The sequence below is a fragment of the Ochlerotatus camptorhynchus genome, unplaced genomic scaffold, assembly GCF_037179485.1.
Source record: "Ochlerotatus camptorhynchus isolate MF236.1 unplaced genomic scaffold, CSIRO-AGI_Acam_v1.1 ptg000391l, whole genome shotgun sequence".
Taxonomy (NCBI): domain Eukaryota; kingdom Metazoa; phylum Arthropoda; class Insecta; order Diptera; family Culicidae; genus Ochlerotatus; species Ochlerotatus camptorhynchus.
Genome location: NW_027040878.1, coordinates 222,614 through 1,242,185, shown reverse-complemented (window position 1 = coordinate 1,242,185; position 1,019,572 = coordinate 222,614). Strand labels below are relative to the sequence as shown.

Sequence of the window (1,019,572 nt, the reverse complement as noted above, 5' to 3'; positions counted from 1 at the left end):
AAGTACAGGAACAGACCTAGTATTAGCTTTCTCATGCATTCTTATACGCCTACCCTGATGACATTTTATTACGTTCATACCCCGTACACAGGGCTGGTAGCGAGTCACTTTTTAGTGACTTGGTCACTTTTTTCAAGTCAGTCACTAAAAAGTATCTTTTTTTAAGGCCAAGTCACTAAAGTCACTTTTTCTTGTAATAAGTCACTATTTTCAACTTTTTTAGAGTGAATTTATTTCAAGATTGATTATTCTTCTCGTTGTGACGTTTAATCATACAGGATGTCATTTTTCTGGATAAAATTACCTGAGTTTTCCAAGTAAGTAAGTCCAAGATCTAAAAATATTAAATGTCTTGAAGTTTCTTGATTTATTTCAAGTTCGTAATTAACTTTATGAAAGAATAGAGATCATCGTTGTAGGCCCATTAACTTTACAACAATAGTAAGAACTTTGGAGAAGGAAATGCTGAGAATTTCAGTGAAGCCCTTTAAACAAACTGCAGGAACGTAAGGTAAGTTACCACGCTAAAAATATGGGAAACTTAATGAAGTAATGAAATTGGGTTGTTAGCGGAATGCTAAATAAAACAGCAAAAAAGGTTATCTTCCATTTAATTCCACTTAATTAATTTTGGTATCCATGACTGATACGTATTTCGACTACAATCAAAGCGGTTCTTTTAGCATCCGAGACTTTTCAGGAACTTTTATGAAGTTCCTAGAATTTCAGAGAACTTCACAGGTATCAAACGAACTTGAGAAATTTAAGAAAACTTGAGGGGTATTGTGCAAATTTCTAAGAAGTTCTAAGCACCTCAGAAAAGCTGGATCTAGAAATCTTTGGGGAATTTCAGAGCTTAAGAGCAGTTCCCGTAACTATAGTCTAGACTTTTGGAGCAGTTTGAAATCTATAATCGTAAATAGCTTGAGAGCTTTAGGGGAGCTCCGAGAACATCTAGGCAGATCAGATAATCAAAAGGCAGTTCAAATAATTTCAAGGAAATTGTAGTAGTTTCAAGAAACTCAGAGAATTTCCGGAAACTTCTGCAAAGCTCCGAGAGAATATCTGAAACGTGATCAAAATTATATGGACATCCGGAAAACGTGAAAATTTAGGTAAATTAATTAAAGAACATCAACGAAGAGAACTTTTAGCAAGCAGCGATATCTTCAAGAAATTCCAGAGAACTAAATTGAGATATTTTTAGACAGTTTAATGATATTCAGCGAAGTTCCGAGTACTTCGAGGACGATCAGATAGCTTCAGAATAACCCCATTAAATTCCAGAAATTTAGAAGAAACTTCACAGAAGGACAGTGGTCTTCAGAAACATTACTCCATAGAAATCTATGGAGCTTGATGAGATGAGATCCGCAAACTTGAAAATTAAAGGAATTCCCAGATTTTCAGATAACTTAAGAGACGTTAATTTTTTTTTTTTTTGTGGTCTTTGCATTGAAGCATTTTTAGGACGATTTAATTAAATTCAGCGCAGTACAACAAGCTTCATGAGAACTGCAAAAACTTTAGAGAAGTTTTGGGAATTTCAGAAAAGAACAGAGAACCTCAGATCAGTTCCGTCAACATTAGAGAAGTTACATAAATTTTAAAGAAGTTCAGAGAACTTCAGTAAATTGTCAAACCTTTAAAGAAGATCCATGATCGTTAGAAAAATATAGGAAACTTTAGAAAGTCCTATAAAGTTCAGAATTTGAGGAGAAGTATTGTGAACATCAGGCTAGTTTATCAAACTACAAAAGAACTTCAAGGCAGTTTTATTAACTTCAGGAAAATTCTGAGAATTTTCAAGTGATTCCGAAGACCTCAAAATAGTTCATTCCATATTTAACGGAGATTTCCTCAAAATCTCGACGAAGCTATCTTCAGTATTAAATTATCTTTTAGTTTTCTTCGGAGTTACTTTGAAATTTTCCACAATTAGAAATTCTTTGGAAAGATTCTCGGAGTATTAATTGAATTCATTCCAGATTTCTTTTTGAATCTCACTCCTTCCCTTAGAATTCTACTTACATTGAAAGTCTCCTAACAATTCATTGGCATTTCTCATCAGAAATTCATTAGATTTCTTCTCATAATTTGTTTGGCAAACTGTTCTGAAATTATTTCCTGAATTCCTTTGAACATGTTCTGGAGTTATTCTCAGACTTAATTGTAATGCTCCTTTTAGTATTTTCATAAAGATTCCAAGGACTTCTGCTCCGGATTCGTTTTCTCCCACAAACTTTATGAAATTATCCTCAGAATGTCCTTGGAATTCTCCGGTGAAGTTCACAAGAGTTGTGCTCCTCAGAAATTCCTAAGATTTCTTGTAAGTCTACTCAAAACTAAGGCTTCATAAGAAATCTAAAATTCCTCAGAACTACCTCGATTGCATTTGATGTTTTCCTGAATGATTTTTTTTCCAGAGCTCCCTTGGAATGAGGTCCTTAGATATTATAATAAAATTCCTCGGGTCTTTAAAACTGTTCATGGAATTTGAATGCAGATTCTTGGAAATTTCTTGGTCTTAGGTCAGTTTTTAGTCACTATTTTTACAATTGTCACTATTTGATCACTTATTTCTTCAACATGGTCACTAAAACCACTATTTCTGACAGCAGTGATCGCTACCAGCCCTGCCCGTACAGACTATGTCTTATATCATGTAATATAGGCTGTCTTGCAATGAGCACTCATACTCATTGAGCTCATTGCAAGACACCCTATATTACACGATATAAGTCATAGTCTGTACGGGGTATCAGACTATAGTTGATATCACGTAATGTAATATGGTATCAAGAAAGCCTATATTATGTGATATCAGATATACCGTGGACCCCCGCTAATCTGAACGGCACTTCATGTAGGGTAGAGAACTACTTCGGCCTAACCACCCATTTTGGGCCTATCGAGCAAAAAACTTTAAATAAATCCATGATTTCAGAGTTAACAAGTCAATTATGCGTTTGGTACAATACTTTAGTTAATAAGCTACCGAACAAAGTCACTGAGAACGCGTGATATGAAGGTTTGCATCCATTATTTCCAACAACAAAGGAGCGCTCCGACCGAATCATGTTTTATCTTCATCCAATAGGCCGAAGTTAATTCATTGGCGGTTAAATGGCGTTTCAATACATTAGGCCGAGTTTAGAATCCGTAGGCCGAGTTTGGCATCAAGAAGCAGTGTTAGACTTTTGACAATATCTCACCGATTTGTTTCTCTTTATCAAATCTTACGGTACGTATGGAAAGGTAAATAAATGTCGAAGCCATCAGTAATAATAACATTCCGTTTGGTGCTAAACTGTGCTAGATTAAGAAAGACTAAGTGCGGGTTGTGCTTAATAGGCCGGAAATGGGGTAGTTAACCCTATATTAACGAGGTTCTAATTTACACTTCTAGTAACCTTATCAGCTTGCCCCGTAACGTGGGTAGATCACCTTTTCGTGGTATGTTACGGGATGTAAGATCTACCACCGATTCCTTCAAACTAGGGGAACAAGATTTTTCAGTAATCTTTGTTACTGTTTATGCCTTGACTCGGCTTTATCCACCGAGGATGATCTTGAAACAAGGAAAAATGAGTTAGTCTTCATCTATATGATTCCTAATCTTCTATTCATTGTTCTTTAGTTTGAAGTGGTTAAGGCTAAGGTTCTTGACTGACAAGTGGGCGCGCTATTGGGGTGCTCTCACCCTTCGGTATAAATATTTAGTGGAACCTTTCAATTAGAATCAAAACCGAATACTTATCATGTCTCAATCGAGAGTAGAGTAATATGACATGCGCTGAACTAAGGACACAGGAAATACTTCAATAGATCAAATTACCTGTCGCAGTGGTTTTATGTCCCGAACAAAGGATAAAAAACCCCTATCAGCATCAGAAATACATGTTTCTGGTAGCCTTTTTTTCCTTGATATGTTAGTCGGTCTCCCTTTTTATGGCACCTGTTGGTGCATATTTGAAATAATCGGTCTCCAACAATGTTCCGCGCCGGTTCCAACTCTTTTCGGCCGCTCATAGACCGTTGCTTTTCCCATCACGAAAGGCTAGGTTTCTGGTTTGCCTTTGAGAGCATTATAACACCCTAAAACACAGGACTTTTATTATCCTATGAACGCATTCCGCACACCCGCCACTTCCCGCGTCATTCTCAATCCGATTTCAAACCAAAACATTCAAGGTGTCCGAAATACCTGGTTGCCGGGATCGCAACCAATCGCAGCTTGCTCTATGACCGGCACAATTGGCACACCTGCGGCTCAATAGCGGCACACTCATAAAAAATGATGACCCAAGATTGGTGTGCAGAGTAACCTACCCCTTGTTGTAATTCCAGTTTTCTTAAAATAAAAATTCATGTTAACTAAGTAAGGAACTAATTGCTGAAATAAAATTGTAATTACGTATTTTCAACTCTGAGCCTGTTATGCGTTTATTAGCAACATGGGACTGACCTTGGGACTGACAAGGTTTGGTATTGTTTCCAACATTTTAGGAACAAGCATCCCAACAAACAATGGTCTATTGAAGAAACGACTTCTTGGCCATTTTATTCAACTGCATGCTTAATAGTACTTGTACTATTTTTAATAATAACTTCTGTTCAGGCTTTGTTCACACAAATCTGGAGAATTTATTCAACCTCAACATTGAACTACTGGTGTTGTATAAGGTATGTCGAGAAGCTTTTATTCGACTTATATTGAGTTGTAACAGAGCTTATTCGATAACATTTTTGATTATTCAGCGTTTATTAGACATCACTGCTTTCCTTAAAACAGTGATGCTCTGTATACGCTTGATTCTCGTGTGAAGTAACGATTAATTAGACATTATTATACATTTATTAAACGATAATTCAACTGTGGGAAAATTAACCCGAAAATAAGAGGGACGCCCTAATGAAGAGAGCTTAACGACGTGTTCGGAGTATCATCCAAACCATTTGTGGGATAGTTAACCCATCCGGGATACAGTTCGTTTATGGTATTTGTGTATTAGGGCTGGGACATGGAAGGGTGTGTTTCTTAAGTGATTGTTTTCATCATTTCTGACGTGGCTCGCACCACACAGATATTAGAAAATTTATTAAATACTTATACATGCCATTGTATGGGATTCGAACCATGTACCTTCCGATCACCAGCCGCTTGCCTTGTCATCTGAGCTATCCTAGAATTCATCATATGGGCAACTCAATAATCTATAAAAGCTTGCATGAAAGTAAATACCTATCAGCACTCCCGATCGCAACTCTAGCTCCTTCAAGGCCCTGTGGGAATGATTAATTCATTCGTCGTTGTTTTAAATAAGACCAATGTTTCCTCTTCACATCACCAAGTCGAAAGAAAGGATGCTTGGTTATATTTTAAACTAGATCAATGCATTCATTGTCGTGAGTCATGTTATCGATATTACTATTTAAATTAATTATGTTCCACACAAATAAAAACAAAAAGGTTGAGCTTGGGATTGAACTCACGACCTTCTAATTGGAAAGCGGAAACGGTAACCACTACTCTACTGATTTCGCCTTGTTGTAAGACTGAATCAGTGTTGTCGAATAATGAATCTAATACGTCGTTTATAAAGCATTTACAAATCATGTGATTACAACATGGACGCATAGTTGTATACACGAAACGAAAATCAATTATTTAATTCATGTGTTTCACTTATACATTTTTGCCAAAGCATCAGCCTTATACATTCCATAAGACAAACAACATAGGTCCTATTAGAATGCATAAAAGGTATGTGTGACCGCTTATACATTTCATTTGACACATGATCTTTATTAACTTTTGGCAATGCGTCTGCTTATTAGTTGACTTATACATTTTATGAATAATCAGCAATGGAAATTTGCCAAAAGGTATAAGGAGATTTCTATCCGTGTAAGAGCTATTATGCTGACTGTATTCACCTTTATTCAGCAATATTGTAAAGTAATGCAATGAAATCTAATAAAGGAGCTGGAGAACATTTATTAGACGTCTAATAAAGCATGTTATTAAATCAATTGAAAACAGTCGAATTAAAGTGTCAATGTATGTACAAATTACACTTATTCAGTTTGTTGTTAGATCAACCTTCTGGTTCTGAATAAGGAAGACAGTAAACGTTTATTAAGCTTTTAATAAGGAAATTAATCATATTAGAGCAAACGGCGGAATAAAAGCGCATCTATCGATCTCAATGAGCTTTTTTCAGCACATAATTCGACATCCTGTTTTATTCAGCATGGTACACTGTTATACAGCATTTGTTAAATGTGTATGCTTATTTGTGACTTCGAATTGTTTGTTGGGATACCTTATTATGTTGAATTATTGAAAGCCGGCGCCGGTGGTGTAGTGGTAAGCGTGACTGCTTTCTAACACCCCAATGGGTCTGGGTTCAAGTCCAAGCCAACGTCGGTGGGATTTATCTGAGGCATACAAATCTCTGGTCACGTCTTCCTTCGGAAGGGAAGTAAAGCCGTTGGTCCCGGCCCATGTGTGTTGTTGTGAATGGGTGCGATATCCTACGCAGGTGTGAAAGCTGCCTTCCTGCACATTCGGTTGCCGTCAATTGATGGCAATCGATGTCCGTCGGTGATTGGCACTACACACTTAATCTAGCTCGGTAAAATCTCCAACAGCCGATTACCTCGGCATTTACTTTTGCTGATATCTCTGAAAAATATCTGTTTGTTAGCTGATATCTCAGCAAAATGTTATTTGTTAGCTGAGTCTCGGCAATTGTTTAACTGAATCTCAGCAAAATAAATTGCAGAACTACTCGGCTGTTGGAATCTCGGCAAAAAAAAATTAAAAGTGTAGATTACGGAACAGAGATCGACGTTAAATGAAGGAAAAGAAGAAGAAGAAGAAGAACTATTGAAAGTATTTACATTCAATTTAAACATGTTTCATGAATTTATTTTAACAGTGGGGAAAACACAAGTGGGACTGTTATGCATTTATAGGCAGTATATATATCTAAACACTTTAAATTTTTCGCCGAGATTCCCACAGCCGAGTAATTGTGCAATTTATTTTGCTGAGATTCAGTAAAACAATTGCCGAGACTCAGGCAACAAATAACATTTTGCTGAGATTCTATTCTTTTTGCTATTTACACAAAATGACGCGATCTTTTTGAAATGAAATGATGCGTCGAAAAAAAAAAACAGCATTTGAATTTTTCGAAAATACATCAAAGTAAATTGAACCTTCAGTGTGTATCAAGAAGGTCTAGATATGAAGTCCACACATAGTTGCATAATTCTGAAGTTTGTAAAAGAGTGTTGAATCGTGTAGTTTCACGAGAGGTCTTTTATATTTTGAAAACGGTTATCTTAAAGGAAGCAGCAGTAACTAACAGAAAAGTGGCGAATTTCTAAATAAAGTAAGTATGTACTTAGAAATTTAAGCGAGTTTGATATTCTTGCCAGCGACGTTGGTTGATGTATAAGCTATAAAACGAGCTATAAAATAAACATAAAAATTGAGTTCTAAGATAAAAATATTACCCAACAGTATTGCTAAAGGTTGAGGCTAATGATCATCATCGTTGAAAACTCAATTTTCGTCTGAAATTTAATGTTTGTTACAAAAACAACTAGTGCAGTAATAAGGGTCGACCGTAGACACGCTTGGTATATATTCAGCGCTGAAGAAGATAGGATTTATAAACGTGTCGTTCAACTTACAAAAAATTTACTGATAAACCAAGCTTGCACACAGTTACTAAAATATTTAATCAAACTTAACTGGAACATGCACTAACTTCCAAATCAAACCCAAATGTCAATAAATTCCCAATGCTCGTCGCCAGTTTCGCGTCGATCGTCAAAACGAAACACCCGAGCGAACACCCATTCAGCCCTAAGAGGATTCAGCCTCGTCTTCTTACTTTGTGACGCTCCCTAATCCATCTATCTCTTTCCCTCTGTCATCAGAGTTGCCCTCGAGTGCTCATCGCACTTGACAGCCGAGATTGCCTCCATCATCTCGGCCGAGCACGTTCGTTGACGCGACGGCGCACTGCTGATTCCCGATTGGGTATCTCTACTCGCGCCAGTCCAAGCCCGAAACAGTTGCCGTTTCGCTTTCGCATCGCATCGGCTGTGTTTCTGAATTCACGGAACGTAAACACGCACACAAACAAACGATCGTTGATTCATGAAAAATAAAAAAAATAAAATAAAACACTCATACAGACTGCAGCACGCGTGTTTTTGACCGTCGGGATTTACGGTTTCGGCTGTGTGTTATTTTGTTGTGCATCGGAATTGAACCGCGGCGGGCGTGATGGTCACGGGTTTCTGGAAGTGATTTATGTGTTGTTTGTGTTCCGGTACGGAAGAAAATCTCGGAAACTAAATGAAGTGTTTCGAATAGAGCAGAGGACAGGTGAATCTCGGCGATTTTGGTGTATTGTTAAGGTGAATCTAAGAACACCGGCTCGGAGTTGTCTGCACGACTTCAGCGTTGTCGCCGGTTTGGATTGGACAGGCGAACGAGTCAGAGAGATAGAGAAGGAAAAGGTAAACAAACAGTTAACCGGATTCCGGTATGGCACACACGGCTGCTGCTGGTCGTAATAAGAGGTATAATAAGCAACGATCGATTGTACCAAGTGAGAAGTTCGATAGCCTCTCGGATAACATTTTCGACAGTCGCCTCGACGTATAATCGACCGTCACCGTTCATATAATAAATCGTCGCAAAGCAAAGCAGACACTGATTGACGATTTATTGTCATGGTTACTCGCGGCGTAATCGCCTTCGAGCGATATGATTGCTTCGCTTTTTCCCCGCGCTTGATGGCAGTTCACGACATCCGACAGCGATAAGAATGTGGCGTTCTTTGGACACGTTAGAATCGAAAAAAAGCGCATCAATCGGGATGAATGAGAACCTGTGTTTTTTTTTAAAGCTAAGTTACGTTTACTGATTCATTCGGCACAGCATTTTCAATGGACACTGTCGATTTCAATTGAATTGGGATTCGTCTCGTCGTCGTCGTTGGTCGCAACTTGTTTGGAATGAAAATATAGGAACCAGACAAAAACCCTAAGCACTGCTGAAGAAAAACAGAAAATTAGATTTGATACACACCGAGAACGCAGTCAGGAGGAGAAGAACGAGGTGCGCCCAGCTCGACACAAATCGAGTTCGGTGCAGATGTGGTATTGATTCCTTTATAGGTATATGCTGTTTCTTCCTATAAGCACGTGAAGAGAATAATGATAAACATGCCGGTCGGTTTTTGATATTTATTTTTGTTTGTTGAGCAATAGAAGGAGCGAAATCGAAGATTTTTTTTTATTCTAGCGAGAAATCAAACTGGACTCTTGTCTATAATTCGTGTTGATCATCTCCGACCGTATAAAACAACCGATTGAGAGTATTTTTAGAACGCGATTGGCTGGGTAAACATGTCTGGATTAAAGAGTGGTTGAAGGTCTTTGGGACTACGATGGATTCGGTTGGCGGATGGATCATATTCTGAAATGAATTAAGTGTATTAAACTACAGCATTTAGTTATCAAACCAGAAACTACTGCACTACCCTAATAAACAAATACCATAAACGAACGAGTTGTTGATTAGATAATGCAAATGGTAAAATTATTCCACAAATTTAATTGTTAAGTGTTTTATGGTTATTTTTTATAAGGGTACCTAATCTCGTAGTCAAAACATAATGATTCACTTCTTTGACTTTGATGTCTGTAGTAGAGAACAGAACTGCAACGGCTGATCATTTTAATTAAAATTAAGAATTCTGACTCGAACTATTATTTCTTTCACAATTGTCCTGGAAATTCCTCAAACATCTCCAAGACGTTTCGGAAGCTTCCATCGCCTTGAAGAATATTTTACGGAATGATCTTAGGTTCGCCGAGGGTGTCTGAGACAGGCCCACATCCCTAGAGATCAGTTGAGCTCTATAAATTGCATACCCACTGTGAGTATGCTGATGGAAGGAGATGAATTTTTATTGCTCTCCGCAGAACGCAGCAGCCGGTCAAACTCACTCAGCCGTTTTCACAGTTGGCATTTGCAAACGGCATCAAGGAAAAGACGTTGTGGAGAGGGCATTTTCCCGCTCCTCATGCAGCCCACTTGTTATTATAATTCCGTTGGCTTCACACTTCCACACACACCCTCTCTTTTTCCATCTCTGAAGAATAATAGTTTTTCTTTTGCTTCTGCGAGATGATTTTTATCCTTTCGTCCTCCGGTGGGTGTCACATCGCTTGGATTCAGAGCCATTATGATTGCATAAGTAAAGGCAACCTCAGCTGGCTTGGAGGAAAATGCCTACCCGAGTAGAACTACTAAGACAACCGCCACCAGAAGCTCAATTATTTTGAGAGTTAATCTTTGCTTCGGTATATTTTAAGGAGACATCAGTGCTGTCACGGTACAGCTGGTAGCTTGGAATTTCTAGAAGTGCCTGCAATTAATTAATGGAACTACTCTGAAGTAGTGTTTCCTACCCGGGAGATCCCGGGAAACCATTGTCAAGAAAAAAAAAATACTTTTCCCGATTCCCGGTAATCTGTTCAAATTTCCCGGGATACAATTTTAAATGGATTATTGTTTGAAAGTCACATGAAATTTCCCAGAGGAATCATAAAACATTTCTATGGAGATAGAAACTTAAAATGGAAGTCTAAAATTTTTCTAAGGGAAATCGGAAGAATGTCCAAAGAGAAGTCAGAAGAAGCAAAAAGAAATTGCCGCAGGATGCCAGGTAAAACTCTCGGGCAAAACAGAACACACAGTTCAAAGTCAAGATTTATCATGGAAGTCGGAAGAACTTCCAGGGATGTCTAAAAAACTTCTAAGGGTAGTTAAAACTATTGAATAGAAACTTCCAATGAAAGTTGGATGAACTACCCAGCGGAAGTAAAAAAAAGCTACCGTGGGAGCCAGAACAACATCCGGAAGAAGCTTTCGATGAAATCAAATTATAATTTCTAGGAAAGTTGGAAGAGACGTATACGTTACTATAATAATGAATTGTATTGGTAGAACAATATTTTATTTTTTATAAAACCGTTTTAAAGCAGCCAAGCTGTACATATAATTCTACCAATATTTTCCGTGTAAAAAGCGTACTTTCCACCGCTATTATGGCACTCTAAAGCACGTAGATTTTTTTTTTTAATTTTGACGTAGGACTACGTCTTTGATTTCTATATGGGGGTACACTTTGTGAAAACCTAAAATGAAACATGTAACAAATTAAGAAAGATTTTGAACGTTAATAACTCAGCTGCCCCTGGTCCAATTTCAATAATTTTATCACCAATCGATCAGAAATATGGCTACGCATCGATACCAATGCCTCCGAGAGATGATTTTCAACAAGAAACTATTGAAAAACTAGTAAATGTTCAGTATTGTCCAAAAGCGTCGAATTAACTAACAAATCCCCCAATTACCTACATGCATATGCTGCTTCCCCAGCACAGTCGTCAGAGAGTAGTAAGTAGACGAAACAAGTCGAAGTGGCATTCACCTCCGATCCTCGGGGCCTGCGAATAGGTAGGATGGAATTGCGTAATATTTTGCACACTCATCGCCATATTCAGAACCAAACGCAAATTCTTCGAGATGTCCACCATCCGTCGTCTGGCTCGCCGTGGCGGTGTCTGACGTATCTCCGGTCTGATTTACGAGGTGTGCTGAAGGTGCTCCTGAAAAATGAGATCCGTGATGCTGTCACCTACACTAAACACGCCAAGCATAAGCGGCCATGGATGTCATCTACGTTTTGAAGTGACAGAGACGCACTCTGTTTGGTTTCGGAGGTTAAATCATCACCAACTTTGGCAACAAAACGGCTCTTTTCAGGGCCACCAAGCTTATAACAGTAAAGAGTAGGAATAGAATTCATCTGCCTGTTTGTCTATATTCAGAACCAAACGCCTCCAACGACCACACAAAATGCTCATGTAACCAAACTGGAAGCAGGGGTACAAATGATTTTGATCAACCTTGATCAACTTTGAATCGCCACGGCCGGATATTTTCAATAGAAGAAGCAACAATCTAGCATCTAATTCGACAAAGACGGCAGGACAAATCTTGAAGCCTATTGAAAAATGACACGAGATTTGTTTTCCATACTGAGCTCCAATGCTACCGACGCCAGGGAGGCAGCTCCCACACCTGAACCCTACCTATCGATCCATCAATTCATGAACCGGGGACCAACGGCTTTACTTCCCTTCAGAAGGAAGGCGCGATCAGAGATGTTATGCCTCAGAACATGCCGACTGAGATTGAACCCAGGCCTGCTGGGGTGAGAGGTATCCACGCTTACCACTAAACCACCGGCACCGCTAACTTTCCAGGTGTTGACATTGGCAAACTGCGCAAAAAGAAAGGGGCCAGTGTCGCTACTTGATAGCAAACTACTCCTGATGGGAGGAGTCTTTGTAGCTTACCGGCGTCGTCATAATCGAGTACCACTTGGTGGCACATCATTCTGCTTTAACCTGAAAATATATAAAAGAGCGCTGCTGTCTAGCCTCAACTCATTTTCACTTTGGACGCCGTGGTGAGCAGGCAGCAAAAGCAGTCTGATCTACGAGAAAACACGAGGTGTGCTGAAGGTTTTCTTGGAAAATGTGATCCGTGATGCTGTCACCTATACTTACGCCAAGCGTAAGCGGCCATCGATGTCGTTTACGCTTTGAAGCGACAGACGAACTCTGTACAGTTTCGAAGGTTAAATCATCACCAACTTTGACAACAAAACGGCCCTTTTCTGAGCCAACAAGCTTATTACAGTAAAAATTTAGAATAAAATTTATCTGCCTGTTGGTCCATATTCAGAACCACATGCCCCCAACGACCACACAAAATGCTCTTCAGAGTTGTAATCTTGTAACCAAACTTGGAAGCGGGGTGCAAGTGATTTTGATTGATTCTCTTCATCAACTTTCTCTTTAAAAAAAAAAAAAAAAAATACTACAAATTTGGTACGCCTACAAATCAAAAACGGAAACAGTTAAGATAATAGATGATCGATCAATTAAAAGAACTAAATTTTCTTCACATTTGTTCGGTGCCCTAGCGGTCCTACGTCAAGCTCCCGTTCGTGCCCCTAGGCACAGACCCTTCTACTTTTTCGACGCAGAGATGAGCTTCCTTTCATTGCTTCAATGTAAACAAATAAATATCTAATATATCTAAAAAATCTAAAATATATGGCAGCACAATTGCGCTGTTCTTCTTCTCACCCAAGAGAGATTTAAAACACACACTTAGTTTTTTCTACCGAGCACGGCTGTAAAAATCTCGGCAAAAAATGTTTTACTGAGATCTCAGCAAACATTTCACTTGTTTGTTGAGATTCAGCTAAGCATGATCCGAGACTCAGCAATCAAATGTCACTTTTTCTGAGATCTCAGTGAAACTTATTTTTGCCGAGATTTGCACAGTCGAGCTCGGTAGAAAAAAACTAAGTGTGCAGGTTAATAAGACATTACGGACTCCCGTTCCATATCTGTTTTCTCTTCAGTGGTCCCCGCAGAGAATCTCCTCCAGAGACGATAAGTGATTCACCCTAGTGAATGTGCATCTCTCACTTGGGTGCGGTATTCCAGAGAATTTAGGATCCCTGGTACAGTTCCCTGAAATTAAGTGAAGTACCCAAAACTTTCAGGAAGTTGATTGAACTTTTTTGAAGTACGTTCTCAGACAAACTGATATGAAGATCCTTGAAGTGCTAGGAACTTCGCTGAACGATATTCTCTGAGCTTCTATGGAGTTTCCTACGAAATTTGCAGAGCTGATCAAATTTTACCGAACTTCCTTGAACATTAAATAAGTTTAAGTTTCCATGTAGCTAAACTTCTGCAAAGTTCACTGAACCGATTTTTTTTTTCAAAGCTCCATGATCTTTGAAGAATTTCGATGATTTTCTGAAAAATTCTCTGAAGTTCTGTAAAGTTTCCTTCTTTTCACTCACCTATTCAATGTAATTTAAGCTTCAACAAGTAGCATAAAGTTGAAAGAAAGTCCCGAAACTTTTATGAAGTTCCCTGAAATTAAACAAAGTTCCCTTAACTTCAGAAATGTACAAAGTTCCCGATTCTACAAAGTTTTCTCGACTTTGTTTTCTCTGAATTTCTACGAAGTGCTCTGATGCTCTACGAAGTTTCTCGAATTAATGTTCAGGGAACTAACATTTACGACGTCCCTAAAGTTTTACAAAATTCCCTGAAGTTAAAGAAAAGTACCTGAACTTCATCTAAGTTCCCAGAATTTCTTCGGAATTCACCAAACTTCTATAAATTTTACTAAATTTCTACAAAGTTTGATGCAGTTCTACAAAAATTTCTGATTTCTTTCAAAATTTGATGCATTTCTAGAAAGTTTTCTGATATCAGGGCTGGTAGCGAGTCACTTTTTTTTTGACTTGGTCACTTTTTTCAAACAAGTCACTTAAAAGTCTCCTTTTATAAGGCCAAGTCACTAAAGTCACTTTTTAATTTTCTTTTAAACTTTTTTTTAACATGAATGTATGTCATTCTTCTTGCAGTGTGTAAGATAGGCCTACATTTTGTTCTAATTTTTGAACAATTCGAAGTTGACGACCATGAACAGAGTTTTTTTTTTTACGTTTAATCGTCTTTCTCTATCTACAGGGTGTCCACTCATTTGGCTAAATAAAGTTCCCTGCGTTTTCCTGGTTTTTCCATAACTTTGATTGATATTTTCCAAGTTTATTACACGCTAACTTGAAAGTACTCATTAATGAGTAAAAAAAGACCCATTTTGAAGAAACGTGGCTTAACTCATTAATGATTAAACAATTTTACCCATTAATGAGTATCTGTTACCCATTAATGATTAACAATTACTCATTAATGGGTAACAGATACTCATTAATGGGTAAAAATTTTACTCATTTAATGAGTTAAGCCACTTTTCTTCAAAATGGGTCTTTTTCAACCATTAATGGGTACTTTCAAGTTAGCGTGTATAAGAAAGCTATTTATGAAATGCGTTAAAAACATGTTTTTTTTGTAAAAAAAACAACAAGTAACGCAACTTTTTTTTTTAAAGATGACAATCAGTTTTAAAGAAACAGCTTTACTTCCTTTTAGTAAGTTTAAGATCACAACATTTTTAATGTCTTAAAGTTTCGTACCAGCAAAATTGTGGAAACTTTTAAGAAGTTCTATTTATGTCAGAAAAACTAGATCTAGAGATCATGGGGAATTCCAGAGATCTTTAGCGGAAGTCCCCGAAATTTGAGCCCAGACTATTGGATTGGTTTAAAAATCTATAAGCGTGAGTTTAGGCAAATTCAGGGTAATTCCGAGAATTCTATGATTGCTCTGAAAACTAAAGAAGATTCAGAAAATTTGCCGGAACATTTGTTAAATTTAGAGAAATTAAGGTAAGGATAGAAAACTTCAGGGCCGGACTATCCAGGGAAAATGATTGATTTAAGACAAAGTTCCGTGAGCGTTTATAAACTTTATAAAACTTAAGGAAAATTGTAGAACTCAAAGGCAATTCATTCAATTCCAGTAAAATTGTGGGTTCTTTTAAAAACATCCTAAGATATTCAGGGCAGTCTGAGAATTTTAAGGAAATTGAGAAATATTTTGGGTGGTTTTAAAAACATCAGGAAACTCCAGAATATTGAAGAAGCTATGAATTAGTTTCGAAAATCGACCAATCTTGAGAACTTCAGTGAAAATCTATACTATATTAATTATTTTGTTGCGGGAGCCTAAAGAAGTTCCTGAAATGTCATAATAACTTCGAAATCTTCAAAGAAGTACAGGGATCTTCAGAAACATTTCGAGAACTTTATAAAAGTCTGTGAAACTTAAGGGAAGATCCGAGAACTTCAGTAACTTATATGGACATTTCGGGAGCATTTCAAATAAGTTTAGTAAAGCTCCAAAAACAAGGGGAATTTCAGGGGAGTTCAGTTTCATTCTTCTTCTTCTTCCTCGCATTTCAAGCTTATTGCGTATGGCATATTAGCTTATTGCGTGCTCTCAACTTAGTGTTCTAGATGCACTTCCACAGTTATTAATTGAGAGATTTCGATGCCTGTACTATTTTTGCATTAGTATAATTGTGTGGCAAGTACAATCATTCTGTATGCCCAGGGAAGTCGAGAAATTTTCCAACCCGAAAAATTCCTAGACCGGACCGGGAATCGAACCCAGCCACCTCCAGCATGGTCTTGCTTTGTAGCTGTGCCTTCACCGACTGAGCTGAGGGAGTTCCATTAGCTTCACTGAAATAGCAGAAAATTTCAAGAAGTTCCCAAATTTTCAGAGCACTTTAGAGATGTTAAGAAAATTATTGAGGTTTTCACATAAGTCCAGAAGTGAAGTTAGAATTAAATCAATGAAATTAATGGTAGTACAACAAGCTTCATCAGAACTGCAAAGACTTTAGAGAAGTTTCGAGAACTTCAAGAAAGATATTGTAAAAAGCTAACAAAAAAAAAAAAACTTCAAGAATGGACAGATATCCTCAGAGCAGAGATATTCCAGCGAATTTACATAAATTTTAAAGAAGTTTAGAGAAATTCAGTGAATTGTTAACACTTTAGAAAAGATTCATGATCGTTAGGAAAAGTGTGGAAACTATAGGTAGTCCGAAAAAGTTTAAAGATGTTAAAAGAAATGATGAGAAGTATTGCGAGCATCAGGTTAGTTTCTCAAACTACAAAAGAACTTCAAGGCAGTTTAATTAAATTCAGGAATATTTTGGGAACTTTCAAGTAGTTATGAAGACCTCAGGCTAGTCCATTCCATATTCAACGGAGATTTCTCATGAAAATTCGCATGGCGTTTACTATCTTAAGCTTAGGCTTCACATGAAGTCTAAAATTCCTCAGAAGTACCATGACAACAGATTGCAGTTGATGTTTTTCTCATAATTTCGCCCCCCCCCCCAGAACTCCCGTGGAATGAGGTCCTTAGAAATTATATTAAAATTGCATGAGCCTTAAAACTGTGCAAGGAATTTGACTCCAGATTCTTGAAAATTTCTTGAAGTATGATAACTTTTCAGGTCAAAATTTATAAAGTTATGTATTTTTTACTGAGCAATTCTATACAGATTGACGAATTTTTAAATTTTTTTTTTAATTTGGCGGCTTCGATTTTGATGAAAATTTGCACAGTTGTTCTTTTTTAGTAAAGATGCCAATTTGTGTTATCAGTTCTTCAAATTGAATCACGACTACTTTTCTAACAGGGCCTGTGTAAAAATAGTACTAATTAGTTAAAAAATATATATTGCTGAAACGGTTTGTTGGATTGATTTGGTGTCTTCAGCAAAGTTGTAAATATTATTTTGTTAAAAATTGTATATTTAAAAAATTTCGTTTGTTTCAATGAAAAAAATTATATTTGTTATTAAAAAAGTTAATTTCGCAGAAAGTACATCGTTTTGAGCCTCATTGAAGCTCATAATGTTTGCTACAAACTGGAAAAGTTTGGTCATAGTAAACTCAAAAACAAAAAAGTTATGATTTTTTGAAAATTTCACGATTTTTACATTTTCATTAAAAACACATGTTTTTCAACCGTGTATATTTTTTCAAGAATTGCATTTTAATTTTGCACAACTTTCCCGAAGACACCATATCAATCAAGCAAGCCGTTTTTGCAATATAGGTATGTTTATTTCATTAGTGTTTTTCTACACAGGCCCTATTGAAAAGTTAGGATTCATTACATCTGATACCATGAAAAGGTATCGTTACTAACAAAACTAAAAAATTTTGGTGAAATTTGATGAATATTGAGCTAGAACTAAATAAAAGTGATATGATGTTCAAACTAGCGACCCTTACCGAAGGAGTAATTCCATTCAAATTGACGATTTTTTAATTTGTTTTTATTCATTGTCTTCAATTTTGCATAGTTGTATCAGTGATCTTAACGGTAATAAGTCAAATACTCAACACTGTAGTAGTGATTGGATATTCTGAAGCATCAGGATTGAATACTGCTTTTCGCATTTGCACGTTCTGCCGTCTTCGTGTTGATAAACAAGCTCTTTTCATCTCAAACGAGGAACAGCATGTTGCCGGAAGCTCAAAGATGCCAACTACAGTGATAGTACCTGTCGTACCGAGATATGAAAGCCTTACAACTGTACCACCAATGACATCAGTTACTTCAGTTCAATCGTACCAAGAATTCACTCAACCAGTCAACATCGAGATATTCAACCGAGGCATTGCAGGAATCCAGGTATCACCGATAGACGTGGGAAAACTCAACTACATCCACTACCCCGAAAAGAAGCACCGTGAAATCAACGAAGGTATTAGAAAGAACCTTTTCAACTTCGAGCCTGAGGCTGACGAAGTGAATGAACTCAAAGAAGTTTTTTGAAAACATGAAGGAAAAGTTTTCCAATGCATCCACTGCAAGAAGCGAAAAATTATTAATTTTATCGTTATTGCCTTATTCATGGTCAACACAAAAAGTTATGGATCAATTGATGCTAGTAGATATATTGCAACAGATGCTAAGTTGATAAAGTATGGTCATTCGTCAAAAACCGCAAAATATGGCACAGCCTTAAGTGATCAAACAAAATTGGCAGTCATAAATTTTATTGAAGATGATGATATAAGCCGGGCAATGCCTGGTCAAAAAGATATGTGTTTGTGCAGAAAGAAGGAAAACGACAATCCATTCAAAAAAAATTACTAATGATGACTTTGAGAGAAGCTTATAAATGATTCAATGAAATTCACTGCAATGTAAAAATTGGATTCTCTTCATTTGCAAAACTCCGCCCTAAGCAATGTAAACTTTTATGTGTGCGTGTGTGCGTGTGCACAGTTTGAAAAAACTTAACCATTCACATGATGTAAAAACGTTCACTGACAGCCTACTTTGTGAAAACAAGTCAACATATTGCTATCTACGGTGTTGTGAAGATTGTCCAGACTCTTCCGCATTAGAAAACATTTTATTAAAACAATTAGAGGAAAAATGCGCTATTGGAGGTACAATATAACGCATGGCTACTAGAGCAAGTTTGGCCAAAGAAAGTGAACATCCAATTAAAAATGCAAGAGAGCTTTATAATTGGGCAAATAATCGAAGAGAAGAAGAATTAACAAAATTATCATTTAGTTTTGCCACAACAGAGGAATACGAAAGTATGGCTTCGCACCTCAACGAGCAATATAATAATGCAAAAATAATTCAAGGAACTAAAAAGTTTCATTCTTTCATTCCTGTTTCAGAAAATAAAATTAAAGCCAAACGTTACTCAAACTGAAATGATATATGAGGCTTAAAACGAAAATTTTCAAAAATGTACATTTTGAGAAATTAACTTTTTTAATAACAAATACATTTTTTTTCATTGATTCAAACGAAATTTTTCACAGTGTATATTTTTAACACAATTGCCAAAATAATATCTACAACTTTGCTGAAGACACCGAATCAATCGAACAAAGCGTTTCGGCAATATTTATTTTTAAACTCATTAGTACTATTTTTATACAGGCCATTTTCAAAAAGTAGTCGTGATTCAATATGAAAAACTGAGAGCACAAAACGGCGCCTTTACTAAAAAGGAACAACTGTGCAAAGTTTCAGCGTAATTGGAAATGATCGGTCAGGATCGATTTGCGAACCTTCGTGGAATGCCTCTACTGAAGATTTATCCATTTTGATCTATAAAGTTGTAACCGTGCGGGAAAACTTCCTGAGATAATTGTAAACACGGTGGCTAAAGCGCCACTCTCACGAAGAGAGACCACCGGTCGTGTTAAACTTGCCCGACACTTTGAGACTAAATCTCAGAGGACTCCCATACGGTACGATTCTCGAAGTCCCTCAACGAATCAACCCCGAATTTTCGCTAACGCCTGAGATCAAATGAACACTTTTATCCGCACTTCCTTTTATCACGAAAAACCTGCAACCCCGAAAAGATCCAAAATGCTAAGCTCTATCAGCATAAACACAACGAATCGGGTTAAAAACAAATATGTATGAATAAAGAGAGATCTTACGAATGGAATACACAGTGACGTATGAAACCAGCTAAGAGACGCAACGGTATGAAGGAAAACTATAGACTTTACAACAAAAAACAACCAATTCAAACTATATTCACGTATTTGATAATTGCATTCGTGTTGTGTTGGACCAACCCGATAACAACAGAAAAACTAAATTCATGGCCATGAAAACAAGAATACGGACATACCTGCGCAGGATTTAGGTTCCGTGAGATGCGATGCGATGCGATGCGATGCGATGCAACGGCGACGGATGAAGCGGTGATGGCGACGAATGGAGCGATAATGGCGGCCGGAGACCTTACCAAGGTCCTAGCGATGGCGACTGTCGACCTTCCGATGACCTGTGATGATGGCGGCGGTCTCGGAATGGCGCCGATCTAGCTGCGGAAATGGCGTGCAGCGACGAAAAGTGACCCGTGTGCGGTATGGCCGAAATTAGAGGTGCGGAGGTAGTGGCGGCTGGACGGAAGGCTTCCGATTTTCTTTCTAGAGAGCTGAGCATCGACGGAGTCGAGCTTTCCCGGGAGATTCGCTCCGCGGAAGAGAGAGACCAACGTACCGTTGCACGGCTTCGCATACTGTGTTTCCGCTTTGACCGCCCGAGATGGAATGAAATCTTCTCCTCTTTGGTTGAAATCCGAGGTACGCGATTGGCTTCGTACTCCTACGGTCCGAGCTCTCGAATGTCACGGTCCCCGGGGTTGTAACGGGATGGGGACCTTACCGATGGCTTTTGGCGACCGTCGGGAAACAATTCGCTAAGCAGAAATTTAGCGTCTTCACTCTCCTCCGTTTGACTACCTACGAGAGGCGGGCCTTCGCTGTGCACACGGGTCTGATCCGTCCTTCACGGACGAAAAATGTGGCTTTGATGACGCCACGAAGCCAAAGTTCCGGCGATGATGACTGCCGAACTCGTCAAAAATCCAGCCCGTACAAAAAAGCCCGTTGAACGAACTGTCCAACGCGAAAAACACGAAATTACAAAAATGCTAATGTTTAAAAGTTTTACAAATTACCTTTTTGTAGAATAAAACACTAAAAACGCAGATATCTGCGACACAACTACTTTGAACAGTACAATTAACCTAAACGTACAAAAAAAACCACACGTTAGATCACTGAGCTGGCTCAATTAACTCCTTTTAAACTAATCACCTTAGAGTACGTAGATTACTTTCACAGAGTCCACTTTACGAACTTAAAACCGCGTCACACACATCTGCTTTCCAGCCGATTCGTTAGCGAAATGGACGAGATTAGAAGTTTTGTTCCCCAAGAAACCACAGGTTTTCTTCAAGATAAAAGGATCGGATATGGTGCGAAAACATATGTCGATTAGCCATCTTATTTATGTGTTCATTTGAATCCTATCTCTTTCGCGTATTTAGCAATTCTCCTCTTTAGCCATCTTATTTATTGTTCCATAAAAAACGCTAGCTTGCTATAAAACCTTACAAATGTATATACAAAGCTAAATGTAAAACATAGCTTAGACACTAACCAGCTTCTTCGCACAAGATTACAACCTATATGACGACACACGTTACCTAATATTTACAACTTATACAACTCATCCCTAATATTTACAAATTCCATTCTTTTCCACAATCTTTACCGCCAACTCAATTGAAAACAAACGCACAGCGTTACAAAGTTCAATGGGTGAATGAAAGTAACTAGGAATATTATATGTTTTTTATTTTAAAATGCATTCTTAGTAAGAAAATTAATAAATTTCCTGAAAAATGATTAGATTCCCTGATACTTCCAGGTATTTTCAGGAATTCCCGGTTTTTCATGTCTTTCCAGGTAGTAGAAGCTTAGAGGTTTAGTTACAAACTTTCTATTGAATCTTTCACTTTTAAGGTTCCTATCGTACATATTTAAGTGTTAATGAGAATCTAATTGAATAAGTCTAAAACATCAAAGATTTATTTGATATGCCATCAGAACGACTAATTTTCTTCCCACTTTCAGGTCACTTTTTAGTCACTATTTGGTCATTTATTTCTTCAACATGGTCACTAAAATCACTATTTTTGTCAGCATTGATCGCTACCAGCCCTGCTGAAGTTAAAGAAAAGTACCTGAACTACATCTAAGTTCCTAGAATTTCTACGGAATTCTATAAAGTTTACTAAATTTCTACAAAGTTTAATGCAGTTCTACAAAGCTATTTAACTTCTACAAAAAAAATCTGATTTCTTACAAAATTTGATGCACTTCTAGAAAGTTTTCTGATATTCTGTAAAGTTTACTCACTTTTTCTGCAATTGGAAGCCGGCATCTTGGATTTCAAGATGGCGCTGGATATCGATTTTCGGTCTCTAAACGTCAAACCGATTCCGGAAATATCCATATTGAAGGGTATTTGGTAGTATTTCCCACTTTTTCTGATATCGGCAGCCACCATATTTGATTTCAAGATGGCGCTGGACATCGATTTACGGGTTTTAGACGTCATCCTGATTCCGGAAATACCCATATTGATGGGTATTTGGCAGTATTTCCAACTTTTTCTGAAATCGGCAGCCGCCATCTTTGATTTCAAGATGGCGCTGGACTTTGATTTTCGGTCTTTAGACATCATCCCGATTCCGAAAATATCCATGAAGGATATTTTGCAGTATTTTCCTCTTTTTTGGAACCTAAGTGAAATATGACCTTCCATACGAAATACTTGTGTAATTGATGAGCAAAGTTAGCGACCACTATGATTGTGGTTTTAAAATTGATCTTAGAAAATGGTTTTCTGAAAATTTAAACAATAAATCAATCTTGTAAAAATTGCTAGAGATAGCAATTTTAGTTCTTTAATTTTGCACGGAAGAGTTTTTTCAATTGAGCATTGCGTTATTTTGTAAAAAAAATCGATGAAGTGAGTCATTCTAAACCGATCCACTGTCACCTTAAGTTCTACAAATTGCCCTTGACTTCTTATAAGAACGTCTGTAAAGACTTAGTGTCTAAATCTAAAATGTTTAAAACTTTTGGAGGCACTCTCAAATGTAAACAGTAGCAGGGAAAGCAAATGACATTTCTTCCATCTTGTTAAAGATTTATTAAAAATACACCTGGAATCGCTGAGCATCCCTACCCTGAATTCCAGCTAACCCAATCAACTGATTCGTAGTTTCCACGTTGAGTCGGGGACAACCAAATTCCCGCATACCTGTACCACCAATACTTTTCCCAAGTGCTCTGATCTTCCAGAGGCTCTTCCCGTGTCTTATTCGTTTCGCCGCAGCCATTTCGTCGTTATCTCTCGGAAAACTCTCCGATGTCGCAAAAGATTGGCGAGATTGGCACAAAAAGTTCCACGAACCAACAGTTGACACTCTCTCTCTGGATCGAAGTTAAGCAAAGAAAAATGTAGTAGGGGAAAACAGCCCAAAATGCACCCCGGTGCGATATTTTTCATAGCATGCCCGTTTTTAGTTCATTAATTTGACAAGCCACTTAGTACTTAAACTAGCACTCCTCTGCACAAAAAATCCGAGAATTAAGAGTGGAATAGTTATGAAAAACCACATCGGGCGTTTTTCCCGGGGTGCATTTGTCCCCTGTTCTACCCTATAGCAGTAAGGGAGAAAATATAAATACAAGCGTAATTTATTCATTCTCTGTGCCGCGCGCTTGAATACGATATGAATTGCTTAGGCATGTCCTCGGTGTGTTTCGTGCCGCGCTTTTGCCGTTTTGATGCCACCACCGACCGATTCGAGCGGCAAGCAGAGTGGCAGGTTCTCGGTCGGCTGCTTGACTGCCTACTTAATATTTAAGTGCATTTATTAATAAAGATATGATAAGAGGAAAGTTTAAGCCTCGGTGACTGCTTCGGTCGATTATATCAATGCGAAGAGTGAGGACATCTGAGGTACGAAATTGGTCAAGGGGGGGAATGCGTTCTCTTGAAAGTAAATGCTTCTGTCGCATGGATTACGACCGATTTCGACTGGCGATTGGTAAAGTGATGGAAGTGAATTGATATGACTCCGTCAATTGGATACTAATGCGTAACTAACCTCAATATAATTGGAAAGCTCATGTATTTAATTCATCGAATTGAATTGGTTATGACCTTATAAAATAAAAAAAAAATCAGCAGTGGAGCAAAGGAGTGCTCACACTTAACATCTCTGAAATCATATTCGAGAAAGACAAAAAGAAGCTCTCTTTCAACGACCAGCCCGCAACTAATCCCAGCGCAAACAACCCATTTACAGGACTGCATTCCACGACGTTTCAAATTTCCGGATTTCATTAGGACCGTTTGAGCGAATTGTTTCTGCTTCTCCCATCCACACAGAGCACACAGTTTCATTTACTTAATTAAGATTTATCCGCTGTGATTTCATTTCCCAAGCATTTTCCCCGCACCTTTCGGCACCAATTGTAGTGATGTCGTTGGTCATGGAACTGCGGTGATTAAGATTTCAACTCGGTTCGTTTTTTTTCCTCGATCCCGTTTGAAATGACATAGAAGGGAAAATTACTTTCATCTCGACCCGGTCGGTCGGTCGGTCGGTTGGTCGATGTGCGGCGTCGAGATAGGCATCTTCTCTCGGCGGTGGAATGGAATTCCAAAGTATACACATTCACACCTAGTGTTAAAGAAAGGGGTGGAAATGTCACGCGCGCAAGATTCGCGCGCGGATTCCACCTTCACGATGCGATGGGGGGGGCGGCGGAGTGTGGTTGGACGTGTTAGAAGCTGTTAAATTATTTAATTTCCAATTTCCAGCTCACTTAACAATTCATTCTTGGTGGAAAACGTGGTCTTCGGCCGTTTGGGTTGTGCTCTGAGTGAACATTTTTTGGGCGGGATGAAACAGAGGGGAACATGGTTGAGGAGGCATGTACTTTATTAGCGGTTTCGAGGAAGAAAGTCTAATGAGGATCAAGTTTTTCAGGCGAGGGTGTGAAATTGTTCACTTCTGCGAATAACTCCGAGGAAATCAATTGATACATAATAGATGACCCAATAATAATAAAAGAATCTTTTTAAAGCTGAATGTTGACAAAGGAAAAACAAGGTTTGCAATCATCTATAGTTTGTTTCACTGCTGACAGATGAGAATAGGGTCTGGTTGAAAGAAAAACTTCTTTCCGTCCCTTCCATATGAGGCTAGAATCGAAATGTACAATAGAACAATATTTTTGACGTAGACTACGTCTTACGGGAAGGTATAGGAGGTAAATCGAGAATCTTTTGCGGTCGACACGAAAAGGTGTTAGGTTTTGAACGCTTATAACTTAGTCATTGATAGATGAACTTAAAATCCAAATATACCAATCGATAGGAAATAAATCTACAAATCTGCCGACACAAATGCTTTTCCAATTTTTCATAAAAAAAAAACTTTAGAAGCATGTAAAAAAAAAATGTGTCCTAGATACGACCGCAGTATGACGTAGAACTACGCAAAGTTGATGTATGCATGCATTTTTGAATATTATACTTTGTGATAAATTTTTCCAAGTATTTCAATGTTTCGGTTATGGTTCAATGTTCGTTCAAGTATTTTCCCTGGAATGTAATTAATCATGAAAATTCAAATGTGGGGTCCTAAACATATTTTGGAGTAGCACCCCAGTATCAAACGAAGTGACCGACGGAGTGGCTCGAAAACTTGGGTAACGAACCTGCTATTGCAAATTTTTCAGTGTACCACATGGCAACACTACTACTGGATTGTACTGGCATTTTCACCAAATGTTGGTTCTATTTCTTTCTTTCTACATGCACACGTCAAACATCATGGCACACAAAATCAGCTTTGTTCAAATCAAAACAAAATAGTCGAATATAGGCTACATATGACCATGATGGATGGCAAAGTTGTTAATGCTGTACGACCACCAAATCAGCACAGCGATGTAATATCTGCAAGGCTACACCCACTCAAATGAATAATATTCAAATTGTTCTTTTTAACAGCTCCGGTGGTGTAGTGGTAAGCGTGATTACCTCTCAACCCAGCAGGCCTGGGTTCAATCCCAGTCGGCGCCGCCGGGATGTTCTGAGGCATAACATCTCTGATCACGCCTTCCTTCGGATGGGAAGTAAAGCCGTTGGTCCCGGGTTCATGAGTTGATGGGTCGATAGGTAGGGTCCAGGTGTGGGAGCTGCCTTCCTGGCACGTCGGTAGCATTGGTGCTCAGCACGGAAAACAAGATCGACGGAAAAAAACAAACCGAGAGAAAAAAAAAAATTGTTCTTTTGCGACCAATCGATGAAGAAGTATTTCAGTTTGGATTATCAGTTCGCCATGCAAAAATCATGTAATAAAAACCTAATATAACGTTGTTCAATCCATTCAAAATTTGACAAATTGTTACAGATTTTCCGAATAATTTCTACACCTGGGCTACAAAATTGAAGTCAAAAAATGGAGATGTACTGGACCTGATGCCGAAAAATTTAAAGTCCGCAAGCAGCTTATCCAACAACGCTTCAAACAAGAATTGGGACTTCTTGTTGACATGCTACGTGGCAATGGAGCCGGCTCGTCGAACGATGGGAAAACTGCGTGACGTTTCTTTGAGAATGCAGCAGTTCCTGCAGAGATTTTGGATGTCGACCTGCAGGTGATTGAACGTTGCTCAACTATTTTGCAGGTCTTATCTTTCGGACGAGAAATCAAGAACTATTGTCTAGAAACAGCTCAGTTGTTAGTAACCCTATACCCTTGGTTTTACTTGCCCGCCACGGTCCCTAAGGTTTTAATGCACGGTTCAGACATAATTCTCCATTTCAATGTTCCTATCGGACTGACCACTTCGTCAAGCAGTTTTGGTGTGACTTTCTACCAGCGATTTCAGAAGAAAAATCTCAAAATAATGTTTTATTTCAAAGTTTGAGTGGTAGTAAACGTCATTTTAACTGCTCGAATGAAGTGGTTAATTGTCTGAAGAGGCACAAAAGTCGCTAAATAAAGTAATGAAAAGACTAGATCACACTCGAAAATCATTACGAGCTACAACAAACGGTGATCTCATGCGGCGACTATTAGTTTCTTCAGATTCACTTATTGCTGGTTTGCGTGTAAAATATCAGAAGATGGACAGAGAGTTTTCTGAAGATGCACAGTTTTCGTTAGATTGTTCAGACAGCGAAGAGGAAACAGATGAAGAGTGAATCTTTTTTTTTATTTTTTATCATGTTAACTTCTCAGTAAAATTATCATTGTTAAAATACAGATAAAACTACCTAACAGCAAGATAATTGTGTTCTTCTTGACTCACGCGGATAAATGAAAGTGAAAGTAAATTTAAAAACCATTTTTAATCCACAATAACCTACATACTCTTCCTCACATGCACACTTAAATGGATACATACAGAAAATTTCCTTGTTGTTCACGGATGAGTTTGATAATATCTGTTTCTATAATCCGTAATTTACCGTTCATAAATGAGGAGACAGGGTTATTTTTATATAGAAAAACCCGTAAAAAAATAACCATACAATTACCATAAAATAATATAAAATCACAACAAAATTTATTGCCAACATTCGAACCTATTGTATGTATATCATACAAGTAAATTTAAAATATTGTTATTACAATCGATCTACAATACGTTCCACAGAGCATGAATTTTCAACAGTAGAAAAACAATAAAGTTAATGGTAAATGACTCAAGTTTATTCGGGAAAAAGTGATTTTCTGTACGGTTAAGATACATAAATTCCATGGTTATTTTATCGTTGTTGACAATACAATTTATTTTAAGTTGAATAAATTCTATTGTATGGTTACAATACATTTGATTGTACCTGTATCGTTCTTATTTTACGGGAAGGCCAAACACGTGAACATTCAACGTGACCCTATTCACACACTTATGAATTGGAGCTAATCAAACCTTCACTACTTTGTAGTAATGAGTCTAAGCTTTAAAAAGAGTACTTGGTGCTGTGTCCCGGTTTGCCACCTTCTTCCCTATATGCAGCTGAAATTAAGGAAAAATAAATGTAAAAAGTACTATAACTTTGAAAGGAATGATTTTAGCCACATACTGTCTTCAGCAAAAACATTTAGTTGTATATTGTTTTCATTTTTTTTAGAACATTGTTTACTTAAAAAAACTGTTATAAAAAAGTTATACTTAAAAAACGGAATTTAAGGGGGTTTCCATCAAAAACGCTTCATATCTTCACAAGTATTCGTCATACAAATTTGATGTCTTCAGCAAAGTTTCATATTTTTGTGAGTACTACAACTTTGCTGAAAAAAACTACCCTTCTATCTCTTTTGCAAAAAAAAGTTATTTTTTTATAGTATGCCACGACAAATATTGGTAATTGTCATAATATGCGCAATGTTTTTGTGAACAATTTTTCTGAATACAGTTTTTGGATTAAGTCAACGGTTTGATCACAAAACAATTAAGTTCACCAAATTGGCATCTCCTACCGGCATTGTATTTGGCGGCTAGGTACGAAACTACCTCGCAGCGGGCGGGCTTGATGAGTGATATCACCTTGACAACCAGCAGTGGGGTACAAGGAGACTCACCTCTGCAACGAGCTGCATTAAGCTCAATATCAATATCAATCAATCAATAACTCGATATCGGAGATGAACTAAACTGAACATGGCTAAAAATCTTCTAAGTGAAGTAAAAAAAATAAAATCTACTCGATATCATCCGATTTTCTACGTATATCTCGATTTTTTATTTGTGGAAAGTCGATCGGATGATATCGACCGGGAAAAACCTGCGAATTTCGATGACAAATTTGAAAAATATTTACTTAATCTATTTTTTAGAAAAAGATATTAGATTTTAGGACTTTGAAATATTTAAAGATTCTTGAACCAGACGAGATTTTTTTTTGTAAAGGAGTTTTGAGAAGATTTTTCATTTTGGAATGAATGACAGAACTGGTAAGCTCCAACCGGTATAATCCTTGGGTTAAATCCCGGTCAAGAATGTACGGCTGCTTTGATGTCGACATCAGAGTTAATCAGCACGACTCTAATCAAACATTTTGCAGATCATCCAAACAGGGACGGTATTAAAAATTAATCCGAGCTGGAGCTTTCCACAATTAGGGATTTAGACTTTAGCGCCAAGTCACTTGTGTGAGTTCAGACTCAGAGTAGAATTTTTAAGTAGCTCTGTGGAAAATTCCAATTCGATTGTGAAGAGGATCCCATCAAAGGGTACTCAACTCTGCACATTTCAATCAGTGCTGAGCACTTTATCTGTGTCACAAGCTGTGCCAAGCGTTGTGCCGAACAGCAAAGACTGACAAATTGATTGTGGAAATTCGGCACGTTCAGCACGAACGTGCCGAATTGCCGCAATCAATTTGTCAGTCTCAGTATACCATGAGTTTGGCAACCCTGCAGTTATGACGTTTGAGATTGTTTGTTTATAACTTCAAGCTCTCATGAATGGTTTATTGAAAAATGGAAAACGGAACACCCCTCATCATCCCTCTCCAAAGGGGGAGTTTGGTAAAGAGAGATGAAAAAACCGATTTGTACCTTCCTTGAAAGTTGTCCTAGCTCGCTTGTCTAATATCTTTCTAATATATACAATCTTCACACTGCCGTACTCTAACGGAACTATCAACTCTATGCTTTCATCTACTCCATCTATCGTATAAAAATTACCACTACAGTCTGTTATTTGAAATTAGCATCTTCAACTACATCATTTAGGATCTAATACGAAATAATTCACTAGGGTGGTCCAATTATTCTTCATTAGGGTGGTCCAAAAATTCAAAAATATATGAAAACCACAACTTTTCATCAGAAATTCCTAAAATCAATTGTAAAAATATCTTGAATATCGTTAATCTGTTTTTTTTGAAATCATGAGTTTTACACAAGAGGAACATTTGCCTGAAAAGATGAAAAAATACTTGTTTTATACTTTGCCATATATTTCCTTATTAGCTACACCAAATCAGATTTCCTGGTACTCTTATAATTTTTTCGATGATCTTCAACTAATTGTGAAATGCACTGCTTTTGATCTTCATCCGTTGATAGTTTTGAATTGTATGTTTTAATCAATGCTATACCACGCTCTGCATTATCATTAACTACTTCCAAACATTGAACCCGTCTTTTGGCATTTTTAAACTCGATGGAACTGCTCCACTGCTCCATATCGACATTCAGCAACGACTTCGGAATTTGGAGAGCTTTGAATAAGTTTTCAATACCACTGCTGCCTTGTACAAACGAGTGTAGTTCAATCGTTGAAATATCGTTGTTTTTATGAGTATCTGTAAAAAAAAAAATCATTAGAAAATTAAATGCAAATGTATCAATTAAAGCATTTATCTGATAGAAGTAAGGCTTCGATGACCTTTTTCTGAACCGGGAGGTCTACATTTTCGTCAAACAGACATAGTCCGATAAGGCTGTTGTCCAAATATTGCAAGTGAGTTAAAATTCCTTTATGTACTGCTTTCGCAACGTCTTCATCAACAGTTTCATATTCCTTCAATATTTTTAACAAGTTCAGATCGTTGTTGGGTGCCATCGCAGCACACGGAGAAAGAAACCAACTTTTCAAATAAATTATGCGGGTACTTTTTTGGCACCTCTATAGGATTGGAATTTAAAAGAAACACATATAAAGGGTTGTCCCGTATTAGGTGGATATGTTAAAAAGTCATTGTACTTTCGTCAGATTGTACTGTAAACTAAACAGCACTAACGGTTGTCCTGTACAATTTTCGGAATTATTCTACGATTTATGTCTGTCTATGCTTCTATTTTACGTGATCTCAGATACTAAAAAGTAATATCATCAAATGTTTTGAAGTTTGGATTCTTAAAAATTCCAAAACACAACATGATGATATTTTCAGATACATGCGTTTGGTAAAAAGTAATGGTTTTTACATACCTATTTTGATTTTTGTACCACCCCAATGAAGAATAATTGGACCACCCTAATGAATTATTTCGTATTAGATCCTAAATGGTGGTTTAATTCGATATATAAGCAGGTTGGAGACAATTATGAACAGTTTTAGAAGCCGACTCATCAATCTTCTATATTCCATATAGAACTCATGAAAAAAAATCTAAGCATTTTTAGGACATTTGGCATCAAATTTTTTTTTTGATTTCCGAAATTTCATGTACCCCCCCTCCCCCCTCTTTGGGAGATTTTCGAGAGTGAAAAAAGTCAAACTTTGACGCGTTTGCGCCACCCCTAAATCATGTCAGATTGAGCTCAAATTTTGCATAGGGTCATTTTTCGAGGCAATAAACATTTTGTATATGGTTTCTTAGCGAAATTTGATGGTCAAATTTTTCCCATACATTCATTGGCAGTCTAGTAAGCATGCTCCAGGTTGAAGAACAATGTGATGTGGAACCCTTGCACAAAACAGAGAAGCGAAAAAAAGCCACACGACGGGGCGATCCATGAATAAATTAGCAAGAAAAACCATCAGCACCGTCAGCAGGATCAAGCTCGCGCGTGACGTTTTCCATTCGCAATAATTGATGCATATTGTAAGATATCTATTGGTATTTCAATTCTAAATATTTTGCGAAAATTATTGATAATTGAAAACGGATGCTATTCGGCAATGTCATCTATGCGTTATCGAAATTATGAAAGTGCTTGAAAATAAATGGTAAAACTATTTCTAAATTGAGAGTATTTCTAAGTCGTGTTGGAAACGCGTGCATTTGTGAAATAATAAAAAAAAATTCAAGTGTGTGTATGTGTAAGCTAATTGAAGGATACTCTGTGAATGTTTCAGCCTATTTGATATATCTGGATATTTTTAAAGATAAATGGATCTATTTAAGAAATCACCCACCTTTGCCATTGCTAACTGAAATATTTTTCAAATCAAAGGTTCCTCAATTTTGACATGTTGTTTCACAAGTATTTGAGGATATTCTGCAAAAATTTCAGCCTATTTGATGAAGATATTCTATTATATCTTGGTATTTTTAAAGATAATTAGATAATTCCACGAACTTCGGCATAACTTCCCTGAACTTCGGCATGAGTTCCCTGAACTCCCAGAATTGAAATGAAAGGACTTCCCTGAACTTCGGCAGAACTTCTTTGAACTTCGGCAGAAGTTCTCTCAACATTGGTAGGACTTCCCTATAGTTCGGAAAAACTTCCCTGGACATCGGCAGAACTTCCCTGAACTTCAACAGAACTTCTCTGAATATCCTCAGAACTTCCCTGAACTTCGGCAAGGCTTCCCTGAACTTCGGATGGACTTTCCTGAGCTTCGGCAGGACTTTCGGCAGGGCTTCCCTGAACTTCATCAGGACTTCGCTGAAGCTCGGCAGGCCTTCCCTGAACTACGGCAAGACTTCCCTGAGCATTAGTAGGACTACCCTGAACTTGGAATCTTGGAATTGTAGTTGTCATTTCAGAAGTAGAATTTTTATATTGTGTTTACAAATATGTTCAAAATTTCAATACTTCCCATTTTTCTAATTTGCAAATTCGAAATGCACCAATACCAAGGTGCATTTCGAATTTGGGTGTGGTTTGAAAATGTGTGGATTCAGTATCAACGGAAAAGTATTAACTTTCACCTTAGGGGTATACGAGTGTTGACAGTGAAACGAGCATAAAATAATACGCGTGTGGTGATTTCATTCATTTCGCTTGATTCAATGATGCCAAACGGGTGTTTCATGAAGGAACTGCCCACGAGTAAATATATTTTGATTACAGCAAGGAGTTCAAACACCACCACATCATCATAAACATCGATTTTAATCTTTGAATTCATCTCGGAAAAGGCAGAATTAGAAAAAAAAATCATTAGGCTTATACCGAAGACAACATATCAAGAAGACTGGCAACTCTTCCATTTTCTCAAACTACCGGCATGATAAAGGCACAATCGCGTCATCTGCCGCTCAGAGGTAAATGCTCCGAACGAATTGGATAGCAAAGGTTCCATCCTCAGAAGAAAGGTTTTGTATTTGCTCATTTTTCTATGCGTTGCTTCCACCTTCGCTCGAGCACAGCGCTACTGTGTCTGTCGCTCGGATTAAGGCAAAGTTGCCAGTCTTCTTGATATGTTGCCTATGCTTATACCTAGATTTTTGCGCTATCAGTATAGTCTACGGAACTGATCTTAACCAGGCTAGCCAAGTGATCAAGGCAGGGAGGGCACCCATTTTACTATTAATAATCTAAAACAATGTACATGTTAGAAATAAAACAAGATTCATGCGTTAAATAGTATCGATAAAAATCGACATGAGTCTTGTTTTATTTCGCTGTAGGGTGATACATTTTTTACCTTACATAATAAGTGGGGAAAAGGGGGTGTTAGATTGTATGGCATGCAATGAATTAGATATAGGAAAAACGTACCAACGCACACTGGGCAAAAATTGACAAAACCGCGACTAAATTGAATATCTCGGCTGCCAAACGGTTTCAGTTGACATTCTTCTTCTTATTCTTCGTATTTCAAGCTTATGCATATCGCATATTAGCTTATTGCGTGCTCTCAACTTAGTGTTCTAGATGCACTTCCACACTTATTAATTGAGAGCATTCGATGCCTGTACCATTTTTGCATTGATATGATTGTGTGGCAAGTCCAATCATACTTCTATGCCCAAGGAAGTCGAGAAATTTTCCAACCCGAAAAATTCCTAGACCGAACCGGGAATCGAACCCAGCCACCTCCAGCATGGTCATTGTAGCTGCGCCTTTACCGACTGAGCTAAGGGAGGCCCATGTTATACATATTATCAAAGGAAAAACTCTGCTGAATCGATTGGTGGTGATCTCATTGGCCGGAGACTTTTGCGTACCGAGATAGAGGGCCGGAATCAACCCGAGTTCCCGGGACAGTAGGAAATGCCACTTTCTATCGACATAATTTTACACTTTACTTAACGTATATCACTGGAAATTGATAGTACTAAGTATATATGGTGTAAAGACACCTTACACGCCCTCAGGGAAACTCTACTGGTGTTAAGGAGGATCCGGAACGACCGATAAAGTGGCCACATTATAAAAAATGACCTAGAACCCTGTGATTGTTTATATGTTGTTCAGAATCAAGAGATCAAAGCGTATTTAATATGGAATACATATTTTGGGGTATAGTGGCTATATTATGGTTCCCCGGATAATCTGGATTGACCGATAGAGTGACCACCAGAATCATGGTTTCAAAAGATGTTGGTAATTCTGATGATGATTTTATTACTATTGAAATATATTTGTGATTACATTAGACGCTGTGTTTAATATTTATCTTCTACAAATAACGTTTAGAGTGTATTGTTTACACTGTATTTTTTATCGCTGTCAGTTTTTCGAAAGTTTGGAAAAATGGCGTCACCCGAAAAGCAACGTCGCGAATTGATTTTGCGCAAGCGCCTGGAAAATCATCAACACTCACATCGGAAAACAACTCGGAATCGTACAGTCAACGGTGAGTCGTGTGATTAAACGTTACTACGAAACTCTGAGCATCGAACGAAAGGAGAAATGCGGTCAGAATGGATGTTCTATTAGTGATCAGGATCACAAGCGTGTCGTGAAAGCGTTTAAGGCCCCCGTCTGGAAGTATTATTGATATTATTCCCTTGCTGGGAGTTTTTAGAACATCTGGGAAAACCCGCAAAAATGAGATGGAAAAATAAGCTAATCGAAAAATCGAAGCACACTACGCTCTAGCATAACTTTCTGGCAACATGATAGTTGGAAAATTTTTGGGAAAATCCAACCCACAAAAAAACTGGGTTGTTTTTCCGACATGAAGACCACCCAATTCCGGCCACGTGATTGCATAGGTGTAGACACCATGTTCTATCTTTCCCCTCTGATAGCTCGTGATCTTTATTCTAAAGTACCAGATAATTATATACTAAAAGATTCGTGAGAATGTCAGGAATCTTTTGGTGCACTTCAAAGTACAATTTTCCAACTTTCCTCGCATCGTTTTTCCATTTTCATTTCATGCATACCATTTTCCCGTTGTACCGGTACATGGCGAACAAGGCATGGGAAAGAAAAAAAAATGTACTAAACACGAATTTCTCGCGAAGAGCTTTCGGCTCACATGATTTTTGCGGACGGCTGACTGAAGCATGCGAATAGTGGTGTCGTATGTTTAGCAAAAATAATTCAAGTTGTTGATAATGAAAAAGGTCATCAAGAAATAAAATGTCTTTCCCTACATCCTCCATTTCACCCTGAATGACAAAGTGTTCTCTGCAGGTCGATGAAACTAGCTAGGTTATTTGTGTTTTCTTTGTTTGGAGTAAACATATAAATATTGTTTGGGAAGCAATATAAGCAATAAGCAAAATATCCTCCCACCTTGATATTGACAATACAATCTACACAGCAGGTATTATTGATTTCCGTATCTAAGAATCACATTCAAAACGTCATATGGTATAATTGCCAATACCTCAAAAAGCTCCGCGATGCGGATAGAGTCCCTATTGACGGTGTGATTTGTTGTAAGAATCACCGAGCTGATTCAATTAATAATTACGATATTACAGCCGATAATGACAAGACTTTGCTATGATGTATTCTGAAACTTTGCATAACTTATATCAGCAGAAAATAATGCATCAGTTAGTTACAACATAGGCAATTGCTTTATTGCAAATGACAGTAACGTTTATTGATAAAGTGAAAACATTTCTCAACTGTTGAAAAAAGTTAATGCTTCGTCCAGAGTTGGGCACATTTCAGTTAATCCACTAGGAACATTTTCGATAGCGATTATCGCTTCCGCTAATTTTTTAACCGATATAAAAAATCAGAGCAACCTGTATTTTGAGACATTAATGATTATAATTTATAATTTATACACTAAAAGACTCCTGATATAAGCTCCATAACTCAAATCTGTATCTCTTATGCATCACGAATTAGCGCGGGCAGATCATGTTCCTGTTTTTCAGTGAATGTAAAATACATTCACTGAAAAACAGTAGTGGCTTCTGTTCGCTCTGGTTCATCATGCATAAGATATACGGATTTGAGTTAGGGAAAAAAGTTGCAGCTACTAACAAACCTACAAAAACTCTATACATCATTTTGCGAAATTCTGTTGATGAAAAAAGTTAGGGGCAAATAAATGTAAATGAATGCACGAAATGAATGTAAATGATTTTCCATGCCTGAGTGTAACAGTCAATTTCCGGCAGATATGAAAAGCCACAATTACTTGCGACTACGATACATATCATTCTCATTAGAAGTGATCATCCCTACTTTCAGAAGAAAGAAATATTTATTTACTTCGCGAAGAACGTCGTCAGCTTAGCGTACACTACTTTTCATAAATGTGGGGTTCCCTAGATGTTTCACAATCATATATCTCTCATATCTAACATCAGCGTAAAGGTACTTTACAGCATTATTCGAGAAAGTTGCAAAGATTATCATCAACATTTATGCATCATATCATTTTATCCTTCATATCCAAATCAAGGTCAGATAGGCTAGGTGATGTAGAACTTAATTTTTCATTTATGTGTTCCCGAACTTATCCTTGGTAGTGTACGAACAGAAACAGTGCAATGACGTGTACTAAAACCGAATATGAGCAACAGTTGTTCGTATTTTCGATTTTCATAAGCCGGACCGACACATCGATCAGTTTCAGTCTACAGCATGATGTGCTCCTCTCTACACATGTCAGTCGGGAGTACGTAGACTTGGAAATAAGATGGTCAGCATTCTTATGTTGAACCGGCCTTCCCCGATACTGCGCCTTGAAGGATGTTTCTTATGGCCATTTCTGAGATCCGAAAATATTTTCCGGGTTTCCGAGAACGCAAAGTAACCAACTCCAGTGATATGTAAGAAAAAAAAATCCCTGATTTCAGTACCTACATGTGGTGTTCAGCATTTTCACGGAGAAGCTACCTTCCCGATATTTGAAAAATTGTTCCTGTGAACATTCTTAGATTCGGAAATTTTTTTACGAGTTTTTCGAAATGCCAAGTGACCATCTTCATTGATATTTGAGTTCTCACACCGCTGTTTTCAATAAGAGGAAATAATCCTAAATGTGGGTTCAACTTTTTCATGGAAAACCGACCTTCTCCGATACTGAACCATGAAATAGCAATAAGCTTGAAATGCGAACAATAAGAACAAGATTTTCATGGAGAACCGGCCTTTCCTGATACTGGACCTTGAAAAATAGTTTCAAGGCCATTTCTGAGATCCGAAAATATATTGTTGAGTGTTGTGAAATGAAACGTGATAATCTTCAATGATATATTAATTCAAATAAACACAGAAAAACATTCTGAATTTTACTGGTGATGTAAACATCCATGCATGCAAACATTCATGCATGTAAACTTCCATTTCACGTAAACTAGCCACTTGCAAGAAGTGTTATTTACAAATATGGACAGTTGCGTATAACAAATGGAATATTTCATTGCATGTCTCATAAATTTACACGATCTACAATGTAAATCTGTATGATATATGACACTCCATTTATGTACATCATAGTAACGGTATTTTACACTACTTTTTTTTAAACTCTGAAGGCAATTTACATACACGTGGATTTACCGAATTGTAGAGTTTAGAATATTCATGGAGATAAGACTACGGAGCCTTCCTTACCTCAGTCAATTTTAGCATAGGTCCATTCTGGAGGCGGCTGGGTCCGATTCCTAGTTAAGTTCGGTGGTTATTCATCTATGCAAACATTGTATATTTACGTTATTTGACAAATCTCAGCTAATCATGACATTCACTTATTGCAAACAAAATTAATGAAGAAAACAATAGTACTGCAGTCCTGATTATCAGAGTTTTGTCAAATCAGTCCGCATCGTGCTCTCTTGCCGTGCGATCCGCATTTGCTTTTTGCTGAAGGAAGTGTTAAAGCTACAACAAATTTAAACAGCACTTTTCAGTGCTCAACCTGTAAAAATTTTCTACTTTGTTCAACTCTTATTCCTCTTCGATCCTTGTTTGGACCCTACCCGAGGTAATCCTTCTTGGATATCGATTTGGAAAATTCCTCTTCGATCCTTCAGATTCTTATAGTTATCTGCTTGGAAGTCGATTTGGATAAAAATTTACTGCCGCCATGGCGCCTAAATGCAAAAGAAAGGGTCAAACTCTTGATCCCCCTTCTGATGAAATTAATTTGAGTAATCAATTTGATTTGCTCACGGATGATGAGAATGATCCATCATCCAAGAAAAATTCTAGTAAACTTTCCCGGCTTAATGCCAAGAAGGAAAAGATTCCCCGTATTGTGATAACCACTTCCGATTTCCATACTCTTCGCATGGAACTTTTGAACTTCGTGAAAGCTAAGTTTTTACTACAAATTGGACGTCGGGGTGAATGCCGTGTATTGGCTGAAACCTTGGACGGATTTAAATGTCTTCTCAAGTATCTTACTGAGAAGCAGCACAAATTTTTTACTTACGACACCAAAACTGGACGTGTGTTCAAGGTTGTCATGAAAGGACTGCCCAGTGGTGAATCCCTGGATTAGATCAAAGATGAACTGGCAAAATTACTTGGAGTTGTGCCCCTCCAAGTAATCAAAATAAAAAACCGATTCTCTGCCCTGAGGAACAAAACTTTTCAAAATAATATTTTTAAATTCGACCCGAGTTCCAAACCCGTTTGGAAACTCACAAACATTTTGAAAAAACCTCAAAAGCCTATTCCAGCGCTTAAAGAAGGTGGTAAAATTTTGATCACAAATTTGGAAAAAAGCTCAGAAACTTGCTAAGCAATTCGAGAGTTCCCAAAATTTCAGTTTGGGTCTTACTAGTCCTATTGAGAATCAGGTTGCTCGGGATTTTCTGAATATAATTTTTGATGATTCCTGGGGCACTGATTTGGACGAAGTGAGGTCTATAACTAAAAACTTTCAAAATATGAAAGCTCCAGGTGATGATGGAATTTTCTATATCCTCATCAAAAAACTCCCAGAGAGTACCTTGTCTTTCTTGGTAAAATTATTTAACAGATGTTTCCATTTGGCATACTTTCCTGATAAATGGAAAAATGCAAAAGTTGTTCCAATTTTTAAGCCGGATGCAAATCCAGCTGAAGCTTCTAGCTACCGTCCAATAAGTTTGCTTTCTTCAATAAGTAAACTTTTTGAAAAGATAATTTTGAATAGAATAATGCTTCACATCAATACGAACTCAATTTTCGCAGATGAGCAGTTTGGATTTCGCCATGGGCATTCAACTACTCATCAACTCTTAAGAGTTACCAATTTAATTCATTCAAACAAATCTGAAGGCCACTCAACTGGAGTTGCTCTTCTAGACATAGAAAAAGCATTCGACAGCCGGAGGCAGAGGGTTCGATTCCCGGTCCGGTCGAGGGAATCTTTCGGGTTGGAAATTTTCTCGACTTCCCTGGGCATAGAGTATCATTGTGCTTGCCACACAATATACAAATTCATGCATTGTTATTGGCATCGGAAGCTCTCAATTAATAACTGTGGAATTGCATTTAGAACACTAAGTTGAGAGCACGCAATAAGCTAATATGCGCTAAGCAATAAGCTTAAAAATGTGAATAAGAAGAAGAAGAAGTCAAGGTGTTTGCTTTCAAGAGTCTTTCACAGACACATATGATGAGCAGGGCATGAATGTGTGCATAAGAAAATAGTAAAAAAAACGGTATTGTTTGCGGGACTCGAGCCCACAAATCACATTCTGTCCTTGGGTGTAGCTTTTATTTAACAAGTAGGTGATTTTCTGTTGTTGACAAGGTACATCTACGCACTATATTATGATTGATCATGATATATTCACTAGATAAACTTGACAAACACTATAAACATTGTCTGTCAATTTGGTTAGTAAATAGTGTCTTAACCAGAGTAAATGTCATGGAAATGGTATGGGGAAAAAACGTCACGTCTTTCTCGGCGGGTTTTCAACCAGTTGGTATGATTTTTTGCATGTTAGTCAATGCATGTTGTCAATAGAGAACTAGCCACTCGCAGAAAATCATAGTGGTTGGTTGAAAACCCGCCGAGAAAAAGCGGTGGCAGTCGGCAATGCGTTCTTCGGGGGAAAGCGGTACAATCATACTCAGTTCTTCGATGCACAGGTCAATTATATTTGCATTATTTGACAAAACTCTGATAATCAGGACTGCAGTACTATTGTTTTCTTCATTAATTTTGTTTGCAATAAGTGAATGTCATGATTAGCTGAGATTTGTCAAATAACGTAAATATACAATGTTTGCATAGATGAATAACCACCGAACTTAACTAGGAATCGGACCCAGCCGCCTCCAGAATGGACCTATGCTAAAATTGACTGAGGTAAGGAAGGCTCCGTAGTCTTATCTCCATGAATATTCTAAACTCTACAATTCGGTAAATCCACGTGTATGTAAATTGCCTTCAGAGTTTAAAAAAGTAGTGTAAAATACCGTTACTATGATGTACATAAATGGAGTGTCATATATCATACAGATTTACATTGTAGATCGTGTAAATTTATGAGACATGCAATGAAATATTCCATTTGTTATACGCAACTGTCCATATTTGTAAATAACACTTCTTGCAAGTGGCTAGTTTACGTGAAATGGAAGTTTACATGCATGAATGTTTGCATGCATGGATGTTTACATCACCAGTAAAATTCAGAATGTTTTTCTGTGTTTATTTGAATTAATATATCATTGAAGATTATCACGTTTCATTTCGCAACACTCAACAATATATTTTCGGATCTCAGAAATGGCCTTGAAACTATTTTTCAAGGTCCAGTATCAGGAAAGGCCGGTTCTCCATGAAAATCTTGTTCTTATTGTTCGCATTTCAAGCTTATTGCGTGCCCTCAACTTAGATTTCTATATGCACTTCCACAGTTGAGAGCTTTCGAAGCCGGAACCATTTTTGCATTATAAAGGAAGTACAATGATACTTTATGCTGAGGGTACTCGATATATTTTCCAACTTAAAAAAAAACTTAACCGGACCGAGAATCGAACCCAGTAACGTCCAGGCATGGTCTTGCTTTGTAGCTGCGCCTTTATCGATTGAGTTAAGCGAGGCCTACATGAAAATGCTGCACCCAAATTTAGGATGATTTCCTGTTATTGCAAATAGCAGTGTTTGAGCTCAAATATCATTTCAATTGGTGTTTCAAGAAACTCAAAAAATATATCTGAATCCCAGGAACTATTCGTCAAGGTACAGTATCAGGGAATGCCGGCATTCCATGAAAATGCAGAACCCACATTTAGGTTGATTTTATCTTACGGAACACATCAGTGTATGAACTCATATAATTAGCATTGATGTTAGTCGCTTGACATTTAAAAAAAACTCTGAAAAATATTTCCGGATCTCCGGAATAGTCATAGGAACTATCCTTCAAAGTACAGTATCGGGGAAGACCTATTCACCATGAAAATGCAGAACCCACATTTAGATTAACTTCCTCTCACTGAAATCAGTGGTATTTGATTTCAAGTGGCATTGAACTTGGTCCCATCGGGGAAGGGAGGAACATCATAAAAATATTGATCTCTACTTATTTGATTCCCCGGTGTAGAAATAGCTGGTATTTAACCTTATATATCATTGCAATTGGTGACATTTCAAAAATCTTGGAAAAATATATGCGGATCGCAGGACTGGTCATAGGAACTTTTCTTCAAGATTCAGTTTAGGGGAAGACCTATTTTCCATACAAATATAGATCACCACATATAGATAAATTTCCTCTTACTAAAATCACCGGTATTTGAAGTCAAATATCAATGAAGGTGGGTCCCTTAGCATTTCAAGAAACTTGTAAATATATTTCCGGATCATAGGAATGGCCATAGGAACTATTTCATGGTTCAGTATCGGAGAAGGTCGGTTTTCCATGAAAAAGTTGAACCCACATTTAGGATTATTTCCTCTTATTGAAAACAGCGGTGCGAGAACTCAAATATCAATGAAGATGGTCACTTGGCATTTCGAAAAACTCGTAAAAAAATTTCCGAATCTAAGGAATGTTCACAGGAACAATTTTTCAAATATCGGGAAGGTAGCTTCTCCGTGAAAATGCTGAACACCACATGTAGATACTGAAATCAGGGATTTTTTTTTTCTTACATATCACTGGAGTTGGTTACTTTGCGTTTTCGGAAACCCGGAAAATATTTTCGGATCTCAGAAATGGCCATACATCTCACTGCGTCCTAGCAAGAAGTACGGTCGACTTGTTTCGCGCTCCGTTAATTTGGAAGTTTTCTCGCTATTATCTGACGTAAATAATCAGTTTTTTCTCGCTTAGTGATTCCTGGCATAATTCCCGATAAATTTATCAAAAAGTGAGTTTTTTTCTGAGAAGAAAGTGTGTTTTCGGCATCATCGGAAGGAAAATTGTTTTTGCGATTGCCAATTCGCCAACCATTTTGCGCACCATCGGTGCGTGGTCACGCATACCTGTGCACACGGATCATCGTCATCGAGTGTCAGCATCTGCCTCCACATTCAAACCGCTCATCCATCTCGTGTGTTCAGCTGAGTGCCGAGCTTCATACAAGCACACACCAACGAAGACCGCCCGCACACGCGGATCGAAGATCATCAAAGCTGCGCGTCGCTCCGCTGCTGCTGTGTAAACGCTCGGTGATAGTAGTATAGGATTATCAGATAAGTTTTTGTTTCTTGTTTCTTTCTTTCTCCCATCAGTTAAATTTTAAGTTTGTGTTTCTGTGTTTGTATTTTTTTTCTCGTGTATTGTGTCCGAGTAATTTTGATTATCGTTGCAGTGGTAGAGCGTTTTTCGCTCCCACTAGTACGGCAAAATGGACATTTTGTCGGAAGACGAAATGGACGTTTTGTCGGAAGATGACACTTCTTTGCCACGCGATAGCAAGAAGGGTCGAAAACGTCTGTCATCCCAGAAATCAGATGATGCCATCCCTGGTTCGTCATCTCAGTCTGGTAATGGACAGGGACAGATAAGCCCCCGATCGCGAGCCTACCCAGAAGACTCGACTGGCCCATGGGTTGTTTACTTTCAGCCCAAAAAGAAACCTTTGAATGTAATGCAAATTACTAATGATCTGACGAAGCGGTTCTCGGCCGTGACCGAAATCTCGAAGGTGAGGTACAATAAACTTCGCGTTGTCGTCTCTAACCTGAAACAAGCTAACGAGATTGCTGCCTCCCAGCTCTTTACACTCGAGTATAGAGTGTACATCCCAGCTCGTAATGTGGAGATCGAAGGTGTGGTCACCGAAGCGAGTCTGACCCCCGAGATCTTGGCGAAGCAAGCGGTTGGCCGTTTCAAGAACCCCTTGCTTCCCACGGTTGAGATACTGGAAGTCCAGAAGCTGAACTCAGTATCTTTCAGCGAGGGTAAAAAGAGCTTTACCCCCACAGACTCGTTTCGGGTGACCTTTTCTGGTTCAGCCCTTCCTCACTACATCGAGTTGGGAAAACTTCGGCTACCTGTGCGTTTGTTTGTTCCTCGGGTCATGAACTGCCAAAATTGCAAACAGTTGGGACATACGGCCTCTCACTGTGGCAGCAAGGCTTACTTACCTTACCTTACCAATCAGGCTAAGGCCTTGTTGTCCTCTGCTGTCCGAAGAAGTCGTCTCCACTCTACTCGATCCATGGCCACAGTTCGCCAGCCTCGTAGTCTGCGAAGGGTCCGCAGGTCGCCTTCTACTTGGTCGATCCACCTTGCCCGCTGCGCGCCTCTTCTTCTTGTTCCTGTTGGGTCGCTTTCTAGAACCATTTTCACTGGGTCGTCGTGCGGCATTCTTACGACGTGCCCAGCCCACCGTAGTCGCCCAATTTTTGCAATGTGGACGATGGATGGTTCTCCCAGCAGCTGGTGCAATTCGTGGTTCATTCGCCTCCTCCACGTTCCGTCATCCATCTGCACTCCACCGTAGATGGTACGCAACACCTTCCGTTCGAAAACACCAAGGGCGCGTTGGTCCTCCACGAGCATAGTCCAGGTCTCGTGGCCGTAAAGGACCACCGGTCTAATCAGCGTCTTGTAGACAGTCAACTTCGTGCGGCGGCGAATTTTATTCGACCGGAGCGTCCTCCGGAGTCCAAAGTAGGCACGATTCCCTGCCATAATGCGTCTTTGAATTTCTCTGCTGGTATCATTTTCGGCGGTCACCAGTGAGCCCAAATACACGAACTCATCGACCACCTCGATTTCGTCACCGTCAATCTGAACTCGGGGTGGGAGGCTAACATTGTCTTCCCTAGAACCTCTTGCTTTCATATATTTTGTCTTTGATGCGTTGATGGCAAGTCCAATCCGTCTAGCTTCAGCCTTCAGTCTGATGTACGTTTCCGCCATCATCTCAAAGTTCCGTGCCATAATGTCAATGTCATCGGCGAAACCAAGGAGCTGGATGGACTTCCTGAATATCGTGCCACTCGTGTCTATCCCAGCTCTTCTGATCACACCTTCTAACGCGATGTTGAACAGCAGACACGAAAGTCCATCACCCTGCCGTAACCCCCTTCGAGATTCAAAGGGACTCGAGAGTGTCCCCGATACTCGAACAACGCACGTCACTCGATCCATCGTCGCCTTGACCAATCGCGTCAGTTTATCCGGAAATCCGTACTCGTGCATAATCTGCCATAGCTGATCTCGATCGATTGTGTCGTATGCGGATTTGAAATCGATGAACAAATGATGTGTGGGCACGTTGTATTCGCGGCATTTCTGCAGAACCTGCCGAATCGCGAAAATTTGGTCCGTGGTAGCGCGGGCACCCATGAATCCCGCCTGGTATTGCCCCACGAACTCTCTTGCATATGGTGACAGACGGCGGCATAGAATTTGGGAGAGTACCTTGTAGGCGGCGCTCAGCAGTGTGATCGCGCGGTAGTTGCAGCAATCCAACTTGTCGCCCTTTTTGTAGATTGGGCATACGACACCTTCCATCCACTCCTCCGGTAATATCTCCTCCTCCCAAATCTTGGCAATTACCCAGTGCAGCGCTCTAGCCAGTGCTTCACCACCGTATTTCAATAGCTCACTTGGTAGTTGATCTACACCAGTTGCTTTTTTGTTCTTCAGCCGACCGATCTCCTCCTCAACTTCTTGAAGATCAGGGGCCGGTAGCCTGTCGTCTTCTGCGCGTGCTCCAAGGTCTGTTGCCGTGCCACCTTCGTTTTCTGCTGCTTCACCGTTGAGGTGCTCGTCATAGTACTGCTTCCACCTCTCAATCACCTCACACTCGTTCGTGAGAAGGTTACCGTCCAAGTCCTTGCACATATCGGCTTGCGGCACGTAGCCTTTGCGCGAACTATTTAGCTTCTCGTAGAACTTCCGTGTGTCGTTTACGCGGTACAGATTTTCCATCGCCTCGCGATCTCGATCTTCCTGCTGACGCTTCTTCCTTCGGAAAACCGAGTTTTGTCTGTTCCGCGCTTGTCTGTATCGCTCCACATTCAATCTCGTGCGGTGTTGCAGCATTCTCGCCCGTGCTGCATTCTTCTCCTCTACTAACAGTTTGCATTCGCCGTCAAACCAGTCATTTCTTCGGTCCGGGATTGCAGTACCTAGTGCCGCTACAGCAGTACTACCTATGGCTGAACGGATGTCCCTCCAGCCATCTTCAAGAGAAGCTGCGCCAAGCTGCTCTTCCGTGGGTAGTGCAACTTCCAGCTGCTGCGCGTAGTCCTGGGCAACTCCGGTGTCCCGTAGTTGCTCAATGTTGGGTCGTGGCGTTCGACTTCGACGTGTGTTATGCACCGTCGAGAGTTTTGAGCGCATGCATACTGCAACTAGGTAGTGGTCCGAATCTATGTTCGCACTGCGGTACGTGCGGACGTTGATAATGTCGGAGAAGAATTTCCCGTCGATTAGAACGTGATCGATTTGGTTTTCTGTGTGTTGGTCAGGTGATCTCCAGGTGGCTTTGTGGATATCCTTGCGGGGGAAAAAGGTACTTCGAACTACCATACCCCGGGAGGCTGCAAAGTTCACGCATCGTTGGCCGTTGTCGTTCGATACGGCATGCAGGCTGTTTGGCCCGATTGCCGGTCTATACATTGCCTCCCGTCCTACCTGAGCGTTCATGTCGCCGATGACGATTTTGACGTCCCGTTGCGAACAGCCGTCGTACACCTGCTCCAGCTGCGCATAGAACGCTTCTTTCTCGTCGTCGGGTCTCCCTTCGTGTGGGCAGTGCACGTTGATGATGCTGTAGTTGAAGAAACGGCCCTTAATCCTCAACTTGCACATCCTCGCGTTGATCGGCTGCCAACCAATCACGCGTTGGCGCATCTTACCCAGCACTACAAAGCCGGTTCCCAGCTCGTTGGTGGTGCCACAGCTCTGGTAGAAAGTAGCCGCTCGATGCCCGCTTTTCCATACCTTTTGTCCCGTCCAGCAAAGTTCCTGCAGTGCTACGACTTCGAAGTTGCGTGGTTGAAGTTCGTCATAGATTAACCTATCGCAACCCGGGAAGCCGAGCGATTTGCAGTTCCATGTTCCGAGTTTCCAATCGTAGTCCTTATTTCGTCGCGTAGGTCTGTGCCGATTGTTCCGATCCGTATTTCTTTCTTCGGTATTTGCAACTTTGTTTTTTTTTCCAGGGCGGCTTGTTGGGCCTGCCCCAACCCCCTGTCTCGCCGGGGGACCATCGTGCACAGCTCTGTTTAGAGTCCCACGCTGGCACTAGGACGGTGATCAGCCGCTCCTAACATGGAGAACAGACGCCGTTTTGAGCCGCACCTCCATGGTGAGCAGACGCTCAGGTTTGGTGAAGCATTTCCTCTATCACCGTACTATGGTTACCGCGCCAGTGTTCGCGTCGCACCTCTTCACTTTGCTATTGCCGGACTGGCAACATTGCCCAGGCTACGCCAACCAGCTGTGTCCATGTTTCAGCTGGTAGTCTTTTGTTATCATATGACTCGAGGAGGCGTGAAGTAGGAACTTGTGAGGACCAGGGCTAGGTATTCCGCTCCTTCCAGGTTGTCAACTCACCATTTTGTAGCAGCAAGGCACGCTGTTCCAAATGCGGGGAGAAGCACGAGGATGGCGCCTGCACAGTCACTGCACCAAAATGCGTGTACTGTAAGGGAACTCCTCATGGTCTCTCATCGTGCCCGGCGTACAAACAACGCGGGGAGAAACTAGAACGCTCTCTTAAGGAGCGTTCCAGGCAGTCTTTTGCAGCAATGCTAAAAACAGCCACACCATCAACCAACGACAAAAATCCCTTTGCTGTTTTGTCTGATGACGAGTCTGACTCTGACTTGGCTGAGGAGGGAGTTTCTTTCAGTTTTCCGGAAGGTTCTGCACGGAAACGAAAACGCATCCGTTCGCGGAAAGTTGCAGATAAGGAACCCCAAATCAGCTTGCCCAAATCAAGGAGTGATGGAAAAAAGGAAGTTTCAACTCCTCCTGGTTTCCGCCGAACTGACTATAACCAGAACTTTCCATCTCTCCCGGGGACATCAAAAACCCCTGATGGCCCATTTTTAAGAACAGAAGCCCCTTCTTCATCCGGGTTGTTCTCATTTGATAAAATTGTGGACGATATTCTCAAGTACCTCAATATTTCTGATCCTCTCAAAAGCATTGTTCTGGCAATGCTTCCTTCTGTGAAGACCCTCTTGAAGCAATTGACATTGAAGTGGCCCCTCATTGCAGCAATCATTTCCTTCGATGGATAATTTTCCAAACGAGGTCGGGGATTTGATCACTGTTCTACAGTGGAATTGTCGAAGTCTCATTCCTAAATTAGATTCTTTTAAGTTTTTAATTCACAATAATGATTGTGATGCATTTGCTGTTTGTGAAACTTGGCTCTCTTCAGATATCGATCTTCCTTTTTATGATTTTAACATTATTCGACTGGATCGTGAGGATTCGCGTGGAGGAGGGGTACTTTTGGGGATCAAAAAGTGCCATTCCTTCTATAGAGTGAATCTTCCACAATTTCCAGGTATTGAAGTTGTTGCATGTCAGGCTATTATTAAAGGTAAGAGCCTTTGTATTGCTTCTGTTTATATTCCTCCTAGAGCCGTTGTTAATCGCAAACAACTTTCAGATATCTGTTCGGTACTTCCTGCTCCACGGTTGATTATGGGAGATTTGAATTCCCACGGTACAGGCTGGGGGGAACTGTATGATGACAACCGTTCTACTTTGATATATGACCTCTGCGACAGCTTTAATATGACAATTCTTAACAATGGAGAAGTAACACGTTTGGCTGGCCCATCCTCGAATGGAAGTAGATTAGACCTCACACTTTGCTCTAACTCATTATCGTTGGATTGCACGTGGAATGTGATCCAAGATCCCCACGGTAGTGATCACTTGCCGATCAAAGTTTCAGTTGCCAGTGGGTTCAATCCGTCGGAACCCGTTAACGTCGCGTACGATCTTACCCGTAATATCGATTGGACAAAGTTCAAGAATGTGATAGAAGATGCCCTAACGTCGGTAGAAGGGCTTCCACCGTTGGAGGAATATAACTTCCTCTCCAATCTGATCTTGGACAGCGCGCTTCAAGCTCAAACTCGGCCGGTTCCAGGAACGTCTTTCCGTAGGAAACCTCCTTCCCCTTGGTGGGACCAGCAATGCACTGAGGTTTATCGTAAAAAGTCCGACGCGTTTAAGCTTTTCCGGAAACGTGGAACACCCGTACATTTCGAAGCGTACTCGGCTCTTGAACGCGAACTCAAGAGCCTCATCAAAGCCAAGAAACGCGGATACTGGCGGCAATTCGTGGACGGATTATCGCGCGAAACGTCGATGAATACGCTTTGGAATGCGGCGCGAAGGATGCGTAACCGGTCTTCAAACAACGAGAGCGAGGAGTACTCCGATAGTTGGATCCTCAAGTTCGCGCGAAAAGTATGTCCTGATTCTGTGCCGGCACAGATGATTCCTCGCGAAACGACGAATTCGGTAGACGGGATCAGCCAGCCTTTTTCAATGCTGGAGCTCTCACTTGCGCTCCTTTCGTGTGGCAATTCGGCTCCGGGGGCTGATAGAATCAAGTTCAACTTGTTGAAGAACCTCCCAGACGTCGCTAAGAGGCGCATGTTGAACTTGTTTGGTCAGTTCCTGGAGCTTAATATTGTTCCGGATGATTGGAGGCGGGTGAGAGTTATTGCCATTAAAAAGCCTGGAAAACCCGCGTCAGATCACAACTCGTATCGTCCCATTGCGATGTTATCGTGTATTCGAAAATTGTTGGAGAAAATGATCCTTTTTCGCCTGGACAAATGGGTTGAGTTGAACCACCTACTCTCAGATACTCAATTTGGTTTCCGTAGGGGCAAGGGAACGAACGACTGTCTCGCGTTGCTTTCCACTGAAATTCAGTTGGCTTTTGCTAATAAAGAGCAAATGGCTTCTGTCTTCTTGGATATTAAGGGGGCTTTTGATTCAGTATCCGTTGAAGTCCTTTCAGACAAACTCCACGCTTGTGGCCTTTCTCCATTAATTAATAACTTTTTGTACAATTTGCTGTCAGAGAAACATATGAGCTTTTCTCATGGAAACTCTACAGCTTCACGATTTAGCTACATGGGTCTCCCCCAGGGCTCATGTTTAAGCCCCCTTCTGTATAATTTCTACGTCAGAGAAATTGACAATTGTCTAAGTGACAACTGCACGTTGAGACAACTTGCAGATGACGGCGTAGTGTCTATGACAGGGCCCAAAGGGGTCGACCTGCAAGGACCCTTACAGGATACCTTAGACAATTTGTCTACTTGGGCTATTCAGCTAGGTATCGAATTCTCCACGGAGAAAACTGAGTTGGTCGTTTTTTCTAGGAAGCATAGCCCAGCACAACCAAAGCTTCAACTTTTGGGTAAACCGATCACTCATTCTATGTCCTTCAAATATCTTGGGGTCTGGTTCGATTCAAAATGCACCTGGAGATCCCACATTGAGTATCTGAAGCGGAAATGCCAACAAAGGATCAATTTTCTCCGAACAATTACCGGAACGTGGTGGGGAGCCCATCCTCAAGATCTTCTAACGTTGTACCGGACAACGATTTTATCGGTTTTAGAGTACGGTAGTTTTTGCTTCCAGTCGGCGGCTAAAACGCACATCATCAAACTGGAACGGATCCAGTATCGCTGTCTTCGTATCGCGTTAGGATGCATGCACTCGACTCATACGATGAGTCTCGAAGTGTTAGCGGGCATGTTGCCACTCTCTGATCGGTTTTCGGAATTATCCCTCAGGCTCCTCACCCGTTGTGAAATTATGAACCCACTGGTGATTGCAAACTTTGAGAAGCTTCTTGAGCTAAACCCTCAAACTCGTTTTATGTCATTGTACTACGTGTACATAACACAGGATGTCAGCCCTTCGCAGCATAATCCCTATCGTGTTTGCTTCTCCGACTTCGACAGTTCTGTTCATTTTGATTTATCAATGACGCAAGAGATTCGCGGAATCCCAGAGCATCATCGTTCCATGATTGCTCCGTCAATTTTCGCTGCAAAGTTTGGCCAAGTTGATTCCGCAAGATCGTTCTTCACAGATGGATCACTAATAGAGGCGTCCGCTGGTTTTGGTATTTATAACGAATTTCATAGCGCCTCTCGAATGCTTCATGCTCCTTGTTCCGTATATGTTGCTGAACTGGCGGCAATACATTATACGATAGAAACGATCGCCTCACTTGCACCAGATCATTATTTTATTTTTACGGATAGTCTCAGTTCTGTCGAGGCTATTCGCTCCATGAGGCCGGTAAAGCACTCCTCGTATTTTCTCATGAAAATACGAGAGCTTCTAAGTGCTTTATCTTTAAGATCTTTTGTCATCACCTTTGCATGGGTCCCATCTCATTGCTCGATTGCGGGCAATGAGAAGGCGGACTCGCTTGCAAAGGTGGGCGCTATGGAAGGCGATATTTACGATCGACAAATCGCCTACGACGAATTTTTCTTCATTTATCGTCAACAGTCCCTCGCCAGCTGGCAAAATAAATGGAGTGAAGGGAGTTTGGGACGATGGTTATATTCAATCATCCCTAAGGTGTCGAAGTGTCCTTGGTTCAAGGGGTTGGATGTGGGTCGAGACTTCATTCGTATGATGTCTCGCCTCATGTCCAATCACTACTCGTTAAACGCTCACTTGTTCCGTGTTGAGCTGGGCGACAGTAATCTCTGTGAATGTGGACAAGGTTACCAGGACGCAGATCACATTATTTGGTCATGTGCTGAGCACCGTGGAGTCAGATCCGAGTTGTACGATTCCCTTCGGGCTCGAGGTAGACAACCTAATGTTCCAGTTCGGGATATTTTGGCTAGACGCGATCTGGAGTTTATGCAACTCATATATGTTTTCTTGAAGAATATTAACCATAGATTGTAAGTTTGATTAACCTTGTGTTTAGTTTGTGTTTTGTATGTGTGTGTGTATTTTTTTTTTGTAGATTTGTTTCTGTAATAATTGTATAATTACAGAGTTGATATAACGTCGATAGGATTAAGTATTTGTTTAAGAAATAGTGAAATTTTTGAATCATAAATCATATTCCAAATCTCCTTTTCCCTCTCCCGATCCAAACAATTGTCATCCACTAACCTCGAGAAGACCGCGAGTAATCGGTTCCAATCCTTTAATTTTAAATTTAAGACATTTATAATGTATAAAGAAAATGATAACTTGGCTCTGTAAAGTTTATTCGAATGAGCCTGTACAAATAAAGTAATTAACAAAAAAAAAAAAAAAGAAATGGCCATAAGAAACATCCTTCAAGGCGCAGTATCGGGGAAGGCCGGTTCAACATAAGAATGCTGACCATCTTATTTCCAAGTCTACGTACTCCCGACTGACATGTGTAGAGAGGAGCACATCATGCTGTAGACTGAAACTGATCGATGTGTCGGTCCGGCTTATGAAAATCGAAAAAACGACCAACTGTTGCTCATATTCGGTTTTAGTACACGTCATTGCACTGTTTCTGTTCGTACACTACCAAGGATAAGTTCGGGAACACATAAATGAAAAATTAAGTTCTACATCACCTAGCCTATCTGACCTTGATTTGGATATGAAGGATAAAATGATATGATGCATAAATGTTGATGATAATCTTTGCAACTTTCTCGAATAATGTTGTAAAGTACCTTTACGCTGATGTTAGATATGAGAGATATATGATAGTGAAACATCTAGGGAACCCCACATTTATGAAAAGTAGTGTACGCTAAGCTGACGACGTTCTTCGCGAAGTAAATAAATATTTCTTTCTTCTGAAAGTAGGGATGATCACTTCTAATGAGAATGATATGTATCGTAGTCGCAAGTAATTGTGGCTTTTCATATCTGCCGGAAATTGACTGTTACACTCAGGCATGGAAAATCATTTACATTCATTTCGTGCATTCATTTACATTTATTTGCCCCTAACTTTTTTCATCAACAGAATTTCGCAAAATGATGTATAGAGTTTTTGTAGGTTTGTTAGTAGCTGCAACTTTTTTCCCTAACTCAAATCCGTATATCTTATGCATGATGAACCAGAGCGAACAGAAGCCACTACTGTTTTTCAGTGAATGTATTTTACATTCACTGAAAAACAGGAACATGATCTGCCCGCGCTAATTCGTGATGCATAAGAGATACAGATTTGAGTTATGGAGCTTATATCAGGAGTCTTTTAGTGTAAAAATTATAAATTATAATCATGAATGTCTCAAAATACAGGTTGCTCTGATTTTTTATATCGGTTAAAAAATTGGCGGAAGCGATAATCGCTATCGAAAATGTTCCTAGTGGATTAACTAAAATGTGCCCAACTCTGAACGAAGCATTAACTTTTTACAACAGTTGAGAAATGTTTTCACTTGCAATAGGAGCTTTTTGAGGTATTGGCAATTATACCATATGACGTTTTGAATGTGATTCTTAGATACGGAAATCAATAATACCTGCTGTGTAGATTGTATTGTCAATATCAAGGTGGGAGGATATTTTGCTTATTGCTTATATTGCTTCCCAAACAATATTTATATGTTTACTCCAAACAAAGAAAACACAAATAACCTAGCTAGTTTCATCGACCTGCAGAGAACACTTTGTCATTCAGGGTGAAATGGAGGATGTAGGGAAAGACATTTTATTTCTTGATGACCTTTTTCATTATCAACAACTTGAATTATTTTTGCTAAACATACGACACCACTATTCGCATGCTTCAGTCAGCCGTCCGCAAAAATCATGTGAGCCGAAAGCTCTTCGCGAGAAATTCGTGTTTAGTACATTTTTTTTTCTTTCCCATGCCTTGTTCGCCATGTACCGGTACAACGGGAAAATGGTATGCATGAAATGAAAATGGAAAAACGATGCGAGGAAAGTTGGAAAATTGTACTTTGAAGTGCACCAAAAGATTCCTGACATTCTCACGAATCTTTTAGTATATAATTATCTGGTACTTTAGAATAAAGATCACGAGCTATCAGAGGGGAAAGATAGAACATGGTGTCTACACCTATGCAATCACGTGGCCGGAATTGGGTGGTCTTCATGTCGGAAAAACAACCCAGTTTTTTTGTGGGTTGGATTTTCCTAAAAATTTTCCAACTATCATGTTGCCAGAAAGTTATGCTAGAACGTAGTGTGCTTCGATTTTTCGATTAGTTTATTGTTCTAGCTAATTTTTGCGGGTTTTTCCAGATGTTCTAAAAAATCCCAGCAAGGGAATAATATCAATAATACTTCCAGACGGGGGCCTTAAGCGGAATCCCAATGCTTTGGTCAGGGATGTGGCCAAATAGTTGAATCTGTCCAAGTTTTTCGTTCAGAGAGCCTAGGACCGGGAGGGATTGCATACGTACAAAGTGCAGGAGGCTCCAAATCGTGACGAACGGCAAAATACGGTGGGATAGTCACGGTCCCGGAAACTGTACACCCAGATGCTGACGAAGCCTCATTTTCTAATCATGGCTGAAGAGACTAACGTCAATGCGGACTTCTGGCAGCTTCCGGTGCTACTGTTCTTCACCGGCTATCACAAGTTTGATGTTCCGGAGGAAGTAAGGAAGCAGAAACTTTCAAAGATTGCCAAGAAATACATGATTTGGCAAGCGATCTGCTCATGTTCGAAACGGAGTGTGCCGTTCGTGAATACCGAGACTGTAAACGGGGAGATCTACCTCAAGGAGTGTCTACAGAAAGTAGACTCTGTTGAAACTACACGAGGGCCCTACGATCTTCTGATCGGATCTAGCTTCGTGCCACTATTCAAATGTTGCCTTGGAGTGGTACGAAGCCAACGGGGTCACTTTCGTACCCCCAACGCACTAAGGTCCATCGAAAAATACGGGGCTATTATGAAGCAGGCACTACGGAAGCATCCCAAGGAGGTCAAATCAGAGGAAGACATGAAGAAAAAGTGGGGTTCCGTACAGAAGAAGGTGCAGCCAGATGTTGTACAGAACCTAATGAGTGGAGTTAAGCGTAAGGTGCGAGCGTACGGTTATGGTATTGAAGTTGAATGAAATAAATTTTATACCAAAAGCTTACTAATGGGTTATATTTTATTGTCTGAAAGTTTGAAAAGGATCGGTCAACTAGGTAATTTTGCTACAGCGTTTTTTTCCGTGATGCAATTTTATGTGGGACACACTTTAGTCTACTTTTGCTTGACGAAATAAATAAATAAATATGAAGCTAGTGCTGTCTGCCACCAGGTTCATGAAAATTAATTGAGCTTTTGTTTAAACATATTGTCAAGACTGGACACTAACGAATAATATTCCAAAAGGGCAATTTAAGAATTATTAGCGTTTTGTTTTGTTAATTAAATGTGCTCTAATATTTACACTGCTTCACGCAGAAAAATTAATTTTTGTTTCAGGGTCTAATGTATTTTGTTATTGATTCAAACATATTGTATCACTATATATAGACATATTTTTGAATCAACAAAATAGTTTTTAGAATCAACAAATTATTGACTCTAAAACCGGTTTGTTGATTCGAAAATATTTTTCTTTGGATTAACCGAATAATATATTTGGATCAATACCAAAAATATATTAGGCCCTGAGCCAAAAATATATCCATTTGAATTTAAAAATCATTTCTCTGCGTGTTCAAGGTAAATTGAAAGTTTTAGGCAGTATTTTCAAAAATGCTACATTTTTCAAAAAAATCATATCTTTCATATTTAATTTTAGTTTATTTACCAAAATACATAATATTTTTTTTCAGTGTATATTTTTTCTAGAATAGCACAATACTCCTACACAACACCATCTCGATCAAACAAATCGTTCTGGATCTATGTATTTTTGTATTTATGCAGTATTTTTTACATAAGCTCTTTTCAGAAGTTAGTCGCGTTATTTAAAAAAATCAAAAATATTTTTATTTGGAACACGCCCAAAACACTCATTTTTTTAAACCAGGAAAAAACAAAGTCCAACAACAATAAAAACAGTTTGTACAATTGACTTTTGAGCACTACTGTATGTATGTTAATCGTTTTTTGGTCATCCCTATCCCTAATAATTTCCATCTTGCACAGAATAAAATTTAAACTATTTATTACTTATTATGTAAACATCCATGTATGTAAATTGGACGATTTCATGCAATATTTATATATTTCATAAAATGTCTCATATCTTTACATGATATATAATGTAATCTTGTATGATTTATAATGCTCCAATTATGTGCATCATATTTAACAGAAATTCACTCTTCTTTTTCGAACTGTGTAGTATAAATAGGTACTATGGGGCTGTTCATAAACTACGTAGACGGGGGGTTGACAATTATCCACAGCCCATACAAATTTAAAAAATGTATGGACAATTGTCTACGCAGGGGGAGGGGGGGGGGGGTCAAGAATCCCAAAAAAACTGTCTACGTAGTTTATGAACAGACCCTATAGCGCACCGCACAGGAACAGGCTGGTGCAGGTACTTTCTCGGGGACAGCAACACGCCGCATGGAAGAGTGTTGGGATATTTAGCCACGGGAGGTAAAATCCCATACAAAGTGTTACTGCTAGGTGGGGAGGGGGAACGTGAGGGAAATTTTCCACCAAAATTACTTGCGACCAGAGGGAGAAAACGGAGCTATAAGCGAAATAAGTGTTGTGGAATGAAAGATTAACTTTTGCACTCCAGTATTTGCTTACTCCTTGGATGATGCGATGCGGCATCTGATGGTTCCGGTGGCCCTGTGGGGAGAGGGAGGGTGGGTGTGGTACATGTGCAGATGGAATTGGGAATTAAAATGAGGGAAAATCGTCTCCTGGAAGTAGGGTTGCTGTCATTCATTTGCTATATAAAAATTATTTTCGGAATTATGAAATCATTAGACGTTCTGATGATAATTTCAGTGATCAAATTCGCTGATTGTGACTCTACTGAAATTGACAGGTTTCATGTGTCAACCACACACTTTACAACCTTTTTGTCTAACTTGTATCAAGTAAAAAATATCATCATAACCGAGGGGGGCGACACATCTAAATCTCAAGTTTAGATGCTCAACAAAATCTCACACTAGCGAATCAATCTTCGAAAAATCTTTTTTCATTTGGCGCATCTACTTGCATCGTGCATCATCTTTTTGCAGGAAATCTTCAGAATCGTCATCAATCTTCTTGCTGTCTACTCAGCGTGCGCGCAGCTAGCCACAGCAAAACACAATCTTTTCTGCATCGTAGATAGAGTCGTCCCCCTCGATCATAACATCAAATGAGTTCATAATTCTGAAAAACATTTTTTTTTAAACAAAATGAATCGCAGCAACCTTGCCTGGAAGGAGGCGTAGGAATTATGCGGACGGGGAAAATTCAACCATATGCACACACGTGTCAAAATTAAAAATGCTTTGGGTAGTAAATTTGAGATGCCGGAGGTGTTTCGCTTTTATGCTTGTGGAAGAAATTTGGGAATAAGAAGCGCATTTAAGCAACGTATTGCATGGGATAAGAAATTGCTCATTATTATTCAAATTTTATCAAATATTCAAAATTCAATCCCAAAAAAAAACTAAACAGGCCTGGATTTGGTCATCAAACTCAGAAGCAAATCACCCGTTCAAGAGTAATGATCAAAAATCAAATAATATTTGTCAAAACCACACGACCATGAATCAAAACTTTTGTCGTCGTCGTCGTCGTCGTCGACATCATCGTTCGGAAAAGGCCAACTTTGCCAAACCGTCTGCAAAGTGTGATCCTTCGTCCTTGTGCCGCAGGAGCCTAAGGGAAAGCGACGATGAACGTGCACAAAAGAGACCGTGACACACACCATCATCCGTTTCTCGTCGCTTAATGGGAAATCCATAAATATGATCCCCTTTCTTAAATCTTCTCGGTTCGCTCCACAAGCGCGCACTGACTGGGTGGTGGTGACGGGTGACGGGCGGGTGGCACATAGAATCGTAGCATATCGTTCGTCACATCGCATCGTGCTGCTGCCGATTGGAAGACGACGGTAGGCAGGCACTCACTCTCGCCGCCGACACCAGTCAGTGTCAGTTTTTGGGTGACTGATGGCGGTTGTTATTTATGGCACTCAGTTGCCTGGCACCAACACATAGCCGGCAGGGGGTGGTGGGAAATGAGTTACTGTGTTGATAGGTGGCTTATGGCGTACTTACTACCCACCCCACTGGGCACTGGATACACTCCGTGACGCGATGAAGTGATGAAAAATGTGGTGTTTTGTTCATTCGCTTTCTCCCTTGCTCCGTCGGGAGAATGAGAGAACGGCATACTCTTACAGTTTGAGCTTAGGTAGGATTATTTCGAAGAGGCCGTGTTGTCAGTGGTGCGTTTTTTTCCAAGCAATGAAGTAACCCTAAAATTTTAAGATCTGCGTAAAATTTTGAAAAAAATTAAATTTTTCAGATTAATAAAAAAAAGAGTAAATTTTGGAGGTCTAATAAGAGCCTGGATGCACGCAATCGTCTAAAGGGTGTATTCAATAAAAATGGTACACAAATAAACAGCTGTAACTTTTTAACTATTATACCAAATTACTTATAGTTTTGTAGATTGTTTAGTCCACATTGTTTCACGACGCCGATTTTAATTTTCGTCACGTTTTCTATTTTTCCAAAAATTATGCGAAAATTATCAAAATTCCTAGAAAATTTGTTTTTTCCTTAAACTCCCGAGAAAATCGACATGTAAACATATTTTTCTATCTCATCATGGAAAAAATTAGACCCTCAGTAAAACCGATCTTTTGTGGTTTTTTGAGTCCAACTTTATGCCACAATGACTTACAAAAAATAGTTTTGCGCGTGATTTGTTTTTTTTTTTAATTTAAAAATTCATGGTGGCCAGCAAACCGGGAAAACCGAAAATACCGGGAAATATCCGGGAATTTGAAAAGTAACCGGGAAAACCCTGGGAATTTGGCGAGAGAACCGGGAAAAATAAATTAACCATACCAGAGGAACAAATTTTACACCAGAGTTTAAGAATAAACAATTAAAACAGAGTGACCCTTTACCAAATGAATGTCTTGCTCTATTTGCTGCATAATTTTCTTAAATTTCCCGTCTTATTGTTTTAAGAATTTAATCACTCAGTAATAAAGCAAATTGATTTTTGTCGTTTCAATTTCAGATGTAGAGTGCATGGTTCTTAAAAGAAAATATTGAAGATGCTGGACTTTGGAAACAAAAATTTGTAAAAACCGAAACTGAATTATTCTTTTCCGGGGTTTTAATTTTTCGTTGTTCAAAATTCTCATGATATGAATTCCTGAATTAACTTGGAATTCTGCTCTGCATCATCTTCAAATTGTTTTAAAATAAACCAGAAAACACTCCGCGTAATAATTACCGTTGAATTTTTTTTAGAAGTTTCCTCGCAACCCCTGCTAAGAATTTAATTGGATACCTTCTTAGAATTCCCTTGAGCCTATATGGAAACTTTGATTCCTTTGAAAATCTCTTCAAAAATTTATTTTAGCTCTATTCAAAACAACATAAATCTTTCGAAATATTATTTAGAAGCCCCATGGAGTATTTTAAAGAATTTCTTTTTAATTAACAGCAAATTTGTTGCAATGAATTTTGTTGGAGTTCTGTGATGAATCTTTCGCACTAGGGTTGAAATTATTGCCAGAACACTCTTAGAGCTCTGTTTCTTGTTGAATTCTGATCATAATTCTCTTGGAATACTTCTTAAAATTCATCTGTCATTTTCCTCAAGATTCTCATACAAATCTCCTCAGAATCACGTAGGAATCTTCCGCAAAGTTTTGTTTTTCACAATTCCTTTTTAAATCTTCTCAAATTACCTAACAATTTAATTTAGAACTTTCTGTTTCATTCTTCTCCAAATTCATCGAACAATTTCTAAGGATTTCATGTCAGAATAATTCTGGAATTCAGTTCAGAACTTCTCCTTTGAAAACTGTGTGAGAATCCTGCTCAATATTTGTTTGAAATCAACACTTTGAATTCTTTTAAATTTGACTAAAAACTCCAGGGTTTGTCCACTAGATTCTACCACCCTGAAAATTGTAATTTTTGATATCTTTTTCCAATATTTTTTTATAAAAACGTTATTATTTTTTTCGTAGCGGTGAACTTCCCCTTAAGAAGCTTCCGGTGAATGCTTCTTTTAGAATCATTAAAATGTTCTTTTAGAAGCTTATTCTTGAAGTTTATTTTAGAAGCTTGTTTTGGAAGCTTATCAACACATAAATAACATAAAGAAGATCATCAGATGTGAGCCCAAACAAATTGCGAAGTTGTTAAACAAGCCGTATGAGAAAAGGTATTTGTCAATCGTTTCCTCAATCATTTCTAAATTTTTCATTACTTTATATTTTTTTAAATCTTAGCTCAATTCTTGATTTTAAATTAATTATCCTGTTATGGATGGCTTAGAATTGGAAAAAGATAATGCCACCTTACTAAGTATAACGTAGTTTTAGTACTGAAAGTACAAGTAATAGGCGTATTATTGTTATTGAAATAGTGCCATATATAATCTTAATTTTTGTATACTAAAACCCACCTCTGCATAGGTGTAGCCAGAGGGAGCAGGGGGGGGGGGGCAATTGCCTCCCCCTAAACTCATGTTTTCGGTGAAATGGCATTCGGCCAAATTTTCCATAGTAATTTTTCAATTTTTCTTGTAATCAGTCACTATTTTCAACTTTGCTTTGTGACGTTTAATCGCCTTTCTTATACCCTGTACATAGATAGAGAAAGACGATTTTGTTTTCTAAATAATTTCCTGAGTTTTCCAGGTTTTTCCAGAACTTTAATGGATAAATTCCAGGCTTATGATAAGAAAACTTTTTTTAAAATGCGTTCAAAATATGATTTTTTGGAAGATCAAAAACAACAGTAATCAACTCAAATGTTTGAGACATGGCAATCAGTTTTAAAGAAACAGCTTTATAATCAAATCCATTGAATGTTGAAGTTTAGCACTTACTTAATTTCTCACTTTAAAAAAGTTTTAAATAAACCTACTTAATTTGAGTAAGTACAAGATCAAAAAATACTCAATGCCGTGAAGTTTCGTATCTCAAGTACAAGTTCAAGATATGTAAAGTGCCTGAATTAAGGAAAACAAATAAATGATTTATTTCAAGTTTATAATGAACTTTATGAAAGATGAGAGATCTTCGTTGCAGCCCTATTAACTTCATAACAATTGTAGGAACTTTCGAGAAGTTCTAAGAAATGAAAGGAAAAGAAGCTCCATAAACAAACTGCGGGAACATAAGGGAAATTAACACGCTAAAAATATGGGGAACTTACTGGAAGTTTTAGGAACCTCAAAGCGGTTCTTTTAGCATTCGAAAATATTCAGGATCTATTATGAAGTTCCTAGAATTTCAGAGAACTTCGCAGGTGTCAGACGAACTTGAGAAATATAGAAAACTTGAGGGGTCTTTTGAAATTTTTTAAGAAGTTCTAAGCACCTCAGAAAAGCTAGATCTAGAGATCTTTGAGGAATTTCAGATCTTAAGAGCAGTTCCCGTAACTTTAGTCCACATTTTGGGGCAGTTTAAAGATCTATAATCGTAAATTTAGAAACATTCAGGATAGTTCCATGATGTGCTGAAAAAAAAATCGAGAACCCTTAGATGTTCCGTGAATTTAAGGAAGTACAGAGACCTTCAGGAAATTTATGAAAACTTCGAAAATATTTCAGGAACTTCACAGAAGTCCAGAATATTTCAGGGAAATTTAAAGGTGCTTACGGGAATTCCATTTATTTTCGAGCAGAACCGAGATCTTCAAGATCTCGAGAGCTTTAGAAAAGCATCGAGAATATTAAGACAGATCAGAGAATCAAAGGAAATTTACGGAAACTTCTGCACAGGTCCGAGAGAATTTCTGGAAAGTGATAAAATTTATATGAACATCCGGAAAACGTGAGAGTATTTTAAGGGTGTTATATCATAGAGATTTCAGAGAACTTCTAAAAATCTAGCTAGTTAATTAGAGAACATCAACGAAGTTCCATTAACTAAGAAAAAATGCGAGAATTTTTAGCAAGCAACAATATCCTCAAGAAATTCCAGAGAACATTTAATAAATTAAGATATTTTTAGATAGTTTCATAGCGGCGCCGGTGGTTTAGTGGTAAGCGTGATTACCTCTCACCCCAGCAGGCCTGGGTTCAATCCCAGTCGGCGCCGCCGGGAGGTTCTGAGGCATAACATCTCTGATCACGCCTTCCTTCGGAAGGGAAGTAAAGCCGTTGGTCCCCGGTTCATGAGTTGATGGGTCGATCGGTAGGGTCCAGGTGTGGGTGCTGCCTTTTTTGGCATCGGTAGCATTGGTGCTCAGCACGGAAAACAAAATCGACGGAAAAGAAATCAAGGAAAAAAAAAGATAGTTTCATGATATTCAGCAAAATTTCGAGTACATCGAGGACGATCAGATAGCTTCAGAATAATCAGTGATGGAAAAGTTCGCGATAACTCACTATGACTCGCGAACTTTTCCCATGGTGAACTTCGTTAAATATCGCGAACTTTTCCAACACTGAGAATAATCTCATTAACTTAAGCAAATTTGTAGCGACTTACAAGGAGTTCCGTAGGGGGGTATTTCAAGAATTCTTTGATTGATTCAAATACGTCAGAAGCGTCAGAGAAAATTTGCCGGATTATTAAACAAATTTAGAAAACTTCAGGTAAGCGGGTTCCTAAAAAATTCTGATAAATTCAGGGCAGTCTAGAGAACTTTAAAGAAATTCAGTAATCGTTTAGGCAGTTTTAATAACACCAAGAAAGTTTAAACTATTAAAGATGTTTCAATTTAGTGTCGAAAAAATCTTGAGAACTTTAGTGAAAATTATAGAACTATATTAATTATTTCGTTCGAATTCCATGCAAATTGCGGGAGCACAAAAGTTCGAGAAATTTAGAAAAAAATCGAAAACTTCACAGAAGGACAGTGATCTTCAGAAACATTTCGAGAACTTCATAGAAATCTATGGAGCTTAAGGGGAGATCCGCGAACTTCAGGAATTTTTATGAACATTAGCAAAATGCGGGAGCATTTGAAAGTAGTTTAGTGAGCTCCGAAAATTGGAGGATTTTCAGGGAGAGGTCAGTTCCATTAGTTTCAGAAAATTAGTGGGAAATTAAAGCAGTTCCCTGATTTTCAGATAGCTTCGGAGACGTTAAAAAGTTAATTGAGGTCTTCTCATAAGTTCAAAAGTTCACTGAAGCTTAAACATTTTCAGGGCGGTTCAATTAAGTTCAGGGCAGCTTACAACAAGTTTCATGAGAACTGCAAAAATGTTAGAGAAGTTTTTAGAATTTAAGAAAAGAACAGAGAACCTCAGAGCAGTTCCGTTAACATTAGAGAAGTCAAATAAATTTTAAAGAAGTTAGACCGAATTGTTAAACTTTTAGAGGTGATCCATGATCATTAGAAAAATTTAGGAAACCTTAGGAAGTTCTAAAAAAATCAGGGAAGTTTGAGAATTTGATGAGAAGTATTGTGAGGCTCAGGCTAGTCTCTCAAACTACAAAAGAACTTCAAGGCAGTTTCATTAACTTCAGGAAAAATTTGGGAACTTTCAAGCAGTTCTGAAAACCTCAGAATAGTCCATTCCATATTCAACGGAGATTTGCATTGAAATATTCCTCAAAATTTTCGTGAAGCTATCTTCCGAATTCAATTTTCTCCTAATTTTCCTTGGAATTACCTTGAAATTCTTCACAATAAGAAACCCTTTCGAAATATTCTCCGAATATTCATTGAATTCATTTCAGATTTCCATTTGAATCTCACTCCTTCCCTTGGAATTCTACTCACATTGAAAGTGTCCTAAGAATTCATTGGCATTTCTCCTTACAAATTCCTTAGATTTCTTCTCATAATTTGTTTGGCAAACTTTCCTGAATTCCTTTGAAAATGTCCTGGAGTTATTCTCAGATTTAATTTTAATCCTTCTTTTAGCCCCTTGCTTCGGCCTATCAAGCAAATAACTAATTTATTCAGCAATAATACATAATAGTAATGAAAAACTAGTATCACATCTTCTGTAAAATTGTAATCCGTAAAGTAATAGCCTATTTTTGGGACAAATTAAGTACATTTATTGTTTTTTTTTTAGAAGAAAAAGTTGAGAGAAATTTTCGTATTTTTCGATTTCTAGACGCCATGATCTTGCCGTAGTATTACACTAACGATAATCTACACTGCGGTGGTCATAAAAAAATATCTGATAATTTCATGAATTGAAAGTACTTACCTTTTTTGTAACATTGTAGCCTAATAAACCAATATCACATTTTCACTTGTATTGTTAATTCATAAGATTCAACGCTAAGTTGAAATACGTATCTGTCATGGATACCAAAATTAATCAAGTGGAATTAAATGGAAGATAACCTTTTTTTGCTGTTTTATTTAAGCATTCCGCTAACATTTTTTTATGAAGTTTCTTTTGACCATGTTTAAACCTTGATAAAACTTGCAATGTTGCTTGGGTGTTGATGTAATATCTACTTAACGAAAGGCCAGCGATTCACCGACGCCCCCACCGATGCTACACAGTTGGATAGTTGGACAGGAGATGGGTCAGGATTCGCTTAAGCAGGCGATGCGACCATAGTAATTGTTTTGGAGGAGACACGATCTTCTACTCCGTAAGCAAAAGCGGCAGCCGCCAAGCTAGCCAGGCTCCTCATTGTAAATTCCAATCCTGTTTAAAATCAAATGTACACAAACAAAAAGGAAGGGCAACATTTGAAAGAATATGCACTTTGAGGGGCACTTGGCCAGTTCTGAGGACTACTCCAACGACGTTCGATAGCGAGTGAACATAATGCGCACTCGCGACGATTGGGAAAATTGTAGGAAGTGATGCAATGTTTTGCTAATTAATTGAAATATAATTCTGTTCATAGGATTTGGGGAGAAACCATTTCACGAGACATTTCTGATGAACTAATTGTTTCAATTCATTAATAAACTTTAACATACCCTTAAGAGGTTCGACAAATTTACAAGATTGAAACTTTTACAGTTATACCTACCCGCTGAGAGTATTAACAACAATATTATCAGTTATGTCAGGCAAATTGGCTGCTGTCATTGCGTTAAATGAACTATCCCTCATGACTATTATTCATTATGCGTCTCTAGTAATCATCACTGGTGGAAGTGTGTTAGAGAGTGTCGCAGTATGTTATTGCTGTTCAAAAGAGGGTGTTTTCCCGCTAGGTTCTGAAGGACAGAATGATTAACTTTCTGTTAAAACATACAAATACATTTTCCTTTTATCATTACCACTCATTGGGTAACAGTAACCGTGATGTTTATTCCAAAACTGAATATTAATCGAAAGGAGGTATCTTCAACAAAATTTTATTTGATTTAGAATTAATCAGTATCTTTTAGAACTATTATTTAACTTCATAAGGCACACGGTCGACAATTTTGACTTATATTTGAGTTCAGTTCACTCAAATTCACAAAAAACGCAGGTCACTTAAAGACTGAGTATAATTTTAATCGGTTTTCTAGGAAAAACGTTTTGAATATAAGGAAAATCGAGAGATGTTTCACTCAGTCTATTAGTATACTCGTAGACTGAGTAAAATTATCGTCGATTTTCTTCATATTTGAGCAGATTTATGAGGAAAAGTGAGGAACATATTACTCAGTCATGAGTGACCTGCATTTTTGCGTTAATGAGTGAAAAACCACTCAATTTTGAGTCGATCTCATCGGCCGTGCATTAAAATTCCGATTATCCACGCAAACTAACTACACCATTTGATAGAGCAAACTTACTCTACCAGATGCTGGTGTTGGTTTGCCTGAATGAGTCTTAATGCGCGAGAAATCGACGTTTAAATCTATTGTTTACATTTGGAACATAGGCCTATTTCCAAGGGGTAAGTCACTCAGCACATTGTGCCGAAATTAGATTTGGCACAACTTGGGCACATCCATCGATACACCTTCTGCATACCTTCGGCACAATCTCGTAGACATTGGATTGTTGTAAATAAAATGGGAGCACCACTGCATAACTGTCATTGAAGTTGTTCACAACATTACGTGCTGTTTGACTGTATATTCAGGACTATCCTCTAATTGAATATACCAGAGAAACTAAGACCAGCAGTTTACTTGCAGATCTAAATACGAAATGTATGTTCTAGAGTGGGCTCAAGAGAAAGAGGCAGTTATTCAGACCCCATTAGCACCCTTAATTCAAATAATGATGCAACTCACACAAAACAAACTACAGAAGTCTATTCATCATCCTAGGTTTCTGGCCTGCCTTTGCGGGCATTATAAACCCCTAAAACACAGGACTTTTATCATCCTATGAACAAAAAACACCAACATTTCGCACACCCGCTACTTCCCGCGTCATCCTCAATCCGATTCATCCTTGCGATTTCAAACCAAAACATTCAAGGTGTCAGAAATATCGGGTTGCCGGCATGGACATTTTAAAAACAATCGCAGCTTGCTCTATGACCTGCACATCGATACACCTGTTGCACACTGACAAAAAAGATGACCCAAGATTGGTGTGCGAAGTGAACTCCTTGCCTATTTCACTTGTTGCTCTTGAATGAATTGACAGTTCGTCGTATGTGTGGTCGTGAGATGATGTATTTGGCTTTAATGTTGATTCTAAAAGCATCGTGGATAATGTTATCTGGATCAACCAGAAAGAAAACACTGTATCTTTCTTCCTCATCAGTTCTTACGCGAGAAGTGTAAGTGACGTCAACAATGTGGTTACGTATGAATGATAAGCAGTGAAAAAGAAGCGCGATTTCACATGCCGGACTTTTGTAGATCGAGGATCATCTTCGATAGGCCGATGTTGCATCCATTTATAGACCCAATTTGAGTACAGTAGACTGACATTACATCCACATACCTAGAGAGTTTTCATGTTTAAATACTGAGTTTTACAATTTTCGGTCGTGATTAATATCCAAATCACGGTTGCGAATACTCATTTAAGCTAAAACAATGTTTTTTTTAATTATGAAATAATTAGATGCTATGATCATATTTTGAATTGGTAAGATACAAGAAGAGGTTGCAAAGAATGTGTTTGACATATTAAACCTGTTTATTTCACTTCATGAGAGTCACAATCAGCGATTTTTCACACACTCACTCACTCAGCGATCAGCAAATCGCTGATTGTGACTAATAGAAAGCAAAATTTACAGGTTTTCTGTTCCAAACGCATACTTTGTAGCCTCTTCTTGTAAGTTACAAGTAAAACATGGTTTTATTATTCCGAAAAACCTTATTTGAGTATTTGTAACCATGATCCAAATAATAAGAATATCAGAGCTTGCATCTTGACAGTGAAATATCTGTTGCAGCTCAATTATTAAATAAGATATGACATACAATGTAATTGAAGGCCGACCGAGGTTAGGGACCAAAGATGCGAAAGATAAACGCAAAAATTTACGCAATCACCAGAAATCAATTAAGTTCTTGAATTATCACTTTCAAACCACTTGGTGGGGAAAAGAGTATTCAATCTTCCGGAGAAAAATCCTTCTAACTACGAATGAAATGAAATTTCATCAAAGCTCTGTAAGAGAAAGTAGTCAACTGTGAATTGAGGAGCTTGTGTATGAAATTAGGTCCAAACTCCAAGCATTTCGACTTGGAGTTTTGAAACATGATTATTACTCTATATATTTTATCGAAAAATAATCACAGTTTAAACATCACCATCACTGTTCCTAAACCTATACAAAATAATCACTTGCACACTTTTAATTTGCATGCACAGAAACACAAATTTCGGTTTCAGTATTTTCCGAAGCGGCAACACTTCCCCGCCCAAGCACATGTACCCACCCATCGATGGATTGGGTGAGCACCCACCGCTGGCAGTTTTCCCACTCACACAGAGCGAGTGTTTGCCACTCGCTCACATCAGTGGACGACGGTGCCATCTAGACAGACGACGAAGTTCAAACTCTGGGTCTGTTTCTTTCTGCTGAGTCTCACTGTGGACACCGACATGATCGGACGTAGCTACATTTCCACAATCTCACCGTAGTGCATCGCAACTCGCAACCCCCGACGGGCGCGTTCTCGTGTTCGTGTTCGGCTATATTATTGTTATCCTTGCGTACCGTCATCGCCTGTGACAGGGCACTCGGAGCCTGAGTGACCCGGGAGCTCGCTTTTTCTCTCACTTTGATCCTTGCCCATTGAAGAAACGCGTGTGCTATTCCCTGAACGGGTGTTGGTGGTTCGAAGGAAAAGCGTCGGGCGTCGAATGTTGACGTTCCGTCGGATGCTGTTTTCTCTTTGATCTCATCTCGCTTCGTCACTGTCACATCTCACTTTCGCTGCTCCGTGGCCGTGTGTTTGGGTGTGTTTGTGGCACGCGCGTATATATTTTCCTCCGCCAGAAGAGCGCAGCTATTCAGGATTGGAAATTTATACAGACATAGGACTTGGCCTGGACGGTGTTTTGTTGTGTGCTAAAAGAGTGTTGTCTTCTCTCGACAGCCGTCAGTCAGCCAGGAGACGACAGTGACGAGATTTCGACGGTCGAGCGGTTCCAAGCTCTGATGAGGCAAAGTGTAAATATACAACAGAGAAAGCAGAGCAGCCAAGTTGTATCCTTTCCCGTTGATGCGGGGCGCGGATCCTGTGATTCGCTCGGTGTGTTGTACTGCTGTGTAGTAACCGAATATTCTTCTCTCAGTGTGTGAGTTCATTTTTCTTCCAAGATTGCTCTCCATGGAGTGGCCCATGTTGATGCTAATCAATCAATTTTTCACTAGACTGGAAATCTTGACTGCAATTTCGGCGTAGAAGTGTTTACTAACCTGTTTCCAAACAATTCTCTGCTCTTTCCAGATGAACGAACGGTGTTTAAAGGTTTGAAACTGATTGGATTATAGGTCCTTGTTCGGAGTGATTTGTTAGTGATAGTGCGTGAATCAAGAGGAAGAAATTTCTGACCGAATTAAATTAGCAAATAGATGTGCACCAAATACTGAATGCCACAGCCAAAGTAATGCTGCATCATTGAGCTCTACCCGTCGGAATGCTTCCATAACCGTAAGTGTTAAACTGTAGTCCAACATCAACATCTAATCAAACACCGATCCATCGGGCAGCAAATAGAAAACCAAAGTGCTGTCGCCGCCGCCATTTAAGCAATTACATTTTATTTGTTTTCCTTCCGGGTGATGAACCACCTCGCATTTACTCGCGCTCACTCACGCTCTAAATATCTAGATGCGTAACGTGTGTGTACATGTAGATGGGTAGATGTAGGCTCCCTGCAGGATAACGAAGGTTTGGGGGTGCGGGGAGGTTCGGTGGATGGTTTTTGCCGGAGTTTAGATTCCGCGAATACAAGTAAATATGCGGTGGGTGTTTCGCTTGGCATTTCATTCATGTTTCAGCAGCTTCCGCGCTTTCGTTCGTCCTCGTTGCGTTTTTGCCTCCTGTATTGGCCTGCTTGGTGGGCTAAGTGGAACACATCGCGTAATGTTAGTTGGGCGGGATGATTTTGGTAAATACCGTCCAAGTTGAGACTGAAAGTTTGAATTTAACAAATAGGCTGAATTGGTGGAGGAGAAAATTTATAGCAAGAATCGTTGCTCGATATAGTAGGGTTGAGAACGGATTTTTGAAATAAGCCCTCTAAACATACTCAGGAATTTATTTGTTCTCAAAGTTCTGCATTTGGAAATCCTTTAGACCAGTGGTCTCCAACCTTTTCTGCATTGAAGGCCACGTTGAGATTTCTTTATCAGTTCGGGGGTTGGAAGAGTCTGATTTCTTTCTTTTTCATTGTAGGACTTGCAAAATTACTATATTTTCAGAAATAACAGAATATGAAAGAATTTTACTTGAAAACAAAATCATGTTTTTAAATAATAATCTATTGGTGAATATGACGTTTGAAGTTATTACTTCTCCACCAGTCCATCAATATTTGGCCTGATTTTTATCGTAGGCTTTGGATAGAGCATTCTACGTGGTCATGATTACTTCTTCTTCTTCCTCGCATTTCCAGGGCTGTTACAACAGGCGCGGATTTCGCGATTTTCACGGATTTGTTGCGGATTTGAACTTTCATTCGCGAAAATCGCGGAAACATTAAATGATGTCGCGAAAATCGCGAAGGGACTGATGTGCTGTCACAAAAATTTCACATTTCCGTCACGGATTATTTTGCTGTCTTCAATTTTTTTCTTCATTTGGCTCTCAATTTTTTACCGGTTCAAACCAAACACCCTGCAAATAATCGAGAAATGATCTCAATTCCCTAAGTCACACCGGATTTACACGGAAATTCCCTGGGGTCTGTCCAATGTGAGACATTTTCATATATTTTTTTTTCCAATATGAACATAGCCTTTTTCGTTGGCAAATCATAAACGAATCGTTTATATGCGAGTAATTGCCATGTTTTACCGGATATTCTAGGTTGTTCAAATCGTCCTGGAGTTCAGTTGATGTGTTATACTATATCAACCAAGGCTGCAATAATGCCTGTGGTATCGAAATATGTCCAAACAGATTCAAAGTGTCTACGTGGATCGTGCCCGACCTATTGCTACGTATACAAGAAGTTATAGGTTCTGAAATCATTATGGTGATCAGATTATTTTTTTCTACTAGATCACCGAAGACTCATTCAATATCTTTAGAATCGAAATATGCCCAAACAAATTTTTCAGTGTCTATGTGGATCATGCCAACCTATTTCCGTGTATGCCAAATGTTCTAGGATTTCCAAATCGATATTTCGATACTACCAATATTACACCAGTCTTTGTTGATCTAATAAAACAAATCATCTGAACTGCAGGACAATTTGGAGAACCTAGATCGTCTGGTATACGTGGAAATAATTAAACATTATCCATATAGACACTATGAATCTGTTTGAATATATTTCGATACTACATACTTTATCCCAGTCATGGTTGATCTAGTAGAATAAATCATCTGAACTCCAGAACGATTTGGAGAACTTAAACATCTGGTATGTATGGCAATAGTTCATGCATGATCCACATAGACTCTTTGCCAGACCAGACAGATGGAAATAGTTCGATACTAAAGACATTGTCCCGATCTCGGATGATCTAGTAGATCAAATTATCTGAACTCCATGACGATTTGAAGAACCTTGAACATCTGGATTACTCGGATATAGATCATGCATGATCCACATAGACACTTTGAATCTGATTGGACATTTTTCGATACTACAGACATTATTGCAGTCTTGGTTGATCTAGTAGAACAAATCAACTGATGTCCTGGACGATTTGGAAAACCTATAATTTCCGGTATATATAGTAACAAGTTGTGTATAATCTACAAAGTCACATATATACGATTCGTTTATGATTTGACAACGAAAAAAGCTAGGTTCACATTAGAAATAAAAAAAAAAATATATCATGAAAATGTCTCACCATTGGACAGACCCCAAGGAATATCTGTGTAAATACAGAACAGCGACGTGACCAACAAGTGTGATTTATGAAACTCCGGTAAACTCCCGATTATGTGCAGGGTGTTTGGTTTGAATCGGTAAAAATTGAGAAAACTAGAGCCAAATTAACTACAACATTTAGGACAGCAAAATACGTCAGAGACGCAAAGGTTAATTTTCAATAAAATTTGCATTTCAATTGAAAATGCATTAATTTTTTTTTAAATAATGTTCATTCAATCTAGGCCGGTTTTATTCAAAATAATCTCATAATGTAAGGCTGTTTTATTATGTTCACTAATTACACAGAATTTATACTATACATAAATAACTGAAGATGATTCATTGTTATTTTTTTCAAGGGTTACACACGATACTCCTTTAGCTCAGTCGGTAAAGGCGCAACTACAAAGCAAGTCCATGCTGGAGGCGACTGAGTTCGTTTCCTGACCGGTCTATTAATTTTTCGGGTTGGAAAATTTATCTAATTCCTTGGGTTGATTATTTTGTACAGGCATAGAAAGCTCTCAATTAACATGTGAAAGTACTTCAAAGAACACTAAGTTGAGAGCAGGCAAAAATCTAATATGCGTTAAGCAATAAGCTTGAAATGCCATGTATGGTGGTGCCAAATGGTGTTTCTAGGTAATGGAAACAGTTTTTTTTCGCGAATTAATTTTTTTTTTGTCGCGGATTAATTTTTTTTTGTTGCGGATTTCTTTTGAGAAATCGCGGATTTCGCGGATCATATTTAGAAAATCTTGTAACAGCCCTGCATTTCAAGATTATTGCGTATGGCATATTAGCTTTTTGCGTGCTCTCAACTTAGTGTTCTAGATGCACTTCCACAGTTATTAATTGAGAGCTTTCGATGCCTGTACCATTTTTGCATTAGTATAATTGTGTGGCAAGTACAATCCATCCCGAAAAATTCCTAGACCGGACCGGGAATCGAACCCAGCCACCTCCAGCATGGTCTTGCTTTGTAGCTGTGCCTTTACCGACTGAGCTAAGGGAGGTCCCGATTAAATCGATTTTAAATTTTATATTTTATATTTTCATGATAATGCTGAGTTGCTTACATGCTTACAGGATTTTACACTAATCAAAGGAACACATCGTCCTTGTTACTTTTTATGCCTTGTTGATAGTGATAAGTCCTCGGGTTGCGTGGACCGAGGATGATCTTGAAACAAGGAAAAAATGAGTTAGTTAGTCTTCACCTATGTGATTCCTAATCTTCTATTCGTTGTTTCCTAGTTTGAAGTGGTTAAGACTAGGGTTCTGATGCATGGTCATTATCGGTGTCATGTCTTGTTTTTTTTGCTAAGGAATCCAATTTTGACTGACAAAGGGGCGCGCCTTTGGAGGGTGTTTCAACATTCCGAAGGGTATAAATAGCGGGACCTTTCAATTAGAATCGATTCCTTGCGATAAAGGCAAGAATGACAACTGTATCAAAACCGAATACTTCATCATTTCTCAATAGTGATGGAGTAATACGACATGCACTAAACTAAGGACACGGGATATACTACAATAGATCAAATTACTGGTCGCAGTGGTTTTATGTCCCGAACAGAGGAAAAAAAAAAAAAAAAGGAATGACATCAGGAAGTAGCATGAATAAATTATTAAAGCTCTTGAATTGCAGTGACGTTTTCAGAAATTTTTGCTTTGGTAGGACTATAATTTAGAGGAAAAAATACAGTCAACTCTCAACAACTCGATATTTTCTATCCATCGAGTTCTCCATAGGTCGATATCTCCACAATTCGATGCCTCCTTTGGTCGATGTAGTGTTATTTTGATTCTGAGCTGAGCTCTGAATTCTGAGGTTTTGATGTTGAAATCAGAGGAAGTCTGGAAACCTGATAACTGGTGGTCATATTGAGTACCAAGGACCCATCGGCCACATCAGAACATATTTCTGATGTGCTCGGGGAAATGGTCCGTACCGTACTTAGGGCGAGAAATGATCCAGATGCTTCCAGAGAAGTGATCAAAAACAGTCTAGAAGCAAGCCCCGATGTGCGTTAAATCAAATCTCATGAGCTTTGAATGCTTCAATCATTTTATCATTCTCTCAAAATTTGAGTTTATTTGGATGTGAACTCATACTGCGCTGGCCTTTTGAAGTTTATATGGGAATTACTATGGGAAAAATGAATTTTTTGTTGCCAACGTCCTAGCCCTTCGCCATAATGAGTTACACAGGGTGGCAAGTAAACCAGGAAAACCAGGAAAACCGGGAAAACGTCGGGAGTTTATTTTCACCAGGAAAAACCGGGAAAAAACCCGGAATTTTATAAGTCCACCAGGAAAATAATGTTGTTTGTATAATTTAAATAGATTTTAAATTTTATGTATGTCAAAGTTTCTTTTCATAATCAGGTCAAAACTAACCATTTTGTTCAAGCTAAACCTTTCACATTGATGAACAAAATTTACCCTGAGAATTTAGTAAATATATTTTGTATTTATTTTTATTTTATTTTTTTCTCGTTTCAATTGCATGTATGATTTGTGCTTAATTGAAAGCAGACTTAAGCAGTGCCGACGCGTAACTACTTTGAAGTACCTGTTCAACATGTTCAATAAAAAAGTTCTATTTCTAAAAACTTCAGATAAGGCCTTCGAACTTCATGCAAGTTCTTCAAAATTCGGGAAAGTCTTACAAGTTTCAGGAAAATCCTGTGAACTACTGTGATGACCGACGACGGTCAGGAAATCTCTCCGAACCTTCAGAGAAGTTCTACAAATTTCAGAGAAGTCTTACGAACTTCAGGGAAGTCCTTTAATGTTTGGGGAATAACTACGAATTTTACAGAATTTTCTACAGATTTAATGTAACTTCTACGACATTTAGGCATTGCTTAAAACTTAAGGATAATCCTATGACACTTAAGGGTTTTTTTCCGAGCTTCAGAGAAGTCTTCAATACTGTTGGGAAGTCCTTTGAACTTAACATAGTTCTCCAAGCTCAAAAGCAGGTAGTCCTACGAAATTCATGGGAGCTCTCCAAACTTCAGGGAATTTCCAAGAAATTAAGGAAAGACCCACAAACTTTTGGAAAACCCTTCGATATTTAAAGCCTTATGAACTTCAGGGAAGCTCTTATAAATTTAGGGTCCTCATATATTCAGTTAAGTCCTTCAAACTTCAGGGAAGTTCTCAGATCTTCGAGAAAGTTCTTCGAACTTGAAGGAAGTCTTACGAACTTCTGAGAATTTCTCCGAACTTCGTGGTACTTCTACGATATTTAAGAAATTCCTATGAATTTCAAAAAACTCCGAACTTTAGGGAAGTCCTAAGATCTTAAAAAAGTCCTTCGAACTTCGGGGAAGTTCCATGAAATTCAGGCAATACAAACTTCAATGAACCCTTCAGGAAAGACCTTAACGCTTCAGGGAAGTTCTACGAACTTTAGGGAGTTTCTATGAACTTCAGCAGTCAGTCTTTTTAATAATAAGAGTTATTAAACCAGCGTTGTTTATGAAATCTTTTAATCATATGATTTTGAAATCATGTTGTAATCAAAATTCCGCTAAATAAGATCCTTAATCGTTGACAATTTGCGGAAAATTTAAACAAACTGGAAATCCGTAAAATTGTTAGAAGCAAAGGTTTGTTTAAAGAGTCCTCATTCATATCACACTTCGCAACTTCACCTTGAGATAAACTAGCCCGTTGGCTAATAATCTCAATAATAAAGTTAAAAAACAATCGCAGTTTTAAAAACAGAAATCTCAAGATTTAGGGGCTTATAGATCTCTAAATTTCAGACATTAGATAGGGCTTCGCGCTAATCCGTCGTATCTCAGCTTTTCTTCGTCATACACCCCGGTAAAATCGCTCATTTTACGGGTTATCGCAAATGTTTCAGTGTCAATCGTAATTAATCTTGTAAGCAAAGATGTTTTTGCAAAAACATGAGTGAAAACGCTTTGCTATTATAGTTTTAGCACATAGAACGGAAATAGGCGCCATGATACGACGAAGTAGCGCAGCTCCCTACGAGCTTCTTTACAGCAAACAATCAGGTAAAGATTTCACGGGTATTCACTTAATACCTATTTTGGGAGAGTTGGTTGGAAATGCTAACATGAAGCTTTAGTGTGATATTTTATTAGCTAGAGAATGATCTTTAGAAGAGAGTAGGTGGATAGTTCCGTTAGAGTACGGCAGTATGAAAATTGAAAAGAAGTTGAAAATGAGCGAAGGGCCATTAAATGCGACAGTTTTTAAAGTTAGACGCACATCTTTTGCCTAACCCATACGATGTACGCGGAGACTTGAAGTATGTCTCCAAGTCTACAGGCAAAAAATGTGCGTCCTTCTTTTGCTCATAAACTGACTGCGGCTGTGGAATAGTTCTAGCGACGTTTTCATCACTACCTAAAGCCCCACGTTGCGAGTGCAATTCTTCTTTGCCCAACTATTGTGTTGCTCCTCTCCTATTTTGGTTTGTGAAATTCAGCATTGCGCGAAGAATGATGGTACAAGGATTCAGTTTATTTTTTATTAAAAAATGTTTTTTAAAATACATGGTTTTTAAAACCAGGAAATTTTTAGATCACTGACCAGGAAAACCAGGAATTTCAAAATGGAAATTCACTTGCCACCCTGCCTATGGATCAAAGATTGGGCCCATCGCTAAAAATCTGCTATTTATCAATTTTATCTAGATGAACGCGTCATTGGGACAGTACTAATGGATATTTTTGGTCGCTTTTGAAAATTTAGTCGATTACTGAATTTATGTATGGGCCCAAATTAGGCGCATTTAGGCCGACATTACATCCATTTCCCCTATTTGCTATATTAGCATATTGGCATCTACTCAAAAGCTCCAACAATGAATTCTTTAATCATTTTTTGAATTCATATTGATAAATAGGGCCAGATATTACAGTAGATGGAATAATTCGGGATTATCCTTAAAATCCTTCTATAACTCGATAGTCCCTTAAATAGCAGAGTTGGCTGTAGTTTTATTTTTAACCGTATGTATGTATGGCACAGGAATCTCATCCAGTGTTGAAAATATCCCCAAAAGTTCATTATCGCAAGCGAGATATTTTCACTGTTTTCGTTTTCGTTGAGACTCACCACACTGAACCAAAACATCATCCTAGCATCGAATGATTATTGCCTCACTCAAGCCCTAGAACTATTATCCGATGATTTTGAGATGATCGTCATTCGATTTATCATATGTTGGAAAATGAATAAATCAAATGACAATCATCCATATAATGAATGAATTTCGGATGAAAAACAAGTCATATTTCACAATTTATTTATGATTATATAATTAACAAGTTGGGATTTAAACTGAACTGGGTCCTCGAGAGACGAATGATGACGGCGAGGCAGAGCCAACCGAGGGTCAAAGATGTTGTTATACAGCAGATTGATGTTGGCTTCCTAGAACTTCCAGGAGTTGTCAACGATGTCATTACAGGAGCGATTGCTTTGGCTCTTGGGGAAAGTATCCGTAGTTGCTATAGGGCCTGGTAAAGAATGGGAAAACTTCTATAGTCTCATCGTGCATGTGCATCTGGAAGGAAACTTATCTTCTGGTCTCGTTTGTAAAATTGGTCGACCACAACGTTCTGGATATTCCCGTAGCGCTGACCGATCCGAATGCTGACATTCTTGAAGATTAAATACATGTGGGTTAGCAAAATGATACGTGTACTAGGATTGGTCATCATGATCATGTTTTTTTGGTTTTATTTGGGGTCCCTAACAACTGTGCAAAATTTGGGGACGATTGGTTGTAACCCGGCTTTCCACATTGCGTCTGAAATTTGTATGGAATTGACTACTGGGAAAACCTACTCTTTTGCATCTTTATGACTAGTGACCACAATTTTGCATGAACCATGCTACTAAGTATGTACAAATATAGTCCAGGAAGTGCCTTACAACTTTGCCAAAGGAAGTACGGCGCTAGAATGTATCTAAAAAAAGTTATAGCTATTCAAATTTTTATGGTTTGAATTAAACACCAAAAATCCCTTTTTCTGCCAACACTGCCGGTGTACCAATGGGAGTCAGATTCCAAACTGGATTGGGACTCCATATGGAACCAAAAAAGGGTTGTTCTCGATTGGTGAGGTAAAGTTTGCGTTTTTCCATATAACGATGACCCACTCTAACGTATACTTACATTTGAGCATTTCAATTCTCTTAAGACCTTTGAAAACATTTAACAACTGTGCACTCAAGCTTTCACATAACGTGTGTTACCAATTTTATTCGGTTATATTGGTGATTGCAACTGAAACTGGATTGCTTCAATAATCTAAAAAGTGTGATAAAAGTGCACGTTTCCGTCAAATCGCTTTGGTGTCATCGGTGCACTTATTGCCTACTTGCCAAGACGATTATACGGAAATGTCCTGAGTCCTAAGTCCCTATTTTCGACAAAAAGTAACTTTTTTCGCCATTCCCGCTTGAATTGCAATGTAAAATTCGATAAAAAAATAAATTAAAATTGTTACAGTATGCTAAGTTCTTAGTTGGAAGTTCATTAAACTAACGAACGAAAAAGTATGCAGAAGAAACAAAGACGATACATCATCAAAGCACACTTTTATTTGCGATTTTGCACCTTTGAGGAGTCCAGATTCAACTGCAAAATTAAATAATCAGAGTGACCGGGAAATCGGGATAGCCGGAAAAAACCGGAAATTCAATGCCAAATTGAAAAAAAGTGTGTTTATTCCTCTTTTTAAAAAAACTCAAGACTAGATTTTCAGGATACAGTTACTTTGAAGAACTATTAAAAGAACTTTTTTCCAAAGCTGTTTTGAACAGATTTTAAAATAGATTCTAGATATATACCAAGGTACTTCGGACAAAAATTTCTAAGAAGTTTTGTATACGAGGGTTATGACTAGAGCTCCAAGTCAATTGTGTGAGATCAGTGTTTTTTTTAAGTAGCCCTGTAAACAATTTCTTGGGAACAACTTGGACTAGCAACTACTTGGAAAGCATTTCCAGATAATTTTAAGGAGAACCTTATTGTAACTAAAATCAAACACTTCATCAATAAGTAGCTTTTGGTTTTATATATAATTAATCTACTGATTGGTTTAAGTTAAATTTGAATCCACATCTCTTAAATTTCACAAAGTTCATGTACCTGATGGGTCTAATTTTTTTTCTCCTGTCAATGTCCATAAAATTTAACCCTTGGGTCATTTTCAATGTCCTAATGTCCTAGAATTCTAGTTTTGTAGGCAATTCTGAGTTCAATTTTAATGAAAATTCATAACAGCTTTTGACGTTAATTCTTAAGGAAATATGAGAAAAATTTGGACGAGAAGGAGGATTACACCATGATCATTCTGAGGAGAACTTCATGATAATACAAAAGAGGACATTCTGAAGATTCTGGGACAAAAAGAATCCGAAGCATATGTCAGGGTGGCCAGCGAACCGGGGAAACCGGGAATACCGGGAAATATCCGGGAATTTGAAAAGTAACCGGGAAAACCGGGAAAAACCCGGGAAATCGATGAGAGAACCGGGAAAAATAAATTAGGCATACCATAGAAATATATTTTTACACCAGAATTTCAGAATAAACCATTAAAACAGAATGATTTTTTTATCAAATGAATGTCTTTTTCTATTTGCTGCATTTTCTTTAGATTCCCGCCTTATTGCTTTTAGAATTTAATCACTCAGCAATATTTCAAATTGATTTTTGCGATTCAATTTCAGATGTAAAGTGCATGAGCCTTAAAACAAAATATTGAAGATGCTGAACTTAAAAGAAACAAATATTTGTAAAAACTGAAACTGAAATATTATTTCCCCGGGTTTTAATTTTATTCAAAATTCTCATGATATGCATTTCAGAATGAACTTGGAATTCTGCTCTGAATTATTATAGAATTCTTTTAAAATTAACCAGAAAACACTCTACGCAATAATTACAATTGAATTCTTTTTGCAATTTCCTTGAAACCCCTTCTAAGAAATTGTTTGGAATCCGTCTTAGAATTCACTTAAACATATTCGGAGACTTTGATTTCATTGAAATCCTTTTCAAAATTTTCTTTTAAACTCTAGCCTAAATCTTTCGTAATTTGAAATTATTTAGAAACCTCTTGGAGTATTTTAAAGAATTTCTTTCTGATTATTAGCAATTTTTTGCAATAAATTTTGTTGGAGCTCTTTGATGAATCATTCACACTAGGGTTGAAATTATCACCAGAACACTTTTAGAACTCTGTTTCTAGTTGAATTCTCATCTTAATTCTCTAAGGATTCTTCTAAAATTGCCTAATAATTTAATTTAGAACTTGCAATCTTCTCCACAGAAATCCCTCTAAAATCTTCTAACAATTTCTAAGGACTTCATGTCAGAATAATTCTGGAATTCTGCTCTGAACTTCTCCTTCGAAAACTATGTGGGATCCTCCTCAATAGTTTTTTTTTTAAATTAACACTTTGAATACTTTTAAATTTTACTGAAAATTCCAGGGTTTGTCCGCAAGATTCTATCGATTGTTCTGTAATTTGCTTTAAATCTTAAAATACTTCCAAGTCTCAGAACCTTGACAATTATGACTGAACGACTATTTAATAAATGTGATTTTTTTTTTCAAATATGTGATCTTGGAAAATTTTTAAACTCTCACATTTTAACTATTTTTTTTCTCTAAATCTTGCATCACGAAGATTTTTATTAATCCCAAATTTTGAAGAAAAGTTCTGTTTTCAGACCCTACACAAATTTCAAAGCCCCAGAATCTTGGGAATCTATCTTTTTAGTAAATAATCTTTCAGTGAATACACATCTTCTCTATCCGATATCACTATCAATTTGCTCTAATTCTCATTTGTACCAAGTTCATTTTTCTGAAACATTTTTTTAAATTTAATCTCTTATCCTTCACAATTCACCTATTATATAACCTATTCATCCAGATAGCATTTGGCCCAGTGACCTTAATCTCTGTCACTCAATAAATTCTAGGGCTTTGAAATCATAAGATGTATCGATCATAAAAAGTGGTAGAATTCGATTTATCAAAGTATCTCGAAAGATCAATCAATCGTTTTGAATACATTAAGTGACTCATAGAGTTGAATTTTTCCTGTAGCTCTAGAAAACACTTTCTGTAATTTGGCTTTCATTTTTCCCACAAATAACCTCTGAAAATATACAGTTGGCCACGTTTTAAAAAATGCGTACGATTTCGTTTTTGTTGAATATCAACAACCGGGAATTTTTTAAGATTTGAACCGGGAAAACCGGGAAAAAAAACCGGGAAAAAACCGGGAATTTCAAAATAAAAAGTCACTGGCCACCCTGAATGTTCATGTGAGTTTTCGGAGAAATCAAAGGATTACAATTGAATATGAGTATAATTTCTATCGAACCTCAAATGCATTCGGTCAAAAAATTTAAAAGGGTTCTGACAAATTTTGTGAAGAAATCTAAGCAAGTAATTTTTCAGGTGAGAATTTCATAGTTGTGAGTTAAATAGCAAGGAAAGGAGCAAAATTCAACGGTTATTCCAACATATATTCAATTAGAATTTTAAGAATACTTCCAACGGATTTCTTAGGAATATCCTTCGAAAATTCTGAGCTAAATTTCAAGTGGATTTCGAGGAGTATTCTAAGGATATTCCGGTGTTATTTTTCCAGATAATTCAAAGGAGAACTCCAGCAGCATTTCGAAGATTTTTTGGGATATCCTAGCAGAACTAAAAACATATTCCTAAGGATAATATTAAGTAAATACTGAAGTGAACTCCAAGTGAATTTTCAGGAAAATTCTTCAGGCAAATCCTAGCAAAAATTATCAATAATGTAATGAGCATTGCAGAGTTAACTAAAATAGTTTTCTAAAGATGTTGTAATATTTGTTAAAATCATATTTTTCCTTTACACCACAGTATGTCCCATAAAAAATGCGAAAGCTTTCAATGCTTATTTTTGGGTAGATTTAAACATTATTTTAGCTGTTTGAATGCGTGTGTGTAAACATCTGACTGTATACTCTTAGACGATGTAAACAAAACAGTTGTTCGCGAGTAACAAAGTTGAGAAAAATGTACGCAAAGGAGGTTGTGACTAGTTTGGTGCTCGCCCAAAAGCCCGTGAAACAAATTGTGGGATGCCACCTGGCTACCGTTTACCGTATCCAACGTTCACTCCTTGATGGACCACGTCCACGGAAGCCGGGAAGTGGCCGTCCACGGTCCGCTCGCACACCGAAGGTCATCAGATCAGTGAGAGACAAAGTGAGACGAAATCCTATCAGATCGATCCGGAAATCGGCTAAGGAAGCCGATATTTCAAAAACTACCATGCAGCGGTTGGTCAAAGATGACTTGAAAATGTTCGTCCAGGGCAAGAGTAAAGCGCCACCTTGTAACGGACCTAATCAAACAACTACGACTGGAGCGCTCGAAACGTTTGGTGTCAGCATTAAAAAAGAAGCATACCATCATCGTATTCTCCGATGAGAAAATGTTCACCATCGATCCCGTATCTAACACACGTACAGGCCGGAGTCATGGTTTTCGGGGCAGTTGCGTCCAATGGCTTGAAAATGCCTCCAGTATTTATCAAAACTGGATTAAAAGTTAATACCGAGGTTTACATGAACATTTTGAAGGACCACCTTCTGCCATGGATGAAAGCCAACTTTGGAGCACACCAACACGTCATTTTCCAACAGGACGGTGCACCGTGTCATACCTCAAAAATGACTCAAGCGTGGCTGAAGGAAAACATGGAATTTTGGCCAAAGGACATTTGGCCTCCTAACAGCCCGGACTTGAATCCTTTGGATTACTCAATATGGGCATATGTTCAGGCTAAGGCCTGTGAACGTTATCACTCCAGTGTTGGCGCCCTGAAAGCTTCCATTACCAAGGCATGGAACTCGATGACTGACTCATACATTGAGCAGGTATGCTCTCGATTCCGTCCCCGTTTGGAGAAGGTGATCGAGAAAAATGGTGATCATATTGAGTAATGTAATCATGAAAGGCTTAATAAACGATTCTCTAAATAAAATTATGTTTTTTTTTTTATCAATTTATATGAAAAAAACATATTTGAGACTGAGGTATGGATTTTCGCATTTTTATGGGACATACTGTAGTCAATTTAAAATGTTTCCATCATACATTTGGACTGTATTTTTAAAAATGAGTGAAATTAGGTTAATGAAACTATGGTACTTTATGGTAGAAACATGCGGAAAAACCTGTCCCAAGTCGACCTAATAACTCATTCAGCCTTGTTCGGTCCAGTAGATGTTCAGTCCAGATGTTCGGCCCAGTAGAATGAATAGCAACTCCTGTTGTAGAAGAATTATGCTTTTTTTTCAGTATTTCAAAAATTATATCTGGGTATCTATATCATTTAATATTTTAAAACGCTATCTCGACGTTTCATTCCTCATTTCGGAAATAGTTCTAATAATTAGGCAATGTCTTCTTATTAGGTAACAATTTTCTAGAATTTGTTCAATGCAGAGTTGTAATGGGTTGTATTGGCTATCAAAAGCAACAGCAAACGCACTGAGAAACGTTAATTCTAGCGAGTTATTAACAAAAGAGAAAATCGACGAAGAGAATCGATCTTCGCGTTTACGCCCTTATGCATGCTCACTGTCGATTTAGTAAAATAGGTTGAGTGAGCGAAACCAGAGTTCGACAGTGAGCATGTATAAGGGCGTAAACGCGATGATTGATTCTCTTCGTCGATTTTCTCTTTTGTTGTTAACTCGCTGGATTTAACATTTCTCGGTGCGTTTGCTGTTGCTTTTGATAGCCAATACAACCTGTTTCAACTCTGCATTGAACAAATTCTAGAACATTGTTTCGCTTAGCTGTAGCAATGCAAAGTGAAAATCGATGAAGAGAATAGATCATCGCGTATACGCCCTTATGCATGCTCATTGTCGAGTTCTCTTTTGGAATCGTTTGCTGCATCGTGTCGTACATCTCTTTCGGGTACTTTTATTCCCATTCCCAATGACCTCGTCTTTTTTATTTTGCGTCGTAGAGACTTGCCGTTTTGTTGTAGTAGTTACAGATCGTTAAATTTTATGGAAAGTTGCTGAAGACATCAAAGGTCTAAAAACTAAAATAACTTAGAATAGTTTTTTGGAATCGGTCATCCAGTTCCGGAGATGTGGCCAGAGCAAGTTCCGAAAACACTGATTTTTGGAAATAAGCCCTCTTTCTCAACAACCACTGAACCGAACTAGAAAAAATACCGCCAAATGAAAGGTATCACAATTCCATAGATCGTTATTAAATAGCTCTGGAATCAGTCATCCAGTTCCGGAGCAAGAATTATAAAACAAAGATTACTTGTTTTTTTTTACTAAACAAATAGTTCATCTGACAATTTAGTCTTAATGAATAAAATTAAAGCTAATTTAACACAGACCTCATTCGATTTACAAAACGTCCAGTTGGTTCATTGAACTTGGAAAGCTCTTCGACAGCCGTAAACGCACGAATACACGCTGAGATTGGTTCGTTGTTCCCAAACATGGTTCGGTGAAAACTTGGTTGCAGTAACGTTGTATTCCGAAGAGATCTGCACGAAAGTTCAACATTGCAAGCAGTTCGGGGGCATCAGTTTCACCATTCAACAGCTTAGCAATAAGCAACGATTGCTGTACTTTCCGTCGTCGTTCCAGTGTGTCTAAGCCCAACAGTCGGCATCTATCAGGATACGGCGGCAAATTGTCACTATCACTCCACGGAAAGTTTTTCAGTGCCAGACGAATGAACCGTTTCTGAACCGTTCGATCCTTACGCAGCACGTAACATGGTGACGATGGCAAACGACGGACGCATTTTCCAAAATTGGACGAACAAGTGCACAGTACAAAGACTTATGATAACTAAGTCGTGTTTCTCATCAACCACTGAACCGAATTGGTCGCAACAGCCGCCAAATGAAAGGAATCATAATCGCATATAATACTATTGAATCGATCATCCGGTTCCGAAGATATGACCGGAACAAGTTCCGGTGCATACGGGTTTTGGGCAGTAAGTCGTGCTTCTCGGGAACAAAACCGAATTGGACGATGCAACCACCATATAAAAGGTACTATCACCCATATTCTTGATTTCGTTTGAACCGTTCGAACCATACAAAACCCATATTTTTTATATAGATCGAAAGGATTAAACGAAAAAAATTATATCGGTGTATGATCCCCATAGAACATTATTACCTTTGTTACTAGCGTAACATAGGTATTAGAATCGATTTTCCCACGTCCTGCCGTCTGCGCCCGATAGCCATCCACACAAGTTATCTCATCTGTTTAAAACATTCCCAATCGATAAAGCCCAATCGATTCTCAATTTAATCTAGGCAAGATTTTTTCGAGATGGCTTATTCGATCAATATGGTTGATACGTGCATGTCCTCTGTTTTTTTTTTTTTAAGTCAGAAGATGGCTTTAAGTTTAGTTTGGGCGTTATGATCAGAAGAAGAAATCGGACGCAAAATCGTGGAATGTAGGGGAGAATAGCCCATAATGCACCCCTGGGTTAAAATGGCCCCGTGCAGTTTTTCGTTGCTTATCCATTACTAATTCTGGAAATATCATGTGTCAGAATGTTAGTTCAAGCACTGAACTAGCAATGCTGATTTTTAAATTTACGAATTGACAACCGGAAAGCTATGAAAAACAGCGCAGGGCCATTTCACGCCAGGGGTGCGTTGAGAACCATCCAATATTCCAATAGACCTTTTCGATGCTTAATCGTCTTTCTCTATCTATCACACATGTATGAATCGGCGGTGTATTTTCCCACTAATGTGTTTCCCTCTTGCTCGCACTCGTTGGATTTAAATTGTACAGTAGTGTGCGCCGATTTGACGTCGAAAAGTCAGATGTTGTCTCTTCAAATTTGTGCACGACCGATGAGATCAACCTAAATAAAAACCTCAATCATCTGCTGGAAAATGAGGACAATTTACGAAAATTTTACACAGTCTAGTAGTAGTACCAATAGACCGAGAAAATCCAATCGTTAATGTTATCATTTTCTGGTATTCTGGAAAAAACTTTTTGTGATTTATGAGTAAAATCAAATTTGGGTTGATCTCGTTGGTCGTGTGCAGCGAGTTTTTCCTGGGGGGTAACTGGCGCTTTAAACCTTGGTCTATACATCACACTCATTTTTAAAAATCGCTATTGGAACTGCTACACAAACCTGGAAACTCTGACCGATCAGTCCCGTTAGCGTAGCTGTTGGGGGTGCCGCAGGCTATGGTGCAACATTTTTTCGAATTTTATTCTGTATTCTCTCGAAACATTTGAAAAGGGCCTATTCTCGGCCTCTCTCTTTGATTTACCACGGCAACATAAACGAATTTCTCGCTAAGCTCACAAGACAGTTCAACATAAGATGATGTTAGCTGTATAGGCGCTATATTCATAGTCTGGCTGAGAGAATCTCGGGAACCGATTGAGCTGTCAAATAGTCGTTTGACCAATTAAGCTGTAAATTCACGACCAACAACAGAAAAAGGCACATCAGCTATTACGAACAAAACTTCCGGAAGCCGTTTTCTCGTGACTTAAGCCTCGCCTACGCAAACTAACTCAAATTTCCCCTATCCGATGATGAAAGCATAATCAAAGTTTTGTTTATCGAAATTCTATCCGCCAGACTATAAATATAGCGACTATAGATAGCTTGCGCCTGAATCAACACACTGAATGGGAAATTCATTTGCAGTCGGGTTATTCGCGAAAGAGAAAATCAATGAAGAGAATCGGGCTGATTGATTATTTAACTTTATTGGTTCGTCAAATATTGTTGTAATATAATAAGATTGTATATAATAAGATTGTGCTTAAAGTATGTAGAGCACAATAAAGCAGATACAGTAAAAAGTCATTAGGCTATGATTTATGTTTTGGACTCCAATTCAAACTAGCAATTGCTGTTTTGTTTGCAGCAATTGAGCAGTTCAGAAACTGAGACCAATAAAAAATATCCATTAGGGCTCGTACATATAGCTATGGATAATATCAAAAACGAGATTATACTGGGTAACAAAGGTTCTATTCATCTGCCCGGTGGATCAATTTGGGTTTTGTATATTTCTGAAATCGGTCAACTGGTTTCGGAGATAAAACCGGAACATGTTCCGGCAAGTATGGGTTACAAGAGTGGATGTTACCTAAAACGTGCCGAACCCTTCATGCGATACCTCAAATCACATGAAAAACAACAAGTTTTTGGGGGGTCGAGTGCCCAGAGGGACTGGTCAGTATCTGACTTAACCAAACCCCTTTATGCGAGACTTCACATGGGAATTCAAAAACAAGTTCATCAATAGCCATCCACATTGGTAGCATCAGGACAGGATGGATATTTTCCAGGTTTATAGTAAGAAAGCTAGTTTTTAAATGCATTACAAGTATGCTTTTTTGTAAAACAACAACAACAGCAATTAATGCAAACGTTCCCAAGTTTTAAATAAACAGATTAACAATCAAATCCGTTAAATGTTGAAGTAGAATATTTAGTTAATTTTAGTGAAAATTTTAGTATTCCATGTATAGTACATGTTCAAGATATTGAAAATTTTCAAAAAGCCAGAATCAAGGGAAAAAATTAATGATTTATTTCAAGATTGTAATTTATTTTACGAAAGATAAGAGATCTTCAGTGAAGATCTATTAACATCACAAAAATTGTAGGAACTTTACAGACGTTCTGAGGAATGCTGAAAATTTCAGTGAAGCTTCATAAACAAACTTCACCGGTGTTAAGAGAACTTAAGAAATATAGAGAACTCGAGGAAACTTGTGGAAACTTTTAAGAAGTTACCTCAGAAAAGCTAGATCTTTGTGGAATTTCAGAGAGCTTAAGGACAGCTCCCGTAACATTAGTCCAGACTTTTGGAGTTGTTTAAAGATCTATAAGCGTGAGCTTAGAAAATTTTCTGGATAGCTCCATGATGTGCCGGAAAAAAATCGAGAATCCTTATGATGTTCCGAGAATTTCAGGGAAGTGCAGAAACTTCAAAAATATTTCAGGGACTTCACCGAAGCACAGATAATTTCAGGGGAATTTGAAGGTGTCTACGAGAATTCAATTTAATTCAGAGCAGATCCGAGAATAAGAATTAAAAGCTTCAGGGAAGCTCCGAGAACAAGACAGATCAGATAATAAAAGGGCAGTTTGCAGGAGTCCCCCTGGTCTACCCTTTTCTTCATTATGTGCTTCACAATTGACCAGTATTTACATTGGTGTAACTTGGGAACTTGTTTTTCGGTATTTTTTCTGTGATCTGTAATTACATTGAGGCTTACTATTATTTAAAAGGTTTAATAAATTTGATTATATTTATTTCATTACAACTATTGGGACCTCGATTGTGGGAGTTTTAAGACTTACTGATTTTGAACAAGCTATGATCGTTTGTTCATCTGATTTTGAACAAGCAATGATCGTTTGTTCATGTTTGTTCATTCACGATCTCATAAATTTAAGCAAAAAAAAATCTCAGAGCTAGGTAATTCCATGAATTTAGAACTAGCTTTTTTTTTGAATTTTGAAAATTTCATCATCAGTTAAATCTCAGACATAGGAACCAAAATTTAATTCTAGAAGTTTGAATTTTATAATTTTGTAAAATGTAGGCTTTGAAACATGGTAAAGTGTACACATAATTAATGTCCATGCACAATTCCTATCACTCTGAATGTGAAACTAAAAATAGTTTTGAGATATGCTTTCAAAATTTTGTAACTAAAAAAAAAGATATCTCTAATACAGATTGTAAGCATAAATTCTTCGAATGCAAATGTAAATAAAAGGCAGCTAAATTAGGTCAGTTGTCATAATTCTATATCCTGTTACTAATGCAACGTTTCCTGAACATCTATAAAACTCCCTTTACAAGTGTTCCTCAACTTCTACGAAGTTCTCTGAATTTATTCCAAATTCCATATTTCTTCCATCTTTCGTAATCCTACGAAGATCTCTGAACATCTTTGCACTTCTGGAAAGATATCTATCATCTACAAATATTTTTGAACATCTGGAAAATTTCTCGAAATTTTACGAAGTTCCCAAAACCTTCAAGAAGTTCATAGAGCTTTTTTGAAGTAAGATCTGTGACGAACTGCAACGAAGTTCCCCCTGAAGTAAGGATCCCTGAAGTTCTTATAAGTTTATTGAACTATTTTTAGATCTTCTACAAAATTCCCTGAACTTTTTCAAAATTCCTTACACTTATATGAAGTTTTATGGAGCTCCTCAAAATGCTACGAAATTCGCAACGTCTGAACGTCTTACAAGTCCTTGAAGTTTTACGAAGTTCCCAGAAGTTGAAGGAAATACTCTGGGCAATTTGTAGAGCCTGAAGACGTCTTATTATGCCATCGTTTAAATATCGATATGATATAATTTCTCAAAACTGATTCTTCTAGAACATAAGAAAAGTAGTCAACTTAAAGGAGTTTAAAAAAAATCGTTGTTTAAAGTCCAATTTTATTAAACTTGCAAACTTGAAAAGCTTGACAAAATACCAGCAAGTCAAAATTCTGGAGGGGGCCTGGCTCCCTTGGCACCCCCATTAGCTACGCCAATGAGTATTCCTCAGTTCCGAAGTATTGGCCGGATTCTTCTCCTTGGGAACCACTGTGACGCCATTTTCGCTGTACCACTGTTTGGTGGAATTTGAGTAGTTGCCAAGTCCGGTCAGAATAGGAATCCACCTCATGCTGCTTTAGAAAAGGCAGTAGATTCTTTCGTAAAAACTCCTACTTTTAAATTTGCTGCTTCATGGTCCCAGAAGTAACGAAAGTTTCGCTTTTCAGCCCACAACTGCAGATTTCTTGCCAGACTTATTTTGGTTTTAACATTCTTCCGGGGCACTCTTCCGGTCAACCGAGGTATAACATTCCTGCCCAGGAATTTGATCGAAAACTGCTAGGATCGGATAGACCGGGATTTTCGTTTCGAGCGTGCAGGATCGAATGGCGACGTGCTTGCTCCGGTGAAGCCATAGTGTAAACAAATGAACTTATCCCGACAACCAATGCCTACTGTGATTCTTTACACTCTTAGCTTGATTCAGTGAAATTTTTAATTTTTTTACTCAAACAATGCCTGGATTTTCTTCTTGTTAAACCTGTATGTCAACGATTCTCAGTGGAATTTCTTAGTAATTCTGTTATACATTCCCTTGAAAATTACAAACTGAATTTCTACGGGTAAATAGAGATGAACCAGCGGATTGCTGAAATTCTATTTAATAAAGAAAGAACAGAATCGAACTAAGTGTCAAAAGTTATCCGAAATCATAATCTGTGACCCATGTAATAGTTTTGGTTTTATCATGATCTTGTAGATCTCGCTCTTGTAGAACCTCGTGGAACTTTGATATAACTTACAATGTTATTTGGGGTGTTTTTATCATTTTTGGCCACCCTTAGCTTAATATGCCATTTACCAACTGAACTAAGGGAGGTCCACCCTTATGCATTGCTATGTTAAAACCGCAAACATTTTTGCTTCGTTAGTTAAAAAATCGCTAATCCCGATAGCGTGACATACCATGATCTAGTTTCAATTCCAAATAAATTACAAACAAGATAAAAGCAGCCACGTGTTCCAGTTGGAGGAGTAAATCCAATCCTAAATTATTAGCAACTTATACTTAGTAGGATATCCCATCCCAGATTTGCTTTCAAGCTTCAATCCGATTTTCCCTCCCATATCGGCAGATTAGTGTGCGTGCTTTGTTTGTATGAATAAATCACTTTTACGCATCGATACCTGTACCTTTCCACCCGCCCCCGGTTTCCTCCTTAGAACTCGAAATCACTCCGATGGTGTATCTGACTCTCTTCTCTGTTCGCTCGATTAACCCCTTACCATCCATCGCTCTGCTTACCCACCACTCATCAGAGTCCTCACAGGGGAGATGGTAAGAACCTAACCTCATCAAAGCAGCAAGCAAACGAACGAGAAAGCACCTGCCTGAAATGATGACAGAAAAAAGAAGGCACACAGCAACCAATGCCAAGCATACGATTAGAGGGAGGTAAATTTGGCATGGCATGTCTCGGTGGCGTGAAGATAAGCCCATCGATCGACGGAATTTCCTTCCCAAGCTGTCGTCATCGTCGTCATCGTCGGGGCGGCGGTGGTGGTGGAAGAGCTGCAAAAAGCACAGCCCCAAACAAACGCAGATGCGATAAGCGGTCGATCCTTTCGAAAGCAAACAAACCGTGTCTAGAGGGGAAAAAAAGTATTTTTCTCGAGACGGAGTGATTCTTTTTTCTTTTTTCTTTTTTTTTTGTATATTTGGAAAAGTGTGTCTGCCTTTTTGATGTTTTCCGAGAGGGTGACTTTTTGACGTACATCAACGCAACGGAGGAGGCGACCACCTGAACCTGACGATGATGGCCTTGTTGTATATATATAGCCTATATTTAGGATGAGAAAGGCCGGGAAATGACGGTGCGTGAAATTCGTCATCGCTTTGTTGCCGATTGGTTTGCGGGCAAGAATGGGCACCGAAAAGTACGCTGCGAATGGGAGGGATATGGCTTTAATGTGAAGTCTGATAACCAACCCTAATCGTGTACCTACCGCACGGTTTTGGCAATGACATTTGCTAACTTTTTATCGATTTGATGAGTGGTAGAGGTTGGAACGTTGCGGTGCAATCGATGTGTACAACGATCTTAAATCAAAGTTGGTTTATCTATCACTTTTGAATGGTTCATTCGTTCATTCCAATTCGCTGACTGCATGCACTCGAAAAGCTTTAGCGGGATGTCATTAATTTACATTTATCGTTACGCGAATACAACTTCCCTTGCATTGGCGTGCGCAGATAGGGGCTGACTTTTTACAGGTATAGAATTATCCTTATTCCAACAATTGAACTTTCAGTCAAAGTACATACGTATTTTTTAAATGTGCATGGTGCCTCCCTCACCTCAGTCGGTAAAGGCGCAGCTACAAAGCAAGACCATGCTCGAGGTGGCTGGGTTCGATTCCCGGTCCGGTCTAGATTTTTTTTTGGGTTGGAAAATTTCTCGACTTTCCTGGACATATAGTATGATTGTACTTGCCACACAATACTAATGCAAAAATGGTACAGGCATCGAAAGCTCTCAATTAATAACTGTGGAAGTGCATCTAGAACACTGAGCTGAGAGCACACAATAAAGCTTTTATATGAGATATGCAATAAGCTTGAAATTCGTACACGAATTATTTTGGAATACTCTTTGGAAATTCTCCTGACATTCACTTCAGCACTGCATTTTAATTGTTCTCTGAATTTGTAAAATTTCTTCAGAATGTTACAAAGCATGCCCGTAATATTCTCTCCAGCTTTTTATATGTGTTCTTCCGAATTCCTTTGAAATTCTTCTCAGAACTCGCTTGGATCTGATCTGATCTCGCTCTGGAAATCTTCAGAACGCTCTTTCAATTGTTTTCAAAATAACTCTTTAATTTTTTTGGCAGATTTGTCTTAGAGTGGTATCAAAGATTTGCTCAAATTTATAATCAGAATTACTTTAAAAAATTATTTGTCTTCGTCTGTGCAAAAAAAAACTTACGTTGTCTGTACCAATCTGTCTGTTGTCAATTTGACCCCAAATTCAAATTGTCTTGTATCAGCGAAGGTTCATAGGATTTTTTGAAATTTCAAATGTTTTGTAAAGTAAATGCAATGTACTTTCAATATAAATTATCAAAGTTTATTTTAGGAGGCTGATCTCCCTTAGGAAGGGGTCATTGTAAAAATATACCCATTGTGTGGCATATTTTGATGAAAGAGGTGTTTATATCAATAGATCCCAACCAAATAGGATGTTGTTTCCTTCTGCAAAGATATTCAAGAATACAAGGTCTCCAAAACTATGGATAGTGTATGACAGAATTGACTCACTAGATGACGCTAAAACGAAAATGATAAAGTTGCGCCATCCTATAAACACATTATTTAACGCTATCTACAGCTCCTGCTCATATGGATGGTTCCTGTTATAGTTTGAGGTGATGGAATGGTAAATCGGAGACTACGAAGCGGGCTATATTATCGGGCATCTCAAAGTTCTTCGCTCCAATTGGCTTGGCTGGGCCAGTAGTCGTCGTGGTGAAACTCATCATGCAGAGCTTGTGGAAGAAGGCGAAAAATTGGGATGAGGATGCTTACAAAGAAGACGTCGAAAAATAGGCTGATTTCAAGTCGCAGTTGGAGTGTCTACGAAAGGTCAAGGTGAGGCGTTGTATTCTGCCATTTGCATTGGTCTCCATGCAAATCCATGGCTTTTGTGATGCATCAAAATACGCCTACGGTGCGTGCATCTATCTGAGGGCCACTAAAGAAACGGCTAGTATGCTCAAAGTCACGTGTGGGCCACACATCAAGAAATCCGCAAACCCAAGAAAATCGCTTCCTAATCTCACTATACCCAGGCTGGAAATATGTGGTGCTCTGCTCTTAGCTCAATTAGTCACTGCTACCATTAAATCATTAAAAATTTCTACGGATCAAACCGTACTCTAGTGCGATTCTACAATCGCTCTCTCTTGGATCAATCAACGTCCAGAACAACTCAAAGTATTTGTGGCAAATCGTGTCACAAAGATCCAGGCATTAACATCAACGATGGAGTGGCGTCATGTAGGCACCAACAACAACCCAGCGGACATCATATCGAGAGGGTTGATGCCAAAGGATCTCCAAAATTCATCTCAGTGGTGGAATGGTCCCGAGTTCCTGTCAAATACCGAAGCTGTGTGGCCACAGGAGTTTCAAGATCCTGAAGGAGGAATCCCTGAAATTCGAGCAGCTATCAACCTTAGTGCCGAGCAACCCATTGAATCATTCCCTATATTCGTGAACATTAGCTCTTATCGACGAATGGTTACAGAGATTCATCAGATTTTGAATAAGCAGTCTGAAGCTCCGGGAACAGAGGAGATAAGTAATGCGAAGAAGACTGCCGCTTTACAACAGTTGGTGAAGTTAGTGCAGGGGAAGGCCTACCCCGATCTGATCCACCAGTTGCAGCAAGGAAAGGTCATCGACGCAAAGCATAAAAAGATCAACCTTTCACCATTTATCGGCAAGCATAGAGTTTTACGTGTCGGAACAAAAACTGTAATTTCGATAGGAAGCATCAAGCATCAAATTTACGGAAGCCGTCATTCGTAAGTATCATCGTCAAAAACCTACATTCAGGCCAGTTAACTCTGTCTATGATCCGGGATACATTCTGGATTGAGCGTGGTAAGACTGCTGTAAAACGATTCGTCTGTCTACGATGCTTTTGTCACAAGCCGAAACAACTGCAACAGTACATGGGTGACCTACCATTGGACGGGTAGAGTTAGTCTACCCTTTCTACAACACAGGAGTGTATTTTTGTGGACCGGTGTACCTAAAGCCAACAATTTGATCAACGATCCGTGCGAAGTCCTATATTTGCGTATTTGTTGCGAGTTAGTAGGATCCCTGACTTCAGTTGCTTTCATCGCTGCGCAACAAAGGTTTGTATCCCGACGAGGAAAGTGTGCCAATATAATGTCAAAGCGACATTTTTTTTAAACTTTATTAGAGAGATTTTTAGCCGTTGGCTAGTTCATCTCTATGAGACAAATGCGACAAATTTTGTTGGAAACTTACTTGGCCCAATCTATTCGAAGTTTATATGGAAATTACTATAGGAAAACCAAACTTTTTGTTCATTGTCTTCTGCCCCTTTTCCATATTGCTTTTTCGAAAATTTCAATAACTATTCCTACGTGGAACTAAAATCAAAATATTTGAATTCACCCCTTTAGCTTGTCACCTTTGGCCGTTTTTGGCATCCCCTTGCTACGGCCATGAGTGTGGCCCACACTTTACGTAGAAACTTGCAATATGGCCCACCATATGCCTTCAGCTGAGCACTACTGAGATAGAAGGTTTCCGTCTTCGGTAAAGTTGTTCAGATGGACATGACCTATCCTAGACTACTGATGAAAAAAAATGACTGATATGAACCGTATTCTAAATTGATTGATAAGCGTTTTAGTAGAATAATTGTATACCTTATTACTTTGTTATCTTTGAGATTTTTTTTAACTAAACAAAAGCTTAAATTTAATTGCGTATTTCTTTCTAAATTTGAATGACAGGAATCTCTTGAATAGAGTTGGCAACTGTTGACCAAGATTGCTGAAGAGAATGATATAATAATTAGTTAAAATGTCAAATTAAAGCAAAAAATATAAACAAAGCTAAGCTCTATCGATCTCTGGAGGAGTGAATTCTTAACTATGATTATTACCATAAAATTATTTTGGTTCATTTAAAAAACTTTGCCGAAAACAAAAACCTTATAACTAGGCAAGCTGTCAAATGAAACCAAAAAACCCGAAACAACGTGAAGCAACTGTGATAACTGATGAGTAAATTCTGAGCTAAGCTGTTTACCATAGAATAGGTCTAGTTTATCTAAACAACTTTGCCCAAGACTAGAGCCTTCTATCTTAGTTAAGTTAGGGCAATCAATTCAAATGCATGAATGTTACAAGAGCGCCAGCTGGCAAGTGAATTCTATGCTGAACTTTTTACCACAGATTAGGTCTTATCCAACTGAACGGAAACCATCTATCTAGTCCATCTGACGGCAAAGAATTCAAAATGAATGTCACACTAGCGCTGCTGCCTGGTTAATGAATGAACTCTTTACTTTAGGATAGGTCTTGTCCATCTGAATAACTTTGCCCAAGACGGAAACCTTCTATCTAGTCCATATGTTAAGTTAGGGCAATCAATGAAAGATGAATGTCATACTAGCGCTGCCAGGTGAGTGAATTATGAGCTGAACTCTTTACCAATTTTGCTGAAGACGGGAACATTCCATCTAGTCAAGATGTTAAGTTAGGGTAAACAATGGGAAATTAATGTCACACTAGTGCCGCCTGGTGAGTGCAATCTAAACTAATCTCTTTCCCATAAAACAGGTCTTGTCCATCTAAACAATTTTGCCGAACAATGTCATACTCTGTTCCTTAAGATAGCTGCTGTTCCTTTGAGCAACTTTGCCCAAGCCGGGAACCATCCATATAAGCAGGATCCTTAGATAGCGTTTTTTTTTTCCTTGATTTGTTTTCCGTCGATCTTGTTTTCCGTTCTTAGCACCAATGCAAGCGACGCCAGATAGGCAGCTCTCACACACATGGACCCTACCTATCGACCCATCTACCCAAGAACCGGGGACCAACGGCGTGATCAGAGATGTTATGTTTCAGAACATCCCGGCGACGCCGACTGGGATTGAACCCAGGCCTGCTGGGGTGAGAGATAATCACGCTCACCACTACACCACCGGCGCCGCTCATTAGATAGCATTATATCATGGGTATTTAAGATGGCGCAACTTGATCATTTTCGTTGTAGCTACATCTACTGAATCAATTCTATCATACACTATCCATAGTTTTGAATATCTTTTCAGAAGAAAGCAACATTCTATATGGTTGGGATCTCGTGATGTAAACATCTCTAACATCACAATATGCCACTTTATGGTTATAGTTTAACTATGGACCTTCGGAAGGGAAGTAAAGCCGTTGGTCCCGGCCCTTGTGTGTTCGAATGCTGCCTTCCTGCACATTCAATTGCCGTCAATGAATGGCAATCGATGTCCATCGGTGATTGGCACTAGAAAGAGTCAGAGCTTTAGTCTTTAGGATTTTCTAAGATTTTTGTGCGATTTTATTTAACAACCAGATTATTTTCAGATGCTTATGGTAGAGGAGTTTTTAAAGCCTTCAGGACACCCACTGGCCGGCAGTGGTATTATGGAAGAAATCTGCTTTCAATAATCCTTGAATTGACAATTGAAAGCAGCTTTAGTCCGGGAGTTAAACGCTGTACAGACTGGAGAGTTATAACATGTTATAACGGTTGTCAAATAATTGCAACACAGAAACCACCATCAAGATAGCGCTATAACATGTTGTAACTCTGTAGTCTGAACGTACTATTAGAATGTGATAGCTCTACTACAGATCCCAGCAACCCATTTCAGATTGCCTGGCAATTCACGTCCATTCCGAGGTCACTTTCACATACAATAAGCCCCGCATGTAAACACTACCGTTATCATATGGATAACGGTACTGCAAACAGACTTTCGTGAAGTTTCGAAATCCGGCACGTATTTAGTAGTATTTGGAAATAGGCATACATAATTAGTTTATAATTAGATAGATCTCACCAAATTCCACCTCCGAAATAGCACCGGTTTCTTCACTCGCGGAAATCTTGTAAACTATTTCAGTTCTAAGTTTTTAAATAACCAAACACAGCACTAATAACACACGCGAAAATATTGACAAAGTTTCCGGGTGTTCAAAATCCACTAGCTAAAAGAGTTTTACACTTTTTGTACTGAATTGTCAAATGACCAGTGACCAGTCTCGAAAAAAAAAAGCAGTAGTAAATTCCAAACACGTCAGTTTCAATGCACGACCTACTCCGATCACCTTCAGCCTTTAGCTGGTTTATTTTTTAAAACGTGATTGTTGATTTTGGATATCTATCATGTTGCTCAGAAATAATTATCTAAAAACTATTCAAATAATTATCAAAATGGGTAGATGAGCCAGTTTTGGCACTAGTTAGTAAGCATATTTTGTTTTACAATTTTATAAAATAGTCGCCCCTTTTTGTGTTGCAACTGATACCATTAAATTGAAGTTTAAACCGTACTGAATGGTGGATTGGGTGGATTGCCTTTATACTACTATCTTCTCTGGGGGCAATACAGCTGTACTCAGAGTAAATATATTTGCAGCGAGTAAATTTGTGTTACTCATATTTACTCAAAAATCATCAAAGTAGTCTCAATTTTCTAATCAAAGAAAATGTCGTCTGACAGCATATTTCGTTTGAAGCATCTGTGCGCCCATTTGACAGATCGAATCGCTCGTTTTACAAATCGAATTGTGGACAAACGAAATGCTCCTGTGGTGTTTTGACTGCACGACGGTTTTTGGGTGCCTTTCAGTGAAGTTTGACTCATTAACATGGATGAGTGGATGTATTTATGGTGAATAAATATCGAAGGATATTTAAAAAAGAAGATGTAAACAAATTATTTACCCTTTGTGGAACCTTAACATTAATAATCATCAATAATAATCAGTGCCGTACCGTTTTTGGAAACACGGCATCATATGTTTATTTCCTCAATGTTGTGCCCAGAACACAACATTTCATGAAATATCAAGCATCTAATCCCTAAAGAATGATCGAGTAATGTTATAAATCGAATAAAGTTTTCGATGAATGTATAGATAGCACAACATGCAAAAATCATATGTTACCAATAATGGGAAGGCACTGTATTCTTATCTTTTCGAAAATCGTGCAGACTGTATGTACTCTATTATTTTTTATATATTTGTGTAAATTACGTTTTCATTGAGTTCCTGGAAGTAAAAAAAAAGTTATAAACGTGAACAATATTGCTCTAAAAATTGAATTTATTGAATTAGCCTAATCCGAACCTATCGAACCACCTCAAAGTTCCTACACAGGAATTCCAAGAAAGCACGTCAACTAACTTTGCTTGACAGCATCGGTTGCAACGATATTTTCAATATAACAATCAGGTTACTATGTGTATATAAGATATTGAGCAACATGAGTTACTCAGAGTTACTCAAAATTAACTCCGGTTTTACTCATGATCAAAAACTGTCTTGCCCCCAGTATCTTCTGCACCAGACTTGACATCAGTTGTTCCTTTATTGGCCGTAGGCATGCTCCAGTTTTTGGCCGCAGTGATTAGTTCAGCGAAGCATTCTCTCGCTGCAAATAGGTGCAATTAAATCACGCTGATTTTGAAACAAAGTCCAATGAAACCCTAGGGGCATACCATTCTAATCTTTGTATTTTCCCTCATATACAAATAAAGTTCTTAGTGATATATAAGATACCTGAAAATACCTAAAAATACTGAAGAAATATCTAGCGTTAGTTTATTTGCTTGGTTGCTATACCGATTTAATTTGTTTGTTTATCCAATGTCAGAAGATTTGTGTGGATATTGGCGAATTTGTTATGGAATTAGCATTAATTTTATTGAGAGAGTGAGCAGAGCAGCTGTATGTCACGAACCGTTTCCGGTGTAATCTGTTCGATTGGGACCAGAAAGAGTTCATTTTGATCTGAAAGACATGGGGACCTTTTGTTGGTTGCTCATTCGGTTTGATTTCAATCATTTGTATTCCTTATATCCATGTGAGTCTTGTGTTATAATAGGGGATATATTTGTACTTTCCGTCCGCTAGGTTCTTGCCCGTCAAACTATAACTACGGGGAGTAGCCTAAGCAAAATCGGAAGTGGTAAAACCTTTCACACCATACTATGGTGCGGACCCGGATCTCGTAGCTTCTCACCTTTTAAATGTAGAACATGTTTATTACAGAAGATAAAAAATCTTCAAAGTTGCTTGGCTGGATACCATCGAAGCAAGATATCTTCTTAGAACCAAAGGTGGAGCGTGTTTGAAACATTTTTAGTTTTCAGCACAGCTCTCTTTTTAACTTTCCAGGAGGATATGGTTTATATCCTATATCGATTTTGAACTCTATACTCTCGTTGCATGATCTGGTGATTAACTAATAGTTGGAGTATAATGGTCCAACGATAACATGAAACAATTATGGGAATGATTAAAATAGTCGGATTCAACTTTAAGGATATCCTATGTAGAATAGAAACAAGCAATATAATGTTTAATTGTAATAGGTATTAGAATTTTAATAGAACATATTCGTTAATTGAGAAACTCGATAGTTGATAAACTTTATTTTCGCTTTCGATCAGACGTTTTGACCCTCCTGACCCATTCCTCCACTACCCATTCGCTTGGTCATCTTGGTTTCCTTAGGAATATTATGTGACACGATTTTTTCGGCATCTCGAGCTTGCTTTTAGTTCCTCAACTGTACTGCAAAAAAAAACTACTTAGTCAGGTGATTTGTTGCTAGGAAGGTAGGGGTAGTATCCATTTGTGGAAATATATATTCATCAGTAGGATCTTTGTCCACCGAAGGGGTTTATGTAAGCCAATGAACAATCTGTGTTCTCTCCATCATTAGACACCTCATAATTCAAATTTCGGACACTTTCATTTTTAATTAAATATTACATCCAGTTAGAAACAAAGTAATAATGTTAGATGATCGTGGAGGGCACTAGTCAAAAAAATTTAAAATTTACAAGACATGTGGATCATATTCGACCGAGATAATCAACTTTTAAAAGTGTCCGAAATTCGAGTTTAAGTGTCCGAAATTTGAATCGGCACGGTACTCGGGTGCATCTCATGCCAACGACTGCAAATCATCGTTTTTTGTAGCTACGTCGATCTTGACCTTTGCGTTTTAACATTTTGAATGGCTAAAAAATAGAAATAAGTAATACTATTTCATAGACATAATACAAATATCCACCCATTAACAAAAGTTTTCATATGAATTCGAATAAATACACGACGAACGACTCGATATAACAAAAAATAAAAAGTCAACAACTAACTTCTACACTAGCAACACGTCATAAAAACAAGTGTTACTACGATGAAAATATAATCTTAGTTAAAAATACTTAAAAAATACTTACGATACTTACGAGGAATTTAAAAATATTTAATTGATACTAGGTCTAAAGTTTAGAGTGAGATGCCCCTAGATGAAACCTGATAAATGTGGGCTTCTATAGTGCAATATCTGTACAGGGTGATTCCGAATAAATGTTACCGATTTCATAAATATGCAATTCTCAATGGGTAAAGTGTGTATATGTTCAAGTATTTTTAATTTAAAGTGTATACAAATATCGGCTGGTATTGATAGTAGGATTTGCAGGGCTGGTAGCAGGTCATTTTTTAGTGACTTGGTCACTATTTTCAAGTCAGTCACTAAAAAGTCACTTTTTTCATCAAAAAGTCACTATTTAAATTTAGTCACTAAAGTCACTTTTCTACGACCAATGTTGAGAGTAAATAATATGACTTTAAAAACTCAGAGTAAAGTCTGACAAGAAGAGTTGTAAACATATGGAAACGTTAACTGTTAACGGAATCTAATATTTTGATTATTTTTTTTTATCTTGAAATTGGCATAGACCTATCATAAATATTCAGAGATTTTGAAAAAAGTTCTATACTCAATATTCTGGCTATTTTACATTGAGAATTTTTTGCTTTATTATAGAGATCTTGAAAGTTGTCCAAGCCTACACTGCAAAAAAAAAAAAGTTACGTTAAATTCAACTGAAAAGGCACGTAGATATTTTCCACCACACTTTTCAGTATTTTGGGGGAGCGATTACATTTGAGTGATTCACATAGAAATCAATTGATTTTCACGTAAATTTTATCGAATTTTTCGATGATCTTCAAATTGGCATCACTTGAAAGTTGCGGGAATTCTGTGAAAAACTTGCCGAGATTCAGCTAACAAACGGGAATTTTGCCGAGATCTCAGCTAACAAACATATTTTTTGCTGAATTTCCAGCAAAATAAAATGCCGAGCTGCTCGGTGGTGCCCATCTCGGCAAAAAAAATCTAAGTGTGTAAAGCTTACGCTTGAAAACATGAAGAATTCTGGTAATTCCAACTCGTCCAACAACGACGAAAGCGCATTTTCTTCTATCGTCATTTTTGAATTACGAATACGACAAGAAATTCAAGATAGAGCTGGAATTAGGGAGCAACAGCTTTTGTAATCAATGACTTCTTTCGATGATGTCTTGAAAGTCAAGACTCGCGCAAATTAATCAAGACTTCCCCTACCCGACGGTAATGTTGGTGGGTGTGCCTTGAGTTCCTAGAAATCATCGAGAGAAGTCATTGTTTACAAAAGCTGTTACGCCCTTACTCCAGCTCTATCAATGAACAATTCTACCATGAAATCACGAAAAGCTTACTTGCATTTCCCTTAACCTTCACCAGCATGACATGTGGACTGGTCCAGTGAATTCAGTGGAATTCATTACCATGTGAATGCATTTTATGTGCGGCACGTGAACCTTATTGAATTCCTATTTTGAAGAGGCTACCTGAATTTTCTGGTAAAAAATTACCTTTCCCGTTGGTTCCACGTAAAAAAATGTTCTAGGAAGATTTTCAAACTTTCGACATTTGTTCAAAAGCCCGAAATTTATATAATCTTTAACCCCCGGTAGCTTTAGTATTTGTCCAAACATCGAGAAAATAAATCATGTCACAGGTTCTTGAGTTCCTTTTTAAGTCCATTAAATTGTTTTGTATTTTGTCCATACTAATATGCCGGTGATACAAAAACAAAAATTCCAGGTACAGGTCTTAGAAAAAAAATTAAAAAAAATGTATTCCTAAATCTTCAATTTTTCACGATTGAGATTTTAAGTCCCAGACGCATTCATTTTGTTTTATGTTCGTGATCACTTCATCTGGGTCATAATAATGAGATTTTTTCTTAAACTGTGATCTAGAAAAGTTGTCTAGATCCTAGAGTTATGATTCTTTTTCTACAGTGACCAGCATAAAAAAAGATCCACCGGCTCACTTGTTAGATAAATCGGTTTTCTTTTCCAAGCACTTTTTAAAAGCTATATTATTGCACGTTTTAAGCTTGTTCTAGTACCACTTGTTATAGTACGTGCAAGAGTTTCAATATACGAATCAGTTCAGGTCAACCACTAACGAAATTCAAACGCACCCCTTGTTTACGGTATGACATAAAAAAGATCCACCTGTAGAAAAAAAATTTGCCGTGTAAATTCCGTTGACATACCCCTCACAATTCCTAATGTTGACATTTGTTTATTTACATTCATCGCAAATCTCTGCTGCAGCGCTGAGAAGTAAACGTATTGTGCGAAAGTAACGAGTTTTTGAAAGTTCAAATATGGGTGGAAAGAAAATCTCGTATCAAATTCGGAATCTAATCGTTCGTGACTTTGAGAAAAACGAATCTCAGCGCAAAATTGCCGAAAAATACTCTGTGAGTCGCGGTGCGGTTCAAAAGATAATTTTGAAGCACCAACGGGTTGGAAGCGTTGCAGATCGATCTGGACGAGGACTTAACCGTAAATCTGATCACCGAGAGGACTCCAGAATCATCCGGGAAATCAAAAAGGATCCGTTTGTTACCATCCGCGGAGTGAAAGAAAAGTTGAACCTAACAATATCCGAACGAACAATTCGACGCCGCATTGCTGAGCACGGCTTAAAGAGTTATTTTGCTCGGAAGCGGCCGTTCATCAGCAAGGTCAATAAGGAAAAGCGTCTGAGGTTTGCAAGAACCCACATCAATAAGCCCCTGGAATTCTGGAAACGTGTTATCTGGTCAGATGAATCGAAGTTTGAGCTTTTTAACAAAAAACGACGTTTGCGAGTATGGCGGAAAAGCGATGAAGGGCTCCAGGACAAACATCTTCAAGCAACCATGAAGCACGGTGGAGGAAATATTATGGTCTGGGGTTGTTTCTCATGGTTTGGTGTGGGAAATCTGGTCCTGATCAATGGGATCATGACAGCGGAAGGCTATATTGACATTCTTAACGAAAATTTGGAAGAGTCTTTGCTAAAAATGGAATTGGAAGACAACTACATCTTCCAGCAGGATAACGATCCCAAGCACACGGCAAAGAAAACGCTCGCATTCTTTCGAGCCTGTCGCATCAAACCCTTGGAATGGCCACCCCAGAGCCCTGACTTGAACCCAATCGAGAATCTCTGGGCAATTCTCGATAACAGAGTGGAAAAGACCGACGTAACCAACAAGCAGACATATTTTGCTGCCCTGGAGAAGGCCTGGAATGAACTGGATCCACAGCACCTCAGAAACCTGGTCGAAAGCATGCCGAAACGACTGCAGTCCATTATCGAAGCGAAGGGAGGTCATATTAACTACTGACCAGCTGATCATAATCGATTTTGTATGATTATAACACATGAAACATAAAATGGATTTTTTTTTATGTCATACCTCAAAAAGTCATGCGAATTGAATTTGTTGTTTATTTTAAGTTTTGGAATAAAAATTACCAATATCGTTGAGTCAAAATAAACTTTTGTTATTTAGTTATCTGAGACATAAATCATATTAATTGACTTTTTGAAAAATAAATGAGTTTTACATGCATTTTTACATTCGACATCGGTGGATCTTTTTTTATGCCGGTCACTGTATGTTTGAGGTGTTACAGAAGATTCTATTCTTGGGAGGAATGGAGCAAAGAAAAAAGACGACCATTTCGTTATAGCGACTACAAAGAAGAGAAGGATATTTTATTAATATACTCATGGCTAACTTAGATCTATATACATTTTATTCTAGACTGCAGTTCTTCATGTTGTTAAATGCATCACTTCATATACATCCTAGATCTTCAAAAACTGCAGTCCTTAAATTGTAAAAATCGGTACTTTGTCTAGAATAAATTTTTCTCTGGGCTTAATTTCGCGATCTAATAACAAATTCGTGATCTGCAGAGTGAGAAAGTGGAGGTTAGAATTGGACCGTGGTCACTTTTTAATTGTTTAAAGGTCACTATTTGCTCACTATTTTCGTAATTTTAGTCACTTAAGTCACTACTATTACATTACATACCCACTACCAGCCCTGGATTTGACATTTCGTTCGTTTTCGATTTAAAGCAGCCATGGACGTGAAAATGGAGCATGTCATAAATCTGTATAAAATCGTGTGGTCTCTTTTAGAAAGTGAAATCTTCTTCTTGCGGTTGTGTTTTTAGAATAGTAGAATCCTTAAGAAACAATGGTTTTCTCTATTATAGGAATCAAAACTAGCATCTATCACAATATAAAAAAATGGTGCCTATTAAAGAATGACGAGGGTTATAATTTACTTAGTAATCAAACCATACAATTGTTTTCCAGTAAAGTATAGTAGCCAAACTGTAGATACACCTAGTAAACTTGAATCGGGATGCTTCATTTATTTTTTGATGATATTTTTCAGTTTAAATCGGAGTTGACATTCATGAGTTGGAGTCGCAATCGGAGTCATTTTTTTTCAAATCACAGGAATCTGAGTCGCAGTCGGTGTATTTAGATCCGACTCCACAGGCCTGTAACAATGCTTAAGCGACTTGTCGCAATATCAAGTGAAACGTTTACATTTACCAAACTCTATCAACGCCTATGCTTGCATCCGTTCCACCAAATGGCCAAATGTAGCCCAGCAAACATCACTCGGACACCGGTATAAGTCGTATGAAGCCTACACTCACAAATCTCCCGAGAGGGGACGACGGCACTTTCGGAACCAAAAAGCCCATTCGAACGCATCAATGCCGATCATTATCGTCATTGCAACTGGAGAATGTGGCGCGCATCGAGTTTGTCCGTTCGCTGGCTGGCAAGTAGCGTTGTGTGTCACAAAAACGGATTAAATTTCCCTGCCAAATTGTGTCCACCTCATTCCATCATCACCACCCGGCAGTATCGTATCGGGAAAAACGGACCACGATGATGGCCGGAAAAAGGCGCTCACTCAAACCGTTGATTATCCGTGTTATTGTGATTTTATTCCGCGCATAAACATGGATGCGGATGTGGGAGGCCCATTGCCACGCAACGTGCGCTCGTGTGTGTGTGTTGTTTTTTTTTTCATGAACAGGAAAGGGAAGGTGGGAAATTATATACGGATCAAATATCGGTTAGGAACGATGGAGCTCGTACTGGTCGCTATCATCAACCGTTTACACTCTATTTCCGATATTCAAATTATCATTTGATGCACAGAATAACGGATGGAGGTGAAGGCAGTCTGTGATGGCACATTTGAATGCATCATTTACATATGAGTTCACAAGAAAGGAAAATTATGTCAAATCGATTAATGGCTTCTGAGTGAACATTTTGATATCAAAGATAACAGCTAACTGAGCTTTAATTTCTTTCTAAATACTTTTTCTTCTTCTACTAGGCTTTGCGCTTTTGTAGTGAGCGTTCTAACTCTCAACTTAGTGTTCTAGATGCGCTTCCACAGTTATTAATTGCGAACTTTCTATACAAACCATTGCATGAATTTGTATATTGAGTGGCAAGCACAGTGATACCCAAGCCCAGGGATGTCGAAAAAAAAATTACCCGAACGTTTTCCTCGACCAGACAGGGCATTAAACTTTAATACAAAAATTAAAAGAATAAAATAATGTTCTGATAGCCAAATCAAATTTTTGAAGCAGCCCTTGTTATGTGGCAGTCCTTTAGTTTACAATTGGAGGCTTTGACCCGTTCTAGCTTTTTCTGCAGTGCCAATTTCGTTGCCAGAATCGTTTTAATCTTATTCTCCTCGGAAAGCTGGCTAGTATCGATCGACATCTCTCGCTTGAGATCTTGGTAGTGCTGATTGAGGGCACTCCTCTCGGTGTCCGTTAACTCAACGGAAACGTTTTGCTCTTTTGCAACTGATAAATTTTTGTACAAATTATCAAAATCAAGCTCCTGTTCGGTATTTGGCAGAACATCCCGAAACACGTCCTCCGATTCCAGCGCATCATCAACCTCCGAAATGTCCGTCTTCACCGAAAAGTCCCTGGTCCCGTACTTTATCAGCGTAATCCTCACCCGACTCATCACATCGTCCGGTTCGATCTTTTCCTCGATGCACCAGGTCATTCAGCCGACAATCTTGTCGAAGATGGAAAGGCCCTGGATGTGCGCCCGATAGTACCCGGCTCCGACGAGAATGTTGATGATTTCCTGCTCCTTGCGTTTCTGTTCCTCATCTTTGCAGCGCTCGATATTATTGGAACCCATTTTATAACATTTTATAGGCAAACGGCATCACAAACTATAAAATATTTTTAAAATGCATTTTGAAAACTACAAGGGACAGCCCTATGGGGTTGTACGCAATGCATTGCGTACAACCCCATAGGGCTGTCCTTGTAGTTTTTAAAATGCATTTCAATGGTGACGTAGGACTACGTGGTCTTATATAATAAATCTTATTTGTTAACTGCAGCAGGAGCTTGTGTTTTGTGCAGAATAGGAATTTGATTAGGGTTCTCTCTGTTTATACTATTTAGTATGACGCGCTCGACTCACGAAGGAATCACTGATTCCGATCAATAGCGGTGCGGCTTCTTCATCCTTCTAAGGATGCTCAAGTGGGCTGCAGCTCGCTGCTGGTAGCCTTTCGTTGTGTTCTGGAGAACAATGTTCAACGCCACTCGCCGAAAGCACTGCTGCTGCTGATGCCGACGACCGTACACCACCACACACGGTGATTGGAACTGAATTCGATCAGCGGTTGAAAGCAGCCTTGATAGCTAGCTTCTTACGGGGAGTCTTTCGTTGTGTACTGGAGAACACCACCACTCACCACGCGGCGAGTGATTCAACACCGTTTGGTGAGACCGGATGGAATTCAACTTTGAAATTTGTGTAAGGGAAATCGCTTTTCGTAGGCAATCGGTGATAATTTTAACTATCATAGCAACAGTTGCACATTGCAATAAAATCTTAAAATATTTCTGATCGATTGGTGATAAAATTATTGAAATTGATCCAGGGGCAGCTGAGTTATTAACGTTCAGAATCTTTCATAATTTTGTTACATGTTCCATTTTTGGTCTTTACAAAGTGTGCCCTCATATAGAAATCATAGACGTAGTCCTACATCAAAATACAGAATCCGATAGCATTCAGATAAAAATATGCTCCTTCAGTTAAAAAATAGGTTATTCAGCTATTGATCGGATTAAATTGTTTGTTGCCTATGCTATCGGATGCCCCTCGAAATGGAAATTTTCATTACGTCTGACCATTTTTAATAAAAATAGACATAAGCTTTATAAAACAATTATCACAATTTTCCAATAAAAACATAGTGTAAAAAAAATTGGTCTTAATTAAGCATTATATATTTTTCAAAACCAAACTAAACTTTTAATAAAATTTTCCAAACTGTTAACAAAAAAAAACAACAAAGTTTTCGCTATTTTTGTATATTGCACCTATTACCGAAGTGATTTTGAATCATTTTGGAAGATTTATAGTTAACTCTCCCTAACTTCTTAGATCTCTTTGCCCATACAAATTTCTAAAATTTACCTTCATAACTCGATATCCTACATAACTTGATGGTCCCTTAAATATCGAGTTAGGGAGAGTTGACTGTATTAAATTTGTTTTATAGGGGAAATTGATGTCGGCCTAAATGCAATCGACTAAATTTTCATTAGCGAACAAAAATATTCATTATGATTAAAATTGATAAAAAGCAGATTTTTAGCGATGAGCCCAATCTTAGCTCCATAGGCCAACATTAGAGCCATTTACCCTAGTAAAGTTCTAATTTTTCAAACCGCCCCTAGACTGGAAAATAATCCGTTTTCCACTTGCAATAATCCAGCTTTAATTTTTTTTAGAAATGTCAGGAAAATTATTTAAAAAATCGGAATGTTTATACTGTTTTTCATTGAGATTTTATATTTTTGTCTCACTAGCTTGTTCAACTGGAACTGTCCTAAAGATCTCTGAACTTCAATCATATTCTCTAGACATCTCGGAATTTCTCATAACTTTTTAAAAGTTCCAACAATTTTCCTTGCCACGCCTTGAAATTCATTGATCTATCCTGAAGCTGTCACAATTTTTAGGATATTTTCGATGCTTCCTTGAAGCTCATAGAACTTCCTGTAAAATCTTTAGACTTCCCCGAAGTTCCCTTAATTTTCAAGACGTTCTTGGAACTTCTCATATATTCACATATTTTTAAGACAAAATGAAATTTTCCTGCAGATCTGCAAATTTATAGAAATTTTTGGAACAGTCATGAAGTTCTTGGAATATTCCATGATTTATCGGGTCTTCACGAAAGTTTCTACAAACTACGAAAAATTAATGTAAATTTCGGTGCTCCGAGACCGACACATGCAAGTGGCCCAAATAGCGCACTTTTTGTCGAGTTGCGTATGTTTCGGTTTGGGAACACTTAATTTTACATGAAATGTTTGTTTACGTCTCAGAATTTATCTAAAATGGATTACGTCTCATGTAAAAATAGTTATTTCTAGGTGTGTACAATCAATTAATGGAATTGCTCCTGAAGTTCTCTGATTTTTTTCGAAATACTAAGAATAGTGTTTCCTACCCTGGACATCCCGGGAAACCATTCCCGAGAAATTAACCATAAATTACGGTTCCCAATTCCCGGGAAACAAGCAATTTCTCAGCGGAGCCAAACTTCCAGAGGAATCAGAAGATCTTCTGAGGTAAATCGAAAGAATATTCCAGAAGAAGTCCGATTTTTTTTCCGAGGGAAATCTGAAGAAATTTCCGAGGGAGGCCAGGAAAAAGTTTTGGGGAAATCAGAAGACGTTTCTATTTGGAGCCAAAAGCACTAATGAAGGAAGTCGGAAGATACTTCCGGGGATGTCGAATTCTGGAGTACACAGTTAGAAAGAAAATTGTGATTTTACGTGTAATTGCATGTAACATAAGGATAACATAATATTTAACGTATTTTTGCATGCGTTTTTAAAATTACAAGTGTTTACTTTCATAGTTTAAATTTACACGCTTCTGTGCTGTAAAATTCAATCATCATGTTATTGTAAAACATGCGCAGAAAATTTGAGGTTAATCTAATCTAATCTAATCTAATACAAACGCAGCCAGTACGAGAAAGCATTCTGGAAAATGATTAGATTAGATGAGGTCTAATCATTTTTCTTGTCTAATTGATGTTTACATCATATCTGAGATATGATATAAACATCAATACGGTCAGGCCTACTGCGTTGTATTTGCCGCAAAGATGATTCTTGGGAATGAATGGGAACATTTCTTGAATCTACTGGGGTAGAAGGATGCGTGGACATACCGTACCAAACGCTCCAAGTTACTATGTGTAGTTGTGTGTAATGTGTAAATAATTGTACAATATTGAAGAATCATAAAATAATGTAATGGAAGGATCTTACCGAATTTTCTCCTATGTACCAAAACACATTGCTTGTTGAGCATAAAAACGAACCACTTTTCGATTCACTGATTTGTTTGCACTTTCCCTTCAGTTCTGTGATTCCGTGTTTCACGCGGCAATTTCCTTCCGTAGATCGTCCTTGGTCGGTTTTGAACTTTTCTTTGGTATGTCCTGATTATAGCACTTTTTGCTCGTTTTCACGCTGTTAAAACGACAATACCCAAGTAGTAATTTGGGTGTTATGAGGGTTCTGAATTTAGACTTGTAGAACACTTTAAAACCACGATAAAACTTGAAATGCTACTTGGGTAATCAGATTCAGATCCACATTTCTGGTCTGCCAGATTCTCTCGAGTTTCTACCAGTGATCGATGTTGACTAAGACACCGGAGGGATAACACGACACCAGAACTATTCGGAAACTTTATCAATTCAATGAGACCACCTCTAAAAATCTAAATTTTTCAAGTATTACACAACCGAAAAAGTAGAGATGAACTAGCCTAAGGCTAAAAATCTCTTAAATAAAGAATTAAAAAAAAAAAAAAACAACCGAAAAAGAGTTTTTAAACGGAAAACACACAGACAAGCTAGTAAAAATCGTGACAGGAGCGCAAGAAACTCAACCATTCGCGAGCAGAACCTACTTCGATCACATGCGCAGAAAATTTGAGGTTAAGAATAAAACTTGCTTACCATATATGATTTTTCGGATTGCGAATAATACGACGTAATTTTATGTCAAATTTGTTAGACACGTTTTCACTTGGTCTCTTCTTTTGTGACGGGCTCGCAGAATATTCCTTGGCGTAACGTTTTCCCTTAGGCATTGGGTACATGATAGTGTTCTCCCAAGTAGTTAGCTGCCCATCGGTGTACCCCCATGTTTGTCTTTTTCATCAATATGTCGCATAGTTCGAGATCAAGAGCACATTGCTCTCCAAACCTTGTGTTCTCAAGCTCTACCCTGCCATCTATTTGTTATAATTTGTTATCCCTAACCTCGAGATAGCCGCGAGTAATCGGCCCCCGCTTTACTAACGTTAGTTTTAAGTAATTTTGTGATCCAATCCGGCTCCGCAAAGCTACGGCAAATAAGTCTGGAAAAATAAACGCATTATTAACAAAAATGGGGCAAATGATCTTAGATCTTCTTCTTCTTATTCGCATTTCAAGCTTATTGCTTAGCGCATATTAGCTTATTGCGTGCTCTCAACTTAGTGTTCTAAATGCACTTCCACAGTTATTAATTGAGAGCTTTCGATGCCAATACCAATGCATGAATTTGTATATTGTGTGGCAAGCACAATGATACTCTATGCCCAGGGAAGTCGAGAAAATTTCCAACCCGAAAGATTCCCTCGACCGGACAGGGAATCGAACCCGCCGCCTCCGGCTTGGTAATACCGTGCCTTTACTGACTAGGCTATAAGGCGCCAGGTGTCTTAGATCAGGCCTATTAAATAACAAACATCTTATTTTCCTTCTGGTCGAGCTCCGGAAGTGCAACCTCGTTTTAAAGTCTTGGGTGACTGGAACGGAGCGGAGATGACCCTGCCTACTGCTAAAATTCTCCTAAGGGACTGTTCATAAACTACGTAGACAGTTGGGGGAAGGGAGTTGGCAATTAACCACGGCCAATACATTTTTTTTAAAAAATTGTATGGACAATTGTCTACGCAGGGGGAGGGGGGTCAAGAATCCCAAAAAACTGTCTACGTAGTTAATAAAGAAAAAACTGAAACGGTAACTTAAGCTGGGTTTAGACAGGGCAAGTCAATTGATCAAGTCAGTTGAATTCAACTGACTTGTAAAGCATGCCATTCATCCGACTTGATCAACTCACTTGGATTGAAAAAAAGTTGAACCAGGCTCAACTTTGCAACCCAATTGAATTCAACTGAGTTGATCACATGACTTGCCTAGTCTGTACCCAGCTTTAAGGGTCAGAAGCTAAACTAAGTCCTGGTAGGGGCAGACCTCACGAAGAGCTTCTGTTTCCCGGGAGTAGACAATAATGGTGAGGCTTTTTCACTTTTACCTTCTTTGGAAGCAGCTTGCGGGGGACTTTTTCTATAGCTGATTTGCGGTCTGAGTTTTACGGGCCAATCTGGGAAATTATGTCTGATAAAAAAAAAGTTTTTAAAGAACTTGATTAAGCAATTTTCATCTGGCTACCTGTTTGAATAGAAAATTTAAATGAAAGCTTTAACAAACTTGCTGAAGAAGCTGAATGAACCTTCCGGCGGAGTTCAAAAGAAGCTATCGTGGAAGTCAGAAGTACTGCTGGAAGAAGCTTCCGATGACATCAAATGAAAATTTCTAGGAAAGTTGAAAGAAACTCCCGAAAGTAGTCGTAACTCAAAATTACCGAAGAAGTCACAAGAAAAACCGAAGCAGCGCGAAAAAAACATCTAATCGAAGCAATTAAGCGAATTAAGGTTAAACTATTCCATACTTGACAAATCGATATGCAGAAGCTAAAACATAAAATTCTGATGTGTACGGTATGCGTGATATTGTTTGAACCATTAAGCACTGTAAAAACAAACAAAAAATTTGAAAATTTTCGGAGTGTAAAATGTATGTTTGTAAGAACTTAAACCTATGTTAATCAGAGTTGGTTGGAAATGCTATCTAACATAAAGCTTTAGTGTGATAATTTATTAGCTAGAGATGGATCTTAGAAGAGGGTAGGTAGATAGTTCCGTTAGAGTACGGCAGTATAAAAATTGAATAGAAGTTTAAAATGAGCGAAGGGCCATTAATGCGACAGTGCAAGTCAAACGCACACTCTATGTTAATCATCGATATAATTTCCATTTGCCGCAATTACGGCCTCAACTTGGTTCCGGAATGCTCGACACGGACGGTTTTGATAATATAGTCCGAATCCATATCTCTCCAGGCGCGAGTCAATGTTTGTCTTAGGCTTGCTGTACTGTGCCAAACAGAGAGATCGGGCTGGATGGTGGCCACATATGAAGTAACCAAGGAGTAACCACCATGACAAGTCTTCCTATTAGTAATACATAGGTTCCAACAGATCACAAGCTGGTCCTCCAGAAGTCCTGGAATATCAATGAGAATATGTCCATGATGATCAGTTCCTTTCATATGTCCTTTCTATTTTAAATTATGAAACCAATTTCATGTAGTCATTGCCTTCACAATAGGCCATTCTCAGCATCGTGAATTATATCCACTTGATTCTTTGATTTAAAAATTGTTCTTACTTACTGGTTTCTGCGATACAATATTTTTTAACAAAAAACATAATTTCAACGTCAGTGAGCTTAAGGCAAATGTTAATACAACCTCTACCAGTCTACCATCCGCAAAAGAAATACTGCTAAGAGACATAAAAGAAAGTTTGCAGCGGAAAATTTGTATTTCAATCCTCACCATTGTATTTAGCCGCCAAACACGAACTTTTTTCTTCAGAAAAAGAAAAACAAATCCAAACCCTTTTCCCTCACCCAGCGAGGGGTTCTCAAGTGAAGCTTGATTTTCCATTTTCACAATTCATAAATTCCTACCGAAGAGATTCGCATTTTCACAATCGCAAAAATTGAACCCCCTCTCCTCATCTGGAGCGAGCTGAAACGCAACCCGTTCGGGTTCACACATCGACAACCGGATCCGAGGAAGACAAAAACGAAGAAGAAGTGAAACGGAAAGCACACAAAGTGTGAGGTTATGTTTTTCCTTTGACGCTTCGACACGCTCCACTCTCATCATTGAGAGGGGATTCCTCTGGGGGTGGTGGAAGAGACGGGAGGGCGGGGCCGGGGATGGCGCAAAAGTTTTTTGGTTCAGTGCAAAATTCAAATTCAAATCGTTCGTAAATAATTAAATAGGAAAAAGCGGAGCCTGCTGCTGCTGCTGCTCTGTTTGCGAGCATGTATAATTTTGGTGATGCTCCGAAGGTTGCTCTGTTTTTGCTTCGCACTCAAGACAACCATCAGAAATCGTGTGTCTCCTGCTGAGGGATGGAGGAATGTTTTTCTTTGCCGGCTGATGCTTGCTAGCTAGGTATGTGCCTTGGAAAAATTTCGGTCGGTTGATTCCGTACAACTGGGTGTATAGTTTGGAGATCTTCCGTCCGGAATGCGGTGCCAAGTTGGAATGTTTTGTGACTGAGTGAGCGTGAATGTTTGGATTGTTTCCGAAAATTCGAAGTTTTCAGTGTTTTTCCGATAGGCAATGTAGCATGAATAGTTTCAAATTTGGATAGCAATCCGAATGCAACGGCTCAACGTTGAAGATGGAATCTTAATTTAGATTGAATTTTGTCTATGAAAAGAGAGGCCCGAAGATTTTGACGATTCCAATTTCTGCCAGCAGGGTGGAAAAAAATTATCATGCATAAACATTTCAACCTCCTGCAAATAAGGCCTGCAGAAGAAACAACAACATGGGGAAAACCCTAACTAAGCCCCACAGCAAAAAAGAATACTACAACTCGGCAGAAATGGAGCAGCAGACGGCAGCTTTCAGCATGATCCCGAGAGTGGCAGAAGGCATAAAAATGGATTAAAAATTAAAATTCCCTGTTATTCAAGGCTTCTCCGGTGCTCCTACGGTGGACCGGCGACGTCGATGATGATCATGGCAGAGTATAAGGTTGGTTTTGTAGGCTGGTGATGTGGAACCAGCATCCAACCGGAGGGTACCAACCAAGGGGGTTCTTGCCTGGACTCTGGTCAGCAACAACTTTCTTCAAATTGGCTCCTCCGCCGTGCAATTGTGGGACCAACACGAACACACAAACACGCACACGTTTATGAATATAAATACGCTTCTTCTGTTCCTTCCAACTTCTCTCATTGTGGTGGAAGCCAGCTCCAAAGTCCGAATCAACACCCCCTAAGAGTAGATAGCAGCAAGAAATGAAGATGAAAACCAACAGTGAGTTTTATTTCTGTTATCTGTTTCGTTGTTTTTAAGCTTCTTTTATAACATATTTATGCAAATTTCTTTATTTGTATACGGAGTGTTTTTCTGAGCTGAGCATCCCCCAACCTCCCTGGTTTTTGCTTTTTATCATTCAACGGTGGTCATTGGAGATTTGAGTTTTCCGATGAGAGGATTTCCCGTCTTCATTCGTGGACATGGTGGATGATGGAAATTTAAAAACAAAAGTTTTATCATGTTTATTCTTCAATCGTACTCAAAATTGCGCAGCACTTGTTTGCAGTTTAAGGATGGATCTCGCTTTGTTACAATTTTGGAATAAAACATTAATTAAGTCAGGGATCTTGGAAATTATACTTTAATGAAATTTATTTTTATTTATCCCTAATATTAGATTATTTTTAGGCAAAATAGCGAAAACAAAAACGAATTTTTTAATCGAACTGCTCCGATTTGTATAACAATTTCCATAATTGTTTAATATGGGCAATGTCAGTTTTCAATTGACGGTGGTTTTGAACATTTAATAATATAGTGATGTGGAGCCTTCAGCAAAGTTTAAGATAATGTTGTTTCGAAAAACTTTGCTGTAGACAACAATCCTCTGGATGTCTTAGTTATTGACATATGAAGCGTCGTTTATGATAGGCCCCAACAAGTCAGTTTTTTTATATGTCTCAAAAACTGTAGGATTTAGAAAACTATGATGTTCTACAAATATTTGTATATAAGAAAGCGTATCCATGATAGAATGGCTGTTCATGGCTATTCCATATGAAAACAAAACAAAATATATAGGGGAAATGGCTCTAATGTTGGCCTATGGATCTAAGATTGGGCCCATCGTTAAAAATCTGCTGTTTATCAATTTTATCTAGATGAACGCGTCATTGGGATGGTACTAATGGATATTTTTGGTCGCTATGGAAAATTTAGTCGGCATTTAGGCCGACATTACATCCATTTCCCCTATATATTTGTATATAATCAAAATACACAACTTTTCTTTTCACGTCAACATTATATCGGTTACACCAAGGGGTAAAAGGGGTAATCAACTCTGCACACTGTGCCGAAACACAGCACAGGCACACATGTCGGCTCTTTAGGACAAACGTTGACAAGTCAAGCTGAACATTGCATTAGATCGATTCTCTTCTAGAGGTGGGCAAAAAAGCTCATCTGGCTGAGTGGATCAGACCCGTCCAGCTCATTAAAGGGAGTCGATTCTTTCAAACAGCTCTTTAGCTCACCATGAAATTATAGAATTTTTTTCATAAATGTCACACGCGATGATATGATCGACATAGTATTACACGATGTTACGCCTTTTCTCTACACCTCTACGCCCTTTCAGTCTACAGTCAGATTTTATTTCTGATGTTAATTCTTCTGCAGATTTGCTCTCACTATTCTCGGCTTCAGCTCCAGGGATCATCAGCTCAGATCTAGAGATGGGCTCTCGAGCTGTTTTATAGACCCGACTCACTAAAGTCAGCCGTGGTTTATTTTTAGGAACCGCAGCTCATCAGCTCACTGATATCATAAGTCTAATAGTGTATTCAGATCTGAGCGTGCACTAGCGGAGCGGAGCAGGATGTGCGTACATTCGCAAAATCTCGTCCCGCGCAAAATCGCTCAGGACGGAATCTACCTTGATTCTCCAGCACAATTGCTCCCACTATTCTCGGCTTCAGCTCCAGACAGGGATGGAAAATCATTTACATTCATTTCGTGCATTCATTTACATTCATTTGCCTCTAACTTTTTTCATCAACAAAATTTCGTAAAATAGTGTTTAAAGGTTTTGTAGGCTTTTATGTTAGCTACATCTTTTAGTAACAACTTAAATCTGTATCTCTTATGCATGATGAATCAGAGCGATTAGAACCCACCATTGTTTTTCAGTGAATGTAAATTGCATTCACTGAAAAACAATAACATGTTCTGCCAGCTCTATTTCATCATGCAATAGAGATTCATATTTTAGTTATTAACAAAATTTGTAGTTAATATTAAAAGCTACAAAAGCTTCATACATCATTTAACGGTATTCTGTTGATGAAAAAAGTTAGAGGCAAATGAATGTAAATGAATGCACGAAATGAATGTAAGTGCTTTTCCATCCCTGGCTCCAGATCATCAGCTCAGATCCGGATCCGGAGCTGAATCGTGAAGAATCGAGAGACGGATTTAATGGTTTAGATTTGTGATAACAGCGTGCTGATGAGCTGCGGTTCCTAAAAAAATGAACCGCGGGTCATCAGCTCACTTTAGTGAATCGGGTCTTTAGAACAGCTCGGGAGCGGATCACCCATCTCTATTCTCTTCATCGACTTTCTCTTTCGTTTATAACTTGAGCACATAACCGTTTCGTGATCTGGTTGTCGTATTAGATGCTACTTAAGGGGAAGCTCACCGCTCCGAAAAAAATAATTACGTTTTGATTTTTCTAAAAATATTGGAAAAAGATATCAAAAATCTAAAAAAATCAAATTTTTTCTAAGATTTTTGATAATTTTTCCCAATATATTTAGAAAAAAAAAAACGTACAGAAAATATTTTTTTTATTTTCGGGCCGGTAAACTTCCCCTTAAAAGCTTCTTTTATCGATCTGTGAGCTGAAAATAAGTAGGAATGTCTTTACATGGCCGTGGAAATGTAAAGAGAAAGTCGATGAAGAGAATCTGTCAATGTTACTTAGGACCTAATGCAATGTTCAGCTTGAAGTAGGATACAATCGACATACATAATATAAAACGGCATCACTGTCGAGAGTTGACGTTTTGCCAATCGTTGCTAAGGTTGACTTCTTTGTTTACTCCATTGGGCTTCACATTGGGTTCAAATTTCAAGAAAAAATGCTGTGAGTATTGCCTGCACCTGTCAAATTCCAGTATAGGATTTATAGGAACAGATCAATGCAATCAAAATGCAATTACATTCTATTCCGTGAGTACGCCCCATCATCAACGATCTAATCTGCACTCTTCTGTTGCATTAGTTTGTCTCTAAAGGACCCGGTACGATGGGTGGCCTACCAATCAATCAATTATAAGGCCTTGCTTAATCTCGAAAGTGCACGACGCATGACGACACTAAGTAATTTGCTGTTCGGCAAGATCCCATGGGCGTGCAGATGAACAACAACAACAACAACAACAGGGTACAGCTGAACCAACCGGTGGAAACTAACAATTTTAAATTGGCTCACTACTTGACTAGCCTATTGGTCCCAAGCAAATCGATTAACTTACCCCATTCTAGTCGAAATTCTAGTACTACACTATGTTTGTTTTAATTCGCTATGAAAGTTTGACAGATGAAATGAGGGGCTCGTGGATTTTCCTATGTTTCGAGGGGTGCATCGATTAGCTTGGAACCGAAGAGAGTACCATAGCTGAGCCAAAAAGTTGAGCACGTTTCTTCGGGACCTTCCGGTCTTAGAGTTACCTCTATGGTTGAACTGCAGAGGTGAAGTTTATCTGGATCGTGCACCATTTCCGAGGTATGACAGATATGAAGTGGGGGGACATTTGATGGTTTTCACTGGTGGTACATTGGCCATTGGTTTTGATTGGTGGTACCTTGTGGAAGGTATCACAACTGCCAAGGATCGTGAACTTGATAGGCTTGAACGTGTTTAATTGGGTGATGGTAGGAGACATCACAGTCTGCGATACGATAGGCTTGGGTGATGTCTTCGAGGTTGCGTAGTTCTGAGTCGAGCATAATTGTTTCGAGGATGTTGTTTCTAGATGTGAGTGAACTATCATCCGTTCGAGTTCTGGGTTTGATTTTGTCGGGAAGCATTTTACTGAAAGCTGGTGAAAATTTCGACCACCGTTCGTTTCTTGTGGACGGTTCCTCGTCCACTGCCCAATCCGCTCTCATTCTAATGAGAATGAAGCTTAGTAATTGCCATGAACCATGGTCATGAATTAGATAAATTGAAAATGTAAACACAATCACAAAAGTCTAACTTCAGGGTTGCCAAACTCATGGGATATTAACACCTTGATTGATATACTTCGGAATGATCGGCACAACGCTTGGCACAGCTTTTGGCACTGCCAAAACTCTTTGCAAAGATTAAGGTGTGCAGAGTTGAATACCCCTTGGGTTACACATATGTTGAAAGGCGGCTTTTTCAAAAAAATAACATTTCGTAAATTTTATTCCGATTTTTATTGGTAACAAAATTACTTTCACCATGCTCATCTATATCACATAATTATTTCGCATCACTACATACTACCCAAGTAAAAATTTCGGTTCTATGTGGGTTCTGTAGACTATGATTTAGGCTGGTAGAATGCTATAAAACTTCTATAAAGCATGCAATGTAACTTGAGTGTTAACCGGCTTGTTTCGGGATGCTCTTAAGCTGCTAATAAGTGCAACAATTGTCGATACTGCGTCACGCGTTATGAAACACCAGCTAGAAAATAACTGCAAAACAGTTATACAAGTGAAATTACCTTCTCGGAAGGATTCACACCGAACGATACTAACGACTCTATAATGTGAAGGAGCCTACGATTGAACTCGCGATCTTCTACTCAGTACGCAAACATGGTAGACACATGGCCACCGAGCCCCTTTCATTGTAACAAACCACATTGGGATCGTTGAACATTCAATGGAATGCCAAATATTGAAGGTGCAACTGCTCTGCGCTTTATCCTGAAACCAAATAAATAATTTTTATTTATTATTAATAAACTAAGCCAGCAAACGACGTACTGCCTAGTTGTTTGATAAAAAATGCCAAGACGAACAAAAAAATAAATATTTGCAAATCCGTCAATTACCTAATTATTATTTATTATTTATTTATTTATTATTTATTAATAATTATTTTTTAAGCCGAAACAAATCTCAAGTTTTTCTTTTGTCAGCCCAGCCTTCAAATGTTTGGAATATCAGAAAGGGGGAAAACAAAAAAAAACTTTCAGTGTATATTTATTTTTCATGCACTGGCTGTTGCGCCGCTCGAGCGCGCTCCCTCGCTCGTTCCTTCATTGCCATAATTTAAGCACTGGGTCAGCTGTCATTCGTTTTTGCGCGTTTTCCTGCAACGCTCCACTCAACGATTCTCGTACAGAACAGTCATTCAGCAATAGAAAGTGTCAAAAGATTTCATGGCGGTGTGATATCGTGCTTTAACTCTTGTAGCTCGTGTCGAATTGTAGATTAAATAGTGATTAATTGTTGTTACGTTGTTGTTTACAAACTTTTATTTGTAACCAAGTCGGGTAGAATTCGCGGTTCGGAAAGCTTTGGAACATCACGGACTCCTGGAGCTACTCCGATTTGGCTTCCCATCGACACACTCGTCTAGGAAACGGATCAGACGATAAGAAGAACAGGATCGTTCCTTTGTTCTCGAGTATCGCTAATTCATTTGGGTATGGATACTCGCTTTGCTAGATTTTATAATGTTGTAGAATATCACCTTGTTATTTTACAGAATGTTTACATAAAATGGTACTAGATCGGTACGGCATGCCAGTTTCTTGAAATCGGATCAGCCGGTTTCAGTTGTTGAAAATGGATTTCATCGAACATCATTCCTAATCTTGTTTGGCAACTCAATAGGTAAGCCGCCTTCAATCTGATCGATGGGAGCGACCCCGGCGTAGTGGTTAGCATCCATACCTCTCACGCCAAAGTCGCGAGTTCAAATCTCATCCCGGACAAGTCACGAATGACCCAAGAGCGTTAAAATGACCATAATAAAAAAAACGATCCCCCTTGTTCGCTGCGCTCATCTCCGTCTTGTTCCAGTCGAGTCGCTACCAAGAACCATTTTCATTGGGTCCGACGTTATCCGACATTGTTACGATGTGCCCAGCCCCCCGTAGTCGCCCGATTTTCACATTCGATCTAAATTTATTAACTTACAAACCTGCTGCCATGCTTAATGATTCAGTTTTTTTCTACAGTGATTCAACAATTTCCGAGCTAAATCCTAGACTAAATCAAATCTTTTCAAAATTGGTTTAAAATTTTTAGATGTGAGACCAAATCAGAAACGATTCCGGAAATTCCTAATTGAGGTGAAACTTTTCAAAGCTGAGTCTGAACTTTTTTGAAGTGAGTTCAAACTTTCGAATAAGTCATCAACATTTTTCTAACTGTAAACTTTTCTGTTATGTTATTCAATCCTTTTAAAAGTTGTCAAAGCTTTCCTGAAGTGATCCAACATATCCCGAACCCATTTTTCGCATTTTCTGGAGTGAGGCCACATTAGCTGATTTAGTCCCGATCTGAATCCAAATTAGTCAGAACGGATTTGAGATTTTCCTAAGTGAGCCCCAGATTTTTGTTAACTGCTGTGACATTTGGCAAGCACACAATCTTATTTAGGTCATCATCTAGCTTTCGAAAAAATTTCTGATGAGTGATTGAATTATATTTAATGTTAGTCTGAGCTTTCCTGAAGTGATTTAACTATCATTTAACGTAGATTTTGCTCGCCTAGACCCCTTCATCGTTCTTGTGAGATTCACATCTTTTGATCCATACCTGATGATAGATTTTTTAAGCAAGCACAATTGTTGAGAAAACTGGGTTTACATCCACAAAAGTACGTATTGTTTAATATTAATTTAGGGTTCTTGATCAGCCAAGTTATATTTTGGCTCCGTCCTTTGAAAACCAGGCTTGGATTTTATAACATAGACCTTTGTGAGAGTTCATATGTGATGGTAGATTTTTTTTTGAAGCCAGGTTGGATTTCGGTTCTATCGTTTGAAATGTGTGCTTGGATTTTATAGAATGGAGCTTGCTGAATCTACGAACCTGCTTAATATGCACAAAAGTACGTATTTTCATAGAAATTTGATTTTTCTGTTTTGCCTGTTATGGCTCCTATCTTTGAAAAGTAGGCTTGTATTTTATAGAATAAAACTTACTTAATCCATACGAGAGGGTTGAATTTCTCATTTTTTGAGAATTTAAACTCGGTTTCTCAAAAAATGAGAAAGTATGTATTTTCATAGAAACTTTGATTTTCTGTTCTGCCAAGTTGAATTTCAGCTCCGATCTTTGAAAAATAGACTTAGAATTTATAGAGTGGACCTTACAGAATCTATACGCCAGGTTGAATTTTTAATTTTTGTGAAAACCGAGATTAAATTCTAAAACAAAATACGTATATTGATGGAAATTCGGGCTTCCTGTTCAGCCAAGTTGGATTTTGGCTCCGTCCTTTGAAAAATAGGCTTAGATTTTATCAAAAGTACAATCCTTAAGATGTTCCGTGAATTTCAGGGAAGTACAGAGATCTTCAGAGAATTTATGAAAACTTCAGAAATATTTCAGGATCTTCACAGAAGTCCAGAGAATTTCAGGGAAGTTTAAAGGTCTTCCAGGCTTTTTTAGAGCAGAACCGAGAGCATCAAGACAGATCAGTAAATCAAAGGGCAGTTCAAATAATGTCAAGTAAATTTCAGAAACCTCAAAGAAGTGTCGAGAAACTTGGGGAATATCTAGAAGCTTCAGCAATGCTCCGACAGAATCTTTGGAACGCAATAAAATGTATATGAACATCCGGAAAGTGTGAGAGTTTTTTTTCATGGTTTTATATCATGGAAATAGCAAGTTCTTAAACAAATTGCGAAAATTTAGCTGAGTTTAGTAGGTAAATCAACGAAGTTCCATTAATTAAATAAATACACAAGAACAAATTTAGAGATCATAAAACAAGCACAGAATTCTTCAGGAATGTCCAGATAAGCTCCTGGAAAGTTAGTGATTTAAGGCAAAGTTCCGTGAGCGTTTATAAAACTTAAGGAAAATTGTGGAAACTTCCATGCAATTTAATTAATTTCAGTAAAATTGCGGATTCTTATAAAAAATACTGATTAATCCAGAGCAGTCTAGAGAACTTTAGGAAATTCATAAATCTTTTAGGCAGCTTAAATAACGTCAGGAAAATTTAGACTATTGAAAAAGTTATGAATTATTGTCGACAATTTAAGGGCAGTTCCATGAACTTCAGAAAAATGTTGAGATCTTTAGTGGAAATCATAGAACTGTATTCATTATTTTGTTTTTATTTCAAGAATATTGCGGGAACTTAAAGTAAATTCAGAATTTTTAGAAAATCTTCGTAATCTTCACAGAGGTAAACTCCAAACATAGGGGGAATTTCAAGGGGGTTCAGTTCCAATTCCAGTTTCCAAAAATTTGCGGGAAATTTTAAGAATTTCCCAGATTTTCAGAGAACTTCAGAGAAGTTAAGAAAATTATCGAGAACTTCAATTAAATACAGGGCAGTAGAACAAGCTTCATGCGAACTTCAAAAACTTTAGAGAAGTTTTGAGAACTTCAGGAATGAACAGAGAACCTCAGAACAGTTTCGTTAACATTAGATAAATTACATGAATTTAAAGAAGTCTCGAGAACTTCATCGGATTGTTAAAACTTAAGAAAAGATCCATGATCGTTGGGAAAATTTGGGAAACTTTAGGAAGTCCGAAAAAGTTCACGGAAGTTTAAAAATTTGGTGAGAAGTATTGTGAGCATCAGGCTAGTTTCTAAAACTACAAAAGAACTTCAAGGCAGTTACTTTTGGGAACTTTCAAGTAATTCTGAAGTCCTCAGAATAGTTCATTCCATATTCAACTGAGATCTTTCATAAAAATTCACTTGGAGTTCTTCTTAGCGTTCACTTTGCATTCTCATGGAAGTACCCGCCTAAATAATAACCAGAAGAATCGCCTAACCACCAATTCGGGACATCCTGCTTACTTTATGTGGTATGTTCGTACCATATATGATATCGTTAGTGTATGGTACCCGTTTTATTAGGGTATTCTAAAAATTCACTTGGAATGATTATCTGAAACTTTAAAAAAATATCACCAGAATATACTTAGAATGATTCTTGAAATTCCATTTAAATATCCCCAAAACTCGTTGGAACTCTCCTTGGAAATTAATATTCTTTGAATTTTCCTCGAAAATAACTTGAAGTTCTCCTCAGTAAGAAAACCTTTGGAAGATTATCAAAATTGTGCATTGAATTCATTTAAAATTTTATTTTGAATATCACTCCTCCCCTTGGAGTTCTACTCACATTGAAAGACTTCTAACAGTTCATTTGCATTTCTCCTCACAAATTCCTTAGACATCTTCTCATAATTTGTTCGGCCAACTCTTCTGGAATTCTTGCTCGAATTCCTTTGAATATCTCCTGGAGTTATTCTCAGATTTAATTGTAATCCTCCTTTAACCATCCCCTCACTCTCTCGCATATGTAGATGAAGATTTACTAACTTTATTTTCCCTTGTTTCAAGATCATCCTCGGTGGAGCAACCCGAGTTTTGTCACTATTATAAAGGCATAAATAGAAACAAGAATTAAGATGTGTTTGATTACTGAAAAATCCTGTCCCCATAGTTTGAAGTATTCAAGACTAGGTGGTAGATGTTACACCCAGTAACGCTCAACGAGCATCATGGTGAGCTACTCGCGTTACGGTGATCTCTTTATCTCGTATTACCAAGCAAAAGCGTTTGCAAATAAAAAAAAACTAAATTAAGGAGAGTTTGGATGAATGTATCCGATCCGCTCGATTGGTCAAATTTGGCTCCGAAATTGGCTTCCAATCACCGGCGCCAATGGATGATTAACAGTTCATTTCTTCCAATTATAGAGCCCACTCATCACCATGCCCGTCCGTCTAACTACATGTCCAACTGATTCATCATTCTTTCCACAAATACATTTATTGTCATAAAAATATGCTATCAAGCTGAATTTCTTAGGGATGAATAAATTTTGGCACTCGCTGAATACCCCCCGATGTACGGCAGCAAATTTACATACATTAACCCCTGATCAGGACCAAACTGCTATTAGCTGCTGACATGTGCATACATAGCTTATAAAAATCCCTTTATTGCCTCTCACAAACAACAGCCAAAATAACGACATCTTGCTGTTTTCGTTTTTCTCCGTCCTTTTCTTGTACGAACACTCTTTTTTTTAACCCGCTGGGAATTTTCCCAAGGACCCCTTTTTCCAGATTGATCCGAACCAATATTAGTTCCACAGAGCAAAATGAAAGTAGGGCTGGGGCTACAAAAGTTTGCGACCAAATTGACAATTAGTTTGGTACTGGTTTTCCAACTGTTTCGCATCCAATCAACGGAGGCGGGTGATGTTTACTTGAGAATCGAAGTAGGCCTCGATTTGATGTTGCTCTACCAGCAAACAGAAACAAAACAAATTTCCATTTTATGAACACCGATACCGACTGCTGTTGGATAAATTTTCGGGAGGAACGAAGTAATTTAGATCCTTTCGCCAACTTGGATCCTTCGGATTCTATGGATTGCAAAATTCTGTCTCTCTCAAGAGAATTCCCCCGCAGCCGCTACCTCCGCACCGAGCAAGAAGATTTGTAAACACATTTTATCTTGAAAACACATTTTGTATGTAAATGCACTCCCGACCGCTCTGCTTCGTCTAATATCCCAACCGGTTGATCCAGTGCGGTCCGGTGGAGAACGGAAAAGGTTCGCTAAATTAAACACACAGCTGAACGAACTAAATTTAAACTCATCCCTTTTCCCGTCCCTTCTGTTTCTGTTCAGCCATGAAGAGCCCAAAAGCCGCCTTTTTTGTCGAACTGAGAGTGCGAGTCAGCTGTGAGCCACACTGTGTCTCCTTCATCAAAGACATACCCTCACCTCCCACTCTCGTAGTTCAAAACTGAAGGCGCCATGTTTACATAAAATTAATTTCATTCAAAATCCAACGACATTCGGAACCTTTTTCTAGATTAGTTCAGCACCTTTTCCCAAGCTTTTCCCCGCTGCGTCCGCATCGCTTTTCCAGTTCTCCAAAATCCTCTTCATTGGAACAAAAAACCTGACGTTATTTAATTATTTCACCAAAATTCACCCGCCATCCGCAACACCCCAAGCTTCCCCCACTCCTCTGGTACGTTTCGAAACAGTTGTTGGAGTGCCTCTCTGGATCCGGGGGGAAAGTGAAATCTCGTTGCCCGTAATTAATATGCAAAGTAAATGTTTATCAGAGTAAATAGATCACATTCAGCGGGCTCTCGTTTCTGCTAAATTAAATCAACTCGAGAGGTGCAGAGCGATAACACAAGAGCGGTCCCAACGATTGTTTGTGAGACGACTTGGATAATTGATGTTTACCTATGAATGGTGATTGCTATCGTGGGTCAACGAGTGCGAAGTATGGCAACACAGTTAAGTTTGGGAGTGTTTTGTAACCAGAGGCATATTAAATCAGTGTTAACTCTTTCAGCGCTGGTGGTTGAGGGGTAAGCGTGACTGCTTTATCAACCTGCTAGATGGGTTCAATCCCAGCCGCGGTCGTTAGGATTTTTTGAGGCGAAAAATCTTTGTTCACGTCCAGAGTTGACGTTAATATGTTTCCCGCAAACAGAAAATGTTGATGTGATGGTAAATGGTAAATTTACAGCATTGATTTTTTATGAGCGCACCCATCCACTTCAAATCCATGTGCTTTCTTTAAAAAGAGTCCATAATTTAAACCCCCTAATTAAAACTGGGGAACGGATAAAACTTGTCTGCGATCAGCTTGAAATAACCATGAATTTAGTTTTACTTATATTCAATCTCAATTGTTTATACTGCAACCATCTGCATAGGGAATGCAAATCTTCATTCAATGAATAACACACTGCAAAAATATGAATGTCGCAGAAAAGTAAAACACGTCGTAAGTCATTAATATACATAATAAATAAAAGGGGCCCTAATACACTTCCCTGGGGAACTCCAAGGTTGTTCCCCACGGGACTGGAAACAGAATCATTGAAAACAGCTCCTGTCACACAAATAGCTTTCATGGATCTTATCAATAAGAGCCTAGAAATTGTTTTAGACCCAAATTCACAAGAGATCCTGATTTATCTGGTATCAACAAAATATTACTATTTATATATTCCAACAGCTGGCCTTTCACAACAAGTTCTAAAATTTTCTTTAATGTTAATGGGATGAAACTCTTCGGCTTTATTCGTTCCAACCAACAAGGATTCCTTTCAAATTTGTGGCACATCCCAACAAACAATTTTAGCTGCAAATCAGCTTATACAGACAAAAATTAGCTGCATAATTCAATTTTCGGCTGTATAAGCTAGTCTGCAGCTAAAATTGTTAGTTGGGATGTCCAGTCTGCAAAGATTCAATAATAAGGTCCAGCAAGATGTGGCCAATGACATGAAAGCAATCTTGAATAACTCTAGCATTAACATTATCTACTCCAGCCGATTTTCGCAATGAAAAGCAAATAACTCTAAACTCATCCAATGTATTGGCTGAAAACCTTCAAATCTACAACTACTATTAACTGACTGTTATATTTCGTCAGGTTTATCGATAAATGGATTGATTAATCAATGAATTACTGTCGACATAATAATCATTAAATTGAGATGCAATTACTTGTTCTGACTGTTGTAATGTGCCATTAAAATTTACGGACCGCGGTTTGCAATTATTAGGTTTTAATAAATATTTCAAATTTTCCAAAACTCTTTGCTGTTATTTTGATGCTGATCAATCTTTCTCGGGACATATTCACATCGAGTTTTTTTCTTATTGATTGTGAATATTTATAATGCGCGATTGTGTACCTATTCCAATGATTGTCACTATTTGATCTACAAATCTTTTTGTACCAGGGGGACATTGCGTTGAAGACGCAAAAGATCCAAATTGATCATTAAACCGATAAAAACCAGGCCATCCAACAGGAAGATGTCCCAATGAGTGGGGAGAAGAGCCCGCCGTCTAGTCACGAAATGTTAAAAACAGAGTGTTGGCATTTCCACTCTCCCCATCCATTTCGCTTCATTCGGGTGCCCAGAATTTAGTGTTTCATATAATAATGGAATGGAAGTTAAGAGAATAATCAAGGAAAGATCTGATCGATATGTTGCAAAGGCATCCATGATATCACGAGTAATATGAAGAGCTCCCATAGATATGCTCTCGCAATTTTTACAACCGGTGTTAAAAACAGCATTCTAGCTGCTCTGACTAGAGGGATCTCAGCAGAGAAAAAACGGACTGTCACACAGTCTGGAAGACGCAGCGGCAGCCCCTAACCAGCCCAAAACAACTCGCGACCAACGCCTAAATCAGAACCGACAACTCCAGCGACCGATAACAAATGCGTCTAATAGCGGCACAAACACGACGACGACAACATTTGACAAGCGCCTTTTGTCCGGGAGGCCAAGACACGACCGTAGATTTGACGTAAGATTACGAAAGGTAGTTTTAATGTCACAGTAAAAGTATAGTAAATGTTAAATTTATGGCTTAACTCGGGAAGTGAAAAAGTTCGATAGGTTGACATTCGGAAGCATTTTTGCTTTTAAGGTGCTATGTCGGTGTCCATGTAGTACAAGCCAATCCTGGACGATATGTCTTGGAGACAAGCTCTTACTTGAACTCTTTAGTTAACTCTTTTATCAGTCATTTGTGGTCCTGAAAAAGACCTATGAGTTGGAAGCTTGGAAGCCAGTTTAGCACAATGCTGTGGAATTTTTTCCTCGATGATCTCGGAGATAATAGCTTCTTTTTCCTTCTTCGGTGCATGGACGCTAATATGGACTGTAGCTCACTGCTTGCGGGCAGCCTTTCGTTGTGTACTGGAGACTACCATCACTCATTAAACACGGTGATTTTATAAACACCATACGGTGAGACCGGAAAGAATACAATTTTGAAGTCTGTGTTAGGGAAAGTGCTTTTCGCAGGCAATCGGTGATAATTTTAATTATCATAGCAACAGTTTCACATCCGTGCAATTTTTAATAGTTAAATTTTTGTTAAATTTGCTAAAGTCTTAATTCCTATCCATTGGCGTATTGAGAATTAAAATCCATTACCTCTGGATCAAAATCAGACCACTTTCATGCCGTGACTGAGTATGGTTTTTGAACTTGCACCCCCAATGTTGCCCTAAAAATACATATTATGTTAGATTTATACTTATGGGAACTGACATCCGATTGCTGACCTTGACAAATGTCCAGAAAATACTCTTTAACTAATCTATGGTGCTCCTGAAAAGGACCGTTTTGTCGTGATGGTTGAGTAATGCTGATCTATTAGGGTGTTCAACACAGATGAGTCTGGCGAGCTGTATGCTGTTTGGGTCGAGGTTGACGCGCTTGGCATAGATGACCCACAGCGACTCACAACGAGCAACTGAATCCGATCAGTAGCTGTGCGGCTTCTTCCTCCTTCTTCGGTGAATGGACGCTCATGTGGGCTGCAGCTCGCTGCTTGCGGGCAGCCTTTCGTTGTGTACTGATCAATGTTCAACACCACACGCCGAAAGCACTGCTGCTGCTGATGACGATTGACCGGACACCACCACACACGGTGATTGAATAAGCGCCGTTCATTGAGACCGGATAAAATTCGATTTTGAAATCTGTGATTGGGAAAGCGCTTTTTGCAGGTGATCGGTGATAATTTTGATTACCATTGCAAAGTGGACATTTGTGTAATTTTCAATAGTGACCTATTGAAAATTAAAAAAAGTGTTCTTTTTAGCAGATTTGTAGAAAAATTTCCAATCGATTGGCTTGTTTAGAATTAAAATCCATCCGTTATTGACAGAGGGGTATGTTGTCAAAACCTGACCACTTTTCGTAATGCGGTTGATTTTGGTTTTCTGAAATTGCACCCCCAATATGTTGCCGAAAGACGTAATCCTACGTCAAAAGCACACAGAGCACAGCACTAGCTGAATTGCTAACGTTGAAAGCCAAACGCGAACTGTTTAACGGTAACCCTTGAAAACGGCCAAAACACGTGGCCAAAACGTTGCACTATGGGCAAAGATGGGTCCAAAATTAACCAAAATTCAATGTTTCAAAAAGTCGCAGAATTCCTTATATGAACAATGATTTTTCCGAAGGGAAAAGGTCTGAGAAATTCATTGCACGTGGTTTCGTACGCCGCAGAACCTTAGCAATATGAGATTTTGGCCGTTTCACTCTATTTTCCCCTATATTTTGGAGAACATATTTTTTCACAGCTTTATTTTTCATAAAACATTAGTGTCTTCTAAATATGTTTCGAATAATATGACTTTAAAAAACAGTTCATGAAGAATATTTGTAAGGTACAATGCAAAGGGGATTAGCGGCTAAAATGGATCCACGGTTATAATTTATTGAATTACTTAACTCTGTTTCTGCTAGGGTGGTGTACCTAAAGGGTTGCCAGACAAACACCCCGGCGGGCTTGGCTAAGCAACGGCCTACCAGTGAGGGTGGGTCTTCCAACGACCTCTTTTAATGGCTAGCTCGTTCTGGAGAACTATACTTAGTCTCAAGGTCGGCTGGTGTAGTTTTACTGGACTAATCAGGACTTGGATAGTGTGGTAAAGGGTGATACGGTCAAAATTTGGTCAAGGGAAAACGCGTGTTTATTTAAAAAATCAAATTAAATTTCTTTTTCAAGTTCAATTAGTATAAAATTCAGGAAAAATATTCAGTTAGGCTTCCGCTTTTCCAAATCCGAATTGCCGGGCCTTACGCTTGACCCCTGCCATCAGATTTTGTACAACCACCTTGTCCACCTTCTTCGCCGCAGAAAGCCAGTTTGCCTTGAACTGCTGCTCGCCCTCAGCTGTTTTTTTGGTCTTCTTTAGGTTCCGCTTGACAATAGCCCAGTATTTCTCAATTGGGCGGAGCTCTGGCGTGTTGGGAGGGTTCTTGTCCTTGGGAACCACCTGCACGTTGTTGGCGGCGTACCACTCCATGGCCTTTTTACCGTAATGGCAAGATGCCAAATCCGGCCAAAACAGTACGGAACAACCGTGTTTCTTCAGGAAAGGCAGCAGACGTTTATTCAAACACTCTTTCACGTAAATTTCTTGATTGACAGTCCCGGAAGCTATGAAAATGCTGCTTTTCAAGCCACAGGTACAATGGCTTGCCAAACCAGATATTTCTTTGCGAACTTTGACAGTTTCATGTGCTTGAAAACATCTGCTACCTTTCCCCTTCCTTTTGCCGTATAAAACTCCTGTCCCGGAAGCTGCTTGTAGTCAGCTTTGACGTAGGTTTCGTCGTCCATTACCACGCAGTCAAACTTAGTCAGCATCGTCGTGTACAGCCTCCGGGATCGCGCTTTGGCCGTCGTATTTTGTTTATCATCGCGATTTGGAGTCACTACCTTCTTGTAAGTCGATAGTCCGGCTCGTTTTTTGGCTCGATGCACGGTTGTAGACGATACACCCAGCTTATTTGCGGCATCTCGGAGATAGAGGTTAGGGTTTCGCTTGAAACTACCGGCAACTCTCTTTGTCGTCTCAGCGGCTTCCGGTTTTCGATTTCCCCCCGATCCAGACTTCCTGGCTGTCGACAAACGTTCCCCAAACACTTTAATTACATTTGTAACGGTTGATTTGGCAACTTTTAGCGATTTTGCCAACTTTGCGTGCGAGTAGCTCGGATTTTCGCGAAGCGCGAGCAAAATTTTGATACGCTGCTCTTCTTGCTTGGACGGCATTTTCATTTTGACAACTGAAGAGTGAATTCCAAAATCAAAATAGGAGCAACATTCTACACACACACACACCTTCAAAATGAGGGGTGTTCAGGTTTTTTAAATGCAAAATTGAAAGAAATACGTCAAGTTGATATTGACCAAATTTTGACCGTATCACCCTTTATAATTGAATAAAAAGCTATTGATTGACATTCGCATTCTTCACTGAACAACGCTGGGTGGTAGTGGTGGTGATGGTCTCGAAGATGATGGCTAGCTTGATGGCGGGAAACGTGGTGGTGATTGGGCTCGAGAAGGACAACGATTACCGTGATGATTGGGCGCCGGTAAGGGTGGCGATGAAGCAATCAACCGCCGACAATTTCCGGTGATGATTCGTGGCGAGAGTAGGTTCCAATTACTCACTACTATGACCCCAGTAACCCGATTGGTGACAAAATTGGGTCCGTGGGTATGACTAGGCAATCCCTTGGTCAGTGCAACGAGGACCAGATCTCCAGAAGAACGAAACGGTCCCAGACAGCTTATTCGGAGCCTTCCCTGAAGGTCGTTTCCAGTTTATGATTTGCCGGTCCTATTGGACATACAAATAACCCTCTTAGTTTATATACACGTGCCTGTCCCAGGGCCATCACAAATGGTTTTCATTGCATACCTGATTCTCTTCTTTTCACACTCTAATTATGTTTAACTTACTTCCTCACTTCTTTTTTCAAAACTTCCTACGTTATCTGGTTTTTCTTTAATTTTCACCAACTATTAACATTTAATCCGCTTCTATTCTCTTCTCTGGTTACTTGGCAAGTGAAAGAGTACATCCCTTTGCTAATTACTTGTCCCTTTCCTGTTGGTCTTCTATTGTCTTTTTCTTCTAATTTATCGACTGAACTATCACTTCGATTCAGATTCCAGCAGTTGGTAGTGTACTGTGGTAGTGTATTGTGTACTTAACCTAGGGGTATATTTATTGGCAATACTAGTTATTTAAATTTGAACAAGGACATGCAGAAAACATATAGCTATATGTGAAAACATATAGCTATATATTGTAAGGATTTCCGGATGAAAAAACCACGACGCGTACTCAACGGTTAAAAAATTTATACCGCACGCTTTACCTGCTTTTACACGAATGAAATCAAAACGGATCTAGATGAACCCATAAAGGTGGTTTCAAATTTTAGAACGGAAATACACTGTACAAACATAGAACACAATCTGGACAGAAAATACACACTTAAACATAAAACACAATATCTGGCTTAAACCTAGAAAATGGATTACACACTAATCATAACAGGCACATAATTATACTACAACTCGACCATGCCTGACTATTGATCGGCTCGATCATGAGATACACATAAAACACATAAATTGAACACACATATACACAAACAGAATGTATTGCCTTCTCAATCTTATTGTCACATTCAATGATGCACAGTATCAGAATCACTATCATTTGAATCCCGCCAATCAGCCCACCGCTTCATGCGTGACGATTCGATTATGCCGTCATAAGGTAATTGTGATATTTGTCCATTTTCAATGTCTCTGACAACATATCTATCATTCGGAAGAACTTTATGTATGCGATAGGGGCCTTTGAACTTAGGAACAAATTTTTTGTTGGTTCCAATAGTAGTATCAATATTTCGAAGCACAGCGTAATCACCTTCGGAAAATACACTGGGAGGTCTATGTTTCTTATCATGCAATTCAGAATTGCGATTCTGAGAACGTTCTATACATTCTGCAGCGGAACGTCGTAGGGATTCTAAATCTCGCACGGAATCTGAATTCAGCTTATCATCAAGAAACTCGGAAAGGACATCCACATCGAAACCACGCTGTTGAACTCCATACAAAAGTATGCTGGGGGTCTTACCAGTACTCGAGTGAACGGAATTGTTTATAGCATATTCAACTTTCCTTAAAATCCGTACATCAATCCGAATGTTGAGCAGGTTCTGTAAGCTTAGCTAACATCGACTTGATAATTCGATTGACTCGTTCGACTTGGCCATTTGCCTGAGCGGAAGCAGTAGCTACTTTCACATGTTCGATACTATTTTCTAAGAGATATGAACTGAATTCCAAAGAAGTGAAGCAAGTCCCGCGATCACTAACAATCCTCCTTGGTCGACTATAACTGTCAAAGTACTTATCGAGACATACACAAACCTCTTTCGTACTGGTCGAGTTCACTGGGTACAATTTGACAAACTTCGTGAACGCGTCAACTACTACCAGAATGTGCTTTCTCTTGGATACAACTGAAGGTAGTGGGCCAAAATGATCAATATGTATGGTATCGAAAGGAACAGGTTTCTTCGGAATACTATACAAAGCACGACTATCGGAATTAGGATCGGAATGAACAATACAACGTACACAATTCTTAACATATTCCTCCACTTCAGCTTTCATGTTCGGAAACCAATAATGCATCTGAATCTGTGTGTGGGTCTTTGTAATTCCCATATGGCATAACTTCTCATGCACACTGCATATAACATGTGTCTTCATTTCTTTTGGTACATAAAACTGAAGTTTTCCAATTCTACTACTGCGATACACCAATCCATCCTCAAGAGTGAAATGCTTAACGGGTCCATTCTCTAACCTTTCCCTTAGCTCGATCACGGCCCTGCGTTACTTGAAGTTGAAAATCTAGATCATCTGAGTTGACTGCAGAAATCACTTGGTCAGATCATCCACATGGTTCATAAGCTTACCATTGCGATGCTGAATGGTGTAATGATAGTTTTCCAACTCCATAGCCCATCTTCCAATTCTAGCATTAACACTCTTCTTGTTCAAAGTCATCGTGAGCGAGTAACAATCTGTTATGATGCGGAATGGAATGCCTTCCAAATAAATGCGGAATTTTCTTAGCGAGTAGATGATTGCTAAGGTCTCGAGCTCAAAGCTGTGATAACGTGATTCAGCAGCAGTTGTTCGCTTGGAGAAATAACCGATTGGATGGAACTTCGCATCGTCCTGCTTTTGCATCAATATTCCCCCGAAACCTGCACTACTCGCATCACAATGTAGCTCTGTTTCTCGCTTTGGATTATAAAGCGCTAGTACAGGAGAAGTAATCAGCTTGCTGCGTAAGGTTTCAAAAGCATCTTTACATTTCTCATCGAACTTAAACTTCACCCCAGGGTTCGTCAAAGCACGTAGTGGCATGGCAATCGTTGAAAATGATGGGACAAACCTTCGGAAATAGGAAAATAGTCCTAAGCATTCACTTAATTGTTTTGCGTCACATGGTAGAGGCAGGTTTTCAATTGCAGGTAGAGCCTGATGCCGCGTTCACTCACAGTGAATCCCAATAACTCGATCTCCGTAAAACAGAATTGGCACTTCTGAAACTTGATCTCTAGTCTAATACCTGCCAATGTTCTGAGGACTTGTTGCAAAACATCAACATGTTCTTGAATCGTAGTTGTTGCAATTGTGATATCGTCCAGATAGACTGTGATAGTTCCTTCTTTGATGAATGGTGCCAAGACGAAATTGATAAATCGCTGAAACACTGCCGGAGCGTTACGTAATCCAAACGGCATTTTCAAATATTCATACTTCCCATTTGGCGTCACGAAAGCCGTATACGGAATGGTGTCTTTAGCCACATTAACCTGATGAAAACCATTTTTGAGATCCAGCACGGTAAAATACTTCTTTCCCTCAACACGCTCTAGACAGTCATCTATCAAAGGCATTGGGTAGCTGTCGCGTACAGTCAACTTGTTCAACGCACGGTAGTCCACACGCATCCGCTTTTCGCCAGACTTCTTCGTTCTTAAAACAATCAGAAACGCGTAGGGCGAGTCACTAGGCCGTATAATGTTTTCACTCAATAATTCCTCGACTATACGATCCACTGCAAGATTGTCGGAAGATGAAAGTCTCCGTGGAGCAAAATTAATTGGGATATCGGAAGTAAGCTTCAATTTCATTTCGTAACTATGTTCCTGAATTGGGATATTCTGAAGGTCAAGATAGTCTTCCTGGATGATTTTCAAAATCTTACTCCGATTATCAACACTCAATTCTGAATTTATCGCATAATCACAATCACTATCATTCAGGTCAATACAAAATACATCAGGTACGGGATAACAATGGGACATTGGAACAGGTATTCTTCCTTCGAGCGGAACAGGATTTGACAGAACGGAATTATTTAGCACATTAACATTGGAAATAACGGAATGAACGGAACTGAACTGAACGGAATCAATCGAAGCCAGCTGCTTTGACATTGTCGGAACAAGCGGAACAACAACCTGAGGTACCAAATTAGGCATATTAGAGATCACTGAAGCCGGTGAATGGTCACACTGATTACATGTTATAATAGGTTCTGAATGCGCGACATTTGAATAATCAAACACACAATGTAGCACTTTTTCAGAAATTTTTATTCGATTTGGGTCGGATCCAATTTCAAGTTCAATGTTAGATTTCATGTCAATTAAACAATAAATCTTGTGTCGTACAGGGTAATGCCGACTTCTTTCAAAAACTTCCGACCCAGAAGTAAAGGAACACAAAGGTAGTTATCTGGTACTTCATGTACCTTTAAGCAAATTTTACGATCACGGAAGGAGATAGATGCTCTGATTATTCCGTAGGTGCATAGTGGGTAGTTACCTATGCTTTTGTATCCTGACTCCACCTTTTCTCTCGGACCCATCGATTGTGGGACCACTGATCTCCGCACGAAACTAATTGGACTACCCGTGTCGAACATAGAAAGTACAGTGCTACATAAATGTGTGTTCCTGTCAATTGAGAAAGCAATACTTACAATATTCCGCTCCGAAAGAGCAGCTCCCAGCTCGCCAGCGCCAGCGGATGAACGATCACCATTGGCATTCTGACGAAATTCATCCGCCAAGGCCACCTGGCTGTTGTTACGTGGGGACGGCTTAGGGCACTCCTTAAGCTGGTGTTGAGTCGAGCCGCAACGGAAGCAGGAGCCCTTTGCTCGACGTGGCTCCTTACAGGCCGCAGACAAATGACCGATGCCTGAACAATTGTAACAACGCAGCAAGTCCGGTTTGGATGCAGCAGGCTTCATCTTCTGCCTCGCTGGCAGGGACAGGGTCGTTGTTGGGTACATTTCTCGCAACTGAACGTACCGGCGTGAAAGCTGCTTCAGATGGGCCAGATCCTTGGCCGGATAAAGCACTGCGGTATTAGCTGAAACCATCGATGATAAACTGCACGGTTTGATTCTCATCGATGTTCGCTCTGGAGGCAATTTCTTGCAGCCTAAGTATGTAAGCAGCAACTGACATCTGGAGAGCGTCGTAGGTCGGCTTTCGCAGCTTATCCACAATCTCAGCCACTGTGTAGGTATGGCCAAAGTTGTCCAGGAAGCTAGTACGAAACTCGGTGTAGTTCTTTGATTTGTCAACCCGGAGAAACCATTCCGCCTCGGTTCCTGGTTCCATCAGACGCCGAATACATTTGAATTTGAAGCCATCATTACCACCCAGAGGTCCGCACGCAGACTCAAAATCACTAAGCCATCTATTTGCGTCGCATGTATCACCTCCAGAAAACCGCGCAACGGAATTCATGACGTCCTGAATCGTAGGTGGTTTTCCTTGAGTTTGTTCGATGTCCTCCAGCTCACAACGCAAATTGGCGATCATTTTACGTTTCTGCAACATTCTCAACTCCAAATCCAGCGGATCCTCGTGTCCTGAAGATGAACCATCGCCATCGCCGTCGCCGTCGTCTTCATCGTCGTTCGGCGCTCCGCCCTGGGCTCCAATATGGCTTTTGTACAACGATCGCAGAAGCCGCACAGTTGCTGAAGGTGGGAAATCAATTTGGTTTTCCCGCAGCCACTCCATCAAATCTGCCTTATTCATACGGCTCATAATTGCAAACTTTCAGCTGCTTCCTGGATGAACTATCCCACTTTTGATTTACTGTAAGGATTTCCGGATGAAAAAACCACGACGCGTACTCAACGGTTAAAATTTTTTTTCCGCACGCTTTACTTGCTTTTACACGAATGAAATCAAAACGGATCTAGATGAACCCATAAAGGTGGTTTCAATTTTTAGAACGGAAATACACTGTCAAAACATAGAACACAATCTGGACAGAAAATACACACTCAAACATAAAATACAATATCTGGCTTAAAACTAGAAAATGGATTACACACTAATCATAGAAGGGCAAATAATAATTAGACTGATGCAAAATTTGAAATTTTTGCTCCACAGTGCTCAAATGGTTCCAAATTGGGCCCTGATTGGCCTCCCGAAATTTGAACTTATTTAGTGAGCGATTGACTTGGCACAAACCATCTGAAGTTAATATGGGAATTACTATGGAGAAACGATAATTTCGGTTCATATCGATCTCAAAATTCACTAGTTTACTCTACTTTAGAAAATGATAGCCGAACTTGTTGAAAATTTTCTCAGCTACAACTTTGTTGAAAATCACTTTTTGATCAAATGTAAGGAACAAAAATTATTAATGATTCAAGTCACTGATGTCTTATGATTATGCTCAATCAACTGTTCAGCAGGCAACATTGGTGTTTATGGCGAGTAGAATAGAGGACAAAAATCATGGCTACTATGTTACACTGCAGAATACAGTGTTGCCCACAATACAGTTGCTTAATCTTGCCATAAGACTATCAATCTCTTAAACAATTAATAACTATTTTATTTGACGTTTGGCTGAAAACGATTTTCTGCAAAGTGGTTGCTGATAAAAATTCCTATAAGAAAAGCAATAGAATTTGTTAAAAATACAATATGTAAAAAGGCTAGAAGACAATGAACAAAAAGTTTTGTTTTCCCATAGTAATTTCCATATAAACCTCAAATGGTTTGTGCCAAGACAGTTTCTCACTAAATGAGTTCAAGTTTTGGGATGCTAATCAGGGCCCAATTTGGAACCGTGTGAGTACTGTGGAGGGAAAATTTCAGATTTTGCATCAGTCTAATAATTATACTACGATATATATATATATATTGGGTCAACAAATAAATTGATCGTAGAAATAACAAAACAATTTTATGAATTCTAAGGTATTTTAGGGTAAAATCAACTAATTTTTTTAATTTTATTTAATATTAAAGAATTCACATATCCTATGATTTTTTGTCTATATATATATTTAGTGACCTTCAATCAAGGAGTAGCTCACTTCGCACACCAGTCTGTGTCGATTGTGCCGGTCATAGAGCAAGTTCCTCAGTCAGTCAAACAGCACGATATGTAGTGAACAACTTCAATGACAGTTGTCCAGCAGTGCTCCCATTTTATTTACAACAATCCAATGCCTACGAGATTATGCCGAAGGTGTGCCGATTGATATGCTCAAGTCATGCCGAATCTAATTTCGGCACAATGTGCTGAGTGACTTACCCCTTGCCTTCAATCCATAAGAAAATTGCATGTTCATGGAGCCCATTACTTAATATATTAAAGAATTTAGGGGTAGAACTGATAGGGCAACTCGCTTTTTCAAAAAATAAAGCTGACAACTGAACATTTCCTTCTAAAAATGGGTGAATATTGGGTGAAATGAAACAAAACACATTGAGCATTTGCAGACTTCTTCTTCTTCTTCTTCTTCTTCTTTGCATTTCAAGCTTATTACATATCGCATATTAGCTTATTACGTGCTCTCAACTTAGTGTTCTAGATGCACATCGACAGTTATTAGAGCTTTCGATGCCTGTACCATTTTTGCGTTAGTATAATTGTGTGGCAAGCACAATCATACTCTATGCCCAGGGAAGCCGAGAAATTGTTCAACCCGAAAAATTCCTAGACCAGACCGGGAATCGAACCCAGCCACCTCCAGCATGGTCTTGTTTTGTAGCTGCGCCTTTACCGACTGAGCTAAGGGAGGTCCAAAACGTTTTTTTGCAGCCTAAAACGCTTAGAACAATGTCAGTTTTGCAAAGTAAATTATAATTTGACTAAGAAATATGCAATTTCATTATATTTAAGAAATCGATAAATAGTTTAAGAAATCTTGTATTTTTTAAACAAATTACCAGCTAACACTCTGCACCAGATTTTAGGGCATTACAACATCAGCTCTCTTTACGAAAAAAAAATCTAAGGGAGGGTATTTTGAGAAAATCAACGTTTGATGTTTTTTTTTTACTATGAATTTACTGAGTTTTTTCATTCAATGTATTTTTTCTTAAAGAATATTTAATTGCCTACCACTTTTTCTCAGATGTTATTTTGAACAGATTAATCATTTTCACTTTAAAATTTTTTGAAAAAAAAAATTTCAATTAGGCCGTTCGCAATGCTGAATTTCAAAATTGTTTTAAACTACTCGTCAATTCTATAATTTGAAACTGTCAAAAATAAAACTGCAACACGATCAGTGCAACGCACAGATCTAAAAGATGTTTGTAATCATCAAGTTCCATAAACTTTACTGTTCTCTATGAAGTTCTCCGTTTTTTGTTTGTGAAGCTCTTCGAAACATCTTTAAATACATCCAAAGAAATTTGAAACAGAGTTCCATTCGTGTTTCAAGCTCGCTCAGAAATAAAACAGAATAGTCGAGCAGTTGCAAATCTGGTGCAAAATAGTGGTCGAATAATGAAACTGCAACTCAGCATTGCGAGAGGTGCGTTTCTGTTCTAGTTTCAAATTGAAACAGTCCTTATAAAATACAACAGCATTGCGAACGGCCTTACGTTATTTTTAAAAATTACTCTTGAGAGAAAAACAAATATTTAGATGAAAAATGCAACCATTGCTCAGTGTTCGAGAATGCAGATTTAAGTAGAAGGATATGTTTTGAGCCTAAAATTGAAACTTTAGACTTAAGGTCTCTTCTACAAAGTTGTTCCTTATAGTAAGCCCTCATTTTTTATGACAATGAACCATAGAGGTTCTTGTTATCATTGAAATCAAAAATCTAACTTTTTTGTTTGAAGAAATTATGGCATAGGGTAGAGAACTACTTTGGCCTAATGACCCATTTTGAGCTTATCAAGCAGAAAACTTCAAATAAATCCATGATTTCAGAGTTGACAAGTCAATTATGCGTTTGGTACGAAACTTTAGTTAATAAGCTACGGAACGAAGTCAATGAGAACGCGTGATATGAAGGTTTGCAGTCATTATTCCCAAAAACAAAAGAAGCGCCCCGACCGAATCAATTTTTATCTTCATCCGATAGGCCGAAGTGAATTCATTGGCGTTTCAATCTGTTAGGCCAAGTTCAGAATCCGTAGGCCGAGTTTGGCGTCATGAAGCAGTGTTAGACTTTTGACAATATCTCAACGATTGGTTTCTCTTTTTCAAATCTTACGGTGCGTACGGAAAGGTTAATAAATTTGGAAGCCATCAGTGATAATTACATTCCGTTTGGGGCTAAACTACATAAGATTAAGAAAGACTAAGTGCGGGTTGTGCTTAATAGGCCGGAAATGGGGTAGTTAACCCTGCATTGTTCGGCAAAGTTATAGCTGAGCTAATTTCAAGCAACTTTGTATGAAATAACTTTTTCGTACGATTTAGAGCTATTTTCTTGAGTTGAGTTAGGGTGTCTCCAAAAAAACAGTTTTTTTGCTCTAGTTTTCTTATTTCAAATTTCTCAGCAAAGGTGTCTTCAAATAACTTTCAGATGAAGGCGCAAATTACTACTGCACAGAGCTTGTCGATATCTTACGCCGATCAAGAGTTATTGACGTTTTTCTACTAAAAATATGCCCTTTTCAAATGTTAATATCTCTGGCTGGGGCAAACAAAAAAAAAAGTTTTTTTACGTTAATAACTCTTAATTGGCAAGAGCTATCGACAGTTGCAACAGTTTGCGCCCTGAAAAAATCTAGAAGTTATTTGAAGACATATATTCTGAGAAATTTGAAATAAGAAAACTAGAGCCACCCTAACTAATTCAAGAAAATAACTCTAAATCGGTCAATTTAAGAGATACAACAAAGTTATTTCAAACAAAATGGCTTGAAATTAGTTCAGCTATAATGCCGAAGACTGTATACCTTAATTTCTTCAAACAAAAATTTAGATTTTTGATTTCAATGATAATAAGAACCACCCTAGAATTGATTGTCATAAAAAAATGAGTGCATTGGTAGCAGCGAACATGTGAGTAATGTTTCATTCAAATCGGAAGCACTCATGTCCAACCGGTTTGTGTTTTGGGCTGGAAATGCTCCATATATCTTTGCTGTTTGACAGTTCGATTAGTACTTCTGGTTTCACTCTTAACGGAATTCTTATTAACATTGACTCGGGTCACGTCTTCCTTCAAAAAGGAAGTATTGTCGTTGGTCTCAGCCCATTGGTTCGATATCTAGGGTCCAGGTGTTGAGTCGCAGTCGGTGATTGGCATTCGTTTGCGGAACATAGGCCTTTTTCGTCCACAATTGCTTTTCAAGACCCTGAAAATTAACTGGGAATCCCAATCGAAAGTCTCCAGCAGGGCTGCTAATTTCAAAAAATCCAAGGGAAATATTATATGAAAATGAGAAATGGACAATAAGAAGTGCCTATTACCAGCTCAGAAGTTAGTTCCATTCCTTATGCCTGATCATCTTTTGATACATAAGAAAGACCAATAAATTTCAAACACTTTATAACGGTGTAAGTATCTCACCCTGCTAAATTGTCGATACGGATCATAATGCATTGGCCTACAATATTCTCATTATAATTTCAATCTCTAATGCATATCAAATCTCCCAACCAAACAAAAAAAAACGCCGCATTTTTCCAGGCTTTCTTCATTAACTCAGCAAATAAAGTATACGTACCAAAACCAAGCATCACAGCATTAAATAAGCTTTCCCAGTTCCGTCTTCCTGATTTTCCACACAACTACCATTCTCGGAAAACTTTGAATGAAATGAAAGCAGACCGCATTAAGATGCCTAACAAGCAGCAGCAGCAGCAGCAGCGGCAAATACAACATCAACAACAACAGCAACGGCGCGTTTCTTCCGACGCACCAGAGCAGAATCTAAAATGATTAAATTTAATCAGATTTTTATCTTAAATATGTTCTCTCCCTAGACCGGGAAGCCCGCTGCTGCTGATGCCTGCTCCACCATCCATGACTATACCATGCGTCGTCTCTGCTCGTCATCAGATTGTGGTTCCTCTCTAGCGCTGCTGTTCCGTTCTTCCGACCACGTGCAAACTCTACTCCACAGAGACACCCGGGAGTGGGAAAATGAAATGAAGCCTTGGTCCCCGTTCCCCCCGTCCACTGACTGAGTTTCCCACTGTTGTGGCCTAGGAAAAGACGTTCGTTTTCCGTAGAAGATTTCCGCAGCCAGCGCGGTAGACTGTAGTTTCGCAGCACCAATAATGGCAGTCAGCTAGCAGCGTGTTGTGTGTACACATATTAAATTAAAATTTCTTCCTTCGTCCTGCGCCGACTGGATGGCGAAGCTAGTGCCAGGCGGATATTCAGATCTTGGGGCTTATGATTGCGAATGGTTCCATCCGGGTAGTACGGCAGAGGGAAGGTTTTGTGAGGAAACGTTATAATCGGCGCGGAAAGAAGCTAGGGGGGAATGTGAGGGACATATTATGCACCGTTTTAGACCCCTGCGAATAAAATAATCACTCAGCCTTTTAGGCTTATATAAGTAATGCATCAACCACAAAGCAGTTCAACATTATATTTTTTCGGAAAATTCTAGTGCTGAAATTTCAACCACTCAAATTCTGTACTATACACTGACAAGGACCTATTTAGCCGTGGCAAAACTAATTCAGGGGAAACATGTCAGAAGGGTCTAACTCGAAACCTAAACAATTACTTGGATCGTCGGTTTCTTACGAATGACTAAACACGCAATCAAACTAACTAAATCAATGTTTGTTCTATGACCTGGTGTAGTCAGATTCCGTGGGTGTGTGGTCATTGAAGAGAAATCGACGTTCAACGTCATTGTTTACCTTTCGAGTTATACCCTTCTAACATGTTTCCCCTGAAATTGAAGATGGCGGATTAGGTCAGATGTCAACACGCTGAACGCAACTAGGCCGACTATGATTAGGTCAAAGGGGTCACTAGGTCAACTGAGTAATTTAACCGAAATTGTAATGTGCATGGTGACCGCATAAAGCTTGAGTCATATAATATATGGACGCACTGTTTATTTTACTGCAGTGCTCCTAGCTTTCGGGTCTGGAATGTTTTGACAGCAATTTGTTTTGAAATGTTTCCTCTTTCATTGCTGAAAAGTTCGTCACGATTCATTTTGTTTAAAAGAAGTTATACTTGATAAAAGCCGCGAGTCGAAAATTAATTTAGGACACCCACTTGGAAAATCCGACGTGGTCAGGTTCAAAAACCGCGATGTCGCACGTGATTGGCCCATAGAAAAAAAAATCGAATTTCACTTTGTTTCATTTTGGGTAAACTAACTACTGAGAAGTGTTTATGGATGCCCCCTGCAATGTAATCAAGTATTGGTTAGCTTGCGAAAGCATCACAACTACTATTACCGCCATGAGAACTGTCAGTGTTCAGAGAGGAAAATAAACTCGAATATCGTGTAGAAATTTCACTGTTTTTCAACATGCTCGGAAAAGCATTCTACTGCGTAAAATCAATTTCAGTAAAATGGACAATAACAGTCAAGGTCAGTACAGTGTGTTACAATTACCCATTGGATTAATTTTGGTCTCAGTTTGGATAAACTACTGAGACCAAAATTAATCCAATGGGTAATTAATGGGAACGAATAGTTTGTGTAGAATTTGATCTTCTTCCAACCCAAACTTTTCATAGAATTGTTGGTAAAAGTGTCCTTTACAAGACTATGTATGATTTAGCTGTAACTTTTCGCAACTCTACCAGACTTTTATACTTTTGTAGGACAACGCCAATTGCTTTTAAATCAGCAGATTTTTGAAAAATGGGTCACATGTGAGGAAAGCAAAAGAAAGCCATGTGTTTTCCGCTATTTGGCGTCATGCTTATCGGATGACACACCTGAGCACGTTTTGAAGAATTTGTACAAATTTTGCGTCGTGTATTGCTCAAAATTGAACTCCAAGTGGGTTAAATGACATCGAGTAAAGAAGTATTTTATTAAAAAATATAATGCTTGGTTGATGTCATCAATTGAATTGCCTGCTTACGATACAAATGTTGACGATGATTCCAATGAAAATTCTACTCGCGGTCGGCCCCAGAAAGATCTTGCAAGCTGCTCAACCAAAACAAAAACGACGTGTGGCAGAAATAGTTTCCAAAACCGTAGAAAATACCAATAGATACTTAAGCCCTGCTCAAGCTCTAGCTCTGTTTGTTGATCTGGATCTTTCAGAACGGAAGTACATTGTGCTTGGAGATGCTGTGAACGCCATTCATAAAGATAGTTTTCCAAGTCTGTATGCTTTAAAACAAGCAAAGAACAGAATCATCCCACAAAACCTTTCGGTTGTGTCGTGAACTGGTCGAGGTTTCAAGCCTCTTCCATTGTTCACTGTCAAAGGCGACGCCAGCCAAACTTTTCCGCGATCCACACCAGCGACTGTCCGCTTTAAAAATCGTTAACAGAATGGCGAGCTAGTCTGAACGGGCTCGATTGACTAGTTCACACATCGTGTCGCACTCTTCCAACCCAAAGGCTTATTCTAATTCTTTATTTCATCTCCCTCACTTCGCATCTTGAAACATGGACAGGTATATCCAATGTGACACTGGAAAAAATGACTGCCTGTTGCGTTATCATAAAATGCAACCTTCACTCTCTTCTTTACTTCAGAGAAATAATTTAAAACTAATGATGGAGCTACTGAAAAAATTTTATCCCACAACATGCATGGCGTCTTTGTGGACTATACTGGGGTGCTACTCCAAAATAACGGCTTTTTAGGACCCCACATTTGAATTTTCATAATTTATTACATTTCAGAAAAAATGCTTGAACCAACATTGAACCATAACCGAAACATTGAAATACTTGACAAATTTAAGATACACTATAATAGTCAAAAATGCATGACATACTATACATCAATTTTGCGTAGTTCTACGTCATACTTCAGTCGTGTCTAATACACAACCCTTTAATTTTTTCTTTTAAAAGTACAATTTAGTTTCCTATCCTTTTCTCAAGTTGTTAAAGGCCAGCTGTTGGAGTATTTAAATAGTAGTATTTTTTGAAACCTGAACCATCGGGATATCGGGAAGGTCATCCTTGTGACACCGCGTTGAATTTGGTATTAGCGAAGTGGAAAGATAACTTGGAGTGTAAAGATACAATTGTTGCTATTTTTTGGATCTAAAACGCGCTTTTGAAACAATTTCTAGGCCCTTATTGTTAAGATCAATCAAGCGCTTTGGAATTACGAGTACTGGATATAAATAATTTGAAAGCTATTTGTCTGATAGAACTCAATGGATTTTTTTAAATTATTCTGTTTCCAGTCCAATGGGGAATAACCTTGGAGTTCCCCAGGGAAGAGTATTAGGGTTCCTTTTATTTATTATGTATATTAATGACATGCGACGTGTTTTACGATTTTGCGATATTAATCTTTCTGCAGATGATACTGTGTTATTTATTGCAGCTAAGGATTTAGATGATGCCGTTTCATACTTGAATGAAGATTTTCGTACTCTAAGTAGATGGTTGAAGTACAAGCAGTTGAAATTTAATACAAGTAAACCCAAATGTATGGTAATTTCGCGGAATCGATTAAATGAGAACGTCTCTGTTGTAATTGATGATGAGACTATTGATCGCGTTCGGGAGATTAAATGTCTTGGCGTGATTATTGATGACAACCTTAAGTTCAACTCTCACATTGAGAATGTCATCAAGAAAATTGCCAAGAAGTATGGAATTCTATGTCGACTGAAAAACGATTTAACTATTGCCAGTAAAATACAGATATACAAATCAATCATCTGTCCTCATCTAGGCTTTTGCCCTTCCATTTTATTTCTGGCCAATGAAACATACCTAAATGTCGAGATTACATTGTTTGCAGAATAAAATAATGCGTTTGATTTTAAGATGTAATAGATTCACTTCCTCAACTTTGATGCTAGACGCCTTACAATGGTTGTCGGTGAAGCAAAGAATAGTATATTTCACTATGGTGTTCATTTTTAAAGTAATTAACGGTTTGCTGCCTCGATATTTGTGTGATCGAATTGAAAGAGGAAGTGACTTTCAAAGATATAATACTAGAAACACGGTTGAAAGTAGAACACCACATTTCTTGACTTGTTCTTCACAAAATGTATTATATGTTTAAGAAATAAATGTTTTCAATTCGATGCCTAGACATATCAAACGTTCAGCAACACTTACAGAATTCAAGAGACATTGCATTTCACACATTAAAACTGTGTTTTGAACAGTTATCCAGTGATATTTTTTTATGAATTGACAAATTAAGTATCTTGACGAAGTATGTAACGGATGGATAGCTGTCATTATTAATTTTCTAATAATTATTGTAGCACTTGAAAAACTATTTTGTTTGCCACGATGTTGATGATGTATTTCTTATATTTGATTTAATAGTAGTAGTTATAAAACAATTTTTTTCAGTAGTCTACAAATGTTTGAGCCTCGTGCGCGTATTACGGATATAGAGGACTGAATTTAACATTTGATAAACAAAAAAAATTGAAGCTCTGAAGCTTATTTGGAAGATGCTTTGAATTAGTGGAATGTTTTTTGGCTGAATGTCGGGGGTTCGTGAGAATTCCTGACGTTGCTGAAAATTACGATAGCATCAAATTGTATTAGAATGCTTCGTTGATTATTCATGAACTCTTGATCGCTGGGAATGCTTGTCTATATTTGAAGTGGACAAAAAGGTGAACAAAGAGGTGAATGCCTAAGCTTTTTGACATTTATATCGCTGTGAAGCACCTGAAAATTTTTGGGGGAATTTATATTTGTAATTGTAACCAGTTCGTTTTTTGTTTGCTATCTTAAAAATCTTGCTCCGTAAAACGGGGTAACATAGTTTTTTTGACGTAGGACTACGTCTGTGATTTCTATATGGGGGTAATGGAAAATGTTACAAAATTATGAAAGATTTTGAACGTTAATAACTCAGCTGCCCCTGGACCAATTTCAATAATTTTATCACCAATGGATCAGAAATATTTCTACGCTTCTGAAAATTGTATGTGTAACTGTTGCTATAAAAATTAAAATTATCACCGATTGCCTGCGAAATGCGATTTCCCTTACAAAGATTTCAAAGTTGGATTCCATCCGGTCTCACCAAACGGTTTTTATTCAATCACCGCGTAGTGAGTGGGGGTGTTCTCCAGTACACAACGAAAGGCTGCCTACAAGCAGCATGCTGCAGCCCACATGAGCATCCATAGAAGGAAGAAGAACCCGCACCGCTATTGATCGGCATCAGTAGCTCTTCGTGAGTCGCTGTGGGCCATCTATGTCAAGCGCGTCATACTAAAGAGTTTAAACAGAGAGAACCCCGCTCAAATTCCTACACAAAACACAAACTCCTGCTGCAGATAACAAATAACATTTATTATATGTATAAGACTACGTAGTACTATGTCACCATTGCGTGCAACCCCATTTCAAACAGGTACTGAGAATCCTAGAGTCAATAAATGAGTAATATGTTTAACGAAAATTATTGCATTTACACAATTTCTTTTATTTTTGTGACTGAACATCAGTATTTTGATTTGGGGTTACTTTGATAATGCTCGATGAATTTAGTTAAAGAAATATGAAGCTTTGAATGAGTATATAACGAGAAAATATCATAAGCAATAAGAAGATAAAATTTAATTTGTAATGGCTGTATCGGAAATACTAACAATTCTTAATTGAAATTGTTTTTTAATATGTTTGGAAAATTTGTAACATATACTATATGAAAACTTGTATAGGATATCAAAGGTAATATCCTAAGCTACAAAATGGAACCAGTGTTGCCAATTCAAAAATAGTGCAGAGTATAAATTGAAACATTAAAATGTACTATCAAAGTCACCCGCATTATAAAAGATACCCCGTTTTACGGTACTTAATTATCTTAAAGATAAATCTTCCAGCTCAAACCTTTGTAGGGGTAGGAGGTGGGACCATCATCATTATCATTATATGGATGTGAGGATAGTTCTGAACACGAGGTACCGGTTACAAGTATAAATTCGATTATCAGTGGTGAATTAATTCAAGCTAACGCGAGCTCGGGGGATGAATTTCCTGGTACGAACAGTTTCCAGCTAATAAATTTCGTGGTTCATGAAATCTTTAGTAGACTCTGAGCAGGATACTGAATTGGAGAAGCAAGAATGTGAGATATGTGTTATTGCAGCAGAATACCACAAGACGTCAGGAGTCAGGACATCCTAAAAATGCGTTTAGACTGATTTGTTGGTCTGATTCAAGCGGACTGCTCGATAATTTTTGTCAGATGCAATGTTTGGATGCGTTCACACTTTTTCGACATGATGATTACATTCGACGTTTGATTTGTCGAACGAAATAGGTTTGTGTTTGATTTTCATTCGACTTGTTCAGCAAAATAGCCGCAAGTGAGATTAAAATATTGTTTTTTTTTTCAAAAATGTCACGGATTTGAACTGCTAAATAACGCCTTATTTGTGTTTTGATGGCATCCAGCAGCAAGGTAAACCGATTTCACTATTCAATATTGTCCTGTGTATGATTTGACTGATTTTTATTTTCCAGTGTGATTGGCCGAAAGATACCGTAATGGCTTTGATCATGGCCTGGTCAACTAGACAGTGTTTATATAATACGAAGCATGTATTATATAAGAATAAGCATGCCAAACAGTAGGTCTGAGAGCCTACTAAGATTTTTTTAGAGCTTCAGAGGGGTTCGGAGATCTACTGAGAAATTTGTAGAGCTTCAGGGTAGTTCGTACATCTTGAAAACAGAGCTACAAATCTTTAGAAAGTTTTACAGAAATTACAAGAAATTTGCACATATTCAGAAAAATTTGCAAGAGAGATGATAGATCTTCATATAAATGTTAAAAAAATTCAAAACTTCAAGCAAGCTAAAACATTTCTAGATCAATTTGTTAAACTATAAGTGACATTTCCCCGATTTCTCAAAAATTTTGCAAAGTTCCTGTATCCGTGCAGATTTAAGACCCTTAAAGATCAACAATTATCTCTGTCCACTAAGTTTCTAATTATCTACTTCTGAAGAACACAGAACTTCAAAAAAAATCTGCAGAACAACCGAGAAATTTGCGTATCTTCAGGAAAGTTTGTTGATCTTTAATATATATTTTACCAGAAAACAAACAAAACTGCAGAGAATTATGCAGAATTGAGTTCTTAACAGAAATTTTCAGAACTCAAGGAGTCATGTATATAGAGAACTTTTGCCACTAGTTTGTCGAAAGTTGGTATCGACATCGACAGTTCTTTCGACATGTGCAAGCAGTGTGAATACCAGCAAACAGGGGGGTTTCGACAAAGTGTGTGAAAGCATTGGCGTAGCTAATGGGGGTGCCATGAGGGCCAGGCTCCCTCCAGAATTATCTAGGCCCCCTCCAGATAAATAGCCTAGCTACGCCAATGGTCGAAAGTAAATTCGAGCAGATTTTCCAATATGGCGGCAAGGCAATGTATTTTCGGGATGTAAAATAATGTTAAGGTTAGGCATTGACTAATGACTATGAAGAACACTAGATCTTTTTAATTTCTTTGAATTGAGGGGGTTAGAAGGAAAGCGGTGTAAGTGACTTTGATCGATTCTCTTAATCGACTTTCTCTTTTGATAGCCACAGCTTTCTGCCACAAAGTTTAAAAAAGGAGGTTCTCATTTAGTATCCAGAATGGCACACGAATCAAATAATGTGATTGCAGGTTTGGTATTTTTCCATAATTTTAGGAACAAACACACAGCTTTTAAGTTCATTTAATTTAAAGATGTTTCATGAATTTTTCATAAAAGTGAAGAAGAAGGAGACAACAAAGATCATTCTCTAAAACTTCAACCCTGTTGGTGACATCCGTTCTAAATTAAATCGAATATATACTTTCACGCTGTATAGCTGCCGCAAAACCAGTGCAGTTCCAAAAAAAAATGGAACATCAGAGCCCGAACCGAAGCAATCGAACATTCGAACTGCAGTGTTGGGAATCAAGATGAACCAAGAAACGGAACCGGGAGTGACACGAATCGCCGTCAACCCTTTCTTCTCTTTTCTCCACCCGACTTTCCGCGCACGCTAGCCTATCTCGGGGAAAATTCGTCCTCTTTCAATCGCTAAAATGCTGATGCTGATGCCAGCGATAATCCAACAAAAGAAGCTTTTGCGATACCCCCGCTGTCCCATTTGCCCCTAGTTTCGTTCTTTCGATTTTCGTCACGAATGGAAGAAAGATCTTGCGAAGGAAGAAAAAAAAAAAGAGTGGGATACAAACCATGAACCGAACGAAAAGCTACACCATAACAGAGCGAGCGTATCCAACAATGCCATCCGTCTTAGGAGACGGGGGAGAAGCTGGGAGTTTGGCAGACTTTTGGAGATTGGATCAGAACGCAGAACCGAACGGATGAAGATAGCTTTCCGATGTATAGAGACGTATGTACACATTATGGACAAGGAGCCAAAGAACAACAGTCAAACCTTAGCATGGTCGAGGAATATATGGGATTTGGGAGGATGACGACCCAGGGTGGTTTCCCTTTTCGCATACCAATAGGGGTGGTTTTTAAAGAAGGAATGTTTCAATAGAAGCTTAAAAAATCAAAATTTTGCTACACATTTTTATCTCCGAACGAACTTTAAAAAGCCGATGGATGTCTTTAGCGGGAACATTGAGGCAGTCCTTCGCCAGTTAGCAATCAGTCAACGCCACGCGCCACGCGCCACGCTCCACGACATTGTTAAGTAAAAGTTGCGTGCCGCCTGTGTCTTTCTTGCTTTTGCTTTTCGTGCGGTGTAAAATGATAAATGAATTCAAGTCTTGGAAGAACAGTTTTACGATGCCCAACATGACTGTGCCGCCAGAATCATTCTAGCGGCATCCACACACCATAACCACAAGCAACGATGAAGACGGACGGACGGACGACGCGTCGGTCGGCCTGGGTTCCTTTTCTCGCGCCTATACCAATGACTCCTCCATCCTACCTACCCCAGACAGCGACGAGCCGATCCTAGTCCCCAGGGCTGTGGGGTGCGTCGAGAGGTGACGAGACGCGCAATAAATTAATCAAATTGTGTATCCCACTACCGACGACGTTGACAACGCGTCGCGACGCACCGGCCGGGTCTCGTCATACTTAGGATGATGGAGAGCGGTGAAATGAGGGCGGTGCGGACTGAAGAAGGTTAGATTCGTAGCAGTACAACATATTCACACTTTTTAGGGTCGTTTAAGAAAGTATCGTTGAGTTAGTGGAATTTGTGTTACTTGTTGAGGATGGAGGGATTTACAAATGTCTAGTAGAATATATTTGTGCACAAATGATTTAAGTTCAAGTAGATGGCCGGAGTTCAGGAGCTACAAAAGCTTTGGACTTCCAGACGTGCTGGGACTTTCAAGTGCTTTCGCTGTTCCGGGAATTACTATAGTATCAGAAATTATAATAGCTTGAGAAATGTTTAATGTTTTTTGAAAAAAATAATAATAGAAGACACTGAGAACAAAGCACATATGATCGGAAGGACACATAGGATCACATTCAGTACACGGGTGCAATAATACTACGGGTATCGCCCTCTAATATACACACTCATCTCCCACCAGTCCTGTTCCAAGTAACATTTCAAGTTTTATCACGCTTATAAAGCACTCTTCAAGCCTAAACAAAACCGAAATTGTTGCTTGAAATGTGCCCGAACCGTATTAGTAAATTATGAACAAACACAACTCTATTGACCTAACTTCAAATGTATCGACACTGGTTGTTCGATTCAATTTGATTAAAGCGACTCATTTCTTCGGCATTCAGAAGGGAATTCCTTTTTTTGTAATGCTCAACACTATTGTCAACTTCCTGTCTATTTTGTATATCCATTAACTTGGTAAATTAGTAAAAGTTAGAAAAAGCACACAATTGATTGAAGAGTTTCACTACCATAACTAACCATACCTATCGATATTCTCTCCGATCTACCAATCGTTGCTATCCGCATTAGCCATCCATATGCGGTCACAGTCGTCTCTTTGTACCTTCAAAACGCCAATATCATCAACATGCACAACCAACTCCTTCTGGGAGACTTCAACATCCAACGTGCTTGAAGCAGCGCAAGCCGTGAACCTGATTCTAATTAACATCGGCTCACCTACTTTCACAAGGGGCCAGAAAGAGTCAACTCTGGATATCTCCTTTGCCAGCTCATGCCTGGTCCACCATCCACTATGGCAAGTCCGGCACGACCCAATGGGCAGTGATCATCACCCCATCACCATCTGGCCCAACGACCAGGTGGCTGCTACAACCCGCAGTCCCCGATGGCTTTACAAGCAGGCTAACTGAACGGGTTTCCAAGGCGAAATCGAAACTTTGTGTGAAAATACAGGTCCATCATCCATCGACGAGCTCATGGCAGCTATCGTTGGAACGGCCACGACATCGATTCCCAAGACCAGCTCCAACTCCGGTAGAAAAGCTCTCCACTGGTGGTCAACCGAAAAAAAAACAGTCGTCAAGGCCAGACGCAAGGCCCCTCGAGTGGCAAAGAGGCTACCCCCCGATCACCCAGACCTTCCGTCATCTGACTGAGTTCCTAAACAGTATCAACCCCAACCAATCAGCCTCCGAACTGTGGGGGGGGGGGAGAGTCATCTCCCTCAGCGGAAAGAAGAGATATCAAGGGATAGCTCTAGAGATCAACGGAACCACAATGACAGATCCCGTCATCGTTGCCGACCAGCTTGACACGTACTTCCACTCCCTGGCAGTAATAGACGGCTATTCTGCGGAATTAAGCACCATTCCGCCACACGGATTCTAATCTAATCTAATCTAATCTAATACAAACGCAGCCAATACGAGAAAACATCCTGGAACTGATTAGGTTAGATGAGGTCTAATCATTTTTCTTGTCTAATTGATGTATACTGCATATCTGAGATATGATATAAACATCAATACGGCCAGGCAAACTGCGTTGTATTTGTCGCAAAGATGATTCTTGGAAATGAATGGGAACATTTCTTGAATCTACAGGGGTGGAAGGATGCGTGGACATACCGTACCAAACGCTCCGAGCTACTATGTGTAGTTGTGTGTAATGTGTAAATATTTGTACAATATTGAAGAATCATAAAATAATGCAATGGAAGGATCGTACCGAATTTTCTCCTATGTTTGGTAATGATTCTTTTGCGCTTAAAAGTTTCGTTGGATGCATCCGCTCCTTGTTTATCATGGGGTTGCAGTTCCTCGTCATTGCTCGTGGTTATGTTTAGTCCGGACCAGATCCTTAGCCAAAATCTTGACCGCATCCATCTGACTTTCTTTGGCCAGCTTTTTGATGTCGGCGATGATCTTCTTTTCCTGCTGTTCCATTTTCATCTTCTCCCGATCCAAATCCCGCATAGCTTTATTCAGAGCTCGCTGGTTCTTGCGCATCATCTCGTACAGAGACATTTTCTTACCGAACAGCCACTCCATTGTGCTGGTTGTTTTCCGGATCAATTAGGCTACCCGATCCTAAAAACCTACCCACGGTAGGGAGGATCAAACTGTTTGAACTCCTCAACAAGGAGTGGCTTAGTAACTCACTTCCGGGGCAGTGGAGCCGCAGCCTGATTGTTTCCATGAAGCGATAACAATCTACTCGACCACCGTCAACACGCGTTCCGTCCAGGGCACGGTACTAATACGTACTTCGGGACGCTCTGTCAGGCCCTCCTCCACGACGCAATGAAAGATAATAGGGCCTGGATGCCGGAGGTCATCCAACAACTAGCCAACTGGAGGCTAAAAAGCCTTCCAAGTCATCATCGACAACCACCGTTCGAGTACGTTCCGCGAGGAGACGGGTGTCCGTCCTTGCGGTCACCCTGTTCCTGGTCAGAATGAACGGGAGTCTTCAGGAACCTAAGTCAGTGGTGATCCTAATCTTCGTATACGCCGACGACATAGTGCTTATGGTCGTTAAAAATACAATACTGTCCCAAGCCATCAACCACATTCACCGTTGGAACATCGATGCCGGATTTGGTTGAACCTTATTCACTCGATCGCCAGACGCCTCCCAGATAGCAATCGGCACCTTCGGACCCGAATCGCTAAAGCGGTCATCGACACGCGGCTCACCTACGGGATCTATTTAGTTAACCTGCATGGCTAGAACAGCTATCGTCGAGAAACTCACTCCTATGTGTCAAAGAGCCATCCGAACTACCTCCGGTCTACTCTCGTCAACTCTGGGTTTGGCAGCATGCGTCGAGGGAAGAGTCCTTCCCTTCGATCGTCTCCTCACACTGACCATCTGCCGTCGAGCCGTCAGTTTCCTGTAAAAAACTACTGGATCTAGCGACGGAGTGTTCCTCCTAGAGGAGACAAACCAGCTCCTCGCTAGAACTGCTGACCAGACGCTTCCCCTACAGTGTCCACGGGTCCCCTGGGTTAGAGCCAGGGGTTGGAACCTGCCCAAAATCTCCATAGACCCAACAATTAAACATACCTTTAAGGTATGCTCTAATCCTTTCACCGTTACTCAAGTACACAGGTAAAGGGTGTCTCACATCAAATTGCATCACGGAAAAAAACGCTGTAGAAAATTACCTAGTTGAGCAATCCTGTTCAAACTTTCAGACAATGGCAAATTTATTTCATTCAACTTCAATACCATAACCGTACTCGCACCTCACGTTTAACTCCACTCATTAGGTTCTGTACAACATCGGGCTGCAAATTTGCCCTCCTTGGGATGCTTTCGTAGTGCCTGCTTCATAATAGCCCAGTATTTTTTCGATGGTCCTTAGTTCCGGTGCGCTGGGGGGGCTCATGTTCTTGGGTATGAAAGTGACCCCGTTGGCTTCGTACCACTCCAGGACAACACTTGAATAGTGGCAGATGAGCAGATCGCTTTCCAAATCATATATTTCTTGGCAAACTTTGAAAATTTCTGCTTCCTTACTTCCTCCACAACATCAAAATTGTGCTGGGAGTGTCACGATTTTGAGCCTTCTGCACTTTGTACGTATGCACTCCCATCCGGTCTTTGGCTCTCTGAACGAAAGACTTGGACAGATTCAACTTTTTGGCCACATCCCTGATCGAAGCATTGGGATTCCGCTTAAACGCTTTCACGACACGCTTGTGATCCTGATCACTAATAGAACATCCATTCTGACCGCATTTCTCCTTCCGTTCGATGCTCAGAGTTTTGTAGTAACGTTTAATCACACGACTCACCGTTGACTGCACGATTCCGAGTTGTTTTCCGATGTCCCGATGAGAGAGTTGAGGATTTTCCAGGTCCTTGCGCAAAATCAATTCGCGACGTTGCTTTTCGGGTGACGCCATTTTTTCCAACTGACGAAAAACTGACAGCGATAAAAATACCGTGTAAACAATACACTCTAAACTACTTATACTCAAATTTTCAAGAGAAAATACCCAATGGGTAATTTTCTACAGCGTTTTTTCCGTGATGCAGTTGTGGTACACCTTTTACCTAATATACCGCTGCTACAACAACCGTACGATCCGCTATTCGGACGACTCGATTGCACAAGGGAGAGCTGGAATTGGGGTATCCGGCCCCGATGTAAGTGTGCGAAATAAGACGAAGCAACATCCGCAGCTGTCAAACATAAACACAACACGAAACAATTGATATGAATTGCTTGATGCTTCAACCCGATCCGCTGGCTTATCAATTGTCCGTACACGGATAGAAATCTCCTTATACCTTTTGGCAAATTTCCATTGCTGATTATTCATAAAATGTATAAGTCAACTAATAAGCAGACGCCTTGCAAAAAGTTAATAAAGATCATGAGTCAAATGAAATGTATATGCGGTCACACATACCTTTTATGCATTCTAATAGGACCTATGTGGTTTGTCTTATGGAATGTATAAGGCTGATGCTTTGGCAAAAATGTATAAGTGAAACACATGAATTAAATAATTGATTTTCGTTTCGTGTAGGTTGGTTGGAGGATCTTCTTGATCCATGTACTGAAATGCAGTTGTCATTCACTTTTCTATTCAAATAGCTTCAGATTTCTTCAATTAATCTTGCAAACTTTCATCTGACTTGTTGTTTTAAATGTTGTCTTGGATGTTTTATGTGTTGTCATGCCAACAAGGTTTCCAACTCGGTCTTCAAGGAATGATTTTGGTTCAGTGTTCGAAAATCCCAAAAGCAGTTGTCAGTGACGATTGTCAATTTCGGTTGTGAAATCTGACGCCAAATGCTAATTTTTCTCTGAACTGGCAATAACATTTTCTCCGCCAAGGCAGCCGCCGCCTACGTCGCCATTACCGTCGAAGAAGTTCCAGGCCCGGCTCTGAAAACCTGGCTATCCAAAATTACATGGGATTCACGGCTGGGTTTACAAAATCTCTTTATCCGTAAAATTAATGATTAGACACTCTGCTGAGACTTTCTACCTGACCACCACTTTCAAGTGGTGTTCTCCAGACTGAGGACAGGACACACCCGTATCTCACATAACATAACCAGAAACGGCTAATTCCACCGACCCTGTCCACTGTGCCAGATCCACCACTCGGTGGAACACTTCATATGCCACTACCCGCAACATCAAGGAGCTAGAGACCTGATCGATATCCCCGGCAGCCTCTCGCATCTTTCAGAAGTGCCCTCTCCGGACACTTCTTTCAATTTTCAACTCTGTAATTTGGGGTACCCTCTTCAGGGTTCCCGGAGATGAACCAGCGTTTAGCTGAAAATCTCCTTAATAAAGACAACCAAAATTTTGAAGAACATTCGAAAAATCAGAGCAAATTTCAAACGCAGTTCTGAAGTGAATGTCAAGAAAATTTTTTGTAGAGTGTTCCAAAGTTGATTAAATAGCCTCCCAATATTTGAACTCATTTAGTAAGAAACTGACTTCACACAAACCATTTGAAGTTTATATTGAAATTACTATGCGGAATCCATCATTTCGCTTCATATATATAGGGGAAATGTCTCTAATGTTGGCCTATGGATCTAAGATTGGGCCTATCGCTAAAAATCTGCTATTTATCAATTTTATCTAGATGAATGCGTTATTGGGAGGTTACTAATGGATATTTTTGGTTGCTATTGAATATTTAGTCGATTGCTGAATTTATGTATGAGCTCAAATTAGGGACACTTAGGCCGACATTACCTGCATTTCCCCTATCTCAAAATTCACCAGTTCACTCTGCTTTAGAAAATGATAGCTGCGCTTGGTGAAAATTTTCTCAGCTACAACTTTGTTGGAGACCACTTTTAGATCAAACGTAAGAAAGAAACAGAAGCTATTAATGATTCAAGTCACTGATATCCTATGATTATGCTCCATCAACTGTTCAGCAGGCAACATTGGTGTTTCTGGCGCGAAGAATAGAGGACAAAAATCATGGCTACTATGCAGCGTTGTCAGAATGTTTAAAGCTTATCGGTATCAAAGGTTTTAAAAAATCGGTATTTCCGGAGTGATTTGAGATTTGGGCGTAATTGCATTTGTAAACAAACACGTAAATCGCCGATTTCTCGCAAATCAAAACTCGATCTCGAAAACTAATAACACTCCTCTACCATTTGGTTTTGTTTGTTTACAAGATTGATCTGTTATTCACGAGAATTCGGCGATTCACGTGTTTGTTTACAAAATCAATTACGCCCAAATCTCAAATCACTCCGGATTTATCGGTATTTACTATTTTAATTAATTTTATATTTTTGCCGTTTTTGAAAGCGAAAATTTTAACTTTTGGACTATTATTGGAAAATTCCGGAAGAAAACTCCGGGGAATGTTTGAGTTAGCTTCTGGGGGAAACTGAAAACAACATCCAGAGAAAGAAGAAAGTAGCTCTCCTGGAGGAAGTTTGAGGAAAGTTCTGAGAGAAGTCGGAAAAACATCCGCGGAACTTCCAAGACATAAATTGAGAAACTTCTGGCGAAAATTTAAAGAAACTATCAGAAAAAAAATTGGATTTCACATTCAAAGGAAGGCAGAAAAGTTTCAAAAATCGGAAGTAAATTCCAAAGGAGCCATTTCCAGAGGAAGCCAGAAGAAGCTTGGAAAAACTTTCCAATAGAAGTGAAACAAAAAAACAACTGGACAAAATTCCAGAACTAGACGAAAGAAATTTCTGGGAGAAGTTTAATTTAATTTCATGGAGAAGACGGAAGAAACTTCCTGGAGACGCTGGCAGAAACTTCCTAAGGTAGATTGGAAAAAAAAAATCTGGAGAAAATCGGAAGCCAGAGCGCTTACGGAACAGTCGAAAGAAACAAGGACATAATTCTGGTAGAAAGAGCTCTTGAGGGATGTTCTAATGATCCAGAAAATTTTCCAAATGGTAAAAAAAACATCCCTGAAGACCCCGCAATGCCCCTGAATTTTTTGGAACATTCCGGAAATGTACTTAGGAATATTCCATATTTCCTCGGAATTCCTTAAAAGTTCTTGTAATTTTCCTTAAGTAAATAGGGGTGATTAAGTGAATAGGAAGATTGCGAAATTTCTTTAGCGCACCATTTTCTTGAATTTATTGTTACATCAGCATTGAAGTTCTCTGATCTTCCCGATTTCCACGGAACTTCCCATAAAATATTCTCACAATGTGCTAATGTTCGTGTAACTTCCCTTACGTTTCTTAAATTTGCATGAGCCCCTCAGAACATTGCTGAAGTGTTCGGAAATTGCCTGAGTTTCTCGGAACTCCTTTTATTATTATTATATTTATTATTGATCTGTCCTGATGTTCTCGGAGCTTCCTAAAGTTCTCTCAATTCTCCTGAAACTAATGGAACTGTCCTGAAAACCATTAAATTTTTCAGAAGTTCTTTGGACTTGTGAAGTATTCAAAATATTTATGATGTTTCCTTAAGTTCACTGAAGTTCACTGGACTTTCCTAATATTTCCGGGTTTTAGAATTTTACCAGAAATTATTGAAACATTCTTTAATTTATCGAAACTTACTCAAAACTCTGGACAACTAGTGTGGATCCGCATTAAGAGTCTGGAAGCATCACTGAAGTTCCGGGAAAGTTGAAAAAAAAATGGTGGGAGAAGATGGAAGAAACATTCGAGCGAAGGTTGAAGAAGCTTCCAAGGGAAGTTGCAATAAGTTTCCGAGAGGAATCGAAAAATAATTTACGATGTACGCTGGAAGAAAATTCCAGGGAAAGTTGGAAGAAAATTCAGGAAGTTTAATAATGTTTAAAAAGAATTTCTTGATTCTCCCGGAATTACCCGAAAGAGCCATCGAATGTTTATCGATTGATGGGTAGCATAAAACGGTGAGTATCCATAAGGGTAAGAGATGAACCAGCCAAAGGCTGAAAATCTCTATACTAAAGGAAAAAAGAAGTATCCATAAGACATTTTTAAAGATGTTTTTTTTAGAATTTTAAAGGCTCAAACAATTTGAGATATTCAAAAAGATACAAGTCTCTCACGATAATTTTCTCCGATATTCGAGAGTGGGCAGGCAATAATTATTTTGATTATTTAAAAAAAAATCGGTATTCTGAGGAACCTTATCTCTATATCGGTATCTAGTTCGGAAATCGGTATAAATACAGATACATCGGTATATCTGGCGACGCTGCTACTATGTCACACTGCAAAATACAGTGTTGCCCACAATAAAGTTGCATAATCATTAGACTGATGCAAAATTTGACTTTTTTGCTCCACAGTGCTTAAATGATTTCAAATCGGATCCTGATTAGCCTCCCAAAGTTACAACTCATTTGGTTAGAAACAGACTTCGCACAAGCCATTTGAAGTTTACATGTAAATTACTATTGGAAATCTCAACTTTTTGTTCATTGCCTTCTAGTCTTTTTCCATATTGAGCTGCGAAACAGTTCGATAGCCATTCTTATAGAAAATTTTCTCAGCTACAACTTTGCTGAAGATCGTTTCTATTTAAAACGAGACAGGAAAAAGTTATTAATTATTTAAGAGTTTGGTAAACTTATGACGTGATCAAGCAGCTGCTCTGTAGGCAACACTGTATTTTGCAGTGTGACATAGTAGCCATGATTTTTGTGTCCTATTCAACGCCCCAGAAACACCAATGTTGCCTGCTGAGCAGTTGATTGAGAATAATCATAAGACATCAGCGTATTGACCCATTAATAACTTTCGATCCATGCATTTAATCAAAAAGTGGTCTTCAGCAAAGTTGTAGCTGGGAAAATTTCCTACAAGTCCAATTGAAAGCTTTTGAAGCAGACCGATATGGTTAATTATAAGATAGACATGAACAAAAATCTTGGTTTTACCATAGTAATTTCCATACAAACTTCAAATGGTTTGTGCCATCTCAGTTTCTCACCAAATGTGTTCAAATTTTGAGAGTTTAGTCAGGATCCGATTTGGAATCGTTTAAGTATTGTGGAGTGAAAATTTCAAATTTTGCATCACTCTAATAATCATGCCATGATAAGATTATCAATCTCTTAAAAAATTAATAACTATTTAATATGAAGCTTGTCTGAAAAACCGATCGTCAACAAAGTTGAAGCTGGGAAAATTTCCTATAAGAATAGCAATAGAGTTTGTTTACACATAATATGGAAAAAGGCTAGAAGACAATGAACAATTAGTTTGGTTTTCCCATAGTAATTTCCATATGAACTTAAAATGGTTTGTGCCAAGTCAGTTTCTCATCAAATGAGTTTAAACTTTCGGAGGCTAATCAGGACCCAATTTGGAACCGTTTGAGCACTGTTGAGCGAACATTTCAAATTTTGCATCAGTCTAGTGTGCAGGGATTAGATGTGCTCATAGGGGGCTATTGATAAACAACGTAGACACTTCAGAAGGTTTGCGAGTGCCTAAGGTCCATGGGGTGGTCTAAAACCTCTCAAAAACGGTCTCCACATAAAAGTAATTTTTTAAATATAACATCCAATTAAGAAGGATAAATTCAAGCTGGAACGAAATACTCCGGGAAAATAAAGAAGCAGCATGCTCGTGTAATGCGTCCCTGTCTAAGAAGAAAATCTTACTCCAAGTGCCAATCAAAATCCAAAAGCCAGTTCACTTGACAAAAGCAGTCCAACCAATCGGGTTCCGAACGAATAAGAATCGCTAGCTTTGCCATCGGTTGTGTGCAGCCTGGAACCGACGACGGTTCTCATCTCTCATTCTTCGGGTGATCCGGTCATATATTTTGATAGAATTTTCCAATTTTTTATCACCGTCTATTCTATGGCCACGGCGAGCTTGGAGCATGGAACGACAAGATGCTTACGGTGCACATTTCGCTTGTCGCAAAAGCTTCCACCGTCGAGATGACGTTCTGGTGTTCCCCTGCCACAAGGACGGTGGTGAGACAAAGTTTAAGAAGGATACGGAGTTTTGTGTATCATTTAGCATTCGGAATTTGTTGCCATCCTATGCACACACACACACACACATACAAAAACATTCGAATTGATCTTGCACACGTATACTGATGAGGCAAAGGAATAGATGATGCCGAAAATCTCATTTCGGAGATAAAACAGTTGTGGTGAAATTTATCTACCGCAATATTTATCGAGGATGCTCCGGTGGAGGAAGTTCCTTTCCGGGGCTGAAGAAACAATGCTCAGCACAAATCCATGCATGAATGATGGTTTTGTTTTGTTTGTCTCCGCAAACGGAATCGGATGGGGAAAAGGAAATGTTTTATGAGGCCTAACACAACCAGAAAACATGTGTCGCTTTTCCGGCTTCGATCAGCGGAATCCGTTATGAGTCCTGAATTGATTTCGGTGATTTGTTGAATTGGGTAGTGGACAGGCAAATTTAACCAAACAGCAATTGTGGATCCCTTCCCCTCTGGTCTTTAATCAATTTGCTCGACAAACATCGATGATATGTAACCAACAGACAACTGAACCATAAACCATTTCCCATCAGCCATGGGTATGTATGTGTCGACGACGTAACTGAAGACGAGCTCGACGTCGTTTTATTTGGTCTTGGAAGTAAACAACAGACGAACAATATCTCGATGTCATCGTCTTTGTGGTTGTCACCACTATTAGATGAAGACGATGTGATCTCCAGGGAAATCAATCGTCATGTTTGGCAGGTTGTGACAATCGGAACGCGGTTTAACTGCTGTGGATATCTGCTTGAGCGGAAATATTGTCTTGGTCAGGATGTTTTCGAAGAATGTGAGTAAGGGTATCATCCGGTAATGTTCGTATTTTTATTTTAAAATCTACTCTAAAAAGTCTTATCATCTAAATGTGTAAAGAAAGAGAGAAGGATTGGTAATTTACATTTAATTCCACTAACTTAATTGTTTATCCTTTAAAAAATCCAAAATAGATTTCTTAAAATACACAGTTGTGTCTGAATGTGGGCAATTTCTTTGAAAATCTTTGGAAATTTACCAAAACTCCTCAAATTGTTTGACATAGAAATTTTTTTTAGACAAAAAACCACTTTCAAGCTAATGACAACAGTAGTTGTAGCCCTGTAATCGTTTGAAGCTATTCCATGCCAAACTTGACCTTCTCCAATTTGCATGAAACTTTGCATAATTCTGAATCCTGATAAATGTGGGCGTCTAAGTGGAATACCTGTATAAAGAGAGAGAGAGAAGGCTTAGTAATTTCCATTTAATTCGTGCGTATTTCGTCTACAATGTACAGACTTCTTCAGTGTCCTTGTACTAATACTCGACTGAAGAAAACATCGTATTTTACCTAAGTACATTTTTACTTAGAAGCTAGGTAAACTTAAATCTAATTTCCTGTAGGAGCAGGTACTCCGCCGCTTACTCGTTGATGTGTTCTAGGTAGTAACTTGAAAAGCCATGTGTGTCCGTTTCCTTGATCCCTGTTGAGTAAAGGTGAATTCCGTTGTTTGTTGATCTCGAGGCTCTCTGCAACATCCAATTTCCATGGTGTAGATACGGTTCGTAAAACCGTGATGTCCTCCGTCGATAGTTGGTGATATATGAAGATGTGTTCTGCAACCTTTGATTTGAAATCATATGTTAGACCTTTTTCCTCTTACTTTTTCCCTTATTAACCTCCGCTATATGTTCTTGAAATCTAGTTGCTAAAGTTCTCTTGGTTTGTCCTACATACAGTGTATCTCAAAATTGAGCGTACAGATGTTCTTAAATTTTAGTAAAACAGCTTTGAAAGATAAGTTTCTGAATTTCTGGCTGCTGAATCATCATTAATTTATCAATTATTGGTACAGTGCACATTGTTGCTTTTTGCCGTTTTCGTGCGCTTTTTAAATAGCTTCTCAAACATTGATTTCAGGGGTATAGTTTGTTCAAAGATGTTTTTGCATATGTTAAACCACTTCTTTTGATGTAGACGTTGCAGTGTTGGGCTTATTCGATTGCCTTTATAAAATTAAGAGCTATTTGAGAAAAACACATTTTTCTTGAAAAACTACAAGGGACAGCCCTATGGGGTTGTTCGCAATGGTGACGTAGGACTACGTGGTCTTATTTAATAAATCTTATTTGTTAACTGCAGAAGGAGCTTGTGTTTTGTGTAGGAATAGGAATTTGAACGGGATTCTCTCTGTTTATACTCTTTAGTATGACGCACTTGACATAGATGGCCCACAGCGACTCACGAAGAGCTACTGATTCCGATCAATAGCTGTGCAGCTTTTTCTTCCTTCTATGGATGGTCATGTGAGCTGCAGCTCGCAGCTTGCAGGTACCCTTTCGTTGTGTACTGGAGAACACCCTACTCATCACGCGGTGATTGAATACAATTTTCAATAGTGACACTTTATAAAAAAAAATTAAAGTCTTAAATTTAACAGATGTGTAGAAATATATCTGATCGATTGGTGATAAAATTATTGAAATTAGTCCAGGGGCAGCTGAGTTATTAACGTTCAAAATCTTTCACTTTTTGTTACATGTTCCATTTTCGGTTTTCACAAAGTGTACCCCCATATAGAAATCATAGACGTAGTCCTACGTCAAAACCATAATATCTTGAAATAGAATGAACTAAACTTTTTTTTAAATTTTGCGTATTTTTAATCATAATAAAGATCATTCCACTAATTTTACTAAAATTCGTCCACTAGGTAAAAAGTTGAAAATTGACCGTTTTACTAAAATAAATCTAACTTCATACAGGTTCTCCCATTAAAGTCCAAAACTAAAGCGATAAATCAACAAACATCTGTTAAACCACCAGCCACGATTTAAAAAATATATCTATTCACAATGTTTCAAAAAATGTTCTACTAGGGCGTACGCTCAATTTTGCGATAAGCTGTATACTTTGTTACAATGATTACGGCTTATTCTATATACACCTGATTTACCTAAAACATTAACTGGGTCTTTTGTTGTGGGCTATCTGCAGCTTCGCTCCATGCATTAGGTTTCCGATCATGTCGACCGCCTCGGTTGCCAACATTTCCACCTATTTCAGCATCTTACCTGTTACCGTAAGACGACGTCGTCCGCAAAGCCAACGATCTCAACTCGTTTGGGTAGCTTCAGCGTTAGCCCGCCGTTTTATATCACGTTCCAGAGCGTTGGACCAAGGATGGAGCCTTGTGGAATTCCCACCGTGATCCTAATCGACCACTTAAGCTGGGTTTAGACAGGAGAAGTCAATTGATCAAGTCAGTTGAATTCAACTGACTTGAACGCGAATTGAACGTGTAAACCATGCCATTCAACTGACTTGATCAACTCACTTGAATTGAAAAAAAGTTGAACCAGGCTCAACTTTTCAAGCCAATTGAATTCAACTGAGTTGATCATTTGACTTGCCTAGTCTAAACCCAGCATTACTCTCTGTGCATTTCGTCAGCCGGTTTAGGATGATCCTCTCCAAGAGTTTTTCGAGTGTAGCAAGAGTTGCTCGTTGGTGTCTTCGTCGTTATCTCCCTCTCCGTCTCCGTACGATGTACACTGTACCAAACCACCGTCCTCTGTTCGAATGAAACCTCAGACCATTTAAATCGAATCATCAAAATCATATTTCCGAATGATAGCTGCAACCAAATGACGATTGATTTTTCTGTTGAATACAGGATGAACATTGTTATGAAAGGAGATATGGCCTTCAGTTGGAATGCGTAATGCTCTCTGCAGAATGATAATCATCTTAAATTGAAATGCATTTGGTATTGGGTCAGTCCCTTAACGCAACTAATTCAAAACGATGATGTAAATAATTCTATCGAACGTCATTTGTTGCTCTGAGCAGACTCACGAGGTGGAAGCATAGCCATCGCTATCAGAGGTGGGACGAACATTGGTAAAGCGTGGAAACCGAAAATTATCTATTTCGTGGTGAAGGAAGTTTCCTCTACCAACAAGACATTTTTGTATGCATGATGAATGGCTGTTCATGGCTATTCAATGTGGGAATGTAAACAATCTAATTAATAATATAACCTAAAGTATTTGCAAGTCATCCTATCCTTAAATTGTTGTCCTCTGAGCCCTGAGTGTGTTTTATAGCCTTTATTTGGAGGATGAATTCAACCATAAGGAAATCATCCGAAATTCGACAGCATATTGTTAAAGGGCTCGAGCAATACAATAATCAGTCGAAATATTGCGGATGTTTTCGTTCAGTGTAGGTGGCCAGGTCGTTGGATCGTGCTTCGAGAAAAGTCCTTCCACGATGATTTTCAGGATCTCTAAGCACATTTCAGCGGGTATGACTGGATATCTGATCTTCGTCATCACGACACGGTGTGCGTCGTTGGCAGCAGCGTCTCGACCCAGAGCCTCCAGTTGACAGTTTGACTTGCTCTGCTTTATCTCTCGTTTATGTGCCCGGAACATTCCGCTACGTTCCTCTCTGTCTGCTTCTGTTCTTGCTCTCTGAACACGTCTTCTGGCTCTGAGACAACTAGCGCGGAGGGTGCTAATTACCTCGTTGCAGCAGTAAGCTGGAAGCCGTCTGTTATTTAGCTCCAGTTTCCTCGACATGGTCGAGTCACATGCTCTCCCTAACGATCTGTCAACTCGTCTTCCACTTCAGGTCGCAAGTTCTCGTCCTCTGTACTGCCACATGATTCCGTTGGCCGATGCCATATCGAATTTCCTGATAGTCACTATGGGTATATCCTTCACACACTCTCCAATTCATGTTCTCCACCAGCGACGGATTGCAGTCCGCATAAAGTGACGTCGATAATGGATTCCCGGACATCTCTGCGAATTTCTTCGCCAGAGCTTCCAGCAAAATGTGCCCTCTTGCGTTGGTACATCTGTTCCGCCACTACACTGCCTAAGCATTGAAGTCTCCTCCGATGACTACCGGTCTTCGTCCGATCAGCTCTTCGGTAAGCCCAACCATCGCCTCGTGCAACTGTTCCATCGTCCAACGGGTGCGTAGCAACTGCATATGAATACTCCGTTAATTTTGGCGATCACGAAACCTTCTTCTTGAATGGGGTATCTGCCCATAACTTGTATTGCAGCCATCCCAGTTCTATCCGCCACCTAATTACCTTTATCGGGAGGGACTCGATACAGCTGTAGAGAAAAAAAAAAAACTGACAAAATCGGGAAAGCACTGTATAGGGGATGACTCTTTTGGTGATTGTTGAAACTTCGTATTCAAGCGAAGAAGATGTTGACTATTCCCTGATGACTAGAAGATCGAGAAATCCGAGTTTTCCGTCTTTTTCTTCCTTGTGAGTGAATTTTATATCCTTGTGAATTCTGTTGCTCTCATCTAAAATTTGTCGAAGGGCTTCCCGGTTAACTACGCTAAAGATATCGTCAACAAACCTCCACCAATGGTTTGGTAAAAGTCCTTTTTCCGTCAGGATTATCTCCAAGTTAGCCATGAAAAGTTCACAAAAGAAGGGGGGATAGAGGATTTCCCATTGGGGCTCCCTTCGTCTGTTTGTAGAAGTTACCTCGAAAAGAGAAGTAGTTCTCTTCCATACAAAAGCGAGTCTGCTTAAGGTACGCCCGAACCTTGTTTCCCCAAACTGCATCCTCTCGTTGTGTTAATAGCCAGTCCTCCAAATGGTTGATCGCTTCCTTGACCGGTACCCTGGGAAAAAGAGCTGTGACATCGAAAGATACCATAATCTCGTCCTCGTTGATATCTCCTGAAGATGGTAATTGTTGGGCGAACTCCTGGGTGTTACTAACTGCCTTACTCTGGAACTGATTCGGAATACTCTGGAACTCTGTGGCTAGCCACTCGCTAGTTTGTGGGTAGAGGAACCAACTGTAGACACGATCTCTCGCATTTCATTCCCCGGTTTGTGGACTTTGGGGAGACCTGTGATCCTGGGTATAATAAGATTGGATTCACGTAAACGACCTGCTCCATCCCCTTATATTGATTTGCACTCCTTCAGTGTTTTCTCCACGTGTTTAACCATGTTCTGTAAGGGGTTTACTCGAAGCTGCCTATACGGTCCATTGTTAATCTGATTGTCGTAATCGTCCTTGTCCTTGTTGTTATTTGTATTTGCATAATTGTTTGTTATGGGCAATGATTCACATATCTGCTAAAATTCATCCATTATATAAGAACTACGTGGTCGTATATAATAAATGTTATTCGTTAACTGCAGCAGGAGCTTGTGTTCATTTTTCGAAAGCTGAAAATCATGTCCCACCCATTTTGGGTATTTTATCATACACACATGAATGACACTTCGACTTGTTTCGTCTACTAACGACTCTCTGATGACAGTGTTGGGGAAGCAGCAATGCTCCCTCGACATGTTTCGTCTACTAACGACTCTCTGATGACTGTGTTGGGGAAGCATTTGTTAGTTATTTCGACGATTTTGGACAATGCTTCACATTTACCACTTTTTCAATAGTTTCTTGTTAAAAATCACCAGTTGGAAGCATTGCTATCGTTGCATAGAAATATTTCTGATCGATTGGTGATAAAATTATTCGATTGGTTCAGGGGCAGCTCAGTTATTAACGTTCAAAATCTTTCATAATTTCGTTACATGTTCCATTCTCGTTTTTCACAAAGTCTACCCCCATATAGAAATCACAAACGTAGTCCTACGTCAAAATACATGAACGAGGGATGCTTCGGTTGCAAATCAATGCTTGGGAATGTTCATGAGGATAATGCATATTCTGGCATGTTTGGCAACCCGGTATTTCTAGCAGCTCGAATGTTGTGGTTTGATTGTTGAATCCTGGGGATTTGCTGGCTGATAATAGGGTGTAGATATAATTTTGGACCTACTAAGCACAACCCGCACTTTACCTCTCTTTTTCGAGTGACACAAAATGGAATGTTTATACTGTAGATGACTTTTAACTTTTCATAACTTAGCTTTGTCTCATGTCAATTTCTACCAAGACATGAAAATGCTGATATATAAATAAATCACTGGGCGGTAATAGAGTTATGCAGTATTGTACTGCACAATAGTTTAAAAAATGTAAAAAGCATTCCTCTCGTAAATTTTCTAAAGTGAGCTATGATGATGAGCTTTTTTTTGAAACCTCAATGAAACCAGAATCAGTAACTCTTTTAATGTTATTCTACCAGATACACCGTGTGAAGAGTGAAGTAGTTGTCAGCACCGATCTCAGCAGGTGACACAGGTTCCAAATAGGTGGAAGAATTGTTTCAATGTTCCTTGGGCATCTAAAAAGTTCCCTTATCTTTATTTCTTGAAAATTTCAAGTTCCATGATTATTTTTATTTCAAGTTCTCTCTATTCGACCAAGATCTTAAGACATTCATAACCTTCTCCAAACTTCAGGAAGACCTTAAACCTTTTCTACGAATTTTCCTAAACATCTAGGCGAAACAAAGTTCCCAAAACTACCAGCTCTCAAATCAAACCCTGAAGTTCTAAGAAGTATTCTAAACTTTTACAACACTCCCCGAGGTTCTAAGAAATTTCCTGAACTTTTATGAAGGGCGCTGAACTTCTGCAATTTTGTAAAATTCTACAATGTTCCTTGAATAAAAAAAAATCCCAGCACTTTTATGATATTTTTCCAAGTTCCTCAAATAGCTACCTAATTCGCTTGACTTCTACGAAGTTCTCGGAATTCACATAAATATCACTGAACTGCTGAAAAGTTCTCGTTTAGAATTTGTTTTATTTCCTCTGAAGATCTATTTTAAGTCCATTAAACTTTAACGGAGTGCCCTTTTATTAAGTTTCTTAAAATTAAACAAAGTTCCCATAAGTTCAACGAAGTTTCCCAAATATGTATAAGGTTCATAATCCTACGAAGTTTTCTCAAATTTTTACAAAGCACCCTGAATTTCTTCAAAATTCTCTGAAACTCTGCCAAGTTTCCCGAATCCCCCTGAACATCTAAAAAGTCCAAAGAAGTTTAAAATAATCCCAGTGCACAGTGGTCCAGAATGCAGATTTAGGTGGAATGATATGTTTTGAGCCTGAAACTGAAACTTTAGACTAAAAGTTTCTTCTACAAAGTTATTCCTTATAGTTAGGCCCTCATTTTTATGACAATGAATTCTAGGGTGGTTCCTATTATCATTAAAATCAAAAATCTAACTTTTTTGTTTGAATAAATTAAGGTATACATTCTTCGGCAAAGTTATAGCTGAGCAAATTTCAAGCAACTTTGTTGGAGATAACTTTTTTGTATCTCTTAAATTGGCCGATTTAGAGCTATTTTCTTAAATTGAGTTAGGGTGGCTCTTAAAAAAACAGTTTTTTTGCTCTAGTTTTCTTATTTCAAATTTCTCAGCAAATGTGTCTTCAGATAACTTTTAGATCTTCAAAAGGCGCAAGTTTTTGCTGCACAAAGCTTGTCAATATCTTTCGCCGATCAAGAGTTATTGACGTTTTTATACTAAAAGTATGCACTTTTAAAATGTTAATATCTCTGGTTAGGGCAAACAAAAAAAAAGGTTTTTTACGGCATTTGAAAGGGCGTATGTAATTCTCAATATTATGACAAAATTGGAGGTATGTTATTTTTTAAACTCGTATAAAATCAATTTGAATTTAGTCATATTTTTTACTATATTTGGGTATATCTTTTTTATTAGAAGAGATACAGGCAACCAATTCAGGTATAAAACATTCGTCTAAAAGAGTTTTAAAATTCTCTACTCGATAACTTTCATGAGAAATTTCAAATAAAAAAGTTATTGCTAAAAAACTATTTTTTCCAGGAACACCCTAAGTCAACTCTAAATACTCTAAAATGAGAACGTTAAGAGATAGAAAAAAAATTTTTTTCGACAAAGTTGCTTGCAATTAACTAAGCTCGAAAGTTTCCAAAACTTCTACTGTGTGCTATGACTGTTAACGGAATCTTCGAAAGTTCTACGATGTTTCTTGAAAATCTATGAACTTCCTTGAAATTCTACAACGTTTCTTTTATTTTTAAGAAGTTCTCTAAGCTTCTAGTCAAATGATGTTCCTCTTAATCAGAGTGGTCAGGGAATTCTCATTTGAAAATTCCCGTTGTTTTCTCGCTTTGCAATACTTCGTTATTTTCGAGGTACATTAGAGCTAATTTGAATACACTGTAGTCTATTTTTACACGGTTTTTTACGATAATTTTTGAAATCAACTACGACGATTTTTGAGAAAAAAACGTGGTTAAAGAGCCAACAACTTCTGAGTGTTTTCTAAGGGAAATGAGTCGAAATAACGAAATTTAGCACCTGCAGGTTAGAAGGTTACTAATGCTTGAATAAAGTTGATCAGAAAGTCAATACCATGAAGGTGGTGGTAATAAAGCTCAGATGTTCATTTACAAAGATTTTTGAAAAAAGGATTTTTTCTTACGAAGAATTTTTGAATAACGCGGTTTGTTTAACATGGATTTTCTTACACGGTACACGGGGGTGCGAAAAAAAAATACTTAAGTGTGTGTAACTTTTGAAGACTCGGGAATTCGGGATTTAAAAAGGGTCCAAATTTACAAAGTACCAGAGTCAAGGATTTTTCAAAGATCGTATTGCCGAACATGTTTTAACGCAACGTGATCTGTACAAGCAGAAACCTTTAAAATAAAATTTAAGAAAATTTCTAGGATTCTAAGGTTTAGACATTTGTAGTAGCTGTGATTTTTTTTAGATTTGCGGCTTCTAAAAATCTATCCTGGATTTAGAGAAAAAAGGATTGGATTTTTTCAACATTATGGGACTTTGAAAAAAAAAAAAAACAAAGGGTAGGATTTAAAAAAAAAATCCTACATACCCGATTTCGAAAAAAAAATCCAAGATCCCAGATTTTGAAAGAAAACTACAAGGGACAGCCCTATGGGGTTGTACGCAATGGTGACGTAGGACTACGTGGTCTTATATAATACATCTTATTTGTTAACTGCAGTAGGAGCTTGTGTTTTGAGTAGCAATAGGAATTTCAACGGGGTTCTCTCTGTTTATACTATTTACTATGACGCGCTTGGCATAGATGTCCCACAGCGACTCACGAAGAGCTACTGATTCCGATCAATAGCAGTGCGGCTTCTTCTTCCTTCTATAGATGCTCATGTGGGCTGCAGCTTGCTGCTTACAGGCAGCCTTTCGTTGTGGCGACACCGGATGGAATTCAACTTTGAAATCTGTGTTAGGGAAATCGCTTTTTGCAGGCAATCGGTGATAATTTTAATTATCATAGCAACAGCTGCACATTCGTGCAGTTTTCAATAGTGATATTTTGAAAAATTATAAACTCTTAAATTAGGCAGATGCGTAGGAATATTTCTGATCGATTGGCGATAAAATTATTGAAATTGGTCAGGGGGCAGCTGAGTTATTAACGTTCGACTCACGAAGAGCTACTAATTCCGATCAATAGCGGTGCGGCTTTTTCCTCTTTCTATGGATGCTCACGTGGGCTGCAGCTCGCTGCTTGCAGGCAGGCTTTCGATGTGTACGGGAGAACAATGTTCAACGCCACGCGCCGAGAGCACTGCTGCTGCTGCTGCTGATGCCGACGATCGGACACCACCACACACGGTGATTGGAACAACCGAACAGCGGTTGTGGGCAGTCTTGATAGCTAGCTGCTTGCGGGGAGCATTTCGTTGTGTACTGGAGAACATCACTCACCACGCGGTGATTGAATAAACACCGTTTGGTGAGACCGCATGGAATTCAACTTTGAAATCTGTGTTAGGGAAATCGCTTTTCGCAGGCAATCGGTGATAAGCAGCAGTTGCACATTCGTGCAGTTTTCAAAAGTGATATTTTGAAAAATGATAAACTCTCAAATTTCACAGATGCATAGCAATATTTCTGATCGATTCGTGATAAAATAATTGGTCCGGGGGCAGCTGAGTTATTAACGTTCAAAATCTTTCATAATTTCGTTAAATGTTCCATTTTTGGTTTTCACAAAGTGTACCTCCATATAGAAATCACAGACGTAGTCCTACGTCAATATGGTCCCTATGAAAAGCAAAAGGCTTGGAAAAATGTATGGCGTTCTAATAATTAGAAGTTTTTTTTTAATAGAATTTTGCAAATTTCAAAGAGATGATGCATTATTTTTACCAGATTTTGAGATGACCTGTGAGAAAAAATCAACGGAATTCTGACAATAATTTCAAATTATTGCTGAAATTAAGTTCTGAAAAATTTCTAGAAGAATTACAAGCGAGTTGTAAGGAGAATTTGGAGGGGATTTTGAGAAGAATAGTAGGTGAATTTTAAGGATCATTTCAAAAGAAATATGAACTGGACTTAAAGGATTTACAAAAGACAATTTCAAAGAAATACTGAGAGAGATTCAGAAGAGAGCTTTAAGGAAAATACCAAAGGAATTGTATTCTAATGTTAATTAAAAAATGCTGGAGAATTTAAATTTAAATTCTTGAAAAACTGTCAACCAAATTCAGAAGAGAATTTAAAGGTATTCTGCTGGGAGTTTTGTGTATGATCAAATCCAATTTTGAAAATAATTGCAATGGTTTAAGACAACTGAGAGCTGAATAAGCACCTTTTTAGCTGAAGATGCATATTTTTGCTTGAATAAGCTCAAGCTCTTATTCAACTTTCAATGTTTGTTGGAATATGTTAAGGTTTAATGACTTTTTCCCGGTTCTCCCGGCTACTTTTCAAATTCTCGGCTATTTCCAGGTTTTCACAGTTTGCTGATCACCCTAGATTTAACTTTTCCGAAGGTTTCTGAACTTCAGGGAAGACTTAGATTTATAAATCTGAAATATTGAACACCTTCCCCGGCCGGCAAATTTTAAAATTAGTGGTGAAGATATCTCGTCGATATAATTGAAAACATTATTTTTAAATACACCTACCATCCCTGGACTGAATAACTACCACTACCTGTCAGGGAAAACACGTATAAAAATGATAATTTGGCATCTTCTGAGAGAAGGGCACTAAACTGAGAAATTTCCACCTGAACAAACAACCTGAGTACGGTTCTGGTTGTTATAAAACAAACCATGGTACAGTTGGCGGCTTGGATTTCTGATTCAACCGTAGCAGTGTGTTTACCTCACAATGTACTAGAGACAAATTTTCATATCCTCGGATAGCTCTTCACTAATTACTGAGGAAGTGCTCAAAGAACAATAATAGGCCAGTAGTAATTTAATTCTCTAACTTAGATCTTTTTTTTATCTTTACAGGAAATCAACGATTCTAATCAGGTACGTCATCACAAAAACAACACTCCCATTTTAATATGCACCGTTCAACATCACACCAGTTAAATTTCCTTGAATACTTGTCACCCTTAATCACGTTCCCGACGAGAAGCACTCGAATTTTCCATTCGAGAATTTAACAGCCAAGAAGAGAACACATCATCCCCTAATTCAAGGCTTCCTCCCAGAAAGAAGTCCTTCATATTGACGACGAGACATCAACGAGATGCAGTCTCCATCCATACGACCCATCATCATCGCCGCCGCCGCCGCCATCGTCGCACCCCCACAAAGACAACTTTTCTCACCCAGGGCCATTATAACGGGCATGGTTTTATCGCCTGCTGTCTACTCCCTCGCTCGAGGAGAAAGGTTCTATGAACCTACTACGGCTACGACTACGAGATTGCCGCGTAAGACTATGGACCAATTTCCTAGCCACTAAGGAAAGCTGAAGTGCGGAGGGAAGCAACCTGAAGGGACAAGACTTTAATAGCTTATGCTGATGACGAGCAGAATATGATAATTTAATGGAATTTATCTACATTTTCTCGAACCTCTTGCCCGCCGACTGACGCAACGTACGGGAGGGAAAAAAACATGGATGAAGGCCATCGTAGCTCTCGTGTCATCAGCATCATTCGTCTCCATAGAATGGGAAATCTGCGTACGGCAGCGCTGATTTGGGATGGATGAGTTTGAGGATGCTCCGGGATTGTGGAAAAAGTTACTTTTTTCGAAAAATTGCAACTTATTTAATTTTTTATTTGGCAAAACATTCTTTGAACATTGCAGCATATAAGAAACTACGGTATCTTCTCAGACAACTCATCTAAATCCTTGCATCAGAGCAAAATCCGGTGTCAAATGGCAAGCTTTTAATGACAATCATCACCGACTAGCATACTGCAGAGGACACGTCTCTCGTTCGATGCAGTAACGACACCGACGACGACGACGACGGTATCAACTTTTACTCCCTTCCTGCTGACCGCTCCGAGCCGAAAGCTTACTGAAGGGTGCTATATAGGGACTCCTCCCCGGCCAACTCTATTATTACACTCCCGGGTGCGGGACCAGCAGACTGCAGCATCCAGATCAGTCAGAGAGATGAGCATTTTTCACACATTTCACCATCATCAAAGCGTGTTTGACAAAGGGGAGAGTGTATGTTTTCCACCCTCGTCCGCTGCAGTGCAATTCTAGAGGCAGGAAGGTACTTCCGGTCGGTCCGAGCGGAATTCCAAGGTTCTTCTGTTGATCAAACGAACTGCGTCACTTCGCCTGTCCCGTCCGTCAGTGTCCATCGCTCGTTAGGTCCGAACCGAGTGACATTCATTTGCTATCCGTCAACTTATCTCCATGAGCTGGGAACCCACCCTATCGGGGTCCTCCGGGAATGGCACACCCGATTGGCTGCTGATGATGTATGTCGGTTGGGTTCAGCTATCTGCATTAAAGGGATGTTTGAACAGGAAGACCTGATGCTTCTTCACACCGCCGCCCGTGACGCCCCTATGACACAACCCACGGACGACAAGCATGATGGATGTTGATGGCATTCCGAGTGACTCTTGTTCGTCACAAACGCCCTGGCACCGAGTTTGATGTTTGTCGAGAGCTCGTTTATGAACACATTCGAGAACTGCTATCGGAAAAGTGTCCGATGTGAGATTTATAACGCGATTCTAATGGGTGGTGGGGAGTTGAGATGTTTTTGTGAACCACAACGACGACGAGGATGACTTGACCGGTTGCCCACTTCAAATGCCTCGTGAGCGATGAGTGGTGGTTGTTGATTCCGTTCCAACCGACGCCCACCACGATGAATACGTACGTTGGTTAGACTTTTGAACCTGGTTCAATATCGCTCTCCGGGGCAGGTTATGTCTGGCACGCGATATTTGTCAGATGAGGGCATGACGTGTTGAATTCTCAACTATTATCGGATGTCGAATATTGAGGCTGGGTGTCGTCGAATGAAGGGACCACATTGGTGCATGCGACTGATCAAATCAAGTTGGCAACATCATTCTACAACGATTGAATGTATACGAAGTTTTCGAAAGTTTTACGATGTTTCTTGAAGATCTATGAAGTTCCTTGACATTCCACAACAGTTCCTTTACTTTTAAGAAGTTCTTTGGGTTGCTACGAAGTTCTCTTATTTTTCTGGCAATTCGTCCTTGACATCTAAGAAGGTCTCAGCACTACTGCACCATTTGAAAAATTCATTTGAAGTTCTGCGAAAAATAGTACACATGTAGTTAACGCTGGATTTAGTGTAAATTTCTCTTACGTGCTGCCTCTCCAAGGTTATGGAGAGGATGTTCAATCGTCGTCTCTGCAGCTTCTTCAATGAGCACAGCTTGTTAGATCACCTGCAGCATATGTTTCGACCCAGACGCAGGACGAATATGTATTTTGGTACGCTTGGGCAAGCCCTCCATGACGCTATGGCGGGTGATCAACACTTCGAGATAGCTGCACTATACATCTCTAAAGCTTATACCGGCACGTGGATGCCGGCGGTTCTCCAACAGCTTGTTGACTGGGGACTCAAGGGACATCCCAAGCAGCACACTTCCATCGTTATAAGTTGTTGCAACTGCAACTGAAATAAGTTGCGCACAAGCAGTGTTGGGAAAATATCAAAAAATCAAATCTGACCAACGCTTGATTTTCGTAGACAAAAATCAACAAGCAAACAACTGCGGTTGATTTTGCAAGCTGTGATATCGCAGCTCGGAATATCAAGCTAACAAAACTCACCAGCTGCAAATCTCAACAAACTGTGGTGAGATTGAGTTTCATGATTTTTGTTTTACACCCGAATGCAACCGAAACTTCCATAAAGGCTTGCAGCAGTCCCTTCGTGTGTGCCATCGGTGAAGAGTAAAAAGAGATAGCAAACTTTCTCTTTCTAAGAAAACGATGTGCAGCGGAATCATTTTTGTGTCGAGTCAACTCTCAGCGTGATTTTTGCACGTTGTGAATAGTCTCGCAATATCAAAGGAGCTTGTAAAATCAATATCAAGCATGATAATTTTGTTCCAATATCACGCGTGATATTGCGAGCGCATGAGAGCTGGAAAAATATCAATTGATTTCTGATTTTTCCAACACTGCGGTCAAGTAACCACAATTGTTCAGTAACAAGTGTGTTGCTAGGGATATTCTTCATTTCGCTCGGAACTTCTTGCGGCACCGCACCTTCCAAGGCTCTATCGGGAACCATCCATCTACTTCATTCCAAGAGGAAATCGGCGTACCTCAGGGATCAGTACTGGAGGTTATCTTATTTGGTGTATTCTGCAATCTCCCAGTAGGTATTTTTATTTTCTTCTACGCCGTCAGGAATTCTATCAAAATCCTCCGGACGGAACTGTCACAGGCCGTTAAGTTTGTGCATCGTTCGGCATCTGGTGCCGGATTCCAGTTGTCGGCGGAGAAAAGTTCGTTCACCCACATCTACACCCATGCACTATGGTCCAAAACGGCAAGAAGTGGAACTTTATTCCTAGAGCCTAGCCTTTACAATTTAGCCATATAGTGTCTTCGGAAAAAAATGTTTGTATAAATATCTTACATAATGTAATACTGCCAAAAATTAGTCATGTCTTACTATACAAAAAATAAAAGCACTAACTTTTTTCTTTGAGGATATAGGAGAACGATGTCTTCAGCAAAGTTGTAGACAATGTAAAAACAAGCAACTTCACTCAAGACGTCAAAATTTTAAATCCTTTATTTTCAGAGTTATGGAGCTTTTCTATGGAAGTTCCCTTAATTTTAGTTTTTCATACTTAACTTCTTTAAATTTCATTTTTTAAGTATACAATGTTCTAGACAATTATTCAAACAATCAAAACAAATCCTCAATATCATGAATCATTACAATTACTCCTTGTAAAGTTATAACAACTTTTATCTTTATTTTTCCATTACTTCATAAGCTTTTAGGAGAGAATGGGGCAAGTGAGGACACAAATCCAACTTTTTTTTCTTGAAGCTTAGCTCAAGTACTATAAAGTTGAGAAGGTTTCATTTGTCGCTCTCTTCCCAAATTTGAGTACAATAACCTTATTATTTATGGTTTTTCATATATTTTTCACTTTTTTTTAGGTTTTTCATACATAGTTTTTTACTCTTTTATATTTGAAGTATATAATGTTCTAAATAATCTTAAAACAGTAAAAACACATGTATTTGTAGAAGACCGTTAGTCTCTACAATAATGCATTGCAAAGTTATAGCTTATTTTAACTTTATTTTGCTTTATTTTATTTTTTGTTTATATGGGAGAATGTGGCAATGGGAACACAACATCATCTAGCCTTCTTGAAGCCCAAGTACCAAAAAGCTATGCAGAGCTCCTCCTATTTGAGTATGACAACTTTACGCTGTTACATATTTTCTTGTTTTTATAGAAAACTTAATATATTGAACATTCGCTGCAATAAAATTATAGCTCAGAAATAATACACCATGTACTTACGCGAATAACATATTCAGTTTCTTTCTTTGTCCATCTGCTCACGACCCATACACCTAAATTGCTCAAAAATAATACAAGCCACCATCTTGGATTTCAAAATGGCGTCAGGCATTTATTTCCGATCCCCACACGTCATCCCGATTCCAAAAATACCCATATTGTGGGGTATTTGACAGTATTTCCCAGTTTTACTCTACCCGGATGTCGCCATCTTGGATTTCAAAATGGCATCAAACATTGATTTCCGGTTCCTACACGTCATTCCGATTTCAAAAATACCCATATTGTGGGGTATTAACAGTATTTCCCAGTTTTTCTCTAACCGGAAGTCGGCATCTTGGATTTCAAAATGGCATCAAACATTGATTTTCGATCCCCACACGTCATCTCGATTCCAAAAATACCCATATTGTGTAGTATTTGATAGTATTTCCCTGTTTTTCTCTAACCGAAAGTGGTCATCATCAGACATCAATTTCCGGTCCCTACACGTCATCCCAATTCTAAAAATACACATATTGTGGGATATTGACAGTATTTCTCTGTATTTCTCTAACCGTAAGTCACCATATTGGATTTAAAAATGGCGTCAGACATTGATGTTCGGTCCCTACACGTCATCCCGATTCTAAAAATACCCATGTTGTGGGGTATTGACAGTATTTCCTAGTTTTTCTCTAACCGGAAGTCGCTATCTTGGATTTCAAAATGGCATCAGACATTGATTTCCGATCCCCACACGTCATCCCGTTTCCAAAAATACCCATATTTTGGGTTATTGGCAGTATTTCCCTGTTTTTCTCTACGCAGTACCCACCATCTTTGATTTCAAAATGGCGTCAGACATTGATTTTCGGTCCCTACACGTAATGCCGATCCCAAAAAGACCCATATTGTGGGGTATTTGACAGTATTTCCCAGCTTTTCTCTATCCGGAAGCCGCCATCTTGGATTTGAAAATTTCGTCAGACATCGATTTCCAGTCTCTACACGTCATCCCGATTCTAAAAATATCCATACTGTGGGGTATTTGACAGTATTTCCCTAACCGACGGTCGCCATCTTGGATTTTGAAATGGTGGCGGTCATAAATTGTTGGTATGGGTAAGATGCAGTGTTTGGAAATCTGTCAACATGCCATTGAACTACCGTGTGTCAGGTTCGTAACTGGTCATGAATAGATATTCACAAATGAGTGAAGTGTCAGACACCTTTGCCGAATAAGAGTATTCAGTTTTGTAGCACCAAATGAATGAACAAAACGAAGAACGATGGTTGCAGAAAAAAAAACGATCTCAGCAGTTCACCGAATAACGCGTTCAATGATTGTATACAACTTTGAACTGCACATATCTTCTCCTCGTGTCTACCGCACAACATTGCCGTACAGATCCATACAAAGCAGTGGATGATACATAAGGAATCGCAAACGTCATCTTTCTGCCGCACCAACTCTAGCAGTAGCACAGCGCAGCTAGGTAGGTACATAAGAAACATTCCTTCGTCCTGCGGTACATTACGAGCGAATAAGGGTAGAAATAATCGAAGAAGTGGAACGCGGATAAGTTAGTTAGTTTTGATTTATTATGAACACGGATCAATGTCATGGTCGGTTTTAAATGAATGAAACTAAATTTATATACTGTCAAGAAAACTCTGATATTAAAGTTATATGAATAGATAACTTCCTGGTATCTTCGGGGAAATTGTTAACTGTCCTTCTTTTGGTACAATGTGTCTTCCAGCGGGGACACCGTAACATCCGTAAAAGTGGTAAATTCATGAAATTGGAGTTAGAGCTGCGCAGTTATTAGCGGAAGCACTTATTGGTGAGTTTTAAGAAAAAATATGGGGTTTTGGTCCAAATATGTACCCTGGAGGGCTAAGGCTGGTCCATTAAAAGATCCGAAACATGCGTAAAAGTGGTCAATTCATTAAACTGTTTCTAGAGCTAAGAGATGAACTAGCCTATGGCTAAAAATCTCTATAATAAAGGAAAAAAAAAAAAATGTTTCTAGAGCTCCATTTTTTTTTGCGAACACTCTTGTTGATGTGTTTTTCGAATTAATTTCATATTGTGGCCAGAATATTGATGATCACAGACTGGTCCTCCGGAAGATCCGGAACATCCGTAAAAGAGGGAAATAAATTAAACTGGTCCTAGAGCCCCATGTTTTTTTTTTGCGCAAGCACTTGTTGATGTGTTATCTGACTGAATTTGGCATTGAGGCCACAAACAAGTTGTCCAGATGATCCGGATTATCCATAAAATGGTCAATCAAGCTTGCTACAACGTATGAAAAATCCGTGACGGGAAAGTTTTTATATATTTTTTGGACAACTTTGCAGTGACCTTGGTCATCAGAACAACTTTGCAGTGAACAGTTATTTCTCAGAATGCCAAAATCTTGAGATATGATACATGCACAAGCTCTTACGTACACTAGCGCAGTGTACGTAAGAGCTTGTGCATGAATCATACACAAACCGAAATCAGAACAGCTGAACGTTCTGTAAAACTTTGACCTTTACTTTATAATATCAAAACATTTTCAACCTTGTTTAAATTATCAAATCTTGTCATTTTAGTGGAGATTTAGTTTCAAAGTAGCTGAAAAGCAATTGAATTGAATTGCATAAATTTTACCGAAAAGTTCAGCTGTTCAGATTTCGGTAAAAATTACCGAAGTCGGCGATAATTTCTAAGAGTGTATTGCCCATCATTTGAAAGGACTTGGTTAGTTTAGCAACTATGTGTGTAGAAGCCTGTATATTCCAAGTAAGTCAGGATCTTGTGATAAAGCACATATGCAATCCCAAGCAACATTTTAAGTTTTATAAAATACTACAAAGCTACTATAAAACAAAATTCATAAAACCCTGGTCAAGAAAGCTTTGCCATTGATGCATCAACCAAAACCTCATTGATGCTAGAATCTGTCTAGTTGGCCCACTCTGGAGAAGGTTCTGAAGGGTCTATTTTCGAAGCTCTTCAAGATTGATTTACTACAAAATGGTTTATCCATTTCAAAACCGTATTTAAGCTACAATAAAAGCTATTTGGCAACAATTAAAACCATTATCCGAGCCATTTACCCTAGCTGCTTGCTAAGTTCACTAGAAAAACAACAACCAAGATAAAAAAGGATTCATAAATACCATCCGATCTTATCAAAATAATTCAAATAAAAACTGATCGTAAAAAAATCCTGGCGAATTTCCAAAACTATAAAATAGTTCTCATGAAGTGGCCTAGTTTTAGGTGCCATATAAAATTTGATGTGAAATGTACGTGAAAACATCGAAAAACTTGAGGCCGCCCACGGAAAACATCGATTTTACTAATTATTTTACATCAAGAAAAAAATTTATTCTTCAGATCGATCATTAAGCTTAGCCAAGATTTTTGTTTCTCATGATTTTTGCATTCTAAATATTTTCTCATTGCTAAATTAATTAAAATAAAGTTATATCCAAAGAAATATAGATTGAAAATCGAAGATTGTAAAAAAACCGAGGGGACGAAAGTAATCTGTTCTACATTTCTTTTAACGAATTTCAATAAAATTTGCTTAATTTTCTCAAATTTGTTTTGGATAAAATCGATTCGTTTTGAATTAACGCGCGCATTTCGATATTATCCGATTTCATCCACTATTCATCGATAATCTTCAATGTGTTAGAATTATCGAGCATTATGCTGACATTATTTTTAGTGTGTAGCGTGATGTGACCTGCCACTTCCTGAGCATCTGCTTTTGTGATTGTTTCAAACCCTTCAAGCTACAAGTACCAACTCTGGAAGCAACGAAATTATCTGCATGGAGAGTTGGTGACCAAATTTACTACCGGCATTGATGGCCAAACATGACCAAACCATAGATGCCATATCGATGCTTATGTTCACCGGATGCCAGGCAAGCTTCGGTTCACGAGGAAAGAGCATTGAAATTTTGATTAAAAAAGCTAATTCACCTTTTAGCATTGTTGGTCGAGATTCCACGATGTTCCTTTCTTATAAACAAACGGGTGTCACCGTTACTTGTCATGATAATTATAAAGATGTGATCCGATAACAGTGATGTGAACGATACAAACAGATACTATCCGTGTTTAGAGATTTAAGCTAGATTATATCCGATTTGGAGGCGAACCAGCCCAAGGCTGAAAGCCTCCCTAATAAAGATAAATTAATTAATTAATTATATCCGATATAATCGATAAAATGGATTTGTTCGACTATGAATCGATTCATCGAATTTTAGAGTTAGTTTTGGCAACATTTGAATAAATCTGGGACTTTCGTCCCCCTCGAAAACAACAAACAAAATAATTGTAATATGGTGGAGGCATAAAAGTTGATTTTCATGGGCCATTTGTGAAAAAGTTATTTTGCTTTCAAGAAATCCTTAACAAATTCATAAAGTTTTGAAATGGCTTTTTTGAAGAAAACTTGCAGACTGAATTGTATTTATCTAAAGCCATTTTGCTTGATGGTACCCGTTCCGCCGGACGTGCTGGTTCTAAAGTACTAAAGAACTAAATTTTACTGAAATCGACTTCCCTTCGGTCGTTAGCATCGCTTGAATTTTTCCTCCAACTTCGTTTATCCTTCGAGATATCCTTGTCATAAATTTGGTTTTTATTCACTATGAGGATCCACCCTTAAAGTTCAATTTGTAAACAGAGGAGATTTTATGATACACTTTTAAAAGCCTAAAAGGCAACAATATATGCCTTTTACTCTCATTTAAAACGTAATGGTTTTATGATTGTTTTGATAATGATAGAACAGGTTTATAGAGTATTTTATCAAGACATTAATAAAAAAAATGCTAATGAAGTTTATAATTGATTTATAGAACAGTTTTATGGTGGGATTGAGAACTACTTTAAATTTAATTTTAAAACAAGACAGTTTTTGACTTCTCACCAGACTGGAAAAGGTTTTTAAAACAGCGAAAAGGTGAACTACTAAGCAGGAACGTTTTACACTGTGAAATTCTGTATTTAAACTAAATGGATTATTCTTTGCCTTAAAACCATCATAAATCATAGTAGATGCCAAATGATTGCAGAATTGTTACTTGGGATAGAGCCGCGTAACAAGAGCATTCGCAACTAACCTGTTCTTCATGTAGAAGGCCTTGTCCACGGGGGAAAAAAAAAATTGAGGACTGTATTTTCCATGAATGTCAGGTTCATGAGATATAAATAGCGCATAAAAAATCTCATATATATACACTTACGCCACCTAGTGTCTAAACTCTGAACTTATATGTCCACCATCCGAAAGATCTTAGTCACCTGAAAATGTTTGCCGAACACAGTAACTTGCTATATCGCCGGGATCAAGGGGTATTCCATTTTTGAACCAATTAAATCAAATCCCACGTGTATTAAATTTACGGGATTCACTCGTGTAATCGGAAAAAAAAACTCTAGAACAAAGTACTGCGGACACGAGACGAGGCGCCCACTGTTGTGGCGACGGTGCGGCATCATACAACATGCCAAAAGATCATGTGGATGAAGTGTGGCGTAAAGCAAACCTCGACAAGCTTTTTTACCATGCTAACAGATGCCACTCCGCCGCCATATCAGAAACTAACCTGACTAACATCATGTTGACGTTCGCCACATGCAATGTTTCAGCATAATGTTTTGACATGCCACATCGCCGCCACAGTAGTGGGGCAGTGGGTGTCTGACATTGATCGAGGTTGCATGCATGTTTTGTGGAATGAGAGGAATGTTCTCATGATGTTTTGACTTGCTAGCACATGCCACATCACCACAACAGTGGACGACACCTTAACATTGCGACCAATAAAGAAAATTCAGTCAAGAACATGATGGTTACTAGGGATTATATTTTGTTGGAAATCCTCTGAAAAAGTTTTCAGGAATATAGTATTTCAATGGTTAAACTTCTTAAGAATATATACGCAAAATTAGGAACCTGGCAATACAAAATCTCCCCTAATAACCCACGTCATTCGATGTGAAAAGTTAATGTTCACTTTATGCAACAGCTTTTGACCATTCATATTCAGTGTCATTACATGTTGCTGAATATGAACCATTCACCAGTGTTATACTGCGATACGCAGATGTATCATGAACAGAAACTTACGCACACAATCCATGCCGAATGGTACACACGAATATAAAGATTCTTTCGATGATACCGTCAGTAGTAAATCGTTTGTGTGAACGTATTTGATCATCGATGCAGCAAGATTTATTTTTCTCTGTTTCTTTATGTGCCATGATTCGTTGTCCCGCCGATACAATGAAATCAGTTTAGTTTACTGACACATGGGGGTTCAACGGTTGCGGAAATACACGTGAATTATTCAGTGAACAGTGAAAACTTCAAACACTGGTAAGATGTTTTGAGATAATTTTAAAATAAATATATAAAATGTAAACAAAAAATCTGGCACCACTTCCACGTCCATACAATATCAACCCGAAAGCACAACCGCTACACAACCATACAGAATCGTTGTATCGAAAAGTATAGCAGGTTTTTTGGTATTGAATGAAAAACCACAGAATTCACCATTCTTCATTTCATGAGCTGTTCTTTGGCATCATATTTTATTCAACCTTAGCTTTTTTTTGTTATTGCATGAAAAATCACAAAATTCACCATTCTTTATTTCATGAGCTGTTCTTTGAGGAAAACTTTTTCTTCTTTGACAATTGCAATATGTGTGAAAGAATATATTACAACAAATGTGTGATTTTTTTATTTCTAGATGCGATTGATTTCAAGATATAGTTCAAAACTATGCTGAGTTTTCATTGCCTGATGGTTTAACCGCTATCGCTACTAATCTTGCATCTAAGTAAATATGTAGCTACGTCATTTATGATATGATAAATAATGGATTCCAAACTGTGCTTATTAAATAAACTATGTTTGTTTAACTTGTATCATTTTTTATTCAACGCTTAGCCTAATTTAAGCATTGTTTACCATGCCTGAAACAGGTTTCTAGAGTTGCACAGCAGCAAAGAATTGTATGCCTAACGTACATTATGCCTAATGACTTTATGCCTAACGTCTATTATGCCCAACGTCCGTATGCCTAGCGTCCGTATGCCTAACGTCCGTATGCCTAACGTCCGTATGCCTAACGTATTTATGCCTTATAGGATACACTCGAAAAATAGCTAAATGCGACCACTTAGCTCAAATTTTACGACAACATCACTGCCCCAAGCCCGCTAAATTCTGAACAATTATTGTAGGTAACTTTACCATGTACCTTCAAGAGCATCACAGCGAAGACATCATAGCAAGAAGATTGGCAACTTTGCCAGAATCCAAGCGACAGATACAATAGCGCTGCGCTTGAGTGAAGGTGGAAGCAACGCATAGAAAAATGAACAAATACACAAACCCTTCTTCTGAGGATGTAATCTTTGCTATCAAATTCGTTCGAAGCATTTACCTTTGAGCGGCAGATGACGCGATTGTACCTGTCTCATAGCGTTCATATGAGAAAATGGAAGAGTTGCCAGTCGTCTTGATTTGGTGTCTTCGATCATAGCCTGCAAGGGTACGACACATACATTTTTTTTTCTAAACGAAGTTAATTTATTTGACTTAACTTCCAACCTAAGCACTCGAACCGTACAAACCGAAGGAAATTGAGATCAAAGTCAAGTGTTTTCTATTAACGCCATTTCCCGTTTTCGCAGCCCCAAATTTCTTGGATTCAAGAAAGCAACACCCTCCTCGTCGATAGTCTTGAACACGCACGCATCTTTCGCACACGCATCCTTTTCTTCTACAGGACGACCCGAACGGAGCCAGCCGTCGTAAATAAGTGGCGTTGGTGGCAAAAATTTAAAGAATTTCCTCCCGATAACGAATGTTCTGGTCTGGCTGCTACTGCTATGCCTACACGCCTACTCCTCCTGGTGGTGACGACGACGACGATAATGATGATGTCGGCATTGAGGCCTTGGGTTCGTTAGTAGGAAATGAGCCTCCCCCAAGCTTGCTTTGCCCTTCACTTTGACGAGCTTGTTCGAGAGCAGCAAACCATATCCCATCTCAACCGTCCCGCACCGTCCTCTCAATCGAAAATCGCTTAAACGTGACACCCGAAAGGGGTGGGCAGGAGACGAGCACATATGGCGGAAAATTTGAGCCCCGGAGAAAGAGGGGAACAACTGAGGATAAGATCTTTTATTACCCCCTGCTCGTTGTAGCCAACAGGCTGGGGATAATCTAGATTGTTAAAGGGGTTACGTATGCCGAGTTTCACTTCCTGAGCGAGGATATTTACGATCCGATGCGTGCGGTGCGGTTCCGTAAGAAGCCACTCATAAACTACATTTTCTTAATTATTTCCATTCCGACACGTTGTTGGCTGAGATCCATGCATAGCTTATGCCGCCCGTGAAATGAATAACGGATTCGTGACACATTTTTCCGCTGCCATGATTAAATAATTATACAAAATGCAATGATTTGTAGCGAGCGAACTAATTCGAAAATCCCATTGCAGCACGGAACTCTCACAGGAGCGTGGATTCCACGCCGCCACGTGCCGACTCGAGCCTATCATTCCACTTCATCTTGCGACGATTGCGAAGAAGCTTTGTGCATTTCCCGATGCTCTTAACTAGAGACATACGGCCAATGAGATCGGCTCAGAATTGAGCGGGTTTTTCATTCAAAATCGCAAAAACGTAGGTCACTCACTGTAAAATTGTCCTCACTTTTTCTCAAAAACCTGCTCGAATTTGAGAAAATTTTTACTCAGTCTAGAAGCTGACTGAGTAAAACTTCCCTCGATGTTCCTCATATTCGAAATGTTTATCCTTTAAAATTTTTGCTCAATTTTGAGTTGGTTTAATCGGCCGTGCTGTGTGTTGGTTGTTTTTGAAGTCATCCTCGGAGACGTAGAGGCATTTTTCCACCTCACGAAGGATAATAAAATCATTTTTATGCATAAGATATGATACATTTCCATTCTTTGATGGGTGTGTTTCGAAGGATGAATTTCCAATAAACATAAGCATCGCCTTGGAAAAACATTGAATCGATCTGGTGGAGAATGTTTTCATATTGGCAATCCTGGGCATTCTCGGTTTTCCTTCAAATTCTTCCCACAAGCAGTTTTCCCCATCGTAATCAACATCATCCTAGCTATATTAATGAGACTTCTCATTACCGGCCGGTGGTGACATCAAACTCTTCCTGCATCCACTATGGTTGATGGTGGAGACTTCAATACATAATGTCATTATGCCTGCATTGTGAATTAAAAAAAAAACACTCACCGAAAAGTGCTCCACAACCCAGCCCCCATCATTTGTCAAGCAAAAAGATTATCACTTGGCTTAACCTCAAACCACGGACATAAAAATCGATATTTATTCGGAATGAGAAAAAAAAGCAAACGAAAGTGGTTCAGTTTTTTTTTCTGTAATTAAAGACCCATTGCATCGCTTACCGCAAGCGGGAAGAAAACGACCGACGAGCGTCATCTACTTAAAAATTGGACTCGATTAAAATTCGATTTAATCGCCATTTTTATGGCGCTGCTGTGTTGCCGCTAACGCTGAGATTGCAAATGTGGAGGCATCAGATGCAAAATAAAAAGAAATCAAATCCTTGGGGCCCATTATACGAGTCGAGACTTAATGGCCACGCGCGCGCCACCAAGGCAAGGCAATAATAAAAATATCCGAATGAGTTATGATTTTTCATTTTACAATAATATCATAAATTTGCCCTCTGCTGCCGGGGTGCCGCCGTTGGCGCTGCATTGCTTGATTATTGTGGTGTCGTGTAGCCCTAGTAGCTGGAGGGAACGAAAATCAACTCTCGAATGATTTGAAAACGGGCATAAAGAAAAGAACAAGGATGCGCAGCACAATAAAGTGCCAATTGTGACGCAAAGTGTCGCGACAGTTAGCAACGTCCCACGGACGTCTTGTGTGTCACTTTTTTTAAGGCGATTTGACACACGGGTGATTCAAAGTTTAAGAACGAGTGATTTATTTGTGAATAATTGAATAAGGTACTTATCAGGACTCGAAATCGATTGTTTGACCCCCGGTCCAAAGTTTTAAATTTAGAATAAGGAATTCGATTTTTGACGTAAGATTACGTCTTTCGGCAACATTTTGGGAGTGCAATTTCAAAAAACCAAAATCAACCCCGTTACGAAAATTGGTCAGGTTTTACCACTTATAACTCTGTCAATAGCGGATGGATTTTAATTCTAAGCAAACCAATCGATTAGATATTTTTCTACTGATCTGCTTGAATGAACACTTTAATTAATTTCCAATAGGTCACTATTGATAATTACACAAATGTCTAATTGTTGCAATGGTGATCGAAATTATCACCGATTGCCTGCAACAAGTGCTTTACCCAACACAGATTTTAAAATCGAATTCCATCCGGTCTCGCCAAACAGTGCTTATTCAATCTGTGCGGGGATGTCCGGTCAGTCGTCATCAGCAGCAGCAGCAGTAGCAGTGCTTGCGGCGCATGGCGTTGAACATTGTTCTCCAGTACTTAACGAACGGCTGCCCGCAAGCAGCGAGCTGCGGCCCACATGAGCTTACATGCACCGAAGAAGGAGAAAGAAGCCGCACCGCTACTGATCGGATTCAGTAGGTCTCCGTGAGTCGCTGCATTATGGGCAAAAATGGGTCCAAAATTACCCAAAATTCGATATCTCAACAGCACGCTGAATTCCGGCCATGAAAAACGACTTTTCCGAAAGGAAATCGTCCGGGGAATCGATTGCACGTGTTCCCATAGACCGGAGAACCTTATAGGTATGTGTTTTGGACCATTTTACCCCATTTTCCCCTACTTTTTGGAGGAAATGTTTTTTTTTCACAGCTCTATTTTTCGTAAAACATAAGCACTTTATGCATGGTTTTAGAATGCCTTTAAACAACAGTTCATGAGATATAAGGGGAATACGAGGTACACTTTATAGGGGAGTAAGGGGTAAAATTGAACGCTCGCTAAATTTATTTCAATTCATACAAATTATGGTTGCCTACAATAATAAGATTTTTATGAAAAATGCTTTTAATTAACTTTCATTTGGTATTTTGAGTTCCGTCATCGGCCAAACAGTTCAAAAGTTATAAATCTTTGAAAAAAATCGAAAGAATTTTTTTTTACCGCTCTAATATATAAATAGTCATTAGGGACAAAATAAAAAATATGGGTCTAATATATTGCGATAAGGAACAAAACTACCAATTTTTACAACATTCTGAGAACCACTTTATCGTTTTGCTGTATACAGACAAAAAAAGTGAAAACTCTTTTAAAACAGATAGCAGTAAATTAAAACTTATTTAACCCCAATTAACCTTAAAATTTCGAAAAAAAATCTTATCATTGCAGGCAACCTTTGGGGTCATTCAAACAATCGCATCGTTCAACATTTTTATGAATTAAAATAAATTTAGCGTTCACATTTACCTCTTACTCCCCTCTAAAGTATACCCCGTATTCTCCTAATATCTCAAGTGTTGTTTAAAGACATAGTATTCTAAAACCATGCATAAAGTGCTTATGTTTTACGAAAAATAGAGCTGTGAAAAAAAAACATTTCCTCCAAAAAGTAGGGGAAAATGGGGTAAAATGGTCCAAAACACATACCTATAAGGTTCTCCGGTCTATGGGAACACGTGCAATCGATTCCCCGGACGATTTCCTTTCGGAAAAGTCGTTTTTCATGGCCGGAATTCAGCGTGCTGTTGAGATATTGAATTTTGGGTAATTTTGGACCCATTTTTGCCCATAGTGCGCTGTGGGCCATAGATGCCATTTTTTCAGAGGTCTGCGAAAAATGTCTGTGAATTTCAGAGATGTCTGTAATTGGGCTGCATAAAATAAGCAGAAGTTTTGCGTGTGACGGGGTGGTAAACCAACTTCATTCTCAAACAGTGTTGATGTGAGTATATATGTATGTATGTATGTATGTATGTAAGTTCGTATGAGTGTAACTCACTCAATTTTTGCAGAGATGGCTGGACCAATTTGAGTGGAACAAGTTCCAGAAGATATGTTTAGATCTCCATAGATTGCTATTGATTTTTTTCCTGATCGGAATTATGGTTCCGAAGATATGAACAAAAATGTGAAATCCAGATTTAGCTGGAGAATTCACAAAAGATTGATATATCAAAAACTCATCATGCGACATCTCAAATCATATTAGAATTTTGCTATAAGATCAATAGTGGACATATTTAGACCCACAAGGGCCTCTTTCAGATGTACCGGGTACCCCCGGGAAGTGGACAGATTCTGACATGCGCCGAAATGCATCGTGCGATATCTCAAATCACATGGAACTCAACATAATGGTTAGTGTAAGTTCTTATATTGATTTTCTATAAAACCTCATTGCATTTTTATTTATGGAAGAGAAAAAGTGCGTAACGACTGAAATCGAGGGAGGTGCGGTGGATCGACTCGGATCAACGACGGATTGATTCTGACCAGCGATTTTGGATGTAGCATCGGAACGGTTTGGACCAGCAGTGCCTACACAAATATAATACTGAGACTCAGAAATGAAACAAACATAACTTATAGCTTACCTGATCCTTTGAAAAATTCCGTTGTGGGATTTCCTCTCATGTTCCTTTTGATTTTTCTCGATTTTATCCACATTTTTACGACTCTTATTCAGGTACAAAACGGCGAAGGGCTGCATTGTTCAGCACTAAAACCATAGAGGTAACTCTAAGACCACTGGGTCCCGAAGAAAATCATTATTATTTTTGGCTCACTCAGTACCAGAACAACGGTCCCAAGCAGTCCCAAGCTATTTCACTCACCCCTGCATGTTCTACATGAATCCACACACCCCTGATGTTATCTGTCAAACTTTCATAGCGAATCAAAACAAACATAGTGTAGTAATAGAATTTCAACTAGAATAGGGTACGTTAATCGTTTGCTTGGGACCAATAGGCTACTTAAGTGGTGAGCCAATTTAAAATCGTTAGTTTCGTATTGATTGTTGCTAAAACTGCATCCAGGGGTGGGTGTTTTCAAATATAAAGATGCAATAGGATGGAAAGACACTGTCCGTTTCATTCACTTTTTCAGTGACAGTTACTATAGACGTGAGTTGACGTATCCAAACAAACCGTCAAATCAAGGGTCCTAGCTGCTATCATCTGCTCTTGTCGCTCTGTTTACAACAAGATTTTCCGTCACTTTCTACCATGTATACGTCAGGAGGGCGGTATGTAAATAAGTCACGTGATCTTTTTTTTTGTTAATTCGTTTATTTGTACAGGCTCAGTCGAATAAACTTTACAGAGCCGATGTATTCTTTTTCTTCTACAATAAGAATCTTAAAACTAGAGTTAAGGGGGCTTAACCGATTACTCGCGGTCGTCTCGAGGTTAGGGAGTTTTACAATTTAAGGATGGGGAAAGGTTGAGAGGATTACGAATTTCATTTGATTTAATATGGTAACTATTTCTAAAACACTAACTTAAATCTAAAGAACTGATGAATCCTGTGATATTGCCTACTGTCAAACGTATAGGATTGATATGGGGTTGCCAGCCTCCTGGTCAAATCTTGTAGCAAATCAGACACAACATTTGATAACGGCACAAAAGCATTTGTAAACAAACTTTTTAAGGCCCTTTACACGCGAACCAAAGTACGCCCACGTAAACCAATACCACTTTCGGAAAGGTGATAGCTGCCCCTATCCGATGATGTTGTTAGTTTGCGTGGGCGTACTTTGGTTCCCGTGTAAAGGGCCTTAGAAAGTTTGTTTACAAATGCTTTTGTGCCGTTATCAAATGTTATGCCTGAAATGTTCATTTTGGATACAACATGGCAGCACATTGACAGGTCTATATCTATGACCGTCTATAGAGCTTTTTGACGTTTAATCGGCGTAAGTTGTGGCCGAACCACAGTGGGACGAAATCTCAAAAAAGTGGGACATATCCACTGGCGACGAAGCTATTGAGTAGCATTTTGTTGTCTTCTAGATTGTTTCTTAATTTTTTGAGAACTTTATTTGAGTAGTAGGGTGGGTGAGCCAGTGGTGGAGGAGCTAAAGGGTGTCCCACATCAAATTGCATCACGGAAAAATGTCGAAAATTACCTTGTTGACCGGTCCTTTTCAAAACTTCAGACAATAAAATATAACCCATTAGTAAGTTTTTGGCATATTTATTTCATTCAACTTCAATACCACAACCGCACGCTCGCACCTTACAGTTAACTCCACTAATTAGGTTCTGTACAACATCTGACTGCAGCTTCTGTACAGAAGCCCACTTTGTCTTCATGTCTTCCTCATATTTGACCTGCTTGGGATGCTTCTGTAGTGCCTGCTTCATAATAGCCCAGTATTTTGACGTAGAACTACATCTTTGTCGACTATACTGGGGTGCAAATCAAAAAATATGTGTGGTGAAGGAGTGTTAGGTTTTGAACGCTTGTAACTTTGTCATTTATAGATGAAATTAAAATCCAAATACGCCAATCGATAGGATATTACACTACAAACCTTCTGAAATAAATATTTTTTTCAATTTTTCTGTAATTAAACTTTTGAAAATGTTCAAATGATAATTTTATCACTGTTTTCATGAAATAAGCCTTTTTCCCAAACCCAGTCATCATAAACGAATACCACTTGGTTGCAAATCATTCTGCTTGAACCTGAAAATATATAAATCAGCGCTGCTCTCCTGCCTCTGCTCATTACCGCTTCGGACGGCGTGGCACTATGTCCTGCAGCAAGCAGGACCAAGTCAGCGGCTAAAGGTGGATCACGGCGTGTTCACCACAATGAGGAATGAAAATGACAAAATATGCATGTTACACCCCCTCCCCCTTAACAACAATCTCTGTCCCTTCCCCTTAACAATAACCTGAAAAAGACATGAGCTTTGACGATCATTTTTTTCCGGAAAATAAATTTTAAGCAAACCTCAATTAATTTTTTACATGGAGAGCCAACATTTAAAAAAAAAAACAATTGCTCAACAGGAAACATACACTCGATGGATTACCAATAACTGACTGTAAAACATATCTGGTACCTCTATATATGTAATTATATTAACATCCAAAGTCCATCCTTTTTTACATATTCTGCAAAATGGATACGTTCTGCCCCGCCCCATTCATAATAATAGTTAAAAATGCATGCCACACATCAATTTTTCGTGGTTCTGCGTCATACTACGATCGTGTCTAGGGCACAACCCTTTATTTTTTTTTTGAAGAACCTTAGTTCCGGTGCGTTGGAGGGTTCATGTCCTTGGCTACGAAAGTGACACCCCGTTGGCTTCGTACCACTCCAAGACAACATTTGAATAGTGGCACGAAGCTAGATCCAGCCAGAAGATCGTAGGGCCCTCGTGTTGCTTAAACAGAGGAAGCAGACGCTTCTGTAGACACTCCTTGAGGTAGATCTCCCAGTTTATAGTCCCGGTAGTTACGAACGTTTGCCACATGAGCAGATCGCTTGCCAAATCACGTATTTCTTGGCAAACTTTAGAAGTTTCTGCTTCCTTACTTCCTCCGGAACCTCAAATTTGTGCTGAGCGGTGAAGAGCAGTAGCCCCGGTAGCTGCCAGAAGTCCGCCTTGACGTTAGTATCATCATCCATGATCGTCAGCATCTGGGTGTACAGTTTCCGGGCCCGTGACTTGCCATTCGTCACAATTCGGAGCTTTCTGCACTTTGTACGTATCCAGTCCCTCCCGGTCCTTGGCTCTCTGAACGAAAGACTTGCACAGATTCAACTTTTGGGCCACATCCCTGACCGAAGCATTGGGATTCCGCTTAAACGATCTCACCGACACGCAGAACATCCATTCTGACCGCATTTCGCCTTCCGCTCGATGCTCAGAGTTTTGTAGTAACGTTTAATCACACGACTCACCGTTGACTGCACGATTCCGAGTTGTTTTCCGATGTCCCGATGAGAGAGTTGAGGATTTTCCAGGTCCTTGCGAAAAATCAATTCGCGACGTTGCTTTCGGGTGACGCCATTTTTTTCAACTTTCGAAAAACTGACAGCGATAAAAATACAGTATAATTTTGAATAATATTTTGAATACCCTCGGCTTTCCCGACGAATCGCCACTTCGAGGGCTTATTGACCTGCTTGTTCTCACGGTTGCAAACTACTTAAAGCAATTGACTGTATCATGGCCCCTCATTGGTGAATTCATATCTTTCGATGGATAATTCGTCGATTGAGGATCAAGATATGATCACTTTATTACAATGGAACTGTCGTGGTTTAATACCTAAATTAGACTCGTTCAAATATTTGATTCACAATTCTGATTGTGATATATTTGCACTCTGTGAAACATGGCTTTCTTCTGAAGATGAACTAAACTTACATGATTATCCGCCTGGACCGAGTTGATTCATATGATGGCGTACTTTTCGGGATCAAAAAGTGCTACCCCTTCTATAAAATCTCAATCCCAACAAATTCAGGCATTGAAATTGTCGCTTGCCAAATAAATGTGAAGAACAAAGATCTTTGCATAGCTTCTGTATATGTTCCTCCAAGGATTTCCATAAACCGCCTTCAGCTTTGAAGTTCAGTTACTATTCTCCCATCTCCAGTTCTAATACTGGGCGATATGATCTCACACGGTACTGGCTGGGGTGAATCATACGATGACAATAGCGGGTATTTTCTATGATTTGTGCGACGAGTTCAACTTGTCTATCTTGAACATTGGTGAAGCATCACGAATAGCAAAACCTCCTGCTCGTAAGAGCCGTCTTGATATATCTTTGTGCTCTGTGGAAGGTAATCAATGGTTCCCATGGTAGTGATCACTTACAAATTATTGTTTCAATCAAATTCCCTTTGGTTTGTTTTTTCCGTCGATCTTGTTTTCCGTGCTGAGCACCAATGCTACCGACGTGCCAGGAAGGCAGCTCCCACACCTGGACCCTACCTATCGACCCATCAACTCATGAACCGGGGACCAACGGCTTTACTTCCCATCCGAAGGAAGGCGTGATCAGAGATGTTATGCCTCAGAACATCCCGGCGGCGCCGACTGGGATTGAACCCAGGCCTGCTGGGGTGAGAGGTAATCACGCTTACCACTACACCACCGGCGCCGTTATTTCAATCAAATGTGGTAGTCAAAAATCAGATCAGTCAATTCAAGTTCCTTTTGACCTCACGAGGAATATTGATTGGAAAAAAATGCATCGGCGGTAATTCTTGGTATTGACTCTACCGATCCTCTGCCACCATTGGAAGAGTAAAGTTTATTTACCGAACTGATCTACAAAAGCGCATTAGAAGCTCAGAAACGACGTGTTCCAAGTGCATCCTTCAGAAGAAGACCCGCCACCCCTGGATGGGATGACGAATGTACAAAGATGTATCTAGAGAATCAATCATTTTGTCAAGCTTCTGCATTCATGTTCCATCAGATGTCACTGATGTTGTTTGCGGTGACATCTATGGAAAACTACTCATAATCTGTTTTACGTTAATTGTTCACAGAGGACAGTGCAGTGCAATACATGTGTGGTACCTCCATACATGCATTTAGATTAATATTTCCTTTTTTACACATTCTGCACACAAAATAGCTCACCCCTCACAGAATTTCCCGTCGATTTTTATGTATGGGGCGGGGTGGAAAGTATCTTTTGTGCAGAATATGTAAAAAAGGAAGGACTTCAAATGTTAAACTAAATGCATATATAGAGATACCAGACATGTTTTATAGTGACAGGTACTCTATTTTGTAAGCTGTGAAAGGGAAATCACAAATCGAGTGTCATCAAAATACATGGCATGTTGAGCGATTGAGCTCGTGAGAGAGAATTTTCTCTCTCAAATTTGATTTTTTTGGCTCTCTGGAGACTGGTAGTAAAGCAGGTAAAACTGTATGGGGAAAATTCATTGTTATTTAATTGTAGCTTATTTAACAATAATTTCCGGGAAAAAACTAAACGACAAAGTCTCTGACTAATTTATTTAGGTTGTCGTTCACTTTTTTTTGACCTGAATATGCACCGAAAGCGAATTATTCCCACACTTCTCTCAAATTCTATATGGGGATTTTTATCACTTCCTACCGGAACAGCGCCATCTCTGTGCAAAATGACCGGACGATATGATTAATTCCGATGTCTTTAAAGATTACCGTAGACATGAAAGATCTGAGCTTTTTGAAAAGTATCTAAAGCTTGAAAAAAAGCCTAAAAACTTACTGAAAGCAAAGAAAAGAAATTACTGGCGTACTTTTATCGAGGGACTTTCTAGAGAAACCTCGATGACAACGCTATGGAAAAAGGCTCGCTATATGCGAAACCGCTCATCTTCCAATGAGGAATACTCCTCCCAATGGATATTCAACTTCGCTAAAAAGGTTTGTCCAGCCAGACTATGTACCAGCACAACCAACTTTACGGGATACATCCCGAAGTAATGGTTCTCTGGAATTTTCAATGGCGCTTCTTTCATCGAACAACTCTGCTCCGGGGAGCGATATGATCAAATTAAAAAACCTCCCCGATATCGCTAAAAGTCGATTACTTAACCTTCATAATTCCTTTATGGAACTCAATATAGTTCCACCAGCATGGATATTCAAAAGCCTGGGAAACCAGTGTCTGATCACAATTCTTACCGTCCGATCTCTATGCTATCATGCCTGAGGAAATTAGTAGAAAAAATGATCCTATCAAGACTTGACCATTGGGTTGAATCAAACAACCTGCTTTCAAATACGCAATTTGGTTTCCCAAAGAGAAAAGGAACAAACGATTGTCTAGCGTTGCTTTCATCTGATATTAAACTGGCCTTTGCGCACAAGGAGCAATTGGCTTCAGTCTTTTTGGATATTAAGGGCGCATTTGATTCAGTTTCCATAGACATACTGTCAGACAGTCTGCACAGTAGTGGATTACCCGGTATTTTAAATAATTTCTTGTATAATTTGATGTCAGAAAAACAAATAACCTTCAATCTAGGTCAACTGACAACTTCTAGAATTAGCTACATGGGCTAACCTCAAGGTTCATGTTTAAGTCCCTTACTTTATAATTTCTATGTCAAAGATTTTGATAACTGCTTAGATAATCGATGCACGCTTAGACAGCTTGCAGACGATGCCGTGGTTTCCCTGAGAGGTCCACGTGCGGGAATCTTGCAAAGACCATTGCAAAATTCCCAAAGTAATCTGTCCTTCTGGGCCAGAAATTTGAATTGGTAGTGTTTACAAGGAGGTAGTTTCCAGCCCAACTGCGTCTAAATATTTTGGACAGAGACATTACCCAATCTTTAACCTTCAAATACCTTGGAGTCTGGTTTGATTCAAAATGCACTTGGGGTACCCACATTACGTATTTGAAACAAAACAAAGGATCAACTTTCTACGATCAATTTCCGGGACATGGTGGGCTGCTCACCCGGAAAACCTCATTGAACTATATAAAACTACAACTCGGCACGAAAAAGCCACCTAATCTAATTGGAACGTTTTCAATATCGTTGTTTACGTATTGCCCTTGGCTGTATGCATTCAATAGCGGGCGTAAAACCCCTGCAGAACCGTTTCTGGGAGCCCTCATTAAGAGTATTGATCGAATGTAGTGTCAGTAACAACCTTGTGATTGAAAACTTCGAACCAATGCTCGAATTGAGCATCCAGACTATATTCGTGCGAATCTACCTTAATTATATGTCATAGGATATTAGCCTTCCGTGCTATAACCCCCCTCGTGTACGCTTTACTAACTACAGTTCCCCCAAGGAGTTCCAGATCAACTTCGACCTATTTCAATTCCCCATATTTTTGCTGAAAAGTACCAACAAGTCAATTGCAATAGAAGATTTTTCACTGATGGATCACGCATTGATGGGTCCACTGGCTTCTGTGTCTTCAATACTCAACCGTCTTCCGGAAACTTCAGGAACCTTGTTCCGTTTATGTTGCTAAGCTAGCAGCAATCAATTTCGCATTGGGGATGATTTCTGACATGCCCACAGACCATTTCTTCATCTTCTCGGATAGTCTCAGTTCGATTGAGGCTGATTCGGTCGGTGAAAAAAGGTAGGCACTCATCTTATTTCCTTTCAAAGGTAAGGGAGCAGATGGGTTTGCTGGTCGAAAGATCATATATGATTACCTTTGTACGGGTCCCCTCACATTGCTCAATCCCAGGCAATGAGAAGGCGGACTCTATCGCAAAGGTGGGTGCACAACAAGGCGAGATTTATGAAAGAAGAATTTCACATGATGAAATTTTCCCATTAGTACGTCAGAGTTCTCTTCCAAGTAGGCAAAACGATTGAACAAGTAATTCGGTTGGGCGGTGGTTACATTCCATTACTCCAAATGTTTCTTCGAGAGCGTGGTTCAAAGGTCTGGATGTAAGTGGATGTAAGTCGGGGATTCATTCGCGTGATGTTAAGACTTATGTGACCATCCCCTCCTTTCCACACATTTTCCAGCCATTGTGTCCCAGTCTTATTATCCACCTGTTGCTGTGCTACTAGCCACTGCCCAGCCAGCGTTTGGCCAATCATTCGAGAGTAGTATCTGAAGGAGGCTTCAGAAACCTGTTTCCTACCTAGCTCACTCCAATCGAAATTGTTACCCATTAACCTCGAGCCCGCGACGAGTAATTGGTACCCAATACTAACCTGGATTTACTGCTGTTTAAAATGTTAAATAAAAAATTACGGATTTTTGGCTCCGCAAAGTGTCACACACGACTGAGCCTAGTAAATAAACAAACTAGTTAAAAAATATGTATTTAAGGGTTATTTTTTACAAAGCTTAGTAGCAACTTTTTTGCATCATTTTCTTTTATTTAAGTTAAGCTCGATTGTAGCCATTTTTTTCTGATAATTTACCCATCGTTACTATGAAACTTCAAGAGCCAAGTTTCAGCTCCCACATAACATTAAAAAATTATTGTTTTTACGCGCTTAGTGCAGGGCAGCAAAAAAATGACCATCATGACAGCAATTTGAAGACTCTGTCCATCAGTGCTGCAAAATCTCGACATTACACGACGATATTCAAAATTCTGCTCATATGAGCTAACAGCCATCGTCAAGCAAACCATGTCAATAGTCAGCGACTATGCTGTCAATGACGAACATGTGCATATTTTTTTATTAGGGACCTCCCTTGGCTCAGTCGGTAAAGGCACAGCTACAAAGCAAAACCATGCTGGAGGTGGCTGGGTTCGATTCCCGGTCCGGTCTAGGAATTTTTCGGGTTGGATTGTACTTGCCACACAATTATACTAATGCAAAAATGGTACAGGCATCGAAAGCTCTCAATTAATAACTGTGGAAGCGCATCTAGAACACAAAGTTGAGAGCACGCAATAAGCTAATATGCCATACGCAATAAGCTTGCAATGCGAGGAAGAAGAAGAAGTTTAAACAAAATTAAATTACTTGAGTAAACAATTACATGGAGCCGTTAAAGTGCAGAGAAGCATCTACGTTCTCAACTCCTTGGATTGCAATAATGTGACTAAGAGTGCACGAAATTACACTTTTTGTTACCAGGTGAATCTCTGTCATTGACGAAGAAATGAATGAGATTTTGACAAACGTTTTTTTGAGGATCAAGCCTATGTGATGAACAATTTTCTCAATATAGCGCGAAAGTCTTTGAATGACAATGACAAATCTCAGCACTGCTGTCCATACGTCAACCAACTTGTAAAATGCAATGCTACCTTTTGGATTTCGTGGTCGTGCGGTTAGCGATGTCAACCGTCGATCAGGCGTATCCAGTGTGCCACGGAGATGAGGGCATAACTCCCGTCCAGCCGATGGAACTTTTCTTAACAGGAAACTTCCCTAATTGTCTACTTGGGTGTTGTGTGTTGTCCGCTGTCAAGTGTTAAGTGTTTCAGACTTTGCAACCTCTGGTTGAAGACAGTGTTAAATGTCTTTCTTATTTTAAATTGTCCAAAAATTTCAACCATCCCTGTTTCCGCTGCTCCACCGAATCCAAAAACTGTTCCTCAGTGGGAACTGAAAGAACTTTTCAAATCTCTTTATGTCTTTGGTGCATTTTTAATGTGCCAGTATACTCCTCGGTGGCGACGGCGTCTTCGCTGTTGTCGTCGCCATCCGCCGCATCGCTCCACCTCCGAATCCCTTCTCTTCCCACAACCATTCCCATATTCCATCGAACGAATGGCGCTTTCCCATCATCACTTCACCGCAGTAGCAGCAGCAGCAGAGCATAGAACACGCGGCGGGTGTTGAAGCGCGATTTAAAAAAAAAAACTATTAACGATAGTAAACATGCTGAACACGTTTTACATGCGGATTTCGTCGCTTCCACCACCGCCGCTGCACTTTCATTCTCCCACATCTTCTCGGAGCCATCGTGGTAGGAGTTGAAAATACTCTCAAAAAAAAACCCCAACGAAACTTGAACCAGTGGTGATGGGGCGTTCAAGAAAACTCAAGTGATGCGTGGATAATCCGTTATTTACAAGAGCGAACGACGTCGCTGGGCTGGACTACCGCTGGAACCTTGGAACGCTCGATTGAAGTTGGTACTGCTTACACGAAAAGACAAACACTTGCGTTTATCGACAGCCAAAACTCGGCACTTGACGTTTGCTATTCACCTAATTGAAAATCAATAACCCGACAGAGTCAGGTTTCCGAAGAATGCACTCCACTGTGGGACTGATTTTGTATGCACTCCGGAGGACGGAAAGCTGCTGGACACACTTTGTAGTCAATGGTTTTAAATTACAAATTAATTTCGCTTCAAGTTGTCATCAAACATTCATTCAAGTGTGATGGCTCGTCATTCATAGCGCCGGCAGTGCAATTCGGGTCGCACCCTATGAAACATAGTCGCCGCCCATCAAATTGAAAAATTCCATCCACACGGTTGAAAATGAGTGTCCGCTGTGATTGCTGTTGTTTGCCCCACTCATTTGTCGCTCTCGAACGCCCATCCCTCGCAGCAGTGAGGCGATCGACGGCATGCGCGGCAGTGGGAGTGCTAAATTTGTTTACAAACACTTAAATCACCGTTTACAGTGTTTTTATACTTCTTTGCAAGCTACCGTTTGTCATCACTTGGTAATAATTGTATTTATGACCCGGCAGCCAGCCGCCTCTGTCAGTGGAGTGCTTCTGCTGTTACGCGCCGCGGGTGTTTATTGGTATTATTTTTATGACACATAAAAGTTTAACAGGTTGATTGCATTATTTGACATGTGGTTAGGTGTCCGTGACGGATTGTTAAATATAGTTGGGTGAGTGAATTCGATTGAACGAGAAAATTAGAGACTTCACCTTGGAAAATAAAAATACATTCGAATTGGAATGCGGAATGATTAAACATTAATATCTAGAATTAAGTTTGATGTGCTCCGAGTTTTAAGGTTCCAATACATACAGTGCTGTTCAATATAATAGCTGCGCATGGCGATTTTCATACAAAATTGACAACTTTGGCATGGTGTAACTTTGTTCTCTTAAGATCAATTGAGCAGAAACGTTCGCCACAGAACTATAAATCTAGCATTTAGAATTCTTAATCGATTTTCTCTTTTGATAATAACTCGGCTGGATTAACATTTCTCGGTGTTGCATTTGCAAGCTAATACAACCTTTCACTACACTGTACTGTAATAGTTTCGGAAAATTGTTTCACTGAACTGTGAAAATCGATGAAGAGAATCGATCATTGCAGTTTGGCCCTTATGATTCTGAACGCTAGAAATATGTTCCATTTTATGATTTCATAATACCAAATTTAAGGAAACACCTGCTGTAAAGTGAGATACTACACACTTAGTTTTTTCTACCGAGCTCGGCTGTGCAAATCTCATTTAATTTGTTTGCTGAGATTCAGCTAAGCATTATCCGAAACTCAGCAATGAAATGTCACTTTTGCTGAGATCTCAGTGAAACTTCTTTTTGCCGAGATTCGCACAGCCGAGCTCGGTAGAAAAAATTAAGTGTGTAGGTAAAAACGTTCGAAATAATAGCAGTTTTTATTTGAAAATTGATGTACCGCAAATATTTCAATTTTTTTAAACTATTATGTACATTTGTTAATTGGGTGGGGATTATTTAAATTTTGAGAAATGTACAATTTAAACTCTTAAGATTGAGCTGAAATGCAAATTATTAAAACTGCTATTATTTCGAACAATTTTACCTACTATCTCACTAGCCGGTAGGTACTTCCATAAATTTGGTATTTTGTAATCGTAAAATTGAACGTATTTGTAGTTCTGTGGCGAACGTTTCAGCTCAATTGATCTTAAGAGAACAAAGTTAAACCATGTCAAAGTTGTCAATTTTGTATGAAAATCGGCATGCGCTGCTATTATACAGAACATTTTAATAAAAAAAATTTAAGAAAAGATGTTTTACTAAACGTAAGTAGAGCACTGACACACCGACATGAATGACCAAAGCAAAAATAATAAAATTTCTGACCAAAGCACAGTACTGACCGTGTTCGCTGGAAATATTTAGCTAAGCCATGAACCCGCATGCAAAAGTTATTAATTGGTTCGTGTCTGATCTATTCTGGACGAATTATTTTTATCTAGCTCAAAAAATCCTATGGTTTTGACAGTTCGGATCACTGCACATTTGAATCGGCCGTTTACAATTTTCGGACATACGTCAGAATTAAGTGTCATGTCGGTTTGCCGGTGAGTAGAGTACTTCATTTAAAAAAAATGTAAGGTTTCATATAGACCACCCTCCAGTTTGATTCATAGCCTTAAAATATAAGTGTGTGTAAAAAATGGTAAAGATTTAAGAAGGTTTAAAAACCGGGCAAAATTGATTGAAATGTGTATGGAAGCATTTTTTTTTCGCTCCAATTTCAGTTCTAGTTGTCCAAATGAAGAAAAGCTTAATATGAGGTTGCTATGAAAATGACCAACAAGCCTGTAAAATGGCCACTTTAAGTCTGATATTTGGCGTTAAGCATCTCTAACTATGTAAATCGTTAACTTCACGCATGAGGTAATATAAACATGATTAGTTAAAGCCTGTTGTTGTTACGATCAGTTTGGCAGCAATTCAAAAAGATAAAAAAGGGGAAAAAGTTACAAAATAAGGAAAATTGATTATTGAATATGTACCAGAAACAACACCAATTTCACCACAACAACAACAGGTTTGTTGGTCATTGCCATGGTAGCCACCTATGTTTTGTTTTGACGTTTGGACAACTAAAACCAATGCTATAGCGATGTTAGGGAAATTCAATAATTATCCTATAGTAATTCGTCAAAGATCTCCATATAAACTTCAAACCTTTTTCGCGACCTCTAAACCTTCATCAATATTTACCATTTCTTGCACAGACTCATATTTTGGCGTTATGAATCAAACTAGACGGTGGCCTCTAAGAAATTTTACCCTTTTTTAAATGAAGCACCTTTAAAACAAATGGTAGATGAGTATACGCGTATTTCCAGGCACAGTACTTTAATTGATCAGGTATATTCCAATTTTGATTAATTATGTTAAGTAACGCATAGTGATTTGAAAATAACCGATCATGAGACATTAGTGATTAACACTCCGAATACGGTGGGTAAAATACTTTACGCCGACTACGAAGCCTCCGAAAAACATGTAACGGCAAGTTTGCAATGACATAACTTAGCCATTTCTTGATGAATTTTCAAAATGTCCTCCTTACACCTCCGGGTTTTAGGTAATCATGAAACGTCGCTAGAACTATTCCATAGTATATGAGCAAGTCAAACGAGCACTTTTTGCCTCTAGATTTGAAGAAATACTTCAAATCTCCTCATCCATTGATGAGTTAGGTAAATAAGTTTGCGTTTGACTAGTACTGTTCGCTCATTTTCAACTTCTATTCAATTTCATACTGCCGAATTTTAGCGGAACTATCTACCTACCTACCCTCTTCAGACCTTTCTCTAGCTAATAAATTATCACACTAAAGCTTCATGTTAGATAGCATTTCCAATGTTCATAATTAGCCAGAGTACAATCATGGTTCCAATATATGGATCCTGGAGACAACGGAACGGTCCCCTGGAAGATCCGGAACATCCGTAAAAGTGGTCAATCCACGAAACTGATCCTAGTGCATTGCGGTTTTTTTCAAAAACATCTGGAACAGTGATATATGAAAAAAATGTGGGGTTATGACATAAACATGGAACAGAATGGCCATGGGCCCGTCCTCCCTCCTCGATCTGGAACATCCGTAAAATGGTCAATCCATGAAACTGATTCCAGAGTTCCACGGTTTTCGTGACACAAACATGAACCCTTATGACCATGTGATCGTCTTCTCGAAGATCAGTAACGTCTGTAAAAGTGGTACATCCATGATACTGATTCTAGAGCTCCGTGTTTTTTACGAAAACAGTTCGAACTGTGATACATGAAATAATTTAGGGTCGTGACATAGGGCCTTATTACGGATGTCACTACACGGTGATAAGGAAGTGATACTCAGAATAAGAGCCGTGATTGCCGTACAAATCAAATGGGAATCATGACAAGTATAACATGTAACAAGTAACATGAACATGGATGGCCATTCGACTGGAAGATCTGAAACATCCATAAAAGTGGTTCACCCATGAAGCTGTGAAAAAACCACGGATAGAATTTCAGGATCATGATATAAACATGCAATTCCACAGTTATTTATTGAGAGCTTTCGCATTAGTTTAATTATGTGGCAAGTACAATCGTACTCTATGCCCAGGGAAAGACGAGAAATTTTCCAACCGGTAAAATTCCTAGACCGGATCGGGAATCGAATCCTCCACCTCCAGCATAGTCTTGCTTTGTAGCAGCGCCTTTACCAACTAAGCTATGGGAGCCATTTAGATTTAATAGTAGTAGTTATTTAAAAAAAAGTGATTGTGAGTAGTCTACAAAAGTTTGAGCCTCGCGCGCGTATTACGGATTTAGAGGACTGAATTGACCATTTGATAAAAAATATAAACTTTGAAGCTTATTTGGAAGATGCTTTAAACTAGTAGTAAGTTTTTTGGCTGAATGTTGGGGGCTCGTGACGCAGCGTCTGTTTTTATCATTTACCATCACACGCACGGAGTAGCACTTCAACCCAGTGTAGATGAATTGCGTTCGTTTTGAATATCTTCGCTGTGAAGTACGAGCGAAGCGAACAAATGAGTTCATTATACATCAACGAATACGCGTTTGTTGGTATTCACCACTGACGGATTTCACGCCAACTCGTCTTCGGAGTTGGCAGCACCCTCTCAGAACCTTATGAAACTTTGTGGGTGTGGAGACTTAGCAATTTTAAGCAACTTTGAGTACTTATTTTTTTCAAAATTTATCTCGCCTAACATTTGATAAGGGTCAAAGTTTTTTGTCGATTTTTTTTTCAAATCGATATAGCTTAAAAATGACAAGCCCTACAAAATAGTGATGTATGGCGAACTTTTAGCAAATAATCTGAAATTTTATAAAAAAATTTAAATAAATTAAAAAATTGGTTTCTACACTCTAAAAAAATATATTTAAAAATTAAAAGTCATTTTCCCAAAAATGGTACCCCTCAGATTTGCTTGATATTTTTTCTCATGAAAGGCAATATAATTACCTAACTTTTCTTCATACATCGCAAAGTGGGCGCTTTTGAGGAAAAAAAGTTGTTCGAACAACAACTTTTTCATGTTAATTTTTTTTTTAGCGTGTTTCACTCAAAGTCGAATAGTAATACGCGCACAACCGTATTAAAATCCGTTGAAACTTAATGAGCATAAAGATTTTGACCTTTTGATAATCTGGGCGTGCTTAAAACAAAAATCTAGCCTAACATTTGAAAGGGCCTAATACGGAGGATTTTCCTGCATTTCGAATGGTGTTTTAATAAATGAGTTTGTTTTTGTTTAGTGCATAATTTATTTTCCTATAATTCTCCATACATAATTTGAGTTTTTCATTGATTATTAGTCTATCGGAAACAGAGTGAAATTTTTCGGAGTTTCCTTTGAATGTGAAAATCGCTTAGTAGAAATTATGTTTTGAGAAATAGGTACAAAACAATGAAATTTTTGTGTACCAGGTATAGTTTTTACATGACTGAACAGCTCCTTGAGTTCATCGGACATCTTTGTGTATTGATCATTTGATATGAAGCAGAAGTTCAATTTTGTTATGCTTGTATCTGTTTGTTTAACTGCCCAGTCATACAGTTCTTGTGGAGTTGTGATTGTGTTTCCATAATCTCGAGCAAGACTTGCTCTCTTTGCCATTCGTTTGAGAGTTCCTCCAATTGCGTCACATGGGCCTTTCCCATTAGACGTTGCGAAGAAGTGCCATTCTGCTTCCAATCCATACTTGGACATGAAGTTGCACAAACTGGCAAAATTCTTTTTATTTTTGTAATGAGCCGCTGCTCCATCTGACATGAAAGTAATTTTTGTGAAACTAATAGATTGTTTAATGAAATCTAACAATTTTGATATAAATAATTGAACTGCTATTGTATCATGGGTCAATAATTCTGAAATAATAATAAAGCTTAAATTTTCCAACTTGTTTTCTTTTATGTAGTAAATTTCGAAAGGATGTATCGTAGCTTGATTATTGTTCCAATGATACCCCTGTGCTGAGTTTTGAATAATAAATGAATAATTTTCAGAAAAGTCGCAAATCACTAAAATTTCACCGTTTTGAAGAGAATTTTTTTTATTACTTAGGTAAGATGACTTTATGAATAAAATCATGGGTTATAAGCTTTTCAACTTTTTCCGTCAAATATTGAACAAACTCATCTGCAGGTTTAATAATAGTTTCCAAATTACAACGGTCGGTAGTCAACCACTGTTGAAATAAAACTTCTTCCATATCATCTGCTTCTAATACTGATGTAAGTTCCCTCACGATACTATCTGTGGAAATGCATTCTTCACATGTACGATAAAAACAATCTATGGTTCTAATAGGACTACTGCAAAGTATTTTGTCTACAATTTCTTTATATGAATCAAATTTTACACTATTAATAATCAATTTAACATTTTCATGTATAGTACAGACACATACATTATGTGTACCTGTACTATCCAACAGTATGCAATGCTTTGGTCGGAGCTGAGTGAACGAAGTAAATCCGATTTTAACACTTTTGTATTTATCTTCAAAAATCATAAAAGCCTCTTTAAGAGACATCATCAATAAACGTTTCTGAACATGCTCTTTATATCCATTTCGATATTCAGAAACATAATCATTACTTCCTGGCATAGGCCTACTAATATCATCACTGTCAAAGAAATTTAAAACAATTTGTTTTTCAGTATCATTAAATCCATGACCACTTCTTGCTTTCTTACTACAAAGAATACCTTGTTCTCTGACTAGCCTTTTCATCTGTTTCACTGTATAATGGGGTGCATTAAACTCATTAACTATTTGATTCACTGACCATGATTTAGGGAGCACTGATAACACTTTTAATTTGTCATTTGTACTCGTAGAAGGCAAATTAAATTTCTCCTTTAACTGCATGATCATTTCGTCAAAATCATTTGATTTGTTGACATCGTCTGAATCCATCCCAAATATATTTTTACGCACTGCCTTTGTGATCTCTGCAGATTTTTGAACACGATAATTCATACTTCTCATACTTCTAGATGAAATTGGTGATAACTGTAAGGTTGAAGCTATACAATTGAATTGTTCCACATTATATGGACCTTGGATCTGATCCGCTGATGGGATTGATTCTAGCGATGGATCTGTATCTGTAAAATTAAAGAAAAGAAAAAAAAATATTGCCACACATTAATATATAACGCTGTTAAGGTGATAGTACCATGAACGGGGGTGGTTTTGATAATGGGGGTATCTTTGGTAATGCAGCTAAGCCAAAAATTTATGACTTAAGGCACATCGTACGCAATATTTTGGATAGGAAACCGATGTTCCCTTCCAAAATAATGAATACGAAGAGCATTAAGTCATAACTTTTTGGATTAGCTGCATTATCAAAGTTACCTCCATTATCAAAGACATCCCCGTTTACGGTACATCGAAGCCGCATCTGAATTTTCCCCATGTTTGTGGAGCACGAGCTGCATAAACCGCATATCGTACAGTCGTGAAAATTTGATAGATTGTTCACCGAGGTTGGCCTACCAATCGATCAAATTTGTACGATAAGCGGTTCATCCAGCTCGTGCTCTAAAAAAATGTTGAAAATGAAGTTGTATCTTCGATGTACAATCCTTAAACCACACAGTTGAAACAGTTAAAGTTATTATTATTTACCTAGTGTATCATCAAATTTCTGATGTTCTGATTGCTGATGACTTGTTGATGGTTGCGGCTCTTCAAACTTCCGAGCATGGCTTGATTCTTTTCCATCCGATCGCCTCTTTTTCGGGAGAGGTGTCCTATTGTGCACTAAAATTCCACGACACGATTCACAAATACGCATTGTTACATCCAATTGATGATCAAAGCCCCATGAATGTATTTTCTCTATGAGACTTGATGATAAATTACGTAAATTATTGCGGCTGCAATTGGGATTGTTTATGTTGGCACTACATTGCACCCTTTTAATAATCAATTCAGCAGATTTTTCCATTGTTGTATATATAAACACTTTTTCGTTTCAACAACTATGCAGCACTACACTTTCAACAACTATGCACTACAGCAACTATGAGCATTGTTGTGATATCACCAAACTTAAATATTAGATTATGTCGGTAGAAACAGACTGCGGTGCTTTAAGTTTATACCTTATATCTCTCATGTGACTACCTGCGTTGTTATATAACTGCTATATAGCAGGTAACTTAACGATTATTTTAGGCATGCCTTAAATAATCGTTAAGTTACCTGCGCTATTATATGTATTCACTTGAGAGATGAGGTATAAACATATATGCATATTGCTTACTAATGGACACACCTAATACATAAAAATAAATGAATGATTATTTTTCTAATTAAATTAATCACAAATACATGAATTGAAATCTTTTCATGAATAAAACATACTAAGTGATTTTTACTTAGTTTACCTGTTGATTTGGAACAATTTGAGGGTGGTTTTATAGAAGTTGGATAGAGTGTATGCATATATTATAATACAATCCATCACAGGAAAGTGCAAACCATGCTGAGATGGCTGTTCCTCATTAGAACGTTTTGTTCTGAACTCTTATTGGACGATTTGCAGGTAACTTCTCTGTACCCTTTTCAAATGTTAGGCTAGATTTCGCCCAGATTATCGAAAAGTATACCCATAAAGTTTAATCGAATTTTAATAAGGTTGTGCGCGTATTACTATTCGACTTTGAGTGAAACACGCTAAAAAAAAATTAACATGAAAAAGTTGTTGTTCGAACAACTTTTTTTCCTTAAAAGCGCCCACTTTGCGATGTATTAAGAAAAGTTAGGTAATTATATTGCCTTTCATGAGAAAAAATATCAAGCAAATCTGAGGGGTACCATTTTTGGGAAAATGACTTTTAATTTTTAAATATATTTTTTTAGAGTGTAGAAACCGATTTTTTATTTTATTTAAATTTTTTTATAAAATTTCAGATTATTTGCTAAAAGTTCGCCATACATCACTTTTTTGTAGGGCTTGTCATTTTTAAGCTATATCGATTTGAAAAAAAAAATCGACAAAAAACTTTGACCCTTATCAAATGTTAGGCGAGATAAATTTTGAAAAAAATAAGTACGCAAAGTTGCTTAAAATTGCTAAGTCTCCACACCCACAAAGTTCCATAAGGTTCTGAGAGGGTGCTGCCAACCACTGGATGAGTTGGCGTGAAATCCGTCCACTGCTTTATTATCCAACCTAAAATTGTCAAAATCAGAGGCGATCCTCAAGAGCAAAATAATCAAATTCATTTTGGGAAAAATTATTATTTTTAATATTGTCGATACCAGATCCTAAAACCGCGATATTATTATCAATTCATAATGAGGCAATAATTTTCCACCAATCTGTGTATCGAAACAACACAACACGTTCTACAGCGCTATATTTGTGTAAAATAAAAATAATCATTTTGCATTTGATCCTCAAAATCATCTCCACCAAGATAAAGATGAATATTGATATTGACAACAACACAACTTCTAGCTCATTCGTGGCTAGTTGACTTCGATACTCAGAGGTTGCCTTGATCAAGAGAATGTGTTAATGTCAAAATTCAAATTCATGCAGGTAGTTGGTCTATCTGTTAAGGTTGTCTTCATTTTCAGCTAAGTTGAGTGTAGAAGGAATGATTTTTGTCACTGCTGAAATGGGATTTTTTTTTTCATAAAAAGGCATTTAATTCAATATCTCTAAATGCCGCTGGGTATGATGGGATATTTATGCATCAAAAGTTAGCTTTTTTGACTAAACACTGAATGCCTTGGTAGTTTTGCACGGTACGAAACATTTTCAGGTAGTTTTGGGCAAAAATATGAAATTTTACCTTATTTTTCAGTGCCAAAAACTGTGTTATAGTCGATTACTAAGTGAAATGTCAATCGATTTTAATAAAAAAAAACAGTTTCATTTCAAAGCTAAAATTGTCTTTCATAATCGTATGTATCTAATTGCAAATAGAACTTATTAGAAGGTGTCATATATACTACCCATTTAATGCTAAAATAGGGGACTTCGGGTCCAACACACACTTAAACTCCAACTTCCCGTATTTTTACCAGGATTAAACCACTTCCATGCGATTCCTCGTGGTTTTTTTTTTCGTTTAGAAATTGTATGATTTATTGAGTTTGGATCTAAAAACCCAACCAAATGTACTATTATCACATTTTTTAATTGTTTTTACTAAAAATGGTACTGCTGAACCTTAAGAATTTTAAGTCAAATTTTCAAATAGATACATACGATTATGAAAGTCAATCTTAGCTTTGAAATGAAACTGTTTTTATTCAAAATTTAACTTAGAAATCGACTAAAGGGTGTCCCGCATCAAATTTCATCACGGGAAAAACGCTGTAGAAAATTACCTATTGGGTATTTTCTCTTGAAAATTTGGGTAGAAGTAGTATAGAGTGTATTGTTTACATTGTATGTTTATCGCTGTCAGTTTTTCGAAAGTTGGCAAGTTTAATAAAATAAATATGCCAAAAGCTTACTAATGGGTTATATTTTATTGTCTAAAAGTTTGAAAAGGATCGGTCAACTAGGTAATTTTCTACAGCGTTCCTTATTTCTGCTTCAAACTACTTGTAAATGATTCGTGCCGTACACAATAGGGTGAGCCATCATTATATGGAAAAACGCAAACTTTACCTCACCAATCGAGAACAGCGCTTTTTTGGTTCCATTTGGAGTCCCAAAACAACTGTGCAAAATTTGGGGACGATTGGTTTTAACTCGGTTTTCCGCATTGCGTTTGAAATTAGTATGGAAATTAGTATGGGAAAACCAACTTTTTTGCATTTGTATCCCTAGAGACCACAATTTTGCATGAACCATGCAACTAAGTATGTACAAATATAGCCCAGGAAGTGTCTAACAACTTTGCCAAAGAAAGTACGGTGCTAGAATGTATCTTGAAAAAGTTTTAACTATTAAAATATTTATGGTTTGAATTAAACACCATAAATCCCTTTTTCTGCCAACACTGCCGGTGTACCAATGGGAGTTATTTTCCAAACTGAAATATTTTCGGAGTTTCTTATATGGCCGATTTGGTATGTTGAAATGAATTATTCAAAAACATTTGCTCAATCTCATAAGCGTAGTTAGAGAGCGGGGTGGTGGCTTACTATATGCAGTTTTTAAAACGAAGATTGTTATTGTGTAAATATTTAATATCGACCCGATACCTAGTTCAACAGCAATATTTGCTTCAGGGGATAGAACAGCATCGAAAAGAGTACCCTGAGAAATCGTAGAATATATTAAAATGAAATATAATCATTACAATCCAATGACATTTGTGTGAATGTATCTGACATTGTATATTGCACCAAAAGAGTAGCGAAGGGAATGGGGGTACTCGCTTTACAACTGCTTTTATGAGATTGAGCAAATGTTTTTGAATAACCCATCCGAACAACTCGAGAGATGGAAAACTCCGAAGTTATTTTAGTCTTTATCTTTACTTTCATTGATATAAGTGAGGGCCGAAAAGCATATAGTAAGCCCCCCATATCTAACTACGCCTATTAAATTTTTGAATACATCTGAACATACCAACTTGACAAGATCAGAAACACCGTAATTATTTCAGTTTGAAACTTCACTTCTATTTATATAAGTGAGGGGGCGAGATAAGATTGAAAAATTGTTTGTGAATTATTCATCTGAACATACCAAATCGATAAGATAATAAACTCCGAAGTTATTGCAGTTTGAAACTTTACTTCTATTGATATGAGTGACATGTCAATGTCACATCCCCAGACGATCTGAAGCAAAACGTACAGGTAAACCGATGTCTCTCTCTGTTCTCTAGATAGTCATAGCAAGCGAGCATTGGATGATTATTTGATCAGTGTTCAATAGTTTACCAATGATAAATTACTTTAATCTTTACACCAAACAAATCTTACATCAATTCTGAATCAAAGGGTGCAAAAAGAATTTAAATCCATTAATAAATGGCCAATTTCTAAGCGTTTAAAACCTAACACTATTGCGTTACACCATTTTTTGCTTTACACCCCAGTATAGTATAAGCGTAGTCCTGCGTAAAAAAAGTGATTTTATTTCAATATCACACCGTATTGTAATTTTTGGAATCACCCCTTTAATATCATTATCGGTAACTTAATTATTTTTCCAAAGTCACTATTTGGAAATTATTTGCATAATTTCAATCACTAAAGTCACTATTATTATATCGCATCGCTGCTACTAGCCCTGGTTTCGATTCAAATGCCACGTAAATTTTATGTCAGTATGGAAATATACCACAATTAGCTATTCGTTTGCCATTTTCTTCTACTCAGAAAGCGTCCTTGCGTTTACGATCACCACCACTATCGACAATCACCGTACAATTTGCATTCAAATCGCCCAATTTTCGGCAATACCCCAGCAATTTCCCACACCTCCACAGAACCCACCAGCGACGATCGTTCCAATGATTGCTGCTCATGAGTGGCCGTAAGTAGCTGTGATTGAAATTTCAATTGCAAAGACTTCGCGCAAACGTCAATATTATCGCGCTCGGCTCACGAGTTTTACGATGCGACAGCCCTCGTCCCCCCGCCTTCTACATCTATAACTATTTAATTGACTAGTGACTGCCTCCAATCAGAGAGGGAGAGACAGAGACCGTCTGCCAATCAAACGGTAAGCAAGTCGTAAAATTGACGCTGATCACGCTATAAATCTTTTATTGGTGTCTAATTAGAGGGAATTATTGTCGTTTTGATGTAGCGTGGTGTCGTTTGTTTTCTGTTAGTTTTATTTGTTCCCGAGTGGCCGCGAACAGTAGTCGATTCCCCCTTGCTGCTTGGTTGAAGGTTCGCGCAGTCTTATCTGGGTGCCTTTAGGTAATTCTAGGGCGGTGACGGCTGCCGGTAGTTTATGGCGTTTGCAATCTGCCTCAGTTCAGTAGGTTAGATTTTATGGCGATGATAAGTGCGATAATTATGATGTTTTAGTCAGCACAAATAAAAGGAAGCCAACCATAGGAGGGAGGGTAAACAGAACGCGTTCTTTCGACGACGCAATTTATTTACTGAAACAAGCAGATGATACACTTAAAAATCTTTGGGGTTTTAACAAGTTGCAACACTTTTTCATAAGCAGTTAATAAACTTGTTATAATAAACAAGTTTTTCCCAGAACCAAACTCACAAAGAAAGCATTTTGTCCGGATTTTTTTCCCCCGCACTCGAAGGCAAACCGAAATTTATGTAAAAACGAAAACTTACACACGATACAAAAGGAACTACACCGCGTCTCTTCAAGCTGATCAGTGCTGAAAAGAAAAACCCGAAGGGAGAAAGTTTCATCCTTCCACGAGTAGGTCCAACCGCGAACGCCAGCATCCGCCGCATCCAGCAACAGCGCCGAGGTACATATTTTCTATATTAAAGGTAACATTTGCGTTTTATTGCAGTTTCGGTTCGCTTTTACATCGCGCTGGCTGCCGTGCTGCCAAAAGGGAAACCCCCATTTATGCCATACTTCCTCCACTCACTCCAGCGGACCTCGGGTGAAGCAGCATCACGAACTGCTGCTAAACTCTCCTTTCGCTGACTGCCGGAGTCCTTTCTTTTTGCGCTAAATTTGGTTGAGCCGGAGTTCTTCCATCATCGTCAGCAGCAGGAGGAGCAGTTGCTGAACTTCGTCGTAGCTTTGTGGGATGTGGGAGGTTGGAGGAACGTACGTGTGTGTGGTAGAATGTGAGATGTGAGCAGCATGAAACAACACATATGTGGACTGCTTCCTTGCGTCTCAGCCAGTTGGTTGTGCTGATTTTATATTTCACGCTTGTGATTAGAAATTTCTGCATACGAATTTTGCTTAAAGAATGAGCAGAAAGTTATTATGCTAAGCTAAGCAATTTTTTTCTCGATGCATTGGGGGATTGAATTTTGATAACTAAACAGCTGTACTGTTGATTTCGATCTAACAAAGATCCTCATACAGCAGTTCATAACTTTATGTTTTTGAAGTTTGAATGTTTTAAGTTTCACATCGGCATAATATAAAATTATAATTATGTTCTAAATGAATACAGGGTTGCTCCAACTATAAAAAAACTACAAGAGACAGCAACTATCGGGTTGTATACAATGGTGACGTAGGACTACGTGGTGTTATATAATAAATCTTATTTGTTAACTGCAGCAGTAGCTTGTGTTTTGCGTAGGAATAGGAATTTGAGCGTGATTCTCTCTCTTTATATCTATTGACTTAGATGCCCCACAGCGACTCACGAAGAGCTACTGATTCCGATCAATAGCGGTGCGGCTACTTCCTCCTTCTATGGCTGCCCATGTGGGCACAGCTCGTTGCTTGCAGGCAGCCTTTCGTTGTGTACTGGAGAACAATATTCAACGCCACGCCCGAAAACACTGCTGCTGATGCCGATGACCGGACACCATCACACACGGTGATTGGAACTGAATGCGATCAGCGGTTGAGGGCAGCCTTGATAGCTAGCTGCTTGCGGGGAGCCTTTCGTTGTGTACTAGAGAATACCACCACTCACCACCCGGTGATTAAATAAACACCGCTTGGTCACAGTCCGCATCGTGCTCTCTTGCCGTGCGGATCTATTTGCTTTTTGCTGAAGGAAGTGTTACTACTACCTAAAGCTACAACAAATTTAAACAGCACTTTTCAGTGCTCAACCTGTAAAAATTTTCTACCTTGTTCAACTCTTATTCCTCTTCGATCCTTGTTTGGACCCTACCCGAGGTAATCCTTCTTGGATATCGATTTGGAAAATTCCTCTTCGATCCTTCAGATTCTTATAGTAATCTGCTTGGAAGTCGATTTGGATAAAAATTTACTGCCGCCATGGTGCCTAAACGCAAAAGAAAGGGGCAAACTCTTGACCCCCCTTCTGATGATATTAATTTGAGTAATCAATTTGATTTGCTCATGGATGATGAGAATGATCCATCATCCAAGAAAAATACTAGTAAACTTTCCCGGCTTAATGCCAAGAAGGAAAAGATTCCCCCTATTGTGATAACCACTTCCGATTTCCATGCTCTTCGCATGGAACTTTTGAATTTCGTGAAAGTTAAGTTTTCACTACAAATTGGACGTCGGGGTGAATGCCGTGTATTGGCTGAAACCTTGGACGGATTTAAATGTCTTCTCAAGTATCTTACTGAGAAGAAGCACAAATTTTTTACTTACGACACCAAAACTGAACGTGTGTTCAAGGTTGTCATGAAAGGACTGCCCAGTGGTGAATCCCTGGATCAGATCAAAGATGAACTGGAAAAATTACTTGGAGTTGTGCCACTCCAAGTAATCAAAATGAAAATGAAATCCCGTCCTGGCGATTCGCGCAACGGGATTTCTAATGATTTTTATTTAGTTCACTTCAAATCAAGTGAACTAAACAACCTTAAGGCCTTAGAAAAAGCTAGCCTTATGCTCCATGTCCGAGTGAAGTGGGAACACTTCAGGAAGACTGGAGGAAATTTCCAAAACCTCACTCAGTGCCGTAAGTGCCAGGGTTGGGGCCACGGAACTAAAAATTGCTACATGCCAGCTAAATGCATGAATTGTGGTGATTCCTCTCACGCAAAGGACGACTGTCCTGTGAAGGAAGATCCTAAGAAATTTAAATGTTCAAATTGTGGTGAAAACCACAAATCCAATTTTTGGGAATGTAAGACTCGCAAAGCGATCCTACAATCTCGTTCTAAGCGACAGGTAGGAAACGCTCAACGTTTCCGACCAGGTACAAATTCCTCTGCTGTTAACAACGGTCAGCGAGGAACAAATTCTACATTCGTACCCGTAGGTACAAATATCTCCCCTGCTTCAAATGTTTCATCTGTACCTACTCCCCTCGCTGCTAACAATGTTCAGCGAGTTAATGGAGCTACCTATGCTGCTATTGCAGCGGGTAGAAATCAAAATACTAACCAACGTTCTAATGGAAATTTTGACAATTTTGACTTAGGAAGCATTACTGCCCCCAAAATGGAATTTTTTACAGAATTCATTAATTGACATGATTTCTGATATGCTTAAATCTAACTCCATGTTTGATGCTATTCAAACTGGAGTAAAATTTGCAAATAATATTGTCATGACTTTAAAATTCAGTAATGGATTTTAAAGCATTAAATATTGTAAATTGGAATGCTCGATCTCTTAAAGATAATGAAGACGAGCTATTTAACTTTTTGAGAGTTCATAACGTGCATATTGCCGTTATAACTGAAACGTTCCTTAAACCTGACCATAAGGTTAAGAAGGACGCAAATTATTTGATTTATAGAAATGATCGTCTTGATGGACCCTGTGGTGGCGTTGCCATCATTATTCATAGACGAATCAAACATAAAATTCTTTCTTCATTTGAAACCAAAGTTTTTGAAACTTTGGGAGTTTCTGTTGAAACAAAATTTGGACAACTTACGTTTATAGCTGCCTATTTGCCATTCCAATGCGTAGGCCAGAAAAAGAATTTTCTCAAGGGTGACCTCCAGAAACTTACCCGTCATAGGTCTAAATTATTCATTATTGGTGATTTTAATGCAAAACACCGCTCATGGAATAATGCTCAAAGCAATTCCAATGGTAATATTCTGTTTGATGATTGTTCTGCAGGTTATTACACCATTCAATATCCAAACAGCCCAACATGCTTTTCTTCTGCAAGAAATCCCTCCACTATTTATTTTTGTCTTAACTGATTCATGTCAACTTTGTAGCCAATTGGTTACCCATGCTGACTTCGGTTCTGATCACCTTCCAGTAACTTTTGAAATATCCCAAGAAATAATTTGTAATCCCAACAGCTCTACTTTCAATTACCATAGAGCTGATTGGGAGCAGTATCGAACATTTATGGAATATAACTTCGATCCAAACATTCCTTTGCAAACCAAAGATGTAATTAATTATGCTCTTGAATCTCTGACTACTTCTATAGTTGAAGCAAGAGCTGCCTCAGTACCAAAATGCGAGGTTAAATTCGATTTAATTATAATAGACGACGATCTTCAGCTCTTGATCCGTCTTAAAAATGTCTGTAGGACTAGGAGACAATATCAAAGAACACGCGATCCTGCCATGAAGGTTATCTGGCGGGATTTGCAAAAACAAATTAAAAAGCGATTCTCTGCCCTGAGGAACAAAACTTTTGAAAATAATATTTCTAAATTAGACCCGAGTTCCAAACCCTTTTGGAAACTCACAAAAATTTTGAAAAAACTTCAAAAGCCTATTCCAGCGCTTAAAGAAGGTGGTAAAATTTTGATCACAAATTTGGAAAAAGCTCAGAAACTTGCTAAGCAATTCGAGAGTTCCCATAATTTCAGTTTGGGTCTTACTAGTCCTATTGAGAATCAGGTTGCTCGGGATTTTCTGAATATTTTCTCTCGGGAAAATATTTTTGATGATTCCTGGGGGACTGATTTGGACGAAGTAAGGTCTATAACTAAAAAGTTTCAAAATATGAAAGCTCCAGGTGATGATGGAATTTTCTATATCCTCATCAAAAAACTCCCAGAGAGTACCTTGTCTTTTTTTGGTAAAATTATTTAACAGATGTTTCCATTTGGCATACTTTCCTGATAAATGGAAAAATGCAAAAGTTGTTCCAATTTTGAAGCCGGATAAAAATCCAGCTGAAGCTTCTAGCTACCGCCCAATAAGTTTGCTTTCTTCAATAAGTAAACTTTTTGAAAAGATAATTTTGAATAGAATGATGCTTCACATCAATACGAACTCAATTTTTGCAGATGAGCAGTTTGGATTTCGCCATGGGCATTCAACTACTCATCAACTCTTAAGAGTTACGAATTTAATTCGTTCAAACAAATCGGAAGGCCACTCAACTGGAGTTGCCCTTCTAGACATAGAAAAAGCATTCGACAGCGTTTGGCATGAAGGTTTGATGGCTAAATTGAAAAAGTTTAATTTTCCACTTTATATTATGAAACTAGTTCAAAATTATTTAACTGACAGAACTCTGCAGGTAAATTATCAAAATTCCAAATCTGATCAACTACCTGTTAGAGCAGGAGTTCCTCAGGGTAGCATTCTTGGGCCTATATTGTATAACATTTTCACTTCGGACCTCCCTGATTTAATAATGAGAGAGAGAAGGATTAGTATTTTCCATTTAATTCCACTATTTTATTTGCTTATCCTTGACAGATACGCGTATTTCGTCTACAATGTGCAGACTTCTTCAGTGTCTTGTACTATTACTCGACTCGAGAGACACTGAAGAAGTCTGCACATTGTAGACGAAATACGCGTATCTGTCAAGGATAAGCAAATAAAGTAGTGGAATTAAATGGAAAATACTAATCCTTCTCTCTCTCATTATACAGGTATTCCACTAAGACGCCCACATTCATCAGGACTCCCTGATTTGCCTCAGGGTTGCCACAAATCTTTGTTCGCTGATGACACAGGCATTTCCGCTAGAGGAAGAAGTCTTCGTGTTATTTGCAGCAGACTTCAGAAAAGTTTAGATATTTTCTCTTCTTATTTACAAAAATGGAAGATTTCTCCCAACGCTTCCAAAACTCAACTTATAATATTTCCACATAAGCCTAGAGCTTCCTTTTTGAAACCTAGTAGTAGTCACATAGTCACTATGAACGGAGTTCCAATTTCCTGGTCAAACCAAGTGAAATATCTTGGATTAATACTTGACCAAAAATTAACTTTAACTTTTTGCAACCCCAACGAATAACACTTCCAAAATATTTCAAGCACCGACGTTTCACAAAATATTTTGCAAAACAAACGCTTAGCAATGACAGTCATCCAGCGGCGCCGGTGGTGTAGTGGTAAGCGTGATTACCTCTCACCCCAGCAGGCCTGGGTTCAATCCCAGTCGGCGTCGCCGAGATGTTCTGAGGCATAACATCTCTGATCACGCCTTCCTTCGGAAGGGAAGTAAAGCCGTTGGTCCCCGGTTCATGAGTTGATGGGTCGACAGGTAGAGTCCAGGTGTGGGAGCTGCTTCCTGGCGTCGGTAGCATTGGTGCTCAGCACGGAAAACAAGATCGACGGAAAACAAACCAAAGGAAAAAAAAATGACAGTCATTTAAGTGACAGTTGCACCAATCCAGGACCAATTGTTTTCATAAGTTTATAGACAAGCATAATTTTAGCCCGTTTTACAAGTAGTCACACATCAAATCAATTGTGAACCATTTCACTTTATGTCAAATTTTAAACTTGAACAAAAGAACATTCTCTGAAATGCAATCTTCTTCGGCATTCAATTGAATCGTTCGTCTTAAATTGGCCCAACATGGATGGGGAACCTTTCAGTCCGGTCCCCACCCCATTTGAAACCAAATTATTGACATTGTCTGACTGAATTTTATGTATAACTTTGTTCGGCATGAGATGGCAGCATTTTTCCTTCATAATGTGATCCTCACCAGTAGCATTCAAATGAGAAACAGCAGCCCAATCTCCCAGCGATACCCTTTTCTTCGACGATGGAAATGAATGTGCTCCTTTTGGCACTACTGACGACTACGACGACGACGACGACGACGATGGCCAAGAGGATAGCCCGCTTTCGTCCATGTATTATGTATGAGCACTAACCAAGAACCCATATATAAACCCAGCCCAGGGTGAAAAACAGAAGAAATGTGCGAGAAGCGAGCAAACAAACCAAAAATCGACAAAAACTAAAGATTGCTACTCTCTTTTATAGTTGTGATCTGCTGCTGCTGTTTATAATAGATGAAAAGAGATGCGCGCGAACTAAACTCATCCCAGGCGAGACGAAGTGAAATTGAGAATGCCGCCGCCCCACCCACCAACCCACCACCGACTGGATGCTGCTTTGGGTTGCAATACACGTGGGAGTAGTTTATGCCAGCAGCGATCTCTCGGAGCTTCCTTCGCTGTGGGGTATTCTTCGCATCGATGCCATGATGGTGAAAGCGAGCAAATGGTGCGAGCAGATATGTAAAAGAATCAACCCAGAAAAGGCGCCGATAGAATCATCATCCTCTTATCTCGCACGTTCGGCAACGATGATGCCGGGAGAAAGTGCGTCCCTGTTGTTTGGAAACAAACGCGCGAGAGATTCAGCAGAAGACGGCGAAAGTTTATGGTTCAATGGAAGATACAGCCTCACTGAACAGCGCCTTTATCAAACGAGCACGATCCCCAGAAGGAGCGGATATTAACTCGTCTCGTTCGTGGCTGGGTGTGTGATAAGGCACACACAGAACGGAGCCCAAAATTTAAATATTTTACTACAAATACACTCTTGCCGCCGTGTCTAAAAATATAGCACCGATGCTGGTAATTTTGTAATTTTCCATCACCATGAATTTGTACGACATTTATCACTTGGGATCCTGGTAAATATGCCTTCACAACATCACAAACAAACTGAATGGTAAACACCTTTAGCTGTACAAATGTTTACCGAAAGAGTTATAATTATCATATACGGCTCGACATGGGGGAGGGGGAAAACGGTTGCTACTTCTGACCGTCCGGTTCTCTTATCACCCTCAATTATCACATGTCACTACGTACCTCCAAACATTGCGATTCCATTGAAGTGACACACTCGATGGTATTTTGGTACGGTTGTTGTGTGACCAAATATACCGTAATACTTTATAGTGGAGCAAACCTAAAAGCTCTCGACTGAGTCATCGGATGGTGCTTTGAGGAAAATGCTCAAATAAAACTTGCCACAAAGATTGCATTCGAGTGATTAGTACTAGATTAGTATTCTAATTCTATTTCAATTGGACGTTTCTGCAAACTTTCTCCTTAGATGTTTCTGACAATTCTTCTGGGAAAGTTCTTATATTTATCATCCAAAATACTTCTAAAATCTTCACAGTTGGGAGGAAATGCTATACTAATACCAACATGAAGCTTTGGTGTGATAATTTATTAGCTAGAGAAAGTTCTGAAGAGGATGGGTTGATAGTTCCGCTAGAATACGGCAGTGTAAAAATTGAATAGAAGCTGAAATTGAGCGAAGGGTCATTAATGCGACAGTGCAAGTCAAACGCACACTCATTTACCTAGCCCAAACAGTAATGGATGAGGGGACTTGAGGTATTTCCTGAAAATCGTAAACTTCTCGTATGAAGTAACAAAAAACACTTTGAATGCTTCAAAAATCATTTCCTGGGAAATTTGAACACTCTTTCTAAGCATGAGCATGAGCATGAGCATGATTGACCGTCCGAGGAGGCAACTCTGTTATAGTCAGATCGTCTGTAATTACACAGAGAACCAATAGACGTTGCTTGGGACTGCTGTGGGTGGCTCAATGTGTAAAAACCAGCGAATCCAAACACATAAAGCAACCAACGATACAAACAAAACGGTTGCTACGACTACCGTGAAAAACTCACTCTGTAACATAGCTCGATCGGAGTAGTAGAAGGATAATGATATATTGCTTGCCTGCTTTGTTTCAATATACATGGATGAGGACGTAGCTTGATCTGAATTGGGAAAATACATAACAAAAAAACTCCCATTGGCAAATCAAAGTTGGCTCCAATGCATTACAATGGAGAATAGAAGAACTGTGTAAGTTATGATGATTTAAAAATTTCCCACGGAAAGGTGCAACGAGTGCAACCTTAAATTCTTTTATTTTGCAAAGGGAGCTTTTTTTAAAATCTGGTTGCTGGTAGAAAAGCTGAAATCTATGTATACAACTAAACATCTGAAAAGACATTATTTTTTCTATATTATATGTCTATTGAGTAGCTCCACAAACGAAGTGACAGACGGAGCGGCTCGATAGCTTTGGTAACGAACCTGCTATTGCAACTTTTCAGTGTACCACATGGCAACACTACTACAGGATTGTACTAGCATTTTCACCAAATGTACTAGAATGTTTTGGTTCTATCTCTTTCACTCTACTCAAAACATAAAAAATGACCAATTGATAAACCCATTGCACACTGTCAAAGATCATTGCACACAAAATCAACTTTGTTCAAATCAAAACAAAAATACTACCTCACCGTGAAAATTTTTAAAACCATCATCACTTTCATAGTTCTTCTATCCTCTACGGACGCCAACTTTGATTTGTCAACTAACACACGTGTATCACCTTCGGCTTAACTTCGTGAAGCAGCTTGCCAACAATTTGCTCTTTTCCTTCTACCGCCCCGAGTGAGGTGTGTTGTCGCACGGGCTGCTTGTCATGAAAAAAATGAAGAAGATTATATCGTTATTGCTTTCCACTTCTGACATAGCGTTATCGTTCGGTTCGTTGATCGCTTGTCATTTTGTCATTTAGAGAAATTTTCCTTGGTAAATACCTAAGAGAAGAGGTGACAATACTTGGGCAAAAATGAACCACTTTTCTGTCAAATGTGAACCAGCTCGTGATTGGCTGATTTGATCAGATAGAGATAGACATAGATAAAGATAGAGATAGAGATAGAAATTAAAGAGTAAGAAGCCAATTGTCACCTCTTCCTCTTAGGTAAATAATGGTTATCTAAAATAAGGCAATGCCACCGCCGGCCGAATGCTGGTCAAGAAAGGAATGGGTAGGAATATGTTGACGTAATACTCACTTTAATGAAAGCCGAGAAGATCTCTGCACTTCCAAAATCACTGGGATGTTGGATAAAAAGATTGGGATTGCAGCAGGATGCGTTTTGGTAAACGATATGCTGAATTGATCTCCTAACGATTCCATAGCGTGAAGGAGCTATGTAAGCAGTAAGCAAAATCGGTCGTCACTAGGCCACCGTGCCCTTACATCACAACAAGCAACGACCGACGATCATTCATTATCGGTTACAAGAAGCTATTACAATGAAATGAAATCCCCGAAAGTAGTTAAGAATGTCTTCCGAACCGGATCAGGCGTACGTCACATATATATATATATATATATACGTATTACTTTTCCGAATCGTTCCACCGATTTCTATTATTGATGATTTTCTCCAATACAGGCCTGGATAGATCAACTCAGTAATGTAACCAGGCTTGGGTTTTAACCCATGATATTCTACTCAATAAGCAAAAACGGTTGCTCTATAACCACCGCGATCCTTACATTACCAAAATCTACGACCGACTTGACAAAAAGCTATTGAATTGAAGCGACGTCCCGAAAGCAGCCTACAGTATCTTTCAAACTAGATCACATATACACCCTTTCCCATTGGCGTAGCTAATAGGGGTGCCAAGGGAGCCAGGCCCCCTCTAGAATTATCTAGCCACCCCCCCCCCCTCCCAGAATATTTGTTGTTTTTCATTGACTCGTCGGTATTGTAAAAAAACTATTTTTGAAAAATTATATTATACCGATATTTAATAGATGGCATAATAAGATGTCTCCAGGCTCTACAAATTGGCCATGAGCCCAGGGATTTTTATTCAACTACTGGAAACTTCGTAAAACTTCAAGCACTTCTAAGAAGTTCGGGGAACATCGTAGAAATTGAGGAAACCTAGTAGAACTTGAAGAAGTTCTGAGAACTGCGTAGAAGTGGAAAACTTATTTAAGTTTAAGGAGCTTCGTAGAAGTTAAGGGAACCTTATTTTATTTATGGGAAGCTTATTATTGATCGGGAACCTCTATATAATTTCGTGAACTTGGAATAGTTGTGAAAATTACATACAAATTGGAGGAATTTCGTTCGTGGAACTTTGCGAGAAACGTAGGAGTGCAACAAACTTTGTAGAAGAATTTTTGAAAAATCTCAGGGAATTTAGTAGAAGATCTAAAAAGAGCTCAATAAACTTCTAAGAACTTAAGAGATCCTCGCTTCAGTTTAGGGAACTTCGTTACAGTTTATCAAAAACAAGGTTGCAAATACTCATTTCAGCTAAAATAATGTCTTTCGGAATAATAAAACCAAAAGATGGTATGATGGTATGTTTTAAATATGTCACAATCAGCGATTTTCTGATCGCTGAGTGAGTGAGTGAGTGTGTGAAAAATAGCTGATTGTGACGCTCATGAAGTGAAATAAACAGGTTTAATATGTTTGCAACCTCTTCTTGTATCCTACCAATTCAAAATCTAATTATTTTATAATTAAAAAAAAAAAACGTTGTTTTAGCTGAAATGAGTATTTGCAACCTTGATCAAAAAAGCCTTATGAAATTCTTGGAGGTTATGGGAACTTCGTTTAATGTCAAGGAACTTTCCAGATGACCAACAATATTTGTAGATGATAGGTGTCTTTCCAGATATGCAAAGATGTTAAGAGATCTTCGTAGAATTACGAGAGATATAATTAATATGGAATTTGGAATAAATTCAGGGAACTTCGTAGAAGTTGACGAAATTTGATAAAACTTAAGGGAGTTTTGTAGATGTTCCGGACACATAAGTTACAGGATATCCTTCAAGACATTCTTCCTAGGCATATTTGAAAGACCTCCATATAGACGAAGATATTAGTAAAGTTCTCTGGATATTTTCCAAGACTTCAGGTTGTTCAAGTTCTAAGGATCTCCAACTGTTCAAACATTCAAATATTCCTACAAGACTGTAGGTTGTTCAGAAAGTATTCAAAAGTTTTCCAGATAGTTAAATATAATGCTAATGACTTTCGGAATTCGGTATCTTGAAAACATGATGAAATTAAATTACAGCCTGATTTTCATTATTTTTGTCAAATGTCAAGATTTTTCGAAATTTTTAAATCTTAATATTTTCTTACTAATACTTACCAGAATCTAGGTAGGGTTTACCAAGATCTTGAATTACGAATTTTGAAGTCGAGGAGATTTAAAGCTTGTCTAAGCTTATGCTATCAAAACCTTTTTTTAATCCCTAAAATTAATTTTGAACAATCAAAATTTCGACATTTTTCAGGCATTTTTATTTTGTGGAATTTTTATGAAACTTTTGATAAGGTTGAACATTTTATAATTATTAAATTTCATTTGGTTTTAATATTCATGTACTATATTTTTTTTTATGAAATGACTGTCTAGGAAGGATCTTGCAATTTTATGTTAGTCTTAGAATTATGACAATTGATCTAATTTCGATGACTTTTATTTACATTAGTATTCGAAATTTATGCGTAAAATCTGTATCAGAGGTATAAATTTTTTTAGTTACAAAATCTTGAAAACAAATGGGTTTGGGATCTCAATACAATATATATTTTAACATTCAGAATGTTATGAATTGTGCATGGAAATCTAGCTTCGCCTTTGCACTAGGGCACCAGTTGGTCCTTCAGGAAACAATTTATGAAAATGGTCTTAGAGCTCTGCGGTTTTTTCGAAAGTACTCCTAGAAGACTCATAGAATGAATTCGGACTTGTGACCGGAAAATTAACATTGGATGCCACTGAGTAACCTTCTAGATTATCCGGATAGACATGGAGTAGACAATTATGCGGATAGACCAAACGGAGTCTTGGAGCCTCTACACGTCGTCCCCGTTCCGGAAATATCCATATTTAGGAGTATTTTACACTTTTCCACATACCGGAAGTCGCCATCTTCCGAAAATTCACCCCATGATCACTAGGATCCTTTTTCTGGTCACAAGTCCGAATTATTTGTATTGAGTCCTCTATATGTGCTTTCTGAAAAAAAAAAACGTTGCATTCTTTTATGAATTGACCACTTTTACCGTTGGCTTGGACCTTCCGAAAAGTTATCCCTCATGGTCCATTTTCCAGTAGCAAGTATAAATTCATTCTAATGAGCCTTCTAGAAGTCCTTTCGAAAAAAAAAACCGTTGATATCCAGGATTTATTTCATGAGTTGAACACTTTTAAGGTTGTTCCAGATGTTCCGGAAGGTCACCCATTGGCCTCCAGTGTTCACTTGCAGGTCACAAGTCTGAATTCATTATAATATGTCTTCTATAAGTGCTTTCGAAAAAAACGCAGAGCTGTAGGACCAATTTACGGTTGTTCTGGATTTTCCATAGGCTCCAATTTCCGGTTACAAGTCCGAATTTATGCTAATGAGTCTTCTAGAAGTACTTTTAATAAAACCGCTGAGCTCTAGGACCAATATTATTAATTGACCACCTTTACTAATGTTCCGAATTATTTGCAAAGTTACCCAGTCTCAATTCCAAATTCATTATAATTAGTGTTCTAAAAGTTCTTTCGTTAAAAACACAGAGCTCTAGGCTCAGTTTCATGAATTGGCCATTTACGATGTTGTTCAGGACCTTCCGAAAGCTAACCCAGTAGATTCCAGTGTCGATTTCGTTCAAATTAGTCTTCTAGAAGTGCTCTCTAGAATCAATTTTATGAATTTACCACTTTTACGGCTGTTCCTGATCTTACAGAAAGTCATCCCGTAGCCTCTGGAGTCCATTTATCGATCACAAGTCCAAATTCATTCTAATGAGTTAGGTAAGTGCTCTCGAAATAATCGCAGAGCTCTGGGCCAGTTTCATGAATTGGACACTTTCACTGTTGTTCGGTATCTTCTGAAAGTTCAACCCGTGACCCCGGGCTCCATTTCCTGGTCAAAGTCCAAATTCATTCTAATGAGTCGTTCTATAAGTGCTTTCAAAAAAACCGCAGAACTCTAAGACCAGTTTCATAAATTGACTGAAATTTTACCTAATCACAGAACAAACTACACATTTTAAGTTCATTTCAACCAGCGGAATCCGATGGTGTAGTGGTAAGCGTGATTATCTCTCACCACAGCAGGTCTGGGTTCAATCCCAGTCGACGCCGCCGGGATGTTCTGAGGCATAACATCTCTGATCACGCCTTCCTTCGGAAGGGAAGTAAAGCCGTTGGTCCCCGGTTCATGAATTGATGGGTCCATAGGTAGGGTCCAGATGTGGGAGCTGCCTTCCTGGCGTCGGTAGCATTGGTGCTCAGCACGGAAAACAAATCAAGGAAAAATAAAGTTCATTTTAACTGTTGGTCAAACGAAATGATCTGATCATATCTTTTTCGTAAAGCCTAATGTTCAGCCTACATTTGTTTTTCCTATACGGGTTTGCTCTACACTCGAAGTTTTTCCAAGTAGGATTGTTTGAATAAATTGTGTGCCAAAACAAATACGCCCTTGTGGAAAATTTCGCTTGTTTCCAAATGACCCTGACCCTGTGCAAAGTTTCATCCAAATCGAAGATTCTTTGCACATGATATCGGCTTTCTTCCATGCTAGGTGAACTCCCACAAAACGTCAATGAGGTATAGGGAGAGGTGAAGCAGATCGTGAAACATTGTTGTATTAGTAAACCAAACAATCAACGTAAACGCAATTAGTGACGTCAGTAATTGCTTGTATGGTACAGGGGTTTCACTCACACAACTTAACCGATTGCTTCACCTCGGTAATCCAGCTCATTGACATAAAGTGACTGTCTCACGCAGACAGAAGCAGGCAGCAGCTGGCAGCAGGTATGGAAAATCATTTGCATTCATTTCGTGGCTTCTGTTCGCTCTGCTTCGTCATGCATGTGAAATACGGATTTGACTTGTTAACAAAAGTTGTAGCTAATAACAAAATCTACAAAAGCTCCATACATCATTTTGCGGAATGCTGTTGATGAAAAAAGTTAGAGGCAAATGAATGTAAATGAATGTGTGAAATGAATGCAAATGATTTTCCATGCCTGGCTGGCAGTGCTGCTAGAAAAAAATAATAATGAGCAGTTTTGAGTGTGTTGGTTTATTTCCTATAAATTCCGTTATAATTGCTTATCTTTTGACAAATACGCATATTTCGTCTACAATATCTGTCAAAAGATAAGCAATTATAACGGAATTTAAAGGAAATAAACCAACCCACTCAAAGCTCTTCATAAAGGGATTTCGTTAAGAGGTTCGACCAATTTAAAAGATTGAATAATGAGCAGTTCGTTTTGGTTAGCAATCAGTAATGGCTAAATAACTTTTTTCCACAAGCGTGGGATCGTTTTGCGGTTTTGCAAGAAAAGATTTCTCGTAAAATTTTCTAGGGAATAGTTGGATTGACTTATGTTTAGAGAACAATGACCTTGCCAGATTTTTATTTGAAAAAGTAAGTTTTCCCATTGAAAATCCTATGTAAAGGTAAAACCGCTGGCGCTAAAATATAGTTACACCGACCGACCTCAAATTTTACACAGTTATTCTAGAACCCAAAAAGCCCCCGGAAATCATACTGGAACGAGATTTTTTTTTCATATATTCAGGTCCCAGCCTAATGGACATGTATTTTGAACATTTTCCTAAGTCTTAAATGAATGTAATTTATTCGGTGTGCACTTTACCATGTTTCCAAAATTAAAATTTATTTTTGGTTTATGTCTGAGATTTAATTGATGATGAAATTATCAAAATCTTAAAAAAGCTAGTTACAAAATTCATGGAATCACCTAACTCTGAGAATTTTATTAAGATTGATATGTTTATATTTATGAGATTTGGGCGCTATGTGATTTCACGCAATTTGATTGAATAGCATCTTCACGAATATATATAATTAACCATAGTTTAGTAAAATACAATAAATGCAACCCCCCTAGGCTCCCTCCAGATAAATTTTCTAGCTACGCCAATGCCCTTTCCGAAACTCGGAGAACCGGGCTCCCGGGAGGCAATCCCTTATCCAGCATTTTACGAGCGCTAATGGCCGTCACAATCTGGCTGAGTTTTTGGTAGGGAACATATGATTTGACGTTTGTGTTGTTTCGTTTGACGTGTAAACGTTCAAATTTGATTGTTTACACGTCAAACGACACAACCCATACTTCAAATCTTATTTTCCCTACACGGTAAGAAAAAATACTCAAAATTAAGTTAAAAAAACTCAACGTTGGGTTCTATCATTTGAGGTCCACCGTTGAGTGAATCAGAAAAGCGGCGTTGGTTAAAATTTACTCAACTATTGAGTAATAATAAATGAACTCAAATATAAGTTTATTTTCATTGAGGTTGCTTTTATGCGGCTTTAATCATTTCATTTTCACAAGCGTTGATGGACGAGTGGTCAACACACGGGCCCCGTAATCTCAACGTCCATGGTTCGGTTCCAGTCTGCTCCGTTTTATATTTTTTTGTCAACGCCAGGATTACTCAAAATTGAGTTTTTTTCTTTAACCTAATTTTACCTAGCCCCATGGAAGCCACGTGATGAGTGAAAGGAACTCAATTTTGGGTACTTTTTTCTTATCGTGTACCAGAAACTCAGCTAGATTGAGGCGGCCATAAATGATCGTAAAATACTGGATAGCACAATTTCATGAACACTTAAAACTCAATTACAGCACAAACATACGATGTTTAATGCAAAAAATCCGCGGAAGAAAAACACGCAACAAAAAAAAACACGTCAGATTTCAAGCGCGGCTTACTGCGATCCCGATAAATTGAAACACTCTTTCTGAATTACAAAGATTTCTCGGATTTAGGAGGTGTTGGAGTTCCATAACTCTATTCATAGGAACCATACAAACTTCTAGAGCAGCATGTGAGGCCCTATTCACAAGCTGCTCTAGAATTGTGTATCCTATTGTAAACAATGACATTAATCGTCGATTTCTCGACTCATTCAGACAAACCGACACCAGCATCTCAAGACCAACAATTGAAAAGGCCTCAACTCCATTTTGTTAGCAAACCTTGTAAGGCCATTTTGTCGTGTACCGAAGTCCGCCAACGCAAACCAACAGGTACACGGTTAGAAAAAAGTACCCAAAATTAAGTTCTTTTCACTCATCTCGGCACTATAGTGCAAGAACCCTAAAGTAGGTAAAGCGGGTCAAAGTAATTTTTATTTACTTGTGTGCAGTTCGTATGGAATTGCTGGCTTTTTAACCAAAAGTAAGTTAGTTGTACCCCACAGTAGGTAAATATGATTATACTCAACGTTGGGTTCCCACACTTTACTACCCCTCTTGGGTTGTTTTGCTCGTCCGTTTTTGACAACATTAGTAGAAGAAAAGGAGACAAACTAGTCAAAAGTAGGTAAAAGTGAACTGGCCGTTGGGTACTTTTTTCTTACCGTGAAGAGGAAATTCTCCTCTACCCGATTATGTTTTAGGTTTGCGAATGTACGTTTTGGTTCGCGAGAAAATTGCCTTACAAGATTTGCTTACATAATGAAGTTGAGACCTTTTAAATTGTTGTTCTTAATCTGATAGAGGAAGTTTGCTCTATCAGATGGTATAGTTAGTTTGCGTGTGCGTGTTGTGATTCGTGAACAATCGACGTTCCAAGTAAGGTTGCAAACACTCATTTCAGCTAAAATAATGTTTTTCGGAATAATAAAACCCAAAGATGGTATGACGGCATGTTTTACTTGTAACTTGCAAGAAGAGGTTACAAAGTATGCGTTTGAAACATAAAATCTGTAAATTATGCTTTCTATGAGTCACAATCAGCGATTTGCTGATCGCTGAGTGAGTAAGTGAGTGAGTGAGTGAGTGTGTGAAAAATCGCTGATTGTGACTCTCATGAAGTGAAATAAACAGGTTTAATATGTCAAACACATTCTTTGCAACCTCTTCTTGTATCTTACCAATTCAAAATATGATCATGGCATCTAATTATTTCATAATTAAAAAAAAAAAACATTGTTTTAGCTGAAATGAGTATTTGCAACCTTGGTTCCAAGTCATTTTTTTTTCGTTTGGCTTGAAGGACCTTTTCACATGCGTTTAGAATCATATGGGCCTAACTGCAATCATCGATTTTCTCTTTTGTTATTAAAACTGCACCAACATTAATCAGTGCATTTGCTGTTGCTTTTGCTAACCGATACAAGCTTTTAGAGTACAGTAATGGTAAAATTTCGGAAAATTTATACACTTAACAGTTCACTAAACTGTTAGCAGCAATAAACAAGAAAATCGATGGAGAGAATCTATTTTAGCGGTTGGGCCCTTTTATTCTGAACACTAGAATTCCAGTTTCAGGAACTCTGGCCTTCGATATGTCCAAGGTCTTAAAGGACTTGTTTTTAAACTTTGAAGAATTTCGTTATTGCGAAGAGTACATCTTCCAAACCTTTTGCGAAAGTTGACCCGAGGTTTTGTCTTTCTATTTCGTCTCTTGAGCACTTGTTCGGCATTGAACTGTACAGCATACATTTTTGCTTCGAAATTTAATAACTGCAATGGCTACACAGAATTTGAAAATTGTCATCATTTTCTATAGTCCTCTCCAGGCGGGTTCGTTTTGGTGCGATTTGCTTGTGTTAGTGAAATGACATTTTTTGTTAGCTGTGAGAATTTTTTTGTTTACTGTAAGAACTGTTATTCGAAAGTAAAAATGAACAACAAAACGAAAACAAACCCTACGCTTGCACGGTAAGAATCAAATGCCCTTTTATGAGTAAAAGTTAACTAATTTTCAATAAAACTGGTTTTACTCATTAATGAGTAAATTATTTTAACAATAATGAGTTGCTGCTAACAGTAGCTAACAGTTACTACTTAGTGGGTATAATAAATTACTCATTAATTAGTAGTGCCACTTTGATTGAAGATGGGTTAACTTTTACTCATAAATAGAAGTTTGATTCTTACCGTGTACATGACAGTATACGCTAGTTTTAAATAATACACAACAAATTCTGAATTATAATTGTGATGTAAACATTCATCCACGTCTCTTAACTTTACACGATTTATATTTTAAACTTAGATGAGATGTGACGCTCCGTTTATGTGCATTATATTGAACAGAAATTTACACTACTTTTCAAACTGTATAAAGCTCGATTCAAAGTAAATCTGGACGCACGGTTTAATGCACCACCGCGCCCCTGGTGGTTGGAACAAAAAACGTTTGACAGGCATTTGTTGATGTTTCATTGACGAAGAAATTGGTGAAAAGTTTTTCTCGATTGATCGACGCATCCCGAAATTACGGATCATAGAACTTGAGAAAAGAAAATTAATTGTGCACAAACACCTAGAGAACCCTTCGTGGTCTGCCTCAAAAGTAGCCAAAGTGTTAAAATTCCCAAAGTCAACGGTGAGTCTTGTAATCAAACGTTACAAGGATACTCTGAGTGTGGATAGAGCACAGCGCATCTATCATAAAAGTGGCACTAGGGACAAAGAGCTGAGGAGAAAGGTGTCTCCATACGTGATTTGGCAAAGAAATACGATTCCAACTTTTCCTCCGTGCGTAACATCCTTTCAAGAGAAGGATATAAGTCTTTTTGTGCCAGTAAACATCCGAATCGCTCACTGAAACAAACCTTAGTGGCCAAAAAGCGAGCACGATTACTATACGAACGAGTTTTGACGAAATTTGAAGGCTGTATTTTAATGGATGACGAAACTTATGTCAAAATGGATTATAAACAAATCCCCGGACGAAAATTGTAACCAGGTATAAATTTGTTTTTGGTGATAAGTTTGCTCGGAAACTAATGATTTGGCAAGGAATCTGCAGTTGTGGTCTTAAAACCAAGGTTTTCATCACATCTCACACAATGACGTCGAAGGTTTACATTAAAGAGTGTCTGAATAAGCGGATTTTACCCTTCATTCGGTCACACGACCAACGTTATGTTTTGGCCGGATCCAGCCAGCTGCCACTACTCTAAGGACTGGTATGCTGCAAACAATGTTAATTTCGTCGCCAAAGAGATTAATCCTCCGAATTGCCCTGAGTTTAGACCGATCGAAACATATTCGGCAATTGTCAAGCGAAAACTTCGAGGATGCGGTAAAGAAGTGACAAATGCACAACAAATGCGTTTAAAGTGGTATAAGTTCACCGGTACAGTGTCACCAGCGACTGTGCAGATCATGATGGCATCGATCACAAGTAAAATGTAATTGCTTGTTATATATCGTTTGAAAGCTGAATAAATACCCTTTTGTTTGACGTTTTGATCAACCGTGTATGTTGTTTAATTCTTGAGTTATGATCACTTGAATGCGTCCAAATTTACTTTGAATCGGGCTTAATTATAGTGTAGTGTTAGTGAGATCCGGCTTGCAGAACTTATTGAGCACACTTTTCATCACTCAATGTCGGTCACACTTGTATAGTTGCTGGATGTGTGATTTAGTATATTCATAATGATGAACTATGATCAATTCAAATCATGCCGACAATCCAAAACGGTCTACTATTCACAATCAGAAAGTATCAGCTAGTGGACTTGTTGAGTGTATTTGCAATCTACTAGTCGAGCAATCACCGCCGGAGTATTCCTTTGAAGTCTTATCTGGTCGGCATTCAACTCGACTCCCTAAGAATCATATCTTAAAAGGGCTTTTCCTACGTACAGTATGCTCTCCATGAGTGCTGGTAGTATCTCAGTGGGTTCAAGGTTCGAAAGTATTGATAATCATAGGGATGCAAATATTGACGACGAAAATATCGATGAACGTGTGTTTTGACTTAAAATATTCCATCGGATTCAACTATTATAGTGAGGAGCGACCCTACATTGATGACCCCACGAAATTATTGACATGAAAATATTGATGGAAATATTGACGAAACTTCTGTCGTGTGGAGTGCACTTCTGAGTTATGAAGCTTCAAACCAATAACCTAATGGGGAGAAATACTGTAAATGAACAAACGTAAGACGCATCATACAAACCGGAACGGGAACGTTCGTACGATTCGTCGTCGTCGTCATCGTCGTCGTAGTCGGTAACGATCAAACGGCAACAGCAGCAGCAGCACTCTTCAAATACCGTACGGCAAATTAACTTCAATTAAAGAGACTTTATTTGAATATTTTATCTGTAAATGGATCACTTTCGTCGGTGCTCCTCCTGCAAGGGTTCCTCTTCACCACCGACAACCGGTTCAGTTTTGTTGTTCTTGAATTTTCCAACTCAAATGACCCGGGTGTGTGTGTCGGTATTCATATGACACATCATAGTCACACGTCATCGTCATACGTAGGAAAATCTTGCAAGAAGAAGACCAGTGCAGAAGGTGGGCACCAACAGGAAGAACAACATTTATCTCTGCAAACGCAAGTACCTCACTCAAGACTTCACTACATTCTACCGTAGCGGGGAACAGGGGTAAAATGAGCGCTTGTTTTTTTTTCAGACACTGAAAATGTCAAATTTTGAAAGCATTAAAAAAGATCTTTACGGAACATTTTAAAGAATTATCACCATCGCGATAATTTTACCCCCCTTCGTACCATTGCACTTGTGCGCAACAACCAGCGTATACCGTCAGTAAGAAATACGCTGTTGCTTCTCTTGCAACATACATAGATCTTGAGTTGTGCGAGCTTCAACACCTCTCAATATCATAACCGGTGCGAGATGTACGTACGTATGCACTTTAGGTTACGACCGACTGCAGCAGCAAGGTACTTATTTATATTACCCTCGCCTGGTGCTTCCTTGAGACCGCACAAAAGAAGATTTAGCGAGCTCTCTTTAGCTAGTAGGTTGGTCGAGTTCTTCCATTTATTGCTCTCTATCGCATCAGCGGAGCGCTCGAAGGGCATATTATTTTATTGGTGCCAAGAAGCAGCTCTTATCTTGTGCCAATATTGGCCATTTAAATTATTCCTATTGGGATGGTCGACCTATTTGGAAGATGCTTTCGTTTGGGTTGCTAAATGATAATAAGTGCTGCATATGACTCTATACTCTAACGATACATTGCAACTGAGGCTAGGTATGGGGCCAATTTCGGAGGCCGAATGTTGCCCTGCTGCTTACTGGCGGACTGCATATTGCAGAATAAAATGTGATAGTCAATTTAATTGACTATCACATTTTATTCTGCAATATGCAGTCCGCCAGTAAGCAGCAGGGCAACATTCGGCCTCCGAAATTGGCCCCATACCTAGCCTCAGTTGCAATGTATCGTTAGAGTATAGAGTCATAGTGAAAGTGTTGTCCAGCTAGTTCACCTTAACGGTACAAAATCCATAAATCGAATCACATAACTCGACTAGAGGGGTTCAAAATATCGATTTTGCTCCACCAAGCTTAATCAATTTCAAATCAGCTCCTGGTAATGCTCCCAAAATTTGAGCTCATTTGGATGCGAACTCTTAAGGCCCACGCACATTAGATCCGGATCGGACGCGTCAACGCAACGCAAACAAATCTAATGTAGGTGGCCCTTTACTGCACTGACCCTTTGAAGTTTATATGGGAATTACTATGGAAAAAGTTAACTTTTTATTCTAATCGTTCTAGCTCTTCGCTGTAATGATTTTTGGAAAAGTTTGCTATCTGTACTAATGTGACATTTTCACAGCTGCAATTTTGCTCAAGACCGCATTTGGATTGGTCGTCAGGATAATTAGTTATTAATAAATTAGGAAGATGATATTCTTCTGACATGCTCCATGCTTCAAAATTGCCACCGAGTTCCATAATCCGCTATGCCTCAGGTTACTGTACTGCTCACTTGTACGGTCATTGCAGTCAAGTTCTGTTGAATGGTGTCTCTTCCATGCCAACTTGATCGCTAGAATTGAATCCGTTCGACGGAAATTTGTAAGATATGCTCTTCGTTTTCTTAGTTTTCGTGACTCAACGAACCTGCCACCGTACGAGGAGGAGTCTAGTCAACTATCCGCTTGATTTTTGCACGTTGTGAATAGTCTCGCAATATCGAAGGAGCTTGTTAAATCAATATCAAGCATGATATTTTGTTCCAATATCACGCGTGATATTGAGAGCGTATGAGAGCGGAAAAATATAATTTGATTGATGATTTTGTCAACACTGAAAGTGAGTATAGTGAAATTAAAAAAAAATACTGAGGAAATTTTCGAAGCATAATTACCATGACCTGATGGATGGTAAATAAGAATTACCATGAATTGATGGATGGTAAATAAAAATTACCATGACCTGATGGATGGTAAATAAGAAATACCATGACCTGATAGATGGTAAATAAGAATTGATACGACATGATGGATGGACAAGTAAACTGAAGAAATTTACCATGACGTAATGGATGGTTACTTTAGCTCATCGCAAACTTGAATAGAACGATAATATTAATGTACGCGGTTGAAATTTGTGACACTTGTTTCAATGGTCATATTGATATAAGTAGTCATTTTGATGAATATTGATGACAGATAATGATAAATTTGAAATAAATGTCAGTGTGGCAAGTTTGAAGATAACCTGATGGATGAAATTTCTCTGAGAGGGTAGATGAAAGACCCTCGAGAGGGTAGATGAAATTCCCCCGAATGGGTGGATATAATGTCCCCTTCCTCAATTAAGGAGAGTAGAAGAGGGGAAGAGGGGAAAGCAGTCGACTATTATAGCAGAAAATTATCGGCTTCGAAATCAATTAATACTAATTAGACTTCAATAATCAAAAAGTACAAAAATGTAGCTGATAATGTTTCACATATAAACGGATAGCAAGTTGTTCCGTCACTTTTTCCATAGTAACTCCCATATAAACTTCAAAGGAGCAGTGCAGTATGAGCTCGCATCCAAATAAACGTAAATTTTGGGAAAATAATCCGGACCTGATTTAGAATTGATTGAGTCTGGTTGATCAAAATCGAAATTTTGAACCACTCAAGTACCCATCCAGTATATTTATTTAGTGTTTCATATTTGGCATTTATTTATAATTTTGTAACGATAAATATTAACGACGCACCTCATAACATCAATGCAGCACGACTTCTTTTTAGGAAACTAGAAAATGGCCATTAATATACTTTCCAATGATCCATTGATTCTGAGTTGCAGTCTAGAATTTACTTTTACATTATCAAGTCATCTTGTTTAGGTATCGCTTTTTAAAATACTGTACCGCTCTAAAGGGTGTCCCACATCAAATTGCATCACGGAAAAAACGCTGTAGAAAATTATCTAGTTGACCGATCCTTTTCAAACTTTCAAACAATAAAATATAACCCATTAGTAAGCTTTTGGCATATCTGTTTCATTCAACTTCAATACCATAGCCGTACACTCGCACCTTACGCGTAACTCCACTTATTAAGTTCTGTACAACATCTGGCTGCAGCTTCTTCTGTACGGAAAACCACTTTTTCTTCATGTCTTCATGTCTTTGACCTTCTTGGGATGCTTCCGTAGTGCCTGCTTCATAATAGCCCACTATTTTTCGATGGGCCTTAGTTCCAGTGCGTTGGGGGGGGGTCATGTCCTTGGGTACGAAAGTGACCCCGTTGGTTTCGTACCACTGCAGGACAACATTTGAATAGTGGCAAGCTAGATCCGACCAGAAAATCGTAGGACCCTCGTGTTGCTTCAACAGAGGGAGCAGACGCTTCTGTAGACACTCCTTGAGGTAGATCTCCCCGTTTACAGTCCCGGTAATCATGAACGGCGCACTCCGTTTGCCACATGAGCAGATCGCTTACCAAATCAAGTATTTCTTGGCAAACTTTTTAAAGTTTCTGCTTCCTTACTTCCTCCGGAACATCAGACTTGTACTGGGCGGTGAAGAACAGTAGCCCCGAAAGCTGCAGGAAGTCCGCGTTGACGTAAGACTCATCATCTATGATGAGACAATGAGGCTTCGTCAGCATCTGAGTGTACAGTTTCCAGGCGCGTGACTTTCCCACGGTATTTTGCCGTTTGTTAAGATTTGGAGCCTTCTGCACTTTGTACGTATGCAGTCCCTCCCGGCCCTTGGCTCTCTGAACGAAAGACTTGGACAGATTCAACTTTTTGGTCACATCCCTGACCGAAGCATTGGGATTCCGCTTAAACGCTTTCACGACACGCTTGTGATCCTGATCACTAATAGAACATCCATTCTGACCGCATTTCTCGTTCCGTTCGATGCTCAGAGTTTAACGTTTAATCACACGACTCACCGTTGACTGACGGTCATTGTTGCACAACAATGATGCCCCATGCTTAGGTTTTCAGTAAATTAATCAGTGAATATTTAACCTTCGTAATGCATTAAAAAAAATTAACATAGTATTCCCAGGCCAAACATAACCCCAATGTACTAGGACGGTCAAAGTTACAGATAACCTAAGATAAGATCTTCTAGTTGTGAAAAAATAAATAGCTTCGAAGAAGAAGTTAAAAAGATTTTTCATAGAACCAGACCGTCATCTAGTAGGTATTATCCAGCTGAAAAAAATGTCCACTGGCAGCTACGTAAGCAACTAGATGGAAAATAGCAGACTAGCACCATCTGGCGAATAATTTCTGAACTGAACTGTTTATCATCCGACATTTCTTATCAATCTTAACAACTTTGTAGAAGACAACAACCTTCAATCTTTTCGAGCAGTCAAGTTGAAACTACCAATCAGGGCGTCACAATATCAGCTTCAATCAATCAAATCGATGCGACGAAGAGACTGCTGGCTTTCTTTTTCTGTTAAAGTCGAACAGCTTCTCAGCATTCTAGAACCTCAGTCGGCGTGCACAAACAAATGTTCAATCGTCTCTCTCTCTCCCGTCGTTCCATTGGTCTTTCTTTCAAGCTTCTGTGAAACGGATGAGTGAAAGAGCGCTCGACTTTGATAGTTTTTTCTTTTATGAAACACATCAATAGAGGTTTCATGACGTATATGACGGAAAATGAAAATACAGTATGCAAAAAAAGTTTATCCACCCCCCCTACCAATTAACATTTTTTTTGTTTTTCTGGTGAAAATCAGTTTAATTTTATGAGTGTTCCTCCATGATTTATCAATTTATATTTATTTATCACATTGCCATTGAAAATACGGCGTTTATATCTTTTCTTGAGATTTCATGTGATAAATTATGAAAAATGGTAAAAAATTAAAAAGTTTATCCACCCCCAAACGGATACTATGATTTAAGTGTGTTTTACAGAGGTTTAGTGTGTAATCTGCAACTTTATCAAATGTAAACATTGTGTCTATCTGTCATTTAGTGCTCTGAAAGTTTTCGTGCTCAAAATTTCAGTTTTGTGTTCAAAATTGGAAGTTATTTGTTTCAAAATGCCCAAAGAAGACCAAATTTCGATCAGTATCCGAAATTTGATTATTGAACATCACAAAACTGGTAAAAGCTACCGTGATATTGTCCAGATTCACAAAGATACGGTCGCTAGAATTGAGCAGATGTACAAAAAGCGTGGTTCTATCTCACCAACTGTGGTCCTGGGCCCACTTCAATCTTTTTTTTTTAAATTTTATGCGGACAACCTTGGCTTCTTAAGAGCTTCTCTGCCCTTAAGACTTTTCTTATGAAGACGATTTCGTACGGATTGTGATGTCAGTTAAATTGAAAACTCGCTTTCAATCTGTTTCGCAATTTTTGGAGCTCATAGTCCCCGGTCCAGCTCCGCCTTCTTCACGATAGCTCTGTCAATTCGGCCAGTTGTCTTTGAAGGACGCCCCGATCGCTTAGCTGGTGAGATAGAACCACGCTTTTTGTACATCTGCACAATTTTAGCGACCGTATCTTTGTGAATCTGGACAATATCGGCAATATCACGGTAGCTTTTGCGAGTTTTGTTTTTTTTTTTTTTTTTTTTTTTCCTTTGGTTTGTTTTTTCCGTCGATCTTGTTTTCCGTGCTGAGCACCAATGCTACCGACGTGCCAGGAAGGCAGCTCCCACACCTGGACCCTACATATCGACCCATCAACTCATGAACCGGGGACCAACGGCTTTACTTCCCATCCGAAGGAAGGCGTGATCAGAGATGGTATGCCTCAGAACATCATGGCGGCGCCGACTGGGATTGAACCCAGGCCTGCTGGGGTGAGAGGTAATCACGCTTACCACTACACCACCGGCGCCGTTATTTTGCGAGTTTTGTGATGTTCAATAATCAAATTTCGGATTCTGATCGAAATTTGATCTTTTTTAGGCATTTTGAAACAAATAACTTCCAATTTTGAACACAAAACTGAAATTTTGAGCACGAAAACTTTCAGAGCACTAAATGACAGATAGACACAATGTTTACATTCGATAAAGTTGCAGAATACACACTAAAACTCTGTAAAACACACTTAAATCATAGTATCCGTTTGGGGGTGGATAAACTTTTTTTGCGTAATTTTTTACCATTTTTCATAATTTATCACATGAAATCTCAAGAAAAGATATAAACGCCGTATTTTCAATGGCAATGTGATAAATAAACATAAATTGATAAATTATGGTGGAACACTCATAAAATTAAACTGATTTTCATCAGAAAAACAAAAAAAATGTTAATTGGTAGGGGGGTGGATAAACTTTTTTTGCATACTGTATATATTTAAAGCATTTCTCACGTGGATACACTTGAAGATTACACGTAATATTTTTAATTTATCTTCCATCCATATATTTATCTAAAAAAAATGATCGAAAACGGGACATAACGCATTTTAAACAAATTGAAATAGCGGTGATAGAGTGTTCGTGAAAGGGGATTGAAAGCCATAATGAGGTTTCGTTTAACTAGAAAATCGATATTATTTACATTGAAAGCGATGAGCAAAGCAACGACTAGAAGTTCCACAGCCAGCCTTTCCTTCTAAGCGTCCTGCTTTTTTATTTTCGTTTCTTGCTGATAGTCTAGCTAGGCGTTATAGAAATGAAGCGTCGAACACGTATATATGAGAGAAACAAAACACGAGTTCATTTTAGACCTTCGAAAATGTAGAGCCCTGCTACCAATAAGGTGTCAAACTATACACTAGCGTCACCTGGTGAGAGTATCCTAAACCACACAGAACGTCTTGATCATTTTAACAACTATTCAGAAGAAAACAACCTTATGTCTTCTAAAACTATGAAGTTATAGCAATCAATTAGAAGTCGAATGCAGTGTGGCCCCTGAACCGGGAAAACCAAGGGAACCCAGAATTAACCAGAAAGTTAAGGCAACCGGGAAATAACCGGGAATTTGATTTAATCATTAAAATGTGCTTGTTTTTGCCTATATTATTCAAATTCTATTAAGAAAATGTCCGATGTATTGAATATTTCTTCAATCTCGAAATTCTTAACTTTCCCTTAGTACGAGATACCAAAAAATAAGTCTATCTATCTAAACAAATCAGCAATATCCCCGAGTTTTATTAATTTACCATGCAAAAGACCTTGTGATTTTTTTTTTCTCAATAATTGCAGTGAGAATCCTAAAGAAAATACCAAGCGATATCGCAAAAGTTTTTTGATGTCCGCAGTTTGAATTTGAAACACTGCGTACGATCTATTGTAGTATATGCCGTATTCACCGTAAAGGGTGTCCACAGTTAAATTGCATCACTTTAAAAAGCTGTAACATTTTGCCCTTCGGGTTAATTTTAATGAAATTTTGGGCGAGACATCGTGTATTGTTAACACTGCGTGAGCTTCATTGTGAAATTTCTATTAGTTTTCAATATGGATTCGAAGCAACAGCGCGTGCGCGAGAAAATTTTAGACACTCACCTTAACAACCTACATCCTTCACACCGAGCCATTGGAAAGATGTTGGAAATCCAACAATCTACTGTTTCTCGTATCACAAAACGTTTCGGAGATTGTTAACTGTCGATCGGAAGCAAGTGAGTGCAAGAAAAAGTGTTCCATACTGCGTTGAAGATCACAATCGAGTGATTGCTGCCTCCAAACGCAAACCCAACTATTCCGTTATGGATGTCGCGAAAAAACTGCACCTGAAAAAAAGTTTCGTGCAGAAAGCCAAGAAACGAGCAGGACTATGTTCATTCAGGGTTCAGAAAGCACCAAACCGCAATGAACGACAGAATAGGACAGCTAGAACGCGGACACGTAAGCTGTATACACAAATGTTGACAAACCCACACTGCTGTATCATGGACGATGAAACATACGTAACAGCGGACTTCAAACAAATTCCGGGAAACCAGTTTGTGACTGCGAAAGACAAGTTCGATGTTTCAGAGTCGCTCAGGAAACAGTGTCAAAGTTTCCGAAGAAATTCATGATTTGGCAAGTTTGTTCGTGCGGAAAACGGAGCAAGCCTTTTGTAACAACTACAACCGGAAATGGCCAAGTCTACATGAAAGCGTGCCTGAAGAAACAACTGCTTCCGTTTCTCAAATCGCACAACGTTCCTACAATTGTTTGGCCGAATCTAGCCTCTTGTCACTACTCCAAGGACGTTCTGGAGTGGTACAAGACGAATGAGGTCAATTTCGTGCCGAAGGATCTCATTCCCCCAAACACACCGGAGTTGCGGCCGATCGAAAGATACTGGGCTATAATGAAGCACGAACTCCGTAAGTATCCTAAAGTTGTCACTACGGAGCAGGAAATGTTGAAATCATGGTTGAAAGCAGAAAAAATGTCGATTCAACCGTTGTACTAAACCTTATGGGGGGAATAAGGGAGAAAGTTCGGGCGTTTGGATTTGGTGAAGAAATAGAGATACATAAACCAAGCTCATTCCCTAAAATTTTCATGACAATCGGTTGAGAGACTTATTTTTGGCGAGTATTTCTAAGTGATGCAATTTAACTGTGCACACCCTTTATTCGGTTTTGATACAGTTGTCATTCTTGCCTTTATCGCAAGGAACCGATTCTAATTGAAAGGTCCTGCTATTTATATCCTTCGAATAATTAGAGCACGCTCTAAAAGTGGGCCCTTTTGTCAGTCAACATTGAATTTCTTAGCAACAAAATTAAGCAATGACACTGATAATGACCATGTCTCAGAACCCTAGTCTTAACCACATCAAACTAGGAAACAACGTATAGAAGATTAGGAATCACATAGATGATGACTAACTAAAACATATATTTTACTTGTTTCAAGACCATCCTCGGTGGACAAAGCCGAGTCTTGTCACTATCAACAAGGCATAAAAATAACAAAAACTAAGATGTGTTCCTTTGATTACTGAAAAATTCTGTTCCCCTAGTTTGAAGTAGTCAGGAGTAGGAATCGGTGGTTGATCTTACATCCCATAACGTACCACGAAAAGGTGGTGCTGGGCAGTTTGAATAACTTTGTAACTTTTAGAACCTTGAGAACTTTTAATGTCACATAATCCAGAATAGTTTTCCAGCCCATACTTTGGAATTCTCCTGAGAATTCCATAAAAATTTACTACACAATTTAATTGAAATTATTGTCATTATTATCTAGAAACTATTCACAGGATTCTCTAGCTCTTGGAATTCACCTAAAATATTTTCTCAAAATTATCTTGGATTCACATCAGAATTCCATGGGATTGTTTCTCAGAATTCTCTTCTTTAAAATCCCTTGAGAGAATCTCTTAGAAGTTCCTTGTAACTATTCTGATAAATCGATTCCCTTGGAACTCTGCTCGAAATTGATTGGTCCATTCTTCTGAATCATCCTGGAAGGCTACATAGAATTCCTTGAAAATTTGCTCATTTTTTTTTAGAATTCTCATCACGATCCCTGTAATAGTTTCTTCAGTACTACCTTGGAATTTTCTTTTATTCTTCCTTAGAATTTTATTGAATTACATCTCAAAAACACCTGGAACTTCTCCTAGAATTCCTTTAGAATTATCTCTAGAATATCTGAAAAATTTGCTTAAGCGATGATTTTTTTTAATCTGCCATCTTGACAATTACGCCATATTTGATACTTTAAATTTTTCGACATCTGAAATCTTAAAAACTTCACGAATGTGAAAAACTGGCTCAAAATTTCGAAATTTTCTCATGTAATTTTAACAAATTTCTCAGTCCGAGATTCCAATGTTATTGCATGGAACTCTTTATTTTTTTCTAATTAAAATTCCAAGTTCAACTTAACAAGCTTTCCAAAAAATTACATGTAATGATAAGAAATTTCAAAATTGTGATACTCTCTAAAACATTTAAAATTTTGTTCTTATTTACTAATTTATTTAAATTGTGGAACAAAATTTATCGATTTGATGCAATCTTAGAGCCTTTTGGAGTAATCCTTTTTTATATGTAGCTATACAGTAGAGTGTTTCCAAATAGGTCAATCCTGGAATTTCAAACGCTACCCCCTGGAATGGTAGTTGGGGAGGGGAGGTCAGAGTACCCTGTCAAAATTTGAAGTCATTTGGTTCACGGGAACCCTTCACTCAAAGGGCTTGAAGTTTGCATGGGAAAAATCGACAGAATGTATGAGGAACGAGCCACTTTTACTTTCGCGGCTCTAGGTGGCGCTGTAGTGGGTCGATTTTCATCGTGTACAAAATGTAGAACATTTGGAGTATTGGGAACATCTTGGCTCAAGACCGGATGTGAATCCGAGTTAACCCCAAAAAGTTATTAGCGTTTCATATGAATACCACCTGCCTTACTTCTGGGGAGGGCCTAACGCGCTTTTTGCGGTTTTTTTTATTTTTACGAACAGACAATTGTAACAGATTGGCCAAGTGGTTCCGGTTTTATTCCGGGTTTCCGTGAGGCCATCGTAGGGGACAAAAGGTACCAGTCGTCTAGAACTAGGTGATGCTGAAGTGATGGAAGTGCCCGTGACTCGGATCAACCTTAATCTTAATTATCATGTATTTTTGATCAAAGTACACACTTAGAAATTTTTACAGAAATCTGTAAAATTTTACAGTAATCTCAACAGTTGAACGTTCGGTAAACAGTTTCGCAGATTTCCTGTAATTTTTCACAAATATCTGTGAAATTTTTCACAGAAATCTGTAAATAATTGCAGGAAAACTGTAAAATTATTTACCGAACGTTCAGCTGTTGAGATTTCGGTAAAATTTTACAGAAATCTGTAAAATAATCTTAGTGTGTATGCCTTGGTTATTCTCTGAAACTATATGAAATGAAGTAAAATGGTGATTTTTGATATAGGTATTAGCTGGTCATTGGCTCCCAGTGGTCACCAGATGGTGCGCCAGAAAGTTCGAAGCATCTGTAAAATTGATTGCTGCGTTAATTTGATCAAAGTAGGCCTTGATTTGTTCTGATGCTATATGGAATGCAGTAAAATGGTCAATTTTGATATATTAGCCGGAAGATCTGGAACATCCATAAAATGTATTGCTTCGTAAATATGATCAAAGTAGGCCTTAATTCTTCTCTGCATTTATATGCGATGTGGAAAAATTGTTTTTGCTGATATATATGCTGGTCATTGGCTCCGAGTGGCCACGAGGTGGCCCACTGAAAGACACGGAACATCCGTAAAATTTATTACTGCGTAAATTTGTTCCAAGCAGGCCATGATTTTTCTGTGCAAATATATGGAATGTAGTAAAATGGCGGTTTTTCATATATTAGCTGGTCATTCGCTCCGTGTGGTAACCAAATGGTCCACCGGAAGATCCCGAACATCTGTAAAAATGATTACTGTGTAAATTTTATCAAAGTAGGCCTTGATTTGATCTGATACCTTATGGAATGTAGTAAAATAGTGATTTTTAATATATTAGCTGGTCATTGCTTCTAAGTGGTCCACCGGAAGATCTGGAACATAAATATGTATAAAGTATTGCTTTGTAAATTTCATCAACGGAGGCTTTGATTTTTTTCTTGAAGTATATGGAATGTAGTAAAATTTATGTTTTTTAAATGATAGCTCCGAGTGGTCACCTGGTGGTCCGCCAGAACGTTTGAAGCATCTGTAAAATTTATTACTGTATAAATTTAATGACAGTAAGCCTTGATGTGTTCTGATACTATATGGAATGTAGTAAAATGGTAAATTTTGATATATTAGCCATTTATTGGTTCTAAGTGGCCACCAGATGCAACAACAACATCGCGATCATAGCAATTAACGCTACGGACAGCGACAGTGAAAACAACGCCGCCATTCGATACACGATCAATCCACCGTCGACAGGCTTCGCGATCGATGAACTCACCGGGCAGCTGTTTGTCAACATGAGTCAGGTGCACAAGACTCGTTCCGGAACGTTGTACCTCACCGTCATGGCTACCGATTCGGGACTTCCACCGCTCAGTTCATCGACTACAGTTAGACTAGAAATGAAATCTAAGAGTAAGGCCAATCCACATTTTATCCAAAATCAATACAGACTGTCAATCAACGAAGACGCACCGACTGGAAGCGTGATCACGAATCTTATACCCAAGGCTATCGCTGAACAGGTTGACGTTAGTTCGAACGTCGCTTTCGAGATTATCGATGGCAATGAGGATAGTTCGTTCGAGATCTCCTATCCGTCGGGTGCGATCATCTTGGTGAAGCCGCGTGATCGCGAAACGATTGATTACTATGAACTACGTTTAGTTGTCACCGAACCGGGATCCACCATGATCTACAAGGGTATGAATATGTCTTCGGCGATTCGCGTGACAATTACCGTTGAAGATGCCAATGACAACGCGCCTGAATTTCAGCCAGGTCCGTATGAAGTGGCGATTAGCGAAACGGCACCGATCAAGCATTCGATTGCACAGATCTCTGCTATCGATGCCGCTTTGTTGAACTCTCCAAACTCTGAAGATTGTATCCGGTAACGATGGAGGATGGTTTTCAATTGACTTGATTACGGGACTCTTGTACATCAACAACAATCTGGACTACGATCGAGGACCAACACAGTATAATTTGGTAATCCGTACCTGTGACAGTCATGTCCTGCTAAAGTGTAGCGTGCATCCCTTCGTGATCAATCTCACGGATGAAAACGATAACGAACCGCAGTTCCCCGTTCCGGAGTATCTTGAGTTTGTTGGAGATAACGAATCGATTGGAATCAGCATATTTACGGCTCGAGCGACGGATATGGATCGGGGAGAATACGGTCATGTGAACTATTCGATCGATAATGCACTGACCGGTAGCTACTCCAACGTTGATGATGGTTGGTAGTTGTTCAAGGTAGATTCGGCTTCCGGAGTGATCAACTCGAATGCAGTGTTTGACTACGAGGAGAAGAACCGATACTCGTTCACGCTAAGGGCATCGGATACGGGCGGGAAATCAAAGACAGTTAAGGTTCGCATTATGATCGAAAGCAGAGACGAGTTCAGTGCACAGTTTACGGAGAGGACGTACAGATTTGTTTTGAAAACTCCGGATACGGGCCATCTCCCGGTCGGATATGTGGTAGGACGTGTGACGGCTACCGATCGGGATCGAGGGCCAGACGTCAAGATCGTATATCAGTTGACGAAGCAGCATCCATACTTCAAGATGAATAGAACGACGGGAGCGATCTTGATTAAGAAGAAGCTGGATGACGTGGCAGCCTCCCTGGAAGCTGAACGGGACATCAGTTTGGTAGTGACGGCAAGTTCCGGCCGGCAAGGATCGCTCACCAATATGACTGTGGTGGAGATTTCGATCGATACGCTTGGCCACGTGAAAGGCGGTGATGGCGGTGGAGAGTACGGAAGTTCAGAATCTGTGTCCGCTAGCAATGGGTTGGCCAACTGGGCGTTGGGTCTCCTGATTTCTATATTGTTGGTAGTCATTTGCGCAACATCCGTATTGCTGTTCTTGCACATGAGAAATCGACAGCAAAAACACGTCAACAAGTCTGGTTTCAGCACGGAATCCGTTGGACATTCGAATAACTACGTAGATCCAAGTGCCTTCAATACCATACCGATTAGAGGCAGCTCGAGTAATACAAATAATGCTGGACAATTTGCACCCCCGAAGTACGATGAGATTCCTCCGTACGGTGCCAGTTCGAATTCAGGAGCTGCTACCACCTCCGAGCTATCTGGATCCGAACAATCCGGATCAAGTGGATGAGGATCGGCGGAAGACGATGGGGAAGATGAAGAGATTCGAATGATCAATGAAGGTGGTCCACTGAAAAGAGATGCTCTGCAGTTTGACGGTAGGTTATCGGATGTTTCCGTGATGCCCCACCGAAAAATCTGGAACATCCGTAAAATTGACTGCTGCGTAAATGTGATCAAAGTAGGCCTTGATTTTTCTATGGAACTATACGGGATGTAGCAAAATGGTGATTTTCGATATATTAGCTGGTTTTTGACTCCGAGTGGTCACAAGATGGTCCGCATGAAGATCCATTCAAAATTTTGGTGTCTTGAACCCTATACTTACCACAAGATTTTTCGCTGTTTTGAAATGTTAGAATTCGATTTGAAAAAAGGTGATATGCATATTGTAGCATGAGTTTGTAAAACAAATTATATGAGTGTATTAGATTCACTAACTTGTTGATTCTCTTGAGCAACTATGGGAAAGAAAGGGTCAACACTAAATAGAAAGATTTCTGCCTCTGGAATACCGTTGAAAATTACGTAGAAGAACTGGTTTTTCCAATAGATTTTTTTTAATGTCTTCTAAATAATTCCAGTTAGATGTTCACTCGGCTGTCGACAGAAGTTGACCACTCTCAATGTGTGTAACGCGATCGACGGACAGCAGCAACCATTGTGTGGTTCTTCATCAGCACTTCTTCCAGTCGAAATGTAACAAATAAGTTCATCTGACATCGGATAGCAAGCTTATCAAAATGGAACTCAGTATTATGAATATCATAAATTTCTTAAAGTTAAACAGGCTTAAGGTTAAAAAAAAATCTTAGCTTAGTCAAGAAACGTACCAAAATCCATTTTCCGTCCAGCATAAGATTATCCAATCAAGAACGACTCCACTTCCGATGATTCCACTCAAGTTCCAAACAGAACGAAGCACACCGAATGGACACAACAACGGAAACAAAAAGCTTCGCCCAACAGTGCTGCCTACATAATTTCGGTCCAATTTCTTCTGCTGCGTTTGCACATCAGCAAGAATTGAAAGGGCGGACCCCGGTATAAGGGCATGAAATTTATTTAATCCAACCCCATTCCTCTCCGTTCGCTCCGGCCTGTCTCACCCCCAAAAAGAACCCAATTCCCCCCACCGTTTGCAATGGAGAGGGAGGTGGGCGCCAGTGGCAGATTAAAACCCTCCCCCTCGTTCGCCTGTTCTTTTCTCATTAATGGAAAACACAGCCAGCTCAAATAAGAGGGAAAAAATATATGAAGTTGACTCGACTGCTTGAGCACATGCAGAGCGATACGAGAAGAAACAAAAATGGGACTTGAGTAGGTTTCTTCTTCTGCGCTTTAGCTGAGAGCAGAAAATCATAGCTTCGATATTGGGAATGTTGGGTGGTGGGGCAGGAATCTAAATTGAAAGTTTTTTTCCCAGGCCCAAGGAATCCCTATCTTCTCACCTACCAACCAACCTAATCGAATAATCAGCTTTCGGTCGACCTGGTGGCAGCAAGGATGGCGGCGGACTGCGAAAGGTTGAATTAAACTCATTTCATTCGGTATTAGTCCTCTGTCGATAAAAATGGGGCTGATGTTGAGAAGGAGAATGTGTGTACATTCATATACCTAGCAGAATGTCACCGGGAGAAAATTGAATGACTTTAGTAAGCTCTCAGGAGAGTACCATCTGATAACATGGAATAGTGTTACCGAATATATGTGACAGGGGACCAAGGAGAGGAGGGGGGTGGACTGACTGTCATCACTTCGATATCTACGTCGTCAGGAGGGGACCAAAGGATGAGTTGATAATCTTGTCTCAATTCCCAAATTCATGAATGAAAGCTGTTGTACTTTCCTTTCGGGTTGCCTGCTGCTGCGGTTCTATGATTTGAATGGGCGGACCGGGGCCGAACCAACGGATCTTTCCGGCTTCGGCTTGGAGCTGAATACCTCAAAATGCTTTTATCAGGGTTGCACGAGAACACGTGAAGAACACACGTACCTGTGGCAGTCTCTTGACGACAGTATCTCTCTTATTTTTCCGTTTGTATGACCATGTCGGCATATGCCCGTCGCCCGTAATCCAGTACATTACACCATCAAGTAGCAGCACCATCAGGGGTGGGAGTGAGTTTGAGTAAGCGCAAAAAAAGGATCATCATAAACGTGTGCATCGTCTTGCTGCTACTCACTGCGATGTAGTACTGTGATGTAGCTTACAGCAGAAGGTACTTTTTTAATCCTCTCTCTACATGGAGGTAGGATTTTTATATGCTCCAAGTTAGCATCTACTGCCATATGCGCTCATCGCTCCTCTGTATGACTCGTTTTGCCGTCCGTCAACCCCTGGAGTAATTTGAATTACGTTACGGGATATGTGTAGCACTGGCAGATCTGGCACCTGATGGCACACCGGTCGGTTCCGTAACATTGCTTCCATTGCTTGCCGAATGAGGTATGCCGATGCAGTATACGGAGTGCTCTGCTGGTTGTAATCCATCTTTGGGTAGTCATTCAAGTTGGACCACCAGCTGTGGGTTCATACGGAACGTTTTTGATGACGGTTTGAATAGCCGCGATTGTAGTTGCATTACCCGTGTTGAATTTTGAGGTGTTTGCTGAATGTGCGTCCCTTGAGTTGCTTGAATAATTCGAGAACTACTTGAGAACCTTAAACCGAAAACTATAAATCAAATCAAATGCCTATATACTCAATCCACTTACTAAAATTATACCTTGTCTTCTCTTTACAGGTAAAATTCCAATTCAAAAGCAGAGTTACTGGAATCATATATGTATGTATTTGTTGAAATCGCCGATTAGCACAATTCATGATCTGAGTAGTACGGTTTTAACCGATTCTTGGTAACCCAAGCCCACATTTGTGTTTAACTAATCTTAACGTGTAGACAGTAGTACAAAAGAGGCGAGAATCTTAGAGTACGGAAAAACGTTCTCTGTCGAGTGCATCAACACTCATCAGAGAGTGAGTCGTGTTGAGAGGTTTCCTTGTAGAATCCAACATCTCAAGATTTACGATGTTTATACATGTGTGGATTTCAGACATTGCTTGCTTCCCTGCAGCAAACATCAAGTCAAGAGCAAATTTTCATTATGTCAAAAGTAACATTCGCACCGATCCGTGAAAAATAAAGTTTTGTTTTGATGACCGAAAAGTTATTCCTATTTCCAATTAAACGCATATAATCTCATAGTGATAGCAATGTTTAACATATTAGGCAGAGTTTTAATCATACAAAGCAGAAGCTTTCATGCTAAAAATACTGGTTTTTTAGTCAAAAGTTATTATACGTCGTTTGGCGGCCCCCTAATGTCGCTTAAGTCAAAATGTATTTACCAGGATATTCGGACGAACGAACACTTTTCACGGGTTTCTCTGCGCTGTTACTTAAGACAAACGGCATCTTCATAGAAATCGGGTGACTTAAGTAACAACATCGAAAAATATTTTGATCGGATGGTGATTATCCCTAGCGTTAGCGTTAGCGTTGTTATGATATACTTCGTAGATTGGATACTAGCGACACTCACGTCTCATCTGAAATTCTCAGTTAGACTACTTTCAGGAATAATGCTGGGGAGTAAACATTGGTTCCAATCTAAACAAGAGTAACAGAAGCATGACTGTCGCTATTCCCGGCCACGCCCATCTTTACCATAACTAGGGATAGGGAAGGAAATGTTGATGTAGTACTTACTTAACGAGAGGCCACTGACTTAGCGACACCCTCAAAAGTGCCTACGGAGTTGGAGGGTTGGGTAGGGTATTCGGTTAGGATTCATCTCAAGTTGGCGATGCAACCAAAAGTATGTATTGTTTATTTGTTGTTTATTTAATCTCTCGATAGCCGGCTATCGAAAGAACATATTCATTTTGTTTAGTGATCATGAATTTTAAGAGTCATGACGGAGAGCTTGGGATTAAACCCATGATTTTCTGCTCAGTAAGCAAAAATGATCCCTCCAGGGTCATCGAGCATCTCAGAACCATAACGCTTCGCGACAATACAGGACTACGTTTTCGCTTGATATGCAAATAGTTTCCGAGGTTAATGTTCAATATCAAATATACAAATGATGGTGGCGATTTATTGTGCTGTGGAAGAGCTTGGGGTTAAATCCATGATTTTCTGCTCAGTAAGCAAAATCGATCCCTCCAGGGTCATCGAGCATCTCATAATCCACAGCGATTCGCGTTAAAGTACGAATATATGGATGAACTATCTATTATTGAATAACTATTATTTGCGATAATTACATGAAAGAAATAAAATATAACAAACAGAGCGTGACTACTGAAATCTCAAAAAGATATTCTCACAAATATATTTCACGCAACCAGGAATTTCAAAACCATTAGACGCTATAATGATACTCTGCACATGTTAGACACAAGAAGAGGCCAAAAAGCAAGCGTTCGACACACAAAACCCGCCAAATCCACTTGCAATCACAATCAACGATTCTACGAATCGCGAGCGCTCACGAATCATAAAACCGCTGACTGCGACACTCTGAAAGCGAAATTGACAGGCTCTATGCGTCAAACACCCGCCCTCCAATCTCCTCCCGCATCCAACAACACAAATATCCATTACGCCTTAGTCGATATTCCATGTAAGCTTAGATATTCTTATTATTTGGGTATTGGTTAGGCACAACTGAAAATTGTTTAATCTCACCATTATAACATGATAACTTACCAGGTAGCTGGATGTAATGTCAGTCTACTGTATTCAAATTGGGTCTAAAAATGGATGCAACTTCGTCCTATCGACGATGATACTCGATCTTCACAGGATCGGCATGAGAAATCGCGCTTCTTTTTCACTCCTTATCATTCATACACACTTAGAAATTATTATTTTTACACGAGACGTAATTCAGCTTTGACGTAAATCATGGAACGTAAACAAACATGGCATGTAAAATTAAGTGTCCTGAAACTGAAATATATGCAACTCGACGAAAAGTGCGTTTGATTGAATTGATTTTCTCGTCCTTTTCAACTGATTCTTATGCATGTGTCGGTCTCAGGGCACTGAAATGTACATGTCTTTTTCGTAGTGTGTACGTAACCACATTGTTGACGTCACTTTCGCTTCTCGCGTAAAAACTGATGAGGATGAAAGAGACAGAGTTTTCTTTCCGGTTGATTCACATAACATAAATCAAGATGTTTTTATGTATGTACTTTACATTTTTGGGTATGGCTCGTCACAGTTTCCAAAAATCCCCCCTAAAAGTGTGACACAATTAATGGACGATCCCTTAGAATAAAAATAAAAGCCAAATAGCTCATCTCACTACCACACATATAACGAACTGTCAAGTCAAGTAATAGCAAGCCGAACAATGCATTAGCTCCTAAGTAACATTGACAGATTCTCTTAGTAGATTTTCTCTTTGCATCCCAACGGCCATGTATAGACACTTCTAGCTATTTTCAAGATATAGTTCGATAAAAGACGCTGTTATGTAGCATCTAATACGGCAAACACGGCAAGAAACGGATTTGTAGCCAAGTTATTGGTCGACGAGGAGAATCGACCAATATTACTTAGGACCTAATTCATTGTTCGACTTGATAATTTTTCAAAGGGCCTACGCGGGAAATCAATATGACTTATATTTGAATCTCGATCACTTAAATTCGCAAAAACTATCACTAATGGAATAAGTAAATGTTTACTCAAATATGATTGAATGTCACTCATATATGCTTAAATGTCACTCAAATATGAGTGAAATTTAATCATATTTGATAAAAATGAACTCATTCTACGAGTGACCTACACGGTAAGAAAAAAGTACCCAACGGCCAGTTCAATTTTACCTACTTTTGACTAGTTTGTCTCCTTTTCTCCTTCTAATGTTGTCAAAAACTGAGGAGCAAAACCATCCAACAGGGATAGTAAAGTGTGAGAACCCAACGTTGAGTATAATCATATTTACCTACTGTTGGGTACAACTAACTTACTTTTGGATTGAAAGCTAGTGGAAAATTCCATACGAATTGCACACAAGTAAATGAAAATTACTTTGACCCGCGTTACCTACTTTTGGGTTCCTGCACTATAGTGCCGAGATGAGTGAAAAGAACTTATTTATGGGTACTTTTTTCTAACCGTGTACGCTTTTGCGAATGTGAGTAAACGGTACTCACATATGAGTCTGTTTCATTTGCCGTGAAGTTTGTTTTGACGGCAGGATTGGCTGCATTTATTGGCGTTGACGGCGACTCTGTAGCTCTTTACTCCTATAAGAAAATCCATAAGCAAACGTCAAACTGTGCGGCGTGAAACATGGCGGACTTTGTGCTATCCTTTCACTCCACTGAAAATTCCCATATGCTGGAAGAGCAAATTTTTCGAGGTAAGGTAACGCTTTATTCGGCCAGTGATGGTATTGGGGCGGTGCAGAAATCGGGTGATGGTTACACGGTAAGAAAAAAGTACCCAACGGAAAGTTCACTTTTACCTACTTTTGACTAGTTTGTCTTCTTTTCTCCTTCTAATGTTGTCAAAAACGGAGGAGCAAAACCACCCAACAGGGGTAGTAAAGTGTGGGAACCCAACGTTGAGTATAATCATATTTACCTACTGTTGGGTACAACTAACTTACTTTTGGTTAAAAAGCCAGTGGAAAATTCCATACGGATTGCACACAAGTAAATGAAATTTACTTTGACCCGCTTTACCTACTTTTGGGTTCCTGCACTATAGTGCCGAGATGAGTGAAAAGAACTTAATTTTGGGTACTTTTTTCTAACCGTGTAGATCTCGGCCCAACGTGGCTGAAGAATACCGAGGTTGGCAGCTCGGGCGGGATGACGGGCGGTAGTGTCGCTCTAGACGGTGATCGGGCGGTCGCCAGGAAGGGAATCGATTCTTGCAGCGTTGGTGGCAGTGATGGATGCGACGATGGTGGTGGCTATGGAGCCAGCGCTCAACTGCGCCAGTTCACTATTCGGCGTCGTCGACCGCCGACGCTGTGATGAAAGCCTGGTGGATAGCGGACCAGCAGGGCGTGTTCTTGAACCGCCTGGAAGCCTGGCTACGGCGATATGACCTTGGATGTGGGGTCGCCCGGAGCCAGCAGAGGCCGACGCGGCCACAATGGTCGACTTGCTGCTGGAACTAACAGCCCGCGCTTTCACGGCAACGAGAGGCCAATTCTTGCTAGGCGCTTCGGTGACGACCCGACAAGCACAGTTGCTGAATAACTTTCGGTTCGATAACCCGGACCCGGAGATGATTAAACAGCCGTACTGATACCGGACACTTCACAAACCGCGTGGGTCGAAACGGGGGTTTAGATCCCGAAAACGTCTGGTTTTTCGCCAAATTTCATTCGTCCTCGGCAGAGACTCGTCACTTACTGATCTCGTCGCTCAGTCGGGATCTCTCTCCTCCGTTCTGCTTCGGCCAGTCGTTTGCGATCCTCTCCATCCGCCCACGATCGTAGGTAGCGTAGAGCGCTATCAGCTACCTACTGCTATCAGACGGCACACGCGATCCACACCGCCGGGCGTTGATCGCCCCCACTTCAAATCGACCGTTAGCTACACTAACAATTTTATTTACCCTACTCCCCACATCTAATGATGGAAAACAAAATGTTACCCAACAACGCCGGTGGTGTAGTGGTAAGCGTGATTACCTCTCACCCCAGCAGGCCTGGGTTCAATCCCAGTCGGCGCCGCCGGGATGTTCTGAGGCATAACATCTCTGATCACGCCTTCCTTCGGATGGGAAGTAAAGCCGTTGGTCTCCGGTTCATGAGTTGATGGGTCGATAGGTAGGGTCCAGGTGTGGGAGCTGCCTTCCTGGCACGTCGGTAGCATTGGTGCTCAGCACGGAAAACAAGATCGACGGAAAAAACAAACCAAAGGAAAAAAAAAAATGTTACCCGCCGGTAACACTGTACATCCACCCTTCGTACTGTACCATCTTTTCCTGGGTATGTTCGTACAACTCGTTCTCTTTGCCATCGGTTCCGTGCATTTTCTTCAACTAAGACGACTAGCTCACCCTCTTTCATAGTTTAGACGTTATGAAACCACTTTGTTCTTCTGCTAATAGTCGGCAGATATTCTCTGATTCAGCGTCGCCAGAAGCTGTCAAGCGTGTGTTGAATCATGTTCCAGCTACTCCGTATTGCAGATCTTTCATCCACGGGCTGTTTAACTGGCTGTCGTACTCCATCGGAGCTAAGGAGGAGGAAATGGTTCGGGCTCAAAGATTCGTGTTCAGCGGTCTCTTATGGGCAGCGTTGCCAGTATTCTAGATTTATCTGGATTTTACAGATTTTCAATCATCTTGCCAGATACACAGACAGATCACGTTTATTTCCAGATTTTTTAAATATGTTCCAGATTTTCCCAGATGTTTAAAATGTGTTGCTTTATAAATATCACTGCAATTAATGGACCCTCTTAACAAAAAATAAAAAAAAAGTCAAACTTACTATTTAATTACTAAAGGCCATTAACGTTGGACATTATTGCAACATCATACATGAAATTGCTACAACATGTTTGAAATGGGGTGCATAATCATGAAAATTGAAACATTTTCAAAACATTGTTGGCTGAAAAATATCTTCAAATTTTTAAAAATATATATAGGGGAATTTACGTATTCTCGGCAACCTAAGCAGCGACCTTCTTTCTATAGCCTTTTTCTCTATGGAACGCACACATATGCAGTATTGGTTTGTTTACAATCTTTTGCTGCCAGCTGCTCTAACAATTTCAGTCGAAAGAATTGTCAAAAACTGTTTTGAAACGCTTTTACAAAGCTCCAATCTTCTCTAGTGAGAGCGAGTATTGTCGGCAACCAGTTTTTCTTCGGCAACCGTTCCATTTGAACTGCATGTAAATCTGCTGTTCTATTATCGGCAACTCGAAATTAGCTACAATTTGTAGTGCGTGTGTTTCATTTCAAGAAAACCCTGCTAGATTGCTTTTTCTCAGTGGTAAAAATTAGTCAAATTGAAGCTGAAAGCATAAAGAATCGTTTGCATGCATTCAGCGAAGTGTTTTCGTAAGAAAATCCAGTGAAAACAGTGTTTCAATTTGGGTTGCCGAAAATAGTCTGTCATGCCGAAGCCGTCATTTCCCCTATTTTGTATGTCGAGTTTTTGTTTAGATTTTGGCTATATTTATTTTTATTTTTTGGAATCCTGGATTTATAAAAAAACAACATTTCAATATGAAGGAAAATTAGCAAGGCTTTTGAATCTAGACAACCACCAGGACTTTGAAGTATGTTCGTGATTTTGAGGATAATTAATTGGATTTCTAACTAGAGTTTTAAAGTACCTGTAAATATTGAGTTACCTTAGCAGTCTGAAATACTTTAGAATTCTGAATTGCTCTAGATTTCAGAATTTTAAGGAAACTCTGAAAATAGTTTACAGTGAAGTGTAAGTATGCAGTCTGTGCAACCTTTGATTGAAGTGAAGACGGTATAAATTGTTTTTTGCAAACTCTGATGACAATTGCATGGAGATTTTGTGAAGAAAGGAAATAGTTAGAATTCGCAGGAGAAATCATAGAAAACTCTTAAAATGAAACTTAAGGAAAACGCTGATACGAATCGTGAGGATAATATCAATGGAATTCTGTCCAATGTTTCAAAGGAAGATTAATTTTGAACAAATTTTAAGAAATCTGGCAATTTTTGGGAGACTTTCAAGGCCTTTTTGGCAAAGTACTTGAGTACTTAGATAATAATGAAGATGATTTCAAAACAATTCTGATCTTACCTACAAGCAGTTCAATTGATAAGTCTGAGAAGAATTTGACGGTCATTCTGAAGAGCGTACCAAGGAAATTATTAAGAATATTCTAAGGGAATTTGATAGCGAAAAATTGAGACAAAATTATGCCAATTCTTGGAAATTATTACCAGTTTGAGGGAATTGTGGAATCAGAGAACGATTTATAAGAGATTACAAGAGATAATGCTAAGCACTCTTAGAATGTTACAAGTTTGGATATTATCGAGATTTGTTTAGGGGAATCCAGAATAAAAGTATGGTGAAATTCTAGGATGATTAAAAATGAACTCTGTAAATGAGGTACATTCAGACTAACGTAAAAATTTCATTTCACTAATAAAAAATTAAGACATATTCTGGTACTGTATCAAATATTAAGGACTAAATTGACTATAAGATAACAACAATCATCCCATTAAAGTCATATTTACTCAGTTAGTTCTTTGTTTGCTCCCACAAAGTTGGTTGTTGTTCAGGAGGCTAAGACCATTTGAATTGGCACTAGTACTAGTAATAAACTTCGCAATGTTGTTCAGGAGGCCAAAGCCTTTTGAATTGTTTATAGTTTAGTTCAAAATTCTCTCGTTAGGTGACAGTAGTGCTCTTAAGGATTTCGTGTAAATGCTGGGTCGACATCCCGAGATCCTTGCTAGATAAAAAGTTGCGGTTTTCTGCATTGTTGTTCAGAAGACTAAGGCCTTTTGCATTGTTGACAGATTAATTTGGAATTCTCTCGATAGGTGGCCCTAGTGTTCTAATGAATTTCTTGTTCATGCTGAGTCGACATCTCGAGATTTTTGCTAGATACAAAGTTGCAGTTTTCTGCAATGTTGTTCAGGAGGCAAAAAAAAATTAAGGCACACCTCTGATTTATCCTAACGAAAAAAAAAACTACAGGTTGCTCAGACCATCAAATGTTGGAGCTCACTTCTTTTATATAGTGTTGCTCAGGGTGTCCATCGAACCGGAATTCGGATTTACCGGGAAAAATGCGGGAAACCCCGTATTGCACCGGGAAAGATCATATACAGGGTGTTTGGTTCCGGGTTTTACATATTTTCAGGGTAGATAGGGCTCCTCAAGTTATGAAAAAATCCCCATGAAACATAGGGTCAGAAATGACTGCTAAGTGAGTTATTCAACATTTTATGTTTTTTTGTATTGCCAACTTTGGTTAGCTATATTTTTTTAATCTTAATGTGGTTTTCTGATTTCAACATACCAAATGAAAGATTAAAGTCTTAGCTATTAATGCTCTTTGAAAAAGAACTCGATTAAAGTTATTTATCATACATTAAAATTGAAAAGTATGTTGAAAGTACCAAAAAAAAACTGGTGAAATTTCATACATTTTAGTGTTTTTAAGTTGAAAATTTTCATTTCTGTTTATTTAGTTGTTCTACAAAACATTTTCCATGCAGTTCCCTAGATTTGTGCTTTTGGTAGTAACCTTGTAGGCTTTATGGTTTCTTCGTAATTATTGATTTAAAACAGCCATAAAAACTTGTGACGTTTTCTTAAAATGCACTATAGTCACCCTATTTGTTCGTACGTTCGGCTGTTGCTGTGGACTACGCACATGAAAATTTGGTAGAATGTTATTGTAATCACCAAAAAATGTTATATGTCGTTGTGTTTTCCGCTGAGACTGAGCAATATTCGAAACGTCTGCGCAGTTATGTTTTCTTTCGGCGCAAGCCTAATATGTTGAAAAGTGGTAAAGGAAATTTTCCAAGTGCTAGAAATTTTTTCAAAGACCTGAATTTCGATAAACCTTTGAAGGCCGGAAGCTTTAGTATCGGTAAACATTGAAAAATCATGTAGTAGAATCTTCTTTTTTCAGAAGTTCTTTTCCAAGCCCATCAAATTGTATTTTCTACAAGTCTGGAATTAACAAATTTCCAATCCCAGATTTTAGATAAATTCTGTGTTTAAAATCATGAAATCTTTTCTATATTTTAGAAACATTAATTTTTTTTCGGACTGTGAACTTACATTCTAACATAACGTATATTCTAGGCTTTCTTAATTTGTTTGAATTACAGATCACGAATTACTAAGTACCAGCATTGAACAAAAAAATGTCCAATATCTCTAAAATGTATACCAGAATCTTACAAATTTTTCGTTATAATCCCATTTTTCGAGAAAATTTTCGTCGTTCCAGAATAATGATAATTATTGATACGATCCAGAACACTTGTCTAGGTTCTAGAAATATGAAAATTTGTCTATGTTTGAAGTTTTACAGAAGTTTCTATATTTGAGATCTTTAAAATTGCTTGTCTTAAAATTGACAAATTTGTCCAAGACGTTAAACATTTTTCTCTGCGCCTCATTTTTTTCAATTTCAAGATTTCCTAATAAATTTCTATGTTCAATCTTTCACATCCCGAAATTCAACCAATTCGCGATCTGACTCTAAATTCAACTTATTCAACGGTTTTTTTTTCCAAAAAATCGTGGCTGAAAAATGAGTACTGTTTGAGGAAATGGAGGTTACAAATTAACATATTGATTATCCAATTAATACTGATTTTACGAAAACAAATTTATAAGATGCTTCAACTATTAGTTTTATTTAAAAAAAAAAACATTGTGAAATGCTTATGGTGGTTTGGGAATTTATATTCGTTAAATCGGATCGCATTCAACGACAGATTAGATCCATATCTTCAATATCTTTTTTATTGTTTTTAAAAAAGTGTTCACTTTTTTATTGTTTTAAAGTCACTATTTGGTCACATTTTTTCGTTATTGTAGTCAATACTATTTTATAAAATACCCACTAACAGCCTTGCGTATTGTAGAGGAACACAACACTGCTGACAAAATTTTATCATTATCTCTATTGGGGTATTTTTGAACACCTTTTTGTTTAAGGTTGAGTTTTTTTTTTTAACCGGGAAAAAAACCGGGAATTGAAAAATGGAATTTGAATGGACAACCTGGTTGCTGTATTTCATCATGTTTTCATCTGTATTTTAAAATTTAAAATCTCGTACAAAGGTAAAATAAAATCCGTAAGTTTGTTTTATATTTTTCCATACAATCCAATTCCATACAATCACACTTTAACGATTTTTAGTTATGGTCCAGAGAGAGTTTGTCGTGTAAGCCATAGCCAAGCATGGCAAATCATTTACATTTAGTTCGTGCATTCATTTGCCTCTAACTTTTTTTTCATCAACAGAATTTCGTTGAACAATGTATGAAGCTTTTATAGGTTTTGATATTAACTACAACTTTTATCAAGAACTCAAATCTGTACCTCTTATGGATGATGAACTAGAGCGGGCAGAACTTGTTATTAATTTTCAGTAAATGTAATTTACATTCACTTAAAATCAATGGTGGGTTCTGCTCACTCTGGTTCCTCATTCATAAGAGATACAGGTTTGAGTTATTTACAAAAGTTGTAGCTATTATTAAAACCTACACAGACTTTAAATATCATATCATGAAATTCTGTAGATAAAAAAAGAGACAAATGAATGTAAATGACGGCACGAAATTAATGTAATGGATGTTAAAAATAGACAGCTTCATGGGACTGTCAAAGAGATCTCCCGCAGTAAAGGTCCGTTTAGACTATCTGATTTCTTGGTCTGATTTATTTCTGTTCTCTGGTAAAATATCTTTGAAGATCAACAAACTTTCCTGATGATCTGTAAATTTCTCGGTAGTTCTGCAATTTTTTAGAAGTCCTGTGTGTTCTTTAGAATATCTGAAAATTTCTCTAAAAATTTACAAAGTTCCTGAATCTATGCAGATTTAAGATCCTTAAATATCATCAATTATCTCTGACGTTCACTAAATGTCTAATAATCTACGAACCTTAAGAAAGTTATATAATCTTATCTGTTGATTATCATGATTCAATTAATATCTGCAAATATCTCTGAACATCTACGCAATTCCCTTAAGTATAATAAAAATATCTAGAAATTTTTGAGCTTCCCTGAAATTTAAGGAAGTTCTCTGAAGATCTACTAATTTTTCTGAAGTTGTGCAAATACCTATAAAGATCAGCAAACTTCCTAGAAGTTCTAGAAATTTCATTTAAAATACAAGAAACTCATTAAAAATTCTGCTAATTTTTCAGTAGATCTTCTTTAAAGTTCTGTACATTTCTTTGTGGATTCTTGGACTTCCATAAAGTTCTGCATATTTATCTGAAATTCTTTTAAATTCCTTAAAGCTCAACAAATTATCTGAAAATATTTTAATTTCTCTGAAGTTGTGTAAATACTTCTAAAGATCGGCGAACTTTCCAGAAGTTGTGTGAGTTTTGCTGTAGTTTTGCATTTTTTTCTAAAAATGTACGAACTTCCTGAAGTTCTACAGATTTCTCTTAAGGCCTACGGATTTTTCTGTTCTATTCTATTTCCAACTTCCATGGAGTTCTGCAAAAAATTGGATCATCGTACTTCACTGAGGTTTCCTTTTTCGAATTGAAGTACTTTTCTGAAACACTGAACCACTGAATGTCTCTGAAGATCCGCAAAATTCCTTGCAGTTCTACAGATTTCTCTAAATATCTACTCTCCTGAAGTTCTGCAAATATCTTTTAAGTTCTGTAAAGTTGCCTGAAGCTCTGTAGTTTTATTCTCAAGAATTAAGATTTACCTTGAGGCTCAATACATTTCTCAGTAGATCTACAAACTTGTCTGAAGTTTTGTAAATTCCTCTGTATGCTCTCGGGCCAACCTGAACATCTGTAAACAATCTGAAGCTGCACTCGTTCTTGAAGGTCTAAAAATTTATCTGAGGATCTATGACCATTCTTGTGCTTTTTCCAAAGTTCTGTAGCTTTGATCCGAAAATTTAGGAACTTTTCTGATGTGCAATACTTTTTCAGTACATCTCCAAACTTCTGTGAAATTCTCTTCTTGTAGATTCTTGAAGTTTTTTGATGGTCTGCGAAGTTCCCTGAATATTTACCAAAATTTCCCTTATAGTTTTTACAAATTGATCGGAAAATATTTAAGCTTGCTTGAAGCTTTGAAAATTTCTTTGAACATTTTTCTTAAGATCTACGATCTCTTTTGTGATTTTTTTCTGAATTTATGCAAATTTCATTTAATTTATGTAAAAAAATTCTGAAGTTTTGTAGTTCTGTTCTCAAGAGCTACGAACTACCCTGAAGCTCAAAAAATTCCTCAATAGACCTCCAAATCTCTCTGAAGCTCTAAAAAATTCTTAGTAGGACCTACTGTCTCGCATGCTTATGCTTATATAATACATACTTCGTATTATATAAACACTGTTTTGTTGACTGCCAAACACACTGAAAAATAAAAATCAGTCAAATTATACACATTGAATAGCTAAATCTGTTTACCTGGTACAATCCCTGACCAGTCTAGGAAATATTCGATTTGGAAATGCTCAGCAAATCCAAACACATAAAGCAATCAACACTTGCTACGGCTAACACCTAAGAGGAAGAGGTGACAATTGGCTTCTTACTCTTTAAATTCTATCTCTATCTCTATCTTTATCTATGTCTATCTCTATCTTACGCACATCAAATCAGCCAATCACGAGCTGGTTCACGTTTGACAGAAAAGTGGTTCATTTTTGCCCCCGTAATTTATCTGGACTTACTCGAAGTTCTCTGGACTTCCCTAAAATTGACTGGACTTCCTCGAAGCACACTATACTTTTCTGAAGTACTCAGAAGTTCTAAAATATCCCACAATTTTCTCGACGTTAATGGAACTGCCTTGAAGCTCGTTCGAAGCTTTTGAAACTACCCTGAGCTTCTCTATTCCTGCATGTGGGTTCTTGAGGGGAGGTAAGTGTTAAAAAAAATAGTATCGGAATCCAACATTTCATCAATTCGGTTCTTTAATTTTGAAAAATATATCGGTTTTTATATATCATCTAAAAGACCTTCGTTTTCTGAGCACGGCGATATTTTTTTCAAACCCACAAACAGTCCAGATAAATTATCTATAGTTAAGGATAATGATGATTGATGACACAGTTTAGAGATTTTTAGGAACGTTACGTGGCATTCCGAGAAGATCCGAAATCTTCTCGAAAAATTCAAGGATTTGCAGAGCTGTTCAATGAATATCTTAAAAAAAATCAGGAACTCTATAATGTTTACCTTACTTTTAATATCAGACTGTAGCAAATTACAGCCACGTTTCATGGTACCCTATCTGCACACTTAGTTTTGTTTTCACCAGCTCAGCAATTTGTCACCGAGATTTGCACAGCCGAGTGCTTGGCATTACATTTTACTGTGATCTCAGCAAACATGACGTTTGTTTGCTGAGATTCAGCAAATCATTTTCTGAGACTCAACAACCAAGCGTCACTTATGGTGAGTACTCGGCAAAATATGTTTTCCGGAATGGCTGTGCGAATCTCAGCCAAAAATGCCGAGATTCGGCCAAAATAATAAGTAGGAGAAATGGATGTATTGTCGGCCTAAATGCCCCTAATTTGGGCAATGCCGCAGTCATCTAGATAAAATTGATAAATAGCAGATTTTTAGCGATGGGTCCAATCTTAGATCCATAGGCCAACATTAGAGCCATTTCCCCTATGTGCAGATAGCTGTTGGAGATTAATGATCTTGCTTAAATTAATGGCGTCTATTGCCTGTTCCTCTGTAATGCAGCGAAGAGCTTCGTTTTAATCGCTTCCCGATTCTTATTTGTGAACGAAGACTGTTGTTTTACAGGGGGACAGAACAGTGATTAGGGGTTTGGATTATCAAGGCGAGGGTCTAGGCGTTGGCGTTGTACCTTCTGACCATAGCTCGGATCAAAAGACCGGGGTTTGCTTTAACGCACCTCAACATCTTGCTGCGCAGCTGACGATCCCTGCTTCCAGTTTTTTTCGTAGGTCCGCTGATTCCTTTCCACACTCAGGGTTTCCTTGCAGGTTTTGAACACTCGAAAAACTGTTGTTTTCGGCATCATAAGCAATTTAGCTAGCTTGGAACCGCACCACTCCTGATTTTCCAGGTGTTTGTGCAGAATATTTTTTCTTCTTTCGAGTTCCATTTGACGTTGTTAGTAGTCAGACTACTTTGATCAAACTTGCACCAGTTGTTCTCTATAGAAGTGTAAATAAACCACTGTCGAAGATTTTCGATTCCTAACACTTGAGGCGTGCTAGCGGCGCGCGGGGGGCGTACTAATTCACTTTTAGTCAACCTTTACTATTAATAGGAAAAAATTACCTTCGCAAATCAATAACATCATTCCCATCACTCGACACCATTGGTGATTTACGAAGGTAAGTTTAGATCTGCGATAAACCGAATTTGTCACATTCTAGTCCTTTTCGCAGGCCTATTTTCAAATCCGCAAAGATTCCCCAATGAAGGAATCTTCTATGAAATCCGATTAAAACACAATTTATAACCTCAGATTACACTCAATCGAACATCTCAAATCTGCCGCCTTTCCCCGAGTAGATCAGTAACTGTGGGATTCGTAATAGGGATTAGAAAAACAAATGCAATAACAAAAATAACTCCACAAATATATGTTCCCGTCGTCGTCGTCGCTCGGTCATGTCGTGGCAGCATGTGGTTTTAATAGGTTTTTTACACAAAAATATGATTTACTGCTCGTATACTTTCTCCTCGGCGGCGCTTCATCATCGTCTTTCACTTGCCATTCGCTCCGTCCATAAGACTGTAAGACCGATGCCGAAAAGAAAAATTTCTCAGTCCGGCAAGGAGGTAGGTAGGTACCTACAACTGTTATTCAGGATCCGTGGGAGTGGGAGCGGAACGAAGCAAACGGATTTGACTGGAGTTTTATTTACTTTCAATGCCTTTTTCCTCAAACAACGGTGCGGATGCTGGCGAGGCAAGCGGGAAGGATGCTGCGGCACTTATCAAAAACACATAACCAACATTTAATTGCCGGATTCCGTGTGTAGTTAAGAGCCCCGGGTCCGGGTTTCTGAACGGCTTTTACAAGACAAAACCCGAAAACATGTGTGCGTTGACGTTGTCTCGCCTTCTCGCCTTGCTGTGTGTGACACGATGATATGGTTTGACGTGCCGGGCGAAGGAGTTGGTGGTTTTATGTTGCTTTCCAGGAGGACTTGCGTGGGGAAAAATGTGCGTTTTATTGCGGTGAATTGCTGTGAGGGCAAACGGTGTCGAGTTAGACTTCTATTTATTGAGGACATAAATTACGAGTGTGATTTCGATGTCACACGAGGGTGTTGCTGTAATGGCGAATCCCACATTTTGGGAACGAGTATTCAATATTAAAACATTGGTCAACTTTAATTGGATAACTTCGCTTGACTAATGCAACTGAAATAGCGGTAAATCGCTTCAACCACTCGTATGAATGCCATTAAATTCACTTCAATCAAGCCACAAATACCCTTGAAGTAAAATTAAGTCATTCTGAAAATTAACCTCTCCATCATTCATAACGCGGAGCAGCTCCGTCCGCTCCGACTGCAGAATGAAAGGAGTAAAGAAAAGCCGGCACACTGCTGCCCTGGATTGCGTGCGAGTAAATCGGTGCAAAATTTATGTTTTTAGTAGTGCCTCGGGAAAACTCGACTCGACACAACATGGCTTTCAGCTTGTGGCGTACCTACCTGTAGGTACCTACTACGTAAACATAAAGAAGAGCGCGAAAATGTAAGCAAAAAGGTTATAATTTACACCTTCCTGAGTGATGCTCCTTGCGCGCGCCTACTCCGATGTTCTCGTCGACCGTGGCATGCTACTCCATACGGCAGCCAGCCAATCAACGTAATTTCACACCCTCAGGCGGCTATTGATTTAAATAAATAATCATTATATGGCTACCTGGGCCGGGGTAAGTCGGGAGAGTCGATCGTCAGGAATGTATCAGCAACAAACACAGCAAGCCGGGGTGTGTTGGCATGAATCAAATTGATAGCTATTAAATTAACTATCACCATTATCATTACCATCTACAAGGTACCCCTTTTGCCATCCGCTCGATTGTGGCGCTGGAAGGCAAAGGCGTAAGATAATCGATCAGGTTAGACGGTGAAGTGTTCCGTTCAAGTGTTTCTATATTAGCCATTTGTTTAACTTTCCAATTTGAAGATTATCTTCCTTTATGCTGCAGTGCGAATTTTATAAGTATGTTACAGATTTTTACATTGATACAAAGCTTCTTGTTTGGTTATTTTTTAAATCAAGTGCTTCCTGTATTTGCTCCATAGTAAAGCCCGGTTTAGACGATTCGATCGGTGTGTAATTTTAATTATAATAATTGAGCTGCGAATGGAGCATCCTGACAGTTGGTCGATGTCGAATCACTTTCAAGTCACTTGAACACCGATCATCAAATTGGGGTTGAGTTTAATCTAATGCCCTTTAGTAAAAGTGTGAACGTCTGTCAAAAAGCACAGTTTTCTGATGACAGTCGTCCATACTTTTACGCTCAACTTGATTTCATGTTTCGTTTCGCCAAAGATTGCAGGGACATTTTCTGCTTGAAAACGCTCTATTGTTCGCTAGTCCGATCTACATTAGCGTACTGCTCGATAATATGGGTTTCAGCAACAGGGTAAATCGTATTAATGCCATTCAGCGAAGATTTGTACGCTTCACTCTTCGTTGGCTACCCTGGAGCGATCCTTTTAACCTACCTACTTATGAAAGACGCTTTAATTTGATAAACGCACAGCTACTTAACTTTTTTTTATCTAGTTCGTTTATTTGGAAGGCTCAATCGTGTTAGCTTTACGGAGCCGATAATTCATTGTCCATTATTTGTATTTCATGTTCGGACCTGATCGATGGAACGTGTGTTATTGCTGTTAGATTTGTTTGCCTCCACCCGAAGCAGCGAATTCAATGTCCCGCTGCTGTGTTAAGCTGATGGTGCGTTTACTTAGAAACCATCCATAAATGGCGTAGCATATTTTTGGCCTTATTTTAATCCCTCGTCCCCTAAGTTAATAATTATTAATTTACATGCTCCTAATATCAAACAAAATGCTTTTCTTAACAGGCTAACAGAGTTGACAGGTGCAGAAAACGATAGACGTTTCATATTAGTGCTGGGAGATTTCAATGCCCAACTTGGTCTAGATGACCTTAATAGAGAAGATGATAATTGGATAGGTAAGAGATTAGGGCATAAGAACTGCAATGATAATGGAGAACTATTTAAAATGTTCTTGCACATGGCAAATCTGAAGAATGTTTCTTCCAAGATAGGCATCAACACTAACATAACATGGAGGAGTGCCAACAAAGAAAGTCAAATAGATCACGTTTTAAGCCCACAAGTAACGAAATTCAAAATAAGGTTTATTAAAGGAAATTGGAATCACATTAAAACAGAACATAAAATTATTATTGTAGGGCTTATAATAGACAAAAATAATAGGCAAAATACTCATAAAAAACACAAGGCTACACAAATCAACAGAGAGTTATTAAAGATACAGGAAATTAAGAAAAATTATCAAGATGAGCTGAGAAAGATAACACCTAAAACTGATACTAATAGGAACACAGTAGAAGACTGTTACGAAGACTTAGCTAATAGAATGAAGAAGGCAGCTTCAAGAACTTTGAGAGTTTCTACGGAACCAAAGAACCACTCCAAAGAGGAAAAAAGCATTCGATAAGCTAAGAGTAGCAATAAGCATCCAGATATGATGAGCTATAAGTTAAAACTAGGTAATCGTAGGCAGGAATACAATCAAGCTGTTAAGGAACACAAGGAGAAGGAAATAATGGAATTTTTTAGAAATATGAACGATTTTGATGTAGGTCAGAGGCTAAGAAAAACTTACAACTACTTGAAAGGATTCGTGAAGCAGAAAAAGAGAAAGGTTGCAAAGATCACTGCAAAAACTTGGGGAGATATACTAAAGGAAAGCGAAGGTCCAGAGATAGATTTGTGCACAGAACAGGATCAAGTACCACTACCAAATCCACCAACCAGCGATGAAATAAGGAATATTATTCAGTTTGCATGCAACGGAAAATCAGCAGGATCAGATCAATTTTTTATGGAGTATATCAAAGGCGCGGACGAGGACTCACTAGAAACACTGGTAAAGATAATGCAAAAGATCTACATAGATAATGAGATGCCTCAAGAATGGTACAGGACAACACAAATCCCTATACCAAAGAAGGCAGGAGCAACGGAGGCAGATCATTTCAGAAGAATATCGTTGTGTAATGTTGCATATAAAATTTATGCAACATGGATTGCAAAGCAGCTCATAAAATTTGCTGGAGAGCCAGGAATGCATCAAGCTGCCTTCACAACGAAAAGATCAACTGATGATCACATTTTTGTGGCGAGAAGAGTAATGGAAGAGCATGCATTGGAATAGTGGTAATGACCTGATAGTGTTAGCACTAGATATAAGAAAGGCTTTCGATACAGTTAAGGTTCAGACTCTTAAGGATATTTTTCTAAAGGGCGAACACGAAATTATTGCGACACATTCAACAGGGCATAACTTGTTTACCATTGGGTAAAAATCAACCAAATTTTGCACACTTTCTCATTGATGTGTATTGTGTACATGCTGTCAAACTCGAAGTCGTGTTTTTCGATTCAACGAAAATGGAGGTGAACCAACGCGAGTTGAGAGAACAAATTCTTTCGAAACACCTGGAATTTCCTGACCTGTCGCACCGGCAGTTGGGAAAAATGTTGAACATTCACCATTCAACCGTCTCCAGAATGTTGAAGCGGTTCCAGGAGCGGTTGACGTTGGACCACGGCAAAGGAGCTGGAAGAAAACCGGGACCGGAGAACAAAAAGACGGAGGGAAAGGTGAAGCGGATGATTAAAGCAAATCCCAACGTCTCAAGCCGTGATTTGGCTAAAAAGATCGGCATGTCGCAGAGCTACGTCCAGAATGCAAAGAAGAGAGCTGGACTACATACATACAAGGTACAGAACTTCCCAAACCGCGATGAGCGGCAACAATCGACGGCTAAAACTCGGGCACGGAAGCTCTACGAGAAGATGCTGACCAAATATGGCTGCTGTGTGATGGACGACGAAACGTATATAAAAGCCGATTTTAAGCAAATTCCGGGGTTGGAGTTTTTCACCGGCAAGAGCAAGTTTGATGTGGACGACAAATTTAAGAAGAAGAAAATGTCGAAGTTCGCCTCCAAATATCTCATTTGGCAGGCCATCTGCTCTTGCGGTCTGAGGAGTGAGCCTTTCGTGACAAAGGGCACAGTAAATGGCGAGATCTACAAATCTGAGTGCCTCGAGAAGCGCCTTTTGCCGTTCTTGCAACAGCACGACGAAGCTCCGCTATTTTGGCTAGATTTGGCATCATGCCACTATTCTAAAAGTGTCCTGGAGTGGTATGAGGCCAATTCTGTCCATTTTGTTCCAAAGGACATGAATCCGCCAAACTGTCCGGAGCTGCGCCCGGTGGAGCAGTACTGGGCAATAATGAAGCGGGAACTTCGGAAGAGCAAGAAGACAGTCAAAGACGAGAAGGACATGTTAAGAAAATGGAAAAAAAAAACTGAGAAACTGGTACCGGATGACACTGTAAAGACTTTGACGGAGGGCATCAAGCGAAAATGCGTTCAATTTTACACTCAAGGCTCCATCGATTAACTTTTCTTTTGATTTTTGAAGTAAATATATGTATAAAACTACCCTAAAATTTTGGTTTGATTCTAAACATTATAAGAAAATTGGCATGACATTTTCGGTGTCGCAATAATTTCGTGTTCGCCCTTTATGCTTAGATGTTCCTTCAAGATTAGTGGATAGAATTCTGATGTGCGTTAAAGATGAAATGACTAGGGTATTTTGGGAATTTCAATACTCAGAAGAAGTTAAACGTGGTAAAGGCATTAAGCAAGGCTGCCCTCTTTCACCATTGTTATTTAATTATTTGATGCAGGAAGTTTTGACCAATGTCTCGAAAGAAATTCCAGAATTAAAACTTTTAGACTTTGACTGTTTAGTACTTCCTCTAATTCTGGCGTTTGCTGATGACTTATTGATCATTGCTAGGAGCATGAGAGTGATGGAGAAAGTAGTGAAAATCCTCACACAAGAGTTGGAGAAAGTAGGCTTAAGTATAAATTATGATAAAAGCCATATTATGTTTAGATATCCCAACAATAAAGCAAAACAACCAGAAGAGATTAATTTAAATGGAAAAATATTTAAGGTTAGTGATCGCATTAAATACTTGGGAGTATGTCTAACAGCAGCACTGAATAGAAAATTAACCAACAGAGAAAGGTGTAGGAATTCATTGAAAACTAGCAGAATGATAGTAGATTTTTGTAAACAGTTTCATCCTAGTTGGGAATTAGGTAAGACTATATATAAAACAGTATTAGCTCCAGCACTTATCTATGGCACTAAAGTAGCCGTTCTTACGAAAAAGAGCAGGATTTCTATAGCTAATTATGAAAAGCTAATTTTACGTTATACATACAGTTAATGTAAGCGAAATGGAAAATCGAAATTTAACGCTAAGAAATTGCTCGACGGTAAAACTATCAACAGAAGAGAGTAGGTAGGATCAGTTATTACGGTCACATTTTGAGGAGAGAACATAATCATCCCATCAGACTAGCATTCAATGTGAATTTCAAAAGGAAAAAGGAAGGACTTCCTAGCTTAACTTGGAAAAATTCTCTAGATCAGGACTTTAGTAGATATTCATGTATAAATCTTAATGAATGGGTACTATTGACGCAAGACAGGGAAAAAAAAATAAAACTTCAAGCTGAAGCGATTTAAAAAGAAGAGAATAGTGAAATTTCAGATGGGGAATCTACAGAGGACGAAGGCAAGAGTGATAGAAAATATAGACACTGGAAAAGAAAAAAGTAATTACTCAAGGATGCAGTGGGGATCACTCATCGGTTTTCAATACATTGTGCAATAAGCTTCATCTGCAAAAATTAAAAAAAGAAGGTGACAAAAAACTTAAGGAACTGTCGAAAGGGATAGTAATGCAGATTTTTCACATTTTTTGTGTTTAAATCTGCGTTGCAGTATTTATCAAAAAGTTTGTTTGAGAGGGCATTTTAAAAATGATTCCATATATGTATAATATATAAAAATAAAATAAACATGGTTATCAGATAGGTAAGTTACTTCATCATCAAGGGTAAGTCTCCTTATATACTTTTCCAAAATTATAACATTTGCATAAAAATATTCTATTTTTAAATGAATCAATAAATGCTGGGAAGGGAAGGGACCACCAGGGCACCCAATTGAAACGAAATGGATGGGGAGAGTGGGAATGCCAACTCCCTGTCGTTAACATTTCGTGAATAAAGGGCGGGCTCTTCTCCCCACTCATTGGGGTATCCTCGTGTTGGATGGCTTGCTTTTTGACCGGTTGTATGATTCTGCTGTTGGAAGGAGATTCTCATTCATCCCGTAGATGCACGTGGGCTATGTTGCTCACGGATCTACCCTATCCGTTTTTGGCCCTTCAGACAATGGCAGATTGAGTACAATTAGAGGTTATTAAGCTTGATCAAGTTGAACAACGAGGACAACCCACAGCTACTGACAGGCGTCTTGCTACAATGAGTGGTAATTCCATATCATCATCATATTTTAATCCCTCGTCCCCCATCGTAGCGTATTTGGCTATACCTAGTACATGGCCAATTATAACTTCTGAACCCCCAGCCTCTCCTCACATACAACGTCACCCAAGTATCAAATCTAGAGCTGCCTGACTATATTCAAAATTTATAAAGGTTTTATTGCAGCTGCAACCATTACCTACAGCTTTATGACGGTCATATATAATGCAAGTCATGGAACATTCTTATAGCTATCTACAAAACCTCTATAAAGCTTATAAAAAATCAACTGATGCTTATGCTATTTTCACTTATGAAATGTTTTATGATTGCCTTGAAGTATAAAAAGAAACAATATGAATTGCCCTTATAAAACTAGTTGTGCAATAAAACAAGTTGTGGAGTATGGGGCTTTCTTGCAAAAGGTTTTAATACAGCTTTATTGTGATTCTCAAACATGCTTTATAAACCTTATCAAGAGTGGTCAACTAAGCTGGAAGACGATCTTATAGCGGTTATCAAAAGGTTGTGCTGGAGCTACTAATTTTATTGACGATTTTGTAAAATTGATCTCAAAAACCACTAATAGAGTGCAATAAAACAAGAAATGCTACTTGGGCATTTATATATGTTTCCTTATTGCTATGTTTGGTTGTGTTATAGGTGGTGAATCACTGGAGTGCGTTTTATGTACTGAATGAGAATGAATGTAATTCAAAGGGACGTTTCCAAAGTTATGATTCTCGCCCGGATACAAATAAATAAATACGATCCGGTTGTTGATAAGGCGAGAATATAATTAGTAAGTAGATTACATAGTTTTCATTAGATTCCATTCATATAATGGTTTTAGTTGTATGTTAGCGTTAAGTTTTCATTTTGTTCTAGCTTGCATATTAGCTTAGGCAATGGTATGAATTGGTTGTAAATTTACTTACGTTTAGTTCCCTTTGTAATTTCAACCTAAATCCATTCAATAAAGCAGCTGATAGTTTTAGCAATAATTCCGATTCTGATAGCTACTTAAGTACATCGGGTGTAGTGCAGACGCAGTGGTAACAATAGTATAAGGTTAGCTGTAGGTCCAATTTGATCGTAGCTACTTTACACAAGTTTAGGTTTATACACTAGCTTTAAGTAATATAAATACACCTATTAATTAAGTTTAACACTTTGTGGGAATGAGCATGCTTCTTGTCATGAAACCATCGTGTTTACACATTTGCCCTTTTGTTTTGTAGTTCTCTCAACTGTACTCACCACCAGCGTTGCCAGGTAGTTTTCAGAAAAATCTGGACCAGAAAAATCTGGAATGCTCCAAAAATTCATAAATCCAAATAATGCAATTGAAATCAAAGTGATGTGCCAATCTCTTGTAAAAATAGGTCAGTATGATCATCTGGAATTTATTTAAAGTACTAGAATGGTTATAAATTACATGTTTAAATCAATTATTTAAAGCAAATAACTTGTTAGCAATGAAAAATCATCCAAAAGTTTAAAAGTATTGACACAGTGTGCCCAAAAAGTTCAAATATCCATTACGCAGCATTTAAAAAAATTAGTTAAATGTGGGTAAAAAACAGCAGAAAATACGGTTAGAATTGTTTTTTTTTAAAACTTTAACTTTTTCAAAAAGAATGAGAAGCAAAGAGTCAAGGAAATTTGATGGGATGGATTTTTTGAACTAATAGTCGATGTAATACTTACTATTTGATGCAGTACCAGAATTTAAAGATTTTTTTAGTTCTAAATAATTCTAATATTACTCTGAGGTTGAGCAGATTTACAGTTTAATTTTTGACATCATACAACACAAATCAAAGCTTAAAATCGTGGAACTCACACACAGCTTACCTAAACTACGGGTATCTCCACTATTCGCATGACCATTATGCCAAAGAATAATTTTCCCTCGCCTTGGCTAGTTTTTAACCTGGACGTTGGTGGGCGGGCCTAATCTTATGCTTCATAGTGGAGCGTTGGAGACGGTTGGTTTAGGTCCGGCATCGTTGGCTCATGCCGTGACTGAATAGCGTCATGAGCATGCGATGAGGATTACTGAGCTTCCCTCTCTGATGAACCATTGCATGAGAGAACCAAAGTTCTAGCCTGAAGTGATAGTATCACACTTGTTACTCCTTTGTTTGAAAGCCGCGTTGTAGTACGCTTACGTATAGGCACTAACTTTGGGTGCGATACTGGCGGGTTTTTCCGCAAATCACTCTTATTTTATTTATTTTTACGCATATAGATTTATTTGGGCTTGCAAGGGAATTATACCATTGAAATATTTCAGAAAGTGCCCAACGGTGCTCCTTCTATTTGCGTGACAGGGAACAATGTTAAACACCATTTTTGTACATGGTATTGTAACTAATCTTATATGTGCTTCATTTTGATTAGGGATAAGTGTTTGAACTATGGCTTGGGATTTCCACTGTGGCGTGCTTCTATTGTGACATATCCATACGTAATTTTTTTGGGACGACATAGTGGAAACATGTGAGTGTAGTTGGAGCATATACCTTATATAATTTAAAAATCAGCGAGGAAACTAATTTCAAGGTGAAGCATTTTAGTCACTTGAAGGTGTCACCTGGGTCGATCTAAGATATAATAAATATAGATCAAAGTCAAAATTACTTGAAACACGTTAAATTTTAGATTACATAGCAGTTTAGGCATGAGTTATGATTGATTAGGTAAATTAGAGATTTCAATTATTTATTAAATTAGACTAATGAGATATCATAATCATCAAACGAATATAAATAAGAAAATTTTCACAGCCTAATAACATTAAGTAGATTAACAAAAGAGTTAGGATGCGGGGGGTCCGCTTATTGAGGTAACTAGCCTTTAAAGCAACTGGCAACTAGCCTTTTCATATATTGTCTTTTTATTTTGATAATTGCTTTAAAATATCAATTTGGTATATATGTGAAAGGATGAATCAGTGGGAGATGGATTTTCGGTTTTTTTACATTTTGCAACACAAATCTAGTACTATGTGTCATTTCCTCAATAACCGACCTCTTCAATCCCTTCCTTTTCCCATGGCGTTCAAGTGGTCCGCATAGACTATTCACCCTTCCTTTATCCTCGGCCTTGGATTGATTTGCGCTCCCATTGCCCACCAAACGCTGCAAAATGAAAATGAAATTATGCCAAAGAATAATTTTATTATATTACTAAAATGAAAGTCTAATAGCTTCATTTTTGAAGTCTCAGGATCTTGCAATGATTTTAAATTCCGGAATTTATATTTTTCCTGTGTGATCATGAATTTTTTTGTTAGTCTGAATTTACTTGAAACTCTTCACAGGATATTGTCGACGTTTTTTTTTCAGTTCAATTCGAATCATCCTAGAATTCCATCATATTTGTTTTCTATATTCCCCTAAAATAATCTTGAAAATATCTAAATTTGTCCAGTAACATTCTAAGAGTTCTTAGCATTACCTCTTGTAATCTCTTATAAATCACTTTCCAATTCCACAACTCCCTCATATTGGTAATAATTCCCAAGAATTGGCTCAATTCTGTGTCCATTTTTCATAATGAAATTCTTAAAATATTATAAACAATTTCCTTGGTACACTCTTCAGAATGACCGTCACACTCTTCTCAGACTTATTAAGATGGATGCAATTCTACTCAGAATAAGTTTGAAATTCTCCTTTGATTTCACAAAGAATTCGCCTCACACTTAACTGTGAACTATTTTCAGAATTACCTGAAAATTCCAATAATGTCCAACGTAGATGTCATTCAAAAATTGAAGTAACAAGTTTGTTATTTTTTTTAGAGGGTAAATCAATGCAACTTGTTTTAAAAATCTGGGAAAACCTGGAATATATTTTAAAAAAATCTGGAAATATACGTGGTCTGTCGGTGTATCTAGCAAGACGACTAAAAATCTGGAAAATCCAGATAAATCTGGAATACTGGCAACGCTGGGAACAAGTGAGTAAACTACAGTACGTATAACGGGGTTCTACTCGTGTTGTTGGTGAGTTTGCCTTGATCGGGATCTTAAATCTTTGAATTTCCTTGAAACCATCTCAAGATGTCTTCAGAGTTGATTTCAGGATTCACTTGAATAAAGTTATGATTCTCGTAGGCTTTGTCTTGAAATTTTTGGCCACAACATCCTTCGTAACATCGTAATTCTCTGCATGCCACTGCAGGGTGTCTACTCATTATGCTAAACAAAATTCCCTAAGTTTTCCAGATTTTTCCAGAACTTCAACGGAAAATTTCCAGGATATCAATGAAACCTTTATTCAAAATACGTTAAAAAAATACTATTCGAATATTTCTTTTAAATTTGAATATTGAAAGCTTCTCATGATTAAGAATCTTGGACATTGTTTGACGCTCGGAATATTGGTCGAAAGACTAACATTTTATAAGCCCTATGCCAAAAAGCAAAAACTCCCCTAATCTTGAAGATTTTATTTTTTTTAATCCAGAATCAAAGGAACTTTTCTAAGTATGATATATCAAATTAAAAATATCGAAGTATTAGATTTTTTGGTTTTTAATTACCTTAATGTTTCTTCTGTTAACTCGAGAAAAAAAAATTGTATTGGAATCATCTTGATACTCTTGGAGATCTGCATAGGATTATTTAGGATTTTCTCAAAAATTTCCTTACCCATGTTACTAGGTTTTATATGGCTTCTGTAGACCATGATTTAGATTTGTAAAAGGCTTTAAAACCTCGATAAATCTTGCAATGTTGCTGTTGAGTGATCTCAAAATTTCTTCAGAGTTCGTCTTAGAACTCTTTCTGGTATTCCCTTACAATATACTCCATAATACTCTAGAAATTATCACCAGAAGGTTCTTTGGTTCACTTCGCTTAAGGTGAATAGCTGTGACATCCTTATTCTCGGAACCACTTCGAAACTTCAAGTGCAGCAATATCAGCTTCTCCAGTGTTCACTCGGCTGGCGACAGAAGCAGGCCACTCTCGATGTATGTCACGCGATCGTTTGTTTACTCGGCAGCAACCATTGTGTGGTCTTCCTCATTGTTCTTCATCAGCAGTTCTTTCTGCGGTCGATGCGTTGTCGACTTTGGAAAGCAACCGTTCCGTGATGAGTGTGTTAGTGATGACCACGTTTTGCGTCCATTGCTGCAATGGAAGCGTTTAGCCCCCCTTTGGCGATACTGCCATACAATGGAACCACTGGAAGCGGATCCCGTTCTGGTGGAGGATGTACCTTTTGACTATAGTTTTACGATGTTTTGTATAGTGAACAAGAATCCTCGGCTCTGTAAAGTTAATTCGAATGAGCCTTATCAAATAAATTAATGAACAAACAAAAAATAAACTTCTACGACACGTGCAACATTCAAATTGTTTAGGTGAAATGGGGCACCGATTTCCGAAATTTGTGTAATTGAAAATTCGAAGTGGAAGTGCATGTAGGGTTAACTACCCCCTTTCCGGCCTATTAAGCACAACCCGCACTTAGTCTTTCTTAATCTAGCGCAGTTTAGAACCAAACGGAATGTTATTATTACTGATGGCTTCCAAATTTATTTACCTCTCCGTACGTACCGTAAGATTTGATAAAGAGAAAACAATCGTTGAGATATTGTCAAAAATCTAACAATGCTTCTTGACGCCAAACTCGGCTTACGGATTCTAAACTCGGCCTAACGCATTGAAACGGCTTTGAAACGCAATTTAATTCACTTTGGCCTATCAGATGAAGATAAAAATTGATTCGGTAGAAGCGATTCTTTTGTTTTTGGGAATTATGGGTGCAAACCTTCATATCACGCGTTCTCATTGACTTCGTTCGGTAGCTTATTAACTAAAGTATCGCACCAAATGCATAATTGACTTGTTAACTCTAAAATCATGGATTTATTTGAAGTTTTCTGCTCGATAGGCCCGAAATGGGCGATTAGGATAAATTTGAAATTTTCGCTCCACAGTGCTCAAACGGTTCCAAATTGGGCCCTGATTAGCCTCCCAAAATTTGAACTCATTTAGTGAGAAACTGACTTGGCACAAACCATTTGAATTTTATATGGGAATTACTATGGAGAAACCATAATTTCGGTTCATATCTATCTCAAAATTCACCTGTTCACTCTACTCTAGAAAATTATAGCTGAGCTTGTTGAAAATTTTCTCAGCTACAACTTTGTTGAAGACCAATTTTCGATCAAATTTAAGAAACATAAATTATTAATGATTCAAGTCATTAATGTCTTATGATTATGCTCAATCAACTGTTCAGCAGGCAACATTGGTGTTTATGGCTCGTAGAATAGAGGACAAAAATCACGGCTACTATGTCACACAGCAGAATACAGTGTTGCCCACAATACAGTTGCTTAATCTTGCCATAAGATTATCAATCTCTTAAACAATTAATAACTATTTAATTTGACGTTTGACTGAAAAATGATTTTCTTCAAAGTTGTAGCTGATAAAAATTCCTATAAGAATAGCAATAGAATTTGTTAACAGTAAAATATGTTAAAAGGCTAGAATACAATGCACAAAAAGTTTTGTTTTCCCATAGTAATGTCAATATAAACTTCAAATGGTTTGTGCCAAGTCAGTTTCTTATCAAATCTTCTTCAATCCTTTATTTAACGTCGGTCTCTGTTCCGCAATCTAGTGCCAATCACCGACGGACATTTTTTGCAGGAAGGCAGCTTCCACACCTGCGTAGGATATCGCACCCATTCAACACACATGGGCCGGGACCAACGGCTTTACTTCCCTTCTGAAGGAAGACGTGACCAGAGATTTTTATGCCTCAGAAAAATCCCACTGATCTCGGCTGGGATTGAACCCAGACCCATTGGGATGTTAGAAAGCATCGGTGGCGGTGGCTAATCAGGACCCGATTTGAAAGCGTTTGAACACTGTGGAGCGAAAATTTAAAATTTTGCATCAGTCTAATGTATAGCCTACGTGGTGGCGATTTGTGGACTCTACGAGGAATAACCTTAAGCTTCTTAAATAAGTTCATTGTATTACCTAGGAATTCCCAAAGGATGCTCAGTATTCACTAAATATCTCCTAACATTCCCATGGAATTATCTAAACTCCACTCAGAATGATCTAAGAGCAGTCCCGTAAATTTCATGAAATGCTCCTCAGAATTCCCTAGGAACTCTTCTTTGATTTTTCTTAAAATGATTACAGGAATAGCCTTGAAACTCTCATAAGTATGCCTTGAAAGTTTTCCTCAGGAAATTTCAGAAAGTTTCCTTGAATCTTTCATAAGAATTGCTTTGGAATACTTCTTACAATTCCTTTGGAATCATCATTAAACTTTTCATTGAATTAATTCCAAAATTCTCTTATGATTCTCCTTCGTCTTTTGGAATTTATTCACAGGTACCTAGAAGTTCTCCTTACAAATCCCTTAGACAGAACTCCTATTGAAATTATCTTGAAATCCTCCTCAGAATTGTGTTGGAAATTTTCTTTGTATCCTACTCAGGATTGCCTTGGGATTATACTCTATAAGACTGGTTTCAGCCCCGGAGCCACTGAGTCCCTAAAGGGAACTCCCCAAAGCCCCAAGCTGCTGGTCTTAACCAATGGCTGCTCCCGGGGTGGGCACTCAAGTCCCTTGTAGGTTCCGGGTCTCATGGCGTATTGACGTGGGAGAGTTTTCGGATGTGAGGAGACCTGAAATTATGTTTTTTTTTTATTACCTTGTACTTTATTGGCCGGCGATGACAGTGGGGGCGGGGCAGTATTGAACGGTGATCGGCTGGTGGTTCGGCAGACTCTGGCCGGGAAGCGGTGATGATAGCAAGTGGTTCGGCAGACCCTGGCCGGGAAACCACGATGGTAGCCGGTGATGGTATCGAAAGGTGATCGCCTGGGGGTTCGGTCGAAACTGGCCGGGAAGCGGTTATGATAGCAGGTGGTCCGGCCGACCCTGGCCGGGATACGGCGATGGTAGACGCCCGTGTGAGTTTGCCGGTAATCCTGGCTCTAAACGCCGACGAAGGTAGCCCGGGAGGTATATCAGGTGCTGATCGGCTGCCATGTGGGCAACGTGAGGACTTGAATGGCCGGGGTGATCTGGGCTTTGCCGGGTTAGTCATCCTGCAATAGCAGGGGCCGACGACGAACAATGGCGGGCCTACTACGAAGGACTGACTGTCCGCAATGCGGTGGCGATTGATGTCCGACTGATGATCGACTGGCAAGCTGGCGAACTGACCGGGCAGATTCGTGGATAGCCGAGTAACTTGGCCGGTGCCAGGTTGATTCGGCCGACGATAGAATAAGCCAGGGCGACTAATGGTGGGTTGACCGTGAAGCCGGGTATCGATTAAACCTGGAGCGGCAGTACGGCGTCGAATGTAGTCGGACTGAATAACAAGCGGTCCGATATTCAGGACCCCGAGATGACTGGATGACTTGGCCGGGGAACGAGTGATGGTCAGGGCTCCTAGCGGTCCAGAAAACAAAGCGTTCTCACACCGCGTGGCTTGGACCGATGGCGAGGGTGACTAAAATTTCTCACCACACGCAACAAACTTTCCTTGTCGCTTTTACGAGGGCTCACGACTTACTGACTAAATCCACTCTCTCTTACCTCTTCTCATCGACCGTGGTGTTGCGTTTCTCTCCATCCGCCCCCGATCGTAGGCAGCCTTCGCTCTTAGCTACTAATACAACCCTTACACAAGATCCACACATTTCAAAACTGATCGCTCCCCACTTTGAATCGGCCGTTATTTCACTACAATTTATTGGCCCTACTCCCCACATCAATATTTTAAACAATACTATGTTACCCGCCGGTAACAACTCAGAACTACCTTGAAATTATCCTTACGTTACACCTTACTTTTCATCTGGAGTTCAACCGAACGAAGTTGAAATGAATCCTCAGTTGTTACTTCAACCAATCGCCATTTTATTACATTCCACCTGCAGCGTCCTGACCGTGCTCCTTTTGGAAACACGCCTGGGTCTTAGGAATTTGAAACTTCGCCCCGAAGGGACAGCTTTTGCCCATCCCAGGGCACTGTGATGTGAAAGTAAACGAAAAGGCCTCAGCAGAGGACCATAAGAACTGGATCATGGGAGTAATCTGGAACATTCAACGGCTACTATTCATCTGACGATTTAAAGGAGTTACCAGGAAATGGGAGGACCTATTGGAGCACCAGAACGTGTACGCTACCAACTCTGTAATTATGGGGATCCCGTTCTGAAACCCCCGATTTATTTAAACTCTGTCTCTTGGAGGTGTCCTTTCCGAAGTCCCATCCCAAAAGACGAACCATCCAAGGGCTGGCAATTTTACTAATAAAGTTAAAAAATATAATTAGTAGAATTGTGACTCACTTATTTTTAGAAATAATGTTGAGAATACAGAGAAATTCATAGATCTGGTTTGATGGGTTTTGTCCATTTGTTAATTCTATGTTCATGTTATATAAAACCCAATGATAATTAGAGGGTGCCAACCAGTCCAACTTCGCCACTGCCCCAATTATAGACGGGAACATGGCCAAACAATTTCACAATCCTCAATTCCAAACGGCTGATAGTTAATAAACAAAACGCAAGATTTCCTGTAAGCTCCGATGGAACCTCTGAATCCAACTAGACTAAATTTACAGCATTGTTTTTTGGCTACCAGCTTCGAAGCCGCAATCCGGCAGTTGACATTTATTGCGATTTCACATTATGATGATTACCATCAGCGGAATGTAATTTTGATTGAATATTGCGATTAGAAGGATGATGACGATGAAAATTGAATTTTGGTAAAAATTTCTCTGTTCCACTGTACTTTATCAAAAGTATAGCAATTCAATTTGCCCAGCAATAGTAATTATGATTTATCATTGCATGCCCCATCAGACACTTTATCGATCACTCACCACCGTAGTACTACGCCCGAAAAACCATCAATTTTACAACGGAAATCTAATTTCATGTCCTTCGTTTCCCCTCTCTTTCTCTCCCCATAGATTTTCCAGACAATCGATGAATGGCAGGAGCAGTAATAGAAACAACATTCCCCAGCACAGAAGCGGCAGCATGGGAAAATTAATCCACTTCGAAGTATTGCAACTACCAGCGTGAATCCAGCGGCAGCGGTGGAGGCACACGACATATAACACACACTCTCAGGCGGAATCCGACGGGAGAGGACGTAAACAAGTGCGGTGGGCGCTCGAACGACAAACGAAACAATCAATGCCAAATTGATGAACTGATTTATGCAAATCGGGTTTGTGAGAGAGCACAAGTTGTTGGTTCCGCGAATCGCTTGAATCACGTACACATACCTTTCGGTGCCATATAATAATAATAATAATAATCCCCGCAACCATACCTACACAGCAAAAAAAAAGAAAAGCTTCCGGCTTCCGGGTTCCTGATTCCCAGATGAAAAGACGAATCCTGCTACATGTGCAATAAGGCGATTCATTTCGGGTGTGATTTTGGTGCATTCTTCAGTGCTAGTCGTTCTGTGATTGAGAAGAAATTGTTGGTTCGTGTTTTCTGCTGCTAGGAATCGGAAAATCGGGAGTGTAGTAAAAAGAAGAAAATAATGCAAGAAAATAGTGTGACTGCAATTCCTCCGGTGTCCGGTGCGACGGTTACGGCGTCCAGTATTTCCGGGACAGTAGGCGGGGGAGGTGGCGGAGGAGGAGGAGGAGGAGGAGGAGGAGGAGGAGGAGGAGGGGGGAGCGCCAGTGGGCACACATCTTCAAGCAACGTGGCAGCTTCCGGCGCGACGCCAGTGTCTTCTCCCAGCAATAGTAGCAATATCAGCGACATCGATCAGGCCCAGTTCGAGGCGGACAAAAGGGCAGTGTACAAGTGAGTTTTCTCGAGAGATGGTTGGTGGTTTTTGACGAAAGAACTACGTTTTTGTGGACTATACTGGGATGTGATTCCAAAAATTGTGTAATGGAATAGTGTTAAGTTTTAAACGCTTATAACTTGGCCATTTATTGAAGGGATAAAATTCTTTTCACACCCTTTGATTCAGAATTCATGTAAGATTTGTTTGGTATGAAGATAGTAGTAATTGATCATTAGTAAACTATTGGAAATTTATCAAACGTTTAGGCCACAATCAATTAATCACGTGCTCGCTTGGTATGACTATAAAAGAGCTTACCTGTACGTTTTGCTTCAGATCGTCTGGGGATGTGACGGTTGTCATGTCACATCGTTAGACGCCATATACGGCCGATGAGACTAACTCAAAATTGAGTAGAATTTCTCTCAAAATAGTAGCGAGTGAGTAAAATTTTCCTCAAAAATCTGCTAGAAAAAAAAATGAATCGAATTTTACTCAAAATTTGCAAAAAAGGGGTCAGTAAATTTTTCCTCGATTTTCGTCACATTCGAGCAGATTTTTTGAGGAAAATGAAACCCCACTTTCACGATTTTAATAGAAATTTTCAGTGATGTTATAGTGATTAGAACTGGTGACCCTTCAGGGTAAACAGTTGTTGAAAAAGTAAGAGGTTGTATTCAAGACACGATCGTAGATTTGACGTAGAATTACGTGCACGGTATCAATATTCGGCGACTGTGTTAGGGAAACTACTTTTTCCAATCCCACCTCGTTTTCTGATGACAAAATTACGCATCTTCGAGCACAAAATACACGGAATTTTTGGTTAATTAAGTAGATAATAAAAAAAAACAGAAATTGATTCGAGGGATTTCTTGTAAAAAATTTCCATTCGCGAGATATTCGCGATCAATCATATAAATTCGAGATTCTTTTGCTTTTTCTAGCGTCCTGGAGAGATCTTACCTTAATTCGAAGTGTTTCTAGTTAATTGACAAGGTCATGTGGTTTTCGGTCATTGCGAGAATTTTTATGTACCACTTCAATACTGTTACGCATATGACCACAAACGTTTGGTTGCTGGGTACATTATGAAAGAGTTTTGGGGGTGATGTGGCTGGCAGCAAGGCGAGCGAACGTTCATTGAAAATAAACTCTTAAACAACAATAATTTATGGTGGTCCTGAAAAGAACCGTTTTGTCGTGATGGTTGAGTAATGCTGAGCTATTTGGCTTGCGGACAGCCTTTCGTTGTGTACTGGAGAACAATGTTCAACGCCACGCGCCGAAAGCACTGCTGCTGCTGCTGATGATGATGATGATGACGACCACACACGGTGATTGAATAAGCACCGTTCGGCGAGACCGAATCAAATTCGATTTTGTAATCTGTGTTAGGGAATCAGCTTTTTACATGCAATCGTAACCTATTGAAAATTGATAAATTTTTAATAGATTTGTAGAAAAATTTCCAATCGATTGGCTTCTTTAGAATTAAAATCCATCCGCCATTGACAGAGTTTTAAGTGGTCGAAACCTGACCACTTTTCGTAACGCAGTCGATTTTGGTTTTTTTTTTAGTTTTCGAGAATTTTTGAGGTTTTTTCAAAAAAAAAATTTTTGAAACAGATTTTAGAATGAATTCTAGAGATAATACCAAAGTTTTTCAATGAATATTTTAAGGGAATTTTAGGAAAATACCTACGATAGTTTCGACTAGAACTTCCAAGTTAAGTGAGTGAGTTCAGAGTAAAAATTTAGGTACCTCTCTGGAAAATCCCATAACAATCGTGAAGAGTTGGAATTCTCTTCGATTCGTAAAAAGTATCAAGGGAATCGAATTTTGAGGATACAGTTCCAGAAAAAATTCTGTGGTGTAGTGGTAAGCGTGATTACCGCTTATCCCAGCATGCCTGGGTTCAATCCCAGTCGACGCCGCCGGGATGTTCTGAGGCATAACATCTCTGATCACGCCTTCCTTTGGAAGGGAAGTAAAGCCGTTGGTCCCCGGTTCATGACTTGATGGGTCGATAGGTAGAGTCCAGGTGTGGGAGCTGCTTCTTTGGCGTCGGTAGCATTGGTGCTCAGCACGGAAAACAAGATCGACGGAAAACAAATCAAGGAAAAAAAGGAGAGTTCCAAGCAATTTCCAGATGAATTTAGAGAAAAACTCCAAGATAATTCTGAGCAAAATTTAAAGACCATTTTCGACGGGAGAATTTCCCCTGCCGAATAAAGTTGGAAGGAAAAGGGGATTACAAGTTTTGCTCTTAAAATCTAATAGCCCCTTTTCAATTGTTGGTCGAGAATTCAGAGGTGAATTGCATGGGAATTCTACGGAGAAGCGAATTAAAAAATGTAAGCTTCAGTGAATTCAGTGAAAGAGTTTAAAATTCGAAGAGAATCTATGCAAGAATTTCAAAAATTGTCCGAAGCTGCAGACACGAACTTGTACAGCTTCTTCTCCTCGATTTTGAAATTCACGAAACTCTCTGGATCTGTACAAGTTCGTGTACGTCTTAGACTACAGGTTTGAATGGAAGCTTTGCTTAACACAAAATTTGCGCGAGTCTGTGTTGCGGCAAGAACACCCTACATCCCGGTTATGAGAACACGTTACGGTGGATTAAAGTACGGTACTATTGGCCAAAAATGGCCATGCATACCAAACGTTATCTACGAGCTTGTGTAACGTGCAAACAATGCAAGCCTACTACTGTAGCTTCTGCATCGGAAATGGGCAGACCGAAGGACACCGAGAGGGCATTTCAAATGTTAGCACTCGATTACAACCAGAGTCTCCCTAGAAGCCATTTAGGCAGAAGGGAAACTGCCATTTATTAGTTCTTAATTATCTTAAATCGACAGAAGCAGACCACTCTCGATGTTTGTTACGCGATCGGCTGTTTACTCGGCAGCAACCATTGTGTGGTCCTCCTCATTGTTCTTCATCAGCAGTTCTTTCGGCGGTCAATGCGTTGTCGACTTTGGAAACCGTTCCATGATGAGTGTGTGAGCGATGACCACGTTTTGCGTCCATTGCTACATTGAAGCGGCTCCAGTTCTGGTGGTTTAGGCTTTTTGGATAACGAAAGATAAAGTGTTTATTGTGTTGTACCTTTTGACTAATTTTTTAGATGTATTTTATAGTGTCCAAGAATCTTTGTCTCTGTAAAGTTAATTCGATGAGCCTTATCAAATAAATTAATAAACAACAATTCTGGTTTCCTGTGAAGAACATCGAGACGAAAGGGATGCGATAATGCCACAGCCTTTACAGGAAAATAGTTTGTCTCTGCTCAAGCAAAGAGGAATCCGTCACTGGCCAAATGCGAGGCATCATAGCCAAGCAAATCCAGTGGAGTGGACAAATCGGACCACCAACGAGTGTTTACGAATATACATGCAGCCAGATCAACATTGTATGGGATACCAAAATCGGAGATGTAGAGGAGTTGATTAACACCACCGTCCATGCTTCGACTGGATTCACACCATATCGCATTCTGTACGGGCCTGAAAAGGTCGTAAAAGGAGATGAACACAGGCAACACAAGGCAAGGGAAAAATTTAGAAAAGAAGTAGAATGAAAATTATTAGAAAAAGTCAAGAAAATCTACAGAAAAGTGATGAAAAGTACAAGGAAGGCTTACAATCTGCGTCATAAAAAGTTTACTCCAACTTACCAGATTAGCTAGAAAGTGTTCAGCCAAAATATTTGGCACTCTTCAGCAGTAGAGCATTATAATACCAAATATTAGCCGGTATATACACTGTGCATCATCACCGCAAGACGGGATAGCAGCTTATATGAGGTGGCGGATGAAGCAGGATGGAATCTCGGTGTATTTTCCGCCAGCGATCTTCGACCAGACCATGAGGCCATGGCCCAAGTAACCAAAACTTCCGCATTCAACGATAAAACTCACTTCCAAGTTCCATAAAGTTCCGACAGAACCTTCAAGTTCCATAAAGTTCGGACAGAACTTTCGAGTTACATAAAGTTCAAATAAAGTTCCGACAGAACTTTCTTCCCAAGCAACCAAAAGTTCCGCATTCAGGGTTAAGACCCACTTTAAAGTTCCATAAAGTTCTGATGCGTACTCCTATCAACTTGAAGTTCAAAAAAAGTTCCAAAATGCATCCCTAAGCACTTCTTAGGAACTTCAGGAAAGGCTGAAAACATGGCCACAACAAAGTTCCGAAAAAGTTCCCAGTGGAACTTCTTAGCAACTTTAAAGTATCTAAAAAGGTCCGTCATAGCCCACATGAAGCAATCCGTACTTTATTAATAACAAAATTTAATGTAAGTAAATATGAAATGATCAGTGGCTCAAATAAATGATAATTCTTATATTTATGCAGTGCATCAATATTCTATCCAAACATAATAAAAATAAAAAGAAATTTCCTAGTGTGTTGGAATACCAGGTGGGCAAACACCAAATTAAAATTCATCAAGGTTTTGTGTCTCGTATTCAAGTCAGTCAGCTGGCACTGAAAACTCCATCAATAGAAGGGACAACAGCTCACTATAATATATCTCAGATGACGTAGTGGTTCGTGCTGGGGATCTCACGCAGAAGGACTGGGTTTAATTCTTCAAACAGCTCCAATGCTAATAACTAATGCTGATAAATCAATACACGTGCATGTCTACCTTTAGAAATAACTATCATAAAGACCTGACTTTAGAATTAACTTTTATAAAAGTGCGAACAATATGAAATTGGTGCTTTTTTTATACTAATTTTCTAAACGTTCCGTTCAAGTTCCGCCAGAAGTTGCTTAGAATGCTCTTCAATTATGGTACCGGAACTTTCAATTTCTTATAACGACTTAAAAATGAGACTGCTTAGAATGCTACAGACCACCTTCAACCAAGCTGCTTAAGCTACAAATAGCCCTTTATCAGAACTTTTGGTTACTTGGGGGGGGTCGGAGTTCCTAAAAGAGAAAGGGGTGTGAGATCTCTAGACCATACACTACACTCAAAAAAGTCCACACGTCTGATCAGAGTGTTTAAACACTTGATTTTTCATATGCACAATCACATTTATTTCAAGTGTATTTCACCATGGTTCAATGTGTTCTACACGTAAATTTCTCTATCAATTTAAGTTGATTCACACTATTTACTGTTCAAAACAGATGGATTTGAAATGTTTTGCATTTCAATGCTATGTGAATGGTATGTTCTGCAAAGTAAACATCGAAAACATGAGTTGTGACTTCATCCTTATCAACCAGCCTCATATATTTGAACAATAGACTGATGCAAAATTTGACTTTTTCGCTCCACAGTGCTTAAATGGTTTCAAATCGGGTCCTGATTAGCCTCCCAAAGTTACAACTCATTTGGTTAGAAACAGACTTCGCACAAGCCATTTGAAGATTGCATGTAAATTACTATGGGAAATCTCAATGTTTTGTTCATTGCCTTCTAGTGTTTTCCATATTTAGCTGCAAAACAGTTCGATAGCCATACTTATAGAAAATTTTCTCAGCTACAACTTTGATCAAGATCGTTTCTATGTAAAACGAGACAGGAAAAAGTTATTAATTATTTAAGAGATTGGTAAACTTATGACAAGATCAAGCAGCTGCTCTGTAGGCAACACTGTATTTTGCAGTATGACATAGTAGCCATGATATTTGTATCCTATTCAACGCCCCAGAAACACCAATGTTGCCTGCTGAGCAGTTGATTGAGCATGATCATAAGACATCAGCGCATTGAACCATTGATAACTTTCGATCCTTGCATTTAATCAAAAAGTGGTGTTTAGCAAAGTTGTAGCTGGGAAAATTTCCTACAAGTACAGTTGAAAGTTTTTGAGGCAGACCGATATGGTGAATTATTAGATAGACATCAACAAAAATCTTGGTTTTACCATAGTAATTCCCATACAAACTTCAAATGGTTTGTGCCATCTCAGTTTCTCACCAAATGGGTTCAAATTTTGAGAGGTTAGTCAGGATCCGATTTGGAATCGTTTAAGTATTGTGGAGCGAAAATTTCAAATTTTGCATCACTCTATTGAACAACCGTGGTCCAGTGAGATTGAATGAAGACAACGGCAGCAGCACACCCCAACAATTCAGGATCAATTCCCAAATCAGACCCATTAAATAAAAGGCATGTGTAAGCTCTGCTTTCTGGCAGCTTTATTTATATAGGTATTTATCGATTCAATTTTGGAGTCGGTAAAGTGGAAGTGGATAAAGTAGAATATTGTAGAACATTGAACTATGATGTACAATGCTATTGATATCGCCATGTGAGGCAATTAGACTACAAGTGTGTCACAATCCTAATCAATAGTGTTGAGGCATGGTTCACAGCATAAGATTTACACATGAAATGGATGTATTTCACAAGAAGTGCACAATTAAGTGTGAGACACATGATGATGACCTGTGGAATTTTTTGAGTGCAGGCTTTCGGGACTTGTCTCAACTTACCACGAGAGAGCCAGGTCCAAGACAGGTTAGACTGCAGTCAATACAAATGATCGTTGTATTCTGTTCGTTGGTATTCGTCCATCGGTTGATGTGATCATTCGACCAAAACAGAGCATTCATCGTCGTCGTCGTCGTCCCGTAGCTAGGCGGAAAATAGAAAGGTGACACAGTAGAAAGAAGTGTTAGTTTGTTTACTAAAATGAACTATGCCCATTTTGTTATGGCAAGTTTTTCTATAAAAATGCTCCTCGTGTTTATTAGCGAAATTCACATCAAAGGTTGATTAATTGCGTAGGAAATCAGTTTGGCACGGCATTTGTGACCAGCATACACCTTCCGGTCGTATGAAGCAGGTCAAAAACTGTCCCAATCCGCCCATACATTGTTTTGTTTTGAATTTCTGTATGGCAAAATAGTGAACTTTTCGTGAACATTAACGGCAAAGAACTCACCAACACTGGGAGACCGTGAGTTCCTGCCCACCTGTCATATTTCCATCTTGGTCCCGTAGTGCATCGTCCAACTCGTTTTCATGAGTGTTATTCTATAAGCTGTACCACGCGTCCGAGATGTTTTTAAGACAGATGGGCAGGAACTCACGGTCTCCCAGTGTTGGTGAGTTCTTTGCCGTTAATTTTCACGAAAAGTTCACTATTTTGCTGTACAGAAATTCAAAACAAAAATGTTTATCTGCGGATTTAGACAGCTTTTGACCTGTTTCATACGACCGGAAGGTGTATGCTGGTCACAAATACCGTGCCAAACTGATTTCCTACGCAATTAATCAATCTTTGATGTGATCGCTAATAAACACGAGGAGCATTTCTTATAGCAAAACTTGCCATAACAAAATGGGTGGTTCATTTTAGTAAACAAACTAACACTTCTTCCGACTGTGGCACCCCTCTTACTCGCCTAGCCACGCGTCCCCGTTGTCGTCGTTGAAAGTCGTTTTCAGCAACACAGTTTGTGTCTTCACTGTTTATAGATGTGTTTGTCTGAAAAGTAGAAGAAGGAAGTATAGATTAGGAAAACATCGCATTTGATAACAATCCGAAGAGACTGTAGTTTGTTAAATATGAAAAGAAGAGGAGTATAGGGTCCAAGATGAGAAACATTAGGCTACTGTTACTTGTATCGCTACTTAACTGATCAATTTTTTTTCTTCGATTTCTTTTCCGTCGATCTTGTTTTCCGTACTCAGTACCAATGCTACCGACGCCAGGGAGACAGCTCCCACACCTTGGCCATACATATCGACCCATCAACTCATGAACAGGGGACCAACGGCTTTACTTCCCTTCCGAAGGAAGAAGTGATCAGAGATTTTATGCCTCAGAAAATCCTGGCGGCGCCGACTGGGATTGAACCCAGGCCTTTTGGGGCGAGAGCGCGAGCAAAGTAAAATAACAACCTGATAACATCTTGAAAACAAGTCTTGTTATTCAGATTTCATTTTTTTTTCAGTTGTTATCGCATAACTAATTTAGTTATCAACCTTGACTAATTTTGTTATCAGTTGTTATCATGATAGAGTATTAAATGATGCAAGATTTGATCAAAGCTTCAAATATTATCCGCATGAAAAGAAAAAAAAACACTGCCATCCACATTACAGTTATCAGTGTAAGCCTTTAATACCTAATCGATAAAATTATTTGAAATTTGTTGAATAAAATTGCAAATTGATAACCGGGTATCTGAACTTGTTATCAATTTGGTATAACCCTTTGCTCGGGAGGACATCCCCCATCTTGAGGTTATTTAGTGTTAGATTAGTAGGGTTAGTAGTCGTTGTATAAAATTGTTAATTTTAAAATGGTCTAAAACCGTACAACAACAGTCGGGCTAAATTATGATTTCAAAATGGGTGGTAAAAACGTCTCACGAGAAGAGGAATGGGATGGGAAAAGCGCGAAGGAAAACCGCCATTCCTCAATCAGTATCTGGTGTTCGTGTGCTTCGGATCGTAAAAACTAAGTGTTCTTAAAGTAATGTGTACACATCTGTTCAATCAGGTAACACTGCTTGGCTAATTAATTACCAAAAGCTTAATTAACAAAAATAAACCCCGTTGTCCTCACAGGACCTATTTTGTGGTACCATTCGGTGCAGCGCCATTTTGTGAACCAACCGACTAAGTCGGTTAGGAAGCACATTAGTCGGATTAGTGGTCCTTAATGGCTGCTGATCCTAAAAGCAAAGCACACCATTTCGCTCTGGCCTTGCAAGGCCAAAATGGCCGCATTCCTCGGGCCAATACGGCTCTAAAAGCAAATGAGGACCCCTCTGACCAGAGTCACTTCGGCCTTACCTGGAATCTGTCGATTCTTGTCAACGAAGGTAGACGCCAGGAGACCGCAGATCGCCATTAAGTCAAGTCGATCTGTTGACCGATCCACTAGCAAGTAAAATCAAACATCACCACCCTGTCAGGCTTGATTCGCCTGACGTCAAGCCCGTCGTACGTAGTATCATCGGCTAGCGTTTGCACATCGGCAGAGTAGTCCTTCGGCAAAGCAGCCACAACGGCAGCAGTTCAGTACCGGTACGTTAAACATTGGCGTAGCTAGAAAATTTATCTGGCGGGGGCTTAGGGGGGGGGGGGGCATGTTGCATTTATTTTATTTTGCTAAACTACGGTTAATTAAAATCCCGCGAAGATGTTATTCAATTAAATTGCGTCAAGGCCACTTTTTGTTGGGTGCGACCAATAATATGACATTGAGCCTTACTATTATTTTATTGGTGAAACAATAAATTTGATTATATTTATTTCATAACAACAATTGGGGAGCCTTAAAAGCTTCCTTAAAATTTGTCGAACCTCTAAACGGAATTCCTTTATGAAGACCTTTGAGCGGGTTGGTTTATTTCCTTTAAATTCCGTTATAATTGCTTATCTTTTGACAGATACGCGTATTTCGTCTACTACTTGCAGACTTCATCAGTGCCAAGTGGTGTTGAGTACATAACATTCAATAGTAGTTCTTTTAGAAATCCAATCCACACCTAATATAGCTTTTCTTAATAAATAATTTGTACACACCCTTTGATTACTATTCCAATTACACTTTCCATAGCCTTTAGTCAGGTGACAGTACTGCATATTTTGATCGCGAAGCCCCTCCAGATTACCCAGTAGTAAGCCGACCTTGAGACACAGCTCGAGAGACAGTAGAGTTACAGAAGACAGTAGAGTTTGATAGTGCTCTAGAGAAATGTTCAAGGGACTTCCAGAGAGAATTTAAAATTTAGAAGAACTCTGAAAAGAACTCTGTGGAAGGAAATGATTCTAAAGGAAATGTTGTACGGACACGTTCGCAGAACCAAATTCAAGATCCAGGAAAGTAGATTTATATCGATATGGTTGAAGTTTCCTTAGCATCCCGGTTACTGCTTGAACTGATTACCTGGCGTTTACCACGTTTGAAATGTGTGTATTTAGATAAATCAACACGCGATTTATGTCTTATTTACATTCTATACAATGCATCGAAAGCATTATTCAATTTGAAATTGTACCGGGTCACTCTTCATGGGTTAGAGATCCATGTGGTATTTCTTGAAAAAATGTTCAGAAAGCTGAATAGTACTGAGAAAAGTAATAGCTGATGGGGTTGCCAAAAACGGGTAGGCACTGCACCTGGAATTTGTTTTTAATTACTGGTAAATCATTGAATATCGGGGAATTTGGTTTTCTTCATTGAGTTGACACCTGAGTATTTTTAAAGTTTATGGTGAGCTGATTGCAGACAAGTTTTACCTGTATCCTAGTTTTAGTTAGAGGGAATTAAATTGTGTATCCGGAAATGAATCACTACAGGCTCCTAAATAATGAAAATCAATAAATCAATTGTTAAATTTCAATTAAATACGCTCTTTAAAGGGGCGGATCTATTTTAGATGGTCAGTTCTTAATTTACCATGACAGCACTAATTTTAAGTCATTGTGAACTCTCAGCATTTTTATCACACTGGTCGTGATATTATAATTGATTTGATCAAGGACTTCTCTATTATATTTATGGAGAATGAAAATTAATAACACAGTAGAAGTGGTCTGCTAAATACAAACTCAGCACCATCTTCCAAACATTAGAAAATCGACATATCCGCTACGAAATAGTTTTATAAAAGTAGAACGTTTGCCTTTAGCTCAGTGAACAAAGTCCACCCGATTAGGAAAGAGCCCCTTTTCCTCGCTTTTCCCTGCCCCACCAGCAGACACCAGAAATACGAACGATGAAATGTGATTTCGAATGCACACGTTATTTCGATGTAGGTAGTTACGACGGATATTGGACTATAAGTAAATATACATAGACATGATGTTTTACAAAGCTCCTTGGGACAATCGTCGTCCCCAATCATCATCGTCGTCGTCGTCGTCGTCGTCTTCGTCATCCATTCGTTGGTTCGTCCACAATGCCACCGCTTATATGGGTGGAAAAAGAGGGAGGTTTCGAAAGACACGGAATCGAGCAATGTCGAAATAACTGTAATATCTTTATTACGACCAAGACGACAGCAGCAACAACCGGCAGCGGCCGGTCCGGTTGAAGCTGAAGCTTCCTGGAAAATCGTCTAGTTATACGAAAATGCATTTCGTGTTGCTTTTTTGCTTCACTTTCTTACAACCATCTCCCTTTGGGTTCGTTTCGTTCGACAGACATCCACTGTTTTCCCTGTTGGCCCTGCTGCTGGAGAAATGCGAACAGGCAACGCAAGGCTACATTCCCTCCTCGAATTCGTCCAGCCCGAATGGATCCAGCAATGGCACCAGTGAAGGCGATAGCTTTGCCCGGGATGTTCAGGTAGCTTTTGGGTTCACTTTTAATCGAGGTCTTTCAATGATTGCGATTGATTTTTTTTACAGGCCTTCGTACAATTACTAGAGAAGGAGAAACGCCCCCTGTTAACCAACAACTCCGAACTGGACGGCCTTATGATCAAAGCACTGCAGGTGCTGAGGATACACCTACTGGAGCTGGAGAAGGTGCAGGAGCTGTGTCGGGATTTCTGCACGCGCTACATTGCCTGCCTCCGTGGGAAGATGCAGTCGGAGAATCTACTCCGATCTGACTACGCACTGGAGCACAACAACAACCTGTCCAACTCCAACAGTCCCATCAACAGTCCGGAGCAGGTCAGATGAATGTTACGGGTTGCATAGAGGCGTTTCTAACATTGGTTTCTATTTTGATTCGCAGGATCTCTCCGGAAGCGCTCAAGGATTCTACCAAAATACCGACTATCTGTCCGCAACCGATACCAATGAATATAGCAATATGCAAGGTAAGAATCCAAGTAGACTAGGTTGAACCGATTTCCTACTGACAGTTTCGACTAAACGTAGCAGGCCACTTCAGTCAGCAGCATGTTCCTGCGACGATGGTTCCGTCTGATCTGGTCCCACAAGATCTTTCCAACCCCGGCATTCCAGTCATGCCCGAACACTTCCCACCAGCAGGTCTACCTTTCCCGCAAAATCCTCACCATCTTCCCACGCAAGCTCAAATTCTCGGCTCTACTCCTCTAAGCCAAATCGGCGCTGCTGCCCCACTGCCTCTGATAGATCCCTTCGCCAGCGGTCAGCTCTCGCCTAGTGGCAGTTCGGATGAGCTCGATTCGGAACTGGACGGCAGCGTCGACGAGCATGGAAAACAGTCCAAGCGGGGCATTTTGCCCAAACACGCGACCAGCGTGATGCGGGCCTGGTTATTTCAGCATCTAGTCGTTAGTATTCGCTTCCAGTTTGTCATTTCCCCTGTTTTCAACTAATTTTGATTTCTTTTCTCTTTCCGTTTTCTTTCATGCGCTCTGAACATCACGCAGCATCCCTATCCTACTGAGGATGAGAAACGTGCAATAGCCGCCCAAACCAATCTCACGCTCTTACAAGTAGGTCTTGATCTCCGCTATTTACCTTTCCCAACCAACTAAAGAGCCTTAACATCTTCACAGGTCAATAACTGGTTCATCAACGCTCGACGCCGTATCCTCCAACCGATGCTCGAACACAGCTCGGACAACTCCGGTAGGTCATCTCGCGCCAAGTTCATTGCACCTGCATTCCTCTAACGAAAACAAATCCTATCTCCCACAGCGCAAAGTCCACCACCGGCTACTGTGCAGTCAAACGTAGATCAACAACAACCGCCATCGAGTAAACGCCAGTGGTCCGATAACCTCACCGAAATACCGCCACCGGCCGCTCACCATCATCCGCTAGCCAACATCGAAAACATCAGCTCCAATGTAAACCGAGCTGCAGCCAGCTCCAGCTCCGGTAAGCTATTCTCCTCGGGCGCCGAATTCTTCCTCCATCCCCCGGTAAGTTCGGAAGAGGAATCCAACGAATCATCTGGCAATCTAGTTGGCGTCGGGGGACGCTAACTAGCGAACGCAAACATAACCTCACTTGTGGGAAACGGGAACCGATGTATACTTTTGAAACTACTGTGCAACCAACATGCCATAACGAAGTCTAGTTCGAGAGAATTATTGTTCTGATTCTTTTTTTTTTTTTTTGTTATTATTAAGTTTAAATCGTAGGACAACCAGAGGAAGGAGATAAGCATTGTATTTCTTCATTTATACGAAACGAATGTATACGCAGACGGTGTTTTGCTATAAATACGTAGCAGTTCCAATACATTGGTATTGTTTTGGTTTCAACGCTTAAGTTTTCAAATGATTAAGCACCATTTAAAAGCAAATTACCGGGTAATTAGGCATTAAGGTCATTGCGAATGCTGATAGCGCGCGAACGAGCGAGCGAAACGATGAGCGGAACGTTAACTTCGATTGTGCACTTTTACGAAGCTCCATGCTAGTAACTTCTAATGAGACTTGGATTTGTATTTATAGACGATCATTTTGTTTCGTATTAAAGCTGATAACGACGCGTCGGATGGGTGCATTAACCATAAGCGATAATTGCGCGGGACTGCGTGCGCACGAGGCATCATTAATGATTCGGATTGTGAAATTATTTCAATTGGACAATAATGGTCCACTGAAGGGGCAGAAAATTCCTTTCGAGATTGGCAATTTTTCACCTAGATACATTTGGTGAAAACTTTTAAGGGCTTTGACCAGGAACGGGACTTGACAATCGAGCTTCTCAATCTTCTTAATACTTTTGCCCTTGAATGCCCTTCGAAAATTTGTGGCTAGTGTTTGATGAAGTTTATATTTTAATTTGGATTTGATGCGGAGTTTCTACCGCAGTTTAACATCTAGCACATCATTTCTGCTCAACACAACAATTGAAAAAAAAAACATAATAAACAACAGTATCCATCTCAGGGGGTAAGTCACTCTGCCACCTTGTGTTAAACACATCAAAAACACTCTTCGACTCACTCAACCACCATGAGAACCAATTTTTCAATTTTTTTTTTTCTGGCAGCACTGCCTATAGCCAAGAATGTTTACATCAAGGGGGGGAGGTGGCTGTCAAATACGAACAATCGTCGCCTACCTCGCATAACTGGTTCCAAACGTAAACAAGCCATAAGAAACCTACAGCGTTTGTTAACGTTTGGAACCAGTTTCATACAAGATGATCAGTAGGCTGATTTGACAGCACGTCCCCCCCCCCCAGGTTTACATTCGTTTGATGCCCTTTTTTGTTTTTGATGATTTTTTTTTCTGAAGAAGAGGTCTCCCTTCAGCAATCGGTAGGATTCCACAGAAAACTGATCGGGACACGGAAGAACCAGTCCATCCCTTAATTGGGAAAGAAGATTCAACATCAACCTCAACAGAAAAAAACAGACAATTTCAGCCTCTAACAAGCTAGAATATCTGTAACTGTATATGAACCTCGATATGAACGAGGGAGCGGATAATAATTATCAAATCAATTATTGATTGATGGCTGAAGACAGATATTTCTTTCTAATTTGGTAGTCATTCCTACCACATCAGAGAGATCCGTCCTACTAGCTGTCGCTTACAAAGAAGTTCATTTTCTTTGCGATATTTAGGTCAAAAGATTGCTGTTTGTTGGTTTTTCTTATCTTGATTGGGAGTGGAATTCGTTTCTCTGTTGTACTCCATTTTTCGACTTTACATTCGTAAATATAAGGAAATAACAACACCATTGACGTCACCATTGATTCCGACATCACTGCCAGTAAGATTGCTATGATCCCTCTGTTCTTTTTAAAGTCGGGTCCACTTAGAATCCGGACACATAAAACCAGGTGTTTCTCGGGATTGATTTGATGCAAGAAAAATGTAATTTAGGCAAGGGGTAGGCCACTCCGCACACCAATCTTGGGTCATCTTTTTTGTCAGTGTGCCGCAAGTGTGCCGCACACGCAGGCAAAAGAACGTAAGAATTCCATAAGTAACACTTATGAATTTAAGCCATAAGAAATGAGTATGAATTTCATTGATTTGCCTTATGAAAAATAATGCTGACAAAAAGATAATAAATCGGAGCAGACTGGAACCGGAAAATGGACGTTGAGGTTAGGGGGCCCGTGTGTTTACCACTCGTCTTTCAACGCTTAGGAAAATAAAATGGTTAAAGGCGTATAAGAGCTACCTCATGTTACCCGAAAATCATTCATAAGTCACGCTTATGAAATTCATGTATGTTGTTCATAAGTCGAGCCTTATGAAATTCTTAGGTCTATTTGCCTCAGTGCAGGTGTGTTGGTTGTGCCGGTCATAGAGCAAACTGCGATTGTTTGGAAAATATGTGTTCATAGGATCATAAAAGTCCTGTGTTTTAGGGTTTTATAATGCCCTCAAAGCGAGGGGGGCGACACATCTAAATCTCAAGTTTAGATGCTCAACAAATCTCACACTAGCGAATCAATCTTCGAAAAATCTTCTTTCATTTGTCACATCTACTTGCATCGCTCATCTTATTTTTGCAGGAAATCTTCAGAATCTTTCTATCTACTCAGCGTGCGCGCAGCTAGCCATAGCACAACACAATCTTTTTTGCATCGTAGATAGAGTCGTCCCCCTCGCCTCAAAGGCAGACCAGAAACCTAGCCTTTCGTCAAGCGAAAGCAAAGGTCTATCAGCGGTCGGAAAGAGTTGGAACCGGTGGGAAGGAAGAGGATGATGAATAGACTTCTGTTGTTTGTTTTGTGTGAGTTGCAGTATTATTTGAATTAAAGGTACTGATTAATTGCCTCTTTCTCTTGAGCCCACTCTAGAACCTACATTTCGAATATAAATCTATAAGTGAACTGCTGGTGTGAGTTCCTCTGGTATATTCAATTAGAGGATGGTCCTGAATATACAGTCAAACAGCACGTAATGTTGTGAACAAATTCAGTGACAGTTGTCCAGCAGTTCTCCCATTCTATTTACAGCAATCCAATGCCGGCTGTAGTGGCACTCTTGCTTATACAACTTCGAGTTCATCGTTTTGTTGGTGATGAAAAGCTTGGTTATGAGTCCGCAGCCGCAAATTCCTTGCCAGATCACAAGGGCTGATACAGCTTTACTCTGAGTTGCTTTTTTTTGCTGCAAGTAACTCAATGCACCTCAAAATTTAATCGACGTTCATCGATTGTTCTGTCTGTTTACTCCTCGGCTTACTCCGTTTACCGCCTTCACATATTGGCGTTGACGGCGACTCTGTAGCTCTTTACTCCTATGGTAAAATCCATAAGCAAACGTCAGACTGTGCGTGAAACATGGCGGACTTCGTACTATGCTTTCACTGCACCGAAAAATCCCATAAGAAACTGTTAATTTTTTTCTAGAAGAGACAATTTTTCGACGGTGCCGTCAACGCCAATTGGGTTCTTTAATTTTGAAAAATATATCTTTTTTATACTTCATCTGAAAGAGCTTCGTTTTCTGAGCAGAGCGATATTTTTTTCGAACCCACACACTTTCATCTCGATTTTTAAAGCAAAATTATAACTTCACTGTTTGACACAAAACTGACAAACTGACAGCTCACTCCCATACAAAGTGACACCGAGGGGCGCTAATAAGGTGATTTTTGCAAATGTAATCGTACTTATTTAAAATAGTTCCAGTGTACCGAAATTGATGAAATTTTGGATTTGGGTTCCATTTTTAATGCAGATTACGAATATGCATTTAGCTCAATACCTTTAAAGAACCCAATTAGTGGTCAGTCTTGTTTGTAAACAAAATAGAATTCTCGCGTCACGTTTCAATAGATCCTATCTACATTGATCGATTCTCTTCATCGGTTTTCTCTTTGGATCGCCACGGGCGTGTTAATGTGCTGTGAAATATGCCTACTTATCATCCATCTACGATATGTAAATAGGTAAGGCGCAGTGAATTTACCGTATCATTCATTCTCCCGATTTTTAAATGGTTATACGAGTGTGACGTCCAACTCCGTCTTCTATTAACTTCTTGCTGCAAGATTTCACCAATACAACGTTGCTAGTGTAGCCGTGTAAAATCGATTTGTTTATTATTTTCAACCACAACATCAGTTGTCAAAGTGTTCGACTTGACGACGGTTTGTTTTTTTTTTTCAACCTGTAAAACGCTTGTATTAGTGAAACTGCTCACTAATACTAACGGTGGTAGAGAACTCTACATAAACAACCGAATAGCGAAAGAGACGACAAATTCACTGGTCCTAACCTGTTTACGCTAATTGATTTTCCATAAATATGAATTTGATTCCAAACATCAACAAACTATCGTTGCTTGTTGTCGTTTGGAACCAGTCATGCGAGGTAGACGACGATTGTTCGTATTTGACAGTCACCTCCCCCCCCCCCCCTTAGTGTGGGTTCGACCACGAAAGCTTTTGCGCGGCTCGTCGTACTGGGGCAATGCGGAAAATAGCATCTTCCAGTACAGGACTGAAACAAATCCACAACATCATTGACACTAGCGGTCGATTCGATAGATTGCCAATCAATGTCCGTAAGCACATTGTTCAATGCAGCGTAATCGACCCGGCAAAAGTCCAGAGAGTGACACTCAGATGGCGCCATATAAACAATCGGAGTAGGTTACCTGTATGACACGACGAGAGCAAAGAAGTAGAAGTGCCCGGTAATGCGGAAACACTTGCCAGGACAAGATCTACCAAACGTCCGTTTCGGTTCGGAAAAGTGTTTACTTGAGTAATCCCGTGAATGTTAAGTCCGTCTAAACGAGCACAGCAAGCAACCGGGAACCGGCATATGCGATAGCAGTGGGTCAATGAACGGTGTGCCGCAATGGTGGCCTGTTTGTATGAATAAATGTATCCTTCACTGTGCTATCTGGAGGTTCCAGCCCAGTGGCAGGCACGTAGGCAACATGTTATACCGTGACAGCGGGCCCAGCACAGCAAAACAAATGATTTGAGCCCGGGACATGCTGCCTACTTCAAACGCTGCTGCTGATATAAGGCTGTCCACGAGACAGTTGCGATCAGCTGACTTTTTTGTTTACCAAGAACTTTTGGCAGATCACAGTAGAACTGACAGTTCACTCTCATATGAATTTCTGCTTTGTTTATGTTTACATTCAGCACCATTAACACCAGATCACTCACATACTCTTAATTTCTAGTTGTCAGTTCCACTGAGAAACGTCTGTTGGATCACCTTATAGGCCTTGTCACTGGCCTGGGAGGTTCGGATTTTGACCCCTCCCTTTCCCTCTCCCAGAACAGAAGAAAATGAAACAACATACGCCCTCCAGTTAGCGGAACCAATTCAATATATTGTAGACCAACAATTGAAAAGGTACTATCAACTTTCATAAACAAAACGGTTGATTATTCTTTCCTCGCCAATCGAACGCAAATTACCATCGTCATCGGATAGGGGACACTTTTCCCAACCCAAAGATGGTATTAATTTGCGTAGGCGAGTCTTGAGTCACGAGAGAAGGGGTTCCGAAGTTTTGTTCGCAATAACTGATGTGCTCTTTTTTGTTGTTGGTCGTGATATGCTCGATTGGTTCCGCTATTTGACAGCTTAATTGATTCCCGAGATTCTATCCGCCAGACTTTGAATATAGCAAACCAGCTTAGTTCTAGTCACCGAATAGGAGAGTGGGAGAGCGGGGACTCAAGCGAAATTCCAAGACAATCCAGAGCTGTTCCAGTAGACTGGACATGGACGCTTCTTAGGTAGCTGGTTAGTCTCGTTGAGCAGCAGCAAAACAGCAATCAGAACGCCTCCACCGCGCGATTTTTGACCGTTCAGGAGAGATCGGTCAGTTCTGAAGACGGAATAAAGTGATCCGAAAAGTTGCGATGAATAGATCCGGTCATCCAGTCACGTTTCCGTCAGTACGATGAAATCATATTCAGCCTCTATTAGCACAGTCGGTAAAGGTGCAGCTACAAAGCAAGACCATGCTGGAGGTGGCTGGGTTCGATTCCCGTGCCGGTCTAGTAATTTTACGACGCTTCCGGGAATCCAACCGGATTCGGTGGCCCACCGAATGCCCCCCTTTCGGCGTGCGTAATCGCCGAAATCCTCCTCAGCTGAGTGCAAATCATCTTTTCCCCTGCATCATCGCCTGATCTCCCCGTTTACAGTCCCGGTAGTCACGAACGTTTGCCACATGAGCAGATCGCTTGCCAAATCATGTATTTCTTGGCAAACTTTGAAAGTTTCTGCTTCCTTACTTCCTCCGGAACATCAAACTTGTGCTGGGCGGGGAAGAACAGTAGCACCGGAAGTGTCATAATCCATGATGAGACAATGAGGCTTCGTCAGCATCTGGGTGTGTACAGTTTCCGGGCCCGTTACTTTCCCACCGTATTTTGCCGTTCGTTACGATTTGAAGCCTTCTGCACTTTGTACGTATGCAGTCCCTCCCGGTCCTTGGCTCTCTGAACGAAAGACTTGGACAGATTCAAGTTTTTGGCCACATCCCTGACCGAAGCATTGGGATTCCGCTTAAACGCTTTCACGACACGCTTGTGATCCTGATCACTAATAGAACATTCATTTTGACCGCATTTCTCCTTCCGGTCGACCGTTGACTGCACGATTCCGAGTTGTTTTCCAATGTCCCGATGAGAGAGTTGAGGATTTTCCAGGTGCTTGCGCAAAATCAATTCGCGATGTTGCTTTTCGGGGGACGCCATTTTTTTCAACTTTCGAAAAACTGACAGCGATAAAAATACAGTGTAAACAATACACTCTAAACTACATCTACCCAAATTTTCAAGAGAAAATACTCAATGGGTAATTTTCTACAGTGTTTTTTCCGTGATGAAATTTGATGTGGGACACCCTTTAATACGAACAATTTAAAAGGGAGATCCAATGGGTAAAACAACTTTACTCAGAGTTAATATATTTGCAGTGAATAAATTTGAGTTACTCATATTTACTCGAAAATAAACACAGTAGTCTAATATTTTTCATCAAATGATGTTCAAACTATCGCCGTCTAACAGAATGTTTCGATTTCAAGATTTAGTTTTCATTCATTCATTCAATAAGCTCTTATGTAACTGCCAATGTTTGTTTGGTTTGCTTTCTAGGGATCGATGGCTAAAATGTAATGTCTTTGAATCTTTTGGTGATGTGGTGGTGTTAGTATTCCAATTTCCAGCTGTTTCTGGCTACCCGGGAATCAAAACATAGCTGAAGACTCTTCCCTGACTTCTTCAAACTAGGGGAACAGGTTTTTTTTCAGTAATCAAAGGAACACATCTTAGTCCTTGTTACTTTTTATGCCTTGTTGATAATGATAAGTCCTCGGGTTGCCTGGACCAAGGATGATCTTGAAACAAGGAAAAAATGAGTTAATTAGTCTTCACCTATGTATGTGATTTCTAATCTTCTATTCGTTGTTCCCTAGTTTAAAGTGTGTAAGACTAGGGTTCTGATGCATGGTCATTATCGGTTTCATAGCTTGTTTTTGTTGTTAAGGAATCCAATTTTGACTGACAAAGGGGCGCGCCTTTGGAGGGTGTTTCAACACTCCGAAGGGTATAAATAGCGGTACCTTTCAGTTAGAATCGATTCCGTGCGATGAAGGCAAGAATGACAACTGTATCAAAACCGAATACTTCATCATTTCTCAATAGTGATGGAGTAATACGACATGCACTAAACTAAGGACACGGGATATACTACAATAGATCAAATTACTGGTCGCAGTGGTGTTATGTCCCGAACAGAGGAAAAAAAAGACTCTTCCCGGGAATTCCCGGGAATCGGGAAATATTTTGATCCAATGACCAGATATAATATTCGGTAGTTATTTATTAAAATTTGAACTTCGTCAGGATTTCCCTCTGAAGATTTTTCGACACTTGTGGAAGTTTCTTACGAATTTCCCTTGAAAATTTCGACCGGCTTCTTCGGAAGGATTCTTATGATTTCTCTGGGAGCGGAAGTTTTTTAAACTTGTCCTGCAAGAATCTTCCACCTTCTTCCGTGTTATATCCGTAACCAAGGCCAACAAGTAAAACAAGCTGTTGTTAAGAGCTACTATTTATTACGTCTATCTTGGTTGGTGGTCGGATAAAGAATCAATCTCTAACTTATGGCAGTCAGGCAAGGCCTACTACATCTAGGCCTACTACATCTCCCCCTTTTAGAAAATGTCATAGGAAGAGAGCCATCTTGGAATTCTTGATTCTCGTACAGAACGTCGAATAAAGTCTCCAACTGCTTCAGATGACACGGGCTTTTGTGCAGACTGAAGTTCTCCATCTTGAGGAGCAGGTTCATGATCGATTGTCGAAAAAGAATTTTCGTCAGACGTACTTGCCACTTGACCATCAGCTTCGAGTGATACGGAACCAACAGGAATAGGGACATCGTGATTGAATGGCACTTCTGGATCCAACGGTACAGCTTCATCTTGAATTTCATCAAGCAGGATTTCCCATGGTAGTTGCTGCGTCGCTTGCTCTGGATCATCAGAAGTGTGACTAGGGCGCATTTGGTTTACATGCGACCTCACCAGCTTCGGTCTCCCGTTCATGTCCAGTGCAACGATATAGTTGACGGAACCTTTCCGTTCGATGACTCGATCAGGAATCCAGGACTTGGCGTTTCTGCGATGCTGTTCAACGTAGACCAGGTCATCTTCTTCAAACTCGCGCTTGACTGCTCCATGTCGCCAATTGAACTGTTCGTTTTGTTTGTGGTTCTTGACAGCTTCAGTTACAGGAACAGGTTTCTTCAATATGTCCAAAGAGGTGCGCACTGGTCTTCCGAGGAATGCTTATGCTGGAGACGTCGACTGCGGTTTGTTTCGGTTTGGGATTGAACGATACACCGAAAGGAATGTCTGCAGGTGCTCCAGTGTGGGTGATCCTTCCCTCTTGGCTAGCTTCTTGAGGCCACGCTTGAGTGAATCAACGAATCGCTTCGCTTGGCCGTTGGACAGCGGGTGGTAGGGAGCAGTGCGGAGATGGGTGATACCATTTGCACGGCAATACTGTTGAAACTGCTCGCTGATGAATTGCGTTCCGTTGTCTGAGACCAATGTGTCTGGGTTGCCGTAACGAGAAAACGTTTCACGCAGCATATTCAGGGTTGCAGTTGTGGTAATGGATTGAGTGCGAAAAATTTCGGGCCACTTAGAGAAAGCATCTACCATGACGAAATAGTAGTATCCACACGCAAACCAAAAATCTATTACAATGAATGTTAGTTCCGTTTCCTATCATCCTCTGTTCATGAACATCGCAATGAATGTTAGAAATCGACCATGCAGGCAATGTAATGGTTTTTTGTCTTTTTTATTTCGTGTTCCATCTACGCTTTCGACTATACCAGTAAGCTTGTAGAACGACGCACATTGTAGAACATTGTAGAACGACGCACACACTTATCTTGAATCTCTCCAGCAGGAAAAGCATACGAAGTCGAGCATGCGAGAAAATGAGCGCTTCATGTTTGCTTTTAGGCTGCCCATATTCAGAAGCATGAAGAGAGCAGTGGAGAAATCACAGGTCTGATAGTCGCAACGTCCATGGTTCGGGTCCAGGCGGCAACCTTTTTCTATTTTTTCGACATAATTAATTTCACTCACTAATACAGTCCACATTTTTCGGTCTCCAATTTTCTTACATCGGACCGCAGCTAGGTATATCGCATCCTCAGTTCATGCGGTCTCCACTTACATCCTCTGATGATGAATCCCACATAATTGTAAGCGAATCTTACATCCACCGGTTGGGTGCATGGATCGGACCAGCAAAATCGATATAGACACGTTGCCATGGCTTGTCCGGGAGAAGCCATGACTCCAAGGTTGCTTTTGTCGAGGACTTCGCTGCTTCAGCACATGCAGTGCACTGACGGACAAATTGTAGATGTAACTTCGGGCCAGAGACTTCATTTGGTCCATTCCTTGATCTGGGAGAGTGCGAAACGACATTTTTCGAGGCGTAGGTGAAAGCCATACTCACGGATCTGCTCGAGAACAGCGTAGAGACTGCGATCGTGTTCCTGCTTGGTGCGACCAGCGATGAGGATGTCGTCCAAATACGGCTTGACTCCAGGGATGCCGGCCACCATGCTGTCGATGATGCGCTGGAAAGCGCCGGGTGCCGACTTGACTCCGGGGGGTAGTCGGTTATACTGGAACAGTCCACGATGCGTGTTGACCGTGAGTAGCTTTCGCGATTCCTCCTCGACCTCGACCTGTAGGTAAGCGTCAGACAAATCGAGATGAGTGCTGCCCAGTCCGAGACTTGAACTGGAGAAATTATACAGTTTTGCTGGAGCCTCTCAAGTTCTGCGTCCACCTTGGCGAGTGCAGCGTACGCTACTGGTCGTTTCGGGCAATATGCAGGACGTGCGGCAGGCTTGAGGTACAACTTCACTTGCGCTTTTGTGCATCTACCCAGCGTGCTTCGAAAAACTTCCGGAAATTGTTGCTTGAGTTGATTGGTGAACTGATCAGAACGTTGGTGTACGACGTTGACCAAGCTGCTTATCGGCACAGACCACAAATCGAACAGATCCATAGCCTCGATTCCTAGAACGTTGAGTTCAGCGCTGTTTGAGATGAAAATGCGACCAGTCTTGGTAACATTCTTCAGAGATTACCACCAGAAGCTGTAACTGCAGATTCTTCCGTCGGTTGAGTGGGTGGCTGTCCGATGCTGATCCATGTTTCTTCTGAGATTATGGTGATGTCGGACGCCGAGTCGTGTTGAAGTTTGACTGCTACACCATTGAGCTCGACCGGGATGACCTTCCGCTTGCTTCCGATGTTGCGAACCGTGTAGATGCTTTTTGTCTTCACGTTCTCTTTGGATTTGGCCTGTTTGAACGGTTTCGACGGCGCATTCTTGTTGCTGTTGCAATAACCTTCCTTGTGTCCTTGTTGCTTGCATCTGGAACAGGTGTGCGAAGCGAACGGACACTCACGAACATAGTGCTGGTCGCCACACTTCCAACATGGCGTTTTCGGCACTTTTTGGTTCTTTTTTGAGGCAGGATTATTCTGGTTGCGAGAAACAATGTTGACGTTGCGTGCTTCTTTGTTCTCCACCCTCAATGTGTCCTGCTTGAGACTGGCCACGCGATAGCATTGTTCCACGAGGTTCTCCAGGGTTACCTTGCTGGTGGCTTCTCCCAATTCGTTGACTGCGGTTTCGTCGGCTTCGAATTTCGAGATCAACCTAGCTCGTATGTCCGCATCCCGTGGCGATTGGAGTCCAAAGACGAAACTGAGAGCTTTGAATTGGTCCGGTGTGAGCTTGGACAGCTGAAACGCTTCACAGTGTTTGTTCACCATGGCAGCATACGATGTGAAGTCATCCGCGTCACTTTTTGCATACTGGAGGTACTGGTAACGGGTATGAAAAACCGACTTCTGTCGACCGAACAGTTTCTTCAGTTTCGTGACGGTTTCGTCCAGGGTGAAGTCCCGGGGATTTAGGGTCAACTCTCTTCAGAAACTTACGTTGTTTCCCCTGATACTCCTGCAAAACGACATCAATAGACACGAGTGGAAAAGGGTGAACAGAAACGGGTTGAATTTTCATCGTCTGTTGTTGTTGTTGTTGTTGTGATGATCCATATTTACCACAAAAGGAACATTGTTGATTGCGGTCTTTTATTTAGTTGTTCATCCCAGGTCAAAATAGGTTAGTTCTGAGCATGAATATTGTCAATGAGCGATGGTCAAAGGGATGCAGGAACCACCAGATTTTTTTTTTTTCATTTGGAATCCCCCTGGATTGTCATGAATTCCCCTTAATATTAACTGAAACCCTTCCTGGAATTGTCCGGATTCTCCCCTGGGATAGTCCATATTCCCTCTTTGGATTGTCCGAAGTCTGATATTGTTGGGAAGCCGCTCTGGGATTGTCTAAAATCTCCCCTAGGCATGTTTGGAATATCTACTAAGACTGTCATAAATCCCCTATGTGATTGACTGGAATCCTTCCAGGGATTGTGCAGAATCTCCCCTGGGACTGTAATGAATCCTCCTTGGTATTGTGCATCTGAATCCATACTATGTGGTTCCTAATGTTTGCATTGCTCGAACGTCATTGGGATGGAAATAAAGCAGAACATCTCTGACTGTTCCGTTAGGTCACCATAAAAATCTTCCAACGCTTTTGATGGGGCAGCTTGTGGTTCCTTTCGTAAACGTGCAATACACAATTGCCCTTCCATTGCCGAGATATCTTCCCGGTTAAGCATTGCAAGCGCACTGTTTAAATTTTTTTTTGAAATACCTAAATTTACTTTGCTTGACAGTATCGGTTGCTATGTGTATTTGATGTTGAGAAATGCGAGTTGCTCAGAGTTAATCAAAATTAACTCAGATTTTACTCATGACCAAAAGCTGTCTTGCCCCAAGGGGAGATCGCAGTGGGCTACGGTTTTTTCTCCTCTAACTTAACGTTTTCCGTAAAAGTGCTTTTAATGGTGTGTTGAACCTGAGTTCCAAATTGTGCACGAAGTTTGGAGTTGAAATTGGGAAGGTCAAGAACAAGGGAACTGCTTTCAGGATCCACAATGAATTTCCGTTTGCTGGCCGAACGGAACGAGCTACTGCAAATTGTCTACCGTGGCAGATGGGCACATTTTCAAAGGAGAGCCCGCAAGATACAAACAACGAGAACACTGCAGTGCTCAAGAACCAATTTCTCGCTTCTGAATCACCACTAACATCGGGACCAGTTCATGTTGATCCCCGTGGACCGTCTATGGCTGGTACTATTAAGTCAAGAAGAAGGATGATTTGAGGACGGTATATGGTAGGTTGCTGCAGGTCCACTTGATTCCTTATCTATTTATACTTCTTATCCATCAGTGCTTAAGGTACGTCATTGTCAGCAAAACGATCCCTGCTGCAAACCTTTCCCCACATCCAACATCCCAGCGATTTCTCGTGGAAGCGCAGAGGACTTCTCTGTTTTCTTCCCATTCCCCATTTGACCTGCATTCGGACACGGCCGGCGCTGGTATTGCTAAATATTAGATCTCCAGTTTTTACACATCGATGATGAATGTTCGTTCTCTGAGTAATTGCAGCTGATCTGGCAATAACACAGCAGCAACCGTGGGCAGTCAATCATGCTCATGCTCATGCTCTAATACGATCAATTTAAAGGCGAATTAACAAATAAAAAGGAAAAGACCTCCTCCACTAGCACCGATTCCTTGGCACTGGAATGGTATGTTTGCTTTCATTTTCATCCAATCAGACCGACTCATTCAAAGAGCCCCAACCGGTGGGCAGAAGAAGCCCAAGCATTGCTTATTCGATTACCCATTTTTCTCGTGTAACTGTTCACATAATTTTCCTCCGTTCCGTTGGCAATTAAGAATCTTGGTACAGGTGGAAATGAAAAAGAAAATCAAGCAAATTAATTTGAATAGAAATGCCATTTGTAAACAAATGTCGCCCTTGATTACCGCGAGGCCATGTCTTTGCGATGTGTTTAAATTTGAATTCCATTCTTGACACAAGTGAATTAAACTCAATGCTTACTTCGACAGGAGCGCACCACTACTGTCAGTCACCCATCCCCCCGTCGTCGTATTCGTAATTCTGCTATAGAGGTTATTGAATTAACCAAGAGGATCAAAAGGACAAGGAAAAACGTGCACCTATGAATAGTTATGCCATCGTATCGCGTATAGTCAGCTCGCATCGGGAAAATGATGAAAATATGATAATTAATTAATGAGCCCGACCTGGGTGCGTAAAGGCCACTTTACACGTGCTTGACGCGTTGCGTCATGAGAAGAAGGTTAGGGGGTCGGGCAGAAACAAGAAACAAAGGAGGAAAAAACATCATTAACGAGGAAATTCGCGCGTCCCGGCGATGATGAAGTTGAATTGATTAATATTTATTACAAATAATGAGGTCCCGCCCTTTCGCTTTGTTGTTGTTTTTTTTCTCGATTTGGTTCAACGGCAACAACCGAGGTTCAAGAACAGAAAACAAACATATGTAACTCAATTAAAACCTCCCCCGAAGGATCGAGACCAAGTGCGGACTAAAAAGGAGAAATTACTACATGAATAAATATTATTTACATATAGATTTTATATATTTTAGCGAGGGTACACATTTTTCGAATATAAATTATCGTATTAAGGCGATAATTGAATGATTATGGTAAGGGCTAATTAAAACGCGCGCAGGTGGAAGCCACCTAAGGAGGACGGGCGATCGATATAGTTGTGAAGCCGCAAATTGACACCCCCACAAAACTACCAATTACGACGAGTCAAGCCAAGCTAATGTATACGCTCTGAAAAAGAATCGAACTCACTACCTAGTTTTTTTTTATCAAAATATAATTTTAAGTGTATAGATTTCTTTGTTTACTAAAGGGAAAGAAAACTGTCAATCCTATGTTAACCAACTAGTGACTACTGAGCAACGGATATACGTAAAAATCGACTAATGTAAACAAATAGAACCTAGTGACAAATGAAATAGTATGTAAAAGTGACCGCTAGAAGAAGATGTGAAGGAAAGCAAAAGCAAAAAGAAGAAGAAGAAAAAATACGAGAAAGAATTAAGCCTGTGATAATAGATTTATTTGATTTCATATCTCTTGGTGAAGAACAACAAACAACAATTACAACTATTACTACTACAACAACAACAAACACACAAGAAACAGTCCATTGAAAGTGAACAACAACCGAAATGCAACAAAAAATACGTAAAATTCCTATCTCTGTGTCATATATACATTTATAGCGAGCAAACAACTAAAAAAAAAGAAGATCAAAGTGGAAGAATGCAAAAGTATACCATTTACATTAAATAAATAAGTTCTTTTTTTAGTAGCCTAATCAAGGAAACCGAATGCCAATAATTGTTTGAGATTCGCGAGACTCAAACTGCTGAACCTGTATACGTAAAAAAAAACGAGTCAATGTTTACAATTCAAAACTTTATTTTTGTTTACCTTTTTAGTTTTGTTTTATCGTAGAAATCCATACCCTTCAAAAGAGAAAAAGAAAAAGAAAAAGCATACCTAAAATAGCGAAACGTTGTGGTGTGTGAGACGGCTACCACGCTGAACATATTGTAAATATGCAACTACTTTCAGTAAACTTTGCGGAGCGAAATTAATCGAATCAATAAAAAAAAAACTTCCCTTCTCTGATTTCTGATCGGATAAGAAAGCTCTGTAAGCGATAATCACTCCCTCAGTGAACGCAATCCGCCTACTGTGTGAACGGACGGAACGGCAATCGAAGTGAACCGGGAAGATTTCTTCCCGCTGATTGGCTGTAATTGCAGTAGGCGCTGCTGGTCACTGTATTTATCGGAGTCACTGTTCCATTCTGCGTTAAATCGTTCGGAAATGAAGAAAGCTTCTTTTGCATTACAAAAAAAAATCTAAACTACACATCTTCTGATTACTATTATACTAACGAAACAAACAAAAAAAATTAACGCTTTAATACTTTATAACACAAAACTTGTACAAAGATATGATCATAAAATTTGAAGCATAAAAAAAAACTTAACGAAAACTAAAACTATTCAGTTCACGTTTGGATTGCGTTTCGAACAGTTTTTACAAACAACAAAATATAAATCCGTGGCTTCCGTGCCATATTTTAAGGGGATTGTAGAATGATGCTGCATGCATGCAAAAGATTGAAACAACCAGAACCGTCTTGGGTAAAACAACCTAAAATACCTTAGAAATTATTCAAACTGAACAAAAAACAAAAGCTAAACTTTGACTAGAACGCTATTTGAAACCCGCAACACAAAATCAAACAATAACTGCAAATAATTATTGTTCCCAGCAGAAAAGATATGCGAACGATGAATGGTGGTAGTGCGAAACGTAGAAAAGTTAGCAAACAAACAAACAAAACATAGGTATACAAAAAGCAAACAAGTACATGTGGAACTAATAGACAAACACACAACTCAGTAAGAAAGCTGACTCATTATTGTTTATTGATTAACTGAAGAAGAACAGCAACAACAAAATCTTGAAAGTGAAATAAAATTGGACATACTCTTTGAAAATAGTCACGAATGGTCGGCGGTTTTAATTTAAGGTATCCGAAATGTCCACATTCCCGAGGCGGTTGTCTACAACCCTACTGTTCAAGGTAGGGTGCCCCAACAAACATTTTCAGCTTTGTAAGCCAACTTTTCCAGCTTCGTGCTGTAAAGTAGCTGCAAACATACAGACCAAATTTTGAGATTGAGTTTCAGCAAAACATGTAATGGGTTCAGCACAGGGGAAATGACGCTTCAGAATTATTCCATTTTTACCCAAATCTCTCATAAAATTTCCAACGTGCACAAAATGTCAATCCATCCTATCTATTCCATGGTGGGTATACAAATGGTGATACAGCTTTGTCACTATATAGGCGAGGAGGTCGCGGGGGGAAAGTGCGGTTTTAGAGCAAATTGTAAACAAACTCGGTCGCTGTCCCATACAAAAATCCAACATGGCTGAATCATGAATTTGACACATTAGAACACCTATATGTAGTCACCTTGATCTATTCTTTCTATTCCCAACCAAAGTTGATAATAGAAGAGTTACGCAGACTGAAACCAAAATCTACCTATCGGACTGTCAAACCGTCTACCTATCGAGCACAGTAAATTCAGACTCTTTAAATAAACTGACTCTGTTGTGTGGTAAGTATTGTTATCGAAATTAGAGGCAACTTCCACAACCCCCAGGTGAAGTCATCCGAGGTATAAACAAAAACAAAGGCTGCCAAAATAAAAAAAATAATTGTCCATTGATCGAGATCAGTGCTGCAAACTTCACTCTGCGTAACTCTTCTATGATCAACTCTGTTTTCAACTTATCCCTTCTGCGCTCACAAAATGGTCAAATAGAGCAGTTTCAAATGGAGCAGTTTCTCGCAGTTTTCAGCTCGACCGCAAAGTACTCTGCCATACTGTCAGTAAATTTAAAAAAAAAACTACAAACTACATATGTTAACTGTATTGAACGAACGTTATTTAAAATTCCCGATATTATTATGACATCTGTGAATTTATTCCGAAGTGTAAAAATTGGTCAGTGTCCATTTTCCGTTTAATACTAATAAGATTCTTTTTCAGTTCATGTATAATTATTCTTGTGTTAAAAAATATTCCAAACTAACTCTTTCTTTGAAAATTGTGGTGGCCCTGCAAAGCAGGGTTGCTTCCACTCACTTGCTATAAAAAATGATTTTCTGAATTTTGAAATCATTCGACGTTATAATGATATTTTGTACTTGTTAGATACAAGAAGCGGATGAAAGGCAAGTGTTTGATTAATAAAACCTGTCAATTTCGCTACCAGAGTGTTACAATAAGCGATTTTATGATTCGTGAGCGTTCACTCAGAGTGAGCGCTCGCGAGTCGTAAAATCGCTGATTGTGACTATCTGAAAGCGAATTTGACAGGTTTCATGTGTCAAATAGTTGCTTTTCAGCCTCTTCTTGTATCTAACAAGTACAAAATATGATTATAACATCTAATGATTTCGAAATTCAGAAAATCATGTTTTTATAGCAAGTGAGTGGAAGCAAGCCTGCTTTGAAAGAGCCGTTTTGGTGTTGCATGGCCGTCAAAAGAAGAAAATACTATCTAACGCTTATGTAATCACAAAAGCACAAGAATGAGGATCGGCTCGACGACGCCAATCTTATATAGTGGCTGCTGACACGCACACTTAGAAATAACTACTTTTACACGAGACGTAATCCACATTGGACGTAAAGCATGGAACGTAAACAAACATTTCATGTAAAATTGAGTGTTCTTAAACCGAAACATAAGCAACTCGACGAAGAGAACGTATGATTGAATTTATTTTCTCGTTTCTTTCAACTGATTCTTACGTCAAAAGGGCCGCTTACATGTGTCGGTCTCAGGGAACCGAAATTTACATTACTTTTTCGTAGTGTTCGTGATTGGTTAGTTGCACTATCCAATCAGGTTGCAACACGTGTGGTAACTTCTAGAATTTTTCATGCGAGTTGTGCTTCGCTAGGATGTTGACAAAATGAACCATTAAGTCAAGGCTATTTTTCACATAGATGGCGCTGTTCCATTGGTAGTAAGTAATAAAATTCTGAGACCTCCACGGATACGGCGAGCTAGTTTGTGCTTGGGTGAGCTTCGACATGACGATAACGTGCTTGATGACGTTGGCCCACAATGCTTTCTCACGATGAGCAACTGTACCCAAACAGTGACAGTGTGGCTTCATCACTGCTACTCTCCCTAGCAGCACACATGTCACTGAACAATTGTGGTTACTTGTGTGTCACTTATTCCAGTCACAATCAAGTTGCAGCAGCTTATTTCGATCGAAGTGTGCTGCTTGGGCTGTCTAGAGCGCTCTTGCAGGCAGCCTTGGCAGCGAGCTGCTTGTGGAGCCTTTCGAACACGTCTAAAGTTCGAAAGGAAATGCGGCAACGGCTTGATTCGTTTGGGACCAACTATGTGATGTCACATTCAAAGTGTTTTTATGTTACTTCATACACGAAGTTAACGATTTTCAGAGTTGGTTGGAAATGCTAACATGAAGCTTTAGTGTGATGATTTATTAGCTAGAGAATGATCTTTAGAAGAGGGTAGGTGGATAGTTCCGTTAGAGTACGGCAGTATGAAAATTGAATAGAAGTTGAAAATGAGCGAAGGGCCATTAATGCGACAGTTTTTTAAGATCGACGCACATTTTTGCCTAACCCGTACGATGTACGCGGGGACTTGAAGTAAATCATCACACTAAAGCTTCATGTTAGCATTTCCAACCAACTCTGAAAATCGTTAACTTCGCGTATAAAAAGTAACATAAAAACACTTTGAATGTAACAACTCAAGGCGGGAGTAGCCGTCAACAATGCTGATGATGGTACAGCACGCAACAACCACCCTACTGCTTTCTCTCTGAGATGATCACGTTGGTCATGACGAGAGGAGCAACACAATAGTTGGGTAAAGAAGAACTGCATTATAACACACCATCGACTGGAAATGCTCTCGCAACGTGGGGCTTTAGGTAGTGATGAAAACGTCGCTAGAACTATTCCACAGCCGCAGTCAGTTTATGAGCAAAAAGAGGGACGCACATTTTTGCCTGTAGACTTGGAGACATACTTCAAGTCTCCGCGTACATCGTACGGGTTAGGCAAAAATGTGCGTCTATCTTTAAAAACTGTCGCATTAAAATGGCCCTTCGCTCATTTTCAACTTCTATTCAATTTTCATACTGCCGTACTCTAACGGAACTATCCACCTACCCTCTTCTAAAGATCATTCTCTAGCTAATAAATCATCACACTAAAGCTTCATGTTAGTATGTGATGTCTTTGTTAGGAAATACACCTTATGGTGTAAGCAAATGTATGGGATATTTTGATGCTACAAATTTTAGTTAAATTTCTTAGTTGTTTAACTATTTGCACTAGCGGCGCCGGTGGTGTAGAGGTAAGCGTGATTATCTCTCACCCCAGCAGGCCTGGGTTCAATCCCAGTCGGCACCGCCGGGATGTTCTGAGGCATAACATCTCTGATCACGCCTTCCTTCGGAAGGGAAGTAAAGCCGTTGGTCCCCGGTTCATGAGTTGATGGGTCGATAGGTAGGGTCCAGGTGTGGGAGCTGCCTCCCTGGCGTCGGTAGCATTGGTGCTCAGCACGGAAAACAAGATCGACGGAAAACAAACCAAAGGAAAAAAAAAAAAACTATTTGCACTATTTGTACTACATGCCACAAAATTGCTGGAGTAAGCCCCCGTCGAATGGAATAATGCATGACATATTTCACACTAATGCTTTGGAGATATATGCGTTTAAAACCTGACCCTTTCGTTACATGCTCATTTTTCGTACTCTCAAAGTGTACCCCCATATAGAAAACAAAGACGTAGTCGTACGTCAAAAAAAGAGTTAAAATCGACTACGGATCACTCGTTCATAATCGGTCGCGAGGGCAAATACATCAAGCGCGTCATGGAGGAGCCTGTAGATACCTATGGGAATAACAAAATAATTGTTTAAACAAGTTTTGATTTAAATCTCTGTTGTAGCTTTGGAACATACCTCGTAATGTTTATAGAATACATTAGTTCGAGCATTAGTTGCCATTTCTGACTCAAAGGTGCGCTTGTTGGTCGAAGATCGTGTCTCCGAAAAAAACAAAAGAGTTAACTACATACCAAGCTTCGAACTTATGATTTAGTAAAACAATTTGCTGAAATGGATTCAGTAAAATGTTTCTTTGCTGGAATACAGTATTAGCAACAATCAATACGAAACTAACGATTTTAAATTGGCTCACTACTTGACTAGCCTATTGGTCCCAAGCAAACGATTTACTTACCCCATTCTAGTCGAAATTCTAGTACTACGCAATGTTTGTTTTGATTCACTATGAAAGTTTGACAGATAAAATGAGCATATTTTTAGAACTTCTACTGATTGAATCTACGTAAAACTTTGCAAAACCAAGCTTAACTACAGCTCAGTAACTAACTCTTTGGTTATTTGGTTGCCACAGTAAGTTTTGGCAAGCTAAATCATGATTTGAAAATGGTCAATATTCCATACATGTCGTATTGCGTCCTTATTCTTATTACCGAAGTCAATAAGTCATCCCAATGTATAAATTTCAAGGATGATTATTTCTTATCCTCAGCACGAGAAACTCAGTGAATTTTCAAGTAGGGGAATTGACGTATTCTTATCAACCTAAGCAGCGTCCGCACATCTATTAGCAATTTCTCAGCGTCACACACACATTGGCGAAAACATCAGCAGAGAGGCAGAAATTGAGCGAGATAATTTCATTCTACTCCGCGACGAAACGTGACATAGGAGAAAAGAACCTCAGCTAGCTCGTTTCTCGATTTTTTTTGTGAGAGTGAAATCGGAATTCTCTTTCGGAATCGTTTGCTGAACTGTTTCGCACATCTCGTTCGGGAACTTTTATTCTCATTTCGTTCGCGAAATGATTCTCTGGAGAACTGCGAAAGAACATTTTTTTTAAATGATCTTCCCAACACTGATTGTAAGTATGAATTCTTCGAATTCAAATGTTAATAAAAGATCGCGAAATTTGATCAATTATGATAAAATTGCAGATCCTTCCTAGACAGTAATTTCATAAAAAAATCTAGTACATGAATATTAAAAAAATATTAATTTTAATAATTCTACTATGTTTCACCTAATCAAACATTCAAGATTCATTAAAACTCCAGAAAATAAATATTCCTGGAAAATATTTGACCCGTTTTTTTTAAGATAGAAAAAAATATCAAATAACTAAAAGTCTTGAGCTCATGGGCCAGCTACAGACAAACAGACATAACACATTGAATATTTCTCACTGTAAAACATCGTCGCTAAAACATTACCGCCACCTGTTGAGTGCACTGTGGTGGGTAGTACGCTGAACAGATGGCGGTAGTGTGTGAACGTCAAACGCAAGGGAATTGACTATGCGCGCCACAGGTGTCGGTACTACCACAGACAAACAGACGTAACACTTTGAACAAGTTTTTCTTGAAAACATAGTATCTCAAAACATAAGACCTCAGTAACGACATCTCTCTGGCTTCTCGCGGAAAACAAGATTGCTCGCTAACTCGCAAACAATATTCCATAAAAGTTCTATAGAATGTATAGAAACGTCAAAGTGATCCGATGCCAGCGCTGCGGCGAGTAGTTCGCGGAACTGATAATATTCAAATCAACCGTTAAATGCGTAAGCAAAGATACACAATGAAGAGTTACGTCTGTTTGTCTGTGGTACTACCATAGAGGTACTTCCAACAACGATACTTTTAAATTGGCCTTTAAATGCTTGTTCAATGAACAATTTGCGAGAGTTATGTCTGTTTGTCTGTGGGCCAGCTTTGAATCTCCAGGACTTAAAAATAAAAACATAATTAAAGGTATTGGGAATCTTACCTAGATTCTGCGACTTGCATTATTTTTCAAGGTAAAAATTCTTCTAGATAAGAATAATAACAAAATTAAGATTTTAAAACTTCGAGAAATCTTGCATCTCAGTTATAGAAAAATCATGAAAAATCAGATTATAATAAATTCAGATTTTTGAGATAGATACCTACCGGATTTCGAATGTCCAGATTCTAATATTTGATGAAAAAAGAAAATTATAAACCATTTATCTAGATTTTTTCGATTCTTTGAACTAACTAACTTCTAAGATCACGGAGTAAGATATAAAATCCTGATTAAAGTTCCAAATTTACCTTTAATTCTAATCGAAAGGAATGAACTCCAAACTTGTATGATTGTGCCCCTGTTTGAAACTAGATACTATTTTAATTTATTTCTACAAAAACTTATTGGGCTATTTTAACATAGAGGTAACTCTAAGACCACTGGGTCCCGAAGAAAATCATTATTATTTTTGGCTCACTCAGTACCAGAACAACGGTCCCAAGCAGTCCCAAGCTATTTCACTCACCCCTGCATGTTCTGCATGAATCCACACACCCCTGATGTTATCTGTCAAACTTTCATAGCGAATCAAAACAAACATAGTGTAGTAATAGAATTTCAACTAGAATAGGGTACGTTAATCGTTTGCTTGGGACCAATAGGCTACTAAAGTGGTGAGCCAATTTAAAATCGTTAGTTTCGTATTGATTGTTGATTTTAATGTTTTATTTGAAATGGAGTTAGTTTTGGTGCAACCCATTCGGTGACAATTTATTATTTACTCGTAAATTATACGGAGGGTTTTTTTTCAGTACTACTGAAAAATACACACACATAATACACACAGAGATTATTTTACTGGGGTCAGTAATTTTTTACTGGGTTTTCAAACAGCTGAAAAAGTCAGTAAACTGAAAATAACGGTCACACGTAATGCAACGAACAATTTTAACATATTTTATTTTTATCATCAAATAAATGTAATAAGAACACAGTCTGTATAAATTTCAAGAAAAAATCACTTTTATACAATTTTTTTTAAGTTTACTGACTTTTTCAGCTGTTCAAAAACCCAGTAAAAAATTACCGAACAGGGAGGCCGTGATTTTGTGTGTAGAACTTAAATTTCACATAATGTTCTAAGCAATTCACACTATCTTGGAGTGTTAGTTCTTGACAAAATAGCTAAATCACCAGTCTTCCCCAAACATGTCCATAAAATCTAAATTCATCATTCAAGATTCCATCAGTTTCTATTGGCTGGAGTACTTTTGAATACTTTCTGATCAACTTGCAGTCTTGAATGAATATATGAGAGACTTCATTTGTATTTTCTAACAGTTGGAGATCTTCAGACCTTGATCATCCAGAAGTCTTGAATAAAGATCCAAAGAACTTTACTAATATCTTCGTCTATCTGGAGATCTTTTGAATATTTCCTGCTGTCTAGAAAGGATGCCTGAAAGAATATACTGTAGCTTATGCAACGTTCAACATCTACAAAACTCCCATAACATTTTACAAAATGTCCTCAACTTCTAAGAAGTTATCTGAATTTACTTCAAATTCTGTATTTTTTCCATATCTCTTAATTCTACGATTACTCCTGGAAAGACCCCCATCATCTGCAAATATTCTTGAACATCTAATTTAACGACATTCCCAAAAGATCATTGAGCTTTTTTGAAGTAAGATCTCTGACAAACTGCAACGAAGTTCCCTCAACTGAAGCGAGGATCCCTGAAGATCCTAAAAGTTTGATGAACTATTTTTAGAGCTTCTACAAAATTCCCTGCACAAATATGAAGTTTTATGTAGCTTCTCAAAATGCTACGAAATTCCCAAAACTTTTACAAAGTTTGCTGCACTTCTTCGTTTCTGGATGATTTTCCGCGAAGTTCCAAGGATGGATTTTTTTTACTTGTACGTAATTTCCTCACCGACAAACCGACATGTGTGTGTGTGTACAATCTAACCCCCACTGTCCGGCAGTGTTATTATGGAAGAAAACTGCTTTTTATTACCCTTAAATTAAAGCAGGTTTAGTCCGGGAGTTAGAAGGTGTTAACTCTATTGCAGCTCCAGTGACCCATTTCAGAATGCCTGGTAATTCACGACCACTCCGAGGTCACTTTTACTTACAATAAGCCCCGCATGTTCACTCTACCTTTATCAAATGGATAATGGTATCATAAACACACTTCCAGATTCAAAAAATATTATTTCCAAATCTGGCACGTATATAGTTTTGAAATTTGTTCAACTGTATTAAATCGATTTGAATGGAAAGTTCTTATAAATTTTGTTTCGAATACCTCTTGATTCATCTGCTGGCAGCACTTACTGGCCCTTACCGGCGACCAACTCATCTGCCCGCAAAAGCAACAACGCCTAAATCTCAAAGCTCTCCGAACGTCCCCTCGAAAATGCAATCGAGATATGTATAAGAACAATCTTCAACTGGAACGTACTCATCAAATCAATACATCCGGGAGCACATTCCCGATGCTTATTTTTCTCTCGCAAACCCGTCGTCGTCGTCGAAACTCGATAAGCAATTTTGTGACACAGAATTTTCACTGAACATAAACCGCGAATTCACGAATTTCACCACACCCAACTGCGAAACACGTTCAGAAGCACTTTTGGTACAATTTCGATCAATTTCTTTCGAGAACACAAAAAAAAAAGTAGCGAGCCAACATCAACGCTGATTGTGCCGAGCTCTTTCACGCACCTTGCAGCGCGTAAATAAACTGGAATTAAAAATTATCACTCACGATGCCACTAATTTCTGGTCCGGGAGAAAATCAGACAACGCAGATCGCGACATCTCTTCTGATGCTTGCAAACATGTTGAATCACGTTTTCTTTCTCTATTCTAAAACTTCCCGGAAAGCGAGAAAACTACCAATCACACACGTATAAACGTCCGGGAGGCAGAGGGCCAGCGATAATCCGGCAATTGCAGCCGAAAACTATGAACGCGAACGCACGCACAAAACAGAGAACAAACTTAAAACACAACCGTATCCAAAGGCGTTCGAAACTGCACCCGCACTTTAGGTGAATCATCCTGTCGCAAAAAAGCCATGCAGGAGATGGATTCTTCATCGCCTTTAACTGGTTTAGCGCATTGGTCACAGGCGGAAGTCATGCTGACTCAGTTTCCAAAAGTGTTTTAGAAACAGCGGTGGAGATGCTCTAATTGGCGTTGACGGCACCGTCAAAAAATTTGCTCTTTCAGCAAATATAGACAGTTTCTTATGGGAATTTTCGGTGGAGTGAAAGGATAGTACAAAGTCCGCCATGTTTCACGCACAGCCTGACGTTTGCTTATGGATTTTCTCATAGGAGTAAAGAGCTACAGAGTCGCCGTCAACGCCAATACGCAAAGAGGAATTGGATTCTCAAGATCGCCCAATGCTAGACGGTATACACTACCATGTCTGATTGGATAACTTTTTCACTGTTTTCACAACACAAAATATGCGCTAATTAGACGATTATCGCAACGAACTGCACTTTCCACTAACAACCAGTACAATATTACAGGTATACCGAACGGAAAAAAAACGAATAACGATAGCCCGTGTGATAAAAAATCGACAAATTTAGCAGCGCACAATCACGACGATGTGAATAACAACAACTGTCAACGTGTGTCCATACCAGAGCTGCCAGGTGGTTTTATAAAAAATCTGTATCCACTCTATTAAAAAATCTGTATTTTCTGTATTGACGATTTTTTTCTTAATTAATCATGTTTTGTTGTTTTACAAATACAGTGCATACAAAATAACCATAAAAAGTGCTTAACCACCTATTCGGGCTATCGTACTAACCATACGGGATATAATTGCGCCATTTGTGATATCGTCCGTACTTATTTATAAGAGTGATATGAAGCCGTTTGAAAATGTATGGAGATTTTAGTTTCTATTCATTATCTTCCTGATAAGCAGTTTTAAATGCAAAAAAGTGCACGAGTTCATTACGATTTGATATTTTTAATATAGATGAATACGATTAATTACATCATTTGTGTGGTAGTTACACCGAAAAGTCGAGAGATGTCGCCCCGCCAGTGCTGGTAAAATCATTTTTGCAGTATGGAGAATATCAGAACATCCGCAATTTCTTACGAAATACATTTTCAATGCAAGTAAAATGTTTACGAGTACTTGTATTTGTACCATTTTAATGTGCTCGGGCACTTTTCTTGTATTTAACATACATGCTTATATTGGAAATATTCAATTAATACTGTAGATCCCCATACAATCTCAAATCGTTTACTACCAGCTCCATATGCATCCGAAAGCGGTTGGTCCTCTGTCCTCTTAATTTTGGAGAGAAGGGGGTACGCTGATAAAATCGAGCAAGTTATTTTGTTTTTATAAATTTTGAATTTTTTTTTTCTCAAGCATTTTATAAAAATCTGTATAAATCTGTATTGTAATTTAAAAATCTGTGATAAATCTGTATTCTGTATCGGGTCTGTATTAAGATTAAAAAATCTGTATAATACAGATAAATCTGTATAAATGGCAGCGCTGGTCCATACCGATTTTCCTCACCGACAAACCGACATGACACTTAATTTTGACTTATACCCGAAAATCGTAAACGGCCGATTTAAATGTGCAGTGATCCGAACTGTCAAAACCATAGGATATTTTGATCTAGATAAAAATAATTTGCCCGGAATAGATTAGGCACGATCCAACTCATACATTTTGTATGCGTGTTCGTGGCTAGGATACACGTTATTCGCGAACACGGCGGCAGATGTCAGTTTTGTGCTTTGATCAGAAATTTGATGGTACTTTGTCGGTGTTATTATGGTTAATGAAAAATACAACTTTCAAGTTAATGACAACAATCGTTGCTACCCTATTACCGATTGTTTGAATGCTATTGAATGTCAGTTAGATTGAAATTAATGCAGTAAAATCTTTTTTTGTTATGAGCAATTTCTCAAAATAATTAATGGAGTCGGTCGGAATTGGAGTAGCCGGAATTTCAGCACCGATGAGTAGCAGCCTACCGCCACAATGCTCGGTTTTCTGCGCCGAAGCTGCGGTCATCTTTGTTGCCGTTACAACACCTTCGGACCGGCCCATACTGGTGCTATCCGATTCGTACAGCGTGATACAAGCCCTTACATCTGAGACCCCGACTCACCCCTAGATACGGGGTATCGTGGAGGCCACACCCCACCCACCCCATACGATGTTCACCTGTATCCCTGTGCACTACTGACGGTATCCCAGGTAAAAGCGAAGCCGACAGCCTGGCCGGGTCTGGACCAGCTGGCCCCCGTTACACCGACGAAGTGCCACTACAGGACAAAAAGCGATGGATAGTAGACTGATGCAAAATTTGACTTTTTCGCTCCACAATGCTTAAATGGTTTCAAATCGGGTCCTGATTAGCCTCCCAAAGTTACAACTCAATTGGTTAGAAATAGGCTTCGCACAAGCCATTTGAAGTTTACATGTAAATTAATATGGGAAATCTCAACTTTCTGTTCATTGCCTTCTAGTCTTTTTCCATATTGAGCTACGAAACAGTTTGATAGCCATTCTTATAGAAAATTTTCTCAGCTACAACATTGCTGAAAACTGTTTCTATGTAAAACGAGACAGGAAAAAGTTATTAATTATTTAAGAGATTGATAAACTTATGACATGATCAAGCAACTGCTCTGTAGGCAACACTGTATTTTGCAGTGTGACATAGTAGCCATGATTTTTGTGTCCTATTCAACGCCCCAGAAACACCAATGTTGCCTGCTGAGCAGTTGATTGAGCATGATCATAAGACATCAGCGCATTGAACCATTACTGATAACTTTCGATCCTTGCATTTAATCAAAAAGTTGTGTTCAACAAAGTTGTAGCTGGGAGAATTTCCTACAAGCACAGTTGAAAGTTTTTGAAGCAGACCGATATGGTGAATTATTAGATAGACATGAACAAAAATCTTGGTTTTACCATAGTAATTCCCATACAAACTTCAAATGGTTTGTGCCATCTCAGTTTCTCACCAAATGGGTTCAAATTTTGAGAGGTTAGTCAGGATCCGGTTTGGAATCGTTTAAGTATTGTGGAGCGAAAATTTCAAATTTTGCATCACTCTAATGGATAGTCAGCAAAATCTGGGAAGCCTGGGAAGCAGAGTGGTGCCAATCCCAATCCCTCTTCATCCGAAGAATCAAAGGAACGACGAGCCTAGTGGACGGATATATCGAAACCACGGAACCAGAAGGTGGTTTCTCGTCTTAGGGCCAAGGTTGCAAAGACTCATTTCAGCTAAAACAATGTTTTTCTAAATTATGAAATAATTAGATGCTATGATCAAATTTTGAATTGGTAGGATACAAGAAGAGGTTGCAAAGAATGTGTTTGACATATTAAACCTGTTTATTTCACTTCACGAGAGTCACAGTCAGCGATTTTTCACAAACTCACTCACTCACTCAGCGATCAGCAAATCGCTGATAGTGACTCATAGAAAGCAAAATTTACAGGTTTTATGTTTCCAACGCATACTTTGTAACCTCTTCTTGTAAGTTACAAGTAATACATGCCATCATACCATCTTTTGGTTTTATTATTCCGAAAAACATTATTTTAGCTGAAATGAGTCTTGAGTTGTCATCAGCACTGGCAATACTGTATAGGTACATATAGATTGGTGATGCATGAAAAGGAAGGTGGATGATGATGATGATGATGATGATGACTACCACCTATTGTAACCTGCACATAGCAATGGACTGTTCCTACTACATGACTTGATCAAGATTTGATTTTTAATCATACTCCGGTGGGATGGACCCGTAAGCATGCTTGGCATGCACAGTTGAACACAACTGCTCATTTGTTAATATATTATAACTTTTCACTCAGTTGTCAAAATTTGTTTTTCTTTAAAGTAATTATTGATAAATTAGGATCATAGTTTACTATAGATATGCAAAGAGTAGGTAAATATTGACATTTGAATCAACACCAATGAATTTTTATACTTAAGGTCCGAGAAGTACAGCGAGCATTTCTCACTTCATCTTTACAACGCAAAAACAAATACAGTTTATTACTAGAATTGAAATCTATTTTTTCTTACGTATCAATAACAAGCTTAAACTCTATTCTATCTACTGGTCCAATAAGCACTATGTTTCGGCAACTGTGTGCAAAGTTATTAGCAAATGAGCAGTTCATTTCATGACCAAAACTGTGTAAGCCAAGCATGCCCGTAAGCAAAGACACTTACGCGTAAGTAAGTTCATACAACTAGAAACCAAATCAAGCCATCGTGTCGGAGAACGTCCCAATAGATGGGGAGAATGGCCCGGCGGTGGATTCAAAAAAAAAAGTCTTCTTTGGCATTTCTCAGTTCATAAAAAAAACATCCTATTCACACAAAACGCCTTTTATGCATTAATCTTAAGCGATCTGATTATACTTGGTCGGCAACGCCTGTATTACCGCCTTCAGATCCCGATTGCACGGTTTCCTCAGCTCGTTGGCCGCATGCTTCAGCTGTATGCCACTATCCGGACTGGCACTGCCACCCAAAGTGGCCGCTTCCCTGTCGAAGATGTGCGCCAGTCCCTCCAGCAGCTCAACGAACCCGAGCGACAGCGCAGCCCGCCGAATTCGGTTCAGCTCCTTGTAGAAATGCTGCGTCTTCTCCGGTAGCTTCTTTGCGTGTCGCAGCACCTTCTGAATGTCCGACTGCAAACCTGCCTGCCGGATCCATACCACAATGTTCTGCGAGTAGCTTCTTTTCTCCGCCTTGATTGGGAAACTTGGATTCTCCCCTGGGAAGGCATCGTCCAGGTTTCCCAGGTTGCGGAAGTCACCCAACCACGGTACCACGTCGTTCCCCGGAGGCAACACGTTCAACATCAGATTGGACTTCTTCTTGCTATCCGCGTAGGAATAAATGAAGCCATACCAGTTATCGTTGAGAAGCACCAAAGCCGCCATATTCTCCACTTTCAAAGCCCCATGCAACAGGACGCAGACCGACTCCCGTGTTGCATCACCTACGGAGGGTCCGTCGTCATCATTGTCACCTCCACCGCCACCGCCACCACTACCGTCCGGTTTGGCGTAGAACCCTTTGATATCGCTTTCCAACTTTTCCTCCAAGTTGAGATTACTATCCTTGGCCGAGATACGCTTGTCGCCGTCGCTACGCGGCAGAATCAGATGTCGACTAACGGACATGGGCGAACCAATGTCTGACAGACTGATGAAACCGCAAACTTCCAACTTTCTGGCAATGATCTTCGTCGTCTCCGACCCGAACAGGTCCTTGGATGTGTAGGGCTGCAAGTTATGGGCAAGTTAGGAAAATTGAACGGAAATTTTAGTCATGTCGATCTTACCAAGGGTGCCGGCCAGATGATAATGGCCCCTTCCAGCCGAAAATACCCCCCACAACGAAGGGTCGCTTCAAATTGCTTGTAGTTCTGCTCGCACATGTTCTCAAACAATTCCTGAACGCACTTCCGATTGAGCTGCTTGTTGAATTCGTCTCCATCGTCACCGATGGGGTCGTCGATCGAGAGACTCTTCAACTTGGGAATGAAAATCTGGCCGTTCTGACCGCTGACGTCCAGTAATTGCTGATACAATTTGGATCCTGAAAACAAAAAATCAAATCCATTCAAAAAAATCTTCGCATTATTCAAACGACCATACCAAATTTGAATGCCGTATCGGCCAGGTTCCCCAAGCACATGAAGGTCAGCTTGCTCGGGTAGGAAAATCCTACCCACTGGTTCTCCGACAGCGGAACCTTCACCCCGGCGCTGCTGCTCTGCGCTTTGTAGTTCTGCAGATTGATGATGGTGTTCTTGAGCGAACTTGGTCCCATACCGACCCCACAGTCGGTAATGAATATGATCTGGCAGTAGTTCTGACTGCCCCAGTGGGTCTTGGACATATTGTTCACCGCCACCAGCACGTTTTCCAGGCTGGTTTTGTCATAGTGTTCGATCTTGTGCAGCGCCTGCTGGATGGATTCGTAGTCCCGGGTGAAGTCCACGATCACCTCGTACAGCGAGGAGTACACGATCTAGGGCAAGACAAAAAAAGGGAAGGGAGTTCAAGCAAATGATTACGGAATTCAACACAGAGATAAAATGCAGTCACTAGACAGGTAGATGGATTGATCTAGATTGATTATGGGCTTCCGAGTATAATCCAGCGCTCATTGGGAAGAAGTGATAAGGTCATCAAGTATAAATTTAGAGAAAACTAGGGATAATTCGGATATTCTTTCTTGACAAGTTCAGAGGTAGGCTGCGGACAAGTTGGCAGCGAATGGCAGATCCGAAACCCCAGTGGAACCGGTAGTACCTGCAGCTGATTTAAAAATCTGGATCAAAAAAATCATTGCTTCGGCATGGGACACTGAATGGGTTAATACTCGAGACCCTGATACGCAAAATAAAAGGAGAGACAAAATGCTGGTCCGATACCAACAACTTTAAGGACCAAAGAGTACTGTCCAGACGAGTCCAGCTTACACCAGATTTTTTTTTTTTTTTTTTTTTATTAATTGTGTGATGAGTTTCCCCGCACCCAGGTTATCACGAGCTGTCTGGGCCATGGTGAAGTGAATCCTATGGTTACTAAACTTCAGACGAATAGACGTACCGTAGGAACGAATGATAGGACTTCTCAACCGGGACGCAGAGTAAAAAGCATTTGGAAGCCCCCGGTTCCTCTAACTCAGTAGTGCCGATCCCAGCCAGCGTTCAATGTCGTCCCAGCCCTAAGCTTAGATGTGGATCGGGGGTCTTCCAGCTTGCTATGTCAGGCAAGTATAAACACGTTTTTGAACTTTCGCTGCCTGATGTCGGTTCAAATTTCAGCACTCTGGATGTCGCCGATCGTGGGCGTGTTTCGTCAACAACTGTTACTTGGAACCCGGAACGCGCCGTAGAAAGCATTGTGAAAGCCCCCAATCCCTCCGACCCAGTCCTACCGTCTGCCGCCTACGATCTTCATAGTCGTTCCGGGCCTGTGGTTGGATGTGGAGAAGGGGTCTTCCAACCCACTCACTATGGCGAGTATCCGCATGGTAATGTTAATGTTCGTTCGCTGCCTGATGTTTCCGTGATTTCCAGGAATAACGTCCAACCATGTGCTACCATATGTCATAAACAAGACGTCATCATTTATTACCAGAACATCGGTGGAATGAATTCTGGTATTAACGACTACCGCTTAGCTGTATCGGACCGTTGCTATGATATCATCGTTCTAACCGAGACTTGGCTAGATTCTCGAACGCTCTCCAGCCAGGCGTTTGGACGCGAGTATGAAGTCTTTCGCTGCGACCGAAATCCTAAAAACAGTCGGAAATCTAATGAAAGTGGTGTTCTTGTGGCAGTCCGTTCCGGTTTGAAGACGAGAGCTTTAGAAAATGACGCGTGGGACTGTGTGGAACAAGCATGGGTTGCCGTTGAACTGAGTGATCGCACACTGTACTTATGTGCGGTGTACATTGCTCCTGACCGTGTTCATGACAACGAACTTATCGCAACCTATGGAAACTGCAACTCCAGTTGATGAGATAATTGTTCTGGGTGACTTCAATCTAGCTGGTGTTTCGTGGAAACCATCTCACAGTGGCTTTCTATATCGAAACCCTGTACGCTCTGTATTTCAAACAGGATCAGTTAGCCTTCTCGGTAGCTATGGTACAGCGACGCTATCTCAAATCAATGACGTAGTTAACGCGAACAATCGAAGCTTAAACCTCTGTTTCGTTAGCGCTCATGACACTGCTCCAGTTATCTCCACGGCACCTTGTCCACTACTAAAGCAAGTTCCTCATCATCCTCCTTTGGTTTTCACTGTCCAAGATAGTCACGTTCGGGATTTTGAAGATATTTCCACATACGTGTCATACGGTTTTCGGAAAGCTGATCATAGTAGTATCACAGACAAACAGACGTAACTCTTCATTGTGTATCTTCGTTCATGCATTTAACGGTTGATTTGAATATTATCAGTTCCGCGAACTACTCGCCGCAGCGCTGGCATCAGATCACTTTGACGTTTCTATACATTCTATAGAACTTTTATGCAATATTGTTTACGAGTTAGCAAGCAAGCTTGTTTTCCGCGAGAAGCCAGAGAGATGTCGTTACTGAGGTTATATGTTTTGAGATACTATGTTTTCAAGAACAAGTTTTTCAAAGAGTTACGTCTGTTTGTCTGTGGTAGTATCAACAATCAATACGAAACTATCGATTTGAAATTGGCTCACTACTTGACTAGCCTATTGGTCCCAAGCAAATCGATTAACGTACCCCATTCTAGTCAAAATTCTAGTATTACACAATGTTTGTTTTGATTCGCTATGAAAGTTTGACAGATAAAATGAGGGGTTATTGGATTTTCCTATGTTTCGAGGGGTGAATCGATTAACTTGGGACCGAAGATAGTACCAGAGCTGAGCCAAAAAGTTGTGCACATTTCTTCGGGACCTTCTGGTCTTAGAGTTACCTCTATGGTAGTATCATAGAGGTAATGGGGTACGTTAGTCGATTTGCTTGGGACCAATAGGTTAGTCAAGTAATGAGCCAATTTAAAATCGTTAGTTTAGTAATTGATTGTTGGTAGTATCATCGACGTGCTGTCTAGCATAGACTGGGGAAGCGTCCTGGACCCTGATAACGTTGAAACCGCTGCGCAAACTTTTTCACATGTCTTGGCGTATGTCAGTTCACCGAAAAGGGTCACACCTTTGTTGCAAGTTCCCCGGTAGCGGTAGAGCTGAGCTACCATAGGACACACAAAACAGAACACTAATGGGCAAGTGCACCAACAAAACAAAATGGGGCCGAATGTTAGTTTAGCATTGTTTTATTCGCACCCAATCTCCCACATTCCTTCTCCTAATTCACGCTTCCTGCCACCTTCCTCTCCCTATCCTTCTTCCTTTTTCTCTACTAATTTTCTAGCTTATCGATATTACTCACATACATATCTTCTTCTTCTCGGTGCGGGGCACCATCTTCGTTGCCGTACACATAACACACAGCACCGCGCCGTTCTCTTGCCTTGATCTATTCTCGACGACTCCTATGATGACCTATCGCCGAAACAGCTCCGAAGTGGGTCTCGCACGACACGCCAACGTCGCGGGACTAAGACCCTGAAAGCACTCGCCTGGGTATTGGTGCTTTGTTCAAGCCAAGGTAGAAAAAAGAACCCTAGAAAAGTGGGCTAGTTTACTTGTCTGAAGGCAATTTCCTCGAGTTATTTCTTACCTCCGTGGAGGGCCTCTTTCGCTCTGAATCCGGTCTGGTCCTCGCTTCTCTGCGTCAGCAATTGGCTCTATTCCACAGGAAAACACGTTAGTTGAAAGGCGAATGACTGAATGGTTTTCGTTACCTTATAATTTGAAGACAGCAGCCACTGAGCAGTTGCTGTGTTAGTGCTACGTTTGAACGGTAATTAGCAGATCGCAGATCGCCAGATCGTTTGCTATTCCGATTTGTTGCAACCAACTTTCCTCCCGGGATGCGTTCTCGCCGTGCCGGACGAACGTTGCTGGACAACCAACCACACTGACGTCGTTCAGGTGGAATTCTTCTCACCGTGCAAAATGTCACTGGGAAAACGTGCAATGTCGACGGATCAAACGCGCATTGGCAATCGCACTCCCGTCGTAGAGAATCGAGAAACCGCACTTCTCCACCGAACAATTTAACGCCACGCACTTCTTTCAACCAGTCAATCTGGTTTTTCGTTAACTGCGCTCGGTGCGAGCGACTCACTCACCAACGAAAAATTACCTTCTGCTGACCGGAAATCTTCCTGCTGTTGATGTGCATGAGGGACTTCATCCACCAAGCAAATTCCTAGTATGTGCGACGTTTTCCAGCGGGTGTGTGTCATGACAGTCCTGTTCTTCTCTCACTTGTGTTTACGCGTGAAATATTTCGATTACAGTTGCTTCGACTTAATCCGAACTCGAAATGATTCGCTTCCAACAAACGTATACGTAACACCTTCCTTGGCAGACGAGCCAATTGACCACTTTGTCAAGCAGTTTTGGCGTGACTTTCTACCAGCGATTTCACAAAACTGGACCAACTAATTTCTATTTTTTTATGAAACGCACAAATGTTGGCTACTTTTCTCGAGGTTCTAGAAGAAAAAATCTCAAAATAATGTTTCATTTCAAAGTTCGAGTGGTAGTAAACGTCATTTTATCTGCTCGAATGAAGTGGTTAATTGCGAAAGTTGAAATCGACCAAGCGAGCGGCACTAAGGAAATTCACCAAGTTTCGTACGCTGTCGCTGAAACATCAGTACGTTAGGCTCAATCATGAGTTCAAGCGAGTTAGCCATCGATGCTATTCGCGATATCAACTTGGGATTCAGAGTAAACTCAAGTCACACCCGAAGTTCTTCTGGAATTACGTTAACGAGCAGCGCAAAGAGTCTGGCCTACCATCGTCAATGATGTTCAACGGAGAAGTTGCTTCCACCTCTCAGGAGATCTGTCGCTTGTTTTCAGACAAGTTTGTCAGCGTATTCTCTGATGAGATATTAACCGACGACCACGTTACCCTAGCAGCTAGTAATGTGCCACTCTCCGGTCAAGCGTTCGGTGCAATTGACATCGACGTCGAGATGATTTCCACTGCCGCACAACAACTTAAGTCGTCCTTCAACCCAGGACCCGATGGTGTCCCATCAGTATTTCTGAAGAAGCATATCGCCAGCTTGCTGACACCGTTGCAGCATCTATTCCGCATGTCCATCTCGAGTGGTATATTTCCATCTTGTTGGAAATTTGCACATATGTTTCCTGTTCACAAAAAGGGAAACAAACGGGGCGTGGATACTTACCGTGGAATCACATCGTTGAGCTCAGTTTCGAAGATATTCGAGTTAGTCATCATGGAGCCCCTGCTCTCTCATTGTAAGCAGTATCTAAGTAGTGATCAACACGGTTTCGTTTCCGGTCGTTCTACTACCACTAATCTACTTTGTCTGACATCATATGTCACGGAAAGCATGACAGAACGGGCTCAAACAGACGTAATTAACACCGAATTGTCGGCTGCATTCGATAAACTGAATCATGCAATTGCGATTGCGAAGTTAGATAGACTTGAGGTAAATGGCAACCTCCTGCGATGATTTCGCTCTTATCTCAGTGATCGCCAGCTGATGGTAACCGTTGGCGAATGTCAGTCTACTACTTACCCAGCCACGTCAGGGATACCTCAAGGAAGTCACCTAGGCCCGTTGATTTTCCTGTTGTACTTTAACGACGTGAATCTGGTCCTCGAAGGCCCTCGTCTATCGTTTGCAGATGATCTTAAAATCTATATCCGGATCCGTTCTATCGATGACTGTCACTTCCTCCAATGCCAGCTCAAAGCGTTTGCTAACTGGTGCAACTTAAACCGAATGGAGGTCAACCCCGCGAAGTGTTTAGTTATCACCTTCTCTCGCAAGAAGGAAACGATCATGTTCAACTATTTACTTCAGGAAACAACACTATCAGCTGTGTCAACCACGTAAAAGACCTGGGAGTTATTCTGGATTCCCAGTTAACGTATAAGCAACACATTGCTCTGCAGTATGGAACCCAAGCTATAACAATGTTGCTGAAAGAGTTGAGTCCGTTCAGCGTCGATTTCTTCGATTTGCTCTGAGGAAGCTGCCTTGGAGAAACCCTTTTCGTCTACCCAGTTATGAAAGTCGATGTCAACTGATTGATCTGGAGCTTCTACGTACTCGGAGAGACACTTCGTGGGCCCTGCTCATCGCGGATAGTTTACAGGGTAGAATTGATTGTTCTACAATCCTGGAGAAGAACCAGCTAAGAGCTGAAAGTCTCTATAATAAACAAATGAAGAGAAGAAGAAGTTCAGAGGTCCGGACTCCGCAAGACTGCAAGTTCTGAAAATTTGGTAGGCTAATTCAGAGTATCCACAAGACAAGGTGTGGGTCGCGGGCTGTCCGTAGGTGGGTCACAGGACATCAGATTTTTATATTTTTCGGAAAACTGTTCTGAATTGAAAATCATGAAAATGAAGATGTGGCGCTGTCACCCCCTTGGTCGTCACAATCACGAAGTTGTTGATTTGCTGCCGGCGCTCTGCCCTACTACAGAGAAAAATACATCATTGAAACTTGTAACGTGACGAAACAAGAAGTGTTTGCTGAACAGCCAAATAAATTCAATAATTAAAGTGCAATAAGCCGATTTCCATCACCACAGGGTTAATGTCCCTAATATTGATCCCATACATATACAGTTTTAAAAGTCCAACTTGAAAATCTTTCCGTGCTCTCTTTTGCACATTTTCTGCTGAGCGAACCATCCTTCTGGGGTCCCGAGCCAGGCTACTCAGAGGATTCCCATAAATCGCCTATCCCATCTCCAGACTACACAGCGAAACGACCTGTGAAAGCGCTGATCCAAAGAAAACATCGGTACACCACCCTCAACGGTCAGTTAAATGGAGGAAGCTCCCAACAGACTTCTAGATTGGTGCGACCTTGAAGTCTTTAGGGATCTTCATCCACTTAACTATTAATAGTTCTGCTGCAGAACGACAACGCTCCTCCCGAACAAAGGCCAGACGCATTGTAGCGGTCTGATCGAGCAAGGGCAATTACATGTCTGAGATATTTTACATCAAAATTAACTGTAACAACCCTCCCGAGTTGATTCAAATAATTGAGTCTAGATTTGTTCTTATTTCCTTGACCTTTATTCTAGCCGTTTCGAACGGAATAGAGAATAAGGGAGTATATGTCAGTCAGTTCTGCGTGTTAAAGGGTGACCCATAATACAGTCTTAATTACTAAAAAATTCCCAGGCAAATCCAACTTCATAACGGGCAAGTGTCATCAACCATCACAATGCACACAAAACGGATTTCAGTGTTCTTCCTAGCACTTTTTAATAATTTTTCCTGTTAAGAGACATTATTTACAAGACCTAAAACGTAAGATAATAATCGCAGAGATGTTTTGTAGTAATAGTATGAATCAAATCGATGAGGTTTAGCCCCGGAGCAGTTAATTAGCTGGTCTTCGCTCTCGCGTTCCCTGCTCGGTCGCTCGCTCACTTCTACTATTTGCCGGCAACACTCTGTTGGGCTTCCTTCTTCGCATTGACCAAATCGACCAGCTCCTTGACTCGTCGCAGGCAATCCTTCTTCGTCCTGTTCGGGATGCACTCCGCTATCCGATCCCACCGATCCGGAGTGGAAACCGAGTAAGTCTTCATAGCCTGCTCCAGGAGCGCCTGTTCCTCCTTGCTCCACACTTTGTTCTCCTTTTTGTCCTTCTTGCTCTCCTTGGCTGCTGGTGCGGACTCCAGAACAGGGGCTACCTCTGGTGCTGGCGCTGGCGCAGGCGCAGGTGATGCCCTTTCCTTTGCCTTCACCGGTTGAGCTTCTTTCTTGGCCGGTTTTTGTGGTTTGCTGATGTTCTCCTTTTCCTCGGACGGCTCATGAATACCATTCATCTTTACCTCTTGGGTTCCGTTCGTTTTCGCTGGGGCTTCATCGTCCTTTTGACTGATATCGGCCTTGTCTACCTTTTTCAGGTCCTTCCTAGCTTTTTCGAACGATTCGTAAGCTTGCTGATTGACGACCGTTTTGAGATCGCTCTTGGAGAAGTCACCGCTCTGCAGTTCCTTGGCCTTGTTCAGGATGTCCTTAGCGTAGAATTTCATATCGCCCAAATTGGTTCCGTGCTGGTTGAGATAATTTGCAATGACCTCCCAGCGGGAGATGGTTCCGGCCGGGAAAAGATTTACGGCCTTGATTAACAGCTGGACATTATCGTGGCTCCAAAGGGCCTTACGGTCAACAATTTTCAGGCCGGCATTGTTCGGAATCGAATGGCTCTGAGACGATTGAGCACGACGTTCCTCCTCCAATTTCTTTTCCAGCTCTTCGAGAGCCTTGACGAAGACATTGCGGCCACCTGAAGCAAGCTCCTTGTTGAACTCCTGTAGCTCTGGCAGCTTCAACGTTTCGCAGAGCTTCTCCACGCCTTCCAGATGCTTCAATCGTTCCTTGTCGTCACTTGTGAAGTAATCCTTTGCCTTGGCAGCATCCCGAAGGATCTTTCGTTCCTTCTTTAAGGCACGCTTCATCTTTTCCTTCTCGATTTGAATGTTTTCGATGCGTTTCTGTTCTGCCTCAGCTGCCTTCTGTTTTGCCAACGCTGCCTCCTTCGCTAGTCGGTCTTCCTCTGCCTTCTGGGCCTGGTATGCATCCTGCTTTGCCCGCTTAGCTGCCAACTTTCGGTCCTTGTCCTCCTTCTTGAACTTGACTACCCGTGGATCGTTGTTGTAAGACAAATCAACCAAAGTACGGATTCTTGCGGATTCCTCCTTCTTGCGCTGCAATCTGATCGCCTTGTTCTGCTTCTCGATCCAACGCCGCTCGTCACGGTCCTGTCCCTTGTCCTTGTCCTCTTCGTCCAAATAGCTAAATTCTCTCCAACTCGAAAAGTTATACCAAAAATCGTAAAAGTCTTCCACCTTTGATCGCTCCGTATTCTCATCGCCAAGCTGCGGAACAGCCTTTCTGGACTCACTCCAGCGGGAATTCTTCTTGAAAACATCTCTCAACGCTTCGAAGAAATCCTTTTTAACTTCGCTCTGCGTTGGCAGCGCATCGTCAAATTCCGGATCCACAGAATCGAAAGCACGACGATTTTTCAAAGTTCCCAAAGTTTCGTAGGCCATCGTGATGCAATGGAAGTAATCCTCATCCGCTTTCACATCCTGCCCTTGGCCTTTTCGTTTATCCGGATGGTGCTTCAGCACAATCTTACGGTACGCTCTCTTTATGTCGTCCTCCGTAGCTTCGAATCTGAAAAAAAAAACCCCATCGTCAATTCAACACCCTGCAGTTCAATGGACGACAAACAGAGCTACATACCTCATATCCTTCAGCCCAAGCACGGCATAGTGATCCTGATTCTTCCAATCCTTCGGATCCAGGCTCTTCAGATAATCGACATCGAGCTTGAACAATTTATCGAACAATCTTCCCGGCTTCTCTTTCCCTTGTTCCTCAGGCGTTTTCTGACGGTCCTGCTGGGCTGGCAAAAGTCCTGCAGCTTCCAACTCCGCCTTCGTCGGAGGACACTCCGGGTCAATCGGTTTGGTATCGTGCAAGTATAGCAAACATTCCCACTTCTCCTCGGCCTCCTCCTGCCGGTGAATGTCGTAGTTGGTACGCAGGGCGACCGTCAGTATCCGTTCTCCGGTTGCCATTTCGTAAAGCGTCACGCGATGCCTTTCCGCTTCCGCTCGTCCAGATACTTTTTATATAACCACGCGAACGCTCCTTTTACGTTCTTATTTTCGATCCTGCTGCGTTTGTTCGACCTTTTTTTTTCTTCTCTTCCCAACCCGAAGAAAGAGAATCCTAACCTCAAACACGTGTCAACATCGGGTTTGGGTTCACCAGGGCTCTAGCCAGAATAGTGTGCTGAAACCTTCCCGGTGCCGTACGGACACGAATCGAACGGTACCCCCGGAACAACGTACGTAAAATCGAACACCGAACTCAAACGAAAAACGTCCGCGAGATTCTCTGCTTCTGCGATTTTATGGGATCCTGACGACCGATCTTGGCGTGCTGCCAACGCGAGAGCGAAAAAATCTGAATCAGCTGCCTGTCAGAATCGAACGAAAACGCGAGGCAAACTGTCAAAAGGGCGCGCGCGTGTGTGCGGAGAAAACCCGAAAAAGAAACAGCAAAATTTGACAGCTGTCGGTAAACAGCAACGGCAGACAGCGACGAGCAGTGTTGCCGAAACAGCGACGTTTAATTATTTGTAGAATCCAACTTCGATGTCAGGGTCAACGACAAACTTTTTCTTTTAAAAAATGCTTCGTTTCGAATGAGGTCCCCTATTAAAAAGTATCGTGGAATCTGATCGCTCTTAATGGGCCGTATGAATAAAAAGAGTTGACTTTACTTTCCCGTGCTTTTCTTACGGGAAAAGTAAAAAAAGGCCTTTAAAGAATACGACCTAATGTGAACACTTTTTAGTTTGAACCCAGCTAATCTGCACGCCGTGCAAACATAAAATTGCTCTAACACGTCATCTACCCACTTAAACGCTGTACAGACTGGAGAGTTATAACATGTTATAACGGTTGTCAAATAATTGCAACACAGAAACCACCATCAAGATAGCGCTATAACATGTTATAACTCTGTAGTCTGAACGTACTATTAGTTTTTTCTACCGAGCTCGGCTGTGCAAATCTCGGCAAAAAAAAGTTTGCCGAGATTTACACAGTCGTGCTCGGTAGAAAAAACTAAGTGTGTAGCACATGGAATAGAGACAGGGTGGCCATACCTACCGATTTATCGGTAGTCCTACCGATTTTCGGGATGCTTACCGATTCACAGACGAAAGGTTCAAAACTACCGATTTTTCACTTTTCCTACCGAGAATCACAGATTTTAAGTAATCTTGAAAAATGTTCAATACCTATGTTTTGGTTTTCCGTGTAGTCAGTCAATTTGATCGAACGCGATGCGTTTTGCAACTTCAATACAAACGGATTAGTTTTTTTTTACGTTTAATCAACTTTCTCTGTCTGTCTCCTTGCGGAGATTTTATTTTCTGTTTCTCCCTTTTTTGGTTCCGTATTCCGTTCGTCCTACTCACACTTACTTGTTATAATTAGACTAGAGTCGGTGTATAATGAGTCACGCCAAGAGAAAAAAAAAATTGACCTCGCATCATGGTTTTCGAAAGATTCTCTTTATGTTCACTTGGCAACAGGGAACTTTTACATCAACTTCAAATGACTTCTAGCGAGAAAAAAATAGTGGCTGTAGTAAAAAGGGGAGGGGGGAGGCGACTGTCAAATAAGAACAATCGTCGCCTACCTCGCATAACTGGTTCCAAACGACAACAAGCCATAAGCAGCGACGGTTTGTTGATGTTTTTAACCAAATTCACATATGGAAAATCAATGAGCGTACACAGGTGAGGCCCACTGAATTTGTCGTCTCTTTCGTTCTTCGGCTGTTTAAATGAATGACGGCGTTGGACGTCACACTCGTATAACCATTTAACAAACGGGAGAATGAAAGAAATTGCAAATTCACTGCGCGTTATCTATTTACGTATCGCGGATGGACAATCAGTAGGCAGATTTCACAGTGCATCCCGCCCCTTGTAGTAAATCCTTTTATCAGTGATTTTGTAAAGAGGCAGGTCACCCCGCACACCAATATTGGGTCATCTTTTTTAAAAGTGTACCGCATGTGTGCCACAGGTGTGCCAATTGTGCCGGTCATGACACCTGGAATGTTTTGGTTTGAAATCGCAAGGAAAAAATCGGATTGAGGATGACGCGGGAAGTGGCGGGTATGCGAAATTTGTTTGTGTTGTGTTCATATAATAGTAAAAGTCCTGTGTTTTAGAGTATTATAATGTCCTCAAAGGTACACCAGAAACCTAGTCTGTCGTTTTGTGAAAAGCAACAGTCTATCAGCGGCTGGAACAAGTCGGGAAAATTGCTGGTGACCGTCTATAGAGGATGATGAATTGACTTCTGTAGTTTGTTTTGTGTGAGTTGCAGCATTATTAACTGACCCTTCGTCTTGAGCTCACTCTTGAACCTACATTTCGTATTTAGATCTATAAGTGAGCTGCTGGTCTGAGTTCCTCTGGTATATTCAATTAGAGGATGTTCCTGAATATGCAGTCAAACAGCATGTAATGTTGTGAACAACTTCAAGTGCTCCCATTTTAGTTACAACAATCCAATGCCTACGAAATTGTGCCCAAGCTGTGCCGAATATAATTTCGGCACAATATGTTGAGTGACTTACCCCTTGGATTTTGTCAAATTATCTTAACAAAAAATAGTAGAAATTCTCATTACTGATCATTACCAAACGTATCCCATGACAATTTGATGCTCACTGCGTGTTTATGATCATTTCTTCCATTATAGTTTGTATTGTATTGCAATACCTTCGCAGCAAAAAAAAAAATCAATATTACATTTATTATAATATATGGTGTATTTTTGACACGATTGAAGTTCATCCACTTCGATGTGATATAAAATTTATTTTTTTGCTGTGTGTAGACCTTTCATAGCATCGTAATGTTTGTTAACTTTCCACGATTGGTAGCCGGTTTAATAGTTCAATAGGTAGACTTGACTGCTCTCTTGGCGTGACTCATTATACACCGACTCTAGATTAGACAATACAATGTGTGAGGTTGAAGAACTGATGGCTCGGCTCGAAAGTTCAAAATTAAGCGTGATTTGTTTTCATCCTTCCCTCGCTCACAAAGGTTTTAAGTTTCGGGAAGCCTTCTTAAGACGGCCTACCGATTACTACCGATATTAATATTGAGAAGCTACCGATAATGAACAAAATAATCTGGCCACCCTGAATAGAGATTTTCACGTCCGGTTGTATTGGTGCGATATGTGAGAGCGTTTACACTAATAGAATTCCACACATTTTTTTTGACGAATTTCCATGTAAAATTCCACATGATTTTCATGTGACCACACATAAACAGAAGCACACATGAAATTTGTGAGTCAAATGAATAGTATGCGTGGTTACACATGGCTTTTATGTGTACACATATTCAGTATGTGTCCGACACATAGATATCACATTGCAAAAATTCATGTGTGGGACACATAAAAACAATCTTTGGAATTTTATCAGTTTAGTGAATACCCGAGGAAAATACATAACAAATCACTGTCAAGCACATTTTGACAGATCTAAGTTCATACATGTTTTAGGTTAAACGCTGGCCAGACTGAGCAGTTATAACATGTTATAACGGTTGTCAAATAATTGCAACACAGAAACCATCATCAAGATAGCGCTATAACATGTTATAACTCTGTAGTCTGAACGTACTATTAGCCAGAGGAAAATAATAAACAACATGGCGATGCACCCGCTAGTGTGCGTGCGTTAAACGTCACTAATCTCTTATCGAGCTAAGAGGAAGAGGAGAAAACTGGCTTCTTTTTGTCTGTGACGTGTTCTTCTTCTCTCGCGGAAACGACCGTGCAAAAACAATTTCATTATGGGCGACGCAGTTGATTGTCAAAATACAAGAAAATAGATTCCCTGTTGTAAAAATTCTCGCGTTTCCATACGTTCGCCCGACCAATCAGACGCTTGTTCGCGTTTGATAGAAAATTGGTGTCTCCTCTTCCTCTCAGCTATCCAGCTTTCCATGCTAGGTAATGGCGGCCTGTTTGTATGAATAAATGTATCCTTCACTGTGCTTTTTGACACTAACTGGACGGCGTATGTTGTTCCATTTCTTCTGTTCCTGGGAGAGGGAAAGGGAGGGGTCATAATCCGAACATCCAGATAGTGTCAAAAAGCACAGTGAAGAATAAATTTATTCATACAAACAGGCCGCCATTACCGAGCATGGAAAGCTGGATGGAGGAAAGCAAATGGAACGATGTGAAACGGAACGCAGAATCAAAACAAAACAGTAAATAAGGCTATCCTAAACTGTTGTTCAGATTAACGGGGGTCCACGATAAATAGTAATACCAACAATCAATACGAAACTAACGATTTTAAATTGGCTCACCACTTTAGTAGCCTATTGGTCCCAAGCAAACGATTAACGTACCCTATTCTAGTTGAAATTCTATTACTACACTATGTTTGTTTTGATTCGCTGTGAAAGTTTGACAGATAACATCAGGGGTGTGTGGATTCATGCAGAACATGCAGGGGTGAGTGAAATAGCTTGGGACTGCTTGGGACCGTTGTTCTGGTACTGAGTGAGCCAAAAATAATAATGATTTTCTTCGGGACCCAGTGGTCTTAGAGTTACCTCTATGGTAATACCATAGAGGTAACTCTAAGACCAGAAGGTCCCGAAGAAACGAGCTCAACTTTTTGGCTCAGCTCTGGTACTCTCTTCGGTCCCAAGCTAATCGATTCACCCCTCGAAACATAGGAAAATCCACTAACCCCTCATTTTATCTGTCAAACTTTCATAGCGAATCAAAACAAACATTGTGTAGTACTAGAATTTTGACTAGAATGGGATACGTTAATCGTTTTCTTGGGACCAATAGGCTAAAGGGTGTCCACGATGAAATTGCCACACTATGAAATTGCTCTAACTTTTTAACCGTTGAGTAGAATTTAATGAAAATTTGGGTGGATTTAGTTCATAGTGCATTATTTACATCCTGCAAGTTTTAAAGTCCTGTGATCAAAACTCGCGGAAATGGAGTCGAAAGTCTTGCGCATTCATCACGAGAACAAGGATCTCTCGCATCGTTCCATCGCTAAAACGTTGGGAATCGCGAATTCCACGGTGTCGCGAGTGATTAAGCGGTTCGAGGAACGGTTGACCACCGATCGGAAGCCCAGAAGTGAAGGAAAAAGTATTCCGTACAACACCAAAAATCACAACCGCGTAGTTGGGGCCTTCAACCGAAATCCGAACGCCTCCTTAATAAAAATTGTATGGTTAATTTGCTTAACGACGTGTTCTGGGTATCATCCAAACCATTTATGGAATAGTTCAATGATTTGGGTTATCGTTCGTTTATGGTTATTTTTTATTAGGGCTCCGTTAGGGATGTGGCTAAGAAGCTGCACCTAAGCCGAAGTTTTGTCCAGAAGGCCAAAACTAAGGCTGGGCTTCGAACGTTCAAGGTACAAAAGGCCCCTAATCGCGACGAGAAGCAGAACAAGTCCGCCAAAACCCGTGCCAGGAAGTTGTACCTCAACATGCTGACGAAAGTTGAATGCTTCATCATGGACGACGAAACATATGTGAAGGCCGACTTCAAACAGATCCCCGGCAACCTGTTTTTCACGGCCAAGTATAAGTTCAGCGTTCCGGAGCATGTCCGCACTCAGAAGATGTCCAAATTTGCGAAGAAATTCCTGGTTTGGCAAGCCATCTGCACGTGCGGGGAGCGGAGTGCACCTTTCGTGACCCAGGACACGATGAACGGACAGGTGTACATAAAAGAGTGCCTCCAGAAGCGGCTGCTTCCTCTCCTGAAGGCCCACAACGTCCCAACAATCTTCTGGCCGGATTTGGCCTCATGCCACTACTCCAAGGACGTGCTGAAGTGGTATGCGGACAATAAGGTCAATTTCGTGCCGAAAATGTTCAACCCTCCCAACACTCCGGAGCTCCGCCCCATCGAGAAGTACTGGGCGATTATGAAGCAGCACCTTCTTAAACGACCTAAGGTAGTGAAGACAGTCGAGGAACTGAAGAAAGTATGGGTTTACATGCAAAAAACGGTTGATTCACAGGTTGTGCAGAATCTTATGGCCGGGGTTAAGGCCAAGGTGCGGGCATTTGCGTATGGACTGTAAATAAAATACGAGTAAAATGGTAAAATGAAGTTTAATAGTTATTTCTCAATCCCTGAAAATTTGATGGCAATCGGATGAAAACTCGAATTTTGCGAATCAATTTTGTGTGTGGCAATTTCATCGTGAACACCCTTTAGTCAAGTAGTGAGCCAATTTAAAATCGTTAGTTTCGTATTGATTGTTGGTAATACCCCGTTCACATTACAGCCTATATCACGTAATATAGGCTGTCTTGCAATGAGCACTCATACATAGGATTTCCAGTGAAAACTAGATGTATGAGTGCTCATTGCAAGACAGCGTATAACACGTGATATACGCTGAACGGGGTATAAGATAAAAACCCTAATAGCAAGATAAATTCCCTAATAACCCAACAAATAATTTGTGCTGAGAGCAACCGTAACGGTACGCTGCTAAACTCATTTTAGCAGCCCTCATCATAGCGCAGCTACCGTATCGGGGGTTGCCATACGAGTAACTAAAATAGCAGTCGGCTTCTCGGTGAGAAGCGCGATACCAAATTTAGCAGCGCGATAGCAGCATAGAGGTAACTCTAAGACTAGAAGGTCCCGAAATAACGTGCTCAACTTTTTGGCTCAGCTCTGGTACTCTCTTCGGTCCCAAGCTAAACAATTCACCCCTCGAAACATAGGAAAAACCAATAACCCCTCATTTTATCTGTCAAACTTTCATAGCGAATCAAAACAAACATTGCGTAGTACTAGAATTTCGACTCGAATAGGGTACGTTAATCGTTTGCTTGGGACCAATAGGCTACTAAAGTGGTGATCCAATTTAAAATCGTTAGTTTCGTATTGATTGTTGATAGCAGCGCGGGAGAAAGATTACTGTTCGTAGAAATGTCAAAATACTCACTACCGGTACGGACTACGGCGAGTAAATTGATAACCGAGATAGCAGCGACCGGTGTGGAGAAGAGTGACTAAACTAAAATGAGAGCGCTGTGCGCTGTTAAAATAGTCGCGCAAATGACAACGACCGTTATGGTTGCTCTGAATAAAGGCTGAATAAGCAAATTTTTAACTGAAGAAACTCTTATTCTACATCCAATGTTTGTTGGGAAAATACACTAAACGAACGATAAATCAAATAATAGCCCTATTTCACAAAAGGCTGTTTCTGTGCACCACCAATGTAGAGTGCGCTAGGCGATTATGAGAGGAAACGTCATACGTTACATCTTAAATTAAAACATATTGTTATGCGTATCTTGCATATTTCTATTGGGAGGGGTCTTATTTTATTATTTTTCACACATTTGAACGGTTTTACAGCTCAAATAACACCACATTAAAAATCCGCAAGATCATAACACCTGGGGTAGTTTTATAAATCTTCACTTTTCTTAACAAAAATATGGGGAAGCACCAGCCGGATTACTCCAAAATCGATACAGAAAATAAAATATTCCATGTGTATGATGATTACAAGCACCTGCGATGGATACATTAATCATAAAAGGTAAACACATTTTCCTCTTCCGATGCTTCACGGCGAAAATTTCAGCCCTCATCACTCTTCAAAAGATTATTCACCACCAGAGGTTGAAACGATCGCTTAGTTTATATTGGATTTGCCTAATGGTTTTGATGATACAATGAATACGTGGTTAAGCAAAATAACAATAACAAATATATTAGGCAAGTGCTTACCCTAATCAAAATAACCATAAAAGATAGCTTAACGGGGCAGGCATGGAAAATCATTTGCATTCATTTACATTCATTTGTCCCTTACTTTTTTCATCAACAGAATTCCGCAAAATTATATTTGATGGTACTGTAGGTTTTGTTATTAACTACAACTTTTGTTAACAACTCAAATCCGTATCTCTTATGCATGACGAACCATAGCGAACAGAATCCACTACTGTTTTTCAGTGAATGTATTTTATATTCACTGAAAAACAGTAACAAGTTCTGCCCGCTCTAATTCGTGATACATAAGAGATACAGAGTTGGACTATGGGCAAAAGTTGTAGCTAATAACAAAACCTACTGAAGCTCTACACAGCAAAAAAAATGTAATATCGATCAACGTAATTCAAGCTGATGCATGAAATAATCATGTAATAGCAAAACGCAGATACAATATTACATCAATGGATGTAATTTTGTTCGCAAAATCGATGTACATCGTATAATGTGATTTTACACAACCGATGGATTGACCTGGTTGCAGCAGTTTCGATGTAATATTCAACAACTTTTTTTGCTGTGTATACATCATTTTGCGGAATGCTGTTGATGAAAAAAGTTAGAGGCAAATGAATGTAAATGAATGCATGAAATGAATGTAAATGATTTTCCATGTCTGGTTCGGGGTATCATCCAAACCATTTGTGAGATAGTTTACCTATCCGGGATACAGTTCGTTTATAGTGTATTTATTTGTATAGCGATGCAATACCCATGTTATTAACGAAAGAGGAAGTGGATGAAGAGAATCGATAAATGTTACTTTGGACCGTATGCATTGTTCTTGATTTAAGTTGAACCCAACACGTCTAGCGTAACTTTTGTGAACAAAACTTTCTAGTACTTGAATTTACCCTACCTGATGATGTTGGATTACGTGCGTATTTCGGTTCGTGCTCATAGGCCTTAGCAGAAATGATATGCCCTTTTCTAATGTTACGCGAGAGCCTTCGATTATGACGTTCTAATTATGGCATTTAACGTTTTGGTTCAGAGAATCAATGGAAACATTAACAGACTGCTTTAAAATTTTATATTCATTTTGGTTTCGAAACGCGTGTTCAGTAAATAGCTGCTTGGCACAAGCCCTTTTTAAAGGATGAATGGATTCTGCAATTTGAAAGCTCAATCGAAGTTGTACAACTGACAACACTGTAGTTTTCTAAACAGACAGCATCTTCAATCAAAACAAACGCGAAGCGCCGATTTTTTATGAATTTTATGTGTAACAATAAATTACTTACCAGCGACACAAATTCCAACCGCGAATGCTTGGCTAGATAGTCCAGAATGCTATGGACCCCTTGCACGGCCAACTGATGGTAGGTTAGCCCGTCCTCAGCACACGGGCCAGCTCCGGAAGCCGCCACCGGAACTGGCCGCGTCATCGACAGCGAAACATCCACTGCGATGATCGTTGGCATGATTTCTCTGGCACTGTTTTCACTTCCGGTTACTAAGGAACCACTTATCACCGTTTCAAGCCACTAAACACTTTGATACTTGTTGCAATTTCACCAAAAATCGAACCGGCATTTACAGAACGATTGGAAAGAAAACATCAAAAATCATTTTCTGTTTGTTGACTTCGCTTCGAAGCTTCTACTGTGGAAGCTGTCAAAACCGATGACCGAGGGGTCCATCAGTATACATAGTGCACTGAAACAAAATCAATTGGAAAAAAAGTACTATATTGCAGATTTACATTAAATACCTTCACCAATAGATTTTTGCAGAAAACAATTTCATTTAATTTTATACTATTATTTCAATCAAACTTACTATGCATCTTCAGCAAGCATAGCAGTTTTGCCAGAATCATAGTAAATTTGTTAACATAGTCACCCTAATAAAAATTGTATGGTTAATTTGCTTAACGACGTGTTCTGGGTATCATTCAAACCATTTGAGGAATATTTCAATGATTTGGGTTATCGTTCGTTTATGGTTATTTTTTATTACACACTTAATCTAGCTCGGTAAAATCTCCAACAGCCGATTACCTCGGCATTTACTTTTGCTGATATCTCTGCAAAATATCTGTTTGTTAGCTGATATTTCTGCAAATAGTTATTTGTTAGCTGAGTCTCGGAAATTGTTTTACTGAATCTCAGCAAAATAAATTGCAGAACTACTCGGCTGTTGGAATCTCGGCGAAAAAATTTAAGTGTGTAGGGCAACTATACTGAATTCAGATTTAACGGTAATAGGCGTGGTTATATTGAAAATAAGTGCCCAGACAAACAGACATAACACGTTGAATATTTCTCACTGTAAAACATCGTCGCAAAAGCATTACCGCCATCTATTGAGTACACTGTGGTGGGTAGTACACGCAGAAAAAACTATCGTCGAAACAAAAATATTTGAGGTAAATTCAAACGTAAACTCAGTTTGTTCTGGCCACAAACATAAATTAGGTTGATTTCAAACGTATTCCATGTTTGAAGTCATGTGAAATCAATGTTTAAAATAAAAATAATGTTACGTTTATTTCAAAAATATTCGTGTTGAAAATAAACGTATTTGTTTTTGTTTGGTTTGACAGCTATGCGAACAATAATAAATATGTTTATTTTAAACATGCTTCTCATGTTTAAAATAAACATATATATTTTGAAATTATTTTAGTATTTGAGTGCAGGGTAAAGCAAAATAAAACAGTTTGCACAGAAATAATAAAATAAGATCTTCGGACAGGGCATCTAAATTCCTGCTCTTTTTTTGGGTGCGATTAAGGGTGACCTGTGGGAATTGGGGTTCTGGTCCAGGATGCGAGGACCCGTCGGGGTGGGTGTCCGGGGATTCCAGTTCAGTGGAACTGGTGCAAATTTGTGTTATTGGCGTCGTTTTGCCTTTTCTGCCTTGCTTCCTGCCACTGGTCCTCATACCGGTTTCTTTCTATGTTCGGTGTCGGAGGAGGATCCGGTATGGATTCGGAATGGATGGCCGTTTTCTGTTGAGGTTGAGCAAAGCTGGAGCAACTTTTTTCTGAATGTTACAAGAAGGAAATAAAAAGGCATGACACGCTAAAAACCGTTTGCCCAAATCCTATATTGTTGAAATAAACATGCTTTTGAATTTAATTCAAACATAAATATTTTAGTTTTAAACATGCTTTCATTTACTTTGAATAATTCATATGTTTAGAGAATAAACATTTATATTTCTGTTTTAAATGAACAAAATTCGTATCCGTGTACGCTGAACAGATGGCGGTAGTGTGTAAACGTCAAACGCAAGGGAATTAACTATGCGCGCCACAGGTGGCGGTACTACCAACTACGATACTTTTAAATTGACCGTTAAATGCTTGTTCGATGAACAACTTGCTAGTGTTATGTCTGTTTGTCTGTGATAAGTGTTTTCTGCAAAATAGTATTCTTATAGTACGTTCAGACTACAGAGTTATGGTTATAACATGTTATAACGGTTGTCAACTAATTGCAACACAGAAACCACCATCAAGATAGCGCTATAACATGTTATAACTCTGTAGTCTGAACGTACTATTAGCATAGAGGTAACTCTAAGACCACTGGGTCCCGAAGAAAATCATTATTATTTTTGGCTCACTCAGTACCAGAACAACGGTCCCAAGCAGTCCCAAGCTATTTCACTCACCCCTGCATGTTCTGCATGAATCCACACACCCCTGATGTTATCTGTCAAACTTTCATAGCGAATCAAAACAAACATAGTGTAGTAATAGAATTTCAACTAGAATAGGGTACGTTAATCGTTTGCTTGGGACCAATAGGCTACTAAAGTGGTGAGCCAATTTAAAATCGTTAGTTTCGTATTGATTGTTGCTATTAGAGTTACGAAGAAAGTACCAGAGCTGAGCCAAAAAGACTGAGCTCTTTTCTTCGGGACCTTCTGGTCTTAGAGTTACCTCTATGGTTATAACATGTTATAGCGCTATCTTGATGGTGGTTTCTGTGTTGCAATTAGTTGACAACCGTTATAACATCCCTAATAAAAATAACCATAAAACAGAGCTTAACAACGTGTTCTGGGCATAATCCAAACCATTTGTGGGATAGTTTACCAATCCGGGATACAGTTCGTTTATGGTATTTGTTTATTAGGGATGTTATAACCATAGAGGTAACTCTAAGACCACTGGGTCCCGAAGAAAATCATTATTATTTTTGGCTCACTCAGTACCAGAACAACGGTCCCAAGCAATCCCAAGCTATTTCACTCACCCCTGCATGTTCTGCATGAATCCACACACCCCTGATGTTATCTGTCAAACTTTCATAGCGAATCAAAACAAACATAGTGTAGTAATAGAATTTCAACTAGAATAGGGTACGTTTATCGTTTGCTTGGGACCAATAGGCTACTAAAGTGGTGAGCCAATTTAAAATCGTTAGTTTCGTATTGATTGTTGTTATAACTCTCCAGTCTGGACAGCGTTTTAACTATGGTCCTTGTTTCGGTGTGGGGAATGCATATCAAATCTGGATAAACATTTCAAAAAGGTTTATCTGCTTCGATCGATTCTATTCATCGACTTTCTCTTTCCTTAATAACTCGACTGTAAACACATTCCTTGTTGCGTTTGACGTTCTGGACGGTAGATGAGAACCTCCTCCATCAAACTGTGTGGCAAAAACAACGCAAAATCTGTTTGTATAACCGCAGACGTAACTCTTTGAAAAGGTTTTTCTTGAAAACATACACTGGACAAAGACCATAGTTTGGAATACTATTTTGCAGAAAACACTTATTTTAAATATGACCACGCTTTAAATCTACTATGAATTCAGTATAGGTGACTATGAATGTTAACTAATTTACTGTGATTCTGGCAAAACTACTATGCTTGTTCAAAATGCATAGTAATTTTGATAGAAATAATAGTAAAATTAAATGAAATTGTTTTCTGCAAAAATATATTGGTGAGGGTATTTAATTTAAACCAGCAATACAGTATTTTTGACAATGGATTTTGTTTCAGTGTAGTATCTCAAAACATAGGACCTCAGTAACGACATCTCTCGGGTTTCTCGCGGAAAACAAGCTTGCTCGCTAACTCGTAAACAATATTGCATAAAAGTTCTTTAGAATGTATAGAAACCTCAAAGTGATCCGATGCCAGCGGCCAGCGCTGCAGCGAGTAGTTCGCGGAACTGATAATATTCAAATCAACCGTTAAATGCGTGAACGAAGATACACAATCAAGTTGTGCGTCTGTTTGTCTGTGGTATAACCGTACTTATCAAAAGACAAAGTCGATGAAGAGAATCGATCAAAGCACATTGGACTGTTTGAATAGAGTCGGTGTATAATGAGTCACGCCAAGAGTGAAGCAAAGTCTACCTATTGAACTGTCAAATCCGCTACCTATCGTGCAAAGTAAATAAACATTACGATGCTATGAAAGGTCCACGAAAGGTATTGCAATGAAATATAAAATAAAATTGAAGAAATCATCATAAACACGCAGCGAGCATTAAATGGTCATGGTATACGTTTGGTTTTGATCAGTAATGAGAATTTCTACTATTTTTTGATAAGATAATTTGACAAAATCACTGATATTATAATTCACTACAGCCGTTATTTTTGGTTTTTGCTAGAAGTCATTTAAAGTTGATGTAGAAGTCCTCTGTTGCCAAGTGAAAGAAAGGGAATCCTTCGGAAACCGTGATGCGAGTTCAACTGTTTTTCTCTTGGCGTGACTCATTATACACCGACTCTATGTTTGAAGAGTTCAACCTGAACAATGCAATATGTCACCAGTAACATTCGACAGTGAGCATGTTTAAGGGCCTAACTGAGATGATCGATTTTCTCTTTAAATTGCTGCAGCTAAGGGAAGCAATTTTCGGAAATTTGTCCGATACAGTGCTATAACAGGTTGTACTGGCTATCAAAAACGAAAACAAACGCATCGAGAAATGTTAATCAAAGCGAGTTATTAACAAAAGAGAAAATCGATCATCGCATTTACGCCCTAATAAAAATTGTATGGTTAATTTGCTTAACGACGCGTTCTGGGTATCATCCAAACCATTTGTGGAATAGTTCAATGATTTGGGTTATCGTTCGTTTATGGTTATTTTTTATTAGGGCGCCCTTATGCATGCCCGCATAAACGCGAACCATAAATTGACCTTACCTAAAATGGTTAAAAATTGTTTATAATCCCTGCTAAACTTTAACTGAAATGGTTATGGAACTTTACATGAACGTTTAATGATAAAGTTTCAACCTTATGTATTATGGTTTTTTGGAACTGGACCTTACAAATAATGGGTTGTTAAGAACCATTACCATTCCAAATTCTTGTTTTCTCCATACATTTTCAGAAAGAGAACTATATAAGAACGTTTTTACTTATGATTTGAGAACATTAATGGTAATGGTTATGGTAGTCAGTAAGGTCCATTAATGGTTTTGTATTATCGCTCAACTTTACGTGGAATATATCGTGAATTGGTAATCAGTAAATTACAGGCAACCAATTCGCGATATATTCCACATAAAGTTGATCGATGTTACAAAACCATTCGTGGACCTTACTGACTACCATAACCATTACCATTAAAGTTCTCAAACCATAAGTTAAAAGGTTTTAATATAGTTCTCTTTCCGAAAATGTATGGAGAAAACAAGAATTTGGAACGGTAATGGTTCTTAACAACCCATTATTTGTAAGGTCCAGTTCCAAAAAACCATAATACATAAGGTTGAAACTTTATCATTAAACGTTCATGTAAAGTTCCATAACCATTTCAGTTAAAGTTTAGCAGGGATTATAAACAATTGTTAACCATTTTAGGTAAGGTCAATTTATGGTTCACGTTTATGCGGGTGTTCACTGTCGCATTGAACGATTCTTTTCATCGGCTTTCTCTTTCGTTAATAACGCAAGCTGAACAATACGGTTTTGCTCCGCTGGGGTTAACTCAAGGGGGCAACAATCAGGAATTTCGGAGGAGCTCACATCAATGTGATGAATATAGTGGGTGAGGATGATTGCAACAGACTACTCTTTCAATCATTCCGCATTGCGATGCAAGCGTGAAAGAGTAAGCTGTTTTGTTCTGTCATACCTCCCTCAGTTTTACAGCTATCAGTTTGCCCGAAAGTGTCAGATGGCCCAACAATGTCACAATCATGTGAGCTATGGTGTATCTTAAAAAAAGACTGAATTGGGTAAAGAGGCGACATCTTATCCATTTGACAGGTCTTCTACTTGGTTGGAATAACTCGATAGTGAACATGCATAAGGGCCTAACTGCGATGATCGATTCTCTCTTTAAATTGCCACAGTAAAGGAAAGTAATTTTCTGAAATTTGTCCGATACAGTGCTGTAACAGGTTGTATTGGCTATCAAAAGCAACAGCACCGAGAAATGGTAATCCAAGCAAGTTATTAACAAAAGAGAAAAGCGACAAAGAAAATCGATCATTCCAATTAGGCCTTTATGAACGCTCACTGTGCCTGGGGCTAACCTTTGGATGACATTTTAGTGGTACTGTTTACGTGAACTTAATCGATTTTTTTTGGGTAAACTTTCTCTACATTTTTTTAGACTGCAGTGAGATGTACACCAGACTTCTGTAATGTTCGCGAGTAACATCCTTTCACCACGCATTTCCTCGACAATTTTTAAAATAAAATTAGGAAATTTTAAAAATATTTCTTTTCGAAAAAACTTTAAAGTGCTTGTAAACAGTACCACTGAACTGTCAAAAAGGTCATCCGATGTAAAGAGACTGCAAATTCAGCCGCTTTAATCCGATGAACACTGAGTTCGACTTCTCGAGTCACTTTTCAAATAGACCAATCTTCATCGATTATCGTTAATAACTGGGTTACAAAAACGTCCTTGTCGTATTAGATGCTACTGTCTTAGGCCGCGGCCAGAGTAGCCGCGACACGCGACCAAAATTCAAAAGAATCGCGTCGCGTGTCGCGTCTACTTCGGCCGCGGCCTTACCTGATTCATAACGAATATACATTGCACCCGGGGGAACACAAAATTCACTTCATGCATGTTTTTCCAATTTAATTTATCCATTTAATTACAATGGATCATCTGCATTGTCTAATGTTAAGCTTAATATTTATGGTTCTTTTCGAAGTACTTCATCTTTTCCTCGGGATTCGGCACGATCTGTTGAAAATTTGAATGATTAGTTAAATGACTACTCCATAATCTAAACTAAAGCTTTTACCGTATCCTGGCCTGGTTTCCATCCGGCAGGGCACACCTCTCCGTGTTTGTCGGTGTACTGGAAGGCTTGCACCAATCGAAGGGTTTCGTCAACCGACCGTCCTACCGGCAAATCGTTCATCGTGATCTGACGCAATATTCCACGGTCATCGATGATGAAGAGACCTCTGCAAAAGTTGATCAAATCAATTTCACTGAACAAGCCCATCAATGAAAAAATAATATCTTACCTCAACGTATGACCCAAATCGTCCAGGTACACTCCGTAGTCCTTGGCGATGCTGTGAGTAATGTCGCTCACCAGTGGAATGTTGATCTTGCCCAGACCACCCTCCTTCCGGGGTGTGTTGATCCAGGCGAGATGGGTAAAGTGCGAATCAATACTGGCCGCAATTACCTCCGCATTGAGCTTCTGGAACTCCTTGGCCCGATCCGAAAAGGCCAGGATTTCCGTCGGACACACGAAGGTGAAATCCAGCGGGTAGAAGAAGAACACCAAATACTTGCCAAGGTAGTCGGACAGTTTGATCTTTTTGAACGCACCCTCCACCACGGCGGTGGCCTCGAACTGCGGAGCAGGCCGGGAGATTACAGCCTTCGTCCATTGGAGCTTGTGATCCGCCGAGCGGACGTCCTCCTGCGGATAGACATGTCCTCCGGCAAACGAGTGACAGGATCCTTCGTCGCTGGCTGCCGTCTGCTGGAACGAACAAAACAGGCCCAACACGGCACCGATTAGAAGCAACACCCGAGGAACCGGTTTCATGTTTTCGTCTCTATGCTAACGATTCTAATGACGGCCGGGGCAAATCCAATTAGCCACGCACACAAAAATCGACCGTGAGCTTCTGGTGTAATCGTACGGGGAAATCTAACTGTCAAACGAACGAAATTGTTGCGGCAGCCGGGTGATAAGCACTTGGAAATTTTGATAAGAACAGTGCACGACCAATTGGAGTAGCGCGAAAAGCAGAAACAAGTAAGAAAAAGAATCACGAGAACCGGGACGTGTTCGGCTTTGGTGTGATGTCTCCTCGCGAGTAGGCAGTGAACAAGAATAACATCAACAAGCCGCGCAAGGGGCGTTTTGTTGGTGGTAGTGTTGGGAAGGTGAGCAAGTGAAAGGTTTTCCTCCCAAAATGGAAGCTTTTGTTTACAATCTGTTAAGGAGAGTGAGAAAATCTGTCGGGTGAAGGAACCGAAATCCCACGCACAGCAACAGATGAAGGATGAACCGGTGAGTGAATTCACTCAATAGGGGTACGATGATGTGGAAATTACAAGCTTTTTAACATATCAAGCCGAACAATGGAGTAGGTCCTAATAGCAACCGGTCAGCACTCGTGTTTTTTTTTCAGCTACAGTGGGGACGTCATTTGTCATTAACCCCGGTTCATTTAAAATTGACTCATTAACAATGAACGTCCCTTATGTTTGACACTGACGGTGGATGTCAAAATGACGTTTCACATTAAACTTCTGATGTCGGATTTTTATTCGAATACCTAATCGATTAGCGAACCGAAAAATCAATTATTTTCAATAAGCATTAACTTCTCCAGAGAGGATCATTACTCGTCGCTTCAAACATGTTCTGCTCTCTCATTGGAAGAAAAATGAGAGCATAGCGAACAAAAAATAATCGATTACTTATTAATCGAGTAATTAAAAATGAGCCATAATATGATATTATCTGATATTTGGTGATTGTTTTGATAAAAAAAAGTTTGAGTGTGGCGTACAAGACATGACCGCATTGCTGACGTAGAAGTACGACATTTTTGTTCGATTTTATAGTTTGTTGTTTCGGATATTTTTTTGGAATAAAGTGAATTTCATAACTTAACTCTTTTGTAGATAGTTGTGGTGGCCCTGAAAAGTGTGTATAGTGTACAACAAAACGAACGCCCCTGTTTATCACTTGGCAGTCAAACGATGACTGCAGTTAAACTTTCTACGTTTCCCTTACGTAAGCATTTAGATTAGCATTCTATGTCGCTCCTTTTTCTGTATTTTGCTGACGTACGTCCAACTTTTTCATTGGTGTGAGGTGTATGTATTGAGCTGCTATGAATGCTACGATGTCCACGCTGCAGCGAACAAGTCCGAGGTGGAACCGTCCAACGTGCAACGTTGAATGATTGTGCGGCTTCGTCTTGTGTCGTTAGGGATCAAATTTCCGATGGCTGTGTTAGGGGTGAGCACCTTGTGGTCGAAGAAAATGCATGGGAAATTTGAATATTTTCATATTTCTTCACTGTTAACTATTTAAATATTTAACAAATATAATGTGTGACATACCATACACATCATATAACACTGGTGAATCGATCGACATACAAATCATCAAAATCCATTGATTAATGGCCAAGTTATTAGCATTTAAAGTCTGACAAATTTTCGTTGCATTTCCCTGAATTGGCACCCTTCCTGAAAGACGTAGTCCTACGTCAAAAGTGCAAAATTTCAACTCTACCGAGGAGGCAGCATAAGCACAAAAACACCTTGCATACGGGGGAATGCATTGGTGCAAGGGGCCGTGAAAGTAACGTGTAACGCACGCACACTAGCAGATGCATCGTTGTGTATGTTTATTATTTTCCTCTGGCTTACCTAAAAAATGTATGAAATTAGATCTGTCAAAATTAGTTTGACAGCGATTTGTTATGTATTTTCCTCGGATTTTCACTAATGCCCCGTTCACATTACAGCGTATATCACGTGATATACGCTGTCTTGCAATGGGCATTCATACATCTAGTTTTCCACTGGAAATTCTATGTATGAGTGCTCATTACGTGATATAGGCTGTAATGTGAACGGGGTATAACATGCTCTCACATATCGCGCCAATACAACCATACAACCATAGAGGTAACTCTAAGACCACTGGGTCCCGAAAAAAATCATTATTATTTTTGGCTCACTCAGTACCAGAACAACGGTCCCAAGCAGTCCCAAGCTATTTCACTCACCCCTGCATGTTCTGCATGAATCCACACACCCCTGATGTTATCTGTCAAACTTTCATAGCGAATCAAAACAAACATAGTGTAGTAATAGAATTTCAACTAGAATAGGGTACGTTAATCGTTTGCTTGGGACCAATAGGCTACTAAAGTGGTGAGCCAATTTAAAATCGTTAGTTTCGTATTGATTGTTGATACAACTGGACGTGAAAATTTCTATACCATAGACCAACGAGGTGCATTGTTTGCAAAAATGCTTACGTCGTTTTAAATATTTGCTCTAGATAAATTCGGTGAGATGAACATCATCAGAATCACCCATTTAAGCATTGTAACCGACACTTCATTTTTCACAACAAACTACTAATGAATAATTCATCTGTCGTTCAACATAAATATTTTTTTATGTTAAACGTCAGATGAGATTAGTCATTGTGTCTATTTCTATTTTCATTGCATTGTTCGCTAAACTTTCGCGCAATTTAAAACAACTTTCCGACCCTTAACAGGTTCACAAACTCCAGAACACAATGGCCAGCAACCTACCGGAGGTTCCCGCATCGCTGAAAGCGATATCACACTACCTGAAAACGGCCCAAGAGCACGACAGCCGAGATCCAATCGTCAGCTACTGGTGCAGACTGTACGCCTTACAGCTGGGACTGAAAATCAATAGCCAGGGTGCCGAAGAGCGGAAGTTTCTGATTTACGTTATGGATTGGTTGGAAACTTCGAAGAAGGCGCACACCGATAACGAATCGATCACACATGAAGTCGCCGCACAGGCATATCTGGAGAATTATGCGCTTAAGCTGTTCCTGTACGCGGACAAACAGGATCGGGCTGGAAACTTTGGGAAGAACGTTGTCAAAGCGTTCTACACGGCGGGGATTATTTACGACGTGTTGCAGACTTTTGGGGAGCTGACGGAAGAGGTTACTCAGAACAGGAAGTATGCCAAGTGGAAGGCGTCCTACATTCACAATTGTTTGAAAAATGGGGAGACTCCGGTTGCTGGACCGATGAAAACCGACGAGGATGAGGATTTGGACAATGACTTGGGCAATTTGGGACCGGGAACTGGCGAAAGGAGTGACGAACCCATGGCTGGACCGAGTAACATACAGCCCCAGGCGCCCTATCCGTCTATGGGATTCCAGAGTTGGCCACAACCGGGAGGAGCACCAATCCCATCCGGTCCACCGTCTGGCCCGACCAATTTCATTACCAATGATCCATTCAGCAATGTAAAAGCGCCAACACCACCCAGTGAACCGGAGAAACCTCCGGGCGGTTTCCAACCTTACACGGGACCTGCCGTGACCAGTGGAGATGTTCCGGCACCGGTGATTGGCGCATCGGGAGTGCAACTAACACCGGATCAAATGACGAAGGCCCAGAAATACTGCAAGTGGGCCGGCAGTGCACTCAACTACGAGGACGTCAAGACGGCGATCGAAAATCTACAGAAAGCTTTACGATTGCTGCAAACCGGTCAGGATAGTTAAGCTTCACTATGTGTGAAGAGACAATTGCAGATGAAGTACATATATGCATTATTTTTACGCAATCAAAATCACTAACCACTATTAAATATTAGCTGCTAGATTTGTGTACGCAACGCTTTTGGGCATTCAATAAAGATTATTTACTACTCACATCGGAGATGCCACTTACCTTTGCACTTGGTGTCGACTGCACGGTTGGCGTTGGTCGGGATGTTCTGACCGGAGTTGGAGTTTTTTTAGGTGAAGCAACCGATTTAGTGGGTGATTTTTTAATGATGCGAACTGGTGTCTTCGGCGATGGCGGTGCCTCTTCCGGAACCGATGAGGAATCGTCCTGTTCAACGGTATAGTCAACAATTTCAACCGTTGTCGAAGTGTTGTTGCTGACCTCAGTCCTTCGTGCATGGACGGCCTGTTTCATTCGAGTGCTTTGCGGTGAAGAGCTGTTCGACACCACAACAAACTTGATTTGTTTTGTAGGAATTTCGTCTTCCGGTTCGAGTGCCTCGTGCATAGATCGTTTGCTTCCAGCGGTTCGTTTCGACTTTTCTAAACTGGCCAGTTGGTCTGTTAGCTGATTGGTTTTTTCCTGACGCTTCAAGCATTGATCGGAGCAAAAAATTTCACTCTCAGTTTCTACCTCGCAGCTGTTGTAAGTAAGCGACTTACCGCAGTAGCTGCAATTACGTTCCTCAAGTTCCTGAACCTCCAGATAGTTGTCATCAAGCTGTGGTTCCTCCACATCTTCGCAGTCATAATCCATCGGCTCTATTCCACTTTCATCCCATCGACCATCTTCCAAGGTATACACCTGGTAGGACTCACTATTGTCCTGTTGAACTACCTCAGTTGAATCTTCTGCCGAAGCTTCCTCGGCGTAGTCCTCCTTCTTGATGAACAAAGCCTTCAGCTTCACTGGAATCTCGGTGCACTGTGACAAGATATGGTTCCTCATCCGGGTCAAATTCCTTACCGTTGTCCACTGACAAAACATACAAGCCCTCTTGTTGTCCCTCACCTGGAACAACCCGTGAATGTCTTTCTTATTCTCCACGACGAACGACGAATTTCGTTCCTTCTCGATCGTGGCATGTTGAATGGCGGCAATTTCATCCCGTACCAATGCCGGTGCATGCTGGCACTGGTCGACGATGTGCTTCACCATCCGGGTTGCATTCAAAACTGTAGTCCACTCGCAGTGGATGCACTTGTACTGCGTTTCACTGGTCTGAACAAACTCCTTCCGAACCGGATGTTGGTCTTTCCGCTTTAACTTACCGGCGCCAGCACTGCTGCTGCTACCGCCACCACCACTAACAGGCACGGGTGTGTTTTGTTTCGCGAGATGCTTACGTTTTCTGTCTTTATTTACATCGGGCTGTTGCTCTTGCATTTTCGGTCACTAAATCCGGATTCGTCACCTCAGCACTTCACCGCAACAAATGCGCGGCCAATCGATCTGAATGTTTGAAAACTTATCACCATCCGAAACTGAAATATTTCAGTTAAATTTATGAAGCAAACGCGACACGATGCTAAACTGAAGAAAGTTAACAGCAGGAGGGCAAGCGAAGCGAATGTTTTGCTGCGATGAACTCTTTTGATTTCGACGCTTTGGGTGAATAATAGACCGAGAGCTGCGGAGAAAGGTGAATGCAGTTCACTCTTGTTGAATGCGATTCATTGGTAGAGGGGCTTACCAATGGAAAATTACGGGATTGAACATGAATAGAGTTCTCTACCGCCGTTAGTATTAGCAACAATCAATACGAAACTAACGATTTTAAATTGGCTCACTACTTGACTAGCCTATTGGTCCCAAGCAAACGATTAACGTATCCCATTCTAGTCGAAATTCTAGTACTACGCTATGTTTTTTTTTCTCCCTTTTTATGGCACAGACCTGTTGGTCCATATTAGCCAGGCGTATCAAGTGATAGTTGGTTGTCAATTGACGTATACGGTATATGTTATGTTTTGGTTAACTTCTGCCAGAAATTTTCAAGCAAAAATGAAAGGAGTGCAAAATAAAAGATTTAAATTAAAGGAAATGTTAAAGTCTAAACAATTAAAAATTCGCGATCGGTTTACTCAAACATTGGTTCCAACCTCTTTTATAAAATCGGCTATTTGAAGGTATTCATCGATATTTTTATTTTTTAGGATGCTGATGAATTTGGATTTGTCTGCTAATACAGGATAGTTATTTCTGATCAAGTTTCGATTTGGACATTCATAAAGGATATGCAGCAAATTTTCCTGGACTCCACAGATTTCACAATTTTCAGTTCTTATTAAATTCCACTTATATAGCCTGTCTTTAGTTGCTGTGTGAAATGTTCTTATTCTTCCCATTGTAATTGTTTGTGTCGTAGTCATTTCCATTTTATGGTACCATGGTTTCATTGTTATGTTATCCATTATTTGATAATGTTCTTTTCCCTTTTCATTTGATAGTTCTTTGTGTTCCTCGTTCCATTCTGACAGTAATTCATTTTTAAAACTGATTAGTGAGTCCCCTATACTTAGAGGATAGTCTTCAATTCTAGCTTTGGTAATTCCTAGTTTCGCTGCTTTATCAGCTCTGTCATTTCCTGTTATATTTGTATGACCCGGAATCCATTGGATAACCACCTTTTGAAAGTTATTGTAGTGAACGAGAGTATAAAATTTCTGTACTAGGTAATTTTCAAAACTATTATTTATTAGGGCTATACAGCCGCTTTGTGAGTCAGTTAGAATAACTACTTTAAATTGTTCAATAGTGATAGCATATTCTAGTCCTTCAATAATACCTACTAGCAGGGGGTGGAAACTAACGATTTTAAATTGATTCACTGCTTGAGTAGCCTATTGGTCCCAAGTACTTCTATGGCGTATCCCATTCTAGTTGAAATTCTATTACTACACTATGTTTGTTTTGATTCGCTATGAAAGTTTGACAGATAACATCAGGGGTGTGTAGATTCATGCAGAACATGCAGGGGTGAGTGAAATAGCTTGGGACTGCTTGGGACCGTTGTTCTGGTACTGAGTGAGCCAAAAATAATAATGATTTTCTTCGGGACCCAGTCGTCTTAGAGTTACCTCTATGCTACTAGTTCTGCATTCATTATTGTAAAATTAGAATTTAGTTTATTACTGAAGGATATTTTATTTTCATGATCATAAATTCCATACCCCACACCGACATTTGTTTTTGAGCCATCAGTAAAAATTTTAAAATATGAATTGTAATCTTCTTGGATTAATTTTTGAATGGTTAACTTCTGTAACGCTAATGGTGTATTTTTCTTATGTAAAGATGCTATTATAGGTACTATTTCAATAACATTAGTATTAATTGATTGATGTATTTGTATCTGTTGGGTTTTACATTGTAGTGTATGGAAGTTGTTAACTGATGCAATCTTTTCTAGAAAGCTATGGTGTTTAGGTAGTTCATCTGAATTAATTAAATCTTTTAAGTGATCATTTATTGGACTTGTTTCATAGTAAAGTGTTTTTAGCAATTCTTTATAAGTAAGATATTGAGATCTGTATTTTAATGGAAGTTCTCCCAATTCTGCATAAAGTATGTGATTTGGTGTAGATTGTAAATAACGACAAGAAGTTCGAATTGAAGCATTTTGCACTCTTTCGATCCTAGATAAATCTGTCTTACTTGCTTTTGAATATACCGATAATCCATAATCTAATTGAGATCTAACTATGGAGTTATTTACTTTTTGAAGGACTTTCGGGTGACACCCGCCTTTTTTCCTGCTTAACATTTTTAAAATATTAATTTTTTTCTTAGCTTTATTAACCGTTTCTGTAATGTGAACCTTAAAGTTTAATTTGTAATCAATCCAAATTCCTAAATATTTATGTGCATATTTTATTTCTACTGTTTTGTTGTTGATTTTGATAACTATATCATCTGGAATATTGTTGTTCATGAAAACTAATGTTGTCGACTTATCTGGGTTGATTTGCATTCCTAAATCTTCTAAATTTGAACAAATTGTGTTGAGCGTTCTGTTCATTTTGTTATTAGTATCTATTGCATCTATACCTTCTATGACAACAGCAAAATCATCTGCGAATTGAATGAGTGTTCCTTCTTCTATTGTTTCATGTAATTTAGTTGTGTAGATATTAAACAAAATAGGTGATATCGGGCAGCCCTGAGGTAGTCCCTTATTTGTAATCCTTTCTATTGTAGTGCCATTATTTAATGTTAATACTGCTATTCTTTTTTTTAAATAGAAATATATCCAATCTATTAAATGTTCCGGAAATTTCTTTTCTTTTAAAATTCCCAGTAATATAGAAATATCGACGTTATCAAACGCCTTCGATAGGTCCAAAAAAGTGACCATGATACATTGTTTCCTGTTTTTAGCGCCCTCTATTTTAGAAACTAAGTAATTAACACAATTTATTGAGGATGTTTTGCTTTTAAAACCAAAGGAGTATTTCGGTATAGTATTATTGGTTTGTATGAAATGGACTATTTCTGATTTAATTTTAATATTGATTATTTTTAAGAATGTAGGTATTAAGCAAATAGGTCTATATGATGTGTGGCAAATTTCATTTTTCCCTGGTTTAAGAATTGCAACTACTTTTACGGTTAACCAGCTGACTGGGATGTTACGGCTATTTAAAACTTCATTACACATGTTGACTATTACATTAAGAAGATGAATGTTTGTATTTTTTAAAATATGATATGAAATGTTATCAGGACCTGGAGCAGAACTGTCTTTTTTAGTTTTTAGAGTGTTGATAATGTGTTTTATAGATAGTTTAAGTTGATTTGAATTATTATTTACATTGTATTCTATATCATTAGTTATTGTGGGAAAGTTTAGATTCATGAATTTGTTAGCTAGTTCTCTGTTATTCAATAGTTGTAGATTATTTTTTTGAGGAAACCCTCCACTTATTACTTTTACTGTTTGCCATAATTGTTTTAAGTTTAAATCCGGTGTGAGAGTATCTGTGAGATCTTGAAAGTTTTTTCTCTTAGATTTTTTAATTTCAGTTTTTAATTTAGCTCTTGCTTTTTTGAAATATATCAAGTTTTCCATGGTTAAGTTATTTAAGTAATTTTTAAAAGCTTTATTTTTTTCATCAAAAAATTCTTGAATGAATGGATTCCACCATTTTTTTGGGTAAAATTTTTTATTCGGTTTGTATTTTGTTTCATCAATTTTAGAAATAAATAAGTTACTTAGTAGTTCTGGTGATGTTATTGTGTTTGGATCTATTTCATTAATGTTTTTAATTGTTTTTTTCTTATTTATAAAAGTACAATTATAGAAAAAATGTTGAGCTTGATTAATCATTTTAAAAATTATTATTTTATGATCTCCGCAGATTTCTTCATTTAGTACAGACCATTCAATTGTTGGTGCTAAACATGATGAAACTATAGTTAAATCTATTGCAAAAGGAGTAATGGTTGGATGTTCCAACATAGTTGGTGACCCGTCATTCATGATAATTAGGTTCCTGTTTTCAATTAGTTCTAAAATTAGTTCGCCTCTTGTACACGTTTTGTTGGCTTCATTCCATACAGAATGATGAGCGTTAAAATCCCCAGCTATTATTGTTTTGTATTTGTTTAGGTCAATAAAATTAAATAAGTCAGTCAAAGGTTTTTTAATTTGAGTGTTATTAATAGGACTTGGAGGTATATAAATGGAAATGAATAAAAATGGATATACTGTGTTAGTTGTTTTTATTGCTATTGCTTCTATAGGTTTTACATCTGGAAGTTTTATTTCTTGGACATTTATTTCATTTTTTATTAAGAAGGCTACTCCACCATAGCCTCTGTCTCTTGTTTTTTTATGGAATTTGTATCCCGGAAATTTAAAATCTTCATTTGGTTTTAGCCAAATTTCAGATAAGATAGCAATGTCTATTTTATGTGATTGTAATAGATGAGTAAGAAGTGAACGGTTAGCTACCGGTCTTATACTATTGATGTTATTTTGAAGTATATTTAGATTGCGAACTGGATCCATTTTTATTTATTATATGGAGGTTTAGGTGGTTGTAGAATTTCTGGGTTGATAAGATCATTTAACTGTTCACTGATGTTAATAAGAAACAGATTTTGATCCTTTGAATTGGTTTGGATTTCGTTTGAAACGTTTTCGTTAATCTTTTCTTGAATTTCTTTAATTTTGTTGATGAGTTTATTCAAGTTGAGTTGTTTTACTATTTTGACTTTGAGTTTATTTACGATTTGCTCCAATTCTGGTTTTGTTATGTAGTTATCATTGTTAACTTCTTTGTTTGTGTTGATGTTATTCTGGGTATTTGTTATGATTTGTTTTTTATTTTGGGGTTTTGGCTGTTGTTTGTTGTTAATGTCGTTGTCTGTTGTTATCGGAGGAAAATCAGTCAGTGATTGAAGTCTTTGAGCTGTCTGTGATGGACGAGGGTTAAGTTTTTCAGCTTCAGCGAATGAGAGCTTGTTATATGCCATTGATTTTCGAATATTATCTTGCCGAGATCTTTCTTTACAGTTTGCGTCAAATGCTTTATGTGGTTCTTTGCAGTGGAAACATGAAACATTCAATGATTTACAGTCCTTTCCTTCATGATCATTTTGTGAGCAATTATAACACCTGACCTGTTGTGATTTACATGCGTTTTGTTTATGTCCGTAGCGTAAACATTTCCAACAAAATTTGAGTGGAAACAAATAAACCTCTACCTTTGACATTACACCATATATTTTGATTTCTTGTGGGAGTTTCTCACCTTCTGCGTATATTTTAATGGAGTATGTGGGAATCAGTTGTTTGTTTACCATTTTATGAATTCTTTCAACTTTTGTTATTTTAATTCTCTTGCTTTCAATGTTGTCTTGTAATTCCTCTTCTGTTATTGTGGGAGGTATATTTCTGACTACACCTATGGTTTCTTGAAACATTTTTGGGACATAGATCTTGTACTTGTATGTTTCTGTCAGTATTTTTGAGTTAATCAAGTTTTCTGCGTGTCTTGGGTTATTGAATGTGATTTTGTATCGGAATTTTCCTGCTGGTTTGAGTTCATTGTAATTTGTGATTTTGATGTTATGCAACAATTTGGCTATTTCCATGATGTGCAATTTTTGTTTTTCGTCAGTCGGTTCCATGAAAAAAGTCTTGTGAATCTTATTTTGAATCCAGCCATCGTCCGGAAGATCTTTAGTTTTTTTTTCTCTCAGCGTATTTGTCTGTCTTCTTGTCGTTCGTGTTTCTTTGTTCCTTTTTCAATTTCTTGTTTCCAGTTCTGTTATCTTCGTCTGATGATTCTTTTTTCCGGCGGATACTCAATGATGCGTCACTCGCAGATTCATATCCTGTACCAGAGCCATCCTCATCTATAGGGCCATAAGCCCCATCTTCATCTTCATCCATGCTTTCTCTCCAACCAGTCTTTTACAAGACCTCGTGGAGAAAAATCGAATTTACCTTACCTTAGCCTATCCTATAATGTAGTAAAAATCCAATGGAGTTTAAATAACAATAATAATTTGCACAAATTTCAAAATGCTACAATAAAAATTTGCTCGAAAATAAATTTTAGAAGAAAAACAAAATGGCGGATATAAAAAAATTCTCTTAAAAACAACGCGTTACGCGCACTGATACACCTGGCTGTACTTTCCAACTTTACTGCACAATGCTTCAAGGGAGAATGTACGCTATGTTTGTTTTGATTCGCTATGAAAGTTTGACAGTTGCTGTCAAGTTGAACACTTTGACAGCTGATTTCGTGGTTGAAAATAATAAACAAATCGATTTTACACGGCTACACTAGCAACGTTGTATTGGTGAAATCTTGTGACAAGAAGTAAATTTATTGTTTTCTTATACCCCGTTCACATAACAGCGTATATCCATAGAGCTAACTCTAAGACTAGTAGGTCCCGAAAAAACGTGCTCAACTTTTTGGCTCAGCTCTGGTACTATTCTTCGGTTCCAAGCTAATCGATTCACCCCTCGAAACATAGGAAAATCCACTAACCCCTCATTTTATTTGTCAAACTGTCATAGCGAATCAAAACAAACATTGTGTAGTACTGGAATTTATACTAGAATAGGGTACGTTAATCGTTTGCTTGGGATTAATAGGATAGTCAAGTAGTGAGCCAATTTGAAATTGTTAGTTTCGTATTGATTGTTGCTATTACTGGCGAGTATATTGACGATTCAGCCTCTCCTTTGCCTGATACCGCTTCAACTTCTAGCTGTGTTCGGTTCTGCGACCTCCACACTAGCCACATCATGTCCATGCATCCGTCCTGCCAACTGCCAGCAGGCACTGAGGAAGCTTCCGAACCTCCCGACCCAGTCGCGCTTGCTGCAGACATCCGCCACCGGCCTGCAACCTCAGGCGAGTATGTTAGCGATTCCGAGTTTTCGGTACCTGATGTCCTTTCGATTTCTAGTTCCCGTGATTGCTCCTCGAATGGTCTCCGGATCTACTACCAAAACGTGCGTGGGTTGAAGACTAAAATCGACTCGTTTTTCCTGGCTGTTGCGGAGGCCGAATATGATTTGATTGTGCTGACGGAAACGTGGCTGGACGACCGAATTTACTCATCGCAACTTTTCGGGTCATTCTATTCCGTCTTCAAAACTGACCGCCCTAATAAAAATAACCATAAAAGAGAGCTTAACGACGTGTTCGGGGTATCATCATACACAGCAAAAAAAAATGTAATATCGATCAACGTAATTCAAGCTGATGTATGAAATAATGATGTAATAGCAAAAAGCAGATACAATATTACATCAATGGATGTAATTTTGTTCGCAAAATCGATGTACATCGTACAATGTGATATTACACAACCGATGGATTGACCTGGTTGCAGCAGTTTCGATGTAATATTCAACAACTTTTTTTTGCTGTGTAGAGGTAACTCTAAGACTAGTAGGTCCCGAAGAAACGAGCTCTACTTTTTGGCTCAGCTCTCTGGTACTATCTTCGGTCCCAAGCTAATCGATTCACCCCTCGAAATATAGGAAATTTCGCTAACCCCTCATGTTATCTGTGGGTGGCCCTTAAGCGCCCTGGCTTCCGACTTTCTCCAGATTTTTTTTCCAACCTACTTTAGGAAGATTCTGCCAGCGTCTCCAGGAAGTTTCATTTCATCTTCTCCAGGAAGTTCAATTAAACTTTTCCCAGAAATTTCTTCCGTCTAGTTCTGGAATTTTGTACAGTTGTTTTTTGTTTGTTTGACTTCTATTGGAAAGTTTTTCCGAGCTTCTTCTGGTTGCCCCTGGAAATGGCTACTTCTGGAATTTACTTCCGATTTCCGAAACTTTTCTGCCTTCCTTTGAATGAATCCGTTCTGGTTAAATCCGTTTTTTTTTCTGAAAGTTTCTTTAAATTTTCGCCAGAAGTTTCTCAATTTATGTCTTGGAAATTCCGCGGATGTTTTTCCGAATTCTCTCAGAACTTTTCTCAAATTTCCTCCAGAAGAGCTTCTTCCTTCTTTCTCTGGATGTTGTTTTCAGCTTCCTCCAGAAACTAATTCAAACATTCCCCGGAGTTTTCTTCCGGAATTTTCCGATCATAGCCCAAAAGTTAAAATTGTCGCTTCCAAAAACGGCAAAAATATAAAATTAATTAAAATAGTAAACACCGATAAAAACCGATTTTTTAAAACCTTTGATACCGATAAGCTTTAAACAATTCTGGCAACGCTGACTCGATCTCAAAATTTGGTGTGCCGTAATATATCCATTGATAGACCCACTGTCTTTTTACCTGCATTCACCCCTCGAGTACATCTCTGGCACGAAGATGCCGTGTAAAAGCAATGAGGTACAGAGAGAGGTGGCGCAGATCGTGAAATAGGGTTGTATTAGTAAACCAAAAAATCAACGTAAACGCAAGTAGTGACGTCACTACTTGCGTGTACTTGCGTGTATCGTACAGTGGTTGTGTGAGTGATTGCTTCACCTCGGTAATCCAGCTCATTGGTGTAAAAGTTCATCCAAATTCATCTGCTGCTTCACTCACCGCAGGGGAACGTCAACTTTACGCGCTCAAAACATCTTTGCAAAACTGTAGTAAAGGCGTGAAACTTGCTCGGTAGAAATTTTGATCCGAAATAAAATAGAAAATTAAGCCAGAAGACTACGGAAATAAGCGAAGAAAATATTAGCAATATGAAGTGCCAAATCCCGGAAATATCCTGGCACAATCGTGATCCGGTTTTGAGCGTGGACATTCAACCGCGCACGTCCGGCGATAAGGGTGACTTCTATCGACTGGCATCGGGTGGAACCGATTCGCATGTTTTGGTAAGTGGATCTTTTTACCTGGATGGGGTAATTAAAAGTTATTCACGATGCCGTTTCAGATTTGGTACATGACTCAGAGTGCCGAATGCGGTACGATATCGTTGGACGTGGTGGCCGATTTGACTCGTCACCAGCGGGCCGTAAATGCCGTACGATGGTCCCCGAGTGGAGATTTGCTAGCATCCGGCGATGATGAGAGTGTCATTTTCATCTGGAAGCAGAAAGGAGACTCCGAGGTGCTGAATATTCTTGGTGAGTTGTAACGAGGGAGCTGCATGATCGAGATATATTTTTTATATTGTTAATGTGCAAATAAATTTCAGATGCGACCAACGAGCAGGATAAGGAAACATGGTTAACGATGAAGATCCTCCGCGGTCACATGGAGGATGTCTACGATTTGTCCTGGTCACCGAATTCTATGTACCTGATCAGTGGTTCCGTCGATAATACTGCCATGATGTGGGACGTTAATAAGGGCAAGTCGATGCACATTTTTTCCGATCACAAAGGCTTCGTTCAGGGGGTAGCTTGGGATCCAAAAAATCAGTACCTGGCCACGTTGAGCACGGATCGATACTTTCGGGTGTTTGATCTGCACACGAAAAAAGTTCTGACCAGGAATAACAAATGTGTGCTTCCGGTTCCGAAGGATTCTCCACTACACGGTAAAACAGTTCGTCTGTACCACGACGATACGCTGCAAACGTTCTTCCGGAGGTTGAGCTTCAGCCCGGACGGTAATCTTATTGTTACTCCTTCCGGGATTGCGGAGATCGAGGGAATATCGAAACCATTGAATACGACCTATATCTATACGAGGAATTCTTTGAAGCAGTGGGTATTTTGAATTATTTTCATGCAGAAGAGGTTTAGTCATCTTTGATTTTTTTTAGCCCGGCAATCACTTTGCCATCACCGGATCAGTATACCGTGGCGGTTCGGTTCTGTCCACAGTACTTCAAGTTGCGCCCTCATCCGGAAAACAAGCCACCGGTTATCCCACTGCCTTACCGGATGATTTTCGCGGTAGCTACAAAAAGTTCCGTCTATCTGTACGACACCCAACAGAAGTCTCCGTTTGCGTTGATTTCCAACATTCACTACACCCGATTGACAGACCTTTCCTGGTCCGGCGACGGGAAGATTCTGATTGTCTCCTCAACGGATGGATTTTGTTCGATGCTATCCTTTAACGATGGTGAATTAGGTGAGATTCACGTGGTGGAAGCTGAGGACACGGTTGGAGTCGAGAAGGAGAAGACCCCTACGAAGAAAGCTACCACAAACAGAAAGAAGTCGAAGGATGGCAAAGATGAGGAAAAAGACAAGGAGAAGGACGCGAAGAAGTTGGAAACTGTGGTGGAAGAACCGAAGAAAGAGGAAAAACCTGCACAACCAATCGCCTATAGGAGGAAACCGAAAGAGGAAGCAAAACCTACTAAGAAGGAAGAGAGCAAACCAACTCCGATAGAAATACGACGCAAGCCCAGGGAAGAAGAAAAACCTGCTGATAAGGAAGAGAGCAAACCAACTCCGATAGAAATTCGACACAAGCCCATGGAAGAAGAAAAACCTGCTGAGAAAAAAGAGAGCAAACCAACTCCGATAGAAATTCGACGCAAGCCCAGGGAACAAGAGAAACCTTCTGAGAAAGAAGAGAGCAAACCAACTCCGATAGAAATTCGACGCAAGCCCAGGGAAGCAGAGAAACCCGCTCAGCCAATTGCGATCAAACGAAAACCGAAAGCACCAGAAGACACAAAAATTGAAGAGAAAGGGCCTAAAGAGGACGAACCTCGCAAACGTCCTCGCTCGGATAGCTTCGAACAAGACGTTCCCTCGACAGAAGCCAAACCAATAGCAGTCCGCCGTATTGTCCTGGAAGGCAGCGATCCCAAATCGGGAGTTATCATCAAAGAAATCCCCCCCAAAAACGCATCCTCGGACGAGAAGATTGTCCAGCCAGCGAAGGAAATCATCATCGAGACGGAAAAGATCATCTGCAGCGACGAAAAATTCGATAGTCCCTCGGGGAAGAATCGATCCGTCACACCGATCGCTGTCCGGCGCCATCCACGCACCCCGGACGTGACTCCGACATCAGACAGGGATTCCACTCCGAAAACAGGCTCCAAGAATGCAGCCACACCGATTGCGGTTCGTCGACAGCCTCGCAGTTTGATCAGCGATAGCAAATCGACCGAATCTTCCAGCAGCCGGTCGAAGCCAACGATAGAGGAGGATACCGTCGATACGTGGCCAATTGATCAACCGAAACCGGTCGTCAAGGTCGTCAACAATTGTGCCCTGGGAGAGTGCGAGGAAACCGAGGATATTAAACTGGTCATTTCGGACGACGAGGACCAACCGACGACGATTGAAGTCAAGGATAGTGACAACGACGGTGGTGCTGATAGTGAATCAGATAAAGCTAATGGTAAGGATAAAGGTCAGTCGACGCCGGTGGCAACGGCGACGACACCGAAGACGCCCCGACGGGTGGAGTTCCGGACGCTGTCGACACCGAAGTCGAAGAAGAAGCTGCTGTAAAGTGATCTGGCTGCTTCCTATTTTCTGTGCTATTGTTTAAGGTTAGTTGCGTAGGGTTGAAAATATAATCGTTTGGTGGAGCAAATGTGAACGGTTAGTACATCCGAACGAAGGTCCTGTTAATATGTGATTCAGCGTAACTTTTAGCTCTTTTCCAACTGGACCCTGCGCTTTGGTCAGATAACGTACAGGGCGTCGTTGTGCCAATTTGGTCGTGGCACATTTCGAGTATGAGAGAGTGAGTGCAGTTTGCTTAAAAGTGCCTGAGTAAAATGCAAGTACTTTCGATGATTACCCATATTCTCGTTTATCTGTGGACGTGTTTGTCATACAGAAACATTTTTATTTGATTTTGTGTGGTGGATGGGTTTCGGGCGTGGACGGGCATATGGGTGGTAATATTAAGTTTACGTTAGGATTACGTTGAAAAATTGAGAAATGTATCGCTTCAGTTTGAGAAGCACTTTACTTCGCAACCGATGAACCATTCTGACGGCCAACATTACCGTGTGTTGGCAGGGTCCAATATAGGACAGTTTGATGTTTATAAAGTACCATCAGTTAAAACTGTAGGTTGAGCTTTATCTCTATACATTCTTAGGTGTTTCTTAGAAGATTATCATGTTGGTGTACGCTGATTCAAAGAGTAAATGGTATTAACATTGTGCTGTCCATAGTTGAGCGTTGTTGAACTTGTGGTACTTGTACAACATTTCATGTGAGTACCAAAGTAACCATATAATCACAAGATAACGTTTAATGTAGGTTCAGAGTGAGACAATGTCACTGAGATATGGTTAGTTGGGTATTCAGATGACTATTACTTTAAAAAACTAATCCTGGTTGTATCTCTTTTTCGTTTGCATGTAACACTGTTTGATATTACTAACCGCACCGAGCCTTCATTCCGGGTAGTGAGCGAACCTGAAGAAGAAGAAGAAGATAACCATGAGCCCCTTCTCGGAACGAGTGTATTGTTGATGGACCTGGTCTACGATTCAAGGTTGGATTCTGTGATGATGAGTATCACAAGAAAGGTAAAATAAGTAGCACGATCTTCATCGAAATGTAAGTATTATTGACAATAATCATAACAATCAACTCGTATATACATTGAAATACATATATAAAAGGGAAGGGACTAGAACACGGCACCCGATTGAAGCGATGGGGAGAGTGGGAATTCCAACTCCCTGTTGATACCATTTCGTGGATAAAGGGCTCCTTATTCATTGAGGCATCTTCCTGTTTGGGGGATTTTCTTTTTGACCAATTGGCTGATCAAGTTGCTGGAAGGAGATTCTTTATTGTTCCGTAGATGCGTATAGACGACTTTGCCTATCGATCTACCCAATCCGGTTTTGGCCCTTCGTACAGCGACATGTTGAGGACAATCAGAGGTTATTAAGCTTGATCAAGACAAACAGAGAAGAGAGCCCACTGCTTAGTTTCCGTGCTTTTCCAACTGGCAATCCTTTGCTTTTAGGAACTGAAGATAGACTGCATTCAGAAGGGCGCAACAGGTGGAATCTGAAAGAGCATTAATTCAGGCTGAAGTGTGAAGCTTACTTACTTACTTAAGGGTCCTGTGCACCACCAGCGGTGCAAAGGGCCAACGTGAAAGACTTCCATCCTGGGCGGTTGCTCGTTTTTGCCTTGACCTGGGCCCAGGTCAGATTCCTATCGACTTGCTTAATTTCCTTATTGAGGCTCCGCCGCCATGAGCCCCTGGGTCTGCCTCTGCTGCGATGTCCTGCCGGATTCCAATCCAGCGCTTGCTTGCAGATTTCGTTTCCGCCCCGTCGAAGTGTGTGGCCGACCCACCTCCACTCTCGCTCTCGAATTTCTGTTGCTATCGGCTTCTGATGACATCGACGATGGAGCTCGGCATTCGAGATCCAATTGTGAGGCCACCAGGCACGAATTGTATACCGCAGGCATCGGTTGATGGAGACCTGCAGCTTTTGAGTGTTCTCCGCTGATACACACCACGTCTCGCTGGCGTATAACAACACAGATTTCACGTTCGAGTTGAAAATTCGGATTTTGGTCCGTTGACTTATCTGGTTGGATCTCCATACGTTTCGTAAACTCGCAAAGGCAGCTCTAGCCTTCTTGATTCGTGCACCTATGTCGCTCTTGGTCCCGCCGTCCGACGCTATTTGGCTGCCAATTGGAAGCTTTCGACCTTCTCCACTGCTTGCCCCACTACCGTAAAGTTGGAAGGGTTGCCCGTGTTGATATCCAACGATTTGGTCTTGTTGACGTTGATGGTGAGACCCGCCGCAGAGGAGCATTCGGCTAGGTCATATCAGAGCGCCGTTGTGCTAGTGGAGCAACATCATCAGCCAAATCGAAGTCGTTGAGATGCTCCATGGTGATAGGCTGCCAAAGCAGCCCACGGTTCGGTACACGGTCAAACCTACCATGATCTCGTCGATTACGATGAGAAACAGTAGCGGTGATAGTATACATCCTTGTCTCACACCAGCGACTACCCGGATAGGGTCGGACAAGGCTCCGTTATACAGAACTCTGCACGTGAAAGCCTCATACTGCGCTTCGATGAGGTTGAAGATTTTATCCGGGACTCCCTTGCGTCTCAGGGCGCCCCACAGATTCTCGTGATTGAGACGGTCGAAAGCTTTTTCGTAGTCAATGAATACCAAATAAAGAAACTCTTGGAATTCATTGACCTGCTCCAGGATGATGCGGAGCGTGACAATATGGTCCACACAAGATCTTCCGGCACGGAATCCTGCCTGCTGCCGTCGGAGAGTCGCATCGATCTTCTCCTGTATCCGATTCAGGATAACTTTGCACAGAACTTTGAGAACAATAGACAGTAACATGATGCCTCGCCAATTGTCGCACACAGTCAGATCCCCCTTCTTTGGGACCTTCACTAAGATGCCCTGCATCCAGTCGGCCGGAAAAGTCGCGGTGTCCCAGATATTACAGAATAGTTGATGCAACATTTGTGCGGATAGCATGGGGTCAGCTTTGAGCATCTCTGCTGATATGCGATCGACCCCTGGAGCCTTGTTGGATTTCATGCTTCGGATAGCTGCTTCAATCTCCTGCAGTGATGGGGCCTCGGAATTGACGCGAGTGATGCGCCGCACCCTAGGCGGATCATGCCGAGATGTTGATGGCTGGTTGGCCGTCGAAACTTGAAGAAGTTGTTCGAAGTGCTCAAACCAGCGTTTCAGCTGGTCAGTGGGGTCGGTAAGCAATTGTCCAGTCGTGTCCTTCACCGGCATCCTCGGGTTCATCCTTGCTCCACTCAGGCGTCGTGAGATATCGTAGAGGAGGCCTATATCGCCAGTGTTCGCGGCGTTCTCCCCTTCGTCGGCCAGGGAGTTCACCCACGCTCGCTTGTCCCGTCTGCAAGAGCGCTTGACTTCCTTCTCTAGAGCCGAGTACCGTTGACGGGCTTCGTTCTTGGCTCCTCTGGTTCTCGCCCGCTCTATCGCGGCTTTTGCTTCTCTACGCTCCTCAATCTTCCACCAGGTTTCATCTGTGATCCACTCTTTCCTCTGGGTGCGCAGCTCACCCAAGTTGTTCTCGCTTGTTTCTATAAAGACATTCTTGATGGCCGTCCATTGTTCTTCTACGCTGCCACCTTCTGGAACGTCCGCAGCTCGAGTCTCAAGTTCTTCAACAAAAGACCTTTAACCGCTGGATCTTCAAATCGGCGTGTGTTGAACCACCGCCCGAGTCTCTCCTCCCGTCGCTGGATCCGCGCCATGAGTAGGCGGATTTCACCGATTAGAAGGTGATGGCCAGACGCGATGTCGGCGCTGCGTTTATTCTGGACATCAAGAAGGCTCCGTCTCCATTTTCGGCTGATGCAGATGTGGTCGATCTGATTTTCGGTATGTCCATCACGGGAAACCCACGTGACTTTGTGCACTGGCCGATGGGGGAAGAGCGAGCCCCCGATCACCATGTCGTTATTGCCACAAAATTCTGCAAACAGCTCATCGTTCTCGGTCATTTCGCCGAGACCATGGCGTCCCATGACACGCTCATAGTCCGTGTTGTCGGAGCCGATCTTCGCATTTAAGTCGCCAGTGTAGATCTTGATGTCACCCTTTGGAACCTTATCCACGACGGCGTTCAGTTGACTGTAAAAATTCTCCTTGTCCTGTAGCTCGGCAGTATCGGTTGGCGCATAACATTGGATTATGGTAAGGTTACGAACCCGTGTTCTAAATCTGGCAACGATTATCCTCTCATTAACAGGCTCCCACTTGATGAGCGCAGCACTTGCCTGGACGCTAAGTAGGAGACCAACTCCACGATGGCGGGGAGCGTTTTCACTTCGAATACCAGAGTATAGTAGTACCTGTCCCGACGGCAGTTTGTGTTCTCCAAAGTTTGGCCAACGAACTTCACTCAGTCCCAGGATTTCTAGCTTCATGCGTCGCGCCTCGTTGGCAAGTTGTGCCAGTTTACCCTGCTGGGATAACGTCAATACATTCCATGATCCAATTCGTGTCCGTTGTTTTGCGCTAAAAGTCGTTGTCTTTCTCTGTAGGTTTCTGTAACAATTGTAAAGGTTTCAGAGACAGTAGGTGGTTTCCCTAAGGTCTCCTATACGCCGTGATGGGGCTGTTATCTTAGGTGTAGCTTCCGGGGAAGAGCATTTCTTATTCAGCCGCTGGATGCCAGTCAGACGCTGTTTGAGCCGCACCTCCATGGTGAACAGACGCTCGGGTTGGCGAAGCATTTCCTCTATCACCGTGCTATGGTTACCGCGCCAGTGTTCGCGTCGCACCTCCTCACTCTGCTATTGTCGGATTGACAACATTGCCCAGGCTACGCCAACCAGCTGTGTCCATGTTTCAGCTGGCAGTCTTTTGTGATCATATGACTCGTGGAGGCGTGAGGTAGGAACTTGTGAGGACCGGAGCTAGGTATATCGCTCCTTCCAGATTGTCACTCACCATTTTGTAGCCCTGAAGCGTGAAGCAGAAAAGGTAATTTAGCAGCGCCGGTGGTGTAGTGGTGCGTGATTTCCTCTCACCCCAGCAGGCCTGGGTTCAATCCCAGTCAGCACGGAAAACAAGATCGACGGAAAACAAATCAAGGAAAAACTCTCCAGCATCTCATCTCTCTCCCTATGGACATGATAGTTGATGTTACTGAAGCAAAGGGTTATGTTAAGTCCTTATATATTTGTGACTACGATTATATTCATTAGCAGTGATGGCATAATCATTAACAAATTGATATTTTCCCGGCATACGACATTGACATACGCTCTCAATGTCACGCGTGATATTGAAACAAAATATCATGCTTGTTCGCGATTGAAGCGAACGTAATGTGTTGTAGAAGTAGAAGTAGTAGTTGTTTTGTGTAATCGCCCTAACCACTTACCCAATCCTTTAAAACTCTACTAACCCCGAGGCGACCGCGGGTAATCGGTTTCCGAAACTAACCCTAATGTGCTACATGTGTAATTTGTATCAAGACCCTGAAAACAAGCTTTGATCATTTCCTTACACTGCCGCTGGCTTGGCACGAGCATGCAAGCAGCAGCACCGACCGAGCGACGAGCGACCGACCGACCACAAACCAACGAGCGTGCAGCGAGTGCTGATTGGTTATGAATGAAGGCGAAATGAATGAATGCAAATCAAGAAGAAGAAAGCTAAACACATTTAAAGCGACGCATTTTGCGCGTCGCGTTTATACAGTCCACAAGCTTTGTAAAGCAAACACCGAAATATAGCGCCGTTGAAAGTTTTAATTCATTCTCGTTTTTCCTCTTTGGACAAGCCGAAGCCAAAACAGTCCTTTTCAGGGCTATGAGTTGAATTGAATTTCAGTCGAGCTTTTCGTTGTGTTCCTGTTGGCATTCCCACAGGGGGAATTGGCCAAATCAGCTGGAATCCTCCGAGCCGAGGATTGCCACACCATCTCCAGTGTCCGTGATCGGACATTTTTGGTCCTGCCGAACCGGATCCGTGTGATCCCATCCGTTTCTGTTGCAACCGCAACAGCGTTTCGACAATCTGACGATTGTCGAAAAGTTCCTGCCTTTCGTCGCTGTGATCAGCCGATCGGATTTTCTGCTACCTCACGAAAAGCTCGCAGAGTTTTGTTTTAGAATTTTCTTGTGGCTTGGCTAAAAGGAAAACCGCAAGTTTCTTCGAAAGTACAGTCGCGAGTGAAATCGAACCTGTTCGTCGTCGCGTGTGCAAAACAAAACGTACGCGAACGTCTTACGTCGTGCGCAAGTGGTGGAACGTGTTTATTCCTGTCCGTTCCTGCCTACCGTTGTGCAGGTGATCGCTGTGCTTGATGCCAATTCAACACACACCTGTGAAGACCGAAAAGGAGAAGATGGCTGAAGTGAAGACTCTTGTTCACCTTCGTGGGCAAGCGAAGGCCAAAGTGACGAGGATCCGGAAGGCCGTTGAAGAAGCATCTGGATCTGGAGCAAGGCAATTGAGTATGGTGCAGCTGAAAGTCTTCACACGCAATTTGCAAACGCACTACCAGGAGTATTGTGATATTCATCGGCAAATCGTCGCTTTGACTCCCGCCGAAAAACTAGTGGACCAGGATGAAACGTACATCCTATTCGAAGACCAACACAACGAGGCTTGCATGTTGGTCGAAACATTAATCCAGTTGATGACCGAGCCGCAACCTCGTCCGATGCCATCGTCCCAGCGAGAAGGGATTCCTCGCATCATCGTACAGCAGCAACCACTCAAGGCTCCCATTCCCACCTTCGATGGGAAACCCGAGAACTGGCCACGTTTCAAGGCCATGTTTCTCGACGTCATGAGAACATCCACCGATTCCGACGCCATCAAACTTTACCACCTTGATAAAGCGTTGATTGGTAATGCCGCTGGAATCATCGACGTCTGCACCTTGAACGAGAATAATTATGCCGGAGCATGGGAGCTGCTGGAAGAACGTTTTGAAAACAAGCGGCTCATCGTAGACACACACATCCTGGGGCTGCTTAGCCTGAAGAAAATGAACCGAACAAGTGCCAAGGATCTTCGGGAATTATTCGACGAAGTATCCCGACACATCGATGGATTGAAGCTCATGGAGGAAGTGATGAACGGTATGTCGGAGCGTTTCGTTGTCAACCTCTTGGCAACAGCTCTGGATGCCAAAACCCGGATGGAATGGGAATCAACCGTTCCCCACAAGCAAATTCCCACGTACAAGGACACGATGGAGTTCCTAAAGAAGCGCTGCGCAATCCTGGAGCGGTGCGAGGATGCGATCGTGAAGCCGCCCGTTACGAAGCCATATGTACCAAGCAAGAATCAAGTGAAGAGTATCTCTACCAAAGCTTTTGCTGTCACCGGAAAGGAGTCCTGTGACGTGTGTGGAACTGGAGCCCACCCGAACTTCAAGTGCGAGATCTTCCGAGCGATGACCGTCGTGCAACGCCAAGCCAAGGTAAGAGAGATCAAAGCTTGTTTTAATTGTTTGAAAGTGGGTCATTTAAGTAATTCGTGTACATCGTCATATACGTGTTCTAAATGCAAGGGTAGACACCATACCCTTCTGCATAGTGATAAACCGGTTTTTCAGTCTACCTCGAAATGCAATGTCTCGAACGCTGAATCTCAGTCTGTTTCTGAGGTTTCACAGTCAATTTCGAAGTCTCAACCTTTTCCTGATGTTTCGCAGTCTGTCTTGAAATCGAATGTCCCAAATGTGCAATATCAATCTGTTCCCAAGGAATCCCAGTCCAATAGTGCAGTCTCGCGTTCACTGAAGCAACCCCCACGTCTGAGTCATAGTTTGTTGATGACCGCTAGGGTTCAGATTAAGGATTCGGATGGAAATCTGAAATACTGTCGAGCATTTTTGGATTGTGGTTCCCAGGCTCACCTTACTTCTCGTAGTCTGGTTAAGTCTTTGAATCTACCCCGTTTCTCCACTAACGTTGAGGTAGTCGGAGCAAATGGTCAGCGTTCAACGCTATCTGAGATGGTTAGAATTGAGATACGTTCTTGTAATTCTAACTATGCTGCGCAACTTGAGTGTCTTGTTGCTGACAAAGTTACTGGCCCTATGCCATCTGTTCCATTTGATATAAGGAAGTGGAACATCCCTCCAAATCTTCCACTTGCAGATCCTGAATTTCATATTCCTGGTGAAATTGACTTGCTGATTGGAATTCAGTTGTTTTTCAAATTATTGCTGCCAGGTCAAGTCAAGATAGCTGATGAACTTCCAATCCTCCAAGAAACTCGGCTTGGATGGGTTGTTGCTGGTTCTATCGAAGAGTCTCATGTTGCACAACATTGTTACTCTGTGGGTCTGCAAAGTCTTGCTGATTCTATGGAAAGGTTTTGGTCGATTGAATCCGTGGATTCATGTAATCCTCTCACCAATGAAGAACAGTTGTGCGAAGAAATTTTCTGCTCCACAACCCATCGCGACCAGAATGGTCGTTACATTGTTCAATTGCCCCTGAAAAATTCTATTCATCGGGTAGAAGACAATCGTTCGATTGCTCTTCGTCGATTCTTCATGCTGGAACAACGGTTCCTGAAAAACCCTGAGCTGAAAAAACAATATGCAGAGTTCATCAATGAGTACAAATCCCTCGGTCACTGTATTCAGATTGATGAGTCTCAAGATCCTCCAAAGCTTTTGAAGTATTATGTCCCTCACCATGCGGTTTTGAAGTCTACGAGCTCTTCAACGAAGCTCAGAGTTGTGTTTGATGCTTCATCGAAGGGTAATGGACCTTCCCTGAATGATGCTTTGATGATCGGACCAGTGGTCCAAGATGATATCTTCTCGATCAACCTGCGTTTTCGTAAGCATCGGTTCGCCTTCTCTGCTGACGTTAGTAAAATGTACCGGCAAATAGCACTTGCCAGAATCCACACTTCTTTGCTTCGAATTTTCTGGAGAGAAAATCCAAATGATCCCTTACAAGTTTTGGAATTAACGACAGTAACCTATGGTACATCTTCTGCGCCATTCTTAGCCACAAGGGCACTTCAGCAGCTTGCTATTGATGATGGTGATCAATTTCCGATTGCAGCCAAGATCGTTGAAGATTTTTATGCTGATGATGTTTATGTTGAAGTTCATGGCTTTGCCGACGCTTCTGCCTATGCGTATGGAGCATGTCTTTATATCCGAACCGTAACCCATGATGGGGTAAAGGTATCTCTTGTCTGTAGTAAGTCGAAGGTCATTCCAATCAAAGGATTGACGATTCCCCGATCCGAACTGTGTGCTGCATTGTTGCTAATCAGATTGGCCATGAAGGTTCTTCCGGCAATTAAGATGAACTTCCACTCAATCCATTATTGGTCGGATAGTCAGATCGTTCTTTCATGGTTAAAAAAGCCTCTATCTCAACTTGACGTTTTTGTTCGCAATCGAGTTGCAGAAATTGTTGATCATTCTGTTGATGCTAATTGGAATTACATCAAGTCGTCCGAAAACCCAGCTGATGTTGTCAGTCATGGTCAACCCTCACAACTCCTTGCCTCGAACGAACTTTGGTGGAACGGACCTCCGTTTCTGCGAAGTCATAGCTATCAGATTGATGAGCTTAATCCTCTTCCCGATGATAAACTACCGGAATTGAAACCAGTAACCGCGTCTACTGCCGTTTTTGTTCCTGAAACCCTCCCAGTTATGACTGCCTTTAGATCATTTCGAAAGCTTCAGCGAGTGATTGGATATGTCAGGAGATTTGTTGTAAATGCAAGGTCTCCCAAATCGGAACGCATCACTTCGGAATACCTAACTGTGCGAGAGTTGAAAGAGTCATTGAATTTGATTGTTAAGTATATTCAAGGAGTCGCATTTTCTGACGAAATTCGTCGGCTTGAATCAGGTGAACCTTTGCGTCGACTCAGTAGTCTGAATGTTATTATGAATGATGGTGTGTTGAGAGTGGGTGGAAGACTGAAGCATTCATGTTTGCCATATGGTTCAAAGCACCAAGCCGTACTCCCTGACAAAAACCCAATTGTCGAATCGTTGCTAAGAGCAATGCACTGCGAAATGTTGCACATTGGTCCGTCTGGTCTCATTTCGTTGGTCCGCCAGAGATTCTGGCTTCTGAATGCTCGTTCTGTTGTCAGGAAAATCATCCGGTCTTGCGTTACATGTTTCCGATCCAATCCGAGGCTGCTTCAGCCATCTATGGGCGATCTACCTGAGGTTAGAGTCGTTCCAGCTCCACCTTTCTCGAAATCAGGAGTTGATTTCGCAGGGCCAGTTTTCATTCGCCAAGGCAGTAGGAAACCTGTTCTAGTGAAGGCTTACATTTGTCTTTTTATTTGTATGACCACCAAGGCCATACACTTGGAATTGGTATCGGATTTGTCTGCTTCATCACTTCATCGTTTTGTTGCTCGACGAGGTCTCATCGAGGAACTGTTCTCGGACAACGGGACAAATTTTGTAGGAGCCAAATCTGATCTGCACGATTTGTTCCAGTTGTTCAAAGGTGATCAACTGCATGGACAGTTGAATGAGTTCTGTCAGGTTCGGGAGATAAAATGGACTTTTATTCCACCCAGGGCGCCCAATTTTGGGGGGTTGTGGGAAACTGGAGTAAAGAGTACCAAAACACACCTTAAAAAAGTTCTTCGTGATGCTTCGCTGACGTTTGAGGAGTATTACACTGTTCTCACACAGATCGAGGCGATCCTTAACTCCCGACCACTGTTTCCGTCCTCTTCAGATCCCAATGAGCTTGAAGCTGTTACGCCCGGGCATTTCCTCATTGGTCGCCCATTGACTGCTATTCCGGAACCTTCACTTGAAGATGTAAACATTAATAGACTTACACGTTGGCAGCTTGTCCAGCGTATCCGTGACCATTTTTGGAAGCGATGGTCTCGCGAGTATTTGAATCCCTACAAACCCGTCAAAAATGGACAAAGGGTTCCAAGAATGTAACTCCAGGGATGGTAGTATTGTTGAAGGAAGATAACCTTCCACCTCAGGCATGGAAACTGGCTCGAATTCTGAAGGTCTACCCCGGATCAGATTCAATTGTTAGGGTTGCAGATGTCCAAACCTCTCATGGTATTTTCCGCCGCCCAATCTCGAAGTTGGCCCCTTTACCCTTTGATTCAACCCAGCCCTCTGTTGTTCATCAAGTTCCTCTTTGCCCGGGGGGAGAATGTTCGCGATTGAAGCGAACGTAATGTGTTGTAGAAGTAGAAGTAGTAGTTGTTTTGTGTAATCGCCCTAACCACTTACCCAATCCTTTAAAACTCTACTAACCCCGAGGCGACCGCGGGTAATCGGTTTCCGAAACTAACCCTAATGTGCTACATGTGTAATTTGTATCAAGACCCTGAAAACAAGCTTTGATCATTTCCTTACACTGCCGCTGGCTTGGCACGAGCATGCAAGCAGCAGCACCGACCGAGCGACGAGCGACCGACCGACCACAAACCAACGAGCGTGCAGCGAGTGCTGATTGGTTATGAATGAAGGCGAAATGAATGAATGCAAATCAAGAAGAAGAAAGCTAAACACATTTAAAGCGACGCATTTTGCGCGTCGCGTTTATACAGTCCACAAGCTTTGTAAAGCAAACACCGAAATATAGCGCCGTTGAAAGTTTTAATTCATTCTCGTTTTTCCTCTTTGGACAAGCCGAAGCCAAAACAGTCCTTTTCAGGGCTATGAGTTGAATTGAATTTCAGTCGAGCTTTTCGTTGTGTTCCTGTTGGCATTCCCACAGGGGGAATTGGCCAAATCAGCTGGAATCCTCCGAGCCGAGGATTGCCACACCATCTCCAGTGTCCGTGATCGGACAATGCTTGATATTGATTTTACAAGTTCCTTTGATATTGCGAGACTATTCACAACGTGTAAATTTGAAGCTGAGAATTGAATCGACGCAGAAATGATTCCGTTGGTCCTCACTTTCGTAGAAAGAGACGGTAAAGCAGTTTCGGTTGCATTCGGATGTAAAGCAAAAATCATGAAACTCAATCTCACCACAGTTTGATGAGATTTGCAGCTGGTGAGTTTTGTTAGCTTGATATTCCGAGCTGCAATATCACAGCTTGCAATATCAACCGCAGTTGTTTGCTTGTTGATTTTTGTCTGCAAAAATCAAGCGTGATCTCGAGGGGCGCGCACTTCCTGGTATGAGTGTGTGATATTTAAAATACAGCGTATTAATTTAAATACGTCGAAGACAGTAATAACACAGACAAATAGGCATAACACATTGTGCACTTCTCGCTGTAAAACTAAACCAAAGATATCTAATTAACTAGTGTAACGAGGTTACAGACTTCCATCTAAAACAAAAACAAGATTCCTCAACCTGCTGAGGGTGTCTATCCTTCCAATCCTAATAAAAAAATAATTAAATTAAATTATTAAATTATTAAATTAAATTATTTTTTCGAATTTGAACAGTTATCAAAACTAGCGTTCGCTATGTATCAAAAAAACGTTCTCTATCTCTGAGCCCTATTCGCAATGAAACACCAGATGGGCCTAAGTTGGCGGTTTTCGAACTATGACAGAACGCACCTATACAAAGTGACACAGAGGGGCGCTAATAAGGTGATTTTTGTAAATGTAATCGTGCTTATTTAAAATAGTTCCAGTGAACCAAAATTGATGAAATTTTGGTTTTGGGTTCCATTTTTAATGCAGATTACGATTATGCATTTACCTCAATACGCTTAAAGAACCCAATTCAAGCCTCTGTTTTTTAAATGTATTTGTTACTGAATATTAGTCCACTGTGGATCTATAAAGTTCAAAGTGTGAATGTAAATAACGAGAAACATAAAATGCTTGTATTTTAAAATTCTTTATTTTCTATTAAGAAAAGAAAATTATTAAATTCTCTGAGCCTTCCAGATACTTTAAACAAAAAATGAATTTCCTGAGGATTCCCGGTTTTCTAGGTTTTTGAAGTTAGTTGACATCCTGACTTATACCACAAAAGAAGCGACAGACGACTAACTGGCGAAGAAATCCATTGAAATAATGTGGTTCACTGTAATAGAATTTTCTTGGAAGCTTGTGTCATCATCCACCAGATTGGGTTAGTTTTTTTGTTTTGATTTGAACAAAGTTAATTTAGTGTACAATGATTCTATGACAGTGTGCAAAGAGTGTATCATTTTGTGATTTTTTTATGCATTTCAGTTTTGAGTAGAGTGAAAGAGATAGAACCAAAACATTATAATACATTTGGTGAAAATGCTAGTACAATCCAGTAGTAGTGTTGCCATGTGGTACAATCCAGTAGTAGTGGTGTGGCCATGTTTTTTTTTTCCTTTATTTAACGTCGGTCTCTGTTCCGCAATCTAGTGCCAATCACCGACGGGCATCGATTGCCATCCATTGACGGCAACCGAATGTGCAGGGAGGCAGCTTCCACACCTGCATAGGATATCGCACCCATTCACAACATACATGGGCCGGGACCAACGGCTTTACTTTCCTTCCGAAGGACGACGTGACCAGAGATTTTTATGCCTCAGAAAAATCCCACCGACCTCGACTGGGATTGAACCCAGACCCATTGGGGTGTTAGAAAGCAGTCACGCTTACCACCGGCGCCGGCAGGTGTTGCCATGTGGTACACTGAAAAATTGAAATAGCAGGTTAGTCACCAAAGTTTTCGAGCCGCTCCGTCTGTCACTTCGTTTGTGCTAAAACCGTTGGTTTGGCCATAAACTTTCTAATGAATCTTGCGTTTTAAAGGTTCATATCGTACATAAGTGTTTATGAGATACTTGTTGAATAAGTCTAAAACATTAAACATTTATTTTCTCTTAGGTCACTTTTTAGTCACTATTTTTACAACTATAAGTCACTATTTGGTCACTTATTTCTTCAACATGGTCACTAAAATCACTATTTTTGACAGCAGTGGTCGCTACCAGCCCTTTTTTTTTCCTCTGTTCGGGACCTAACACTACTGCGACCAGTAAAATTGATCTATTGTAGTATATCCCGTGTCTTTAGTTTAGTGCATGTCGTATTACTCCATCACTATTGAGAAATGATGAAGTATTCGATTTTTTTACAGTTGCCACTCTTGCATTTATCGCCAGGATCCGACTCTAATTGAAAGGTCCCGCTATTTATACCCTTCGAAGTGTTGAAACACCCTCCAAAGGCGCGCCCCTTTGTCAGTCAAAATTGGATTCCTTAGCAACAAATTTAAGGTATGACACCGATAATGACCATGCATCAGAACCCTAGTCTTAACCACTTCAAGCTAGGGAACAACGAATAGAAGATAAGGAATCACATAGATGAAGACTAACTAACTCATTTTTCCTTGTTTCAAGTTCATCCTCGGTGGACAAAGCCGAGTTTTGGAACTATCAACAAGGCATAAAAAGCAACAAGGACTAAGATGTGTTCCTTGGATTACTGAAAAACCCTGTTCCCCTAGTTTGAAGTAGTCAGGACTAGGAATCGGTGGTAGATCTTACATCCCGTAACGTACCACGAAAAGGTGATCTACCCACGTTACGGGGCACCAGCCCTTGGTAGTCTGTTCGAGAGTCTGTTGCAGTCATCCTAACCCCTATATTCATCACATTGATGTGAGCAACGACGATATGCTTGATTGTTACCCCCGTGGTAGTACTAGAATTGCGGCTAGAATGGGGTACGTTAATCGATGTCATTGGGACCGATAGTCTAGTCCAGTGTTTAAAATCGTTAGTTTCCACCGATTGGTTTTACACTGCGTTCAAGTTTTGGTTTAATTAAGCTTTTGTTCAAATATATTTGTTATGATACTATACCAATTTTGCACCAAAATAACTTTATAATACTAGTTTTATTTTTACAGGAACGTGGACATGAGTTATTGGTATTCCCCGAGTCGCTTGTTCCCAGAATTCAAGACCTACAAAATATCACCAGATGAAAGACGACAAGCAAATTGACATTGACTAATAACTTTGAAAATTATAAAAAACCACCTGACGATTATGAACACACGCAAGAAAGAATCATTAACCATCGTTGCTGCAATAACATCACATTGAATTAACGAATTTCTAAAACTGTATCCGAATAATTTATACAAATCAAGCTAAGGACGCCTCACCTGAAGATGTAAATTTCCAAGTGTTTTCAAGACAAGCAGTTTGAGAGTTACCTCTATGGTTTGACTGAGGTAAGTATGAAACTCATTTATTAATTGTTATTTGCATCTAAAACTGGACTAGGGGAAATGGCTCTAATGTTGGCCTATGGATCTAAGATTGGGCTTATCGCTTAAAATCTGCAATTTATCAATTTTATCTAGATGAACGCGTTATTGGGACGGTACTAATGGATATTTTTGGTCATCATTGAAAATTTAGTCGATTGCTTAATTTAGGTATGGGCCCAAATTAGGGGCATTTAGGTCGACTTTACATCCATTTCCCCTACTATAAAAGTTAAAAATTGAAATAAATGCACTTAATTTGATCGATATTAGTGGTGCTCGTGCTGGTTTAGTAAGACAAAGACAAATAAGCCTAGGGCCTTATTACGGGTGTCACTACACGGGGATAAGGAAGTGATACTCATAATAAGAAACGTGATTGCCGTACAAATCAAATGGGAATCACTTCACCGTGACGACAAGTGACAAGTTTTCACCGTGGAGTGACATCCGTAATAAGCCCCCTAGAAAGAACTACAGTCACCATTGCAAACTGGGTCCAAATTCGGATTCCCCGGCAATGAACATGTGTCTCGAATGTAACGGCTATACTCCCGGGCCGTAGTCGAAAATTCTCTTCCAATTCCTCATCATCTCTTCGCCCGCTCGCACCAACACACACACACGTTCATCATAGTCGTATATGCACATCGTCGTCGATTCATCAACCAGTTTGGTTCATTCAACATCTGCCTCTCGCATTCAGTATGAGATCGGACGCCGCGGCGGTTAGAAGTGTCATTAACGACGAACACGACGACGCGTCAATTGGGAAGTGAACCATACGGAACGCTCTGTTCGGAGCTCCGCACACATTCCATCTATTGTCAGGATTGTGTGAGTGCGCGCGTGTGTACCGTACAGTCGTAGTGTGCGTGTGGCTGCTTTGTCGGGGCAGTAGCAACAGTGGCAGAGTGCTTTATTTTTAATTCTTAAAGTTGCATTCAGTAAGAATTTGGCCGAACGGATCGAGTCGCTTCGGCCAAATGTGCAACGCGTAACGTTACAACAAGTGGTCCAAGATGCATCTAGTGTTAGGATTTGTGTTAGCATTATGTCTCGGCAGCGGGATGCGGCCAGCGAATGCAGGTTAGAAATTCGTCATCAGCAGTGAAATCGGGCGAGGGCCCAGCCCTGCCCTCTCTCTTTCTGTCTCTTGCCGTGAGTCTGTCTGTGATGGTGGCATTCCCACCCCAGAACCGTTCGTCAGCGGCGGGATTTGTAGTAGCAATTTTCCCGAACCACTTGAACCCCGGGTGGACGCAATGTTTGTAAATATGACCGAGATTGATAAGAGTCCGCTTGGGAGCAGACTTTTTGGCGCTGTTCTTATCAACTCGCGTGACTGGAACGTGCCTCAGGGAAATGGGTGTGTTCCTCCATCAGTGCTTATCATCTATGGCGTGAACAAGACAAAGTTTTATTTATTACGAATCACCTTGGTGTGAAGTTTCCACTACAGCGGTGGTAGTGATGAAGTGTGTGATGTCATGAGTGGCAACAAGCCGTTAATCAGTCAGTAAATACCAGCTAAAATACATCAATCATCTCGACCAATAGATTCGAATCAACTAGGAATATTGTCCAACATTACAAATTTAATTTGTGATCTCATTGAACACCGTGAAATTATCTAGAGCCACATCTGACGAAGACAGTCACAAGACGACAAGCTGCTTTCAAGATGGAGGAGAATGAAAGAAGTAGCGAGACGGGAAGAAACTGGCTATTGTATGAATAGCCGTTGGATGAGTCAACCTGTCGAGGCGAGCGAGGCGGACGGGTGATAATGAAACGAGCCACTCCTTAACTGCGACCAAAACAAAAATCGTAAAAGGGAATATAACGTCTAATGACATTTAAATGGATTGACTGCCGGTGGATTTTCTTCCCACTGCAGAGTTTGGAAAGTTTAGCAGATTTGCACGTGGCCGGTGTCTGGTGCGGTGGAGACAATACCGGTTCGATCTATAGTTATAGGCCCGTGTTATATCGGATGAGCAGAGGATCTGCGCACTGGAAAATGCCGCGTCAATAGGCGCATCCAGTGAGGAAGCTGGATACCGGTTTCCCCCGCTGTATAGTGAATTTCTCTGTGTGAGTTACGTGTGAAACGGAGATTTTCCGGGTCGGAAAATCGATAGCCACTCAATCTGGCCTGGTAGGACATCTCGGTTGATGCAATGCCGGTGAATAGTTGAGGTAGAGAGAGAGAGAGAGAGCATTCGCAAAATCCCGACCGAGCCGCAGTCAAGTTCAATCCAATTGATTTACGGCCTATTTGCTCGTGTGGGTCGCGTGGCGGAAACTGACCGAGCTGTGCGTGATGTTGGAGAGATGAAAGATGAAAACAATTTCTTTCTGGGAGTTTTGTTTGGCATTTGGGTATTTTGCGCTGATGCGTGTTTGGATCGATTAAGCCTCCTGAGTAACTGAGCACGTGCGGGAATACAACTTGATTTTTTTTTTTTGAGGATGGGATTTGTAAGTGTGTGTGCAAATTTCTATGTTCGGACTAGCATAATCTCTTGGGAACGGAATGTTTTATACAATTGAAGATTTATGTGACAACAAAACTATTACTGTGCTTTGAATAACATTATTTGTTACCTAAATATCACAAAGACAAATGAAACAATTTTATATTCGATTGACAGCAGTGACAGTAAGGCAGTTTTTTAAAGAAATTAAGTTTTGATATTAGGCCTCAAATATCCTATAGTCAGTTAAAGCATGGTATTAAGCAATGCAAAGCAAAAAAAAAAACAGTTCAGGGTGACCCATCAAGCGGCGCACAACTGGGGACAATTGGGCAGATTGAGGGTTTTCGGAACAAACTGGAATCCATTGTCATTTTGGCATTTTTGTACTTCCCGGCTGTAATGACAACTCGCAAGATCCGGGCAAAATGTCTTCGGACCATCATGTGACTGGATGAGGGGCAGAATGCGCTTCTGGAGACATTCGGTTTTGTAAACCTCCGAGTTGATCATTTTTTCAGTGACGTAAACCTTTGTCTTCTGGCCGCAGCTGCAAATTCTCTGCCAGAAAATATATTTGCGTGCGAATTTATCCGCAATAAAAAATTTGAATCTGCCAGGGATACCTCCTCGAGCCTTCGCCTTATCAAATGTTGGTCCTGGAACCTGTCCGAACCGAAGTCGGTTTAATTATACATAAGTATGCACCCACCGGACTTGTTCAGCAGGTTATCATACAGCTTTCGACCACGGGTTGTAGCTACGATATTCTGCTTGAGTGATCGATTTGGTTGCCTACTGGCGCGGTATGCTTGTAAGCCTTCGCGGTAACGAATTTGCTGCACTGTACTATGGGTGGTTCATACTTTTTACTCAAATCGCGATCGAACATACCTGGGTTGCGTCTGATGGACCTCACGACCTTTCCATGGAGCTCACGGTTGGCCGTTCCATTCCGGCGTTTACTTTGAGGCTTCCGATTCGTCGTCAAGGTTTCCTTGCACATTTTGAGCACGCGTAGTCCGGTGTTTCTAGGCTAATTCAACGCTGTAGCCAGCTTGGACGCGAACCACGATGGATTTTCCAGGTGACTGTGTACGACTTTTTTCTACGCTCCTCTTGCATGGTGACTGTCTCCAAAACAAGATCGTTTTGAACTGAAAAAGCACCGTTATTGTTATTGTTGTTTTAAACAAATAGACGTCAAAAGCTTCTGAAAACGTCCACTAGGAGTGCAGTAATAAGAAAAAGAGTTTGTTCCATTACTAACTGGGTTATGGTTTATTCTGATTTCTTAAGAAAAACTTTTTGGGAGTGAAAAGCTCTCCAATCAAAGTTCAGAACTGGAAAAGTATGATAAATACCATTAACGGCCACGCCCATCTGCTCCGTTACGGGGAAACGAAGGATATTGTTGATGTAACATTTACTATCCCCATAGATGCTACGGAGTTGGATAGTTAGGCAGGAGATGGGTTAGGATTCGCTTAAGCAGGTTTTGTGACCATCGTACTTGTTTACTTGGGAGTAAACCCACGATCTTCTACTCAGTAAGCAAAACCGGCAGCTGCCAAGCTAGGTGAGCTCCTCAATTTAAATGCTGGGACACAATTTGGTAAAGTTTTGATGAATTCTGATTGAAATATAATGTAAACAAATAAAAAGGAAGGGTCCCAGCCAAATGATCTGCAATTAGCCAGCCTCCTCGTGATTCCTTAGCTTAAGATCAATAGTTTTCCTAAATGGCGAACCATTTACTTGATCTTGATAATAATAAAATCCGTTTCCCCTTGTCTTTGGCCTTGAGAAGAAGTGCATCGGAATTATCGCGCCGTTATTGCAGCATTATCACTATGAACCTCCGGATGTCCACTCTTAGATCCAATAATTCCATTTTTTTTTTAATTTAAATCACAGAAACACCGAAGCAAAATTCCGATTCATGGAGATTTTGAAGATTTCCTGTAAAAAATGGAGAGCGATGTGAGTAGATGGATTTAGATGCAAACAATTAAAACAGATTTATCGTATATTGATTCGATAAACTGACATTTTCTTTAGTTGAAGATGCTAATTTCAAACAACAGACTGTAGTGGGAATTTTTATACGATAGATGGAGTAGATGAAAGTGTAGAGTTGATAGTTCCGTTAGAGTACGGCAGTGTGAAAATTGCATGTAGATAGTAGAATAGCGAGCTAAGGGAGAGTTTGGTAAAGAGAGATGAAAAAACCGATTTGTACCTTCCTTAAAAGTTGTCCTAGCTCGCTATTCTACTATCTATATGCAATTTTCACACTGCCGTACTCTAACGGAACTATCAACTCTACACTTTCATCTACTCCATCTATCGTATAAAAATTACCACTACAGTCTGTTATTTGAAATTAGCATCTTCAACTATGTAAATCGTTGAATTCACACAATCAATACGAAACTAACGATTTTAAATTGATTCACTGCTTGAGTAGCCTATTGGTCCCAAGTACTTCTATGGCATACCCCATTCTAGTTGAAATTCTATTACTACACTATGTTTGTTTTGATTCGCTATGAAAGTTTGACAGATAACATCAGGGGTGTGTGGATTCATGCAGAACATGCAGGGGTGAGTGAAATAGCTTGGGACTGCTTGGGACCGTTGTTCTGGTACTGAGTGAGCCAAAAATAATAATGATTTTCTTCGGGACCCAGTGGTCTTAGAGTTACCTCTATGGTAATACTAAAACATATAGTCAAAGTGACATTTTCTGACCATCTAAAATTGAGATTTGTATGTGTCCCACAGTAAAATTCAAACACGTCACTTCTTCAGCGCCACCCTAGGCGCCACCTAATTTGATCTCGAGTCTAAACCCTGAACTGTTGTGATGTAGATGTCGATTCACGATAATGAAATGTCAAGGCCTAATTTGGCATAATTTGTTGACACTGAATCATCAATAGAAAAGCTAACACTACACGGATAAAAATCTCCTTATACCTTTTGGCAAATTTCTATTGCTGATTATTCATAAAATGTATAAGTAAACTAATAAGCAGACGCCTCCCAACAAACAATTCAGATTCAGATCTGATAACAAACTGAATAAGTGTAATTTGCACATACATTGACACTTTAATTCAATTGTTTTCAATTGATTTAATAACATACTTTATTAGACGTTTAATAAATGTTTTCTAGCTCCATTTTTAGATTTGATTGCATTCCTTTACAAATATTAACAACAACACGAAATTAGTAGAGTAGTGGTTACCGTTTCCGCTTTCCAAGTAGAAGTGAGTTCAAGCCCAGGTTCAACCCTTTTCTTTATTTGTGTTCTATGCCTAATTAATTTAAATAGTAATCATCGATCACATGACTCACGACAATGAATGCATTGATCTAGTTTAAAAAATAACCGAGCATCCTTTCCTTGGAATTGGAAATGCGAAGAGATAACATTGATCTCATGTAAAACAACGATGAATGAATTAATCATTCCTACAGGACCTTGACGGAGCTAGAGTTGCGATCGGGAGTGCTGATAGGTTTTCACACAAGTTTTTATTGATTATTGAGCTTATGATAAATTCTAGGATAGCTCAGATGACAAGGCAAGCGGCTGGTGATAGGAAGGTCCATGGCATGGTTCGAATCCCATGCAAGACATGTATATGTATGTAGTTCATTTTCTAATATCTGTGTGGTACGTGCCACGTCCGAAATAATGTAATCAATCACTAACACCCATCCCTATATCCCCCCCGTCGTCTCTCTTATTTTCGGGTTAATTTTCCACAGTTGAATAGACGTTTAATAAATGTATAATAATGTCTAATTAAACGTTACTTCACATGAGAATCAAGCGTATACAGAACCATCACTGTTTTAATTAAGGGGAAGCAGTGATGTCTAATAAACGCTGAATAATCAAAAATGTTATTGAATAAGCTCTGTTACAACTCATATAAGTCGGATAGCAGCTTCTTGACAATGCCTGAACAGAAGTTATTATTAATAATAATGTAAGTATTATAAGGCATACAGTTGAATAAAATCGTCAAGAAGTTGTTTCTTCAATAGACGATTGTTTGTTGGGTTTGCAAAAAGTTAATGAAGCTCATGTGTCAAATGAAATGTATAAGCGGTCACACATACCTTTTATGCATTCTTATAGGACCTATGTGGTTTGTCTTATGGAATGTATAAGGCTGACGTTTTGGCAAAAATGTATAAGTGAAATACATGAATAAAATAATTGATTTTCGTTTCGTGTTGATCTCGACGTTTCACTCATTTTTAAGTCATTTGGTATTAAAACAAAATTTTTGAAATTGCGTAATTTAATGTATCCTTGAAAGATTTTTTCAGGTGAAAAAACTCAAACTTTGATGATTGTGCACCACCCCAAATTTTAAATAGGATCTTTTTTCGACTCGTTTTTTGAGACAATGCACATTTTAAATACGGTCGGTTTCTTATTTTTCATTAGCACCCTAGTAAACACTTGCCAATTTACTACGGAACTGGACTTCGATAATTGCACAGGGAATATCTTATGTAACGGAATTAAAGACATGTATTTCATTGGCAAGATGGAGAGGCACCGGTAATTTATGCTCCAAGTCTAGCTCTAAGTCCAAGTTCGGAAACAGTTAAAAAAGTAACTGCTAATAGTGAAAACATTACCATGTCAAGGAGTAAATTAAAGTATGAAATTAATCATGAACTTTTTTAAATTGGCGATTATTCAAGCATCCTAGCGATGAAAATTCATATTAGGAAGATAAAACTGTTTATCGCATAAATTCGAAAGCTAATCCGAAATAGTTGCAGTTTCCTTCACACCTCGTTATCAATAATAGAAAAAAAGGCCTGTTACTGCTTGAACTGATAGCCTGGCCCTTAGTGCATTATTAATTTGTGAATTTATCAAAATGTGGATGGTTTTCTACATCTGGAACAAGGGGTAAGTCACTCAGCACATTGTGTCAAAATTATATTCAGCACAGCTTGGACACATCCATCAGCACACCTTCGGCACAATCTCGTAGGCATTGGATTGTTGTAAATAAAATGAGAGCACGGCTGGTCAACTGTCATTGAAGTTGTTCACAACATTACGTGCTGTTTGACAGTATATTCAGGAACATCCTCTAATTGAATATACCCGAGGAACACAGACCAGCAGTTCACTTATAGATGTAAATACGAAATGTAGGTTCTAGAGTGGGCTCAAGAGAAAGAGGCAGTTAATCAGACCCCATTATATAGTACCCTTATTCAAATAATGCTGCAACTCACACAATACAAACTAAAGAAATCTATTCATCGTCCTCTATAGTCGGTCTTCAACAATGCTCCCCATCGGTTTCAACTCTTTCCGGCCGAAAGGCTAAGTTTCTGGTCTGCTTTTGAGGGCATTATAAAACACTAAAACACAGTAGTTTTATTATCCTATGGAACACAAAACACCACAATTTCGCACACCCGCTACTTCCCACGTCATCCTCAATCTGATTTATCCTTGTGATTTCAAACCAAGCAAAACATTCAAGGTGTCAGAAATACCGGGATGCCGGGAAGATAACCCAAATTGGTATGCGGAGTGACCTACCCCTTGATCTGGAATTTTTCGGCAAAACTACTGGAAAATCTGGGAATATCAGAAAATGGAAAATGATATATATATATATATATATATACCTACATCATTTTTTTGTCTATTTGATATATGTTTCACATCGAAGATTCGTCACAAATATCAATACGACCAGGCTTACTGTGCAGCATTTAAGGGGCAAGATGATTCAGAAAACATCGGGCCTGTTTAAATCTAAGATTCAAACACGATGCTTCAGAATCCAATAAATAGATGAAACGTGGACATCTCGTACCGTACGTTCCGATTTTGGTAATTATATGATTGGTTGGTCGTTGGAAGCATCAAAGCTAGAAAGGTTAAGTGATGCTCCATTTTCTTATGACGGTTGGGGCATTAGCACTTACCCTTGTCCTAGCCTTTTATGACTAATGGCTATAGCACCATTACTCGCTTTCTGAAAAGAGGAGAGGGAAAGGAAAAGGAGACGGATAAAGGGAAAAGGATTATGTGCAATCTATGAACATAACCAATATTTTTGATGTGAAATATACAATATAGAAATGCATAACGGCGCGGTGGTCACTACCCGAGTCTTGTCACTATTATCAAGTCATCAAAAGTAACAAAGACTAAAATGTGATACTTTGATTACTGGAAAATCCTGATTCTCTAGTTTGAAGATGTCACGACTAGGGTTCGGTGGTAGATCTTATACCAGTAACGCACCACAAAAAGGTGGAACGAACTCACCAAGTTTAGCCAATTTGTAAGTTGCGGCTTACTTGCCAGCCTATAGCTGGCCCGATTTACCCCGGCGGGGCGGCTACGAGCAGAGTACTTCCCCCAAAGACGTTCGGATTTGGATGGATTGTTAAGAAAAGAGAAAGAAAAATTGCAATTTAAGACGTCTATTATCCTCTAACCTTTCCCTTTTCTCCTCGTTGTCCTCGGTGTCACTCGGTGGGGCCCTTCGACGATAGCGGCGGCGGTTGCAGATCGTACTGCTTTACGTTGGCTCCAGACACGGTCTGTGCCGAGCGTTTTCTCCTTCACTTTAGCTGCGTAGCAGCGGTCCTTGGCGTTTAGCGGGGGGGGGGGATGAGCAAGGCTCCTTTATCGGAACCCCCTCGGCGACGATGGTGACGAATCACCGGACCAACTACTCGCCGTAGATGGTCCCGGTAGTCACCGCAGTGCACTACCCAGGCGAACGCTCCTTCGGTTCGACCTGCTTCGTCCCTCCTTGGCTCTTAACTGCGGTGGCGAGACTGGCTCTACTGGCTGAGCCACCGCAGTGAGGACGGTGGGTGTTCGGGGATCCTTGGGGTTTAGCCGGGAAGCGGAAAAATCCTTGAAATTTAGCTTCCCTTGGCGGCGATCCGACACCCTTCACTTAAGCTCACGAACCACGGCACTTTTCCAGAAAACGACGACACTTTCACGCGACGATGCTGGGAATTATCCCTCCAGCTGACACACGCCACGAAAACGGCACTCCAACTCTCGTTTTTACTGAAACGGACCGGGCAAAAACCGCGTCGACTTCCAACCGTGGCTCGTAACTTTCTTTTCTTTCGTACTCGCTGACAATCACGGACAATACAACAACCGCCATCGTTCTCCTGCAACCGTGCTCGAATGTTGTGCTGGTTATGTTTTTCGCCTTATTTTGCAGCGGGAGGAGAAACGGGACCTAACTTCATTCTACACGCGAGACAATTTTAAACGATAATTTTTACACTATATCCTAATCCTAAAAACATGCCTACACGAATAAAATCTACGATGAAAATAACAAATTAAAATATTTACAAATAAAGCAGTGGTGAGTATGTTGCCGAGCGTGCGACCAAAACAAAAACAAATCATAACAGACAAGGCACACGCTCATGGCAAACACGTTAAAAGGGTGGGTTATTAATTGTCACCCTAGACGAGGGTTACAATATCGCCCACACCGAGGAGAAAAAAAAATGGCAACAATTTTTTTTACTAACCCTAACACCTAACACCGAAACAATAATAAATAAACGAATTAAAATGAAAATAAAAAAATAAATATATGAAAATAAAAAATCTGCCTAATCCTAACAACTTTTTCCACAATTATTTAAAAATGTCACAATCAGGGACTTTTACCGACCGGTACTCTAAATCGGTGCTTCGACTTCAAATCGGTCTACAGACAAGAGCTGGGTCTCGCCATCGAGATACGCCAGCTCACCATTCTCGCATTCGGGTCACAGTGGGTGAACTGAAATTTTCAATTCCCCTGAGCCAATTCAAATTAACATTCGGAAGCATTCGGCTTCCTAGAACCCTGCAAGTCACAAGTGACCTGCAGTGGAACGGTTGTCATTTTTTTTTTGTTTTGTCTTCTTATTTTTTTTTGACTGTCCAGTTTTCGTGTCCTGACGGTATTCATACTCACTACAGCAGTTGGGGTTTTAATTCATTCCACATTCATCCAAAGTGTTCCACTCATCCTTCAACATTTATTTGGCCTACGCGTTTACCACCAGATCTCACAAGCACTCTGAACTAAACCCCCACATAAATATTTACTATCATTCACACATTCATTCACACAATCTCATTCGCGGCCAAATTCATACTATTTTCATGCACACCTACTATTTAAAATACCAAAACAACTGGACAAACTGGACGCAAGGGCTGGTCTTTTACGCATCAAGTGAATCACCAATGAATCACTTGAGCAAGACCTCAAACGCGAATATCAGTCTATTTCAATCTGATTCCTTACAGAATCAGATGAATGGCCCTGATTCCAACACATAAAATAAACAATGAAAACAAATTAAAATTGTACACATTAAAAGGGTGTTGTCATCCCTGCGTAAGGAATGATGGTTACGATTTCGCCCAGTGTTTTATCACTGAGGCGTTACGCGCTTAAAGTAACCCCTGAGTGGATACAAAACAAAGGGCTAACTTCGCCCTCTCGGTGAAGTGTCACAAGGAAGAGAAAATGGAAAATTCCCTTGATGACGTCACTCGTCGTGAGAGGAAAGGAGATGACGAAAACGGAAAGTAAACAAAAACATTCCGGCTGCGACGTCGCGATCGTCGCGAACCGCGATTTTACCTGTTTTCGTCGGTTTAGGGTGCTTTTCTCCGGATGAAAAGCACCATCGGTCGTGTGTTTGAGTCCTCCCCGCTGGAAGGAAGTGTTTTTTTTGTGATTATCCCCGTGGAAGAGGGGTCTTTTGCTGATTTTAAAGTCACACGGACGACCCCACAGGGGTGTTTGATTACCTCCCGCTGATGGGAGGAGTGTTAATTTGATTTTATTTGGCCTTCAATCGGCCTGTAGGTAAACCTGCGTTCCACGGGGCAGTATTTTGGTGTTTGCTGCGAATTAAGGCAGCTACCGTGGGAATCTCCCATGGATGTTTCCTCGACAGTGGAGGATACTGGTGGCGACCCACCCAAATAAGGAGATTGGTGCTAATTGCTGCGATCAGAGGCAGCATCCGAGGAATCGGGCCTATCAGCGAAGGGAAGAAGAATTTACCGCTCGTTCGCTGATTACCATACTACTTCCCAGCCGAATGTTGTCCTTCGGAAGCTCCCAAGTGAACAACCTGAGGAAGAAAACAACAAACGCAAGGAAGCAGCAGGTCGTAGGAAGGCTGTAGCAAAGCACTTCTGGTAAGTACATTGGAGTAAAATTGAAAGGAGTAAATGTGACTAATTCATGTTTTTGCCTTTTAGGTCAACCCCAACAAATTATTGACGATTCAGTGGAGTCCACTGTTATGCTATATTGGCTGGAGAAAACATCCCGGAGTTCGAACAGGGAATATTGCTTTGAGAAAGAAGCTAAAACAAAGATGTTGAGCTCCGGGGCGAACTAAATTTTTAAAAATTTGAACATAAGAGGTTCTTGTCCATTGAATTAGTTGGACCTTATCCCATGTTTTAAACAATAAGGGCAATGGGAATACTCGAATCCTTTAAACCCACACACCGCACAGAATACCCGTTTTGGTTTAGAACACGCTTCATGCTCGTGTCCTTTGGTCCCGCAATTATAGCAGACACCGAGGTTTGGTGGACGATGTTGGTTCACCAAGAAGTCTAAACAGATAATGGTTTTCTGTGGCTGTGTGGATTTAAAATGTTGATTGGTTTTCCCGTGGAGATTTTTATCCGTCTGGCCATCCACGTCTCTTGGTCGGTTGGGCGACGAATTTCGAATTTCTGGGGAAGGTGGTCGACCATTTCTATTCCAAAAAATCCTACTTCTTGATTTTGATGAATCCCCGTTTCCACCCTGCTGTTTCTGATTCTCTCTAAAATCAGCTAATACAGGTTTTTCGGAGATTGCAGCGACTTCTTTGGAACTGCCGAATACCTTGTAGTAAATGGGAGTTCTAGAAGCATCGATTGATTTACCGAGGCAAAGTAATTCAGCAAGCGTGTTCACCGGTTTGGTAATAAGAACCTGTTTATAATCAGGCCTAAGATTACGCTTGAGAAGCTCGAGCTTCTCGCTTGGGGATAGTGGCGTAGTCATGGCTCGGAAAATTGACTCCATTTCCAGGTAAAACTGCTGGAAGGATTCGTTCCGTTGTTGGCGACGCTGAGACGCTTTCATCTTCAGCGTGGCGTCGAGTTCCGGGTGAACGAAATTCGCCTTTAACTCGCATACAAGATGATTCCAATTGAAGAGTCGCTTTTGCGACCGCATAGCCTTATACCACGCCAGAGCATTCCCGATGAACAAGTGCATCGCTGAATTAAAAAGTTCCTCTTCCGAAATCTGCTCTGATTCCGCATAGTGGTGAACAGTTTCTAAAAACTCATTCAGTCCAGTCCCTTCATCATTCCCAGCGTATTTATGAATCTTCCAGTCGGCCACCCGTTGTGGTCGACGATAGTACGCGGGTGGCTCAACCGATCCTACACTTCTCCCTTGATTTGGGTAAGTGTAGTTCGGGAGTGTAGGTTGTTTGAAGTGATTCTGAGAATGATAACCAGGTTGGATGAATTTTTTTGAACTGTTCCACAAACCAGAATCCCCTATGTTCTGAATGTTTGCTTTATTTGTAGGCATCGAATATTGCCTTAACAAATCAACTAGATCGTCTGATTCTACCGTTGGTTGTCGGACATCATGCAGTTCCGGATGTTCTGGAATTTCATCCAATCCAAGATCATCCCTTCTGGGCGGCGGATCTTGAACAACAACGTGTGGAAGAATTTGGTTTATGATACACTGCAATCCCGAAACCGTATCACGAAGCTCTTCAACTTCCTGATTCGTTTTCTTTAGATCAGCAGCAATCTTCGTAATAACAGTTATCTCACTGCTCAGGCTCTTGACCGCACGTTGGAGAGAGCTTACTCGTATATCACTACGAGACTCATTCAGCGAGATTTGGTCCTGTACGCTTCTAATCTCCGCCCTTATATCACGTAAGACATTCAAAAGTTCTTCTCCTACGGTTTTGTCACTTGAATTTTCAACAACTTGTTGTCCATCTTGATTCTGTGGTGTGATTTCCGGATCAGGATTTTGATCCACCAAATCATCATCGCCAACTTCGTCTTCCTCTTCCTCGTTGGTCGGCGGAGTAGGGGCAGGACTGTCCCCGAAGTGATAGTCCCATAAAGCGATCACTTCCTGTAAACATTTCCTAGTGACCGAAAACTCCTCTCCTACAACATATTTTTCCAAGAGTTGGAGCCGGACTCCCAAATGAAGTAACCTGCTCCGAAATATCTCCTTATTTGGACACCTATACTGTAAATCTTCCCTCATGGACTCAAACTTCCCACGACACGTCCCGAATTCGAATTGAGCATCCCCTTTGAACGACCGAACAGCATTCGTAGCTTGCACTATCTCGCTGTTCAGCAATCCCCTCAAACGACGACGTCTTTGTGATCCCGATTTATCCGACTCAGGAAGGATGACAACACCACGGGAGTTTAATTCAAAGTCAACCTCGTCGGGATGCAAATGATCAACGCGTAGATGCAGATACGCCTCATTGAACTCCGTCAACGTCAACGGTCTGCGTGCCATGTTCAAAAATGAATGGATCACAGATTCAAAATATGGAGATAAATTAAAACCTGCCAACTGTGGAGTGGAGTATGAATACGGTAAGGACCCTTTTCCATTTACTGACGATTCCCTATGATTTTAGGTCACCAAATGTTGCGAATGTCAACCCAAATCGGCTCAGAGGATTTGAAAGCCCCGCTCTGAGAACAAAGTGCTCCGAGATGACGACAACTCGTTCTGCAGACGATGAAATGAAGCGATTCACCGATTAGGAATAAGACAAACACAACAAATAATATTAAACGAACCGCGCCTATTGTGGAAAAAGCCTCACCACTGTTTATTCCACCCAAAATCCAAACTTTGGTGGAAGTACCCCACGCTCGGAAGAAAAAATATTCCTTAAGAATATTTTTTCTTGTGTATGTTAACGTTGGGCGCCAATTGTAAGTTGCGGCTTACTTGCCAGCCTATAGCTGGCCCGATTTACCCCGGCGGGGCGGCTACGAGCAGAGTACTTCCCCCAAAGACGTTCGGATTTGGATGGATTGTTAAGAAAAGAGAAAGAAAAATTGCAATTTAAGACGTCTATTATCCTCTAACCTTTCCCTTTTCTCCTCGTTGTCCTCGGTGTCACTCGGTGGGGCCCTTCGACGATAGCGGCGGCGGTTGCAGATCGTACTGCTTTACGTTGGCTCCAGACACGGTCTGTGCCGAGCGTTTTCTCCTTCACTTTAGCTGCGTAGCAGCGGTCCTTGGCGTTTAGCGGGGGGGGGGGGGGATGAGCAAGGCTCCTTTATCGGAACCCCCTCGGCGACGATGGTGACGAATCACCGGACCAACTACTCGCCGTAGATGGTCCCGGTAGTCACCGCAGTGCACTACCCAGGCGAACGCTCCTTTGGTTCGACCTGCTTCGTCCCTCCTTGGCTCTTAACTGCGGTGGCGAGACTGGCTCTACTGGCTGAGCCACCGCAGTGAGGACGGTGGGTGTTCGGGGATCCTTGGGGTTTAGCCGGGAAGCGGAAAAATCCTTGAAATTTAGCTTCCCTTGGCGGCGATCCGACACCCTTCACTTAAGCTCACGAACCACGGCACTTTTCCAGAAAACGACGACACTTTCACGCGACGATGCTGGGAATTATCCCTCCAGCTGACACACGCCACGAAAACGGCACTCCAACTCTCGTTTTTACTGAAACGGACCGGGCAAAAACCGCGTCGACTTCCAACCGTGGCTCGTAACTTTCTTTTCTTTCGTACTCGCTGACAATCACGGACAATACAACAACCGCCATCGTTCTCCTGCAACCGTGCTCGAATGTTGTGCTGGTTATGTTTTTCGCCTTATTTTGCAGCGGGAGGAGAAACGGGACCTAACTTCATTCTACACGCGAGACAATTTTAAACGATAATTTTTACACTATATCCTAATCCTAAAAACATGCCTACACGAATAAAATCTACGATGAAAATAACAAATTAAAATATTTACAAATAAAGCAGTGGTGAGTATGTTGCCGAGCGTGCGACCAAAACAAAAACAAATCATAACAGACAAGGCACACGCTCATGGCAAACACGTTAAAAGGGTGGGTTATAAATTGTCACCCTAGACGAGGGTTACAAATTGAACCTGAAGGCTGCCTGACATGTGTTGATGTAGAAGTCCAAATTGTAGACGAAGCTTGACGAAGATCAACATGAACTAGTCCGGTTTACGGTAGTTGCACGTTCTTTCCTTTATCCACCCGGAATGCCTGGTGACAAATTGTTCATGTTTTCTTACTGTTCGTCGTTTTGAGAGTGTACATTTCACTCTCGGCTGCACATTCAATTCAGTTGATAAAACTTACTTAATCTAAAGTTCGCTTTTGCTGACGTGTTAAACATACATTACATACTTCACAACCTCCGAACATCTAAGGCGAAAGTTATGAATTAAACATTCATTAGACACCAGCCACCGAACCGACCAAATCGCAAGCAGCTGTGCAATCGAAAATTAAAAATTCTATCGCCCCTCCAGCCGAGGCCTAATGTACGCACCAAAGATCCGAGATTACACGCTTTTCCCTCATCATGTTGCACCTAGCTAAATAAAAATATGTATACCACGAGGAAAACGTCCAAAGTGTGCAAACAACAAGAAGCAACTGCCAACATGAACCAAATCGGTTGTGTATGTGGTTTTCACCGCGCACAGATATCATATTTTCTCAAGATTTGGTGCCCCTTTACGTTGGATGTGCTTAGAGTGCTGGGTGTGTGCATTATCCAAAGGGAAGATTTAGTGTAAGAAATGGCAGCGTGTAAGGCTTCCATATGATACGCGCCTTTTATTTTTTGAGCAGCCACATTGAGTGGTAAGAGGGTTCAGTTATTTGTGATTTGCAATTGCGAACTTTAGTTACCCCTCATGTTGCTTTCTTTCGGCCAAAACGACCGACCCGTACAAGACAAGCGTCCTTGGCACGTTCGACCGGTCGCTGTCGTCGTCGTCGCCACCGTATCGATCATCCTGCAGAGGGTTCGGCTTTCAACAAGGGAACAAACCTAACAGCATGGCACGAGGGTTGCAGATCAAAAATATTGTGATTTTTATTGGCTTTTTCCCTCATTTCGGAGCGCTTTCACCATTTCCCGAGCTCGTAAACAAAATCGATAATGAATGCAAACAGAGACTTAAGGGTGTCCGGGACTGCGAGCAGTGCGTTTTGTAATCGCTCCCATGCGATTTCAAATTGATTTCTGGACATTGAAGCCTTGCCAGTGCAACAACCAACATTAGTAGTTCAGTTAATAGAAAAAAAAGACATAAATTAAATTGGACACTATCTATGGCTATGAAATCGGACTTTTATTGACACGAATGACCAGGCTATTAAAAGTCCATTTTCCTGCTCTAAGGATTCCTCCCCTGCTGATTCACTGTCATCTCTAAATAAAAAGTTTCCAAATGAGTACCATTTGGACAGGGACAATTTCCTGCTCATTTCACGCTCGGTTTAACAGCCAAGCTTACCCAAGTACTTACTTAATTCCAACTTCTTCAAACGAAAACCGATTCCTACAAGTACTCAAGCATTTCAAATTTAAACGGCGGCGTGTTCACCCGCACATTTCAATCACCGCCTGCCTGACACACTGGTAAATCACGGCCTTACCGAAATCTGCTGGTCAGACGGAGTGAGAGTGTCAGAAAGCAAACAAGAACCACACTTCCGAACTCGTGCGCTGCTGTCGGTATATGTAATTTGATCCCATTTAAGCAGGCCTGGTCTAATGGTTGGATTTTTTTAAACGCCACCGCCGACTGCGATCGCTAATACGTAACCGCGTGTTCCGAAACAAAAAGGACAATATTGGTTTAGGAAGTACCCGCATGGAATGACATGTGTGTATGCTCTTTTGGCGCCTGTTACATGTTGTCATCCGCGGTTCCGTGGGAGGGTGAAGAGAGGATATCCAATTTTCGGATGTGTACTTCCCTCCCACTCGGGCTGCTTCTGGCGGCAATTTGTATCGGTTAAATAAAAGTGTTTGTTTGACTTGAGGGATGAAAACGAGTATCGATTTTCCGCAACGGATGCGATGCGACCAAAGGAGAAAATCTGATCATCATCTTTCGTGTTTCTTTTACGTGAGATTTTAATTTGGCTCATTTCTGCCCAAGCTCACGAATGCTTCTTATCTATGATTTAATCAGGAACTCGAATCTCGTTTGGTAATTTGGTTAATTTGAAGCACGGTACTCTTGTACTACTTGGTGTTAGCTGCAGAGGATTTTATTTATTATCGAAAAGGGTTGAAGGATCTCAGAGGTTTATGAAATTTCTTCAAAAGGGTTCACAAAAATTGTAGGCTGCAATCCTGAGGAATGAATGCTTCAACTTCGAGGCGGATCACCCAACAGAAAAGGAAAGCTGAATAATACCTTATAAAGGAAAAAAAATGCATCAGCTGAAAAGTGGCTTATTCAGCATTTAATAAACTAAAATTGTTTGTTGGGATATCATCTTCAATGAAACTGCAGTAGCTTTTAAGGAGTTCTAAGACCTGAAGGATATCCAGAAAACTTCAGAGATGTCAAGAACTCCTCTGAGAAGTCTGCAGAACTTTGGGAGAGTTTTGGAAACTTTCAAGAAAGCTAGCTCTAGAGATCTCCAGGGAAACTCAGATATCTTAAGGTGTTTTCTTTATTTATTAAACGCTGTCCAGACTGGAGAGTTATAACATGTTATAAAGGTTGTCAACTAATTGCAACACAAAAACCACCATCAAGATAGCGCTATAACATGTTATAACTCTGTAGTCTGAACGTACTATTATAGAGATTTTTAGCCATATGATTGGTTCATCTTTTAAGATTGAAAAAAGGAGAGAAAAAAAAAAATTGGATTCTCAGAAGGAGATTCCTAATCTTGGCTGTGGTACATTTATCCTGCTATAATGAAAAGGTGTAGACAACTTTGGGCCAACAAAACGGAAATACAAACAAGGAACACTCAGATATTGTGGTAAAGGTTCGCCTTCTTTAGGAAGGTGATGAGGGAGGCTGCTGCCGGGGACTCGTCGTCCAGCAGGTTCCGAATGCTTATCAGGGTTGCTGAAACTCCACAAACTCACTGGAGGTTTTAAAACACTCTTGGATCTGCGAGTTTAGCCAGCCCTCACCTCGAGTGAGTGGTGGCAGGAATATGGAAGAACTAAAGAAAAACTCCTCAAGAGAGAGGGAGAGTGAACTTCAGCGAGAGGATGATTTGACGTGAGGTGCGCTTTTCGAGACTCCGAATGAATTTTTTGTTCGACGCAAGAAGCTCAGAATTCACCCAGAGTGAGAGTAAAAGCGTGTGATAGAAAACATGAACATGAGTGGCAGCAAACCTCACTCTTATTTTATCCCCCTAGACTCACAAGCTCTGAAGCACAGTGGAATGACTTGGCACGAGATGTTTTTAAGACAGGTGGGCAGGAACTCACGGTCTCTCAGTGTTGGTGAGTTCTTTGCCGTTAATGTTCACGAAAATTTCACTATTTTGCCATACGGAAATTCAAAACAAAATTTTTTATCTGCGGATTTGGACAGTTTTTGACCTGTTTCATACGACTGGAAGGTGTATGCTGGTCACAAATGCCGTGCCAAACTGATTTCCTACGCAATTAATCAATTTTTGATGTGAATTTCGCTAATAAACACGAGGAGCATTTCAGGCATAACATTTGATAACGGCACAAAAGCATTTGTAAACAATCTTTATAAGGCCCTTTACACGAGAACCAAAGTACGCCCACGCAAATCAACAACATCATCGGATAGGGGCAACTATAACCTTTCCGAAAGTGGTATTGGTTTGCGTGGGCGTACTTTGATTAGCGTGTAAAGGGCTTTAGAAAGTTTGTTTACAAATGCTTTTGTGCCGTTATCAAATGTTATGCCTGATTTCTTATAGCAAAACATGCCATAACAAAATGGGCATAGTTCATTTTAGTAAACAAACTAATACTTCTTCCTTGTGTGTCACCTTTCATTCAGCTCCTAGGACGTGGCAGTAGACATTCTACTCTTCAGAAAAATGCTACGCTCGGCTCATATCAAACTCGCGAGTGAGGCTCCATCAAGCCTGATGCTGATTGACTCCAAGCCGAAGGCAGCCCGAAGGTCTTCCAACTCCGTGCAGTTCACGAGGATGTGCTCCACGGTGGCTGGCACTCCTCAGGGCAGCCCTCATAAACGCGAACCATCACATGACCTTACCGATAATGGTTATAAATTGTTTATAATCCCTGCTAAACTTCAACTGAAATGGTTATGGAACTTTACATGAACGTTTGTGTGATAAAGTTTTAACCTTATGTATTATGGTTTTTTGGAAGCGGACCTTACAAATAATGGGTTGTTAAGAACCATTACCATTCCAAATTCTTGTTTTCTCCATACATTTTCGGAAAGAGAACTATATTAGAACGTTTTTACTTATGATTTGAGAACATTAATGGTAATGGTTATGGTAGTCAGTAAGGTCCATTAATGGTTTTGTATTATCGCTCAACTTTACGTGGAATATATCGTGAATTGGTAATCAGGAATTTACAGGCAACCAATTCGCGATATATTCCACATAAAGTTGATCGATGTTACAAAACCATTCATGGACTTTACTGGTTACCATAACCATTACCTTTAATGTTCTCAAACCATAAGTTGAAAGGTTTTAGTATAGTTTTCTTTCCGAAAATGTATGGAGAAAACAAGAATTTTGAATGGTAATGGTTCTTAACAACCCATTATTTGTAAGGTCCACTTCCAAAAAACTATAATACTTAAGGTTAAAACTTTATCATTAAACGTTCATGTAAAGTTCCATAACCATTTCAGTTGAAGTTTAGCAGGGATTATAAACAATTTTAACCATTTTAGGTAAGGTAAATTTATGGTTCGCGCTTATGCGGGAGTCCCGAAAACTTCAGGAAAGAATAGACTTTCGGCGCGAAGTTTAAAGATGTGTAGTTTTTGGGAGTGGATACTAAGTGGTACTAAGATCTGTAAATTTTATATTATGTAAATTAGGAGAATCAGGAAAATATTGAGAAGCTATAAAAAGTTCCGTGAATTTCAGGGAAGTCCAGAGAACTGCAGTTTCATTTTAATAAGTGATATTCCCAATATATCGAACAGCTCTGTTAATTAATTGCAAGAACATTCAAAAAGTGCCGAGCAATTTTTGTGGGGTCTTCAGAAGTTCGTTGAATATCAGGAAAAATATTGGAATGTAAGAGATACATTCTACCAGGATATATCCACGTTTTTGCCTGATCTTTTGACAAATTTTGTACAGTTACTGAAAAAATTAAGAGTAACTGTTAATGTTTCTTCTACTACGCAGTAAAACAAGTAGTTCAAGAAACGAGAACAGTTAATTAAATAGGTCTATTCAGCTAGGCCTATTCTGCGCGGCGTGTGAGGTGAGGTGACAGTGAAGTGACAATTGTCACCTCGGGTGAGGTGACTCTCCATTTGATTTGCACGGAGAGTCACCAACCGGTGAACACTCGTGTTTATTTCAGTTACCATGGAGACGTAATTTGTGATTAGCCCCGGTCCCTTTCAAATTGTATCATTATTTATGAACGGCCTTATATTTGAAATCACGTTTCACATTCATCTAGTGATGTCCGATTTTCATTCGAATAATCGTTTAATCGATTAACGAACCGAAAAGTAAACTATTTATAATCGGTTAGATCATGCCGATATACGCATTAACATCTCCACAGGATCATCACCGATCGTTTCAAACATGTGCTGCACTCTCATTCGTGGAAAAATGGCAGCACAGCGAGCAAAACATAATCGATTAGTTGTTAATCGAGTAATTAAAAAATGGGACATCTCTGATTTTGGTGTGATTGTTTTGTTAAAAATGAGCGCAAAATTTCATCTCTTCCGAGGGGGCAGCAAAACCACAAAATTACCTTGAATACGGGGGGTTCTCATTGGATGAAAGGGACCGTGAAAGAAGACACTAAAATAGAAAGGTTTTCTTCCGACAGTTTCATCTTAGTATTCATCTTTGGAGTCACCTCACCCGAGGTGACAATTGTCACTTCACCATCACTTCACTGTCACCTCACCTCACACGCCGCGCAGAATACGCCAAAGCTTGATGGATGAATACAATTAAAGGTCCAACATTTTCATAGGCTACTATGATAGAAGTCTGCATCCAATGATTGCTTATAGCGAATTTGTTTATTATCCAGGTTGTAACCAGTTCTAACCCGTGCGAACCCGAGCTTATTGTCAGTGCAAGCCTCAACCCAAGCCAGGTTACAAAAGCAAACGTTCACACTGACATTTGACAGATAACAAGCAAATCGATCCAGGTTGGAACTGAATCAAAAACAAATTCGCTATTAGTTTCTCAACACCCCCTCTCAATCAATGAGACTCATTCCTGGATCCTGGAAACGATTCTTGTCTAACACTTTGGTGAATAAATCAGCTTCTTGGTCAATTGTGGAAATCAGCTTTATTTCAATGGTTCCAACTGCCACGTAGTCTCTAATGATAAAGACTTCTCTGACGTTTGTGATTGCACAAGTATTAGTGCAGAACTTTGGGTAAATTCAAAGGTTTTCTTGCACTAATACTTAAAATTTACCCCGAGTTCTGCACTAATACTTGTGCATTTCACAAACGTCAGAGAAGTCTATTGGCACTGGATCGTTCTTCTCCTTCTGCTTCCGGTCCTCCAGAACACGACTCAGCCAGATTGCTTCTGAAACCGCAGCCCTTAATGCGATGTATTCTGCCTCACTAGATGAAGCTGATACCGTTGCTTGCTTTCGGCTCGCTTATGCTACAGGACATACAAATACCTTAAAAATGTAGCCAGCGATTGACTTCCGGTCCACCAAATCCGATGTCCACTCTGAGTCGGCAAATCCCACACGCGGTTCCAATGATTCAGCTATCTTGAATAGCAGTCCCATGCTACTGGTACCATAGAGGTAACTCTAATAGCGAATTCGTTTATTATTCAGTTCCAACCTGGATCGGGTATCAGGATTGGGTCTGCTTGTTTTCTGACAAACGTCAGTTTGCTCGTTTGTTTTTAAATCCTAGCTCAGGTTGAGGTTCGCACTGACAAAAAGTTCGGTTTCGCACTGGGTTGGAACTGGTTCCAACCCCGATAATAAACGAATTCGCTATAAGACTAGTAGGTCCCGAAGAAACGTGCTCAACTTATTTGCTCAGCTCTGGTTTAGAGTTTAGAGTTGGAACTTGGCAAGCGAAACTGTTCAAATTCACCTTACCAGCAGTTCTTCACCGTTTCAAAACCGGTCATCTTCATTTGGTGCAACGAAGGTGCTAAGCTTGCAAACATGGTGCAATTGAATTTTGGAGATTGTGGTACTTGGGCTCATTTGCTTGGCAACGTTGCTTGAAGCTAAAAACAAAATTATTATTCAAATATTCTTCTCAAATCTTAACTGATTCAATTCTTCAATACTTACTAAAGCTTTGTTTACTCTTTGTGGTGAACTATGGATAAAGACGACGACAGGAATTCTTATTCTTGATTGTCAACATATCCTGCAGCTTGTGAAGCTCGACGAGAGGGCTGGAACGATAATGGAGTCTTTCCAAAACAGTTTTCCTCCTTCAGCACTTTTAATTCTTGCACAGCTTTGCTGCCAGCGGTATACACTGATCGAATTATTCGCCAGTAGTCGGACTTAGTATAATTTTGATAAAATAAAATAATCGAATCAATGTATAAACATTGGTTATGCATAAAATGATTAAATTTTATTCTTTCTTATTTTAGTAATATTTTTGAGTGTAGAACTAGAATTTTGACTAGAATGGGGTACCGTAAAACGGGGGAACATTGATAGTTTTTTAAAGTATATTCTAAATATTTTTTATAGCAATGAATGTTTTTCAAATTTTATATTTTTAAAACAAGTAGTAGTAAAAGTTTCAATTAGAGCTAGTTTTAGATTAAAATCATTCAACTTTTGCGAAAGACGGCGTTCAAGTCACATAAAACATCGCCCAAGATATAATTTTGGTTTTATCATAGTCTTGTAGACCATGATTTGTTCTTGAATAATGCTTTAAAACCTTGATAAAACTTGCAATGTTACTTGGGTATAGCGTTTAGATTAGCAATCATGTGTTTTATGGCGAGCTGATAGCAGAAAAAGTTTTACCCGTACCCTAGTTAGAGGGAACTAAATTGTGTGTAAATTCCCAAATTACAATTATGGTGAAAAATCAATGGAGTAACCAGCTCTAAATTTACCATTACAGCACTGAACTTGACCGTACGGTGGGGGAACGTTGTTAATCGATAGACTAAATTAAGAACGGCCTAAATACATACAGAGTGATTTAACTTTGAAATTCGATCAGATTCCAGGACTGTTCCGCCATCACAGACAACCCAACGGAAAAGATTTCTATAACATTTAAATGTAATCAAACTCATCAATGCATTCCCTCTATTCCCCCACAGAATACTACCAAAAAGACTCCTACTCCGAGTACAACTGCAACGAGCCGCTGCTGGAGTACGCCAAGCTGAGCGCCACCTCACAACTGCGGGAACGGGGGCCGGAAAATGCCCGCCTGAACGGTAAGTTCTGTTTTCCCTTCAAAATCTCATTTCGTCTGCACCTAATCCCTCTTAGATTTTTTTCATTTGTTGTTGTTATTCTATTCTGCGTTGCCTTCTCAATCGGACTTCTTGGGGTCCTTCATTTCCGCTTCGTATGTGTCTCAATATCTACACTCGTCTTCACTTTGGGGCTACTCGCGCAGCTTCAATCAACACACGTGGTCTTGTTGTTTTCCATCCTCAACTCATCGTGTACCGCGTTTGTGTTTGTTATTTCACCGATCTTTGTTTGTTTGTGCTGCTCTTTTCGCTTTCGTTGGCTTTTGGCATAGTGTATCTTTTTCCTTCCCATCTTCGACGGTACGTTTGCAAATGATTTTCCCTTTCTCTCATTTTATGATTTACGATTTGTTTCTATTAGTGTTCTGCAATTTTACTGCCTGTTTGCGAGAAGGATGATCAATTGCGTCTTCGTCGGTTGTCGGTTGAGGCGATCATTTTTGTTACCACTTTTTTTCTTCTCTTGTTGTTGAAATTTTGCACGCCACCCTCGCCTGTTGGTCTCTCTGTAAATATGCAAGCGATTGCTGCGGTTCTAAAAAGTTCTTCAAATTAGCAAATGCGAAAAAAAAGCGATGATAGTCCATCGTCGGTTATCATCATTTGGAGTGAGAATGCCAATTTATTTAGGTCTGGATCATGAGTTCGGTGGTGTTGCTTCAGTTCTGGCGTTTGCCGACACGTGGTATCGGATGGGTGGAAAATCAGCCATATGGCAGGCAGCAACCCTTGTCTTTTTTTTTTGCGGGGGGTGAATCTGCAAACATGACGCGTGCGGTAGGGTTTAATTACATGTGTACTTCCTATTGCATGGGTCCCGTGCTGAGCTGGTTGTTGTTTTTCCTTCTGCTGCTACTGTGACGCATGTTCCGGTTGTTGGGTTGGGTGCAATTGCATTCATTGCAATTGTCCGCAGAGCGTGTTTAGATAGAGGATGCGGAATGGTGATTTATGTTTTATCAAGCCATGGGGGCTAGCGTAGAGTTGGTAGAGGGGTGTTCAGGAACACAAGACAATTGATTTTCAAAAGATATAAGTTAGTTAGTTTTGTTTAGGGCAGTTTGAATTTCTACATCATTTAGGGTAAATGTCGGCTTCGGCACCCATTGACTGTTTTCGGCAATCAAAATTTAAACGTTAATTTCACTATGTTTTACCATCAACACACTTCCCTGAATGTATCCAAATGATTCTTTAGTCTTTCAGCTTCAATCTGATTATATTTGTAGGACCGAGCAATCCTTTTATGCCAGATTTTTCTTCAAATGAAGCATACGTAATACAAAATGGGGCTGATTTCGAGTTGCCGATAATAGAACAGCTGGTTAATACGCAGTTCTAATGGGAAGGTTGCCGAAGAAAAAGAGGCTGCCGACAATAGTCACACTCACCTGAGAAGTTAAGAGCGTTGTAAAAACGCTTTCAAACAGTTTTGAAGAATTCTGTCGATTGGAATGGATAGAGAAGCAAGCAGCAGATGAATTGAAACAAACAGACACGTCATATATGTGTGTGACGCTGTGAAAATGCTAATAGAAGTGCGGATGCTGCTTAGATTGACGAGAATACGTAAATTCCCCTATATGAACTGGGTGAATTTCATTAACGTGATTGCTGAAAAATGCACATCACGTAATAAAATGAAAATTGTATCATGTTTTACCACCACTATGATACAGAAAAAGATGCTTATTTCGTTTAAACTAGAGGTGGACAAAACAGCTCATCTGACTGAGCAGATCAGACCCGTCCAGCTCAATAAGGGGACCTGATTATTTTGAACACCTCTTCAGCTCACATTGAAATTATAGAAATTTTGATACAAATTAAAATAAATATATGGTTTTGGTGACCCTAAACCAATACAGCTATATCTTAAAACTACATAAAATCGTAAAATCAATCTGAACCAATAAATCCGTAGCTTACATCATTTCTCTACTTTTCAATTGAAAACGCCACTAACGCATCAATTGAACAACTATCGCGTAAACCAAAATTCACGCAAAATTGCCAAATCAGTAAAAGCAAAAAAATGTATGCGAGAGAGCTATACACGCGATGATAGAATTGACGCCTTTTCTCATGCTATGCAATTCAGTCTACATACAGATTTTAATGCAGATGTTAATTCTACAGCAAAATTGCTCTCACCATTCTTGGCTCAGATCCGGTTCCGGAGCAGAATCGTGAAGAATCGAGAGAAGAAAAAAGATCCGAAGAGCTTAATGGATCCGAGAGCTGTCATCCTGAACAGCTCTCAGTGAATCATTCAGGTCGATGATTCAGATTCGGAACTGAGCTGTGAAGTGGAGAGCTGAATTTCGTTGTTCGGTTATCTGCTTTTGTGCGGATTTTCCGCTCCCCCAGAGAATGATGGGAAGAGAGATGAGAGCACATATGTTGCAGCAATAACATCAGCAATAAGAGCCGGGAACGTAAATACATTGGATAATATCAGTAGACATTCTACATAGTGTAAAACATGTAAATATGTCTCTCACCCATAAAGTCGCTTGGAAGTTTGCTTTTATCGTTGATGCTATCGATCACATGTTGTATTACGCGTGCATCTTGGTTTACTCGCTGGCTGTTCAATGCGTAAGTGGAGTGTTGAGTCCTTCATTGAAAAGTTCCTCTATAAGTGATGGATTGAATGTTTTAGACTTGTTATATCAGTGAGCTGATGAGCTGCGGTTCCTAAAAATTAAACCGCGGGTTATCAGCTCACTTTAGTGAATCGAGTCTTTAGGCTGTGTTCCATTTGGAAATTTTTCACTTAAATTTAACACTAAATAAATTATGATGTTCGAAAATCCCTCTGTTGTTGAACGGCCGATTTTCGAGAAAGCATCTGTCAAAGTTGATTCCTTGTCTGTCAGAAATAAGTCTGCTGGAATAGCAAGTTTATTTGAATATTTTCCATCTGTCAAATTAAAGTAAAAATTCACCAAATGGAACACAGCTTTAGAACAGCTCGGGAGCGGATCGCACATTTCTAGTTTAATCTATGCTGACTTCTTCAGTGTCTTCATCATATTTGCACTGTTACGCTGGACTTAGTCGAATCTGCCATCAAGAAGCTGAAATTTACCTGAAGAAATGCCTTCTTGCATATCGAAGAGATGCTCTATGTTATCTAAGATTAAATAAGGCAAAAAGATGACCCACACATAATTTTCCCATATATTGCACATGAGACACCCCAATATTAATTATTACAGCCATCTGTGGAGAAAAAAGCGAAAAAATAATAGATTTGAATCAAACCAATTTACCGTGCATGGATTTGACAGGACGCAAAACGATGAAAAATAAGAAGAAGAGTTGTAAACAATATTCTTCTTAGCCTTCCGCGAGTTAATTTGAAAATCGGATCTGTTTTTTATGAGCGTTTCCTAATCATTTTTATTGCCGTGGTGTGAAAAGTGAACCTCGAGGTGAAACTTGTGGATAGGCATGTAAAACTGAAAAACGAGGCTACAGTACGGAACCAGTGAAATGCGGTGACGTGGGCTAACAATATAATGATAATATTTCGATTCCAGATTAGGTCGAGTACGTCGAGTACCGGAGGATCATTTTCATGATGTTGATACAGGCATTGAAGATTATCATGCTCAGTGTGGCCCTTCTTGACAAGGACATATTGGGAACCGAATAACAAAGAGCTCGGCTGGAGATTCATCGCGCTTTACGCCCTTCTACGGCTACCGTCAACGATGCGACGAAATCGAGTGTCCAATATCATGGTCACTGTTGCACTTTCGGCCCTCACTCTAATCGTAACATTCGTCCATATTGGTTAAAATGTTGGCCACTGCAATGTATGAACCATCAATTGACACCATAATCGATTTTGTCAAGGGCGGTCTCCTCTGGAATGCTCCATATGACGTGTCGATGTACCTTATCGTTGTAAGCGGAAATGTAAGCTTGGTATGGTTTTTGATTTTATACAGGTACGTTTAATTCCCAACTCCTGATTCTAGCCTTACATCAAGAAGATCCTGACCAAGTTCAACGTCACACCAATATTGAAATTAGAAACCAACCGTGGAACTGAACATTAATCATTTTTTGCGCTATTCCGGAAATCGCGAGACATTCTATGTCTTGGAAATGCAGTAGCAGACGCACAATAATACATGGAAGGGAGAAATGTAGAACACACATAAAACGCTAAATACATGTTGAACTTTAAAAGATACTGATATTTATTCGACGTAAGCAAGAACATTAAGGATTGTACATCAAGTGGTCTCACATTTTAATAAGCATTGATTCGAACAAAGAACGTATGGATACTGTGACTGTACAGTTATCTTATTGTATGTTGAGCTTCTTGCGTTTAGTTAGTTCCCTCTTAGTTTTTTTGTTCTTACGATTTGTTTTATCATCTACTTTTATCTTCATGTTCATGATCTGTAATTTGGCTTTTACCAACATATTTAGATATTTGTTGGCAACTATCATTGCACAAGGAACGCAAAGTACGTCATATACCAGCTTATCGTTATTTTTCGATTAGTACGGCCAGAAAATAGTTTGCAATATAGCACGCTTAACACCACGAACGCTTTTTTTCAGATGTGTTTCGAAAGTTTTCTCGAAGACGGAAACAATTTTTTTTGCAAAACTGAAACATCTTTTCTCCTGGAACGAACAACCGACTTTCTGGCTTATATCTCTTCAAGTCGAGTAGAAACGCTGACCTGCTAGTAACATCAGAGGTGGCCCTTTCGATGCATTCTCGGTGTTTCAATCGAGAGCAGAACCATCCAGTTGAGTAGTAAATGCTGCTCAGCTGATTAGGATCGGTGATATCGCTTTCGTTGACTTTCTTGTTACGGGGCCTTCGTTTTTGAGGTGCCTTCGGGATTAACTTAATTTTAGACATTTGGGATGTGTTTACGAAATACTTGCTGATGTCGGCTTGAACATTACCAAGCTTTTTAGGTGCAATCAGCTGGTTGATTACAATTGCCTTATATGCCGATGCAAATTTACTCGCATCTGGATGGTTGTTGTTGGAATTTTTCCAACGAATTACCGAAAAAAAGTGTTCAATGCAATCTTGCGATAAGTTGCGAGTTTTTAGAAATCCAAATCCATGCACAGTTCTCAATTCATTCCATAGATGTTCAATAGCGGATATGTATTGAATCCAGCCTTCAATGAAATAAGGAAGTCTCGATTGGCCCATCAGTTTTGGTAACTCAGATTCCTGTAAAATCAAAAATACGTTCAGCAGGTTAGCAGGCACAAGATTGCAATTAATCTCACCTTTTCCAGGTCAAAATATTCCTTCGAAATGAACCTGAGAGATTTAAGTCGTTGTTTCATTGAAGCTAAATACTCCCAATGCGGAGAATGTTCAAACAGTGGTCTTTTAAGATCCTGCAAATGTAAATGTTTACGTAACAATATGCATTTGAACATGATTACCTTAGTTACCTTAGTTTCTTTAAAAGACAAAGAGTTAGCGCAATCATATGCCTTGATACCTGCACTCACAGGCTCGCTTAATGTCTGCGTTGCTTTTCCAACGTTCATTTCGGCGTAGGGAGCAAGATTTACATGATCATAAGATAGTTTCGGTACAGTTCGGGGAATATGTTTGATATCTTCATGGAAAAGATCAATTATGTGTTGAAATGAACAAATTTGTCCATCGAAGACAGCATTGTGACGTAACAAGTTGTTCCTGGACGATTTAATCAGATGCGGCGCGTCGTAGGCACAGTAAATTTGTTGTTTCTCGTATACAAACCATGGTTGTTGTTCACTGATTCCGAGGGATTTGAAAAGAGATCGATTCGTGCTGTTCTGATCACACGTTATCATTTCGGTATCAGTCCTGTCTCAGCAACTAGCTTAACTCCTTCTTTAACAATTGTAGTTAAACGAGCTGCGTTAGCAGTACTCGCATTAAAGAAAAAACCGACTGCCTGTTTAAACCCGGACTTCATCGATTTTACCATGATAGTCAATGCATTATTAGCTCGTTGTTTTAAATTGTTGTCCTCCTTCGCAACTTTCGTGGGGAACCCCATGAAATAATCTATTTCTGCATTAGCCACGTAGGTCAGTCGCTGTGCTATCGACATCTCATCTATGACAATCGTCACTAGTTTTTCGTCTTCCGGGAGACCTGCAACACGAAGCTTCAAAAGCTGGAGTATTGATTTCGAATACCCTTCAGTCACTTTCAATTTAGATAGCCATGTACGTATCGTGTTTATCGACGGCAGAGTAAAATATTGCCGCATTTGTCGATACGCTTTGTGTGAGCAGTAATGTAGCACTATGGCCATGTTTTTCATACGGTCTGAATATCTTGCGCCACGTAATTTTCGAGTCTTATTTTTTTGCAATTCAGAGAAGATGGGATCGTACAGCTTTTCAGATCCCTCAGCCAATAATGTTTTCAATGTTTCTCTTCCACTATCACCAATCTTTCCATGGCACTTACAATTCTTTCTATATCTCCACTATAATCGTGGTCATGGGAAATATGGCTGCCATGGACTTTAGTTCGCTGTACGTTAGAAAGTGGAATAAATGTATGGTCTTCGAGGTCTTCATGCCCAACTTCTACTTCTCCAACGATATCGATCTCACTTTGATCATATTCTTGATCAACATCCATTGACGAAACATCTTCCATATTTTTTGATGAGAAATTAAGGTCGATTTCCATTGGAATCGCCATAGAAGCAAAGCTGGCATTTTGTCCTTCCGATATAGCTGGGAATAGTGAGGGGATAGCATAGCTCCGTAGTCTAAAAAAATGTATATTTTATATTATTTTGTTTTTATTTTACCTTCTCTCAATACAAACCCTTGTGACTTATTCTTAGGATTAATGAAATGGTTGTTCTTAAAATGCTTAGAACATATTTGACTGTGCTTATTTATGGCCGGATTGCGACAGAAAAGAGTCCAGACGTGCACATCCCTTGAATCATGTTTAGGGTTAGGTTATAAAGGGTGTCCACAATGAAATTGCCACACACAAAATTGATTCGCAAAATTCGAGTTTTCATCCGATTGTCATCAAATTTTCAGGGATTGAGAAATAACTATTAAACTTCATTTTACCATTTTACTCGTATTTTATTTACAGTCCATACGCAAATGCCCGCACCTTGGCCTTAACCCCGGCCATAAGATTCTGCACAACCTGTGAATCAACCGTTTTTTGCATGTAAACCCATATTTTCTTCAGTTCCTCGACTGTCTTCACTACCTTAGGTCGTTTAAGAAGGTGCTGCTTCATAATCGCCCAGTACTTCTCGATGGGGCGGAGCTCCGGAGTGTTGGGATGGTTGAACATTTTCGGCACGAAATTGACCTTATTGTCCGCATACCACTTCAGCACGTCCTTGGAGTAGTGGCATGAGGCCAAATCCGGCCAGAAGATTGTTGGGACGTTGTGGGCCTTCAGGAGAGGAAGCAGCCGCTTCTGGAGGCACTCTTTTATGTACACCTGTCCGTTCATCGTGTCCTGGGTCACGAAAGGTGCACTCCGCTTCCCGCACGTGCAGATGGCTTGCCAAACCAGGAATTTCTTCGCAAATTTGGACATCTTCTGAGTGCGGACATGCTCCGGAACGCTGAACTTATCCTTGGCCGTGAAAACAGGTTGCCGGGGATCTGTTTGAAGTCGTCCTTCACATATGTTTCGTCGTCCATGATGCAGCATTCAACTTTCGTCAGCATGTTGAGGTACAACTTCCTGGCACGGGTTTTGGCGGACTTGTTCTGCTTCTCGTCGCGATTAGGGGCCTTTTGTACCTTGAACGTTCGAAGCCCAGCCTTAGTTTTGGCCTTCTGGACAAAACTTCGGCTTAGGTGCAGCTTCTTAGCCACATCCCTAATGGAGGCGTTCGGATTTCGGTTGAAGGCCCCAACTACGCGGTTGTGATTTTTGGTGTTGTACGGAATACTTTTTCCTTCACTTCTGGGCTTCCGATCGGTGGTCAACCGTTCCTTGAACCGCTTAATCACTCGCGACACCGTGGAATTCGCGATTCCCTACGTTTTAGCGATGGAACGATGCGAGAGATCCTTGTTCTCGTGATGAATGCGCAAGATTTTATCACGCACGAGATGTTCTTTCGACTCCATTTCCGCGAGTTTTGATCACAGGATTTTTAAACTTGCAGGATGTAAATAATGCACTATGAACTAAATCCACCCAAATTTTCATTAAATTCTACCCAACGGTTAAAAAGTTAGAGCAATTTCATAGTGTGGCAATTTCATCGTGGACACCCTTTAAACATATGAATAAACTATGCAGGTACCTGTTGCGAGCAAAGATTCGGTAAAACGATGAACTTGAAAGAGGAGTTTTAACACTTAAGCAACCTGTTACAGCACACGCAATTCGTCCCATATTCTTCGTTTTTCACATTTTTTAGCAATAGAACACACAACAAACAACGATCGGCACCATAAGCATCAAGTCTATCAACAAACTGTATGAGCGTACTGTCAGCGAAACTGTCACTGTCAGTTGAATTGATGTTCAGCTTGACAAGTTAAAGGGCCAACATTACAACATGGGTCATCTTTTTGCCTTATTTAATCTAGATGTTATGCAATGTGTTGGAATTTGTGTAAGGTACCGATCTACCAAGTTGGTTGTCTTTAATAAGGAGATTTTCAACCAGACGCTGGTTCATCTCCGGCTCTACAAAGTTGAAAAGCGAAAAATGGAAATCTGTCTAGGAATTTCACGCTAAAATTTACTTACTTCTCTGATTTTCTTTGAACTACTCAAGGCTCTTGAAAAAAAAAAACTAGAAGCTTGCAGAAATTTTTATGATATTCAGCGAACTACATATAGGTTGGATGGCCCTCGAAGATTTTAAGCGTTTATCGTAGAAGCACAGACAAACAGACGTAGCTCTTCATTGTGTATCTTTGTTCATGCATTTAACGGTTGATTTGAATATTATCAGTTCCGCGAACTACTCGCCGCAGCGCTGGCATCGGATCACTTTGACGTTTCTATATATTCTATTCTATTCTAGATCGAGTTCCACATATGTTACGTGATTGTGCTCAATTATACGAGGTATAATTGCAAGAGGAAAACAGACCATTTTGAAGATTTTTCAAGAAAACAAACCTGAATCCGATATTTCTTCAACCGTCAATGTGGTCGCACAAACACCCCACATACGATACAAACGAGCACCAACCCGAGTAGGTCGTAGAGTTTTTTTTTTGTCAATTTGTTACCAACATTGATTGAATATTGATCATCTCTATAAAACATCGACCAGTGGCGTTTATAAAAAGGGAGAATACCTCTGACTATCTGCCCAGCTGCACGTCCTTTGCTCATCCGGGTTTTCCCCTACATGTATGCAATTAGAAGGTACATCGTTAAAGCCGGCAAACCGGCAATTTTGCAGTCATGATGCTGTCTGCGTGATCCGACAGTTTCCGGCTGCATCCACCTAGTTTCCATTCAGAACGTTTCCGCTTCCAGCTTTCCCTGCATTAGCAAGCGGCAAAAACATGGAAATTCAAGCAATAACAACAGAAAGAGCGTTACGTGATGACATGATGCAATCGGTGCTGCTGGCTGTGGTGCATCGTTTTTGTAGTTTGACGAGAAGGTGCTAATGGCGAAACGCTCCCTCCTATTGCATTATCGTATGTGCCAATCAATACTCAGTTTTCATCCCAGACAAATTTCGCGAAGCATTCTACCGATTGAGTGAGTGCCCTCGTCACTTGAAATTAATATCGTTCGGAATGCTCCGGCCACCCACTTGCAGTCCAGCTTGTTATTGCATCATTAAGGATTGTAAGCATGTATCGTTCCAGACCGATGAAAGATACGCGACGATTAGCCGTCTTGTTTACTTGATGATTAAAAATTATGCGTATACCAAGATTTAGCAATTAGGGTGGCTCTACTTGTGTCTTATCTTCTAGATTCCTTTCGTTTTTGGAAAGAGAGCAACCCCATTACGGTGGAAAATCTCATTAATGAATTTACGGTTCTCCTCCGTTTTCCGCAGTGAAAAACAACCAGCAGCATCCACCTTGCGGAAGTAGCACCCACGATATTTTTCCTTCAAGTGTGGGAGATTTCTGTTTACTATTTCACACACCGAGCGAGCGACCGACCGCACCGCGGATGATTCATGCTTTAGAGCATGCATTCATGCATGCTTTGCACTGCATACGTAGGTGTATGGAAAAGAAACGAGTACGAATGGTCTTGGAAGTCCCTTCCGTCAGCTGTGTGCAGTAATTGGATTATGTTGACCTGACCAAATTGACCTTTCGTTGGCCGTTCTTGTCGAATTTCTTTCAAACGTAATGGAATATGGGTTAAGTCCTTGGTGCTGTTTCCAAACTGTGTTGTGCTGAGCCGGAGTTTCTGCAAACAATTCTATTTCTATGTCATATTTTGTTTTGCTAGCAAAAGTGTCCCACTAGCCGTATGTGTCTTAATTTACTACGATTTATGAGATTATTTTCCACCCAGTAAGAATGCCGTCGGACGAACTAGCTGCTGTCGGGCTGGAGAGTTACTCTTCTCTGCTTTTCGCGAGTGGAATTGCTCGAAATGAGCGAAGAAGAGAGTAGAATGCAAAGTAAAATGAAAAAAATGAGAGAATAAGCTGTCGTGCTCCTGTCCTGAAATATTACAAAATAGGGGAAACATGTCAGAAGGGTATAACTCGAAACGTAAACAATGACTTTGCACGTCGATTTCTCTTGAATGACCACACATCCACGAAATCTGACTACACTAGCTCATAGAACAAACATGTCTCTGTCAGATGATTTAGTTAGTTTGAGTGGGTGTGTTGTCATTCGTAAGAAACCGACGATCCAAGTCATTGTTTATTTTTTGATTAAGACCCTTCTGTCATGTTTTCCTTGAATAGCAAAATTACTTATTCGTTTTATTACGTTTTCAATATTCGACTAAAACGATTACGAAAAATTCATTGTCGGTTCCGAAAAGTTTTTTTTTAAGTCCCGAATTTTCTCAATTTGATACACCAGAATGTAAGTTAACGACATCATTTTAAAGTATAAGTTAACGTATTATTGACTAAGTTTGATTTGCAGACCAAGAACCAATGCAGAGAAATGAATGGAATCAAGCATGACCGAAAGTACGTAAATCGATTTGCAAATTTTAATGACTTCACTCTATCGTATTTCAGTGAATAATTTCATTATGTTATTACTTCTCATCCTTTTTTATCGTTATTCAATTATTTTTATTACTTTATCCCTAAATAAATATAGGTTATACTGACGAAATAATTAAAAAACTTGAACAGCTCGGTAAGTATCACTGTTTTTTTTAATTGATCTTTAGGGTGAGTCAACTTTAAAACCCCATACTTCTCAATGCTTTTTGATGTGTATTAAGATCTCTATGCCAAGTGGATGCTAAACGAATGCGGTTAGGATGTGGATTTGTGGGAGAATATCATAGCTTGTATGGGAATTGACATAAAAGTATGCATTTAACTTTCAAACATTCAAAACTTACTAAATATTGGCCAAGGATACTTAAGGCATAGTGCTTGGTACATATATTCAATCTCTTTATACCTGTAGGTATAAAGCAGGGCCCTCCCTTAGCTCAGTCGATAAAGTCTGCGGCTACAAAGCAAGACCATGCTGGAGGCGGCTGGGTTCAATTCCCGGTCCGGTCTAGGAATTTTTCGGATAGGAAAATTTCTCAACTTCCCTGGGCATAGCGTATACTTGCCACACAATAATACACATGCAAAAATGGTACAGGCTAAGACAGCTTTCAATTAACAACTGTGGAAGTGCTCAAGTTGAGAGCAGACGTAAAGTTCCAGTTGAAACGTAATAGCCAAAGAAGAAGAAGATACCTGTAGGTAGGGGCCTCATAGCCTAGTCGTTAAAGGCGTGGTATTACCAAGTCAGAGGCGGTGGGTTCGATTCCCGGTCCGGTCGAGGGAATCTTTCGGGTTGGAAATTTTCTCGACTTCCTTGGGCATATAGTATCATTGTGCTTGCCACACAATATACAAATTAATGCATTGGTCGGCATAGAAAGCTCTCAATTAATAACTGTAGAAGTGCATCTAGAACACAAAGATGAGAGCAGGCAAAAGCTCGTTCAAAGAGCGTCAAAGCCATGTAGAAGATAAATACACCTGTAGGTATGCGCGAAGCACTAAGCTTAAACCGCTCTTAACTAAATTAAGAACAACTTATTGCTTCAAGAGTTGAATCGTTATGTGGTCTTCAACAAAGTCGTTGTGCATAGTTTTACCTGTCTTTGGATTTTTGTTTTATTTAAATTAACCCAAGCAGTCACGTAAAATCACCCCAAAATATGATGTTTTTTTTTAAGTATATTATTTCACTCCATTTAATTCTGATTTTTTTTTATTATAGTCACTTTAACACTCTTGGGCCCGGGGGTTAAATTCGAACTCGTGACTTTGGCGTGAGAGGAATGGATGTTAACCACTACGCCGGGGTCGCCCTTCCGGATTTTTATTGTATTTTAAAAGTAACTCTTTCTCATTCTAGTGATGTTTATACATTTTTTTTAAATATCCATGGATGTTGTTGAAAAAAGTCATGTTTGAATAGTATGTTTTTTACACGTATACTCAGCGCACCGCGATTGCTGGAAGGTTAATGTATTTTTGATTTTACTACAGGTAGATTAATTCTTTTATTTTGATTCTTCCAAACAAACTTTCAAATTCTCCCTCAAATTCAAATCGTAACCAAATTCGTATAAATTTGGCGCAATTGTTGAGGACCTTAATATATATGAAATATAAGGGAGCTGTGATCCACCATGCATATTTGACACAACCTAATGATAATATTTGCAACGATCTTCTTCTAAAACTCATCCCAAAGCAACTCTCATATCAAACTAAAACCAACCAAAAATCCGGAGAATTACTCTCACAATAGTATACATCGTAATTTTAAAAGCGGTCAGTGAATCAACTTATTGCAAAGCTCAACTAAATAGAATATATCAATTACTATGGGATGAGTTTTTAAGGCTAGAGCAACAACCGATCTTTTTTTTTATAATGATGAATAAACTGAAAAAAAAAATAACTTAATTAATAAATTGATTAGAAGTTGAAAATGAGCGAAGGACCATTAATGCGACAGATTTTAAAGTCAGACACACATCGCGTACATCGTACGGGTTAGGCAAAAGATGTGCGTCTGACTTAAAAAACTGTACCATTAATGACCCTTCGCTCATTTTCAACTTCTATTCAATTTTCATACTGCCGTACTCTAACGGAAATATCCACCTACCCTCTTCTAAAGATCATTCTCTAGCTAGTAAATTATCACACTAAAGCTTCATGTTAGCATTTCCAACCAACCCTTCACCGGGCTGTCTTTATGCCAAGCTCTGTGGATCGCATTCGCCGGTTGACTTACATTCTAATGTGTTTACTTCGGCTGGATCAGTTATCGATGAAAATTGACAGCTTTATCTTATTTTTGCTCTAACCGGAAGCCACTATCTTGCATTTCAAAATAGCGTCAAATATCAATTTCTAGTCCCTATACGTCACCTCCATTCCGAAAATAGGGTAAAGAGGGGCAAGATAAGTCAGTGATAGTTTCATGCCTATTTTTCTTTATTCTTGCACAATCATGTTTATTCATGGTGTCTTAAATGGAATCGAATTGCTGTGAATAATTTTTGATGTTTTGTTATCAACGGTTTTTGACGTAGGACTACGTCTTTGATTTCTATATGGGGGTACACTTTGTGAAAACCGAAAATGGAACATGTAACAAATTAAGAAAGATTTTGAACATTGATAACTCAGCTGCCCCTGGTCCAATTTCAATAATTTTATCACCAATCGATCATAAATATGGTTAAGCATCGATAACAATGCTTCCGAATGTTGATTTTCAACAAGAAACTATTGAAAAACTGGCAAATGTCCAGCATTGTCCAAAAGCGTCGAATTAACTAACAAATCCACCAATTACCTACATGAATATGCTGCTTCCCCAGCACAGTCATCAGAGAGTAGTAAGTAGACGAAACAAGTCGAAGTGGCATTCGCCTCCGATCCTCGGGCGCGTTCGAATAGGGAGGATGGAATTGCGTAATATTTTGCACACTCATCGCCATACTCAAAACCACACGCTGCCAACGACCACACCACTGTGTTCAGTCGTCGAAATTAGTAGCAGTGCTTTCGGCGTGTGGCGTTGAAAATTGTTCTCCAGTAACAACGAAAGGCTGCCTGCAAGCAGCGAGCTGCAGAGCCCACATAAGCAACCATCAAAGGAGGAAAAAGCTGCACCGCTATGCTATGGATCGGAATCAGTAGCTCTTCGTGAGTCGCTGCGGGTCGGTCATCTATGCCAAGCGTGTCACCCTTCCTCCAAACGACATACAGCTCTACAGCCTCATCCGTGTTGAACACCCAGCTCAGAATTACTCAACCATCACTACAAAACGGTTCATTCCAGGGCCACCAAAAATGTGTTAAAGAGTATTATTTGGACATTGGTCAACGTCATCAGTTCCCGCAAGCAGCTAGCTATCAAGGCTCAACCTGTCTATAGAAGGTGTGGAATTGTAGGCCTGAATATATTGGTGCGATTAGTTTTTCCTCGGCTTTCATTCCGCACGATTCGTTTCTTTCGTTTAATCAATCACTCTTGTAGTGACGTCGAAAAGATTGTTTCAATCGGCGCTTACATATGACATTTAATGTGGATTATAGAATTTTTTGTATGTTACCAAAATGTATGAATGGTTTGCCACTAAATATTGAGATAATTTATTGATTATTGAATTATCACACCATGAAAAAGCAGCCTGTTTGTGAGTTTTTGCCTGTATTCAAGTAAGGAGTTATCATAAAAAACAAATCGCCGGCGGGTATTTCCCGGCGACTTTACAAATAAATAAAATCAAACAAAATCATCATGCAGAACTAACTAAGATTTATTTTACTTCATATTTCACAAAATTGCTTTCGAGTGTTAAGACATCGTCTCCCGCAAAGTTTACATTTTTCCCTCTACCAACACATACATCAGGGCTAGATAGATCTCCACAGGATCTATAGAATCCACGCAATTTCAAAAACCAAAATGCACAGCATTACGAAAAGAGGTCAGGTTTCGACCAATAGCAGATAGATTATAATTCTAAACAAGCCAAACGATTGGAAATTTATCTAACAAACTGCTTAAATGAACACTTAGTTAATTTTCAATAGGTCACTATTGAAAAATTTCAAATGTCCTACTGTTGCAATGGTGATCAAAATTATCACCGAATGTCTGAAAACAGCGCATCCCCTAACGCAGACTTAAAAATCGAATTCGATGCGGTCCCACTGAATGGTGCTCTTTCAATCACCGTAAGTGGTTGTGTGCAGTTCAGCAGCAGCAGTAGGAGTGCTTTCAACAACAACAACGAAAGGCTGCCTGCAAGCATCAAGCTGCAGAGCTCATATGAGCAACCATAGAGAAGGAAGCAGAAGTCCCACGGCAAGGCTAGGATCGGAATCAGTAGCTCGTAGTGCTCAGCTCAGCATTACTCAACCATCACTACAAAACTATCCTTTTCAGGACCACCATAAATTTGTTAAGAGTATTATTTGGACATTGGTCAAGGTCATCAGTTCCCGCAAGCAGCTCAGCTAGCTATCATGGCTCAACCTGGTCTCTATAGAAGGTGTGGAATTGTAGGCCCGAATGTATTGGTGAGATTAATCATCGTCCGACCATTTTCCAGAACACGCTGGTAGAAAGTGTTAAAAATCCACATTGAATTTGAGAGAAGTGGGAATAATTCGCTTTGGTTGTATATTCAGTCCCCAGAAAGCCAATAAAATCAAATTTGTGAGAAAATTAGCTCTCACGAATTCAATCTCTCGAAGTCCCTCCTTTTTTACATATTCTGCACAAACGATACTTTTCGCCTGGCCCCATTCATATAATTCGGAAGGAAATCCTGTGAGGGGTGAATTTAATACACTTAAATACCAAAATGCACAAAACTTAAAAATTCATAAATAACAAAAAATTCAAAATACACCTTTTAAAGTCGATTAGATGAATCGAAAATACTCAAGTTGACAGTCCCTTGGATTCTCTTCATCACCTTTCTCTTTGAAATAAACTACAAATTTGATACGCCTACAAACAAAAAACGGAAAGAGTTACGATAATTGATCAATTAAAAGAACTAAATGTTCACATTTGTTCCGTCCACTAGCGGTCCTACGTCAAGCTTCTGTTCTTGCCCCTAGGCACAGACCCTTCTCCTTTTTTTCTATAAAAATATGCATAGTAAAATGTCAGCTTTCCTTAGGCAATACACGCCATCAGCAATACGTGACAGGGTGAACCATACGCTTATTTAAAATTAAAAAAAACATGTATTTAAATATACATACATTATTTATCCATCGCATCATATACAAAGATTGACATATTGCATAGAAATATTACAATAAATAAAAAAAAAAACATGTTGTTTCACCTTTACTGCGGCAAAACGAATCATTTTGAAAGGAGCAGAATAGGCCATCTATCAACCTAAGCTTTGTTTTGGATTTGAGGTGCATTGCGACTAGAAACACTAGAATAAGAGACCAGCGGAGACACTGTTATGATTCCAATCGAACTGTCAAAAGCGGTTCCAATCTGATATGTTTACAAATGGTTTGTTTCAATTAGGGAGGAGTATTGAAATCGTTTAACAATCACTCATGTACTCGATCGTCTGTGCATTGGCGAAGTCACTCGCAAGCAGTTACAAATGCAAGTGATGCCAGGATTACTTTGATGTTTATCTTGTTGCCAAATTCATGTTTTTTTTCTCCGCTGGTCTCTTATTCCAGTGTTTCTAATTGCGACGTTTTTGGCATTGCGAGACAGACGGTACACTATCGGCTGATAAATTAATTTCAGTTCTATAAAACTGCCAAGAAAGTAGCCTAATCATGATCCTTGGTCGTGATATACATTCTATAAATTGTTATCCTAAAAATGTATTGAAAAAAGGTGAATAGAAGCTGTTTTTTTAGTTTGCTGAGCATGGTAAATGCTGACTTCGTCAAATCATTTATCTATTATCGTGTGGGTGGGGTAAATAAAGTCTAAGAATGCTTAATGTTGGCCACCCGATGTCCACAGAAACGCGAAGGCCGATGTCGCTGCCGATAATGGGTAAAAGTATTGATGTTGCCGACATTAAATTTTATCCTGCATTTTCATCATTGTTGACATACACTCAATGTTTTGACAAGGTTTAACATTTTAATTTTAATTTTTGGTGACTGACCCTTCTTGCCCCATCTTGCTCCGCGCTTATTCAAAGGCCACATAAAAAAATTAAATCTTGTTCAAAAAAGTATTATGTATCACATTTTTTTCTTGTAGGAGGGTTGCATAGTACTTCATTCTGTCAGAGTATAAAGGGTGATACGGTCAAAATTTGGTCAAGGGAAAACGCGTGTAAATCGGTGAAATCGTTTATTTAAAAAATCAAATTAAATTTCTTTTTCAAGTTCAATTAGTATAAAATTCAGGAAAAATATTCAGTTAGGCTTCCGCTTTTCCATTGCCTTGAACTGCTGCTCGCCCTTAGCAGTTTTTTTGGTCTTCTTTAGGTTCCGCTTGACAATAGCCCAGTATTTCTCAATTGAGCGGAGCTCTGGCGTGTTGGGAGGGTTCTTGTCCTTGGGAACCACCTGCACGTTGTTGGCGGCGTACCACTCCATGGCCTTTTTACCGTAATGGCAAGATGCCAAATCCGGCCAAAACAGTACGGAACAACCGTGTTTCTTCAGGAAAGGCAGCAGACGTTTATTCAAACACTCTTTCACGTAAATTTCTTGGTTGACAGTCCCGGAAGCTATGAAAATGCTGCTTTTCAAGCCACAGGTACAGATGGCTTGCCAAACCAGATATTTCTTTGCGAACTTTGACAGTTTCATGTGCTTGAAAACATCTGCTACCTTTCCCCTTCCCTTTGCCGTATAAAACTCCTGTCCCGGAAGCTGCTTGTAGTCGGCTTTGACGTAGGTTTCGTCGTCCATTACCACGCAGTCAAACTTCGTCAGCATCGTCGTGTACAGCCTCCGGGATCGCGCTTTGGCCGTCGTATTTTGTTTATCATCGCGATTTGGAGTCACTACCTTCTTTTAAGTCGATAGTCCGGCTCGTTTTTTGGCTCGATGCAGGGTTGTAGACGATACACCCAGCTTATTTGCGGCATCTCGGAGAGAGAGGTTAGGGTTTCGCTTGAAACTACCGGCAACTCTCTTTGTCGTCTCAGCGGCTTCCGGTTTTCGATTTCCCCCCGATCCAGACTTCCTGGCTGTCGACAAACGTTCCCCAAACACTTTAATTACATTTGTAACGGTTGATTTGGAAACTTTTAGCGATTTTGCCAACTTTGCGTGCGAGTAGCTCGGATTTTCGTGATACGCGAGCAAAATTTTGATACGCTGCTCTTCTTGCTTGGACGGTATTTTGACAACTGAAGAGTGAATTCCAAAATCAAAATAGGAGCAACATTCTACACACACACACCTTCAAAATGAGGGGTGTTCAGGTTTTTTAAATGCAAAATTGAAAGAAATACGTCAAGTTGATATTGAACAAATTTTGACCGTATCACCCTTTACCATTAATAGCCCCCGAATAACATCACAGAGAAAGATATCACATGATCCTTTGGTGACCTATCTTGCCTCCCTCCCCCCCCCCCTACCCTACCCATATTGTGAGGTAAACCATGGCCCACTTAGTAATGAAACAACATGATTTGGGTCTATTTCGAATATGAATTATCGGATTTGAAATCGGTTTTCACTCAAGTGCATACTATTCCTGGTTACTCGAAATTCTCGAACTTTTTCCTTAATATTACTGACTCCAAAACAAGAGCGTTTTATAAACTCAAAAAACACTGTTATTGCTATTGTCGATGTCAACAAATACACGTCAAAAGCTTCGCAATACGTCTACTACGAGCGCTGTAATAAGCAAAAAAAAGTCCATTACTAAGTTTGCCATGCTTTATTTACCGGTTTTCCACAGTTTATCTCTAAGCAAAAGCTGCCTCTAGGATTTCAAAAAGGCGTTAGTCATCAATTTATGGTACCTACACGTCACCCCGATTCCAAAATTATCCATATTGTGAGGTAGTTGGCGGTTTTGTAAAGTTTGTCTCTAATCAGATCCACCACCTCGGATTTTAAAACAGCATCTGATATTGATTTCCGGACCCTACGCGTTAACTCGACTTCAAAAATATCAATATTGTGGGTTATCTGACAGTATTTCCAAGTTTCTCTATATCCAGAAGCCGCCATCTTGGATTTCAAAACGGCGTTAGATATCTATTTCTGGTCTCTGCACGTCATTCTGATTCCAAAAATACCCATATTGTGGGGTATTTGACAATATTTCCCAATTTCAGTGTAACTATAGTCCGCCATCTTATTATGCTTACTTTTATTATTATTTTGCTAACCCTTATTATTACGGTAGTTATTTTATTTATTATGCTTATTCATATTACACATGGATCTCGATTTTGGAAACCCAGCTGTTTCATCTATGTGTCAAATCGAATTTTTTTCCACTTGTGCTAAAATTACGTAATATAATTTAAAGAACTTTCTAGCGTGTAGATTCATCACATTTAGCATAATTTAAAATAAAATGTGATTTTTGAACAATTTCAGAAAATTTAAATTTTAATTTATTTAAATTATTTTATTTGTTACGTCTATTCTTTATTTTTGTTATTCCTTCTTTTATTATTACAGTATAGTTATTCTTATTCTCATAATTGTTATATTTTTTGTTATATTCATTATGCTAATTCTTATAACAATTGGGTTAAATACCCTAGTGTACGTCATAGTAAGCGCAAAACACTTTTGCTCTCAACCACTTAACAAATAGTAGAATGTTTCAATCAACTTCTAAATGGATTTACCAATCGCATCGGTTGATTACCAAATGAGTAACAAATTGTTGTGATAATGATAAAATCCTTACACCACTATTTGACGCCCATTCCGTCATACGGTTTCAATTCCGGCAGAACACATTGAAATGCCATTGAAATCCATTCGGCACACGAGTGCAGGCTGAAAAAATGGTGTTGCTCGGCGCACTTGATTTGTTTTTGAGAAGAATGAATGTAATCATTCATTTGATGCGTTTTCATAATAATAAATTGTTTTGTAGCTTTTGAAGTAAACTGCCATACCAAGGGCTCGATTGATTCGGCGAATTTATTGATTTATTTGATGTTTCGGCTCGATATGACGGAAATAGGCGTTTATGCCGTAGATATTCCCTACCCTATCCTAATTTAATAAAAATCTACACCTCGATGCGAGCACGATGCCAGGAACAAAATTTTGCCCCGCATCGGCTTCACGTCGGAGTGTCATTGTGATAGGAATACGCTCAAAAGCGAAAATCGACACCCCGATGAAAGCCCGATGCGCCATGCAAAATTTTGTTCCACATCGGAGTCACATCAGTGCTACAAACCGAGCGAGAGCACGCTCTCGAGGTCTACAATTCCGATGTTTTGGTTGCAAATTAGCACGATACAAGGGGTCAAATCGGACTGTTTTATCGGACTTACGTCAGGCCGATAGTCCGATGCATCGGTTTCTCATCGGAGTCGCATCGGACCGACAATTCTTACTGGGCACTCGCACGCTTATGTTTTCGCCCGTGTTTATCTCTTCGCTCTTGCTCTACTCCGACTCTCACAACCACTTGCTCGCATTCACTGAATGGTTGGGCTCGTCTGTATGGGTGTTGGTGTTGTTCTGCGATTTGTTTTACGAGGTTCAGTTGGCAGCTCCGACTGTCAAACTCGTCACTCGATTTATTATCATTTCGCACCTTCCTTGCCCAGTGTTTTATGCGATTTGTGTATTTACAAATTTGGCCGATCTGCAACTGTTTATTCCACACCGGTATGTTTACAAATTAATCGGCCATCGACGCCCATCGCCGCCAAACGGTTGAGGAGAAAAGACTGCCGTTGTGCTACCGGAACAAGTGGTCGTCGCTAGAAGAAAATGTCACTACGCAATGGGGGCCATGTACGATGGGCGTTTGACCTCGCTAGTTGGCGACCCAGTTTGACGGATTTGCTGCTGGCGACGTCGTGCATCCAACCGGAGGAGAAGGCACGGCTGGCCAAATTTGTGTTTCGCGATGATTTCAACGCTTCACTGATCGGACGGTTGATGATGCGGCGGTTCGTCCATCTGGCTACCGGGCTGCAGTACGATCAGATCCAGTTCGATCGGGATCTGAAGGGGAAACCGTTTCTGAAGAACGAAGGCTACGTGATCGATTTTAACGTTTCCCATCAGGGGCGTTACTCGGTGCTGGCAGGGTTGGTGACAGCTAGGGATGGGCCGACTGATGGAAAAGTGCCAAAGATTGGCGTTGACGTGATGAAAATCGAGTACAGCGGAGGAAAACCGTTGGGGGAATTTTTCAGACTGATGAATCGGAACTTTTCGGACGACGAGTGGCGGTACATCAGGAGTCAACCGAATGAGGCGGAACAGCTGGAGGCATTTATGCGGAATTGGTGTTTGAAGGAGAGTTACGTTAAGAACGTTGGCGTTGGAATAACGGTTGATTTGCGGAAGATTAATTTCGCAATCGGAAGCAAGGTGTTGGATAGGAAGAAGGTTGTCTGTGATAGCACACTGAAGCTGAACGATGTACTGTTCAGGGACTGGCGTTTCGAGGAATCTCTTATCGATAAGAACCACTGCGTAGCCGTGGCGTTGGAAAATTTCCCCTTAGATGCCGACCTAACTGAAAATTGTTTCGAAATTATCGGTTTCGATACACTGGTGGAAGGCCATAAGCCGCTTTTGGCAATCGATGAACATTACTGTGGCGGTATTATCAATAAGGAATATAAGAAATCTAAATAAAGTTGTTTTTATATTTTTGCAATCGTTCTAAATTCGCCTAGTTCATTGACTTGATGACGAATATTGATAAAACTAAGCAATGTAATCGCGGTTATCCATAAACCACTAGGCATAATGTCGCGGGGATTAACGAGGGCTAGTCACGAAAATCCACCCCGACAGCCATTACTATGATTCCTATTGGGGCCACACATTTGGGGTTTTTTTGGCAAACTTCCTCCTAATGGCACAAACAAAAACTAGAGTAGCTGCGCTAGGGCTTGTTTGATCTATACTCGAATTACAACTGTTGTTCTGCCCATTCCTTCTTCCAGCTATCAGTCGTTGCGCTCATAGTCTTCGCTTGTTGGACAGGTGTAAAGTTTCAGCACGACACGTTGCCGCTGCTTCTAGGTCGAAAAGTCAAACCGTTTCGAGGATGGAAACAATTTTCGCGAACACGGAGAACCGTCCTCAACGCTGTCGGCGGAAAAGTTTATCAAATTACGCTAAAAGCCACACCGCTGCTGTTGCTGCTACAGGATGGGTGCACTTTTGGTTAATTTCCTGTTGACACGCGAACAGTCACTGACTTTGAGTTATTTTTCCGATTTACGTGAAATAGTGGGAGTTGGGATTTGTTCAACAAGGATTCGGAACAAGTCCCTTATGGATTCGACATGGTTGTTAAGGCGTAAGTTAGCGGTTATCTCATGGGAATATCGCAATATCGTACCAATGCGGACATTTTTTTGCCTTAGAGGGACGGCCGACGACTGCTCACTTTGCTTCGCTGGCAGTTGTTGGGATGGTTATGGCTGTATGGTTCGGTTCGTATGCGAGGATAATGATGTGTTTACACATGTGTTCACATTTAACGTTCGTTAATAGTTCCTTTTAGTGGTTAGTGGATGATTGATTTCTTCTTGGTTTTGTTTTCGTGGATGAAAAAACAAGGCTGAGGATAAGTATGAAAATAATGGTGGTCATATTTTTGTTTATTCCTCAGCAGCCGCTGTTAGCCAACTCTACAGCACCTTGTCAATTTTCTTCAATTTCCGCTTGATAATTGCTCAAAAAGTATCGATTGAGATAATTGGAGCCGATTGGATGGATTCATTACCTTTCTGGACAAAATCCACTCCGTTGTCACGATACCTCTAAACCCAACAAACAATTGCCTATTGAAGAAACGACTTTTAGACGATTTTATTCCACTTCATGCTTAATAATACTTGTACTATTTTTAATAATAACTTCTGTTCAGGCTTTGTTCACACAAATCTGGAGAATTTATTCAACCACAACATTGAAATATTTGGTACTGAATAAGGTATGTCGAGAAGCTTTTATTCGACTTATAAGAGTTGAAACAGAGCTTATTCGATCAAATTTTTGATTATTAAGCGTTTATTAGACATCATTAGGTACTTCCTTAAACAGCGGTGTTATAAAGGTGTATATAGACGCTTGATTCTCATGTGAAATAATGTTTAATTAGACACTATTATACATTTATTAAACGATTATTCAACTACGGGATACTTTATCCGAAAATAAGAACGGGACAGAGCATGGTTGTTCTCGTTAGTGATTGTTGTGGTGTCATTATTTCTGTCGAAGCACGCACCCTTCCTCCACACATAGATCATAGAAAATTTATTACATACATACATACATACATATACACACATGTCGTTAGATGGGATTCGAACCATGATCTTCCGATCACCAGCCGCTTGCCTTGCCATCTGAGCTATCCTAGAATACATCATATGGGCAGCTAAATAAGCAATTAAAGCTTGAATCTGTATACCTATCAGCACTCCCTGCCGTAACTCTAGCTAATTCAAGGAGATGTGAGAATGATTAAATCATTAATAGTTGTTTTACATGAGACCAATGTTACTTCTCCATCTCTCTAATTTCGATGGAAATGATGCTGGGCTTTTCTTTTAGATAGATCTATGAATTGGTTGTCTTGAGTGATACGATCTATGATTACGATTTAAATAAATTAGGCGTAGAAAATAAATATAAAAAAGGGTTTAGGTTGGGATTGAACTCGCGACCTTATACTTGGAAAGTGGAAACGGTAACCACTATGCTACCAATTTCGTTTTGTTGTTAGCCTGAAGCAGTACTGTGCACGTGCTGTGGAATAATGAATGAATATGCCGTTTGTAAAGCATTTACAAAGCAAAAAATTAAAACATGGACGCATAGTGGTATAAGAGCTATTATGCTGACTGTATTCACCTTCATTCAGCAATATTGTTAAGCAATGCAATGGAATCTAATAATGGAGCTAGAAAGCAATTATTATACGTATAATAAAGCATGTTATTGAATCAATTTAAAACAGTCGAATTAAAGCGTCAATGTATGTGCAAATTACACTTATTCAGTTTACTATTAGATCCAACTTCTGGTTCTGAATCAGGAAGACAGTCAACGTTTATAAAGCTTTTAATAAGTAAATTCAAGAGCAAATTTTCATTATGTCGTAAGTAACATTCGCACCAATCCGAGAAAAATAAAGTTTTGTTTTGATGACCGAAAAGTTATTCCTATTTCCAAGTAAACACATATAATCTCATAGTGATAGCAATGTTTAACATATTTAGCAGAGTTTTAATCATACAAACGCAAATCGCTAGCTTTCATGCTAAAAATACTGGTTTTTGAGTCAAAAGTTATTATACGTCGTTCGGTGGCCCCTATTGTTACTTAAGTCAAAGTGTATTTACCAGGATATTCGGGAGTATTATCAATTACGTCTCCTTACGTGCAGCCCATTCATCATTTTAGGACCACCGAAATCATCTTATCAACAAACAGTTCGATTTATTCACTTTAATAATGAGAAAGCGAAACGACGAACGTACACTTTTCACGGGTTTCTCAGCGCTGTTACTTAAGTCAAACGGCATCTCCATAGAAATTGGGTGACTTAAGTAACATCGAAAACTATTTTGATCGGAAGGTGATTACGTCAAAAAGCAATTTGACTGGTAAATAAATTTAACAATGGGATTTGATCCTATATTCGGACAGTATATAGTGTAATAGCAGGAGAATCGATTGGCACTGATAGCTCGACTTTGTTTACCTTTGTTACTTTCGACGTAATGAAAATTTGCTCTTGAATTAGTCATATCAGAATAAACGGCGGAATAAAGGCGCATCTTTCGATCTCAATGAGCTTTTTTCAGCACATAATTCGACATCCTGTTTTATTCAGCAATGTACACTGTTATACAGCATTTATTCAATGTGTATGCTTATTTGTGAATTGTTTGTTGGGAAATAGATCCCAGCATTAGTGACAGCTTGCCCAAACTGGCAAAAGCTTCACAGGTTCTGTGTGTGTCTTAATTAACGGTAGAATGCGTCCATCGTCCAAGTCCTTCGTCTTTTTTGTGACAAAAATCTAAGCTTTTGCGAACTTGCCGGGCACATCTCGTCGTACAGTGGAAATTTTAAGGTATTCTTGATTTTTAGAGCTGACCACGTCATATAGGGGTCGGCGATGGCAACCTCTCGAACTTAATTGAATTATGTGTAAACAGTTGATTTAATCAACTCTCTGCTCTACTCTGTTATTGCCAGATGAGCTATAATTACACAGAGAACCAATAGACAATGCTTAGGACTAGAATTCATCCTCCTGGTGATCTTAAATTAGGCAATACCAGCACCGGCCGCGTCCGAACGCAGATCAAAAAAGGAATGGGTAGGAATGTGTTGACGTGACACTCGTTTTGATGGAAACCGAGGAGTCCTCTACATTTCCACGAGCAATTACTGGGATGTTGGGTAAGAGGGTTGGGTTTGTAGCAGGGTTCGTTTTGGTAAACCATAAGCTGAATTGATGCCCCAACGATCATATAACGCGAAGAAGCTTGGGATTGAACCCACGGTCTTCTGCTCAGTAAGCAAAAACTTTTTTTAAACCTTTTTAATCATCGAGTTACTGTTATTACCATGCGGTGATGCGGTCATATTAACAAATAAAACGGTTGACGAATCTTGAATGTGGATGGGCTTGAGCTTAGACTCATGATGTTCTGCTCAGTAAGCAAAAACGGTCGCTCTAAGGCCACCGAGGCTCACATTATACCGTTGCTCATGGCAAGTTTCGCAAAATACACGATAAACAAGCGATTTGACCATAAATGTCAATGTCAAATGTAGTATGAAAGGACCTGGGACCGCGGGTTTTTGCTTAGTAAGCAAGCCACTGCAACCGCAAATCTGAAAACTAAAAGCTACGAAAAAGCACTTAGACTGTGTTCTATTTGGTGAATTTTCACTTAAATTTGACAGAATTTCAAATAAACTTGCTATTGTACCAGACTTATTTCTAACAGGCCAGGAATCAATTTTGGCAAACACTTTTTTGAAAATCGGATGATCAACAACTGAGGGATTTTCGGACATTATAATTCTCGAGTAACATTTGAAATGGGCCTATGTCCAAAACGTAAACAAATCTGGTTTTGATACCATTCTTTAGCACCGTGTAGGAAAGTTCCGCATTGTCGAGAAAAATCATTAAAAATAACTCCATTTTCGAAACGGCCGATCAACGCAATTTTTCGATTCATTAATAGGCCCGCACGCTAAAACGGCCAACCATTCATTTATTTCATTTCATTGATACGCCTAGTGACGTAGAAGGGCCGATGATTGAAAATTTTCAAACCAAAGCTAGGCCCTGCTGCTTGAGGCAGGGCCGATGATTTGTTTTGAATTTATTTGACGTTGCAAAAAGGCTTAGCAAAGGGCGTACCATTTCTTTCTGATGGCATGCACAACGGCTTAACAAAAAAGGCCGATCCATTGGAAGATTCACTAAAAGGCTTATTAATTTGTTAAATTAAATTGTTATCGATTTTCATATATTTTTGAAAGCTTTTCGCATATTTTGGATGTTGTATACTGAGATACAGTTACTATTGTTATTGTGAACAATATAAATGCCTAAAATACTTCAATTTTCTTAAATATGAATTGAAAAGTGGCGGAATAATTTAAAATTCATTTTCTGGTTTGTTTACGTTTTGGACATAGGCCCATTTCAAATGTTACTCTAGAATTTATTTTCGAAGTGTCTAATATAAGTGAAAATTCGCCAAATGGAACACAGTCTTACGCTGTGTTCCATTTGTAAAAAATTTTAAATTTGACTCTTCGAAAATAAATCAAGATGTTGGAAAATTCCTCTGCTGTTGATCGATTAATTTTTGAGAAAGTGTTTGTCAAAATTGATTGCTTGTCAGAAATAAGTCTGCTGGAAAAACAGGTTTATTTGAAAATTTTCCATCTGTCAAATTTAAGTGAAAATACAGCAAATGGAACACAGTCTTAGGCCTTCATTAAGTTTTTCTTTCACGTGACATTGAATGTTTCGATTTGCTCTTAACGCATTGTTCTTGCTCACGGTGTCTCTGGTAGAACAACATTAATGAAAAAATCAGTATCACTAAAACACCCACCAAACGAAACCTTATGCTCTCCTCTTTCAAATGAGACTAACCTCGAAATGTTCTACTGGGGGGTCTGGAACCTATTTTTTTAGTGTTTTGGTATGAATTACGGTTGAAAATTATTTTTTAAGCTTGCTTTTCAAAGGATGGTTTGGTCAGTGGAACTTATGATTTGGATACAATTTAATCGTAGCAGGCCATGACTCTAAAATCCTATCTGTCATATGCATTCTGCGCACGTGGTATTGTGAACCAACTTGTGAAAAAGTGAACTTTTGTTGTTTTGTGTCATCGTTTTGATTTGCTGAAAAAAGGTATGGCGCTATCTAATTGAAAAAATATTCAAACGTTTATCTATATACACATATAATTCTAACAGCAAAACTTAAACATGAAACCTAAAAGTCACGAAGAAAATCGTTCGGTGGTGTGCATACTGTGCTTGAAGAAGCTGTATCTTCAACCACTATCAACAAAGGTGGTTCATATTATCGAACAACACTTTCTTCACGATGTTAAACGCTGTCCAGACTGGAGAGTTATAACATGTTATAACGGTTGTCAAATAATTGCAACATAGAAACCACCATCAAGATAGCGCTATAACATGTTATAACCAACAATCAATACGAAACTAACGATTTTAAATTGGCTCACTACTTGACTAGCCTATTGGTCCCAAGCAAACGATTAACGTACCCTATTCTAGTTGAAATTCTAGTACTACGCACTGTTTGTTACGAAATACGAATACGAAACTAACGATTTTAAATTGGCTCACTACTTGACTAGCCTATTGGTCCCAAGCAAACGATTAACGTACCCCATTCTTGTCGAAATTCTACTACTACACAATGTTTGTTTTGATTAGCTATGAAAGTTTGACAGATAAAATGAGGGGTTATTGGTTTTTCCTATCTTTCGAGGGGTGATTCGACAAGCTTGGGACTGAAGATAGTACCAGCGGTGAGGCAAAAAGTTGAGCACGTTTCTTCGGGACCTTCTAGTCTTAGAGTTACCTCTATGTTATAACTCTGTAGTCTGAACGTACTATTAGATCGATAGGTTGGTATTATCCTACAAAAATGTGTCGAGCATGTTCGTATACAGTTTATTCGTATAGTAATCAGAATAATTCTGATAATACCACGCTGTACAAGTACAATTTAAAAGTTGCCACTCGAAGCGCTGATATTTGCGCATGCGAGATATGCATTGCTGCAAGCGTGACAATTTCACCTAAATCCAAGGGGAAACGTGGCAGACCCAGCTCCTCGGGTAATGCAACAAAAAGTGCCAGTTGAGTTTGTGTCCATACTGCTATTCAGAAATGGCAAAAGGTAAACGACATACATGTACCAAGACTGTAGCGAAGCCCAATTTGCTCGGCATTGTCCAGAACGCTCAAGATGCTGGAGACCCTGTCGTTGCGAAGTATTTGAGGGCCAAACCCACGGATGGATGGATGGTCAGGTAAAGCTCTCTAATCTACACGGACTACCATCCAGCTGAAAATCCGCTAGGGTAGGTGTTCCAGTAATAGTGGTGTACCTATAGTTGCGGTATGGAGGTTGTGCCGGAATAGTGAGGAGGACCCTTTGCATCTATAGTTGCGGTAGTGTTCCTATAATAGTGGAAACCATAAGAAACCAACGCATTCTACTATTATAGGAACCAAAGTTAGCAACTACCACAACTACTGGAACAGTGTTCCTATTAATGGAGGATGAGTTTTCTTAAATTGTATGCAATTTTATTACAGTGTAATTTTTCTATCAAAATAGAGGTTAAAAGCTATAGATTGACGTATAACAATTGTGTGTACATCGTATATTTCTAGATAGAGCTGGAATTAGGGCGTAACAGCCTTTGTAAACAATGACTTCTCTCGTTGATTTCTCGGAATTCAAGGCACGCCTACACAAACCTTCATATCCATCGGGTAGGAGAAGTATTCCTCTACTCGATGGTGATGTCGATTTGCCAGTGAGAGCCATGGCTTCCGAGAAATCATCAAGACAAGTCATTGTTTACAAAAGCTGTTACGCCCTAATTCCAGCTCTATCTAGATTTATTGTTTAATTAATAAATTGGCTTAGTACCTCCACTACTGGCTCACCCACCCTACTACTGGTGTTCAGGTAAAAAGGACATCTGTCCGCTTACGATTTGATTTTGATAAAAAAAAAGTACCAGACGGACATTACAACTGAGCACCTGTCTAAGGGGCTAGACATCGAAATCGCCCCCAACGTCTCTTCTAAAATAACAATCCTAAACCAATCACTCCAGCGTTTTTTCGAGGTAGCTGAATTACCATTCTATTTTAACGATAGTGGAGAAATGGGTTTGAAGCCAGTGGTCTATTGTAACGACGTGCATGGTAGGTAGAGCATGTTATATCCAAAAGAGGCGTTGATTTGACAAGCTCGTTCTGTAAAATCAATGTTGACGGAGGGGGTGGTTCTTTTAAAGTGACTATGTCCATTATCGAAAGATCTCAAACCACGAACTCCAAGTTGAATGAAACAGGAGGCCATTGCAAGGATACTGGTGTCAAATGCTTTTATTGTTATAGCAGTTGCTCCAGGAGTCCCGAGAAATATGCTAATATCGCAAAGATATGGAGTACAGCTTGGGGAAGACAGCTTTTGATCATGAGTAAAACCGGAGTTAATTTTGAGTAACTCTGAGTAACTCGCGTTGCTCAACATAAAATACTGTCAAGCAATGCAAAGCAACAACGGTGCGCTATGCTTTACTGGGAAGATCTTTCAGCAATGAAAGGGCAATTGCACGTGTTTGAAAGGAACTACAAGCTGCCCCCTCAAAATCGATGGAAGATTTTTATGGTGACCTTACGGAACAGACAGAGCTGTCTTGCTTTACTGCTGGATTTTGTACAATCTTTAGGAGGGTTCCAGTCAATCGCCAAGGGGATTTATGGCAGTCTCAGTAGAGATTCCGAACAAGCCTAGGGGGAATTTCAGACAATCCCAGTAAGGTTTCTCAAAAATATCAAAGGTAACTTCGGAAAATCCTTAGAAGGAATATGAACTTTCCCAGGGAGGATTCCGGACAATCACAGTAAGAATTTCACTCAATATTGAAGGGGATTCATGACTGTCCAGGGGGATTCCAAATAATCCAGTCAATCCAAAGGTAGATTCTGGACAATCCCAGTATGAAAAAATGGTATGTGGTGGTTCCTACATCCCTTCGACGATCGCTCATTGACAAACTTCATATAAGTTTCAGAATAGAATCAACTATGAAGTTGGCCAGAATTGACCTATTTCGACCTGGGATGAACAGTTAAATAAAAGACCGCTCCTTTTGTGCTAAATATCGTTCAACACATCAAGGTGGTGCATGGAGGGACTAATCAAAATGAATAACTCTGGTGGAAAAATTGAATCACGCTAAAAATTTGGAGGTGCACATTTAATTGAAAATGTCTGGTGGAAAGTTTGCTACACTGTGGTGAATGTAGAAGCAAGGTTTATTCATTTTTCTGGTGCATAATTTGCTTCGGTCTGATGAATGCAAGCTTCATTGCAAATTTATGGTGGAACATTTGCAGCATTCTGGTGCATGAAGAGGCAAAGCCTGAAAATTGCACCACAAAGGTGCATTGTGAAACAAACTTCACTTACAATTTTTGGTGCACCGTTCTGATGAATGGAGGAGTATGCTTTAATGAAAATTTCTGGTGCAAAATTTCTGGTGGAATACTTGCACTGGTTTGGTAAATGAATGTACAAGCTTTATTTAAAATTAAGCCATATTGAAAATTTCTGGTGGAAAATCTACACCGTTCTGGTGAACGGATGGGCAAGCTTTACGGAAAATTTTTGGTCTTTAATGTGCATCCTTCTGCTGAATAGAGAAAAAAAAATTAATAATAATTTCTGGTGTAAAATTTGCACCATTCTGATGATTGGAAGAAAGTTGCTGTACTGAAAATTTATGATGAAAAATCTGAAAATAGGTGCAAGCTTTATTTGGTGAAAAACCTGCAAAATTCTGATGACAGGATAAGCAAAATGGAAAAGAAAATCTGCACAAATCAGAATATTGGAGAAGCAATTTTTATTGAACATTAACGGTGGAAAATCTACCTCGCTCTGGTCAATTGAAATTGTCTGTGTAAAATTAACTGTGGGCAAGTTTATATTGAAAATTCCTGGTGCAAGATTTGCAACAATCTGCTGCATGGAGGAAGAAGCTGAATTGAACATTTCTGATAGAAAAACTACAACGTTTTGGTGAATGGACGGATCACTTAAACTTGGCTTCCGAGAAGAACCTCAAGGGTATTGCATTCTAAAGACAGTTCCAAAAGAAAATATTTCTGGGGATGATTCCATGAAAATTCTGCGAATAATTTCTTGTGAACCCTGCAGATAGTTCCAAGATAATTTCGAATATAATACCGAGAGAATCAAATTTTGTATGAAATTTCAAAGGGTTGATCAAGGGAATTCCGAGGATGATTTCAAGCTCATTCTGGGAAGAGTTTTTGTAGAACACAGAGTAAATTCTTCTGAAACTTTAGGGGAATTTCAACTCCAAGGTGTTCTGAGAAAAAAAAAAAGTTCTAAAATATTCCGAGAAGAACCTCAAGGATATTGAATTCTTAGAGCAGTACCAAAATATTTCTGGGGAGAGTTCAACGAAAATTCTGCGGATAATTTTTAGTGCACCCTGCAGATAGTTCCAAGATAATTTCGAAAGTAGTACCGAGAAAATCAAATATTGAGTAAAATTCCAAAGGGATTTTAAGCAAAATTTCAAGCGAATTCCGAGGATAATTTCAAGCTCATTCCGGGAAAAAATTCTGAAACTCTAAAGGAATTTCTGTTTCCAGGTGTTCTGAGAAAAAATCATGAAGAGTTCTAAGTAAAATTCCAGTGGATTTCTGAAATGAATTTCAAAAAACTCTTAGGAGAGTTCTAAAATCTGAGACTCAAGCATATTGAATTCTGAGGACAGTTCCAAAGCATTTCTGGAGAGTATTCCAAGAAAATTCTTCGAATAATTTCTAGTGAATCCTGCAGATAGCTCCAAGATAATTCCGAAAAGAATACCGAGAAAATTAAATTTTGAACAAAATTCCAAAGGGATGTTGAGGAAAATTTCAAGGGAGTACCGATAATTTCTAGCTCATTCCGGGAATAATTTTGAAAATAGTGTCGCTAGTATCCAATCTACGAAGTATATCATAACAACGCTAACGCTATACCGAGGTAGTTCTTCTGAAACTCTAAGGGCTTTCAGACTTCTCTGAAAATTTCAAAACATTTGTTACCGTGGTTAAAAAGTTGCAGCTGTTTATGTGCGTTGGAATAAATTCGGGTTTGTCCTTTATATCGTCTTTAAAACATGTTGAATGTTCAGCATCATTTCCTGTCACCCCGACTGGCGGTACTTTGGGACAAGGTTGACATGCTCAATCCTTCGCACAAGTCGTAATTCCGTTAACAATCCTGTACTCGTTTGTCAAAATAATTTTGTGCGCTTTTGTTCCATATTGTACATATTGTTTAAACCTTTTCAATGATCCTATTAGCCTTGGAATTTAGTTAAAAATTTGAAAAAAATAGAACTGCAATTTTCGCTGAAAACTACCAAGTTCAACGCACTCGCACTGTACTGTTGCGGAACATTGCGAACACCTTCCGAGGAAAACCAGTGACAATCATTGCAAATGAGACGAGCGATTGTAGCCACCACGAGCAGTTTGCGATTGTCATCAGGTATATTGATAATGATGGGATTAAATTTCCCATTCCATTGGCTGTCTGAGAGCAGTTTGCATTGAAGAAGATGAACCACCACCGGAGCAAAAAATAGATAAAATTAGCTAAATTGAACAGTAGGCAAACAATGGTGGGTGGACAGCACCATCCACCACGCACTTTGGAGTACTCCCTATCCTCAGACTAAATGCACCACAGAAGAAAAAAAAATGCCCCTCCTTACCAAGATTCCTGTGCACGCTAGTAAGCCTCTTCTATTAAGAGAATTCGGCATGATTTTTTTTAGACATAATTCTCTTAATAGGAGGGGCTTAAAATTTACAACTTTCTTTCCTTTATTTAACGTCGGTCTCTATTCCGCAATCTAGTGCCAATCACCGACGGACATCGATTGCCATCCATTGACGGCAACCGAATGTGCAGGAAGGCAGCTTCCACACCTGCATAGGATATCGCACCCATTCACAATACACATGAGCCGGGACCAACGGGTTTACTTCCCTTCCGAAGGAAGACGTGACCAGAGATTTTTATGCCTCAGAAAAATCCCACCGACCTCGGCTGGGGATTGAACCCAGACCCATTGGGGTGTTAGAAAGCAGTCACGCTTACCACTACACCATCGGTGCCGGCAAAAATTTACAACAAAAGGCATAAAGATAGGTACGGTCTGGCATGCTCAGTGCTTGGAATCAATATTCGGCGACTGTGTTAGGGAAACCACATTTCCCATCACAAAACGCCTCGTTTTCTGATGTCAAAATTACGCATTTTCGTAGAAAAAACGCACAGAACTTTTGGTTTATTCAATAGACAATAAAAAAGCGAAAATTGATTGGAGGAACTTCTTGCTAAAAAATTTCCAATGGCGAGATATTCACGATCAATCATATAAATTCGAGATTTTTTGCTTTTTCTAGTGTCCTGAGAAAACCTTACGCAGTGTTTCTGGTTATTTGACATGGTCATGTGGTATTTGGTCATTGGGAGAATTTTTATGTTCCACTTCAATACTTGACGCATTTGACCACAAACGTTTGGTTGCTATACATTATCAAATAGCTTTGGGAGTGATGTGGCTGGCAGCAAGGTGAGCGAACGTTCAATGAAAATTAACTCTTAAACAACAATAATTTATGGTGGTCCTGAAAAGAACCGTTTTGTCGTGATGGTTGAGTAATGCTGAGCTATTAGGGTGTTCAACACGGATGAGACTGGCGAGCTGTATGTTGCTTGGAACGAGGGTAACGCGCTTGCATAGATGGCCCACGACGAGCAACTGAATCCGATCAGCGGTTGAGGGCAGCCTTGATAGCTAGCTGCTTGCGAGGAGCCTTTCGTTGTGCACTGGAGAATACCACCACTCACCACACGCGGTGATTGAATGAACAGCGTTCGTTGAGACCGGATGGAATTCAATTTTGAAATCTGTGTTAGGGAAAGCGCTTTTCGCAGGCAATCGGTAACCATTTTATGATCGTAGCAACACTTGCACATTCGTGCAATTTTGAATAGTGACATTTTGAAAAATTTGAAATCCTTAATTTTAACAGATTCGTAGAAAAATTTCCTATTGATTTGCGTATTCAGAATTCCATCATCTCTGGATCAAACCCAGACCACATTCATGCCAATGAATGCAATGTAGCAGTTTCGTAGCTAAATTTTTAATCGATTGGCAGGTTTAGAGTTAAAATCCATCCATTCAGAGTTATATGTGGTCAAAACCTGACCACTTTTCGTAATGCGGTCAATTTTGGTTTTTTTGTTTAAATTTCACCCCTAATATGTTGCCGAATGGCGTAATCCTACGTCAAATTGCACAAATTGAAAGAGCGGTGAAAGGTATTGATAACCATAATGAGGTTTCGTTTCAACTCGATAATCGCAATTACTTTCATTGAAAGTGATGAGCAAAGCAACGACGGGAAAATCCTCAGCCAGTTTTTCGTTCTAAGCGTGCTTCTTTTTCATTTTCATTTCGTGCTGATAGTCTAGCTAGGCGTTATAGAAATGATGCGTTGAACACGTTGTATGAAAAAGAGAAAACTCAAGTTCATTTAAGAGCTTCGAAAAGGTAGAGCCCTGATTGTGATGCGTTGCTTGAGTTAAATTGATACAAGCAACCTCTTTGAGACATGTCAATTCGACCAATGACCTTCTTCTACAACCGATGCGGGTTACAGTGGCGCCCCAAGTCTGTAGTCCAGATCAATATAATGACACTGCAGACTGCCAAAAACATTATCGTTATGTCCTTCTCTTATAGTAACATCGGATCAGTGCAGTGCAGAGGAAAGCATAGAGAAGTCGGAAGGAAAATGATAAACAAACAGAAGAACATAGCAGATACCTACCTACAATACTTATGTTGGTTGATGATCCGTGACACACATATTGAAGCCCAAGCATAAAGCAGAATTAAGGATACCGCAGCCTGATTGTCGTGCCGAAATTTATGCTTTTGTTATATTTAAGGTATAAAGCAATTTAGGGCGTACGGTCTTCGTCGCTGTAATTGTGTTGTTTTGAACGTTGTGAACTACCCAAAGAAACGCGCTATCGGTTTTCAGGATTATGGCTCATGGGAACAGCGTTTTGAATAAATTAGTTTGAACCTTTTTTTTCAAATGAGGAAGTGTGCTGCATTTGATGAAAGTCGTTGACGTGCATTATAATTAGGCCTAATTTATTTGTTCGATTCGGATGGAATGGGTTAATTGCGGTAAAGGGGGTGAGAATCGATTTCATTTGAATTTCGCCGGAAATTTTTCTATCAAGGAAAAAAGTCGTTGTCATAGTGTCGTAGTTGTAGTGTTCCCTCCTTTTTTAAATTTGTACAATTGTTAAGCATGCTTGAGAGATGGATACGTTTGAGAGTGTGATATGTGTCGTTCGTTTTGCTTGGTTAAGAGATTTCGTCATACTTCGATCGGAAAACAATGTGTTCTGGTTCTCACATTATTTTATCGAATTTTTCCCCCTGACGTTTTTCCCTGGTAACTGGATCTAGGCGGAATGAGATTTATTATTATTATTACTTCATAAATGCTTTGAGCTCAGGATATACTCTATACTCAAGGGGATTGATTGTTTCAAATAGGGTTACCAGATACATATTTTAGAATATTGAACAGAAGTTGCAAACGGCCGTTTGATTAGTAATGTTGCATTAATGGCCCTTCGCTCAATTTCAGCTTCTGTTCAATGTTCACACTGCCGTACTCTAGCGATCAATCTATCCTCTTCAGAACTTTATCTAGCTAATAAATTATCACACTAAAGCTTCTTATCCATATTAGTATAGCATTTCCTCCCAACTCTGAAAATTTCACAATGGTGACCCTATTCTCGACAAAATGTTCACAGATCAATGGTTGTATTTAAACGAATCCAGGTTGCCGTAAGGGGAATACAAGAACCGCCGTGGGGTGCCATTTCTTCCTTGAGGCCTCGTTTCACCACAGGTGCCACCGTTGCTACCCCTCGGTCTGGTTGTTTTCGGAAGTCTCGAATTTGTTCAACCGCAATTTGATTCGCTACGGTTGCGCTGCTTTGACTCGGTAGTGCTGAACCATTTCTCCTAGCTGTGCGCTTCCTCGTCTTGATCGGTGTAGAGTCGAAAAACAAAAACATTCAAAACCCACATGTCTTTCTGGTTCCTCTACTAGCTGGCAGTGCCTGGACCGCTCAGCAGTCAGACTTCGAGCAGCAGCTCATGATTGATCTGGGCACGGTGAGGAACGTGACCAGAATCGAAATCCAGGGCCGTCCGCACAGTAACGAGTACGTCACCGAGTTCAGTATCAGCTACGGCTTCAATGGACAGGATTATATCGACTACAAAGAACCCGGTGGCAACACTAAGGTAAACAAGGCCCGTTTCCGGGCCCCCTTATGCAACCTCCAGGCGACAACGAATGAACCATCACGACATACTTCACAGCTGTTCCTTTCACTGTCACTTCACTTTTCCTGTAAATATACATAGAGCGTAACAAAGTCACCCTTGGCTTCCGGTGATTCGTCTTTTTTCACCGCACTGTCTACTGAGATTTGCATAACAAACGCCTCCTAATCCACCCATTCTCGCCGCTTACTTGGATTTGACACGGTGATGGTTTTACACAAAATAATGGTGTTGGCTGATTGAATTAGATTTATGTTGGCTTTTTATTTTATTTTTATTTTAGCTTAAGTCTAGTCAGTAAGATCGTTCACACAATCCTAGTTTGGCAATCAATACTAATACTAATAATTGACACCCTTTTTCTCCATTATGCTGCCACATCCATCTGGGAATGAAATACGAAAAACCAAACCAAATCGATACAAAAATCGATGTCCTCCACTAATCCACTACATTCCAACTCAAAACACTCGAAAAATCCACCCGAACTAACCGAAATAACAACACCCAAAACCGCGGTCTGGTTCCGTTTCGGGGGTCGACGAAATAGCCCGCTCGGCCTGGACGCCGGTCGAGAATACCTACTTCCACTTTCTGACCATCGACCTGGGCGGGCGGAAGATGGTCCGGAAGATTGCGACGGCCGGCCGGGCCACCACCAACGAGTGCGTCACCGAGTACATCGTCCAGTACTCGGACGACGGCGAGATGTGGAAGTCGTTCACCGATAGCGACGGGGAGGAGCAGGTAAATGGATGAGGGGAATTTTTATTTATATGTGTCGGTTTGCAGGAGGTAAATCTGCATCTAAATGTGAAAGAACTGGTTGCAGATTACTACTGATGGCTTGTAGATTTATGTGTTCTGTAGAATTATTGTGGGATCTGTGACTAATTTTATTCGAAAAAGGGAGATGATTGCTAGTGGGATCGTAATAATAATATCACTGACAAAGAGACGTAACTCTACGTCGAAATAACGCACAACATTTACAAAATTTGAAACTAGAAATAATTTCGTTCCATCAAAATCGGTCAAGAAAATACGAAATGGTTGCAATATCTATTTTTTAGGGAAAAGCTTACTCTTGCCGATTTTTTTTCTGTAGGTTTGCTGTAAGAAATCCGTATGCTGCAGAAAGTACGGGAACATACTTTTGCTTTTAGCTGTACAGAATCTTACAGAAAAACAAGTATGGGAACAGACCGAGGAGGCGACACATCTAAATCTCAATTCTAGATGGCCGAACAATCTCACACCAGCGAATGAATCTTCGATAAATCTTCTATCATTTTGGACATCTATTTGCATTGCGCATCATATTTTTACAGTCGTCATTAATCTTCTTTCTATCTACTCTAGATTCCAGGCGTTTCTGACTTAGATTCTAGCCGTTACTAACGAAGATTTCTGACATTTCCGATTAAGATTCCAAACGGTCATGATGGAGATTCCAAACATATTTGGCGGTGATATTAAAAGTTCTTAGTTTTCGAACAGAGATTCCAAACATTCCTAAAGGAAGTACCAGACTTTCCCGACTGATATGTCAGACCTTCCCCATGGAGGTTTCTTCTGTTCCAGACTTTTTCGACGGAGATAACAGACGTTCCTAAAGATGATTTCAGACTTTCCCAGCGGATATTTCAAACATTTTCGACGATGATTTCAAAAGTTTCCAACTTGGTTATTGGACTTTCTAAACGGAGATTCCAGACGTTGCTAATGGAAGTAGCATACTTTCCCGACAGAGGTTGCAGACTTTCCTCACGGAGGATTCATCTGTTATATAAGATGATTCCAGAATTTCTCAACGGAGAATAGAGACGTTCGTTACTTGAATTCCAGACTTTTCTGACTTAGATTCTAGACGTTTCCGAACACGATTCTGGACGACCCCAAAGATGATGCTAGATTTTCCAAACATAAATCGTTTAAGATAGGGATGACTTAGGTTTGAGACGCTCCAGCAGATTATTCCAGACCTTCCTGACGGAGGTTCCAGACGTTCCGAAGATGGTTCAAGACGATCACAACGATGATTCCAATAGACTTTCCAGACACAAAATCAAAACGTTTTCGACAGGGTTACTGGTTCTCCCGACGGAGATTCGAGGCGTTCTTAACTTGGAATAAAGATGTCCTTCACTTAGATTCGAGACGTTCTCAAAGGAGATTCCAGAAGTTTCTGACTGAGATCCATTCGTTCTCGAATTTGGTGTTCCCGGCGATGATTTCAGACTTTCCCCACGTAGGTTCCAGATGTTATCAAAGATGACGGAGATTTCAAACATTGTCGGCGATGATTTTAAGAATTCCAAAACATTAGACGTTCCAAACCGAGGTTTCAGACGTTTCTAATGGAAGTTCCAGACTATCATGGTGGAGATTTCATCTGTTCCCGAAGATGATTCCAGACTTTCTCGACGGGATTAGAGACGTTCGTTACTTGAATTTCATACGTTTCTGACTTAGATTCGATACGAAGACGAAGAAGAGTCTGGACGATCCCAAAGATGATTATAGACTGTCCTAACAGAAATTCCAATCGTTTTCGACAGGGATGACATAGATTCGAGGCGCTCCAGCAGAAGATTCCATACGTTCCTGTCACAGGTTCTAGACGTTTGACGATGATTACGGGCGATACCAAAGATGATTCCAGCCGACTTTCCAAACAGAAAATGAAAACATCTTCGACAGACGGAGATTCGAGACGTTCTTAACTTGAAATAAAGATGTCACTAACGAAGTTCTCGAAGGAGATTCCAAAAGTTCCTGACTGAGATTCCATTCGTTTTCGATTTGAATTTGGAATGTTCCTGTAAGAGACCTTCCCCATGAAGGTTCTCAACATGGTCTTAACTTAGATTCGAGACGTTCTCGACGGAGATTCCAAAAGTTCCTGACTGAGATTCCATTCGTTTTCGATTTGAATTTGGAATGTTCCTGTAAGAGACCTTCCCCATGAAGGTTCTCAACATGGTCTTAACTTAGATTCGAGACGTTCTCGACGGAGATTCCAGACGTTCCTGAAGATGATTCCAGACTTTCCCAGCGGAGTTTTAAAATATTTTCGACGATGATTTTAAAAGATCCCAACTTGTTTATTGGACGTTCTGAACGGATATTCCAGATGTTCTGAATGGAAGTACCAGATTTTCCCGTCAGAGGTTGCAGACTTTCCTCACGGAGGTTTCATCTGTGTCCGAAGACGATTCCAGACTTTCTCGACGGAGATTAGAGACGTTCGTAGCATGAATTCCAGACGTGCCTGACTTAGATTTGAGACGTTCCCGAACACGATTCTGGACGATCCCAAAGATTATGCTAAACTTTCCAAACAAAAATTCCAATCGTTTTCAACAGGGATGACTTAGGTTCGAGACGCTCCAGCAGATTATTCCAGACCTTCCTGACGGAGGTTCCAGACGTTCCGAAGATGGTTCAAGACGATCACAACGATGATTCCAGTAGACTTTCCAGACACAAAATCAAAACGTTTTAGAAAGGGATTCCTGGTTCTCCCGAGGGAGAATCGAGGCGTTTTTAACTTGGAATAAAGATGTCCCTCACTTAGATTCGAGACGTTCTCGAAGGAGATTCCAGAAGTTTCTGACTGGGATCCAGTCGTTCTCGATTTGGCGATGATTTCAGAATTTCCCCACGTAGGACTTTTTCGATGGAGATTATAGATGTTTGTAACTTAGACTCCAGACGTGCCTGACTTTGATTCGAAACTTTTCCGACGGAGACTCCAGACGTTTCCGAAGAAGATTCCGGACGGTCATGACGGAGATTTCGAACATTTTCGGCGATGATATTAAACATTCCATCACTTGGTTATTAGACGTTCTGAACCGAGATTTCAGACGTTCCTAATGGAAGTTCCAGACTATCATGGCAGAGATTTCATCAGTTCCCGAAGATGATTCCAGACTTTCTCGACGGAGATTAGAGACGTTCGTTACTTGAATTCCATACGTTTCTGACTTAGATTCGAGACGAAGACGAAGAAGATTCTGAACAATCCCCAGTGGCGTCGCCCTAACCTCAATCTACCTGTTCAACAACTCTCAAAACTTCAAAAAATTAAAAATAAAATGGCTTCCAGATAATACAAATCAATGAAACCATAAGACGCTGTGCCTTTTGAAACTTATCTGAATGTAAGCATGACCCTTAATAACGTTTTCAAAGTCGTTGAACAGGTAAAAAGTGAGGTTACGCGATGCCACTGACAATCCCAAAGATGATGCTAGACTGTCCTAACAGAAATTCTAATCGTTTTCGACAGGGATGACTTAGATTCGAGACGCTCCAGCAGAAGATTCCAGACGTTCCTGTCGCAGGTTCTAGACGTTTGACGATGATTACAGACGATACCAAAGATCAAGACCAACAATTGAAATGGCCTTAACTCCATTTTGTAAACAAACCTTGTAAGGCCATTTTCTCGCGAACCGAAGTCCGCAAAGGCAAACCAACATAATGAACAGGTAGGGGAAATTCTCCTCTACCCGATTGTGGTTTAGGTTTGCGAATGAAGATTTCGGTTCCCGAGAAAATGGCCTTACAAGGTTTGTTTACAAAATGGAGTTAAGGCCATTTCAATTGTTGGTCTTGAGATGACTCCAGCCGACTTTCCAGACAGAAAATCAAAACATCTTCGACAGAGATTCCCGACTATCCCGCTGGAGATTTGAGACGTTCTTAACATGAAATAAAGATGTCCCTAACTTAGTTTTGTGACGTTCTCGAAAGAGATTCCACAAGTTCCTGACTGAGATTTCATTCGTTTTCGATTTGAATTTGGGATGTTCCTGGTGGAGACCTTCCCCATGAAGGTTCTCAGCATGATTTTAACTTAGATTTGAGGCATTCTCGACGGAGATTCCAGACGTTCCTGAAGATGATTGCAAACTTTCCCAGCAGAGATTTCAAATATTTTTGACGATGATTTTAAAAGATCCCAACTTGTTTATTGGACGTTCTGAACGGAGATTCCAGACGTTCTGAATGGAAGTACCAGATTTTTCCGTCAGAGGTTGCGGACTTTCCTCACGGACGTTTCATCTGTGTCCGAAGACGATTTCAGACCTTCTCGACGGAGATTAGAGACGTTTGTAACATGAATTCCAGACGTGCCTGACTTAGATTCGAGACGTTCCCGAAGAGGATTTTGGACGACCCCAAAGATGATGCTAGATTTTCCAATCAGAGATTCCAATCGTTTTAGACAGGGATGACTTAGATTCGAGACGCTATAGCAGATTATTCCAGACCTTCCTGATGGAGGTTCCAGACGTTTCGAAGATGGTTCAAGTCGATCACAACGATGATTCCAGTAGACTTTCCAGACACAAAATCAAAACGTTTTCGACAGGGATTCCTGGTTCTCCAGACCGAGATTCGAGGCGTTCTTAACTTGGAATAAAGATGTCCCTCACTTAGATTCGAGACGTTCTCAAAGGAGATTCCAGAAGTTTCTGACTGAGATCCAGTCGTTCTCGATTTGGCGATGATTTCAGAATTTCCCCATGTAGGTTCCAGCTGTTCCCAAAGATGATTCCGGACTTTTTCGATGGAGATTAGAGACGTTTGTAATTTAGACTCCAGACGTGCCTGACTTTGATTCGAAACTTTTCCGACGGAGACTCCAGACCTTTCCGAAGAAGATGCCGGACGGTCATGACGGAGATTTCGAACATTTTCGGCGATGATATTAAAAATTCCAACACTTGGTTATTAGACGTTCCAAATCGAGATTTCAGACGTTCCTAATGGAAGTTCCAGACTATCATTGCAGAGATTTCATCTGTTCCCGAAGATGATTCCAGACTTTCTCGACGGAGATAAGAGACGTTCGTTACTTGAATTCCATACGTTTCTGATTTAGATGCGAGGCGAAGACGAAGAAGATTCTGGACGATCCCAAAGATGATTCTAGACTGTCCTAACAGAAATTCCAATCGCTTTCGACTGGGATGACTTAGATTCGAGACGCTTTAGCAGAACATTTCAGACGTTCCTGTCACAGGTTCTAGACGTTTGACGATGATTACGGACGATACCAAAGATGATTCCAGCCGACTTTCCAAACAGAAAATGAAAACATCTTCGACAGATGGAGATTCGAGACGTTCTTAACTTGAAATAAAGATGTCACTAACGAAGTTCTCGAAGGAGATTCTACAAGTTGCTGACTGAGATTCCATTTGTTCTCGATTTGAATTTGGGATGTTCCTGGTAGAGACCTTCCCCATGAAGGTTCAAAATGTATACTGATTCCAAGATTTTGCGACGGAGAATAGAGACGATCATAACTTGGATTCCTGACGTTCTTAACTTAGATTCGAGACGTTCTCGACGGAGATTCCAGACGTTCCTGAAGATGATTCCAGACTTTCAGTAGATACAAATCAGTGAAACTAGAAGACGCTGTGCCTTTTGAAACTTATCTGAATGTAAGCACGACCCTTAATAACGTTTTCAAAGTCGTTGAACAGGTAAAAAGTGAGGTTACGCGACGCCACTGACGATCCCAAAGATGATTCTAGACTGTCCTTACAGAAATTCCAATCGTTTTCGACAGGGATAACATAGATTCGAGACGCTCCAGCAGAAGATTCCATACGTTCCTGTCACAGGTTCTAGACGTTTGACGATGATTACGGGCGATACCAAAGATGATTCCAGCCGACTTTCCAAACAGAAAATGAAAACATCTTCGACAGACGGAGATTCGAGACGTTCTTAACTTGAAATAAATATGTCACTAACGAAGTTCTCGAAGGAGATTCCAAAAGTTCCTGACTGAGATTCCATTCGTTTTCGATTTGAATTTGGAATGTTCCTGTTAGAGACCTTCCCCATGAAGGTTCTCAACATGATCTTAACTTAGATTCAAGACGTTCTCGACGGAGATTCCAGACGTTCCTGAAGATGATTCCAGACTTTCCCAGCAGAGATTTCAAATATTTTCGACGATGATTTTAAAAGATCCCAACTTGTTTGTTGGATGTTCTGAACGGATATTCCAGACGTTCTGAATGGAAGTACCGATTTTCCCGTCAGAGGTTGCAGACTTTCCTCACGGAGGTTTCATCTGTGTCCGAAGACAATTCCCGACTTTCTCGACGGAAATTAGAGACGTTCGTAGCATGAATTCCAAACGTGCCTGACTTAGATTCGAGACGTTCCCGAACACGAATCTGGACGATCCCAAAGATTATGCTAAACTTTCCAAACAAAAATTCCAATCGTTTTCAACAGGGATGACTTAGGTTCGAGACGCTCCAGCAGATTATTCCAGACCTTCCTGACGGAGGTTCCAGACGTTCCGAAGATGGTTCAAGACGACCAAACGATAGAATTTCAGTAGACTTTCCAGACACAAAATCAAAACGTTTTCGACAGGGATTCCTGGTTCTCCAGACCGAGATTCGGGGCGTTCTTAACTTGGAGTAAAGATGTCCCTCACTTAGATTCGAGACGTCCTCTAAGGAGATTCCATAAGTTTCTGACTGAGATCCAGTCGTTCTCGATTTGGCGATGATTTCAGAATTTCCCCACGTAGGTTCCAGCTGTTCCCAAAGATGATTCCGGACTTTTTCGATGGAGATTAGAGACGTTTGTAACTTAGACTCCAGACGTGCCTAACTTTGATTCGAAACTTTTCCGACGGAGACTCCAGACCTTTCCGAAGAAGATTCCGGACGGTCATGACGGAGATTTCGAATATTTTCGGTGATGATTTTAAAAATTCCAAAACATGGTGATTAGACGTTCTGAAACGAGATTTCAGACGTTCCTAATGGAAGTTCCAGACTATCATGGCAGAGATTTCATCTGTTCCCGAAGATGATTCCAGACTTTCTCGACGACATTAGAGACGTTCGTTACTTGAATTCCATACGTTTCTGACTTAGATTCGATACGAAGACGAAGAAGATTCTGGACGATCCCAAAGATGATTCTAGACTGTCCTAACAGAAATTCCAATCGTTTTCGACAGGGATGACATAGATTCGAGACGCTCCAGCAGAAGATTCCATACGTTCCTGTCGCAGGTTCTAGAAGTTCCGACGATGATTACAGACGATACGAAAGGTGATTCCAGCCGACTTTCCAGACATAAAATCAAAACATCTTCGACAGATGGAGATTCGAGACGTTCTTAACTTGAAATAAAGATGTCTCTAACTTAGTTTTGTGACGTTCTCGAAGGAGATTCCACAAGTTCCTGACTGAGATTCCATTCGTTCTCGATTTGAATTTGGTTGAAGGTTCCAAATGTTCTGATTCTAAGATTTTTCAAAGGAGAATAGAGACGATTATAACTTGGATTACTGACGTTCTTAACTTAGATTCGAGACGTTCTCGACGGAGATTCCAGACGTTCCTGAAGATGATTCCAGACTTTCCCAGCGGAGATTTCAAATATTTTCGACGAAGATTTTAAAAGATCCCAACTTGTTTATTGGACGTTCTGAACGGATATTCCAGACGTTCTGAATGAAAGTACCAAAATTTTCCGTCAGAGATTGCAGAATTTCCTCACGGAGGTTTCATCTGTGTCCGAAGACGATTCCAGACTCTCTGGACGGAGATTAGAGACGTTCGTAACATTCCAGGCGTGCCGGACTTAGATTCGAGACGTTCCCTAAGAGGATTATGAACGATTCCAAAGATGATTCGAGACTTTCCAAACAAAATCTTCAATCGTTTTCGACAGGGATGACTTAGATTCGAGACGCTGCAGCAGAAGATTCCAGCCCTTCCTGATGGAGGTTTCTGCCAGAAGATCCCAAGATGATTCCGGCAGACTTTCCAGATAGAAACTCAAAACGTTTTCGACGGAGATTCGAGGCGTTCTCAACTTGGAATAAGGATGTCCCTCACTTAGATTCGAGAAGTTCTCAAAGGAGATTCCAGAAGTTTCTGACTGAGTCCGTTGTCGATTTGGCGTTCCCGGCGATGATTTAAGACTTTCCCCTCGTCGGTTCCAGATGTTCCCAAAGATGATTCCAGACTTTTTCGATGGAGATTAGAGACGTTTGTTACTTGGACTCCAGACGTGCCTGACTTTGATTTGAAACTTTTCCGACGAGGACTCCAGACCTTTTCGAAGAAGATTCCGGACGGTCAAGACGGAGATTTCAAACATTGTCGGCGATGATTTTAAAAATTCCAACACTTGGTTATTAGACGTTCTGAACCGAGATTTCAGACGTTCCTAATGGAAGTTCCAGACTATCATGGTAGAGATTTCATCTGTTCCCCAAGATGATTCCAGACTTTCTCGACGGTGATTAGAGACGTTTGTTACTTGAATTCCATACGTTTCTGACTTAGATTCGATACGAAGACGAAGAAGACTGTCCTAACAGAAATTCCAATCGTTTTCGACAGGGATGACTTAGATTCGAGACGCTCCAGCAGAAGATTCCAGACGTTCCTGTCGCTGGTTCTAGACGTTCCGAAGATGATTACAGACGATACCAAAGATGATTCCAGTCGACTTTCCAGACAGAAAATCGACAAAGATTCCCGACTATCCCGATGGAGATTCGAGACGTTCTTAACTTGAAATAAAGATGTCCCTAACTTAGTTTTGTGAAGTTCTTGAAGGAGATTCCACAAGTTCCTGACTGAGATTCCATTCGTTCTCGATTTGAATTTGGGATGTTCCTGGTGGAGACCTTCCCCATGAAGGTTCTCAACATGATCTTAACTTAGATTCGAGGCGTTCTCGACGGAGATTCCAGACGTTCCTGAAGATGATTCCAGACTTTCCCAGCGGAGATTTCAAATATTTTCGACGATGATTTTAAAAGATCCCAACTTGGCTATTGGACGTTCTAAATGGAGATTCCAGACGTTGCTAATGGAAGTACCAGACTTTCCCGACCGAGGGTGCAGACTTTCCTCACGGACGTTTCATATGTGTCCGAAGACGATTTCAGACTTTTCCCAGAGACGTTCGTAACATGAATTCCAGACGTGCCTGACTTAGATTCGAGACTTTCCCGAAGAGGATTCTGAACGATTCCAAAGATGATTCGAGACTTTCATACCAGAAATTTCAATCGTTTTTGGACAGGGATGACTTAGATTCGAGACGCTCCAGCAGAAGATTCCAGACCTTCCTGATGTAGGTTCTAGACGTTCCGAAGATGATTCCAGACGATCCCAACGATGATTCCGGCAGACTTTCCAGATAGAAAATCAAAAAGTTTTTGACAGGGATTCTGGAATTTCCCGACGGAGATTCGAGGCGTTCTCAACTTGGAATAAAGATGTCCTTGACTTAGTTTCGAGACGTTCTCAAATGAGATTTCTGACTGAGATTCAGTTGTTCTCGATTTGGATTTGAGCCGCTTCCGGTGGATGTTCCAGATGTTCTCAACCAGACTTTTTCGATGGAGATTAGAGCTGTTAAAATTTAATACTTATGTGATTTCTATGACAATGACCAACAAGCCTGTTTTTGTTACGGTCAGTTTGTGAAGTGTGAACAAATTACAAATTCAAGACCAACAATTGAAATGGCCTTAACTCCATTTTGCAAACAAACCTGTTTAGACTTAGACTTTAATTTCATTCTTAACTTCCCACTAAACTGATTCAAAATGGTTGCTTCCTTGACCTGATTTATGGTTCTGTAACTGACAGGTTTTCGTTATGCTATGAATAAATTACAAATTACAAAACCTTGTAAGGCCATTTTCTCGCGAACCGAAACCTTCATTCGCAAACCTAAACCACAATCGGGTAGAGGAGAATTTCTCCTACCTTTTCATTATGTTGGTTTGCCTTTGCGGACTTTGGTTCGCGAGAAAATGGCCTTACAAGGTTTGTTTACAAAATGGAGTTAAGGCCATTTCAATTGTTGGTCTTGAATTGATAGTTGAATATGTGTCTGACAACAACAACAACAACAGGCTTGTTTGTTGTTGTCATGGTAACTACAACATCTTTCTGAATACTTGAACCAAAGGTACAGTGGTGAAATACAAAAATCCCCCATAGTGATTCCTTCCTACAAACTTCAAATCATTTGCGTGACCTCGAAACCTTCATCAATCTTTACCATTTTATGCATATCAAGACCAACAATTGAAAAGGCCTCAACACCATTTTGTAAACAAACTTTGTAAGGCCATTTTGTCGCGAACCTAAGTCCGCCAACACAAACTAATAGCGAATTCGTTTATTATTCAGTTCAAACCTGGATCGGGTATCAAGATTCGGTCTGCTTGTTTTCAGACAAACGTCAGTTTGATCGTTTGTTTTTAAAACCCAGCTCAGGTTGAGGTTCGCACTGACAAAAAGTTCGGTTTCGCACTGGGTTGGAACTGGTTCCAACACCGATAATAAACGAATTCGCTATAACAAAATGAACAGGTAGTGGAAATTCTCCTCTACCCAATTGTGTTTTAGGTTTGCGAATGTAAGTTTCGGATCGTGAGAAAATGGCCTTACACACGGTTAGAAAAAAGTACCCAAAAGTAAGTTACTTTCACTCATCATCATATAGTGCAGGAACCCAAAGGTAGGTAAAGCGGGTCAAAGTAGTTTTCATTTACTTGTGTGCAATTCATATGGAATTTTCCACTAGCTTTCTACCCAAAAGTAAGTTAGTTGTACCCAAAAGTAGGTAAACATGATTATACGCAACGTTGGGTTCTCACACTTTACTACCCCTTTTGGGTGGTTTTGCTCCTCTGTTTTTGACAACATTAGAAGGAGAAAAGGAGACTAACTAGTCAAAAGTAAGTAAAAGTGAACTTTCCGTTGGGTTTTTTTTTCTTACCGTGCAAGGTTTGTTTCGAGGGGGCGACACATCTAAATCTCAATTCTAGATGCTCGAAAAATCTCACACTAGTGAATAAATCTTCGAAAAATCTTCTTTCATTTCTCGCATCTACTTGCATCGCGCATCATCTTTTTGCAAATCTTCAAAATCGTGATAGATCTTCTTTCTATCTTCTCAGCGAAAGTTTGAGAGCTTGCGACAGGTGTGTTATAGGGATTGATTGAAGGGTTTAACGGCTCTTTCAGTCTTTTTACTGCAGCAAAAACGTTGTATTGCTTCAACTCTCCGACGTTTCGGTGATATATTTCACCATTTTCAAGGATTTCTACAAATAAGAGGATTTAGAAAATTGGATAGGTACTGTGTTGGTTGTGTGGCTTACAGAGGCTACGTTTTTTTGTTAAGTGTTCATCTCAGCGTTCGCACAGCTAGCCACAGTAAAACACAATATTTCCTGCATAGTAGATAGAGTCGTCCCCCTCGGTTTGTTTACAAAATGGAGTTAAGGCCTTTTCAATTGTTGGTCTTGATATGCTCATATTTTGGGGATATGAATCAAACTGGAGGGCGGCCATAATGAGCCATAAACATGAGTACTTTTTTAATTATAAACATTCAAAGCCTGACGGTTTAAATAGGCCTTCAAGCACTATTGGAAAACTGTAGCATTTCCTGAAGTCTCTTGGTAACGTTAAGTCATACAACTTTCTGTTTCTTTGTTTGTTTACGAAGAACAGCTTAATAAGTGAATGTAATTAGAGACCTCAATACACCGGTAAGATTCTAGTTTACAGATTTTTTTTGCTATTGAAGTCCACTGCTACTTTCAATGGAAGTCCCTGCAAGTTGCTGAACTTGTCCCAATGAGCTCTTTGGACTTGTTCTTGATGTTCACTGGTCATAGGGATTTCTCCCTAGAGGGTTTACCAAGGACTTTCCCTAGATGTTTTCTGGGCTTCGTGTAAGAGTCTTTTAGAACTCTTCCAGGTTATGTAATTCTAATAGCGAATTCGTTTATTATTCAGTTCCAACCTGGATCGGGTATCAAGATTGGGTCTACTTGTTTTCTGACAAACGTCAGTTTGCTCGTTTGTTTTTAAAACCTAGCTCAGGTTGAGGTTCACACTGACAAAAAGTTCGGTTTCGCACTGGGTTGGAACTGGTGTTAACCCCGATAATAAACGAATTCGCTATAAGATGCATTTCGTAACGTTTGTGATTCCTAGAATTCTTTTGACAGGCTTGAGAATTGCTTAATTATATGGAGATTTAAAAAAAAATCATTAAGGCTTTTGAAAATGTTAAGAATTCTGCAGCAAGCTGCTGAATGATGTTTGAACATATCTAAATCATTTGTGTTCTCAATTTTCTTATGTTTTTTTTTTGTTACAGCATTAAACGAAACTGGTGTTAATCAAAATAATAATTTTTCGTTAGTCATATAGTAGATAGGTTAAAACCTCCGCATCAGTAACACCATGTGCATGCAATCGTAGCATATTTAACAACATTACATTTAATCACACTTACCAGTAGTCAAAACAATAGTTTCAAAAGATCCCCAACCACTAGGTTCATTGCGTTGTGCTGTCAAAATTTTCACCTAAAGCACCTGTCATCTCCGAAGCTTACTAACCGCATTTTTTCCATTAAAGCTCTTCAAAGGCAACAAAGACGGCGACTCCACTCGTCACAATTCGTTCGAAGTGCCCATCATTGCCCAGTGGATCCGGATTAATCCGACCCGCTGGCAGAACCGTATCTCGCTCCGCGTCGAACTGTACGGATGTCACTATGGTAAGACCACATTTGGAATCCGCTTCCATTCAGAGTTAACCCGCGTGCTTAATTTTACAGAATCCGAGAACGTCTACCTCAACGGAACGGGCCTGATTCGGTACGATCTGCTGCGGGATCCCATTTCAGCTACGCGGGAAACAATCCGGTTCCGGTTCAAGACCGCCCAAGCCAATGGGATTTTGCTGTACTCAAGGGGAACACAGGGTGACTACCTGGCGTTGCAGATCAAGGACAATCGGATGGTGCTGAACATGGACCTGGGATCGCGAATCATGACTTCGCTGTCGGTGGGCAGTTTGTTGGATGATAACATCTGGCACGATGTGGTCATCTCGAGAAACCGAAGAGACATCATGTTCAGCGTGGATCGTGTGATCGTGGAGAAGAAGATCAAGGGCGAGTTCGATAAGCTGAATCTTAATCGAGCGGTGAGCTTCTTTGTCTGCATCTAATTTTGATAAGGGATTTTAAGATTTGGTTTTCCGTTTTTTAGTTCTATATCGGAGGTGTCCCCAACATGCAAGATGGTTTGATTGTTCAGCAAAATTTTACCGGGTGTATCGAAAATCTGTACCTCAATGCAACGAATTTCATTCGGGACATGAAGCAAGCCTACGAAGAGGGTGAACATCTGCGTTACATCAAAGTGCACGTCAATTACAACTGTCCGGAGCCGCCGATCAGTCCGGTAACGTTTCTGACACGGGGATCGCACGCGCGGCTGAAAGGATACTATAGTGTGAAGCAGCTGAACGTGAGCTTCTCGTTCCGAACGTACGAAGATAAGGGCTTGATGTTGCATCACGATTTCCTGCGTGGCTCGGTTAAGGTGTACCTGGAGGATGGAAAGGTGAAGGTCGCGTTGAAGAACGCAAATGAGGAAAGTGCACCGGAGACGGTGCTGGATAACTACGACGAGCAGTTTAACGATGGAAATTGGCACTCACTGATGTTGGCGATCAAGAAGGACAGCTTGGTGCTGAGCGTTGACGAGCGCCCGATGGAGACTGTCAAGTAAGTTTTTGGGGGTGGTTCTTAAATTTTTACCGGAAGAGAAGTAAAGCCGTTGGTCCCCGGTCCATGAGATGATGGGTCAATAGGTAGGGTCCAGGTGTGGGAGCTGCCTTCCTGCGTCGGTAGCATTGGTACTTAGTACGGAAAACAAGAGCGACGGAAATATAAACAAAGCATCAGAGAGGTTCAGCAAACTTCAGATAAATTTGGATAAGTTTGAACCTGCACACCTCAGAGCTGAGCTGTCAGCTGGTGTCGTCAGGGAGGTATTCAAGGAATTTCATAAGCTTTCAGTTGGCTCTAAAAGAGCTCAGCGGGTGTTAAGAATACTTGATGCAAGGTCGAGGATGCTTTGAGAAGTTCATAATCTTCAAGGACTTCCATAACCTTTTATTCACTATTCAGGAAACTTCAGAAATTTCCGGAGCAGCTTCCTAGAATGGTATCAAAATTTATCGAAAAATGTTCCCAATGATGGCAGAAGGCCTAAAAATCGTCTGAACTTGCCCCGGAAGGCCTTGGAACTTTCGGTGGAAGCCATTTGGACATACTCTGAAGACTCTCAGTATTGCCCTGGAATTGATTGCGTTGGAGCTGGAGGCCCTCTGAACTTATTCAGTGCGTCCTCTGAACTTGCGTTGACTTAGACTGGAGACCTTAAAGACTTGCTCATTAGGTGCTTTGAATTTGAATAGAGCATCATCTACATTTATCCTGTAAACCCTTCTCTGTAGGTTCCTCTTCCCAAATCATTTTCAAAATTGAAAAAAAGAATAATTTAACAGCAAACACCTAATATCAATAAATATATCCATCAACCACGCAGGGACATTTTGAAAGCCGAATCAAACCCAGACGGCAGGTAACGTTTCTTTAATTCTACTGTGTGTTTGCTTATCCAAGCTTCCCTTCCGCTTACTAAGCTAAAACGAGTGCAGTGGCTTCTAAATCGAGTGAAGCTTTTGGATTCTTCAATCCTTCCCCATCTCTAAGATCTCAATCATATTCAACAATAATTTTCCTTCCGACAGATTGCTGGACATCAGCACCGGTGAGCTGTACTACATCGGCGGCGGTAAAACGAAGGACGGTTTCGTCGGTTGCATGCGAACCATCGTCATCGACGGCAACATTCGACCGCCGTCGGATTGGAAAGAGGAAGATTTCTGCTGCAAAGGAGAGATGCTGTTCGACGCCTGCCACATGATCGATCGCTGTAATCCGAACCCTTGCAAGCACAACGGAGTTTGCAAGCAAAATTCTCTGGAGTTCCAGTGTGACTGTTCGGGAACTGGCTACGCTGGAGCCGTGTGTCACACTTCGTTGAATCCGCTGTCCTGCCAGGCGTACAAGAATGTTAACGTTGTGCAGTCGAGGACCACTATCAACATCGACGTGGACGGAAGTGGCCCGCTGGCACCGTTCCCGGTGACATGCGAATTCTACTCAGACGGTCGGGTGATAACGGTGTTGAGCCACAGCTCGGAGCATACGACCAGGGTGGATGGCTTTTCGGAGCCGGGATCGTTCGAACAGAATATCATCTACGAAGCCGATCTGCCGCAGATTGAGGCACTGCTGAATAGGTCGCAGTCCTGCTGGCAGCGGTTAAACTACGCTTGTCGATCGTCAAGGTTGTTTAACTCGCCATCTGAAGCGGAGAACTTCCGACCATATTCGTGGTGGGTTTCACGACACAACCAGCCTATGGATTACTGGGCGGGTGCGTTGCCAGGCTCGAGAAAGTGCGAGTGCGGTATTCTGGGGACCTGTGTTGATCCGACTAAGTGGTGTAACTGCGACGCGAACAGCTTGGAGTGGCAGGAGGATGGGGGAGAGATTCGAGAGAAGGAATATCTACCGGTGAAGGCGTTAAGGTTTGGTGATACAGGAACTCCGGTCGATGAGAAACTGGGTCGCTATACGTTGGGTCCGCTGAAGTGCGAGGGAGACGACCTGTTCAACAATGTGGTGACGTTCCGTATCAAGGACGCAACCATCAACCTACCGCCCTTCGATATGGGTCACTCGGGTGATATCTACTTCGAGTTCAAGACAACCGTTGAGGACGCCGTGATTCTGAATGCACGAGGTCCTACGGATTTCATTCGGTTGATCATTGTGGGCGGTACGAAGCTGCTGTTCGAGTACCAAGCCGGTACGGGAACTCAAAAGGTTTATGTGGAGACTAGCTACTGGCTTAGCGATGACCATTGGCATTCGGTGAGCGTCGAGCGTAATCGTAAGGAGGCTCGATTGGTGGTTGATGGATCGATTCGAGCTGAAGTTCGCGAGCCTCCGGGTCCGGTTCGGGCGCTGTATTTGACTTCGGAGCTGGTGCTGGGTGCTAGCATCGACTACCGGGATGGATTCGTTGGGTGCCTTCGGGCGTTCTTGCTGAATGGAAACCATGTGGATCTGAGGAGCTACGCAGAGCGAAAACTGTACGGTGTTACTCCGGGATGTGTTGGTCGTTGCGAGTCTAATCCATGTCTGAACAACGGAACGTGTACGGAACGGTATGATAACTTCCTTTGCGATTGCCGTTGGAGTGCATTCAAGGGGCCGATTTGCGCTGATGGTGAGTGGGCTGTAGAGTTGATTTTAACTTCTAATTGTTAACCAAATTGTTCTGTTTGCAGAAATCGGAGTCAACATGAAGGCCAGTTCGATGATCAAGTACGACTTCCAGGGTGCGTTCCGTTCGACGCTGCACGAACGCATTCGTGTCGGATTCACCACTACCAATCCGAAGGGCTTCCTGCTGGGATTCTTCTCCAGTCAAACGAAGGAATATCTGACGATCATGGTTTCGAATTCGGGTCACATTCGAGTGGTGTTCGATTTTGGCTTTGAACGGCAGGAGTTGATCTATCCGACGAAGAACTTCGGATTAGGCCAGTACCATGACGTGCGGTTTTCGAGAAAGAATGGCGGATCTACGGCCGTGCTGCAGATCGATGACTACGAACCACAGGAGTACAACTTTGATATCAAGGATTCGGCTGATTCTCAGTTCAACAACATCGAATACATGTACATCGGAAAGAATGAAACGATGAAGGATGGTTTCATTGGATGTATTTCAAGGGTACAGTTTGACGACATCTATCCATTGAAGTTCCTGTTCCAGGAGAACCCTCCACCAAATGTAAAGTCGTTGGGAAGTGAGTACAAAGGCGGATGTTTTTGGAAAGGTCAGATTATAACGATCAAACATTTTGATTCTAGCTCCCCTGACGGAAGATTTCTGCGGAGTGGAACCGGTAACGCATCCTCCGATTGAGGTCGAGACTCGTCCTCCACCAGAGGTGGACGAAGATAGGCTGCGCGATGCCTATGGACCGGATACTGCTGTCTTGGGAGGTATGTTTACACCTTGAAGAAGACTTTGAAATCCCAACGAAACTTCTGACATTGTTGAACTTCTCCATTTCCAGGTGTCCTAGCAGTTCTCATCTTGCTATTTATAATCATGGCCATCTTGATTAGTCGCTATATGAACCGCCACAAGGGCGAATATTTGACGCAAGAGGACAAGGGTGCCGATGCGGCTCTTGATCCGGACGATGCGGTAGTGCAATCGACTACCGGTCATCAAGTAACCAAACGAAAAGAGTGGTTTATTTAATTTTTTGAAAGCTATGAGGGACTTTCTTTTCCAAAAAAAAAAACAAACCAACCAACAAATCAACAATTAACAGCAGCTGTATATAATGTGTTCAACACGCGTACATCTATTTTCTTCCGTTTTTAAGTTGATTGTCCGTATTGCTAGAAAACATAATCTTTTTCTATGCAACATCTACCTACCTACTTCCGAGCATGTCTTTCACATCACTTATTAACTTAGTAAGCCAGATTCATCCGATTCAAACGGGACATTAACTGGAATCAAAGTAGGCCTTGAAGACACGCAGAGAAAAACGGAAGCAGCATTTCGATTAGTTCTTTTGTTTTGAATTTTATTTCATAAGGCGATAGATTTTTTATTATTACTGATTTTAGCCGTCCATTATCGTACTTTCTTTTAATTAATTAATTAATTAATTTCAAACAATCGAATGATAATCTGAGTTAGAGCTTAAGGGCGTTTATTAAGTTCGAAACAGTTGGTTCATTTCTATCGAATGAACGGACATAAAATAAATAATTATCTTTCAATGCAAAACAGAATCGGAAAGCGAGGGGAGAAAGTTTATAAATTTTAACAGTGTAGGTTTAGTGTACTGCGGTTATAGTTGTTTAGAATCTCGTTCTTTCATTTCCGGCAAATTTTTTAGAGCGCAGAGTGAAGCATGAAGACATTGAAACATTCGCCGAATCCGACGAATGTTTCACGATGTGTAGCATTTCAAAAATCTTCTTCTTTTCTAAGCAAACAAATGAGAGAAAAACTACAAAGAATGCAACCATTTACAGAAACCGGTAAAGTTCGGTCGAGTTTACATCTGAAGACATGTCAGAAGTGTAAATAGTTTTTCAAATACAAAAACAAAGTAACGAAATGCGTGTGTGTGTGTTTTATTCAATCAAGAAAGAAGGGTCAGTTTTTGATTGGCATGTTGCAAAAAGGGTCGGGCGTCAAGTAGTTGCAACATTTATAGGTTGCATTGCGTTGCGTCATACTTTGTGTGTCGTGCAACGCCGAAAGCTCTTCATTGTACGTTAGAGCATTTGAAGCTTTTTTCGGATTATTTGATCTGTTTCGCCATAAAAGCGGTATAAAATTCTCATTCATGCATAACATAAATTCTAATGTACATAGTGGGAACGTTATGCAACACGATTTCTTACAGTCATATTCTTTACTGTTTTATAGGATAATTGAAGGCAACGGTAAAACATTTTCCTATTAACGTCAGGAGGGTGAACAATGTTCTTGCGCACTCAATTTTTGCCAAACGGTGCTCTGAAATTTTGTAGGAATTCACACTTAGAAATTATCGCCAACTTCGGTAATTTTTTCGGAATCTCAACTGCTGAACTGTTCGGTAAAATTAAGGCAGTTTAGTTTAACCATAGAGGTTACTCTAAGACCAGAAGGTCCCGAAGAAACGTGCTCAACTTTTTGGCTCAGCTCTGGTACTATCTTCGGTCCCAAGCTAATCGATTCACCCCTCGAAACATAGGAAAATCCACGAACCTCTCATTTTATCTGTCAAACTTCCAAAGCGAATCAAGACAAACATAGTGTAGTACTGGAATTTATACTAGAATGAGGTACGTTAAATGATTTGCTTGGGACCAGTAGGCTAGTCAAGTAGTGAGACAATTTTAAATCGTTAGTTTCCAACCGGTGGTTTAACTGTTTTAAAGCTACAGAAGAACGAAGACGACAACAATATCTGAGTTTGTTCATTTCACCCTGGACGATAATAGGAGAATTAATAGTTGAGAGCTTTCTATGCCAACCAATTTCTATGCATGAATTTGCATATTGTGTGGCAAACACAATTATACCATAGAGGTAACTCTAAGATCAGAAGGTCCTGAAGAAACGAGCTCAACTTTTTGGCTCAGCTCTGGTACTATCTTTGGTCCCAAGCTAATCTAAGCACCCCTCGAAACATAGGAAAATCCACGAACCTCTCATTTTATCTGTCAAACTTCCAAAGCGAATCAAGACAAACATACTGGAATTTATACTAGAATGAGGTACGTTAAATGATTTGCTTGGGACCAATAGGCTAGTCAGGTAGTGAGCCAATTTAAAATCGTTATTTTCGTATTGATTGTTGATTATACTCTATGTCCAGGCGAAAAAATTTACAACCCGACCGGACCGGGAATCGAACCAGCCTTAGGCTTTGTAATACGTTATCTTATCTAATCAAATACAAACGTAGTAAGAACGAGAAAGTATCCTGGATAATGATTAGGTTAGATAACGGCTAATAATTTTTCTTGTCATTATTGATGTTTGAAGCGTATCTGAGATACTGCAAGGGGTAGGTCACTCTACACACCTATTTCGAGTCAATATTTTTTTTTATTTCTTCAGTGTCAACACTTCAAAGAGGCGTAATTGCTTTTGTAAACAATAGTTTTAGCCGTCGATTTTTCGCGAATAAAAGCTCACACACGAAAAATAATGATACCAACAGGTAGAGGAACGTTTGCATGGCTAATTTGGAGAGGTGAGCTTGTAAAAAATCAACGGCTAAAGTCATTGTTTACAAAAGCAATTACGCCCCTTTCAAATGTTGACATTGACTTATATTCTGGAATGTTTGACAACCCGGTATTTCTGACAGCTTGAATGTTTTGGTTCGAGATCGCAAGGATAACATTGACATCGGTCCAGCAGCAACCAAGAAAACAGGTCCTCTCACTATCACGAGACGAAACTACCTATCATTAGCTTTCTTGTCATTTGTCAATGATTTGTATTTGTATTTGAATTTAAAATAATTCATCCGACAATTTAGTCTTAATGAATAAAATTAGAGCTAATTTAACACAGGCCTAATCCGATTTACAAAACGTTCGGTTGGTTGATCTAACTGATTTAGATGAATTTAAGCAAACAACCGTATGCAATCGGTAGCTCGATCGGTACACAGCAAAAAAAGTTGTTGAATATTACATCGAAACTGCTGCAACCAGGTCAATCCATCGGTTGTGTAATATCACATTGCACGATGTACATCGATTTTGCGAACAAAATTACATCCATTGATGTAATATTGTAGCTGCTTTTTGCTATTACATCATTATTTCATACATCAGCTTGAATTACGTTGATCGATATTACATTTTTTTTGCTGTGTAGAGGGACTATATTATTAAGATTTCCTCGGTACAAGTAACTTTAATAGCATTAAATGAGCTACCCAAGTAGCACACTTGTCACTGAACAGTTGTATTTACTTGTATGCAACTTATTTCCGTCACAACCAAGTTGCATCAATGCATTTTGATGGACGTGTGCAGCTTGGGTAGTAACATAGAGGTAACTCTAAGACCACTGGGTCCCGAAGAAAATCATTATTATTTTTGGCTCACTCAGTACCAGAACAACGGTCCCAAGCAGTCCCAAGCTATTTCACTCACCCCTGCATGTTCTGCATGAATCCACACACCCCTGATGTTATCTGTCAAACTTTCATAGCGAATCAAAACAAACATAGTGTAGTAATAGAATTTCAACTAGAATAGGGTACGTTAATCGTTTGCTTGGGACCAATAGGCTACTAAAGTGGTGAGCCAATTTAAAATCGTTAGTTTCGTATTGATTGTTGGTAGTAATTACAATGATCACAACCAGTGTCTGTTTTTATCATTTACCATCACACGCAAGGAGTATCGCTTCAACCCAGTGTAAATGAATTTAGTTTGTTTTGAAAATCTTCGCTGTTACGCACGAGCGGAATGAACAAATGAGTTCATTATACATCAACGAGTACACGTTTGTTGATATTCTCCAGTGCTTGATTATCGAACCCAAAATTGTCACAAATCAGAAATGATCCTCAAAAGCAAAATAATCAAATTCATTTTGGGCAAAATAATTATTTTGAATATTGTCGACTCCAGAGCCTAAAACCGGGATTTTATCATCAGTTCAGCTTGAGGCAATAATTTACCATCGGTTTGTGTGTAAAAACTAATACGACACGTCCTTATACCCCGGACAGACTATAGCTTATATCATGTAATATAGGCTGTCTTGCAATGAGCACTCATACATCTAGTTTTCACTGGAAATCCAATGTATGAGTGCTCATTGCAAGACAGCCTATATTACATGATATAAACCATAGTCTGTCCAGGGTATTAAGCGCTATATATGAGTAAAATGAAAATAATCATTTTGCATTTGATCCTCAAAATCATCCCCACCAAGATGAAGACGAATATTAATATTGATAACAACGGAGGCGGATGTTCATTAATCCAGCCACGGATGAAGAAAAACAAATTATGACTACGATACTCAGAGCAGCGTTGCCAGATTGTTTTCAAGCTTATCGGTATCAAATGTTTAAAAAGTCGGTATTTATCGGTATTCATTATTTTAATTAATTTAAAATTTTTGCCTTTTTGTAGGCGAAAATTCAAACTTTTGGACTAAGAACGAAGTAGTAAGTCGGAAGAAATTTCCGAGAATATTTGAATTAGTCTCTTAATGATACTGAAAAAACTTCCAGAGAAAAAATAAAGAAGATCTTGCGGTGGAAGTTTGCAGGACATTCTAATAAATATCGGAAAAACATTCGATGAGGATCTTCCAAAACAAATATTGAGAAACTTCTGGCAAAAAAAAATCAGATAACAGTTCAGTTTTGGAAATTGGAAGGCAATTCCAGGGGAAGTCAGAATGACTTATGGAGAAACTTCCAGAGGACGAAAGAAACTTTCGAGAGAACTTCCTGTAGAAGATGCAAGAAACTTTTTGGAGGCGCTGGGAGAAAGTTCCTAAGGTAAATTGGAAGAAACTTATTGAAAAAGCTGGAAGCCAGAGGGCTTAAGGAACAGTCACAAGATACTTCAAGGAGCAGTTGGGGAAAAATCGGGAAGAAATAGATTTCTGGGCGATGTTAGCAACATTTCCTGCAATATTCCTGATATTTATAAAACATCCCTGAATCCCCACAATGTCTCTGAAATTTTCAGAACATTCATGAACTGCACTTCGGAATAGCCCTTAATTCCTTGGAACTCCTTGAAAGGTCTTGCAATTTTCCTAAAGTTAATGGGTCTGTTTTGAAGTTTAAAAAGTTTTCATTAACCTCTAGGAACTTTGCTGAAGTTTTTGGAAACTCACTCAGCTTCTCGGAACTCCTTTAAAGGATTAGAAATTTTCATCAATTTATGTGTCCTGATGTTCTCAGAACTTTCCTAAAGTTATCTCAATTAATCATGTTTTGTTGTTTTTGACATCATCCACATTCAGAGGGCCAGTCACTTTCGAATGTATGGGAATGGTAGGAAACCATTTGGAAATGCGTGAAAATTTTCAGTTTTTATTCATTATCGTCTTTATGGGCAGTTTTAGATGCACAAAAGTTGCACGAGTACATTACTATGGTGATAAGGTAAACACTCGTTTATTTGTTTCCTTCTGTGAAAGCATGTTTAGTCACAAATCGTGGATTTTCTGATATTCTCCATACTGCAAAAATGATTTTCCTACCACTGAAGGGGCGACATCTCTCGGATCTTCAGTATAGCTACTACTCAAATCATATAATTAATTCTCACTCCTGTTGAAGTGTCCTGAAAACGATTAAATTTCTATGAAGTTCTTTGGACTTGTGAAGTTTCCAAAATATTTCAGATGTTTCCTTAATTACTGGAGTTCTCTGGACTTTCCTGAAATTCCCGGGTTCTCAAACTTTAACAGCAGTTAATGAAACTGTCTTTAATTTATCGGAACTTACCCTTACATATCTTTAAACTTACTCAAAAGTCCGAACTATTTCCGAAAAGTTCCTGCAGTTTTCTTGAAGCTAATAGAACTGCAATAAATCTTTGTTAGCATTCCTGAAGTTCCGGGGAAGTTGAAAAACTGACGCGATAAGACTGCGAGGCTGGCGACGTGTGGTCATGGATCGAGTAGAGTGAAGACGACTTCTTCGGACAGCAGAGGACAACAAGGCGTGAGGGAAGCCGGAAGAAGCTTCCAAGGGAAGTCGAAATAGATTTCGGAAGGAATTGTAAAATAACTTACAGGGTAAGGTGGACGAAAATTCCTAGGGAAAGTTGAAAAATTAACATTTTTTTGTTCACTGAATAAAAGTATTTCCCGATTTTCAGGAATTACCAGGATGCGCCATCAGTTGTTTCTCGACCCCTTCGTAGCCAAAAAAGACGAGAAAATGGAAGCATTAGTCAAAAAAAGTATCAAGCATAAGACATTTTCAAAGAAGATTTTTTTTAGAGCTGGCTCAAAAATTTGAAAAGATAAAAGCCTCTCATATAGTTTCAGCGCGGGCGAGCAGTAATCATTTTGATTATTTAAAAAAAATCGGAATTAATCAGTATTAAAACTCAAAAATCGGTATTCTGAGAAACCTTATCTGTACATCGGTATACAGTTTGAAAATCGGTATAAATACCGGTAAATCGGTATATCTGGCAACGCTGACTCAGAGGTTGCCTTGATCAAGAGAATGTTGTTATGTCAAAATTCAGATTCATTAAGGTAGTTAGTCTATCTGTTAAGGTTGTTTTCATTTTCAGCTATGTTGAGTTTAGAAGGAATGATTTTTATCAGCACTGATCACAACACTGTCACGTTCTGCCATGACAAGAAAATCGATGAGATTTTGAAGAAAATCTCTATCATCGTTTTCTCATCCAATGATAGTGACAGAAGTATCTTTGTAAATATCGAGTAAGATTTTTCATTGAAAATGACATTTGCCAGCCCTGGTTGCAAATAACAATGGAAAATATTAGAGTCGGTGTATAATGAGTCACGCCAAGAGTGAAGCCAAGTCTACCTATTGAACTGTCAAACCGGCTACCTATCGTGCAAAGTACACAAACATTACGATGCTATTTAAGATCCACGAAAGGTATTGCAATAAAATATAAAACATAATCGAAGAAATGATCATAAACACGCAGTGAGCAATAAATTGTCATGGAATACGTTTGGTAAAGATCACTTATGAGAATTTCTACTATTTTTGGTTAAGATAATTTGACTAAATCATTGATATACATAATGATTTACTACAGCCGCTATTTTTTTCTCGCTGGAAGTCATTTGAAGTTGATGTAGAAGTCCTCTGTTGCCAAGTGAAAAGAAAGAGAATCTTTCGAAAACCGTGATGCGAGTTCAACTGTTTTTTCTCTTGGTGTGACTATACACCGACTCTAGAAAATATTAGGTAGAAGCCGCAATAGAAGCTACCACCGTCGGAGGAATCGTTGAAGGTTGTATCCCAGGACGATTGAATATTAAAGCAACGGTTTGATGAGGTACTACGGAAATTAAACCAGCACGCGCGATTGAGCGAGAAGCTCCCATTGCTAAGATATCAGCGTTTGCAAATGTCGTGCACACCTGTGACATCGATGGAAAAATGCCTCCTCAAAAGTGGTCACTACCTCAAGAGGGAACTGGTTGGACGGGAATCTAACACTACCTGATCGAGTTTAGATGATACGCCAACAAATACTTCGATTGCTACTGAGTATCGGATTGCTTGAGAGAGAATTGGGGGATAGGCGTTCATGTGAGTGAGACTTTTGTGTGAGTTGCGGCATGATTGAACTTACAGTGGTGGCCTTTAAATTAGCACAATAGCAATTTTCACAAAAACTAGCCAACTTTGGCATGTTGCAACTATTTTTTTGTTATAACCAATTGAGCTGATATTTTGACACAGAACTACAAATATGCTGAATTTTGCGTGTACGTAGCGCTTGCCAGAAATTAACGGGCTGGTTTAAAAATGGCTAACTAATGCAGTGGCCTTTCCTAAACCCGAATTGCTCTTTGAGAAAGATGTTATTATCATTTGAAAACACCAGCAGACGGCTGAGTTTGAGTATCAACTTTTCGAATAGCTTCGAGATGGAGGACTAGAGGCTGATGGGGCGATAGCTTTTGGCACTGGTAGGGTCTTTGCCAGGTTTGTGGATTGGAATGACTTTGGCCAACTTCCAGCATGCAGGGAAGTAGCCAAGCACCAAACACTTATTGAAGACCGCTGCAAGGTGTTCGAAGAAGTCAACACTCAAGTTTTTCAACTCGAGGTTTCATGTTCTCGGTTGATTTAGTCGCTGCTATCACCTCATCAGCCGATATTCTACTTTCGTCAGGTCGCTAGAGTCGCTGCCATTGCCTCCGATACTGCATGCTAGTGGGAACTCACCATGGCTTGGCCAAGGTTATGTGAATTCACAAAGTGTTGACCAAGTGCATTGGCCTTTTCAACTGGGGCTATTAGTAAGGATGGGTCCGAATCCTGAGGAGGATAGGAAAAAGGAGAGATGGGCCTGAGCTTATTTTTTAAAATCTTTGCCATTTTCCAGAATGGCTTAACACTTTTATATCTTCACTTAGCAGCAGAGGACAACCAGAAGCGGACTGAATATCTGAGGGAATTTGCGATAGATCTCGGATAAATAAACTAAACAGGTTGGTTTGAGGTTTCAACTTAAACTGATCAATCTTTTATTTCTCTGATCGCTGGTAAGCAGTGTTTACTGAAAACATCGCACGAAGATGAACGATGTTTGACATCCGCGCGTACGCATAGAAAGTGCACGGTAAAGGTGGATACTACAAGCACAATCTGGGAGAGATCGAATTTTGTTTGCAAAATCGATATTTCTGAGATCCATGATTTTGTTCAAACGGTTGCAGTTGGTCTTTAGGTTAAGCAGCCCAGAACGCTGGTTGTCGCCGCCAAAAGCTACTTTCTTCTCCGGTTAAGGAGAGTCTTTCGCTTTCAGGTCAGACACTGTTTCTCGATTCTAGGAGCTACTTTTTTCCCCGATTAAGGAGAGAAGTTTTCACTTCTAGGCCGAAAGTTCTTTCGGATTCAAAAAGAGAAGAATCTGGAGTAACCTACGAAACTTAATTTTATTCAACAAAATTGTACAAAGTGATCTTACAGCTACGTGTTGCATTAGCAACTTATAATTATGTAAAACTTTTACTTGGTTCGTCCAGGGTTTTACATATCCCTTTCAATACCGGACTTTTGACCTAATTTTGCCTATTCTATTAGCTAGGATTTCGATCGCCCTTGAAAGGGTAAATTTGTGTTATTTGGATCTTATATACTATGCCCTTTCAGATCTGGGATTTCTCGGGTTATCTTGTAAGTTTATTTCTTTTTGTAACTCAGATCTGATATGGCTCTACAAATAAGAATGAGACATTTGTAACGTTTAAACATTATAATTATATCCTTCGTTAAGGATAAACAGAGAGGGAAAGCTAAACGTAACCTAGATGCGCAAGCATGCCATGCGTGGGCGTGTTTATCCTACTTGAACGCAGAAACGTTCCTAAGTAAATACTGCAGTTAGATTATGTAAAACGAGCTCTCGCTCCTTTTGCCCTACTTTTCATTTCATATTCTTGGCCTTGGTATCAACGTCAGCTAGGGCTATGCAAACGGGATGCAACTATGTGGTTATCTTATGGTTTTGGTTTTAAATTAATTGCCTCGCGGTAACACTGGTACTGCCTACGAATCGTGTTGCGGAGTCTAATGAGGTATTTAGTGGGCCTGTCCAGGTTCAGAGTATTTCCCATCTGGCTGGATAGTGGTACATGTTGCTCCCTGGCCCGGGAAATCGCTTCATCCATGGAGCGCAGACACCGGTCGATGTCGTCGGTCGTTTCCGTGTGGCAGGGTTGCCTCCACTCACTTGATGTAAAAAAATGTTTTTCGGAATTACGAAATAATTCGATGTTATAATGGTTATTAGTACTTGAGATACAAGAAATGGTCGTGAAGTAGGTGTTTGAAACCTGGCAATTTAGCTTTCAGAGCGTTACAGTCAGTGATCTTAACTCAGAGTGAGCGCTCATGTATTGTGAAATCGCTGATTGTGAAATCGCTGATTGTGACGCACTGAAGCAATATTGTCAGGTTTAATGTTTCAAACACATACTTCACAACATCTTCTTGCAACTTACAAGTACTGATAACCATTATAACATCTAATGATTTCATATTTCCGAAAAACATTTTTTATAGCTAGTGAGTGGAAGCAACCCTACCGGGTGCGAGATGAAAAATGACAGGTGGGCAGGAACTCACGGTCTCCCAGTGTTGGTGAGTTCTTTGCCGTTAAAGGTCACTATTTTGCCATACAGAAATTAAAAACAAATTTTTTTTGGGCAAAGTTGGACGGTTGTTGACCTGTTTCATATGACCGGAAGGTGTACGCTGGTCACAAATGCCGTGCCAAACTGATTTCCTGCGCAATTAATCAACATTTGATGTGAATTTCACTAATAAACACGAGGAGCATTTCTTATAGCAAAACTTGCCATAACAAAATGGGCATAGTTCTTTTTAGTAAACAAACTAACACTTCTTCCGACTGTGTCACCTCTCTTACCCGCCTAGTACCGGGTAGACGTCATAGAGATTGCTAAAGTATGATTGTGTCAGTGATTTGTTTTCATCGGGAAAATTTTCCGCTATGAAGTTTTTTTTTCCCGATGAAAACATTTTGCGTATACGTATACGTGACGTAGTGTGCGAACGATAAACGTCAGCAATCTCTATAGTCGATACTGGTGTCAACGCAGTGTTGGAACTGCGAGCAATCTACCCGATGGTAGTTTCGCCGCCATGCTTGGAACTTGTTGACTAAGGAACCCACTTCAGCCACCACCGGATAGTGGTCCGAGCTGAGTTCCTGATACACGACAGCCCAACAAACAATACAGATTCACACACTGAGGCAAATAGACTTAAGAATTTCATAAGACTCGACTTATGAACGACAAATATGAATTTCATAAGCGCGACTTATGAAAGATTTCATCTAACATAACGTGGCTCTTATACGCCTTTAGCCATTCCATTTTCTTAAGCGTTGAAAGACGAGTGGTCAACACATGAACTCCGTAATCTCAACGTCCATGGCTCGGTTCCAGTCTGCTCCGATTTATTATTTTTTTGTCAACATTATTTTTCATAAGGCAAATCAATGAAATTCATACTGATTTCTTGTGGCTAAAACTCATAAATGTTTCTTATGGAATTCTTACGTTCTTTTGCCTGCGTGCAAGCATATATTGAATAAATGCTTTATAACAGTGTATAAATCTGAATAAAACGGGTTGTCAAATTATGTGCTGAAAAAACCTCATGGAGATCGATTGATGCGCCTTTATTTCGCTGTGTGCTGTGATTTTATTAATATACTTATTAAAAGCTATACATACAAACGATGACTGTCTTCCTGATTCAACACCAGAACTTTGATCTAATAACATACTGAATAATTGTAATTTGCATGTCTAATAAACGCTGAATAATCAAAAATTTGATCGAATAAGCTCTGTTACAACTCTTATATATCGGAATAAAAGCTTCTCGGCACATACCTTATTCAACACCAAATATTTCGATGTTGTGGTTGAAAAAATTCTCCAGATTTGTGTGAACAAAGTCTGAATAGAAGTTATTATTAAAAATAGTACAAGTATTATTAAGCATACAGTTGAATAGAATCGTCAAGAAGTCGTTTATTCAATAGGCTTATTAGGAGGTTGCGAGATGTTGTTGCCCATGTTGCTGATGTAGATATCGATGGTGGCGTGAGTAATTTAAATGAAAATGAAATCCCATCCTGGCGATTCACGCCATGGTATTTCTAATGATTTTATTTGGTTCACTTCAAGTCTAGTGAACCAAACAACCTTAAGACCTCAGAAAAAGCTAGCCGTATGCGCCATGTCTGAGTGAAGTGGGAACACTTCAGGGAGACTGGAGGAAATTTACAAAATCTCACCCAGTGCCGTGGGTCAGGGATGGGGTCACGGAACAAAACATTGCTACATGCCAGCTGAATGCATGAATTGTGGTGATTCCTCGGAAGGAAGATCCTAAGAAATTTGAATTGTGGTGAAAACCACAAATCCAATTTTTGGGATGTAAGCGACAGGTAGGAAACCCTCTATTTTCCCGACCAGGTACTAATTCCTCTGCTGTTAACAACGGTCAGCGAGTAACAAATTCTACATTCGTACCCGTAGGTACAAATATTACCCCTGCTTCAAATTCTTCATCTATACCTGCTCCCCTCGCGGCTAACTATGTTCAGCGAGTAAATGGAGCTAACTATGCTGCTAGAAGTAGAAATTAAAATACTAGTCAACATAATTGTAATAGAAATTTTGATAATTTTCATTTAGGAAGGATTACTGCTCCTAAAATGGATTTTTTTTTTACAGAAATTAGGTTGATGCACCGATTACTGATATGTTAAAAACTAACTCCATGTTTGATGCTATTCAAACTGGAGTAAAATTTGCGAACAATATCGTCATGACTATGGAATTCAGTAATGGATTTTAAAACATTAAATATTTTAAATTGGAATACTCGATCTCTTAAAGATAATGAAGACGAGCTATTTACCTTTTTGAGAGTTCATAACGTGCATATTGCCGTTATAACTGAAACGTTCCTTAAACCCGACCATAAGGTTAAACGCAAATTATTTCATTTATAGAAATGATCGTCTTGATGGACCCTGTGGTGGCGTTGCCATCATTGTTCATAGACGAATCAAACATAAAATTCTTTCATGATTTGAAACCAAAGTTTTTGAAAAATTTGGACAACTTACAATTATAGCTGCCTATTTGCCATTCCAATGCGTAGGTCAGCAAAATAGTTTTCTCAAGGGTGACCTTCAAAAACTTACTCGTCATAGGTCTAAATTCTTCATTATTGGTGATTTTAATGCAAAACACCGCTCATGGAATAATGCGCAAAGCAATTCCAATGGTAATATTCTGTTTGATGATTGTTCAGCAGGTTATTACACTATTCAATATCCAAACAGCCCAACATGCTTTTCTTCTGCAAGAAATCCCTCAACTATCGATTTGGTCTTAACTGATTCATGTCAATTTTGTAGCCAATTGGTTACCCATGCTGACTTCGGTTCTGATCACCTTCCAGTTACTTTTGAAATATCCCAAGAAATAATTTCTTATCTCATTAGCTCCACTTTCAATTACCATAGAGCTGATTGGGAGCAATATCGAACATTTATGGAATATAGCTTTGATTCAAACATTTCTTTGCAAACCAAAAATGAAATTAATTATGCAATTGAATCTCTGACTACTTCTATAGGTGAAGCAAGAGCTGCCTCAGTACCAACATGCGAGGTTAAATTAGATTCAGTTATAATAGACGACGATCTTCGGCTCTTGATCCGTCTGAAAAATGTCCGTAGGAGGCAACACATAAAAAAACACGCGATCCTGCCTTGAAATTTATCTGGCGGGATTTGCAAAGACAAATTAAAAGCGGTATAGAAATACCCTCAGGAACAAAACTTTTGAAAATAATGTGTCAAAATTAGACCCAAGCTTGGAAGCTCCCAAAAAATTTAAAAAAATCTCAAAATCCTTCTCCATCGCTTTTTTTTTCCTATGTTGGGTACATTTTTCCACTGCGACCAGTTATTTGATCTATTGTGGCGGGCCCCGGTTTAATGTATGCCACATCAGGGTGTTGTATCACTATTTGTTTGAGTGATTTCCACTAGCTGACTATAGGCGTTGTCCCAGTAAGGTATTATAGAACGAATGAACTTTATTGCCTTACTGGCAGAAGTCATCCATACTTCTGAGGGCTGTATTAAACCCTTATCGAAAAATGTTTTCCTTTTATGAAAAAGTGCTGCACAGTTACATAGTAAATGTTCCGAGTTTTCACTCTCTAGGTTGCAGAATCGACACTTGTCATCTTCCAATTTGCCTAGCTGTTTTAAATAATATTTACTTGAACAGTGGCCCGTAACTAGGCCGCTAAAAGTACATAGATCAGTGTTCACTCGGCTGTCGACAAAAGCAGGCCACTCTCGATGTGTGCTACGCGATCGTCTGTTTTCTCGGCAGCAACCATTGTGTGGTCCTCCTCATTGTTCTTCATCAGCAGTTCTTTCGGTCGATGCGTCGTCGACTTTGGAAAGCAACCGTTTCGTGATCAGTGTGTGAGTGCTGACCACGTTTTGCGTCCATTGTTGCAATGGACGCTCTCTGACCCTCGTTGGCGTACAACAATTTGCCATACAATGAAACTACTGGAAGCGGCTCCAGTTCTGATGGAGGAGGCTTTTTGGATAGCGGAAGATAAAGTGTTTATTGTGTTGTACCTTTTGACTATAGTTTTAAGATGTATTGTATAGTGACCAAGAATCCTCGGCTCTGTAAAGTTAATTCGGTTGAGCCTTATCAAATAAATTAATAAAAAGAAAAGTACATAGATCTTTTTTGGAGAGATTACGAAGTCTTTGAGATGCTTCTTTATTAGGTGATATAAATCTTTTGGACTGTCGACCTGTTTTAGTGTTTTTTTTCCAAATGTTATCTATCATCGATTTTTTCCAGTTTTTTAGTTCCATTTTGAGGGTACATTCTGAGGCCCCGCAAAATGGTTCTGGACCTAGGAATGGTTTTGATGATCCCAATCTTGCTAATAAATCTGCCTTTTCATTACCTTCAACCCCACAGTGCTCAGGTACCCAAAATAAGTTAACTGTACTATTTTTAGCCACCAGCTGTAGTAATTGAATGCATTCCCAAGCCAGTTTAGAAGAACATGTAACTGACCTCAATGCTTTTAGGGCAGCTTGACTGTCAGAGAAAATATATATATTTGTATGTTTGTAATTACGACGTAAACAAACCGTAGCACATTCAATAATTGCCTGTATTTCTGCTTGAAATACGGTTGGCCACTTACCCATAGATATTGATATGTTGACACCAGAACCCGTTACCCCAGCGCCAACTCTGTTGTTTAATTTGGAGCCATCAGTGTAGAAAATTACTGATCCTGGTTGAATATTAGGTCCTCCTGATTCCCATTCAGTGCGACTAGGTTCAGTGACGTTGAATAATCTTTCAAAGTTATACTGTCTATTCATCCATTAATTTTAAATTCCTTCAAAATACTGAAATGACCCCTAAGGTCCCCATCAAAAAACTGTTTTGTTCTTTTTAACCTTAGTGCGTTTTTTACGGCTTCTAACTGCACAAATATATGTAAGGGAAGAAGATTTAACATTGTATCTAGCGCTTTAGAGGGCGTGCTACGAACTGCTCCTGTGATGGAAATTGTAGCAAGTCTTTGTAACTTTTCGAGTTTTTTTTTTGAGCATATTTAACTTTTGTTTTTGGCCACCAAACTAATGATGCATATGTTATTCTGGGTCTTATTATAGCCTTATAGATCCAATCGATCATTTTAGGTTTCAGTCGCCATTTATTGCCAAATGTTTTTTTGCTTATCCATAGGGCATTTGTAGCCTTACTTATTATTTTATTCAAATGTAAGTTCCAATTGAGTTTGTTATCAAGAATTACTCCCAGATACTTAACCTTTTGAGAAAGGATTAATTTAGTATCCTCCAAGTGCAAATCTGGTAGCTTAAAGAAGGTGGTAAAATTTTGATCACAAATCCGGAAAAAGCTCAGAAACTTGCTAAGCAATTCATGAATTCCCATAATTTCAGTTTGGGTCTTACTAATCCTATTGAGAATCAGGTTGCTCGGGATTATCTGAATATTTTCTCTCGGGAAAATATTTTCGATGATTCCTGGGGGACAATTTTCGTGACTTGTACGAGGGTGAGATTTGAACTCGTGACTTTAAGCGTAAGAGGTATGGATGTTAACCACTACGGTCGATTTAGACGAAGTAAGATCCATAACTGAAAAGTTTCAAAATATGAAAGCTCCTAGTGATGATGGAATTTTCTATATCCTCGTCAAAAAACTCCCAGAGAGTACATTGTCTTTCTTGGTTAAATTATTTAACAGATGTTTCCATAAATGGAAAAATGCAAAAGTTGTTCCAATTTTGAAGCCTGATAAAAATCCAGCTGAAGCTTCGAGCTACCGTCCAATAAGTTTGCTTTCTTAAATAAGTAAACATTTTGAAAAGATAATTTTAAATAGAATAATGCTTCACAACAATACGAACTCAATTTTTGCAGATGAGCAGTTTGGATTTCGCCATGGGCATTCAACTACTCATCAACTCTTAAGAGTTACCAATTAAAGGTGTTGCCTTGTAGAGTCAATTTTTCCATCCTACCTCGCAATTTCAAGAGCACACAACTCAAAATCTACGAGGTTTATACATCTGCAAATTTCAGACATTGCTTGCTCCTCCACAGCAAACAACAAGTAGTAGTTTCAGCTACGTGCATTCACAGAAACCTTAATATGCTTACATGTGAAGATGCGAAGTGTAACACGTGTAGCATTGAAAAAGCATTCCACGTTGTTTGGCATGAAGGTGTGATTGCCAAATTGAAAAAAAGCTTAATTTTCCACTCTATATTATGAAACTTAGTTCAAAATTATTTAAATGCTCTGCAGAAACAGAAATCTGACCGACTACCTGTTAGAGCTGGAGTTCCTCAGGGGAGCATTCTTGGGCCTATATTGCATAGCATTTTCACTTCGGACCTCCCTGATTTGCCTCAGGGTTGCCGCAACTCTTTGTTCGCCGATGACAAAGGCATTTCCGTTAATAGGAAACAATCAAACACATTGATATGTGTGACTTACGCAGACAAAATACTTTTAGGACTGTGGACGCTGCTATGATTAACGAGAACCTTTCTTTCATGTCCTTTCATGGTGGAACATCATTCGAAGATTGTGAACTGTCCTAATTCAAACGCACCGTTTAATATACTCAGTTCATATTTATTCTATATCAATCCATACTTGTCTGTCATTCAACAAAAATAATAGAGAAAATTAAACACGAAGGCAAAACTTAGAATCGTATAATGGTGGGTATCGTTTAACTTGGCTTCCATCCTCTTACTTGTATTTAGTTACACCTAATGGTTCACCTGTTGATGATTATTTCGTCTACACAGATTATAGCCGCCCGCTTAATCCTAATCTTTGTTTCAATTCTCTACTAGTCTCCATCTGTATCTGATTTTTTAAAACCTCTATGACACATCACTTTCTGTTTTCTCTTTTTACGCTTTTTGGAGGATAAATGGGGAAGGATCAACAACGTTTCTAAAACCTATCAACATACAATTATAGATAATAAGTCAATTCGTTTGACGAAACGTTCCGCTCCGGAACTGCATTTTTCTTTGTTCTGTTTACATTTTCCGTTTACATGCTATAATTTTCACTCGCTTTATGATTTACTCTTACTCTTTGTCTGCATCTAATTTACTACTTTCGTTATTTTTTCTTCGGATATTTCCATTACATTTAGCTTTTCTTTATTGTCTACTCTTCTAGATGTGTGTAGGTTTAGTCTGTTTGGTTTTTGCTATCGCTTTCGAAAAAGATGCTACTGCAACGGGAAGAAGGTTAGATTCTACGGTTTTAAAAGTACGTTTCTGCTAGAGTGAAGGTTAAAAAACCGCTGAAAAATGTCCAATTATTATGCATCTGATGGATGCAACGGATCCGGTTTCGATTTCGATTGCTCACGACGATAGTGATTCGTTGCTAAAGTGTTACTTAAAAAACTTAGTCTCTCGAGGCTGATGATATGGGGACGAGGGAGAGGAGCCAGAATAAGTAGCTGCATCTTGTCCTCGCTGATAATTGTGTTTGATTTTTTGTTGTTTGTTTTTTTTTCTAGTTTAAAAATGGCAAAAGAGCAAAGCTGCAGTTGCTGACAGTTCGGTTGATCATTGTTCTTAAAAAAATATTCATTTCCAAGTGTGGACTATGTGGCTCACTGATAAGTAGAATTCAAAGATATGTGTTTGCCACTACAGATGTTTGGTTTTGTTTTCTAAGTCGGCCTAAGGCTTAAAACACTAATCTATGACTGGAAGCGGAAATGGTAGACTTTTGAGAACATGATGACTTGGTTTTGAAGTGTGAAGGTGCCACACGATATTATTGATAAGTAATTTTTTTTACAAAGGCCTGTTGTGGCTTTGTTGAAGATTTTGAGAAGTTAAAACTTCATTAAAACCTTCACAAAGCCAATCACACAGCATAGAGTAAGTTCTTTGTCTTCGTTAAATTCTACTTATTTGATAAATAATAATCCTAACTCGAATGGAACATAACCAAAAAGCAATTCACTAATACTTAACAGTCTTGCGTTGAAGCCAAATATGGAGACGTCTGGTGTTTGGTGTGCTTTCGTCGTCGGTTAAAAACGATGCGTTGTACCAGTGATGTTTTTTGTATTGTTTTGAGCATGTAGGATTTTTTTTTCACACAAATTGCTCTCACGTCTTAACTTCTGTAATTTACACAACATTGGAAGAATTCAGGATTTGCTCACTATTCGGGAAAACGGTGCGGTTCCTTTACTTCTAGTTCGGGAACCGCGCTCACAGGAACGAGCAAATGGTGAATAATACTGCTACCATGAAGAACATGAGGACCACATCCCTCCGTAGGTTCCGGTCCCGGTAGAAAGGTCGCGTGCTGAAGCTTTCCTTGCGCGTTTGCCGCAGCAGCCACAGCGGAAGCATCAGATGCATCACATCCGGGATCATGAAGCCCAAGTCGCGGACGACCTAGAATGAAAATGGATCTTAAGGTCTTCGTTCAAGTTAATCCGAACCAGCCTAATACCTGATGGGGATATCCTTCGCCCCGAAACACATTTGATATGAACTGATCCACCCCGCTGGCTAGGATGTGCAGGATAGCGATGCCCACGATGGCCAGCGTTTTCCGTGATGTCACCACGTTTTCCACATTGGCTAGATGTAACACGACGCTGGTTGATATGAGTTCCGTAATCTAGGATCGAAACAGATTGAAAAATGCTCCACTCCACGATCAGTTCACCTAACAACTCACCGTAAAAAACAACTGGTGATTCCACTGGTTGTAGTACTCGTCGTTGTAGTAATTGAGATATGCCCACCAGGCATAGTAATGCGAGAAGATCGACAGCATGAACAGCACGATCATCGTGTAGCGGACCCGGTTCTGCAGCAGCAGCTGCGTTAGGTATTTGGTACACTCGTACAGGGCGATCACGCCGACCACGATCAGCAGCCACATCTTCATCGTGTTCTGGGTGGCGTTGAAGTACATGTGCTTGTAGGAGGCGATTCCGGATTCGTACGTTCCTACGGAGGATACAAACGGTGAACCAAAAGTCTGGGTTACAGTATTTCCGAAAGCATACCTTTAAACACCGTATCCCAGCAGGAACAGGAGCAGAACCGCTTGTCCACGTAGCGGGAGTAGTTTTGCCAAAAGTACCACAGGACGGCGATGTGTGCTGGGGGAATTAGGGCCGGTCCAAGGCTACCGCAGGCCCCCGGCAGCCAGCGAAGGATGTCCATCATCATCATCGTGTCGTGTACTTCTTAGGTTGTGCCCGAGGAATTCTGCAATGGGATAAGGTTTATGATAAAAGTGATGAGTTTCTGAATTAGACCTGCGCGCCACACAGTGGTTACAAAGGGCGATTACACTAGTTTACACATTTTTTTATTAATTACTTTATTTGTACAGGCTCAATCGAATAAACTTTACAGAGCCGAGTTATCATTTTTGTTATACATTATTGATTTCTTATATTTAAAGTTAAAGGAGCTGGACCGGATACTCGCGGTTGTCTCGAGGTTAGTGGGGATTTACAATTTTTTTTGGATGGGAAAAGGGAGAGGGAGGTTTGAAATGTGGTTTACGATACAAATATTTAATTAATCCTAAAACATGAACTAATTTCTATTCATCTTGAAAACAAACATAAAAAAAAACCCACACGTACAAAATACAAACTAAACACAAGGTTAATAAAACTTACAATCTAATGTTAATATTCTTAAAGTAAACATATATGAGTTTCATAAACTCCAGATCGCGTCTAGCCAAAATATCCCGCACTGGAACATTAGGTTGTCTACCTCGAGCCCGAAGGCAATCGTACAGTTCAGATCTGACTCCGCGATGCTCAGCACAAGACCAAATAATGTGATCTGCGTCCTGGTAACCTTGTCCACATTCACAGAGACTGCTGTCCTTCAGCCCAATACGGAACAAGTGAGCGTTTAACGAATAGTGATTGGACATGAGGCGAGACATCATACGAATGAAGTCTCGACCCACATCCAACCCCTTGAACCAAGAACTCTTCGACACCTTAGGGATGATCGAATATAGCCATCGTCCCAAACTCCCTTTACTCCACTTATTCTGCCAGCTGACGAGTGACTGTTGACGATAAATGAAGAAAAATTCATCGTAGGCGATTTGTCGATCGTAAATATCGCCTTCCATAGCACCCACCTTAGCAAGCGAGTCAGCCATCTCATTGCCCGGAATCGAGCAATGAGATGGGACCCATGCAAAGGTTATGACAAAAGATCTTAAAGATAAAGCACTTAAAAGCTCTCGTATTTTCATGAGAAAATACGAGGAGTGCTTTACCGGCCTCATAGAGCGAATAGCCTCGACAGAACTGAGACTATCCGTAAAAATAAAATAATGATCTGGTGCAAGTGAGGCGATCGTTTCTAGCGTATAATGTATTGCCGCCAGCTCAGCAACATATATGGAACAAGGAGCTTGAAGCATTCGAGAGGCGCTATGAAATTCGTTAAAAATACCAAAACCAGCGGACGACTCTATTAGTGATCCATCTGTGAAGAACGATCTTGCGGAATCAACTTGGCCAAACTTTGCAGCGTAAATTGACGGAACAATCATGGAACGATGATATTCTGGGATCCCACGAATCTCCCGCGTCATAGATAAATCAAAACTAACTGAATTGCCGAAGTCGGAGAAGCATACACGATGAGGATTATGCTGTGAAGGGCTGACATCCTGTGTTATGTACACGTAGTACAATGACATAAAACGAGTTTGAGGGTTCAGCTCAAGAAGCTTTTCAAAGTTTTCGATTACCAGTGGGTTCATAACTTCGCAACGGGTGAGGAGCCTGAGGGACAATTCCGAGAACCGATCCGATAGTGGCAACATGCCCGCCAACACTTCGAGACTCATCGTATGAGTCGAGTGCATGCATCCTAACGCGATACGAAGACAACGATACTGGATACGTTCCAGTTTGATGATGTGAGTTTTAGCCGCCGACTGGAAACAAAAACTACCGTATTCTAAAACCGATAAAATCGTTGTCCGGTACAACGTTAGAAGATCTTGCGGATGGGCTCCCCACCACGTTCCGGTAATTGTTCGGAGAAAATTGATCCTTTGTTGGCATTTTCGTCTCAGATACTCAATGTGGGATCTCCAGGTGCATTTTGAATCGAACCAGACCCCAAGATATTTGAAGGACATAGAATGAGTGATCGGTTTACCCAAAAGTTGAAGCTTTGGTTGTGCTGGGCTATGCTTCCTAGAAAAAACGACCAACTCAGTTTTCTCCGTGGAGAATTCGATACCTAGCTGAATAGCCCAAGTAGACAAATTGTCTAAGGTATCCTGTAAGGGTCCTTGCAGGTCGACCCCTTTGGGCCCTGTCATAGACACTACGCCGTCATCTGCAAGTTGTCTCAACGTGCAGTTGTCACTTAGACAATTATCAATTTCTCTGACGTAGAAATTATACAAAAGGGGGCTTAAACATGAGCCCTGGGGGAGACCCATGTAGCTAAATCGAGAAGCTGTAGAGTTTCCATGAGAAAAGCTCATATGTTTCTCTGACAGCAAATTGTACAAAAAGTTATTTATTAATGGAGAAAGGCCACAAGCGTGGAGTTTGTCTGAAAGGACTTCAACCGATACTGAATCAAAAGCCCCCTTAATATCCAAGAACACAGAAGCCATTTGCTCTTTTTTAGCAAAAGCCAACTGGATTTCTGTGGAAAGCAACGCGAGACAGTCGTTCGTTCCCTTACCCCTACGGAAACCAAATTGAGTATCTGAGAGTAGGTGGTTCGTCTCAACCCATTTGTCGAGGCGAAAAAGGATCATTTTCTCCAACAATTTTCGAATGCACGATAACATCGCGATGGGACGATACGAGTTATGATCTGACGCGGGTTTTCCAGGCTTTTTAATGGCTATAACTCTCACTCGCCTCCAATCATCTGGAACAATATTGAACTCCAGGAACTGACAAAACAAGTTCAACATGCGCCTCTTAGCGACGTCTGGGAGGTTCTTCAACAAGTCGAACTTGATCCTATCAGCCCCCGGAGCCGAATTGCGACACGAAAGGAGCGCGAGTGAGAGCTCCAGCATTGAAAAAGGCTGGCTGATCTCGTCTACCGAATTCGTCGTTTCGCGAGGAATCATCTGTGCCGGCACGGAATCAGGACATACTTTTCGCGCGAACTTGAGAATCCACTGATCCGAGTACTCCTCGCTCTCGTTGTTTGAAGACCGGTTACGCATCCTTCGCGCCGTGTTCCAAAGCGTATTCATCGACGTTTCGCGCGATAAACCGTCCACGAATTGCCGCCAGTATCCGCGTTTCTTGGCTTTGATGAGGCTCTTGAGTTCGTGTTCAAGAGTCGAGTACGCTTCGAAATACTCGGGTGTTCCGCGTTTCCGGAAAAGCTTAAACGCGTCGGACTTTTTACGATAAACCTCAGTGCATTGCTGGTCCCACCAAGGGGTAGGAGGTTTCCTACGAAAAGACGTTCCTGGAACCGGCCGAGTTTGAGCTCGAAGCGCGCTGTCCAAGATCAGATTGGAGAGGAAGTTATATTCCTCCAACGGTGGAAGCTCTTCTACCGACGACACGGCTTCATCTATCGCGGTCTTGAACGTTGTCCAATCGATATTACGGGTGAGGTCGTACGCGACGTTAATGGATTCCGACGGATTGAACCCACTGGCAATCGAAATTTTGATCGGCAAGTGATCACTACCGTGGGGATCCTGGATCACATTCCACGTGCAATCCAACGATAATGAATTAGAGCAAAGTGTGAGGTCTAATCTACTTCCATTTGAGGATGGACCAGCCAGACGTGTTACTTCTCCATTGTTAAGAATTGTCATATTGAAGTTATCACAGAGGTCATATATCAAAGTAGAACGGTTGTCATCATACAGTTCCCCCCAGCCTGTACCGTGGGAATTAAAATCTCCCATAATCAACCGTGGAGTAGGAAGAACTGAACAGATATCTGAAAGTTGTTTTTGACTAATCGAAACTCGGGGAGGAATATACACAGAAGCAATACAAAGGCTCTTGCCTTTAACAAAAGCCTGACATGCGACAACTTCAATACCTGGAAATTGTGGAAGATTCACTCTATAGAAGGAATGGCACTTTTTTATCCCCAAAAGTACTCCTCCTCCACGCGAATCCTCACGATCCAGTCGAATAATGTTAAAATCATGAAAAGGAAGATCGATATCTGAAGAGAGCCAAGTTTCACACAGAGCAAATGCATCACAATCATTATTGTGAACCAAAAACTTAAACGATTCTATCTTAGGAATAAGACTTCGACAATTCCACTGTAGAACAGTGATCAAATCCCCGACCTCGTTTGGAAAATTATCCATCGAAGGAGATGATTGCTGCAAGGAGGGGCCACTTCAATGTCAACTGCTTCAAGAGGGTTTTCACAGTAGGAAGCATTGCCAGAACAATGCTTTTCAGAGAATCAGAAATATCGAGGTAATTGAGGATACTGTCCACAATGTTATCAAATGAGAACAACCCAGATGAAGAAGGGGCTTGTGTTCTGAAAATTGGGGCATCGGGGGTTTTGGATGTCCCCGGGAGAGGTGGAAAATCCTGGGTATAATCAGTTCTGCGGAATCCAGGAGGAGTAGAAGTCTCCTTTTTTCCACCACTCCTTGATTTGGGCAAGCTGATTTGGGGTTCTTGATCTGCAACTTTCCGCGAACGGATGCGTTTTCGTTTCCGGGCAGAACCTTCCGGAAAACTGAAAGAAACTCCCTCCTCAGCCAAGTCAGAGCCAGACTCATCATCTGACAAAAGAGCGAAGGGATTTGTTTCGTTGGTCGATGGCTTGGCTGTCTTAAGCATTTCTGCAAAAGACCGCCTGGAACGTTCTTTAAGAGAGCGCTCTAGTTTTTCCCCGCGTTGTTTGTACACCGGACACGACGAGAGACCATGAGGAGGAGATCCTTTGCAGTACACGCATTTTGGTGCCGTGACTGTGCAGGCGCCATCCTCGTGCTTCTCCCCGCATTTGGAACAGCGTGCCTTGCTGCCACAGTGAGAGGCCGTATGTCCCAACTGTTTGCAGTTTTGGCAGATCATGACCCGAGGAACAAACAAGCGCACAGGTAGCCGAAGTTTTCCCAACTCGATGTACTGAGGAAGGGCTGAACCAGAAAAGGTCACGCGAAACGAGTCTGTGGGGGTAAAACTCTTTTTACCCTCGCTGACAGATACTGAGCCCAGTTTTTGGACATCCAGTATCTTCACCGGGGGGAGCAAGGGGTTCTTGAAACGGCCAACCGCCTGCTTCTCCAAGATCTCGGGGGTCAGACTCGCTTCGGTGACCACACCTTCGATCTCCACATCACGAGCTGGGATGTAAACTCTATACTCGAGCGTGAAGAGCTGGGAGGCAGCAATCTCGTTAGCCTGCTTCAGGTTAGAGACGGAGACACGAAGTTTATTGTGCCTAACCTTCGTGATTTCAGTCACGGCCGAGTATCGCTTCGTCAGATCATTCGTAATTTGCATTACATTCAAAGGTTTGTTTCTGGGCTGAAAGTAGACAACCCATGGGCCAGTCGAGTCATCTGGATAGGCTCGCGATCGGGGGCTTTTCTGAGACGAACCATGAATGACAACACGTTTTCGTCTTTTCTTGCCATCGAGTGGCAAACTGGTGTCATCTTCCGACAAAATGTCCATATCGTCTTCTGACGAGACGTCCATTTTGCCGTACTAGTGGGAGCGGTAAACGCTCTACCACTGAAACGATGCTTAAAACCTCACAGACACAATAAACAGAAAAAAAACTACAAACACAGAAACACAAAATTAAATTTAACTGATGGGCGAGAGAAAGAAACAGGAAAAAAAAAAACTTATCTGCTATACTACTACCACCGAGTGATTACACAGCAGCAGCGGAGCGACGCGCAGCGTGGGTGACCTTCGATGCGCGTGTGCGGGCGATCTTTGTAGTGGTGTGCTTGTATGAGGCTCGGCACTCAGCTGGACACACGATGATGGATGACCGGTATAAATGCGGAGGCAGATGCTGACACTCGATGACGATGATCTGTGCGCAGGTATGTGTGATCACGCACCGATGGCAAAATGGTTGGCGAATTGGCAATCGCAAAAACAATTTTCCTTCCGATGATGCCGAAAACACACTTTCTTCTCAGAAAAAAACTCACTTTCAGATAATTGTTTAGCCGGGTACTATGCCAGTAATCACTAAGCGAGAAAAAACTGATAATTTAAACCAACCGAATACCGAGAAAACTTCCGAAATACCGGAGCGCGAAACAAGTCGACTGTACTTCTTGCTAGGTCGCAGTGGGATGAATCCTCAGGTTTAATATAGTCAATTGCTCCTTGACGCAAACACGAAGCGACCGCTCATAAAATCATACAACGCCGGCGTCGCTAACTGAAATTTCGATCGGAAAGTGATCACTACCGTGGGGATCTTGGATCACATTCCACGTGCAATCCAACGATAATAAGTTAGAGCTAAGTGTGAGGACTAATATACTTCCATTCGAGGATGGGCCAGCCAAACGTATTACTTCTCCATTGTTAAGAATTATCATATTGAAGCTGTCACAGAGGTCATATATCAAACTATAACGGTTGTCATCATACAGTTCCCCCCAGCCTGTACCGTGGGAATTAAAATCTCCCATAATCAACCGTGGAGCAGAAAGTACCGAACATATATCTGAAAATAGTTTTCGATTAACAACGGCTCTAGGAGGAATATAAACAGAAGTAATTCAAAGGCTCCCCTAATAAAAAATGTTATGGTTAATTTGCTTAACGACGTGTTCGGGGTATCATCAAAAACATTTGTGGAATAGTTCAATCATTTGGGCTATCGTTCGTTTATGGTAATTTTTATTAGGGTCTTACCTTTAAAAATAGCCTGACATGCGACAACTTCAATACCTGGAAATTGAGGAAGATTCACTCTATAGAAGAAATGGCATTTTTTGATCTCCAAAAGTACCCCTTCTCCACGCGAATCCTTACGATCCGGTCGAATAATGTTAAAATCATAAAAAGGAAGATCGATACCTGAAGAGAGCCAAGTTTCACAAAGAGCAAGAATAAGACTTCGACAATTCCACTGAAGAACAGTGATCAAATCCCTGAACTCGTTTGGAAAATTATCCATCGAAGGAAATGATTGCTGCAACGAGGGGCCACTTCAATGTAAATTGCTTCAAGAGGGTCAAATCTGATTCTATTTTCATGAATGAAAAATCATGAAATGAAAAAAACTTGCCATCGCATGAAATCATAACAATGATTCATGATTTTCTGGTGGAAATTCATGATTTCATAATGCAGCGGGATCATAACCTCTATAAGCGTTACATGTACCTGACAAACCGTGTTCATAAAATACACTACATAGGTATCGCCTTTTGTCTTCCATCTTATACAAGTACTGATAGTCTAGTGGTCAAAGTATGGGTTTGATGATCACAAGGTTCTTGGCTCAAATCACAGGAGTGGAACTTCGGATCAGAAAGTGGCTCCACTTGTCATTTGCGAACACTAGCGCACCTAGCGGTAGAGGGCATCTTCTGCCTGCAGTTAATATAATCAGCATGCTATGATAGTGTGGGTGCACATAGAAAACCCGTGTGGAACGCTAACAGAACACATCGCTTGTTGAGCAGAAAAATGAACCACTTTTTGATTCATAGATTTGTTTGCACTTCCCCTTCTGTTCTGTGCTCAAATCCTATCTGATGCTTTTTTTTTACAAAATTTTTTTTGGTTTAATAGCTAAAAGTTAAATTCATGAATTAAGCTCATGATTTCAACTCGGATGATTCATGATTTTGGGGATCTTGGCTGCGTTGCGCAAAAATAGCTCATGATACCATGAATATTATTCATGGTGTATTTTTATAGCATGAAAATACGCTATGTTCATGAAATCATGAGTAATTTTTTATCATTTCGGAGATTGGATATTTTCCCGTGTAGGAAGTATTGCCAGAACAATTCTTTTCAGAGGATCAGAAATATCGAGGTACTTGAGGATACCGTTCACAATGTCATCAAATGAGAACAGCCCCGATGAAGAAGGGGCTTCTGTTCTTAAAATTGGGGTATCGGGGGTTTTCGATGTCCCCATGATGGATGGAAAATTCTGGTTATAGTCAGTTCTGCGGAATCCAGGAGGACTGGAAGTCTCCTTTTTTCCACCACCCCTTGATTTGAGCAAGCTGATTCGGGGTTCCATATCTGCAACTTTCCGCGACAGGATGCGTCTTCATACATAATAATTAATAGTAAAATTAGATATTATTTTGCTCTGTTTTTGCTTTTCCCTCTACCAGGGTAATGTTGGCCTATGGATCTAAAGATTGGGCTTATATCCTGTTTCTAAATTTGTCTTAGAACAATGCGTCATCTAGACAAGACAAATGGATATTTTTCATTGCTTGTCAAAAAATGCATTTCTTCGAAATGTATGTATGATCCAATATTAGGGTCACTTAGGTTCATTAACCCTACCTCGTTGGAAAATCTTCTTATCCCCAGTCACCTCTCAGATGACATTTCGTGCATGATCTACATGGCTGCCTGCTGTAGGTCATGTTTTGGCATCTTTTAGTCTGGTTCATCCTTCTGCCCGTGCCACGTTCAGTCCGATGGACTGGGTGTATCTTGAACGTTTCGATTTCTGGCACTCTATAGAATATCATAAGACAATACGCACAGAAGACAACCACAACTGCGACGGTAGCAGCTGTCTTGTCATGCTCGTCAGTAATTTTAATGAACCCTAGCAGGTACTGACATGCCATGCCATCAGATGCACAGATATGCCGGTGCAACTCTTCCGCGATTTATGAAATGCACGCTCGGTTTGGCTTGGATTGCATGTGCAAGCTAAGAATAGTCGGTGGTTTAAAGGTGGTAGGTGGCTCCCCTCTCAGTAGGTAGTAGGTGCAGGAGTGCATAAATTCATGGCATGCCGTGCTGGCAGAAGAGCGAAGTGTTTATGAATAGGTGAACTGATGCTTAGGAGCGCCAAAAGTTGTTGGTTTGTGACTATCGGTGGGCAATCAGGATCCGAAAGCGCACCGTATTTCTCCACTTTTAGTGGATTGTAATGACCGTATTCCGTGACAGACACCAATTTGGCGCCACCACCAGCGGTTGAGGTGTCCATAGGAAGGGGTGTTAAGTAGATTTTTCGTTTTTATGAACAGATAGAGCGGGAAACTTATAGCCTTTAGTTGTGACTTGAAAGGTATTTACTACCCTCTTACAATCGGAAGAAGGTGGGATGACCGGGCTAAGCGGCACGATTACATGAAATAGTGCCACATGTTATTGGGTACTTCTGGGTGCTGCGAAAATAAAACTCGAATAAGTTATTCACGTCAGGTTTGAACTTTCCCGGCCGTAGATCCAGTCCAATCAGCTGTTAAAAATAAATTCTCAAACCCATTTGGGAACGTTGTTTAATGGTAGAATTATGTCTGTTTAATTTTGGCATCAAAGTTTCGGCGGTGTCTGTGGAAGATTTCGTTTACATAGCATTCCATGATCTCCTCCACCAGTTCCACGCGGGGACTTCTATCTTCATGCTCTCTATATATAGCACTTTGCGAGCGCAATAATCGTAACAACACATATGGGAAGATTAAGTAACTTTATTTTTATTGCAACGCCCATTTTCGCGTCGGGTTTGGGAAATATGCCGGAACGGTGAAATGAGACATTCTGTCGAGGGTCGTTAACTCGTTTTCACCATCATACGAATGTGGGTGATGATCATCATGGAAAATCGACTTCAAAACGTTAACAATCCCAAACATGCTTAGAAAGCAGTATCCTGAGCTGACATACATTCCGAGCACAAATCCCGATGAGTAATGGCCTATATTGCAGTTTTCCACTTTTCCAACTGATTCTTCGAGAGCCAACCGAGGAAACTTTTCCGATTGCGATGTTGTTGGCAGACACGGTCAGCGTGGGAAACATTGGGAAAGCAATTTGAAACGTAAACAAAAGGGGTGGGCGCACAAAAGTTTTCCCAGCATTTTTTTTTGCGTGCTCTGGGATTCGCTCGAATGTTTGAATTTCGGTGCCGTGGTATCTACATGAAAACACCGAGAAGGAGTTTCGTGAGAAAATCTAATTGAGATGCAATCGGAGAACAAATTCTAGAGAATTATGGCTGGCTGTGCTTTGCGGCGAAATTGAATCGATGATGAGATTTTGTTCAGACAAATGTGTGTCTTATTGGAATTGGATACGAGATGATGTTTAATCTCATAATATGGATTGCTCCGATTGGCACTTGTTGCGGCCCTAAAGATCCCTTGAAGTATTGATTAATTTTCATGACGAACTGAATTCCTGTTTTGCAGATTAATTAATTGTTGTAATTTATTTATTTATTTATTCGTCAACTTTAGAATAACATTCTAACTTGTAATCTATGATTTCACAGTGCTTGGAAATATTTATTTAAAATTTAAAGGATATTGATTGACTCTATTCGTTCTTCATGCCTTTTCATATAAGGTGATCAAACAAAACTGCAATATTCTAATAAAGGGTGTCCCACATCAAATTGCATCACAGAAAAAACGCTGTAGAAAATTACCCATTGGGTATTTTCTCTTTAAAATTTGGGTAGAAGTAGTTAAAAGTGTATTGTTTACATTGTATTTTTATCGCTGTCAGTTTTTCGAATGTTGAAAAAAAAATGGCGTCACGCGAAAAGCAACGTCGTGAATTGATTTTGCGCAAGCACCTGGAAAATCCTCAACTCTCTCAACTCTACCATCGGAAAACAACTCGGAATCGTGCAGCCAACATTAAACGTTACTACGAAACTCTGAGCATCGAACGGAAGGAGAAATGCGGTCAGAATGGATGTACTATTAGTAGGGCTGTTACAAGATTTTCTAAATTTGATCCCCGATTTCTCAAAAGAAATATGCGACTTCAAATACTAATCCGTGACAAAAAAAAACTGTTTTCATTACCTAGAAATACCATTTATATACTACTACATGGCATTTCAAGCTTATTGCTTATAGCATATTACATTTTTGCCTGCTCTCAACTTGGTGTTCTTTTAAGTACTTTCACATTTTAATTGAGAGCTTTCTATACCTGTACCATCCTATGCCCAAGAAAGTAGAGAAATTTTCCAACCCGAAAAATTAATAAACCGGACGGGAAACGAACTCATTGCTTTGTAGCTGCGCCTTTACCGACTAAGCTAAAGGAGTTTCGTTTGTACCCTTTGAAGAAAAAAAAATAATTAAAAAATAACGATGTATCATCTTCAGTTATTTATGTATAGTATAAATTCTGAGTAATTAGTGAACATAATAAAACACCCTTACATTATGAGATTCTATTGAATAATACTGGCCTAGATTTGATGAAACATAATGAAAAAAAAAATAATAATGCATTTTCAATTGAAATGCAAATTTTCTAGAAAATTAACCTTTGCGTCTCTGACGTATTTTGCTGTCCTATATGTTAATTTGGCTTTCGTTTTCTCAATTTTTTACCGATTCAAACCAAACATGGAACATTTTCATTATATATTTTTTTATTTCTAATATGAACCTAGCACTTTTTGTTGTCAAATCATAACCGAATCGTAAACATGTGTCCTTGTAGATCATGCATGACTTATTACTATGTATACCGGAAATTATAAGTTTTCCAAATCGTCCAGGACTTCAGTTGTTTTGTTCTACTAGATCAACCGAAATTGGGACAATGTCTTTAGTATCTTCATATTTCCAAACAGATGAACAGTAGACTGATGCAAAATTTTCAGTTTAGCTCCACAGTACTCAAGCGGTTCCAAATTGTAGTCGAAATACGTATCTGTCATGGATACCAAAATTAATTTAGTGGAATTAAATGGAAGATAACCTTTTTTTGCTGTTTTATTTAAGGATTCCGCTAACAACCCAATTTCATTACTTCATCATGATGGCTACCAAGCCTTTGGGATTTTCCTTATTAGAGAGTTGAATAGATTTTTCTTCTTTAGTTTACTTAAATCTTTGGTTTTTATTAGTTAGGTAGGTTCCGATTCAACACATTGTAGTTTCATTTTTATACCTGTGATCTTGACTTTTATACCTAGGGAAGAGTACTTAAGGGTTGTCGTTGATAAGTTCTTTAGTGGGAATGACACTGATGAAGACTGCACATTGTAGTCAAAATACGTATCTGTCATGGATACCAAAATTAATTAAGTGGATTTAAATGGAAGATAACCTTTTTTGCTGTTTTATTTAAATTAGCCTCCCAAGGTTTGAACTGATTTGGTAAGAAACTAACTGGGCAATTTGAAGTTTATATGGGAATTACTATGGGGAAACCAAACTTTTTCTTCGTAGTCTTCTATCCTTCTTCCATTTTGCACCGTTAAAAATCTCTAGAGCTATTATTATGGAAAATTTTCTCAGCTACAACTTAGCGGAATATTATTTTTCAGCCAAACATCAAACAAAATAGTTATTAATTGTTTAAGAGATTGATAACCTTATAGCATGATCAAGCAACTGTTTTGTGGGCAACACTGTATTCTGCAGTGTGACATAGTAGCCATGGTGTTTTAGCTCTATTCTACGCGCCAGAAACACCAATTTTGCCTGTTGAGCAGTTGATTGAGCATAATCATAAGACAATAGTGACTTGAATCATTAATAAATTTTGATCCTTACATTTTATCGAAAAATGATCTTCAACAATATTGTAGCTGTAAAAAATTACTAGAAGTACAGCTATCTATTTTTACAGCAGAGTAATAGAATTAATTATTAGATAGATATAAACACAAAATTTGGTTTTCCCATAGTAATTTCCATATAAACTTCAAATGGTTTGTGCCAAGTCAGGTTCTTATTAAATGACTTCAAAGGCTAATCAGGAACCAAATTGGAACCGTTTGAACACTGTGGAGCGAAAATTTCAAATTTTGCATCAGTTTAATGAACAGTGGACAGTGATGGAAAAGTTCGCGAAAACTCACTATGACTCGCGAACTTTTCCCATGGTGAACTTCGTGAAATATCGCGAACTTTTCCAACACTGAGTGGAATGAACTATATTGATAATGTTTAATTATTTCCACGTATACCAGACGATCAAAGTTCTCCAATTCGTCCTGCAGTTCAGATGATTTGTTTTACTAGATCAACAAAGACTGTAGTATCCCGAAATATCGATTTGGAAATCCTAGAACATTTTTCATACACGGAAATAGGTTGCCATGATCCACATAGACACTGCAAATTTGTTTGGGCATATTTCGATGCTAAAGATATTGAATTAGTCTTGGGTGATCTAGTAGAAAAAATATAATCTGATCTCCAGAATGATTTCAGAACCTATAACATCTTGTATACGTAGCAATAGATCGGGCACGATCCACATATACACTTTAAATCGGTTTGGACATTCTTCGATACTACAGACATTATTGCAGTCTTGGTTGATATAGTAGAACAAATCAACTGAACTCCAGGACGATTTGGAGAACCTTGAATATCCAGTATATATGGCAACTACTCGTATTTATACGATTCGTTTATGATTTGACAACGAAAAATGCATATTGCAAATTCATATTGGAAAAAAATGAAAATGTCTCACATTGGACAGACCCCAGGGAATTTCCGTGTAAATCCAGTGTGACTTATGGAATAGAGATCATTTCTCGATTATTTGCAGGGTGTTTGGTTTGAACCGGTAAAAAATTGAGAGCCAAATGAACAACAAAATTGATGACAGCAAAATAATCCGGGACGGGAAGGTTACAATGAATTCCACCTTTTTTGGGACAGCACATCAGTCCCTTCGTGATTTTCGCGACATCATTTAATGTTTCCACGATTTTCGCGACGGCAAGTTCAAATCCGCGACAAATCCGCTAAAATCGCGAAATCCGCGCCTGTTGTAACAGCCCTGCATTAGTGATCAGGATCACAAGCGTGTCGTGAAAGCGTTTAAGCGGAATCCCAATGCTTCGGTCAGGGATGTGGCCAAAAAGTTGAATCTGTCCAAGTCTTTCGTTCAGAGAGCCAAGGACCGGGAGGGACTGCATACGTACAAAGTGCAGAAGGCTCCAAATCGTGACGAACGGCAAAATACGGTGGGAAAGGCACGGGTCCGGAAACTGTACACACAGATGCTGACGAAGCCTTATTGTCTCATCATGGATGATGCGACTTACGGCAGCTTCCGGGGCTACTGTTCTTCACCGCCCAGCACAATTTTGATGTTTCGGAGGAAGTAAGGAAGCAGAAACTTTCAAAATTTGCCAAGAAATACATGATTTGGCAAGCGATCTGCTCATGTGGCAAACGGAGTGCGCCGTTCGTGACTACCGGGACTGTAAACGGGGAGATCTACATCAAGGAGTGTTTACAGAAGCGTCTGCTTCCTCTGTTGAAGCAACACGAGGGCCCTACGATCTTCTGGGCGGATCTAGCTTTGTGCCACTATCATGCTTGGCATACACAGTTTTGCTCACGAACTGCTCATTTGCTAATAACTTTGCACAGAGTTGACGAAACATAGTTCTGTATGAAGCAGTCAATAGAATAGAGTTTAAGCTTGTTATAGATATGTAAAAAGAAGGAGATTTTATCTTGTCTTTCCTTTATTTAATGTCGGTCTCTGTTCCGCAATCTAGTGCCAATCACCGACGGACATCGATTGCCATCCATTGACGGCAATCGAATGTGCAGGAAGGCAGCTTCCACACCTGCGTAGGATATCGTACCCATTCATCAACACACATGGGCCAGAAGGAGATTTTAATTCTAGTAATAAACTATATTTGATTTTGCGTTGCAAAAATGAAGTGAGAAATTCTCGCTGCACATCTCGGACTTTAAGTGTAAACATTCATTGGTGTTGATTCAAATGATAAGATCGACCTACTCCTTGCATGTCTTCAGTTAACTATGATCCTAATCTATCAATTACTTTAAAGAAAACAAAATTTCAACAACTGAGTGAAAAGTACCCAAGGATATGAACCTCCCCCAACGCACAGGATCTAAGGCCCATCGAAAAATACTGGGCTATTATGAAGCAGGCACTACGGAAGCATCCCAAGGAGGTCAAATCTGAGGAAGACATGAAGAAAAAGTGGGTTTCCGAACAGAAGAAGCTGCAGCCTGATGTTGTACAGAACCTAATGAGTGGAGTCGGGCGTAAGGTGCCCACGTACGGTTATGGTTTTGAAGATGAATGAAATAAATATGGCAAAAGCTTAGTAATGGGTTATATTTTAATGTCTGAAAGTTTGAAAAAAAAAATCGGTCAACTAGGTAATTTTCCACAGCGTTTTTTTTCGTGATGCAATTTGATGTGGGACACCCTTTAGATCACCTTTTTGTGGTTTCGTCTACCACCGATTCCTAGTCTTGACTTCTTCAACAGGATTTTTCAGTAATCAAAGGAACACATTTTAGTCCTTGTTACTTTTAATGCCTTGTTAATAGTGATAAGACTTGGCTTTGTCCACTCAGGATGATCTTGAAACAAGTGTAAATGAATTAGTTAGTCTTCATCTATGTGATTCCTAATCTTCTATTCGTTGTTCTCTAGTATGAAGTGGTTGAGACTAGGGTTAATTCTGTTGCTTAGGAATCCAATTTTAACTTTTTCTACTCTTTAGTATGACGCACTTGACATAGATGGCCCACAGCAAATCACGAAGAGCTACTGATTCCGATCAATAGCGGTGCGGTTTCTTCCTCCTTTTATGGAGGCTCATGTGGGCTGCAACTCGCTGCTTGCAGACAGTCTTTCATTGTGTACTGGAGAACACCACCACTCACCACGCGGTGATTGAATACACAGTGTGGTGAGACCGGTTGGAATTCAACTTTGACATCTGTGTTAGGGAAATCGCTTTTTGCAGGCAATCGGTGATAATTATCATAGCATCAGTTGCACATCCTTGCAATTTTCAATAGTCACATTTTGAAAAATGATAGTCTTAATTTTAATAGATTCGTTGTAAAAAATTCATAACGATTGGCCTATTAAGAATTAAAATCCATCATCTCTGGATCAAAATCAGACCACCTTCATGCCGCGACCGACTTTGGTTTTTGAAATAGCACCCCCAATGTTGCCTTAAAGTACGTGGTATATTAGATTTAAACATATCTAGATAGAGCTGGAATTAGGCGTAGCAACTTTTGTAAACAATGACTTCTCTCGATGATTTTTAGGAATTCAAGGCACACCCACGCAAACCAACATTACCGTCAGGTAGGGAAAGTCTCACCCTACCTGATGGTGATGTTGATTTGAGTGGGCGAGCCTTGACTTTCAAGACATCATCGAAAGAAGTAATTGTTTACAAAAGCTGTTACGCCCTAATTCCAGCTCTATCTTGATATGGAAATTGACATCCGATTGACAAATGTCCAAAAATACTCTTTTACAAATTTATGGTGGTCCTGAAAAATACCGTTTTGTCGTGATGGTTGAGTAATGCTGAGCTATTAGGGTGTTAAACACAGATGAGGCTGGTGGTATGTTGTTTGGAATGAGGATGACGTGCTTGGCATAGAGGGCCCACAGCGACTCACGAGGAGCTACTGATTCCGATCAATAGCGGGGCGGCTTCTTCCTCCTTCTATGGATGCTTATGGTGGCTGCAGCTCACTGCTTGTAGGAAGCCTTTCTTTGTGTACTGGTGAACAATGTTCAACGCCACGCGTCGAAAGCACTGCTGCTGCTGCAGCTGATGCCGACGACCGGACACCATCATACACGGTGATTGGAACTGAATCCGTACATAAACATACATATTAAAAAATAAATATGTACGCTGTACAAAATACTCAGTAAATAGGTTGCAATAGTCTAAAAGACCAAAATTAACCAAGTTTAAGCATAAACTTTGTTTTGCACCGCTACCCTTGTTACTTGCTTTATCAGTTTTGTCCTTTAGACAATTTTAATCCACTTTCTGAGTGTTTTGTGCTTCTCATATTTAAATTTGTAATATTGAGTTTAAATTCGGAAAACTTTTATATTATATTAAAAAAACTGGTTTATTTGACCCCATGCTCTCTTATATATGTTTTTAATAGTTTTTAAAAGGCACAAGCTGACTACTAGAAGACATATTAGCTACTTCTGATAAAAGTTACTGAAAATTTGAATCAATGAAGTATCATAATGGGAAAAAAAACTACAGAAAATATAGGATTTTGGGGCAAAATTGGCTCCAAACATGCACTTATCACAGCGTGCGCCAATTCAAAATATGCATAATAAATTTCTTGACATTTTTCGCAAAGAAAGTCATATGTTACAATGTGTGGTTTCAGCGGCAGACAATTTCAAGCCTTTTTGTTATCGGTAGCTAGCTGCTTGCGGGGAGCCTTTCGTTGTGTACTGGAGAACACCACTCACCACGCGGTGATTGAATAAACACAGTTTGGTGAGACTGGATGTCATTCAACTTTGAAATCTGTGTTAGGGAAATTGCTTTTCATGGGCAATCGGGGATAATTTTAACTATCAAAGCAACAGTTGCACATTCGTGAAATTTTCAATAGTGACATTTTTTTCTTAAATTTAACAGATGGGTAGAAATAAAAAATCTGATCGATTAGTGATAAAATTATTCAAATTGGTCCAGGGGCAGCTGAGTTATTAACCTTCAAAATCTTTCATAAATAATGTTGTTACATGTTTCATTTTCGGTTTCACAAAGTGTACCCCCATATATAAATCACAGACGTAGTCCTACGTCAAAAAAGATATGCTCGAAAATAATTAATGCCAAGCGATTAACTAGTTTGGATTGAAATACATTCATTGCATTGTCTTAAACTCGCTCTCATGAAATCATGCTCCAGGTACATTAAAATCAACGCTATGATACGAAAAGGATTGACGGAGCCGGGTTGTTGTTGTTGATCCGAGCCCTATGTATCTATTTTGAGCTCAAAATCCTCGTTTTACGAGAGATTTTCTCATCACACCAACAGTCATAATCGTTGCATAATAAATGCGTCTATTCGCTCCTCCGGCCGGCCGCATCAGCTCTTCCGTTCCACATAATTTGGCACATTTTCCCGGACTCATTAGTCGACAGTGAATGACGCTTTTGACTTGTTGTTGTCGTCTGCTGTACAAGACACCCCTTTTGAACACGAACGAACGAAAAAAATGGAAAACTCAGCGCGTACAAGCTGTCGCACTTTACTACAACTTATGCTATAGGGTTGATGGCCCCTTATTGTCCCTAATATTGGGCCCGTAGATAAAATGCAAAGGAAAGTAATTTTTGACAATTTTCCACTGGCATCCAAAGATATCCAATATTTGCTTTGTTCTAAGAAAAATTTAAGAGATTTTTATCGATGGTCCCAATGTTTAGCGCCTTTTCCCCTAGTAGATTTGTTTTGTTCACCCGTTTGTGTTTCAAACCGTCGCACCGGCTTTGTCTGATGTGAGTTTGAATGTTGTTTATTTTTAGTAGATGTTATTTTCGGATCAACTCGCAGCCGTCATGTAGCACGCGCACGTCAGAGCATCAGCAGAGTGGCAGGCACAGCAGGCTTGGCTACCCCAAAACTCATCTCCGACTGCTTGGATTCCCCTTTTCATTAAGCATTGCCCCACAGTTCACGACATGAATGGGATAGGTCATGGGTAGATGACGGACCTAATCGGAACCGCTAGTCGTCATCGTTGTCGTCGTGCCGTGCATGCCGTGACGAACAGATGGTGTAGTTTTTCACATTCAGCTGCCGCTCGAGGGGTGCGAAAGTGATGGAGACGCCCGGTGATCCGTTGATTGTGTGAACTTTTCCCTTGCAAACAACAAACTTTCGAACGTCTTCGTCGTCGCGGTGGGTGGGTGTGTTTGTGTGATTTGTTAGTACAGTGCGTGTCAGGACAATAGAGTCACTTTTAATATTATTGTTATTAAAAACATTGTCCCTCTGTTGTATTTTAGCCAATCTTTATGAAATTTTTAGGACTCATAAAATATCAAACATACAATTACACGTAGTTTTAATAAAAAAAAAAACTCCTGAGATATTGACGAACATGTACTATTTGGTGTAACTCACTGAAAAAGTTGTTCTTGTGCATGATGTTGACATACTTAAACAAAAATTTACCCCCGAATAATCAAAACACTGATTGGATCACAAAATTTTTATACTTGGCTCACTGAAAGATAAACATATGTATCTAAACCTTTTATATTTTTTAATACGGTGGTTATTGGTAATACCCCGGTGATCCACTGCTCTTCAATGGCCACCTGACCGTTGATCCGGTCAACCGGGGGCCTCAGGTGATGGTCAATTTCAATGGCCACTTTCCGTGGTGACTTCCAGCCAAAGTGGCCGAAACAATGGCCTTATCCAGGGGACGCAAGGCTCCCCAAAATGGCTGACACAATGGATGGTCCCAGCCTTTGTTCTGGCGACGTGTAGCTCCCAGAGTGACCGAAACAATGGCCGATCTTAGCCGTCGTTCTGCCACTAAAATGGCGTACTGGGAGAGATGTGGCGGACCTTACCGCTCGAGAGAATCCCTCATCTGCCGTGGCCTCCAATGGAGCACCCGCAGAGACGATTTCTGGCTCAGGGATGTATTTTCCGGAGGACAACAATGTCCACGTGGTATTTGACCGTCGATTAACGAGCTGTGCGGTCCTAGATCTATCTAGACGAACGGAAAAAGGCCTCACTTGGCCTGTTCAAGTTAAGATTAGTCTCACGTCACCAAATTTAGGGTACATTTTCAAAAGCCATCCCTAATATCGCTAAAAAGGTTACCTTTTTCCAATTTGCACACGGGTAACTCTTCGTATGGGAGATGGACAATGGTCCCTTTCTCCGGCACAGCACCCCTAGGTAGGTAATACTAACATTTAGAACATACTTTTATTAATCACACTAAAACTTTTACCTCTACTAACACGTACTAACACTAACTTTTTCAAACACTCTGACTTTTTCTACCACTAGTTGATATTCCCAACAAACAATTGAGAGCTCTTATAAAACACCTGAGTTGATCAAACGTTGAATAATAGCTTCCAGAGTTGAACAAGAATGTAGTTGTATTGCCATTTGATTAAAAGTTTTAAAAGCTGTTGGAGCACTCTTAAATGATTGTTTACGTTCGGTTTAACTATATGCTTTATAAGACCTACGATAACTTTTATAGCACCTTAGTTAAACTGATTCACAAGAGCTATACAGAACGTGGAATAAACGCATCAAAACAAACAATTGGGAGCTCTTATAAAACACCTGAGTTGATCAAACGTTGAATAATAGCTTCCAGAGTTGTACAAGAATGTAGTTGTATTGCCTTTTTGGTTAAACGCTTCAAAAGCTGCTTGGAGCACTCTTAAATGATTGTTTACGTTCGGTTAAACTGTTTGACAAGAGCCATATAGGATGTGGAATAAACGCATCAAAACAAACCATTGGGAGCTCTTATAAAACACCTGAGTTGATCAAACGTTGAATAATAGCTTCCAGAGTTGTACAAGAATGTAGTTGTAGGTATTGCTTTTTTGGTTAAACGCTTCAAAAGCTGCTTGGAGCACTCTTAAATGATTGTTTACGTTCGACCAACCACCAACCACAATTTTGTTGCTAAAAATAGCACAAGTGATAGGCACGTTTATATGACCATAAGGCAATGATTATTCGACTGCGAGAAGTCACTCAAGATGAGCTTCATATACTTCTCTCATATGATCAAAATATGTATTCAAGAATAGAGCAGATGGAAACAGAAGCGGCTGGCAATCCGGAATCATGAGTTCGAATCTTGCTTCGAGAAACCCTCGGTGGAGTAGAGGTAATATATAGGTGTTATTAATAAATGCAAACATTAATTTAAGACATAGGGGAATTTACGTATTATCGGCAACCTAAGCAGCGACCTTCTTTCTATAGCCTTTTTCTCTAAGGAACGCACACATATGCAGTATTGGTTTGTTTACAATCTTTTGCTGCCAGCTGCTCTAAAAATTTCAGTGGAAAGAATTGTCAAAAACTGTTTTGAAACGCTTTTACAAAGCTCCAATCTTCTCTAGTGAGAGCGAGTATTGTCGGCAACCAGTTTTTCTTCGGCAACTGTTCCATTTGAACTGCATGTAAATCTGCTGTTCTGTTATCGGCAACTCGAAATCAGCTACTATTTGTAGTGCGTGTGTTTCATTTCAAGAAAACCCTGCTAGATTGCTTTTTCTCAGTGGTAAAAATATAGTCAAATTGAAGCTGAAAGCATAATGAATCGGTTGCATGCATTCAGCGAAGTGTTTTCGTAAGAAAATCCAGTGAAAATAGTGTTTCAATTTGGGTTGCCGAAAATAGTCTGTCATGCCGAAGCCGTCATTTCCCCTATATCATATAATCAACGTTAACATTTCTAGATAAATTCTCTCAATTAATGATTAGAGAGATTAATTGAAAGAATATAAATCAAAGATTAAACAGATGCTTGTTACTACTTCCTCCATGATCACAGAATGTGAATTATGGTATAATTACTTATTTTTTCAATGTGCACAAATAAATTAAATTAATAAAAACTGTACAAGCAATTATTTTGGCGTACCACGACAATTGTTAAACTAATTTTAATCTGTGAATATTGTGAGTACTTACACAACGGTTATTAAGGAGTCATTAAAAAGTGCTATAAACGCTTTTCACCGCTTGCTGTATAGTGATTATTTAGGAGTCATAAAAGAGTGTAACAAACGCCTCTCAGGTTTCCTCTCTACTAAATTTCAAAGCAGCTGTCAGGAAGTGTCTACAAACGTTGTATAAGAGCTTTCACCAAAATAATAAAGCTTGAGTTTAAATATGTATCTATACACGTTGTGTAAAAGTTGCTTCTACTCCTATACCGCGTATACATATAATGCTGTAGTTGAACAGGTTCTCCAAACCAGTGTAAACAAGAGTTTTACAGAAGTTGTAATAGACAAATTGTACAGTTATTATTCAGCATGCAGTTGAATAAAATCACAATGGAAGCGTTTCTTCAACAAGAAATTGATTTTGGGTAAACGTTTTACTGAATACGTTAGACAACACCTTTGTGTTGCAGTTGTATAGGTTCTCCAAACCAGTGTAAACAAGGGTTTTATAAAAGTTGTGGTGAACACATTGTGCAATTATTATTTAACATGCAGCTGAACAAAATCAAAACGAAAGCGTTTCTTCAACTGGAAATTGTTACTTGGGTTTTATCTAAAATAGAAAAAAATAGAAATTTATAAAAAGAACCACACACTTTCTACACAACGGACAACCTCGATTATATTAACGCGCCTCGCACTTCTAACTTCCTTGAAGTCTTGAGCCAGAAAGGACGAATCAGTCCGACAGAAGTAACTAGAAAGTTATAGAATTGCAGGGAGCCTACAATTTTCCTGTTCATTTTTTTGACTAGCTTGGATTTACAGTGTAAGACATCCTGGAGTAGACCTAATTCATTTGCTTAGAAAATGAACACAGATTTGTGACACACAGATGGCAGCACTTGACTACCAAATGCAAGGTGCGTTGAAAGGCGTAACTAACATAGGCACTTGACAAAGTCAATGCAAATGGGTAAATGAAACCAACGGATACAAAGTACCTAATACTAAATAAATGAAGCATTGGTTAATTTTAGATATATTTATGGGCAAATTTTGAGATTATTATTATTAATGTGCATGTTGCAACTGGCATTTTTTTGGTATAAATATATTTGTTTGTCCAAATGCCATGAAATTTAATAAAAAAAAACTTTATTGCCATACGAAAGTGACGGTAAGATTTCAGCTGGTTCTATTGTTCTGACACGCACTGTAGAAGCGATCGGTTGTAAGGTGAAATTGGTTCAAGAATTATTGATTAAACAGTTTATTGCTCTTGAAGTGGAGCTGGTTTCTTGAGAATCGAGCATTGAACACGTGCTAGGTACTTGAAAGTAGGGTGGAACGTTTTCAAGTGTCATCAAAGTTGCAATGTTTCCTAGACTTCATCAATATTCAAACATCTCTCAGCACAATTCAATTGATAATATTCCACCAAATAACATCAAGTCAGCGTCCGTATACAAAGCAACACTCACTCGCTACTCGCCCCAAAGTGGAATTAGCATTTAAATGGACGAGGGAGCAGTATCATAGACTTTCAAATGTGCAATGCAAGGGAGACAGCATGTGCATGAATAATTGAATTGATTCATCATCGATGCAGTCCATCGTTGTCGTTCGATGAGGACGAGGACGGCACCGGAAAAAGGCTAGACCTACTGGAAAACTAAGCGCTCGTGAGCCGTTTATCGCTCCCAAAGCCCTCGATGGAGACCGCCTTTGTACGTGGCTATTTGATGCTGCTTGGTGTCATCGGGATTGTTCAGAAGTCCTTTGTAGGAAATTGAAGAAGCACTTTCCATCCATTGCCACGGGACTAATTAAGCGTAGCGAGGCAATAAATTCAGTGAATTCCTTTCCGCTTGATTACCCTTACGATTGTTATCGCAAATCCTCAGCACTCGAGGTGCTAATGAAGCAAACAAATCAGGACTTAATTTGTTTTTTTTACGGTTCTTTTCCGTGATTTCCATAAAACCACCTGCTGTGTGGCTATGGTTGTTGTTGATGTCATTGCAATACTTCTCTAGATAGAGATCGCTAGGCCAAAATATGGTCGTTCGACCAAACGATGGTGCGGGTAAAAACAGCAGAAACGAATGGAAACCGAATCCGATTGTGTTGTTTTAACGAGATACACACCGAGCGACCGGCGACGACGTCTGAATATTCCAAACAGGCTCCGTCAATCCTTTTTGTATCACGTTTGCGTTGATTAGCATGTGCCGGGAGTATGAATTCGTGAGAACGTGTTTAAGACAATTCAATGAACGTATTTCAATCAAAACTAATTCACCGCTTGACATGACACTTGAGTGAAATTATTTTCGAGCATTTTGTTGATGGGTTGAGACGTGCCTAATCGTTTTGTAGTTATGATCCATTATTTCATGTAGGGGTACTGAGGGTAAGCCCGGCCCCTTATGCATTAAGATTATTTGAAAATAATAGAGTGCTAATTTGGTTATCTTGTCCATGCAGGGTCCACGTCTTGACAGATTTGGAAAGAGATGGTGTGGTAGCAAGATTTGAATAGGTTGTGTTGTTAATTACTGTTTATCACAACACAGTGACAAAAATTGACATACATATAACAGTGTGGGGTAAGACCGACATTCTTTACCAAACGAGCTTTTTGCATTCTAAAATTTGATGAAATAATATGTTTGCGAGGTTTAACCACTCATGAGATGTTTTACAAAACAACTATTTAAACTAAAGTGTATTGCCCACAACGATAACATAACCATAGAATTTATTGTTTCCACAATCGGAATCTATGGTAAATGGGGATATCCACAATAACGGGTGTTCAATAAAAAAATGAGAATGACTTCAGTGCCGTCCAGCGCTCTTGTGAGAGCATCGCGACAAAGTTGCGTCGTACGGCTGACCAGGGCCCCTTCTCCAATATTAATTGACGTGTTTTTGAAGAATAAACATTATGTTTTTAATAAAAAATACTGAATCCGTAGATTTTTTTATTTTTACCTAGCTATATGACTAAACAAATTCTCATTTTTTATTAAACACCCTTTAGAACAAGGGGGTTGTTATGTATCTTAACCGAACCAAAAATAACTTTTTCCAGAACAAATTTGAGCCATTTACCATTCATTTTATTGTTTTTCTATTGTTGGAAATTCATACTATATGGGACATATTGTAGATCTATTGTAATAACAATATTTTAAATTTACTTGTATGATATACATACAATAAGATCGATTGTTGGTAATAAATTTAGTTGTGATTTTATATTATTTTATGATAATTGTATGGTTATTTTTTTCCGGGAACCCTACCTATCTCCCCTAATATTTTAAATACTTGGTTGCAGCTATTTAAATATTTGAAAAGTTTCCAAATTTGTGTCCAAAGAGCCTGAATTTGCCACATTGCTGTACAGTTTTTTAAGTTACATGTTTATTTCATTATTCTTATTGTGTTTTAACACTCCGAACACGATCCCTCCGGTAAAATCTGTAACAGAAAATTGGCAATGTTTGAAAAATCATTACTCAACAATTTATCATTTTTATTCTATTGATACCAAATGATTGTCTAGAGTCTGTAGTTTTAAATGGCGTCAAAGGATTTGAAATTCGTCAATAAATGGCTGAGCTATGGTTTTTCAAACATTACAATTATGCAATTACCAAGGGGTATTCCTTGATTCCTTAATTCGTGCCGAGCGATTGAGCTATGCCGAAAGCTGTGCCAAGCGCTGTGTCGAACGTGCCAAACAAGGTCAATCAAAGTGTGCCTATCAACGTGTCAATATTCCATAAGTTTGGCAACCCCCAAAGTTATGACTTTTCTGATTGTGTTTACTTTCTCAGTTTCTGTGATGGATAATGTCAAGCATACTTACCTTACCAATCAGGCTAAGGCCTTGTTGTCCTCTGCTGTCCGAAGAAGTCGTCTCCACTCTACTCGATCCATGGCAAGGGTCCGCAGGTTGCCTTCTAGTTTTGTCGATCCACCTTGCCCACTGCCCGCCGCTTCTTCTTGTTCCTGTTGGGTCGCTTTCGAGAACCATTTTCACTGGGTCGTCGTGCGGAATTCTTACGACGTGCCCAACCCACCGTAGTTGCCTAATTTTTGCAATGTTCTCCCAGCAGCTAGTGCAATTTGTGGTTCATTCGCCTCCTCCACGTTCCGTCATCCATCTGCACTCCACCGTAGAAGGTACGCAACACCGTGGTCCTCCACGAGCATAGTCCAGGTCTTGTGGCCGTAGTGGGCCACCGGTCTAATCAGCGTCTTGTAGATAGTCAACTTCGTGCGGCGGCGAATTTTATTCGTCCAAAGTAGGCAATATTCCCTGCCATAATGTGCCTTTGAATTTTCCTGCTGGTATCATTTTCGTCGGTCACCAGTGAGCCCAAATACACGAAGTCATCGACCACCTTGATTTTGTCACCGTCAATCTGAACTCGGGGTGGGAGGCTAACATTGTCTTCCTTTCATGTATTTTGTCTTCGATTGCAAGCCGAATCCACCAGCTTCAGCCTTCAGTCGGATGTACGTTTTCGCCATCGTCTCAAAGTTCGGTGCCATGAAGTCGATGTCATCGGCGAAGCTAAGAAGCTGGGTGGACTTCGTGAAGGTCGTGCCACTCGTATCTATCCCAGCTCTTCTGATCACACCTTCTAACGCGATGTTGAATAGCAGACACATAGTTCATAACCTTGTCGTAGCCCCCTTTGAGATTCAAAGGGACTCGAGAGCATCCACGATACTCAAACAACGCACATCACTCGATTCATCGCTGCCTTGACCAATCGTGTCAGTTTATCCGGAACTCATACTATCAAGCATTCACCTTCATTATAATTAGAACGGAGGTGGAAGAGGAACTGGTAGCCATCAAAACTATAGGGTGTACAAGCAAATTCAACGCATCCATAAAATTCTGTCTCGATGTCCCTTTAAACGGTTGATTCCTTGCAGGCGTACAGAAGCAATGAAGTAACCCGATCGAACTCTGCGTAAAAATCTACTCTTGCATTTCCTCGACCTTCTGCAATTCATCCGAAGCAGAGCTGGTAAATATCACGGCCTTTATGTGACAATGAGAAAACAGGTCCTCTCAAGAGATAAAACTACCTATCATTAGCTTTCTTGTCATTTTTCAATGATCCAGCACTCATAAGAATAATTCTTATGCGGTTTTGACATCAACATTTCTATCTTTATTTGATAAGGCTCAAACGAATTAACTTTACAAAGCCGGGAATTCTTGTTCACTATACAATACATCTTAAAACTATAGTGAAAAGGTACAACACAATAAACAGTTTATCTTCCGCTATCCAATAAGCCTCCTCCACCAGAACGGGAGCCGCTTTCAGTGGTTTCATTGTATGGCAGTATTGCCAACGGGGGTCAAAGCGCGTCCATTGCAGCAATGGACGCAAAACGTGGTTGGTCAGCACTCACACACTCATCACTAAACGGTTGCTTTCCAAAGTCGACGACGTATCGGCCGAAAGAACTGCTGATGAAGAACAATGAGGAGGACCACACAATGGTTGCTGCCGAGAAAACAGACGATCGCGTGGCACACATCGAGAGTGGCCTGCTTTTGTCGACAGCCGAGTGAACACTGAACATTTCTATCTGATTTAGATGAATTTAAGCATGCAACCATATGTAATCGGTAGATTAAACTTATTATTAAGATTTCCTCGGAACAAGTAACTTTATTAGCAATAAATGAGCTAGTAATTACGATTGTCACAACACTGTCACGTTCTGTCATGACAAAAAGTTCGATGAGATTTTGAAGAAAATCTCTATAATCGTTTTCTCATCCGATGATAGTGACAGAAGTATCTCTGTAAATAACACGTGAGATCTTTCATTGAAAATTACATTTGCCAGCCCTGATCCGGAGTACCCCAAGGAAGCACTGATGGATCGCCCTTTTGGGACTTTTTCATTACTTTTTAATAAAGAATGCTTACGTTAAATCCAATTGAATTTTCAGTCAACCCATCTTAAAATAGACAGTTTAGTACTATTAATCTCCCGGCTTCTACCTCCTTTTATGCATGCTCATGTGCTCATGCGTAGAAATATTTCTGATCAATTGGTGATAACATTACTGAAATTGGTCCAGGGGCAGCTGAGTTATTAACGTTCGAAATCATTGATAATTTTGTTACATGTTCCATTTTCGGTTTTCACAATGTGTACCCCCATATAGAAATCACAGACGTAGTCCTACGTCAAAACGTATGGTAAGATAGCTTGTTTATCGTGTATTTTGTAAAACTTTTCGTTGTCGTCGGTGCCGGGTTTTAATAGTTTTAACAACTTGAGTAACGGTATAATGTGATATGAGGGGCTCGGTGGCCTTAGAGCAACCGTTTTTGCTTACTGAGCAGAACATCATGAGTCTTATCTCAAGCCCATCCACATTCAAGATTCGTCAAACGTTTTATTTGTTAACATGACTACATGATAATAACAGCAACTCGATGATTAAAAAGGAGCTCGTCCCAAAAAACATTGCATGTTGAATAAGAGCTTATTCAGACAAAAATACGCTTCTTCAGCTAAAAATGATCAATTTAAATTGTTTGTTGGGGTCTGCCTAGTGGCAAACGTTTTTGCTTACTGAGCAGAAGACCGTGGGTTCAATCCCAAGCTCCTTTGCGTTATATGATCGTTAGGACATCAATTCAGCTTATCGTTCACTAAAACGAACCCTGCTGCAAATCCAACCATATTACCCAATATCCCAGTGATTCCTCGTGGAAGTGCAGAGGTGCTCTCGGCTTCCATCAAAGCGAGTGTCCGTCAACACATTCCTACCCCTTCCTTTCTTGCTCGTGTTCGTGCGCGGTCGTTGCTGGTATTGCCTAGTTTGAGATCGCCAGTTTTTACACATTGAGGATGATTGCTAGTCCCAAGCATCGTCTATTGGTTCTCTGTGTAATTACAGCTGGTCTGGCAACAGCAGAGTAGCAACCGTGGGCAGTCAATCATGCTCATGTTCATAAAAGAATAATAACTTTTTATTTTTGTAGGTGTAATTACTCATAAATAGGTAAAATTTTACTCATTTAATTGGTTGTCCCAGTTTTTTTCAAAAATACTTACTTTGTAATCATTATTGGGTATTTTGCGGTTACCGTGTACCGTATGCGTGATAATGTTTGCACCTTCGTACAAATAAGGTTCCCGTTTCACCTGTGCATACAATGCCTTGGTTTTCTTTGCATGCACCTAACCTATAGCTCATACCGTAGTAGGCTGTGTATAAAAGAAAATGATTTACTTAGTTTGACAGTTGCACCATGACGAAGTGGCAGCGTATTCGTGATTTTTCCCACGCGCAAATGTCGCAAAAAGACATTTAAATCGCCGTGGGAGTGTCCCGGTGGACCGTCAATAGGGTTTTAGACCGAGAAAAGAAAGGAAAACTATCCGCGAAGGTGGCCACAGGTCGTCCGAGGTCAGCTCGGGTTCCGAGGGTTATCGCTGCTATCAAAAGGAAGATTCGGGTGAATCCAGTGCGTTCAATAAGGAAAATGGCCGAGGAACACGGGATCAGTGACTTTACGGCATGGAAGATGGTAAAGGAAGACTGCGGGGCGAAGTCGAGGGCACGGAAAAAAATTTCATGCGGCTGGTAACGCATCCGGGAGCTACGAGTCGAACGATGCAAGAAAATCTTGAACTACCTTAAGCGAAAAAATCCGGTAATCCTGTTCACCGACGAGAGTATGTTTACCGTCATCCCGTATAAAATTCCAGAACCGACCGGTATATTAGTTCTCTTCCGGTAAAAGACGTGACCGACGAGCACAAAAAAGTGTATCTGACCAAGTATCCTGCTAGCGTTATGGTGTTTGGATTGGTGGCTTCCGATGGCAAAAAAATTGACCCGGTGTTCATTCCAGAAGGCGACAAGGTCAACACGGATTTTAAGTAAGTATGTTCTTCTGTGGATCAAAGAACAGTACGGTCCGAAGCCAAATGTTGTATTTCAACAAGATGGGGCTCCGTGCCACACCTCGAACCGCACTCAGAAGTGGTTGAAGGAACATCTTCCGTTCTGGGCGAGGATATGTGGCCGCCATCCAGCCCCGATCTTAATCCGCTGGATCACTCAATATGGCGCGTCATGAAGGCCAAAGCCTGTTCTAAACGCCACCGAGTACAGTAATCCTCAGACAAACGTTGACCTGGAGAGAAGTGGATTTAGACTACATTATTAGAACCTGCCGTGCATTCCGGAAGCGTGTGGAGGCCGTAATTGCAGCAAGTGGAAACTCGATCGATGATTAACATAGTTTAAGACTCTGACATTGACATTGCTCAATGGTGCAAACATTATCACGCATACGGTAGGGGAAACAAAAATCCAGGCTATTAGGTTTTGCACCGTCGGGGTTAACCTCAATCTGATGACAGTTCAGTGGTACTGTTTACGTGGACTTAGTCGATTTTTTCTTGGGTGGATTTTCTCGATAATTTTTCAGACTGCAGTGAGATGTAAACAGCATTTCTGCAATGTTTGCGAGCAACATCCTTGCAACGCGCTGTTCCTCGACAATTTTCAAGTTAAAATTCAGAAATTTTAGAAATTTTTTTTTCGAAAAAACGACTAAGTGCTTGTAAACAGTACCACTGAAATGTCAAAAAGGTTCAGCCGATTAACACAGAGTTCATTTATGACGTCACGCTGCAGTACCTAATTATGCCATGGATAAGTGCACCGATGAATTTGAGTTCATGCACTGATGAAAATTTGACAGTAGATCGGAGCATTATTAATGAACATTAATAATCGCTCTCCTGTCAAATCCTCAAATCCATCGGTGCAGTCGAGTGGAAACAGGTGAACTATAGATGAGTGCACGGGTGAAATTTTGTTCATCTACTGAAAAAAAAATGGCATCAGTGGCCCGTTTCAAATGTTGCGAGTATTATTCATGTGTTCGTTTTTGGTAAACAGGGCTCCGCTGTTGTGTCACTTTTGTCGAGTGAGTGAACTCAAATCCATCCGTGCATTGCGTCTATAGTGCTAGATGCAGTGTCGCATGATCCAATTCCTAATATTAAATTGAACCTCTTAACGGCTTATGAAGAGGTTTTGAAGTGGGTTGAGTAACTTCCTGATTTTTTGAGTGCTTGAATTAACACTGAGCAAGTCTATAAGTGGTGAACGCAATATGCGTATTAGGGTGGTTCAAACTATCGATATTACTCCACCAGGCTCAATCGATTCTAAATCAGGTCCTGGAAGAGAACTCATACTGCACTGATTCTTTGAAGTTTATTTGGGAATTACTATGGGAAAAGTGACCTTTTTTTTAGCACTTCACCATGATAATTTACGGAAAAGCTTGCTGTATGCTCTTATACGAAATTTTTCCAGCTACAGCTTTGCTCAGACAGAACCACTTTTTGAATACCCTTCATGGTAATTGGTTATGAATTTATTTCGAAGCTGATATTCGACTGCTTTCAGGGCAACACTACATCTTGCACTTACGACATAGAAGCACACCAATGTTGCCTGCTGAGCAGTTCATGGAGCATGCCAGAAGAATATCTTCTTCCTAATCAATTACTAACTAATTATTCTGACGTTCAATTAAAATTAAAATTTCACATTATTATAGATAGAAAACTACTCCGTAGATGATTACAAGAGCAAATTTTCATTATGTCGTAAGTAACATTCGCACCAATCCGAGAAAAATAAAGTTTTGTTTTGATGACCGAAAACTTATTCCTATTTCCAAGTAAACACATATAATCTCATAGTGATAGCAATGTTTAACATATTTAGCAGGGTTTTAATCATACAAATGCAAATCGCTAGCTTTCATGCTAAAAAATACTGGTTTTTGAGTCAAAAGTTATTATACGTCGTTTGGTGGCCCCTATTGTTACTTAAGTCAAAGTGTATTTACCAGGATATTCGGGAGAATTATCAATTACGTCTCCTTACGTGCAGCCCATTCATCATTTTAGGACCATCGAAATCATCTTAGCAACAAACAGTTCGATTTATTCACTTTAATAATGAGAAAGCGAAACGACGAACGTACACTTTTCATGGGTTTCTCAGCGCTGTTACTTAAGTCAAACGGCATCTCCATAGAAATTGGGTGACTTAAGTAACATCGAAAACTATTTTGATCGGAAGGTGATTACGTCAAAAAGCAATTTGACTGGTAAATAAATTTAAAAATGGGATTTGATCCTATATTCGGACAGTATATAGTGTAATAGAATCGATTGACACTGCTAGCTCGACTTTGTTTACCTTTGTTACATTCGACGTAATGAAAATTTGCTCTTGATTACAGCAAAGGGCTGGAATGATGAGAACAACCAGTTAAACTTTTCCCATAGTAATTCCCATATATGAACCACGATAGAACCACTCTAATGTATCTGTAAAACGATAAGAAATTATCACAAAACCAATAGGAAGTTATTTAATCCATTACACAAGCTCACCATAAGATACAATTGGCAATCAGTGTAGGTAGTGTCGATTGTCAATAGCATAAAAGGGCTACAGATAGTCTAATCAGTATTGACAAGTGGAAGGTAACGAGTTCAGTTCCCAATCGGGTATTGATTTGATTTTTTTGGATTGGAGACTTCCTTGTCTTCTCTGAGCAAAGAATATGATGGAGCTAGTTCTTAATTAATAATTGCTTCAAATAACACCAACTTGAGTGCAGCTCTTAGTCCATTCGATCCCTTTAATATCGTAATAGAAATAGCTGACTGCACTTAACAAAAAAAAAAAGAATCCCTTTTATTACATTTAACCTACCTTGGCAGCTCTTTCCTCCGGGCGATGATTCGTAACAATTTCCGTAATTAACACTCAGCAGCTTTAATTTTCCCGCACCATAACCTTTGCTCTATCGGCAATGGGAACTTCCTTCACCACTCGTCTGCTGCGACGACGTTTCTTCCTCGTTCGCTTCGCCTGCCACCCACTGAAGTTGATGATGTTGCTGCTGATATTGGTGATCTATTTTCCCTTCCATATGTTGCATTTATGCTGTTCGTGGGCATCACCTACTGTCGCTTCGTCGTCCTCTCTTCACCAGAAACCATCAATATTTTCCACTGTGATTTTTCACTTTCCTCCAGGCGTGAAATAGGCACGCATTTTTCGTCGGTTGGCTACATTCACCGCCCTTCTTCGAAGGAATTGGTTTGAAAAATGCTACCTCACGTTCGGGGTTGGGTTCGGTGATATTAAAATTTTCGCCTATTCTTGCGCTTGAGGACGGTTCGGTGGCTTGTCCGGCCAATATTCACACTTCACTGGAAGAGAACCCTCACTCGCCCAGCGCCCTCTTATTCCCTAAATGCAACCAGCCTATTACACAATTACTTCGCCTACATCGGCACCCTATGGATTCTGCTGGAATCCATTTTGCAATTTAAATTCCAATCTCTCTATGATGTATCACTCTCTGTGGGAAATCACAAACGGCACTAATCGGACAGTAATTTCCGAGCGAGCGAAGCGACCATTCGTTTTCAACCAATTCCACCCGCAACCATTTATCCCAGTTGGAAATTTTCCTTCAAGCACACTTTTTCTGCCAACTTCCACGGAAGACTCTCGGTATGTAGCTGCACCCGACCCGAACCTGTATCTACTGAACTGATGGCACACGGTCGGTCGACAAATTCGCTTCAGCTCTTCATTCTATCATTGCTGCTGCTGTTGGATGGTCGTCGTCACTCACACTCACGCCCACCGCCGCCGAGAGCTCATTGAGACACACAAAACGCTCGAGCCGGGTCACGTCGTCCGTGGGGGTGGACACTGACGGGGGTAGATGTTTTCCCAAAGCGCAGCCAAAACTCGTCTGGTTCTTTTTTGGAAAACTCGAAACGCATTTCTCACACGCGCTCGCTCGCTCGCTCGACGAGCCTTGTGTTGGTCGGTGTGTCGGTGCGAACGGTTCTTCGAGAGAGAGAGAGTTTTTCTCCGTCAACACCCACACAGATGCACACGTGTTGCTATGTCGGGTGGGAGGAAAATGTTTGTGGGCAGTGGGAAAATTGGTTTGTTTGTTTACATTCGATGCTTGGTTGAGTTGATGTGCTGCTGCTGGTGTGAATGGAGGGAAAATTGCGATGTATATTCGCGCGAGAGCGGCAGCAGCTGTTGAGAGAAGGACGCTGTTGACATGGTGACCTCGTTGGTGTGGGTGTCGTCGGTTTGGGAAAGTGTCATCGCAGGATAGGAGTTATTTCGGGGAAAGGCTGCCGGCTTTGGGTATTTGCGAGATGTAGTGTTTTCGGCCGACTTATTGGGCCGTATGAATAAGAAAAGTAAAGTAAAGTCTCCCGTGCTTTTTTTCTAGGGGAAAGTAAACTCTTTTATTCATATAACCCATGTTTACCAATTTTCCAACACATCACAAAACAGCAAGAACATGTTGTTTGACACGCCATTTAGCGTCAGAATAAGTAATCAACAATAGCACGTCAAAAATCAGGAGGAAGTACGAAAAGGGAAATGTTTTTTTCATTAATTACCATGCAAAGTTGATCCCACTAAAGTAGACGTTGGAAATCAAATATAATATAAATTAATGATTTTATTGCATGAGAAATAAAACGGGTGTCGATTACTTTTAAACACAATAAATTTAGTTTCAATTTAGTGAATCAGAATTGAATTCTTAAGCTATTAAATCGAATTCGGGAAATTTTTGGGATCGAACATTGGGAAGGAAGTTGAATGGTTTGGACATCCTTGGAAGTGGATTCTGCTATAGGGTTGGACAAAGAACCAGCCGAGCAAACTGATCTGAGTTCTGGCCGACGACTCTCAGAATTTTGCCACTGCTGCTCCCCACGTTGTGGGTGATGCGGGTGTGGCCGGTTTTTAACCGGGACAGGAATCTCTGGTTGTTAAACCTTGGGACATCCGTCCAGGGAAGGGTTACCCCTCCGGATGAAGAGGTCTCTCCTGGCGAACCATTCGCGGTCCCATGCCGTCCTGAGGGTTAACTTGATCCAAATTTTCAGGTCCTGTCTGGGGACCGAAGTGTTGGCGAGTCGGCCATTTCGTCCAATGGCTGCGAGGTGGTCTGCTTCTATGTTTCCGGCAATTCCGCAGTGTGCCGGTATTCACATGAAAGTGGTGCCAGGGGGGGTGTGGTTTTGTATGGCCTGAATCCAGGGTTGGTGGATGGTGGCGGATTCTAGTGCCGCGAGGGCGCTAGCAGAGTCGGTTAGTACACATAGCGGAGAGGAGGATGGTAGGGAAGCTGCGTAATGGAGGGCTGCAGTCTCGGCCGAGAAGACCGAGCATTGATCAGGGAGTCTCCAGAAGTGTGAGGTCTGTCCATCATTTACTCCAAAGCCGACCCTGCCTCCTGCCTTGAAGCCGTCGGTGAAACGGAGTTTGTAGTTGTGGTACCGTGTTTGATCCGAGGGGGCGACACATCTAAATATCTAACGCTAGCGAATCAATCTTCGAAACATCTTCTTTCATTTGTCGCATCGACTTGCATCGCGCATCATCTTTTTGCAGGAAATCTTCAGAATAGTCATCAATCCTCTTTCTATCTACTCAGCGTGCGCGCAGCTAGCCACAGCAAAACACAATCTTTTCTGCATCGTAGATAGAGTCGTCCCCCTCGGTTTGATCGACGAATTGACGAAGTCAAAACATAGTTATTCGGTATTTGGATAAAGTATTCGAACTTTGCACTTAACTCCATCCATTTGGGTTTGTACAGGCTCCTCAGATACCGTGGTGGCCGTCTTTGTCCAAATTTGTTGGAAATGTTTGATATCTTTGATTCCTTGTTTCTTTCCAGAAAGGTTTCGCTTCATTCAATATCTCTCGATTGGACGTTTGGACGATTGGACTTTGGAAAATTTGACGGATTTGCGGTTGTTGAAACAATATTCACTTGATTTGCTTCGTACCACTCCATCACAGTTTTAGCATAATGGCATGATGCCGAATCGGGTTTTCTTTGTAGCTTTTGATGAAGGGTAGCAATCGCTTCCGCAGGCACTCTTTCCGAAAAATCTCTTTGTTGATTGTGCATGTAGTGACGAACGATTTACTCTTTCGGGCACACGTGCAAATTTCTTGCCAAACAAGGTACTTTTTGGAGAATTTCGATGCCTTCTTCGTCCTGAAATACTCAGCGGTAGCATTTTCGGCCATAGCAGAATAGAAAACCAGCTCTGGAAGCTGCTGGAAATCTTCCACGACAGAAGTTTTATCGTCCATAACAACACATGAAAACTTCATCAAATTTTCGAAAAACAAACGTCGAACCCGTGATTTGGCTGTCAAATTCTGTTTGTCGTTGCGATTTGGAACTGTTTTTACTGTATATGACTTCAGCCTCGAACGCTGTTTTGAGTTTTGGACAAAACCAGGTGACATTCCTTTCGGTACATGACAGGATCAGCACGTCCAATGTTTTTATCACTTCTCGGTTTCCTCTCGACCGTCAAACGTTTCGAAAATGATTTGAGCACACCGTGAGCAGTGGATTTAGGTAAATCCAATTTTTTTGCAAGTCGCCGTTATTGAAAAATCAGGATTTATACAAAATCCGCTCGCGTACGTGTTTTTCATCCGTCGCCATCTTGAACACTAAACATGGAATGTAAACACCAATCGTAGTCTATTTCATCAATGACTTCTAGCTATACTTCAGTGAAAATTTGAACTCCTACGTACAATATTTCAAAAGTTACAGTGATTTGAAGGTGTCCGGATTAATGTGGATACATACCATAAACACATCAACAATTCCGTAATTCAAACGTAGACTACGAAACAAATTACAACCGGATAATAACTATTATTCTTCGAAGCCTCGGTTGAAGACGGATCGAACTGTTTGATGCATTCGACCCGATCCGCTGGATTATCAATTGTATCACTCAGGCTATACTGGCACCACATGTAACCCTACAATCTACGAAATAATTGTGGAGACGGGTGTCCTCATGAAATGAAGTAGTGTAGTTGCAACCGGTGGAAACTAACAATTTAAAATTGGCTCACTACTTGACTAGCCTATTGGTCCCAAGCAAATCGATTAACGTACCCCATTATAGTAAACATTCTAGTGCTACGAAATGTTTGTTTTGATTCGCTATGAAAGTTTGACAAATAAAATGAGGGGTTCGTGGATTTTCCTATGCTTTGAGGGGTGTATCGATTAGTTTGGGACCGAAGATAGTACCAGAGCTGAGCCAAAAAGAAGAAACGAGCTCAGCTCTGGCGTTATCTCCGGTCCCAAGCTAATCGATGCAACCCTCGAAACATTGGAAAATCCACGAACCCCTTATTTTATCTGTCAAACTTTCATAGCGAATCAAAATAAACATAGTGTAGTACTGGAATTTATACTAGAATGGGATACGTTAATCGATTTGCTTGGAACCAATAGGCTACACAGTTCGAAAAAGTAGTGTAAATTTCTGTTCGATATGATGCACATAAATGGAGCGTCACATATCATATACGTTTACATTATATATCATGTAAAGTTCTGACACATTTCATGCAATGTAGCAAATATTGTATACAAAATCCCATCTTTGTTAACAACATTGTTTGCAAGTTGCTCGGTTGCGTGGGATGAAATACAAGTTTACGTGAATGAATGTCTACATCACAATTAAAATTCAGAATTTTTATCTGTGTAGTCAATCAGTGAGCCAATTTAAAATCGTTAGTTTCGTATTGATTGTTAGTAGTAGTCCATAGGTTGATTGGAGGATCTTCTTTGGACAATGCGTTGAAATGCAGTTTTCATTAACTTTTCTAATCAAATAGCTTAAGATTTCTTCAATTTATCTTGCGAACTGCTTACCACTACACCACAGGGGCCGATAATAGCCATTCATTAGTCATCGATGTCCTCAATGACCTTAATTCGCAATTAATTATTGCTAATTTCGTTCAATTTGCTGATTCACTTCTACCTCAACTCAACAATTGGTGACCAACAGGCTCAGAGGTATTGGCAGATCATCTCATAAAATTATATCAGAAGTTCAGAACTAAATCTTATGAAAGTAAAATTTAAATAGTTTGCTCTAGCAGTAAAAATATGATAATATGGGGCTGGTTGCCCCTTTGCTTACATTGCCCCTCCTCAAATCCGGCCCTGAAATTATCGTGTTCAGGTCAATATTGACCACTGCACGGAATAAAATTATGAAAAAAATTGACGTTTGAGCGGTGCCATGTGTACAAAAATAAACACATGACGCAATGCTCGCGTAACTTTGGAAAAGGCCCTATCAACTTTTGTAAACAGCACTATCGGGAAGAGCACAATTTACCCTCAGACGTCAATTTTTATTCTGAGTTCATTCCGTGCACTGGTCAATCCGCTGTACCGATGAATACATTCCTCCTGCTGCCTTGGCCCTCTGCCTCTGCGCCATTCAGATGTACATCGTAGTGCTGCTTCCACCTTTCAATCACCTCACGTTCGTCCGTCAAGATATCTCCTTCCTTATCCCGACACATTCCGGCTCGCGGCACAAAGCCTTTGCGGGATGCGTTGAGTTTCTCGTAGAACTTGCGCGTTTCGTTCCAGCTCTTCCAGGCGGCGCTTGTTATCCCGGAAAAAATGGTTTTGCTGTCTTCGTTTCTGTTTGTATCGCTCCACATTTTGAAGGGTTCCTTGGTGCAGCATCCTCGCCCGCGCTGCGTTCTTCTCGTCCAAAACCGTCTGACACTCCTCGTCGAACCAATCGTTCCGTTGATTCCGCTCCACAAACCCAATGTCACCTTCAGCAGCGCCGTTAATGGATGCTATCACGTTGTTCCAACAGTCCTCAAGAGGGGCTTCGGTAAGCTCTCCTTCATCCGGCAACGCTGCGTCGAGGCATTGCGCGTAATCAGTTGCGACTTCGGGCAGCTTCAGTCACAAAGCTGACACATTTCATGTAATGTAGCTTATATTGTATACAATAGCCCATCTTTGTAAACAACATTGTTTACAAGTTGCTCGGTTGCGTGAAATGAAATTTAAATTTACGTGAATGAATGTTTACATCACAATTAAAATTCACAATTTTTTATCTGTGTACGTATGGCCATGTTCTTAGAGACGGTGAAATCGATGATTCTGAGGCGTTGGCGTTCGATAGCTGGTGAGCGCTGAACTTTTCTATAACCGGTCTGAATTCCTCCTCCTGGTCGATCTGAGCGTTGAGATCTCCGATAACGATTTTGACGTCATGGCTTGGGCAGCAAAGAATGCGGGTACTTCACAAGAAATTGGAAGACTTGCAGTCCCATGTTCCGAGTTTCCAATCGCTAGTCCGTTTTCGTTGCCTGGGTCTATGCCGATTGTTCCGGTCCGTATTTACATTGCTTGCTTCCTGTACTTTAGTTTTTTTTTACGGCTGGCTTGTAGGGCTTGCACAAAACCCCATTGTCTCGCCGGAGGACCATCGTGCACAGCGCTGTTTAGAGTCCCACGCTGCTGGCACCAGGACGTTGGGCAGCCGCTCCCAACATGGAGAACAGACGCTCGAAGACTGAACTCTCCGGAGAGCATACGACCAAGGTCCCACCGGGGTTGGTCACCCGATCTTTCCTATGGTAACTCGTACCCCAGCCGGCACCGCGGGGAGGCAGGGATAGGAGTAACTGGACAAGAGGCTAAGTGACCACGCCCACAGAGGTGTTGCGATCTATTTTATACCTGTAGATACGCGAAGTATCGATGGTACGCATTGTCCAGCCGTTTACCAGCCCGTCGTGATCTTGAGACTTGAGATTTGGCCTTCATAAAACTCTTACGGCGAGCAGATGAAGCCCCCCGGTTCAGCCGTTACTGATCTACCCGACGGTAACGTGAGCGAGGCGGCGAACCGGAGCGATCTGTCTATTCGCCGTCAAACCTGAACATCTGTCATTCGAATGGAGCTGAGTCACGATCGACGATTATCATTATTTGCTGTTTCCATTGTTTCATTCGATCAAGTGAGTAATGAGTGGTCAGTATTGAATTTGATAAAAAATATTACATCGTTTTCTATACGTTAGAATGGAAAGTTATCGATGAACCCTGCTATCCGAGCATGGTTATTTCTGACAGACAAGAAGTTAAACTTTGACAACCGTGGGTCGAAAACCGTTCGATCGACAGCACGGGGATTTTCGAACATAGAAAATAACTTTCGAAATGTCACTTTTAACCACGAGTTAAATTTAACTCGGCAAATGGTTCACAGCCTTAAAGATAAATCGTGCAGGTCAAACCTTTTGTAGGGGTAAGAGGTGGGACCATCATCATCATCATTATTTTTTATAAACACATTGAACATTCCCAAAGTTGCAGATTCAAAGCTTCCCCAATCCCACCTACCGACAGTAATCGAACTGAATGATTCAATTTTATGCAGAAATCAGAGAGAATTGAAATTCTGGAACGATGAGTTTTAGGAGAGTTCCATGGAATTTCAGAATTCAATTCAAAGGTACAATTGGTAGCTCAAAAGAAATTCCTAGGCAATTCTTTGGACAAGAGCTTCCAAAGAATTTGGAAAAGATTTCCAAGAAAATCCTGAGGAGATTTTTTGCCATAATTTCACCAACATTTTGCAGTATATTACAATTTTATCTAAATTTATATTTTCCCACACACAATTTATATTTTCCACACACATATTTTCCCACACACACATGTACAAATGAATTCAAATGATATACAATTTATAATTATTTTAGAAAACTGCGCAGAATTATGGCACTTTGGTATTTTCGAAGATAATGTTGACCAGAACTTCTAGGGAAATTTGGGGTCAAATCTAAGTCTTATTTCAGAACCATTCTCCCATTTCAATGCCATGTCAACTCTTAGGGACTTGCAGGTTTACGTAAGGCATTTTATACATATTTTTTTTTGAACAAATTAATCAATTTCTTGTTTAAGGAGTTTAAAGAAAATTGTGGCGTCTTGTAGTGAAACTTTTGCGAGCTTTAACCACCTGCATTTCGAAGAGAGAACTGTTATGTGGAGAATGGTTGCAAAATCCTCCAAGGGATTTCGTGCTAAATTTGTAAATTGATTGTTTTCATTACATGTCAAAATCGTACAATTAATTTTGTGTAAAGATCTAACGTTAAGTTAGCTAGTTTTTGAACCTTGGTGGGAGCGGTTAGTCTCATGTCATCATGGAGCGTTGGAGACGGTGGGTTTATGGCCGGCATCTCTAGCTCATGTCGTGGCAGTGTGCCGTCATGGACGGTCGTTGTGGATTATTGACCTTCCGTCTCTGATGAACCATGGCTTGAGAGAACCAAAGTTCTAGCCGCTAGTAACAGTATCAAACATGTATATATTTTATTTGATAGCCATGTCGCAGCACGCTTATGTAAGGGCACTGCCTTTGGGTTTGGGTGTGGTACTAAATAGCGGGATAGGCCGCAATTCACTCTTATTTTATTTTGATACATATAGTTTGATTTAGTTTTCAAAGGGAAACATACTCTTCGAAACTAATCAAGAGAAGCCTTTTTTATCTTAAATGAATATTGGGATGTAAATTTTCCACTTTGTTCAACTTTTATTCCTCTTCGAACTTTGTTTGGTCCCTACCCTGCTTGGATATCGATTTGGAAAATTCCTCTTCGATCCTTCGGATTCTTATAGTAATCTGCTTCGAAGTCGATTTGGAGAAATATGCTTCTGCCGCCATAGCGTTTACACGCAAAAAAAAGGGCATCCTCTTTATCCCCTTTTTGATGAAATTCATTTGAGCAATCAATTTGAAAAGTTCGCGGATGATGAGAATGATCCATTATCAAGGCACAATTCCATTAAACTTTCCCGGCTTAATGCCAAAAATGAAAAGTCCTCCTTATTGTGATAACCACTTCCGAATTCCATGCTATTCACACGAAACTTATGAATTTCGTTAAATTCAAGTTTTCACTTCCAATAAGCCATCGGGGTGAGTGCCGTGGACGGAATTAAACGTCTTATGAAGTATCATAAGTGATGACAACATTACTTGGAATTCGTGTCCTGGCGATTCGCGCAACGGGAATTCAAATGATTTTTATTTAGTTCACTTCAAGTCTAGTGAATTAACCAACCTTAAGGTCTTAGAATAAGCTAGCCTCATGCTCCATGTCCAAGTGAAGTGGGAACACTTCAGGAAGACTGAAGGAAATTTCGAAAAACCTCACTCAGTGCCCTAAGTATAAGGGATGTAGTCGCGGAACAGTGGACTTCTAAAATGTGTAGTTATTTTCTCCTAACGCTTCCAAAACTCAACTTATAATATTTCCACATAAGTCTAGAGCATATTTGTTTACGCTGACGATGTGCTGTTGTGGCCACCGGTCCTACATAGATCCGAACCCTACGGCAAGCGCAAGCGGCAGTCTCTGCCGTCGTCAAATGGACCGACTCGATGGGTTTCTAGCTATCCGCCACGAAGAGCATCCGATGCCACGTATGTCCGTCTCAGCACCGAGTCAATAGCACCCCAATTACGATCCACGACCAAGCCATTCCAAACACGAAAACAGTTCGCGTCCTCGGCGTACTGATCGACCGAACGCTCTCCTTCAACCAGCATTTCCAACAGGTCAAAAAGGACTGCCGCAGTAGACTCAACCTCGTTAAAACGATCTCTCGGCCTCACCGATCCAACAACCGCGATGTTCGGTTCCGGGTGGCGTGAGCCATCATCGACAGTAGGTTGCTTTACGGGACGGAAATTACTTGCATAGCTTCCGAGAAGCTGGTTAGAACCCTAGCACCAGTCTACAACAGCTACATCCGCATCATATCTGCTCTCCAGCCATCCACTCCAGCAGACGCCGCATGCATCGAAGCGGGTCTTCTTCCTTTCCGGTTCTGCTTAAACGTAAATATTACCACAAAAGCCGCCGCCTTTTCCGCCAAGACCTCCGGAAAAAATAGGATCTTTCTCCTCGACGAGGGGAACAGAGTCCTCCGCACGGCCGCCGACATCGACCTCCCCCCAGTGGCCAAAGTCCATTGACATGGAGAGAAAAGTTGGCACTCTTCACGAATCCAATTGGACAATCGGATTAAGAACCACTTCAAAGCAGGGGATGCATCAATCATTTTGCGCAGATCGGTCGCCGAGTTGCTTGGGTCCAACTATGCCGACCACGTACATCGGTACACCGACGGCTCCCGATCGATAAACGGAGTAGGTATCGGGAATTTTGGAGACGGTATTGCTGAAAGCAGTAGTCGTCCTCCACAATGCTCGGTTTTCTCGGCCGAGGCTGCAGCGATCTTCCTTGCCGCTACGACGCCAGCCAACAAACCGATACTTATATTAACCGACTCACACAGCGTCGTTCAAGCGATCACCTCAGAAGCACCAAAACACCCATGGATCCAGGCGATTATCAAGTACGCCCCACCAAACACCGTGTTCACATGGATTCCCGGACACTGCGGAGTGCCAGGTAACGAGTCTGCTGTTCACCTTGCCGGAGCCGGGACATCGGGTCCCAGACTTACCAACAACCCAGACAACCAGAAGTCATATAACAATGTGCAGACAGTATCGTAAATTGCTACAGTTTATGTCAAAATCGCATATAAGAATGAGATGCATCGCATTATGTTTAAGTTAAATCGTATGGAATGCAAATTTCCGACCTCTATGCGATGATTCATTTTTCCGTCGTACTGTATCACAAATCAAATCGGATTACATCGCAAGACTTTTAAAAGTGAATTTGTTATTACAGATTAAATCGTGTATGATGTTAAATCAACTCGTTTACAATTAAATTAAAATTTTCACGTATATGGCCTCCACTTGTGTACGTATAAGCCATTTCTTTGCATTCTATACGATTTGTTTGTTTGTATATATGTTTGTATATCACGAAAACAACTTTGAATATACGTGCATTCTGGTTGTCTGGGAAGGTACCCCTACAGGACGTCAGACGGTGGATCATGCGGATCATTCGAGCGGCATGGGAAGCCGAGTGGTTCCGTAACAGAACTGCCTTCATCCGCAAAGTCAAAGGGTCAACTGAACCATGGAGAGAACTGGACCACCTGAGGGATCAACGCGTGATTTCGCGGCTTCAAACCGGGCACACTTAACTCTACTATAACTATGGTTGCCTGCCGTTCCGCAGAAGCTGTATCATCTGTGGGGTACCCTACACCGTCCAACACATCCTGTGCAACTGCCTGGAGTTCCAAAATCTTCGGGAGTCACTCTGCCTAACTTCCTGCATCAGCGATTGTAACCCTCGTCTAGGGTGACAATTTATAACCCACCATTTTAACGTGTTTGCCATGAGCGTGTGCCTTGTCTGTTATGATTTGTTTTTGTTTTGGTCGCACGCTCGGCAACATACTCATCACTGCTTTATTTGTAAATATTTTAATTTGTTATTTTCATCGTAGATTTTATTCGTGTAGGCATGTTTTTAGGATTAGAATATAGTGTAAAAATTATCGTTCAAAATTGTCTCGCGTGTAGAATAAAGCTAGGTCCCGTTTCTCCTCCCGCTGCAAAATAAGGCGAAAAACATAAGCAGCACAACATTCGAGCGCGGTTGCAGGAGAACGATGGCGGTTGTATTGTCGGTGATTGTCAAGTAGTACAGCGGAGAGAAAAAGTTACGAGCCACGGTTGGAAGTCGACGCGGTTTTTGCCCGGTCCGTTTCAGTAAAAACGAGAGTTGGAGTGCCGTTTTCGTGGCGTGTTTCAGCTGGAGGGATAATTCCCAGCATCGTCGCGTGAAAGTGTCGTCGTTTCCTGGAAAAGTGCCGTGGTTCGTGAGCTTAAGTGAAGGGTGTCGGATCGCCGCCAAGGGAAGCTAAATTTCAAGGATTTTTCCGCTTCCCGGCTAAACCCCAAGGATCCCCGAACACCCACCGTCCTCACTGCGGTGGCTCAGCCAGTAGAGCCAGTCTCGCCACCGCAGTTAAGAGCCAAGGAGGGACGAAGCAGGTCGAACCGAAGGAGCGTTCGCCTGGGTAGTGCACTGCGGTGACTACCGGGACCATCTACGGCGAGTAGTTGGTCCGGTGATTCGTCACCATCGTCGCCGAGGGGGTTCCGATAAAGGAGCCTTGCTCATCCCCCCCGCTAAACGCCAAGGACCGCTGCTACGCAGCTAAAGTGAAGGAGAAAACGCTCGGCACAGACCGTGTCTGGAGCCAACGTAAAGCAGTACGATCTGCAACCGCCGCCGCTATCGTCGAAGGGCCCCACCGAGTGACACCGAGGATAACGAGGAGAAAAGGGAAAGGTTAGAGGATAATAGACGTCTTAAATTGTACTTTTCTTTCTCTTTTCTTAACAATCCATCCAAATCCGAACGTCTTTGGGGGAAGTACTCTGCTCGTAGCCGCCCCGCCGGGGTAAATCGGGCCAGCTATAGGCTGGCATGTAAGCCGCAACTTACACGATCTGCTCGGGAATGATTCTTCGGCCTCGGCAGCACTAGTAAGAATTGAAGAACATGTGAGCTGAAAATTAGCGGGATTCTTGAATAAGTGGTGACCGGGATTCTGGTATTATCTCTGACTATAATTTCCTTTTAATTTCTGGTAGAATATCTGATCGAGATTAATGTTAAATCCCCATTGGAATGATTGCAGACGACGGGTACTTCAGTCTGGCTCCCTCCTGCCGGAGTACAATCTTGATTAGAGCAAAGGACTTTTTCGGATCAATCAAACGACTCAACACCACCACCCAGTTTTCTTTTACGATTTCAATTTTTCGGAAAATATATTTATTCCACCTTGTTTGCTTCGTTGTAGACAGTTCTCCTTCGTTAACATTGCATGTATTTTATTTTTCATGACTCTGTCTGGGTGAGTAGGATAACAAATATTTCTGACCAGCGTGAGGTCCTCCTAAACGATTGCTCCTCAAATACCGGTGGATTAAAAACAAAGGACTTTCTCGTTTTTCGCCTCCGATAAATTCTCTCAGTTGATAACAATCCTATAGCTCTGCTTTTGAGATTATCCCAGTTCTTCGTAAAATTGTACCTTCCGTTCCATTCTCATAATCATCGTCATCGTGTTGTTTTTTTTTATAAGCTCATTGGTTTGTATTTCTTTGGTTTGAGGATTTTTTTGGCTTTTCAATTTTCGACGAGTAAAGAAAACTGGAAAATGGCGTCTCATTTGGTGTGTGTATGTGTGTTCTACTAATTCAACAATTGCCAAACAGAAATCGACATTGACTTCCAAGCAGGAGAAATTTTCACTCTTTATATGCTTTGCACCTTAATTCTGGAGTTCGTATTTGATGCATGTTTGTTTTTTTTTTTAATGTTTTCATCTACGATTGCCAATTGTTGTTATGTTTGGAAAATAGATTCTACAAATTAATCTAAAATTAAGGCACGTTTTGTTTGATTTTGTTCCAATTTTGCTTCTTTCTGGCCGAAATCGATTGTAACTTTCCAACTGTGTTATTTTTTTTTTGGTTTTAAAACCGGGGAAGGGCTTTTGCTGGGTGAAAAGTTTCAATCGAGAAACTAGCGCGGGAATGGAGCTTTTTCACATGGTTTTGAAATTTTTCACAATCATCACATTCACGAATGTGGTAGGAAATTTCCCCTGCGTTTGATGGGTGTGTGTGGGGTGAGTACAATTAGTAAAAATTGTGAAAATGGTTCGTGTCTTGGGTGGGTGGTGAATTAGTAGGGAAGCTTTCTTCCGGACGGGAAAAAGTTCACGGACGATGAGACCAACCCAAAATTCAGCTGGATTCGACTCAATTTGGCAAAATTTTCCAGGAAATACTCGTCGAGTATGAGGAAAATCGAGAGAAAATGTGAAAAAACTGACGAAAATTGTACTCAGTCTAGGGGTATATGCTCCTAGGCTGAGTACAATTTTCGTCAATTTTCCCCATATTCGAGCAGATTTTTGAGGAAAATCTTGGAAAATACAGCTCACTTTGTGAGTAAATCCCCTTTTTGCCACATTGAGTCGATTCCAACTCAATTGTGAGTCGATCTTATTGTCCGTGGGGAATGATTGTTTTTATGTTTAAGAGATGTTTTGTTTGGGTAATGTTTGGTTTATAATCGACAGATTCGTTTCATTTCAACCTTTCGTTTCGTGTTTTATCTTTTGAATGTAGCTACGCTTTACCGCTTACTGGAAAGTAAAATGCGAGTTTTTTTTTTCTTTGATAGGATTCTTTGAATTTACATTTTAAATACCTTAGCCTGTTACAATTCCTCAACAAGTTTAGCTTACGTCCTAAGATTTCAACATTTAATTTCGATTTTTTTTTGGCATCGTCATTTCTTAAGTTTAAGTGAGATTTTCTAACTTTAAGTAGATGTAATACACGAAAAACTACCATCAGTAATAGTGGCTGTAAATATCAGTTTCAATGGTTTCAATAATTTTCAATGGAAATTTCCATCATTTTAAAATAGATTTGATTAACAATAAAGTGAAACCATGAAATGTATTGTGTTATTTACTTAGAATTAGCATCTGGTTTGACGATCGTTTTTATTTAAGAAGGTCACAATAATTATTCCTAAGAACTAAACTACCTAATACAAAGGCGCGACCTACAAGTGCAAATGAAAGGGTTTAAAAATGCAAAGCTTTTCGCATGTCTCTAGGTTCTGGTTTATCTTTCGGTGGAGATTTTTTTTTCACCGGACACACTAGCAACTCAGGAAAGGGATGACGGGACAGCTGGAGGGTTTGTCGGCGGGAGGTTGAGGTTGTTAGAAGTTGGCAAACGAAAAAAAAAAAATGATCCGAATCCTACCCTTTAAAGTTTTTGTTCATTTCAGCGATGGAACTATTTACTTTCAAATTGCAGTACCGTGGTGGGTCTCCATACAAAAGTTGGTATGCTGTATCCATGTTTGATAATAAAATATACTTATTCTGTGTATTTTAACTCTGAGAGTATTGAAATCTACAAATTTTAAAGTAAATAATGATGAGCAATCCCAAAATTGTCTTTAATTGTTGAAATCAGGGTTCTGCATTTTCGAAACAAAGACAAGAAAATTAACTCTCCGCAGAATCGTTTCATTTCGAGCAATATCATTTTCGTGTAACCCTTCTTACAAAGAAGGGTATAGATATCACTTGAAAAAGCGACTATCAATCCGAGGCCCGGAGGGCCGAGTGTCATATACCATTCGACTCAGCTCGACGAGATCGGAACATGTCTATGTGTGTGTGTATGTGTGTATGTGTGTATGTGTGTATGTGTGTGTGTATGTAACGAAATGAATGCGCTCACGTTTCACGCAACCACTCAACCGATTTGGACAAACTCGGCGCCAAATGATAGGTCTTGGGGTCCCATTGAACGCTATTGAACGGTTTTGGAATCGGTGAACCGGTTCCGGAGATATGGCCGGTGAATATGGGACTTCACGCTGGATTTAACGGAAAACGTATCAAAACCATCATGGGACACATCAAATTACTACAGAATTCAAAAATAAGATCAATGCAAGTCGTGTTAAGTGTTCCAGACCACATTGGACACACTTGGACATGTTCCGGGAACCCCGGGGAAGTTGCTTGAATATGAATTGAATTAAAACCCATTAAATCACATTAAAATACGATGATAAGGTGATTGGTAGCCTCACCAAATAGACTACACCCGGATATATTCCGGGTACCCCCAGGCAGTGGCGTAGCGTCACTGGATGACACGGGGGTGGGGGGCTTGGTCACTGATAATGACAATAAAATAAATAAACTTGAATAAGTAAGAAGGGTCTGATCACACCATAGGTGGATAAATTCGGGTTTTTTTTTTATTATAGTCACTTTAACGCTCTTGGGTCATTCGTGTCTTGTCTGGGGGTGAGATTTGAACTCGTGACTTTGGCGTGAGAGGTATGGATTCTAACCACTACGCCCGGGTCGCCCCCAGTGTAAGTCATTGTGTTTCTTGTTATCGAGTCACTATGAACATTCTTCCTGTCAAACATGACATGACTGTGGCTTGTTTCGTTCGTCAAGTGCATCAGTTCATTTCATTTGAAGCAAAGACTTGCTTCAATTGACGCAATGAATGACTCGAAAACTGCTTCCTTCGATTTTTCCACTTTCACTTCAATTCGGGGCTCATCCGATTTGTCACGCGTCGCGTCTTCAGGCATCAACATATAGTATCCGCGCAATATCGAGTGCCGATAGGGATGGCATCCGGATTATATGTAGTAATAATATGTTATTTTATATTGAACGAAAATTAAATTAACAAGGCCATTCTGGAGTCCAAGATGGCTGCCATCGGGCTCAGGAAAAGTCTCAAATACACTACAATATCGGTATTTTCAGAACTGGGACGGCGCGAACGTGTAAAAAATCGATGTCCGACGCCACTTTGGAATCCAATATATCGGCCTTCGGGTTACAGAAAAAGTGTCAAAAACACTAAGAACTGGGTATTTTCGGAACGGAGACGACGCGTAGAAGCTGAAAATCAATATTCAACGGCATTTGTATGGTATTTGACCCTTCTTGTGAAATCGGAAGCCACCATCTTGAATTTCAAGATGGCGTTGGACTTCGATTTCTGGCCTCTATATGTCACCCCGATTTCAAAAACATCCACATTGATCGGTATTTGACAGTATTTTACACTTTTTCTAAACCAATCCCTCCATGTTATATTTTGAAATGGCGTCAAACATTGGCTTCTGACCTCCAAAACGGTACTGGCATATCTATAATACCCACATTGATGGATATTCGACAGTATTTCCCACTTTTTCTTAAACTGGAGCCGCTATCTTTCAAAAGGACGTCGAATGTCGTCGAACATCAATTTTCAGCCTCTAGACGTCAATACCCATTAGGCTGATGCAAAATTTGAAATTTTCGCTCCACAGTGCTCAAACGGTTCCAACTTGGGTCCTGATTAGCCTCCCAAAATTTGAACTACTTTAGTAAGAAACTGACTTGGCACAAACCATTTCAAGTTTATATGGGAATTACTATGGGAAAACTTATGTTTTTGTTGATATCTATCTAACAATTCACCACATCATTATGCTTTTAAAAATGATAGCAGTAATTGCAGCAAATTTTCTCAGCTACATCTTTGTTCAAAACCACTTTTCAATCAAATGTAAGGAACAAAAGTTATTAATGATTCAAGTCACTGATGTCTTATGATTATGCTCATTCAACTGTTCAGCATCCAACATTGGTGTTTCTGGTGCGAAGAATAGAGCACAAATATCATGGCTACTATGTCACACTGCAGAATACAGTGTTGCTCACAGAACAGCTGCTTGATCATGCCATAAGATTATCAATCTCTTAAACAATTAATAACTATTTAATTTGACATTTGCCTGAAAAACGATATTTCACTTAGAAAATTTTCCGTAAGAATAGTTATAGAACTTTTCGAAAAAGCAATATTGAAAATATGTAGAAAACAATGAACAGAAAGTTTAGTTTTCCCATAGTAATTTCCATATAAACTTCGAATGGTTTGTGCCAAGCCAGTTTTTTACCAAATGAGTTTAAATTTTGGGAGGCTAATCAGGACCTGATTTGAAACCATTTGAGCACTGTGGAGCAAAAATTTCAAATTTTGCATCAGTCTAATACCCATATTGATAGGTCGGCATTAGAATTTTCCGCTTTTTCTGAAATCGGAAGCCGCCAGCTTGGATTTCAAAATGACGTAGGATATCGATTTTCAGCTTCCAGACGTCACCCCGATTAAAAAATACCCATATATTTGACAGTATTTCCCACTTTTTTTTCTGAAATTGGAAGCCGCCATCCTTGATTTCAAAATGCCGACGGATATCGATTTTTATTCTCTAGACGTCATACCGATTCCAAAAATACCCACTTTTTCTTAAACTGCAAGCCGCCATCTTGAATTTCAAAATGGCGTCGCATATCAACTTTCGATCTCTAGACGTCACCCCGATTCGACAAATACCCATATTGATGGGTCGGTATCAGTATTTCCCACTTTTTTTTTAACTGGAAGCCGCCATATTGAATTTTAAAATTGCCTCACATATCGTTTTCTGGACTTTAGACGTCACCCCGATTTCAAAAATACACATATTGATGAGTAAGCAAACCACCCGACAATGATAAATTCGACATCCACGTGCACAGATCTTTTGCACATGCACTTAAATGAACCGATTGCACAATCAACAGAAGCAAGGAAAACTGCTCGCATTTGGATCGAATAGCTTCGCAACAATGAGAGGGCTTAGTTTCTCATTTGACAATGGAAGACGAAATGAACAAGAGTCAAGCCAAAACAAACAGAATGAAAACTGCTTGAAAGTGGTTCTGTTGATTTTGAAGGGTATATGCTCGAAGAGAAGACAGAATGACTTTCAATTGAAAGTGATAGTTGACAGCTTCGTCGTCGCTTGACTATTTTCAATTGAAAGTGACTTTGTTGGGCCCTGGTTGAAATTGATTGATTAACACTCCGAATACGATACGAAATTGTGGTACTTCTCGAATTCCTAGGGTCTGTAGATTATTTTGATTGTAAAAAGATTAAAAATAGGGTCGTCTACTTTACTCAAAAGCAAAAAGAGTCGTTCTTTTTTTTAAAGGAGTGTTTATGGGTTTTGCAAGTGGCCTAAGATCCATAAATTATATTAATGGGTACAAATGTTCATAATTAGCCAGAATACAGTCATCGTTCTAATATATGGATTCAGGAGACGGATGATTCGGAACATCCGTAAAATGGGTCAATCCATGAAACTGATCCTAGAGCTCCGCGGTTTTTTTTCGAAAACACTTGAAACTATGATATAAGAAAGAATTTTGGGTCGTGACATAAACATGGTCCAAGATGGCTATGGGGCTGTCCTCCGGAAAATCCAAAACATCTATAAAAGTGGTCCATTCATGAAACTGATTCTAGAGCTCCGCGGTTTTTTTTTTCGAAAACACTAGTAACTGTGATATAAGAAATAATTAAGGGTCGTGAAATAAACCTGGTCCTGGATGGCCATAGGACCATCCTACGGAAAATCTGAAACATCCATAAAAGTGGTCCATGAAACACATCCTAGAGCTCCGCAGGTAAAAAAAAAAAAACGTGGAACTGTTATATAAGAACGAATTTGGGGTCGTGACATAAACATGGACCCGGATGGCTTTGGAACCGTCCTTTGGAAGATTCGGAGCATCGGTAAAATTGATTCAACCATGAAACTGATTCTAGAGCTCAGCAGATTTTTCAATATCTTGGAACTGTGATATAAGAAAAAAAATAGGTCGGGACGTAAACATGGACCTGGATGGGCATGAGACCGTCCTTTAGAAGATCTGGAACATCCTTAAAAGTGATAAATACATGAAACTGATCCTAGAGCTCCGCAGTTTATTCCAAAAAATATTAGGAACTGTGTTAGGGGTTGTTCATTAGCTACGTAGACATTTTTTTGGGATTATTGGCCCCCCTCCTACTGCGCAGACAATTTTTTCAAAAAACAAATGTATGGGCCGTGGATAATTTACAACCCCCCCTAAACTGTCTATGTAGTTTATAAACAGCCCCTTATAAGAATGAATTTTGGATCGTGAAGTTCTTGAATCAGTATCATCGATGCACCACTTTTACGGATCTTCCGGAATACGGTTTCATGGTCATTCGGGTTCATGTTTATGTTACGACCCCAAATTCTTTCTTATATCATAGTTCCACGTGTTTTCGAATAAAAAAACCGTGGAACGCATGGATCAGTTTTATGGATTGACCATTTTACGGATGCTCCCGATCTTCCAGACAACGATCCCATGGTCATGCAGGAACATGTTTATGCCATGACCCCAAATTCTTATATCACAGTTCCTAATGTTTTTGAAAAAATCTGCGAAGCTCTAGGATCAAATTCATTGGTTGACCTCTTTTCCGGATATTCCAGACCTATCAGAGGACGGCTCCATGGCCATCCGGATCTATGTTTATGTCATGACCTCAAATTCTTGATTATATCACACTTTCAAATGCTTTCGAAAAAAAAGTAGAACTCTAGGATCAGTCTCGTGGATTGACCACTTTTACGGATGTTCCGGATCTTCCGGAGGACAGTCTCATGGCTATCAGGGTCCATGTTTGTCACGACCCCAAATTCATTCTATCATCATAACTCCTAGTATTTTTCTAAAACTGCGGAGCTCTAGGATCAGTTTCATGAATTGACCACTTTTACGGATGTTCCGGATATTCCGGAGGATGGTCTTATGGCCATACAGATCCATGTGTATGTCATGACCCCAAATTCTTTCTTATATCATAGTTTCTAATGCTTTCGAAAAAAAAAACCGCGGAGCTCTAGGATCAGTTCCACGGATTGACCATATTTAAGGATGTTCCAGATCTTCCGGAGGACGGTTCCATGTGAGGGGCACGCAATACAAAGAACCGGTGCGCTAAGGTTAAAATGCAAACAAAAGTACTTGAAGAAATCAATGCATTTTGAAGTAGTACTGACGGTAATTAAAATTATCTATCTGTAATCAATGTAATTAAAAGTATTGAAAATGTAATTAATGTAATTTAATTACGAAATTTCAACTGTAATTAATGGAGATAAAAAGTAGTTAATGTTCTACATTGTGTAATTAATGTAATTGAAGCAGTAGTTAATGGAATTAATTTAATTACAGCCATTGCCTGCGTTGGAGTTAAAGATTATTGCGTGCGCCTAGGTTCCATGGCCTTCTAGGTACATGTTTATGCCATGACCCCTAATTAATTTATATATGACAGTTCCAAGTGTTTTTGGAAAAAAAACCGTGGTGCTCTAGGTGCAGTTTCATAGATTGTACACTTCTACGGATGTTCCGGATCTTCCGGAGGGCGGTATGATGGCCATCCGGGTCCATGTTTATGTCATGAACCCAAATTCTTTCTTATATCACAGTTCCTAATGTTTTCGAAAAAAAACCACGGAGTTCTAGGATCAGGGGTTTATGGGTAGACCCTTTTTACGGATGTTCCGGATCTTTCGAGGACCGTTCCGTTATCTCCAGGTTCCATATATAGGAACTATGACCGTATTCTGGCTAATTATGAACATTTGTGCCCATTAATCTAAATTATGGATCTTAAGCCACTTGCACCATAAACACACCTTAAACAAGTGTAACGAATCTTTTCGCTTTTGAAAAAAAGTAGACGACCCTATTTTCAAAATATTTCTGCAATCAAAATAGTCTACAGAGCATAGGAATTCAAGAGGTACCGCAATTTTTGAAATTCATCAAGAAATGGCTAAGTTATGTCATTGCAAACTGGCTGTTACACGTTTTTCGGAGGCTTCGTAGTCGGCGTAAAGTATTTTACCCACCGTATTCGGAGAGTTAATGCAATTTTGGTATGCAGAAACAATACTTTAGAATTGTGGGCTTCAGGGAAGTTTCTCAAAGCTGGTGAAATTGCTCAATTGCCTGAGTTGCCCAGGACTAAGCGCAGCAGCTGGAAGTTGCACTACCCACGGAAGAGCAGCTTGACGCAGCTACTCTTGAAGATGGCTGGAGGGACATCCGTTCCGCCATAGGTAGTACTGCTTCAGCGGCACTTGGTACTGCGATCCCGGACCGAAGAAATGACTGGTTTGACGGCGAATGCAAACTGTTAGTAGAGGAGAAGAATACACCACGGGCGAGAACTCTGCAACACCGCACGAGATTGAATGTGGAGCGATACAGACAAGCGCGAAACAGACAAAACTTGGTAAACGACACACGGAAGTTCTACGAGAAGCTAAATAGTTAGGCTACGTGCCGCAAGCCGATATGTCCAAGGACTTGGACGGTTACCTTCTCATGAACGAGTGTGAGGTGATTGAGAGAAGCAGTACTATGACGAGCACCTCAACGGTGATGCAGCGGAAAACGAAGGTGGCACGGCAACAGACCTTGGAGCACGCGCAGAAGACGACAGGCTACCGGCCCCTGATCTTCAAGAAGTTGAGGAGGAGATCGGTCGGCTGAATAACAGCAAAGCAACTGGTGTAGATCAACTACCAAGTGAGCTATTAAAATACGGTGGTGAAGCACTGGCTAGAGCGCTGTACTGGGTAATTGCCAAGATTTAGGAGGAGGAGATATTACCGGAGGAATGGATAGAAGGTGTCGTATGACCAATCTACAAAAAGGGCGACAAGTTAGATTGCTGCAACTACCGCTGAGCGCCGCCTACAAGGTACTTTCCCAATCTCTAGAGTTCGTGGGGCAATACCAGGCGGGATTCATGGGTGCCCGCGCTACCACGGACCAAATTTTCGCGATTCGGCAGGTTCTGCAGAAATGCCGCGACTACAACGGGCCCACATATCATTTGTTCATCGATTTCAAATCCGCATACGACACAATCGATCGAGATCAGCTATGGCAGATTATGCACGAGTACGGATTTCCGGATAAACTGACGCGATTGGTCAAGGCGACGATGGATCGAGTGATGTGCGTTGTTCTATTATCGGAGACACTCTCGAGTCCCTTTGAATCTTGAAGGGGGTTACGGCAAGGTAATGGACTATCGTGTCTGCTATTCAACATCGCGTTAGAAGGTGTGTTCAGAAGAGCAGGGATAGACACGAGGGGCACGATCTTCAGGAAATCCATCCAGGTCCTTGGCTTCGTCGATGACATTGACATTACGGCACGGAACTTTGAGATGATGGCGGAAACGTACATCAGACTGGCCACGAGACCTGGACTATGCTCGTGGAGGACCAACGCGCACTTGGTGTCTTCGAACGGAAGGTGTTGCGTACCATCTACGGTGGAGTGCAGATGGATGACGGAACGTGGAGGAGGCGAATGAACCACGAATTGCACCAGCTGCTGGGAGAACCATCCATCGTCCACATTGCAAAAATTGGGCAACTACGGTGGGCTGGACACGTCGTAAGAATGCCGCACGACGACCCAGTGAAAATTGTTATAGAAAGCGACCCAACAGGAACGCAGAGGCGCGCAGGCGGGCAAGGTGGATCGACCAAGTAGAATGCGACCTGCGGACCCTTCGCAGACTCAATACACCTGTTCAACAATTCTCAAAATGTAAAAAAATAAAATTATATTAATTTAAATCGATTCAAATCTATGATGCTATAAGACCTTATGTAAACCGATTTGAAAAGCGAGGCTACGTGACGCCACTGAATGGATGTAATATCTAAATTTCTCGATCCCCCCCTTTTTACTGCCAGCTGGAACCACTGTGCGCCAGTTCGTTGTTCTATGGCATTTGTCTTTTATTTAATTGAATTAGGATTCCTGTTCTAAGTCAAACAATCGTAAAATTATATAAAATTGAAAGTCAAAAGCGTTTACGTTGAACCAATATTTGGATAAGGTAAGTACGCAATGGAAGGTAAGGGACCCAACGAACAAAGGGAACCCTCGTTTCGTTCATGATCAGAGGTGTCTCTGCTTGAGAGGAGTAGATAGCATCGTTGCAGCACTCTTTTCATGGTAATTTAGCTATGCAAATAAGAGACCCAACGAGAACGACCACCTGTTGTGTGCCAACTGACTGACTGTTGACATTGAAGGAGATTTCTGTTGTAAAAGCATTTTCAGCAAATCAATAATGTACTTCCCTCGTGAAAGGACCATCCAATCAAGAATTTAACAAAAAATATGCTTCATTTCTGTTGAATGAGACGGTATTAGCTGCCTGCTCACCCCCGGCCAAAATAGATAATGAAGATTTTCCGACATCGATGGGCGTCGAAAGTTTTCTCCATCACAAATTTCTCCTGCTTCATCGATGGAACGATGGATGACTGCCGCTGGAAAGTTGTTCATTTCATCAAACTTTCCTTTGGCATTCCGAGAATTTTTTAATGTGACTGAAGCTTCTAAGTGGAACCCGGCATACCATTAAAGACCGTTAAGGGTGTCATTTTCCGGAGGGGTTCTCCATAAGACGTCGCATCACCAATCGGGTTTCGGGCAGAGTTTAATAATAGATAAGGGGAATGGTGCCGCCTAGGATGTTTCCTTTGGCAACTGGGTTCAATGATATCAATTACGAAGGATGTTAAAAAAGTTTATTTTGCTGTTTAATTTTCATGCTGTAAACATAAAGAAGGTGGCAGGTAGCAATTCTCCTCAACTTAATCCTTCGTTGAAACAGTAGAAGAAATGTTGCGGACTTTTCCAGGTGTGAGGATTCAACATTCGTATTCGTATAACTTGTTCAGCAGTTGCTTAATGCTCTCTTCTAGGAACCCGCTTTTCCCGTGCGATGATTTGCAGATAGCAACTGTCTTCCATAGCATCGTTCCGATCGCAATATATTTCTGTTTCCAGGAGACATACTTTTTGGATATCCATTTCTTATGAAACAATAGAAGCTTGAATTTATGGTTCTTTCAGCCAAATCGTGCCTGTTTGGCAATTCAACTGATCCGGTGAATCGAGTGTTTTATCATTTTGTGATTAATTCAAGCTGAACAACGCATTAGGTCCTAAGTCACATTGAGTGATTCTCTTCGACGACTTTCTCTTTGCATCCTGACGGCCATGTGTCCCAGCTATTTTCAGCACACAAATCGATGAAAAAAGCTTCACCTTCTAGTTATTAACGAAAGAGAATGTCGATGGAGAGAACCGATCAATGTTAGTTAGGACCTAATGCATTGTTCAGCTTGAGTTAATGTATTGCCAATTTTGCGTTGTTGCCCTTTTTGGCATCGTTCTGGGAGCTATTTCACAACCATCCGCACCGGTGCGTTGCTACTCAGGCTGCTAGTTTGACAACTTTAGCCGTTGCTATTTTAGTTAGCAACCAGGTTTTGCACCGGTCGTTGCTATCACGGTTGTTATTTTATGTTTTTAACTTTCGCACCGGCAGTTGCTAAATCGAGCTTCGTGATTATCGTGATTATGTGATCCAGAACATCCGTAAAAGTGGTCAATTCGTGAAAAATTTTCTAGACCTCTGCGTTTTTTTTAAATCCTTTGTTGTGAAACTGACTATTATATATTATATTATATGACTGAATTTGGATTTGAGACCAGTATGTGCATTCGGAAGATCTTTGTGGCGATGTTACATGAATGAAATTGATTTGATTTGATATTTGTTTCAATCCCATCTACTCGATTGTTAAATCATGATTTAAAGCTAAATAACCACTTCACTGTTTGACACAAAACTTACAAATTGACAGCTCGCTCCCATACAAAGCACCACCGAGGGGCGCGAAGACCACCTTTACTGATGCTCCGGAGGACCGTCCCGCAGCCACCAGAGTGCACATCTTGGTCTCAAAGCTAATCTTTTTTACAAATTGACTACTTTTACCGCTTCGCTGTCACTGGTCTCAGATCTAAACTCATTCATATATCATCATCGCAAGTCGTTTTTAACAATTTTCAAATGAAAAACAGGAATGATATTTCAAAAATAGCAACACTTGGTTCGGTTGCTATCACGTTACCAAATTTGCTAACCCGCTGTTCACCGAGAGGCAGATTGTTATTTCCCGCACTTGGTAGAGGTTGCTATAATAGTTTTAGCAACGCATTGGTGCGGGTGGTCTTAGTCGTGACAAATGCGTAAACGGTTTTCCGTGTAAATGTCAACTTGGGTGGATAGACCGGCTGGCGATCATATAACGAATGAAAAACGTGTCTGGTTTCGTGCAAAATTTCGCCCGCGGTGGTTGGTTTGATGAATTTAGCACCTTCTTGGCGACGGTTTAGGTGTAAAGATGCTGCCCCGTGATGAAGCTCAAGATGAATGTGCTTATGTTTTGCTTGTTTTTGGTATGTAATTTAGGGTTTGGTGTATTTTGTACAAGATTCCAGGAATATATCACTTTACAGGTATTTTGGATCTCTAGTAAAATTTGGCCCTTCCATTGGAAGGTACTTTAAAGCGGAGGAGAATGTGGCAATTTGAGAAGATTTTTTGCCAATGATGGGTTAAAGTGTGACCGATTGCAGTGGAACGTCAAAATACATAAACTGAGAAAGCAACTCAGTGCCAAGATTTCAAAGGGGTGTAATTGCTTTTGTAAACAATGTATTTAGTCGTCGATTTCTCGAAAATAAAATCTCACCCCTTCAAATTAACAATGCTAGCTGGTAGAGCAAAAATTCCTCTGCCTGTTTATGTTATTAATTTTCATGAGTGAGATTTTATAAGCGAGAAATCGAAGGCTAAAGTCATTGTTTACAAATGCCATTACGTCCCTTTGAAATGGTGGCACTGAACTGTTCGAGAACGCCTTATCTTGCAACCAGTTGTGCAATCTTCATTGATCGTGATATTTTCGAAAATTTTACCTGAAAATTTCCGTGGAATTAGGGAATATTCCCAAGGGGTGGTCAGTTCACTGAAAATTAAATTTAGTTTAAAACAACGAAATCGTTTGTTTGATCCACGAATCCATTCGTTGTTATCTGTAACGAAATAGATTCGTTCTTTTTTTGAAGTCATACTCGCTACTGGTTTTATTTCGTATTGCGAACGAATGATTCATATAGGGGAAATGGATGTAATGTCGGCCTAAATGCCCATAATTTGGGCCCATACATAAATTCAACTACCGACTAAATTTTCAATAGCGACCAAAAATATCCATAAGTACCGTCCCAATGACGCGTTAATTTAGATAAAATTGATAAATAGCAGATTTTTAGCGATGGGCCTAATCTTAGATCCATAGGCCAACATTAGAGCCATTTCCCCATTCGTATCGAGGTGAAAGACGGCTTTTACTAGAGTATCTTTTTTACTCAGAGTTGCTCAAAGTTTGCTCTACACACCAAATTTGAATCGCTGAAAATTAGTGAAATTTTTGCTGGTTTTAGATTTGATGAAAGATCAGCAAATTTTCCAGCAAAATAATGCTGCTGTATCTTCCAGTAATTCCAACTTCTGTCAAAATGACAACATTTTACTGAAAATCAGTAAAGATTTCAGATTTCATTTTTACTGATTTTTGCAGCAATCCCAAATTTTGTTATTTAGCAGCAATTTGCTGAATAGACTCAGTGAATCGATTGGTGATACAAATATACAAATGAGATAGTATCACCAACAAGATCACCAGACTCTTTGCCATATATGTTTTTATTAGATATAACCAGTGTATTTATCAACATAATTTTAATTATTTCCTCTTCCTCCTCCTCCTTCTCCGATGTAGACGGTGGTGCGTACGTACTTGCGACTGTGACGCTAGCTGTTTGACAGTTCATTACTGGGTGCCCAGTAAACCGTTTATGTTAGCTGTATTTTTCGGTAAAAAATATCGTTTGCTGTCTTTCATTTAAGCATTGCTTTGCTGATCGGGATCCAGCAATCCGTTTTACTGAAATCTAAATCTCAAATTTGGTGTGTAGGATCTGATCTAATTTGCGACGAAAACAGCATTTGTAGGGTTTTGGAATCTGACCCTGCATATCAGTTCAACAACGAAACGTTAACAATTATGTTCTGCAGCGTGACGTCACACCTTTTTGACAGTTCAGTGGTACTGTGTACCAGCATCTTGAAAAAAATAATTTCAAATCTTTCGAAAAAGATAGAGAAATAATAATAATAAATGTGGATAATTCTTGTTAAGATATGAGTGAGTTTGCATGTACATACAAACCAAGCGTTCTTGATGAGGACATCGATCGAGGATGGAAACCTCGGTCAGGTCACGATTCAAATTCTTTCCGAAAATTCGGCATCATTGCATATGAACACAACAGTTCACATAGCATGACTTGACAATTTGATAGCTCACAATTCTTGTTGACGGCATTGGCAGAGACGTTGATAGAGGCGTGCAAAGAAAATTTCTGTCAAAACAGCAGCATGGTTTTTGAGGGATCTTTTAGCAATATCACTGGCATCCACGTTTCTTCGAGTGGCTTCAAATGACTTTCATACAGTGTCGCAATGCTGTTGAGAACATTTTAACGTTCGACCGGAGCTGAATTAAAATGAAGTGTGCCACAACATTTTGCAAAAATAATGCGAAGACAAGAGATGACAGTCGCTTCATGACAGTATAACTTTTGTCATATTTTACTGTTTTTCTTGCAGCGCAATCATTTTGATTACCATAAAACTAAATAAAACGTCCCGATTCGAAATTGTTTTATCACTCATAAATGCTGTATTTAATTGAATCAATAAGAAATAAATAAATAAAATATATCAAATATTTTGTGAAAATATTACACTTTCTTCATCATTGAAAACAATACTCCTTTCTGGTGAATTAACCGAACAGCAATGTTTATTTGCTTTGCATGTTCGGTTCAGCGTTTGACTTCGTTTCGTTTGGTTCTTCTTGCTTCAGTCTATGCGTGTCTCTATTCAACGTCTCTGGGTATTGGGTCATCACGTACAGAGTGACAGTTTCTTACGGGATTTTTCAGTGGGGCGAAAGAGTAAAGAATAGTCCGCAATTTTTCACGAACATAATGACAGTTCTTTATGGGGTTTTACATAGGAGTAAAAAGCTACAGTAACGCCGTTAATACAAACTTGACTGCTCACAATGATGTAATATGAAACAGTTGACAGCTGCTAGCATTTCACTTGTAAGGGCCCATGCATTAATTATGTCACGCTAAACGAGGAGAAATTTACCCCCCCCCATATCTTGACGTTTTTCCTATACCTAATGCATTGCTTGTCACAAAATATTAGACCCCTCCCCCCTAGAGTGTGACATAATATATGCATCAATCCTAAACTGTGTGCAACGTTCTTGCAATTCACGTTTCGGCAAAAATGCAATGCTCAACAAGCTCGAAAAACCTTAGTTCACTCAAAAAATAAAACACATAACCAGTGGAAAATATCCATATGAATTTCACCTAACTTTCATGTGGTCATGTAATTGGGTTCTTTAAGGGTATTGAGGTAAATGCATATTCATAATCTGCATTAAAAATGGAACCCAAACCCAAAATTTCATAAATTTTGGTTCACTGGAACTATTTTAAATAAGTACGATTACATTTGCATAAATCACCTTATTAGCGCCCCTCGGTGTCACTTTGTATGGGAGCGAGCTGTCAGTTTGTCAGTTTAGTGTCAAACAGTAATGTTATTATTTTGCTTTAAATCTTAATTTAAAAATCGAGATGAAAGTATGTGAGTTCGAAAAAAATATCGCTGTGCTCAGGAAACGAAGCTCTTTAAGATGATACATAAAAAACGATATATTTTTCAAAATTAAAGAACTTAATTGTAAATTGCACCACTAAATCCCATGAACGTTATGTGTCCAATGAAATCTGTATGATGACTCACATAGAATTTCTTATGTTATATGATATTCAGATAAAAATCATTATTTTTGCTATTGGAAACATATTATGTGTGTTCCTAATACAAACTGATAACTTTTTCAGTGTACAACTCTTGGTACAACTCCATAAGTTTTGACTCAAAGCGAACACGGAACCGATAAATTACAAAAAATCAGCTCTTTTCACTCATCTCCCATGTTCCGTTCAATAAGCTAATTTTCAGTAAACCGCTCATAGTAGTTTTCATTTGACTACGACAAAAATAATTAATTACTCGTGAGTATTTTCTACCCTAAATTAAGTTCAATTTACTCAAATTTGTGAAAACCTCATATACTCACTAGTAGCTTAGTGAACGATAGTCATGAGAAAATCGAATCTCTTGTTTCGTTTTTGACAAAAAAAAAAGTGAGAGTGGGATGCAAAACTCAAAATTACCCAAAATTAAGTAAAAAGAACTTAAATTTAGGGTATTTTTTTTCTCTGTGAACACATCATATAGCAAAAAGATTGCCAACTTGGCCAGGAGCCAGGGACAGACAAACTTTTCTTCTGAGAATGAAATACACACGGTAAGATAAAAGTATTCAAAAGTAAGTTCGTTTCACTCATCTTCGCGAGTCAAAGTAGTAGCAGTAGCAATTTGTATGGAATTTTCCAGTCGCATTCTACCCAAAAGTTGGTAAATATAATTATGCTCAACGTTGGGTTCCCTCACGTTACTACCAACAATCAATAAGAAACTAATGATTTTAAATTGACTTACTACTTGACTAGCCTATTGGTCCCAAGCAAACGATTAACGTACCCCATTCTAGTCGAAATTCTAGTACTACGCAATGTTTGTTTTGATTTGCTATGAAAGTTTGACAGATAAAATGAGGGGTTATTGGTTTTTCCTATGTCTCGAGGGGTGAATCGATTAGCTTGGGACCGAAGAGAGTACCAGAGCTGAGCCAAAAAGTTGAGCACGTTATTTCGGGAGCTTCTAGTCTTAGAGTTACCTCTATGTTACTACCCCTGTTGGATTGTTTTGTTCCTTCTTTATTGATAAAATTCGAAGGAGAAAAGGAGACAAACTAGTCAAATGTGAACTAACCGCTGGGTACTTTTTTTTCAAGGTACAAGGGCTACAGGAAGTCCAAAACTTTGAGGGAAGTTTAATAATTTTGAAGGATAAGTTATTGTAACGCCAGGGCAGTTCCATAAACTTCAAGAAAATTTCGTGAACTGGAGAACTTTACGAGATGCTCAATTCTAGATGCTCAACAAATCTTACACTGGCGAATCAATCTTTGAAAAATCTTCTCGCATCTACTTGCATCGCTTATCATCTTTTTGCAGAAAATCTTCAGAATTGTCATCAATCATCTTTCTATCTACTCAGCGTGTCCACAGCTAGTCACAGCAAAACACAATCTTTCCTGTATCGTAGATAGAGTCGTCAACCTCGGAACTTCATAACAATTACAATAACTACCGGCATGAACATTCGAAAAATTGTGTTAACTCTTGAAAAATTCGTAATACTTCAGGAAAAGTTTGAGAATTTTGTTTTTTAATGGCAAAAAATGACAAGAACTTTGCAAATGTTCCAGAAAATTTAAAGGAAGTTGGTAGTGCCATCCGAAAAATTTCAGGAATTTTAATGAAGTTTCGAGAATTTTTGGAAAATATTGAAAATACTTTCTGTTAGTTCTATTATCATTAGAAAAGTTGCGGGAGCATTCAAGAAGTGCTGAAAACTTCATGTAAACTCCAAGAATTTCAAGGAAGTTCTAAAACTGAGAACTTTCATTACTACGGGAAAGTTTTAAGATCTGATTTCAAGCACCAATTGCGGGACCTTTACAGAGGATTCCAAAAAATCAATTAGGTTTAAACATCTTAAGGGAACTAACATGGCCTTTGGGTCAGTTCTGAGAACTTCAATATAGTTCCACCGGGAGAACTTTGGGAATTTCGAGGAAAGTTCTGAACAGAGTTGCCTAATATACCAATTTATCGCTACCGTCGACCCCCGCTTGAACCTCGCTAATCTGCACGCCGTGCAAACTTAATATTGCTCAAACGTCATCTAGCACATGGAATAGAGAAATCGAGTTGGAACTAACTTTCCCTAGAAGATTCTACTGATTTCTACCGGAAGTTTCTTCGGCATCCCCCAGAAATTTTTTTTTTTTCAATTTCGTTTCACAACTTCTCCTAGTAAAACTTCTATCAACTGTTCCGTAAACCCTTTGGTTTCCAACTTTCTGAAACTACCTTAGGAAGTTTCTTCCAGCGCTTCCAAGAAGTCTTCTTCAGGAAGTTTAAACTTCGACCGGAAGTGTTTTCCGAGGGAGAAGACATTGTAAACTATACCTAATGTATTCAATAGATTAGAAAGATTAGAAAATATTAGGCACGATTAAAAAGATTACCGGTATTCATTATGTCATCTGTCAGAAAGTACGATGAACGACTTTTTGCTTCAGTGTTTATTTTGACATGTACAAAAATGGCAAAAATTCACACTGATACAAAACGAACGTTCCAGACAATTTAAAGAAGTTTGCAGGTTGTGGACGATTTCGGTGCTACCGATACTGCCAACGAAATTTCCAGCGGATTCTTTCAATTTTTGACGGAGCAGATTCAAGTGGATTCCAGTGGAGCTTTTCGATGCTGCCAATTTTTTTTTTAATTCTTCATTAGGGCTTTTGATCTAATTTCCGTCCTACTAAGCACAACCCGTGCTTTACCTCCCTTTGCTGAACGAGTTAAAACAAAAAATGTAATATGTCTATCAAATATGACTTGCAAATTTATTCACCTTTCCATACGTACCGTTGGATTTGATAAAGAGTCACAAATTGTTGAGATATTGTCTAAAATCTAACACTGATTCTTGATTCTAAATTCGTTCTACGAGTTTCAATTCCGTCGTAACGCATTGAAACGCCATTAGATTTTCTTCGTCCTACGGATAAACGTAGAAAAAGGGGATTCGCTAGGAGCGCTTCTTTTGTTTTGAGAACAATGAGCGTAAATATTCATACAATGCGCTCTAACAGGGTTTATGTTGTAGCTAATGAACTAGCGCATCGGAACAAACCTATTATTGATTTGTGCACGTTGAAATCATTGATATTATTGATCTTTTCTGATCGATAGAACGGAAATGGGCGATTACGACGAAGTAGCGCTCCACCCTATAGAGATTTTTAGCCGAAGGCTAGTTTATCTCTTTGTCAAAAAGGAGGTCTCAGAGAGAGAACCTCAAAACAGAGTTGTTGAAACAGAGTGTTTTTGCTTAACATCATACATTGATTGTTGGTTTGAATGCTGCCAAAATTATGGCTTAGTCGGCTGTGTCCAGTTTGGAGCCTGGATAGCACTTTTTGATCCGGTTGATTCCGGAGGTCCGTGCATGCCTCCGTGCTTCCTTTATTCTGCCGGATAAAAGGTCCCCTGGTGCTGAACCACTGTTCGTTCCATGCCTTTCGAATGGTGGATTTGACCCATCGCCTGATGTCCTGCAACGGCACTTTTTCAGTGAACCTGGGACCGGATGGTCCAGATCCAGCAATATGATCCGCTGCCTCGTTGCCTGGTATTCCACAGTGTACAGGTATCCACGTGTATACAGTGCTGCTCGGGGTGAACTTCACGGTAGCCTGGATCCACGGATGCGACGGAGCTGCCGAACGGAGTTCCTGTATGGCGCTGTGTGAATCCTTCAGGATGAGGATTGGTTGGCTGGCAGGTGCTGTGGCTGCATGGAAGATTGCAGCGGCTTCGGCAGAGAAGACGGAGCATTGCGGCGGTAGACTGTTGCTGACAAGTAAACCACTTCAGGATACTCCGATGCCAACACCTGAGTTGGATCGGGAACCATCAGTGTACCGGTGTGTAAATTCGGCATAACGAGAACCAACGAGTTCGGCTACAGACCGACGCAAGGCCAGGGAGTTGTCACCTGTCTTGAACCGGCTCTTGATTCTGTGGCCTATGTTGGTATCGGAAGAGAGCCAACTCTTCTCTCCGTGCCAGTGGGTCCTAGCCACCGGGGGGAGGTCGACGTTGGCGATGGTGCGCAGTACCGGAATGGCAGGATCCCCGCTTCTACGTAGGCTGAATCGGCGGGAGTGGAAGGTAGGAGATCGAAGTTGATCCGAATGCTGCTGTTGTATGTCGGGCCGAGAATTTCATTTTGTTTTCCGCATGCGAGGCACGTTAGCTCGGTTCCATAGAGCAGCCGGATGTCAACGATGGCTTGAGCAACCCGGAAGCGGATCGCCCGATTGTTGGATCGGTAGGGCTTGGAAATCGTTTTAGTAGGTTGATTCGGCTACGGCAGTTCCGTTTGACCTCGTGGAAGTGAGGCACGACGGATAGCGTGCGGTAAATAAGCACACCCAAGACCCGGACTGAATTTTTAATGGGGATGGCTTGATCGGAGATTTTGATTGGGATTCCGCTGACTCTGTGCCGCGATGGACAGACATGGCATCTAACACTCTTCTTCGCCAAAAGCTGGAACCCTGCTGTTTCGGTCCATTTTGCTACAGCTGTAACTGCGGCTTGGGCTAGTTTTTTGGTCCGAACTGTGATGGGCCCTGTTACCACGATGAGGACATCGTCAGCGTAGATGAAAATGTGGATGTTCTTGGGCAGCTGGCTGAAGACTCCGTTCATAGCAATCAGGAAGAGCGTGACAGCGATCACTGATCCCTGGGGGACCCCTGTTTTTTCCTGAAAGCGGCTGGATATGTTGTTCCCGATTGCAACTCGGAAGGTGCGGTCGGTGAGGAAGTTCCGAACGAAATGGATGATGTGTCGAGAGAGGCCCCAACTGACAAGCTTGCCAAGTACAGCTGGAGTCCAGGTCCTATTAAAGGCCTTGGAGATGTCCAGCGAGACAATCTCAGCGTGGTGCCGATGCTGCCAACAAAAGATCGATTGCATTTGTGTGCATTCTCGTCGCAGCAGGTTTCAACTCGGGTTTCAGTCGATTCTGCGGGAGATATTCGATGCTACCAACGAAAGTTCCAGTGGATACTGTAGTATATAGAGTTAGTGTGGAATAGAAATGAGTAGAATCAAGTGAGCGTGAAGGGTTATAGACCGTATGTAAAAATAATCTGTTTGGTTCAGGAATTTTGGTACAGCTAGAGGTATAAATATGAGGTACCTAAGCTCATTGACAGCTTTTTCATGACGGACTGTGGAAAGAGCGGATGACCAGCAAAGGACCACCAGCAGAAGCGATAGCGGCATTAGCGGACCAACAGAGGGAGCAGCAGATTCGTGGAACCGTGACTGAGGCTGGAAACCTCAGTCCGGTTACTACATCGGACCACCAGCTGAGCGGTAGATTCGTGAAACCGTGACCGAGGCTGGAAACCTCGGTCCAGTCACCACAGTTGTCGATGGAAGAGGTTCCAGTCGATTCCATTGAAGATTATCGGTACCCCCTCCCGGAGAAGGTTCCAGTTCATTCCGAGGTGAAGATATGGTAGCATCGAAAATCTCCTTCTGAATCGACTGGAACCTGCTCCGTCAACAATTCTGAAAAATCCACTGGAACTTTAATTGGCGACATCGTTAATCTCCACCAGAATCTCTTAGAACCTGTTTATCGAAAGCCTCCAGTTGAATCGACTTGAGTACATTTCGTCAAGAATTGAGAAAAATCTACCGAAACTTTCGTTGGCAGCATCGACAGAAACTTGCTCGACATCGACTGGATGCTCCTACGATGAGAACCGTGTTGAGAATGTACAGGCGAAAATCCCAAGTTTTCATCACAAATAAGATGATGGACTTGATGGTGTACACAACCAAAGGATCCGTGAAGTTTTGTCCGCTTCAGTGGTACCATGACAACTTGGTAGATTTCATCGTTTAGTACATTAACCCTCATAATTGCCCCCAACTCCACACAATCGAGAAATATTGGACAATTATCAAGCGGAAGTGAAGAAGACTCTCAAGGTGACTTGAATTGCTACAATGATGGCCAATTGTTGGGATATTCTAGCCGCTGAGGACGATCAACAGCGAGTGCAACAGATGATGAAAGAGAGTATGCGAAATATTTTTTTAAGAGCAGCCATTTCTAGTTTTGTGAAGACACTGGATGCAAATCCTGTAGAAATGTAAACATCGTACCTGATTTCTGAGGAGAAAGCAATCTTCACTAAGTTCAAAACGGAAAAATGAATGCAGTATGATTAGCTGCATAGCCCGGAGTCATTCATTTCTAGTTATTCTAGAGAATTGTGCTACAAAGTAGTGAAGGTTTGGTAAGCGCCAATTCATAAATGAGGGAATAGGATCACGTTAAATGTTCCCGTGTTTTGTCATTTTCTATTCGAAAACCCGCCAAACGGATAATTTTTAAAATATAGCTTGTGGAATGAGCCACTAGCAGTGATGCAAATTATCATGACGCTCACTCGACACTCGTCAACGCATCAACCGACTATCGCTGACAGAACGTTTTGTCAAGCAGGGAGAGGTAGAGCCATGGCAAACAACAATCACTAATTTAATGGTCACTGCTCACAGGCAAAACGTAACACTCGCTGCTGATGTTAAAAAGCACAACGAAAACATTGAAAACTTCTGCAGTACGATGATGAGAAAAAGCGAAACGACAGAAGAAAATGAAAACAATGCCTACGCATTCCAAACAGGGCCCCACAAAGTCACTTTCAATCGAAAATCATCAAGTGACGATGAAGCTCTCAACCATCACTTTCAATTGAAAGTAATTCTGTCTTCTCTTCGAGCAGATCCCCGTCAACATCAACAGAACCACTTTCGATCGGTTTTCAAGCTGTTTGTTTTGGCTTTTGCATTGAAGCGAAGCTGTTTGATCCAAATCCGCGCAGTTTTTATGACTCAAATACTAATCAATAAAGGTATTTTTGGAATCGGGATAATGTCTAGAGGATGAAAATCGATATCCGGTGGCATTTTGAAATCGAAGATGGTGGCTTCTGATTTACGAAAAAGTGGAAATACAGTCAAATACTCATGAATATTGGTATTTTTGTAATCGGTATGAAAATTGATTGCGACGCTAATTCGAAATCCAAGATGGAGGCTTCCGATTTCAGAACAACTGGAAAAATATTGTCAAATAGCTATCAATATAGGTATTTTTGGAATCGGGGTGACGTCTGGAGATTGGAAATCAGTATCCAACGCCATTTTGTAATCCATCAAATACCCATACAAACGGGTTTTTTTTTAAATCCGGGTAACGTCTAGAAGCCGGGAATCGATATCCGACGCCATTTTGTAATCCAAACGGTGGCTTCCGATTTGCGGAAAAGTTTCAAATACCCTAAAATATGAGACATAGATGCCGAAAATTGATGTCACGCCGTCTTTTTTTTAAATCGGGCTGACATCTAGAAGCCAGAAATCGATGTTCGACGCCATCTTGAAATTCAATTTAAGAAAAAGTGTCAAATAGCCTACAAATGGCATCGAATATCGATTTTCAACATCTACGCGTGGTCCCCGTTCCGAAGATACCCAGATCTTAGGGTATTTGACATTTTTGTGAAACCCGATGGCCGCCATATTAGTTTCGAAAATGGCTCGATTTTTGGCATGTACACGTTGTCCTCATTCCGAAAATACCCATATTGTACGGTATTTGACACTTTCTGAACCCTGATGGCCGCCATATTGGATTCCAAAGTGGTCCCTGTTCTGAAACTAACCTTTTTGTAGGGTATTTGACACCTTTTCTGAAACCCTATGGACGCCATATTGTAGTCCAGCATAGCATCGGGTATCGATTTTCAGCAGCCACGCGTTGTCTCCGTTCCGAAAATACCCATATCTTAGGGTATTTGACACGTTTTAGGAAACTTGATGGCCGCCACTTTGGATTCCAAAATAACGTCCAATATCGCACCATCGTGTCGTCTTCGTTCTGAAAATACCCATATTGTGGGGTATTTGAGACTTTCCCTGACCCCGATGGCCGCCATCTTGGAGTCCAGAATGGCCTCATTAATTTAATTTTGGTTCCATATAAAATAATATATTATTACTACATCTAATCTGGATGCCTTCTCTATCGGCAACCTATATTGTGCGGATACTATCCGGATACTATATTTTGATACCTGCGTCGTCGAATGAAGTGAAAGTGGAAAAAACGAAGGAAGCAGTTTTCGAGTCATTTATTGCGTCAATTGAAACAAGTATTTGCTTCAAATGAAATGAACTGAAGCACTCGACGAACGAAACAAGTGATGATCCAGCCATGTTTTAAAAGAGGAATGTTCATCGTGACTCGATAACAAGAAACACGATTCGATGTTGCTCGAAATGAAGCGGTTTGCGGAGAGTTCATTTTATTTTCTTTGTTTCGAAAATGCAGAACCCTGATTCCAAGTTCGTCCCGTCACGTGCGACTGTGTGGGTTACAAACAAAGCTGGCAACATTAAACGCAAGCTGTTGGGCTCACTCATCAACACACTCTCATAAGCAAGCAAAGCAGCAACTGCTTCAAAACGAGCACAGATGAGTGTCGTGATTATCGGGAATGACCAGATCGGCGATGGATCACCACGATCACCACCGAAGACGACATTCACCAGTTGCTTTTTACTTCTTTCGTCATCTTGATCGATGGTCATGGAGAGTGCTTCGACAAGCACATTAATAGGAATGTACCAAGCGTAGCTACCATCAGCTATTTGACGATCGCGATTGTGATAGGTCACTAGTTTTTACACAATTCAATTTGACTCATATTGACATTTCATGTGGGTGCGCTGACGTAAAGAAAGATTGTTTTTTGATTCCATTAAGACATTTACGAATTTCATTAGAATTTCTTATAATAAATTAAAAAAGAATGTAAACATTAGGAAGGGTCTATTTTTAATGATGGACCACAACCCCCTGCTATTTACTGCTCTGTCGATCTATATTGAGGTCCCCAACAACTGTGCCAAATTTGAACGAATTTGGTTACCATCTGGCTATGTAGGATAATACTAAAGTTAGTCAAAATCATGAATGGAATTTTCAGGAAATAATACCCAACCGAACGAAAACAAATTTTGATCAAAAATCCAAAGCAAATGCTAATCAAACTCATACAATTAACTGTGATTAGCATTTGATCCAGCCTAATTGGATTGAGTGCTCCACCCCGGATTGTGCTTCCTAAACGGAGCGTACTTTGAATTCATTTGTGGCTAACGATGCTGTTTTCTCTATCCCATCTCACCAACCAAGGTTATCATTCCGAAGCCATTAATATCAAAGACGTAAATCACAAACTTCGGAGGGTAGGGACGGCTAAAAAAAATAGACCTTTTACGAAAGAGAAAATAGCCGAAAAAATGGAAGGGGATGTACCTTTCGAGCAGGGGGAATACTTGGGGATGGCAAAAGCTTCAATTATCACTAGCTGTACAGTTCAAAGACGAAGACAAAAAATCGTCACTTGGTTTAATCACTCTTTCGGTAACTGCCCTGCCATTGCTATAAAAATATTGACTCTTTCCTATCATATCAGCTAGAGATCCAAACTTCTCTGTGTATACACTGTTTCCGTTAAAAGTAACCTCAAGTCTACAGCGCTCCTTAAAATATTATCACGAGAAGGCACTGTTCCAGTTTTTAATAAATACAAAAAAATCTCCCCGGAAGCTCCACGTTCCGGAGATCGTTATCTGCAAACCCCCCCCCAACTCCTACTAACACTCGAAAATGTCATCCCCCTCGTCATCGCCGTTGTCCCTGGACGTCCGGTACGCCACCTGTAAGTGTACGGGCTGCCGGGCGCGGTATCACCTGCCCTAGTGATTGCTGGTCGGGTTGGTCTCGGTCAGATCAATCGAAACGGACAGCGACGTATCGTCGGCCGCTGAAATGGAAGATTGAGCCCGTTGAAGCGCACCTTTTCTGTTTGCGGCTAGATTTTTACTATAGCTCTTCGGTGGTTCGACTGTGGGACCCTGATCCTGATTCTGGGTCTGTTTGGGTTCGTTGTCATCACTCTTACCTGGTTTTCGTTCGATCGTCACCCGTTCGCTTGCACCACCCTCGGAGTCGTCTACCCTCGAGGCGTTGCGGGTGTATCGCGAAGTCTGATACTGCGAGTTGCCCATGTCCTGCTTATTCAAACCGAACATTTTATGCAGTTCCTGACGGTAGCGTGGATGATTCATGGCGTAAAAGTAGGGATCGATACAAGCAGCTGTTTTGGCCAGAATGGCCGGAACCATTGAGCCCAACGGAGTCAGCAAACGTTCATAGCCGAACACCCCGAGCATGGCCACGATCGCATACGGAGTCCACGCGATGAACCACAGTCCAATGATGCCAATGACGACGCCGGCCAGCTTCAGTTCCGTCTTGCTTTTGTTTTTGCTCGATTGAATACTGTTGTTGGCTCCGATGACGACCCGCAGGATCTGGACGTAGCAGAAGATGATTGCGATGATCGGTACCACCCAAGCGAAGATAAAGTACACGAACATGAACACCCGGGCGTCCCAGGAGCGATCCAGGTAGTCGAAGCTGCACGCCGTGAGGAAGCCTTCCGGGGTGTACCGGCTGAGGCCGATGTCCAGCGCTGGGATGATGGAAAAGATCAGACCGTAGATCCAGGAGAACACCATCATGAGGGCTACCTTCAGGCGGGTGGTCGATCGATTCGGGTTCAGTGGGTAGACGACCACGTTGTACCGGTCGATGGAGATCATGGTGAGCGTTCCGATGGCAACCGTTCCACCGACGGCACCCAGTGTGGCATAGATGGTGCACCCTGTGGTTTGATAAGTGAGTTAGTCTGAGCGGGGATCGGGGGCTATGGGGGATGAAGGGTGGAGGTACTTACAAATGTTGCCGGTGGCTGGACCTTGGTGGTAGCTGTTGTAGACGAACAGTGGAGCTTCCAGCATGATGACAAAGTCAGCAAAGGCCAGATTGATGACCATGTAGTTGGCTGGTGTCCGCAGGGATTTGAATCTGAAAAAAGTAAGGGAAGTGCTTTTTGAGGCTTATTTCCATGGGTTGTGGAAGGGGCAAATGGTCAAAAGGTCGAAATTTAGTCCCTTTCGACTTTTTGTCCTTTCGATCATTTTTCATATTATTATTTGCTGATTGGATCGGATCGGAATGTCTAGAGGCTCGCTCTTTTGGTGGCTTCCATTATCACAGTTTAAAGAGATTTATTAGCCGACCATTTTTGTGTTTTTGTGTTTCTGTGATAGGAGCCTTTCCTGACTATGCTATCAGGAGGCCCGACAAGCGATTCTTTCGATAGTCACACTTGTAGAATTTTTGGATTTGCGCATAATTTATTATACAAATAATGCTCATGTTAATAGATTACCATGCAAGTGTATCCGCGGCATACGTATCGGAACCTCGGCAACAATGTTTTTCGTTATGGACTACTTTGATTGGAATGATATCACGTTTTCAAAATCCAAGCATGCTCTCGTATTTGATTGGTGTTCGTGTGCAGTCACAGTTACGGTTTTTTTTTGCGTTGCTGCTGATTGCATTGGAATGTTTCAGTCAATGCAAAAAGCAGTGTTCAAATCATGCATTAGTATAAGAAATTCAGCACAACGCCACAGACATAAATTGAATAAATTCAATCTGGTATGACATCTTGCGAGAAATAATCATCATTGTCTATGAACTCTGAACTGATTCACTAAAGTCAATCACAACTTTATCAATTCAATGCAAACTTCTATCAGGTATTAATGAAAATTAGTTAACCAGAAGTTCTCGCTCAAAACAACGGCAGACAATGATGTAATCGTCGCTTCGCCAGACACTCACAACCACAACCAGATTAACTTTCTCCGGATAGAAACGTCTTCAAAGGACCCAATCGATATAGACAAATGATGCAGGGAAAATTGGGAAAAGAAAACTCGTTAAAGCCAACAAAATCCCATGGTTTATGCAAATTTGGTATGGCCACCCACATTCAGGCTGGAATGTTTCACTGGCAGCTTCCAGCCTCTGAAAATGTGGGGGAGAGCACGTTTCCGATATCGTTAAAGTTCGTCCAAGTTAAAGAATTGTGTTGTGGGACAACCAATGCTCAAAATATCCGAAAACGTGACGATCCCCATTTACCAGCTGTTGGGCCAATTTTCACTTTACATTTGGTGGGAAGAAGGACGAACACCACACAGTGTCTCTGGTAGGATGATATTATTTAAAAAACAAAATCAGTATCACTGAAACACTCTCCACATGAAATCCAAGGTGGCCTCTTTCGTTTTACTCCTTGAATCAAAATGAGTCTTACATGAATCCTCATGGGGGCCTCCCTTAGCTCAGTCAGTAAAGGCGCAGCTACAAAGTAAGACCATGCTGGAGGTGGCTAAGTTCGATTCCCGGTCCGGTCTAGGAGTTTTTCGGGAAAATTTCTCGACTTCCCTGGGCATAGAGTATGATTGTACTTGCCACACAATGCAAAAATGGCACCGGGTCAAAAAGCTGGGCTGTTAACTCGTTGGTTTTTGTGATGTTTTACTGCTGATTGAGAAATTGAAATGGTTTTGTGTTTTCAACCCGTAAAGGGCATTTTGTTGTGGTAAGTTTTAAGATCAATGATATTGTTATTCTATCATCCGATAGATATTTCTTCTTCATTGGTTCATACGCTCCTGTTCTCAGTTTGGCAATCAATAGTAAATTTGGATATACAGACAATCACACATAACATTTCTCTACTTGATACACGAACTGTGGTGTCGCACTATCCTCCGAGCTATCCTCTTCAGAATGCATAACTCGCTCTCACTTTTCTGTGACCCGCAATGTTGGATCCTAGCCTTGAATGTGAATCCGTTGAAACATGAAGACTCAATTTTTTTTCAGCTCGACTGCAAATACCAAGGAAACTTCACCCAAAGCCGCACTAATTAATATGCATATTAATTCCATCAGCAGACCGCTACAGTTTTTTTTCCGGTACCCCATAACCGTGTTTAAATGAAAATCGTTTCATCTCGATTCAGTCCGAGTCAAGTACCTCCTTCCAGTTGACCTTCCTTGGTGGCCGTGCTAATTGTAGCATCAGTTGTGGGGGATGATTTAATTATTCTGCTCAATTTCGTATGACTGATTGAGATTTATCTATTGGACTAGCAGATGGAGGTTAAGCGGAGTAGAATGCTGGTAATGAGCAAGAAAAGATTCTCAGTGAATATTGAAAGGTCAATTATAGCTTATTCTGTACAAACTTGATTCTTGATGCGCTGCAATTCTCAGATCCCTTTTTTTTTTACTAAAAAAAATTGAATTGGAATTTTGTGCCTTAAAGTTCTTTAAGCGCTCCCATTTCTAAACCAATCAAGCTATAGGCTGGAGGCCGCACCTATTATGTTTCACCTTAAAATAACTCAATTTATCATAGAGCAGCGGTTCTCAAACTTTTGTCGGTTGCGACCTACTTTTAGAAATTTCATTCGATCGTCACCCCCCAATATTGAATACAGAAGTTGTAAGGCCAAAAAGACCTTAACATCTCAGAAATGGTTTCAAAACACTAAAAATCAGTTCAAAGTCGGTCTTAATTGTGTGAAAACCATGTCAGTGAAAGTTCACTGAAAGAGCAATTGAAACGCATGAGTAGATTCGAAGTAACAAAGTAATGCAGTTTCAGGTCAAATAGCAATAAAAATGAATTTTTGTCTCCGCCTTCTTAGATTTGCATGTTACTTTGCATAATTTTTAGTTATATTTTTTGTTCAAAGAATCTATTTTTTCCTACAGTTTTTTTTTTTTCCTTTGGTTTGTTTTTTTCCGTCGATCTTGTTTTCCGTGCTGAGCACCAATGCTACCGACGTGCCAGGAAGGCAGCTCCCACACCTGGACCCTACCTATCGACCCATCAACTCATGAACCGGGGACCAACGGCTTTACTTCCCATCCGAAGGAAGGCGTGATCAGAGATGTTATGCCTCAGAACATCCCGGCGGCGCCGACTGGATCCTACAGCGTTGTCTCAGACGTCATTTCAATTTGAAGTGATTTTTCCGTACTACGATTGATTGAAAAATACGTTATTTTGAAAAAAAAATCACTATCCAAAATGGCCGAATATTTTAGCAAAAAAATGTGAATGATTGCCCATAACAAACAATTATAAACTTTGAAACTACACTCGTAGAAATACCTAATCTTACACGTGACGGAATCCAACTTTGATACAAAGGATGAGACGTAAACAAACATGTCATGTAAAATTAAGTGCTCCGAGACTGAAAAGTTCGAAAGTACGTTTAATTGAGCTGAATTTCGCGTCTATTATGACATAATTTTATGTCAAAATTGACGCTCGTATATGTCAGACTCAGAGCACCTAAATTTACATCAATTTTTCCAAGTGTGTAATGTTCTGCCTGACAACAACTCAGCAGCACAAGACTCCTTGTACTGAGTCTCAGAATCGGCGCACTACTGGGCAAACTGGAGGAGCTACGCGGACTAAAAGGCACTCAAGCTTTCATATGAACTGAAACACAGCGCTGATCAACTTAAACACTGTATTTTTCCAATTAACGATAGTGTGGATTGTGTAGTGTTGTGATCGATTTTCTTGCACATACCCTTGACGACGATGACAACTACGACGACTGCAGTCCAGCGATCGCTTGCTGAGATTGCGTTGATGGTAGACGATGAAAGGCCAATCTTGTCGGCAAGATGGCGGTACCACCGCTCGGTGAAATTCCGGAACAATTAATGATTTTGTCAAGCTTCTGCATTCATTTTCCATCAGATGTCACTGTTGTTGTTTCCGGTGACATCAATCGAAAACTACACACAATTTGTTTTCCGTTAATTGTTCACAGAGGACAGTGCAGTGCAAAACATGTCTGGTACCTCTATATATGTATTAGACTGATGCAAAATTTGACTTTTTCGCTCCACAGTGCTTAAATGGTTTCAAATCGGGTCCTGATTAGCTTCCCAAAGTTACAACTCATTTGGTTAGAAACAGACTTCGCACAAGCCATTTGAAGTTTACATGTAAATTACTATGGGAAATCTCATCTCTTGTTCATTGCCTTCTGTTCTTTTTCCTTATTGAGATGCGAAACAGTTCGATAGCCATTCTTATAGAAAATTTTCTCAGCTACAACTTTGCTAAAGATCGTTTCTATGTAAAACAAGACAGGAAAAAGTAATTAATTATTTAAGAGATTGGTAAACTTATGACATGATCAAGCAGCTGCTCTGTAGGCAACACTGTATTTTGCAGTTGCCATGATTTTTGTGTCCTATTCAACACCCCAGAAACACCAATGTTGCCTGTTTAGCAGTTGATTGAGTATGATCACAAGACATCAGCGCATTGAACCATTGATAACTTTCGATCCTTGCATTTGGTCTTCAGCAAAGTTGTAGCTGGGAAAATTTCCTACAAGTACAGTTGAAAACTTTTGAAGCAGACCGATATGGTGAATTATTAGATAGACATGAACAAAAATCTTGGCTTTACCATAGTAATTCCCATACAAACTTCAAATAGTTTGTGCCATCTCAGTTTCTCACCAAATGGGTTCAAATTTTGAGAGGTTAGTCAGGATCCGATTTGGAATCGTTTAAGTATAGTGGAGCGAAAATTTTAAATTTTGCATCACTCTAATATGTATTGGGTGGTATATGGGTGTGAGATCCTGTTCTTATGTACAAAAATTCGGGAAAACGAATACTGCTAGTTTTGTTTTGCACAGACTACCGGAAGTGTCCGATTTCGCCCGTTTCTCCCCATTTTCTGGTGAAATTAGAAGTTATTTGAGTTCATCAATTTCGATAAATTTTTCAAATAATTAATGTTTAATTTCGATGCCACTTGGCAATTGGCCAAGCGGATGTCCTACGTGAGGTGTTATTTTTCAAATGCCTACAGTTGATTTCGCAGCAGTGTTTTGATAAAATCCTCAATTTAATCGACTAGAAGTAGTTTTACCATTTGTAAATAGGTAAACCATAACTTTCCTATGTAAAAATTAAATTAATCCATTTATGCTTCCACTATTGCCAAAATAGCTGCTTTATCTGTAACTGGTACATCTACCTTAGTTGTAACATAGTACTTACGATGTCGCAGGGAAGCAGCTTGTGAAATAATCACTGTAAAATATATTTTCTTCAAGACTCAACTTCACTTGGCACACGAACCTGTCAGTAGATAGATTAGCAATGAAATTTTGTGCTTGCTTATGCTTGTTCATTCGTGTCCACTCAACTGAGGTTCGACACACGCACACATCACGTTTATGCTCAAAGCACATATACAATCCCTGCTCGTCATGTTCCCGAAGAGAAAAAGAGAAAGCACGTTTCTTTTATATACCGGGAATAAAAGGGGTTCTCAAACCTCCTCCGTGAACTCCAGGTGCATAGTTTGATCTTGGAAAAGTACAGCAATCTTCAAAATTACGCGGTGGGTGGTACCGTCCACCGGTATCCAGATGTATCCAGATCCACCTTTTGGTCCATGGCATGATGTCCATTAACTTTTGGATGAAAAATCATCCATTTTGAGCCGTCGGATAGTACCAGTACCTGAGGTTTTGGAAGTGTTTTTTTGTTTGGGCTCTACCACAACTGGTTCCGAGTATCCAGACGTGGCCAGATCTACCTATCCGTCCATGGCATGAGGTCTTTTTACTTCTGGATGAAAAATCATAAATTTTGAGCCATCGGACGGTACCAGTACATAAGGTTTAGGAAATGTCCTTTTTGAGCCCTATCAGAACCAGTTCCGGGTATCCGAATGTGGCCAGATTCACCTTTCGGTCCATGGCATGATGTTACTTACTTCTGGATGAAACATCATAAATTTTGAGCCGTCGAACGGTACCAGTACATGAATTTTTGGAATGGTCCTTTTCGGGGCCCTATCGGAACCGGTTCTGGGTATACGGATGTAGCCATATTCACCTTTTAGTCCATGACATGATGTCTATTTACTTCTGGATGAAAAATCATAAATTTTGAGCCGTCGGACTGTACCAGTACATGAGTTTTTGGAAATGTCCCTTTGTGCCCTATCGGAACCGGTTCCAGGTAGGGGGAGGTAGCTCATCGATTCTTCCGGTTCGCCTCCTAGCATCGTGCTATAAGGTACCAGGCGATAACCAGGGTAGTTGATCGATAGCTCGATGACGTCATTTCGTTGGCGTCTGCTATGGGAAATTCTCATAGCAGGCGTTGACGATGGGACGTTGTCGCGTTGTTGAATAGCAACTATCGTGCTAACTCACCGATTACCTGTCGATCTGCCAAATTTGGAAAGACGTCTGCATTGAATTGTCTCATATAATAATATTCCGCCCACTATATCACACGAAATTGCGAGTAGTTGAGTGGAATGGAGATAAGTTAAGCATTGGGTACAGGACCAAGTCTCCCCTGGGTGGTGCCAGAAGATGAGCGCAATAGAATCATCAAGTTGCCATAAGGCACGGAATGAGACTATTGCATGGCTGGGTGGTCAAAGTCTTCCATTCGTTAGTCATTTCAGGTGGATTAGAACAGGTTTAGGTTTAGGGTGGGCGTTGGCCAGATTTGGATTTTTCAGATATAATCCTAAATAGGACCTAGATTATTTAATACACTAGTAACCTCAACTTCTGTCACAATGTTTCATTGTGACTAATCAACACTCAATGGGTAAAATATCAAATTTGCGGTAAATTTGAAAAAAGGGAACTTGGAGTGTAGAGTGCACTGCCCACTGGACGATTCTGAAGCCTGACCAAGTGAGTGGGTTACGGGTTTATTTGATTGTACGTCATTTCCAAGTTATATATAGATACATTCATACCATTGGCATTTTGTATTTGAGATAAGACAGAGACAGGATGCGGAGGGCCCGCTTAGGGGGAGCGTAACCCATGTTATGGCTTCCATTTATTAAATAGTTCAGATAGGCTAGAAATGATAGGTTCATGGTGAGAAAATGTACCATATGGTGCCCGTTCACTGATCAAAATTAGATTCAAATCGTCAGGCCCTGCCCTGGAATAAGGGAATTGACGATGATTTGTCAAGTTTCATTTTGCATTTGCATATAATTGTAAGTTTAGGTTTGCTTTTGTAATTGTAAGATAGATAGTTTGCCTCAATTGAAACATTGAGTTAAACATGACGAATCATACCTCTAAAATAGTAGTAGTTACAGTGCCGCATTATCTAATTTTTGTTTTGTTTGTTTACATATAACTAATACTAATACCTCCTTGTTTTCTCTCTAATTTGTCTGCTATGTCCCACCATCACGATGAGAGATGAGCTACCGTACATGGTACACGCTCATATACACTCCCAAAATAGTATGCCGCAAGTAAGTATATCACAGAGGCAACTAAAGATCCAGAAACAAAAACCGAAAACGCTGAACGGCAGATTGGTTTACAGTGGTCGACCAGGGTGTGTGCGGATAAATTACAAAATTACAATTAGGGTAGATGTACCAGTTGTGGCTGTGCGTTCCTGTTGTGGTGTGTTCCAATCATGGCCTATGGAAATCCTATATGCCATGATTGGAATACATCATAATAGGAGCGTATAGCCATAACTGGTACATCTACCCTACATCATTATTCCATACATCAGCTTGAATTACGTTGATCGATATTACATTTTTTTTGCTGTGCACTACACCACCGGAGCCAGCAAAGTTCAACAATCCATCGTTGCTTATGCCTTTGTTGTCGTTTGGAACCAGTTTTGCGAGGTAGGTGACGATTGTGCGTATTTCTCGCGTAAATTTTGAAAAGGGCCTAGCCTGAACAATACGTAAAGAGCAAATTGAAACATTGTACGTCGCGTGAATGTGGAACTTAATGAAGGCCTAAGTACTTTTTCGTAGTTTTTAGTTTTCGGATTTGAAAGATCGTCGGTTACAGTAGCCTGCTTACTGAGCAGAAAAACGCGGTCCCAGGTCCTTACATATCAAAGAGATTTATAGTAAAATCGCTTGTGTATCGTGTATTTTGCGAAACTCGTTGTTGTCGTTGGTTCCGGGTTTGAATGGATACAAAAATTTGAGCAACGGTATTATGTGATATGAGGGGCTCGGTGGCCTTAGAGCAACCGTTTTTGCTTACTGAGCAGAACATCATGAGTCTAATCTCAGGCCCATCCACAATCAAGATTCGTCAATCGTTTTATTTGTTAATATGACTACATGGTAATAACAGCAACTCGGTGATTAAAAAGGTGCTCGTCTGCCTAGTGGCAAACGTTTTTGCTTACTGAGCAGAAGACCGTGGGTTTAGTCCCAAGCTCCTTCGCGTTATATGATCGTTAGGACATTAATTCAGCTTATCGTTTACCAAAACGAACCCTGCTGCAAACCCAACCCTCTTATCCAACATCCCAGTGATTCCTCGTGGAAGTGCAGAGGTGTTCTCGGCTTCCATCAAAGCGAGTGTCATGTCAACACAATCCTTCCCATTCCTTTCTTGACCTGTGTTCGGGCGCGGCCGGCGCTGGTATTGCCTAATTCAAGATCACCAGTTTTTACACATTGAGGATGATTGCTAGTCCCAAGCATCGTCTATTGGTTCTCTGTGTAATTACAGCTGATCTGGCAATAACAGAGTAGCAACCGTGAGCGGTCAATCAAGCTCAAGCTCAAGCTCAAGCTATCGGAACCGGTTCCAGGTAGCCTAAATGGCCAAATTGGAGAAATCCTAGAAAGTATGCCATTCTATGATCCTTTATCTTTCATTCGAGGCCAATAGATCAAGAATCGGTTCAAAAATGGGTTTCTGGGAGTGAATTTCAGTCTGGGTCTTTTTTGACCCTAATTCACAATGTGTCACTTTTTTGTAGCGTCACTCCTAGAGGTCGCTAAGAGCATCTTTTGACATCAAAATGTTTGTTTCCAAAAATTAGGGAAAGTCAGGAAATTTCAGGTCTCTATCATATTTCGTTACAAAATTACAGCTTTTTTAAAGTGACGCCGGGTCAAAAAAGACCCTAATGCACTAGGAAGGTTAACATCCGAAGTCCCTCCCTTTTTATACATTCTGCACACAAAATAGCTCACCCCTCACAGAATTTCCCGCCGATTTTTATGTATAGGGCGGGGCAGAAAGTATCTTTTGTGCAGAATATGAAAAATAGGAGGAACTCACAAATCGAGTGTCATCGAAATACATGGCATGTTGAGAGATTGAACTCGTGAGAGAGAATTTTCTCTCTCAAATTTGAATTTATTGGCTCTCTGGGGACTGGTAGTAAAGCAGGTAAAACTGTATGGGTAAAAATCGTTTTTATTTAATTGTAGCTTGTTTAACATTATCTGTGATGATAAATATCACATAACAGGTAAAGTAGGCAGCATCATCTTTATCGAAATGTAAGTATTATTGACAATAATCATAACTAGATTATAGGCAAATTTATATGATAGGTACCTGGATCAACGTTGTTTAAACATGCGCATTCAATCGTGACGACTAATATATATATATCAATTTAAGTCAAATATATATATATATATTCTATAAAATTACTCACTTTAAATTTCATGCATTGTTTCTTCTCATTGTAGACAGCGAATAACGAATAGCGAGCAAGGGCGCTATAACCTAAGCGAATACAGCATTCCCTCCGTATAGGTTACGTCCGCACACCGCTCTCTGTTGTCCTTCGACTCAGGTCGGCTGGATCGATTGAGGGATGGCAGTGGGTGGGCGGTGCCGTCCACGCTTGTACGGAGGGAGGACTGTACGCTCGAACACAAGGGGTAAATACCTGTGTTCCATCCCAGGAGATCGGACAACCAAGGAGTGTACATTAACTTTCTTAGCTCTGTCACTCCCAACGATTTATATAGCCTATTTTCAAATCCTGCATACGGAGCGGTTGGTACGGTATGTCCCCGCTCTTTGATTACCTGTGGATTAAATGTTAACCACTGTCTATACTTATTAAGTAGACATGGTAAACATTCACTTTCACAAAAATTAACTAAACGCTACACAGTAGGCCTGGCCGCTTTATTGTTTGTTTCACATCCTTGATGTGCAGCAGGCATTAATAATGACAAGAAAAATGATAGATGTATCATTTTCCAGGATTCTTTCAAGTACTGGCTGTGTATGTGTAGACTAGACTAGAATTGTAGCTTGTTTAACATTAATTTCCGGGAAAAACTGAACGACAAAGTCCCTGACTAATTTGTTCAGGTTGTCGTTCACTTTTTTTTACCTGAATATGCACCGAACACAAATTATTCCCACTTCTCTCAAATTCTATATGGGGATTTTTCTCACATCCTATCAGCGAAAAATTTTTCTGTGGAAAATGGCCGGACGATATGATTAATTCCGGCAATGACGGATAAAGCAGCGGTATAGCGGTTTGTGGAGATGGTTCCTACACCCAACCGGGGGATGTAAGATTCCTTTACAATTAAATATGTGTGATTCATCATCATAGGATGTTAGTGGAGACGGCATGAACCGAAGATGCGATATACCTAGCTGCGGTCCAATGCAAGAAAATTGGAGACCGAAAAATGTGGAGTGTATTAGCGAGTGAAATTAACTATGTCGAAAAAAAAACGTTGCCGCGACTGGACTCGAACCACGAACGTTGCGATCTTTAGACCTGTGCTTTCTTCACTGCTCTCTCCATCCTTCGAGAAAAGGGTAGGCTAAAGGCAAACACGAAGCGCTCATTTCCTCGCATACTCGACTTCGTTTGCTTTTTCTGCTAGAGAGAATCGAGGCAACTGTGTGCGTCGTTCTACCACACTGAGGCAAATAGACTTAAGAATTTCATAAGACTCGACTTATGGACGACAAATATGAATTTCATAGGCGCGACTTATGAAAGATTTTCGTCTAACATAGCGAAGCTCTTACATCTTACATCATTCTGTTTAAATATATTCCACAGACACTTCTGGTCTACACACTCGCCGGAGATAAGTGAACGATGACCGTTCTTCAAGCATCGCAGAACCCTTCAGCTCATCACCCGTGAATCCGTGTCACCATTTTGCAACGACCATGCACGCTTTATTCAGCAGTCGGCCGTTAAGCATGGCCGTATCGTCTGCCCAGTGGGTTTCGCCGCAAGTGTTATACAAATTTCTTGAATGCTCGATCACATGGTGCATATTTAAAATATTGTATTGAATCTTTGTAACAGAACGGTTACAACATTGCATGCAAATCAGGAAGATGGTTATTCTAAAAAGACAGCTCATTTAAAAAAAGAATGTAAACTATGTGATTCAGCCAAAAATTAAAAAGAATCTCATACCAAACTCCCAGCTACCCAACATACAATTTTAGCTGTAGATTAGTTTATACAGGAAAAAGTAGGCTTATACAGGTGGGTCATTCCAGCTCAAGTGGGTACACCAACTGTGGTCGGTGTCACCTATCTGAGCCAAACCTGGCCAAAATGGCATTCTGAACAAACGCTTTTTTTGATTTTGCTCTGAAGTGGTAGATCCATAGAGGTAACTCTAAGACTAGAAGGTCCCGAAATAACGTGCTCAACTTTTTGACTCAGCTCTGGTACTCTCTTTGGTCCCAAGCTAATCGATTCACCCCTCGAAACATAGGAAAAGCCAATAACCCCTCATTTTATCTGTCAAACTTTCATAGCGAATCAAAACAAACATTGCGTAGTACTAGAATTTCGACTAGAATAGGGTATGTTAATCGTTTGCTTGGGACCAATAGGCTACTAAAGTGGTGAGCCAATTTAAAATCGTTAGTTTCGTATTGATTGTTGGTAGATCCCTCTCGGTTACAACCCTGGATTTTCGAGATTTTTAAAAATTTAATTTTTCAGAAGAGATTACTCTTCAACCAAATAAGCTATTCGTGATCTTAGAACGTCAATTTGATGGTTTTCAATGTAGATTCTTATTGGTGTACCAACATTTTGTTTTTGTTATAGTAACTACAGTAAACAGGTTGATTACCGGCAGGTATCCAAATCGGAAAAATGGCCTTTATTCACCATGGACGTAATAGAGCTTAAGTGTCAATCGGATTTATTTTTAATATGAGATAAAGCGTATTGAAATTCGGTTGGAGGAATAAGTACGTAATAGAAATAATGTTCAAGTTTTAGGAAAGACGTGATATTTGGAAATCTACAAGAAAACCTTCGAAAGAGTAGCTGTTATCGTAGTAACAGCAAGCAGAAAATCATCATTCACATTATAGAGTTATACTTTAAATTGGCTTTCTTAAATAATATGATGTAAAGCATAAAGGAAATCGGTTAACAGGCTGAGTACGTAAAAGAAGTAATATTTCAGTTTTAGGAAAGATGTGTACAATGGAATCCAAATAAAATGCTTCTCAAGAACAGTTGTTGTCGTCGTCGGTTCCTGATTGGAATTGTTTTGTGATACAAGGAGCTCGTTGGCCTAGGGGTGACCGACTTTGCTTACTGAGCAGAAGACCGTGAGTTCAAACCCAATCTCCACCACCGGCACCCAATTGAAGCGATTTGGATGGGGAGAGTGAAAATGTCAACTCCCTGTTGCCAACCTTTCGTGGATAAAGGGCGGGCTCTTCTTCCCATTCATTGGGGCATCTTCCTGTTGGTTGGCTCGTTTTCTGACCAATTGACTGATCAAGTTGTTGGAAGAAGATGCTTAACTGTCCCAAGGAGATGAATAGGCGAATTGCCGATATTGAGTCATTAGGACATCAATTCAGTATATCGTTTACCAAAACGAATCCTGCTGCAATCCCTACCGTTTTATCCAACATCCCAGGGATCTCTCGTGGAAGTGCAGAGGTGTTCTCGGCTTTCATTAAAGTGAGTATTACGTCAACACATTCCTACCCATTCCTTTCTTGACCAGCATTCGGACGTGGCCAGCGCTAGTATTGCCTAGTTTTAGGTCACCAGTATTCACACATTCAGGATGATTGCTAGTCCCAAGCAACGTCTATTGGATCTCGGTGTAATTACAGCTGATCTGATAATAACGAAGTTGCATCCACGGACGGTCAATCACGCTCATGCTCATGAAAATACACCAGGCGTAAGTTTTGAGCTCATTTTACACTGGTATCCCATGTTTGAAAGAATCGTATAATTCGAGAATATTCAGATTTTTCATGGAATTTTAGGCTCAAAACATGTGCTGTCAAATAAGTGCATTGGCCGAATGAAATTGTACGAAAAAAATTCATTTATCTATTAGCCTTAATGAAAAAATATTTCATATTGGGATTTCCGCGGCAGACAATTTTAATCATTTTGTTCCTCTGTATATGCGGGGGGTCACAATCACAATCCATAGATTGAGAAGCTCTGTAGAGAATGAAAACATGTACACGGTTAGAAAAAAGTACCCAAAATTAAGTTCTTTTCACTCATCTCGGCACTATAGTGCAGGAACCCAAAAGTAGGTAAAGGGGGTCAAAGTAATTTTCATTTACTTGTGTGCAATTCGTATGGAATTTTCCATTGGCTTTTTAACCAAAAGTATGTTAGTTGTACCCAACAGTAGGTAAATATTATTATACTCAACGTTGGGTTCCCACACTTTACTACCCCTGTTGGGTGGTTTTGCTCCTCCGTTTTTGACAACATTAGAAGGAGAAAAGGAGACAAACTAGTCAAAAGTAGGTAAAAGTGAACTTTCCGTTCACAGCAAAAAAATAATTTTGATATCACGTCAAAGTGGATGCACTACAATCATGTCGAAAATATGGTGTAATATTACTTGCTAAAAAGGACAAAATTATCATTAATACAATGCATGAACTGACATTACGCTGCTTTTACTGCATTTGTTTATTTATGTGGTCATAAAAATTACATGAAATTTTCGACATGATTGTAGTGCATCCACTTTGATGTGATATCAAAATTTTTTTTTGCTGTGTTGGGTACTTTTTTCTTACCGTGTATAATGGATGGTGCAAAACGCGCCGTTTAAACAAAATCGTCAATTGGGTTGTTTAGGGGTGTTGAGGTAAATACATATACGTTATCTGCATTAAAAATGGAACCGAAATCCAAAATTTCATCAATTTTGGTTCACTGGAACTATTTTAAATAAGTACGATTACATTAGCAAAAATCACCATCTTTGCGCCCCTTGGTGGGACTTTGTATGCGAGCGAGCTGTCAACGAATAGATTTAGTGTCAACGATCAAAAATATAAATCTTGTTTTAAAAATCGAGATGAATGTCTACGGGATCGTTAAAAATATCGTTGTGCTCAGAAAACAAAGCTCTATCAGATAGTGTATTAAAATCGGTATATTTTTCAAAGTTAAACAACAGTGTATGGTTCATTACCATGTTTTCTACGAAGATCGAGTGATTTCCAATTACAAAACGATGATTTTCAATTACAAAACGATGATTTTCCAGGAAACCGCACGACAACAATGGCCAAAACGCACCACAAAATTGGGGTAAAATGCACCGCATGATAGACAAACTATAACCCCTCAGAAATAAGGTCTCAATAGAGTGTTCAACTGGGATTCATGAAGTAAAACATCTAAAAAATAAACGAAAAGTGAATTCATTCCATTCTTTTGCGATATATGCTGTTAAAAGCTTAATTTAAAGTCGATGATTTTAACAACTGTGTTATGCTTTGCACAAAATGCAATTTATTAAAGGAATCAGAAGGTCAATATGATTTTCTGATCAGGAATTATTTGTGAAACCTCCATTTGAAAACAAACACAATCCATTACCCGGAAAATGCATCTGAGGAAAAGTTATCGTTGTTTTTCTATAAGTGGGCATTTTACCCCAGGGGTGCATTATGGACTGTTCTCCCCTACAGAGCCGGTAGGAGGCTAGTGTTCTCTTCCAGCGTCGAAGGTGAACATTTCATGAATTTTCATGTAGGTATGTAACTTGACGTTGACTCATGTGAAGAAAATTTTATCAGGTGGATCGAGTATCTGACACGGAAAACATTGGATACGTACGCTTGGACATCACAACAAATTGTGGGCAAAATTTAAAGCTTATGTGTCTTTCGGTAAAATTTATTGAACTTGACGAGTGTGGACAGAGGACATGAATGGAAAGCTATGGAAAGCGCTGACATTAAGCTTCAATGGCATCAATGTAAATTTTCGGATATTCTTGAAATGACTAATGCAGAATTTGGTATTCACTCGTTGATGAATTTATTGTTACAATGTTCGTATCATTTTTTTTTTGGTCCCCTCGGAGCGAGGGCTCAACTGAGGGCTTTTCTCTTCTTCTAGTTTTTGGTCTCGACTCTTTCCCCGCTTTCCTTTGCCGCTGCTCATCGCTGATCCCTCGCAGCTCGACTAGACTTCCGTGTGTCGGTTCTGCCGACGACGACGCGAAGAAGGAGTTGCAAGAAAACCGTTGATGGGGTGGGGGTGGGGAGAGGGAGCAAGAGGAGACGGTGTTTGTCTCCGTTTCGAGCTCTTCTCGGGACACGCTCTCGAAGGACTTATCCCGGCCGGCTGCTGACTTGGTAGAGGTGTTGACGGGTGTGCACAAGTTGTAAGTCGTCCAAGGGGTCTCCTCGAAGGTCGATTCGGAGACGTTGCATTCAATTGTGGATTTACATCCGTTGTGGTTGAGAATTTTTCTTGAAGAAAATATCTCGGCTTGTTTTCCCAAACAATGGGAGCTGGGTTGGTTCAGCCGGAGCTGAACCGGTTGGTGCAATTTCTGGAACCACGGGGCAGCTCAACAGATATCGCAAAGTAAGTATTCACTTGTATGCCGAGGAACGGCACTCTGCTCTGCTACGTCGCGAAAATGGGCACCCAGGAGGTACTTTCCGGGGCTGCGAAGGTGTTTGCCCCAAGGGTCTAGGGTTTGGATGTCTAGCATCTGTCACTCGCTTCTGTTCCGATGAAGTCAGCGTTCTGCGTGCTAAACACGTACACCGTTTTCAACGCTCACGTACAAGATAATGACGACACTGAACGACATCCATCCGACTCGCCTGAGTCATTTTTCGCATCGCACATGATTTCCACACCCAAAGGTTCGCACTTTTCGTTTCTCGCAGACGGTGCTCTGGTTGCACTCGGACGCCATCCCAGCAGGCGGCGGGGGAGACCGTAACCGGTCTACATCGCGACGTCAGTGGTCGATGACGATTTAGGCTGGAGGTATCGGATCCACCGGAGTGCTTCAGGCTCCAAGACGGTTTCCGGTTGCAATGGTGACGACGTGGTGATGATGACAGGACAGGACATTCCTGCCTTCGTTTACACTATCACTCTGTTGTTCACGTTACATCTTGAAATCGAGACTGAAATTGCCAGTGCACCAGGGGGAATATTTATACTAGAAAAGTTGACGTCATCCCGGGTGGTCATTCGTTTAGCATCGACTGGTTCACACCACTGCAATCATCAAGCGACCTAGAAGCTAGTATTAGTGGTTTGATTTCACTAGCACTAAGAACCACGCCGTGGAGGTTTAGTGGTGTGGTTTCTGTGGACATGGTTTTTCGTGTGTAGCCGGTGGCCGTCATGACTCACTCCGCGTCGCGGGATTGCATCATGTGTTGTTAATATAATACAGAAGATAAAGTTTATCCTTTCGTTGCATAACAGATATATGTATATATATTTTTAGATGTAGTAGCAAAGCTGACATTAAGCAGGAGAGATAACAGAACTCAAATTAGACTCCTTGTCATCGTTTCACCATGCTAATGGAATAATGTTTATTTGTTTTTGCCGGTACGAACGGTGCAATTAGGCACAACGCGGCCAGACATCCAATGGGCATAGCAAAAATAAAGCAACGCGTCGACATCTGGTGTGGACAGGATATTTTTCCTTGCGTTCGTGAGCCGCAATTTCTTTGAGATATCTTTGTGGATGTCTTCTGGGAATTGAGATGAAATCCATTTGCCGGTGTTCACGCATTTCTAATATTTCTATGATTACTTTTACAATCTAGAAAAAAATACCATTACATTTAGTTAATCGCTCAGTGGAGCAGTTTTGTCACGTAGAAGGATGACATTTTAAGAAAATATGGAGAGCATAACTAAAACATCGATGTTCTAGGAAAATCACTTATTAAAGACATCGGGTCGCCTGTATAGTATTTCCTTCCTGGAACATCCCGGGAAATTCACCAAAATTCACATTTCACCATTCCCAAGAAACTGATTTGACTTCCTGGGAAACAGTTTTTTTTTGCAGAAGCAATATAAAACATAAATTTTCACTAGAAATAGAGCGCAGCACCCAGGAAATATAATTATTTGATTTATTGGGAAAAATCAGAAAAATCTATCCAGATCCAGAGGAAGGTAGTAACTGTTTTACGAAAATAGTAGAAACTTCCGGCAGATGTTGCAAAATCGAAAGCAGTTTCCGGGGAGCTCTGAAAATATTTCCCGTGCAAATTGTAAGCACCAAGCACGTTAATAACCTGATAACCCAACTAACAATTTTCGCAATGTAAACGCTTTACTCATTTCATACATACAGCCTCAAGATGTATTCAAATGTTATACGATGTGAGGAAACCTTTACTCAACCTCTATACAAGCAAATCTGGCGAACTTAGTCAGCTACTTATGGCTGTTGGGACGGTTGTAACAACCCAACTAACATTTTCAGCTTTGTAAGCCAACTTTTCCAGCGTTGTGCTGTAAAGTAGCTGAAACAAAGCTGCAGATACTGCTACAAGCAGAAGCTAGCAAAATAGTTTTGGAGAGCGTTTGTTCAACTTTTTCACAACCATTATTCAATTTGTCAGTCACACTGAATAACTTCAGCCAATAAACGCTAATGTCACTCTTATACACATTTTAATCAACTTGCAACTTTTAGCTGCAAAAAAAAGCTAATAAAGCCAATATATTACTTATTTGATGGCTTCTAAAGAACCAAGAACTCTTACTGCATAACATAAACATCAAAAGTGCTTTTTCAACAACTAAACAACCTGTACTCAACTAATAATCTGTGTTAGCGCTGCTTTGGAAGCTATTTTACAGTCAACTAGGTTTATTTTTAGACGTGTGCAGTTTTACAGCTTTTACTCTGCTTCTATACAAAGCTGAATTAACTAGTCGAGAAAAGTGATTCATGTGCACTATTATAAAGCTTCTACTCAGCGATCTTGTTGTAGAAGCGCATGTGTTTTTGTTTACGTCAGTTCAATGTGTTGGCGTAGCGAAGTGGGTATGGGTAGTATCAAGGTTCGCCAATGCGGTCGTCTCGAGTTCGATTCCAGGTTCCGGTACAGTGTAAATCATTTGGTGGTGTGGTGTGCTCATAACTTATTTCGATTAATATAAACTCAATAAATTCCTTCATTAAAAATATCGTAGACAATATTTAACCCGGCTTCAAGACAAAGCTGTGTAGTGATTATTGGGTAACCGGGAAAAGGTTGAATAAGCGCCTTTCAAGTTCGCACACAACTAAACAGCAGGATAACAGCTGTATATAAGCGTAAATGAAAGTGCAATAAAAGCTTGTTCCAACCGTCCCAACAGCCATAAGTAGCTGACTAAGTTCGCCAGATTTGCTTGTATAGAGGTTGAGTAAAGGTTGCCTGATATCGTATAACGTTTGAATGCAGCTTGAGGCTTTATAAATGAAATGAGTAAAGCGTTTATATTGTGAAAATTGTTAGTTGGGAAGCTCTTATTGCATTTTCATTTACGCTTCTATACAGCTGTTATCCTGCTGTTTAGTTGTGTGCGAACTTGAAAGGCGCTTATTCAACCTTTTCCTGGTTATCCAATAATCACTACACAGCTTTCTCTGGAAGCCGGGTTAAATATTATTTACGCTTTTTTTGTTGGAGGAATTGATTGAGTTTATTTTGCTGTGAGAATCAAATGAGTCGAAATTAGTTATAAACACACTACCAAATTATTTACCCTGCATCGGAACCTGGAATCGACCTTGACACTACTAATTTTGCTACGCCTACACACTGAACTGACGTAAACAAATATACATGACTTTCTATAATAATACAGCTGGGTAGAGGCTTTATAATAGTGCACATGAATCACTTTTCTCGACTAGTTAATTCAGCTTTGAAAAGAAGCAGAGTAAAAGCTGTAAAACTGTACACGAACAAAAATCAACCTAGTTGACTGTAAAAATGCTTCCAAAGTAGCGCTAACACAGTTTATTCACTGAGTACAGGTTGTTTAGTTGTTGAAAAAGCACTTTTGGGGGCCCTTTTTGCAATATAAGGCTGATATATGGCTTTGCATTTTTATATTAGCTTTATATTTGCGTTATATTGGGCTTTTTTGCATTAGTAGGCTTGATGGTTACTTTGAAGTTATTAGTGGTTGGAATCGCTGGTGGAGGATATGCACGGAATCGTGGTCATGCATGTCGGTTTTTCCGGTGAATATCGTGGATAATGCTTCGGGCCCGTCTGCCATATGAAGAATGTATACATTTTGCAAATGTTGGACAAGTTCCGGGTCGTTTTCTGCCATTTTGGAATCCGCACCATTGGACAACGATCATCGTTCGATTTGGTGAGTTTGTTCCAGTTGATGAACGTTCTTTATACATTTGTGATCAGTGTTCTTGATTTTTTGATTTTGTGAGTTTTTTTTCTTATATCTTTATTAAGGAGACTTTCAGCCGTTGGCTGGCTCGTCTCCGAATTTTGTGAGTTATTGTGAATGGCCTTTGGCTGATCGGAGTGTGTGATTGGGATTGTTGATGAAGAAGATAGTGAACATTATATGGAACTATTGCTATACATATCAAATTATCGTGCAGCTTTAGAATTAACTGCAAAAATTTTGACACAGATGTTATAAAACTGCCTTTGGATCTATTGATTTAATTTTTTTAGGTTAAGTGCGTGTAAATCTTTCTTTTTTTATACACAAATTACGACGCGGTAGAGTTAATTTTCTTTTAAAATGTATATAATTGTTTTAAGCGGTGAACTTGGAAGAGCGATTCATATTAAGCTTATTAAACATTAGGAGACCAGCTGAATAAATACAGATCAGTCGTATGAGATCCTTTCCAGTTCTTTGTTTAAATTAAATTCAATCATTACCAAATAACGTCTCAACAAATTAATTGACGAGCTTAAGTGCTCGACTATTGAAGAAACGACTTCTTGGCGATTTTATCAACTACTTGCATAATAATATGTACTCTAGACTGCCAGCAAAAATGGTAATTTTTAATTTCGCTAACAAACCATGTACAAAATGTTTATTGTCTCGAAAAATGACCCTGTGCAAAATTTGAGCTCAATCGGACATGATTTAGGGGTGGCGCAAACGCGTCAAAGTTTGACTTTTTTCACTCTCGAAAATCTCGGAAATCAAAAAAAAATTTTTTTGATGCCATTTCGGAAATCAAAAAAAAAATTTTTGAAGCCAAATGTCTTAAAAATGCATGAAACGTCGAGATTTGGTGTTATCTCGAATTTTTTTTTTTTTTTTCAAAAATCGACTTTCTGGGACTTAGAATTTTTTTCATGAGTTCTATATGGAATATAGAAGATTGATGAGTCGGCTTCTAAAACTGTTCACAATTGTCTCCAACCTGCTTATATATCGAATTAAACCACCCTTTAGGATCTAATACTGTGAAACAAAGTAGCCGAGGATACACCGAAGCCAGGTCCGTTTGTTTGACGATTGCCGTGGCAACGGATAAACAACCTAGGTAAATAACAAAAGGATACCATGGCAGTAAGTATATAACCAAGGACTCCATGGTAACCAATAAACAACTAGGAGGGTATAAATAGTGAATTTTCACCTAGTTCTAGTTAGTTCTAATCCAACCATCAAGCTGTGTTTACAGTAATAAACCTCGTTTAAATCAATCCTGTCTTTCTCTGCTACGAGCAATACCTACAAGAGGTTATGGGCACCCCGAAGGAAGCTGTGCATGGAATTCCCCAGTATTCCGGTGGACCGGGATTCGAGAATTGGAGTTTTCGCGTCAAGATGTTTTTGGATGCAGCTGGTGTGCTGCGGACATTGACGGAAAACGTACCAACAGTGGAAGCAGTTAAAGCGAAGTTTGAAGAAGATGATCGGAAAACGAAGAGCTACATCGTAGGATTCTTGGCAGATGATGTTCTGGAAGTAGTCCGGGACAAAAGCAGCGCGAAAGAGATGTGGTCAAGCTTGCGTGAAGTTTTTACCAAGAAGTCTGTGGCCAGTCAAACGCTCCTACGAAAGCAGCTTGGACGCCTACGGATGAAGGAGGGAGCTTCGATGCGGTCTCACTTTTTGGCGTTCGATGATCTCGTGAGGCAACTCAAAACGGCTGGTGCGAACCTGGAGGATGGAGATCTCGTGTCTCAGCTATTCCTTAGCTTGTCGGACTCATACGATCCCCTCGTCACAGCGCTGGAAAACATCAAGGAAGAAGACTTGAACTTGGATTTGGTGAAGCAACGGCTCCTTGCAGAAGAACAAAAACGTGCTGATCGGATGGACGAAACTGTTGAGGACAGACCAGCGGTTTTTGCAGCACACTACCAGGACAGATGTGGTGGCAAATTCAACAACTGTGGCAAACCAGGCCACATGAAGAAGGACTGCCCCAACTAAAAGAAGGAAGTGCATGCTGCAATTGGAAAGAAAGCAATTAGCTTTATGGTGAGCCGCGACGAGTCAACAAAATCAAACGGTAACACAATTAATTTCAAATTGGACTCTGGGGCGAGTGATCATTTGGTCAATGTAAAAACGTTTTTCGACTCGACTGAAAGACTCCCGACCCCGGTGGTGATCAATGTGACAAAGGATGGTGAAAACCTAGTAGCAAAGGACGAAGGTGAAATCAATGGCTACAGTAACCACGGCGTGCTTCTGAAAGTGAGGAATGTTCTCTACGTGCCGGATCTCCGCGAAAACCTGTTGTCAGTGAAGAAACTTGCGGCCGTCGGTGTCGAAGTGCTGTTTCTCAAGAATAAAGCTGTACTGAAAAAGGATGGCGATGTTATCGCTACTGCACCAATGAAGGGGAACTTATACGAGCTCGATATTAAGGTGAGTGATCCAGTTGCTAACGTTTGCAACGAACTTTGGCAACGTCGCTTAGGACATCTTGGCCAAGGTGGAATGGCCAAAATCATTCAAAAGGAGCTGGCCACTGGTGTGGATTTCAAGCCTGGACTAAATCGGTTCTGCGATGCCTGTGCTCAAGGCAAACAGTGTCGAGACCCGTTCGATGGAACACGAACCCGAGCAAAGCGACCCCTCGAGCGGATTCACTCGGACGTATGCGGTCAAATCGATCCACCAGCCTGGGACGGATCGAAATATTTTGTGTCATTTATCGACGACAAAACGCACTTTGCTATGATTTACCTCGTGAAACGGAAGTCAGAGGTCTTCGAAAAATTCCAGGAGTACGAAGCACTGGTAACCGCACGTGGATTTCGAAACTGACCCGGGATCAAGGTCGGGAATATGGATCAACGGCACAGAAAGCCTACTACAAGAAGAAAGGTATTCAGGTTGAGGCAACTGTCGCTTACACGCCTCAACAAAATGGTGTGGCTGAGCGTTTCAACAGAACGCTTGTGGAAAAAGTGAGGACCATGTTGCTTGATTCGTCAATGCCGAAGCAGATGTGGAATGAAGCAGCTCTTACAGCGGTGTATTTGATCAACCGCAGTCCATCCGCAGCGTTGCTGGAAGGAGTAACATCGGCCGAATATTGGATGGGATCCAAGCCGGACATGTCGAAGCTTCGTGTTTTTGGATGCAAGGCGTATGCATGGATCCCTTCCCTACGCAACTCCGAAAAAAAGTTGGATGCTAAAAGTCAAGAAGTCCTCATGATCGGCTATACAACCAATGGATACCGCCTATGGAATAGAAAAAGCAGGAAGGTAGTGATTGCTCGTGACGTTCGTTTCGACGAGACCTGTTTCCCGTACGCTTCTGAGCCTAGAAAAGAGAAGAAGCCGTTAGTCGTTTTACCTTCGTACGAGCAAGAGGGGGAAGCAGCTGAGCCCGAAGACGAACCTGCCGATGAAGAATCAGATTTGGACAACGATGGACAACATCTCCAAGATCCAGAGGACAACATATCAGATGAAGCAACAGTCGCTGCGCTCCCTTCGCAAATAAATAGTGACGAAACTCATGCAGAATCGTCAAGGCGTAGCGAACGGGAGCGCAAGTTTCCGGGTAAGTTGCTCGATTATGTTACTGGTTTCCAAGCAACCCCTGGTGCGTTTTCCTTCACATTAGATGTTCCTGAAACCTACAAGCATGTGCTAGTTCGGGAAGACCGAGACGAGTGGCTGCAAGCCATTCAAGACGAGTTGCAGTCAATGGAGAAAAATCAGGTGTGGAAGATGGTACCATGCCCCGCTAACGTGAAGCCATTAAAAACCAAGTGGGTTTTCCGGATTAAGGAGGACGAGGCCGGACGGATAGTACGGTACAAGGCCCGACTTGTCGCGAAGGGTTTTCTGCAGAAACCTGGACTGGACTACGAAGAGACGTACGCTCCAGTGGCCAAGCTTGCGACGATTAGAATCATCCTTGCGGTTGGTGTTCACGAGGGCTTCTTCTTTCACCAGATAGATGTAAAGACGGCCTTTCTTCACGGCGAGCTAAAGGAATCAATTTTCATTTGTCCTCCAGACGGTACGAAGTCAGCACCAGGGATGGCGTGCAAGCTGCAAAAGTCGCTTTACGGACTTAAGCAGTCACCACGGTGTTGGAATCAGAAGTTCACTAGCCAGATCGAGAAACTGGGTTTCGTGCGATCAAAGAGAGACTACTGCTTGTACGTCAGGTACGAGGAGAATGACGAGCTTTATATCATCCTGTACGTCGATGATCTTCTGATTGCGGGAAGAAATTTGGACACCATCAACAAGCTAAAAAAGAAGCTATCTACTGTTTTTGAGATGACCGATTGCGGAGAATTGGACACCATCAACAAGCTAAAAAAGAAGCTATCTACTGTTTTTGAGATGACCGATTGCGGAGAATTGCGACACTTTCTTGGTATACGGATCAATTACAACCGTAATGGTGGATCTTTGCGACTGTCACAGGAATCCAACGTTACAAAGGTACTGAATCGTTTTGGAATGGGTTAATGCAATCCGATCAAGACTCCAATGGAAAAAGGTCTACAACTACCTCGAGGTGGGCCTAGCGCTGAAGAACCATATCGCGAATTGCTTGGCAGCTTGATGTACATTATGCTCTGTGTCAGGCCAGATGTATGTTACCCTGTCAGTTATCTCGGGCGATTCCAGCAGGATTCATCAACCGTACATTGGAATGCATTGAAGCGAGTGGTGCGGTATCTTAGCGGGACAAAAAACCTGAGTCTCGAATACCAGAGGAACAGTGAATCAGTACCGCTCATAGGCTATGCCGATGCCGATTGGGCGGCCGACCTTCATGACCGAAAATCTGTGAACGGCTTCATTTTCAAGGTCTATGGATGCACCGTATCCTGGAGTAGCAAGAAACAATCCACCGTATCATTGTCGTCAAGTGAAGCTGAGAACGTTGCTCTTAGTGCAGCAGCAGCAGAGGCCGTATGGATCAGCGGCATTTTGAACGACCTTCAAGTAATTGCCAATCCAGTGACAATCTATGAAGACAACCGAGGATGCATCGGCATGGCCAAAAATCTAGAAAGCAAGAGGACCAAGCACATTGACGTGAAACATCATTTCATACGAGATCTGGTGGAGAGTGGTACACTGCACATCGAGCCGATTGGAACCCGTGATCAACTGGCGGATCTGTTCACAAAACCTTTGGAAGCCACCCGGTTCCAACAACTGACGTCTTACCTAGGAATGTCGGATTGAGAGGGAGTGTGAAACAAAGTAGCCGAGGATACACCGAAGCCAGGTCCGTTTGTTTGAAGATTGCCGTGGCAACGGATAAACAACCTAGGTAAGTAACAAAAGGATACCATGGCAGCAAGTATATAACCAAGGACTCCATGGCAGCCAATAAACAACTAGGAGGGTATAAATAGTGAATTTTCACCTAGTTCTAGTTAGTTCTAATCCAACCATCAATTTTTTCGAGATAACAGCAAATCTCGACGTTTAATGCATTTTTAAGACATTTGGCATCAAAAAAAATTTTGATTTCCGAAATTTCATGTACCCCCCCCCCTTGGGAGATTTTCGAGAGCGAAAAAAGTCAAACTTTGACGCGTTTGCGCCACCCCTAAATCATGTCCGATTGAGCTCAAATTTTGCATAGGGTCATTTTTCGAGGCAACTGTCAAAGTATGAGCCAATCGAACATTCCCATTAGAATTTTTCCGAGGATTTCTTGTTCTTACTAGATTAAATTTGAGAGTATTGCAATCGAACAGAAATTTAATCACCTTTATGTTTCGTGTGCTTCTCAAATTCTACTAGTTTTTGGAATCAAACGCAATATTCTAGCTCTATTGATTAATTGATATTAGTTGGTTAATTAATGGCACCATTAGTTGGTTAATTAATGGCACCAAGCAATGTGCACAATATTGCGATGCAATAAATTATTAATTGGTACGTAAATCGAATCAAAAATAAGTCATGTGAAACAGGGTTGCTTTCACTCACTTTCTATAAAAAAATGTTTTTTTTTTTTTAATTATGAAATTATTAGATAATGTAACGATATGTTGTACTAGAAGGCAACAAGAAGAGGGTGTAAAGTATGTGTTTGACTCATAAAACCTGTCAATTTCGCTTGCAGAACGTCACAATCAGCGATCGTATGATTCGTGTGCGTTCACTTAGAGTATGCGCTCACGAATCGTAAAATTGCTGATTGCGACGCACTAAAAGCAATATTGACAGGTTTTATATGTCAAACACATACTTAACGATCTCTTCTTGTAACTTACAAGTACTAATTATCATTATAATAACATTAATTTCATAATTCTGAAAAACAATTTTTTATAGCAAGTGAGTGGAAGTAACCTTGGTGTCAAATGCTAGCTTCTACCAAGGGTTACAAGATAATTTAGGTACAAATCCCTGCTGCCGAATTGTATTTTGTTTTCTCCGCCCATCTCTCCCTCTGAGTATTTCTAATTGAAACCAGCATCTGAAACGTCACAATTCAAGTGTGGACTGCAAAAATGGCGTGACAGGATTGTCCTATTTTTATCAATTGAAATCATTTTCTCTTTTATGCCATACACAGCAAAAAAAAAAGTAATATCGATCAACGTAATTCAAGCTGATGTATGAAATAGTGATGTAATAGCAAAAAGCAGATACAATATTACATCAATGGATGTAATTTTGTTCGCAAAATCGATGTACATCGTACAATGTGATATTACACAACCGATGGATTGACCTGGTTGCAGCAGTTTCGATGTAATATTCAACAACTTTTTTTGCTGTGTATAAATGGTTCACTTCGTGTTAGAAAATCAGAAAATAATGCTTTATGCGGAAGCGGAACGGCAACGGCAGCGGAAAAGCCCGATCTGAGTAAGCCAACTTGTCAGATTGAAAACTTGTTGGAACCAAATCGGCTTCGGTTAGGCATCTTGATGTCATTTGGGACAACTGTCAAACTTGCCGTTTCCGTTCCGCTTCCGTCCTCATAAGCTATTTTACATGAAGTCTTGATGACAGTTTCTGGCGGGCCACTCGAACGCGCTCGAGGCATTGTTATTGTTTACGTCTGATGTTTTTGTTTTGATTTTGGTCGTGGTAAGTCAACAAATCGGCCCGCTGGTAAACGTCAAAATAAGTAAACAGAAAAAAAAACAGCTGACTCGAAAAGTCTCGAAAAATGCCTTATTGCGTTTGGGCCTTAACTCAAGACCAACAATTGAAATGGCCTTAACTCCATTTTGTAAACAAAGCTTGTAAGGCCATTTTCTCACGAACCGAAACCTTCATTCGCAAACCTAAACCACAATCGGGTAGAGGAGAATTTCCCCTACCTGTTCGTTATGTTGGTTTGCCTTTGCGGACTTCGGTTCGCGAGAAAATGGCCTTACAAGGTTTGTTTACAAAATGGGGTTAAGGCCATTTCAATTGTTGGTCTTGAACTATTGTGTAGAGTTTAAGTAACAAATTCATGTATAAAAGGTTTTGGAAGAATATAGAATCGGGGAGTTGTTCTAATGAGTTGATTTTATTCGAGGTTTGCTAGGTGCGGACGAGCACAGTTCCAACCTCAGGATAAAAGATCATCAGAGTTGATTTTTACACAGAAGTCGGAATTACTGTCTTTTATTTCATGAAGAAAAGAAAGACCACGCGAGTAAAACAAAGTTGCTCTACGCTGGGCGCTCCAGTAATACTATTTAAAACTACTTAATGAAATACTCAACAATGTAACTATCAGCCATTCCATGGCGAAACGATATAGTGGTTCTAAGAATTTCGTAAAACTAGGTAGTTTTGTTCCTTATCGCAAAATATTAGACCCGTATTTTATCCAACGCCGCGCAATAAAGCTGAAATTATCATGCACATGTTTGTTATGATCTCGAATCGTGCACCACCCACCGACCACAAGAGCAAACATGCCGCGACCGGTCAGTTGTACAGTAATCCCTCCTGTTATGCTGTGGGTGGTACAGTCCACCCACCACTTTTTCTCGGCTGTCCTTCAACCAATTGAGCTGATTTTTTTTGTATGTGGTTAGTGTCTTTCATAAACTAGTTATCTACAGAAAATCAGCTTAATTGATTAAAGGACAGCCGAGAAAAGGACGGTACCACCCACCGCATAAACGGAGGGATTACTTGTTGTCACTTCGCTACCACCACCACTAATCAAAAGTAAAAACCAACTCAGCTGGCGGTGCTGTTGTGGTAGTGGACCGCAGAATACAGCCATCCCCCAGGCAACTACCACCCAGCCACCGCCACACGGACGACTGTATGCGTTCGTTTCATACTCTATAAAGTCAGCTGGCAGCAGGCCGCCGCGAGACAGTTTCAAACCTACGTCGATTGAAACCAGCTTAGAGAGTGTACCTACTTGCAATTCTGAGGATGAGTGGCCAGCGGCAGATGATTGGATCGATTTCTGAGTACAACAATGAACTGGACGATTGGAATGTCTACTACGAGCGGTTGGAGCAGTTTTTCGAAGTTAATGACGTTCCTGACGAGAAGCGAAGTGCGTTTCTAATTAGCGTGATTGGTGCCGACGCGTACAAAAGTTTGAGGGATCTGTGCCACCCGATACTGCCCAGGGATAAGCCGTTTGAAGCTTTGTGTGAATTGCTGCGGAAGCAATTCAGTCCGCAGATTTCGATTTTCCGAGAGAGGGTCAAGTTTTACAACGCCCGTCAGGAGGGCTACGAAAACGTGACACAGTGGTATGGACGATTGAAGCGATTGTCAGTGGATTGCAAGTTTTGTGGCAATTTGGAAGGTGTGCTGTTGGATAAGTTTATTACCGGACTTAGACCGGGCCAAGTGTTGGATCGACTGTGCGAAGAGAACCAAGCGCTCAAGCTGGAGCAGGCTTTGGATATTGCCGTGAACAAGGAGTGCGCTGCTAAGGAGAACGCATATCTACCGTACAGACCTCCACGGTGTGGTGTGGATCAACCTCCAAAATTTCAAAAGTGCCTTTTTGGAGGTGGACCCGTTCAATCGCCTCGGCTCGCGATCTGTCCCCCAGCACCAACCGGCTATAGGCCGCAAGCGCGAGGTTTTGACGGTGTTGGATCGTTGTTTGGAGGATCAGGTGGTGGCGCAGCGGCAGAATTTGAATTCGGTGCCGCCCCAGCCGCTCAACCTACGACAGCATTATTTGGCAGCCTTTCTGCAGGCCAGCCGGAACAGGAAGAAGTAGCAGATTCGGCTCCCGCGCTTGGTGCGGGTCTGTTTAGCGCTGTAAACCAAGAACAACAACCACAGGAACAGCAGGATGGCATACCGGAGGGAGCTAATCGAGTTGGCGGTCCGGCAGCGAAAGGTCGACGAGTCCGTACTCGACGACGCGGTGCAGGCCGTCGCGGCGCTGCTGGCGACACTGGTGATCAGAATTCTGTCGATGGAGAGCAGCAGTAAGGGCGGAATCTTGGGTGCTTACAGATGACGTTTCCTGTGCTTTGATTCAGTGATAGGCTAGTCATATGAATATTTAATAGATTATAATATACATATATATATATATTTCTTCAAGAAGTCTTTCAAAAAGACGATAAATATTAAAAAATGTTGTAAGTATTTTGTGATGCATTTATTTCGTATAACATAACAATAACTACGCGCGAGTTATTTTGAAATTGCCTAATAAAATTCTATGAATTGTAATATTTCTGTTGGTTACTTAATTTGAATCCGAACGCTCATTATTCGAAACAAAATTTTACTGCTAATACACAACTCTGCATTAAATTTACTAAATTTCCATAAGATTTCTTTAATTGACGCTTAAACAGGAACCTTTGATTGGTGTTTAAAAAGAACCTTTTAGGACAAGGCAAAGAAACCAACCTACCTTTCGTTTCAAGCAGATTAACCTTGAAGAAAATTCCATCCATCAAATGAAACTGTTGCACATCCCAAACCCGAATTGTTACACAACCGATGGTTCAATGTACTGCCCATAAACGCATATCAGTCCCATCTGGAAAAAACGGGCAAGCCGAGAAAAATTGTGCTGAACTTTAATTTCTTCGTATGGAATAACCTAGTTTTGGCATTTTTCATGATATTTTCTGAACAAAACATGTAACTTTTAGAGCACAGGGTAAAATGCCGGTAGGTTACAATCGATTCTAATGGATAACACAATTCTGAAAAAATCCGCATGGGGCTATTATGCTTTTATTGGCAGTCTAGGAGCTGTTTAACTTTCCGAATCAACAATCAAGTTGGTACGATTTCCTGGAAGCCCTCCCAGAAACCCGTTTTGCCAAATTGGCATCATCGTGAGAGGCATTCAGTGGAATGATGCGTAAACCCAAGCAAGCAGCACTCCTCCGACTGGCGTGGCAACAACTTTGCGGGCCATCCCTAAATTACGTCACGCATCTAAGGGAGGGGAAGCGGTTCGATGAAACGTGGCAATTTGTGGCATATGGGAGAGGGGGACTAAGCTAAAACGGGACATCACATTTGTTCACGTTAAAAAATATTTAACGAAAATTTAAAAATTATTTTAAAAGCCTTGCAGCGTGTCGTGTCACGAGACATTGCAGAATCTGTCACGAGACATTGCAAGTTCTGCATACTTTACATGCAAATCTGTAATTGAACTTTACATTTCCCGGTTGGTGAATATTTCTCATTCCGGAACACAAACATTGTCCATCATATACTGTGTATCAGTGTTCACTCGGCTGTCGATAGAAGCAGACCACTCTCAATGTGTGTCACGCGATCGTCTGTTTACTCGGCAGCAACCATTGTGTGGTGCTCCTCATTGTTCTTTATCAGTAGTTCTTTCAGTCGATGCGTCGTCGACTTTGCAAAGCAACCGTTTGGTGATGAATGTGTGAGTGCTGACCACGTTTTGCGTCCATTGCTACAATGGAAGCGCTTTAACCCTCATTGGCGAATCTGCCATACAAGTAAACCACTGGAAGCGGCTCCCGTTCTGGTAGAGGAAGCTTATTGGATAACGGAAGATAAAATGTTTATTGTGTTGTACCTTTTGACTATAGCTTTAAGATGTATTGTAAAGTGAACAAGAATCCTCGGCTCTGTAAAGTTAATTCGGTTGAGCCTTATCAAATAAATTAATAATAATAAAAAAAAATATACAGTGGATAACAAAATTGAGCGTACACCCTAATGGATTTTTTAAAACATTGTGAATATAATAGACATATTTTTAAAAATCTTGGTTGGTGATTAAACAGTTATTTATTGATTTTTCGCTATAGTTTTGGACTTTATTGGAAGAACCTGCATCAAATTAGACTTATTGTAGTAAAACTCTCGATTTTCAACTTTTAACCTAGAGAACGAATTTTAGAAAAAAATAGAGGAATATTAATGACTTTAAATGAACAAAATTTCAAGAAGCCACCTTATTGTATTTCAAGATATTAAGGTATTCCAAGAAAAAATCGTTTTTCTCAAACAGCTCTTACTTTTAATAAACGCAACCAAATAAGCCCAAGTCCAAAACGTAAGTAGTAAATGTAGAGTAAAGGGTGTCCCACATCAAATTTCTTCACGGAAAAAAACGCTGTAGAAAATTACCCATTGGGTATTTTCTCTTGAAAATTTGAGTAAAAGTAGTTTAGAGTGTATTGTTTACACTGTATTTTTATCGCTGTCAGATTTTCGAAAGTTTGAAAAAAATGACGTCAACCGAAAAGCAACGTCGCGAATTGATTTTGCGCAAGCACCTGGAAAATCCTCTACTCTCTCATCGGGACATCGGCAAACAACTCGGAATCGTGCAGTCAACGGTGAGTCGTGTGATTAAATGTTACTACGAAACTCTGAGCATCGAACGGAAGGAGAAATGCGGTCAGAATGGGTGTTCTATTAGTGATCAGAATCACAAGCGTGTCGTGAAAGCGTTTAAGCGGAATCCCAATGCTTCGGTCAGGGATGTGGCCAAAAAGTTGAATCTGTCCAAGTCTTTCATTCAGAGAGCTAAGGACCGGGAGGGACTGCATACGTACAAAGTGCAGAAGGCTCCAAATCGTGACGATCGGCAAAGTACGGCGGGAAAGTCACGGGCCCGGAAACTGTGCACCCAGATGCTGACGAAGCCTCATTGTCTCATCATGGATGATGAGACTTACGTCAAGGCGGACTTCCGGTAGCTTCCGGGGCTACTGTTCTTCACCACCCAGCACAAGTTTGATGTTCCGGAGGAAGTGAGGAAGCAGAAACTTTCAAAGTTTGCCAAGAAATACATACGTTCGTCACTATCGAAACTGTATACAACGGGAGATCTACCTCAAGGAGTGCCTACAGAAGCGTCTGCTTCCTCTGTTGAAGCAACACGAGGGCCCTACGATCTTCTGGCCGGATCTAGCTTTGTGCCACTATTCAAATGTTGTCCTGGAGTGGTAAGAAGCCAACGGTTACTTTCGTACCCAAGGAAATGAACCCCCCGAACGCACCGGAACTAAGACCCATCGAAAAATGTTTCCCAAGGAGATCAAATCTGAGGAAGACATGAAGAAAAAGTGGGTTTCCGTACAGAAGTAGCTGCAGTCAGATGTTGTACAGAACCTAATGAGTGGAGTTAAGCGTAAGGTGCGAGCCTACGGTTATGGTATTGAAGTTGAATGAAATGAATAGGCCAAAAGCTAACGAATGGGATATTTTTAATTGTCTGGAAGTTTGAAAAGGATCGGTCTACTAGGTAATTTTCTACAGCATTTTTTCCGTGATGCAATTTGATGTGGGACACCCTTTATGAGCGTGTCATGGGAAGCCATGGCCTCGGAGAAATCAGCGAAAACGGTGAGCTGGTTGCAGAATTTTGAGGTAATAACGACATGGTGATCGGGAGTTTGCAAAGTCACGAGGGTTTCCCGTGATGGACATACCGAATATCAGATCGACCACATTTGCATCAGCCGAAAATGGAGACGGAGCCTTCTTGATGTTTGGAATAAACGCAGCGCCGACATCGCGTCTGACCATCACCTTCCAATCGGCGAGATCCGCCTACGCATGGCGCGGATGCTGTGACGGGAGGAGAGACTCGGGCGACGGTTCAACACACGCCGACTTGAAGATCCAGCGGTAAAAAGGTCTTTAGTTGGCAATCTTGAGACTCGAGCTGCGGACGTTCCAGAAGGTGGCAGCGTAGAAGAACAATGGACGGCCATTAAGAATGCATTCATAGAAACAAGCGAGAACAACCTGGGTGAGCTGCGCACCCAGAGAAAAGAGTGGCAGAAGATTGAGGAGCGAGTGAGAACCAGAGGAGTCAAGAACGGAGCCCGTCAATGGTACTCGGCTTTAGAAAAGGAAGTCAAACGCTCTTGCAGACGGGACAAGCGAGCGTGGGTGAATTCCCTGGTCGACGAAGGGGAGAAATATATCTCACGGGATATCTCACAACACCTGAGTGGAGCAAGGATGAACCCGAGGATGTCAGTGTAGGACACTACTGAACAGTTGTTTACCCACTGACCAGCTGAAACGCTGGGTTGAGCACTTCGAACAACTTCTTCAAGTTTCGACGGCCAACCAATCATCAACATCTCGGCATGATCCGCCTAGGGTGTGGCGCATCACTCGCGTCAATTCCGAGGCCACATCACTGCAAGAGCTTGAAGCAGCTATCCGAAGCATGAAATCCAACAAGGCTCCAGGGGTTGATCACAAAGTTCTGTTCAAAGTTTTCCTGAATCGGATACAGGACAAGATTGACGTGACTCTCCGGTGGCAGCAGGCAGGATTCCGTGCCGAAAGATCTTGTGTGGACCATATTGTCACGCTCCGCATCATCCTGGAGCAGGTCAATGAATTCCAAGAGTCCCTTTAGTTGGTATTCATTGACTATGAAAAAGCTTTCGACCGACTCAATCACGAGAATCTGTGGGGCGCCCTGAGACGCAAGGGAGTCCTGAATAAAATCGTCAACCTCATCAAAACGCAGTATTAGCAACAATCAATACGAAACTAACGATTTTAAATTGGCTCACTACTTGACTAGCCTATTGGTCCCAAGCAAAAGATTAACGTACCCCTTTCTAGTCGAAATTCTAATACTACACAATGTTTGTTTTGATTAGCTATGAAAGTTTGACAGATAAAATGAGGATTTCCCTATGTTTCGAGGGGTGAATCGATTAGCTTGGGACCGAAGAGAGTACCAGAGCTGACCAAAAAGTTGAGCACGTTTCTTCGGGACCTTCTAGTCTTAGAGTTACCTCTATGGTATCAGGCATTTACGTGCAGAGTTCTGCATAACGGAACCTAGTCTGACCCTATCCGGATAGTCATGGTGGGTGCAATTGACCGTGTACCGAACCGTGGGCTGCTTTGGCAGCCTATCATCATGGAGCATCTCAACGACTTCGATTTGGCTGATGATGTTGCTCTACTAGCACAACGGCGCTCTGATATGCAGAGTAAGCTGAATGACCTAACCTAACGCTTCTCTGCGGCGCGTCTCACCATCAACGTCAACAAGACCAAATCGTTGGATGTCAACACGGGTAACCTTTTCGACGTTACGGTAGTGGGGCCAGCAGTGGAGAAGGTTGAAAGTTTCCAATATCTTGGCAGTCAAATAGCGTCGGAAGTCAACGCACCAAAATCCGAATTTTCAACTCGAACGTGCAATCTGTGTTGTTATACGCCAGCGAGACATGGTGTGTATCAGTGGAGAACACTTAGAAGCTGCAGGTCTTCATCAACCGATGCCTGCGGTATCCAGAATTTTACGGGCGCTGATGGCCGCCACAATCTAGCTGAGTTTCTGGTAAGGAACATATGATTTGAAGTTTGGCTTGTGTCGTTTGACCTGTAAACGGTCAAATTTTATTGTTTATACGTCAAACGACATAGCCCAAACATCAAATCGAATGTTTCCTACCAGAAACTCAGCTAGATTATGGCGGTTATCAGCGCTCGTAAAATGCAGGATATAATTCGTGCCTTGTGGCCTCACAACTGGATCTCAAATGCCGAGCTCCATCGTTGATGTCATCAGAAGCATGAAGGTGGGTCGGCCACACACTTCGACGGGGCGGAAACGAAATCTGCAAGCAAGCGCTGGATTGGAATCCGACAGGACATCGCAGCAGAGGCAGACCCAGGGGCTCATGGTAGAGATGGGCAATCCGCTCCCGAGCTGTTCTATCGACCCGATTCTCTAAAGTGAGCTAATGATCCGTGGTTCATTTTTTAGGAACTGCAGCTCATCAGCTCACTGATATCTTAAGTCTAAACCATTCAATACATCACTCATAGCGGAACTTTTCAGAAAAGGGCCGCATAAACCAAGACGCGCGCGCAACACAACATGTACCTACTGATCGACAGTACCGACGGTAAAAGCAAACTTCCAAGCTGCTGTTTGGCAGAGAGAGAGACATATGTACATGTGCTACACGATGTTAATTTTCTACTGGTATTATCAAATTTAGTTATGTACCCGGCTCTTGTTGCTGATGTTATTCCTCTAGTATATGTGCTCTCACAATAGAGCTAATAAACTTTAGAGGAAGAATAGCGCTGCCGTCGCTGTCGAAACATCTTCCCTAAAAAAAAAAACTATGCAGTTTGACAGTTCTGTACCCGGTATAATTCAACATAGGAACAAAGGGAACACCAGCGCTATTCTTCCTCTATAGTATATTAGCTCTATTGCTCTCACCTCTCCTCTCAGCATTCTCTGGGGGAGTGGAAGATCCGGACAAAAGCAAATAACCGAAAATCGAAATGCAGCTCTCTAGCTTATCGTTATAAGCTCAGCTCCGGATCCGAATCATCGACTGAGAGCTGTTTAGGATGACAACTCTCGGACCCTTCCAGCTCTTTGGATCTTTTTTTTACGTAGGACTACGTCTTTGATTTCTATATGGGGGTATACTTTGTGAAAACCGAAAATGGAACATGTAACAAATTAAGAAAGATTTTGAACGTTAATAACTCAGCTGCCCCTGGTCCAATTTCAATAATTTTATCACCAATCGATCAGAAATATGGCTACGCACTGATAAAAATGTTTCAGGATGTTGATTTTTAACAAGAAACTATTGAAAAAATGGTAAATGTCCTGCATTTTCAAAAAGCGTCGAATTAACTAACAAATCCACCAATGTAGGTATGTATATGCTGCTTCCCCAGCACAGTCGTCAGGGAGTAGTAAGTGCACGAAACAACTCGAAGTGGCATTCGCCTCCGATCCTCGGGCGCGTGCGAATAGGGAGGATGGAATTGCGTAATATTTTGCAGACTCATCGCCATATTCAGAACCAAACGCAAATTCTTCGAGATAACCGCCATCCGTCGTCTGGCTCGCCGTGGCGGTGTCTGACGTATCTCCGGTCTGATTTACGAGGTGTGGTGAAGGTGTTCCTGAAAAATGAGATCCGTGATGCTGTCACCTACACTAAACACGCCAAGCATAAGCGGCCATGGATGTCATCTACGTTTTGAAGTGACAGAGACGCACTCTGTTTGGTTTCGGAGGTTAAATCATCACCAACTTTGGCAACAAAACGGCTCTTTTCAGGGCCACCAAGCTTATTACAGTAAAGAGTAGGAATAGAATTCATCTGCCTGTTTGACCATATTCAGAACCAACGATCACACAAAATGCTCATGTAATCAAACTGGAAGTAGGGCTACAAATTATTTTGATCAACCTTCATCAACTTTGAATCGCCACGGCCGGATATTTTCGATGGAAGAAACAACAATCTAGCATCTAATTCGACGAAGACGGCGGGAAACATTTGTATAGCCGAGTTATTTACGAAAGAGAGTGTCGATGAAGAGAATCGATCAATGTTGATAGGACCTATTGAAAAGAGACGCGAGATTTGTTTTCCGTACTGAGCTCGTACTGCTATCGACGCCAGGGAGGCAGCTCCCACACCTGGACCCTACCAATCGACCCATCAACTCAACCGGGGACCAACGGCTTTACTTCCCGAAGGAAGGCGTGATCAGAGATGTTATGCCTTAGACCATGCCGGTGGCGCCGACTGAGATTGGACCCAGGTCTGCTGGGGTGGAGGTAATCACGCTAACCAGCGGCGCCGATATCCTTTAAGGTGATATAACGGTGAATGAGAACGACCCAAATTTGAGTTTAGTTATCTCAGAAATAAGAAATAAAGTGCAGAAACTCAGCGATGAGTAAATTTGCCTCATGTTTTCCCAGGTTTTTCCAGGATTTTCCTGGGAAAAATTCCGGAATTTGAGAAAAGTAAAGATTGGATTCACTCAGTCTATTGGTACTACTCCGAGACTGAATAAAATTTTCGTCAATTTCCTCATTTTCTGGCAGATTTTTTAGTTTTTCCACTGGAAACCAGAGACAAATTTGCTCATCACTGAGTTCCTGCACTTTTGGCGATTATGAGTGAACTGAACTCAAATTTGGGTTGTTCTCATTCGCCGTGTACGCAGAAGGAAAAGAGCCAGTGTCGCTACTTGATAGCAAACTACTCATAATGGGAGGAGTCTTTGTAGCTTTTTTACCACTTGGTTGCACATCATTCTGCTTTAACCTGAAAAGATATAAAAGAGCGCTGCTGTATGGCTCATTTTCGCACATTCTCTGCTTGATCGTCAAGCAGTTCAGTTCGGTGTTAGCTCGCTCTCTCGAGTTGTTTGAAAAGTTCATTGCGATAGTGTTCGCGCTCTCTCTTTCGCGGTTTGTCGTGCGTGTGTGTGTGCCCCGTAATGGGGAAGCATCGGTCGCGAAGCCCGGCGAAGGTCCAGAACCCCGGAGAAGGAAGCTCCGGTGTGCCTACCTCGAACAGGTTTGCTGTTCTCCCCATGGATGGGAATATCCAGCCAGCTGTGTTGGAAAAACGCAGTAAGAAGAGGAAGAAGAATCGAGGCCAGTCCGATGTCACTGCGACGAACAACAGCGATGTTGGAGATTTCGGTGACGCTGCCGAAACCGTGAATACTGCCGAAATGAGCTCGGCAAAAGTGAAGCTACCTCCATTGGTAGTGAAAAATGCCCATCTTAATGTGCTCATTGCGGATCTAGCGACGCTGGGTGTTAAAGCCGAATACAAGTTGGGCAGAGTCGGCACTAAAGTGATGCTCCGTACCAAAACGGAGTTTGACGTGGTCGTCGCCCACCTGAGGACTTCCAAGGTGGAATTCTTTACCCACGACATTCCCGGTGAGAAGCCGTTCAAGGTCGTCATCAGGGGCCTACCAAACTTCGACCCAAAGTTTATCGAATCAGAAATCAGGGACCGGTACAAGCTGGCCCCAAGTGCCGTGTATCGAATGACAAGAAGAGACGAGAATGTGAAGGCGTATCCGGATAGCCTTTTCCTGGTACACTTCCAGAAGGGAACGGTGACGCTCAACGCACTGAAAGCCATCCGGTCCATCAATTCCATCATCGTTCGCTGGGAGCCATACCGTGGCGGCCATCGCGATGTGACTCAGTGCCAGCGGTGTCTGAACTTCGGACACGGTACCCGCAACTGCAACATTAAGCCACGCTGCGGAAATTGCTCTCAAGACCATGCCACCTCCGAATGTGCTGCGGATGAAGCTGTGGCGTCCAAATGCGCCAACTGTGGTGGTGCTCACCAAGGATCCAACAAGCAGTGCCCTAAACGCGAGGATTTCAAGCGCATCCGAAATCAAGCGTCCACCAACAATCAACCAGCACGAAGGAAGGATAAGGCCCCGGCTTTCAGGACAGAGGACTTTCCACCTCTTCGTGGACAAGCGAATCCCAGGGTGCGATCCACGCCACCTCAAGAAACGTCTGGATCTTCTGCTGGACAAAGCTCTCCATCCCCCCCTGGATTCTGGAGGCAACCAACAGCTGAAACAAACAATCCCGATCTGTTCTCAGCAGACGAACTGATGGAGATTTTTATCAACATGACCGGTGCTCTACGTAAGTGCCGCAATAAGCCCGAACAGATCCAAGTGCTCGGTAAGTTCATCATCCAATATGGTGTCTAAACCGCTAACCATCGCTACCTGGAACGCTTGCTCTGTAAGAGCTAACAGATTGAGCTTGCCGACTTCCTCCGCAAGCATAGCATCGACGTGGGTCTTCTAACCGAAACCCACCTAAAGTTCGGTGACAGCTTCTGGTTGCCTGACCACAACATTATCCGGCTTGATCGCACCAGCTCCAGGGGGGGGTGGTGTAGCGGTCATCGTCAGAAAGGGAATCAAGTTTTGCACTCTGCCCCACATCCGCACTTCTATCATCGAGGCCATTAGTGTGGAGGTGGAATCACCAACTGGAAACGTCCGGTTCATCGCTGTTTACTGCCCACGCCAGTGTACCGCAAGCAACGGATTAGGAATCCAATTTAAGAAGGACCTGACCGCCATCACCCGTACTAGCTCCCGATTCATCGTTGGGGGCGACCTGAACGCCCGCCATGAAGCTTGGCGGAACTACCAGAGGAACCAAAACGGATGTCTATTGTTCGACCACGCACAACATGGACTGTACACAGTGCAATTTCCGGACGAACCAACTTTCATCTCTCCGGCGGGAAATCCCTCCACGCTAGACTTTTTCCTGTCAAACATCGGACTATCCAAGCCGGAGGCGCACAACGATCTCAGCTCCGACCACCAACCGGTGGTGACTGAAGTCGGTGTCAACGTGGTTCCTGCTAGAGGCTGCCTGCGTAAAGACTACCACCATGTCAACTGGGTGCAGTACGGTCGAATGGTAGACAGCAACATCGATGAAAATCCACTGCTCGACACCGTAGATGACATCGACCGGGCGTTGGAAGGACTCCAACAGGCCATATCCGAGGCTGACGAGACATGCGTTCGACAAGTTCCTGTGAGGGGTAAGTTTGTTGCTATTGATTCCCACACCCAATTATTGATTCGATTGAGAAATGTGCGTAGACGCCAGTTTCAGAGGACTGGAGACCTGGGCAAAAAACGTGAAATGGCCGATCTGAACAGGCAGATTGCTTCCAGAATGGACTCACTCCGAAATGAAAGTTTCGGGCGTGTTGTCCAGAATCTGGACGACCGCTCCAGACCATTCTGGAAGGTAGCCAAGGTCCTGAAAAATCATCCCAAACCCGTTCCACCTCTCAAAGTCGAAAATGATGACGATCGGCTTTTAATTACCCCACAGGAGAAAGCAAATGCGATCGGCAAGCATGTCGCTTCATCGCATTTGCTTGGCTCGACTATCCAAAGTCCGCTCGATGATCAGGTTGCGCAATGCGTTCAAAACCTAGATGCCTCCCCTTGTGTCGTGCCTCCAGCGGATATGATTACAGTACAACAAATTTGCTCAGCGCTGAAATGCACCAAGAACATGAAGGCTCCCGGGTTTGACGGTATATTCAACTTGATCTTGAAGAGACTCAGCATGAAAGTGCAGTCTCTTCTAACCGCTATCTTCAACAGATGTTTGGAACTGCACTACTTTCCAAGCATCTGGAAAGTAGCAAAAATCATACCGATCCGCAAACCCGGTAAGGATCCAACATTGTCTTCAAGCTACAGACCAATCAGCCTCCTTTCAGCGCTGAGCAAATTGTTCGAGAAACTCATTCTCAATCGTTTGCTCAAGTTTGTCGAGGAAAATAACATTCTCCTTCCGGAACAGAAGGGGCACTCCACCAATCACCAGCTAGTACGGGTGATGAATAACATCCGAAGTAACAAAGCTGTATCCAAGTCCACAGCCATGGCCTTGTTAGACGTTGAAAAGGCGTTTGACAATGTTTGGCATGATGGACTTGTGTACAAGCTTTGTAACTTCAACTTTCCTTTACATCTTATTAAAATCACCCATAACTACCTCCAGCAAAGGTCGTTTTAAGGTATCGTTGAATGGTTGTCTCTCAGACACGTTTTCGATCCCAGCAGGAGTCCCGCAAGGTAGTCTGCTGGGCCCCTTGCTTTACAGCATTTACACTTCCGACATTCCTCCCCTCGGCGACGGTTGCGTGTTTTTCCTGTTCGCAGATGATACCGCAATAGCTGTCAAAGGAAGGATGCCTCGCGAAATAACGAACAAACTTCAACGATGCCTTAACGCCTTTGCTGATTATGCCACCACGTGGAAAATCAAAATCAATGCCACCAAAACACAAGCGATCATGTTCCTCCATCGGCAATCGCCCAAACTGAAACCGGCTCCATCTTGTACTGTAATCATGGATGGCACAAGGGTTGAGTGGTCCGCCGAAGTAACCTATCTCGGGATGTTGTTCGATGAAAAGCTCCTCTTCCGTTCGCATGTAGAGAAAACAGTAGTCAAGTGTTCTGCCTTGGTTAGGTGTCTGTTTCCGCTGATTTGCCGCAGATCCCGCCTCTCAAGGGTGAACAAACTGGCTGTCTACAAACAAATCATAGCACCTGCGATCCTCTACGCAGCTCCGGTGTGAGAATCATGTGCACAGACTCACAGGAACAAAATCCAGGTCGCTCAGAATAGAGTGCTGAGGATGGTACTTGATCGTCCTTTTGACACTAGAATAACAAATTTACACGAAGAGGCAGGCATTGCCAAAATAGATTCCAGAATTAACGAAATTAAGACTAAATTTGCACAAAAATGTAATTTATCAGAACATGCTTTGATAAGCAATTTATATATAGTAGATTAGGTGTATATAGTAGTTGTAGGTTAGTTGTAGTTGTAAATAGTAGTTATAAGTAGACTTCTTTTTCAAATTTTCAAGCAAACCAATCCCACCAAGGTGGTCATTCTCTAAAACAGGACTGATAGGACTAGGAACTGTAATTAATAATAATTGAAATTTCACAGGAACTAAAGTTGAAAAGACGCATCTGTGTCACTTGATAAGTTATACATGTAAACCACACAAATTCAAGAAATATAGATCATTTAAGTCAAGGCTCATTTTCGCTTCGGACGGCGTGGAGAACAGCAATAGCAGCAGTAGGAAGGTGGTGGCTAGTCCACTCTTTCACACCTAACAAGCAACTATTGACTGGTCATGGTAAAAGAGGAAAAGGTCTGGTAAAGAAGGCGCAAAGTTCTTCGAGATAACAGCCATTGGTCGTCTGGCTCGCCGTGGTGGTGTCAAACGTATCTCCGGTCTGATCTACGAGGTGTGCTGAAGGTTTTCCTGGAAAATGAGGTCCGTGATGCTGTCACCTACACTAAATTAATTAATTAATTTAGCTTTATTTAGGAGGCTTTCAGCCTTAGGCTGGTTCGCCTCCAAAAAACCTACACTAAACACGCCAAGCGTAAGTGACCATGGATGTCCTTTTCAATAAAACGGCCCTTTTCAGGGCCATCAAGCTTACATCAGTAAAGAGTGGAAGCAGGGGTGCAAGTGATTTTGATTGATTCTCTTAATCAACTTTCTCTTAGAAAAAAATTACTACAAATTTGGTACGCTTACAATTCAAAAACGGAAAGAGTTGAGGTAATAGATAATTGATCACTTAAAAGAACTAAATGCTCTTCACATTTATTCCGTCCACTAGCGGTCCTACGTCAAGCTTCCGTTCGTGCCCCTAGGCACAGACCCTTCTACTTTTTCTCTCGATTCTTCACGATTCAGCTCCGGATCCGGTTCTGAGCTGATGATCTGGAGCTGAAGCCGAGAATAGTGAGAGAAATTCTACTGGAGAATGAACATCAGACATAAAATCTGTATGTATGTTTACGCGATGCTTGATCAGTTGTTGCGTTAGTGGCGTTTTCCATCGAAATGTAGAGCCATGTTGTAAGGTACAGATTTATTGGTTTATACTGCTTTTACGATTTGCACTGTTTTAAGCACTAAAACCACTAATTAATTTTCCGGTTTTAAATTTGTGTCATAATATCTATAATTTCAATGTGAGCTGAAGAGCTGTTCAAAAGAATCAACTCCCTTTGTTGAGCTGGATAAGTTTGATCCATTCAGCCAGATGAGCTGTTTTGCGCCCACCTCTAGCTCATGGCGGCGGAGCAAAGCAAGTCGATAGGAATCTGACCTTGGTCCAGGTCAAGGAAAAAAGGGCGAACAGCCGCCCAAGATGGAAGTCTTTCACGTTGGCCCTTTGCACCTCCGGTGGTGTACAGGACCCTTAAGTAAGTAAGTTCCCCAGATGTTTTTCCGGCTTCAAACTTCCTCCAGAAGAGCTTCTGTCATCTTTCTGTGGAAGTTTTTCTTTTCTTTCTTCAGAAATTAATTCAAAAATTCCCCGAGAATTTTCCGGAAAGACTTTTTCGAAATTGGCAAAAATTTAAAATTCAAAAGAAATACCGATAAATACCGATTTGTTAAAACCTTTGATACCGATAAGTTTGAAAACAATCTGACAACGCTGCTGGACACACTGTTACATCTGTCATTCTAAAATGAACAGTAGCTCTTAAATAGATTAATTTAGATGATCCAGATCAGAAAGGAAGACACATTGAGTTTCTCATGAGAATACAAACTTTTATTAATTTAAACCACGTTTTATAAAAAATATTCTAAAATAATTTTTTTTTTTTTATCTTTATTAAGAAGACTTTTAGCCGTTGGCTGGCTAAAATAAGTAAGATATCATATTTTGGTTAACAATCTATGAAATGCATTGCTAAGCAAACTTTAAAATAATTGCGAGGTAGAGGGATGATAACGTGACGTAATGTTTAAGCGGGGTGGTCGAGAAATTGCGACAATGCGAGACAAGGGGAGACGGGGTTAATTTTGGGCAAATGTTCCGAAACGTAATTAATGAACGCTCCCTTAAGGATTTGTGCGCGGTGACGTCAGGGCAGTGGGTTGCTTTTTAGCTGCCGGTAACAAAGTGGGCCTACATAAGTCCTCTGATGAAATGCCCCGACTTTTCAGATTGTTTGTGATTTGATGAATTTTTCGCCGGATGGTTGATGTCCAATTTTCGATTCAGATGCCTTTGATGAAGTTTGAAGGTTTTGAATGGAATTTAAATTCCTTAGCGTTGGATGGAATCCCGTTTTGTTAAGTTTCGATTTGTCTGTTCTATATTCTGAAATCGGTATTTTGAGTGGAATGCCGGAACAATTAAATGTTGCAACAGTGGAGAAAATTATTTTTCTGTAGTAAACGGTGCATACATATACGCAGTTTGTCCTGAAGCAGAATGCAAATGACACAAGATTATTTCCATTTCACTCACTTTCCAGCTCGCAAGCGAGTGAAATGGAAATTATCTTCATTCTGCTTCAACCGTCTGTCGTCTGAGTTGTAAGTGAACACGTGCTTATGGTGTGAAGGAAAATGCAGAAGATGGTACTTCAGCCTCCGGATATACGTGTCTATTTAAAAAAATAGTGTAAATTATAGCAGGGATGTCTCAGAACAATTACATCAGTTAAGAATAAATTATGTGCAACGATTATTCATGCTCTTGTCGTGGGAAACTCTTAACGTGGACATGCTGTTTCTGTTGTGCATTCAAGTCGACGAAAATTTCTATTTAGCAGTGGCGTGGAACTGACGAATCAGAAAAAAACTTGACCTTCGTCGATTTGTATGAAACTTTGCATAATTGTTCGTTATGGGCAATGATTCACATTCAACAAAAAATTTTCAGAACATTTTATCACAAAAACGTCACTTCTGATCGAAATGATGCCTGAGACAAAGTTGTAACTCTAAGACCAGAAGGTCCCGCAGAAACGTGCTCAACTTCCTGGCTCAGCTTTGGTGCTCTCTTCGGTCCCAAGCTAATCGATTCACCTCATTTTATCTGTCAAACTTTCATAGCGAATCAAAACAAACATAGTGTAGTACTAGAATTTCAACTAGAATGGGGTACGTTAATCGATTTGCTTGGGACCAATAGGCTAGTCAAGTAGTGAGCCAATTTAAAATCGTTCCACCGGTTGGTTGTATGGAAAATTCACGTGATTCTTGGAAAAATGTACGCGGTATTTTTTTAGTAATTTTGAGTACAAATTCAAAGGAATTGTTAAAAATCTCATTAAGTACATCTACAATTTTAAAATTAAAAAAAAAGAACATAACATAGCGTTATCATTCGGTTCGTTGATCGCTTATCATTTTATCATTTGAAGATATTTTTGATTCCTTGTTCGTGAACTAAAAATCACAATATGCTGATCTACTAGTACATTTAATCTCAAATCCGTGCCCTTAGATCATGCGCGACTAGCGATTTCGTAACGCTAAACAAAAACAAAATAAAATCATGATTTTGTGATACCATGAACCCATAATTGTGACATTCGTGAACTTGGATTTCAGGTTTTCGTCAAACTTATCTTTACTGAGTGCTCGGATCCGTCGAGAATAGTGTATTGCTTATTAGTGCATTCAGCTTCCATATCATCAGAATAGTGGTGGAGTTCATCAAGCCGGCCGAAATACTCGAAGGAAAGGGTAATCCACTGAACGTCCTGTTTCAAAGTGGCACCAGTTGTGGAGAAAACCCAAGAGCCCGAGTAGGAAAAAATAACAGGTATGAAAATAGCATAACTGGCAACCTTAATATGGTATTAATAAGGCTGATAAGATGTAAAATACCAAAAATAATACCTCAAAAATGTTCTACGAATAACGAACTAATATGTAATAATTTAGTTATTACAATAACAGACGGATAACAGCCGCTTTTTTAGATGCCAGAATACCATAGTTTGTTATTTTGAAGGTCTTCTAATACCAATTCAATAACTCTTTCAGGTTTTATTATCTAAAAACTGAAAGATCACAATTTGTTATTTTGGTATTCATTTGATATTTTGCAAAATATTTCGATAACTGAATAATATCAAAACAAAGTTTTATACAACAAGCATACCGAAATCTGGTAGCATACCACATTAAGATATTCATTTGTTATCGATTAGCTATCGGTTCCTGCTCGGGAGGCGGTCGGTATGTTTTTCGATAGTTCGAACTCGAGAAATAGCATGGGAGGGAAGGTTAGCTAGCTCCGATGCGATGTTGCTTGTTATGATGATTATTGCCAGTTCAGAGAAAAATTAGCATTAAGCGTCAGATTTGACATCCGAAATTGACAATCGTCACTGATAGTTGCTTTTGGGATTATCGAACACTGAACCAAAATCGTTCCTTGAAGACCGACCGAGTTGAAGACCTTGTTCGCATGACAACACATACAACATCACAGAAATCATTCAAAACAACAGTTCAGATGGAAGTTCGTAAGATACATTGAAGAAATCCGGCACATCCTCCAACCAACCTATGGACTACTACACTACTTCATTTCATGAGGACATCCGTTTCCACAATTATTTAGTAGATTTTAGGGTTGCATGTGGTTCCAGTATAGCCTGATTGATACAATTGATAATCCAGCGAATCGGGTAGATTGTATCAAGAGGGATCGTTATAGTTATAATCCGGTTGTGTTTATGTTTGACAGCTGCTTCTTCTTATTTGTGGAATGTCGATACATGCTAAAGGTCCGTTTAGACTATCTGATTTCTTGGTCTGATTTTGACCGCCGCCATAATGAAAAATCTGCTCGAATTTATTTTCGACACACTTCGTCGAAACCCCCTGTTTGCTGGTGTTCACTCTGCTTGCAAATGTCGAAAGAACTTTCAATTTAGATTTCAAAACAAAACTGTATCAGGAATCAAAAGTAAATACTTCCATCATGAATTACCGGAAAATTGCTCTAACTTCGGCAGACGTATGTGCTTTTATTATTTTAAATAAAATGAGAAGGAGAAGGTGAACTTTGTAGGAAATGGTTGCTCAGGAGGAACACCGGCAGGGATCTGGCTCATCTTGTCCTTTAAGAGCTGCGATATGAAGATGAAAATGGATTTCAAAACTTCGTCAGGATGTCGATAGCAACTTTCGACAAGCTAGTGGGAAAAATTCTCTATAGATCTACATGATTCCTTGAGTTCTGAAAATTTCTGTTAAGAACTCAATTCTGCATATTTCTTTGAAGACTTTAGGATGTCCCTGAAGTTTTGTTTCTGTTCTCCGGTAAAATATCTTTAAAGATCCACAAACTTTCCTGAAGATCTGCAAATTTCTCGGTAGTTCTACAGATTTATTTGAAGTTCTGTGTGTTCTTCAGAAGATCTGCAAATTTTCCTAAAAATCTACAAAGTTCCTGAATCCCTGAAGATATAAGATCCTCAAAGATCAAAAATTATCTCTGATGTTCAGAAAATTTCTAATAATCAGTGTTGGCAAAATCAGAAATCAATTGATATTTTTCCGCTCTCATGTGCACGCAATATCACGCGTGATATTGGAACAAAATATCATGCTTGATATTGATTTTACAAGCTCCTTTGATATTGCGAGACTATTCACAACGTGCAAAAATCAAGCTGAGAGTTGACTCGACACAAAAATGATTCCATTGCACATCGTTTACTTAGAAAGAGAAAGTATAGTATGCTATCTCTTTTTACTCTTCACCGATGGCAGACACGAAGCGACTGCTGCCAGCCGTTATGGAAGTTTCGGTTGCATTCGGGTGTGAAGCAAAAATTATGAAACTCAATCTCACCACAGTTTGCTGAGATTTGCAGCTGGTGAGTTTTGTTAGCTTGGTATTCCGAGCTGCGATATCACAGCTTACAAAATCAACCGCAGTTGTTTGCTTGTTGATTTTTGTCCACGAAAATCAAGCGTGATCTTGGGCGTTGGTGAGATTTGATTTTTTGATATTTTTCCAACACTGCTAATAATCTACGAACTTCTCGAAAGTTGTGTAATTTTCTCTGTAGATTTTCATGATTTAATGAATATCTGCAAATATCTCTGAACACCTTCACAATTTCCTACCGAATTAAAAGATCTAGATCTTATCTATCTAGAAATTTTTGAGCTTTCCGAAAGTTTTAGGAAGTTTTCTGAAGTTTTACTATTTTTTTCTGAAATTGTGCAAATATCTCTAAGGATCGGTGAACTTACCTGAAGTTCTGTAAATTTCTCTTAAAATCCCAGAACCGCAATAAAAATCTTTTAAAATTATTTAAACATCTGCAGATTTTTCAATAGATTTACAATCTACCCTCTGAACTTTCTGAAGTTCCTAAAATTTCTTTCAAATTCTGTAAAATTTTCTGTACTACTGTATTTCTGCTCTGAAAATCTACGAACTGCCCTGAAGTTCAATAAATTTCTCAGTAGATCTCCAAACTTTTCTAAAGTTCTGTAAATTCTTTCATTCTTGGATTTCCATACAGTGCTGCAGATATATCAGAAATTCTTTGAAATTCCCCAAAGCTCTACAAAATATCCGAAAATACTTTAACTTCACTGAAGTTCGAAAAATGTATCTGAAGGATAACGAATTTATTTGAAGTTTTGTAAATACTTCTAAAGATCGGTGAACTTCCCTGAAGTTCTGTGAGTTTTGCTGAAGTTTTGCAATTTTTTTTTTAAACGTACGAACTTTCTTACGACTTCTGTTAAGGTCTACGGACTTCTCTGAAGATCTTCAGATCTATCTATTTCCATCTTCCATGGAGTACTGCAAAATTTTGGACTTTTGTACTTCGCTGCGATTTGTTTGTGGAATTGAGGAACTTTTATGACATTTAACGAACTTTCCTAAAGATCTTACATTTTTCTGAAACTGTGAAGGTTTTTAAAAAAATTCCTGCAAATATCCTGCAAAGTTCTGTAAAGTTGTATGATGCTCCGTAGTTCTATTCTCAAGATCTACGAAAAAAAAAACCTTGAGGCTAAATAAATTTCTCAGTAGATCTGCAAACTTCTCTGAAGTTTTGTAAATTCCTTTGTAGGCTCTCGGGCTACCCTGAAGATCTGAAAATTTCCCTGAAGATCTTCTCAATTACCTTAAGTTCTCAAAATTATCTGAGAATAACTGAGCTTCCTTGATTTTTTAAATGTCTCTCTCAAGATCGACATTTCCCTGAAATCGTATAATTTTTTTTAATCACTGACCTTCCCTGAAGTTCTGCAAATTTTACTGAAGATCCATCTGAGATTCTAAAAATATATCAGAAAATCTGCACACTTTCTTGACGGTCTTCAAATTTATCTGAAGATCTATGACCATTCTTGAGATTTTTCAGAAGTTCTGTAACTTTTTTTCAAAGTTCTGTAGCTTTGTTCTGAAGATCTACTAAATTTTCTGAGGTTGAATAATTTTTCAGTAGATCTCCGAACTTCTGTGAAATACTTTATATTTCACTGTAGATTCTTGGACTTGTCTGAAGTTATGTGAATTTCTCTGAAGATTTTCAAAGTTTCGCTTATTGTTTTACACATTGATCTGGAAATGTTTTAGCTTGCTTGAAGTTTTGATAATTTCTTTGAACATTTATCTGAAGATCTTCGATCTCTCTTGTGATTTTTTTTGAATTTCTGCAAATTTCTGTAAATTTCTGTAAAATTTTCTGAAGTTTTGCAGTTCTGTTCTTAAGATTTACGAACTACCCTGAAGCTCAACAAATTTCTCAGTAGATCTCCGAACCTCTCTGAAGCTCTGAAAAAAATCCAAGTAGGCTCTCAGACCTGCTGTCTGGCATGCTGATTCTTATACAATATATGCTTCGTATTATATACACACTGTTTTGTTGACCATGCCAAGATCAAAGCCATTACGGCATCTTTCGGCCAACCACACTGGAAAATAAAAATCAGTCAAACCATACGCAGGACATTATTGAATAGTGAAATCGGTTTACCTTCCCTAATAAAAAATAAACCATACCCGAACGATAACCTAAATTCCACAAGTGGTTTGGATGATACCCTGATCACGTCGTTAAGCAAAATAACTATACACAAGTTATCAGGGTTGCTGCTGGATGCCATCAACACACAAATCAAGCGTTCTTTAGCGGTTCAAATCCGTGAAATTTTAGAAAGAAAAAATCAATATTTTCACCTAACTTGCGCCTATTTTGCTGGATCAGTCGGATGAAAATTAAATGCAAACCTATTTCGTTCAAATCAAACGTCAAATCTAATCATACTGTCAAAAAAGTGTGAACGCATCCAAACATTGCATCCGACAAAATTATCGAGCAGTTCGCTCGAATCAGACCAACAAATCAGATAGTCTAAACGTACCTTAAGATATATGTGAATCAGCAATATGAAGGTGGTGGTAGCTGCGATCATGGTAACCGAATATCTGTTGAATTGATGACCTTGAAGTGTGTCCACAGATGCCTGCTCCAAATTTGGAGTATGGGTAAAACCTTTATTGTTCGGTTGTTCCAGCCCAGCTGTAACGTGCCAGTGCGGTGTTACTCCCAGCACTGATGAGACTCCCGTCTTCAATCCTCAGGGTCGGCACACGCTCGTAACAATTCCGTGAACCAAACCAAGAAAACACTTACGTTCACTACGGATAAAACTCCCACTTTAGTCGCTTTTATTCGTATTGCTTCCTTCCCACTTCACGGACGGTCTCGAAACTAGCGTCTCCCACTTCTTTACTGTTCTACTCCTACCTTGTACTAGTACTGTTTGTTTCGTTGTCTTCGAGGCCCCTTCAACTGCCACTACCTTCGCCGACGCTTCGCCGGCGCTTCACTTCTTCCGCTGGTCCTGCTTCTCCTCTCCAGGGGTGGTCGTTCTCCTTTGCTTCCTTCTTCATGCTTCGCTTGTTGGGGCTGCAGCCTTCAGAGGACCCTTACACCTGTCCCGTGCGCCCCTCGAGTATGATGACGGACTCGAGGCTTCAACAGTCCCGTGGAATAGTTCGCCTGCCTGGTTTCGTGGTGAACACGGTTAACTCGGGGAACAGGTTTACGATTGTCGATTCAACACTACCGGTGTTTGGCGTGGTTGATTATACGAACGATGAACGGCCTACCGTAAACTTTACGGTGAAACCGCCTAGGCGCGATGGAGAATTCGAAATGGCTGTTAGTTAGGTTCTCAGTAGGTTTTTTGGTGACGGTATGTACCTGGATGTAATAGTACGTGGCAACTTCCTTTACTCTGTTGAACTCCACTCCGAAGATTACTCTCACTTGACTCTGTGTATCGTCTACTTCCACTTGATTATTATGTATAGCTTTCTTGCGACTATCGTCTGCAAAGATCACCAGGCTAATGATTGTGCCTCTTGGTGAATGATGACCCCGAACCGTGGCCGTTGAACCGTCGTACGTGCCACAAATTCTCCTCGCAATGGCCCCCATTACGTCACCCCTATGGCCGTCCATTCATGACTGCATACAGCGTCCTCTGGCGGTGGCTAGTGGCATTGTCCTACATTTTACATGGAAGTGTTTTCGTTTTACCTTTTACAAACATGTAAACCTTTTCTTGGATTAAAAAACTACAATAGACAGCCCTATGGGGTTGTACGCAATGGTGACGTAGGACTACGTGGTCCTATATAATAAATCTTGTTTGTTAACTGCAGCAGGAGCTTGTGTTTTGTGTTAGAATAGGAATTTGAGCGGGGTTCGTAATGATATTTCTGATCGATTGGTTATAAAATTATTGAAATTGGCTCAGGGGCAGCTGAGTTATTAACGTTCAAAATCTTTCATGATTTTGTTACATGTTCCCTTTTCGGTTTTCACAAAGTGTACTCCTATATAAAAATTACAGACGTAGTCCTACGTCGAAAACAAAATATTCCAAAACTACACGCGATTAATCTCACCAATCTTGGACGCAACACTTACACTTGTTACAAAGCCTTCATCAACACACATGGGCCGGGACCAACGGCTTTACTTCCCTTCCGAAGGAAGACGTGACCAGAGATTTTTATGCCTCAGAAAAATCCCACCGACCTAGGCTGGGATTGAACCCAGACCCATTGAGATGAGAAATCAGTCACGCTAACCACTACATCACCGGCGTCGGCAATTATTTTAATGTTGACGTTTTACAGTTCATGAACCATGATCCCATTTTCGAGAAAAGGTTCACAATATTAAGCACAACGCATGAATTTTAAACACGTTTACCAGAACATAATCATGATTTTCAGAACAGAGTTCTCGTTTCTATGACTTTTGTTGCCTTTGCTGGTGCCTTATGCAACGTAACGCAGGCGCTACATTTATTTTTCGGAACAATGTTCAGGATTTCATGATTTTTATTCATGGTGTACTTTTGTAAACGAAAAATTTACTTGTTCCGAAAATCTTGACTTAAGGCCCAAATGTGGGCGCAAGCGGAACGGAATCGGAAAATTTGACAGTTGTCACTAATAACCGGATGAACTATTTATTTACATTAAGAAATAGCCAAAACACAGTTCAGAAAAACAAATCCAGCTAACATTCTCCAATGTTACGAAATTCAATCCATTACCTGACTGACGTCACTTTCCCTTGTTCATCCAAGTTTGCATTCAGTGCAGTGAATCACACTTGCTGCATACACATTCTTGATTATCAGCACCAGCACTCGCATGAATGTTCAAATCAAGTCATCCAATGTAGCTCTCGTCTCGATAGGGGGGATTCCCAACTTCACACAACCAGCCCGTATTTCGGAGCCCGTACGGATACAACGTGTAGGGACACTGTAGAGCGTATAAGCGTATAAGCGTATAAGCGAATAAGCGTACATGGCCCAAGGCACTTACACCAGCAGGCAAACGCCGTTCATAAAAGTAATCAACCGGCCGGAGCAGCTACTCAGTCCTCATTTTGAAGTCTGCAGGAGAGAAAAAAAAAGTATCTAGTCACAGCAATGGCAGGCCAGAATTTGATCGGTTCGATTCCGGAGTTCTACGGTTCCGTCGATGATTGGAACGTGTACCAAGAGCGGTTGGAGCAGTTCTTCGAGGTGAACGATATCCCGGAAACGAAGCGGGTCGCGCTGTTGATTAGCGTTATCGGTGGGGAATCGTACAAAAGTGTGCGGGACCTGTGCCATCCGGTGCTGCCCAAGAACAAAACCTTCGAGGAGCTGTGCACGCTCCTGCGGAAGCAGTACACGCCACAGGTTGCGATTTTCCGGGAGCGAACGAGCTTTTACAACTCGCGACAGGAACCGCACGAAAACGTGACTCAGTGGTACGGGCGGTTGAAGAAATTGTCCGTGGACTGCAAGTTCGGTGAGAACCTCGAAGCTATTCTGCTGGACAAGTTTGTGACGGGGCTGAGGAGCGGCCAGATTATGGATCGGTTGTGTGAGGAAAATGAATCGCTCAAGCTGGAGCAGGCGCTGGAGCTGGCAGTGAACAAAGAGTGCGCTATCAATGCGTCGAATTGATTGATAGGCGCGGGGAGGGTTGCCAGTGACCGCGAGTGTGATTGAGTGTTTGTGTGTGAGAGAGGATTGAACTGTATTCAATGTGTGCTTTTATCAATCAGTGATGTGTGAAAGTGTATTTATGGCCTTAGCATCTAAGGACTATTTCTGTTAGATTATTAGCTTTAAGCTGGATATGATAAAAAATATACATAACAAATTGAAGTGAATGACATGGCGTTGTGTAATTTCTTAGTTCCTAAAACAATGCGAAAGAAAATCCTCTCTGACATGATGAAAAGCAAAGCCCATGGAGCTGGTGGCAAACAACAACAACTGTGGTGAAGCAAATAGGCAACTCAAATATCACCATGCCAGGAGTGCAGCATTCTAAGAAAAGGCTGTGCGCAAAGCAACGATGTGAAAAACAAAGCAGGCTATGGTGAAATAATTTCCTGCACCGTCTTTGGAATTCTGGGTTAGTGGGATCGAAAGCACATTCCCACACATATACCTATATACGCAGTTGGTTATGAAAAAGGCGTTGTAGGGTTCTTGAAAGGAACATGGTGAGATAAAAAAAAAAAAACGAAAATCTCGGGAGATGAAAGCAGCCCATTATGGGCATTGGGTGTTGGTCGAGAATGGGGGTGAAATGAAGTGACAAGTGTGTGACATTCAGCTCTTTAAAGAAACTGCACGTGGGAGTGACGTAGCTACAAGGTTCACATAAATGGAAACGGGGAGTAATAACCTTGAATGTTCCAGCTGTGGCCCCCACCGAGGTGGGCGAAATTACATCATTATGGAATGTGACCGTTTTTTTTTCGGATGGCTGATTGACGTGACTTTGGTGGAGGCGCAGGGGTGCAGGTCTGTAGAGGGTATGTACCTATACTCTTGAAAAATGAGCAAGCTGTGGAACAGAGTGCGTGGGTTCCGTAAAATTTGGTTGAATGTTCTTTTTTGTTTTGCGAAATCCATTTGAATAAAATCGTGTTGATTGTTGACACTCGTTATTGATTCATCTATATTCACTCGCTTCGCATCGCAAATTAATGAAAACATCATATATGTACACATCAGAAGCAGCCATCGGCGAATCAAGGCTTCGTCGTTTCCTGTCTATTGAAATTTTAATAGGTTCTTGAATGATTGCACAATTACGGATTACGGTTGCTCATTGTAGTGGAATTTCCCGATAGTGACCATTCATACACACACACACACTTGCATAATCTCATTTTCAAGCAAACGTAACGGATCCATTGTGGATGGTCCTTCACATTCGCTCCAGCCAAAAAGTTCGTTTGATTATTGACAAATCCAAGTTTGAATCGAGTTTAGAAGTTATTTAAGTCAACTGTTATCTTCACTTTCGTTCCATCAATACTAGCGCATACAGAAAGGACGATGAATAATTTACATGTCAACGCGGTTTGAGGGATGGTGAATTGAATGGAATCCACAGACAAACAGACGTAGCTCATGGAATATTTACCATTGAAAAACACCGTTGCTAAAACACTAACACCATCTGGTGAATGCACTATCATGGGTAGCGGTAGTGTTCAAACGTCAAACGCCACGGAAGTTGACAATTAGCGCCACAGGGGGCGATGATACCAACCAAGAATGCTTTGAATTAAGTAGGAATATCCGAATGTTATGTCTGTTTGCCTGTGTGGAATCTGTGTTCGTTCGGTGGAATGAGTAGCTAATGGTTTGGTGAGCTTAATGCCTACCATTAAGCTCTCATGGCATGCTGGTTCCGGGCTAATCAGTCTTTAGCAATTAGCCCCGGAATAGGCTTTTTCAATGCACTACCAATGTAGCCAGGCGTATTCGAGAGGAAACGTCAACCAAACCGTTTGTTTATAAAGGAAAAAGGATTTTTCATAACGAAAATTAAAGCATTTTTCATTGAACATCATGCCTATTTCCATCGGTAATTGTCTTATTTTACGATTTTACGCAGATCTGAACTGATTTGTACCTCAACTGTTCACACACAATTCCGGAAGATCATACCCACTAAGGAATTATTCTAATTTCCCATTTTCTCAACAAAAATATTCCTGAACACCAGCAGGAGCCTTGCAAAAACGATACATAATTAAAATTGGCAACTGTAGATCAAGTTTTGGAGCATCTCAGATGAAACAATTTATCGGGAAATGAGAAAAAGTGTTCCACTTCCTATGTCTCACGCAAAAAGCTCTTTTGTCGTAAGACTACGTCTTTGATTTCTATATGGGGGTACACTTTGTGACAACCGAAATTGGAACATGTAACAAAATTATGGAAGATTTTGAACATTAATAACTCAGCTTCCCCTGGACCAATTTCAATAATTTTTTCACCAATCGATTAGAAATATGTCTACGTATCTGTTAAACTTAAGACTTTATCACATTTTTTTTTTAAATGTCACTTTTGAAAATTGAACGGATGTGCCACTGTTGTTATTATAGTAAAAATTATCACCAGTTGGGTTGTTTAGCTTCGAAAAATATGCAGATTTTTATACATCATCGAAAGAGCTTCGTTTTCTGAGCACAACGATATTTTTATCGATCCCGAAGACATTCATCTCGATTTTTAAATCAAGATTCAAATGTTTGATTGTTGACACTAAATCTTTTCTTTGACAGCTCGCTCCCATACAAAGTCCCACCAAGGGGCGGTAAGATGGTGATTTTTGCTAATGTAATCGTACTTATTTTAAAATAGTTCCAGTGTACCATAATTGATGAAATTTTGGATTTTGGTTCCATTTTTAATGCAGATAACGAATATGTATTTATCTCAATACCCTTAAACAACACAATTGCCTGCAAAAAGCGATTTCCCTAACACAGATTTCAATGTTGAATTCACCAAACGGTGTTTATTCACTCACCGCGTGGTTCTCATGAAGGTCTGTGTGCACTTCCTGATTTTCAATTACTGAAAATATTTGCTGTCCACTTTGCTCAACTTCTTCTTTAGATTGGGGTTCTACAATCACAAGTCAGAGTGTTATTATCTTCGAATTCCAGCTCATGGCCGGACCGCGAGGTGAGTGATGGTTTTCTCCAGTACACAACAAAACGAGCTGTAGCCCACATGACCATCCATAGAAGGAGGAAGAAGCCGCAGCGCTACTGATCGGAATCAGTAGCTCTACGTGAATCGCCATCCGTGTCAAGCGCGTCATACTAAAGAGTATAAACAGAGAGAATCCCGATCAAATTACTATTCCTACACAATACACAAGCTCCTGCTGCAGTTAACAAATAAGATGTATTATATAAGACCACGTAGTCCTTCGTCACCATTGCGTACAACCCCATAGGGCTGTCCCTTGTAGTTTTTGACGTTCTTCTATTAACGACCAAAGGTTAAATCAATTGCTTAGTTTATATTATAAAGACGTATTCTACAGTTAAAAAAAATGTCCATAATCTAGATTTTGTATCCGCCGGATCTAAATTTTTTCAACGCTCATGGTTTATTTTTAAACATATAAGTTCATGAGTCGTTTAATATAACACACACAGTTAATTTATGTTCATTACATTTTATAGATTAGCCACTTTTTGAGATTTGAAGGTCATATTGGCCTTACAATATTTGTTTTTAATATTGGTGGGTCACGAGCTTATGAGATTTTTCAAAGTGATTCACGACCGACAAAAGTTTGTGAACCGCTGGTCTGGAAGTTTCCGGTGCATCTCTGATGTTTTTGAAACTGTCCCAAAGATATCTGAACTTCATAAAAGTTCTGCAGGCTTCCCTGAACTTCTTGAAGTTCCTGCAGTTAACTAATGGAGTAGCTTTGAAGTACTCTGGTCATCCTGCGAGAACTCGGAGCATCCCTGAAAATAATGAAAGTGCCTAAACATCTTTTCGAAACTTCCCTGAAGATCTTGGAACATTGCGGAAGTTTTAGTAAATCCCCTGAGTTTCTAGTTAAGTTGATAGCAGGTCACTTTTTAGTGGCTAGGTCACTTTTTTCAAGTCAGTCACTAATAAGTCCCTTCTTTCATCAAAAAGTAACTAAAGTCACTTTTTATATAAAATTTAGTCACTAAAGTAACTTTTTACGGCCCCTTTTGAGAGTAAAGAATTTGACTTTAAATAACTTAAAATAGATTTGCGAACAGACGGAAACGTTAATTGTTAAATTAGGTTCTTTAGGCTGTGTTTGATATGGTGAATTTTCACTTAAACACGACGTTTCGAAAATAAAATAAAATTTTCAAAAACCCCTTTGTTGTTGATCGGTCGATTTTCGAGAAGGTTTTTGTCAAAATTAATTTCTTGTCTATCATAAAAAAAAAGTCTGGTGGAAGAGGAGGGTTAATTGAAAATTTTCGTTTTTTTTAATTTAAGAGAAATTTCACCAAATGGAACACATCCTTAGGGGTGGTATTGAGGTAATGGCATATGCAATCTGCATAACAAATAGAACCGATATCCAAAATGTCATCAATTTTTAAGCACTGGAATTCTGTTAATTAAGTGCAATTACATTAGCAAAAATCATCATCTTGGCACCCGTCGGTGGTACTTTATATGAGAGCCAGCTGTCAATTTGTTAGTTTTGTGTCAAAAAGCTTTATTTAGCGTTAAATGCTTTAAATTTAAATCTTAAAATTTTAATAACCGATATATTTTTCAAAATTTAAATTGATTTTTAAGGATACCCAATTGATTTTTAAGGAATCTCTACACACTTACCGTATGCGTGATAAAGTTTGCACCATTGAGCAATGCCAAAATTTAAAAAAAATCTCAAAAATTTCGTTTTCGAGTTTTTTTTATTTATTCAAAGGGAGGATGTTTCTCAGAGTCTTAAACTATATTAATCATCGATCGAGTTTCCACTTGCTACAATTACGGCCTCCACACGCTTCCGGAATGCACGGCATGTTCTAATAATGTAGTCTGGATCCATTTCTCTCCAGGTACGGGTCAATGTTTGTCTGAGACTTGCTGTACTCGGGTAGCGTTTAGAACAGGCCTTGGCCTTCATGACGCGCCATATTGAGTAATCCAGCGGACTATGATCGGTGCTGGATGACGGCCACATATCCTTCACGCAGAACGGAAGATGTTCCTGCAACCACTTCTGAGTGCAGTTTGAGGTGTGGCACGGAGCCCCATCTTGTTTAAATACAACATTTGGCTTCGGACCGTACTGTTTTTTGATCCATGGAAGAACAAACTTACTCAAAATCCCGATGTAGACCTCCGTGTTGACCTTGTCGCCTTCTGGAATGTACACCGGGTTCACTTTTTTTGCCATCGGAAGCCACCAATCCAAACACCATAACGGTAGCAGGATGCTTGGTCAGATACACTTTCTTGTGCTCGTCGGCCACGTCTTTTACCGGAAGAGAACTAATATACCGGTCGGTTCTGGAATTTGATACGGGATCGACGGTAAACATGAATTACTGGATTTTTTCGCTTAAGGAATTTCAAGATTTTCTTGCATCGTTCAACTCGTAGCTCCCGGATGCGGTTGGTAATCATGTGAGTTTTTTTTTCCGTGCCCTAGACTTCGCCCCACAATTTTCCTTTACGATCTTCCGTGCCGTATAGTCACTGATCCCGTGTTCCTTTGCCATTTTCCTTATTGAACGCACTGGATTCACCCGAATCTTCCTTTTGATAGCAGCGATAAACCTCGGAACCCGAGCTGACCTCGGATGACCTGTAGCCACCATCGCGGATAGTTGTCCTTTCTTTTCTTGGTCTTTTGACGGTCCACCAGGACACTCCCACGGCGATTGAAATGTCTTTTTGCGACATTTGCGCGTGGGATAAATCACGAATACGCTGCCACTTCGTCAAACAACAAACAACTGTCAAAATAATTAAATCATTTTCCATTATACACAGCCTACTACGGTATGAGCTACACACTTAGAAAAATTGATGTAAATTTAGATGCTCTGAGACTAACATAGACGAGCGTCAATTTTGGCATAAAATTGAGTCGTAATAGACGCATAATTTAACTCAACCAAACGTGCTTTCGATCTTTTCAGTCTCGGAGCACTTAATTTTACATGACATGTTTGTTTACATTCCATCTTTTATGTCAATGATGGATTCCATCACGTGTAAAATTAGGTATTTGACATTTTAGTTTGGTACTGTACTATGATAGCTTGATTTGCAAATGTCGGAGGAAAAGGCAGTTGATTATCACAGAAAATATGTCGACTACCGTTTCAAAAACCAAAATTTGTGAAAATTTAAAATGTTTTCAATAAAATGCTGAAAACCACATTCTTTTAAAGTGTTTCTGTTCGCCAAAACAAAATTTGCGAAATTGATCCTTTTTTTCGGCTTCTACACTGCACAGCAAAAATAATGAATTTTAACGTAAGCGTTATTCAATTACTAGCAGAGAAAACGGTCGCGTAATTTAAATTCTAGCGTAATATTTTTAAATATAATATAAGTGTATCTCACTAATCATTGCAAATTACACGACGTCGCGTAAATGCTACTATTTATATCTAAATTTTACGCTGCGCAAGTAATAATCATTCGAAGGAATCTTGAAGCTTGAAGACTACGTTGTTGTTTTTTGGTTTTCAAACAATCAAATGTATTGAAAATCATCAAATCGTTCAATCATTATTTGCTGGCGACAAATATGTGCTTCTATGGATGCTGTGCCGAACAGATTATTGACCGCACGTTTGGGTCCATCATTCACACCGGATATACGCATGGATTCCTTTCACAAATTGTGATCTTTATTCCATCACAGCATGACAATTACGATTGAATGGTAAAAGCGATGGAAATAAAGCTGACCGCATGAAGCAAAACAAAAAATCGTAGGTTATTGTCGGAGAAATGTTTTTGTCATCCTTCGTCACCATTATTCTACGAACAATTTCACAACTCTCCACATGGGTTTTGCACACAGCCCCAATAGAGGTTGGATGATTCACCATCATGTTCACTGTGGTTGATAAGGGCACACGGTTTTTACCCTCCACTTGAACCATGCATGGACAGGATTGATCATGTTTACTGGCATAATCCACCAACGATCGAGGGGTCGTAGGAAGCTTCCAAATCTACAATAAAATCAGTGTGTAGTTAATGAAAGTTTAGGAAACAATTAATCATATTCTATAATTTCCCTAACAACAGAACTGACCTATCGCAATGCCACTCTAGTAGCCTTGAACCGAGACCTGTTTACAAACAAACCGCACTTTGCCACACCCCTCATACGAACTGCAATCGACACTCGCACCAGCACAATCCAATCGTGCTTTTTCCTGATAACCGCTGAGTCACGCTGACGGTGCTTGTCGCGCAACGTGACCGGCATTGAACGAACGAATCAAAACAAACCTGATTGCCCAACACTGATGCAAATTTGCTTGAGTGTGGTGAAATTCATGTCAGTCTGCATAGCAATACTGAGAAACATGATACGGTACAGGATGAGTCATCGCACCACCAAGTCGCGACCCGTGAGAGGCATGAACAAACATGACGATCGTGTTCGTTTTCCAGTCCGGCGCGTGGATGATAACGCGTTATTTTGCTGTTGAGTATAAATAGTCCCTGGAGGGGCAGCTGACTGCATCAGAACACAAATATGGCTACAAACAGCAAGAGTAACGCATCCGCAGCGGCCGCCACTCAGGCTCAGTTCGTTGGAATCATTCCCGAGTACGATGGGGACACGGACGATTGGAGCATCTATCAGGAAATTCTGGAGGAGTACTTCAAGGCCAACGGGGTACCGGACGGGAGCAAGGTCTCGGTGTTGATCAGTGTCATCGGAGCCGATACTTATCGATTGCTCCGTGATCTGTGTCATCCGGACTCACCGAAGGACAAGAGCTATGTGGAATTGTGTGCAATGCTGGCGAAGCAGTTTTTGCCGGAGATCGCAATCTTCCGTGAGAGGTCCAAGTTCTACCGAGCGGAGCAGCAACGCGGTGAGGACGTCAAGACGTGGTACGCCAAGCTGAAGAATCTGTCGGTGAACTGCAAGTTTGGAGAGCATCTGGAGCCATTGCTGTTGGATAAGTTCATAGTTGGATTGGTTTCCGGACCGGTTCAAGATCGTCTGTGCGAAGAAAGTGAGAAGCTGACGTTGAAGGAAGCACTTGATTTGGCAGCCAATCGAGAATCTGCCATCCAGGGTGATGTCATTGCTGAGGACATGGCCGGTATGCATTTGGATGACCTGAGACGAGGTCGCAGGAAGCATGGTGGCGGTCGTCATCATTATCGTGGTCACCGTCATCACGATCACGATCAACTCGGCGTTGGTAGACATGGTCATCACGGAAGACACGGAGGTCATCAGCACAATGGCCCACCACATCACGGTCGTCCCGGCCATGGACCTTATGGTCACGCAATGCAGTTTGGATTCGGTCCTCGTGGTCCCCATGGTTCACATGGTCCACATGGTCCCCACGGTTCACATGGTCCACATGGTCCACACGCTTGGGGAGGTCATCAGATGGGACAGTTCGGTCCAAGAGGATTCCGTGGTTTCGAAGGCATGGGACCATGCCCGGTTGGAATGCGTCGTCACGATATGAAACGTTGGGCCAAGATTTGCCGGAAGCTGCAGGGTCGTCGAGCCCAGTCGAGTTCCAGTAGCTCTAGTAGCAGCAGCAGCAGCAGCAGCTCTGATAGTGAAACCGAGGGCGAGAAGAAGTGTAAAGGCCGTCGTCATAAAGGACACGAGAAGCATGGTCACCATGGAAAGTTTGGACATCGCCGCGAAGGAGGACCGGGCAAGTGTCCTCGTGGAAAGCGATACGGAAGGAAGGAGCAAGAGATGGGCGAGCCGGTTGTTACAGAGAATACGGAACCGGAGCTGATTGAGTGAAGGATGAGATTGAATCTATTTTGTAATAACCACTATGTAATCATCGTATAGACATTTAACCAAAGAAAAACAATTTAAAATTATGTTATAAAAAAAAATGACAAAAAATCAAGAAAACTGCAAATATATAAATAAATGCTTAAAAAATATGAATCGATGTTATCCGTTGCTGGTATTCTATCACATCCTGCGGTGGCCCTTATTCTCAATCAGTCAAGTCGAGTAAGGCAGTTATTGGGAACGTTAAAATGTAACTTCATAATTTCATGTTGAATAAAATTTGTTCCATCACGAGTATTGATTATTTTCCAATCGTATTAAGAGATGCGAAAGAAATTTTCCTGGTTCGAGCAAGTTTGTTTATTATAGCGATGATCACAAAGCTAACTTGGAGCTGTAAGTTCTTATCAGTGCTTGTTTACGTTTCGGTTATCTCCTTGAAGTGGGGTTTCATTGCAGTTGTTTATTGTATGTTCATTGAAATGCTTTTCGCCGTGTGAAAGCCAACTGCTGTTTCTGTGTGAGTGGAACTAAAGTAGAATTTCTGTTTCTGTTGAGCCAGTTTAGGTTTTTTCTTCTTAAAATGCATCATTCACAGTTAGTAGTCGTTGCCATCCAAAAGAGTGCTATGATGTGCAAACCAAAACAGCCTGTGGTGAATAAATTTCATGCTTATGCCCGGTTTACACTAGCGCTAGGCAAAAATGGTTATCAGCATGTTGTAAACAGTCATTAATATACATTCTTTCAAAAATTAGCTGCTGAAAAGTGTTTATTCACATCATGCCGATGATCAGTTTTGCTTAGTGCCAGGCACATCAGCGCTAGTGGTGAACCAGCACAAGTGTAAACCGGGTAACAGTCATAGTAGGGTCGTTGATAGCACATATGCATACAGTAGGCCATGGCAATGGCATTGAAGAGTTTTTGGAACGAAAATGGTGAGAGAAAACCAATGTCATGGAAGATCAAAGGCATTGGATGTTGGTTAAGAATGGGGGTGAAATGAAGTGACAAGTGTGAAGAGTTATTAATATTTAAGTGGTGAGCAATAACCTCGGAATCACCAACTGTTCCCCCTATCAGAAGAAGGAGCAGGAGGTGGAAAAAATGACAGCATTATGGTTTGTGGCCGTTAATTTTGGATTGCTGATTGCCATGGCTGTGGTACACACTTAATCTAGCTCGGTAAAATCTCCAATAGCCGATTACCTCGGCATTTACTTTTGCAAATATCTCTGCAAAATATCTGTGTGTTAGCTGATATCTCAGCAAAATGTTATTTGTTAGCTGAGTCTCGGCAATTGTTTTACAGAGTCTCAGCAATATAAATTGCAGAACTACTCGGCTGTTGGAATCCCGGAGAAAAAATTTAAGTGTGTAGCGGTGGTCTAGGGAGGATGAGCACATATAGGGGGAAATGATGTAAAACGCGCCACCATGGTATTTTGCATTAGATACCAAATTTAAATCACTTAAAATCAGCAAAAATTTTGCTGATTTTAGACTTGATGAAGGATCAGCAAAGTTTACAAGAACATAATGCTGCTGAATTTTCGTGCAATTCTAACTTCTGGCAAAATGACATAATTTTACTGAAAATGACCAAAGATTTCATCAATGTTCTTTTATATATTTTTTCAGCAATTAGCATTTCCTTCCAACTCTGAAAATCATATGATTTACACGCTTAGAAATGATTACCGACTTCGGTAATTTTTACCAAACATTCAATAGCTGAACTGTTCTGTAAAAATCAGACATTTGAATTCATCAGTTTTGAGGCTTTAAATCAAGGATAACTTCACCACAATGGCGAGCTTCAATTACTTAAACAAGACTGACAGTGGTTTAAAGTTAAAATTTAGTGGAACAGCTATTGAAATGATGGCCAAAGTTTTACGTTCAGCCACAGACAAACAGACGTAACTCTTTGAAAAAGTTTTTCTTGAAAACATAGTATCTCAAAACATAGTACCTCAGTAGCGACATCTTTCAGGCTTCTCGCGGAAAACAAGCTTGCTCACTAACTCGCAAACAATATTGCATAAAAGTTCTAAAGAATGTATAGAAAAGTCAAAGTGATCCGATGCCAGCGCTGCGGCGAGTAGTTCGCGTATCAGTTCAAATCAATCGTTAAATACGTGAACGAAGATGCACAATGAAGAGTTATGTCTGTTTGTCTGTGGTTCAGCTGTTGAAAGTTGAGTAAAAAATTAATAATTAGTAATAATTTTTAGGTGTGTAGACTTGTTGGATGCTTCATAACTACACTCAAAATAATATCAATGCTAAATAAAAACAAACATACACACCAAATTTAAATCGCTGGAAATCAGCAAAATTTGGCTAGTTTTAGACTTGATGAAATATCAGCAAACGTTCCAGCAAAATAATGCTGCTGAATTTTTCAGCAATTCCAACTTCTGTTAAAATGACAACGTTTTACTGAAAATCAGCAATATTTCTTTGCTGATCTTTCAGCAATTCGCATAAATTCTGAAATTTGGCAGCATTTCACTGATTAAATTATTAAATTCAGTAAATTGAATTTGTTTTCACTATATGAGCTTCCAGTTTCTGTAAAAGATCGTTGATACAAATATACGAAAAATAAAGATAAAATCGCCAGACTCTTTTCCAAGTATTATTTATTAAATATAACCAGTGTCCGAGCCAGTGTCTTTACCTACATAATTTTATTTATTTGTATAGTTTTTTACCTCTTCCTCCTCCTGCGGTTTGAACGGTGGTATAGGAATGCAAAAATATTTGCGACTGTGATGCTAACAGTTTGACTGCTCTTCGACTGGGTGTTAGTTTATGTTAGCTGATTTTTTTACGGTAAAAATATCGTTTGCTGTTTTTCAGTAAAGCATTGGATTGCTGATCGTGATCCAGTAATTCGTTTTACTGATAATGAAAACTTAAATTTGGTGTGTAGATTTTTTCCATCGCACTTTTCACGTGATTTGATATACAGCTTTAAGCGCTCTGCCTTTCTGCGAGTGACTAGTTCTCCATTGACCCTACTCACATGCAAAAAATCAGACTGACTGGTTGAAAACCCGCCGAGAAAAGCAGTTGGTGCAACTCAGTGGGTAACGCCGGGATAGCTGTATAGGTGAAAAGTGATTTTTCACGTAAAATTAACGTGTCGATTATTTTGAGTGTATGATAAAAATGTGTGAATGATCTGGTGTTAATGGTGCTGAATGTAAACATAAACAAAGCAGAAATTCATATGATAATAAACTGCCAGTTCTACTGTGATCTGTTAACAAAAACAGTCAGCTGATCGCAAGTGTCTCGTGGACAGCCTTATAAGGTGATCCAAGAGACGTTTCTCAGTGGAAGTGACAGCTAGAAATCAAGAGTGTGTGCGTGATCTGGTGTTAACGGTGCTGAATGTAAACATAAACAAAGCAGAAATTCATATGAGAGTGAACTGTCAGGTCTACTGTGATCTGTCAAAAGTTCTTGGTTAACAAAAAAGTCAGCTGATCGCAACTGTCTCGTGGACAGCCTTGTATCACCAAAACTTTCAACTCTGGATCAACAATAGAAAAGGGCCCATCAGCATTTGTAAACAAACCGTTCCAAAGCCCTTCACTACTAAAGCGAAGATCATCCACGTAAAACAACACCACACGCTATGTCTGAAGGCACTTTTTTTGCAACATTCATGTACCTCAGATTTTCCTTGACAGGATGTTAGTATTGATCCTAACAATCAAATCTGTGATGGTTTTAAAATATTTCATCTTGGGTTTTTTTAGAAAAAGTGTTCTGAAGTTTACAAAGCCGATTATGAAGGCATATATGGACTATTGACGATACAAAACTATTACGAATTGAACAAATGCAGTTAAACAAGGTTCAAATGATGATTGCATTAATCTAAATGACATTAAAGAGTTCTCTTTGACTCTCAAGTAAGATCCGTATTGATTATGTCGACTTTGACCAAAATCAATTAATATTTTTTACTAGAACAACTTCTTAATTAATTTCTCTTCCCTCATAAGAGTAAAAGAGAAAGAAACGAGCAGGACAGTCTGAGGCAGCCACGTAATCGTAGTAGGCATTGATTTTCGTCCTGTTTCGAGTGTTTTGGTTTTTATTGGAGGTATCGTGTAGAAAATCTGAAAAAAAAATAAAAACAAACTGCATGAAGAAAATAGAGAGTTCGCTTGTTGTGCTTCAAAAAAGCGACTCTGTAAAAAAAAATCAAGCCACTTTAGTAGCGACGATCGTTGAAAGATTTTTACTGGAGTTTAATAAAGGAGATAGTAGGTATCCGAAAGTTTTGTGTCCCGGTGGTGAAGTTAAATTTGCTTGGATTAAAAAAAAAATAAATATATATGTTTGACTTAATGGCGAGATCGAAAATAAATTCTGGCAACCATGACGAATTGGTTTGAAAATCGTCTTTCCGATAATACAGGAATGAAACTCACATGAGGTTAGCTACGTTTGCCCAGTGAGCTTAGGTAGTCCTAACCTTGAATTACTACAGAATTGCTAGAGCTTCATTGAAATTCCCATATTTTGAACAAGGAAACATTCAGGAAGGTTCAGCGACTTTCTATGAAATTCTGCGAACTATAGGGAACTGTAGTGAATTTTGGGAAAGTTCGGCAAACTTTAAATAAGTTCCTCCAAAGAAGCAGAGAAATTCAACAACTTTCAGAGAAGTTCATTGAACTTCAGGAAAGACTTCGGGAAAATTCTTCAAACTTTAAAGGTGTGCTTCGCTCTCCAGATTTGCCAACTTCAGGGACATTTTGTGAGCTTCAGAGGAGTTCTACGAACTTCAAGAGAGTTCTGTGAACTATAGAAACATTATATGAATTTCAATGATGTTCTGCAAACAGTTCTTTAAACGTGAGGAAATTTTTGCAAACCTTAGGATGGTCTGTGAACCACAGGGAAAATTTAATAACATTAGGAAAGTACTATGAATTTTAAAAAATATCTGAGAATTTCAGGAAAAAAAAATCAAGAACATCAAAGAAAATCAAGAAAGTTTGAAGAATATCATCGAAGTTCAACGAAATCAAGGAAAAACTTATAAACAGGGATTTGAATTTGAATGTAACTTCTATAATCTGTATCATCGGGTCGTTGGTGGAACAACTCCCACTCCATGTCTTAGAAAGCAGATAAAATAATGAGAATTTGTTGCGATATCTCTTTCTCTTTTACGTTTCCTTTATGAAATGTGATCGAGGGCATGAGCAGGGTGGAAGGGCGTAAAAATGAGAGTTTGTAACCTAAAAAAATCGAGAGTACGGCTCACGCATGTTACATTGTCGTTTACCGGTATAAAAAAGGAGTAGTTTATGAAAATTGAGGTTCACAAATATCCAGAAGAAAGATGTTAACAAGAAGTTCAATCTCTCCAAATTGGCAGATGAAAGTAAGCATCACTTTGTTGCCAAAAGCATTAGATAGTTAGCAGGCAAAAAACTAGCCTTGGTTAGTTTTTCAAACAACGCAGGAAGACCAACGGGTTTAAATTTGAAACAGTCAGGAAAAAAAATCTAAAATTTCTCACGAAGATTTACTCAATTTTAAGAAAGATCTTAATCTGAGTGTTAGTAAGGTTAGTATGTAACAGTTATCTTTATATCTTTATATTTTACATGACTTTGAACTATACTTTTGTTATATTTCAGACGCCAAGAATGATCCCAATAACGCAATATGGTGGCTGCCGCAAATGCGACTCAGCATACGCAATTTGGATTCGCTGGTCGCCATTGTAGGTGCTTGATAAACGCAATTGCCTGATTGATAATCGTGCAGTTTTTGAAGGATGAAATTTTAATCATCAGCTAATGAAAAACAACACATCGCTGATTTTTCGATATGTTGTGTAAAAAAGCCTAAATTTTTTAAGAAAAATATAAAAACACCCTCTATCATCAAACCATGAAAACCATAATAAACGAATACAATCAATGTTTTCAAATATAAAATCTCTATTTTTTAATATCATTATATTTCATCATTACAAGTACTTTTAATAACCTTTCATTTGATATTTTGGTCTTTGAAATTGGCCCAGTTGTTCAAAAGTTATAAATTTTTGAAAAAAGTCATTTTTGAAAAAAATAAAAAATAAACGATTTTTTGGACTACTCTAACGTTGAAATAGTCACCCTAACGACAAAATAAAAAAAAAATATTTTGCGGTTAGGATACTACCATTTCCTACCAAATTCTGAGAACCACTATATCGTTTTGCTATGGAATGGCTCAATAATAGTAAATTTAGAGACTAAACCCATGTTTAATTATTTTATTAATTTAAACATTCTGACATTGTTATGAAATCTGACGGTACCGAAGAGCGAATCTTACTGTATCATTGAAACTCAGTGTTTTGACAACTTTAATCCCCTTTTGAATCATTTTCAGCTGAATTTGTTTCGATCCGTAACAGTTTTGTATAATCAATAGTTCGTATACGCCTTTGTTAACAGCTAAGTAAACTTCAAAACACTTTTTCTCAAAAAACCCAAGATGAAATATTTTAAAACCTTCGCAGATTTGATTGTTAGGATCAATACTAACTTCCTGTGAAGATAAAACTGAGGTACATGAATGTTGCAAAAAAGTGCCTTCAGACATAGCGTGCACCATCATCTGATAGGGGAAACTTCTACCTACACGATGATGGTGTTGGTTTATGTGGGCGGCCTTCGATTTGTGAGGAATGGGCTTTGGAACAGTTTGTTTACAAATTCTGATGGCCCTTTTCTATTGTTGATCCAGAACTCTTCGGTTCACCCAGCAATATTATATACACGCTTTTCTGAGGCTACTCATTTTTGAGTTGAAAATCACTCAGCTCAGCCAAAACGGAAGCTACTCAAAAATTGGGTTGTTTAGGGGTATTGAGGTAAATACATATTCGTTATCTGCATTAAAAATGGAACCTGAATCCAAAATTTCATCAATTTATGTACACTGGAACTATTTTAAATAAGTACGATTACATTAGCAAAAATCACCATCTAATCGCCCCTTGGTGGGAATTTGAATGGGAGCGAGCTGTCAACGAATAGATTTAGCACAGACAAACAGACGTAACTCTTTGAAAAAGTTTTTCTTGAACGCATAGTATGTTACCGTTGCGACGTAATATGCCAACTTGCTTGCCGAATAAAAACCTATTCGTATTAAAATTTCAACGATTAATTGTTAAATGTCTAATTATTATGTGTATACGTCTAAAAATAAATATGAAAATTAATATAAACTTCTTGTTAGGAATATACAAGTTACCTGCACACTCTACAAGTTAAAATGATATATATATGTATAATAAAAGCAAGAACAAAGTTTGTTGAAATACACATGTAGTACACACAACAACACGTTAAAATTGCTGCAGGGGACGGTTATTGGATTGTCGCGGGTGGATATAGGACTAATAGAAAGAAAGGAACAGAAAAAGGAGAAGAAGAAATGAACGGCTAGCTACTGGGACTGGAGCAAGAATCGAGGCTTTTTCCAAAGTACCACGGAAGTGAATGGATCATCGTGCAAAATTAAGTAGACGAAGCTAGAACCTCGTGAGCGATTGTGGCCGTTTTTTCCCCAGACACCCACGGAACTAAAGGGGTTAGTCTGTACCGCGCGTATCCTGAAGTTTATCGGCTTGTGTTTTGTCGCCAATCAGGACGCGAAGACCCACGCTAGCTCCCAGTGTTACCCCCTTGTGGACCAAATCTCAGCAATCCAAGCCGGCCCTCGAGTTTTGAGGTTAAACCAACGACGCTCATCCCGACATCGCGTGCTGTTTTCCTGTGTGAGCCACGCCCGACGGCAACCCTGGCCGTATCCCGAACCACGGTCAATCACACTGACTGGTTCCCTGAGCGCACCCAACCAGACGACGGCGCCCAGTATCATCACGGTCCCCCCCGAACACTCACCCGCGACCACGTGTCCCCTCAGCAGCCGGCCGGCCAACCATTACACACCCAACCCACTGTAAGTGTTAGTTAAGAAATAAAAAGGATTAAAGTGAACTTGTGCCTCGTTTAATCAATGAAAGATTGGACTCTTGAATAGCGATTCCATGACAAAAGCCGACCCTGAGAGTGAGAGGCCTCAAGCTCGAGCTAGCCAGTAAAATGAGGCGGATGTAGCCCACCCCAGACGACCTCCGTGGCTAGACCAGAGGTTAGGGGAACCTTTAGACTAGCGCTTCTGGCTAGACAGTAAGTATCTCAAAACATGGGACCTCAGTAGAGACACCTCTCGACTTTCTCGTGGAAAACAAGCTTGCTCGCTAACTCGCAAACAATATTGCATCAAAGTTCTAAAGAATATATAGAAACGTCAAAGTGATTCGATGCCAGCGCTGCGGCGAGTTGTTCGCGGTACTGATAATATGCAAATCAACCGTTAAATACGTGAACGAAGATACACAATGCAGTGTTACGTCTGTTTGTCTGTGGATTTAGTGTCAACGATCAAAAATTTAAATATTGATTTAAAAACCGATATGAATGTCTACGGGATCGATTAAAATATCTTTGTGCTCAGAAAACAATACTCTATCAGATGATGTATAAAAATTGGAATATTTTTCGAAGTTAAACAACCCAATTAGTAAATCTACATTTAATCAAATCTGGGTAAACGTGCCTGCAGATATTGACGTTTGCTAACTGGGTAAACGTTATTTATTATTATAAAAATTAAATTTTCATCAATGCTTACAATTATTTAAAGGTGAATAAAGTTTACGATTGAAAAAATTAACCAAATTTAAAAAGATAAAATGTTCACTGGAACCCTCGGAAGTTCCCAGAAAAATATCACCTCCTGTATCTTCTGTAGATCATCCTGAAGTACGGCTTTTGGAACAAGTACTAGTAAGTGGCTATCCTAAAGTCCATCACGCAAGACCGCACTCCAGAAAACTGGTTTCTCCAGTCAATGAGGGCGTCTATGCAGCAACCGAGACAGAAACGTCGTCCAACAAGAAAATGCAATCGGCTATTTTCAAGCAAGTTCAAAGTTTGTAGGGATGACTTAGAAAACGCTAATGAAAAGCTGCCTGGAAAATTATGAACTTAGAGAGTATCAAAACTGATAATATTTTATGTAGACTTACCAACTTTGCTACCGACCAACTTGTGTTAGAATTCGTAATCGCTCATCAAGAACTTTTCTTGATGCACCATTTTGAATTTCAGTAAATTTTTATTTGGACCATTTACTCAGAATCTGGGTAGGTTTTACTCACCAAAACAAAAAATATCTACTGATTTGGATCTACTCAGTCACTGGGTAGACTCAAAATAGCGTGTACATTATTTGGCAAATCCTAGGTAACCATGACGCAGCAGTTCAGAGATCCAATGATATCATATTTCAAATTCTAAGATTACTGTGATCGGGCCAGGGTTTAATCCCAGTCGGCGCCGTAGGGATGTTCTGAGGCATAACATCTCTGATCACGCCTTGCTTCGTAAAGGAAGTAAAGATGTTGGTCCCCGGTCAATGAGATAGGTCGATAGGTAAGGTCCAGGTGTTGAAACTGCCTCCCTGGTACAGTACAGTACAGACAACAAGATGGACGGAAAACAAATCAAGGAAAAACAAATTACTGTTATCGAAAAGTCCCTTCAATGATCCTATATTTAACACGAAAATACCAATTTCCAATACCATAAAAGACGCACGGTTTTCCTCAAAACTTGAGATCCAAATAGCATCGCTACATGATTGCATTGTATTGCGCTTGAAAACCGAAACAAAAATCGAATCAAATAAAGTTGGTAGGACATCATATAAATTAGTTTGCTTTGCATTTGGCATATAGACACAATGTTATACATTCTTCATAATAATCGTCATTATTTATTCTAGGAACAGATTCACAACTTTCTCCTCGGTTTTGCGCACGGCCCCAATAGCGGCGGGATGATTCACCATCAAGTTCAATGCAGCTGATAAGAAGCGAATTGTCCCCCCCCCCCCTCAGACAATAAATGGACAGGTTTGTTCATGTTAAATCGCATGATCCTCAGCAATCAAGGGGTCCTGGGAAGTTTCAAGAATTCACGATAAAAGTACCTGGTAGTAAATAATAGCTTAGGAAACGGAAAACACAGCCTATCATTTTCCAAACAGAACCGACCTATCCCAATCCTACGCAAATAGCCTTGAATCGAGACCTGTTTACAAACAAACCGCACTTTGCCACACCCCTCGCACCAGCCCAGTATTACATTTACAATCGCACTTTTAGTGATAACCGTTGACCCACGTTGCTTTTGCACTCGACCGGCGATTTGTCGCGCAACGTGACCGCCGGCATTCAGCAAACGAATCAAAACAAACCTGATGGACCAACACTGATGCACATTTGCTCGAGTGTGGTGAAATTCATGTCTGTCTGCACAGCACCGGATCAATACTTGGAAACATGATACCGGTACAGGATGAGTCATCGTTCCGCGCGACATGACAAAAAAAAACCGCTTCCAGTTCGGCGCGTGGATGATAACACGTTATTTTGCTGTTGAGTATAAATAGTCCCTGGAGGTGCAGCTGACTGCATCAGAACACAAATATGGCTACAAACAGCAAGAGTAACGCATCCGCAGCGGCCGCCACTCAGGCTCAGTTCGTTGGAATCATTCCCGAGTACGATGGGGACACGGACGATTGGAGCATCTATCAGGAAATTCTGGAGGAATACTTCAAGGCCAACGGGGTACCGGACAGGAACAAGGTCTCGGTGTTGATCAGTGTCATCGGAGCCGATACTTATAGATTGCTCCGTGATTTGTGTCATCCGGACTCACCGAAGGACAAGAGCTATGTGGAATTGTGTGCAATGCTGGCGAAGCAGTTTTTACCGGAGATCACAATCTTCCGTGAGAGGTCCAAGTTCTACCGAGCGGAGCAGCAACGCGGTGAGGACGTCAAGACGTGGTACGCCAGGCTGAAGAATCTGTCAGTGAACTGCAAGTTTGGAGAGCATCTGGAGCCATTGCTGTTGGATAAGTTCATAGTTGGATTGGTTTCCGGACCGGTTCAAGATCGTCTGTGCGAGGAAAGTGAGAAGCTGACGTTGAAGGAAGCGCTTGACTTGGCTGCCAATCGTGAATCTGCCATCCAGGGTGATGTGATTGCTGAGCACATGGCCGGTATGCATTTGGATGACCTGAGACGTGGTCGTAGGATGCATGGTGGTGGTCGTCATCATTACCGTGGTCACCGTCATCATCACGATCACGATCAACTCGGCGGTGGTAGACATGGTCATCACGGAAGACACGGAGGTCATCAGCACGATGGCCCACCTCATCACGGTCGTCACGGCCATGGACCCCATGGTCACGAAATGCAGTTTGGATTCGGTCCTTGTGGTCCCCATGGTTCACATGGTCCACATGGTCCCCATGGTTCACATGGTTCATATGGTCCACACGCTTGGGGAGGTCATCAGATGGGACAGTTCGGTCCAAGAGGATTCCGTGGTTTCGAAGGCATGGGACCATGCCCGGTTGGAATGCGTCGTCACGATATGAAACGTTGGGCCAAGATTTGCCGGAAGCTGCAGGGGCGTCGAGCCCAGTCGAGTTGCAGTAGCTCTAGTAGCAGCAGCAGCAGCAGCTCTGATAGTGAAACCGAGGGTGAGAAGAAGTGTAAAGGCCGTCGTCACAAAGGACACGAGAAGCATGGTCACCATGGAAAGTTTGGACCTCGCCGCGAAGGAGGACCGGGCAAGTGTCCTCGTGGAAAGCGATACGGAAGGAAGGAGCAAGAGGTGGACGAGCCGGTTGTTACGGAGAATACGGAGCCGGAGCTGATTGAGTGAAGGATGAGATTGAATCTATTTTGTAATAACCACTATGTAATCATCGTATAGACATTTAACCAAAGAAAAACAATTTAAAATTATGTTATGAAAAAAAATTAATGACAAAAAATCAAGAAAACTGCAAATATATAAATAAATACTTAAAAAATATGAATCGACGTTATCCGTTACTGGTATTCTATCACATCCTGCGGTGGTCCTTATTCTCAACCACTCAAGTCGAGGAAGACAGTTAAGGCTAAAGCGCAATGACAGCGGAGGGGTGGAACGGCAGTGGCAGCAGAAAAGATCTATCTGAGTAAGCCTGTCAAACTTTGTGCTTGGGCCTTTATTGGTAACGTTTAAATGTGTCTTCATAATTTTATGCTGAATAAAATTTGTTTCACCACTAGTATCGATGATTTTCATATGATTTTAAGGTACGAAAGAAATTTCCCTAATTCGAACAAGTTTGTTTATTATAGCGATGATCTGGCTTAGTGCCAGGAGCATTAAGTTCTTATCAGTGCTTGTATACGTTTCGGTTAACTCATTGAAGTGGGGTTTCATTGCAGCTGGGTAAGTAGAGCTCTGTTAGGAGTGTTTCTGTGTAAGTAGAGCTCTATTAGGAGTGTATCATGAAGATGTTCACTCGTTAGTTGTGTATTGTCCAGTTCACTTATTGAAGTTGAATGGTGGCGAGGAAATTGGTTGTGTGCACTGCTAATCAACTTTTTGTACAGTCTGCTTTCTACGAGTTAAATCAGTTTCAGTTTTAAGCATTTAGCTTGCAATGTTACTTGAAAAAAGGCAAGACATCGAGTCTTGAGTTGCAACCTCTTGCATACAGTAACCCCTTCATATTTTCGGTGGGTGGTACAACCATCGCTGTTTCTCAGCTGTCATTCAACTAATGAACCATTAAGTCTAGGGCAAATCGAAACATTGAACGTCGCGTGATAGTGGAATTTAATCAAGGCCTAAATACTTTTTCGTAGCCTTTTGTTTTCGGATTTGAAAGATCGTCGGTTGCAGTGGCTTGCTTACTGGGCAGAAAAACGCGCTCCCAGGTCCTTTCATATTAAAAATGTATGGTAAGATCGCTTGTTTATCGTGTATTTTGCTAAACCTTTCGTAGTCGTCGGTGCCGGGTTTGAATAGTTATAAACAACTTGAGTAACGGTATGATGTGATATGAGGGGCTCGGTGGCCTTAGAGCAACCACTTTTGCTTACTGAGCAGAACATCCTGAGTCTAATCTCAAGCCTATCCATATCAGGATTCGGCAATCGTTTTATTTGTTAATATGACTACATGGTAATAACAGCAACTCGATGATTAAAAAGGAGCTCGTTTACCTAGTAGCAAACGTTTTTGCTTACTGAGCAGAAGACCGTGGGTTCAATCCCAAGCTCCTTCGCGTTATACGATCGTTAGGACATCAATTCAGCTTATCGTTTACCAAAACGAACCCTGCTGCAAACCTAACCCTCTTACCCAACATCCCTGTGATTCCTCGTGGAAGTGCAGAGGTGTTCCCGGCTTCCATCAAAGCGAGTGTCACGTCAATACATTCCTACCCATTCCTTACTTGACCTGCGTTCAGGCGCGGCTGGCGCTGGTATTACCTAATTCGAGATCACCAGTTTTTACACATTGAGGATGATTGCTAGTCCCAAGCATCGTCTATTGGTTCTCTGTGTAATTACAGCTGGTCTGGCAATAACAGAGTAGCAACCGTGGGCGGTCAATCATGCTCATGCTCATGCTCATGTCCTTCAACTAATGAACCATTAAGTCAAGGCTATTTTTCACGCAGATGGCGCTGTTCCATTTGGAAACGTGGAAATAATACGCTTTTGATGTATATCCAAGTAACAGAAAAGTTGAAGACAACCTAACGAAATCATTCATGGACTTTGTCGTTCCCTTTTTTTCTGAAAATTATTTTTAAACAAACTACAATTAAAGGCTGACTAAAAGTAAATTGGTACGCACAAAAAGACTTGTAGTTCGTGATTCAATAAGTTTAAAAAGTCCATTAATGGTTGCTTTACAGTACTTTTATTAAAATTTCAAAGTTCCAGCATTAGATGGTTATATTTCTCCAGTTCGAACGAAATCTTGAGCCTTCCTCTTGATGGAGCCCATCAGCGCCCGCACAGTGGAAACGGACACGGAATCAGCGCATTTCTTCAATTTTGCCCGCATTTGCTGGATGTCCTGCCGCTTCGTCGAAGTCGCTGCTTTGAAATTGCCCAGTATTTTTCGATTGGTCGAAATTCCGGGCAATTCGGAAGATTGGGGACAAAATCGATCTTGTTGGCAGCATACCACTCCAGAACCACCTTGCAGTAGTGGCAGCTGGCCAAATCGGGCCAAAAGATGACTGCACCCCTATGCTTGCGGATGAACGGTAATACACGCTTTTTCAGGCATTCTTCGATGTAAACTTGGGATGTCATCGTCGAGGATGTGATGAATGGTTTTGTTTTTAGGTCACAACTGCAAATCGCTTGCCAAATCATGGCCTTTTTCGCAAACTTGTCGGCAAACACGAACTTGAAGCTTCCCGACACATGCCCACGTCCAGTTCCGATGTGAAGCTTTTGACCGGGAAGCTGCTTAAACTCGAGTAAAATGTTTCGTCATCGAGCAAAGTGCAGTCCTTGTATATCGTCAAAACACGGTCATACAAGAGAAATGCACGCTTTTTGGCCACGGAATTCTGCTTCATGTGCCGGCTCGGATGTTTACTGGCTTTGTACACTTGTATCCTTCCCTGGCAAGGATGTTCCGCAGCGTTTGAAAGTTGGCGTTGTACCTTCTGGCCACATCTCGGATCGAAATACCGGGGTTGGCTTTAACGCACCTCAACACCTTGCTGCTCAGCTGACGATCTCTGGTTCCAGTTTTTTCGTAGGTCCGCTGATTACTTTCCACACTCAGGGAACCGGACCACTCCGGAATTTCCAAGTGTTTGTGCACAATATTTTGTCTTCCTTCGAGTTCCATTTGACGTTATTTCTGAACGCGATCGACTACTTTGATCAAACTTGCACCAGTTGTTTTTCCAATATCAAAATTAATGATTTTTATCTGAATATCATATAACATCATACATTTCATGTGAGTCATCATGTTGTTTTCATTGGACACATAAGGTTCATGTGATTTAGTGGAGCAATTTTGAATTATGGGATCGCATGTAAGTTATGTGAAATTCACATGGATATTTTCCACTGGTTATGTGATTTATTTTATGAGTGTACCTTCCCGGGTCGCCGGCTGGGGTACGAGTAACCATAAGAAAGATAGGGTAACCAACGCCGATGGGGTCTTGGTCGTACAGGGAAGGGTGGCTTCTCTCTCCGGAGGCCGTAGCCCAACCGAGCGTTTGTTAGGGGCGGCTCTAAACGGCGTCTGTTCTCCAACGCCGGCTGATCATCGTCCTAGTGCCAGCTTGGGGCTCAAAACAGAGCTGTGCACGATGGTCCTCCGGCGAGACAGGGGGTTGGTGCAGGCCCTACAAGCCAACCATAAAACTCAAAAACCGGACTGGCTCAAAATGGTGTTTGCCTCAAATCCGGCTGGAACAAGCCGCAGAGGAGCGCAGCGTGCTAGGTGGTTAGACCAAGTGGAGTAAGATCTGGGAAGTGTGGAACGCTCGTTGGTTCGAGTTGGCGAAACAGTGTTATGCAGGTAAAAATCCTGAGGGACGTCAGACCAGCAAAAGTAAAGTAAGTTACTGTGGAAGCTTCGTTCTGGAAGCTTCTTCTAGAAGCTTTTTTTCTTGAAGCTTTTCCATGAAGTATTTTCTGGAAGGTTTTTTGGAGCATCTTTTAGAAAGATTCTTCTAGAATTCTCTTTATAGAAATTGTAAAACGATACTGAAGGCTATGCACATTTGCTTGGAAGGGAGAGATTGTTTTACTAAAACAGTGAACATTTCGCCCTTCTTCTAGAACCATATTGGCGTTGACGCCAACTCTTTAGCTCTTTATTCCTATGGTAAAATCCATAGGCAAACGTCAGACTGTGCGTGAAACATGGCGGACTTCGTACTATGCTTTCACCCCATCGAAAAATCACCTAAGAAACTGTCAATCTTTTCTAGAAGAGACAATTTTTCGACGGTGCCGTCAACGCCAATTTTTAGAAGTGTCTTCCAGAAGCTTTCTTTTAAAGTTTTCTTCTAAAAGCTTCTTCTAAATTAAAACAAAAATACATCAATTAGCCAAATCTAAATTTCCATCTTTTGACTTTGGAAGTTTCTTCTAGAAGCTATTTTCTTGAAGCTTGTCCACGAAGTTTCTTTCTGGAAGTTTTTTTTAACATCTTCTAGAAGCTTATTTCTGGACGATTCTTCTAGAAGTTTCTTTCTGGGAGCTTCTTATAGATTTTTGAGAAGATTCTTCTAGAAGTCTCTTTCTCTATGAACATTTTACGAAAATAAAGTCTGTTCCATTTAGGATTTGTCCGCATAAAATAGGTCATTTCTAGAAGGGGAAATAAAGTTCAAAAACGCTAAAGGTATCATTTTGTAGGATTTGAATTTAGCTTTAAGGGAAAAATACAGCAAAATTTATTCACCAGCTTTTCGGATGATTTTTCGCGGAATACCTCTCATCATGTCTTGCACAGTAGTATTGTTAACCTCATCTACCATCCTTTTTCACCACTTCTCCAAATCAGATGGTGTTTTGATTGTTTTTCCACATTTTTTCAATTTGCGCTTGTGCTTCCTGGTAATGTTTAAGCACGGTATTTACAGTCGATTTTCTAAATTTTAGAGCCTTTGCAATCATTCCTCCTGACCACTTGAATTTTGCACGTGAGTGTGCAGAATTATTTCACATCTGTCACGTTCCATCTTCGATAACTTTTGAACAAGTATATGTACCCAACCAACAATTTTAGCTGCCGCCCAGCTTATACAAGCAAAAATTAGCTACATAAGGCAAATTTTGGCTGTATAAGCTTATCTGCAGCTAACATTGTTAGTTGGGTAATATATATAGATTCATAAATCTTGATGAAATTTTCACTACTAAATAAACAATCCTTCTGGATCAAAACGCTGTCAATATTTTCTTGCTACGACAACTAGAGGCGCTACAGTAATTAAAAGGAAGCGGCCAAATACTAACCACAGAGAACAGACGTCCAACTTCGGTCAGAAACTTGTGTAAAGTTAAGTGGAAACGTCGCCGTTACGTAGCGCTAGCATCTCCTGATTTCCTCTATAAATTTTCCACTTTCGATCAGTTTGGCGCTAGCATCGATAAATTTTCTGTTGAAAATTGCCACTTGGCGCTACCAGCACTTAGTGTCTAGTGTCAGTTGTGCAACGCCAGCGCCATTAGGTTGTCAAAGAGGGTTTTAAGTGTGAAAGTCGCCGTTAGTGGAGCTTAACTCGAATACAAATCTTAACACTAGTTTTTGGAGAAATTTGGTTCGAGCCCCAACGTCTATTCTCTGTGTACTAACTGTAAAAGACTTTAGTGAACATTTCACCCATCTTCTGTAAGCGCTTTTTAAAAGTTTGTTAAAGAAGCTTCTTCTGAAATAAAAAAAAAATACATCAAAGTGCCAAATGTAAATATCAAGATTGTCGCGCTTATGTTAAATTCTCATTTGGTTACGATCGAAACGCGCCGCTCATAAGCACAGAGAACAGACGTTCAAGTTCGGTCAGAAACTTGTGTAAAATAAGTGGGAACGTCGCCGTTACGTGGTGTTAGCATCTCCTGATTTTCTCTATAAATTTTCCACTTTCGACCAATTTGGCGCTAGTATCGATACATTTTCTGTTGAAAATTGCCACTTAGTGTCTAGTGTAATTTGTGCAACGCCAGCGCCATCATGTTGTCAAAGAGGCTTTTTAAGTGGGAAAGTCGCCGTTAGTGGCGCTTAAGTCGAATAGGAATCTTTACACAAGTTTTTAGAGAAATTTTGTTCGAGCCTCCATGTCTGTTCTCTGTGGTATAATCTCTTTTTGAGAAATTATCCTGAAACACACAATATTTTGTTGCTTAGGAAGCATCTTCTAGAAGCTTTTTTCATGAAGCTTTTCCATGAAGTTTCTTTCTGGAAGCATTTTTTAACATCTTCTAGAAGCTTATTTCTGGAATCTTCTTCTAGAAACTTTTTTCTGTAAGCAGAAGATTAGAAGATTTTTAAGAAGATTCTTCTAAAAGCTTCTTCTAAATTCTAGAATCTAGAAATTCGTTAAAGAAGCTTTTTCAAGAAGCTTCTTCTAGAAGCTTTTTCAAAGAGCTTCTTCTAGAAGTTTCTTCTTGAAGCTTCTTTTCAAGCGTTTTTTAAAACTATCTTTTACTAACTTCAATATATATGGCAGCTTATCACCATTATTTCCGTAAAAGCGGTGATGCACATATTATGTCACACTCTAAGGGCGGGAGGGAGGCTTATTATTGTGTGACAAGCAATGCATTAGGTATAGGAAAAACGTTGCGAAGGGGGGAGAAGGATACATTTTTCCTCTTATAACTTAATATGCGTTTTTCTCCACTTGCTGATGTGTGATTTATCAAAAAGCAGATAATTTTGTAAAAGTTCATTTAACTTTATAGAACTGCATTAAAATTGTAGAAATTTATCCCACTTTGGGAAGCTTCGAAGACCAGGGATTTTTAATCTACTCCAGGGAACTTAGTAGAAATGCAGAGAACTTAGTAGAGCTTCCGATAACTTCATAGAAGTTAAATTAATTAATGGGATTGCTTTGAAGATCTCCTGATCGTCCTCGAAGTACTTGGATCTTCTATGAATATAATTTATTTATTCATTTCGTCAAGCCAGTGTAGACTACATTCAATGATTATTACAATGTTTACTTACATACTATGCATTAATTCTATACTGTTTTAGCTTAGTTTGTATTTGCTGCTTGGACATAGTGATGTCAATAGTTTTTTTTTTTTTTTAATAATTCGTTTATTTTTCCAGGCTCATTTGCTGTAGCTTTGCGGAGCCGATATTCATTGTTTAGATAACAAAATTACTTAAAACTAACGTTAGTAAAGCGGGGGCCGATTACTCGCGGCTATCTCGAGGTTAGGGGTAACAAATTGTAACAAATGGATGGCAGGGTAGGGATTGTGAACACAAGGTTTGGAGAGCAATGTGCTCTTGATCTCGAACTGGGCGACACTCTGATGAAAAAGACAAACATGGGGGTACACCGATGGGTAGCTAACAACTTGGGAGAACACAAGATGACACTAACTTCTAAATCCTCAAATCTATCCGTTTTAAAAACACATAAATTAAATTCAAATAGTCAAGGTCTCGGCTCGCCAAGACATCTCTAACGGGTATCGCGGGTTGTTTTCCTCGGGCCCTAAGGGATGTAGATAACTCAGATCTGGCAACACGGTGTAAGGTACACGACCAAACAACATGCTCGATATCGTGATAACCACTGCCACACGCACATAAATTGCTGCCTGAGAGCCCAATTCGATAGAAGTGCGAGTCTAACGAGCAGTGATTGGACATAAGCCTTGATATAACGCGTATAAAGTCGCGGCTCATGTCCAACCCTTTGAACCATGGTTTGTTCGACACCTGTGGGAGAATAGAATGTAACCATCTTCCCAATTCACCATCATTCCATTTTTGTTGCCAACTGATGAGGACTTGCTGGCGAGCAATGGAGAAAAATTCGTTGAAGGCGATTTGTCGCTCAAAAATATCGCCTTCCATAGCGCCCACCTTAGCCAATTAGTCCGCTTTCTCATTACCCGGAATTGAGCAATGAGATGGGACCCAAGCTAAGGTGATAGTATAGGAGCAGTTAGATAAAGCACTCAGTTTAGATCGTATTTCAGGCAGGAAATACGAGGAGTGCTTCATCGGCCTCATTGAACGAATAGCCTCCAATGAGCTAAGACTATCCGTAAAAATGAAATAATGGTCAGAAGGTAGTGAGGCAATTCGCTCTACTGCGTAAAATATAGCTGCGAGTTCCGCAACGTATACGGAGCATGGTTTCTGCAGTTTATAGGAGGCGCTATGAAATTGATTAAATACACCAAATCCAGTGGAAGCATTTATGGTTGACCCATCTGTGAAAAATCTTTTATCGTTACTTACATGGTGGTACTTGATTGCAAAAATTGAGGGAACAACCATCGACCGATGGTGATCTGGTATTCCATGGATTTCTTGCATCATGATCAGATCAAAATTTACAGAGGAACTATAGAAGGCTTGAAAGTAATCACGATTGGAGATTAATGAAGAAGGACCAACCTCCAGCGTCATGTACTCATAGTACAAACTCATGAATCTTGTTTGAGGATTTTGGTCGAGCAGCTTCTCAAAGTGTTCTATTACCAAAGGATTCAATACTTCACAACGGATGAGGTACCGGAAAGACAGCTCAGCGAAACGATCTGTCAGTGGGAGAACACCCGCGAGTACTTCGAGGCTCATCGTATGCGTCGAGTGCATACAGCCAAGCGCGATTCGGAGGCAACGGTATTGAACTCGTTGCAGCTTCAAGATATGTGTTTTCGCCGCGGATTGAAAGCAGAAGCTACCGTACTCTAGAACCGACAAGATGGTTGTTCGGTACAACCTGATAAGATCTTCCGGGTGTGCTCCCCACCAAGTTCCGGTAATTGTACGAAGAAAATTGATTCTTTGTTGGCATTTTTGTTTTAGATACGCAATATGTTTTCCCCATGTGCATTTGGAATCGAACCAGACACCTAAATACTTGAAAGATATACTTTGAGTGATTGTTCTACCCTTTAGTTGAAGCTGTAACTGTGCAGGATGATGCTTCCTAGAAAAAACAACCAACTCAGTTTTCTCCGGAGAGAATTCGATACCCAGCTTCATAGCCCAAGTAGACAAATTGTCTAGGGTATCTTGCAATGGTCCTTGCAGGTCCGGTGCACTTGGCCCTATAACGGACACAACGCCGTCATCTGCAAGCTGCTTTAGCGAGCAATTTTCATCAAGACAACCATCAATGTCTTTAACGTAAAAATTATAAAGAAGGGGGCTTAAACATGAGCCCTGGGGGAGACCCATGTAACTAATTCGTGAAGTTGTCGAGTTTTCATGAGAAAAGCTCATATATTTCTCAGACAACAAGTTGCTCAAGCCCACTATCGTGGAGTTTATCCGAAAGGACATCGATACAAACAGAATCAAAAGCCCCCTTAATATCCAAGAAAACTGAACCCATTTGCTGTTTTTGCGCATAGGCCAGTTGAATTTCAGTTGAAAGCAACGCAAGACAGTCGCTCGTTCTTTTGCCTCTCCGAAATCCAAATTGCGTATCTGAAAGTAAACCATTCGACTCGACCCATTTGTCTAGACGAAAAAGAATCATTTTCTCCAACAATTTCCGTATACAGGACAGCATCGCGATGGGACGGTACGAGTTATAATCCGACGCGGGTTTACCGGGTTTTCGAATGGCGATAACTCTTACTTGCCTCCAATCATCCGGAACAATGTTGTGCTCCAGAAATTGATTGAATAAGTTAAACAAGCGTCTCTTCGCGACGTCTGGGAGATTTTTGAGCAAGTTGAACTTGATTCTATCCATTCCTGGAGCTGAGTTGTTACATGAGAGGAGAGCAAGTGAGAATTCCACCATCGAAAACGGAGAATCTATTTCGTTACTACCCGACGGACTATCACGAACGTTGGTTTGAACCGACACCGAATCCGGGCAAACTTTCTGCGCGAAGCTGAATATCCAACTGTCTGAGTACTCCTTGTCTTCGTTGACCGGTGATGACGCGTTGCGCATTCTCCTGCCGACATTCCAGAGTGTTCTCATCGAAGTCTCTCTCGACAAACCATCGACGAACCGACGCCAGTAACCGCGTTTTTTGGCTTTAATCAAGCTCTTAAAAGTTTTCTCGAGGTCGGTGTACCGCTCGAAATCCTCGACCTTACCGTGTTTGCGGAAGCGTTTAAACGCGGCGGACTTCTCGCTGTTCGCGTCGGTGCAATCCTTATCCCACCACGGAGTGAGAGGTCGTTTGCGAACGAAAACACCCGGAACGCGTTTCGTCTGTGCTTGAAGAGCGCAGTCAACGATAAGTCGCGATAAAAAGGAGTACTCATCCAGCGGAGGGAGTATGTCAACCGAATCAGTACCACCGAGAACCGCGGACGCAAATTTTTGCCAGTCGATGTTTTTCGTGAGGTCGTACGCGATGTCAACCGAGCGAGTGGAAGATGAACCGTTGGTAATAGAAATTTTGATTGGCAAGTGGTCACTACCGTAGGGATCTTGAATTACTTTCCACGAGCAATCCAACGATAGTGAACTCGAACTGAGGGAGAGGTCTAATCTACTTTCTCTTGCTGGAGGTTTGGCCACTCGTGTTACTTCCCCAGTGTTTAGAATTGTCATATTGAAGTTATTGCAAAGGTCGTATATCAGGGTTGAGCGGTTGTCATCGTACAGTTCCCCCCAGCCTGTACCGTGGGAGTTAAAATCTCCTAATATCAACCGAGGCTCAGATAAAGCTGAGCAGATATCTGAGAGACCTTGGCGAGAAATCGCAGTTCTTGGAGGAAGATATACTGAGGCAATACTGAGGCTTTAACCTCGAATATTTACCTGACATGCGACAACTTCAATGCCTGTCACGGAAGGCAGATCGATTCTATGAAAGGAATGGAGCTTATGAATCCCGAGAAGCACCCCTCCATACGAATCTGCTCGATCAAGGCGAATAATGTTAAAATCGTGGAAAGGGAGATCGGTGTCTGAAGAAAGCCATGTTTCACAAAGAGCAAATGCATCACAAAGTGAGTTGTGAACTAAAAATTTGAATGTGTCAAGTTTCGGTATAAGACTTCTACAGTTCCACTGAAGAACAGAGATCATATCCCCGACCTCATTCGGAAAATTATCCATCAAAGGATATGATCGATGCAAGGAAGGACCACCTAGAAGCTAGTTGCTTCAAAAGAGTTTTCACGAATGGAAGCACTAAATTAATAATGTTCCGAGTTGAGTCAGAGACGTTGAATATATTGAAGATGCTCTCCACAATTTCAGAAAACGTGAACATGGCATCATGTTCTTGCTGATTATTCAGCTGTTTTTCTGGCTGAAAAACTGGGATATCTGGGGTTTTAGATGATCCCGGAAGTGGCGGAAAGTCCTTGTTAAAATTACAAGATTTAAATCCCGGTGGTGGGGGTTTCGGTACATTTCCGCTACCTCTTAAATTTGTCAAGGTAGGTTGGTAGTCCATACGAGAGGCCTTACGAGGTTTTTGGGTGACGTTTATTTTGGACCGCTTCCTCGTGTTGCCATTAAAGACAAAAGGACTACTCTCACCCACCTCTGAGTCAGAGCCCTGATCATCATCTGGCAGGAGGTGGAATGTGTTGTTGCTTTTTGGGGTGGTTTGGGAAGATGAAGCGGTCGTTTTTAAAATTTCTGCTAACGAGCGCTTAGAGCGAGCTTGCAAAGACCGCTTTAGTTTTTCTCCCTGCTGTTTGTACTTCGGGCAATCACTCAGAGCATGCGGAGCATCCTTACAGTAAACGCATTTTGGGGTAGCATGACAAGGACCCTCCGTATGCTCCTCCCCACATTGATCGCACCGCGGTTTGTTGGAACAAAAGTCCGCGGTGTGACCTAGTTGTTTGCATTTCAAGCAATTCATTACCCTCGGTACAAACAAGCGTACAGGTAGTCGAACCTTCCCAATTGTGACGTAGTCAGGTAATGCCGATCCTGAAAAGGTCACACGAAACGAATCTGAGAGGGTATACTTTTTTTTTGTGCCTATGTGCGACACTGACTGCAGTTGAATGCAGTCCAGTATCTTGACTTTCGGGAGGGCACGGTTTTTGAAAATGCCTTAAGATTCGACTTGCAGGAAATCCTCACAAGTCAGACTCGATTCGGTGACCACTCCTTCAATTTCTACGTCACAACTGGGGACGTAGACTCGATATTCGATCGAAAAAAGCTCACAGGCAACAATCCGGTTTGCCTGTTTCAGGTCATCAACGGTAACGCGCAGTTTGTTTGACGTTACCTTAAAGATATCGGTTACGGCCGAAAAATGTTTTGTCAGATCCTTCGAAATCCGAGAAATATTCAAAGGTTTTTGTTTGGGCCGGAAAAAAACAACCCACGGACCTTTTGAGTCGCTTGGGTAAGCTTTATGGCGGGGGGTCGCAGAAATTTTTAAAGGAACGGTTGGAGTAGGGGGAACAGGTGGACGAGGGGGCGATGGTGGAGAAGGGGGGGCAGGGGGTGAAGGAGGTTGTTGTTTAGACATCACCTTTGGGTAAGCTCCAGTGCTCGTTTTGGGGTCAGAAGTAGAATCCCCTGAGGTATCCATTTCCTCTTCAGTGAGAAGCAGATTTTCGAATGATGGAGATTTAACAGACTCATCATCGGAGATATCTGCTAGCGAAATACCCCCGCCATCATTGGTTTCGTCCATTGCGGGGTCTTAAGTACCTCCGCAACATATTTCGACATCAAAAAGGAAATATATATATATATATATATATATACCTATATATATATGCGTTGAGAAAAAAAAAATAAATAAAAAAAAAAATAATAACTAAAAAAAAAAAAAAATAAGAAAAAAAAATAAACTTATCCAAAAAATATAACGGTAAAACTAATGCTTAATACAACAAAGCAAAAAAAAAAAAAAAAAAACCTTTAAAATGGAAAAAAAAGTGCCAGGAAAGTTAATCAACACTATAGGGAGATTAATCAACTTGCAAAAAAAAAAAAACAGTAAATGAAAAAAAAAAGAAAAAAAAAAATGAAAACTTTTTTAGGAAAAAACAAAAAGGTGTCAGAAAAGTTAATCAACACTGTATGGAGATTAATCAGGTTGCGGAGAACGGAAGATAACCGTTTGTTACTTAACTCTCCACCCAAGCGCACGGAGTGTGGCTGATGACGATGATCTATCCTGATGTGAGAATGATGGTGATGATCGTTCTATTGTTGCCCTCGAGTGTTTGCAACAAAGCACCGGCTGGCTCGCCGGCTGGTGAACTCGATGACCTTGATTTTGCCGTTTCGTGATGCGATGAAACTTGTTGGTTAGAGATGTACAGCTCATCTGCCGGACTCGGCCGAAAATGACTGCTTCCTTTCTCGAACGATTGAGCGGCAATTACAATTCCGCGATGCTCACTACACTGTTGTATACTACAACACCACTCAGTATGAAAGCGGATTGAAAAAAAAAACCTCAATAGGGGAAAAAAAAAACTAGTACCGATTACGGAGTGCAAGCAATACTTGACCGAAACAGTCGAGCGTTCGATGTGGAATGATGTCAATAGTTCCGCAATGCTAATTTTACAGGCGCATCATTCCATTGATTGGGGTACTTTTTGCATAGTTTGTTCTGTACAATTTTTCAGAAAATAAATTCCGTCTTCTAAGATGTCGACAAGGTGTGTAAAAGTTTAATTGTTTAATTTGTTGATGAAGAAAAGCATTGCAAATTGGCGGCGCTCCTTAAGTGTTTGTATATTGATGAGCATGCAGCGCGCTTCATAAGATGGTAATGAAAATGTAGTCCAATCCAATTTACGTGAAGCATATAAAAGGAAGGCTGGTAAATGACTAGGATAATACGTACCACCGGTACTTCGCATACTTGAAGGTTATAAAATAGACCCGTCACGCAAGTGAAAGTGGTCCTTAGCCTCTTGCCCAGTAACTCCTATCCCTTCCTTCCCGCGGCGCCGGCTGGGGTACGAGTAACCTTAAGGAAGATCGGGTAACCAACCCCGGTGGGAACTTTGGTCGTATGCTGACAGGGAAGGGGGAGCTTCATCTTTTTCGGAGGATGTGGCTTACAAAACCCGAGCGTCTGTTCTCCATGTTAGGGGCGGCTCAAACAGCGTCTGACTGGCATCCAGCGGCTGAATACGAAATGTTTCTCCCCGAAAGCTATACCCAAGATGGCAGTCCCATCACGGCGGATAGGAGACCTTAGGCCAGCCACCTACTGTCTCCGAAACCTTCAAATTGTTACAGAAACCTATAGTGAAAGATTACGAACTGATTTTTTGGCAACGACTTTTAGCGCTAAACAACGGACAAGAATTGGAACATAAAATGTACTGACGCTAGCCCAACAGGGTAAACTGGTACTAAACTGGTGAAGCTAGAAATTTTGGGACTTAGTGAAGTCCGCTGGCCGAACTTTGGAGAACACAAGCTGCCTTCGGGACAGGTACTTTTATATTCTGGTATGCGAGTTGAAAACGCTCCGCGACATCGTGGAGTTGGTTTTCTGCTTAGCGCCCAAGCACAGGCTGCGCTCATAAAGTGGGAACCTATCAATGAGAGAATAATTGTTGCCAGATTCAGAACACGGATCCGAAACCTTACCATAATCCAATGTTATGCGCCAACCGGTGCTGCCGAATTGCAGGACAAAGAGAACTTTTACAGTCAACTGAATGCTGTCGTGGATAAGACTCCAAGAGGTGATATCAAGATCTATACAGGCGACTTCAATGCGAAGATCGGCTCCGACAACTCGGACTATGAGCGCATTATGTGACACCATGGTCTCGGAGATATGAGCGAGAACGGCGAGCTGCTTGCAGAGTTTTGTGGCAACAACGACATGGTGATCGGTGGTTCGCTCTTCCCCCATCACCCAGTGCATAAAGTCACATGGGTCTCCCGTGATGGATATACCAAATCGACCACATCTGCATCAGCCGAAAATGGAGACGGAGCCCTCTTGATGCCTTCGCCTACGCATTGCGCGGGTTCAACGGCGGGAGGAGAAACTCGGGCGGCGATTCAACACACGCCGACTGGAAGACCCAACAGTTAAGAGATCGTTCGTCGAAGAACTCGAGGTTCGCCCAGCTAATATTCCGGAAGGTGGCAGCGTAGAAGAACAGTGGACGTGCATCAAGAATGCCTTTATTGAAACAAGCGAGAACAACCTGGGTGAGCTGCGCATTCAGAGGAAGGAGTGGATCACCGATGAAACCTGGAGGAAGATCGAGGAGCGGAGAGAAGCAAAAGCCGCGATAGAGTGAGCAAGGACCCGAGGAACCAAGAACGAGGCCCGTCAGCGGTATTCGGCTCTAGAAACTTAAGCGAGCGTGGGTGGACTCCCTGGCTGATGAAGGGGAGAAAGCTGAAGCAACTGGCGATGTCCGCCTCCTCTATGATGTTTCACGACGCCTGAGCGGGGCAAGGATGAACCCAAGGATGCCTGTGAAAAATGCGACTGGACAATTGCTCACCGACCCCACTGACCAGTTGAAACGTTGGTTTGAGCACTTTGAACAACTTCTGGAAGTTTCAACGGTCAACCAACCATCAACATCTCGGCATGATCCGCCAAGGGTGAGCGCGTTACTCGCGTCAACACTGAAGCTCCATCATTGCAGGAGATAGAAGCAGCCATCCGAAGTATGAAGTCCAACAAAGCCCCGGGGGTCGATCGCATATGAGCAGAGATGCTCAAAGCTGACCCCATGCTATCCTCAAAAATGTTACATCAACTATTCGTCAATATCTGGGACACCACGACTTTTCCGGCCGACTGGATGCAGGGCGTCTTGGTAAAAGTCCCCAAGAAGGGGGATCCAACTGTATGCGACAACTGGCGAGGCATAATGTTACTGTGTATTGTTCTCAAAGTTCTGTGTAATGTTATCCTCAATCGGATACAGGAGAAGATCGACGCGACTCTCCGACGACAGCAGGCAGGATTCCGTGCTGGAAGATCATGTGTGGACCATATTTTCACGCTCTGCATCATCTTGGAGCAGGTCAATGAGTTCCAAGAGTCCCTGTACTTGGTATTCATTGACTACGAAAAAGCTTTCGATCGACTAAACCACGAAGACTTGTGGGGCGGTCGGAGACACTCATGTAGAGTTTTGCACAACGAAGCTTTGTCTGACCCGATTCGGGTAATAGCGGGTGTGAGGCAAAGATGTATATTGTCACCGCTACTGTTCCTCATCGTAATCGACGAGATCATGGTTGGAGCCGTTGAACGTGGGTTGCTGTGGCAGCCTATTACCATGGAGCATCTCAACGACTTCGATTTGGCTGATGATGTTGCGTTATTAGCACAACGGCGCTCTGACATGCAGAGTAAGCTCGACGATCTTGTGGAACGCACCTCTGAAGCAGGACTAACCATCAACGTCAACAAGATCAAATCGTTGGATGTCAACACGGAAAACCGTTCCAATTCCACGGTAGCTGGGCAGGCAGTGTAGAAAGTCGAAAGCTTCCAATATCTTGGCAGCCAGATAGCGTCGGACGGCGGCACCAAGAGCGACAAAGGTGCACGGATTAAGAAGGCGAGGGCTGCTTTTGCCAGTTTGCGAAATGTATGGAGAGCGAATCAGATCAGTCGACGCACCAAAATCCGAATTTTTAACTCGAACGTGAAGTCTGTACTGTTATACGCCAGCGGAGAACACTCAAAGGCTGCAGGTGTTTATCAACCGATGCCTGCGGTACATAATTCGTGCCTGGTGGCCCCACAATGGGATCTCAAATTCCGAGCCACACACTACGACGGAGCGGAAACGAAATCTGCAAGCAAGCACTGGACTGGAATCCAGTAGGACATCGCAGCAGAGGCAGACCCAGAGGCTCGTGGCGGCGGAGCCTAAACAGTGAAATTAAGAACGTTGACCGAAAATTGACTTAGGCATATCATATCATGGGTCTTCGAAATTATGACTGAACCTTTTAATGAAGCCTAGCATTCTGTTTGCTTTACTAAATATAGTATTATAATGTTCTATAAAAGTTAGTTTGGTGTCTAGGATCACCGACAAACCGACAAAACACACTACTGACATCTGTCTCCGTGATCGCGGGATATATTTAGCTAAGCCATGAACCCGCATGCAAAAGGTATGAATTGGTTCGTGTCTGATCTATTCTGGACAAATTATGTTTATCTAGATCAATAAATCCTATGGTTTTGACAGTACGGATCACTGCCCATTTAATTCGGCTATTTACAATTTTCGGGCAGAAGTCAGAATTGAGTGTCTTGTCGGTTTGTCGGTGCTAGGATTACACCTAGATCTCTTACAATTTAGTATTTTCTACTATTTGGTTGCCTAATGATATTTCAATATGCGGTGTTTCAATTTTTCTGCTCAATGCTATTGCGGTACATTTTTTCTACGTTCAGTTGAAGTAGACTTTTACTGTGGAACATATTGATTTCATTCTGGAATTCTTCTGCATCGCTAGAATTACTTATTTCCATTAAGAGCTTCATGTCGTCTGCATATACAAGCAGTTTTATTTTTTTAAGTATGTAGGGAATGTCGTTTATGTATAAAATAAAATTAAGTGGGTCTAAATGAGAACCCTGGGGTACCCCAGAGGTGACTGAAATTGGTTCTGAAAGTTTATTTTGATAGCGGACTATTTGTTTACAATGTGTTAGGTATGATTGAAGCCAGTTCAAAAGTCCAGTCTCCAAATGCTTTTCTGAAGTCAGTTCTTAGCGCTTCAACGTGCTTGCCACTGTCCATTGCTTTAAGAACGAAAGATACATATTCTAGAAGACTAGAGGTAGTTGAGCGACCTTTAAAAAAGCCGTGCTGTTTACTTGAAAAATATTGCCGTTTACGATTGATTCAAAAAACTTTGAAATGCAAGAAATAATAGCAATTCCACGATAATTTCGAATGTCTGATTTTGCGCCTGATTTGAAAATAGGTACTAATTAAGATGATTTCCAAATTTCAGGCAATTTTCCATTTTTCAGAGACATGTTGAAAAGACGCTCTAGAGGAAATGCGAGTTCTTCAGAAAGGTTTTTCAAAATTATGGGTGCAATGCCGTCAGGTTCAGACCCTTTCGTTTCGAGAAAGTTGGTTGACAGAGACGTTTTTAGAAATTTCAGGAATGAATGCAAATAAATCGCGGTCACGATCTTCTTCGGAAAATGTGGTGTATTCTTCTTGGAAAAAGTTTGCAAAGAGATTGCAAATTTCAGGAGAATTCTCACCCACATTTGTGTCCAAATTCATTCGCGAAGGAAAATAGCTGCTTTTAAATTTCGTGTTTACATAATTAAAAAAGTTCTTAGGACATGACTTGACTTCATTTTCGACTTTGCGGTTAACGTTTGCTTAAAAAAATGGACTTTTTTCGGATGGTGATAAAAAAACTAACACAGATAATTTCTTTTGATAAATTTCCCATGGAAGGTAATTATTTAGGCTTACTTGCTAAAAAATTCTACGCCCTTGCGAGCGCCTTCCAGCAGTTAACCGGAACATTCGCCATGGCGGACGAAAACATGCGTGTAGGCATGTTTTTGAGTTCTTTCTTCGTTTTATTTATCAATTTCTCCTCAGTTTTCGCTACAAAATTGTTGCCAAGATGTTGTAGATGCCGGAACGGGCGTATCCGGCGTCCACAAAGTGCCGCACGATGTCCGTTTTTGACGTGGCGGGGTGCCGTTCTTTGAACGCGCACACTTCTGTGTTGAAGTAGAAACAAGAACGACATTGAAGCAAGCCATGCTATTATTAATTTGTATTCTCTCAGAAAATAAATTTTAGTTACTTTTATACCCCGGACAGACTATAGCTTATATCATGTAATATAAGCTGTCTTGCAATGAGCACTCATACATAGAATTTCCAGTGAAAACTAGATGTATGGGTGCTCATTGCAAGACAGCCTATATTACATGATATAAGCCATAGTCTGTACGGGGTATTAGACCACCAACCAAGCAGGTTGTACTTCTCTTTAACCTCCAAGAGGTTATGGGCCCAGCGCTTGGGTTGCCAAGAAACGGATCAACAACGGAAGAAAATTTTCATTGAAGACAGGTAAAATGGAGAAAATTCAAGTTCCGAAGTTGAACGGAACGAATTACAGCAGCTGGAAGTTCAGCACCGAACTGCTGCTGATTCGTGAAGATCTATGGAAATACGTCACCGGGGCAAGACCAGAAGCACGAGCTGCGATGGAACGTGACCCGGGAAATGCGGCCGCTATCGAAGCCTGGAACTCTGGGGACCAGCGTGCACGAGCGACAATCGGTCTTTTGATGGAGACAAACCAGCATGATCTCATCAAGCAGACGAAAACGGCTCGTGAAGCGTGGGACAAGCTGAAGGAGCATTTCGAGAAGCCGACGTTGACATCGAAGGTATCGTATCTGCGGAACTTGATTTCCAAACGGTACTGTGAAGGCGAGGACATGGAGAAGCACGTGAACGAAATGGAGGAAGTTTTCGAACGTCTTTCCGTGTCAGGATTGAAGCTGGACGAAAAGCTGCAGGTTGCGTTGGTGCTCAGTAGTCTACCAAAATCGTTAAACACGCTGACGACCGCGTTGGAGAGTCGGGCGGACAATGAATTGACGCTGGAGCTCGTGAAAACCAAGCTTGTCGACGAAGTGACGAAACATGGTAGCTACAACGCGGAGACCATTCTGAAGGCTGGATCTGGTAAGAACACACTTAAAAATAACTATTTTCACACGAGACGTAATCCATCTTTGACGTAAATTATGAAACGTAAACAAACATGTAATGTAAAATTAAGTGCTCCCAAACCGAAACATACGCAACTCGACGAAAAGTACGATTGATTGAATTTATTTCCTCGTTTCTTTCAACTGATTCTTATGTCATTTGGGCCGCTTGCATGTGTCGGTTTCAGGGCACGGAAATTTACATGACTTTTTGGTAGTGTGAAGGTAATCGTCTGTCATTATTGCCAGAAGCCGGGTCATAAGCAGCGGGACTGTCGGAAGCTACACGGTTAGAAAAAAGTACCCAAAATTAAGTTATTTTCACTCATCTCGGCACTATAGTGCAGGAACCCAAAAGTAGGTAAAGCGGGTCAAAGTATTTTTCATTTACTTGTGTGCAGTTCGTATGGAATTTTCCACTGGCTTTTTAACCAAAAGTAAGTTAGTTGTACCCAACAGTAGGTATATATGATTATACTCAACGTTGGGTTCCCTCACTTTACTACCCCTGTTGGGTGGTTTTGCTTCTCAGTTCAAGAACAGGTCACTGGAGAGTTTTTTCAAGAAAGAAGGAATCAGGCAGCAGTTCACTACTCCACACACCCCACAACAGAACGGGACAGCAGAACGCAAGAACCGCTCTTTGAACGAAATGGCGCGGTGTATGCTGCTGGATGCAAGGCTTCCGACGAGGTACTGGGTGGAGGCTATGAACACATCGAACTATCTTCAAAATCGACTTCCGATCAGGTCATTGAAGACCACATCTTACGAAGCATGGTGGGGAGAAAAACTGGACCTGGGTCACCTTCAATTTTATGGTTCAGACGCTTATGTGTGGATCCCGAAGCAAAACCGGACGAAGTTGGATGCAGTAGCGCAGAAGATGACTTTCGTTGGTTATTCGGTGCAACAAAAAGCGTACCGATTCCTGGACAGAAGCACTGGACACATTATTAATAGCAGAGATGCTCGATTTTTGCCGACATGCAGCTTCCAGGACGAAGAAGATGACAATGGAAGTAACATTGACTTCCCGTTGACCGACAATTCAAAAACTAATAATTTTCCTATCGTTGCAGGGGACGTTCTCGGTGAGCCAACTGACGATGAGGAGGAACTTGTGTCGGAATCCGAAGCGGAAGAGGATCAATACGATACATCCTACGAATCATACGAGGACGCTACGCTCACCGAGCAGCACAATGCCGATGAACGTCCTCTAAATGCACCGAGAGATCTATTGTTCACGTGTATCCCGATACGTGCCTCAAGTCGGTCAACCAAAGGGGTACTGCCGAACCGATTCACTGAAACCAGCAAGCTGATGAGTCAGCAATCGTTCGAGCCGACGACGCTAGCAGAAGCACTGTCGGGTGTAGAGCGTGAACACAGGAAGAAAACTCCACATGGGATATCGTCAGCCTTCCCACCAATCGGAAACCAGTAGGCTGCCGGTGGATTTTCAAGAAGAAGCTGGATGAGGACGGGAATGTAGCAAAATACAAGGCCCGACTTGTCGCTCAAGGGTACAGCCAAAAATTTGCTACTGACTACGACGAGGTCTACGCGCCGGTTGCAAAACACGCCACGTTCCTGTCGGTAGCTGCACGCCAATAGATGCAGGTGAAGCATGTCGACATCAAGACGGCGTATTTGTATGGAGAAATTTCGGAGGCAATTTACATGCGTCAGCCACCAGGGTACGAAACCGGAAGTCCAACGGATGTATGTCATTTGAGGAGGAGCTTGTACGGCCTGAAGCAAGCAGGAAGGGTTTGGAACAAGACCATTACCGACGTTCTGAAGAAGCTGGGGTACGAAGCAACGGAAGCCGATAGCTGTCTATTCGTAAAGACCGGTCGTGAGTTGCCCTTCATCCTACTGTATGTGGATGATATGTTGATCGTCACCGACGGCGACAAGGAGTACGAACGAGTACGGAAGCACCTGGAGCAGAAATTCAAGATTTCGTGTCTGGGTGATGTAAGCAACTACCTTGGGATTCGTGTTGAACGTGATGCTGATGGAAGTTTCCTATTGTGTCAAGACACGTACATTTCGAAGATGCTGACCACGTTTGGGATGGAACAAGCAAAATCGTCACCGATTTCGATGGACCCGGGGTTCATCACCATAGAGCAAAAGGAGGAGGAAATGTTGACCATCGACAAATACTAGAGCCTTGTGGGAGCTATGCTCTACGTTGCTGTTTGCACACGCTGGGGCCACCAAAGAGCTTCTCTGGCTGCTCAAGTTAATGCGAGGACTAGGCGAGGATATTCAGCAACCGGTGACCGTCTACGAAAACAACCAAAGCTGTATCAGTATGCTGAGTGCCGAAGGAGTGACGAGACGAACAAAGCACATCGATACCAGGTATAACTTTGTCCGGGATTTGTACGGATCAGGAGTCCTCAACATCGTGTATTGTCCATCAGAGGAGATGTTAGGGGATGCGCTGACAAAACCACTAGGCCGAATTAAGCTGCAGAAGATACGAGATTGGCTTGCAGAACATCGTCCTTGAGAAGGAGTGTTGAAGTAGAAACAAGAACGACATTGAAGCAAGCCATGCTATTATTAATTTGTATTCTCTCAGAAAATAAATGTTAGTTACTGTTAGACCACCAACCAAGCAGGTTGAACTTCTCTTTAACCTCCAAGATTCTGAACGGAGTTGCTTCACTGTTTTTGCCATCACTGTTAGAGTTCGACTGATAGAGCTGTCAAATTTTGTCTGCTGACTCATGGGTTACTATGATTGATGCTGCATTGGTAGTTTCGTTCTGTGCGGGTGAAGGTAAACCCATGAAATATCGACAATTTTTGTCCATTTTTTTTAAATGCAAACGTTATAATCCTCATATCAAGAGCCACATGTGAAAAGGGCATACAAGCTTTTTGTAAACAAACCTTTGTAGGCCCTCTTCTCACCAACCGAGGGTCGCCCATGCAAACTAACAACATCATCGGGAAGGGCGATGTTGATGGTTTGCGTTGGTGTCATATGGGTGGAGAGAAAATGGCATAAGAATGTTTGTTTACAAAAAGCTTGTATGCCCTTTTCACATATTGTTCTTGATATGCAGAGTTGATGGCTGTATTTAGTTGGCTGCATAAGTTATGATAGATTCGCAAATTGGTTTCAGTTTTTTCTTTTCTTTTTTGTATAGTTTATGAGCTTTCTGTTTTTCAGTACAAGACCAACAATTGAAAAGGCCTCAACTTCATTTTGTAAACAAACCTTGTAAGGCCATTTTCTCGCGAACCGAAGTCCGCAAAGGCAAACCAACATAATGAACAGGTAGGGGAAATTCTCAACTACCCGATTGTGGTTTGGGTTTGCGATTGTAGGTTTCGGTTCGCGAGAAAATGGCCTTACAAGGTTTGTTTACAAAATGGAGTTAAGGCCATTTAAATTGTTGGTCTTGAGATGTGGATTGAACCATATGGGTAGTTTTTTGTTTTGTGTTCGTCTTCTTTTTTTGTTGGTACAGTTTCTAAAATTAGGGTTTGAAGAATTGTGTGAAATTTTTCGTATTGACATTTTCTTCAATACTTATTAAATTCTGCGTTTGGCTTCATCGTAATTTGCTTTATGGCACTCCGGCACTTCCTCGTATTCTAAGTCACTGGAGAAAGAAGAATTTTGTACGAAGATTGAGTATTCAATTGCTGTGTGAAACACTTCATTTTTCCATAAAGGTGCTAATGATGTATACACACAGAAGCCTTCAGTACAATTTGTAAATAAAAGGTCTAAATATGTGTTTTGTTGATTTTTAACATGATTAATTTGATTAAGATCAAAATAAGATATTTTGTCGAATAATAATTGTAAAGTTTCGTCTTCACCTACGACTGGGAGTAAAAATGATTCATCTTCAATGTCTGCGTTTCGTTGTAAAAAATAAAAAAAATAGTTCAAAAGACTGTTTGTGGGAATGTTCAGGTGAAAAATACACAAAAAAAAAAATATGTATTTCACCGGCAATAAGTGCTTTGACCCAGACATTTTCGAATTCCTTGTGCATATTTGTTATGATTTCTACAGAAGTAAAGTCAGCATTGATGGCAATCCACCACCAAACTTTTTCTTACAGAGTTGAAAATTCCTGTCTTGCCGGAATACATTTAAATTGTTTCCAACAATTTCTTCGCTTCTGACGCTTTCGCCCCAGCTTGTTTCAGTTCTAAGAATTATTTGAAAAGAAGGAGATAGAAGGTTCTGGTGGAATTCGTTCATTTTAGCTGGGCTTTTCATGCGATTGAAATTTTGTCAATACACCAAAATTTCATTCGCATTCTGCTGAGAAGGTGAAGAGATTTTTGAAGGGTCGGTAATACTTACATTAGCAGGCTGTACCTCATATAGAGTGTCGTCATTCGAAACTATCTAAAAAATCTCAAAGCTTCTTAAAAGGATTTTATTTGAAATTAATGGGACATCTTGACACTGCCATCAGATGTTCACGTTTTCAAGAGCACTAATCTCAAGATTCACGAGGCATATATTTGCCAGAATTTATATCAGTAAGAAGAGTCAGATCTCGACACAGAAATTCTAATTTTTTTATTGATATCTAAAATATCCGTTTTAGCAATAATTTAATGCTGCGAACATCTCAATTTATATTTCACTCATTGGAGTGTACTTGAAAGTTCCATGCTCGTTTGCAGAGCAAAACAAATCAATTTTGTCGCGCGAATAACTTTGTTTTGCTTCTGCCTAACTCAGCAGAGCATGTTCTGTGCATCATTCGCTAACTCCGACAAAACAAAGTGCATACTCCTGAATGTAGACAAAAGGCTCACACTGCTGCAATCACACGGTTGTTGGTTTGGCGCTTTTGGTGGAATCAATTTCATTTTCACCACGTTTCTTCTTTCGAAAGTTTCCATGGTTGTTTGTCATCGTGTTCTATCTATCTTGTTTACGGCGAGCTTTGACTCATTCATAATTCACTTCCGAATCACAGGAGTTAGACTTTCTGGGAGGTTTGAATTAGCAAAATTCGTTTTCAACATTCAAGTTGTTATCAATAGAAGAGTAAATGAATTCCAACAGCTTCCGACATCAAAGCGTTGACTACACGCAGCCTTAAGGTGTCGATAAACAGTTGTCTGTGAAGAGTAAATAAAAGTTTCTTACTCCCCTTCCTTAAATATCCCGGACAAACTTGCACAGCATGGAAATAAACAGCCGTAAGCAAAAAAAAACTTTTCCAATATGTTTTCCAGCTCAGCATACTTCATCTTCGCTTCGTTTGCCTTTCCCAACAACGGAGCGGATGAGCGGGAATATCGATAGCATCTTGGGCGGAATTGGCATATTTATTATCACAACATGTACACATGTACCTTCCCCGGAAAGCCTTTTTCGTCCCATCAACGGACCGCTCTTTTACTTCGGTGATCGGAAAATGGCTCGACTCGGCACATGATGGAATGAATGGATGAGATTCTCTAGATTTGCATGGGAGCATATCTTTAGATATGTTTGCTTTCCTCTGCGTCCCTTTAAACCCGTTCTTCAGAGAAGGAAACTCACACATTTGTCAGTGAAGGAAACCGATTTCAAAGGTTGGATGTGTATTGATGGTTTGCCGCCTATGAATTTTCTTATTTACTCTCGCCTCGCCAGGGATGAATTCGTTGAAGCGAAGCTCCGATTCACTTGAGATCCAATTAGCAAGATGGGCCATGCTGACCTCTCACCGTATCCTTAGGCAGTAGAACTCTGAGTACTGAAACTTCTCATTACTGCCTTACAACCGGTTATCCAATTTCATCAGTGTCAATGTTGACATGCAAGTCTTCAACCAATACTCGATAAACATTTCAAAGGGTCCTATCTGCTTTGATCGAACAGCGCTTTTATGTTATAAATTATAGTATGATAAATAAGGTTCTTATCTAGCTTCCAAAATGTAAAATACAACAGGTAAAGGCTTTAGTGATTAACGAAAGAGAAAGTCGATCAATAGAATCCATCAATGCAGATAGGACCTTAAGAAATGTTTATCTAGAATAGTCAACATTCCGATGTGAATGGGACAACGTAACCAAGGCGAGTAGAGCGTAATCCTGCAGTCTAGAGGAGGCCATGCCCGAATGTCACTCGCTCCGAATGAGGACGGCACAAGTTGGTGTTTGAGTTTGTCAAGTGTATTTCTCTTGGAGGATTTCGATAGAATCTACACAGAAAAAAAAGTTGTTGAATATTACATCGAAACTGCTGCAACCAGGTCAATCCATCGGTTGTGTAATATAACGTTGTACGATGTAGATCGATTTTGCGAACAAAATTACATCCATTGATGTAATATTGTATCTGCTTTTTGCTATTACATCATTATTTCATACATCAGCTTGAATTACATTGATCGATATTACATTTTTTTTTGCTGTGTATAAGCTTGCATGCAAGGCTGATGACGAAGAATCATGTTTCCGAAACTAGTTAGCGAATAAACGAACACGTTGGTGGTTGCTGGAGAAGCACTAGTAATTAGAAGTTTGCAGGGGTTTTTGATGTTTCGCAGTATAGTTTTCAGTTTTACCAAGGTGTGAAAAGCATCCTCTGTTCAGATGGTTTCAATTTTGGGTGAGTAATTAACGGTTGAAAGTCTTGCACGTAATTAAGTGGAAAATGGATACTGCAGGGGGGCATTACTCAATAAACATTTTTTTTTCAGTACCCTTCGTTCTCCCCCTCACCCAAAAGATGGACACTCAAAAACTCAGCCATAGGCAAAACAATAAAGACAAAATACTTCATCTAAAATGACTGAGAATATTTTAATTTACAATTCTACAATAAGGAGATATTACGAAGAAAACAATTCATGTGCCATTCTAGTGGATAAAGTATTGCCGATTCAGAGAAAAATTAGCATTCACGGTAACCGCAAAATACCCAATAATGACTACAAAGTAAGCATTTCCGAGGGAGACTGGGACTACCCATTAAATGAGTAAACATATTACCCATTTATGAGTATTTGTTACTCAAAAATGAATACTTACTACTTATTTTTGTAGTTGTAATTACTCATAAATGGGTAAAATTTTACTCATTTAATGGGTAGTCCCAGTTTCCCTCGAAAAAGCTTACTTTGTAGTCATTATTGGGTATTTTGCGGTTACCGTGTTTGGCGTCAGATTTGACAACCGGAATCGACAATCGTCACTGACAGCCAATGCTAATGAAGCTTTGAAGCACTGAACCAAAACTATTCACAGAAGGCTATGTCCTCATAAAAGCATCACAAAGCATGAAAGTTCGGATTAAAAATCGAAGATAAATGAAGTTTGTGTGCGGATTTGTAGCATTACATCCCCGATGAATCATAGAAGAAAATAAAGATTTAAAATGTTATGAACAAGTGATGAAGTCGATAATCGAGGTGACAATCCAGCCACCGTTCAACCCAATTATACCTTAAATACACCGAATATTCATCCTGAATTCTAGCCTAAAATCTAGTTAAATTAGGCAAGTTTTTATCGAGGGGTTTCTACCAGCGTTAATTACCGGTCAGTGCCAGTCAGATTACCGAAAATTACTCTGATTACTTTTCAATTAATTAAAATTACTCTATTACTTTGAAATTACTTTTATTACTCTCGATTGCCGAAATTACTACGATTACTGGAATACACTGGAATTACTTTGGAATTACTCAATTATTCAAGGATTAACCGAGGGGGACGACTCTATCTACGATGCAAAAAGATTGTGTTTTACTGTGGCTAGCTGCGCGCACGCTGAGTAGATAGAAAAAAGATTGATGACTGATTCTGATGATTTATGCAAAAAATTGATGAGCGATGCAAGTAGATGCGACAAATGAAAGAAGATTGTTCGAAGATTGATTCGCTAGTGTGAGATTTGTTGAGCATCTAAACTTGAGATTTAGATGTGTCGCCCCCCTCGGGATTAACAATGTTTCCAACGATGGAATTGTTAGAGAAATACGACGACATCCAAGCTCGATTAATAAAAATGAGCTGCACAGCAAAAAACAAAACAGGTATCATGTTAAGCCAAGGTTTAAACTCATATATTATATTGAGTTTAAAAAAAGTTTAAATGAAAAATCGGAATTTGAAAGTTATACTGTAAATATTGTATTTCAATATAGCGAGACTCGTTTGTTGCTTTTGTTTTGATTTGGATTTGGACATTTACGCGCGCTAATGCGAATGTCCACAAAATTGGCAAACAAAGCTGTGTTTTTTCGTGATTTTTGTAGATTAGATTCATGTTCATATTGTGTCTTTGTGTACTTTAGTGACTTGAAGATTGTTGTGATAAGGGGAATCAAAATATTGTAACTAAAATGGTAAGTTTTGATTAGTACAAGGACTACGATGCTGACTCACTAATTACAATTTCTTGGCAGATTCATAACTCTTCTCCGAAATCGCCACCGCAAGCTGCACTCGACGCTGTACCTGATCATCCGCTTATTTCATTCTGGAATGTCCTGGTAACTCACGGTCCAATACCTTATCTAGTACAAAAGTTGTTGCGTGATACCGGTTATGACAGCTACGTGGCCTTGAAATCTTTGTCAGATGATGATTTAAAACGCATAGAGATGTCTACACAGTTACTCCCAGGCCACCGAGCTGCTTTGATTAGCTATCGGGATCTGGTGCAGTCCAGTGACTGGGGAAGTCTTGTCCGAAAAGCATATAAAATGGCTCAAGGGCCACCCACATTAGATCCGTTTGCGTTGCGTTGACGTAAATTTGACAGTTAGACAATAGATTTAGCTGTCACTTTGCCGCAACGCGTCCGATCCGGATCTTATGTGCGTGGGCCTTCAGAGCGCTGAGGTATGCGGAACGTCAGATAAAAAAGTTCCAAATAAAGCCAAATCTGTGCCAAAGCAGATAGTTTCTAGCTCTCTCAGTAAGGACCAAGTTAATCTGATTTCCGAAAAATTTCAACAACGGTTATCTCAAAGGACAAAAGCTGAGGGGCTTCCATGGCACACTGATGTATCGCCAGAAAAGTTCGAAATAAAACGTACAATTGAAGGCAGCACAATGAAATTTGGAACCTGCTGCCCCTTTTGTCAACCAAAAAAACTCGTGATGCTGTTTTACTCACTGTCTGGATCATCCACTTTCCAAGTGATACCATCTAATTATGCCAAGCATTATGCAAAGATCCACAGAAAGGTGATTGACGAGGCACAAACAAAGCAAATCAGTTTGAGCGAAATGTTCACAAAGCGATCCGACCTGAAACCGGAACCAAAAGCTGGTGAAAAGCGTAAAAAACCTGACAATATCTTCGATCAAACCTCGGATCAACCCAGCACTTCTAAAGGTATAGTCACAGACAAACAGACATAACAGTGGCAAGTTCATCGAACAAGCATTTAACGGTCAATTTAATAGTATCGTAGTTGGTAGTACCGCCACTTGTGGCGCGCATAGTCAATTCCCTTGCGTTTGACGTTTATACACTACCGCCATCTGTTCAGCGTACTAGCCATCACACTGTACTCAACAGATGGCGGTAATGTTTTAGCGACGATATTTTACAGTGAGAAATATCTGTTTGTCTGTGGTATAGTTTTTGGTTTACATGTTTATGTATATATTTATCTACATGTTTATTAATCCGTTTCAGCTCATGTGATCGATATCACAGATTTCAAACATGGCGTTAAAACCTATATTGAACCTACAGAGGACGAGCTAGTATCGAGCGCTGGATCCGAGATTGGATCCGAGATTTGATCTCTTGTAGGAGAAATGGAGACACTTGATTCCTCGCTTGATTCTTCTACAGACGAAAATGCAGAATCTTTTGGTATGACTATTTTGGTGAAACATTGATCACAGCGATCGTCACAACTTCTTATATTTTCAGAAGCCGGTGATCTACAGGGGGAATTGAAAGGAGGTTCGCAAATGGAGCATGCGGATCTCTGAATACAAAAGCTCCAAATAATGTTCAACGACAACAATTTGAAAAACGCCTTTCACGACTCAATAGCACAATCGATGTGAAGCAACCCTATATAGACTGAAATCTCGAAAACTTACCTGCAACTTGCTCTGTGACAAATCAGCTTCGACCTACTTAATCGACCGATGTTCAACACCAACACCTGAGTTAGATAAAGCTCGAGATGAAGGCAACTTGCAATCAAATGGTGATGATGATGCGTTTTTCGAAAAATTATTGGAAATACATAAGATGAAGCAAGAAATCAGGAAAATTGAGTTTGACGACGATATCAAACGATATTCAATGTGCGTGTTCATAACCAAAGGCAGGTCGAACTACATGCAATTCATGAAGTGCCTACCATTACCCAAACCATCGACTTTGTATAAATATTATTCTGGTCAGTCTGAACATATTCCAGAAGGGATACTGCGATCACGAAAATTTTCTGGTTATATCCACCGAGTGAAGGCCTCCAAATTCGTCTGGCTGTCCGAAGATGCAACAGCTGTCACATCAAAACTTGAATACGATTCCAACTGCAAAAGGATGGTGGGAAACGAGGTAGGAAACACGTACAACGAGTGTCCATCAACTGGGATGCCTATTTTGAGTTCATTAGTTTATTCCGCAAAAGATGTTAAAGATCAGGCACATTCGGGAAAATTAGCAACAGATTTGAATGTTATCATGGCGATGAGTATATCATCACATGCTGCGCCGTTTTGTCTCATAGCATACGGAATGGGCAAGTCTTATAAATCCGAATCGTTTGTTGCACGTGTACAGGATATATCACATGAACTTGCTAAGCATGATATAATTGTAATGGGTTATTCCACTGATGGAGCGTCACCTTATGTAAGAGGAATGAAATTGCTTACAGGATTAGGACATGAGCTCGATGATTATGATGTCATTTTGGAGAAGTACGGGTTTTCTTCAGTAAGTCAACCGGACCGCTTTTCTGTGTTCAAAATACTATCCATCTAGGCGGAAAATTAAAAAAACCGCTTCTTACACGTGGGGAAAGTATTGATTGGACTGATTTTCTAAAAAAAAAAATGCTAAAGCTGTCTGTTTGTAGGAAATTCGATTGCTACTGCAAGTCATCTCATCATTTTGATTCATCTACGTCCTATATCGGAACATGGGCTCTCGATTGGCGAAATCTTTTCAGAAGACAGAATGAACTATCGGATTGTTGAAAAATTGGTTCAAAGCAGAGTAGCATCAGGTCTTCAAAGCGTCTGGAAGCGTGCTTCAAAGCGATGGAAGTGTGTTATTCCTCAAGTTGATATACTATGCAACCTCTGCTTTCATGGAGTCGAGTTGGACAATACTTCAACGAGTATTTCGAATTTGGTATGCGGTATATTTTATACGTTTTGGCGGGATTGGCTGATCTGTAAAAGACTTTCGATTGAAGATAACTTTATTACTTTGAACTCAGCATTTTGTATAGAACTCAATGCTCACGAGCTCATTAAAATAATCATATTTTGTCGAGAGAATAATTACTCGGATGCGTTTCTGCTACTTTTTCAACGATTGTAAACTTTTTAGTACTGCAATCACTACACCGAGTAAAAAAAGCGGATTTCCTACTTGAATCTGAAACAATATTAAAAAGTACTGCAAGAAAGCATGCGCAAACTCGTAATTACGATGTGCCATCTGAAATGCCTGATGATGAGTCTATTACGGATATGATACAATCAGCTATGTATGATGCTATGACGGATTCAAACTCTTTGGGTATACAATGCAGCGAACATGTGAGCTGCCATGTTCAGCCGGTAGACCTCGCTATAGACTATGAGATACTTCAGCAATCATGTGACACCGAGGATGCTCCAGACAACAACATCGTTGATAGTAGAGGTTTGAAAGGAATCCACGATGATGTGGATTTGGCCGACTTATTCGATGTTCCTGATTTTGAATTGCAGTTAACAGATTATACTAAAGATTATGGTTACTATTGATTATTTTAGAAGTTGGATTACATATCTAATCAAATTGTTTTGATTCCAGAAAAATCTTCCGCCAAAACGAATTTCGTCAATATTCGAAAGATTAACGGAGACATAATTGTTGTGAAGATTTCCAGCCTGCTTTGGATTTTCCGTAAGCAACCAAGCCGAGTGAGTCCTGATCGCTTGAGGCGTTATGTGCGAGCTGATGGTGGATAAGATGAGAAAGAGGTCAATCTCGCAAAACATTATGGAATCTATAACACCATCACCATAGGAGAATGGTGCACATTTTGGTTGGAAATCCGATTGGTTATCGGACAAGTGTTATGCTTCCAATATATTTCTGGTAAAGACAGGAATCATGCAAGGTATCGTCCTTATCGTCTGGACACAGCGCCTGTCAACCATCCCGAAAACCGAAACGGATTGATTGTGGTTTGTAGTTGGTTTGAGCTATCATCAGGAAACAGATTACAGCCATGTGTAGAACGAAGTCCAATTCATATCGAGAGCTACGCTGGACATTAGACTGATGCAAAATTTGACTTTTTCGCTCCACAGTGCTTAAATGGTTTCAAATCGAGTCCTGATTAGCCTCCCAAAGTTGCAACTCATTTGGTTAGAAACAGACTTCGCACAAGCCATTTGAAGTTTACATGTAAATTACTATGGGAAATCTCAACTTTTTGTTCATTGCCTTCTAGTCTTTTTCCATATTGAGCTGCGAAACAGTTCGATAGCCATTCTTATATAAAATTTTCTCAGCTACAACATTGCTTAAGATTGTTTCTATGTAAAACGAGACAGGAAAAAGTTATTAATTATTTAAGAGATTGGTAAACTTATGACATGATCAAGCAGCTGCTCTGTAGGCAACACTGTATTTTGCAGTGTGACATAGTAGCCATGATTTTTGTGTCCTATTCAACGCCCCAGAAATACCAATGTTGCCTGCTGAGCAGTTGATTGAGCATGATCATAAGACATCAGCGCATTGAACCATTGATAACTTTCGATCCTTGCGTTTAATTAAAAAAAAGTCTTCGGCAAAGTTGTAGCTGGAAAAATTTCCTACAAGTACAGTTGAAAGCTTTTGAAGCAGGCCGATATGGTGAATTATTAGATAGACATGAACAAAAATCTTGGTTTTATCATAGTAATTCCCATACAAACTTCAAATGGTTTGTGCCATCTCAGTTTCTCACCAAATGGGTTCAAATTTTGAGAGGTTAGTCAGGATCCGATTTGGAATCGTTTAAGTATTGTGGAGCGAAAATTTCAAATTTTGCATCACTCTACTGGACATATTACCGCACCAAATAGCGATACTAATGGAACCTTACTTGATAAAGATTCGCTTAGTATGATCCGTGAAATACTTGATGAAAACCAAAACACCGTACATCTTAAGTTTTAAAGCACACATGATTGTTAATGGTTTGTTGATTTTAAATAAATATGTTGTTGATTAATTAATTAATTTATCTTTATTAGGGAGGCTTTCAGCCTTGGGCTGGTTCGCCTCCACATATGTTGTTGATTTTAAACTGTGTTTTTGTTTATTTTGAATAAAACCCAAATCACAAGAAAACGTCTTCGTTGATTATATTGCATACCTTTGATTTAGATAATTTCATACGCATTAGGATTTTCAAGACTAATCAGGGTAAATGCATAATTCAGTACCAACATTTAAAAGAGGCGTAATTGTTTTATAAACAACGGCTTTAGCCGTCGATTTCTCACAAATAAAAGCTCATTCTTCCAAATTAACAATGCTAGCTAATAGAAGCAACATTCCTCTATCTGATAGTGCAATTAATTTTCATGAGTGAGCTTCAATCTGCGAGAAATCCACGGCTAAAGCCATTGTTTACAAATGCAATTACGCGCCTTTGAAATGTTGGCACTGAATTATTTCATCAAATATCATGAAAAGAAGATCAAATGCTTTAAAGAGAAGTTTAAACCTCAAACAATTTGTTGGGACGTTTTGATTTTTGGAAAAATCATGGAAAATTTACATGCATGAATTTTCTCTACAGTCTTCCAACGCAAATAACAGACGTAAGAAGCGGATGATAAACATGATAATTCCAGAGTACAAATATATATGAAATTACTCGAATTACTGTTCAATTACCTTTAAAATTACCAAATTATTTTCCAAGCTGTAGGAATTACTGAAATTACCCATAAATTACCCACAATTATTTTTATTACATTGAAATTACTGAGTAATTCAAAATTCACAAATTATTTTAATAATTTGTGTTAATTTTTGATTACCGATCACGTTACAAGCTTGGTAGAAACCCCTCGGTTTTTATAGCGATCCTTGAGCGATCCAGCTATAATCAACACGTTTGAAGCCGTCAACCAAGCGATCTAGCGGGTCAGCGGAAAACAGTTAATTTTGTCCTTAAACGGACAATAAACGATATTTGTTACCCTCAAATATATTTCATGATAAAATGCTTGATATCCGCAGAACCTCACATGAAAGGTCAGAAAATGAGTTTTAAGAATCAGATATAATTGATCCGGTTGTGATTACCAATTAGTGTCAAATATGCCCGAACCTGTGCCAGAACGTGTCTCAAAAGAATTTATTTAGACTAGATCTGAATTTTATAAAAATTCAGAGTCTACACTTCATTTAATAATACGTTTTTGTGTCAGTGTTTGGAATGTATGACAGCTGCGGTTGTGTCTTCTTCTTGTTTCTGAAAAATCAATAAATGCTAAGATTTCTGTGAACTGGCAATATCCTTTTAAAGAAGCGCACATAGCGTTCGAAGCCAACATTGATTCCGTACCAAAACGTCAAATCCCATTGAACCAGAACGACCAGAACGTCAAAATCGAAGACATGTTCATGAGTTCATCCTGAATGTAGAGTCGGTGTATAATGAGTCACGCCAAGAGAAAAACAGTTGAACTCGCATCACGGTTTTCGAAAGATTCCCTTTCTTTTAACTTGGCAACAGAGGACTTCTGCATCAACTTCAAATGACTTTTAGCGAGGAAAAATATTAACGGCTGTAGTAAATCATTATATCAGTGATTTTGTCGAATTATCTTAAATAAAAATAGTAGAAATTGTCATTACTGATTATTACAAAACGTATCGCATGACAAATGTAATGCTCACTGCGTGTATATGACCATTTCTTCGATTATATTTTATATTGATTTGCAATACCTTTCGTGGACCTTTCATAGCATCGTACTGCTTGTTTACTTTGCACGATAGGTAGCCGGTTTGACAGCTCAATAGGTAGACTTGGCTTCACTCTTGGCGTGACTCATTATACACCGACTCTACCTGAATGTAGTGGATCTGACAGCTACCCTTGGGAAATTACGAACACGTGCAGACGGCAATGGATTTTACGCGTCAAATCAATGGTCAAATGAGGTTTAAGTGTGCCTGTCATTTCATTCTGAAATGGATTGGACAGAAGTGCTCTTTAAAAGTTTTTACTCTTGGTACCAAACCTCCTCTGACACGTAGCGCGAGCATCAATTTTCTCGCCTCTATTTACGTCTGCATCATCACCATCTGAATTGCTATAGGGCAGAAGTTTCCCATTTTTCTCCATGGCAATGGAAATGTTTGATGCATTCCTGAAGTTGAATTACTGAGAAAGTATATTGGGTATACCACAACGGAATCGTGAACCAGCCACAATCAGGAACGGAAACATTCCTGAACGACCATGGAGTTAGCCGTTTAATTGGCTTCCGTGGCGTTATTTAAGAGGAAACAACTATTACGGAATTCAACGGCGAGTTTTTTTGGTGGTTGAAAGGGTAAGTTTTCTGATTATAAATTATCGCTTAAACTTTCAGAAAAAAACCAGCTCGTGGAAAACGTTATATATAATTAATTTATCTCAAATATTCACGCAAATGAACCTTTATACCTATAGCACCATTAAACAGTGGGCAGGAAAACAAATAATAAAGCTCTGAGCTTGCATTGCATTGAATTTCATGACTTAGTTAGGACCGAGGATAGGACTTTTATTTGGAGGATAAAAATAGTTCAATTTTTTTCCACAAAGATGGCGCAGCGATCCACCTTTTTTTATTTCGCACGCTAGAGGTTTGATGTTTCCGACAAAGTTGTAGAACGTTAAATTTTATAACCAGTTGTAAAATTATTAAAGCTGTGCATCTTCAATCAACAGTGATACACAATGATTTGTAAAATTGGTCGTTTTAGTATTAAGTTTTATAGATTCGTTCGATACTTTTATCACTTTTCGTCGATCGGTTTTGGTCCAGTCAATCCGAGGGGTGCAACACATCTAAGTCCCCATTTAAGTTGGTTGAAAAATCTCACGCTAGCTAGGGTCTGTTCATAAACAACGTAGACAGTTTAGGGGGGGGGGGTTGGAAATTGTGTACGGTCCATACAAATTTTAAAAATTTTGTATGGAAAATTGTCTACGCAGGGGGAGGTCAAGAATCCCAAAAAAAAAAACTGTCTACGTAGTTAATGAACAGCCCCCTATCAGGAACCTGAAGAATACTTTTATTGCTAAAAATAAATATTACATGAAATTTGTAAAAAGATAACTAATTTTCATTCAGACTTTTCTAAAAAAAAAGCGGTATTGAATGTAAAATGTTATCAGTTATTCGAAATTAACATCAAATAGTGTATAATTCCTCAATATATCTCAGGGGTATATAAGGATATACTTGAGATGTAAGGATTTGAATTAAACTATATATTTTGTTAAAACAATCATATTTTTCTTTTATGTACATTAGGGAGGATAAAGTTTATATAGCGGATCACAACCTCCTGATCCTCACTGTTTTCTAGATGTAAATTTAGGTCACCAACAAGTGTGCCAAATCTGAACGAATTTGGATACGGTCTGGAAATACGGGAGAACTCAAGGGGAAATCAACTCAGCACACTGTGCCGAAACACATCACGGCACACTGCTCGGCATCCACACAGAATGACAAGAATGACACAGAATATATTGGCCCTCATTACGAGTGTCACTTCACGGTGAAAACGAAGTGAAGTGACAACTAGTCACTCACGGGGAAGTGATTGCCGTGTAAATCAAATGGGAATCACTACACCGTGAGTGATAAGTTGTCACTTCACCGTGAAGTGACATCCGTAATAAGGTTCATTATAAAACGGCATCACTGTTTTTTGCTGACGATTTTCCAATAGTTGCTAAGGTTTCGCACTTTGTTGACAGTCGCTGATCTTCGCTTCAGGATGAATTTAATAAATCCATCGAACTAGACGATCGTATCCCGGATTAGAAGCCAACCCTATAGGTTTTCGGTAGCGACAATATTGGAAATCACGGTTTACATGGATCAATTCCACAGGCATGGTGCCAAATACATGGCATCATACAAATCATCCTCCTCGGATGAGTGATCTTCATAGCCACCAGTAGCTCATCCTGTTTATGATACCCTATTGTGCCGTCTTCGACATTTTAGATAGGCTTTCTTTAAACATTGTTTACATAACCTAAACCCGATCCTTAACCCATTCGAACCCTCCCTTGGTATACAACAGAAACAACTTCGAAAGCTAGAAGTTGTTCACCTCGAGGAAATCGATAAACTTTTTTTTTTTCAAAATCCCCGCTAATCTTCATGTAGCCGTCCTCCGTTTGTAGCCGATTGAACAGTTCCACCTCCACCTCGCAGTTGTTATCGTTGTTGTACTGTTCTATAGTCAACGCCACGGATGAAGAACCACATCCAGCTTTCCGGAATCCATCCGACGGAGTATAGCTAAGGAACCGGCAATCAGTCTTCTTGGAACAGATTTGATTTGGTTTGCTTATTCTGGTGAAATTTCCGTGCTGCAGCAGTGATTTTAGGCTGCATACATAAGTTTATTTTTATCACGCTTCGTTTTCTTGCACAATCACAAATAAACAATCACAAAAGTCATTAAATATTCAGGGTTGCCAAGCTCTTGGGATACTTGATTGACACGCTTCGGCACAGCGAAAACTATCGGCACAGATTGAGGTGTGCAGAGTTGATTCCCCCTTGAGAATATTACAAGAACAATTTGCTAAATTCCAAGAATAATTCCCCCTTGGTAGAACTTTTAAATTTGTTTGAGAAAATCTATAGGGAAAGGAAGAAAACTATTAATTGATTTGCCAAAATTTCAAACATTGTTGAATTTTTATCACACTTGTGATTTAGATTGGTAAAACTAAACTGAAGATTGCAAATTGATTGGACTTCGGTTCAAAAAGTTACAAAACTTTTAGTACAGTCGAATTTCGCTCGTTGGGCTATCTTTAAGTGGGCTACGTTTTAGTTGGGCTCCCGTTAGTTGGGCTGTAGCCCACCTAAATCGAAGTCAAACATCATTTCTGACAGTGCTTATTGGATGAACAATTTGAAAAGTTATTATACGATTTTGATGATAATAAAAAAATGATGTATTTCTCGACAAATTTTCAGGTTGACAGCTCAGCCCAACTAACGAAAACCTTTCACTAAGTGGGCTATGGTTTATCCCAACAAGTGAAAGCTGACTGTAGTAGTCGGTGGAAGTAAAACAGACTGTTAGATTCAGTTTCGCAGCTAGCTGTAAAAACCGTTAGTGGACGAAATTGCAACCTTTGTGAAAGCGCTGAACGCGGATTCCACTAAGATGATCGCTTATTCTTCTTTTTCTTCCTCGCATTTCAAGCTTATTGCTTATCGCATATTAGCTTATTGCGTGCTCTCAACTTAGTGTTCTAGGCGCACTTCCACAGTTATTAATTAAGAGCTTTCGATGCCTGTACCATTTTTGCACTAGTATAATTGTGTGGCAAGTAAAATCATACTCTATATGCCCAGGGAAGTCGAGAAATTTTCCAACCCGAAAAATTCCTAGACCGGACCGGGAATCGAACCCAGCCACCTCCAGCATGGTCTTGCTTTTTAGCTGCGCCTTTACTGACTGAGCTAAGGGAGGCGTCCTAAGATGATCGCTACATACCGTATAACGGAGGAAATCATCAAGTTCAAATCAGAGGATTCGATGCTTCAAATAAATGGTCAAATGAGGTTTAAGTGTGCCTGTCATTTCATTCTTACATCGATTTGACAGAAATGCTCTCCAAACTCGTATTGCACAACCGTTAACAATTAATTTTCCATTATGCCGACGGAAAATCAGCCGAGGGACGCATGTCACCTGCGGAGGGCACCGTTCTGTACGTGAAGAGTCTACGACCTATTACCCAAGCAACACACATCCATCAAAATAGGTTGCTGCAACTTGATTGTTACTTAAATAAGGTGCATACAAGTAACCACAACTGTTAAGTGACAAGTGTTCTACTAGGGTAGGTGCAAGGGAAGTATGGTGATGTAAAGCGTGTAGTTTGGGAAAATTTCCAGCTGGCTTGGGTCTCGATATGCTGCCAGGTGTGCGGAGAATTTCTATGATCGTAAACAAGGAGATTCCAAACTCGCTGAATTTGCTCAATAGGAAGGGGAACATATTCTACTAAGGGAACAACAACTTGTGTTACCTTTGTAAGATGGAGGGGCATCGGATGAACTCCTGTCCCAAGTGACAGAAACGGAAGCAGTCAGTACAGCAACATCAGGAAGAGGAAAACAAACAACAGATCGAAGAAGAAACCAGTGCCAGTACAGTACGTACGCTGGTGTAGTGAATGAAGGTGCGTCGTCAGTTGACAACGATTAAGACACAGTGGAAGGGGTTGAAGTACTGGAAGAAAAGATAGTGGAGATGGATGTGACTTCTCCGGATGCCGACAAGCACAATGGAGTGGAAGCAAGTGCTGCTGAGAAATAGCAGCCGCCTATTTTCCAACATCGGACGATGATACTACAAATTTTAAATAGTGAACTATACCGAGAAGGAGCGGATAAAAGCCAAAACGGAGGTGAAGTGGCTGGCGCTGCTGAAGGAATAATAATTGGAAGAAGCAAGGGAGTTGAGGGCACGGCCTCCAAGAAAGAGTAAGAGGAACTCATAAACAATGTCCCAATCAACTCTTTCTGAATAGTTGTGAAAAATTGCTTTCCCTTCCCTCTTACACACTGCATCAACCTAAAATTCTCGATCCAAGCCAAGGTTGATGGAAGACTCAGGTTGATCACAGTTTCCTAGAAAATATTCTCTGAAATACCATGGTGTTATCTCTAGAAATGATTCTAAAATCTGCTCAAATTTGATTTGGAAAAAAATCTAAAATTCTCTTAATAGTTATTGAAAGTGACTGTATCCTGAAAATCTTGTCCAGTCCAAGGGTCTTGTTGTTTTTGAAGAGATAATTAGGTTTTTTTTTTCAGATTTGCCACCTGAATTCACGGGATTTTATCGGTTTTTTCCCGAGGACTTAAAATTCCCAGCTATTTTCCGGATTTCTCGGTTTACTTGTTTTTAATCCATTGAGCACATTTTGAGGCCCAGCTCCACAAGAAAATTATTCCGGATTAAACGCTTAGCCAAAAGCTATTTCGAGGGTGGATTGTTCCGGTGGGACATCGTAAAAACAAGTCAAGGTCAAGGCTCACAAGGCAATGCATGTTCACGTATATTTGAATCATTATTCAATCATAAAAGCGATACTCCAAGCAATATAAAAAAAATCCTACCAAGCAAGACCATAATCTTAAATTTTTATTTAGTTGGTTCTCTGAGCTAATCAAGCTGTTAAGAACACAATAAGGAACAATAACTAGAAGCATTCTGAAAAAAATCATCATTTTTAACTTAAAGCTGGACTTGTCTTGTCTAAAGTCAGCTTAACTTTTTACCATTCTTGCATTTACTCAAAGGCACTCCAGGCTGGATTGAGTTAGACTGGCAGACGTACCAATCTACTCGAAGGTTAAATTTTGTCAGACGCAATTAGGTGTAACATCTATTAAGAAACTCACATAAGCATTAGCAACTTAAATTTTCAACAACTATCAACGTCTAGCGTCTACGGAAATGGCTTTTTTATCACAGTTCAACTCAGGAATGTGATAACACCAATCTTCTTCTTCCTCACATTTCAAGCTTATTGCATATCGCATATTAGCTTATTGCGTGCTCTCAACTTAGTGTTCTAGGCGCACACCCACAGTTATTAATTAAGAGCTTTCGATGCATGTACCATTTTTGCATTAGTATAATTGTGTGGCAAGTACAATCATACTCTATTCTCAGATAAATTGAGAAATTTTCCAACCCGAAAAATTCCGGGAATTGAACCCAGTCACCTCCAGCATGGTCTTGAATTGTAAGCAGCACAACAATCGAGCGCGGTTGCAGGAGAACGATGGCGGGTGATTGTATTGTCCGTGATTGTGAGCTAGAGAAAAAAAGAAAGTTACGAGCCACGGTAGGAAATCGACGCGTTTTTTGCCCCGTCCGTTTTAGTGAAAAAGTGAAGTTGGAGTGCCGTTTTCGTGGCGTGTGTCCGCTGGAGGGATAATTCCCAGCACCGTCGCGTCGAAGTGACGTCGTTTCCCCGAAAAGTGCCGTGGTTCGTGAGTTGAAGTGAAGGGTTGTCGGATCGCCGCCAAGGGAAGCTAAATTTCGAGGATTTTTCCGCTTCCCGGCTAAACCCCAAGGATCCCCGAACACCCACCGTCCTCACTGCGGTGGCTCAGCCAGTAGAGCCAGTCTCGCCACCACAGTTAAGAGCCAAGGAGGGACGAAGCAGGCCGAACCGAAGGAGCGTTCGCCTGGGTAGTGCACTGCGGTGACTACCGGGACCATATACGGCGAGTAGTTGGTCCGGTGATTTGTCACCATCGTCGCCGAGGGGGTTCCGATAAAGGAGCCTTGCTCATCCCCCCCGCTAAACGCCAAGGACCGCTGCTATGCAGCTAAAGTGAAGTAGGAGACGCTCGGCACAGACCGTGTCTGGAGCCGACGTGAACAAGCCGCAACCGCCGCCGCTATCGTCGAAGGGCCCCACCGAGTGACACCGAGGAAAACGAGGAGAAATAGGGAAAGGTCAGATTATAATAGACGTCTAAAATTGCATTTTTTCTTTCTCTTTTCTTAACAATCCATCCAAATCCGAACGTCTTTGGGGGAAGTACTCTGCTCGTAGTCGCCCCGCCGGGGTAAATCGGGCCAGCTATAGGCTGGCAAGTAAGCCGCAACTTACAACCTAAAGGGTGATACGGTCAAAATTTGGTCAAGGGAAAACGCGTGTAAATCGGTGAAATCGTTTATTTAAAAATTCAAATTAAATTTCTTTTTCAAGTTCAATTAGTATAAAATTCAGGAAAAATATTCAGTTAGGCTTCCGCTTTTCCAAATCCGAATTGTCGGGCCTTACGCTTGACCCCTGCCATCAGATTTTGTACAGCCACCTTGTCCACCTTCTTCGCCGCAGAAAGCCAGTTTGCCTTGAACTGCTGCTCGCCCTTAGCAGTTTTTTTGGTCTTCTTTAGGTTCCGCTTGACAATAGCCCAGTATTTCTCAATTGGGCGGAGCTCTGGCGTGTTGGGAGGGTTCTTGTCCTTGGGAACCACCTGCACGTTGTTGGCGGCGTACCACTCCATGGCCTTTTTACCGTAATGGCAAGATGCCAAATCCGGCGAAAACAGTACGGAACAACCGTGTTTCTTCAGGAAAGGCAGCAGACGTTTATTCAAACACTCTTTCACGTAAATTTCTTGGTTGACAGTCCCGGAAGCTATGAAAATGCTGCTTTTCAAGCCACAGGTACAGATGGCTTGCCAAACCAGATATTTCTTTGCGAACTTTGACAGTTTCATGTGCTTGAAAACATCTGCTACCTTTCCCCTTCCTTTTGCCGTATAAAACTCCTGTCCCGGAAGCTGCTTGTAGTCGGCTTTGACGTAGGTTTCGTCATCCATTACCACGCAGTCAAACTTCGTCAGCATCGTCGTGTACAGCCTCCGGAATCGCGCTTTGGCCGTCGTATTTTGTTTATCATCGCGATTTGGAGTCACTACCTTCTTGTAAGTCGATAGTCCGGCTCGTTTTTTGGCTCGATGCACGGTTGTAGACGATACACCCAGCTTATTTGTGGCATCTCGGAGAGAGAGGTTAGGGTTTCGCTTGAAACTACCGGCAACTCTCTTTGTCGTCTCAGCGGCTTCCGGTTTTTGATTTTCCCCCGATCCAGACTTCCTGGCTGTCGACAAACGTTCCCCAAACACTTTAATTACATTTGTAACGGTTGATTTGGCAACTTTTAGCGATTTTGCCAACTTTGCGTGCGAGTAGCTCGGATTTTCGCGATGCGCGAGCAAAATTTTGATACGCTGCTCTTCTTGCTTGGACGGCATTTTGACAACTGAAGAGTGAATTGATCATTTTAGATGGTCAAGTTTTGAAACCACCACAGCATGCTTTTGGCGCTACTGTATATGGACGATCAAATGTAAAATACTGTGGTAGCCACAGCATAGTTCTGTCAAAAGCTCAGCATTTTCATTGATCCATTCCAAAATCAAAATAGGAGCAACATTCTACACACACAGACACCTTCAAAATGAGGGGTGTTCAGGTTTTTTAAATGCAAAATTGAAAGAAATACGTCAAGTTGATATTGACCACATTTTGACCGTTTAACCCTTTATTAACGGAATCCCTTTATGAAGAGGGTGGTTCATGGTGTTGAGTACTTGGCACTGATGAAGTCCGCAAGTAGTAGACGAAATACGCGTATCTGTCAACATATAAGCAATTTTAACGGAATTTAAAGGAAATAAACCAACAAACTCAAGGCTCTTCATACCCTGATTAATTTGGTAATTTTTCATTTCTTTAAATCGGTGAAATTTTACTCACTAATGGGTGCTTTAAAGCTACAGATTTCCGTTGCTCTCCCTCTATTAAGGTGAAAGCTAATGTTTTTTTTCCGTTGATACTGACTCCACACCCAAATTCAAAGTGCACCAATACCAACAAGCATTGCAAATTAGCAAACTGGGAAGTATGGAAGTTTTGACCATATTCGTAAATACAATATTATTGTAAAGGGTCTTCCATTAAGCGTTTCCTATCTTTAAAGTTAAATAAAACAAACTGTGTGTGAGATATTGGAGAGATTTACTTTTCGATTGATATGACATCGTTCAAATGGCCGCGTCGGCTTTCATGACATGGCCTCGGCCGAGAGGTCCAATTTCCCATGACTTTGGCGCACAAACCGGGCTGAATCTCGTTGATGGCTTGAGTAATGTTGGCTTTGAGGGCATCGGTGGTTAAATCATACGATCTTGGTGGCCAGTTGACATCGCCTCCTCGCGAAATAACCACGAACATACGGCGCTGTCTTTGATCGTTAAGCTTGAGCTCCTGCGTCAATTGGATCTTGTATGGGTTCAGACGCAGAATTCGCCAAGTTGAAGCTTGCGAGAGGCCCAGTTCTTGTGCGCGACGCTGAATAGACTGCCGTGGGTTCTCCTGCACACTTTCACGTACAGCGGCGATATTATCGGCAGACCTTGCGTTCACCGAACCAGTTTCCTCGAATTTGTTCATCACACTGCGAATAGTCCTCTCGGTAGGACGATTATTGCGACTGTAAAATGGGTGAAGCGCTCGGAAGGCTGCTCGCAAAGAACACTTACTTTGATAAAACAATTTTATCATTTGCACTTGCTGTTGGACGGTAATTTGGAAAGACACACTGAATAAATGACAGCTAATTAGACACTTGTAGCTTCAAGCAATGAACCGTCAAAGTTAGGAAATCTTTATTGGAAAACCCTTTATAATTATAATAATTCAATACTGAAATGACAACTTCAATTCCAAGATTCCAAGCTCAGGGAAGGCCTGCCAAAGTTCAGAGAAGTTCTGCCAAAGTTCAGGGAAGCCCTGCCAATGTTCAAGGAAGGCCTGCTGAACGTTGTCCTACTGAAGTTCAGGGAAGTCCTGCCATTTCAATTCTTGGAAATCAGGGAAGTCCTGATGAAGTTCAGGTTCCTGCCGAAAATCAGGTAAGGTGTGCCGAAAATCGAGGACGTCCTGCTAAACTTCAGCGGAGTCCTGCTAAACTTCAGCGAAGTCCTGCCAAAGTTTAAGGAAGTCCTGCCATTTCAATTATTGGATGTTGGTTTATGTTCACAATGGTGGATCCAAGATGGCGAATAAATTCAAAATGGTAATTCTTTGATAAAATGTTCGATCTTTCAAAATATATTACTGTTGTATGCCTATAAGTTCACTATTGAAATTAGAAATTTCAAATCCAAAATGTTGGATAGTAGGAAAATAGTCGATCTTCTTGTGATTCGTCAAAACACGGTCGTACAAGAGCCTTGCACGGTTTTTGGCCATGTGCCGGTTCGGATGTTTACTGGCTTGGTACGACTTGTATCCTTCCCTGGTAAAGATGTTCCGCAGCGTTTGAAAGTTGGCGTTGTACCTTCTGGCCACATCTCAGATCGAAAGACCAGGGTTGGCTTTAACGCACCTCAACACCTTGCTGCGCAGCTTTTTTCGAAGGTCCGCTGATTCCTTTCCACACTCAGGGTTTCCTTGTAACACTCGGCAAACTGTTATTTTCGGCATCTTCAGCACTTTAGCCAGCTTGGAACCGGACCATTCCGGATTTTCCAGGTGTTTGTGCACAATATTTTTTCTTCTTTCGAGTTCCATTTGACGTTATTTCTCGACTACTTTGATCAAACTATCACCAGTTGTGCTCTATAGAAGAGTGAACAAATCACTGTCAATGATTTTCGATTTCCAACACTACACTGAAACAAATCGACATGTACCGTTTATTGGATCCATCTTATAACATAGCAATGTCAGCAGATTTATTCATTCTATGTGATGATTGATAGATTCCATTGGATTATCACTTAAAAACTAGACTGCGATATGGAATGATTTCAATCGTAATTTCACATACTTAGTACTTGATAATACTTTGCTTCGAGCGGGGTTAGCGATAGGTAAGACGTATTTGAATATTGTCTGATATATTTCATAGTGAAAAACTGTTGATATGTCATGGGTGGGAACAGACATCTAGAAACTAATGGAAAATGATATAAGTTTGCACTATGAGAAAATCCAGTAAAATATACCTACTTTGACTATATGTTTTAGTATTACTTCTGCGTGAAGTCAACGATTTACATAGTTGAAGATGCTAATTTCAAATAACAGACTGTAGTGGTAATTTTTATACGTAATTGGAGTAGATGAAAGCATAGAGTTGATAGTTCCGTTAGAGTACGGCAGTGTGAAAATTGCATATAGAAAGTAGAATAGCGAGCTAGGACAACTTTTAAGGAAGGTACAAATCGGTTTTTTCATCTCTCTTTACCAAACCCCCCCCCCCCCCCTTTGGAAAGGGATGGTGAGGGGTGTCAAAAATATATTTATGTGTCAAAAGAAGAAGTAAATTTCATGTGATTTTCACATAAACTTTACTTCGATTGATTTATGACACATATATTATATTGTGGTGAAAAGTAAAGCTTATGGGTTTTAAATTATCAGCATTGTAAATGTATCAGATATTCATATAGAATTTACCTGACACATTTTCTATCATATCATTTTCATTGGATTATCTTATAGCGCAAATTTATTAGACTTCCACATAACAGGAATAAATCATAGTGGTTCAGTGTAGAGGCGTGCTAGCGGCGTGTAAGGAGCGTACCCCAATTTACTTTTAGTCAGCCTTTACTTGTGTAATTGATGAGCAAATTTAGCGACCACTGTGATTGTGATCCTAAAATTGAAGGTAGAAAATGGTATGAGATAATTTAAACAATAAATCGATCTTGTTTACTTTGCACGGAAAAGTTTTTTCGATTGAGCGTTGCGTTATTTTTTTTTAAATCGGTGAAGTGAGTCATTCTCAACCTATCCACTTGCACCTTAATGGGTTCCTTCAAGCTACCATTGTATGGGTCAAGATTTCCGTTGCGCTCCCTCTGTTAAGCGTTATCACCGAGCTCCGGTTTGCTAAACTGACGAGCTGTTAGCTGGTGGTGGAAGTGATTTGGCAGACCCATTTGTGACATTTCCGCTGCTCTTTCACATTCTCTATTCTTGCGTTATCACCAAGCTCCGATAAGATCCACAGTCTTGCCAGAGAGCGCTGTGAGAGGTTAGTTTAGTGCTGTCCGTGCGAGGGAGTATAGACTTTTTCCCATAATCCACTCTCCTGATTAGTTCACAAAATGTTCTTATATTTTTCGTTAAATTACTTAATTGTTTAACTATTTACACTATTTGTGGCATACACTATAAAAATTACTAAATAAATTCTTCGTCGAATGACATATTGCATGACATGTTTCTGATTGATGGTTTTGATAAATATGCATTTGAAATCTTCCCCATTTTCGTTACATGTCTCATTTTAGATTTCCTATTGTAAACCCCAGTAAGGTAAAGAAAGACGTCAACAGTTTCAATATCCGATATTTAACGTATATGTACATATTTCATATAGGGTTAATGTCGCTTATGTCGACCTAAATTTTCGAAGGAAAGCATATGATTCAATAGCATATGATGATAACAATCTTTAGATCCATAAGCCAACATTAGAGCCATTTACTCTATCAACTTGAATTAGTAATTGTGGCGACAATTCTACGCGGAAAATCATATGAAAATGAAAAGACGAATGTCTTAAGTTTCTGATTAGCATTGAATAGATAGTAATAATAATAATAATAATAATGTGAATGATGCTGATTTGGTTGTTTGGACTGCTTTAAAAATCTCACATGGCCCACACGTGCTGAAACCATGCATAGTTATACAATATAACAGCAAAAATCATACGATATGCTTTCCGAAAACTATGCCTCGAAATCCTCTGCATGTATCCTTTTTCGAAACATCCATTATATTCCACTCTAAAACTGCTCCCAATATTTTTCATTTTCCAAGATAACCGTTAAACTTTTCGTTTGCCCATCATTGCCGGAATCGAGTCTTAGACCCACCACGGCGATAAGAGGAAGCCCACAAGGTCAGCACCAATAGATCCTAGCAATATCTGCGCGGTGGTTGAGGAGATGCTAGAAGGCGATAACGAGCGATATTTACCGGGTGCTAACGATGCAATTTGAGCAAAACGATAGAGTAAGCACTACTTACTCGCCTTGCCTCGCCTGGTGAGATGTAATTTAATTTTACCCAACATTTATTTACCAACAGAATGGCTTGAATGGGAAAGTTTGATGCTGAAAGTGTCGCTAAAATGGAACCGGACCGGAATGAAGTTTAAATAAAATTTCAGAGCAATGTGTTTCTTTTCGGATTGCGGTTCTTCCAAGTGTTACGAGTCGCGTGGAAGTAACTTTTTCCGTTTATTTTCCTCGGTTGAATGGTTGGCGGCAAATTGCCAAAGTTATGGGATGTGAAAGTTTTTCCTTTTGTGAATTTCCACTGATTTCCAACTTTACAATAAGAGGTGCTGAATGTGGTTTTGTTATAACGTATAGGGGTGGGTGGACTTACCTGAAGAACATCAGAATCACCAGAAGATTGCCGAACAATCCGAAGATCATCATCATGAAGTAGATGAACCCGAGGAAGTAGTGTGAAGTCGACGACGGAGGGTCGAACTGCAACCAGAAAGGATTGATTCGGTCCCGGAAGGCATCCTCGATGGTAGGCCCACTGTAGCCGGACAGGGCGATGTACCTACTGTGCGAAAAAAAGAGAGATAATAATACAAAGGATGGGAAAAGGTTCCGAGACTGTAATCTCTTCCGTTCACAGCTGAGTAAATTTAATTATAGGAATTTGCAAATCTCTTGCAAGAGCTCAAAAGTCTGCGGCCGTTGGTTGTCTGCAGTGGTGTAGACAACCGGGGCTGCCTTGGAATTGGTTTAAGAATGTTAAATTTTGAATCCTTTTATTTGAAAGTTGAAACTTCAGAGCTTAGACGGATTGGTCACATAAATCAAATAATTAAGATGGGAGGCGGCTCCGGCGTAGTGGTTAGCTTCCATACCTCTCACGCCAAAGTCATGAGTTCAAATTTTATCATCTAACGACAAGTATCGAATGACACCGTAACAACTGACCATGCGGTGGAACTTTCTGAACCAGTAATTTAAAGAATCTTCAAAGTTGGCTTGAAATTTCCGCTACGCCAATGTCTTCTTTGGCAGCTTGGACCGTTATAACAGCTGCTGGATGTAAACGATGTAATTATGTATACTTAAAATGTACTTAAGATAGCCGAACCTTGATTGCAGATAAGAGTTATAGCCAGCACTAGAAACAATGGAAGCTGTAAATTGAAACTGCTGTCTGAGATGGGGACTGGTCGAAGGAAAATAAGACAGTCGATTATTGCTTGCGGTCTTTGATCCTCGGAGAGAGAGGAAATTGAGAATTGAGTACAGCAGCCTCAAATCGATTGATCAAATATAATACACTCGATGAGTGGTCGATGCCGCCACTCAAATATGCTTCTGTAGTTAAAATTAAAAATATGGAATTGTTCCAACCCTCATCAATCATGGTCAGCGTGCTGGACTGACAGATTTATTCCTTTAGCTCACAATGCCACGTACATTTGGCTTCGGTGCTGGCATTTTTCTTTAACAGCTTGTCAAAGTTCTCCAGTTTCAACGGAAAGGCAACGATCGCACATGGATCTCTCGCATATTTGAATTTCAATGTGATACTGCATCCGAGGGTAAGGATTGTCATCCTTGTTGTAGATGGAATGTACCAATTGCATTTCTTTTTTCATTTTCCCAGCGAACGGCAGCTGTTGAGAAAACGTGCTACAGCGGGTGATTCTGCACTTAACCGAATCAAGGTTACGGAGGATATGCAGCGACACACCAATCAGCTCCCACAATCAACACTCGCTTTTCAAATATGGATGGAAAGTGTCACCTTCAGCTGGGAAATAGTTGATGAAGGTGTGATGGTGATTCCACTGCACCCTCTCTAGAATGATTATTCATGTGGGTTAGTTTTACATTTTCCAGCTCGGTGAGTTGAAACCAAACCACAGAATGCTCTATGGATTTATTTCGAGTCAAATATTTATAATAATGGATGAGGAATATATTTAGAACCTTGGAATGCATAGCAATTGAATTTACTTGGATTTGAAATGCTTTCGATGTCAAAGTTTCTTCACGTTACACAATTATGGTATTTTAAGAACCATGATGAACGGAGTTCAAAAATTATCTTAAATGAATTAAATTATATTTTCTTATCTTTATTTTGATATTGAACAATTCCACGCCAACTGACGAATCGATCGGACTCGACCTTCTTCGATTTATATGAATTCCCTTTTGGGAGCTCACAAAATTTTTGAAAAACTTGTAAAGCCTATTCCACCGCTTAAAGAAGGTGGTAACATTTTGATAACAGATTCGAAACAAATCACAGAAACTTGCTAAGCAATTCGAGAGTTCCCATAATTTCAGTTTGGGTCTTACTAGTGTCCTCAGGCATGGAAGACCATTTGCATTCATTTACATTCATTTGGCCCTAACTTTTTTTTTATCAACAGAGTTCCTCAAAATGATGTATGGAACTTTTGTAGGTTTTGCTATTACCTAAACTTTTGTTAACAACTCAAATCCGTATCTCCGTATCATGACGAACCAGAGCGAACAGAAGCCACTACTGTTTTTCAGTGAATGTATTTTACATTCACTGAAAAACAGTAACAAGTTCTGCCCGCTCTTATTCGTGATGCATAAGAGATACAGATTTGAGTTATGGGCAAAAGTTGTAGCTAATAACTAGCGGACTGCTGTTGTTACCGTTTTGGTTCCTGTACCCTATTGATTCACTTCGAGCGAGAAAAATCAGGAGATAGCGAGAGTGAGGAATAGGGTATATGTGTGTTCATTGTGAATTCAATCTGTATGTCAGTTTCTTGCATGCAATATTGTCTTGTTTTTGAATGTAAATATAAGTAAATATGTACTTGTTCATGCAGGCAACAACTACTACCTCTACCCTTAGCATATACAATTTACTGTACCAACCGATAGATGTCACTACTTAGTTATGTTGTATATTGTAGCTATTCGTTATTGTTCCTCTGTCATGTGCTATGCCTGTCATATTAATATAGTTTAATGCCTCCGCCATGGCAGAACGGCCAATAAATCGGCCTCTTTTAATTAATTATAACACAACGTAAAAAATCGGGTCCTACCGTGCGCGATCATATGATATGGGGCCGTGACCAGGATATTCGACACCGTCCCGGTCAAAGCATACGTCCGAATCACGTGGGACGATCCACTGGGCGCTTGCTCCCGCCATATCACTGGTAGTGATTCAATTCATTCAAGGTTCGAATAATCGGGCATCAGGTCTCGCAGGTCTCGCAGGTGCCCTTTAGATTTCTTTTTTCTTGCCTTTACATGTTTTACTGCCGGCGAACTGGTGTGTCGATTGCCAAGCCATTTGGAGCACATCTATAAACAAATTCTCGCCATTGTGGGGACATTCCGTCCGGCTATTCAAATACCGCCATCGCGTTTTCGGCTATCCAGAGCCATTGTGGAAGGATAGAAGCTGCTATCCAAGCAACACCGCTCCGCCATTGTATTCAGGCCATCGTTGAACAATCGGCGCATTGTTTCAACGGTTTTGTGACGCCATTCCTGCACGTTCCTGCTTCGGCTTCCTTGCAAGCGGCAGTAATCACCTAGCAACGCCTCTTACGGCAATATTCTGGATTTTTTGAGTGGCAACGAAACTTTTCAACAGCCAATTACGCCACTTTTCGGTGATTTTCCTGGAGTTTCACCGCCATCCTACATCATCGCTTGCCATCAAGCTCGGTCAGCACGGGCCGTGTGCATCCGCGTTCCAGTTTGCAGTTTTCTTGAAATTCAAGGCACATACTTGCCTTGGAACTGGTGAGTATCATTCCAAGTGACTATCTCTTTTTGTCCGGGTCTATCGTGGTCTTATTTGTTTGACAAACCCTTTTTCGTCTACGGAGCATCGAGTGCCGTGTTACCCATTCTAAGATGGCGCTTCAGCTAAATAAGGCGACTCTGATATCCCGGAGGGTAACGATGATCACCGCGCTGGGTCGGACAGAGGCGTTCGTGAACTTCTTCGACGAGCAACGCGATCGGATGCAGGTGCCCATTCGCCTTGAGTACCTGAACAACATGTGGGCCACGTTGGAGGAGGTACAGGGGCAGCTAGAAGACATCAAAGACAGCGAAGAAGGTAGGCAAAGTAATGCTGATTATAGACTGTCTAGTTATAGACATGCGAATGCAAAATCCGTAGATCTGGCGACTGAAAATATACCACCATAAATTTGCCAGCACTGGAAAAAGTTCAATCGCCTCATGACTCAAAGCAAAAATCAAAACAAACCGATTTCGGCAGCAGCTTGTTTGTTGATTTTTACTTCCTCATTCGTTTTTCACCTGTTTCCGTCGGCTAATGTCCCAAAAATAAAGTGCTTTTTTCCACATGGTGAAAATGAGTCCCGAAGCGAGCTCCAAAACGTGGCTCTCTCTGATAGTCACCGTTTGTGTAGTGTAAGTTTTTATTAAATAAAATTTCAAAGAAGATTGCCAAATGGTCAGACGACAGCGTAACTGAAGGATTCAGGACCAGATTTATTTGCGGTTCTACAGCATACGAGGTAGAGCATAAAAAACGCTTTTTGCCTAGTACACGAACCCTCCAGGAGAAACTTCAAAACATACACTTCGACCATGGCTGCCTTGATGAAGTTTTGGAACTTCTACAGCACAAGGTGAAAAGCATGTCTGAAATGGACAAAGACGCTGCTATTGTCTTCGACGAAATGGCTATTCATCCTGGCTCGAGCTATTGGCTCTAACTTGAAAAAGTATGTTGGTCCTGTCACACTTTCCGGTAACGGTGAGCTAGCGAACCATCTATTGGTATTCATGCTAGTTGGTTTGAGGTCCCGGTGGAAGGAAGTGGTTGGATACCATTTCACCGGGGATTCGATAAAAAATGGAGGAATCAAATCGATACTCTTCGAGTTAATCAACAAGGTTGAAGCGATAGGGCTGCAGGTGCATGCCGTAATAAATGATTGTGGAGGTATTTTTTTAGCTTGTCATAAGAAGTTTTTTTTTAATTAAATTAATTGTTTTACTATTTTCTATGAGGAACAATTGAACTACCGGAAGCTGTGGTTCAAAAACATGGGTTGTCTGGTTCTACAGCAGATATCACCCACCTAACAGAGCTGGTTGCATATGAAGCGCATTGCGATTTAAAAATGGCTTGCGGGTTGACAGAAGACGACGTCAACTTTTCAAAACCGCACTCTAACTTTGACAAAATGAAGGTGAAAAATGCTACGAAATACGCTAATCATACTGTGGTATCAGCATTGCGATGCTTCAGTGCTCAGAGTGGGCGGAAAGAGCTTTTGATTACGGCGCTCTTCCTTGAAATGGCGTCAACATGGTACTCGTACATGACCGCTAGAACTCCGGCTTTAGCACTCAGCTACAAGAACCAAAAGGCTTATGCTAATGCCATAAATGCACTGAAAGACTTTAAGGAACTTGTGTATGGCTGCCGTGTGGGAATCAAAAAGTATTGGAAGCCATGGCAAGCAGCAATTATCCTTACTACTGACAGCATGCTTCGGCTCCACAAATACTTTTTGAATTTAAGGAAGTAGGACTTCTTCTTGGGCGGATTGCCTCGAGAATGTATTTTCTCAACTGAGGCAGCGCCAAATGCGGCCCACAACACTCCAAGCAAAGGACAACATGAAGCTACTGAGTATGGCGCAATACATGGCTGACATCAAGAATAGCTCGTATGAATAGGATTCGCGAGAATGGTTGGTGGGATTCTCGGATCGGCTGAAGGAAAGAACAGGCAAGAATTCAGAAGAACAGTTAGGCGAATTAGAAAGCTCAGCAGCAGGTAGTTCGTCCTCTGGTTTTGTTAAAAGCGAAGAAGACCTAGGCCAGTACTGCGAGAATTTGTGCAGCAGATCGTCCGAACAAAATGTCGTATATTACTTGTCAGGCATGATTGTCAGGCAGGTATCTCAACGTAATTCCGTTTGTAAGCAATGCATCAACAGTTGTCTTGCAGAATCTTCGTTGGAAGCGGCATACACTTTGTTTTCCAGCCTCAAAGACTATACAGGTGACGCTTTAACAACCGTTAATGAGGCAACGTTCATTTTTTTGTGGAACTAGAGGAAACGTTTAAGCAACAAAAAGAGATCTTGATGACTAAAAATGAGAATCTGGAAAAACTTTTGTGGAACAAAATGAATAGAATTCCAGCATCTCACATTGTCGACTGTCATGTATTGAAAAATAAGTTGATTAACAGATACATCCAGTTTAGGCTAAAGGTGAACCACGTGAAACTAACAAGAGAAAAACGATGCGATAGTCGTTCAATGGCAGTCTGAAGAATGTTGAAGCAATTAACTGAATAAATTATTCTGTAAAAATTCACAGTAGTTTGTAGTTTTATCTAATCTTTAGTATAAAGAACACATCTGGTGAAACTTAATTCGTCAAATACACCTTAGTTTGAATGTTGGTTCTTAAATCTACTTTAGGACCAAGCTTCATCCAAACCGTTTCAATAATTTTTCATATTCGAACACTTTTCTCTGGAAAATCGAGGTGAATTGTTCTCACTCACTGCGTAAGCTTTTACCAATTTCAAATTTAACTAAATAATACGTTTTACTTTCGAAACATAATATTCCAAATAATTTAATAAATCTTTAATATCCAAAATTACAATACTTCCCCCAACAAAAACGTGTAACATTTCTTCTACTCGTTTGGATACACGCTCTGACAGTTCTTTTGGATACATCAAACTGACATCCGCATGTCTATAACTAGACAGCCTATAATGCTGATGTCCGTGCCGATTTTGAGCCGCGGCTCTTCAGAATAACAGCCGATTTGATCTCCAGACTTCCTGTTGTCACTCAGCAAGCTCGCATCCCTGAAACTTCTTCGCACAGTTCCACTCTCTCTGGGTTGAAGCTTCCTACAATTTCGCTTCCTGAATTCGACGGGGACTATATGCAGTGGCTAGGGTTTCACGACACATTCTTGGCTTTGATCCACTCTAACGCCGAGGTTCCTGCGATTCAGAAATTCCACTATCTGAGGGCAGCTTTGAAAGGTGAAGCGGCGCAGCTGATAGAATCTATCGCGATCAGTTCTGCAAACTACAATTTGGCATGGCAAACATTGGTTGACAGGTACGCACATACACTGGTGGACGAATTCCAGCGTCATACGAACATTTTGTGTCAACTAGGTGAACCAACGGATTCCTGGGGCAGCATCTTGGAACATCTCCTGTGTACAAAGCTTCCCAACGATACGCTCAAGGAATGGGAAGATCACGCGTCAACCACCAACGAGCCAAACTACAACTGCCTGATCGAGTTTCTTAAGCGTCGTATGCGAGTTTTGGAATCCATCTTGGTGAACCATCATCAGCTTGCATCCACTCCGAATGAGTCCACGCATGCTTCCAGGAAGCCATCGCATTTTCGCCTCTCGTCTTGCGCTTCCACTTCTAGTTCTGGTAGCAAATGTCCGGCTTGCTTCCAGGAACATCCGTTGATGAAATGTGCGAAATTCAACCAACTTTCACAGTCCGAACGACAGCAACTCGTTTCCAACAAACGTTTATGCCACAACTGCCTGAAGGGTGACCACATTGTTCGAAATTGTCCTTCGAACTACAACTGCAGGCACTGCAACAAGCGTCACCACACCATGCTGCATTCCGGCGGGAATTCAAGGTCAGCAAGCGAGTCATCCTCCGTTCGTACTTTTATGCCAACTCAAGCCATTCAGTCTAGCGGTTCTTCTGTACCCAAGCCAGCCTCCCAATCCTCCGTTGCAGCAGCTGAAAGTATTTCCAGGGTCATCGTCAGTGCTTCTGCTCCGCAGCCTCGAGAAGACGTTTTCCTTTTGACGGTGTTGGACGGTGTTGAACCCTAAAACGTTAATTAGATCAAATTCATCTTCCTAATGGATTATCACCAAACCTACCCCGTAAATGGTCCACGTTTATTGATCTGAACTGATACGAGGCTGTCCATAGCCACTAAATGTCCCTTTGAAATCCAATTGCCATCATTTTGGATCCTAAAATGGAAGCAGACATCGATTTTGGGCCTATACACGTCATCCCCATTAATTGTTTACGTTAAAGCAAAAGTCGCCATTTTCAATTTCAAAACGGTGAGCGGCATCGATATCTGATCTCTACACGTCGTTTTCTATCCAAAAATACCCATATTGTGGAATTTGACAGTTTTTCTTGAACCGATGGCCACCATCTTGGATTCTAAAATTACGTCTGGCATCGATTTCCAGCCTCTACACGTCATCCGCTTTCTGAAAATACCCATATTGTACGGTATTTGACAGTTTTTCTTGAACCTATGACCGCCATCTTGGATTCCAAAATGACGTGTGACATCGATTGCTGGACTCTACACGTCGTACCCTTTCCGAAAATACCGATATTGTAGCGTATTTGACAGTTTTTCTTTTTGAACTGGTAGTCGACATCTTGGATTCCAAAATGCCGTCTGGCATTGATTTCCGTCCTCTACACGTCGTACCCTTTCCGGAAATACCCATATTGTAGGGTATTTGACAGTTTTTCTTAAACCGAAGGCCGCCATCTTGGATTTCCAAATGGCGTCTGGCATCGATTTCCAGCCTCTACATGTCGTTCCCTTTCCGAAAATACCCATATTGTAGGGTATTTGACAGTTTTTCTTGAATTGATGACCACCATTTTGGATTTTAAAATGGCGTCCGAAATCGATTTACAACCTCTCTACACGTCATCTCTATTCCGTTTCGTATTCTCACATTGCACAGCAACATCTTATATGGACAAGCTTTCCAGAAATAACATATTAAGGAAGTTCATGTGCACACTAGTGCCGCGTAGTGAGAGAATTCTTAAATAATATGACCACCATCCGAAAGCACTTGGTCGCCTGAACAACTTTGCTGAAGACATTAACCTTCTATATGGCCAGGATTTTGAGATGCAGCTGATATAGGAAGCTCATGTGCACACTAGCGCTGCGTAGTGAGAGAGTTCTGAACTAATATGACAACCATCCGAAAAGACTTGGTCTGAAGACAGTAACTTTCTTTGCTGAAGACAGTAACTTTCTATATAGCCAGGATCACGATATATTCTATGTTGGACCTAAGATCCATATTATAACGCCCGTCATTAGTAACATAAAAGTGAAGCGCCTCTAGCGGCGTAGTTCCCAATCAAACCTGAATCCAATGACACAGGCTTGTTGGTCTATCTCAATACAACATATTTGTCCAAGACAGTATAGCTCTATATATTGAAACAAATGAGATAATCCACCTATTAGTGAAAATCCCATAAGCTGTGGGTATCCTTATTCGCGGATAGCCCGGCATTAAGGATCCGGCAATAAGGGATACCGGCAATAAGGATTCCTGACTGTATTTCATTATCATGCTACCACTCCGATCGAGCTGTGTTGCAGAGAGAGTGTTTGTCGTGGTAGTCGTAGCAAGCGTTTTGTTACTTTATGTATTTGGATTCGCTGGTCACAACCTGTTCAATGCAGTTGATAATCGTAAAAAAAAATCAAATTACCGGAAACATGCTTTGTGCCAAAACAATTTACAGCGGGAAGGGAAATGTTCGCTTGGTTAAATATCAAGCCTAGTTACAATGGTTCACAGCTAGCTATATTTTGCCTAAAGCGAGATAAGCAGATAAGTTTCAAATGGACCAGTTACGTTATCGTTTCAAGACCAATCGTAAGTAGAAATCTGCGCTGGAGAAAGTGGTGGGATAAAAGCTGAATAAAGCACGCCATGATTTCATTCGTGGAACACGAAAAATTTAAATTATCATCTTACGCCTTTCAATTGAAAAGTTAATTGCCAACCAGACGGTTACTTAAAGTTAATTTATTTTGCAGAATGCTGGATGTAAAATAATTTCTACTGTCATCATCCGGCTTCCCTCCATAGCGACAGACACGATTCCGTTCGACGACGATGCACGTGCCATTCTTATTTTTGGTTTCCTTTGAACTCTGGGATGCCTTCTCTGAATACACAAGATTCCGTATCGTTTTCACTTTCATATCCCGAGCGAGAATAATGATGGGATAAGCCTTATCTCAAGTGAGATTTGAGGAATGTGACGTAGCGTAAATTCAATTTGCCATAAAATTCCGTTGGCATCTTGTAAACGGCACCACCTTTTGAGCTCTCGTGAGATTAAATATTTTTCGGTCGGTCTAAAAACCGAACTACACAGAGCAAAACCCACCTCCAGAGGGCGCTGACGTTGACGATGATCGTTGTCTCCTCGACAATGCCCCCGTTGGCCAACGACGAGAGCTGATCATTCACGGTTGCACTGATCGTCTGCAGCGATGCCATCATCCGGGATGACTGCGGCAGGTGGTCATCTGTCGGATAAAAATAAATCAAACCATCAGTCTTCATTTCCCGAATTTGACTCTGTTACCTTCGAGACCGACGAACGGGGGGCGGACCAGTTGCGTTAATGTGTTATCACCGGTGGCATCTTGCTTTGTCAACTCGTAGTTGGCACTGGTGTTTGCGATTATCTCGCACAGCACGAACAGAATTGCCGCAAATCGTTTCGACATTTTTACCGGAGTCTGTGTGTGTGTTTTGTTTTCCGAAGAAAAACGAGGGGGACTCTTTTTCGCTAGGATGGCTTTTCACAGGAGTCCCGAGGGTGTGCTTGGGGTTGTTTAGATCAGCAGATTACTGCCGATTTCCGGTTGGCAGGTTGTGGTGGCCATCCACGTGTTCCGCACGGTTCTATAAACTTTTCCCTGGATTGATATGCTCGGACATCTGGAAAATGAGAGTGGAAACCAAACAAAAGAAAATCTATTAAGATCCATTGATGAATGGAAGGAAATGCAAGGAAGTTTACGAAACGTGATTGGCTTTGATAAACGGCAGGTGTGCGGATCTTCCGCGAAGAAAATGACTCTTTACAGTGAATGATTTTTCCGCAGGGATAGATTTCAATCGCTAGTACACATCGGAATTATCGCCCATTAAACATAATGGCGCACTCGTGGGGCGAGCTAATGTGATTAACTTTTGATAGAAATCGGTCCAATTTTAAACCTAAATCATGGACCCGTCGAAGATGTCGCCATGATGTAAGCTGATCATCCCAGCGGCAAGAACGCAAAGGAAACATAAAACTGTCAACGTTTTTTGTTTTTGAATTCCATCAATAATTCATACCCGCTCGAGTTGAAGGGGGATAATCCAGTCTAACATATCCACATATCTTGGCTACGGACGGAACGATGCTGATTCCCACGTATTAATGTGTGTAACAGCTAGTAATTTTGGTCGTCTGCCGTGACGCCGGGGGGGCTACCGTAGGCTATTATTAATATATCTTGTTACGACCATCTCTTATCCGGCAGTACGGTAAATGGGGTCTCGTATCTTGGGTTGTTGTTGATTACGTCGTTAGTCGGTTGTGTTCTTCCACTCGTAGTGACAACAACTGACATTAGGGGGAAATAATTTCGGTAGAAATATCAAAATACGGTGAAAGCATTTCGTCGCAGTTTGAAGATTCCACGATGTAAGTTGCGTATTTTTCTATTTCCATTATGACAAAACGATAGCAACTTGGACTGAAAATAACCTAGCCTGGACAACGGTGTACCATTATTAGCCAGAATTATGCCAACGAAAACTTGTTCTAAATTCAATATAATTATATTGCTAACAATTATTTTATTTGTCAAGTGAAGAAGTACTCGACCAACTGAAAGTTGGGAACCTTGCTATTTTCAATATTATTGAAATCCCGGCAGGACGACACGTCATGCAACAATGGCTGTCCCCACAATCATTAAATAAAGGTGTTTTGATATGCGTACGAAAGACATCTTCTTACAAAATAGTAAATTGCTAATTACATAGGGGAAAAATGATGGCTTCGGCATGACAGACTATTTTCGGCAACCCAAATCGAAACGCTAATTTCACGGGATTTTATTACGAAAACACTTAGCTGAATGTATTCAAACGATTCTTTATGCGTTCAGCTTCAATTTGATTATATTTTTAAAATTGAGAAAAGCAATCTAACAAGGATTTCTTGAAATGAAACACACGCACTACAAAATACTTCTTATTACGAGTTGCCGATGAAAGCACAGCTGTTTAACACGCAGCCCAAATAGAAAGGTTGCCGAATAAAATAGGTTGCCCACAATAGTCGCTCTCACTAGAGAAGATTGGAGCTTTGTAAAAGCGTTTCAAAACAGTTTTTGACTATTCTTTCGACTGAAATTGTTAGAGCAGCGAGCAGCAAAATATTATAAACAAACCAATACTGCATATGCGAGCGTTCCTTAGAGAAAAAAGCTATAGAAAGATGGTCGCTGCTTAGGTTGCCGAGAATACGTAAATTCCCCTACCTTAAAAAATGGGCCAGAATTGTATGAATAAGATCTGGATACATATCCTAACACTTTTCGACCAAAATAGTGCCAATTCATTCACGCATTCGTAATATTTGCATAAAAAAGTACGACCCTTTTATTAAATTTGAGTATAATCATATTCACTTTCTTTTGAGACTAACTGCTTTTGGGTAGAAAGTGAATTTTCAATTGCCTACGAATTGAACACAAGTAAATGAAAACTACTTTGACCCACTGTTCCTACTTTTGGCTTTCTGCACTATAGTCAACCGTAGCCCCATTTTAGTATAAATTCTAGTACTTGTTTTGTTTTGATTCACTATGAAAGTTTGACAGCTCAAATGAGGGGTTCGTGGATTTTCCTATGTCTCGAGGGGAACATTGATTAGCTTGGTAGGTCGTATGTAACCAAAGTGTACAAAGTGTGGGTTTGAATCAATCAATCAACTACTATGAATACTTGACTTGGTTGGACTTGGTGGCTAGGAGCATGATTATTTTCTGTGTAGGAAGAGGTTTCCTGGGGAGGTGGTCGTTAATATTTTAATAATAGAATAATTTAATTTGATTTAATAGAAATGTAGTGATGGATTCAATATTGGATGGTAAATAGGTAATATTTAATAATAACGAAGGTTGAAATTTACAGTAAGATTGATATCTTTTTTTATTTTTTTTTTATTTCTTTATAAACTGTTACAAATTCGACCTAATAATAATGAACTCTAGCAGCTATGTTTACGATAGGTACGGTAGTGCATGATGTTCTTTCACACCACTACAGTATCAATGATAATCAATTCACTGACACATAGAAGAAAAAACAGCAAAAACAGTATGACGTATCGTATCACCTTAAACACAGAACAGAAGGGGAAATACAAACAAATCAGTGAATCAAAAAGTAGTAGACGTTTTTCTGCTCAACAAGCGATGCGTTGTGGTAGCGTTCCACAGAGCTTTCTATGCGCACTCACACTATCATAGCATGCTGCCTATCTTAACATCAGGCAGAAAATGCCTTCTACCGCTAGGTGCGCTGATGTTCTCCAATGACAAGTGGAGCCACTTTCTGATCCGAAGTTCCCCTTCTGTTCTGTGCCTTGAAGCTAGTTGCTCTAACCAGGGTGAGAGCCTAAACTTATTGAGTAAAGAGAGTCTCAATCAATTGATAATATAGTTTTTAGCTCAAGAATACCTTTTAGATTTTATGCCCAAGAGCCAGTGCTCTAACTATTGTGCGAGTCTATTCTACTTTGGGTATCTACAGTTTTATTGAACTAGAAAATTACCAAGAAGTTCCTATATGCCCTTTTGGTATGCGCTTATCTATCTTGCGCGCATATGTTACAACTCTATGCTATGCTATACTGCCCTGAGCGCAAAAATCAGACATAGACCTACACAGCAAAAAATAAATTTTTAGATTACATCCAAGAGGATGAACTTCAATCATGTCGGAAATCTCATGTAATTTTTATGGCCACAAAAACAAACAAATGCAGTAAAAGCAGCGTAATGTCAGTTCATGCACTGTATTAATGATATTTTTTTTTCTTTTTGACATGTAATATTACACCATTGAAGTGCATCCACTTTGATGTGATATCAAAAATAATTTTTTGCTGTGTAAATAAGCAATCTAGACGTCTTGTAATCTTAGCTGTCTAAAATCACCGCTTTGAGATCAAGAGCAAATTTTCATTATGTCGTAAGTAACATTCACACAGATCCGAGAAAAATAAAGTTTTGTTTTGATGACCGAAAAGTAATTCCTATTTCCAATTAAACTCATATAATCTCATAGTGATAGCAATGTTTAACATATTCAGCAGGGTTTAATCATACAAATGCAAATCACTAGCTTTCATGCTAAAAAATACTGGTTTTTGAGTCAAAAGTTATTATACGTCATTTGGTGGCCGCTATTGTTACTTAAGTCAAAGTGTATTTACCAGGATATTTGGGAGAATTAACAATTACGTCTCCTTACGTGTAGCCCATTCATCATTTTAGGACCACCGAAATCATTTTAGCAACAAACTATTCGATTTATTCACTTTAATAATGAGAAAGCGAAACGACGAACGTACACTTTTCACGGGTTTCTCAGCGCTGTTACTTAAGACAAAAAGCATCTCCATAGAAATCGGGTGACTTAAGTAACATCGAAAACTATTTTGATCGGAAGGTGATTACGTCAAAAAGCAATTTGACTGGTAAATAAATTTAAAAATGGGATGTGATCCTACACTTAAAAAATTCTACACGTTAATGCTACGTGAAAACATATGTGGATTTTTCCATCGCACTTTTCACGTAATACTTATGTGACTTCCATGTAGTGAAGAAAGCTTCCATTCTCAATTTTAACATTGGAGTTTCACGTACAAGCTACGTGAAATTTCAGTATTAACAACGACATATTTCGGTAGATTTTAAATGGAATCATGGTATAATTTAAATTAAAACCAAATGAAAAATATATTATTTTTGGATCAATTGTACTTACTTTTCTATAGAATTTCATTTATTTATTGCATTCATTAAACTAACACATTTACTGGTGTTGCAATAGCGATGAACCTTTTTTCACCTTGGATAACATTATTTTGTGATTCTGCATTCTGTCTATTTCTGGCCGTTTTAGAAGATGGAACAGTCGCCCGGATACTTGAGGGAGATTTTCGAACGCAGGATGATCACGGCGAAGCCGGTGAAACGCTGATGCTGGGGCAGGTGATGCTGGTGGAGTTTCAACTTAATTGTTTTGGTTGTGGAATTGCTTTGGGGACAGCTGATGGAGTGGAAGGTTTCACCGTAAGTTTCATTGCTGGAATAATCTATATGTTTGGAGTAAGTTCTCGTGGAATCGCGGGAACACTGGTTTTCTTCTGTACAGTACAGAGTACTTCCAGATTGTTTTAGTTGGAAGGTTGGAAGAACTTTGGAATTTGGTCCGTAGTTATGTCCTGTAACTCGAAAAATTCAATTCCACACTCTGTAAAACAAATAATACAAATAATACCAAATTATTTATACAATAAAATAACTTTTACCGTTCAAAATCTGTAAATCAGCTAACACCTCTTGCAGTATGTACTGCCGAGTGGCCAATAGAATAATAAGAATATAAAATACGTAGCATGTACGTGAAGGTCAAGCTGTCAAAAGAGTGCCTTCAACGTATGTTATTTTCACGTAAATGTTATGGGATAAAAAAGTGGATATGAAATGTGTTCCTTATGAACATCAAATACTGATAACTAAATTCTACTTGCGTCAGGTAAACTCACAAAAAAATATACGTTTTGAGATCTACGTGATTTTTCACGTAGCATTAATGTGTAGAATTTTTTGAGTGTATATTCGGACAGTAGGGTAACGGAGGTATTTTGGACCGCTTTAGGAAGTCGTTACACAATAAATGGTTAATTCATTAGGTCATTACAAAGAGCTGAATGTGTTTGTCAAAACAAATCGTTGTACAACGCAATTTGAAAAATAAATAAGCAGGAAATATCACAAATACTGAAGAAGAAGCTTTTAATTTCATTTTGGATCGCTAGATTTTATTTTGGACCATCAACAAAACATATTTTGGCCCAACTTTTCTACTTCAGGCTGCTTGTGAAAACATATTTTGGAACACATGAATGTGCTCATAATTTTATTTTATTTTTGTGTTGATGTAGTAAATCTTTGCTTTAAAATTTAAAAAAATGCAGATTTTAATATTTTTCATCTTTATTGGCTATAAAAAGAAAACAGAGAAGTTGAACGTTTATTTCATTTATTTTATTGGATCAAACATATTGAACGGAATACAGTTAAGATGATGAAAACTGATTTATTTGCTCTTCACTGATTTCAACTGATTTATTTGCTGAATTTCACGCAAATATCTGCTTACGCCATCCTCTGAATACGGCTTCTGCCGTGGAGTTTTCGAAACTTTAGTCATCTGGAAATAAAGTTTACAGTTACATGAAGATTTTGTTAGCATTTTCGTAGAGTTTTCACTAGCTTATCAGTCCTAAATATTAATGGAAATATTACCTGTAATTATTTCAGCACTGCTGCTCTGCTAGGAGTAGACGAATGATAAACAAAGAGCTGTCGGAATTGGTTAGCAGGTATGGCGAAAATATTTTTTCTCTAGATAATGGCGAACATATTTTCGCCATGCCTTAAATCACTATTTTAACACATTTTATCGCTTCTTCGAGCTAAGAAACGGATGCAGTGGGATTTAATTGATGCAATAATCGCATTGACATGTTCAAAATATATACATTTTAAAAATAATAACTCATAAAAGTTGGGTTCAATTATGCCGCCTCCTATTGATTGTGGACCAATTCAGCAAGAGCATGAAAATGCGTGAGTTTATTTTCAATTTACTACCACTAAATGGTAGCTTCTACTGAAAACAAAAGCGGAAGAAGCTTAGTATTGTAATATTTTTCATGTAGCTTTCACAATATTCTAAAATGTTTTATTTTTAATGTGGTAAAATGTACAGAATACAGCCAGGTGGACCAAAATATGATTGTGGGCCAAAATGCATCCGTTACCCTATATAATGTTATAGCAGGAGCATCGATTGACACTGATAGCTCGACTTTGTTTACCTTTGTTACTTTCGACGTAATGAAAATTTGCTCTTGAGATAGTAAACTTTTTTTTAGCAACATTGTTCGTTTATTTTCCATAAAATAAAAGAAATTAGATTTTATCTCCAAATACTCATGGAATTATGAACTCCCCTAAATTCAAAGAGTTTACTTCAAAAAACGCGCCTTAATGTTTTCTCTGTGTGATGCAAAATGCACATGTCAATTCAAGCGATCTGAGCTGGAAAAACGTGGAAAATATTGAATAAATAAATGAAAATTGTCTTCTGCTGCTGCTGGATTCTTTTATTCATGTGTTTCACTTATACATTTTTGCCTTATTTGAGCTTATTTATTTATTTATTTTTTATTGGGTATCAAGCTGAAGCTGCGTGACAGCGGCATTCTATCGCGGCATGAGCCAGCAACGCCAGCCATAAACCTACCGTCTCCAACACTATAAAGCATGAAATTAATCCCGCCCACCAGCAACAAGGTGCAAAAACTAGCCAAGAGGAGGCCTTATGGGATTTGAGCTTATTGGGCCCAAACACTGATTGTACGGCAATTTGAAGAGATATCTTTCTGATGTCTTTGGAGTTGTTGGCCACCTTTTGGGAATAGTCAGTCTCCGGTAGGTTTCAAGTCTGGCCCTGTGGAAGATCCGGAATACCCGTAAAAGTGGTCAATTCATGAAACTGATCGTAGTGCTCCGTGGTTTTTTCTGAAACCTTATCCCGACATCTTATCAGAATGAATTCGGAGTTGTGTTTGGAATATGAAGTCTGCAGACTACGGGATGGTCCACCGGAAGATTCACTGGAAGATCCGGAATATTCGTAAAAATTGTCAATTGATGAGACTGATACTGGAGCTCCGCGATTTTTGAAACCACTCATAGACGTCTTTTCAGGATGATTTCGGAGTTTTCTCACGCCAAAGTTACTAATTCAAATCTCAGCCCCGGACAAGTCACGAATGCTGCAAGAGTGTTAGAGTGACCATACCAAAAAAGAAAGAAAGAAAAAAAAAATGAAGCATCTCGTTTTTAGCTTGTAAATCCATGTTGCTCAACGGTTACAATTTATTATCCTACAAATGAGCAAAAAATTGCGATGCAGTACATTTTAAAAACAAGGTTCCCAATTATGATACATAGGGTACATGTCCCTAACCTTTGCCCACTATGCAGCCTTCAATTACATTTTATGCCATATCTTATTTAATAATTGAGCTTCAAAAGATTTTTCACTGTCAACATGCAAGCTTAGATATCCTTAGTATTTGGATATCAATTAGACACGACAGAAAATTGTAAAACTCACCATTTTAACATGCACACTCTCCAGGTACGTGGAAGAAATGTTGGTCTACTGCACTCAAATTGGGTCTATAAATGGATGCAACTTTGGTCTATAGAAGATGACCCTCGATCTACAAAGGTCCGGCATGTGAAATCACGCTGCTTTTTCACTCCTTATCATTCATACGTAACCGCATTGTTGATGTCACTTACGCTTTTCGCGTAAGAACTGATAAGGAAGAGACAGTTTTTCTTTCCGGTTCATCCAGATAACATAAACCACAATGCTTTTAGAATCAAAATAAAAGCAAATACACGCTAACTTCTGCTTACTCACCAGATGAGTCGATCGTACCAACAATCAATTCTCACTACTTGACTAGCCTATTGGTCCCACGCAAATCGATTAACGTATCCCATTCTAGTATAAATTCCAGTACTACACTATGTTTGTTTTGATTCGCTATGAAAGTTTGACAGATAAAATGAGGAGTTCGTGGATTATCCAATGTTTCGAGGGGTGCATCGCTTAGCTTGGGACCGAAAAGAGCACCAGAGCTGAGCCAAAAAGTTGAGCTCGTTTCTTTGGGACCTTCTAGTTTTAGAGTTACCTCTATGATCGTACTCACTTTCGTCCGATGTTGTCAAAAATTGAGTATCGAGAAATGTCAAACTGAGTAAAACCCACCCAGTCAGCAAAATCCTCGACTTGGAAAAAATGCCAGTCATGTCGGAGGAAACCTCATAGAAAATGTTACTCAAAACCGGCTGAAATGCCTTCAGGTAAGTACGAATTGCTTGGGGTTGATGCATATATTTTGTCACGCTCTAAGGGGGAGGGGGTCTAAGATTTTGTGACAAGCATTGCATTAGGTATAGGAAAATCGTCACGATAGGGGGGGGGGGAGAGGGGTAATGTTTTGCTCGATTTAGCGTGACATAATTAATGCATGGGCCCTTAGGGAAACGGTGTTGAACCATTTTCAAAATCAAAATCAAAACAAAAATCCTCCCCGCAACTGAAATACCGGCGAGTGGATTTGACTCAGTGAGAACGTCGTTTACTCAAAAGTGAGTCAACATAAGGCTACTCAATTTTGAGTAGCTCTACTTGCCGCTGAGATGAGTACATTCGACTCAAATTTAAGTTGACCAAAATAAGCGTGTAGATCATCTCACGACCATACTAGAGTCGGTGTATAATGAGTCACGCCAAGAGTGAAGCCAAGTCTACCTATTGAACTGTCAAACCGGCTACCTATCGTGCAAAGTAAACAAACATAACGATGCTATGCAAGGTCCACGAAAGGTATTGCAATAAAATATAAAATAAAATCGAAGAAATGATCATAAACACGCAGTGAGCATTAAATTGTCATGGGGTACGTTTGGTAATGATGAGTAATGGAAATTTCTATTATTTTTTGATAGAATAATTTGTCATAATCACTGATATAATGATTAACTACAGACGCTATTTGTTGTTCTCGATAGAAGTCATTTGAAGTTGATGTAGAAGTCCTCTGTTGCCAAGTGAAAAGAAAGGAAATATTTCGAAAACCGTGATGCGAGTTCAACTGTTTTTCTCTTGGCGTGACTCATTATACACCGACTCTAGACCATACATATAACGAACTGTCAGTTCACGTCTAGAACAACATGTGAAAAGGCACTATTTTTCAAATGTAAACAATGGATTTAACGTCGATTTCTCGCGGATTAAGACTCATTCAGGAAAACTAACAGCAGCATCTGGTAGAGTAAGTTTTTTTCTATCAAATGGTGTAGTTAGTTTCCGTGGACGTGTTGTGATTCATGAGTAATCGCGTTTAAAGTCATTGTTTACATTCGGTACATGGCACATTATCACATGTTGCTCTAGAAGTAATAGCTGTAAATTTTCAAAATCATTTGAACATTTTTGATGAAAATGAGAAAAGTACCCGTAAAAAAAAATCAATAATTTACTGTCAAAACATTGGACATTTTTGTTCATTACCATAAAATCACAACGAAATTCATGGCTCACAACAATGAAAATCATGGTATTTGAGACATTTACAGTAAAAAAGGGGGGTTGTTAAGCATCTTAACAATATAAAAAAGTGATTTTTCTCGAACAAATTTGATCTCATCACACAAATTTTCGTTGTTTGAGCATTGTATCGTTAAAAATCGAAATCTATGTTTTCTCCCGTATAATAATTTAACAATAAATTTTAATGTACTCCAAATTCAACAGTAAAAATCATTGTTTTTTCGTTGTTTTATTATAATTATTTTTTTTTCGGGTTGCTATTCGCTATCAAAGGGGACCTCCTCCGAATTAGTGATATCAGTTGCTTAGTCATTTGACGAAGGCATGGATCATTCTCATTTGAGAAACGCTATATATTATTCAATTGAGAGTGTCTACTCGGCTGTCGACAAAAGCACACACTTAGAAAAATTCATGTCAATTTAGGTGCTCTGAGAGTGACTTATATGAGCGTCATTTTTGACATAAATTTGAGTCATAACAGACGCGAAATATAGCTCAATTAAACGTACTTTTCGTCGAGCAACGAACTTTTCAGTCTCGGAGCACTTAATATTACAAGACATGTTGGTCGTTTATGTCAAAGATGGATTCCGTCACGTGTAAAATTAACTATTTCTAAGTGTGCAGGCCATTCTCGATGTGTGCCACGCGATCGTCTGTTTTCTCGGCAGCAACCATTGTGTGGTCCTCCTCATTGTTCTTCATCAGCAGTTCTTTCGGTCGATACGTCGTCGACTTTGGAAAGCAACCGTTTAGTGCTGAGTGTGTGAGTGCTGATCACGTTTTGCGTCCATTGCTGCAATGGAAGCGCTCTGACCCTCGTTGGCGTAACTGCCATATAATGAAACCACTGGAAGCGGCTCCAGTTCTGATGGAGGAGGCTTTTTGGATAGCGGAAGACACCTTACCTTTTGACTATAGTTTTAAGATATATTGTATAGTGACAAAGAATCCTCGGCTCTGTAAAGTTAATTCGTTTGAGCCTTATCAAATAAATCAATAAACAAAAAAAAATCATTCAATTGAGTGTAACCTACACACAAATAGAGCTCTGGTCGACATTCCGGCGAAAAAGCTAAGCCAACCCGACACCAACCTGACTTTTAATAAAACCCACCCAGATGTTGACCCGACATTGACCCGACATAAACCCAAAATTGACCCGACAACAACACGACATTGGGTCGACATCGACCTTAAATTAGCCTTATATTGATCCGAAATCGGGTCGACTTGTCTGTTTGGGACCATTTTGCTGGATTTCTTCCATACTCCACTGTCGTATATCAAAAGTAATACCGGATCAGGACGTTGGTGGACAAGCTCTGGCGCCAGGTTTCAACCGAATTAGGAAACGCTGTTACAAGTAAGTTAAAAGCAAATTGCAATATCTGGGTGCGGAAATCTTATGTTTCATTTCTGTTCTTCAAGCTTGCAAGAAAAAGTGGAAGTCATTACGGGATCATTTCGGGAAAGTGTTGAGAAAAGTTCCTGAATATAGATCAGGAGACCCAGGACCAGGTAACTACGAGACTTACACCGCTTGGCCACATTTCAAATCCATGCTGTTTCTTAAGGGCCAAATGATACCACGAAAATCTGGAGGCAATCTTCAAGCTGATGGCTCCGAGACGATGGAATCTTTGAACGATAATGACGTGCAGCAAACGACAACAGAGAACACTGCTGACGAATCAATTCAGTTGCTTGAAGTCCCGGATTCATCTGATGTTGATGAAACGATCCCACGTCCACAACCCAGATCTGGTAAAAGAGGTCTGCAACACCAATTGGTCGACATCGAAACACGCAAGTTGAAGCTTTTAGAAAAAAAAGTATGCAAAGCCAACACTGATAATGACGAAGACAAGGCATTTTTTTAAAGTTTGCTGCCCCATTAGATTGAAGCAAAATTTGAAATTTTCGCTCCACAATACTTAAACGATTCCAAATCGGATCCTGACTAACCTCTCAAAATTTGAACCCATTTGGTGAGAAACTGAGATGGCACAAACCATTTGAAGTTTGTATGGGAATTACTATGGTAAAACCAAGATTTTTGTTCATATCTATCTAATAATTCACCATATCGGTCTGCTTCAAAAATTTTCAACTGTTCTTGCTACAACTTTGCTCAAGACCACTTTTTAATTAAATGCAAGGATCGAAAGTTATCAATGGTTCAATGCACTGATGTCTTATGATCAGTGCTGAGATTTGTCATTGTCATTGACAGACTTTTGCGCGATATTGACAAAATTGTTTTTCACATAGTCAATGATAGACTTGATCCTCAAAAAAATCTTTGTCAAAATCTCATTCATTTTTTCGTCAATGACAAAGATTCACCTGGTAACAGAAAGTGTAATTTCTTGCATTCTGAGACACATTATTGTTATCCAAGCGGTTCAGGACGTAGATGCTTATTCACTTTAATGGCTCCATGTAATTGTTTTGCTCAAACCATTTAATTTCATTTCAAATTTAACTAAAAAACAAATCAGCACATGTCCGTCATTGACAAAAATAGTACTGACAATTGACATGGTTTGCCTTGACGATGACTGTTAGCTCAAACGAGTGACCAAAGCAGAATTTTGAGTATCACCGTGTATTGTCGAAATTTTGCAGCACTGCTTATGATCATGCTCAATCAACTGCTTAGCAGACAACATTGGTGTTTCTGAGGCGTTGAATAGGACACAAAAATCATGGCTACTATGTCACACTGCAAAATACAGTGTTGCCTACAGAGCAGCTGCTTGATCATGTCATAAGTTTACCAATCTCTTAAATAATTAATACCTTTTTCCTGTCTCGTTTTACAAAGAAACAATCTTCAGCAAAGTTGTAGCTGAGAAAATTTTCTATAATAATGGCTATCGAACTGTTTCGCAGCTCAATATGGGAAAACAATAGAAGGCAATGAACAAAAAGTTGAGATTTCGCATAGCAATTTACATGTAAACTTCAAATGGCTTGTGCGAAGTCTGTTTCTAACCAAATGAGTTGTAACTTTGAGAGGCTAATCAGTACCCGATTTGAAACCATTTAAGCACTGTGGAGTGAAAAGTCAAATTTCGCATCAGTCTACTGCCCCATGTTCGGAAGTTGAAGCCAGAGGCGAAGTTATTGTTTCGGATATACAGAAAGTCGGACAGGAACATGTGTACCAGAAAAACCGTTTCCTGAACGATCCGAACCAGAACCTCGATGTACATGGAGCTGCAACTTCAGAAAATCCCATGCTGTTCCAGTATTCTACTCCAGTGCGAAGTCGAATGGAATTTACCGAAACAGTTGGAAGAACTCCCCGCTCACATGATGGTTCTGGATGTCATAGCTCTCCGCATATTCAGAGTTAAGCTGGAATTGTTGCTATTATGGACCCGGACGAACAGATTGATGCTGCAGATCAATTCCCTACAGTCATTTCATCTGCTAAACAGTACTACACGGTAATCACTTCGCCAATTTCCAGTGCACTATCACAACAGTGAGTTTTATTCTCATTTACATGTTAAGTACATTTAATGCCTGTATTCAAATAAAACAAATTTCAGTTATTCAGATTTTGTTTTTGTTCACAAATTCCATGAAGTAATTTCATACGGCACTGCCTGTTTTCGTGGAAACCCTGATGAAGTTGGTTACGTTCTTGTTGTTGGCCATGTTTGTAAATACGGCAGCTTCCTCCAACTGCGCTTCAACTCCTTCATGGTCAATTATGATATTGTGCAGGATGCAAGCTGCTTTCACAATGTCATCAGAAAATTCCGGCATTGTTTCAATTGGCTTGCATAAAATTCTTCATTTAGCGGTCATGATGCCGAATGCGCATTCAACGCATTCCCTTGCCCTAGAAAATCTTGCGTTAAAATATTCATATTCCGGACACAGTTGCGATCTTGGGTACGGGCGGAGCAAGTTTCTCAACAGAGGGTACACTTCATCTCCTATGAACACGTGCGGCATTTTAGAACGGAAATCTGGATCAGGTAATGGAGCATCTGGTGGAACGTTTAGCTTTCCTTCATGCAACAATTGATACATGTCGGATGCGTTAAACGTTCCTCCATCGCTCTGCTTTTCATATCCTCCGGGTTCGATCATCAAAAATCTGCTGTTTGCATCTGCGACTGCTTGTAGCACAGTTGAAAAAAAACCTCGTAGTTGTAAAACAGTGATTCAGATCCCGGAGGGCACTTTATGCGGATATGCTTCTTATCAATGGAACCTATGCAATTTGGGAAGTTCCATTTTTTCCAGTACTCTTCAGCTATCATCCGTAACATTTGTTCTGTGGGTATTGGCATGTAAATGGGCTGAAACACTTCCCATAAAACTTGACTGATAACTTGATAAAGCTTTAAGCTGGGTTTAGACAGGGCAAGTCAATTGATCAAGTCAGTTGAATTCAACGCGAATTGAACGTGTAAACCATGCCATCCAACTGACTTGATCAAATAACTTGAATTGAAAAATGTTGAACCAGGCTCAACTTTTCTAGCCAATTGAATTCAACTGAGTTGATCATTTGACTTGCCCTATCTAAACCTAGCTTTAGTCGGAAGAATCCATTTTGACTGCACACAACACTCTAATTATAAACTACCCAAATCTGAGCAGGATCTACACAAATTTCGTTAGAGGTGGGGCTACTCAGGATTGAGTGATAAAAGTTTGGACTGACATGGTGACAAATGGATTATCAAATGGACAACATCGAACCTAATCTGACCGATGTAGTTCATTTGTCATCTTGCTAGTACCAACTTTTAGCACTCATTTTTGAGTAGCCCTAGTTTCCCGAATTTGGGTAGATCCTACTGAAAATTGGGTGGTTTAGAATTAGTGTGAAGAACAGTGATTTTGACTGACAATAATGCGAGCTGCGCTTTCAAAAACGCGTTGAGTATGTCATAGCACGCATCACTTTACGCTTTATTGAAATTCAGCAAACGCGAACAACACGCGTTGCTCGACGCTCCGCGTTACTATGTCATCGGCCTCAGTTCTGTCGAGGCTATCCGTTCCATTAGGCCGGTAAAGCACTTCTCGTATTTTGTCTTAAAAATACTAGAGCTGCTTAGTGCTTTATCCGTGCGCTCTTTCATCATCACTTTCGCGTGGGTCCTTTCGCATTGCTCAATTTTGGGCAGTGCGAAGGTGGCGCTATGGAAGGCGACATTTATGATCGACAAATCGCCTATAGTGATTTTTTTTCTATTTATCGTCAGCAGTCACTCGTTAGCTGGCAACATCAATGGAGTAAAGGGAGCATGGGACGATGGCTACATTCAATTATCCCTAAGGTGTCGAAGTTTACATGGTTCAAAGGGTTGGACGTGATGTCCCGTCTCATGTCTAATCACTATTGTCTAAACGCTCACTTTTTCCGTGTGGGGTTGGGAGACAGCAATCTCTGTGAATGTGGACAAGGTTACCAGGACGCTGATCACATCCTTTGGTCTTGGGCGGAGTATCGTGGAGTCAGATCACATTTTTATGATTCCCTTCGGGTTCGAGGTAGACAACCTAATGTTCCAGTTCGGGATATTTTGGCTAAACGCGATCTGGAGTTTATGAAACTCATATATGTTTACTTTAAGAATTTTAACCTTAGATTGTAAGTTTGATTAACCTTGTGTTTAGTTTGTATTTTGTACTCGTGGGTTTTTTTTTCAATGTTTGTTTTCAAGATAATTTCATGTTTTAGAATTAATTAAATATTTGTATCGTAAACCACATTTCAAACTTCCTTCTTCCCTTTTCCCATCCAAAAAATTGTAAATCTCCACCAACCTCGAGACAACCGCGAGTACTCGGTCCAGTTCCTTTAACTTTAAATATAAGATAGTAATAATGTATAACAGAAAGGATAACTCGGCTCTGTAAAGTTTATTCGATTGATCCTGTACAAATAAAGTAATTATATTAAAAAAAGTCAACAATTCAATAACTCGATGGTCCCTTCAATATCCAGTTACAGAGAGTAGATTGTATTTTATTTTCATTAAATGAGGCTGAACAAAGTCGGTATAAATTCGGCATAATTTTTCCAATTTTTAAACTTTTACCGAACAGCTCCGTAGTTCAAAAATTTCCGAACAGTCAAGGACTGGATTAGTGTGTAAATGTACCCGAAAAGGCAAACGCATAAAGGCTTGAGACCCATCCCATTCATACCTAGAACACCACGCAGTTGCTGAATGTGTCAATGATTAAGCAGACGCAATGTGATCCCGGGGCCCTAGTCTTAATTGTTAATGTATGCTCGTTTTCCGGTTGGCTGGGATTAGATTAATGCGATTGTGACTTGGACTTTACCGCCACAGGACATCTCAATCCGTCAGGAGATTTAGCGATGACGGTAGCATAATTTATCGCTATCATCGTTGTCAACGACGGAGATTCGCATTCTACATAATTGTCACATTGTTGTTGCAATGTCCTCAACGGTGAATACGGCGCTGGTGGTGGTGATAGAGACGTAGCCTGCAGAGGCTATTAATCGCTCGAAACAGGACAATACCACGTTACGAAATTGATCCAACATTTATGCGATATAGCTTCATCTGCTACCGTGAAGGTAGCAATCTGTTGATAAGGTTTCAACACATATGTAGGCCTCGTTTTTAATGGGTCATAAATTGGACTAATTTTCAGGGAAGATATTTGTTTTGATGATAAATTGCGACGTTTAGAGTACCTTCGTTTCCATCTCTCTATCCGAATCTTCCATTTATGATACGTGGGTGACATCGAAAATTTACTACAATTTCCTAGAACCCATCTCCGTCGCACTGAGGACACCGAAGCCATTAAGGATCATCCCGGCAGACACGTGTTGCTTGTGACGGGTGGCTCTGCTATAAATCTTTCCTCTGAAGGTTAAACCGGAGATCTCTGGAGTGGAACGATGGTCATATGTGTTGGGCGAAGCTTCTCTTGAAATGAACAAGCGAAACAATTCCGGTGGTCTTAGTTTCATGCTGCCGGGGTGGGGGAGGAGGGAATAAGAATAAGTGGGGAAATTTTGCACCATCATCTTGAATCAGCAAGCATCGTAGATGATAAGAATATATATTTTTTGATAAATTCCACTTTCGCGGAGTTTGTATCAATTCTATACAATTATATTGAGTGATTCTACATTAGCAAATGTTCCGATGTTCCTATCGATTCTTGCTTACATGATTTCAATGTTTGTTATTTGTTTGTTTGTTTTGAGACTCATTTCATCCCCTAACATTAGGATATTGTTGTAATATCGGCCAAATGGGTTAAAGACACCACTCTGGGATTTTAACCAGTGAAAGAAAAGAAGTATTGAAGCATGATAAAAATCATTTGAAAAAATTTCATCACATCACATGGACATGGTTTTTCCTGACTTTCGTTGCGTTTCCCCTTAATCGTGAAAATTTTCGTGGCAAACATTTTTCAGATTATATTTTGTATGCATCGCTGAGATGATTTCATTATCATTTAACTACACCCCCGATGCTTGGTTCATGAGCTAATGATTTTCAATGTACGAGATTTCTGGGAAACATCGTCTTAAATTTTCCACACATCGTCTTAAATTTTCCGAGAAAATAAGGCACTTCGAATTTTTGATATTTGTTTTTCGTTTATATTATCATAATATTTACCCACAGGCCCATTAGTGAGTTCATCGGAATACAATTTTTGGTAGGAAAATTAGCCTTGTATGAATGAATAAATCAACTCACTAAATGGTTAGCACACATGCTAGATGATTTCAATCACTTGATTGTCCTTAAGAATTGAGTACGGTCTGAATTTTGATTTTTTCATTTGTCGTCAATCAGTGTAGACCGTTTTAAAGAGTGTCAGAAAAGCATCACAACTCGAGAGATTGCAGTGTGACGGGTCAGGAGCGGTTCGGGATTGGGACGTGGTGGTTTTTGTAGACGGGCGTTTCGGTTGTTGATTTCTCGCGAATGAGTTATCGGCCTTGCGAACAGCCATATCAAATCATAGAGGAATCACAGACAGTCAGACATAACACTGGCAATTTGTTCATCGAACACGCCAATTTAAATGTGTTTAGTTGATAGTATCACCACCCTAGTCAACAACCCTTGCGTTTGACGTTTACACACTACCGCCATCTGTTCAACGTCCTGCCCATCACAGTATACTCAACAGATGGCGTTAGTGTTTTAGCGAAAAATTTTAAAATTGAAAAATAATCAATGTGATATTTCTGTTTGTCTGTGGAGGAATCATTGTGATTGTTGAGCTGGTTTTCGAGTAGGGTCTTCTTTTCGTGGTAGATCGTTGATTGATAGGTTGGTTAACGGAGGTGGGTACGACCTGGTCTAGGATTGCTGTGGAATTGATTGTGTTATTATTGCTCGCCTAGTTTGGCTTGCGGTTGTCGCAGTTTTGGTGACGAAGTCAGGCGTAACATTTGCAGCGGGGTGGGAGCTTTTGTAAACGGGCACTGTGGGCTGCACCCACGTGAGCCTTTCCAATGGTGGTTTTGGTTTGGGCGGGCGTACTTCGAGTGTGAAGGGTCTTACAACTTTTGTTTGCAGGAGATTTTGTGCCATTTTCAGGTGTCAATCCTGAATTGTTGTGGTTTTTTTTTGTTCAATCACAGAATCACTTAGAAATATGATGCCTAGACAGGCATGGAAAATCATTTGCATTCATTTTGTGCATTCATAATGCCCCTTCATTTGCCCCTAACTTTTTTCATCCACAGAATTTCTCAAAATGATGTATGAAACTTTTGTAGGTTTTGCTATTACAACTTTAGTTTACAACTCAAATCCGTATCTCTTAACAATGACGCACCAGAGCTAACAGAAGCCACTACTGTTTTTCAGTGAATGTAATTTACATTCACTGAAAAACAGTGACAAGTTCTGCCCGCTCTAACTCGTGATGCATAAGAGATACAGATTTGAGTTACGGGCAAAAGTTGTAGTTAATTACAAAACCTACTAGAGTTCTGAACATTATTTTGAGGAATGCTCTTGATGAAAAAAGTTAGAGGCAAATGAATGTAAATGAATGCATGAAATGAATGTAAATGATTTTCCATGCCTGCGCCTAGATAATTCCGATTGGAACATTTGACATCAATGTCCGTTTCCGTTGCTAGCATAATTTTCATTTCACGGATTACCCGATTATGAATCGCCAAAATCGAATTTCCAAAAAATGCTGGAACCACAACAACAGATCAAGCACATAGAGATTGTGAGCAATTGTGTTGTTTGGTAGAATCGTGTCAATGAGAACAATTTGCTGTAAGGATCTTGCACCTCGCAGTCCGCATCGTGCTCTCTTGTCGTGCGGATCTATTTGGTTTTTGCTGAAGGAAGTGTTGCTTCTACCTAAAGCTACAACAAATTTAAATACCAGTTTTCAGTGCTCAATTTTCAACCTTGTTCGACTTTTATTCCTCTTCGATCCTTGTTTGGGCCCTACTCGAGGTAATCCTGCTTGGATATCGATTTGGAGAATTCCTCTTCGATCCTTCAGATTCTTATAGTAATCTGCTTGGAAGTCGATTTGGATACCTCAACCTTTATACAAGCAAATCTGGCGAACTTAGTCAGCTACTTATGGCTGTTGGGATGGTTGCGACAAGCTCTTATCGCATATCTATTTACACTTCTATACAGCTGTTATCTTGCTGTTTAGTTGTGTGTGAACTTGAAAGGCGCTTACTCAACCTTTACCCGATTATCCAATAATCACTACACAGCTTTCTCTTGACGTCAGGTTAAGTATTGTTTACGCTTTTTTTTTGTTGGAGGAATGTATCATGTTTATTTTATTGCGAATCAAATTAATCGAAATTAGTTTATAAGCAACACTACCAAATTATTTACACTGTACCGGAACCTGGAATCGAACTCGAGACGACCGGTGAACCTTGATACTACCAACTTCGCTACGCCAGCACTTTGAATTGACGTAAACAAATTGACATGCCCTTCTACAACAAGAACGCTGAATAGAGGTTTTATAATAGTGCACATGAATCACTTTTATCGACTAGTTAATTCAGCTTTGTAAAGAAGCAGAGTAAAAGCTGTAAAACTGCACAAGTCTAAAAATAAACCTACACACTTAGAAATAAATAATTTTACACGTGACGGAATCCATCTTTGACATAAAAGCTGAAACGTAAACAAACATGTCATGTAATATTAAGTGCTCCGAGACTGAGAACGTTGCTGCTTGATGAAAAGTACGTTTGATTGAGCTATATTTCGCGTCTCTTATGACTCAAATTTATGTCAAATTTGACGCTCGTATATGTCAGTCTCAGAGCACCTAAATTTACATGAATTTTTCTAAGTGTGTAGTTGACTGTAAAATACACTTTTCAGCAATCTTCAACTGGAACGTACTCACCAAATCACTACACCCGGGAGCGCATTCCCGATGCTTCCACGCATATTTTTCTCTAGTAATCCCTAAACAATTCCTCCTCGAGCGACTTCAACCACACAACAACCAAATATCACTTTTCTTCGCTTTTATTTTTCAAGTCACTCCGTGCACAAAAGCAATGCACATCGCAAAACTCTAAAGCTGGGTTTAGATTAGGCAAGTCAAATGATCAACTCAGTTGAATTCAATTGGCTTGAAAAGTTGAGCCTGGTTCAACTTTTTTCAATTCAAGTGACTTGATCAAGTCAGTTGAATGGCATGGTTTACACGTTTAATTCGCGTTCAAGTCAGTTGAATTCAACTGACTTGATCAATTGACTTGCCCTGTCTAAACCCAGCTTAACAATAGATCAGCGCCGTTCTTATCACCGCGTAAATAAACTGAAATTAAAATTTTCACTCGCCGATGCCACAAATTTCTAGTCCGGGAGAAAAAATCAAACCACGCAGATAGCGCCAAATCTTCTGATGCTTGCAATTTTGCAAACATGATGAATCAGGTTTTCTTTCTCGATTCTAAAACTTCTCGGAAAGCGAGAAAACCACCAATCCACCGCACACGTATAACCGTCCGGGAGGCAGAGTGCCAGTGCTAATTCGGCAAATGCAACCGAAAACTATGAAAGAAATGAGCTTTATTTCACGTCTGTTATGACTTAAATTTATGTCAAAATTGCACTCGTATATGTCACTCTCAGAGCACCTAAATTCACATGAATTTTTCTAAGTGTGTATAAAAGCATTGTGTTCAGCGAAATGCCCTCTACCTTGCTGCAGCGTCCCAGACTACCCTATAGTTTTCAAGGATGTAGTACTACACCAAGAGGTAACTATTTACCAGGTTCGACGTGGAACAAATTGACGCAGCTCCTCGGCAGTAGCTTTATGCGCGTATCCCTTCTCCGGGTAGTCCGTCCAATAATTGTTGTTATACAGTTGCGAATATTTTGACAGCCGCTTTTCTAAACACCGCTTCTCTGCTAGAGGCCGGCTGTCGGGAAACACCACTTGGTCATGCTTCCACAAAAGTCCTGCCTTGAATCGTCCGTCTGCTTGTGTGTTCAGTCGTTTCTTCCAGGATCTTACGGCCCGCTGTTCATCATCTCCTTCGATTTGCGGTATCAAGGCAACTCCAAGGTTTTCAAGGGAGAAGAAACTTTGTATATCGTGCAAATTTTGATCAGCCGGTTTCGCACATATGTGCATTTGGCGATGCTGCAGAACGGCCTCAGGTCCACGATAGTACCCATAGATCCAATACGGGTTTTCGTTGAGATTGGCTCGTTTACTCGAACCTCACGAAGCTTGAGCGTTGCCAGCCAGTGCGTATTGTCCAGCCCAACTAAAACACCTAGAACTGCGCTTATTACAGGTAAACCGTCCAAATGTTTTAAGCGCGCAGAAATCTCGTCACCGTTCATCGGCAGTTCAGTTCGTCTACATTGTTCAGAGTTCTTCCAGTTATCCTCTACGGAAAGAAAGGGCAGCTCAATACATTAGCGTTTCTCGCGTCACAAACTGTAATCAATCAGTTTGTGGGTTTGCTAAAATGGTTTGTTTACTAATTCGAAAAAAAAAAATAACTCACCATCGTATCTGTCACTATCAGAAAATCAGATCAGCTGAACATCAGAAGCCCATTCAAAATGATCGAAGGTAATGCAATAATATTTTATTTATTGAAACATACGGTTTGGGTTTGATGCTCAAAGAGTGAATTCAAGCTGCTCAAAAAGAAGAAACGAAATAAGATATATATTCTTACTTGAAAAATCTTTAAAGCCTGTATGTTTTCTAACAGCCTTTAATCTGTTTACCCAAGTAACAATTCAGCAACCATTTGGCATCCACTTTGGTTTAAGATGGTTTTTAACGGCAATGCACAATCCATTTAGTTTAAATACAGCATAATGAACTGTAAAACATTCCTTATTAATTATAAATTCAACATTTTGCTGTTTTCAAAACCTTGTATAGTCTGGCGAGAAGGTCCAAAACTGTCTTGTTTAAAAAAATAAATTTAAAGCAGCTCTCAATCCCTCCGTAAAACTGTTCTGTAATTCAATCATAAACTTCATTAGCAATTGTTTATTAATGTCTTGATAACATACTGTATAAACGTAAACTATCATGATAAAAGCATCCACAAAACCATTAGGTTTTAAAAGAGAGCCTAAAGCATATAATGTTGCTTTTTAGGATTTTTAAAGCGTATTATAAAATCCCCAATTATTCTGTATACAAATTGAACTTAAAAGATGGATCCTCATAGCGAATAAAAGCTAAATTTATGAAAAAGGAAACCTTGAAGGATAGACAAAGTAGTATGACAAATTCAAGCGATGCTAACTACCGAAGTGAAGGGGCTTAGGGGCTACAAATTGTAACAAATGGATGGCAGGGTAGGGATTGAGAACACAAGATTTGGAGAGCAATGTGCTCTTGATCTCGAACTAAGCGACATATTGGCTGAAAAAGACAAACATGGGGGTACACCGGCTAACAACTTGGGAGAACACAAGATGACACTAACTACTAAATCCTCAGATCTATCCGTTTTAAAAACATATAAATTAAATTCATATAGTCGAAATCTTGGCTAGCCAAGACATCTCTAATGGGTATCGCGAGATGTTTTCCTCGGGTCCTGAGGGATGTGGATAACTCGGATTTGGCAACACGGTGCAGGGTACATGAGTGCCCAATTCGATAGAAGTGCGAGTCTAACGAACAGTGATTGGACATTAGCCTTGACATAACGCGTATAAAGTCGCGGCTCATGGACAACAATTCGTTGAAGGCAATTTGTCGCTCAAAAATATCGCTTTCCATAGGGCCCTCCTTAGCCAACGAGTCCGCTTTCTCATTACCCGGAATTGAGCAATGAGATGGGACCCAAGCTAAGGAGCAGTTGGATAAAGCACTCAGTTTGGATCGTATTTCAGGCAGGAAATACGAGGAGTGCTTCTTGGGCCTCATTGAACGAATAGCCTCCAATGAGCTAAGCCTATCCATAATAATGAAATAATGGTCAGAAGGTAGTGAGGCAATTCGCTCTACTGCGTAAAATATGGCTGCGACTTCCGCAATGTATACGGAGCATGGTTTTCGCAGTATGCAGATTTTAAAACGAAAATTGTTGTTGTGTAAATATTAAATATCCACTTGTCGGTTCATTTGTTAGTGAGGAAATGTTTGAATTATTAGCAGCTGGGAAATTTTAAATTTCTATACAAAGCTTTTATGTGAAATATTAAACTGCCATTCGGGCCACCCGCATTTAGAAAACACAGAAGAAGTCGTAAGAACCAAAAGCAAGAGAAAACTAAAACTGTCTTCACCAGTTTCGTCTCAGACACAGGTACAGTCGGATTTCGCTTGTTGGGCTAACTTCAAGTGGGATAAGTTTCAGTTGGGCTCCCAAGCCAAACGTCACTTCTAACAGTGCTAATTCCTTTTCGAAATTTCGACCGGCTTCATGCAAAAACTGGCAAACGAGTCTAATAATGATACAGATTATGTCAATGCGATACAACGAGTTGCTTCCTTGATGGTTGTCAACGATATGGCTGGATGAGGGGTGAAGCTAATTTCTGACTTATCGAGAAATCCACCTGAGACCTAGTTCAACAGCAATATTTGCTTCTAAGGATAGAAGAGCATCGAAAAGAGTGCCCTGAGAAATCGTAGAATATTTTAAAATGAAATATAATGATTACAATTCAATGAAATTTGTGTGAATATATCTGACATTGTATATTGCACCAAAAGAGTAGGGAAGAGAATGGTAGTACCGTAAAACGGGGTATCTTTGATAATGCGGGTAACTTTGATAGTATAATGTAAAGATTAAATTTACTCGTTGCGCTTTTTCCAAATTAGAAACATTGGTTCCATATTGTAGCTTAGGGTATTTCCGTTGATATTGATATAGTTTTTACATACAGTGTTACATGTTTTACAGACATTTTACAAAACAATTTTCGTGTTTTTCGCCTGTTTGAAAAAGCACTCAAACCATCACTTGTGAAATGTATTTCCGTTATAGCCATCACAAATTCAATGTGGTATTCTTATTGCTTATGATGTTTTTATATTATATACTCATTCAAAGTTTCATATTTAAAGAACTAAATTGTTTGAGTTCAACCATATTTTTCTACATTCACCGAGCATTATAAAAGTAACCCCAAATCAAAAAACTGAAGTTTGGTCACAAAACTAAAAAAAATAGTACAAATGCTTTAATTTACTTTAAATATATTACTGACTAACTGACTCTTGGATCCTCAGTACTTGTTTAAAAAATATAAAATTTGAAAAACATTCATTGCTGTAAATATTATTTAGAATATACTTTAAAAAACTATCAATGTTACCCCGTTTTACGGTACTCGCTTTACAACCGCACTTATGAGATTAAGCAAATGTTGTTGAATAACCCATCCGACCAACTCGAGAGATGGGAAACTCCGATGTTATTTTAGTCTTTATCTTCACTTTCATTGATATAAGTGAGCAACGGAAATCACTAACTACGCCTATTAAATGGAGCAGATGTTTTTGAATACATCTGAACGTACCAGGTAAGGCTTCAATTACCTCCATTTATATGAGTGAGGGGGCGGAGGTATAGTTAACCCCCCCTCTTTATCTCTTAATATTCCTATGAAATTGAAAAATTGTTTTTTAATAATTCATCTGAACACGCCAAATCGATAAGATAAGAAACTCCGAAGTTATTTCAGTTTGAAACTTTACTTCTATTGATATGAGTGACCCCCTACCCATCCCCCCTCCGACTACGTATATGAGATAGATCTATTGATTTTGAATATTTCATCTGAACATACCAAAACGATAAAATAATTAACTTCGAATTTGGAGTCTAACTTCATTGGTACACCGGCAGTGTTGGCAGATAAAGGGGTTTTTGGCATTAAATTCGAACCATTGATCTTTGAACAGCTATAACTTTTTTTTTGGGCATTCTAGTACAATACATTTTTAAGCACAGTTGTTAGGCACTTTCTGGGCTATACTTTAACGTATTTAGATGCGTGGTTTGTGGTCCCTATAGTAATATAAATGTCCAAAAGTAGGTTTTCCCATACAAATGTCATTAGTTTGCCGTAAAAATCTTCGATTGGGCGACACTGAGGCAGATTTGTCGGGTTGTGGTTTTTGGGTACAAATGGGATCGAATGGGTATTCAGGAACGATTGTGTTTTTTGGCGTAATGCGATGACGCTTTATCCGGCCAAAACACGTATTGTCCATCAGCATGATGTTTTTGTAGAAACGGGATCAAAATTTTCTTCAAACATTCGTTCTGGTACACATATTGATTGATTGCCAAACCAGAGGGCTTGAACCATGACTTAGAAATGCCTTTCTCGTCCTTTTGCGTCCATAATTTTGGCTGATCTTCCACTACCTTGCTTGCGAGTAGTTGTTGGGGATCTTAGGATATGGTAAACTGTCGAAGCAGCAACATTTTCGCTTTTAAAATGTTGTACCGTATACTTTTTGCCGAGATTTCTGTGCAGTTCGTAGAACTGTACAACGCGCTCGCGAAATACTTCTTGTTTCGGCGGCATTTTGAGCAAAACTGAGCAAGCATAAACAAAACAGAAAATCTAGACTAACATTTGAAAAGGGCGTAATTCCAAAAAGATCATATCGAGAAAATCGCTTCTGAATTTTGTTGACCTAAAAATTAATCCTATTTCACGACTTTCCATTTTCTGGTTGATTTTATAAGCTTGACATATAGTTAATAGTGTAATCTATCATCATGCATCACTAAAAACTCAAAAAAAGTTTTCTTTGCCGTGAAATTGAGAAGAAAACATCATACGCCCTGATAATTTCATACATGTTGTTACCCCCCAGATCTTCCACCCTTTGAACTGCCAACACTGGTGATACGCCGTGGAAGTACACCCTCGGGATTTTTTGTTTGTTGTTCCGCCTTGGTTCTTCGTTCGCAAATGTTGTGGGAGTGGAATTACGCCCGGAGATTTTTTGGTCTTCTTTTTGTTCGTTGTTTACACGTGAACTACCAATCGGATGCATTTCAAATGAATCGGTCGTGACTAGATACTAGAGAATCAAAACATTTGGCATATTAAAACGATATAATTCGTAGTTCTGGTGCAAGACGTAAGAACCAGATTCAGCATAGAAATGAAAGTTGGAAATACGCCATGTAAGAAGAAACGTTTTTGATGATTTGAAGTGATATTTTCTTCTACTTTTTCGTGTTTATCGAGTAGTTTGTTAACTATTCTCTCTATATGTGGCAAAATATGGTTTGTTTACATTTTGGCTCTTCCGCCCCTTTCAAATGTTAGTCTAGAAATACTAGCAGAAAGAGGAGAGAGAAAGCTAATACATACACACTCTTATTTCTCTCTGAGCTCGTTTGTTGTTGAGCATAGAGGCCTCGAAAAAATTCCAAAATTTTAGTTGCCACCCGTTAGATGCGAAATTCAGCTCAATCAAATGTACTTTCGAACTTTTCAGTCTCGGAGCACTTAATTTTACATGACATGTTAGTTTACGTCTCATCCTTTATCTCAAAGATGGATTCCGTCACGTGTAAGATTAGATATTTCTAAGTGTGCAGTTGAATTTCAGTTGAAAGCAACGCAAGACAGTCGCTCGTTCCTTTGCCTCTCCGAAATCCAAATTGCGTATCTGAAAGTAAACCATTCGACTCGACCCATTTGTCTAGACGAAAAAGAATCATTTTCTCCAACAATTTCCGAATACACGACAGCATCGCGATGGGTACGGTACGAGTTATAATCCGACGCGGGTTTACCGGGTTTTCGAATGGCGATAACTCTTACTTGTCTCCAGTCATCCGGAACAATGTTGTGCTCCAGAAATGGACTGAATAAGTTGAACAAGCGTCTCTTCGCGACGTCTGGTAGATTTTTTAGCAAATTGAACATGATTCTATCCTTTCCTGGAGCTGAGTTGTTACATGAGAGGAGCGGAAGTGAGAGCTCCACCATTGAAAACGGGGAATCTTTTTCGTTATTATGCGGCGGACGATCACGAACGTTGGTTGAAATCGACACTGCATCCGGGCAAAATTTCCGTGCGAAGCTGAACGGGTTAGTGTGAATAACTGACCATAGCCGGAAAGGAATATGCCCGATATCGCCTTACGTCTTACTTCCACGGTGGTCGGTGATTGAGAGTGACGAGAATGCAGTGCCCAGTTCGTTGTCCTCACACAGTTAGGATCAAGCAAAATGACTTTAGATAAATACCATTCAGTCTGCAAGCTTTCTTCATAAAGGCCATTTTAAAACCTTTAGAATTTATTAGGGTTTTCTTGAAACAAGCAAAACAACTTTTCACAAATGGCCCATGAAAATCAACTTTTATGCCACCATATTAAAATTATTTTGTTTGATTTTTATAATCTGCAATTTTCAATCTATATATCCTTGGATGTAACTTTTGTTTGGTCAGCAATGAGCAAATATTCAAAATGCGAAAATCATAAAAAAATATCTCGGCTAAGCTTTATGATTGAACTAAATAAATAAAATTTTCTTCAATGTCAAATAATTAGTAAAATAAAAGTTTTCGAAGAGGGATCTCATTTTTTCAGATGTTTCCACGTACATTTAATGTAAGATTTAATCTGGCACCTAGAACTAAGCCTCTTTATGAGAAATATTTTATTAAACATTAAAAAGTCTATCAGTTTTTATATTAATTATTGTGATAAGATCGGTGATATTTATGATACCTTTTCTATTTTGATTGATGCTTTTCTAGCGTATTTAGTAAGGCTAGGGAAAAACGGTTTTATTTGCTGCCAAATACCTTTTATTGTAGCTTAAATACGGCTTTCAAATGGTTTTCAATGCGTTCGTCATACTACATATTTGCAGTGAATCAATCTTGAAGAGCTTCGATAATACATCCTTCAGAACCTTCTCCAGGGTTGGCCAACTAGACAGATTCTAGTTTTAATGAGGTTTTGGTAGATGTAATAAAGGCACAGCAGTCTGGACCAGGGTTTTATGTTTGTTGTTTTAAAGCACCTTTGTAGTTTTTAATAAAAATGAAAATATTATTTAACGGCGCCGGTGGTGTAGTGGTAAGCGTGATTACCTCTCACCCCAGCAGGCCTGGGTTCAATCCCAGTCGGCGCCGCCGGGATGTTCTGAGGCATAACATCTCTTATCACGTCTTCCTTCGGATGGGAAGTAAAGCCGTTGGTCCCCGGTTCATGAGTTGATGGGTCGATAGGTAGGGTCCAGGTGTGGGAGCTGCCTTCCTGGCACGTCGGTAGCATTGGTGCTCAGCACGGAAAACAAGATCGACGAAAAAAACAAACCAAAGAAAAAAAAAAAAAAAAAAAAATTATTTGGGTATACAGATATCTATATCTATTTGGGTATACAGATGAATCTGCATATGTGACATCGCTGTCCAAATTCCGGTTTGCTCCGCCGTGTTCCTCTGCTGCGCTCGATTTCTCCATTATTCATTGTGGCTCCGCTCGTTTCGTCTGCATCAACTTCTTGTCTTATATTCTCCATCTTTCTTCGTTTGTTTACTTCCCTGGACATAGATTGTGTTTGCTACTTTTGCCATCTTTGTTGAAAATATGTCTACAGCTAACTGCGAGAATTGACCCCCATAACGAGTAATGTATCAATCTTTCAAACTAAACCATTGCGTTTGCCTACACGCTATCAGACTGCCAACCCTACATTCTTCTGGATCTGGACATCGATGAACTCATACCACCATTTATTAGTAGATCACACCGAACGAGTTCTTGAGCTCTTTCGATCAAGCACACACGATCAAGTCAGACAACCTCCAGCTCCAGCAACGCCAGAAGAGAACCTCACACGAACATGTAGAGTAAGGTGGGGTAATACGCACCCCAGCGTAATATGACCAACACAGTTTTTTCTCATACTATTCAAATCTAATTTATAACGCAGCTCTGGGTGAGAACACATTAAATTTGATTTGAAAAACACGCATTACCGCATGGCGCGTATAACCTCAGCTTACCCTAGATATGCCACTCTTCAGCAGATCTTCGTCCGCTAGAATAACCGAGGGAGGTATTTATCGACCGGGTTGCGTTGCGTTAAATAAGCCACCCGAGCAGCCCGTTCCACCGTTCAGTTAGCATCGAGCCTCGGTGGGCATCGGAATCCAAATCGTGATCACTCGTCTAGTTCACCTTTAGTGATTGTAGTTCGTTGAGCGGTGATTTGTGCGCGGGTGCGCGTTTTCAGTATTATTTGTTTTATGATCGAAGAAGAAGACTTAGTGCGAGACAGTCAGTGCAACATAGTTGTATAAACAACAAAAAAGTGATATTAAATAACCCGGAGAAGAGTTGCGGTGTTCAACAATCACGTAAGTGTCGTGTGAGTGTGGGGCCATGTTGACAGTTGAAATATAGATAGATGCTTGTGAAATGCTGTCACCTAGTTTTCTGCAATCGTTGCAATGCGTGACTCGAAAGCATTCAAGTGGTTGTTTTGAGCGAAACCCGAGAGGAAGCTTGCTAGCGGTGGGTTATGCATGTCGGATGTTTAGCAATAATTTCGACGAAGAACTGGTTTCTGATGGTAATCAAACGGGCTCAAGAATGAAGTGGTTTTCACGTTCGGCTACTTTTGTCTTGTTAGTGCAAAACTTTTGAAACAGCGATGGCGTCCGATGTGGTGTCCGGACAATTCATGGAAGTGAGAGAACAGCGTTTGTGAAAATCACAATTATCAGGTTGACATATACAGGATATACTGAACGTGTGGGAAGCGATACAAATGGTACCGGTTGCAGCAATTATGTCATTAACCAGTACTTGTACTGCAGTTTTCCGCGCGAGTTCAGTGGTGCATTGCGTCGTGTAATACGGAGATGGCAGAAGTGGTTGGATAAAAAAGCACTACCTATTGAAGCTGAAGGTTGGTTTGAGAGAGTGGTTCTTGCGGACATTAAATTCTCTTGAATTTCTCTTTGGAAATGTCATTTTAGAACATGATGAATTCATGAATTTAATTACAGTTGCAAATGCAATTAAATCGGGAATTATGTGCCGTGCTGAACAAGCAATGTGTGATTCCATTAAAACTGAATTCTCCGTACAGTAATGGATCTGAACAGTCATGTGACTACAGATTGAGTGTGCTGCAGAGAGGAAGAATAATTTATATCTCACGTCATTCAACGCTATAAACAGCAACAGTAGGAAAACAAGCTCACACGCGGCAGAGTCTAATCCTGGTCTAGCCGCTTGATGCGACCTTGTCCTCATACATTTTAACATTCAATGCTCCAGTGGCGGCGTCGTGTTGGAGCGGAAATTATAGGGGCATTCGTTGTATTTTTACAAATAACATATTAACTTATTTATTCGTTGTCAATAAAATGTAGGCCATTTTAATTTACAATAACACTTAACATCTATTTTAATTTTCAATCTCTGACTAACCTTGAAAAGAAACGTTTTTTAAGAGAATTTTCGTTCATTGTCAAATCAATTGTTTCATAATGTTCATTATAACAAGACATCATTCTATTTAAAGGCGCGTTCCTGACATAGTTTTTTTCTTTGGTTGTTAATATAAAACATATTTCTGTTTTTTAAGGAACGAGTGGGAGCATAAAAATTGAGATTTTCTTAAATCTCTGTGGCATTCACTCTTTGTGCTACAAGATCGTTTATAAAAACTATTATTGCAAACTGCCTTCGCTTTTCAAGTTCATCCAAATTGATCAACATTCATCGAGACTCATAAGATGGTAAGGGTAAACTCGTCCAGCCTAACTTTCTTAGAGCAAATAATAGAAACAGTTTTTGAACTGATTCAATGCGGTTTATATGAGTATCTTGATATGAAGCCCCGACTATACTACAGTACTCAAGGAGGAGCCTAACATATGCAACATATAATGTTTTGATTGTGTATGGATCATTGAAATGAAAGCTAAACCTTTTAATAAACCCTAGCATGTTGCTTGCCTTGTAGAAAATGTTATTATAATGTTCAAAAAGGTCGCATCAATCTGGCTGGCAGTGATGCCGGAATCAATGTTAACGTCAGTGGCGTTGCTAATTGTTTATATTTGCGAAAAGAAAGTTGATAAATTGAGTGCACATCGTGTTTCAAGCGATGGATATTGCTGTTTGTTTATGGTTGTTTTTATTGTGTTGAGCAAAAATGATCATTGGTCAACTCCGTCAAATACCACGCACAATTTTCCGAAGGGCATTCTTCAAAAACATTAAGAATAATGAGAAGCTCGATTGTCGTCCCGGATAAGGGCCAATGTCGCAAACGTAAACAATTAATTTTTTGGCGAATTTCTCGAGAATGAAAACTCACTCAAGTAAACCACCACGATGATTGTGTAGAGCGAAAGTCCTCCTATCCGATAGAATTGGTGACAGAAACCATTGTTTACGTTTTCGACATTGGTCCTCATGAACGCTGAGGGTCGATATCACGAAAATTTTATTTTGACAGATCGATGTCCCACTATGCCAGTTATACCACTGGGGCAGCACAAGTCAACTTTTAGTCAGCTATTTTGCATGAAGTTCCACATATGTTATGTGATTTTTATAACAGGGAGAATTTAAAACTACACAATACTGCTAGTTTAGACTAACAGCCTAAAATACCAGGAACACCAAGGTCGTAGTCACCCAATAATAAATTTAAGCTGTTTAAAATCCTATTAAGTCTGTATCAATCAGCTTTGATTCAGCATTCATACACTCTTAGAATTGATTACCGAGTTCGGTCATGTTTACCGAACATTCAACAGCTGAACTGTTCGATAAAAATAAGGCATTTGAATTCATTAGTTTTAAGGCTTCAAAACAAGGAAAAGTTCACCTCAATTGCTAGACTCCATTATTCAAACAAGGCTGACAGTAGTTTTAAATTAAAATTCAGTGAAACAGCTTTGGCAGTCCACATCGTGCTCTCTTTCCGTGCGGATCTATTTGCTTTTTGCTTAAGGAAGTGTTACTACTACCTTAAGCTACAACAAATTTAAACAGCACTTTTCAGTGCTCAAGCTGTTAAAATTTTCTACCTTGTTCAACTCTTATTCCTCTTAGATCCTTGTTTGGACCCTACCCGAGGTAATCCTTCTTGGATATCGATTTGGAAAATTCCTCTTCGATCCTTCAGATTCTTATAGTAATCTGCTTGGAAGTCGATTTGGATACAAATTTACTGCCGCCATGGCGCCTAAATGCAAAAGAAAGGGGCAAACTCTTGACCCCCCTTCTGATGAAATTAATTTGAGTAATCAATTTGATTTGCTCACGGATGATGAGAATGATCCATCATCCAAGAAAAATGGAACTTTTGAATTTCGTGAAAGTTAAGTTTTCACTACAAATTGGACGTCGGGATGAATGCCGTGTATTGGCTGAAACCTTGGACGGCTTTAAATGTCTTCTCAAGTATCTTACTGAGAAGAAGCACAATTTTTTTACTTACGACACCAAAACTGAACGTGTGTTCAAGGTTGTCATGAAAGGACTGCCCAGTGGTGAATCCCTGGATCAGATCAAAGATGAATTGGCAAAATTACTTGGAGTTGTGCCACTCCAAGTAATCATGAAAATGAAATCCCGTCCTGGCGATTCACGCAACGGGATTTCTAATGATTTTTATTTAGTTCACTTCAAGTCTAGTGAACTTAACAACCTTAAGGCCTTAGAAAAGCTAGTCTTATGCTCCATGTCCGAGTGAAGTGGGAACACTTCAGGAAGACTGGAGGAAATTTCCAAAACCTCACTCAGTGCCGTAAGTGCCAGGGATGGGGTCACGGAACTAAAAATTGCTACATGCCAGCTAAATGCATGAATTGTGGTGATTCCTCTCACGCAAAGAACGACTGTCCTGTGAAGGAAGGATTTAAATGTTAAAATTGTGGTGAAAACCACAAATCCAATTTTTGGGAATGTAAGACTCGCAAAGCGATCCTACAATCTCGTTCTAACCGACAGGTAGGAAACGCTCCACGTTTCCGACCAGGTACAAATTCCTCTGCTGTTAACAACGTTCAGCGAGGAACAAATTCTACATTCGTACCCGTAGGTACAAATATCACCCCTGCTTCAAATGTATCATCTGTACCTACTCCCCTCGCTGCTAACAATGTTCAATGAGTTAATGTGGAGCTACCTATGCTGCTATTGCAGTGGGTAGAAATCAAAATACTAACCAGCGCTCTAACGGAAATTTTGACAATTTTGACTTAGGAAGCATTACTGCCCCTAAAATGGAATTTTTACAGAATTCATTAATTGACATGATTTCTGATATGCTTAAATCTAACTCCATGTTTGATGCTATTCAAACTGGAGTAAAATTTGCTAATAATATTGTCATGACTTTAAAATTCAGTAATGGATTTTAAAGCATTAAACATTTTAAATTGGAATGCTCGATATCTTAAAGATAATGAAGATTAGCTATTTAACTTTTTGAGAGTTCATAACGTGCATATTGCCGTTATAACTGAAACGTTCCTTAAACCTGCCCATAAGGTTAAGAAGGACGCAAATTACTTGATTTATAGAAATGATCGTCTTGATGGACCCTGTGGTGGCGTTGCCATCATTGTTCATAGACGAATCAAACATAAATTTTTTTCTTCATTTGAAACCAAAGTTTTTGAAACTTTGGGAGTTTCTGTTGAAACAAAATTTGGACAACTTACGTTTAAAGCTGCCTATTTGCCATTCCAATGCGTAGGCCAGCAAAAGAATTTTCTCAAGGGTGACCTCCAGAAACTTACCCGTCATAGGTCTAAATTCTTCATTATTGGTGATTTTAATGCAAAACACCGCTCATGGAATAATGTTCAAAGCAATTCCAATGGTAATATTCTGTTTGATGATTGTTCTGCAGGTTATTACACTATTCAATATCCAAACAGCCCAACATGCTTTTCTTCTGCAAGAAATCTCTCCACTATTGATTTGGTCTTAACTGATTCATATCAACTTTGTAGCCAACTGGTTACCCATGCTGACTTCTGAAATATCCCAAGAAATAATTTGTAATCCCAACAGCTCTACTTTCAATTACCATAGAGCTGATTGGGAGCAATATCGAACATTTATGGAATATAACTACGATCCAAACATTCCTTTGCAAACCAAAGATGAAAATAATTATGCTCTTGAATCTCTGGCTACTTCTATAGTTGAAGCAAGAGCTGCCTCAGTATCAAAATGCGAGGTTAAATTCGATTCAATTATAATAGACGATGATCTTCAGCTCTTGATCCGTCTTAAAAATGTCCGTAGGAGACAATATCAAAGAACACGCGATCCTGCCATGAAAGTTATCTGGCGGGATTTGCAAAAACAAATTAAAAAACGATTCTCTGCCCTGAGGAACAAAACTTTTGGAAACTCACAAAAATTATGAAAAAACCTCAAAAGCCAATTCCAGCGCTTAAAGAAGGTGGTAAAATTTTGATCACAAATTTGGAAAAAGCTCAGAAACTTGTTAAGCAATTTGAGAGTTCCCATAATTTCAGTTTGGGTCTTACTAGTCCTATTGAGAATCAGGTTGCTCGGGATTTTCTGAATATTTTCTCTCGGGAAAATATTTTTGATGATTCCTGGGGGACTGATTTGGACGAAGTAAGGTCTATAACTAAAAAGTTTCAAAATATGAAAGCTCCAGGTGATGATGGAATTTTCTATATCCTCATCAAAAAACTTCCAGAGAGTTCCTTGTCTTTCTCGGTAAAATTATTTAACAGATGTTTCCATCTGGCATACTTTCCTGATAAATGGAAAAATGCAAAAGTTATTCCAATTTTGAAGCCGGATAAAAATCCAGCTGAACCTTCTTGCTACCGTCCAATAAGTTTGCTTTCTTCAATAAGTAAACTTTTTGAAAAGATAATTTTGAATAGAATGATGCTTCACATCAATACGAACTCAATTTTTGCAGATGAGCAGTTTGGATTTCGCCATGGGCATTCAACTACTCATCAACTCTTGAGAGTTACCAATTTAATTCGTTCAAACAAATCTGAAGGCCACTCAACTGGAGTTGCTCTTCTAGACATAGAAAAAGCATTCGACAGTGTTTGGCATGAAGGTTTGATTGCTAAATTGAAAAAAGTTTAATTTTCCACTTTATATTATGAAATTAGTTCAAAATTATTTAACTGACAGAACTCTTCAAGTAAATTATCAAAATTCCAAATCTAATCGACTACCTGTTAGGGCAGGAGTTCCTCAGGGTAGCATTCTTGGGCCTATATTGTATAACATTTTCACTTCGGACCTCCCTGATTTGCCTCAGGGTTGCCACAAATCTTTGTTCGCTGATGACACAGGCATTTCCGCTAAAGGAAGAAGTCTTCGTGTTATTTAGAAAAGTTTAGATATTTTCTCTTCTTATTTACAAAAATGGAAGATTTCTTCCTACGCTTCCAAAACTCAACTTATAATATTTCCACATAAGCCTACAGCTTCGTTTTTGAAACCTAGTAGTAGTCACATAGTCACTATGAACGGAGTTCCAATTTCCTGGTCAAACCAAATAAAAAAATATCTTGGATTAATACTTGACCAAAAATTAGCTTTTAAAGATCACATTGAGGGCATTCAAGCCAAATGTAACAAATATATAAAATGTTTGTATCCTCTTATAAACAGGAAATCCAAACTTTGCCTGACGAATAAACTTCTAATATTTAAACAAGTTTTTTAGACCGGCCAAGCTTTACGCTGTGCCAAAACTAGTCTAGGTCTAGTTGTTGCACTACCAGGAAAAAAGCACTTCAAAGGATTCAGAACAAAGTTCTGAAGACGATTTTGAAGTTGCCTCCCTGGTACAATACTACCGAAGTACATAGAATTTCGAATGTTGAGACTTTAGCACAAATGTACAACAAAATAATTAATAATTTCAGGCAAAAATCGTTGCAATCCTCAATTGCAACGATTCATTCCCTTTATACTTAGTTTTTAGTTTTAAGATTTCAATTGTTATACTGACATGCAGGTGTAAAAAACCTGTTTAAAATACTGAATTGCCAAGACAGGAACAATATAAAAACACTTAGATATATATCATAACAATTAATGCTGGTAAGTTACTGTAGTAACTGGAGCACCTAGGTTAAAGTGAAATGTAATTTATTTTGAATTTGGAACAAATAAAAAGTTAAAAAAAAAGTGAAACAGCTTTTAAAATGAGGGTCAAAGTGTTACCGAACGTTCAACTGTTGAAGATTTATCTGATTTTGTAGCATCATAGTAGGTGTATGTATCAATTTAAAATTTCAAAAATCCATATTACATAATCTACTTTCGTTGATAACGTGGCTTCAAAGCCGTTTCATGCCGTAATTGCCGTATTAATGGTTTCTACGATTGAACTGTGAGTTCAATATGGATGGAAATGCCTTCACATGACCATGAGAAAGTCATCGATGAAAATCTGTCATTGTTACTTAGGACCTTATCCTTTGTTCGGCTTGATCTGTCCATATCGCTTTGCCCCGGGATTAATTCCGCTATCAAATCATACTTCAGTCCCACCCAGTTGATTGAATTGCCCCCGTCAAACTAGACGCCAATGCTAGACGTTACGCACTTCATCCACGGCAGCTGAAGTTCAGATCGTTTTAAATTCCATCCAACTCCATCATCAGCACTTGGCTTACTGCCGCACCGGTAAATAGGTACCGTATAACCATTGAACCGCGAAAGCCCGAACGATGAGAATAATTTATGCGTGTGAAATAGCTGGCAATTAATCAATCTAGCCTTTCGGCTTATCGCACCACCAAGAGGAAACAATCTGATAGGCGATCGGGATTTAGCTTAAACAAGGAGTAGCAAACCATTATCGTAACAAAGGATTATACGATATCGCAAGGTTGGTTTTCAGTTGCTTTTGATCTAAAGCTCTGTTATTATATTTCTCAAATTCACCCAGTCAACTACAGGCATCCCCCATATAGCTCGGCGAATATTTCTCCGTTATCAACCAACCAATTGAGCTGATTTTCTGTAGGTCACTAATCACATACAAAAAATCTGCTCAATTGGGTTCTTTAGGGGTTTTAAGGTAATTGGATATTCGTAAACTACATCACAAATGGAACCGAAATCCAAAATTTCATCATTTTTGGCGCACTGCAACTGTTTTAAATAAGTGTGATTACATAACCAACAATCACCATCTTAGCGCTCCTCGGTGGTACTTTGTATGGGAGTGAGCTATCAATATGTTAGTTTTGTGTCAAACAGTGAAGTGATTAGTTTGCTTTAAATCTTGATTTAAAAATCAAGATAGATGTAAATGGGATCGAAAAAAATATCGTTGTGCTCAGAAAAGGAAGCCTTTTCAGATGATGTATAGAAACCGATATACTTTTCAAAATTAAAGAACCCAATTACTTGGAGAACTGCCGAGAAATATTCGGAGGATTCCTGTACACTTGTTGGCAGGGAATGTGAAACGGGTCATACACACACACATTTGACAACTTTCGCAATCAAGCGATTCCGTTTGCTACTGGCTGATGCTGCTGCTTCTGTAGCGATCCTGTAGCGTGAAATATGATGTTTCCCCATCCGAGCTAATACAATGGGTAAAAATCTTCACAACGGACGGGTAAATATCGAGCTACACATATGAAGATAACGATATTTCTCTCTTATTACTTTCCGGTTTGTATTGGCTTTTTCCTCTCTCTCTCTCTGGTAAATATGGAAAATGATTGCTATTCGCTTTAGAGCAAACAAATTCTCATTGAAGCAACAGATTTTGTACTGCACCAAAGCGTTCGATCTTGTGACTCGTTAGTTTGCTCTTTAGTCCACAATGGAATCCATTTATTCTGTGTGTCAAGGGTCGTGTCTGAAAACTGCTGAACAATGTCGTTCGTTTAGTTTTAATTTTTTTCATTGTATTTAATCGAGCAAAGCGACAGCGATGTTATGAAAAGTGTAGTGTGGTTGAGCTTCTGATGGAAAATATTTCCATCGAATCACTGAAGGACTGGGCTCAAAGGCAGCGTCTTTCTTCTACGTTAAAAGCTTTCGATATACGACCGGATTTTTCTTTTGTTTTGGCACTCTTATTTCCGATGATACCAGGTATAATGTACTTCAAAACTGTATCAAGTTTTTTTTCTTTTCTTTTGCAATACTGCTGCTAGATACCTACACTCCCGATCATAAGTTTGGGGTCACCCTTTAAAAAATATGTTTTATTTGCTCATATCTCGGTTGTAAAGATTTTCGATCCTTATACGTCATCTGAAATTTAGTTCGTAGGTAACTGGACTAATATGTTTGTATACATCATGTTCCAAAATTCACACTGAATATTCATGACTGATTTTCTCAGAATTGGTTCGTCCAAATTTTGAAATGAAAGTGGAAGTAGAACCTTTACGCTTCCTTCACCCATCGAGATACGTTTGTGAACGTTTGGTTGTAAAATTTAGAATAATCTTTAAATGAATCAAATAGTTAATCAAGTCGTCGATGAAAAGTTTAGGGTCACCCCACCGTATGATTTGTCGCTGTTGTAAGTTTACCTAGAATTTTGGTAGCGATCAATGCTGTCAAAAAAAGTGATTCTAATGACCATGTTGAAGAAATAAGTGACCAAATAGTGACTTTCAGTTGTAAAAAAGTGGCTTAAAAGTGACCTAAGGGAAGACAGTTAGTCTCTCTGATGGCATACCAAATAAATGTTTCATGTTTTAGACTCATTCAATTAGTATCTCATAAACACTTAAATATGTACGATAGGAACCTTTGAAATGAAAGATTCAATAGAAAGTGTATGACTAAACCTGAAACACCGGAAATTCTCAGAGAATTTTATTTCTCCTGAAAATACCTAGAAGTCTCAGGGAATCTTATCATTACTCAGGACATTTTATCATTTTCTTATTATATTCTTGCACAGTTATAAGGCTCACGGAATTTTATTAAAATTTCTAAGGACCTCATTCCACAGGAGCTCTGGGGAAAAAATCTATGAGAAAAATATCAAGAGCAGAGCAATCTGCTTTCATGGTAGTTCTGAAGAACGTTAGATTTCCTTTAAAGCCTGAGATAGTTTTGAATAGAATTTCAAGAAACCACGGAATTGAATTCAAAGTAAATTTTAATGAAAATTCTTAGGAATTTCTCCTTCTCTGAACTTCAAAGGAAAATTCCAAGGACATTCTGAGGAATGAAGTTTGTAAAAGACAACGAAATCGGAGCATAAGTCCTCGTAATTTTTTTGGTGAATACTTAGGCGGTGAAGGGGATGCTAAAAGGAGGATTATAATTAAATCTGATAATAACTCCAGAAAAACTTCAAAGAAATTCGGAAAATAACTTCGAAAATCTTAAATGAAATCAATGAAATATCTGAAAATCTTTCCAAAAGACTTCTTACTGAATGAAATTGCGAGAAGTATTCTAACTATATTCTTGTGATATTTATTTTAGAGAATCCAGAGAAGCGTTCCAAGTGAATTTCTGAAATAATTCCATGAGGGTTTCAGAAGAATACGAGCGTAAGATTAGGAGAACTTCAAGCGAATTGCTGTCTTGAAGTTTTTTGTAGAGCGAGATCAATATCTTTCTTGAAGTTTTTGAAACTTCTCTAAAATGTTTGCAGTTTTCATGAAGCTTGTTGTACTACCCTGAATTTAATTGAACCATTCTTAAAAATTTTAAGCTTCCGTGAACTTCTGGACTTATGTGAAAATCTCAATAATTTTCTTAACATCTCTAAAGTTCTCTGAAAATCTGGAAACTTCTTGAAATTTCCCAATAATTTGGTGAAGCTTATGGAACTGAACTCCCCTGAAATCCGCCTTGTTTTTGGAGCTTTATTAAACATATGTGAAATGCTCCCGAAATGTCCATATAAGTTCCTGAAGTTCACGGATCTTTCCTTAAGTTCTATAGACTTTATGAAGTTCTTGAAATGTTTCTGACGATCTCTGTACTTTGGTTTTTGAAGTTATTCTGAAATTTCAGGAACCTATTCAAGCTCCCGCAAGTTCAAGTTCTTGAAACATCTTTAAGGTTTCTGCAATTTCTGGGCTGATGTTCTCGGAGCTTCCCTAAAGCTTTCAATTCTAATGAAGATCTCGGTTCTGCTTTAAAATAAATGGAATTCTCTTGAAAAACTTCCCTGGAATTCTCTGGACTTCTGTGAAAATTCCTGAAATATTTCTGAAGTTATCATAAATTTTCTGAAGGTCTCTTTACTGAATCTCTGATGTTCCTTAAGGGTTCTCGATTTAATTTCTGCACATCATGGAACTATCCTGAATTTGTCTAAACTAACGCTTATAGATTTTGAAACCAATCCAATAGTCTGAGCTAAAGGCTCGGGACTTCCCCTTAAGATGTATGGAATTCCCGAAAGATCGCTATATATAACTTTTCTAAGATAATTAGAACTTCTTAAATGTTTCCACAATTTTGCTAGTACGAAAATTCAAGACATTAAAAATGTTGTGATCTTAGACTTACTAACATGAAGTAAAGCTGTTGCTTTGAAACTGATTGTCATGTCTGAAAAACGTTTGCGTTGATTGTAGCTCTTCAAAAAAAAAAATATATATTTTTAACGTTTTTTTTTATTATAAACCTAGAAATTAACCGCCAAAGTTTTGAAATGACCTCCAAAACTCAGGGAACTTTATTTAGCCAAAATAAGTGGACACTCTGTAGATAGAGAAAGACGATTAAACGTCAAAATACTCTATACAGGGTCGTCAACTTCAAATCGTTCGAAAATTAAAACAAAATGTAGGCCTATCCTACACACTTCAAGAAGAGTGATCACTCTTGAAACAAATTGACGTTAAAAGAAGTGACTGATTACAAGAAAAAGTGACTGACTTGAAAAAAGTGACCAAGTCACTGACTCGCTACGAGCCCTGGTATAGATAAATGGAAAATATGATTAGCCACATAGCAACGAAGTAAGATGAATTCATTGCCTTTCAAATGCTACTAAGAAAACTAAAATTGGACAACAAATGGCAGAGAAATAAACAAAAAAAAAATCATACTGTATGGTGTCCCAGAATGTCTTATCACGATAAAAAAAAAACAATAACGTAACTCTGTTTACAGCAAATTCGATTTTTATTTCGTATTCATGTTCTCTATAGTATTCTATTACAGTTAATTACGATCAGCCGTAAGCAAAGAAGCGGATTTGAGATCTCCTGCTACTCATAGCTTCAGATGCCGTTCCAACAATTTTGGATACTTTTTCCAAGTCTTTCGCAATCTTTGTAACGTAATCCACTGCCTTTACGTGTTTTCGCAAATATGCTTTGGTCAGGGCCCAAAAAGTTTCGATTGGCCTGGTCTGCGGACAGTTTGGCGATCTCCTTGGGTACGAATTGGACCTTTTTGGCTTTATACTAGACTACCATGTCCTACCGACGCCAAATCCGGCCTAAACAGAACTGAGGCGTCGTGTTTTCGGATCATGGGTAAGAGACCCTTGTTTAAACACTCCCGCACGTAAGCATCGGTTGTAATTGTCTCCGTTGCCAAACCATAGGCTTTCTATCGAACTTTTCGGTAAAAATCGACCTATCCGCGTCGTTAACACTTTGGCCGTCACGAACGGTGTAGTACTGATCACCAGGAAGACTTTTGTAATCAAACTTAACGTATGATTCATAGTCCATAATCACGCACAGCAATTGGTCGTATAACTTCTGAGCCCTCGGTTTGACGGATGCGGCTTGTTTAGACGTAAGAATACGTCTTTCGGCAACATATTGGGGGTGTAATTTTCAAAAAAACCAAAATCGACCACGTTACGAAAAGTGGTCAGGTTTTGGCCACTTTTAACTCTGTCAATAGTGGCGTTGTAGATTGTTCTCTAGTACACGACGAAAGGCTGCCCGCAAGCGTGAGCTGCAACTCACTGAGCGGTCCATTCGCTTAAGAAGGAGGAAGAAGTTGCGCTGCTACTGATCGGATTTCTGTTGCTCGTCGTGAGCCGCTGTGGGGGCCATCTATGACAAGCGCGTCACCGTTCCAAACAACATTCAGCTCCCAAGCCTTATCTGTGTAAAACACCTTAATAGCTCAGCATTACTCCACCATCACGACAAAACGGTCCATTTCAGAACCACCATAAATTTGTTAAAAGTATTTTCTGGACACTTCTCGCGTTACCTTTCATTTAGATCAATCTACATTCATCAATTCTCTTGATCGATTCTCTCTCTCTCTCTCTCTTTCATTAATAACTCGGCTCCAAAAACATGTTCAGCTGTTATTATCGTCTAATACGCTTTATAATAGTTCCGGAGAACTTCGAGCTCAATCTAAAAAACTAACAACAATAACAGGTAGATGTATGATTCCTTTATCATTTATTTTTTTTTTTATTATTATTATTATTATAGTCACTTTAACACTCTTAGGTCATTCGTGACTTGTCCGGGGTGAGATTTGAACTCGTGACTTTAGCGTGAGAGGTATGGATGTTAACCACTACGCCGGGGTCGCCCCCTTTATCATTTAGTATAGTTTGTTTGCAAGATTGTTCTTTTATTCACGAGAAATCGGCAATTGACATGTTGTTTACAAAAATAGTTACGCCCAAATCTCAAAGTTCTCCGGAGTTTCTTTCGATAGACTATGTTAAAAAATTAACCCGAACTATGGATGCGGCCAAGTTATCAACGAAAGCGAGAGTCGATGAAGAGAATCGATCAATGTAGATTGGTCTATTTGAAAAGTGACGCGAGACTTGTCAACGTCATCAAAAGGATGTCAGTTCCCATAAGTATAAATCTAACATACCATGTAATTTAAGGCAACATTGGAGGTGCAATTTCAAAAACCAAAGTCGGTCGCAGTATGAAAGTGGTCCGATTTAAATCCAGAGATGATGGATTTTAATTCCTAATACGCCGCGTTAAATCAGAACCGAAGAAAGAAGACCCGCTTCGATGCATGCGGCGTCTGCTGGAGTGGATAGCAGGAGACCAGATATGATGCGGATGTAGCTGTTGTAGACTGGTGCTATGGTTCTAACCAGCTTCTTGGAAGCGATGCAAGTAATTTCCGTCCCGTAAAGCAACCTACTTTTGATGATGGCGCTCGCGCCACCCGGAACCGAACATCGCGGTTGTTGGATCGGTGAGGCCGAGAGATCGTTTTAACGAGGTTGAGTCTACTGCGGCAGTCCTTTTTGACCTGTTGGAAATGCTGGTCGAAGGAGAGCGTTCGGTCGATCAGTACGCCGTGGACGCGAACTGTTTTCCTGTTTGGAATGGCTTGGTCGTGGATCAAAATTGGGGTGCTATTGACTCGGTGCTGAGACGGACATACGTGGCATCCGATGCTCTTCCTGGCGGACAGCTGGAAACCCATCGAGTCGGTCGATTTGACGACAGCAGAGACTGCCGCTTGCGCTTGCCGTAAGGTTCGGATCTGTGTACGACCGGTGGCCACAATCAGCACATCGTCAGCGTAAACAAATATGTAAATACGCCTAGGTAGCCGGTCAAATACCCCCTTCATTGCCACCAGAAACAACGTGACTGCGATAACGGAGCCTTGAGGGACTCAGGTCTCCTCGCTGACACTTTTCGACCGCGTGTTCCCCACCAATACACGGTCGGTCAAGAAGTTTCGTATGAAATACATCATATGCCCCTTCAAGCCTCAGTTTGTAAGTTTTTTTTCAGGACGGCTGACGTCCACGTCCGGTTGAAAGCCTTGGAGATGTCCAAAGAGATGATTTCAACGTGGTGTTCCTGGTCGTAAGCTTCGTTGAGGACGACCCCCAGAGTGGCAATGTACGTGGACGTACCGAAACCTTGTCGGAAGGCATGTTGTCGGTGGTCGAGCAAGCTGTTTTTCTCAAGGAACATCTTGAGTTGACGGTTCACCATCCGTTCGAATACCTTGGCCATGCAGGATGTGAGAGCGATCGGCCGGAACTTAGAAGTGCCCCTGTCTTTTTCGTTTGCTTTCGGGATGGGCACGACGAGACTCTCCTTCCACAGCGTCGGGTAGGTATCAGAGACCCAGAGTTGGTTGAGCATCTCAAGCATGCAACACTTGCCCTCAAGGGGTAGCTTTTTTAAAAGTGGATACCCGAGATCGTCAGGTCCCGCAGATTTGCCGTTGCTGCGGCTTAGTGCGTGCTGGAGTTCCTCCCAGGAGAAAGGCTCGTTGATCTCGAGGTTGATCTGACGGCGGGATGCTGAACTCAGCGACTGATGTACGGGTAGGCTTTGCCAACCGCTGAAAGTGGCTATCGTAACCGGAGATGGCCGAAATTTCTGCGAAATACCCTCCGAGTTCTTCGGCGATGGCTGCCGGTTTGGATATGGTAACTCCGTTAGCTTGTACATGTAATGGCGTCGAGTGCCGTTTACCGCTGAGAGCATTAACCCTGCTCCAGAGATTGTGTAGCGATCGAAGTCTTTCTTTGTTCATTATTTTGACCAAAGGCACGAGTTCAAATCTTACCCCGGACAAGTCACGAATTATCCAAGAGCGTTAAAATGACTATAATTTATTAAAAAAAAAACTACAAGGTACAGCCCTATGGGGTTGTACGCAATGGTGACGTAGGACTACGTGATCTTATATAATAAATGTTATTTTTTAACTGCGGCAGCAGGTGTTTTGTGCAAGAATAGGAATTTGAGCGGGGCTCTCTCTGTTAATACTCTTTAGTATGACCATAATTACCCTGAAAGGAACCTTTTGAAATCCAGTTTAGTTGGGACATGATCAGAAATTTAATTCTTTTGGAAAATCTTGGTGGCCCTGAAAAAGGCCGATGGTAGTACGATGGAGTCTACGACAGGTTGGAAGGCCGTAGAATATCAGTTTCCACCCAGCTAAAGCTCCTCTACTTTTTAGTTTTTCTCGTTAAACTCCTTCCCTAAACAATTTGATAAATCTTAGCAGAAAGACGCTTAACACTTTTTTCGGCGAATTTATGATCCTGTTTCACGTCATGGTTCTTCTCTATGCCTGTTCAGATAAATTAGTATTGTATTTATTTTCTCTACTGCGCTAAATCAAACGAGAATAAGAAGGGATGTTGATTACGCGTTCGAATTATTGGAAATTCGATAACTATTTAATCGAATAGCTGGAAAAATCTTTACGATTAATCGTTAATCGAATAATTGGATTTTTAGGCATCCCTAGAAAATAGTGTAATTTCATGTTATTTGGTGGCTCTTCGAAACAACCGTATTGCAACCAGTAAGTGTAACCCAAGAACCACCGATGCTAGTTTTCATTGCTATGACGACGACTGAATTAAGGGGCTTAGAAGCAGAGGGGTGAAATTCAAATATCTTCATCGATTGCCTCTTATGATGACCATGGCTTCACTAACCTATTTCGCACTATTTCTGCTATGCTCTTCTATCATCCAGAAGAACAAACATATCAATGAATGTGTTTGCCGTCGAGTTATTAACGGAACACAAAGTCAATGAAGAGAATCGATCAAAATCACTAAAGGGTGTTCACGATGAAATTGCCACACACAAAATTGATTCGCAAAATTCGAGTTTTCATCCGATTGCCATCAAATTTTCAGGGATTGAGAAATAACTATTAAACTTCATTTTACCATTTACTCGTATTTTATTTACAGTCCATACGCAAATGCCCGCACCTTGGCCTTAACCCCGGCCATAAGATTCTGCACAACCTGTGAATCAACCGTTTTTGCATGTAAACCCATACTTTCTTCAGTTCCTCGACTGTCTTCACTACCTTAGGTCGTTTAAGAAGGTGCTGCTTCATAATCGCCCAGTACTTCTCGATGGGGCGGAGCTCCGGAGTGTTGGGAGGGTTGAACATTTTCGGCATACCACTTCAGCACGTCCTTGGAGTAGTGGCATGAGGCCAAATCCGGCCAGAAGATTGTTGGGACGTTGTGGGCCTTCAGGAGAGGAAGCAGCCGCTTCTGGAGGCACTCTTTTATGTACACCTGTCCGTTCATCGTGTCCTGGGTCACGAAAGGTGCACTCCGCTTCCCGCACGTGCAGATGGCTTGCAAAACCAGGAATTTCTTCGGAAATTTGGACATCTTCTGAGTACGGACATGCTCCGGAACGTTGAACTTATCCTTGGCCGTGGAAAACAGGTTGCCGGGGATCTGTTTGAAGTCGGCCTTCACATATGTTTCGTCGTCCATGATGCAGCTTCAACTTTCGTCAGCATGTTGAGGTACAACTTCCTGGCACGGGTTTTGGCGGACTTGTTCTGCTTCTCGTCACGATTAGGGGCCTTTTGTACCTTGAACGTTCGAAGCCCAGCCTTAGTTTTGGCCTTCTGGACAAAACTTCGGCTTAGGTGCAGCTTCTTAGCCACATCCCTAACGGAGGCGTTCGGATTTCGGTTGAAGGCCCCAACTACGCGGTTGTGATTTTTGGTGTTGTACGGAATACTTTTTCCTTCACTTCTGGGCTTCCGATCGGTGGTCAACCATTCCTCGAACCGCTTAATCACTCGCGACACCGTGGAATTCGCGATTCCCAACGTTTTAGCGATGGAACGATGCGAGAGATCCTTGTTCTCGTGATGAATGCGCAAGATTTTATCACGCACGAGCTGTTCTTTCGACTCCATTTCCGCGAGTTTTGATCACAGGACTTAAAAACTTGCAGGATGTAAATAATGCACTATGAACTAAATCCACCCAAATTTTCATTAAATTCTACCCAACGGTTAAAAAGTTAGAGCAATTTCATAGTGTGGCAATTTCATCGTGGACATCCTTTAGAACCCCTGCTCCCAAGTTTGGTTACAAGATTACAACTCTGGAGAGCATTTTGTGTGGTCGTTCGGGGCGTGTGGTTCTGAATATGACGATGAGTGTGCAAAATGCTACACAATTGCATCCTCCCTATTCACACACGCCCGAAGATCGAAGGCGAATGCCACTTCGACTTGTTTCGTCTACTAACGACTCTCTAAAGACAGTGTTGGGGAAGCAGTAATACTAAACTACCGATCATAAGTTTAAGGACACCCCCAAAAAACCATGCAAATATGTTTTGTTCAATTATCTCTCATTTAACGTTCAATTTTCCATCTCCAAAGGTTATTTGAATGGTACGAATGGTATAGCATAAGTGTTCTACTACTACTTTTATTTCAAAATTTGGCCAACCCAATTCTGAGAAAATCAGTCACGATCTTCCAGAGTAAATTTTGAAAAATATTGTAACTTTGGGTGAACTTTTAGCACACAAAATTTAAAAATTATATTGAACAATTTGACTACGAGGAAAGTTCCATTCAATACCTTTCAAATGATCTAAAGAGAACGAAAATTGGACGTAACATGACAGAGATATGAACATAACAAATTTGTCATGTTTTTTTTTTGGGGGTGTCCTTAAACTTATGATCGGGAGTGTACATCGACATGTTTCGCATAGAAACGATTCTCTAATGACTGTGTAGGGGAAGCAGCATATGCATGTACGGCGGATTTGTTAGTTGTTTTAGACGCTTTTTGACAATGTTGACATTTACCACTTTTACAACATTTTTTGTTGGAAATAAACGGTCAAAATCATTGTTATCGGTGCGTAGAAATATTTCTGATCGATTGGTGATAAAGTTATTAAAATTTGTCCAGGGGCAGCTGAGTTATTTACGTTGAAAATCTTTCATAATTTCGTAACATGTACCCCCATATAGAAATCACAAACGTAGTCCTGCGTCAAAAACTAGAGAAACTTCCCGGAGTAGGTCAGAGGCAACTTTTTAAATTAAGCTTCAAACACACCCGACATTGTTTCGGGCGAGCTTGACCATTCATGCGAAGCATCAAATGTTAAGAATTGGCAATTGGTTAATATTGGATGCATATTAAGAACCAACAAATGTTTGGTCATAAAACAGAAGATGGGATACTTTGGGATTCATCTTAAAATTATGGAAGCCTAAAATAAATATTTGTATTCTACAAGGCGCTAATTCTACAACTCAATGGTCCCTAATTATCGGAATATGGAGAGTAGACTGAATTTTTGATTCTATAGCAAATTTTTGCACCGTAAGCTTAACCATTTTTTAATTTAAGTTATTGATTGATTTGGATGCCGATAACTTACTGACCTGATTAGTTGACTTAGGATCTATACTACATCAATCAATCCCAAGCCTTCCACCTTTTTTTTCTGCCAACAGCTTTATAATTGCTGAACGTCCTTGCAATGATTTCAACTCACCCGCTAAGCAACGAGTCTAGACAAAAACAAGCTGGTCCCATCTTTGTGGGGTAAACCTTTTTCTAGGCGAGTAGTATTTCTATCACTCAAGTCAAGCATGGCCAACCGTAAAAGGAGAACACAAGGTAGATTTTTTATTTGGCAATGAAAGATGGATTCTCGATAAATTGGAATCCTATCTCAGTCACTTAACTGGGAGTGGTAAGTCTTTTTTGTAAACTTTATCGTTCGCTTTACGTCTTCGGACAAACAAAAAAACCAAATGACGCAACTGCTTTCTATGACACATTTTTAATTGGATGGTATTTCAATTTTTGTTTAACTAAGCCATCGATGATTTACTTTTAAATTCCATTCGCTGTAAAATAATAAGCCTCATTATGCTTTATAATAGCAGCAGGAACTTCCTCTCACCAGAGATACGGAGGGTCACGAACTTATTAATCGAGAGGTTTTAATTTATGACATGAATAGCGGCACAGAAAAGGATCCAGAAAGTGAGGTATTTCCATTGACGAAAAGAACGCTTTTGTGCCTTCAGTTAAGATGGGTAGCATGCTTTGATGGCGTGAAAGCCCTTGGCATCGCTTGCTGAGCATAAAAAAGTTTCAATTTGTCGATTCGCCGATTATGTCGACTTCTATTCTGTGTCAATAGTCCAGGGGGCGGGACACCTTTGCCGAATAAATTAACATATTTTATGATATTTTCATTTTCTTCTTTCTTCTTAGGTTTAAGATCAAACCATGTTCACCACAAAAAGCTCTATCTTTTACATGTATTCGTCTTTGAAAACATTCATATATTGTCGATTGTACTTTCAAATCTATTTAAGTTGTCTTCCCCCTTACAAAAGTCATCACCAAACCCATGAACTGATTGATTGTGCCATTGTGAAGGCATTACACTTTTAGCCCATTCGACGCCCCCAACGGCAGAAGTGCAAATTAGGGCTGCGAAATCATGACCTTTTGTTCAATCGTCACTGTAGCCGAAAATGGAATTAGATCCTAACCTGTAGTCACGAAGCAACTGCAGGAAAGTCTGAAAGCCATAAAGTTTTCGTCTGCCGACTGACTGGGAGTGCAAATTGACGCCCCAGTAGTGGGGCTGGGGGGTGTTAAACTCAATTTGGGTGACCTTTCAGCTTGGACTTAGACTTTTTCTCTCTCAACCAACCATGAATCAAATGGTGGGTTCCATATAGATTTGCGGTAGGTACCTACCGCACGACCTTGTGACAGTTGTTTTCGCTGCGGCCGGAGTTCAACACTAGGCAAATCAGTGAGGCAGCACAAAAAAAAAGAACATGCAACTGAACAAGAGATATCTATAATTGATGTCGGTGCGATGATGTCTGGAGCGAGCTGTTGTGGGTTGGTTGGTTGGTTATTTGGTTGGCTAAGCTTAGTAGCTGAGTCGTGCTGAGCAGTGATGGGTGTTCTTGAATTAGTGTCAGACTTGGTGGGATTGATTGGTTCATGCGTTAAGCCCGTTGCTAATAAACAGATGCGGTTGAGTTGGCTTACGAGAGTTAATATGCGGGGTTATAGATTTGTTCGATGATACGGTTCAGATGAATTCGACTGGCTAAATTTGGAACCGATCAGTACACTAGTTTCAGCCAGGAGCTTTATGAAGCATTTATCGTTCTTGCGTCCCAACTCGCTGCTTACCAATCAAGCCGGTGGATTCCGATGCCCGGTTATCATGTAAATTCAATGATATCGAGAATGATATCGTACTCGAATGTATATAGCTGCGTTTCTCAATCTGTGGGTCGCGGTTACCAGACAACTTGGACATAAGTTTTTAAAATTTAGAACAAAAAAAATCTAATTTTTGAGTTAAGTTATATTTTAAGTTAAACTTATTAGATTGTGGGACATTTTTGGTATTTCGACAAAAAGATTCTTGGCGTTGAGACTTGGACCCGGAGACGGTTTTCTTTCGTACCATTTCGTCACTTTGATATGATTTTCTCTTTAATTTTAAAACTATTATGTCGAGTGCGCTTCGAGAACGGTTGTGTTTTGGCTCCGCTGCGTGCTTTTATTTTGTTTCAGTTTTTTTAGTCCGGCCCAGGGGAACGACACTTCAGGATTATCCCATTTTTGTCCAAATCTCTCATAAAATTTCCAATGTGCCCAAAATTTTAATCCATCCCATCTATTCTGTCTATTCCCAACTTATCCCTTCCGCATTATAGTCGCTATATTCATAGTCTGGCGGATAGAATCGCGGGTACCAATTGAGCTGTCAAATAGCGGAACCAATCGAGCAAATCACGACCAACAACAGCAAAGAGCACACCAGCTAATTGCGAACAAAACTTCGGAACCCCTTTCCTCGTGACTCAAGACTCGCCTACGCAAATTAATACCATCTTTGAGTTAGGGAAAGTTTCCCCTATTTGATGATGCCGGTAATTTGCGTTCGATTGGCGAGGAAATAATAATCAACGTTTTGTCTATAAAAGTTGATAGTACCTTTTCAATTGTTGATCTACAATATATTGAATTGCTTTTTCATAAATCGAAATTCTATCTGCCAGACTATCAATATAGCGGCTATATTCTGTATGCACACAAATTATCAAGCATGACGTGCAGTTTCTCGCAGTAATCGCTGTCAATTTTCAACGATCTCATTAATCTCTCGTTCATAATCCGTCACGGGGACAAAAACATCAAGAACATCATGGAGGAGACGGCAACGCACATCCACTTTCCGGACTCAAACCGATCGAATCCGACGGAGAAGAGCAACCAGGTCTAGATAGAAACGGGCAAGTCTGACAGCCACCATATGGATAATACAAAATTATTATCTCTAGAGTGATTTGAGATTTGGGCGTAATTGCATTTGTAAACAAACACGTCTATCGTCAATTTCTCGCGAATGAAAGCTCAATTTCGAAAACTAGTAACACTATCAGGTGAAGGAATTATTCCTCTTTCATTCGGCATAGCTTGTTTACGAGATTGAGGTTTTATTCAAGAGAAATCGGTGGTTGACGTGTTTGTTTACAAAAGCAATTACGCCCAAATCTCAAATCACTGCAAATGTGAAATTTCGTTATACTCTAAAAATCAATAAAATTTTTGAAAAATACAGATTTTTTTGAAGCCAATCTACCAGCTTACACTTTTTATAAAATTGTGAATCTACATAGTTTTTTTTTCTTTCAATGTATTCCGGAGAACTTCGAGATTAGGGCGTAATTGCTTATGTAAACAAACACGTCATTTGCCGATTTCTCGCGAATTAAAGCTCAATCTAAAAAAAAACTAACAACACAAATAGGTAGATGAATGATTCCTCTATCATTTGGTATAGTTTGTTCGCGAGATTGTTCTTTTATTCACGAGAAATTGGCGATTGACGTGTTTGTTTACAAAAGCAATTCCGCCCAGATATCAACGTTCTCCGGTTTTGTTTCTCTCTCTTTTTTTTTTTTTCCTTTGATTTGTTTTCCGTCGATCTTGTTTTGCGTGCTGAGCACCAATGCTACCGACGCCAGAGAGGCAGCTCCCACACCTGGACCCTACCTATCGACCCATCAACTCATGAACCGGGGACCAACATCCCGGCGGCGCCGACTGGGATTGAACCCAGGCCTGCTGGGGTGAGAGGTAATCACGCTTACCACTACACCACCGGCGCCGCTTCAATTGTTTCTCTCAAAGAGCATTTAATTACCTACAGCTTCTTTTCAGTTATCATTTTGATCAAATCAATCATGTTCATGTTATGATTTTTGGAAAAAAAATTAATTTTATGTGTACGACTTTTTATAAAGTTACTCTGGAGAAACAAGTCATATATAAATAAAAAATGCAACCATTGGTAGCAGCAAACCAATGAATATTTTTTCATTGAAATCGGAAACACTCATTTCCATGCGTTTTGGTCTTAAAATGCTCTAATATTTCACGGAAAGCGTAGTTATCATTTTATGGTCCACCCACAACCGTTTGCAAAATTTGCAATTTTATTAGGAAAAAAACTACAGGTCATATTTACAGTTTTTACGCATCTGTTAAATCTATGTTTGATCTATGTTTTGATTGGTTGGCACGTAAATAATAGTTTTTTATGAGAAAATGAAGCAGAACGGGTCCAAAATTTGCCTTGCCTTTGCCGCTGATACATTATTGGGTTTTTGCGATGAGCATTGTTTTTTGTGCACGCAGTGGTTTATAACTGATGTAAGAACTAAACACTCACCAACTACCTACTCGGAGATTAAACATACAGCACCTCAGGCGGCAAGAGCAAGTTCCGGAACACCCAGGGTCGGCTAGTTACCGGGTAATCAATACAAAAACGAAGAATTTTCACTTTTCTTTAACGCATTTATTCGCCACTTTCTGTATTATGTACGTGTTGTTCTGTGTTTATAATTTCATGTAATATGTGCCGTGTAGCCTAATCGCGTTGTTCACTGTACCTGTACATAAAGCTGCTGCCATTGATAGTGAATCGGGCTGGCCGACACAGTGACTCCTGTCCTACTGTGCGGCCGGAAATCTCGCCAGTTTGGCGAAGCGAGCGGATGACGGGCCAGCGGGCGTTGCTGGACGGTGGGATGCCAGGCGTCGTCCTTCGTTGGCACGATCGGCCGACCGTGGCAGGGCCACCTTGGTTAAGCCGAGAAGGGAAAACTCCTTTGCGATTATGGCCTACGTTTGGCCAGATAATATTGTTTCGGTCCTTAACAATTAGGCTCGGAAACTGTTTCCAATTTCCCGAGCCGGCCGTGTGCTGACGGATGACCTTTTTAAGGTCCAACATAAAAAAGAGGTCTTGAACGTTAATTTTCCCTAGCGCACACTAGCTGTTGCTAGGGGGGGTCCTGGTTCACGTTCAAAAACAGCAGCCACTGCACTTAGCTAATTAAAATGCCTCTTAGCACACGGACGCCTGATATTAAAAGAGGCCGATTTTGGGCAATGCACGTTCTTTCTCCCAATTTTCCTTTATCCCGTAGTTCTATGGTGGACATAACGTAACGGCACAACATTTTCACAGAACCCTATCACTTCTGTGATTAAAATCACTTCCAAATTCCATAAAGTTCAAATAAAGTTCCGACAGAACACAGCCACATGAAGCCAACCGCACAAGTCTTTAATAGTAACAAAATTCAATGTAAGTAAATATGAAATGATCAGTGGCCCGAATAAATCATACTTCTAATATATATGCAACATTCTTTTCAAACATAAAATAAAAATAAAAAAATAATGTCCTGGATTCGAACCCGAGTATTCGGCATGTGATCTACGATTGCTAACCACTGCGCCACAAGTGTGATGGAATACTATGCGGACAAACACCAATTTAAAAATCAGCAAGGTGTTGTGTTTCGAATTCAAGTCAGTCAGCTGGCACTGAAAACTCCAACAGTAGGCGGGACAACAGCTCACTTTATTATATCTCAGATGACGCAGCGGTTCGTGCTGGGGATCTCGCGCAGAAGGACTGGGTTTAATTCTTCAAACAGCTCCAATTCGACTACTAATGCTGATAAATCAATACACATTAATACCTACCTTTAGAAATAACTTTCATAAAAGTGCGAACTAAATATAGAATTGGTGTAAAGGACAAAAGCCTTTTTTGAATTATTTTCTAAAAATTCCGTCCAAGTTCTGCCAGAGGCTGCTTAGAATGCTCTTCAATTATGGTACCGGAACTTTCAAGTTCTTATAACGACTTAAAAACGAGGCTGCTCAGAATTCTATAGACCACCTCCAACCAAGCTGCTTAAGCCATAAATAGCCTTTTATCAGAACTTTTGGTTACTTGGGAACTTAGTGTTCTAAATGCACTCCCACAGTTATTAATTGAGGGCTTTCGATGTCAATACCAATGCATGAATTTGTATATTGTGTGGCAAGCACAATAATACTATTTGCCCAGGGAATTCGAGAAAATTCCTCGACTGGACCGGGAATCGACCCCACCGCCTCCGGCTTGGTAATACCGTGCTATGAGGCCCCTCTGGCTGAAAATAGCTAGGAATGTCTTTACATGGCCAAGTGGATACAAGGAGAAAGTTGACGAAGAGAATCGGTCAATGTTACTTAGGTCATAATGCAATGTTCAGCTTGAATTGTTTCGCTTAGCTATAGCAAAGTAGAGAGAAAATCGATGAAGAGATTCGATCATTGCAAGTAGGCCCTTTTCAACGTTTACTGTCGAATTTCAGTACCTAGCACTGCAAAAAACTAGAGGGAACCTCTATTTATGCGAAGAGAATAGCACTGTAAGTCCCGCCTCCTTAGATAATTATGCAACCGAATGGCTTGCTATGCCTCGCCCCATCAGCAAAAAATCTGGGATTTTATAAACCGCTCTATAGCATAATTTTCCAAGTAAGCTGATTAAGAGCTTGTTCAGGCAAAAATATGCTACTTCAGGTAAAAAATAGCTTATTCAGCTTTTAATCAGCTCAAATTGTTTGTTGGGATAGACTTACAGAGCTAATCTAAAAGCATAAATAGAGGTAACGTCTGAACATTTCAGTGCTTGGTAAAGAATTCTGCAATCTGTGCAGGGAAATCCTTTTTTTTTCACCACAGAAACACCCCCGTTTCTTATGCAAAACGCACAAAATCTAAAAAAAAAACAATGTCTAATAATTTTTTTCAATTTAATCGGTAGATACAAGATGTACCGAGAATTAAATGTGACGCGAAAGAAAGGCGAAAGGAGAAAGGCTCGTTGATCTCGAGGTTGATCTGACGGCGGGATGCTGAACTCAGCGACTGATGTACGGGTAGGCTTTGCCAACCGCTGAAAGTGGCTATCGTAACCGGAGATGGCCGAAATTTCTGCGAAATACCCTCCGAGTTCTTCGGCGATGGCTGCCGGTTTGGATATGGTAACTCCGTTAGCTTGTACATGTAATGGCGTCGAGTGCCGTTTACCGCTGAGAGCATTAACCCTGCTCCAGAGATTGTGTAGCGATCGAAGTCTTTCTTTGTTCATTATTTTGACCAAAGGCACGAGTTCAAATCTTACCCCGGACAAGTCACGAATTATCCAAGAGCGTTAAAATGACTATAATTTATTAAAAAAAAAACTACAAGGTACAGCCCTATGGGGTTGTACGCAATGGTGACGTAGGACTACGTGATCTTATATAATAAATGTTATTTTTTAACTGCGGCAGCAGGTGTTTTGTGCAAGAATAGGAATTTGAGCGGGGCTCTCTCTGTTAATACTCTTTAGTATGACCATAATTACCCTGAAAGGAACCTTTTGAAATCCAGTTTAGTTGGGACATGATCAGAAATTTAATTCTTTTGGAAAATCTTGGTGGCCCTGAAAAAGGCCGATGGTAGTACGATGGAGTCTACGACAGGTTGGAAGGCCGTAGAATATCAGTTTCCACCCAGCTAAAGCTCCTCTACTTTTTAGTTTTTCTCGTTAAACTCCTTCCCTAAACAATTTGATAAATCTTAGCAGAAAGACGCTTAACACTTTTTTCGGCGAATTTATGATCCTGTTTCACGTCATGGTTCTTCTCTATGCCTGTTCAGATAAATTAGTATTGTATTTATTTTCTCTACTGCGCTAAATCAAACGAGAATAAGAAGGGATGTTGATTACGCGTTCGAATTATTGGAAATTCGATAACTATTTAATCGAATAGCTGGAAAAATCTTTACGATTAATCGTTAATCGAATAATTGGATTTTTAGGCATCCCTAGAAAATAGTGTAATTTCATGTTATTTGGTGGCTCTTCGAAACAACCGTATTGCAACCAGTAAGTGTAACCCAAGAACCACCGATGCTAGTTTTCATTGCTATGACGACGACTGAATTAAGGGGCTTAGAAGCAGAGGGGTGAAATTCAAATATCTTCATCGATTGCCTCTTATGATGACCATGGCTTCACTAACCTATTTCGCACTATTTCTGCTATGCTCTTCTATCATCCAGAAGAACAAACATATCAATGAATGTGTTTGCCGTCGAGTTATTAACGGAACACAAAGTCAATGAAGAGAATCGATCAAAATCACTAAAGGGTGTTCACGATGAAATTGCCACACACAAAATTGATTCGCAAAATTCGAGTTTTCATCCGATTGCCATCAAATTTTCAGGGATTGAGAAATAACTATTAAACTTCATTTTACCATTTACTCGTATTTTATTTACAGTCCATACGCAAATGCCCGCACCTTGGCCTTAACCCCGGCCATAAGATTCTGCACAACCTGTGAATCAACCGTTTTTGCATGTAAACCCATACTTTCTTCAGTTCCTCGACTGTCTTCACTACCTTAGGTCGTTTAAGAAGGTGCTGCTTCATAATCGCCCAGTACTTCTCGATGGGGCGGAGCTCCGGAGTGTTGGGAGGGTTGAACATTTTCGGCATACCACTTCAGCACGTCCTTGGAGTAGTGGCATGAGGCCAAATCCGGCCAGAAGATTGTTGGGACGTTGTGGGCCTTCAGGAGAGGAAGCAGCCGCTTCTGGAGGCACTCTTTTATGTACACCTGTCCGTTCATCGTGTCCTGGGTCACGAAAGGTGCACTCCGCTTCCCGCACGTGCAGATGGCTTGCAAAACCAGGAATTTCTTCGGAAATTTGGACATCTTCTGAGTACGGACATGCTCCGGAACGTTGAACTTATCCTTGGCCGTGGAAAACAGGTTGCCGGGGATCTGTTTGAAGTCGGCCTTCACATATGTTTCGTCGTCCATGATGCAGCTTCAACTTTCGTCAGCATGTTGAGGTACAACTTCCTGGCACGGGTTTTGGCGGACTTGTTCTGCTTCTCGTCACGATTAGGGGCCTTTTGTACCTTGAACGTTCGAAGCCCAGCCTTAGTTTTGGCCTTCTGGACAAAACTTCGGCTTAGGTGCAGCTTCTTAGCCACATCCCTAACGGAGGCGTTCGGATTTCGGTTGAAGGCCCCAACTACGCGGTTGTGATTTTTGGTGTTGTACGGAATACTTTTTCCTTCACTTCTGGGCTTCCGATCGGTGGTCAACCATTCCTCGAACCGCTTAATCACTCGCGACACCGTGGAATTCGCGATTCCCAACGTTTTAGCGATGGAACGATGCGAGAGATCCTTGTTCTCGTGATGAATGCGCAAGATTTTATCACGCACGAGCTGTTCTTTCGACTCCATTTCCGCGAGTTTTGATCACAGGACTTAAAAACTTGCAGGATGTAAATAATGCACTATGAACTAAATCCACCCAAATTTTCATTAAATTCTACCCAACGGTTAAAAAGTTAGAGCAATTTCATAGTGTGGCAATTTCATCGTGGACATCCTTTAGAACCCCTGCTCCCAAGTTTGGTTACAAGATTACAACTCTGGAGAGCATTTTGTGTGGTCGTTCGGGGCGTGTGGTTCTGAATATGACGATGAGTGTGCAAAATGCTACACAATTGCATCCTCCCTATTCACACACGCCCGAAGATCGAAGGCGAATGCCACTTCGACTTGTTTCGTCTACTAACGACTCTCTAAAGACAGTGTTGGGGAAGCAGTAATACTAAACTACCGATCATAAGTTTAAGGACACCCCCAAAAAACCATGCAAATATGTTTTGTTCAATTATCTCTCATTTAACGTTCAATTTTCCATCTCCAAAGGTTATTTGAATGGTACGAATGGTATAGCATAAGTGTTCTACTACTACTTTTATTTCAAAATTTGGCCAACCCAATTCTGAGAAAATCAGTCACGATCTTCCAGAGTAAATTTTGAAAAATATTGTAACTTTGGGTGAACTTTTAGCACACAAAATTTAAAAATTATATTGAACAATTTGACTACGAGGAAAGTTCCATTCAATACCTTTCAAATGATCTAAAGAGAACGAAAATTGGACGTAACATGACAGAGATATGAACATAACAAATTTGTCATGTTTTTTTTTTGGGGGTGTCCTTAAACTTATGATCGGGAGTGTACATCGACATGTTTCGCATAGAAACGATTCTCTAATGACTGTGTAGGGGAAGCAGCATATGCATGTACGGCGGATTTGTTAGTTGTTTTAGACGCTTTTTGACAATGTTGACATTTACCACTTTTACAACATTTTTTGTTGGAAATAAACGGTCAAAATCATTGTTATCGGTGCGTAGAAATATTTCTGATCGATTGGTGATAAAGTTATTAAAATTTGTCCAGGGGCAGCTGAGTTATTTACGTTGAAAATCTTTCATAATTTCGTAACATGTACCCCCATATAGAAATCACAAACGTAGTCCTGCGTCAAAAACTAGAGAAACTTCCCGGAGTAGGTCAGAGGCAACTTTTTAAATTAAGCTTCAAACACACCCGACATTGTTTCGGGCGAGCTTGACCATTCATGCGAAGCATCAAATGTTAAGAATTGGCAATTGGTTAATATTGGATGCATATTAAGAACCAACAAATGTTTGGTCATAAAACAGAAGATGGGATACTTTGGGATTCATCTTAAAATTATGGAAGCCTAAAATAAATATTTGTATTCTACAAGGCGCTAATTCTACAACTCAATGGTCCCTAATTATCGGAATATGGAGAGTAGACTGAATTTTTGATTCTATAGCAAATTTTTGCACCGTAAGCTTAACCATTTTTTAATTTAAGTTATTGATTGATTTGGATGCCGATAACTTACTGACCTGATTAGTTGACTTAGGATCTATACTACATCAATCAATCCCAAGCCTTCCACCTTTTTTTTCTGCCAACAGCTTTATAATTGCTGAACGTCCTTGCAATGATTTCAACTCACCCGCTAAGCAACGAGTCTAGACAAAAACAAGCTGGTCCCATCTTTGTGGGGTAAACCTTTTTCTAGGCGAGTAGTATTTCTATCACTCAAGTCAAGCATGGCCAACCGTAAAAGGAGAACACAAGGTAGATTTTTTATTTGGCAATGAAAGATGGATTCTCGATAAATTGGAATCCTATCTCAGTCACTTAACTGGGAGTGGTAAGTCTTTTTTGTAAACTTTATCGTTCGCTTTACGTCTTCGGACAAACAAAAAAACCAAATGACGCAACTGCTTTCTATGACACATTTTTAATTGGATGGTATTTCAATTTTTGTTTAACTAAGCCATCGATGATTTACTTTTAAATTCCATTCGCTGTAAAATAATAAGCCTCATTATGCTTTATAATAGCAGCAGGAACTTCCTCTCACCAGAGATACGGAGGGTCACGAACTTATTAATCGAGAGGTTTTAATTTATGACATGAATAGCGGCACAGAAAAGGATCCAGAAAGTGAGGTATTTCCATTGACGAAAAGAACGCTTTTGTGCCTTCAGTTAAGATGGGTAGCATGCTTTGATGGCGTGAAAGCCCTTGGCATCGCTTGCTGAGCATAAAAAAGTTTCAATTTGTCGATTCGCCGATTATGTCGACTTCTATTCTGTGTCAATAGTCCAGGGGGCGGGACACCTTTGCCGAATAAATTAACATATTTTATGATATTTTCATTTTCTTCTTTCTTCTTAGGTTTAAGATCAAACCATGTTCACCACAAAAAGCTCTATCTTTTACATGTATTCGTCTTTGAAAACATTCATATATTGTCGATTGTACTTTCAAATCTATTTAAGTTGTCTTCCCCCTTACAAAAGTCATCACCAAACCCATGAACTGATTGATTGTGCCATTGTGAAGGCATTACACTTTTAGCCCATTCGACGCCCCCAACGGCAGAAGTGCAAATTAGGGCTGCGAAATCATGACCTTTTGTTCAATCGTCACTGTAGCCGAAAATGGAATTAGATCCTAACCTGTAGTCACGAAGCAACTGCAGGAAAGTCTGAAAGCCATAAAGTTTTCGTCTGCCGACTGACTGGGAGTGCAAATTGACGCCCCAGTAGTGGGGCTGGGGGGTGTTAAACTCAATTTGGGTGACCTTTCAGCTTGGACTTAGACTTTTTCTCTCTCAACCAACCATGAATCAAATGGTGGGTTCCATATAGATTTGCGGTAGGTACCTACCGCACGACCTTGTGACAGTTGTTTTCGCTGCGGCCGGAGTTCAACACTAGGCAAATCAGTGAGGCAGCACAAAAAAAAAGAACATGCAACTGAACAAGAGATATCTATAATTGATGTCGGTGCGATGATGTCTGGAGCGAGCTGTTGTGGGTTGGTTGGTTGGTTATTTGGTTGGCTAAGCTTAGTAGCTGAGTCGTGCTGAGCAGTGATGGGTGTTCTTGAATTAGTGTCAGACTTGGTGGGATTGATTGGTTCATGCGTTAAGCCCGTTGCTAATAAACAGATGCGGTTGAGTTGGCTTACGAGAGTTAATATGCGGGGTTATAGATTTGTTCGATGATACGGTTCAGATGAATTCGACTGGCTAAATTTGGAACCGATCAGTACACTAGTTTCAGCCAGGAGCTTTATGAAGCATTTATCGTTCTTGCGTCCCAACTCGCTGCTTACCAATCAAGCCGGTGGATTCCGATGCCCGGTTATCATGTAAATTCAATGATATCGAGAATGATATCGTACTCGAATGTATATAGCTGCGTTTCTCAATCTGTGGGTCGCGGTTACCAGACAACTTGGACATAAGTTTTTAAAATTTAGAACAAAAAAAATCTAATTTTTGAGTTAAGTTATATTTTAAGTTAAACTTATTAGATTGTGGGACATTTTTGGTATTTCGACAAAAAGATTCTTGGCGTTGAGACTTGGACCCGGAGACGGTTTTCTTTCGTACCATTTCGTCACTTTGATATGATTTTCTCTTTAATTTTAAAACTATTATGTCGAGTGCGCTTCGAGAACGGTTGTGTTTTGGCTCCGCTGCGTGCTTTTATTTTGTTTCAGTTTTTTTAGTCCGGCCCAGGGGAACGACACTTCAGGATTATCCCATTTTTGTCCAAATCTCTCATAAAATTTCCAATGTGCCCAAAATTTTAATCCATCCCATCTATTCTGTCTATTCCCAACTTATCCCTTCCGCATTATAGTCGCTATATTCATAGTCTGGCGGATAGAATCGCGGGTACCAATTGAGCTGTCAAATAGCGGAACCAATCGAGCAAATCACGACCAACAACAGCAAAGAGCACACCAGCTAATTGCGAACAAAACTTCGGAACCCCTTTCCTCGTGACTCAAGACTCGCCTACGCAAATTAATACCATCTTTGAGTTAGGGAAAGTTTCCCCTATTTGATGATGCCGGTAATTTGCGTTCGATTGGCGAGGAAATAATAATCAACGTTTTGTCTATAAAAGTTGATAGTACCTTTTCAATTGTTGATCTACAATATATTGAATTGCTTTTTCATAAATCGAAATTCTATCTGCCAGACTATCAATATAGCGGCTATATTCTGTATGCACACAAATTATCAAGCATGACGTGCAGTTTCTCGCAGTAATCGCTGTCAATTTTCAACGATCTCATTAATCTCTCGTTCATAATCCGTCACGGGGACAAAAACATCAAGAACATCATGGAGGAGACGGCAACGCACATCCACTTTCCGGACTCAAACCGATCGAATCCGACGGAGAAGAGCAACCAGGTCTAGATAGAAACGGGCAAGTCTGACAGCCACCATATGGATAATACAAAATTATTATCTCTAGAGTGATTTGAGATTTGGGCGTAATTGCATTTGTAAACAAACACGTCTATCGTCAATTTCTCGCGAATGAAAGCTCAATTTCGAAAACTAGTAACACTATCAGGTGAAGGAATTATTCCTCTTTCATTCGGCATAGCTTGTTTACGAGATTGAGGTTTTATTCAAGAGAAATCGGTGGTTGACGTGTTTGTTTACAAAAGCAATTACGCCCAAATCTCAAATCACTGCAAATGTGAAATTTCGTTATACTCTAAAAATCAATAAAATTTTTGAAAAATACAGATTTTTTTGAAGCCAATCTACCAGCTTACACTTTTTATAAAATTGTGAATCTACATAGTTTTTTTTTCTTTCAATGTATTCCGGAGAACTTCGAGATTAGGGCGTAATTGCTTATGTAAACAAACACGTCATTTGCCGATTTCTCGCGAATTAAAGCTCAATCTAAAAAAAAACTAACAACACAAATAGGTAGATGAATGATTCCTCTATCATTTGGTATAGTTTGTTCGCGAGATTGTTCTTTTATTCACGAGAAATTGGCGATTGACGTGTTTGTTTACAAAAGCAATTCCGCCCAGATATCAACGTTCTCCGGTTTTGTTTCTCTCTCTTTTTTTTTTTTTCCTTTGATTTGTTTTCCGTCGATCTTGTTTTGCGTGCTGAGCACCAATGCTACCGACGCCAGAGAGGCAGCTCCCACACCTGGACCCTACCTATCGACCCATCAACTCATGAACCGGGGACCAACATCCCGGCGGCGCCGACTGGGATTGAACCCAGGCCTGCTGGGGTGAGAGGTAATCACGCTTACCACTACACCACCGGCGCCGCTTCAATTGTTTCTCTCAAAGAGCATTTAATTACCTACAGCTTCTTTTCAGTTATCATTTTGATCAAATCAATCATGTTCATGTTATGATTTTTGGAAAAAAAATTAATTTTATGTGTACGACTTTTTATAAAGTTACTCTGGAGAAACAAGTCATATATAAATAAAAAATGCAACCATTGGTAGCAGCAAACCAATGAATATTTTTTCATTGAAATCGGAAACACTCATTTCCATGCGTTTTGGTCTTAAAATGCTCTAATATTTCACGGAAAGCGTAGTTATCATTTTATGGTCCACCCACAACCGTTTGCAAAATTTGCAATTTTATTAGGAAAAAAACTACAGGTCATATTTACAGTTTTTACGCATCTGTTAAATCTATGTTTGATCTATGTTTTGATTGGTTGGCACGTAAATAATAGTTTTTTATGAGAAAATGAAGCAGAACGGGTCCAAAATTTGCCTTGCCTTTGCCGCTGATACATTATTGGGTTTTTGCGATGAGCATTGTTTTTTGTGCACGCAGTGGTTTATAACTGATGTAAGAACTAAACACTCACCAACTACCTACTCGGAGATTAAACATACAGCACCTCAGGCGGCAAGAGCAAGTTCCGGAACACCCAGGGTCGGCTAGTTACCGGGTAATCAATACAAAAACGAAGAATTTTCACTTTTCTTTAACGCATTTATTCGCCACTTTCTGTATTATGTACGTGTTGTTCTGTGTTTATAATTTCATGTAATATGTGCCGTGTAGCCTAATCGCGTTGTTCACTGTACCTGTACATAAAGCTGCTGCCATTGATAGTGAATCGGGCTGGCCGACACAGTGACTCCTGTCCTACTGTGCGGCCGGAAATCTCGCCAGTTTGGCGAAGCGAGCGGATGACGGGCCAGCGGGCGTTGCTGGACGGTGGGATGCCAGGCGTCGTCCTTCGTTGGCACGATCGGCCGACCGTGGCAGGGCCACCTTGGTTAAGCCGAGAAGGGAAAACTCCTTTGCGATTATGGCCTACGTTTGGCCAGATAATATTGTTTCGGTCCTTAACAATTAGGCTCGGAAACTGTTTCCAATTTCCCGAGCCGGCCGTGTGCTGACGGATGACCTTTTTAAGGTCCAACATAAAAAAGAGGTCTTGAACGTTAATTTTCCCTAGCGCACACTAGCTGTTGCTAGGGGGGGTCCTGGTTCACGTTCAAAAACAGCAGCCACTGCACTTAGCTAATTAAAATGCCTCTTAGCACACGGACGCCTGATATTAAAAGAGGCCGATTTTGGGCAATGCACGTTCTTTCTCCCAATTTTCCTTTATCCCGTAGTTCTATGGTGGACATAACGTAACGGCACAACATTTTCACAGAACCCTATCACTTCTGTGATTAAAATCACTTCCAAATTCCATAAAGTTCAAATAAAGTTCCGACAGAACACAGCCACATGAAGCCAACCGCACAAGTCTTTAATAGTAACAAAATTCAATGTAAGTAAATATGAAATGATCAGTGGCCCGAATAAATCATACTTCTAATATATATGCAACATTCTTTTCAAACATAAAATAAAAATAAAAAAATAATGTCCTGGATTCGAACCCGAGTATTCGGCATGTGATCTACGATTGCTAACCACTGCGCCACAAGTGTGATGGAATACTATGCGGACAAACACCAATTTAAAAATCAGCAAGGTGTTGTGTTTCGAATTCAAGTCAGTCAGCTGGCACTGAAAACTCCAACAGTAGGCGGGACAACAGCTCACTTTATTATATCTCAGATGACGCAGCGGTTCGTGCTGGGGATCTCGCGCAGAAGGACTGGGTTTAATTCTTCAAACAGCTCCAATTCGACTACTAATGCTGATAAATCAATACACATTAATACCTACCTTTAGAAATAACTTTCATAAAAGTGCGAACTAAATATAGAATTGGTGTAAAGGACAAAAGCCTTTTTTGAATTATTTTCTAAAAATTCCGTCCAAGTTCTGCCAGAGGCTGCTTAGAATGCTCTTCAATTATGGTACCGGAACTTTCAAGTTCTTATAACGACTTAAAAACGAGGCTGCTCAGAATTCTATAGACCACCTCCAACCAAGCTGCTTAAGCCATAAATAGCCTTTTATCAGAACTTTTGGTTACTTGGGAACTTAGTGTTCTAAATGCACTCCCACAGTTATTAATTGAGGGCTTTCGATGTCAATACCAATGCATGAATTTGTATATTGTGTGGCAAGCACAATAATACTATTTGCCCAGGGAATTCGAGAAAATTCCTCGACTGGACCGGGAATCGACCCCACCGCCTCCGGCTTGGTAATACCGTGCTATGAGGCCCCTCTGGCTGAAAATAGCTAGGAATGTCTTTACATGGCCAAGTGGATACAAGGAGAAAGTTGACGAAGAGAATCGGTCAATGTTACTTAGGTCATAATGCAATGTTCAGCTTGAATTGTTTCGCTTAGCTATAGCAAAGTAGAGAGAAAATCGATGAAGAGATTCGATCATTGCAAGTAGGCCCTTTTCAACGTTTACTGTCGAATTTCAGTACCTAGCACTGCAAAAAACTAGAGGGAACCTCTATTTATGCGAAGAGAATAGCACTGTAAGTCCCGCCTCCTTAGATAATTATGCAACCGAATGGCTTGCTATGCCTCGCCCCATCAGCAAAAAATCTGGGATTTTATAAACCGCTCTATAGCATAATTTTCCAAGTAAGCTGATTAAGAGCTTGTTCAGGCAAAAATATGCTACTTCAGGTAAAAAATAGCTTATTCAGCTTTTAATCAGCTCAAATTGTTTGTTGGGATAGACTTACAGAGCTAATCTAAAAGCATAAATAGAGGTAACGTCTGAACATTTCAGTGCTTGGTAAAGAATTCTGCAATCTGTGCAGGGAAATCCTTTTTTTTTCACCACAGAAACACCCCCGTTTCTTATGCAAAACGCACAAAATCTAAAAAAAAAACAATGTCTAATAATTTTTTTCAATTTAATCGGTAGATACAAGATGTACCGAGAATTAAATGGAGGGATTTCAAGCTAAAATGTCCTGATCACGAGATATTCACGATCAATTCCGAAATTTCCCATAAATGTCAAACCCGTATGTGTGCTTTTTCATAGCATTCTGAGCAGTGGCGTCTCGTGAGAAAATTCACTAGTTGTGCACCTATTTTATTTATATTTTGTCTGTAACAGTAGAAGACAATTTTGATGCAGAATAAAAAAAATGGGATACAAATCTTTCGACTTGGATACCTGTATGAAAAATAAACGAAATGATGATGGGAAACAGTTCTGCTACCAGTTTCGCTTACTCTTGCATAGAAACATTTCCACTTGTCCATTTTCGGCAAAGTTCTGCGTTATGATTTTATCATTTCTTTTACATGTCGTTTTCAAGTTGTCCAACTTTGGCCGTGGGATGTCTTTTCTCGCAATAAGCATTTTTTTCAATTTATTCTCTTCTCTTTAAACTGTGCAAAGATAGAAGTGCACAAAATAAACACTAACACATCGGCAATTATGCTTACGGGACTTCAATACATATACAACTGATCTGGTTGTAAATACGAGCGTTTCGGTGCACAAGCAAAAGTGCTCAGGCTGGGAGAACTAAGCATGCGGTGGCTTTGGTAGAACGAAGGCATATTTTCCTTGCTTGTTTTGTGTCGCTCATTCGCCACGCCATAGAAGCCCAAAATGAGTTGTCTGCACGTGGTAAAATCCCAGCGTACCCGTACGTGAAAACAAGCTCGCTATGCCTCGCTTCTTACTTTTCTTTCAGTGGCGGGTAAAACGGAGGTTGAGCAGCGATATGGTAAGCAATTCAGCTACTATCCAGTGATGTGGTGGACAATTCAGTTACTATCCATATGAAACCAATAAATGGGGGGGACAAAAATGGTTTTGATTGAGTATTAAATGGAATTAACTAAAAGAATTTTTGAGATGAAAATCTCTTAAATTTTATGAAATATAAATTTCACTTTTTGAAAATTCGAGACTGTGCAGTGCACGAGGTGCACATATGGACGAGACGCCCCTGATTCTGAGGAAGCCCTACCTGAATATTAAATAGGAACATTCTTTAGACATGGCACTGATTTCACTATTGCCCAATGCTTAGGGAACTTTCATAAATAACGTAGTAGCTAAGGGGGGAGAGGGGTTTCAGTATTCGTGACCGGTCAAGTATTAAGTATATCAAAACACGCTACGAGGGGGAAGGGGGGTTAATTGGTCAAAAAAATTCTACGTCATTTATGGATGGTGCCTTATTTTACTGCCAAGGCTGTGACCCATTTGGCGAGTTAAATTTAATTTGTGACCTTTCAAAAAAGTAATCGAGATTTGTAGAACTCGGGATCGTTATCACTCAGACAAGGAGGTTGATTCAGTTCGGAGCGCTTGTGCCATCAAGACAACGGTGCTGCCTGCAGCCAGTGATCTCGACGGGAACGACGCGCAAAGTTCGAGGTGGAAAACTCGAACGCTACGCGCTTGACAGGAACCTCTGTATTCCAACTGCTGCTGCTGCTACCTGCGTCCGAAGCGAAAATGAGTTGAAGAACAAAAGCAGCGCTGTTTTATAACTTTTTAGATTCAAGCAGCACGTTGTTAAACCAAATGGTACTCAATTATGATGACTGGGTTTGGGAGAACGTTTATTTCATGAAAACAGTGATAAAATCATCACTTTTTATTTGCACATTGAAATTTATTTCCTATCGATTGGTGTATTTGGATTATAATTTCAACTATAAATGACAAAGTTATAAGCGTTCAAAACCTTACACCTTTTCGTGACGGTCGCAATTTTATATTTTCGATTTACCCCCAGTACCTTCCTGTAAGACGTAGTCTACGTCAAAAAATATGGTTTTCATATCGCTTTGTGAGGGTGGGGTTATACAACAAGCGGAGTGAAGTGAAGATTCATCGGTGCTGTGTGGGGGGAGTTGATCTGATTGATCAGTGGTGGTGTGGTGTGTGCTGGAAAAGCTGTGCGTGCCGAGAAGAAATGGAGCGATATGAAAGAAGATTTGCTCTGCCAAGTTGTCGTGCAGCTGTGAATTTGGTTGGAGGAAAATATGCATGGAAGCTTCTGGAATACGCTCCCAGACAGTATGTGGTCGGAATACATACTTGTATTGATTTGGTGAGTGTGTTCCAGTTGAGGTTTGTATCATGAGTTTCGTTTTCTTCCCGGTGCGTTTGATCGGTTTGTAAGGTCTGATGTGTGTGATGTCGTGATCTCCGCCACCGAACATGCAGGTTTGACACTCGGTCGATTAGATTTCAGTGCATTGTAGGTAGGGTTTTGATCTAATTTCCTATCCTTTTTAAGATCTATATTTTGAAAAACATTGTTAACTGCTTTCGGGGGCATCATTTCATTTGAATTGATTTTTAACCGGGCTTGATATATCGTCAGTAGTAGCTTGATGTGATGTAAATGGCACGGTGGCTTTAGGGCAAAGACTGTGGGTTCAATCCCAAGCTCCTTCGAGTTATATGATCGTTAGGACATCAATTCAGCTTATCGTTTACCAAAACTAACCCTGCTGCAAATCCAACCCTATCACCCAATATCCCGATGAATCACGTGGAAGTGCAGTGATGTTCTCGGCTTCCATCAAAGCGAGTGTCACGTCAAAACATTCCTACCCTCTTTTGACCTGTGTTCCGGCGCGGCCGGCGCTGGTATTGCCTAGTTTGAGATCACCAGTTTTTACACATTGAGGTTGATTGCTAGTCCAAAGCGAGTAATGGCGCTATAGCCATAAGTCATAAAAGTCTAGGACCAGAGTTAGTGCTCATGCCCCAACCGTCTGAAGAAAATGGAGCATCACTTAACCTTTGTAGCTTTGATGCTTCCAAAGATCAACCAATCATATAATTACAAAAATTGGGACGTACGTACGTACCATTTATTGGATTCTGAAGCATCGTGTTAAATCTTCGATTTAAACAGGCCCGATGTTTTCTGAATCATCTTGCCCCTTAAATGCTGCACAGTAGGCCTGGCCGTTTTTATATGTGTGACGCATCTTCGATGTGAAACATGTCTTAAATAGACAAGAAAAATGATGTAGGTATACATATCATTTTCCAGGAAGCTTTCAAGAACTGGCTGCATTCCCCAGAAAAGATGATGAAATTAGTAATTTATCATTTTTTTTTTGGTCATTTGATATTATATGTCAGTTTTATATTACAGAACAGGCGTCCATAAATAAACAGGTCCGCAAGAATCTTGCACACTGAATAATACATCTTAGGAATACCAATTTTCTCGATAAATTTTACACATTTGATTTAATATATTTTTCATGATAAAACTCTCTTATTAGTTTCACTCATCAATAGGATACACTACGTTTACTTTTATGGAACTATTTATCAATTCCAAACCATTTTATAGCTCTTTAGAAAATGACAACCTTCGAGTTTTATTATCTCGAATGGGCATTACCTCGAATCTCTTGCGAAAAACTATTGATTATATATTTTCCTTATATATTAAAAAGGGAATATGCCCTTCTTTATCGTAAATCCAAAGAATTAATTGTTTCCTTCTTTATCGTTTATCCAAAGAATTGATTATTTCCATTTCTTATATTTTCAAAGCAGGGTAAACCCCTTGATCCATTAAGAAGTTTTTCTCTTCTTTTTATATACGCGAAAGAAGATTCCAGTAGTGACTATAATAAACAAAAATAGTCAATCTAATACATGGCATACTTTTCTGGGGAATGTTATAGAATCGTGTTGGTGTTAGATTAGATTAGATTAGATTAGATTAGATTAGATTAGATTAGATTAGATTAGATTAGATTGAGGATGATTGCTAGTCCCAAGCATCGTCTATTGGTTCTCTGTGTAATTACAACTGATCTCGCAATAACAGAGAAGCAACCGAGGGTGGTCAATCATGCTCATGCACATGCTTAATTTCAAAACTATTATGTCGGTGTATTGTGATATAGCTCATGCCTGTAAGAGTTACAGCTATTTTGTAGTTTTAAGGCCATTTTGAGCTTACAAAACCTATATCAAGAACAACATGTGAAAAGGGCATATAAACTTTTTGTAAACAAACCTTCTTATGCCCTTTTCTCGCCACCCACATGACACTCACGCAAACCATCAACGTCACCGGATAGGGGAAACTTTCCCTTTCCCGATGGTGTTGTTGCTTTGCGTGAGTGACCCTTGGTTGGCGAGAAAAAGGCCTACAAAGGTTTGTTTACAAAAAGCTTGTATGCCCTTTTCACATGTGGCTCTTGATATTCAATATTGGTCGGTCGCGAGCTTATGCAAATTTTCAAAGTGGATCGCAGTCGTCAAAAGTATGAGAACCACTGGCTTACAGTATGGGAGCTAACCGCCATATGTGTCGTGGGACTGTCACTGACTACAAATCCGTAGTGCGGTGTCCCTTTCCGATTCGATGTAAACTACAATAGAGGGAATCAATGCTTGTTTTGCTAGAATTTGCATGTTACCGACCGGTAACGAAGGAAAGTGGTTCACATGGGAAATTAGCATGATTGGCTGCTACCCGAAAGCGTTGCGTAACAGGAGTTCGAATCGAGGGATCTATATGGTGTCCACTAGGTGAAACATGTGTTAGTTTAGTAATTCCGTGTATGTTAATGATGTTATCAGTGGACATCTATAGCCTAAGGCTATGATCAATGTTTATGGAATAGCTGCTCAGGTTGCCAGGGCCTATGAAATGGTGAACAATTTAGCTAGGATTTATCACGATGCTTATTTTTGCTGCACACCAGCCTCTTCCCGAAGTAGCACAATTCCATGACATCACATTGCGAACCCCTCGGTTATTACCGAATTTGGTGATATGAAAGTGTCCACAACATTTCAGTGACGAGCGTGGAGACAAGGTTGACACTTTCCTACCAAAAACTCTGAAAGGTGTGTGGTACTCCCTTTCATGCGTTTTGATATTCCCTCGTAGAGCTGTCCTGCAGATGAATAATAGAACAGCAATGCCACAAATATCGATTTTCGTAAACGAAAAAAAAAAATGAAAAAAGCGGGGTCAACATTCTACCTAATGGCCTTCACCCTAGTGACCATTCGGCTCAATGACCTTCGGTCTAATTCTCCAGTAATTCTTAATATTAATTTAAAATTCAGTTTCGCTAAATCAACCAGACTTCTTTCGAATTAAACTCCTCTCTAAAATTCACCACAACAATTTTGAAGTGTTCTCTGAGTTTTTCTGAGATTTTATAGACAACATGGAAGGTCCTTGAGCGTCTCTTAATTTTACTTAATTTCTCCGAAGTGCACTGATCTTCTTTGAAATTCCCGAAATATGTCTAAAATGTTCAAGCATCAAACTTTTTTAAGCTTCTCTGAACTAATCTGAAAATCTCTCCCCTTCTTATAAAAATTTTGAGATAATCAGGGAACTAACAAAACTAAGAATCTCTGAAGCTTGAAAAACTTCCTAGAGGTTTGACAAACTACAGATAGGTTCAGTGAACATGTGGATCTGCAAACTTCAGAGCTGCTAAGAAGACGTTGAAAGGTTCATATGGCTTCAGATAAGAGTACATACATTTTAATTGGTGTACAGGGAACTGATTAGGTCGTGGAAGTGCTGACATGTTTGAGAGGGGCGTCATATCTAAATCTCAATTCTAGATGCGCGCAAAATCTCACACTAACAAACCAAAATCATCTTTCATTCTCGCATCTACTTGCATCAGAATTGTAAAAAATCTTCTTTCTATCTACTCAGCGTGCGCGCAGCTAACCACACCAAAACAAAATATTTCCCGCACTAGCAAAACAACTAAAACATACTTTTCCACTTCTTCTAGACCCAACATGAATCGATTCAACCCACGGGCAGCCTTTGGGCTGCTACTGGCAACCATCGCAGTGTTGCCGCAGGCCTTCGGTGGTTCACCGTTCATGCATTCCCGCCATGGATCCATCAGCCGTTCGGCAAGCACCAACATCACCACTCAAGCCCCACTTCTGGCCAATCCCTATCTCGCCCCGGGAGGAGTGGCCGCATTGGGTACCAAACAGCAGCAGCAGGAGGACTTCACCACCAGCCAAGGCAAGAACGTGTTCGATGTGATCTACCAGTGGAAGACCATCGACTTTCTGTATCCAAGCCTGCAGGCCCGGAACGACGCCATTCGGACGAAGTGAGTTCTGTCTAATGAGTCCCGCATTCCTTTGATTCAACTAATCCCCCCCCCCATTCCATAGACAATTCATCCCGGAGAACAACCTCCCGTTGGGCGTTGATCGCTACCGCAATCGTATCTTCATTACCACGCCTCGTTGGAACCCAGGTGTACCGGCAACCCTGTCCTATCTCCCACTGCCTGTGCATGATCCGAATCTCCCTTTGATCCCGTACCCGGACTGGAGCTTCCACACCACCCCTCAAAATCCAGACTGCAGTCGGCTCGTATCCGTGTATCGTATCTACGTGGACGAATGCGATCGCCTGTGGGTGCTGGACGCCGGTGTTATCGACACGCTAACCAACCTCCAACAGGTGTGCCCTCCGAAGATCCTCGCCTTCAATCTTCAAACGGACGAACTTCTGTTCAGCTACACCCTTCCGGAGGAACAAGTCAAGCAGGACTCGTTGCACACCAACATCGTGGTCGACATTCGAGATGCTCAATGTGACGATGCCTACGCGTACGTAGCCGATGTGTGGCGCTACGGAATTACTGTGTTCAGCCTACGTGACTTCAAGAGCTGGCGCACCACCAACTACCTGTACAATCCGAATCCTGTAGCCAGCGACTACAACTACAAGGATCTAAACTTCCAGTGGTCCGACGGAGTTTTCGGAATGTCACTCTCTCCGGTTCATCGCAACGGCGATCGTATGCTATTCTACCACCCGATGTCCAGCTTCACGGTTCGTCAGCCCCCTTCGAGATCCACAATTAAAAAATAACCACAATTTCCCCGCCATTTTAGGAATTCCAAGTGCCAACCTCGGTCCTGCAGAACGAAACCATCTGGCAAAACTTTGGCCTGGCGAAGGCCTTCCAACCGATCGGAAGCCGCGGCAAGGCCGGCCAATCGTCGACCTCCGGTGTCACTCGCAACAATGTGCAGTTCTTCACCCTGGTCCAGCAGAGTGGAGTCGGCTGTTGGGATCTCGCCAAACCGTACAACCGCAACAATCTGGGCGTCGTCGAGAAGGACATGCAAAAGCTGACCTTCCCCAACGATCTGAAGATCGATCGTGAACCGAAGCAATCGATTTGGGTCATCAGCAATAAGTTGCCGGTGTTCCTGTACTCGCGGCTGGACTACACCGAGGTCAACTTCCGGGTGCTGAGTGCGGGCGTCCAGGAAGCGACACAGCGGACGGTGTGTGATCCGAGGTCACCGCCGAATTTGGCCTACCGCAAGGAGCCAGAGTGTGACGAGTAGAGAATGAACGAGGAGGGTTGAGTTTCTATTGTAAGTTTTCTGATTCCAGTGGAGCGTGCCAGCCGTTTTAGATTAAGTTTCGATTTAGCCATAGTGATATTGATGTAGCCGATCCGTGTTCGACCAGTGAAAATAAATGGTAAATGATAACGATTGGGTTTGAATGGTTATTTTGGATGACATTGTTTGCATCTGGTGTTGATGGAGGTGATTGCGTTAGGATGCCGTCCTTTGGTCGGTTCAGACGTTCTGTGAATTCCAAATTTCAAATTATCAAAGTTTCAGTTCAGAATCACACACTTTTTAATCGCAGCCAAAATTTTGAAACGCTGCTCCTTGGACGTCATTTTGAAAACGGGAGAGCAAACGGTGAAAACTCATCATAGCAACCGCTGGTATTACCTTCTTATAGAGTTACGGCGTATTGCTCGCCTGTCTTCGAGCGACTCTGGAAGGACACCGTAGTTGACGGGGGAGTCATCCGTCACAGTGTTGGAACTGATCCCAGCTGACGCGCTGGTAGTTGCGTCGGGAAGCTTGGAATCGGATGACGGCTGAGCCCACTTCGGCCACCACCGGACAGTGGTCCGGAATCAGCTCCTGGTAGGTCACAGGTTGCGATATGTTGTCTCCCATGTTGCTGACGAATATGTCGATGGTGGAGTGAACGCCAGACCTGCTCAGCCGGGTGGGAGAGTCGGGCGCCAATATTGTGTAGCGAGCCTCTTGCAGGTCGTCATTCAGGATTGTGCCGTTTTGGTTGCGTCGGCTGTTGCCCCAAGCTTGGTGTTTGGCGTCGCCATCGCACCGTCGAGTAAGTTTGATGGTGTCCCTCCGCAGGTCTGCAGTCGACCCGTCCCTAATGGTGACTTGCTTGGGGCAGTAGGTGACAACGATTGTGATAGGGCCGACAGGAGCCTGTTCGGCTGCCCAGCAACTGCTGTGGCAATCGGCAGCGGAATGGGGAGCGGATGTCGCAATCATCTCCGATCCGTACCGCGTCCCAACCGGCAACGGGAATTGGGTCACGGACGCGTCGGGGATGGCGGCGATATGCACGATGGGGAGCTTCCCCATTCAGGAGGTAGTCGTGTCCAACTCGAGCGAGGGATTCGTGATCGCCAGGGTTAATGGAGTATATTTAAGTAGCTGCTTTGCTCCGCCCAGGTGGTCTATCGAGCAATTCTCGCAGATGGTGGACAGACTCACTGCGGTACTTGTCGGCCTAAGACCTGTGTTCATTGCGGGCGACTTTAATGCATGGGCGGTGGAGTGGGGCAGCCACCACACCAACCAGAGAGGATGCATCCTACTGGAGGCGATGGCCAAGCTGGACGTTGTACTATCCAACACCGGCTCGGTCAGTACCTACAGAAGGAATGGTGCAGAATCCGTCATCGATGTTACATACTACAGCCCGAGTTTGGAGGGCAACCTACACTGGAGGGTCGATGAGGGTTACACTCACAGTGACCATCAGGCGATTCGGTACAGTGTGGGGCCAGGTGAGAAGCGAGTGGCAGGAGAAAATTCTGCCTGTGCTCGAGGCTGACGGACGTCGTTCTTCGAGGAAGCGGTCTTCGGCGAAGCACTAAGGCGGGAGCGAATAACCCCGGATCTGACGGGGGAAGAACTGGTAGCAGCACTGACAAGGGCGTGCGATACAACCATGCCTAGGAGAGCCTATCCCAGGCATGGCCATAGACCGGTGTACTGGTGGAGCGAGTCGATTGCTATCCTCAGGGCGTCTTGCCTCCAGGCGAGAAGGAGGATGCAACGAGCTCGTACGACTGAATCTCGGGAGGAACGCCGTGTCGCTCTTCGAGCGGCTAAGGCAGCCCTCAATAAAGAGATCGCCAGACGCAAGCGCGCGTGCTTTGACAGCCTATGCCAAAGCGCCAACACGAACCCATGGGGATGCCTACAAAGTGGTCATGGCAAAGACCCGCGGCGTGACGGCACCTCCGGTGAGATCACCAGCGGTACTGGCTCCGATCGTTGGGTTCCTGTTCCCGCGTAGGGACGTAGACTCCTGGCCGCGGATCCCAGGCGCGGATCAGGGAGAAGTGTCTTGAGTGACAAACAGTGAACTTGGCGGTATTGCCAAGTCGCTGGTGGTGGGCAAGGCCCCGGGCCCAGATGGCATCCCGGTTGTGGCTCTGAGGGCGGCCGTTGCGGAAAATCCAGACATGTTCCGTTCTGTTTTTCAGACTTGTCTGGACGTAGGCATCTTCCCAGATGCGTGGAAGCGGCAGAAGCTGGTGTTGCTCCCGAAGCCAGGAAAACCCCCTGGGGACCCGTCAGCATACAGACCCATCTGTTTGCTGGACACCACTGGGAAACTGTTTGAGAGGGTCATCCTCAACAGGTTGTCAAGCAGCCAGTACGGGTCCCGTAAGGGCAGATCCACGGTGGATGCCATCCGCGACGTCATCCAGACGGCAGAGGTGCTCCATCGGAAACGAAGGGGCATTCGCTTCTGCGTGGTGGTAACCTTAGATGTGAAGAACGCGTTCAACAGCGCGTGCTGGGGGGCGATAGCCCGCTCGCTACACCAGCTCCAAATTCCCGGAGGGCTTTATAAGATTCTGGAAAGCTACTTCCAGAATCGTGTGTTGACGTACGATACAGAAGATGGCGAAAAATGCGTTAGAGTCACCGCAGGAGTGCCACAAGGCTCCATCCTGGGCCAGGTGTTATGGAACGTCATGTACGATGGACTGTTGAGGACAAAATTCCCGGTAGGCGTGAAAATTGTAGGTTTTGCCGACGATGTCACGCTGGTAGTCTGCGGGGAATCCCTCGAGGAGGTAGAGCTGACAGCGGCTCACTGCGTCAGACTTGTGGAGGAATGGATGAGAACCAGGAAACTGGAGCTCGCCCACCACAAGACGGAAGTGGTCGTAGTCAACAATCGCATGTCAGTACAGTATGCGACGTTGACAGTCGGCGGAAGCACAATTAGGTCTGTGCGCTCTCTGAAACTCTTGGGGGTTATGCTCGATGATAAGCTCAGCTTCGGCTGCCACGTCGAGTACGCCTGCAAGAGAGCGTCTATGGCTGTGGGGGCATTATCCCGTATGATGTCAGACAGCTCGGCAGTGAATGCCAGTAAGCGCAGGCTCCTCGCTGGGGTCGTAGCATCTATCCTCAGATACGGCGGCCCTGTGTGGGCTGTGGTACTGGATATTGACTGCCACAGGCAGAAATTAGAGAGCACACACAGGCTAATGTGCTTGAGGGTGGCCAGTGCATACCGCACTATCTCGAGAGAGGCCGTCTGTGTCATGGCAGGGATGATGCCAATCAGCCTCATCATTAAGAAGGATGTGGTGTGCTATGACGCGAGGACCGTACGAGGAGTGCGCAACAACGCGCGAGTTGTGTCGTCCGCGAGATGGCAATCGGAGTGGGAAAACTCCACAAAGGGGAGGTGGACTTACCGCTTGATACCTTCCGTATCAAGCTGGGTCAACAGGCGCCATGGGGAAGTAAACTTCCACCTGACACAGTTCCTGTCAGGCCATGGCTGCTTTAGAAGCTACCTGCATAGGTTTGGACATGCAAGTACTCCCATCTGCCCCACGTGTGCTGGTGTCGAGGAGACCGCCGAACACGTTGTGTTCGCCTGTCCACGTTTCGAGCCAGTATCGAGCGCTATGCTAGCGATATGCGGAGCGGATACCAGTCCGGATAACATCGTTCCTAGGATGTGTGGTACCACCGAGAACTGGAGCGCGGTTTCGGTATTACAACGACAGTGGCGAGCCAAGCAGCAGTTACCTACTGCCCGACTAGATCGTTAGAGTATTGCTAGAGAGGCGCCATAGCGCTACAGCGGCCCCTCCCACGAAGTAATGCCTTCGGGCGGTTCCGGGGAGGTCAAGGGCCAAGCGCACAGGGTAAGGTTTAGTGGGTCGGGAGTGAAATTCTCCCATCCCCACACCCTGAGTTCCTTCTCAGGTGTCTGTGAGCAGATTCCCCTATGTATAAAAAAGGGCCGACAGGAGTGGAAACTTTTACCCCTAAAGCTTCGATGTTTTTCAGCTGGAAGCTAGGCAGAAGCCGACAGCGGATGTTTCTCCTTACAGCAATGGCAAGTCCTCCTCCCCCGGAGTTGGTTCGATCAAGTCTTAGAAGCCGGAATTCAGGAAGTTGGACGTTTACCACCGGTTTCAGGTGGGTTTCGGTGATGACGGCAATGTCGATGTTTCGTTTTTTCAGGAAGTCCACGAACTCGATGTTCTTGCTCTTGAGCGAGCTAGCGCGTTCCAGTTCGCGATCTTGTGTTGTTCATAATTGTCGATGAAGCGTGATGCAGCAAGAATCTGCTCGGTTCTGGTTCTGCAGGAGCGCTTGATGATGATTGCTTCTGCCATGATGGTTATGAGTTCCTCTGTTGTGAGCAGCTCTTCGTTTTCGTGCGATGATGGGGCATAATCTCGACGCCACGACACCGAAACCGGTGACAGGACTGACGGCTTGGATTAGCCGAAGGGTTTGGCACCTCAGCAGTTGGCAGCAGCAGCAGTCAAATGGAAGTGGCGGAAGAGCCGGAATCGGACGCCGTTGGCTAATGGCGGGAACATTTTGCTCGTTGCGTGCTGGAACCTTTTTCCGACCCAGCTGGTTCTGCGTGGAGGCGAACGATCATGCTGCAAAACAAATTGAAACCTTCTGAACTATTTACGCTGACGATTCTGATGACGTCAGCTCCACGAATGTTTACACTCTATCGAGCTAGCCTGGTGTATGTAAGCCGTGCTTTTTAATGCTACCTGCAACATCATTTTAGCACCATTAAAGCAGTGCCTACAGCGTTCGATGCATACCCAAAGAAAGGAAGAAAGCTTTGTGTTGTCATTTGTCGGTTCCCAAAACAAAGCTCCAATCATCCTTAGGAGGGGGGTAAAAGTAGACAAAAGCGAAACTTCTCATGGGAAATTGAAATTTCCACCGCCATGGCTTCCGACCAGAGAAAACAATTTTCCGATGGGTGCGGGTGGTGGTGGTGGTTGTGATGGGTGGTCGAATGGCAGCAAAGCTCCCGCTTTGGTAGATTGTTTTTCGTTGCGGTGGCGGATAAAGTTCATGCCAGGAATTAAGAACTTGTTGACTGCATAGGATCGCATATTGCATTATTCTCGTTGAAAGGCTACGGATCACGGTCGGTCGGTTAAGGGATTACAGAAAATGCATGACATGAGTGCTACACAGGGAAAGAGAGTGAAACCTGTGCGGATGATTTCCTTTCAATAATAAAGTTAACCTTTCTCTTAATAATACTCTATTAGCATAAAAAGTTTTTTAAATTTTGAATCTCTTACTTTGTGATTTGCACATTTTCCACAGGTTTTAAATGTGAGGATCAATTTCAAACAAACAAACCCACTCGAAAAAGTAAAGTGCATCCCATAACCTACAATGTGCTAAACGGGAGGAGAGCACACCAATAGTAAAACCGCAAAGTTATGTCTCAAAATGGCACAGGATGCTGATGATGCTGGGTACTGTTTGTGTGAGGGGCATTGTTCAGGATATAACAGACACAAAAATGGTTTGCTCACACCACAGTCAATGTGCTGAATGTCTACGACAGCGTATATGTGCCAGCAAAAACGCCATCAACGGGAGACAATGGTGTAGGTCCGTCGTTCGTTTATGTAAAAATTAGAATCAATCCCCCTTGAGGTGTCATCTTGCTTAGTAGCAAATATAAGATGATTGGAATGGTTTATTATTATCCGATACTCTCATTTTATGGTTGTGAACTAATTGCCGAGTTAAGTTATTTTCTATTTTCGAAAATCCCTGTTTTATCGATCGACCGATTTTCGAGCAGAACTCAGCCACGGTTGTCAAAATCTAACTTCTGGTCGGTCAGAAATAACCACACTCGTGGTTAAAAAAAAAAATCCTTTTCTCAAGTAAGCGACTGCCATACCCTTCCCAGTATGGACTAAGAAAGATATATAAAAAAAAAGTCAAGTGGACATCTCTCGACTTCTGCATTCTGAAGCTGTTGCCGTGGGCGGTTTGTTACGAGCAGAGTTTAGTCCTGCATTCATTTGAACATACCAAGTTTAGATAGAGCTTATTGCCTGATGGTGCGTGAAGTCCTTTCACCCATGAAAGGCAGCAGATGAACATTTTTTTTTTCTGCTGGTTGAGTGCTTTCAGAAAACAAGAAGGTTCGATTTGCGGCGTTGAAAGCGCTGCAGAACAGAAGTAATTGACAATTTATAGCATTGATACTTTTTGCACTGCTTTCCTTGGATTTTTAATCAATGTTTTTGATGAAACGATTGAGTTGGATCATTTTCTTTTATCTTTATTAGAGAGACTTTTGAGGCGGAAAGTTCCAGCCCGTATCATCCTTGGATTAAATCCGGACTCCGAATGTCGGCGGTGATGCGATCCTAAACAAACATTTGGCAGATTCTCCAATCAAGGCCGGTATTAAAAAGTAATCCGAGTTAGAGCTTACCCCCATCAGAATCGTTCCACCTACAGGGTTGCATCCACTCACTTTGCTGTAGAACATATCTGTGTTCGGAACGTAAGACCTATCAATTTCGCTTCCAGAGTTCCAGAGTCAGCAGTTTAATGATTCGTGAGCGCGCAATAAAGTATCTCTTTATCAGGCTTGCTGAAACTTAAACTCACTGGAAGTTTTAAAACACTCTTGTTCTGCGAGTTTAGCCAGCCCTCACCTCGAGTGAGTGGCGGCAGTAATATGGAAGAAGTAAACAAAAACTCCTCGAGAGAGAGGGAGAGTGAACTTCAGCGAGAGGATGATTTGACGTGAGGGACGCTTTTCGAGACTACGGATGACTTTTTTGTTCGACGCAAGATGCTCAGAGTTCACTCAGAGTGAGAATAAGAGCGTGTGATAGAAAACATGAAAATGAATGGCAGCAACCCTCAGTCTCATTTTATCCCCCTTCGCTCACAAGCTCTGAAGCTCAGTGGAATGATTTGACAGTAGGCATTCTACTCCTCAGAAAAATGCTACGCTCGGCTCATTTCAAACTCGCGAGTGAGGCTCCATTCTCGGTATATCATAAATTCCGAAACACATTTTTAATTGCGAACTGAGTCGAAGCAACCTTGTCTAAGAATGTGTGCAACGTGGTCTATGCTATGCTATGATATTCCATTAGAGAGACTTTCAGGTGGAGGCTAGTTCATTATATAATTTGGCGAATGAGTGTGTGAGAGTGAGAGTGATTGCATATGAGAGTGACACCACGTTCTTAATTTCCCTCTTCAAAATTTCCATTTTTCGAGAACATTCAGATTGAACAATTATAAAAGTTACGTGCTTATATAAACCTTCAAGTGTGCATGAGAATTATTAAGTCAATATGTAAAATTTTCTGCCCACGGTATAAATGAACTGAACTGGCTAGTGGTAAGATGGTGATGAGTGTGATGTCTAGTTGAAACAAAAGATTAGCCAAAGATGAGTATCTGACATGCAATACTGAAATCAAGGTAGTCAAAAAACAAGTGAAATGTGTTTACTACAGCAACTCTTCACACATGAAATGCGCTGGCTTCATTGGCGTAGCAAGTGGGGGTGCCAAGGGGGTCAGGCCCCCTCCATAATTTTCTGGGCCCTCCAGAACTTATGGTTTTTTACGTAGAACTACGTCTTTGTCGACTATACTGGGGTACAAATCAAAAAATATGTGTGGTGAAATAGTGTTAGGTTTTGAACGCTTGTAACTTGGTCATTTATAGATGAAATAAAAATCCAAGTACGCCAATCGATGGGATATTACTTAACGAATCTGCTGAAATAAATACTTTTTAAATTTTTAATCAAAAAACTTTTGAAAAATGCGCAAATGATAATTTTATTACTGTTTTCATGAACTAACACGGATATCAAATTCGTTAAGTTAAGATAGCAATCTTAATAGTTACTTTCACATGGAAAAATATTGTTGTTTGAAAGAAACCTATAGTTATTCCAACATTAATTTGACCGTCAACTCAATCATATCTACCTTATAGATTCAACTGTTCATCTTATACTCAATTCAACTATAACTTTGATCAACTATAACAACCGTCATATGTAATTTATTTATATAATTTGGTTTCAAGTGATCATTATAAATCCACATACTTTTAACTAGTGAAGCGTAGAGCAAGCGATAAGATAGCTCACGCAGATGAACACGGTTCAAATCTAAGTTGAATGTTCTTGTTCACTTTTTTATGATTTTGCAGTTGTGTTTTTGAGATCGATAAAGAAGCAAAACAAACTTCCTTAATATGTCCATAATGAAGAGCGGTTCGTTTAATAAACATTGTAAAATTTTGCTTTCATAACAATAGTTTTCTTGAATCTACTAAAGCATAGTTGTATTTTGAAGTTTGACGTTTGTTCATCTACTGAAAAATATAATTGGGCCAACCGAGGAGCCAACTATGGACTATAGTTGTTGGTCTCTATATATAGTCAAGTCAACTATACACTCTAAAAAAAACTGAAAATTACACGAGCTTGAATTGACGTATGATCTAATTTTCTTGTCATGTAATTCGATAAACGACTTAATTTTATGTGCACATAGACGCACTTCAAAAAAATAAAGGTCTACATTTAATAATAAACACATCTAGATGTGAAATAGCGTCTTATGACTGAATATCACATCAACTTCATGTGATAATGCAAAAATGTATCATGCTTTTAAAATTAGGTGTCAAAAAACCTAAAATTACACGACCGAAACTGAAAAGTAAATTCGTGACAGATTTTGATGTCCGAATAGATGTAAAATTACATGATGCCTAACCTCGGTGACAACGCACCTGAAAGCAGTAAGTAAAGCTTCGATCGTCATCGGCAACGCACTCCGCAGTTTTATCGCGTTACGGTACGGTATTGAAAAAAATGAGTGTCCGGTGCAATGTATGTGGTTTGGACTGCGCGAATTCCACATTTTATAAAACAACATATCCAGCTGCATAGGAATTCACAAGTCTTTAAGTGCGCGTTCGGATGTGAAGTGATATTTAAGTCATTTGTGGCATATCGACAGCACTTTAGGTAGCGCCATATTGAATGGCAAAGTGAAATTTTATACGAATGTCCGATAATATCCTGTAGTGTCAAAACAAACGATTTTAAATCAATCCACAGGAGAGCCTATTTTTTGCCCGTTGAATTGCCGGAGAACCAAACCATTCGCAACACCAAACAGCTTGAGAATCCACACTAAATTATGTCTAAAAGATTTAAAATTGCAGGATTTTGAAAAATTATCAAAATCAGTAAAAATGAGCACCAGTGACAGAAATTTACGTCACGAAATGTAAAAAATATGTCTTCAGTTTATGGTTCGAGTAAATTTAAGAAAAGACGTAAATTTAGGTCGATTAAGCCGCTTCTTTTGAGTACATCTAAAAAGATTTAAATTTACAAGAAATTTTTCAAGTGTGTAGTTTCGGGTTATCTCTAAAACAATTGAACAATATAGTTATTTTGACCGGAAAAATAATTGCGTCTGCTATAATTTGTTCTCCGTGAAACGTTTTCCCCAAACCCAGTCATCATAAACGAATACCACTTGGTTGCACATCATTCTGTTTGAATCTGAAAAGATATAAAACAGCGCTACTTTCCTACCTCTGCTCATTACCGCTTCGGACGGCGTGGCGCTAGGTCCTCTAGCAAGCAGGACCAAGACAGCGGCTAAAGGGGAATCACGGCGTGATCACCTGTCACATAATGAAGAATGAGACTAGGATATGCAAAATACCCCTCCCCCGTCTATAACGTCAACTCAAAAAAGACATGGATTTGACGATCACTTTTTTCCGGCAAATAAATTTTAAGCAAACTACAATTATAAGTAAAATTTTCAAAACAATTGCTTAAGAGGAGACATACATCCGATGATATTATGTTGGTAAATTACCAACAACTCACTGTAAAACATAGCTGGTACCTCTATTTATGTAATTAGATTAACATCCAAAGTCCATTCTTTTTCCATATTTTGCACAAAAGATACGTTCTTCCCCGCCCCATTCATAATAATAAGTATAATAGTCAAAAATGCATGACAAACATCAATTTTGCGTGGTTCTACGTCATACTGCGGTCGTGTCTAGGACACAACCCCTTAATTTTTTTTTATTCACCGGTATTTTGTCAAGCTTCCCAAGCAACATTGCAAGTTTTATCAAGGTTTTAAAGCATTCTAAAAGGCTAAATCATGATCTACTTCTTCTTATTCGCATTTCAAGCTTATTGCATATCGCATATTAGCTTATTGCGTGCTCTCAACTTAGTGTTCTAGATGCACTTCCACAGTTATTAATTGAGAGCTTTCGATGCCTGTACCATTTTTGCATTGGTATAATTGTGTGGCAAGTCCAATCATACTTCTATGCCCAGGGAAGTCGAGAAATTTTCCAACCCGAAAAATTCCTAGACCGGACCGGGAATTGAACCCAGCCACCTCCAGCATGGTCTTGCTTTGTAGCTGCGCCTTTACCGGCTGAGCTAAGGGAGGCCCCATGATCATGATCTACAGAACCTTCATCAAGCCAAAATTGTTACTTGGGTTGTCAAGTTCGATGTTACTAATCTTATTTTAAAGTCCTTTATGCTGACTACTTTTCTAAGGTTCTGGTCTAGAAGAAGCAATTATAATAAATGATATTATATCGATATTAAATCGATGGCATAATAAGACGTCTAAACTGAAGACAAGCTCTACAAATTGTTAATGAGCTCAGGGATTTTTCTTTTGCTTCTGGAAACTTTGTAAAACTACAAGGACTTCTGAGAAATTCAGGAAACATCGTAGACATTGAGGAAACTTTTTTATAAATTTTGGAAACTTCAGAACTACAGAAAAAAATCGTAGAAACAAGGACCTTGGAAAAGTTCTGAAAACTGCGTACAAGTGGATTTGAGTTTGAGAAGCTTCGGAGAAGTTAAGGGAACATTATTTTATTTCAGGGAAGCTGATTATTGATCGGGAACCTCTATATAATTTCACGGCACTTTTTTTGCATCCTCATGGTCTTGGAATAGTTGTGGAAATTACGTTACAAATGCATGAAATTTCGTTCGTCGAAGTTCGAGGAAAAATTACCGAGAAACGTAGAAGTACAGCAATCTTTGTAGAAGTTTTGCGGTCTTCGTAGGATTTAGAGGAGCTGCGTAAAACTTCATATAAGTGTAAGGAATCTTGAAAAATTCTGGGAATTTTGTAGAAGATCTAAAGATGGTTCAATACACTTCTAGAAACTTCAGGGATCCTCACTTCAGGACAGGGAACTTCGTTGCAGTTTGTCAGAGATCTTAATTCGAAAAAGCTCCATGAACTTGTTGGGGGATTTGAGAACTCCGTTAAATTTCAAGGAACTTTCCAGATGTTCAAGAATATGTGAAGATGATAGGTGCCTTTCCAGAAGTGCAAAGATTTCCAGAAATCTTCGTAGAATTAAGAGAGATTGACAAAATATGGAATTTGGAATAAATTCAGGGAGCTCTGTAGAAGTTGAGGAAATATAGTAAAACTTAAGGGAGTTTTGTAGATGTTCAGGAGCCGTTGCATAGTTACATGCTATTCTTTCAGGCATCCTTCCTAGACAGCAGAAAATATTCAAAAGACCTCCATATAGACAAAGATATTAGTAAAATTCTCTGAATATTTCCAATACTTCAGCTTGATCAAGTTCTGAGGATCTCCAACTGTTTAAAAATTCAATGTTCTTTCAAGGCTGTAGGTTGCTCAGGAGCCACCCTTAGCTCAGTCGGTAAAGGTGCAGCTACAAAGCAAGACCATGCTGGAGGTGGCTGGGTTCGATTCCTGGTCTGGTCTAGGAATTTTTCGGATTGGAAAATTTCTCGACTTCCCTGGGCATAGAAGGATGATTGGACTTGCCACTCAATTATACTAATGCAAAAATGGTACAGGCATCGAAAGCTTTCAATTAATAACTGTGGAAGTGCATCTAGAACACTAAGTTGAGAGCACGCAATAAGCTAATATGCGATATGCAATAAGCTTGAAATGCGAAGAAGAAGAAGAAGAAGGTTGTTCAGGAAGTACCGTAATCCAAGGGAACAATAGTAATAATAATAATGCGTTGCACTTTTAATTGTCACGTATAACATGGTTGGTGATAGATATCAAGAGAAATCTTAAAAGTTTATCATCATGAGACTCCAATGATTGCCTTGATGTGTTTTTCCTAACAAAAAAAAATATTGCTTAAATTTCAATTTTATAGAGCTTACGTCAATACAATACGTCATACAATATCAACATCCAAACAAACAATCATAGGATTGCAACTATTGTTGTCATTACCATTCAAGTATCATGTTTTACTAAAGTGAGTGTCAATTAATACAAATTATTTAATAAATTGAGGTAAAATGTTTCAAATATCAAGAAATCCAGGGTTTTTCACAAAATTACCATTGATTTTGAATGAAATTGCCTACATTTAGGCAACTGTGCATTTAACCGAATACAACAAATCAAGACTGGCAACTCTTCCATTTCCTCATTCGAACGCTATGAGACAGTGGCCAGTCTACTTGATTTGTTGTGTTCGATTTAAGACATCTTTTTTTGGCATTTCTGTTGAAAACACTTTTCACACAAGGGTTTAAGCATCTGAATAGGATGCAGGGAACCCGCATTTAATAAGAAAAATCACTAGAAATGCACTGGGAAGCCATTTGAGGGGTTGGTCAATTTCACTCCATATCGATGTTTTCAAATTTAAGATTTCAAAAATTTCCTTAAACTTAACAAAACATCCAATTTAAAAAAAAATCAAACGATGGAGCCTTCATAGCTAATGATTTAAATACCATTGTTTTTTCAAAATTAGTTTATTAAAGAAATTTATTTATTTACGTTAAATAGTGATCAATTTATCCCCGGATTACGGTATTTCAAAGTTTTCCAGCTAATTGAATCTGATGGAATTGATTTATGAATCTAGATTTTACGGACATGTTTGTATATTTTCTTTAGGGAAGACCCTGCCTTGGTGATTTAGCTATGTTGTCAAGAATTAGCACTCCAGCAGCTGAATTCCGGACATAAATTATAAAGAAGATATGGAAATCGCTACATATATCTAATATGTATAAATTTCTTTCTTATTGATGAATTTTATGCCCGGAATTCAGTTGCAGGATAGTTTAAATGCCTTAGCACATTAAAAATTCGTGCTTTTTGTGTGTATTTCCTGATTTAATAAATCAAATACACTGAAAAAGCTCGTTTAAATTGTAGCAGGTTAGGCAATTTTTTTTAACTAGTAATAATTGCACCTCGGTTGTACCTCATTAATTAAGATATCGCCACTGTGCAAAGTTAAGGTTCGCCAAGTCTACGTTAATGTTGTAAATACTTAATTAGCCATAAATAAATTAGGATGAAATAGATCTAATCACTACGCCAAAAACTCTGCCATTAGCGAAACGACACTGGCTGATTTACTTTAAAATTGGAATGCCTCGTGAGTAACATCACTCGACCTTGCGTAGTTTCTCCCAATGACGAGTCCAGGGAAACTTTCGAGAAAGTTGCGGAAAGAGAGAGTGTGGCTATTCCCGACTTAGAACGAAGGGCCAACGATCAGAAAAACCTCTCGCATTACCGATCTCGTTCGAAGAAGTTCGCGGGAAAATCGAACTTCCGCTAAGTTCGGCCGAGGTTACCTTCCTAATCTGAGGTCACGGTTTCGCTTCACTTTAGTCCGAACCACAGATTACAGTGGAAGTGTGTCGTTTTGTTCGCTATTGTATAGTTTTGTACAGTGAGTTAAAGCAACGTGGTTTTACCATAGAGGTAACTCTAAGACCAGAAGGTCCCGAAGAAACGTGTTCAACTTTTTGGCTTAGCTGTGGTACTATTTTCGGTCCCAAGCTAATCGATATACCCCTCGAAACATAGGAAAATCCACGAACCCCTCATTTTATCTGTCAAACTTTCATAGCGAATCAAAACAAACATAGTGTAGTACAAGAATTTCGACAAGAATGGGGTACGTTAATCGATTTGCTTGGGACCAATAGGCTAATCAACTAGTGAGCCAATTTAAAAATGTTAGTTTCCACCGGTTGGTTTTACTTTGTACTTTAATTATAATTTCTCGTTGATTGTTTAGTTATAGCAAATCATAAACTAAATATAGTGTGCGGCATAGGTTAGATTTTGTGTTTGTAGAAAAACAATCTAGGCCAGGTAATGTGCTCGTCAAACAAAATCTGTGCTAAGTGCTTAATATTATTTCCAACAGCCGACGGCTACGTCCAACTTCTGACTCCATCATCTGCATTCCCGGGGCGAAAGATCCCAGCATCCGTCGTCTTGCCCAGTGGAAAAACCGTTTTCCGTTCTGAAATAAATGTTTTGATTTGAATTCGATGTAATGTTGTTGATCAGTCCTATCAAAAATGAAATGAGAGGAAGAAAGTATGTTTACGATGTTTCGGGTCCGTATAATTATGTTGTTGTCTTCCGCGTGGTCGGAATTTGACTTTTATGTTGCGTACCTCTTTTGCTGCAGCTGCGCCTCTGGCGGAATATAAGTAAAACTACCGATGATGAGAACTTGACGTGTAACGTCGTTTAGGGTTTGTGTACTCTCTTAAGCCTGGTACGCAGCTGAAAAGTAATGACGTTTTTACGTGCTACGGGATAGGACACGGAATGCTAAAGAAATTTCTTATAATTAGCATTTCTTGACCCAGTACGCAGTTCAAAAGAAATCGGTAAAGGAAAGATCGATTACATTAGTATCGTGATCGACATGAAGGTGGCGCATTCTGAATGCAATTTCACTTTCCTTGCGGAATAATGGCACAGAGAACAGACGTTGAAGCTCGATCAGAAACTTGTGTAAAATAAGTGGGAACGTCACCGTTACGTGGTGTTAGCATCTCCTGATTTTCTCTCTAAATTTTCCACTTTCGACCATTTGGCGCTAGTATCGATAAATTTTCTGTTGAAAGTTGCCACTTGGCGCTACTAGCACTTTGTGTCTAGTGTAATTTGTGCAACGCCAGCGCCATCATGTTGTCAAAGAGGGTTTTTAAGTGGGGAAGTCGCCGTTAGTGGCACTTAAGTCGAATAGGAATCTTTACAAAAGTTTTTAGAGAAATTTTGTTCGAGCCTCCATGTCTGTTCTCTGTGATAATGGTCTGATCAATTATTCCGTTAGGTAATGTTGGCGTTTATTGCTAAACTGATGTTTTGGATGCATTTAAACAACATAAACACTAATAAGTGTTGATTTTACAATTTGACGGCATCTCGCTATAATCTCAAAATTTAGCAGACTATAGCTGTCAAATTTTCTTTTGGGAAAAATCCTCAAAAATTACTTTTCCGTTTTCTTTTCAGCTGCGTACCAGGCTTTACCGGGAGCTTTACGGAATAATTGCGATGTTGAGAGAGATTATGCTGTTTCGCAATAGGGGTTCCTACCCGATCAAATTCAGTAGTAGTCAAGCTGGCTCGATCTTTTTTTTTATAGGAAGATTTTCCCTTGGACTCGCCCTGAGGCAGTCTCATTCGAGTAAACTCAACGTGGCCTGCGGTCTCCTTTACCGAAGTGGCACTCAAGCCGCAGGATTAACCGAGATAGGTCAGTGTCGGCTACAACATAATGAATTGGTTCCAAATGGGTATAACCAAAACTATCTTCGTTTAAAAAAAATTCAATTATTATCTTGTTACTAACAGGGACACAAACATTCAAGCTTCGAGTTCATTGCTTTCGATTAGAATTGAAGTTAAATCTTGATTGACTCCGAATGTTTGTTAGTTCGATGCATCGAATAAAAATTGTTCTGAATAAATGATGTATTACTTCCTTTTCTCTTCATATTTCAAAATCATGACAATTTATAAGCAGACTTTTAAATATTTTTTGAAATTTTTAAATCTTAATCTTGAACATGTTTGAGTCCTAAATGTATGAAAATTATTCTGTGTGCATTTTACCATTTTTCAAATTCAAACTCCTACACGGATACATATTTTTAAAAATATAACTACTTCGGCCTAATCGCCCATTTTGGGCCTATTGAGCAGAAAACTTCAAATAAATCCATGATTTCAGAGTCAACAAGTCAATTATGCGTTTGGTACGACACTTTAGTTAAAAAGCTACAGAACGAAGTCAATGATAACGCGTGATATGAAGGTTTGCACCCATTATTCCCAAAAACAAAAGAAGCGCTCCGACCGAAGCAATTTTTATCTTCATCCGATAGGCCGATGTGAATTCATTGGCGTTTCAATGGCTTTCCAATACGTTAGGCCGAGTTTAGAATCCGTAGGCCGAGTTTGGCGTCAAGAAGCAGTGTTAGACTTTTGACAATATCTCAACGATTGTTTTCTCTTTATCAAATCTTACGGTACATACGGAAAAGTAAATAAATTTCGAAGCCATCAGTGATAATAACATTCCGTTTGGTGCTAAATTGCGCTAGATTAAGAAAGATTAAGTTCGGGTTGTGCTTAATAGGCCGGAAATGGGGTAGTTAACCCTATGTTCATTCTCTAAACAGATAAATTATTCGAAGTGAAATGAAGAAAACATGTTCAAAACAAAAATTTGTATGAGCATGAGCATGAGCATGAGCATGATTGACCGCCCACGGTTGCTACTCTGTTATTGCCAGACCAGCTGTAATTACACAGAGAACCAATAGACGATGCTTGGGACTAGCAATCATCCTCAATGTGTAAAAACTGGTGATCTTAAATTAGGCAATACCAGCGCCGGCTGCGCCCGAACACAGGTCAAGAAAGGAATGGGAAGGATTGTGTTGACATGACACTCGCTTTGATGGAAGCAGAGAACACCTCTGCACTTCCACGAGGAATCACTGGGATATTGGGTAATAGGGTTGGGTTTGCAGCAGGGTTCGTTTTGGTAAACGATAAGCTGAATTGATGTCCTAACAATCATATAACGCAAAGGAGCTTGGGATTGAACCCACGGTCTTCTGTTCAGTAAGCAAAAACGTTTGCCACTAGGCAGACGAGCTCCTTTTTTATCATCGAGTTGCTGTTATTACCATGTAGTAATGTTTACAAATAAAACGATTGACAAATCTTGAATGTGGATGGGCTTGAGATTAGACTCATGATGTTCTGCTCAGTAATCAAAACCGGTTGCTCTAAGGCCACCGAGCCCCTCATATCACATTATAGCGTTACTCAAGTTGTTATAACTATTCAGACCTGGCACCGACGACAACGAAAAGTTTTACGAAATACACGATAAACAAGCGATCTAACCATACATTTTTAATATGAAAGGATCTGGGACCGCGTTTTTCTGCTCAGTAAGCAAGCCACTGCAACCGACGATCTTTGAAATCCTTAAACTAAAAGCTATGAAAGAGGCCTTCATTAAGATCCATTTTCACGCGACGATAAATGTTTCGATTTTCTTTTTACGCATGGTTCAGGTAATCATAACAAGCTATGACCGACGTGACGATTGTTTAAGACCTGGTTGAACAAGCTATTCAAATGAAATTACGTTCTCGAATTTTACTTGGCATGTAAAGAACAACAGAAATACGCGATAATTCATATTTTCAGCGGTTGGTGGTTAATTTTAAATATACTAACGGTACTGCCTACGACTACGACGGCGCCTACGACAACGACAACAGCGAATTTGTAACTTACCATTTGTCTAGGATAAACACCCCGGCACCTCCACTGGTTCTTCATGTCCGCTATCTGTCACTGTTTGCAAAATATCTAATAGCAATTACCTTCCAATAGCAATTACCTTCCAATACCAATACTTGTTCAAAACAAAAATTTGTATGATTGAATAAAATTAAAAAGTATGTTTATTTGAACAATATAGAGTTCAATCGTATTTGATTATTTATTCAAAAATATCTATTTGAACCGAAAATATGTTTGAATCCAAAGTATTCGCATTGATTTTTAACGACACTTTTTGGAGAGGACCCGTGGTAATTTGTTGTGCTACACGTTAAAAACTTAATGTGAGTAACTACGTGTATCAAATATAAATAAATTTTCGATTTTCATTATTTGCATTTCTGAGTGGCATCTTTCAATAAAAGCTATCCTTAAACAAATTGGAAATGTAATTTAAATTTGCGAAAAGAAGAGAAGTTCATTATAATTTTAATGAAAAAGCAATTCAATTTCTTTTGACCTATCCTGGAAAACATCTAAAAAAAACTTTCAAAGCAATCCACCCACAGCACCGTTTAGAGCGCTCGCTACTATTAAGCAAAACTGATACCATCTGACAGCGTAAAATAACAACCCTTAATGTCTCTCTCTCCCCGTCTATCATGCGGCAGCTATGTAAAAACGGCCACCATGAGATATCAGTTTTTACTAACACCCAGCTGTTGGTGTTGGCGTCGTCGTTGGTATCTCGTCGAAGATAAGCTCTACAAAACAAGTGAAAATCTTGTGCAGAAAAAGTTCTGACACACCGTACTTGCTGCGGCGCTTTGTTGAAGTTTTCTCCTATGTGACATCCGGATGACGCCTCATGAATACTAACCAACTGGAGGGGACATCACCTACCATCATTGCCTCGGAGATAGCTTGACATAAACGACATGAGAATGAATGCAAAATCAGTAGAATTCACAGAGATCCAACTCTTGCGGGTGGCGGTCAAAGTTTACAGGCATAAAAACGTCCTTCTATTTTGCTCTGTGGTTATCCACATCATACTGTTGTAGTTTCACCAACATGAGGTAGAGTCGTAAAATTCCGACCGGCTTCTTCTGCCTGGCTTCGGCGCTCCTTCACGGACCATCGTCTGTTTTCAACTTAGTGTTCTTGAAGTCGACCAGCCGACTCTCAATTGAGCCCAGTCGTCTCAATTTCGTCAAAAGTGAGTTGAATCTTACGGGCAAAAGTCATGGAAAACCAGGAAAAGATTCTCGAATATGACGAAAATCCATGAAAATTTTACTCATTATACTTTTAGGTGCATACATATAGACTGAGTGAAACCCCTTTCGATTTTCCTGACTTTTTAGGAAGTTGATCGTCCGTATACAATTATTAATTGAAAGCTTCCTATGCCAACTAATGCAGAGATTTGCACACGTAAAGTATGGCAACCGCAATGATACTCTTATGCCCGGGGTTGTCGATCAAATGTCCAACCCGAACCCACCGTCTCCGGCTTGGCAATACTGGCTAGACTATCTGAGGCCCCTTATTCCAACCGTCTTCAACCCCATTTCGAGCACGTTTGACCAACTAAACAAAGTTCGCCTCCTCGGTGCTCTTGCCTGAAAATCTAGATTTTACATTATTCGCCTACTCTGTCCGGATGTTGCCCGGAAAGTTGGACTATTATTGGATAGAATATGCCTTCTACGTGTGCGTGGTTTTCATAATGCTACGCCGAATAAAAGGCTGCAGCATCCTAAATTACTGGATTTCAATGAGGCGCTGATGAGTTATATGTATCAGACAAAAAGCCCGTCGAATTCCGCACAAATGCGTACCACGATGCAATACCAGATTCTGTGAATCCATCAGGCCCGGACATCCCAAACAAATATGACAAGCACACGCAGACGGGATGTTCGCCCCAAATTATGCTGGGAACAGACCACCACCGGAAGCATGTCAACACGGTGATGCTGTTTTTTCTTTTCTTTTCTTTTCTATTCGATTATGATTCTTCGGATCGTGCTGTGACGCGACCCATGGGTGGAAGTCGGCACGCAAAAGTTGTACAAATTATCACCTCCGATTATCCCGACGATGATGAATCGTTTGCTTCTTCGTTAGCAACTTTTTCGTCGCTTCTTTCGACTGCCTTTTCACTTAGTTAAGCACATTTTCTTATTTATCTATGAGAGCAAACTGATGGCAAGCTGGTTAACTAGTGTCCAGCCATTCTTCGTTGCTCTTTATTTTTTTGGCTCAAAGTGAAGCCTAAAAGAAGCGTACGATAACCGGAGGTCCTTTGGGGGGATGCTTTACTATGATATTATCGAAGAACAAATTGGATGCTGGCTTTGAACGGCGTACGGGTGGGAAATTTATTTAGGACCAATTTATTTTTGTAAGTAAATATGATAACTTGAATTTAACCCGCACGCACCATCAGCGCAAGGGGAAGCTGGAGAACGCAATTTTTTTCATTTGCTTTTACATTATGCAAGAATCACTAGAAGAACAGGAGTTGTAAGGAAATGTTAAAGTCATTTAAGTGATCAAAAGTTAATTTTTCCATTACAATTTTTGCGGTTTTCTATCTTTTTATTTTCTGGTTGATTGGAGGGTTATTCTGTGGATTAGATTGCCATTTACTGCCGGTAACCACAAGTCAGTTCCATCTGCATTTTTATCAATTTTGAGTTGGCATTCAAACGGGGTGACTTGCAGCACTTTTCAGTTTTCTCTCTTAACAACTGGTCAAAACACGTGAAGTCAGCATGGGTAACCAATTGGCTACAAATTTGACATCAATCAGTTAGGACAGAAAGAAGAAGAAAAGCAAGCTCGTCTGTTTGGAATATAGTGATAGCTAGCAGAACAATCATCAAACAGTATTTTATCATTGGGATTGAAACTTCAGAAATATTTCGGGAACTTTAATGATCTTTAAAGGTTTTTAGGATCAGACAAGCTAAGGGCAGTTAAACTAATTTCAAGGAAATTGAAGCAATATTTAAGAAGTTCAGATAAACTCAGGGAATTTCCGAAACTTTGTGCAATGGGCTTCGGATCGGCACTGTGCCAACGAACCGTTCGTGATTTCGTTTCGTAGCGTTGGATTCGACGTTCAATTTGCTTGAACTATTAACCATGCGTCGTGACCATGTTACAGTCGCTATAAATCGATGGAGACGCATGGTAGTCTAGTCGCATATGAGTATTGAGCGAACACCTAAAACTTGAAAAATTATAGGGGAAATGCTCCTATAGTAGCGGTACGTTAGAAGTGTTAGGTTTCTATAGTTGTGCATGGAGACTCAATACACAACTATAGGAACCTAACGCTTCTAACGTACCGCAACTATAGGAGCGTTTACCCTAACCCAAAAACGAAAAAAAAAAACTCATCGCTGATGTTGTGATATAGGGTAATAGCGCTATGGAGGTTGTGCCGGAATAGTGAGAAGGACCCGAATAGGATTATTTTTCATCGGTAGCTGTCCTAAAATAAAGCATATTTCTCGATAACTTTTTCAAAAGGACGTATCAGCTTTTGTAAACAATGCATTTGATCGTCAATTTGGCCTAACTGGTAGCTCGCCCACGCATGCTAACACTACCATCAGATAGAGGAAATTTTCCCCTACCTGCTAGTGGTGTTAGTAAGCGTGTGCGATCTACCAGTTACGCCAAATCGACGATCAAATGCATTGTTTACAAAAGCTGATACGTCCCTGTGAAAAAGTTATCGAGATTTGCATATTTCAAACTTAAAATGAGCCCAAAAATTACGGGAAATCATAATTTTTCTTAAGATTTTCAGTCCTTTGCACCTAAAGTTGCCGTAGTGTTCCTTTAATAGTGGAACCCATAAGAAACCAACACAATCCACTATTATAGGAACCAAAGTTAGAACAGTGTGCCTATTAATAGAGGATGAGTTTTCTAAAATTGTTTGCAATTGTATTACAATGTAATATGTTTCTATCAAAATAGAGGTTGAAAGCTATGGTTTGACGTATACAAATTGTGTGTACATCGTATATTTATTTTATAATTAATAAATTGGCTTAGCGCCTCCACTACTGGCTCACCCACCGTAATGTGTAAAAAAAAGTCTGAATTTTCAAGGAAAAATATAAAACCATATTGCGGCCTCTATCTACAAACCTCCTCTGTTCTGGACATAGATCTCGCAGTGGATTATTTGATCTATAGTGGTTATACCCACAAAGGTACTCGGTTTTGACACAGTTGTCATTTTCGCCTTTATCGCAAGGATCCGGCTCTAATTGTAAGGTCCCGCTCTTTGTACCCTTCGGGGTGTTGGAACACCCCTCTAAATGCGCGCCTCTTTGTCAGTCAAAAACGGATTCCTTCACAACAAAATCAAGCAACGACCATGCAGCAGAATCCTAGTCTTAACCACTTCAAACTAGAGAACAGACAAAGCTGATTCGTGTCACTATCAACAAAGCATAACAAGTAGAAATGACTAAAGATGTGTTCCTTTAAATACTAAAAACAATCCTGTTTCCCCTAGTTTGAAGTAGTTCGCACTGGACGTCAGTGGTAGATCTTAATGCCAGTAACGCACCACGACAAGGTAATCTACCAGGTGTTACTGGGCCTGGGCGAACTATATTTAATCCCCAAATTGAATTGAAATTCAAGTGCAAAGTTATTACAAATGTAACATTAGACTGTTGGCACCACGCAAAAACGTAAACATGAACCATTTTTCCAAATACTGCGAGGCAAAATGTGCATAATAAATTCGTTTCAAGAAAGTGTACATTTGGCTGTATCGGAGTTCTTCCACTTCACTCAATTCTGTTTTTAGGCGATTTTGATTTTTTAGATTTGTTTAGTTAGTCAACATAACAAATGTTTCAGAATCCTGCCTAGTTATCTGCGTCATTTTGCACCGGAAATTGTTATTTGAGGTGAAAATAACCCTCTAAAAATCGATATTATTAGAATAACCCGTTTCTTTCAAGAGATAGTGAATTACAATGTCCTGCAAAAACATGTGTTTTAACATGCAAAATATGTTTATAGAAGGAAATATGAATTATCGCGTATTTCTGTTGTTCATTACATGCCAAGTGAAATTCGAGAACGTAATTTCATTTGAATAGCTTGTTTAACCAGGTCTTAAACAATCGTCACGTCGGTCATAGCTTGTTATGATTGCCTGAACCATGCGTAAAGAGAAAATCGAAACATTTAACGTCGCGTGAAAGTGGATCTTAACGAAGGCCTAAGTACTCTTTCGTAGCTTTTAGTTTTAGGATTTCAAAGATCGTCGGTTGCAGTGGCTTGTTTACTGAGCAGAAAAAACGCGGTCCCAGGTCCTTTCATATTAAAAATTTATAGTAAGATCCGAGGGGGACGACTCTATCTACGATGCAGGAAATATTGTGTTTTGCTGTGGCTAGCTGCGCGTACGCTGAGTAGATAGAAAGAAGATTTATCACGATTTTGAAGATTTCCTGCAAAAAGATGATGCGCGATGCAAGTAGATGTGAGAAATGAAAGAAGATTTTTCAAAGATTTATTGGCTAGTGTGAGATTTTTTGAGCATCTAGAATTGAGATTTAGATGTGTCGCCCTCCTCGGTAAGATCACTTGTTTATCGTGTATTTTGTAAAATTTTTCGTTGTCGTCGGTGCCGGGTTTGAATAGTTATAAAAACTTGAGTAAGGCTATAATGTGATATGAGGGGCTCGGTGGCCTTAGAGCAACCGGTTTTGCTTACTGAGCAGAACATCATGAGCCTAATCTCAAGCCCATCCACATTCAAGATTCGCCAATCGTTTTATTTGTTAACATGACTACATGGTAATAACAGCAACTCGATGATTAAAAAGAAGCTCCTCTACCTAGTGGCAAACGTTTTTGCTTACTGAGCAGAAGACCGTGGTTTTAGTCCCAAGCTCCTTCGCGTTATATGATTGTTAGGACATCAATTCAGCTTATCGTTTACCAAAACGAACCCTGCTGCAAACCCAACCCTATTACCCAAAATCTCAGTTATTCCTCGTGGAAGTGCAGAGGTGTTCTCGGCTTCAATCAAAGCGAGTGTCACGTCAACACATTCATACCCCTTCCTTTCTTGACCTGTGTTCGGGTGCGGCCGGCGCTGGTATTGCCTAGTTTTAGATCACCAGTATTTACATATTTAGGATGATTGCTAGTCCCAAGCATCGTCTATTGGTTCTCTGTGAATTACAGCTGGTCTGGCAATATGCATGCTCAGAAATAGATACTTTCGAACTGCAAGAATTAACAGGACGCCAAGATGAGGAAAATGGAACAAACGTAAATTTTTTTAGAGAACGATACGGAATGGGTGAGCAAATGGTTCGATTGAAAGCCAAAACCTCTCCCATGCCGTACATCAAAGTACCTACGACAAAGGGCAAATGAAACTGCTTATCGACTGTGGCGCAAATTTAAATTTAATTTCAAAACACTGGGCGTACCACTCTGGTAAAGCTATTTTTAAAATACCAGATGAACCTGTTAAAGGAGTAACTGGTAAAAGCGTTATCTCTTAAATGGTACATCTTTCGTTATTTGAACCCGTAAGATGTGAACCATCAGAGTTTTTGGTTTTTAACTTTCATATCCTTTTGGAATTAATTTTCGGAAAATATTTTAATCTCATTTCTGGTTCATCGATCCTACAAGTGTTTGGCAATGACACGACTCTCAACATTCCCTTACATTTTTATTTTCACTCCCCTAATTCACGTAAAATAAACCAAGTAAACCTAACTTCAAATATTAGAAACCTCACACCTCTCCGAAGAAGAACAAAGTGCGTTACTCCCAGTTTTAAATTCAATAAAACAAGTCTTTCACAACCCTGATAATCGATTATCATGTACTACAAATGTGGAATGTCATATACGTACAGAAGATGATATTCCTATTTACAGTGCTGCTTCCCTTACGGCTTCAGGATTCCGTCTCGAAGCATGTCTGACAGCACCAAGGGTGGCGTGCGATCGATTCATCCACATCCACAAAGGTATTGTACGCGATGAACGCTTCCAATAGGAAAATGAGCGACGTCATCGAATGGCGCATCCTGATTGGCTGACGCAGCCGATGAAAGAGTATAAAAGTAAACAACATTGCAATTCATGGTTCAAGAGTCATCATTCTCTGCTTGAACGTCAAGCAGTACAGTTCGGTCTTTGCTCGCTCTGTCGAGTTGTTCTAAAGTTTCTAGTTTGTTCCAAACATTCGCAGTTTAATCGCGTCGTCAGTAGTGTCGGTCGCTTCGTGTGATGGGAAGACAGCGCTCCCGGAGCAGGCTCCGAGAGAAAACGGAGAAGCAGAACAGCGGTGAGGGTAGCTTGAGTGTACCTATTTCGAATAGGTACGCTACTCTTCCCACCGATGTAGGGAATCCCACCTCAGCCACGGTGAAGCGGTCTAAGAAGAGGAAGAAAAATCAAGGCCAGTCCGATGGTGCGAGTGGACGGGACGATGCCACCGCGACGAACGTCAGCGTCATTGGTGATTTCGGCGACGCCGTCGACAACGAAACTGCTGCCAGCCCGAGTGCAGCAAAAATGAAGCTTCCTCCACTGGTGGTGAAGCAAGTCCCACTCAACACGCTGATTGGCGATCTTTCATCGCTGGGCGTTGCAGCTGAGTTTAAGCTCGGCAGGATCGGCACCAAGGTGATGCTCCGAACCAAAGCGGAGTACGAAGTGGCCGTGAAATATCTGAAGGATACCAAGGCGGAATTCTTCACGCATGACATCCCCGGTGAGAAGCCCTTCAAGGTAGTCATCAGGGGTCTACCAAACTTCGACCCCAAGATGGTCGAAGCCGAAATCAACCGGTACAAGCTAGCCCCAATCGCTGTCTTCCGAATGACAAGGAGAGATGAAAACGTGAAGATGTACCCGGATTGTCTTTTCCTGGTGCACTTCCAGAAAGGGACGGTGACGCTCAATGCGCTACAAGCCATCCGATCGATCTACTCCATCATCGTACGGTGGGAGCCATACCGTGGCGGTCATCGTGACGTAACGCAGTGTCAGAGGTGCCTCAATTTTGGACACGGTACCCGCAACTGCAACATCAAGCCACGCTGCAGCAACTGCGCTCAAGAACACGCCACTTCCAACTGCCCTGCGGATGGAGCCGTGGCGTTAAAATGCGCCAACTGTGGTGGTGCACATCAAGGTTCCGACAGACAGTGCTCCAAACGCGAGGACTTCAAACGCATCCGAAAGCAGGCGTCAAGCAACAATCAACCAGGACGCAAGAAGGACAAACCCCCAGCATTCAGGACGGAGGATTTCCCGTCTCTTCGTGCTCCCCAGTAAAGACAAGCAACCCGCTCCCCCTCAAGAAGCTTCCGGTGATTCTGCTGGCCAAAGCTCTCCATCCCCCCTGGATTCTGGAGACAACCAGCAGCGCAAAACAACAACCCCGATCTGTTCTCAGCGGATGAACTGATGGAAATTTTCGTCAACATGTCCGGTGCTCTTCGTAAGTGCCACAATAAGCCCGAACAGATCCAAGTGCTCGGTAAGTTCATCATCCAGTAAGGCGTCTAAACCGCTAACTATCGTCACCTGGAACGCTTGCTCCGTAAGAGCAAAAAAGATTGAGCTTGCCGACTTCCTCTGCAAGCACAGCATCGACGTGGGCCTTCTAACCGAGACCCATCTAAAGTCCAGCGACTTCTGGTTGCCTGACCACAACATTATCCGGCTTGATCGCACCAGCTCCAGGGGGGGTGGTGTTGCGGTCGTCGTCAAGAAAGGAATAAAATACCACACTCTGTCCCATATCCGCACCTCTATCATCGAGGCCCTTGGTGTGTAGGTGGAATCGTCGACTGGATACGTTCAGTTCATCGCCGTCTACTGCCCTCGACAGTGTGCCGCCAGCAGTGGACTAGCGGCTAAATTCAAGAAGGACCTGATCACCATCACCCGTACCGGTTCCCGCTTCGTAGTTGGAGGAGATCTGAATGCTCGCCATGAGGCCTGGCGGAACTACCAGCAGAACCAGAACGGTCGTCTCCTGTTCGACCACTCACAGCACGGGCTGTATTCCGTTTGGTTTTCGGATGAACCAACATTCATCTCACCGGCGGGCAACCCATCGACGCTAGACCTGTTCCTGACAAATATCGGCTTGTCCAAGCCGGTAGCCTTGAACGAACTCAGCTCCGACCACCAACCGGTGGTGGCTGAGCTGGGCTGCAACGTGGCTCCTGCTTCAAGCCTGCGCAAGGACTACCATCGCGTAAACTGGGCCCAGTTTGGACGCGTGGTAGACAGGTACATCATCGACAACCCGCCGCTTGACACCGTGGAGGACATCGACCGAGCGTTGGAGGGACCCCACCAAGCCATAACCGTGGCTGACGAGGCGTGCGTCCGACGATTTCCTGTTAGAGGTAAATTTATTGCCATTGATTCCCACACCCAACTTTTGATTCGTCTGAGAAATGTTCGTAGACGCCAGTTTCAGAGGGCTGGAGATCTGGGCAAAAAAACGTGAAGTGGCCGATCTGAACAGGCAGATTGCTTCCAGAATGGACTCACTTCGAAATGAAAGTTTCGGGCGTGTTGTCCAGAATCTGGACGACCGCTCCAGACCATTCTGGAAGGTAGCCAAGGTCCTGAAAAATCATCCCAAACCCGTTCCACCTCTCAAAGTCGAAAATGATGACAATCGGCTTTTAATTACCCCACAGGAGAAAGCAAATGCGATCGGCGAGCATGTCGCTTCATCGCATTTGCTTGGCTCGAATATCCAAAGTCCGCTCGAAGATCAGATTGCGCAATGCGTTCAAAACCTAGATGCCTCCCCTTGTGTCGTGCCTCCGGCGGATATGATTACTGTACAACAGATTTGCTCAGCGCTGAAATGCACCAAGAACATGAAGGCTCCCGGGTTTGACGGTATATTCAACTTGATCTTGAAGAGACTCAGCATGAAAGTGCAGTCTCTTCTAACAGCTATCTTCAACAGATGTTTGGAACTGCACTACTTTCCAAGCATCTGGAAAGTAGCAAAAATCATACCAATCCGCAAACCCGGTAAGGATCCAACATTGTCTTCAAGCTACAGACCAATCAGCCTCCTTTCAGCGCTGAGCAAATTGTTCGAGAAACTCATTCTCAATCGCTTGCTCAAGTTTGTCGAGAAAAATAACATTCTCCTTCCGGAACAGTTTGGATTCAGAAAGGGGCACTCTACCCATCACCAGCTAGTACGGGTGATGAATAACATCCGAACTAACAAAGCTGTATCCAAGTCCACAGCCATGGCCTTGTTAGACGTTGAAAAGGCGTTTGACAATGTTTGGCATGACGGACTTGTGTACAAGCTTTGTAACTTCAACTTCCCATTACATCTGGTTAAAATCCCCCGTAACTACCTTCAGCAAAGGTCGTTTAAGGTATCGTTGAATGGTTGTCTTTCAGACACGTTTTCCATCCCTGCAGGAGTCCCGCAAGGCAGTCTGCTGGGCCCCTTGCTTTACAGCATTTATACTTCCGACATTCCTCCCCTCGGTGACGGTTGCGTGTTTTTCCTGTTCGCAGATGATACCGCAATAGCCGTCAAAGGAAGGATGCCTCGCGAAATAACGAACAAACTTCAACGATGCCTTAACGCCTTTGCTGATTATGCCACCACGTGGAAAATTAAAATCAATCCCTCCAAAACACAAGCGATCATGTTCCTCCATCGGCAATCGCCCAAACTGAAACCGGCTCCCTCTTGTACTGTAATCATGGATAGCACAAGGGTTGAGTGGTCCGCTGAAGTAACCTATCTCGGGATGTTGTTCGATGAAAAGCTCCTCTTCCGTTCGTATGTAGATAAAACTGTTATCATGTGTTCTGCCTTGGTTAGATGTCTGTATCTGCTGATTTGCCGCAGATCCCGCCTCTCAAGGGTGAACAAACTGGCCGTCTACAAACAAATCATAGCACCTGCGATCCTCTACGCAGCTCCGGTGTGGGAATCATGTGCACAGACTCACAGGAACAAAATCCAGGTCGCTCAGAATAGAGTGCTGAGGATGGTACTTGATCGTCCTTTTGACACTAGAATAACAAATTTACACGAAGAGGCAGGCATTGCCAAAATAGATTCCAGAATTAACGAAATTAAGACTAAATTTGCACAAAAATGTAATTTATCAGAACATGCTTTGATAAGCAATTTGCACATAGTAAATTAGGTGTACACTCAGGTCTTTTTTTACACGGGGGATACGGTCCGTGTAAAAAAAAACCGTGTAAAAAAAACCTACGAGATTTTGATTTTTCGCATGCTTAAATGTTTTTAAAAAATCGGATTTTGATGCCATTTGTAATTAAAGCATGATATGGTCCATATAGACATATTTTAAAAATTTCTGTATTTACACCAAAAATTGTGATTTTTTTTTAAGTATGCCATTCGATTACAAATAGCTTGAAACGGATAATGTGATTGGAATCAAGTCGATAGGTTGTATCGTTGTCGAGAAATCGTTAAAAACGTACCGTGTAAATTGTGGAAAACCATGTAAAAAAAACCGTGTAAAAAAAAGACTTCAGTGTATATAGTAGTTGTAGGTTAGTTGTAGTTGTAAATAGTAGTTATAAGTAGTCTCCTTTTTCAAATTTTAAAACAAACCAATCCCACCAAGGTGGTCATTCTCTAAAACAGGCCTGATAGGACTAGGAACTGTAATTAATAATAATTGAAATTTAAAAGGAATTAAAGTTGAAAAGACGCATCTGTGTCACTTGATAAGTTATATATGTAAACCACACAAACACAAGAAATAAAGATCATTTAAAGTCAAAAAAAAAAAAATCATGTTTCATTCTGTATCCTGCATTTAGCTATTGAAGAGGAAGCAGCGAATAAATAAAGGCAGAATTGAGAACAGTATCTCATTCTTTTCGTCCGAGAACGAAGATTTCCCGAGCATTCGTGCTTTGTCCAGTTCCTGTTCGTTCATCCACTGGTTGCATGTGGTGATCGATTCATCTTCCATAAAGCTGGGTTTAGATAGGGCAAGTCAAATGATCAACTCAGTTCAATTCAATTGGCTTGAAAATTTGAGCCTGGTTCAACTTTTTTCAATTCAAGTGAGTTGATCAAGTCAGTTGAATGGCATGGTTTACACGTTCAATTCGCGTTCAAGTCAGTTGAATTCAACTGACTTGCCCAGTCTAAACCCAGCTTTACAGCTGTTGGCAGCTCAACGACTGGTGGCTGAAGAGTTATCAGCGACCCATCGTTCCTTCGCTGTCCGCTGTGGTGTGCGCAGCCAACGGTGCATCGTCCCTTTGCTGGTAGCTGTGGTGTGCACAGCTGTCAGTGGCTCATCGTCCCACCAGTGATGCCACATATACAGATTTATCTGTAATCATACAGATTTTTGTCAATATTTTGATACAGATATCTGTATATACAGATCACAGATTTTTCAAAAATATACAGATTTTTCAGATTTTTCAAATGAGGTGAAAATATGTTATACTATTTTTTATATTTTTAAATTCTGAATAATAATCTTTTCTTACTTTTGAACAGTTTGAATTCAATCTGAGCATCAAACCCAAATCGTCTTTTTCACTAAATAAATTATCATTGTTTTAGCTTCGAATGGACTTGGAATCCTTTGACTGGACTTCTGATGTTCAGATGCTCTGATTTCTCGTTGGAAGTAGTTTTCCTTTCTATTTGTCGAAGAGTCAACTGGGTATATTGAAATTTGATTAACAAAATTTCAGAAATAAAGAATATTGCAAGGGGCAATCAAATCTGCACACTGTGCCGAAACACAGTATGACACATTGTTCGGCACATTAAGGCACACTTTGATAAGGAAGACACAAACAATATAATATAAAACGGTACCACTGTTGAGTGTTGACATTTTGTCAATCGTTTCTTTGTTTTATTTGTTTACTCACAAACAAAACTAGTGGGAGAATGTGATACATAAAACTGGTGATACAAGAATTCAATCAAGAAGTTGTAAACGACAAACGGATACGCACTGGTGTTGGGGATGATTCGAAAAAATCTGTAAGTATTGTCTGAATCGTGAATCTCTTCAAACCTAGCAAAACTAAGTCCGTCTCTTCCGATTTCCACAGCAAAAATCACAGCGGATCGTGTTTTCATCTAGAACAGCTTCTATCAGGGCCTCACTTCAGTCGAGTTCATCCATGTACACCATGGCCGGTCCAGAGCGTCTTGTCGATACGGCAGTCAAGACGGTTGAAACGGGTTTCCTCTAGAGACGATTCGGTTTTGGATTGAGGATGAAATCATTGTGAAAAATGCCCAACGGTTACCTTTGATGATAAATTCGAACGGCCACACCAACAATTTTATCAATATCAAGCAAATGGATCCCAACTATACAACAGGGATGGCAGAACACCTGCAGTATTCTGTCATCCGTATGAAAATAAGAGTACCATGCATCCTGCGAAGATCGGATTTAATTGTGGAACGATGAGTATCGGGCATCTATAGTTTGATGAATCTTCATATTCACTATTGGAAATGTTCACCAAAACGCACTAGGACTCCTGAACTTTTTCCTTGATGAACTTTGTGAAATATCGTGAAAAATTTTCCAATGCTGCTCACATTCTAGCCCACATGCTGTCCCACTAGAGGCTTTATTCCAGAACACACTTCTTATTTTTGAATATAACATTTGATACTGTCGTGTGTATCCAATCTCGAAGCTTACAACGAAGGATCAGAGCAATATCTTCTGCAATAGTTGAGGTACATCAACAATTTTGTTATACATAATGAACACTAAAGAAGAAAAAAAAGTTAGGGGCGGCCAGATTTGGTCTTGCCGAGTATCTTTGGGACGGAAATTTTCACATTTTCTCCTGCGTTTTTCCTCGGGTATTCTTGTCAGTCATTAGTCTTAATTGGTGTGGTCTTTGATAGGACAACCACAGGAATTTAAAGCGATGTCCATAGAATATTGATAGGTGTATCTGTAATGCTATATGCTGTTGAATCACCAATTGTCCACGTTTGTCATCTGTGTGGAGGTGACTGGATTGGGTGGAATCTTCTCGAGTTCTATACAGATCTAAAGCGCCTGATAAAGCACTTCCGCTGAAGTCTGTGGTGGCTGACAATCCTAATTTCAACTTATGACAGTTCTTCAGGGGAAGGCATCATAATCAGCGACGATAGATTTGGGTTATATCTTTGAGGACACGCACTTCTGTGTCGATCAGATGAATTAAAACTGGTTTGACGATGTTGCTCCAAGCGTGGGATTGAACTATGCTTGGTTTGATGGTTTGCAGTTCCTCTTCCACCTCCCGACCCGCTAATGATCTAATGAGAATGGAGGTGAATGTCTACCATGATCCATCAGAGAAATTGAGAATGTAAACAAAATTATAAAAGTCATAACTTTCAGGGTTGCCAAACACCTTGATAAGCATACTTTAATTGTCCTTGATAGGTACGTTCGGTTTTCGGATGGGAAGTAAAGCCGTTGGTCCCCGGTTCATGAGTTGATGGGTCGATAGGTAGGGTCCAGGTGTAAGAGCTGCCTTCCTGGCACGTCGGTAGCATTGGTGCTCAGCACGGAAAACAAGATCGACGGAAAAAAACAAACCAAAGGAAAAAAAAAGGTACGTTCGGCAGAGCGCTTGGCACAGCTTTTGACACAACTTATAACTCGGCACGAATTAAGGTGTGCAGAGTTGAACAACCCTTGGAATATTGCATACAATTCGACTAAACTTTCAGTAAAAGTTTTGTGCTAAAACTTATTGAAAAATTAAAGTTGTCATAATTACAGACATAAAAAAATAAAATTCTAGAAATTGTGATAGTTACTTCATTAAAAAAATCTTCAGCCGGAAACAAATTCGCCTCTCACAACTGGAATTTAATATTTTATATTTTCAATCTATAGAAAAGATACACATCACTTAACAAAAATTTTGTAGGATTTGGGGATTTTTCAAATAGACAAATTCTTTAGAAAGCATGGCTGTGATTAGTAATATTTCAAGATTCTAAACTTTGAACAATGTCCTTCTAAACTATGAATTAACTCAATGGAGATTTACGTAAAGCTGCACTTAGACCAAAATAAAGAAATTTTACAGATTTGTTTACAGATTTTTGTCAGTCAGATACAGATTAAAAAGATTTTTTGCGATGAAAATACAGATTGAAAATCGAAAAATGTGGCATCACTGCCGTCCCACTACTACTGGTGGCTGTGAGGTGCACAGCTCTCGGTGGCTTGATCAAGAGTTGTGTCGTGGTCCTCCGTTCGAGAGAGGCAGCCCGTCGCTGGTGGCTGTAGCGTGTACAGCCAACGGTGACTCTTCGATCCATACGCTGGTGGCTGTGAAGTGCATAGCTGTCGGTGACTCGATCACAAGGTAGGTTTTCGTCTGTGCTGTTGTGGTAAGGGCAATGATCTACCCCAAGAGAGATTGAGTACATAACAGGTATAGTGGAACCAACTTCCACATTCGTCACAAGCCACAATTCCATGGTCGCCGGAAGGTGATTGCTGACACCGTCCACATAGCGTGTAGCTGTCATCCAGAGGAACCAGCAGTGCCATCTAGCGATCTTCCGAACAAGATTAAAATTCTTTGAGAAATGTTCGGATTAGCTACGGTTTGCTACACTCGATCCCGAGCGGTTCGAACAAATTTTGTGTTTTCCTTATGCTACCCTTTCGCCATAATGATTTACTGCTGCTCTGCCTATAATCCCATATCAGTCCCATATGGAAAAAGTAGGTATTGAGAAAATGGCAGTCAAAGTTAAGAAGTACAATTTCCATGTAAATATTTACAAAAAAAAGTAAATTGACCGAAAACTTTGTCAAGATAAAATCAGTTGCAATGATTTGAAAAGCAGAACTGTAAGTTGACCTCTGGACGTTTGAATTTTAAAATGGGACTGATATGCGATTACTTTAATTGATGACATGATGTTGTTTTCACATTTTTCATCATCAAAGCCGTAGATTTATCACATAAAATGAAAGTAGATGCACCATTATCTTAAAATTGACGGAACTCCTTATGGGACTGATATGCGATTATAGGCAGTGCTGTTCTTATATGAAATTTAATGCTACAATTTTGCAGGTTCTTCATCTAAATATCAAACCAAAAACAAGTTGAAGAACTTGTGCCAATTTGGAAAATTAAACTTGCCTGAGGGAAGTTGGCATGTTTATTTTTCCAAATTGGCACAAATTGGCAATAACATTGTTAACGTTCACCATCATTATCATTTGGAATTGGATCGTGAGCATGAAATGCCAGCACAGAGTTATATCAATACAGAGCTGGAAAAAGAGCCTAACAGCTTTGGTAAACAAGTACTCCTCTAGTTGATTTCTAGGAATTTAAGACACGCCCACGGTAACCATCGCCCAAGCTATCGGGTCCGACGGTGATGTTGGTTTACGTGGGCGAGTCTTGACTTTCTAGAAACCATCTAGAGAAGGCAGTGTCTACAAAGGCTGAAAGGCCCTTTTTCCAGCTCTGGATTGATATGTCTCTGTGTTGGCATTTCTGGCTCACGATTAAATTCCAACAGCCAGCTGTTGCTGAATGGAAATCAAGCCAATCCAATCAATGGTGAAGCGTGGATTCGTTTTCTATCCAAGTGCGTCACAAGTTGATAAATTTTGGGCCCCATCGTAACGGGGAGAGTAAAAGGAGTCGAAACTCCTTCCCCCCATATAATCTTCGCTCCATTGATGCCAGTGAAAACCAAGGCTCTTCATCAATGACAGACAGAGTACAGCACAAATTGTCGTCATCTGTCTTGGAAATTGACTACGCAATGCTATTTTTATTTCCGGCGAAAACAGCACCGGTGCGGTGGTGGCTGCATCACGTTCAAATTAATCGATTGCGTCTACCGGTGCTCCTTCCTGGAAGGGACCACTCTTCATTACCGGAGGAAATTAACTTAACACCTCACGGTTTCGGCATTTATCTGTGTGGTTTGGTCTTGGTCGTGTATTGACTATTGTTTGTGGGTGGTTTGATTGGAGTGATTCTCTGCAACAGAACATTTTGCTAGTAGGAAGAGATCGACTGTTGACTAGAGTGACCAAAAACATCATTTTGTGTGCAATCTTGGAAAAATAAGGCTATTCAATCATTAACTGTTGGAGCGGGACATGTCTATTCTGGGATATAATAATTATTTCCTTCTTACTATCTGTCCAGTAATAAATATCCGGCTTGACCTTAATAGTCTTGAATTCGTACCACCTACGATATTGTGCAACTTGTTCGATGCTAATGCTTATGCTAATCCTGGAAAAATAAGACTATTCTTTCTCCATAAAAACATGAATAACTACATAACGATCAACAATAGGCACACAGTGAACTCTCTACAAGTTGATATTGGAGGAACCGTCGAGTTATAGAACAACAATCCCATAGGAAATCACCATCACAGTAGGCATGAAATAGCCGGCGCTGATGGTGTAGTGGTAAGCGTGACTGGTTTCTAACACAACGATGGGTCTGGGTTCAATCCCAGCCGAGGTCGGTGGGATTTTTCTGAGGCATAAAAATCTCTGGTCACGTCTTCCTTCGGAAGGGAAGTAAAGCCGTTGGTCCCGGCCCATGTGTGTTGAATGGGTGCGATATCCTGCGCAGGTGCGGAAGCTGCCTTCCTGCACATTCGATTGCCGTCAATGGATGGCAATCGATGTCCGTCGGTGATTGGCACTAGATTGCGGAACAGCGACCGACGTTAATTAAAGGAAAAAGTAGGCATGAAATTAATTTTTATTTACTAAGGTTCTATCTAAGAGGGAGAGGAGATAATAGGAGGACTTTTATGAACCAATTTTCTGTCAAACGCAAACCAGCGCCTGATTGGCGAACGTATAGAAACGCGAGAATTTTTACAACAAGGAACCTACTTTCTTGTATTTTGACAGGCGACTGCGAGAGAAAAAGAACACGTCACAGCCAAAAATATGCCAGTTGTCTCCTTTTCCTCTTAGGGTTCTATAACTCGAAATTGAGAGATTGAACATGAAGGTGTGGAGTATTGGCTGTACTATCTTCGGCACTTGTTTGTCATAAAATGTTCCATCTTTTAGAATGATGATTGAATGTAATTTTGCATCGAAAAAATCGTGATTTCGTGAATCGACTGGGATGGAAGGATTCGTGACCATACCGTACCAAACGCTCCGAGCTAGTTGAATTTATATGTATTCTCTTAATCTTTATTTTAGAGATTTTTAGCCGTAGGCTAGTTCATCTCTAATTTATATGTAATGTAATGCAGGGTTTATAATATCGAACATAGTATAATGGAATGATCCTACTAAATGTCTCCAATGTTTACCAAATAACCATTTTCAATTTTACACCAGAAAACTTGAAATCTTCATGTGTCAGATTTTCCGCCTGCAACCGCTTGCAGGGTAACGATTCACAATTTTAGTTTTTTTTTTCATCTTGAGCGGTTCACTATGGGGCATTTTCATACAACCAGGCGGTCAAAAATATTTCTATTATTTTTTCACAATTTCTGCTGTTATTCTTGCTTTGTTTCATCAATATAAGGTGTGCGTTATCACTTTTCAACATATTCACGACCAACTTTTGAAAAGGGCCTATTTTTTGATTAATTAAAATTTAATTTTTACGATTTTATAACGGTTAAAGTTTTAAGCTTGTTTTCAGAGAATAAAATCTATTGAACAAAGACAACCTAACATGGTTTTATTGGGGGGAACACCGTAAAAAATTAAAAAAAACCTTTTTTTTTTAATATATTTATTTTTTTCAACAAATCTTCTGTAAAAAAAAATACAAAAAGCCATGATACAATAATCAAAATCAAATATGTTTCAACGAATTTCTTTTTATTCCTCTGTTACAATATCATCATGAACAAATTCTTCTTCAATTTCATCGACTACTTTCATAAGTTCCTCCAAGGCATTGAAGTTATTAGTATCGACTACTGAATCACTTACAGAGTTTTCAAATATCATGAAACTTTTCACGATGTCGGGATAATCCAGGGATACATTTTTCTGTCGTCTTTTTGCCATCCAAATGAAACTGATCAGTGGATCCGATTCATTAATGGCACGAAGAAAGACATCATGTAAATTTTCTACTCTTGATCGTTTTCTTGCATGATGGGTTCGATATTTTTTCAATTGTTTATGTTGACTTTCTGCTGCCTCTTCCACTAATGAACCAAGTGGTGCTGGTGAATGTATGATTATTTCTCCGGCATGAGCGAGAACTTTATGCACGGTTGCAGGAATTTTGTACCAATCATACAATTTAAGATAGAGCTTATATGTTTCCTTGCAATATGCATCAAATTTTTCCGGGTTTATTGGCTCTTGGCAGTTAATAGCAATTAATATATTCCGGAATCTGAAAATTAACTCTTCATCAATGTTCAGCACGGAGCTTAAAAGCTTGAGATTTCCAAATGCTCTTCGACAAACGTTTCCTGTAGTACTGGTACCTGCTCTACCCGATCGTGGTTGATCTACTCTTACTCCAAATTTTTCTTAAAGCTGTGTCGTCACATGTTTTTTTTTCTTTGTTCATATAGTTCTTTGAACGGTTTCGTTACCTTCCATTTTTTGATATCCATTCTGTATGTAATATGCAAAAGGCATTCGAAAAATCTTATCCAAGCATGAAGTGGAGATATGCCGTAATGCAAGGCTTCATCGTTTGATATAAATCCTTCCTCGAATTTCTCTGCATCATTCATTGCATTTGGTGTTGCCTCACATATTGGACAATTCTGCATCGACGAATTTCCAGTGATATAAGTTAAGACTTTTTCGTCTATCATACTGAGGACAAAATCAAAATCAACAAGTATAAACTTGTCGTTTGAGAGTTCAATTTTCACTGGCGTTAGTTCACTCATTTCTTTTTCTACATCCTGTTTTGTAGCCAGAATAACTTCTTTACTCTCTTTAATGAATTCAAGGATGAATGGCCTGCAAAATCGAATACTTTGAGGCATGGGATTAAACCACATAATTTCCTTTCGATCATTGTACATGAACAACTGAATTGGTGTTAAAGTGGACGAAAATACATCTGAATCGTCCTGATATCCTTCTGGTATCACTTGATGATATTGCGAATATCCAGTTGATCCGTCCATACCCCAGCTACATAGAAGAACCAGTTCCGTAGAAACTAGATCGTTGCTATCCATATACTCGTTGAGCTCTGCATCAATTATTTGGACGATTTGTTTCAATGTATTTTCCATCAGCGCCTGGAGTTTCACTCTTATTTTCAATGCACTTTCTTCGATGAATTCACTAGGAGGGGCGCATATTTTTTTCACTGCTCCGATCACATAGTGAGGTGGAAATCTTGAAGGTGATTCACTATGTATTACTTCGTATTGAAATCTACCCAATCCAGCCTCGATAAGTACACTAAAAGCCTCTTCTGGTGACATCATTCCTCGTTGATCAGTTTGTTGAGCCAGCAAGGTTTTAGAGCTTTTTTGGTTTTTTTTTTTTTTAAATATGCCCAATAACTTTAACTAAACTAAAATCTTTTCGATTATAAGCGGTCCGTCTTGCAAATAACAAAGCTTTTTCGATGGTATCGAATTTTGGATCAACTGCTTCTTTATCGATGACGCGACGTTTTCCTATTTCACTCAAATCCAAGAAAGGTTTTGAAGGTCGTCCACGTTTTGTTCCCGAGGCCGAGGTTGAGGCAACACATTGCTCCTGTTCGATGAATTCCTCGATGCCAAATTCTCCATCAAGCCAGTTCCGAAAATACGACTCAAATCGCTCTTTCGTGCGATTAGCTTCATGCCATTTGTTGATGTATTTTGTAACGATTTTATGGATCTTTTCATCGAGACGTTTACGTTTTTCCACCGAGATGTTATAATTTTCACAAATGAATTCAATGGCTCTGTGAACATTGTCACTATGGCTTAATTTTGCGTCTAATAATGGTTCTATTATCCATACTCACACTTGGTCTCAACCGTAAATTTGAATTACACTGTAGTAGTTTAAATAAAAGCTACACAAAATACACTATGGCTTCAAATTGACACTACAGTAGGTTAAGTACAGACTTAGGTATAAATTAAACTCATCCGCGCATATGCGTAGGTACATACTTACGCATATGCTTCTATAATCGTCATAACACAGGTACTTACTTTAGAATAAAGCATAAACGAATGTAGTTTTACGTTCATCCAACAGTGAACTTTATGACAATGATGACTTCTTTTTGTACAAAAGCTTAAGCCCTTTTTAAAAGTTGGTCATGAAATATTAGAAAATGTTCTTTAACAATATATTTCAACTATACCACTCGAATATAACTCCAAAAGTTGCAAAATAATTGTTGAAAAAGTTTGTTTCCATGCCGGCTCTTGTACAATTTGAAATCTCCCATAATAATTGAAAATTTTATGATATATAGTGGATGAAATTTGATTTGAGTGGTAGTGTATTTTTGCGGCAAAATTTGTACTTTTCTTACTCTTTTTTGACTTCGACATCCGATATCTCAAAAACTAAAACTGCTAGAAGCTTGAAACTTTCAGATTTTCTTAGTTGAAATGTTAACTATCGACCAAAAATAACGAAATAAGGATTAGTGAAAGTCGATTTTTTGATTTTTGACCGCCTGATATCTGATAGTGGGTTGGATGCAGACCATGTAGAGCTGTCCCGGGATGAAAAATCCCGGGATTTTTTCATTTCCCGGGTTTCGCGAACCCAGGGAAAAAGTTTTTTAATCCCGGGATCCCGTTCAACCCCGTTATTAATGTTTTTAATTCATAATTTATACACAAATTATGTTCCACTGTAGGATAATTATTCGCAAATGACGTGGAACAAGTCATCATTTAATTGATCGTTTTCATTTGTTGATTTGATTCTTGATTAATATTGGACAAAGTTACGATGGGTGCATGCAAATTTGAAAAAAAATACAGTTACTTTTATCCAGACAAAAAGAAAGAACCATGTTTCCATTGATTTACTGGATTTTTATTTCATTTATAAAAAAATAATAATATTGGCAGTAATAAGAATATTTGCAATTCTTCAATGAGAGAAAGAGAGTATATTGAATTCACCTTTGCGAATTCTGATTGGTTGAAGTGCAAAAGCCATCGGCTATTTAAGGGGGTATTCCCAATCTTTTGCTTTTTTTCGGCCTGTTTTTCAATTAATTTTTTTTTTTCAAGGAATATGAATAGTAATGCGCCTAACTCTTTGGGATTCTTGTTTATTGAACATTAAAGTTTACAAATAAATTTTTTTCGACATAAAAAAGACATTATTGACGTCACGCCTGGACGGGCGAAGACTTTTCTCTGGAACGGCTTCATCTGAAACAGATTTCGTGATGAAATTAATAATCTGCATAAGATTCTCTGGAGCTTCTCCCGTTGGCAGCAAAAATTCTTGCAAATTAACAAAATGGCGGCCATATGAAAAAACAGGCGATTTTTAGCCCGCTTTTTTGCAGCTTTAAGATGCTTCAAACAATGTTAAATGTTAATATTTTTGGCTGAAAGTGGGAGAAGCTCCAAATAATTTAATAAGGAACAAAATGCGCAAAGATTCAAGTCAATATCTCTTATAGTTTCTGAGAAAAATCTTTGTCCGATAAAAAAAATGTGGTTTCGAGAAAAACGCGTTTAAAGTTTTGACTTTAGTTAAAACCATTTTGGGGGTTCTTACCATTAGTCAGCTATGCCTGGACACCGAATTCGCTGATCGGAAAACGGCTTGGGGGGATGAAAGTATATAGTCTAAAGTACAAAAAAACGTGAAAAAAAATTGATTTAAAAAAAAAAAAGATCGGGAATACCCCCTTAAAGAGGGTGCATATTTCATGAGGGTAATCAGACAACTCTTTGCTCGACTGTTGAGCTGTTCAGTTCGTTTTCTTTTTCGCTCGAATTCTCGCTTCGATTCGGTTTGAGCTGTCGTGTTGCGCCGTGGAAGCGTCGCCACCTTCGCGCGTTCTGGCAAGTTTACTGCAACTTGCCAACACGAAACAAATGGTGCGTAAACGTACCAATGATTCAGTAGCGGGCCCTTCAAAGAAGGTGGTAATCCAGCACAGCGCGTCGCAGGATGACGCCGGAAAATGGGTATTGCAAGCCAACCAGTTTGCGGTGCTCCCCGAAGAAAATGGCGATGGTGACGTCGTTCCCATCGCTGCAAGAGAGCGGATTCCCCCGCTTTTCACGCCGGAGAAGGATGTTGCCAAGCTGCGTGCCGAACTGGCAAAACACAAGCTGCTGCCTCGCTTCAAGCTTTGCAGCATCGGCACCAAAATCATGTGCTCCAGTTTGGAGGAGTACAAACAAAAAGGAAGTTTCCTGAAGAACAACAACGTGGACTTCTTCACGTATGATCTGCCATCGAGCAAGCCACTGAAGGTGGTTTTGCGTGGATTACCGTCGTTCGAGGCTGCTGCGGTGAAGTCCGAGCTGGAGCGGCTTGGGCTCCAACCTGAGGCCGTGTTCCAGATGAACCGGCGTCCCAACCAAAACACCAGCTTCCGTGATCAGTTGTTCCTGGTGCATTTCACGGAGGGATCCACCAGTCTTGCGGCTCTGAGATCCAAAATCCGGGACCTGTTTCAGGTCATCATCAATTGGGAGCATTACAAACCCCAACATCGTGATGTAACGCAGTGTATGAACTGCCTCTCCTATGGCCATGGCACCAAAAACTGCCACATGAAGACAAACTGCGGCAAGTGTGCTGGAGCTCACTCAACTGCGTCCTGTGAGCAAGTCGATGACATCGAGCCAACGTGTGTCAACTGCGGTGGAAACCATCAAGCCTCCAATCGCGGATGTCCCAAGCCAGTGGAGTTCATTAATATCCGTCGCCACAATCAACAACCAGCTCGGTCGCCTTCGTAATCATCGTTCGCCTCCTGTACTAACGGAAGTCCAGTACCCAGCTCTCCAGCCCCGTCGACATGTTCCGAACCTAGCCCCGCTTCCGCTCAACAACCAACAAGCCAATCCCGCGAGTATCCAAACGGTTCCTAACAGTCGGACAGTTCAGCATCGTCTCGCTGTTGCTGCGGCCCAGCCAATTCCAGGTTCATCCACCGCCCCTGGTTTATCATACGCTAGTGTTGTATCAGGTGAATCTGTCGACGATTCTCTGTTCACCTCGGAGGAACTTTTGACGCTAGTGGCCGAGGTCATCATCATCATGCGTACCTGCAAGACTCGATCTGAACAGCTTCATGCAGCCTTGTCACTCGTCACCAAGTATGGACCGTGAAGCTATAAAAATTGCAAATTGGAACGCTTGCTCACTGACGAACAAGCATAGAGAGCTACTCGATTTCCTCAACGCCAAGGAGGTCGACATCACCGAGACGCATCTGAAGCCCGAACTGAACGTATTCCTTCCCGACTTCCGGCTCGTCAGACTTGATCGCACCTGCTCTGGAGGTGGAGGAGTGGCCATCGCTGCAAGACGGAACATCAGTTGCCGGCTGCTACCAAACTTCCAGCTGAAATCAATTGAAGCCATCGGAGTGGAGGTGAGTACATCACTTGGCCCAATCACCATCATCGCGGCCTACTGCCCCAAGCAAACCAACATCAGGGACGGGTCGTCAGTGGCCCTCCGCCAAGACATCATCAAACTCACCCGGAGGAGCGGGAACTTTATCATCGCTGGCGATCTGAACGCAAAACATCAAGCTTGGGGCAACGGTCGGAGCAATAGAAACGGCATCATCCTCAATGAAGACCTACAAGAGGGCCACTATACCATCTTGGCCCCGGACTCTCCCACCCGGTTGAGTCGGTCTGGGGTCCATGCGACCATCGACATCTTCGTAAGCAACATGGGACACAACGTCTCGAAAACTGTGGCATTCCAGGAGCTGAGCTCGGACCACTACCCGGTGGTGGCCGAAGTTGGATCCTCGGTAAACCGATTCGAAGCTTTCCGGCGCAACTACCATCGAGTCAACTGGGCGTAATATCAACACTGCGTCGACACAACCATCGACTACGATGTCCAACCGGGGACGTCGGAAGATGTTGACCGGTGTCTACAAACCATCGAGGAGGCGATTTCCCGGGCCAGGGAACAACACGTGCCAGTATCCAGACAGGTGAGTAACACTCTGAACCTTGACAGCCCTACCAAAGATCTCATTAGACTCCGTAACACCATTCGTAGGCAGTACCAGCGTACTGGCCTGCCTAACTTGAAGACCAATTGTAATCGATTAACAAAGATCATTCAGGCCAGCATGGTGGATCTCAGAAATAACAATTTTGTTAGTAAGATCCGCTCTCTCCCAGATTGTGCTAAGCCCTTCTGGAAACTTACAAAAATTCTTAAAAACAAGCCTAGGCCCATTCCCCCCCTGACCCCACTGGATCGTCCCGGCGACCCAGTGGTTCATCTGATAACTCCTGAAGAGAAGGCTGCCGCGATAGGTCAACACTTCGCCAGCTCCCATAATCTCGGACAAAACATCATCAGCCCTCATGAATCTGAGGTTGCTGAAAATGCAACCAATCTTCTTCAGATTCCTAAGATTTTTCCAGAGGAATCCGAGATTACGACTGACGAACTGTTGGCCTATATCAAATCATCTAAAAACATGAAGGCCCCAGGTTTCGACAACATCCTGAATCTGGAACTCAAACACTTGAGTTCCAGATTCTACAACCATCTGGCACTGATTTTGAATCAGTGGCTTAGACTTGGCTACTTCCCCTCGTGTTGGAAGTCAGCTAAAGTCATACCCATCCGGAAACCTGGGAAGGATCCGTCCTCTCCTTCAAGTTATCGACCAATCAGCCTTCTCTCAGGGTTATCAAAACTGTTCGAAAGAGCACTGTACCACCGGCTCCTAACATCTGCCGATGAAAAAAACTTGTTACTCGAGGAACAGTTTGGTTTTCGGAAAGGTCGTTCGACCGTCCACCAGCTGACATGCCATGGCGTTGTTGGACGTTGAAAAAGCATTCGACAATGTCTGGCATGATGGTCTGGTGTTCAAATTGCAGCAGTACGGTCTTCCAATCTTACTAGTGTAGATAATAAACAACTATCTATCAGACAGGACGTTCCGAGTCTCTCTGAATGGCATCACATCGGATGCTTTCAACATCGGTGCCGGGGTTCCACAAGGAAGCATTCTTGTTCACCTCCGATATGTCGGCTCTCCCTGATGGTGGATCGTTGTCTCTGTTCGCAGATGACACATCCATCGTCTACAAGGGTAGGGTCGTCGGAGCTCTGACTGCCAAACTTCAGAGAGTCCTGGACGTTCTGTCTGAATATTTCAACAGCTGGAAGATCCGTATCAACGCGGCAAAGACCCAGGTCATTATCTTTCCACACTCTAAATCTCCTAGACTTGTTCCGTCGGAGAATAACAAGATCTGCCTGTACGGCACAGAGGTGGAATGGTCCAAAGAGGTCGTGTACCTCGGGCTAACACTAGACAGTAAGCTTCTTTTCAGGGAGCACGTTGACAAAACAAAAACCAAGTGCAACATCTTGATAAGATCGTTGTATCCACTTATCAACAGGAAGTCAACCATGTCTCTGAAAAATAAGCTTGCTGTCTACAAACAAATCGTCCTCCCTGTAATCGAGTACGGTATGCCAATCTAGGAGAGTTGCGCAAAATGCCATCACCTTAAACTCCAAAGGATCCAGAACAAGATCCTTAGGATGGTCCTAAACAGTCCCCCGCGGACTAGAAATTCTGAGATCCACTTCCTGGCTGGAATTCAAACATTAGAAGAACGGAGAGTATTTATCCTGGAAAGGTTCAGAGACACCTGTCTGAGATCAAATCATCAGATCATACGTGATCTAGCACGTTAGGTTAAGTTATACTCGTAGTTAGGTAGGTTATCACTTTTTTCAATTCAAATAAAACACATCCCCAAAAGGAATGTTGAACTAGTTGAAAAACGCAAATATTAAATTAGAATATCAAATTAAACAAAGATGAAGAGCCAAGTAGGCTAATCAATTAAAATGATAAATCAATGTACTACCATAATCAACAGAAATAAACATAATTTAACTACTACTACCATGTGGGTCATTCTCCAGTCTGATTCCGTAAAGAACGCAGCACCGTAGATACCAGTGAAAATCATCAGCCCTCCGATCATCAGACCGACGAGCCACGTTCGACGGCTACCAAGGGAACAAGCAAAACCGGCAAACGAGACTGATCGCCTGCTACGATCGAGAATGTGATTTAGAAGTGAAACCCCGAAAAGTCAGATCCAGTTTTGCTGTCGTTAAATACGACAGTAAAAAGTTCCAAATCTGTTTGAAAACGGTAAGTTATTTGTCTTTCATATCCAGTAGAAATACTTTTTAATATATTTTTTGTTTTGTTTGATTTGCAGAAATGGCGGACGTTTGGCAATAGTTTACGAAGCTTCCCGCTGATGGTGGAAAAGGCCAATGTTCCAAATGCCTACAGCAACTTTCCTGCAAGGAATCATCCACCAGTGGATTATTACGTCACTTGCAAAATAACCACAAAATTACCCTAAAGCGACCGACATCTTAAGATCATCCACCAACATCTGCACCAACCCCAAGTAAAGTATCGAGACCTGGAGGTTCCACCACAGTGATGCAATTCATTAAACGTCAGTCTTTGGAAGAGATTGTAGCACGGCTTGCTGCACTTAACGGATTTTCAATCCACGCTATAACGAAAAGTGAGTTTACCCGCCAGTCAATTTCCGCTCGTGGCATGCAACTCCCAAAATCAAACACAGCTGTGATGAAACTGGTACACGATTTTTGGAATAAAGCTAAAGATCTCACCAAGAACGAAATTGCAAAGCGAGTAGGAGGGCATGAATGTATGAGCCTCACTTTGGATGAGTGGACCAGCATCAGTAATAAACGGGTTATCAATGTCAATTTGCACTGTTTCGACGTGGTCATGCTCAATCTCGGGCTGGTTCGTGCTCATGGGTCTCTTCCGGCTGAAAAAAAAAATCCGAGAGGCTGTAAACATCGTTACCTCAAGTTTTGGCTTACCACGGACAAATATTGCTTCTGCTACAACTGACGGAACTGCCGTAACGGTGAAGTTTGGAAGGAACTGTGCTACAACCATGGGCTTCATTTAGCGGTGATGGAAGTCCTCCGGAAAGACAACTCTGCTATGACTGATTCCACAGACGATACCGATGATTACTGCAATTATGACGAATATTCCGATGAAGAAACTGACACACCATCTGGTATGTTATTTTTATTAATGTACTTTACTTGAAAATTAGTTGTACTATTAAGTTTATTTTTTAGCGCTTAATCATACGCGTTTTGCTGAAGTTCTGAGGCATGTCCGAAAAATCGTCAAGATTTTTCGGCAATCGCCGGTGAAAAATGGGATCTTGCAAGATAAGATAATCGCTGCTCATACAAAACCGCTGCAATTGATAATTGACGTCACGAGTAGCAGCACTGAACAGATGGTCGAACGATTCCTACGTGTCTATGGAAGCATCAAGGAGACACTAACCGAGCTTGGACAGCCCAATCCACTGTCTGACAATGACGTGCAGTCTTCAGATACTTTTTGATACATTGCAACCAATTAGATTGGTATCTGAAGCAATAGGCAGACGAGATGCGACTCTGCTAACTGCTAACTTTCGAAACTAAAGCAGCAGAACAATGCAATTGCAAACGAGTTGCATGACGCCATTGACGACAGGATTTGTTCCCGACGAAATAAGGAACTGGTCTCATTTATGAAGTTCTTAAAAACTAAACACATGGGCTCAACCAGCAAAATGCCAACGTGCTCCAGGTCGCAGTTGATCAAATTTATGAAGGAATCTGAATGGTTACTTAAGATGGTAGAACATGGGACAGAGACTGAAGAATCATCTAACTCTAACAATTCATCGATGGACCGGGATAACTTAACTCTCCAGCAAGAACTAGAATGTGCTATTAAGGAAGATTCTGAACTACACAACGCATCAACTGATTCAGTAGACCGTGGAAAAATTATCCAAAAGGAGGTGATGCTGTATGAGCTAAGCGGAAAATTGTCTAACAACTTGCAAAAACTGTTAGACAACTTAGCATCCATTAAGCCTACCTCTACCGACAGCGAGCGAGTCTTCTCGGATTCATCAAATTTTTGTAACAAGAAGCGTTCCTCTTTGTCTGATGCTAGTATGAATGTGCGTTCATTTTTGAAGTCATATTTCAAAAGAATTGATCAGTAGAAATGTACGATTTCGCAGAAATGCATAAAATAAAATGGATAAATAAAAATGTGAGAAGGGGTTATTTGAAATTGTTTATTTATCCCGGGATCCGGTTTTTGATATCCCGAATCCCGGGATGCTGAGAACCGTCGGTATATGGAAGCTCTACCACCAGGTACAGTATCGATCACTATAAATCCTTCGGTCCAAGAATATCAAAGCTTAAAAAACCGGTAACTATCCTTTCATATTTTCACATTGCTCAGGTTAACTTGTTCAACACTATTAGGAATATAGTGGAGGTGAACCAGCCCAAGATAAATAATAATAATATTAGGAATATTTTAAAAATTAAGTCGAAGCGAACGAAAAATTGATAGCGAAAAATTAACACGTCCACTAGCGGCCAAAGCATACGTCGATCGTTGATAATGGCTGGAATTCCATCCGGGCCAAAACTGGTGGAACTTTTCAATCGTTTTACTGCGGTTAGGAAAACATCGGTTGTTATCGAATGGTGATGACCAAGGTATAATATGTACATTGACAGTGTCATCGACGATATCTTGTAGGCTAGCTGGTTCATTTAAGAAAACACCGGTAAATTGTCCACTAAAAAGGGATGCAATTTCATCAGTACAAGTATACCTCGATGTAACGTAACTATAACTGTTGACTTCCTTCGTTGGTATCTCACAAATAATAATCAAGTTATTCAAATTGGCATGACCAATAGACGGAGGAATGTTTCATATCTCCGATAGTGTTATTACTTTGCTTAATTTAATGAATGTTAGCTAGAAATCAGCGATGGAAGTCAAAAGTGACAGCTAAATGATAAATAAATGTAATCCCTAATCTCGAGTAAACCGCGAGTAATCGGCCCCCGTTCTACTAACATTAGTTGTAAGAAAATGATATTCACACACAATTATGTAAAAATATTCGGCTCCGCAAAGCTAACGCATTTGAGCCTTGACAAATAAATGGATTATATAAAAAAAAAAAAAAAAAAGTGACAGCTACGTTATATCGAGGTATACCTGTAGTTGAAATTTCTCAATCAACGTTGGACATGATTGAAGGAAGTCCGGTCTCTGACGTAGCGCCAACATCCTTTCGGTTTCAATTTTAGACTCCGTTGCAAAGAGATTTTGATGTGCGTAATAGCTGCTTATAATACCACCAATTTGATATCCATCAACGTGTTTAAGTAAGTCAGCTGGCACTGAAAACTCCATCAGTGGGCGGGACAACAACTCACCTCAATATTTCTCAGATGACGTAGTGGGTCGTGCTGGGGTTCTCACGCAGGAGGACTGGGTTTAATTCTTCAAGAAGCTCTACTAATGCTGATAAATCAATACACGTTTGTACCTGGCTTTAGAAATAACTTTCATAAAGACCTGACTTTAGAATTAACTTTCATAAAAGTGTGAACGAAATATTAAATTGGTGTAGAGGACAAAAACCTTATTTTTCTAAAAGTGCCGTTTAAGTTCCGCCAGAAGCTGCTTAGAATGCTCTTCAATTATAGTACCGGAACTTTTAAGTTCTTAAAACGACTTAAAAATAAGGCTGCTTATAATTCTAGAGACCACCTTCAACCAAACTGCTTGAGCCTCAAATAGCCTTTTCTCAGATCTTTTGGTTACTTGGGTATTCAGTCTTTTATATACCCTATTGGCTCTTAGGTAACGGGCTTTCGATAATGCTGTTTTTGCTTTGCTGATTTTTTTTAATGCTCTCCTTTCAACCTTTTTTAGACGTTTCAAACGAGAGTTGGACCAGACAGAGTAAACTTGTTCTTTTTGTAACTTCTTTGGAATAAACTGATCGATTGCGTACAGCAATATGTTACAGTCAGTGCTGGTAGCTAGGTTGACATCGCAATCACGTACATGGAGCTCGAATCATGCTGCAGTGAGTACCGAGTTCATCACTAACAGAACAGAGGTCCAACAAACCTGGAGGAATTGATTTGATAATACAGCAGCAAGTTTGAAGGAGCAGGTATAGTTTCAATACGTCCTAGAGTCTGAACAACTTGCGAAGGATGCCTTGATGGTGCAGGCGAATATTGGCTGGGAGCAATGGACGGATTAGGAGTCGTTGGATCGATAACAGAAGTTGATTCGCCTATGCTGTCGAGTTGGAAGACCCCTGCACTACTCCCGCACGCAGGGCCGGAACGACTGCTGAACGCTGGCTGGAATGGCTCGACTGCGGTGGGAGGTACAAGGGCTTCCATGAGGCTAACTTCGGTGCGTATCGGTTAGTGTCGGCGAGTACACTAAATCATCGTACGTGCCTTTGCCTTTATTCATGCTATGTTTGAAAAATCTTGAATTTATTGCGTCGTGTTTGTAAAATTTATGCTAGATGATCGTAACCGCTCGACAATATGATTAATGATTGAGGCCTCCTTTAGCTCAGTCGTTAAAGGCGCAGCTACAAATCAAGACCATGCTGGAGGTGGCTGGGTTCGATTCCCGGTCCGGTCTAGGAATTTTTCGGGTAGGAAAATTTCTCGACTTCCCTGGGCATAGAAGTATGATTGGACTTGCCACACAATTATACTAATGCAAAAATGGTACAGGCATCGAAAGCTCTCAATTAATAACTGTGGAAGTGCATCTAGAACACTAAGTTGAGAGCACGCAATAAGCTAATATGCGATATACAATAAGCTTGAAATGCGAAGATGAAGAAGAAGAAGAAGAAGAAGATATGATTAATCTACTTGAATCTCTCTTCTACATTTTGTTAGAACTATCAAAATTATTTTCCTTTAGCTGCTCCTCAAAATTAAATTGAGATTTTCTTTAATGTTCATCAAAAATTTCTTTAAATTCAATTATTCAGAATTATTTGACATTCTCCAAGAAATTTCTTTGAAATCTTCATTGAAATACTCTTAAATATTCTTCAAACTGGCAGAATCAAGAAAACTTGTCCAGGTCCATGAGCCACCAGAATTTTAGACAGCTGTCTTAACGTGTACCAATAAATTAGTGGAGCAAAAGTTTGTTAAACTCGAATAGCTGGTACAATTTGAATCTTTTGCGTCTTAAACGTTAGAGGGACGAATGGTTCAAAAAGTTATGTAGATCAAATAGTGTCTATCAATGGAATAGGTACACAATCGCCCGTAATAAATATTCACAACCGCTAAAAAAAAAAAAAAACTCATCGCCAAAATGTCCACAGGAAGATTGATCCGCATCAAAACAACAGCAAAAAGTTATGGAAAATTTTGAAATCTTTATTAAAACCTAGTTATTTCAAACCGTTGTCCATATCTTTTAATGACACATTAGAACATTCAGCACAAGTATTTGCATCTAAATTTAATGATTATTTTTTCGGCAGTGTTTCATTGATTAATCATGAACCTGACAAAATAAAGCAGCCAGTTAATAGTAGTTGTAGATTTGAAGGTTTTCATCCAATTAGATTAGATGAACTTAGAGTTATTTGCTTTTCATTAGGAAAAGCAACTGAAGTGGATAATGTTAATGCTAGAGTTATTCAAGATTCCTTTCATGTCCTTGGCCACATCTTTTTGGATCTTATTTATGAATCATTAGTGGTCCCTGTTCAAAAAGTTGCTGGAACGATTAAAGCCAAAGACTGTATTCGGCCGTGAACACAACGACGATATAGGCGGAACGGTGGACTGGGAGTCACGGACAGCACAAGGTTCACCACCGGGTACCAACTCCAGGGCAGGGTAGGCAGGGATAATCCAAACAATTCACGTACTGCTGCTATTAACTAGTTATTATTTATTATATTCTTTAATTCTTTGTTTTTCACTGGTTCTTGGAATCATCAAAAATATTTTCCCGAAAAAAAATATTCAGAAAATCCCGAGCCACCTGATTCTCAATAGGACTAGTAAGACCCAAACTAAAATTATGGGAACTCTCGAATTGCTTAGCAAGTTCCTGAGCTTTTTCCAAATTTGTGACCAAAATTTTACCACCTTCTTTAAGCGCTGGAATAGGCTTTTGCGGTTTTTTCAAAATTTTTGTGAGTTTCCAAAAGGGTTTGGAACTCGGGTCTAATTTAGAAATATTATTTTCAAAAGTTTTGTTCCTCAGGGCAGAGAATCGCTTTTTAATTTGTTTTTGCAAATCCCGCCAGATAACTTTCATGGCAGGATCGCGTGTTCTTTGATATTGTCTCCTACGGACATTTTTAAGACGGATCAAGAGCTGAAGATCGTCGTCTATTATAATTGAATCGAATTTAACCTCGCATTTTGGTACTGAGGCAGCTCTTTCTTCAATTGTAGAAGTAGTCAGAGATTCAAGAGCATAATTAATTTCATTTTTGGTTTGCAAAGGAATGTTTGGATCGAAGTTATATTCCATAAATGTTCGATATTGCTCCCAATCAGCTCTATGGTAATTGAAAGTAGAGCTGTTGGGATTCGAAATTATTTCTTGGGATATTTCAAAAGTTACTGGAAGGTGATCAGAACCGAAGTCAGCATGGGTAACCAGTTGGCTACAAAGTTGACATGAATCAATAGTTGAGGAATTTCTTGCAGAAGAAAAGCATTTAGGGCTGTTTGGATATTGAATAGTGTAATAACCTGCAGAACAATCATCAAACAGAATATTACCATTGGAATAGCTTTGAGCATTATTCCATGAGCGGTGTTTTGCATTAAAATCACCAATGAAGAATTTAGACCTACGACGGGTAAGTTTCTGAAGGTCACCCTTGATAAAATTCTTTTGCTGGCCTACGCATTGGAATGGCAAATAGGCAGCTATAAACGTAAGTTTTGTTTCAACAGAAACTCCCAAAGTTTCAAAAACTTTGGTTTCAAATGAAGAAAGATTTCGTTCTAATTCCTTAATTTGGTGTTTATTAAACCTTTTCTGACCAGAAGTGTTATTACTAGGACATCGTTGCTTGCTATTTTCAGAATTCACACAAGCACAACATCAGCAGCTCTTATTATGAGAAAAACTAAAATACATACATTCGTGACAGTCTTCGGCAATAGCGTCGTATGACAGAGCCTGTCATATGACATTTTAGTTTGGTACTATAATTTGATAGCTTGTTTTTCTAGTGTCGGAAGCAAAGGCAGTCGCTTATCACCGAAAATATGTCGACTACGGTCACCACTTTCAAGTCTGACCCAAACTATCCGCCTCGGGTGTCAAGTTGAATTATGAATTCCATCATTATCAAGACAGTGGAAAGAACGTGTGGGCTGCGTGAGCGAATGGAATTTTTTTATCTTAGAAATTAGGAAGCCAATGTGAAAACAGTTCAAGCCAAAAGCATTTTAAGGCATTCTACAAATCATGATTTACAGAACCCTCATTAAACCGAAATTGTTATTATGGAAAAGTGTGTGTCATTCTCTACCCTTCTCCCAGCTGGGAGCAATGAACATGAAGGTGCTCTTTATGTTGTGAAGATCATTTCTTTAAAAAGGATGTCTTTTTGAGGCTAGACAAGGTGCCCTCAACAAGTTTAAGGATCAGGATGTACTAATGTCCACAACAGGTACAGCAAAACATCACATAGACGCCCTCATTCGCACTTTCTATTCAGGCATAGAAGGAAAAGAAGAACCACCGCAGCCATCTGAAGCTTGAAGCCATCAATACACGCGTAAAAAGATATCAAACGATGCCCTGTCGTATTTAGATTTTGAATATTGTTGCATTTAAAAAATGCATTTTGGGTTATGTATCGCAAAAAAAATATATTTTTATTAAATGGATGGTTCTCACCAAGTTTTGAGCCAGATGGCCTAATTTGTTCCAACAGCAGCAGCGTTAGAAATCTCTGGTAATGCTTAAAAAACAACTACCGACCGAGCAATCGCAAAATGAACGACGGTTGCTCATTTTCTTTTCTTCCGTGTGCTGCTTCAATCTCAGCCACCGAACAGCCGCGCCGGCACCGATACCAAAATGAGTAAACAAACACAACACGTCATATTTTCACCAGTTTTTCTCATGGTCGAACTTCAATATCACAATCGATACATACTGCATACACTAGACTTTGCAATTTTCTGGAAACCCAAACTGTTATTAGAGAGGTCACTGTAAAATTGAAAAGCACTAATTGAAATTGTGGTGTGTGTCTGCATCTGACGCTACCAAGTAAGATGTTCAATTTTTCGGTTCAGTTGTTATATTTTCAATAACATCGCATCGTGTAATTTCCCCGAAGCATACAAAAAAAAATCTCATTTCCATTCAGTTCGGCATTCACAGCCTGCATAGCTATCAGCATCCACCCCGGAGTCCATTGCAATCAACTCAACAGTAATCTCGTTAAGCCACAAACCAGCCGAAGACGTAATCTACCATCTTTTCATCAATAGCAACATCGGCAACAACAATAACCTCTTCATAAAGTTCTCGTCGATGACAAATTTGAATTTTCTCTTCCTAAACTTTCCACAAAATCTCTCTTATCCGTAGAGCTCTTTCTTCGTGTTCAATCAGTGAGCTCAATCTCGATTCAATCATTCCCCTAGTTGCCCTCCTTTTACCTCTTCTATTTCTGCAGCCATAGCGCAATGCCGGAATGTGAGCAGATTGATCAGCTTCAGCAGTCTTTTGTAACGGGGAAAATAGGAAAATCGGGTACCATGAATTGGCTTACCTGCGTAGAAAACCATCCAACAAAGGGTTAGTTCCACTGGCAGGAGGTGCGGAAATTATATCAGCCTTGAAAGTAGTCGAATTAATTCCAGTTAATGTCACTGTGTTAACGGATGGACAGCTACGAAATTAATTTTCTGCCACTGATCCCTTAAATTAGAATGTCACTTTTGGCAGGATTCACTCTGGTCCGGCTGGTTGTGGCATAATGGGTCCAACTTGGTTGATTGGATAATCTACCCACCTGTTGTGGTTCATGATGAAGTGTTGTCTGACTCAGGGAAACTACTCACCTAAGGTTAGCAAAAGCAAACAACGCACAGGATTGAAAGTGAACGCTGTACGAATTTGTTATGATTTCTTTCCAGAGATGAACCCAGTGCAATGCTTTCCTAACAATTCCACCATTTGAAAACAATCTCCGAACATATCAATTACGTACATACGTTACCTTCTGTTCTTTTACCTCCTAGGTACCTACCAATGAGAGCGAAAAAATACTGCTTTCTGGCTTCAGCTTTCAGATCGATTGGTTGATGAAGCACAGATATTCACTGAACCAAAAGGTGACGGGGACAAATGCTCCAGCGGACACATAAATTGCTTGCCATCTTCAAGTATCGACAGAGAAATGTAAGCTTCTTATTTTCTGAAACGGAATTGTGTTGTATTATTATTGACTCAGTGTGAATCTTTTGAAAAAAAAACCTTCATCTTCAAAGCCATAGGAATTGGTTGGATTCGATGAAGTATCGACTTTTATCAACAGATTTCCACAGAATTCGACAGAAATGACTGTTCAATGCTGCAGGCTGATAATGTTTACGTTGAGGTCTATTATCGAAGTTGAGTCAATCTATATTTTGCGTAATAAATAACGTTTGTATTACATTGCTCATACAAACGCAAAGATTTATCAGTAGTAAGAGTTTTGATGAAATTTTCATCCGATTACACCGCGTCAAGGAGATATAAGAGATACCTTAAAATAGATGAGATATATTTATTTTATTTGTACAGTCTTAATGAAGTTGAAGATGGGGAAAAGCCAGCTGCAAACGTTTGCCAACCTTACGCAGGCCCAAAAACCCCATATGGGGTCATTCCGCGCCAAGTGTCCGAGGAAGATGAAATTGACCTCTTCCTATTTGGACCAAATTTGGAGAAGATGTTTATTTAACTCCAAATTTTAAAAATCCAAATTAGATCACCCTGAACGAGGGGACATTTTCTATTTTTCGTGATGCTCAAGAAAGCTGCACATTCTTTTGTTAATATCACCAGACCGAATGAAGCTGCATATGTTTTGACGTAGGACTGCGTCTGTGATTTCTATATGGGGTTTCACTTTGTGAAAACGGAAAGTGGATCATGTAACAAAATTATAACTTTATTACCAATCGATCAGAAATATTTTCACGCATCTGTTAAATTTAAGACTTTATCTTTTTTCAAAATGTCACTATTGTAAATTGCATGAATGTGCAACTGTTGCTATGATAATTAAAATTATCACCGATTGCCTGCGAAAAGCGATTTCCCTAACACAGATTTCAAAAGTGAATTCAATTCGGTCTCACCAAACGGTGTTTACTCAATCAGCGCGATGTGAGTGTTGCCAGCAAGCAGCGAGCGGAAGTTCACATGAGGATCCCTAGAAGGAGGAAGATGCCGCACCGCTATTGATCGGAATCACTAGCTCTTCGTGAGTCGCTGTGTTTAACACCCTAATAGTTCAGCATTACTCCAACCATCACGACAAAACGGTTCTTTTCAGGACCACAATAAATTTGTAAAAAAGTAGTTTTTGGACATTTGTCAAAGTCATCAATCAGATGTCTGTTTTCATATCAAGATGCAAAAGCTGTTACTCCTAATTCCAGCTCTTTCAAGATATGTTTAAATCGAACATACCAAGTACTTTAAGGCAACATTGGGGGTGCAATTTCAAAAACCAATGTCAGTCGTTGTATGCAAGTGATCTGATTTTGATCCAGAGATGATGGATTTCCAATCGATAGGAATTTTGTCAACGAATCTGTTAAATTAAAACTTTATCATTTTTCAAAATGTCACTATTGAAAACTGCACGAATGTGCAACTGTTGCTATAAAAGTTAAAATTATCACTGATTGCCTGCGAAAAGCGATTTCCCTAACACATATTTCATAGTCTCACCAAACGGTGTTGATTCAATCACCGCGTGGTGAGTGGTGGTGTTCTCCAGTACACAACGAAAGGCTACCTGCAAGCAGCGAGCTGAAGCCCACATGAGCATCCATAGAAGGAGGAAGATGCCGCAGCGCTATTGCTCGGAATCAGTAGCTCTTCGTGAGTCGCTATGGGCCATCTATGCCAAGCGTGTCATACTAAAGTATAGACAGAGATAACTCCGCTCAAATTCTTATTCCTACACAAAACACAAGCTCTTGCTGCAGTTAACAAATAAGATTTATCATATAAGACAACGTAGTCCTATGTCACCATTGTGTACAACCCCATAGGGTTGTCCCTTGTAGCTTTTTCCATGATCTATTTTCCGTCGATCTTGTTTTTCGTGCTAAGTACCAAAACTACCAACACGCTAAGATTACCAATAATTAAAGTTAAAAATTACCTAATTCATAGTAAAAAATAGCCTATTTAAAGTAAAAAGTAACGATATTTATCGGTTAAAAATACCGATAATATTAGGTAATCGTAGCTAAGAGTGAACGCCAGGGAGGCAGATTGGACCCTACCTTTTGACCCATAGACCGATTTCAAACGTTGTCGCAAAGCCATTAATTTCCATATATTTTTATTTGGATGAAAATTTTCAAAAACGTTCCTCATGCCCTAAAATGCCATGTTACAGCTTCAGATCAGCATTTTAAATCGTGCCCTAATTTTGAAAGGTCCTATAGAAAAATGTTCAGCTTTTCATAAAAAAAACTGTTACCAGAAAAATGTTTTTCTAATGGTTTTGGTACCTCCGGCAACGTTGTGCAAACATCTGGATAAATTAAAAAAAATGCACCCTAAAAAATATAAATATTACATAAAATTTAAAAATTCTTTTTTCACACTGTAAGTTTTTTTTTTTGAGTTTTTTTGACGTAAGACTACGTCTTTCGGAAAGGGTGCCAATTCAGAGAAATGTAACAAAAATTGGTCAGACTTTAAATGCCAATAAGTTGGCCAATATTCAATGGATTTTCGTGATTTGTGTGTTGATCGATTCATCAGTGTTATAATATCTGTGTGGTATGTCACATATTCTATGTAATTGTTAAATACTTAAATAGTTAACAATGAAAAAAAGTGGAAGGGTCTGTGCCTAGGGGCACGAACGTAAGCTTGACGTAGGACCGCTAGTGGACGGAATAAATGTGAAGAGCATTTGGTTCTTTAAATTGATCAATTTTCTATTATCTCAACTCTTTCCGTTTTTGAATTGTAGGCGTACCAAACTTGTAATATTTTTTTTCAAAGAGAAAGTTGATTAAGAGAATCAATCAAAATCACTTGCACCCCAGCTTCCAAGTTTGGTTACAAGATTACAAACCTGGAGAGCATGTTGTGAGGTCATTCGGGAATTGTGGTTCTGAATATGGACAAACAAGCACAGATAAATTCTATTCCAACTCTTTACTGATGTAAGCTTGATGGCCCTGAAAAGGGCCGTTTTATTGAAGAAGACATCCATGGCCACTTACGCTTGGCGTGTTTAGTGTAGGTGACAGCATCACGGACCTTATTTTCCAGGAACACCTTCAGCACACCTCGTAGATCAGACCGGAGATACGTTTGACACCACCACGGTGAGCCAGACGACGGATGGTGGTTATCTTGAAGAACTTTGCGATGACGCTTGGCACCTCCTTTACCAGACCTTTTCCTCCTTTGCCACGACCAGTCAATTGTTGCTTGTTAGGTGTGAAGGAGTGGACTAGCTACCACCTTCCTACAGCTGCTATTGCTGTTCACCTCGCCGTCCGCTGTTCACCTCGCCGCCGTCACCTCGCCGTCCGTAAATGCCATACAGCAGCGCTCTTTTATATCTTTTCAGGTTAAAGCAGAATGATGTGCAACCAAATGGTATAAAAGCTACAAAGACTCCTCCCATTATGAGTAGTTTGCTATCAAGTAGCGACACTGGCTCTTTTCCTTTTGCGTACACGGCGAATGAGAACGACCCAAATTTGAGTTTAGTTCACTCATAATCGCCAAAAGTTCAGGAACTCAGCGATGAGTAAATTTGTCTCATGGTTTCTGTGGAAAACCTAAAAAATCTGCCAGAAAATGAGGAAATTGACGAAAATTTTATTCAGTCTCGGAGTAGTACCAACAATAACGCGCCTCTAGTGTTAGGAATCGAAAATCTTTGACAGTGGTTTGTTTACACTTCTATGGAGAACAACTGGTGCAACTTTGATCAAAGTAGTCGATCGCGTTCAGAATTAACGTCAAATGGAACACGAAATAAGAAAAACTATTGTGTACAAACATCTGAAAAATCCGAAGTGGTCCGGTTCCAAGCTGGCTAAAGTGCTGAAGATGCCGAAAACAACAGTTTGTCGAGTGCTCAAAACCTACAAGGAAACACTGAGTGTGGAAAGGAATCAGCGGTCCTACGAAAAAACTGGAACCAGGGATGGTCAGCTGTGCAGCATGGTGTTGGGGTGCGTTAAAGCCAACCCCGGTCTTTCGATCCGAGTTGTGGCCAGAAGGTATAATGTCAATTTTAAAACGGCGCGAAACATCCTTGCCAGGGATGGATACAAGTCGTACAAAGCCAGTAAACATCCTAACCGGCACATGAAGCAGAATTCCGTGGCCAAAAAGCGTGCATAGCTCTTGTACGACCGTGTTTTGACGAAACACAAGGGCTGCGTGTTGATAGATGACGAAACATTCGTGAAACTCGATTTTAAACAGCTTCCCGGTCAAAAGTTTTACATCGCGACTGGACGTGGGGATGTGCCGGGAATATTCAAGCTCGTGTTTGCCGACAAATTCGCGAAGAAGGCCATAATTTGGCAAGCGATTTGCAGTTGTGACCTGAAAACGAATCCATTCGTCACATGCTCGATGATGAAATCCCAAGTTTACATCGAAGAAAGCCTGAAAAAGCGTGTATTGCCGTTCATCCGCAAGCATGGGGGAAAGGTCATCTTTTGCCTCGATTTGGCCAGTTTCCACTACTTCAAGGTGGTTCTGGAGTGGTATGCTGCCAACAAATTCGATTTTGTCCCCATGCTAATGAATCCTCCGAATTACCCGGAATTTCGTCCAATCGAAAAAATACTGGGCAATTTCAAAGCAGCGACTTCGACGAAGCGGCGGGGTAGTCAAGGACATCCAGCAAATGCGGCAAAATGGAATGTCCGTTTCCACTGTGAGGTTCCATCAAGAGCAAGGTTCGAGATTTTGTTCGAACTGGATAAATGTAACCATCTAATGCTGTAATGCTGTAATTACTGTTGAAGTTTAAATAAATGTACTGCCAAGCAACCATTAATGGATTTTTTAAACTTATTGAATCACGAATTACAGGTCTTTTTGTGCGTAACAATTTACTTTTAGTCAGCCTTTAAACTGTATTCTAAGCGAGTTATGACTGGAATTCCATTTCAGATATGAGGAGAACTTCAAGTAAATTCTATGGAATGCTTCCAAGGTAATTCTGAAGACCTTTTGTTTTTTTTTTTAGATTTTCAAAGGACTTCTGAAAATAATTTACATGAGAAGAGCTTTAATTCAAATCTAAAGTGAAAAAAATGCTACATTATTTATGCATCATACTAAACAAATGTGAGAACAATTCTATGTAAACTCTGAGGAGAAAGTCAACGGGAGATTGAAGCATGACTCCACCAGAGAAGAGTAGAAAATTTAATCAAAGCCTATGAATATTGCCTAGGAATTGTGAGAAAAGTTACAGGTGAATTTTGAAGAGAATTTCAAAAGAAATCTGAAGGGAATTCCAAGGAAGTTCTGGCTATAACTTCAAGTGAATGATAAGCAGAAGGTCTGTTAATCAAAGCTTATTTAAGTTATATTTGCTTACGAATTTTTTCGATAAGGCTCATTCAAATTAACTTTGCAGAGCCGAGGATTCTTGCTCACCATATAAAACACCGTAGAACTCTAGTCAAAAGGTACAACACAATAAACACTTCATCTTCCGCTATCCAATCACACACGAATCACTCCAAAATCGACGAAGCATCTGCTGATGGAGAAAAATGAGGAGGACCACACAAAGGCTGCTGCCGAGTAAACAGACGATCGCGTGACACACATCGAAAGTTGCCTGCTTCCGTCGACAGCCGAGTGAGCACACAACTTTAATATTTATTCCAAAGGAATTTTGATGAGATTTCCAAGGAAATTCTTAGGAGCGCCTTTAGGCAAAATTTTGTGGAATATTCCAATGCAATTTCAATTGAGAATTTTGAACTTAAAATTAAAATTTCATGAGAACTCTGAAGCATATTTTGAAGAATTCCTGAGCAGAATTTAAAAAAATAAGGGACGAATTCCATCGATGACTTGACAAAGTTAAACATCAAAAAAATTGCCAGAGCCTTCTGAAAGATCTGAGAGTTTCATGGAGATTCCAAGAATTTACCGGAAATTCTGAAAACATCATGAACATTCAGAACAACATGGAAGAGTTAACATCATTAGGGTAGATTCCGATAGTTTAGGGCAGTTCCATAGATTTTTAGGAAAGTTTCGAGAACTTCAATGGAGATCCAAGAGCTTCATAGCAGATCTATTCAATTAAGAAAAATTGCAAAAACTTCAGTTGAGTTTAAAAATCTGTTGGGATCCCAAAAATATTTTTTAGAACATTAGAATAAATGCAATCACTTCGTGGTTTGTTACTAAGCAACATTTCAACAACATTTTTATTGTCGAAAAATTTCCACTCCAAACATTATTTTTTCCGCTGTTGGCAGCTGTTTTCTCTAAACCACATGTTTTACCTTGCGAGAAAGGGATCTCGGAGACTATTCGATCAGTTTTGCTGATTATTGTGTCCGTGATGTAAAGGTGAATTATCTCAAATCTAACATAGGGTTTATCGGATATTGCAACTTTCCGATTATTTACGCGCATTTGAGTAGTGATTTTTCCAACGAAAAATTTAACTTTTTTTTGAACGCCACCGTTTTGGTAATTTAGCGGTTTTCGAAAAAATCCTAAAGTTTCAACATAAAGAAATCCGGACACGTTTAAAAATACGCATTATTATTCATAGTTCAATGTAACAGCTATGCGTTAGTAGGTGTTATACTTTTTTTTTAGACCATTGTTGCAGTCTTCCTTCTTATCATAGGCCATTGATCGAACTTTTTTTTCGTAAACTGCCTATCATCTTTTGCAAGAGCCCTGTTCTCATTTGTTTTTCTGCCAAATTCTATTTCCGCTTGTAATCCTTCAGGTAAATTGCAGTTCCACCTCTTTTCTTCAGTATGTGCTTCACAAATGACCAATATTCCTCAATTGGCCTTGGTTCCTAAGTATTGGCCGGATTCATCTCCTTGGGAATCACTGTGACGCCATTTTCGCTATACCACTTGGTTTGGTGGAATTTGAATAGTCCGGCCAGAATAGGCAATTCACCACATGCTGCCCCTGAAAAGGCAGTAATCTCTTCCGTAGGCACGTCTCCTGGTAAATTTGCTAGTTCATGGTCCCAGAAGTAACAAAAGTTTCACTTTTCAGCCTACAACTGCAGATTGCTTGCCAGACAAGGAACTGTTTGGGGAATTTCGACCAGGAATTTGATCGAACACTGACAGGAGCGGATAGACGAGAATTTTCGTGCAGGTTCGAATCGCGACGTGCTTGCACCGGTGCAGCCATGATGTAAACTAGAGAGGGTCCAGTATAAGAGAGGAGCGGATTCAAATCAAACTGTCTTGGAAACCTATGGTGGTTTCTAGCAACACTGCCAATGCAATCAAGATAGTCGCTGCTCAATTGGCTCTGGCTTTGACAGTTCGTTTGGCTCAAAACCAGTCAAAACCTCTCTAATGTAAACAAATGAACTTATCCTGGCAACCAATACCTACTCCGATTCTATACACTCTGAGCTTGATTCAGTGAAATTTTGAAAATTCGACTCAAAAAATGCCTTAATGGCAGCGTGTCAGAATTTTTAGGTGTTCAACCTGTATGTTGGATTTATATTTTTTAATGTACACTTATTATTTCTTTTGTCCGATGTTTCAGTGCTGATAACACTTTCCCATAAGTGACAAAATCATCGCATGCATCTGTCTGGTTGCAGGACTGCCAACAGCGGGAAAAGTTAAATTTTGGGCTGAAATTTTTCGAAAATGAAGCTGAAATGTTGCTTAATAACACACTAAAATCCCGAAGTGATTGCATTTATTCTAATGTTCTAAAAAATGACAAAAAAAAATACCCTTTTTTAAAAGATCTCAACAGGTTAAGGGAAGCTACGTAAATTCGGGCAGTTCTGTCAATTCAGGGCAGTTCTGTCAATTCAGGGCAGTTTCATGACTATCAGAAAAAAAAATCGTGGGAGCTTCTTAAAGAACTTCAGGAAGTTTTGCGATCTTCAGGGGAATTCTTAGTACGGGGGAAGGGGAAAGGGGGGTGGCAGTTGTAATAAAATCAGGAAAACATCGAGAATATTCAAGAAGTCAGTATACAGAACATTAGGAAGTTAGAACCAGTAAAACGTCGGAAACTTCACAGACAGAAAGAAAAAACCGCGAAGCTGGAGGAACTTTTAGGAAGTTATTGGAACTTCAGAGATATCCATAGAGCTTCAGAAAAGCCAAGAATAAAGGGTGTCCCACATCAAATTACATCACGGAAAAATTGCTGTAGAAAATTACCCCTAGGGTATTTTTCTTGAAAATTTGGGTAGAAGTAGCTTAGAATGTATTGTTTACACTGTATTTTTATCGCTGTCAGCTTTTCGAAAGTTGGAAAAATAGCGTCACCCGAAAAGCAACGTCGCGAATTGGTTTTGCGCAAGCACCTGGAAAATCCTCAACTCTCTCATCGGGACATCGGAAAACAACTCGGAATCGTGCAGTCAATGGTGAGTCGTGTGATTAAACGTTACTGCGAAACTCTGAGTATCGAACGGAAGGAGAAATGCGGTCATAATGGATGTTCTATAAGTGATCAGGATCACAAGCGTGTCGTGAAAGCGTTTAAGCGGAATCCCAATGCTTCGGTCAGGGATGTAGCCAAAAAGTTAAATCGGTCCAAGTCTTTCGTTCAGAGAGCCAAGGACCGGGAGGGACAGCATACGCACCAAGTGCAGAAGGCTCAAAATCGTGACGAACGGCAACATACGGTGGGAAAGTCACGGGCCCGGAAACTGTACACCCAGATGCTGGCGAAGCCTCATTGTCTCATCATGGATGATGAGACTTACGTCAAGGCGGGCTTCCGGCTCTTCCGAGGCTACTGTTCTTGACCGCCCAGCACAAGTTTGATGTTCCGGAGGCAGTAAGAAAGCAGAAACTTTCAAAGTTTGCCAAGAAATACATGATTTGGCAAGCGTTCTGCTCATGTGGCAAACGGAGTGCGCCAATTGTGACTACCGGGACTGGAGGGTCTACATCAAGGAGTGTCAACAGAAGCGTCTGTTTCCTATGTTGAAGCAACATGAAGTCCCTACGATCTTCCGGCCGGAGCTAGCTTCGTGCCACTATTCAAATGTTGTCCTGGAGTGGTATGAAGCCAACGGGGTCACTTTCGTACCCAAGGACATGAACCTCCCCAACGCACCGGAGCTAAGGCCCATCGAAAAATACTGGGCTATTATGAAGCAGGCACTATGGAAGCACCCCAAGGAGTTCAAACAACAATCAATACGAAATTAGCGATTTTAAATTGGCTCACTACTTGACTAGCCTATTGGTCCCAAGCAAATCGATTAACGTACCCTATTCTAGTCCAAATTCTAGTACTGCACAATGTTTGTTTTGATTCGCTATGAAAGTTTGAAAGATAAAATGAGGGGTTATTAGATTTTCCTATGTTTCGAGGGGTGAATCGATTAGCTTGGGACCGAAGATAGTACCAGAGCTGAGCCAAAAAGTTGAGCTCGTTTCTTCGGGACCTTCTGATCTTACCTCTATGTGTCAAATGTGAGGAAGACATGAAGAAAAAGTGGGTTTCCGTACAGAAGAAGCTGCAGCCAGATGTTGTACAGAACCTAATGAGTGGAGTTAAGCGTAAGGTGCGAGCGTACGGTTATGGTATTGAAGTTGAATGAAATAAGTATGCCAAAAGCTTACTAATGGGTTATATTTAATTGTCTGAAAGTTTGAAAAGGATCGGTATTCTAGGTAATTTTCTAAAGCGTTTATTTCCATGATGCAATTTGATGTGGGACACCCTTTACTTCAGAGAAGTTCAGAAAAATTGTGGATACTTTAGAGAAGTTCTAAAAACCTCAAGGAAGATTCTAGAGATTAAAGGGTGTCCACGATGAAATTGCCACACTATGAAATTGCTCTAACTTTTTAACCGTTGGGTAGAATTTAATGAAAATTTGGGTGGATTTAGTTCATAGTGCATTATTTACATCCTGTAAGTTTTAAAGTCCTGTGATCAAAACTCGCGGAAATGGAGTCGAAAGAACAGCTCGTGCGTGATAAAATCTTGCGCATTCATCACGAGAACAAGGATCTCTCGCATCGTTCCATCGCTAAAACGTTGGGAATCGCGAATTCCACGGTGTCGCGAGTGATTAAGCGGTTCGAGGAACGGTTGACCACCGATCGGAAGGCCAGAAGTGAAGGAAAAAGTATTCCGTACAACACCAAAAATCACAACCGCGTAGTTGGGACCTTCAACCGAAATCCGAACGCCTCCGTTAGGGATGTGGCTAAGAAGCTGCACCTAAGCCGAAGTTTTGTCCAGAAGGCCAAAACTAAGGCTGGGCTTCGAACGTTCAAGGTACAAAAGGCCCCTAATCGCGACGAGAAGCAGAACAAGTCCGCCAAAACCCGTGCCAGGAAGTTGTACCTCAACATGCTGATGAAAGTTGAATGCTGCATCATGGACGACGAAACATATGTGAAGGCCGACTTCAAACAGATCCCCGGCAACCTGTTTTTCACGGCCAAGGATAAGTTCAGCGTTCCGGAGCATGTCCGCACTCAGAAGATGTCCAAATTTGCGAAGAAATTCCTGGTTTGGCAAGCCATCTGCACGTGCGGGAAGCGGAGTGCACCTTTCGTGACCCAGGACACGATGAACTGACAGGTGTACATAAAAGAGTGCCTCCAGAAACACTAGTAGTTCGGAGATCTTAAGGCTGTCACAATAACATCAGGGACGGCCAGACTTTCTGGCAATGTTGTTGGTTGCGATGGATTCAGGGCAGCACCATGAAAGTCGGCATAATTTTGCGAAACTTTATGATATTCAAAGAATTTCAGGGAAGTCTAAAGAAGTCCGGAAAATTTTAGAAAACATTTGGGGAATTTGCGAAGTTTAAAGATATTTAGTACAGTTCCATTTATTTCTGGGCAGTACCAAGCACTTCAGGAGAATTGCAAAAAAATCAGGACGGCTTCGAGAGCCTTAGGGCAGTTCAATTGACTTCAGGGAAATTACAGGAACATTTAAGAAGTTCCAAGAAACTCTGTAAATTTTTGAAAACTTCAGCAATGTTCCAACATCTTTTTAGAGAATCAGGGAACTTTAAAGTAGTTTAAATATTTCAAGCAGTTCCATTATTTTCAGAGATGTTCCAAGTATTAAGAGATCTTCAGAGCAAATCCATTAATTCATTGCAGGAATTTTCACGAAGCTCACTACTTGACTTTAAATGCTTGAAAAATTAAGAAATGTAAGAGAAAATTCGAGGACTTCTTGAAAATTTAGGAAACTTTAGGGTAGATTTGAGATTTTAATAGAAGTTCAATGAGCTTCAAGGAAGTATTGAAAACATTTGTTTCAGGATAGATCAAAGAACTTCAGGGCAGTTCAATTATATTCAGGAAAATTGCGTCAACTTTTAAAAACCTATGAGAAATTCAGGTCTAGAGAACATTATTGACGTTTAGAGATCTTTAGGGTAGGTCCAATCAGGGCTCTAAATTTTTGAAGCTCTAAAATTAACACGAGTTTTGTTTCCTTCATACAACGTGTTCAACGCATAATTTCTACAACGCCCAGCTAGACTGTTAGCAAGAAACGAAAATGAAAAAGAAGCACGAAACGATTTTAGGATTTTCTCGTCGTTGCTTTGCTCATCACTTTCAATGAAAGTAACGTCGATTTTCGAGATCAAACGAAACCTCCTAATAGCTTTATATTCCTTTCACCGACCCTCTATCACCGCTCTTTCAATTTGTTGTATATGCGTTATGTCCCGTTTTCGTTACTTTTCTTTTAGATAAATATGTGGATGGAAGATAAATTAAATATTGTACGGGTCATCATCATTCTTCATATAAATATATTTTAATTTTTTTCTGTGTTGATGAGATTCATGAAAGATGAAACTATCAAAGTCGACTGCTCTTTCACTCGTCCGCTTCACTGAAGCAAGAAAGAAAGACCACTGAAGCGACGGGAGAAAGAATGAAAATTTGTTTCTAGATGCCGACTGAGGTTCAACTTCAACAGAAAAAAAGAAAGCTAGCAGTTTCTTCGTCACATCGATTTTGTTCATTGAAGATGATATTGTGACGCCCTGAATCCAAGTATCCAAATTCTTAACTTTCGGAGAAGTTTAAAGATCTTGAAGAATAAGTAATTTTGTTTTGGCTTTCAGTCTTAACGATAAAGTCTAACGTCAACGTTCGTTGTCCACGTTTCGATCCAGAGGTTGGGAACTTCATCAGGGCTAGTTTTAGTTTAAAATCGTAAAGATGTTTAAGAAGAAGGCTTAAACATTCTAGTGTTTTGATCCACCGTTAAACTGAAAAACCGATATCAGAAAAAAAAAATGTATTATTAAGTTTTATGGCGAGCTGATAGCAGAGAAGTTAACCCGTACCCTATTTTAATTAGAGACATCTTAAAACGCCTTTTGAAATAAACTAAGCGATAGATTTAACATCTGGTGGTGAATAGCAGAACGTCAAAAAGAGTGTTGTGAGCGACATAGGAAGTGGAACACTTTTTCACTTTTCTTGATAAATTTTTCATCTGAGAAGCTCCAAAACTTGATCTACAGTTGAAAAATGTAATTCTGTATCGTTTTTTGCAAGGATCCTGTTGTTGTTCAGGAATATTTTTGTTGTGAATAGTTTAGGAGTGAATCAGTTCAGAACTGCGTAAAATCGTAAAATAAGACAATTACCGATGGAAATTGGCAAGAGGTTCAATGAAAAATGCATTAATTTGCGTTGTGAAAAATCCTTATTCTGATGTAAACAAACGGTTTGGTTAAAGTTTCCTCTCGAACTCGCGTGGCGCACTCTACGTTGGCGGTGCATTAAAAAAGCTTATTGTGCTTAAAGATTCAAATTTACCATCACAGCACTGGCATACCAGCATCGAACCGTCAGTCAAAATATAAAACTTATGTTAAACAATTTAAAAACTGCTTAGCTGAAATTTGCAACAATGACAAAAAAAAACATTGTCATAGTCACGAATGAGTTTGAAATACAGATGTTTTAAATCGGACTTCCAAACTTTAATTCAGTGCTAGTGACACAATAGCACTTCAAATTTGCGACTCCAATAAAGATAAAGATTCGGCTGTATTGAAAATCCAAGCTGGAAGCTGTAGGTTCAATATTCTCAGAACCGGCTGAAGCAGAACATTTTGTCGAAATTGGGCTTCTTTGAGCATAGAAATCCATTGTCATTACCATGGTAACAACCCTTCTCCCCCTACGTAGAAAGTATGGAATGGATGTTATCTGAAAACTCTCTAAAACAGTCAACGTAGTCTATGAACAACCCCATATATGTAGCTCTTTAACCGACCATCAAAGAATCTTTCCTCATCCACGTTACAGCTGTCGTTGTAATGCTTCAATGACCATTCAGAGGATCAAAATCCTTCCTAATTGCATGAAAGAGCAGCTTATCTTTACGTTATGGTCGATAATTTTCCGCAGGTCAACATTACCTCCGACACAAGCTCAATTATTCTCAGCTCCGCATTTGCTGGATTTGGTACACACACACACACATATCATACATTATTGATGACTCTTCTAAAGGCTTCAGCTCCCGATGGTGATAAAAAGCGGTTTTCTTTACAAAACCACTTACGAGTAGCAAGCAATTTATGTACCATTACTCACCCACACTGAAGCAGTCAGATGAAACACTGTTATCCAAATATGCAGCAAACTGTGATTTTTACAATTAATCCAGTTGGTAAAGAGTTAATCTCGCTAAAATTCACAAACCACTGTTTTTTTTTTCAAATGAGAAATCAGAAATCACAATCTAACGACAACCGCACGCTTCTCCAATAAGCCACTTCACCGGAAATTTTAATTTGTCAGCCGTAAAAAGCTGCCCCGCCAACTGCGCCGAATTCCGATCGTATCACTAGCACAAATCCCAAAAAACACTGTTGTCTGATTAGCACTAACCGTCAAACCGTGTATCCTTTCCCAATGCTTTCCCAATCGACTTGATTTTGCTGTTTTTAGTTCAGTTCGCTGGCGCGCACACACGACTAGGACACAACCCGGAGGCGCCCAGAGATCCGCACAGGACGAAAGATTGTTGTATACTAATCTGGTCCTGGCGCGTTACACCGCTATCTATACGAGATCGGTTGCGTTGTGGTCCTCGCGCGCGCGGTCCTTCGAGATGCTGCTGTTCCAGTCCAATTGTTGCTGGTATTTCACCCCCACTGACTGGGGAGCTCCTTCTCGTTATCGCAACAGCGGCCAGGTGAGTGTCCCTGAGCGCCAGGCGGTGGGTGCGGCACTCTGTGAGCGAGAGAAAGTGAATGCACTGAAATCGGGATATGAATGGCTGGTATGTAAACGTCGAAGCAATCCTCCGATGAGGACACGGATGCGACAGGGATGAATTCCAATTTTCCAAACAAAATGTGTTTGATACGGAAATCCACTTTAGGATATTAATTCATGTTTTGATAAGTTAGATAAATTAGAATATTTTGATAAATTGATGATTTGTCAGATAAACTAGAATAGGTTTGCAATGCCATAACCTAGCCCTTTCATAATTAATTTTGAAAATTGTGGAACCACTGGAATTCCTTGTGTCTGTAAATGGTTATGGGATTTGCTAGTGGCTAACCCTTTCGGGACGACTTCTTTCTTTAATTATTATAATTAAAGATTAAAGAAAACCATACAATTAAAGCAAAATATGAGTAATTTTTTTTGGCGATGCCCCAGGCCATCCAAACTATCCTGAAGTGCTTTTTTTTCCCTTGATTTGTTTTCCGTCGATTTTGTTTTCCGTGCTGAGCACCAATGCTACCGGCGCCAGGGAGGCAGCTCCCACACCTGGACCCTACCTATCGACCCATCAACTCATGAACCGGGGACCAACGGCTTAACTTCGTGAACGGCGTGATCAGAGATGTTATACCTCAGAACATCCCTGCGGTGCCGACTGGGATTGAACCCAGGCCTGCTGGGGTGAGAGGCAATCACGCTTACCACTACACCACCGGCGCCGCTGTCCTGAAGTGCTTATTCTTGGTTATATTGTCCAAAACAACATATCATTCAAAATCCATTCTCGTGTCCAAACAACATCGATTTGCTTGGGACCAATAGGCTAGTCAAGTAGTGAGCCAATTTAAAATCGTTAGTTTCCACCGGTTGGTATTACCAAGCCGAAGATGGTGGGTTATATACTCAATTGATAATTGTCGAAATGCATCTATAAGACTAAGTTGAGGTACGGCACATTCTCGTTAAAAGAACGTCAACGCCTGGTAGAAGAAGATACGTATCATTTGAGAATGTTTTAGGTTCTCCAGATTGCTTTAAAGTTTAGATAAAATGATCTACTTATTCAACGTCGACTGCGACAACGCTCTTAGCATAAAATCATGTCTGAACATATTCATAGAGTCTATGCGCATCATTCATTATTCATTTACATACAGGGTAAGTGTACAATTTTTTGGCTCAAGTGGTTCCCTAATTGTCCTTAACTCAAATTATTTTTCTCCATACTTCACCTAATTTATTTCGATACAATGTTAGAACATAGATTTTGCCGCAATTAAAACCATGAAAATGTGTATCCGATTTGCATTAGGCTTTTTCTTCTTATTCATTTCAAGCTTATTGCTTAGTGCATGTTAGCTTATTGCGTGCTCTCGACTTAGTATTCTGAATGCACTTCCACAGTTATTAATTGAGAGCTTTCGATGCCTGTACCAAAGCATGAATTTGCATATTGTGTGGCATGCACAATGATACTCTATGCCCAGGGAAGTCGAGAAAATTTCCAACCCGAAAGATTCCCTCGACCGGACCGGGGATCGAACCCGTCGTCTCCGGCTTGGTAATACCGTGCCTTTACTGACTAGGCTATGAGGCCCCAAATACTGGATTTTGAATTGCTGAAAAAGTCGGTAAAAATTCAAATGACCGTTATCCGTAAGGAATCAATGAAATCGACCAATTTTATTTTCTATCATTAAATGGGGCTAACAGAACTAAGTATGTACAACTTCAGAACAAATTTTCTCATTAATACATTACCCCTGATTTTTAAACTTTTACCGAACAGTTCCACAATTTTAAAACTCAGTAAAACCGTACTGACTCGATTAGTGTGTAGCTAAAAACAAATATGGATCAGTCAGTCTAGCGTGTTAAGCGAATTGAGGTGATCCATAATTGTGGTTGATCTATAATTGTGGGGTTAGTGTTCATAGATTTAACATCAATAAAATTTTGAGAGAAGTTCAGAGGGGAATTTCGGTGGACCTTTTAGCAGTTCTAGATGAACTTAAGGAAAAATTTAGGAAAGCTGCGGGAGGACTTAAGATAAGTTCCGGAAGCACTTTCTCTGACAGCTTTCGGAAAATTTTAAGAGAACTTCACATACATCCAGGAAAATTCCGAAGGAACTGCTGAAAAACTACAACAATTTTTGAGAAAACTGCTGAAAACTTACCGGCATTTCACAAGGAATTTCAAAGAAGTTTATGTGGAACTGCCCACAAGTTCATTTCCAGCTTCCCAGAAGTTCACGTTGCTTGATTTGTTTCCCGTCAATCTTGTTTTCCGTTCTGAGCACCAATGCTACCAACGCCAGGGAGGCAGCTCCCACACCTGGACTCTACCTATTGACCCATCAACTCATGAACCGGAGACCAACGGCTTTACTTCCCTTCCAAAGGAAGACGTGATCAGAGATGTTATACCTCAGAACATCCCGGCGGTGCCAACTGGGATTGAACCTTGGCCTGCTGGGGTGAGAGGCAATCACGCTTACCACTACACAGAAGAACTTCACTTGAAACTTCCCGAAAAATGTTTTATTGTTCTGTACACACTTAGAAAAAATTACCGACTTCGGTAATTCATTTACCGAATTCTCAACAGCTGAACGGTCGGTAATGTGTTCGGTAATCGAGAACATTACCGAAAAATCTGTAAACTGAATCAGCAAAATTAGCTGTCAAATTTACCGAACGATCGGTAACGTTTACCGAAAAAAACAAGCTTGATTTGTAATTGATTTTACCGGAGAACTGTAATTTTGGAGTCGATATGGAAAATGAAAATTACCGAAAGATCTGTAATTTTTTTTTAAAGTCTACCGACTTAAATTCAATTCGCTTTAATATTGTTTACAATGTGTTTTTCGGGTTTTATCAATTATACAAATTAAATACAAATACTCCGATGAATATTTTTGTTAAGTTCATTCAATTATGTCTCTGATTCACGGGTAGAACTTGCTTCATTGCATTGAGTAGGCATTTCATGACCGATGAAAAGAGTTTCCCCGAGTGGATCGTTTCCCTTCGTGGTACTTTCGGCTGGAACAAAGCTTTCAAGTGGATGCTTTTCAATGATATGGCGTTTTAAAGAATAGAAGTTTTTTTTTATCTTGCATCACATTTCTGATATGTACAATCAAAAATTGTGTTTGCCGGTATAAAATCTTTCATTTTTATGTGGTTATTGATGAAAAACAAGCAACAGTATTGGCCATCTGTAACAATTGTTATTTATTTAGATAACGAAATATCTTTACTTACGGAAAATATCTACGAATCGCTCATCTTGGTGTTGCAGCTGGTCCATAACAGCCTCCATAATTGAACTTTTTATTTTTCACAAGTTTCCACTTACATTTTTTTTTTAAGAAGGTCGAAAATCACAATATGGTGAATTTGACGTTTCTCGCTGTGAAAACTACCGAACTCGGTAATGGAACGGTTTGTTTACCGAAACTTCAGTAAAATATTTCACCGAAGTCAGTGATGAAGCTGATTTACAGATCTGCCGGTAATTTTTTTTACCGTTTTCGTTGAATTGAAATGAAATCACCGAAATTCGGTAATTTTATTTACAGTTTTCAGCAATAGAGCGAGAAAATACCGAAACATCTGTAATTTTTAGGATTACCGATCTAAGACGGTAATTTTGTTTACCGAACTCAGGGTCTCTGTTTAAGTGTGTAGAATAAAATTTAAGGAAATTTGTGAATTTCTCGACACATCCGTCAGATTTTTGAAAGTTTCGTTAGCTTCTCGAAAGTTTCGTGTCTTCTCTGAAGTCCCTCGAAATTCTCAAAAGTTCCGTGAACTTTTCTGAAATTCTGTTAATTTTTATAAAAATACCTGAGCATCTCTAAAAATGCCTGAGCTTCACTGAAATTTCGTTAACGTATCTGAAGATCCGTGAGCGTTTTTAAAGTTCTTTGAGCTTATTTCAATGTTTGGGAACTTCCCTGCAATTTCATGAACTGCTCGACATTTTCGTATACTTATCGGAAGTTTCGTTTGCTTGTCGGAAGTTCCGTAAACTTGTTGGAAGTTCCATAAAATTATCGGAAGAAGATTTGAAGAAGTTTAGAGAACGTCTGACGAGAAGCTCAAAGGAATTCCGAGGACAACTTCAGAGTCCGATAAATTCACGGAACTTCCGAGAAATTTAGAGAACATCCGACTAGAATTCCGAGAAAAAGTGAACATGTTGAAAGTTCCGTGAAATTCTCGAAAGAGAAGTTCGGAGAACTTCTAATAATAAATCCAGAGAAGTTCAAAGAAAGTCTGACGGGAAGCTCAAATGAATTCCGAATACAATTTCAGAGAATTTCTGACTAGAAATTCAGGGAAATTCCGAGGAGTTTAGAGAACATCCGAAAATAATACCGAGAAATTCCGAGAAGAAGGTCAAAGACCTTTCGACGTGAAGTTCAGAAAACTTCCGATGAGAAATTAAATTAAGAAAAAGAATTTCTAAAGAGAAATGTTCAGAACACTACTGAGCCAGTGGCGCCGCGTAACCTCACTTTTTACCTGTGCACCAACTTTCAAAAACAGATTTAATGCCATATTCATACTTGAATCGGTTGAAAAACACACTTAATCTTCTAGTTAACTCAAAATCTACCCATTGCAAGCAATATTTTGATAATTCTTTATGTTTTGAGGATTGGTGCACAGGTAGATTGAGGTTAAGGCGACACCATTGCTACTGACAAAAAGTTCAGAGAACATCAGAAGAGAAGTTCAGCGAAATTCTGAGGAGAGGTTCAAAGAGTTTCTGGCGAGAACTTCCCAAAAGAAATTGAGAGAATTTCCGACGAAAATGTCAAAGAATTTCCAAGGAGAAGTTCAGAGATCTTCCGAGAAGAAGTTCCGAGAGGAAATTCAGAGAACTTCCAAAGAGAATCTCAGAGTACACAGTTCGAAAAAGTAGTGTAAATTTTTGTTCAATATGATGCACATAAATGGAGCGTCACATATCATATAAGTTTACATTATAAATCGTGTAAAGTAATGAAATATTTCATGAATTGTTACAAATATTGTATACAAAAGTCCATTTCTGTAAACAACATTGCTTATAAGTTGTTCCTTTGCGTGAAATGAAATACAAGTTTACGTGAATTCATGTTTACATCACAATTAAAATTCAGAATTTTTGGCTGAGTAGGTCTCTGAACATCTCGGAAGTTCCGTGATCCGACTACAAATTAAATGAACTTTCGACTAGAAGTTCAGCGAACTTCCAAAAAGAACTTCAGAGACCGATGAGATGTTCAGAGATATTCCGACGAGAAATTCAGAGAAGTTCCGACTAGAAGAAGTTCAGATAATTTCCGACTAGAAATTCAGATGATTTCGGACAAGAAGTTCAGAGAACTTCTAACTAGAAGTTCGGAGATCTTCCAAGCAGAAGTTCCGAAAACTTCCGAGGAGAAACTCAGATAACTTCCCAAGGAGAGGATCAGATCAGGCATGGAAAATCATTTGCATTCATTTCGTGCATTCATTGACATTCATTTGCCCCTAACTTTTTTCATCAACAGAATTCCACGAAATGATGTGTGGAGTTTTTGTAGGTTTTGTTATTAACTACAACTTTTGTTAACATTTTAAATCCGTATCTCTTATGCATGACAAACCAGAGCGAACAGAAGCCACTACTGTTTTTAAAGTAACAAGTTCTGCCCGCTCTAACTCGTGATGTATAAGAGATACAGATTTGAGTAATGAGCAAAAGTTGTAGCTAATAACAAAACCTACTAGAGCTGTATACATCATTTTGCGGAATGCTGTTGATGAAAAAGATTAGAGACAAATTAATGTAAATGAATGCATGAAATGAATGTAAATGATTTTCCATGCCTGGATCAGAGAACTTCTGAAGAGAAGTTCAAAGAATTTCTAAGGAGAAGATCAGAGAACTTCCGAGGAGAAGTTCAAAAAACTTCCGACGAGATGTTCAGAGTACTGCCGAAGAGAAGTTTAGAGAGCTTTCGAAGGGGCTTTATTTTCTTTGAACATTGTCAGGGCTGTTTTTCCAGTGATATGATAACCAATTTTCTATAGTAGAAATTGCGGACACTATTGAGACTTTGCGCTTGAAATTTGCTTTACCATATTTACTGCAAACGTTGGGATGTCATGGCTACTGCGATAGTGATTTCCTATGGGATTCTTGTGCTATAACTCGATGGTCCTTTCAATATCGAGTCTACTCTGGAGGCGCCCTTACGAGCAATGAATAATGTATTTTTCGATTAACTATGAATGACACATCTCACTTCGATCAATCTCTTTGCCGTGTATCTACCAATTAGAAAATTTACGCTTGCTTTACTGTTAGATCGTATTTTCCTGAGCAATTTCAGCCATTGGCTGGTTCGTCTCTGGCATCGCCAGAAGGGGATTCCCCAAGCTTACTTACTTTACTTTTCCTGGTCCGTCGTCCCTTAGGATTGCATCTGCGTCGCAATGTTACGCCAACTAACTCGGTTCGTGGCTGCTTGCCTCCAATCGCTAGAACTAATCCACAGCCGCAGACAGTAATGAGCAAAGGCAGGCGCACACTTTTTGACTGTAGATTTGACGACATACTTCAATTCTCCGCGTACATCGTACGGGTTAGGCAAAAGGTGTGCATTTGACTTTGTACTGTCCCATTAATGGCCCTTCGCTCATTTTCAACTTCTATTCAATTTTCATACTGCCGTACTCTAATGGAACAAACTAACTACCCTCTCCTAAAAGACCATTCTCTAGCTAATAAATTATCACACTAAAGTATCATGTTTGTTGCTTATTGCAAACTCGTATTTTTTACTTTGTCATTAGGGTGACCATATCGATGTTAGGGTGATAAAAATAGTTTTGTTTTCAAAAATGACTTTTTTCATGGATTTTAAAGATTGAAATATCAAATGAAAGTAAATTTAAAATTTTGCGGTATTAAAGTCCATTTGATGTAAATTTTGAATAATTTATGGCGTTCACTTCCGCATTTTTTTTAGAAAATCGTGTTATATGTGATATATATTTTTCAGTACAGTAATAAAATAACATTGATCTGAAAAAGATTGGATTGATCAGTACCGATCGAGGAAAACAAACAAGTTTTTTTTTAACAATACAAGTATTTTTTGACCGATTGTTCAAAATACAATACTAAAATCGTGCATTTCAGGCAAATTTTATAAAACTTCGTATATCTCAGTTGTTTGTAGATGTACAGCTTTTATGTGTTTGGAAATTTTTCATAAAATTCTGCGTTCTAAATCTTTACCCAAGGCAGCAAACCTCTATTTTGAGAAAAAAAAGTTTATATCGCTGCGCCATCGTTGTGGCTAAAACTTATTAAAGGTAGTCCTAATTAATCCATGAAACTTCACTGGAGACGTCAACTTAGTTGGATGCAATACCAGAGTATTTTTTTTTCTAGCTAGATTTAATTCCTAACCCACTGTGCACTGATGCTGAAAGCTAGGATTGCATTATCAATATTTTTCCATCTGTTCATCACTAATCGTTCATGCTTTTTTCAAAAAAATGCATCGATTTTGATGATTATAGTACGTTCAGACTAGGCTGTATATTACGTAATATAGCTTTATAATATGGATATCACTTTGAGGTGTTCACACTACGACAAGGTAATATAGTTTGACGTTTGCATTTCATACGCATGCGCATGCATCCAAGTAGCCTGGAATTTCTATGATTATGTTTTTTTTGCAAAAACAAACAAACATCCGTTCCGTATTCAATGTGAATCTGTTGAAATGAGTGATTACGAAACATTACATACGGTTATAACCCAGTACAGAAGATACGTCGCGGAAAGTAACGATCTCTTTCGGATGGTGTCCACGAAGGTGCTGATGTACAGGCGCAAACGACAGCAGCATTTGAGAAATATCCTCATGCTACGGAATAAATCCATTGCTATATCCACCCAAATGAATCGCGTAACCATGAACAGAACGATTTGGAAGAAGGTATAGCTAAGGCATAGGTTTATTTCTATCAATTGTATTAAAAATATTACTTATTTTTCAGAATAGAACCGGACGTTTTTTTGAGGAAGATGCTCAGCAAAACGGAGAGATTTTTTTTAAAGAAAATTTCAGGATGTCCAAAAACTGTTTCGAAATTCTTTGCTCCAAATTGCGCTGTTTGGAAAAGAAGGATACAGTGCTTCGAAAATGCATTCCGCTGAAAAAGAGAGTGGCTATTGCTGTATACGCGCTGGGATCTTCAGCGGAATACCGAACGATATCGAACTTATTTGGAGTGGGGAAGTCCACGACCTGTGAAATCGTACAAGAATTTTGCAACGAAGTGTGGCGGGTCATGCGGGTTGAGCAGATGGATTCATTTCCGCTCACGAAAGAGCGTATTGAGGAATGCGTAAATGGATTTGAAAGAATAGGGTTTCCTCAGTGTTATGGTGCCATAGGTAAGATTGATGGATGTATGCACATTTTGTTAACACTGAACCGATTGCTCTATACATACTATTTTCAAATAAATATTGGTATATTTTTCTTGATAAACCTATCTTTTCACTTCACCTTCACATCAGTAGATGCCTTGCTGTAGTACATGTACTGTACATATCCATCGGTGCGGCAAATTTAATTTATTTCTTGATTTTTTCCAATTTCTCAAGATCTAACTTAATACCTCCGTCAACCTCCAACTCGATCCAAAAAGAAATATATACAAATTATTTGCTTTGATCCTTTTAGATGGATGTCACATTGAAGTAAGACCAAATAACGATGATGCAATAGATTATCACAATTACAAAGGGTGGTATTCGACGGTGCTTTTTGCTAGTGTAGACTACAGGTGAGTACCGCAATTTTTAAGGTCGTTTTTAATGTGTGTAATTATGATGTTCATTGTAGGTATCGCTTCCAGTACATAAATGTTGGAAGTCCTGGGCGATGTAACGACTCGAAGATATTCGAGAGCTCAAACCTGAGAAGAGAACTTCAAAATTCACTTCTTAAACAGCATTCGAAAAACTTCTGTGGAATTGATGTACCAGTGCTGCTGATAGGCGATTCGGCTTTTCGTCTGTCTGATGTCGTAATGAAACCATATCCATTCCGCGCAGATGCTACTGAGAGAGAAAAGGGGTACAATTATGCCCTATCAAAGGCTAGGAGAGTTGTTGAGAACGCTTTCGGGCATTTAAAAGCCCGATTTCGAAGAATCGGGAAAGGTTTAGATAACAGGATCGATAAAGTTTCCCTGATCATCAAAAGCTGCTGCGTTCTTCACAACTTTCTTAACAATTGCAACGATGGTATTAATCAGCATTGGCTGCAACAAATGCGAGAGAATGAGCTGAAGCAAATGCCGGAGCATGTTGTTACAATTACTGATTGGAATCCCTCTGCGCAATCCATACGGGAAGCCATTGCAAATTATTTAGGTAAGAAGAATTGAAATGTTATTGTACATTTTTCATATCTGCTTTAAAACATGGTGTCCTGTTACACCAAACTGACTTTAGCTCTATGTTTCAGCTACACAATCCGCTTCATATGACGAACTGATGGATGAAGCTGTGGATAATTTGTAAAATGTTCTATTATTATATTTTTCTAATTTGATTTATTTATTTTATTTAATATTCATGCCATTAAATATATTAAAGCAATAAAACAAACTCGTTCCTGAAATCAAATGTTGTTGTTTCATGTCGTTGTTTTATGATTTGATTTAAAAAGTTCCAATTATAGCAAACAATATGCCACTATAAGTGTATATTCTATTTCTAGGGACGGCGAGAAGGTTGTCAATACAAATCCTGGAGAATATCACCAAAGGCACGATACTCTATTATTATTCATCATTTCTGCAATAACTGTAATGAAGTTCTTTAATTTTGAAAAATTTATGGATTTTTATACATTATCTGAAAGAGCTTCATTTTCTGGCCACAGTGATATTTTATTCCAACCCATACACATTGATCTCGATTTTAAAATCAAGATTTAAATCAAAATAAAACTTCACTGTTTGACACTGTTATTTTATGGTAGCCGCCTCCCTCTCACCACCTTGAAAAGTCCAGAATATTGATTGGACACACCAAAAATTTACCAATTTAAAATTTATATTTCTATTCGCTTATTTTTTAAATGTCTTAACATGTTTGTTAATTGATTAACCAAATATTTTTCGTTACATGTCATTTATTTTTGACAAAGTTTTTATTCAAGACAAAGACAGAAAGTTTCTAGCTGGTCAAGATCTCGAGCTATTTTATTTGCGAGAATTGCACGTACATACTAGCGCCATATAGTGAGAACATTCTGAACTACTGTCCACCAACGAAAAGATCTTGACTTCCTGAACATCTTTGCTGATGACAGTAACTTGCTATCTGGTCAGGATCTAGAGATATTCTATAAGAGAGAATTTTACATGCATACTAGCGTCGCGTGGTGAGAAAACCCTGAACTTATGTCCACCAGTGAAAATACCTTGACCTCCTGAACAACTTTGCAGAAGGCTGTAACTTTCTATCTGGTCAGGATCTCGAGATATATCACATGCAAGAATTTCCCATGTATACTAGCGCCGCGTAGTGAAAAAATCCTGAAATATTGTGCACCAAACAATAGGCTTAGACATCCTGAAGAACTTTGTCAAAGAAAGTAGCTTTCCATCTGGTCAGGATCTCGAGATATGTCACATGCGAGAATTTCACATGTATACTAGCGCTACGTAGTGAGAAAATTCTGAACTACTATCTTCCAGCAAAAATACTATGATTTCTTGAACAACTTTGCCAAAAACAGTAACTTTCTATCTAGTCAGGATCTCGAGATATTCCATGTTGTATCCGATTAAGTCAAATCGCACGTAGTATGGACACCGTTTACGCGGTTTCCATTTACGTTTTTACTATTATCCGCATTTTTTGGGGGTTTACTGTAATCAAGTTTAACTTGTTTAGTCCAAAATAAGTTTTTTGAGGAATACACGTTGGTTTAAGATCGATTGGTAACTTAACAACAAAATGGAAATGGAAAATTCATGTGTTGTACAAAGTACAACAGCACGAGTAACGGAGGGTTAAAGAACCCAGTTGATTGTTTGTTGAAGACATGGATATGATATGGTTATTTTTACATATAAAACAAATTACCCGAATGCACCAAGGAAACAAAAGTTGCTTAAATGGCAAATAATATCAATCCTCGGTTTGATTATATAACCTCGTATATAACAGCGGCAAGGAAAATTCAAAAAGTCAAATATCGTGAAGAACTTTTTCAGAAATATAGAAGCTTTTTTTTTGTAAAAATAAATGGGTTTTTATTAAACTCACATTACAAATACTTGAAATTTTTATCTTGTTAGAAATTTCACAAGAGCATCGTTGACCTCCTTAGCACTTTCGGCCATCCCCATAAGAATCTGATTTCGTTCAAACTCTAGCTTCATTAAATTGTCGTCTGCATCCCTCATGCGTTCAAGCTCAGACTCTAAAAGGGCATTCGTTCTTTTGAATTCCTCCAGCATTTCCATCTGCGGACTCGTATTTTTCTTTTTTGAAGATGGACGTTCAGATGACGATGGTGACGGAGAAGGCATTGGTTGAGAATCCGGTACTGATGACTGAGCTAATTCGTCATCCAAGAATTCCTCGGAGAAACCTAAAAAATAAATTGATTTGAAAAGTTCATAAACTTAATTGGACAGCGATTGAATCAGAATGAATTTTCTTGATGTTGAATGTTTTTTGTAACATTAATGAGCTGATTTACTAGTACAGGCTGTCGTGACCAGACCGAGGTTTCCAGCCTCAGTCACGGCTACACGAATCTGCGATGCTGCTTTTTCGGTTGCTTCCAATGCTGCTGCTTCTGCTGCTGTTCCTTCCGCTGGTCCGTCGCCTCTTAAATTCGGTACAAGAATCAGCAGCAGAAGCAGCAGCTGTAGCAACAGCAAGGAAGCAGCAGCATTGGAAGCAACCGAGAAAGTAGCATCGCAGATTCGTGTAGCCGTGACCGAGGCTGGAAACCTCGGTCCTGTCTCGACACAGGCTTCCCTCCGTATCTGCGGTGGATAGTACCGTCCACCCACCGGTATTTGTCTGTTGTCCTTCAAACAATTGAGCTGATTTTATGTAGATAACTAGTTTATGGTTGACTCTAATCACATATAAAAAATAAGCTGGATTACTTGAAGGACAATAGAGAAAAACCGGTGGGTGGACGATACCACCCACCGCAGATACGGCAGGAAGCCTATATGGTACAGCACACACAAAACATCAGGGCAATCGGCTGAACGATAACTGAGAAACAGCGGTAGGTGGATGGTTCCACTCACCACATATATAGGAAGATTATTTTTGGAACGGACGGGAGGAAAGGTGTACATGTGCAAACAGTTCAAGCGTAACTATTCAAATCGACGTATCTGATTTTGTAAACAATCACTTCAATCGACGATTTTTGTCTTAATTGCAAGCCCACCCACGCAAACTAACACCACCATCAGGTAGCGGAATCTTTCCCCTACCAGCTGGTGGTGTTAGTTTGTGTGAGTGAGTTAGGAGTTGCCACAAATAATTTGTCAATTGTTTTTAACAATTATTGTCGAATGAAATGATTGGTTACAAAATCAGATACGTCGATTTGAATAGTTACGTTTGAGTTGCTCTTTACACATGAGTTCCTTTTGAAAAATTAATAAAATATTTACTTACAATCAACCACTTCAACGATACTGTCCTCCATCACAGATTGCGCATTGTGGATCCGGAAACTCCCAAGGATACTATTAATTTTGTCGAACAAAGGCCATTCGGAAGGGGATCCACCGGATGGTCCTACCAATGCTTTCTCCTTCCTGGTATGGGATAGAATTTTAATGTTTAAATCTCGATTTTAATTATGTCCTATAAAAAGTGAAGTCAGTACTTACCTGTATCGTGCTGTTAAGTTGTTGATCCGGATTTTTATGTCTTCACCACTGACGCTGTAGCCATGTTCGGTGAAGATTTTCCGGATTTCTTCATATACGTGGGTGTTTTTCCGCGTCCCGCGAAGGTCCGAAATCTTATCTTCCCACGCCTCTAGCAGCAGATCAACTTGAGGCGCAGACCAAACGTTGTGCTTCTTCGATTTTTTCCGCTTCGATGGACCGGGTTCTTCCATAGTGATCTTAATCCGAACAGAACTTTTTTCAATTGAAAATTCTTTTCAACCAACCGGAAAGGATGATCAAAACAAAATTTGAAATTGACATCTGACATGTAAACATTCTGTTGTTCTCACTGAGTTCTCACTCAATCGAAGACACCACCCAAATAAACCGTGTTGCCAGTTGTAGAAAAGCTCAATTTTGCGTGATATAGAAAATGATATAATCTATATTACCCTTTGCAAGTAATATTGGATGACGTATCAGATATATGGGATATCATGTAATATAGTTGATGATATAGCCTCTATATCACGAAACACTCTATATTACGTAATATAGAGCCTAGTCTGAACGTACTATTAGTCCTTTAATATTCAACGTCTGTCAAGTCTTCTTTCCACTGCTTGTCATCTGGCCAAGTGTGCTTCACATCAAAATGTACCGCCATTCCACCTTCAGTCTCTCTTTGAATCATTCGACCTTTCGACCCCCTTCGACCTGTTGTCCCTCTTTGAATCATTCGATTAAGTCCATTCGACCTGTGTGTACATTGTTGTACGACTTCTGGTTGTGTGGGAAGTTTTCTCGATTCGACGTTTTTATTTTGTTCCTTTTTGGGTCGTTCAACCTTTTGTCCCCTTCTCATCATTCAAACTTTAGTCCATTAGATTTTTTGCTTCCCTTTTCAAAATTCGACCTTTTGTTCATTGGACAAAAGCAATTGACCTTTTTTGCATTCGACCTTTTGTTTATGTTTGATTTTTTATTCTTTCGATCTTTTGTCCTTTCAACATTTTGTCCTTTCGACCTTTTGTCCATTCTACCATTTTTCCATTCTAAGTTTACCATAATTTGACATGTTGTCTATTCAACCTGTTTGTCCATTCTGCCCGAGAAAATCTCACACTAGCAAATCATGTTTGTGTGTGTGTGTGTGTGTGTATTCAATCTAACCTCCACTGGCCGGCAGTAGTATTATATGGAAGAAATTTGCTTACAACAATCCTTGATGTAGGTTATAATTTAAAGCAAGTTTAGTCCGGGAGTTAGAAAGCGATAGCTCTACTGAAGATTCAGCAACCCATTTCAAAATGCCTGGTTATTCACGTCCCTTCCGAGGTTACTTTCACATACAATAAGCCCCGCATGTAAACACTACCGTCTTCATATGAATAATGGTACAGCAAACACACTTCCAGATTTCGAAATGTGATGTTTTGAAATCTGGAGCGTATTTAGTAATATATGGAATTAGATTTATGATTGATTTATAATCAGATGGATCTCACCAAATTCTGCCTTCGAAAAAGCACCGGTTTGTTCACCGAAACCCTACAACATGCGAAGTTTTTTTTATTTACACCGAATTTTTGTCTAACACCTCACTCGCGTGCATCCTCCGGAAGGCAGAACGCCAGCACCAAGAGAAGACAAAAATACCCGTTAAAACACTTCTTGGGAGGGAGGCAAAGCACCAAAAATAAGCGAAAAGAAAAACCGACCAACGCGGCACCACCAAACCATAGCGAGTAAATTTGAGTAACTCATATTTACTCAAAAGTAATCAAAGCAGTCTCATATTCATCCACAAATTAAAAATTAAATCAGTATAAACCTAAGAGAAGAGGTGACAATACGGGGGCGAAAATGAACCACTTTTCTGTCAAACGTGAACCAGCTCCTGATTGGCCAATTTCATGTGGGAGTGATCCTATCCGTATTTTATTTCGTATTGTTGCATCAAATACTCATTAATCCGTGTGTATTTCTTTTCAGTATGATTTTTTTATTATTCTGATATGATCCCGAGAAACGAACCCTAGCGTGATTTATGATGGGTTGCCAAGGAAGAATTATTTCATTTGTTAATTTCAGCATCTTATATAAATTAGTTAAAATGAGTTGCGAATTCTAGTTTTAATTGTACTGATAGAGCAGTAAATTTGTAAATGTGACTAGACAATAATCTTTCCATCGATCCCGGACTTTAAACTCAGTGAAAAGGTTTTAATATTAACAGATGCCCTTCATGGAAAACTGCAACTCTTCAATGATTATTGCCCTCCACAGTCGCGAGTGAAACGCGATGCGAAAGAAGACAAAAAGTACTACCATCAAAAACTTCGGTTTTTATTCGTGGGCAATACAGTTCTGGAATCACAAAGCCGTTGTCTTTGATGTCACGTGAAGTGAAACTTTTATGGGGCACTGAAACATTTTGAATCTTGTGGGTATGCAATCTGCCAAAATGTTCACAATGGAATGCCTACGATGTCATCATCAAGACGTTAAATTATGGTACAACTCCAAGTTCACTTGAAAATCCAATAATTATCATCGTAAACCAATAATAAGCATACATAGATTTTGCATGCTGCGACACAGGTTTTGTGGATGGCAATCCGGTATATAAGGTTGTTGAATGATGGACGTAGATTTTCCTCGTTAAACGTCTTTGCCATTGTGGAATGCACACAAAACAAACAGGTTGCTATGTCACCGTGCTTTGAATACCGAGCAACTCGAGTTACTCAGAGTTACTCAAAATTTACTCCAGTATGACTCATTATCAAAAGCGGAAAACAGATGAAATCAGCGCCAGCGAAAACAAAACCAACCGTTCGCGGGCAGAGGCTACTGCGTTTTTACAATCTCACACTAGCAAATCATACTACGAAAAAATTTCTTTCTTTTCTCGCATCTACTTGCATCTTTTTGCAGAAAATCTTCAGAATCGTCATCAATCTTTTTTCTACCTTCTCGCAGCTAATCACACCAAAACAAAAAATTTTCCCGCATCGTAGATAGAGTCGTCTCTCTCGATTCAACCTTCTGTCCATTAAATTTGTTGTCCCCCTTCGCTCCATTCGGCTATTTGCCCATTCGACCTTTTGTTCCCCTTCTCATTATTTTACATTTTGTACCTTAGACCTTTTGTCCTTTTGACGTTATGTCATTCGATGTTTTGTCATTCGGCCTTTTGTCATAAAATCGGGTGAATTTAAATATTAAAAAAAAATACCTTTTCTCTGGGTTATGCTAAACTTTTCAAAGTGATGCCATTTTAAAATGAGGGATGCAATGCTTTTCCAAGCGATTCCACATGTTTGACTGAAAGTATAATTTTACAAGAGAGTAGCAACATAGCCAATGTTTACTTACCTTACCAATCAGGCTAAGGTCTTGTTGTACTCTGCTGTCCGAAGAAGTCGTCTCCACTCTACTCGATCCATGGCCACAGTTCGCCAGCCTCGTAGTCTGCGAAGGGTCCGCAGGTCACCTTCCACCTTGCCCGCTGCGCGCCTCTTCTTCTTGTTCCTGTTGGGTCACTTTCTAGAACCATTTTCACTGGGTCGTCGTGTGGCATTCTTACTACGTGCCCAGCCCACCGTAATTGCCCAATTTTTGCAATGTGGAGGGTTCTTCCAGCAGCTGGTGCAATTCGTGGTTTATTCGCCTCCTCCACGTTCCGTCATCCATCTGCACTCTACCGTAGATTGGTCCTCCACGAGCATAGTCCAGGTCTCGTGGCCGTAGAGGATCCCCGGTCTAATCAGCGTCTTGTATACAGTCAACTTCGTGCGGCGGCGAATTTTATTCGACCGGAGCGTCCTCCGGAGTCCAAAGTAGGCACGATTTTCTGCCATAATGCGTCTTTGAATTTCTCTACTGGTATCATTTTCGGCGGTGACGAGTGAGTCCAAATACACGAACTCATCGACCACCTCGATTTCGTCACCGTCAATCTGAACTCGTGGTGGGAGGCTAACATTGTCTTCCCTAGAACCTCTTGCTTTCATGTATTTTGGTTTGAAGCGTTGATGGCAAGTCCAATCCGTCTAGCTTCAGCCTTCAGTCTGATGTACGTTTCTGCCATCATCTCAAAGTTCCGTGCTCTTCTGATCACACCTCTAACGCGATGTTGAACAGCAGACACGAAAGTCCATCACCCTGCCGTAACCCCCTTCGAGATTCAAAGGGACTCGAGAGTGTTCCCGATACTCGAACAACGCACATCACTGGATCCATCGTCGCCTTGACCAATCGCGTCAGTTTGTCCGGAAATATGTACTCGTGCATAATCTGCCATAGCTGATCTCGATCGATTGTGTCGTATGCGGATTTGAAATCGATGAACAAATGATGTGTGGGCACGTTGTATTCGCGGCATTTCTGCAGAACCTGCCGAATCGCGAAAATTTGGTCCGTGGTAGCGCGGGCACCCATGAATCCCGCCTGGTATTGCCCCACGAACTCTCTTGCATATGGTGACAGACGGCGGCATAGAATTTGGGAGAGTACCTTGTAGGCGGCGCTCAGCAGTGTGATCGCGCGGTAGTTGCAGCAATCCAACTTGTCGCCTTTTTAATAGATTGGGCATACGACACCTTCCATCCAGTCCTCTGGTAATATCTCCTCCTCCCAAATCTTGGCAATTACCCAGTGCAGCGCTCAACATACATAGCCAATGTACCACATTTTAATATGCTTAGGCTGTGTCTCAATTTCCTAGTTAAATATAACTCGTGGTTAAAAGTGATATTTTGAAAGATAGTTTCAATGTAAAAAAACCGGGTTGATCGCTCGATTGGTTTTCAAACAGAACTCAGCAACGGTTGCCAAAATTTAATGTCTAGTCTGTTAGAATTAACCAAGATTGGATAGCAGGATTTTTTGATAACCTTCCATCTGTCACTTTTAACCACGAGTTAAATTTAACTCGCCAATTGGGGCACAGCCTTATTACAAAATAAACATAAATCATAATTAAAATTAACTCATAAACATTTCAGCTTATTTCAAATTTATTATTCTTGCAGAGCACAGGTTTGTTTAATCTTGTTAACAAATACGTATTGCATTCTTTTGGACCCTGATGAATGTGGGCGTCTTAGTGGAATACCTGTATAATGAGAGAGAGAAGGATTAGTATTTTCCATTTAATTCCACTACTTTATTTGCTAATCCTTGACAGATACGCGTATTTCGTCTACAATGTGCAGACCTCTTCAGTCGAGTATTAGTACAAGACACTGAAGAAGTCTGCACATTGTAGACGAAATACGCGTATCTGTCAAGGATTAGCAAATAAAGTAGTGGAATTAAATGGAAAATACTAATCCTTCTCTCTTTCTTTTGGACGTTCAGTTGCGGTTTTCTGTCTCATTTAAATCAATACATCCTAGCTTTTTTTATCACTTTATATATGAGACGTCCCCCTATTGGATGGTTGTCCCCACCCTAATGAAGACCTTATGCTCATGAAAAGTTCTTTCGAAAAAAATCAGTATTCGGCCAAACGGCGTTCGCCCAAATCTAATCTAATCTAATCTACTCTAATCTAATCTAATCTAACACCAACACAGCCAGTTCTAGAAAGCATCCTGGAAAATGATATATATATACCTACATCATTTTTCTTGTCTATTTGATATATGTTTCACATCGAAGATGCGTCACACATATCAAAACGGCCAGGCCTACTGTGCAGCGTTTAAGGGGCCAGATGATTCAGAAAACACCTGGAAAACAACGATGCTTCAGAATCCAATAAATGGATGAAACGTACCGTACGTTCCGATTTTGGTATTTTTTTTTTTTTTTTAACTCTTTATTTGTTCCAAATTCAAAATAAATTACATTTCATTTTTAACCTAGGTGCTCCAGTTACTACAGTAACTTACCAGCCTTAATTGTTATGATATATATCTAAGTGTTTTTACATTGTTCGTGTCTTGACAATTCAGTATTTTAAACAGGTTTTTTAAACCTGCATGTCAGTATAACAATTGATACCTTAAAACTAAATAACTAAAACTAAATCTTATCTAAGTATAAAGGGAATTAATCGTTGCAATTGAGGATTGCAACGATTTTTGCCGGAAATAATTAATTATTTTGTTGAACATTTGTGCTAAAGTCTCAACATTCGAAATTCTATGTACTTCGGTAGTACTGTACCAGGGAGGCAACTTCAAAATCATTTTCAGAACTTTGTTCTGAATCCTTTGAAGTGCTTTTTTCCTGGTAGTGCAACAACAAGACCATATTGGCACAGCGTAAAGCATGGCCGGTCTAAAAACTTGTTTAAATATTAGAAGTTTATTCGTCAGGCAAAGTTTGGATTTCCTGTTAATAAGAGGATACAAACATTTTATATATTTGTTACATTTGGCTTGAATGCCCTCAATGTGATCTTTAAAAGTTAATTTTTGGTCAAGTATTAATCCAAGATATTTCACTTGGTTTGACCAGGAAATTGGAACTCCGTTCATAGTGACTATGTGACTACTACTAGGTTTCAAAAAGGAAGCTCTAGGCTTATGTGGAAATATTATAAGTTGAGTTTTGGAAGCGTTGGGAGAAATCTTCCATTTTTGTAAATAAGAAGAGAAAATATCTAAACTTTTCTGCAGTCTGCTGCAAATAACACGAAGACTTCTTCTTTTAGCGGAAATGCCTGTGTCATCAGCGAACAAAGATTTGTGGCAACCCTGAGGCAAATCAGGGAGGTCCGAAGTGAAAATGTTATACAATATAGGCCCAAGAATGCTACCCTGAGGAACTCCTGCTCTAACAGGTAGTCGATTAGATTTGGAATTTTGATAATTTACCTGCAGAGTTCTGTCAGTTAAATAATTTTGAACTAATTTCATAATGTAAAGTGGAAAATTAAACTTTTTCAATTTAGCAATCAAACCTTCATGCCAAACACTGTCGAATGCTTTTTCTATGTCTAGAAGAGCAACTCCAGTTGAGTGGCCTTCAGATTTGTTTGAACGAATTAAATTGGTAACTCTCAAGAGTTGATGAGTAGTTGAATGCCCATGGCGAAATCCAAACTGCTCATCTGCAAAAATTGAGTTCGTATTGATGTGAAGCATCATTCTATTCAAAATTATTTTTTCAAAAAGTTTACTTATTGAAGAAAGCAAGCTTATTGGACGGTAGCTAGAAGCTTCAGCTGGATTTTTATCCGGCTTCAAAATTGGAACAACTTTTGCATTTTTCCATTTATCAGGAAAGTATGCCAAATGGAAACATCTGTTAAATAATTTTACCAGGAAAGACAAGGTACTCTCTGGGAGTTTTTTGATGAGGATATAGAAAATTCCATCATCACCTGGAGCTTTCATATTTTGAAATTTTTTAGTTATAGACCTTACTTCGTCCAAATCAGTCCCCCAGGAATCTACAAAAATATCTTCCCGAGAGAAAATATTCCGAAAATCCCGAGCAACCTGATTCTCAATAGGACTAGTAAGACCCAAACTGAAATTATGGGAACTCTCGAATTGCTTAGCAAGTTTCTGAGCTTTTTCCAAATTTGTGATCAAAATTTTACCACCTTCTTTAAGCGCTGGAATTTGATTTTGAGGTTTTTTCAAAAATTTTGTGAGTTTCCAAAAGGGTTTGGAACTCGGGTCTAATTTAGAAACATTATTTTCAAAAGTTTTGTTCCTCAAGGCAGAGAATCGCGTTTTAATTTGTTTTTGCAAATCCCGCCAGATAACTTTCATGGCAGGATCGCGTGTTCTTTGAAATTGTCTCCTACGGACATTTTTTAGACGGATCAAGAGCTGAAGATCATCGTCTATTATAATTGAATCGAATTTAACCTCGCATTTTGGTACTGAGGCAGCTCTTGCTTCAACTATAGAAGTAGTCAGAGATTCAAGAGCATAATTAATTTCATCTTTGGTTTGCAAAGGAATGTTTGGATCGAAGTTATATTCCATAAATGTTCGATATTGCTCCCAATCAGCCCTATGGTAATTGAAAGTAAAGCTGTTGGGATTAGAAATTATTTCTTGGGATATTTCAAAAGTTACTGGAAGGTGATCAGAACCGAAGTCAGCATGGGTAACCAATTGGCTACAAAGATGACATGAATCAGTTAAGACCAAATCAATAGTTGAGGGATTTCTTGCTGAAGAAAAGCATGTTGGGCTGTTTGGATATTGAATAGTGTAATAACCTGCAGTACAATCATCAAACAGACTATTACCATTGGAATTGCTTTGAGCATTATTCCATGAGCGGTGTTTTGCATTAAAATCACCAATAATGAAGAATTTAGACCTATGACGGGTACGTTTCTGGAGGTCACCCTTGAGAAAATTCTTTTGCTGGCCTACGCATTAGAATGGCAAATAGGCAGCTATAAACGTAAGTTGTCCAAATTTTGTTTCAACAGAAACTCCCAAAGTTTCAAAAACTTTGGTTTCAAATGAAGAAAGAATTTTATGTTTGATTCGTCTATGAATAATGATGGCAACGCCACCACAGGGTCCATCAAGACGATCATTTCTATAAATCAAGTAATTTGCGTCCTTCTTAACCTTATGGTCAGGTTTAAGGAACGTTTCAGTTATAACGGCAATATGCACGTTATGAACTCTCAAAAAATTAAATAGCTCGTCTTCATTATCTCTAAGAGATCGAGCATTCCAATTTAAAATGTTTAATGCTTTAAAATCCATTACTGAATTTTAAAGTCATGACAATATTATTAGCAAATTTTACTCCAGTTTGAATAGCATCAAACATGGAGTTAGATTTAAGCATATCAGAAATCATGTCAATTAATGAATTCTGTAAAAATTCCATTTTAGGGGCAGTAATGCTTCCTAAGTCAAAATTGTCAAAATTTCCGTTAGAACGTTGGTTAGTATTTTGATTTCTACCCGCTGCAATAGCAGCATAGGTAGCTCCATTAACTCGCTGAACATTGTTAGCAGCGAGGGGAGTAGGTACAGATGAAACATTTGAAGCAGGGGTGATATTTGTACCTACGGGTACGAATGTAGAATTTGTTCCTCGCTGACCGTTGTTAACAGCAGAGGAATTTGTACCTGGTCGGAAACGTGGAGCGTTTCCTACCTGTCGGTTAGAACGATATTGCAGGATCGCTTTGCGAGTCTTACATTCCCAAAAATTGGATTTGTGGTTTTCACCACAATTTGAACATTTAAATTTCTTAGGATCTTCCTTCACAGGACAGTCGTCCTTTGCGTGAGAGGAATCACCACAATTCATGCATTTAGCTGGCATGTAGCAATTTTTAGTTCCGTGACCCCATCCCTGGCACTTACGGCACTGAGTGAGGTTTTGGAAATTTCCTCCAGTCTTCCTGAAGTGTTCCCACTTCACTCGGACATGGAGCATAAGGCTAGCTTTTTCTAAGGCCTTAAGGTTGTTTAGTTCACTAGACTTGAAGTGAACTAAATAAAAATCATTAGAAATCCCGTTGCGCGAATCGCCAGGACGGGATTTAATTTTCATTTTGATTACTTGGAGTGGCACAACTCCAAGTAATTTTGCCAGTTCATCTTTGATCTGATCCAGGGATTCACCACTGGGCAGTCCTTTCATGACAACCTTGAACACACGTTCAGTTTTGGTGTTGTAAGTAAAAAAATTGTGCTTCTTCTCAGTAAGATACTTGAGAAGACATTTAAATCCGTCCAAGGTTTCAGCCAATACACGGCATTCACCCCGACGTCCAATTTGTAGTGAAAACTTAACTTTCACGAAATTCAAAAGTTCCATGCGAAGAGCATGGAAATCGGTAGTGGTTATCACAATAGGGGGAATCTTTTCTTTCTTGGCATTAAGCCGGGAAAGTTTACTAGAATTTTTCTTGGATGATGGATCATTCTCATCATCCGTGAGCAAATCAAATTGATTACTCAAATTAATTTCTTCAGAAGGGGGTCAAGAGCTTGCCCCTTTCTACTGCGTTTAGGCGCCATGGCGGCAGTAAATTTTTTATCCAAATCGACTTCCAAGCAGATTACTATAAGAATCTGAAGGATCGAAGAGGAATCTTCCAAATCGATATCCAAGAAGGATTACCTCGGGTAGGGTCCAAACAAGGATCGAAGAGGAATAAGAGGAGTTGAACAAGGTAGAAAATTTTTACAGGTTGAGCACTGAAAAGTGCTGTTTAAAATTTGTTGTAGCTTTAGGTAGTAGTAACACTTCCTTAAGCAAAAAGCAAATAGATCCGCACGGCAAGAGAGCACGATGCGGACTGCCGATTTTGGTAATTATATGATTGGTTGGTCGTTGGAAGCATCAAACTACAAAGGTTAAGTGATGCTCCATTTTCTTCTGACGGTTGGGGCATGAGCACTAACTCTTGTCCTAGCCTTTTATGACTTATGGCTATAGCGCCATTACTCGCTTTCTGAAAAGAGAAGAGTGAAAGGAAAAGGAGAAGGACAAAGGGAAAAGGATTATGTGAAATCTATGAACATAAACAATATTTTTGATTTGAAATATAGGGGAAATGGCTATAATGCTGGCCTATGGATGAACGCGTCTTTGGGACGGTTTAATGGATATTTTTAGCCGCTATTGAAAATTCCGGAGTGATTTGAGATTTGGGCGTAATTGTATTTGTAAACAAACACGCCAATCGCCAATTTATCGCGAATAAAAGCTCAATTTTGAAAACTAATAACACTTTGATGTAGAGGTATGATTCCTCTATCATTTGGTATAGTTTGTTTATAAGATTGAGCTTTTATTCACGAGAAATCGGCGATTGACGTGTTTGTTTACAAATACAATTACGCCCAAATCTCAAATCACTCCGGAATTTAGTCGATTGCTGAATTTATGTATGGGCCCAAATTAGGGACATTTAGGCCGACATTACATCCATTTCCCCTACAATATAGAAATGCAGAATGGCGCGGTGGTCACTACCCGAGTCTTGTCACTATTATCAAGTCATAAAAAGTAACAAGGACTTAAATGTGATCCTTTGATTACTGGAAAATCTTGATGCTTGGGACTAGCAATCACCCTCAATGTGTAAAAACTGGTGATCTCAAACTACCAGCGCCATCCTCTGCGCCATCCTTCCACGAGGAATCACTGGGATGTTGGGTAAGAGGGTTGGGTTTTCGCATACAAGATTTAAAACGTTTATTAACAAACTTTTAATTCACCTATTCCTTTACAGTTAAATTGCAAGCCCGAAAATTTAGTGTTGCCAAAATCGAACGGTCTTATTTTGAAATTCAATTTATGATTTTATTGACTTCGGACCACTGCGAGGCATCGCTATGACATAGACGTTACTAATAATAAATCTTTTATTAAAAGTTGTAATCACAAGGAGCAAAAACACACTATTTTCAAATTCCGTTCAATCTTGGCTCGTTGCCAAAATTAAACCCCGTGCCAAAAGCGAACGGTTTTGTGATTATGTTGCTAAAATCGAACCGTGCCTAAATCAAACGACTTCTGTACAAATATTTAAATTAAATAAATAGTAAGCTCTCACCAGATTATGCAGTTGTTTGTGACCATTCAACACTGTTGACCATCATAATCACAAGTGTTAATAAGTAGGAACGAACTACTTTCATGATCCACCTTTCTTGCTTGAATCAGGATGATATCCACCTGGTACTATTCAACAGAATTATCATGTTGCCTCTTCTTGAATACATCCCGATTCCTAGTGATTCCTTTTCTTAAGGGAGAATTTCATGTAGTCCTGTATCGGTTATCTTTGTGTAATTTTCACATTTTGATCATCCAGATCAGGTTCAGCTAATATGAAATATCACTAAAAGAGTCCCCAGGATCAGCCATTGTGGTTTGCTTCTCCGTGACGTCGTCGCAAACGAACTGGAGGTTCACTCGGAAAAAAATCCGTTCCCGAAAACGGGAACGGACCGTGAACTAAAAATCACGGCCAGCTATCCAGAACAAAATTTTCTCAAATATACACCGTGAACTATGGTTCACGGCTGTGGTTCACGAATATGGGAACTCTTTTTTCCCGTGCACTGGAGGAGTTTGTTTTCGGAGCTTACCTTACCTTACCAATCAGGCTAAGGCCTTGTTGTCCTCTGCTGTCCGAAGAAGTCGTCTCCACTCTACTCGATCCATGGCCACAGTTCGCCAGCCTCGTAGTCTGCGAAGGGTCCGCAGGTCACCTTCTACTTGGTCGATCCACCTTGCCCGCTGCGCGCCTCTTCTTCTTGTTCCTGTTGGGTCGCTTTCTAGAACCATTTTCACTGGGTCGTCGTGCGGCATTCTTACGACGTGCCCAGCCCACCGTAGTCGCCCAATTTTTGCAATGTGGACGATGGATGGTTCTCCCAGCAGCTGGTGCAATTCGTGGTTCATTCGCCTCCTCCACGTTCCGTCATCCATCTGCACTCCACCGTAGATGGTACGCAACACCTTCCGTTCGAAAACACCAAGGGCGCGTTGGTCCTCCACGAGCATAGTCCAGGTCTCGTGGCCGTAAAGGACCACCGGTCTAATCAGCGTCTTGTAGACAGTCAACTTCGTGCGGCGGCGAATTTTATTCGACCGGAGCGTCCTCCGGAGTCCAAAGTAGGCACGATTCCCTGCCATAATGCGTCTTTGAATTTCTCTGCTGGTATCATTTTCGGCGGTCACCAGTGAGCCCAAATACACGAACTCATCGACCACCTCGATTTCGTCACCGTCAATCTGAACTCGGGGTGGGAGGCTAACATTGTCTTCCCTAGAACCTCTTGCTTTCATATATTTTGTCTTTGATGCGTTGATGGCAAGTCCAATCCGTCTAGCTTCAGCCTTCAGTCTGATGTACGTTTCCGCCATCATCTCAAAGTTCCGTGCCATAATGTCAATGTCATCGGCGAAACCAAGGAGCTGGATGGACTTCCTGAATATCGTGCCACTCGTGTCTATCCCAGCTCTTCTGATCACACCTTCTAACGCGATGTTGAACAGCAGACACGAAAGTCCATCACCCTGCCGTAACCCCCTTCGAGATTCAAAGGGACTCGAGAGTGTCCCCGATACTCGAACAACGCACGTCACTCGATCCATCGTCGCCTTGACCAATCGCGTCAGTTTATCCGGAAATCCGTACTCGTGCATAATCTGCCATAGCTGATCTCGATCGATTGTGTCGTATGCGGATTTGAAATCGATGAATAAATGATGTGTGGGCACGTTGTATTCGCGGCATTTCTGCAGAACCTGCCGAATCGCGAAAATTTGGTCCGTGGTAGCGCGGGCACCCATGAATCCCGCCTGGTATTGCCCCACGAACTCTCTTGCATATGGTGACAGACGGCGGCATAGAATTTGGGAGAGTACCTTGTAGGCGGCGCTCAGCAGTGTGATCGCGCGGTAGTTGCAGCAATCCAACTTGTCGCCCTTTTTGTAGATTGGGCATACGACACCTTCCATCCACTCCTCCGGTAATATCTCCTCCTCCCAAATCTTGGCAATTACCCAGTGCAGCGCTCTAGCCAGTGCTTCACCACCGTATTTCAATAGCTCACTTGGTAGTTGATCTACACCAGTTGCTTTGTTGTTCTTCAGCCGACCGATCTCCTCCTCAACTTCTTGAAGATCAGGGGCCGGTAGCCTGTCGTCTTCTGCGCGTGCTCCAAGGTCTGTTGCCGTGCCACCTTCGTTTTCTGCTGCTTCACCGTTGAGGTGCTCGTCATAGTACTGCTTCCACCTCTCAATCACCTCACACTCGTTCGTGAGAAGGTTACCGTCCAAGTCCTTGCACATATCGGCTTGCGGCACGTAGCCTTTGCGCGAACTATTTAGCTTCTCGTAGAACTTCCGTGTGTCGTTTACGCGGTACAGATTTTCCATCGCCTCGCGATCTCGATCTTCCTGCTGACGCTTCTTCCTTCGGAAAACCGAGTTTTGTCTGTTCCGCGCTTGTCTGTATCGCTCCACATTCAATCTCGTGCGGTGTTGCAGCATTCTCGCCCGTGCTGCATTCTTCTCCTCTACTAACAGTTTGCATTCGCCGTCAAACCAGTCATTTCTTCGGTCCGGGATTGCAGTACCTAGTGCCGCTACAGCAGTACTACCTATGGCTGAACGGATGTCCCTCCAGCCATCTTCAAGAGAAGCTGCGCCAAGCTGCTCTTCCGTGGGTAGTGCAACTTCCAGCTGCTGCGCGTAGTCCTGGGCAACTCCGGTGTCCCGTAGTTGCTCAATGTTGGGTCGTGGCGTTCGACTTCGACGTGTGTTATGCACCGTCGAGAGTTTTGAGCGCATGCATACTGCAACTAGGTAGTGGTCCGAATCTATGTTCGCACTGCGGTACGTGCGGACGTTGATAATGTCGGAGAAGAATTTCCCGTCGATTAGAACGTGATCGATTTGGTTTTCTGTGTGTTGGTCAGGTGATCTCCAGGTGGCTTTGTGGATATCCTTGCGGGGGAAAAAGGTACTTCGAACTACCATACCCCGGGAGGCTGCAAAGTTCACGCATCGTTGGCCGTTGTCGTTCGATACGGCATGCAGGCTGTTTGGCCCGATTGCCGGTCTATACATTGCCTCCTGTCCTACCTGAGCGTTCATGTCGCCGATGACGATTTTGACGTCCCGTTGCGAACAGCCGTCGTACACCTGCTCCAGCTGCGCATAGAACGCTTCTTTCTCGTCGTCGGGTCTCCCTTCGTGTGGGCAGTGCACGTTGATGATGCTGTAGTTGAAGAAACGGCCCTTAATCCTCAACTTGCACATCCTCGCGTTGATCGGCTGCCAACCAATCACGCGTTGGCGCATCTTACCCAGCACTACAAAGCCAGTTCCCAGCTCGTTGGTGGTGCCACAGCTCTGGTAGAAAGTAGCCGCTCGATGCCCGCTTTTCCATACCTTTTGTCCCGTCCAGCAAAGTTCCTGCAGTGCTACGACTTCGAAGTTGCGTGGTTGAAGTTCGTCATATATTAACCTATCGCAACCCGGGAAGCCGAGCGATTTGCAGTTCCATGTTCCGAGTTTCCAATCGTAGTCCTTATTTCGTCGCGTAGGTCTGTGCCGATTGTTCCGATCCGTATTTCTTTCTTCGGTATTTGCAACTTTGTTTTTTTCCAGGGCGGCTTGTTGGGCCTGCCCCAACCCCCTGTCTCGCCGGGGGACCATCGTGCACAGCTCTGTTTAGAGTCCCACGCTGGCACTAGGACGGTGATCAGCCGCTCCTAACATGGAGAACAGACGCCGTTTTGAGCCGCACCTCCATGGTGAGCAGACGCTCAGGTTTGGTGAAGCATTTCCTCTATCACCGTACTATGGTTACCGCGCCAGTGTTCGCGTCGCACCTCTTCACTTTGCTATTGCCGGACTGGCAACATTGCCCAGGCTACGCCAACCAGCTGTGTCCATGTTTCAGCTGGTAGTCTTTTGTTATCATATGACTCGAGGAGGCGTGAAGTAGGAACTTGTGAGGACCAGGGCTAGGTATTCCGCTCCTTCCAGGTTGTCAACTCACCATTTTTCGGAGCTGCTGCCCTATGAAGCTCTGAAAAAAACTTCATTACACGGGTTTTATTGAGAGCCACAAAAAGACAGCCCCAAACTTGAATAACTTTAGAAATCACCATCAGATTGGTTTCTTATACTGTTTTAAAAATATGCCGAAATCGTTTCTCCGAAAAAAATCACAGCAAAGAAAATGCACGTCAAACTTGTTCCGCCAATCGGCGTTCGTCCAAATAACCCGAAACTTTGCGGAATTTTGGAAGAATTTGTGCCAAACTACCAGTACCGTTCTAATTCTGCCCTGGAAAATAACTGTTTCAAGCTGTACTGCCCACCACACCAATGCCATGAGCATTGACGGATTTTTCTTCATCCACAAAAAATCGCCCGGACGTTACGTTTTAAGTCAAAGGTACCAAGCAAGTTGTCATCGTTGTTCGACTGAACCGTAATCTGACCGTGGAAATGGATGAATTTTGGGAATTGGTGGATGCGCCGAAGATCTTTCCTGTTGTATTCTAGGAAACTGAAAACGCTGAAAATAGAAAATAAATTACCGGCTATTTAGAAATTGGCACCTACGTCCGAAACCTCGGCCTTGATGATGCCTATTATAACCACGTCACTGATAAATGAGTGCCATCCCTGATCCAAAAAAACAGGTAGCATTTTACGACCCACTACCCTCATACCAAAAACCAAGCCCAACCAAGCTAAGAACAGCGAAGCCAGATGTGCTCTCAGCATCCAAACAACAGCATCAAGTGTTTACTCCACCCACAACAGCACGTGACATTTTCTGCTCTTTCGTGTCGAGAGTGCAAAAGTTTTCTCTCTCGTAAGATCTTCATTCAGCTTTTCCCCCCCAAACAGAGCAGAGTTACGCGAGAGCTTCGGTTCCACATCAGCTGATCGAGCATAAAAACTCCACGCCGGACCGAATGAAGAGTGCTTTAATTGAGTTGGTAGGCTCTCAAGTTGACGCTATGGTATGGAAATTGGACATGCTTAATCGTTTTCCGGCTGGTGGGCTGGGGGAATGTGCCGTTTTCTTCGTTTAACCACACTTCGTGTGCTTGAATTTCAAGAGATTCGTGATTGAGAACGAGTCCGGTTGTTTAATCGATGGAATCGTTATGAAGATGACAGGATTCCAGAGGGAAAGTGGACTAAGTATCATGTGCTTCCATGCTTTTTTATATTTCACGAGAAGGACGGTTAAATCACTTGGAATCAAAATGTGAACCAGAGGTTAGGTAAACACTTAAAATGGGATGTTCCTAGAAGGCACACCAAGCGCCACTGATCCAAACTCAGTGAACTAAGCAATCAAATGCGAATTGGGGATGGTCATCGTTCCCAACGGGATTATGAACCACTTTCCTGCCATGAGCTTTCTGTGGTAAGGAGGAAATGGCGAAAGACAGACTTCTCTCGAACGGAAATGAGCTTAGGGCATGAACTATGCCACCAAGGCACAAACGGAGCAAGTTAGTTATGCAACAAGTTTGCTCGGTTGGACGCCAATGTAATATTATGATTGCTGGGGTTTAATCGTCGGTTGTTGTTATGTGAATATTTTCAAAGAGCTGGAACGATAAAATGCTCCTTCATTCGCATCAAATGAACGGAAGCTCTTGGTTTAAATTAAAATTCCACCGATGATTGTCATTAACCAACATGAATCCTCAAAAGGAGCAGGGAAGCATTATGCATTAAACCATAAAAAGGACCATAAGCATAAAATCCCCCCTTTGAAGAAAAAAAAAATACTTAAGTACCTTCTACCAGTTCCCATGGGAGTCGTGATGTTACAGCAAAGGCAACAGCAACGTTCAATTCATTACGTTTCCTTTTGCTGCCTTCGGGGTAAGCCTCCATCATCAATAATTGGGCTTTGCGGTAAGGGACTGGTTGAGGTGTGGATTTTTTTGCAAGGAAAATTCTCTCTTTACGGTCGTTTATTCTCGCTGCTTCCGCTGTTGTGTAGTAGAACATGCAGCGCTACAACACAATGCCACTGGCTACGGCAGAAGATTAGCCCAACAATGTCAACGACTGCGCCGTGTTGTGTGCTTGGAATTAGCAATGAAGCTCCTTAACCATGGGCTACGGGTGATTTGTAATTATCTACCAGGCCCATTCTAGGCAACTTATTACCTGTGAAACAAAAGGATTAATGAAGAGGAAAGCATCCGTTGTTTGATCGTTGATAGCTGGTGTTCAATGGGAAAATGATTGAAACAGTCAGCGATTTGGCATTCATGGGATAATAATTAGTACAAAGTAGGTTTTGGGCTTATGATTCTATCTCGGTGGATATTTTACATCGGAATTGATCCACATTATTCTATGTTGACTGAATCTGATCCTTGTAATCCTAACCAATTTTGAATGATGGTATTGGCATTGACGTAACTTCAGTTGGGGCTAGGGGAGGCTAGGGGGCTGCAGCCCCCATAGGGTTAATCTAGCCCCCTCTAGAATGGTTACTACAATTACTTTCGAGTATTAGTACAAGACACTGAAGAAGTCTGCACATTGTAGATGAAATGCGCGTATCTGTCAAGGACAAGCAAATAAGGTAGTGGAATTAAATGGAAATTACTAATCCTTCTCTCTCTCTCTTTAATCCTTATGTGGGTCACGGGGTACCCGGGAACCCAGTTTGATGTTTGAATTGAAATAAAATCATGTACGTGATGTTTATCGTTATAAAGCTTTCTGACATCTTGTAAAATGCTAACACAAACGATCTGGTGAAATTTTAAGAAATTTGGGTGAAGAATTGGCTAATCAGGGGCTATGTACTATTTGTACCCCTTAAACGGGTGACGGGGTACCCGGATACCCACGCTTTTCACGAACCTCAGACAATAAGATAGAACCAAATAATGTTCTGCAAAGTTGCAGGTTTAGATAAGAACTGAAAGATGGTGTACATGAATTCCAGAATGGACCACCCAATGTCCCTGGAACAGGTTCCGGAAACCTCAGAGGAAGCGGCCAAACTTTGATTTCAACAGAACCAGACGTGCAGTCCATCAAGATTTTCAGAAATAGATGAACATGCCATTAGACACCATGGTAATTGACTAGAGTGACAATGGCCACCCAATGTCCCTGGAACAGGTTCCGCAAGCCCCGGAGGAAGTGGCCATCCTCTAATTTAAACAAAAACTAGCCATGCGACATATCAAAATTTTCAGAAATTCATGGACAATTCATTAGAGAGCATGCCAATTGCGAAAAATGACAATGGCCACCCAATGTCTTTGGAACAGGTTCAGGACGCCCCTGAGGAAAAGGCCACTCAGTAGTTTCAGCAGAAACTAGTCATGCGGCATATTCAAATTTTCAGAATTTTTTGAACATGTCATTATAGACCATGCCAATTGACAAGAGTGACAATGACCACCCAATGTCCCTGGAACAGGTTCCGAAAGCCATGAAGCATGTGGCCAACCACTAATTTCAACAAAAACTAGTCAAAATTCTGTCAATAATTCGTTGGAGGCCATGGCTGATGCCCAGGGGATACAATGGTCATCTTGAGGCAGCAAAAACATCACTAGCGTGCACAGGAATCTTGTTAAGGAGGGGCATTTTTTTGTAAGGTCGATTTAATCTGGGAATGGGGGAGTACTCCAAAGTATGTGGTGGATGGTGCTTTCCACCTCCCACTATTTTCCTACTGTTCAATTTAGCTAATTTAATTATTTTTTGCTCCGGTGGTGGTTCATCCTCTTTAACGCAAACTGCTTTCAGACAACCAATGGAAATATGCAATTCAATCCCATCGACGATGTCGATGATGATCGGTTCATCAAATGGTTGCGATATTAGGGCTTTAACCGAAATGATACATTTGCTGCAACGTTGTTGCCTTGTTGTTTGGATTCAGCTGAAGTCACGTCAGATGGTGGTGATAGCACCGACAAACCGACATGAATGACCAATAAGAATCGCATTCTCCTTTTGCATGCACACTGCTTCGACAAGTACAAGGTTTAAACAGTGCGCATAGGGGTGAACAAACAGTATATTGCTCTTGATCAATCCAATCTTGATCGGTGGTGTTGAGTACTTGGCACTGATGAAGTCTTCAAGAAGTAGATGAAATACGCGTATCTGTCAAAAGATAAGCAATTATAACGGGATGAAAATGAAATAAACCAACACACTCAAAGCTCTTCATAAAAGTATATGGTTGTTTTTGTCCTTGCACTTGGCTTGTACTCCAGCAGTGCTGCCAGCCATTGTGCTGGCACTGTCAAAACCTGCTCCCAAGAAATCTGCATCGCTGTCAGGACCTCAGCAATGGTATTGAAGATGGTCGTCGCGTCTGTTTTCAACACCCGTCTCACACCCACGAATGTTTCCGTCGGTCAATTCGGCGTTATCAATATACGGGAAATGGATGTAATGTCGGTCTAAATGCCCCTAATTTGGGCCCATAGATAAATTCAGCAATCGACTAAATTTTCAATAGCGATTAAAAATATCCATTAGTACCGTCCCAATGCACACTGGGGACAAAATCGAAACAATGTGTTAAAATTCAATAACTTCGGTGCTCGCTAGAACAAGAGACTAAAAAATAGTCATTCTTATAGAAAAAAAAGTCTCAGGAATAGATTGGAGTAGGTTTTAACTTGGGCACGATAGGTTAAGTTGGGGTTTTTCACAGTTTTGCCCTAAAATCTCCTATTTTGCATGATTTGAATGCTGTATCTCAAGATACCGATGATATAGACGGATGATTTCTTCGGCAAAGTTGATCAAGAGGTCAAGGACTGTTGGATGATGGATAGAACAATTATGAATTCTTCCGCTAGGCGGCGCTAGTGAGCATTCGAAGTGTATATATTTGTGCTGCTGTATCTCAAGATCCTGACTATTTAGACGGATGATTTCTTCGGCAAAGTTGATCAGGGGGTCACGGACTGTTGGATGATAGATAGAACAATCCAGAATTCCTCCACTAGGTGGCGCTAGTGAGCAATGAAAGTGAATATATTTGTGCTGCTGTATCTCAAGACCCTGACTATTTAGACGGATGATTTATTCGGCAAAGTTGATCAGGAGGTCAACTTGGATGTTTTTTCGTAAAATTTAGAGTCGGTAGTTTTTGTTTAGGATTTTTATAAAATATTCATACAAATATCAAAGACAAATCCTCTTCTAATCGCGTTTATGCTATTGATTATTTAGTAACATGAACAAAAACAGATTTCATCAGTAGTATGTCTTGCTTTACATTAACGCATTTTCACGCTTTTACTAATTTTCATTCAAGTTCAATTTAAATTGGTTTGGAATCTGTTGTTTTTTGAAAATTTAGCACTTCGCTCACAGGTACAATTTTTCCGAACTGTTATTTTTTTTAAATGTTCGACGGTATAGTATTAAACGTTTCTTCGTTAATTTATGCTGCTTTCTAAAATTAAGCACGCTCAGGGATTCTTACCTCGAATATGCTTTCAAGCCACTCTGCATTCTTCTTAAAGAATCGATCCTTACTGTGGGTTTTGACCATCGCCAATTAAATTGACCAATCCAGTTTTTAGCACCTTGCACAACAGCCGCAGGTGCTTTCGACAGTGCCCTAGACAAAAAGTCAAGTATACGGTTTTTATCTCGACCAGACGCAAAATATTCCTCAACGATATTTTTATTTGATAGCATTTTGCTTAATGAAATTCAGTGGAACACACTTAACACCACGTAAGAACTGCACTACACTGAGCTACTGTCTCGCAAGAAACAAAAGTAAACAAATAATTCTTTTGGATTGGGTTTCGATGACGACATTTTCGCGTCAAAGTGGTCTTCGTGGTCGAGTGGTTAGCGGCGTCAACCGTCTAACAACTATTTTGCGTGTACGATGGAGTGAGGGTTCAATTCCTCCTCCAGCCGGTGAAATTTTTTCAAAGATATAAAATATACAATAATGACCCGATTTTATTAGCCCACTTTTTGAAAATATTTTCTAATATTCTACGAAACCCATGCGCAATTTCAATGGTTTTATTGCACCAAAGTTTACCCTAAACATCGATCAAGAAGATTAATGGAAAAGATTTCGAATTATGGATATAGGAAATAACTGAACATTAAAATAATAATGCGTGAAGGGACTGATAAAATCAGGTCATTACTGTAGTTTATATTTTAATGGATATTAAGAGACCAAACTTGCTTATATGTATAGGAAAAATCCCAATTTATTCACCTATGGTCTGACCCTATTTACACTCAATATGACTACCAATGATCATATTTAAAAATTCTCACGTCATTCGATGTGGCACATGATTGATTTAAAAAAAAATCAAATCTGGCCACTTCCCCGGTGCAACCCGGAACATATCCGGATTCAGCAAATCTGGTTCAGGGTAGGTACTAGATATCATTGTTATTGAACTTGTTTTCGAATTCTAATGTAATTTATTGTGTCGCATGATGGGTTTTGAACTTACTCATAAGCTGGTTATTTTCCCTGAGACACTAAGAAGTTGTTCCGGCCGTATCTCCGGAATTGTATGACCAATTTAGAAACTATGCCGTAGCGATCTATGTAATCATAATCCCGAGCAAAGTAAAATATTAAATTGATAACAAGTTCAAGTCATCACGTTTTGATAATGTCCTGCAAAATACCTCAGCGGCGAAACCTGCTCAAACATGTTCAAGGAGTTACTGCGCATTGTTTTTGATCTATTTGGATGTATATAAGAAGCTCAAGTGACATTCTAGGTCATCCAAAGCATTCTGTAGTTTAGAACATTTGACAACCAAGGCCTGCACAATGTCCTCAGCATCGAAACTTGCTCAAACATGTTCAAAGAGGTTCTGTACATTGCTCATGATCAGTTTGATGTATATATGATGCTCAAAGTTCACCAAATTGTCCTTGATCTCAGATCAAATAATGTACCAGGTCAGTCATAACCGGTACAAGGCCCTTACTGCCGTGAGATGACAAAGTAACGTAAACGCCACCATGGTCAATTTTCACGTTTCTTCATATTCATAATCTATACCCTAAGATACACCAGAAAACACTCTCTTCGTGATAAAAATGTGTTTTGGAAGCCTGGAGACAAAGTGACGTAATCATACATTTTCGAAGAAAGAGTAATATGTTTTCACTGTTTCTACGGATAAGTGACGTCCACCGTATAAGAATGTTAAAAATTCAAAAGAAGTTTTAAGCAATGAGGTTCATATTTTCCGCTTAATTTTGACATTTTTTAACAGAATGAATTTTTTTTTGACAAATTTTTATAATTGTTGAAAGTTTATGCACCCAGGTCCATGACTATAATGCACATCATTTTCGTTGTAATTGATGGTGTATGAGATGTTCTAGGTTCTCCAAGTTGCTTTGGAGTTCAGATTATTTGATCTACTGGCTCAACCATGAACAGCACGATGTCCTCAGCGACAAAACCTACAAAGACATGTTCATAAAGTTTCTGCGGATCGTTTTTGATTTATTTTGATTTATAATCAAGGTTCTCCAAATTGTCTTGAGCTCAGATCAAATGATTTACCTGATCAACCATAACTGATACAAGGTCCTTAGCAACATCTCCAAACAACATCAATTTAAGGTGTATTAGAAGTTCTAGGTTCTTAAATCAGATTATTTGATCTACTGGATCAACTAAAATCTGCACGATGATCTCACCGACAAAACTTTCCGAAACACGTTTATACAGTTTCTGCTGTTCGTTTATAGTTGATTTTGAGGTGTCCAAATTGTCCTTAAGTTCAGATCAAATTCTCATCCAGGTTCACTGATTCAAAGCCCTTTGTATTAAAACATCTCCAAACAGGGTTAAACATATCATGCACATTATTTACGTTTAAATTCGATATGTTTAAGACGTTCTAGGTTCACCAAATTGTCCTCAAAAGTTGTTAATTTGGCTACCATCTCGCATTTTAGTTTGATTACATTCATAGATCAGCGGGCCCCCATAAGCTCGGTCGGTAGAGCCTGCGACTTTAAAGCAAACCATGCTGGAGGTGGCTGGGTTCGAATCCCGGTTGGTTTAGGATTTCAGAATGGAAAATTTCTCGACTTCCCTGGGCATAGTATATTATTGTACTTGCCACACAATATACACATGTAAAAATCGAACAGGCTTGGAAAGCTTTCAATTAACAACTGTGGAAGTGCATCTAAAGCACAAAGTTGAGAGCAGGCGTTAAGTTACAGTTGGGACGTAATAGCCAGATTGTTCTATCTATCATCCAACAGTCCGTGACCCCCTGATCAACTTTGCCGAAGAAATCATCCGTCTAAATAGTCAGGATCTTGAGATACAGCAGCACAAACATATACACTTCGAATGCTCACTAGCGCCGCCTAGCGGAAGAATTCCAAATTGTTCTGTCCATCATCCAACAGTCCTTGACCTTCTAATCAACTTTGCGGAAGAAATCATCCATCTATATCATCGGTATCTTGAGATACAGCATTCAAATCATGCAAAATAGGAGATTTTAGGGCAAAACTGTGAAAAACCCCAACTTAACCTATCGTGCCCAAGTTAAAACCCACTTCAATCGATTCTTGAGACTTTTTTCTATAAGAATGACTGTTTTTTAGTCTCTTGTTCCAGCGAGCACCGAAGTTATTGAATTTTAACACATTGTTTCGATTTTGTCCCCAGTAGTGTGCTATGACGCATTCACCTAGATAAAATTAATAAATAGCAGACTTATACCCACTTTTCAATTAGGGAATCCAAAAGCATCTTCAACCTTTGTACAGTTGCAAAAAAGTCCATCCTCAGAATACCTTGAGGTTCTTTTCGAAATTTTTAGAACTCTATGAGCTCTTTTGAAATTCTTCTCAGAATTCCACTGGAATTATTTTTAGAACTCTTCTTGACGTTTACTCAGAACACCTTGAAACTGAAATTCCCTTAGAGTTTCAGAAGAATTTCCTCAGCAGTTTCAGAAATTTTTCCCGGAATGAGCTTGAGATTGTCCCAGGAATTCGCTTTAAATTTTGCGTAAAATCCCTTTGAAATTTCACTCAAAATTTTGGTATTCTTTTCGGAATTATCTTGGAACTATCTGCAGGATTCACTAGAAATTATTCACAGACTTTTCTTGGAATACTCCCCAAAAATCTTTTGGAACTGTCCTCACAATTCAATATCCTTAAGGTTCTTCTCGGATTTTTTTAGAACTCTCCTAAGAGCTCTTTTGAAATTCTTCTCAGAAATCCACTGGAATTATATTTAGAACTCTTCATGTTTTTTTCTCAGAACACCTTGAAACTGAAATTCGTTTAGAGTTTCAGAAATTTTTCCCGGAATGAGCTTGAGATTATCCTCGGAATTCACTTTAAATTTTGCGTAAAATCCCTTTGGAATTTCACTCCAAATTTGATTTACTCTACCCAGAAATATTTTAAAACTGTTAAAGAATTCAATATCCTTGAGGTTCTTCTCGGAATATTTTAGACTTTTTTTTCTCAGAACACCTTGGAACAGAAATTCCCCTAAAGTTTCAGAAGAATTTCCTCTAAATTCTCCAGAAATTCTTCCCAAAATGAGCTTGAAATTATCCTCGGAATTTCCTTGAAATTTTCCCCAACATACCTTTGTAATTTCATTCAAAATTCGATTCTCTCGGTATTCTTTTCGAAATTATCTTGGAACTATCTGCAAGAATCACTAGAAATCATTCACAGAATTTTCATGCAATCATCCCCAGAAATCTTTTCTTTTGGAACAATCCTCAGAATTCAATACCCTTGAGGTTCTTCTCGGAAGTCAAGTTTATGTTGTCCGTCCATCCACCAAAACGTTGTAGTTTTTCTACCAGAAATGTTCAATAAAGCTTGCCCCTCCATTCACCAGAACTGTGCAATTTTTACATAAGGAATTTTCAATTCAGCTTGACCCTCCATGCAGCAGATTGTTGCAAATTTTACACCAGAAATTTTCAATACAAACTTGTCCCCAGAAAATTTAATTTGACCAGAACGATGCAAATTTTCTATCGTTAATGTTTAATAAAATTGCTTCTCCAATCTTCAGATTGGTGCAGATTTCCTTTTTTTTCATTTTCCACCAGTAATTTTCAATATAGCTTGCTTCTCCTATCATCAGAATGTTGCAGGTTTTCCACCAAATAAAGCTTGCCCCTATTTTCAGATTATTCATCATAAATTTTCAGTAAAGCAGCTTCCCTTCAATCATCAATGCAAATCAAATGCAAATTTAACACCAGAAATTATTATTAAAGTATGTTTCTCTAGTCAGCAGAAGGATGCAAATTTAAGACCAAACATTTTCCGAAAAGCTTTCCCATCCGTTCAATGTTGTGGTGCGGATTTTCCACCAGATATTTTCAATATAGCTTAATTTTAAATAAAGCTTGTGCCTTCATTTACCAGACCGGTGCAAGATTTCCACCAGAAATTTTCTGTTCATTTCATTTATCAGAGCGATGCAAATTTTGCACCAGAATTTTTCAATAAATCATGCTCCTCCATTCATCAGAACGGTGCACCAAAAATTGCCAGTAAAGTTTGTTTCACCATGCACCTTTGTGGGTCAATTTTCAGGCTTTACCATTTCATGCACCATAATGGTGCAAATTTTCCACCATAAATTTTCAATGGAGCTTACATTCATCAGAAGGATGCAAATTATGCACCTGAAAAATGAATGAACCTTGCTTATACATTCACATGTTGCGAACTTTCCACCAGAAATTTTCAGTTAAAGCTCCAGATTTTTAGCGTGATTCAATTAATTCATTACGATTAGTCATTCATTTTGATTAGTCCCTCCATGTTATTCAGTTTGATTAGTCTCTCTATTTTTACACCACAAATATTCAATAAAACGCTTTTTCTTTGATTTACCACCTCGAAGTTTTATTTTTTCAACCTTAAATTTGCCCTCTTGTTTTAACCCTCCATTAGCCATCTTGAAAAAAAAAATTACACCAGAATTTTTTTGTACCGGTGCGGTGCAATTTTTCGACCAAAAAAATTCATTCAAGTTTGTCCCTTCATGCACCTTTGTGGTGCAATTTTCAGGCACCATCACAAAGGATTGACGCAATACAAGGTTTTCATTTACCTTCAAATCAAGTTATTTTATATCATAATTTTGTATATGTGAAAATATTTTTATTTTTAAAAGGGTGGGCAATTGCCCCACTTTGCCCCACCTTGTGCACGCCAGTGAAAAACATTTGATAGTGTTGAAACTATTCATGGTTGAAACTTTATTATGTTTACTTAGTCATGATCAAAACAATAAAAATATATAAACATTCATTATGGTGACAACCAACCAAGTGAAATCATTTACAATCCGTGCTTAGAATCAGCATTTATTGCAAACAAGTTTCCTGGTCGAATGTTCGGCGCATACTGGTTCACCACAGCTGTCACATGATTTCCTTGTTTTCCTGCGTTTTTGTGTGTCTGTCTTGCAAATAAAACAGCTACCTTGGTGAGGTATGCGTCCTGTATTATCTCGTAGAGGTTGTTGTTCAGAATCTGTTCTGACTGGTTCATTTAGTCCACCGAGCACATCATGTATGGCTGTTCTAATAGCCGGCTTTCCCATGATAATTTTATTTCTGGATCTCTCTTAAACGGTTTCTTGACAGAGTTGGAAGGCCAACTCACCTAGAGGATTATATTTTTGTTATATGTATTCTTACATTAAAACTGAAATAGAACTCACCCAAAAACTTCCGTCGACTGTTGGTTGACTTCTTCATCTTAGTGTTATTTTCAAAAAATATTACGTAAGCCGCCAATCCTGCGATATCCATTTGGTTATAGCTCAAGCTCATCGACCAACGGCTACTTCTGCGTTTCACAGTGTATTCGCTCTATAGCTTATCCATGTTATCTACCCCTCCTTTGGTAGTGTTGTAATAATTAATAATCTCAGGCTTCATTTTAGCTGTCACGTCGATAACTGGATCTGAATGCATCGTTGACAGCATAATTACAGCTTTGCTACGCTTTGGGACATACGAGCAGATCGTAGCATCTTTGTTGAAAGGAAAGTTCGTACACAGCAAAAAAATAATTTTGATATCACGTCAAAGTGGATGCACTACAATCATGTCGAAAATATGGTGTAATATTACTTGCTAAAAAGGACAAAATTATCATTAATACAATGCATGAACTGACATTACGCTGCTTTTACTGCATTTGTTTATTTATGTGGTCATAAAAATTACATGAAATTTTCGACATGATTGTAGTGCATCCAATTTGATCAAAATTCAAATTTTTTTTTTTTTTTTTTTAATTATAGACATTTTAACGGTCTTGGGTCATTCGTGACTTGTCCGGGGGTGAGATTTGAACTCGTGACTTTGGCGTGAGAGGTATCGATGCTAACCACTACGCCGGGGTCGCCCCCGATATCAAAATTATTTTTTTTGCTGTGTAGAATACACAGGTCTGTCTTTGTGTGGCTGCATGGTTGATTGCAAGAATCACTTGTTTCGTCGAACCGTACCTACCATAGATAAATTCCAAGAATTGAGTGTCCTTGCCAGCTGAAAAGTTGCAAAAAAATTGACCATGGTGACATTTCGCGAGAACCATCAACCGATTTGCCCGTGTAAATTTGACCATGTAACGGATATGATGTCTTGGCATCTGTAACCCAGAACATTTTAATGTCATACTTCTCTGGTTTGGCTGCAAATATTGGGTGAAATTCGTACAACCTCTGAATCCAAACAGCTGTTCGTCAACTGTAAGGTATTCGTGCGGTTCGTAACATTTTTTTCAAATTTGCATTCATTATCTCCCAAACATCTCTGATGGCAGCGGCTTTGTCCGTTTGTTTCGTTGTTCGCGAGAAGCTTCCCAGTCGAAGCGCGAATCAATGGCAGATGCACTTTAGGTGGAGGCCGGATGGTAGGATCTGTATATTTCTCAATCAGCTTGAGATTATAATTATCTGTAGCCTTTTGTGCTGTACGGTTACTCTCTTTGAGAATTATCTCATAAATCTCGGGAGCGATAACCGTTTTGAATATATCTTTCGCGGGCAGAGACTTTGTGAACTGCGCGGGACATCCACGTTTCCGCAAAATATTTCTGCTTCGAGTTTGAGATTTTGAAGGAAGATCAGTCGACCAGCCGGTGGAATCTTTTCCTACCATCTCAGGAGCCATTTCAACACTGTCGTCTGAGTCGTAGTTCTCAAACAATTCAATTTCATGATCGGAGTCTTCATCGGACGCTATAAACCTGTGATGCTTACCTAATACGTCATCATCGAAGGAACTCACATCGTCTTCTTCACTATCAAACAAATTTTCCAAAAGGCTGTGAATGTCCTCCATTATTGAATCTACAGCTGATTTGCTTATCATTTAGTGTTTTGATAAACCATTTTATTATTTTTTAAACTTACATGAGATTTTGAATCAACCGAGTGGTGGTGTTGATGTTGTTTACAAAATTGACACTTGGTTGAGTGCTTACACGGTAAGAAAAAAGTACCCAAAATTGAGTAAAAAATTACTCAACACTGGGTTCTACCACTTGAGGTCCACCTTTGAGTAATTCTCAAAAATGTTCTGGTTAAAATTTACTCAACTAATGAGTAATATCAGGTGAACTCAAATTTGAGTTATTTTTCTGATGAAATTCAATTCAATATACATTATTTATATAATGGTATTGATTTTTAATGTTCTTATAATTTTTATTTTTGTTTTTTTAAAAGTACACCATCAAATAATTGTATAAAAATCATCTAAAATATTTTTCAATATATTTCTTTGAAATCAATCGCACTGTGATTTGAAGCGAAAATAAACTCAAATTTTAGTTAAAATAACTCAACCGGCATGTTCTCACAGCAGGATGAATCGTTGAGTACTTTTAACTTATTTTTGGATGAAAATTGTAGCAGCACTTCGATTATTGGTGCTGCAGTCGTTGCTGGCAGTTCATTGTTTGCGATTGCCTTATACCACAAACGAAGTGACAGACGACTAACTGGCGAAGAAATCCATTTAAATAATGTGGTTCACTGTAATAGAATTTTCTTGGAAGCTTGTGCCATCATCCACCAGAAGGGTTAGTTTTTTTGTATTGATTTGAACAAAGTTGATTTTGTGTACAATGATTCTTTGACAGTGTGCAAAGAGTGCGTATCATTTTGTCATTTTTTATGCATTTCAGTTTTGAGTAGAGTGAAAGAGATAGAACCAAAACATTCTAATACATTTGGTGAAAATGCTAGTTCAATCTAGTAGTAGTGTTGCCATGTGGTACAATCCAGTAGTAGTGGTGTTGCCATGTGGTACACTGAAAAATTGCAATAGCAGGTTAGTCACCAAAGTTTTCGAGCCGCTCCGTCTGTCACTTCGTTTGTGCTTATACCAACAATCAATACGAAACTAACGATTTTAAATTGGCTCACTACTTGACTAGCCTATTGGTCCCAAGCAAACGATTAACGTACCCCATTCTAGTCGAAATTCTACTACTACACAGTGTTTGTTTTGATTCTCTATGAAAGTTTGACAGATAAAATGAGGGGTTAGTGGATTTTCCTATGTTTCGAGGGGTGAATCGATTAGCTTGGGACCGAAGAGAGTACCAGAGCTGAACCAAAGAGTTGAGCTCGTTTCTTCGGGACCTTCTAGTCTTTGAGTTACCTCTATGGTATTAGTCGTTCACCTACAGTTAAAGTGATTTTTCGTCCATGATTGAAAAAGTGGCTGGATGCTTTATAGATTAAAGATAAGGGATTTTATTCTTTCTGTAATGTGAATACTCCCAAATTTATTATGTTGTATCGATCCGTACAGGTTCTAATCAAAGAGCTCTCGATATGGATTGAACAGTCCGAAAATACTCAACAGATAACACCGCTAATCGGCTGAACATCCAGACAGGACCGGATTTCGTTTCGTACGGCCAATCGAAGATTTTCACAAATGCAAAAAGTGGATGGTGAACATCAAAATGTCCAACGAATCCATACAACTTTAGACATTGAGCAGTATTCGTGCCTGAGAAGTGAAAAGATTATGATCCATCCGCATCCAGGGTTTGCTGAACTATGCCAAGAAGAGGGAGTGATCTGCATCAGTGCATCTGAGGTACTGTCTAGATTTGATTTTTGAATAAATGCAGAAGAAGAGCATACAATTTTCTTTTCCATAATTTCGTTTCTTCTTGAATTTAAAAAAGGGAAACTATTTCTTCGCTAATATTCCGACATTTTTCTCCTTCCGACATTGAGTAAATTTCACCTACTTTGTTCGATAATCAAGTAGGTTGTTTTCACCCATTGATGCCCAGATCGAAATCACTCAAATTTGAGTATCTCCTGTTAACTCAATTTTGGCTAGCCTCACGGAAGCACCGAGTTGGGTGAAAGTTACTTAAAATTTAGTATATATTTTTAACCGTGTACAGTGATGCCTGTTTATGTTTACGTGAAAAGTACACTGACGTAAAATATTGCTTGACTTTGAACATAGAGTAAAATAGAGCAGAAACTGAATGATCGTTTCAGCCTCTGGTGGGGAATAGAGAAACTTTCAAAGCCAAGGTGAGGACAGGATTTTTGAGAGACATACACGGAGAAAAAAAAACTATCCAAAATTTGAGTACTTTTTACTTAATTTTGAGTAGAGCCTCTCACTCGCACTCTTTATTGTTGTCAAAAAGGAGCGAGCGATTTGACCCAACCATGTATTTCAGCCCAATAAGCTTTTTTTGAGTATTTGAGATATTCTCAAAGTTGAGTCAATTAAATTTAATTTTGGACAGAAAAAACGCATAGATTAGTAGTTTTTTGCTGGTGTTAAATGGAAACTACACGCTAAAAACGAGTTATGCATTTATGCGTTGAAAACCAGCCCATCTCCAGAAAATAGCACATATCCACTAATGGGTACAATTTTTAACGCACAAATGAGTAATTGTTACCAAGGAATACAAAATTGTGGGTACCAGTTACTCATGTATGCGTTGAAACTTTAACCAATAAAGTGGATATGTGCACTTTTTGGAGAAATGGGTACTTTTCCATACAACTTAGTTTTCTGCGCAGAATATTCATTTGACGCATACATTTCATTTGTAGTCCTAAGTGAATTCTGTTTATGTGTAGGCACTTGAAAAGAATGTGGAATTTCTCATAGAAATTCGTAAAAATGTGTCGAATTTGTTGCGTGAATATTTTAATAACAATAAATTTGCAATATGTCGCAAGTGAATTTCCATTTAAATATTCCTGGTTTTAAAATCGTAACTTAAGAAAATAATAGATTTTTATAAATAATAAATTTCATAGAGATTCCTTGTACCGCCATTTTTTGCATTACACATCAAAATATCACAACCTGAAATTCGATAACAAGATAAATAACAAAATTGAGTGCCTTGGATGACATTGTCACTTCCGGGCATGTTCTGGGTGCCCCCGGGGAATTTAGGGGCTTAAAATTACAGAATATCAGAACTTAATTCCGGTTTTATATTTTTTTCTCCTAGGAGTTTTTTTTTTCGGAAGTAAGTTTCAGTTAGCAATCTTTAGTTTGTTGACATTTTATATAACAGAAGGTGTATGAGAAGTGCTTAATGTAAATTCATAGTAACAGATTCTTCTGTTACTATGGTAGTTCGGAAATCGGTGGTTACGAGCTAATGCGTGGAAAGTGAACTGTTTTGATAACACATTGAAACTCGATTTTTTTTTGAAGTTTTTTCAATAAAACACCCATGCAAATGGAAGAAAAAGAGTTTTTTATGATAGTAAAGTGATCTTTGAAAATAAAAAATTAGCGAAGATTGACTAAACTAGCGATTGAAAAAATAGGTCCAACCATCATCAGTTTTTGGATAGGTCCAACCAGAATCAATTACCCTACTTGTTGTTTGTTCCGAAGAAGCAAGTAATTTCTGAAATAAACAGTTTTATAAACCTCTTAAATCTTGAGGATTGTGTTTTAGAAATTGTGAAGTGTGATATGATTTAGCCTTCTTACAAACTAAAGAATCTTATATGAACACAATTGTGATCACAACATGATTTTAAAATCAGGTAACTTTTCAGCCAATTTGGAACCTTAAACTATAATAGCTATAAAGGTTGCCTTAAATATATTTAAACATTTTTTTAAAGCTCATAAAAAATTCAAACTTTTCTGAAATTTTGAAATAAATTTTCTTTGTCGAAACTTTTGAAATTTTCGTAGAAAACGAATTTTAATGGTTTATTAAAAACTTGAGGAACTCATGCTTGTAAATTCGGGTGACAATAGTGGTGTTGAGACTGGCCACTTCCCCTGGGGCTACCGGAATCTGTTCCGGCCTTTGTCACTCTTGTCAGTTTACATGGTCTCTAATGGCATGTTCATGACATTATGAAAATTTTGAATAGTCGCATGATTAGTTTATGTTGCAATCAGAAATTAGCAACTTCCCCGGGGGCTTCTGGAACCTGTTCTGGGTCATTGCGATGCCATTGTATTCTGCTTAGTTAATATGGTCTTTAATGAATTGTCTATGAAATTATGCAAATTTTGATATGTCGCACGACTGTTTTCTTTTACAATAAGAGACTGGCCTCTTCCTGGGGCTTCTAGAATCTGTTCCCCATCGGGTGGTTTTTGTCACTCTTGTTATTTGACATGGTATCTAATTACATGTCCATGACATTCTGAACATTTTGAAATTACGCATACGTTTCGGGGTCATCGCGTGATCCTCTCCACTTCAGATTGAGTTTTGACTCGCCTATCTACTCCCTTATCGCACTACTCTATGCGACTATAAGTAGATAAAGGGTGATACGGTCAAAATTTGGTCAAGGGAAAACGCGTGTAAATCGGTGAAATCGTTTATTTAAAAAATCAAATTAAATTTCTTTTTCAAGTTCAATTAGTATAAAATTCAGGAAAAATATTCAGTTAGGCTTCCGCTTTTCCAAATCCGAATTGCCGGGCCTTACGCTTGACCCCTGCCATCAGATTTTGTACAGCCACCTTGTCCACCTTCTTCGCCACAGAAAGCCAGTTTGCCTTGAACTGCTGCTCGCCCTTAGCAGTTTTTTTGGTCTTCTTTAGGTTCCGCTTGACAATAGCCCAGAATTTCTCAATTGGGCGGAGCTCTGGCGTGTTGTGAGGGTTCTTGTCCTTGGGAACCACCTGCACGTTGTTGGCGGCGTACCACTCCATGGCCTTTTTACCGTAATGGCAAGATGCCAAATCCGGCCAAAACAGTACGGAACAACCGTGTTTCTTCAGGAAAGGCAGCAGACGTTTATTCAAACACTCTTTCACGTAAATTTCTTGGTTGACAGTCCCGGAAGCTATGAAAATGCTGCTTTTCAAGCCACAGGTACAGATGGCTTGCCAAACCAGATATTTCTTTGCGAACTTTGACAGTTTCATGTGCTTGAAAACATCTGCTACCTTTCCCCTTCCTTTTGCCGTATAAAACTCCTGTCCCGGAAGCTGCTTGTAGTCGGCTTTGACGTAGGTTTCGTCGTCCATTACCACGCAGTCAAACTTCGTCAGCATCGTCGTGTACATCCGGGATCGCGCTTTGGCCGTCGTATTTTGTTTATCATCGCGATTTGGAGTCACTACCTTCTTGTAAGTCGATAGTCCGGCTCGTTTTTTGGCTCGATGCATGGTTGTAGACGATACACCCAGCTTATTTGCGGCATCTCGGAGAGAGAGGTTAGGGTTTCGCTTGAAACTACCGGCAACTCTCTTTGTCGTCTCAGCGGCTTCCGGTTTTCGATTTCCCCCCGATCCAGACTTCCTGGCTGTCGACAAACGTTCCCCAAACACGTTAATTACATTTGTAACGGTTGATTTGGCAACTTTTAGCGATTTTGCCAACTTTGCGTGCGAGTAGCTCGGATTTTCGCGATGCGCGAGCAAAATTTTGATACGCTGCTCTTCTTGCTTGGACGGCATTTTGACAACTGAAGAGTGAATTCCAAAATCAAAATAGGAGCAACATTCTACACACACACACACCTTCAAAATGAGGGGTGTTCAGGTTTTTTAAATGCAAAATTGAAAGAAATACGTCAAGTTGATATTGACCAAATTTTGACCGTATCACCCTTTAGGCGAGTCAAAACTCAATCCGAAGTGGAGAGGACTCAAGAAAAAAAGCAAAATACAAAAGTAGCGTTAAGAGAACAAGCTCTAACTGCTAAATAAGGCCATCGCATGGTGGAACGGATTTTCATCCAGCCATCTTCAAGAGAAGCTGCGCCAAGCTGCTCTTCCGTGGGTTTCTACTATAGATAACTTTCAAATGTATTTTCCTTTTTATATAGGGGAATTTACGTATTCTCGTCAATCTAAGCAGCGTCCGAACTTCTATTAGCGATTTCTCAGCGTCACACACATACATGACAGGTTTGTTTGTTGACATTTATTTGCTGCTTTCTGTTCTACCAATTCCAATCGACAGAATTGATAAAGAGTCACAAATTATTGAGATATTGTAAGAAACCTAACACTGCTTCTTGATTGCAAATTCGTTCTACGAGTTTCAATTCCATCGTAATGCATTGCATTTCTAGGTTTTTCTTCATTCTACGAATGAAGAGAGAAAAAAATGGATTTGCTAGGAGCGCTTCTTTTGTTTTGGGAACAATGAGTTTGAATATTCATACAACGCACTCGTATAGGCTTTGTGTTGTAGCTTATGAACTAACGCATCGAAACAAACGTATGATTGATTTGTGTACGGTGAAATCATGGATAGTATTGATGATTCATTTGATGATTGATGACGCACCTTAAAAAGCACCCAAATGATTCATAAAACTTCGGTGAAAAACTCTAAAAAAGTGTGAATGATCCTATAAAAAAATGTCACTATGGTCCATATTTTGTGCAAAAATTAGCAATACACATGTGTCGCTAAATTTCTGAAGAATGAACATTGAAATTGTTCGAATTAACCATAAACATATTGCGAATGATCCATAAAACGTTCAACAATGAACCATACACTAATAAAATTGATCCATAGAAAATCAAGATTGCGATCTAAAGCATACAGGAATGATCCAAAAAATGGGATTGAATCCACAATGTTATGCTCAGTATGCAACATCGATCGCTGATAAGCCAGCTCCTTTCATCACTACAAACCATTATAGCTTACGATCGCTAAAGCCAAGAAACATTTTTCCAGGGTGCCCGTCATTTTGCTTTCCGGTTTTATATGTGTTCTTTGATATAATTTCTGATGATTCGAAAGAATTCCTGATCAACCTGATATGGTTTTCCACAGCTTCTTCCCGAAAAATTCAGCTCACTTTTGAGTAAATCCACTTTTGTTGAAATTGAGTGAAATCGATTTTGAGTTGGTCTGATCGACCGTGCACATCGATTGTGGTGAAAGCATTCGGATACACACGGTCGATCATACCGACTCAAAATTGAGTCGCGTCATCTAAATTTTACTTCCCTTCCGAAGGAAGGCGTGATCAGGGATGTTATGTCTCAGAACCAGAGCGTAAAATTATTGACTGCTTAGGCTGAGTGTGAAAGCACTGCACTATTCAATACATTGCTCTGTGCAGACCGTTTGTACTAAACGGTAAAGGACGAGGCAATGAAAGAGCCAACAAAAACATTCAGTCACTCACGAACAGGCGACTCACACCGGTAGCGAGACGGTTTTATGACAGGTGGGCAGGAACTCACGGTCTCCCAGTGTTGGTGAGTTCTTTGCCGTTAATTTTCACGAAAAGTTCACTATTTTGCCGTACAGAAATTCAAAACAAAATTTTTTATCTGCGGATTTGGACAGTTTTTGACCTGTTTCATACGACCGGAAGGTGTATGCTGGTCACAAATGCCGTGCCAAACTGATTTCCTACGCAATTAATCAATCTTTGATGTGAATTTCGCTAATAAACACGAGGAGCATTTCTTATAGCAAAACTTGCCATAACAAAATGGGCGATTCATTTTAGCAAACAAACTAACACTTCTTCCGACTGTGGCACCTATGTATTAGGCGCCTAGCACCAGGGTTGCTTCCACTCACATGCTATAAAAAAATGTTTTTTGGAATTATGAAATCATTAGATAATATAATGATATGTTGTACTTGTAAGTAACACGAAGAGGGTGTAAAGTATGTGTTTGACTCATAAAACTGGTCAATTTTCCTTTCAGAACGTCACAATCAGCGATCTTTTTATTCGTGAGCGTTCACTCAGAGTGAGCGCTCACGAGTCGTATAATCGCTGATTCTGACGCACTGAAAGCAATAATGACAGATTTTATGTGTCAAAGACATACTTCACACAACCTCTCCTTGTAACGTACAAGTACTAATTATCATTATAACATCTAATGATTTCATAATTCTGAAAAACATTGTTTTATAGCAAGTGAGTGGAAGTAACCCTGCCTAGCACCGGTAGGGCCTTCGCTCACACAGCATGTAATTGAGGCATTTTTCCATAAAAAAAAGTACGCTCAGTCATTCAAAACAAGCATTGGGTACCATCACGGAAGAATAAACGTGTGGACTAAGCTACTAACTGAGTGCTCGGCTGTCACTGACTCGTTTACCTCTCAATCATTCAAACTCTCACGAGGCAGTGAATGATGAGGCAGATGGCAGTTCATGTTCATATGAAAATGAATCATTGAATCTGACTGTTTTGCGCACTGCTCAGAACATCCAGGCGGCGCCGACTGGGATTGAGCCCAGGCCTACTGGGGTGAGAGGTTATCACGCTTACCACTGTACCACCGGTGCCGCGATATTTTTCTCATATCCGAGATGTTGTTCCTGGAAAATCCCGGGAAAATCAACTCTCTTTAGAGTACATCCACTTTTGCCGAAATTGAGTTGTCGCGACTCAATGCTGAGTCGATCTAATCGACCGTGTAAGCTTTTGTGTTAAGCTTTTCGCTCATAGCTGCATCGTCGATGAGAGAAACTCAGAATTGAGTATAATACGACTCATAATTGTAAAATGCTTGGTTACTGGTTAATTGCTGTAGTTTTGGTCTTTGTTGGAATAGCTTTTTAACTTTTTACCTAGTGGACGAATTTTAGTAAAATTAGTGGCACATCAATGATCTTTATTATGACTTAAAATGAGCAAAATTTAAAAAAAATTACGATCATTTTATTTCAAGAAAATAAAGCTAAATATTCAAGAAAAAGGCGTTTTTCTTAAATTGCTCTAACTTTTTGTAAACTCAACCAAGTATGTCCAATACTGAGCCAATAATTGATAAATGTATGCTGAATCAGCTGCCAAAAATTCAGAAACATGTCTTTTTTAACTTGTGCTTTTAGAGCCGTTTTTCTAAAATTTAAGTACAGCTGTACGATCAATTTTGAGATACACTGTATTTAGGAATGGCTGATTCTAGGACTGATTCACATGGTTTTCTGGAATATTGATTAAAATAAATTCCATTCTCTAGTAAGTTTGTCACGGAATCGATGGAAAATAAACTTTTCATCGTCTAGTCATATTTGTTTATTCAAAACTGTATGCTGGGTCAATTAAAATAAAGCTCGTAACCATCTTGAATTTCCTTCTTCATAAATTCGATCTATGTTAATTGAATTACTGTAGTTTACAGTTACAATTGCAGACCACAAATTTGCTTAAAACGTCCATTATTATGCACACGTTTCTGGATGTTTTGACAACGAGTTCAATGTTGATGGAATTTTCTGTGGAGCTATATATCTATCTATACACTTAGAAATACCTAATTTTACACGTGAATCTATCTTTGACATAAAGAATGGGACGTAAACAAACATGTCATGTAAAATTAAGTGCTCTGAGACTGAAAAGTTCGTTACTCAACGAAAAGTACGTTTGATTAAGCTGAATTTCGCGTCTATTATGACTCAATTCTATATCAAAATTGACACTCGTCAGTCTCAGACCACCTAAATTTTAGGGGGCGACCCCGGCGTAGTGGTTAACATCCATACCTCTCACGCCAAAGTCACGAGTTCAAATCTCACCTCCGGACAAGTCACGAATGACCCAAGAGTGTTAAAGTGACTATAATAAAAAAAAAAAAAAACCACCTAAATTTACATGAAATTTTCTAAGTGTGTAGCTAGTTTTCTATTTTATTGCCGACTCTTACCTAAAGGCTTCCACTTGACTCTACAATTCTCCAAGTTAATCATCCAATCCAAGCCTCAATATTCCGTAGCGACCCTCACACGGTTTCGCAAAACTTTAGACGGATTTGTGGGTTGATTCATTTGGATTGGATAATCTTGAAGTCACACAACCTGAACATACAATTTTTCCAAATTTCGTATATCAGGCTAACGTGCTTTAAATGAATTAAATTTGCGTGGTTAATATTTTTATCAATATATTAAAATATTTCGAAAAAGATCACTCTGACAGTTGATGTTTATTCAGTAGACAGTTTTTAATTTTAATTTGTTGATGAATGTGTCAAATTTACTCGCTGCAAAAATATTAACTCTGAGTAAAGCTGGCTTGTCCATTGATTGAAACCAAGCAATATTTATTTTATCTTTTACACAAAGAAGAAAACTCTTCTTTTGACGTTTGATGGGTTTACCCATAAACGTGTAAACGTATTTTACACATAAATGTGTAAACGTATTTTACACATTTTTTGAGTAGACCCCTTTTTTCACGAAATGTGTGAAATTTTACACATTAATGTGTTTATTCTGTTACCAATAGTAACTAACGATATTTATCGCGTCACTTTTCAAAAGGTTCTAAGTAACAAATGTAAACGAATCGGGCTAAGCGATACAGACTATTGCTCTTCTATCATTGTATGTAATGCAAAAACATCTATTCAAGCTTACTTTCATTTATTTAATTTTTAATTAAACATAGGTCAAAAATTGTCCGATGTACAGTATGAAATGATGGGTACATGATTGTTAATTCTGTCATTCGGACTGCCTAACATGATTGGTGCTCATTTTCTGAAGGCGAGACCAGTCTAAAGTTAGGTATTCTACTCTGAAATCTGTGAAAGGGAATCTTGTATCATGTGGAACAAGATGTTCAATTTGATTATGTCATTAAAAAAAAATCGTCCAATGTCCGATGCACAACTTCCCAAGTAACATTTTAAGTTTAATGAAATACTACAAAGCTACTATAAAAAACATTCATAAACCCTGGTCAAGACTGCTTTGCCATTGATTCATCCACCAAAACCTCATTGATGCTAGAAGCTGTCTAGTTGGCCCATCCTGGAGAAGGTTCTGGAAGGTGTATTTTCGAAGCCATTCAAGATTGATTTACTGCAAAATGGTTGTATGATATACGCATTGAGAGGTATTTCAAACCCGTATTTAAGCTACAATAAAAGTTATTCGGAAAACAAATTAAAACCATTATCCGAGCCATCTACCCTAGCCGCTTGCTAAGTCCACTAGAAAAACAACAATCAAGATGAAAAAATATTCATAAATACCAACCGATTTTATCAAAATAATTAAAATAAACTGATCTTATAAAAATCCTGTCGAATTTCCAAAATTATAAAATAGTTCTGATGAAGTAGCCTAGTTTTAGGTGCCATATAAAATTTTATGTGAAATGTACGTGAAAACATGGATTGATGATTGATTTCTTTATTATAGGGACTTTCAGCCGTAGGCTGGTTCGTCTATGCAAAACATGGAAAAACTCGAGGGGGACGACTGTAGGATCTTTGATTATAGTATAGGATCTAGTCATCATTGGAATAAATAAATATTCATTCTGTTTCCAACAGTTGTCTTAGTCACTACATTTTGGCGACGACAGGAGAAAAAACTGTTCAAGAAAATCTAGCAATTTTTGCAGCGGAAAAGTTTGGAACCGAGCGGAGTTTTTACGGATTATTATCAAAATAATGGCGTTCTCCATGGTACGTATGAAATAAAGTATGAAAAGAAATCTGATTGAAGCAATTTTCTCGAGGAAATTTTGGAGTATACGGAACCTACCATCATAAATTTTATAATATTTGAGGCCCAAAACAGTCGGGATGGCCCTCAACTATATTTTATGAGACCCATGAAACCAGGATGAATCTTACAGGATTCAAAGTAACCTGAACTGAGGCCCGTTAGTCTCGGGATGGCCCTCAATTTAATAAGCAAGACCCGAAGTGTCCGGGATGAGCATTACAAGATTCTGTATTGAGGCCCGATGCAGATTCGGGATGGCCCTCAATGAATCACGAGAGACCCGCAGAAATCGGGATGAATCTCACAAGGTTCAGAAGAATCCGAATTGAGGCCCGACATTATCGGGATGGCCCTCAGAGAGTTGGTGAGACCTGGAGAAATCGGGATGGATCTCACAAGATATATCGTAAATTTATGAGTCGTAGGATGAAGTACGTAAAAGAAGAGGCCCGATAAATGGGTTGAGCTCGAAAAAAAAAAAAAAAAAAATTGTAACGTCATACATGAAAATTGTTTCTGTCAAATTTATCATTTGTCTGCCTACTGTGATTTGCAGGTTAATCAAATCGTACCGTTCATTGAAAACGAAGAAGCACCCGCAGCTGTACGGTGGGAAAAGTGGCGAGAGCACTTCGAGGCCTATCTTGAGTGGACAAATGTAGTTGATCATGATGAAAAATTCAAAACGCTTATGCTCTTCGGTGGGTCAGATGTACGGAGGGTTGTGTCCAAGATAAATGTTGACGATTCACATCCTTTGGACAACCGCTACCGAGCTGCTCTCCAACTACTTGATGAGTATTTCATTCCACGTGTGTCGAAGACCTATGAAAGGCAAAAATTCCGACAAATGGCACGTGAAGCAAACGAAAAACTAGATAGGTTTGCAATCCGTCTGAAGAAACAAGCAACAAACTGTTCATTCGAGTACCAAACGGACAGTACGATCGTCGATCAGATCGTATCAACCACCAAGGATGAAAAACTGAAACGGAAATGCCTGGAAAAAGATCATACACTGGAAGAGGTTTTGGCAATGAGTCGAGCTCATGAGTCTGTTCAGCTCCAACTGAATGTCTGGGAAAGTGGAATCAATGAAAAGAACATTGTCAACACGGTGCAATCAGGTGCAGCTCCAGATGCGAAGGAACACCGTGTAGATAAAACCTGGGATAAAACAGATGTTTCCGGTGTGATGGACGGCACAACTCGAATGATTTCATCTGCCCAGCATTGTCTCGAAAATGTAAGATTTGCAACAAGATCGGACATTTTGCTCGGTGTTGTTCGAAAGGTAAAATGTTCCCAAAATATGAACGTCAGGAAAATCGTACTCAGAAGAAGAGGTTTGTTCGAGTAGTTGGTGGAGATGATACCAGTCAGAGAGAGGAGAGCGAAGTGTTCGACTTATTTCACCTTGGATCAAGAAAGCGGTTCGTATCAGCAGCAGAGGGTGGAGTTTCACTGAGGATGATTATCGATACAGGTGCTGATGAAGATATTCTCAGTGAAAATGACTGGAAGATGTTGAAGTCTACTGGATTCGAGGCATACAGTATCAAGAAAGGAAGTAGCAAGGTATTCAATGCCTATGGATCCAAAACTCCGTTGAAGGTTCTCGGCGAGGTAAATACGGACGTAGTCTTTGAAGGAAGAAGCGTAGAAACAACGTTGTACGTCATCCAAGGCGGGAAATGTTCGTTACTTTCTGGAGACACTGCTATCAAGTTGGGTGTCATCAAGTTTCTGAACGTAGTTGAATCTGATCCTTTCCCTTGCATCACCGGTAAGAAGTGATTGATTAATATGTAAAATAATAGATGTTATTTAATAAATTTCTAATCGTTAATGCTGGTTAATGTATAGGAATAGAAGCCAATACTAAAATCGATAAAAGCATTCCACCAGTTCGACAAAGTCTACGACGCATTCCATTTCCTCTAGAAGAACTCACATTGATGAAATTAAAAGAGTTAGAAAAACAAGATATTATCGAAAGCATTACTGAAGCGTCCGAGTGGGTATCCCCTATGTTAGTGAAACGCAAAAGTACCAACAAAGTGAGGATTTTTATCGATCTGCGTGAAGCAAATAAAGCCGTCGTTCGAGATGTTCATCCGCTCCCAACTTTGGAGCAAATGATGAAAAAAGTTGGGGGGAGTAAAATATTTACCAAGCTCGATATCAAGCAAGCATTTCACCAAGTTGTGTTGAAGGAAGAATGTCGCTACATTACTACATTTATTAGTCCAGTTGAGCGGATGCGTTACGAACGATTAATGTTCGGATTATCGGATTATCGGATTCGGATTATCGGCTGATTTTCCATGGCTAATCATTTTCATCGATGATATACTCATCCCAGCCAAAGATGAAAATGAAATTGACCTTAGAACCAGTTTAGTACGAGAACGTCTGCGGAAACACAATATTTTTAACAATACTACTGTAAGGGAGACCGATTTTCTCGGTTACCACATTTCGAGACAAGGGATATCTGTCGCTGAAGAAAAATTGGACGCTATTAAAAAGTTAAATCCACCCAAATCTACGGAAGAAGTGAGGAGTTTTCTAGGTCTGGTTAATTTCGTTCACCGTTATATCCCAGACATGGCAACTATAACCTATCCATTGAATTTATTGACAAGAAAGGGACAAAGTTTAGCTGGGACACAAACCACCAACAAGCGTTCGAAAAAATTAGAAGTATTTTGCTAAAGAAGGAAACTTTAGGATACTACGATGTGAATGAAGATACCTTCGTGATTGCTGATGGAAGTCCTGTTGGCCTCGGAGCAGTTCTTGTTCAAAGAAATAAAAACGGACAATATCGTATAATTTGCTATGCTTCAAAGACACTCTCGTTAACTGAACGAAGATATGCGCAGACGGAGCGAGAAGCCTTAGCGTTAGTGTGGGCCTGTGAAAAGTTTTACTACTATTTATACGGTAAATTCTTCCTCCTGATCACCGACCATAAACCGTTAGTGGTTATATTTGAAGATCGAGTGAAACCATCACCACGCATTGAACGCTGGAAATTGCGGTTGATGTCCTACGAATTCCAAATTATGTACCGTCCGGGAAAAAACAATATTGCTGATCCACTCTCAAGGTTGTGCCAGTCAAGCCAAGATTTCAGTTCAAGTTTTGATGAAGAATGCGAAAGGATAATAAGAATGGATGCGATTGACACCTGCCTTGTAGCCATATCAATTGATGAAATTACTGCTGCAACCAATGATGATACAGAGCTTCAAGAACTGATTAAATGGCTACCATATCATTCAAGACGTTGGCCCAAAACTCTGATGAGGTACAAAAAGTTGGCCAACCATATTTCAAGTGAAGGAGTTTTGGTATATAAAGATCAGCGGATGGTGATTCCTCGGTGCCTACAAAACCGTATTCTAGAATTAGCTCACGAGCCACATTTAGGAATATCTTCCATGAAACGTCGGTTTCGTCTGAAAGTATGGTGGTCTAGAATGGATGATATGGTTGAAAAATTCGTTAAAAACTGTCACGGCTGTATTCTGGTATCAGAGCCGGACACTCACCCTATCACGAGATCGGACATGCCCAATTGGCCTTGGGAGAAAATCGCGATAGATTTTAAGGAAATTACAGCAGGGGTTCATTTGCTGGTAGCTACAGATTATTATTCCCAATTTTTTGAAGTAGCCGTAATTACGTCAATGACAGCGGCGATAACGATCAAAAAGTTAAGAGAAATGTTTGCTCGATTTGGATATCCTGACGAAATAATATGTGACAACGGCCAACCATATTCTTCGGGAGATTTTCTATCGTTCTGCAAAACCAACAATATAAACAACATTTAGTTCCATACGCTGCTTTCCAAAATGGTCTCGAGGAAAGACAAAACCGAACACTATTGAAAACTCTAAAGATAAGTGCATCTATGGGTAGGAAATGGGAGACAGACCTGCAGGCTTTCTTACATTCATATCGAGCAACTCCTCATTCTATAACAAATTTCTCCCCTGCGGAATTAATGTTTGGTTGGAATATTAGAGATAAGCTTCCTAACATAAACAGCGAAATTGATGTTGATCAAGCAAGGAAAAATGACGAAAATTCAAAGGAGAAAGGTAGGTAATATACTAATACAAAGAGGAAAGCTAAACCTTCCAACATTGACGTCGGAGATAGGATCTAGTCATCATTGGAATAAATAAATATTCATTATGTTTCCAACAGTTGTCTTAGTCACTACAACGACTCTATCTACGCTGCAGAAAATATTGTGTTGTGCTGTGGCTAGCTGCTCGCACGCTGAGTGGATAGAAAGAAGATTGATGATGATTCTGAAGATTTCCAGCAAAAAATGATGCGCGATGCAAGTAGATGCGACAAATGAAAGAAGACTTTTCGAAGATTGATTCGTTAGTGTGAGATTTGTTGCTTCTTAACTTGAGATTTAGATGTGTCGCCCCCCTCGGAAAAACTTGAGTCCGCGATTTTTGTTTTTCATGATTTTTGCATTCTAAATATTTTCTCATTGATAAATTGACTAAAATAAAGTAATATCCAAGGAAACATAGATTGAAAATCGAAGATTGCAAAAAACAACAAAGAAAATAATTATAATATGGCCACAGAGAACAGACATTGAGGCTCGGACAAAATTTCTCTAAAAACTAGTGTAAAGATTCCTATTTTACTTAACCGCCACTAACGGCGACTTCTCCACTTAAAAACCCTCTTTGACAACATGATGGCGCTGGCGTTGCAAAACTTACACTAGACACTAGGGGCTGGTAGCGCCAAGTGGCAATTTTCAACAGACAATTTACCGTGCGGGACCGAAATCCGTACACCTAAGCACGAGAGAATCATTAACGGTCAATACTAAATAATGCTATCACATTATGCTCTGTATCACATCTTTTTCCTATACATTTATCTTTATTTTACCATTATTTGCAAACACCAGGTCTTAAAATTACCTTTAATTATAAGAAAAAAGTATTTAAATTGCACATCTCTTGAATCAAAATCCGTACAGTGTTCTACGATTGAATCAAAATCCGTACAATTTTGAATCGAAATTTGTACACTGTGTTGAGGATGAATCAAAATCCGTACATGCATGTAAATCGATCTAAATCAATGAAAAAAAAAACATGTTGCTGTCTTGAATAAAGTATTTTTTAAGAAGTTGCTTGGCTAGGAGTCCAAAACATATATACTCAAATACATTAGTTTACAGCATGTTTGAACTTTGTACGCTGATGGTCATTTCCCATGTAAAATCGTGCGCTGAGTCCAAAAATGTAGTCCAAAAAAATCTCAGTAGGACAGTTTTTGAGATATAGCTTAAAAATGAAATCTCACTTTAAAAAAAAACGTGTTTACTAAAACCACAAATACCTCCGGCTGTAATGAAGTAATATTAATTATTTTAACGCCGAATTAAACGTGATAAAATTTGATTTCGATCATTACAAGACTATTTTTCCGTGAGAGTAATGGTAGAACCACAATAAACATTTTTAATTACATTGCTTAAAAAATTAGCAGAAATCAAATTTTTCTAAGGAAAACTTAAAAAAAACTATTAACTAATAACAATACCACTAATCTCACTGACAATTGATGTTCAATTGATTGAACGAAAAATTTCTTACCTCTAATTTAGCGTTAAAATAATTTATATTTATATTGTTGGATTCTGCGCACGATTTAACATAAGAATCATTTGTCAAAGGTTCAAGTTCATTTTTTTACTTAAATTTTTTTAACTAGTAATATCAGCGTTAGATTAATTGATGCTCCAATCGATTCAAAGGAAAGGTAACTGATTTCTTTTTATTTAAGAAGGTGACTGCTCTGGATTTTTATGCTAACTAATATCACGTTTAAGGATTCATTTCCTCCAAATTTTATTCTATACCAGTGCTTTGGGTTAAATATTATTACTAGAGTTTACCTCCGATCACAACTTCGAGGTCTTTGAAATTTGACATGTGATAACGTGCAAGATGCGCCATACTTTGGAACTTGGGGGCACTCCAACTCAACGCTACAAAACATTATTAACCGTGACTAAGCTGGCGGTGTAGCTTGGAAAATGTTGTCGAATCAATAATAGCAAACTGAAGAGAAGACTGCCGAAACATCTTTAATACACCGATAATGGAAACGCTCCACCAACCCACTGGCATCAAGCGATAGAATAAGCGGTTTCTATGATGGTAGCCCTATAATGGCGGATAAGTGAAAAAAAAAATACAACCATCTTCGAAACCAACAAAAAAAAGACAACGAATTAACATCAAAGATTAGTTTTTCGTTTTGTGCATGGAAAATAAAATAAACGTTAGTTAACTACTAAAACTTAATTTAATTTAAAACGTCAAGAGAGTAATAATTGTTGCCATTGCCTTTTCAAGTTATAATGCTTTCTTGCTTCCAGCTTTCTTTCCTCTTCTTCCTCTTCTTCCTCCTCTTCCTCTTTCGCTCAACCTTTTTCTTTTGTCGTTCCTCAATCCTTTGTTTCTTTGCGTTCTCTTTATCAATTTTCTCCCGTTCACTTTCATGTATATTTCCGGCCATTCCTCGCTGGTGGCTACTGTTGGGAATGCTCTCTTGCCCATTTCTGTCTGCTCTCTGTAATCTGTACATGCGTGTTGGTGTAGGGGAGCTGCGCTGTTTTCCTTTTGGGCTGGTTCTTGACGCTCTTCATTAAAAGATATTAATAATATAACATTTACAATAGGAATAAAATAAGAGAGTAGCGATTCAATACGGCATCTCTTATGGTGGTGAATGGAACGGCAAAATCCCTGGATGCTTCTCGGTAAGATTTCTCCGCACGCATCATTGCCACAGTCTTCTCCAAATCCTCCGGCGTGTATTTAGCTTCCATGATCTACTGAAAAACATTGAAAACATTGGATAAAGTGGAGTCGTCATTGTTAATCCACAAGTGTACGGATTTAGAATCAGCTGTTATATATGGATATATATATATAAATACCATATGAATGATCCATTGCTTAGAATTGAGATATAAAACGATAAACACTTACGTTTCCGATCGACCTTCAGGAAACTACTTGCAAAAATCACTTAAATACGCTTAACAACTGGAAGTGAATCCGAGTGATTTTCTTAGAAAATCGTTAAGAACGCAACCGATTGATAGAAATGCACGACACATGAAAAGGTTTTTATTTTTCTTATTTTAATTGCATGACATACTGCTTAATTGTTGACGTAAACATCAAGCTAATGCATGAATGAACATGAATATGTATTCATGTATAATATTTACATTGTTATGATGCATATAAATAAACAAATTCAACAGGGTGTACGGATTTCGGTGCTGTATGGATTTCGGTCCCGCACGGTATCAATACTAGCGTCCAATTGGTCGAAAGTGATAAATTTATAGAGAAAATCAGGAGATGCTAGCGGTACGTAACGGAGACGTTTCCACTTAACTTTACACAAGTTTCTGATCGAACTTGGACGTCTGTTCATTTGTGAAAAAGTTATTTTTCAGGCATAACATTTGATAACGGCACAAAAGCATTTGTAAACAAACTTTCTAAGACCCTTTACACGCGAACCAAAGTACGCTCACGCAAACCAATAACATCATCGGATAGGGCCAACCATCACCTTTCCGAAAGTGGTATTGGTTTGCGTGGGCGTACTTTGGTTCGCGTGTAAAGGGCCTTAGAAAGTTTGTTTACAAATGCTTTTGTGCCGTTATCAAATGTTATGCCTGAATTTATAAGGTTCTGAAATAGTTTTTATGAAGAAAACTTGTAGACTGAATTGTATTTATCTAAAATCATTTTGCTTGATCCTAACTCGTTCAGATTTATGGCAGCATTTATGGCGGCAATGTTGCCTACAAAATGTTAAACGTCAAAGTTTGTTTATCTTTCGATAGTTGCGCTGTGCGATCCAGCGTTCTTCCAGGCGATTCTCTCCCGATGGTTTGGAAGCAGTTACTCAGGGAGTGTGCGATACTGTTACTGATTCCCGAAAAGATCGGCAAACATACTTTTGAACATAAAAACCAATAAATGATCCATAAAATATTGGAAAACGTTCCATAAAAAATATCCAAATGATCCATAAAACTTCGGAGAAAATCCTTAAAAAAGTGTAAATGATCGATAAAAAATATCAATATGATCCATATTTAATGTAAAATTTAGCAACACAATTGTAAAAATGTACCGCTAAATTTCTAAGGAATGAGCATTGAAATTGTACGAATTACCCATAAACATATTGCAATTGATCCATAATACATTCAGCAGTGAACCTTAAACTAAAGAAAGTGACCCATAAGAAAATCATGTTTGCGCACTTAAAAATGTAGCCATGTTCGTATTAATGAAAGCAACTTCCTCAGAGCAGTCTCGTTTTGGACAGCTTGAAGCTGAAATAGGTTTTATTAAACTAATATAAAATCAAAACCAATCTTAATGCTTATAATAAAACCTTTTTCAGCTTCAAGCTGTCCAAAACGAGACTGCTCTGAGGAAGTTGCTTTCATTAATCCGAACATTCTTGAAGAGCAACATCGGATATAACCTCAAAATGTCAGAGGGATCAACACCACCGTTTGAGTGAAGAACAGAACAGCGATAGAAACTGTACGCTTTGTGAAGGCCATGACCACGTAGATGATATGGTCCAATGTGATGTCTGCGATTTCTGGACCCATTATAGTTGTGCTGGTAAGACAACAGCTGTAAAGGAGGTTCCGTAGACGTGCTCTAAGTGCACACATATGCTGGAGGTGGCAAAAGGAACCAAGAAGTCTGTCCCAAAGAAACCACCTAGCAGAAATAATAGAGCGAGGAGTGATACCGCAAACGAATCTGGAAAAGGAAGTACCAATGAGGTCAGCCTGGAAGAATCCCTAGACCAGTTACTGCAGGAGAAAAGCGCAAATAAGAAACCGTTGGAGGAAGAGAAATTCCTCCATGAAAAGCGATAGGAGGCTGAGCGGGAGATTTTCAAACCGAGAGTTATCTTCCGTCACTCTTCCAACAAAGATTTGGCTAGATTTAGCATTTAGGGATTCAATTATTATTTCACTTAAGCACGGAAACGATGTAGAATGAGCTACTTACTAGTTACTTAGGGTAAATCATGTATATAGCGTTTAGGAACAAATTGTAGGTTACCAGATTTTAGGATCAAATTGTATTATCTAGATTAAGCAAATATAGGGTTATTAAATTCAATATTTACACGAATTCCACCTCCAACGGTTAGTAGCTACATAGAGGTAACTTTAAGACCAGAAGGTCCCCAAGAAATGTGCTCAACTTTTTGGCTAAGCTCTGGTACTATCTTCGGTCCCAAGCTTATCGATGCACCCCTATAAAACACGAGAAAATCCACGAACCCCTCATTTTACCTGTCAAACTTCCATAGCGAATCAAAACAAACATTGTGTAGTACTAGAATTTTGACTAGAATGGGGTACGTTAATCGATTTGCTTGGGACCAATAGGCAAGTCAAGTTGTGAACCAATATAAAATCGTTAGTTTCGTATTGATTGTTGGTAGCTAGTTCACTACAAATAACTACAATTTAATTAAATGATAGGTATAATATTATTATCCTTCGAGATATCATTGTCATAAATTTGGTTTTTATTCAGTTTGAGGATCCATCCTTAAAGTTAAATTTGTAAACATAAGAGATTTTATGATACACTTTTAAAAGCCTTAACAATATATGCTTTTGCTCTCATTTAAAACCTAATGGTTTTATTGTTGCTTTTATAATGATAGGACACGTTTATAGAGTATTTTATCAATACTTTAATAAAAAAACCGCTACTGAAGTTTATGATTGATTTATAGAACAGTTGTATCAAAGATGAATACTAAGATGAAACTGTCGGAAGAAAAACTTTTCATTTCAGAGTCCTTTTTCACGGTCCCTTTCATCCAATGAATATTCAAATACTGAAATAAACACGAGTGTTCACCGGTTGGTTTTATGGTGGGATTGAGAGCTATTTTAAATTTAATTTTAAAACAAGGCAGTTGCTGACTTCTCGCCAGAATGTAAAAGGTTTTTAAAACAGCGAAATGGTAAACTACTAAGCAGGAACGTTTTACACTGTGAAATGCTGTATTCAAACTAAATGGATTGTTCATTGCCATTATAAAACCATCATAAATCAGAGTGGATGCCAAATGATTGCAGAATTGTTACTTGGGTTGACTAGCCAAAACGTCCTATGTGTTTTTTTTTTCTATATTGTAGCATGAAATAAAAAGTAAAATTGTGATTTTACCATTTCTGCTGAATTTCCAGCGTCATTTTTCACTGACTACATTAAAAATAGTATTGCAAAATTTATTGTTTCTATAAAAGTTAAAATAATAATCTGTCGAACTTCAACTTCGATTTTCTCAAAATGGTGGATATGTTACATTGGTCTATTTGAAAAGTGAAGCGAGATTTGTATTTATAATCATCTTCGTTCTTGTTTTTCTACTTCCAACAGTGCGTTTAAGTTTCAAATTGAAACAGTCCATGTGAAATACAACAGCATTGCGAACGGCCTTAGGGGTTCAACTCTTTTTCACCTTTTTGCCCACCTCAAATACTCACCATACAAAATAATCTGTAACAAACTCCATCAAAATACATAATTTGTCATTTCATAAAAAGAAAGTCATTAGATAACTGTTCAAAAGACAGTTTTAACGTGTGAAATGCAATGTCTCTTAAATTCTCTAAAAGTAGTTGCACGTTTAATGAGTATAGGCATCGAACTGAAAAGATTTATTCCTTTAAACAATGAATTTTGTAGAGCACTGGTCAAGAAATGTGGTGTTCTTACTTCATCTGCGTTTCTAGTATTATATCTATGCAAATCACTTCCCCTTCGATCACACAAATATCGAGCCAGCATACCGATTTCCATACCATTAGTTTGTAATTTTTTTTTAACGTAGATTTTTTTTTCAAAATTCACATTATTAACTGCTCAATTTTCCCCCGGATTACGGTACGTACATTATTTTCATTCTGAACCATCCCGCCGCTCGGGACGCAAAACAAACCATTTTCTCTCTTTGCGAAATATGTGCAAAGCAACCGTCTCAGCAGCCTGAGAGAGGGAGAAATCAACCAACGAGCACGTTGTCATACAATTCCGGCAAGAGCGCAAGCTTCCTTCATCCAAGTGGGTGCAACTGGGAAAAGAGACGGCATGCAAACAAACCCCCGCCCCCGCTAGTGTAGCTGGGATGGTTGGGATACCGTCGAGCTTTGCAACCATGCCAACAGTTGATGATAGTGCTATTATTTCACCACTGCACCGGGGTCCGCGTGCCTCTGAGAAGTGTGAACTAATCGACCGAACTGACTGGCGGACGACTTGTTGAAGCCGCTTGGGGTAGCCTTCATTCAGTGCTGGTCATTCTGTCAACGCGCGCGGCTGGATCGACGATTGAGACGGTTGACAGCTGTTGGCTATCGGAGAAGAACCTCGAACGGAAAGTTCTTACCGGACGGAATCCCGGCTTGATCAAATACCATTTGGCGACGTCAGGGCAGCTCAGTCTTCGGTTGGACGTGATCGCGAACGGTGTTGCTTCAAGAACATCAAGTCCCAAGGGAAGGTACTAAGCTGAATAACTTACCACTGCTGTTCCACTGCAACTGTCCGAGGGCAAAGAAGGAAGAGAAAAGTGCATTGTAAATGAGGTGAAAATTGCGGTGGTCAGTTCAGTTGATGATTGGTATGTGTTGCGAAAAAAAAAAAACGCAAGGCCCATGGATCGCCGCCTTTAAGTTCGCGAGTGGGTGGGAATAAAAAAAAAAAAGTAGTGCAGCGAGGCAAAGTGAAAGTGAAAAATGTGTTCGATTGGCGGATGATGGTTCGCACGAAACAGACACCCTCGGCGGCGGCGGCGGCGGCTTGTGTGTGATTGTGGGGTCCGTCCGATGTGGGATCGTGACAATGCCGGCTAATTGGACTTTTATTGATTTCGGTGTACTTTTAATGGAGACTTTGCAATCGACCGCTCACTCGTTCGCTGTTTGAAAGTGATTCATTTTTTTCTTGTTCTCGTTGAATTGTGATTATGGATCACATGCGGAATCGGCGTGATTGGGGATTTTTCTTTGTGGGGTTACGGTGAGCCATTAACCGACGGGCAATTGGCATTTTGGAAGGGGTTCTACGGTTCCTCAATTAAATTTAATTTATGCTGAACCGATGCATCGAAGCATTATCATTTTTTTCATGTTAAGTGATGTATTTTTTTGATGATCCTGCAACGCTTGGTGAATCAATTCCTTTCATGTTTCAATTTTTGGGAAGTTTGTTTCTAAGGTATTTATTAGATTTTTTGACTGGTACGTACGACTGGTATTCTTTTATATGGCTTTCTCAGTCTAGGGTAATCCAAACAGTTAGTTTTGCATTTCCCAACGTTTTGGCCGTTTATTGTGGCCTTTTTCAACGGTAAAACAGTGTACTGTTTGTCGTCAAATTTTGTTTGTTAGTTACAAATATTTTAAAAAAATGTCCTATCGCTATAAACCAAAGAAGTAAATACAATTTTGAAACAAAACAAACAAATTAAAGTTTTGATTATTAAATATTTTCGAAACATGCACTTCGATTAATCAAATCCAACATTAGGTTTTCTTTGGCTGCCGTTTTTGGCGCTATTCCACAGTTTTTGTAAGTGACTTATTTAGGAATATTGTTGGTTTTAGCGAAGCAATTTTTGCAGAACATAATTTTTCGCTAGAAAATTTATAAATAATATTGGTTGTGCCCTTGATATTTCATGACAGATTTTAAGGGGGGGAAGCCATACTTTTTAATAAATATTTCTAACAATGAGGGATCAAACATTCGTCCAAGATCAATTGTCTTTTAAACAGACGGCTCTAGATGGGATAATCGAGTAGGAGCAGGGGTAGCAGGTTTAGGAATAAATATTTCAATATCCATGGGCTGCTGGCCTACCGTGTTCCAAGAAGAAGTCCAAGCAATTCTTGAATGTTCTTAAATTTGCTTGCGTAGAAATGATAGACATTCGAATATCTGCAGCTAGACTTGGATCATCTCAACAATTTATAGGACCAGAACCATTCTGTGGAGTTTCTACTTGCTCTCGTAGAATGTAGGTCAAGAAATGGAAAAAATGAAAGAAGAGACCAATTGGAATAACACTCTCATTGCTAGGCAGTCGAAACGGTTTATTGTTCGTTTTGTTAGCTATCTAGATCTGAGACGCAATATACTTTCGCCCAGACCCTCGCCCTGATAAGCCAAACCCCTAAACACTGTTGTATCCTGTCATGATTGTTTCGCTATCTTCGTTTACAAATATGAACCGGATAGTGATAATATCGAAACTTTTTGCTGCATTAGAGAGAAACAGGCAATAGATGCCATTGTTTTAAGCGAGAATAAGAATCCCCAATAGATATCTCTAGAACAACTTGAAACGTGACGGTAATTAGCTGCAGTCAGATATTTAAAGTACGACAAAGGTCATAGAGATCATGCAATTTTCCAGATGTTCATTGAACAGCCCTGAGGATCCCGGAATTTTCCTGAAGATCTTGGAACTACTCTGAAGTTCACGTAATGTTCGGGCGATACACCCGGAATGCCGATACGAAGGCTTTCTTAATGGCACTACTGGCCTCTGAGCCCAGAAAGTTTTCCACACTGGCACGAAAAATCTTAGCAACCCGTCTGTAACCCGACAAGCAAGAGGGGGAATTTCGTACCGCGTACAGAATGTGTTTTTCTGTCTGACACGTTTATTGTGGTCGAGATGTTGATCGTAACTGATCCATCTCCTACATACGATCTACTTTTCCCTATATCACAAATTGTGTACATTCTTTGTGATCGGTTATCGTTGGTTTCGAACTATGTCGTATTATCGCTCTTCGCTGCTTATCTCTTGTGTACTTTCAGTATAGGGGAAATGGCTCTAATATTGACCTATGGATCTAAGATTGGGCCCATAGATGATGATTAACGCGTCATTGGGATGGTACTAAGGGATATTTTTGGTCGCTATTGAAAATTTAGTCGATTTCATTATATCCATATCCCCTATAAGGAAATAAGATTTGTTTCAATTTAGGGTTCACTGCTCATAGTGGCAATAGTAGCAGTGAATTCCTTTGCATGGTAATAGGTATAATTGTTTAGTTGGTGTAGGTATCAACGAATTCATATAGTAATTTAGTTTATCAAAATAATACAACTGCATTAGCTGTAATACGTAGCTTCCCTAAACATCTCTAAACTTTCGTGAATTTGTCTGGACTTCCTCGAAGTTATCTGGACTTCCATAAAATTCTCTGGAGTTCCCTGAAGATCTTGTACATCTCTGAAATCTTCAGAAGTCCTTCCCACATTTTCCCTGAATTAAATGGAACTGCCTTTCAGTTCTTTCAAAGTTTTCAAAACTACCCTGATGCTCATGGAATTTCCTGACAATCTTTATACTTCCCTGAACTTCTCTAAACTTCTACAGAAACTTAGTAGTTTTAAAAATTTCTCAGAAGTTCTCCAAACATCTTAAAAATTTATATTATTTCCCTGAAGTTAATAAACCTGCTCCTGAGGTTCTCTGCTTCTCCTTAAATTTCTCATAATTCTCCTACAGCTCTTGGTACTACTCTGAACTCAATAGAACTTTCCTAAGAATTACATGGAACTGGAATGATCCTCACTTCGGAAACATCTATGAATCTCCTGAAGTTTTCCTAAAATTCTCTGGACTCCTGTGAAGTTCTCGACGTTTTCCTGGAGGTCTTTGTACTTCACTGACATTTTCGGAACTTTTGTTGGATTCCCACAATTTCCCTGGTAAAATAGTTAATGCAGTTCTTAGATTTTCAATGGAATTCTTACATTTTCCAGTAGTTCTTGGAACTGCCCGTAAATTATTTAAACTATTTATTCAACATATTAATTCTTCCCCCAAAAGTACAGTCTTTCCTGTTGTTATTGTAACTGCTAGAACATGCTTAAAGTTCTATGCATTGCCTCAAATTTTTCAGTTCTAATAATTATTAATTCTATAACTATTCCTTTCAGGAAGTTTTCGGTGCCTCACTCAAATTTCCTGAATCTTCAAATGTATCGGAAATTTTTTCTGATATTAATTAAGCTTCCCTGAAGAGCCCGCAGTGTCCTAAAAGTTATCGGAACATTCCTGAAATTTTCTAAATATCCCATAATTCTTCGGAACTCCTTGAAAGAGCTTTCCGTTTTCGTGAAGTAAATTGAAATAGTCTGGAGTTTTCTGATCATCCTTGTGGTAACGTTTACATAAAAAAATGGACTTTTTTTTCGGATGGTGATAAAAAAGCTAAGACAGATAATTTCTTTTGATAAATTTCCCATGGAAGGTAATTATTTAAGCTTACTTGCAAAAAAATTCTACGCCCTCGCGAGCGGCCTTCCGGCAGTTAACCGGAACATTCGCCATGGCGGACGAAAACATGCGTGTAGGCATATTTTTGAGTTCTTTCTTCGTTTTATTTATCAATTTCTCCTCAATTGTTATCAAAATCTCCAAAGGGCCTGTTCATAAACTACGTTGACCCCCCTCCCCCTGCGAAGACAATTGTCCATACAAAAAAATTAAAATTTGTATGGACCGTGGATAATTGTCAACCCCCCCCCCCCCCCTAAACTGTCTACGTAGTTTATGGACAGCCCCAAAATTGTTGGAGTAGATCTAACGCTTCAGATTGGCCCAGAAATTCTCTATGGGATGCAGCTGGGGGACGTTGAGCGGGTTCGATATTCAGCCGCTCCATCTCCTCCAACGATCGCTTCGAGTAGTAGGCCGACGCCAGATCCGGCCAGAACACCGCGTCTTCGCCCTTATGGTATTTCTTGATGAACGACGCAACTTCCGGCAGGCATTTCGTACTATAAATTTCCCCGTTCACGGCCAGTCTGGAGCGAAAGAAGAGCGGCTTTGACATCCCCTGCTCGCTGATTGTCAGTCACAGCAGCACCTTCTTGGGGAACTTGGTGTGTGAAATGAACTTCACCTCGGAGCTCACTTCCTTCGTGGGGGAAGTAAAATACGAAGTGCCCTGCCATACAGGGTGAGATAGGTCTCGTTGTCCATCATCACCGGCACGTCGCAATTCGCCGGGAAAAACGAGTTGACCATCTTATTCAGCCGCTGCCGCTGCGTCATTGCGTGCAGCTCCGAAACCTGTGGACGTGACTTCCGCTTCCTTACATGTATGTTCATGTTCGCCAGGTACTTTTTCACTGTTGGGCCGGTTGCCCCGATCTCTCGGCCACTTTTCCCTCGGTCTTCCTCTTCAACATCCTTTGGAGCTTCTTGTCGCTCAGGGTCGTCGGTCGTCCGGAACCAGGCTTTCTTTCGATGCTCTGATTGTTGTCTAATAGTGCCAAGATGTTGTAGATGCCGGAACGGGCGTATCCGTTGTCCACAAAGTGCCGCACGATGTCCGTTTTCGACGCGGCGGGGTGCCGTTCTTTGAACGCGCACACTTCTGAACGGAGTTGCTTCACTGTTTTTGCCAGAGTTGGTTAGAGTTCGACTGATACAGCTGTCAAATTTTGTCTGCTCATGGGTTACTATGATTGATGCTGCATTGGTAGTTTTGTCAGTGCGGGTGAAGGGAAACCCATTAAAAAACGACAATATTTGTCCATTTTTTTAAATGCAAACGTTACTCGGAACTTCCTTGGATATGAAACTACCTAAAAATAAATAGTCTTCTTTGAAGTTTTCTAGACTCTCTTGAAGATTTTAGAACTAGTTCATTGTTCTTTGTTTGTAACAAAATTCACTTAATTCTATGTCTATGAGACTATCCGAGAAGATGAAGTAATGGTCTGAGCAGAGGTGGCAACAGTACATTTTTTGAAAAACCATCGTCCAGAGCGAAACAAAACAGCCAGCATACGGGCGGCCGTTTATAACTACATTCCAAGCGAACAGCGGAGATAGAGAATAAATAAAATCTCGCAGCCTGATTTTTCCAAACAGTTTATTGAAATGAAATTTTAGCTGCAGGCTTGCGTGTGACAGTAAATTACCAACTCCCTTATTTACGCATAATTTTAACATCAATGCTTATGAGTGGTCAGTCTTCATTCTTATCTTTTAATTCCATGCAATAAACATCAAATAAATGCAGTAATTAGCCAGAAATCAGCAAAATTCTACACGACATAAATTTATGTCGCGCGCGCCGCCGGTCCTGTCTGCTTCTTTGTGCGAAAATGTTCTGTCGCTGGCAGAAAACAGTTTAGAAATGTCATGACATTTTTGCCGCTTGCCAGTTTGTTTTTGTGTGTCGTCACAATGGTTATCGCAAAAAGTATCAAATGTTAAGCAAAAAATGTTAAACTCCAGGACTCGTGCCACCACTGGGTCTGAGAGCATGTTGGAAATAATCCCCAATGCGAAGTTGATTGCTGCCAGCTCAGCGATAAAAACGGAACAAGGTTCCTTGAAACCGGAATTGAAGTTGTTTGATTACACATTTCCCTGATGGCCATGTAGCTCGAAACTTTGCTGAAATTTTCAGAAATTTCCTAATGGTCTCAGCAATTTCCATGAAATTAATTAGACTTTATTAAGGTACTCTGATCTTTTCTGATGCTCTTGAAGCTCCCTCGAAGTTCATGGAAGTGTCCCAAAATAAATGGCGCTAAAGCTTTAAATTAGCCTGAAGTTCTGTGGACTTCTGTGGACTTCTCCGAAATATATCAGCTGTTGTCTAAAGTTCCCTGGACACTTGTTGCACAATTTTGCTGCTTCTCTCTGGGCATCAAACTGTACCCTAGCAGCACACTTGTCACTGAACAGTTGTCGATACTTGAATGTAACTTTTTTTAGTCACAATCAAGCTGCAGAAAATTATTATGATGGACGTGTGTTGCTTGGGTATGTATCTAGCTCCAAATTTGCTCGGTCGCATTTTTTCTCCTACGATACGAAATGAAATCAAAGTTTGATGCAATTGGTTCACAAAAATTAGAAAATTTCAATGAAAATAAAATGGTGCATATATTTGTTTTCAAAGTTTATCACAGAGAAAGAAAATTCAAAAAATGTTCCCACGCAAATTTAAAGAAATGATCAAGTGGGGGAATTTACGTATTCTCGGCAACCTAAGCAACGACACATACATATGCAGTATTTGTTTGTTTACAGTCTTTTGATGTCCACTGCTCTAACAATTTCAGTCGAAAGAATTGTCAAAAACTGTTTTGAAACGCTTTTATAAAGCTCCAAACTTCTCTAGTGAGAGCGACTATTGTGGGCAACATCTTTTTATTCGGCAACCTTTCTATTTGAGCTGCGTGTTAAACAGCTGTGCTTTTATCGGCAACTAGAAATCAGCAGCATTTTGTAGTGCGTGTGTATCATTTCAAGAAAACCCTGCTAGATTGCTTTTTACTTTCTGGGGTAAAAATATAATCAAATTGAAACTGAAAGCCTAAAGAATCGTTTGAATGCATTCAGGGAAGTGTTTTCGTGAGAAAATCCAATGAAATTAGCGATTCAATTTCGGTTACCGAAAATAGTCTGTCATGCCGAAGCCGTCATTTTCTCTATTCGCGATGAGTTTCTGACGTTTTTTATCTTAGCTACTTAACATAAACAGTTAACATATAGCAGCTTTAAATTACATTTTACGATTAATTGTTAGGTGACAGGTCATTGTTTGAAAAATCGGCAAAAATTGCTACTTTTTTTTATGCAAACCAAGGGGTGGTCACTCTCTCTCCTCAAAAGGCCTGCGTTCAATCCCACTCGGCGCCGCCAGGATTTTCTGAGGCATAAATTCTCTGATCAAGCCTTTCTTTCCAAAGGAAGTAAAGCCGTTGGTTTCCAGTCTATGAGCTGATGGGTCGATAAGCAGGGTCCAGGTGTGGGAGCTACCTCCCTGGCGTCGGTAGCATTGTACTCAGTATGGAAAATAAATCAAGAATCACTCTACACACTAATTTTGCTTCAAATTTTTTTCTCAGTGTGCCTCAAGTGTGCCGCAAATGTGCCGCAACTGTGCTGGCAGGGCCGACAGTGCCGAAAGCGTCAGTCATCGATCTAACTTTGAATTTGTGAATAATTATATGTTTGGAAACCCGGTATTTTGACAGCTGTTTAGTTTTGATCGCTGAAACCGAGAATAATACTTGGAGTATCTAAAGCGAGACACGGACATTAAGCAGCTGAATGTATTTTCTTAGATTTACGAAACGTTGATGCACCGTTTTAACTTTGTATGCTGTAACAGGCACAAAATAACTCACGACGAGCAGCTTCAGTTGGAAGGTAATTCTGGCTGCTACAATGTTTTGGTTTGGCAATTGAACTTCCGGAAATTAGTCCACAATCAGTTGTTCGCAATGTACGGAACGGATTGAGCTCAAATGAGGAAATGTGGAAGGGTTTGCAAGTCTGCGTAAAGATATTGATTACGAAGCTGGAGGATATCATACATCCGGGAGGGTTAAGATATTTTTCGAGGATTAGGCCAATTAGATTTCTTAGAGAATCATTTTTTTCAAATGGGGTGTTGCTATCTTTTTTTATGATTTTTAGCCGTAGGCTAGTTCATCACATATTGGGTGTTGCTATCGTTGTTAAACATGCGATGTTGATAATTTTCAGCACAGTAGCGATTATCCTGGTTTTGGTATGCACGGTGGTCTGAATGTGAGAATGCAGAGTCTTGCGCGGAATGATGTACGGCTGTGGACAAGATTTGCGCTGACTATATGTTTTTAGACAGGACTTGGAGTAAATTCAGGGTTGCGGTTTCCTAAAATTGAATTTTGTCAACAACTATACAGGGTGGCCAGATATTTTTTTTCATTATCGGTAGCTTCTCAAAACTTGTATCGGTAGTTATCGGTAGGCCGTATTAAGAAGGCTTCCCCGATACTTGAAACCTTTGTGAGCGGGGGGAATTCTGCTCCAGGACAATATACTGTCCTTCAGTTTATCTGCTTTAAACGTGTCGAAATCAATATTTCTAATTCTGACTACACGGAAAACTAAACATTGGTATTGAACATTTTTCAAGATTACAAAAAATCGGTGATTCTCGGTAGGAAAAGTGAAAAATCGGTAGTTTTTAACCTTTGGTCTGTGAATCCCTAAGCGTCCCAAAAATTGGTAGGACTACCGAAAAATAGGTAGGTCTGGCCACTCTGCAACTATGATTATCAAATGTTTGACACACACTGATTTTTTTTTTTAGTGTAATTTTCATTGGGATCGCGCAAGATATTTTTACAATAACAAAATTAATGATTTTTATCTGAAATTTGGTTCTTTAATTTTGAAAAATGTATCATTTTTTATATATCATCTGAAAGAGCTTTGGTTTTTGAGCACAGCGATGATTTTTAAATCAAGATTTAAAGCTAAATAATAACTTCACTGTTTGACACTTAACTAAGGTCATTTTTGCAAATTTAATCGTACGTATTTGAAATAGTTCCAGTGTACCAATATTGATGAAATGTTGAGTTTGGGTGCCATTTTTAATGCAGATTACGAATATGCATTTTCCTCAAAACCCTTAAAGATCCCAATTCACATCAAATTCCAAGGGGAGCGACTCTATCTAAGATGCAGGAAAATAGTTGCTTTGCAGTTGTGTGATACGCGTACACTTATTAGATAGATGAAACATTGATGAAGATTTTGAAGATTTCCTGCAAACTGGTGGAGAGCGACGTTAGATAGATTTAGATGCAAGAGATGAAAAAAAGATTTTTCGTAGATTGATTTGCTATCGTGAGACTTGAGGATGATCTTAAATTGAGATTTAGATGTGTCGCACCCCATGTAAAATTCACATGATCACTTTAATTCTATGTAATAAATTACATAAACTTCATTGGTCACATAATACCCCGTTCACATTACAGTGTATATCACGTGATATACGCTGTCTTGCAATGAGCATTCATACATCTAGTTTTCACTGGAAATCCTATGTATGAGTGCTCATTGCAAGACAGCCTATATTATGTGATATAGGCTGTTATGTGAATGGGGTATAAGGTTCATGTGATTACGTGGTGCGATTCTCAATAATGAGATCACATGAAACTTATGAAATTTAAAGGATATTTCCTATCGCAATTGTGATTTATTTTTTGAGTGCATGAGCACTGCGCAGACGCACAGATAGGGCAGTACTGCCAGAAACATTAAAGATCATAAAAATTTCTAACCATGGGTGCCAAACAGTGCCAATGAGTGTGCCCAGGTGAGATTATATGTGGTGTTGGCCCACTGTGCGGAGTGACCAACCCCTTGATGCAAATGTTCATATTTTTATGCTATGTGGAGCAAGGTGATGAATTTGCTAACACTAGCTATATGATTATAAATGAAGGTTGAACACGACGAAATCCGGACACGGAAATCTTGTTTGAGTTTGAAAATGCGGTTTTTTTTTTAAAGTTCAATGTAACAGCTATACATAAGTAGATATTATGCTTATTTTATTACCATTGTTTCAGTCTTCCTATTTACCATGGGCCATTGCTCGCAATTTTCTTTGTTCACGTCCCATCATCTTTTGCACTAAAGAGCCTGAATTTATAAAGAGGCGACATCTTATACATTTGACAGGTCTTCTGCTCGATTGGAATGACTTTTCCTATGACTTTTACAGACAACCGATTGTTCCAATTTTGACATCTCGTCTCTTTATTAAATTCAGGCTCTTTATTTTGCACCAGCCCTGTTCTCACTTGCTTGGCTGCAAAATTCCTTTTCCGTTTGATGTCCTTCAGGTCAATTGCAATTTTACCCTTTTTTTAGTAAGTGCACAATTGACCAGTATTCCTCAATTGGCCTTAGTTCTGGAGTATTGGCTGGATTCATCTCCTTGGGATCCACTATGACGCCATTTTCGCTTTATCACTGTTTCGTGGAATTAGAGTAGTGGTAGGTTGCCAAGTCTGGCCAGAATAGGCAATCCACCTCATGCTGCTCCAAAAAAAGGCAGTAGTCTCTTCCGTAGGCACTCATCCTGGTGCTGGTTCATGGTCCCAGAAGTAACGAAATTTTCATTCTTCCGGGGAAGGATGCCTAGGAATTTTATCGAAAACTGCCAGGCAGTACGATTCGTCGTCCATAACCACGCAATCGAATATTTGTTAGACCGGGTTTTCGTTTCGAGCGTGCAGGATCGAATCGCGACGTGCTTGCTCCGGTGAAGCCATGATGTAAACAAATGAACTTATCCTGACTACCTATGCCTACTGTGATTTTACACACTATTAGCTTGATTCAGTGATATTTTGAAAATTTGTGCTCAAAAAATGCCTCAATGGCAGCGGATTATGCTAGGGGGAAGACGGCTTTCACTCAGAGTTGCTCAGAGTTACTCTGATTTGCTCTGGAGTCTGATCTAATTTGTGACTAAAACAGAATTAGTAGGGCATATAGATTTGGAATCTTACCATGCAAATGTCAGTTCGATAACGAAACGAAAACAATGGATGAAGACAATAAATCGATGCAATATTTAAATGAGGAAATAATCTCGTTTCCTACCCGTTCATTGAAGTTTTGGCAATTTTCTTAAATCACTCTGGTGATGGCTTTCTGCAGGGCACTTTCCTCTTTGCAATGGTAATGAAATTGACCTAGATCTTGCTACCGTAGAGCTGGGCATCCAGATGCTTAGAACAAGCGAATTGATATTCCCTTCCTGCTACCAGCTCCGGTGGAGACATGTACTTGAAGATGAGTCCTGTGAGGGTCTCGGTTGCTAACATAAAAAAATACAAACGTACAAACTATTCCACCAAACCCCCACATACGCCCCTTAGCCCCATTTATTTTGTACCAAAACAGCAACGTTATTGCGTGATGTTTGTTTTGATCTCCGATGAATGGAGTGTATTTTACGGCATATCTCACCGGCTGAAAAAAATTAACGTTCCTTTACACCGAAAAAAAAAAGTTGCTTGGGCTGCGCTGTCAAAACAATTGAGATAATAAAATCGTTCATCAGAGAACAAAAGAGTTCCTCATACTTACTCTGAATTGCTCTTAATTTCTCACTGTCTTCCCCCTCGGGATAATGTGTCCGGATGTTTCCGTGTTAATCCTTTAAATAACGTAGATGGGTAAGGCCTGGGAGGCACACGGCATTCATTTTATAGCTTTTCTTTATGTCATGAAAATTTGAGCTGATGAAATCAAATCAAAATAGGCGTAGCAATATTGCCTGTTTTACTTTGAGCGTGTAGTGCTTGTTTGACGTTGTTCAGTGCAGCGTTGCCAGATATACCGATTTATCGGTATTTATACCGATTTCCGAACTAGATACCGATATACAGATAAGATTCCTCAGAATACCGATTTTTGAGATTTTATACCGATTTATACCGATTTATTTTTAAATAATCCAATTTATTATTGACTGCCCGCGCATGAATTTCGGAGAAAATGTACCTTATGTACCTTATATTTTTTTAGCCTTTAAATTTCTAAACAATCATCTCTAAAGATGCCTTATGCTTGATACTCTTTCGACTAATGTTTGCATTTCCTCACCGTTTTTGGCTACCCATTAATCGAAAAATAGTCGATGGCTTTCGATAAATTAAAGACAGTTCCATTAACTTCTATTAATATTCAAAAACACGGAAATTTAAGAAAAGTCCAGTGAACTCCAGGAAACATCATAAATATTTTGGAAACTTCACAAGTCCAAAAAAACTTCAGGGAAATTTTATGGTCTTCATGGACTTTAGTGAAGTTCAGAGAACATCAGGACAGATCAATAAATTTCAATGAAATTGCTGAAATCATAAAGGAGTTCCGAGAAACTCAGGCAATTTCCGAAAACTTCAGCAATGTCCTGAGGAGCTCATGCAAATTAAGGAAACGTAAGGGAAGTTTCCCGAACATTAGAACATTGTGAGAACATTTTATGGGAAGTTCGATGCCTTGTAATGGCAGTGTCGAAAACTTTTAAAAATTAAAAAATCGGGAATGTGCTGCTAATTCAAGAAAATTGTGAGAACACTTAGATGATTTCGTAATCTTCATGAAAGTCCAGAGACCTTCAAAGATGATTAGAGATATTCCGGTAGCCTTATTATAATCAGGGAAGTTCCGAGCGCTTTAAGGATGACCAGAGAACTCCAAAAGAGCCCCTAATTTCAGGAAAATTACAAGAACTTTTAAGGAATGTCGAGGAATTTTGGAATATTTCAGGAATGTTCCGAAAACTTCAGAGAAATTGCGGAGCCTTCGAGGATGCTTTATGAATATCAGGAAAACTTTCTGGATCATTATAAATCCCCCAGGAACATCCCAGGTTTCTTTCGACTGTTCCGTAAGCGCTCTGGCTTCCGACTTTCTTCAGATGTTTCTTCCAGTCTACCTTAAGAAGTTTCTGTCAGCGTGTCCAGGAAGTTTCTTTCGTCTTCTCCAGGAAGTTCAATTAATTCTCCCAGAAATTTCATTCGTCTTCTTCTGGAAGTTTAACCATAAGTCAAAGATTTTTTTGATCGACTTCTATTGGAAGGTTTTTCCGAACTTCTTTTGGCTTTCCCTGGATATGGCTTATTCTGGAAATTTACTTCCGGTTTCCGAAACTTTTCGGGCTTCCTTTGGATGTGACATCCGATTTTTTCCTATAGTTTATTTAAAATTTTGCCACAATTGCAATTTTGTGTTGCAAGTTTCCCGGATGTTTTTCCAGCTTTTACCGAATTTTATTCAAGGGAGCTTCTTTCGTCTTTCTCTGGATGTTTTTTTCAGCTCCATTCAGAAGCTAATTCAAACATTCCCCGGAGTTTCTTCCGGAATTTTCCGATCATAGTTCAAAAATTTTGCTTTGATTAACGGCTTTCTCAATCTTAAAACACTGCAACGACTACGATGTAATATGCCAGACATTTCGGCCATGGGTTGTGGCTTTTTTCAAGGGAAAATATTGTTTGTCGTTGTTGTGGCTGATTTTCCATATTTTGGTTTCATTAAATGATATTTAATTAAAAAAAAAAACACTGCTTGGTCACAATTTTGATCACCACTTCAGGACAACGAAAGTTTTAAAAATAAAAAATTAAAAAAAAAATATAGTGCAAAACAAAGAAATTCCCCTCAAATTCCAGTCGTCACCATCGTTTAAATTTTCGCTTTCAAAAACGGCAAAATATAAAATTAAATAAATAGAAAATACCGATAAATACCGATTTTTTAATACCTTTGATACCGATAAGCTTTAAAACAATCTGGCAACGCTGGTTCAGTGTGCAGTGAGAAAATGTACTTTTCTCTTTTGTATTTCAAGACCAACAATTGAAATGGCCTTAACTCCATTTTGTAAACGAACCTTGTAAGGCCATTTTCTCGCGAAACGAAGTCCGCAACGGTAAACCAACATAATGAACAGGTAGGGGAAGTTCTCCTCTACCCGATTGTGGTTTAGGTTTGCGAATGAAGGTTTCGGTTCACGAGAAAATGGCCTTACAAGAGAAAATGGAGTTAAGGCCATTTCAATTGCTGGTCTTGATTTTATCCTGCCACCAAAGATTTTGTCAAAAACCTTGGTCATAGGTATCTTCCAATATGGATATAAGTTTACACATGGTATATTCAATGAATGAATCTAAAAAACGGTGTCTCATTGAATAAGATAGCTAGAAACGACAGTTTGTCAGAAATTAGTTTACGCAAGATTTCAACACCGCACCACCTTCTACATTCTTGTTCAATTGTAAGAAAAGCATTGTCAAACTGCTTGGCTCCCAATGACAGTTCTTGACAGCTTGTGCCTGGCTCCTTTTGACATTTATATGTTTCGATTCTGGGTCTCCCTCCCAGGTTAAGGCAATTCAAATACATGAGTTCAAGAGTGCTTAGAAGACATAGAATTATAAACCACGTTAGAATTATTTTAAATTAATTGACTACCCCCTTGATTTCTTTTCTCATTTTACAGCTGGTATAATCAATTTGACAAACCGATGTCCTACTATACCACTTGAAATCACTTAATGGGGTCGATTTTGATGGTCGAGTTCTACATATGTTTTATACACCGACTCTGCATTCATCAAGGTCGAAGGTTGCGTGCGGAAAGTTAATTTTGGTTTTAAAGGCTTGAAGCTGCAAACTTTGAAATAAATAATTTCACACGTGACGGAATCCATCTTTGAAATAGAGGATCAGACGTAATCAAATATTTCGTGTAAAATTAAGTGCTCCAAGACTGAAAAGTTCGTTAGTCGACGAAAAGTACGTTTGATTGAGTTGAATTTCGCGTGTGTTATGACTCAATTTTATGTCAACATTGACGCTCCTATATGTCAGTCTCAGAGCATCTAAATTAACATGATTTTTTTTTCGAAGTGTGTGGGAGGGAGACCCAGACTTGAATCATATAAACGTCAAAAAGAGCCAGACACAAGCTTTGAGGAATTTTCATTGGGAAACACGCAGTTTGACGATGCTTTTTAGAACAAGAATACAGAAGGCAGTATTGAAATCTTGCATTAAGTAATTTTTGACAAACTTTCGTTTCTAGCTTTCTTATTCAATGGGACACCATTTTTTAGATTCATTCATTGCTATATGTACACTTAAATCCATATTGGAAGATACCATTAACCAAGGTTTTTGTCAAAATCTTTGGTGGCATGGTAAAATACAAAACAGAAAAGTACATTTACTCACTACACACTGAACAACGTCAAACATGCACTACACGCTCAAAGTAAAACAGGCAATATTGCTACGCCTATTTTGATTTGATTTCACCCTCCCAAGCTTGAAGTAGTTGTCTTTCGCGCAAACAAAACTACATACTTATGGCGGTAAGCTCCAGCTCGGATTAACTTTTAATACCGTTCCTGTTTGGATCTGCAAAGTGTTTGCTTAGAGTGGTGTTAATTAACTCTAAAGCTGGGTTTAGACTAGGCAAGTCAAATGATCAACTCAGTTGAATTCCATTGTCTTGAAAAGTTGAGCCTGGTACAAACGCCAAAATATAGACCACATCTCCACCCTCTATCGGTCAAACGTTGTAGCTCCGAACGAATTTAATAGTCAATATATGCGTTTTTCAGGGTGGCCAGGAAGATGAAAATTAGCCGGGAAAACCGGGAAATATCTGGGAATTGGACGGGAGAACCGGGAAAAATTAAGTAACTTGAAACATTAATACACGGTCACATCAATTATAATTATAATTCTAATAATAATTATAATTCTGATCGAAATGACGTCTGAGACGAAGTGGTTTAGAAAAGTAAAGTAATTCTGGGAGAAATATACACGATATTTTTTTAGTACTTTTGAGCAATGTCTTAAAAAGTATATCGCCAATATTTATAATTATTTTATAATAAAGCTCATGAAAAACTTCAACTTTAGAATTAAATACTTGGACACTTGTCCATGAAATTCAAATAAAGTTCCGGCAGAACTTTCAAGCCACATGAAGCAATCCACACGAGTCTTTATTAGTAACAAAATTTAATGTACGTAAATATGAAATGGTCAATGGCTCGAATAAATCATAATTTTTATATTTATGCAGTGCATCAACATTCTATCCTAACATAAAAACAAATTGAAGAGTAATTTCCTGGATTCAAACCCGTGTATTCGGCATGCTATCTACGAACGCTAACCACTGCACCACGAATGCGTTGGAATACCATGCGGACAAACACCAACTTAAAATTCATCAAGGTGTTGTGTTTCGTATTCAAGTCAGTCAGCTGGCACTGAAAACTCCAACAGTAGGCGGGACAACAGCTCACTTTATTATATCTCAGATGACGCAGCGGCTCGTGCGCTCTCACGCAGAAGAACTGGATTTAATTCATCAAACAGCTCTAATTCTACTACTAATGCTGATAAATCAATACACATTAATATCTGCCTTTAGAAATAACTTTCATAAAAGTGCGAACTAAACATAGAATTGATGTAGAGAACAAACACCTTTTTGATATATTTTCAAATTCCGCCAGAAGCTGCTTAGAATGATCTTCAATTATGATATCGGAACTTTCAAGTTGTTATAACGACTTAAAAATGAGGCTGCTTAGAATTCTATAGACCACCACCAACCAAGCTGCTTAATCCACAAATAGCCTTTTATCAGAACTTTTGGTTACTTGGGCTGAACCTTATTTGTACGATGGTGCAAACATTATCACGCATACGGTACTTCAAATTTCCGCGTACATCGTACGGGTTAAGCAAAGAAGCGTGCGTTTGACTTTGTACTGTCGCATTAATGGCCCTTCGCCCATTTTCAACTACTATTCAATTTTCATACTGCCGTACTCTCACGGAACCTACTTCTTCTCACCTACCCTCTTCTAAGACCATTGTCTAGCTAATAAAAAAATATAACACCAAAGCTTCAACCAACTCTTAACAAAACTGCTCTAATCTTATACATTTATGCGAAATCTTCGTTACTTGTTGTTGATTAGTTGAATGACATGGTTTACACGTTCAATTCACGTTCAAATCAGTTGAATTCAACTGACTTGATAAATTTACTTGTCCTGTCTAAACCCAGCTTAATGTCGACTTCAAAGCAGCCTGACATTCTTGATCGGAATTTAATCCTAGGAAAATACCGGTTGGAGCTAACCACCATTAGAAAATGATGTAAATTTAGGTGCTCTGAGACTGACACATACGAGCATCAATTTTGATATAAAATTGAGTCATGATAAACGCAAAATTCAGCTCAATCAAATGTACTTTTGATCTTTTCAGTCACGGAGCACTTAATTTTACATGACATGTTTGTTTACGTCTTATCCTTTATGTCAAAGATGGATTCCGTCACGTGTAAGATTAGGTATTTCTAGGTGTGTACGTACTATTAAGTTGTTTTCACCCACGGTCAACTTCAAAGTACGCAATATTAAGTTGTGCTTAGTCACTCAATTAACACATCGGATTGATTCGTTTTTCTTTTTTGACAACAAACGTGAGAGAAAATGAAAGGCACAACTCAATAGTAAGCTTAAGGAACTCAACTGTTGGGTAGTTTTGTTTTTCTTTTCGTGCAGACCTCTGGATCCCTACATTGAGTCTATTCTAGTCCAAATGTTTCTAGAAATTTAAATTTCAATCCAAAATGATTATAAAAATAAACAAATTCCATCTTGAAATATGTGCATCCATCATAGATACAGAATGCACCCATTGCATGCAACAAGGCTTAGAGAGTTTGATCATGGCTGACCCCTCTGACCTTTAGTCAATTTCAATCAATTGCAATCAGCGATTTGCATTCCCTCTAGAATTATAAAGATACAACTGTCACTTCGTTGACCGTAGCCTGCCCTGACCCGCAGAAGCTGTTGTTCAAGATCACGAAAGTGACCCACATCCGGTCGGCGTGGACGCGGTTAGCCCAGAAAGAGGCAAACACACAAATTGATTCCGATTAGCTGTTGTCTGATATCACGCCGGCCGGCTGGCTGGCTAGCGGCATATTCCATGAGCCGTCTGACTCCTTCCACGAGGCATCCCATTAACGAATCAAACCAGTCCGTGTAAAACAGCAAGCCGAGGCAAAATAGGGCGGTGTAGGTGTTGGTAGGACGTATAGCGACGGTCATAATAAAAATATTTCCACTAAATAGGCTGTTGCGCGGTGTTGTAGTGTTTTGATTATTGCGTACTCGTGAAAAACGGAAGCTTGTGGCCAAAAACAGAACTGTGAAGTCCGAATTGATAGTGAGTGTGAAGCGAACCGACGAAGCATATCATATCAACCCACCAGAGTCTGATTTGGAAAGTGTTGGAGCAGAGCAGAGTGACAACAAAAACAATAACAACATCAATAGCAACAATAGCAGCAGAGATGGGCAAACCGACAACGAAGAGTGGCAATTTTATGCTAATAGCATCAATTGTGATATTATCAGGTAATTTTTCAATTTAACACTTTGTTAGACGGTGCGAGATAAGGCGTGGAGATGAATGGAAAAATCCAATCGCTCTGCTGTATGTCTCGGATGGTTTTGGTTTTCGAATTAAATTAGGCGACGGTAATTCCTAGCTAATTGATGTAAAACATTTAACCGGATCTGCAAAAAGTCACAGGCACTGTACAATGTTTAAAGCAGAGGCTTAAATTTCACCAAATCGGTTCCGAAGCCGGGCGGTTGAGTAAGTAATAAAAATCGCACTCGGTCGACCTTGGGTGGGTGCTCGTCGTTTTAAGTTCATCGTTTAGTTGCGCCAAATAGATTTGGCCCTGGTCCAAGCCAAATTAACAGTGCCGTGAGAGAAGTGAAAACCTAGGTGCAACATCTGTTGTTCCATTCCTGGCGTCGGCGTCGTTCTGCTATCCGATTTCAAGCAGCTTCAAATGCCGACTTGATAAATTCATCATATCGTATTATGGGATCATAAATTTCATTCACTTCTCACTTTGATCTACGATGGTCACAGGAGGTTGAACTCCGCGTCGTCAAGTGCTCCGAATAATTGATTGGATTAATCAACATTGTACGAACGAGCGGTAATGGTGGAACGTAACATGCTGGTTGATCGTGTGTACTGTCTACTGTCACAAGCTAGTCATATGTAGATATCTACAAATCTACATGCCACGCTAGACTCTCTATAGTCGCTCTGACCGGTAGCTAAGCGTAATGGTCACAAATTGAGTGTGCAGATTCGCGCAACTTTGCTTTTTTGGCACTCGTTTTAGTTGGTAGGTTGCATGCGGTTACGTACAGTAGAATCACGATGAGGCTGGGGGATTTGGTAAACTACCGTATGATAATGCAATTTCCGACGAGAAGTGATGCTGGGTTCGGGAGGTATAGAGCTGAATTGGAATCTCTATACAATGCAACAATCAGCATGATGATCAAGTTCAAGCCTAAATGAATCGGCAGTCAATTATTGATTGACTTTCTCGAATCTCGATTAATGACAATCCCAGGTTATGCTATGAAACTATGAGCGTATGGGAAGATCCTTTCTTTGAAGATACATTTACCATGCATCCTGGAGCCAGTCTTGATTGGGTGCTGACTAACGAATGTATTATGATGGGTGATTCTGAAGGTGATTTCAAAACGGCCATGACGGACGATGACTATGACAGGAAAATACAGAAAAACGGTTGCTGTTGGTATCGGAGGGTTACTAATAGGGAATCCAGCACAAACCATTTTTTCAGGATTATTCAGATGGAAATTTTTAAACGAATTGGACCGTTTCTGATTCTTATGGGTATGACTGTAGGGAAAATCATAAAATGACTACCGATGAAATTGGACGGTAACTGAACTACACATGCATTCCCCTCAGTCCAATTTCAGTTTTAACTGCATTTCACTTGTCACAAATCACACAGAAAGAGAAAAATATCGTTAAACATTTTATTTTTGGATGTCTTACTTAGGCAGTGCTCAGTGGTGCCAAAGATATCAAAACATGCGTTTTCTTTTAAATAATTCTGAAATGATTAATTATAACATTCAACTTTTTGTTTATCAACTGGGAGCGATCATTCGTTTTCATAAAAAAAAAACACGCCTATGGACGATCATGGTGTTGGTGTCATCCCGAACTGCCATCGATGGTCCTCCGGTGCAATGATCTCCCCAGAAGGATTCAATTGTAATTTTCGTCCCGGAGCGGGCACTTTCCCGGCGAATTTCAACACTTTTCTCTGCAACGTTTATTATTCCTCTATCTGACAGCACTACGACCAGTAATTTGATCTATTTAGTATATCCCGTGTTCTTAGTTTAGTGCATGTCGTATTACTCCATCACTATTGAGAAATGATGAAGTATTCGATTTTGACGTAGGACGTGAGGACGTTTACTGTACTATAGATCACATTAAGAAATCGAAAATGATGTATGTAACGAAAAAGGGAATTTTTCAAACACATATTTCTCCAAAGCATTAAAGTGAAATATGTCATGCAATATGCAATTCGATGAAGAGTCCACCCAGCAATTTTTTGGCATATAGTACAAATAGTGAAAATAGTTATGCAACTAATAAACATAATAGAAATGGGAAGCATCCAAATTTCCCGTACATTTGCTTAGACCACTAGGTGTCTTTCCTAATAGAGCCATCACATAGTTGGTACCAAACGAAACAAACCGAAGCCGCATTTCCATTCGTTTCGTTCAATACACGGCGAATGAGAACGACCCAAATTTGAGTTTAGTTCACTCATCATCGCCAAAAGTGCAGGAACTCAGCGATGAGTAAATTTGCCTCATGTTTTCCCAGGTGTTTCCAGGGTTTTCCAGGAAAAAAATCCCGAATTTGAGAAAAGTAAAGATTGGACTCACTCAGTCTATTGGTACTACTCCGAGACTGAATAAAATTTCCGTCCATTTCCTCATTTTCCGGCAGATGTTTTAGGTTTTCCACAGGAAACCATGAGACAAATTTTACTCATCGCTGAGTTCCTGCACTTTTGGCGATTATGAGTGAACTAAACGCAGCAGCAAGCAGACGGAGGAAAAGTTTCAGGCACAAGCAGCTTGCTATCAAAGCCTGGAGGGGGGAGGTGACTGTCAAATACGAATAATCGTTGCCTACCTCGCATAACTGGTTCCAAACGACAACAAAGCCATAAGCAACGATGGTTTGTTTATGTTTGGAACCAAATTCAAATAGGGAAAATCAATTAGCGTAAACAGGTAAGGCCCAGTAAATTTGTCGTCTCTTTCGATCTCCGGCTGATAAAATGGATGACGAAGTTTGACGTCACACTCTTCAACCGTTTGAACAGCGAGAGAACGAAAGAGCTTGAGCTTGATTGACCGCCCACGGTTGCTACTCTGTTATTGCCAGATCAGCTGTAATTACACAGAGAAACAATAGACGATCCTTGGGACTGGCAATCATCCTCAATGTGTAATGTTGATGGTAGCCATTGTAATGGACGGTTTACTCAGTTTACCGCATTGGCATATGGCCTGCTAGAGCTAGTATTTTTTGGCGAATTTGTCCACTTTCTTATTCCTTATGTCTTCCGGAACATCAAACCGTGATTTGGCAACGTAGAACTCCAGCCCCGGTATCTGCTTTGTATCTGCCTTGATGTAGGTTTCGTCATCCATAACCACACACATCGGTTTCGTTAACCACTCTCGATACAGCTTCCTTGCGCGGGATTTGGCCGCCGTGTTGTGTTGATCACGCCAGTTCGGTGTCTTCCGGACCTTGAATACACGAAGCCCAGCTCGTTTCATAGTTTGCTGAACGAACCAGGCGGAACACTTTGCCTTCAGAGCCGTGTCGTGAATCGAAAGGTTCGGATTACGCTTGAAATAATCCAACACCTTCCGGGCCTTCACAGGGTCAGCTGTCTTCGATTTTCTTCCACTTCCAGCCCGCCGCTTGGTCATCTGGGTCTTCTTAAACGATTTTACCACCCGAGACACAGTTGTATAGGTGATTCCCAGTTGTCTTCCGATCCATCTCATGGTTGCAGTCCGATTTTCCATGACGGCGCGCAAAATTCACCGGCGACTTTCTTCTAGTTTCGATAACATATCAATTACCACTGAACCGATTGTTATGAAATTTTGCACATGTAAACAATTCAGTTATACCCAGATTTTCATCAATTTTTACCCACGGATAAAAAAGTTACACACGGATAAAAATGGTGCATTTTTTTCGAGTACAAGCCTTATTATCTACACACTAAAAAAATCTGAATTTTACTGGTGATGTAAACATCCATGCATGCAAACATTCATGCATGTAAACTTCCTTTTCACGTAAACTAGCAGCTTGCAAGAAATGTTGCAAACAAAGGTGGAAAGTTGCATACAATATATGGAATATTGCATGACATGTCTCATAAATTTACACGATTTATAATGTAAATTTGTATGATTTATGACGCTCCATTTATGTGCATCATAGTAACGGAAATTTACACTACTTTTTTTAGCTGTGTAGCTTCTAATACGACAAACACAACAAGAAACGGTTCTGTAGTAGCAATGGGCGATCTTGGCTCGAAACACAAAAGATCGATTCTTTTGGTTCGATTAATCGATTTTTTGAATCGATCTCAAACACAACAAAAACCGAGTGGATCGATCCTTTCCATTCGATTTTTGTTTCGATCGAAAAAAAATCAGTGGATTTGCATCTGTAATTTAATGTTAATTTTTTTTTTGTCCTCACCTTTGCACAACACTTGCCTTGAACGTGGATTCTGCAAGCAACCAGTGTGACAGTTCAGTAGGCAAGAACGAGAAAGATAAAATTTGGGGCAAACTATTCTGGATTTATGGTCATTGAGTAAGGTTAAATCATGTCGTAAAAATATCCCGAAAATCTTTATGAGTTCAAAAAGTTCTGGTTATATGTAAATCACAGAATGGTATTCAAGGCCTTAAGCAATCACCCCTATTCTGTACATCGGGTTGACCTTCTGTCATTTGCGAGGCAATGAAAGTTACGCCTTGTGAAGACTCTACATTTGATTTGCATGGAGAGTCACCTCACAAAGTGACTTTTATTGTCTCGTAAGTGAAAGAGAGACGATGCGATACGTTGAATTGGGGTAAATATCTTGAATATCTTTGAAAAAGATCCCCAATATTTTTTAATTGATTAAAGTCATTGTTTTAATGTTAATGTTCTGAAATTTAAAGGAAGCATTCATCTCTTTGGCAACGCTTTTTATTTCTTAGTAAAGTGTTTGTAAAGTGTAGTTAGTGCGAAAAAATAAAGTTTTAATTTATTGTTAGCTGTTATATTTATTCACGTATTTTCTACATTTGCATTTTCAACAAAGTCATCGTCAATTTCATCAACGTCACTCAATAATTCTTCTAATGCTGTTCTCTCTGAAGTTGTTTCTGTTGAAATGTTATTATTCTTACATACAAGAAATGTCTGTACAACTGCGGGATATTCATGAATTGATTTTTTATGTAACCGATTACTAAGATAAAGCGAACTTATGAAAGGATCAGAGGCATTCATGGCTCTTATGAAAACATCATGTTAATTTTCCACTCTTGATCTTTTCCTAGAATTATGGGTTCGACTTTTGTTCAAGTGTTTGTGCTGGCATTCGGCTGCTTCTTCGGCTAGTATTCCAAGTGGTGAATGGATCACTATATCTCCTGCATGAGCGAGTACTTTATGCACTGTTGCTGGAATTTTATACCAACTATATAATTCTACAATAAACAGTTTCGGCTTGGCAGTCTGGCAATCACTCAATCAGAACAAATTAATTTTGTAATTTGTCCCTACGTTTCGGCTCTGATTAGGGCTTTCTTCAGGGGAACTGAGGGGAATTTTATTTTTAGAATTAATTGTTTCACATTTAATAAATATTTTACACTCACAATTGTTGGATTTGTTCACACAAAACTAGAAACAATACTATCATCCGGCGCTGATGAAACACAATTAGTTGATCTAACAAACAAAACAGCTATGATCGAACACTGTATAACCCACGAACACAGATTCAATTTGGAGAAAACAGCAATAGTTGATCGAAGCAACAACACAAATACACTTGCATTTCTTGAAATGTGCCATATATATAGTACACTGCATACAGTCAATAGACAGACAATTGTCAACAGACGTAGACAATTTGAATACAGCTTACGCAGCAATCTTACACTCACTAAAAGCCGAATCAATCAATGCCCAACAGCAATACCAATTATGATCACCTGAATTCAACTAAAAAGCTCAACTATAATACCCGTTCTCACCATTTCACCATAGCCACCTTAACCCTCGAAGAGTGCACAACCGCAAATTTCATACCCGACACAAATTATAAAAAAATCAAAAAAAAAACTTTGAATATTCAACTAAAAACCGCTATGTATAAAAACTTACCAACAAAAAAACAGACGTTAGACTTCAAACAGTATTTAGACAAAGAACAAATCCAACAATTGTGAGTGTAAAATATTTATTAAATGTGAAACAATCAATTCTAAAAATAAAATTCCCCTCAGTTTCCCCTGAAGAAGGCCCTAATCAGAGCCGTAACGTAGGGACAAATTACAAAATTAATTTGTTCTGATTGAGTGATTGCCAGACTTCCAAGCCGAAACTGTTTATTGTAAAACCTCACAGTCGAACACTCCAACGCAATATATAATTGTAGATATAGACGATACGTTCCTTTGCAATATGTTTCTAGTGTTTCGGGGTTGATCGGTTCTTGGCAGTTTATTGCAATCAAAATGTTTCGAAATCTTTCTATAAGTTCCACGTTGATATCCAAAACGCTACTCAGCAATTGAGGATTTGAGAATGCTCGTCGGCAAACGTTTTCAGTTGTGGCGGTTCCTGCTGCACCCGCTCTTGGTTGATCCACTCTGACACCGAACGCTTCATACAGTCTATTCTGAATGTTGTTTTTTCCTTTTTTTGTGCTCTTCTTTAAAAGCTTTTATTATTTGTCTGTATGATATGTGTAATACACATTCGAAAAAAACGCATCCACGCATGCAAAGGAGAAATTCCATAGTATCTTCTGGAATAAAACCTTTTTCAAGATTCTGAAAAAATGCTATTAGCTTATTACGAAATAATAGTTTATAGTCATGTATACCTTTAAACTGGTCATAATATTTGGAGTAGCTTTACAGATTGGACAGTTCTGCATGGATGCTGTATCTGTAATGTAATTGAAAACTTTTCCATCTATCATACTCAACACGAAATCATAATCAATTGTTATAGGAACTAATTTACTTATTTCCTTTTCTATACTTGTCTTTGTGTCGAGGACTAATTGTTTAGATTATTTAACAAACTCTAACACAATTGGTCTACAATATCTTATCCACCAAAATATTTGTTTTTGATCGTTATGGAAAAATAGTTGAATTGGAGTTGTTGTTACCGAAAATATATCGGAATCGTCTTGCTGATTTGCAGATGAGAACGTTTGATGATATTGTGAGTATCCAGTTGAGCCGTCCATGCCCCAACTACTTGAAGCACTAAGCCTAAGTATTCAAGATCAATGTCATTGAGGTATCGTTGAATTTATGAGTTTACCACTTTTAAAATTCTTTCCGCTGTATGCTGCATAAGCGATTGTAATTTAACCTATAAAAAGGAAAATCAAATCCTTTATTATTGGTTTATTCAATATCAATGCTTTATTACTCACTTGTATTTTTATTGATGTTTCTTCAATGCACTCTACCGGAGGAGAGCAGATCGTTTTCATAGTTTGCATCACTTTATAGTAAGGAAACCTCGCGGGATTTTTTTATGTGTCTGTTCGTACACATATTTGGTCATGTCACAATCTAGAAAATACTCAAATGCTTCTTCAGCTGACAGCATTTCTCGATAATATTTTAAAGTAACATACATTTTGGCAGCATTGTCACTATTCTTCAAAATGTGAGCCAATCATTTTAACAAGACTGGTTTCGCGACGATTGTACGCAGTTCTTCTTGCTACCAAAAGCGATTTTTCTATCGAATCCACTTTTGGATCGATCAATTCGTCGTTTATTTTCCGCCGTTTACTATACACTCGCTTGATACATCGAATTGTTTCGATGGCCGTCCTCGTCCCCATGAAGTTCGATTTCCACGAATATGTCCATGTTAAACTGCGCGTCAAGAAAATCCTTATTAACAAACTCAAAACGCTCATTGTGTTAGCCTTTTCCCATAGATGTCGGAATTTTAATTCAAGATTTTTTAATTTTTGCTTCATCAGCAGTTGTTTGTTTTTATTCACTCGGAAGTGCCTTTTCAATTCTTTGAGTTTGCTGCCCTAGGGCTCTCAAAATGCTAATAATTTTTCGGTTCTCCATATTATCTTTGAATAATCACTTCTCACACTAACATGCTTCATATGAATCACTTCATGCTTTATATGCATGTAGGTACGTACGGTGAATTCCTATCGATACCTAGGACGTGTGGATTAGTATTTCACTGTATGAATCATAATACCAATTCTGTTTTTGAACATAATAATAAAGATTTTACCTATCTCGATATCGACGGCAGAACCGAGTTGAAAGAATAATGTTGTTTTTGGTACAGGAAGCTAAATTATTAACATACGCCGGGAAAGCGCTCTATTATATCTGATCTTTTCAACTGTGGTACAGCATCATTGTACTTGGATGTAAATTTCAGTAGATAATAAGTTTGTTCCGGCACATGCTTTAACGCTTGCACTGTATGTGGCAGTAAAATAAGAATCTGGTAAAACCTAATGAAGTAAGTTAAAAACATGCATTTTGCACATTTTGGACTTACTAATCTTGGTTTTCCCATGCTATTTTACAGTATCTTACACAGGGTTATACATTTTCGAAGCTCTAAAATGAACTCGAGTTTTGTTTCTCTCATACAATCGTGTTCAACGCTTCATTTCTATAACGCCTAGCTAGACTATCAGCAAGAAATGATAATGAAAAAGAAGCACGCTTAGAAGGAAACGCTGGCTGTGGATCTTCTCATCGTTGCTTTGCTCATCGCTTTCAATGTAAGTGACGTCGATTTTCTAGTTAAACGAAACCTCATTATGGCTTTCAATCCCCTTTCACTAACACTCTATCACCGCTCTTTCAATTTGTTTAAAATGCGTTATGTACCGTTTTGGTTAATTTTTTTAGATAAATATGTGGATGGAAGATAAATGAAACATATTACGTGTCATCTTCAAGTGTTTTCACGAGAGAAATGCTTTAAATATGTAATTTCATTTTCCGTCATCTACGTCATGAAACCTCTGTTGATGTGTTTCATGAAAGAGAAAACTATCAAAGTCGAGTGCTCTTTCGCTCATCCGTTTCACCGAAGCTTGAAAGGAAGACCAATGGAGCGACGGGAGGAAGAGAGACAAGCGGTTGAACATTTGTTTGTGCACGCCGACTGAGATTCTAGAATGCTGCGAAGCTGTTCGACTTTAACAGAAAAAGAAAGCCAGCAGTCTCTTCGTCGCATCGTTTTGGTCGATTAAAGCTGATATTGTGACGCCCTGATCTTACAGCAACAGCAGAAAAAAAAGGTACGGGAACAGACCTTATGTTTGCCCGAGTTCAAGCTGCCGAATATTTGATTTATCACTAATTATAATTGTTAAGTCAAATATATTCAATCTAGTCATACGTTCATTTGCGTGCAGCTATTTTTTTTGCAAGTCATTCTAGGTACTCTAAAGATAATCGTGGATGTTGTACCGACTGTAAACTATTACAAACTTTTTTTTTGTGTTAAACATTTAGGCTGAAAAAAAAATTTTTTTTCGTTTATAAAACAAACATATACCATTTGAAAGCTTAAGATTTAAGCTTTCAGTTACATCTTATTTCTAAGCACTAGGTTGTTTCAGTTAGGAGAAATTATGTTTCAAATATATGACTGCTTTTCACGCAAAAAAATGGGGGGGGTGACCAACCCTATTACCTGTATCGCAGTTATAGAGCCGGTTTTGAGAATTCTTTTTGTGGGATTTTATGCATCTAGAGAGGTCGGTCTTCGTTTTATTGGCCACCTGAATCCCCATAGTGCATTGTGAACATGAAATTGTGCCAAAGCTGGTTCATTAGGGCGTTTGTTTGTCAAAAAAATTACTTAAGATAGATTAGGCTATTAAAAACAATAGCTGCATACATGAAAACTCTCTAAACAACATGTGTAGCGGTTGCACGCTTCAATTTTTACAAACATGTGTTCAAAGGATCAGAAAAATATCCGTAATAAAGTAATTTAATACCATGGAATGATAGTTTGAGACCCCAAAGACAATGTTCGCTATTGATTAGGGGTAGAGAAAGTTGATTTGCTTTGTTAAGAAGTATATTCATGTTCAAATAAATTCAAATGTTCACCAAAAAATAACACAAAGCCTAAAGAAAAAGGACTAAAAAATGTTTTCTTATCTTGCGAACAGAATAAGTCTATAGAAAATTTTATATAGATTTATTTTGCATAAGAAAAAAATTAATTATCGGCTTCCTAAACCGAAATATATACATTTTAGTGAAGACATAAGTCTGGGGAAACTTTATTGAAGATTCACATTCAATTATTACGCAACAGTGTTATCTTTTTTTTTATTAAATCATCCGTCACAGTTGTGCAATTCTATAGAACCAAGAATTTCCTTTATCATATCTCTCTACTATGCAAACCACTTCAAGACATAGTATGTACAATGCAAAGATGCGCTCTAAATAGTCCCTACTAGCCTGATACACTTCACATCGTTGACATTGCACTTGAAAACAACCTGAGGAGCTTGTTGCAGTTCTAGATGAATGCATGCAGCACCTTTATTTATGTATGTACGTACCTACATATGAACAAGAATCCCGCCGCATGTGGTAGGATGATTGACGAGGAAGCACTCATCACAGCTGACCGTCCGTCATTGTGTCACCGTCGCCGCAATCTTCTTCGCAGCCAGCACCGGTACCGGCTCGTGTTCTTTTGCTTTTGTTTGAAAGAATAAAGAGATAAATCTCGAGCGGTTCTCGTGTTTGTACTCCGTGACATAGGCGACACACGTGGTAACGGGGTACACGTGCAATTATGCCACCCATCCGGTAGATTGCCGTTATTGTTCCAGGGTTCTTTAAAATGCCATCACCGACTATTTCGATTGGGGGTTTCCCATCCCAGCTACATCCATTAAAGTTTCATTTGACGTCAACCGCGACGACCGACGGTTGCCAAACTTCGATCCAAAGACCAAAACTCATTTCGGCACAGAGGAAGGCATCGAACGAGCAACTTTCCAACGGATTCACGACGACTTCCCCCCGATCTCGATCGACAGCGTTGGTTTTACGAGCCCGTCATCAAAAATTAACAACATGCATAACCGACTTGTCATTGGTGGGGCGAATTGCGAGTGCTAGGCCGAACCCACCCGCCAATTGATATCGCCGAAGAATGGGTTTGTGGAAGAAGACGGTTGTGCGGAATATGCGAGACAAGCCTGATGAATCGGCTACTTTTGATGAGCGTGTGGATGTCACACATTAAATTCGAGCTGGTCTGCACAGTTTACTCTCGGTAGCTACGACCGCATATCAAGGGTTATGACTCTTCTTCCAATGCAGTAATGAACGAGCAGCGGTATATGTTTAAATTTAATCGACGTTGATTTATCGCTTTGTCACCATGCAACAGGCTTTGTTCTTGTGAGGATCGTAAACTTTTTATATTTTTATCAGCCGATCGGGGAACAGAGTTGGAACCGCTTTCGGACAGTGGGTCTATGAAGCCTATAAAAGAAATACTGCCCGAACAATTGCAGCTTCTGTCGATCAATCAATTACAACAATTACTGGTAGTCTTAATCATTCATCTGTTTACCATTAGTCTTCTATCTCAAACATATGTGCTTTTTCACAGCCTAAGGATAATTCCACAGGGGGACAGCTCGTTGTCACATGCCAATCATCGCAATTTCCAGCAACGAGCATTTAGTGAAAAATTCAGTTTTCCATTCCTTTTGCCGAGCTGACCCGTCGTCTAGGTATGTTGTTGAAGGTCCTTTCGCCTGGGATGGCACCATAACGCTTCGACCGAGTTGACCGTGACAGTGACACAGTACGTCACTTCTATGCAATGTTGTTTGAATGTATATTTCTTCAGCTGGCATTAGTTATTCAAACTGCATGCTACGGAACCCCGGACCTCACCACGTTTTCCGTTTGGAGGTTACAGTTGTTATCGTCATTGCGGAATACCGCCGATTATTTGGTTTGTGGTGGAAGACCGGTTTTGTAGCCCGTTTGCGTGGACGAACAGTTCGACTTTTAATTTTCATAGGGCGTTGATAAGTGATATCACTTGATGTAATTGGGATTCTCATTAAAGGTTTTGCTTGCAGTTAATTGCACTGATTTCCATTTCCAGGGTGCAACTGGTTTGGAAATTGAAATTATTGGGGTTATTTCAAAATTTATTGTTTTGTGAACAATGTTGCGTATGATTAATTTTAATAATTACAATTACAGCAACTACCATTCTCTACCATGCATCTACCGTACCTAAAACGTCGTTAAAAGTAAGAAAATTACTTCAGAAACACTAAAACAGATTGATGATGGTTCGGGATTTTCCTTAGAAACGCCAAAATTATTTTTGAGATATAACAAAATAGCTTTTGTTCAAGCAAGACAAGTGTTTAAATATCGAAATTCTATTTTGCATGGGCATCCCTAATAAAGATTAGGTACGAGAGAGAATCTCTCCCACCGGGCCAGTCTCAGCTCTAATTGTTGTCCGGGCGAAATATTCTTCACACGCAGACTCCTCTAAAGCATGCACACTGAGGTTTCGGCATCTATCTAGGTCCCAGAACCTTGCGAGTTGATCCTGGAGCTCGGTGGTAGAACACATGAAAGTCAGTGCAGTATGTGTCCGTTTTCAGTCGCCTTTTGCTGTTCGCTCCAAACGAGGTATTTTTTTAACTCTTTATTTGTTCCAAATTCAAAATAAATTACATTTAATTTTAACCTAGGTGCTCCAGTTACTACAGTAACTAACCAGCCTTAATTGTTATGATATTTATCTAAGTGTTTTTACATTGTTCCTGCCTTGGCAATTCAGTATTTTAATCAAGTTTTTTACACCGGCATGTCAATATAACAATTGAAATCTTAATCTAAAAACTAAAACTAAATCTTATCTAAGTATAAAGGGAATTAATCGTTGCAATTGAGGATTGCAGCGATTTTGGCCTGAAATTATTAATTATTTTGTTGGACATTTGTTCTCAGGTCTCAACATTCAAAATTCTATGTAATTCGGTAGTACTGTACCACGGAGACAACTTCATAATCATCTTCTGAACTTTGTTCTGAATCCTTTGAAGTGCTTTTTTCCTGGTAGTGCAACAGCTAGACCATATTTGCACAGCGTAAAGCTTGGCCGGTCTAAAAACTTGTTTAAATATTAGAAGTTTATTCGTCAGGCAAAGTTTGGATTTCCTGTTTATAAGAGGATACAAACATTTTATATATTTGTTACATTTGGCTTGAATGCCCTCAATGTGATCTTTAAAAGATAATTTTTGGTCAAGTCTTAATCCAAGATATTTCACTTGGTTTGACCAGGAAATTGGAACTCCGTTCATAGTGACTATGTGACTACTACTAGATTTCAAAAACGAAGCTCTAGGCTTATGTGGAAATATTATAAGTTGAGTTTTGGAAGCGTTGGGAGAAATCTTCCATTTTTTGTAAATAAGAAGGGAAAATATGTAAACTTTTCTGCAGTCTGCTGCAAATAACACGAAGACTTCTTCCTTTAGCGGAAATGCCTGTGTCATCATCGAACAAAGATTTGTGGCAGATGACTAAATTTGTGATCAAAATTATATGCGCTGGAATTGAGGTTTTTTTCAAAATTTTTGTGAGTTTCCAAAAGGGTTTGGAGCTTGGGTCAAATTTAGAAACATTATTTTCAAAAGTTTTGTTCCTCAGGGCAGACAACCGCTTTTTAATTTGTTTTTGCAAATCCCGCCAGTTAACTTTCATGGCAGGATCGCGTGTTCTTTGATATTGTCTCCTACGGACATTTTTAAGACGGATCAAGAGCTGAAGATCGTCGTCTATTATAATTGAATCGAATTTAACCTCGCATTTTGGAACTGAGGCAGCTCTTGCTTCAACTATAGAAGTAGTCAGAGATTCAAGAGCATAATTAATTTCATCTTTGGTTTGCAAAGGAATGTTTGGATCGAAGTTATATTCCATATATATTCGATATTGCTGTCTGTCCTGTCAGCTCTATGGTAATTGAGAGTAGAGCTGATAGGATTACAAACTATTTCTTGGGATATTTCAAAAGTTACTGGAAGGTGATCAGAACCGAAGTCATCATGAGTAACCAATTGGCTGCAAAGTTGACATGAATCAGTTAAGACCAAATTAATAGTTGAGGGATTTTTTGCAGAAGAAAAGCATGTTGGGATGTTTGGATATTTAATGGTGTAATAACCTGCAGAACAATTATCAAACAGAATATTACCATTGGAATTGCTTGGACCATTATTCCATGAGCGGTGTTTTGCATTAAAATCACCAATAATGAAGAATTTAGACCTATGACGGGTAAGCTTCTGAAGGTCACCCTTGAGAAAATTCTTTTGCTGGATTACGCATTGGAATGGGAAATAGGCAGCTATAAACGTAAGTTGTCCAAATTTTGTTTCTACACACCAAAAACTTTGGTTTCAAATGAAGAAAAAATTTTATGTTTGATTCGTCTATGAACAATGATGGCAACGCCACCACAGGGTCCATCAAGACGATCATTTCTATAAATTAAATAATTTGAGTCCTTCTTAACCTTATGGTCAGGTTTAAGGAACGTTTCAGTTATAACGGCAATATGCACGTTATGAACTCTCAAAAAGTTAAATAGCCCGTCTTCATTATCTTTAAGAGATCGAGTATTCCAATTTAAAATATGTAATGCTTTAAAATCCATTACTGAAGTTTAAAATCGTGACAATATTGTTTGCAAATTGTAATCCAGTTTGAATAGCATCAAACATGAAGTTACATTTAAGCATATCAGAAATCATGACAATCAATGATTTCTGTAAAAAATCCATTTTAGGGGCAGTAATGCTTCCTAAGTCAAAATTGTCCAAATTTCCGTTAGAATTACGTTGGTTAGTATTTTGATTGCTACCCGTTGCAATAGCAGCATAGGTAGCTCCATTAACTCGCTGAACATTGTTAGCAGCAAGGGGACCAGGTATAGATGAAACATTTGAAGCAGGGGTGATATTTGTACCTACGGGTACGAATGTAGCATTTGTTCCTCGCTGACCGTTGTTAACAGCAGAGGAATTTGTACCTTACATTCCCAAAAATTGGATTTGTGGTTTTCACCACAATTTGAACACATAAATTTCTTAGGATCTTCCTTCACAGGACAATCGTCGTTTGCGTGAGAGGAATCACCACAATTCATGCATTTAGCTGGCTTGTAGCAACTTTTAGTTCCGTGACCCCATCCCTGGCACTTACGGCACTGGGTGCGGTTTTGGAAATTTCCTCCAGTCTTCATGAAGTGTTACCACTTCACTCGGACATGGAGCATAAGAAATCCCGTTGCGCAAATCACCAGAGCGGAATTTCATTTTCATTTCGTTTACTTGGAATGGCACAACTCCAAGTAATTTTGCCAGTTCATCTTTGATCTGATCCAGAGATTCACCACTGGGCAGTCCTTTCATGACAACCTTGAACACACGTTCAGTTTTGGTGACGTCCAATTTGTAGTGAAAACTTAACTTTCACGAAATTCAAAAGTTCCATGCGAAGAGCATGGAAATCGGAAGTGGTTATCACAATAGGGGGAATCTTTTCCTTCTTGGCATTAAGCCGGGAAAGTTTACTAGAATTTTTCTTGGATGATGGATCATTCTCATCATCCGTGAGCAAATCAAATTGATTACTCAAATTAATTTCATCAGAAGGGGGGTCAAGAGTTTGCCCCTTTCTTTTGCGTTTAGGCGCCATGGCGGCAGTAAATTTTTATCCAAATCGACTTCCAAGCAGATTACTATAAGAATCTGAAGGATCGAAGAGGAATTTTCCAAATCGATATCCAAGAAGGATTACCTCGGGTAGGGTCCAAACAAGGATCGACACAACAAGAGCTTTAGGTAGTATCAATACTTCCTTCAGCAAAAAGCAAATAGATTCGCACGGCAAGAGAGCACGATGCCTACTGATTCCGCCCCGATGATGACGTCTACAGGACCAGGTTCATAGCAGCGTGGATCAACCAAAGAAGACGATTCCGGAAGCGCAGTCGGTGGGGAGGGCGTGGAACTGAATCTCTTGCACGAACGATGAAATGCGGTCCAACCTCGGCCTTACTACAGCACTGATGAGTTTTGTTGAAGTGCTCGTAGATGAGCTGATCTGTTCAAAGATAAATGCCCCGTAACGTGGATAGATCACCTTTTCGTGCTCCGTTACGGGATGTAAGATCTTCCACCGATTCCTAGTCCTGACTACTTCAAACAAGGGGAACAGGATTTTTTAGCAATGCAAGGATCACATCTTAGTCCTTGTTACTTTTTATGCCTCAATGATAGTGATAAGTCCTCGGGTTGCCTGATTCGAGGATGATCTTGAAACAAGGACAAAATGAGTTAGTTAGTCTTCATCTATGTGATTCATAATCTTTTATTCGTTGTTCCCTAGTTTGAAGTGGTTAGGACTAGAGTTCTGATGCATGGTCATTATCGGTGTCATTCCTTAATTGCTAAGGAATCCAATTTTGACTGACAAAGGAGCGCGCCTTTGGAGGGTGTTTCAACACTCCGAAGGGTATAAATAGCGGGACCTTTCAATTAGAGTCGGATCCTTGCGATAAATGCTAGAATGACAACTGTAAAAAACTGAATACTTCATCATTTGTCAATAGTGATGGAGTAATATGACAAAACTCTTTCGTCATCAGGCAATGCTGGAAACACGAGTCTAGCAGCGCTCATGCCAGTCTAATGTTCAGATAATATTTGTATAGAATTAAAATGAGAGTTCCAATTCTAAGTAGTTTTTCAAAAACATTGTTGGAATTCTGAGCAGAACTAAAAAGGAATTCCTAGAAAACTTCCATAGGAATTTCTGGAGAATACAAAGTGAAGGCTGAGAAGAACACCAAGTGAATTTTTCAGAGAAATCGTTGGGGAGTTCCTAGGTAATACTGCATGAATTATTAGTAATTTGAAGAGCATTGCAGATTGAATTCAAAGAGCGTTTCAAGAGTATTTTCGATGCTGAAAAATGTTACATTTCGATTTCTTAACAAATTGTCAAATCCCAATCTTCGAAAATTCAGTGGCCCATATAAATTTTCAATACCAAAAACAATCCACATTAGAAAACCAGTAACACTCGACTGCTCATGATTTTTTTCCACTTTCCCGAAGACACCACTAGTCAAAAAAACAAGATTCACGAGATAATGACTTTTGGCCGTCTTTTCGCATTTTCAAATTAAGTTCTAAATTTTAATTTCCTAATTTCATTTTCATATCCATTTCTCATATTCAATTTCCAAATTGTATTCTCAAATTATTTTCTCAATTATCAAATTTAAGACTCATATTTAAAACATGAGTTTTGAATTTGAGAATTGAGAACATAATTTGAGACTCATATTTGGAAGTTGGGGGGCTTCCCTTAGCTCAGTCGGTAAAGGGCGCAGCTACACAGCAAGACCATGCTCGAGGTTGCTGGGTTTGATTCCCGGTCCGGTCTAGGAATTTTTCGGGTTGGAAAATTTCTCGACTTCCCTGGGCATAGAAGTATGATTGGACTTGTCACACAATTATACCAATGCAAAAATGGTACAGGCATCGAAAGCTCTCAATTAATAACTGTGGAAGTGCATCTAGAACACTAAGTTGAGAGCACGCAATAAGCTAATATGCGATATGCAATAAGCTTAAAATGCGAAGAAGAAGAAGAAGATTTGGAAGTTGAATTTGAGAATTGGATATGAGAATTAAATTAGGAAATTTAAATTAGGAACTTAATTTGAAACTAGAATTTGATAACTCAAATTAAGAAATATTTTTTAGACCGAAATTGAGGACAGAATTTGCTATAAGAAATTGGGAACAGAATTTTACATTTGAATTTCAGTTTTGATTTTGAAACTTAAATTTATAGTTGTAAACTTTAATAATGGATTTTTAAATGTAACGAAATAAAGAAAAGAATTCGAGAATTAATATTGAGAACTATATTTATTTTTGCTAGAATTAAAAAATTTAGAATTCAAATTGAAAACTGACATGAATTTGATATTTGCATTTGAGAAATTAATTTGAGAATTAGGCACAGCGGCGCCGGTGTAAGTGGTAAGCCTGGCGCCGCCGGGATGTTCTGAGGCATAACTTCTCTGATCACGCCGGGGAAGTAAAGCCGTTGGTCCCCGGTTCATGAGTTGATAGGTAGGGTCCAGGTGTGGGAGCTGCCTTCCTGGCACGTCGGTAGCATTGGTGCTCAGCACGGAAAACAAGATCAACGGAAAACAAACCAAAGGAAAAATAAAAAGATAAGTAGACATGAAAGTTGTAATTGAAAGCAACATTTGAAAATAGGGTTTGGAAATTGAATGTGAGAGTTAAATTGAGAAATCGAGATTGAAATTATATTGGAAAATTTAAATTAAGAACTGAATTTGAGAATAGAATTTGAAAATAAAAAATAAGAACTGAATTTGAGAATCGAATTAAATAATTGAAATTGTGGACTGCATTTGGGAATTTAATTTGACAGTTGATTTTTAAATTTGAATGTACGATTTTAATACGAGAATTAAAACGAGAATTGGATTTAAGTTGAAAAAAAAAACAGAAGTTGAATATTGAAATTAAGATCTGAATTTAAGATTCGAATTTTTAGAATAAAAATTGAGGACTGTATGTGAAATTGGTAAGTTGGTTGGTTAGTTGGTTGTCTTTATTAAAGAGGTTTTTAGACACACACACTGGCTCATCCCCGGCTACTAAAATTTGAAATAAGAAGATGCAAATAGAACTTTAGAATTAAATTTGAGAATTGAGCACTGAATTTGAAAACAGAGATTAGGAAACGCATGTGAGAATTGAATTTGAGACTGACATATGAAATTTAAAACTGAGAACTGAATGTGAGACTCGAAATTACAAATTTAAATTGAGAACCCTATTATAAACTGTAAGAAATTGGAAATTCAAACACTAGAATTGAAATTGAGGACTGAATTTGAATTTAGAAGCAGGGAATTTAATTTTAGAGTTGAATTTTAGTTTTGAATTTTGGACTTAAATTTTAGAATTGTGAACTGTAAAGCGAATGTATAACTGAGATGGATTTAAATTTTTTTTTTTTGAAAATTAACAATGAGAACTCTATTATAAATTGTGAGAATTTGAATTTCAAACTTTAGATTGAAAATTGAGGACTATATTTGAAATAAGAAGTTGTGAACATAACTTTGTAATTGAATTTAAGTTTTTAATTTTGGACTTACATTTTAGACTTGTAAACTGCAAAAGTGAGCTTATAACTGTAACGAATTTGAGAAAAAAGTTCGAGAATCAACATTGAGAAGTATTTTATAAATTGTAATTTTAAATTTTAGCATTTAAATTGAGAACTGTATTTGAGAATTCAATGTAAAGGACTGAATTTGAGTTATGTATTTTTAGAATTGAATGTGAGAATTGAACTTGAAAATTGTAATTGACTGCTCAATTTGAAAGCTGGGCTTGGAAATTGGATGTGTGAATTGAATTTGAGACTTGTGACTCGAATTATATAGGAGAATTCAAATGAAGAACAAAACTAGAGAATTGATTTATAAAATTGAAAATGCGAACTGAAATTGAGAATCAAATACAAATTTGAAATTGAGGACTGAGAATAAAATTTGAGAATTGAATTTGAGAGTTTAATCCTCGCTTTTTTTCCGTGATTTGTTTTCCGTCGATCTTGTTTTCCGTGCTGAACACCAATGCTACCGACGCCAGGGAGGCAGCTCCCACACCTGGACCCTACCTATCGATCCATCAACTCATGAACCGGGGACCAACGGCTTTACTTCCCATCCGAAGGAAGGCGTGATCAGAGATGTTATGCCTCGGAACATCCCGGCGGCGCCGAGTGGGATTGAACCCAGGCCTGCTGGGGTGAGAGGTAATCACGCTTACCTTTACACCACCGGCGCCGCTAATTCTTGCTTTGGACGTACAAATTAATGAACGAGTACTGAATTTACGAAAAAAAAATTACAGAACTTGAAAGTTTTAATTTAGAACTGTATTTGATTTGGGAATTGGGAATAGAATTATAGAATTAAATTTAAGTTTGATTTTGAGACTTAAATAAGAGAATTGAGAACTGAATTTGAAAATAGATTTTGGCAATTGAATGTGAGCGTTGAATTTGAGAATGGAATTTAAAATTTAAAATTGAGAACTAAGTTTTAAAATTAAAAATGGGAACTCTATTCTAAGCTGTGAGAAATCCAATATTCAAATTTCAGAATTGGAATTGAGTACTGAATTTTGAGAAAAGAATTTGGGAATAGTATATTAGAACTAGAATTCAGTTTTAAACTTGAGATTTACAATTGAGACTTGTTACCGTTTGGGTACTTTGCCCTATGGAAAAAGCTCGAGCAGAGCGATAGCAGTGCTATAAAGAGCGAGCACTCAACCGAACGAGACAGCAATCCACTAGTATACTGCTGTTCGGTGCGCTCATGGCTGAGAACCATGATAGTTTATAATCAGTAATGATTGATCTAATGTTTGCTTAGAATTAATGATATTAGTATTCATATTGTTGCTAAAACTAAACAGTGAATGAATAGTAGAACACTAATGGCTCATTCATATACATAGAACAGATAGGAATTAGGGAACTGAATTACACGAACTCCAGTATGAACGGTCGAATTAAATACAGAAACATACCAACTGTTATACACCTACACTTAGCATACAGAAAACAACCCACCACCCGGATCATGGAGGAGGAGGGAAATTTGGAATGGGACTAATGGATCAAGAAGGAAAGGGACATTTTGGGAAAAGGGAAATATATGGTCTGCTACCGGTCCGAAGAATAGCACTAGTTCTTTTCCACGCCAACCTTTGAGAGAACAAGTTCACCAAGTTGAAGAACAAAGTGTAATAAATAGTGAACAGTCAAATACAGGTGGAAAAAAAACAAAGCTGCCTAATCCATTGAAACCGTAGAATCAGGTAGGACTATATAAAAAGGACTCCGGTAGCATAACCTTCATCAGACCCTTTTCCTATTTCCCACGTGCCCTCAGGACCCATTGTAAAGCCTGAGTCAGGCCACGGTCTGTGAAATCAGCCCAAGAACGCACTAGGCCAGGTAGTGCTCCATTGACCGGCTATACGTGCCAACGAGCCGACGTTCAACCTTGGTAGAAATCCTGGTACCGCGAGGAGTTTGCAGCGACAGAACCTCGTGCCATCCTGCACTGATACCACTGTCCGTGGCAAACGTGCCATTCATCGCACTCAACCAGCAGTCCCCTGCGTCCAGCGCAAGTGACACAGACGCCGCCGACGTGCAGCAATATCAGCGATCATCCGATCGCACTCGTAGCCGCCCCGTCCGATTCCCCGCAGCAGAGATCCACGTGCCGGCCGGCCCTTACACACACACACACCCCCAGAATTTGTAAGTAGATTAAATAGTGAAAGATTAGGTGACCGTGTTTGCATTTGCTGATCAGTGTCCCCTATTTGTCCGGAGTCGACCTTGAGAGCCTCGTCTCTCAAGCTCGAGCTAATCGCCGCAAAAGAGGCTGGTGGATAGCCCACCCCGTCTGGTCCCCGTGGCTTTAGACCAGGGACATGGGGCATTGTAGTCTTAGAGAGAGAGAGAGAGAGCACACGAAGTGAGTAACAGACTTGTGAACTGTGAAAACGGATTTTAAACTGTAACGAATTTAAGAAAATAATTCGAGAACTAACATTGAGAACTCAATTCAAAACTGTATGAAAATCGAATTTCACATTTTAGGATTGAAATTGAGGACTGACTGTGAGAATTGAATTTGTGGATTGAGTGTTTTTGCATTTGAGAATTGAATTGGAGAATTCAACTTAACTATTTTAATTGATAACTAAATTTGAAAATAGGAGTTGGAAATTGTTTGTGAGAATTGATTTTGAGGATCAGAAATGGAATTGTGTTGGAGAATTTAAGTTTTGAAATTAATATGAAAATAAGGTTTAAAAATTGAAAATACAAACTAAATTTGAGAATCGCATTTAAGAATTGAAATAGAGGATTGATTTGGAGAATAGAATTTGGGAATTGAATATGAGACTTGAATTCTAGATTTGAATGTGACAATTAAAAACAAGAACTAAATTAAAAAAACAAAACAGAAGTTGAAAATTGTAATTGAAATTTGAATTTGAGATTCAGATTTGAGAATTTAAATTGAGAACTAAATTTTAAATAAGTGTATGAGAAAAACTTTTATAATAGAAGTTGATTTTTGAAATTGATTCTTAAATTTGAGATTTGTTGACTAAATTTGGAAATTTAATGTTAGAATTGATTTTGAGAATAAAAATTTGAATAATTAAATTAAGTACATAATTTCAAAATCAATACTGAGAACTCTATTATAAACTATTAGAAATTGCAATTTAAAATTTAAGGTTTGAAATTGGGAACTGAATTTGATGTAAGAATTAAGGTATAGAATTTGGGAAAGGAATTTCATTTGAATTTGAGACTTAAATTTGATCACAAAGCTCACTGAATTTGAAAATTGAGAATTGAGTTTGAAATTTGTATTTGTGAATGGAATTTGAGAAATGAACATGAAGATTGTAATTGATATCTAAATTTGAAAACAGGGCTTGGAAATTGTATGTGAGGATTGAGTTTGAGAATCAGAATTGGAATTGTATCGGAAAATTTAATTAAATAAATGAATTTGGGAATTGAATTCAAAGGTTGGAAATGTAAACTGGATTTGAGCATCGAATGTAAGAATTGAAACAGAGACTATGAAAATTTAATTTGGGAATTGAAATTAAGAATTGAATTGTATATTTGAATGTGAGAATGAAAATAGCCCGCCCTGGTGGTGTAGTGGTAAGCGTGACTGCTTTCTTTGCTGCCCAATGGGTCTGGGTTGAATCCCAGCCGAGGTCAGTGGGATTTTTCTGAGGCATACAAATCTCTGGTCACGTCTTCCTTCGGAAGGGAAGTAAAGTTGTTGGTCCCGGCCCATGTCTGGATCAACAATATAAAAGGGCCCATCAGCATTTGTAAACAAACCGTTCCAAAGCCCATTCCTCACAAATCGAAGGCCGCCCACACAAACGAACACCATCATCGTGTAGGTAGAAGTTTCCCCTATCCGATGATGGTGTTGGTTTGCGTGGGTGGCCTTCGCTTTGTGAGTAAAGGGCTTTGGAACGGTTTGTTTACAAATGCTGATGGGCCCTTTTCTATTGTTGATCCAGATGTGTGTTTGAATAGGTGCGATATCCTACGCAGGTGGAGAAGCTGCCTTCCTGTACATTCGATTGCCGTCAATGGATGGCAATCGATGTCCGTCGGTGATTGGCACTAGATTGCAAAACATAGACCGACGTTATATAAAGGAATGAAGAAGAAATGAATGAAAATTAAGAACCGAATTGAAAAAAAAGAATTTTCTAATTGTAATTAAAAACTGAACTTGACAAATGAATTTAACGATAGAATTTTAGAATAGATTTTGAGTTTTGTGTGCCGCCATCTTCTGAAGGAGGAAGAACAAAAAACTTTTTTTGGATTTGGTATGTGAAATAACTACTAAAATGAAAAGAAATGTGTTGTGTATAAGAGTGATCCAGAGTGAGATAAAAAAAAAAACAGCTTACAATCTTATGTCAAGCACTATTTTCGAGGGTCCGAAGTTAAATCCATTGTTGGGCCTAAGATGGGGACAGTAGGTTGATAATAAATCCATGTTCCTGAAAAGTTTTCATGTGACAGTCGTAAGTGTTTATCGTGCTGTGTAATTCAGGTCTTGGACAATCTGAATTTACGAAATGTTCTTGGCAAATTTGTCGAGAAAATTTGAACATTCTTCTACGGATATAACGGATCAACGTTTTTGAACTCGAAGATTTCCTAGACTACGATAATATTAAAATAAAAACATTCAAACATGTACGTTTCATAGCAGACAACTCGAATGACGGAATTCTCATTTCCATTTCATCACGCCTACCGCCGCATGCATTTGCACAAACCAAACAAACTAGTTCGAACAACCATCTAACGACACCACCATACGCAGTTCATCAATTACATTTTCCGCAATTAGCCACTATCACAGCTCAGCTATCTAACACGTTCGCTCGCCCACTTGCCATAACTGACTGCTGTACGGTCGCAGTGAAGAGCATTCCTCGGGGTTCACATGGTCCCCTTCCGGGGGTGTCTCTATCTCTCGGAAAGGTTCCCGCCGCAATTTGTAAGCCAGCTGCTAAAGATTCTTACATCATATCACGTCTCTAATATAGATCACCTTTTGACGGAATGGCATGAATTAGCACGTTGCTCGCTGTCGCTAAATATTGCAAATCAGCTGACAGTGCCACTTTGTAAGTGCAGCGACACAATCTACCGTAGGTTCAAAACAAGGAAATTGGTTCTCTGTTTGACATTGTTGGTGTCCAACCGGCAGATGAGCATTTTTTCATTCGACATCCGCGATGTGCACCGATGCCTCGTGTGAATTTGATAGGGCTTTCTCAGTTTGAAATTACAGAAGCTTCCCGCGCGCAGTGCCATTCAAAGCAATGAGCGCGATTTGTTCTCGAGCGCCGGAATTCAATGATGCTCCCAGTCAGTGACAACAACGGAATTGGCGGAAAATGGTCATAAATTGTAACGTCGTTATCTCCGGTCCGGGGTCCGGTCAGTGCGACGACGATGGACACACAGCCCACGTGCCATTGACCAAGACCCGCATGTTGGCAGGTGTTTCCCGGGGCTGCTGCTTTGAAATGAATATTTATCCACATTGCCATCGGGAAGGCGGGCGTTTGTCGTCGTCGTCGTCGTCATCGTGATTGCCATATCACTTATTGCGTCCGAAATGCAATTTTCTTAACGAGTTCTCAAATGGAAAAAAGAATTGCGACAGTGCGAGGGACTTAATATGCAAAATTATTCGTTGCGTCGGTCGTCGGTACCTACACTGCTGGGAAGGTTCCCACAAACAACATGTCGAATGACGGAAGACGATAGGTTGATTACAGGAAAATAAAATAAACCCGATATGTTTGGGAGATTAGAAACATAGTTTGTCTCTAAATGGAAACGTCGACGGTGTCATCAAAGCAAATTGTTTCCGTGCATGAGTTCAAAACTGGATATTGAATATTACGGTACTCGGCCGGTGTAACGGTGAGCATGCACGTAGCCACCTATAGGCTTTGCTTCCTGATGAAACCATCGGACGAGTAGGTCGGTTGGCTTTTCTCCTTCCTTCGGTGTTGGTATTTTACCTAGAATATGGCTAAGCTGCTGACACCCAATTTGGAAATTGCAAGTAACTTTGCTGGCGATACCATTTGTCTAGCTCTTTGTTTGTCCGTGTTAGAGCAATTGTACAGTTTGCAATTAGGATGTTCCTAAAAAGCTAGTACAGAGCAATTCCATGCCAAATGACGAACAGGAAAAACTCCACCTTCTCAGGTGTGCATAATTATGGGCAATCAATCATTTTGGACGTTGTGTTTTTTTTTTCAAAATGGCGCCTTTGATTTTTTTAATAATTAGTCGTACGAAATATAGGCGTAGCCAGGGGTTCTAAGTAAAAACTCTTGCTTCCTATGTTTACCCTAGGATGAAACCATTTCCATTCGATTCCACAAGTTGTCCAACAGAAGTGATATAAACCATATGTCTGTTTCAGTAAGTTTCGGAAATGATGTATTTTTCCCATTGTGCAACGTCTTGAAGGCTAACAAATCATAAGTCCAACGTTCGTCCATATTTGTTGAAAAAGTGATTAATTTGGCGAAAGTTTGCTATGCTAGTAAACGGTCAATGCGAATTTGACTCAAAATTTAAAAAAAAAAACAGGGTTCCTGAGTAAATGAGTAAATTTTTCCTGGATTTTATAAGAAAAATTCTTTGAATACCGTAGAATCCTGGTGAATAGCTAAAATTGCATTCAAACGGCTCACACATTGAATTTGTTTAACGGGTATCCCTACAAAGCCCAATGCCGCTACGTAAAGGGCGAACACGAAATTATTGCGACACCGAAAATGTCATGCCAATTTTCTTATAATGTTTAGAATCAAACCAAAATTTTAGGGTAGTTTATACATATACTAGCTGAGTGTGCCCGGTCTTGCTCGGGATTCAATATTAGCTTGAGTTTACGCGCCGATTAAAAAAAAAAGCATGCTATATTGTACGTAGCCCCCCCCCCCTATTATATAAGGGGCTACCCCCTATGATTATCTCCTTATACCCCCACACTCGCCCCCACATGCCTAATTTGGTTCCATTTGCTTGATTAGTTCTCGAGTTATGCAGAAATTTCTGTTTCATTTGTATGGGAGACCCCCCTTACAGAAGGGGGAGGGGTCTCGAACCATCAAAGAACCTTCCACGGCCCGAAAAACCCCTGTATACAAATTTTCACGCCAATCGGTTCAGTAGTTTCCGAGTCTATAAGGGTCAGACAGACAGACAGACAGACAGAAATTCATTTATATATATATAGATTTATTTATATATACTTCAAAAATCAAAAGAAAAGTTAATCGATGGAGCCTTGAGTGTAAAATTTAACGCATTTTCGCTTGATGCCCTCCATCAAAGTCTTTACAGTGTCATCCGGTACCAGTTTCTCAGTTTTTTTTTCCATTTTCTTAACATGTCCTTCTCGTCTTTGACTGTCTTCTTGCACTTCCGAAGTTCCCGCTTCATTATTGCCCAGTACTGCTCCACCGGGCGCAGCTCCGGACAGTTTGGCGGATTCATGTCCTTTGGAACAAAATGGACAGAATTGGCTCATACCACTCCAGGACACTTTTAGAATAGTGGCATGATGTCAAATCTGGCCAAAATAGCGGAGCTTCGTCGTGCTGCTGCAAGAACGGCAAAAAACGTTTCTCGAGGCACTCAGATTTGTAGATCTCGCCATTTACTGTGCCCTTTGTCACGAAAGGCTCACTCCTCAGTCCGCAAGAGCAGATGGCCTGCCAAATGAGATATTTGGAGGCGAACTTCGACATTTTCTTCATCTTAAATTTGTCGTCCACATCGAACTTGCTCTTGCCGGTGAAAAACTCCAACTCCGGAATTTGCTTAAAATCGGCTTTTATATACGTTTCGTCGTTCATCACACAGCAGCCATATTTTGTCAGCATCTTCTCGTAGAGCTTCCGTGCCCGAGTTTTAGCCGTCGATTGTTACCGCTCATCGCGGTTTGGGAAGTTCTGTACCTTGTATGTATGTAGTCCAGCTCTCTTCTTTGCATTCTGGACGTAGCTCTGCGACATGCCGATCTTTTTAGCCAAATCACGGCTTGAGACGTTGGGATTTGCTTTAATCATCCGCTTCACCTTTCCCTCCGTCTTTTTGTTCTCCAGTCCCGGTTTTCTTCCAGCTCCTTTGCCGTGGTCCAACGTCAACCGCTCCTGGAACCGCTTCAACACTCTGGAGACGGTTGAATGGTGAATGTTCAACATTTTTCCCAACTGCCGGTGCGACAGGTCAGGAAATTCCAGGTGTTTGGAAAGAATTTGTTCTCTCAACTCGCGTTGGTTCACCTCCATTTTCGTTGAATCGAAAAACACGACTTCGATTTTGACAGCATGTACACAATACACATCAGTGAGAAAGTGTGCAAAATTTGGTTGATTTTTACCCAATGGTAAAAAAGTTATGCCATTCAACCGGAGTTGAATGTGTCGCAATAATTTCGTGTTGTAATGCAATTTTGAGTTGAATTCGATTCAGATATTGAATTACTTTTATTGGTCGTGTAGACTGACTTATTTTCGTCTAACCTAAATATCCATAAAAACATTGTTTCCCCCCCCCCCCTTTATTCGAAACCTGGCCACGTCCTTGGCACAAAAACGTCATTTCTTATCGAAATTATGTCTGACACAAAGTTAAAGAGAAAACTAAAGTCTTTCTGGGAAAAATATAGGGGAAATGTATGTAATGTCGGCCTAAATGTCCCTAATTTGGGCCCATACATAAATTCAGCAATTGACTTAATGTTCAATAGCGACCAAAAATATCCATAAGTACCGTCCTAATGACGCGTTCATCTAGATAAAATTGATAAATAGCAGACTTTTAGCGATGGGCCCAATCTTAGATCCATAGACCAACATTAGAGCCATTTCCCCTACATGGTAGTTTTGGGAAAACTTACTCTTGCATGTATAAATTAAAAAATGATCCATAAAAAAAACGATAAACGCTTTTTTTAAAAACACCCAAATGATCCATAAAACTCCGCTGAAAATCCCTAAAACAGTTTGAATGATCCATAGGAAATGTCACAATGATTCATATTTTATGTAAAATTTAGCAACACAATTGTAAAAATGTACCGCAAAATTTCTAAAGAATGAGCTTTTAAATTGTACGAATTACCCATAAACAAATTGAAAATGATCCATAAAACGTTCAAAAATGAACCATAAACTAATTAAATTAATCGATAGAAAATTAGGTTTGCTCACTTAAATATATAGGAATGATCCAAAAAATTGGATTGAATTCAAAATATTATGCTCAGTAAGCAAAACCGGTCGCTTCTAAGCCACCGAGCTCTTTTCATCACAACAAAACCATTACGACTAACGATCGCCAAAGCCTGGCAACATTAAGCTATTCAAATGGAATCGATTCTTCTCCGGTGCCTATCATATTTTATATTTTATAAAAAAATGGCTGCTTTCAGCAATAGATGTCGGTGGGAAAAGTTACGATTTTTTTTTAATGGCAGCAAACCGGAAAACACCTCAATTGAAAGCAAATCAGAATGTGGAAAATGGTCAATTCTCCAAGATCGCGCATTATATTATTAAATAATATTCCATAAGTTCGATACATTTTTCAATCCGTTATTTAAAAAGTTTGACTGTCGCAAAATTTTGAATTTTTAACACTACAGGTAATTGGACCGAATATTATAAAGTGACAGAATAAACTCAGAAATCCTTTTAATTATACAAAATAGAGATCTTCTGAAATCCTATTCCGTATAGGACGTTTGAGATCACGAACAAAGGTTTTTTTTTGTACATCACCAGAAATAATTTACAAGTTGTTGAGGCTAGGTCAGTTTCTTCCATTACTGAGCTTTTCGAAACTTCAGGTTTTTAAAAATCTCAAATAAAAAAAAAAATCTTTAAATTACAAAAACAAACATTACTCTTAGACTAAACAATCTTGAGGATTTTAATACTAAATACTTAACTTTTGAAGAAATGTCTAAAGATCAGAATTCCAAATGAATTTTGGGGAGAATTTTAGTCCTCTACAATTCTCTCTCTCTCTCTACACGAGAGTCTCTAGGAATAATTATAAAGGAATTCAGAGGACAATCCCAAATCCCAAAGTAGTTCAGAAGAATCTTTTTTTAAAGATTATGAGCAAAATTCTAAAGATTTCTGAAGCAACTCTGAAGGATTCTCAGGTAACATTCTAAAGAAATTTGGGAGGAGAATTCAAACCCTACTACAAATGTAATTATGATAGCGAAACAATTTTGGTACTACTTCTAATGACCACTCAGGGCCTATTTCCGAAACGGGGACGACATAGATGCCGGAAATCGATTCCAGGCTACTTTTTAGAATCCAAGATGGGGGCCATCGGTTCAAGAAAAACTATCAAATACCATACAATATGGGCATTTCCGGAAAGGGAACGACGTGTAGAGAGGCTGTAAATCGATTTCGGACGCCATTTTAAAATCCAAGATGGCGGTCATCGATTCAAGAAAAACTGTCTAATAACCTTTTTTTTATTATAGTCACTTTAACACTCTTGGGTCATTCGTGACTTGTCCGGGGGTGAGATTTGAACTCGTGACTTTGGCGTGAGAGGTATGGATGTTAACCACTACGCCAGGGTCGCCCCCGACCAAATAACCTACTGTTCGCGACAAAAATCCAACAGTGCGACGTTGGACAGGCAATCGAAACGGTGATATTGCCACACGTAACACTACCGACGGAGGAAAACCGAGGTGACCAGGTGCAACTGATAAACTGCACACAAAATTGCACCTTAAACTAGTGAACTTTCTAAACTTTCGAACTTTCGGATTGACCGACGGGAAGGAAAACGACGTGTGTCCTTTCGACTTCACTGCTTTATTTCAACTGATTTGTGTTGTGTATTGTTTTCTGTCCCTTTTCGTATTCGTGTTGTGTGTGTTCGTGAGTGGCTGAGTGACGTCTAATACAAGGTAAGTGTATCGGGTAAGGTGAATACAAATTTGTTTTCAAAGTGTGGTGCAATTTAATTTAATTTATTTTTGTCTAATTTCAGGTTCCCCGTTAACATGCCGGCCACCGTTGAAACCGCCCGTTTCAACCTTCATCAGCACATTCTTCGATACGAGGTTGAGCCAGGCATGAGCTAGCTCCTTCGTTGTCTTCGTCGGGATCTATTGGAAGGATAGCGATCTCGGTAATCGCCCGTTTGTACTGCCCGGACGCGGTCTTAACAACGACCACCCGAACTCTTCCATCCTTCCCGGTCACGGTTTTCACGATCCGCCCCAACGGCCATTGAAGCGGTGGTGCGGTCGCTTGCTTGACCAGCACAAGTTGGCCGGTGCGGACGTCGAGTTGGGACTTCTTCCACTTTGTTCACTGCTGGAGTTGACTGATGTAATCCAGCTGCCAGCTTCATCTCCTGGAGGCGTGACAAACGGTTCGGGTTGACGTCGATCAGGTTGGGCTCCGGGATGGTGACGAGAGGTTCACCGACGAGGAAATGACCAGGAGTCAGAGCGAAACAATCGTCAGGTGAATCTGTAAGCGGAGAAAGAGGACGGGAATTGAGCACCGATTCAATCTGGGCAACGACGGTCTGGAGCTGGTCTACGGTGAAGGAGCGGTTGCCTATGATGCGCCGGAAGTGGTGCTTGAACGATTTTATTCCGGCTTCCCAGATTCCACCGAAATGCGGTGAATGGGCCGGGATGAAGCGAAACTTGATTCCACTCTCCACGCAGAAATTCTCCCAGAACTCGGTTCGGAATTGACGACGGAATTCCTCTCGCATCGAGCGAAGTTCTCGGTCTGCCCCGACGAAAGCAGTCGCGTTGTCGCAGTGTAATTCGAGCACTCGACCGCGGTGAGCTACGAACCGCTTGACGGCGTTTATGCAGGCGACGGACGACAGATCTGCGACGACTTCGAGATGCACGGCCTTCACCACGAGACACACGAATAGCCCGATGTACACTTTAACCGACGCGCCCCGACCACTTAACGGACGTACGAGAAACGGCCCACAGTAATCCATCCCAGAGTGTATGAGCGGTCTAGCAGGTGATACGCGGACGGACGGCAGCGGAGCCATGATCTGCTGTGCTAGCCGTGGATGACATCGGAAGGAGGTTACGCATCGACGTACCACCTTGCGTACTAGTTGACGACCCCGGACTGGCCAAAATCGTTGTCGAACAGTAGCAAGTGTGAGTGTAGGACCGCCGTGAAGTGTTCGGACGTGGCTGGACCTTGCGATGAGCCAACTGAGTTGATGGTCAGCTGGAAGTAATATTGGGAAACGAGTGTCGTACGGTGCTCTCATGTTGGCTAGCCTTCCGTTGAGCCTGAGCAAGCCGAACTGATCCATGAACAGCTTCATGTCCTTGAGAGTGGTTTCGACGAGGATATTACTGCAGCGGATGATGCATCTTGCAGGCAACGATAGTAATAAACTTCAGCCGGGAAGGACGCTAGTTGAGCTTCTCGTACTAGAATCTTGAGCGCATGTTCACCTTCCTCTGGGGTTAGTGAACCGATAGTGCGTTCACTCCGGGGGAGCCTTGCGTTGCTGAAGAATCGGTAGCATCGTGCTACGACGCGTACTAGCTTGGCTAGGTCCGAGAAACGTTCGAACAGTGATGAATCGACGGTAGTGCTATGCAGAATGATGTTTGGGCAGGCTTCCTGTTGCAAATCGGAAGTGTCCGGCGTCGAAACCACACACTCGGGCCAATTGTCAACGGGGGTTTTGAGAAATCTCGGTCCATGCCACCACAAATCGTCCTTCAAGATCTGGCTTGCCATCATTCCTCGAGAAATCCGGTCGGCTGAATTCAATTCCGACGGTACGTGCCTCCACGTGCAATCCTTCGAGAGACGCTGTATTTCGGCGATGCGGTTCGAGACAAAAACCTTCCAGACATTCGACTGTGACTTGATCCAATGTAGAACGATCGTAGAGTCCACCCAGAATGTTGGAGGTTTCACGAATTCGGTGTTTCGTTGGCTGCCAAGTAGTGCAGCGCAGAGTTCTAGTCGAGGAATGGACTGTCCACGCAGTGGAGCAACTCGTGATTTGGCAGTCAGTAGGTGGCTGTGGAGCTGTCCGGAATCGTCACGAGAGACGACGTAGATGTAACAGCCGTATGCTGTTTTCGAAGCATCGCAGAAGCAGTGTAAGCTGTATTGGCGACTCTGCACGACTCTGCGTGGCACGGAGAGAGCTTGTAGTTGGCTGAGCTCCGAGCGATAGACTGCCCACCAGGCGGCGTATTCTTCGGACAGACCTTCATCCCACTCCAAGTGTTCTGCCCACAGAACTTGGACAAACATCTTGGCTTTAACCACCACGGGTCGGCGGTAATCGGTTCAAGAAAACTGTCAAATACCATACAATATGGGTATTTTCGGAAAGGGGATGCCGTGTAGAGACCAGAAATCAATGCCAGACGTCATTTTGGAATCCAAGATGTCGACCACCAGTTCAAAAAAAAGCTGTCAAATACTCTACAATATGGATATTCCTAGATAGGGGATGACGTGTAGAGACTGTAAACCGATGCCAGACGCCATTTTGTAATCCAAGATGGCAATAATCAGTTCGAGAAAAACTGTCAAATACTCTAAAATATGGGTGTTTTCGGAAAGGGAATGACGTGTAGGGGACAAGGGAGGAGTTTTGCGCAGCCAAGAACATTAGCTTCAAGGCTTTGCTGCTCCTTGATAACGCTCCGTTGCATCCGCCCACCATAAGCAATCCCACCATAATGCTTCTATACATGCCACCAAAGATCACGTATTTGATTCAACCCCTTGATCAAGGCATCATCAAAAATTTCAAGCTAAAGTATGTCAAGAGAAGCTACAGTTTTATTCTGGAAACAGCCCATATTGTAGGGTATTTGACAGTTTTTCTTGAACCAATGGCCGCCATCTTGGATTCCAAAATGATGTCTGGCATCGATTTCCGGACTCTACACGTCGTACGCTTTCCGGAAATATCCATATTGTAGGGTATTTGACAGTTTTTCTTGAACCAATGGCCGCCATTTTGGATTCCAAAATGACGTTTGGCATCGATTTCCGGCCTCTACACGTCATCCCCTTTCCGAAAATACCCATATTGTATGGTATTTGACAGTTTTTATTAAACCGATGGCCGCCATCTTGGATTTCAAAATGACCTCTGGCATCGATTTCCGGTCTCTACACGTCATCCCCTTTCCGGAAATATCCACATTGTAGGGTATTTGCCAGTTTTTCTTGAACCGATGCCGCCATATTGGATTTCAAAATGACGTCTGGCATCGATTTGCGGACGTCACGTCGTACCCTTTCCGGAAATACCCATATTGTAGGGTATTTGACAGTTTTTTTTAATCGATGACCGCTATATTGGATTTTAAAACGGCGTCCGAAATCGATTTACAGCCTCTCTACACGTCCTCCCTATTCCGTTTCGTGTCCTCGCATTACACAGCCAGCAACATCTTATATGGACAAGCTATCCAGGAAAACCATATTAAGGAAGTTCATGTGCACACTACCGCCACGTAGTGAGAGAGTTCTTAAATAATATGACCACCATCCGAAAGGAATTGGTCACCTGAACAACTTTGCTGAAGACAGCAACGTTCTATATGGCCAGGTTCTCGAGATACAGTTTATATAGGAAGTTCACATGCACACTAGCGCTGCGTAGTGAGAGAGTTCTGAACCAACATGCCCACCATCCGAAAGGACTTGGTCACCTGAACAACTTTGCTGAAGACAATAACCTTCTATATGGCCAGGATTTTGTGATACAGCTTATATAGGAAGCACATGTGCACACTAACGCTGCGTGGTGAGATAGTTCTGAACTAATATGGCCACCATCCGAAAGGACTTGGTCACTTGAACAACTTTGCTGAAGACAGTAACTTTCTATATGTCCAGATTCACGAAATATTCTATGTTGGACCTAAGATCCATATAATATAACGCCCGTCATAAGTAACATAAAAGTGAAGCGCCTCTAGCGGCGTAGTTGCCAATTAAACCTGAATCCAATGACACTGGCTTGTTGGTCTATCCCAATACAACATATTTGTCCAAGACAGTACAGCTCTATATATTGAAACAAATGAGATAATCCACCACAGCCCCTATTAGTGAAAATCCCATAAGCTGTGGGTATCCTTATTCGCGGATAGCCCGGCAATAAGGATCCGGCAATAAGGATCCGGCAATAAGGGATACCGGCAATAAGGATCCGGCAATAAGGATTCCTGACTGTACGTAGAAATATTTCTGATCGATTGGTGATAAAATTATTGAAATTGGTCCAGGGGCAGTTGCGTTATTATCGTTCAAAGTCTTTCATAATTTTGTTACATGTTCCATTTTGGTTTTCACCCCCAGTGTACCCCCATATTGAAATCACAGACGTAGTCCTACGTCAAAAAATTCTAGAAGAATCCTATGGGATATCGATTATATTGCCAAGATAATCTAATGTCGAATACATATAACTGGGTCGTTCCATCTCAAGTGACCGAGCCAGTTAAATCGACCCTCTCCGATTTAAACCGAAATTGGTAGAACAACTTATTATGGACCAATATTAAAAAATCCAAAGTCTTAAGTCAATGGGCCTTACCCCGCCGCTGGAGACCATCCCTTGTTTTGCCGATTTCAGAGACATCTCTGCAACGATATAAATTTTAGTTGGGACCTGAAAAGAGCCGATGGTAGTACAGGCTTAAAGTCTTTGGAAGATTATGATGACGTGTAGACAGCTGGATCAGCAAATCGGACCGGACAATTCCATATTCTTCGGTTCAATGATTGGGCACTCGCAAGAGTCTCGGTCCGTCTGCTGTTGGACAGGGATTGAACAGGTGTCTGCGACAGGTTGGAAGGCCGCGGAATATCAGTGTCCACCCAACTAAAGCTCCAGCCCTTTTTTAGTAGTTGGTAAATCTGAGCTTTTAGCAGAAAGACGCTTGGCACTTTTTTCGGTGAGTTTATGATCCTGTTTGACGTCATGGATCTTCTTTATGCCTGTTCAGATACATTAGTACTTTTATTTATTTTCTCTACTACACTAAATCAAATGAGAAGAAATAAGAAAGGATGTCGGTTACGCGTGTAATATCATGTTTTTTTTGTGGTCCTTCGAAAATGTCGAACAGCAGAAATGCAACCAGCAATCGTAGCCCAAGAACCAAAAGCGGTGCGATGCTAGTTTTCATGACGACGACTGAATTAAGGGGCTAAGGAACAGAGGGGATGACCATGGTTTCACTAACCTATTTCGCACTATTTTTGCTATGCTATTCTATCATCCAGAACAACAAACGTATCAATGAATGTGTTTGCCGTCGAGTTATTAACGACACAGAAAGATGAAGAGAATCGATCAAAATCACTTGCACCTCTGCTTCCAAGTTTGGTTAAAAGATTACAACTCTGGAGAGCATTTTGTGTAGTCGTTGGGGGCGTGTGGTTCTAAATCTGGCGAAGAGTGTGCAAAATGTTATGCAATTGCATCCTTCCTATTTGCACACGCCCGGAGATCGGAGACCAATTGCCTTTTTACTAGTTTCGTCTACGACTGTCTGATGACTGTGTTTGGGAAGCAGCATATGCATGTACGTAATTGGTGGATTTGTTAGTTATTTCTCCACGCTTGTTGAAAATGCTTGACATTTACCACTTTTTAAGCATTGATTTCTAATCGATTGATGATAAAATTGTTGAAATTGATCCAGGGGCAGCTGAGGTATCAACGTTCAAAATCTTTCATAATTTCGTTACATGTTCCATTTTCGCTTTTCACAAAGTGTATCCCCATAAAGAAATTACCGACTGAACTACGGGGGTCCCAGGATACAATGCAGTTATATGATGGTTGGCAGGAAGCAGCTATACAGACAGCTGGAAAGTTGTTTTAAAACTTAAAATTTTACTTGGGTATCTTGTTGATATGTTCAATCGAGTCAGAAAACAAGAAACCTAATGGACCTCTAGCACAACACGGTATGAGAATTTTGAACCAAACTGACTAACACCCAAGTTAATGCAAATAATGTGAACGGAAACAGAATTGTGATTTAAATTGAACACCATTCTATAGATATTGTCCACCTTAGGGCTACGAATTTTAAGGAAGCCATTTAGTTACTTTCAATTGGAAGCTGATAACAATATTTATCAGTAACATTTGTAGAATAATCAAGTCATGACTTCAACCAAAATTACAGAGACTTTACTTTCTATTCTAAATCCTTTTGTATTATGTGTACAACTTGGTAATTTCCCAATGACTGATAGAAATTGTCCAGTCCCACCTGAATCACCTCAAATTGTTATTCCAATCAATCGTTCGATAGCATCCTGTGCAGCTTTGATCGATCAGCACATTGCCCACGGAATGCATCAGGCCACAACCACACCAGCTTCCAGTAAAGTGTGAAAACAATCCATATGCCACCCGCAGTATGCGACGCTTAGACACTTGGACTTAATGCACTCATTTCACATGCATTAGCACTACAAAGGCAATTTCAATAAAAAAAAGAAAAAGAAAAACCCCCGGTGCGGTTCACATTTATCCAGACCACTAACTCGAACCCATTTTGCTACTCAAATATGGATCAGCAAATAGTATCGAAATTATTTGCCAACGCAAACTGCCGCCACATGCTCCTGATAGGTGCTGATGTGCACTGCAAATCAGCAGAAATATAAGTTCATTGCATTCGACAAGGTGGTGGTCGTCACACGGTGTTTAAGAATTCATAACTTTCCAGGAGTTTTGCAATTTTCCCCAGAACGGGTCGAAGTGTGATTCACGAGCTGCCGCTCACTCTGGGTGGTGGTGGTAGAGTTGCTAAGTAATTGATAATTGCTCGGTTGACTTTTTGCTTTCCGGTGAATCAGTTGTAGATTTCGAAACTTATTGCTTGGATGATTTCCAGCGTTGTCATTGTTGAGTTGAAAAATGCAACTTTATTTCACGACACTAACTCAATTTAAGTAACTAAGAGTTTTCCGTCACGACGCTTAAAGTAGTCCGTCCATAGACTGCATTGTTCATCTCCTTCCAGCTCGATTGTGGCAATGATTCATCGAACATTTTTCCCAGACTAACCGTGGTGAAGCTCACATGAAAGAGTACATCTGTAACGAAATCAAATTCTCTCAATAAATGACAGCCGAAAAAAAAAACACATCGACGCTGAACCATTGGAAACCTTACAGATTATGTTCGCCACTTCAGATGCATCCAGGAACATAATATATCCCGAGCTAAAATGTTGGGGCCCGAAGGTCAGTAGCATCTCCTCAATGAAGATCAGAAGCAGCTGGATTCCCAGCATAAGCAGCAGTGGCTGGAGAGCTCGTTTTCGACGCTGAAAAGAACAAGAGAAACTGGATTCCGCAGAACAACAATTCATCAGCTAAACATACCTTCACCATTCCGTACAGGAAGCAACCACCAACGAACAGCCACAAAGCACCAACGAGCCAAGCCCAACTTCCGATCCATTCACAGTTGGTATCTACAAGATATGATTAATTTCGGAAGTCTTCGAAATGAGCTTTGAGCCTAACTTACAAACACTTAGTAACCAAAGCATGGCAGCATAGTCGGGTAGATTGTACTTAAATATAACGGACAAAGGTGCCATAAACAGGGCTGCAATGCCAATGAAGAAACCGTGAACAAGAACGTAGCGACGAAAGTACTGATCCATCGTTGAGAGGTGCTGACAATGGACTGAGAGATTGGATGATGCAGTTTTACACGTGTTATGTGAAATATTGTAGCTTGTGAACTGCTTGTGGAGCATTACTAAGCCGAAGGCGGCGTGTTCGATTATCATTGTGCTTGTCACACAATGATCCAATTCTTGCATCAAATAATAACTGAGGAAGTGCTTCTCTAAGTTGAGAGCAGGCATAAGCTTGTTTAAGAGTCTCTAAGCCTGAAAGAAGAAGAACCAATGTAGCTGCATCATTTCGTTGAATCGATTGATTTATTTACAATAGCAAACATGGATTGCTAAACAATTTCCTGATCATCTCCTTTATCAGCAGAAGCCATTCAGTTCTTATCAGCAGCAGTGCGTCAGTTCTTCTTCGGATCTTGCCACGATTAGCCGTCTTCAATATGACGACGCCCTTCGATAGATTCTAAATAAATTCTACTGTACGGTTACTTTGTAGGAGCCGGTGCCATTTTCCTGGCATTGATTTCGGTCCTGTTGTCGGAATCGCATTGATTCCGGTGTACCTATCCAGTGTTGGTAGCTTGGTTGCTATAATAACTTTATTTTTGCTAATACGAGAATATTTTCCTGATGCCTTCATGCAATGCACAGTGGTCCAGAATGCAGATTTAGGTGCAAGCAGTGTTGGGAAAATATCAAAAAATCAAAAATCAGAACGTCCGAAACTCATTAATGATATTGAGATATCAATATCACGTAACACAAAATCAAGACTGATTTTCACCACCACGGGCAGCAAGAAAATGAGTTCACCTCAACCAATATCACTAACCTCTAGTTCTGCTGTTTTGTACGTATTCGCTCTATCATCTACTTCAAAGTATCAATCTCACCAACGATCGGCGTTTCCATTTTTTTAGAGCCTCAGTGCCTCTATCTATAAAGACTACCAACATAGCGAAGAGATGCGATTTCTCAATTGGTGTTGACGGTGACTCTGTAGCTCTTTACTCCTTTGCTAAAATCCATAAGCAAACGTCAGACGGTGCGTGAAACATGCCGGACTTTGTACTATCCTTTCACTCCACAGAAAATTCCTATAATAAACTGTCAATCTTTGCTAGAAGAGACGATTTATCGATGGTGTAGGATAGAAAATACGGGGTCAGCCCTTTGGAGTTGTACCATAGAGGTAACTCGGAGACAGAAGATCCCGAAAAAACATGCTCAACTTTTTGGCTCAGCTCTACTCTCTTCGGTTCCAAGCTAATCGATTCACTCCTCGAAACATAGGAAAATCCACTAACCCCTCATTTTATCTATCAAACTTTCATAGCGAATCAAAACAAACATTGTGTAGTGTGGGCTGCAGCTCGCTGCTTGCAGGCGGCCTTTCATTGTGTACTGGAAAACAATGTTGAACGCCACGCGTCGAAAGCACTGCTGCTGATGCCGACGACCACACACTACCACACACGGTGATTGGAACTGAATCTTGCTAGCTAGCTGCTTGCGGGAAGTCTTTCGTTGTATACTGGAGAACATCACCACTCACCGGCACCACGAGGTGATCGAATAAACAGCGTTTGGTGAGACCGGATGGAATTCAACTTTGAAATCTGTGTTACGGAAATCGTATTTCGCAGGTAATCGGTGTTAATTTTAACTATTATAGCAACAATTGCACATTTGTTGCAGTTTAGCAGATGCGTAGAAATATTTCTGATCGATTGGTGTACAAATTATTGAAATTGGTCCAGGGGCAGCTGAGTTATTAACATTCAAAATCTTTCATAATTTTGTTACATGTTCCATTTTCGGTTTTCACCAAGTGTACCTCCATATAGAAATCACGAACGTAGTTCTACGTCAAAAACAGTGGTTTTGCTCTAGTTTTCTTCAAGCTTGCAAAGCTCATAACAGTTAAATGCTATTTTTTAAAAATTGCATAAATAAATATTTTAATGATAATTCTTATTTACAAGATGCAAGAAGAGTATGTAAAGTGTGTGTATGACACATAAAACCTCTTCCATTTAATTCCACTTAATTAATTTTGGTATCCATGACAGGTAAGTATTTCGACTACAATGTGCAGTCTTCATCAGTGTCATCCCCACTAAAGAACTTATCAAAATCTAACCCCCTTAAGTACTTACCCCCTAGTATTAATTAAGTGCTTTTTTTTTGCCCAACCAGATATATTAACCAGAGTTCTGCATTTTCGAAACAAAGAAAAGAAAATGAACTCGTCGCAGTATCGCTTCATTTCGAGCAATATCATTTTCGTGTAAATCATTGTGTTCCTTGTTACCGAGTCACGATGAACATTCCTCCTGTCAAACATGACTTGACTATCGCTTGTTTCGTTCGTCAAGTGCATCCGTTCATTTCACTTGAAGCAAAGACTTGTTTCAATTGACGCAATGAATGACACGAAATCTACTCCCTTCGTTTTTTTTTTTCCCCTTTCACTTCAATTCGGGGATCATTCGACTTGAGACGCGTCGCGTCGTCAGGCATCGATACAAAGTATCCAGATAGTATCCACACAATATCGATTGCCCATAGGGATGTCATATGGATTATGTAGTAATAAAATGTTATTTTATATTACATGAAAATTAAATGAACACATCCAAGATGGCGGCCATCGGGCTAAGGAAAAGTCTCGAATACCCTACAGTATGGGTATTTTTGGAACTGGGACGGCGCGTGCATGCAGAAAATCGTTATTCAACGCCATTTGTAGGGTATTTGACACTTCTCCTAAAATCGGAAGCCGCCATGTTGTCACCCCGATTCCTAAAATACCCAACATTGATCAGTATTTGACAGTATTTCACACTATTTCTGAACAAAAGTCGCCATCTTAACTTTTAACATGGCGTCAAACATTGGTTTCTGGCCTCTAAACATTGCTGGGATTTAAAAAAAAAACCCGCATTGATGGGTATTTGACAGTATTTCCCACTTTTTCCGAAGCCAGAAGTCACCATCTTGGTTTTAAATATGGCGTCTGACATCGATTTTCGACATCTACGTTCTGAAAATTTCCATATTTTAGTTCTGAAAACTCCCATATTTTAGGGTATTTGACACATTTTCTCAAATCGGAAGCCGCCATCTTTGATTTCACAATGGCATCGGATATTGATTTCCAGCTTCTAGACATTACCCTGTTTCAAAATTTCAAGAATTTAAAAATAGCGTCAGACATCGACTGTCATTCTCTAAACGACATCCCGTTTCCAAAAATACACATATTGATGGGTATTTGTTAGTATTTCCCACTTTTTCGAAAACTGGAAGCCATCATCTTGGATTTCAAAATGGCGTCGCATATCTATTTCCAATCTCTAGTCACCCCGATTAAAAAACTACCCTTATTGATGGGTATTTGACAGTATTTCCTATTTTTTCTTAGATCAGAAGCCGCCATCATGGCTTTCAAAATGGCGTCAGACATCAATTTCCGGCCTCTTGATGACATGCCGATTCCTTAAATACCATTATTGATGGGTATTTGACAATATTTTCTACTTTTTGTGACATCGGAAGCCACCATCTTTGATTTCAAAATGGCATCGGATATCGATTTTCAGCCTATAGATTTCATTCCGATCCCAAAAATACCATTATTTGACAGTATTTCCCTCATTTTTTTGAACCGGAAGCCACAATCTAGAATTTCAAAATGGCGTCGCACATCTACTTCCAATCTCTAGACGTCACTCTATTTCAGAAACATCCATATTGAGGGTCGGTATCAGTATTTTCCCCTTTTTCTGATATCGGAAACCGCCATATTGGATTTTAAAATGTCGTCGGATATCGATTTTCAACCTCTAGACGTCACCCCGATTAAAACATTACCCTATTGATGGCTATTTGACGGTATTTCCCATTTTTTTTTCTGAAAAAGGAAGCTGCCATCTTAGATTTCAATATTGTGACGATCATTGATTTCAGGCCTATAGACGTCATGCCGATTCCAAAAATACCCATATTGGTGGGTATTTGACAGTATTTCCCACTTTTTCTGTTATCGGAAGCCGTCATCTTGGATTTCAAAATGGCGTCGGATATCGATTTTCAGCCTCTAGACGTCACTCCGAATCCAACAATACCCATATTGATGGGTAAACAAACCACCCGACAATGATAAATTTTACATCCACGTGCACAAATCAATGAGCATGCGTTTAAATTAACCGAGTAAACAATCACCAAAAGTCAGAAAAGCTACGTGAATTTGGATCGAACAGCTTAGCCTCAATGCGCAAGTAAGTTCATTTGACCACTTTTTCAAGCAGTTTTGGCATGACTTTCTACCAGTGATTTCACAAAACTGGACCAACTAATTTCTATTTTTTAATGAAACGCACAAATTATGGCTACTTTTCTTTAGGTTCTAGAAGAAAAAATCTCACAATAATGTTTTATTTCAAAGTTCGAGTGGTAGTAAACGTCATTTCAACAGCTCGAATGAAGTGATTTTTTGACAATAAAAGACGAAATGAACACTAGACAAGACTATACAAACATAATGAAAACTGATCGAAAGTGGTTCTGTTGATGTTGAAGAACATCTGCACGAAGAGAAGACAGAATGACTTTCAATTGAAAGTGATGGTTGACAGCTTCGTCGTCGCTTGACGATTACCGATTGAAAGTGACTTTGTTGGGCCCTATTATTAACATTTGAAAGGGATTATTTTTAGTGGAAAAACGTCAATAACTCTTGATCGGCAAATGCTATCGATAAGCTATGTGGCAGCAAAAATTTGCGCCTTCAAAAGATCTAAAAGTTATTAGAAGATATATTTGCTGAAAAGTTTGAAATTAGAAAACTAGAGCAAAACAACTGTATTTTTAAGTGACACCCTACCCAGACAACCAGAATGCACGTATATTCAAAGTTGTTTTGGTGATGTACAAACATATATACAAACAAACAATTCGTATATAATGCAAAGAAATGGCTTATACGTACAAAAGTGGAGGCCATATACGTGCATATTTTAATTTAATTTTAAACGAGTTGATTTAATATCATTTACGATGTAATCTGTAATAACAAATTCATTTTGAAAAGTCTTACGATGTAATCCGATTTAATTTGTGATACAGTACGATGGAAAAATGAGTCATCGCATATTGGTCGGAAATTTGCATTCTATACGATTTAACTTAAACATAATGCGAGGTATGCCATTCTTATATGCGATTTTGACTAAAACTGTAGCAATTTATGATACTGTCTGTACATTATTATACGACTTCTGGTTGTCTGGGTAACTCAGTTCAAGAAAATAACTCTAAATCGGTGTATCTCTTAAACAAAAAAGTTAACTAGTTCAAAGTTGCTTGAAATTAGCTCAGCTATAACATATCCTTCCATTTAAATCTACATTCTGGTCCACTGTGCAATGGTTCAATGGTTCATCGGAGCTCTGCAAATCTAGCCAGAGGAGTTTGTACTTTTCAACTGAAATTTGCTCAACATTCTAGCGATACAAAACGACTCCCTACCCAGCTGCTGTAATGTTGATGATTATTATGATTTCATCCCGCTTAAAGAATGGTACTTGAAACTTACCGTTGTTTGCAACCTAATCTGTATGATATTGCAACATCATCTACAACAACTTTGAACACAGATTACATTAGTTATAACTTTGCATTTCAGATGCCATCACAAGTGTGTTCATGTTGATACAAACGCTGACAGCATCATTCGATGTTCGACCAACGAAGGGAACTGATTTTGATTTGATGCAACCGATATCGAATTATAATCACATTATGACAGTTGGAAGTCATTTCTGATAGTTTGTCGCTTTAAATTGTTTAACATAATTAAAAGACCATGTCTCATTCGGGTCGCACAGGTGAAATTGAAACAAAAAAAGATTGAATACGTGCCTAATGATCAGTTGGTTCCCCCATGCTTTGTTAGGCGGGTAGGTAACTGTAGCGAATTGATGGACAGAGTTGCATCGTTGCAGTGTAATCAGCCACATGGATTGAATCATCAGTTGATGCTGATAGAACACTTCATCAGAGCCAGATGCATTCACATTGTGATGGGATGTGATTATACAAATAAGCTTGATGATGGAAGTAGTTATTGTTACCATTATAACTAAATTTAGACTACCATGATTAAGTGCTTCGCGAAGATTATAGTCTGTGTGGTGATCCAAATGCTACTCAAAGCTTCGAAGTACTACCAACCGGTGGAAACTAACGATTTCAAATTGGCCCACTACTTGACTAGCCTATTGGTCCCAAGCAAATCGATTAACGTACTCCATTCCAGTCGAAATTCTAGTACTACACTATGTTTGTTTTGAGTCGCTATGATAGCTTGACAGATTAAATGAGGGGTTCGTGAATTTTCCTATGTTTCGAGGGGTGCATCGATTGGCTTGGGACCGAAGAGCGTACCAGAGTTGAGCCAAAAAGTTCAGCACGTTTCCTCGGGACCTTCTGGTCTTAGAGTTCATATGAGACAGTTACATTCAACATTTTTCTTTTGTTCTTTTTCAGTAATACCAAATGGACGATGTCAAGATTTCGGTTACGATGGTGAAAAAGGTAAGTACAGCTAAATTTCAGAATATCGCAACATTGTCATGTTTTACAATTTTCAAAAACATTCAGAATTTAAGACAATATTAAAAAACCTTTCCGTAAAAAATGCTGCAGCATTTGCCTCTTCCAAAGATTGGCAACGATTTCTTTCTTCAACCTTTGGTTAGGGCCAAAACAAAACTTACCTTATCTGAACACTGGGGTCAAATTCAAATTGCCGTGTCTCAGCGATGTTTCAGTGGTTTTTATATTTTTTGCCCTTGATTTGTTTTCCGTGATGAGCACCAATGCTACCGACTCCAGAGAGGCATCAACAATCATTACGAAACTAACGATTTTAAATTGGCTCACTACTTGACTAGCCTATTGGTCCCAAGCAAATCTATTAACGTACCCCACTCTAGTATAAATTCCAGTACCACACTATGTTTGTTATGATTCGCTATGAAAGTTTGACAGATAAAATGAGGGGTTAGTGGATTTTCCTATGTTACGAGGGGTGAACCGATTAGCTTGGGACCGAAGATAGTACCAGAGCTGAGCCAAAAAGTTGAGCTCGTTTCTTCGGGACCTTCTGGTCTTAGAGTTACCTCTATGGAGGCACCCTCTACCTATCGACCCATCAACTCATGAACCGGGGACCAACGGCTTTACTTCCATTCTGAAGGAAGGCGTGATCAGAGATGTTATGCCAATAAAATAGTATATTTTCGATGTAAGAGATGTTTACATCCATTGGCGTACTTAACGGGGGTGCCAAGGGGGCCAGGCCTTCTCCAGAATTATTTTGGTTTCTAACGAAGAAAGAATTTGATGTTTGATACGTTTAAGAATAATGATGGCAACGATACCACAGGCTCCCTCAAGTCGATCATTTCGATAAATGAAATAATTAGCGTCCCTTTTAACCTTATGGTCAGGTTTAAGGATCGTTTCAGTTATAACAGCAATATGCACGTTATGAACTTTCAACTAGTTGAATAGCTCGTCCTCATTATCTTTAAGAGATCAAGCATTCCAATTCAAAATATTTAATGATTTAAAATCCATTATTAAATTTCAAAGTCATTACGATTACAACTAGGAAATGCTATTTAACATAATTTATTAGCTAGAAAATGGTCTTAGAAGAGGGTAGGTAGATAGTTCCGTTAAAGTACAGTAGTATGAAAATTGAATAGAAGTTGAAAATGAGCGAAGAACCATTCTCTTTGCCTAACCCATACGATGTACACGGCGATGACGAGAGGGGCAACACAATAGTTGGGTAAAGAAGAATTGCATTATAACACACCAACGACTGGAAATGCTTCCGGACTTTAGGTAGTGATGAAACGTCGCTAGAACTATTCCACAGCCGCAGATAGTATTTGAGCAAAGTCAAGTGTACACGTTTTGTCTGTAGATTTGTAAACATACTTCAAATCCACGCGTACATCGTACGGGTTAGGCAAAGAGTGTGCGTTTTACTTGCACTGTCGCATTAATGGTCCTTCGCTCATTTTCAACTTCTATTCAATTTTTGTGCTGCCGTACACTAACGGAACTACCTACATACCTCTTCTAAGACCGAATGGGTAGCTAATAAATTATCACACTAAAGCTTCATGATAGATAGCATTTCCAACCATCTCTGAAAATCGCAAACTTCGCGTGTGAAGTAACATAAAAACACATTGAATGTCATTACGATATTGTCCGTAAATTTAAACCCAGTTTGAATAGCATCAAACATGGAGTTGGTTTTCAGGATATCAAATAGTTCCATTTTAGGAGCAGTAGTGCTTCCCAAGTTAAAATTTCCGTTAGAATTATGTTGGCTAGAATTCTGATTTCCACCAGCTGTAATAGTAGCATAGATAGATCCATTTGCTCGCTGAACATTGTCAGCAGCGAGGGGAGCAGGTTGTAGCATGGTCACGTTTATGTAAATATAATTAAAAATTGCCAAGTATTATTTTGAATTTATAATTTGTTCGCCATCTATTTTTGTGCTTCAATATTAATTATCGTTCACGTTATTTATTTACCATTTACATTTATTCATTTTGTGGAATAATTACACGCTTACTTAGGTTAAATTGAAATCACTACCACAAATGAAACGTATTGTTAGTTCGGATACAACGAAACGCTTGCATACAAGCTGCCTTCCAAAATTCATTTTACAGCGACTGGAGACTCGTTGTTAAGCCCAAAGTTCGAATCCGAACCATTCTCTCTCGTAAAAAAAAATCAATCGAACCAGATATAGATTGAAGTGAGACAGTTTAATCAAACGGTATGAGCGAGAAAGAGATAGAGTTTTAATCGGCTCAAGATCATAGCTGATGAGATTTGTCGTTTTAAAAGGTCGTTAATTACCGATGACGAATTTGAAGCAGGGATGAGATTGGTACCTACGAGTACGAATGTAGAATTTGTTCCTCACTGACCGTTGTTAACAGCAGAGGAATTATATCCTGGTCTGTAACTTGGAACGTTTCCTACCTGTCAATCAGAACGAGATTGTAGGACTGCTTTGCGAGTCTTACATTCCCAAAAATTGGATTTGTGGTTTTCTCCACAGTTTGAACATTTAAATTTCTTAGGATCTTCCTTCACAGGAGAACTATCACCCCAATTCATGCATTAAACTGGCATAGTAGCAATTTTTGGTCCCGCGGCCCCATCCCTAGCACCTACGGCAATGGGTGAGGATTTGGAAATTTCCTCCAGTCTTCCTGAAGTGTTCCCACTTTACTCGGACATGGAGCATAAGGCTAGCTTTTTCCAAGGCCTTAAGGTTGTTTAGTTCACTAGACTTGACGTGAACTAAATAAATTTTTCGGGATTTTCAGTTGAATTCAACTGACTTGAACGCGAATTGAACGTCTAAACCATGCCATTCAACTGACTTGATCAACTCACTTGAACTGAAAAAAAGTTAGACCGGGCTCAACTTTTCAAGCCAATTGAATTCAACTGAGTTGATCATTTGACTTGCCTAGTCAAAACCCAGCATTACTGGTGATTGTTGTTTGCCATTGCTCTACCTCTCACTGCGTGACAAATCGTTCTGTCAGCGATAGTCGGTTGATGCGTTGACGAGTGTCGAGTGAGTGTCATGATATTTTGCATCACTGCTCTGAACATTTGCAGCATGGAAGTCTTTCGCTCTTCGAGTGTTTGAAGAGCGACCAGGTGGTGAATCACAAAATTACGAAATCGCGGTGGACTGTTAAGGATCATTCTGAGGATCTTGTGTTGGACTCTTTGAAGCTTTAGGTTGTGGCACTTAGCACAGCTCTCCCATATTGGCATACCATACTCAATAGCCGGCAGAATGATCTGCTTGTGGACAGTAGGCTTGATGGAGCATCGCTCGCGATTTTGAATGAGCCAAGCGTAGCATTTTTCAGAGGAGTTGTGCCAAATCATTCCACTGAGCTTCAGAGCTTGTGAGCGAAGGGGGATAAAATGAGAGTGAGGTTTGCTGTTATTCATGTTCATGTTTTCTATCACACGCTCTTATTCTCACTCTGGGTAAACTCTGAGCTTCTTGCGTCAAACAAAAAAGTCATCCGGAGCAGGGCGTGCGTCACAATATCAGCTTCAATCGACCAAATCGATGCGACGAAGAGAATGCTGGCTTTCTTTTTCTGTTAAAGTCGAACAGCTTCGCAGCATTCTAGAACCTCAGTCGGCGTGCACAAACAAATGTTCAATCGCTTGTCTCTCTTTCTCCCGTCGCTCCATTGGTCTTCCTTTCAAGCTTCTGTGAAACGGATGAGCGAAAGAGCGCTCGACTTTGATAGTTTTCTCTTTCATGAAACACATCAACAGAGGTTTCATGACGTATATAACGGAAAATGAAATAACACATTTAAAGCATTTCTCACGTGAAAAAACTTGAAAGATTACACGTAATATTTTTAATTTATCTTCCATCCATATATTTATCTAAAAACAAAATGATCGTAAACGGGACATAACGCATTTTAAACAAATTAAAAGAGCGGTGATAGAGTGTTCGTGAAAGAGGATTGAAAGCCATAATGAGGTTTTGTTTAACTAGAAAATCGACGTTAGTTACATTGAAAGCGATGAGCAAAGCAACGACGAGAAGTTCCACAGCCAGCCTTTCCTTCTAAGCGTCCTGCTTTTTTATTTTCGCTTCTTGCTGATAGTCTAGCTAGGCGTTATAGAAATGAAGCGTCGAACACGTATGTATGAGAGAAACAAAACACGAGTTCATTTTAGAGCTTCGAACATGTAGAGCCCTGATCCAGAGTCTCGACAAGCGCACCTTACTTAGTCACGATGTGCGGTATAATAGGTGAGGAGAAAGGAAACTAGTGGACTCTTTCGTTCTCGCGTCTTCTTATGCAGCAACAGACGTCTGTTGCTGCATAAGAAGACGCGAGAACGAAAGAGTCCACTAGTTTCCTTTCTCTTCACCTATTATACCGCACATCGACTTAGTCATCCTCTCGCTAAAGTTCACTCTCCCTCTCTCTCGATGCGTGTTTGTTTACTTCTTCCATATTCCTACCGCCACTCACTCGAGGTGAGGACTGGCTAAACTCGCAGGACAAGAGTGTCTTATAGCGAATTCGTTTATTATCGGGGTTAACACCAGTTCCAACCCAGTGCGAAACCGAACTTTTTGTCAGTGTGAACCTCAACCTGAGCTAGGTTTTAAAAACAAACGAGCAAACTGACGTTTGTCAGAAAACAAGCAGACCCAATCTTGATACCCGATCCAGGTTGGAACTGAATAATAAACGAATTCGCTATTAAAACCTCCTGTGAGTTTGAGGAGTTTCAGCAAGCTTGTTTATACAAGGGTATAGGGACCTAATCAAGATGTTTCACTTGGTGGATGTCTTGTCCACATGGGATCGAAACAGCAATTTGCTATCGAAGGTAATACCAAGGTAGACTACTTCACTCGACCATTCAATGGGAGTGCTATCAAGATGGATCTTGACGTTAGCAGGCGGAACAAGCCGAGGTGAATTCGAGTGTGGAAACAGAATGGTTTGTGTTTTAGCTGCATTGATACAAATCTTCCAGCTCCTGAAATAGTCGGACAGACCATCCAGGCCTGATTGTAGTTTACTCGCCATCTCGTCATCTGTGAACATTGACACGATACCACCACCCGGCAGGGGAGGAACGTCTGACGTGAAAATGATGAATAGGATAGGCCCAAGCAGGCTACCTTGAGGTACCCCTGCGTCAACGTTGAACGTATCAGAGGGGACATTGTTCAAGTATACCTGGAATGATGTAGTTTGTACACTAGGCCATCATGCCAGACATTGTCAAACGCCTTCTCAACGTCCAACAATGCCATAGCAGATGTTTTTGAAACGGACTTGTTCCGCCAGATGATGTTAGTAACTCTACTTAGTTGGTGGATCGTTGAATGGTCTTTCCTTAACCAGAATTGCTCCTTGAGTAAGATGTTATTTTCATTGGAGAACTCCAGCAATCGGTTGGGTATCAACTTTTCGATTAGCTTCGAGATGAAGGACAATTGGCTGATGGGGTGATAGCTTTTGACATTTGGTAGGTTCATTGCCAGGATTGTGTATTGGAATCACTTTGGCTAACTTTCAGCATGCAGGGAAGTAGCCAAGCTCCAAAAATTTGTTGGAGATATCGGCAAGATGGTTGAAGAAGTCAATACTCAAGTTTTTCAACTCGAGGTTGACTACATCATCCATACCCATGCCTTCATGTTTTCAGTGTTTCTAACAGCTACTATCACATCATCTGCCGATATTCTACTATCATCATGTACTATTAAGGGGGTGTCTGTGACTTTAGCCATTGCCTCCAGTACGGCAGGATCATGGGGGCTCACCAAGGGCCAAGATTATGTGAAATTACAAAATGTTGGCCAAGAGCTTTGGCCTTATCAGCTGGGGTTATGAGTAAAGATGAGTCCGAGTTCTGGAGGGATCGGTCTCGACTTATTTTTCAAAATGTTGGTCATCTTCCAAAATGGCTATGCACAATCTGGGAGAGAGCAAATCTTGTTGGAACAATTTTCCCACCATCCCGGCCTTTTTTTTATACAGGGGGGAATCTGCTCACATACACCTGAGAAGGAGCTCAGGGTGTGGGGATGGGAGAATTTCACTCCCGACCCACTAAACCTTACCCTGTGCGATTGGCCCTTGACCTCCCCGGAACCGCCCGAAAGCATTGCTTCGTGGGAGGGGCCGCTGTAGCGCTATGGCGCGTGACAGCCGAAGCTGAGCTTATCATCAAGCATAACCCCCAAGAGTTTCAGAGAGCGCACAGACCTAATTGTGCTTCCGCCGACTGTCAACGTCGCATGCTGTACTGACATGCGATTGTTGACTACGACCACTTCCGTCTTGTGATGGGCAAGCTCCAGTTTCCTGGATCTCATCCATTCCTCCACAAGCTTGACGCAGTGAGCCGCTGTCAGCTCTACCTCCTCGAGGGATTCCCCGTAGACTGCCCGCGTGACATCGTCGGCAAAACCTACAATTTTCACGCCTACCGGGAATCTTATCCTCAACAATCCATCGTACATGACGTTCCATAACAGCGGGCCCAGGATGGAGCCTTGTGGCACTCCTGCGGTGACTCTTTCGGTTTTTTCGCCATCTTCTGTGTCGTACGTCAACACACGATTCTGGAAGTAGCCCTCCGGGAATTTGGAGCTGGTGTAGCGAGCGGGCTATCGCCCCCCAGCACGCGCTGTTCAAGGCGTTCTTCACGTCTAGGGTTACCACCGCGCAGTAGCGAGTACTTCTTCGTTTCCGGTGGACCACCTCTGCCGTATGGATGACGTCGCGGATGGCTTCCACCGTGGATCTGCCCTTACGGAACCCGTACTGGCTGCTTGACAGGCCGTTTACACCTTCGGTGTAAGCCGACAACCTGTTGAGGATGACCTCTCAAGCAGTTTACCAGTGGTGTCTCGCAAACAAATGGGCCTGTATGCTGACGGGTCCCCAGGGGGTTTTCCTGGCTTCGGGAGCAGCACCAGCCTCTGCCGCTTCCACGCATCTGGGAAGATGCCTACGTCCAGACAGGTCTGAAAAACAGAACGGAACAGGTCTGGATTTTCCGCAACGGCCTCCCTCAGAGCCACAACCGGGATCCCATCTGGGCCCGGGGCCTTACCCACCACCAGCGTCTTGGCAATACCGCTAAGTTCACTGTTCGTAACTCTAGACACTTCTCCCTGATCCGCGCCTGGGATCCGCGGCCAGGAGTCTACGTCCCTACGTAGAAACAAGAACCCAACGATCGGAGCCAGTACCGCTGGTGATCTCTCCGGGGGTGCTCTAGCTCCACCAGTGCACCGGTCTATGGCCATGCCTGGGATAGGCTCTCCTAGGCATGGCTGTATCGCACGCCCTTGTCAGCGCTGCTACCAGTTCTTCCTCCGTCAGATCCAGAATTATTCGCTCCCGCCTCAGTGTTTCGCCGAGGACCTTTTCCTCGAAGAACGACGTCCGCCAGTAAGGATTCCCTCCTGCCACTCGCCTCTCACCTGGCCCCACACTGTACCGAATCGCCTGATGGTCACTATGGGTGTAACCCTCATCGACCCTCCAGTGTAGGTTGTCCTCCAAACACGGGCTGCAGTACGTCACGTCGATGACGGATTCTGCACCATTCCTTCTGTAGGTACTGACCGAACCGGTGTTGGCAAGTACAACGTCCAGTTTGGTCATTGCCTCCAGTAGGATGCATCCTCTCTGGTTGGTGTGGTTGCTGCCCCACTCCACCGCCCATGTGTTAAAGTCGCCCGCAATGACCACCGGCCGACAAGTACCGCAGTGAGTCTGTCCACCATCTGCGAGAACTGCTCGATAGACCAAGTATAACAGCTACTTAGATATACCATCCTGGCCTGGATAATTTTGGTTAGCTTATTGACATTGGTTTTCAAGTGGGGCAGTCCAGAACGCTGGAACTACCTACGAATGGTGTTACGGAGCTAAGTATGACTCACCTCTCTGGATACTGGTACGTGTTGCTCCCTGGCACGGGATATCGCCTCTTCGATGGTTTGCAGACACCGGTCGACTTCTTCGAACGACTCCGGTAGGACGTCGTAGTCAATTGCTGTGTCCACACAGCGCTGGTACCGCTGCCAGTTGACACGATGGTAATTTTGCCGGGAAACTTGAAACCTACTGGCCGAGGAACCTACTTTGGCCACCACCGAGCTCAGTTCCTGATAGGCGACAGGTTGAGAGATGTTATCGCTGTTGCTGATGAAGATGTCGATGGTGGCATGAGCTCCGGATTGACTCAACCGGGTGGGAGCGTCCGGACACAGGATGTTGTAGTGGGGTTCCTGCAGATCGTTGTACAAGATTGTGCCGTTCTAGTTTCAGCGTCTATTGCCCCAGGCTTGATGCTTGACGTGTTAGCTTGAAGATGTCTCTTCGGAGGTCTGCGGCCGAGGCGTCTCCAATGTTGGTTTGCTTGGGGCAGTAGACCAAGCGATGTGCTCACCTCAACTCCGATGGCTTCGATAGTTTTCAGATGATAGTAGCCGGCAGCTATGGCTATGGCCACTCCCCCTCCTCCGGAGCTGGTGCGGCCAAGCCTTACGAGCCGAAAGTCGGGAAGGAAGACGTTCAGCTCGGGCTTCAAGTGAGTCTCGGTGATGACGGCTATGTCGATTTGCCGTTCGTTGAGAAAGTCAACAAACTCGACGTTTTGCTCTTCAAGGAGCAAGCATTCTTGATGGCTTCACGGTCCATGCTTAGTTACAAGGGACAGGGCAGCATGTAACTGTTCAGATCGAGTCATGCAGGTGCGCATAATTTTTATTTATTTATTTATTTAACTGGTCTAATTATATTAAAATCAAAAACATCATACACATCATTAAACAGTCTGCAACATCTATCGAGAGGATTGTTATAACCATAAGCAGTACGATGTCCGGGAGTCCACAGAAAGTAATAGTTGCGGAGACGGCGAGCTGGAGTGTGGAAATTGATGTTCCCGAGCAAACAACTGCAGGCAATATGATTACTAATCATGTCAAATATGAACATCCTCTGGAGAAAGACTCGACAATTTGTTAGTGTTTGCAGTCCAATAAGCGCACATCTATGCTCGTACGGAGGTAAGTTATCTGGATTTGTCCATGGCAGACGTCGTAATGCAAAAACTGTTTCTGGATTCTCTCGATGCGCAGTACATGAACAGCATGATATGGAGCTCAAATTTGTACTCCATATTCAAGAACACTGCGGACCATAGAGCAGTACAGCGCTTTCAGGGCGTACACGTCGTCGAATTGTGCAGTATTGCGGCGCAAAAATCCTAGCATGGAGTCATGGATATGTGCTCATTAAACCGTAGTTTGCTGTCCAAGATGAGCCCAAGATCCTTAATGGCATTAACCATTTCCAGTGGCGATTGATTCATAGAGTAATCAAAAATGATCGGAGAGTGAGAGCGGGTAAGGGTAATCACTTTGCATTTGGCAGCATTGGCTTGCATTCCATTCATCTGACACCAGGATGACAATCGCTCTATATCAGCTTGTAGTGCGCAACAATCCACGATCGATTTGATCACTCGGTAGAGCTTAAGATCATCCGCATATAGCAACTTACAGGAACCTAGCATATCACACACGTCGTTAATAAACAGAACGAAAATGAGAGGTCCTGGGTGGAACCCCCGATGGTATATGGAATACCTCGGATCTGGAATCACGTCCCTTAACGAAAGCCTTCCTGGTTAATAAGTATGATTTCAACCAACAAACGATCCACGCTGGAAGACCCAGGCGGTTTAGCTTCATAATGGCTAGGTCGTGAGAGATTTTGTCAAAAGCCTTAGAGAAGTCGATGTAAACGGAGTCCACTTGCTGACGCTTCTCGATGCTACCTATAAGAGTGTTCGTGTAAGTCATCAAGTTAGAGACTGTCGAGCGTTTTTTAATAAATCCATGCTGAAACTCTGAGATTATGGGTTGAACAGCTGGATACTACTTTTCATGCAGAAGACTTTCGAGAACTTTGGCCAAGCAGTTCAGGATCGAGATAGGTGGTCGGTAATTTTCCATTTTGTGCATGTTACCGGACTTGAAAATTGGTGTAATTGAGGCGAGCTTCCAGGCATCCGGCAAAACGCCATCCTTAAGCGATCGATTGAAAATAGACATAACGGGAGTGGCCAACGATGTTGCATAGTTCTTGACGAAAGACGGTGGAATACAATCAATGTATTGCTGTAGTGGAGGAGTTTGATTGGGTTCGGAAAAAGTCAGCGAAAAGGTCAGCAGAAGCGGTGTCGGTGGTGGAGCTTCTACTACCGTAGGTGACGTCCACGGGAATACCAGCTGATCTTATCCGAGAGTTGATAAAAGACCAGAATGACGATGGATTTTCCTTGAAACCCCTCTGGAGGTTGTAGACGTACTCACGAAAGCGAGCTTCCTGCAAACTATTAAGCTCTGCTTCTACTTGTTTGCTGCGGTCCGGGAACGAAAGTAACGTTTTCGAGCTTTACGCAGACGGTTACGCAGATTACGCAATTGCGGATTCCACCAAGGTTGTTGGAATTGCAAACAAGATTTTCGTGTCTTCACCGTAACAGTATCTTGGATTACTTTATAGATGTTGTCGTAGAATACGGAGACGGTGGCATCAATGGTGGGTTTGTCAAGTATTTGTACCCAATCCAAGGCGGCAATCCTCGTGTTACCAACATCGAAATCACATTGTGCAAAATTATACTCACTGCGGGCTGCTGGGTACGGGAGCGGATGATTTCTCGAACGGGAGTCAACTTTTAGAACCAACGGCTTGTGGTGACAATCAACTTTCATAATTGCAGAGGGTGGTTCAAACAGCTCGATGCAATCGGAGTCACAGGACGAGAACCAGGTCAAGAAGCTTACCATTCGTGTTCACCAGATCGTTGATTTGATTCAATCCAGCAGACAGTATGGACTCCACTACAGCGAGTTCCTGTTCTGATGAAGCATTGAGACGTCCTCATCGAAGTCCCAAGCTAGATTTGGCAGATTGTAATCGCCCACAACTATGGTTGTATCGTGAAGGTTCGCCATACCAAGGAGCTGTTGTACGTACTGACTGTTTGGTCGAATATAGATGCAGTACAGGAAGATCGATTGATGTTGTAAATCGCAATTTGTTCGAGGCTCTCAACGTCTACAAGATGCACAGCCTTACACGATGATGATGATGATCTCGGCCACGAGCGTCACTAGTTCCTCCGAGGTGAACGGAGAATCGTTGACAGGTTCACCTGAGACAGCACCAGCGTATGATACACCAGGGGCGGTGGAGGAACCTGGAATTGGCTCACAGGATTGGCTCGTTGGTTGTTGAGCGGAAGTGGGGCTAGGTTCGGAACATGTTGACGAGGCTGGAGAGCTAGGCACTGAACTTCCGTGAATGCAGGAGGATATGGATATGGATAATTTTGGATAGCCTATTTACATTGGTCTTTGGTCATTGGTGGGGCAGCCCAGAACGCAGGAACTACCTACGAATGGTGTTACGGAGCCTGATAAGATCTTTGGTTGGGCTGTCAGGGTTCAAGGTATGACTCACCTGTCTGGATGCGTGTTGCTCCCTGGCACAGGATATTGCCTCTTCGATGATGAGATGTACCAATAGCTACTTTGCCATTTCTCAGTTATTAATTCGTAGGATTTTTGAAATTTTACCTCTTATATCGATCAAAGCAATAGCAAAACTTGCTCTTTAGATTTTCTATTTTTAGTATTAAAATCTGCTATTGATTAGATAGTTTACTCGGGTATTCAACCGTCATGGAGATGCCATTTGTTTACCCTTGTTGTTCTCCGTGTTGTCATTGGGCTTGCATGTTGAACCTGCGGCATCCATTAGTCTCGAACAGTCACAGAGCACTTAATAATTCAATTATTCCTTTAGGTCCGACATGGGTACCGTGACCCGCGGGGTTGAGACACTGTGCCCGAAGGGCGTGTAAATCTGTGCCCGGCCGAACTGTCACGAAATGTTTGGTCAACGGAAAGCATCGCGTGTCGTTGCGCTGGATGCTCCACGAAAAACGTTTGAAACCGATAAGCAAAAGTGTTCGGTTAATCACTTCAGCAAGCTAACGAGGTCGATAATAGATACACGTAAATAAATAGCTTATTCAAAACATTAAGGCATAAATTTCTTACAACTGTTTGTAGTGATCAAGCAATTCATTCTAGCGAAATTGGCCAAATTTATACTTCCGACGACCACATTACATAATCGGTTCATTGTTCATACAAAGCTGAAAGAGAGCTGTAGCATTCCTAGGTGGTTGGGTGTTAGAAAGTTTTCACTTTCGTCTTTCTCGTGTGACGCGATGCTGGTGACGTCGACACACACGTGGAGTTGTGCATGCTATGGAATCATTATGGGCGTTTGTTGTAGATACAATCCGATGCATTTAGTCGCATGTCAATACAAATGTGTGTGTACAAATCACGATTTTGTAGTCGCCGTTAGATGTAAACAAAGGAAAAAGAGAAACGTGTAATGTTTGTTGGGGAAAATGATGGCGCCCGTACGACCTTGGCAGTGACAGTTCCGATCGGTTTGTGTTCGTGCCCGTCGGTGTAGGAACTACTAATGGTATAATAAAAGACGTTGCATTGCACTCATTTTCGTTTTCATTAGTAATAACGTCAGCATTGTTCTATGTTTGTGTGGACTTTTTTATGGCACCAGTGGTCGACCACCAGGTCTTGATTGATTAACGTTGACAATCTTGTGTATGGCTGGGGAATACACGGGAATAATTATCGGTACAATTATTTATTGGCACTGGCACCATTTAAGGAAGGCGCAATGAGGCCGCAATTATTCCATTGACATCAATTCACGGTCATTTCGATATAATTCATCACAATGTTATAAAATTCACGTGGTTTGATGTCGATGTCGATACTTGGGATCAGTGTTGTGAAAATCACTTTTATCACAAATATCACGCCAACGAAATATCAGCACTGATTAACACTCATTTGATATTTTTAAATTCGCCACTCATTTGAGTTATTGACAACCCAAGCAATGCAACATTACAACTCAGTACTCACTTATTCTTGTTTTTTCACTCTCGAAGGATTATACCCATGCACTTTCCATTCAATGAAACGAAATATACAAACGTTTCCTTTTGAGTACAACTCCTTTTGAGTGGTATCACTGTGTGCTAGCCAAGGTGCCAGCTACCACTCAGCTAATAGTATATTAGTACATTCTAAGCCAACATTTCAAAGGGGCGTAATTGCTTTTGTAAACAATGGCCTTAGCCGTCGATTTCTCGCAAATAAAAGCCCTCCCCTTCAAATTACCAATGCTAGCTGGGACAGGAAACATTCATCTACCTGCTGGTGTCATTCATTTTCATGAGTGAGCTTTCATTCGCGAGAAATCGAAGACGAAAGTCATTGTTTACAAATGCAATTACGCCCCTTTGAAATGTTGGCACTGATTTGATGAATTGATGTTCCAAAAGTGAGGATAACAATAACAAACCAATATTTTTGGCTGGAGCGAAAGTGAGGATAACAAATTTCTCACTTGAAAATGGGATTACTCAAGAGTGCGTGTTGTAAACGTCAGAAAGGCCAATGAAAAACAAACTGTCTAAACGACCAGCAGCAAGCAGCTATAGAGATTGCTAAAGTGCTATCTGAATTGTGAGTATTGTGAGAGAACTTTAAAATTTGTTTGTGAAGTGTATGGGAAACGTAGGAACGTAAACCAAAATTATTAATGATTTAAAATTCAGCATTTAGCAAGTCACCTCGCGCAAGTTCGCTGTAAAGCCCTCTCATAAAAGTATAGACGACTGTCACCACAAAACTGAAAAAAATCTGTTCCAATCGAGCAAAGCGATGCATTTTGACGGTTCGATTGGAACAACTTTTGATAGACGGCCATACTTTTACTGTAGGACTTTAGTTCGCTGATCTCATACGCCTGATAGGTTTTTATGGAGCACTTTGTCAAACGTAAATGGTTAATGAATTTTTCGCACAGAAATCATATCAATTTCTGGCCTTCGAAAATATTGTTTTGCATATTTTGTACAATTGATGTCTCAGGTAAGGACAAAATTCATCAATAAATTATGGTTTTGATAAACACAAACACTTTCTTTAAAGTTCACTCGAAAATCTAAATCATTACATTAGATTCGTTCAAATCTTTCACAGAGGTCAGGGACGTCAAAACAAATCGAAAAAAGTAGTGAGGAACAGGGTGTTGTAAACTGCCATACAAATTTGAGCAGATGGAAAATTACTAAATCCCTTTTGAAAATCATGGACCTACAGTGCCTACGGTAGATGCCTAACTGTCCTTTATTATATTGAACATACGACAGTTAAGGCATCGATCTGGTTTGCATAAAATTTCATGACAATGGGCCTTATTACGGCTGTCACTTCACGGTGAAAAGAAGTGAAGTGACCAGTTGTCACTCACGGTGAAGTGATTGGCGTATAAATCAAATGGGAATCACTTCACCGTCAGTGATAAGTTGTCACTTCACCGTGAAGTGACATCGGTAATAAGGGCCCTTGTAATTTGATACCCTAAAAGCATTACCACATTGGCCCTTATTACCAAAGCCCCTTCACATCCTTTTTACCGTGAAGTGACAGCCGTAATAAGGCCCTTGTACTTTTAAGGATTCCTATTTAAATCAATCAAATAATAGTTTGGAGTCCATCCCTTTCCCCCAATATTATCATTTTTTAAAACAAGAGGTTCAAAAGAAATAAGGAGAAGCCGATAGAAGTACTATTTCATTGATTGATAAAAGAGAGGGTATCGTAAACCACTCTAAAAAGCAATGAATTAGTTCTTCATTTTTTATTTAAAATTCGCTGCATAACTTTTCTGTAATTAACGGTAATCAATAATCGCCCAGTGTTCTAAGAAATCTTAAATACAAAATGCAATGAAATAACAAAGAGAAATAGAAGTAACACTAGTTTACAGCATTTTTGAACTCGGTAAGGTGATGATCATTTCCAATGCAAAATCCTACGCTGAATTCAATGCCGTGGTCAGAAAAAATTAAATTAGAGCCATTTTTGAGATATACAAAAATTTTGATTTTTTGAATTTTGGACAAAAGTACGATTACTTAAATGTCAATATCTTTGGAACTAGTGCACCAATTTTAAATCTTTTTTTTTATGAAAATGAAGCTAAATAAATTTGCTATCGTTCACTAGAATATTATGTCTTAATTAAAAATTTAATTTTGAAGTCATTTAAAAATTTACAGCATTTTTTTTTATTTTTCCTGCGAATTTCCCATAAAAATCTTGTTTTAATCAACATTTTTAATGGGATAAAAAGATTCAAAAAATCATTCCATAATTTATTCTTAAAGTCCATTCAAAACCGGAGAAAATGAGCCTTTAATGGATGAAATCGATTGGAAATTGTCGAAGTTATGAGCATTTTTGTAAAACACTCAAAAATGTTGCTGAAATACAACAGCTTTAGAGTTCCTTTTCTAGGTGTCGTTGTAAGCATCCAAATCGCATGTAAAGTTTTCATGGGAGATTCTTTTCTCTACATATCAATTTGATTAAGGCATATCAGGATTTAAAACCGAGTTGATACAAAAGAAATTTATTTAGGTTTTATTAAAAATGATTGAGAATCGAATGACTTTGTCTTCGATGTTTTGAACTTGTTTCTCGAATCAGAAACCAACAATAGTCACCCATCATTGCTTCATCCCAAAACCCTTGGTAACGACGTTCCATCATCTTCATTTGTTGGTGAAAACGTTCGCCGTGCTCATCACTCCCGTCACCAAGATTTTCCGGGAAAAAATCCATGTGAGAATGTAGGAAATGTATCTTCAAAGACATATTCACACCTGTGTTCAGTGAAATAAAAGGATTTGAAATTAATTATATGTAACAAACACAATATTTTTGATTTATACCTATTTTCTCATAATTTTTGAGCAATTCATCGACAGCTTCCTCATAATCTGGGCTTCTGAAATTTCCTAAAAAGGTTGTGACAACACGCTAGAACGATATCCAAGCTTCTTCCTCATCTGGTGTCAAAACTGTATTGAATGCGGAATCATTGAGCAGTTTTTTGATCTGTGGGCCAACAAATACACCTTCCTTTATCTTTGCGTCAGATAAATTTGGAAATACTGATTTCAAGTACTGGAATGCCGGCCCTTATTTTTGCAACGCTTTGACGAAATTTTTGAATAGCCCAAGTTTTATATGTAGTGGTGGAAGTATTATGCGTTCTTTTACCACAAAAGGATCATTTTTAACGCTGTCTTTACCAATTGTGAAATTATCCCGTTTTGGCCAATCTTTTCGGACGTAGTGTTCCTTACGAGCTCGACTGTCCCATTTACACAAAAAACACATATATTTTGTGTATCCCTGTTGCAATCCAGTCAACATGGCAACCACTTTAAGATCGGAACAAATTTTCCAATTGTGTTGATTGTAATTTATCAAATTGAGCAATAGAGCCATTGATTCATACGTTTCCTTCATATTAACGGCATGAGCTAATGGAATAGAAGGTTTCTCATTCCCTTGATGCAGTAAAACGGCTTTCAAGCTCAACTTGCTGCTATCGATGAATAAACGCCATTCAGCTGGATCATATGGCTCACCAAACTCTTCAAACAAGCCGTTTACGTCATGGCAAAAACATGCCTTGTCCTTTGTAGAATAATATTTGTCAAATTTCTTGTGACGATTCCTGTGACAAGAAATTTTGACCTCCTTGCTCAGCATGTTGTGTTCTTTCAAGCGTGATGCCAGCAATTCGGATTTCTCCTTCGATAAGTCGAGATCTCGCACCAAATCATTAAATTCGGATTGTGTAAACAGTTTTGGGTTTCTTTCCAATTCCACCTCGAAGTCTTCCTCGCATTCCTCCTTGAATTCCTCCTCACTTTTTGTAACGGTCGACTCACCAGAGGGCGCTCGTTTCCGCTTTGGATAAACAGGATACGGGACCGAACTTGAATGTGGAACAGGTTTTGTCATAGAAGCCACTTGTGGATACTCAACTGTTTTGTGACGTGCTTGTTGCTTAACTTTTGTCAAGCAGAAATAACAATCCGTTGCATGACAAAACGGTCGACGCCATATGGTGGGCATGTCAAAGGACAAATAGCGACTGACAGATAACAAATAAGTGAGTTAGTAAGTAAGACATTAACACTTATCAAAAATAGATGAAGTAAGATAATGTCGATCAGGAAAGAACAAAGCACTATCATGCAGTACATAAATTGTTTATATGAAAGTTATTCAAAAAATCAATTTACCTTGCGCCTGACATCCACCATCCAGCCAAGCACGTTTTGCACGAACTACATAATACTTTTGGAATCCACGGTTTGTCAAAGTCTCCAGGATCAATTTTAAAATAAAGCCTGTATGCAGTTTGCAACGAAGCAGTGAAATTGACCGATTTTGTAAATATATAGTTGCCACACGCGTAACAAAACTTTTGAGGATCATTTTTACACTTGAATTCACGTTTTGTCGTATACATCGTTAAGCAATGTTAAAGAAAGAAAGCTGTCAAATTGATTTGGTTGCGTTAGGTTCTTGCCGAGCGGTCTCACAAACACTAGCGTAAATTATATTGTTGAAAATATCCCATTTAATTTTGCGTGACAGCTGGTAGTGTTAGTGAAATGCACCGTATGCGTACACGTCCGCAGAAAGGCTTACTGGAAGTGGTGCATGCACCTAGGAGCGTGACAACGGCCAATCTTGGAACATTCAATTTCCATGATTTTACAAAAAAAATCATAACTTCGACAATTTTCAACCGATTTCATCGATTAAAGGCTCATTTTCTCCAGTTTTTAATGGACTTTAAGAATAAATTATGGAATGATTTTTTGAATCTTTTTATCCCATCAAAAATGTTTATTAAAACAAGATTTTTATTGAAAATTCGCAGGAAAAAAAATGCTGTAAATTTTTAACTGACTTCAAAATTAAATTTTTAATCAAGACATAATATTCTAGTGAACGATAGCAAATTTATTTAGCTTCATTTTCATAAAAAAAAGATTTAAAATTGGTGCACTAGTTCCAAAGATATTAACATTTTAGTAATCGTACTTTTGTCCAAAATTCAAAAATTTCAAAAATTTTGTATATCTCAAAAATGGCTCTACTTTAATTTTTTCTGACCACGGCATTGAATTCAGCGTAGGATTTTGCATTAGAAACGTTGGTCAACCACTAAAGTTCACACTTTTTATATTGTTTTGTAAACTAGTGTAATCTGTTTTAAAAACTAACTGAGTTCCTCGAAATCATTTTGGAGCATTAGAAAGAATGATTTTTGTTCTCGCAGAGACTTTAACATAAGGAAGATTGCGTTCCATCTTGTCGCTCCAGGAATAGGTGGAAGATGTGCTTTGTGAGCTTAGAAAACTTCTCTATTTTTACCCAGTCCAGTTTTCTTACATTGTTTTTTTTTACGTTCTCGATTTGGCGGCAATGCTTTTTAAGGACATCAAATACAGTCAACTGGCAGGTGTGAGCAGCGCAGTAACGGACAAAATTTCCTCGTCGTCTTCATCAAAATCACTTTGGGTACCGTCTGGCTCGTTTTTGTCTGCTTCGCCAACCTCCTCGTCAGCCTCTGGCTCGATATCTTTTTGAGGTTCATCTTCTACTTCCATATCGATTGCTGTTTCTTCGAGAGCGACATCCGTTTCCACCAGGTCTACCAAACGATTACTGGAAGAATTTCCGATTACCCCATCGAAGGCTGAGGTTTCCTTCTTCAGCAGACTTGCGATGCCTTCTTTGATATACTCGCGCAGATTTGTAACTGAAACCACCATGTTTGCGCCGCTGTCATGGACAACCGTCAATATTTTTAGACCAACAATTAAAATAGGCGGAACAACCAAACGTAAACAATGGCTTTAAACACAAAATTCTCGAGAATCAAAACACTTCCACGTAAACTAACAATGCCATTCGAAAAAGGAAGTTTGCTCTATCAGATGATGGTGTTACGTTGCTTGGATGCGTTTAAAGCCATTGTTTACGTTTGGTTGTTCCGCCTATTTCAATTGTTGGTTTAGATTTGTTCTGGCAGTATTCCATATCGTTGGATAACCTCTTCAACGATTGTTTGGCGAAGATTCTTCGTCGTGTGACTCTTTACCATTTCCTTGATTACTGAAATTAAAATGAATATTATGATTGTGCCTCAAGTACGCCAATTTCAACCTACGAAGCGATCTAGTAACTATTTTTCCATCTTTGTAAAATGCCTCGTTTACGGCAAACGAATGATGGTTCCGTCTGGAGACACTATCAATCTTTAGATGGAGTGCCGAACTTTCATCTCATCTGCGAGGAATTTCCTTCCTATGTAGAGCGCTTCCTTTATCGACCATATCGGTCAAAGTTTTTCTGTTCACTGACAGATTAGCAGCTTGCCACAATGGCCCAACCAAGGGTTTGAATCCCATCCATTCAGGGTAGCTCAAAGGAAGTGAATGAGCACTTACCAGCTGCAACGTTCTGAGTAACATGTTTGTTTGTGATGTTTCGACACTGATTTTTCTTGTTTTCCTTCGCTTTGGCGTAGGCTCCGTGTCCTTATCAAGAGCTGGCAGGCCGAGGAATTCCAACTTCTCCGGATGATTTGTTCGCACAAAATTACCATGAACCAATTTCCCTTTCTGAACATAGTCACAGTTCTGTATAGCGACACACCGGAATTTATTGTCCTCTGTCACTAAAGCAAACCCCACACGCATCAATATATTGACGCGAAGGGGAATTATTGACAATAATATTGATGATGTGAATTCAGAAATATTGTCAATCTCGATGTATTGACGTCAATATATAATGTATTGACAATATGATTATTGTCAATAAAAGCAATCGTGTACGGTCCACTTAAAATAGCCGGTGCGATTATGGATCTCTGCGTTGTGCGTCGCTCCATTTTCACTTTTTTTCCAAGTTAACACACACCCGTAGCACACCAGCAGATAAAGAAAATGACAGAAAATCTCACGTGAGTTTTTTTATTATGACTCAAGCGAGTTTTTCTATCATTTGAGATTGTAACGATTGATGTTTTGAGTGAGTTACCATTGCATATCACTAGTCCGTGCGGATCTATTTTAAGAGCAAATTGATATTATATTTATCATGAGTGGAACAACACTGCTTGGGATATGCGGGATCAGTTTTCCAAAAATTACGTTTCCTGATTCCAAGGAATCTGGTTCGGTTTCCTGGAAAACGTCTTATTTTCATTGGCGTAGCTAATGGGGGTGCCAAGCTCCAGAATTATCGAGGCCCCTCCCCCAAAAATGTTTGGTAATAGGGCTGTTCATAAGCCACATAGGCACAGTGACGAATGGGGGCAATAGGGAGAGGGAGTCTAAAGCCTCTCATAAACTGTTTGCGTAGTTTATGAATAGCCGCTAATTTCCTTTCGATTCCGTTATAATTGCATATGTTTGACAATCTATTATCTGTAGGCTGTAAACATATTGATAGTTTCCCCAAATTACACAGTCAATAAAACGAGCTAAAGATCAACAGGTTATAAATCAAATAAAATAAACAAAATAGGGTAAATGATGGCTTCGGCACCCATTACCTGTTTTCGGCAACCAACAATAATTTCGCTGTATTTTCTCATCAAAACACTTCACTGAATGTATTTAAACGATTCCTTAGTCTTTCAGCTTCAATCTGATTACATTTTTACAACTACGCAAACTTGCCATATGTCAAGTTCAAATGGAAAGGTTGCCGATACTATTTACACTCACCTGAAAAGTTTTGAACGATGTGAAAACGTTTCAAATCGCTTTTGACAATTCTGTCGATTGGAATGGGTAGAATAGCAAGCAGCAGATAAATGTAAACGAATGTGTGCGTGACGCAGAGAAATTGCTAACAGAAGGACTGACGCTGCTTAGATTGACGAGAATACGGAAATTCCCCTATGTTACCATCATTAATGGGGTAATCGCCAACCCACAATATCGTTGACACATTAATAATTTGGATGGACCTTTATCACATCTGATTGAATTCACGTGGGGAAATTGGAAGCCTTGTAGCTTTGCTTTTCCGTGACGACAATGCACTCGAATCCAAATACCCATAAGTGTATAATTTATGATAACCAAGAACCGTTTATTTAAAAACAATCAATTATTGACTTTCTGTGATGGCAGGTTCATATGGCAGTTCTGCAAGGGCGACACGAGTTCATGAATAAATTATTTATTTCAAACGGTTTTCCAGCGACTTCTATTCATTATATCAATCGCATTTCCCACCCCGCAAGTCCGCATCGATCTGGATCACAGCCGAATCGTGCTTACACCGGACAACCAAATCACGCCCGCCATAAGCGTCACAATAATATCACCCGACTACGTACTTGAAGATGCTTAGATATGTGTCACGTTTCGACGACGATTTCGCAGCACACGTATCTACCAAACTGTGTTTATTGATCTCCGTATTTTCCTCTCCAATTCACACCTACAGGACCATCCCACTGGGGCGAACAGTACAACAGTTGCACCGGCAAGCACCAGAGCCCGATCAACATCAACTCGCTGGACGTGAAGAAGGTGAACCTGCCACCGTTGGTCTTCGAGGGCTTCGACGTGCCACCGCAGCAAACCAATCTCACCAACAATGGACACACGGGTGAGTCGTCTCGTAGGTTAAGTCAACAACTTGCTTGTGGAAAGTTTGGACTGCCTGGTTGAATGAGAAGCTGTTATTGTTCGAGCAATTTAGTTGTTGACAAACTGGTCATTGGTGCAAATCTTCGACATTAACCGAAATCAGTTGTAAAGTTGTTATGTTCATTTTGAGCTGATGAGCAAAACAAGGCTACGTAGAGAGGGTGCTCGCCGGCTTTGGAAGCATGACCTTTGTTGTTAATCTTTCTGTGATGCAACATTCCATCCGAATTTTCAATTTACTTCCCAAGACAGAGGCGTAGTCAGGATTTAGTGTTTTGTGGAAAGCTCTCAATTTTGCGCCCCCAAGGTTAAATTTTCATTAATTAAAAAAAAACTACAAGAGACTATTCTATGAGGTTGTACGTAATTAGGGTTACCATATGGTATCCTAAAGGAGGACATGTCTTCCTTTTTCAATATTTTTTCTACATCCTGCTTTTGCCTGAAAATGTCCTCCTTTTTAATCCTTGCATTTATTCCAGTTACATATTCATAAAATTGTTTTCAAAGAGCGTTGTTTGCAGAGCTTATTTGTTTAACCTCATCTTATCTAGCAAATACCATTCGATGGTGAGACTAGGAGTATACTACAGCTGTCAACCCCCGCACATTTAGGCTGCGATCCATTTGGTAAACTTTCACTTAAATTTGACAGATGAAACATTTTCAAATAAACTTGCTTAATTCAGATATACCAGGAGCCTCCCTTAGTTCAGTCGGTAAAGGCGCAGCTACAAAGCAAGACCATGCTGGAGGTGGCTGGGTTCGATTCCCGGTTCGGTCTAGGAATTTTTCGGGTTGGAAAATGTCTCGACTTCCCTGGGCATAGAGGTATGATTGGACTTGCCACACAATCATATCAAAGCAAAAATGGTACAGGCATCGAAAGCTCTCAATTAATAACTGTGGAAGTGCATGTAGAACACTAAGTTGAGATCACGCAATAAGCTATTATGCGATATGCAATAAGCTTGAAATGCGAAGAAGAAGAAGAAAAAGAAGAAGAAGAAGAAGAAGGAATCAATTTTGACAAATAATTTCTCGAAAGTTGGACGATGAACAACAGAGGGATCTACAAACATTATAATTTATTTACGAAGTATCAGTGAAAATTCATAATTTTTTTCTGAATTTTTACTTAAATTTGACATTTTGGAAATAGATTACAATGTTCGAAAATCTCTCTATTGTTGATTGTGTGATTTCCAAAAAGGTGTTTGTCAAAATTAATTCATGTTCTGCCAGAAACAAGTCTGGTACAGTAGCATGTTTATTTGAAATCTTTCTATCTGTCAAATTTAAGTTAAAATTCACCAAATGGATCACAACTACACAGATTGAGTTGCTTCAGTACCGCGGGCGTCCATGTACGGGCGAAAGCCTTTAACTGTACGGACGCCCACGGTACTGAAGCAAGTCGCCAGCTGGGGCCTTAGCGGCCATATCATCCATTTCGTCTAAAATTTCCTGACTGGCTGATCCTTCCGAGCCTCGGTAGATAATACCAAATCCCGCACTTTCTGCGAGGAAACTGGCGTTCCCCAAGGTTCAGTGATCGCTGTCACTTTGTTCCTGGTAGCCATGAACAGTGTCTTCGAGCGGTTACCAGCGAACATCTGCATTTTCGTGTACGCAGACGACGTTCTAATCATAGCCACAGGTCAAACTCCGGGACGAACAAGGATCAGAGCCCAAGCAGGGGTTTCCGCCGTAGTCATATGGGCCGCTTCGAAAGGTTTTCAGCTGTCTGCTGAAAAGAGCGCTAGGTGCCACGTTTGCCAGTGCTGCCATCGGGTCTGCGGACCTTCCATAAAGATCGGTAATCAAGCTATCCCATTGAAGAAAACTGTGAAACTGCTGGGGGTTGTCATTGATCGGTCGCTCAGTTTTGACCACCACCTTTAAGGGGTTAAGGCCAGATGTCGCAGCAGGATCATCTTCATCCGCACAATCTCCCATACCCACTGGTCCAACAACGGAGAAGTACGTTTCCGTGTTGCCCGGGCCATCGTAGACAGCCGGCTGATGTATGGACTCGAGCTGACCTGCATCGCCACCGACAAAGCAATACAAATACTCGCTCTGGTACAATACCTACACGCGCATCATCTCCGGTCTCCTATCCTCGACGCCAGCCGATGCCAGCTGTGTCGAAGCCGGCATTTTTCCCTTTCCGGTACCGCATCTATGCAGCCATTGCCAACAAAGCCGCTGCATTTTCAGCAAATACCGCCGGAAACGACATAATCTGCCTCCTTAGCGAGGGGGACAGAGTTCTCCGCACAATCGCCAACGCAGAGATCCCCCCAGTGGCCAAGATTCACTGGTACGGAGATAAGAGTTGGCAATCTCCCGCACCAAACATCGACAATTCCGTAGCCCTTAGGAGATCGGTAGCAGAGCTGACCGGATTGTACCCAAACTACATGCATCGTTACACGGACGGGTCAAGATCGAGAGCTGGAGTCGGAATGGGAATCGCTGGTGACATTTCCTCAACGAGTAGAAGTCTGCCAAAACAATGCGGATCGTCCAATTCTGATCCTGTCGGACTCCCACAGTGCTATTCAGGCCCTTTCGTCGGAGGTCCCGGTCCATCCCTGGATCCAGGGCGTCCTGAAGGTTGCGCCACCAAACACTGACTACCCATGGATTCCCGGACACTGTGGGATCGCAGGGAACATCGAGGCGAACAACCTAGCCGGGTCAGGCCCATCTGGTCCTCGGTACTCGCACAAGGTACCGATGCAGGACGTGAAGAGATGGATCACTTGCACAGCGCGGACAGCGCACAGTCAGTGGTGCCAAGGGTATCAAAACACGCACTTTTTTATATACGCTGAAATGGTTGAGTAAAGGTACTATGTGTCTTCTGAGAAGTTTCTCGGGTTACAACACTTCTTCTTAGGGTAAAGAAAATTAAAGATAATAATAAATGAAAAAGCGCGTGTTTTGATACCCTTGGCACCATTGTGCAGCGTGGGCAACGGAATGGTCCACTGCCAGACTTCCGTTTATTAGAAAAATTAAATTAAATTAAAAAAATAAATAAATAAAGCAACAGATTGAATCAATTGAATTGAATGGTTCTATGAGATTTTAGGTATTCCAAGCATAAATATTCAAATCGACGTTCCTGATTTTCATTGGCGTAGCTAGAAAATTTATTTGGAGAGGGCCAAAAGGGGCCTGCTGCACATTTTTGAATTTTGCAAAACTACGGGTTATTAAAAACTCACTCAAATTGTGTCCAAGGCAACTTATTTTTGGGTACATTTTTTTTTTCGGTGACCAATAATATGAAGTTGAGGCTTACTATTATTTTAATGGTGAAACAATAAATTTGATTATATTTATTCCATAACAACGATTGGGACCTTTGAACAAGCAATGATCGTTTGTTCATGTTTTTTGTAATAAAATCACAGTCCGGATCTTGTAAATTTAAGCATCCCAAACTTAAGAAAATTCTCAGGGTTAGGTAATTTCATGAATTTTGTAACTAGATTTTTTTATTGAGCAGTTAAGTCTCAGACATAGGAACCAAAATTAAAATTCTAGGAGTTTGAATTTTAAAATTTTATAAAATTCTGGCTGTTTCAAGGTAAAGTGCACACAGTATAAAATTTAATACATTTAGGACGTAGGAAAATGTTCAAGATGTACAATTTTTCGACGTAGGACTACGTTGGTGATTTCTTTATGGGGGTACACTTTGTGAAAACTGAAAATGCAACATGCAACGAGATTATGAAAGACTTTGAACGTTAATAACTCAGCTGTTCCTGGACCAATATCAATAATTTTATCACCAATCGATCAGAAATATTTCTACGCATCGATATTGCTTTAACAATAAATTATTTAAAAAATGAGAAATGTCAAGAATTGTTAAAAAGCGTCGAAATAACTAACAAATTCACAAATTACGTACATGCATATGCTGCAGATGCACAATCCTTAACATTGTTAATGTTAAAATAAAAATAATGTTGTGATCCCAAACCCATATGTTTTCAAGATTTTGTAACTAATAAAAAAGGATATTCGAAAAGAAAGAAATTTTATACATATTAGGTACTTGCAGAAATTGACATTTCTGCCCAGAATTTAGCTGCTGGAGTGCAAATTTGTGACAATATAGCTAAAACATCAAGGCACGGGTCTTCCCTATATAGAATGTACAAATATGGCCATAAAATCAAGATTCATCATTCAAGAATCCATCTGATTCCATAATCTGGCAAACATTTGAATACTTCCTGATCAACCTACAACCTATCAAATATCCAGTGAACTTTACTAATATCTTGGACTATGTGGAGATCTTTCGAATATTTTCTGATGTCTAGAAAGGATGTTTGAAAGAATATCCTGTAACTTATGCAACGTTTCCTGAACATCTACAAAACTTAGGTTTTACAAAATTTCCTCAACTTCTTCGAAGTTCCCTGAATTTAATCCACATTCCATATTTTTTTCCATTTCTTTAAATTCTACAAAGATTCTGAACATCTTTGCACTTCTGGAAATACACCTTAGACATCTACAAATATTCTTGAACACCTAGAAAGTTCCTTGAATTTAGCGAAGTTCCCAAAACCTCCAAGAAGTTCATGGAGCTTTTTTCGAGTAAGATCTCTGAAAAACTGCAACAAAGTTCCCTAAACAGAGGCGCAGATCCCTGAAGTTCTAAGAAGTTGATTGAACTATTTTTAGATCTGTTAAAAAATTCCCTGAACTTTTTCAAAATTCCTTACACTTATATGAGATTTTACGCAGCTCCTCAAAATGCTACGAAATTCGAAAAGCTTCTACAAAGTTTGCTTGAATTTCCACAATTATTTCAAGTCCATGAGGCTAAAAAAAACCATGAGGCTAAAAAATGTAGAGGTTCCCGATCAATAATTAGCTTCCCTAAAATAAAATAATGTTCCTTTAACTTCTACGAAGCTCTTTAAATTTAAATGAATTCTCTACTTCTACGCAGTTTTCAGATCTCTTCGAAGTTCCTTTTTTCTACGAATTTTTCTAAAGGTCTATGAATTTCCCAGAATATCTACCAAATTTACTTAATTTCTACGATCTTCCCTGAACTTCTATTTGCAGTTTTACGAAGTTTCCACAAGTTAAAGAAAAGTTCCTGAGCTCATGACCAATTTGTAGAGCCTGAAGACGTCTTATTGCCATCGATTTGATATAATATAATTTCTCAAAATTGTTTCTTCTAGTCCAGAACATACCAAAAGTAATCAACATAAAGTACTTTAAAAAATCTTGATTTTTGGACATTATAAAATTTCAGATGATTTTAAGGCTGTAAAGCTGTAGTTTTCATGCAAATAAGCTAGACTAGATCATTTCCAAGTATCAAAAATGAATTATGAGGGCTAGTTTGATGCATTTTTCAGAAGTATAACGAGAAAATGAATTGAATTAATAACGACTACAAGTTATGAACAATCTCAATTGAACCTTCGCAAATCATGAATTTTGTGATAGCGCACATATTATTAAATCGTTTGATAAAAACTCATTGTCCTCCTTTAATGTTAAGAAAAGGAATAATTGTCCTCCTTAATCTCCAAACCTCAAATGATATGTCCTCCTTTTCAAGTTTTTGATATGGTAACCCTATACGCAATGGAGACGTAGGACTAGGGGTGGTCTTATATAATAAATGTTATTTGTTAACTGCAGCAGGTGCTTGTGTTTTGTGTAGGATAATGAATTTGAGCTAGGTTCTCTATGTTTATACTCTTTAGTATGAATATGATTGCCCTGAAAAGAACCTTTTGATATAAATTTTAGTTGGGACTCCATTGGAAAATTTTGGTGGTCTATGGTAATTCAGGCTTAAAACCTTTGGAAGATGATGATGACGTGTAGGGAGCTAGATCAGCAAATCGGACTGGACAATCCCATATTCGTCAGTTTAATGATTTGGCACTCACAACAGTCTCGGTCCGTCTGCTGTTGGACAGGGATTGTACTGGTGTCTGTGACAGGTTGGAAGGCCGCTGAATATCAGTGTCCACCGAGCTAAAGCTCCTCATCTTTTTAGTTTTTCTCCTTAAACTCCTTCTCTCAACAAATTGGTAGCCGGCGCCGGTGGTGTAGTGGTAAGCCCCCTTAGTGACACTTTTTTCGGCGAATTTATGTTCTTGTTTAACGTCATGGTTCTTCTCTGTGCCTGTTCAGATAAATTAGTACTTTTTTTTTATTTTCTCTACTGCGCTAAATCAAACGAGTAGAAATAAGAAGGGATGTCGGTTACGCGCTCGAATAATTGAAAATTCGATAAATATTTAAACGAATAGCTGGAAAAATCCTTGCGAATAATTGAACTTTTAGGCATTCATAGAAAATAGGGTTATTTCATGTTTTTTGGTGGTTCTTTGACAATGTCGAATAGCAGAATTGCAACCAGCAAGTGTAACACATGAACCAAAAGCGGTACGATGCTAGTTTTCATTGCTATGGGGTTCTAAGGGTTCTAAGCAGAGGGGTGCAAGTCAATTATCTTCATCGATTTCCTCTTTTGATGACCATGGCTCCACTAACCTATTTCGCACCCCGTAACGTGGGTAGATCACCTTTTCGTGGTACGTTACGGGATGTAAGATCTACTACCAATTCCTAGCCCTGACTACTTCAAACTAGGGAAACAAGATTTTTCAGTAATCAAAGGAACACATCTTAGCCCTTGTTACTTTTTATGTGACAAGACTCGGCTTTGTCCACCGAGGATGATCTTGAAACAATGAACAAATGAGTTAGTTAGTCTTGATCTTTGTGATTCCTAATCTTCTATTCGTTGTTCCCTAGTTTGAAGTGGCTAAGACTAGGGTACTGATGCATGGTCATTATCGGTGTCATTCCTTAATTTTGTTGTTAAGGAATCCATTTTTGGCTGACAAAGGGGCGCACCTTTGGAGGGTGTTGCAACACTCCGAAGGGTATAAATAGCGGAACCTTTCATTTACAGTCGGATCCTTGCGAAAGATGCAAGAATGACAACTGTAAAAAATCGGCTACTTCATCATTTCTCAATAGTGATGGAGTAATACGACATGCACTTAACGAAGGACACGGGATATACTACAATAGATCAAATTACTGGTAGCAGTGGTGTTAGGTCCCGAACAGAAAAAAAAACTATTTCGTACTATTTCTGCTATGCTCTTCCAAACTCCAGAACACCAAACGTACTAATGAATGTGTTTGCCGTAGAGTTATTAACGAAACAGAAAGTCGATGAAGAGAATCGATCAAAACCACTTGCACCCCTGCTTCCAAGTTTGGTTACAAGATTACAACTCTGGAGAGCTCGTTTGGTGCGTGTGGTTCTAAATATTTATTTATTTATTTTTATTTAATACATCCATCTGACAATAAGTCTTAATGAACCAGAAGCCATAACAAATACTAAATGTATCTGGAGTTAATAATACGTCTCTGGAATTGAGCAGCAGGTTCCCCAAACTCGAACAACTCTTCAACTGTAGAAAACGTGCGAATCATACTCGTAACAGGTTCATGTTGTCCAAAAGAAGAGCGGTGTGAGTCTTGACGCAATAGGAACGTTGAGCGTAGAAATCTGCTTGGCGCACGAAAGTTCAAGCAAGAGAGTAAGTGGGTAGAGTCAATTTCACCACTTAATAACTTCGCGACGAATGTTGCCTGTTGAATTTGTCGCCGTCGTTGTAACGTGTCCATGCTTAGCAAGCGACATCTCTCAGCATACGGAGGTAAGTTTAGTGGATCTCTCCAAGGAAGTTGTCTTAATGCTCGACGAATGAATGTTTTTTGGATACGTTCTATTCTGATGTTCCAGGAAAGTTGGTAGGGAGTCCAAACAACAGATGCAGTCTCGATAATCGGACGAACGAGTGAACAGTACAGTGCTTTTAAACAGTACGGATCCGAAAAATCTCTTGAGATTCTTGATATAAAACCAAGCTGACGATTAGCCTTAGTGATTACCATTAAACGGTGTAAGTCAAACGTAAGTTTAGGGTCCAGCATTACACCTAGGTCGCTTACTTGTTCTACTCTTTCTAGTACAAATCCATCAATTGAGTAATCGAATACGATTGGCGTTCTTGTGCGATTAAATGTCATGACCACACATTTTGATATACTGACGGAAAGCTTGTTTAAGCGGCACCAATCAACAAATTGGTCTAACATTGCTTGGAGCTGACAGCAATCCTCGACGTTCTTGACAACAATGTATAGTTTGAGATCATCGGCGTATATAAGCACACAACCACTCGGCAAGAGGAGCGTCACATCGTTGAAGAAGATTGTGAACAGCAATGGTCCTAAATTGCTGCCCTGGGGAACACCGGAGGTTGCAGCAAATGGTGATGAAGTGCACGAACCCAGCTTGACACGAAGTGTTCTGTTGGAAAGATATGATTTCAGCCAATCAACCAAACCATCCGAAATTCCCAGGCGAGACATTTTCCGAAGAAGAATACCATGATCGATGCAATCGAATGCCGTTTTCAGATCGGTATAAACGGTATCTACTTGAGCCCTATTTTCCAAGTGATTTATACATGTTGAGGTGAACTCCAGCAAATTTGATGTAACTGAGCGTCCTGGCATAAATCCGTGTTGCGTTGCTGAAATGTAGCTCTTGACATGAAAGAAGATAGCATCGTTCACAATGATCTCGAATAATTTTGAAGCTGCAGATAGACTTGTTATGCCACGATAATTTTTCACGTCACGTTTGTCGCCCTTCTTATGGACAGGGAACATAAAGGAATGTCTCCATATTTCGGGGAAAACTCCTTGGTGCAACGAAGCGGTAAAGATGCGAGCTAGAGGATCAGATAAAACAGCAACACAGCGGCAAAAAATGATTGCAGGTACACCATCAGGACCCGGTGAAACAGATTTCTTCAACTTCCTAACAGCTTTAACGACATACATATTGCTAACCACAAATGTACGCAAATCGATGAGACCCTCAGGAACATTGCAAGCCGCTCTTTCTACTTCATCTGCGTTGGCGGCTGAATCCGAAAAAACAGAACTGAAGTGGCGGGAAAATAGATCACACGATTCGAGCATAGAAGTAGACTCCAAATTGCCAAAAAATACGGATGAAGGAATATTCGACGATTTTCGCTTGGAGTTCACAAACTTCCAGAAGCTCATGGGATTTCTACGTAAATTGGTCTGGACACGCAAGACATATGACTTGTATAGGGTTGAATTAAGCTTACGATAGGCGTTGCAAGCGCGATGAAAGTTGCGTTTCGTTTCAGAAGTTCGATGTCGGCGAAGTTTACGCTGTCAGGAATTTTTATCGCGTTTCAAAAGCCGCAGGAGAGGAGAACTCCAAGCAGGAGATATAGGAGGTTTTCGTATTGGAGTGTTATCGGTGAGCCAATTGCAAATTATGTTACAAAATTGTGCTGCCATATCGTTGACGTCATTTGTTGCCAGAATACTGCTCCAATCACAGCTCATCAGGAACTCGTTGAGCATGACGAAGTCGATTTTTGAGTAGTCGAGCGTATGTTCACCAGCATCAAGGGATTCCACACGGTCAACACAATCGGATTGAGTTGGTAAGGAGAATAAAATCGGTGGATGATGCAAATCAATAGCCAGCAATGGGGACACCGCTTCGTTAACTACAATGTTGCAATCGGAATCACAGAAAACCAAATCTAGGATGCGCCCCAGGTGATTGCGAATAGAGTTGTATTGCCGGATATTCAGGAAGCTCGTTCCATCCATCAGAGCAGCACTGGCAGCAGACGTCGTGGAAGGATCAAGGTTTAAGATTCCATCATCAAGACAATCCCATGCTATGTGTGGTTGATTGTAGTCACCACAAGCAAGCAAAAGGTCACCATCTGGAGTTGCATCACGTAATTCACGAAGAGTAGCTAAATGGGCATCGATAACACCTACGTCCCGACTACGATCTGGAGGAATATATACAGCGCAAAGCACGAACCGCTTTCCGCGAATACAGGCAGACACACATACTTGTTCCAGGTTACTACCGTTAATAGTCTTTATCTCAACAGACTTGTAAACGCTGGCCACAGCAATAAGCACTCCTCCAAACTTCGCTTTCTGGCTATTTATGATGATGAGTGTGCAAAACGTTACGCAATTGCATCCTTCTTATTAGCACACGCCCGAAGATCGGGGGCGAATGCCATTTCGACTTGTTTCGTCGACTAACGACTCTCTGCTGACAGTGTTGGTGGATTTGTTAGTTAATTCGGCGCTTTTGGACAATGCTTGACATTTACAACTTTTTCAACAGTCTCTTGTTGAAAATAAAGCGGATCAAGTCGAAAGCATTGTTATCGATACGTCGAAATATTTTTGATCGATTAAAATTCACTTGAATTCTCTTTAAAACTCGCAAGCAATTTACGTCAGAATCATCTTGGAAATCTCTTACACATTCTTTTAAAATTTTGCATAGAAATTTCCTAAACATTCCCTAGAAATTAGTTTTCCTTTGTATTTTTCACGGATCCTGGGATCTTCATAATCAACAAGGAATTTTCCACAGAACTACTGAAAAATTCTACTCTGAACTCACACAAGTGATTTGGAGTGAAAGCCTACAATCTCTAAGGCCAATGCCATAGTGAGAGCGAAGAGAAGCGAAGAGGTGAGCTAAGCGTTGGAATGAATGTAAGGAATAATATCAATAATGGGAATTTTCATTATTGATATTATTACTTACATTATTTTCAACGCATCGCTCTCACTATCGAATCGGCCTAAGAATTCTTTCCAAAACTCCTTTTGATTTTTTTTGGAAAAATCATGATGTTATCCCTGACATTCATCTAAAATTTAAAATCTTCCCAAAACTCCTTCGAAAAAAAAAATCTAGTCTGGTCCAAGAATCTTAAAGTTTTTCAAAGGCCCTAAATCTTTTTTTTTGAGAAATAGCGAACTTTGACAGTTTCATATGGTTGAAAATGTCGAACACCTTTTCCATTCCGGTTGCCGTGTAAATTGGCGATCTGCGTTTGATTTGTTGATGCGTTGCTCCTCTTGCTTGGACGCCACATTGATAACTGTAAAGCAAATGTCAGAATAGAGACACAAAATAGTTTCTATTAGTTATTTATTTATTAGAGAGGGAAATGCCAACTTCAGAATGACCAACCTTGCCCCTTCTCAAGTGGGCGGAAAACCTCTTCTTTTTGTATCAACAGATAACATAAAATCCTACAGATACAAAGGGGAAATGCAGGTAATGTCGGCCTAAGTGTCCCTAATTTGGGCCCATAAACATAAGTTCAGCAATCGACTAAATTTTTAATAGCAACCTAAAATATCCATTAGTAACGTCCCAATAACGCGTTCATCTAGATAAAATTGATAAATAGCAGATTTTTAGCGATGGGCCCAATCTTAGACCCATAGGCCAACATTAGAGACATTTCCCCTATATACCTAAACTTATTCAGGAAACATTAATCTTTACTTAATCAGAATGATAAAACCTCAACCTCAACAAAACACATTGAATTTTTCTCACTGTAAAACATCGTCGCTAAAACATTACCGCCATCTGTTGAGCACACTGTGGTGGGTAGTACGCTGAACAGATGGCGGTAGTGCGTAAACGTCAAACGCAAGGAAAATGACTATGCGCGCCACAGGTGGCGGTACTACCAACTACGATACTTTTAAATTGACCGTTAAATACTTGTTCGATGAACAGCTTGCAAGTGCTATGTCTGTTTGTTTGTGATAAAACGTTATAGAATAAATACTTGAGGCTAGCAAGGGAAGCTTTGAAGTCAAAAAAGTTATAACATCTATTAAAAATTTTACACATGCTAGTCATTGGTTCGTTTGCACCATAGTTTATGCGAGTAGTCGGTTTCGTAAAGAAAGAATGGGTTCGCAAATTGACTCGTTTTATATTAATGTTAAGCTGTTGCAAAAGTGGACTACAGTCAATGTCCGAACGCAGGAGATCGACGATGAAGACAGCCTTAGCGACGTCACGGCAAACACTGAGAAGTTGCAAGTTACATCGACTTTCATAATTAGGGAGGTTTACAGGGTCTCTCCAGGGTAGCCAACGAAGAGCATAGCGAACAAATCTCCTCTGAATAGACTTAATTCGAATCGTGGTATTGTTATAAAACGGCGCCCAAACTACTGGACAGTATTACAGTGTCGAACGGACTAGTGAACAATAAAGCGTTTTCAAGCACTAAGTGTAAAGCCAAGCTGAGAAGATGCTTTACTGGCGACATATGACACATTAGACTGATGCAGAATTTGAAATTTTCGCTCCACAGTGCTCAATCGGTTCCAAATCGGGTCCTGATTAACTTCCCAAAATTTAAGCTCATTTGGTTAGAAACTGACTTGGCACAAACCATTTGAAGTATAAATAGAGATTACTATGGAAAAACCAAATTTTTTGTTCATTGCCTTCTAGCCTTTTTCCATATTGCACTGTCAAAAAGTTCTATAGATATTCTTATGGGAAATTTTTTCAGCTACAACTTTGCACAAGATCGTTTTTCAACCAAACTTCAAATTAAATATTTATTAATTGTTTAAGAGATGTATTATCTTATGGCATGATCGAGCAGCTATTTGTGTTCAACACTATTGGGCAGTGTGACATAGTAGCCATGATTTTTGTGCTCTATTCTACGCTACAGAAAGACCAATGTTGCCTGCTGAACAGTTCATTGAGCATAATCATAGTACATCATTTTTTTTTTTTTTAATACATCGGTGACTTGAATCATGAATATCATTTGTTCCTTACATTTGATCGAAAAGTGGTACTGGACAAAGTTGTAGCTGAGAAAATCTTCTACAAGCAAAGCTATTATTTTTAAAAGCAGCGTGACATTGTGCATTTTTAGAGAGATATGAACAAAACATTTGGTTTTCCCATAGTAATTTCCATAAAAACTTCGTAAGGTTTGTGCCAAGTCAGTTTCTTAATAAACTAGTTAAAATTTTGGGAGGCTAATCAGTATCCAATTTGGAAAAGCTTGAGCACCGTGGAGCGAAAATTTCAAATTTTGCATCAGTCTAATGACACATGCTCCTTGAAGGTTAGTTGATAATCTAACATGACTTCTAAGTCTTTGACTGTAGTCTCCCGATTCAGTGTCTGACCATGAAGGCTGTACGTAAAGCAGGTGGGTGATTTTTTTTCTGCAGAAAGTGATGATTGAACATTTGAAAGCATTCAATACCATACTATTCTTGTGACACCAAGTAGCAAAACGTCCAGCTGTTGTTGAAGGAAAACTGAATCACTACGACTCTTTGCGACAAAATACAGTTTAAAATCATCCACATAGGATAGCTTCGGAAACGTGATTGAATAGTGAATGTCAGTTAAATACAGCAGAAATACAAATGGCCCAATATGACTACCTTGGGATACACCAGAAGAAACCGGAAACGACTGAGAAATACGGTCACCTATTTTCACTGACATTTGACGACCGGTGAGGTAAGAACGAAGCCAGTCAAGAAGAGGACCATGGAAGCCTAATCGCTCTAATTTGGCAACAGCAATCTTGTGGTTAATTTTATCGAGGAAACTTTATTTTCCACTGGTTATGTGATTTATTTTATAAGTGAATTATTCTGTACGCATTCACCTACAAAATAAGGTGTGTTCATGTTTTTTAAATGCTCGATTAAAAGAAATGCGTCAAGTTTAAGTCGACCAAATTTTGATCGTAACACCCATTAACCTGAGTACTGCGAGCTCAGCCGACTTTATTTTTCAAGTGAGCTAGAAAACATCTTGAAAATCTTCCGAAGTTTCAAATTGTTTTGCTGAAACAGCTCACGAAATTGTATATACATGCTGTCAAATGAACTCTTGGCTCCTCGTCCTCTGCTCCAGAAATAACGTACACAGCAAAAAAATAATTTTGATATCACGTCAAAGTGGATGCACTACAATCATGTCGAAAATATGGTGTAATATTACTTGCTAAAAAGGACAAAATTATCATTAATACAATGCATGAACTGACATTACGCTGCTTTTACTGCATTTGTTTATTTATGTGGTCATAAAAATTACATGAAATTTTCGACATGATTGTAGTGCATCCACTTTGATGTGATATCAAAATTATTTTTTTGCTGTGTATACATGGTGATGGGAGTGCACCTGCCCACAAAGCTCACATGACTCTTATAAAGTTTGATTACATTCTTGTTTCAGCAACCCAGTTTTGGCATTATGAATATCAAATAAAAAAACACTTTTTCAAGCATCACGCTCGATGATTTACATTATCCGCCTACTACGGTTGATGTTTCGACAGTTTTATAATTATAATTCTTAATTAGTTTTCAGTAGGTGGCATCACCTTTACTTGTGGTTCAAACAGTAATTACCTACGTGACTTCTGAGCTCTTTTGAATGTTTGGCTCCCGTTTGACAGTTTGACCGGCTCCCAGATGACAAACATTTTGAGTTAGTTCGCAGTACTCAGCCTTTAACTATTTATTATTATCCGTTTATCGTCTTAAAACTTCCACGCATGAAGGGTGATAATCGATGACGATTTTAATTTGATTTGAGCAACCAGCTAAAACTAAAATTCGTCAATCAAATTATCACTGAATCATTGTTAGGATAACCAATTACGAACTTCACACGGCCTCTGGGCACTACCAGAGGGCGTGCCGCCTTCGAACGTATTGGCACTGGTGAAAAATTGAGTTGCATGGAGCAAATCCAGGTCAAATTGCGAAAAACCAAAAAAATTCAGACTGTAAGCTCATCGATTTCCATGTTCGCCGTGGACAATCATTCAAATTAAAACATACACGCTTATCAAAAATTCTAACTATTCTGAAAAGGAAAATAATCATAGAAGGTAGAAGGTTAATTAATAATTGTATTGGAATGTTTAGCAAAAGTTATAGACCTAAGAAATATACAAAACATGTTAATTCGATTATCCAGCCCACGAAGACACGAGATTTTCTTTCGTAAAGATTCGCGAGATAAAAAAAAAACTCAGGATTTCATTTATCGAGACGATTGAATCATCTACCTAAAAGTGTAACATGGTTCACTCCCTTAATTTCAGATTGGCGATGCTAATTTTGGCACCTTCCTTATAGACCAACCGCCACCACTTATCGATAACAGTTCGACAAACATTGCGACATTTTTCGGCACACGGTTGCTGCTTTCAAAAGGTTTCCGGAGCAGTTCCACGCCAACTGACGAATCGATTTTGATTTTCCCTCTCCGAATTCCATGAAACTTTGTATTATTGATCACTACACTGCAGTAAAAGTTCACCTTATATTCACCTGAAAAGGTACGTAGATATTTTCCATCGTACTTTTCAGGTGAAAATTACGTGTTTTGAAAATGAAAATCTGTCCCATGTAATTCATTTAGAAATCTAAATTTCACGTAAATTTTATCGGACATTCCGATGATCTTCAAATAGGTTGCACTTAAAAGCTACGTGAATTGTAAAGTAAATGTAACTGGCTTTTGTAGTAGTATTATAATGAAAAGGTAGTAGATTTCATGTCAATTTCGGTTTATTATTTTTTTTAATGCATCATAAACAATGCATTCAAGTTCCGTCAACCCTGAAAAAAAAATAACAATTCACTGATATGCGATGTTGTTCAATAATAGATCGGTAGATAATTTCGTCCTCAAATGAAGTTAATTTTATTTTTTTATTATATTGCAATTCAACGCTAACCCGTAGATTTCCATTTTCATTATTCAGATTTTGTTGTTGTGCCTTGCTGTTCAGTGAGTTTGTGATTGTGTGCTACGGTGCTAACCATATTGAAACTGAGCTTCTGTTTATTCTTGACCATTTTGCAGTGGCCGTCACCATGAAATCCGACCACATACCGACGATCGCCGGAGGCCCACTGAACGGAACGTACCAATACTCGCAGCTGCACTTCCACTGGGGTGACAACGATACGTTCGGCAGCGAGGATATGATCGATAATCACATGTAAGTTGATATCTTCCCAGTCCGGTAGTGTTCGATCTAAGATTCTCTTCCATGCACAGCTTTCCCATGGAGCTGCACGTGGTGTTCTTCAAGCAGGAGTACCGAAATGCCAAAACGGCGTTGGAGCACTCGGACGGTCTAACGGTGCTGGCCTTCTTCTACGAACTGGCGGAAGTGGCCAATCCCCTGTACGAGGAATTCGTTCATCTGCTGGGAAATATCACCGAAGCTCACAAATCGGTCACTTTCGCCAATCCACCGTCGTTGAGGAATCTGATCGCCCATGATACGCTGCACTACTACACCTACGATGGATCGCTGACAACTCCGCCGTGCAGCGAGGTGGTGACGTGGATCGATTTCAAGGAACCGATTCTGCTCTCGCATTCGCAGGTATGTCATATACAGTATAGCTTGCTCGAAGTCATAACAAGCACTCAAAAGGTACCTACTAAGGTGGTTTAACATATCGATTTGGTTCACCCTGCCCGATCAATCCTAAATCAGGTGCTGATCATTCTACCAAAATTTGAGCTTATTTCGCATAGGCTGCACTGGACGGCCAATGAGATCAACCCAAATTTGAGTTCAGTTTACTCATAATCGCAAAAGTGCAGGAACTCAGCTATGAGTAAATTTGGCGCATGTTTTCCTATGAAAAACCTCAAAAATGTTCCGGAAAATGAGGAAAATTGGCGAACATTTTACTCAGTCCAGGAGTGGTACCAGCTGACTGAGATAATCCAATCTTTACTTATTTCATGTTCGGGATTTTTTTCCTGGAAAACCGTCATATGTTTATACTGATTTCAGTTACAATTTATTGACGAATGTGAGACTACTTGAGATAGGGGAAAAGTTGGCTTCGGCAATACCTTAACCTATTATCGTCAGGGGGTAAACAACGTCCTTGAGAGCTCAATTTTGGCAATTTTGGATACATCGTGTTTCAGAGCAACTATTGGCCAAATTTTAGTGCTCTAGGACTTTGTTTACCCCCTGACGATAATAGGTTAAGGTATTGCCGAATCCAACTTTTCCCCTACTCAAATTTACTCGCAGTGAAAAAAAAATAACTCTGAGTACAGCCGTCTTTCCCCTAGAACCGATTGAATGGGGTGGAGCATAATCGATATTTTGAACCACCCTAATGCCTACCTATTTAAAAACCGGCGCAAGATGTGACAAACGTGAATGCAAGTACCAAAAGAATGGTATTATTTATATCGGTCGGTGGATTTATTTTCGATCCGGTCCGTGAATAAAACAAACAACAGAAGTGAAGATCACATACCAATCTTTTCCCTCGTCGCCAAACCATCTCAAAAGTCAACGAACAGCGGCGCAAGATCACCTTTAAGTAGAGTTGTTTTATGGGACATGTACTAACTGCACTTGTATCGGCGCTCTCTGGCATGGCGTACCTAGAAACAAGAGAGAAAGATTTTTTTTTAATTAAATGTAATAAATTAATTATATGTAGCTGGCGTCAATTGGTAAAAGTGGCTTATATCAACGAAACGTTTTGCGAAAACAAAAATCAAGATTAACTAACAAAATACCAAGGCTGCAAACAGCGTATCGATGCATGTTGAAATGTTGGTTTCAGATTCAGATGCAGTTTGGGAATTCAGATTAACCGGGAATATGGTCAATTCCTGAAAGAAGACCTAAGGATCCGCGCTTTTTTTCTAAATTGAAAGTCATCATGAGCATAGAGGAAATATGCCATCATCATTTCGATTGTGTTACCGGGTAAAAAAATTGTGGTTTGAACGAAAACAAGAATATGGTTGTATATCTCACAATATACACAATTTGTGTGGCAATCTTTCTCGAAAAAAAGTAAGAGGTTGTATCCAAGACTCGACCGTAGATTTGACGAAGAATTACGTACACGGTATCAATATTTGGAGACTATGTTAGGGAAACCACTATTTGCAGGTAATCGGTGATAATTTTGATCACCATCGCAACAGTTGGATATTTGTGTAATTTTCAATAGTGACCCATTGAAAATTGATAAAGTATAAATTTTAGTAGCTTCGTAGAAAAATTTCCAATTGATTCGCTTGTTTAAAATTAAAATCCATCCGCTATTGACAGAGTTATAAGTGGTCAAAACCTCACCACTTTTCGTAACGCGGTCGATTTTAGCTTTTTGAAATTGCACCCCCAATATGTTGCCGAAAGACGTAATACTACGTAAAAAAGAACAAAGAATAATCAAATTTGAAAAAAAAAATCCAATGATCTCTCATTTTACGTTCAATTTTCGATCTCCAAAGGTTATTTGAATGGTATGAATGGTAAAGCATAAGTGCTCTACTACTACTTTTTGTCAAAAATTTGGCCAACCCAGTTCTGAGAAAATCAGTCACGATTCTTCAGAGTAAATTTTGAAAAATATTGTAACTTTGGGTGAACTTTTAGCACACAAAATTTGAAAGTTATAATAAACAATTTGTTCCATTCAATACCTTTCAAATGATCTAAAGAGAACGAAAATTGGACGTAACATGACAGAGATATGAACATAACAAATTTGTCATGTTTTTTGGGGGTGTCCTTAAACTTATGATCGGGAGTGTAACTAGAACTATATGTGCACTCAAGTTGTTGAGCCTCAATTTACACGGTACGTTTTTAACGATTTCTCGATAACGATACAACCGATGGACTTGATTCGAATCAAATTATCCGTTTCAAGCCATAGGTATACTTTAAAAAAAAAATCAAATTTTTTGGTGTAAATACAGACATTTTTAAAATATGTCTGTTGAACCATAGCGTGCTATAAATAGGAATGCTATCAAAATACAATATTTTAAAATTGGTGGGTTTTTGATGTAGAACTACGTCTATGTGAACTATTCTGGGGTGCAACTTTAAAAAAAAACATTGTGGCGAAATAGTGTTAGGTTTTGAACACTTGTAACTTTGTTATTTATAAATGAAATTCAAATCCAAATACACCAATCGATTGGAAATAACTCTACAAATCTGCTGAAATATTTTCTTTCAAATTTGTTATAAAAAAAAACTTTTTTAAAATGTACCAATGTATCACTGTTGTCATGAAATAAACGTTTTTCCCAAACCCAGTCGTCATAATCGAGTTACCACTTGGTTTCACATCGTTCTGCTTGAACCTGAAAAGCTATAAAACAGCGCTACTATCGTGCCTCTGCTCATTTTCGCTTCGAACGGCGGTATTGACCGATTTTCAGTGAGTCTTCAATATTATTTCCCTCTTGGGTCCCGTTCAAATATTACGAAACGCGAGAAATGTTAGTTTATCAAAACATCCCGCCCCTTCCCGCACTCCCTATAACGACAACCTTATAGCATGGACATTTATGAATGAAATTCAATTTTAATTACACCATTTTATTAAGATTGAATTAAAGATTTGTTTGGTATAAGGATGATGGTTCTTTTTCAATGCAAGGGCCACATGTGAAAAGGGCATACAAGCTTTTTGTAAACGATAATCAATACTGTTACAAACCTACTGTTAGTAGTAAACAAACATATGTAGGTTATTTCCTCGTCAACCGAAGTTCGCCCACACAAACCAACAACATCATCGAGAAGAGGAAAGTTTCCCCTACCCGGTGATGTTGATAGTTTGCTTTGGTGTCATAAGAAGGTTTGTTTACAAAAAGCTTGTATGCCCTTTTCACATGTTGTTCTTGAATGGTTGAATATTGAAAATTGATGAAAGTTTATAACCGTAATCAACCAATCACGTGCTCGGTTGTTATGACTATCAAGAGAACAGAAAGACGAGCCAGTACCACTCAATACTCAATGTCACTCAAATTTGACTGCAGTCACCGTTTGACTGCCGTGTGCTGTAAAGAGGAGTTCGTTGCGTTGCACGCTGAAAACGAAACTAACTCAGAGAGTGAGTAACCTATGCTTTTTGAAATTTCTACATACGAATGAGTATGAAATGAAAAATGAAGTATCGTAAAAAAATATATGATTGAAATATAGGGTAAATGGATGTAATGTCAGCTTAAATTCCCCTAATTTGGGCCCATGCATAAATTCAGCTATCGACTAAATTTCCAATAGCGACCAAAATATCCATTAGTACCGTCCCAATGACGCGTTCATCTAAATAAAATTGATAAACAGCGTATTTTTGGCGATGGGCCCAATCTTAGACCCATAGGCCAACATTAGAGCCATTTTCCCTATTAAATTATTGGATGGAGCAGTAAAAATAAGCTCGTAGTTCTACATCAACAATGCGGTCGTGCTTTCGGCACATCTCTTATTATTTTGTTAGAATTAGCATTAGCAAATTGCTTTATTGTTTAAACATGGTTTTTAAATGGTTCTAAATGCTTTTGACATATGACTTGTTTGCAGCAAATCAATCTTGAAGTGTCTTGAAAATATAATCTTCACACCCTGCTCCAGGATGGATCAACTAGACAGATTCTAATCTTAATGAGGTTTTGCTGGATGTAATAAAGGCTGTCTTGACCAGAGTTTTGTGAATGTTGCACCTTTTTAATATTTTATAAAACGTATAATGTTACTTGAGATGGAATGATATTTAATAAAATTTAAAAATCAAATATGCGGTAGTCCGAGTCCCACCCTTTCTTCAGAGGATTTTAGGGTAGTTCTGATGATCTCCAGATACTAGGAAACCTAAGTAGAATCCCAAGACGGTTCTGAGTAGCATTCGAAGGGAATCCTTAATAAGATTTAAAGAAATTTTTACCAAGAACTAGACTGTCTGAGGGTAATTTCAAAAGAATTCGGAGAAAATTTCTGAGAGAATTCTGAAGCTATTTTCATGAAACACTGAGGATAATTCAAATGCAATTCAACGGACAGTTCTTATGGAATTCAGAGGAGAATTTCACGAAATTTCTAGGAGTATAGGAATTTAAAACATAATTCCATAGGAAATTTAGGAGATTTAGGGTATGTTAGGAACGATAACAATGGTGAAAATAATTCCAGAGGTACTTCATAGGACAATTGACTTGTCAACTCTGAAATCATGGACTTATTTGATGTTTTCTGCTCGATAGGCCCATTATGGACGATTAGATCGAAGTTTGTGAAAGATTTAATCCATAGAGTGAATCACGGATGCTGAGATTGGAAACTGCACAGATTTTAAGAAATTATGATTTACAAGAGTGATTCAAAGCTTCCTTTTTTGAATTATAGAGCAAAAGAATGCTCTTTGAAGACTGTTTCATTTGAAATGCAAATTAATTTAAAAATGATTAACAACCAAATCCAAATAAAAAATAGGATGCATAGAATGAATTAGCATGCAATAAATTTAATTTTAGGTTATTATTTTTAAGTACAATAATACTGAGCATAATTCTTCTTGAGTGTTCACTCGGCTGTCGACAAAAGCAGGCCACTCTCAATGTGTGTCAAGCGATAGCCTGTTTACTCGGCCGCAACCATTGTGTGGTCCTCCTCATTGTTCTTCATCAGCAGTTCTTTCGGTCGATGCGTCGTCGACTTTGGAAAGCAACCGTTTAGTGATGAGTGTGTGAGTGCTGACCACGTTTTGCGTCCTTTGTGGCAATGGAAGCGCTATAACCATAGAGGTAACTCTAAGACCACTGGGTCCCGAAGAAAATCATTATTATTTTTGGCTCACTCAGTACCAGAACAACGGTCCCAAGCAGTCCCAAGCTATTTCACTCACCCCTGCATGTTCTGCATGAATCCACACACCCCTGATGTTATCTGTCAAACTTTCATAGCGAATCAAAACAAACATAGTGTAGTAATAGAATTTCAACTAGAATGGGGTACGCCATAGAAGTACTTGGGACCAATAGGCTACTCAAGCAGTGAATCAATTTAAAATCGTTAGTTTCCACCCCCTGCTATAACCCTTGTTGGCGATTCTGCCATACAATGAAACCACTGAAAGTGGCTTCCGTTCTGACGGAGGAGGCTTTTTAGATAGCGGAAGATAAAGTGTTTATTGTGTTGTACCTTTTGACTTTGGTTTATGATAGGTATATTGTAAAGTGACCAAGAATCCTCGGCTGTGTAAAGTGAATTCGATTGAGCCTTATCAAATAAATTAATAAACAAAAATAAAATTCTTAGGAGTATTCCAAAAGAGTTTTTAAGGAAAATTTTAAGGTAATTCCTAGGAAAATTCCAAGCGTTAGTTCCAACAAAATTTTGAGGGAAATTTCTAAGGCTATTCCGGAAAATGACTATTTCAAGGATATTCCGGTGATAATTTAAAAAAAAAGAAAGTTCAAAGGAAATTATTTCAAAGAATTAAGAAGCATTCTAAGCAGAAATAAAAATTAATTCCTTTTTTAATTCCCTGGGAAATATTATGGGAAATGCTAGGTGCATGCTGAGGAGAACTCCAAATGATTTATTTCAGGAGGTTTTTTTCTGAGAATTGCTAGACTTATCAATATTATGAAGAGCATTGTAGAGTAAATTCAGAGAGTGTTCTGTAGATGATTTTTAAGAGTATTATGGAGAAAATTAAAAGAGAATTCAAATCTTCCATGAACAAATTTCGCATCCTGGACACAGAAAAAGAATCAAGATGCAAAGTTTCAGAAAGAAATGAAAATTCTGAGGCTTAGATTTTTTAAAGATTTCATGCCTAAATAATTATTTGATCCTGGATTTAGACAAATCTTCATGGTTCAGGGTGTTATATTTAAAATTAAATATTCCTGACAGCAAAATGCGTTTCGATGCTGTGACACAGCATACCTGTCTCATTGGATCACCACAGAGTTCGATTGCAATATTGCATTATAAATAAATACTGCATTTACAGCTTTCAATTCCAATATAAAAGTTTAAGGACAATATTAACGAAATCCATTTTCCATAAATGTTGTTTAACCACTTCGCAACTTCACGGGCACACATCTGGCGATCTACTTAAGGTCTGAGGTCAAGTTTCCAACGGTTTAATTCAAAATAGCCACGTTTAACCGTTTAATAACCACGTGTTGCCTCTCTCAGAGAGTAACAAAACATCTCGCAAGATAGCGCTGGCAGTGTTGCCAATATAATGGTAAAAATATCAAACATTATATTAATTACATTCAAAGAGAGATTGGGAAAGCCAAGATCCCAATGACCTCATCCGACATGTTCCGAGTGCCTTCGAGGACGTGGTCAGAATGTTATTTGAGTCAAAACTAATCATATGACCTATAAGACTTCAAAAGAAGATCATGTTTGATCACATTTTCACCATCCGAAGATGTCTGTCTCTGACGCTTTGGTGACGGCGTTTCTATAGACTGTTCCAGAAAGTATAAGCACACTTTCAAAATAACAAAAAAGTCTTGTTTTTTTATGTTTTAATAATTTTATTTGGCAAATCATATTTGTATTTGTATTTCAAATAATATTTTACTCTCGTTTAATCAACATATTTAATCATAGCCAAGACTCCTAACTTTTCCTCGAACATGACCCATTAGCTTCTGTACAGTGGTACTTCCCACCATTTTGACCACTTTTGGCCAATCTTTTTTGAATTTTTGGATGTCATCCGCTGGTTTTATTAATTTTCGAAGCTTTGCTTTGGTTAAAGCCCAAAAAGTCTCGATTGGCCGTGCCTCCGGGCAGTTCGGCGGATTCATGTCTTTCGGCACGAAACATACATTTTGACTTTTGTACCATTCTAAAGTGTCCTTTGCGTAATGACATGACGCCAAATCAGGCCAAAATACTACTTGACCTTCGTGCTGCCTGATCATCGGCAACAATGGCTTCTGGAGACACTCCTTAACGTATTTCTGAGTGTTCATCGTCTCCGTTGTGATGTACGGACTAGATGTTTTACCACACTCGCATATTGCCTGCCAAACCATAACCTTCTTACCGAATATTTCGGTAAAAATTGCCTTCTCCGTTTCGGGGATGTCCTTGTCTTCGCTTACAGTATAGAATTGTGGTCCGGGAAGCGTTTTTTAATCTAGTTTCACGTACGTTTCGTCGTCCATTATTATACACCCAGAATTTCGACACAATAACGAATCGTAGAGTTTGCGGGCCCGTGGTTTCACAGGAAACACAAACACAAAACTGAGCACTTTTTTGATGCTATGTCATTCAGAAATGAGCAAACAAAAGGACGCAGCCAAAACATGTTGAAATATTTCATTATATTCAAAGTGACCGTTAAAATAAGGTGTGCTTATACTTTCTGGAACAGTCTATACTGGCTGTGTATCTTGGCATTCTCGTTGATACCTTTTCACTTGACGGACAGCAGATTTTTTCTTAAAAAACCCATTTTGCAAACAAATTAAATGAACCGACAAAAAACACTTGCAACGTAACTTTGGAATAAAAATTCGAGCAGTTTTTTCCTTGCGTTTTTCACAGTACTAAACGCGCCGCATAGACAGAATTCCCATACTTCTCTGTTTATATTCTCTCGGGTTCAAGGATCAGACATGTGAGTAGCGGGCAATGACGTTTATATGAGGTCCGGGCTAGAGTCGGTGTATAATGAGTCACGCCAAGAGAAAAACAGTTGAACTCGCATCACGGTTTTCGAAAGATTCCCTTTCTTTTCACTTGGCAACAGAGAACTTCTACATAAACTTCAAATGACTTCTAGCGAGAAAAAAAAATAGCGGCTGTAGTAAATCATTATATCAGTGATTTAGTCAAATTATCTCAACCAAAAATAGTAGAAATTCTCATAAGTGATCATTACCAAACGTATCCCATGACAATTTATTGCTCACTGCGAGTTTATGATCATTTCTTCGATTATATTTTATATTTTATTGCAATACCTTTCGTGGACCTTTCATAGCATCGTAATGTTTGTTTACTCTGCACGATAGGTAGCCGGTTTGACAGCTCAATAGGTAGACTTGGCTTCACTCTTGGCGTGACTCATTATACACCGACTCTAGTCCGGGCCAACAGGCAGCTTGCTGGTGTTAGAAGCAAAAATGTTGTAAACATTGCTGAGCATGCAAGTGACGACGTCACTCTACCATAACATTCCATACTGCGAACAGTGAGATTTACGTCACTGCCAACAGCTGTTTCGTGTAAAAAGATATTACTTAGTGAGATCAGTTCCAGTGAAAACGCGAAGAGGAGGGATTCCATGAACCTTCACCTTAAAGCATCTTAATCATTCTGTAGTTTGCTATTAATAATGGAAAACTGGATCAATCTGGATGAATTTTCAAAGCAGACCTAAAACTTTAACTGTTTGACTAGAAGCGTCCAAAAAACTGGAAGAATACAGTTTGAACTGGAATGCTGGCATCACTGCTGTGTGCATCAAAATTAATCAACGATAAAAAGAAAATTGTGATAATTTTTCCTAAAAATTACCATACACAAAATTACCAATACCTATAATTCGCGAATAACCCGACTATAAATGAATTTCCCATTCAGTGTGTTGTTTCAGGCGCAAGCTAGCATAATCTTCTGTCAAACTGTGCTGCGAGCTTAACTTAGATTTTTTTTTTAGCCGTGGTGAACCAAATAGAATGTCGATGAAGAGAATCGAAGTTCAAATCCACAACAAATCCGCAAAAATCGGGAAATCCGCGCCTGTTGTAACAGCTCTGAAGCTGTAAGTGAATTCTACGGAAAATTCCATGGTATTTGTGAAAAAAAAACACAAGAAAAAATGATTAATATAATATAAAAATCGCGAAGAAACTTTCAAAGGATTGCTGAAGGGAATTGTGATGAAAATTCCAAGAGAATTAAAAAGCGAGCAACTCAATGTTTAGGAAAAAAAAAATACAAAAAAAAACAAATGGAAACCTCAAAAAACCCTTAGGTGTATTACGAGGCTATTCCAGTGATAATTTTCAGGAGAGTTTTAAGGGAATTTTGAGGAATATTTCAAAGATGATGATTTCATGAAAATTTCTGGAGAGCCTTTAATTCTTCCAGGAGGTCGTGGGGAATAATGTAAGAATTATTGAAAATGTGATGATAACTTCAACGTGAATTCAGAGAGTTTTCTGCAGAGATTTTCAAGAGTTTTATGGAGCAAATTGTATGAGTATGCTTGTATGCTTAAATCAAGGTTTAAAGCAAAATATGTTGACGCTAAATTTGTTAGTTAACAGCTCGCTCCCATAAAAAATCATAACGAAGGGCGCTAAGATGGTGAGTTTTGGTAATGTAATCGCACTTATTTAAAATAGTTCCAGTGCATCAAAATTACTCCTAAACAACCCAATTTAAACATAACTGGGTATCTAAAGGCAGAATCAGTGTATTGATTCTGATATCAAAATACGAGGGGGGCGACACATCTAAATCTCAATTCTAGATGCTCAACAATCTCACACTAGCGAATAAATCTTCGAAAAATCTTCTTTCACTTCTCGTATCTTCTTGCATCGCGCATCATCTTTTTGCAGGAAATCTTCAAAATCGTGATAAATCTTCTTGCTATCTACTCAGCGTACGCGCAGCTAGCCACAGCAAAACACAATATTTCCTGCAGCGTAGATAGAGTCGCCCCCTCGACAAAATAGGCTTTACCCCTTGATATAGGCTGTAGTGTAAACGAAGTATTCCACCTAATGGGTTTATTCGTAAATATTAGGTCAAAAACTTTCATCGCAGACTTTCAAAAAATAATCTTGCATCCCTGGTCGACATACTTTACAGAGCAAGGGCGGTCATTTTGCAAATTATTATGCTAATAACCGCTGTTGCTTATATAGTACTGTGCAAAATACTGATTTCATTCACTTTTGCCGCTAACGTCCTTCGAATTTTTCCCATTCACACACATCCCATTATTCATTCTGACAAACAAGAATCACTCAACCGAGCGACACCGCAGTTTAATTCCGCTTATGATCCATTTTAATTCCGCTTATAAAAATATCCGTCTCTCTTTTCTTCATTTTCACTTTCAACCGAATCGCTCCGGATTCACCTATGCGTGCATCAGATTCAGGCATTCCGTGCCCTCGATGACGAGGAAGGCCACCCACTGACCCACAATTTCCGACCGATCCAACCGCTCGGCGATAGGGTGGTGCTGTACAACACGGACGAGATCGTCAAGGATGTGGACCTGGCGGAAGTGGACGTTCCGCCGAGCGAAGTAGAACAGAATGCCATTGATGATCCGAAGCAGGAGGAGAATGGAGCTAAAGGTGCCGATAGCAGTCAAAATAGAAAGGGTAAGGACAATGGAGCTTCGGTGCCGATGGGAGTCAGCTGGATGGTGCTGGCCGTGGCTATGGTCGTCAGTTCCTGCGGTAACTTCTAGACTGGATTGATGTAGGAGGAATGCAGCAGACTTCTCTGATTAGGAAATAGGGATGAATTTAAATTGAAACAGGAATGAAATTTTACTGGAGTGTAAATACGATGTTGAGCATCCGTAGAAAAAATTATAAATTAAACCAAATTAAATTGCTAACATTAGATTCAGTATTGCGTAACAGATTTCAAATGATGCTATATTATTAAAAATAAACTGACAACTAAGACAGGGTGAAACTACAAAAATATGAAACTCGTCCTCATTGAATAGAATTCGAAAAACAAAAATCTAGAGTAAGGTACGATGAATGGAGTAGACAAAAAAAAACATTGCCTCATAAGATACCGTAAGTTGTAAGGTCAACCAAATATCTAACTTATTGTGAACTAGAAGTGTAGATCGTAGAGAAGAAAAATGACAGCACCAAAAAAATGAATCAAAATAACTAGATGTAAGAAAATAAAATGACTTCGTGATCCCAAAAATCTCAAATGAGTGTAATGTATCACAATCCTAGTAATCCCGTTAAGAAAATATAGAAAAAATATGTTTATTTTGATCCACCTCTTGGGTAACTTAGAGGGGAACCAGTGGTGGCTAGCAACCATGATGACATCACTGATCCGATAACTCACGAAGGTCACCAAGGGAAAAGTTCACGAGTCATAGATAAGACGGCAATCTTGCCCCAGAAAATGCTGCTCATTCCGCTCCATCATAATAAGTTTTTTTTTTATTTCGAATCGCGAACCGAAAATGGTACATGAAACAAAATTATGAAAGATTTTGAATATTAATAACTCAGCTGCTCCTCGACCAATTTCAATAATTTTATCACCAATCGGTCAGAAATCTTTCTACGTATTACTATATGTATTACTATATTCGACCGATGATTTTTAACATGAAGCTTTTGAAAAAGTGGTAATGTCAAGCATTGTCTAATGTACAAATAAAAAGCGATAATTTTATCACTGTTTTCATGAAATAAACGTTCTTCCCAAACCCAGTCCTCATAATCGAGCACCACTTAGTTGCACATCATTCTGCTTTATCCTGAAAAGATATAAAAGAGCGCTGCTGTATGGCATCAGCTCATTTTCTCTTCGGACGGCGTGGTGAACAGCAATAGCAGCAGTAGGAAGGTGGTGGCTAGTCCACTCCTTCACACCTAACAAGCAACAATTGACTGGTCGTGGCAAAGGAGGAAAAGGTCTGGTAAAAGAGGTGCCAAGCGTCATCGCAAAGTTCTTCGAGATAACCACCATCCGTTGTCTGGCTCACCGTGGCGGTGTCAAACGTATCTCCAGTCTACGAGGTGCGCTGAAGGTGTTCCTGGAAAATGAGGTCCGTGATGCTGTCACCTACACTAAACACGCCAAGCGTAAGCGGCCATGGGTGTAATCTACACTTTGAAGCAACAGAGACGCACTCTGTACGGTTTCGGAGGTTAAATCATCACCAACTTTGGCTTCAAAACGGCCCTTTTCAGGGCCACCAAGCTTATTACAGTAAAGAATAGGAATAGAATTCATCTGCCTGTTTGTCCATATTCAGAACCACACGCCCCCAACGACCACACAAAATTGCTCATGGAACCAAACTTGGAAGCAGGGGTACAAATGATTTTGATCGATTCTCTTCATCAACTTTCTCTTTGAATCGCCACGGCTGGATATTTTCTATGTAAGAAGCAACAATCTAGCTTCTAATTCGACGAAGACGGCAGGAAACATTTTTGAAGCCAAGTTATTTACGAAAGAGAGAGAGAGTCGATGAAGAGAATCGATCAATATAGATAGAACTTATTGAAAAGTGACGCGAGATTTGTTTTCCGTGGCGAGCACCAATGCTACCGACGCCAGGGAGGCAGCTCCCACACCTGGACCCTACCTATCGAGCCATCAACTCAACCGGGGAAGGCGTGATCAGAGATGTTATGCCTTAGAACATGCCGGTGGCGCCGACTGAGATTGAACCCAGGCATGCTGGGGTGAGAGGTAATCACGCTAACCACTACACCACCGGCGCCGCTAACTTTCAAGGTGTTGCCATTGGCAAACTACGCAGAAGGAAAAGAGACAGTGTCGCTACTTGATAGCAAACTACTCATAATGGGAGGAGTCTTTGTAGCTTTTATATCACTTGGTTGCACAGCATTCTGATTTAACCTGAAAAGATCAGCGCTGCTGTCTAGCATCAACTCATTCGTTGCTAGATCGTCTACACGGAAAGACGAAACAACTCAAAACCGAGATATAAAGTACTTAAAAATCAGTACTCCGTTATCACCACAGTTTTGGATGAAAATTTGTTCTCATTGATGAGTACTTTTAAGTTAATCCTGAAGTACAACCAAAACTCTTACTTTTTGTGAATTGTACTCAACCAATAGTCTTGAGAGAGTTCTTATTTTTGAGTACATTGTATATAGATTTTGAGTTGTTTTGTTTTCCACGCTATGAAAGTATCCAAAATCAAGTGTTACGATTGCACTTAATTTTGGATGAAAAATCGTAGCCTGCGCCATGTTTATTTTATTTTGGCTTTGTAGTCTGTTGGAAGCAACAGTTTTGTGAATTTCCCATACACTGGATGGGCTCAGGATTCTTGAGGTGATGACTATTAACAAATTGGACCAACCTCGGAACCAATGGATTATTCGATGTGGTAAGTTTGCGTCATCCATGAGAACTTGATGGCATTGAACATGAAAAGAATTTTCATTTATTTTAGGCATGATCTGACACGGGCTATAATATTCAGATGAGCAGTTTCGGGAATATAAGTTTTCGACTGCGGAGGACCATCCTGAGAGCCAAAAACGGACATCTGCACATGGGGACCAATAGATGGAAATCAATACGATTCCAACATCCTTTGGGTTGTCTCATAAGGATATGGGATCATCAGTTTGCCGAAAGAAAGGTACCATTTTCATCAGAAAATCTGGCGGTGTTGGCCAGCAACATGATTTCACTACCCGTTATGTTTAAATATAATGCTTATACCTATAAACACTCTGTAAATGTTGAAGACTCTCAAAAACTTTTCAGAATCTAAAACATCAAGAAGACGAACGAGTAAGCCAACGAGGCAGGTTGCAGGTTGGACTGATAACAGATTCAGCTGGCCGGTTGTGATTGGAAGTCGTTGCGTTCCGTTTCAAACCGGAATGCTTGTCTGAGAAGAACTCAAAAACTGAATACACCACGCCAAGTTCAGGACGGCCGCATTCAATAGTAATGAAGAATTATATTGTTTGATGAGTTGAAAATTGTTAAACTGTTTCATACGAATAATAATAATAAATTTGTTGATTATAATGCTCATTTTACGAATTCAAAATAAATATTTGAAGAATCAAATTTCCAGTATAATTTATTAAAATGAAAACCCGGTTTAGAGTAGATTTTACCAAACATTCGCTCTTAATGAAACAGTTGAATTTGACTCAAAACGATGTCTATGCTAAATACATAAAATTGGATACTTTGCAAAGAACTCAATTTTGAGTGGTTGCACTTAGCTGTCAAGATGAGTCCAAATGACTTAATTTTGAGTTGTTTCGTCTTTCCGTGTAGCAGTATAGATCAGTGCACGAAGATTTGCTGCACTCTTCTCTAACCTGTAAATTTTGACAGTTGTGGGTGGTTGGTTTTGGTTCCCATTCGTTGCCATCTCTTTTACTCAGAGACAAAATGATTGGAACCAAAAAGTAAGGTTAGGGACCGTGCACTGCTCTATAGTTCGTTCGTTCGTTCACTTCGCTATCGAGCAGAGATGCCAGATCTACGGAAATCTGTCGTCGAAGACCATCACGGATGTAAGTATTTTAGTTTTTCTCATAATAAGATCTGCTGATGTTGTGCTTGTGCAAGCAACGATGTCATAGTAATAACATAGAGGTAACTCTAAGACAAGAAGGTCCCGAAATAACGTGCTCAACTTTTTGGCTCAGCTCTGGTACCCCAACAAACAATTTGTGCTGATTTAAGGCTGAAAAAGCTATTTTTTTAGCTGAAGAAGCATATGTCTGCCTGAACAAGCTCTTATTCTGCTTCCAATGTTTGTTGGGACTCTCTTCGGTCCCAAGTTAATCGATTCACCCCTCGAAACATAGAAAAAAACCAATAACCCCTCATTTTATCTGTCAAACTTTCATAGCAAATCAAAACAAACATTGCGTAGTACTAGAATTTCGACTAGAATAGGGTACGTTAATCGTTTGCTTGGGACCAATAGGCTACTAAAGTGGTGAGCCAATTTAAAATCGTTAGTTTCGTATTGATTGTTGGTAATAACCTTTTTGATCAGAAATGGTTTAATTTACACCAAATTGAGGAATTAGAACGAAATCACATATCAAGAGCCACATGTGAAAAGGGCATACAATATTTTTGTAAACAAACCTTTGTAGGCCCTTTTCTCACCAACCGAGGGTCACCCACGCAAACCAACAACACATCGGGAAGAAGAAAACTTCCCCTTACCGATGATGTTGATGGTTTGCGTTGGTGACATATGAGTGGCGAGAAAAGGGCATAAGAAGGTTCGTTTACAAAAAGCTTGTATGCCCTTTTCACATGTTGTGCTTGAAATGTCATATGATAGTCATTTGATAATTTTCTTTTTGCTAGAATGTTGTTCTACCGTTTGCGTTGTGTAAGAGAGGCGACGCTCTCTTCCCCGTCAGCTCGATGATGATCAGGCCTTCAACGTGTTCATCAAAAAGCACGTAATCCATAAGTTGTCGTACTTTTCCCGCTATATACAGGAAACTACAGTAAAAGAGTGGCTTTCTTATTAGATTACGACACCACTGTACCACCGCTACGGGATCACAATTGATCAGATCGCCATAGATGGTCTTGAAACCTCTGTAGTGGATCCTCAAATTGAGCTGGAAACCAATGCCTTGGATAATGAGACAGAATTGCTGCTTGGGCAACAGGAAACGCTCCTTTGGTATGAGAACAAATGCCTGGAGATCGCTCCCGCGCAAAACAGGGTTCCTCTGTCTTAAATATATGATGAGCACGGCGAAAAGATAGCTTTTCCTGCCATTTGTTTCGGCCATCTACGGAAATTCAAGCCAGTGGTTCGGGTGACATATTTCATGATGGCATCCAGTGAAACTCGTCGTCAAGACAGGCATGTGGCCAAACCACATTTGTTGTATATGACAATGAAAGTTCTTCGGCTTAGAGTTTCCGGAAGCTTGCAATGCTTGAGCTTGAGCTTGAGCTTGATTGACCGCCCACGGTTGCTACTCTGTTGCTGCCAGATCAGCTGTAATTACACAGAGAACCAATAGACGATGCTTGGGACTAGCAATCATCTAGCAATACCAGCGCCGGCCGCGCCCGAACACAGGTCAAGAAAGGAATGGGAAGGATTGTGTTGACATGACACTCGCTTTGATGGAAGCCGAGAACACCTCTGCACTTCCACGAGGAATCACTGGGATGTTGGATAAGAGGGTTGGGTTTGCAGCAGGGTTCGTTTTGGTAAACGATAAACTGAATTGATGTCCTAACGATCATATAACGCGAAGGAGCTTGGGACTAAACCCACGGTCTTCTGCTCAGTAAGCAAAAACGTTTGCCACTAGGCAGACGAGCACCTTTTTAATCACCGAGTTGCTGTTATTACCATGTAGTCATATTAACAAATAAAACGATTGATGAATCTTGAATGTGGATGGGCCTGAGATTAGACTCATGATGTTCTGCTCAGTAAGCAAAAACGGTTGCTCTAAGGCCACCGAGCCCCTCATATCACATAATACCGTTGCTCAAATTTGTGTATCCATTCAAACCCGGAACCAACGACAACAACGAGTTTCGCAAAATACACGATACACAAGCGATTTTACCATAAATGGGACCGCATTTTTCTGCTCAGTAAGCAGACCACTGTAACCGACGATCTTTCAAATCCGAAAACTAAAAACTACGAAAAAGTACTTAGGCCTTCATTAAGGGGAGGTTTACTTGGATTTTTTCAAAAAAATTGATTTTTTTGCATAAAATGAAAGCTACAAGTGTGTAGAATATGTGGCCAAAAGGATTTTACGACCCGAAACATATTTAGCGAGTTTTGAGTGAACCTTTGTCATGCGCGCTGAGGGACGCTACAAAAACTTTAAACGCGTTTTTCTCGAAACCATATTTTTTATAACAACTTAGAGCATAGGGCTTGAACAAATGATCCGATTTACAATCGGAAAATTGCGCTTTGAAGGATACTATTTTTTGTATGGCTTATACCTAAAATGAAAAAAAAATTGTTAGTTACTATTTTTTAAGCAAGGTTAAAGTGAAAAAAGGGGTAAAAAAGCACTAAATTTTCAAATGTCCATAATTTGGTCAATTTTTGTCAGATTTCGTTCTAGTTAGGTATAAGCCATAGGGAATATTATAAACTTTAACCACAATAAAAAAAAATCATTTCAGTTCACCACCAGAGGGTGTGCACTCGAAGTTCTGCAGCAAAACCTGACTGACACTCCTCCACGCGAGCCGCCATTTTGAGCCGCCATTTTGTTTTTTTACCTTCAAAAAATTTCCAAGTATTCAGGAATAGTGGACAAATATAATTATCGAAACCGGAAGTTCGTATGTCTTTTCATTCTCCTGAAAAAAAATTCCAAAGTTCAACTGTTTTTCAGCCAAATCCAAGTAAACCTCCCCTTAAGTTCCACTTTCACGCGACGTTCAATGACAGGGTCCTATCCAGGATTATATCTGAAAAATCCAAATCTGGCCAACGCCCACCTAAACCTGTTCTAATCCACCTGAAATGACTAACGAATGGAAGACTTTCACTACCCAGCCATGCAATAGTCTCATTCCGTGCCTTATGGCAACTTGATGATTCTATTGCGCTCATCTTCTGGCACCACCCAGGGGAGACTTGGTCCTGTACCTAATGCTTAACTTATCTCCATTCCACTCAGCTACTCGCAATTTCTTGTGATATAGTGGGCGGAATATTATTATATGAGACAATTCAATGTAGACGTCTTTCCAAATTTGGCAGATCGACAGGTAATCGGTGAGTTACCACGATAGTTGCTATTCAACAACTCGACAACGTCCCATCGTCAACGCCTGCTATGAGAATTTCCCATTGCAGACGCCAACGAAATGACGTCTTTGAGCTATCGATCAACTACCCTGGTTATCGCCTGGTACCTTATAGCACGATGCTAGGAGGCGAACCGGAAGAATCGATGAGCTACCTCTCCTCCTAGAGTTTCCGAAGGCTTGCAATGTACTTTTAAGTGCACGGCGACCGCAAACATTACACGTGGACCTTAAGGACAGCCTTATTTATGGAGCAGTGCATTGAGCGAAATCTATCCGTCCTCAAATCAATACCGAATTCAGAACAGTATTGGCAACAAAGGAAGAAAAATTTGTTCACCATGATGCGACAATTGGGAAAGCCTACGATGTTCATCACACTCAGTGCAAGTGTTGAATCTCCTACATCGATTATCAGAAGGACACAATGGCAATGACTTAACAGATCCTATCCAGGAATTGACTGCACTACAAAGAGCAACTCTGATGAATGATGATCCAGTCACGTGCTGCGTGTAGTTCAACAAGCTGGTTGACACGATTGAATTTCAGCACCGTGGAAGTCCTCACGCGCACATCTTGCTATGGCTGAACAAGGATCCCCGGGAAGCAATCAGTGGAAGTATGCCAAAAACTACAGGTGCAACAGTATCATGGTATTCATGCCTGTACTACTATCGGCCCTTTTCAGGGCCACCAAGGTTTTCCAAAAGAGTTAAATATCTGAACATGTCCCAACTAAAATTCATATCAAAAACTTCTTTTCAGGGCAATCATAGTCCTACTAAAGAGTATAGATAGAGAGAACCCCGTTCAATTTCCTATTCCTACACAAAACACAAGTCCTGCTGCAGTTATCAAATAACATTGATTATATAAGACCCCGTAGTCCGACGTCACCATTGCGTACAACCCCAGAGGGCTGTCTCTAGTATTTTTTCAAAAGTTCTTTCATCGATTTATCATTTAACGTAAAATATCACCTTAGAACTAAAAAAAAAATATCACCTTCGACTAAAAAAAAAACCGTAGAAATCCGTACATTTGAATAAGTCTACGGAATTGCATAGAAAAAAATCTGGCATCTCTGCTATCGAGTTTTTTTCTACACTGAACCAAATCACCCTCCATTTATAGAATGAAACATCATTCAGTTGCATCCAATTTCCATGTTTCTGAAAACCGTATGACAAAATCAGTCGGATGATTTTCTATACGGACACGTGTGATGCTCTTTTGATTGATGAATGAATATTGACATGTTTTTTGTATGTATTTCATTAGCAATACATATGCTAGATATAGCGAAAAACATTCAGTATGGAAACGAATGAAATATCTTTTGAGATAGTCCCATAACTAAAATCATTTGATTTCAATTTTAAAATATGTTATAACCGAATAAAAATGACAACATACGATATGTTAAAGCTTGAGTGCATAGTTGTTATATGTTTTCAAAAGTCTTATGAGAATTGAAGTGCTAGATGTAAGTATACGTATTTCATTTTGCTAACATGTTGTTCAATTGAAGTTTTCCCATTCTTTCCCAGGCCCCATAGCAACTACGGATACTTTTCCCAAAAGCCAGACCAATCACTCCTACACAGCAAACAAATGTAATAACGATCAATGTAATTCAAGCTGATGTATGAAATAATGGTGTAATAGCAAAAATCAGATACAATATTACATCGATGGACAATGAACATCGTACAACGTTATATTACACAACCGATGGATTGACCTGGTTGCAGCAGTTTGGATGTAATATTCAACAACTTTGTAATATCACATTGTACGATGTACATCGATTTTGCGAACAAAATTACATCCATTGATGTAATATTGTATCTGCGTTTTGCTATTACATCATTATTTCATACATCAGCTTGAATTACGTTGATCGATATTACATTTTTTTTTTGCTGTGTACTGCTCCTGCATCGGAGGGCCCTAGCAAGAAGGCCCAAACGAATCCCAGCGATGCTTCGGATGACGCAGCAAATCGTCTGCTACAGAGCAACCAATTCTCGGTGCTCGGAGTAGAAAATGGCGGTGGTGACGCCGCTAAAATTGCGAAAAAGGAGCGTATTCCCCCGCTGTTTACCCCGATGAAGGAAGTCACCCAGCTTAGGGATGAGCTGGCAAAACGCAAATTGTTCCCGCGATTCAAAATTTTTAGCGTTGGAACAAAGATCATGTGCTCCAGCCTACAGCAATACAAGTCGGTCGGTGACCTGCTGAAGAACAGCACAGTAGAGTTTTACACTCACGATTTGCCTTCGATGAAACCATTGAAGGTTGTTTTACGAGGTCTGCCGTCGTACGAAGCGGCTACCGTAAAAGATGAACTGGTCAGGCTCGGATTGAAACCAGAGGCAGTCCTCCCAATGAATCGACGGCCTATGCCCAATACCAACTATCGTGACCAACTGTTTCTGGTCCACCTCACGAAGGGCTCCACCACCCTTGCTGCGCTCAAGAGCAACATACGTGACCTTTTTCAGGTCATTATCGACTGGGAATACTACAAGCCGCAACACCGTGATGTGACCCAATGCACAAGTTGCCTCTCCTTCGGCCATGGCACGAAGAACTGTCATATGAAACCACGCTGCGACAAGTGTGCTATGGCCCACTCGACGGCGACCTGTGCTCAAGCTGATGACACCTACCCGAAGTGCGTGAATTGCGGCGGAATTCACCGTGCCACTACTCGGGACTGCCCCAAGCGAACGGAATTCATCACCATGAGGAAGAAGGTAGCGTGCACCACCAGCCATCACGGACGAACAATAACCGGCAATCCATCCTCGTCGTCTGGTCCCAAATCTTCCCCCACAACAACAGTCAACGAGCCGCCCCCTCAGCTCAGCATCGCCTCACTGCTGCTGCAGCTCTGCCAAATTAAGCTTCTGCCTCGGCGCCTGGACTATTTATCGTATGCCCGTGTTGCCTCAGGTGACTCAGTTGACGAATTTCCGTTAACATCAGAGGAACTAGTAACGCTGGTTGCAGAGGTGATCGTCATTCTGCGCACCTGCAAGACTCGATCTGAACAGCTTCATGCTGCCTTGTCACTCGTCACCAAGTATGGACCGTGAAGCTACAAAAATTGCAAATTGAAACGCTTGCTCACTGACGAACAAGCATAGAAAGCTACTCCATTTCCTCAACACCAAGGAGGTCGACATTGCTATCATCCCCGAGACGCACTTGAAGCCCGAACGACATCCGGCTCGTCAGACTTGATCGCACTTGCTCTGGAGGTGGAGGAGTGGCCATCGCTACAAGATGGAACATCAGTTGCCGGCTGCTACCAAACTTCCAGCTGGAAACAATTGAAGCCATCGGAGTGGAGGTGAGCACATCACTTGGCCCAATCACCATCATCGCGGCCTACTGCCCCAAGCAAACCAACATCAGGGACGGGTCGTCAGTGGCCCTCCGGAAAGACATCATCAAACTCACCCGGAGGAGCGGGAACTTTATCATCGCTGGCGATCTGAACGCAAAACACCATCTTGAATGAAGGCCTGCAAGAGGGCCACTATACCATCTTGGCCCCGGACATTCCCACCCGGTTGAGTCGGTCTGGCGTCCATGCGACCATCGACATCTTCGTAAGCAACATGGGACACAACATCTCGCAACCTGTGGCATTCCAGGAGCTGAGCTCGGACCACTACCCGGTGGTGGCCGAAGTTGGATCCTCGGTAAACCGATTCGAAGCTTTCCGGCGCAACTACCATCGAGTCAACTGGGCGCAATATCAACACTGCGTCGACACAACCATCGACTACGATGTTAACCGGTGTCTACAAACCATCGAGGAGGCGATTTCCCGGGCCAGGGAACAACACGTGCCAGTATCCAGACAGGTGAGTAACACTCTGAACCTTGACAGCCCTACCAAAGATCTCATTAGACTCCGTAACACCATTCGTAGGTAGTACCAGCGTACTGGCTTGCCTAACTTCAAGACCAATTGTAATTGATTAACAAAGATCATACAGGCCAGGTTGGTGGATCTCAGAAATAACGATTTTGTTAGTAAGATCCGCTCTCTCCCAGATTGTGCTAAGCCCTTCTGGAAACTTACAAAAATTCTTAAAAACAAGCCTAGGCCCATTCCACCACTGACCCCACTGGATCGTCCCGGCGACCCAGTGGTTAATCTGATAACTCCTGAAGAGAAGGCTGCCGCGATAGGTCAACACTTCGTCAGCTCCCATAATCTCGGACAAAACATCGTCAGCCCTCACGAATCTGAGGTTGCTGAAAATGCAACCAATCTTCTTTTGATTCCTAACATTTTTCCAGAGGAATCCGAGATTACGACTGACGAACTGTTGGCCTATATCAAAAAATCATCTAAAAACATGAAGGCCCCAGGTTTCGACAACTTGAGTTCCAGATTCTACAACCATCTGGCACTGATTTGTAATCAGTGCCTCAGACTTGGCTACTTCCCTTCGTGTTGGCAGTCAGCTAAAGTCATACCCATCCGGAAACCTGGGAAGGATCCGTCCTCTCCTTCAAGTTATCGACCAATCAGCCTTCTATCAGGGTTATCAAAACTGTTCGAAAGAGCAGTGTACCACCGGCTGCTAACAACTGCCGATGAAAACAACTTCTTACTCGAGGAACAGTTTGGTTTTCGGAAAGGTAGTTCGACCGTCCACCAGCTGACTCGAGTTACAAACATTCTCAGACGGAACAAGTCTGTTTCGAAAACATCTGCCATGGCGTTGTTGGACGTTGAAAAAGCGTTCGACAATGTCTGGCATGATGGCCTGGTGTTCAAATTGCAGCAGTACGGTCTACCAATCTAACTAGTGAGGATAATAAACAACTATCTATCAGACAGGACGTTCCGAGTCTTTCTGAATGGCATCACATCGGATGCTTTCAACATCGGTGCCGGGGTTCCACAAGGAAGCATTCTTGGCCCCATCCTATTCAACCTGTTCACCTCCGATATGCCGGCTCTCCCTGATGGTGGATCGTTGTCTCTGTTCGCAGATGACACATCCATTGTCTACAAGGGTAGGGTCATCGGAGCTCTGACTGTTGTTCTGATGTTCCGTCGGAGAATAACAGGATCTGCCTGTACGGCACAGTGGTGGAATGGTCCAAAGAGATCGTGTACCTGGGGCTTACACTAGACAGCAAGCTTCTTTTCAGGGAGCACGTTGACAAAACAAAAACCAAGTGCAACATCTTGATAAGATCGTTGTATCCACTTATCAACAGGAAGTCAAACCAGTCCCTGAAAAATAAGCTTGCTGTCTACAAACAAATCATCCTTCCTGTAATCGAGTACGGTATGCCAATCTGGGAG

General features: G+C 40.0%; 18 protein-coding genes and 2 pseudogenes across 29 annotated transcripts; 12 read left to right on the top strand and 8 right to left on the bottom strand.

Annotated features, from left to right (window-relative positions):
- The first annotated feature begins 8,114 nt into the window (after positions 1-8,114).
- On the top strand, positions 8,115-297,908 carry LOC135710551 (homeobox protein PKNOX1-like). Of its 4 annotated transcripts, none has more exons than XM_065233153.1 (12): positions 8,115-8,547; positions 68,390-68,593; positions 173,222-173,242; positions 282,275-283,133; positions 294,257-294,401; positions 294,464-294,733; positions 294,798-294,882; positions 294,944-295,323; positions 295,423-295,488; positions 295,552-295,624; positions 295,694-297,021; positions 297,197-297,908. In XM_065233153.1, exons 4-11 carry the CDS (start codon positions 282,862-282,864, stop codon positions 295,981-295,983), a joined length of 1,581 nt encoding a protein of 526 aa, XP_065089225.1. In that variant the 5' UTR covers positions 8,115-8,547; positions 68,390-68,593; positions 173,222-173,242; positions 282,275-282,861; the 3' UTR covers positions 295,984-297,021; positions 297,197-297,908. The 4 variants fall into 4 exon arrangements, with proteins under 4 accessions (XP_065089225.1, XP_065089227.1, XP_065089226.1 ...); XM_065233154.1 differs by lacking the exon at positions 8,115-8,547 and adding an exon at positions 67,571-68,237; XM_065233155.1 differs by lacking the exon at positions 68,390-68,593.
- On the top strand, positions 188,336-248,158 carry LOC135710527 (protein dachsous-like; annotated as a pseudogene).
- A 27,479-nt stretch (positions 297,909-325,387) lies between the features above and the next one.
- Positions 325,388-345,642, bottom strand: IntS14 (integrator complex subunit 14). The gene is made up of 4 exons (XM_065233152.1): positions 345,317-345,642; positions 326,654-327,029; positions 326,338-326,594; positions 325,388-326,278 (listed from the first exon to the last, which is right to left on the bottom strand). Exons 1-4 carry the CDS (start codon positions 345,494-345,496, stop codon positions 325,388-325,390), a joined length of 1,704 nt encoding a protein of 567 aa, XP_065089224.1. The 5' UTR covers positions 345,497-345,642.
- Positions 328,584-585,689, top strand: LOC135710557 (circumsporozoite protein-like). Its single transcript, XM_065233167.1, has 2 exons — positions 328,584-328,590; positions 584,603-585,689. The coding sequence occupies exon 2, from the start codon at positions 584,628-584,630 to the stop codon at positions 585,654-585,656; it is 1,029 nt and encodes a 342-aa protein (XP_065089239.1). The 5' UTR covers positions 328,584-328,590; positions 584,603-584,627; the 3' UTR covers positions 585,657-585,689.
- On the bottom strand, positions 333,879-336,661 carry LOC135710548 (dnaJ homolog subfamily C member 2). Its single transcript, XM_065233151.1, has 2 exons — positions 335,902-336,661; positions 333,879-335,832 (listed from the first exon to the last, which is right to left on the bottom strand). The coding sequence occupies exons 1-2, from the start codon at positions 336,237-336,239 to the stop codon at positions 334,077-334,079; spliced, it is 2,094 nt and encodes a 697-aa protein (XP_065089223.1). The 5' UTR covers positions 336,240-336,661; the 3' UTR covers positions 333,879-334,076.
- Prx4 (Peroxiredoxin 4) lies at positions 352,099-353,364 on the bottom strand. The gene is made up of 3 exons (XM_065233136.1): positions 352,501-353,364; positions 352,272-352,437; positions 352,099-352,210 (listed from the first exon to the last, which is right to left on the bottom strand). Exons 1-3 carry the CDS (start codon positions 353,034-353,036, stop codon positions 352,154-352,156), a joined length of 759 nt encoding a protein of 252 aa, XP_065089208.1. The 5' UTR covers positions 353,037-353,364; the 3' UTR covers positions 352,099-352,153.
- Positions 355,705-356,897, top strand: Vta1 (vesicle trafficking 1). The gene has a single exon (XM_065233135.1). The coding sequence runs from the start codon at positions 355,770-355,772 to the stop codon at positions 356,745-356,747; it is 978 nt and encodes a 325-aa protein (XP_065089207.1). The 5' UTR covers positions 355,705-355,769; the 3' UTR covers positions 356,748-356,897.
- LOC135710536 (uncharacterized) lies at positions 356,884-358,296 on the bottom strand. Its single transcript, XM_065233134.1, has one exon. It carries the CDS (start codon positions 358,138-358,140, stop codon positions 356,884-356,886), a length of 1,257 nt encoding a protein of 418 aa, XP_065089206.1. The 5' UTR covers positions 358,141-358,296.
- Caf1-105 (chromatin assembly factor 1, p105 subunit) lies at positions 366,836-384,451 on the top strand. Of its 2 annotated transcripts, XM_065233148.1 has the most exons (5): positions 366,836-367,057; positions 367,117-367,309; positions 367,381-367,894; positions 367,954-369,651; positions 384,435-384,451. In XM_065233148.1, exons 1-4 carry the CDS (start codon positions 366,923-366,925, stop codon positions 369,608-369,610), a joined length of 2,499 nt encoding a protein of 832 aa, XP_065089220.1. In that variant the 5' UTR covers positions 366,836-366,922; the 3' UTR covers positions 369,611-369,651; positions 384,435-384,451. The 2 variants fall into 2 exon arrangements, with proteins under 2 accessions (XP_065089220.1, XP_065089218.1); XM_065233146.1 differs by lacking the exon at positions 384,435-384,451 and having other exon boundaries at positions 367,954-369,679.
- On the top strand, positions 385,515-465,387 carry Nrx-IV (neurexin-4). Of its 2 annotated transcripts, none has more exons than XM_065233142.1 (10): positions 385,515-385,889; positions 408,936-409,055; positions 446,795-446,991; positions 459,721-459,862; positions 459,923-460,293; positions 460,359-460,879; positions 461,911-463,460; positions 463,522-464,046; positions 464,111-464,245; positions 464,320-465,387. In XM_065233142.1, the coding sequence occupies exons 1-10, from the start codon at positions 385,823-385,825 to the stop codon at positions 464,508-464,510; spliced, it is 3,819 nt and encodes a 1,272-aa protein (XP_065089214.1). In that variant the 5' UTR covers positions 385,515-385,822; the 3' UTR covers positions 464,511-465,387. The 2 variants fall into 2 exon arrangements, with proteins under 2 accessions (XP_065089214.1, XP_065089213.1); XM_065233141.1 differs by lacking the exon at positions 446,795-446,991 and adding an exon at positions 446,006-446,202.
- On the top strand, positions 430,006-431,123 carry LOC135710515 (L-aminoadipate-semialdehyde dehydrogenase-phosphopantetheinyl transferase). The gene has a single exon (XM_065233116.1). The coding sequence runs from the start codon at positions 430,223-430,225 to the stop codon at positions 431,099-431,101; it is 879 nt and encodes a 292-aa protein (XP_065089188.1). The 5' UTR covers positions 430,006-430,222; the 3' UTR covers positions 431,102-431,123.
- Positions 481,254-812,930, bottom strand: LOC135710559 (uncharacterized). Of its 2 annotated transcripts, none has more exons than XM_065233172.1 (5): positions 812,916-812,930; positions 483,709-483,913; positions 483,375-483,649; positions 483,144-483,314; positions 481,254-483,085 (listed from the first exon to the last, which is right to left on the bottom strand). In XM_065233172.1, the coding sequence occupies exons 2-5, from the start codon at positions 483,875-483,877 to the stop codon at positions 482,897-482,899; spliced, it is 804 nt and encodes a 267-aa protein (XP_065089244.1). In that variant the 5' UTR covers positions 483,878-483,913; positions 812,916-812,930; the 3' UTR covers positions 481,254-482,896. The 2 variants fall into 2 exon arrangements, with proteins under 2 accessions (XP_065089244.1, XP_065089243.1); XM_065233171.1 differs by lacking the exon at positions 812,916-812,930 and adding an exon at positions 516,159-516,997.
- Positions 555,414-829,624, bottom strand: Rh7 (Rhodopsin 7). 2 transcript variants are annotated; one of them, XM_065233158.1, is made up of 7 exons: positions 829,556-829,624; positions 688,048-688,406; positions 687,847-687,988; positions 677,998-678,186; positions 556,509-556,639; positions 555,672-556,436; positions 555,414-555,533 (listed from the first exon to the last, which is right to left on the bottom strand). In XM_065233158.1, exons 2-7 carry the CDS (start codon positions 688,190-688,192, stop codon positions 555,466-555,468), a joined length of 1,440 nt encoding a protein of 479 aa, XP_065089230.1. In that variant the 5' UTR covers positions 688,193-688,406; positions 829,556-829,624; the 3' UTR covers positions 555,414-555,465. The 2 variants fall into 2 exon arrangements, with proteins under 2 accessions (XP_065089230.1, XP_065089229.1); XM_065233157.1 differs by having other exon boundaries at positions 555,414-556,436.
- Positions 608,801-609,434, top strand: LOC135710561 (uncharacterized). The gene has a single exon (XM_065233173.1). It carries the CDS (start codon positions 608,834-608,836, stop codon positions 609,356-609,358), a length of 525 nt encoding a protein of 174 aa, XP_065089245.1. The 5' UTR covers positions 608,801-608,833; the 3' UTR covers positions 609,359-609,434.
- Positions 616,939-618,317, top strand: LOC135710554 (uncharacterized). Its single transcript, XM_065233160.1, has one exon. The coding sequence runs from the start codon at positions 616,962-616,964 to the stop codon at positions 618,213-618,215; it is 1,254 nt and encodes a 417-aa protein (XP_065089232.1). The 5' UTR covers positions 616,939-616,961; the 3' UTR covers positions 618,216-618,317.
- On the top strand, positions 628,789-630,174 carry LOC135710514 (uncharacterized). The gene has a single exon (XM_065233115.1). The coding sequence runs from the start codon at positions 628,819-628,821 to the stop codon at positions 630,070-630,072; it is 1,254 nt and encodes a 417-aa protein (XP_065089187.1). The 5' UTR covers positions 628,789-628,818; the 3' UTR covers positions 630,073-630,174.
- Positions 717,593-761,755, top strand: LOC135710553 (protein yellow-like). The gene is made up of 4 exons (XM_065233159.1): positions 717,593-717,833; positions 760,018-760,353; positions 760,418-761,087; positions 761,150-761,755. Exons 2-4 carry the CDS (start codon positions 760,025-760,027, stop codon positions 761,609-761,611), a joined length of 1,461 nt encoding a protein of 486 aa, XP_065089231.1. The 5' UTR covers positions 717,593-717,833; positions 760,018-760,024; the 3' UTR covers positions 761,612-761,755.
- Positions 774,860-774,986, bottom strand: LOC135710567 (U4 spliceosomal RNA; annotated as a pseudogene).
- A 13,312-nt stretch (positions 829,625-842,936) lies between the features above and the next one.
- Positions 842,937-843,395, bottom strand: LOC135710526 (myb/SANT-like DNA-binding domain-containing protein 1). Its single transcript, XM_065233125.1, has 2 exons — positions 843,163-843,395; positions 842,937-843,087 (listed from the first exon to the last, which is right to left on the bottom strand). The coding sequence occupies exons 1-2, from the start codon at positions 843,393-843,395 to the stop codon at positions 842,937-842,939; spliced, it is 384 nt and encodes a 127-aa protein (XP_065089197.1).
- A 51,659-nt stretch (positions 843,396-895,054) lies between these two features.
- Positions 895,055-1,007,502, top strand: CAH2 (Carbonic anhydrase 2). Of its 5 annotated transcripts, none has more exons than XM_065233166.1 (7): positions 895,055-895,270; positions 913,312-913,596; positions 958,007-958,054; positions 979,641-979,805; positions 995,721-995,859; positions 995,919-996,252; positions 1,006,814-1,007,502. In XM_065233166.1, exons 2-7 carry the CDS (start codon positions 913,533-913,535, stop codon positions 1,007,135-1,007,137), a joined length of 1,074 nt encoding a protein of 357 aa, XP_065089238.1. In that variant the 5' UTR covers positions 895,055-895,270; positions 913,312-913,532; the 3' UTR covers positions 1,007,138-1,007,502. The 5 variants fall into 5 exon arrangements, with proteins under 5 accessions (XP_065089238.1, XP_065089236.1, XP_065089235.1 ...); XM_065233164.1 differs by having other exon boundaries at positions 895,055-895,355; XM_065233163.1 differs by having other exon boundaries at positions 895,055-895,370.
- The last annotated feature ends 12,070 nt before the right edge of the window (positions 1,007,503-1,019,572 follow it).

Bases quoted from the DNA above. Each gene is read 5' to 3' on its own strand.
- LOC135710551 (XM_065233155.1), top strand. From the start codon at position 282,862: ATGCAAGAAAATAGTGTGACTGCAATTCCTCCGGTGTCCGGTGCGACG. The intron at 283,134-294,256 runs GTGAGTTTTCTC...TTCGTTCGACAG, and splicing joins GACAAAAGGGCAGTGTACAA to ACATCCACTGTTTTCCCTGT. The intron at 294,883-294,943 runs GTAAGAATCCAA...GACTAAACGTAG, and splicing joins TGAATATAGCAATATGCAAG to CAGGCCACTTCAGTCAGCAG.
- LOC135710548 (XM_065233151.1), bottom strand. From the start codon at position 336,239: ATGGCAACCGGAGAACGGATACTGACGGTCGCCCTGCGTACCAACTAC. The intron at 335,833-335,901 runs GTATGTAGCTCT...TTTTTTTTTCAG, and splicing joins CTTGGGCTGAAGGATATGAG to ATTCGAAGCTACGGAGGACG.
- IntS14 (XM_065233152.1), bottom strand. From the start codon at position 345,496: ATGCCAACGATCATCGCAGTGGATGTTTCGCTGTCGATGACGCGGCCA. The intron at 326,595-326,653 runs GTATGGTCGTTT...TTTTGTTTTCAG, and splicing joins CGATACGGCATTCAAATTTG to GATCCAAATTGTATCAGCAA. The intron at 326,279-326,337 runs GTAAGATCGACA...CATAACTTGCAG, and splicing joins TCATCTGGCCGGCACCCTTG to CCCTACACATCCAAGGACCT.
- Prx4 (XM_065233136.1), bottom strand. From the start codon at position 353,036: ATGAAACCGGTTCCTCGGGTGTTGCTTCTAATCGGTGCCGTGTTGGGC. The intron at 352,438-352,500 runs GTAAGATATTAT...CAACTTTTGCAG, and splicing joins GATTTGGGTCATACGTTGAG to AGGTCTCTTCATCATCGATG. The intron at 352,211-352,271 runs GTAAAAGCTTTA...AATTTTCAACAG, and splicing joins GGAAACCAGGCCAGGATACG to ATCGTGCCGAATCCCGAGGA.
- Vta1 (XM_065233135.1), top strand. From the start codon at position 355,770: ATGGCCAGCAACCTACCGGAGGTTCCCGCATCGCTGAAAGCGATATCA.
- LOC135710536 (XM_065233134.1), bottom strand. From the start codon at position 358,140: ATGCAAGAGCAACAGCCCGATGTAAATAAAGACAGAAAACGTAAGCAT.
- Caf1-105 (XM_065233148.1), top strand. From the start codon at position 366,923: ATGAAGTGCCAAATCCCGGAAATATCCTGGCACAATCGTGATCCGGTT. The intron at 367,058-367,116 runs GTAAGTGGATCT...ATGCCGTTTCAG, and splicing joins GAACCGATTCGCATGTTTTG to ATTTGGTACATGACTCAGAG. The intron at 367,895-367,953 runs GTGGGTATTTTG...GATTTTTTTTAG, and splicing joins ACGAGGAATTCTTTGAAGCA to CCCGGCAATCACTTTGCCAT.
- Nrx-IV (XM_065233142.1), top strand. From the start codon at position 385,823: ATGCATCTAGTGTTAGGATTTGTGTTAGCATTATGTCTCGGCAGCGGG. The intron at 459,863-459,922 runs GTAAGACCACAT...TTAATTTTACAG, and splicing joins ACTGTACGGATGTCACTATG to AATCCGAGAACGTCTACCTC. The intron at 460,880-461,910 runs GTAAGTTTTTGG...TCCTTCCGACAG, and splicing joins CGCCCGATGGAGACTGTCAA to ATTGCTGGACATCAGCACCG.
- LOC135710515 (XM_065233116.1), top strand. From the start codon at position 430,223: ATGTCACTACGCAATGGGGGCCATGTACGATGGGCGTTTGACCTCGCT.
- LOC135710559 (XM_065233172.1), bottom strand. From the start codon at position 483,877: ATGATGATGATGGACATCCTTCGCTGGCTGCCGGGGGCCTGCGGTAGC. The intron at 483,650-483,708 runs GTATGCTTTCGG...TATCCTCCGTAG, and splicing joins CTGGGATACGGTGTTTAAAG to GAACGTACGAATCCGGAATC. The intron at 483,086-483,143 runs GTATTAGGCTGG...TTTTCATTCTAG, and splicing joins GCGAAGGATATCCCCATCAG to GTCGTCCGCGACTTGGGCTT.
- LOC135710557 (XM_065233167.1), top strand. From the start codon at position 584,628: ATGAGTGGCCAGCGGCAGATGATTGGATCGATTTCTGAGTACAACAAT.
- LOC135710561 (XM_065233173.1), top strand. From the start codon at position 608,834: ATGGCAGGCCAGAATTTGATCGGTTCGATTCCGGAGTTCTACGGTTCC.
- LOC135710554 (XM_065233160.1), top strand. From the start codon at position 616,962: ATGGCTACAAACAGCAAGAGTAACGCATCCGCAGCGGCCGCCACTCAG.
- LOC135710514 (XM_065233115.1), top strand. From the start codon at position 628,819: ATGGCTACAAACAGCAAGAGTAACGCATCCGCAGCGGCCGCCACTCAG.
- Rh7 (XM_065233157.1), bottom strand. From the start codon at position 688,192: ATGTCGAAACGATTTGCGGCAATTCTGTTCGTGCTGTGCGAGATAATC. The intron at 678,187-687,846 runs GTGGGTTTTGCT...TTTTTCGCACAG, and splicing joins AACGTCAGCGCCCTCTGGAG to TAGGTACATCGCCCTGTCCG. The intron at 556,437-556,508 runs GTAAGTACCTCC...ATCAAACCACAG, and splicing joins TCCAGCCACCGGCAACATTT to GGTGCACCATCTATGCCACA.
- LOC135710553 (XM_065233159.1), top strand. From the start codon at position 760,025: ATGAATCGATTCAACCCACGGGCAGCCTTTGGGCTGCTACTGGCAACC. The intron at 760,354-760,417 runs GTGAGTTCTGTC...CCCATTCCATAG, and splicing joins AACGACGCCATTCGGACGAA to ACAATTCATCCCGGAGAACA. The intron at 761,088-761,149 runs GTTCGTCAGCCC...CCGCCATTTTAG, and splicing joins ACCCGATGTCCAGCTTCACG to GAATTCCAAGTGCCAACCTC.
- LOC135710526 (XM_065233125.1), bottom strand. From the start codon at position 843,395: ATGGAAGAACCCGGTCCATCGAAGCGGAAAAAATCGAAGAAGCACAAC. The intron at 843,088-843,162 runs GTAAGTACTGAC...ATCCCATACCAG, and splicing joins AACTTAACAGCACGATACAG to GAAGGAGAAAGCATTGGTAG.
- CAH2 (XM_065233166.1), top strand. From the start codon at position 913,533: ATGGGCAAACCGACAACGAAGAGTGGCAATTTTATGCTAATAGCATCA. The intron at 913,597-958,006 runs GTAATTTTTCAA...GTTCTTTTTCAG, and splicing joins ATCAATTGTGATATTATCAG to TAATACCAAATGGACGATGT. The intron at 996,253-1,006,813 runs GTATGTCATATA...TGCGTGCATCAG, and splicing joins TTCTGCTCTCGCATTCGCAG to ATTCAGGCATTCCGTGCCCT.